A 1,153,433-nucleotide genomic window follows, 5' to 3' on the forward strand; every position below is an offset into this window, starting at 1 on the left:
TCCAGTAGGCCCAGACCTGTAAAGATAGCAGGTCTATAATTTGTTATTTTTGAGGTTTGTGTTTATTTTTGATCTCTGTTGTAGCAGGAATCTTCACAAACACATTGTAGTCAATATCACAATAAAGCCAACAAAGCCCAATACGAAAATCCAAATCATTGCCAAAAAAGGGCTAAGCAAGGAATTGCAGACTGTTATAAAAATGTTGTAGTTCAGAACTTTTTTAACCATCAATATACCATGCAAGAGTAGTGTATTGTAATGCCATGTGACTTCTAAAGACCTGCCCCTATCAACCAGATGTCACATTAAGGAAACAGCTGGCTAAAATGGCGGCATATATAACAAAACAAAATGACACTGTGGTATTTGCAAAACAAGACGTTAAAATAAACTTTTCAAAAACAAAACTATAAAGGAACTATGAAAAAAACGTGAATCAAGGCCAAGAAGAATTTATTAAGCTAGACAGAAATGCTTTAGTGAATCACAATCATTGCAAACAGATGTTTAGAACTGAGCCAATTTTCAGTTATATTGCAGCTCCAATAGTTTCTTTTGCATCATTAATCTATCATGATTGTACGAGCAATAGATCTTTTCATAGGAGAACAAGATAGGTTCTCTGACTTTTTTTAGATTTTTTCCAAGAAAATTTTTTGGTATTTTCTAGTCTTGCTCCACCATTTTGGTGTATGACTATAGCTATTTTTTGATGTATTGCATTTTACAAGTTGATGTCATCATATTCACGTTATAAAACATGGTGGTGCTAGGAAGCACATGTGTGATCTTAGACTGAATCACGTTGATATTTTTGTGAAGACAGTTAGAACATTCAAGACAAAACTATGGAAAAAAGTTTTAGGTTTTATTTTTGAAAGCTTTATTTTGTTTTGCTTTTCTTTCAAAACATATTTAATAAGAGGTTTTGAAACATTCTCTGTCCTTCCTGCCATTTTAGTTTTAGAAAAACATCTTCTACATCATCTTCCTTTAAAATAGTTTTTCCTTCCTTGAGAAATCATCAGGCTGAGGAATGAACACATTCGTAAAAGGGCAATCATCTAACTGACCACTCTTTGTGAAAATCTTTACAGAGTAAAGAGTTCTTTAATATCTTTCAAAACATCTATGTAGGTAATTTGAATCTGAATATTGATTTACATTATCTCTGTTATGAGGTGGTCTTGAGGGCAGTTTAGTTTTTTCATCCTTGTAATATTTAATAATATTAAATTGGTAAATAATAATATTTCTAAGCAACAGGTATGCAAAAGATATTGTATATATAAGTAAGTTGTTTTTGTAAATTGGAGTTCTGGACATAAGAAAAAAAGGTTTAAGGCCTACAAAAACAGCCACAAAGCGAACTAGTCAAGAAGAAATCTGTCCCTAACCGGGTTTGCCTCCAAAATGGGGAAACTGGCTTTAACAGTTAAAAATATCAAGAAAGTCCTAAAATATGTCTTAGAAATGTCTCACAAGTGAAAAAACCAAAAAACCTTGGCTTGCGGAAGCTAGTCAAATAAATAATCTTCATAAATGAAGAGTATTTACCAGAAATGTTGATAGTTAAATTCACAGCGAATATGCTTAGATTTTGTTTGCTGAATATTTTCTAGGAAATCTGTCATGTGGCGATAATTTTTTCCTAGCACCCCATGATACTTTGTAAGGTCAGCATGACATCATAGACCACAGCAGCCTTGTCAGAACCTGTGGCCATTTATTTTATTATGGTTATCATTCTCTCTGAATCTTTTGTTGTTTGATTAGCATTGTTACCTCATAGATCAGGTTACACTTTTGGCCTCAATAATCAGTCCAGCATAGTTGGAAGACACTTATTTAGTTATCTGGGACACTTAAAGCTCATTGCATCATTATTATCCATTCCTAACTAGTGTGACAGATAGGAGGCGCTATCATTCCCTTGAACCCCTGTCCATGACTCCAGACACCAGGTAAAAGTCCAATAATTGACTTTACTCATGCAATAACAATACTTAATCACAAATAAACAATCCTCCAACTCCCAGACGCGTTGCCACCTTTCCACCCAGCTCAGCTCGCCGTCTGGGAGCTCTCATAGTCCTTTTATATATCCTGACCCAGAAGTGTTACAATCCCCAGTCCATGTGACTTTCAATCACTTCCGGGTCAGATAAAAAGTCCTTTTCTTCACCCCGGAAGCACATCGCTCTTCCTCTGACGCACTTCCGGGTTATAGGGCACAAAGAAGTCTTCGGTCCTCCCTGCAGCTCCCTCTTGCAGCCCCTGTGGTATCCAGCAGGGTCTTGTATAAAAACTACATAGCCCATGACTCCCTGTTGGTCTTCGGGGCACCTCCATACTGCAGGGAGGGCTCCGTCTGCCGGCCTGGGGGTATTGGCCGGGATGATAAGCCGGCCAAAGATCACACTAGTTTAGTTCCATTCCAAATAACTTCATTGGGTTTTACTGAGTTTGGCAAAGTTCCTGAGCTTTTCCGTAAATTTGCCAAACTCATTTCAAAGCGAACTCTACTACGTTCACTCATCATTATTTATTAATATGTATTAATAAAATGGAAAACATAACAGGAATATGCTAAAGGGCAAAATGGAGTTACCCCGAGGACATTCCAAGGTAGAAAAGTCCTAATACATTAAACAGAATTCAATAAACAGTAGCTCAAAAATTGAAGAAATCAGAAATTATAGTTATTCTTAACTCCAAGTACAAACACAATGTTCAGCTACTGGGTTCTCTTTCTGGCCAACCTAAAAATCCAGAAGGAGGACTCAGCATCAGTAACATCAGGGTGAACTCATCACTTGGGTTTCCACCCACAAAGTACATGGAATGGCTGCATATTTAGTGTAATAGTACATCAATTATAAATTATTAACCAAAACAGAAATAAAATGAAAATGTGCAAAATAATAGTCCCAAACTAACAAAGACAACCATAAAACAAAAAATAAATACAAGCCAGAGGGAAACTATGGCTGTAACTCAACAGTGTTCTTTTACTCATTTGAAGAAAAAAAAAATCCAGCAGTATTCTATTTCAAGAAAAAAATTTTAAAGCTTGGTTTTCACCAAAAAATGTATCACTTAATTTGTTTAACTTTTTGTACACGTGCAGCTGTCATTTGACGGCAATCCCCTGATGCTGTTTACAGCCCACTAAGATGAAAACATTTTCTGCAGCTTATATTTTCTAGGTGGAACAATTTGTCTCGCTGACAAATCTCTTGACTATTCTAAATTCAAGAAGTCCCCTTAAAGCAGATCATTTTTGTCATGTACTGCCATAGTGTTGTTTCACTCATGAAATTGAAGCTAAGCAGCTGCTAGTGACTACTTGCATTTAAATCTCGTGATTTTCCCAGCATAAATTGTAAATATGCAAAAACACATATACTATTTTGTTTTTTCAGTTTTTATGTATTACATTTACATATTGGTGAGGGAAAATTAAATTTAAAAATGTGTTTTACAGTAGTTTGTTAGTATGGTATACAACTGCAGAATAAAACTGTATATTGACCCATCTACAGAACAGCATGGTAAGTTTTAGTTAAATATAAAGTTTAATGTTTTTATTCACCATGTACTATATAGCCATAAGACAGACTTTGTAAGCTGGACTATCATTTCCCTTGCCTTGCCATTCTGCAAGATTTTGAAAGCTTTCACAACCTTAACATTTAAACAATAGTTATAGAATTAGTACTGTGTTAAATCCTACTGACACTCTAATACTTAACCACACAGGTCTTAAGCCCCTGCCTCCCTGGCATTTGTTTCACCCATTTGTCCCTCTTTCACCCATCCCTTTCTCACTTCAAAGTTTCTTTCTCAGTCACTCTTTTTCTCATGTGCACACTTTGTCTGGCCATAATAGCTTTTGTCTTCAAATCTCAAAGACACTTCGGCTTGAAGAACCATTCCCACGTCAGTGGGGCCTCAAATGTTATTAATGGGACCCCAGGTAAAAACTTCCTGTGGCAGTTCTGGGGACTCAGTTATAAATGGTATGTACACACAAAAATGTTGTGTACGCCCGTTTCCACACTCACAACAATGTATAAAAAATACATTTGGCATAAAGTCGTGCACATTATCACGACAGCACAATCCATTGAGTATGTACATTTTCTGCTTGCTTTTGCAAACTGCCAGCAGAGTCAAAGCAGTGCTACTGTTTCTGTGTGGTTTCCCTTTCTTTTTTAGATTCACATCCCTGACGCAGCTTTATCAAATACACTGAAATTAACTGCATATCAATTATAAATGTAAGGCATCTGATTGTAATCAGCCTGTAACAATATAATGGGTGCAGAATGGCCAAACTATTCCAAATACTATAGCTGCTTTAGAGTTGTTACTCTCAGTGCACCACTCAGAGTATTTCAACCCACTGTATCTGAGTGTGGAATCACAGCTGTACAGCAGCTGATCAGAAAGCTTTTTATTGGATGACTCAAGGTTAAGGTTACCTTTTTAAAGGTAAAGATGGGTGGGCAGAGTTCAATTGGGGTCATTGATGTTCTTCTGGCTTCGATGGCTCCTTATTGTAGAATATGCAGACCCTACTGGTTCTTCCTACAATCCCTTCCTATGTTCCCCTAAATTTAGTCCTAGTAAACCACCCAGCTGAATAGTCACATCCTTAACACCGGATTACTTTGTTGACCATTATGAAAGACATATTTACCTCCTTCTGGTCTCTCTAGGTTAAATTAAAGTCCATACCTCCCTCCCTTCTCTACCTGTCATCAGAATGTGACAGCTAACATTTAAAAAAATAAAAAGAATCAAACTGATACAGTGGTTTCAAGTCTCCAAACAGCATGTCTGTGGCCACAATAGTATTTCTTCAAAAGTTATTTTTAAAATGTAAAATCTTGCTTAGTTCAACTATAAAGAAGATGTTCTGTGGGCTGGCTGTTTTACATTATTAATTATTCAAGCCATGCAGGAAAACTGTTTCAGTAGCATATATAGAAATTGAATATCTGAAACTAGCTGATTACCCAGTGGCTTCGCTCACTGAGTGCAAGGGAAAAACAATGTAGTATAAAAATTATTCAACAGTAAAACGTTAACATGTAAGAAGTAAAGATACATTGAGCAGTACTAGAGTGCTTTCGGGTAACGTACATTTTAAAGGCACTATAACACAACAGGTAAGTATAACTAACAACAGCTTAAATGTATTTGGATCATCTCTCTGTAGCAGATCCCTTATGAAAGGCGCTACACGACCGCTGTGGTATAGAAATTACATTTTCTATGTGATCCTGCAAATTTCTGCCTGACAACCTTGCACTTCGTGCCTGTGACTTCAAAGAAAAATAATTCTGAGAAATGTGGACGCTGCCCTTCCGTACTTAACAGGCAGAAGGTCCAAACAATTCCCAAGTCCAAAACTTAATATGAAGAGGTTGGTACATCTTCTTAAATGTAAACGCTCCATCGTCATAAAAGAATTAATCACAAAAGCAACCTTGAATGTTGTGGGGTTTTAGTGACCTCAACTCACCTTAAGGGACAGTAAGTAGTCATGAAGCGCAGTTTACAAAGAGAGTTTTGCTTCGATGGCGCTGATCACACTCATTCACAATGATTTCCACTCTCCCAGGAGCTGACAGGACAATGCGAGAAGATAGGACGCCGCCCAAAACTGCAAAACTCTCGACCCGGCATCGCAGCCCAACATTCCGCGCGTCCACTTTGTTCTCACAAACCCTCGCCACTGAAGGCAGTGTCGTCTTCACATTGTTTACAGTTCGGCACAGTTAAAAAGTACAAAGACGCAAAGCTATTTTCCTTATCTCTTCTACTATCAAGTACTGCCATTTAAAAAAAAGTTATAATGTGGTGGTTTCCTTGACAGTCACATGGATGAATAAATAAAACTTCTCTGTCAGAACGTGCCTGGCGGCAAACGGCTCAGCATGGGAGTCCAGAGAGGAGGGCTGGGAGAGGGCGACGCGGGGCGCACTTCAATGGGATAGATCGGCGTGTTTGTGTTTACTTCTTTTCAATATCAGTAAAGTAACTCTCACACAAATAATAACAATTCATAAAGACGATATAAAAATGGCATCCACAAACGAAGTGATTAGTTCCCGTATTATAATATGTTCTGTGGTCATACGTAATTTCCGTTTCAAACTCGAAAAGAATTTTATATATATATATAGATAATACTAAGTAAAATGACTTATGTAGTCACTCCCATGGTGATAACAAATATCTCCTCAAGCACTTTAGGTAAATTTTATGTCTGTTTTTTAGACATTTGTTTGGAATAGTACTGATTTCAGAATTAATGAAAACTATCACTATGTTCCATGATGTGCTGACAACATTACTTTGTTTGTACAAAGTCCTACAGAATTAGATAAGTGGACCTTAACTGTTGTTAGGTGGGCATTAAAATTACCTTCAAGAAATCTAAACTTGTGTATAAAAATGTGCAAAGTGTACTGAAATTCTAAATAATTTGGTCAAACTTACAAAAAATAGCAGTTACTAATATATGAACCTAAATTTCATCGCAGGTCCAAAAATCAGTGAGTACTGAGTTAAAAACTAATTTACACAGCTGTGATTATAAGGTTGTGCTTTACTGCAACAAAAAATGCAATTAATTACAGTATAACGTATTAGAGATGAATGTTATGCATTTCTTACAGAAGTAAATTTGCATAAGACTGTAGATTGGAATGGTAAGAATACATCATGTTAGTTAACTTCCAGAAAAGAGCAATAAACTGTAAAGGTACATCACTTGTTATTACAAGTTAAAATAAGGAGAACAGTGCTACAAAAAAATCCCATCCTGAATAGTAGAAAAAATGAGGCATTGTGCAATCTATTAAATAAAAATGAGTATTTTTTACATCTGTAAATTACAGTACAAGAGTCACAAAGTCAGCAGCAGCCAGAATCTGAACCAGTAGCTTTGTTGTTTAAAGTTTGACAATTCAGACCACCATTCTTACCCAGTATTTAAACTTTCTGTTGTGTTTTTAATTTTGCAATTATATTCTGATATTTCTGACTAATTCTATCTATCTAATTCTATTCTATCTATTTATCTTATGCACCCACAGTTATGGGTAAAAAAATAGGAAAAAAACTGTACAATTTTAACTACAATGTAAAATGTTTCTTTCAAACTATTGAATAAAGAGTTTACATTTCAGTCAACATAGCGAGATAAAGAATTATTAAAATAAAATGACATTTTAAATAAAACATGTCCAGATTCTGTACTATATTCCTATTGTGTTTCCCACAGGATTAAAGGAACAATTATTCAGGTTATGATATTTTTTTCATTTGTTTTCACTGTGTAGTTAATGGAGGACTGTTTATGTGTGGAAGAAACTGCCATGTAATTGATGGAACCCAACTAGAATCTCAGAAGTTTTGGAGTCTGCAGAAGATTAACTTTGATGACAGGACTGCATGCAAGATCAGCTGTGGGTCCTGGCATGCCATGGCCCTTACAGTCCCAGAAGGTAATAAGTGCATTGCTGTTATTTCTCCAAATATCGCTAATTTCTGGGCTTTGTCAAGCACAGCAGAGTCTTATATGATTTATCTAAAATTAGCTACTCAGCATGCATCTCAGATAAAATGGGTTTTAATGAATATCCTAAAGTTTAATTGGAAAATGAACCAACTTGACATGCAGTAAAACATAAGAAAAACTGGGCATTGTCTCCTGAGCAGAGCAGAGTTGTGCTATAAAATAATTAGTGCAGAGTAAACTGTTTACAGAATTAATTATTTCAAATATAACAAATTTAGACAAAAAGTCAAATTTAAATAAGGAATATGTACTTTGTAAATGTCATTCTTGAGAGATAATGGGGATTGAATAGTGGTGCAGTGTGTGGCAGTGCTACTTCACAATGCTTGGGTCCCATGTTTGCACGAAGATCATGTGGCATTGTGTAATTATATCCACTCTATTGGATCTCTTTGTATATGTTCAGTGTTAAACTCATCTCTTATGGGATGCACATCCAAACTTGAAGAACTATTTGCAGAAAGTAAAACGAGTGTGCTCATCAAATAACTACATGCAGCAAAAATAAGGCCCTGAGAGCAATTTACACAACATTTTATTGATCAAAACTATACAAACTATATTATGTGGTGACAGTGGAAGTAAAGGTACAGCAATATAATTAGAAAACTAGATTGCTTCTGTCGTACACTAAATTTGACAAGCTTTTTCAAGATGGGGAAAGTGAGAAATTTTATTAGAATGTAAAGCCATCACAAATCTATTAATAGATATCTAGATTATGCGTAAGATATAAATGATGGGAGAATACAATTATTTACATTTGTAGTTTTTACTTTTTTAATATAGCAGCTAGAAATACAGTAAATCCCAGAAAAGTTAAACAACATTGCATTAATTAAGATGTAAAGAGTTTAAAACATGTGGATAAATACATGGTATGTTGTTAAATATGTATTTAGTTAAATGACTTTGAAATTGTCAGTTAACACTGTTTTAATTTGCTACTTTGTATGTTGAGCCTAAGGATGCATTTCCTTTACACATAGCATTGCCAGGTGCCTATTTAGGGTTCCAGTTTTCTCAGTCAAACTACTTATCTCTCTATTATAATAAAAAAAATCTTGGGAGGGAGTCTAGATAGACGAGACATGACCTTCTCAGAAGACAATTTGATGTCCCGCGAGATAGGGCAGTGAGATAACATTTAAAACAAGTTTACAGACATCTAACCTAGCAGTTGTTGGAATGCTTTTGGCAGACACACTTCATGTGCTCCCAGCTCTTAAAACAACGACAAGCAACAAGCAGAACACGCAGCTCACCAGCAGCAGCAAGCCAGCAGATAATGATCCAACCGCTTCTCCTTAGCGTGTGTTCAGCAACCCTTAACCACACCTTTACAACGCGACCGGCAGAGGAGCGAAGTGGCAAAAGGACAGCTCCTGTACAGACTTTTAAATGATCAATGCGCTACGCGAAAAGCAGCGCACGCAGAGCGCCAGCAGCCACAACAAGCCAGCAGATGATCCAAACACTTCTCCGTTCAGCCGCCCTCCTTCTCACAATGCGACCAGCGTTATACATCCTGTGAGAAAGAGATTTAACCATGCCCAGGACTGGAAATAAAGGACAAGTATTGTTTTTACAAAACTTTTAAAGAAAAAGTGAAAATAATGCATATGTAACAATTCACTATGAAAATAACAATCTCTTTAAATTGTATATCTGATAAACCAAACCCGGAGGTGGAGCCTCCTAGTCAATCCAGAAGAAAAACTAGTAAGAAATCAAACTATTATTTTTAACAAGCATTATGTTAATATGGGTAACCTACAATATAAAAAATATTACTCTATGTATGTCTATGTGTGTGTGTGTGTGTTTCCAGTCCCTCCAAGCATTCTGATTGGCCAGTTTGACTTTGGTCTAACAGATGTTGAGTCATACAAGAAGGAGTCAAGGTGCAGGAGGCTCTCACGTAATTAGATTTAGGAGGTGCCAATTACATCTTTGAGACATGGAAACACAATGGACTTCCTACATAAAATATTCATGGATAGCAGCAGAATGTACAACTATATACAGACAGTGTCCAGGTGAAAACCATAGTTTTGAGACTATAATGATTTTAAAGAGAGAAGCTAAGATTGATTGCCAAGGTCAACTATAGTCGTCTTTTCTTTTATATTAGTGTAGGCTTTATTCAATGCGTTTACATGTTTTATTTGTCATGTTTCAGGCTGGGTTACCTCTCCAGCTTTGGTTCAAATGTCTCTTATATGTCTATTTTTTAAGTTAACATTGTTAATTATTTAGTTTCTTTATGTCTATGCATCTTTTCTTATGTATCTTGTGTTTTGCAAATGGTCCCTCAAAAGTCGGGCTCATATGCCCGTTATCTTATAAAGGCTGAGGAAAACCCACAGTTTCTTGCTGTTCATTGAATGGTTTTTTAGTGTTTGGGTTTCTGTAGTTTTTATTCTGTACTCTTGTGATTTTCTGGATTTTTGTGACCTTGTCCTTCATCTTCTGACTATTTTTTGGATATTTTGGATGTTGTTTTTGGGATTGCCTCTTTAGAAGGCATTTCTTTCTGTGCCTTTTGTGTTCTTCATAGCTTCATGTTACAGAGTTGTTTTTTTTTAATACATTTTTTATAATTCTTTTATAAATCTTTTTTATAAAGATTTTTCGTTTTCCTTTTTGTTACTAGATAGGGTTTGACAGTTTTTCTCCCTCTGTGAGCATTTTGAGTATTTTGGGACTTATTGCACTCTGGAATGCTCTAATTCATAACAATATTAAGAGATGAAGAGCTGTTGCAGGAAAAGGGGAGCAGAATATTTTAGACATTAGTAAAGGCTGTGACAAAGTTAATCATTTAAGCAGGTAAAGAAAATCAAATTTGTTCATCAATTTTTTGAACATGTTTTTAAATTACACGTTCATAAAAAGCTGGAGATTAGACAGGAACTATGCAAGTCTGTTACACGGCACACTTGCTACTCATATTCATTTATAGTGGGTTGATTTAGTCTTGGCAACTAACCTAACATGTTTATTTTGGGTATGTGAGAGAATCCCAAGTACCTGTTATTGTGAGATGTGCCATTATGACAATGAACTGGAATTCGACTATAGTTTTCACTGTGAAGCATCTCATTCTTCATAAACTCTTGCCATGGCAATGTATATTAAAATAATTCTTATATTACTTTATATAGTTAATTCTTTCAAATTGTTGCTCTCATTCTTTTTCACTTTTAAATGGCAAAAATACTCAGAACATTTTTTAATCCATGATGAATGTATGTAGTTATTTATGCATTAAACAATGTATATTGTATATATGTATGATTCTGCCTCTTTATCACTTTACTTTTAGAATGTTTTGAGAGAATGCTGATAGAAGTAACATTATTACAAAACTCAATGTTTAAATTACAGTATTTTATTCCTTGTATTCTTTGACTTTTGCATTTTATAGAAACAGTGAAACCTAGTAACTTCTCAACAATTATTTTATTTCAATTCCATATCTAACTTTTTGGCACAGTAAAGCACTTTGGGCTTTTTTAATGGGCTGTAACAGTTAATGCATTTATTTATACAATACAATCCTTGGCATGTTTGTGTTGTGTTATATGAAGATATTTAAACAGGGCAACATTTTTGGGCATGTTATCAAAGTGAATTTATCCCCCAGGCTGAGTAGGCTTAGCCAACAGCAAGTGCACTGGGATTATTAACACTCTCAAAACTCAGCATGTATTGTAGATAGGTGATTATTAGTAAAAACAGATGAATTGCATAACATAATAATCTGGACCTTACATATTTATAAAATAGGTGACATTTGTTATAAAAATTCACTTAGTTATTTTCCACTTTACTACATTGCCATTATAGATGACATTCTTATTAACAACTTTTCAACGTGTTTATCCCCTTGGGTCTTTTAAATTCATTGAATCATCTAAGCAGTGAAACTTCAAACACTACGATATTCTTAACTTCACCTGTCTAATCTCCACATGGAAAAATACTTCTTTTCTAAATTGTAATGAGCCAGAAGTACTTTTTGATCATTAAAACTATGAAACCTTTTTTGAAAATGTATCATTGGATGATTCCATAAGACTAGTTCATATAATATTTGCAAATAACCTAAATTTCTTAAGTATTCGTTGGGGGGGAAAAAAAACAACATTCTGTGCCAACTACATTTCAAAGGCTGATCTTACAGGTTTGCCTCCGAGCAGTGTGCCTTCCTCTCCAGAGCCCTAGGATGTCGTTAAGTGTAGTTGCAAATATGTCATGCAAAGAAGAGAAGTATACAAAACAGTCTGTTTGTAAATCTCTGCTAGTAACAGCAGATTGGATTCTTGATGTCTTACATATTTTTCTCACATCTACACTAATTTATTCCTCATTTAATTTTTCTCCCATTGGTTACTCCATTCAAAGTCTGAATTCTCCCTCACAAAACCAGTCATTTCAAACCTCTTCTTGAAGCTAGTTCAAAGATACATGGATGACTGAATATCATTTTATTAACATACATCTTCAGATATCTATTTTCTGAATCAGCTACTTGTGACGGTTTTGGTTAGCTTCACACTTCCTGTTTGTTACCAGAAGCCTCTTGCATCCACCACCATGGACAGTCATGAATCAAGATGAGCCAGATAAATGACGATTAACAGTTGTGGATTCAAGATGCTCAGGGAGTGTGTAGCCAACCTGAACCATCTCAAATGGTGGCAGCCATAGGATGAGCCTGTGACAGTAAGGAACAAAGAGTAGAAGAAAAAACAAAAAGTGGATTGGTGCTTGATTATTTTAACAAACCCACACACCCAAGCCTCAAGAGGACTTTTTAGAATTTTGAGCTTTTACTGAACTATTTATTACTGATTTTATTGCCTTTTAAATTTCTTATTCTTTTAATGTCCTATTTTAGAAGGGTGGATTTGGATTTGTTTTGTGGAAAGGTTTGTTTTTAGTGCTTTTATTGTTTTAGTGCAGTGTTATGGCCACGCCACAGACCTGGGCCACCAGTTACAAAGAGTTTGACGAAGTGTGGAGCCTTCCTGTGTAAATGGTGGCTTAAGGTGGGAGGTGTGTGATAAGTAGTCCATGGTGAAGTGCTGTTTTAAATCCATAATCAAATCCCAGAGTGTGCAGGTGTGGGTGTGCACATGCTGGTGCTCGCACTGGGGTTGATTGGGGTGCTTGGCTGAGTGGGTCAGTCAGGTGCCTCATTCACACCTTGGAGTAGGCAGAGGACCACATCTGCACTCAATCATGCTTTATATGCTGTTTAATTCTGAATCTGTCATCATAAGGAAGATGATCAAATAGCTTCACCAAAATTGGGTCAACAATACTGTATTAGCTAAGTCGGCCATTATGCACAGCTATCTAGCTGGACAGCTAGTTCCAACTCGTGACCTAGTTTGAAATTAACAAATGAACTTTACTAAACTGAAATAAGGAGCAAATGCAAGTACACTGTATTTAAGTTTGTATTTAAGTAGGATTTGTACAAATAAAAATAGTGGGCTATATTGCTATCAAATAAGAGACTACGAGCAGCAGCTTGTCTTACGACTTCAGTTGCCAAAAATTTGCATGGGACTGAAGTTGAAATGTTCCAGTGCCAAAACACTGTCAATCAGAAAGAGGTCCAGCTACTCTGACAGTTCCAATCATCATGCAATAGCCCAGTGCCCTGGCCAGCCCAATGCCCCATGTACTCCCAGAGACATTGAGCTTCCCTAGAAATGACGTTTTGAAGCATTTGTCCAATAAGTGTTTAGTTTTGCTACACTGAAAACAAAGCATACTCTGAACTGCCTTTGAAGTTCAGTAAAGCTGCACTTTAATTGGTTTTAATGGATCGTGCTGCCACAGGAATATTTGAGAAAAAAAATCACATTAGACAACCTGTAAGAAATTCTGAATGAATTAGAAATGAAGTTGAACACATTCTAGCATGCTCTTTTTAATAGCAATGTAAATACAACAAACAGTATGTATTTGAAGAATTTTTTCATGACATTTTAGAGGAGGCGGAGCTTTCCTTGTAGTCTTATAGCAGCCGCCTCTGATATGGTATGGTATGATATAATACAGCTGGGCAGCACAGTTGTGCAGTGATTAGCACAGCGGCCTTAGTGATCCACTGTTCTTTGTTTGATTCCACTACTGAGTTGTTCTCTATGTGGAATTTGCATATTCTCCATGGACCACAGTCCCAAAGTTGACCAGTTAGTTTAATTGGAATTTCCAGGTCTGTGTTTGAGAGTGCACACCTGGATGAATTGCTAACCTGTCCAGGGCTAATTTGCCCAAGTATTCTGTGTTGCCTGCAGAGGCTCTGATGTCCCAAACCCTGAATTGCAATAAGCTGGTCTGAGAATATTATCCTGTGTTATGTGGTATGGTTCTTCTCAGAATGCTCATAAGAATATGAAAACAGAAGAAAAGTGTACGGTAGGAGGAATCTCTTTACACAATCTTTTAGGTAGTCAGTTATGTACAGTATGTAGGTATATTCTAATTTGTTTGACCTGTCTCAGTTTTGTACAATAAATTAATCTCCTGTGGTCTTACATCTTACCAAGTGTTACACTTTGGAATAAAAAAAACAAACAAGATCTCTCTCTCCTAGCTTGAGAAATGTTTAGGACAATAGTTTTACATCATCAAATAAATCTTTTATACCAGCTTGTACATTTGTAATTGGCATAAGAATTTTGTTCGGTGCCAATTAGGAAATTTAAAGTTGAAATTAAAATATTAAAAGATCCTTCCAGGTAATTGTGTGTTTCCATGGAGATGGGAATTTACTCATATACGTTCTGGGAATGCAGAGACATTTTCCCCTTCTGGCGTTAAGTGGTATGTATTGCGGGTTCCAAAGTAGATGATGCTGTTTCTATTTCTCTAATGGTACTTTTTCTGTCAGATTGATCCCACCTAGACTTATCAAGCCAATCTTCAATAAAAGAGTATTCCTAGCAGGTACAGTGTGTCAGGTTCCATACTAAAAGAAGGACCACAGCTCATTAAAAGTTTCCCACACTAAACCCAATGGCTGATAAAGTTACACACTTGCTCACTGAGCTCTAAATTAATTAATTTATTATTTTATAGTTTGCATTTTTTGTCTTTGGCAGTGTACTTGGTTAATTTATTTTCAGGAATCTTAAAATAAATTTGAGCATCTTTGAAGATTATGATGTTTTTCTTTTCTTTTTGTCTTCTATGTGGATACAGTGTAGGAAAGATAATGTCATTTATTATCAGTTTAGTTGATATTTATCATTAATGTTTTAATGTTGCAGTTGCTTTTCATCAGTTTTTATACGCAATCAGGTCCATAAGTATTTGGACAGTAACACAATTTTAATAATGAACTTGAAACAAAGCAATCAATATTTGTTTGAAGTATAGACTTTCAGCTTTAATTCAAGGAATTGAAAAAACTATATATCATATGAGCTGTTTAGAAAAGGTGTATATTTTTACACATGGCCCCAATATTTTTGACAAACTAACATAAATATAATGTTAATTTTAAACATTTGGTTGAAAATCCTTTACATTCAGTGACTGCCTGAAGTCTGGAACCCATGGATATCTCTAAGTATTTGGTGTTCATCCTAATGATACTTTGCACTTTCTGTCTTGTCTTTCTGTCTTGTCTTCAGCAAGTCAAATGCATCTCCAATTGGGTTGAGGTCATTTGCTTGACATGGCTTAGTGGACATGGCTATTCCACTAATTTTCTTTAAAAAAGAACTTGGTTTGCTTTTGGCTCATCATCCATCTGTACTGGGAAGTGTTGTCCTATTGATATGGCAGATAGTACAGCCCATTGAACTTCATAATTCATCTTACTACTTCTGCCAGCAGTCATATCATCAATAAACACTAGTAACCAACTTCCATTGAGTGTCAGGCATACCCATGTAATAACACTGCTAGATAGATAGATAGATAGATAGATACTTTATTAATCCCAAGGGGAAATTCACATAATCCAGCAGCAGCATACTGATACAATTAAACAATAATAAATTAAAGAGTAATAAAAATACAGGTAAAAGCAGACAATAACTTTGAATAATGTTAGCATTTACTCCCCCTGGTGGAATTGAAGAGTCGCATAGTGTAGGGGAGGAACGATCTCCTCAGCCTGTCAGTGGAGCAAGACAGTGACAAAAGTCTGTCACTGAAGCTACTCCTCTGCCTGGAGATGACACTGTTCAGTGGATGCAGTGAATTCTCCGATGATTGACAGGAGTTTGCTTAGCGCCTGCCGCTCTGCTACAGATGTTGAACTGTCCAGCTTTATTCGTTTAATAGAGCCTGCCTTACTAACAAGTTTGTCCAGGCATGGGACGTTATTCTGCTTTATGCTGCCTCCCCAGCACACCTCCGCGTAGAAGAGGGCACTCGCCACAACCGTCTGGTAGAACATCTGCAGCATCTTATTGCAGATGCTTAAGGACACCAACCTTCTAAGGAAGTATAGTCGGCTCTGACCTTTCTTACACAGAGCATCAGTATTGGCAGTCCAGTCCAATTTATCATCCAGCTGCACTCCCAGGTATTTATAGGTCTGCACCCTCTGCACAGTCTCCTCTGATGATCACGGGGTCTATGAGGGGCCTAGGCCTCCTAAAATCCACCACCAGTTCTTTGGTCTTGCTGGTGTTCAGGTGTAAGTGGTTTGAGTCGCACCATTTAACAAAGTCTTTGATTAGCATCCTATACTCCTCCTCCTGCCCACTCCTAATGCAGCCAACAATAGGTGTCATCAGCGAACTTTTGCACGTGGCAGGACTCTGAGTCGTATTGGGAGTCTGATGTATATAGGCTGAACAGGACCAGAGAAAGTACAGTCCCTTGCGGTGCTCCTGTGTTGCTGACCACAATGTCAGACTTGCAGATCCCGAGGCGCACATACTGAGGTCTGTCTGTAAGATAGTCCACGATCCATGCCACCAGGTGTGAATCTACTCCCATCTCTGTCAGCTTGTCCCTAAGGAGCAGAGTTTCAACTATGTTTCAAAGATGATGCAGTATGTATCAGATCATGAGCCATTTTTTCTTCTTCATACTCTTTTGTCTTTCCATCATTCTGGTACATATTGATCTAGTTTAGTTTCCTTTGTCCAAAGATAATTGTTCCAGAGCTGGACAGACTTTTAAAAAATGTTCCTGGTGAAGTCTAATCTTCCCTAACTATGCTTGAGGCTTACTAGTGTTTTACACTTTGTGGTATACCCTCGATATTTACTTTCATTAAGTTTTCTCTTGATTTTGGTAATGACAGGTCTACCTCCAAGAGAGTATTCTTGGTTTGGCTAATTGTTGTGAATTGATTTTTCTTCACCAAGGACTGAATTCTGCAATCATCCAGCACAGTTGTCTTCTGTGGTTTTTCCAGACCACCAGCATGTTCCTTCATTTTAAGAATGTGCCAAAATGGTTTATTTGACCACTCCTTGTGTTTCTATTATCCCTCTGATGGGTTTTTGTTTTTTCAGCCTATTGATGGCCTGTTTTTACTTGCATGGACAGCTCTTTGGACCTCATATTGAGAGTTCACTGCAACAGCTTCCAAATTCAAATTCCACACTTGGAATCAATTCCAGACCTTTTACTTGCTAAACATTTAATGAAATAATGAGAAAACTGCTCACACTTGGGTATGGAACAGCTTCTCAGTCAACTGTCCATAAACATCTGAGCCCCAGAAAATAGGGGAACTATGCAGTACAATGCCTGTTGTTCTTAAACGGCTAATACAATATTTTTTAAAAAACACTGAATTTTGTCTCTAGGAAGACAAAATGAAAATGGGATTTTAGAAATTTTTGCAAATTTATTAAAAATGAAAAAACTCAAATATGGGAAACTTGCAATTTCTAATTTTAATTTAGAAAATGCATTTTGTTACTGATGTTTAACTAACTTAGAAATGAAATCTGAAACTGAGGAAGCGTGATTCATGACTGACGTGAAGCACTTTAAATTTTTACATTTTAGCTATAGTGCTTTATGCAGGTCTGTAGTCAAAAGATGTTAATTCTTTACAGGTGAGTAGGTGTGCCAACCCCAGTTATATTTTTTAAACTATTATTGTAATGAATCCAAAATGTTCGTGGCACTGAGGAAAGTAAGCTAAACTAACAATTTAATAAAATATTGCATTAAAAAGTCACAGTGTCTTGTTTTTTTTCTTTCTTGTTACGAACATGCATCATTTACAAAAAAAATAAATCCTGATGGTTTAGTAATCATCGTGAGAGAAATGTTAAGATGAAAATAATGATATGAAGTTCTGCCAAGATTCTGTATTAAAAAAAGCATGTTGTAAATCTGAGGTTCGGTGTAAACCTTCTCACTTAATCTGCCTAGCAACAAGATAGCCATCCACACAGTCACGTTTGTAGCAACAGTGGCAAGCTGTGAAAACCTTGGAACTAGCGGTCCACAACTAAATTTTGTATTTGCAGGAAACATTTGCAGATCCTTACTAGTTCTACCTAAGCCACTCCTGTGTTATCTTTGTTCTGTGCTCCTCTTGGAAGGTGAAACCTTCGGTCCAATCTGAGATTTGTAGTTTTCTGGAGTAGGTTTTCATTATGGACATCTCTGTACTTTGCTCTGTTTAGCTTCCCCTTGACCCTGATTAGTCTCCTAGTTCCCAACCCACAGGATGATGCTGCCAGGATGCTACAAATTCAAATGGTGTTGCTTAGACAACGAGCAGTGCCTGGTTTCCTTCAGACATAACACTTTGAATTGAAGCTAAATTATCTATTCTTGGCTTCATCAAACCAGAGAATCTTGCTCCTAACCATCTTATTATCCATTGTCTTTTTGCAAACTCCAAGCAGAATTCAATATGTGTTTACTGTAGTGATGATTATCCTTCTGAAAGCTTGTCTATTCATCACAATGGATCTGTTGAGCTCAGCCAGAGTGACCGTTAGGTTCTTGGTCACCTCTCTTATCAAAGCCCTTCTTCCCTGATTATTCAGTTTTGTGGTGTAGCCAACTCTAGGAAGAGTCATGCTTGTTCTTAGTATTATTGAGGCCAAGTGTACTCTTACAAAACTTCAATTTTGTAAGGTTTTTGTTGCCTTTCCCAGATCTGTGGCTTAACATGACCCTGTCCCTAAACTTTCCCAGCAATTCTTGTGACTTCATGGGTTTGTTATTGATACACATTGTCAGCAATGGGACCTTATGAAGACAGATGTATGCATTTTCATAATCATGTTCAATCAAGTGAATTTTCCACAGGTGGACTCCAAACAAGGTGTAGAAACATCTTGAATGTTCATCAATAGAATGGGATGTATCTGAGCCAGATTTCAAATATCAAAGCAAAAGGTCTAAATACCTGTGTCAATGTGTTTTTTTCAGTTTTTTATTTTTAGTGAATTTGCAAACATTTCTCAAATCCTGTTTTGTCATGTCATGCTGAGGTACTGAATGTCACTTGACAAGGGAAAAAAGAATTTAAATGATCTTAGCATAAGGTTACAACATAACAAAATGTGATAAAAGTGAAGGGGTCTGAATATTTCTTGAATGCTCAGTTTAAACATAATCTTACAACCCTTAATTGAAATATTTGTATTTGAAAATACTACTGTAAATTATAATTTAACATAGTTGATCAATTACAAGATAAAGTGAGCGCCAGGGTTTGTGCATTTAACTTCTGGGTCACCTCTTTCCAGATACTGCCTATAAACCTAGAGTTCATTTCCTTGTCAAATCTAAATTGCCTTAGTATGATTGCATGGAGTGGGCTGGCTTCTGCTTGCATATGATACAGTTGCAACTTGTGTTGAATAAGTGGCTTCAGCATGTCGTCAGATAAACCTTTATTATAAAACAATTATAGGGATTCATTTTGTTTTTCAGCTTGTAAATACAAAGTAAATTACACAGTGATATGTAACTCTATTCCTTAAAACAGGGATATGTGGCAGTCATGTGTCAGGAAGTTATAGCTGAGTTAGTGTTTCATTATCCTTATTCTAAAAACCATTCCTAACTTGCAAAGACACATGACACAATATGTTGTCATGCTGAGAGACTTTTAGACATTCTTATTGTAGTTGGGTATCATATTTCTTGTCAAAAATGAAAAAGTGTTTATACTTTTCAGCCGTCTAACCAGCATGATGTGTTTCTTCTTGTTAGCTAATCCATCACCACATTGCAGGCAGCACACTATGTAGTCCTTGTGTTTAGGTTTGTACAAGTAATCTGTAAAGCTCAAACCTCTTATGATTGTGTGTTCCCTGTCAGATAGTTGAAAAACAGATCAGTGGGATACATTCTTTCCTTTCCCCTTCTCTCTTTGTTTATTACATAACCTAAAACTATTTTTGAGTAAATGAGTTTGAATAATTGTTCTACACTCTTGTCTAAACCTTTTGATTATATAGTATACATCCAATCTCAAAACAATTAAGGACCTTTCTACTATCTGTCATCTTATTCATTTATATACATACACTGTCTAACCTGCTTAATCCAATTAAAGAAATGGGGGTGCTGGAGCTTATCCCAGCAGCACTGACTGCAAGGTGAAAACAATCCTAGACATGGCACCACTCCACTATATAGTACATAACCACACTCACTCACAATGGGGCAATTTTAGAGTCACCAGTTAATCTTGTTTCTACCTCTTTAGGGAAATGGAAGGAAATCGGACTACTTAGAAGATCATCCAATCTGGGACATTACATTTGTGAGTCAGCAGTGCTAAACATCACGCTATTGTGCTGCCCATCACAGTAATTTAGTCATACCAATAAGTTAATTTGGACAATGCAGTTCATTTCAATGGTGTCACTGGCATTGTTTCCAGGATGCTGATAAATAAAATATAGCATTATGAGTACCATTGCAAAATGTTTGTATAATAATAATACCTTAAAAAGCCTAAGATCGGTGAGTGGTAAAAGCTGTACAGAGTTAATGATCTTTTGGATTTGATTTAAAAAAAGAGTTGTAAAGTTTTATGTAAGACTCTTAACCTCTCTAAGGTTATCAGTAAAAACTATTCATAGATCAAGTAAAAACCTAAAAATTGCTTGGCACATAATTCTTGCAGCTGGGGGCAGAAATAAGAAGCATCTCTCCATCTAAGGTATATTAGCATTTACTCAGTTAAATGTATGTGCAGATTTAGTGAACAAATGCAACAAGGGTATAATAAGATTAAAGGGATCATATATGGGAACAGGAGTACAGCATAGGTCTTGCAGGTTAAAAAAATCTTGCGCAATACAAGAAGGGAGGAAGTTCTCGTGGCACCCAAGAAAATACCAAACAGGTAGAAGGTACAAAACAACATTTCTATATACTGTATATAAAATCCGTCTGTCTGTCTCTCTGTATGTCTGTCCGTTTTTCATGGGAGAACTATTTAATGGATTTTTGATTTTGCGACCTCTCTCATCACACTAAATATCACAGTTCGCTTGTGGTACCGATTTATTTGTGCGAATCCGAGAGAGATGCAGCGGACTGAGGAGAGGTGGTGGGCAAGGCCCTCCTCCTCAGGGCGTATCTTACATCTGTTTAACTAGCGAATGAGAGAACTACTTAACAGATTTAGATCAGGTTTTTTTTCTATAATTTACTTGAACATTCCGGTTGATTTTGACACTCCTCTCTTCACACTGAGAATTATAGTTTGCTTGCAGGAGCGATATATTTATGCTAATCCGAGTCAGAGGCTGCAGGCTCAGGGGAGGGGGAAGCATGACATCAGGAGTGGGGAGTCGGTCTACCTCTGTGTGTTGGAGCGTACCTTGCCTCCACTTAGCTAGCAATACTTTTTTGTTTATTGATTTTTAAAGTTTGTCCTGTTTCACTACTACGCGGGCAGAGCCACGGGGAATGGGTGGTGTTTAATAAACAAATAAACAACACAGAATAAAGAAACATGATACACAAAAACAAAGGGAAAAAACAAAACCTTATGCCAGACTGAGCCTGGCTAAACAAGACTTGAATCCCCATCTGTCTGGTGTGGATTGCTCTCTCACTTCCCTACCAAACTACCAATGCACGACACTCCCCTTCCCACCTCCCTTTGCTCCCTTTCTGTCATACTTTAGCCTCAGTCTTTCTGCCATTTCATCGTTCCTCTAACTCTCCTCTTGAGGTTGCACTACGCTGATTTTGAGGACACTTTAAACTACTTCCAGTATTGGTTAGTGATTGGAGGAAAAGTTTAATGACAAATGATTAACGACTGTTATTAACTATCCATATATGTTTCAGTGACAAACTTTTTCCTGTCAGAAATATTTCAGCTCATACACATTTTCAAAATCCTTAGTTTTACCCAAAGCCTATAGACATTATCTCCATACAACAGAAAAAAATATTTTTTTATCATTTTATTAGTTTACATTTTAGTTTCATATTTTACTCTCTGAGTATGGCCAAATATTAAAATTTTAGAGAAAAAAAAGAAATAAAATGCACAGCTGTTCATAATCACAAATTCCTTCCATACTCTGAGACTCTTTATTTTAGTTATTTATTATCATGATTCTTGGTAGACACTGGCAGCAAGCTAGTTTCAAATCTACATTCACAAATTTATTTTCCGCATAACATGTTCCAAGATGTCCAAAATTGTTTGTCAATATTATTAGCCTCATGATGAACAGGTCTAAATCATGTCATGCAGTTAAATATAAGATGTGACATGTAAGTTTTGTATAAAATCTAGAGCCAATCACAAATTGTTTGCGTTCAGCCTGTCTCTCATAAAATGAAGCAAAATTAACCCTTGTTTCTGACCTGCAACAAAAAATCTTACATTTAATTCATAGCAAACTGAGATTTCTAGATCAACTGTAGTATTTATAGCATTATTCATTATTTCTAAGTCTAAAAATGTGATTATTTTTCACAGCTGCAGTAGGAAAATATATGGGTGAAGTAACTGTAAAAAAGAAAATCCAGTTATGTTAATAACATTCAAAGTTTATAGAGAAGTTCACACAAGTCTTCGATGATATCACTGATAGCAACTGTTTAACAAGAGATGGTATCAACAAAAATAGTATTAACAAATGCTGCACAATTAAAAAGAAAACAGAGTATCTTCATATAAATAACTAAAATTAAACAAGCAGAGTTATGGGAATGAGGCATGGCAGGTGCTAGGATTGAACCCTTTTTTCATAATCAAAAATGTTTTGCTGAAGGGTAATCTACTACAAAAGGTTATACAGTGGAACCTCGGTTCACGACCATAATTTGTTCCAAAACTCTGGTCGTGAACCGAAGTAATTTCCCCCATAGGATTGTATGTAAATACAATTAATCCATTTCAGACTTTACGAACTGTATGTAAATATCTTTTTTTAAAGATTTTTAAGCACAAATATAGTTAATTATACCATAAAATGCACAATGTAATAGTAAACTAAATGTAAAAACATTGAATAACACTGAGAAAACCTTGAACAACAGAGAAAACTAACACTGCAAGAGTTTGCAGCCTACCATCAGACTAGATTAATCAGTAAGTTTAAGGATCACTCATTCCATGTAGGAAAAAAATAGACAACTCAAATTATTTTAATTCTCACATGTGAAGAAATAATCCCCCCTTTCCCCCTCAGGAAGCAACTTTTCTTCTTCACCTAACCTGCTCCTGAAACTTATGAATACACAAACCAACATAAGTAGATTATGCCATCTGACCAGAGGTAATTTTGTTTAAAACTGTAATCAGTGCTTAAAAAAGTTTAGTCACAATTGTAATCAGAGAGAATATTAACACCAATTTAAAGCTAAGAAATAAGATGGAAAACAATAACCTCATAACTGCAGAAACATCCAAAAGATCTAATTTGATGAAGGAATGTGAATTTGACACCTATTAACTCTTCAGTGAAAAAATATTTTATAGTTTAGAGCATTAAAGAGAGTGTAGCCCAGCATTATTTTTGCAATTTGTTTATGGTAAGTGGCACAGGGGCATGCACTGCCTCAAAAGGTCCAAGACTCAGTTTTTATAGTTTAGGTTCTGGTGTATTTTGTTTCTTTTGGTTCTGTCCTTTTGGACTTTATATATTATTCATTCTATTTATTCTGTTCTTCATTATTAATTGTTTACTTCAGTAATCACTTTATTTCTTGTTTCATTATTTATTATCTGTGTTATTATTATTATTATTGTTTTTACACATTTTGTCAAGGTATATTTCCCTTTAATTAATTTAATTATTTATTTTATTATTTACAGTGGGCAGCACGGTGGCGCAGTGGTAGCGCTGCTGCCTCGCAGTTAGGAGACTCGGGTTCGCTTGTTCGCATGTTCTCCCCGTGTCTGCGTGGGTTTCCGCTGGGAGCTCCGGTTTCCTCCCACAGTCCAAAGACATGCAGGTTAGGTGGATTGGCGATTCTAAATTGGCCCTAGTGTGTGCTTGGGGTGTGTGTGTGTGTTTGTGTGTGTCCTGCGGTGGGTTAGCACCCTGCCCAGTATTGGTTCCTGCCTTGTGCCCTGTGTTGGCTTGGATTGGCTCCAGCAGACCCCCGTGACCCTGTGTTCGGATTCAGCGGGTTGGAAAATGGATGGATGGATTATTCACAGTTGTTTGCTTCTGGTGCAGAAATTCTGAATTGGCAGTCTAAATGGTGCGATTATCCTTGAGAGGCAGATCCTATCAAATATATCTGTTCTTTCCCTCCTTGACTATGAAATTGGATTTTGTTTATTCAGCTAGTAGAAGGATAGAAAAATGTTTACAAACCAACTGCTAACTAACTTATAACATCCTACATAGACCTGTTGTGAACTATGACAACACAAAACAGGACCATTGAATGGGAGGAAGGATAACAATTTTGTATTGTCCAAGAATTGTCCTGCCAAGCTAAAAAAAAAATCAAATCCTTCAAAACTATACATAATTTTGAAATAAAACAAAATGTCATAGCAATCAACTTTATCATAATTATTAATACAAGAAATTCTGTATCCATCAGGCAGTAATCAAGAATTAGACAACAGATCTTGGCATGCTAATTTAACAGTTTGTGAGCATGTCAACTTTTCAGCTTCTGCAGAAAATCAAGAAGTCTTTATCTGCACTCTTCAGAGTCCCATAGCAAATAAACAAAGATAAATCAGATTTATAGACAGGCCTTACTTTCCTACAATGGACCTTTAGCAGTTTACAAGCCACCAACACGGCTATCCTTAGAGCATTATATACATTATCGGTTTTAGCTGGTATGTTATTCAGTTTTACAGCTTATCTAGAACCAGTGTTTCCATAAATGTTCAGTCACTGTAGAAGGTCATCAACTCAGCACATTTAACACATTCAATTAATTTAGGATGGAATTAAATACTCACACTCATTTTATGGATGTTCAAAAACAAACATACTTTGACTGCAAAGAACTTAACACTGAAATGCAGGAACGATGGAGTACTACTAATAATAATAATAATTCTTTACATTTATACAGCGCTTTCTCAATACTCAAAATGCTCTCAGGAACAGTAAGGTAAACGTTCACTCCTATTGATGCTATAATGGAAGTTCTGAAGGAATTTGTTGTGGATGATGCACCATCCACAGTTGATGCACTGTCATTTGCTTAACAAATTCAAACAGAAAAAGTTTGTTTTTGTTTTGTTTTGTTTGATTTTGGTGAACTGTTTGAATCTGCAACCAAGGGTTTGCTATTGAGTGTATGTATAGGGTGGTCCCGATCTAATTATGCAATTTTCATTACGCTATCACTTATTAAGTTTATTACATAGAAAATCACCCAAAAAATCCCGGACCATCGAGAAGTGTGCGAACTGACGACATGAAGAATTGTCTTTGCTCCAAACTGGAATCGTCCCTGCATAAATCAAAGTCACCCAGACGATCTGAATCTGCATAATTAGATCTGGAACACCCTGTATTGATTTAACTGAAGTCTAGTGAAATTTACTTTGCCTAAGCTGTAAGGTTTCAAAGCTTTTATTCAGTTGCTATGTTGAAAAAAAAATCAGTTACCAGAAATTAAAATTGAAAATGGGAAGGATTTTGTTTATCAGAAAAGAAAAATGTCTAGTTGTTACTACCTTGTACAGGAAGCCAACCACAGTATGATTTGATAATCACCTGAGTAGATTATGCTATCAGATTCCTGACTTCCAGCAGAAGAGACTTAAATGCAGGGTCCAAGAAGATCATTATGACTTCTTGACAAGACAGTATTTTGATTTGTCAAAATCAATCACTGCTAACCATCTTTATGCTGGTTGCAAGTTGGATGGAAGTAGTGATTTCAGCATTTTCCAACAAATACAGCTCCAGTGAAGCAAGGGAGAAATATGTCATACACTGGTTGAAATGTGGGGGTGCAGCAGCAATTAAACTTTTCTAGTCATTGACTCAATTTAGAATTTTGCTCATGTTGCCTATGATGATCTGGTCTGACAAGACTTTCTTCTAGAGTCAATGATTTTAGACACTGCTGCAAGAACCTTTGTGCTTACCTTCTCTCTGAATTTACTGTGCCTATTGTTGCTTAAAAACATTTTACTAACACATGTGACCACGAGGGTGTGCCACTGAGCCTCAAACCTCAGACACAATAGTTCCCAACACAGTCCTGGGTTCAAATAAAGTATTTTATTACAAATAAATGACCAAATGTGCAGAAAAAACCAACCACAATTACAATCAAAGTGTCTCTCTCCTTCCACCTTTTCTTGTTGAGTGTCACACGTTGCCTCCAGACTCTGATTCCCCCATTTGAGGCGGCAAGCCCCTTTTAAGCTGGACCCAGGAATGCTTCTGGTGCCACAGTGTGCCATCTTGGAAGCACTTCCACATCATATGAAACCAGGTAGCAACAGTGCCTTCTAATGGCACCCAGGGACGCCCACTGGGCTGCACTTCTGGACTCCAATTCTCATGTACCTCTATGGGTGTCTAAAGTGGGATGCCTCAAGAGGACCACTGCCACCTATCATGGGGGAATGAAACTGCTGTTGTCCTCTGGCTTCTGCCAGTCCATCCTTTATATACCTTGGACTGGGCAAGAAGCTGTTCCCTCTTCCAGCTGGCGTGCCCATCTGTTATCCATGATATTTACACATGCTAGAACACAATTAAAAAAATAAGCATTTACTAAAGGAATGTCTGGAAGCTGGTTCAGTGAGACAATAATTCCTCACTGTTTACTTTTGTACAAAGTTTATATTACTGATTGGCTAATAAAATGTCTCAAATCTGATATTTTTAATCAGATTGTTAATTTCATAATATCCTTTCTGCAAAAACTTGAAAAGACAAGTAAACACAAGAAAGACATTTCCATAAAAAGGCAAAGCTATAGGACCTGCGAAATTATATATACCTAATGTGCTAATAAGAAAATACTTTTTACAAGCTATAAAGTACAAATAAAAGCAAGAAAGGCTTCTTCCAGCATTGACACTGAATAGAAATGGCAGTAAATAACCTTCTAAGCAATAAGAGCATGTTCTATAAGGTATAGGGCACCATTGTAGCTGCAGGTTTTCGTTCCATTTTCGTTAGTCAATGAGCCAATCTCACTTTCAAACTGATCTAATCATTTAATTTGCCTGATTTTTTATCCTGTCTCATTTGACATTCAAAAAAAGGCTACTTTTTTATTTACATGTAATAGATATTTAGAATTCAGATTTTTTTACCATAGATTTAAATGCTTCAATTGATTTTAACAATTTTCTTTTAAAATCACCTTTTTCATGAAGTTTGCTACCTTTAATTTAATTTAAACCTTACAATTAGTAATGAGAAGTGTAGACACAGGTACAAATGACACTGAATACTAAAATGGTGCAACTTCTTCACATTCACTTGTATGCTAATTAGTAAGAACAATCCTAAATTACCTAAGCTTTAAAAAAAGAACAAAATCTTAAAAAGCAAGAAGGAGAAAAATATTTCACTCAACAACAACAGTTTATTTGTTGTATAACCCAAACTCACACAAGAAATGCCTCAATGGGCTTTAAAAAGCCCCGTTTTTAGTAGACTCCCGCCCCAGCCTTGATTCCCAAAGAAGACAAACCACCCAACGCCCCTTCAAAAAAAAAAAAAAAACTTGTCAGGAAGAAATCTTGGGAACGGCAATTCAAGGTTAGATCCCCTTCCAGGTAGGTTGGGTGTGCAGTGAGTGTTAAAAATGGGGCAAATGCCATCCATTCCACTATATCCTAACTACAGGGTCACGGGGGTCTGCTGGAGCCAATCCCAGCCAACACAGGAAACAAACCCTGGGCAGGGCACCAGTCCACCGCAGGGCAAACACACACACACACAAAGCACAATTTAGGACCGCCAATGCACCTAACCTGCATGTCTTTGGACTGTGGGAGGAAACCCACGCAGACATGGGGAGAACATGCAAACTCCACACAGGGAGGACCCGGGAAGCAAACCCGGGTCTCCTAACTGCAAGGCAGCAGCGCTACCAATGAGCCACCATGCCTCCCGGGGTAAATACAATACACAAAACAGAACACACAACACTTCACAGAGCTAGATGGCCAAACTATCACTGACACCTACATAATACAATACAACAGTACAAACTACTGTTATTGCTCAGCTCTCCTTACCAAATGCAGGGTACAGAGCACCACGACAACTCTCATAGCAAAATTTAAGAATAGATCACACTACTCACTTCATGTAGAACTATCAAATATGAGGTTTCAGATTTGTTCAAATACATCAAAAAACAAAGTAGAAACTATTTAACATAAAAGAAAAAAACAACATCTATCCATCAGTTAATTGTATTACTGCTATAAAATATTGTAGAAAAGGAGTCAGACAAGCCAGATGCAGTCAGAGTCCTGGAGACCTCGGCAACAAGCCGCCGTTCCCCTATTGGTCATTCCACAGCTGAGTTAGTGCTGGGCCAACCAATCTGATCAAAGTATAATACACATAAGTGCTTGCTACTGTAGATCCTAAAAAAATAGCAAACTCATTTTGTAATTTCTGGATTCACATAAAAATGGCAGAAAACTGAGAGATAACAGCTTGCTTACGTAAGGCAGGAGTCAGATTAAAAACAGAAGGTAAATTATAGGAATACCTGCAGTTTTAGGGATTCAAGGATTGAAATCTTTTCTAAGTAGTGTTCTTCCACAATGTAAAATGTGAAGCGAGTTATGAATAAATAAGTGTGAGATTAAAACCATGAAGACTATAATTTGGGAAACCAAATATTGAAACATCAAGCAAAGACAAAATTGAAGTTAAGATGCAAAAACCGAGAAAACAATCAGTGAAATACAGCTACTAAGTTTTAAAGGAATCTAACAAACTAGGATATCATCTGTAATTACATCTCGGCTGTTATATTGTCACACGTTTGTTATGACCTCAAGACATGCCCTTAATAACCCACAGTGATGATGGTACCCCAACATGGTGGTTCACATGCCAAAAGAAGATAAAACATAAATAAATTTGAAGTATATTAAATATTCACCAGGGCCAAATTTAATTCAAGAGAAATACATTTTTAAAGTGAGGTGAATCATAGCAACTAATTAGTACTCAAATGACACTGAAGTAAGTGCTCACCTTTAACATTTAATGTCATTTGCACCTATGTCTGCACTGCTTGTCAGTATTTGGGTACAATTAAGGAAGCAAATCCCATTGATCAAGATTAATTCAAATGAAAATTATAAAAGAAAGTGAAACATTTGAAGCTATGGGGAAGAAATGCAAATGACTTCTAATAAAAATATCATATAAACACACTTTTCTAAATTTGAAATAAGACAAGAAAAAAGGTCAACTGATGAAACAATTAGACAAACCACTGACCCATTGATTTTTTGAAACTGGTTGGAATAAAAGCCTGCAGTCACGGCAGTGGCCCAGGACTGAACTTGAAAACCACTGGTATACAGTAAGTAGCTTAACTAGCTATTCTGGATCACATGACATCAGGAGGCCTGACACCAACTGCATTATCTAAGGAACACAAATAAAATCAAAGTTCAGCATCAATTATTAAATTCAACACCTTGGAGCAAAACACTAAAAACAATGAATATTTCTTACATACTGCCACTAATACTGTTGTATAAACTGTAAGATAAAATTCCAGGGCAATGGCTCTGTCAGGCCATTACTTACTCAAATATTCTAAAATAACAAATGTTAAGAAATAAAAGGTGAGTAACGTGAGTGTTAAAATCACACCCTTTCAGATTTCTTTTTAAAAGGACTAGTAAACAAACATCCATAGTCTGGTAATTTCCTTGGAGAAAGTAGGTGAATAGGATTGTATGATGAGTTAAATTACATATTTGCAATAATACATAACTGTAAATCGGGGCATTCTCTGATCGTGGCAAATGAGTTCTGTTCATACAGGACCATGGTGGATGTTTTCATTATAGCTAAATACTTAGACTTAAGAAGTGCTTCTTACTGAATTCCAGTTTCTCATTTAAAACTAGATTGGGGTTTAGGTACACTGGTTAACATTGCTGCCACACAGCTTTCACTAACAGAGTTGTGATTCTTTTCCCATTCACTGGTAGTGCAGAATTTCCACATGCTCCATTAATTTTTTTCACCAGGTACTTTGGGTTGGCTCCAACACATGAAAGGCATGCATGTAACGTTAATTATGAATTATAAACTAGCCTAAAGTGGATCAGTCAACCTGTTCTCCATTCATTTCTTATTGCCTCATGCTTGTAACTATCATGGTAGGATGCAAGCTGCAACCTAAAATTGGATTAAGCTGGACCTAAAAGTTGAAAGATTGATGAAGTTTAGACCAAGGATTGTGAATGGGATTACATTACACTGCAAATTTCCTGTGACTGTTATACAGCCAGATTTCTATTCAGGAATTGCTGGCCTAGATTGTATTCTCCCTCTTTAATGTAACTGTAATATGAGTGTTCAACTATGAAAATTGCATGGCATTATGAAAAACCCCTCCTGAAGAGCTACTCATTATTGTCATTCATGCCTGAGTTTGAGTGTTAGAATTTGTAGCATAAGATGCAAAGTTATGTTGCTAAAACATCTGCCATTGCTTTGTGGATTTTTAGAAAGCATTTGATTTGGTTTGGCATGAACAGTTGTGGGCAGTGCTGGAAAGCATGGCAGTACCATCCAAGCTGGCTGGAACATTGAAAGGATTAAGTGTCTGCTATAGAGTGGATAGAGCTGAGTAACTGGGTAAAGACAACATGAGAACCAGACAAGGAAACACATTGTCTCCTCTGTTGTTGGTAGGATTATTAGAAAGAATAATGAAAAAGATGGAGGAAAATTTAAGAGGGAGAATCACCAGTGGAAAGTAAATAGTCAAATATCTTAGATTTGCAGATGATATTGACAAACTAACAATAAATGAACTACTGTAGATCTTCAAGAGCAACTAAATGTGTTTGAGGAAAGTGAAGTTTATTCATAAACCAAGATAAGACACAAGTAATGGTGATGGGAAAACAATAAGGCAGACATAAATTTGGATGGAGAGTAACTAGAATTTGATGATCACTTTGCTTACTCTGGCAGCCTGATAACAAGAGACAATGATTGCTCAAAGTAGTCAATAGAAGGATGGTTTACACAGAGTTCTTTTGCAACACTGAATGAAATCTTGAAAAGTGTCCATTTCTCAGTGAAAGTCAAAATAAAGATACCGGTGACATGTGTGCTCTCTAACATTTCTTTATACCTGTTAGACATAGATATTTAGAAAGAAACAAATTTCAAAACTGATGCATTTGGAATAAGAAGATGCTGAAAACTGGATGGTGACAAAAGGTGACAAATGAAAGAATCTGAAAACTTATTTGAGAAGTTTTTAAGCAATGAAATTTAGCTTTCTTTTGGTAAATATGCAGGATGGGAGAGGAAAGGATTTAGCAGAATGATGATAGAGAGAAAATTAAATTGCAAATAATGAGTGGGAAGACCAGCAAGGAGTTGGACTGATTATATCAAAGAATGGTTAGCAGTAGGAGAATGAACAGCAATGAAGATGGCTAAGGAAAGAAAAGGATTCTGGAAACAAATTAGAAAAGAATGAAAGGCATCCACTGTCCCTAGATGGACTACAGAGGATTTCTGGATCTGGATGCTGGAGTCTGTTCTAGGCAAACTGCCTGTAGATTAGAAAAACAATAACAGGCCTCTATAAATCAATATAAGTGACAACTCAAGCAGACAGTGTGGTGTCTAATAAGCATTGGACTGTCCATCTCAAGATTCCCCATTCAGAGTTCTATTTCACACTTATTGGCCCACCCTGAACATGTCAATTGATTCACCCATTCTTCGATTGTTAAATATGAATTTAAACAATTTTAACTTAACCTAATCTTGTAAATCTAATTGAATAAGTGCAAGATCTGGCTAAAAATTAAATAAACTAAGTTTTTAATACAAATGTTTGTTAACTGTTGTATCTCTGCCTAATTCTTAATTTACAGAATAAATGCAGAAATAAAGATAAAAATATCAGACAATCAATGTTGTCCAGTTGAAGGCAAAACATAACCACAATTTAGGAGACATTTTTTAGAATTACATCCTGCAACTGTAAGCAAACAAATAAAGATTAGTTAAATCAATAAACAATGTATAGAATGAAGAGAAGTTTAAAATTGCCCTCTTTGTAAAAAGCAAGTGTTTTAATTGAGAGTTAATTAATAAAATATATAATGCATGTGAAGCATTAGCTTGGACATTTAATTTTGTACTTAGGCATTTTTATTTTTGCACACACATGTCTATTTCTGTGTGAATTAAATTGAGAATTGGTAAGCTCTCCCTCAGTCCTTTATTGCCTGTGCTGTGATTAAATCCTTTCAGCTACGGCTACTAATTCTGAAAGGGAGACACATTTAACTCGGCTGCCAACCTTTCAACAAGCCGAATGTCTGGGCTTTAGAGGAAACACTCCCAGCCACACATCACCGGACTGGCCAGGCTTCTTTCACACAAGAAGCATGCATTTGCAAATAAGAATGGATAGAAAATCGAATGCCAAGCTTCTCTGTTTATCAAACAGTAGCTCCTTTACTCAGCCGGGAAACATGCTACAAATTGGTGACAACTGGGAGCCTTGTGTCTTCCGTGAGCAATGAGAGTCACAGTTCATTTTTATTATCTGTGTCAGAGAGAGTCTGCTGCTTAATGTTGTGCTCTCTACTTTCTTTACCTAATGGAAAGCACTCATGTAAGTGACACTGGCTACAAAGGCTCAAGTATGATTTCAAAATACCATGCACTAAAGCTTTATGTACAAATCTAGTCTACTGAGAACTTCCCAAGTGTCATTCAGCAGCAATAGGATTAAATTTATTGACTGGCAGGCAAGGGAAAGCACAGCATTTTTAACATTTGCTTGAAAAGTACAGATTTTTTTTATGTATGTACATAATCACGTAAGTAGCTGCTTCATTGCTGTGCATTGTATCCAAAAATCTGACCCCCTCTGAAACGAAATAAAGTGTGAAGAGAGCTGAAAAACATACTAGTATTGACCAACGTCTCCAAATATTACATTTATACCTTTTAATGTTTAGAATCTCTAAAACCTAGATGGTGCTATTTCCAACCATAGTTTAATGTAATGAGGATTTTCTGTTCTAAGCAAATTTTTATTTTGATAATAACTTTTAGAGGAAAAATAAAAAAACAGCAGCAAGAGAACTGAAGAAACGTATTTCCATAGTAAAGATGACACCAAGACAGTTTAGATGGATTGTTCGTGAAGGCTGATGACAGCTTTTATCAGTAAGAACAGCCAGGAGCCTAATTAAAAGCCAGAATATTTTAAACACTTACCTGACGAATACTGTAGATTGAGTCACCAAGGAAATGTTCTTAATATGCAAATGTTTCCTTCAAATTTGTTCAGATCACTAAAGGTGCTATACTGTACATCAAGCAGTTGCTCTCCGGCAGTCTTTAGTGAGAACTGGATATGGATCCTTTCCACTAAGTTACAAAACTTTTTAAGAGGAAATCTTCCTGTTTTGGGCAGAAAAGGCATGCTAAGCAAAACAGGTTATGTGTATCAAGTGTTCTTACACGTGAATATTGCAGTTAAAAAAAAAAAGTCAAAGGAAACTGGCCTGGGCAATTAAAGTAATGTCCCATCAGGGGTTGGCAATTTGTAGCTTGTCAGTTTTTGCCTGACTAACAGGGCAATCATCCAGCAAACAGGGAATTTATATCTTCAGTACAGGCCTCTTGTGGTTCTTTGAATTCCTTTAGTGTTATTTCTGAGACCCACAAGCAGCTGCTTCTGTTGCAATTTCATTGAGTTATTATTTACTGTATGTGCACGTATTGCTTCTTTGGATTTAGCCTTCTTACTCAAGTAAGGCTCATTCAGAAGTTCTCATTACATAAGACCCTCCAAAAATGAATTGCTTTGATGTGAATGATGCTCAGTAGTGCAGTGGTTTGGATTCCAGACTGGTCACTGACTGTGTAAAGGGTGTATGTTCCAAGGATGTTTGTGTGGGTTTTTTTGTTTGGATTGTTATGTTTTTCTCTCACATTCTAAAAACAGACATACTCTATTAGTTGGCGACTGTAAATTAGTTGATTCTATTGACTCATTTTAATTCTAATTCTAATTAACTAATTCTATTCTGTTGTCTCTAAGTTAGTTTATTGGTGACTCTAAATTGACCCTGTATGTGTGACTGTGTGCTGCACTATGTTACTAGAAAAAGCCTTAAATAAAGGGTATTTTTCAATTTCGATTTCCTCCATTTTTTAAGGCCACAGTTAATATTTTATTAATCAACAAATGTGTTGCACAGCGATGCAGTGATAGCACTGATACCTCGTATTAAGAGGTCCAGGGATTGTGTTCCAGGTGCCCACTGCCAGGAGCTTGCATGTGAGTCCATGTGGGTTTGCTCTGGTTTCTACCCCAAAGCTGCATTAAGATCTCTAAAGGACCCTGGGTCACTTAGCTCCTTAACAGAGAGTTGATCATACTTTTAACACGGCAGTGTCCAGACACTAGATCATTTAGTGTAGCGCACTATTTCTCACTTTTCGGTGTGAGACTTGGTTGCCCTTGGCTATTAGACTCAAAGATACTCAATCATTTCATTGAGTGGGTGGGGGAGGTATCCTACTTGATCATTTTGACTCAGTTGATACTTGATCGCTTTATTGAGCGTGGGACAGGGCCTCCTTGATCATTTCGGTATTTGATGGTGAAAAGGCCTCTTGCTATCACAAGCCCTGATTGTAGATCTGCCCTTGTTCCTCCCACAGTTCAATTCCTCTCATCCTCTCATGATAAATTGGCCCGTGTGTGTGTTCATCCTGCGATGGGCTGGTGCCTTGTCGAGGGATTGTTCCTGCCTGCACCCATTGCTTGCTGGGATAGACTCCAACTGACCCCTGCCCTGGAAAATTGAGTGTACAGGTTGGATGAATCAACAAATACTGTAATCCAAAGCAATTCTCACTTGTATGTCCCCAGTTCTTAAAACAGAATTATTCTGCACAATTTAAATTACAGTTTAGTTTACTGTTTTAGTTCAACTTATAGAGTTTGTCTACAGGTTTGATAGCCATTCTGCTCAGCAAAGGACAGATTGTCATTACAAACTTTCAAAATAGTAGTTCATGCTTGCCAGGTTCTTATGCCTGCCTCAAACAGCAGCGTGGGGGCCTGAATAAGTCTCTGTCACGCTCACCCCTGCTACAAAATACTTAAATAATGAAATTATCCAACTTTCAAATCTGTTAACTAACTCCCCAAACTCACCTGAATGTTATGCTATGCATATATTTTCCAACTTTTTACAAATAAAATGTGCATATTTTGCTACAATTACAATACGCAGATAAAGAAACCTCAAATGGCAATGTTTTCTTTCATTTAAATATCAGTATTTGTGTATATTTTCATAATCTGAAAGTTTTAGATGTGTTAAGTGAGATTTACTTGATATTGTAAATTTGTATTATGTATAATTTATCATATTTCACATGCGATGTGATGCAGATATGTTGCAGTGCAGTTGAATGTCCTGGCTTGATAATTTTTTTAGACAAACTGGGAGATGCATGCAAAAGTAAAAGTAAAACAAATAAAATATAAATGAAGGGACTGGAACCCAGACAAAAGTCAAATATCAGGTACGAAGTTAAGACCAAGCAAAACATGAAGAGAAGATCAATAGGAAAGAGAATGATTTTTGTTTTTTAAAGGATTCACCTGCAGATCAGATAAAGCTTGGTGTAAACGCTGACCTTTTACCCCGTCATGCCGATGAAATTGTGGCCACGTCTCCAGAGACCACTCCCCTAGAAACATGGGACATAACCCTAAATACAGTTATGCAAAATGGAGTCTAATACAGAAAAAGCAATAGGACCCAAAAATTCAGCCATGATCATGACACTGGGGCTATAAAATAGAAATTATTTTTTATGGTTCATCTGGCTCCCCCAGCCTAAATGCCAAACTCTGGGAAAGGTTCAAGGTTGATTCCTGCTTTGCTCTCAATGTTGCTGGAATGGGCTACACACTCCCATCACCCTAATAGTTAAATAAAGACGATTCAGTAAATTAATAGATGAACAGAAACTGATGTAAATAAGAAAAAGTTAAATTGTTGAGTTGAGCACTCATTTTTGAGATATAATACTTTTATAACTAAAAATATGCGTAATAAAATACAGATTAGCTTTACATTGTGTAGTCAATACAGCATTCCATCTTTTGTTTAGTAATTGTTACACTGTAATAATACTTTGTCTCATGGTTTAATCTTTCTTGATTTGCCAGTTTTAGTGTGAAACATATTTTTTGTCATAGCCCAAAGTATCAAGACTGTTGTAGAACTTTTTTAAAGTGTGTCACACACTGTTACATTGTTTACCTTTTTTTAAATGAATTAAAATCTATATTTCTCAATGTAGGTAAAATCTGTTACTCATTATTTTGTAAAATTGGCATAAACACATTTTATTTATGGTGGCAACAAAAAAAATCCTTTATATTCCTGTTTAAGTATTTGTTTTGGCACACTGTGCCTCCAAAAGGTTACTGACTCAGTGTGAGAAAGCGGAAGGTCTTGGAAAGGCAGCCTTTCTACAAAGACATATAAAGTAAAAGTTAAGCAGTAACCATTTAAGAACCAAATAAACTGAGTTTTTGTTTAATCTGTAGTTAACAATGGAAGGAAAATTGGCATTGTTAAAGGTCAGACTGTCTTTGGTGACACAAACACTGCCACTTGTATCAAGAATCACAAGAGTGTTTGTTAAGACTCTGGCAAAACCTATTCTAAACGTGTCTATTCAGTAGAAAAACTCTGCTTAAAGATTTAGGCATATTTCATCTGAAATGAATGTGGCTGCATGTTCCAGAAGTCAGTGAGATTTCCTGTACACTACATGCCAAGTAATTCTGCAATTTCTAGAGTTACTGTTGCTTCTCTACTTGGCAAAAAGCATGGAAAGTGTGCTCTGTTTATAACTGGCTTCCAGTATCATGTACCGTGCAGATGCTTCCTGCACATCTGCATGTCTGTTTCTTAACCCGAATAGTTACATTTTGGCATCCATACTCATGATGATGTGTTGCATGTTGGATAGACATGCAATTAAGTATTTTTGCCCTATTTTATACACTTGACAAAAATTTTAAACATGAATTTGAACGTATGTTTTATCTGTGGAAAAATAGCTAATCTGACTAGGATGTGGTTTAATTTATTGTCATACATTTAATTTTTTAATTCAAGCACTCAGCAAAAGCTTTTCATTTTTAGAGCCAGATAAAATGCAGTCTCTGTGAATGGATAGCATGCAGCATCCAGTGTATAGTATGTCATTTACTTTGCTCATCCCTTCTTGATGTCTGCAGTTGTTTAGGTTATGGCTCTCAGATTCAGAACTGGCCCATAGGGAAGGATGCTAATATATCCACACCCATTTGGATAATGAATAGTTACCTACAGAGCCTAAAGAAGGAGGTGATCACATGTACAAAAGAAAACAGGAATAAATAAATAAATAAATACTGTCGGGCAAGTGCTGATGGACCACTTGCATAAGCCAGGTCCTTTGCTCAGAGTGATTTTTTTTGTAATAGGCTTTGGTTATGTAGAAACTGAATTTCAAGTGTGACATGAAGCAGATCAAGATAACCTCACTACAAAACCGGAATCATGACCAAACCAGGCAAACTGTATCTATTATATTGTTTTAAAATCAGCCAATTTTTGAAAAGCTTAGACAAGCAGGACAAGACATCAAAATACACTAGAAAACAAGCAGAAATCAAAGGAGAAGCAAAATTTCAAAAATTCTAAGAATATTAAATAACAGGGGAAAGATTAATTAAAAATTAGTAAAATTTGACAGAAACAAAAAGTCCATTGCTAGGGCACTGCTTAAATTCACTTTGTCTTCTTTACAATCTTATTTAGCCTTTCACCCAATATACTGAAGTACCCAATAAAAAATAATGACTTAGCATTTTCTTTGCTCTCTTTAACCATTGCAGTTGGCCAGCTGGTTGTTGTATCTTTTTCTTCCATGTGGTGATATCTGCTTTACCATCTCGCATAGCTATTGGTCAACCTGTAGCCTTCCTGCTTAGTTTTTAAAAATAACTTTTTTGTTAGCTGTGAATTACAAGCTGAAGTCAGGTAACAAACAGAGACATAGCATTCTCATCATCTGACATGACATTTTTCATCATTTATCAATGTACAGATGCAATTTCAAAGGCAATACAAATGTTAGGTTAGATAATAAAAATGATTGAATATAAATTGAGGGATGTTATTTTCAGGCTATATAATGCACTAGTAAAGATTGCATCTGGAGTATTCTGTGCAGTTCTGGTCACCACTCTACATAAAATATGTAGAAGCGCTTAAAGCTGTGCAGAAGAGAGCAACCAAGTGCTTATCTGGATTTAAGGACATGTACTCTCACAGGCTCAGAAAATTAAATCTGTTTCGACATGAGTAGAGGAGACTGTGTGGGGACCTAATCCTGGTCTTCAAAATTCTTAAAGGCATCGATAAAGTAGATCCAGCTGAATTATTTCATGTAAATGGTGAATTATGTACTCAGTGATACCAGTAGAAACCTGCAGGAAGCACATTAAAGAACACAGAAGATCTGACAAATGAGGGGAGCCTATTTTGTACATCAAGTTTGTTTATATAGCTAAGAGATAAACTGTCCCAATATCTCATTCAGATACCTCTTAAAGGGTGACATGGTGTCTGTATCAACTACATGTGTTGGTAATTTGTTTAAGACTGAAGCCAAGAAGCACTTCTTTGCTGAAAGAGTTGTAAGAATCTGTAAGGAAATACCAAGTGATGTACAGTAGTTGATGCAGAAACCTTGACAACCTTTAGGAAGTCTCTGGATGACAAACTGGTATATCTTAGCTATTAGCTAAACAAACGAGCTTGATTGACTGAATGGTGTCCTCTTGTTTGTCAGATTTCCTGTGCATTCTATGTACAGGTATATATAAATGACAATAACAAGGTATGAACTGCTGTATTAAGTTGTTACAGGATGTACATTCATAGACATTCTTCCATCGATTTTTGAGTGCAACCACTGCAGATCAGAATCTCGGGGGACCTGGAGCCTTTCTTGGTAGCACTGAGTGCAAGGCAGGAGCAACTCTGGACTGGGTGCCACCTTATAAACTCATGCACTCTTCCACTAGGGACGATTTAGAGTCACAGATTAAATTGATTTCCTCATCATTAAAATGTGGGTGGAAAATCATAATCTGAAGAGAATCCCACACTGCCATGGAGAGAACAAACAGACATCGGCAATTTACACCCAGTTACTTCTTACTATATATCTGTGTGTTTTACTGTGAAGTAGCAGTGCTTGCTACTAAACCACTTTATTTGCTGTGGTTTTAAATGAGCACTAAATGAGACTTTGGGAATTGCCATCATGTCAAGTAAAAGCATATTTGGTGATTTCAAATAAAAAACTCAAAGAAAAACCAAAAGTGCATAATCGCTGATAGAGACCTAGAGTGACACAATGCTTCCACACAGGAGTAGATATCATAGGGATAACTGGGGTGGATTTTTGGTTGAAACAGCCATTGAAATATATTTTATGGCAGTTCCAAATGGCAAATTGTAGATGGAAATATGACTAATCTACATTTTATACCCCCCTGAAATTTATTCCTCGCTACACCCCGGTAGATATACATTCACCTCCCCAGTGGATGACATAAGAGCTATAGAATGCCACATCATGTTACATCATTGTATTTCTGTAAATTCAGGTTATAGTGCGGGTTGAACTTTAAAGTGATGTCTGCTGTTTCTGTCTATAATTTTGTCTATCCATAAAGTGTATTTCTTTTAATATTTCAAGAAACAAGACTTTCATATTGTAAATACATTCAGATGTTCTCTTCATGTTGCAATAAAATGAATTCAACCAGAGTGATTTTGTGGCAGGAGCTGCAGGGTTACTATTGAGTAGAATTCTTCAGAACACAGCTTGAGTAGCACGGGCCTTTTTTATTAATTACTAGTCGTCCCCTGCAGCTCCACCCATGTAGTAGTGAAACAGGACAGTGAGGAGGGCCTTGCCCAGCTCCCCACTCCTGATGTCATGCTTCCCCCTCCCCTCAGCCCGCAACCTCTGTCTCGGATTAGCACAAATATATCTCTTCTGCAAGTGAACTATGATTCTTAGTGCGATGAGAGAAGTCGCAAAATCAACCAGATTGTTCAAGAAAATTATAGAAAAACAAAACAGATCTAAATCCATTAAGTAGTTCTCTCGTTCACTAGCTAAGCGGAGGTAAGGAATGCCCCGAGGCTGGCACGTGAGTAAGGAAGGCTCTGCTCCTCTCCCCTCAGCCCACTGTGTGTCTCTCAAATTCGCACAAATAAATCAGTACCACAAGCGAGCTATGATACATACCACAATGAGAGAAGTCGCAAAATCAACCGGAATGTTCAAGCAAATGATAGAAAAAAACCTGATCTAAATTCATTAAGTAGTTCTCTTGTGAAAAGGGGACAGACGTACAGGCAGATGAACAGACGTTGGATTTTATATATCCTGTAGAGAGATGAACTCAAGCAGGTACTATGGGATTTAAATTTTAGCAGAACTTACAATTTCTGTCAGCACATACTGTATGTAAAATAGAGTAAACCTAATTAATCTGTTGCAAAGAAAATGAAATTAACCAATATTATATTTGTACTTTAAAAAGACTTGCATTGCAGTTACTGTGAATTGTGAATCCTGATGGTGTTTTAATGTAGATTGAGATTGCTATTAATGGGTTCCTAAAGGTACAAATATTTTTCTATGTACCAGCTTCGTTTAACATGAACACTTGAGCAAAAACTTTTTAAGTATATCTTTTTGCTTGGTTATGCATGCAAAATTTCTTTAGAGTAAAACATAATGTGCTAACGGGTTAAACAAATGACTCCCCTCAAACCATTACTATATCTACCCATATACTGTACAATTAATTCCACCAAACCATTGCTGTATTTACCCATATGCTATACAATTAATTTTTATGTTTCACCTAACAACATACCATCATATTTCTAAACACTTCAAAGGGAATTGTTCCAAGCTGACTATAAAATATTGTACTGAGTGCTTGAGGTGAACTGGGCATGTCCACATGCTGGCAGACATAGTCTGGCATTCTCAAGCTGACAGTTCACTGTGGAGGATGTTAAAGAAGAAGCTGGGACTAATGAAGATGAATGATGGCGAAGAAGAAAGAGAAATAATTCAAATTTCCAGACTTGGCATGACTCGGATGAATATATTCCAAAAAAAGCTGGATAAGACATCCTTGTAGAGCTGGCACAGCAGGTTGTGTGTTTCTCATGACATGACATTCTGTAACACAAAGGTGAATTGACAGAAAATGATGCAAAGCAATGGTAACTAATAAAAACTACAATTGGTTACTGCCTTCCTTGTGTATAGTTAGTGTGGTACATGGAACAGTTAAATTCTTTTAAGTCAATTTTTTTTTTCAAGCTGTTTCTCACTAATTGTGGTCTGTAGTGGTAATGCAGTATTCCACTCTTGTCTGAGTATCAAATAAGAGTATATTATAAAATATTTCTTTACATTTAAACTTTATTACTTTCTCATATATTGTGAAAAAATTAAACCTTGAGATTTTGATGAATCTTGACATTTTCGACGTTCCTGAGTCTAAAAGTACCATTTTTGAAATTATGTCTGTCTGTGCGTAAACACAATAACTTGAAAACGCTTTGACTAAGTCAATGAGATTTTGTACACCTACATTATATTAAAAATAAGGAATCCTCTCAACTTTTGGGCCACTTCCAACAACCGGAAGTGGTACTTTAACTGAAGTAAACTATGGTTATAATTACATATAGATGATTCAAATTTCGTATACTCATTTATAATGATAAAAAGTAAACAGATATAAAATTTGAGAAAAATTACTCAACCAGAAGTAGTGTTTTATTTAAACAACCATTTGAATTTTTGGTATCACGGAAATATAAATATGTATACAATATTAAAAACTGTATTCAATACAATGCATATTCTTTCAATAGCTATAATTAATTTTATTTTAATTTATACATCATCAGTTTAAGAGTAACGTGTAAACATTGAGCATACATTGTAAATATCAAGATGTAATGGGAACAATAAGCTACTATGTCCCTGTCCTGTTCCTTGTAATACATTTAATTTTATGATTATTTTTTATTTCTCCCATCATTATCATAATTAAGTGTAGCTAAATGCAGTGTTACCTATAACAATTTATTGCAACAAATATTATATAATACTAACACTTTTCTATGTTTTTAGGTGACTATAACTCTTTTTACTTTGCACGTCATCTTGTTAAAGCATACGTAACCATGAAAAAATTCCACCACAGTTTTCAACCTCCCAAAGTGCGAAAATATAATTTTCATATAAAGTTTGATTATAAATAGAGATAAATGATTGTGTTTCGATCTTATCAATTAGTTATGATGAGAAGCAAAGACATATGTTATTTGAGGAATGTTGTGCAACTGGAAGTGGTTCTGATGACTTTTTCCTCTATCTCAGTATGCAAGAAAGTTGAGGGGAGCACACTCCCAATTTTTTAATATAATGATTCTGATGTTCAATTATAAGAATGATTTTCAGACTTTTTCACAAGATAATTGAAAGAATCCCGTTTTCTATTTTCTCTTATATGCATACTCTGTGTATGTACATTTTCTGAAAGCAAATGTATAGGTATGCAGATATATAAAAGAATGAATATTTCCATTATCATTCTATCAGAAAAGGAAAGGGAAATGTGTGCTTTGCAACACTGGGAGCCATCTGTCCTTTAGTAATGTGTTTCAATGGATGAAAGCAAACAATGTCTAGTGTGAGATATGGACATTTACTTGGAGGTGGTAACCCTGTTACTTGAAGCTGGAGTTTCAGAAGAAGCCTGAAGTTTGAGACCCTCTATTACTTATTCCTTAGAAAAAGTCACTTATACAGGTGCGATTTTTGGAGTTTGACAGAGTTTGCTGGCTCCTGAACCTTTCCAGTTTCAGGCATTCACCTTCTCCCCCAAGAATCTGAAAAGGTGTTACAGAAAGAGACAGTACTGGAATCTAGATGGACCTTTGGTATAGCTGCAAGACTAGAAATGTTCCTAAAGTTAGGACCTTTAAATGTGAAATGAGGTGGTGGCTGGGGTCACCTAAATTATCTTTGTGGCCACTTTTTGATTCTTTCAACATATGTAAACAGACTACTTCTACTTTGACATTTGAATAAGGATGCAACAACACCTTGGTGGGACTGCCAGTGGGGTAAGGAGAAAGGAAAAAAAACAATAAGGTGAGGAGGAGGAAGATGCAAAATTGTGGTAGCTTTGATTAAGCAAAGAAATACAGATACAGAATTATCTAGAAGGGCTAAATAATATAGAGGTTTTATATTTTATAGCGTCAACCATTATTGGTATTGAGCACAATTTGGTTTGAACCTGTTTATGTTTTTTGTTCTTATAGTTGTCTTTATCTTTTCCAAGGTAGCAATCCATAGATATTAATTCATTTCAATTAATTTTTAACTAGTGACCACCTTTTTTACTTACAAACAAATAAAACAAGTTTTGACATAGATGAATACAGTACATAGCAGGTATTACTACTGCTCAAACATAATACAGAACAGTAGCCATTTAGCCACCATCTTCAATCAATTTATTCTCTCTATCGTCATGTGTTTCACAATTGTCAGGATTGGATTTTCGAGCAACAGGTATGTGTTTTGTGATTTAAAGTATAGTAATATTGCTTCCCTGCAGGGTTAGCCCCAGAACAAATTTAGCTGGTGGGAATTAGGTTATCATGGGTTTATTAACACGAAACTCACAGCATTTTAGATTTACAACAGATAGGCCTGATGATGCAGCTTAGAGCGAAACTCGAGTTGATATAATTTAGGAGAAATTAGGTGATTGGGTTTTACAAGCTTTTGGGGTGAATCACCTGTTCTCGCCTAAATTATTCTAGTGCTGTATTCCTACACAATGCAGTGGCGAAGGTTTACACTGTTACATAATAAGCTTAAAGCCTAGGAAATGATACATCTGTCAAATAGACATAAGGTGACACCCACAAGTGCACAGGCTTATGCATGTAGAAAAATGAATGCATGCAAAGACACTTAAGAATGGCTCTTCAATAGCTTAGTCTATCATTGAGTTTAGCTGGGTTAATGTTTAGGTATCAAAAAACTTTGCTATAGGTAAAGTAAAGCAGCAGGACCGATTCTGCATCACTGCAAAGGCAGATGTTAAACCATTGAAAAGTTGAACTCAATGAGTCTAGGTACTCAGCACTGCACCAACCAGAATCTCCCTACCCCATGGTGGTACTGACCATGCTTTGCTGCCATTTTATTAAAGTTAATGACATTTTTTTCTGTATAATAACTAAAAAACACTGTATATTTTTGCAGATTTCCCAGTAACAGATTTTTTTTAGTGCCAGTTCCAACTTACATGCAAAATCAGGTTACAAAATTCTGCATGAAAAGAAATTGTATGTAACTCTAGATGTCTGGATTTTGTACTCACTTCTTTTCCCCATGCATTGTTTTATTTTCTGAAAATAGTACATCATGCTTACAGGTTTTAACCTGTGTGTCTCTATATATATTGACCATTTCTATTCTGAGTCTATGCCATGTGATTTTGATGACCTCTAGGCTGATTCACAAGACTAAGATGTATCTAAATCTCCCCTAGTCCATCAAAATAGGGAGACGTCACCTGCTTATCCTCTCATTGCTTATATGTCAAAACAGTATGTTGTATGGAGTATCCTTTTTATAGTCGTTGCACACATACCTCTTCATGAACTCTTTAGCTGTTTAAAAAGTCATGCTTGTGTGCTTCCTAGCTTAGATAGTAAATAACATGCTGTGTTATCTTACAAACTCTTACTTTATTTAATTTAGAAATTTGTTCCAGACAAATTCATTTGCATTTTAAATTCTGTTACAAACTCAGCTTCCTCCTAAAATGTATGTTTGCTTGAACTGAGCAAAGACTTAGATGCACTGCTATTTGATCTATTTTCTAATTATTAATAAAGCAAATGAAGTATGTTGAAAAGATTCTCTCTTTCTGTGTGACTTGGCACCAGTGACGGACGAACCTCAAACTGAGCCCTAGACTGAGGGGTAGGGTCCCTGTTGGGGCCTGTAGCATGCAACCAGTGCTATGAGATCCCATAGCACTTCTGTGTTTGAAGTGCACAGTCACGTTACCCAAACAATGCCCCTTGGCCGCCTTTGTCGCCTAATGCTTTGACTGGCTCTGCTTAGCACTGTACTACCGTGTAGCCATGTCTAACCTTCATACCCCTTTTAATTTGTTTTATATTTTCTTAAAGCTTGCTTTCAATACGAGGTCCAAGGATGTGCAGTAATCCAGCAGTGAAATAGGGAAAGCCAAGAAGTCACTGCTGGAGATAAGAGAATTCTGCACCTTTTGTTCCATTTCTTCCCACTTCGGTATAAAATGGTGCTTCTTCACCAATATAGTTCCCCCTCACAGATTTTTTTGTAACTTTAAAATGTCTTGCATTATTTTGAATGTGTTTTCCAATAACTGTGCTCTCATTAATTGTATTGTTGTCATGTGCAAAGAAATAATCAAAATGGCTCAAGGCAAGGGAAAACTAAATGGAGACTATAAAGATAGAGGAGAATAGCCTTACACCACCAACTGAAGCAGCAGACAGAGAAAAGAGACTACTTGGGTAGAAGCATTTCTACCCAGAAAATGGAAAGACAGCTGGCGCCTCCCAGCAGCCGTGAGTCGAGGTAATTCTTGGTAGCGAGAACCAATCGGATCGCTCTCCGCTACCAAGATTCTACCAAGAATTGAAAGCACGGGCCAATCGCGGCCCGTATCGGCTACCAAGAATTGCCTATATATATACATATACATACCTGTAAAAACAAAAGATTGGTATGCTTTTTTTTTAATACTTACACTAAATTATTCTTATAAAGCAGACCTACACCTTTAATACTCAGATGATTCTACTCATGCTGTAGAATTGCATATATATTATAGATATACATGCTGTAAAATAGCATACATATTATAGATATATATAGTTATTTATATATATATATATATATATATATATATATATTATATATATATATATATATATATATATATATATATATATATATACACTCAGCAAAAAAAGAAACGTCCCTTTTCCAGGACTGTGTATTTCAACAATAATGTAAAAATAACTTTACAGATCTTCATTGTAAAGGGTTTAAACAATGTTTTCCATGCATGTTCAATTAACCATAATCAATTAATTAACATGCACCTGTGGAATGGTCGTTAAGACCTTAACAGCTTACAGAAAGTAGGCATTTAAGGTCACAGTTCTAAAACCGCAGGACACTAAAGAGACTTGTCTACCAACTGTGAAAAAAACCAAAGAAAGATGCCCAGGGTCCCTGCTCATCTGCGTGAACGTGCATTAGGCATGCTGCAGGGAGGCATGAGGACTGCTGATGTGGCTAGGGCAATAAATTGCCATGTCCGCACTGTGAGACGCCTAAGACAGCGCTACAGGGAGACAGGAAGGACAGCTGATCATCCTCGCAGTGGAAGAGCCCGGATCTCAATCCCATTGAGCACGTCTGGGACCTGTTGGATCGCAGGGTGAGGGCTAGGGCCATTCCCCCCAGAAATGTCCAGGAACTTGCAGGTGCCTTGGTGGAAGAGTGGGGTAACATCTCACAGCAAGAACTGACAAATCTGGTCCAGTCCATGAGGAGGAGATGCACTGCAGTACTTCAAGCAGCTGGTGGCCACACCACATACTGACTGGTACTTTTGATTTTGAGCCTCCCTTCATTCAGGGACACATTGTGAAACATTTTTAGTTTATGTCTTATGGTGTTGACTCTTTTAGTGTTCATACAAATATTTACACATTAAGTTTACTGAAAGTAAAAACACTTGAAAGTCAGAGGACGTTTCTTTTTTTGCTGAGTGTATATATATATATATATATATATATATATATATATAAATATATATATATATAGTTATATAGTTATATATATATATATAGTTTTATATATATATATATATAGTTATATATCATGCAGTAGAATAGCATATATATTATAGATATATATATATAGTTAATTATGCTTGTTTACTAGAACACATATAGTTATTTTGCAAGTATATAAACATTTCCCTCTGCAATATTGCAATATTTCCAAATATGTATTTTTACCTACTTCAAGAATGTCAGTTTGTGCAGATATAATTACATTTACCTGCACATTTTTTGAATGATTTTTTAAACATTCTTGGTTAAGTTTATTACATTTATTAAATATTTATGCAACAAGTGTAAAGACAGGTATAATAATCTATAAATATAATAAACATTGAATTGTATAATCAGTTCAATTTTACATAGTGAGCTTTAAAAATAATATGAAGTGCTCTATAATTATAAAAATACAAATCATAGAAAGTGAAAAGTTTTTTTTCTTGACTTTATCTTTGCCAATTTAAAACTTTAAACTGAATTGTTTGGGCGAGTTCATTTTTATCTGAAAATGATAAATCAACTATGTGTACATATTTCCTACAAAAGACTCTTGGAAAGTCTTTCTGGTATATAAAGACCAATGAATTACTGCAGTAAAAATTATATATATACTGTGTATATATGTACCTGTAAAAACAAGAGACCGGTATGCTTTTTTTAATACTTAACACTAATTTCACAAATCGTTCATATCAAGGCCAATATAGAATAATAATAATACTCTATATTAACATTGATGTTATAAATTATGCTTATAAAGTAGACCTACACCTTTAATACTCAGACAATGCTATATATATAAGTGGTGTGTATGCTGTTTACTAGAACACATAGTTATTTTGCACTAAGTATATAAACATTTCCCTTTGCAATATTTCCAAATATTTAATTTTACCTACTTCAAATTAATTGTCAGCATCAACTAGAATATATTACTTCCCAAATGTTATAAATATATACAAACACAAAGCTGTGCACTATTATTTATTAAATCTTATTGTGCTTTCATTTTTATTTTATCCTTCTTGATTATCTGTGCAGCCGTCTCAGACGATAGTAAAGGCACTTTATAAGGAAGTGAAATGCATTATTATTTGTTATAATTATGATTCAATAGAATGGGCAGGCAGTTTGTTTAAGTGTGATTTTTAACTTTGCTTGTTGTCTGTGTGTTCCTTGACAAATCATACACTAAACAGTTTTCGTTTAATCAAAAAAGAAAAATAAACAAACTACAACTGCAATGTACGATTCAAAGCACCGTTCGTTGAAGAGAAAGTTTTTTTTTTTCCATTCGGCAATGTGCCTTGAGCGGGATTCGAACTAGCATCCCTGCTGTAATTTCTGGTAGGTCGTCTCTCAAGAATTGCAGCTGTACCTCGACTAATGCGCGATATCCTTGACCCAGAGTTTGGCATGAATGTCTATTATTCTATCCAAAGAAAGAGTGAGGCCATCAGTATAGTGATGTCAGTTCCTTCTGGACAACAAAAGGCAAACTGTTCTAACAGTTCTAATTTTGAATGCATGAGATATCAAACAGAGTAGACTTCCAGTGGAGACCATGTTCTTTTATTGCAGCTTGAGATTACAGGTAGTCCCCAAGTTACGGACATCGACCTACAACATACGAATGGGGCCGCAGCTGCGACGCATGTGCCTCAGTATCTGCCACTCTGTCATCTTTGGCCTTGGGACACTGCAAGTGGAGGCTGGAGGGGGGCAATTTCGCTGCCCGCGCAGTGTAGTGTCGCTCGGGCGGTTTCACTACCCGCCCACCACACACGGCTGCCCTGTTCGTTCTCGGTGGGCTGCTGGTAATGCTGCAAGCAGTGACCCGGTTATGGCTGAACGGAGGCCATTGGGAGTGAACGGGGTAGTGGGGGGTAGAATTGTAGTTTGCATTGGATGGCTGCCTATTGAATGGGGGCGATTCACTACCCGTCTTTGGCCGCACCGTGTTCGTTCTCGGTGGGCGGACACTGCAGGCAGCATACTGTAGTGGAGGTGACTGTGAGGTGGGCTAGTGATAAACCGCCCGTCGATGTCCCCATTCATTCTCTATAGCAAGCCTGCTTATATTGTTATGCACATAGCAGGAAGTTGTCTCTTGTCAGTGCATCAGACATGTTGACGACTGGTGCCTTCCTGCTGTGATAGTGTGTACAGTGCTGTGCAGAAGAGCTCATCTTAATCTTTTGTCTTCACCCTACAACAATGTCTCTGAAACACAAATCTGATGCAAGTGCTGGTGATACAGTAAAGAAGAGAAAAAACATCACTATTGAAAATAAAGTAGAAATAATAAAAAGGTCAGAGAGAGGTGAAACTCCATCATTCATTGGCAGTGCACTTGGTTACAGTTGGTCAACAATAGCATTTATTAAATTTATGTACCTGTTCTGACTTGCATACAAATTCAACTTAAGTACAAACCTACAGTCCCTATCTAGTATGTAACCCAGGGACTGCCTGTAATCTAAAGGTATAACAGAAACCATTTGAGGGACTTATAGCCTTGTGTTCCTAAAAAACAAAAATTAGGGTGCCTCAGCACTGGAAGTGACCCCGAGGAGGGATATAAAGCAGTAGAATTATTGAGTATGGCGTTCAGAAGAAAGACCGGTAATGATTCAGCGGCTAGGAGGAAAACAGAATTTATGGGTAACAAAGATGAAAAAGGAAACATATAAAGTGGAGATTGCTTACTGCTACTTTGGGGCTTTGGGGGGGGTGCAGATTTGGGCCAAATGGACAAGTCACACCTCCTAACTGATGGTATAGGTACATGGAGGGGCTGTAGTGTTATTAATGTGTGTATTAAGCTGTGTATCTTTCATGTTATTCTGGGTGTCAAGGACTCCACAAGGGCCATATAACAGCAATTGCTTGCCTCACTCACCATGTAAGAATGTACACAGGCAGACTCTCTCCCAGTAGAAAAGGTACACAAAACTACACATTCCATATTACTAAAATACAAGCATGTTTTTAGACTGTGTGAGAAAAGTGGAATTCCAAGAGAAAATATTAGGAGAGTCCAAAAATGAACTGGCTGTGTGAATTGGTACCACCATCATACATGTACTGTAAAAATGCCTCAGAGATATAGTAATGTGATGCTTTTGTAAATTTCATTTCTGATGCATAAGTCTGTTTGCTATGTTGAGTATGTGCCAAAAAATGAATATTTCGAAAAAAGTATAAATGTGTTCAGCACTAAAACAATATGCCTTAACAGCAAAATCTCTATTTTGGGTAAATTTTAAAGTTTATTGAGGTTGGTGATGTATGTTTGTGCTGGAATTGCAGAGAGACACCCTGGGAATAAAGAATCTGATTTCACAGAAACTGGAGCTAGCTTCAAAGAAGACTGTGATGATCCCCAGCTGATAGCAAAAGAAAACAGCCTTGAAGTAAGAAAAGCAATCTTGCTCTATGCGCTCTTACCAGAACTTACTCTTTTATAATCTTCCACTGTTGCATATTATGTCTTGAATATTATTATGCTATTCAAAATCAGAAATTTGACTTTATCTAGTCCATTGACTCTCTCAGACAGATGTTCTACACGTGAATATTAAAACTCAACAAATATAAATAACATTTTTTCTTATTATTTTAAGATCCCAAAGTAAATGGTTAAACCCAGAAGAAATTAGAGTGGTCAAAGCATGCCTCTTCCTCAGATATAGGAATGAAATACTGACATCACTAAAGTTCATTAAGCAGTCAGTTTCTAACACACAGGCATACTAAATTATTTACACTGAAAATCCTACTTAATTGGTATGCAATCTTTTAAATGGGGTCAAATGATGTGCTGTGAGATTCCTGTAACTCCTCCGTCATATGAGAATCCTTAATCTTAAACTGATCAATTTAAATGTCCTGAAAAGCAAATTCACATTCGGCACCTCAGCATTCTGCAAAAAGCCAACAGTAATATCCATCTATATGTTCTGGACCGTGATTCAATTGCCAACTGCTCAGCTGATGTTTCATTTAAACTCTTTTTCTCTGAATTAATGAATTAAAAATATAATTGATGCAGTGAGAAGATTAATCTTCATCATAACCCAAAAAATAGTGGATGTCTTTCTGGATGGGTTAGTTGCCCTTATGATCCTCTTCAAATTTGTATCTATAGGTGGACTTTTATAAGAATGGTACTGGGGGAAGTAAAGACCAATTCAAGTGGTAAATCATTAGCAATGCCTTAGTGCTAATGGACAATACCATACTATTCCAGTAATAATAGCTATGTCATGTACAATGGACACCAAACAGTAGACTTTGTCTCATCTCTTGCCTAATACACAAATGTACGTATAGAGAGCACAACATGAAACTTTGGACATTCAACAGAGGTGCACTTGATTGTTTTGGTCAAAGAAAAGAGAAATATTGTAAATGTTCCTTGGATCCCTGACCTTTTATGATAATTTTATAGATAGAGACGCCACATTACTGTAGATGGATTAGGCAGTTGACAGCACTGTATGCTGTCCGCATACGTTTTAATGTGATTGTGATGAATGTCACAATCCAGCTAAAGCAAATAAAAAGTTTAAGGGAATAACACAATCAGTCACAGAGAAAGATACATTTCAAAATCATGAGTATAATGTAAAAATCAAAATGTAAATGAAAGAAAGAGAATCAAGATGAAAATAATCTGAATGGAATTACACAACTGGAACGATCAAAAACCATAATATATTATTTCATAAATAAAATACAGAACATAAGTTCATATTTAAATAACTTATTCAGAGGACAAATGACCACAACAATCTTTTGTACCTAAATTGCAAAATAAATTACATCTGTATCAGCGATTGATTCCTGCCTTGTGTCTGCTGTTGTTGCAATAGACTTTGGCCCCCAGCAATCCTGTTCTTGTGATACGAGTCAATTACCAGTCCATTTAATTTCAAAGCAACCTTTATTAAATCAATCCATATCCAACTTCCCATTTTCATCCCCTAGGCCTTATTTCTTTCTTATCGCGAGAACACACAGCTTTACTACTGTACATCCCTCTCCTTGTTAGACATCCAGTTTTACAGCAACATTAATAAATTCACATTTCAACAGTCTTTAAATATACAATTTCACATTTTAAACAATCTCACACAATTCATGACAAATCCACTTCTAGTAGTTAACTGTTTTCTGTTTTTTCTAACAATGGTGGTTGCTTTGCTGGTTCTGTTTCAATTGGAGTATTTTGTGTTTGCATTGGTATTTCTCCATTTTCAGTTCCAGGAATAACATAGTCAGTTGACAAAGAATCATGTCTTAGAGGCTTAATGTTTCTACTAAGTCGTGACCCTTCATCAATATTTACCAATTCAAAAGAGTTGCTTGATATTTTACTAAGCATGACACATTTGGTGTTTCTAAATGTTGTATTCAACTTTTCTTGCTTCATATTTCCCACTTTGAAAGAATTGTTATTTTGAATTGGTTTCTCTGCATAATCTTTAACTTTTTAAGTATATTTTTGATATTGTCTCCTTAGCAATAGTGCATTTTCTTTCTGCTTTATTTCAGTACTTGGCAGCTAAAGTACTTGTTCTAAAGTCCCTGGAAAACAGGAGGAATGCTGGTGTTTCCCCAGAACTATGATGATGAGTCTAATGATATGCTATCAGTAATTTTGAAAACTCCCCCGTACATACTTCTGCTTCACCTTTGCATGATTTTAATGCTTTTTTAAAAAATCTATGAAATCTCTCTGTTTTCCATTGCTTTTTAGATAATATGGTGATGCATAGATGTGTTTGATACCTCCACTTTTCAGAAAAGCTTCAAAAGATTGGCCAAAAAATTACCTGGCATTGTCTGAAACCGCTTCTAAAGAAAATCCAAAACAAGTTCAAACTTTCATCAGTTCGATTGATACTGTATGTGATAACATGTCTGACAACTGCTTCCAGATAGGAAGTGTACTAGTCAATTATGTAAATATATAATCTCCTTGAATTGGGCCAGCTAGATCAATTTCCAGCTTAGTCCCAGGTCTAGGGATAATTTGAGATGTTGGTAAGAGGCTGGTTCATAACACACACTGTACAATTTCTAATCATTCTATCCAAATTCATATCCATGTGTGGCCAAAACAATTTACCTCTTAGATACAGTTTAGCTCTAAATAACCCTTGGTGTGGTTCATGTGCCTAAATGCTGTTATAACATTTTTCTAACCCTTTCAGTTCAATACAGGTGTAGTATAGCTGGGGAATCTTGCAATAATAAAGAAAAAGATACAGGGAGAAGAAAATGGGAAGTCGGAGATGGAGTGTGTGACGATGCAGATTCGCTCCACACTCCCATCCGTCTTTATGGGAGCCTTTGAACCCTACACTGTCGGTAATGTTACCAATGAGCTAGGCAGTGAGGCACAACATAGCAAGGGGATGGTGCAAAAGTGGAAAGTGCCTTTATTAAAAATCAATAAACAAAACAATGATCAAATAGTTAGTGCAGTGCCTTCAAAGTCATTAAATAAATAATCCATTAAAATAAGTAAAATCATGGAGGTTAAAAAATAATAAATCCTTTCAAACGACAAGGTTAAAACAATGCCATGAAGCAATCTCTTTTAAAATATCCAAAGCACGGTGTCTTCATGCTACCTTTTCTACTTTGCGGCTCCCCTGCTTCTCCCATAGGACTTCGCAACAGGAGAGTCGCCTACCTACAGGAACAGCTGCCTTTCTCTCTGGTCCGGCAGCCCTCCGATCCCTGGCTACATCAAGCTCCAAACCGGACCAAGACTTGGGTTATTTCTCCAGCGGCCAAGGCGTTCACGCTGGGGCTAAACCAGCCCAAAGCCTCCTCGACTCCCGCTATCTTCCACAGCCAGTCGTCATCCTCGCCGGTCACTCCAGCTCCTTGATCGCTCAGCTGGAGCGACCGCTTTCTTCAGTCCCACCAGTCTTCTCTTGGGGTCACTTCCCAGCTGCCTGCTTTCTTTCAATCGAGCCTGCTCTTGCTCGCTCGCTCTCCCGCACCGACTTTCATCTCCTGCTTCCTGCCTTTTCCTGCAACCTCTAATTCTTTCCTGTTGTCTTTCTTTTTTTCCTTTCTTTTTTTCTTTCCCTCTAGCCGACTCGCAATTCTTATTTATGAAGAGGACGTGGTAGTCGTGGCAATCAGCAGCTCCTGGGAACAATTATGGATGTGGACCATTTCTCACCTGTGCACTTGGGTGAGAAACGCCCACATCACGAACTCCCCAGGAAGCGCTTCGGCCACACACACCATGCCCCCTTGCTAAGCTGCGAGTGCGGTGATTATTTATTAAAACTTTTTGACGGGAGCTGTGGACCCGCTATATCACAGAGTGATTCAATAATGTTTGCCTTGAAATGAAATGGACAAGCTTGTAGCTTGTAATACTACAAATACAAGGTACACATATCATAAATAAACTACAAGAGGAGTACAAATGCTTTGTATCATGATTTTTATACTTACAAACATTTAAGGGGGTTTAGGAAAGATTACAGTACCCAATTCTGTGGGTTGTCTTACTCTTCTAAGGACCTTAAAGTCATTTGTCATTTTCAAAATTATTATCACTCATTCAGTTTTCCAGATAATTTTATTCATTCTAGTCACGGTCTGTAAAGTAGTTTGGTATTTCAGCACCAGCTACTATATCCAAATAGATACTGTTGATGTAATTATTTTAATATTTGACTCAGCTTAGTCACTCTTCTCTGGATGTTTTCTAGTGGTTTTATGTCCTTTTTGTAGACTGAAGACCAAAACTGCACACAGTACTCCAGATAGTTCTAAACAATGTGTTATAAAGTTTGAACAAAACCTCATTTGGACTAGTACTCTACAGTACATATTGTGCTGTATAACCTAACATTCCGTTAGCCTGCTTAATGGCTTCTGAACACTGTCTGGCAGTTAATAGTGTCGAGTCCACTATGTAAGGTGTACTTTTGAGAAGGATTCAGTTACTGAACTCATCATCTTAGCATGTTAAATTACACAAATAGAAATCACAGAAGATCACAAATAAGATGATTCTGTGACAACTTTCCAATGCAGTTTCAAATTCCCAATATGCTGACAGTGACAATGCTGTACAAATGCTTTCCAGTTCAACCACCATCTCTGCCTTGTTTTCTCTTTTTCATTCTGTTGTAGTACATAAACACGACACAACACACAGATGAGCCTCTCTGCTGTTTGTGAAATCTAAAACACCTCTCTTCCTTATTTCTCTTAGCTGCATTATATACATTGTACTTTTGGGTCATCACTCATTAGTTGTTAGCTCTCAAATTCACATGAACCTTTCACTACAACCTAAGACAAAATCAGATCTTGTTGGGACAAGTCACAGACTGGTTGTATCGAGTCACTGGGGATGTCTGCTCCAGACTCTCTAAGATTGTGTAAAGGAACACTGTGACTGAAAATGAGATTCATAACTTTCACCCTTATACAAGACAGAAGTCGTCTCTGTCAAAATTACAGCATAAACCAGGCATTTCCAGTATATACCTTTCCAAAGAAAATAGGCATAGCAGAACAAACAATTGCCATCTCCAGCTACTAATGTGGCATTATCTTTCATTAAATTATTGGCTTATAAATATTACTCCAATGCTTCTTCACATAGTTCTTTGTTATGCTCAAGAAGTGGGCTATAGCTCTAAAGGATCCTAGATAGAGGTATGTTTGTTCAACTAAAAAGGCAGAACCATTAAATAAGAAGGTGTAACTAAATTCTACTGATTTTTTCCTGACTGGAGGTAATGCTCCTGTAGAATGAAGTGACTATTCAGAATTGTACTCTGTTATTTTAATGTCTTTGCCTTATTGACTATGAAAGTCATTCTTGAACTTTTTATAACTGACATACACACAACAACTAAATATCGTTCACACTTTTAGCACCCAAGAGGCCACTTCACTCACTTGTCTCCTTGGGTTATTATTCCACAATGAAAGTGGATCTCAAGTTAGTACACCAGTTTTTCCCTTTTCCTACTCCTATTTAATGTCCCCAGTAAGCATTTTGCCTGATATAAAATTTTCGCTGACCTAATGCATCCAGAAGGAATATTCAGGTTATTCCATATGCTGTATATGATACATATGCTATAATGCTTTTCATTTCAGCTACACTATAAATGGAGGCAGGGACCAATTTATTTGAAATTTCCATGGGAAAACAATGACTCTGGCTTGAACAACAACAATATTTATTTATATAGCACATTTTCCTACAAATGATGTAGCTCAAAGTGCTTTACAGGATGAAGAAAGAGAAAAAATACAATATATAAAAATAAAATTAGACAATACTAATTAACATAGAATAAAAGTAAGGTCCGATGGCCTGGGAGGACAAAAAAAAACAAAATCTGCAGGGGTTCCAGGCCACGAGACCACCCAGCCCCACTAGGCATTCTACCTAACATAAACAGTCTCATTCAGTCCTCATGGTTTTCAGGCTTCACATGGAAGAACCTGACGATGATGGTCATGATGGTCATGTGGACCTTTAGCCTTCAATCCATAAGCTTGAAAGGAAACTTCACCCTCCTGCTATATACCAGTGGTTTCCAAGTTCTGTTGTGAGGTTTGCCTGTTGATGCAGATATTTGCTCCAAACAAATGCCCAATCAGTAGATTGTTCTTACTTAATTATTCTTCATTATTTTGGAATCAATCCTGTGTTATTCTTTATTAACAGCTAGTTTGGAATTTGAACAATGTATTTTTTGAAAAGACCACAACAAAGAAAATTTCATTTTTGAATATGTTGGCCATCATTTAGCGATTATAAAAATCCCTACCCTTATTTACAGCCATTTATATGCTAAACAGAAGCAGGCACTTGGCCAACCCAAATATCATTGAACACAGTTTTTAATCCACACATTCTTTTCTTTTTTAAAATGAAGTCTACTTCTTCTAGTTAACAGAGTGAGGTGGGGTCATCTTTCATGCCTAAAAGACATATCAAAACAATGTTCATCCCCAGCTACCTGTGTTGGCATTATCTTTCATGAAATAAATGGCCTTGAGAACCCCTAGGGCAAAGTTGTATCACATTCGCTGACCATGGACAAACCACCTTTCCAATTCTCATATCTGCTTTTATATTCTCTTGAACCCATGTGACTGTAAAGGACAGTCCTGTCTCTCATGGTTTTACCTATAGTACATTTAATCCAAGCATAAGCATTTGCACTGAAATAAAAACATAGTACATCATCTACAGGCAGTTCAGCGTGGCATTAATAATAGAGTATCTCAAGTCTTTGTTATTTTATGTCAGATTACTAACTCATAATCATAATAACCATGCAAAGTTTAATGAATATACAGCTAGTCCAGTTGTGGGTAGCTGTAAATAGTCTGTAGTGTTTGAACAAGCATATCCTGCTTAATAATTTTCTTTATCACTTAAATAAGATTTTTAATTACCAATAAGACTTGTGTATATTAATATAGTTGTGATATGAGCCTATTATAAATTATGACTATTTGAACTCAAATTAATTTATTAAAATATAAGATTACAGCAATTTGTTGGTAAAAAAAAACACTTTTTGCCATTTAACAAGAACAATTTACTGCTTTATTATACACCTACTTTCACATCTAATATCAACAAAGCAAAATGCTGGGGTTATCTTTAGCTATAACTTGTTTTTCTCTTTCTTATGGAGCTGAATCAGACCTTAGTTAAACAGGTAATAATCCCCTCATGGTGTGTGCATGTGTGTAAATGACCTCTGCAGTACAATGGACACTTGACCTGTCAGGGGTTGGTTTCCTGCCTTGTGTCTCTTCCTGTTAGGATGGCATTTGTCTCCAGAGTATCCAGAGTCCTGTACTGGAAAAAAAAACACTTTAAAAATGGATTAATGGATTACTAGTCTTCAAATTATTTTTAAAACTGCAGTATACTATTGGAGAAATATGTTTGTCTGAAGAACTGCACAAATACATATTGTTCAATAGTCACATTTTTTTAACAAAGCTGAGATAAACATTACATTATACAGGAGCACAGTCCCTCACTTTGCATTAAATTGTAAAAAATACATATGATATGGAGGATACAGTATGTGCAAAGATACTTTCATGGTGAACAGAGTGGATGCTGCTGGAAGGGCTATCCAGATGTTTTCAGTGAAATGTTTGCTACGTAATGCACAAACATAAAATGGACATCATTAAAAAGCAAAGAAGGAAGATGAAAGTAAATATTTATTTTGCAAGGTATTTGAAACAGAACCTGCTCTTTACACATTCAGAATTATTTCTTTTCATGAACACCAACACTACGTTTTACTGCTTCTCTCATAATGTTACCCTACACCATGTTTTGTGGAAGTCAAAACTAAATGTTCAAGTCACTGTTTGCATAGGTACAGAAAGAACAAATACTGTACATACAGGCCATGAGTTGGATTAAGTGAGTACAAATGATGGATGGAAGGATTAATGATTCACCTGAGTGGGATTTATTGAATGCTCTCTTCACTACACGTTGTGATGTATTTTTTCATTAGCATGTTGGCAAAATCCATACAACATATGAATTTTACAAATGTTGAAATATGTCATTGTGTGGTATGGACAAAGATTTTCTTAAAGGCATGTAGAAATTTCTGACTATGCAGAACCTAAACATTGTGTCTGTATAGTGTTTGTCACTGTTTTACTGTACTGTCCAAGATAATTCACATGTCTGAAACTCACCTGTGTTTGCACATTAGTTCTGAAGAAAACCATTGCCATGGGAATAAGCTTAAGTGTGGTTAGTTCTAAAATGCAGGCGACATGATTATACTAGCAGAAACATCTCAAGACAGTGAATTTAGCAGTTGACCCATAAAGTTCAAAATTTTAATAAGCATATGCATAAATCTCATATTTCTCCCTTTTTCTTTATAGAAAGATATTGTGTCTTTCACGATATACTGTAATTGGCAGAACAATGTTCTTTAAAATAATCTTTAATTATCTAAGTAAGAGGTCTTTATTTTTCATGTTATAGAGTCACAAAGTATTCCTACATGTATTGTTTCCAAAGTACTGATTGTGGTTTGAACCCCTCAAAGTATGAAGTGCCTTCTGACTTCTGGCCACATAGTTCACTGAGCACTGACACTTGCTCTACTTCCTGCGTAGGCTGAGAAAAGCCCATCTTCCACCAGCTATTCTAACAACATTCTACCGAGGAACCATAGCGAGCATCCTGAGCAACTACATCACTGTCTGGCTTGGAAATTGCATGGTCAGGGATCGTAAAGCCTTACAACAGATAGTGAAGACAGCTGAGAAGATCATCATTGTCTCTCTTCCTTCCATCATGGACATTTACACCACACGCTGCATCGACAAAGCCACCAGCATTGTGAATGACCTAGCACACCCTTCACACACACTGTTTACACTTCTGCCATTGGGAAAAAAGATACCGAAGCATTCGGGCCCTTACCACCAGAATGTGTAACAGTTTTTTCCCCCAAGCAGTCAGATTCCTGAACACTCATGGACCGATCTGATATCTGATATATGTGTTCTGCTCTGCAAATGTTGCACATGGTTGCACATGTTTGCACATTTGACTGACATGCACCTTGTTATATATGCACCTTGTTATATATTATGTGTCTTTATGGTATGTGTCATGGATTCTTCGTTGCCCTGTGTTCTATGTAGCACCATGGTCCTGGAGGAACGTTGTTTCGTTTCACTGTATGCTGTACTACTGTATATGGATGAAATGACAATAAATACTCTTGAATATCTTGAATCTTGGAAAGCAGTCTAGAAATGGCTGAGAATGGTGCCATGACCTGGGGCTGTTTGAATGCTTTTAGTTTCGTTCCATTTGTCTTGTATGTTTTACTTTTTCAGTTTTTACCTGTGTTGCTAATGCTGTGGTGGTCACAGCATTGTGCATTGCTGATGTCACCAGTTATGGTAAAAAAATCTGTTGGTACTATTGTGAATAAACTCATGTAAAGCTGTATGAGGTAGTCAGTATTTACCTATTAGATATTTGTAAAAGCATGTTTAATCTGCTGCTTTTTGGAAATAAAGGAAAAGATACAACTCTACTAATCAAAAGGCAAAACAAATGTGTCTGTGTCACACATAGATTTTAAAAATAGTGAAAGAGTGATTGTAATGACAGGGCTAAAACCAAACAAGGCTGACTACCTTTAAAAGAAATATATAGTAATTAAACATATTTATTTTTCCTATAATCCTTTCATCCCATTTTGAATCTTCATGAAGTCAGAGACTAATCACACACCATTGAAAAGAATCATTTTAAAATGGCAGCCATTCTAAACAGAGCACACATACTGTAAATATAAATTCCAAAACACATTTCAATAAGACAGTTAACCTTTGCCAAGTAAACACAATATCACTTCAGTTTGGATTTAAACTTGACTTCCTACAACTGTGATGCTAAAACAAAAGCAATTTGGTATGCAACTTTACAATATGATGCAACCATTTCATAGAAGGAAAAAACTTTCCTTGCATTTTGTAAAAGCTAATTCAACAATTATAGTTAAAACATGCAGATATTCATAATATCAATACTCTTGTAAGAAATCAACGAACCTTGCTCTGTTTAATTGTTATTGTTTCTTACGGGCAATACTTTGGGTGAAAGATGCCTCCTTTTAAATGTTTCAAATTAAAATAAAAACTAGAAACTGCCTCGGTCTGTCTGTTCATTCATTTCCAGACTCAGTTTACACATTTCTGGGTTGTGTGGGCCAGAGCAGGAAACAATGTTGAACTGGGTGACATTCCATTCTAACTCATATTCACGCTAGCACCCTCACACACTTGTGTGGGCTCCATTTAGTGTTGCGAATTACCCTCAACACCTAACACTTTTTTGGAATGTGTTAGAAAAACTAAAGGAAAAATCAACAGTGGCACAGGGGATAATAAAAGTTTACACAATAAAGTAACTGGAGCTATGATGCCATAACACTAACCAATGCACCACAGAGTAAACGTACTGAAAATGTCAGATGAAAGCAAATTAATATAGTCATATTGTCAAAATATTTTAGTGTAATGTAGTACATCTTTCTAATTATAATGAATAACTGTAGACACATACATTGCATTACTTTATGTAAAATTCGAAACTCTTTAAATACAATTAAACATATTACAGCTAACCACAAGCTATCAATGTTTTAGCTGCCCCCTGGAGGCCACTCCAATTTTTGTTGAAGGGTATTATTATTCAAATATTGACTCAGTTATGCAAACACGTCTACGAGTATGTAAAGCTTTCACCAATTTTGGATGGTAAAGGGCCAAAACCTGACAGTCTCCATGAGTTATAAAGCATAGGATCTATAAATTATAAAAAATACGTTAATTTTGACAAAAGTAGTGAAAAATAAAAGGTATATTTACAACAATGAAAGCATTTAATAACGGTGACTATTGGCATATTTATGTAGTCTGTGTTAAAGACCAATTAGATTCTCATACATTGAGCAGATAATTATTAAAAGAATTACCCCACTGTTCACCCTTTAGCCACTTTGTTCTGAAGATGGTCATGGTGGCAACACACTAGATCTTAACACTTCTGTTTCTGCACCAAGACATTGGTTAATCCCATTATCACCACTACTCCATCTGTGAAAAAGACTCCAAAGTAATTTGAACTCTTTTTACCAGGGCAGATACACACAGACACATAACTTGTGGGCAGCAAGACAAACATATTCAGTGTGTGTGCCAAAAATCACAGTCTGTTTAATCCACAATAAAATGGTCAGTGTTAACTCTTATCATGTTAAAACAACCTGTTTTTTCATATATGAATGTTAAGTGCTAATTTGGATAACAAAGGTAAACAGCATATTTAGAATGTGGATGTCAGCAATATTAAAACATACAATCAACTCCTCACAGCTTCTCTACCTCATGTTTATAAATAGATGTGGGTGACCAGACAATTTTAGCATGTAGGCAGGAGAGGGGCAAAATGTTTAGTGTGCAGGCATGTAAGGCAGACTACAGATGGTTTTGTGCTGGAGTGGAAGAGAGCAGGATACAATATTTATAAAATAGGTTGGTATTGTATTGAAACTACGTATATCTCTTACATCCCTCTTAAGTGTCCTATACCAATGAATATGAAGTCTGCAAATGTTCTCTCAAGGCAATCTTCCTAACATCCATAAAGCATTGAACAGGCATAATTAAAAGAAAAGTGTTAACCACGATGCTCAAATAATATCAAACTCTTTAGCATTTTCATATGAATTTCATTCATCCTATGGGCTTTTAAAGTACTCGGTGACCTCAGGCTCCAAAATGGACCCAATCCCAACCAATTCTTCTGACACTGCCTTCTCCAAAGAGAGCATCTGCACTAAATTTAGGAGTTCTTCAAACAGTTTCTTCCACCTTTACATAAAATTTTCAGGCAAGGACAATGTCATTTTCCCTTTACTGGAGAAGAGATTGGAATACTCCTGTCTTCCTTTCCTTATTCATTCAGTAGTTCTTTGGCATTTTTGAAGCCATTCAAAAATAATTTTTCATGGTTTCATGATTCCTACTACTTATGAGCATTCAATCTGGCCACTGCCATGACTAACACTTTTTGCTTTTCTTGCACTTTTCAAGGCAAGGAACTCTCTTGCTAACAACTTGTTATTAATTTATGGGTAGCTGCATGGAAGGCCTCTTTCTTCAGTTTGACAGCTACCCTTAAAGTAATAATCACTAGGATTATTGCCAAAATAGAGAAGCATGACCATCTTTTGGTCACAGACCCCTACATCTCTCTCCATTACTGACATCGTAAATAAAAAGATTCAGATTCCTCATCCAACTTGTGAGATGCAGGAGAAGCCCTTCAAAGACAAGAGCTGAACTCATTCTAAATGTCACCTACTAACCATTCTCAGCACAGTATCATTACCCATTTTGCTCTTCTAAGTCTGTTCAATAGCCACTTTTTCCATCTGAGCCACTTCACCACCAAATGCCTTTCTATTTACATTAGTGTCTAGAATATGAATCTATAGACCAGATGATACAACTGAAAAAAATGGATCTTTGAGAACCTTGTAGTGAAACATTGTGTTTGTTATGATAATCCCATTTTACACATATTTAATTACTCAGATACTTAGATGATCTGTTATTTAGTCACGGGTTGCTAATCCAAAAATGATCGTGGTCTTTAGTGGAGGTCAGCCAATTTGTATAATCCAATGTGTTGCTTCCAGAAGTAGTTTGAGGCCTCCTTCTTAATGTTGTAGGGAAGCCAATCCACAGCTGTCCATCTGTTGTCAGTGTGGCACATGTTATGGCCAGTCCATCAGTGCTTGGAATTATTTGTATAGACACCGTGGTTAGTCAGTAGAGACGTCTTACTGAAGTCTTCACTGCTGAGGCCTTCTGCTTGGTGTAACCTAGAAGACAGCATTCCAGTGCACAGTGGAGGGTGCAGTGCCTCTCGTACTGTGTCTTGGTTTCTACCCAGGTCTCTCTCATGTGGCAGAGTATGGGGAATATGGCGGTGTTGAATGTGCTCATCCATAGTTTAGGGTTCTTTATTTTCTTTAAGATGTTGTGGCATTTGTGAAAGATACTCAAGCAGGTCTGGGACCTTATGTATAAACGGTGCGTACGCACAGAAAAGTTGCGTAAGAACGTTTCCACGTTCAAATCGTGATGTATAAAACCTACACTTGGCATAAAGCCATGCACTTTTCCACGGTACCTCATACCCTGTCGTACACAAGTTCTCCGCTCAGTTTTGCAGACTGGCAGCACCCAGCGTCAAAGCAGCGCTACTGTTCCTGTGTGGTTAACCTATAGATCCATATCCACGACGGCGGCTTTATCAAATACACTGAAATTAACCACATATCGTTCATAAATTTAAGGGATCTGATTGTAATCAACCTGTAACAATATAATGGTGCACAGAATGGCCAAACTATTCCACTGGCATTGCTGCTTTAGCGTTGCTAGAGAACCTCGCAAATAGAAGGATTAGAAGAGAACACGTATTCCAAGATCATACTGATTTCTTGGCACATAATGATGACTGGCTTCTAAGTCGGTTTAGATTTCCAAGAGCGATCCCCTTGGAGCTGTGTGCTGAACTGGCGCCGGCTTTACAAAGGCAGACTTTGAGGAATTGTGCTCTACCTGCTCCTTTGCAAGTTTTATCCACTCTCGGGTTTTTAGCCACAGGAGCTTTTCAGTGTGAACTGGCTGACCGATCTGGTATTTCTCAGTCATCACTGAGTCGTGCCATGACAACTGTATGGGATGGTATTATCCACTTGTCAAGCAGATATATAAAATTTCCGTACACTACAGTTGAACAGGCAAACATCAAAATGCGATTTGCAGCAATGTCTGGTTTTCCTAATGTAATCGGAGCGGTCGACTGCACACACATTGCTATAAAGGCACCTTCACAGAATGAATTTGTTTTTGTAAATAGAAAGCATTTTCACACTATTAATGTACAAATCATCAGTTCTACACACAACACCCCATAATGACAATGTGAAAAAAGTTTACTTGAGGTGTTTGCAAATTTACTAGAAATAAAAAAATTGAGAAATCACATGTACATAAGTATTCACAGCCTTTGCCATGAAGCTCAAAATTGAGCTCAGGTGCATCCTGTTTCCCTGATCATCATTGAGATGTTTCTGCAGCTTAATTGGAGTCCACCTGTGGTAAATTCAGTTGATTGGACATGATTTGGAAAGGCACACACCTGTCTATATAAGGTCCCACAGTTGACAGTTCATGTCAGAGCACAAACCAAGCATGAAGTCAAGGGAATTGTTTGTAGACCTCTGAGACAGGATTCTCTGGAGGCACAAATCTGGGAAAGGTTACAGAAAAATTTCTGCTGCTTTGAAGGTCCCAATGAGCACAGTGGCCTCCATCATCCGTAAGTGGAAGAAGTTTGAAACCACTAGGACTTTTCCTAGAGCTGGCCATCTAAACTGAGCGATCAGGGGAGAAGGACCTTAGTAAGGGCTAGGTGACCAAGAACCTGATGTTCACTCTGTCAGAGCTCCAGAGGTCCTCTGTGGAGAGAGTAGAACCTTCCAGAAGGACAACCATCTCTGCAGCAGTCCACCAATCAGGCCTGTATGGTAGAGTGGCCAGACGGAAGCCACTCCTTAGTAAAAGGCACATGGCAGCCCGCCTGGAGTTTGCCAAAAGGCACCTGAAGGACTCTCAGACCATGAGAAACAAAATTCTCTGGTCTGATGAGACAAAGATTGAACTCTTTGGTGTGAATGCTAGGCATCACGTTTGGAGGAAACCAGGCACCGCTCATCACCAGGCCAATACCATCCCTACAGTGAAGCATGGTGGTGGCAGCATCATGCTGTGGGGATGTTTTTCAGCGGCAGGAACTGGGAGACTAGTCAGGATAAAGTGAAAGATGACTGCAGCAATGTACCGAGACATCCTGGATGAAAACCTGCTCCAGAGGGCTCTTGACCTCAGACTGGGGCGACGGTTCATCTTTCAGAAGGACAACGACCCTAAGCACACAGCCAAGATATCAAAGGAGTGGCTTCAGGACAACTCTGTGAATGTCCTTGAGTGGCCCAGCCAGAGCCCAGACTTGAATTCGATTTAACATCTCTGGAGAGATCTTAAAATGGCTGTGCACTGATGCTTCTCATCCAACCTGATGGAGCTTGAGAGGTGCTGCAAAGAGGAATGGGCGAAACTGGCCAAGGATAGGTATGCCAAGCTTGTGGCATCATATTCAAAAAGGCTTGAGGCTGTAATTGCCGCCAAAGGTGCATTGGCAAAGTATTGAGCAAAGGCTGTGAATACTTATGTGCATGTGCTTTCTCAGTTTTTTTATTTTTAATAAATTTGTAAAAACCTCAAGTAAACTTTTTTCACGTTGTCATTATGGGGTGTTGTGTGTACAATTCTGAGGAAAAAATTTAATTTAATCCATTTTGGAATAAGGCTGTAATATAACAAAATGTGGAAAAAGTGATGTGCTGTGAATACTTTCCGGATGCACTGTATGTGATAATTCACAGGGTGTTTTCTTTGTGCATTTTCTTTGCTGGCATTTAATAGTGAGGATTATTCTATTTAATCATCTAATTTACGAACCTGCTCACATTTAAAATAATTCAATGAATTAAAACTCTTTTAAAAACTAATGAAATGAGAATAATATGATTGATTTTCCATTTATTTCTTAGTAGTATTTTGTAAAGGAGCTTTTGAAATATCTTTATACCAGAGCTTTAAAGGTCACAAAAACTCAAAACAGTACTAAATTAATTAAGATAGGTAAAACAAAATCTCATCTAAAACAACCTTTGAAGTTTAATGATTCATTAAGTTATGATTTATAAAGATGGAATGTCATATTATTTAATAGTATAAATGCACATACACCTACAGATGCTGTACTAGACAAATAGAAAAAATGTGCAGTTCAGTGCAAATACTCTATGTGTATATAAGTGGACTTTGCCTTTGGAGGCTAACTAATATCGTCCTCTTGGCCTGATTGATTATATATTTAATTCTTTGAAAAAAAAAACACCTAATATTTCTCATGTACATGAACTTTTGAAATTGTAATATGTCTATTGCCTTGACATTTTAGTCTGTGATCAGGATTATGCTGAAAACAACATATGACATTTCAAAAGGCTTGCAAGAGAAATAAATAAATATTTCACAACTATCATTTGGTTCTGTGGGAGAAAAATACAAAACCCGAGAATGTGTTTAATCACAAGTATGTTCTAGTTATCATACTGACTTTTTTTGTTTCATTTATCTTTAAAATGAAAAGAAATCTTGGTCCTTATTATTATTATGTGCAGGTAAAACACTTGATAGTTTAATCTCATGGTGAATATATTTCATTTTTTGGTTATTCTTTTTCAAAATGTGAATAACTCCATTTCTAGACGTGAACTATTATTAGACTCCATAGCACAGTTTTAATATTTTTTTGTTTATTTCTTATATTGTGGTTAATTCAATTCTGTTTGAGTTACACCATTTAAACCTGCTGTGGCGAGACTCATGATTTGGAGAAGCGTTCTGTCTTTTGCAGGCATCTTATTTTGACACTTCAGTCTGCTGTATTACATCCATCTAAGTGTATTTTTTCTGATTCTACCATATGTCTAAAGCTATGCTGCTGTAGCCTGTGAGATATTTTATGCCTCATGTGCTATGTAAATCTAGTAATTCTATAAAATCATACATTTGTTGCCAGCTGAGGTCATGCAATGCCTTCTTTTAGCCATATGTGAGTAGGAGGTATTGCATCTCATAAAATCTTACATTGTTCAGAAAAATTAATTTGCTAGACAGGTCAAATGTCTATCTGACATTAACTTTGAATGATTCCATCAAAACTTTCCAATTCTTGTAAAATATGGCTTTCTCCCACCATTTCAGTGAACCATCATGGAAACGTAACTCTGTTTCTTGTAGCTTCTTTTCCACAGTTTCATCTCAGCATAAGAAAATTCAAATAAAAAAATCATCGGCTGCTTGAAAGTAAATATTCGCTTCCTCTTACAATACTGCCATTGAACACAGGTCGTTAGTCAGAGCCATTTACAGCATTGAGCATTTCTGTGGTATATAAGCAATTTAATTGTTACTCGCCGGGTGGAATGCCAGCATCTGTTTTAGTAGTACATGAGCTAGACGGGGCTGCTCTGCTCCCCTTCATTACTCATCTTCACTAAGCTGTATAAGTCTCCTAATCGCTTCTGGTATACATGATGGGCGTTACAGTCTGAAACATTCAAAAAATAAATAATCTTTTAAGGAAATAAAAAAAGCATATCTATATCTGAAGCTGTAATTACAAAGTACAATATTTGTTCTGTTCATACTTGATATTAAAATGTTAAAGCTATGAATGATGACTTAAGATTTTTATGGGAAAACAAATGTTCACAAAGATTGAAAAGTAGGACTACAGCAGTGTTATTTGCATTCATGAAAATACACTGTGTATGCACACATTCAAATGAATTTTGGTTTGATGTTTATTTATTTGCTTATTTGTTATCCTATTTATACTCCTGGTTTTCTTTTATTTTCACAGCAGCTTTTGTTTTTATCTATAAACATCTCTTTCTCCTATATAATACAGCACCCCTTACACCCAGCTATGCATGGTCGCCATTTTTATTTAATATAACACTTTTTCTGTTTATCTGTTTAAATATTTGAAATTCAGCTTAATTGCAGGTTTCATATATGCCTATCTGCATTCCTGCCCTTTCTGTTTCCAGCTTTACTTAACACTAGAATTACCAGAGCCTACGAAAAAACTCGTAAATCCGTCCCACCTTAAATCGCTTCCTAAATCATGAAATCATTCAACATGAAATGCGTGTGTTCCAAATAACGATTTATTATTTCCACTGTAAAACTTCACTTCACTCCCAGATCATCAAGGCATGAGCTGAGAGAAGTTCGTGCACGTTCTAAATTGGTGGGGGGATGGAATAGCCGGCTGCTTCTACCTTCTCTTTATCAGCACATTTAGAGGACAAAGGACGCTGGCGGAGAGGTGTGAAGGGATTTAAGAAGCGATTTAAGGTGGGATGGATTTACGAGTTTTTTCGTAGGCTCTGGTAATTCTAGTGTTAAAAAGACATGCAGTGCCACAATATGTGCTATGTACTACAAAAATCAGCAAAAAAAGTAAAACCAAGAAGACTTATAGACTTATATAAGATTAATATTTGAAAGGTGTTTTACCAAAGATGTCATTCTTATGAATGTTAATGTTCTAGACCTGACACATTTTAGGTACTAGTGCATTCTTTTTGAAGTCTATACCAGAAGCACTGGATGCATGTCGCTCACAAAAAGGCCATGTCATATTAGATGACTTTTCCAGTGATTTTTAGTCATAGCCTTCATTTACATAATCTTAGCCAGTTAGAGGCAGTCAGCAGCATGCTCCCCTCAGGCCCGCCGCCAGGGGGGTACAAACGGGACTCTGGTCCGGAGCCCTAACGGAAAGGGGCCCTTTCACACTTGATTTTTGTTATGCTGATGTTGTACACGTAGATATATATTCGGACAATTATTCAAGTTACATTTAATAGAATAGTTAAATCATTTAGCTTACAACAATACAAGTGAGTGTTTTAATAGCCGCATACTTCATGCAAGTAGATATCGTGCTCGTGTCATGCAAAGCACGCTTGTCAAAGGGAGCCGGCAGTGGCACACTTCTCAAAAACAAAAGGAGAGCCGACGCTGACGTCCTTGACCTTGACGTTGAGTAGTATGTTTGTTGTACAGGGTACGTGGATAATGGATTGACTTTGCCGCTGTAATTGAATACTTCCATTTCACACACACAGGCGCTGTTCTCTCTCAGACAACAGCGATACTGTTGTGCACTATCGTGGATGTTGACCTGTATGGTGTAGCAGAAGTCCGTCTCCGCAGTTTGATAATTCATTCGCTTGGGTGTTTATTGCTGCTTTTAAAGCAGTGACGAGTGTGCGTTGGTTTTGTATGTATCACTAAAGATTCTGGATCACCCGGATTTTTTGAAAACCTTGAAGTTCCATACAGCAAGTTACCATACTGATTGTACACCATGTAGATAACCCTAACCGTTAGTATATATTAAAATGTTCAGATGTTACTCCTATCCATTGCATTGGTATAATTCACATTAGGTAGTACATTGGCCTATTTTATTAATGTATTGTTTCAATTCCACTACAAGCTTCCATTAGCACTGGCTTTCCTTCTCGCAGTCAAACTTTGATGTGTGAGAAGGCTTAACTCATCAAGTATGGTATTCATAAATGCAGCATTGTCACCTTCAGATAAACTATATTTCGATCATTTTGTATACGTATTTGAAGGTTTTGGCATGTGAGGACCCGGGGGAAGGCAGAGGGGCCCACACGTACCCAGTTGTCTGGGGCCAAAATATTTCTGGCGGCGGGCCTGCTCCTCTGACGTCAGGTGCATAATGTGACATGCTCAACAACTCATTCAGTTAGTCCACGACTCACTCCAACAAATAGGTTTGATTTTGTCTTTAGTCTCAGAGGCAAGATCTGTATGCAAGAGTACTGACAATCATCCATCCATCCATCCATTTTCCAACCCGCTGAATCCGAACACAGGGTCACGGGGGCCTGCTGGAGCCAATCCCAGCCAACACAGGACACAAGGCAGGAACCAATCCCGGGCAGGGTGCCAACCCACTGCAGTGCTGACGATCATTGAATGCTATTCCAGAAGAACAATTCATATAGTACAAGAATGAGGAATAAAGAACATGGGGGTTTTGGAAATAACAGAAGAGAAGCTCAACTGTTTGAAGTCTCATGTTTTATGTACCATGACAGAATGGAAAAAGAGCAGAGATTGATAAAAGACTGTAAGGTAAAAACATACTGGGACAATCCTCGTAACAATAAGGTAGTTTTTTTCATATGCACCTCATTTAAATTAATGGAAGAAATTCTTAAAGCAAGAATCAAGCTGCACAAATCAAGTACAGATAAAGCATAATAATAAAAACAAAAAGGGCAGAGATTACAGCTGAACTTATCATACTTGTCAACCCTTCATACAAAGTTAGCTCCATCAGGCGGCATATTATTAGCTTTCACATAAAGAGGCAAGCACAACTCTGCTGGAAAGTTGGTAGTCAGTTAATGAATGTGACATGCCAAGCAATTTTCAACTGAGATGGTCTGACAACAAGATCAGTAACTGTAGCCTGCAAATCTGACACACCGTATGACTAGAAATGGGATGTCAGTCAACTGCAAGAAACACTGAGGCACATCAACATTGAGCCAATCTAGAGATGCTAATTAACCTAACATACACATCTTTGGGATATGGGTTGAAACTAGAGTGTGTAAAGAAAAATTTGAGCAGATGTAGAGGGGACGGTACATGGCTTAGTTCATATGTCATATAAGTTGATTTTGACAGGAGAGGAAGGAGCTCAAGAAACATCTTTTTGATCTGGATGGTGATTAATATGGCAAAGAAGAGAGTATGGGATGCTAGGAGTAATCTAATAAACATAAATGTGACCAGAGAGAGTAAGTGGGTCCAAACATGTTTGGAATGGAGATGGAAGGGAAAGTTAAAGAGAGATATGGAGAAGTGGGATTTGCAACCATTAAGGAAAGCTGGAAGGACTTGTAGGTATTCTACAATAGGAAAAAGGGTGTTTCCTTGAAATTGTCTCTTAAATAAGAATGGAAGTATTTAAAAAATGGCTTTAGTTTAATGCTTGGGAACAATATATGGATTTGAAAAGAGAATATGGTATTACTGCAGATATGATTTGAGAATGAAAATGTTTCATTGTAGCGAATACTGGAATAGATTCTAATATTATATACAATTTATTTTGCTTTGATTTTGATGATGGGAATAACGAAGCCATGAAAATGTGAAACTTATTTGTATTTTATACTGTATAATAAAAATTGCATGCCAAAAAATAACACAGATAGCAATCAAGCTGGAATTTGCACCTAGGATCCTAAACCTGTGAAGCATAAGTATACTTTAATGACTGCACCAACATTCTGCCCACTGACAAAATTATATTTATATGGTATAATTTTAATACTATTAAAATCCTGGCTGCACTGGGCACAAGGGAGGTAGCCTGGGACTTTATTATACTAATATTATCTATGACTTCTCAGCCAAATGGCTGCAGGTCAAAGCTGCATTGTCATTGTTTTATTCGCATTATAATTCTACTTACTATAGTGAATAGCACAGACGTGTATCAAATAAAATGACTGTACTTTTCAAAAACGTTCCAAACATGTCTTCATTTCGTAACATAGAACCCTCCTTTTAACATTTGAAATATTACATCAAAGTTTTGTATCTGTTTTTCTTTTACATGTATCCTTTTCAAAAGCAAGCACATATAGATTCAAAAGTAATGGCACATGAAATAGCAAAAGCCTTTGGCAGAATATAGAACCTCTGAGGATAAGGGTCAGTCTGATTGATCTCTGACTGACCTAGCAGGAAGTCTGTCTGGTAGAATTTGTTCATGTATGACAAAGTAGAATTTTCTGTAGACAGTCTTCCTCCCCTTTAGCATGAGTGCCAGTTTCTTTCTTTTTTAGTACTTTAACTGGTCATTCTTAAAAATACAGTATACAAAATTTTATTGAGGAGTCAGTCTTAAACAAAGCAATAACATAAAGACTGACACAAGAATACACACTCATACAAAAACACACACGCACGCACGCACACACACACACTCACACATATATATATGGGAAAACGTGAAAAACAGACAACAGATTTTATTCACCCCAGAATTTCTTGCAGGTGGCAAATGTTAACAGCCTTCAGTGTAAAAGCACACAGATATTTAAACCCAGTCAATCTGAATTGAATTTGGCTGGGGACTGAGAGAGACAAATACAGAGAAACCAATGTTAATGCTTGTAGCATTCACTTATCTACCCAATTCTTCTTTTTCAGATGCGCAGTGTTGAATTCCAGGAGCTTTCAAATCACACAGATGTTTTGATGAATTCTCAGCTTCCTCAACCTTGTAGTCAGCCTAGGATTTTTCCATTTGATGGCATGGATAAAACAGACCTTAGCAGAGAAAATCACTCAGACTGTACAACAGTTCAAGATGCAAGTTCTCTGTCTACAGAGGCAAAACAAGGAAATGGCTTCTCATCAATCAAGCTACAAGAGGGAAATGCCAGAGTCATTATTCCGAGGGGAAAAGAGCTCAGAAAGCAGCAAGCCTTCAGCTGTCTGCACCCCACTTTGATTCTAGACTGCTCACCCTGTTTGTGCAATGGAGATACAAATCTTCCATATACATTGCCTGAATTAACACGGGTCCCCAAGACAAAGGAGAGACCCCAGACAACTGCTGGACAGGTGAGTGTTTTTCACTCTGTCTAAACAAAGCACTCAACAGGTACTCATGTAGATTTTTTTTTTATTTCAAACAAGGGAAAGCTTACTTTTTTCCTTTTTTGATGAGCAATTTCCTTCTGTTTTACAACTTACAGATCACAATGAGAAATTTACTATGACTAAAAGACTTAACATTTCTTGTGATATACTGTTATTTAAATTGATTGAAGAATTTATTTATATTATGTTTTGTGTTTTTGATACACATTTTGTTTTCATAACTGTAAATATATCTTAATTAGTTCCTCAATTAAATAATCATTATTTTTTGGTAAATATAGATAGTCTGTTGGTGCTGAGGTCACCAGTGTCAAAGTGTACAATCCTTAAGCTTTGAAATCAGGCACAATGTCCACAGTGTAAATTTTCTAAGATAAAAATGTGGATTTTCTCCCACTGCACAGTCATTCTGTACTGTATGGTTAATATTTATTTCCACAGCAACCAGATGACCATAAATGAGATGAGCAGTTTGGAAAATTAGCGCTATAGAAGAAATATGATCTGCTAGACTCATTCCAGGAATGATTATTTAGGAGTCTCGGGAGAACTGGATCATTTAATTTTGAAAAAACAAAGATGAAGACACTTCACAGCCTTTTGAAAATAATTAATGCTTGGTTTTCTTAGAATAGTTCATAGCTCTGAAATCACACATCATTGAAAACCATTGTACTTGATAAATGAAATTTAACTTAAACCACAGATCTCTTACAATAGTAGTAAAACTCCCATGAAAAACATTCACACAGTTAAAACATATCTCTGTTCTGCCTGAAGGCAGCTTCAAGGCATCAACTTTTTTTTTAGTTTTGCCTGTCCAAGGCTCTTATTTGATGTTCACATATCACAACAATGTTATTCTCGGTTGCATCTCTGGACCCATCCATTGTAATTTACCCTTGAGTACTTCTCTCACAAGACTCAGTCAGATTAAAATCTGGCTTTTTTGTGTATGCTTTACATTGGTGCTCACATGCTTTATTACTTTTTATAAAATATCTGCAAAATTAATTAGATCATCTGATGGTCCTGCCAGTTTATTCACTATACCAATGATCATGCAGACTTAGTGTGCCCACAACCTTGGTCGGGTCTGACTGTCTTTTATATGCTCTTTAATCCAAATGACTGGATAGAGTGTGTGACGATGGTATGGCTCCAAGCAACCGGTTCCTCCCACCACCACTAATAACGTTACTGAGATGAGCCAGGAGGCATACACATACAGTATCAAAGGATAGGTGCATAAAGTGCTAAGCTACTTTTATTAAACAAAACAGTGTCCAAATAAATAGTGCAGTGCTCCAAGCTCAATAAATAAATAATTCAATCAAGTAGAGGTTAAAACAAATCCAATAAATATATTCCTCTCATCTCCATTCTGGTACCCTTTGGTAAGTTTACTACCTACCTGTTCATCTTCCTTAGCTAGATATGTCTCAGGTTGTACATTTCCTGTCTCCTCTTAAAAAGAGAACAGGACAAATACTGACCCTTCCTAAGTTCTTAATCTCCTTCTCAGTGCTTTGCATTGAGTTAGCATTATGCTTTATATAAAGAGGCAGAGGACAGTTCATCTTTCTAATTTGGCCTTTACACATTCTTAGATTCAGGGCTGACACATTAAATAATACTGCCTGAGGCACGGCACAATTCTGCCAATTATATACAGGTATATACTGTATCTTTACTGGGCTTGAGTTGTTACATTTACTCTGCATACACTACAAGTTGTGACACAGGCTTTATAATGCAATAGTCTCATGAGGCAGCACATCCTCGAAGAAATGGGAAATAAATTAATAATTGTTGGAAAAATTGTTCAAAAAATGATCACTAAAAATCATTAAAAAAATCATTAAAACAATATAAATGTGTACATTTTTCACTGATTTTGTTTTACCCAAGTATACTGCATATTTTTATTGTGTTTTGTGATCGCACAAAATGAAACACACCTGTTTTACTCATCCTGCATGTTTTTTTTAAATACCCTAGCAGTTTAAAAACTCTATCTTGAAAGCTAAAAAGCGCAACCCTTTTTAACAAAATACACATGGTGCAAACTTTAGACACATTTACAGTAACAGACCTTGTACCTGTGATTGACACCTTAATTTCAGAAATTAACAATTTAAAAATACTGACAAAATACAGCATGTGAAAAATCAGGAAAATGAATGCCAATACCAGTTATTGTCAGTACTTAATTTGTAAATCATGAAGTGCTGGGGTTCATAGTGACTGCCAGGGGATGGAATGTAAGTATGCCGGCAACTGCAATTTGAACATTATAGCATAGTGCTGTTAATGTTGAATTACATCACCGCCCTAATAAAATACATTAAATCAGTACTGCTTACATGTATTCTCACACACGTAAATTAGTATTTCACATGAATATCTTGCAATTTTAAATTGTTCCACTGTCCTCACTCTGGGTTGCACACTCAGATTGGAGTTTTCACTACCCTCAAGATCATCTGATGTGCCTTAGTTTTCAATTGCCGCTCTCCTCTTTCCTTTTATCTCCCAATCTACATGCCAGAATTTGCACATGCTGTGCTAGAACCAGCATTTTTAACAACACTGTGCTAACAATTTTATTGTGTGCCTTCCAGTGTTTTAGGTGCACTTTTTTCTTTTTCACATTGACCAATCAAAAAAACAATAGGTGTAATGTTAACTGGGATACTTTTATAAAGTTAAGGCTGTGCAATAAACTGTTTATTTAAACATTCTAAAAAATTAAAAACAAGTATTTTATGTTGATTGTGGTGCCTTGGAGAACATTTTGAGGTTAAGGACCATGGAGGGCTCAAAATGAGAGATACTGAAGCTTAGCACCAACCAGCTCTGCCACAAATGAAGCTCTGTCTAGCGTAATGTAGATTTGAAATGTGCACGTGCCATTTTGATGCTTGGAAAGTTGCAATGGAACAAAGTGGTGAGATATCTAAAACTTTCAAAATTAAAATATTTCTTACAGTTTTTAAAGGTAATATTTACATTAGGCACTTGGTATGTATCTAATTAATAAGGTTCATACTTAACTCTCATTTGTGTATTGTTATGTTAAAAATATATTCTTTTATAAGTGTGCTGCCCTGACTAAAGTGCTACCTGAGGCAATCACCTTGCCATCTCACCCCATCTCAATCATATATCCTGAATCTAAGATTTCTTTAACTAGTGAAAGCCTGCCTTTTAAGCACTACATTTGACACAAGTGACTTGAAATTCATAATTTTTTAATCAACATCACATATATCATAAAAAGAACGTTAGGTGAAATGTAGCTACTTGGCCCCATTCAGATTTTTTGCAGCAGTTTTCAGGATGGGTGTACTTCTCAGAGAGTTTTAGAAAGTTGTAATTTCCCATTCTGCTGACTTCAAGATATTACTCCAATGAGTTCCAAAGCTACATCCTGATTCCTTGAAGTACAGTAGATAGCCAAGCACAAGTAAATTTTACATAAAATCATTTTGTGAAGTGCTTTTGGATGTCTTCTTCGTGAAGTAAGTCATTCATCTCTCATGTTTTAACAACAGAATTCATTCTCATTATCACTCTCAAATTTATAGCATATTATATCCAAAATCTGGGCTTCTGCTTGAAGGTTTATTCAATAGTTTTCATAATGCTTGTAATAATTTATTTAACAATTTATCAGTCCATCACAGATAGGCCAACTGTGATCATTAAAAGCCACCACATTATAAATTGGTTGAAGGATTTTGTTTTTGTGAATGAGCAGTAATATTGGCTCATTAATAATCAAAGCTGCCCAAAAAAGTAGAAATCCTTTGGTCTCATTCTTTTTGATGTTGGAACATTCTCTTTACATATTATATATTTGTTACAGGGGTGGCATGGTGGTGCAGTGGTTGCACTGCTACCTCATAGTAAGGAGGTTCACGTTCTGGGAGCTCTAAGCGTGAAGTGTGAATGTTTTCTGTTTGTCTGTGTGCGTTCACTCTAGGGATTCCAGTTTCCTCCCACAGTCTAAAGACATGTAAGGTAGGTGAATTTGGCTGCTAAATTTACTATGGTGTGTGTGTGTTAGCCCTGCAGTTGAATTTGACCCTGATGTGGTCTTGTTCCTGCCTTGTGCCCAATGTTTGCAGAGATAAAGGCTTTTCCACAACCCACCTTAGGATAAGTGATTTTAAAAAAGGATAGAGTTACCCCACAATCCTGCCCTGGATAAGCAGGAGAGGAAGTTAATTGGATATTAACAGCAAATCTGGGAGATGAACCCAATACAAGAATTTTGCAATGATATAACAATTCCACAAGAAAATGAGCAGTCTTGGAGGTGGCCAGGATGCTTCTTTAATGTAGTAGGCTATGTGTTCATTTCTGTGCTCACTGGGCAGGCTAATCAGCTTGAGGATTCACATATTTCATGACTAACATGATAGTCAACTTAAAGAAAATTGTTGTATAATGTGAAATTGTTTCACAAAGGAACACGTATCTCATGATACAAACAATGTGTGAGAAATTGAAGTGTTACAAATGAGAAAAGACCAATTGAATTTGTGAATTTCCCCTTGGGATTAATAAAGTATCTATCTATCTATCTATCTATCTATCTATCTATCTATCTATCTATCTATCTATCTATCTATCTATCTATCTATCTATCTATCTATCAATCATTTAGTTAACACTTAACATTGTGAGAATAACCAATCCACAATTTTAAAAAAAACAACAAAACAATGATGTATGTCCTTCAACTACATGACTCAGTAGTTTGTTACAGAGTCCAGTAACTCTTAGTGTAAAGAACTGCCTCCCAGTTTCCATCTTGAATGTGCTTCCTCTTAAATTTATACCAGTATCTTCTAAAAATATTGTACTTCACTAAAAAAAAGAATTCTGTGGATTAAAATTCTTAAAGCCATAAGCAGCATTGAAAGATCTGCATAAACCATCATCATAAAGCACTTTAGTCCCTTTAGCTGCTCCTTTCAGAAAAGCTTTATTTGCTTTTATTTCCACACAATTTTGTGGTAACTACTATTGTATATTGCTCATAATGTTGTAAGTGAAGTTTCACTACTGCATTATAGGAGCTTGCTGTTGCATTAATATTTCAAATTCATTATAAAAGGACCTCTTTAATTATGAGCAATGTTTGCTTATTTTTTATTTAAGTGCAAACTTTGAGAACAAACTCTAAAAGTTGTTAGGTTACAAAGAACGATCTTCTGTGACAGAGAAGCTTCTTATGTGTTATAGATTCACTCCAACACTCACCTGCACTCGATCATTCTGTGACATTCAACTCAAGTTAAAACCAAAGCATCATTTGATAGGTAGTCTTATTTTCACTATTGTTGTAACGTTAAAATTTTACTTAAGGATCTCTTTTTCCAAAAATCCATGTCGTATTCCTATCTTAATAAACCAATCTCAAGTGTCAGTGCTGTATTGATTATAGCAGCTGCATAACAGATTCAGCATTCTCTGTGTGAACTCTATGTGAGGTTGCTTTCTGCGTGGAATGCATGTTCTTGCTGTGTCTACCCAACTATTTCTCTAAGGGCTCTGTTTTATCTCCTATACCTTAAAGTTGTCCATGTTATATTATCTGCCAATTGTAAATTGACCTTGTGAGTAGAACTCGTAACAAATTGGCCCATGTGTTGTTTCCTGCCTCATGTCCATACTTATCCCACAGCCACGAATTAAATGAATTAGGTTTGAGGATGTTATTTCTAACACATCTCTACAAATATATCTTCAGATAAAACTTTTGGAAAATGATATTTTTATATTTAGGTACCCTATTTTTTGGAGTGCAGAATATTTAGCTCGATTAGATGCAATTCAATAATACATCTTTTTAATCACATTTTCGATATATCATTATGTTCACTGGTGTTTCTAAATTTGACTGGTGTGAGCAAGAGGGTGGCTGTGCGTGTGTTTTTGTTTGTTGTACAGCATCCTGCCTTATCCCTTCGTTTAGTGAGACCTGATTTGATACAACCCTAAAATTTTATTGAATGAATTCCAAAATGGATTCATGAATTATAAATGCTAGAATATTATATCTGATTAAATCATTAGATATTGCAATGCTTTGTAACTTTATATTTTTCTCCAGCAAAAACCCAATTCTATATTTATGTAATACAATCCTTTGCAGAGATATGTTTCTGAAGTGTTTTTTAATTGATAAATGCAATAAACACTTTCAGGTTGAATTTCAACTACAAGCTTTGCTGTAATTTTAAAGTAAATGATATGCTTGCTTGAAACTTTTCAGACAGCATCATTGCTTAACTTCAGACATTTTTGAAAATACACTCAACAATAACAAAAGCTATTAGATTAAAGGTGGTAATTCTGTACACATTTTGCCTAACATTGTTCAGATCGTTCATGGTATTGCAAGGGACACCTTGTCAGTAATAAAGCTGCTTTTCTCTTTCCTTTACAGTAATATGTTATGTCAAAGTTAACTAGAAGAAAATTAAATATTTTGTATGGCTTAAAAAATATTTTATTGCTAGAAGAGGAGAAACTGCTACTGCCTGTGTAAAAGGCTAGAAAGAAGGCAATTTGTTTCAGGTAAATTTAATATTTGAAAAACGCATTTTGAAAGATTTTCAAACAGCTGTTCTCCTGACACAGAGGGGGGAAACACTTCATGACATGGAATCTATAGTTTTATTTTTAGGATTGTAAATTGTCTGGTTTAGATTTCCCTCAGGTAGATGACTAGTTTCTCCAAATGTTTTTCTTTTTTATAATCGTTTGCTTTCACAAAGTTATATGTCCCCCTGTTCCCAGACATATTAACCAACAGAGCAAAATCCAAAATGATTTCTCTTCTGATAGTTCTATCCTATTGTAAAAATATTGACAAAAACATTTTAAAAACCTAATGCTGAGGAATATGTACAGACATAATTCACACTAATCTGTGAACATTTTTTAAAGGCACTGTGTGGCCTTATACCACTAAGCTTGGTCTGTAAATCTTTAATTTTGCTCGTAAATAGAGATTGTTAGGCTTTATATAGGTGGTTATATGCTGTACATTTAAAAGTAACACAACTAAATATAATGATACACGTATTAAAATAGTTTTTACATTTTGATAGATAAATGTGTCTGCATAAATATATTTCACTAAATTAGCAAATTACTTTTACACATTAAGCAAATTTATCTTACATTATATTATCAATTTACAGTGCAATTAAGAATTATTATACGGTCAATTTTTTGCTTTACTACTTTTATATTTTATTTACATTATGTAGCACCCTTTAATTACTTGACTTTATAACAAATATATATTAATAAATATTAACCTCCCTTTTATTTTATTTTACAAAATGACTTCTTTTTGCAAAAACAGATTTATTTAGAAAGTGTACAGCAGTTCCAATGCAAACAAATGCATATAAAAAACTGAAAGAAAAAAACAGACTTGAAATGGGAATTTTTTGCTTTTATTTTATGAAAAAAGAACTATGCCAATGGGATAAGCAAAATTTACCTGACAAGATTTCTTAAAATAGGCTAAATGATTTTAAATAAAACTTTCTTAATGAGTCAATAAATCTTCCAGTAAAGAAATAAAAATTCAATGGCTTGATATAAGCAGTATTTACTTGCTCAGATTTAATTGTTTGGAATGTTAAGTACATATATAAATTGGCTTGCATATTAAAATTTAAGTAACATATTCATCCATTACCTTATTCGCCTACCCCAGTTCAGGATCTTGGACCTTACAGCCTATCTCAGCAGTTTTGATTGCATGGCAGGAATCAATCCAGGATGGAGTGTCAGTCCATTGCAGGGAATAAACTATAAAATTAGAGAATTTGTGTTACTCTGCATTTGTCAGACAGACTTACATAGCCTTTACTGTCTGTACTGTTACTGACCTATTTTTTGCCTGCCTAATGAAATGCAGGTTCATTATACAGTATATTGTAAAATTTAAACCCAAACATTAAAAAATATAGTAAATGCTTTATTGCTGATAAAGAATACTGATCAAATACTCTAATGCAGCATTGGGAGTATTATTATTATTAATATTGCAGACACCATTACAAAGGTGATTTACAAAATTATGTTATTTTACATTTTACAATTGAAGTACAGAACATAGAAAGAAATGAAGACTACATATTAATCTCTCTATTGTTTAGACCTGTGAGCATAAGTGCTTTATTTTGTGTAATTGGGGTATTGGGCTTACATAAGAATCTAAATTATACACTTTTCTGATCATGTCCAATAGAGAGATAGTCAGTCCGTGTCCAACCTGCTATATCCTAACACAGGATCACGGGGGTCTGCTGGAGCCAATCTCAGCCAACACAGGGCGCATGGCAGGAACAAATCCCGGACAGGGCGCCAGCCTGCCACAGGGCACACACACCAAGCACACACTAGGGGCAATTTAGGATTGCCAATGCACCTAACCTGCATGTCTTTGGACTGTGGGAGGAAACCCATGCAGACACAGGGAGAACATGCAAACTCCACACAGGGAGGACCCGGGAAGCGATCCCGGGTCTCCTTACTGCGAGGCAGCAGCGCTAACACTGCACCACCCATAGGGAGATAGTATACACATTTATTCAGATATGCAGATTATTTATTGAAAATGGTTTCTTACATGATATGGGTGATTAGTGTAAATAGCCTAAAATTATAAAAGAGTCTGCTCAAAAATCATATTGGTATTGAAGAGTCACTTGTAATGGACATGTCTGAAACTTGTCCTTCTCTGAATGAGGACATAAACCTACTGTATGTCAGAGAATTCACTAACACTCTGTGCTGTTCCAGTCGCTTCCCTCATTTGTTGTTATTTGAGACTAAAAGCTAACATTATTTTAAAACATATACATAAATATTTAAAAATTCATAATGAAAAAACATGCAAGCCAAGAGATGGGGTTTTTATTTGTAACTGTGGATATCTTGGCAATACTGCAGCAATGCAGACAACATGACGGCACCCTGAATGAAACAAATATGGCATTGCAGAAGACCTTAATTATTTTAATGTTTTTACTTAAATTTTTTATCCAAATTTCAAAATGAATAATGTAATGTCCATGAATTTAAAAAAGAACAAGGAAAGTCCAGAAATAGTGCAGCAAGAAGTGAGCAAACAAAGTCAAAATAAAACAAGTCCCATACTTGCATTGTCTTCATATTTCCACACCCAATTGTCAAAATGTGTGTCTCCTGGTTAAGGTGATATATTCAGACTCACACAGTGAAGCCGGATCTAGGATTCAACTGGCAGCCTGTTTTTTTTAAAAATGCAGTGCCCCAACAACTAATCAACACTTCCGTTTATTTGCTGTTCTTTCTTAAACGAATATAATATGCAATATTATAATAATTTAAAAAAACACAAAAAAGCTCCAGTTTTACACCAAACAAAAATCTGCAGAAAACTATATAAACTACAAGTAAAGTCTATGTTAAAATCTGTTGTACACATTTTTCTAATCCCTCACAGAATTAATGGTTCCATACTGAATTCTAAATATCAGTTTTCCATGACAGGTACAACCCATCCATGCACTAATTTTTATGCATCTTTTAAAGGAAACAAAACTTCACTACTGCATGAACATCACTTGTACACAAACTGAAGAAGCTGATTTCCTTATCCTATTGCAAGAGTAACAGAAATAATATAATTCCTAAAGACAAGAGTTTTTTCCATGATTTGCAATGTCTTTTCTAAATCCAAACATTAGAATAATCTGGATGAGATCGAGCCATTCAGCCCACCAAACCTGCCAGTCATATCTACCTACTGTAATTCTTTCAAAATGACATCAATTCTAGATTTGAAGGTCTCTAAAGTCGTGTTTGTGACGTGTATATAACAATTAGAAACAACTGTAGCGTGCGGCCCCCCAGCCTCGCCCACACTGGGAGGACCGGGGAATCAAGCGTGGCCAGAGCATTACCTCCCCTGGGTTGCAGCGGTACCTCAGACTTCAGCAGGGCTTCATGGGAAATGGAGTTTGGTGCAGCCCTGTTGGGATCCATAGGCGCCGCCATTAGGTGCTGCAGCAAGAGCTGCTGAGACCTTTTGGGCAGTTCTTCTGCCACACCCGGAAGTGCTGCCGGAAATGAATCATCAAGCAGCTGGAGCACTTCTAGGTGCCTTATAAAAGGAGCCAGCAGCAACTACTTAGGAAGGCAGAGTTGGGATGAGGCAGACGAAGTTTGACTGGAGAACTGGAGGAGAAAGCCGAGAAAAACAAGGAAGAGAATTGATTGTGTGCTGTGCTTATGCTAATACTATGTTGTACCCTAACCCTGAGCCCGACACAGACAAGCATGGGACACAAGTTCAAGGCACACACTGATTGTCTGTGTCGGGTTCAGGTGGCGGTGCCAGCCTGGGTGGTCCACACAACACATAAAGTAAACTGGTTTGAGGTTTAAGATAAACTGTACTTCTACTTTATAATCTTTCATTCAGCTTGTCATCTTAACACATGTTAATGGTGTGAACCCGGCCCGGACACAGACAGGCGGACATGTTGTCTATCACCACCACACGTTTATTTTCACAACTATTTACAAAGTTAATTGTCACTCAGATACAGTCCGTGCACAACACAAACCCAAACACACAGTCCTGGCCACACTAAATGCCTTTCTTCAGGCCACCTCCACACTCCTCTCAATCAATCAATCAATCAATCAACATTTATTTATATAGCACATATTCATACAAAAAAATGTAGCTCAAAGTGCTTTACAAAATGAATAGAGAAATAGAAGACACAATAAAAAATAAACATAAGTCAACATTAATTAACATAGAATAAGTAAGGTCCGATGGCCAGGGTGGACAGAAAAAACAAAAAAAAACTCCAAAGGCTGGAGAAAAAAATAAAATCTGTAGGGGTTCCAGACCAAGAGACCGCCCAGTCCCCTCTGGGCAATCTACCTAACATAAGTCAAACAGTCCTCTTTGTATTTAGGGTTTTCATGGAAGGACCTGATGATGATGGTCACGTAGACTTCTGGCTTTCAGTCCATCAATGTTGGTGCATCATGATGCTTTGAGTAGGTGGTGGTGGCGCAGGCCGCCACCACAAAGAAACCGGAAAAAGAAACAGAAGAGAAAGTTGGGGTCAGTATGGATTTTGGAGCCACTGTGAATAGTTATTATGAAGAATTGAACATACAGAGTATCAGGATTAAGTGAAGTTATAAAAAGGCCATGTTAAAGTAATGTGTTTTCAGCAGTGTTTTAAAGTGCTCTACTGTATTTGCCTGGCGAATTCCTATTGGCAGGCTATTCCAGATTCCAGATTCGTGCCTCGTCCTTCTTCCACCCGACTCCAGCCCTGAATAAAGGGAGACGGCCCCTTTTATCCATGTCCCGGATGAGCTCCAGGTGTTCCCGACACTCCCCCGTTGACCATGCCCCAGCGTGGCGGCTGTTCTCCTGGCAGCTCACCAGGTGTCCCTTTTAATATTCCCCCCAGCACTTCCGGGTGTGGCGGAAGTGCTGAGGTAACGGGTCCCCAAGGCATTGGGGCGCTTCCTGGCGGTGACCACGGGCCCCTGCAGGGTGGGGCTTCCATGCCCTCAACCTGTGGCCCCCAAAGCAACCAGGACGGCGGTCCCCACGTGATCCAGGGTGGGCGCAGACCCACATCCGGTCCCTCACGCCGTCCCGGCCGGGTCGTTGCCCCTGGCATCCCTGACAATGGGTTTAAAACTTTACATAGTAGGATTTTTGATTAGGACTGTTAAGGCCTAGACTTTAATGTTCATTTAGTTTCTGTCGTGATGCTAAAACATTTGGGATGGGTGCTGAAAATATGTACCCTAGTACCCTATTAGTGGGTTTGACAGCTTCAAAGTTATTACAGTGATCCCTCGCTATATCGCGCTTTGACTTTTCGCGGCTTCACTCCATCGTGGATTTTAAATGTAAGCATATCTAAATATATATCACAGATTTTTTGCTGGTTCGCGGATTTCTGTGGACAATGGGTCTTTTAATCTATGGTACATGCTCCCTCAGTTTGTTTGCCCAGTTGATTTCATACAAGGGACGCTATTGGCGGATGGCTTAGAAGCTACCCAATCAGAGCACGTATTACGTATTAAATAAAACTCCTCAATGATATAAGATATGCTACCCGCGAAAACCTCAAAGCTCTAACAGCCCGTATTGATTTTTGATTGTTGGCTTTTCTCTGCCTCTCTCACTCTCTCTGACATTCTCTGCTCCTGACGGAGGGGGTGTGAGCTGAGGGGCTGTTTGCACAGAGGCTGTTTGCTTAGAAGACCCGGACCCGCCTGTAAAAAATACTGAAAGACTACCTTCACATTGATCCCTTCATTGCAGCTGCTTTATCGCAGTGCTTCCCATACTTAAAAGCCCAACAGCCCTATTGATTTTTCTCTCTCTCTGACATTCTCTGCTCCTGACTCGCGCACTCCTTTGAAGAGAAGATATGTTTGCATTCTTTTAATTGTGAAAAAGAACTGTCATCTCTGTCTTGTCATGGTGCACAGTTTAAACGTTTGACTAAAGGGTGTTATTTCATGTCTAGAGGCTCTAATAATATTAAAATACATCTTTAGAAGGTTGTAAACAGGTTTTCTATGCTCTAACTGCGAAAATATTAGATTTTTAAATAAAGAATCCTACTTCATGGAAATTCATTTATCTGTCTGGAGCTGATTAACCGCGATAAACGAGGGTTTACTGTATAACTGTGCGGAGAATATTTATAAACAGTGTGGGAGAGTTTCTAAGGGCTTAAAATATATAAAAATAACCATACAAACATATGATTTCTACTTCGTGGATTTTCACCTATCGCGGGGGTTCTGGAACGCAACCCCCGCGATCGAGGAGGGATTACTGTACATTTATAGTATATAGCCAGTAATAGGCGATCCATTGGGATCCTGCATAATCCATTAAATTGTTGAAGGTAGTTATTTAACCATACCATGCATTTCCAAAATGATACTGACACACACACACATGCACAGATCCATATAACAATTGTAAAAAGAACTGTACATTTTACATGGATATCTTAATTCCTGAAAAATATATTTTTAGTTCAGACTATTCTTTGTTATTTCAGAAAAATGTTTCATTTTCTTAGTTTAAAAATAAAGCATATTTTAGACTTTCTGGTTGAAACATTAATGTTTGTTGCTAGCCTACTTCAGGTTGTAAAATGTAATGGTGTAAGAGATTTTGCTTCTTTTTTCTCAAGACAGTTAAAATTATTAACACTGTCAAGTTGACATCCAATTTTCTGCTCCCATGATAATATTTTTTTGTTTATTTGTCCCATATCACACGCTAAATAAATGGATGGGTAGATAGGCCAATATTTATCACAAGGGACAAAGCTTATTTTTCAACTCATGTCTGTCATTAAGTACAAAAGGATTCACTTTTGATCTAGCTTCAAACTGCAAATGCAGCTTGTGGCTGTACACATGAAGCTATCTGACAGTTTGACGTACGTGTGCATGAAACATAAATCCTGGCAGCTTAAAAGGCAGCACATTTATAGCTAGAAAATACCAGTGCAATAAGAATGTATTGTATGGTCACTTGTATAACCTTCTCAAGACTAAATGCCTGTGTGTCACAAATTAATTAAGATATGTTGTTATATTGCAGAGGCTGCGCAGGGAGGCCAAGAATGGTGACAATTCTTCCAGGACAAGCAGCAGTAAACAAGCGTCTCAGATTTGCAGAGTCCTTGGCAGAATGCCAAGCTTCGAGGTTCTGCCTCATGCCAGATCTGAAGGGCAACAGAGCCGGCCCAGAACAAGTCATTCCCTTTCACCTTTGGTTCGTCACTCTTCTGCCTCTTCACTCCTTGTAAACATAAGCCCGTCAGAGATGCTTGTGAGACTGCCTTTTTACAAGCCAGCAATTTACTCTTCTGGAACAGCCTGGAAGGACGTTTCCAGGTCACCTGACCCTGTGTTGTCAAAGAGGCCAGAAACTTCAGACACCATCCCACAGTTAAACCAAAAACTGTGACCTTTCACACAAGCTCATTTAGGATTTGTCACTAAGCATTAAATCTGATGTAAGTGAAACAGCTCTAAACTAAAAGAAGGCAATGCCTGCAGTTTTATTTACAGTTTATATTAACAGCCAATGTTACCGTGCCGGGTAAGTTTAAGCCTTATAAATTTAATACATTCTTTTTCAAAATAATAATAAAAGATAATGTAATTTCCTAATGAAGTTTTCAAAAAATGAAAATGATAAACTATATTTTTATTTGCTCTTAAACAGTGTATATTAAAATTTAAGTTGGAATAATTGGTAACCTTTAGTCATAATCAATGTATTTATTCCTTCATAGATAGATAGATAGATAGTTTTATTGATCCCATTACTAAATTGGAGTGCCACAGCAGCAGACACATGAAAACTACACCAAACGCACTCCAGATTAAACAGTAAGATTAATAAATACTGTATGTCCATACTCTTATTAAAATTCATATATTAAAAGCTTTTTTCTAATATCAAATTGAAGCTAATCAAAGGGGTCAGGTTTTGCTCCCCTACACCCTGGTAAAAGTAGACTTTTACTGATGGTACTCTGCATGTTGACCACAGTGTCACGTAGAGAATGTGAGACACTGTTCATGATAGACTACAGCTTAACTCATATTCCGTTCTAAACAACTGGTAATTGCCCATCCTTCTTGATTGATCATTAAGTCTGTTGGTCTCTCTTGTTCTCATGATACTGCCCTAGCGCAGAACTGAATTAAAGCATAACTTGCAAATACAGTCTAATTGAACAAATAATGTACTGGGTGCACTGCCTGAGTGAGGACCATAGACAGAGAAGATCTGCTCCATCTGAAGTCCACCATCATCTCCATGATTTTGTTGAGGTTGAGCTGCAGATGGCTTATCCTGCACCAATCACAATCTTTCACAAGCGTCAGTTTGACATTACACTATATTTATCTATCCATTATCCTACCCTCTATATCCTGACTACAGGGTCACGGAGGTCTGCTGGAGCCAATCCCAGCCAACACAGGGCACAAGGCAAGAAACATACACCGGGCAGGGCACCAGCCCACCGCAGACACTATATTTATTCAATATTAAAATGAAATTAAAATAGTGAAGCAGTATTAATAACAAAAGTAACATGTGCCATCTAGGTCAAAACTAATGAAGGGCTCAGATGCTTTTTTTTTTCTTCCAGTATCAGATAAAAGCCAGAAATGCACCTTGGATAGGGTACAAGTCATTGCAGGGCACACTTACAAACAAGCACACTCTCTTACTGTATAATGAGACAATTTAGACTTGTAAATTATCCTGACGTACATATCTTTTGAGAAGCAGAGGAGAACTGAAAAACTAGACAGGTAGAAAATGTGCAACATTCACAACTACACCACTATACATGAAAAATAAAAAATAATGGGTATTCTTTCTGCTTCTAATAACTTTCTCCCAACTAAATATGATGCATTATTTATTAATTTGCATGGCCTGACATAGATCTGGAATTTTCTGGAACACCCTTTGAGAGGTCTCCTCCTGATTTTCCCAGCTCTCAATATACCCAGAGTTTTATTGTCTGTGTAACTCTTCCAAAGTTTTGTCACAGTCGGCTCATGCACGTCTCCTGCCCACCCCTACTGTGTTATGGGCTATGTGTCCCTCTCATTGGATTTATAAAGTTCTTTTTAAACTTGTGTGCCTAACTGCAGTTATGTGTAAGTAGCACCTGGTGAAGGAATATACCTGTAAAAAACTATAAATTAAAGCACAGAAGAGAAGAAGAAAACAAGATATTTAAAAATAAAACACAAAGTGTGCTATCAGTTAAAATAAATACTAGAACTGGCCCCTCATACTGTGAATTAATCTTAAAAAAGAAAAACAATATAAGTTGTAAATGGGAAATTTGGTTGCACCATGGCGAGGCTCTCCATGCCTTATACATTTATTACTTGGTGTAGGTATCCTTTTTTATTGTCAATGGGCTGGGCTTTAATCAAGCATGGGTCTATTTTCTTCGCTTGACAGTAAATTGTGTTCACCTCATGAACTAGGGTACTCTGAGTAGGCAGCAAGTCAGATTGTCGCTCTTCACTTCTAGTTAGGATGGTTAAGACAGATGACCTGGCAGGTTTTCAAATCAGTCCAGAAGCTCAAGTAATGAGGGTAGGTTCTTTAGTATGTAAGACTGTGCTGCATGCCAAAGTTCAAGAGCATGACTCCTTAAGTTAATCCAGGAATGGCAGAAAGAATATAAAAGAGCTTTAATAAAGTAGCGGGCGTTCTTTGTGTTTACATACAAGGTATAGCCTACTTTGATTACAAATACCTTTTTTTCAGTATGTGTTTGGGCATATTAACACGATAACTGTAAAGGGTAATAAGGTTTTTGTTAATTTACATTATTATACATTTTTTTAAATTATGTTACACTAGACTAGTCTGTCTGAGATCATATTGCTATAAATATTTTCAGTTCTGCAATAAAGACTTTAAGTATTGTTGAGTTTCATAAGAAATTAAAGTAATTAAAATTATCATTTTTTAATAGATTAGTTCTGAAATCTTTGTTTTGTAAGTTTAACTTTTCGGGTATATGTTGCCTGTTAAAACAACTAAAAGGCTTATCTAATAATAAAGCAATAAGAATATATATATATATATATATTTTTGCTACTGAAATGACAAAGTTTTTATTTCATTTGTGAATATAAATATAGTTATGCAATATGTTAACATACATGTGGTGAGAGCCATGCGTTATTTTGATTTGATTTAACTGGTGCATTTGTTTAGCCTTTTTTTCAATGATTATAAAAGAAACATGTATCTTTCCTCGCAGAGTGCTATATATAATAAGCTCATTTTTATTATATCACTTTTTGAATATTTAAACAATGATAAAGGTAAATCAGTACAACATTAATGTGCTTGCCTGTTTCAAAGTTTTTACATGTACAGTATATTTCATTTATGTAATAAGTGATTTATTGGGATCAACTATAATCTATTACAGTGCCTAATGCATTTATTAAAAATTACTACTGACATTTGTCTATCAGTGTTTGTTTTTGTTTTTTCTAACAAATCCATTAACCACTCTTATCAATTCAGGCCTATTGTAGTTCTTTCCATTGGTAGTGCTGTCAAAAACATTTAATGTCTTTGAATACCATTCAAATAAGATAATATAATTAATCAACAACATTTCAATATTTTCAAAATGTTGCTGAAAAGTTCATCCATCCATCCATCATCCAACCCGCTATATCCTAACTACATGGTCACGGGGGTGTGCTGGAGCCAATCCAAGGCAACACAGGGTGCAAGGCAGGAAATAAACCCAGTGCAGGGCGCCAGCCCACCACAGGGCACACACACACACACACCCCAAGCACACAGTAGGGAATCGCCAATGCACCTAACCTGCATGTCTTTGGACTGTGGGAGGAAACTGTATCACCTGAGGAAACCCACGCAGACATGGGGAGAACATGCAAAGTCCACAGAGGGAGGACCCAGAAAGTGAACCTGGGTCTCCTAACTGCGAGGCAGCAGCGCTATCCACTGCACCACCATGTGAAAAGTTCATCTTTCTCAAAATAGGAAATGATCTGGTTATAAGTGTGTTATCAAAAGTACACTTCAGTGTTCCATTCAGCAACTGCCATAAGGACACCTGCACATTTTGCATTAGTTTCAGAAAATATATTTTAAGTAAAATTTGTCATTTGAGGTAGAGTGCATAAATATCTCATTTTTCTGTGCTGTGTAAGGTAACAAAAACATCTCCCTAACTTAACATACTGTACCTTCCTGTTTTAGTTCAGACCATCCTCAATTAATTTAATATTTTAATACTAAATTTAAAACATACTTAATCTTGACAATACCTTGGTTAAAAACATAATCTGCACTACCAGCCCACGTCAAAGTGTTAAATACAGTGATGTAAAGGTTGTATTTACCACAACCATACCTGTCATATAATGTTCTGCTCTGATAAGCAGCTCAATGAATAGATAAAATAATAAAGAATATATTAATCAAAATAATGAAAAGAACAATATTACACAAAAAAGTGTATGCAAAAGCCTTCTCCAGTTCCCCAACAGCAATAATTATTTATATACACTACACAATAAAAAACTAACATTAACCGCAAAGTCCAAAACAGTCCAGTAGAGCAGGACCAGATAATGTGTGAAATGAAATCTCTGTGAACAGCCCAGTGAAAGAAATATAAAGTTTTGTCCTATCAGGTTGAGTGAGGATTGAAGGTATTTGGGAGTGCTCTCCAGACGAAGACAAAGCCAACCAAGAACAATCCACACCGACAAGAAGGCACAGGACAGACTATACACCCAAATGATACTGTAAATCAAGGTAGTCATAGTTTGTAATCCAATAGCTTGTGTGATGAGTACAAACAAAACTGACAGATGATCGCAATCTCTCTGCATCTTTTTGGTCCCTTTTTAAAGAGCTTGCCTGATTAATCTTCTTCCCAGCAACTCCTAATTCCTCCATATCTTCCCATTAGCATTATAATGCTGGGGCTGCTGGGAAATGTAGGTTGTTTTATAAAGTTTTGACCTCTGTGCCTAATTTATTACTGACATATATGATGTTTATAATGTGTAAGTGTTTAAGAGTGTGCAGTGGGCCTGTCTTCAGTGGAGGTAGGGAGGTGAAGTTGGGGAAGACTTTGAGCTTCAATTTGGGGCCCATGGGAGTCTAAATTTTATGTTACCTAAAGTCTTTGCTATACAAATTTTGGAAATTTTAACTAAACTCACAAAACTGAGAGCACAGTAAGCAGAATAACTTTAAACTGGACTACTCTGGATTGTGCATTTATTGCAAAATCCATAATAATTGTATATTGTCTTTAGTGTTGTTTTTGGTGTATATTTTTGAGTATCAAGTAGCTTGCATCGTGACATGGCCAGGAACAAAATTGTCATAGGCAGGCTAAACGTTGTGGTGCCAGCTGGGTTACCCAGCTTACTTTAACTGAAATACAGCTGTGCAACAGCAAAACAAAACAGACTTTGACTCTGGTTAGCCTCGTTTCCATTCTCATTTGCATGGCTTGAGTTTCGGATGCTCTGTCCTTCTCTTTCACCCGTCCCTGGTTAGCTGGCATTTATAGCTGCAGCACCAAAGTGGCGGAGTCTTCTTGGGGGCACGTGGTGGAGCCATGTATCTTCCTTTAGCAAGCCTTTGATGCTACAGAGAAAAGAGATGATACTGATAACCTCACCAGAGCATTGAAAGTGAATACCAGACATGCATGCCTGACAGTATATTCTTACTACCATTTTTATCCATCTATCCATTATCCAACTCGCTATATCCTAACTACAGGGTCACAGGGGTCTGCTGGTGCCAATCGCAGCCAACACTGGGCGCAAGGCAGGAATCAAACCCTGGGCAGGGCGCCAGCCCAGCTCTGTACCATTTTTATTCTTTGCAGATAAACTCCATTTGGTTTAATGTTTTTTCATCGTGGGCAGACCTGAAACCTAAAATTTCATAATTCTTTCTACAAAATATATAGCATGTTTACTTTAATAAAGCAAAAGGTCTAGTTTATTAAATAGCAAAGACAGAATTGGTATGATTCACCTGAGTGTATTAAAACAACAGCATCATATCAAGAAAATACAATACAAAGAAGAGACGTACAGGTTAAAAAAGCTTCCTGCTTACTTTTATTACCAAGAAACATATAATAAAGTTCAGTGTCCGCCTTTTCTTTTGTCTCTGTGGCTATTCATCAATATACTCAAGAAATTCAAAAATCCAAGTTTGTCTGCGATATGTTGGACTTTGTTAACTGTCACCTTCTCTCTGAATGTCAATAACAGCTTTTGCAAGTGGCCTGTCAAACAGCTGTTTACGGAGAATGAAAGCCCACCAGAAGAAAAGGTAACCTATAGACTCATATTATTTATATAACATACCTTCTGAATCCAGAAGACTTCAAGCTATGAGGTATAACGCTGTTCTCTCACTGATTGTGTTTTTATGCCAAATATTTCAAAGGAAGCCATAAAAGTAGAGAACAGTGAATATGATGGAATAGGTCAATAAAATGTGCTGCAAACAGAGGTAAGACAAACTTAGATAGCAGGGAATGAAGAAGCAGGAAAGTGGAAACAGAAAGAAATATGAGTGCAATGAGTAGAAGCTAAGCTGAAAAGAACAAATAGAAAAAGAACGAAGAGCACAGACCATACGTTCATGTCACTTATACTGACAGCTGCATGAGTATTTCTTGTATATATCATCTGATGTGCTGTATGTATTTGTATTCTTTGTTTTTTGTTGGATTTGTACTTCTGTCAGTAGTCTGTGGGAAACATGCAAGTAAAAATGTTGTTGCACCAAGTTAAAATGATAATGATTTTCACCTGGAACTTGGTCTGGTTCCATGAAAGACTAAACAGTAGTGCTGACTTTTATTAAAATGAGGAATACTTTTGAAATATAAAGTTTTAATGATCATCAACAAGATCCAAATGAACAATGGAGCACACTGGAGTCATGCACTTCACCCAAGAACACACTTCAATGTCATTTAATTGTAAAACAACTTTTTCAAACCCTCATAATCCTACATAGGACAAATGCAATTTAATCTATCAGTCCCCAGAGAAAGACCCATGCATACACAGAGACAACACATAAACCCCTCACAAACAATGACCAGGTGCTGGAGATAAACCCATAAATCTGAATATATGAGATAACATGGTGTAAAGCAGAGGTGTCAACCTCAAGCCCCTTGGCCTGGAACCAGACCTTGGGCAGTTTTAAGACAGCCTGCTTTATCTATATTCAATACATATGATATATGGCTTATAATGACTATTAGTTTTCTTGAAGATCCCCTTAATTATGCATTTCATATATAGATTGTATACATTTATAACTTAGCTGGATTACATTTACAGCTGTATCTTGCTAGTTTTTCTGTGCAGCACAGTACACTACAGCTGCTCACTTGTGGTTAGAATGAAAACTAACCCATGAGTGAGAAATGGGTGACATGGCTCACAGCAATAAAGGACTTTTGGTGTTTTATCACAATGCCAACATTGCAGCTGTATCATGAAGGAGATGGTAGCTCAACTTCACATACACACTTCACTTTTCGAGTCAAGGCTGGCCCCCTTTCCATGGCTTGTCTGGCTGCTTTCACTGTCCCACACGATTCTTTTATCTTTTCCACTGACTTGAATGTTATATGTGGATAGAAAACGCATTTGCATTTCCACTTATTAAAAGTGATTGCTATCTATTTCTGACCAGTTCCAAATTTTATCTGTGTGATTTGTCACCACTTTTATCTACCTGATTTGTCACCAGCACATTTGCATCTATTTTGTTTGTTGATATATTCCAGCCCACGCTGAGTATGTAAATGGTCATTTTTGGCTCACAATAAAACTGACTTTGTCACTGCTGGTATAAGGCATGTATTACATGAAAGTGTTAGTATGGTATTATATAAAATGTATTAATATGCAATGAATATCAGAATGTTGTATTTGTCTGAATCTCTGTTTTTATCATGCATCAGTTAATCCATTTTTAACTTTTTCCCCCATTATAGGGTTGAAGGCACCAACCAGTTGTTAATGAGATGACAATTAATGCATTAATAAATTATATAATTAATCACATTTATATTGCACTTTTCTAACCCATTTAAAGCAATTTACATAGACAGTGGGAAACCACTTCAATCTCCACCAATGTGCAGCATCCACCTAGAGGATGCAACAGCAGCCATTCTTGTGCCAGCACAGTCACCACACATAAGATATTAGTTGGTGACAGGGTAGTTAGTCAATAAGGGACAGAGGATGATTGGGTGACGGAATGACCAGGCCATGGTGAGCAGTGTAGCTAGGACATCAGGGTACATCCTAATCTTGTCCAAAGATGCCCAGAGAGCTTTTATGATCCGTGTGAGTCAGGTCTTTGGTGTTACACCTCATCCAAAGGACGGTGCCAATTTGTACAGCATAGTGTCCCTTTTATTGCACTGGGACATTGTGATCCACACACACAGACCACAAGGTAAGCAACCCAAGATTTTCCTAGATGGTACTGGCAGGGCATAAACCTTCAGGTGGATTGCTTGTTCTGAAGTGCAGGTGGTATGGCTGCTGAAACACTATGATATTCCTTCCCACTCCTCTTACTTCTACCTGCAGCTTACATCATCTTATCCCTTAAAAGCCTCTGGAATCTCTCTCCCTATGCCATTTAACCTTCTCCCACTTTATTATCTAATTCAAAAATTTCCTACACAAAGTAAATTTCTGATTTGTCTGTCCTCATATGTGACATTTCCCATTACACCTCTAAGCAATTTGACAAAATTATTTAATTGTGTTCCCTTCCCTGCAGTGGTCTGATATTTTTCCTTCTAAAAATTAGAATATTCAATTCATTTTTTTATAAACTATATCATACTCTCTGCAAATGATTCATTATGAACCTAAGCCCAGACCCCTTAGGCTGTGTTTATTAGACTGGGGTTGCTGATATCTACATGGGAATGTTTCATTTGGTCAAATATTGGCTTCTTCTTTTCTTTCATCCTTCCATAAAACATCCTACTATCTTCTCATATCTTCCAATTTTTGAACCGCACTTCTTGGTTATTCAACCATGCTCGCCAAAGATTAGAACTTAGGGCAAGACTGATCCAGGTCTGTTGTTAAATCCTTGGACTCCCTTGTTTTCCTTTTTTAACTTAATTTGTTTAGAGGTACAGTATCTGTGCCTAAAATAAATGATACATTAGGATTGAGGCAGTGTTTGAAAGACAGAATCTGAGACTCTATTTATGGTGTTTTCTTCCATGGTGGGATGCCTCTTCATTTCACGTAGGATGTGTTAATGTCTCTCTTTGTTTGGTATAGACTGAGAGAGGGCTGGAGTTGGAGAGTTTGGGGTGAAGTGGAGGGTCACGGGGTGGTTGTTTCCTTTTCTCTTTTATGAATATATGTACTGTTTTATCTTTGGTTTTGAAACTTCCATTGAATATGGGCTAAACAGCTTTCAATAACTCTCTATATATACAGTATATATTCATGAGAGAACTACTTACTGTAACGGATTTAGATTGAGTTTTTTTCTATAATTTGCTTGAATATTCCGGTTGATTTTGCGACTTCTCTCATCATGCTATCATAGTTTGCTTGCAAGAGCGATTTATTCACACTAATTCCAAAATAGAGGCTGCGGGCTGAGGAGAGGAGGAAGCGTGACATCAGGAGTGGGGAGCCGGACAGGGCCCTCCTCACTCACACGACGGTCTCCATTTGAGTCAGTCTACTTCTCACCACGTTTTGAAGCCTACCTTGCATCCACTTAGCTAGCAATACCTGTGTTGTTTGTTAATTTTTAAAGTTTGTCCTGTTTCACTACTACACGGGCAGAGCCGTGGGGAACAGCAGGTATTTTATAAAAAGAAAACAACCCACAAACACTCATTCATATTTCCATGTGAAAGCAATTTATAGATATAGACTAGCCTAACTTTCATTCAAACATCTTTAGGCTGTATGAAGAATGCATATTACATGTAGAATCCTTGTAAAGAAATAAGAAAAATTCAACTGAATGGAGAAAATTTTTAAAAGGTGCCGTATACTTGTGAGAATAATATTTACTGAGCTACAATAATTTAAAAAGCATCTTTATGACATGTCTGTAAAGAATAAAGCATATAGGATTATTTTACAAATGTTAGGTCATATTCTAAAATTCTCAGATGCAATATATTATAAAATATCAATCAAACAGCCTTGTAACTCAGCTTGCTGTCATAAATTGCTTTCAGAGTGAAAAGTCTGCATCTACATGCTTTATTCATTTCACACTTTATTTCCATTCAGTTTTAAATGTGGGCTCAAGGCTGGGATTTCTAATTGTAAAACTGCAGCCACAAACCTTAGATTTGAACTTCTTATTAGCTGCAGCTGTTGCTGTTAAATTAAAAATGTGGTTCTCTCAGGTCAGAAGTTGGAATGTTTATCAAGTGGCACTTATAACTAAATTCTGAATTAGAACTCAAGTTGCTTCATAATTATACCACAAGAAAAACCAAAACCATGTCTGAAATGATTCTTCTTTTTTGACAGCCTTCGAGCATGCGTTGGTTTTAGAAATCAGTAATCCAAAAAAGAAAAATGTTACAGTGAAATGTAATCAAAGATAAAAACTTTATAGACTAACCCAAATCCAACCCTAAATTTAACCACTTTTGGAAAGGCAGTGTAATTAACAGGAACATGCTTGCGGCAAGAAAAGAAAATCTTTTAGATTCATTTGTTTTGTTTTTTATTAAGCATTCATATAAATAGTATTTTTTTCTTCAGACTTGTGTTAAAATGTTGGATTATAATTTCTAAAACAACTGTAGGTCTGGTGGTTGTCTCACCAGGAGGACTGAGTATCTGTTCTCATGCTGCATTGATGCAACAAGGGTGTAATGAAAGTGAAATTATTGATAAAGATGCCCTTGTTGATTACATTGTATATCACAGATTAAAATACTCTGCTAAGAAACTTTACATTCCATCCATCCATTATCCAACCCCATATATCCTAACTACAGGGTCACTGGGGTCTCCTGGAGCCAATCCCAGCCAACACAGGGTGCAAGGCAGGAAACAAACCCCGGGCAGGGCACCAGCCCACCGTAGGGCACACACACAGACACCCAGACACCAAGCACACACTAGGGATAATTTAGGATCACCAATGCACCTAACCTGAATGTCTTTGGACTGCGGTAGCAAACCCCAGTCTCCTAACAGAGAGGCAGCAGCGCTACCCACTGAGCCATCGTGCTAAACTTTACATTCCCACCGCAGTTAATATCACATATATTGAAATATATTGAAGCTAAGCACCACATCCTGTGGACATCTGCATTGAGCTATTTTTTATAGCCATGGTCCACTACATAAAGGTACTTACAGACATTCATTCAGACATTCAGTTTAGTTCAATTTATTTTTGTTTAATGCTCATCCCTGAGTGCAGGCATAAAGTGCTGTGACAGGTGATTTCAGGTGTTTCATTCTCACCCTTTGCTAACAGGTGAATTTAAATCTCAACTCTACTTCAATGTTAAAAGTGGAACTTCATCAGAGCTTTCTCAGCTCACAACCTGCCTTAGTGAAATTAAAACCTGGATGGAGCAGAACTCTTTAAAATTAAATTGCAAACAAACTGAACTCCTGCAAATTGGGACTAAAATGCAACTTATATTCTTTTTCACCATGACTATGCCTCTGTGCGCAAATCCAACTCCATAAAGATGTATTTTGTCAAGTCTGGGAACTTGAGTGGCCTTTGAGAGGAATTGGAACACCAATTGTGAGTCAGGTTTTCTTGTCCAACATCAGTAACTGATTTCACAAATGCTGTTTTGGCGGAATGGGCACAGTTTCCCACAGACACACTGTAAATCCTGTGGAAAGCATTCCCAGAACAGTGGGGATTGTTATCTCTGCCAAAGAGCACCAACTTGTTTCTTATCTCCACCTGTAATCTCAAAAGAACATACTAATCATTGCATCAGAGACCGTTGACATGTTTCATTTTTGTTGAACATGTAAATAAGAATTTGACTGTATTCTGTACACGTGACAATACTATTACTGCTGCTACTACATCTAAAAGATAGACCTCATTGTACCACAACTTAAAGAACCTTAAATACCAGATGACATCTGGGTTTTCAAATGGTGTTATCAAAATGACATAACTACACAAATGCTTTTCCGATCTCTATATGACTTTGCATACGTGTTTCAGGTAAACTCCAGGGGCCTCATGTATAAACGGTGCGTACGCACAGAAACGTTGCATAAGAACTTTTCCACGTTAAAATCGCAATGTATAAAACCTACACTTGGCGTAAAGCCATACACTTTTTCACGGTACCTCATGCCTTGTCGTACGCAAGTTCTCCGCTCGGTTTTGCAGACTGGCGGCACCCAGCGTCAAAGAAATGCTACTGTTCTTGTGTGATTACTCATTATTTTCATGACGCGGCTTTATAAATACACAGAAACTAACCGCATATTGTTTATTAGTGTAATGCATCTGATTGTAATTAACTCGTAACAATATAATGGTCCAGGGAACAGCCATAGTATTCCAAATACCATAACTGCTTTAGCGTTGTTACTCTCACTTCTCCTTCTTCTTCTTCTTCTTTCAGCTCCTCCCGTTAGGAGTTGCCACAGCGGATCATCTTTTTCCATATTACTCTCACTGCACGACTCGGAGTATTTATATCACTGTATCTGAGTGTGAATCACAGCAGCAGCTGATCGGAAAGAGAATTATCGGTATACAGCTTTAAGGACACGCTGTCTCAGCCACTGCAAAACGTTTTAAAGCCTTTCCTGTACAGACCTCGCAGTTCAGAAACAGTTTAATCCCAAGAACTTTAAATGCACTCAATCAATTGCTCCTTGTAGAACGGTTTGTACTTATAAGTACAATCACCCCACTGTAAACTTGCACTACAGTTATAATATCTCACAACCTGGGCCACTTTATAAAGCGCGTATTTACATATGATGACGATATCATTTTAAGGTGAAATGCAGCAAAATATGTTTGTTAAATTATACACATAAAACTTTAACTTCATTTAAATAATCTATATTCTTCACTGGGAGTGTCGTGAAGGATAGAATAATTAAACATGTACTACGAAGATATTTCAATGTTCTTTAAACGTTTTGAAGAATCGGGGCTAAGCTTACAGATGGCTTAACGTCTATTACAGAGCTGATTGTATGGCGATCGGTTACTTGGGGAAAGAAAAGCAAGGACTCTTGGGCTACGCCAATATATATTGAATATAAAACAGAAAGAGAAAACAACACAGCTAAAAACGCAGCGACAAATTTCGACAAAAGATAAATGCTTGTCATGAGCACGAGGCTCATGAAACACATGTTTAATAATGTGCTTTAGCTCCTATCATCATGAAAATGACATCACGTATACATCTCAGTATTTTAGTTATTCAGAGAGCTGTAATATCACAAATGTAATGGACTCTGTGTCCAGTTGGAGGAAGAGAGCCAGTTTAAGAAGCAAGTAGTGATTCACACACATAGAGCACATACGAGTAGAAGATCAAATACAAAACAAAGCATTTAACGTGCTACTTTAATTACGATGTGATTTGAGAAACTGGTTAATTAAACGATTTTAAGATGAAGTTTATAATGTTCTACTAAATGACAAAATAAACTACGTGATTAAAGTGGAAATGTCGAGATTGAAGTTGACATTTCGTGCTTTTTCCCCACCGTGTGCCTTTTTCTCTGTACCCTAATAAACTTTCATATGACACTCAGACAGTGGGCTTACAACTCTTCTTTTCACGGCAACTTTGATATGTGACTTCTTTTTATTTCCGGCACTGTGCGATTTTGTGAATGTGAGCTTTCAAGTTTCTCCAACACGCTATTTCACTCAATCAACTTGCTTTTGTTGATTATACCACGGTTTATTTGAACAAATAGTATGTTTTTCCTTTGCCTCCACTTGGTATTCGCTGAAATTCTTATATTTTCCCCGTGCTTTTCCCATTGTCTTTTCACAGAAGGCTGCACTTAAGGGCGATTTATATTGATTTGCATATTCAAAGAGGCATAATTCTGGGAGGATTTGGGGCGTTACATAAAGCGTGTGCACGAGCGTTAGTTTTCACGCTGATCGGGATTTATGTAACGGAAGAACGTGGAAGTTGGAGTACGCACAGATTCCTGCATCTGGATTTTTCTGTGCGTAAACACATTTCGGCTTTTGTGCTTACGCCATGTTATAGTGCGAGTTCTACGCACGGCGTTATACATGAGGCCCCAGATGACTAATTGGCAACTCAATTGATTTAGTTTATCAGTTTATTCAAACTCCGGTTATCACTCAAGTAAGTTTATTTCTAGTCTAATTCTTTCTTACTATGCCATAGTTGCTGCCATCTCACAGTTCACCATTCAAATTCCACACTGTCCACTTTCTTCATGCACCTATATAGTCTTTTCTCTAGATTCTTTGTTTTTACTCCCACATGTGAAAGGCATGCATTTTACATTAGTTTGTGACTCTGAATTAGCCTGGTGTGGAAGCATGTGGATATGTCCTAGAATGGTTTAATAGCCCAGCCAATCTCGATTCCTGGTATGTGATTAATGATGTCAAAATAGGGTCTTATAATCCTTTAAACTTAAATGAATTGCATTTGGGAAATTCCTAGAGTAATGGATTATTTTGTGGTTCCAATACTATTTACTCTAGTCTTACTCTTTCTGCAATTGTTCTATTGAGTTGAAATTTTAAATTAATAACTGCTTTCAGTTTTATAGAGATGTAATCAAAAACATCTGTTTTAGCACAATTGTTTTAATATATAAAATAGTTACCAAATCATAATATACAGCATCAAATGATGAATCAGTTGATCAGGTTATTCTATTTAGTTTAACTGTTTAGGATAGAGATTTATTGCAGAGTCCAGTTTCTGGAAAGCCATTTTTTCACCCTTTTTTTTTCTAAACATATTTTCTTCATGTTTTTAGATTTTTTGTCTGAATCTTACGGAATAAATCCATTATTTTATGAAGGCAGAGAGCTCTGGAAAGTAGCCAGGATGTTACTCTGATGGGAAGGACCAGAAGCCGTGATCAAATGTATTAAGAAGGATTATGATGAAAAGAAATAAAAGCCATTTCTCACTGTCAGTTCTGTTACTGGCTTCTGAGTGAAAAATATTTCAGGTACTTCTTAGCACTGAATGGTAGGGATTGTAAAGCTTGGTAGCATTTTCAATTTCAGTTGGCAGCCTCTCCATGAACTCATCAAATGCTTTAGACCATATTTTTGCAGGGCCTGGAATTTACCCTTTTCTTCTTTCCCTCCTGTGTCCTCTCAGTGGCTTGCATTCCCAGTAGCCTTGGGGCAAGGATCTAGTCTGCCAGTCATTCTGTTTTGTAAGAGAAAGCTCTATTCACATGTTTTAAGGACACTAAGCACCAATTACTAACATTACGTCTAATTCATTACATCACAGTTTCTTGGCAAGCCACAAAGGTAGACTCTAACTACCAATTAAATTGTTTCTCTCTGTCCGATACCACGGCAGATCTCCCAGCATACAGCTATGAAGCTGCAGTCCTTCACAGTTGTCTTCACTATCTCCGTTTGTAAATGCCATCCTCTCTGGTTTTCTAGGTGACCCATCTCTTTATATTCTGTGCTTTTACAAATTGCCATCAGAAGACAGAGAAGTTGGTGAATAACATTCCCCTTTGTATATTATCCTAATTTATCTCTGTCACATTGAACATCCCTATTTCCTCTCTCTGTCAACCATTTCAAGCCATGCCACTCCCCCACCCCCATAAACACCACAGCAGTGCAATGGCATTAGACCAGTCCAAGTCCAAAATGGTTAACAGTTTCTAGATAAAGTCCTGTTTCTGCTTCCGCTTGACATTTTTTGAATATAAAGGTATTCCCTGCCCATACAGAATGCATAGACCATTTTTGAACATGCTTAATTTTTGACAGATTTATTATAAATGCTGGGTTATTATTAACTCTTCCCACTTTGACATGTGCTTTGATTTAGTACCAATGGGAGAGAGTTATTGCAAATGCAGAGAATCGGCTAGGCTTAGAAAGAGCCGCTTTCATAATTCATTTTAGAGAATGTCTAGTTAGTCAATCACATGATTTGTAATCACAAATGCTGCCAGAAATTAGATGAATGATGAACTATAATAAAACTGGTTACTTTTGCACTTTATCTTTTAACTGTTATTGGCAGAACTACTTCTCCAGGGAGTCCATGTCAGGGAAACAAAATCTCTATAGGAAGAACTCTCATAATATATACATCAAGCAAAAATAGATAGATAGATGGTGATTATTAATATTATTATTGCTCGAGTATTATAATCACTCTTTGCTCTTTTGGGGTTATAAAATATCATTCCAACATTTTTATTTTATTAGAGTGTTTGTGATTAATATAGACCTTAATAAAAGCAAGTGGTTTGCTGAACACTGTATTTAGATTTTCAGGGATGAAACCACAAAGCCATGTGACTAATTAGGCAGCAAATACTTTACAATAATGGCTTGACAGGAGTAAAAGCTGGCAAATTCCTGGTTTTATTTAATCCTGGTATCCTATTTTCCATCTGACTGAAAGCTTCATTTTAAAGGAATTCATGTTTTGATTATTTATGTATTTTTTTATGCTCATTTGCAAGTGATCAGTGCTTCTGCCTCACAGACCCAAAGGTCTGAATTCATCTCTTGGCTTCACCACTCTTAGTTGTGAAGTTTTAATGTTGTCCCAGTACCTATAAGGGGGTTATATGGGGGCTCTGGTTTCTTTTCTTACCACATACATAGAAGTGTGCTTAGTGTCACTAAATTGTCCCAGTGTGAGTGATTGTGGCTGTTATTTAACAGGTAGAAAATTCTTTGTTAGCTGTGGTGATTGTAGTTCAGGGATCTATGATATTGCATATGGCACACCACAAGGATCTATTTGGGGCCGCTGTTAATTTCTTTCTATATGCTCTTATTGAATCAAATTATACTAAGCACAAGGTGAACTAACACAGCTATGCAGACTGATCTGTAGCATGTGATGACACTGATACTCTCAGCTCTCTGATCCAATGTCTTACTTGTATTTCTGAATTGATGAGTGCTAAAATTTACTCAGGCAAAAAACTGAAATCTTAGTTGTTGGTAAAAATGAAAATAATGAGCTTCTTAGAAATAAACCTGATCCCAGAGAATTAGAATCCAAGGCAGAAATAAAGAATTCAGATGTAATCTTGGACTCAAACCTAAACTATAAATGCCACATTAATCAGATTACTAAGACTGCATTTTTCCATTTACGGAACATTGCAAAGGTTAAATCTCTTATATCACTGCAAGATGCTGAGAAATTAATTCATGTGTTTTGTTTTTAGCCAACTAGATTACTGTAATGCACTCCTAACTTGTCTACCTAAGACAAGTTGCTTGCAGTTAGTTCAAAGTGAAGCAGCCAGAAAACCAGAAAAAGAACATTTGAGCACATTTCATCAGTATTAGCATCATTATATTGGTTAAATGAGTCCTTTATAATTGACTTTAAAATACTATTAATGGTATAAAAAGCTTTAAATAATCTTGCTTCTATATAAATTTTGGAGTGCCTGTGCCCTTATATTCCAAGTCATAACCTTAGATCCTCTAACAGAGTTTTGCTTATTACTCCAAGAGCTAAATATAAAAGAAGTGATAAAGGTGTATTTTTGCTGTTATGCACCAAAAATATGGAATACTTTATCAACTTAGTTAAGCCAGCGGTTCTTAGCACTTTTTAAAAAACTCCTAACAATCCATGTTTTTAATTTGGCTTTTTCGTAACTACATTTTAGTTCTACTCCTAATAAACTACAAATGCATGGAATTATCATATTCTTACAAGTATCTGCATTCATTATTAATCTCTACTTGTCTCTATTTTCTTTTGTTTTGAAGATTTTATTTAAAGAAATTAACATTCCATACAATCAAGACTTAGTTTAACGATAAAGAAAGTAACATTACATAGAATCGAGTCAAACTTAACAAACCTGAATTCATCCCTGCCCAATTGTCTCTGCTTTCTTTTTTAGTTGTTCCTGTGGTGGTGTTTTTTGCCCCACCTAATCAAAGTGTGTAGCAGTCTGTAATGTTTGAAAGAAATTGGATACCTCAACATTCCACAAGATACACTGTGTTGAATCCTCAAAGATGAAGCCTAAAAAATATTAAGGAACAACTTAAGTGCAATTATGTTAGGCCTTAGTGGGGGATGAGCGTTTTTTTAGCCATGGAACCCCTGCAGATTTTGTTTTTTCTTCAGCTGAACTAGTTGTTTTTTTTGTTTAAATTCTTTCCTTTCCTGCCATCTGACCTTATCATTGGACTCATCTTTAGAGATATAATAATAAATTCTTTAAATAATGTCTCTACTTTCCTATTGATTATATACCTATGAAATAACATGTTAATTTATTTTTTGTGTGTTATTTATTCACTTTTATTTGTATCCAATTTTTATTTATAATTCTTTTCTGGTAACTATTTCTTTGACATCTTGTAAAATAAATTGGGCGACATCCTATGAAAATGTGCTACAGAAATAAATGTTGTGGCTGTGCTTTAAGAGTAAGCCCACTGATGAACTAGCATCCATTTCAGAGCTGTCTCTCAACGTGGAATCTTGTATTGTATCGAGACAACACCACTAGAAATTATTGTGAGATGTAAGACCAGGAAATGTCACATTATGCAGAGACTAGTAAAGAGTGACAGGCACAGGTCAGAATGAACAGATCATAATAACCAGCAAACAAGGATAAATTGAAAGAGAAGTCAGGAACAGAAGGAAGTCAAAAACCTAGCTCTAGGCTAACTTGATAAATAAACTAACAACTCTAGAAGGTTCTTAGATAGAATTTATCCACCAACAAGTAAAGTTATGTTGTGGAGCTGCTGTATTTATAGCCGAACTTCTGAATACATCATTGAAGTGCCACTCGCAGTCACATGACATGTAAACTGACTGTCACAAAAACAAAAGAGAGTAATGGCTAAATAAAAATTAAACTTTGTCCAAAAATAGAAAAAGTAGCATAAACCCCACAAAATAGATGTTCCTATTAAAAAAACTATAATCCAGCACATAACACAAAAGAAATAATGTTTATTTATGACACTTAGAGTGTTTAGAAAAATGGGAATAGTTCATAGTAATAATAAGTTTGTGTTTTTATTTAGGTTATTGATTCCTTTCGGTTGATTGTTAACTTTAAGTAGTTGCTGTATGTGTGAGAGAGGGTGTGTGTGTGAATATGCCCTCCATTGCACTGCTGATATTTTGTTCCTGCCTTGATCCCAAAGCTGCTTTTATAGGTCCAGCTCCCATAGACCATGAATTAAGTTAGGCTGATTTGAAAATAGTTATATAATGACTGCAATCTAACATACAATTTTGTAAACTGGTAAAACTGTGTATACAAGCAGATTTGATTTGCTAATTACTGAAAGAGGCTGGTCAGTTCTAGATCATGCTTTGTATTTTTTCAGCTTGATCGTAGTACAAAGCATCATAGCACCCAGGATTACATAATAATAAATATTGGTAATATCTGTATATATGCGGAATGTTACATACACACACACACACACACACGCACGTGAATGCTGCATATGGAAAACTATAAGCAAAAATGCTTTCAGAAAAGATTTAGAGTCTCTCATTTGCAGTTTATACTTCCAAGATGTATACTGATTTGGGTATTCAGAATTTCTGGTTTCAAGTGCATCTTTTGCTTCCAGAATATTTGTAAGTCAGCAAGGTGAGAATAATAAGCAGAGGTAAACTGAGACATGGAAATCATGATAGTTTGAGAGACAGTTTCAAAAATCTATAGTGAGTCACTTGAGTAATCTTGATTCCACTGTCACTCTGTCTGTTAGCAATGTCAGAAAAAGTGTTAATCAGTTTTACCAGTGCAATGTAAATAGGTCACCAGGTACCTACTAAGCCTACTAGAAGGTTTAGTACATTTATAATCAGTGATTAAATAAATGATAGCAATGCTCTTGTGGATTAAGAGGACACCGCTGTAATTTTTATTATTGCTCTTAGGCTGGTGATAATCAATCTTTTTTAATGCACATTAGTACAAAACATAAACAGGATTTGACTCCTTTTAGATCAAAATAATCTAAACCTGATGTCTTATTGTTCCCTTACAGTTATAATTTCTCAACCACTAGCACGCATTGAGAAGTAATAGAGAAATTAAGAGGAAAACAGTTTTCTGCAGATATATAAGGATGCGTCAATGGAAATAGAACACAGGATAATATGAGATCCTAAACATAAAATGGAAGTAAAATGAAGTCCCTGAACTAGATAATGTGTTTATGTTGGTTATTCTTCAGTATATAAAATGTTTTGCTACAACCATTGGCTTGGTATTATTTACTTGAATATCAGAAATCCTTCCAGTGAGTGTTTAAAATGGAGGCATTGTCGCCAAGTCCAAAAAGACAATCATTGCCCTCACACTGGCAGGCAAGTTAAAATAGAAACTATACCATGTTCATGGTTTGATAATCTATGAAGCTTAACAGAAATTGGCTTGGTCCGTAATAGAAATAAAATCCTGCAGCACTTCTTTATATTCCTTGCTTTGTACCCCCAGTAAGTACAAGTTATCACCAATATACTAACAACCCAATTGTGCTTCACTCACTTAGAATATGGAACCAATGTAGGAAGTACTTTAAGATAGAAAAGTCTTTATCTGTGCCACTTCTGCACGATAACCACCTTTTTCCACCCTCTCAAACGTTCACAGTTTTTAATGTTTGGAAAACATACGGGATTAAATCACATAGAGCTTTGTACATAAATAACGTCTTTATATCCTACGAGCAATTACACTCAAAATTTTATTTTCCATGAACATAATTCTTCCACTACCTCCAAATTAGAAACTTTGCTCAACAAACTCTACCCAATTTTCCTCCCCTCCCACCTACTTCTATTCTGGAAGAAATATTTATCAGTCTTGAGAACTCAGACTGTATTTCTGTAATATATAAAAACATTCTGAAGTCCCTTCCTTTCAAAGATCCCAGAGTACAATGGGAAAAGGATTTGTTACTCAACACTTCAGAAAAGGAGTGAAAGGCAGCCATACACAGAATTCACATATACCTAAAGCATACAATTATTCAACTTAAAATCTTTTATTGAACACATCTATCTTGTTTAAAATTGTCCAAAATGTTTCTAGGGCAAGATCAAACCTGTGAACTTTGCAGTCGAGCTCCAGCCTCATTGGGCCACATGTTTTGGGTGTGGACCAAATGAACATCATTCTGGACCAAAACGCCTTTCAGACAACCTGGGTGTCACAATCCCTCCTAATCCATTAATAACTGTGTTTGGTGGACTCCCAGATGGGTGTAAAGTGGAGAAGGGCAAACAAATTGTAATTGCCTTTACTACACTATTGGCACGTAGACTTATCTTGCTCAACTGGAAAAATTCTAACCCACCTCTTTTAAGTCGTTGGGCAACTAATGTTATTTACTATTTGAAACTGGAAAAAAAATCAAATTCTCACTTAAGAGGATCTTTTCAAAACTTTTTTAAAACCTTGCAGGATCTATTTAATAATATTTTAGAATAAGCACTTAAACGGGAGAAAAACATTTTTTCCCCTTTTTTTCTACTCTTAAAGTTTTATTCTGGCTGTTGGCCTTGCTCTCTTTCTCATGGATGGGGATTGATTTGAAATTAGTTTTATTAAGTTTGACTGGCTTGTATGGAATGCTAACTTGCTTTTAATAAACTCAATAAAATATTAAAAACGAAAAAAATTATCTTCAAAATTCTGTTTATTTTTCATGATGTTGTACCGAGAAAATCTTAAAAATGTAAGGCATTACTAATATTTAAGAATGGTCTTGTTTGGTGAAGTAGTGATTGTGCATTTATTTATATTTTTTCTAAAAAAAGCACTGTCAATTGGGGAAAATAACAAAAAAGGCCTAAAATCACACTTTGACATACAGTAGTACTTAACTTACTTATCAATATTGTGTAAATATTATTCACGGAAGTTGTGACATGTAAAATGTGTCAATGTTTGCAGATTCTTACTGAACATAAAGTTAAGTCTAATCCAGCTGTGTCCACATTTGCTCTCCAACTAAAACTTAATACTTTCTAAATCTATGTTGCCACATGATTCATCCTTGTCTGTGGACGATATAAGCAGGACTTTTAAATAAGTCAACACGCATAAAGGGCAGATTTTAAAAACTTGTAGCAAGTTATTAGCTGGCATTTTCAATGACATTTGTAATATCTCAATGACAGAATCTGTGTTCCCAACCTGCTTGAAAAAGACAATAATTATCCCAGTGCCAAAGAAAACAAATGCTGATTGTGTCAGTGACTATGCACCAGTGGCACTCACACCATTTATAATGAAAAGCTTTGAGTAACTTGTTCTAGGACACATTAAATGGAATATTCCAGACAGTATCTCCAGTTTACATAGTGTCACAACTAGCCTACATATGAAGGATCCCATATCTCTTGTACTTCATACCACCCCAGAACCTGCTAGGCAAGGATTCTGTTCATAGACTACAGCTGAACACTTTGTTATTGTACCATTACAGCAGATCATCAGGTTCCTGACTTACTTATTGACCGATTCTGCAACAGGACATTGGTTTTCCTAGCTAGCTCACCCAAGCATGTGCAGACTGGCAGCATCATGTCCTCCACACAAATTCTTCAATACAGGTACTCCACAGAGACTTGTGATGAATCATAATCTGTACTCATGGTTTACCGATGACTGTATGGCTAAATGTACATCAGCTTCATCATTAAACTTGCATATGACACCACAATTTTAAGCCTGATTGCCAACAATGATAATTTATAGAAAAGGGTTAGACCTTCTGGCAAAGTGTTACTAGGACAACAATCTCTCCCCTAATATCAGCAAAACCAAGCAGCTGGTCATAGGCTTTAGGAAGAGGGAACAAGACCACATTGTAGAAGATGTTGTAGAGACTGTCAGCATATTTCAGTTTTTTCTGGAGAAAAGCAAAGATAAACTGAGGAAAGCCCAGATGTCTCCATCTATTTTTTAGGAGAATCATGACTACCTGAAAAGAAAATCCACAAAGATAAGGTGAAAACCTCACACACAAAATGACCCGGCTTTCGAATTTAATACCCATATTGCTTGATTCATGAGGCAACAGAGATAACCACTTTGCCACCATGCTGCCCATAAACTCTGCACACTCCCTTCTGCTAGTGTGTAGTGTTCTTCCCCTGCACCACATGTCAGGAGCATTTTGAAATCACAGTGTTAGTTATGTACCTTCAGTTTTAATAGTGTTTCATAGCTTTTCTCTTTTATAATTATTAATCTACTATACATTATTATGGTTGATAAATGTATGTGAGCGGTGTTGGAATTGTCAGAAAAAACTGAATTTATTAAACATTACAAAATGGCAAAAGTATTGCTTCAGTTTGCGGAGTAGGAAGAACAACAGTGAACAATATAAAGCGTGATGCTGGCAAAATTGAAAAATGTGTTGAAAATGGAAACAATTGACAGTAATGTTAATGTATTAATGTTAATGTTCTACTGTATTGTAATTTTCTTTTTAAATGTAGTTATATTATGTTTTGTTAATATATTGTGACGTGCAGGCAGCTTGTGATGTACTAGGAAGTAGAAAGTGTGTAATGAATGCTGTAAGTAATGGAACTGAGTGAAGGACTTCAGTTCTGTAAAGGGCGGACACACCTGTTAGGACATGAGTGAGAGGAGAAGTTATGGGAAAAAAGGAAGATGCGGTGGAAGGATGTTTTGAGTAGAGAGTAAGGAGACAATAAGCAGGAGCGTTTGAGGTAAAGAGAAAAAGAGAATGAAAGTGACAGGAGATAAACTGATTGGCAGGGAATGCTTTCTTTTATTGTTTTGGAAGTGTGCTCCATAACCCAGATAAAGGAGTATGTTGTGCTACCTTATTATATTGGTTGTTACAATATTATATTAATTCATTCATTTAGTTAATACTATGTTATATTTTGTTTTGTAAATAAATATGACTATTTGCTAATCTACAGCATATCATTTTTAAAGTAAAGTCTTTTCTCTTATCTGTCATAGCCTTGGTTCCGAACCTGGACAGATAATCAAGGTTTTAAGTATACATATACAAACTGTGTACATATACATACATACAAGTTCTTTCCTTGAACCTGTTATGAAAATACTAAAGAAAGGACAAACTATTTTTGCTCATGTGAAAGATCAACTGACTGCTGTCATCATAGGCCACTTGAGACAACCATATATTAATGTACTCACCTTCAACTTCGATGTAAATGACATATGAGAAAATATAAGTGTAAAAAATGGAATTTCTATTGGGATTTCCTGTTTATGTAGTTGATGAACTGTGAACTTCAGCTTTAATTCTCAAAGCATACCATAGAAAAATCTCAGTTGGGAATGGTTTTGGGTTTTTCCCAGAATATATATCATAGAAGACCCTAGATTTTACAGAATTATGACAGTTTAGACCATTTTTATTTTAACTTAAATATTTAGAACGTTATACTAGTAAATATGAACTATTTAAATATTTTGTAATAAACAGTATTATTTTTACTTCTGTTCACTCTTCAGTCTACATAGTACCCGATTACTCAAATTGTTCTCTAAATAATCAGCAGTCAATTGATTAGGAAGTCATGTTGACTTAACTACAATATCTATCCATGTTATTAAATCTAACAAGTGAATTTCTTGCTTCTTCTGACAAATCATTTTCAATTCTCAGGACTCAAAATAAAATTTCAATCTTGTCTTTCTTTTGTGAGGGTATAGACTATTTCAGGTAGTACAATAGGTACTACCAATGGTATATTATAATATATTATAAAGGAAACGTATAGCTGATATTATTTAATCATATTACTGTATAAACAAATACTACTATTATATATCCTCTTTCCCCTGTGCTAATACTACTAGTACAGTACATAACATTACAGATTTCATTTATACACTGATCAGCCACAAAATTAAAACCACTGGTAGATGAAGTGAATAACATTGATTATCGTGTTGCAATGGCACCAGTCAAGGGGAGGGATATATTAGGCAGCAAGTGAATCACCAGTTCTTGAAGGTAATGTGTTGGAAGCAGGAAAAATGGCAGTTGTAAGCATGTGAGGGGTTTTGAATAGGACCAAATAGTAATGGCTAGGCAAATGGGCCTGAACATCTCCAAAATGGTAGGTCCTGTGGGGTGTTCCTAGTATGCAATGTTTAGTACCTCCCAAAAGTGGTATAGGTAGGACAACCAGTGAAACAGAGTCATGGACCCCAAGGCTCATCGATGGGCATAGGAACTGAAGGCTAGCCCATGTGGTCCAATCCCACAGAAGAGTTACGGTAGCACAATCTGCTGAAAACTTAATGCTGGCCATGAGAGAAAGGTGTCAGAACACACAGTGCATTGCAGCTTGCTGAGTATGGGGCTGAGTAACTGCAGATTGCTGTCCACTGCTGAGAGTGCCTACAATGGACGTGTGAGTGTCAGAACTGGATCATGGACTAATTAATGAAGGGGGCCTGGTTTGGTGAAACACATGTTGTTTTAAATCATGTCGGGAGCTCGGTACATGTGCATTGTTTACCTGGGGAAGAGATGGCAGCAGAATGCACTATGGGAACAAGGCAAGTTGGCGGAGGCAATGTGATGCCCTGGGCAATTTCCTGCTGGGAAACCTTGGGTCCTGGCATTCATGGTGATGTTATTTTGACATGTATTACCTTCTTGAAGATTGCTGCAGACCATATACTGTACATTCCTTCTTGGCAACAGTATTCCACGTTGACAGTTGCCTCTTTCAGTAAGATAATGTGTCCTGCCACACTGCAAAAATTGTTCAGGAATGGTTTCAGGAACATGACAAAGAGTTCAGGGTGTTGACTTGGCTTCCAAATTCCCCAAATCTCAATCCAATCAAGTATCTGTGTGATGTGCTGGAAAAGAAAGTCCAATCCATGGAGGCCACATGTTGCAACTTACAGGACTTAAAGGGTCTACTGCTAACATCTTGATGCCAGATGCCACAGCACACCTTCAGAGGTCTTGTGAAGTCCATGCCTCGATGGGTCAGAGTCTGTTTTGGCGGCATAAAAAGCACCTACACAATATCAGGCAGGTGGTTTCAATGTTTTGGCTGATCAGAGTAGAGTGTTTTACATCTGGCCAAATATATCTTTTGTTGTGTCTTAAAAGTACTATTGATATTAAGCAAATTATATTTTATTCTCAACATTATAATAGGAAAATAGTAATTACTGCCACCTAGCCATTTGGATCTTAGTGTTATATCTAAAAATCTAAATGTTAATATGTTGAAGTGTTTTCATGTTTTATCATTCTGTCTATACTTGGTTTCATTATTTGTCCGAAAAAGTGAGTTCACTATCACCATTCCAGTAGCTCTTTATTAGTACACTGTTAAAGGGACACATGTCTGTTTCTGGCATCTCTTGCTGTGTATAACATGGCAGTGGACTGGGGCTCTGGCATGTGAATTTTAGCTTCGTTTTGGAAGCATAAGGTGGAGAGCTATTCTCAACTTCTTTCTTTCTAACATACCCAAACTATTTTCAGATATCACTGGTTGCAGGGTTTTTGCATGTGAAAGATTTCAGCAGTTAAATGCAACCAAGTAAAACCAAAAACACAGCTTAAGAGTATGATAAATATCTATCTTACCAAGAAACATGAGGATCAAAAAACAGTCCTTGTCTTTATAAGTTGGAATATTAAACGTCTTAGCCGCGATTTGAAAAGTAAAAAGGTTTTACCATTCCTTAGTTCTACGAAGTTAGACACACCTTTCCTACAGGAGACCCAAATATTAAAGATAAATGTAAGTTAATGAGAGAATAACCTGGAGAGATATTTTTCTGCGATTATGAAAATAAAAACACTAGAGCAGGAATATTGTTTCACAAATCAATTACTTTGGTAGCGTCTGAAATTATTTTCCACTTTAAAGGGCACTATATTAGTAATGGGAAAACTAGACAAAACAAAAGTGACTGTGAATGATAAAGAATTTACAGATAAAGATCATTTTTTCCCCCAATATATGCAGTTACAAATTTATAATGGTGATAGATTTTAACTGGATTATACCCTGCTTTTGAATTTTTCTACTTCAGCCATTATTACCACACTATCCAAAATTTGCCTCAGAAGTTTTACATTTCTTAATGGATGAGAATCTCTTGGGCCCATATAGATTTCTTCAGTCATATTAAAAACAAGATTATTTTTTGCAGTGTATCATAGTTAATCACATATTGATCTCATTTTGCTAACCACATGCTACCATCTGTCGAGTCTCCCATTTTTGTTCACTTTGCTATTTCAGAACTTGCTCGACATAACTTAGACCTTAAACTATTACTACTAGTTTAACGAACAACTGTTTATTTATTCTATTATTATCCATTATTTTATTCCATTATTATATCTGTTATATCAAATATTACTATATCTGTCAAGTCTTTCATTTATGATGAATTTGCTATTTCTCACTATACTTGACATAACTTAGACCTTAAATTATTGCTACTAGTTTAATTAACAACTTTTTGCTTATTCCATTATTATAGAAAATGAAGATCTTATTAAATTTATATCCATAAACAGCCAAAGAGGTTAGGAGCTGTAGGTGAAAGACTAGAACAAAAAAATATCACCTTATCCAAATGACGTTGCTTTATATTACTAACCCATACTCATCATTTCCTGTGTGCTCACTCTGTTGGAGTTCTCAGGTTTTGTGATTAATGTGGAACAATCAAGACCATCCCAACTACTAAACAGGTTAAGATAACATAATTCTCCACATATGCACCCCCTTTTTTGACAGTACAACCTAGTGTACAAGGATATTCATGGAAAGAGAGCAGGGGATGAGGGGTTCAGACAAGACGTTTGTAAGAGTTGGTAAATGTAAAGCTGAACCAAGGTAGGAGATTAAAATGAAGGGGGTGAAGGGAACGAGAAGGGGAGGGATAGATGATAACAAAGTCAGAGTTAATAACACATGTGCTGTCTTTTTACAGGCAGATAACACAACTGGAGAACTGGAGAATATTCTGTCCACAGACAGGCAGAAAGTTGAAGAACCAATCCTCACTGTTTTCACTAGGAATGAGCAAGGACTTGTGCAGATCGTTAGGAACATGATGGATGTGTTCAGTCAGGGAAGAGATGTTGGAGAGGACATCAGGAATGTACAGAAAGCACATCATGGAGGTGACACCTTGGTTCACCAGTAACATGTTCATAGCCATTTTATTCTGTAAGTTGACCTTGCGAATACACAGCAACTCAGTGGACACCTAAGTGTAGCTGTGTGAAGTCTTATTTGCAACAAGTTTTAATGCAAGGCATAGCTCATTCCAAATAGAATTTCTACCATTTTGGGGGAATGCAGTCGGAATGGAGGCTACCGTTTTGCTTCTATAATGGGGAGACAGTGAGGACACCTTGAAGATAGGTAAATAATTATGAACAATCACATGTGATAGCACATATGTAAGGTTACACACCTCACCCCATCCTTTGGGAAACTACAGATATGCTTTCTGTCCACAGAAAAAGAAAGTGTTGTTAGGAGTAACAGGGAAATGCCAAAGTTAGACAGGCCTGGGGTCCACAGGAGCCTTTGTCATTGGAAGTGAGATAGCACATATGCCAGGTTACATACCCCACACCACCCTTTTGGCAGCTACAGATAGGAGCATGTAGAAGGAGAATGTAAAAACTGTAAATGAAAAGAGCTCAAAGTCTTTGTGATAGCGGCAGTGTATATATTCAGTTCCAGACGGGCAAAGTTCATGTGAGAGGACTCTGGTTCTATCATTGGATGTCCCATTTGTATTTCATGGTGAGAGAGACCAGTAGAACAGTTGTGGGTATTCTGTATTGGCATTAAAGCCATTGATAAGGCCTGTGGCAACTGCAAACTGGTACAGGCACATAACCGTTTTGCTTCTTAACTGTTCCGTTAAGGCTTTCCAGTATCTGCAAACCTTTATACATTTAAATAAAGTACTCACTGAATATATCCACCATTACTAATTGTGCAGCAGCTGATTTATTTCGAATATTTGGGAGAGGTTCTGAATCACACCATTGACAGAATGGGACTCTCTGTCTGATGCAATTTGGAGTGGGACTCAAACCATACCAGTTCATTTCATTCCCCTTTTTGCATCACGGAAGACCCCGGGGTCAACAGGATACATTCATCATTTTATTATTTATAATCATATTCAGTTGTAAATCCCCTGGATATTTCACTGTTTTTATCAAATTCCCAACAAAATGTTCCATTTGACTCTGGTTTACATTTCAGCACTCAATAATCTCTTACATTTGAGCCCCTCTTTAAATACCATCATTCGTAATCATTCCCCCTCACTCTTTGTATATTTCTTGTGCAACTCAGAAGTTGGTAGACAGCTTGATCCTCATTTGTGACACTCTTTGTGGTATTGTATATTTCTCTGAAGCTGTTAGCAACAGAACTCATTTTCTTTGTTGATAAAATACCACTGGGCTTGAAATGCATGAACTATTACTAAAGTTAGTGACAAAGTTTGAAATGTAACACTAGATAAACTAAAGAGTTTTGAAAAGTTACAGCAAAAACATAACATAAAAAAGTCCAAATTAGCACAAGTCAACCTAATTTGGGGTGTTTCTAAGAAATGCAATGACTTACTTCATGATGTTTAAAGACTAAATGCTGAAGGCCTGTGCGTTGGAACTGGGGAGTCCTCTACAGTGCATCTTCAACCAGAGCCTGGAACAGGGGAGAGTCCCAAAGCTTTGGAAAACATCTTGTATCACCCCTGTCCCAAAGGTATCACGTCCTTGTGAGCTGAATGACTTCCGGCCTGTTGCTCTGACGTCACATCTGATGAAGACCATGGAGCGGCTGCTGCTTCACCACCTGAGGCCACAGGTCTGTCACGCCCTCGACCCTCTGCAGTTCGCATACCAGGAAAAGGTGGGAGCGGAGGATGCCATCATCTATATGCTACACCGATCCCTCTCCCACCTGGACAGAGGCAGTGGTGCTGTAAGAATTATGTTTTTGGACTTCTCTAGCGCCTTCAACACCATCCAACCTCTGCTCCTTAGAGACAAGCTGACTGAGATGGGAGTAGACTCACACCTGGTGGCATGGATCATGGACTATCTTACAGACAGACCTCAATATGTGCGTCTTGGGAACTGCAGGTCTGACATTGTGTTCAGCAATACAGGGGCGCCACAGGGGACTGTACTTTCTCCTGTCCTTTTCAGCCTATATACATCAGACTTCCAATATGACTCAGAGTCCTGCCACGTGCAAAAGTTCGCTGATGACACTGCTATTGTGGGCTGCATCAGGTGTGGGCAGGAGGAGGAGTACAGAAAGTTAATCAAGGCCTTTGTTAAATGGTGCGACTCAAACCACTTACACCTTAACACCAACAAGACCAAGGAGCTGGTGGTGGATTTTAGGAGGCCTAGGCCCCTCATGGACCCTGTGATCATCAGAGGTGACTGTGTGCAGAGGGTGCAGACCTTTAAATATCTGGGAGTGCAGCTGGATGACAAATTGGACTGGACTGCCAATACTGATGCTCTATGTAAGAAAAGTCAGAGCAGACTATACTTTCTGAGAAGGTTGGCATCCTTCAACATCTGCAGTAAGATGCTGCAGATGTTCTACCAGACGGTTGTGGCGAGTGCCCTCTACTACGCGGTGGTGTGCTGGGGTGGCAGCATAAAGATGAAAGACGCCTCACACCTGGATAAACTTGTTAAGAAGGCAGGCTCCATTGTAGGATTAAAGTTGGACAGTTTAACATCTGTGGCAGAGCGACGGGCACTAAGCAAACTCCTGTCAATCATGAATAATCCACTGCATCCACTTAACAGTGTCATCTCCAGACAGAGGAGTAGCTTCAGTGACAGACTTTTGTCACTGTCCTGCTCCACTGACAGACTAAAGAGATTTTTCCTCCCCCACACTATGCGACTCTTCAATTCCACTCGGGGGAGTAAATGCTATCATTAATTTTATTTTAATTTTTTTAATTTTTTTTCATTTTTATTACTATTTAATTTAATATTGTTTCTTTGTATCAGTATACTGCTGCTGGATTATGTGAATTTCTCCTTGGGATTAATAAAGTATCTATCTATCTATTCTCGATTATAATAGACATTTGTCATTTGTGTCCCTCTGATAGACGTCCATAGAACACTACATCCCTAGTAAACTATCAAAAATCAGAAAAAAAAAACATCTGATTTGTTAACACTGACCTTGAAATCTTTATAAAACAATATCCCACAGGCTTAACCTTCTTGAAGAGGTTCCTAGAAGGCTAGGGACACTAGTAAAGAATGAAATATCACAAATATTACCGTGACCAACAACCTCGAAATAGCATAAAACAACACTTCCCACGTCTATATTACCAATCCTCATTTTTATAGAAGTTTTCTGAAAAGGAGTCACTTTGACACCTCATATACCACTGGAGGATGGACCCCTGAGGTTGGTTAATGAGGCATGCACAACTTCAAGTGAATGTAAAACTGTTAGTATTACAACATACTAAACAAAACTAAAACTTCTTAAACCTTAAACTAAAGCAGGCTGATACATACTTCAATCTCACAGGGGTTAACATAACTTTAATTACCCTTTAGGCCAGGCATGTTAAACACGAGGCCCATGGGCTGCATGCAGCCCATAGCAGAAATCTGTGCAGTCCGCATGACAGATCCTAGTTAGCACTAAACTTGTATAAAACCATTACTATCGTTTGTGATTGAATCATTCTGCGTTCGGCATTAATTATTGACTTTTCTTACTTCTGCCTTCTGACAAAAGCGCGTTTTCCCATGGCATTATGGTACCGGAAACGTCATCTGCTATTATAATTCCAGCTGTGGCATCAGCTCCTTGATACCCTAGGCATGACACTGCCCCTACCAACTAAGGGGGGCCTTGACCAAAGATAATGAGCCGCGACGTCACAACTGAAGTGCTAGGCTGCAGCAGTTTGGCAGGCTACACTACTGGCTGGGCTGCTGAGACTGGCCACTGGGCAGAACTGACCATCACGAGTAGTAATAGCTCGCATATTTTCATGTTTCTTTTCTCTAGTTTTATGTAATTTTTGTGCTAGTACTGTAACGAACAGTTAATGCAGACTACAGCTGAAGATCTGAAGTGGACGCGAGAAGTTGGTGAGTTGTTCATTAACAAATTTTTGTGATTTTTGAGTTTGTAAAATTAGTGTAGGTCAGGGGGCTTTTTGCACATCAGCTTATAGAAATAAGAATCTTGTCCATGTCAAAGTCTTAAGCATTCAATTTAGAGGATTTGTTTTCCAACTTGAATTACTGAGCAATGAATTCAGTGAGCGTTTTCATGATTTCGGTTCACACAAACAGGACTTTGCGCTGTTTAAGTCACTATACTCTTACAACACTGAGAATGCGCCTGAGAATATCCAAATGGAATTGACTGAACTGCAGTCAGAGTCTATTCTGAAGGCAAAATACAACAAAGTGTGTGTGCCAGGCTTGTATGCTTACCTGCCACCCTTGTATGTGCAGATCAGTAAGTTGGCATCGAGAGTACTGTCTATGTTCGGAAGCACTTACCTTTGTGAGCAATTGTTTTCATTAATGAAAGCTACCAAAACCCCACATCGCTCAAGACTTATTGTCGAGCACCTTTCGTCTTTCCTAAAAGTTGCAGCTGCACAAGATTTCAAGCCTGATATTGATGAACTGGCTACTAACAAGAGATGCCAAGCATCAGAACAAAAGAAATAGATCTCAGACTGTAAGACTCCTATATAAGGACCTAGCTAAGAGGCTAAGACTTTAATTGTATGCTATTGTACGGAGATTGTATGGAAATAAATTGCTTTTCTTTAAACTTTAAGCGTTACATTTTTAAAGTTTTCAGTATTGAAAAGAAAGCTACAGTAACTTTGTATAATAGTATTTGTTACAGTGTGGCCCGCTGACACACGTATGGCAGTTGAAGCGGCCCACCAATGATAGTGAGTTTGACATGCCTGCTGTAGGCAATTTACACTATATGCATTTTATCTCTTCTAGATGAAATCCACAAACCAACCCAACATCAGAGAAGTCCTTTGAAAGTCATTTACTTCCGATAACTAATTTGATGATTCCACCATATACTGTAAATACATTTATCACTAAGCAATGAAATTGTAATAAATTTATTGCATAAACACTGATGTGTCACATTAATCTGTTATTTATAGTTCATTTCATTTAAAATCAAAAGGTACACTTTTCCTACAACAAAAACAAAGGATAGAAAAAGAAATCAGTGTAACATAACACAGTGCTTGCATTCAGAAAACTTTACTTTGAACCTCAAAATATTTCAAGACGGTTAGTATTTTATACTAATGCATAGGCAACATACGACTAAGGCCCTGCTTCTTTGTACTACTGAAACACTGACTTAAACAGTACTCTAGATTGCTTATTCATCCACAAATTTTTAGCAGAAAACAGTCCCATTAATACATTCCCATTTATCTATGTTCAGTGTACAAAAATATTTGTACTCATAACTTCCTTTAGGCTAAATTCATGCTCAATGTATTGCAGATATCACGCATAACTTGTGCATCTACTATAGAGTGTTGAGTTTGTGGAAAAAGCACAGTCTAGAGTCCTAATGTTAAACATAATCTCTTTGCACTCCTTTCAATAAACACACTACTTTTGCAGCTTGTCTTCAAAGCAAGTGTACATTTAATGTTACATTAACTCTTTTCTGAAATAATTCAGCTACTAATCCCTAATCTCTGTTTGCTCTTTAAGAAAGAGCTTGTTTATGCTGTGATAAGCACCAGCTGTGTGCTGTTCTGTGACTGGTCAGTGATTTGGACATCCTGCTTACACTTCATTGTTTTACACTTAAACCTACACCTCTGTAAACCTTCCAAAGTGACAGCACACTTGTATTTTTAACATTTCTTTTTCCTTGTAGGTGATACAAAAATGTTAAAACTTTTTATTAAATATATTCAGAAAGGATTACCACAATAAAAGTATACTTGCTTTTTAGCAAATATTTCCCACCTATAGTGCTGTATTGCACAAAAAAGTTTATAATCCTGTCTGCAGAAATTTTTTCCAAACTTTCATATAATTCATTATAGATGTACAGCATCCCCCCAAATTTGGATTTTCCAAAAAATGATTAGATGCCTGACATACACTATTAACAAATCCAAAGAATATCCCCATACACACAACATGTACAGTGTATTTAAACAGAACTTCGTAACCACTGACACTACCTCAAAGTGTCACCACTGGGAAACTGTGAGCAGTACACTGTTAGGGAACAGACAGACAACGATAAAGAGATGGGGCACCATCATTGTGACCCCGTATGACTGGAATACAGAAATACAAAAGAAAGCAGGCAGTTTTGGTGAAAATGTGTTTCCAGACATGCATTCCAAAATAAACTATTTCAAGATGGTGGATCTTCTGGTCTTAAGTCGTTCCGGCAGGCGAATGGACACTAGAATTGTTGTCAGAGATGTAACAGCTGTCAATCATCTAGCTTGTAAAGGGAGGAAGAGAAAAGTCATTAGGACACAGTGACAACCCCTGAAGCAGCAGGGAATTACATGTATTCAGGCGCTTTAGTTGTCTCCTAAACATGCGTGTGTGACAATAAATTTATATATACTGTGTATATATATATATATATATAGACAGTTATCCCTCCTTCATCGCAGGGGTTGCGTTCCAGAACCCCCCGCAAAAGGTGAAAATTCGCAAAGTAAAAACCATATGTTTATATGGTTATTTTTATACTAGACATTAAGCCCGTTACAATAACGGGCACTAGAACAGTATTGCATAAACATTAGTAGGAACAGTCTATATTAAATGGCAAGGGACCTTGACCTCATTGTGTTTGTTGTCTTAATTTTTTTTTGTTAAAAATATTTTTGCAAGAAACCTAAAGTAAAATAATATTAAAAATAAAATAGAAACGTATATGACAATACAGAAAGTATAATTAATATTGCCTTAGTGTAAAACTTTGTAACAATCTGTAATATACAATATCTGAAGAAGATATTTAGGAAAAACATTTTCAATAAAATTTCATTATAGACAACATTTTTTGTAAATACTCTGTCCGAGTTTGGCAACAGTTTGCCTTGTTCAGGACCATCTACAACGTTCTCAACAACATCTGTAAAACTTCTAACTCTTGATAATGCAACATATAACTGACCGTGGCTGAATACTGGTTCTGGCAAGTAAATGCCAACTTTTCTAAGGTTTGCCCTTGAGCTTTATTAATTGTTATGGCAAAGGCTAATGTAACTGGAAATTGTCGCCTTCTTATGGTAAAAGGTAAATTAGTAGGGGATGGAGCCAAATCAATACAGGGAATATTCTGACGCTCATTTTCTTTTTATTCAATCGATCTATTTGCTCGTATTTTTCTTTGTCTTTCAGCCTTTCTTTTGTTGATGTTTACTTGCTGAGCTGACCGTTCTTCCAGGAGATGTTGCTTATATATGATTTGAGTGTCTGTGTCTTTTGTCCTACTTGATGTGTCCTTTTTTTTGAGTGGCATGTTGTTAGTAGATTGTTAGTTAGTAAACATACACGGGGCAGTATGTGTGGCGTCTCCGCAGCAATGGATATGATGTGTGTGGCCGTGACTACCCAATCAGCACTCTCCCCAGCAATGCTGTCCTTTATTTGCTTATCATGCACGGCTGCGGCTATGCCATTCACTGTGTGCCCAGCTTCCAGTGTGTGTACGTTCACGATGCATGCAGATCGCATCGAGCCCCGCGCATGCGCACTTTGCCAGAAGACACACACACACGGACACCTGGACGCACATAGGGGTTTTATTAAAGAGGATATTTCAAGCCCTTATAAACTCTCCCACTCTCTTATAAACATTTCCCACACAATTATACAGCATAAACCCTTTATATTCTCTTAGATATTAGGTAAGATTCGTTGAAATTATGTATGTAAACACACTGTTTATGTACTATGCACAAACGTAGTAAGTATTGTATATCATTGAGGAGTTTTATTTAATATGTAATACAGTTTTAAACACATTGTAATTGATTAGGTAATATAAAAATAATTGAAAAATCTACAACATGTAAATATAAATAAAACCTAAATGTTATTTTAAAGATATCAAGCGTCTCCGATATCACATATGTTACAGCCATTACAATAGACCGGCTATCAGCAATAAATAGGTACAATGCAAGAAAAATTGTATAAAATGTGTGTACAGTTACACTAAACATATGTGCATGTACTAAGTACGTAGAAAATTAGTTATGGGTACTCACCAACAATGACACGACGACTTGTCCGAGAACGATGAGATAAATGTTACTGCACAACAAAGGAGAGCATTACAGCTCTTCTAAAGGAGCCTCTTCAGGCGACTGTGGCGCGTGGCCACAGCCCCAGAAGCAATAGCAGGAGCAGATCGTTTTGGAGACATAACAAAAGGCTTGACTACACACAAAGATAAACACAAAAGTTACAGTAACTCTTTACACAGCGAAACACATTGATTCTGAATGAGCAAGACGAGATGCTGGCTAACGCAAAGCGGAATTGAATGCTGCACCCAGGAACTTAACCACATGCTCTGATTGGGTAGCTTCTCAGCCATCCGCCAATAGCGTCCCTTGTATGAAATCAACTGGGCCAACCAACTGAGGAAGCACGGACCAGAAATAAAAAGACCCATTGTCCGCAGAAATCCGTGAACCAGCGAAAAATGCCCCTACTTGCTTTGCTCACCCACCCCACAACCCCCACCCCCAGGGTCGCACTCAATGCTAGTCACTTCTTATCTCCCCTGCTCACATTGTGAAGGGGGGGTCAATGCACGCTAAGGATGACTAACTGACTCACTGACTCATCACTAATGCTCTATATTCCCATGTAGGTGGAGGCTGAAATTTGGCAGGCTCATTCCTTACAGCTTACTTAAAAGCCTGTACAGCAGGTGTCCTTTGATTCACTTCTACGTAACAGTGGAACTGAAAGTATCTCCAAGAAATTGTTTGTAAGTAGGGATGACATGCAAGAAGTCTCGCTGGACTTCAAAGTGTCTCTCCAAGATGATTACATTTTGACCCAAGATTTTCTTTTATCTATACTAATAAAAGGCAAAGCCCTCACTGACTGACTGACTCACTCATAACTCAGCTATTCGGAAACTCACTGACTCATCACTAATTCTCTATATTCCCATGTAGGTGGAAGGCTGAAATTTGGCAGGCTCATTCCTTACAGCTTACTTACAAAAAGTTAAGCAGGTTTCATTTTGAAATTCTACGCGTAACAGTCATAACTGAAACCTACTTTCCTCCATATACTGTATCACTTGCCATAGCCTGTTCAAAAAGCTACACAATTGAGAAGGCAGGAGTTCCGTCCTGCATCATCACACCTCCCACATAATTGAGTGCCTGCCCATATAAGTTTAAATTAAGTTCATGAAGGACTGTGCTTAGCATATTCATAAGTGCAGCTACTTCGGAAACACGATGAATACGATATTCGCGAGATACAACTTTTAAGTGCCGGGTCTGAGGTAATATTAAATAAAGCCGTGGAAATCGCGAGATCGCACAAGATAGCACAAGCACAGCTGAGAAGCTTCGATGCATGTACTTCGAGCAGCTCACGTGAACTACTGCGGAAACCCTCTGACGCTGAACAAGCCTTTGTACACTTATCAACAGGAAAGCAAGGTGTAAAGCTTAAGTTTAAATTACGTTCATAGACACGCTGCCACTAAATATTCACAGGCAAATCCACAACTTAATACCGGGAATGCCTGTTAAACATCTTAGATTCACGAGTACTGATTTGGGTAGTGATCACTTCGATGAATGAAACCTGTTCAAAAAACACATTACATAACTGAGAAGGCAGCAAAAGAATATGAAGAGAGTGACGCATACAAGCATATTCATGAGTGCAGCTACTTCGGAAAAAAAGCACGGTGTAAACCTAAAGCTTAAATTAAGTTCATAGACAGGCTGCCGCTGGCATTTGTCATGCCCACGACGAATACGATATTCGCGAGATACAAGTTTAATGAGAAGACACAGGGTTAAATGAGACTTTTGATCACTTTGTAACAGAGTTAAAATTGCTGTAATGGAGTTTAAACTGCTGGTATGCCAGGTCTGAGCTAACATTAAATAAAGCTGTGGACATCGCGAGATCACACGAGATAGCACAAGCACAGCTGAGAAGCTTCGACGCATGTACTCCGAGCGGCTCACGTGATCTGATTTTGCAGGACTGGGAAAGGTTAAATTAAGTTCATAGACATGCTACCGCTAAATATTCGCAGGCAAATCCACAACTTAATACCGGGAATGCCTGTTAAACATCTTAGATTCACAAGTAACGATTTGGGTAGTGAACACGTTAAATGAAACCTGTTATCTTTACAACGGTTGACAAACACGAAATATAACTTGAACACAACACATCCTCCGAATACGAACCTGATTGAAAGAAATGATAATCAAATCTTTGATGACAGCAACACTCCGAACAGGGAAAAAACAATTACATTGACAATCATGTTATTTTTAAAATGTTTCCTTTTCTTTTTCATAACTTCTTTAACACACTACTTCTCCGCTGTGAAGCGTGGGTATTTTGCTAGTATATATATATATATATATATATATATATATATATATATATATGTATGTATATAAACACTGCTTTTATGAATCCCATACCAAATGACATCAAACAAAGACATTTGCATTGCCTTTTGCAATGCAAACATAATGCTGAGGTCTGTGGTGATTATTTAGATTTCAACCAATCTTAGACTGGTAGTAGAACTGGTATATTTTTAAATAAATCCAAATATTGTAAACCCAATTATTTTTTTTTCAATAATTAAGAGCTCTTTTAATTTTAGCAGTTTTTTAAGGATAAGAGAAGACAGTAATGTGTCCCAGTGTTAAATTGCAAGAATACTTATCATATTTAGTTATAATGGGAAAGGAGGCAAGACCTTGGTTTATGCTTGCACTTATCACAGAGTGATGGACTGATGACCACTTCTACCTTAACTGCCTTTTTCCTACCTTATTTATACAGCATCTGGCTCTGGCAGAACTGAGGTCAACTTTCTAATTCCTCATTATAAACCAGAGCAGGGGCTGGAAAAATCCTATGTCTCGTTCATTAGTCAACATATACTGTGGCAAAATGGTGACTGAGGTCTGTAATGAGTGGCCACCTTGACTAACATCTGTGATAGCTGACCCTTGATGACCAGGGTTTGCGATGAGTTTAATATAAATTATCAGCTGAATGTGCCTTCATGCAAATGTGTAAACAAGATTATTTGTACTGAGTGCCCTATATACTGAATTGCATAACATCCATCTATGAACTTCTTACCCTCTGATTATTTGCCACAGTTCATTTCAGATAATTCTGGTGACTCTTGAAGAATACTGAATCAGTGAGACTCTAAGTGAATTGCATGTGCATCTACCAGAGGAGCATTACAATAGGCAATTAAAAGACATGACAATTTATTGCTGCACTGGACACTCAGTTTCAACAGTTTTTGTTGTGAAATTATTTGTTTTATCCTACTGTTGTGTATTCAAACGTTTGTGTTTTTGCAACTCCAATAAAAATCTTCTTGCCATAGAGGAACCTAGGCTCACTCAAAAATTGTGTCAGATATCTTCATTTGTGATGAAATGTCATGTAGAATGTACCTGTACCTGTACCTGTGAAATTTAATTAATCTTAACTATGGAAATTTAACAAGGCATAACTTTTTTCTTAAGATGACCCTTGATGCAAGTGACCATAGAAAAATATGTATCCATTTCTCTTTTGGAAAACCCCAACCTTGCAGAAGAGGAGAAAGAATTGTAGACTGCCCACAAACATTGATTGAAATCTAATAGGCATTCTATATAAATCATTATTTGGTGGAGCTGGAAATATTATTAATAGCATACTGATTCTATATGTATTTTGCAAAAAATTATTATGTACAGTGCACGTCGGATCTAAGTGACAGAGCACATGACAGAGCACAGAAATAGACATATTTATCACCTGATCATTGTTCCTTATTTACAACATGCATCCATTCTCACAATCAAAGAAGTTTATGAATTTTCCTTTCTTTTAACAATGATGAAGGCTGAAATTCTGCCCATGCCACATCTCTCTCACATGGTCTCTCAGTCTCTTACAAATTCCTGGCAATACACAGTATTTAATACAAAAGTATTAAAACAAATAACAAAACCTGAGGAATACTGCATTACTTCCAATTTTTAAATGATCAGAGATTAACAGACTGGTCATTTATAACCAAAATGGTATAATCAAAACTATAGATAGATAGATAGATAGATAGATAGATAGATAGATAGATAGATAGATAGATACTTTATTAATCCCCAAGGGGAAATTCACAGCAGCAGCATACTGATAAAAACATTATTAATTAAACAGCAATAAAAGCGCAGTGCAAATTAAAAATGCAAGTTGTATAGTGTTAACGTTTAAGGGTGGAATTGAAGAGTCGCATAGTGTGGGGAGGAATGATCTCCTCAGTCTGTCAGTGGAGCAGGACAGTGACAGCAGTGTGTCGATGAAGCTGCTCCTCTGTCTGGAGATGATACTGTTTAGTGGATGCAGTGGATTCTTCATAATTGATATGAGCCTGCTGAGTGCCCATCGCTCTGCCACGGATGTCAAACAGTCTACAATACACAGTCTACAATAGAGCCTGTCTTCCTCACCAGTTTGTCCAGGTGTGAGGTGTCCCTCTTCTTTATGCTGCCTCCCCAGCACACCACCACGTAGAAGAGGGCGCTCGCCTCAACCGTCTGATAGAACATCTGCAGCATCTTATTCTATTCTAAGGAAGTATAGTCGGCTCTGTCCTTTCTTGCACAAAGCATCAGTATTGGCAGTCCAGTTAAATTTATCATCCAGCTGCACTCCCAGATATTTATAGGTCTGCACCCTCTGCACACAGTCACCTCTGATGATCACGGGGTCCAGGAGGGGCCTGGGCCTCTTAAAATCCACTACCAGTTCCTTGGTTTTGCTGGTGTTCAGGTGTAGGTGGTTTGAGTCGCACCATTTAACAAAGTTCTTGATTAGGTTACTATACTCCTCCTCCTGCCCACTTCTGATGCAGCCCACGATAGCAGTGTCGTCAGCAAACTTTTGCACGTGGCAGGACTCCAAGTTGTATTGGAAGTTTGATGTAGATAGATAGATAGATAGATAGATAGATAGATAGATAGATAGATAGATAGATAGATAGATAGATAGATACTTTATTAATCCCAAGGGGAAATTCACCTAATCCAGCAGCAGTATACTGATACAAAGAAACAATATTAAATTAAAAAGATAAAGTCATATACAGAGCTGCTGGAAAGGCTGCCACTCGTATATAGGCTGAACAGGACCGGAGAAAGCACAATCCCTATATTGAGTTTATATTGAGTTATATTGTGTTTTTCTTTTAATGTCAATTTAGTTTCTTTTACCTGTCCATGCTTCAAACCTTCTTTTCAAGAGCATTTGGAGGATATAATGAAACATAGGTGACAGGTACGATTAACACTAAGGAAGGCTACTATATATATATATATATATATATATTTTTTTTAATAGATTGGCAACACTCGACTCAAAAAAAAAAAGTAAATGTGTGACAAAAATAGATTTCATTTTTAAGTTTATTTTTAATATAATTAGATGGTCAATTTGTAATATTTAAAAAAATAGAAACGATTTCACTCAGAATAGCTGAACTCCCTCTTTTAGACAACTGCTATTATTGAACCAATAAAACTACTTGATGATATACAGTCATCCCAATCACAAGGAAATGTACAGTAAATGTTCATCTAATAACATATTTAGTTTTATTTCCATATTTTAATCAGAACATTGTGGATATGGCACTTTTGACATTCAGTTCATTTATGAATTCTTTGAACTCAGTTACATGATTGTAAGACCCATCCTAGCAATAATGTAGAAGCAAGCAGTAACAAATGCAATATAGGATGGCAGTTGCAAAGTGAATTGACACACACACTCAAGACTAACTTACTGTACATGTATGTTCGCAATTAATGAATGATATTACAACTACATGAAACAGCAAAGGTTTAAGTAAACAATACAAATATTCAGACATTCAAAGAAACACAAACAAATAGTGTAATCTAACTGGAACTGACGATTCATATTTGTTGAAACAAATGTACAGAAATCCAGATGTCACTATAGAAGTGACAACAATATCAGTGTGTAGTCCCTTTTTATTAATTTTCCTGATGCTTACTGGACACCATTCAATTACAACTACAATAAATACAACATTTCCAAAAGGCAACGTTATTTTCTGATGAAGAGAGCTTACATTTAAGTGTTTTTGAAGCAGGGACGTTCACACACAGAGGAATGCAAGCAATAATATTTTGCACATCGTTAGTGCACATCTGTTATCTTGTCCACAATGCTACCAAGACAGACTCATTCTGAAATGAGAATAACAGTACAGCAGCATACTGGGTGGAATACAGAAAAGCATGGCATTAGTACATGCACACATCGAAGAGTGAAATACTCGGTGGCTCTAAATTACGAAGGAATGCTGATGTTTGCAAGGTTCTCAAGGGAAATTGAGATGACAGTTTTAAAAAAGATGTCAGCTTGTTTCAGATGAACTTTTAAAAATACATGTTAATCCCAGTCAATGGTATAACAACTTCATTTTGCATTTGATATTTATTTATACATATTTAAAGTATTCGTGCATACGTTAAAGTATTTTTTTTAATTTTGACGCAGTTGTAACCACATGTATTTGGAATGCAATTCCAGAGTCCGGGGCCTTCATCTGCATGATCTCCCCTACACTTCCGTCTTGATTTAGGGACCACCAGAAGCAACTGGTCAGCAGATATAAGTGACCTTAATGGAATATATAACTGTAAAAGCTCGGAGAGGTAAAAGGGAGTTAGGCAATTTAGTACTTTATAAGCAAACAATAAAATCTTAAAATCAATCCTAAAATGAACGGAGAGCCAGTGCAGGGAGGCCAGCACAGGAAAAATGGGCTCTCGCTTGTGTGTTCCCATTAAAAGCATTATGGACCAACTGTAAACATGAGATAGAAGCCTGGCTGATGCCAACATAAAGTTCATGGGGGTATTTTCCGTACATCACTTAAATCATCCGAGATCAGATGCCTCATCTTGGATGAGTTAATGCCAGTGAAACTCATCCGGGATAAGTCGGTTTTTCAAACGCAGCGGTGTAGTAGATTAGTCTAGCTGGATCGAATCATCCGAGATGATTGCGCGCACCCGTTCTGAGTGAAAAGCCCATATATATTGAGTCTAGAAAACATGATCAGCAAGTCTTTGATAGGCTGCAACAAAATGACAAAAGAACGGCTCATTTTTTCACACAAGCGGAGCTGGACCGTTTACTCGAAGGATATGAAGAATTTTAAGATTTAATATGCACAAGGGGTAACACTGCAAAAGCAGCCCAAACCAGAAAAGACGGCTGTCAAAAAGTGGCCGACAAATTAAATGTGTATAGTGTACATTGTACTTACTGAATGCAGCATTTCATTTCCTATGTGTCAGATTAATTATTATTTAATACGTGATTATTCCAGATTAAGCGTGAGCACAAGGAGAACATGGGAACAGGTAAAAGTGAAGTACAAGAATATACTTAAAACTGGTAAATATTGACATATAACTATTTAAAGAATTGTTAAAATAAAGAATCATATACAATATAAAAAACATTAATTTTAAAGCTAATAAGAAGGCAGACAAGCAAAAAACAGGTGGAGGTCCACCCAGTCCAGACCTAACCTCTGCAGAAGAGTTGGCTCTCCAGAAAAATGCCCATCACCCTGTTTCTGAGGGCATTCCATGGGGAATCTCCTCCTCTGAACCAGTGGCAGGATGCAGTGGTCACTTCATTTCAAGTAAAGGATGGTCATTGCATATATTTGTCCTCAATGTGTGTCATATGTATGTTCCATATAGCCCTCTTTTTTGTTGGGTCAGTTGCACAGAATGTCATATCCCTACAACCTGTGTCTGACCAACGAGATATTGACGAAGGTCAAATATTTGATGAAGACACTGTTTCTGATTATTCATCGCTAGGAAATATAGATTTTCCAAATAATGTTTGATCAAACTCCACTCTGATCAGTCCCATGTGCCCCAATCACATTTGGAAATCCGGGGTAATGAGAATGTTGCTGATTGTGACATTCTTTATGGAACTGTGGGTGTTTTTGCCTGTGTATTACCTACCTGCAATGGCATGAAACGCCTCTTTTATTGTCTGCACTTGCAGGTGTCCAAGAAGCACTATGAAAACACAAAGGAAATATTTCATAGCCAAACAGACTTTACGAATTGCCTGGCAAACTGCACTTTTAGATAGATTTTCCACATCGTCTACAGTAGATATAAAAAAAAGTGCCACTTGCAAAAAACCTCAAAGCAATGCATACTGTCTGTGTGGTTGTGAGAGCCCGACTTCACTGAGTCTGACTTCGAATATAAGGTGCTAATAAATCTTTGAGATACAATATTCCCGCTTGGCTAAAGTGGTATCTTTCGAAAAGAATTTCCTCTGGGAGCAACAAAGGATCTTGCCGATCGTGCAAAACCCTCTCTATATGAAATTCTTTTCTTATAATTTGTGCACCGATATCAATTGATCGCTCATTCATGAACGGCGAAGCCATGATTGAATGAATTCCACGCATGGACTTTGATTAAATGTGTGAGATAATCCTTGTTTACATAGGATTTGGATGTGCTGCTATGACAACACATCCAGCAAGAGTTTTCAAAAACCGGCAGATCCAGGATCATGCCAAATCGTCAACAATTACATCAGGTTAAACGAGTAATCCACGTACGAAAAATACACCCCATTACAGTAGTCAAGTGGGACAAAATAAAAGCACGTATAACCCTTTCCAAATTTTGAGATGATAAGAAGGGCTTAACGTAAGGTAAAAGCCTCAGTTGAAAGAAATTAGCTTTAATTACTAAGTTATCTATTTATCTAATTTAAAATCATTATCGATTATTAATTGTTCTTTACTTGTTGTTCTGCTGGTTATTACTATATGATTGACACTGAAGTGATGTGTAAAGTCATCACATGACATCTGTTCAAGTCAGTAAAAAAGCATTCAGTACATGCTGGCCTTGGGATAAACTTAGAAAAAATGTTGTGTGTACTTGAGTTTTCAGTTAGGGAAATCCCCTTATGATGAATTTGACTCCTGAAAACTCTGCTTGCCCTCTGACTTTGATCCCCTTTTAGTCCTGTTGATTAGTTTGGTTATTTGGTTCGACTTTCTGACTTGTGACCTCAACTCGTTCTGACCAAGACCTGCTTTTTTATTTTAACCCCTTTGTCATTCTCCAGATCCCACATCTTTTAGTGTAGTGTGGACATTAATCAGCCTGCTCCTAACAATCCAATTTCATAGCTCTCTTCATGAGTTAATGATTGTAATAAACTACAATATCAGTCGTTTTTAGTTACGGAGTTTTAATGAAAAGGAAATTAATTGTTTGAGAGGATCAAACAAAACTTGTCATTCAGAGACAGACTGTGGTCAAAATGATCATGTGTCAAATCAAAGGGGCTGAGCAAAGTTATGGTAAAAAGGCCAACAAGCTGGTCAAAAATAGTAGCCAAAGAGTCTCTAATAAGATCATAGAATTTTAAAGATTTTGGTCTGAATTTTCTTAATGATTACGATACAAAGATGCAATCAATGTTTTCTTTATAAGGCATGGAGTGATGACACGATCCCTTGATGCAATGTTAACCACATGGTAACAGCATAGCAACAGCCAACAAGATGGGTGTGCCCACTGAAAACAAACAAAATGGGGGCACAGTAAAAAATAATAACAAATAAATAAATGGGATTGTATTGAAATCCAATTTGAATAAGGTATTTAATAAGGTATTAATTATTGTTTGCCCCACTCTTCCATACCATATTTATTTTTATTTATTACAAAAAAATAAAAATGGAAAAAAAATTCAGATCTTCCTTAACCTTGGTATTATGTGTTGAAAATGATGCTTAAATCAGGGTATGCCATTCTTCGTAATTATCTAACTAAAGGCTGGTGTGTCATCTACCAGTTTAGTAGCATGCTGTACTCGTTTAGTGTCTCTACTGAATACATCATGCAACATGGATCAAATATGCAGGCATTAAGTAGCTAATAATATTTTTACTTTTTTAAGATATTTTTAAGATATGTACTACATATTACTAAAGATGGATAAATACTTCAATTCAAGATTCCTAAACGATTCTTAACAGTTTGCACTAGAAGTAATCCACGTTCCAAATTTTTACAAGTGCTTCTGAAAACTTTTATCACATTCTTCTGATGTGTTCACATCAGTTGCACTCCCAGATGCCTTTTGCTTCTGAAAGTACAAACTGAAGTACATTACAAAAGCAAAAACAGATTGTGTCCCGCGTGACCTGTCCTTGTTGGTTTCTCTTCCACCAGGAGTTGACATTTTTTATCAGTTCTAGATACTGTACTTGCACGTTTGTGTTTAACTTGTCTGTTCTTCAGTTTCCAATGCAGATTATTACTTATGTTCAAAACCATCTTTTGCACAGTGCATAAATAATAAATAATTAAATAAAGGAAATTCAGTACTTAGGATATTTTGTTTATTTAAGTATTTTCTTTTATATAAAAAAGAATGTAGTGAGTGGCATCAAATTGTAATCAATATGACCATTTCCTTTAAGACCTGAAATCTTGATTTGTGAATATTATTGACCTAGGAAATTGGCACGTTTTTCTGGTATATGTAAATAAGTGAATCCTAGTAAATTCCTTAGATGGTTAACCCTTTCCTAAATTTAATGTGGAAAACACTTACAGAACTTCTCATGGGGGTTACAAGGTTAAGGCTTGCAAATTCCTCACTCCTTGTATTATATGGAAAGTCATTTTTGAGTTTAATTCAGAAATATCTAATATAAATCAACTGAAAGGAAAACAAGCAAACTGACAATGAGAAATGTGTAGATGTTCTAGACGGCTCATACTCAAAGTGAATTCTTTTCAAACCTATATTTTTTTTTATATATAAAATCCCATTCTGATACCAATTGAATTGTTTTTATTCACAAAATATAATATTGCTTCATGCAATATACTGTACACACAAACATTACAACAGTAACATATTTATAAAAAACACATTCATTTTGTAAGCTAATGCATTTTATTATATAAGCGTGATACATAGTAAACAGCAAAAACGTGATGAGTAACAACATGAGAAGGAATAAATCAGCTGCCTTAATTTGCCTGTTTTTTCTTAGTCTTGCTCCTGTAATGTTCTGACTGGGTTAAGCCATCTTTTCAAGACACGTTGGTGAAATGTATGTTGCACATGAGGATGTCCACATGGAAACATATATGTTTAAAAAGGTATATGTTGTAAATACAAAGTGTATAAATATGTATGATTACATTATGGTCTACTGTAGACAGGTTTTTCACAAGTAAAAATCAATAATATATAGTTGACATATGCAATCTTTGTAATAGTTTGTTTAATCCTTCAAAAACAAACCCTGTTTGCAGGTATTTATAACACCCATTTGTTCATTTATTTACCAGACTTGTATGAAAATAACAATTTCACTGTAATCTGAACACAGAAGTATTCCACTACTACTACCATCCATCCATCCATTTTCCAACCCGCTGAATCCAAACACAGGGTCACGGGGGTCTGCTGGAGCCAATCCCAGCCAACACAGGGCACAAGGCAGGAACCAATCCTGGGCAGGGTGCCAACCCACCACAGGACACACACAAACACACCCACGCACCAAGCACACACACTAGGGCCAATTTAGAATTGCCAATCCATGTCTTTGGACTGTGGGAGGAAACCCACGCAGACACGGGGAGAACATGCAAACTCCACGCAGGGAGGACCCGGGATACTACTACCACCATTTGCTTATTCACATATTCTGAGCATTACAGCCTGGACTGCTCTGAGAGACTCACACACTCGTTCACATTTTACAATTTAAAGCCATAGCAAAAATGGAGACAAAACCAGAGCACATGGAGGAAACCCCTCACTGGTGTGGAAGTAAATTAGGTGAAGCAGTTCAAGAAAGGCTTACTTGACATTATTTCTACCAAAATGGGTAAGCGTTACTGAAGCAAGTGCATGTTTCTAAAGGATAAAATTGCAATAGTGAAGGTTTTTTATTATTTGAATAATTGTAAACTATAATTGCAGTATTTTGTTTTGTTACATTAAGTCGCTGTAATATATTAAAATTAGTAGTATATATTTTTCAAAGCACCATGTGTAAGTACATTCGAATTAACTCTGTACCTGTAAAATAAAGCAGCGGTACTACTTTTAAAACAAAGAAAATCGTATGTATTCCCATTTTTGTTAATATTGCCTTGTAATTCTGAATGTGAAGTGACGATATTTTCATTAGGTTCAGCAGCAAATTGCAATGTGATAAACTATTAGCTTACCATTTAAATTTTATTGTGTACCATAACACAGTTTATTCAACAATTATTGAGTTCTGAGATACACAAAAGTGATGTTAATATCACATGATGCCATTCTATATTTAGTTTTATATATAGTATGTTGTGTTTAAAGTGCTGAAATGGAAATGCTGTTAAGATATCCTAATAACAAATCAACACAAATGCATTTCTTGAAGTTTATCCCACAGAGATCTGAACAAAATAAAGAAGAGAGCAAGTTAAACACCTTAAAAGACGCTAAGCAACAAATGGCAGCTATGAAAAACACTGGTTAGCTAGTTAGATTGGAAGGGTCAAGCTATGGCCTCCTAATGCAAGAATAACTTTTATAAGTATAAGGAAAAGAATTCCGGATTAATCTTATAGTGATGAATGAGGAAATAGCGACGTTGAGGTTTCAGGTTTAAAGATAAGACATCAGACAGAGATGAAGATGAAGAGACTGCAAGCATTTGACAAACGTATAGGGACTGTCTAATTGAGACAAGTAAGGAAGAGCTAGAGTAGAGAAGAAAGAGGACAGGAGAGAAGAGCGACATTAATTATGTCAAAGTGCAGAAACGGCAAGAATTCCCATGTTTCTGTAGAGTTAATGATCTCTTCCAGTTGTTATCTATTGTGTTGGAGTGGGGAAGATCTGATTTTTTTATGAATTAAGTGGAGGAAATACATTGTTTTGAATAGCTTATAAACAACGTCAACTTAAAATTTAACTTGGACTGTTAATGCCAATATCACTCTGTCAACCTGCTTCAGTTAGGCACATGTTGGTCATACTCTTTTTTTAATATGGATTACCAGTTGTTGTAAACACTAACATTTAATGTCAGAAAAGGTCCAAATTAATGTCAAATTATTATATTATACTGCCATTCGTTTCAACATTTGTGCATCGAAATATTTACAGCAGCCTATATGCTAAGTTGTGCTATGCCCTAAAAGACCCCCAAATATCATTAAAAATTCTTAGAGACACTTTTACCACATATAGTAAAAGTATCCAGTCTTAAGTAGTCTGATGTTGTACCCAATTAATGTATCAGTACATACTGTTATGATTTGAATTTGATTCTAGCTCATTCTTCTTGTAATTGTTTCTAACCTAGTAAAAAATTTAATTCTCAGTCGTTAGTTAAAATAATTCACCAGTCATATTTCTTATTACGCTGCACACAATTTAAATGTATCTCACCAAGCATTCTTTGATGTCCCCTGTCCTATTAGGTAGACTTACAATATCATATCAAATTGGCTACAGTAGTGCATGAATTGAATTTGGGAAAAGTCAGTCAAATTATTCAAATCAGTGGTTTTCTCCTACACGTGATGCCGGAGAACTACTATTTCATTATAGCTGAGAATCTTTCTTTGCAGTCCTGGCTGAATTTAGACTGTTTTAAATATTTGGTATTGCATGGCTTTAATGAGTAGAGAAGAGTTAACAGTAAAGTGAGACGGTTCTTTCACAGTAGAATTCTTGAACATTTTTCAAGCCTCTTCAATGTAAAAAATACATTCTGGTAAGGAGGAGAGAGTGAAAATCTAGAGTGAATAATTAACTGGCCTGATGTGTCATCTTAAATACTAAGGAAAAGGTAAACATTGCAATACCATGCTGCATATGATAGAAACATTGTAAAACAGAATCACATCATTCTACATATGTGATAACAATATGTTCACTTTCCAGGACTAAGTAATGACCACAGATAACCCAGAATTGATAAAGAGCTTCAGTTACATCACATTTGTGAAAGAGTTACTGGAGATGAAGGCATAGTTGGATATAAAACCGAGTCCGAGTGGCCTAGCTGATGCCGTTCACAGCAGCCAAGATGGGGTCGGGTTGGTGAGGAGTTTGACTGCAGGAATCTCTGCTGCCTGATCAAGTAATGGAGGAGCCGGGCAGATAAAGAGGGAGTTGTGCTGGGCTCATCTAAGAGTGGAAGTAACATTGACCCAATGCCTATGATGAGTTTTATTGTCATTTTAAGTCTTGCTTTTAAACTCATGGATTGTCACTGGTTTAATGAATTATTTATATATTGATTGAACTATTGCACTGCACTGCACTGTTTTTGGGCACTTGTTTTGTTTTTTTTTTTGTTTTTTATGATGGATTGCTTTAATAAAGGCACTACTCACTTTTACACCTACCCCTCGCTTTGAGTGAGTGTCCTCATTTGCCAGGCTCATCCCTCAGGTTCATTGTCAGTGGTTGCAGGTTCAATAGGATCCTGGGATGCAACTGGTAATATGGAGGAGACCCACACCGTCATAAGGCCTTTCTTGAACTAGAAAACTCACTATTGATGCTTTACCTTGAGTACTGTGTTTGTTTGGGTATCCATATTACAAAAAAGTCCAGAGCACAGTGATGAGGCTGATTCTGGGAATTAGAGATATAAAGTACGAAGGAGATGAACCAAAGTTATTTAAGCAAACAATGTTAAAGAGGTTACATGTTTGAAGTGTTTAAAATTATTAAGGGAATTAGTATATTGGATCCCCGCTGTTACTTTTAAAAATATTATTCAACCAGAAAATGGGAACAAAACAGGAAAATAATTCAATTTGTGAAGGTTATTGGGTTAAAGTTCTTTAATGTAAGTGTTTGATTCACAGAGGATGATATGAGTGGCTCCTTCCTGATTCCACTCAGCACTCATTTCTGTCCTGCTGTGAATCTGGAGTGTTACAGTTGTATGACACTCTGAAAGCTGAACTCAGAACAGATGTTACTTCTGGAACATGGCGCTTAAACTTAACTTCCTAACACAGAGCAGTGTGCAAACTTAATTGTAACTTACATATATTTACCAATATACCTCTGGGTTATCAGCCATTTCCCAGGTCTACACTATTTAGCCAGCAACCCTGCAAATCTTTTTCCTCCACTTATTGTGGACCGTCAACTTCCTTTTGAGTCCCATTCATTTCATCTCATTTTCAACAGTAAATAAAAACCATAGGAATGGGCTGACTGTTGTCTATCTACCATGCATACTTGTGCACTGCTCATGTTACTAATAAATTAGTGCTACTTCAATTTTCACTTTTTCCTAAATACGTTATTGTACATTTTACTTAAGGAGAATTAGACAGGTAAAATACAGTGTGCTGTGAGAAAGCTAATGCTAACACATTATTTAAATGTTGTTTCAGTTAACCTTTGTATCCTGGGTCCATTTTAACTTCTCCTGCCAGTATGACTCCTTGAAAATCTTTTAGGAGCACTAGTGTACTGTTTCAATCACGTTTTCCAACACTTAGATCTTCCATCAATCTATCGACTTAATGAGCCAATGTGACATAACTTTATGACTGTAGAGAGAGAGACAAACAGCACCCCAAATGCTAAGGTAGAGACAGGATACAAGCCTACCACTGAAACGCATTTTTGAACATTATGTAGAGCGAGTTGTTCGTTGTTGTCTACACGGCACAACTTCAAGGCCAAAGTGTTTGATATCGGACTCTTATGTCAGAACTAGACAGTCCAAAACAAAATTATCACTAGCGCAAAAGAAGATTTTGCACTTTGTAAGGAATTTCACTTAATTTACTTACCCTTTCTTCTCATTAGAAAAACGATCATTTCTATGTTTCTTTTTAAAATAATCTAGTTACTACTACTTATATGAAAATCTTGGCATTTGTAGGAAAATGAAAATAAAATAAGTTTGTTTAAAAAAAAAAAATATTACCTCTGATAAATAGTGGTCTTTCATAGTGTGACAGATAGGGGGCGCTGTCGTCTCCTTGAACTCTCAGACCAGGCACCAGATAAGAGTCCAAATAATGACTTTATTATAATAATAAATGTGCACAAGCACCTCCATCTCCACTATACTATAATAAATCAATAATCAAATACAATTCTCAATAAACACACACCTCTCAGCAGCTCAGTCACACTTCCTCCCAGCTCGGCCCTGCTGGGATCTCCCACGGTCCTTTTATACTTCTTGACCCGGAAGTGTTTCTCTCTCTCTGTCCATATGATTTTGTAGCACTTTGGGGTCGGGTGAAAACTCCTTTTTCTTCAACCCGGAAGTACGTCATTTCTTCTGTCCCCGTGACTGGGACGTACTTCCGGGCTGTATGGAAAATATACGTCTCTGGGCCTCCCTGCAGCATCCACTGGCGGCCCCAACATTATCCAGGTCATCTCTACGTCGCAGGGAGGAATCCATCTGGTGGCTTGGGGGTATTGGCTGGGATAAGTTGCCGGCCATAATCCACAATAGAAAACAAAACAAAAAACACCTTTTCATTTTAAGGGCATTCACAGCATTCAAATATGACAGTTTTATTGATCCGGGTGACTATTGTAATTACATGATAGTAAACTCCTTGTGCTTTTTGTCACATATTGATAAAACCATATTTTATTGCACTGGCTCATAGATTCAGCATGAATGACATTTTCTGAGTCATGTTTGTTGCTGCCAGATACAGCTTTGTGAATCTTCAAATGGGCAAACAAAGGGATGGAGATTACAAAAACGCCTGCTTTAAACAGCCCATATAATTTGAAAATAATCTAAATATAAAACAATAAGGACTATTACATTATCTGTATGATAGGCCAGACAAAGATGCAACAATTATGGCACCCAGTATAACTCAATACAAATACAGAGTCTGTGCCTTCTTGTAATAACTTTCTTAATTTCTTTATAGCAACACTGTTTGTGATAATTATAAATGGCAAATTACGGTTCATTAACAGAGTTGGTTTCTGAACTATGCATTTATGGCGACAAAACCCCTAGCTTGATGGTGTACAATTGTGAAGCTAAAAAGAGTTACACCAGTTGTGTAAAACATGAACTGTTTCATTTAATATAGGAACTTCTGAATAAACAATAATTATTCAGTGCTGGGTCACATAGATGAATAAGTTGGTAAGTGGTGGCACAGCCAACAAATCGAATTTCTCACTTGTATGCCTTTTGGTAAAAAAAGGAAAATACAGAAGACAGACATACACTGAACAGTGCTGTGCAGTACGCTTAATACCCAGTGCTATGGTTCTTGAAGTGTGAGTCAAAGGTGACAGATGTCATATCAAAGCAGAGACTCTGATGTTTGTCAGTTATGTAAAGTGATGAACAGACTCAACCTGAACCTGGCGAAACGCATTGAAATCAATGGGGAAGGAGAAATTAAAACTAGCTTTGGATGGATTATAATAGTGAAATCTTTAATGTGTCCCTAAGGGCTAGGGAAACGTCTGCCAAATACACTGGGCTGAATATGGTGGCCAAATATGTGACCTAAGCTGTGAGACAGCAGTGCTAAAAAATACAGTGCCTCAAACAACAAGATAAAGATGGAAGGAATATCACAAACAAAATATAACAAACTGATAGAGACTAGCAGTAAGTAAATAAAGTACAATTTATTACATTCACAGAGTTCCGCTTTTGGGGCACACAGGGGCCATGGCACGAAGCAGCAGTGTGAACTGTTTTGTTTCTGATTTATCTGTGCAGATATTTTCATCAAGAAGAAAGATGTGCCTTGTAAATAGTTTGCTTTGATTTTTTCATAGCGGGTTCTGTGTTTTCTGAAGGGGTAGTGTTCCTTTAAGGCTTGTTTTGAGATTATGGCTGGGCACATGGCTAATTTGGATGCATAATTAGCCATGCGGTGCCAGCACATAGGGATCAATATTATATATCCGGTGGTAGTACTGATAATAGTCTCATTATGCTCAGCTAATGTAACTCTCAAAAGAAAATGCAGCAAGTTTTTAATTTATTTTTTATGTAGGGGAGTTGAAACAACCCGAGGAAAATATCACACAATACTGTCAAGTACGACAGTCCGCATGCAGCATGGCTACTACAGCTCTGTGATGTCAACTTGGCCTTGCAAAGCACCATGGGAATTTCCAGAAAAATATTCGCCCAATAAGGTAATTGACAAACATAGCATTTTCTTTGCATAAATGCTTTGGCAAATTTCACAGATCAACACTAGTTATGTTTACGATTTAAAATTGGTTATAAACATGTCTGCTGTTTGCTCAGATAAGCCCTTGCTTACTAACATAAAGTCATAGAATCTGCATGTTGAAACTCCTTATTCAATATGTCTTTAAAACGCATTGTAATTTCTCCTAGTTTTACTTCCATGTGTTTTATTCATGAAGGTTGTTAAAATACTAAAAGAAGACCTTAAACTAACACTTTTTTTCTGGCATATTAATTGCTTTATTAAATTAAGGTTGCTTTGCACTCTCAGGAGTCCAGTTTGGATTTTCTTGCTTTTACCTGCACTAAATGACTCTAAGGCCACAAATAAGATCTATCCGTCCATTTTCGTACCTGAATCAGACTGTTTCTTCTACTCCATACCATTCTAATTCAGCTGGAGTGGTTCCATTCACAAAGTCAGTCTGTGTGTTTATGCCAGCACCTTGTCCAGTTCTTACCCTCTCCTACGCAGTCTGTCTGTTTCTCTCCAACCAGACTTTAATACTCAGTCCCATCTATAGCTCTCCCACTCCTGTCATTCCTTTAAATTCTCTGGTGCTGCCCTGATCCAACAACCTCAGTCAAAACATGGGACTCTATTTTAAATTCATGTGAAATTATTCTTAGAAGCCTGTTCATGGTAAAGGCAGGTGAGGCAGTAATGTACACAATTTGATTTGCATTAAGGCTTTCAGTCAGAGTGCAATTAATGTGTCTGAAGGTCCAAGGGGTTATGATGGGTTGGTGGCTGAAATCTGCAACTAAGGTACAAAACCCATATCTAGTAAACCTTTTTTGCATTTTTCACATAAGTACATATCGTAAAATACATGTGACAACCGTAAAGCAAAATTTACATTAAGATGTCACTGCTGACACTGGGTGTCCTGTCAAATCTTTCATTTAGAAAAAGCATTCTCTTCAGTTCAAGATTGATTTGTCTGAGGTGTTAGACAGTAAATCAAACGTTTACTGATTCAGTTTTCATCCTCAAATAGTGAAGGAATGAGCAGAAAATGTACACTCTTTTAAGGGATGAGGCAAACAATAATCTTATAACAGGCAGGGGTCAAAAATCAAAGAAGGAACTCCAAAAAAACTACTACTGTTATCCGAAAATTGTGCGTCACAAATACTCAGTCGCTGGCCTAACTGCAAAAAAATACTTGTGGAGAAAAAGTAATCTTTTCAGTTCAATATGTGGATACTTGAAAGACTGCCACCAGCATTAAATAAGGCAAAAGACAATTGTACGGTGTTGGAACAAAAGACAGATCACATGATCATCAACAACAGCCGCCATCATGCCAAAACACGAAAACAGCAGCACCTGCAAAGAAAAACAAACAGCATGGAGGTGTCATGGTGAAAACAGCATTAGAACAATAAAATATTGAATATTTTTAAGGATAAATAAAATGAACTCAAACACTCATCTCAGCATCATCTCTCAAGTATTGCTTGCTTCTAAGCAAATCACTTGACATTGATTTTCTTCAATTATAAAAAAAAAAATACTGGTATTGTAAGAAAAAATGTCCTTGAAACTGCCTGCCATGTTAAACTAGAATGTCCTGACTTCATTTGTACCAGCTGACCAGCATCCCTCTGAACTGTGGATGGAAAAAGAGAAGGTATGAGAAAGAGCGCTCTCCTCTCCGCTTGAGGTAGATTTGCCTGCCTGTTTGGAACTCTGGAGATGCCCCCCTAATCACATGTTCTTGACAAAGGGGAAACATGAAATGTTGCTAGTAAATTTGGCTTTGCAATTTCCAATGTCCAACAAAGTTTTTACTCAGAACGTAGCTTAACAAGAAATATTTGGGTAATCCCAAAACTAAAAGCCAGCAGTGGCTTCCAGTACCTTCAATGAAGGAAACCTGTGGGGCAGCATGAACAGGGAGGTCCATGTCCCTTAACCTGGGCAATTAGCTATTGCCACTGCAATACATGACTTTAGAACCAGTACTCATTAGGTGTGGTACAGGCTTAACTGGAACGGTATGGTCAGCTTTGATTGATTTATAGCTGCAATCACATCAGACCATATTTCACCTTTAAGAAGATCCTGTAACCAAATGTTTAAGTGAACTGCATGAATTTTAGGAAAAAATAATTAAACATTTCCTTAAATAAGAAAGACGGGAAATTAAATCGCTCCAAGTTTGATGTTTTCTGCAGGAAAGCTGCAGCTAAAGAAAAATTTGTAACCAACAATAATCCAAATTACACAAGCAATTCAGCCAAGGAGTGACCTTAAAAATAAATGAAGACCCCCATCCCGGAATGGAATTGACCGACTCAGGGTCTACATCACTAAAAGTTTTGTACTCCTGATGCAAACAAAGCACTGGAAGTACTGTATGTACAGTATGTTTATTTATGTGTAATAAAAATGATTACTTTTTCTGTTTCTTGAATATTGCTGGCAAAATGATCTTTTAAAGGGGATAAAGGGTCTGACTTTTTTTTGGTTTTGTTACATGAATAAGGGATGAAACTTTCAGAAAGGTGTGTACACTTTTGAAAACTTGTATATAAGTCACAGATTAAACATCAGTTGCAATATTTAAAAGAGAGATCTTTAAAGGAAAAACATTTTCTTTCATTAGGGCTGATTGATTGTCTAAATTTAATTGTTAGCATCCATCATAATCAGCTGTTCCCAGACCTACTCTTGGATTTCTAATGTGGTGTTATTTTGACAGTTTCCTTGAAGAACAGACCAGAAGCAGAATCAGAATGAGTCCCACCAAAGGCGCGTTTGGAAGTCTGGATTAATACACAGTAGTAATATTCCTTGGGAACAGGCAGAGCGGCAAGCCTTTCTGACAATGATTTTTCTCAGTCACTGTAGGGCCTCAGAGGTTCATTTTCTTCTGAATTTCCATGAGCAGTAATTTTTTTTGTCAGTTATTCACATTAATTTTCTCTTTTCTTTGATAGGCTGACTGACGTGTTAAGGTGTGGTCTTCTCTTGCCTTGCTTCTGACTTCCTGTCACCCTAATACTGAGTAAGCAGATTCAGTAAACGGATGGATGAATGGTTGATGGATACTGCATGATGCTTTTGTTTAACTGAAACTGTAGTATATTTTCAACTGTGTGCAAACAGAGGTGTGCTATAAAAAGTTCATTTAACAAAAGTGAATGTTTATAACGATGAAAAATAAAATGATCTCAACATTTTGACATTAGACTGATATTTTATTTCAGGGTGGAGTTGACTTGATAGCGCCTTTTTATTTGTTTTTTAATTTGACAGGCAAACAACAACAACATTTATTTCAATAGCACATTTTCATGAAAACAATGTAGCCCAAAGTGCTTTACATGATTAAGAAACAGAAAAAAAGATAAAATTAGGCAATATTAATTAACATAGAATAAAAGTAAGGTCTGATGGCCAGGGAGGACAGAAAAGACAAAAAAAAATAAAATCTGCAGGGGTTCCAGGCCACAAGACCACCCAGCCCCCTCTAGGCATTCTACCTAACATAAATTACCTCAGTCAGTCCTCATTGTATTCAGGGTTCATCTGGAAGAATTTTATGATGACGTTCATGTGGACTTCTGGCCTTTAATCCATCAATGTAGGGACATCACGGTGCTTTGATTAGGTGGTGGTGGCGCAGGTCGGCACAACAGAAAAACAGAAAAAGAACAGCCGAGAAAGTAGGGGTTAGTATGGATTTTAGAGCCACCGTGAATAATAATGATAATTAATTGAATATGCAGAGCATCAGAATTAAATTAAAATGAGGTTATAAGAAAGCCATGTTAAATTGTTGTGTTTTCAGCAGTGTTTTAATGTGCTCCACTGTATCAGCCTGGCAAATTCCTATTGGCAGGCTATTCCAGATTTTAGGTGCACAACAGCAGAAGGCCGTCTCACCACTTCTTTTAAGTTTAGCTCTTGGAATTCTAAGCAGACACTCATTTGAAGATCTAAGGTTACGATTTGGAGTGTAAGGTGTAAGACATTCCGAAATATAAAATGGAGCAAGATTATTAAAGGCTTTGCAACCCATAAGCAGTTAATTCTAAATGACACAGGTAACCAGTGTAGTGACAGCAAAACTGGAGAGATGTGTTTGGATTTTCTTTTCCTAGTTAGGATTCTAGCAGCTGCATTCTGCACTCGTTACAAACGATTTAAGTCTTTTTTTGGTAGTCCTGAGAGGAGTGCGTTACAGTAATCTAGACGACTGAAAACAAAAACGTTAACTAATTTCTCAGCATCTTGCAATGTTTTAAGAAGTCTAACTTTTGCTATATTTCTTAAGTGAAAAAATGCTGTCCTAGTGATCTGATTAATATGTGATTTAAAATTCAGGTCAGAGTCAATAGTTACCCCTAAATTCTTTACCTCTGTCTTGACTTTTAATCCTAATGCATCAAGTTTATTTCTAATAACCTCATTATATCCATTATTGTCAATCACTAAAGTTTCAGTTTTCTCTCTATTTAGTTTGAGAAAATTACTACTTGTCCATTCAGAAACACAAGTAAGACATTGTGTCAGTGAATCAACAGAGTCGGGGTCATCAGGTGCTATTGATAAATACAGTTGCGTGTCATCAGCATAGCTGTGGTAGCTCATGTTGTGCCCTGAGATAATCTGATATTACGGAAGCATGTAGATCGAAAAGAGCAGCGGACCCAGGATAGAGCCTTGTGGAACACCATATAGAATATCATGTGTCTTTGAAGTATAATTACCACAACTAACAAAGAATTTTCTACTTGCCAGGTAGGATTCATACCAATTTAAAATACCAATTTAAAACAGCTTGGTATTGCTAAAGAAACTCTTATAATACAAAAGCTGATCAGTTACAGATTTTCTTTACAAATAATTAAGAACAAATTTGTGACCTTTGATCAATTGAGCACTTAATTTCGTTATGTTTCTGTCAGACTGCTCTTACATCCTCATCAACTGTATGCTTCAGACTATATTTGCACCACCAGGTCAAGTGACTTGCAGAATTTTTCTGATGATTCTGCACTAATGGGGTGTAATTGACAACTGAAATGAGACAAAGTATAGGTGTCAGTTGGAGAACTTCGTTTTCTTGGTGCAATTGTCTTCCTTAGTTTTGCTGACTTTTAACACTGAGATCCACTATGCCTGGTCACTTTCAGGACATGGATGTAGAGGTGGGTCACTGCTACAAGTACTTGGAGCCCCGCATCAATGACTATTTGAAGTGGTCTAATAACACAGAGGAACTGTTCAAGAAAGTGCAGAATAGACTCTTTATCTTAGGAGACTGCGTTCTTTCAATGTGCACAGTGCCATCCTTTATATGCTCTGTAACTCACTGATAGCCAGTGAACATTTCTGTGCAGCGTTGTTTGGGGCCGGTAATATCACCAAATCAACATATTAATTAGGCTCAGTTATGAGATGCACTCTTTAACAGCTGGAGGTAGTAGAGGACGAGAGGATGAAAACAAAACTGATGGCCATTATCAGCAATGCTGCACATCCTCTCTCCAACACACAATCACTTTTGAACAACAAATCATTTATCAGAAGTGTGTCTGGAAACACTACTAATGCTCTATTAAACATTTGGAAATACCTCACTGTGACTGACAATGCCACATGTGTTCTTTCTTTTTTTAGTAATTTAGATGTATATTTAAGGGGTGTTGTTGTTGTTTGTTATAATATTTATTTATTTATTTATTTAACCTGTGTAAAAAGCTAAATTTCCACCTTGGGGCAAACAAAGCTTTTCTATGGTCAGTTTTTAACTACATCATTTTGTACAATGCTATTAAAAATATGTATTTTACGTGCTCTATTAATACTCTGTTAATACAAGTAATCACTTTTTATCGTCATGGTCATTTTTGGATTTAATTTATTGCTACAGAAATATTTAATAAACCATTGAACTAAATAATCCAAAATCTGAAAATTTTCTGACACATAAAACGGTTAACTAAGTTGCCCGAATGTACCTGAATGTTTTGCCAAGCATTCATTTCCTAACTATAGTACTCAAATTTCCCACAACAGACCCACTCTGAATCTATAAACGAAATGACGGAAACTTCATCCTTCCTTTTCTGAACACACGTTTTCATTATAGATGTACATGGAAGAGAAATCTGCCCTGGCAGCTTCGGGCACAAACTAGAAATTAACCCTGGAGAGGACATTACAAAACTGGGCCAGAAGTTTGGCATGCATTACAGTTGTTTTCCTAGTTGGTGATAAAAGGTTATTCTGTAGTTAAATTGCATCCTGTTTATACAGTGCTGCTCTCGAGTGTGCCATCCAGCCATTCATTTCCCACATCCACAAGTTTGCTGACTGTGTTCTACATCACTGCTCTTACAATTAGCAAGCACCGGAATTTCAAGGGCTTTGAATAAACTATTAAATGAAATGTAGCCAATAAATGATGATGTTGTAATGAATCCTCCAAGTTGGGTTGCTCTGGACACTTTGATCTTCATGTGGAAAAAGAGGATGAAAAGTGAGAGAGACACAATTTATTACTATTTCAGCGCAGGCTAATATCCCCTACTGGTAACAGTTAAATCTGGGCACTCGAGCACGTTTCCCTTAGAGCGTCTTTCAAAAGTATTTCTGAAAACATTTCACCAGACAGGCTATGTAAGGAAAGGAGCGATGCTGGTTGTTTTAATATTTCAAATATACTGTAAAAAAATTTCATCTGTTTTAAATAAGCTTTAAAATTGAGGTGAGCCTGAACTAAAATGATGCATCTTTACATTTTTGCTCACAAGTCTAATTTTTCTATGCATAAGGGCGTAATTAAATTGAGGAGAAAGAGGTAAGTTTTAAACATGCTGTTTTTTAATTATTTTATGAAATCACTTGTAAAAGGTGTCATTATTCAGTAGCTTTTCAAGTCGTTGCATTTCCCCATTATGTTCTTTTTAGAAAGTCTCCTTGGCCAGCAGCAAACCCTTTCAAAATGGTGTCTTTGCCTTTACCTTAAGAAGTATTTTAATTTATTTGAAGACGTAGGCAGTTATTAGTTAAGTGTACTCTATTTTTGGAGTGGGATCATATTTAATCCAAGCTATGTTGAACAGTTTAAGCTAAATGTATCTCTTAAAAATATGCTTTTCTATACAGCTCATTGTGCCTTTTTCGTGCCACCCCAGGTTATCTCATTTCCCCGGTGGCTTTGCTCACATCATCCAGACATTTGCTTTTTATTTCTTTCCATCACTGAAGTATTCTATCCATTATTTTGACACCATTTTTTAGGTTGGTCAGTACTGTAAATGCAGGGCACACCACAAAAAGTTTTAAACTATTCTGAGCCAGACCTTTACATTTTGTGGTTAACAAAAGCTTTCTTTTCCAACCCGCTGAATCCAAACACAGGGTCACGGGGGTCTGCTGGAGCCAAACCCAGCCAACACAGGGCATGAACCAATCCCGGGCAGGGTGCCAACCCACCGCCGGACACACACAAACTAGGGCTAATTTAGAATCGCCAATCCACCTAACCTGCATGTCTTTGGACCGTGGGAGGAAACCGAGCACCAGGAAACCCACGCAGACACGGGAGAACATGCAAACTCCACACAGGGAGGACTCGCAAGTGAACCCGGGTCTCCAAACTGCAAGGCAGCAGCGCTACCATTGCGCCACCGTGTCACCCTGTGGTTAACTAAATCCAACAAAATGCACTTGGAATTAAAAGAAACATTGTATTCATTCAGCTCGTTGTCTATCAGTGGCTTTTGGGATTTTTCTGTAAAACTTCTGCTTAAGTAGAACTGAAGCATTTGACTTTAACATTTTTGTAAACTGTTGCTTGGACTTTCCGCAGTATTCACCAAATAAAGAATCTCGGATCTGCTTGTGTTTTTGTGTTTCCAAACACCGTCACGTTCAGTGAATTCAACACAAACGCCTCCATATCCAGCACAGATTATTCTGACCAGATGGGGGGTAAGACTGCATTTTGAACTGTTGTTAATTTATCATCTGAACTTCACCAGTTGTAGGAAACATGGCTTCAGCTATCAATTAAAAAGAAACTGCTCAGCACTCAAAACATGGCACCACTGTAAACAAAGAATAAGTAATAAATATTTACCACATGTGCTGAATGTTTTGTCAAGCAGAGAGAACCTGAGCTAAAATAACAATAGAATTAGTTAGGTGCCATGTTTGGTTCCGGCAATGCAGCAGTGCAGCGAGGTTGATAAACAAACATTTGCTTTGTTGTGGTTTGCATACCATGTTGGAGAAGCCATTTGATCCTTCCCAAAAAATGTAATGTTTGTGTAGCATGTCAGTCAGCCTTCAGCTGTAAGCCAGTTCACGAGGAAAAAAGTGTTGCCACCCTAACTGCTCAATTCATTGTATCTCTTTTGTTTTTCAGGATCTGTCTAATCACCTCACTATGTCAGCCCAATAGTCTTTCAAATTATTTCAAGGGTCATATTTGATGTTGTATTTTTTTGGACCAGTTTATTTATCATGTGCACACTCAATTCCTACTTAATTCCATGAGTAAATTGTTGCTATTTTTTTTGAAGGCTATATGTTAAAGTTCACCGAACGTGTAGGCCATTTAGTTATTTCTTCTCATATTGGTTGTTTTTACACCTCTTTTTCATATTGAAAATGTCTATTGTTCAGATATTAACAAAGAACATGGGCCCTACAGGCATACATTGAAAAAACTGCTTTGATTAGTTAATGTGACTTTTATATAAATACTGTATATATATACATACTAGCTGTCCCTACACCTTATATTCTAAATCGTAACCTTAGATCCTCAAATGAGTGTCTCCTTATAATTCCAAAAGCTAAACTTAAAAGAAGTGGTGAGGCGGCCTTCTGCTGTTATGCACCCAAAATCTGGAATAGCCTGCCAATAGGAATTCGCCAGGCTAATACAGTAGAGCACTTTAAAACACTGCTGAAAACATATTACTTTAACATGGCCTTTTTATAACTTCACTTTAACTTAATCCTGATACTCTGTATGTTCAATTCTTCATAATAACTATTCATGGTGGCTCTAAAATCCGTACTAACCCCTACTCTCTCTTCTGTTTCTTTTCCCAGTTTTCTGTGGTGGCGGCCTGCGCCATCACCACCTAATCAAAGCACCATGATGTTCCTACATTGATGGATTAAAAGCCAGAAGTCTGTATGACCGTCATCATCAAGTCCTTGCACAAGAACCCTAAATCCAAAGAGGACTGTTTCATTTATGTGAGGTAGAATGCCCAGAGGGGACTGGGTGGTCTCGTGGTCTGGAACCCCTGCAGATTTTATTTTTTCTCTCTAGCCGTCTGGAGTTTTTTTTTGTTTTTTCTGTCCTCCCTGACCATCTGACCTTACTCTTATTCTATGTTAATTAGTGTTGTCTTATTCTAATTCTTACTTTGTCTTTTATTTCTCTTTTGTTCATTATGTAAAGCACTTTGAGCTACATTATTTGTATGAAAATGTGCTATATAAATAAATGTTGTTGTTGTTGTACCCTACGGCTCTGCCCGCATAGTAGTGAAACAGGACAAACTTTAAAAATTAATAAAAACTTTTAAAAAATGTAATAATTTGTATTTAGAGGAATTTATATTGATAGTTTTCATATCCAAGGGCCTCTTAATATAAAATATTTTTGGTTTTGCTATCGGGGCGAGAATGTAGCTGTGATCTCTTTGCAAGAAATATAAAAAGTTGACAAGGTATCTCTGGCCATGCAGAAGGCAGGTACGCTTCAACGTGAAACGTTGCCATTGTATCTGATCGTGTTCAGCTCTGACAGGAGAGCGTCCCCAGCATAAGGTGAAGAGCATGTGGCCGTGATATCTCTGCCATTGAGCAGCTGTCCTATAAAACACACGTAGCTGTGATCTCTCTTTCAAAAACGTCAAACATTACTCTTTAACAATCTCTAGATGATAATGTCTGCTGAACTAACAGGTATTGCTAACTAAGCGGAGGCAATGTACTCCACCACATGGCGAGAGGTAGAGCGACTCAAACGGAGCCTGGTACATGAGTGAGGAGGGCCTCGCCCGTCTCCGTACTCCTGAGGTCCCGTCTCCCCCTCCGCTCAGCCCAATGATTCAATAGTTTGATAGGATACAGTTTTATAGCATGTTATGCGGAGTTCACATTGACTGAGTACACTTGTGGGAGCTCATCTATAAAATTGTGCACACTTTCCATTTGTCTTTTAGAAGAAGAACATAACAAAAAAATACTGAAGATGAAAACGAATAAACTTATTCTAAGACAGGAGTAAGCAAACAATAAGGAAAGACTGAAGGAAATGATGCAACGTAGTGACACGTCAGAGTGGCTTTGAATTTTAAAGTGAAGTTGATGTCCCAGTGGTTTTAAAATGAGTTCCTCGATAGTGATGTTGAAAGAAGAACTTAAGATACTGAACTCGATTTTTTAGAAATATGAGAATAAGATTTGGCAGGCTGTGTTAAGCTCTACTGCACTTATATTTTAAAAGTGAACAAAATTTTCAGGCCCAGTTTTTGTACATTAAAATCTCAAAAAAGTAAGAAACTGCCCTGCTAGCAATGGGCACACGAAACATGTCACCCTAGCATGGATACCATTCAGTTACAGATTGTGAAAAATAACTTTTGCAAAGGTTGTTTTTATAAATTCAACTCAAACAGCTTTAGATAAGAAACATTTTTTTTTCATCTGATCTGCTATGTGAGTGAAAAATGACATATGCTGACGGTCTTCCTTTAAGCCATTAAAAATGGAGGCCTTGTTTGTATTACTATAAAGAATATATGCAGACATTATTTTTGATTTTGTACGACTTAAAAAATATCTATCAAAGTGGGTGTCATTTTTAGCACTGCAAATTCTGCTAAGTGAGCTGAAACACAAAGTTAGTCGACTGTTGAACCTTGGCTTCTCAGGCATTGCTGTGTATACAACAAGAATGCACTAGCTACTAACCTAACAATATCTCTTACACTTGTAACACGGTGATCCGCACTCTGTGACCATTTCAGAACTCAAAAGCTATGAAGCAGATTGGCATGAAATGATTAGATAATTGGTGTGTGCAGTTAATAGTTGAAAAAATCCAACTGCCAGTGAATGGTGCCTTTCAATTTTCAGAAATGGCGACATAGAGAGCATTGACACCAAAGCGTGTTTTATAGGTAACGTAAACTGTAAATATTATAGGTATTTTCACTTAAACTAAAGAGACTTAGATGAGTAAACACATCAGTTATTATCAACCAGTAACGGTGCACTGCACGATAACGTGCAGTGAGTACACTTGACTTGAGCATTCCTAGTTTTCATCCTCTTTCTCTGTATGTTTAGCATTCGTCTGCTCAGAGGTTGATGCGCTTGCTGCTTCCTGAGCAGCTCTTCTTTTCTCCACCCTAGCGGCCCGCTTCTTCTCTTCTTTCGTCGGTGTTAAAACTGATTAAACCAGTGTTTGTGTTGCAATTACTTAGTACTTTTTCCTTAACTTTTCACTTAAGCTGGGACTTAAGTCTTCTATCTGCCTCCAGAATGATTTAAGATATGAAGAGGTAGGGGAAGTAAGTGAAAGCGATGGTGGTAGGGATGAGAACAGCGCCGTGTGGCTATGCGCATGCTGGCCGCTGCCGACAGTTGAATCTACAATAGAATAAAATAAAAAGAGGAATAAACTTGGAGGTCAATCATCACCCCAAAAGCAGATAGCAGACATCACATAGTATATGTGTACCAAATTTCAGGTCATTAGGTCAAACGGTTTGCGAGCTACACGTGATTTAAAATCCTGGAAGAACAAACAAATAGCCACGGCAGTGTATTATATATAAAGATTAATTTTTTCCTTTCTGCTTAAAAAGCATAAGCATCTAATATCACAATACATTGTTTAATTCAAACGCTGGTAACTTTTCAGTGGGTGAGGGCCAGTTTTTCCTCTAACTAGGGAACAGATTTGACACATCATAATATTGACTTTACAACAATCACTGCTTCATACATGTGGAATGCCTGCTTGATCCAGCTCCACTTCTTTATTCCCCGTCCTCTTGTCATAATCCTGGTCTCTCTGGAAGTTCTCGTACATACTGGAACATACAGTAATACACTTATTACCAATTTTTTTTTATTTGCAAGCTTCTGATGCTCAAGGACCTTGGAAAGGAAAAAGAAGTATAGGAGTGTTTCTACACTGTCCTAACTTAAAGGTTTTAAAACACATAGCTGATCACTTTCTAAACAGTCTTTTAAATCAGATACGATAGATAGATAGGTAGATAGATAGATAGATAGATAAATAGATAGATAGATAGATAGATAGATAGATAGATAGATAGATAGATAGATAGATAGATAGGGAAAAGGCAATCTATCTATCTATCTATCTATCTATCTATCTATCTATCTAACAGACAGATAGATAGATATACAGATAGATAGATAATGTAACAACATAAAATTACACATACAATTATACAGATGCAACACATTAATATATAGATTTTTTAATTAAATAGTTTTCAGCACTTATTAGGACAGAAATTAAAAAGTATAACACCATAACTCCTTTACACCTACCTTTGTTGGTCTATTTACAGCACTTTTTTGTCAACATTTAATTACCTATGCATATTTTATTTTTTGTGAACCGCGGGACAGTTTTATCCAAATAGTACAATCAAAAATGCAGAATTCATACACAATAAAGGCATCCCTATGCTTACATATAAAACCTTGAATATTAACTATGAAGATAGAATCCTTTTAACTGTGTCAGAATCATATTCATAAAGTTCTGTTTAATATGGCATGAATATCAATATTAAAACTAAGACCTGGGGGAGTTGAAAAGATTTTTCAATTGTCTGGCATTGTTTTTAAAGTGATATATCACCACTCCAAACAAAGCATAAACTTGGGGTTGGCCCATCTTATGTCAAGTCGTGCTTCACTTTGACCTTTGCATTTGGCATTGGCCATTGAAACAAAGGGCATACATTAACCCGGTTGACCTTGGTCATTCATTTTTAATAAGCACTAAAGGGTTGTGGCACTTTAGCTTTGCATTTATACTGTAAGAGAAAATCCAATCACATTAATTATAGCCACTGTTTTCAAAATAATGAAATTATATAACCCTTGCCCAGACATGGAAGCAAGCATGTTTCTAAACACTGTGTAAGCTTGAATGTTGCCTTTGTTTGAGTGAGACTAAAACTCTACTACTGACCAAAATGAGTTCTTCACTTTTCATTTTTTCACTCTTTATTTTTGACATCCTTAATGCTGTTTTGATATAATTTTAGCAACATTTGTTTTGTGGAAGTGCCATTTAATGGTCAAAAACACATAAATCAGAAGTATAATTTTGGCTTAGAAAAGGTTACATGAATGATGTTTTAGCTGCTTCCCATATAACCCAATAAACCATTCCACTCCCATTACCAACACTTATCCACTTAAGACATAAATTGACTATCTGTCATCTTTTAGACAATTTCTTCATAAACATTGATCCAAAATTTTATTACAAACTCTCATTTACCTGTTACTGAGTTTGAGTCAATGTTCTTGCACCAACACTTTAACTGGATATTCATATCGAGGCTGTCATTCAGATCAGATTTCATCAACCCACAGATACTACAACACACGCCTGAGACTTGTAAAGCATATTTTTATTTGAGATATACTGTCCACTTTTAAAATACAGTTCTAAATGGTAATAAAAATATACTTTTAATAAACAGGTTGCCTAATATTGTCTAAAATGAATAATTTGAGAAAGAAACAAAAGCAATATAATCTATTAATTTTCTGGTCCCTCTGTCTCCATTATTTAGCCAACTTAGATTATTCTAAGAAAACTGATATGGACGTGTACAGTTGGTGAAAACCCCTCCAAGGGAGTGTTTCAGTATGGAATTAAACCGTGTGAGAATTTTAACTAAAGAGAGGAAACCGTTCTGTCTATCCAGCTCATCTGTTTAGCTAACTCCTATGATTCAGTATATCTTTGAAATGTTTTTACAAATGTTGTCCATGTTTCTGCTTCAGCTACATGACTCGTTTTTGTTGTACATTCCTACAACTCTCTGTGTAAAGAAATTCTTCCTGGCTTCAATCTTAAATGCTTTTCTCCTGTGGCCTTGACTATATGATTCACTATTTCATTGAAAGGTTTCTGGTGGATGAGCTTTATCAAAGTCTTTGAGAATTTTAAGGACATGAATGATGTCCATTAGCAGATGTTTCTGTTCAGGACTAGAGCAGTCAAACTCACTTAGCTGAGTAGAGTAGCACATGACTTTTGGTCACCGTCTACACTTGGTTGTTCTTCTCTGTACACGTTCTACTGTTGCAATGTCTGTTTAGGCTACGCGGTGAGCAGAACTGCACACAGTATTCCAGTCTCACTAGAGTATTATACAGTGTGATTGTAAAGTGTCTTAATTTATATTAAACAGTTTTTATAATATAAGTCAACATTTTATTTGTATTTTTAATTGATTCTGCACATTGCAAAAAGCAAAGAGAATTGTGCAATATTGTTGGACCAGTGTAAAAATGTGGACTTAAGTACCAAAACAGTTTGGAAGTAAATAACAAAGCACTCCAAAACACCCCATCTAACTTACTGGTGCGCTGTGCACTTTCTCGTCTTCCTGGTGCACTTCCTTCTTGATAGCCACTAAACCCTGATCTCATCGAAGCAATAATTAGTGGGAGCTCCTTTGAAGTTCCTATTATGCCAAAGTAATGGGTGTGGGGGTGGTCTTCATGAAGTCAAAATTTCATCGAAGCAGTGGGGTTCCCCTGTAAGATCCAGATTGCATTGAAGTAATGTGTTTGGGTGGGTCCCCTGTTAAGTTCTGATGTAGTCAAAGCAAAGGATTGGAGGAAAGTTTGGGGCTGCCCCCCATGAACATTTGCTCACATGAAGGTATGTACTTTTGGTTTGTGCAGTCTATGAAATGGACATTTTTACACAACTGCAACAGTGAGTGTCTAGGAAAGATGGGGCAAGGGATTGAGAGGAAAGCTGATGTTTACTTTCGGTACTGAAAATCCCAAAATGCTGGTATCATACCATGTTTTTCTTTGCTTCTTATATAGAGTACAACACTATAGACCCTGTCACACACGTGTGCATAGGAGGCAGCTGAAGGGCTTAGAGAGGACTGATTATACATCTGCCCGGGGAGGGCGGGGTACCCTGACGCTCTTTCTAAGTTCCTTACAGGTCTTTCCCGGGAAATCCCACCAGAAGCCACCACCTCGAAGCGGGACACATCACTTCCGGTCCCGGCCCCGAGGACGACATCACTTCCGCCCACCGTCCTATAAAGCCTCCTGCCTTTGCTCTGGGAGGCAGTTCTGTTTTGGACTCTGTCGTGTAAACTTGCCTTACATGAATCAATTGCTTTTGCAGCCAGGAAACCGCATTAAACGGGTGGCTGCCCCAAACCTTGCCATGCCTCAAGTCTCTTCTTATTACAACCCGTTAAATCCTTTTAAGAGGTTTCCTCCTGTAGTTTTTATCCATCTTTTATTTATAATTAATGTTTCTGTTGCATAATTTCCATGTCCTCTAAAAATGTTTGCTTATACATGTATTTATTAAAGTGAGATAATGCCTGAAGACACAACTCTTTTACTCTACTTAAATTTGTGTATTGCTGACTTTGTTGTCTCTTAGAGTCTCTCCATTGAAAATGTCGTTCTCCTTATACTTTGCTATTTTGAGTATCATAGTATGCAAGAATCTTTCCTCTGTGCTTTCACTTTGCTGAATTGATGGCATACGTATCATAGATATGCATAAAAGTCTACCTCAATACTATTCATTTATCCTTTGATGTTCCATCAGCACAATATGAATGATAAATATTACACTAGACATTAGACAAGTTCCATGGAAAAGTCAGCATTCTTTTGTACACCTTTTATATGCAACATTATTTCTTGAAAGGAATTTTCAAAGGCATACAGTATGGCATTTATAGCAGACTTGTTTACTTTATTCTGTCTTCCCATATTTCAGTACTTGAGCATTTTTTTTTATAATCAATAAATATTATTTCCTTCTGACAATAGAATTTGATTCACAGCTACACTAAACAAAGTGTTTCCTTGATGCTTGCATGATTTTATTATCTTGTGTAGTGCTGTGCATTTGTTTGAGATCAGCATGATTTAACATCATAGACAATTTGTTTGTATAGACTATTTTTCACAGTGTACCCCCTTTCTAAGATCATAAAATTAACAATAAAATAACTTTTACTTTCATAAAAATGAGTACAGACAGGTGACATGACTTACTTTAGGTAATATCATGAAATGTGCAGCAACACTGGAGCCAGTGGCCCTGCTTTTTCTCATCAGTGACATATCCCTGTTAGTGCCAGCCACGTAAATCCCATTTCTTTTAGCTCCTCTTCAGGGCTAACATTCAAATCAGAGGTCACCAATGTAACTAAAACCTTACTATAATAATTTTCTGTGCCCACTAAATTCTGATTAGGATCATAAGAGGCTGAATGTATCCTCCACAAACTGGCACAAGGAATAACCAAAGGCCTAGTGGCCAGTCACCAATACACATCTGCAAATTTTTACAGTATTATTAGACATGCAGTTGTTTTTCAGTTATTGTGTTAATAGGGACCAGTGATGTTGGGAGGGGGCTGTTCAGACGTTATGTCTGTAATTTATTTTTGTCCATTGTATATATGATCTAACGTGCCTAGACCCTGATCAGTTTTAACCTAGAGTATAAATGTGTGTGACACACCAAAGGGAGGCCAACCCCTTCATTCTTCAATTTTATACAGGTGTAATAGCATGTTTTAAACCCCAAAGGAGAACTTCCTTTCTATTTTATATATGTGTAACAGCACGCGTGAAACCTCAAAGAGGACTCCCGTCTACTCTTCGAATTTATATATGTGTAAGAACGTGCACAAAACACCAATAAAGAGTAAGACCCTGATAACTTGAAACTTGAAATACTGATAGAGACCATTGTGGTAGAAACTGGGCCATCAGGGAGCCCTAAACCCCGAACACGAACACACAAAGGTCCCAGGTTCAAATAATGGAAGGGTTATTATCTAAAATTACATCCAAAAGTAGCTCAAGTACAAATAACAGGTTCTGTCTTCCCACAATACCCTCTCTTTTCTCACCACCTCAATGACCTACTCCGGTCGAGGGTCGCTCCATGTCCTCCCATCTCCGACTCGCCCAGATAAGGGAATGCAGTCTATTTCACTAAGGACGCAGAAGTACTGCCGGTGCCAGGGCCACTGCCCGATGGAAGTACTTCTGGGTCATATGGAAGTCCCATATTTTAGGAGCCGCATCTCCCTGCAGCAACCCATTACAGCACCCACAGACCCCAGCAGGGCTGTGCTGCCGGACTACAACTTCCAGCATTTCCTGCTGGTTCCTGAATTGGCACCGATACAAAGGACTGCTGCCATCTAGCACCTGGGGGAAATAGACATTGCATGTCGGGTCGGGGCGCTTGTCCATTTATTCAGGACTTCCCATCAGGGTAAGGGATCTTCTGGACTCCTGGCCGGGCTGCTTGTCCATCTTGTGTGCCTCCTACACCATATATGCACAGTGTTGAACACTGGCTTTTTGTTTGTTTTTGGTTTTTTTGTCATATTATAGTGCAGTTTTCTATTTTCCTACCTGTTAAATCCAGTTTTATTTTTTAGGCTTATTCCAACAAAGATTGGCCACATTGGAGGAATGACAGGAACCTGCGCTAGACATTTTGTCAGTCCAGCACAGGATACACTCACATTCAGTCATACCAGTCTGGAGTCACAAATTAAACTAAAATGCACATCTTTGGAATTTGGAAATAAACTAAAGCAACTGGATGAAACACATTCAGAAACAAGAAAAAGAATTCATTGCCACATAGGCTTTGACCAAGCTGGGATTTGAACCCAGGACTTGGTTTCACTTTTTTATTTATGAAGCAATGCTCAGAAAATGGGAATATGAGTATAAATAAAAACAAATGTAGCCATATCAATGGAACCACGTGCACTTTTAGAATGTTTGCAACTGTGGTTCAAACTTAAATATAATAAACAAGTAACACAAAAAGGACGCCACAATTGACTATTCATTCTAGCATTTAGTAAAGTGATAGATCAGAGCTCCAGGAAGTGCATATTTTGTAATGAATCTATTTATCTACTTTTGTAATTTGCTTGTTGTGGCCTAGCAACATACGGTAGTATCTTCTTGGATGACACGTTAGGACATTTTACTTTAGGCTTTCATATCCCTTCCCTGTAATGAAGACTCCTTTTTTTTACCTATTCACCCATCCATCAATTTTCCATGCCTCCCTTAAACCACAAAGCATTGTGGGCGATCTGAAACCTGTCAGCAAATGTCAACAAAGGAAATTACTATGGATGTTGCACCAGCAGAAGCACTTTTTATTAAAATATTTCTTGTCCCCAAAAATTATTGAGTTGAATACCAAATGTAAAAATAAAAAGCTGATGCATCCAGTATACAAGTTTCACTACTGATTAACCCTAAAAATACTGACCCTGTGACAATACTTTCCATACATATTTATTTACAACTCATTTACTTATCTTCATTGCAATAAATATACTGGACTGATTTTGCTGAAAATGAATAGAATTCTAGTATTTTATAATTTTTTAGTTTATACCTTTACCAAGAATCACTGAGTGATCCATTTCTGTATCCATTTAGCCACATCCTGATACACAAGCACCCGCATATGGATAGACATCACCCTAAAAATGCTCAGATTTTGTTAAGGGATGCTTGAAAGCCATAAATCTGTTGAAAGCTCAAAGGCAAATTTTGATCCCATCACAACACATTCCTCAAATATGCATACTGTAAGGAAATAAAAGTTAGCTCTGGAGAAATGACTGTAAATATAAGAAAACAGATTGGTGTTCATATAGTCTCAGCGCTGCATCACACGGTATCAGTCCAGCTGTTTTCAGAAAGTGAATCCAAATAGCAAAAATGACATTTTGTAGATATTTAATAGTGCAGTCATTAAATGGCTACAACTACACTGATCCTAGGGTACACTAAACCTGCAGGAGCCATACATTAGCTTCTGATAGGATTCCGTAATAAACAAGTAATATTCTTGTTAAATTTCTTCAAGGAAACCTATGCAGAAAGGAGCACATGAACATAGATGTGTCAAATTAATTAAACAATTAATACAGACTAAATCACCAAATGACATTTCTCCAGACAAAGTGGGCTTTACAGTCATTAAAGATGTCATTACATAAATACATACATTCCATCCACTTTGTGCTACAACTTTCGTATCAAGCACTTAGTATTTTTGTCCTTACCTTCTAGAGCATTGCCCGCTGGATTATTTATGCATATTTTAGCAGACAATAAAAATGTATTCTGATCCCTCTCATTTTCATTCTTGTTTATTAAAAATGAGATTATGGCACAGTGAGTACTGCTGCCATGTTGCACTGATTGTACATCAGTTTTGGTCCAAATGCCCTCTACATGTGGAGTTTGTTTAGGAGAATTTCCTCTCACAATCCAAAGAATTAGCAATGTCGCATTCAATGCAAGCTTAAGGAATGCCAAATTAAATTGTTGCTTGCCTGATTGTAATTTTAAAAATATTTATAATAACAATAATTATCATTTTAAAAAGTCAGACTAATATACAAAAATCCATCCATTTTCCAACCCACTGAATCTGAACACAGGGTCACGGGGTTCTGCTAGAGCCAATCCCAGCCAACACAGGGCACAAGGCAGGAACCAATCCTGGGCAGGGTGCCAACCCACCGCAGGACACACACAAAAGTGGCCTGCCAAAGGATGTGGGCATAAATCGGCCCTGCAATAAACTGTTACCTCGTCAAAGGTTGGTTCATCCTAGTGCTGTTTCTGTCATCCATTTCAGCATCCATTGTACATGTTTCTTTATATTGTTACATCACAGTATACAACATATAATTCTAGAATTGCATAAGTGGGAGGCCACAGATGACATGGTTGAAGTTGTTGGTAGATGGTATGAAAAGATTGAATCTCACCTCAAGGATATTTAGGGCTGTGGAGAATGGATGAAGAAAGATCTTGGGGCTTTAACATGGCCTTTTTATAACTTCACTTTAACTTAATACTGATACTCTGTATGTTCAATTCATCACAATAACTATTCACAGTGGCTCTAAAATCCATACTGACCCCTACTCTCTCTTCTGTTTCTTTTTCCGGTTTCTTTGTGGTGGCGGCCTGCCACCACCACCTACTCAAAGCATCATGATGCACCAACATTGATGGACTGAAAGCCAGAAGTCTACGTGACCATCATCATCAGGTCCTTCGATGAAAACGCTAAATACAAAGAGGACTGTTTCATTTATGTTAGGTAGATTGCCCAGAGGGGACTGGGCGGTCTCTTGGTCTGGAACCCCTACAGATTTTATTTTTTTCTCCAGCCTTTGGAGTTTTTTTGTTTTTCTGTCCACCCTGGCCATCGGACCTTACTCTTATTCTATGTTAATTAATGTTGACTTATGTTTATCTTTTATTGTGTCTTCTATTTCTCTATTCATTTTGTAAAGCACTTTGAGCTACATTTTTTTGTATGAATATGTGCTATATAAATAAATGTTGATTGATTGATTGATTTTCAATCAGCTATGCTGGATAAACCCAGAAATTGTCAGTTAAATGTTTGATGATAATTGTAATACAGCATCTTACAGTATAGTCTATTAATATCAAAAAGTGTTTGTGTCTCAGCATAACCATATACAGTGGAACCTTGGTTTGCGAGCATAATTTGTTCCGGAAACGAGCTCGCAGTCCAAAGCACTCGTATATCAAAATGAATTTCCCCATAAGAAATAATGGAAACTTAGATGATTCGTTCCACAGCCCAAAACTATTCATATAAAAATGATTAATACAAAATATACAGTAAAAATACATAAAACAAATTAACTTGCACTTTACCTTTAAAAAGAATCATGACTGGTGTGAGTGAGTTTCTAAACTCATGTGGGAATCCACCCAACGGGACGACACGCGGAAGAGTGTCCCAAAGCAATCGCAGTCTCCCAGCGCTGTAGCAGTTCGCCTTATAAGCGCATCCAAAAAGGTCGCAGACATGCTATAAGCGCCTGCCGTCGATGGGTGATACAAGGAAACATTATAAAGATCCCGCTACAATAAATAACAGCGCTGTTGCTGTTTCAAGCTGAATAAAGCTGGTGTTGTTAAAGTACTGAGACTCAGCTTTGTGTTTTGGGGAGCAAGATGGGGACTCGCACTTCACAGCACACATGTGCGCACGCACACACACAGTCACAATGCTGTAGTAAACAGTATATGCTCGTACGGATGTTGACTAATGAGTGAGGCACACAGACTCAGACGGAGAATAGGAGACGATTGCCCTCAAGAGAAGAGAAGAGAGAGACACACGCGCGAGTGAGATAAGGAGAGAGAGAGATGCGCTCGAGAGAGAGAAGAACCATCAGCTCAGTTGTGATCACATGACGCTCAGCAGACAAAGGGTATCCATACTACTCGTATTGCAAGACATCGCTCGTTTATCAAGTCAAAATTTATTAAAAAATGTAGCTCGTCTTGCAAAACATTCGTAAACCGAGGTTCCACTGTACTGTAGTTATCTCAGAAGCAATGTTATTGTGTGCTGTGCTTAAATTTCAGTTTAAAGTGCATGAAATGAGGCGTAGTGTATAGATAGCACTCTAAGAGTTATTTTAGTAGTATGAACTCTGGTTTCCTGCGACCCTAAAATGTTTGAGCCAAGTCATGTTTTGTTAGACAGGTTTATCTGCCCACATCCTTTGCATATTTAAAGTGAAAAAATAAATACATTATGAGGTACTTGTCAAATTATGGATAATCTCAATCTTACAAAATACGCTTAGCAGCTAATATGTTTAAGAAAGCAAACCAGAAACAAAACTTTTTGTATGTGAGGAATAACTCTGAAGGTCTTTACTGCATGTGCTTCCTCTATAGTATCCAGTAGCTATTCTACCTGAACCATTTGTGCATGTACTGCATATTTCTTTGATGAGAAGACCTCATTTGTTATCTAAATGATATTCTAACCACTGAGCATTTAGCAAGCTTCAAGGCTGTCTTCACCAACTGAGAAAAGATAAAACAGATTTAAAGCAAACTGTGACAGGCACTCAATTTGCCATCATAGCATAACTTATGGGGGACTTCTAAAATAAATAAATAAAATAAAGTGTATACATGCTAGAAAAGGGGGAGATCAGAAGGATGTAAATACCTTTCTCCCTGCCAAGCTGCAAGATAAGGAAATGTTAACTTTGGTCATCAGTAAATTCATTTTTGTCCTTACATTACTGATCTTAATGAAAACCACTGGATCAATCATTGCCAAATAATAGTAAGATTCTTAAAGAAAACAATGAAATGAAATTCATTCATAAAAATTCCCAATTTTATTTTTTTGATCGTGTGCCAGCTAAGCTAATCAATTATTGTCATATATTTTATGAGCTGCTTCCTCTCATGCAAGCTCTTTGGAAAATGGCTTTATTTCCATAGTTAACTGACCTGCTGGTGTATCTTTTACTATTTGCATTGCAATGTCTCAGTTCTGATGCTTTCTACTGCTGCTCAGAATCACGATTAAACATAATTTTTACATTCTTTCCTGACAGTGACTCACTCTCCTCAATCTTGCTTTTCTGTTTTACTCTGTATAGACTGATTATACTATGGCCTGCTCTCTTCTTCAAGGTTATGTTTGACAAGAACTCATGCTGATGACTGAAGATTCCATCTTAAAGACATTATGGGTGAAAGGCTTTCCCAAGAAGTATTAGATTTGTTTATATAACAGTAGTAGCTGAAGAAAATATCATATACTGATATGTAGGTGTTTACCAGTGTTCCCCTAATTTATTTGATACCAAACTGAAATCTGAGATATGGTAGAACAACTCTTAGGTGACAGGTGCTTTAAGAATTTTGAAAGATGTTGCTTGACCCCATTCATTCATTCACATTGTCTGTCCCTACTAAAACAAATTTTGGGTGAAAACTGGTCTGAGGGCTTCCTGGCAGGTGTGAATTGAAAAAAGAGGTAAGAAGAAGTTTTATTACTGTATGCTTAATATGTGCTATTCCTCCTGGTAGAAAGAGACATAAATTTGTAAAAGAATGGCCAGGTGGGATAGAAGCATTTATTTTCATTTTGTTTACTTCTTAATTTACATCACTGCCTTGTTTATTATAGATATCATCATTTTTGATTTCAGCTATTAATTACTATATGTGGATTGGACCATAATGTAAGGCATAGTTTGACACAACATAGTTATTCTCTGATATACAGTAGATCTAAATATACAGTATATGTGAAGAAGTACTTATTTTGTATTATTGCATAAGTTTCACAGTTAACTTCTCTTCTCATCTCTTTGTGGGTTGCATTAATATATAGGGAAGGAAAAAAATACAGCTAAATGTGTACCTGTAGTTCTTTGTTTATTACACAAGGTAATGAAACATGGAATTTTCAAAGCCTAAATCAGGCTAACACTGGCCATTACCATAAGAGTGAAGATGTCAGAACACAAGTTCTAGCGGAAAATCATGCCACAGTTAAAGTACACTCATGAAAACGTCTGCACAAAAAGTTGATGTTTGTCAATCTAGATATTGTTAATAAAGTCCCGGTCTGGGATAGATGTTCATTTTCCCAGAAGTGTCTGCTGTTTTGTTAAACTGTGCAGGAGCAAAGCATGTTACTTCACATGAAATCACGAAGAAAAATATATGTGATCTTCTGGTCTTTTTTGCATTGATAAAGGTCTGAGTTAATGATTCTACTGTACCATCAGAATGACACAGATCTATTACACATAGTAAGGAGGAAACTACTGCTTATGTACAACAGAATTAGTGCATCCTTCATGTTTGCCAATATTCACATTGATCATCCTCAACATTTCAGGACATTCAATTCACAGATGAGTGAAAACTGAAATTTTTTGGAAGTCTGCGGAAAAATAACACTATATAAGATAGTTGGGACCTAAAACCAAGAGTCAAGGCATGTTGTGTTAGTGTCATGGTTTCAGCATGCTTGACTGCATCAGAATGTAGATGCCTTGACATCATTAGGAACCAGGAGTTCTGATCTGAATCCAACGATTCTTCAGGACAATGTCATTCATCCATCTATCCTAAAAACTCAAGTTCTACAACTGTAATCCAAAACAGACTACTTCAGAATGGATGGAGAAAAAAAAGATTTGTTCATTTAACTGGTCACAATCTAAACAAACAACACTACATTTCAAATAGGCCAAATTCATCCAGTATTGCAGCAGACTGACCAGTAACTAGAAGATATAGGTCAGGGGGGATTATTGCTGCCAAAAGTGGTACAACAAACTCTAAAGTCCTCAAGGAAAATTACTTTCTCATATTGGCACTCGGTACAGACAGTGGCATCTCTGCAATAAGGGCAAGTGGGGTGCTGCCACCTAATCTCCCAGCAGATGGCGCTGTTGTGCAGCTATGTGGTCACATTTAGATAGTTTCAGTTTTCCATGATATGCTCAATGCAATGTCTTATAAAGAAAAAGATTTCTTTTTTGGAGTTTCTAGCACAGTTAGCCTGTTTTTGAATTACCTTGGAGGCCATTTGACTCTTCAGTTTTCTAGGCGTCCCGTTCCTCATGTGTGCATGTGCAGAATGAACTATTCAGTTCTGCCTTGGAGCTTGAAGGGTACAGCCCTGTTGAATGACCCATTGGTTGACTTTTTGTGATGCGATTTGAAAGGCGTAAACTTGCACATTTCACTATGTTGTAGTAGTGGTTGATTTCTTATCTACAAAACAATTGAGCACTTTACCCATTAAAGAAAAATGTATGAAAATGAATTTGCATTTTAGCTTTCATATTTGATGTTGATGATACTTTTTAATACTTTCCTTTGGTGACTGTATTGTATTTTTAAATAATATATTGATAGGTCATCATTTTCCCATGTTTACAGCACAGTATCCCCATCACTGCACTGGGGCATTGGAATCCACACACAGAACACAGGGTAAACGTCCCTGATACCCTCACCATTTTGTGTGATTTATTTATTAAATTATTCGGCTGGATTTTTTCACCACTGCTGCTGATAGCCTAATTCATTGTTAAATAAAGGCAGTGCCTCTCTCTTGCAAGGTTTACTGGAAATGGTCACCTTTCTTGCCCAGATCCAGTGATCTTTATCATCCATGCGCCAGTACTCTGCCAGCACATTCATGACTCCTGCTGTGCCTCATGCCTCTCACTTATCATCAACTGTCCACACTTTCCCCAACTCCAGGAGCCAATCCACACCAGGATCACTGGCAGTCACCTACCCAGATCAATGCATTCGAGTAGAGGAGCTGATCTCATACGTTCTGCTTTTCGTGTGTTTGATCTTCAGACACGTTCATACAAACACAAACACACACCCTTTGCACTCTGAGTGACCTCTCAGGATGGCTTTGACAATTCTGTCAGCTTTTCTGTAAGAAAAGATCTGCAAGATTTGACTAGAATTTGTATGCCAAACATGACACTGGATGCAGTATTATTTATTTTTTAATAAATTCATATAAAAACTTGCGATTTTTACTTTTACCTAAGCTTTGATATTACATGTCTGGCTGCCTTCGGAAATTATTTTGAAAATCAGGCAGGGGTATTACTTTTACACAGTTTTCAAAGAATGAACCCAAAGTAATTTTCAGCAGTCACTTGAAGAAAACCTTTAGGGCGAGACTTAGAAGTGATTTATGATATGAAGTATCCTGTAGTAGTGCTTCACTGAGAACACCCCAATAATGATGAGAGATATTAGAAATGTATAGGTTTTCCTTGTTGTGTTAAACAGCATTGGTAATCCATAGTCCATTTCTTATATTTATTTACTACATGTTAAAGACAGGTATCTAAGAATCTTTGAGCAGTAGTTAAAAGAGTTTGATTGTTTTAGGTAAATTAAGTAAATTAGAACTAAAAAGACTAGAAACTCATCCTTAGCAAAATATAAAAAATGATGCAATTACTAAGTTAACACACAAGAGGGAGGACCCAAAAATACAATATTAAATTGAACAGAAACAACATTTTGTTGCTACTCTGGGCTTGCCTACACATTTTGAACCCCCATCTACGATATAAGTAGACACAGGGGGAACTGCTTCAAGCAAAACTAATGGTAAGAGCCACCTGGATGATGCAACAGCGGCCATTCTTGCACAAGTATACTCAGGATTGAGAGAAATAGTTAGCCAATAAGGGACAGGGGATGATTAGGTGTCCAGAATGACCAGGCCATGGAGGGCAATTTAGTAAGGACATTGGGAAACATCCTACTTTTTTCAAAAGATCTTTTTTGAACACAGGGAGTTAGGATCTCAGTTTTACATCTCATCCAAAAGACGGTGCCATGTTTACAGCACGGTATTCCCATCATTGCGCTGGGGCATTGGGTTCCACACAGAGAACACAGGATAAATGCCCCTGATACCCTCACCAGTACCGCTTCCAACAGCATCCCAAAATGTTCCTTAAAGAGGTCTCCCATCCAAGTACTGGCCAGGCCCAAACATCAGGTAGATAGGAAGGAGGACAAGAAGGTTGGATGGCTTGCTCATTTTTTCACCTTGCACAACCTTGGCCTCTTCTTCTTGTCAGTAGCTTCTGGGGACTTAATCCACTCATGGGATCATATCTGGCATAGCCTTCACCTGAGTGCAGGTGGGCAGCCCTAATTTGGACACAACTCACTTTACTGGCTAAAGATGTTCCTACATCTATTAGCCTTCAGTAACTCCATATCTTAAAGGCAGCTTGTGAACTGTCTGTTGTCTAAAGAAGAAGAATATCATCTCTCCCTTTAAGCTTTCTGCCAATTAGGTGGGAGAGCGTTTAAGCCTTTCCCGGCCATATTCTTACATGGAGAGCCTGACCCCAGCTTTCCCAGGTAGTAAATGACAGCCTCTGTCTAGAAAAGGAGTCAGGCATTCTTTTAGGACATTACAAGTGTCACCATTGGCTAGGACTCCCTCTGCCTCCTCTCTTTCTGTGCTCATGCCTTTCTAAAGCATCCAGTACTCATACAGGTCCTCCTACATTTTAGCAATCCCGGGGTCCTTTTCTATGGCCATTGTAGTTCTTTCTCTACTCTCTAATATGAGGGTCTCATGCAACATTTTTCTTGTTGTTTCTTGCCCATTTGGTGAATGAGTTCTTCTGGCAAGTTGTTAACATTTGTACTGTGTTTTAATACTTATGAAAAAAATTAGTTATCATTAATCTACAGAAAGTTACTTCACAAAATAATGTCTGTTGTTTTTAATAGCTCTAAGTAAAATTATACATTTCTGTTTTACTTAAGTCAGCATGACTGCAACATTCTTAACTAGGCATATTTTTTTATATTTATCAATTTGCTACAGCAACATAAACCTAATTACTTATTCAGATTTCTTCAATTTAGACACTCTTACCTTTGAGATTCCATTTAAAGTGATGTCTTAATCACTGAATAAAACTTAAACAATGTAAGTAAAATTCATGATGAAATGATATTATTGCATTGATTCCTAAAGTTTTTTTCCTTAATATTTTTAATCAGTCCTCATATGATAATACGTGCAACTTGTGTTGTCCTCCAAAAAACTGTTCACCTTATATTAGATACTCAGCTGTAAGATTTTTGAAATTATCTTCTCTTCACTCTGTCATTTGGTCAAGTTCTTCGAAACCATACTCACTATTTCATCTTCAATAACAATTGAATCATTTTATAATGATATTGAAAAAGCTGTGCAGATCAAAGCAATGAAGAAGATAGAAGCATTAGGAGTTTAAGAATGGGATTAATTTATTTAAAAAGAAACAATAAAATGCAGATTAAAAAGAGAACACTTAAAAAAATGGAGGAAACAAACTGGTTTATGAAAAGAAAACTAAAAATAACACCTACCTTAAATGTACAAAAAACTCCTGTCTTCCTAAAACAGTCAACAGCTCAAGTGGCTCCAAAGACTTGCCCTACCTACCATGCCAGCAAAGAATTATTTTCTGTACATCCCAATGGAAATTTTTAAACTACAAAATAGTCACTTCTGTGATAAAGACTAATATCATAACTAGTGCCACCTTCCAGGGAAGAGTTGCTCTCAATTCTCCAACTGAAAATGGATTGGCATGCCAATTTTATCTAGCTAGGCATATGCGCATAGCGAGGAAATACCAGTAAGTCCACGGGCACAATACAGAACCCATCTACCCAAATTGACCAGCCTGCTAAAGTGACTTGATTTGCTCCTTCATTAAGTGGCAAACATGACAACTATTGGTTTAAAAGCCCGGGGCTACACCAGGCTAACAATTGTTACTGGCATGGGGTTGTATTTAATGATCAAAGGAAGAAATTGTTATATATTGACTAGCTGTATAGTTAGATTAAGATGGCAACAGAGACTGAGTTATCAGAAAAAATATTGAGAAATGCTTTATAGAGTTATCATCTTACCATTGCAGAGTTGGTTGAAGAATAAATAATTAAACAGTAACCATTTCTAAAAATTATTTTATGAACACATTTTTATGCTAGAGAAAACATTTCTCCCTGTTTGTCCACTACAGGGTAAAAGAAGCTAAATCCCTTCTCAGGAAAAATTTGTCGAGTGTAGGAAAAAATGTGACACACTGGACAAACTACTAATAATAGTGGTAGCAGTCACCACCTGAGGCCACAGGTCCGCCATGCTCTTGACCCTCTGCAGTTCGCATACCAGGAGAAGGTGGGAGCAGAGGATGCCATCATCTATATGCTAAACCGATCTCTCTCCCACTTGGACAGAGGCAGTGGTACAGTAAGAATTATGTTTTTGGACTTCTCTAGCGCCTTCAACACCATCCAACCTCTGCACCTTAGGGACAAGCTGACTGAGATGGGAGTAGATTCACACCTGGTGGAATAGATCGTGGACTATCTTACAGACAGACCTCCGTATGTGCATCTTGGGAACTGCAGGTCTGACATTGTGGTCAGTAACACAGGAGCACCGCAGGGGACTGTACTTTCTCCAGTCCTGTTCAGCCTATATACATCAGACTCCCAATACGACTCAGAGTCCTGCCACATGCAAAAGTTCGCTGATGACTCTGCTATTGTGGGCTGCATCAGGAGTGGGCAGGAGGAGGAGTAAAGGAAGCTAATCAAAGACTTTATTAAATGCATTCAAACCACTTACACCTTAACACCAGCAAGACCAAGGAGCTGGTGGTGGATTTTAGGAGGCCCAGGCCCCTCATGGACTCTGTGATCATCAGAGGAGACTGTGTGCAGAGGGTACAGACCTATAAATACTTGGGAGTGCAGCTGGATGATAAATTGAACTGGACTGCCAATACTGATGCTCTGTGTAAGAAAGGTCAGAGCCGACTATACTTCCTTAGAAGGGTGGCGTCTTTCAACATCTGCAATAAGATGCTGCAGATGTTCTACCAGACGGTTGTAGCGAGTGCCCTCTTCTACGCTGTGGTGTGCTGGGGAGGCAGCATAAAGATGAAAGACGTCTCACGCCTGGACAAACTTGTTAAGAAGGCAGGCTCTATTGTAGAAGTAAAGTTGGACAATTTAACATCTGTGGCAGAGCGACGGGCATTAAGCAAACTCCTGTCAATCATGGAGAATCCACTGCATCCACTGAACAGTGTCATCTCCAGGCAAAGGAGTAGTTTCAGTGTCAGACTGAGGAGATCGTTCCTCCCCCACACTATGCGACTCTTCAATTCCACCCAGGGTAGTAAATGCTAACATTACTCAAAGTTTTTGTCTGCTTTTACATGCATTTTTTATTACTATTTAATTTAATATTGTTTTTGTATCAGTATACTGCTGCTGGATTACGTGAATTTCCCCTTGGGATTAATAAAGTATCTATCTATCTATCTATCTATCTATCTATCTATCTATCTATCTATCTATCTATCTAATACACTTATTCAAGTTCTGTTAATTTAGATTTAACAATTAATCTACATGCATGTATCTGAGAAGGAAACTCACACATAGAGCGTGAAGATATGTTTACCAAATGTTACTCTGCAGTGTTTGGACCTTGAAACAAACATAAGTCCTTGGGGCACTAAAGTGGCAGAGTAAGCACCACACCATCATCCTGTCCAATAAAAACAAGTAACAATAGATAGATACAATAGACAGATTAGACAGGATGTTTCTACTGTCTGCTAATCTGTACAGCACTATAGCAAATATAGTCTTTAAACTCCATGTGCTTTTTTATTTATCCACTGCCTTTTGTGAATCTCCACAGCTTTGCCAATCAACTTCCTACTCTTGTCAATAACCAGAAATGAAAAGGCATTGCTGTGGCCATAACGGAAAGGTTTAGTTAACTTCTGGAAGCGAGAATTTGTAATTAATGGTTACATATGGCAATAAAACAAAACTAAATACTTACTTGGAAGCACTCCCTCTCATTTCCGTCTTTTCTCTCCAGCTGTGCAACTTATCCTGCTACACTATACTTAATGAAATATTATATGTTTTACTGTAGTGGCCTTTTATAATTCATAAGGTATGAACATCTGGAGCAAGCACCTGTCATATACTGTATAGTTATAACAAGTAATTGTTACTAACTAAGAATGGTATGTTTTTGTGGTGTTTTACTTATTAACATCTTTCAGTGGAAAATATCTGTAATGCAAAAACTTTTATATTGTGTTTTACTATATTTATTTTACAGCTCTGACTTGCATACTTACCTCTTCTCATTTATTTTGACCTGGTCTTCTTTTGTTTCTTAACAGCATTTCAGAGATAAAGTTTTGTTTTCGGAATATGCCAATGCTATGTCCTGTAATATTATTTATTCATTGTACCTAGTTTTGTTTTTTTTATAACTGAGCTGCATATTTGTATTATTCCTGCTTTATTTTGACCCCACTTCACAGTAGTTAATACTTGTTATTTAATTATTTATATTGATTCATTTAAAACCAAATTAACTTTATTAATCCCAGTTTCAAACATTATGCACAAAGATCCCTCCATTTAAACTGTGGCCCTCTTCCCACCATTGTAAGATTGTTAAGTAAACAAAACAAATGCCTAATGACTTGATGGGAGGCCAAATCATGGAGGGATTCCTTCAACACCTTTGTGACTGTCTGTGGCAGAAGGATGGGCAATACCAGTAAGAAACAATCATGGGGCTTACATCTTCTGTCCTCTTGCATTTATTCAAGTGCTGTTAATTGTCTTCCAGTAGCCGAAACTCATTTTTGTGCCAGCATTTCAGCTATTCATTGGTCTCCTGTTTCATTCTAGAACAAGCTCCATTCTCTGAATATGGATTGCCTGAAAACAAATAAAATATCAGATTTATTACAAAGAATGCCTTCTTATGGTACTCAGAGTGAAAGGTGGTGTAAAAGACCGACTGATTACAACACTTAAATATCACAAATTAAAGCAGAAAGTGAGTAACATCTAAAAAGTAGTCACATTTAGTCACACTGATGGTTTACATAATGATGATATTCCCCACTTTATCAATTTCATAAAGATGAATGAAATACTGATTTTGAGCCTTAGAATAAAAAAAATCATTAAGGTTATATTACAGTAACATCCTTATCATTGATTAGTCTGAGCAAAATAAAGCCTATATTTAATTAAGACTGCCTTTAAAACAAATCGGTATTAAAAACAAAAAAATATATTTTTTATTATTTCTTGTCTATTACATCTGTACTGTGAAATACACAGTATATACATGCAGAAATGTATACGTACACAGCACAAAAAACTGTGCAAAGGATTAGATATGCTGATAAAATATAATATAATGAAACTGTAACTTCAGAAATGTATTGAATGTCAAACAAACGATAACATAACATGATCAAACCTGCTTAATCTAAGTCACAGTTGATGTGGTCCATAACGTATCCCACTGGTAAGATACAGTATACTGTATAAAGTTTAAATTCATGCCTGGCAAACAAAAATTGAAACACATTATATGATAACATGTTCTCTTAAAAAATGCTATACAATATGGGTAATATGACACATACTGAAATTGTTAGATTATATTCAAAGGTGCTGTACATGTACTTTAAAAATACTTACAGTGTAAAAACAGTATGTATGCATAATATATTCAAATCATAAGATGTATACAATGGTGTAATTACATACAAAAACATGAACATTGAAAACTGAAATGTATGATCCTCAACATAAAGCATATGTTCCGAACAACAGCAAAATGTATATTTTTTAGCAAAAATCTTTCAGATTTCTAAACAAATCTGAGACTTTAATAGAAAGATGAGTAAATTACACTGCAATCTTCAGGAAATGTATTTTTAAGTATATATCATTAACAACATTTGAACTAGTAAAATGAAGGATACAAATGGATTAGGAATGGATAGATAAATGTATATGACATCTTCAAAATTCACAGAGTTCACTCTGCAACAGTGTGTGTGCTTTAGTGTGCAGCGTTCTGCCTCTCCTCAGTCAGAGTTTGAGGATTGAACACTCGAGTTAGCAGGTATTCACCAAAAGGATGCTCACTGTCTCCCGGTAACCAGCCACTAGCAAAAGGACAGCCCCTTGCTATCTGACACACTCTACTGTAGAGCTGGACCAGAGTTAAGCATCACTTGTACTCTCAAGCTGCTTGGCCACAATGTCTATAAAAAGTCCGTGATTGCCAGTTGCGTATCACCTGGACCTGGACAGTAGTTCAGAGAACCTTTTTCGATAGGTATGGGTGGGGTTCAAGATGCCTGGAGTATGAATAGGGATGAGAGTTTCTTCCACCTCATCTACAATGTCAGGTATGCTAGAAAATGCATGAAAACTCATTTTAGTGTCAAGGAAGATATTGTATTACCATTATTATTTACTTATTGGACTGACTAACATTTGACATACAATTGGTTGCATTTGTTTTGTTTTTCCAATTGCAGCACATATGGGAGAAATGACTTGCTCCTGGTCTCACAGTGTCAGTAGCAGGATTTGAACCCACAACCACAGGATTTATGACATGTATATATGGTGCAAGAATAATCCGGTTACTACATACACAGATTTGGATGCAGCAGCCTTGCGAAGGCCATGTGCATCACTTACGGTTTGCAGGAATCCACTAATGGTGTAGTAATGGAGAGCTGTCAGCAGCTACAGGGAGGAACTGAGGGCAAAATTTTGGTGTATTCCTCTTTCCAATTCACCCTGCTTCAGAATGAAGATGGTCATTATTTCACCCCATGACAGCCTGTATTTCCCTATTAGTTGCTGATTACTGAGCTGATCCACAGGGGTTCATGCTCACCAGATTTAGATCTGTGACTCAGCTTCCTACAGGGCACTGTCCCAAATGGCTTCTCTGGTTGAGTTGTACAGCTCTCCGGACAGCTGCCATGGTCATTGCTGGTACTAAATGATAATTCATCTTCTGACTTTTAAAAGTTGTAACGGATTACATAGTGTGTTTGATCATTTAACTCCTGAACTCAAATTGCCTACAGGTAGTAAAACAACAAAGACCCCGTTTTATGCTACTCTATAGTCTACATTCTAATTTAATATTTATATTGTAACATTGACCTATTATTATTATTACTGTTGTTGTTACTGTTATTACATTGTTTAAATAAGAGCACCAGTTTGTTTCTTTTAATCTACTTAAAGCAACCTCTGTTTCTCTGTGACAGCAACACAGGCAAAAGTCCAAATAAAGAATAATGTTAAAAACAACGAGCCGGTTCACTCGTCAATTTACTAATAAAATTATGTACTACTTTAGTTACGATGGGTTTTGGGAAACACCCACTAATTAACGAAAGATCTTAAGTACAAGATAATAAAGTATTTAGCATTACAAAGCTTTTGGGAAACACACCCCCAGATAGGAATACAAATGGCAAGCTGGTTAAGTTTCCAGAAGTGAAATGGCAGATAATCAAGAATTAGCCAAGTCATTACACCTTATGAGAAGAACCCAGCAGCTGTAGTGGACTCGCCACTGTCTGCATGAAGGGAGTGTATGCAAGTCATTAAGAAGGCTAATATGATGTTAGGTTATATATCACTAAGTGCAGAATACAAATCAAAGAAGCTAAAAATGCACTAGGGAGACCTTAATTGGAGTAGCACATGAAGGTTTGGTCTCCAGGCTACAAAACAGACATGGCAGCACTAGAACAAATTCAACGAAGAGTGGCTAGGATGATTCCAAAGCTGGTTAAAGAAAGAGGAACAAATATTGAAAATTAAAGGACCTTTTCATATTAAGCAAGCTGGGACTAAGAGGTGACATGAAGTTTAAAATTCTGAAAGGAATTAGTACAGTGGATCCCGGGTGTTAGTGAATCAACAAGAACACAGAGACACAGTTGGAAACTTTTTAACAGTAAATTTCATACAAACAGTAGAAAGTATTTTTTCACCCAGAGAACCACAGACACATGAAACAAACTACTGACTTGTATGGTAAGGAATAGGACTTTGAAGACTTTCAAAACTTGACTTGATGTTTTTTTGGAGAAATTTGATAGATAAGATTGGCAAGTTTTGTTGTGCTGAATAGTCTGTTCTTGTCAAAATTGTTCTACTATTAAGAAAATGTACAAGATCTGTTAGACTCAGAATGGCAGCTTATTGTTTTCATCTGTCTATTTTATATTTTGAATTCCTCCTGTGAATACTCCTCTAAAATGTTATTATTTTATTAATAAAATATCCTTTTTGTCTTCTTTTGCCTGTGGGAATACAGTATATGTTTACTGGAAAAAAGATTACTTGAGCAGGACAACATGCAATGGCTAAGGGGTGTTTGAAAATAGGTGAAATATATACAGTAAATTGTTATTATTTTTATTTATTGCTATTTTTATAGTTATTTTTTTATGACATATACACTGCACATGTAAAATGACTCAAATAAAAAGGAACTGACTGATGCAACGGACGCACATGAACATGTTGTAATAAGAAGAGACACGAGGCATGGCAAGGTTTGGGGCAGCCACCCGTTTAATGCGGTTTCCTGGCTGCAAAAGCAAATGATTCATAATAGTCAAGTTTACACAACAGAGTCCAAAACAGAACTGCCTCCCAGAGAAAAGGCGGGAGGCTTTATAGGACGTTGGGGGAAGTGACGTCGTCCTCGGGGCCGGGACCGGAAGTGATGTGTCCCGATTCGAGGTGGTGGCTCCTGGTGGGATTTCCCAGGAAAGACCTGCAGGGAACTTAGAAAGAGCGTCAGCGTAAAGGCAGATGTATTATAAGTCCTCTCTAAGCCCTTCAGCTGCCTCCTATGCACACGTGTGTAAGAAAGTAATTAAGTATACTCTTGAAAGAGTAAATTTCAGCATTTAAATTGAGAAATACAACTGAAATCCATAACCTGCAAACTCAACTTAACCAAAGCTTATTAATTGTTCTTTGTAGCACTGGAGTCTACTGTGGGTGGGTAGAAGTGATTAAAATGACTACGTGTTTTCAAATTCTGTTTGAAGCTTACTATTTGTCCGAGGAGAGAGTTGCAGACACATTTCAGTTTACATCTGTGGGATATATGGAATTTTGCAGATTAAATACATTAAAAATCATACAGTAAGATCAATCTTTTATCATGCTGAGAAAATAATGCTGAAAAATGATGTCATATATAAAAAGCACAAATGTCTTGGTTTAGAAATTACTTTTCTATATATTAAAGGAGCATCTGGTTAAAAAAAGTAGTACATGGCAGCTTTGGGTAGAAGTAAACTCTTCCTAAAATGGCAGTATTGACAAAAATGAACAGCATTTAAAAAAAAATGGCTTGTCTGTATAATACTTGCCACTTTGGTGACTATACTTTGAATATTTTTGGATTCAGAAGATCTTTTGAAGAGTTAATGGGGGATATTTATTTACTGTACTGAAAAAAATGTTGTTTTGGACCCATTGCATCTGCATGGATTAAATTACTCTTGACATTAGTATGGCATTTGTTTGCAGAATTTCTAAGATCTCCAAATTTTAAATTAATGTTATAAACAAATTGCTTTTCCCAGCGAATTCTCTTGCAAGCCAGGCCAAGCTAGATCACATTTTGCAGGTTGTATCAGAACAGTTTAAATGTCTAGTAATTATAAGAAATTTATTATAAGAAATCATAAATAATAATACTATGATAATACAGTATTATGGAAGGCATCAAATAAGATGTTAATAAATTGTCCTCTGTCTTAGTTTAGCTAGAAGAATAACTTTTGCCAAAACTTAATACCCTCCCAAAGATCCTGTATCTTTTGCAGCGCATCCCTCTACAATATATTGTATATATCAACAGATCTTTAAAAACTAGACTCAATTGTAACATTATTTAAGCGAAATTAAAAAGATAGATAGATAGATAGATAGATAGATAGATAGATAGATAGATAGATAGATAGATACTTTATTAATCCCAAGGGGAAATTCACAAAACAACAATCACGTGTCCAAACTCTCTGGGCAAGTAATAGGGACGCAGACTTACGGTCAACAGTTCGATGTCCCTGCAGCAATTGGAGATTTTAACGTTTACATGTCCTGAGTTGCACCATCTTGTATTGACATAGAAAGCGAGTCCCCTTCCTTTCATCTTTCCGCAGGTACTTGCGTCTCTGTCCGCTCTAACTGTGCTAGACCCGGGTTGCTCCACGTTAGCATCTGGGATGGGAGTCGTTAGCCACGTTTCACTAAAATACAGCAAGCTGCATTCTCTGTAGGTTCTGACATTTTTCACCAGCACAGCAAGTTCGTCCATCTTATTTGGTAGTGAGTTCACATTCTCAGGATCACAGAAGGCACCGACGGTTTATAACGCCATTTTCTCTCAAATTGCCTAGCTTTTATCTTATTTTTTATCTTTTGCGCCGGCTCGGCTGCCCCGATATCGTCTTCTTACCTCGTCAGGTAAATAAGGAACCACACCGGCATGAGCATTTCTTCTCAGTGCTTTAAGTTTACTACTTGAATAGGCGAGTCTCGGAGTGTAAAAATCCATGTCAGGTAGTAAAAATAGTAAAAAGTGTCCAGGGAGCGATTCCACATAAAAGAAAGTGGTAGAAGTGATCAGTGAATTGAGAAAAAAAAAATAGAAAAAAAGGTAAAAAGATAAAAAGATAAAGTCATACACGGAGCTGCTGGAAAGGCTGCCACTGGGATGCGGCGCCGGAAATGACCAACAGTCCAGTGGTACACCATTTATTAAAGACTATCTGTCCCCTGCGGCTCTGCCCACATAGTAGTGAAACAGGAAAAACTTTAAAAATCAATACAAATTTTTTAAAAATGTAATTTTGGCCAAGCAGAAGGTACGTACACTCCAATGTCAAATGTTGGCACTGTATCTGATCATGTTCAGCTCTGATGGGAGAGTGTACCCTGCGTCGGAAGAAAAGTACATGGTATGTGGCCATGATATCTCTGGCAATCAGCAGCTCCCCTCTAAAATACATGTATCTCTGATCTCTCTCTCAAAAATGTCAAACGTTACTCCTTGACAATTCGTAGATGATAATGTCTGTTGAACAAACAGGTATCACTAGCTAAGTGGAGGCAAGGTACGCTTCAACACATGGTGAGAAGTAGACCGACTCGAACAGAGGCGGGCGCGTGAGTGAGGAGGGCCCCAAATCCCTTCCCTTGGCCTGTAGCCGTCCTCTTGGATTTGCACAAATAAATCGATACCACAACCAAACTATGATACTTAGCACGATGAGAGAAGTTGCAAAATCAACTGGAATGTTCAAGCAAATTATAGAAAAAAAACAATCTAAGTAGTTATCTCGTGAAAAGCGGACAGACATGTATACAGACAGACAGACGTTGGATTTTGTATATATATAGATACTGAACCAATGTAGGACACATTTTTATTTATAAAAATATATTGAAAAAAATATTGGTTACCTTTATACATAACAATCAATGCAAGGCGTCCAGTAAAATTAAAAAATGCAAGAATCACATAAGTAGTGTGCTCCAATGGCAAATACTTAAAACCACATGTTTTTATAACTTGGAAGTACAGGTCACAGACACCGGTTGCCGAAATTCCTAACTCATTCACGTATCAATATAACACCATTGTGTTTGTTACCTTCCAAAGGAACAGGCGGCTAGTTTTAATCACCTTTTCTTTGACATTTGGTAAAAGCTGACACTTGTTGACAATTAGTGGGACATCTGTGACTAACAGTCAATTGTGGCCAATGGATCCAAATCCACAGGATGGATCATTGGCAAGTGATAAGGCTTCGATATCCACTCTCAGTTCTAGAAGGAAAAGCGGACTGATAGCTGAAAATGACCACAGAATATGCAAGCTGTTGTCGAGGTTCCAAATAGCTGAAGAGAGAGGTACTTGTACAGAATATGCGTGTGAATCAGTTTTATTGTCTAAGTTTATATTATGACTTTGACTTTTTAGTAAATATATTGGCAACTACGGACAATCACATATACATTATACACAAAGACAAGAATGGTGATCATCAAAATTAAATTATAAAAAAGTATAGTTTTGTTTAGTTGCATTTTTAAAAATGATTATTTTTTTGTTTGATGGCATGTTTAGCTTAAATTTTAGTTAATGAGAACAGTGATGACAGTCACCTTTTAGCATTCTTTAGCCTATGCAGTATTCAATCTATGAAAGTCATTGGGAATTATGACATTTAGAGATCTTTATATTAATAATGCATTCTTACATCAAAATACTTTTCTTCTACATGCAAATTAGAAACTTTTTTAAAACTGTCCCCTATATATTTTCCTAAGATAATACTGGGTAGTTTGGAAGATCAGACATCCTCTCCAGGGTATATCTATACAATTTATAGGAACTTACATCTTAATGATGTTAGGGAATGATGAGAAAGCAATTGTTTAGATAAATTCAACAAAAAATTGTTTATAGTTCACTTACTGTAGATCTTGTATGTAATTGTTAGGAAGCACCTTCATTATTAGGTCACATGTTTTATGAATGTACTGGACGTAAACCAATTTAGGCAAAAATGTTTGCAATTCTGTTAGATAGTCTTGGGCTAAAAATTACTATTAATGGCTTAACTGCAAATATAGTGCAATACAAGGTGGGATAAAAGCATGTGAGACCCTACCACACTACTTTTTATATGGATATCATGAATATGATCAGAATTTTTTGAAGAACTCATTAATGTAATTCAAAATAAACATGCTGAACCTGTGGTGAATCATTTTATTTTATTTATTTTATAATATTTAAAAAACATTTAAATTGGGCTCTCCTGCTGTATAGCTCTCTCAGTCAGGTTGGGATAGAATGCTGAGGTTCATGGGTGGCCTTCACAGCATGCAATTGTATTTTTTATATTTTATTACATAGGTTGTTATTTTTTATTATGCTGTTTCTTAAAAAAAGACCATTGGTTATTGTGTAAATAGAAAAGTAGTACTGTATAAACAAAAGGGAAAACAATGAAAATAAATTACTGCAAAAAACGTTACAGGAAAAATGAGATACTTTAGATGGTGTACTGGCATCTTTTGTGGAAAAAAAAACAACTTTTCTCCATCTTCAAAGAAGGAATTTACAGTCTAGATGAGAATGCAGAAGATTTCTTTATTTGCACAGAATTGTGCACACATGTCTCAGTCTATAGAGGGAGCAATCAATTAAACAATTTCCTTTTATACTTTTTTCCAATTACATTACCTTATCTAATATATTGCTTCACCTGAATCTTAATATACAGAACTTTATCATCTCCTCCAATCAACTAAAGCCACTAGTAATTTCTGATTCATGTCAATTCTCCCATTATTTTGAACACTGCTTCGTTAAGAGAAGTGTTTAGCGGATTATCCTATTGATCTTAGTTTCCCTTCTTTGGAGGGGTGTATGGGCTTTCTCATCAGTTTATCCCTGTTTTCTGTAGGGGGGTTTGTTACTCATTTACCTCATTCTAAACCCTGAAAAATTATGATGGTAGCTTCTCTACAACAAGGCAGAGACCTTAAGTATTAAGTTAACCTTCAATTAACCTTTTCATATATTTTGCCTCTTTTTTGACCTGACTGTGTTTGTGAATAAATCCCCTCCATGTAAGAGGTAAACATATAATAAATATTGATTTAAATTTTTTTAGTATGTATCTTTTTCTTCTTGGCATTTTCAAATGGACAAAAGTATATTTCTTTAATGGTAGCATCAGTAATGCCTCTCAATTCATATTTCTTAACCTTGCACCCTCCTGTTAGATTTTTGTAGGACATCTTGTACTTGCACTGACTGTGTTTAACCAGTAGAAACTTGTCATTGTAGTGTTTTCCATCCCCGGTCCAAGTAAACCTTGTGGGTATTTGAATTCTGTATCAAATTAACTTACAATGTATTACCCATTCATTGATTTTTGACTTTAAAGATTGATATTTTTCCCTTTGTGACAGAATTAACATTACGTGGCCACTGTCAATGTGTAACGTTTGTCAGAACATTGAATGAAAGTTTTCATTTTGCAAGAGATGCAAAAAGCATGAGAGGGACAGAGACAAAATGAACATGCACACTTGGGAAAATAATATTAAAAGTAGAGAAGGGAAGGAAGAAAATCAAATAGAGGAGCAGCCAAGAATAATGAACAGAGTTTGGTCATTTTGAGCAAAGTGATAGCATAATCTCAAAAGTTCTAAGAAATTAGAACACTCTCTATAAAGGAAAACAGAACATAGCATATTGAGTTCGAGTTGGGGACGTGGTGGAGGAAGAAACACAGAGAACACTCCACACAGGCCTACTGACATATTATGGAAGTTCCATATATGTACAGTATGTTTAAAGTCAATTACAGTTTAAGTTTAGTGAATGGAGAAGATTTTGCAATACCAGGTTGTCAAAACTGGTGAAAAAGTCTAAAAGGTGAAGAATCTTAAATAATAAGTCAGTATGTGTGGCAGGTAATTTATTAGGTACTTACATTTTGGTTATTTGGGCACCTGCTCTAAGCATTAACTCAGACTAGCTACAAGAATTCATTAAGTATTTAAATAATATTGGTCCATATCAGTGTTCCCTCTAAGGAGTAGCATATAGTGAGCAAAAAACATTGTTTGTGAGCGACATTTTGTTTAAGCCAAAAATTTATGAGTACCAATTTTCGCGATAAGTACAAGCGATGCCGTCGGAATTAGAGATTGTGCGGGAAGTATGAGCGACGCTCTGAATTCGTGTGAGTGATCGTTCACGCGCTCAGCTTAGAGGGAAAATTGGTCCATATACTGGGGGACTAAGATTTTTGCTGTATAAACATTTCAAAGTCAAATATGTGAATTATTTTTATAAAGATTAGTTGGGTATGTCAGAAGTATAATGTTAGTGGGCAAGGGTCAAAGTATACACTTTTGAAATATAACTGTCATCAAAATCAGAAAGCCTGGGGAGACCAGACAGTGTGGGCACCAATAAATGATCTACGTCATGGATTGTTGCAGATTAGTTTGCTTTTCAATCACATGCTTAAGTAACGGCAGGGCCTAAAATGTGCTGTCTGGGCTTCTTCTTAGGAATGCTTGACAACAAATTAAAGTTGGCAGACACCAAAGGACTAGATTCTGCATCCAAACTAATATAAAATAGAAGCAGTAACCTGCTTAGAATTCTTAAGGCAGTTTTTCTTTTGAGAAAAGAGTAGGAAGTCAGAAATAGTTTTAAAACTAAAGATTTAGAGAACTGGGTCATCTAAAGCATACTCTGACTTGGTGGCACTGAAACTAAAAAGAAGAATATCCAACCCCAAAAGAAATCGTTGCATGGGTTCAAAAAGCCATCTTCTGGAATGGCTCTTTGAACTTACAATGCGATGTAGAAACAAAGGTTTTCTGGTAAGAAGACATCAAAAAGCCAACCTGAAGAAAGGTGGTAAGAGGGAAATTATATGAATAAGGAGTGGTGAAGTAACCCTGGACAGACAGAAATTAATCCCATCACTTAAGCAGGTAGACTATGAAAGCACTTATGTTTTTCTTGATTTTATCCCTTATGGTTAAGCCCGTGTTGTGCTTACATAACAAAAAAGCCTTTATTATCAGTTGTCCACTTTCTGCTGCCACTACAGAATTTTATTTATTTTCTCCTGCATGAATTATCCCAAATTCTCCATGAGTCAAACCTTATTTTGCTGCATGAATGAAAAACGTGCCATTTTTTTTGCAAGCCACAATCAGAGTAACTCATCACTTATCATCAAAGGTACAGTAATTAAAATCACTTTAAAAGTGTGAGTTGGACAAGTATAATGTTTAATTGAAAAACTTTGGTTCCTGGACACTTGTAAACTTACATACTGTAAGACTTGTTACTTATTTACAACATCTTCCCCCATTAAACCTTATGGTGTTGGGTCAAAAGACTTGTATAAGGTATTATTAACATTTGTTACTAATCTTTAAAAAGCAAAGGAAACACTTAATTAAAAAATCTATTCTCTTAAAGTATATACTACATTCATAGAGTAAAGACAGAAAAACTTTAACATAAAAAAACATTAAATAAAAGAAAGTCGCCTCCAATTTAGAAACCTGTATACCAGAAAAGTGGCAGCCATGGCAATTCCCTCTGGATTTTGTCTGACAGTCTCACGCATATATTTAGCACAGGTTCAATTTGTCTATAAAAAAATGTGGACGTATTCCAGATTTGTAATTACGGTCCAAGGTCAAGGCCAGAACTAAAGAAGTAATCCTTAAACCCAAAACATTACGTAAGTCTTGAATTTTATGTATTGCTTATGGTAAAACCCTACATTAATTGTAGTGAAATAAATGACCGAGAATTAAAAACATGAGTTAAGATAATGGATAAATGAAAGAAATAAATGAGTAAATCTTGATAAACATACATAAAGAAATAAATAAAAAATAAGATGATGTATTATTGCACCATTAGCTATTTATACATTGTAGTTATTCATGAGGACACCAGTAACTGTGTCTTTTTAAAATGTTAAAAATATCTATCTATCTACAGTGGTGTGAAAAACTATTTGCCCCCTTCCTGATTTCTTATTCTTTTGCATGTTTGTCACACAAAATGTTTCTGATCATCAAACACATTTAACCATTAGTCAAATATAACACAAGTAAACACAAAATGCAGTTTTTAAATGATGGTTTTATTATTTAGGGAGAAAAAATCCAAACCTACATGGCCCTGTGTGAAAAGTAATTGCCCCTGAACCTAATAACTGGTTGGGCCACCCTTAGCAGCAATAACTGCAATCAAGCGTTTGCGATAACTTGCAATGAGTCTTTTACAGCTCTGGAGGAATTTGGCCCACTCATCTTTGCAGAATTGTTGTAATTCAGCTTTATTTGAGGGTTTTCTAGCATGAACCGCCTTTTTAAGGTCATGCCATAACATCTCAATTGGATTCAGGTCAGGACTTTGACTAGGCCACTCCAAAGTCTTCATTTTGTTTTTCTTCAGCCATTCAGAGGTGGATTTGCTGGTGTGTTTTGGGTCATTGTCCTGTTGCAGCACCCAAGATCGCTTCAGCTTGAGTTGATGAACAGATGGCCGGACATTCTCCTTCAGGATTTTTGGTAGACAGTAGAATTCATGGTTCCATCTATCGCAGCAAGCCTTCCAGGTCCTGAAGCAGCAAAACAACCCCAGACCATCAAACTACCACCACCATATTTTACTGTTGGTATGATGTTCTTTTCTGAAATGCTGTGTTCCTTTTACGCCAGATGTAACGGGACATTTGCCTTCCAAAAGTTCAACTTTTGTCTCATCAGTCCACAAGGTATTTTCCCAAAAGTCTTGGCAATCATTGAGATGTTTCTTAGCAAAATTGAGCGAGCCCTAATGTTCTTTTGCTTAACAGTGGTTTCGTCTTGGAAATCTGCCATGCAGGCCGTTTTTGCCCAGTCTCTTTCTTATGGTGGAGTCGTGAACACTGACCTTAATTGAGGCAAGTGAGGCCTGCAGTTCTTTAGACGTTGTCCTGGGGTCTTTTGTGACCTCTTGGATGAGTCGTCTCTGCGCTCTTGGGGTAATTTTGGTTGGCGGCCACTCCTGGGAAGGTTCACCACTGTTCCATGTTTTTGCCATTTGTGGATAATGGCTCTCACTGTGGTTCACTGGAGTCCCAAAGCTTTAGAAATGGCTTTATAACCTTTACCAGACTGATAGATCTCAATTACTTCTGTTCTCATTTGTTCCTGAATTTCTTTGGATCTTGGCATGATGTCTAGCTTTTGAGGTGCTTTTGGTCTACTTCTCTGTGTCAGGCAGCTCCTATTTAAGTGATTTCTTGATTGAAACAAGTGTGGCAGTAATCAGGCCTGGGGGTGGCTACGGAAATTGAACTCAGGTGTGATACACACAGTTAGGTTATTTTTTTAACAAGGGGGCAATTACTTTTTCACACAGGGCCATGTAGGTTTGGATTTTTTTTCTCCCTAAATAATAAAAACCATCATTTAAAAACTGCATTTTGTGTTTACTTGTGTTATATTTGACTAATGGTTAAATGTGTTTGATGATCAGAAACATTTTGTGTGACAAACATGCAAAAGAATAAGAAATCAGGAAGGGGGCAAATAGTTTTTCACACCACTGTATCTATCTATCTATCTATCTATCTATCTATCTATCTATCTATGTGTTTAATAATATAGTTTTATGTTTATAAAATCTTTGTTGTTTATTATTTACTTATTTAATTATTTATCTTTACATGTATTTCTATGTAATTTAAAACAAATGTTCTTTAAGCAGGTTGTTTAAAAAATTCTAAACTGGACAGCTGAAGTTCTTGTCACTATACTAAGTAATTAATGACTGGCTGTAACTGCTGAAGCAAAGGTTTCTTTTGGAAAAGGTATCAGACATGCTTTAGAGTTTGTTTGTTTTTTACTGTAAATAGAACTTGTTGTTTAATTAGAAAAATTGCGTCTTCAGAATGACATTTCGTCCTGAGTAAAAACGGTGTTAATTCTGCCACTGCACCATGCAATGGGCCACACTAAAACGGAGCTGCCCTCCCCCACGCTTGACTGGGGCTTCAAGTTAACATGTCTGGAACTCATTCCCAGTGTTGCTCCATACCCATATGTGTCATCCAGATGGAAATCGTTAAAAGCAAGATTCATCCGTGAATTTTGCAGTTCTCCACTAGGCAGACTGCTTTGAAATCATTTTCTCGCCCTTCTTTTTTTCTGCACTCGCTGTTAATTCTGGACAGCAATGAATTTCTCTCCTGGCCACCTTTACGTTTGAACCAAGCTAAATGAGTACACTCATTTCAGAATTTTGTGTAGTAATGTAATAAACATATTATACATAACATAAATTGTGTATTGCATATACATTTTGCAGTTGATGCCCTTTACCGTGTGTGTGTGTGGGGGGGGTTATCACATTTGTCTTTATAATGGTTAAATGTGTCTCTGGCACATGATTACTCATGCATTCTTCTTATGGAGTGGTAATATTAAAAAGAAATTAAAAAACACCTTGGTAAAACTTTCTTGGATTGCTCTACATTTGTACATTTTGTAATTATTAGTATCAGTTGTTAAAAGAGCACTTTTTTAAAACTGGGAAACTGTATATAATGTTACATATAATATGACAGACTTCCATAAACTTTAGTTTTCATTAACAAAAATCTGCTTGTGACCTGCACAACTAGTAACATGACCTGGTATACACATATTCTAGAATATATGGGCTTTTTACACAGTATGTATGGTGATGCAGTGGTTAGCTCTATTTACATGTCAAACAATGTAATTCTGTCTGAATTTGTACATTTGCTCATGTTCGTTTTTAAGGGCATTCTGCTTTCTTGCCATATCCCACATGCTTGTTATGCTAGTGTGTGCTCTGTGAGGCAAGCGCATCTCACTCCGGGCTCATTCCTGCCCTGCGTCCAGTATTTCCAGCACAGTCTTCAGATCTGTGCTACCATGTACTTTATAAATTTGATATATAGATGGTTACACAGACGGCTACATTTTGTGGTTAAGGTGCCTCAAGAGCTTGTACTTATACCAGATAATTATTGGCCCCCCATTGGCTTTTTGTATTCTGCATGAAATGTGTCCCCCAACTGTTTTCAAGTACAAGTATTGTAGGCAAGTAGTTAAGGTAATGGCACTGTTAACCTCACCTCTCTTACCGTGTGAGTTCTACTGGTTTAGAAAAATATGTAAATTATTGTAATATTGTAAGTTGCTTTGGTTCAAAGGTTCAGCTAAATTGATGCATGGAAATTAACATATTTCTCCCATACTGCTTATTGTGAGTATGCTGTTTTGTTTTGTAATGGCCTCCTTTCCTGGGATACTCTTGAACCCTAAATCTTATACGGTCCAAGTAACCGAAGAACTGAAGTTGGCACTTGCTAAAAAATGTAAAAAATGAAGCGTCATTGTATGTAGTTCCTCTCAGCTACTATCACTGTTGAGTTAAGCCACAATTACTTATTAGTAATTTAAGTCAATAATGACGGTGGCCATTTTTCTAAAAGAAAATAGAACTGAATGCTGTTAAGCATTAACTCATAATCTTGAAGTCTACACAATTTTTGTATATCAACTCTATTATTGTTTATGGCAGTGATGCTTTTTTTGAAAGTACGGTTGGAGCCGAGTAAGGAGTGAATAATTGCAGAAGATTCTGAAAAACAGATTCTCCATACATTGCCTCAGAGCTGCTGTGTTATTCTTTTCAATCTGTGATTTATTCAGTTATTTTAAAATAACTTAACTGTAATCTGAAAGGCTGTGTTCTGAAGGGCTGTATTCACGCACAGCAGGAAAGTCATCCCAAGTCTGAATGTGATTTGCTTGCATTGTGATTGCAACTAACCTGGCACCTAATTACTGTCTGGATGTCATTAAGTTTGGAATGACGTTTATGACATTGCAGTTAAAGGGCAGATGGCTACAGTACCAGATGTTGGACTGTAACAAATATAAAAAGTACACTTAGTTTGTGCTAACTTCAGATTACCTCCTGTCACCACTCCACTCTCTGCCTACACTATAGTTTCAGAAGAGTGTGTAAGCACAGCATTTCAGCGTGAAAGCATATACGTCTCTTTGTGAATTTGTGTATGTGAGAGGCATGTAGCTCTGTAGAATACTTCTTTTGGAGACATGTTTTAAATGTGGATTTCGGTCTCCATGGGGTATCTTTCAACTTGGAGAGGATAGGATTTTCTAGTACGTTCCAAAAACTGTGATATTTATGGAATATTATTCAAAAATAAATACTGCCATGCATATAGAGTTCTCAAGTAAAGCAGGATATAACTAAACATTTCAAGTGTTTCCAAGTACTTCCTGTGCCAGGGTTACGCTGTGGATATATTATCATGTTTTGGTCTAGGGCTACATTTTATTTATTAATGCTGTCGTGGCTGTGGGAACAATAGAAGCATCTATGAGTGTTCATGAGAGCAAGGGTTATTTGGTGCTATTTTTACAAGAACGGGCTGATTTGTCTTAGGCTATTACCGTCTATTACTAGTGAAAGTCTCCTGCAAAGGTGGGAAGCAGCGAATGCTGGCATTCTGCCTAAAGAGAAATCAATGAAACAAATTAATCCTTCGCAGGCTGCAATGACACAGTAATCCATCATTCAGAGCTGCTTTTATACACCAAATCATGGAGCAGGCAGAGAGAAAAAGCCCTAGGGGACAGAACAGACAACAACTTACACCAACACTGGGAAAATACTGAGGAATCAGTTGATGCGAGAAGGATATATTACAGCTGATTTTTCTTAAAAAAATTAAATAGACAAACACTTCAAACACATTCACCTTCACCATATCTCATGTACTAATTGATGCCTAATCCTTTCTTTCTGAATAATCCCAACAATAAACACATACAGAAACACAAACATACATATAATTGTACATATAGATGTGTGTATGTATATTTAAGGGACATTGAAAAGAAATAAATTGAGAGAAAAAAATGAAAGCAGCACAGATAATGAAAAAAGTGAATTACTAAGTAAGTGGATGGACATTTCAGATATTTACACTACTGAATTTAGTTTTTAGTATTAATATACTATATTGATTACTATAGTTGTTCTAATTATATTGACAAGCACATGGGCTAATGTATAAATAAGGCTAATCTACATTTTTACATATGTGCTACTAATCTGTCCACTTTTTAAGTATGCTTAGTCAAATTTTCATTTTCACTATGCCCTCCTAATTGCTCTCACTTTTTGTAAGTAAGGCACAATGGATGTTGTAGAAGTGAATAATGCAGGTTTGCTTTCTCCATAAATAGTTAATTTATTTTAAAAAATCAAATATTTATAAGCATAGTATACAGTAATGGCACAAATTCTTATAATATTGTTTAAAACCTATGAAATAGTCAAACAAATTAGTTACAGATTTTTTGTAGCATAATTTAAATTAAAAAAAAAAAACCCATATGACTTACATTTTAAAATTTTTAAGTAATATTTGTTACTATCATTTTATATTCTTTTATTATATTTGGTCAATAAAACACATTTTGCAGTAAGAGATCGTCTACTGCGCTGGGCTGGCGCCCTGTCCGGGGTTTGTTTCCTGCCTTGTGCCCTGTGTTGGCTGGGACTGGCTCCAGCAGACCCCGTGACCCTGTAGTTAGGATATAGCGTGTTGGATAATGGATGGATGGATGCATGGAGATCATCTATCCATTTTCTGTACCCACTTTATGTAATTCAGGGTTGTGGGGGCCAAAGACTAACTGAAGAACATGTGGTGCAAGACAGGAAGCCACCTTGGACACAAGTACATCATAGAGCACACACACACATAACCACACTTGTTCAAACTGACTCAATTTAGAGATGACAGTTAATGTAAGGTACAAATCTTTAGGATGACAGAGGATAACCCAGAGTACCTGTAGCCCCACTGATATGACGAGAATGTGCAAACTCCATACCGACCATGTTCAGCCTGAGATTCAAACCCGATCCCCTGGAATGGTGAAGAAGCAACACTTGAAACTGCTCCCAGAAATCACGTGCATAGGAAATTTTATGAATAGAATAATTTATGAAATACAGTAAGACTTATTTTCCTTTACCATTTTAAAGAATTTGTAAAGAATAATATACTATATATTAGTCTACTTTATACTTTAAACATATAAATGTGAAAGTAATCCTGAGAGGTTCTGTAAAAGTAGATGCTTACTATACAGGATAAACAATGTAACAAAGCAAGAAATAGGCAATGAAGCTGAAAACAACAATAAATTATGTAAATTGTGACATATTATCAAACATATTTAAAAAAATATACAGCAGGTCTTGAGGTAAATGTGTATTTTTGAGTTGTCCTGTCCTCTCCTTCAGTATATCAGAGAGATGCAAAGTGCTGCTTATTATCCATTTGTTTCACTAGTACAAGACAAGCAGTGCTGTATGTATGATAGGACAGTTGCTTTTTAATGTGGCTGAACAGTTATATCAGTCTTTTTTATTAAACTTGATTTGACATAAATAATTATTTCATTTAATTGCAATACAGTTTGGAATAACTTATTTCAGTGTTAGTTGTATTTTTACGTCATAATCCTGACAATAAAACTATATGATGGATACAATTATATTTGGTTTTCTGTGTATATAAAGCAACATATAAAGATTCTAGAAAATTATTCCATACATTGTTCATAATAATGATAATGACAGAAAACTATTCCACTGAAGTTCAAACAAGCATACATGAACAATAAAAATCAAACATGAAACACACTCCCTCAGCTCTGAAGACTTCTTCCACATAGTGCGTAAAAAATTGCAGTACAATTAATTCCAAATTAAATCTGCAAAGTTACAAGTCTCTTCCAATTATACATTAAAAATGTACTGTATGTATATTATAATATAGAGAAAGTTAAATACTAGAAAAACAGGAATAAATGTGTTTTACATAGGAGATTTCATACTGACCACACAAGGTTTTACAGAGTCGCTAATAGTACAATTTTAAAACTGTAAAAAAAACTGTACAAGAATGATTCAGAAATGAGAAGTAAAATTAGCAATCAAACCTTCATATTGAAATAATTATCATATATTAAATGTATAGCTGTTTATCTGAAAGTGATATATAATTGAAAAAATAAGCAATTAAGTAAACTGTGAAAAGTATAGAACAAATATGTGAGCTCTCAAATAATAAATAATCACTTCATTGAAGGAGGCAATGAAAAAAACATGTTAATTGCATTGACTGCCATTTGTAATATAAAGAGTAAATACATTTCGGTGTTTTGTTTCTTTTTCATGCCATTTTACTATTTACTATTAGTCTCTTACATTGAAGATGGATGATCACAACTTGTCAAACAATCTAATGGTACATTTTTCTTATTCAGTTAACATTAATGGGTAATTCTACAAAACTGCTGATCCATGGAAGAACAGGTTTCATGCCATCGGTCTGCCTTTGCTTCCAGTAAAGGTCAATGTGTTGTGGCACTTAAAGTAGAGATGTGCATGCCGGCCAAAATAAAAAGAAAAGGAAAACAAGTATGGCATAGTCTCTATTCTCTAAGTATATACAGACATTAATCTCTGTTAATGGAGTGTAGTATTTATACACATCTGATCAAAAACCCTTAATTGTATTATTATTTTTTTATTTCATGGAACAATGCAGGATCAATTTTATTTGTACAATGCAAAACAATTTTAAAAAATAAAAGTAGTGTATACCTTTCAATGCATAGCAAAACAAAGTGATATTCTGCACTGTTTGATACGGGATGGAAACATGCACAAAAACATTCACTATCACTATTAATAACATTTTCTAATTGAATGCTTCAATGTGACTATCACCGAAGTTTATACTCTTGCCATTCCTTACATTGTTATTATCACAATTAGTATATTATTCCCAATATCATATTTTTATATTTATCAATATCCTGCTGGGATAACATGTTTAAAATTATTGCATACTTGTAATGATTTGTTTTGAAGTATGAATAAAGTAAAACAACCTATAAATTATCTGACAAAGTATTTTATATTTTTACGTAATGTCCATCCAGGTACCGTGGACCATTACTTTCTGGCAGCACTCATGATACGTCTAAAAATCATGTGTCCTATAATATTTTAATATCAATTATTAGTGTTAAAAAAATCATACTCATTTTCTTAGATTTGGAATTTTCCAGACACACATTGAGGATATCTGCATTTATGTTGCTGGTTAATCTGCTTTCGTGATAGTGTAGTATTATATTATGTTTAAAGTGATTGATGTGATTTTATTCAGAAGTGACTAAAATTGTCATGCATTTAATTGAAATTGAGGTTAGCAGTAAAGATTTCAAACATGCTTTGAGTGTCATGGAGGTAAAAAGAGGAAACAAGAACATGTTCTTAATGCAAAGTCAATGTCATATAAGAATGTCAAGCAACAGATGGCCTAAATGCTACCGACATCATAAATAAGCCTAATTTTCTTTTCTTAGTATAATATATGGGGCGGATGGAAGGAGGGATCTACTAGCAAAGTTGCAGAGCAGAAACACAGGTTTTGTAGCAGTAGCAGCGTATTAACAGTAGCATTACCAGTATTAATCTTAAGAAAGAATTTAAGTCAGAATGTGGCTTTACAGATGAAGAAAACTTAAAAGAATATTTGGCTGTTTGTCTGGTTCATTTAAAGTGGCAATAATTAACTAGGTGGAGAGAGTTTATGGCTCCACCATTAAATGAAGTATGTAGTCACTGTGCCTACAGTGTAAAGAAGAGGACTGGAGTAAATATGTGAAGGGAGCATGCAGATCTGTATCTCATCATATTGTTTTATCCTAAAAGAAGAAGAAGAGCAGGACTGGCATAACAAACACATAGCTAGTAATATTAACTAAGCAAAATATATATGGTTTGATGGGGAGGCTTCATATGAATGCAAAAGCAAGTCCAACAGAAAAAAAAAGTCATAATATAAAACTACGTCTGTTATTAGTGTTTAGATTCCTCCATCCATCCATCCATCCTAGCTTGCTTATACAGTGAAGGGTCGCGGTGAGGCTGGAGTCTATCTCAGCAATCAATTAAGCTTAAATTATTCTTAAATAGTATTTTTCAATGAATGCTAGTTTAGAGCACTGAATAGATTTATGTTTGTTCCTTTTTGTTCAACAAATCATGACAAAGTAAAATATATTAGGTGTTATTTGTCACCTGAGGTCAGATTAATCTAATTTTAGTACTTCGTGAAGACTAGATGATTGTTAGTTAACGCAAGATTAATAAAGTCTTTGAATTAAAAAAAAAAAAAGTAATGGCTCTTTGGATATGTTTCCATTAAACATCTAACTTTAATTGATGTTACTCATAATTAATATGTTTTAAGCCTTATGCCTCCTTTAATAGACCTAACGTTAATTTGGTGTCACATTAACAAGTATAATTTATGCTGAAATAATGTAAATTGAATCCTCACACTCAACAGGTTTTAATTCTTTAAAATATGGGGAAATATTGACAGAATATATCTATGTTAAGTTGATTCAACTCAATATGGAAATATCTGTGCTGTAGGCTTAATTTATCCATCTCTAATACAATTGACATAATTTTGTTAGATGTCATATTAGCTTTCTTTATGTTTAAACAAGGGCGCAGTGGTAGCGCTGCTGCCTCGCCGTTAGGAGACCCGGGTTCGCTTCCCGGGTCCTCCCTGCGTGGAGTTTGCATGTTCTCCCGTGTCTGCGTGGGTTTCCTCCAGGCGCTCCGGTTTCCTCCCACAATCCAAAGACATGCTGGTTAGGTGGATTGGCGATTCTAAATTGGCCCTAGTGTGTGCTTGGTGTGTGGGTGTGTGTGTGTGTCCTGCGGTGGGTTGGCACCCTGCCCAGGATTGGTTCCTGCCTTGTGCCCTGTGTTGGCTGGGATTGGCTCCAGCAGACCCCCGTGACCCTGTGTTCGGATTCAGCGGGTTAGAAAATGGATGGATGGATGTTTAAACAAAGCAAATAAATTTCATTTGCATTAGACTACCAACAACACTTATATAAATCAGCACGTCAAACATCAGTGCATATTGCCGTGCATATTGTCATTTGATTTAAGCTTTTTATTAATACTAGAAAGAGAGTACTGGACAGCAAAGTATTGTTGGGATACATTTCACTAATTTCCAATAAGAGAACACCCTCATAGTCAAATATTGGGGATGCACACCCATTTATAGAGGGCCAGGGAAAGACATACATAATATTATTTTTCTAAACCCTAAAAATGTGCACTTTTCCAAAAAAAAAAAGTGACTGGGATATGAAATTTAAATATGCCTACAGTTATATTATCTAGTGTAATTAGTTACACGGTAGTATTTTTATATGGGACATAATATGGGATATTTATGTAATATTTATGTAATATAGGATGTTTATTAAAAGCAGTTGATTTTCCAACTTCATTAATACACAATAACAAAACTTCTTAAAATGTTAGTTTATGGTTTGAGTAACTGAACGTAATTGAGAAATTTTCACATAATGGGAAAATTGTGTAATGGATGCATTTTAATTGTGTTCAGTTAACATGCTGTTTGTTTCATGATTAATTGATTAAAATAAATCTGAGTAACACAAATGATTTCTGAGTTAGATCAAAAAGGCAAAATACAATAGGTCTGACATGATTATATACTATCTAGGTGGATCAAATTGATCCTCTTAGGTTTTTGAACTCATACATGTTTAGTATTTACAGAAATAATTAAAGTTGTTAAAAAGTTCTCCATTAATGTGTAATCACTTGAATTAAGCCCACCCAAAGAATTCTTTTTCTAGGGTAGCTGTGCTTCTTCACATTATTTTATCTGTTATAAAAACAATAAAAGAGATAGAAATACAAATGAAAATTCAGATAATCAATCTAACAAAATGAGAATTAAAAGAAGGGAATCATAAATTCAAGTTAACAACATCCTGTGAGAAAATAAACCTGTGGGAGTTCCATAGTGTTTATAACATCCAAAGTCAAAGGCCGACTGACATTGAACTGGACCTCCTTCCCCAACACTTTTTCAAAATTAAATATTTTATAAATATTATTTACTGGCCAAAAATCATTGATATATACGGAGACAAAAAAGCAATACCATTTCCACAAACAAAGAACTGAGTCAATCAACTTTTGCAATGCTTTTGTAATGACGACAACGCATTTTAGAAACCTTACAAATGCCTAAAAAAATTATGTCAGTCATTGGCTAATTCACAAAGTCCAAAACTGATAGATCAATATAATAAATTTAGGAATGTACACTGTATACTGTCCTCTGTAATGTAAAGGCATTCATTTGTGGTGACTGTGGTGATGATGAGCTTCAAAAAGATGGGGTAGTGAAAACTTTAATATGTAACCTGCTAATCCAATGACTACTTGACATGAATACTTGATATTTAGCTGCCAATAACATGGGATGTTTTAAGTAGCTTCCATTCTTTATTTTCTACATAAGTTTTCACTGCCTTTGATGAGAGACTGTACTACAGACTTAGCTCAAGTATCACTGACTGTATTATGTGGGCATATGGAGGCCTATACAGCCTAATATCCACCATTCAAATTCCTGGTTGAGATGTCTTTAGAATTCAGTTGTCTATGAGGGCCTCAGCCTCTGTAATTTTTATAAAACTCTAAGCCCTCATTTCCTTCAGTGAGACCCATAAATTGGAAACCCACTCAGTCTGAATGAGACCAGAAAAAAATGAAACCTTAAGGCTCTAACGTTGTCAAATATTAATCTTATTTGTTAAATTACAGAATCTATCAAAACATTTGGTATATATTATCAAATAAAGCAAACTAAAATGCCTGTTATTTATTTACTGTATTGGCAGTAAAAACTGAACTGAATAATTAAATAATCAGGTATGTATAGAACAATTAAAGCAATAACCTCTGTAAGCTTCGAAGAGTAAAATAGCTCTTGCATGCTCAGATGTCATCTGGAACTAACTAGTTGCATTCTTCAGTGTCAAGAAGATGCAAACCTACCAATCTGTCTTCCTGTTGCGTATATATAGTTTTAAAAAGCAATTCCTCTTGCAGTTCTACAGCCCCGTGTAGTTTCATTTTAGAACTTTGTGCAATATTTACTCAGCTGTCTATGATTTCTGTTTACAAATGCATATATTTAGTATTAGTACATAAAATGCTATCTTAAATCTTCTTTTGATTTTTCTCTATTTGATGATTCAGGTGCTCTACTTATAAAATTATATCCTGTCTTAGTTATTCTTCATATAAATCTTTAGTCCCTTTTACTTTTCAGGAATTTCTTTCAGAGAACCAAAGCCTACCTGCTGTCTAAAGTAGGTACTCTTTCAGACATGGTCTCCAAGTGACAGGAAGGATTTAGATCTCTTGACAATATAACCAAATTTACAGGTTTTTAAAGAAATTTTAAATCGGATCCCAAGTGGTTTTTAAGGAAATGTTCTTATTATTGTGTCTGTCTTCATAAGAATGATTCCATATGCAATCAGATAAAAAAAAAAAAAAAAATTTAAATAAAGTAAGAAAACACTTAGCTTTGGGTTCAGCTTCATCAGGGCTGGCTAAACTTTATTCCTGCTTAATATATGCCTCAAACTTCACCTATACCCGTAAAAGGAAAAAAAGGTAAACAGATGTTGGCATTCAAAAGAAAAGAACTGGCTAGTCAGATCTTTAACTCCAGGAGTGGCTCTGAGGTGCTCCGATTGCAGCATGATTGAAGACAGGTCTAAAAAAAAGCACAACTGGCTAAATGTTCTCTCACTCTGAAGAAGGGGTGCCCGTGGTCATACTTTGATGAATCTGAATATGAACTGGGCCTTTTCAGTGAAGTGCCCCAGCTGGAATTAAACTGATCTAGCGCTATGATCTTATTGAGATAAAAGATGTATGTTTGTAATGTAATGTCCTCACTGCTGATGGGCCCAGCATCAGATGATACTCTGTTATAGTCATGTACAATATATCACACCCCTGTATATTGTAAAATGATCACTGAAGGGTTGGACTGCCTATCACTCTAAATCATCCTTTTAAACTGGACTTTTGTTTACTTCTACTTTACCACCAGTTGACCTTAACAAAGTTTACCTTATCATACTGTCACTTACATTATGTTACCTTTTTAGAACACTAATGAATAAATGAGTACTGTGTTTCTGTCAAGATAATAAATAATGTACTGTATGTGAATTTTTGTTTTGCAGGATGCATTGTGTTTTTTATGTATGTTTCAAGCCAGAAATATGGATAGTTCATCTGCATAGTGTAGCGTGTTATGTTACCGTTTCCAGATTTTAGTAGTAAAGATATATCATTAAGGATCTCTGTCTTCTATGCTGTAGCAGCATGGTTAATTTCTACATGAAAACGATATTCCCTGACATTTTTGTATTCAGAGGTTGTATCCAGTCATCTGTAGTTGTAAGCCATGATATGAAAGTAAACTTTTCAGCAGGATGTATTATGTTGTGAAGTACTCAATATTCAACATTATAATATGTCATCACTTGAAAACAAGATAATCAAGTAATAATCAAAAGTGCTCAGATCCAAGCTCCAGTGCCGAACATATCGCAAAAATGAGGTGCAGACATAGCTGCCTAAAACAAACCACTGTCTACAATGTAATGTTAAGTGAAAACTATCAACTAAGAAAAAAGTAACCCTAGTGAATACTTTGTGACCACTATTGAAATTCTGCAGTGACCAGTGACTAATAAGTGAAGGGTATGTGTTGCCTTATTTGTCCTTAAACAAATATAGCCTACAATCAAAATTGCACTGTAGTATTCTCACCTTGAAAAATGACAATAGGTGAGTGAAGAATGCAATTTTAGTCAATTTAAACAATGTTTTATTATTATAGAGACATGTATACTGCTTGGGTCAATACCATCCGATGGTCCATAAAATAATACAGCGAATAGAACTCTCTGCCTTATAAGGCCCTGTCATACCAAGTCTTCTAGCAACTTTATGCAAAACTGTGTATGCATTAAGCAGGTAACATACACATAGTTTTATTACCCTTAGGCAACTGGTTCAATTATGAATGTTTCAGGTACCTGACTATTAATCTGTAAAATGTCCATCAAACGACCGTGGGTGTGGATTCAAGTGTTCCATGAATTGACTGCAAACAATAACATACGTAAACCAGACAGCATCTACGGTAGTAGAGCATTACAGTTTGTTAAACAGAATCATTTATTTCAGCCATGATTTACTGAAGAGTATTTGTCTGTCATGTGCAGAGAACTAAAACGGGTCTAATTCCATGTATATTTCCTTGAAAGAGTCATATATCGCTAACATTTACACCCAAATTGCCCTGCCACTGTGATTAAGGTTTTTAAGACTGACAAAGGAAGTTAAACAAAGTCTTCCTAAAATGTACTTTTGAGTTAAAGATATAGGCATATGCAGTTAGAGGAAGAGTATTTTTTTTTTCTTTAAAATTAGCAATGTAGTTTTACCTGAAAGAAATGTAATGCGCAGTAGACAAAATATTGTTTATCATCCCTCAAAATTATGAGACAAAATCTTTGTAGGGAAACAAAATGACGGTAATGCCCACTGCCGCAGAAATTAAGAAAAGGAAAGATAATGTTTAAGTGTAGTAATCAACAATTATTTGATATGGTTAATTTTATAGTGCACACCTAATGAGAGTTTAGTTCTTCCGTTAATCATACTAACTTATACGTAGTAAGGTTTTAATTACTTTGTCTCGATTGCCAAATTACAAACACAATGGCATTGTTAATGATGTCTTAAAATATAACAGGTCATATGAACTTCTAAGGCTGACTGAAGAATTTTAATTTTACAACACTATTGACAATGACTTCTGGTTGTGGTAAAAGATTTATTGAAACATAATATTGGAATTTAGATGTGACTGTTTTAGAAATTTACTCCTGATGTAAACTAGTCGAAATATCCCCTTTTTGAAAATTGGTATCAGTTCTTAAGATTTATCAAAACCAACAGAAGTCAAAAAATTAAGACCGATTTATACGTTCTGGACAAATTGTGTGAACTTCTCCCACAGCAAAATGTTATTCTGTTCACAGAAGTAAACTCACAAGCGAATCATTCTACTGTACAGTACTACGTTCTAGGCCTGCTTAATCCTGAGCAGGGTCATGGGGGACTTGGACATTAACCCAGCAAGCACAGGGCACAGGGCAGGAACAGTCCATCGTATGGCGAGCACGCACACACACACCACGGCCAATTCAGCATCGCCAATCCACCTAACCTGCATGTCTATTTGTTTCATATTGTGACCTTCATCACTGCATAGTGCTCTAGACAGAAAACAAAAGTATAAATCAAAGCAATAAAAGATGATACACGATCACATGATGAATTCCACAGGAACAAACCTTGAAGAGTCTAATGGAGCAGACGTAAACTGAAAGTATACTGGAACAGACAGACAGCAGTCTTTACAGCAGATCCAAATTTGACAATACAGTTAACAGATTTAGCAAATTAAAAATGCCAGACTGGAAAGGGACATTTCAAGGAAGCTTAAAATATGACTGCTGATGAAACTTCATAGGCAAATGTAGAAAGATCATTGTAGACAGCGGTAGCCTACAAGCAAAGTAAATGTTTGCTGAGAGCGATGAACAACTTTTTAAAACAGTGTAAAGCCTAGTGTCTGCGGATCTCAGGAGTCTGGCTGGTTGAGAGCAGGAAAGCAGTGAAGAAGGTCTTCAAATAAAAATCTTTCAATACACTTAAACGTATGAAAGTATTGTACAGGAAGAAAGAGTGATTGAGCCAGCTAAGGGGTGACATATTATGAAGCTCAGGCCATCTCAAAACCCAGACACTAGCTTATTGAATGTTTTGTAATATACAATTGAAATATATTTGCCTATTATTAATGCATTATCCTATTCAACACTGTGTGGATGCACATTGTAATCTGACCTGATTTTGTGTGGAAATGCCACCTTCAGTATGCTTTTTAATTCAAGTGTAGCTTTCCTTTCTATTTGTCTCAGCATTCAAACGCACTGGCCTTTTAGGTGGCTCACTTTTGTTTTCCTTATGATTCCCATCGTTTTATTGTCTGACTGCTATTAAGGTATTCTGACATTTATCTTTTTCACTGTAATATTTATTATTCTCAGCTAGTTTTAAATATTACGTTACTGTATAACTTCGTGCACTAGCTCAAACATCCACCCATTTTCCTTGACAAGGTTACAAATATTGAGCCACTTTTTTGTCAGTACCAAGAAATGCAAGATTGTATCCTCAGCACATTGATGCATACACCCATGCTTACGTCTACTGTGCTTGATATGGATGGATACTAGAGCACTCCACCACCACCATCACCACCATCACCACCCAGTGAGATACGTGGATTGGACCAGCCACTCCACCAGTCGTCTGGCCTCTGGTTTAAGCACTTGTGTTCAGTTTGAGAGGAATTAAAGCTAACTGTCTCAAACATGTTTCTTCATTTAATTACCGTCCCCATTATTAGTTTTTATTATTATTACATTTCTATATCTATTACTTCTATTTTTATATGACTTGCTTGTTTCTGTCAAAACTGAAACTAGAAGAACTTGACGGAAACTAGAGATGAATTCAGATCACATTCCGTGTGACTGAGTGCCCTGCGCAGTGTCTGATTAGATCAAAGGGATAATAAGGAGATTGAATAATTGCTTTGTAATTATGATGCACCCATTGCAACATTTTTTTTCAGAATATCCCTGACTATATCACTTCTGAAAAGATTTTTGCTACGTAAAATTATTTTGCTCAACTCCTGAAGCTTTATTGAAATACACAGTGCCCCAATTTAGCAGAGGTTACTCAAACCCAAAATAAAATATAGAACATAAAACACCACACTGGATGTAAGACTGCACATACTGCTAAGCAGTCTTTAGAAAAGCGCAAACATTTTTAATGTATACAATCTCAGTTTATTCTCAGTTAAAAAATAGTGTTTACTTTATTTCCTACTTAGTTTTAAAATGATGGCATGCTATTGCCAAGTAGCTGATTCAGATATCTTGGCGCTTCTAATGACATTCATGTTGTCTTCAGTTCCCAATGACAACAGCACTCTTCCAGTCCATGGATACAGTCACATGTAAATCTCTACCAATTAAAAAGGGCAGCCTTTAATATTAATTTTTAGGAGCATTTCCCAATAATTATGTAATCATTTAAATATTTTGCAGGAAAGAAGGCAGAGACTAGCATATAAAAATGGATACAACCTGAAATTGCAAATCACTTGTCATAAACTATAAACCAGCAAAAGAAGAAGGTGGCAAGAAGAAAAAGAGGAAAGACTAAAATGATAATCTTGATTTATGTCAAGAAACAGAAATCAAAATCATAAATTAATTCCTAATTTCTCAGAATAATATGATACTGCACACAATTAAGTACTGGCACAATTAATCACTTGTATTTTGTAGAAGTTTATCTGACAAAGCAAGTGCTCCTGGTCTAAGGGTCCTGATGCTGCCCCAGATGTAATAAAAATTATACATTTTACATTGACTTTAAACTTAATGCAATGAGTCCATATTTCACAAGACTAACTTACTGATTTCTGCCCTTTATCTGGCTTTTCTGGAGAAGTTATACAAACAGAAAAATGGCTGTTATAAAGAGCTCTCCCCACATTCTCCAAGTGTTTTCCAGCACTGCACTAGAAGAACTTATTTTTTCACTTTGAACTGTACAATGCTTTATAGATCAGGAAAACTGCATGACATATAATTTTTGCTTTAGATAATATATAACCAGGATTTTTCAAAAGTCCTTCGTAAAACTTTGCATGACCCAAGGTATTGTTTCATCATATGAAAAATGCATAATTTGTATGGAAGGTTGTTTTAATGCTTGCAGCATCATTAACATTTTCCAGATCTCATATTACAAAGGAATTCTGTGTTTTTAAAATATAGAGGCTGGTTAACAAAGTGTTTAAAAAAATAAAGTGTTTAAAAATGTTCAAATATTTCTCTTGAAAAATTTCTATCACCATGATGACTATTTTTCAGTTGCCTTTTCGGTTAATTTAACCCAGCAGGACCCATGCAGTAAAACATCAAGAGAGGTAAACGTAGCCTTAGTTTTTATGGAACCGTTTAAAAAAAAGGAGCTCATTACATCCGTCATTAATAACATCAGATAAGATTACATTAAAAACAAACAACACTGCACCAAACCAACAAAAAGAATGAGACTAAACTTGTGCTTGATCGAGAAAGGCTTTAATAATTAAATATTTACTAAAAAAAAAAAGTGTGTATTCAATTAGAAAAAAGGTGTATTTTAAAAAAGTCAACAATTGTATTATTTGTACGATTTACAGAATATTGAAATAAAATAACTGACTGACACATCGCTGATGAGAACAATTTTCTAACCTGCAACTTTCTCAGTCATTCCAAATAATAAAAAGAATAAAATGACAGAAAAAAGATAACTAACCATTTACTCTCTTTAAAATCTCCGAGATATTTGTGGGAATTAAGTAGAAATCTAATCGTTTTTAAAAGTATGAGTAGAAATATTTTGTTGCTTATTAAAATTGATCAACGGCACTGTTATATGTAACAATTAATAAAAATTCAAATAAACCTGCGCATAAACTGAGTTGTTTGAAGTGCTGTAGTACAACGAATTAGTTATATTGTTATGTTTCAAGAGTGCGTAGATCTGCAAATGTTTGATTTACAAAAAGTGGCAAGAGTGTTTAAATTATACGGTTAAATGAAACTTTGTAAAGAATATCGGAAAACTTAAGAGTAACAAAAAAGAAAGCTACATAAGAGTGAATGTTTGTACGATTAATGACTAATCCTCTTAATATACACAAAGTTTAGAAACGTAGCAAAACCTTTAAAAAGAGTATTTAAATAATCACTGTCGACGCCCACCATGATGCACTGCCACCGCCTTTATCTGTGCTCTGTCTTACAATCGAGACGTAGCCATCTCAGTACAACAACATTCGATTGATGGGTACTGCATTAGTATTTGTTTTTTGGATTTTTTATTTTTCCTAACGCAGAGCATGTACAGTAAACACAGAATTGCGATGGCCCCGTAATGTGTTTGAGCGGAACGCATACACTTCTTCTCAGTATGATTTCTCATTTATGGTCCTAAGACCCAATGACCCACGAAAGGTTAGAAAACGTATTTTAATTACTCTGCCGTTAATTATGCCGACAAAATCGAGCTCCAATTCATGGACATTGAGCTATTCAAATATATATATATATATATATATATATATATATATATATATATATATATATATATATATATATATATATAAATTATTTACTCCACGCTGTCTAGAAAGGATAGACAACTGGTTATTAGCACTGAACTCGGAGAGTGCATTATTTTCTATATACATTTCAGCTCTTAGCGGTTAGGCTTAATATTCATTTGTGGAAGTTTTCTTACTTGTCATCGCCGTTTATTGTTGATCCCCTCTTCGCTCGCTGAACTAGTCACACTTCACTCGAATCATCTTCACACACTCACCGGAACACCTAGGCGAAAGAAATTGGGTTTCAGTCTCTTCCGTTGGTGAGCTGGTACCGTGGACAGTAACTTAAAACAAAGTTCAAGACTACACTGCATTTATAGCTGCCTGTGGAGCCAAAACTGAGTGGATTTAAGTTTTAGACAAGCTAAAAGATAAGTAAAGAATTGTTGCCATATAGTGAAGCAAGAGTATGAATAAGGTGCGCGCAGTAAAGACTTCATGCTTATGTGCACCATCAACACTTCATGATTCTACTGACGTATGAAAGCAATTCCTTAAAATCATATATAAGTGTTTATTGGCTGAAACTTCTAATAAATGCTGCGCAAGGTAAACAATCCACGTATGAATTGAGTACATAGCTTGAATATTATGAATTTTAAGGTAAGGAACATAAAAATACGGACAAAATCTTTTTAAGGTGAAAAAGCTGTATATATACAGAAACCCGCTATCATACTGAAATTTTGTTAAAACGCTCAATCGCATTAATGCAATACTGAATTCTTTTATTTCCAGTTATTTGAGAATAAGGTTTGTTATTTCTAAAATTGACATAGATAGATAGATAGATAGATAGATAGATAGATAGATAGATAGATAGATAGATAGATAGAGATTGATTGATTGATTGATTGATTGATCTGTGTTAGTTATTTAATAAACATGGATCACTTAAGAATCACTTGATTAGAAACATTTGTTATTTCAGGAATATGTTTTTTTTTTATTTTCATGTAAAGGTATAACCGGATAATATCAGTTTATGATTCCTGTTTCATATCATGCCTGCATCAGTTATGTGTTTTTAAGTATCTTGACTTTTCTGCGATGGCTTATTTCTATGGGTTTATTTCCTTGACACATAGACAACATGAGCATGGGCAACATATGAATGTGTACTATTGTCATCTAATATGCTCTTCTCGAGTGGAGTTTATTCTTTTTTTAACTTTATTAGTTTATAACAATATAAGGAGGAAGATACCATAACCTGTTGATAGTGATTTTGTTTACCATTTTCCGATGGTTACGTTCGTTTTATTATAATTTCTTTATAAAACGACAAGCATTTCGGGAAAGAAAGAAAGAAAGAAAGAAAGAAATGTCAATTAGATTAATAATCAGCCCCTGCGCCTTTATTATTCAAAAGTTCTTAAAGGATCAACCTTTCCAAGTTTTATTAAACCTGGCATACTTGAGTCTCTTTTCTGTGCACTTCACACAGTACACATCACTCTGCTTTTAATTATATAATGAAGTAAACTGGATACTCTCTTCAACATGAAGCAGATTTCTTTAGAATGCTAATTTCTTTAAATTTATATAAAAAAGATGAACAAATCTGCTTTTTACCACAAAAAACGCGAAGTGCATATCCATGGTTTATTTGTGTTTACATTAAAGAACAATGGATGTTCGTTTAAAGAATAAAATGTGCAAATTTATTTATTAGCGATCTCAAATGAAAACGTATTTTATTTAATGAGACTTTGTAAAATTCTACATGATTTTCCTTTACTTTGTGAGTTATTATTATGGTATTCGTTGCTATTATTTTTGCTCTGTACTACTATTTCTCAGCCTAACAATATTTTTTCTCCCCCCACCCCCCAAGAAGAAAATAAACATCATTTGATGAAGTTTTTTGTTCAACGTTTTCATTTTTAAAGTGGTTTCACAATAGTCGCTATCTTAAACAATAAACAACTTTTGAATTAAATGGGTGTATCAAAGGTTAGACGGTACTATTCGAGCCGGGGCTGCTCTAAACAGTCCCTTTTTAAACGTGTGCTTGTGTGTATGTGTGTGTGTGAGTGTGTGTGTGAGTGTGTGAGTGAGTGAGTGAGTTAGGAAGAGAGTGAGTGTGTGAGTGAGTGAGTGAGTTCTGGAGTGGGTATTGCGCTGGACTGGCTCTCCATCCAGGCGTGGTACAAACCTTATGTCAGATGCTAGAGATGACTCCCCTTGACCTGAATTGGATTACGTTGTTTCATAAAATGGACGGATGAACAGATAATTTTCAAATTAAGATATTTCTTGGATTTTTTTTTGTGAGACTATACTGTAACTGAGACACAACTTGAGGAATCTTATTAACATTTTGCAAAGTATTCTCCTTCAATCGATGAAAGCGATTAAAAATGTTTTCCGTTCACATAAACAAGCAAATAACCTGTGTTTTAATTCCAGTGGTGTCTGTATTTCAACTGACAGTATTTAACGTTTACGAAAATGCTGCCTTGTTTTAATTAAACTACTAATTGTGTCGAAACCTCGAATTTGCAATTATTTCATAATAATATTAAGTATAATTAAGAAATGAACTGCAAATGAGCGGTATATTATATTTCATTAAGAAGTTAGTGATTAAGCTATAGTGGTACCATGCACAAACTATAGCACTGACACTAAACGATCCATCTCGTGAGTCACATTTAGTTAAACATTTAAAACGCCATGTTTTTACATTTTTCTAGTTATATATATATATAGTTATATATATATATATATATATATATATATATATATATATATATATATATATATATATATATATATAGTTATATATATATATATATATACACACACACCTTCCATGACAATACATTTTAACAACTAACCACCTTACTGTTGTGCATTTGTCAATCGTTTCTAAAAGCGGGTCTATTTCATACACAGTACGCAACAGATCTGCGCACGATACCACCATACACTCTTAAGTGCTAATAGATTTATGGTCTCTGTTTTGAGGCCCATCCACAGTAATTAGCACCCACGTTCTAAACAGATGATGGTTTTGTGAGCAATAAAGCAATTACCCATTCCTAAAGCTGACAGTCCTTCTAACTAAACTCAAACCACAGGATAATTGGAAAAGTCATTTCATCGTCATTGTGTGCAATTAGTCCTGCCAGGCTACACTAACTCGAAAGTTGCCTACTCAGTGACTGTTGGTCACTTTGCATCCAAATTACGTAAAGTTTGGTGGGCAATCGTATATTGACTAGACACGTGATTACTAATTTAAAGCTATTTTTAAACCCACCTCCCAAGCATTGACAAATTGAAATCTTACACAAACACTCAAAGCTTAATTCCTATTATCATCTGCATAAATAACATTTATCTGCTTCACTTCCAGAATATACATTATTTTGTATTTTTGACTGCTGCAAATTAATGTATACTGTATATGCACTTCAAACTATCTATCTATCTATCTATCTATCTATCTATCTATCTATGTGTCTTCTTAGTCTGTTTTCTATGAAGATGAGTTTTCTACGTACAGGTAATGTTTTATCTGATAACTTATAATTATACTGATGGGTAATATGTTTATGAAAAGCAAGTCTTGACATGTGTCTTACTAGATTTTTAATTATCTTTAAGTAAAATTATTTAACATCAAAGTAGAAAACATCCATATTATCCGGTTAAAAAAAACCTCCGTTCAATGTGTTAACTTTGAGCAAACACCCTGAGCTCGCTAAATTCTTGCTGACCCAGTCTAATTATGCAATTATGACTATTTGCATACAGACTATATATTTTATAAAGTTTGATGTGTCACGTCCGTATAACGACCTAAGGCAACACTTAAGCTATCCGTAAAGGACTTAAATTCCAGCAGTAAAAAAAAGAAAAAAAAACTTATCAGTTCCACTATAAATTCAGTAAGTGCTGATGTATATAAATTTTGTAGGATAGATAAATGCTCCCTTAAAACGGTTTTCCAGTTTCTCGTGGAGATCTTTTCCATTAACAGCGATTAGATTATGTCTATTGAGAGTTGCTGATCCAAAGAGAAAATGGCAGCAGATAAAAGGCGATTTCAAGTGACCTTCTCGTCCCTTTCACACCGACCTGAGCTCCAAAATAGCCAGGGATCAAGTCGGACAAAAGCCCCCTCTTCTTCCCATTCAAGTTCTAGAGACTCAAAGCAAAGTGGTTAGCAACAAAACCGCTAACTCACTCTCACATAGAGAGAGAAGGGGGAGAAGGAGAGGGTGAAAGAGGGAGGGAGGAGGTTTGTTTTTAACAAGATAATGCTACACAATACTTATTCCTGTATAATGAATACTTCTGAGATTAATAATTAAATAATCCCTAATAATGACATACATATTACGAGGACAAATAATTTGACGCAAAATAGTAAGCATTATGTCTTAATGTATTTAAACTCAGTTATTAAATTTTGCTGAGGGTAAATAAATATTTTAAAATTGACATGAAATTAATGGATATAATATATATCTGCTTGGCCCTTAATTGGCTCAATCAGAAATCATTAAAGAGTTAAAAAAAAAACTTGGATTACCCATATGTATACTTTTTAACAGCACACTTAAATAAGCGTAAGCATATGTGTAAAGTATTGATAAATGAGAAGTTTAGTCTTTTGTAAAAGTGTGCTTCAAATGGCTGTGTGTTTAAATCATAAGCCCTTGTTGCCCAGAACAAGAAGCGTATGACATTGAAAATTATTTAGTATTAAGAAAGACAAAAAGGTGAAATTGTTTCATCGAAAATATTCTACAAATACTAGATAGATAGATAGATAGATAGATCTCCTTTAAAAGTGCACGTATCTCGGCCCTTTTGGGATTCTTCTATAATAGGTCACTTTTCTCAATGTTCGCAGCCTTTAAAGATGCTGACCATTTCAAATGCAGATGTGTACACAAATAAATTCCTCTCGGCAATTTGTAACTGATGGCTGGGTAACATAAAACCTGTTTTTACAGGTGGCTTCTAAACAGTGACCTTTAAACATCATGTAGACAGTTAAAATCCTGCCTTAATTTTACATTAAATGGTTTGGATGTTATAGATGCAATTTTGCTTAATTTATGACGAAGATAGCGACAAAGAAGATGGAAAAACGGAGGGCAAGATTTGAACACGCAGCGCATTTATTACCATCTTCTCAAGGCAGTAAAACAATAAGCAGGCTGTGTGTGTGTGTGTGTGCGTGTGTGTGTGTGTTTTCCCCTGTTTTTACACTCATGTGTAAATAATGAACATCTATCTATCTATCTATCTATCTATCTATCTATCTATCTATCTATCTATCTATCTATCTATCTATCTATACTTAATGGCAATGTTATCAGTTTACTTGAATTAATCCTAAAGTGCTTTTGTTTTGTTGTAAATTGACTTAAATAGCATACGGTATAAACGTCAGAGAATGTTTTAGAGACATACAGCGTGTGACTTTTACTGATTTTATTTTCTTAGTTTATAACCTGCAACTACAGAACACGTAGTTCGGGTGTCATCGTTTTTGTGAGTTTATGAGTTGCTGTGGCCGTGTTTGGATTCAGTATCATTTAGATTCAGAAAAGTTCGACCGCATGATTTTAACAGTCTACATTTAAATTATGAAGCTGTAATTTAACTAAATTTAAAGACGAATTTCAAATTCGACAGACATTCTATGAGATAGAACAAACACTTAAAATGTTTTTAACATGACAAAATGGAATTATTAGGCCTAATATTACCCAGCTCGTGTATGTAAACAGTCTATGGGATGTCAATATAAGTACGAAACAGACTGAAATGAAAAACAATGGTGTCCATAAATATTTAAATACTATTCCAGCTTTACTGGAAAAACAAACTACAGAATTGCCAAAAGTTTAAGAATTTAAAAATATATATTTAAATGTAAAATATATATTAAACTCAAACAAATGTCCAACACCTCCTTTTTCCCGTCAACACATGTGAGTGAGTCTATCTGCGTGATTGTGTGTAAACCTCCGTTTTGGTTTGTGGTTATCTAAAATGTGTCTCTTGGTTGGTGATTAAATGAAACTGCACATTTAATACTTTAACCATATCAAATAAAAATATGCAAAAGTAGATCTGTTGACAGTTTTAGGTGGACCACTTCATATATTTGTCATTTTAGTATTTTCTGTTTCAAGTTTATACTGAACCGGAAACAATGAGTGCATTGCGGGTATGTGTGTACGCATGTTTACTTGGCATCCTGGATGAAATGAAATTAATAGAAGGCATTGAAGTATATAGCAATGCCAATGACTAAATATTCTCTTTCGTATAATTCCAGCAAAAATAAAACTTAGCAAATTGTTTAAAATTATCTAGAAATGTCTGTTTTCTTTGCATTGTAATATGAATTTAATATTCAAAGATGACCTAATTGACGACACATCCAACAATAAAGACTAGCTCATCAAAGTACAAGGACAAAAGTTCGTCCAACTTCGCAAATGCCCACCTCCACAAATACGAAAATTTTACATAGGTTTTGCATTTGCGGCCTTTATATACGTGCTTGACTTTTCCACCAGTCCTACATTACTTATTATTCGCGCTATCTGAGACCTTAAATAGTTCTTAGCTTTGAATAAGAAAAAGAATGAGATAGGAAAGGGCTAAAATGCGGAAACGTGCTAGCTTATTGATGCCGTAGTTTTTATTCGGTGCGTGCGTGTATGTCTGCGAGTTCCCTGAGCGAGTCGATCTTTTTTCCTGTTCCTTTAATCTGTTGACACTATCGCTTGGACAAACAGCATGTATCGATCTTCTCATTATGTGATCAAACACCAAACAGTGCAGGTGAGAAGCCCTCCGCTGGAGACTTTCCCTTGATGCACTCATTGCGACACTCACGCAATTGAGCGTATTCTATTACACATACAATAACATCCACGAAAAATTAAATATTTCATTTTGGCTCCGTTTTAAAGCACTTTTTCCACCAAGTGGCTAAAACATATACTATTTACAATCGGGACGTTTCTTTTAGTTTGAATGTGCTGTAATTGTATAATGGTGTTTTACATCATATTTTAAAAAGTTACCTCGATACTACACCGAGACCAAAAAATACAAAGAAAATGCACTTGCCTTTCAAAAATGCGTTTCCTGTACTTGCGAATCGGTGTTACTGGAGCTTCAATTATCATCCACACTTAAAGAAGGCTGAGAAGCTTTTTGATTTCTGTGTTACTGGGTCCACTTTCTGTCTTTAGCCTCGCTGTTTTCAAGCCATCGCTCTCTCTCTCTCTCTCCTTTCTTCACTCTTTACAATCTCTCGCCACTCTCCATTACTCTGTATTACTTCTCTCTCTCTCTCTCTCTCTCTCTCTCTCTCTCTCTCTCTCTCTCTCTCTCTCTCTCTCCTGCACATTTTATAGAGTAAAATCTTGATGATACACTAACAGAGGTTTCGCTTTGTCTGGTTTAATCTTGTTCGTTTCACCCTTTTGCTAAAGAAGACGAGGTGCACTGGATTGCGTCCAAGTGGCGACGAAGGCAGATTGACTCTTTTTTAATCAATTATACTGAATTCTACCACTTTATTAAACAGTCCTATGATACAATACTTCGGAATTAAATTTAAATGTTATCTTAGGCATTAAAACAACTAATAATCATCATGTTTGCTAAAAACGAGTCTCCACAATAATTAAAGTTAGGATGTAAATTACGTATTCAACATGAAATGTAGAAAACATTAATTATTCAGAATCTAAGTTATTTTTCAATCTATGCATATGTGTCGAACACATGTTGATTATTTTTGCAAATGGAGATGCTTTCGTGCCCTGCATTCGCCCTTTAAACCGTCAGTATTGATACAAACAATTGCTACGCGTCGTGGGGTTTATTTTCTTTTTAAATATTAATAATCAATACCCCACTCCACTTCTGTTTCCAAATTATTTTTATCTGTATTATCTCTAGGCTGTAGCCGTATACACCAATGCCCACAGGTTTTTCGTGTATGAAGATAAAGAATTAAGCAAAAGTGTCTGTAACATATGAACACTTATGATGGGCACAAAATAGTGATAGCAGAATCCAGTAATATTTAAATAAGGGTTGAACTTAAAAAAAGGGGGAAAAAGAGTTAATAATAATAAATTAGAAGTGTATCTTGTGATAATTTACTGTACGCTAGATGGCAGCCCGATCCAGTGATTTCTAGTGTTAAGAACTCAATTCAGTGAATGTGTAAGATAGCTTAAGGTTAATTTCCCCTTTCAATTTACTGGTAAACTTCCTATCAATTCAGAATGAGTTCTGGTTGTAAAATATACCTGCACTAATTACGTTCAGCGTTAATTGGTTTATTTCCTTATGAATACGGCGACCACTTTTCACTATATCTGGTCATAAAACTTTTTCTATCTATCTATCTATCTGTCTATCTATCTATCTATTAAAATAAGTTGACATAATTTGTAAATACGTATTGTATTTGTAGTAAAATTTTGTATTTCATAATAATTCACATTAATGATATCTTTACTATTTCGAAACAATAGTATCACTGATATATGTATATATACAATTATATATTGTGTTCACGATACTGTTATTTCCTGTCTTTTTATTTTTCTGTGCGTTAACAGGATATTTTAAAGATGTCAATGCCATTAGGTATCTATCTATCTATCTATCTATCTATCTATCTATCTATCTATCTATCTATCTATCTATCTATCTATCTATCTATCTATAGTTTCCAAATAAATACCGTTTTAAAGTAAATATTGCTACCTTTCTAATGATCCCAAAGCATGAAAGTGCTTTCTTTCAAGTTTGTCATTAACGTACAGAAAGGAACTCAAAGGAAAAAGACTCAAAGTACATGTTTGCGTCGGTTTATTACTTGACGTTTTTTTGTAAAATCTTTGTTAATAGCAATAATACAACAAGGCTTCTCTCACTTTCTCTCTCTCCTCGTCTCTCTTCCTTGCTCTCGCTCTCTCGCTTTATGTCTCTCTCCTCTCTCTCTCTCTCCCCTTGTCTACGTATATATAGACAGAGGGGGAGAAGATGGGGGGAGAGAGAAACGGAGAGAGAGAGAGAGAGAGAGAGAGAGAGATTTTCCCTCATTTCTACTATTCGGTCCAGGGCTTCTTCCTCTTTTTTGTGACAATAGACGACCCATACTAATCAGGTCTCAAAGTAAATAGCTGCGCAGGGCGAGCTCAATGTAAATTGTGCTTGTCAGAGCCCCCAGTCGTAGGTAGCAAGGAATCGGGACTCCAACCAATGAAGTGAAAGAGGCTTGGCTAACCTTAGCCTCCCATTTTTTCTCCCCCCAATGCAGGGCTCTGACCAGTCAGTCGCCTTTGATTATCAGTTGCCAGCAGTCCCTCTCTTGGCTCCTTGACATGAGCACCATATAAGGCGCAGCGATCTCCATAGAAACGTGTCAGTTTCAATAGTAGTGTCAAAGTTCACTATATACAGACATTCGCGCAGATCCCCGTTTCGGAAACATTGCTCTGCTGGTCTTCCCGTTTAAACGCATTCATTTTTGGGTCTCTCTTCCTTGCATATTCTATTAGTTGTTGGGTTTTTCTTTTTTTTTTTGTCTTCTTCTTTCTCTTTCGCTCCATTGCTGCGGAGAGGTGAATCTACAGGGGCACTTTGGCGGCGCATTTTTGTATGATCGAAATGAGTTTTATTTAATATATACATGTAATTCCGATCATTTCTTCTCTTCCACCACTGAAGATAGGAGTAAAACGGAGCAAAAAGGAAAAAAGAAGAGGATTTATTTGTCGCCATACTTTGGATCGCGTGTTCTTCTTCCATGTATGTTTTTGTGTGCATTGCTTATCCGTGATTTCGACCTCTCTACTGTTATTTAGAGCAAACTCTGTAATCTGTAACCCCTCGCTCCCTGTTTTCCAAGATTGGTTTCCTGAATGGCTGACAGCATTTTACCCTGGAACTGGCCTCCCGACACTTGCATATCCTGATCGGGTGCCTTGTTATAACCAGTTGTGTTTTTAATGCACTAATCTTCTTCTTTTGTACTTTAATTGTGCATGTGATCGCCTGCTCAGATTTGACTTTTTACACGCCCGGACGCTTGAAATCGCCTTTCTTTTTTCCACTTTCCAAAATTCCTGCGATCAGCTCGCTTAGCAGCACTTTTTGGGCCCGAGATATGGCAATGGTAGTTAGCAGCTGGCGAGATCCGCAGGAAGACGTGGCCGGAGGAACTCCGAGCGGCCCCAACACAACAACCCAGCCGGGAAGAGAACAGCAGCAGTCGGCGTCAGCGGCACCTCACACACCGCAGACACCGAGCCAGACAGGACCCCCATCAACGCCGGGAACCGCCGGCGACAAGGGGCAAAGTCAACAGAATTCTGGGCAAACGCAGCAGCATATAGAGTGTGTGGTTTGCGGGGATAAATCCAGCGGCAAGCACTACGGTCAGTTCACCTGCGAAGGTTGCAAAAGTTTTTTCAAGAGAAGTGTCCGGAGGAACTTAACGTACACATGTCGTGCCAACAGGAACTGTCCCATCGACCAGCACCACCGCAACCAGTGCCAGTACTGTCGCTTAAAGAAGTGCCTCAAAGTGGGGATGAGGCGGGAAGGTGAATATTATTTTTATTGTAACATCCTAATTTACATCTTTTAAAAACTGGCCTATTTACAATGTGAGTAAGCCTGAAGACGGTAACATAAACGCGGGATGATTCCGTTGAAAATAATAGTAATTTTTTTTTTTATTAATTATTGTTGTATTGTTTACAGTGGTGATCTAGTTCTTTTGGAATCTAACACCATTTAACAAAGGAGCTCGGGATTAATTGTTTCTTTTTATAATACACTGCATACAGCATTCATGTAACCTTGATAATTGGCGCTTTCTGATGAGAAAAAGTTGTATTTAATGCACAGTGTGTTGACCTAAATATGAAAAGTAAATTACCACATCATGCAATTCAAACCGCCTATTGTACGTAGAATGTTCTATTTAATATCATATACTGAGGCATTTACACTCGATTATCTTTTTTTGTTTTATTTAAAATTTAGAGCGATGTGTTTTTTTCCTCAGATTTCTGAGGGATGTGCAGTACAGAAGTTGATAATGTGCTTTAAGTGTACATTTACATTGCATTCCAACATTAGTACAGAAATTACTATGACGTCCATATATAAATACAATGAATGAAAAATTATACAGTGTCGCTGACTGTATCTCGTTAAGAGTGGAAAACAAGAATACCTTGTAATTTCATTTGTTTTGTTGAAAACTGAAAAAACACTTTTTGTACATTGCGAATAATAATGATAATATTATCCATTTAAAAACCCAAAGCACTGTTAAAATTGTTATTACAATTTTTTTTTAATTATGACAAAATCGTAGTGCATTTCACGTTATGTGTTTAATCCAGGCTATAAAGTGCAAATTATTGTCGTGCTTCAGCATGCGTAAAAATAACAACGCACGTTGTCAGAGTGATTGCTTTTGGCTGTAAATAGCATTGTAAAACTTTAATCCTGCACTCTCCTAGTTCGTTGAAATAAGATATATCAGTAGCAGCGCTATAAGCGGGAGAGAGGGGGAAGGCAAAAAAAAAAAACTTTAGTCACCTTTAGCCACTGCAAGCATGGTTGCGTTTTGCATTCAGATGGTTAATGAATCCTTCTGTTTAGCAGCCACAAGCTGCTGTATTCACTGTGTATAGCTGTCTGAATGATTTCGCACTTGCTGCCTTCGACAGATCTTACACCCTAACTTCTTGATCATGTTTTCTTATTGTAAGTGGTAGCATTTACGATTATTTCTATTATTTATTTCAGTATTAGATAGCTTTGTTTTGAATTGGAACAGCTGACTTTTGCAAAGAGACCTGATTGAAATCTTTTGTTTGTTTATTATGAAACAGACAGACAGACATGCAGACAGACAGACAGACAGACAGACAGACAGACAGACAGACAGATAGATAGATAGATAGATAGATAGATAGATAGATAGATAGATAGATAGATAGATAGATAATTTATAAATGCGCCAGTAACTTTTATTAAAGGGGTCTTCCTCTGTATCAATGCACATTTATAGAAGGAAAAGCTATGAAGAAGGCAATACATTGTAAACATTCATGACACGCTAAGGTAAAAAAAAAGAACTGTTCATACAATTGTTTGCAATGGATCTGTGTTTATGAGCCCTGGATGCACATTTCCTCTCGTTTTTCTTTCTTTTTGTCAGCGGTTCAGCGAGGAAGAATGCCTCCTACCCAGCCGAACCCAGGCCAGTACGCTCTGACGAACGGAGACCCTTTGAACGGCCATTGCTATCTCTCCGGATACATCTCTTTGCTGCTGCGGGCTGAACCATACCCAACCTCCCGCTACGGCAGCCAGTGCATGCAACCGAACAATATCATGGGTATCGAGAACATCTGTGAGCTGGCTGCCCGTTTACTGTTTAGTGCTGTGGAGTGGGCCAGGAACATCCCTTTCTTCCCCGATCTACAGATCACAGACCAAGTGTCCCTGCTCAGGCTAACTTGGAGCGAGTTGTTTGTGCTGAACGCGGCCCAGTGTTCCATGCCCCTCCATGTGGCCCCTCTGCTTGCGGCGGCGGGCCTGCACGCCTCACCCATGTCAGCGGACCGGGTAGTGGCTTTCATGGATCACATCCGCATCTTCCAAGAGCAGGTGGAGAAACTCAAGGCCCTTCACGTAGACTCGGCGGAGTACAGCTGCATCAAAGCCATCGTACTCTTCACCTCAGGTGAGTGAAAGAGGACCAAGGACAGGATGACAGGATCACCACTAGATTTTTTAAATTCAGCGCAATATATATAAGGCAGCCTGAAGTCGTATCCGCCTGCAAGTTCATGAAAGTAACGAGAATACACACAGACACAATTTTGCGTATACAGTTTATACGCTTGGCATTCCATTCAAAATCTAACGGTTAATAAATGATGCTAAAACAGCCAGAAATGCGATTTCCTACTGGAATTAACAGAGTGGCCAGACTAAATTTGTATTTTAAAAGTCCCCACAACAACAGAAATTCATGGAGCTCAAATCTCACCGCATGCCGTGCTTCATTGATACAGGGAAAGATATAGTCGTCTCCGTGGTAGATTGGTTTTATTTCCATTTTTTCCGTCGACAGTAGAAAAAAGAGAGCAATGCAGCTGACATCATGACCAGACTGCTATTTAAAAATTATATGCCGAAATGAGTGAAGAAAGACAGTTACAACACTGTTCTTTCAAAACCTTAATTATACGCTATGTTCGACGATAATGCTATTTAGTTTGCTTCATTTTATATAATAAAATATGCCATGATATAAATAATAACTACTAGGTATAATCGTTGTGGTAAACTGCACTAAATAAATTCGCAACCAGAAGCTACAGAGAAAAGCAGAGTATCTTTTTTGATTTTAAAATAATTTTTAATGTAAAATAGTAATATTCATATCGTACTATTAATAAAACTAAAAGTGTTGCTTCATTAGCGGTTGCAAAATTCTTTAGTATTAAATAGAAGTTATTTCAGTTAGCTGCGTTTGAATTGTCGACAGTAACACTAGCAGAGTAGTTTGAGATGATCCTGGAATGGGCCTAGGCAAGCCTCAGAAACCTAGCACCTCACAGGAGGTTATTCTTCATACAGGCAGAAAGATTACGAATAAGCACTATTTATTTATTTATTTATTTATTTTACAATTGAAACATACATGTCGTTGCTATCTGGTTTAAATATTGTAAATTGAATGTGGTAAATTAGTTTTGGATCATATCATGTTCTTTGACTGCCCCCTTTTACTCTGTTTGCAAATGCAGGATTTTAAGCTAACAGCTAAACTGAAACTTGTAAAATCTACAATTCAATTACACTGCAGTGAAAACCACGACATTTTTCCATTCTGAGTATATTTAGAGCAATCTAAAGTTTCCTGTCATATCAAAACATTTCCGTTTATGCAAGTGTGCATATGTGTAGGTCTGTATGAATGCATTAATGTATTTTTTAAAAGTGAAAGGATTAATCCAGCCTATTTATTTTCAAAAAGAAAAAATGCAAATCTGCATTCATATACCATTTGCAAACCTGTGCCTAATTCTAATTTGAAATTACCTACTTATTTTTGAATATTGTCTAGTTTTAATTCTAAATGTATCCATGTTTAGTAAAATTGTACTTTCACTAGGATTTCCCTAAACTAATAATATTGTTTTCTTTATATGTAGTAGGTATATTTGTTTGATTATTATTTACGAGAAGAAACTAATTTAGAAAGTTTAAGAGAACCAAAGCAACACACAGTGACGTATAAATACAAATATAAAGTATTGCTAAATCCTGGTATAAAAAATTGATTTACTTGTCAAAACGTCCTTCTTATTTCTGAGCTCAAAGCGCGTCTTTACGTTGGTACCTCACTATTATTTTAAAAAAGGAAATACATTATGATTAATTATTAATTTGAAATCAATTACATCGTTTTATATGGAACATCATTTTAAACGTTTTAGGACACTGGTCACGTTGTAATTCATATCTATCTATCTATCTATCTATCTATCTATCTATCTATCTATCTATGTCAATTTTAGAAATAGCAAACCTTCTTATTCGCAAATAACTGGGAATAAAAGAGTTCAATATTGCATTGATTCAATATTGCATCTATCTATCGTTTTTTATGATGTTTTATTTCACATTCCCTAACCCAATGACATGATATTTTACAATATTGTCTAATACGTTTTTGTTTTTATTGTTGGATAGCTATTATAATATTTTACTTTAATTGTACTCTGTTAATTATACTGCAGTTTATTTAGATATAGAATTTGTAAGCTGACTGTCCAAATTAATGTGAAATGCAGAATTACCACACATTTTTCCCGTTACTCATTTTAAACCAAATTAGAGATACAGAACTTTTATTTGTAACATATTTAATATTTATAAGTATGCGGATTATTTTGAAGTTTTAGATATTTTTATATATTATTATTTATTTTGTTTTTGTCAAAAGTCCACCGAAACAAAATTGTTTCCCATGGTCATAAAAGTATCTTACGCTGCGAGGGGTACCTAAAATCGCCCATTTGAATGTTACAGCAAAGTAGTTATTATCATATTCTCTTAATATAAAGTGTGGTAGTGTTTCTTTGTCAAAATCCTGAAGTCTGAAAGTTTAACGCGGTTGCTCAGCCAAATAATTTGTTAATCATTTGTTGTAATGGCTGACCAATAAACTCGAAGCTTTTAACTACGTCAGGGGGCAAAACTGGAATATCACAGTTCATGTAAGAAAGCGGGCTGATTGTACTAGTGCATCTTGGCATCGCTTTTACTTTTTATGTTTTAGTGGGGTATTTCTTAGAGTATAGTAATCTTTGAACTCTTCCGCAACACCTCGATACTAATATTTGAGGGCGGTAATGGACACTTTGTTTTGCATAGTGTCTGCTCAGTTGTACCTTCGTGTAAATCAAACTGAAGGTTGTAACTTGGCACCATCGAAGTTCACAAGTTCATAAGGGTATTGTGTCTGACCACAATGAATTATTACCCAAACAAGCGGAGGACGTCGACTTTGTAAGGATAGCCTTGTTTATTAATATATCCAATTGATTTGAAAGAAAGAAAGAAAGAAAGAATGAAAGAAAGAATGTAAAGTCTTTCTTTCTTTCTTTCTTTCTTTCTTTGTGACTAAGTAGATTTGTGTTAGTACACTTTCTTTTAATTACTTTTTTGACCTTATTTATTTAAACTGTTTTTAAAAAGATGATAATCTCGTGACCTTGAATTGGATTAAGCGGTTTTCTAAATGTACCTATGTAAATAATATATGACTAGGTATGAAATTGTTTCTTCGACAAAAAAAGAGAAGATAGTTTGAAATGTGATTCAATGTTAGAATAAATGAACACACCACTGAAACAGAAAGACACTTTGTCTAAGAACAGAACACATTTCAGTTATTGTTCATGAAAAGTGTCAGTGTTTTTAATCGTAGTGCATCATTGTACAGGGCGGGCTGATCTGATCAGAGAGTCATAGCTTATTTTCTGTTAAGCTGGGAATTCTGAGCTGTACTGTGCTTGACGAGTGTTTAATTAAGACCAGGGAAGCAAAGCGTGTTCCAGGATTTTTTTTTTCATTGACCAGCTAGTGCAAACATGTAAATTACACATTAAACCCTCCTCTAAGGGAAACTTTCCATTAGAAACTTTTGCTTTTTTAATTTAATTTGTGGATTTTTGCGTTGAGATCCGACTTTCCCCTATTCATTACCTTGGCCTTTTTTTACTTGCACGAAGCTGACACTGAAAAATATTGATACGCCAATTTAATGAATAAAAGATGTGCAATAGAGCGCATGTGCACAGGCTGAATGACAAGTCAACTAAAATGTGAATTTACACATAGAATAACTAACTCCAAAGTATATTTATTGACTTTTGGTTTATTCTCTTGTACTTGCGTAAATAAGCATATACACGAATTCCGCATCTCAGTGGTGTGTGCGTCTGTGCCTGGATGTATACATTTTAGGACAAACAGCAGACCTGCAGATTATTATTATTATCATTATTATTAATAGTAGTAGCAGTAGTAATAGTAGTATTAGTATTATGGATACCACTACTAATAATAATTGTAATAAATGCAAGAATCACTTCTAATATAAAATGAAATACACCAGCCACTGATGTTATTTGCGAATTAACTTGAAGACAGCTGCAGAGGTAAACTTCAAATTAATTAAATATTTCAAGTTACTGATACAAACTGAATACAACGTTACACAAATGGGAATGTATGTACGTTTATATCATTGTGCTGTTTTAATAAAAATGAATTCCTAAAACACTTATTTCTAGTACAGTGTTATCAGCAGTATTTTGATTTTTTTTTCACGATATAGTCGGCCGGATTCAGTCGTACTTGTTTTACAATTAACACATTGGTTTTATTGTGTCTGTAAACATATTACAAAAATGTTTGGAATTGGATGATTATCCGTGCAAAGATGTTATTTTACATGTTTAAAGTACAAATGCAGTTCTTTTTAAAGCAGTATTTTTTCGTACATTGAAAATATATTTATAATGCACATATTTGCAAACACGTTGATCTTTTTGTATGCATTGATATAAGGAAGTCATCTGTCTGTCTGTCTGTCCGTCCGTCCCTCAGTCTGTGTTTAAATTCAGACGCTAGAGTGTCATGTCTATGTGGAATTTTCATTACACTATTTGCAAGAATTGTGATTGTTTTCAGACCATATAATGGTTTACTGGAATAACGGTAACATTACAAGCTATTCCTCAGATAGTTGTTTCTGCAGCGCTTCAGTTACTAGGCTGCATGCTAAGTGCTGGCTGCTGAATGCTAACGGTGTGTTTTGTATCCCATGCAGACGCTTGTGGCCTATCGGACGCTGCTCACATCGAAAGCCTACAGGAGAAGTCGCAATGTGCCCTGGAGGAGTACGTTAGAAGCCAGTATCCAAATCAGCCCAGCCGCTTCGGGAAGCTATTACTGCGGCTGCCTTCACTTCGCACTGTCTCTTCCTCGGTTATTGAGCAACTATTCTTCGTTCGTTTGGTAGGTAAAACTCCAATTGAAACCCTCATCAGGGATATGTTGTTGTCTGGGAGCAGCTTTAACTGGCCTTATATGTCAATTCAATGATCTGAAAAAGGAACAGTAAAAACAATGCAACGAAAAAGTGACCGAGAGGACCAAAACAAAACTTGATACCCATCAACAGGAACCCGAAACCCACAACAACAGCAACGTCATTTAATGAAATCACGGACTCAATAGGATAAATAAATAAATATATATATAAATATAATTATAAATAAATATATAAGAACAATAAAAGGCCTCGTTGTTATATGTGATCTTTTTTAACGAAGAAAAGAACCCTCAAGACTTTTTGTGGACCGAAAAGGATATATCCTGTACAGAAAAAAGGAGGAGAACGAGGAACTGGACAGACTCCTGTGTAGATTCAACGCAATTTGATTTTCATTTTGTAAAATATTAGTCTTTATTTTCATTTTTTGTAAAAATGACAAAAAAAAAAAAAAAAAAAAAAAAAACGTATGCAGAAAGAATCCAGACTTAGCGGAAAAAATAACAATTCCAAATAATTATAAAATGTCCTGTGTCTATGTATCTATATCTGTTTTGTATTTTTTTCTGGTTCCAAACCAGTTTCCTGTGATTCTATACTAATAATTTTGATATAACCTTTTGCTTCTTATAATGAGTGCGATATATGTTGTCGAAGCTATGTTCTCCAAGAATTAAAATTCAAGTGAGGATTTAAAAAATAAAGAAATTTAGAAAATAAATCGATTCGAGCATTTCATCTGTGATATTCTAGGACTTTTGAATTCATCTTGAAGACTGTCATGTTATTAAGGCACTTCACACTTGGACACTATTTAGCTGCGGACTTAAACAAAACTTGGCCCTGTTGGTTAATATATATATATATATATATATATATATATATATATATATATATATATATATATATATATATATATATATATATACCACAAAGAGAAAAAAAGAAAGGGGGGCGGCGGAGAAAAAACTTCATGCACTTCTAAAATATTGTTTCAGATTTGGATTTAAAGTCTCATTGTTTCCTTAACTTTACTGTTTACTTTTTAGCTTACCATTTGGAAAGCATTAAATTAAAAAGCTTAACAGTAGTTAATGTGTTATGGACTTTGCAAATTAAAGAAACGGCTATATCACCCTCTGAAAGTGCTTTATACTGTATACATCATTTGCTGTATTTCAAACTGTGACAATTTCAAGTCAGAAATAGGATGAGATTAAGGATGATGATGGTGATGATTAAGATTTTTAGTTTACCCTTTTCTTTCAACGTTTCTAAAAGTCATCACAATGCTGCCTTAATTTCACTGAAATATAAAGTATTTATTTTTCTGATTTCATTTATGATATGCATTAAAACAGCAGAGGTTGCGAAGAAAGGATCACAATTTTTATTATCTTAATGTAAAGCTTTACTGTATTTGTGAGGACTAGAAGGGAAACTGAGTGAAGCTGCTTTCATAACTTGAATGTTTTTGTAGAAATGAAGAAGAAAACCTACAGTACTGCCAACGGAGCTTTAACATGTAACGCTGGGTCTTTAAGTGTATCACCCATCACCGTTTCCGTAAAAGTGGTTAAAGAAATGTTTCTTTCTAATGGTATCGTGTGTCTTCGTTTGCACCTCACTCCTTATTTGTGCGTACTTTCAGACTGTTTCCCAATCTGCATTTAAAGGATGCGTTCACGCGTCTGGCTTACGTTTTTAGTATTCTACCCTCACATCCAGGATCATTTCAAAGACTGGTTTAAAATTTACGTATGGATTAGGGGTCAGTTTTAAATTTCAGTAAAGATGTTTACTTGGCGCATTGAATCCACTTGTGCAGTTTGACGAAGAGTGAAGTTTCAGATCAATAGAAAGTGAGCGCTTCAGAATTTAAATCACAGGTTTCTTGAAAATAAATAAATAAATAACCAAATCAGTAACTTAACAAGAAGGCAACATATTATACATGTTCTCATCAAAAACATCCTAATGCACTTCAGGTACGTCTCAGAATACGAATTTTGAACATCTTGCTGAACCTTTGGTGATTAACCAATCTTTGAAGCCCCAGCGTACTTAAATGTTTATTGTTTAATAAAACATTTGATTTGGTCGCAGTTTAAGTATAGGAATTTATTGTTGAAAGTGACATTTTATTTGATTCTCCTTATAAAACATAATATATTTTGGTATGTATGGATGGCTATTTTGAAAATGCTCCCCTAAGTAGTTTAAATGAATTGTTAAAGATTACATGTATATACACATATTTTAAATGACCGTTGTGTTGCTTATTTTAATACTACTCGTGAAAGGAAGTAAAAAGCAATCAGGGAGTACATTTAAAGCTTTTCGTCAAACTTTAATGCCCGTAAATTGTATGATTTTGTCAAACTATTTATTTCTGGGTGAGCAAATGCATGTAGAGTTTATTACCTGACTCTCTTTTCATTTTTAAAGGAAAAAAAAAGTTAATGGATTTTTATTTAAAGAAAACAAGTTGATGGATTGTTTTAGCAAACGATAATGGAGGAGTACAGAAACGTTTTTAAATGGGTCATCTACCTCTTTCTGCCAGTTTGTTAATGTTGACTTTACCTGCGAACTAGCGAATCATCTTGCTTAAACAGGCCTGTACATAAAGCCGCTCAGATCAGAGAGGGGGAAAAGTGGGACCACCTGTTATTAGAGCTCATCCAGGCACATTTACAACCGTGCGAACTCTTGAACGGATACCACTTTATCATACAGAAGATATAAAAAATTGTTGCAGTAACTAACTTTCTTTCAACATTTGTTTTTTTGCGACAAAATAAGACTAACTAAAGTATCCAGGTTATTTGTATAAAAACAACAATAACTACAAAAATAATAATTAGTTGTGCTGCACTGTAATCTAAAACTTATGATCTAAGACAAGTGACATTACATTTTCAGTACGTACAAAGGTAATATCTGCGTTGATCGAAGTTTTTGTGATTTTTACTTTTACTCTTTAAATTCTGCTTTGCAATAACTGCCCGAGTACACGTTTCCTTATCATCCTCTGTTTGACTTTTTATGAAGTATGCATTAAAGGTACTAATTTATTGAAGAAACCTTAAATACAACAAGGCGTAATGGAAACCTGCTATTTAAGAAAGGCTTTGGCAAGGTGCTAAATCCTCTGGCGTCACATGACACGCGTTTTCCTGGTCGGGTACTAAAATGAGTTTCACTCCAAACAAACTGCTGGATTTTTTTTTCTTTTTAATGCTTTGCATGCATATGTTGCCTTAACTTATATTTACCATGTTCTGTAATGTTCTTACTTTGGTACATCTTTAGACAAAACAATCTTGGCAAAATCCACATTTCACAGATGCACGGTCAGCATCTTTTTCTAAAAATATGGATATTCGTAGAGTTAAGCAAAACTACACGTGCATTATTTCAAACTTGTAATTTTTGATATTTGTGTATAGCTATCCTTCAGCTACTTTCGTCGGAATTTAATAGGAACTGTAACTTTCCTTTACATTGTGTGGTTAATCGGTGTAGAATGTAGGGTTTAACATAATAATTATCATCATCATCATCATCATTATTATTATTATTATTATTATTATTATTATTATTATTATTATTATTATTATTATTATAAAAGCGCATCTACTGACGTATCCAGTCTTAGGTGTAGCTCCTTTCACTCAGAGTACCAAAGACTCTTTGACTTTTGTTTTTTTTTTCTTCTTAAATGAGTTAAAGATCCATTTACCTCTGTCGTGTTCTATGCATCAATCTACAAGCAGAGAGTTCTTTACATGAAACTATTTGTTTGCTTACTCAGCCAGCTGGGTGCAATTTCACGTCTGAGATACCTATCTGAAAGCCCATATCATTTATTATCCCTACTTGTCAGGGGATTTTTTTTAAGTGTTTACACTAAAAACTCTCAAAAGTACAAAAAGAGAGAGAGAAGGTGGTGATGACTGTCAATTTGAGCAGCATGTCAATACTAACAAACACGCGTGCAAGGGGACCAAAACACGCAGAACTGGGACTAAGGAAAGTAACCAAAAGTGCTAATAAAATATTGCTATGCTGGAACTTATCATACAGATTCCATAGTACTAAGGCTTATGTGGTTTTCCCTTTTCAGTAGCGATCTTGCATTTTGTCTTTTTAGTACTTGGATACGACGTTCTTCAATACATTTACAATATTTTTTGAAGTAAGTATAATTTAAAACATTTAACATGCAGTTCTTTTGAGAAAGTACTCTGTGGTGGCCACTCTCAGTATTATGCACAAACAAATCTTGATTTAGATCATTTTCAAAAGAAAAATCTCCCAGAAATGTGCTTGTGCTTGTATAGTATAGATTGTGAATCATTCATTTAGGGTACCAGGTTTACAAGCGAAAACTGAACCACACAAAGCGATTGAGGGGGGCAAGCAGTCGAGGAAAAAGAAAGCAGAATTACTGTAAGCAGGCTCAGTGATAGCGCTACAATTGTGTTTCTGCCTTCCTGCTTGTACATCAAGCCTACAGCTATGGATCAAACACAGCACTACGTTACATAAATATTCTTGTGATGGGATGGTTGTTTTAAAATGAAACGTTGAAGAGAAAAAAGTGTGTGTTTGTGCGTGTGTGTATAAGACAGGGAGAGAGAGAGAGAGAGAGAGAGAGAGAGAGAGAGAGAAAGAAAGAGAGAGAGAGAGAGGCGAGACAGAGACGGAGAGCGGAACAGGCCGGTCGCTGTGTAAGCGATCCCTTTGTGTTGATTTAGGAAGACGTTTGTGGTATATAACGTTCAAGGCTGATAATATCATTGCTCGGCCAGATAAATAAAGCATTGGCCAAACCAACGGGTCAGCTATCGATCCTTTCGGCTCGCAGAGGGAAAGAGGGAGGGAGAGAGAGAGAGAGAGAGGGGGGTCGAGCGAGCGAGTCTGTAGTCTTCCTGCGCTCTGCTCCTTCTCATTAGCATTCCTTGCCCATGGACATACACTGACAACTAACAGAGATATCCAGCTCACCGCCGTGCTCTCTCTTCTTTTGTCTTCGTATCGTTCACCGCAGTGCATTCGCAGTATTTGCAATACGGAAAAGTTAACTTTATTGGAAGATTTTTAAAAGTACTGTTTACAGGGATATATTGCACTGCCATACAGCACAGTGGCAAATATGCAATAGATGCAAAAGAAATTTTGATAATTACGAAAAATTAATACAATATTAACACGCCAAACTTAATTTATTTAAATTACACTTATATTTGGAAAAAGTAAAAGATTATTTTATTCGCCCAACTTTTATTTCTACATAAGTAAAACAAAATGAGACTGTTACTGATTTTAAGCAAGATGGAGGCAAAATAATTTTCACAAGTCTAGAAAAGATAGCCATTTGAGTTTGAGCTTTAAAATCATTACACTTCAGTTCATGATTATATTAAATTAGCCTTATAAGTTTTTAATGGCTGTTTCCTTCTTTTTTCCTTTCCCAGGAGCACACGAGAGTGTTGTGAAGTTTACAAACAGGGTGGCAGTGAATGTTATTCCAAAACGTGTTTAACTATAAATGTGTAACTTGTTCAGCGCTGACAGCTTTTTGTCATTTCAGTAACTTATTTCCAAGTTTTTTTTTCTTTCTTTCTTTCTTTCTTTCTTTCTTTCTTTCTTTCTTTCTTTTATTCCAAGCACTGCTTCTGTCTTGCTTTGTTGTTTTAAAATATGCATGTCTTTCAGGAATGCCAGTCACGAGTCCAAACTTGGTGTCCAACCTCCCACATGAAATGATCCCTTTATAGGGAACCCGATATGTCTCAATCTGCACTGCACTCATAGACCTGTGTATGGGGCACTAGTTTAAAATACATAATGCATTAATAAAATCGAAAGTATTTGTGCTGTTTTGGACTGCAGCAGTCTCTGAGTACAGTTTCGGCAATATTACACCAATGTTAAGAATTCAACAAATACTAAGTGAAGGCAACGCCCAGAGTGGAGATCACAAAAAGTAAGATAATTATGCTTTTTGATTGCCTTTTCTCTTTCCTCCCCTTCTGTATGAGAGACAGAGAAAGAGAGAGAGAGAGAGATGGAGTGAGAGGAAGAGGGAGAGAGGGAGAGAGACAGCGAGAGAGAGAGAGAGAGATAGAGTGAGACGGAGAGAGAGAGAGAGAGAGCGCGCGCGCGCGCAACAGAGCTTAATGCATAGTGGTTTCATTCTCAATGTGCGTGAGTGTGTGCGTATAATTGGAGTTGAGCTGTCATTAACTACAAATTAATCAACATGTGGCATGTAACGTTGTGAACGATATATGTACAGTATGCCTTATACTGTGGTACAAAGTAAACTAATAAAACGAAAGGTTAACGTCTCGGAACAAAAGGTATACAGCAAGGGATTGAAAGTTTATGAAAATTATAAACAAACTAAGACACCGGTTCATATTTAATAAACGATAAGTATAAAGCTCATGGATCTATCTAGACTTAAATGTGTGAAGTAAGTAGGAAGTCTATCGTCCTTGCTCTAATTGAATTTAATCTTAAATAAAGATGAACTTGAAAATATGTCTTTCAGTAATTTGAATTACGACAGGTTACATACGAATTTAAGAATCAAACTTCCGGCAAACGGTTTAATATAGCTGCAATATAGTGTAAATTTCCTTTGCGAGACCTCATTGAGAGTTCCAACTTTTCCTTTTTGCAAACTACTTTTCTTTTGAGTATGGACTGCATAAGTCATTACAAGTGTCTGGTGTGAAATTCGACTTAAGGAAACTTTGCAACTAACATATTTACATATCCTAACATATGGAGAGCTTGCTCACCAATAGGGATATAGAAGCAGGTAATATATTGGCTTTCGGCAATATTTACAACTTCACTTTTCATACACTCCAGATGGTTTGCGGCTGTGACACCACTGTCAGCGAGCATCGCGATTTTACGCAGCAGTATTTTGTAGCAATTAAACTTCATGCTGTGACCCGACTAATTGGTGACCCGTTTTCTCTTTTTTATACCTATATCTTTCCTGCGTTTTACGTGTATACATTATAATTCATACTTTGGTTAGGTATCCTTTCTCCGCTTAATGTTCTAAGAAAGTTATACATCACACCTGTTTAACTCAGTCAAACAGTCAAACGCGAACTGCGGCACTTCAAACGGCACACATACTCCCAAATTATTAGAACTACACATGGCTGTCGCATTCTTAATCTCTGTTTTTCACTCTTTTTATTTACATGTACATTTCATGAATTGTACTATTTCGTTAACACACAAATTAGAAAGATATACATATGTATGTAGGCTTAGTTACTGTATAAAATCCGTATAACACTGACCTAGAACTTATGAGGTACCGTTTTTTTAATAATATGTGAAACGTCCAAAACCTTTTCTTAAATTACCTAATAACAGATACATTTGATACGGGGGAAATGCTTATTTGGCCTTTATTGTAACGCTTTCACGAGCTTCCCTACGGTAAAATCACAGATGTTTTTTTATTGATATAATTTATGCCATGGTTATGCTGAGATTAATATGTCTCAACTAACAGCCATTTAGCAAATAATAGAGGCGTTCTGGAGTCTTTCCAATGTTACGCATGTACTCGGCCATAAAATGATACGTGAAAAAATTAACATCTGCTTTCCTGAAATTAAGTGTGCCAAGTAAATCTTTTATAAGCTCAGAGTCCTCTTTCGAAGAAAAGTACTGCAGCAGTTGAATTTACTTTGAAATATATATATATATATATATATATATATATATATATATATATATATATATATATATATATATATATATATATATATATGAATGACAGTTTGAATTGTAAGTCTTAAGACGATCTTTTTTCATAAAACGTAAAAGGTAGGTATAAAATGATATTATTGGTTGATAAATTGGCTACAAATAGAATACACATCAAGCTCGACAAGCGTGCAAGCGAAGTGAATAATGTTGTGGTTAATATTACTCTAATTTAGTTTTTATTTACCTAATTTCTCAGCGTGGCTTCTATTTTTCTTGATAATGGATGACTGCAATGTTTTGTTAAGGGAGATTTTTCATCCTTTACTTACAGGGAACGTAGATGGGGGAGGTGTGTGTGAGAGTGTGAGGGAGCATGATGCTGGTGGCCGTGCGGGGACGGGCTGGGGGCGAAAAGTTCTGTACATGACTGTATGTATATATGTAGTTAACTGTGTATGTGTGTGTGTGTGTGTGTGTGTATATATATATATATATATTTGTATAACTGTTAAGAGACAGGCCTTACATTTTAATTCCCATGTGTTAAAAAAGAATACATTTTAATGGAAAATTAACTTTGTAACCAATTCAGAAGTCAAGTCAAATTCACAGAGTGAAAAAATCATAATAATGGAAAATCGTGCTACAGACATCTGTCGTCTGAATATTGCATTAACAAAATGAGTTGGTCCCATCATCACTTGTAAACGAAATACCAGAAGACAGAGGCGCTAACAGAAGGGAAATGGTGATGCTCTAACGCACAGAGCTCTTGGTGAACATTGGTCAGCCATATTCAGTGTTAATTCACAGAAGCTGCGTGTGTTATATTGCAACTCAAGGAAAGAATTCCCACCACTCGGAAGAAGATGCCGCTAAGGGGAGGACAGTGATATCTGCCTGCCTTCAGTTTGTGACCAACATGCTGCTGCTCTGATTATAGAAGTGTTTCTTTGTGCTCTTTTTTATTGTTATAGGAGCCAGATCTCTAATCTTTACTGCATGTCTCCTTAAAGCCAGCTTGGATCGCAATGTGTGTGTGTATCAGAGAGAGGGAGGGAGAGGGAGAGAGAGAACGTAAGAGGCGGGAGGACGGGGGTGGGGGTGCTGGGGAGGGGTGGGGGGCTTGTGGGGGCTGTGTTCTGAGTGTATGTGTAGGGGTTAAAGGAATGGCCTTTTCTCTCTGAGTGACATGACCTCTTTCCTTCAAAGGCCAAGCAGAAATAAACGCTCTTAATCTGAATGGGCGAATTTTCCAGGTTTTCAGATCTCTTCTCTTTCTGAAATCGGGAAGTATTCGGAGGCAATTAAGAATACTGTGTTATCCATCCTATAATTTAAGGACCTTCAAATATACCATTTTGCAATAATATATATTCACTTAGTATGACTCTTTTCCTTAAATTCATATAAAAATATTTACATTTTTTATCGTTATCAGCAATACGACTTTCATTATTTTAGGTGGTGCTTTTGGGCATGGGGGCTGGCGAGGCAGGGGGTGGGGGTGGGGGGGTGTGCTTCGACTTTAAGGGTCTCAGCATGGTCCAGCCGGACAGCAATTGGACAGGGCCAGAAAGGGCAGTCACTGTTTCTCCATTCTTACTTGAGAGCATTATTTTCACTTGATTCTTTTATGGATGAAAAAGAAACGAATAATGCCTCGCAACACTTCAGCTAAACTCATGAAAACAAATCATGTTACGTCTTTACTTGTCTTAACTGGAAAAAGTTGGTGTCTTCGTATGAGCCACCGATTATCAGATAAGGTTCTAAAATCTTAAATTTAGTGGGAGAAGAAGTCAGCTGAATAAAAGGAAGGTGCGAAGATCCAAGAGAAATACCAACTTTTGCAGAGAGCCTCTCAAATATATCGATTATAGAAAAAGCTAAAAGTAAATGAACAAAGGATGTCTGGAGAAGAAGAGGGGGCAACTTTTATATCAGTTTTGCTATTTTAATTTTAAAAGCGTTCAGGAAATATTCATCCACTTTGGATCACAAACCACATTTCAGATACGCATAAAAGGAATCGTAAGTTATGCTTATACACACAATAATAAAAACATAAATATTAAAACGGATAGTAATAATATGCGAAACACGAAAGGAGGTTAATTTTATTTTAGTTTAGTCCATTATTAGTTGTAAAGTGATAGTATGTGCCGCTTTCCTTTCTGTTTCAGGAGTTAAGGATGAGCAAATATATTTAATTACTTTCAATTCAAATAAAGCCCCACAAGGTGTGAACATGTATGAAATAAAACAATTAAAATGATTACCTTCGAAGCAAGGTTTACTGTACTTTAACAATCGCGATGACAGTTTTCAATCATTGGAAAGGTAAGTAGTTCTTGTTGGGCATAAAAAATCAGCAAATACCAAACAACAGAAAATTAAAACAAACAAACAAAAAAAGATATCAGAAGGAAAGAATTATTTAGGCTTACTATATGAACAATACTTCTTAGACATGTTGCTGTGTTTAAATAAATGCTATATACTGGGCTTTGAGCTACTATGTTTCATTTTTACATTTAATGGCAATATAAACTTATACAGCTGGGTTAAATTAATACAGCAGAGGTGCTTTTCGATGCCATATTTTAGAAGAATAAGACAAAGTAACGCTACAATCCGATTTCATTACAGACTTATATTACTTTCTAATAAACAAGAAACATACATTTCAATTACTGCGTTTGTGCACACTTTAGTAAATAAATAAATTATTAACTTCAAAATTTGATGTTAAATATCAAGTTTTTAATTGATTTACCTACCTTTATAGTTTTTAACAGGCTAAAATTAATTAATTCTAAAAATAATCAACTGTATATGTCGAATTCAATGGAAAATTCATTGTGTTGTCTATCTTTTGATCTTTAAATCTTAAGTAAGAATATATATTTTATCTTCCATTATAAACATTTAAAATCCACGTGCTACTATAGTACTAGAGTGTACCACAATGTTATTTTCCACAAGGAGGTAATGACTCCGTCAGTGGCATTCGTGTCGGATTTTTAACATTAAAAAATCCCAAAACTGTCGGCACGCACATTTAGTATATGTACTTAAATACACTATGAAGATCTTTTAAAGACATGTTAATGTTAACATTTTCCGTATTTAGCGATCATGATTTTTATTTTAGTTTTAGTTTAAGAACGAAAAATAACAAATGCAAAAATAAAGCGAATAAATGAACCGGAAAAGCACGGCAAAACGTAAATTTTCATTTTCGAAGCAATGCCCCGAACGCCTGTAAAATATGTAAGTTGATATTCCGGTTTACAGGACTTCGTGTTGTGGGGAAGTCTCATATCTCGCGTCAAAAATGGCTACAAATAAACGGAGTGGGAACAAACAACAAAAAATCTTCGTACATTTCAAGTGCCTTTGCATGTCTCCTTCTTGACTGAAGCGTGCATTGAATTGTGTGTCGCATCCCGTCAAACAGAAAACCGTCTTTAAGGAACTGGAAATGTGTGAAGCTGTCAGTGTCTTGTTCACTCGCTGCTCAGAGGGGCAACCCTGTCATTTTCGTCGCAGCCCTTCAAGTCGATGTGCGCTCGCATGTTTATTTCAAATTTTGTTTGCTAGATGGCGCTCTGTGTACTGGGACCTTCGGAACACGGAATAAACAGCCGTCTTGTGTTCTCGGTACTTTCAATGGCTTTTCATTTTAGTTAGGAAACAGCGTCAGTCAGGAGGGAACTAATAAATGACACAGACGAATATGAAGAGTTTATCTTTCTAACTCCAATAAAAAAGACCTTCATTGCATGTCGCTTAGTGATAAGTAACATAAAAAAGACATTTTGCTGTACTCGACTGCCTCGTCTGGAATGTATTCTCTATTAATATCCTTTACTTTCAAAACAATGAAAATAACGTTTAAAGAATAAAATACCGGTACGATTTGTATTTCTTAATGTACAGATTAAAAGGTTAATAAAATAGTTGCTGGGATATGAAAAGAGAATTTCATATATTGTATAATTTAAAAATAAAACATGTAAACTTCAAGGAAAAATACTTAAATCATCATTATTGTAATTATTTGAGAGTAACATTTCGCAAATCGTCTTTAGAATAGAAAATCGCTGTAGACCTTATTTCACCTTGCCTCTCATAATAATATTCACCTTATCTATGTCTTTAATTTTTTGCATTTCTTTATTAAATATTGTGAGATAAAATGTTATTTAATCAGACAATGGAAATGGTTACAAAAATGAGGCACTTTTTATTTTTCTAATTTTGTTGATTCACATACTAGTGCTGCAAACTATTTTTTTACTCCTAATATCCATGTATCATTCCAATCTTTGACAATCATTTGAGCATTATGATCCTTCATATATGTATATATTCTTTATAATGATTAAATCCAGCTTGTAAAATTTCCATGTAAGTTCCAAACCTTGCGTAAAAATAAATAACGTCGATTTAAAAATAGGCAGCCTATAAATTACTGATATTAAGGAATATTTTAAAATACGAGATAATTTTAAAATGAAGAATATGTGATTAGGTAATGAATTAAACAAATATCTTTATTTTCGCACATCAATTACATGTTTTCAGTGAAGAAATGTGGGTCGAATATATCATGCACTACAAGTTAGAATAATATGTATTGTCATTTTTCAAATAACGTATATAATCTTCATAAACCTATAACTTTTTGAACTGAATATTAAATCCAAATAATACAATGGCATTTTTACTTTATTAGATCTCTGAAACATTCTTAAATGGTATAATTCTTTTTCATTGAATTTGTAAAAAATATGTTTTTTTCTTTTTTTTTTTTGTAGTAATCAACTTTTTTTAAAAAAACGTTTGCAAAAGAAAAATATATTCTTACACTATACATCCTATCCCGGTTTCTATAAGTAACTTTGGCGGCTCTCAAGTTCCAAAACCTACAAGACGCAGGTTTCAAATGAAGTTGACAAATGACGAGACAAGGAGAAGTGTTGTTTTATGGTGAATTTGATGGCATGGTGAAGTGACGGTAACTGTAGGTACTGAAGAGTTCGATGTATTTAATGCTGCGTCGACACAATATTTAACGTAGAGCTCATATGAATTACAAAGAGAAACTTGTATTTATGAATCATTTGGTTTCATACAAGATACACATATCAACAAAACAAATTTACACTTGCGAACTTATTTTTCAATTTAGTAAAGGTGTCCCTAGTTGTCTAATACATGATTACTGAACTGATGAGCTGTGTGGTAAAATCAAGTCCGTAAAGTATTTATCACTTTAGTTCAATTATTAAAGTAAAGATACGCGCGCACACACACGCATAGAAAATATTGATACATTTCTGATTATATAATGGACTACATGAACTGAGTTTATTTTAAGTACTCAGGCACCCAAAACACAGCTAATAGCACCTGTAACAACACAGACATGAAAGATGTTGTGCCATTTTTTTGTTAGAAGACTAACTTTTTTTTTTACTCATTTGAGAACATTTTCGAGTTTTGACTTCGTTTTATCGCTGTCTTCGGACAGACAACACAGATAGATAGATAGATAGATAGATAGATAGATAGATAGATAGATAGATAGATAGATAGATAGATAACAATCAACAAATCGCACTGTACATATAAACAAATTATAATGAACTCTTTTTAAATGTAAAATAATACTTGAAAAGAACAGGAAAGGAATGTTTAAAGTTCATCTAATTGCCTCATATGCAATGCACATTTAAAATTTCAATATAATCCAATCTATGAATTTTTATTTAGTCACTGCATACCTTTTTCAAACATGCTATTTTATGTTGAAATGGTCATTGACTTTTTCAGCGGTTGTACAGAAAGTAAAACATCGATTGATAATTTGGATGACAGATTAACACACAGTCTGAATGTTATTGTACTTTAATGTTTAGTGGTAAAATATCCATGGTTAAAAATGCCTTAAGGAGAAAGCAACATACGTTCATTTTTAAGGGAAATAATGACGTACTAGGTTAACCTAAATAAATCACTGAAAGACGTCTTGTAAACACACAAACAACTAAGTCACATATAAAAATATTGTGTTCTTAGGCGGTCCAATTTCTGTTTGCTCGCTTTGCTTGTAATTCAACAGAGATTCCCTTATCTCTTGTCCATGGAATATTCTTGCCATCCAAAAGCACATAGATGTTTAATGATGGTGGAATAATGCATAGAGGGCACCGGGAGTAATAACAATTTTGTGGGATACTGATTTGAAATTATATACCTGTGGTGTAGATTGCTGACAACCGACTTTGATCTATCTATCTATCTATCTATCTATCTATCTATCTATCTATCTATCTATCTATCACAAAAATCCAAGTTTGATACATTACCTTTAAGAAATGAAAGCTATCAGTTTATGATTTAAGTTAGATGCATCTCTAAACCCACAGAATGACTTCATACTCAAGGACATATTAAAATAATGGGAACATTTCCTCGACCATCAAGACAAACTTGATTAATCATTAATAATAGCTAATTTTTGACTATAAAAGACAGAGCTGTATTACATTGAAATGTAAAATTATAGTACAAGGATTTAAATAATCCTTGTATTTTTTTATAAAACAGGATACAAAGAATGGAATAGAACATACTTCAGGACCCCAAGAAGCTGAACAAAATACTCATTTGCATTTGAAACTGTTTAATTATTGAAATTAAAACAGAGACATAGATAGATAGATAGATAGATAGATAGATAGATAGATAGATAGATAGATAGATAGATAGATAGATAGATAGATCTGTGAACTAAAGAAAAATGCCGTTTTTATGCTCCTTTTTCAGTTTAACACTTCTGTCCATTATTACAGACTCTTGGAATACAAGGCTAATGACACCCCCGAGAAAGTGTGGCACTTGGTGTCCATCACACGTTTAATGGGTTACGCATACTTTACTCCCAAGTTGTCCACTGGAGTAAACAGCGGATGGGACGCACGCGCCTGCTTGTTAAGCGCACGGCTGTCTGTCACAGTGGTTAGCAACATTCTAATATGGACGGTGGCTTCAGAGGCTCATCTCCAGGGGCTTTAATTAACAAGCTGTCGGGAATTTGCAGAGCTCCATCAAACAGCTTCTCCCCACCAGCAACTACTTTTCCTACCACAACAAAGGCAATCCATTCGTAAAGTTTATCTGGGATGTACATTCTTTGACACATTATTTATTCACTGATCATAATTCAGAGAAACGACAATAGGGTATTGGTGGTGATGGTAAGTGGTGTTAGCAATTACAGAAAGAGAAAGACTAACTGTATTATTGGGTATACATTTCTCTGATTCAGTTCCATTTTGTTATGAAGCAAATGCTTTTAAGTAAGCCCTGCAACAGTACACGGCTATTTTAAACTGGAGACAATAATAAACATTATTTTAGAGTAATTTGTCAAAAATTTCAAAGACATTTAAGGTGCACAGTTCGCATTACCTTGAGACAATATTGATCTTATCAACCATATAATTAAGACGCTGAGTTTAAGAAAAGCTTCAAATGACGGTTGAAACAGAAACTTATATGTTATCCAAAGAAAGCTAAACAAGGGACGCGACTTACAAAGAAATAAAAATGTGATATTATATGTATCTTATAGCTTAACGGCGCGAATTAAGGCAAATATAAAAAGTTACACTTTCAATGAATTCAAGGCTGTGCAGATTTTCGTGCGTTTCTTTAGCACATAAAGTTCAAGGTCACTTAACTGCGCTGTCCATGGTGCTTACTTTAGGTGTGCTCGTTCCACAGGATAGAAGAGCTTACTTACATCAGAAATAGTCAAGAAATTTCAAAAGCTACAATTTTCCATAATACATCAGGAAAAAAAAATTTTTTTTGATTTAAAAATGCTAGGCAAAGGTCTCGTTTAGAGATACTAGTTTGAAATTAAGGTGTAGAAAACGTTTTTTTTTTCCTTGCGAGTTTGGAATAACAAGATATAAAGAAGTAGGAACAATGAACAATTTACACCAAAAGCTCAAAAATCTAAAATATTATTTTTTTAAGCTGAAAAGAAAATAACATTGGATGGGATACCAGGCCTTTTTAAAAAATTTCTGTATGTCTGTTATGTTTCAGAAGAATATTTAAATACAAAAATAATATTTTTACATATTTGAGAGTTAATTCGCAAACTTCTTTATTGCTGGATATATGAAAATGATGTTGATAGAATATTTGAAGAATGAGCTGTTTGATTTGAGAATACGAAGGTTTTAAAACGTCAACTAAAATAAATTGGAATGGAAAATAGAAATCGTATGTGTATGTCTAGAAATCAACACATATTTTAATATTAGAAACTGATTGCATTTGCAAATTTATATTACACATAGTTTGCCGTCCTAGCGAAATACCTCAATATTCTATGTGCTTATCCAAAGCCAATTTCAACCACCTAAATTGCAGACAAATATGAGTTTTGTATTACTTTTAAAAAATATGTTCAATTGCATTTTTTAAAAAATGCATCTTAAATAAAAGACGTTCATTCGCTTTGCAGTAACTTCAGCTTTTCATTTTTGTTCTTGGTGAAAAGCACAATAAAGCTTAAGAATAAGTGTCTAGGGAGTGTCTTTATTTATCTGAGTAAGAAAATAATAAATTGTGTCTTTTGTTATTCTATTATTTTTTCCTCTATCAAAACTTGATTTGGAAAAAAAAAATAGAAAAAATAAATAAAATACCTAACCTCTAACCTAATGGCCTCATCTAGGTTGTAAGGAAATGTGAATGGAAAATAGTTTATCTTTTAACTTCATAAAAACATAAAAAGGCAAACTTATACTTTAAAATAAATTAAAACAGCTTAAGTAAATAATAATCGGGAATAAATATAGGAAGATATGAAAGATCAATTTAAAATAGTTTAGGAACATATACTGCATCATTAAAGGAGGCAGGAAAGAATAATACAGTATTGGACATAATACGTGTAAGACAAACACAATAAATAAATAAATTAATAAATAAATAAATAAGCCTCTTAAGTCAGAACGTTTGTTTAACCCCTTGTCTGAATCGGTGGAAGGAATCATCCATCTTTGAATGTAGCATAAAAATATCCGCTTTGAAAAGTTGTTACCATAATTAACATTGGTTAAGAGAACAGATAGATAGATAGATAGGTAGATAGATAGATAGATATTTTTCATTTGTTAGCAATATTACATCATTAATATTATTGGTGATCACTGCTGTATTTTTTAAACATATTTTGTGTTTTTGATGTCTTTTGCTATTACGTGATAATCCTCTTCTAAGAATGAAAGGTAAAACTCAATATAAATGCCTCCTATCGTGTTCTTAAAAACTATCATAAAAATTACTACAATGCAAGGGAAACACTTGGGAGGAAAAGCTTTTTTATTTAATAAGACAGTTTTATTTTAAGTACAGTAATCTCTTCAGAGAAAATATATGCGCACAGATCTATTCTGTGAAATATTATAAAGAGTAAATAATTATCTTCCTTACTGAAATAAAAGTTACCTGAAAAGTAGCACACATTTCTCTCTTCATTTTTTGGTAACAGGTGAAGGTGAATTGATGTGTTCATTTTATATTGATAGCTTACTGAAAGATCATCGTTGTGGTTACAATGGTATTTTTCTAAGTGATGTTTCCACATTTGAAATGTAATTTCATTCCTGTCTGAAATATCCTTTTTCCTACAATAATCTATCTATCTATCTATCTATCTATCTATCTATCTATCTATCTATCTATCTATCTATCTATCTATCTATCTATCTGAGAATGGAAAGCATATGTGTAAATACAAGCTAAGAAACAAAACAAAATTACCTATTTTCAAATGAATATAACATCTTTTTATTGATTTTTTTGTTATGATTTATGTCCAAAATAAATCTAGTTGGGTAAAAGCAAAACAACCACAAAAAAGGACAATTTAAACGTTAACAGAATATAAGCCGTGCTTTTGCATTTAGTTAATTTTCAAAAAGGTGACTAAAACTTTTGTTTTTGTGCAGTGCTGGCTTAACACAAGCTTGTCTGTACAACTCAAAGAGACTCAATATGTGTCCATTTGCAATGTAGCTTACTGTCGTACACATTTATATTTGGCTTATTAGACTAATAAATCTTAAAATTATTGAGCGCTTTACACTTCAGATAAAGTTTATAAGGCGCATCTTGTATTCCGGAGTGGACTTGCTATTTTTTCAAGCAATTAAAACAAAATAATTATAAAATTATATAAAATGCAAGAATACGGGGAGTAAAAGTATTCTTCCTGAGATTATTAAAACACAAAATTGATTGGAAATCAGGTCAGAATTAATCCGCATTTTCCCTCGACAGATTAATCATGTATCTTGAAATCTTATGAACGGATTTTGAACCAAAATCCTGAAAAATCCTATACTCGGCTCAAAGTACTTCTGCCTTTTAGAAACATACGAAATATGATAGCATTTACCGGGGCAGTAAAGGTTAATAATAGTGGTTGAAGTTTGTTTCTGTTATGTTTCATTTCGATATTTGTAATCGGCTATTTGAACTCCCATTTTGTTGCGTTTGTAGTAAAGGAACGTGGAGGCATCCCGTTGAAGGCATAAAGGCAGCAGGGGTTCGACGAGCAATGCTCTGATTTCGGCTCCTCTGACCATTTTTGACACACACAAGTAACAGGTATATCGAAAAACTTCCAGGGTACAACAATGTTTTAATTTCAGAACCTCTGTAAATTCGTTTGTGAACTGATATTATTCATGTTATAATTCAAACAATGTTTGACCGCTACATTTGCAGATTAAGGTTAAAGTGCTTCGCAAACATTAAAATGTACCCGCGGTGGTAAAATGCACACAAGGTGTTAAATGATGGGATGCAAATCATTAAACCGAAACTCTTCATTTTCCATCTCTTTTAATTGTCTCGTTCTTTCTTATTAAGCCTGTTAAATCATATGCATAGATTTTGTTTCCTTACTGAAAAAAGAGCAAATATACTGTGCAGGTGGTAATGAACAAAATGCAAAATTAATGCTAAGTGTGTGGCAACTAATCCAAAATAAAAATACTAGTAATTTAGAAATACCTTGAATACAAAACTAAAAAAATCTATTGCGTCATTCTGTTATTTTGTGACAAAATGTTTTAAGCAGGTAAAACTTCTAAAAAGCTGTGTCTGCTCGGGTTTCGTGTAATAAAATCGAATTAGTACAGGAGACACCAGGCTTATCGTTCAAAAAAAGAGGACCCGTTCAAACATGAGGCGCACCTCGTTGTCAGTCTCACGATGTCTTCCATCTTTCTTTGATTTCTTTTAAAGAAGCGCGGAGCGTCAATAAGACGCTGATGCTTCCCGAGATAACGAGCCGTCTGCCTTGTGCTTCGGACACTCCGCCTTTGTAAAGTGCGTTAGGTAAAAGTGAGTTGCGCGCTGCGCACACCTGCTTGCACTCCGCGACTTCTCTATCTATGTCTATCTATCTATCTATCTATCTATTATATAATGCCTTTCATATCTATCTATCTATCTATTATATAATGCCTTTCATATCTATCTATCTATCTATCTATCTATCTATCTATCTATCTATCTATCTATCTATCTATCTATCTATCTATCACGCATGTAAACTTGCGTCTCACTGTCGGCAGTCTTTCAGGGTGATTGGTGCTCATTCCACCACACCCCAAAAATAAAACTGAATTCTCTTTAAATTCAAATCCTTTGATGAATGAACGTCTTTAATTCCTCGCGAGCGAGAACTCATCTAAGACACTACATATAGTTTGGTAGGTTTTGCTTAGCATACGTAATAAAACATTGATTGTTGCAGCTTAGTGACCCATAAAATTTAGAGGTTAGTTTTCTCCTCAAAGTAGAGCATATGATTATGCAAATAGAGAGCTGTCACTGAACTATTGAAACTCTCCCAAATAGCATAGGCAAGGAAAAGTCACATTTTAACTCGAGCGATTATCTACTTTTCGGCAAAAAAGTTAATGTGTACGCTTATGGAAGGAGGAGGACATTCACCTGCGAATATGCATGCAACTGAGGAATAACTGAAATATTATGTTATGATTGCTTGACAGCGTGTAGAAGATAGACCGCGATGTTTCTCCGTTAAATTGAGCTGTAAAGGGAGCCCAGATCTCAATTGGGAAAACGTCACGCGGGGTGTGTGCGCGGGCGGCCAGAAAAGGCGTTTTGGGCAACATCACCTCAGCAGCAATTTAGCATAAACGCCCCGTCACTCTCCAAAGTTCAACGATAACTTTGAATTTTTTTTTTCTTTGTAAGAATAATACAGATATGTGTCTGCTTCGGTCCTCTGAGTCTTTGATTAGCAAACTCCGAGAAATGTGAAAAGCAAGGAGACAAACACGTGCGACACAACTGTAAGAAGTTTATTCTGGCAGGGAGAGAACCTTGTCTAGTATTTTAATTTATGGCTTTAGTGGGTAGTTTTAGTGTAAGACAAGTAAACATCTGCTTGGTTAAAAGCGTCTAAACCAAATACCGCATATCCATTCATTATTTCAAGTGTAAACTATTTTCAAAGAGAGGACGTGCCTGCGCTATAACTACTTCAAGTTACCGCCCGCTCAATTACTGTAGGTCAGCCACTCCGGCCGACCCAGCTGAGAAGCGGAGCTCACAGTCCACAAAGTGTAACCTTTTTCCTCTTTTTAGCAGAAACGTTTCCTAGAACTTGCAGAAAGTTTGAGAATAAGGCAGTTTAGAGCATTTCCTCGCTTCAAACTCTCTTAAAAAAAGACTTTCTCAATGGTATTTTGCTGGGCTGTGTGGTTCCTCGTAGAACCATTGCAGGATAGATAAACATTTCTATTTATTTATTTATTTGCATCTGGAATTGGTCCTTTGGGCTTTAAATGGTTAGTAAACTTAGCAGGATTCTAACAGGTCAAGAAAACCTGAACACAGCCTGTGTTACTGAATGCAGGAAGAATGATTTTAAAATCAGCAATCTACTGACACTTCACAAATACTGTACGTTATCATTATGTTACCTGTTATGGATCTAAATAATTAAAGGTTCTTTCTAGAACCTTCACCTGGTTCATTCTCTTGGGAACCAGAAATTGTCCCCCTGTGACCTGACTCTGACGACCCACTTTGGCACCTTTATTTTAAAGAGAGTATATGCGCGACGTTTGCATGTAAAGGTCGATTCCCTTCTTCCAGGACTGTCCCTACGTGGCCTTCTCGAGCCCCGAAGGAAGCTCAGGATTTGTTTACACGCAATTCAGTGATTTTTGTTTGACTATATATTATATCAAGTGAAAAATGAAAGGAATGACCCCATGTGGCAGCGCACGAACCCGTCAATAAGGCTCAGTGCAGCAGACTTACAGAAATATTCTTTTGTCTCAAGTGTTCAAGAAAAGTAACCTGAATTTAATAAAAATGCAGAAGAACATTTTGAGAGACACATTGGGACGAGTTTCCACTACTGGCGTGAAAAGTTTTCAATGCACATTCATTAAAAATGATTAACTGTTAAAACCTCTTGCAATTACCTTATTATGTCGTCATCCAGAAAAAAAAAGTGGATTGCGACTTTCTCATTTCTTGATAAACAGATTTTCAAATGTGTGACTTTTAATGCTAACATGTTATAGCGTACGTGCAAGGCGCTATATAAACTCACAGCAGCTGCTACAGTAAAACTGAGACTGACATTTAGAGGAGACCACTGACGACAGCACTAGACTTCAGGAATTGAAACACAAACCGGTTCTTCGTCAGCTTTTTTGCCAGTTCGTCGTGTCTTGCTGTGGGTGTCCGTTTGAGTTCTTTAAAACTGACGGTTCGCGTTCTGCAAGTTCGTTACTTTTAAACATGAATTCGCGGTCAGCGTGGCGGCCCCGCAGATAAGTGCGCGAGCGCGTCCCCTGCCGTGACCCGGCCAGGTTTGGTTCCCGCCTAATGTTCACCCGTACGCGCATGCGCGTGAGCGCTCATTCCTGAAAACCGGACACAATGACACCTTTTTACACCAGAAATCAGAAACACCGCAAAAGCCAAAAAAGCTTTTAAGCTTTAACCATATTAAAAACAAAGTCAAGACACTGGGTGTAAAAGAGCTTCTCCTACTGATATAATCTATCTGCAGATACGTGGCCCCGGCTGGGGCATCGAGTTTCATGGTGGATCACTTTTCCTGCAGATCCCAGTGCTGACCGGGTGGACTTGTATAGCTGAGACAAGTGAGAGTGTCTGCAGTTTTCCTACTTCTTTACTCTGTCACCCATGATCGTATTTCTTAATACTTCCTTCCATTTTTATGGTCACTGATTTCGAGGTCAGTATAGCGGACTTTTATTGCCTTTCACACAGGTCAGTGTATTTTATGGCACAGGTTTTCCGCCGAGTTAATGTGACTTGCTGAAAGGAGAGAGGGATCAAAACTTCATTCATTCTTTTAATCCTCCATTTTACCTGCCCAGGTCTGATCGGAGGTCCCGTGCCTGTCCAAGTGAACGATGTGAACTGGCCGAGCTTCCTGGGGCCGCCGCTTCTGCTCATTTGCCCCTCCAGTGTGATGTGCTGAAGACTTGCATTTGGCAACACATTCCCCTCATTTGACTGCCATACTTCATTTTTATGTTTCACTTCTCATTCAAGTTCTTTTCTTTCACAAAAAAATACACAACTTTAAAATGTAATAAAACACACTTTTTTTTTATTATATATTTGAAAACAGGATTTGAGGGACAGAATTGAAGTGAAGAACCAGTACAGGTTGACAGCAGCAAAAAAAAGCAAATAAAACATGAAAACACCTTGGAAAAAAAAGAAAAGATATACAATAAAACTTTAAAGGAGGTATTTATTAATAATTAAAAAAAACTAAAGAAAGTAAGCATTTCTAAAACAAGAATATTTTGTAAATTTCAAAACATTTCTTTAAAATTCTCTGGGTTATTTTAGAATACATTGTAATTTTAACAGTATATAAGAATTAGCAAGTTTTTAAAATTTGAGTAGTATAAAAGCAGAAAGCAATTTGACAGAGCAGATTATTGGTGCAGCAAAATTAGGTTTAATAACAATTACATATGTAAATATTAAATGCTGGGTATAAGGTGGGCTTTGTAACACAGTGTTTTCTTGTATATGTTTTAAGATGTACCCAGCTGTTGTTGTGTGAGTTTATCAAAACCATTCATTTAAAACTTACTCCAATTTTGCAATTTAGAAGAGAAAAAACAAATAATTTAAAAGGTAGAAACAATAAATCCCCAAACATCAAATTTAGAAATAGACTTGAAATTGAGAAAACGTATCCTTAGCGTCTTCAACTTTAAACTATTGTTTACCATAGGTTTGTAAAGAGAAGCCAACTTGAATGAAATGAATTGCACCCCAAAGTACCTTCCAGTGCTGCCAAAAAGAATTTGACCTGACGTAAAAGGAGCAGACTGGGTTTGGGATGATGCCTTCTAACCAACGTTACAGAAAGTTGTGCAGTTTGAAAAACTCTATGTTGAAAGCTCCATGAATGTGTTTTCTATATGCTGAATGGTGTAATTCAAATCTCATCAGAGAAATGCAAGCCATGCTTCCAATGACATGATTTTAAGTGGCAAGAAAATCACTAATAGCAGAACACCAATTCATAATCTTGCTATTATTAGCAGTGCTTGAAGACCTTCTGGAATAATTGCACTAATGAAGACGACATTTTACAGCTAGCATGGGAAGAAAAACACACATGCACACAGGAAAACACTTTGTGTACAAGTCAAATCCTAACGTGACTTTTAGACCGATGGCATTTTAATGGGCACAGGAGCACCATTTTAAGTGGCTGATCAGGTACATCCTCAGTGACACATCTTTAGCATTACAAATGTGTCAGTCTTTAAGAGTTGTTTAAAAAAAAAGTCTGCAGCATTACTGATAAAGATAACTTTTTTTCTTGAAGTGAATGAATAAAAAAAAATAAAAAATTGAACCACCCCAAGATACCTAATAACAGTAAGTCTGAAATACCTTGCTCCCCCATCTTTAAAATGCTCTCATAATGCCCACTAACACAGACTGAACTCATCTGTTACTTTCTGCAGCCAACGTTTCAGGTTGGGTAAACAAGCTGAAGCATTTGTGACTTCACTGAAGCTCATCAGAGAAAAACACAAATGCTTGGATTTCACTGAAGAACCTGCTACAGACACAGTTTTATCCAAGGTCACGCATAAGTTGAGTGAGCAATTAGAAAGTTGACGCAGTAAGAAAATATCAAAAATGGAAGCTCAAGAATTAAAACACCATTTATCATAGTTCAAGATTCTGTAATAGGGGCCCACTTAATTACAGTAACTGGCTATTAATTTTAAGGAACTTAAAAATGGTAGACAGATAAAACATAATTAGCTGAGGTGTCTCATGTGGCCAGCAGAAGTCCATCTAAATGTACTTCATTAACACTCAAGAAGAAGCTCAGCCTGCACTCACAGACCACGTGGCACCTAACAGATCAGGATGCCTGTATGATCACACCTATACTGGACGTGCACTACAAGCAGATGGATCAGCATGTCACTGAACATCTGTTATCACCGCATATTTGTTGCTGTTAGGCCAAAATGGTCACATAACACTATCAGGTGGCAATTAACTGGATTTACTCCTTAATGGTCATCTCAATGAAAGTTTTAGTCTATGCAGCATTTTAGGTACTGGGAAGATGACCTTTATTTGTAAGAGGAAAATACAGATTACTCACAGCAATAAACCATTGAAAAATATTTTATCGTCAATATAGGAACGGGTATGAATGTTAAGGCTTCCACTTTTGAGTAGGATCTTACAGCGCGCTATTATAGGAAAAGCTGTCAAAGCCTCGATCCCTACATGTGAATCATGTGTATGGTTTTATGCCTCTTATTAGTGATAGGTGGCATTTCATGTTCAAAAATGAAGAGAGACATTGTGGATCCTCAAAAGAAAAGATAGATTAAGTGTGAGCCATCAACAGCCATGGGCATAAACAGATTTACAATCCGGCATGGAAATGTGACAACATGGAATATCACAGTCCGTTCTCAATGACTGTCACTAGGAGGCAACTTGTGCTGTTTTCACACGGACTGCGTACTGTTTATGAACACTAACTTTTTTGGTTTCTGACTATCAATTTTGTTTATAACATCAAATATGATTGAAAAACAAAAACTCATTTTGGCACCTGAAAAAATATAACTCTTTATAAATGTCACTCTATACATCATGATTTTAAAACTAGTCTCATCTGTTATTAAACCCTGTAAATGTGGAAACTTCATCTTTGTATTTAAAAAAAGAACCACTGTAAGCAGCAACCCAGTTACTGCAAACACAGGTTAACAACAAACATCCTTTTGTAAAAGGAATAAAATATCAACTGAAAAGACTCGATAAGATTAAAACAACAGCAAAATGTGATCAATTCCAGTTATCGAAAATGGACTTGTAACTGGCTGAGTCATTAAAAATCTCAAAAGATCAATCATAAAACAGGTACAAGTAATACATGGGAAGGCTAGAGAAGACATGGCAGTGGCTCAGTGCAGGGTTGTGTCAGGGCAATTAGATCTCTGCCATGCCGTATAGTGCTGCACTGCTGTCGGCCTTAATCTGTGCACTGATGGGCGCCACAAAATCCAAGCAACAGCCCACAGGAAGCACAACCAGTGAACCTATATTGCTTTGACAGTAGCATTCATCTAGAAATAATGCAAAACGCTATTTAGAAGTATACACCATGACCCTGTGCTCTAAAAAGAAAACAATCTAATGAGAGCCTTGAGAATGCACAGAGAAAAATACAAGCGGCTAAAAGAGGGTGATTTCTTCCACTTTTAGAAGTCTTCATGTTTTATTCTGTTGGAGCTCCTTGTCGCGACTGCAGCTGGCTGCTTGGCTTCACTGTTCTGTGTTTCTAATGCTTCTGAGAAAAACTTGAAAATGGAGTGGAAGCTTCTCCATGAAGTTAACTCATGTCGCTCTGTACCTGAAGCAAAAACCAGGAGAAAAAGAAACAATAGAATTAGAGCTGATTATATTTTGCATTTTTAGTATAAACAAATAATCTTCCACAAATGGTCTCATTGTATATTAGGCTGTTTGGGCATTTTTAATAAACAATAATGTCATTTTCTTCATTAATTAATTCAACAAAATCAATGAAAAACAAATAAAAAAAGAAATACACAAATGAATGCAACTTCACTTCAACCTGGCATGAGTGACCTCCAGTTTAGAGGCTGCCGTACTGTAATCCTTCAAGGCCTAACCTGTCAACGTGTTCGTTCTTCTTTTCATTTGAGCAGTTTGTAACGTCCATTTCGAACCTGCTTCTTTACATCATCACAGACTTGAGCTATTTCAGGTTGCTAGTCACCGTGGCCTCACATTCCAACCTATTCCATCTCTCAGTTATGTGGGCCCTCCATTTGTTTGCACTTATAGTAAATGCTGTTAAGGAGCAATTTAACTTCAAACAATTTTGACACATTCTGTTTCTCTTCACAAGAACATATCAACATTGAAGTCATAACCTTAACAAATACTTAGATCTTTAGAAATACAAAAGTGCAGACTCAAATGTCGACAAACTGTATAAGGCGCATAGGGACGCGACAGTGCATAGGCACATCAGGCTGGCAAGCAGACTGCAGCACTCTATCCAGTAAATCAAGACTCTGAACTTTGGTTAATCCCTCCTAGTGGACAGTTAGCTTTATCCCATTGGGAGCACAGCCCATCATTGCTTAACATATTAAAAGACAAAGATTTACTATGGTTATCAATAAGCTGAGTTTACCTGACCTTTTATGTCGTCATTCTTGAGATCCCTGAAGAATTCGTATTCGTGAAAGAAAAATATTCCATTGCATATGCCTAATGGATTTACTTTGCTTCCAGCTTTTCCCCCTTATATTTTGTTCTTGCTTTTCAAAAGCATTTTTCTCTCCTGTACAAGTCATGTCCATAGCTTAAACTCAGAAGTAGCGGTATTACAGCATATGGCAAAATTTCAAGGTTTTTTTTTATTGCAGTCCTTATCACAGTGTAATACTAGGTCATTGCTATAGTTACTTACAGTGATTCAACACTTAATTTCACCGGATAATAGCTCTCTCTCTCTGTAACCATATTTGCTGCCTAGCAACAGATGTGTGCCAATCCTATAACACTTCATAGTTTTCTTTTTCTTTTGCCCTTTTTTTTATAGGTTGGAAATCCAACAAATCGGTTAGGGATCTATTAGTGTCCACGTACCCTAGTTATCAATTGGACATAAGAGGAACATTTGTGAGTGGAACACACTGGAAAAAAAATCCACTACATTTTCCAATTTTATATTACCTTCAAGGACGATAATAGTTGGAATCTTTTACTGCTCTAATAAAATGTGACAGTTCTGTTTTCAGGGCTTAACAGGTAAACATACAGACTTGGAGACAAAGAATGTGCTTCACAAAAATGACTCTCAATGGATTGTACAGATACATCACATTCACTACTTTTTTCTGTAAAGAATTAGGATTGCAACAATGCTCAACCCTGAGGGATACAATTAAAAATACCTTTATGGCTTCACCAATGAGTGTACAGTGATGGTGCAAGTATTGACCTTGTGTTTATTAGATTGACCCCTTGCTGGTCTATATTAATGAACACTGTTGAAGAAAAAGCTTGGTGAATCAGGCCAATTGTTTAGGATTTTATGGACAGAAGTGATCAGTGCCTTGGGTCAAGTTTACCAATCCTGCAATCATCAAGTTAATAACCCTCATACTAACATCCTTTACCTGTGTAATTCTCTAAAGAATGCTCGTTTCGTAGCTTATAGCCTTTAGAGTAGTTATTTATAATTTATATCCAATTTGAAAAGAGAGCTTTTTTCTTTTCTTTCTGCAGGGCAAAACAATCAATGGCAGCTTGTGATTTTTCTCCCAACCCACAGTGAACTGTAACACAATCCATCCACCAGTCTGACTCATGCCAAAAGGTCATGGACTGTGCGAAACAGCTGAAAAGCCAAAAGGATGAGCTTACTCAAGTGATTTACATTTTATAAGCCTGTGATGTACAGTAAAATCATCTGCACTGGCATCATCAGGCTTAATGATTTATTCAGGAGGTGCAGTATGTGCCAAGACTGTCCCCTTTTAGTCACTTAAGATGCCTAAGAACCAAGCTCAACAAATTAATAAAGGCAAAAGTAATGAACAAACAAAATATACAATAAACAAACTTCTCTACATGCTGTAAACTCGGAATTCTGGGTTATATTATAAATTCAATGTTACATACAAAAATCTGCTTTTTCATAGTGAGTCATTTCTTCTACTGAATTTACATTCGTATGAACTAATCTGTTTACAAGTGCAACTCAACATGCATTTAGAGGTGGCACTTACATCTGTCTGCCTCAGACTCCATGTCTGCAGGTCTAATAAAAGCTGTATGACATATTATGATTTTGATTTTTAAATCATCATTGGTTAATTCCTTAGTAATGTGGTGTAGTCTAGGTATACTTTTCTCTGCCCTTTTTTAATACTCTTTATCTTTATGAACATCCTGCAAATTGTCTTAAACAGCTGCTGCTGCACAAATACAAGTGGTAAAAGTTTTATTTCTTCCTTATTTGAGATACAGTATGTTGGTTTGGTGAGATAGAATCCCACTGGAAATGCAATGAAATAAGCAATTTTGGAAATGTATTCATTGTTTTGAACTTTCAAGGGGGAAGAGCACAGTGTATGTGTGGGTTACTGACTGGAATTATTCCATGATAGCTTATTATGTAACTCTAAAGGTGATAATATAATATGAATACAAACACTGTTCACTAAATTTAAGACATGGGCGGTGATGGGTAGAGTTGGAAGGTGTGCGATGTGGACAGAGAGTCAGAAACTGCACAGAAAAGATGATTGTGTCAACTAAGACTTCAGAAGGCAGCCTGTGTTTAGAGCTGCCTATAGTGTACACCTTGTACGTAACATCTTTGTGTGTGTGTGAAGCACACAGACTTTCAAAGAAAACAAATCGAAAACGTGTACACCTAGCCATTCCAATCTCTTTCACCTCAGATACAATCTTAGCCTCTTGCACTTTGTAATCATATTTAATATATACTTACAGTATATAAGGTAAACATTACTACTTAAAGAAGAATACAGTTAGATTCTCTCAGTGTTTGGAGTGGAAGGGAATGCCATTCTGCAACTTCTACATTGTTATTGTAAGTAATCCATCACTTCCCATGCCACCTGTTTACTTCCTAACCTCTGATGGTATGCCAAGTGCTGAACATGCATGTTGTAGCTTTAAGATTAAGGAGGATACACAAGGACAAAAAAAAAACAGTCTTTAGGTATCACACAGCTGTACAGATTGTTAGATTTTGATACTGTGAAAGTCAAAGGAGCGCAGATTTAAGATATGAGAAGTGTTCACGTCATTGTTCACTGTATAGAACCGTACAGTATGTCTGCAAGTGTACTGGGAGCTTCTGCATATGGAAAGAAGATTTTATGGCTGAAAAAAATAAAAGAGGTGGAAGAAACAGAGTCAAGCTGCAATACTACATCAAACCTCTTATGACAACCTCTCTCTGTTCTTCATGGTATGGATGCATAAAAGTCACAACAAAGATGACACTGTCTGAGTAAGGCAGTCACCCTTCTTTAAAAAAACAGTTAAATTGGCTAGTACTTCATAATGATAAATTGGTATGCTTTGAATTTGCTTGGGTCATCTACGGTCCAAGAAATTAGCACTGTCAAATTAGTGGAGTGAGTGTGTGGTCTCTCCTGTAGGCAGCAAACCTCTCTAAGAAAGAAATTATTCAAAAAGAATCAAAAGTGTACAAAAAAGCCTTTAACAGTTCTCCATGAAACGAAACAAGAAAAATGCATTTTACATGAACATGATTATGTTTTGTATGCTTTTTGTGTTCTTTTGACATAACCTCCACAATTGGTTCAGGTTATGTGTAGCAGTTACAGTTTCATTGACTTCTTTTTCTTTTATTTCAAACACTGGTTTATCTACAACAGAAATGGTCAAATTAAGTGACAATACTATGAATCACTTTTTAACATTGAGGTATGTTAATGAAAAATTTGTTTAGAAACATCTTCCTATTCAAGGCTTGTTCCTGCTTTATGTATGGTGCTGCCTGGACTAACTTTAGTTCCATGCAAATCTGAGCTGAAATAAGTGTGGTCACAAACTGTATAGATTTTAACAATCTGTTCAAATATTGAGAATCAGCAGATTTCTTATTATTATCATAAAATGGTTCTGTTGTTTAACAAAACAAAATAAAAAAGTATGAGGTTCCAGTATAAAAACCTGACCTTTGCTATAAGACGAGGTCATTATTTCAAACAAAACCAACATAGCCAATGTGAAATTTGTATGCCAGATCATAGTGTTTTGTTAGTGCCGCCACTAAAATTAAATAGTTGCATGTCTTACCTAAAGTATTAAAACAAACACCAGAGCAATAGTGTTTTCAGAGCAATTACTTGGAAGGTTTTCATGTTTATGAAGAAAAAGAAAGCACTGAATCATTCTTAATTATCAAATAAGGTTTCGTACATAATGTCAGTATGAACTATTAAAAATATTCACATATCTATTTTTTTTTTTTTGCAGATTTGTGAGAAAACATAATACACACACATATATTTATATACATACTTGCACAAATACACATTCATGAGCTATGCTGAGAACATTAATGGATTAGGGATGTGTGGGGACGGGGTGGAAGGCCAAAGAAGATGTAAAGGGAGAAATCAAAATATTAATTGCACATTCAGTGCTATGAGGATATGATAATTAAATTTAAAAATGCCGTTTTTCGTTGAAAGGAGTCTTTGAGTCCTTATATTGCTGAGCTGAGCATGAGGTCTTGAACATTTTCACTTTCTATTCGAAAGCCTAATTAATTCAGCTTGGATTACTTGTGGTTAAGGTGCAATAAAAAGTGAATAATGTCACAGTGAAAAAAGAATTCTTCAGAGTCTTCTGAATTAAACACAACAAGCCATAAGTTTTTCAGCCTCTCACTGTGCTACAACTTCACCTGTTGTAGAGTAACCAGCTGTGTTTAGAAATTGCTTAGAATGAAGTCATCTGTACAATGAATGAAAGTACGACACTGGACTAATACCGCTCTTATAAATATTACACTATGAAGTCAAAAGTAAAACCTAGAACAAGGTAATTTAAAAATCACCAACTATGGAATGGGTATTTAGAGGATTTCTGAGATTCTGATAGTCACACAAAGCATGTGATTACTAAGCATGCAAACACTATAATAAAGAAACAGAAAAAAAGCACGGCATAACTGTGAATTCCGGGTAGAATAAAGTGTCACCCAAAACTATAATGGGAATTAGATGCACTAGATAGAGTGCCCACAAAATGTTCTTTGTTCTCTCTTCATGGGTTATGACATCTTAATACTGACAAATAATGCCTGACTTTGAAGAATTTAAGATTCAATTAATAAGAGTCTGTAATACAACAGCAATAAAACTGTAAAATGAAAGTGCAATTTTGCAAACAAAAAAACATTGTTTTTCTAACAAAGCAACCTTTTGAGCACAATGTACATTATCCAATTACACAGTAAATGAGAACTAATGGCACCGTACTCTACTCCATCAAAAAATTAGTTGTTGTAGCTAGGATTGTGCCACTGATCTTGCTTAACTCAACAAATTAAGAAGTCAATGTTACTTGCATTTATATGACCTTTATAATACTTGACATGGATTTGTGCAGAGTCACACCTCACACCTGAATAGAACCTAAGACCTGTTGTGGTAGGCCTAGCCAGAGAGCAAAAATAACCTGGCAAGGTAATGGAAGATTCCTGTATCTTAAGGAGCCACAGTCACACTTCCTTAATACAACACCAATTTAACAGGTTCATTCCTTAAAATTGATACAATACTACAGTTGTATTATTTATGACTATTTATGATTATTAATGAAGAACACAAAGTATAAAACAACAAAAGCTAGGTTAGTTGTAAATATTACAATTACCAAAAAAAGGTAAAGAAGAAACTCTAAACCATACAGAGGACAGATAAAACAGCATTAATAGTCGCAGCGACCACAAAATGGGACCAAAAAGACCTTTAGCATGTGTTTTATTTCTTATAAGTTTACTTAAACATTTGAATTTAATAAGACTTTTTTTTTGGTATTACATGCCTTATCTTAATGTGGACCCTCACTCACATTAACAAGCTTAATTAAATGGTGCGGATTAATGGAGCTGCGCGTTCAGTGAAGCTTTAGAAATGAAAGTACACACTTGCTGTATGTAGCCCAGTGTCCCCTATGAACTACAGTGTTTTACCAGCTCATTTTTATCCACAATTGATGTGGTTCATAGTAATGGTCCCGGCACACATCCAGGTTTTCCGTTAAGCCTTGGCCAAGTTGTAGTGTGTGGCCAGCCCTGCTTTACAAACCCCATCTTTGGAGCCAACCCTTAATCAGAAATTAGAGATCTGAGTTTCCTTAATTACACTCTTCTGTTAAGCCAGATGTTGAAGACCTGCTGAAGATGTGGGTAAAACAGGCCGGCATAAACAGTAGCCAATTAACCTAACATGTAATGTTATTAACAATAACAACATGGAAAAATATTTAAAGGCACAATCTATGATACATCTGCATTAAGCCACCCATGTTTTAACAGGTCACATAATAAAGTTCCCCTAATGTTGATAATTCCTTATTTTGCCTCGGGAATAATATTACAATATTTTTCATCCTTATTTACAACCACCACGGGATTTCTATAAATGTGGTGCAGTATAATGGTTTATGGTTTGGGAGAATCTATGCATCCTATATTAACTCTCATTACTCTATCCAGTGAACAGAATTAATATTTTCATTCCACTGTAGAACAGGAAAACTTCATGAAAAATGACAGTCAAATGAAACTGCACCATGATGTGCATGACTTTCACTACTTTGTTCACTGAGTTTGGTATCATTTTCAAGTAAAATTAAGGAAATTATATAACATAACACATAACATAAAATTGACTTAATACAGTTCGGGGTATGGGGGCTGCACAGCCTACCCTCATGGCACTGGACACAAGACATTTGGTTCTTGAAGAATGTAAAAGGAATTTTAATGGGAAAATTCTGCGATGATCACTATTGCATTGACCTGGGTTAGCAACTCTGGCCTAGTCGTGTTGGGGCTTTGGTTTCTCAACGTGTGCATTGATTTTTTTGTTATTTTCACTAATCCATTGCCCATCACACAAAGTTATCAGTCATTACCATTATAGCTATAAAACTTATTCACACGGCCCAAGCAGTTGCAGGAAAAGTGCTGCCATGCTGCTATTGCCAACAATAAAAACAGACAAGGCAGATAAGGCGAATTTTCTCATTTTTAGATCTTTATTTGGTATTTTTATAATCACTTTAGATTTTTTTTATCCTTCTTCTACATTGTTGCCTTTTTTAAAAGTTTTTCTTCCTAACACCAGCAGCTGGACAGATACATAGGTATACACATGGTGGATAAGCTGATTGCTGGCCATCAGGCAGTTATTCGCTGTTGGACACATTCAATGTTAATATCTGTAGAACACCATCTATTGGAATGTACTTTGTAATGCATGTATAGTAGTATTAAAATGCACTGCATTTTAAATTCCAACAGATGACACACCACAAACATTAGTACTATTTTTACAAATCCCATACCAAATGGTATATTAAAGACACATAGCAACACTACAGACACAGACACATAAACATTTTATTAAGGCACATTTTAGTTTTTAACAAAGCCCAGACTGGTTAAATTACAATACCCAAACATTGTGGTTAGGTACTATAAGGTTTAGATTGTTTTCCTCCTTACTGTAATAAACACTATATTATCAAATTTTTGTGAACACATGACCATCACACCTACTGTATATTACAAGCTTATTGGACATCACACATCAGCACCCCTTTGAGGCTATAACAGTGTCAACTGTTCTGGGAAGGCTTTCCAAAAGGTTTTGGTGAGTGTCTGTGGGAATTTATTCCCATTCAGATAAAACAGCATTTATGAGGTCAGGTACTAATGTTGGATTTGCAATCGGCATTCCACTTCTTCCCAAAGTTGTTTAATGGGGTTTAGATCAGGGCTCTGCACAGAACGCTCCATGTCTTTAAAGATCTAGCTTTTTGCATAGGGGCACAATCACACGAGGAAAGTGAAGGGCCTTCCCTAAATTATTTCCACAAAGTTGGAAGCATAATTTCACCTAATGACTGGTGGAAAAGTTGGCATCCTCTGACAGTGCCACATTTAACATCAATGAGCTATTCATCATTACCCACTCTATGGACAATGTTTGTCAATGAAGATACTGTAACACCTCAATAAAGTAATTTGTCCACTTATTTTTCACCACACAGTATAATTATGCAAAACCTGAAAAGTCATATGTTTACATGTATATACAATGGTTAATGGAATAAGTCATGAGAGAAAGATCTGCTTCAACCATATCAATGACATTGTGTTCCCTTATAAGCACTTCACACCTCCAAACTCTTGAATCCTGTCTAAAACTAAACATCAAAAGGTATTTTTTCCTGCAATGCCAATTCTTCCTCCTCAGACATGCTGTGTTGTTAAAATGAGTTGAACCACACTATAACAAAGTCATTCCCATTCAGGACTATCTGGTCCTACCAACGGTAAAGGACTTAACACTTCATTGGAATTTTACCCAGGTTTGTTATTACCAGTGCCTTCTTACGCTACTAACTTGTCTGGGGTTATTAAATTTGAAGGCAAACAATGCTTTTTCCCTGAATCTTACAATGTGCTAGATGAATCATCATGTAACTAAGAAGTCTTTTTAATGGTTGTATAGAAGTAGAAAAGTGGTGTCATTTTATGGAAAGGGTTGAAAGTTATACCCACTGACATATTCTAAATTGTGTATTTCAGTGCCGTAACAGAAGTATAATTCCACCTGACCAAGGAGATATTGAATCTTCATCAGTTTTTGTTCAAAGTGCTCTACCAGAAGAGCTGTGGCAATGTAGTCTTGGATGTACCATCACAGCTCCTGGAGGCAACAGCAGCATTCTATGTGACTCCAGTTCACACACTACATTTTAACTTCAGGACGTAATCAGTGGCAGACTTTGCACCTTGACCTACCAGTTCACTAGTTTGATATTTTAGGGGCTAAGAGACACTTCTAGTGAATGAAAATGTCACAAACATTACAAGGAATTATAGGACATGTTGCATCTTTGCATTTCATCTAAGTTAAAGTACAAAGACTAGTGAGCCATGAAACCACATTTCCTGAACCAAAATCACTCTGAAAGTGTGTTGTATTGTGTTCAGGGAAAGTTTTACTCAATCACTGTACTTTTTCTATATACCTACAATACAAGTAGGAAGCAAATACAAATATAAACTATAACTATTATTATATACCAAGGAAAGTAGAAAAAAATAAGTAGGATGAATTTACTCACTGGGTTTTCCGATTAACAGATTAACATATTTAGCAATTATTAACTACAGTAAAATAAAAAAAGAAAATAGTAAACTGCAATATATTGCAAACTGATATTACAATATCTAATATGTTTCAAAAAATATAAAAAATCATAATATTATGGCATCATATATTAAGTATGGTGGTGTCACTAGTGAATTCCCATCCTATACCGAGCTTTGCAGAAGAATTTAGACATCATCCCCATTTCCCCACAGCCAACATGTTTGATGCAATAGGGAAATTCTATTTGTGCATCTCAAATGGAATAAAGTTAATACTCAAGGACATCTGTCCTCCTCATTTTAAGACACTGCTGGGTTGCTCTAGTAATGTGACTCTTTCCCAGGTTTGGTTTTCTGGCACTGTGGTGCAGGTAATTATCTAGAGAAGGCTGCTAGTCCAAACTGCTGAAAAAAATCTCCATAATGGGATGTTATGATGATGGTGTAACCTGGCCGATGAATAATCTTAAAAATGTGTCACATATACTTTTTAGAATGCAGGCCAAAATTTCCACTTTAGTCTTATCAAACCAAAAGACTTTCTTCTTTATACAAGCAATATCCTGTAGAATAATTTTTGACACTCTCATACAGAGGGTCCTGATTGTGAAAAGTACTTTAAAATTGATCAACAATGAGCATCAATTGCAGCAACTGGTTTTCTCTAAAAAGTAATCTACTGGAAACATTACTACTGGAAGAGGTTTTGTATATTTCCCAGGCAATACAATGGACTGCACTTTAACACAAATGAAATGGATGTCTCTTTCTCAGACTTGCATCTTTATATAATCAGATATCTGACTTGCTCTGAATTATCACTGTCTTTAATTTGCGGTCTTCACTTAAAAATCTTTACCATGCTGTGAAACTATATAGATAGAGAAACTAGACTTGGCTTATATGCTGTCTGTTGACCAAATAGCTACACAATAAACTTCGTAATATCTAAGAATAGCCAAAGAATATATGAAACATTTCTGCAGCATCTTAATTAATATATCTAAAATATGTCATCTTTTAATGCAAAACTGTTGATATCAGGCAATATCAGCATTTAAAAATTTGAAAGCCAGAATTCTTAATTGTAGGCACAATGTTAAGATACGGTTCAGCAAACTTCAAATTGCTCTCACCTTGAAAGTTGTACTTCATCAGTTATGATCACAAGAGAAACACAACTTAAGAATATTCATATTTGAAGAGATGGTGTGTATCCAAGGGGCGACCTGCCATTTCTATGACTTGTGGTGGTCATTCTGGTAAAAGCATGCTCTATCTATAATGGCACATGGCCATCAGGTTAAAAAAACTTAAGATCATGAGTTTCAGTAAGGTCTTTTATAAAATTACATTTGTAGAAAATTTTATGTGACGTAACATATAAATTGTTTTACACATATTAATAATAATAAATTGCACCTAATATGGAAGCATTTACAGTGCATTGTACTTATCATCAAATAGTTTGTCAATTTTCTTCTAAGCCATACAGATCCCACATGCCATTTTTATTTTTAGCTGAGATGTAACTGAGTATAATAAAAACACAGTTAAGGGGTGGTCATAGTTGTAAAAGACAGACTACCTTTTAAGAAAAAAATGATAAACCTGCCTAAGCTAGAATTTTTAAAAGATTTTCTACTCGTGCTGGTACCAAAGAAAATCTATAGCAATCACAGACTGAAAATGTATGGTTTGTTGCTGGTTTTTAGGCCTTGAAAGTGCTTTTACACCAATAACTTGAAAGAGATGGGGAATAAGAATTGTCAGTACCACAGTACAAAGTCAGAAACAGGTTTGCATAATATTGTGCTGTGAGTTATTGACTCAGGAACTTAAAATCTCTTCTCTCTTCTCAGCTCCTTCTATAGAGATCCTTGACAGCAGCAGATGGTAGAGAGCTGCACACATCATGCAATCTTTGTATATGCATTAAATATAGTTAATACACTAGATTCAAGAATAATTGGTATCCTTCATTAAAAAATCTAGAATACATTAAAAATATAAGCTATATTTAAGGCTCTTAAATTTGGGAGATCGTTTTTTTTTTAAATATAAAAGTTATATTATTAAAAGTAAGCATTTCAATTATCTTTGTTTAGGATGTGGTACAAGCTCCTCTGATAGGAGAAACTACACAAAGCCTTTCTGTGTAATTTGTAACAATACTGTTGGATAACATAGTGGGACTTGAATCGTTTCTCTATGTAGACTTTTTCCAAATTCTTGAAATCCTCAGGATTTTGCTCAAGCACATCCCTGTTCAGTTAGTGCCAAATGTTATCAATCTGAGAAGTGCACTGTAAGACCTTACACTAGTTTCCAGTCAACTATCTGTTGTTAATTTTGTTGTGCATTTTGGGTGTTTTTAACAAAGCCCCCAGAAAAAGTAAAACAATCCTACAATGTCAATGATCCACCAGTATTTTTTTATACATGAAAATAATGGACCTGGTGTGCAAGGCCAAACAGTGTGATTTGGGCCTCATCTGAAAATTTCTCTCCTGGGTTCCAGCCAAAGTACCAATGGTGCCTGGCATAAATAAGTCACTTCAAATAGCAAATGTAACCTTTACATATACATGAACTGATTTGTGGTGACCAAATTTGTCAGATTTTTATGGTATAACACAAGTTTTTCAAGTGCTTTATTGCTTTTTAAACGTTAATGAAAAAGGAAGCCCAAAAATATTACTTGTGCTTAATTTTGTCTAGACAATTAATATTTTATTGAAGAATTCACTTACTTTATTTACTTAAAATGAATCAATAAAGATATTTTTTTGTTTTTATAAAAATAGTATTATTCATTTGAAAACAACTACTGTAAAAATAGCTTTTGAATAAAAGCCTGTAGTGTTTCCAAATATGTCAGCCTATTCAGGGTATAATTACTCTGTAGCGTGAATTCGACCAATATGTGTATCATTGTTTTGCATTTTGGCATACAAAAGAAAATTCACTGTGAGACCTTAATGGTTAATTTTGACCTATTACAATGATTTCTTTTTAACATAAGCATCTTAATAAAAAGCACTTCATTTAAGTAAGCACCTGAGTGAGTCTGACAATTAAAGAACTGCACCTCTTTAGTACAAGTTGTACTTTGTATGCACCTTTTGTTTGACAGAATTCATTTTTTTAAATAAAAACTTTATAATCGAGACAAAAAGGGCACTTAGCATTTAGTGTTTGTGACACTGTGAGTTAAATACCTTTAATTCAAAAAAGAAAAATACATAATACAATACCTTTTAAAGCTACAAAAAACTAGCAAATGAAAAGTTTAAATTAGGACTAAAGGGCAGGAACCAGCTTATTACTAAACTGTTTTCTGTGCAATCTTATAAGCCTTGTGGCTCTCTAGCATCTAAATTGAGGAATCCAGACATAAATAATAATACAAATAATTATTAAAAAAAGTCTCAGTTATTGTTTATATTAAAACCAGACACTCCAGAGACTGCTCTAAAAAAGCACAGGAAAATACCTTAGGTGTAATTAAGCATTACAAACTTTGTACATTTCCTAAAAAGATTATATTGTTTTATTAGGCACAAATTTGAACATGGCAGAAGGTTGAAATGGTAATGCAAAAATGGTCTTTAATGGAATGGGTTCCTGGCACATGAATACCAATATAAAGTGTTGTAATGCTGAATGTCATCACTATATGACTGTGCCAGTGCAGAAACACAAACTAATTATAAATTAAAAGTTACATATATTTCCTTCCAGGTCACTATGAAAGGACTTTAATCACAAGATATGAAGAAGAGAAGAAAGACGTATCCATGTCAGAGGTCTCATTTTATGTTTATTTCATTCTGTATAATTAAATTTTGACTTGAGTCAAACAGCTATCATATGGGTGTCCACATAATGCAATCAAATAATGAAAGGAGACTCAGTTCATGATTTGGTGCATGCTACCATGTAAATAGTCAGAATAAGAAATAAGTTGTTTTGACAACTTAAGTGTATAGTGCAACTATGTTTAATGTCTATCTATAAATACAGAAAATATCACAATTTCAAGTACTCCTACAGCTGCAATTAATAAAATAATAACATAAAATCAAAGTGCCAGGAAAAAACACCCTTTTCTGTTAAATTTCAGTGTTTGCAATACTATAAAAGCAAAAATAATTTACTATATATCTCCACCTCTTTCAACTGAGTATTTGCCACGAAACCTAAATGATGCTTTTTCACCATCGTTGCATGCTTTCATGCTGTGAACATCATCTGGCCAATATGATGCCAAAATGAAAAATAATCTAAAATTCTATAGATATAATTAAACAAATACAGTATAATTTTGTAATTAGGAAGTACTATTACAAGTACAATTCAACACAGCCCATATAAAACCCATAGACTAAACATTATAAATTATGACCAAAATATGTTTTTCTAACTTGAATATGTTTTTAGTGCCTTGGGTCAGAAATAATGCTTATTTCAATATTTTTCAAATTAATAATTGATAAAGAAACTGTATAGCCTGATGATCATCTTTGTTTCAGGTTATAAAATCTAAAATAGTATTCATTTTAGGCAAAAAGTTGACATTAGTGACTAAGATTAGTGCAGGTTTGCAGCTCTCAGTTTTCCACTCTAAAACAACCTAGTACAAAATGACATACAATACAGGAACCAAAAACTCTGCAATCAATAAGCTAAATCTGCTGTCATTTTTACCAGACCAAAAGACTTTTTTAGTATGTAATATTTTTTTAAGCAGATCAGGAGATGAGACAAGGTCAAAACAAAGCAAAATTCAAAACTGGAAGATTGAAAAACCTGACAACAAAGACAAAAAGAAAATCAAAAATCTTACTAAAAATGACAAGTAATTATCAGAGGCAAAAAAATGCTTGAACACTAATGTAACTTAAGGTTGGTGTAAAGCCACAAACTTGAATGAGAAAGTACAAAAAAGGTGATCTTTTAATCCATCATGCAGTTAGCAACATTTGGAAACTCCACCCCTAGTAAACATGGTTGTGTCTTAACATCTGGTAAACAAAACAGAGACAATCGTAACATAACCAAAATTGTTTCACGAAATAGCTCAAATAAAATTTATAAAGCCAAAACTACAGGTTGTAGCAAAGAATAAATCTAAAAATACTGATTCTTTGGCTCAAAAAAAAAAAAAAGTTTCAATTTAGCCAAATACATAACAGGAAATGAGAAAAAGATACTAATTAGTCCTATGATAACATTAGGGTTTTGAGAATTATTATTGTAGCAACCATAATGGGCGTCTTAACATTATATAAAAAGTTAATTGCTGAAAGTGTGAATGTTTTGACATCAGAATGCCAAACTGATTTAAAAAATTAGGAGCCAAGGTGACAATATGAAGCCATTAATATTATGTTAAGAAAGAAAAGAAGATGAATGTGTGCATTCTCTACATAAAAGTGTCTCAAGTATTCATTCCTCAATGCTTCTAATTTTTCTTTTTGAGTTATCTCATTTTTCATAAATAGCAAAAACATCTATTTACGCTCTGACATGTTCTGGTATGACCAGCTAACCTTTTATCTGATTGACCATCAATCTATAAGAAACAGACGGTCTGTTAAAGTCCACTTTTGTAGGGTCAGATGTAAGTGCTGACCACTCCTGCCATGTATGAGCTGGAGTATTTGATTAAGCAAAGATCAGAAAAGTGGTGCTTCATGATCTGAACATGGATTTTCCTCCTGGATCTTGTCTACTTCTAATTATCTGCTGGTTCCCAGATAGTTACATACCAAACATCAATAGCCAAATTGGATAGCTGATTTCAACTGCCAAGTATCTTGCCACAGTAAGTATTAACAGCAGTTCTTTAGTTTCTTTACATGAACATGACTTCAACTGAAACCAAATGAATGCTCAATCCAAGAAATCCTAACTTTGCCTTATATAGTAGCTGCAGTACCTTTTTTAGAGAGATTCCATATTCACCAATTGTTTGCATATATTTCTTGTGATAACCAAATTAAATGATCTTAAGTGAAACAGAAAGTATAAATACACATAATGTGGGTGTATGTCACTGTATCATGGTTTCTGTCGAATGTTGGTTACCATCTTGCTCTCCTGTTTGCTGCAAAAGGCTTGACCTGAACATCCTTGTATCACATAAAACTGATTCATAGATAAAATGGATGGTGAATAATCACACAGAAATTTGGTCCTTCTAAAATTTCTCTTCATCTGTCAAAATAAGTTCTTAACTGAACAAGCTAAACTCTTCCAAAAGACACTAAAGTTACATTATATGCTGTAGTCTTTATGGCTGATCTATATATATATATATATATATATATATATATATATATATATATATATATATATATATATTTGGAGTTAAAAAGGTAAAACAAAAATACATATATTACCTCAAAATAGCTTATCCATAATATTTGAAAGATTAACTATCTGAAATATTCTGGAAAACTGTGGTGTGGATTTGATACCCCCTCTAAGGATGGCCCTATGGAATGATTATACTAATATAAGTTCCTTCTTCTACTAAGTCTTGGAACATTAGATAGTAATATAGTATGAAGATGGACCAGAACATTTTTAGACATGACGCATGGACATTAGCTCAAATTTCAATGCTACCAATGCTGTCCTTGCCAGGAGAAAATATTGTTTTAAATGGTTGGCTTTGGCAAGATGGATACAAATACAAAATGATGCAATACAGTCAGGCAAGTTCCTTAAAATAAAATGGAATATAGTAGGCATGTAAATTATATTGTAATAGTCAGCAACTACAGAAAAATAAACATTAAGGACAATTTTTATATGTTATTAGTCTCACTATTACTCAACGACTTAGGAAACAAATAATAACAACAAAAAACATAATGTATGTGGTGGTTACTCTAATTCATTTCAGAATTGGTCATTCAAGAAGCTTTTAGCCTACACAAAATCTTAAATTACCACGATACTCAGTCATTGGAGATTTAGTCACAAAAATACAAAAACATTCTATGAGAAAATATTGAAATCTGAAATTTTCTGTCTATCTCTAATTTACTGGTGCATAGAAAGTTCCAAACAAAGCATAAGTAGTTTGGATATTGCCAGCTTGATTTACAACAAAAACAAAAGTTTATTTTAGATATGCTAAAAAATAATTAAGACAGTATTAAAAAATCACCCTAATAAAAATACAAATACTAATATATCCACTTACTTCACCTAGTTCACAGTAATTACTAGTTCATTTTTTTACTGCTTTTACTATTTCAAACTGAATTGTCCATTGTTTTTGAAGTGCAGTATAATATCAAGCCTAATTTTGAAGGTCCCTAAAGTCCTACTACCTACCTCGCTACTTGGTAATATATTCCACATTTTTATAGTTCTCCATGTGAGGAAAAACTTCAACTACTTAATGTTTTCACCGAACCTACCTGTAACAAGTTTCCAACCACTGTCCCAATGTTCTTGATGAATTCATATTTAATGAACAGCCTTGATCGACTATACCAATTAGTTTTATAATATTAAACACTTCAATTATGTCAACTATTTATTTCCTTTTACTTAAACTGAAAATATTCAACACATTTAATCTTTCCTCATAACTCATCATCTGCAGTCCTGGAATCAGCTAGTTGCTTTTTGGACTTTTTGAGCGGTGCTATGTCTTTTATTCTAACCCGGAGACCACAATTGCACATGTTTCAGAAGTAAATAGGGCAATTTTCTCCCAGAGCATAAATACATTACATACTGGTTGTTTTTGAATACAAAATGTAGGGAATCAGGCATTAATGTAAATAAAGCAAGCGTTGGAAGAGTGTGGATACTGTTTGGAAGGTACAGCTCATTCACGAAATAGAATTAGTGAGCATAAACTTTAAAAGGCAAAATCCAACACAAGCAAGTTGGGGACTTATCTTAAGTCAATTTATTTTCATTATTTCTTTCCGCGCTGGACAAGACTACTGTAGTAGGACACTCTATCTATTCTGTGTGGTGGTTACTGTCAAGGGATGAATACCGATACAACATTCCCGTTGCATAATCACACCAATTTGACTGATATCTGGATGCAGACCTTTCACAGGCTTATCAAGTACATATTGACAGATCTAAATTAACCTGGACCAAGATGTGTAGTAACCATTGAAAAGATTGTCCTTTTATAAATAGTTTGCTGACCACAGATATTACAAGCCACTGCAATATTGTATGGATCAAGAACATTGTATATTTAACCAAACATTACTACTTCTGGCAGCCATTCAAAAAACTCCTTAATTGCTAATATGTAATGGGTCACTCTAGTTATTTTTTTATTGACTTTCCTCTGGGCATGCTGACCCAAAGGTGCAGACAGTCATTGCCTCCCTTTGCATTAAGGGGTAGACTTTCTGCTTTGTTCACTGGATGGCATGTGTTCATGAGGAGTACTACTGGGTGGCTGCTATTGATTGTTCAGGTCTAGTTTTTTTTTTAAAAAGATTAAAAAAAGATATAGTATAGATTTGTCTGAAGATTCTGATGTTTGGTAGTATAGCACTTGCTAGTGCATGGTAACAACAAGTTGTAGCACGGCTTTCTGTGACCATGATGGCTAGTGATTAATATAATCACTAATATTTAAGTAAATCTAAAATGTGATTCATCACAAAGTCTTTATCTCTGTTTATGCCCCTCATTCTTGGTGTTCTTTATAGTCGTTTGCTTCTTGTATATCAGCCTTACTGGTCTATACTGTCTATAATGTTGATAACATTATGTCTAAACTCAAGCAATTATTACCATGAAAATCCAGTCTGTTTAGCCAAAATTCTGTTTTGAATTAACCATTGTACTAGATCAAAAAATTGACAGTACATGAGAGATAAATAATCAGACACTTAATAAATATACAGAAAGATATAAATGTAGTCATGCAGTATATGCAAAACCAAATGTATGGTATATTATTTATGTATAAGATTTGATGTTTTCTAAAGCTGATACCAAAAGATACAACATTTATTATGTTGCTACGCTATAAGTTAAGTTTTCAAATATTTACAGGGAAAAACTGATTGCTACATCAAGGATGTGTAAAACTAAGCTTGTAAATTCAATGTGAATACATTTTATGCAGAAACATGGGTAAGATATATATACATGCACACTACACATTTGGCATGTTTCCACTTTGAGTGCAATAAGAACATATGATAGAGGCACCAAAACACAGAGACATAAACATCATTCTCATAATTGTTATGGCCTTATTGATTAACTAAATATTGGAAAAAGCCAAACATTTCCTGAATAACTGTCGTAGACATATTTTGAAATGAAGGCATCATCTGCTCCATGAGTCTGGAGGAATTAAATACATATTATGAAACTAGTCCAAACTCCAACAATAAACATTGGATGTGATATGTTGGCTGGAATATTTTCTCTCAAATCAAGGCAAAAAAAAAGTTTTTATTTTTTTCTGAAGGAGATTCTATGTATTTTGGTCATCCCTGTCAGAAAGATGGATGGATGGACAGACATAAGGACAAACAGACAGAGAGATAGGTAGATAGATATTTTTGCTCAAAAGTCTACAAGAAAGCAAATCATTTTGAATCTTTCAACTTTGATAATCTTTCACAACACTGTCACTGTGGTCGCTAGAGTAACACACACATAAGAAGCTTTGACCCCTTGGAGCCTTTTATCTACATTTGTACTCTCCACAGGCTGAGCAAATAAAGGGCAATTTACACATGAATCAACGTTCTCCACAGAACAGGCACCAGAGACATTTCCTTTCTCTGAAACCCACAGAAATGGCAGTCAGGCCACAAGCTTGTCTCACAAGAAATCATACAAGTGAAAAAGTGATATGCTTGGAAAATGGCAGTTCAGCGAAAAGGGAAAGGTGCTCAATAAAAATGATGAAGAAAGAAAAATGCTTTAGACAAAGACTTTTCAATTCAGGCTGTATAAAAACAATGGAGTGCAAACAACAAGCTTTTATTCAAGGGAATCCGTAAGTCTGAAACAGTTATACACTTCTGATAACTGATTACATAAGATACTTCATGGCCATCTTAAAGGAATTAAAACCTTCCTTTAATGAAGTGTGAGTAAAAAGCCTCTTTATTACTTGCTCCTTTTCTGTTGCATCCAGCTGTGTTATGTTGCTTACATCAAAGCACAAGTAAAGACCACCTTGGTTGCTGAACTGCAGAGGGCTAAAAACACTGACATCATACAAAGGCTTGACAGAGAGATTTTTTTAAAGGCAGTCCCGCTGAGTCTGCCAATAAAGGTGTAAACAGAGAACGCCTACTTCAAGAAAATGAAACACAACTTTAACAGCATTAAATCACAACACGCCTGAATGAACTACAATTACAAGGAAGGTAAAAGGAGGCTGCTCCTTTGTAAATAAGCAGAAATATATTATTAGAAATATAGTTTAATATTATAAAAATAAAAAAGATAAAATATTTGTCATTTTATATTTAAAGAAATATAATCTTTGTTCTGTTTTCTAACCAAGGAACAGTTTAAATAATGTGATTTATGAATTACATTATACGGTACAATTGATATCTTTTACAAATGGACATACGTTTTGTACTCAACTACAAAAAACATTAACTCTCCATAAAAAGACTTTTAATTAACCTTTCATTTAGTTAGTAATCACCTGCTTTTTAATTTGAGGTAGCACTCAGTAACACGTTTGTTGCTGATACAAAACAAAAGTGAGGATATAGATAAGTAGCAAAATACAATTCACTTCTGATAAAATCTGTAAAAATTACTAATTTTAAAGTGAATGCAGCATACTACTCTAATACTAGATTAGCTGCATTAAACTTTATGACCCACCATAGCACTTCAAGTAAGATGCCAAAAGTAATCTTTACTTACACAGCTAATGCTATATCAAAAATATTTATTAAAATATTACAAAGTCATTTAAATACTATTATTATCTTAATGTTTTATTTCACTATGATTAGTAAGATATGAAAATGTATTTAAAGTACAATTCCTTCAACTTAAAATATTTACTGTGTTCATTGATTTTCAATGAACTTCAATATAAATCCAAGTTATATTAAAATAATAAAGCAGCAATTTTCTTAATATCTCGTCAAATACAGCAAGACAATAATATTGCAATGTTACTGCTAAACAAAGCAAACTGAAATGTTCACAAATGAAAATCATTTCATGCAATCTCCAGATGCAAAATTGGCCATCTACAAATTGCACTCTAAATACAAACAGCTGGCTAGTCACACAATTACTGTAAAGTTTACATTATTAAGTTAGGCCATCAGTGTTTCTATAATCTAAACAACTGCATGCTGTGATGAGAAACAAACAATAATAAAGCTGAAGCAGAGTAAAAGAATTTAAATGAAGAATATGCAACAATTAATTATTTTAAACAAAACAGCATAAGCAATAAAAAACGTAAATCTACTGCTTTGGAATAAAAGTTTCACTAAGCTTTGGCACAGCCAAATCTCAGCACTTGCAGTCTAGTTATTTTTGGAGTTACATGCATCTCTCCGTGTATATATGGGTTATGTCCCCGTCAAAACATTTTCTTAATTTATCTAGCATCTCTACATTAAACCTTTGAGTGTGTGTGTGTGTGTGTGTATGGAAGTATGTGTGCCTATGTCCTATGATGGGTTGGTAACAACAGACTAGAAAATCGATGGATGGCTGGATGCAAGCGTGCATTACAATATGTAAAAAATATATGTTGTTTTCTTATAAATTAGTTAACTTTAAAAATATATGAACATGCAAAATTTTCTTTAACATAATTTAACTAAAATGTTTCAAAGAAAAATTAATAAACAAAATAATGTCATAACAAAATGCCCACCTGAACTCCCTGAACCAATTTACTTATTTTAACTCTATTACAAAGTAAATGAGATTTTTCAGAAACATAATTTCTCTCTATTGTAAAAGCAGTCAAGATTCCTAAAATAAATTTGGTAAATTAAAAAAAAAATGACTACTATTCAAAGGCATGTATTTTTTTCCAAACAAACTGAATTTGATATTTAAGGTCAGTAAACCAGCAGGGGTAAATTTAGGCAAAGGAAAACATGCATCTCTTTTGCCTGTTACATATTTCTTGCTGAATGCCACATTTCCAAAACGTTTTACTTCCAATTTAGTTCCTATATTAGACACAGTATGGATGGAGTTTTTATTTTCTTCCTGAGTTTAGAGGTTGATTACTTCCAGGAACCCTGTGCATTGTGTAGGCCTTTTGAGAAACGTAGACTTTTTAAAGGCTACACAGGACTGAGAGACACCTGAATCTACATGGAGATTTAAATCTGGTGTCCCAGTAGCCAAAGCAGGCTGTTGCTGACCCAGAGACTGTTTCAGGCCAGGGCTAGAGAAGAAGAGATGAATCCAGGGCTTGAGGTAGGCCAGTTTGTACCAGCAGAGAGTACTGGCACTTTTTCATTTTTCACTGTAGCACACTAGTAGTAAAAAGTACACAGTGGCAGTAAATGGTTGCGCATTGATAATTTGACCATGTCCAACCCCCACCACCCCACTCTCTGATCAAATGTTCAAATCTACAAATAGAATTGCTCTTGAAGCTAAGAGGGGGAACCCACAAACCCCTGCATAGCTATAGGCATCAAGTTAAACTGAGAGGAGAACAAAGAATCTGATAAAAACAAAGAGTACTGGAAATTATTTGCTTCCACTTCAGACACTGGTTGTATCAATGGCCCAATGGTAGAAGGCATGTCAGGGTTAAGAGAAAGAGCAAAGCAGAGTACCTCAGAATGGCTTAGAAGGCAGGCAAGTGGGCATACAGACCAAGGGCAAACATCTGTAAATGTAAGTCCTGAGGGAGAGGTAGGGTTTATATTTTTCTTTTCCTTTGTCACTCTAAGCTCTCCTTTTTTTGTTCTCTTTTGAGTGTTTTATCAATGGAAAAATAAACACGCCTTTTTGATACATCTACTGTCCTTGATATTATTTTGTCAGTGGAGAAAAACCAGAAGGGTACTTTCTTTCACAACATTCACAGTGACAGTGCATACAAACACTAAGTACTGAAAATATAGTTTAAAATATTAAAGAATTTCAGTTGTGCAATAGTTTGTGAAGCATATGAATTAGTAACATACAAAGAAAATAAACTAGAAACTTTAAAAACACTAAATGCTTAACAAGATTCAAAGGTATGTCTTTTTAAAGAAATAAATCAATTGTAAAAAAATGGCATTTCAAAACACAAAAAACAGGCTGAAATATGATAATTTGAAAGTACAAATAGTATTATTTATTATTACAGGGTCATTATAGTTTCAACAGAATTTCACTAATTAGAACTAAAATGTCTAAGCTATAGACAAAATTCACCAATTTATCAGTAATATACAGTAGCCACTGACCTTCCCAACGCCATCTTGACACAAAAAGTACAGTTTTGCACACAGTGCTTTGCTATTTCCTTTACAAAACTAATTATTGTCATGCTAAAAAACATTTTCTAAATTTGAGAAATTTTTAAATATTCTTTTTTCTTTAAGGGATTATACTTTGAATCCCTATCTATTAGTGAACTGACTGCAGTGAAGTATAAACTGCTATGTTAAATTTCAACCTTTAGGTGAATTAATAGTACATCTGCTTATAGTGGTATGACTATGTACCTTAGAAGTTCTGGGTACTGTCAGCTAATGTATAACACGACATGGGATGTTCCCGGAATTTTCAACATTCAACATTGTCAAAGCCCTGAGAAGATTAATGTCAGGACCTATACCATAACTGAGGTTATTTTAAACTGAATTTTAAACTAAAATCATTATTATACTTCTATAGCTTTCAGAATATTCAGAACCAGACCAAAGAGCAGTGGACTAGTAAGTTAATTAATATAAATTATTAGTATGATCAAAAGATTGCTAGAACTCGAACTGTCCAGTTCTTAACAGATAACACTATACAATTAACGGTTGAAGTCTTAGTGAAATAAGTAAAAGTCAAATCATTATTTAAATTATAATGCACTTAAAATATTGTGCACAAAAAGACAACATCTTGGTGTGTAGCATGATATACCCTTGTCATTAATAAAAAAAAAGAACTAATACTGGTTTATACGTGAAGGGATTTAAAAAGGCACACATGACATAAAAATATGAACACTCAGGATCATCTTATTGAATACAAAATGAATGTCAATCCAGTTCAAATAACACATTTAACTAATGTCTTCTTCCTTCATTTCTTTTATAATAAATTTGTTTAAATTTTTCTCAATGATAAAGGCACATTGTTGTACATTTGAATAAGCTTTGACATTTTTACCTTCATTATATTAATCTTTTTATAAGTTTCTAAACCCATGGAGACCTTCCCCTAGCAGTAAGGCAGGATCCAACCCAAAAAGGTAAACTTGTTCACCACAGAAACACTCAAACCCATTCCCTCATATGAGAAAAATGAACAGCTGCAAATAAATATGTCTAGGACACAAACAAGCAGTGTTAGGGTGAAACCCCACAACCAAGTGCAGACAGCATGACACCTTCACAAGGGAAAGTTAAAAAGACAATAACTGGACTGAGACTTAAAATAAGATTTCTAAAAGCTGTGAGGCAGTAACGCATTAGGTTACCCTGCCATTCTTTAATTGCCTCAGTGAAAACAAGTGACAAGTCAAAACAAAACGATAGTAAGAAAAAAATTAAAAGAATAAGATAGTTTTAAAATTCCTGAAATAGCTATAAAAATACAAAGCATGTGTACGATGCACTATATACAGCATAATGTTGATATTTTAGCAGTAAAATGTTATCAGACTGATGTGCATAAAAATGTAAACTTTTTATCTCTGTTATCCAAAATTCACTACAGCAATTTTTAATTTAGGTCCTTGTACATTCATCATTCTGAAAGGGGTCATTTATTCATCATGAATACCAAAAATGCGCAAATGCATTGAAAACAAATTCCATCACAGTACTTTTCCTATACATCTGCTTACAGTAATCCTAAAATGTATCATGTCAACTTTAACCAATTTGTAATTATTTAAAATGTACAAAATCAGAAAAGAATGTTAACACAAAATGTGTTTTTTCTTTGACTTCAACAAATAATTTGTAAAAAATGCTCCCCTATTTTTAAAGTCTCTTTTAGATTAACAATATAGAAAGCTAGGATAGCATTGAAAATGTATGTAATACAGTCTCCTTTCTGCAAAACACAAAAAAATAAAAGTAGAAAAAGCAAATATGATTGACTGCTTTTTTTGGGTCTCATCACAGCATTTTTGGCACGTTTCCATCTTATTTGCACTAGCTTATTTTATCAGACATTCATAAATGTATATATATATATATATATATATATTTATAAAAATCATAGGACCAGTAAGTGCCATTGCTAGCCATTGTTACTGTTGTCTTAGGTGTCTCCTGCAGATAGCATCAGTCACAGCCCTGATTGAAAAACACCATCTGTACATAAGGAAAAATGCATCATCTTACTACATTAAAAGTTTGTTATAATGATATCTTTGATCCAGTTGCTTGTTTTTGAACATCACGGGGAGAACATTTAATTTATTTTTTATGTTAATTATTTTGTAAAGCAACAAAAACAAATTATTTTTATATTTCATTGTTTATTTTATTACATGGCCCAAAGCACCAAATTAATGTGGTAATATTTGCTATGATTTTTGCGACATTAATTATATATACTGTAAAAGTGAGATTTTCTTCCCCATGATCCTGACCTGGGTAGGTGGGTTATGAAACTGGTTGTGAGAATAAAATAATTTTGGTATTATTGTATTAATAATAAAATTCTCCTGTTAAAATATAACTAATTTGTTTTTTATTGTTAATTCCTTACCTCCCTACCTATTGCAATGACTAGAACACTACCACAGAAACAAAGATATTTATTAGATTCTCAAAGTAGGTTGGTCACATTTTTTTTAAAGAGCATATAAATATGGTAGACAGAAGTGTGATGAAATTTTTATACTGGCAGCTGCCTCTTTTTTTAGTTCAGATAACTTGTAATTTTGTTTGAGCTCTGCAAAGATGTCTAAAGTTTTCACATGTTTTTCCACAATCCGGAATTGGATAACTAGAAGAGCATTACAGGAAATGCATTGATAGATGCAAAACGACTCGAGTACACAATAAATGATCTGTAAAATGTTTAATACAATTATTAGAAACCAGCAGTGTTCCCATTTAAATATACAGGCTGCATAAATCAAGGTACGGTACTTCTACACATTCCTATGACACCAGGAGTTTAACAGATCTATGTAGAGTCACACAAAAAGTTGTTGGTAATGGGTAGTGAACCAGAAATACTGACGTTTACTGCTCATTGCCTTAGGTTGCAAGTTTGAGTCCTTATAAACAAATCAGCAATGTAACTAAAGTACCTTCTATTTTCACTACCAAATTATTCCTGTTTAGGACAAAGAACTTTACATAATATATTGATTTTTTAATTATTCCCATGTCTAAAACCAAGCCTTGGAACTGCACTGGAGACGAAGTCATATAAGCCAAAACAAAAAGTAAATAGAACTTGAAATAAACTGCAAAAAGTATATAGTATATAATATATATATATATATATATATATATATATATATATATATACACACACGAGGTACGTCTATTAAATAATGAGACTGATTAAATAACTTACCTTTATTTACATGTATTACAAATTTAATGCTTGTCCCCTTAAATATACTCCCCATTTGCACTAATACATTGCTGCAGTCTTGTTTTCCACTGGCTGAAGGCATGGAGCAAATCAATTTCTGTCAGCTGTTTTAACACATCCGCCGTTTTCTTCTTTACAGCATCAACTGACTCAAAACGTGTTCCTTTAAGCACTGATTTAACTTTTGGGAAAAGATAAAAGTCACACGGTGATAAATCGGGTGAATACGGCGGATGTTCAAGTGCAGTAATGTGCTTGTTGGTCAAAAACTGCTTTACAGAAAGTGCTATGTGAGCAAGTACATTGTCCTGGTGAAGAATGAAACCATTTTCCCACAGTTACCGCCAATTTTTTCTGACTTTTTCTCTCAGCTTTATCAAAACTTCCTTATAATAATGCTGATTAACTGTTGTGCCTTCCGGAACCTATTCTTCCAACAGTACACCTTTGATATCAAAACATTCTGTTGGTGTTTTGTGCAATTTTACAAAAAATTTGAAATTGACTTGTTGTTCAACTTATAAACATAGCATTTTTTTCGGCACACTACAGAAAACACAATCAAACTAAATGCCGACTCACAATCAACTGAACATCATAAAGTGTTGCTGCTTGTCATGCAGGTTCAGGCATGTTCAATGTCACCAGGCATGCAGTTATAACCGGTTCTGACTGCTTTGTTTACTAGGTGAAATCACAGTCTCGGTATTTAATAGACATACCTCATGTATATATATACAGTAATCCCTCGCTATATCGCGCTTCGACTTTCGCGGTTTCACTCTATCGCGGATTTTAAATGTAAGCACATCTAAATATATATCACAGATTTTTCGCTGGTTCGCGGATTTCTGCAGACAGTGGGTCTTTTAATGTATGCTACACGCTTTCTCAGTTTGCTTGCCTAGTTGATTTCATACAAGAGACGCTATTGGTGTATGGCTTAGAAGCTACCCAATCAGAGCATGTATTACATATTAACTAAAACTCCTCAATGCTATAAGATATGCATCCCGCGCGCAGCTTGATTGTTTGCTTGTCTCTGCCTCTCTCTCACCCTCTCTGACATTCTCTGCGCCTGACGGAGGGGCTGTTTGCACAGAGTCTGTTTGCTTCAAAGATACTGACGCTCCTCTAAAAAAATGCCGCTTTATTGCGGTTCTTGGCATATTTAAAAGCACAAAAGCACACATATTGATTTTTTGATTGTTGCTCTCTGACGTTCTCTGCACCTGACGGAGGAGATGTGAGCAGTGGGGCAGTTTGCACAGAGGCTGTTTGCTTAGAAGATACTGACGCTCCTCTAAAAAATGCCGCGGCAAACTTAAAAGCACAAGTATTGATTGTTTGCTTTTCTTTGCGAGCGCTCTCTCCCTCTCCCTCTGAAATTCTCTGCTCCTGAAGAGAAGAAGATCTATTTGCATTCTTTTAATTGTGAGAAAGAACTGTCATCTCTGTCTTGTCATGGAGGACAGTTTAACTTTTGACTAAAGGGTGTTATTTCATGTCTAGAGGGCTCTAATAATGTTAACAGTGTGGGAGAGTTTATAAGGGCTTAAAATATATAAAAATAACTACTCAAACATATGGTTTCTACTTCGCAGATTTTCGTCTATCGCGGGGGGTTCTGGAAGCAACCCCGATCGAGGAGGATTATATATATATATATATATATATATATATATATATATATATATTGAGGCAGGTGTCTAGCGTCTATGCCCAGCCGGGATGCCCCTGCACACTATATTCAGGAGGAGCAGCCCTGGACACTGCAATATATCCCTCTGGACACTAGATGGCTGCCCCCCTGGGGCGGAGCAGTGCCTCGGTTTCCCACAGGGCTCCCTGGGAATTGGAGTTGGGCGCAGCCCTGTTGGGTCCTGCAGGCACCACCAGGGGGTGCTGTGTTTGGGACCCCTGAGCCCAGGTGTGCAGCTTATACATCACACCCGGAAGTGTAGCCAGAACTCGGTGATCAAACACCTGGAGCACTTCTGGGTGAACTATAAACACAGCCAGCAACCACCACTCAGGTGACAGAGTCGGGTAAGGAGGAGGAGGAGGACAAGATTGCCTGGGAGGATCGGTGGTGCCAGAAAGAGAAGAAGAGTGCTGTGCTTAAGTGCTTGGGACTGTGTTGTGTCTGTGGGTACGGGGAAGGCGTAGAAAAATAAAAGTTTGTTTATTTTACACGTGCCTCCCGTGTCGGGTGCTATACAGCGTCCATTCTTACTACATATATATATATATATATATATATATATATATATATATATATATATATATATATATATATATATATAACACATATACAGACATCTTTTACATCACTGCAACATGATTTCCATCCCCAAACAATCTGGAGAATTGTGAAACAGGATAACCCAATATGAAGTGGGCCCTTACAAATACTGAGGCCTCAAAAAGACTGACAGAGGATCAGCAATCCAGTATGCTAACATAAGTAAATCATTCATAAATTCTTGAAAATTCTATAAAAGCTTTACACAAATACACATATGGAAATAGTTTTTATACCTTTAACTAGGTCCTCCTTTTTCCACTTGTGTTACAGTGGATAGACTTGGATTCATTCAAATTGAAAAAATTTGGACAATGACCAAGACATGCAGTATAAGATATCACAAAAGATTTTTCATTATTCAATATCATGTCATGAGGTAGTAAACCAGGTACTGCTTTAAGACTCTTAAAAGTTAGTGAGTTTCCAACACTCTATGACAGGTAAGCTAAGAATGTTTCCCAGAGTATGGCACAATCCCAAAATATATGACTGTGCAAGGCAGATACCTGATGATATTGCTGTCAATTAGGGTTTTGATCTGGTTACACTTTAGATAACTTAAGCTAAGATAAATTACATAGTGTACAATTTATAATTGATTAACACAATGCTTTGCACAAACTGATGAGGAGAGTATCTTTTATCCAAAATTTTTAATGAAATATCCTGAAGGTGATCGTTTTTGAAAAACATTGATATCGTTTAAAAATATAGCCTATTAATTCTTTAATTGCAAAATTGTCCAATATCTACAGTAGAATATACTATACTATACTAAGATTAGGAAAATTGGGCAAGAGTTAAAAATTCTAACTTGCATAAAATCAGAAAAAGGTAGTTAAAGTTGAGCTGAAAATATTTGAAGGATACAAACATATTGCCGATATTAAAATTTCTTAAGTACCCAATGAAAACGTCCATCCAAGTTTTAAAATATAATTATACAATTACAGATATTAGACAGTCAATAGATAACAATGTAAATTATAATTAAGAGAAGCGCAGAATGTTTTTTTTCTTTGGGGAGGCACAACAGTTAGAAACGCTAAATCTTCAATTTTTTCACTTAATAAAAAACACTATTACACAATTAAACAATTTTTCATTAAAGGCAGTTAGACCTATTTTATTATATATTTTCACTTGAGTGCTCTTCATGAAAAATCACATTCTCTTTTTAACATGAAACACATTTGGATGGATGGGTGGATGTTTATCTATACTAATAAAAGGTAAAGCCCTCACTGACTCACTCACTCACTCATCACTAATTCTCCAACTTCCCGTGTAGGTGGAAGGCTGAACTTTGGCAGGCTCATTCCTTACAGCTTAAAGTTGGGCAGGTTTCATTTCGAAATTCTATGCGTAATGGTCATAACTGGAACCTATTTTTCTCCATATACTGTAATGGAGTTGAGTTTGATGGCCGTGTGGGGCTGAGTTTCGTGTGACATCATCACGTCTCCCACGTAATCACGTGAACTGATTGTCAACGCAGTACATAGAAAACAAGGAACAGCTCCAAAAAGCGGTGAAGAAAACATGCATTATACAATTGAGAAGGCAGCAAAACAATAAGAAGCAAGCGAGTGACACATACAAGCATATTCATGACTGCAGCTACTTTGGAAACAAAGCACGGTATAACCTAAAGTTTAAATTAAGTTCATAGACAGGCTGCCGTTGGCGTTTGTCATGCCCACGGCTAATGCGGGATAGAAGAGGACGCAGGATATAAATGACAGTTTTGATCACTTTGTAAATAAGTTAAAATTGCTGGTGAAGGGCTGTGCTTATGCAAATTCCGAGAGACTGTGTTTGTGGGGGATTGACAGTTAAGGCGGGTGGGGGAGTCACGTCATCATCTCCCCTCCCATTCACCTCATTTCGCTCTGAGCTGAGCTCCGTAGCTAACGCAGTCTTGCGGAAGCAACTTTGCGACGCTGCCACCAAATACTCACAGAAAAATCCACAGGTTAATACACACGCTGTCTCTAGAGTTTCTCTACACTCTGAATCCTCCAAGCACTACTTACAAAAGGTTACATTGACAATCGTGTTACGTTATTTTTAAAATGTTTCCTTTTCTTAGCACAAGCACAGCTGAGAAGCTCCGATGCATGTGCTCCATAACGCGTTAAAAAATAACGCATTTAATCACACTTTGCATTCCAAGCAAAGGGGAACTTCTGTCAATGCATGATTTCCTGGTACACTGATTACATTGATGCACACATCAGAGCTACAAAAATGTAAGAGTCGGAAGAAAGCGTGTTGCTAGGACTGATTTGAGGAAAATTTCATTTCAAAAGACTACCCTACGGAAGCCTTGATAAAAGCGTGGTTTTATGCAAACTGTGCAAAAAGGAGTTTGCATACCACCCAAGCACTTCAACCTTACGGTACCATCTAAATGCAAGACATGTTACAGCGAACACAGAAACTGTGTATGCTGTTAGCACTAGCAGTACGAGTTTGAGTACCAACAAAAGGTGTCGGCAGCCCAAAACTGATGAAATGACTGGCTTCAGGACCAAAATTAGTAAGTCAACATCGGTCAAACACATACAAGCATATTCATGAGTGCAGCTACTTCGAAAACAAAGCACGGTTTAAACCTAAAGTTTAAATTAAATTCATAGACAGGCTGCTGCTGCCGTTTGTCATGCCCAAGGCTAATGCGGGATACAAGTTTAATGAGAGGACGCAGGGTATAAATGAGAGTTTTGATCACTTTGTAACTAAGTTAAAATTACCGCGATGCTCATATCGTCAGCGAAGACCTCTCTCTACACTATATTAAAGAAAATGGCAAGTTTCCTTTCTTTACACCTTTTTTCCTTTTATCCCCAACCAAACCCTTTCTCTCTTAACACTGCAGAGGACACAAAAATGATTTTCTTTTCAACTACCAAGAGATGATCCATATACATTTTAGCTGCTGTTAGTACTACTTACCTTTTATGTTATACCGGCTTTAAAATGTAGTTTACCCGAAACCACTCCACTGGTGCTCAGTGTATCTTTACTTCTTAAAACATTAATGTTTTACTGTTTAATAGCTTATAGACTACATTTTATTTTTTTCCCTTGCACTCAGTGAGCGAGGCCAATATATATATATATATAGGAATGACCTCCAAGCGCGGAGACTTTTGATCACGTGAACGTGTCTGCAAAAAGTGGCGTCTCCTGCCCAGCAAAACTTGAGCAGCCGGCACACGTGCATAGCTGTGCCGGCCTTTGAGACGCTGACTGTGCTTCTGCCTTAAGTCAAAGTGAGCAGTTTTAATTTTTTTCCTCCTCCCCCTGAGCTATAGCCCAGACAAGTGCAAACACGGGATCCCTTTTCTACACCGCGGCAAACTAATATTAAGGCGCTTCGCACTTTCTTTTGCACGTATACGATTATGAGATCGTCAGCTCGGATTATGAAGACACGCACAGGAGTGGAGGACCAACAGTGCCATCACAGCCGATTAATGGCAGGGATGTCTCACCAGTCTACATAAGACCCACCGCGACGGTCCCCAAAAGGCGCTCATATTGTCAGCAAAGACATCTCTCTACATTATATAAAAGAAAAAGGCAACTTTCCTTTCTTTACACCTTTTTTCCTTTTATCCCAAACCAAAGCCTTTCTCTCTTAACACTGCAGAGGGCACAAAACTAATTTTCTTTAATTGCTGGTAATGCTGGTAAGGCACATTACACGTTCACATAGAAAATGTAATTTCTATACCACAGCCGTCGTGTAGCGCCTTACAAAACGGATCTACTACCGAGAGATCATCCATATACATTTTAGCTGCTGTTAGAATTAGAATTAATTAGAATTAGAACAATCTAAACGAGAACAGGCCATTCAGCCCAACAAAGCTCGCCAGTCCTATCCACTTGTTTCCTCCAAGAAAACATCAAGTCGAGTTTTGAAAGTCCATAACGTCTTACTGTCTACCACACTACTTGGTAGCTTATTCCAAGTGTCTATCGTTCTTTGTGTAAAGAAAAACTTCCTAATGTTTGTGCGAAATTTACCCTTAACAAGTTTCCAAACTGTGTCCCCTTAGTACTACTTACCTGTTGTGTTACACCGTCTTTAAAATGCAGTTTACCCGAAACCACTCCAGTAATGCTCAATGTAGCTTTACTTCTTAAAACATTAATGTTTTACTGTTTAATAACTTATAGACTACATTTTATTATTTTTCCCTTGCACTCAGTGACCAAAGCTATACACACACATACATATACCTGTGTGTATGTATGTATGTAGGTATGTATGTGTGTATATATATATATATACATATACACACCTATCTAAATTATATATACACACACATACATATATACACACACATATATATAATTTGTGTGTGTATATATGATGTAGATAGGTATGTATATATGAAGATATGTATATGAAGATATGTATATATATATATATATATATATATATATATATATATATATATATATATATATATATATATATGTATGTATGTAGACTCAAACCGATTATAACAGCAGCAATCCAAGCTGTGAGAAAACACTAAAAAGGAGGCGTGTCAGACGTCGTGGTACATTTTCTGATGCAGCTACGAAAACAACTTCGTGACGCTGCCGCCAAATACACAAAACAATTACTTTGACCATCATGTTACGTTATTTTCAAAATGTTTCCTTTTCTTTTTCTTTACTTCTTTAACACACTATTTCTCTGCTGCGAAGCGCGGGTATTTTGCTAGTAATACAATAACATTGATTTGCAAGTTTTCCTTAAATGTATATGAAACACTTTAAAAAAGTTGTTTCAGACTAGAAAGATAAGGCCTTTGACTTCATACTGTTTTAAGTGGTCACACTTATTTATTTGAATAAAAAGGTTTTTTTTATTGTTTTCAAAAAAAAATGCTACAGTGTCAGAAGGTTTAAAATTTTCTGAATGAGGCATTGCTTTAGCTGAAAATTCCTTGAAGAATAAGGCTTACATTATCACCTAACAAGATATCAATAAGCACAAAGTGGAAACCACCCATAGAGCATTGGCAGTACATTACTGGGATTGCTCGCGCACATGCATCCACACTCAAATGATGCCAATTTAAAGTCAGGAATTACCCTTACATGCACATCTTTGGAATGTGAGGTGAAATGGAGTACTCTGCCTAAAGTTTATGAAGATGGAGAACACGTACAATTGTCACACTGAGGTCGGATTTACTCCAAAGCCGTTGGAAGTATGAGACAACCAGTACTGACACCAACCAGTGCCTCATCTAGCAGCCTAAATATGTTTCTTTAAATAGTTAGAATAACCATTAAATGTTGGAAAACATAATAAAGACCCTACAAGAAAAAAAAACCTTTGATAACAGACAAAAGAATTGCATTCTCTTATTTATATGTTTGATGTAACAGGTTTAAATTAATACTACCAGGTAGATAGTGGGGAAGTAGGATCATTTTCCCATCATACAGTATATTAGATTCAAGTAATACAAATCTGAAAAGATTCCCTATTGTTTCATCAAAAAACTAATAATTATATATTACCGATTATTTATTTTCATAGGAATTAATACATAAAAAGTTTAGAAAAATCTGTTTCTAGACTGGCTTTTCTTTTCCTACTATTCCCTTTGCACTTTGTAGACTTTGCTTTTCTTGTTAATGCATTGTACTTTGTAAGATATTTTAAATATGCCTGAAGGGACACTACAACAGAAAAATATTCATATCCAGACACACAGAGAGTCAGTTTCTCATTTTTCATTAGCTTTACAAAGTGCTAAATGTGATACTAAGAAGCAAACAAAATACATTTATATATATATGTGTGTGTGTGTGTGATGGAATATTAACGTAGATGAAATAATTACAGTTCTGTACTTACATTAAGCACCATAGCTATTCCCTCTATTAATGGAATAAACATTTCAGCTCAAGAAAATTACATTTTTCCACCTCCCACACATTGAAAGAATTCACATTCATTAAATTCACAATAACAGATTTTCTATATACAACAATATATTACTGCCTTTGGCCACACAGAATTGTCTTTCAACAGGAAAAATTGCCAGTGTGTAAAAATACAAAACAAATCATATGACAATCATAAAAAGGCAAACTTACAATTATGGTGAACTACAACTAGTATGTTTAAAGTGTATTTATAGGTGGAAAATACCTGACAAACGAAGGTATTTAGCAATGATTTGATTGAGCTTAATAATTCATTCAACTAACAAAAATGTAAACAATTTTACTAATGGTATTTCTCTATCTAATAATGACTTAGTAAATTTAAACAAGCTACATTTTAATAATTTTTTTTATTACTATCTGGAATGCAATAAATGTATTTTTAGTAAAATCAAATGTTTAATGTGCTCATTCATAGCAGATTGAAGGCTGAATTTGCATATTATAAACTAACTAATTACATAGTCATACTTTAAGAAATTTGGGGTGTAAATGATGTTTTAGCTTATGTTATACAGTGGTGTCTTTCACTACAACTATATTTAAACGAAACCAAAAAAATACTTTTTCATAAATAATACTGTAAGTAAATTTAATGTAACAGTCATATGGTATCAATCAGTATAAAGGCATGCAGATGAAGTGCAATGTCTTCCTCCAACCTTTTCACATTTGAACTTTGGCTAGAGGGGATGTCATGGTTGGTGAAGGTGATGCTGCATTGCAATAGCTCACATAAGGGGAGCGGAGTGTAATTAATGAGAAAGACACGATAAGAGGGGCCCAGCACTATCTGGGAATGTGCTAATGGGGTCAGGCATTCACACACAAAGTAACGGATAACCTGTTGGCAGCTAAAAGGGTAAACTTGTAAGTGAGTGGGTGAGGATGACACAAAGCGTTACCCTAAGGTAAAAATATCATACGGCTTGTTAGTTTCCATATGAGTACATTATGGTAAAAAATAAATACTTGCTTAAGTGTGTAGCTGAATTAATTGCAATTAGAAATAAGACCAAACCAAAGCACTGTTCATTTTAAGAAGAAGAAAAAAAAAACTATACGAGAGTGTAAGGTTATTTCTGCTATGTAAAACATTTGTACAATGGAAAATAAAAATGTTTCCACTACTTTGTGCAAACTTTGTACACAACAGATTTGTAAACTTTTTTTTCTCAAAGGAGCAAAAAAAAAGCTATTTTACAGTACCCCAGGAAGTCACAAATAACTTTTAGTCAATCAATCTACATATTTAAGGCAGTGGTGTTCATTTTCTCCTTCAGCCAAAAGTCTCTACTGGAATATGGTTACGTGTTCCTTCAAAACATCAGATTTCAGGAAGATTCAAAGATACCTCAAGGTAAATCTTATCTGTGTCAAAGAGACATGTTGCAAAATTCAGTGAGCTCACTGGAAGAATATGAAGTTCTATATTGCAGTTCTGCCATAAATTATAAATGTCTGAAACTGCTTCTACCAAAAGTATGGATATAGATATGAAATATAAAAATAATATCAAAATAACCATATCAGAGTATTGTATTCAGTTTAAAACCTCTGGAAAAAAAATCTGTAAAATTTATAGATGTGTTATGTGTTTTGTACTTGTATTACTATTTTTATATAAGTAATTTAATAGCAATTAATCTTAAACCTTCCAAAAGTAAAGAAAGGATACATCAAAAACTATATGCATGTTAATCTGAAACAAGTTATACTAAAGCAAATAATTTCAATATTTTCCATTAGATAACTGATTATGTATTGTATTTCAGAGTGCCCTGACATATAGGCATCATCACAGACATGCGTTTTCTGAATAGATAGTTCATGGAATTTGTTTTATCCAGTTTTCGCCTTACTTTTTACTTGACGACTACAAATACTGTATGTACCTCAAATATGGTTTTCCATGGTCTCATTCTTGACCTCCTTTGTTCTAACCTTCCTCCAAGTACTTTCCTCACTAACAATTTTACTCTTGGAATGCATCCAACAGCCTTAGAAATTGTTAGTTCTTTAAGACTAGAATGGTTATTGAAATTCTCTGTTTCCAGATCATTTACACAAAATAATTTGTCATACAAGCCTGCCTCTTGGCTTAATATGATTAGACAAGTTTTCCTTCACTTGAACAATGAGCAAATTCCAATTCCGAAGAAAAGGTAAATGCTAACCTCTGCTAAATTGCAGTAAGTAATCAACTTTGTATTTATTACATTATTTCAGGACCACAGACCATGAGAAGTCCCTGATTAGTCCATAATACCAGTGACGTGCACAGACCTTGGGTTGGGCAGTGGCTCACTAGGAACACTTCATGTGAGTTCTACGGCTGAATGGCACCTTTTAAAGAAATAATCACTAGACTCACGTCTTCAGCTGATGACCTGGCTAGAGTGGTTCCGTGTGCGATGTGGGAGAGGATGGCCCTGCACTTAGTGCACATGTGCAAGATCACCCATGACCATAATTGGTGCCAGAAGCTGCTGATTGCTGCAGCTGTGCCACATCCTCACTATAAAAGTGTGAATGCAGGAAACTGCCACTACCAAAATTATGGATATAGATATGAAATATAAAAATAATATCAAAATAACCATATCAGAGTAATTTTAAGGACAGTTTTATCCTCATTTTAATAGATTATTTTTGTGATGGATTTTTAACCTCCACATCCCAGCTGTTTTTATAGTATTATTAATTTATTGCATTTTTGAGCACTGCATTTTTGGACATTTGTTTTGATTTGTTTTAATAAAAGCACCCTAACACTTTTCATCATCCCCTTCCTTGGTGTGTTTACCTAAATCTGCTAAGCTCATTCTGGTCATGACTATCAACTGTGTCAGGTTCAAGTGGATCCCAAAATGGAAGAAGGGAGCATGGAGCTGACCCGCACCATCACACTCCTTTCCTGTGGTGTTTGTGGGTAGATTCACTGGTGCCAGAAGCCAGTTTCTGAGAGGAGTATTTATGATCACATCAAAGAAAGATAATACAAATTACTGCTTGATAAAATGAAAGAATCATGAGTTGAGCCAGGTCACCTTGCGATAGCATCATGTAGGTGCATTTGAGCATCACATATTAGATGGAGATTAATAGAATGAAAGAGCTTACATTAAAAAAAAAACTCAGCAACTGATGCAAAATGCCTTATGACCCTGGCTTACCCCCCCGACTATAAGGAAATTGGATGTATCTGGATAGAATCTCAATTATATCGTTCCATAAAAATGGCACGATGTGGTTCAGTGATGACTGTGAGACACCTGACACTCCAATGATTCCTAGGATAAACTAAACAACTGTAGAGTCTTCAGCTGCAGAACCCAAAATTTGGGTTTTAATAATAATTAGTATCTGTCTTTCTATTTTAATTGTGGCGATTATCATGACCAGTTTTACAATACCTTTCGCATTCTCTATCTCTCTTCTCTTTTTCTTGTGGTGTTTACTGTCATTGTTATGTCAACCACATAACTCCTCTTGGAATTGGAATGGGACTCATATTTCATAGAAGCAATGGTTCACTAAGGACAGCAAAATGCTGAGTGTTTACACAATAATCAAAACCAAAGACTGGTGCTGTAGTATGACTCTCGAGGGATCTGACAGCATGTTGAACTAGGTCAGTCAGCCTTATTAGACTGTTGCTACTCCTTAGTACTAATAGCCAAAACAGGCTTATTTTATTGAGAAGCTGGATAAACTAGAGCTTTGTTTCCCTATGTTAATCAATTTCACAAGAATGAACAATATACACTGCAACACTGGTATAGATAGTGTTTCATTAATACCATAAAATTTTACAAGAAACTAACAAAAGCATTTCATTATATTCATGTATGCGATAAAGGTATCTTGACTTGCAAACAGCTTTTGATAAGGTACCTGATGAAAGGCTGGTAATTATACAACAAAAAGTGGAAATGGAAGGGTGTATATTGGTGGAAAATTGGCATAAGCCCTAAACAGGTTATTATGCATATAGCTTTTTTCAAATGATATTAAACATATGCTAGTAATTGCTTAAAATTATATAAATGATTTAGTGAAAATGTAACTTTCAAGCTGGTTAAATATGGTAAGTACAGTAAACTAGGAAGAGTAGCAGAGAGCCTAGAGTTAACCAAAATCATTAAAGATGGACTTGAACAGTGTTAAGAGTTGGATAGGTATGTGACGGATCTCTCTATAGTAATAAAAAAATCTTGGGAAAAGACGTCACTTTTTGAAGAGACTTTTTGGAAGGAAGTCCCGCAAGATGGGAGACTTTTACCATGAGATTCTTTCAAGTCACACCATACTTACAATCTTTGGAAGCAAGTTACGCGAGACGGAGACTTTTGCCATAAGATTCTTTCAAGTCATGACCTACTTACAACTATTTTTAAACAAGACCACAGTCACCAGGTGCATTCTGGCACTTAACATGAACAGAGACAGCAATCCATCCATACACACACACACACACTTATGAAGATCTAGTTTAGAATCACCCATTCATCTAAATGTGGCAACGAGAAATGATGAAGTAGAACGAGTTAACGATCAATGAAAACTGTCGATTGGTTACACAGCAAATTGATTAAATCTATATCAATAGACTATGCTAAAGCAGTTGGTGGTGATTGTGCGGAAGATGAAAACATCAATTTACAATATCCCATAGAATATCTACAAGCGTTCACACCATCTGGTCTTCCACCAGCCGAATTACTGTTGAAAGAAAGATGTATCATAATGTTATTGTGTAATTTATGTACGAGTGATGGACTATGCAATGGAACAAGATTAGTTGTATTCAAAATTGGTAGAACAATTGTAACATTAAAAATTTTAACAGGTGACAAGAAAGGTAATGTAATAAATATTCCGTAAATAATATTAGACACAAAAGGAGATCTTGATATGATATTTGTATTAAAACATTTACAGTTTCCCATTAGAATAGCTTTTGCTATGACAATTAACAAATCACAGGGACAAAATTTTGAAAAAGTCGGTTTATTTATTAGAGAGAAAGAAATGAAATTCACTCAAGGGCAGTTATATGTTGCATTATTACAATATAAATCCAAACATGGAATCAAAATTCAATGCAATTTTGAAGAAAACTTAATTTCAAATGTTGTTATAACTGAAGTTTTAAAGTAAAAGTGAAAATAATGCACATGTAACAATTCCCATGAAAATAACAATCTCTTTAAATTGTATATCCGGTTAACCAAACCCGGAGGTTGGAGAGCCCCCTAGTTATAGTTAAATAAAAAATACAAAATTACGTTTTTGCATATAGGAAGTAAAAATATTACATACTATTAGAGAATGGGAAAGCATGAAACTCAAAAGTATATATACTGTACAAAGAAGGAACTGAGAGTTACCAAGTATTGTCACTGCTCACAGTAATACAGTGGACTGATGTGATTCAGAATGCTAAAAGAATGACATTCTGGAAAAGGTCCAAGTAAAGAAAAGACGTTCTAAGACTATATAATATATATATATAGCTTGTTTACTTCAAAAATTACATAATAATAAAGATAGAGGAAAAAATATACCGAACCACTAAAAACATCACAGGACTTTGGGGAACAAACTAAGAACTATTAACTAACTGATGTGTTTCACTTTATTAAAACACACTTTAAGAGGTGATGTGAAAAATGCATATAATATTATGAAGGGTTTTGTATAGCTGAAACTTCTAAATGAATTATTTGACATAGTTATTTGATTCAACTTGTGTTCAAGTATGCCTTATATGTATGTACAGGTTTATTTTGGAGCTATGTGAAGTCGCTGTCAGCACCATAGAGCAAGCCTCAAGTATTTAAATGGATGGTGTGTTGCTTCCAGAGATCAGAGTAAGGTGGTTTATATAATTAACACTTTTTTGTGTTCCTCTATTCTGTATAGTTAACTCACTTCTCAGACTTCTGTCTAAACAGTGCATGTGCTAGGGGAAGAGTGTAGCTGCTCACTCACAAAATCGGCATCTTTCTCCAAATTCAACATAAATTCGAGAAAAGTACTTAGATAAACAATAATTACACTAAAATGCTTATTCAAAAGATATTAGTGCATTTTTATTTTATTAATCTGTATAATTATGCACAAGTCCATAATGCCTAACAACATGGATTTAAAAGATCTGTGTGGAGATTTCAGTATTCTAATTACTGAGCTGCTTAACTGGGACATGTAAGTTCTATTATAACTGGTTTAGCATTAGCCCATGAAACAGAGCTAAATAATCCAACTTGAATTTAATACTGTAAGCACAGTACTCTGGTTTCTTAAGGGAAAAAAAAAGTTGTTTTTTTTTTGGAAGAACTGTTGCTTTAAGAAGCTGGAAATATACAGTATAAAACCTACTCTAAGTTTCAAAACTTTTTCATGAAAAACGTGATTATATGAATAAAGTGATTTATTATAACAAAATCAATCACTAGTTTATCTTACAATGGTACACCGAAATATTGAGCTACATTTAAGATCTAGGATTAAAGTTTATGTTTGAGTGAACCTGATGTTATTGCCAGAGTTTAAAAGAAATGTTCTTGTATAAACATAAAACACAGAGCATATTTCAGGATCAATCATGGAAAACAGAAAAAAAAAGCAAATTCCCTTCAGGCACCATATAAATCGAACAAGATTCAAGGTGCCTATTAATATTGTAGCACGCATTTGAGCCATGTTTCTACCAAGCTCTTTTTATTCAGCCTCTGTTAAAATCATTGAGCAGTGGTTGAAATGTTAAATTTAGCAACTGAATTTGTTTTAGTAATATGCATAGACCCTCTAGCTTAACATTATACTGTATAGGCATATTACATTTGTCTTTCAGCCTCAACAAATGGAAGTGGTTGAATTTTTAATGATATACACATCCTTTTTCCATTAAACGAGAAAGCCTCCTATAGTGTTGCTAAAAATATGTCACTATTCACATTTATTTTATTTTAAAAAAAGTAAATCATAATTTTTAGTACACTCAAAGTACCTAAATGGCAAATTTATACAGATAAATTATAGTTCTTGCAGATACAGAGAATTTCACTTGATGGCATCAAAAAAAAAAAAGTTACTTATGGCAAATCAGATTTACAAACAAAAATACAGGTTTAGTGACTGTGAAATTCTGTGTTAACAGCACAAGTTAAAACACACTAATAAATAATCCCTGGAACAGCAAGAAGTATCATGTTCCATTAGTTATCCCAAGCACATCATTATCAGATGCTTACTTCAGATATCCTTTGAATAGTTTCTCGGCCCCTCCTTTCCTTCCCCTGCTTGGACAAGCAGATGTTCCTACTTCCAACCATCATTTTGTACAGAATTTGTTTTCTTTCCTGAAGACCTATTAATCATATGGAGCTACTTTATTTAATGTGGCTTAAAGTTTATCAGAATGTCCTCCTATGACTTCTGTCCAACAATCTGTATTTACCTGTTCAGGAAGCATTTTCATTAAACGGTGCACTTTTACATATTTTGGGAAAAAACCCAACAACATATAGCGACTCCACTCTATTAATTAAAATGATATAATCCACAGAAATATAAAAAATAATTTAATACTCTTGTCTCTGTGTAAATAAACATGTTGGAAGTATTAACCATTAAGAAATCAGCTCTGACATACAGCTGAATGCTTTTTTTTTTTTATATAAAATGGTTGTCAGGAAGAGAATACTTTAAGTCCTGAACTGAGATGTTATTATCCTTATGAACAACACAGAAGCTAACAGTTTAATGTCTTAAAATAAAAAGCGTCACTAATTCACACAAGTGCCAGCCCATATGGCAAGGTCAGCACTTTCACTAAACAAACAGCACGGTCACCTCTAGAGGAGCTGTTATCTTTTTTAACAAGACGGGACATTTGGCACAGCCGTAAGCTGGGGCATGAACCTTGGCTAAGCTTAAAACATTTATCTGACAGTATCAGCTGACACTCCACAAACACATTTGCTCATGGTGACCCTGAAGCATTTTGTGATTAATCAAAAATGTATCTTGATTCTAAAGCATAAGGTACAAGAAGTGCAACAAAAAGAAAAATTGAAGGGGAAAAAATTAAAAGCCAAAAAAAGATATACCCATGATCTGTCTTTATTGACTGAAGAGGCATATACTAAAGTTCAGAATGAGAAACAGAATAAAATGATCAATATGTTCCCACTTGTTATACAGGGGTTTTGAAAAAAAAGGAAACTATTTGCCTGCGGCAGCAAACATTGATTATTTAATGTTTTAATGTTAGACTCAAAAGTATCTGTATGTTTATTGCACATTTAAAATGTAGGTCTAGGATATGGGAACGTGTGGATGAATGAAATGGAAAACTTGCAATCAAATAAATAATCACCCAACCTAGCTGTAGCATAACAAGAACTAGTGCTCTTGCTATGTAAAGTCTGAAGAATGGAGCAGCATATACAATTCAGAACAAATCTTCCATTACCACCTAGTACAAAGCTGCTGTGTCAAATAAACTTAATAAGACATTATCAAAAGGGTATTTAAAAGTTTTACCAGGGCACATAACATGCTGCACCATTAAAAAAAGAAAAAGACCCTATCATAATTTAATTGAGTGCTTGGTTATAGCATATCTCACAGCACACTGTTTACAATATATAATTTATGTCTCCCACTTCAAACATCTCTCTATGCACTTGGCTGCTAAGTGATATTATTATACTTTACAGCATGCAAGCCTTAGTTTTCTCCAGGACTGCCTATCAGTATCACTCACTCAGGCTTCTGAAATGACTTTAGACCAACATGTTTGTAGACCAGACAAGACCATTTATCAACTACACATAATTATATACGAGGGTTATAGTAAAGAATTACAACTATTAAAATATTAATGACAGAGAAGCCACTGATGCTTTCACTTATAAGCCATTTCTTTGTGGACTGCCTCCCTTTAAAAGGGCATTTACAAAAATTTGAGAGTATGGCACCCTAAAAACACATTTACAATTAATAGTTGCTGTGAGACCGAAAAGGAGGTGCATTTACACCAAGTGGAATCACTGAGCTCAGCCTTGAACCATTGGTCTTCTGCAATGTTTACATGTTCATCGACTGTTTTAAACAATGATACTATCAATAAAGGTTATCACACTCTTAACATTTTTTTTATCCTTGCAGGTTTATAGGGTCATTATTGTCTTGTTAACAGAGAACAGCAAATTTCTTACATGCTAACCAGCAAGCAACACATCGCCAGTCCCCAGTGATGGGATTAGTGAATGTAACTCACTTCACTTTCCTTATCTCAATAAACTCAGAATGAATTAACAGATAATATGCAGCATGACTACAATATATAACTGAGACTGTAGTCAACAATTATGATCACACCATTAGTTCATTTTGAGTCTACACTCAAGGGGCACTTTATTAGGTACACCTTGCTAGTACTGGGCTGCCTTCAGAACTGCACTTTTCTTTGTGGCATACATTCAACAAGGTGCAGGAAACATTCCTAAGGGATTTTGGTCCATATTGACATGATAGCATCATGCAGTTGCGGCAGATTTGTCAGCTGCACATCCATGATGCGAATCTCACGTTCCACCACATTTCAAAGGCACTCTATTGGTTTTAGATCTGGTGACTGTGCAATTTGAGTACAGTGAACTCATTGTTATGTTCAAGAAACCAGCTGAAGATGATCTGAGCTTTGTGACATGGCACATTATCCTGCTGGAAGTAGCCATTACAAAATGGGCACACTGCAGTCATAAACAGATGGTCATGATCAGCAACAATACTCAGGTAGGCTGTGGCATTTACTGTAAACAATGCTCAATTGGTACTAAGGAGCCCAAAGTGTGCCAAGAAAATATCTCCCACACCATTACCAGCCTGAACTGCTGATACATGGCAGGAAGGATCCATGCTTTCATGTTGTTGATGCCAAAATTCTGACCCTACTCTCTGAATGTTGCAGCAGAAATCAAGACTCATCAGACCAGGCAATGTTTTTCTAGTCTTCTATTGTCACATTTTGGTGAGCCTGTACGAACCTTAGCTTCCTGTTCTTAGCTGGCAGAAGTGGCACCTGGTGTAGATTCCTGCTGCTGTAGACCATCTGCTTCAAGGTCAGACGTGTTGGGCTTTCACAGATACTCTTCAGCTTACCTCAGATATAACAACCAGTTATTTGAGTTAAAGTCACCCTTCTATCAGCTTGAACCACTCTGGCCATTTTCGCAAAGAGAATTGCCAATCACTGGATATTTTCTCTTTTTTGGACCATTCTCAGTAAACCCTAATAATGGTTGTGTGTGAAATCGCAGTAGATAAGCAGTTCTGAAATATTCACATCAGCCCGTCTAGCACCAACAAACACGCCACATTCTGATATTCAGTTTGAACTTCGGCAGGTCGTCTTGACAAGTCTACAGGCCTAAATGCACTGAGTTGCTGCCATGAGATTGGCTGATTAGATATTACTGTTAACAAGCACTTAAACAGGTATACCTAATAAAGTGGTCAGTGTGTATGTATGTATATATAAGATTGAACATAAAACAAAGTCTGACAAGTTCAGCAAAAGACAAAGTAACTGGTTGCAACAAATATCACATTAATGTGAAGACTGCTTACTAATTATAAACTTGTTTTATTGGACATAAAGTACATCTGTCTTTAAGAACAGAAGGTTTGATGGAAATTGTAAGTCAAATTATTTGTTTAATAAGAATTTATTTTTGAACATCATCTCAGCTATTCATTCAATTTCCAATAAACATTTCCTTAATAGTTACTTATTCATTTAGCTGTCTGAGGACACCAACAGTGATATCTTTATCCACTGACACACATGCTGAACTTAAATAAGTCACAAAATGCAACAAGCGATTAGAGGTAATCTTGAACAGTGCATTCTGTTACTGTTTTATATAATCGTTCATATTCTATTGTCATTTGCGTAACTGTATTGAATAGAATGCTCAGCGTGATTACAATTACAACATACGATGTTTTAAAAAAAACAGTTGATATTTCTATCCAACAAACATAAAACAAGCTTTTACTTCACTCACTGATGACACTATTATCCTCTTTAATAAAAGCCCTGTGTGCGTCCAAGTGTCTGTGTGTGTGTGTCTTCTGGTGAAGTGCGCATGCACGGGGCCGCAACGCACATTGCACCGTGCCCTGCCCATGAGCACAGCACTTTGGACGCACACACACTCGAAGCTGGGCACACAGTGAATGGCCTTGCCGCGGCACCGCATGATAAGCAAATAAAAGACATCATTGCTGGGGAGAGTTCTGATTAGGTAGTCGCGGCCGCGCACATAAAATCCATTGCTGGGGAGACGTCACACATAAAATAATCAGTTACACGCCTGCACAGATTAAAATACTTGCTGGGGTACTGCACAGTACTTGCTGGGAAAACGACACAGTCACGATTATCAACTGCACGCCACGCATTACATCAGTTGCTGGGGACACTCTGCTGATTGCCCACTGTTGTGACAGAAAATTAAAGTCATAGGCCTATTACGGATATCAAAGCCAGTATTACTGTCAGAGAAAATTAGAGGCATTTTATGGAAATACAAACCAGTATTACTGCGAGAGAAATTTAAAGGCACACAATACACTGACGCATATTACAGCCACATACAAGCCAGTATTACTGTAAGAGAAAATATTACGGACATATCTACTAGCAACATCTTCTTCAGATATTGTGTATTACAGATTAATACAAAGTTTTACACTAAGGCAATATTAATTATACTTACTGTATTGTCATATACGTTTCTATTTTATTTTTAATATTATTTTACTTTAGGCTTCTTGCAAAAATATTTTTGACAAAAAAAATTAAGACAAGAAACAGAATGAGGTCAAGGTCCCTTGCCATTTAATATAGACTGCTCCTACTAATGTTTATGCACTACTGTTCTAGCGCCCGTTACTGTAACGGGCTTAATGTCTAGTCATAATATAATTGAATTAATAAATTGCAGATTGGGGCTGAGTAACTAGAAGATTCAGACAGGAAAATTCAAAACTGTGGTTTAAATGTTAAAATGTAAGTCACACCAAGTTGAAGCACTGCAATTCTCATAGCAAATGTAATCCACAGTGAGGTAAGCCAAGCTTCACATTATTTTGGAATGAGAAAAGAGGAACAAAAAGTGTAACTATTGTAAAGAAAACTGATGTAATGTGTATTTGTACAAATGGGCCAAAACTGAAGCCCATTATCTCTAATAAAGCATTCTAAAAGATATTCTGGTGATGATACTCATAGCGCTTTTTAAATAAATGTAATTATATTCTTGAAGACGCTGGTGAGTTCAATTTTCTTTTCATCTATTACTTTCATAATTGGCTCAACCCACAATTTACAAACATGAAATTTAATGTAAGTAAATATAATGGGAGGTCCGAGTCTTCGAGGTACCCCTTATGAGAAGGACATAGGAGTCATAGTGGACTTGTCACTGTCTTAATCTACATAAAACACAAAAGCTATGTGTAGAGTAGCAGTAAAATGAGATTAGGCTTAAGGTATATGACACACTATTGAGGCTTCACCTGGAGTATTTTATGTAGTATTGGTCTCTAGTCTTTAAAAAAGAATGTAGATGTAGCAGTGATAGAAACAGTCCAGACTAGAGGAACTAGGCTGATTCCACAACTATAAGATTTCAGTGATGAAAACAGATTAGAGAAATAAAGCCTTTACTGCTTAAGCACATGGAGTTGAAAAGGTGACATGATTAAAGTGTTTAAAAGTATGAAACAAATTAGTAAAGTGAATAAAGGCTTTTACTTTAAAATGTGTTCTTCAACAAAAACATAGGGACAGGATGGAAAATTGTTAAGGGTAAATGCTGCACAAATGTTTGAAATCAGTTTTTCTTTATTCAGAGAACTATAGACACATGAAATAAACTGCCAAGCAGTGTGGTAGAGAGTAGTACTTTAAAGTTTTTTTACACTAGATTTGATGTTATTTTGGAAGAAATTAAGTAAGTAGGACTGCTGATCTTTGTTGAGCAAACTGGCCTGTCCTTGTCAAAACTTTAAGGTTCTAATCTTCTGATATCCTTTTCTGTTACTCTTCTATAAATATTAAACTGCATCGTTCTTTTAACTGTTACACTGTACATTGCTTTGTTTTTTATAGCTCCTTTTGATGCATGTTTGGAAAGTGATGGGTATAATTCCTAATGTCTACTGATATTGGTCAGTGCTGGATTTTTTCTATTTGGTATGGTTTTTATTTTAGAGCTCAGCTTGTATATTTGGTACTGTATCTCTGCCTGCTTTGATGGTGACTGAGGGTCATTACAAAAAATTGCTATATTCATATGCATTTATTTGGTTATTCCTATAGCCATACTGGATGATGTCTTTGTTAACATTATACTGTATTGGAATTTTACTCTGTTTGTAAGTAAGTGCAACCTTCTTGGCTTGTAATTAGAAATGTGCTATATAAAAACACATATTATTGACATTAATAAAAAAAAAACTAGATATATACTGTACATGCTTGGTGTCACCTTTGAATTTTTGGAAGGAAAATGTATATAGCTTCATGCTTATAGGGCATGTTTTTAGTTTATTTAATCAAATTTATACCAAGAAAAGAGAATGATTACTTTCAAATGTTTTACAGGAATGGAACATATACTGCCCATTTGTTCTTAATCTGTGAAAATGACATGTTCTGAAGACATGGGAACTGAACAGATAAAGCCACCACCAATGCTATGTCACAACAAAATGGAGCTTACCTCACTGTTACCACTGGGTCTGTAAGTTTTAAGGAGGCATTCTTTAACAGCAGTGAATGATTTTCCTATGAGAATAACTCCTGATGTTTTGCATTTTACATTTCCTTAATGTGTATATTTAATTGGTGTTCAGTGTAATTATCTGCCAAGAGATTCAATTTCAGGTTAATATGTAAGCATTTTAAGTTAAGTTCACAGAGTTGGGTCCTTTTAAACATACATTGTAATCCATCACCAGTCTCAATTCTCTTGTCATAAATTATATTTTTTGTTCTACACAAAATTCATGTTTAAAATCAGGTAGCACATATGTAGCTATATAATCACTTGATAAGAAGAAGAAGTCTGTTGTGAACAGACAGAAGAAGTTAAGTATTTGGCTTGTTGGGGTTCTATTTGACAATTCTTTGGCATCAGGTCAGTTTGACTTACTTGAACTCACATAAAATATATACAGTGAGTCTTTTTTAAAGTGTCAAATGGTTACAGTATATCATATTTGAACATCTAATGAGAAACAAAGAAATGAACCTATTATTATGATAACATTTTAAATTTTTTGTAACCTATTCTGTCTAGGAAACTATAACATGTTCAGAATTATAATATTGAGCTTCTCTCTTTTTTAATACCATAAGCAAATCTTATATATAAACGTCTACACGTGGAAGTGTGTGTGTCTGTCTGAGACTACAGCATGAAACTCAAAGAGCCGGGAGCGGCTCCAAGTTAACAAAATGGAGACAAACTTGCTTAGCTGCTAATACACAAGCGAGACAAGCACATCGGCAAAATGAAACCTCCAAGGAGAGTGAAACTCGCTTACCCGCTGATAGACAAGGGGGGCGAGCACGTGCGCAAAACAAAACCAGCAACTCTGAATTTCAATTTCTTTTCTGACGCTTTCAATAGTTTCTAGGAGCCCGGCTTTTTACAGCACAGGCTTACACAGCTAGTAAACTAATAAAAATGAAAAACCTGATTCTCTTTTCTCCTTTTTTTCTTTTCTAACACAAGAATACTCTATTTTCCATTGCTTGATTAGTTCTCAGGCACTTGTCTCCTTTACAAAAGTACCTCAGTCTCATTTTCTCTTTCATATTTACTATTATTATGTAAAACGTAACCCATACAGTATTCCTGACATCATACTCAAACAACCTCTATGTATACAGTTTTAATGTTCTGATGTTTTCATATGCAGTATTGTAGTTTTTATCATCTACTATAAACAGTGCAAATTTTACATTTGAGGTAAAAACGTTATGTTTTCTTCTAAAGGCATATGTTTATATCAAAGTTTGTCTTAAAGTTACACATAACTTTTTTTAATTAAGACAATAGCTGGACTGAACATACAAAATGAAACTATAAATAAATCTGACACGTCTTATTGCTCAGCAGCTGATTTATGCCTTAACTCCTTCCTTCCTTCACGAAATCTATACTAATAAAAGGCAAAGCCCTCACTGACTCACTCACTCACTCACTGACTCATCACTAATTCTCCAACTTCCTGTGTAGGTAGAAGGCTGAAAATTGGCAGGCTCATTACTTACAGCTTACTTACAAAAGTTGGGCAGGTTTCATTTCGAAATTCTACACGTAATGGTCATAACTGGAACCTATTTTTTCGTCCATATACTATAATAGACTTCTGCTCGATGCCCGTGGGAGGCGGAGTTACGCCTCCCACGTAATTTAGTGCCTGCCCATATAAGGCCGTCCGTCAGCGGCAATCCAATAGAAACACTGCTGCTAAATATTCACGGGTGAAGGACTGTGCTTATGCAGAGGAAGATGAGATGGTCAGGGTGGTGTTTGGCACAAACTCGGCGAAACTGCGAGAGAAACTATTAAGTGCCGGGTCTTAGCTAACACTAAATACAGCCGTGGACATCGCACGAGATGGCACCAGCACAGCTGGAAACCTTCGATGCATGTACACCGAGCGGCTCACGTGAAATGACGCAGTGCACAGACAAAAAGCAACGGTTTCAAAGAGTGCTGAACAAAAACCGAATTACACAATTGTGTGATACATACAAGCATATTCATAAGTGCAACTACTGCGGAAACAAAGCACACGGTGGAAAAAGTCAATGTCCCACTAAAGGAACACAGTGTAAAAAAAAAAAAACCCGTGCATGCAGTGTGTCATGTCTCAGATAAAGAGGAAGACGAGCTGTTTATTGATGCAGTAAGAAACGAATCGCTGAATGAAACCTGTTATCTTTACAACGATTGACAAACACGGAATGTAACTTGAACACATTGAAAGAAATAATGATAATCAAATCCTTGATGACAGCAACACTCCTAACACTCACAAAATAATTACTGTATATTGATACTCATGTTACGTTATTTTTAAAATGTTCCCTTTTCTTTTTCATAACTTTTTAACACACTACTTCTCGCTGAAGCACGGGTATATATATATATATATATATATATATATATATATATATATATATATATATATATCCTGATCTACATACGCTCAAATAGAAAAACCACACGCTGTGGCGCAATGGTAGAACCTTCGCCTCTAGCGCCCGGCGACGAGGTTCGATTCCGAGAGGGTGCACTGAGTTGTATGCGCGCTTCCGATTCATTTTACCTTCGCATCCCCTTGGTTTGAGACGTATGAAAAATATGCGGTTAACAGAAAGACAGATCACCAATTGAAGCTTTATAAATAATGGATACTTTATTCGCCATCAATGATTGTTTTGGTAAAGCCATACTCAGTGTATTCATTAGATGAATGGTAAATAAGTAAGAGCGAGGGGAAGGTGACTTATTGAGGCATGCAGGCAAAACCACAATAGCATGCGGGCTCGATGTACTGTACTGTAGTGCGCGTCAACTCGATCTGAATTGCGCGATTACATTCAAAAAAATATATCTTTTCAAGTTCTATTTAGTCCATATGTGTCAAACTCAAGGCCCGCGGGCCACATCCGGCCCGGTGTGTAATTATATCCGGCCCACGAGATCATTTTATATACTGTATTATTGTTATTAATGGCCCGGGGATATGAAGCGCTGGTAACACAATAAACTACAGATCCCATAATGCAGCGCTTCAGCTGCCTTGCAACACTTACGCGTTAATCAAGTCTAGCTTATGATGCTGCAAGTTATTGCGAAGCTAGCCCACATGATGCCGAAGAGAAAAGTTGATTCTGAAAATAGAGCCATTAAAAACCGATGTGAGGCTGAGTATATGTTTACTGACATTGCCGGTAAACCCGTGTGTCTCATTTGTGGAGCTAATGTGGCTGTAATTACAGAATTTAATCTAAGACGGCACTATGAGACAAAACATCAGGATAACCTGAAAGACCTGAATGCAATGCACAAGATACAGAAAGCAGAAGAGTTAAAGAAGAATCTGACACTTCAGCAGACGTTTTTACCCGTGTGATTTCAAGTGAAGCTGCTTTTATGGGAGACACAAATGCACAAGTGCAACCATTGCCCCATTTTCCCTGTTGAAAAGTAATGTTGAACCAACTCGGCACAACGGTGTACGCACTTTGCTGATAAACTGAGTGCACTGCACACTGAGTTCGTACGGCGCTTTGGTGACTTTGAAGAACAAAAAAAGAATTTTGAGTTGTTTCGCAACCCATTTGCCGTCGATGTGGAAACTGCACCTGTGCAGATTCAGATGGAGGTGATTGAGCTGCAGTGTAATGGCACACTGAAGGCAAAGTACGATACTGCACGGCCCGCACAGTTTATTCACTCCATTCCCGCAGAAATGCTCCAGCTCCGTCTACATGCGGCTCAAACCTTGTGCATGTTTGGTACCATATATCTGTGTGAGAAGCTTTTCTCAGTGATGAAGACTAAGAAAACAGCACACAGGAGTCACCTCACTGATGAGCACCTGCAGTCCATCCTGAGAATCTCCACAACACAGAACCTCACACCAAACATGAACTTGTTGCCAAAAAAAGACGCCAGGCATCCAGCTCTCATAAAATGACATAAGAGCAAAGACAACTGAATGATTTGATTTGTTATTGCTGAAAAGAACAAATTTTATTTATATTTCCAGGTTTTGTTATGCAGCATGTTCATATTTGAATTTGTATAATTTTGACAGGATATATTTTTATGGAGAGAAAAATCTTTTGGGATATTTAAAATTTAAGTTTATTTTTTTATATACATAAGAGTAAAGAAATTTGAATGTTTGTTCTTTTAACGTTTACTTTATTTCTAACTTGTATAATTTAGACAGGATATATTTTTATGGAGAGCAAAATATTATAAGTTATTTAAGGTTTGAGTTGATTTATTCTGGAATAATATTCCTGTCTGTTTTTATTCATATTTATGTTCAAAAAAGTTAAGTTTTAAAAGTTTTAAAGTTTTAAAAGTTTAGTTTTAGTGTGTTCAATAAATGTTTATCCTGTTCGGCCCGCGACATAAAGTGTGTTTTGGATTTTGGCCCCTTGTGAAATTGAGTTTGACATCCCTGATTTAGTCGACACAAATATCTTTGGTTGGAATGTAAGGCGAATTTACTCTTTACATTTGTATGGTGAAGAAAAATTTATGCAATGATGCCTACATTTAACTTCCATTCCTACCAAAGATATTTCTGTCGACTAAATAAAAATTCCTTCTATTTAAAATTTAAATAGAACTTGAACAGATACGATAGTTCATAATATCCACGCAGACTTGCACGTAAGAGCGGAGTCATACGTTTTAACAAACAGCGTATTGCACTGATACAAAATAGCCTGCCCATTTAATTATTTAGGAATGGATAAATAAATTAAGATTTTGTACAAATAATGTTTTTCATTTTTCTTCCTTGATGGATTCTGCCACCCCCAGCAACAGTTATTCACACCCCAAAGAGTGTATGTATATATATATATATATATATATATATATATATATATATATTTTACTGCTCACAAAAATTAAAGGAACACTTTTTTTATTTTGCCTGGCATGAAATCAATTAAACCTGTCTGATAATTTTCTGGTTGGTTAAGCAGCTGAGGTCATTGTTAATCACTTTCAGCTGTATTGGTGTTCATGGACTTAACGACAGGTGCACTAAAGTGGCAACAATTAGAAAACCCTCAAAACAGGACTGGTTTTACATGTGGAGGTCATTTCAAGTTTCTCCCTCTTGATCTTTTTTGGCTGGTTTTCCACTTGTGCTAGTTTTGGCTTGAGTAATCATCTCTACTGGCAGTATGAGGCGATTCCTTAAACCTACAGAATTTGCACAGGTTGTCCAACTTCTCCAGGATGGCACATCCACACGTGCAGCAGCAAGAAGGTTTAATGTGTCTCCCAGCACAATCTCCAGAACATGGAGGAGATTTCAGGAGACTGGCTGTTATTCTCAGAGAGCTGGACAGGGCCGTAGAAGGTCCTCAACCCATCAGCAGGACCGATACCTGCTCCTTTGTGCAAGGCGGAACAGGCTGAGCACTGCTCGTGCCCTACAGAATGACCTCCAGAGGGCCACTGGTGTGAATGTCTCTACCCAAACAATCAGGAACAGACTTCATGAAGATGGCTTGAGGGTCCGACGTCCTGTAGTGGGCCCTGTGCTCACTGCCCAGCACCGTGGAGCTCGACTGGCATTTGCTCAGGAACACCAGTATTGGCAAGTCCGCCACTGGGGCCCTGTACTTTTTACAGACGAGAGCAGGTTCACCCTGAGCAGCTGTGATAGGCGTGAAAGAGTCTGGAGAAGACAAGGAGAACGATATGCTGCCTGCAACGTCGTTCAACATGACAGGTTTGGTGGTGGGTCAGTGATGGTCTGGGGAGGCATATCCATGGAGGGACGCACAGACATCTACTGCGTAGGAAATGGTGTTCTGACTGCCATAAGGTATCGAGATGAAATCCTTGAACCCATTGTCAGACCCTACGCTGGTGCAGTAGGTCCTGGTTTCCTCCTAATGCACGACAATGCCCGGCCTCATGTGGCAAGAGTATGCAGGCAGTACCTGGAGGATAAAGGAATTGAAACAATTGAATGGCCTTTACGATCCCCTGACTTAAACCCAATAGAACATCTGTGGGACATTATGTTTCGGTCCATTAGGCGCCAGGTTGCTCCTCAGACTGTACAACAGCTCAGGGATGCCCTCATACAGATCTGGGAGGAAATGCCACAAGACACCATCCGTCGTCTCATTAGGAGCATGCCCGACGTTGTCAAGCATGCATACAAGCTCGTGGGGGCCACACAAGATGCTGAAAAGCATTTTGAGTAGCAGAAATTAAGTTTTTGAAAAATGGACTAGCCTGCCACATCTTCATTTCACTCTGATTTTAGGGTGTCTACACAATTGAGCCCTCTGTAGGCAGAAAACTTTTATTTCCATTAAAAGACTTGGCATCCTTTTGTTCCTAAGACATTGCCCTGTCGTTATTTGTATAGATATCCAACTTCATATTGAGATCTGATGTATCTAATGTGTTTCTTTAAAGTGTTCCTTTAATTTTTGTGAGCAGTATATATATATGTGTGTGTGTTTGTGTATATGTAAATATGTAGATATGTATGTATATGTATATATATGTTTATATATGTGTGTGTATGTATATATATGTGGATATATATATATATATATATATATATATATGTATATATATATATGTATATATATGTGTGTGTGTATATATGTGTATATGTCTATATGTATATATGTATGGATATGTATATATATATGTTTATATGTGTGTGTGTGTGTGTATATATATATATATATATATATGCCAGCAACACTCATGACAATGACAAAACAATTACATTGACAATCATGTTACGTTATTTTCAAAATGTTTCCTTTTCTTTTTCATTACTTCTTTAACACACTACTTCTCCGCTGCGAAGCGCGGATATTTTGCTAGTATTAAATAAACCAAATACTGAATTATTTGTGCTTAAGTGCTTTAAATGTTAAGGCAAAATAAAAAGTCAACTGAGGAATAAAATTTATTTAGGGTTATAAATAACTGCACTATGATCATAAGTTTTTGACATTTCACATTTTCAAACAATGCTACTAAATTTTGCTTAACATTTTATATTGTCAAAGATGGTGAAACATTTAGCAGCACACAAGGTTTACTACAGCTGAAAAAAAACTGTCGATCATAATTAAGGTAATTATATAAAAATATACAAAAATAAAGAAACATTTGTAAATACTGGCATTTACTACAACGATGTATACATTTATAGATTCCAAATGCTTTCTGATCTGTAATACTGTATATCTCATGCTTTACATGCATTAATATGTTATCTCTGGAATTGCAGGTAAAACAAATAATTTACAAAAACTGCAAATCTAAGCCGTTTCTGGAAGTACCTAGATATTTTTCTGTATGAGTAAATATCCAAGAGGACATTTGACAAGAGTTACTTCAAATTTAAAACATGTGCCCAGTTACCAAAAAACCATTATATGTAATCAGTACAGTATAAACAGTATGTTATTTGTAAAAAAGGTACTTTATTAGTTATTGACATTCTCTTTATAAAACACTGCGTATTCAATGTTGCTATAGGGAAATAAAGCATGCATTATTAAGTATGATTCTTTTAAAATCAGTACAAAGTTATTCAGAACAGTATTCAGCGGAACTTAATTCCAGTAATTGCTAGTTATGTGAACCCAACTTAGTCTTATTCATACTAAATGTCACTTTACATTTCACTCTATCAGCTATAATGTTAGACATTTTGAAAAATATATTTTTTTCCTAAAATGTTCCTAGTAAAGTATAAATGCTACTACAAACAATTTCATTTAAACTTCAGTGCTTTTTCACATGACTGTACAAGACTCAAGAGGAAGGACATTTTTCCAACTTTTGATTTTTAATGAATTGACTTAACTTTTATTAAGAACAAGGTTCACATCTCAGGTGCTCTCTGCATGAAGTTTTCATGTACTCTCCATGTCTGTCTGCATGTTAGACTTGCATGTTAGGTGGACTGGCCCTAGTGTGAGTTTGTTTGTGATTGTGTTCACACTGCAATGGACTGGCACTACATCTAGGAATTGTACCTGCCCCATGCACAATGTTTGCTGGGACATGCTCCAGATTCCCCAAGACTCTGCTCTGGATAAATGGGTCCACAGGATGGATGGATTTATAGAGGGATGAAAATTGCTACATACAGTAAAGAGTAAATAAAATAAGACTAACAAGATCAAATTGTTTTAATTTTGTCACTTAAAACTGCTTTATGTTTATAATGAATGTATACCCTAAATGTTTTTTAACCATTTGCTATTTTTATTCTGAATTACTGTCTCAAATTACAATAAGCTTCAAAGATCGTAAGTTTTATGCTCAAAACCTGTGTAATTGTATAGTGTACCTCTGTTACAAAAAATAGGCTGTTCAAATATATATTTAAGCTACAGGACTGTAAGTTGTTTTGACTAAGATAATAAATAAAGTATGACATCTGATTAGTTCCAGAAAAATTATATGAAGTCAATAGTTTTTTGTTAAGCAAACAATTTGTTAAATTATTGAAATTATCACAAGAATGAATGCACATTGCTTTCTCACTCAAACAGTTAACAATTATATTCCCAGTTAATTATTAAATAATATATCCTAACACAAATGCTTACTTTTCATATTTTCATATGATTTAGGTGTTTTTGGCTTCAAACCCCTTATATTTGTAATTTTCCAATTGATGTGTAGGCCATTCAGGGAGGACAGAGTGTCATCTTTAAATATTAAGACACTAACAACAGGGCAGATATTATTACCATATTTTTTAAACATTGATATAAATATCTTCAGTATTAAAGATGAATATCTACGCCAGAATAATATGAAATGTCACACTATTCAATATGTTCCAATTATTATTTAAACAAATCTGAATTGTGAATTCACTAAAATAAAAAAAAATATGGTTAGAAAGAATTTGTTAAAATCAATCAATTAATCAATCCATCCATCCACCTACTATGGGATTAAAGTGGGTTCTCCAAAAAGAGAGTCTCCTGAGATATCAGATTTAGTGTGAGTCCACGGAGAACTGGTAGAAATCCATTTGGACTTCCATAGTCTGACAATTGAAAGTAAACTATAAAGGAGGTGGACCAACTGCCAAAAACAGAGGTCAGGTTATCCCAAATTACTTATGAACTCATGTTTCTTTATGCATTCCTTTTTATGCCAAACGTACGCCTTTTTGTGGGATGCCAGTTGGGCAAGTTACCCAAGTGACTGTGGTAAGAGCAGAGATGGTAGTAGAAAATGAGAGGTGTGTTGAAGAATGAAAATTGGGGTTATGGATGAGGTCAGTGACCATGGCTAGTATCTGTGTTTAGCTTGGTCCAGTGAAGCTGCAAGTTTCAGCTTTCTTTCTGTTTCTGTGATCAATCATCACTCTTTTGTTTAATTATAAACATTCAATATAAAACCAATGTAAAAAGCGTCTGAAAAATGAAACCTAGAAATATAATTAGCTTTATAGACTGAAATCTTCAAAATGCTATGTTATTGTCACATTTAAGTGGAAAATACAAAGAAAAAAAACCCTGAACAACTGAATATTTTGTAACTGCAGTTTTTTTGCAGAGACAAAAGTTTGCTGGAGGGCACTGTATGAAAATTCTATAGACAAGGCCAGACGATTCCCAGACGGTGAAGTACTTCTGTGATTACAAACAAGGCGAAGCCACGAGAAAGAGTGTGTTTTACATTTATTAGTTTAACATGAGTTGATGGAATACCACTCACAAATTACCCAATAGTACACAGCTGGGAGGCCACCCCATATCTTCAAAAACTATTTTCTTGTTTTCATTATATATGCAGTCAAAATTGAGCAAGTTCTTCCCTAGCTCTTAAAAAATGCTCTTAGGCACCTGTATCACCCAAGTAATGAGCACAGTATCTATTAACTTTAACATTGAAAGCACACCGATTACATTAAGTAAACAAGGGTCTGGCTCTAATGTGCTTTTACACTAAACTTCAAATGCACAATTAGCAATGAAACACGTGTATGCCATGTTCTGCTGGTGATATATTTCACATATTCAAGGACAGTTAGTGTAAGTAAGCATTATATAAAATCAAGTATTACATACAAAAAAGTTTATTATAAGGACCTGCCACTATCTTACAGCATCCATTTAAAAAGAAACCTTAGTCCTTTCACTCTATTATTAAACAGGGGTAGAATTTAATCTTCTTCATCTGGATACAAACCTGTAACACCATAAGGCTTTTTAAGTTAGTAAGTTTTCAAGTACGTAAAGTCCTACAAAGTTTGCCAGGAAATCGATTACAAAAATTAACATTAAAGGTCATTTAGCAATGTGAGACACAAGCAGAGCATTTCACGTAACAGATTAGTGAAAGTGATAGCAAGTCAGAAATAAACATTTATTACTGTCCTTTCAAAACTTTAATTAAAAACACCACACTGCATTTCAAAATGGTACTAAAATTAATATTAGTGGTGTGATACTGAATTATTAAGTGGAAAACCAAGATTTAACTGTGTCCATAGATAACTATTATAGAGCTTTAAGGCTGAAAGCCGGAATATACTGTACTAAACAGGAAGCAAAAAGAGTAAGAAGAATGCATGAAATTTTGAAAAGGAGCCATGCAAGTGGGCAAAGATTAATAAATCCCCCCAAGCACAATTAAAAAAGATATATTACCATATTATTCTTTTTATTGATTTTATTTAAAGAAAAAAAACATTCCATACAATAAAATCAAACTTAACAAACCCAAATTTAACCCCCACTTAAGAGAAAAACAGAGGCAACAGGATGAACAAATCTTTAAATCTTGTATTCTAAGATTTGATTAATTAGATCTTGGCATATCCTCCAAGTAAGAATTATTTTTTTTTCCAATTTCAAATAGAGCATCAGTTACCCATTGACTTTTTACAGGTTCGCTGAGATTCTTCCAGTTGAGCAGGATAAGTCTATGTGCTAGAAGTGTGGAAAGGGAAATTACAATAAATTTGTCCTTCTCCACTTTAAGCCCATGTGGGAGTACATCGAACGCAGCTGTTAATGGGTTATGAGTGATTGTGACACCAAGGCTGTTTGATATGCAACTCAAACATTTTTATCCAGAATGATGTTAATTTGATGCATGCCCAAAACTTGTGGGGTTGGAGGTAGTTTGCAACATTCATATTTAGAATCTTGTCCTGTGTATAATTTGGACAATTTTAAATGAGATAAATGTGCTCAATAAAAGATTTTATGTTGAGGGACTGAATACGCTGTGCATTTGGAGCTGGAGTATATTCTATTCATGGCTTCCTTTCACTCCTTTTCAGAAATGTTAAGTGAAAAATCCTTTCCCCATTCTACCCTGGGATCTTTGAAAAGAAAAGAATTTAAAATGTTTTTATATATTATTGAGATGCTGTCTGAGTCTTCAAGACTGACCGGTATTTCCCCTGGAATAGAAATGGGTGGGAGGTGAAGAAAATCGGGCAGGTTCCTATAAGCACTATTTCTGATTTGAAAGTAGTAGAAAAATTGTGTTAATGGGAAGTCAAATTTGAAGCGTAGTTGCTCATAACATGCAAAGACATTATCTATATAAAGATCTCCAAGAGTTCAGATCCTGGACATTTTCCAAACATTGAATACTATGTAGGTTTCAAAGGGTAGAAAAATTTGCATATTTTTCAAAGTTCATTTCTCAATAGATATTGTTTAATACAAATCATCCCTTACTTTTACTAGGGTTTTCATTAATTCCTGACATTAATTTTATTTTTCAATTTTGTTTGTGATTTTCAGCCTGTAGAATTCTCTTACAATCATGCAAATTATTGTAATTAGTCTTAAATGAAACCCCTGCAGTTACTGGTATTTTTCATTTAGGTCCTCTAAAACCTAGGTCTTTTAATTTTAAATATTTGATCTTATTTCAGCATTCATACCAAAATTAAACAGCACAAGGCATCTCCATGTGTTTTTGAAGCAACCTTTCTGAACTGGTGTGAAGATGATTTTGACTGGATGGGTGGGATGTTCAGTCTGTACTGCTGCCAGTTTTTGTTCATGAAGAAGTAAGAACAAGCAATAATGGCTTCATCAATTACAAAAATGTATTCATATGAAACAAGTAATTCATAAACATTTACTACATTTGCTGGTTTATGTGGGCAGACAGAGCTAAAAAATCATCTGTATATGGCTGTGATTATGTTGATTAGAACAAGACTGATAAACGTTACCATGCATGTATGGATTGGGTTTTACTCCTTTGGCAAGTCAAGGATACAAGTATACAGCGAATTCCCATTATCTTTGTTTTCATTTCCAATCGCCTGCCCTGAAATAGCATAATAGCATAGTAGTTAGTGCTTCCGCTTGATGAGTCCAATATCCTGGGTCAAAATTCCTGAGTGCAGATTGAATGTTCTCCTTGTGTCTATGTTGGTTTTTCAGCAGTTCCTTTGGTTTTTATTCCATATTTCTAAAGATGTGCATGTTCAGTTCAGCATTCACTTGAAACTGGCTTCCAATTGAGTGTGGTTTTTTTTACCCTTACTCTTTTTGCCATATCTTATTTCTCAAATTTTCACTCAAATTTGCCTTTCCAAATCAGTCTTGCTCTCCGAAACAAGTATAAGATTTCTGAGATGGGCTGCCATCTTGCTGTATCCACTCAAAGTTTGGTTTCTGTACTGTAAAAGTCACATGCATTAAGTCATATTCAGACAACAACCTGCTTGAAGCAAACATTTAGTTAGTGCATGCCTCGTGATGCAAGAATTGCCAGTCAGAGACATTCTTTTCATAACTCTTTCATTTTAAAATTCTTACACCAATTTAGAAAGGGTATCATGTTACCTGGCTAAATTGCTCCAAGTCAAGTCAAGTTGGAGAGCATGCACTGGTACAATGCATTGCTGCACCCACTACACAACGAAACAGATGCACGGTCCAGTCCCACTCTCAGGAAATGACCCTCTATCTGCCACAGCCAGGTGTTACGTGGGCGACCCCTTGGCCTGGTCCAGCCACTCGGGTCCCCAACAATGAGGATATTACAAGCTGGATCACCCCCAGGGAAACACGCCATATGGCTGTAGTGCCATAACTGACGCTCCCTCACAATGCAGGTAATGTGCCTCATTCAGGACTCCATGAGCAACCGCTCATTTGACATGAAGTTAAACCAACGGTAACCAAGGATTTTCCTAAGAGACACAGTACCAAAGGAATCCAGTCTTCGTCTCAGGTCACTGGAGAGCGTCCATGTGTTGCAACCATATAGCAAGACAGGAAGCACCAGGACTCTAAAGACTTGGACCTTCTTCCTTTTGCATAGATATCGGGAGCGCCACACACCCCTTTCCAGTGACCTCATGACCCCCCATGCTCTCCCAATCTGTCTACTGACTTCATAGGAAGAGTCACCAGAGACATGAATGTCACTGCCAAGGTAAGTAAACCTCTCAACAAGGTCAACACTCTCTCTCCGCAAACAGACACACTGCTGATGGTTATGCCAAAGAGGTAATTAAAGGCCTGAATCTTGGTTTTTATCCAGGACACTCGCAAGCCCAGACACTCAAGACTCCTCACACAGTCTCTTGAGCGCCACGATCGGAGCCTCCATTGACTCCATGAAGATCACAGCATCTTCAGCAAATTCAAGATCTGTGAATCTTTCTTCACCAACAGATGTCCCACAGCCACTGGACCCCATGACCTTGCCCAACACCCAGTCCATACAAGCATTGAACAGAGTAGGAGCAAGAACACACTCCTGACGAACCCCAGAATCAACTGGGAAGAACGCAGAGGTCCTGCCTCCACTCCGCACAGCACTCACAGTACCAGTGTACAGGCCTGCCATGATATCCAGCAACCTCGAGGGGATCCCACGAACCCTCAGAATGTCCCACAGGGCAACATGATTAACTGAGTTGAACGCTTTGCGAAAATCGACAAAGGCTGCAAAGAAACTCTGCCGATGTTCACATTTGCACTACATTAGAACCCTCAGTGCCAGGATATGGTCGATGGTAGACTTCTTAGGCGTAAAACTAGACTATTCCGGTCGCTGGTAAGAGGACGACCCTAGCAAGGACCTTACCCGGCACCGAGAGCAGTGTTATTCCCCTGTAGTTGCTGCAATCCAGGCGATCACACTTCCCTTTCCAGATAGGGACGACAAGTCCTGTTTTCCAGTCAGTTGGGATGATGCCAGTCTCCCAAATGGAAGCAAAGATTGCTTGCAATTGCCAGGAGGACAGCCTTAACACCAGCCTGGAGAAGTTCACCCCGGATACCACAGATCCCTGCAGCCTTTCTGCCTCTCAGCTGGTTCACCACCTGTGCAATCTCAGTGAGACTGGATGGTTCACAGCTAATCAGAGGATCAGATTCGGATGTGCGTAATGCTTCGATTCCTCTGTAAGCAGGAAGTGGTTCGCTAGACCACAGATGGTGTGTCACTTGATTGCAGATTCCTCTAACAACTACCTCTTTATCTGCCCTCAGAGCACTCGCAGCCGTCCTTCTCAGTTCCCGGTACAGACCAGAGTTGCAATTCAGCCGTGTGCTGCAACTCCTCTCGATGATATCCAGAGTGCCCTGCTAGATGAAAAACCTCCCACTGGGAACACCGGTAAAACAAACAAAAGCCTCAGCAACCTTCAGGGTCTTGTCACAGAAGGTCTCCCTCATCACATTAGGATCGGCAGTCGTATCCAAATCTGAAAGTTCCTCACACAAACTGTGTGCAAATTCATTAGAAACAGCCTGGTCTTGGAGTCTGGCCAAGTCTAAGCTCATTTTCCTATTAGGTGGTAACCTACTGGACTTAAGCTGGATCCTAAGAGTAGCAACAACAAGTCTGTAGTCAGAATTCACAAACTGAGCACTTCTGTAGACCCTGCAGTTTTGCAAGAGCCTCCAGCGTCTGCCCATGAGGATGTGATCGATCTCCTTCGGCGCACCACCAGTTTTGGAGTACCAGTCCAATGATGTGGTTCAGGGTGCTGGAACCAGGATCCAGCGATTCGCAGCCCCTGACCTTTTGCAAAGTCAAGGAACATGAAGCCACTTTCACCATGGTCAACAGACCCATGGAGACCAAGACAATCCCATTGCCAGCCCTGTCAGTGCCAATGGTTGCACTGAAGTCACCCATGACCAGAGGAGTGTCACTTTGTGGGCACCCATCAACCACCGAGCGAAACTGCGAATAAAATGTCTCCCTTGACGAGACATCACTGACTGCGGTCGGAGCATACACTGAGACAATAGACAAGGCACCCAGGGAGTGCCGTAATCTGAGTCCCATAATACGCTCGTTGAAAGGAGTGACATCGGACATCATCGGAAGAAGCCAATCCACTACAGCAACCACTACTCCCTGAGTATATCAGCCATCAGACCGACCAGGCCAATAAAAGGTGTATCCACCTACAGAGATCTGGCCAGTCCCCGTTTACGCACCTCAGAGAGTGCCGCCACCGAAATGCAGAGTTTACGCAGCTCCTCCGACAGCAGAGGAAGAGGATCATCTTGCCGGAGAGACAAGACGTTCCATGCGCCCACCCGTATGGGCCACCTCAGCACCACACCAGTTCCGATCCCCAACAGACCCAACACTATTGGCTCTGCAACGGTTTTGACTCTTCTGGGGATGGGTTCCTGAGGGCTTTCCCCATCCCCTTCATGATGCAAGCAGCCGTTCAAACAGCAGAGCTACTCCCGCAGACAGCAAAAAGGAGTCCTTTCAGCAGTCTCGGAGCTTTGTGAAGTTTTTATTACGGTGGCTGGAGTGCCAATCCTGCCACCAACCCCCATGATTTCCCTGCAAGTTGGAGGACCGCTTGCAGAGCTGGATGCAGTTTAACATCATACCCAGGACAATTGCTCCGGAGAAACATAACTTAGATGCCAGCTATGCCATATGGTCAATAGGAATTATTCATACATCAGACCAGAATCTATTACAAGCAAATAAAGAACAATGTTTAAGTTTAAAAGAAACAATGAGACACACATCTAAGTTTTTAACCAATAAACAAATTGTGGAATGAAATAAGGATACAAAACAAACGTCAGAGCATTTCTAGTGCAAACTTATCTTAAAAATATATTAGTAGGAAAAGTACAGTATTGCATTTGATTTCATATTACAGCACGTCTGCGTGCTACAGTGTATCTGGAAAGTATTCACACTTTTTCCACATTTTGTTATGTTACAGCCTTATTCCAAAATTAATTAAATTCATTTTTTACACAGAATTCTACACACAACACCCCATAATGACAATGTGAAAAAAGTTTACTTGAGGTTTTTGCAAATTTATTAAAAATTAAAAAACTGAGAAATCACATGTACATAAGTATTCACAGCCTTTGCTCAATACTTTGCCGATGCACCTTTGGCAGCAATTACAGCCTCAAGTCTTTTTGAATATGATGCCACAAGCTTGGCACACCTATCCTTGGCCAGTTTCGCCCATTCTTCTTTGCAGCACCTCTCAAGCTCCATCAGGTTGGATGGGAAGTGTTGGTGCACAGCCATTTTAAGATCTCACCAGAGATGTTCAATCGGATTAAAGTCTGGGCTCTGGCTGGGCCACTCAAGGACATTCACAGAGTTGTCCTGAAGCCACTCCTTTGATATCATGACTGTGTGCTTAGGGTCATTGTCCTGCTGAAAGATGAACCGCCGCCCCAATCTGAGGTCAAGAGCGCTCTGGAGGAGGTTTTCATCCAGGATGTCTCTGTACATTGCTGCAGTCATCTTTCCCTTTATCCTGATTAGTCTCCCAATTCCTGCCGCTGAAAAACATCCCCACAGCATGGTGCTGCCACCACCATGCTTCACTGTAGGGATGGTATTGGCCTGGTGATGAGCGGTGCCTGGTTTCCTCCAAACGTGACGCCTGGCATTCACATCAAAGAGTTCAATCTTTGTCTCATCAGACCAGAGCATTTTGTTTCTCATGGTCGGAGAGTCCTTCAGGTGCCTTTTGGCAAACTCCAGATGGGCTATCATGTGCCGTTCACTAAGGAGTGGCTTCTGTCTGGCCACTCTACCATACAGGCCTGATTAGTGGATTGCTGCAGAGACGGTTGTTCTTCTGGAAGGTTCTCCTCTCTCCACAGAGGACCACTGGAGCTCTTGGTTCTTGGTCACATCCCTGACTAAGGCTCTTCTCCCCCGATCGCTCAGTTTAGATGGCCAGCCAGCTCTAGGAAGAGACCTGGTGGTTTCAAACTTCTTCCACTTATCGATGGAGGCCACTGTGCTCATTGGGACCTTCAAAGCAGCAGAAATTTTTCTGTAACCTTCCCCAGATTTGTGCCTCCAGAGAATCCTGTCTCAGAGGTCTACAGACAATTCCTTTGACTTCATGCTTGGTTTGTGCTCTGACATCAACTGTCAACTGTGGGACCTTATATAGACAGGTTTGTGCCTTTCCAAATCATGTCCAATCAACTGAATTTACCACAGGTGGACTCCAATTAAGCTGCAGAAACATCTCAAGGATGATCAGGGGAAACAGGATGCACCTGAGCTCAATTTTGAGCTTCATGGCAAAGGCTGTGAATATTTATGTACATGTGCTTTCTCATTTTTTTATTTTTAATACATTTGAAAAAATCTCAAGTAAACTTTACTTTTTTCACGTTGTCATTATGGGGTGTTGTGTGTAGAATTCTGAGGAAAAAATTGGAATAAGGCTGTAACATAAAATGTGGAAAAAGTGATACGCTGTGAATACTTTCCGGATGCACTGTATAATACTAGGAGCAGTTATTTTGATGCTTTCAGCAGGACTAATGACTAATATAAATATCAGCCTCAAAATTCTTATAATGCAAATATTAAGCTAATTATTTGTTATTCAGAATATTGCAAAATAAGTTTGAAGTCAACAGGCACTCACTCTCATTGTGGTTATATGCTTTGAAAGAGTAGTACACTAGAGAGTTTGGACCACCTCCAGTTTGCTTATCACCTGTGGCGTACAGCCAGGACACTTGCCCGGCCGGGACATCTCCACGCCGGAAGGCCTCAGACTCACGCAGGGCTCCATGGGAGCTGGAGTTTGAAGCAGCCCTGTTGGGTTCTTTGGACGCCTGCAGGGGGTGCTGCAGCTACGGCTGAACCCTGGAGTGCAGCTCTTCCGCCACACCCGGAAGTGCTGCTGGAAATATGTCAACGGGTATCTGGAACACTTCTGGGTGCCTTGTAAAAGGAGCCAGCAGGCACTACTCAGGGAGCCTGAGTCAGGAAGAGGTGGACAAAGCTTGCCCGGAGGAGTGGAGGGAAGAAAAGAGAGAGAGGAAGAAGACAATATTGTGTTGTGCTGTGGATGTGAACTGTGCTGTGCTTGTGGGAAATGGGGGAAGGTGTTTCCCACGAGGGAAAAAGAAAAAAAAAGAAAAATGTGTGCTTATACATGTGCCTTTGTGTGTGTCTGTGTCGGGTTTGGGTGGTGGTGTGCCTGCCTGGTGGTCCACACACCACAGCCAGTCCACAGATGATACAATAAGATGCATAATAAAAACGTCTATGCCAGAGTATAATTTATAGACTGTCAAGACTAATTAACAAACACCTATACTTGGGACTTAATGCAAATGAATTTAGAATTTCTTAACTAGACTACCTCTGCATATGTGGATTGCTAAAATCACTTCCTTTTTACTGACCTTTAATTTTGGCTTCTCACACTCCACAAACTAGTGTGCTGAGCCCCCTTCTGTACTCCATGTTCATCTGTGACTGTGTGGCCTGGCACAACTGAGCTCTCAGAATATAATTCATTTTCCTGATGAAACTGTTACCATAAATGTAATCTAACAGTAAAGAAACAACTCATACAAAAGAGTCTTGTCTTTTGACACAGTGATATCAGGAGAAGCGTATGTCAATTAATATCAACAAGATCAATCAGCTAGTGACAGACTTCAGGAAGCAGAGCACACTGTCAGTAATATTCCATTAGGAATAGCACCGTTTGGAAGGTACTACATAAATGTAGGATTCACTACAAATCACTCTCATACTATGCTTCTTCCTGTAAGACAATATTCTTTCTTCCAGTGTAATCTGGAACATCATATGAAGCAGCAATTCACAATTTACAGAATTCTTGCTTAACAATTTCTTAAATCTATAGTAAGATTTTTTTGCTAAAGTTTTCCACAAATTCATAATGCCAGATTGAGAATAGCCTTTGCTGCAGGCTAATAAAGAATACTATAATGAATTTAAAAGTTACAGAATTTGGTTGGCTATTTTAAGACACAGGCAACATACATAATGTGAAGTAAAAACCCTGGGAAAGAGTTAGTCACAGCATTTATAGCCAGCAGACAAAATTACTTTTAACATTGTATAACTCAGATTCAGTACTCAATAAAAAAAAGCATTTCACTGGTCAACATTCAAAAATATAATAATAATAATTTAGTTTATTTATGATAATACTATGATCCTAATTTCCATTATCTAATACCACACCTCCGTCTTTCAAAGAAGAAAAAAAGTGTACATACTACTGAAAAAACAAATAAATTTTAATTTGAACACTAATATTTGGATAAAGTAAGGAATAAAGAAGGTACAAATAACCAAAAAAGATAAATATATTTTTTTTAAACCTAAGAATGTGTTTTCTTGGCATTTGGTTTAAAGGAAAGGCAATCAAAGAAACCACAACATCTGTAAAAGCTGCAAGGCCATCTAAAAAGAGCCCATTGATTGGGATGGGGAAATAAGTCCTTTATATTTATATTAATCAGGAAAAGTCCTACTGTTAAATTTTATGGCTCCTCCTTCTTTCTTTTATCTTACTGTAATACTTCCTTTTACCATTCCTCATAGCTATTAGATAACATTCACACTTTCACAATATCTATTTACTTCAGCAGTCAACATTGAGGTATCATCCTATATTATCCATCAATCCATCTTGTAAACCCACTTTTCCAGAGAAGGATGGCGAGGAAGCTGGAGCCTATCCAGTGATATTTCAGTTTTGGTATTAACTGTAGTTTTAGTTTTTATTTTATTTTATAAAATTAATTTTTATTTTTAGTTCATTCTAGTTTTCAGTGGAGTCAACAATTTTTATTTTTATTTAGGTCTGTGTTTAAAATTTTAGTTTTTATTTTATTTATTTCTGGCTTTTTTACATAATACTAATGCAATTTTACTTTTTTTTATTTTTGTTGCAAGACCCCAAATGCTGGCTGTCATATATTTCAATGCAAGTTATGTTTCGGGCAACAAAATACACTTGCAGTTCATAATGCCGTTAAACACAGCTTGCTATCAATGATGAAACAGATTAAGTGGCCTAATGAGTGTCGTCAGCAATGTTTCAACCAAAGAAACCAGTCTGTGCAATCCCGTTGCTTTAAATGCTTTAAACAAGTACGCATTTTGAGAGTTTTTTTCATGTTGCAACAACATCCACTGCGCAGATAGCCACACAGTGAAAATATTTGCTGGACGAGTGCCTGTAATGCAGGTGCACAGATGAGGTCCTAGGCCACTGGTGCCAGCAGACTGTATGTTGATGATTTCTGCTGCCAGTACTGAAGCAGTGATGAGCGGTGAGTTTCATAGCTGCTGAGGCACTGGCTCCTTCAGAGACAGAATTTCAAATATATGAACCCCAAAGAGTAGCTTATTCACTATTCATTTGGCAGCATGCACATTGACTGCTGGTTATGTTTCATATCTCATCATCATTCTTTACACACACATATGTAAGGTACATATTTGGCTAAGAAAGAACGTTACATTTATAGAAACAAGGGAGAGCAGAGAGAGCACATTTGCTCCTCACCCTCCATGTGTACTAAATTTGCCATTACAATTTCACAATTCAAACTCATTCAATTCAAATGAAAGTACACAGTGGTGTACAAAAAAACGGATTTCAATTTTGGCCTTAATTGAAATATTTAGTTGTTTTTAAAAGCTTTTAATCCTGATGATTTAATCAATTTTAATAGACTGTTCAACAAAAGGATAACAAGGAAAACAAAATAATATTTTATTTAAAGTTAAAATTTACTTTTTAAATATTTTTTTTTTCTTAGCCTGATCCCATTTTTTATAAAACTGAAAACCAGTTATGGTCTTACCTTTATTTGTAAATGAAGTCCACGCGCCTATCCTTCTCCATGAAAATCTCCGTCATTTTCTTGTGAAAGTCCTCATTTTCCATTAGTTTTAAAATCTTAATCTTCCATTTTGGCAGTCGGTCGAAATAACAAATAAAAATAAACAGATCGCTGCAGTGCACTTGACTTTCTGATATCGCTAACTTATTGGCACCAAGAGCCTCTGCATAGAACAGCAGAAACAAGCACATGTTGGGCTTCACTGCAGCTTGGTACTGCCTGCCTCAACTCGTGACTTTTCACTGCGGATTTATGTCCAATCAGTAAGACTAAATATGTCACACACATTCATTAAAAATATTAGCCAGACTGTGGAAAGTCAGGTTGTATAATAAACGCGCGTGCAAACATAATTAAATTGGCCAAATACAGAGAGACAGCAACAGACACACAACAATTGCATGCATCATCCCAGTGTGTGAGGGATAGCACTGTCCGAGATGAGGCTCGTCTTGTCTAGTTGCTGCCGTACCTTGCGTTTCTCCCCTATATTTGATCAGGAAATGCATAAATTCAGTGATTTTGACAATAAAAATTATCAAAATTATTACGATCATACAGAAAACAAATTTATTGCACAGACCACCGGACAAATGTATTTTATGTTATTATTAATTTTTTTACTTTTCATAAAGACAGATGAGACTGCATGTTACTGTATGAAGTGCAGTCATGGTGCCAGAGAAGTGCTAGACTTCCACTAAGAACAGATCCATCTGGCCCTGGAATGAAACTCCGAGACTCTTGTTCTTCTTGCATGCTACATTTGCTTTTAATGTCATCTGTAATTAAAGTATTTCCAAACGTTACTTCCTCGCTTTCTATCCGCAAACATCTATGCAAAAGTCGCCATCATCAACCATACTTGCTTACTGCTTCAACACACCGAGCCAAATGTGTGCAACATACAAACAATGGTCCTTTATGGAAGTTGTGCCACGTGACTATAGTAAGCCCAAGTTATGAGATCAGAGCATAGTGAACAATATAATAGCAATACCGCAATGTAACTTAACGCTCATGGCGACCTATAAACAACCACTTTGCACAACTGAACCAGACTGAACGAAAATGCTATTGCTGTTTTTTCCGTTTATACTCACTTTTCGTTCTCATTTTAGTTTGTTCATATATCACTAATTTTCGTTTTTATTTAGTTTTAGTTTCTCTGTTCGCCTTAATTTCAGTTCTCGTTCTTGTAAAACAAAAAACAATATTTTTAGTTCTAGGTCTCATTTTCATTATGAAAATATCACTGATACCAGCAAGCATCGGGCACAAGATAGAACAATCCCTGGACAGGGTTCCAGTCCATTACAGGATGAACACATACACCCATACAAACACACACTACACTGATAAATAACACCTCTTGTGCCATTGTTATACAACAATAGTTACTTATGCTGTGTTTTTGCTTTTACAAGAAAATGGAAACCTATTTATGCAAATACATTTTGTGTTTCAGCAACGTAAAGGCTTGGATAAGAAATGCCTTATACAAATCTGACAAAATAAAACATGAAAATTATGAGAAATGTTAAAAAGAATTTCAAAAACTGAAAGATGTAAACAGCAAAGCAATAGAAGCATTGATTTAAGTATATACTGTATATGCTGACTTGAGCAAGAGCAAAATCAAATTGCATTTTCCTGCAAATTTTAAAACAGAGCTTGACATTCAACACAACTTTCATTTAAGTGAGTCTAAGCATTTCAAAGAAAATTTGAGAAAATGTTCACAAAATGACCAAAAAGTTTGAAAATATTATTGTAGCCTCCTCAGTTTTATGTTTATCCTGGAAAAATGAGCCAATAAAACTGATTTTCTTTTTTAACAAGAACTGTTATAATGTGTAACAGACACATGTAAACACTAAAATGTCGGTATTGTACTGATGCAGTTTTAGCACATGTCCTTTGTATGATATGTTTTCAGACAAGTCACAAACGCACATTTTAGACAGACAGATAGAAGATAGATAGATAGATAGATAGATAGATAGATAGATAGATAGATACGTTATTAATCCCCAAAGGGAAATTCACATTTTTTTTTTTTTTAAGATAATGATTTAGATTTTTTTAGATTTTGAAACTGCAACTGGGACAGTAAAAGCATTGTTTCTTTGGGCATTTTTCTTATAATATTTATTCTGTTGCTTGTGCATTCCTGGATACAATGTCACTATCTGATCTGCAAGAGTGACAGACCTCTTGTGTTATTGTAGGGTACCACTGCACAATGCTTAGAGGCTTCCACGTTTCCACTGACACTAACATTGACAGTTGCTGCATTATGAACAGTGCTTAGGGGGCTAACGCTGATATTGTCCTTCAACTTGATCACAATCATTTTTTTCTTTTGTGCCACAAAGCCACTTGCATCATGGTGAAAGTTCACAGGACTACATTCACAAGGCATATCATAACAGTTCAATTATATAGTGCTGTATACATCAGTTTTATTATATGTGTCCACATCTGTTGACAAATTCAATCATTACTATTCTCTGATTACAGTAATGGTTCAGTTTCAGCTTGTTCTAAAACTGGATTTACAGCTTTTCATTTACATGCCATTGTGTTTTGATTGAAGGCTCCACCCCACCCATTGATATTTATGAGTTACCATGGAGTGACAGAATGAATGAAACAATTCATGATTCTTTTTTTTAAAGCATTATGACACTTCATGTACAAGATGGCAGCAGAACACTGCCCAGAACGTAATTTGGGCTTAATGCTCCATATGTCATTAAAACTGTTAACATATAAACTTCTTATGACAGTGACAAAGCCAACATATCAGAACTGGATATCCACCTGTACGTCCATAGATGATACACACAATTGACTAAAACTAGAAACAATAATTTTAACAATTAATTATAAACAATAAAAAACTACAGAAAATAATGAAGGAATAAAGAACAAAATTATATTCTTATCCAAATGTAACACACATAGTGCAAATAAATGACACAGATTAAAGGATGATAGCTTCAGATTTAAGTTACGAAGAGACTGATCTTTAAATGGGACTTCATTGTTGAATGTTTGGAATATAACTTGACAGACAAGTTCTTTGTTTTTTTTAATAGTTTCACACCCTTCTGAACTCTTATTGACCACGTCATGTCTAAAGTTATGATTGAAAAATGTATTCATTTGCAGCTCTCTGTTCATTGTCAAAACATTTTTCTGTGTATACTTGTATCTCTGAGGCCTTTTATGCTGTTGCTTCTTCAGATGAAGTACTCCTGGAAGAATGTTTTACTCATTGTCTTACCTTCTACTGCAATTTTTTAAAAAGTATTTTCTCTTACCTTTAAAAATATATGTTTGATCCTTACTTACAGTGTCTGCTATTTTCTCTTAGTTGTTTTTTTCATACTTTCTTCATTTTTTAACATTGACCATTTTTTTTACTTCACTTTCACTCAACCTGCTTTGGAATTAAGAATACGATTTCTTGTTTATCCTATTTTTATCTTCTGTTTGTTTCTTCATTCCTGTCTAATATGCTTTTCACAAATTACTTGCTTATTCATTGGTATTTATTTGTGTATTTCAAAGGCAATTTTAGGTTATATCATAATGAGATCATTTTAGCGTGTCTACTGTTAAAATAACTCTTCCCTAGCACTGGTCTTACTATGGAATCCCATTTATTGAAGAGATTCAACATATAGAAGCCTTTTACAATTTTAATAAAGTCAGGCAACATTTTTGTATGTTATCTAATGTGAAACACTTTATGCTGAGCAACACTTAGTATGTCTTACTCTTGTAAAATATGCCAAGGCCACTGAACAAGCATAAATCTATTGGACAAAATATTTTCAATACAAGTTACTGAGCTTTCCAAACATCACTAGCATTCTTTCTGCTATGAACTTTATTGGAATGCTAGATATTAATTAGTTTATAACAGAGATATGACAACATACAACAGGAAAGGAGGACATTCTGGTACTTGGGAATGAAATGTCAAGTTAAAAAGTTACAATTGTTATTTTTACAAAGTTATTCTAATAAAGTAGTTAGACATTCAGGAATACGTGACCTTGATGATTTAACCAAGCTTTAAGGGATGAAAACTGCAAATTGCATTGTTTAAAAACCACATTTGATAATGTGTGATAATGGCTGGAAGGCAAGAAAGGATTGTTGAGATGCAAAGAGTTAAGTACACCACTTCAGCAAAAATCATGCCAGGTCATGGTTGGCTTCAGTCAAAAAAGGCAGATCAAAACAAAAAAGGAGAAAGAGAAAGATTATCACAGTATGTGCATTCAGATTCTGCAAATGTCAAAATATTAGGGATATAAAACAATAAGACAATGTAAAGTCATGCATTATGTTTACATTAAAACTCAGGCAATTAGCAAGCCTAAGATATGACCAAGAGTGTTAGTGAACATGAAACACTAACATAAGAATGGAAAATACATTCATGAATGTAAGAATTGTGCTGTTCCAGGCTATTTATCATCTGTCCTTTTTCTGTATTGGTTTTCACCATAACACTGCATGAGTGTAAATAAGTGGCTATCGCAGCAAAACTGGACACAGTATATGATCCAGTGTCGGGGAGGAGCATGTCAGTCCATTATAAGATACACTTGTATGCATACACACAGAGCCAATTTACAGTGATCACATAGTTACAGCATATACAGTTGACTTTTAATTGAGCAAGAAATCATACATCATCACCAACAAAAATTAAAACGAGCCTAGTAATTATTTTGAACAAGGAATGCCCAAGTGTTAAACATCAACTGAAATGTCTCAGCTAGTAGATTTCAAATGATGCCTTTAATAGTTGCTTCAAATGAACACACAGCTAACATGGGTCAAAATGGCTATTATATAGCTGTGAGTTTGATGTTTTCAATGATATATAACAAACCCATGTTTGAAAAAAGCATACTGCAAAGAAAAGAGAAATAAATTAAAATGTGACTTTTTTGGGGGGTGTTTGTACATATACGATAAATATATCTGTGTGTGTATATATGGGAGCAGTTATATTTTATGTAAATATTCTATATTATTTAATATAAATTTTATACTACTTATATTTTGGATATTCCTGTTGGGAAAGGAGATGGGATGGGTGGCCGTGGTGCCAAATGCTGCAACTATCTATTTCTTTGTGTTATCACCATGAAACTTTTCACAGGAACAGTTGCCATGTCTGGGAACAACTCAGAAGTAAAAAACTGACCTGGCATTGCTTAAACTTGAAATATATATTTTATAACAAATATTTTGAAAATTCACAATATACAGTGGTGTGAAAAACTATTTGCCCCCTTCCTGATTTCTTATTCTTTTGCATGTTTGTCACACAAAATGTTTCTGATCATCAAACACATTTAACCATTAGTCAAATATAGCACAAGTAAACACAAAATGCAGTTTTGAAATGATGGTTTTTATTATTTAGGGAGAAAAAAAAATCCAAACCTACATGGCCCTGTGTGAAAAAGTAATTGCCCCTGAACCTAATAACTGGTTGGGCCACCCTTAGCAGCAATAACTGCAATCAAGCATTTGCGATAACTTGCAATGAGTCTTTTACAGCTCTGGAGGAATTTTGGCCCACTCATCTTTGCAGAATTGTTGTAATTCAGCTTTATTTGAGGGTTTTCTAGCATGAACCGCCTTTTTAAGGTCATGCCATAGCATCTCAATTGGATTCAGGTCAGGACTTTGACTAGGCCACTCCAAAGTCTTCATTTTGTTTTCTTCAGCCATTCAGAGGTGGATTTGCTGGCGTGTTTTGGGTCATTGTCCTGTTGCAGCACCCAAGATTGCTTCAGCTTGAGTTGACGAACAGATGGCCGGACATTCTCCTTCAGGATTTTTTGGTAGACAGTAGAATTCATGGTTCCATCTATCACAGCAAGCCTTCCAGGTCCTGAAGCAGCAAAACAACCCCAGACCATCACACTACCACCACCATATTTTACTGTTGGTATGATGTTCTTTTTCTGAAATGCTGTGTTCCTTTTACGCCAGATGTAACGGGACATTTGCCTTCCAAAAGTTCAACTTTTGTCTCATCAGTCCACAAGGTATTTTCCCAAAAGTCTTGGCAATCATTGAGATGTTTCTTAGCAAAATTGAGACGAGCCCTAATGTTCTTTTTGCTTAACAGTGGTTTGCGTCTTGGAAATCTGCCATGCAGGCCGTTTTTGCCCAGTCTCTTTCTTATAGTGGAGTCGTGAACACTGACCTTAATTGAGACCAGTGAGGCCTGCAGTTCTTTAGACGTTGTTCTGGGGTCTTTTGTGACCTCTCGGATGAGTCATCTCTGCGCTCTTGGGGTAATTTTGGTCTGCCGGCCACTCCTGGGAAGGTTCACCACTGTTCCATGTTTTTGCCATTTGTGGATAATGGCTCTCACTGTGGTTCGCTGGAGTCCCAAAGCTTTAGAAATGGCTTTATAACCTTTACCAGACTGATAGATCTCAATTACTTCTGTTCTCATTTGTTCCTGAATTTCTTTGGATCTTGGCATGATGTCTAGCTTTTGAGGTGCTTTTGGTCTACTTCTGTGTGTCAGGCAGCTCCTATTTAAGTGATTTCTTGATTGAAACAGGTGTGGCAGTAATCAGGCCTGGGGTGGCTACGAAATTGAACTCAGGTGTGATACACCACAGTTAGGTTATTTTTTAACAAGGGGCAATTACTTTTTCACACAGGGCCATGTTGGTTTGGATTTTTTTTCTCCCTAAATAATAAAAACCATCATTTAAAAACTGCATTTTGTGTTTACTTGTGTTATATTTGACTAATGGTTAAATGTGTTTGATGATCAGAAACATTTTGTGTGACAAACATGCAAAAGAATAAGAAATCAGGAAGGGGCAAATAGTTTTTCACACCACTGTATATAAGTTTTTCTTCTATTTTCATCAGTTTTTGAGTAAAGAAATGCTTAAATTTGACACAAACACAACTTATATCACATTTATATGTCAAATTTTTGTGAAAAAATAACTGTCTTTCCCTTATTTATTGCATAATAAGGCTTTATTATGGTGTTCTCTGCTCAGGTGGAAATTGCTAAAAACAAAATGCCCTCAGGGTGTAAGAAGTGGATACATGGAAACACGGATACAGACCTGTTATTGTGCTATGTTTATTATCCCATTTTGATGGATATTTTCTGAAATGGAGGGGTAAAAACTGCAGCAACCAAAATACTGAAAGTTTAACAGGTAGCTCAATGTCAAGAAAATGTACTTACGCCATACTTTTTGTATACATGGTATTCCTACCTGCTAAATGTGTTTTGGAGTTAGGCAAAAATATGGAATATTCTGCAACATCAAGTATGCAATGAGCAATTTCTCTGGAGAGCATTCAGTATTTGCTGCTAAATCAGAAATTGTTAAAACATTGTTTAGAAATGACAACAGAAGTATTACACTCAACTATAAACTACTGCAAGTAGCACAAGTAAAAATGTAAACATTTTAGCACGATTTTCCTCTTGGTTAATAGTGTTGCCATAAGAGCTGATATCATAGAATGTTCAGATAAAATACTTTGAAGGCAGAAGAATTTCTTTCGCTTACAATGTTTATACAACTTCACTGATTACAGCCCTTTGTTGATGCCAGTCTCAGTAACACACGGATTTCGAACGCCAGGCCTGGAGGGCTGCAGGTTTTCATTCTAACCATATTCCTAATCAGTGACCAGGTTTCAATGCTAATTAACTCCTTTTCCCTTCAGTTAACAACCCTGTTTTTTTCAGGATTCGGTTCTCTGAACTGATTCTTTTCACCATTAAATGGTAGCGAAACAGAAATTAGACATGAAATGAACTAACAAATGACCAGCTAAATTGGGGCTTCAAACTTCAACCAGTTTCACTCCAACCTGTTTCTTAATGAGAAGCCAATTCTTGCTGTTAATTGACCTTGTTATTGAATTCCACAGCTTGTTGCTGCTATCATTCTGCCACAGCAGACATTTCCAAATCTGCTGATTTCCTGTTTTTTCTAAAAACATCGGCAAAATGTTTTGGTGACCTCAGAGATCAACCTTACTGAGACAATCACCCTTCTTTATTTCAACATATTGTGTGATGGGCACAGGTTAGCTGGTCATGTGGCAGTTCGTTTTGTGTCTCATTATTGTCTGGCTGCTAATTATGGAAATAGAAACAACTAAGGGTCCTGAGTCAAGTTAATTAAAACTAAGGCAAAAGAAGTTAATTAGCAGCTAAAACTGGTCACTAATTAAGATGATGGTTAGAATGAAAACCTGCAGCCACTGCGGCCCTCCAGGACCATAGTTCGACACTTCTGCAGTAAGAGATTTGTTATTTTTTTTCATAGGAACAGAAGTATTGTGATATAATTACTTGATACAAGACAGATTTTTATGGGCCACAAAAACTAATAAAAGGAAATAAACCGAGAACAAAGTAGACTATAACAGATCCCATACCTTATCAAGTGAAACTGACATAATTAGATATGTGACAGACTTGCAGAAAAATCTCCCAGGCTTTTTTGCTGTTGTCCAAGTCTCAGGTGTTGATTACTTTTAATGCTATGTGAATTACGTCTTTTGATAAAGATAGTGTCTCATTTAAAAACTTACAGTAGTTTTGCTTTCAAATAACAATGAAATGGACTGATTGAAGCATACCTTCAGACTTGATCATGGTGTTAAAGCCCTTGCAATTCTATCTAGAAAGCCTAGAAAAAAATGCATATAGCTTTGTCTGACAGCAGACAAAAGACAACATTGTTTTGGCATATATTTTTCTGTCAACAGCCTTTATTAAATACTCTTTACTCATTCATATTGGCAGTCCTTCAAATACAAAAGGCTCCCTGACATTCCTTTAGAATGTTCCATTTTTTGACAAATGTACTTATAGCATTAATAGCAACAAATGTACTTATAGCATTAATAGCAACAAGAGAAGAATGAATTTTCAACTGGTTTTAGTATATGGCATGCACCTATTATGTCAACAGAAACGTGCCAAACTCAACATAAAAAGCTGCAAAGCAGGAAAGCAGCATTTCATAAATGAGGTAGACACAAAACTGCCTGTTTCAGAAATATTCATTTTTTTTAAACTTAAACTGAAAAGATAAATTCCATAAATGGATCTAAAGTTCCTGAGGTTCTAACATGTGTCCAGTATATTTTCCTTTTCTGTTCTTTGTCAAATTAATGGAAACACATAAACCCAGATATTCTGAAAGCCATTTTCTGTGCTTCTCAGAATTACAGGTTTTGCCTCTGTTATTAAATGAACACTTCACAGTCAATGTCACATCAATGTTTACTTTATTGTGCTCAATAAATAATGATACTTGCTTTGATCTGGTAGTTCTAAACTTGTATGCATGCAATCCACATTGAACAGATGAGACTCCATTTTGGAGAGTATGTCATTCAAATGGAATGCAAGCAGAGTGTAATTAAAATTAAACAAACATGTTTTAAAGGGGCTGAATTAATCAGTTTTAAAAATGTAATTACCTATAAAAAACAATAAAATAATTATATTTGTTAAAGGAATCCATCTGTAAAATAATGAGGATAAAACGTCTTGGGTATTACGTACAACATCACAACAAACAACACAATGGCAAGAGAAATTCTCTTGTGCATGCCTATACTGGGCTCCGAAATAAGCTAACAGGACAATAAACAAAAATTCAGAATCTCCATTAATTTTTCAGCTATTACTTAATTGTTAAAGTCTGGAAAATTAAGTAAATTTATATACATCTCAAGTCTGTTACACTGAAGTCAATAAATGCTCACTATTAAAAGTATTTGTACATAATGTAAATTTCAGTACATACTTTCATACATTATGTAAATTACATAATTACATAATGACTCCTGTCAATCATGAATAATCCACTGCATCCACTTAACAGTGTCATCTCCAGGCAGAGGAGTAGCTTCAGTAGCTTCAGTGACAGACTTTTGTCACTGTCCTGCTCCACTGACAGACTGAGGAGATCGTTCCTCCCCCACACTATGCGACTCTTCAATTCCACCCGGGGGAGTAAATGCGAACATTAATTTTATTTTAATTTTTTTCATTTTATTACTATTTAATTTAATATTGTTTCTTTGTATCAGTATACTGCTGCTGGATTATGTGAATTTCCCCTTGGGATTAATAAAGTATCTATCTATCTATCTATCTATCTATCTACATACATTCAGTACATACTTTGGTTCACTACTGAGTGTATACAGTTTCAGTATATTGCTTATGAGGGAAAATTTCAGCATATAATGTATGTACTGCAAAGAATGAAGTCCTAAATGGCCCCATAAAACATGTTCATGTATACGTAACAGTGTTTTTTTGGGACCAGACTGTCTTGCTATTCACATGAGCACAGTCACTACACTTTATTCACAATTATGAATGGCAGAAAAGCTTCTTGTTCAGAACACTTTATTATAAACATTTAACTGTGACCGTGTCTGTTACTAACACTACTAATACTACAATGTCCATGTAAATTAAATGTTTCAGGATGTGAGCTGTTTCACTGCTACATAAAAGCTAAGACATCCTATTGCAATTTCTAGTCAGGTCAATGCTGAGCATCTGGTTGTACTTCTAATTTCAGTTATAGTTTTAAACCTGCTTTAAGATTTTTCTAAAGAATATTACCCAAAACTGAGCAGCTAGGCTGGAGGATAAACATACCATAGTGTGATCTACAATGACTGTTTCTTCATTGCTTCCTCTAATAAAGTTTTCTGATTTTACACTAGCTGTACTTCCAGTGAATTTTTACTTCAGGTTGTTCTTTCATCTTTTTCCAGCTACAGAGACTGAGCCAACGGGAACTGCTAGGAGCACTAGTGGAAGACTTGGGAGTAGCAAATGTATTATCCCTCAAGGTATACTGCATGAAAAATGAAGAAGAAATAAACAAACAGGAAAAATAAACCACCCTAAAGCCTACTATAAACAGAAAAAGGGTTTGTTCACTAGGGAAGACACAGACACACATTTTCAGTACCGCTTACAAGCCTTGTTGAATACTGCTGCATCAGAAAAGACAATCAGATAAATATACATATCTGGTCAAATTCATGTAAATGGGACAAAAGTACACAAGAAATGACCTTCCTAGGTAATGCAGAACTAAGATATTTAAAAAACATAAAAAGTATTAACAAAGTATATTAATTTCCTTTCAACTTGAGGTAAAGTATAAATAGTTCTTTCTTAACCAAATAAATTCAATACAGAACTTAATTATTCTCTCATACAAGAGATACAAGTTAAGGTCTCTTTATATTCCTGTACTCAGTCTTGCCTAGATAGGGCCCAGCCACATTATCCAACCCCAAATCGGATAAGCAAATTTGAGGCTGTTAGTGTACTTAGTAAATAATTTTTACATGTTCCACTTACATACCACTTTTTATGACTACAAAAAAAATCAAAAATGTGACATAAGGTTTCTGAATTCAGCACAAGCAGGGATGGGCAATTCACAAGAATGTGCACTACTAAGATCACTAGCCCATCAAAAGAACATACAATCTCTGCCACAGATTCTGATGGAAAATGAATCATTACGGTATCATGTCAATCTTTGTTCACACCTAAACATGAGGCTCAAGTGCTTTGAGACGACAAAGTGCTGCAAAAATAAAAAACAAAAAAAAAGAAGAAATCAATTGTAATTTTTAATAACCTCTGGCATTTTCATAAGGCTTGAAGTTAAAAGTAATTAAAGTGGTATCACATGAGATTTTAAAATTGTCTTTTGTATCCACATTATGGGTTCTGTTTCACTGATACAGTTTATTATTTTCCACTCTGACTACTGACCCTACATTACTTGTCTCCATATGCACTACAAAGATTCCTTATTCTCATTTCTTACTGACATGTTTTGAATTGAACTTCCTCTGTGATCAATGTATTCTGAAGACCAACATTGCCCACAACTCCTTTGGACTACTTAAGCAACTTGCTTTTTAACCCAATCTTGTCTTCTTTCAATTTACTTTGGTCTTGTTAATTTGATAAAATAGGTAAAGACAATTTCCTCATTGTCAAAATAAAATGAACCATACAAACAAAACACTTTGGCTGTTGAACCTTCCCCCAATATTTGCAGTAACTGTAGTACTATATTTTTCACAATCTAGTATTTTGCCCATTCATACATCCAATTTCAAACCTTGGTAGTTAGAGGGTCATGAAGGACTATAGCTTAACCCTGCAACACTGGGTATAAGGTAGGAAGCAACTTTATTACAGGGTAGGATTCATTCAGACACACACACCCTGTATCGTATCATGCCAGTTTATCAGAGTTTACTTAACCTAACAATCATGTTATGATCAGAGAAAAGAAGCACCACAGAAAATTCAATGCAGGGAGCTTGTGTCATGGGTTTGAATCCCGAGCCTAATTGTTGACCATGTTTTCTGATATATGTGTGGTTTTTCACTAGGGACTCCGTGGACAGCAGAGAGATTCTCAATATAAAGCCAGTGATGTGCATCATGGTTCCCCTGGGCTATACAAACACTAAAAAAGTGGTACTCTACATTCAAATGTTGCCTTGGTAGCCCAGTCTTCTTTAAAATGGATTTGTAAAGTTTATTCTTCTTTATTGCTATGGCATCAAACTATAAATGCAAGTTGCATTTTCATTGTATTCTATATACTGTATGTGACAAAACTGACACTATTTCTACTACTACATCTCTAAAGAGGTGCATGTTAGGTTAACCAGTTTTTTCCAGATTTGTCCTGTATGTAGTATGTAGTTTGAGTGTGTGCGTGAGTGGGTCCTGTGATGGACTGGTGCCCTATCTAAGGATGTTTACTGTGTGGCTATGTGCTGTCGGGATTGACACCAGCCCCCTACCTTTATTAACAAATAATAGCAATAATAGTAACAATGATAAAAAATAACAATAACACTGGTAATTGATGACAAGTACAGTAGTGTTGATTGGAAATTTTCTGTGTGCCTGGCTTAGTCAAACTTTTGAATTGAAACTTTTGATTGAATACTTTTGCACACTATTATATAATGTTGGTCCTTGTGAATACTTTTAAACACAAAATTTGCACATATATGGAAACTAGAAATGTGTTGGTGTATTTGGATTTTAAAGACAAAAGTCGTTTTGTATGGATTTGAATGTGACCTGTGTATAATAAATACATAGCCTGCCCTTTTTATAGTATTGTCCAGAGTGATATACAGTTGAAGCAAACAGGAAGGAGTGAAGAATCCATATGCTTTTTATAGCACCGATTTGTTAGCAGTGGTAGTGAATAAGCAAAAGCGTCAGGGAAAGAAAAAAAAAAACAGTAGTTTTCGGTTTGACAGAAGTGAGTGCCTGCTATCGAGTCTGTGAGGTGTAACCATTAGTGAATTTATACATTCTGTCTGCCAGAAATATTATTGGTTTGATATTTAATTCTATTAATTTCATCTCAGAGAGACACTGAGGCACAGTGGTTAACACTGTTACCTCTCAAGCCAGGTCACATCTTTTGCCACAATAATTGGTCCAGCACAGTTTTGCAGACATTTCAGAAGCAGTCAGGGACAAGTAAAAGACCACTGCACCAATATAATCCATTCAAAATTACTTTACATTCTCCTTTTTTCATTGACATCAATGCATTCTGCTGAGTTCAGCAAAGTTCTCAGACATTTCCACAATTTTTCTAAACTTGAGGCCAAGCTATGCAGCAGAGCTCGCTCATCACTAGTGACAAGGACAAATTCTTTAGACACAAGCCTGACAAAAATTTGGTAAGGTAAGTACTTTCCAAATTGGTTGCAATGATTGCTTCCAAAAATGTGCCTTTTAATAAAATTTGCAGACAAAGGTAAAAAATCTCCATATCTACAGTGCATCCAGAAAGTATTCACAGGGCATCACTTTTTCCACATTTTGTTATGTTACAGCCTTATTCCAAAATGGATTAAATTCATTTTTTCGTCAGAATTCTACACACAACACCCCATAATGACAACGTGAAAAAAGTTTACTTGAGATTTTCGCAAATTTATTAAAAATAAAAAAATTGAGAAAGCACATGTACATAAGTATTCACAGTCTTTGCCATGAAGCCCCTGATAATCCTTGAGATGTTTCGTAGTTTAATTGGAGTCCACCTGTGGTAAATTCAGTTAATTGGACATGATTTGGAAAGGCACACACCTGTCTGTATAAGGTTCCACAGTTGACAGTTCATGTCAGAGCAAAAACCAAACATGAAGTCAAAGGAACTATCTGTAGACCTCTGAGACAGGATTCCACCAATCAGGCCTGTATGGCAGAGTGGCCAGACAAAAGCCCTCCTTAGTAAAAGGCACATGGCAGCCCGCCTGGAGTTTGCCAAAAGGCACCTGAAAGACTCTCAGACCATGAGAAACAAAATTCTCTGGTCTGATGAGACAAAGATTGAACTCTTTGGTGTGAATGCCAGGCGTCACGTTTGGAGTAAACCAGGCACCGCTCATCACCAGGCCAATACCATCCCTACAATGAAGCATGGTGGTGGCAGCATCATGCTGTGGGGATGTTTTTCAGCGGCAGGAACTGGGAGACTAGTCAGGATAAAGGGAAAGATGACTGCAGCAATGTACCGAGACATTCTGGATGAAAACCTCCTCCAGAGCGCTCTTGACCTCAGACTAGGGTGACGGTTCATCTTTCAGCAGGACAACGACCCTAAGCACACAGCCAAGATATCAAAGGAGTGGCTTCAGGACAACTCTGTGAATGTCCTTGAGTGGCCCAGCCAGAGCCCAGACTTTAATCCGATTGAACATCTCTGGAGAGATCTTAAAATGGCTGTGCACCAACGCTTCCCATCCAACCTGATGGAGCTTGAGAGGTGCTGCAAAGAGGAATGGGCAAAACTGGCCAAGGATAGGTGTGCCAAGCTTGTGGCATCATATTCAAAAAGTCTTGAGGCTGTAATTGCTGCCAAAGGTGCATCAACAAAGTATTGAGCAAAGGCTGTGAATACTTATGTACATGTGATTTCTCAGTTTTTTTATTTTTAATAAATTTGCAAAAATCTCAAGTACATTTTTTTAAAATGTCATTATAGGGTGTTGTGTGTAGAATTCTGAGGGAAAAAATGAATTCAATCCATTTTGGATTAAGGCTGTAACATAAAAAAATGTGGAAAAAGTGATGCGCTTTCTGGATGCACTGTATAAACGTGATGAATCAATTGATTGCATACTTAAAAAGCACCATGTCCCCATGCACTCCGAAGCCAAGTCATAGGGTATAACCCACAATTGAAGAAAAAAAATAAAACGATATTTAAATATTCAAGCTAAACAATTAAATGTGACACTGTTTCCAGGTAAAAGAGAAACAAAATATTTTTCTTCTTTTACTATCCTACACATTCTTAAACATGATATGATTATGGAACGGGGGTCAAGAAGATTACAAAAATGCACATAGTATTCAGAAAGAGTATTTATTCAGGAATAGTCATTTACAGTGAAGCACAGCCCATAATCTTACTAGAACCAAAATAATAGACCATTTAATTCAGCAAGTGATTGGGTTAAGAATGCTAATGAGTGCTGCGGTGGGCTGGTGCCCTGCCCGGGGTTTGTTTCCTGCCTTGTGCCCTGTGTTGGCTGGGTTTGGCTCCAGCAGATCCCCGTGACCCTGTAGTTAGGATGTTGTGGGTTGGGTAATGGGTGGGTGGATGGATGCTAATGAGTAGCAGCACTTTTATGAGCATCTTCTGTGCCTAAAATTGGTAAAAAAAACATATTGGTTTATTAAAAAAAGGCCTCAACCTGTGCATCTGTATGTGACCCTTCTTGTATATGTGTATACTTGTATACATGTATAGAGATGCAGTATATAAAAGCAAAGCTCAAGACATGTAAATCATGAATACATTTGTTATTATTTCCTTTCTAGTTCTTATATGAAATGTGGAAATGAATTACAATATTAAAGCTGTTATGTAGTCTTCATCTCTTTTATACTGTTTAAGATATGATTACAATACATGGTATATTCAGTTTTGCTTTAGTGAAAAAATAGTGATATGCTTAAATGACAAATCTGTGACATTTATTCTGTTAAGATTTCTGACAGTTGGCAGGGATAAATGGAAGCAAAAGTGGCAGCATTCTGTAACTCATTTTTTCTCTAAAGCCAATATTAAATTAGAATGACATCACTCAAACACTAAGGAATTAGGTTGAGATAATGAGCATTTTCTAAAAGCACTCAACAAAAATTCTTGCTTTAATTCAGTACTTTTAATATATAATTAATATTAATATATAAAAACTGTACATTAATATTTTATACCTAAATTAAATATATTACATATTTCCATAAACACACAAACACATAAGAATGAACTGCTGTTGTTCCAGGTAAAAAAAGGGCAAAACATTATTCTCTTAATTAGAGAAAGTATCTTGTCTTATTTAGATCAATGAACAAGGCAAACCTTATCGTGTTGTTGTGGGTGATGGGGACAACAACCCTTCATATTACATGCTTATCTGAAAAATCTTGATACATTAATTTTGATAAAATACATTCTAAAGGGAAGTACTTCTGAATCAGGGTCTTTTTAATTAAATAAAATTAGTATCATATATAGATGCAATGGTGTTCACAGGTGTGAAAGAATTGCTCATTCATGCCTTGGCTTGTGCCAGATGATGTTTTTATCTTACAGGCTTGTTGTGTTAGATGAAATTTTCAAGCTTAACTTTATTGCCATATGTCACAATTTTACTGGAAATCTTGTATTCAACAAAATGAGGATGATAATTATCAAAAATCAGGACGTGCCAGAAGGGCAGAAATATCCATTCAAATCTAAATTCTCATCATTTGGATTAGGGTATTTTGCAGTGGTAATCAAATGTTAAGAGGAATGAAACAGTCACTGATTTAGCAAATGAACATTACATATATATCAGCAACTAATATATTAATTACAAATACACACAAAATTTAAGAAAGGTAAAGATGGCAAAGAGTAGAAAGAGGGACTCACCAAGTGCCATTTGGTCATTCTATTTTTAGACAAACAGTTAAAAATGAGAAAGAACTATTTTTCATCATATTTAAAAGAAAACATATAATTAGTTGACACCCTTCTACTGCTACTGTTTTAACTACAATAACTATTCTTAGAGATCCAGCTTTCTAACTTAGTGTTGAAAGTTGTAATTGCTCTGTATGGCACTAGGTCTGTTTTGACAACCATGGTGAAAATAAGCAGAAAATCTAACTGTTCCATATCAAGGAGTATTTTTACTACTGCTAATGTGACTTAAATACCTTGTTCTACACATGAGTAGCCTGGCACCTGCTGCATGAGAACTAGCCAATTACTGTTCAGTGTCTCTAATTTTCTGATTCAATTAGCATGCTTCAGAGCTTTCCAGTTTAATTGCAAACTACTTCACAGTTAGCTCTCTGATTAATCATTGCCCATCTGCAAGCTATCGGAAAACTTGGTGGAACAAATTTGTGTATTTTAGAATGCTGGGAGCTTAGCAAATCAAACCTGTTTTGCAATATAAAGCCTTAATTCTGTTTGCCCTTTTCAGCTGCACTTCTAAAAAGCCCAGTGTTGATTAAAAAGGAAGTCTAACAATAATATACTACATTATGCATATAATCAGGGCAACTATGGTTGAAACCGGGAAAGATGAAAATTCATTTTAACTGCTGTTTGTTTGTTTATTTGTTTTTTAGGGGGTGTGCCCAAGTTAATACATGTGGAATTAATTAAGTTAAACTGGAGTGGTACAACACAAATTGTTAAAGTAATCATTTCATATGACATCATACCAGCTGTATGGCTGTTACAGACGTTTTAAATCTAGTCAGGAGTTTAATGAGATGCAGAAGCTAATTTAATGATTATGAGATTAATATGAACAGATGATAAGAATAATGTTTAATCATTAATTTTTCTAGCAAGTGCAGGGAAATGAAAAAACTGAAGGCCAGGTGGTTACAAGTTTGAAATGTATTTAAGTACCACTTTCACGGTAAAAGTGAAATTAGTGTTAATGTACTAGAGTAATAGAAGTAAAATTCACAAAACCAAACATAACACTTGGGATAACACTGGAGAACAGATGACCTATATGAAACTAGAGTATAATCACTTGCAGAGATTTGGTTTAATTCCTTATGCTCACTCTAGATAAATCAATGCCTATTAGCAATCTTACTTAAATCATGTTTTTGTGTCTTATGGAAAGGCAGGAGTATAAAAGGAATAAAAAGACATGCTTAGGATACAAGAATGAGTATAAACTGATATGGTATATGCCTCAAGCAAAAAATTTAATAAACTTGATTGTAGCTTTCAGCATAATTTTATTAAACACTGTATAATAACTTTAAAATGCTCTTCAATGAAAAAACACTGTCAAGGTGCACTTTGTAATGCTCTAAAGACTAGTGGAAGTCAAGCATCAATGAGTAAGAGTTTTCTGATAGAATATATTCTTATTGCTATAGCTGTTTTTTGTGTTACCTAAAGATAAAACAATGCACAGTCAACACTGTTTACATTATAAAAAAAATAAAAAGGTTTATGTAGCAGGCAAGTCCTGTGGACTTTGAAAGGACTTAGTTGAAGATCTCCATTCATGAATGTCCAAGCTTGCTCACTGGAATGGTCACTCCAGTGCCACTAAAAGTACAGCGAATATAGTATGTGAGACAGCAGAATTCAGTAAATAGCCCACAGTGAATGAAGACATAGGTGCTATAAATTGTTTCCAATTTTGTGAATTTTAAAACAAGCAGACTGTATAACCTACATACATCAGGGAAAGATCAACAAAACAAAAAACATTCTTTCATCTTAAGTTTAGTAAATTGGAATGTCACAGCCTTTCATTCTGACATTTTGTATGATCTTCATCTGGTTAGGAACACTAGGAAGAATGTTATTTCAACCTCAAACTAAAAAGGTTGAACACTCAACACTGTTACTTCAGAGTAATAGAACTAATAATAGTAGTATTGTCATATTAGTTCAACTAATGGCTCTGAACACATTCACTCACTATTCCTTTAAGCTTTTTTTTGGTGCCAATCATTGCAAAACTGAACTCCTCTGCAGAGCTTAAGAGCAATGATTTAAAAATATGAATTCCTATTTTACAACCACATTTTCCTTTATCAAATAAAACCATAAGGTGTCTTTAATGCACCTAAGGTGTCATCACTGACACCAGCTTGAATATTTCTGAATGTTGCATTTGCCACCTGCAACTACCACTGTTCAAACTCTAATCTGATCCCTCTCTCACCATTAGCAAGTTGCATTTATAGCCTAGGCTAGTCCATCAATTCAGGCATAATGGCTGCAACTTGAATACACACTAAGAATAAAGCATTCCCTGACTTGTACAAAAACATGCAAACGTGTAAAGCAAGCCTTTAATGTCTGTCATTCAGGCAATACTGAAGAGAGACTGGATTATTATCACAATGCATTCTGCTGAACCAGAGCCTGTAATTGAGACCAATTGACTATATGTACAGTCTCTTCCTAATTCCATGTAAGCCTGCTACCTCACCTCTGGCAATGATATCAAAACAGACTAGATATGGCGTTTTTCACCTGATTACTTCAAGACGTACGCAGACCTATGGTAAACCGCATAAATCCCATTATTCAAGTATTATAATAATACATTGTGACAGATAGAGGGCGCTATTGTCCTCTTGAACCCCCAGACTTTAAGCCAGACACCAGGTAAAAGTCCAAATATCATTTATTTTTGAACTACACAGTGCACAAAGCACCCTCCTCTCCACAATACTCCTAAATACAATACTCAATAATCACAATAACCAATCCTCCACTCCCAGACACGTTGCCACCCTTCCACCCAGCCCAGCTCAGCCCTGGGATCTCCCACAGTCCTTTAAATAGTCCTTGACCCAGAAGTGCTTCTGACCCCTCAGTCCATGTGACTATCCAGCACTTCTGGGTCAGGTGAAAACTCCTTTTCTTCATCAGCCCGTAAGCACTTTATTTCTTCCAACCAGGTGACTGGGATGTACTTCCGGGCTGTGTGGAAAATAAACGTCTCTGAGCCTCCCTACAGCGTCCCCAGGCAGCCCCGACGTTATCCAGCAGGGCCGTGTATTAAAACTCCAAAGTCCATGATGCCCTGCTGGAATTCGGGGCATCTCCACGTTGCAGGGAGGGCTCCATCTGGTGGCTTGGGGGTCTTGGCCAGTTGTCCACAACATTTATTTATATATTGCCTTTCCCATGGTCAAGGCACTTACACAGTTTAAGAAAAAACGGCGGGGTATACAGTATATAGCATTGCACAAACCAAATAAATAAGATTAAGACAATAAATTCAGAAAAAAAACCTAACAAACAACATAATTGATGGTCTAGCACACACAGGTTACATAAGCATCTTGACATAGAGGTAAACTGAAAGAAGGGTAAAAAAGTCAGGTAGAGCTAAAATCCTTCCTGAACAGATGAGTTTTGAGCTGCTTTTTAAAAGAATTCATGGAGTCAGCTGATCTGATTAATTTCTGTAGGTCATTCCAGAATCTGGGTGATATACAGCTGAAGGCCCTGCCACCCATGGAGTGTAGATTAGTGTGGGCACAACAAGATTGCCAAATTAAGAGGACCTTAGTGGTCAGACAGGCACATAGTGATAGAGAAGGTCACTGAAGTAGTTTGGTGCAAGGTCGTTTAAGGCTTTGTAGCTTATTAGTAGGATTTTATATTTGACTAGCCAACCCGCATAATCAGGCCGGTTTTTAAATAATTTTTAAGCACAGGGAGAAAACTTAAAATTTGCAAAATGGGTAGTGTAATAAATCAGCAAGAAAAGCAACATTGTAACAATGCACGGAACGAACCAACACACAATCGTCCGTGCGGCGTAGCGAGGTGGGAGGGGGGTGTGTACAAAGTGCAGGAGCATCTAAGAAGACGCATGTTTGTCGCGGATGCGAATTGCTGTATGTAGCGTGTACAACACTTTGCTACGCTGCACGCGATCGTGCGTCATAACCGAAAACTCGTTTTTTAAAGACTGCTCACTTCATTGTGTTTTAACCTCAGTTGTAAAGGAATGTTTTAATGATCCCATGGGATACCCCTCGCAAACAGTTTTACACGCTGCATATGGCGATTCACCTCCGAGAAACATGCCTCTATTAACAGTCAACGTGTGGGAGGGGGGTGTGTACAAAGGGTAGGGACAAAAACAGTGGGAGCGTATGAGTCACACTTAGTGGCAATTCCACAGTTTGCAGCCCGAATGGGGTTCAACGGCTTACCCACGCCCAGACACACGATCAATCTCATGCATAATTATTTATTGAATGCTAAACACTTGTGGAAAGACAGGGTTCTCTAAAACAGGTTAGTGTGAGAATACAACAGTAAGTGAATGAAAAGATGGAACTCTGGAGAGAGCAAAATACAACACAATAGTAAACCCGCGGCATAACAAATGTCGCATAATTATTTAGTGATGGTTGAACACTTCTGGAAAGACACAGGGGCACCCCTCGCAAACTGTTCTACATGCCGCATACAGCGGTTCACATCTGCGACAAACAAACTGTTTTACACACTGCATACAGTGAATCACATCCGTGACATGATTTTTCCTAGATGGTCCTGTCGCGTCCACCCTCGCACTCAAAGCATACACACTGCCTGCTCATGTGCCCGGTCGCAAGCCGCGTCCAGCCTCGTTCTCGAAGCATACACACCGCCTGGTCATGTGTCCGCTCGCAAGAGAAACTCACGGAGAGCCGCCCACCAGCTGCCTGTGTGTGTGCCTCTGTCTGTCTCTGGCGGCTTTCTCTTGCGCTGCCTCTGTGTGAACCGGTCAGGCACAGAGAAGGTCAGCTGCTGACAGAGCGTCTCGACTGTTGCAGGGCCTGCATTGGTGAAGCAGGTGAGACGGTAATGAAACAGAAGCACAGGGCTTATTGGTTTTTAAAGACTGATCACTTCATTGTGCTTTAACCTCAGTTTTAAAGGATTGTTTTAAGGATCCCATGGGATACCCCTCGCAAACCGTTTCACACGCTGCATATGGCGATTCACCTCCGAGAAACATGCCTCTATGAACAGTCAACGTAGCTCGGAGGTACATGACATTAACCTGACCTGCACTGCATGTGGCCTCTACGACAGGCGAACATAAATGACACCATTTTTTCTGTGTTGTCGCGTCCGAGTTGGTGGGCGTGGCCCTGCGAGTTGTCGTCGTATCCAATGGTCTTGGAGTTGGTGGGCGTGGCTCTTTCCTGTGTGCGCCATAGGTGTCTCACTTGTCGGCGGCTTAGTGAATCCACGCCCCTTCCGGCGTGCTTTTCATGGTTGTCTTGCCTTAGTGAATTATATATATATAGATTCTGTAAGACACAGGGAGCCAGTGAAGGCGAAGCAGGATGGGTGTGATGTGCTCACTGTTGCTGGTTCAAGTAAGGACTCTTGCAGCTGAGTTTTGAATAAGCTGGACCTATGATATAAGATTAGAAGGGGCGCCTGCCAGTAGGGAATTACAATAATCAATGCGGGATGTGATAAATGCATGGACGAGCTTCTCAGCATTAGAAAAGGAGAGAAATGAGCAAACACAGGATATGTTACAGAGGTGAAAGTAAGAAAGTTTATGTGATTTATGTGGACGGAATAAGAAAGGGAGGAATCAAAAATGACACCAAGATTCTTTGCAGTAGAGGCAGGTCTGATGAGATCACCGCCAAGATGGACTGGGAAGGAGCTCATTTTATTAGGTTGTACTTTAGACCCAATTTTAAAGAGGCAGGTAGTGAGCTGAGAATGCTCTGATGAAGTTCCACTTTTAACATTGAAGTAGAGAGGAGTATCATCTACATAAAAATGTTAACCCAGTCCATAGCTACGACTAATATGGCTATGGGGAGCATACGAATACAGAAGAGAAGAGGGCCGAGGACAGAGCCCTGAGGAACTCCTTGTTTTACTGGTGCTGACCTGGATCTGCTGTTGCCAAGACTAACAAACTCTTACCTATCAGTCAGATAGGACTTGAACCACTGGAGGGCAGTGCCAGAGATACCCAGCATGTTCTCCATTCTGGACAGTAGAATGTCATGTCCGGCAGTGTCAAATGCTGCACTGAGGTCTAATAGAATTAATATCATGGCCACTTTCTATTATTCTGCCATAATGGGTGTTCTTGGCAGCAGTTAGTGCTTCTCTGTAAGCTCTTTGGTGGTCAGAGAAAGCCTGGATGTGTACGGTGAGGCCAGTCTTACGTGACATTCTCTCAAAGCATCGGCCAGCTGCTTTCATAGATCGCAATTCTGAATTATTTATACCAAGGAGCTGAATGCTTAAAGGAAACCTCCTTATGTTTTAAAGGAGCTGTTTTATTTAATGCTGAATGAAGGGCTGAGTAATAGTGGTCAACAAGACTATCTAGTGTTGATGGAATAGGTGCAGACAGTAAAAGATCAGAAATGGATCCAGAAAGGATAGAGGGACAGATATTTTTACGGTTTCTGTAAGAAATTTGTCGTTTACAGGTAAGAGGAGGGAGAGGCAATGAGACAGTGAAAAGTACTGTTTTATGGTCAGAGAGTCCCAAATCAGTGCTGTAAATTTTGGCAACAGATAGTCCAGAAGTACAGATCAGATCCAATACAGTGCATCTGGAAAGTATTCACAGCACATCACTTTCTCCACATTTTGATATGTTACAGCCTTATTCCAAAATGGACTAAATTCATTTTTTTCCTCAGAATTCTACAAACAACACCCCATAATGACAATGTGAAAAAAGTTTACTTGAAGCTTTTGCAAATTTATTAAAAATCAAAAAATTGAGACAGCACATGTACATAAGTATTCACAGCCTTTGCCATGAAGCTCAAAATCGAGCTCAGGTGCATCCTGTTTCCTCTGATCATCCTTGAGATGTTTCTGCAGCTTAATTGGAGTCCACCTGTGGTAAATTCAGTTGATTGGACATAATTTGGAAAGGCACACACCTGTCTATATAAGGTCCCATAGTTGACAGTTCATGTCAGGGCACAAACCAAGCATGAAGTCAAAAGAATTGTCTGTAGACCTCCAAGACAGGATTGTCTCGAGGCACAAATCTGGGGAAGGTTAAAGAAAAATTTCTGCTGCTTTGAAGGTCCCAATGAGCACAGTGGCCTCCATCATCTGCAAGTGGAAGAAGTTCAAAACCACCAGGACTCTTCCTAGAGCTGGCCGGCCATCTAAACTGAGCGATCGGGGGAGAAGGGCCTTAGTCAGGGAGGTGACCAAGAACCCAATGGTCACTCTGTCAGAGCTCCAGAGGTCCTCCATCTCTGCAGCAATCCACCAATCAGGCCTGTATGGTAGAGTGGCCAGACGGAAGCCACTCCCTTAATAAAAGGCACATGGCAGCCCGTCTGGAGTTTGCCAAAAGCCACCTGAAGGACTCTAAGACCATGAGAAACTAAATTCTCTGGTCTGATGAGACAAAGATTGAACTCTGACAATTACAACAAGTCCACAGCCTTGTCTTGAGCTGTGAGGTTCTGTGTGGAAAGTGAATCCAGGTGGTGCTGCCTCCGCGAGAGTGTTAATTTCGTTCGATTTTTGCCAAGTCTCCGTTAAACACAGTATATCGAGTTTGGCATCAGTGATGAATTCTGACAGCACCAATGCTTTGCCATTAAGAGATCTCAAATTAAACAATGCAATATTAGTTGATGAGACTTCTTTTTGCACAGACCCGGGACCGGAGTTTATTTTCACATACTGTAAATATGGCACACTGACACTTTTGAGACAATGCCGCCGGTGGTCTTTTCATTCGCAGCCCGGCGGTGGCGGCAACCTGACTCGCGATGTACATATTTCGGGCGCCGTAAAATCAGGGCGTCTTTTAGGATGTTCCAGGCAGACCATTTGCTCTGGACAAACTGTTTAATAAGAAGGAGTTTGCCATGAGAGTATTTTAGCATGATACTGAGCAATACATCTGATAGCAGTGGAGAAGCAGCACAGCACAGAAGAGCCGGTAGGACAGGCGGATGTTGTAGCGTAGATGAGCGGCGATAGCAAAGAAGCAGAAAGCATAGCAGGAGGAGTTAGAAGGATTTGAAGGTTCCAACATACAGCCATAAACAGTAACGCTGGGTATTTACAGGCGTGATCACCCCGGAGCCACCAACCAGATTGGTATGAACATCAGATCAGTTCTTAGTCGTACAGTACTGTAAAATGAATCAGGTGCAGACCAGGATAGCAAATATAATCAAGGAGATTATCCTGAGGTCCTAGATCGCATGGTATAAAAAAATGTTCGTAGGTCTTGTCCCGTGATCCACAGATACAGTTGTTCCAAGTCAAAGTAGAGTCCATAAAATCTGTAAATATTAAACCAATCCATACAATTCTAGTCAGTTGCATCCACGAACTATACGTACAATAAAGGAAATAAAACAAGCATAAGAAAGTGTAGAATTAAGGCGAATTTTGTGAAAAGTGTTGTTAACAGGGAGGAGCAGCAACAGCATGCGTGCACCAGCGTCCCCTCCCTGATAGTTACCTGTCAGGAGCTAAAAAGGAGAAGGGCTTCAAATTATATGTTTCAATCTACATCCTCAAAAAATGTGTGTCAATCCAAGTTACAATTTTCCTAACAGCTTTGTCAAATTCAGTTTAAACAAGGAATCAGAGAATGGAGAGCTTACCATTAGGGCTCAGTGCTACAGATTAATGAGGAAAAGCTAAAAGCCTCATAGTTTGTGTGTAAATTATCCTGCATGTTCAATGTAGGCTCATTTATGAGACAGGTTCCTTTACGTCAAATCAAGTTTCTGAAAATCACATGATCTAATGGCCTGCACTAGGCTTATATATATTTCGTATGATATCCCTTAAATCACATTGAGTAAAAATATGTGAAGCTAATGGGATTCACAGAAACTAGATTGAGTTCTGACACTTTATTTTCACACATTTTTTGATCCTTGATGTATTAAGGACACTTGGACACCACTTGGACAAAGGCAGTGGTGCTGTAAGAATTATGTTTTTGGACTTCTCTAGAGCCTTCACAACCATCCAACCTCTGCTCCTTAGGGACAAGCTGACAGAGATGGGAGTAGATTCACACCTGGTGGCATGGTTCGTGGACTATCTTACAGACAGACCTCAGTATTTGCGCCTCGGGAACTGCAAGTCTGACATTGTGGTCAGCAACACAGGAGCACTGCAAGGGACTGTACTTTCTCTGGTCCTGTTCAGCCTGTATACATCAGACTCCCAATACGACTCAGAGTCCTGCCACGTGCAAAAGTTCGCTGATGACACAGCTATTGTTGGCTGCATTAGGAGTGGGCAGGAGGAGGAGTATAGGAAGCTAATCAAAGACTTTGTTAAATTGTGTGACTCAAACCACTTACACCTAAACACCAGCAAGACCAAGGAACTGGTAGTGGATTTTAGGAGGCCCAGGTCCCTCATGGACCCCATGATCATCAGAAGAGACTGTGTGCAGAGGGTGCAAACCTATAAATATTTGGGAGTGCAGCTGGATGATAAATTGGACTGGACTGCCAATACTGATGCTCTGTGTGAGAAAGGTCAGAGCCGACTATACTTCCTTAGAAGGTTGCAGTTCTTCAACATCTGCAATAAGATGCTGCTGATGTTCTACCAGACGGTTGTGGTGAGTGCCCTCTGCTACGTGGTGGTACGTGAAGGACACCTCACACCTGGACAAACTTGTTAGGAAGGCTGGCTCTATTGTAGGAATGAAGCTGAACAGTTTAACATCTGTGGCAGAGCGACAGGCGATAAGCAAGCTCCTGTCAATCATGGACAATCCACTGAACAGTGTCATCTCTAGGCAGAGGAGCAGCTTCAGTGACAGACTGCTGTCACTGTCCTGCTCCACTGACAGACTAAGGAGATCGTTCCTCCCCCACACTATGCGACTCTTCAGTTCCACCCGGGGGGAAAACGTTAACATTATTCAAAGTTATTGCCTGTTTTTACATGCATTTTTATTACTCTTTAATTTAATATTGTTTTTTAGTATAAGTATACTGCTGCTGGATTATGTGCATTTCCCCTTGGGATTAATAAAGTATGTATGTATGTATGTATCTATATATCTATCTATTAAATAAGTAAAGTGAGATTAATGATGTTTTGATACAATTTTGGTGTTTAATCATTAAATTTTATTCAAGGACATGTGTATGTATATAAGCTTAATATGTAATAACATGAGTCTGCTGGACATCTTACCTTGTAAAAAAGTGAATGTCTCTGCTTGAGCCAGCAAAACGGTGAATGCAAACCACTATTTCATTGTCAGAGTCACAATTTGTTTTTCGTCAGCTGGAAGATCTCCTCTCTGAGACACATGTTTTCATCAAGCACTAGGTTGGCATACAGAGCCGAAGCATAGGTGTGGTCCTAGAGGATTTTATTATACTCCTCGTCCAGTGTGTCATCCTCTGTCAGTTTCTTCCTCCTCTCCCAAATACCCAGCCTTAAAAGTGGAACACAGAGGTTGTTCGACTCAAACAATGCAGGAACCACTCCCTTTTTCAACAGTCGCTGTCCTGTCTTGGATCGTGGCAAGCAAAAATCCTCTTTTTAAAATGCCATCTACAAACACGGGTATGATGACCAACTGTAAAGGTCTCTCTCTGTATAGTAATGATCCATTTAGATTGGGTTTCTGCATCGAAAGGAAATGGATGAAAACTAAGTACTTTGTTGTACTTGCTGGAAGTTGAACATAAAGATACACAACAATGTTAGGCTGTAGAGCTCTCTGAACGCTGAAATTTCAATTTCTTTTTCGCTGACATTCTTGCCACTGAGCAAAAATCACAACTGCAGTTTGGAGAAAGGAAGTAACTGAGCGTGCTGAGATTTAACCAAAGTATGTCAGCACTACCCTGTGCATTTAGCCCATTGGACAGGTACAAGAAAGTATTTTCAGAAAACACAAGCAGAATACTCAGGAGAGCTTGTAGCAATGATGAAAGCACTGTCACTGTACCAACAGAATATGGAAATGTTCACTGAATGTACAATGGAATAAAAATGGAATTATCAAAAATATGCTTTTAGTGTACATAACTGCAGATCTAATCAGCCAACCTATTATGGAAGGACATGACAAACAACCTACTGCAAATCTTTCAATTCCTTTGCTAGCGCTCTAGAAAATAAATGTCACTACATCTGAAATCAACATTGGTGGCAAGTAGGGAAAATGACAAAAGATATGGATGGCACCAACAAAGTCACACTTTATAAGGTCACTAACATCAGAACAAGCCTTTGTAAATTTCTCTAGAGGAAAGGATGTCTCGAAAGACTTCAGGAAGATTATGTTCTTCCATAAAGAAATTCATAATATCTAATAAGGGTTAATATCTGAACCCTTTCTAGTCAACAGATGAGTAAAACAGAGTTATGAACTTGTCCCAATGCTTTTTCCCATTTTCCATCTCTTTATATCTTCACACTAGAGGTAAAGGAAAGAAGTTTAAGTTTGCACAGCTAAGACCCAAGATCAAGGGAGATCCATTTGCATATCAGGTTGTTCTGGCCATCCATCCTGAGAAGGCCCTTAGTGAATCATGGACCACTTCGCTTGCACATATACTGTACAATTAGCTTGGTGTTACAGTTTAAGGTAGACAAATATTATGAACCATTATGTCACCCTCTATTTTAGTTAACATATCCATTCGCTATACCCTCTCCTGCATCTTGTCCAATAATTATGAACTAAAGAAAAACATCAGAATGGCAGCAACAATTACAAGTGCAGAGGAGTCTCAGAGAACTCCATGCTCTCTATCAACATTAGGATGAAGGGAGTATAAGGCCTGTGCATGTAGCACAATCCTGCAAGGCAGCAGGTGATATAAACTGCACACCCAAGAAGAGTGTTTCCTCAAACCTTTCCACCTCCACTGAACTCTAAAGGAACAAATGGTGGGACTCTATACTAAATGATGATATCCTCATAAAAATGAAGCATTTCACATGTGTTTGAACTTTTATCTCATTAATGTGTGCTTTAGTTTGTTCATTTCAGCAGAAAGAAATAAGTAGGAAACCACTAAAGATGTAGTGTGCAGGGAGGACAGGCCAAGAAGCCTGCTAAATAGCCTACCCTGTGCTAAAAATATGACTGCAAACATGACAGGAATTCTTGAAACCTTAACTTAGAAGCCATATCAGCAGTCAAAATGAACATTGGTAGGCAAAGAAGAAGACTTCAGAAGTGCAAGCAGAAGAGGTACAAAACATGGGAGTAATAAAGAAAGACGGTAAACGTTAGGAAATGTCAACACCTTACAACACCACCTTTACTTATAACAACTGAACAAAACATGTTGTACAAGAATTGAACTGTTAATCACATTAGGAGCTACAGAGTCACAATAGACTGATACAGATGGAGATCTTCATTGTCTCTCAAGACAGATGAATGTTAAGGATAGGAATATAAAAATGCAATTTTTTAGACTGGATACATCCTGAATTAAAAACATTTGAATTATATGTACAATATAGGAAAATAGTCCGAATGTTTTACTGTTAGGTGCTAAACACACAAAAAGAAAACCAGGTCTGAGTCTAGGCTAAGGTGCCTTAGTGTTCCTCCTCTGTTCTGTTCTCATCTCTCACATAGTCCAAAGACATGCCACTTTTCACATCACAGAGTAATTTCATAGCCTCCTGGTTCAAATTACAATATGGCATGTTTTATGTGTGCTCACTGAAGGACAGCTAGCTAACTATACTTTCACATTTACTATATGGTATGATAAAATTTTCTAAAAAATAAAGGATGATTGGTAAGGGAATAATTTGATGGACAGATATGTTTTATTTCCAACTTGATGACTGTAAACAGTACATTCAAAGGTTGCATTATTAGTCAAAAACATCTATGGAAACAAATAAGTATAAAACCAGGGTTATGTCAGAATGATTATAGTGTAAAATGTTGAGCATTATTCATTATACACAGCAGATTGTCTTCCTAAGGAAAGTATGTAAAAACAGAACTACTTTAAAATTATTATACTACTTATCATCAAAATGATTGTAATATTATTATTATTACTACCACCACCACCCTGGCCACTTTCTTCTTTCTGACCTCAGAATAATTAGTTCTCAGCAAAATTACTTTCCCAAAGGGAATAATTTATCTTTTGACCTTTGCAAAACAGGGCCTGAGTAAATTAAACATTAAAGAAAAAATGTAAACTGCAATAAATAATATAAAAATAAATATATTGCTATTTGTTGGTGAAAAAAGCAATGTTAACCATAAAAAGACTAAAGCATTAATAAATGCAACTATTGCCGAGTTCTGTTCATTGTCCTGAAATTAAGAATAACACATTTTTGCACTTGATGTTTTAACAAAAATAATCCAAATGAATTTTAATAAAAAATGAAGTTATTAGATATTTCCTTAAAAGTCAAAAATTAATATTCAAAGTTCTCTTCAACAATAATAGGAGTTTAAAATTCCAATTGTCTTAGTCCATCCATCTGTCCTTTAACTCTTTCAGGGCTAGTGTCGACTTCTGTCAAAAGGGGGAGTTGAAGAACTATAAACGGTGACAAAACCAACCGTTATCTTTTAGTTGGACTCTTGTTGCTAGAAGGAAAGTTAGCTTCATTGGTTTGACCGAGATTTCCTGCATTCGCATGAGTAGCACGGCGCAAACAACGGCAAAAATGGGACTGACATCTAGCGAGAGATCAAAGTGAATGCGTAAAGCAAAATACTCTGTGGTTTTGCCTATTATCTCTGAACTGGACTATGACTTGCCGGACTCCGATTTTGATACAAGGAATCGAAAATGAATGTGAGGTTCCAGCTTCAGCTGACTGGTCCCCAGCTATTCGTGGTGCTGAACAGGTTCAAGTAGCTGACACGCGTCAACGGCACTTGTTCGCCAGGTGGACTGCCACTTAATAATGATAAGAAGTAGAAACCAGATTGCAATGCACTGCGACCATGACTCCTGCTCCTGCTGCCCCAGCCTGGCAGCAAGACTGCCACGCATTCTTGGCAAACTGGCAGCCGCAGCATGCATCAACAGATGTTTTATGTTGCTTTCTGTTTGAAACCATTGCTTTTCAGAAAACTATGTTTTTTGGAAATAATATTCAGCCCTCAAAGAGTTAACCTGCTAATCCATTTCATGGTCAGGTTGCTATCTTCTGCAACACTGACAAAAAATGGCAGAACATTTTTCTAAATGTAACTAAACAAAATGTAAAATAAAGGCAAAGAAAAAATATTTAAAAACACTGCACTCAGTAAAATGAAACCAAATTAAGGTCACTGTGCAGTAAAATGTGACTAAAGGACACTAATGTTCTCTTGCCTTACAAATTTCTGCTCCAAAACCACTATGATGATTTGCAAAGTTGAGAATTACAATACATGGGCAGGGCACAGACTACAGTTCCCCATCGGTGCCCCCAACTGCCAATGTCAAAAAGAATGTTGGGAGACCTGGCTAAACTACTGGAGTAAGAGTATGAAGGAGAGAGTATAAGGACCAACTGGAAGCAAGAAGGCAAAATCATGTGACATGAATAAGGCACCGACTAGAAGGAAAATAATTTTTGGTACATACGACAGAAATGATGGAAATGTAAAGATGTATGAAAGTTTATTGGAAAGCTTAACGAGAATAAGCATATGAGAAAGTTTTTTTCTGGCAAAAGAGCAGTGAAGAAAAGGCTGGATTTAATGTACTTGTGTCAGGAAACACAGGCAGATAAAATGGTGGACGTGAAGAGAGTGAATTATAATTAAGATGACTGCTTGTAAACAATGGATAAATACAGTCTAGCAGTATATGCCCCAGAAGATGGCATAAGCAATGAAGAGAGGGATGACTTTGGGTGAGATTCAGCTATGTGTCTCAGTGGAAGTGAACTATAATGGGAGGTGTACTGAGTGGGTATGCTAGAGCCACTTATGGTTATGAAGGAGCCCATGTGGGTTTTAGTATCAGTACCAGGAATGTTGAGTGTGAGAGGATTTTAGGGACTGATGTTGAAATAGAAATGGTTGTGTGCATCACCAAGTTTAAGGAGGAGGAAAACAAGTTTGTGACATTAATCTGGTGTTGTAAAGATCATGATAGACTATTTATGGTTAGGAAAGTTGACTGACATCAGTATTATGACTAGAATATTATTCAGGAATAGGCATTTGGATATGAAGAAGTTGAAGGAGGAGAGTGTGAGAAGTAAATCTGCTGAAATGCTCATACGAACAAATGAGGTTTCAGGACACGTCACGTCAGGTCAGGTTGGGAAGGATGCTTCGTCGGCAAAGTCAAGATGAGTGAATCTTTCGTCGCCAACAGATACCCCACATGTTATTCGCAACTATGCTCTGTACCGATGGGTGCCCACAAGTTGACACTCCTCTGGTCATGGGGGACTTCAATGCAGCCACTGGCACAGACAGGGCTGACTATGAGCATTGTCTTGGTCTCCATGGGTATGTTGACGATGGTAAAGGTGGCTCCATGTTCCTTGACATTGCAAAAAATCAGGGGCTGTGAATCGCTGGATCCTGGTTACAGTGCCCTGAGCCACATCAATGGACTTGGTACTCCAATAGTGATGGTGCGGTGAAGGAGGTCAATCACACCCTTGTGGGCAGACGATGGAGACTCTTACAAAACTATAGGGTCTACAGAAGTGCCCAGTTTGTGAATTTTGACCACAGACTTGTTGTTGCTACTCTGAAGATCCAGCTTAGGTCCAGTAGGTTACCACCTACTAGGAAAATGAGGCTGGACCTGGCCAGACTTCAAGATCAAGCTGTTTCTGATGAGTCCGTATGCAGTTTGTGTGAGGAACTTACAGATTTGGATGCGACTGCCGATCCTAATGTAATCTGGGAGACCTTCCGTGACAAGACCCTGAAGGTTGCTGAGGGTTGTGTTGGTGTTATCAGTGTTCCCAGAAGGAGGTGTTTCACTTCACAGGGCACTCTGGATATAATCGAGTGGAGTCGCAGCACACAGCTTGATAGCAACTCCGGTCTGTATCGGGAACTGAGAAGGATGGCTGCAAGGGCTCTGAGGGCAGATAAGGATTTGTTTGTTAGAAGAATTTGTGAGGAAGTTACACACCATCTATTGTCTAGTGACCCATGTCCTGCTTACAGAGGAACCAAAGCATTACGCGCATCCGAATCTGTTCCTCATTGAGTTGCAGTCAGGGCAGCTGATGGAATGGTCCTTATGGATGACACTGCAGTTGTGATCCACTGGCCTGGCTACATTGAGCAGCTGTTAAAAAGCTGATCCTCTGGCTAGGAATATCTCTGGGTCCACGGTTCTTGAGGCTGATCCTCCAATTAGCTGTGAACCCCCCAATCTCACAGAGATTGCAGAGGTAGTGAACTAGCTGATGGTAGGGAAGGCTATGGGAATCTGTGTTATCCAGGGTGAATTTCTCCAGGTTGGTGGTAAGGCTGCCCTCTTGGCATTGCAAGCAATCTTCGCTTTTATTTGGGAGACTGGTATCATCCCAACTGACTGGAAAATGGGACTTGCCGTCCCTATCTGGAAAGGGAAGTATTCTTACACCCTGTCTAGCAAAGTATTCTACAACAACAGCCATGAGAGTTTAATCTCACATAATTGGGTTTATATTGTTTTTAGAATGTCATCAGAGTTGTTCCCAGGCAGTCATTCACCTTCAACCAATGAGGTGTGAACTCAGCCTCTGCCATTATGATGTATTATGCTTGAAGTCATGTGCTTCACAATTCCAAGCAAACAAACTTAAAAAAATGAACAAAAAAAGATATCTTAGAAATATAAATTCTAAAAAAATGTATATGCACGTGTCTGAGAACAAAACTGTATTTTGTCTTAAGTCAAAGAAGATTTTGCATGGTGTTTGGTGCTTATGAAGTTTTGGGATCAGAGGTTGAGTATAAAGCGGATTGGTTGAAGTGGAATGTCAATCCTGATGATGTTACAGGAACAGTAGAAACTTGAAGGTATCAGATCATCTGTTACAAGAAAGCATAATATTAATCATAATGACCTAAGATACAACACCACAAGCAAAACATGCAAATAAAGTGAATGAGACTGAGTGCCAGTGCAGCTCCTGGGGTAAGTATGTTATGACATTAGAGCTGTTTTTTAATCTAGTTTACTCTACTCTCCAGAAATATACTAATTGCTACATTCTGCTGTTTTTTTCTAATGAATCTGGTCTAACTGCCCCAAATGAACACATAATATAGTTAATTTCAAATATGTCAACAGATAATTTCTACTTTAACGAAAACAAAATAACAAAAACAAAAAAACTGCCATAATAGGCAGGCTTGTCAGTGAAGTACTAAGTACACCGCACAAAACCTTTATTGGCTACAAAAGAGAAGAATGTCTTCACACACAACTGCAATACAAGTTAGTTATTTTTTCTTGTTTAATTCTAATAGGTAGCCCATTATGCTTCTCAATGTTAAAACAATTTGGATTTGGCAGGGAACATTAAACACAGCTCACATAAATCTAAAATCAGTAAAAACCTTCATTAAATGACTGCCTTGCCCATTTTTTTTACTGTGCTACTCTGGCCCATTCTAATTGTATATTTACCTGCTCCAATTTCTGAATATGCTTTGAATAGCTGCTGCTTTGAAATGACTTTATAAAACTGAGGCATTTCAGCTAGATTTATAATATGTAATTCAGAGAGATTTTTTGCAACATAATGGTTATTATTCATATTCAAAGCAATAATATTTTGTATTAGAGTTTTATTGAATATTATTGCTAACTTATCATCCTGCACTGCTTAATGATGGCTCCCAAGTACTTCCCACATGACAGTAGAAAGGTCCTGTACACACAACCTTTACATTAAATCTCATTGGATCCCAGTGTGTGTGTATGTATATATATATATATATATATATATATATATATATATATATATATATATATATATATATATATATATATATATATATATATATATATATATATATAAAAACACACACACATATAAGATGCAAAAGTTGACAGAGTCACTCATTCACTCATCAAAAAAAAAACACAAAACACTATTTTCCATTTAGGCTAAAAAGCAGAAACTGGCAGGATATTATATCTCATGGCAATATGTATCCACTAAGAAAGGACAACTTTTTTTTCAAAATTCAGAGCCAAAAAACACAATAGAAAATAAATACTACAAACTGGTGACTTTGTAGAAAATTAGCAGATAAGTGTTTTTTTTAATCTTGATATTTCTTGGTAATACTCTAGTGATTGGGAGATAATCAAATGTACTGAATCCCCCATTTCGACACAGCACTGATAGCAATCGCACAGAGAAACGGGATGCGTTGGTTTGTTAATGAAGGCCATCTGCAGAAGTGAAGTGAAAGGAATGAAGTTTGGTGAAGCAGCATTTATCATAGTGCAGTGTTTCTCATTTAGGAGTTAAGCCATGATTCCACAGAATGAAATGTCTCTTTTTTCTGTAGCTGATGGAGATGCTTTTTTCAGAATGTGATAAAAAGAGAACAGGACATTGCTTATCAATGAGTGAAAGTAATCAGTAACTTGACATTTTTTTTGTTGATAGCCATTTATTCAAAAACACTGTATAGTGGGGCAATACTAATTTTAGATTTTGATTCTAACAAAGATGAAGGATCAAGATTTTTAGCAGCTTATAGCTTTGAATGAATCAACTATAATCACCTTTGTAACTCTACTAAATACTGCTACTGGTGATGTGCTTTAATACAGACACTACTAAGGACTGTATGTATAATGACAACAGTAAGCAGCTCAATTGAACTAATATGATTAGCATCAATAAAAAAAGTAATATTGCATACAGAAAAGTACTTGTTAATAACATTATACTTTTGATACAGCAGATTAACCCATGGCAGCATAATTGTTGCCCACTGATTTCCCGAATGATGCTGGGCAACAAAGCTATTATCTTTCTATTATAAAAGCAACCATTTTCAACCATGCCCAAGATCCTCTCACCTCTCATTTGTGTGAATGCTTTTGTCAGGCACAGTTCCTGCACTTTCAGCCCTTATAAATTTTTACGTTTTCCTCACTTTAAGTTCTCAATAAAAGAAGACTTATCATGTTCAAATCTTATTGAAGAATTTAATCCCGAAGGGTTATCAACAGAAGAAATGAATACACGGGCAATCCTAGCACCGAGAAACGATGAAGTCAAATGAATTAATGCAAAAACTGTTGCTCGGTTACACGATGTGAACCTGGCCCGGACACAGACAGGCGGACATGTTGTTCTTCAACCACCACATGTTTATTTACACTATATACAATATAAATTATGGTCACAAAGACCCCAGTTCATTGGTCACACAGACCCAGTCACGTGCACAAACCCCAATTCACAGTCCTGGCCTCACAATGCCTTGTCTTCGGGCCGCCTCCACTTGCCTCGTCCTCCTTCCACCCGATTCTAGCCTCGAATGAATGGAGACGGCCCCTTTTATATGGTACCCGGATGAGCACCAGGTGTTCCCTCCCGGCTGCTCTCCGGCTGCTCTCCGGGCGCTGTCATAAATCTTCCCCCCAGCACTTCCTGGTGTGGCGGAAGTGCTGGGGTAACAGGTCCCCAAGGCATTGGGGCGACTCCTGGCAGTGACCACGGGCCCCTACAGGGTAGGGCTTCCATGCCCTGTACCCGTGGCCCCCAAAGCAACCCGGAAGGCAACCCCCACGTGATCCAGGGTGGGTGCAGACCCACATCCAGTCCTTCCTGTCGTCCCGGTCGGGTCATGGCCCCTGGCATCCCTGACAATGGCAAATCGGTTAAATGCGTATCAATAGATTATGTTAAAACAGTGGGTGATGATGGTGCGGAAGATGAAAACATCAACTTACAACCTACAACCGTTAACACCATCTGGTCTTCCACTGGCCAAACTACTGTTAAAAGAACGATGTATCGTAATGTTATTGCGTAATTTATGTCTATATTCAAAACTGGTCAAACAACTCTGATATGTACAATTTTAACAGGTGAGAAGAAAGGTAATGTAGTACATTTTCCATGGATAATATTAGACACCAAAGGAGATCTTGATATGCCATTTGTATTAAAACGTTTACAGTTTTCTGTTAGAATAGCTTTTGCTATGACAATTAACAAATCACAGTGACAAACATTCGAAAAAGTTGGTTTATTTATTAGAGAGAAAGAAACAATATTCACTCATGGGCAGTTATACGTTGCTTTGTCACAATGTAAGTCCAAACACGGAATCAAAATTCAATGCGATATTGACTGCAAATTTTCAGTAAAAGTGTAAGTTTAAAAAGTATTTGCGTGTTAATTTCAAAGCCAAACAGAACAAAAATGTATAACACAACAAATATCTCTAACGCAAAATGAAGCAAAATTTTCTTTCAATTTATTACGTTTTACAATTTTTTACTATGGTTAATTACTTGCTGTAATGTAAAATAGTTCTATTATGCATATGTAAGAATACCCATGAAAATAACAATCTGTTTAAATTGTATATCCGCTTCCCCATACGCGAGTGGCAGATCTGCAAGGTGGCTAGCGCGTAGCAGGGAGCAGAACCCCTTAGTATTAATAATTACCAAAATCACTAAAGAGTACTTAATACTAATGTCTTCTATAAAAGATAAAATTAAAAACGTAGCATTAAAGTCACACTTTCTAATCTTCCAAGAGTTGCTAAGTTTTTACAAGTACTCTATATCTGCATATTGATAGTGCCAGAAGTCATCACTCCTTTAATAACTACTAAAAAAAAAAATAAAACTCAGTGCAAAGTAAAATTCTCAAATAACATACATATTTTGTGCTCAAAAATGTGTGAATCACCACTACTCTATGGATCATTCCATTCAGTTTCAACTAAGTGTGCTGTACAATTTGTAAATAATCTGAAACTTTCTCATTTATTTATATTGTTGATTGACAGACAAAAACAATTTTTTACATTTTTTCCCCTACCCTGCTCCCCACTAACCCCTTTCAAAGACGGCGGCTAACACCAGTTTTAGCATTCGTAAGCCTTTGCATAAATGTCAAATATCTCCTGAACCAATAAAGATATATAAATAATTCAAAAAAGGTTTTTAGCAGCATAAACTGAAGATTTTTTGCACTAACCATATGCTCTGAAATCAGTCATATTCTTTTCTTTATGGCCCATTAAAAATTGATGACCAAATATTGATTTTCACTATCTTTGTGATTTTTTTTTCTAAGCAGCACAGAAAAGGTACACAAACTTGTTATTCATCCTGTAGAGACCTTGTTACTTGAAAACCATAAAAGGATTTTGTTTTCTGCTGGGACAGTAATAATGCAGTGTTTCTCACCTATTCCTGTCAACTGTCCTGAAGTTATCATAAGGTTTATCAAGAGTTTTCTCCAAGGCAAGGCCTCACAACCCTCAACAAAGCTGAAATATTTCCAGAGTAATACTCATAAACAGTGTGAACTGTAAGAATGATGAAAGAACTAATTTTTTGCAGCAACGTTTACCGTAGGAGGCATTTAATAGTACTACCTATTCCATCACATGATCTCTTGCAGTGGCAAAGAAATGCAATTCTGCCTCAAGTCCATACTCTGCATTGTACTAGAAAAGACTGCAGGCGTTTCAATCACTTTATACACAGGCTGCACCATCAGAAAAATGATACACTTTGTTAACGTGAAAGCTAATGAGCTCTTTTACTTGTGGCAGCAGCTTCTTCTGGAAAGTGAGCACAGTGATTTTGTTGAGAGATAAATGGACAATTTGGGCAGTATACAAAATAGAAGTAAATTCTAATAAGTTTTGACTTCTCTTCGCTCAGCAGTCCAAGCACTTAGACTTTTAATTGATGAATGACATTGTGGGCTACCGGGGTATGTACAGCCACCCTATCCCAGACACAGACAGGCAGGACACGAGTTCCAGTCCAACACACATGTTTATTTACAGCTGGGGAACACTTTTCTCTACTCCCCACAGCACAGTACATAAAGCACAGATCTCTTCTTTTTCGTCCTTATTTTGTGCTTCTCTCCACTTTTCCCACACAAGCTTTGTCCATCTCCTCCCGACCCAGGTTCTCTAAATGTAGTGAGGTGGCACCTTCTATTCAGCTCCTGGGAGTGCTCCAGGTGGCTCATCAGCATTACCTGGAATCACTCCCAGGTGTGGTGGAAGTCCACTATAGGGCTCTGCAGCTCCAACTGGTGGCCCCCACTGAAACCAAAAGGGCTGTACCAAACTCCAAGTCCCAGCAAGCCTTGAGGGAATCCGTGGTGCCACAGGGACCCAAAAAAAGCTGCCTCCTAGCATCCCATGGGAGGTAGTGTCTCACAGATGCTCTCTCTCTCTGTCCTTCCATCAGCTGGCATCCCGGCCGGGTAATAGCCGAGGCCGCCCGCAACAACATGTAAAAAGAGTATAATTGTATTTTTTAAACCAAGATTGGTCATTTTTTAACTTGTGATAAATATAATGAAAATCTAACTTATTATTACCATTTAAAAGAGTGTAATGTATATACCAATATTTTCTCCAACATATGAGGCCCGATATCTCAAAAATTAGGCTGAACACAATAATCATATTTGGCTAATGCATTACTACCACAAAGATGATGCTGCACAAAATAAAAAAAAAAAAATCTGCTTTTTGCATCTTGCCCCATCAGTGATACAATATAAAACATTTAACTTTTTTTCAACTTTGAAGGGGTAACCATTTTTAGTTTTTACATTTTTACATTATTTTTTCAGGTAAATATTTCTCTACAGTATGGATAAAAACTGTAGCTTTTATAAAACTGTACCTTTTATGTGTTTTTATTTTTACAGGGCTACAAAGAAAAGAATATGACTTATTTCATGGCATATGGTAAATGAAAAAGAATCCTCCAATCATGCCTAGAAAAAACATTTTTGAATTATTTACATATCTTTATTGGTTCAGGAGATATTTGACATCTTGCGAAGGCTTCCAAATGCTAAAAATGATTGTGTATGCCATCTTTGAAGGGGGATAGCATGAAGCAGGATAGGGAGGAAAAAAATATTTTTGTCCTTAAACAACCACATGGATAAAAGGGCAAAGTTTCACGTTTTTTGAAAACTATGCAGCAACAACTTTTTTTCAAATTTGTGTGAATCTTGATGGAATCGCTCTTATGCCATGCACCTTAAAATAGTATTAATCTTTAATATACAGTGATTATGTTTGCTTTTCACTATTTTGAGAACAAATACCAAGTTCCTTCTATATTTAAGGCTTTTAGCTTTTGGTAGCTTTGTCATGTTTTGATAAATTCCATATTTGCATAAATTCTGCCTAATACTACATTTTGGAACATGAACACAAAACATTTTAACTGAATAAATTCTCTACATACAGTATGTGTTTCAAACATCCAAATTAATTACATTTAGTTTTTTTAACAGTTTGACTGTAGATGAGAATCAACTGATAAAATACACATAATATTTACAATAATACCAATAATGATGTACTGCCTAAGGTTGGGAAAAATAATTCCAATATGTCAAAACCTTGATTTGGCCACAATTTACATTGCTATAATAGGATATTGACTTGTCTAAGGGTTCAGGATGGCCATGGCACATGCCTGCAATGAATGCCTGGTACAAGTTTATTGTGAGTGCCCAAGGTTCACTAACCCCTAGGAATTTCATCAATAACCAATCTTTACAGTTATATCTTCTTTGAAATTCTAAACCAACAATATTTTACTTTAATTATTTCAGTATCATAAAAACATTTCCCATGGAAATCAATAATGGTGCTAACCATTAGCCAAAAATCTGCAGCTCTGCAACACAAATATATTAAAAATATTGATTCACTAAGCTACTGAAGTTTTGATTGACTTTAATGTAAGTAAGCTGGAAAACAGAATTCTAATGACTAAAACAAACTTTTAATTAAATTTATGGATTTACAGAAAAAAAATCCTATTTTCTGATTACTCAAAATGCTCACTGCTGTTAAAGATGATGAAATAACACAAAAACAAGAGAATGTGTTCATAAACTTGACTAATAGAGGGATTAATTAACATCCTCTTACATAAAGTACATTTAATACACAATGGTTAAGAGTGCCGCTAATAATCTTTCTAATTAGAAGGTACTAAGATGTGTTAAAAACATGATATGCTAAAATTCTACAGCAAATTTAAACGTCATGAAAGTATTCCAATGTTAGGAAATTATTAGATAGATAGAAAATGACTAACAAATTACCTATACACATATGATAAATGTCCAAGTAGGTCTCACTCATTCAATTGTGTTCTCTTCTACTTTTAGGACAAGTGTGCAAATGTGACAATGTTCTAGGTCTCATTTATGAAGGAATATATACTGTACCGTCTTATGATCCTCATAAAATGGGATGCAAGTTACGTTTTTAAAAAATTCAAAGAAAATTACAAACCTGCTATGGACTGGCAACCTGTGCAGGGTTTGTTCCTGCCTTGCGCCCTTTGCTAGCTGGTATAGGCTCCAGCCTGCCTCCACCCCCCCAATACCCCCACCAGCCAATCCTAGTTAACCTCGTCTGGATTAAGCAGGTTAGAAAATGACATGACATTTACAAAGCAAAGCCATCAGCACTCTTCTAGGAAAATAATGACACACAATTATACCGTAAAGCAAAGTAACAATTTATTAAGAAATAACCAAGTGAAGAAAAAAATGAGAATACACAGTATGTAACTTTATTAGTTCCAAGCCATAAGTGTAATTTTAAATGCCTAAAACAATACCACATCCTTAATACACATCTAACCATTAAATAATATACATAACTATTTTTGACCTTATAAACAATGAAGAGGAAAAAAACAAAACTGTTGTGGCATATTTGGTTAAAATTGTGCTACAATTAAAATTTGCAAATGCTTTGACAATAATATATGAAGAAGAACATGATTAAAACTCTCAGGAAATCCTTTCATAGTTATAAGGAACTGAATACCCAGTGTTGTTAGGGGTATAATACAGGATGATCTTGGCATGTCAAATAATAGGTACTGTGAATGATTTGTTCTTAACATTATTTGGGGGGAAATCAAATTGGTGGCGGTGGGGGTCAGTTATGTACGTCACTCTCCACATTTAATGCCAATATTGTTAAAGTGAAAAATTGCTGAAAGTTTTAACAGACTATGATGTACCACCTAGTAAGCAAATTGGTGTTTTCTGTTTAATGAATACCACTCTGTATTTTACTACATTTTTGTTTATCACAGAGTCTAAACAGTAGTGACCTGTCACATATGGGTCAGACATGAAATTAAGAATGTTGTTGTATACCATACATGTGACGTTACTATCACTACTACTATACCAGGACAATTCAAATGTAAATAATTATAGAACATGTTTTTACTTATACAATTCTGTCTAGATCTTAATATGGCAAACATGGCAGAAACATATAGTAATTTACTTCATGGGTATGCTAGAAGAGGCCTTACATTATTAATGTAAAATAAACCACGTAATTGTATTTCTATGCTGCATATGGTTTCATTTTATTTGCAAACAGCATATCTTGTCTGACATGAAAGTCAAAAAATAAACATTCTTTTTAAATTTATGTGAAATGCAGCTGTAGTGCAAGTGGTATGACCCTTACAAAAAAAAAAAAAAAACACACATAATCTTGTTATCTTTATTCAGTACATTTACTGCTTTACCTTTGCCCTCTACTTAACTTTAAAGAGTAATACAATTAGCCAGTTGTAGGCAGTGTTATTTTTAGTTCTCAAAACATTAAGGAACAGATTATGGCTAAATTTAGTTTTGCTTCAGGCTCTGGAAATTCAGCATAATCATATTAGTAGGTTAGAATTTACTTTAAACCACACCATAAATAACAGGTGTGCACTGTACCTGTTACCAAAGCATGTACAGTATTAACTATAAGAGTATGCTTAGATGCTCAGGTGCAAGAAACAGTATATACAATATACAAAGAAAAATACATACTGTATATCATGGGATATGTAATGTGATTAGGCTTCAGAGTTGGTGAGGTTCTGCTTTACATGATACAACCAGTGTCATTGTATGTTTACAACTGTAAATACAATAACAAAACCACATAATTTGGCTTTTACCATTTTATCATTATTCATCCTTCTTAGCTAATATAACGTGACACTATCAAACCCTGGGACAATGGAGGCTGGAAACTTTATTGGTAGCACTGAGGACAAGGCAGGAGGCAACCCTGGACAAGGTGCCAGTATATCACAGGGCACATTCATGCACACGCCAACCTGAGGACAACTTGGAATGACCAATGCGCCCAGCATGCAAGTATTAAGAACGTGGACAGAAAAGTATAGTATCAGGAAGGAAAACACATAGTGAACGACACTAAAAAACTCAGAATACCGGATCTGTGCAGCAGTGGGCCTCATTACTGTATCACTGTTTCTGTTTATGTCAGCAACCATGATCAAATAAAGGTCATAAACAATTAAACAACATTAAAACAATGTATATATTATTGGGAATGAAATACCAGTGTTTTAGGAAAATCTCATAAATTTCATGTCAGTGCTACTAGGATCTCATGCAGAAAGTAATGCTGGACTCTATTGTGTAACAGTAGAACTTAGTGAGAACAGACAAAAATATCTGAGCTTTCCCTAGATGTATGAGGAAGTACAAGCATTGAAAAACATTCTTGACAAGAGGTGAAATGATCTGTGTCCATTTCAATTTATCATAGACTAGCACAATACCCGCGCTTCGCAGCAGAGAAGTAGTGTGTTAAAGAAGTTATGAAAAAGAAAAGGAAACATTTTAAAAATAACGTAACATTATTGTCAATGTAATTGTTTTGTGACTGTTATGAGTGTTGCTGTCATCAAGGATTTGATTATTATTATTTGTTTCAATCAGGTTCATATTTGGAGGATGTGTTGTGTTCAAGTTACATTCCGTGTTTGTCTAGTCTATATCCCTGACCATCTTATCTTCGTTGTCAACCGTTATAAAGATAACAGGTTTCATTCATCGAAGTGATCACTACCCAAATTGGTACTCGTGAATCTAAGATGTTTAACAGGCATTCCCGGTATTAAGTTGTGGATTTGCCTGCGAATATTTAGAGGCAACGTGTCTATGAACGTAATTAAAACTTAAGCTTTACACCTTGCTTTCCTATTGATATGTCTACAAAGGCTTGTTCAGCTTCAGAGGGTTGCTCCTTTCTTACTGCATCAATAAACAGCTCGTATTCCTCTTTATCTGAGACATCACACACTGCGCGCATGGGTTTACCTTTCCCAGTCCTGCAAACTTTAAGAAAATGGTGCAATTTACTACATTTTTTACACTGTCTTCCTTTAGCTGGACACTGACTTTTTCCAACATGTGTTTTGTTTCCGCAGTAGCTGCACTTATGAATATGCTTGTATGCGTCACTCGCTTCATATTCTTTTGCTGCCTTCTCAATTGTGTAATGCATTTTTGTTCAGCGCTCTTTGGAGCTCTTGCTTGTTCGCTGCATACTGCGTTCACAGTCAGTTCACTTGAGCCACTCAGACTACATGCATTGAAGGTTCTCAGCTGTGCTTGTGCTATCTCGTGCGATCTTGTGATGTCCACGGCTTTATTTAATGTTAGCTAAGACCCGGCACATAAAAGTTTCTCTCGCACTTTCGCTGAGTTTGTGCCAAACACTAGTCTATCCCTGACCATCTCATCTTCATTTGCATAAGCACAGTCCTTCACCCGTGAATATTTAGTGTCAGCGTGTCTATTGGATTGCTGCTGACGGATGGCCTTATATGGGCAATCCCTCAATTACGTGGGAGGCGTGATGATGGAGGACACAACTCCGCCTCACAAGGCGACCAAGCTGCAGGCTATGGCCGTATATATGTACATAAGTTATGCCCATTATGCGTAGAATTTTGAAATGGAACCTGCTTAACTTTTGTAAGTAAGCTGTAAGGAATGAGCCTGCCAAATTTCAGCCTTCTACCTACACGGGAAGTTGGAGAATTAGTGATGAGTGAGTGAGTGAGTCAGTCAGTCGGTGAGAGCTTTGCCTTTTATTAGTATAGATGATGACTCCAAGAAATTTGAAGCTGCTCAACCTCTCAACAGCAGCCCCACTGATATAGATGGAAACATAGTCTGCTTTCTGAAGTCTATAAAAAATTTCTTTGGTTCCCTGTTATTAAGGGTGAGATTTTTGTCCCAGAACCACTTTGTCAACAGGTAGGCCTATTCTCTGTAAGCTGTCTCATCATTGTTGGTGATCAGGCCTATGATGCTGGTGTTATCAGCAAATTTTATTGTGGAGTTGGAGCTTTGCCTGGATGTACAACTGTAGGTAAACAAGTAAACCAGGAGATGGCTTAGCCCAGTTTTAAACAATTGGTGAATGTTTTCTGGTTGGCAAAGGATGATAATTTAATGGACATTCCTGCTGAAGCTCAGCAACATTATATTAGCTGTATAAACAATAACATAAATATGCATTTTATTTCTCAACCTAACATAATGCACCACAAACATAAGTGATGCCAATTTAAAAAGAAAACACACTCTTAAAGCTTATTAGTGATTCAGAACAGGACTTCTAAGAAACAAATGAATCACAATTGCATAAAAACAACATGCCAATGCACTATTCTCATATAGGGCAGATGCTTATGTGGCAACAATGGCAACGAACAGCAGACTTCATTATTATGTCCAATTTTATTGTATATCCAAAGAATCATAGAATAATTTCTGTAAGTTTATGTGAGGATGCTATGTAGACTTAGAATGAATACTAACTACTGCAAGCCACATTTAGACCATTTGGGAAATGTACAGTTGTCCACCTTGAATAATCCAGCTATGGCTAAATGTTACAAACATCTAAACATGTATGTCCTAAGACTTTGCACTTAAGTATAATTTCTTCTACAAGAAACCTAAATGCTAAGCTTAGGAATGACAGGAAGAAATAAAGCTGAAATTGCTGACAATAGAGACAGGGAGACACTAAATATCTTTACCCAAAATCCTGGAATGAACAGACTTAAACTCATTTGCAAATGATCTTCCAGTAAAACAGTCTGTTGCACTATGCATCTTTAAAGCACCTATGTGTTTTTTTTTTGTACTTTGTTAAGCCCATGTAGAAGGAAAGGTACTTTATGGATAGGAGAGTGCTATTTTACATATAACCGAAATTACATTTACAGGGACAATCAAAAATCTAATCAGTTCTTGTGCTGCTGGCAAGTTCCTAATTAGTTTAAAAATGAAAAATAAAGTCTAAATTGGCTACTGGAAGATCGCTTCTGGACACCCTTCAGCAATGTCCAAGCTTGCTGCCTGCCTCAATGAAAATGATATAAAATTGTAATGAAAAAGGGATCCATTCAACAATTCAGCTTAACACCTTGAATTGAGAATGTACCGTGTAGAGTGCACTGAATTACACTGCCAAATTAAGGATCGCCTTTGAAAAAATAACTGCAAGTAATTTCTAGATTTGAACAAAAAATTCATTTTAATCATCAATAACATTACACATTCAAATTTACTTTATATCAAAAATAGTATCTGTTTACTGTTACTTTCTGAATCAGTTGAAAAAAACTTCTCCATAATATGTAAGAAAATTTTCATATGTGATGACTCCACTATTTTATCCTTAAACAATCCTTAAAACATTTACTAACTAAAATATTGAAAGGTGGGTTTCACTTAGAAATGTGATTTATTTGGAGTAGGTGAGGTGAACTGTGGTTTATTATCATCTCCTATCATTTTTTTTATATTTCTTTACTTTTTTATTAAAAAAGCTAATGATTGTGTACTGTACTGAAAAGAAAAAGCAGAAGGCCTTCTATCTGTACTAATATTTTGTGCAGTACAAATGAATGACAGCAGTGGACTGGCACACTCACTGTTCAGTGATGGTTCCTTCCTTGGGTCCTACACCTACTGGTGTAAACAAGTTTAGAAATGTTACATTATGGCATAAATGAATGAGTGAAAAAAGAACAACCAAAAATTGTATAAAAACATAGTTCCATAGATGTTTTACTCCTTCATATACTAACTATTGCTTCTTTATACCGGATGCTAGAATAAATTATCAGTAATTGAGAAGGTTTTCAGGTCAGTGGCATGTAAATTTAAAATAAGGATAAGACAGACAACTTCTAGATGTAAGTTTAAAATCAAAGTTTTCAATGTTCTGGTTTTCTTTGTTGCCATAATAATCAGAAACATATTTAAAGCTGAGTGAAAATAAGTTTATTTAGAAAACAAAGTAACTATTTGAGCCCACTCACTGCACGTTAAATAACACCTCCATACTGTATCTATACTAATAAAAGGCAAAGCCCTCACTGACTCACTCACTCATCACTAATTCTCCAACTTCCCGTGTAGGTAGAAGGCTGAAATTTGGCAGGCTCATTCCTTACAGCTTACTTACAAAAGTTGGGCAGGTTTCATTTCGAAATTCTACACATAATGGTCATAACTGGAACGTATTTTTGTCCATATACTGTAATAGAATGCAGCTCGATAGCCGTGGGAGGCAGAGTTTCGTATTAAAATATTTAACCAATAACATTTCAGCCGTCATTTGTGTCCAGGCAGAGAGAATAGACTGCAGCTCGATAGCTGTGGGAGGCGGAGTTTTGTATTAAAGCATTTAACCAATCACATTTCAGCCATCATTTGTTGCCAGGCAGAGAGGCTTTCACAATCTGTTGTGGAGGCACTCTAACACAGAATAAATATCGATTAACCTGTTGCTTCAACCAATCAGATTTTGAGTTGGTGTCTGTAGAGCCCTCTAGCAGGCGTATGGCAACGTCACCATATTCAGACCCATTGATTGGATAGAAGCCGATATGAGGAACTCTCCGAGGCCACTGAACACACCGCAAACGCTTCGAGCGAAAGACCGTCGCGTGCACTAAGGCCAACTCCATGGCAGAATTCTGGACAATATTATTTGCCAGACACAAACCAGATTTCAAGACCATGAATACCTGATGTTTGTCATGCTCCTCGATCCCCAGAAGTTTCGGGAATACAAGAAAAATTTCACTCATGCAGCCTTCTCCACTTTAACACAAGAGCCACGGAGCGCTTTTTGATCTGTCTCGGCTAAAAACAGAACTGACTGTAATGTATGCCATGGCTGATTTTGCAGGAAAATCTCCCACTGATCTCCTTGACTTCATTCATCAGAAAAATCTGAATGAGAACATGGGGCAGCTGTTCACATTGGTATATTTGGCAGTGAGCATCCTTGTGTACACTGCTTCTGTAGAGCGGACATTTTCAGCCCTAAAGCAAATTGAAACTTATGTCAGAAATACCATAGGGTGGGTTTGCCTTTCACCATTAGCTTTGATGGTGATAGAAAATGAGGTTTTGATGGAACTGAAGCGCACGGATAATCCGTACAACAGAGTAATTGAACTGTTTTTGAGGAAAGAGAGGACGATGGATTTTATTTACAAATAATCCGAATTTATGGTGAGTAAAATGTTGCGATTTTCCTAAATAATATTGCAACTTTATGAGTTATTATTGATGGTTTTTATGTGTATCGTGACTGTGGCTGCAGTAGAAAGGAACTTGTTCATCCCTGGTTTGTCTATATATATACCATATATATATATATATATATATTAGTCGAGGATTCCAGGGGCCACAACCCGGCCGGAACGCCTTGAAGGACCGGAAGTGGGCGTGTGCCCATCTGGGATCACGTGGGGGCCGCCATCCTGGTTGCTTTGGGGGCCACGGGTTCAGGGCATGGAAGTCCCACCCTGTAGGGGCCCATGGTCACCGCCAGGAGGCGCCCCAATGGCTTGGGGACTTGTGACCTCAGCACTTCCGCCATACCAGGAAATGCTGAGGGGAAGAATTAGACGGACACCCGGAGAGCTGCCGGGAGAACAGCCGGCACTTCCGCCACGCTGGGGCGTGGCCAAGACGGGAATTCCGGGAACCACCTGGAGCTCGTCCGGGAGTGTATAAAAGGGGCCGCCTCCCTTCATTCAAGGCTGGAGTCGGGTGGAAGAAGGACAAGGCACGTGAGGAGAGAGGAGGCGGCCCGAAGAGAGGCAATTTGTGGCCAGGGCTGTGTGTTTGGGGTTTGTGCACTAATTGAACTGGGTCTGAGTGACCAATTATTGTATATATTGTATATAATAAATACGTGTTGTGGTGAAGAACAACATGTCCGCCTGTCTGTGTCCGGGTCGGCTCCACAATATATATATTCTCATTTGTTCTCATTTGTTCCTGAATTTCTTTGGATCTTGGCATGATGTCTAGCTTTTGAGGTGCTTTTGGTCTACTTCTCTGTCAGGCAGCTCCTATATAAGTGATTTCTTGATTGAAACAGGTGTGGCAGTAATCAGGCCTGGGGGTGGCTATGGAAATTGAACTCGGGTGTGATACACCACAGTCAGGTTATTTTTTAACAAGGGGGCAATTACTTTTTCACACAGGGCCATGTAGGTTTGGATTTTTTTCTCCCTAAATAATAAAACCATCATTTAAAAACTGCATTTTGTGTTTACTTGTGTTATATTTGACTAATGGTTAAATGTGTTTGATGATCAGAAACATTTTGTGTGACAAACATGCAAAAGAATAAGAAATCAGGAAGGGGGCAAATAGTTTTTCACACCACTGTATATATCAGCGCTTCCCGATTCATTTTACCCTTGCACCCCCTTGGTTTGAGAAGAAGTATGAAAAAATATGAAGTTAACGCAGAAAAACAGATCACCAATTGAAGCTTTATGAATAATGGATACTTTATTCGCCATCAATAATTGTTTTGGTAAAGCCATACTCAGTGTAATCCTCCTTCCATTTTATAATTTTTCCGTGACTAGCCATGATTAAATGAACGGTAAAAAAGTAAGAGCGAAGCAAGGGTGACTTATTCAGGCAGACATGCGACAGCTCAATAGCTTGAATTTGGATATAAGTAGGTTCTATTTAGTCGCGAGAAATATCTTTGGTAGGAATGGAAGTTGAATTTAGTCTTTAAATTTCTATGGTGAAGAAAAATTTATGCAATGATGACTAAATTTAACTTACATTCCTACTAAACATATTTCTGTCGACTAAATAAAAATTACTGATATTTAAAATTTAAATAGAACTTGAACAGATATGATAGTTCATAATACCCATGCAGCACTAAGTGCATGTAAGAGCAGGAGTCATCCGTTTTAACAAGCAGCGTATTGCACTGATACGAAATAGCCTGCCCATTTAATTATTTAGGAATGGATAGATAAATTAAGATTTTGTACAAATAATGTTTTTAATTTTTCTTCCTCATTGGATTCTGGCACCCTCAGCAACAGCTGCTCGCACCCCAAAGGAGATATACATACATATATATATATATATATATATATATATATATATATATATATATGTGTAGATAGATAGATAGATATAGATATATAGATTATATGGATGGATAGATAGAGATAGAGATATATATATATGTGTGTGTGTATATATGTAGATATGTATGTATATATGTATGTATGTGTGTGTGTATATATATATATGTATATATGTATACAGTATATATATATATAGAGAGAGAGAGAGAGAGAGAGATGTGTGTGTGTGTGTATATATATATACAATGTATATATATATATATATACACACTGTGTGCACAATTATTAGGCAAGTGAGTATTTTGACCATATCATCATTTTTATGCGTATATTCCAACTCCAAGCTGTATTAACTTGAATGCTTATTGGATTTAAGCACGCCAGGTGATGTGTATTTGTGTAATGAGGGAGGGTGTGGCCTAAGGAGATCAACACCCTATATCAAGGTGTGCAGAATTATTAGGCAGCTAGTTTTCCTCGGGCAAAACGGGCCAAAAAAGAGATTTAACTGACTCTGAAAAGTCAAAAATTGTAAAAAGTCTTTCAGAGGGATGCAGCACTTTGGAATTGCTAAGATATTGGTGTGTGATCACAGAACCATCAAACATTTTGTTGCAAATAGTCAACAGGGTCGCAAGAAACGTGTTGAGAACAAAAGATGCAAATTAGCTGCCAAAGATTTGAGAAGAATCAAACGTGAAGCTACCAGGAACCCATTATCCTCCAGTACTTTCATATTCCAGAGCTGCAACCTACCTGGAGTGCCCAGAAGTACAAGGTGTTCAGTGCTCAAAGACATGGCCAAGGTAAGGAGGCTGAAACCCAACCACCACTGAACAAGAAACATAAGTTGAAACGTCAAAACTGGGCCAAGAAATATCTGAAGACAGATTTTTTTTCAAAGGTTTTATGGACCGATGAGATGAGAGTGACTCTTGATGGACCAGATGGATGGACCTGTGGATCAGTAATGGCACAGAGCTCCACTCCAACGTGGAGGTGGGGTACTGGTATGAGCTGGTATTTTTAAAGATGAGCTAGTTGGACCTTTTGCATTGAAGATGAACTCAAAATCAACTCCCAAACCTACTGCCAGTTTTTCAAGACACTTTCTTCAAACAGTGATACAGGAAAAAGACCATGATTTTTATGCAGGCCAATGCTCCATCACTTGCATCGAAGTTCTCCACTGCGTGGCCAGCCAGTAAAGGCCTTAAAGATGAAGGAATAATGACATGGCCCCCCTTCCTCATCTGACCTAAACCCTATCGAGAACTTGTGGGCACTTCTTAAACGCTAGATTTACGGGGGAGAAAAACAATACACCTCTCTGAAGAGTGTCTGGGAGGCTGTAGTCACTGCTCCACAAAAAGCTGATCGTCAACAGATCAAGAAACTGACAGACTACATGAATGGAAAGGCTTATGACTGTTATTGGAAAGAAGGGTGGCTATATTGGTCATTGATTGATTGATTTATTTTTTTTGAAATGTCAGAGATGTTTATTTGTAAATTTTGAGGTGTTTGTTTATTATTCTCACTATAACAGATGAAAATAAACAAGTGAGATGGGAAAATTTTCATTTTTCCTTTAGTTGCATAATAAATCTGCACACTAATAGTTGCCTAATAATTGTGCGCACATATGTATTCCCCTGATGATGTTCACACTCACATTTCCGTTGTGAAACATTCAGGTTTCAGGTTTATTAACATTTTGGATTGACTGATAGCACTGTGTTTGTTCCATATTAAAATTAATCCTCAAAAATACAACTTGCCTAATAATTGTGCACACAGTGTATACTGTATATGACAGCAACACTCATAACAGTGACAAAGCAATTACATTGATTACATTGTCAATCATGTTACGTTATTATTAAAATGTTTCCTTTTCTTTTTCATTACTTCTTTAACACACTACTTCTCCGCTGCAAAGCGCAGGTATTTTGCTATATATGTATATGTGTAAATGTATATAAACTGCTCAAAAAAATTAAAGGAACACTTTGAAAACACATCAGATCTCAATGGGAAAAAGAAATCCTCCTGGATATCTATACTGATATAGACTGGGTAATGTGTTAGGAACGAAAGGATGCCACATCGTTTGATGGAAATGAAAATGATCAACCTACAGAGCCCTGAATTCAAAGACGCCCCAAAAATCAAAGTGAAAAAATTATGTGGCAGGCTAGTCCATTTTGCCAAAATTTAATTGCAGCAACTCAAAATTGTACGCAGCACTTTGTATGGCCCCTGTGTTCTTGTATACATGCCTGACAACATCGGTGCATGCTTCTAATGAGATGACAGATGGTGTTGTGGGAGATCTCCTCCCAGATCTGGACCAGGGCATCACTGAGCTCCTGGACAGTCTGAGGTGCAACCTGGTGGCATTGGATGGACCAAAACATAATGTCCCAAAGGTGTTCTATTGGATTTAGGTCAGGAAAGTGTGGAGGCCAGTCAATGGTATCAATTCCTTCATCCTCCAGGAACTGCCTGCATACTCTCACCACATGAGGCCAGGAATTGTCGTGCACCAGGAGCCACTGCACCAGCATAGGGTCTGACAATGGGTCCAAGGATTTCATCCTGATACCTAATGGCAGCCAAGGTGCCTTTGTCAAGCCTGTAGCGGTCTGTGTGACCCTCCATGGATATGCCTCCTCAGACAATCATTAACCCACCACCAAAGTGCTCATGCTGAATGATGTTACAGGCAGCATAATGTTCTCCATGGCTTCTCCAGACCCTTTCACTTCTGTCACGTGCTCAGGGTGAACCTTCTCTCATCTGTAAAAAGCACAGGGCACCAGTGGTGCATCTGCCAATTCTGGTATTCTATGGCGAATGCCAATCGAGCTGCATGATGCTGGGCAGTGAGCTCAGGGCCCATTAGAGGACATGGGGCCCTTGGGTCACCCTCATGAAGTCTTTCTGGTTGTTTGGTCAGAGACATTCACACCAGTGGCCTGTTGGAGGTCATTTTGTAGGGCTCTGGCAGTGCTCATCCTGTTCCTCCTTGCCCAAAGGAGCAGATACTGGTCCTGCTAATGGGTTAAGAACCTTCTATGGCCCTGTCTAGCTCTTCTACAGTAACTGCTTGTCTCCTGGAATCTCCTCCATGCCCTTGAGACTGTCCAGAGACACAGCAAACCTTCTGGCAATGGTACATATTGATGTGCCATTCTGGAGAAGTTGGACTACCTGTGCAACCTCTGTAGGGTCCAGGTATCACCTCATGGTACCAGTAGTGACACTGACTGTAGCCAAATGCAAAACTAGTGAAGAAACAGTCAGAAAAGATGAGGAGGGAAAAATGTCAGTGGCCTCCACCTGTTAAACCATTCCTGTTTTGGGGGTCATCTCATTGTTGCCCCTCTACTGCATCTGTTGTTAATTTCATTAACACCAAAGCAGCTGAAACTGATTAACAACCTCCTCTGCTACTTAACTGACCAGATCAGTATCCCAGAAATTTAATTGACTTGATGCTCTACTCTCATTAAAAAGTGTTCCTTTAATTTTTTTGAGCAGTATATATATATATTGTGGACTGTGCCGGGTAGTTTATCCCGGCCAAGTCCCCCAAGCCGCCAGATGGAGCCCTCCCTGCAGTATTGAGGTGCCCCTAAGACCAGCAGGGAGTCATGGACTATGTAGTTTTTATTCTCAGCCCTGCTGGATACCACAGGGGCCGCAAGAGGGAGCTGCAGGGAGGACCAAAGACTTATTTGTACACTATGACCCGGAAGTTCGTCATAGGAAGAGCGACGGACTTCCGGGATGAAGAAAAGTACTTTTACCTGACCGGAAGTGATACAAGATCACATGGACTGGGGACTGGGAACACTTCCGGTCAGGGAATATAAAAGGACTGAGGGAACTCCCAGACGGCGAGCTGAGCTGGGTGGTAGGAGGGCAACGCGTCTGGGAGTGGAGGATTGTGATTATTATTGATTTATTATTGTTATTGTGGTTTATGAATAGTGTGGAGTGGACGGTGCTTAGTGCACATTATTATAATAAATATAACCTTTGTGGCAATTTTACCAGGTGTTTGGCGTGGTACCTGAGGGTTCAAGGGAGCACTACTGCCCCCTACTGCGACAATATACATACATATATATGTGTGTGTGTATGTATATATATATATATATATTATATATATATATATATATATTATATATATATATATGCTAGCAACACTCATGACAATGACAAAACAATTACATTTTCAATCATGTTACATTATTATTAAAATGTTTTCTTTTCTTTTTCATTACTTCTTTAACACACTACTTCTCCGCTGCGAAGCGCGGGTATTTTGCTAGTGTATAATAAAAGTGAGCACCCTTTGTCTGGTTTGAAAAGGGTTATAGCACAGCCTTCAACACTGATTCTAATTCTCCAAAAACCTAAGACATAGTTTAGTTACAGAGATATAAAACTCAGAAAAAAAATAGACTTCAACTTGAGGCTAAACAAATATAAATGCTTTAATATATTCAATATACTGTGATTTGCTTAAGGAGAAGACCTATTGGTTCCTTATAGCAATTACCAGAGCTATACTAATAACCTAAATTATTGTAAATATTTCTTTTTTTCTTTAATTTTATTGCCAAAACCGGAAAATTACAATAGCATTGAACAGATCAAACATATTAAAATAACATACCAGACACAGCTATTAACTTCAAACTGATTACAATGAAAGCATAGGACAAATAAAAATAAAAAATAAAAACCAAAAGATGACAGAAAGACAAAAAATAACCAACTTCCACCCATAAGAAAGAGAAAAAGAGGAGAAACTTGCCATAATTTAAAAAAAGCTGTGGACATATTCTCTAAGAGTAGTTTGATTTTTTTCTAATGTGAGATAATCTAGAACATTGCTTGCCCACTGAGTTATAGATAGTAGGATTCTTACAGCTAAGCAAGATAAGTCTGTGTGCTAATAATGTGGTGTTGACTATTACAAACAATTTATCTCTATACATTTTAATGCCATCAGGTAGTACATCAAATATTGATGCTAATGGTTTTGGAGTGATTGTAACATCAAGGCTCTTTGAGAAGTATGCAAAGAATTTGGTTAAAAATTATGTTAATTTAGTGCATTCTCAAAACATCTGGTCTACTGATGCTGGACCTAGATGGTAGTGCTTGCAGGTTAGATTTTGCCCTGGGTGAATTTGGATATATGGAGATAAATGGGATCGATGAACAATCTTTAGTTGAGTTATGGAATGCTTGGCTTTTATGTATGGTTGAGTTCCACTCCTTTCCTCAGATCTCCCACCTTTTCCCTAGGATCTTTGAAAGGACGATTCTTTACATTTTTTTCATATATTATTGTGATACTGTCTGAGTCTTCAAAAAGACTGTTCAAAATAGTATCTGGGATTGATATAGATGTGAGCTGTGGAAATTTGCGAAGGTTTCTTTTAACACAATTTCTGATTTGCAAATACTGTATATACTCACATATAAGTCAGGTCTTGAAACCCAAAAAATTGATCATAACAACAGACCCTGACTTGTATACCTGTTCAAAAATGCGACACTTAATTTTTTTTTTAACATCTTTTTGCCTCCTCCAATATTGCATCAGTTTCTCAAACGCATCAAATTTTGTTGCAGTAGCACAGTTATCAATTTCTTTCACCACTTCAATGACGCTTAATTTAAAACCAACTCATATTTTCTTCTGATCGAACTCTCCATTGTAGATAAGAGAAGCTCTTACGATAAAGGTGTATGAGGGTGTGAGATATAAAAAAAAAAACACACAAAACAGTGCAAACGTCACTTCGGAATAGTTTGGGTATTACTGTGTGATGACACAGGCACAATAAAGAGAGAGAGGTTAGGAGCATGTGCTGATAAAGCGCATTTCTGCACCCACATAGAAAAAAAGGGCAATGTGCTCTGTGGTTACTATAAAATACCAGAAATTAAACAATGAAATCAAGTCCCAACTTATCTGCGAGCAAACTTATCCGTGAGTATATACAGTGGTACAAAAAATGTGTAGAAGGGAGGCAGACTTTGGAGCATAAATGTTCATAAAATGCAAATATGTTGTCTATATAAAGATCTCTAAGTGTCTTAATCCATAATGGTTTTCATTTGTTAAATACTGAGTACATCTGAGAAGTATAATCCAAATTATTTATACATTTGCTCTCCATATATTGACTTTTATTTCAAGAAAAGCGCTTTTTGGATTCCACCTTGGATGTTGAAGTAATACAGTTGTTAATCTCTGCTATATATGATTCAGCACACAAAACAATTATTTTGATTTTACTGTGTTAACAGGTTGTTGGGTTCATATGTTGAATTGAATTAACTTGCTGTCATTATAATGTGTAACTCTTAAAATCCATGGACTAAACATACTCCATTATATTTATTTAGATTTCAGTCATGATCATTCAAAAATGTATTAATGCATAAAGCTAATATGGAAAGGAAATAATCTGATATTAATATCATTATTGGAATCAATAAAAATATTTGGTTGGTTTATCAGAAATCATTTTCATTTTGTGCTATAAATAATATACAATTTAAAATTTGTCTTTTGGTAACAAAGTGACTTTCACAAATAACAATCGTCTACGACAAAATAAACAACATTTTGCCCGCAACAATATGTGAGAAGCCCAGTAGGTTCATACAGTGTGATTGATTGTGCTCTTAGCAAGTTTATTTTAGTGTATGGTCTACTGGATAAACTGAGACATGTTTTACCATTCTGATCAGGAGGTGACTTTGTGTTAATGTGTCTCACTTCGTGACATTTTCTCCAAAAACAAGTAGAGAAATAAATAACACATGTCCTCAAACCTCTTTTTAAATGAACTGTTTAAAAGAGAACCTTCATATGATAATTCAAGGTGGAATGAATGATGTCTCGTTTACTGGATGAAATGCACCCTGCATTTGCAATTTTCCTATGTTCCACTTCTACTCTTCTTCCATTAAGTGGACACTTCTAAATGTTTATTACTAAGTTACTCAATGTACAGACAGTAAGCAAGAGTGTTGTTTAAAATGTGGCCACAGTTAATTTCTGGTATTTACAAGATAAAGTCTCTACAACATGAAGTTCCTTTAAATTGAATCAGTTGACAGACTGTATTTTTTAATTTATACCTTCTATGCATTCACAAATAAAATTTAATAATCAAGTGCTTTGCATTTTTAAAGTTTCTGGTCTTGAGCTGCTGGCATGTTTCATCAATACATTTGCACAATCACATTTTTAGTATTTCTATTGCACAAAGAATTAGTAATTAGCCTGTTTCAGCCAATGTACATAAAATCTTCACTGGGGCCTGGTGAAGTATCCAGGGTGGATGCAAACTCTGTGTCCATTTCTGTCTATGATGTTATACTAAAAAAGGTGGGTTAGGAAAATTAATCAATAGATTGTATGCAAATATTGATTTGCAAATTAATCTTTATTGAAACATTCAGGAAAACATGTAAATGATACAAATAGTTATTTAGTGAAACATATCCAAATAGGGATGCCTGGACAAACTGATGAGGAAGGCAGGCACTATTGTAGGCACGGCACTGGACAGTTTGACTTCTGTGGTGTGACGGGTGCTGAGCAGGCTCCTGTCAATCATGGAGAATCCACTGCATCCACTGAACAGTATCATCTCCAGACAGAGGAGCAACTTCAGCGACACACTGCTGTCACTGTCCTGTTCCACTGACAGACTGAGGAGATCTATCCTCCCCCACACTATGCAACTCTTCAATTCTACCAGAGGGGGTAAATGTTAACACTATACAATGTTATTGACTGTTATACCTGCCTTGCACTCTCCACTTTGCATTTTTTTTAACTTGCACTGCATTTTTATCACTCTTTAATTAATATTGTTTTTATCAGTATGCTGCTGCTGGAGTATGTTAATTAACCCTTGGGGATTAATAAAGTATCTATCTATCTATCTATCTATCTATCTATCTATCTATCTATCTATCTATCTATCTATCTATCTATCTATCTATCTATCTATCTATCTATCTATCTATCTATCTATCTATCTATCTATCTATCTATCTATCTATCTATCTATCTATCTATCTATCAAATGTTACAATGTATACACAGTATTTATTTAAAAGCTTAAGCTTTAAGTCCCTGATATACAGTGCATATGTCTTACTGTATGACATAATCTTCTTGGGCTCTCTTAATCCAGTTTAAGGCTGAATTGGGCGGTATTCTGGGTACAGACTATTCAGAGAGCAACAAGCACAAGGCAGGAGACAACCTACTGTTGATTGCAGGAGCCATTCACACACAATTTAGAGCTTTTAATCACCCTAACATGCATCTCTTTGATACAAAAGGAAAATCAGAATACTTATGGAAAAACTTACACAGTTATAAAAAAGACAGGTAACATGTATCTACTCTAAAATAAAAATCTGCTCTGATAGTAATATAAGATTTGAAAGAATGAGGGAAGTTTTATAGCCATATTATACAATAGACACTTCATTTACCAGTTCAAGTGCTTATTGCCAATAATATGAACTCATAACGTTTTTTATTTTCTGAGAGGCTTTTTATAATATGAAGTTAATTTATTCTTAGTTTTCTGTATTTAATTTTAGCATAAATTCTCTTTAAATCACAAATGAAACATATGAATCAGTTATATAAAACTCCTTCTTTTTGAATTGTTCAAAATTTTATTTTTCTTTCTTTCAAAAAATACAAACTTGGTATTATTTAGTGCTATGCAATAATGAAAATATTAGTATTTCAAGGTATGTTTTTGTGTAGAATCATAATGCAACTATTTGCATGTATTTACTTACAACTTTCACAGTTCAATTACAGAAAAGTTAAGTAAGTTGATCAAGGTCACACGCTGTCTTGAAGGGAAAGGCCTGAACCTTGTGGTTTACAAAGGAATAGCTTAGCCACTGTGATACTATGCTTACTTAAGAGATTTCTTATATATATAACAATATAAAATGTAAAACATGACACATGGATAGTAAAAAACACTAGTATACTTCAAAAAAACATGCATAACAGATTACCATAAGAAAAAGAAATAAGCTATCTATCTGCTGAATAAATATTTGGCATAACTGTATTAATTTTGTCTCACAAATCTACCATCCTGGGTTTGAGTTGTGTCTGTTGCTGTCTCTGTGGAGTTTTAATGTTCTCCTCACCACATTTACCACTTAACACATAACAGGGTCTAACTGAAGACAATTAGAGTACATCAGTCAAAGTAACTGGCATATTTTAATGCAACTTTGTTACAGTAATAATTACTTAATGCTAATTTTGTTTCTTTTTTTCACCACCCTTTCTAATAGACAATTACCAGCTCCCATTTTTAAGTTTCAAATAATAGTAGAATAATTAAAGTGTTCAGATTCCATAATAGATTGGATAAACTGCATACTTCACAGCTTAGGACAGCTTTCCATTGGAAGGCTTACTTCTTAATTACAAAATATTTCTATTTTATATTCTATGTGAATGATAAATATAGACTAAGATTACTATAATTGGAATGACATTTTTATCAAGCATGACACTTATTATTCTTTGCGTTGTGCTTTAAGAGAGCAATGTAGTTCTGCAGAGATACAGTTGTAAAGTACAAGAAAGGATGGTACTTTTGCAAAAAAGTAAAGAAATAAAAATTAAAACAAATTAATTTAGAGAAAAGGTAACTAAGGTTATGACTATGTACAAATCTTTCCTCTTTCATATTACAGTTTTTCCAAAGATGCCTCAGAATGAAAGTCATTACTAAATGCATTGCTTTTCGGCAGCACATAGTTGATAAATATATGTACATGTTTCTTTTCCTTCCATGTAATATATAAAAAAGTGCATATGCATCACAGAAACAGACACATTGCAAGAAAAAATGACACGTTGAAGCATGAAATTCTCTCTTTAGATTTTTTTTCCATAGGGGAAGCTCTACAATGGGCACAGGTTAAAGAGATCAGTGCCAATTTAATAGAATATTGTGAGGGGTCTAATTGCAAATGAGATAGAAAACCATTGCCTTAGAGCATTAACATTTACTTTAATTGGGACAGAAAACATCAGTGCTTTCAAAAATCCTTTCAAGTGAGTCTTACTGTTTTTTAATTTCCCTGTGAAAACAGTTATGGCAATGAAGAAACGTGATATTTATAATATGTTTAAAAGTTGTTGCTGCCTATACCACAATCGGTTTCTTTAACAAAATCCAACATTCTTGATACACAAAACAAGCCTGTCAAAACTTTAATACAGTTCAAGAAAACATTGTCATATTTTCAAAGAGATGTTAAATTTGTAATAATTTCGGCTATCAGAAAAATGATTATCTGTACACACATGTACATTAACTCCCTGCCAAAGCTGACACTCACAATGCCCGGCACACATCTAAGACAAGCAGTAATAATGAACCTGGCATGTGACCAGGAGCAACACCTCAGGGACAAAGGTCGTTAAAGATTTCAGCAAATCTCTCTAGACAAGGCATTAGATTAAGGAAGAAGAGAGATTGCCCTCCAACCCTAACCTGATAAGACCCTTGAAGTCTTTTGTTGACCTAGACTTGACTCTTTCATCTGAGATGTTAGCTATCCTAATTACTAGCTGGTAGTGGTCTGGTGCCAGACAGCATTCATTTAGGTATTCCATGGAACAGGCTAAGCAGCTGGTGCCAATCTTATTTAGGACATACAGTGCATATGAAACTATTACCAGTTTCATTAACAAGTCTTTTTTCAATAACATAAAAAATAAAATACATACTTTCTAATTATATAATGAGGAAAATTAAATTAATTTTGTTTTAATTATTGCACTATGCACTAGTATTTACATATAAAACTTCAGTAAGGATTTTTCAAGAATACATTTTATTTTTTTCCTAATACTTTGTATTTCTAGAATTGATCAAAGAGATAAACAATATTTTTAGTGGACTTAACAAGTCTTTTTTTCAATAACATAAAAAATAAAATACATACTTTCTAATTATATAATGAGGAAAATTAAATTAATTTTGTTTTAATTATTGCACTATGCACTAGTATTTACCCTATCTGAATTTGTACATATAAAACTTCAGTAAGGATTTTTCAAGAATACATTTTATTTTTTTCCTAATACTTTGTATTTCTAGAATTGATCAAAAAGATAAACATATATTTTTGGTGGACTTATACTGTCTATTTATATTCATCAAAAAATATTTTAAATAAATTAATGATCATATATGTATTTGGATTTTAATGTCCATGGATTTTTAATGTGCATGTGCCTGGCACTGCTGTATTGCAGATCCATGGCTTAGAAAGAATGGCTATTTAAATAAATAATCAACTGGCTGGCTTATTCTCCGTGGCCACACTCACACAGCTGTGGGGAGATGGTGGGGCGAGACACACCTGCATGTGAAAGTGTGGTCTTTCTCAATTGCTTCATTGTCTTCCTGCAGTGCGTGATTGAGATACTGTACCCACAGAGCCTTGGAAGAACAAGCTGGCATGAGAGAAAGAAGGAAAAACTAATAAAAGAAAAGGAAGAGGGCACGGAGGTTAACGAATGGAAGAAGAGAGGCAGAAGCATAAACGAGTGTGAGCGGGTGTAATGAGAGGAAGAAGGAGGACAGGTGTGGAGCTCCAGGAATGAGTGTGTGACCGGCACAAAAGGAGTCGCTCCTGTTAAACATCCTAGTAGTATGGGGCCTATGACAATGCGGGTCAGCTCCATGCTCTCTCTTCATTTTGGGAGCTTCTTGAACCCTACACCAATAGTCATGACTGGGATGAGCTGAGTAGATGAGGTCAAACACAACAAACAAGGGGATGGTGAAAAGTGCAAATGCTTTTATATATTTATATATATATATATAAATTCACAAAACAAGGTGCCCCAAACTGTCAATAAATAAATAATACATAAAGTGCATGTTGGAGGTTAAAATATTCCAATAAGTAAATATAGGAAAATGATGAGGTTAAAAGCCAGAGACAGACTATAAAAACAGTGAGCTCCAATGCCTCCCTTTAAAAATTGGCATAGTATAAGGAGATGCCGGCCCTTCCTTCGGTTTCTGCAGTGCAATCCGATGAGCCCCACATGTCTCTCCCGTTGCTCACCTCTGGCCCTTGCAGGAAGACACCATCAGTCAGGCCGCTCCTACTCCTAAGAAAATGTTCAGTAGGAACACCCCTATCACAGCCTCCGGTTCCCATGGCCCTGAGGCTCACTCTCAACCACCTGCCTCACTCCATAAGCTTGGGCGCTTTCTCTCTTCATCTTTGCCACCCTGTCTTCCATTTCCCTTTCAATCTTCTTCTCTGGGTCACTGGCCAGTCTATTTTTCTCTGATCTGCCCTTTTTCATTCCTTTCGCACTTCAACTTTTAAAGCAGGGATGTCTGCTCTCACATTGCGCACGGGAACTGGTGTTACCCAGAAACGTGGGTGTAGCGATTAAGTATTTAAAAGATGTCAATCGGCCATGGACCTCACTTTAACACAGAGTCTTTGTCGTATATGTGAAATTTAACTTTTATAACTGCATCTAGAAACTAGGAAGGGTTATATAAATGCAAAAAGAAACACAATGTATAAGACAATAACACTTTAAGAACTAAATTAATATCTATTGCATTTGAGAAACTCAGTCATTTTACAGTCAATCTGGTCAATATGGCATGGAACTGCCTAGCTTCATTGTTTTAAGTTGTGGCTCCAGGAGTAGCCAGAATGTCTTTTTTATTTTCTATGTATCTTTGTAAATGCTTTGCACTTTTTTCTTCCAAGGTCGCGATAAACATTAATTACAATAAACACTTCGTCAAACTCAAAATTAGCATTCTGCACATTAAGTCCAACACACTGAAATGTAGCAAGTTACATTCAGTTTTAAAAGACATATACTTGGCGGCATCAAAAACAGGAAAACAAAACTCCAGTATTACAGAATTTAAGAAGAAAAGAAATCTTTACAGACAAAGCTCAATTAACATAAAACGTGTTATCATATCTTAGTGATCTAGAATGTCTATAGACAAGTTATCAGTTTACTCAGAAAATCTCCTGGTAGCGTTCAAGAATGCAATATTGGCATACATATCACAAGGAGTCTTTGCAGTCATGTAAATAACAATTTTTGAAAACTTAAAAAGTAAGTGACCCACGGACCATAAGAAAAGCTGTTATATTTACGATTTGAGTGAAATTTAATTTCTGAAATGTGTTGCCTTTTGTATTAGAAAACCATTACTTGCTTGATTTGTGTGGCTATCAGCTTTATTTATAGCAATCTAGAGTAAAAAGTAGATCTTTGTTGCTTTGAACATAGAATTGCATTCTCCTCAACTGAAATTTTATAAAATGAATTAGATTAAACTCTTGTAATTTCAAATCTAGGCATTTTTTTTACTACTATGTATTGTTATTACTATTTTATAATCAATACAGAATTGAAATCTACAATATAACATATCTGTAGTTGAAAATGTAATTGGCAGTTTCACACCACTCAAATGGGATTTCATTTAAGACAATTACAATTCTAAAAAAATGAATACATAAATAAGAAGAAAATCTATTTTTTAGCAAAGGAGGACCTTTTTGATAGCTAGCCAAATTAATTGCATGTTTTCTTCCATTATTAACATTATACATAACATGATTAGTAGAAATATGACTTCCCATAAAGTAAAAGCGTCACTGTTTTTGCCATTCTTCTCTTTGTTAACTTTTTGTTCTATCGAAGTGCTCCAACCTGATTAATTTGTGTGAACTGCCGAAGAACCATGTGCAGTAGCAGGCATTTTGCAGATATCCGGCACCGCCGAGAGTGGCAGCCATTCCAGCAGCTCCGTGTATGACTTTATCTTTTTACCTTTTTTCTCTATTTCACTGATCACTTCTACCACTTTCTTTAAATATTGTTTTTTTGTATCAGTTGCTGCTGGATTATGTGAATTTCCCCTTGGGATTAATAAAGTATCTATCTATCTATCTATCTATCTATCTATCTATCTATCTATCTATCTATCTATCTATCTATCTATCTATCTATCTATCTATCTATCTATCTATCTATCTATCTATCTATCTATCTATCTATCTATCTATCTATCTATCATCTGTAGCAAAACAACACACAACACAGCAAAACTGAAAGCCACTTATGGTCTGGGTATGGACTCATTGCTTTGGTGTTACACTGGAGTAATGTTACTTTTTTTTCCATTCTTTCATGGTTTCTCTTCTGCAAGGTCTAAAACACCAAGTTCCTTATTCCCCATTATGCATTATATGAATTGTACTACCAGATGAGCATTCATTAGTTGTCCAGTCTCCTGCACACAAAGCCCATCCATATGAAAGCATGCAAACTCCAGGCAGGGAACACCAGGGATGTGACTCTCTGCATGGCAGTAGCGCTACCGCTCTACCACCACACTGCCCCCACATGTGTAATTATTAACAGTATTAATTATTTAAATTAAATTACCGATTTATCTGTAAAATGTCACATACATGCTTTTTAACACATTTTATCATGAAAGTGACAAAGTAAAAATCTAAGGATTCTAAATGTGCAGAGCTAGAATATCATATATTTAATGTGTTCTGTGTGGCAATCAATGCCTGGTGCTGCTGTCAGTACAAGAAGACGCCAATGAAGCATGTAGCAATTAACAGCTGGGTCAGATTTAAAATGGTGTTTATGACGTTCTGCTTTAATGACAAAATAAACTACGAAATTAAAGTCGAAATTTCCATTTTAATATGAAATAAACCCTTTTTTCTTCACTGTGCCCCTATTTTTTTTTCTTTTTATTGAGGGACAGAAGATGGTATGTGAGACCTTTAAAATGTATCATGTCATTACTATGGGGAATATGTAATGCATGTATTGCCTGTGCGAGAAATAGATGAAAGAAAGCACCACAAATACATCTGTATGTCAGCATTTAAGTCTGAACATTTGCTTCACCACATCAAATCATTCATCAAACATTGAAGCACACACATGGATTCTGTAGGATCTGCAAATGGCTTGCTGTCTCATGTTGATAGTAAACAAACACTCTAATGTCATGTTCCAACTTGGAACACACTGCACCCCCCAATTTTTTGCTGGTACTGCAACTCACACACACGTTGCCTTAATTTCTCAGGCTGTGTTCAAAGGATGTGCAAATGAACGCTGGGAACGTGTGGCAACCATGATGTGAGTATACACCGGCCCTTACAGTGAGTCACTGGCGATGTCACATTATGCGAGTGGCACCATCAACTGGTTCTAGCTTGCTAACATTATATAAATGAGGGTACAACTGAAAATCACTGGAAAAGCTATGTAATGTAACGTGGCAAACTGATATCACTTTATCAGTGCATTTACCATAATTTTTTTTTTTTTTTGCATTTGTTATATGCCTACAATATTTATGTGGAAATTTGTATCTGTTTAATAAAAGCAACATACAGTAAATTCTCAAAAAGTACATGTCTGGGTGAATTTAATTGTGCAACTGCCTTTTGGGGTAACACAAAAAATATTATGGTTAAATTTGCCAACCTTAGGACCATTATTTCATTCTTACAATGTTGCCACTTAAGGAAATACTAAACACATAGCTAAAAATTTAAGTTTAACAGAACTCTGTTAAAACTGTGGAAAAGTTTGATTTTATTCAGTTTTAAATATTACCATTGGTTATACAATAGAATTTCTCTTCAAGTGCGACTAACAGGAGAAAATGGCAATTCATAGCTGCAATTATTTTGCATATACTGTGCAACCTTCAGTTTGATATTCTGAAATCAATGCCATGCTTTAAATCAAACATACAGTATGTCTCTTTTCTGATTTAATGGGGTGCTGGTTCATATAAAGTCGTAATTACAGTATATCTTACTGTAAGTCTTTCATATTTCAACAACTTACTTATCTATACTGTAAATATTTATAGTAAATTACTAAAATCTTCCTTGACAACAGTGACACAGAAATTAAGATAATCCATAGTAGTATTCATTTCATAAAAATATCATGAGGTGCTTGGAAAAAAATGTTTTCCCAAGCTGGCAGCAAGGCAAATTTCCAGAAGAATGTCCAGCGAATAAGATTACTGGGAAACACATATTTACTGCAAAAAAATGCAGATTAACACTGGAATTCAATAAGTACATACAATTAAAATTCCCTAAAAATAATCCCAAATGAATCATTTAAAATTTAATAAATTGTTAAGATAGATTTATGTATAAATAATCTGGAACCCAACATCTGAAAAGTTATTATTATATAAACAGCGAGACACTTCATTCAATGAAAAAAAAATATGTTAAGATGCTGGGAAAAAAACTTCTAAGAGCACAAAAAGCACCAGTACCACTGACAAAAAAAACCAGAAAAATAACCACAAAAACAGTACAGTTATGCTTAGGTTATAAAAATATTATTCACCTAGAGTGTGGATGTCAAAACCAACAGTCAGGTGTAAGTATAATAAATCCATAATTAAATTATACACGTATCCAAAAACTGTTCTTACTATGAAGTACAACTGGCATAATAATTATAACCCATTTTAAAAATCCTTTACTTCTTTATGCTGATGAACTAATAAGAAATTATTCTCATATTATCCAGTTTATCTTAAGGAAATATTTAACTTGCCAGCTTAATTGTTAAACGCAAGTTTTTTTAATTACATTCAAATATAAAACTATTTTAATAATTGTGAATACTATAACAACTCTGCTGTTCACTAGTGTTAACTCAAGATTAATTACATTTGTTGTTCTGCAAATATATACTGACCAGCATCTGCGTACTGCACAATAACTTGACTTGAGCATTCCTAGTTTTCATCCTCTTTCTCTTTACTTTTAGCATTCGTTTGCTCTGAGGTTGATGCGCTTGCTGCTTCCTAAGCAGCTCTTCTTTTCTCCACCCTAACGGCCCGCTGCTTCTCTTCTCTTCTTTTGTTGGCATCTTTTCGCGTTAAAACTGATTAAGTTAGTGTTTGTGTTGCAATTACTTTGTACGTTCTTCTTAAATTTTCACTTAGGCTGGTACATAAGTCTTCAATCTGCCTCAAGAATGATTAAAGATATGAAGAGGTAGGGGAAGTGACCGCAAAGGTGATAGGGAATGAGAACGATGCACGTATGCATGCGCCGCATGGCCTCCCTGTTGCGCACTGCCAAGAGTTGATTCTACAATAAAATAAAATAAAAATAAAAAGAGTAATAAAAATCATCACCCCGAAAGTGGATAGTAGACGTCACATTGTACATGTGTACCAAATATCATGTCAACAGGTGAGCTACAGGTGATTTAAAATCCAATACAGACAAACGAACAGCCATGGTAGTGTATTATATTAGAAGATTGTAAGTACGGAATAAAAAACTTGGTTTCTCATTTGGCTCCCTATTATAACTGGAGAATTCTTTAATCATCCATGAAATGTGTATTCTGTACATCCCTATTATGTATACTGCCATTACTGTGCCTGTAAATTTCTTAACATTTTACTGAATGGAAAATTCAACTATTAAAAAAATCTTTAAATAAATTAATTATGAAATATGAAAAATCCAAGGCATAAATCATCTTGTCCAAACATCCATAATGTAGTCTCATGAAATTAAGTGCCAACAAAACAATAATATCCTACATAATTAACTGTGTTAAAATAAGTTTATTTTCATACACTCTGCCAGCATCTTACTATATTTTTGTTTCTAACATTTGAGATGCCTGAACATTTTCTTTGTTTCAATAATGGATTGGGTCTGGAATAAACTTATATCGTCAAAGACTCGAACAATAAAATATTTATAACCATTTTCCTAATCGTGTTCATAATTTATTTAAAAATTAATTTTATTTTTAAGCAGTAATTTTTTGTTTAAAAATTCAATTTTTTTGCATGATGTATTCCACATTGTTCATAAAATTCTCAATACATTTTTATTATTACAATATAAATAACGGAAACAACTTTGCTCCAAATTTGAATGGCCCTCTCTAATTGGATATGACTGTCTGACTAAAACCATCTAATTACCCACAACCCCCTAAAAAAAGGACATGATAGATGTACAAACCTTATTAAAAAATGCAAAGTGCAGGAGAATCTTACCCATTTATATAAGAATGAAACTGGACTCATTTTTAAAACACAGAAAAAATGAACTGTATTAATTTCATCACATAACCTGAGGGAAAGTTCTCCAATCTGTGGCTCCTTTATTAGCCGACTTCTTCTGCATCTAATTGATACTTTTTTTTTCCTAATTAGGGAAACTATTAACAACTAGAATATAGCAGTTTGAATTCATACCTTTTAGCTAGTATCACACAAATCACTTATAATTTGTTTGGTGCAATGAAAGCTGTGAACAACCTGTTCCCTTGTCTTAACCACAAAATAAATGTTTGATGAAGGTATAAATAAGTAAAGGCAGGCACTAGAGGTCTGCTGGTCTATTGGCTAAGGAGTGTGAATTGAAATGATAATGTTGTTTGGCCTAATTCCATTTTCTTCTTGTTGTTTACCATGTCAGTAAACCAGCTTTAGTTCAGATTATACAAATATGCATCTGAATATAAACATTATTTGACATAAATCTAAAGAGTTTGCATAGAGTCCAACAATTGCAGATTATACAATTACAAAAATGGTATAATGATGCACTGCTGAAAAGTTAAGCACATACTGAAGCATGTTAATTTTATAAATAACTAGCAAAATACCCGCGTTTCACAGTGGCGAAGTACTGCCTTAAAATTTTTATTAAGAAGAAAATTAAACCTTTTTAAACTGAGGGAAAATATACTAATAATTATTTGTTAAGGATCTCTTTGTATACCACATTGTGAGTTTGGCCCTCCGGTTGTAATATGACCAAGCTGTGCGCTGAGTTTACTCTTGAGCATGCAACATACAGTTGGCAATGTGAAAAGTAATCTTGTTTCAAATCTCACAGCTTGGATTGCTGCTGTCATAATCGGTTTGAGTTTCATGGTTTGTTTCAAATACGACAGTATTTGCAGGACTTGTGTTGAAGTGACATTCGGCATCTGTTAAGCGTTGTAAGCATACAACTGGTTTCATCGATAACTTCACATCCAGCTTTTGAGAGTTTAAACATTCATAAACATCAAAGTGTCCACTACTGAAATCGTCACCTGTGAATCTAAAATGTTTAAGAGGCATTGGCGGTTGTCCAAAGGTGTAAAATATTTGGCTATTTCGGTACACTTGAAAGCGACAACCGAACAATTCAGCGGCAGCCATCAACTCACATGCAGAACCATAGGTGAAGGGCTTAAGCATTTCACTCTTATAGTGCTCCTGTGTGGTATAATTATCTCCTGTACCGTCATCAGTCCAAACCTTGAACCTGTCCCAGTCATTCAATACATAAGACACAATGTTCCTCCGGATATCAAGAGTGAGCCTGATATGGCCGAGTAATATGTAACAAAGAGAATGGAAAAGGGAGGTGCCATCTCCGGGCATGGAAACCACTCGGTAAGTGACAGTTCTTTGATCGATGGTGATCACCTCGACAGACATGTTAATAGGGGTACGGTTGGAACGATAAAGGAAATGGGTACCTGAACAGTGTAAAGTAAGTCTAAAATACCTGCACAATAACTATAATTGTAATAAATGAACAATAAAACAGCGGAGAAGCTGTGGATTAAATAAAAAGGCTTTAGTTATCAGCAGGGAGACGTGAATCCCGTGGCGAAGCAAGGAAGGGAAAGTAGAGACCGGAGTGACGGATGGCCTTATATAGGCAGGCAGCCAATAACGTGGGAGGCGTGGGGATGGGGGACCCAACGCCGCCTCACACGGTGACCGAGCTGCAGGCTATGGACGTATATATGTACATAAGTAGGATTCAATTAGCGTTGGGAACCCGCGTACCAAATTTCTTGAAGATGGGCCCATAAGTACAAAGACCGTTGGAAAGTTCAATATGGCGGCCGACAGTGGCGTCATACTACTGAAATAAGTACGTACATTGGTTTTGGTTAGCACAGGGAAGCCGCCTACCAAAATTTGTGAAGATGGGGCTATAAATAAGAAAGTTCAACATGGCGGACGTTGTCGACCGTTATGGTCGTTAGGCGCAGAATTTCGAAATGAAACCTGCTCAACTTTTGTAAGTAAGCTGTAAGGAATAAGCCTGCCAAATTTCAGCCTTCTACATACACCGAACGTTGGAGAATTAGTGACTTTGGAAAGTTCAATATGGGGGCTGACAGTGGCGTCATACCACCGAAATAAGTACGTACATCGGTTTCGGTTAGTGCAGGGAAGCCTTCTACCAAATTTCGTGAAGATAGGCCAAAAATAAAAAGGTTCAAAATGGCGGACGTTGTCAACCGTTATGACCGTTACGCGTAGAATTTCGAAATGAAGCCTAACTTTTGTAAGTAAGCTGTAAGGAATGGGCCTGCCAAATTTCAGCCTTCTACCTACACGGGAAGTTGGAGAATTAGTGATGAGTGAGTCAGTGAATGAGTTAGTGAGTGAGTGAGTCAGTGAGGGCTTTGGCTTTTATTAGTTTAGATAATAAATTCTGAAAATGGATAATAATCGATTATAAATGATGGACTGGTTAGTGATCAACATGAACAAATTACATAGAGACATCTTGTTAAAGCCTTTCATAAGTGGTATTAGTTGTGAATAGTTCAGACACAGAAATCAATTGATTTTTTGTTTAATAATAGTACAGTAAATGTAATAATAAAATCGGTAAAACAGCTGATGTAATTCAGTTCAGACAATTGATACACATGATTAATGAGTCACCTATCATACTGGAATTCCACAACCTTCTATGCAAATACACCCAAAGAGGGCAATGCTGAGGGAAATTAAATATAAAATATAATTAAATATTGATAAGTGCGCCCCAGTAAATACAAATTATTGTCAATATACTAATAATCCAATTGTCCATTAATCACTCAAAATATGGAAGCAATGCAGGAAGCACTAAGACTGAGAAGCTTTTATCTGTTGCACTTCTACATGATAATCACATTTTTCTGCCCTCTCAAACCTACACAGTATTTAATGCTTGAAAAATGTCTGGGATTGAAACACTAAAAATTTATATAGATCATGTCCTCACATCTTATAAACAGTTAAACTTCAAATTTAACTTTCCGATCAGCACAATTTTTCCACTACTTTCGAATAAGATACTTTGGTACAAGAGGCCTGCCCAATTTTCATCACCTTCCTCCCATTTCTATTCCAGGAGCAATAATCATAATCAGCCTTGAAGGCTCAGATGGCATCTCAATAATATATAAAACATTTTAAAGTCTCTTCCTTTCAAAGATCCCACGGTATAACAGAGAATGGATCTTTCACTTAACATTTTATGAAAGCTGTAGAAGGTAGCCATGCATAGACAACACTTCAGCTCCATTTGAAAAAAGCTCTCGATCACTTAATTTAAAATCTTTTATCAAGCACATCTATCTCATATAAAATTGTCCAAAACGTATCCAGGGTAAGACTTAACCTGTGAACACTGCAGTCTAGTTACAGCCTCACTGGGTGACATGTTTTGGGTGTGCACCAAATTAATATCATTCTGGACAAATATTTTTGAATGCCAATCAGACAGCCTTGCTGTCACAATCACTCCTAACCCATTAACAGCTACGTCTGGTATACTCCCGGATGGGCTTAAGGTGGAGAAGGACAAATTGACTGTAACTGCCTTTACCTCACTACTAGTACATAGACTTATCCTGCTCAACAGGAAGAATCCCATCCCACCTGTAGTACGTCAGTGGAAAACTGATGTTCTTATACAATTTGAAGCAGGAACAAATTAAATTCTCACTTAGAAGATCTGTTCAAAACGTCTTTTAAAATATGCCAAGATCTAATGAAATTTTAGAATTAAGAATTTATTTTGGAAGAAAAGGTAATTCTCCTTTCTTTTTAAAGAATTGCTGCTGCTGTTGGCTCTCCTGTCTTACTCTCTGGCGGGAGCAGAATTTTGGGTTGTTAAGTATGACTTGATTATATGGAATGTAATTTTTTTCTTCAAATAAAAAATCAATAAAATAAAAATAAAAAAAATAAAAAGTACATATAGCATTTCAGGCACAAATTCACTACATTTAATAAAATATCAGTTTATTTTACAACATGCACAGGTGCACAATAAAAAAATTCCTTTTCTCTTTTAATGTATTTGTAATTGCTTCTTGTAGTAAAACCATTGTGGTGAAGTTTGATTTCAGCTACAGCTTAGAGAATACTCAGTATTATGGGACACATGTCTGTTCAAGTACTATAAGCAGATTCAAGTGTGGAGTCCACAAAATACACCAAAACTTTGACTTTAACAATGTGTTTGTGTTACACTGAAGAACTGAAGGATGCCATTCTGAAATTCACCTAATCATAATTAAAAAAAATTACATACTGCAGCTGCTTTACCAGTGTGCATAAAGAGTGAACATATATACATAATGTTTAGTTTCAACAAAAGTAAACTTCATTCAGTATTCAGTAGTTACTGCGTTTCAACTTCCAAATAAAAAATACATCAAGTATTGCACAACAACATTCAAAGCTCATTTAAATTATTCAGTGAATAGAGCATGATTGCATATGATAAATGAATCAACTGAACTAACAATTATAATTAAACTAGTTACTAATCTTCCAATGAATATATTTTTATACATTTTAATGAAAATAAAAGAGAAATGCAGTACAGTATTAAAGAAACAAACAAATTAAAAACAACAGATGTCATCTGTTAATTTCCATTGGATTAAAATAAAGCCATTCAACTTTTTACATCTTTCTTATAGCTGTCTATTGCATTTTGATGCAGAATAAATGCCTTGATTATTATGATTATTGCACTTCCAGGTTTTATAGTAGGCAGGTGTAAGACTAACAAGGCTAAACAGCCACCTCTCCTGTTCTTGTTATTTTTCAGTATATATATATATATATATATATATATATATATATATATATATATATTTATTTATTAGTAATCAAGCATAGTGAATCAAAGACCACTGAACATACTTTAGTTTATTTATCAAATGGACACATTTTGAAATTTGCAAATAATTAAGGACCGAAGGAGCAGTGAAGTAGCAAGCTAACTAAAGTGTCATCGTGCCATCTTGCCAAGGTAACTTGTTCCATGTATATGTTCATTTGGCTGTGTGAACATCCACATCTAATTGTGTTATCTCTTTGCAATATGGAGAGTAAAATTGCATGTGGCCTTATATGAGAAACTAGCAGAATATCCGCGCTTCGCAGCGGAGAAGTAGTGTGTTAAAGAAGGTATGAAAAGAAAAGGAAAAATTTAAAAATAACGTAACATGATTGTTAATGTAATTGTTTTGTCATTGATATGAGTGTTGTTCTCATATCTATATATATATATATATATATATATATATGTATATATAGCAAAATACCCGCACTTGGCAGCGGAGAAGTAGTGTGTTAAAGAAGAAAAGAGAAACAAAAGGAAACATTTTGAAAATAACGTAACATGATTGTCAATGTAATTGTTTTGTCACTGTTATGAGTGTCACTGTGATATATATATATAGCAAAATACCCGCGCTTCGCAGCGATGTCGTGTGTTAAAGAAGTTATGAAAAAGAAAAGGAAACATTTTAAAAATAATGTAACATGATTGTCAAAGTAATTGTTTTGTATATTTGGCGGCAGCGTCACAAAGTTATTTTCGTCTAGCTGCATCAGAAAATGTAGCACGATGTCTAACACGTCTCCTTTTCACTGTTTTCTCACAGCTTGGATTGCTGCTTTCATAATGGGTTTGAGTCTATATATATATATTTATATACATATAAATATATATATATATATACTGTATATATATACTGTACACACACATACATATATATACATACATATCTATATACATATCTACATATAGACATATATATATATATACTGTACATACCTATCTACATCATACACTCATCATACATCATACATATACACACACATACATACACACACACACAAATTATATATATATGTGTGTGTGTGTGTATATATATATATATATATATATATATATATATATATATATATATATATATATATACACATACATACAAACATACACACAGGTATATATATGTGTATATATACAGTGGTGTGAAAAACTATTTGCCCCCTTCCTGATTTCTTATTCTTTTGCATGTTTGTCACACAAAATGTTTCTGATCATCAAACACATTTAACCATTAGTCAAATATAACACAAGTAAACACAAAATGCAGTTTTAAATGATGGTTTTATTATTTAGGGAGAAAAAAATCCAAACCTACATGGCCCTGTGTGAAAAAGTAATTGCCCCCTTGTTAAAAAATAACCTAACTGTGGTGTATCACACACAAGTTCAATTTCTGTAGCCACCCCCAGGCCTGATTACTGCCACACCTGTTTCAATCAAGAAATCACTTAAATAGGAGCTGCCTGACACTGAGAAGTAGACCAAAAGCACCTCAAAAGCTAGACATCATGCCAAGATCCAAAGAAATTCAGGAACAAATGAGAACAGAAGTAATTGAGATCTATCAGTCTGGTAAAGGTTATAAAGCCATTTCTAAAGTTTTGGGACTCCAGCGAACCACAGTAAGAGCCATTATCCACAAATGGCAAAAACATGGAACAGTGGCGAACCTTCCCAGGAGTGGCCGGCCGACCAAAATTACCCAAAGAGCGCAGAGACGACTCATCCGAGAGGTCACAAAAGACCCCAGGACAACGTCTAAAGAACTGCAGGCCTCACTTGCCTCAATTAAGGTCAGTGTTCACGACTCCACCATAAGAAAGAGACTGGGCAAAAACGGCCTGCTTCCAAGATGCAAACCACTGTTAAGCAAAAAGAACATTAGGGCTTGTCTCAATTTTGCTAAGAAACCTCTCAATGATTGCCAAGACTTTTGGGAAAATACCTTGTGGACTGATGAGACAAAAGTTGAACTTTTTGGAAGACAAATGTCCCATTATATCTGGCGTAAAAGGAACACAGCATTTTAGAAAAAGAACACCATACCAACAGTAAAATATGGTGGTGGTAGTGTGATGGTCTGGGGTTGTTTTGCTGCTTCAGGACCTGGAAGGCTTGCTGTGATAGATGGAACCATGAATTCTACTGTCTACCAAAAAATCCTGAAGGAGAATGTCCGGCCATCTCTTCGTCAACTCAAGCTGAAGCGATCTTGGGTGTTGCAACAGGACAATGACCCAAAACACACCAGCAAAAACACCTCTGAATGGCTGAAGAAAAACAAAATGAAGACTTTGGAGTGGCCTAGTCAAAGTCCTGACCTGAATCCAATTGAGATGCTATGGCATGACCTTAAAAAGGCGGTTCATGCTAGTAAACCCTCAAATAAAGCTGAATTACAACAATTCTGCAAAGATGAGTGGGCCAAAATTCCTCCAGAGCGCTGTTAAAGACTCATTGCAAGTTATCGCAAACGCTTGATTGCAGTTATTGCTGCTAAGGGTGGCCCAACCAGTTATTAGGTTCAGGGGGCAGTTACTTTTTCACACAGGGCCATGTAGGTTTGGATTTTTTTTTTCTCCCTAAATAATAAAAACCATCATTTAAAAACTGCATTTTGTGTTTACTTGTGTTATATTTGACTAATGGTTAAATGTGTTTGATGATCAGAAACATTTTGTGTGACAAACATGCAAAAGAATAAGAAATCAGGAAGGGGGCAAATAGTTTTTCACACCACTGTATGTATGTGTCTATATGTGTGTGTATAGCTTTGGTCACTGAGTGCAAGGGAAAAATAATAAAATATAGTCTATAAGTTATTAAACAGTAAAACATTAACGTTTTAAGAAGAACAGGTACATTGAGCACTACTGGAGTGGTTGCGGGTAAACTACATTTTAAAGACTGTGTAACACAACAGGTAAGTAGTACTAACAGCAGCTAAAATGTATATGGATCATCTCGGTAGTAGATCCCTTTTGAAAGGCGCTACACGACGGCTGTGGTATAGAAATTACATTTTCTATGTGAACGTTCAAATTTCTGTCTCTGGTAATGTGCCTTACCGGCATTACCAGCAATTAAAGAAAATTAGTTCTGTGTCCTCTGCAGTGTTAAGAGAGAAAGGCTTTGGTTTGGGATAAAAGGTGTAAAGAAAGGAAAGTTGCCTTTTTCTTTTATATAGTACTAGCAGAATACCCGCGCTTCGCAGCGGAGAAGTAGTGTGTTAAAGAAGTTATGAAAAAGAAAAGCAAACATTTTAAAAATAACGTAAGATGATTGTTAATGTAATTGTTTTGTCATTGATATGAGTGTTGTTGTCATATCTATCTATTTATATATATCTGTATATATATATATATATATATATATATATATATATATATATATATATATATATATATATATATCTGTATATATATATATATAGCAAAATACCTGCGATTGGCAGTGGAGAAGTAAAAAGAAAGGAAACATTTTAATAATAACGTAACATGATTGACAATGTAATTGTTTTGTCATTGTCATGAGTGTTGCTGGTATATATATATATATATATATATATATATATATATACACAGTTATATATATATATACATATACACACATACATATATATATACATATACATATATATACACATACTGTATATATACACACACACACACATATATACATACTGTATATCAAGGTTATTATAGTTTTGCCTTTTTATATTAGTTTTTATTTCTATATTTTTTCTGACCTTACTTGGAAATTCAGTTTAGTTTTAGTTTTCCTTCATCATGTATTTTTAGTTTTAGTTTAGTTTTTATTTCACAAAGACATTTCTATTTTATATTTATATATATTAGTTTCAGTTTTAGTTTTAGTAATTAACATGGAGCACCTACAAAGTTAGCTTTGTGTCACAATCAGACAGAACTATACACTTAACAGATTTGGATATGAGTTTAATGTTAGTGGAAGCTTAGTACACTGCCTGATTTACTATCTGGTTTTGGTTTTCTCTGATAAAAACAAGCATAATTAAAACTAGATACTGAATATGAACAATTTCACACAATTTTATAATTTTAAAAAAATTTCTCATGAAAATCACAGGGGCTTAGGAAGAACAGGGCTCTTAGACTTGAATCAGTGTGCAGACCCCACCTAGCTGTATTGAGGGAAACAAAGAACAACAAGCATGTAGTGTCAAGGTTAGGGGCAGTGAGACTTGAATAGCCCACCATAAGAACAGGAAACCCATAATGAGCAGGGCAAGAGCAGGTAATAAGAGTATGGACATGCATAAAACAACAGAGACAGCATCTGAGATTAAGAACAAAATATACATTATCTAAACCTGTTTATCCAGAGTAGGTTTGCAGAAAACCTGGAGCCTACCGCAGCAGGTTTGGATGTAAGGCAGGAAAAATACCTGGTATGCAATATATGTGATAAGGCTGATGTTAAGAACAAAAAGAATATGATATTTCAACTATATTTTGAGAGAGAGAGAAAAACATTGAAAAAAGGGAGACAAATATTTTAAAATATAATTCTGCTAATGGATTACTTTCACAATATCAGGTATTTTGAGTTGTGAATATGAACTAAAAAAGATAAATTAATAAATATGGAATAAATACAAAAACCCATTAGTATGTTTAGTTTTTTATCACTTGGCAGACTCTCTACCTTTGTTTGTATCGCTTCGTTGTTAAAAGATGTTTTTAAAGAAAAAGTGATTGGTCAGCAACAATATGCTGATCTTATATGATTACCTAGTCAGTCTCTCGATCAGTGCTGTTTTATTTTCTAAAACTGGGAGTGGTCTCCCCTCGACTTTTTTGTATACTCAGATATGGGGATGGATATTTAAAGGAGTAAACCGCAAGACAATGATTATATTTTTATATTATGTACATTAAGGAACCATCAACAACAAATCAAATTAATAATATATTGAACAATTATTATAAAAGTAAAGTTGAATAAATCGGACTCTGCAGCTGCATAAAAAAAAAAAAATCGAGTATGTGTTTAGGTAAAGTACCACTTCCAGGTGATGAATTTGGCCCAAAAGTTAATACAGAACTACAATTGTGGTGTAAAAACCACATGTCAAAATCCATCCATCTATCTAGTTGTATCATGTTTATACACACACACGCACGCGCACACACAAAATTCCAAAAAACAGTATTGTTGGACTCTGGGAGGTCTATAACGTCAAGATTCATCAAAATATCAAGGTCGAATTTTTTCATGATTACTATACTTTCTCTATACTTCGTATACGATTTCTTCTGTGCGAAGTGGCAGGTGAATTGCTATCAACAAAAAGCAAACACCTAAGAAATAAACTGAAACGTTACTCATTCGTGATTTTTCTGTTGACCAGCACATTCTGATTTCAGCCATTTAAATTACATCTTGATATACAACAAGCACGCAAATCACTTTCTATTTCTCACGCTTTACGCACCCGCACTCAGTTTGCTCTGTCACTGCAAATGCTGTGTGAACAGCCACCCTCCGTCACAAGCCGCTGTTCACTGGATAAATATGTGCGGATGGCTCATGGTAGATGACTTTCGGTTTTAAAAACGTACAAGGGTTAAAGACTAACGGCAAGAATATTCATTCAAAAACGAAAACTAAAAATATTTTAGTAAATTATTATTTTATTTCAGTTAGTCTTTCCAGCTACTTTAATAGTTTCGTTTAGTTTTAGTTTTTCATTTCGGTTTTGTTAATTATTTTATTTCAGTTTACGAAAATGTTTTTTTAATAATAGTTTTAGTTTTGATTTTAGTTTTCGTTAACTATAATAACCTTGCTGTATATACACATATACATATCTACATATATACTGTATATACACATATATATATACAAATCTACATATATATATCTACATATATATATATTAGGGGTGGGACTCGATTAAAAAAATTAATCCAATTAATTAGAGGCTGTGTAAGAATTAATCTTGATTAATCGTATGTAATCGTACACGTAAATTTGCCCCAAATCGCAAATGTTTTTTTTTTTTTAATTTAAAAGGGTTTTAGTGGGCGACAGAATCAAATAATAGACATGGACATGAATATTGTAAACTGAAGCTGTTTTAATTTCTGAAAAAAGCTTTAAACTGCATTTGAATTCAAAACAGAAACAAAAATATCATCCCTGGTTAAAATTGGGCAGACTTAAAAATAAAGTGGTAGTTTAAGTACTTTAAGTACATTTTCAGAATAGTATTGTCTTTAAATAATAATAACCAAAATTTCAACATAAAGTGCAGTTTTTCTTCTTAAAAAAATAAGTCAGAAACATAAAAGGTAATTTGACCAGCTTACTCTTTAAACTCTGAGTAACATTAGCCAAAATTATTTTGTACATTAGGCTAAAACAGTGTGATCATTGAACATTTTGTAATTAGATGTAATTAGAATTACTAACGGTCACGGAAGTCCAATGATCCCCAGTAAGAGCCACAAAGTCCGCTTTCTGTAATGCATCTAATTTTGCTTGCTTTTCAGTGTGCACAAAACCATGCTTTTATCAAGGCTTCGCTCGGGTAGTCGAAATGATCAGTCGTAGGAACGCGCTTTATTCCGACTCTAACATTTTTGTAGCTGTGATGTGTGCATCAGTGTAATGGATGTACCAGGAAATCATGCATTGACAAAAGTTCCCGCTTTGCTTGGAATTGAAAGTGTGATTAAATCGTTATTTTTAGCGCGTTATGGAGTACATGCATCGAAGCTTCTCAGCTGTGCTTGTGCTAAGAAAGGGAAAATTTTAAAAATAGCGTAACATGATTCTGCGTTAACCTAATATTTTTCATACGTCCCAAACCAAGGAGATGTGAAGGTAAAATGAATCGGTAGCGCGTACATACTCAGTACATCCTCTCGAATCGAACCTCAATGTCGGCGTTAGAGGCGAAGACTCTACAATTAGCCACAGCGTGTGGCTTGTCTATGAGTATGTATTGTAGATCGGGTATATATATACATTTATATATATACCCGTATCGCAGTGGAGAAGTAGAAGTTATGAAAAGAAAAGGGAACATTTTAAAAATAACGCAACATGATTGTCAATATACAGTAATTGTTTTGTGAGTGTTATTGAATGTTGCTGTCATCAAGGATTTGATTATCATTATTTCTTTCAATCAGGCTCGTATTTGTAGGATGTGATGTGTTCAAGTTACATTCCGTGTTTGTCAATCGTTGTAAAGATAAGAGGTTTCATTCATCGATTAGTTTCTTACTGCATCAATAAACAGCTCGTCTTCCTCTTTATCTGAGATGTGACAAACTGCATGCACGGGTTTTTTTACACTGTCTTCCTTTAGCAGGACATTCACTTTTTCCACCGTGTGCTTTGTTTCCGCAGTAGCTGCACTTATGAATATGATTGTATGTATCAGACGCTTCATATTTTTTGCTGCCTTCTCAATTGTGTAATTGGTTTTGTTCAGCACTCTTTGGAACTGTTGCTTTTGTCTGTGCACTGCGTCAGTTCCGTGAGCCGCTTGGTGTTCTTGCATCGAAGGTTCCCAGCTGTGCTGGTGCCATCTCGTGTAATGTCAGCTAAGACCCGGCACTTAAAAGTTTCTCTCGCAGTTTCAATGAGTTTGTGCCAAACACCACCCTGACCATCTCATCTTCCTCTGCATAAGCACAGTCCTTCACCCGTGAATATTAACGGGCAGTGTTTGTATTGGATTGCCGCTGATGGACGGCCTTATATGGGCAGGCACTAAATTACAAACGCTAGTGGCAGCCTGTCTATGAACTTAATTTAATATAAACTTACGGTTCACGCCGTGCTTTGTTTCCGCAGTAGCTGTACTTATGAATATGCTTGTATGCATCATTTGCTTCATAATGTTTTTCTGCCTTCTCAATTGTGAAATGGCGCTTTGTGCTCATCGCTGTTTGGAGTTCTTCCTTGTTCTCTACGCATACTTACGTAGGAGGTGATGATGTCACACGAAACTCCCCCCACGCCATCTCCAACTCAACTCCATTACATTATATGGAAAAATAGCTTCCAGTTATGACCCTTACGCGTAGAATTTCGAAATGAAACCTGCCCAACTTTTGTAAGTAAGCTGTAAGGAATAAGCCTGCCAAATTTCAGCCTTCTACCTACACGGGAAGTTGGAGAATTAGTGATGAGTCAGTGAGTGAGTGAGTGAGTGAGTGAGTGAGGGCTTTGCCTTTTATTAGTATAGATAGAGAGATGTGTTCGTTGACGTTATGATCGCCTTTTGGGGACAGTCGCGGTGGGTCTTGTGTAGACTGGTGAGGCGTCCCTGCCATTAATCGGCTGTGATGGCACTGTCAGTCCTCTACTCATGTGCGTGTCTTCAAAATCCAAGCTGACGACCTCATAATCATATACATTGAAAAGAAAGTGCGAATCGCCTTAATATTAGTTTGCAGCGGTGTAGAAAAGGGGTCCCGTGTTTGCACTTGTCTGGGCTATAGCTCAGGGGGAGGGTGAAAAAAATTAAAAGTGCTCACTTTGACTTAAGGCAGAAGCGCAGTCAGCATCTCAAAGGCCGGCACAGATAAGCGCGTGCGCCGGCTGCTCAACTTTCGCTGGGCAGGAGACCCCAGTTTTTGCAGACACGTTCACGATATCAAAAGTCTCAGCGGTCTTTGGAGGTCGCTCATATATATATATATATATATATATATATAGAAAAATACCCGCGCCTCGCAGCGGAGAAGTAGTGTGTTAAAGAAGTAATGAAACAGAAAAGGAAACATTTTAATAATAACGTAACATGATTGACATTGTCATGAGTGTTGCTGTCATATATATGCCTGCCTAAATAAGTCACCCTCTCGCTCTTACTTTTTACCGTTCATTTAATCATGGCTAGTGGCGGAAAAATTATAAAATGGAAGGAGGATTACACTGAGTATGGCTTTACCAAAACAATTATTGATGGCGAATCGATTATTCATAAAGCTTGAATTGGTGATCTGTTTTTCTGTGTTAACCTTATATTTTTTCATACTTCTTCTCAAACCAAGGTGGTGCGAGGGTAAAATGAATAGGGATGCGCTGATCAAAGTAAATCATGCATTGACAAAAGTTCCCTTTTGCTTGTAATGCAAAGTGTGATTAAATGCATTATTTTTTAACGCGTTATGGAGCACATGCATCGAAGCTTCTCAGCTGTGCTTGTGCTAAGAAAAGGAAAGATTTTAAAAATAACGTAACACGATTGGCAATGTAACCTTTTGTAAGTAGTGCCTGGAGGATTCAGTGTGGAGAAACTCTAGAGACAGCGTGTGTATTAACTGTGAGTATTTTTTCTGTGAGTATTTGGTGGCAATGTGACGAAGTTGCTTCGAAAGACGGCGTTAGCAGCGGAGCTCAGCTCAGAGCGAAATTAGGTAAATGGGAGGGGAGATGATGACGTGACTCTCCCACCCGCCTTAACTGTCAATCCCCCACAAACACAGTCTCTCGGAATTTGCATAAGCACACCCCTTCACCTGCAATTTTAACTTAGTTACAAAGTGATCAAAACTCTCGTTTATATCCTGCGTCCTCTCATTAAACTTGTATCCCGCATTACCCGTGGGCATGAGAAACGCCAGCGGCAGCCTGTCTATGAATTTAATTTAAAGTTTAGGTTTACACCTTGCTTTCTTTCCGAAGTAGCAGCACTCATGAATATGGTAGTATATGTCACTCGCTCGCTTCTTATTGTTTCGCTGCCTTCTCAATTATATAATGCATGTTTTCTTTAGTGCTTTTTGGAGGTCTTCCTGGTTTTCTACGCAATGCTTTGACAGTCAGTTTCGTCTGATTACGTGGGAGGCATGATGATGTCACACGAAACTCCGCCCCCCACGGCTTTCGAGCTCAACTCCATTACAGTAAATGGAGAAAAATACCTTCCAGTTATGACCATTACACATAGAATTTCGAAATGAAACCTGCCCAACTTTTGTAAGTAAGCTGTAAGGAATGAGCCTGCCAAATTTCAGCCTTCTACCCACACGGGAACTTGGAGAATTAGTGATGAGTCAGTGAGTCAGTCAGTGAGTCAGTCAGTCAGTGAGGGCTTTGCCTTTTATTAGTATAGATACATAGATAAGTCTATCTAGATATACAGTAAACACTTGTTTATCACGGTTAATCCATTCCAGACTGTACAGCGATAAATTAATTTCCGAGAAGTAGGATTCTTTATTTATAAATCTAATATTTTTGCAGTTAGAGCATAGAAAACCTGTTTACGACCTTCTAACTATATTTTTTTAACATTATTAGAGCCCTCTAGACATGAAATAACACCCTTTAGTCAAAAGTTTAAACTGTGCTCCATGACAAGACAGAGATGGCAGTTCTTTCTCACAATTAAAAGAATGCAAACATATCTTCCTCTTCAAAGAAGTGTGCGTCAGGAGCAGAGAATGTCTGAGAGAGAGAGAAAAGTAAACAATCAAAAATCAATAGGGCTGTTAGTCTTTTAGGTGGAAGCACCATGATAATGTGGCTGCAAGAAAGAAATCAATGTGAAGGTAGCCTTTCAGCATTTTTTAGAGGAGTGTCCATATCTTCTAAGCAAACAGCCTCTGTGCAAACAGCCCCTCTGCTCACACCCCCTTCGTCAGGAGCAGAGAATGTCAGAGAGAGTGAGAGAGGCAGAGAAAAGCAAACAATCAAAAATCAATACGTGCTGTTAGAGCTTTTAAGTGTGATGAAGCACCGCAAGTGAAGCATATCGTATATCATTGAGGAGTTTTATTTAATACATACTCTGATTGGGTAGCTTCTCAGCCATCCGCCAATAGCATCCCTTGTATGAAATCAACTGGGCAAACAAACTGAGGAAGCATGTACCATAAATTAAAAGACCCATTGTCCACAGAAATCCGTGAATCAGCGAAAAATTGATGATATATATTTAGATATGCTTACATTTAAAATCCGCGATGGAGTGAAACCGCGAAAGTCGAAGCACGATATAGCGAGGGATCATTGTATACTGCACACAGTGCAATATATAACCAATATTAGACTGCTTAAATTTGGAATATGTGATCCGTAAGATGTTTTGAACAAAAAGAGGGTTAGTACATTAACAATGTTAATATAATCAGCTGTTATCTCAAACATAGCAAAATGAGTGTGAGGCCTTGAAAATGCAGACACAAAGCAGGTTAGAAAGTGCTCAGGCCAGCCCAAAATAGGCTTACTCAGCCCTGCTTACTCAGAACAACTACTTGCTGATTTCCAGGCTAGCAGGTCTCAAATATGGGGAACTTGCAAAATAATAAAAAATGTCTCAAAATATCTGCCTCAGATAAAGTTAAATTCATAATCTTTTCTTGGTAAATAAAATGAGCAGCACTTGAAGAAAAGAACACCTTGCCAACTGTTAATTATGGAAGTGAATCCATTACACTTTGGGGTGATGTGGCAGCTTTGGATACTAGAAATATTACTTGACTACATGGAAGAACTGATTCCATCCATCCATCGTCCAACCCGTTGAATCCGAATACAGGGTCACGGGGGTCTGCTGGAGCCAACCCCAGCCAACACAGGGCGCAAGGCAGGAACCATTCCCGGGCAAGGCGCCAACCTACCACAGAGAACCGATTCCAATAAATAAAATAAAATTAAAAATATAAAAATAAATAAATCCTCAAGGAGATTGTCAAACAGTCTGTCTAGAAACTGAAGCTGAAAAAAGGATGGCTTTTATAACGACAGTTCAAAACACAACTTGAAATTTACTATGAAATACCTAAAGAAACCTAGGTGAAGGTTTTGAAATGGTCCCCAGACTTGAAAATCATTGAAAATCTGTGGGCAAATCTTAAATGTGCTGTGAAGGCACGACAGCCCAAGAATATCTCATAGCTGGAAGCAATCTGCAGGGAGTATTATGGAAAAATACGAGAATTGAGAGACTTGTAGCTGGTTATATAAAATATGTGCAAGCTGTGATTTTTGCCAAAGGGATTGTTACTAAGTACTGACTTAGTAGGTGCTCAAACTTTTCTAAATGGAACATTTACTCTTTTATTTATTTTACATTTTTTAGTTTATCAAATAGATTGTAACTTTAAATTCACATTTGTTATAAAAATGCCATTGCTGAAGTTGTATTTACTATTGTTTATTTCAAGTGTCAAAAAAAAACAAAAAACAGGCAACTTGGCCAGGGGTGTGCAAATATTTTCATGTAGCTATACATTCTCATCAGGTAGTCATCTGTGGATAACTGAAAAAAGGAAGATCAGGAGACAGGCAGTCTACATTATAACTGAGAACATTCTAAAAATCAATAGAGCAGTCAAAGGCAAAGGACTGTTACTTGTAATAAAATATACAGATTTAGCATTATCTTTAAGTAAAATAGATCTTGTAATGATTTACAGGCTCACCTATCAGGAAAAATGAGCATTTTCTAGAAGTTAATCTGACAGACACTACAACAGGCATTCATAAGGCAGACTTTGTTAAATCTAAAACCAGTTCAATTAAGTTTTTATAGTAATAAGAAAATAAAATAACTAATCTAAAACATAAAAACCTAAAATTTCAGATGGGACTGGCTGGTATATATTCCAAGGTTGTATGGTAACTGCAAGTTAAAATCTTTTAAAACAGAATTTACAGAACTAAACTTTGCTTTTTCTACAAGTTTTTAACTTCCTGTATTCTCAAATAGTTAAAATATGTACATAATAACAGCAAGTGATATAGTGACTCAAAGTCACAAAACTCATGTATTGTACACTTGCTGGAGTAAACCATACATCATTTTTGAACATATTAGCCCTGCCTCAATAACTTAACAGCACTGTAAACACAGAAAAAATAAAACTTTATGTAATACACTTACGTGAAACTGCAGACATAGTTACTATTTAGTAGGTACAACTGGATTCAGTGTAAAACTACACTGTGATTAAGGCAAGATTTCACAGCATACTTCTTATACAGTACTTAAAACAACAGTGCAAATAGTAAATGAAGATAATTAGTGTCTGCTGTGTTATGATTTAAATGCAGATCTTTGCAATGTAAGTTGCATGGGAAAGACACTACTGTTATGTTGAGAAGTCAGGCTGAAGATAGATCTGAGCCATCTATCTCAGTGAAGGCATTCAAACAGGGCACATGTAGGGTCCTAGACAATGCTGTCAGCTGGACTGAGAAGCTATCTGCAGTGACATGTAGCCTTATTATTCCTTAAACTTTTACATAAAAATACATTTTGGGAATTGCAACATTAAGACTGAAATTAACCTTATAATCTACTTTGTGGGATTCATGTTGAAATTAAGGTAAGGCATCTAGAAACACAAAAATCACCTCAATGTGCTGGGCATATATCACCAATTTTTCCTGCTGTATCAGGAGAACCTAATATTTACTGGGTATCCAGTCCTACTGCAAGCAGGTGCTACCAGTCCTGTGTGGCTGACATTATCTCTATCAATTTCAATGTACAACTGACTAGAAAAGCAGGTTGTCACACAAGGCAAATACAGCAGAAGTGGATAGGGGATGCACTACAAAAACTTCCTCATGACCATAATCGCATGTAATAAGACCATTGCGTTCCTATTAGTTAACTTTAATCCAGAACTATACTAAGCCTCAACTAATAACACCTTTAAAAGTAACACAATTTTCATTAACCATGATTATTAAGAAATAATCACATTCAAAAAGTTGATGTCAAAAACTGTTGGCCCCGAAAGATGTCTCTGTACATATGGCAACATTTATGCAGAATTCTCAACATACATCTCTCTATTATAATAAAAAAAATCCTGGGACGAGACGAGACGAGACTTTTTAGCGTGGGACGAGATGTGACTTTTTCAGAGACATACTTTCACATCCCGCGAAACAAGACTTTGTGCCAAGAGATTTAACTATGCCTCAGGTCGGAAATAAAAGACAAAGAGTAGATGACAAAGTAGAACGTCGTAAAGAATTCAAAAACATTGGCATGATACACATGCAGAGCAGGTTAGAGATAATGAATGTAATAAAATACGAAGGTCTCAAAAAATGATCATAATAATAATACATTTTATTTATATAGCGCCTTTCCCATGCTCAAAGCGTTTCAGAGTGTCTTAGAAAGAAAAAAAAAAGCAGGGTTTATGTAACATTGGATACAAATGCTTTCCTGAATAGAACAATGAAACAGATAACAAAGCATTAAATAGAATAAAGGACAATAAACCAGAGTAAAATACTAAATTCAATACTAAAAGAAAAACCTAACAAATAACCTAATTTGTGATATAACAGACACACAAATTATCCTGAGCATCTGGACAGAGAGGTAAACTGAAAGAAAGGGCAGAATGTTAAATTAAAAGCCTTCCTAAATAGATGAGTTTTAAGTTGTTTTTTAAAAGAATGGAGTCAGCTGATCTAATTAATTTCGGGACGTCATTCCAAAGTCTGGGTGCTATGGAGCTGAAGGCCCTGTCACCCATAAAGTACAGGTTAGTGTGAGGCACAACAAGATTACCAGAATCAGAGAACCTTAGTAGGCAAACAGGAGCATAATGATTTATAAAGTCACTGATGTAGTCCGGTGAAAGACCATTTAAAGCTTTGTGGGCTCTTAATAGAATTTTAAATTCAATCCTGTAAGACACAGGGAGCCAGTGAAGGCAAAGCAGAATGGGTGTGATCTGCTCATTGTTGCTGGTTCAAGTAAGGATTCTTGCAGCAGAGTTTTGAATCAACTGAAGCTGTGAAATAAGATTAGAAGGGGCACCTGCCAGCAGCAAGTTACAATAATCAATGCGGGATATGATAAAAGCATGGACGTTTCTCAGCATTAGAAAAAGAGAGGAATGAGCGAACATGGGATATATTATGGAGGTGAAAGTAAGAAAGTTTCTTAATGTGGTTTATGTCGGGGGAATAAGAAAGGGAGGAATCAAAAATGACACCAAGATCCCTTGCATCAGAAGAAGGTCTGATAAGATCACTGTCAAGAGTGACTAAACAGGAGACAATTTTCTTAAGTAGTGCTTTAGTGCCAATTTGAAGGAGTTCAGTTTTGTTGCAATTTAATTTTAAGGAGTTCTGCTACATTTAGGTTTTAATTTCACTGAGGCAAGTTGTGAGCCAAGAAAACTCTGAGGAAGTTGAACTTTTGACATTGAAATAGAGTTGAGTGTCATCTGCATAAAAATGATAACCCAGTCCATAGCTACGAATAATATGGCCAAGGGGAAGCATATAAATACAGAAGAGAAGAGGGCCAAGGACAGAGCCCTGAGGAACTCCTTGTGTGACTGGTGCTGAGCTGGATTTGCTGTTGCCAAGACTAACAAACTCTTGCCTATCAGTTAAATAGGACTTGAACCACTGGAGGGCAGTCACAGAGATACCCAGTATGTTCTCCATTCTGGACAGCAGAATATCATGTCTGACAGTGTCAAATGTTGCACTGAGGTCTAACAGATAATTAATATGCTGGTTTGTCCAGAGTCTGCTGCCAAAAGCAAATCATTGGTTACCCAAAGAAGAGCAGTTTCACAGCTGTGCTGCGACCTGAAACAAGACTGAAAGGGTTCCATCAAATTATTAGAGGTTAAGTAATTGGTGAGCTGGGAGGCTACAACATGCTCAAGAACTTTTGACAGAAAAGGTAAGTGGGAAATAGGCCGAAAATTGTTAAGATCATCACCATCAAGACCAGACGTTTTGAACATGGGGGTTACAGAAGCAATTTTAAAAGTGGCTGGCACAAATCCAGTGTCGAAGGATACATTGATTATTGTCGTAACAGTCGTGATTATGGAATGAAGGCAGGATTTAAGAATTGTGGTGGGGATGGGGTCCATTACACAAGTAGCTGGCCTCATCTTACAAAGCAGGTCATTAACAAATACTGATGTGATTGGTGAAAATTTAGAAAAAGAGCTGGATGGAGTGGGAAGACAGGGAAGGATATAAGTGAATGATGGATGTATGTAATTTTTCACAGACTTCAGTAGAGGAGGTAATTGGGCCAGATGCAGGTTGGAGTAATTTATTAACTACAGAAAATACAACCCTTGGGTTATCATGGCCACTTTTTATTATTCTGCCATAATGTGTGTTCTTGGCTGCAGTTGGTGCATCTCTATAAGCTCTTTGATGGTCAAAGAAAGCCTGGATGTGAACAGTGAGGCAAGTCTTATGTGACATTCTCTCAAGACGTCGGCCAGTTGCTTTCATAGATGGTAGCTCTTAATTATACCATGCAGCTGATTGCTTAAAGGAAACTTCCTAATGTTTTAGAGGAGCTGTTTTATCAAGTGCTGTATGAAGGGCTGAGTTATAGTGGTCAACAAGACTATCTAGTATTGATGGAATAGGTGAAGACAGAAAAAGATCAGAAATGGATACAGCAAGAACAGAGGGACAGATATTTTTAACGTTTCGGAAAGAAATTTGACGTTTACAGGTAAGAGGAGGGAGAGATAATGAGACAGTGAAAAGCACTGCTTTATTGTGAGAGAGTCCCAAATCACTGCTACAAGTGTTGCCAACAGATAAGCCAGATGTGCAGATCAAGTCCAGTATATGACCACCAGAGTGGGTTGGAAAATCAACATGCTGCACCAAGTCAAAACAGTCCAGTAAGGACAGGAATTCATTTCTCAGTTTAAATGTAGTAATGTCAATATGGATGTTGAAATCGCCAAGAAGAATGACTCTCTGGGAAAGTGAACTTAAGTGGGTTATTAATTCAGTCAGATTAGATAAAAAAAGACTCATTGTATTTCGGGGGACGATAGACAACAATAAGTGAGACAGGACTAGATTTTGTTATTAGCTTAAGAGCCAGAAACTCTAAAGACAATGGATCATAAATGGGGATTCTGTTGATGTTTAACTTTGATCTAGCAATTACTGCTACTCCTCCACCTTGTCTTGAGCTGTAAGGATCCGTGAAGTGAATGAATCTGGACGGGGTCACCTTCGTAACAGATGTAAAAGCATTTGGTTTTTGCAAAGTTTCTGTTAAGCATAACAAGTCAAGGTTTGAATCTGTAATGAATTCTGATAGCACCAGCACTTTGCCATTAAGAGATCTTGAGTTAAACAGTGCAATATTAGCCGATGTGGGTTCGTTGTGCGCAGATCCATGACTATGAGTTTATTTTAACATATTGCAGATTTGGCACACTGACACTCCAGTTTCCAAAGCCATGAGTAGGACGGCATATTCCTGAGCAAATGCTCCTGGTGAACTTTTAATTCGCAGCTCGGCTGTGGCGGCTACCTAACCCGCGATATAAAAAGTAAAGATCGCATTAGCCCCAGCAAATGTAAATTATTATTCGGTGAAACAACGGAACAGCGAAAAGAGATTGAATATATTGTTAAGATTTAAACTTTAAGTTGAAGACTTGTAGATCGTCTAATTCATGTTGCTATCTGGGAAAAGTAGTGTTTCTTCCCAATGAAGAGGCATATCAGTGACAATTAAAAGATTTGTTCTTTGGTGAAATTGAATTTGAAATCCACATACACAAACAGCAGACACACGAAGCGGCTGGCATGTGGGGGGGTGGGGGGGGTTTGGCGAGCGAAGGCCCCTAGTTTTGCATAAAAATGTGAATGATTTTAATAACACTTCTTCAAATGTCTACTTTCCTTTTACATTTTAAATATGAATTTAACATATTAACAACTGACGACCTTTATTACGGCACAGAGACAATAAGACCACTTTATTTATGGTAATGATTTACATAATACACGGCAGACTATGGTATTGTACATGGTTTGTTTTTGCATGGTAAGTCAAGGTAGATCAAAGGTTAACATTTATATAAAATATAAAATAATAATTTATTATTAAATCTTAGAGTTTACACAATCCTTCAGCAAAAATATTTCACTTACCTGCAGAGACACGTGGACAGTCTGGCAACATAGTCTCAATTGGTGTATCTAATGCCTCAGTACTTGATACCCAGTTGCAGCAATGCTGAAAAACAGATTTAAGATCTTAAGGAACTACATATTATTACATTTTACAATTAAAAAGTAAAACTCTAACCTAGAGAGTGCAATTAGGCCATCAAATATGTTTTAAGACTTTAAAATAGCAAGAACTTATTCTTAACATGAATGAAGTATAATTTAACTTTTAGGTCCTTTAAGATTAAACACATTTTAAAACTAGACAGTTGGGGAACATGCATCATTGGAAAACAAATAATTTACTCTATTAATTAAAACAGCTCAAAGAGTGACAAGGTTTTCAATTAAGAAGAAAAAAGTTAAGCAAGAAATCATCATTCAATACTTAAAAAATTATTCTGACATGGAAGTACGTTATAAAATGTCCTATTTTGCTGTAAAAATATAATCTCATTATGGAAGCACTTCCATTCTGTTGTCCCTCTAAATGGTTTTCTGAAGTATTTAGTAATAAAAGAATAAGTGTAAAAGAAACTGTTCAAAATTTAAAAGCGCAGATTGAAGGTATACTGAATTTTCATTTTTTGTAAGAACAGCAGCACTGAAAATCTCTACAAAATAATTTGAAATAATGTTTGATTTATTGATTCAGCACATGTTGGGAGAGAGTTCACAAAGTTCATAAATTCAAATTCATTTATAAAAACTATCATTTAAGTCAGTCCTGTATATGTATTTAGGCATCCATGCTCTGCAAGTGTGTTCATATATAATTGTGGAATTGATGCTTAATGTTATTTGATTATAGAAAAGTCTCAGATTTGTTGCTGAATTAATGCATATATGACTCACAATAGACAGTGAAAAGAAAAATGAAAATGACCATGTAAGTCAAAAGTCAAAGAACAGATCAAAATTCAAAACTGGGAGACAAGTAGATGTTTCTCGTCAAAGCCAAAACTCCATCAACAATTCAGAGTCAAAAAACAACAGAAGAAATAAAAAAAAAAACAAAAAAAAACAAAGTAATAAATAATGATCTTTTTTTGATGGAACAAAACAAAATTTATCCACCATGCTAAGACACTGCAGAAACGCCTGGAGTGCTTTATATTGTTGTTAAAATGATGTCACAAATAAGCATAAAACTGGGCATTCTGTGAAAGATCTCCATAAAAATGACAGAAACAATTACCTAAAATGGAGTCACCTAAATGTTAAATTTCATTAAATACTGAACTTTTTTAAAACAGATTCTAGAGAAGATTAAACCCCAAAATTGGATTCCTTAAGTCACAAAACCTTATAATCAATATATTGATTGTTAGGATCTGCACAGGAATTTTTACAATTTATAAGAGTAGGAGATCATAACACATACAGTGCTATGATGCTGTCAATTTACATACAGTGCTATGATGCTGTCAATTTAACAAAGTAATTTTTTAGCACACCATTGCTGGAGAGTGGACATTACCTCGGAGAAGTCAATCATAACTTTTGTCTTACTTTTTAAGTCAAGGTGCTCATTGTCATCGTGATTACTAGGAAATAGACCCTTGCCATTAACACTATTTTTGTGAATGAATTATTGCCAAAGTAGCTGTGCAACCCAAGTCATTATCCTAACTACAGGGTCACAGGGGTCTGCTGGAGCCGATCCCAGCCAACACAGGGCACAAGGCAGGAAACAAACCCCGGGCAGGGCGCCAGCGCACCGGAAGGCGTGCACACACACACAGCCACACACCAAGCACACACTAGGGACAATTTAGAATCGCCAATGCACCTAACCTGCATGTCTTTGGACTGTGGGAGGAAACTGGCTACCACTGCACCACCGTGTGGCCCCAACCCAAATTATATGAGTTAAAAATCTAAATAATAAACACAGAGCTCAGCATTAACATTTGCAGTGCACCATCTAAAGGAATGCATTTTGTAACGCATGTAGTAGTACAATGAATTGCATTTGTCATTCCCACATTTTATAAAATGCATTACTTCAAATGTTTGTAATGTGCCATCTGTTTGAATGACAAATGAAATGCATATGCCTCAGTTATTTGCCATTTAGTATAGGATTTAAAAAAAAATAAATTAAAAAACGAATGTTTACAAAAGGATGATGGGTCAATATAGAAGTGAAAAAAAGGCATAACTCAATGAAAAGTTTATGAATGGGTAGAAAGCAGGAAGTATAAAGCGGCAAGAACAAGTAACCACTTAAACTCAATCTGGTCAGCCATCAACATCGTACACACAATCCTACATAAACATGGTAAATGCCTTCATCAGAGAAGATTGACAGATTATATTGGCTGCTGTTGCTGCACATTTGGATATCTATGGATGTACACATGCCACAGTACATGATGACTTGGGGTACTGTAAAGTGCACAGGATGGATACACAAATAGTTTTCTGATGTACACAAGCAAACATCCTTTGGTGAATTTCAGTAGGTTTTAGTCCCTCCACCCAAAGAACTCTCACTACAGCACATTGTTCAACAAAGGTGCAATCCTGCAGTGGAGTGTCCACATTAATTTCACCTTGTCCTGAACTAGACTAACAACATATCTCGTACTCCCTTGTAACTTTGAGTGCCATGATAAAATAACATTAGATTGAAGAATATTTAAGAGGGGAAACTTCAGGCACCTCAATATAATAAAATTTGAGTGAAGATCTTTTCCTAGTAAATCATCAGCTGCTACGAGTATAGTGTACCAGTCCTCATCAATACACTAAGAACAGGTGCTGGTACTCTACCTCAAAATTGAAAGAAGTGCTTACCACAGAGTAATAGCCCACTTCGAGCACTTATTTTATACTTAATTTAAAAAGTAATACTTGAGCAAAGTAAGCAGCTTTTGGTGTTAACAAAAATATCTGCAGCACCAAATTCTGTTCTTTGATAATTACTGGTAATTTTTTATCCCTAAAAATGCATACTTATTTTTATGTTATGGGTAAGAAACTCAGGCATTAGAAAAACCAATTTATTTAATGAAAAACATAAGATATTTTAGAGATGGCCTATTAGTTTTGCATGCTTAAAAACACAGGTAGTGCAAGTGCACCAAACTTGCTTTTGTTATTAAACAGTGGCAAAACAGAGGTTCTCCTCATTGGCTCAAAATCATCATTATCCAAAGCCGATAATCTTTCTCTTGTTATTGATAACTCCATTGTTTCCCCATCACCTCAGGTCAAGAGTCTGGGTGTCATCCTCGACAGTGCTCTATCTTTCCAATCTCACATTAATAACATCACTCGGTATGCTTACTTCCAAGTCTTACTATCAAATCATTTTCAACCTTCAAATATACAGTAATCCCTCCTTGATCGCGGGGGTTGCGTTCCAGAACCGCCCGCGATAGGTGAAAATCCACGAAGTAGAAACCATATGTTTGTATGGTTATTTTTATATATTTTAAGCCCTTAGAAACTCTCCCCCACTGTTTATAAATATTCTCCGCACAGTTATACAGTAAACCCTCGTTTATCAAGGTTAATCCGCTCCAGACAGATAAATGAATTATCATGAAGTAGGATTCTCTATTTATAAATCTAATATTTTCGCAGTTTTAGCACTGAAAACCTGTTTACGACCTTCTAAATATGTTTTTTAACATTATTAGAGCCCTCTAGACATGAAATAACACCCTTTAGTCAAAAGTTTAAACTGTGCTCCATGACAAGAAAGATGACAGTTCTTTCTCACAATTAAAAGAATGCAAACATATCTTACTCTTCAAAGGAGTGCGCGTAGCAGAGAATGTCAAAGAGAGAGAGAAAAGTAAACAATCAAAAATCAATAGGGCTGTTGCGCTTTTAAGTATGCAAGCACCGCAATAAAGCGGCTGCAATGAAGAGATCAATGTGAAGGTAGTATTAGTCTTTCAGCATTTTTTACAGGAGCGTCCATATCTTCTAAGCAAACAGCAACTGTGCAAACAGCCCCTCTGCTCACGCTCCCTCCGTCAGGAGCAGAGAATGCCAGAGAGGGTGAGAAAGGCAGAGAAAAGCAAACAATCAAAAATCAATACGGGCTGTTAGAGCTTTGAAGTGTGCGAAGCACCACGCGGGAAGCATATCGTATATCATTGAGGAGTTTTATTTAATACGTAATATGTGCTCTGATTGGTAGCTTCTCAGCAATCTGCCAATAGCGTCCCTTGTATGAAATCAACTAGGCAAACAAACTGAGGAAGCATGTACCATAAATTAAAAGACACATTGTCTGCAGAAATCCGCGAACCAGCGAAAAATCCGTGATATATATTTAGATATGCTTACATTTAAAATCCGCGATGGAGCGAACCCGCAAAAGTCGAAGCGCGATATAGCGAGGGATCACTGTAAACCTAAAATGCATCTGTTTAAAATGGCTTTTTCCTTATGATTACAGTGGCTTTGTTTGGTTTTAATTTTTATATCTTCTGTATTTTCTAATGTTTTAAGTTGTTTATAATGTGTTTTTATTTATTTATTCTTTGTTCGGTGTCCCTGAGTTCTCAGAAACGCGCCTTGTATAAATAAAATGTATTATTATTATTAATATTACTGTAAATGTAGGTTCAAAAACTAACATCTTTGTGTACACCAAAGCAGAAGTGCAAAAAGGGAAATGTTATATCCTGTTCTCATATTCTCGTGGAACACCAAGGGAACTTAAAGCAATAGCAGTTGAGAACCACTTCTCTATAGCTACAATTTCAAAATGTTTAATGTTTCAGTGATAACTGCTTAGTTGCCATAGTTAAATATACCATATTTGAATTTAACTGAATTTAACTGGTGTCTCAGTTACCCACATGGGAAAAATTAAAGTAGTTTTAATGTTTTTTTTAAAAAGCATGTTATAGTGACCCCTGAATTTCACCATGCAATAATTTGATTAAATATTTTATTGTTACACACACTGTAATAGCACAGTGAAATTTGTGTGCCACAGTTGTTTTGGGATATTGAGGGATGCAGGGAAGTGCATACAGTCAATAAGACAATAAGAATATATATAAAAAAAAATAAGCACAGAAAATAGGAGTAGCGGAAGAATGGCATAATGCACAACATAAAATTCAAACAGAACTGTACAGAAATATTAATTGCAAATTTTGAAGTAGAAGAAAAAGGCAGATGGCAGTACACATGTAACATACAGCACAATTACATACTATATAATCCAGCAGGAGAGTACACTACAAGGAATGTAAGATCAGGTTACTGAGAGTTCAGTGTTTTTATGGCCTGGGCTAAGAAGCTGGCAACAGTGAAAACTGGGGATGAGCTGGACAGATGGCTGGCATCAGAGATGATGAATTAGGCCCTACCCTACTCAGATATTGAGTGGAGAAGATGGTATGAAAATGTGAAAGGTCAGCCCAGTGAAGTACTATGGACAGTATTTTAGAGGAGCTTATGATCCTGGCAAACCAGGTGTTCAAACCACACCATAATGCTTCTGGTCAGGATACTTTCAATAGCAAAGCAGGAGAAGCTCAACAGGATTTTGGTTCCCAAACAAAAGCTTTTTAGGAAAAAGTCTTTGCTGAGCCTTTTTCAGGATGTAGATAGTATTGACAGACCAAGAAAGGCACTCCGTGGTGTGGAAACCCAGGACCTTGAAGTTGCTAACTGTCTAGATGGGGCAGCTGTTTATGTGGAGTGGAGTGTGACTGTCTTTGTTCCTTCTGAAGTGAATAATAACCTCCATACTTTTGTTGAAACTTAGACAAAGGTTGTTGTCACAGTACCATACAGTTAGGTCTCTTTCCTCTCTCTTGTAGGCGGCCTCATCATCATCGCTGATGAGGCCAATCATGGTGGTGTTGTCTGCAAACTTGATGATGCTGTTGCCCTCATACATTTGTAAAAATCATACTTTAAAATTATTATTATTATTATATTATTATATAGCAGTGGGTTGAACCAGCAGCTTTGAAGAACACTGATATTGGTGAATAGTGTGGAGGAGGTCTTGTTGCCAGTTCTGACTGACTAGGGCCTATTTGTCAGGAAGTCACTAGTCAGATGGAACTGCTGAAACCTAGTCCCTGTGCTTCTCAATGGTATTAAAGTCAAAGCTATAGTTGGTGAATAGTAAAATGACATACACTTTGATAATGACATGCTTATAACAGATTACCACATAACAGATGATTCACATTCATTTAATAACTTTTGAATGTTACCTGCTTGTTTTAATGTATGATTTAGCACCATACTAGATTGAAAGGAACCTCTTAAAAGTTTGCTCCAAATCTCAATTTATTTAAGACTGCATCAGGGCAGAATTGTAATTCAGTGTCCATCTAGTCATTTATAGATCAATTTATTTCAAAGTAAAAGCTCTGGGGCCTACGCACAAAAATGTTGCATAAGGGCATTTCCAGGTTCAAATCGTGATGTATAAACCCTAAACTTGGCGTAAAGCTATGCACATTTTCCACAGTAGCTCATACCCTGTCGTACACAAGTTCTGCGTTCAGTTTTGCAGACTGTGGCACCCAGCGTCAAAGCAATGCTAATGTTCCTGCGTGGTACCCTTTCTTTTTTAGATCCACATCCCTGACACGGCTTTATAAATACACTGTAATTAACCGCATATTGTTTATTACTTTAATGCATCTGATTATAATTAACTTGTAACAATATAATGGTCCACAGAATGGTCAAACTATTCCAAATACCATAACTGCTTTAGCTTTGTTACTCTCACTTACCTTCTTCTTTTTTCAGCTGCTCCCATTAGGGGTTGCCACATCGGATCATCTTTTTCCATATTACTCTCACTGCACCACTTGGAGTATTTATATCACTGTATCTGAGTGTGAATCACAGCTGTACAGCAGCTGACTGGAAAGAGAATTATCGGTATACAGCACCAAGCACATGCTGCCTCAGCCATGCTGTCTACTGAACTACTCTCATATGGCAAAAGCTTCAGAACCTTTCCTCGCGGTTTAGAAACAGTTTCATCCCAAGAACTCTAAACGCACTCAATCAGTCCATCAAGTGCTCCTTGTAGAACAGTTTGTACTTATAAGTACAATTACCTCACTGTAAACATGCGATACAGTTATAATATTGCACAACCTGAGCCACTTTACAAAGCATGTATTTACATGTGATGGCAATATCATTTTTAAGATGAAATGCAGCAAAATATGTTTATTATATTATACAGATAAAACTTTAACTTCATTTAACACTAGAATTACCAGAGCCTACAAAAAAACTCGTAGATCCGGCCCACCTTAAATCCGTTCGCACCTCTCCATCAGCGTCTTTTGTCCTTTAAATGTGCCGATGAAGACAAGCAGCCTACTATTCCATCCCCCCACAGCTACAGAACGTGCACAATGTTCTCCCAGCTCATGCCTTGATTAATTATCTGGGAGTGAAGTGCTGGAGTTTTAGAGTGGAAATAATAGATTGTTACATTGGAACACTTGCATTTCATGTGTGTTCCGCTTCTACAATAATCTATTTAAGCACAATGTTAAAACAGAAACGTTTTTCATATTTTAGTAGTAAATGACAAAATACTGGCTTAAACTATATAATGTGTGAAGCCAGACATCCAAAGATCAAATAAACACTTTCACAAAAGGTTAAAGGATAAGACAACAGCTTCCGTGGCGTAGTGGTAAGATTTGCTGACTTGTAATCAAGAGTCACTGTTTCGGTCCCGACTACCTCCTATATTTGCCATTTTCAGTAGTGAGCCGCTCTTATCTATACTGATAAAAGGCAAAGCCCTCACTGACTTACTGACTGACCCACTCATCACTAATTCTCCAACTTCCTGTGTAGGTAGAAGGCTCATACCTTACATCTTACTTACAAAAATCGGGCAGGTTTAATTTTGAAATTCTGCGCGTAATGGTCATAACTGTAACCTATTTTCGTCCATATATTGTAACAGACTGCAGCTCGATGGCCGTGGGAAGTGGAGTTGAGTCTCGCATCATCACGCCTCCCACGTAATCACGTGAACTGACTGTGAACGCAGTACATAGAGAACAAGGAAGTGCTCCAAAGAGCGCTGAAGAAAAAACGCATTACACAATTGAGAAGGCAGCAAAAGAATATCAAGCGAGTGGCGCATTCAAGCATATTATTAAGTGCAGCTACTGCAGTAACAAAGCACGGTGTAAACCGTAAGTTTAACACTAGAATTACCAGAGTCTACGAAAAAAATCGTAGATCCGTCCCACCTTAAATTGCTTCTTAAAACTGTTCTCACCTCTCCGCCAGCCTCCTTTGTCCTGTAAATGTGCCGATAAAAACAAACTGCAAGCAGTCGGCTATTCCATCCCCCGACCGACTTAGAACGTGCACGAACTTCTCCCAGCTCATGCCTCGATTATCTGGGAGTGAAGTGGAGTTTTAGAGTGGAAATAATAGATTGTTATTTGGAACACATGCATTTCATGTGTGTTCCGTTTCTACAGTAATCTGTGTAAACACATTGTTAAAACAGAAACTTTTTCATATTTTAGTAATAAATGTTACAAAATGTAGACATAAACTATAAAATGTGTGAAGCCTGACAGCCAATGATCAAATAAACACTTTTATAAAAGGTTCAAGAGTTTTACAACAGCTTCCGTGGCATACTGGTAAGATTTCGTCATTTAGAGCGATGCAGACTTGCTGTACCTCAAGAGATCCGAGTTCGATTCTCCACTGGGGAGAAAATTTATTTATTTTTAACCTTCGCCGTTCTGCCTGCCTGAACTCCCTGTCTATCTATATAGTAATAACAGTAACATTATTATTATATAGTTTCCCTGTCTATCTATCATATAGTGCCTTTCCTTCCTACCTATCTATATATCCATCCCCTTAGCTGTTTTAATATATCTATTATACAGTGCCTTCCCTGTTTATTTATATATCTAGTGCCTTCTCTGCCTGTCTGTCTGTCTGATTGCATATAGCGCTGAACTTAGTGCTCTGTACTATTCTGTCCTCTGCATGTCCTGGAGTACAAAAGAAACACCACCATACAACAACATGTGCGAACTGGCAAGATCGGGAAAAAAAACATGCGGTCACTGATTACAAACTGCAAGATGAATGAAAGAGACAATATATGTAAAAACATCATCGCACTAATGCAATATTATTTGAAAACGAACAGCGTCAGATCGGGTTTGAATATGCGCACGATCTGATGCTGTTCGTTTTCAAATAATATTGCATGTACTGTGCGTTGAAACTGCTGCACTGAATAAGCTGACGCTTTCTGTAACAGCGTCAGCGTTCAAACCTGATCTGACGTTCGTTTTCAAATAATATTGCATGTAATGTACTATTTTAGAATAAAAACATACATTTGATTTCAGTTAGTCTGTAAGAGCCAGTGTAAATGCATGATAATTGTAAAGGATAGCTTTTTTTTTTTAATTCAGTTCCATTCTCTCAGTCGCGTTCACGATCCCCCCCTCCCCATCTGACACTGCTGTTTTCACATAAATTCACGCTATAGCTTAAATGTGATTTATTTGGAGACGCGCTAGAGCTTGAATGTTATTTATTTGGAGACGCGCTATAGCTCGAATGTTATTTATTTGGAGACGCGCTATAGCTCGAATGTTATTTATATAGGGAAGAAAGTACGGTGTCAGGTGCTCATTCAGTGTAATAGGAACCATAGCACAGAGAGATGTGCACACTGCAACAAGTACACATGTCGTAAATGTAGGAAGGGTGTGTGGGAATTGTTAATATTTGAATGTGATGATTTTATATAGCACAGATCGGAAATCAGCAGTTCTTAGCATTGCACCATGCAAGCTGTCGTATCAACCGCCTACTGTAACTTGCTTTATTTGTTATTCACTTATAGTCTAGAATAAAAGTGCACTTGTTTTGTTATACTTGGACACAAACACATGTTCCTGTGTTTGAGCGACCTGGGCATGCTCAAAAAATAGACGTTCAATGCCACGAAAAGTGCACGCAGGCACTGCTGTTTGCAAGCATTGGTACGAGAATGCAGTCACAAGTATGCTGCAGAGCTACAGCGCATCTTTATGTGAAAACAGCAGTGTCAGATTTTTGTGGGGAGGTAGGGAAGGATCTTGAACACAACAGAGAGAATGAAAAGTGAATAAAAAAAAAAAAACTAACCTTTACAAGCATCATAAATTACACTGGCTGTTACACACTGAAATCAAATGTATGCTTTTATTTTAAAATAGAAAGAATAAGAGCAGTTTACTTCTCAAAACTGAATCGTCCGGGATCGAACTCATGACCTTTTGATTACTAGTCAGTAACTGATACCATTACGCTACCATGGCAGTTGTAATAAGTATGTATTAATGTGGCATGCTAAGGCGGCTTTTTTTCTGCAGTTATATTTTTGAATAAAAGCATATATGTTCTGTTATATTTGTACCTTTTGTGAAAGTGTTTCTTTGATATTTGGACTTCAGTCTTCATACATTATATAGTTTATGCCTACATTTTGTCATTTACTACTACAATATGAAAAAGTTTCTGTTTTAAAAATGTGTTTACACGGATTACTGTAGAAACGGAACACACGTGAAATGTGTGTATTCCAAATAATTATCTATTATTTCCACTCTAAAACTCCACTTCACTCCCAGATAATCAATCAAGGCATGAGCTGGGAGAAGTTTGTGCACGTTCTAAGTTGGTGGGGGATGGAATAGCCGGCTACTTGCAAGTTTTCTTTATCAGTACATTTAGATTAACAAAAGACGCTGATGGAGAGGTGAGAACGGTATTAAGAAGCGATTTAAGGTGGGACGGATCTACGAGTTTTTTCGTAGGCTCTGGTAATTCTAGTGTTAAATTAAGTTTATAGACATGCTCCCGCTGCCGTTTGTCATGCCTAAGACGAATACGATATTCGCGAGATACAAGTTTAATGAGAAGACACGAGGTATAAAACGAGACTTTGGATCACATTGTAATGGACTTAAAATTGCTGTAGCGAGAAACTTTTAAGTGCCGGGTCTTAGCTAACATTAAATAAAGCAGTGGACATCACAAGATCACACAAGAGAGCGGCTCACGTAAACTGACTGTGAACACAGTACGAGTGATCACTTCAATGAATCAAACCTGTTCAAAAAACGCATTACACAATTGAGAAAATAGCAAAAGAATATGAAGCGACTGGCGCATACAAGCATATTCATGAGTGCAGCTACTTCGGAAACAAAGCACGGTGTAATCCTAAAGTTTAAATTAAGTTTATAGACAGGCTGCCGCTGGCGTTTGTTATACCCACGACAAATGCGATATTCACGGGATACAAGTTTAATGAGAGGATGCAGGGTATAAACGAGAGTTTTGATCACTTTGTAACTAAGTTAAAATTGGTAGTGAAGGACTGTGCTTATGCAAATTCTGAGAGACTGTGTTTGTGGGGGGATTGACAGTTAATGCGGGTGGGGGAGTCACGTCATCATCTCCCCTCCCACTCACCTCGTTTCATTCACTTCATTTCTCTCCGAGCTGAGCTCCGCACCAGACGCAGTCTTACCATTCTTTTTCCTTAGTGTTTAGTCCTCTCTCCTTTACTCATTTATATAAAGGAGAGTTGAGATCGTCAGGGATAGAATAGTGTTAGGCACAAACTCAGCAAAAGTGCGAGAAGAAACTTTTAAGTGCCCGGTCTGAGCTAACATTAAATAAAGCCGTGGACATCACAATCTGAGAGACTGTGTTTGTGGAGGGATTGACAGTTAAGGTGGGTGGGGGAGTCACGTCATCATCTCCCCTCCCATTCACCTCATTTCATTCACTTCATTTCGCTCCGAGCTGAGCTCCGCACCTCACACGGTCTTGTCATTCTTTTTCCTTAGTGTTTAGTCCTCTCTCCTTTACTGATTTATATAAAGGAGAGTTGAGATTCGAGAGACTGTGCTTGTGGAGAGATTGACAGTTAAGGCGGGTGGGGGAGTCACGTCATCATCTCCCCTCACATTTTCATTCACTTCATTTCGCTCCGAGCTGAGCTTCCATATAGATATATGAATGACCTCCAAAGAGCGCAAAGACTTTTGATCACGTGAACGTGTCTGCAAAAAGTGGCGTCTTCTGCCCTTCAAAAATACTATAAAAGTTGAGCAGCCGGCGCGCACGCATAGCTGTGCCGGTCTTTGAGACTCTGACTGTGCTTCTGCTTTAAGTCAAAGTGAGCACTTTTAATTTTTTTCCTCCTTCCCCTGAGATATAGCCCAGACAACTGCAAACACGGGATCCCTTTTCTAGACCGCAGCAAACTAATATTAAGGTGTTTTGCACTTTCTTTTGCACGTATATCATTATGAGGTCGCGGAAGACACGCACAGGAGTGGAGGACCAACAGTGCCATCCCGGCCGGTTAATGGCAGGGACGTCTCACCAGTCTACACAAAACCCACTGCGATGGTCCCCAAAAGGCGTTCATATCGTCAGCGAAGACGTCTCTCTACACTATATAAAACAAAAAAGGCAAGTTTCCTTTCTTTACACCTTTTTTTCTTTCATTCCAAACAAAAGCCTTTCTCTCTTAACACTGCAGAGGACACAAAACTTATTTTCTTTAATTGCTGGTAATGCCGGTAAGGCACATTACCACAGGCAGAAATTTGGACGTTCACATAGAAAATGCAATTTCTATACCACAGCCGTCATGTAGCGCCTTTCAAAAGGGATCAACTACCAAGAGATGGTCTATATACATTTTAGCTGCTGTTAGTACTACTTACCTGTTGTGTTATACCGTCTTTAAAATGTAGTTTACCCGAAACCACTCCAGTAGTGCTCAATGTATCTTTACTTCTTAAAACGTTAATGTTTTACTGTTTAATAACTTATAGACTACATTTTATTTTTTTCCCTTGCACTCAGTGAGCAAAGCCAATAGGTAATCGGCTATATATATATATATATATATATATATATATATATATATATATATATATATATATATATATATATATATATATATATACACATACACACACACACACATATTTATATATATATATATATTTGTGTGTTTATGTATTTATGTGTGTGTATATATAATGTAGATATATATATAATATAGATAGGTGTGTATATATATGTATGTGTATATATGTGTGTATATATATATATATATGTATATATGTATATATTTATATGTATATATGTATGTAGATATATGTGTAGACTCAAACCGATTATGACAGCAGCAATCCAAGCTGTGAGAAAACACTAAAAAGGAGGCGTGTCAGACGTCATGGTACATTTTCTGATGCAGCTAGACGAAAACAACTTTGTGACACTGCCACTAAATACTCTCTGAAAAATCCACAAGTTAATAGACACACTGTCGCTAAATACTTGCAGGCAAATTCACAACTTAATAGAGACGTTGCCGCTAAATACTCGCATTAGCGATTTTAAAATGTTTCCTTTTCTTTTTCGTAACGTCTTTAACACACGACTTCTCCAGCTGTGAAGCGCAAGTATTTTGCTAGTTGTTAATATTATACAGTATGCCCATACATTTGGTTTGTGTCTGTAACAGATGGTGCACATTTATAGTACTTGTGAAAGTTACCGTTTGATTTTCACTTTTATTCTCTCAGTCACGATCACAATGCATACTACCGCACCCCAGCCCAACTAGGGATCTGACGCTGTTACGTTTTATTTGAAACTGGGAGTAACTGTAGATGTGAGTGGTGTTTTGAGGCAATGGAACTGGACATACAGTAAACCCTCGTTTATCGCGGTTAATCCGTTCCAGACTCTACAGCGATAAATGAATTTCCACGAAGTAGGATTATTTATTTAGAAATCTAATATTTTTGCAGTTAGAGCATAGAAAACCTGTTTAAGACCTTCTAAATACATTTATTTTTTTTAACATTATTACAGCCCTCTAGACATGAAATAACACCCTTTAGTCAAAAGTTTAAACTGTGCTCCATGACAAGACAGAGATGACAGTTCTTTCTCACAATTAAAAGAATGCAAACATATCTTCCTCTTCAAAGGAGTGCGCGTCAGGAGCAGAGAATGTCAGAGAGAGAGAGAGACAGAGAGAGAGAAAAGCAAAGAATCAAAAATCAATACATGCTATTGGGCTTTTAAGTATGTGAAGCACTGCGATAAAGCGGCCACAAGGAAGGGAGCAATGTGAAGGTAGTCTTTCAGCATTTTTTTAGAGGATCGTCCGTATCCTCTAGGCAAACAGCCTCTGTGCAAACAGCCCCTCTGCTCACACCCCCTCCGTCAGGAGCAGAGAATGTTAGAGAGAGTGAGAGAGACAGAAAAAAACAATCAAAAATCAATAGGTTAGAGCTTTTAAGTATGTGAAGCACCGCGAGGGAAGCATATCATATATCATCGAGGAGTTTTATTTAATACGTAATACGTGCTCTGATTGGGTAGCTTCTCAGCCATCCGTCTATAGCGTTCCTTGTATGAAATCAACTGGGCAAACCAACTAAGGAAGAATGTACCATAAATTAAAAGACCCATTGTCCGCAGAAATCCGCGAGCCAGCGAAAAATCCGTGATAAATTATTTAGATATGCTTACATTTAAAATACACGATGTAGTGAAGCCACGAAAGTCTAAGCGCGATATAGCGAGGGATCACTGTACTCTGATCTGGAGGAATAAAAGCTGTCACACAAATAGTGGTGAATCTGCCTACTTTGTATCTCCCCGTCATTTGATTTTTTTTTATTCAGTTTTATTGAGTGTTCCTGCTCACACTGAATTAGTATGCACCTTATGGTCTATGATGTCAAAGACGCACTGACAAAAAAAAAACAACAGAGACATAGTTATATATGGTATTTGGAATTATTCATTTTATGACCTGTATAGTACATTTTGGAAAACATTATGGCACAGATGCAACATTATTCATATTATTCATATTCATTCGCTAAACATATTGCGCTTCTAATCATTGACCGTGTTTTTTTTTTTTCCCCAAGCTTGCCAGTGTTCACTTTTGGGTACACAGTGCTGTTTCTTTTGTACTCCAGGACATGCAGAGGAAAGAACAGTACAGAGAGTTAATTTCAGCGCAATATGCAATCAACAAATTCAAATGTTAACAGTTCACACATACGCAAGGACCGTCCTAACTACATTTACGACATGTGTACCTGTTGCAACGCGCACACTTCTCTCTATCATGAAAATGATATCACGTATACATCTCAGTATTTTAATTATTCAGAGAGCTGTAATATCATGAATGTAAATGGATTATGTGACCCGTCGGAAGAAGAGAAAGCCCGGAAGCACGTAGTGATTCACACACCTAGAGCACATAGAAGATCAAATACAAAACAAAGCATTTAATGTGCTACTTTAGTTACGATGGGATTTGAGAAACTAATAAATTAAACAATTTTAAGATGAAGTTTATGACGTTCTACTTTAATGACAAAATAAAGTGGAAATTTTGAGATTAAAGTTGACATTTCGTGTTTTTTCCCCCACTATGTATCTTTTTTTTTCTCTGTGCCCTAATAAGCTTTCATATGGCACTCAGATGGTGGGCTGCAACTCGCCTTTTCACGGCGACTTTGATATGTGACAACTTCTTTTATATTTCGGAAACTGTGGGACTTTGTGAACTTGAGCTTTTGTGTTTCTCCGACACGCTATGTCACTCAATCAACTTCCTTTTGTTGTTTATATCACTATTATTAAATCAACAAATAGTACGTTTTTCCTTGCCTCCACTTGGTATTCGCTGAAATTTTATTTTCCCTCGTGCTTTTGCCATTGGCTTTTCACAGAACACTGAGCTTAAGGGCTATTTATATTGATTTGCATATTCAAAGAGGCGTAATTCTGGGAGGAGTTTGGGTGGGGCAGCAAGCGTGTGCACGTGCGTTAATTTTCACGCTGACTGGGATTTATGTAGCGGAAGAATGTGGAAGCTGGTGTTCACACAGATTTATGCATCTGGATCTTTTTGTGCGTAAGCACATTTCCGCTTTTGTGCTTACGTCATGTTATAGTGAGAATTCTATGCACGGTGTTATGCATGAGGCCCCTAGTGAGCAGCAATCTATCCTAACATAACTGACTGCAAAACAGGAAGTACTCTGGATTTAGGCTTCATTACATTGCAGAGAATACAACACTGTACATGCAACACTGTGTTTATGAGAAGTGAAGATGGAATATCACACACAAAAAGGTAGACCTCTTTCAGTCTACAGATCCAAGATGAATGACAGAATAATATATAGCCTAGGAACAGTTAAATTTGAGAAGAATTATAATTTCACATGCTATACCCATGATGGGAAAGACACACCACTAAACGAAATGCATGCTCATTTTTTTATTTTTATTTTTAATCCTTTTCTTTTTTTTTAGATATTTATTGATTACAGACTGGATGACCTTGGATGACTCTTCTTTGTCAAGTGGTTTTAAGGTTAGTATGTTCAAGACTTTACATGTTAATATATTGTTAAAGAACCTTAAATAGTAACTTCTTTTATATTAAAATTAATATATAAAATCTTCTTCCAGAAAATACTGCACTTGAAATTGTTGTTTGCTAAACATTCATTTCTTTGGAAATAAAGCCAGTTTAGTTAAAGACATTACAATAATGAAAATTAAAACCTGGACTTATTGAGGCTTAACTTCCAAACAGTTTTACCTTTCTCTAGAAATTAAAAAATATCTTGCAACAATAATCTATAATGAGTCATATAATGATTCTTGAAACTTATGATTTTACATTTTTTGAAATGCATGTTTAAGTACATAAAAACCAACTCTAGCATAACTGTAGGATTAATTTAAACACCACAAGGATGGGCAACCTCATTATTAAAGATTGAATTTAGCAACCTTTAATCTGACCTACCAATAAATTACGATAAAGCAGTATTGATGGATTACTTTAATATGTTCAGCATATAAATAAAGAAACACATTACCAAAATTGTTGTACATTAACTACTGTACTCACTAGAGTTTTAACTAATTGAAATCCTCTGACACATTTATGATAATAAAAATTTCATGGCAACCTGACAGGATATATTGCCAGGCATTACCATGAAAATCTTGCATTGTACCTTTGCATCTTTCTTGATGCCATTAATCTATCTTGTCAGTGTCCCTCATTGTCTTTACCTTTGATGTTTTCTAGCATCACAATCTTCCCAATTGACCCTTCCTTTGTCATGATGAAATACTGTAGCCTCATCTAAAATATACAGTATGTCTAAAATGACTGATCATTCTGTCTTGAAGTTCATGATATAAGTGGTAATTGACTCAAATGCTGCTCTTAAAAAGTATTGATTTTCATTCACTCAGTTTTATTGATGGTAGAGTTTAAGTAAAATGACTTCATGTAATATTAACTAATTACAAAATAATGTGATAATTTATAATCATGAAATGAGGCTAAGGGCCTTGCTCAAGGGCCCAACGGAGTAGAATTCCTTCTGTCACTGGTAGGATTCGAACCAACAATCTTCAAGTTACTACTCCAGATCCTTAAGCCAGATTGTATGCTAAACATTTGAATAAATTAACATAACTGAAGGAAATTGTAGTGTAATAAAAATAAATTGCAATCAGAAATCAACACATATTTGCTATCGTTAAGATCTTAAATAAATTCATAAACGTGGATATCAGAAAAAGCAGAAAAGCTGACAGCATGAAGAAAGAAGGTTGATGAGGAGATATTTCATGATACAATTCTACAGATATTAAATTTGTGCTCAGCCTTCTATTCATTTTCCAAATGCTGACTTTTATTCTTTAAAATTGAGTTAAAGTATTCCTGATATTGAGATGTGAAATACTCACATATTGTTGAGAATTTGTATATAAGCCACATATTGAAAGATGACATTTGTTTAGCTTTCAAACCCAGGAGAAAGAAACCTCAAGTGTTGTTTATTAGTTGGAGACAGTGAAGTAAGTTCAGGACCCCTATTGCTTTAATACGACTTCTAACTCTTGTAAAAGTTCACTCACCCTGCTGTGTAATCATACCTGACAAAGCCATCTCATTACATCCACTGATGAAAACAATGAGTTTTACTGAGTTTTCTTCAGTAGGAGGTAGTGCAAATTTTCCTTTCCCTAGTATGTAATAAAAGGATGGAGAGACATGAGCACAAAGGCTTTTAAATGATCCATAATAAACATTCATACATTCATTTACTGAAACCACTTTATTTTTTCAAATATATGATCACTGGTAACTTATGCTTATGCTTACAGCAATGCATGTAAACTGGGAGCCTTAGTGAACATTCCAGCGAGTAAATGAAACTATGTAAGAGTACAATATATTATTTTATAAAATGTAGAAAATGTATACATATTTAAGCTTTTTCTTAGTTGTGTTCAGGACAAGGCAAAACTTTGTATTCTGCTGGAAACCAGGCACTTCCAGGCAGGTGGCGCAAGTGCATTGAGAAGGGTGGAGACTACATCGAGAAATAACATTATCATTTTGGTTAAGGTTAGTTTCATTTTCTAACTTTAGCTTCACTCCCCCTCATACTTAATAAGTCATTAAGACACCACAACCTACCTGAACTTCTTTTTCACACCTTAGCATAGAATCAGCAAGTATCTGAAATTGCAATGAAGAGATTAAACTCTTATTCCGTCAGAAATTATACCATCTGAGTTTAGATAATGGAGGTTGACACTGATGACTTGTGGGCTGTGCCACAATTTGGTTTGAAGAGCAGGGTTTGTTGAGTATAGGCTGAGTTCTGTAACAAGCTTACAGCTATAATACAAATTACATGACATAATAAAAAAATATATTAGAATATGGTTAATGCTGGTCAAAACTTCCCACAATCTCCCACAAATTCCTAACTAGGTTGTGATCTGGTGGCTAGGACAGCAAAGGCATGTTTTTATACAGTTGCCTTGCTCTTCAATCAATTGATTAAGGTAACAATAAATGTATGGACGTGCTTTCTTTTTCTATATGTGAAATTTGCATTTATATCTATTTAAATTATGTGGAATGATGTTTATTATATCACTTTTATCTATAGATACCATTTAAATGAAGATAAATCTTGATATGTCCACATTTTTTAAAAATAAAAACATTTCATGGGGTGTACTTACTTTTTAAGAACTTTATATATTAGTGAGGTTTTGGAGTACAACTCATTTATTACTCTTACAACTATACTTTACATATTTTAACTGTTTTAATATAACTTCCAGCAAATAATGAAGAATCGTAAGAGTTCATCCAGTGGTGAAGCATTTCTATCCTAAGTGAGGTGGATTTTCGTTTGATTACAGAGCTACAATTCTCAGGGCTCAAGTGGTTAAACACCTAAAAGACCAGCTACAAATGATCAGAACCCAGAACCGTAGGCTGTGTGCAAGTAGATCAAGGCATACTTATCAATCAGTATTTATAGAACTATAAGTCTCATATACTACAACATCACTCAAAGACTTTCTCAAGAAATTCTAGATCTCTATGTTCATTTGTGTTCTATCTATCGCAAACCCTCACACAGCAGACTACCACTTCTCTATAGTGGAGTCAGTTAACCCATTGATCTGCACCATAGAAATGTCAAGCAAAATCTAGATTAATTAAATAGGTATTCTTGAAATTACAGGAGACAGAAGCAGGGGATTTTCAGCATGAGTTCAACACTGATTTAGCAACTGTCATGCCAGAGTTTTGCCTCTATTGCATAAAAGTAATAGAAAAAGCAGACGGGTCCAGGAGAAGGAATACATGAGGCTCAATAGGAACAATAATATTGCAGATTTAATGAAACATGGAAAGACAGAAGAATGGAAGAAATAGGCTGGGGTTTAAAAGGGACAGAGATGAAGGTTGTGATGAGCAGCCAGTTTACAAAATGTTTGGTACAGTTAGCTCATCAATTTAAAATAAAAATGCTGAATGTTTAGAGTATGAACAGATGTTACTTAAGATGTCTTTCCAAGATATAGAGAAGAAGGGAGGTAACAAGGGTAAACTTAAAGTGTCTGCATAAGAACCTAGATGTCTTTGTAGGAGCTGTATACAAGGCCACCCTCGGTTTTAAAATTAGAGACAACAAGCACAAACAACTAAAAAGAATGACAGCACTCACTTTAAATACTGATGCTAGCACATCAAACGTCTGTCTGCAGACCTCTTATTCACCCACTCACTAACTTGCTCTAGCCCTTTCCCTTGCTTCTCGGGACATCTGATGCATTGTGGAATGTACAGATAAGTGTGGCCTTTTTCCTGCTATGACATGAGGTATGAATTAAGGCCTATTAAAAGATGACCTGAAAGGGATTGTTCCAAAGGACTCGGTTACGTAGTGCATCTTATGAGCTGTAATGTGCTTGGTAAGTTGCAATGCTTCACTACTCAAACTGTCTTGCTGATCAGAGGGTCTAAAACAAATTGACAACTTTTTGTTAGGAGTACTAGAACTAGAACTATAATTCAATAATTCCAGAACATGTTTGACTTCTTTTGTCATGAGCATATTTGTATAAATACTGTATATATAAATACATACATATTGAAAAATGACCTTGAGATTAGTAATTAATTTTAAGAGACAGGTAGAGGCAGAACTTTACTTCATAAACTTTCATTCTTGTGTGTGAGGTTATATATAACTTTATAACCATATATATATAATATATATGTATATTAATTATACATACATACATACCTATATTTAATCTCCAAATATTCATTTAAATGTATAATTGTTTGATTTTAGTGTTTTGAGTGTGAGCAGAAATCAATTAATAATATTTATTTGCTTGTTTTTAAATTCTGTCAATTGAGCTAGCAGAAATCGTTGACTGCTATTTCAAGTAAACAAGCAAGTATTGTGCATGTTAAGATTCTTGCAGCCCTGGTTGTGCACCATGGAATCCGTCATCACTATGGAAAGATCCTTGACTGGTAGATCAAGTGTCTTATTGTGCCTCCTTAATTCATTCTGTCTGGAAGAAGATGTCAGCTGTGATGCAGTGAGAAGAATTGTTTCAAAGGCTCCAGTCCCCACCAATGAAGGCCGGGAATGGCTTTTGAATAGATTTGTCAAGGCTACCCTACTGTTCGGGGACTAGGGAGAGCAGGAATAACATAAAGGCAGGGTTGCTGTATGGGATTAGAAAGTGAAGTTCACAAAGAATGGCAGATTTTTGTAAGAAACTGTAGATCAATGAAACCACTGAACTGTGTGAAATAACATGAAAACAAACAGGCTGCCCTGTAGTGTTTCTAATGCTAGTTTAGTTTAATTTGAGGGGAAAAAAAGACTGAAAAGAAAAAGAGGACTAACTGGCAAAGATTTGATCAACATTATTTTACATATTTAAGCATCTCTATTTAATTTAGGGTCTCTAAAAATTGTCAATAAAAAGATTATTTGCAGAAGATAGTTAAAATAGAGTTTGCTATAATTATTATGACATTAATTTGAAATGATGCACAAATAAGTTTTCAATGTGACTGAAGACTTTGGGAGTCATGAGGATGCTACAATAGATCAAACTACTGTTTAACCGATAGTTTTATCAAACATAGTTTGAAGTAATATAAATATTTTATATGTAATATACCTCAGCTTTAGATTTATTCCAAAAAAAATTGTGCACTGTTCATTTAAATGCCACTCTAATTGTGTAAAATGAGCTACATTTTTATGTATTTATTCCTACAGTAAATATGGTACACTGATCAAATTTATTGTTTTCCCCAAACTGCAACAGTATAATATCAACTGGCAAGAAATAAAATATAAAAAATTGAAAATGTTCTAAAGCTAAGCCACTGCCTATTATTTTAAATGCAACCAAGTTTATTTAAAGATTTCTGTTTTTCTAATCAGATTCAGTTTTTATTTTCAGGACCAGAAAGATCCACCAGAAGGCAGTATTTTGTAAATCTCTCCACTTTTTGCGTTTATGTAAAAGAACTCTACCTACCTTAATTATCAGTTGTACTCTGGATAGTATATTACTTGAGCAGCAGGTGGGTGAAAGCTGTGTAAAACCTCAACACACACAGACTGAGCTACTTGCTGTCATTAATTTTTTATAGTATGAAATAAATAATAATGTAAATAAGTGTGTACAAATGAAGTATGCAACATGGAAGACTCGTATACTTTATAGCCATGATTAACACGCCAGCATAGTGGGAGGAACGAAGAATATTTCAAAGGCATTGACAAGCCCCTAAAGCAAAGTAAATGTTATTAGAAATCCATTATAATCCATCTGAGATTCTAGAAAGATTGGGGTCTAATCTGGTACCATTAGATGATAGGCAATATAGGCACAAGTCCATCTCCGGGCTCCCAAACACACAAAAAAGGCCACATTTAAATAATTATTTAACATTACGTAGCTTCTAAGTGTGAGGTATATCAGACTTGACAACTGCAACTACTGATCTTTTTGCCAGACCATGTCGAGTTACATGGCTAAAAATCAATGGGAATGTCACATTTAATGAATGTATACCAGAGTTCCAGCAATGTTTAGCTTGTCCCTTTTCATGACAGTCAATAAAATCCGGACTAATGGAGTCAGTGCTGTATGAGGGGTTACAGGTATAGTGAACTCAGCTGCAATCTCTTGCCTTATTTTCTTTTTCCCATTCTGTCATGATATGTAAAACACAAGAAATATAAGACAGATGAGCTTCTTCCCTGTTTGTGAGGCCCAAAACAAATGAATTACTTGTTTCTTTTCACTGCATTATATAAACTGTACTTATGGATGAGAGCTGACATTCACTGGCTGTCACTTTTCATGGATACAAGCCTGCCACTATGACCAAATACCAAATGTTTGATTTTGTGAAGTGAGTCATGGACAAGTTGGAGTGAGTTGCTGGGTATGTCACATCTCCTGACTATCTAAATGAAGGCTACAACACAACAAAAGAGAAATGAAAATGTGGACCATGAAAGGGTTTTTTTTTTGCCCCATTAGTTGATTACATTGACATTTTATTGGTATTACAGAAGTGAATTGTGCTCAGTAAGTTTTCCTTCAGTATATAGTATAGTTTAATAATTTATTGTGAAAACAGCAGAATTATGATCTACATATATAAAATGGTAACAAAATTGTTTACACTTTAGCATGTAATGGCTAATATTCCAAAAGTGAAGTATTTTCTAGGAGTATATACAGTAATAAGGTACAACTGCAATTCTCATAGTGATGAAGCTTCTTTATAAAACAAGTCAGTATTACAATAATATAAAAATGCCTTGGTCAAACACACCTGCTTATGATTCAGAAATAACATGAAGCACTGAATGTGTTAATTGCTAATTTGTCAAAGTAATATATATATATACTAGCCATGTGCGCCCAACTAAGTTGCGCGTGTTAAAGTTGTCTGTGAAGGGCTCCCTGTTTAAACGCAGCTGCCAGTAGTGAACTGGGTCCTTCATCACACAGCATTATGAAAGGGAAACAAAATTACAAAAGAAAACCCTTGGATATTGATTCGATAGGAACGGCCTACTCGGAATAACTGTCCGAATCGTAATTATGTGGTGGTGTAGGAGCATTTCTGCTTTTGTCCGTTCACAGTCCGTCTCATTTTCACGACGCTGTCATTTCCTCTCATGATCTCTTCTCAATCTTTCTCCAATCTTGCAGGTTGCTTTGTGGCAATACAAAGAGTAAGGCAGTATACACGGAGCAATGGTTATAAAAGGGGGACACATAGGTATCCAGGCTCTTTAAAGAATAAATAGGGATTACTTCACTGACATGTGAGAAAAGCTACGGTACAACTGTGAGACGCGCAGCACTCGCCGGCTACAACGTAACAATAATAATTTCCGGAACATGCTGTTATGTTGTCATTCATTTTACCCACTGTCTTTCATTCATTCATATGTTACGTAGGCACGTACCTTTTATCTTCGGCAATCTCATTCTCTAACCAGGCCTCAGGAGCTAACCAGCGTAACACTGTCCACCACCCCTTTCGTTATTCTGGCACATTGTTGACATCCGTGAGTAACAACAACATACTAAACTGTAAGGTGGTCCATGCATGTGCGGAATTTGCGGACAAACAAAGATCAAGATCTAAATGAAGATCTCTTTAGTTAATTTAAAGCACAACAATTTGTTTAGTTTGAATGTCTGTATTTTGAGGTGTGACTGGCGTACTACAGTCTTCAGTAGTATAAGCCTGGAGGAGATTCTTAATGCAATGCCTATGTTTTAGCTGTCTCTCTGCCATCTAGTGCTTCTTCTTCTAACTCATTTGCGGACAAACAAAGATCAAGATCAAAATGAAGATTTTATATATATATATATATATATATATATATATATATATATAATATATAGTAGAGTCTCGCTTATCCGACATAAACGGGCAGGCAGAACGTCGGATAAGAGAAAATGTCGGATAATGGGAGGTGTTAAGAAAAAGCCTATTAAACGTCAAACTATGTTATAATTGTACACATTACGAACCTAATACAGTGAAACCTCCATTCACGAGCGTCTCTGGGCACGTACAAATTGGGTTATGACAAAAAGTTCGCCAAACTTTTGCATCTGTTCACGACCATACACTAGGTATACGAACGAGCTAGTTTCCCTTTTGGTTTGTGCGCGCCGATGATTTCCGCACGTGTTCAGTCTCTCTCGGTGCATTCCCTGTGCAGCAAGAGAGAGAGAGAGCGCGAGAGAGAGACACAGACAGACACACGCACGCGCGAGAAAGACACACACACGCACACACACACATGCGCGAGAGAGACACGCACACACACCAGAGAGAGCTGTCCACATAATCCACTGTAATCATGTATTACAACAAAACAACAGAAAAATTTAACTGAAAAAATTAACTTAGCAACTAAAAATAGACTACGCTCAAGCTCGCAACTTGCAGTTCTTGTTGCCGATTGATGCGTTTTTTTTTTGGGTTTTTTTTGCGGTGGGACGTGGGATAATACAGAATGTTGGATAAGCGAGACTCTACTGTATACATATTTTTTTTAAATGTACAAAGGGTTAAAACTGGTCACTGTTGCTGCTGTTCTGTGTTATGTTAAATACTGGACAGATCTGACAAGAATGTCTGCATATTTCACTGTATGGTTCTGTTTTAATTTTCAAACCTAAGTTTAATGTGTACAGTACTGTATGTTTGAAAACAACTGCAGGATTTCTATTAACAATAAGCCATATGCAGCTTTGAAGATATTTTGGCTCTGAAAGTACAGTGTAATGCAGATGCTGAGTGTACTTTGTTTCACACATGAACAAGACAGATTGCAACACTATCACACATATTGTTTTCACAACTTAAATTCCATGGCAGCCTCACATGTATTTGAAAGAGTCACTCAAACCCACTGAAGCGCAATGAAAATACATACTACTCAAACACAATGTTTTTGAAATTGGACACACTTTTATCACACTATAAGACAGTGCTTTGGAAGTAGCAATGCAGATCACCAATTCTGCCCTTCAATAAGTCAGTACTAGTGGAGTGAAACGTCATGATACAACTATCACTTTAAAAATCTGCCCCCTGTGCATGTATGGATATCCTAGCAGATTTGATAGTATGACTTTTTTATCATCATACAATTTATGATACTGAGGAATAACAAATCAGTTTTTTTATAAATATACTGTACTTCACAGTCACATAGATATTTTACAAATGTTATGACAGATTAACCAGATATGTTTAATGCCTTTCAAATGTCAAATATGGTGAAGTAATCTTATTTAGCTAAAAGCAAAACAAAGACAGCAAAAAGCTTTTGCAAAGGAAAAACAGAAACATCTGTTAAGAAAAAAGAATTACCATCTACTTACAGTAAGACCACTGTTAGTTTATAGCAATGACAGCTGATAGTTTAATAACAATGATACTCTTCCTAACTGATACTGTAATTCAGATTGTGTCTGAGTTTACTCAAAATTCAATAACCTAAACATTAAAGAACAATTATTTTACAATGATAAACATGTTTAGAAATAAAAGAAGACTTGAGATATAGGTTCAGTTTTAATGCTTGATAACCATTAAGTGATTACAAAAAAGTATTACCAATGTATAAAAGAAAAAAAAAATAAGACTGGAGTTTATTTCCAATCATTTTCAATAACCAGATTGTTTTATTTGGTAACTAGGGGGCTCTGCCCCCTGCTCGCTTCGCGCGCCAACCCCGGGTTGGTCCTGTGGAAATACAATTTAAAGTGCTTTATTCATGGGAATTGTTACATATGCATTATGTTCACTGTAATTGTTGTGAGAATACAGATTTTCATAGCACTTGGTCCATTATTGTGTAAACCAACGTTTTGTACAATGAATGATGCTAACACGAAAAGACTATTGTAGACGCGTATATTTTGCCTTTAGTGCTTGTGGATTTCACTTTCACCAAACAACACATTTTTGAATTCTTGCAGAAACGCCTCTTCATTGAGAAGCAGCAGTACCTTTCCCTGATGGCAACACGAATTAGACGAACTACAAGTCTCCTACTTAAACTTTAAAGCCTTACAATATCTACATACTTCAGAAAAAATCACCTATGTCCATATATTCAATCTCTTTTTGCTGTTGGGTTATTTCACCTAGCAATAATTTCAATTTGTTTGCGTGAATGCAATCTGTACTCTCTTTTTTTTACACTTTCAAATTTTAGTACTGTCATATTTTTGAACTTGTTCTGCATGTGTATTGCGCCGTTTTTTTTTTTTATCCTTTCAAATTCCACTGCTTTCATAATCTGTAACCTGCTCTGCATGTGTATGGTGCCAACGTTTTTGAATGTCTTTATGAAGTTGTACTGTGTCCTTTACTCTATGTCTTTTTCTTCTGACCGTGTTTCCGGGTTGATTATTACTTTCCTTGCCTAGGTCACCATCTTATAGGAACATGCTTCTAAAGGATGCCAATATGATGTGACTTGACCATGTCGGTGCAGCATTGGCGAGCTCTGTAAGCCATGCTGTTTCTTTGAAGGACAGGTGATTGACAGCATGACGCCAGACTTCGTCCTGTAGTCAAACGGAGCCATCTTTTGCCTTTACGCCTGGTGCAGCTGTGTTGTTCTAATATGTGAGTGGATGATTCTTGCGGGGAGGGCTTCTGTTCTATTTCTCCGATCTGAGTCCACCTCTGTTATGGCGCGTCTTTATTTAAAAACAGCCGTGTCAGATCAGGGCGAGCGTGAACACGACTGAGAGAATAAAACTGAATAAAAAAAAATGATAACCTTTACAAGTACCATACATGCAAACCGTCTGTTACACACTCAAATCAAATGTATGTTTTTATTGTATAACAGTAACAATAAGAACAGCTCACTACTCAAAAAGTTTATTTTGGGAGACTTTAAGACTAGAACCCAGAACCTACTGAATTGGAGTCAGCAGCTCTAACCACTATACTACCTGAAAAGTCAGGACACCAAGCAACACTAACCTGATTTCTTTATAGTCTTGGGAAAAAAGCGCATTTGTTCAGTTAAACTTATATCTTTTGTGAAAGTGTTTATTTGATATTTGGACTTCAGTCTTCACATAATATACACCTTATGTCTACAATTTGGCATTAGTACTAAAACATGGAAAAAGTTTGTCCTTTAGGTGTGTGGAAAAATACAAAACAGCTTGATCAATCTGGTGTACGTGACAAGAGCCATGCAGACCCTTCTTGCCCATGGTGTACGTGACAAGGGTCATGAAGACCCTGCGTGCCCAAAGTATGCGTGCTAAGTGCTACTTCTTGTTTTAAGGTTACTACACAAAAAACCACAAGTGTGGACTCATCGAGCCCCAAACTAAGGAAACTAACAGATGTATTCCATCTGTAGATTTCTGTTAGTGCTGATTCAGGCTAATATTTTGAAATACTTGTGTAACTAAAGTCATAAGACAAAAGCCCGATAAAAATTTGGGACACCATCCCCTCGGGGCAGACGAAGGGCAGGAGTCCTAGGACTGTGCTTCTCTGTCATTTTACCTTTGCCTGGTGTGTATCAATTAAAGATTTTTACTAACTTTAATTATATCTCTCTGTCTTCAGTCACAAGAAACGACACTATAGAAAAAGTGTCCACAGTTTTCTGGCGCCCGGACGTGGGGCAAGAGATGGCGGCTGACTCCTCGGCGGGACCACCTCAGTGATCCATCTTTTAAGCGGACTGCCGTCACGGGCCCGGCAGCAGTGCAAGCAGCTCCGGCAAAAGTTAGGACTGCCCTGTCCTGAGGCGGCTCCTGCGTGAGGAGCCCCCGGTCTCCTCTTCGGCTGATCCACGGTGACTGAAAGGATTTCCAGACAGAGCTCAAATACTCCCAGGCTGGGGTAAGTACTGGGAAATCCCCGTTTTTGTACACCGGCATTGGCTTGCTGTTAGGAAACATAGGAAATTTTTATTTACATACTGGAATATACATACTTTGCTTTTGCTGTGCACTGTGACAGTCGATGTAAGAAAACAGTTCGGTACGCTTCCTCTGGGAATATTAAGGGGAACATTGGGGGCGGGTGAGTGGCACATTCAGCACTCCAATAGTTCATTGGACAGGAGAAGGAATAGGATAAGTATTTAAAGGAAAATCTGAAACAGGGCTCGGGGAAAGGCAAGGGGACATAATGGGAACATATAACAGCAAGCCAGCAAGCCTGCGAACCGGCGCTCCGGGGGTTCGAAGTCTTTTATGCTGGAAGGATTATTTTCGGAGGATCAACAGACGCCACGTAAACATGGGTCACCCAGGAAGTTAATAGAGAAAAGGACAGGGTTGGATTTCAAAAAGGCATGTAAAAAGTGGAATAAGCAGAGCGGTGGGCGTTGGCTGCTTGACGGGACAGGTGATGCAAGTGAGATACAGGAAATTAGAAAAAAATTATGTAGAAATGTGCGAGGATGTTGTAACAAAGGTCCGTGTTATGTATGACAGATGGGAATTGGTTATTAAAGATCGGAATTTGGAAGCGGTACAGAAGCAGAATGAATTGTTGAAAGCAAATGAAGGAAAGGCTAGAAAAGAAAAGGAAGAGCTGTTGATTGCGTTGCAAAAAGTTCAGACAAATCCGGGACCACAGATAGTTAAAAGTAAGAAAAAGAATAACAATAGCAAAGATCCCCTGTACCCTGTTATTTGCCCTACCCCACCTTACCAGCCACCACCTGACCCTCCACTTCCACCTCCCAATGCACCAACAGCACCCCAAGTAACAGATGAACCAGGTTTCTTTGATGAGCAATATCGATAACTAAAAGATGTGGTTTCTGAGCTGCCCGATCCTAAGGGCGTATGGGGACTGAAGTTTGTTGAACAGCTTGAGCAATTGGACAGTATGTATAAGCCTAATGCTGCAGAGTGTACGCAAGTATTAAAGGAAACTTCGGCACCACCTGGGCGACTGTGAGTCGGGGACATAGAAACGGTGTGCTTTGGGTGTGGAATCAAAGCTTTCATCGAGGAGAGGGTGCCGCTTGGAGAGGCTGAGTTTGAGTTACAAGGGAATCATTGAGACAAAATATTGCAGAAAAATATAAGAAAGGCAGAGACTGGTCTCTTATCTCAGCCGCTAAACAAAAGAAAGACGAGACAGTTGATGAGTGGGCACATAGAATTCAAGACCTTATGGCTAATCACTCAGGTTTGGAGAATGCAGATGATCGAATTCGTGCTGCAGTTTCTCCTTTTGTCTCGGGACTAAGATCTGACATACAGACCAAAGTGTGCATTTCCTGTATTGGATGGGAGAGAGCGCTACATTTGAGGAAGTTAAGCAACACGTGGAACATGCTGAAAAACAAAGCAAGCAAAAAGAGTCTGACACTCAGACTAAGCTAATAGCCGCCCAGATGAACTATTACACAGGAGGGTCTTTAGCAAGAGGACGAGGAGCTGGTTTTCGGGATCGAGGAAGAGGGCGAGGCCGAGGTTTTGGAGCCCCGTCTGTTGAACAATCAAGAAACCCCTTTACACCTTCCTCCTTTAATCCCAATATGACTCCGTATTCCTGTTATAATTGCGGCGAACCTGGACATTTCTGTCGGGAATGTCCTCAGAAACAGCAACACTCCCCGGCACACCCTCCCCCGCCTGTTTTTCCTGACACACCAGATCAACAGCATTGGGCATAGGAACACGCAGGGACCCCCAGCCACTCGCTTCAGTTGCCACTGCTCACTCAAAACTCAGAGACTGATCCTTTATTGACATTGCTTGTTAATGGCACTGAGACTGTTTTTCTTGTCGACACTGGGGCCATTCGGTCCACCCTCTCGCTGGCTAAGGTCCCTGCCTCGGACGAAACTGTAACCGTGCTTACTGCATCTGGACAACCACATGTTTTATTGGTCTCAAAACCCCTTCAAGTTCAGCTGCTTTCTGGTGGTTCCACTTTAACACACCGATTTCTTTTAAATCAGCTCTGCCCTGTTAATCTTCTAGGAAGGGATCTCATGACGAAGTTTTCTCTATTTCTATGACAGACCAAGGATTTTCCTGCTCATCCCCCCAGTTACTGTGCCAAATCGCCCCTCACCCCAAACCCTCTTTTGCAGCATGGACTCTAAATATTTCCCCACACACCATCCTCCTTAAAGCCCTACACTCTTTTCCCACCTGTCTTTTTCCCCACTTACAGGTCCCTGACACTTTACACTGTATTGCTCAGTATTTCCCTGTAGAAGTAGACACCCTTTGGCTAGAATCGTTTCTTTCTTCAAGAACTTGCCCCGAAACCCTTCACATCCCCTGTATCTTCATTTCATCCACAAGAGCTGCTGCGTCCGCCCATCTTACGTGTTCACAAAGTATTTTCTATCTTGGAGGTGCAGTACCCCATGTTACTTTAGCGAAATCAAGTATTGTCCATTGGGTGGAAATCGGACCATGGGTAGAACAATGTCTTAATAGAACAGACTGGTTACAAGTTGCCCCAGGTATTTTTGATACCTCAGACCATTTAATAACTAAAGTTGTGCATCAAACTGATTTTTAGTACATCGTGCTTTGTGCCGTCCTTCCCTTTCTGTTTTTTTAAATGCAAACCACTTCCCCTTCTTGGCTTTCTATGCTCCCTGATTCACTGTGGTCCCAGGGAAAGAATGATTATGGAAGGATAGCCCATTGTGAGCCTCTGGTGATCTACCCAAAATCTTACTTCCGCCCGCACCGTGCCCAGTATCCTCTGTCTCCCGAAGCAGAGGCTGGACTTGGACTGTCATGCCTCAGGGATATACTGAAGCCCCTTATGTATATGGACAAGCGCTTGCTCAAAATTTAGAAGAGTTCTGGCCAGATCGAGGTAGTATATTAATACAGTATGTAGATGACATTATGTTATGTAGTGCTACGGAAGAAGATTGTGCACATGATACTCAGAAACTATTGTTGTTTCTGGGGGACAATAGCCATAAAGTCTCAAAGGCTAAACTGCAGTTAATTCAAACAACAGTAAAATATCTAGGTCATGACATCACTTGTGGAACAAGAGCTCTCTCTAGCGATCGCATTAACACCATTCAAAATCTTCCCAGACCTGTCACAAAACAACAGGTTATGTCTGTATTGAGCATTCTAGGTTAGTGCCGGCAATAGATTCTAAATTTTACTGAAAGAGCACAGCCGTTGCAACAATTAGCTAATACTCCTGGCATTCACCTCTCTGACCAGGTGCAATGGAATGAATAGGCTGAGAAGGCTCTCTGTGACTTAAAAAGTGCCCTTATCTCTGCGCCTGCGATTGGCCTTCCAGATCACACTCGTCCAGTCACTCTGTTTGTGGACGACAAGGGGGGATATATGAATGCTGTCCTAACACAAATATATGGGGACAAACAAAGGCCAATAGCTTATTTTTCGAAAAAATTTGATCCTGTGGCTGCAGCACTTCCGCCTTGCCTTAGGGCTGTGGCTGCCACAACAGAAGCTGTGCTAGCCAGTACAGATATAGTGCTCATGAGCCCCCTAACAGTAAAAGTGCCTCACGCTGTACATTCCATTTTAGTACAGGCTAAGACCTCACATCTCACTACTGCTAGGGCAATACACTATCAGAATGTACTCTGTACTTTGTCAAACGTCACAATTGAAAGATGCTCCACTTTAAATCCAGCCACTCTCCTCCCAACTTACAACGAAGGTGAACCGCATAATTGCTATGATGAAACAGCAAAGGTTGTAAAGCCTAGAGCAGATTTACAGGAAACACCTTTAGAAAATGGAGAAATGGTTTTTGTGGACGGATGTTCCTTGCGAATGGAAAACGGAGAACCCTCAACCAGTTACGCAGTGGTCCAAGTTTAAGTGCACAAACAGCTGAATTAATAGCGCTTACTCGAGCATGCCAGTTGTCCGAAGGAAAAATTATAACTATCTATACAGATTCCAGATATGCCTTTGGAGTCTGCCATGATCATGGAGCATTATGGAAATTGAGGGGATTTAAGACCAGTACTGGCAAGCCCATCCAACATCAAAAGCTAATCGAATCCCTTTTAGAAGCCATAACTAAACCATCAAAGCTAGTGATCGTTAAATGTCAAGCTCACACAGGAAAACAGGATCCTGTCAGCAAAGGAAATGAATTAGCTGATTACTTTGCTAAAGGCTGCATATAGTAACACACCAATCTCTTTATTCCAACAGAGAAATGACCAGGACCCTGATAATTAAATTATTTCTTTACAGAATGCAGCCATGGACATCAAAAAGAAAAAATGGTCCAAAGAAGGGTCCCTCTCTTATGGAGTCTGGACTCATAAGCAAACTAACAAACCTTTCCTCCCAAAGGCTTCCTTTCCAGGTATGGCAAAAATCGCCCATGGCCTCGACCATGCTGGAAGAGACGCCATGTTTCGAGATGTTGAAAAACATTGGGAAGCTGTAGGCTTCTCTACATATGCAGAGCAGTTCTGTAGACGCTGTGCATCATGTCAAAAGTTTAATGTAGGTAAAGGCACCCAGGTAAGACCCGCCGTTACTCCTAATCCAAAGGGTCCGTTTGAACACCTCCAAATGGATAAGGTTACCGTTATTGTCTAGCAATTGTTGATGTGTTCTCTCGATGGGTAGAAGCTTTCCCTTCTAAACACAATGATGCTAAAACTGTAGCCAAAGCTTTAATCAAAGAAATCATTCCTAGGTGGGGCATACCCTAGAAATTGCAAACAGATAATGGCACTCACTTTGTGAATTCCATTATAAATGAATTAACTACCTGGCTTCAAATCAATGTACATCATTATTGGAAATACCATCCTCAGAGTGGAGGCATTATGGAACGGTGCAATGGCACCCTAAAAACTAAATTAGCAAAAATCTGTGAACAGACAAATTTGCCCTGGCCGGACGTTTTTCCTCTGGCCCTAATGGGATTAAGGGGAAGAACACACCGGCAATTAGGACTGTCGCCGTTTGAAATACTGACTGGACGTCCCATGCCCGTTGGCATGGTTGTAGGTAATGTGAATTTGCACACTGTGGACAATGATCTTCTCTCCAGTCTTGCAGGTCTCCGAGCTTCATTGAATGACATCCACCAGCAGGTTAATCAGGCCTGGAGGACCAGCCCACCTACTAAGGATTCATCAATTGCCTTGGGTACTTGGATCCTGGTTCAGGACACTAGGAGGAAACATTGGCATCAGCCTAGGTGGAGAGGACCTTTCCAAGTTTTTCTGTCCACACCACACGCAGTGAAAGTTGAAAGATTGCCCGCCTGGATTCACGCTTCACACTGCAAAAGATGGCACCCTTAATATACATACTCATATTGATTACAATCTCATTGTTTTTTCCTTCCATTATCCATTTCACAAGTGACATTGACTTTCCAGGTGGAGGAGACTGCCTCATTCCAGGTTGACTTTTGTGCAATTGCCCCCTGTACTGGCAGACAGGAACAATGGGAATGGCCTGAACGTATACTTCAAATTGCTTCTTCAGTTTCCTCTTCCCCTTCCTCCTCTCCTCCTCCTTCCCCACTTCTTACCTCCACCGTCTAACTTTCCCTTATCTCTTGTCACGCCCAGATTGTTCAAAAGGGGGGAATGTGGAAAAATACAAAACAGCTTGATCAATCTGGTGTACGTGACAAGGGCCATGCAGACCCTGCTTGCCCATGGTGTACGTGACAAGGGTCATGAAGACCCTGCGTGCCCAAAGTATGCGTGCTAAGTGCTACTTCTTGTTTTAAGGTTACTACACAAAAAACCACAAGTGTGGACTCATCGAGCCCCAAACTAAGGAAACTAACAGATGTATTCCACCTGTAGATTTCTGTTAGTGCTGATTCAGGCTAATATTTTGAAATACTTGTGTAACTAAAGTAATAAGACAAAAGCCCTATAAAAATTTGGGACACCATCCCCTCGGGGCAGACGAAGGGCAGGAGTCCTAGGACTGTGCTTCTCTGTCATTTTACCTTTGCCTGGTGTGTATCAATTAAAGATTTTTACTAACTTTAATTATATCTCTCTGTCTTCAGTCACAATAAACGACACTATAGAAAAAGTGTCCACCGGTGTGTGTTCAACATTTCTGTCATCCAACACTTACACAGATCTTTATGGACATGAAACACACGTGAAATGCATGTGTTCCGAATAACAATATATTTTTTCTGCCTGACTCACTGATGAACAAGGCTTCTTTTGGGAGAGGTTTTTGTAGTTTCTCCGGTGCTGGGGGGGGTGCGGGGCGTGTGGACGGCTGGGGGGGTTGGTGGTGGTGGAGAATGGTATAGCAGGCTGCTTGGGATTATCGACACATTTACAAGACAAAAGACACTGAATGGTGACATGCGAGTGGATTTAAGGTGGGCTGGATTTACGAGTTTTCTCGTAAGCTTTGGTAATTGTAGTGTTAAGTGGTTGTGTCATTCAAGTAAGAACATTTATTCAGGTGTTGCTGTTAATGACGAGACAATCACCTGAGGTGTACTATAACATTAAGTTAATGTTTCTTTATTTGGTCATTTTTGGGATTTTTTACTAATTTATAATTATTTGGTAATTTTTTCTCATAAATTGTAAATAAATCTCATATGTTCTTTATCGATAAATGTGTATAATTAAAAAAAATGATAACGCTCTTAGGACAAACTGGGATGGATTGTGGTGTGACCCTTATTTTATAATTTGTGTTGCTTAATATAGGCTTTGTTTTACACATGATGAAATGTTTGTAACCAGAAATAGAAAATTAAAAAATAAAACATTGCACAACAACACTGGAATACTTATATTGGATGCTACAGAGCTGAATGGGCCAAAGTTTATGTTGGCATTCTGGATGACATCACATGTCATGTATTTCCAGATCATTCCAGGAAAGATCTCTGTGGCAGCAGTCTACATGATCGTTAAAAAATGGAGATGCCCTACACAGAAAGGAGCCCAAAATGGAGCAATTGCAAGTGGAGTGTCTTGCTCAAAGGCCCAATAAAGTGAATCACTTCTGGCATTTACAGGATTTGAGCTGGCAACCTTCTAATTATTGGTGTAGATCCCTAGCCTCAGAGCCACCACTTCTAATTGTGTTCTGTTTATAATTTCAAGAACCAAGCTTAAAAGAAAGGTGAGGCAGCCTTTTGCTGTTATGCACCAAACATCTGGACTATTTTACCAATACAGAAACACCAGGGTAATACTGAGGAATGTCTTAAAAAACTACTATATACCTATTTTTTTTAATTTGGCTTTCTCGTAGCTATATTTTATTTGTGCTCTTAATAGACTATACAGGCACAGAACTATCATATTTTTCAAGAATTTGTAGTTTTTACTCATCTCTCCTTTCTTCTCCTGTTGGCATTTTGCTCCACCGCTACCTGATGGAGGCACTGTGTAGCCACCTGTGATTCTGGAATGAAGGCAGGTGCTCAAGCTGTCCATGAGACTGACTGTATTGAATCCACTCAGATGAAGCCTGGAAACAATGAGGAGTGATTTAAACACATTTATGTTAGGGAGACTGTCCTGTGGAGCCTAGGCAGTCTTTTAGCATCAGAACCCCTGCAGAATGTGTTTTTTCTCCAAATTAACTAGTTTATTTTTGTTTTGTTTTTTTCTGTCCTCCCGTCCATCTGATCTTACCATTGGACTCATCTTTACAGAAAGTTTAGAGAAGGTTTGATATGATTTGTTTTGATTTTATTTTTACCTCATTATCAAATTTAGACTTTTGACATTCACAGTAATAGCTGTTATAACTCACTCAGTATGAGCTCAGCTGAGCTATAAAGTGGTCTAAGAACTTTGGATACCTCAGAACTGTATCTGTAATGTATCAAAACATGAAAGGTCCATAAGGAAAATTTGAAAACCACCCCCTTCAGTCATGTTCCTCTTCAAAAGTAAGAAGGGCAAACTCCTATCTCCAGAATTAATTCTGAAATTCTTTACCATGCACCTCAGAGAGAACAGTATTAATCCAGATGAACAGATAATATACAGTAAAAGTATTTGCAAGATCTGTTTGGTGTTCAAAATAAACAAACCAAAGATGCCTGGTTTAAAAACGTTGAGTCTTGTCTCATACTGTATTGATCGCTCTCTACCAGTCACAATGCTTGACAAAAACATAACTTTTTTTTTTTTTTAAATTAACAACTCAGTAAATAAAGTGTTCCCAAAATTCTGTAGACTGGTTAGAAAGCGCAGCTGTAGCGCAATTTTTATTTTAATACTGAAGCTGCTTTTCAGTATTGCTTCCATTTCAAACTATGGAAATACTTTGGGAACAATGTTACCGAACTGCAAATACACATTGAAAATATATTTTGTTTCTTTTTCATGGAATGCATTATATATACTGATTGTTATAAAAACTGTTTAGTTATTCCATATTGCCATTCTTTCAGTGATAAGAAGCATTTCTCTTTTGAGGCCAATTAATGCAGATATGCATATGACAAATGCTTAAAGAATGTGATGACTTTAACAAGCACTGCTAATGAAAAGGAAGCGGTTGTATTGCAAATGTGTAGTAATTATAGCAGAATTTGTGACACTCTGACACCTACAACATAGTTATGTAGAATATGTGTAGTTTAATTGGACCAATAGCTCTCAGTTACAAATTTCTCCTTTGGCCACAGCAGTTTTAGATGCGGATACAGCTCATTGTAATCCAGAAATAGCTATAATCTGAAGGAGATTGGGTTCTGGAACTGACAAATAAGCTGTACAGAATTGAAAATTATTTTTTGAAACTGCCGAAAATCTATTTTATTTTTTTTCAAGATGGGGAGTATGTGAAACAGCTCTGCTATCTGTAAACAAAACTTAACTAGAATAACCATGATTATAAACCAAAATGTTATGGTATTTAAAAGTGAAAACCATTAAAGAAAAACCCTTCTGACACAAAAATGCATGCTGTTAGGAGCTAAAAAAACATACATTTTAAGTGAAGAGATAAGATAAAGATATGTAAGCAAAACATTCAGCCATTTTTAAATATGCAGCAGCTATAAAAAGTCACCATTTCCCTTGTGTTTTATCACATTTTATTGTCTTAATATATGTATCTTTAAAGGTTAAACTGGAATGTTATGTAATCAAAAACACCAAAAACTTGCACTTGTGATTGACATTCTTTTTGCTACTAAATGTTCTATTATATGTAAAAATTTGCAGAGGGGTTTTCTGTTTGTGTCTAAGCTAATGCATCTGTTTATTTTATAGTTTGTTTCATTGAGTAGTATGCTATTGTCATGATCTGCTTTTTGAAAATAAAATAAAAATCAAAGAAATCTAAAACTCTAAGAGTGTAAAAATGAAAGCAGATGATTCTAAAATAAATACTGATAAAATTGAATGATTGATTTCATGTTTATGTTAAGTATTTTCTACGACAAATACAGGGTGGGGCATAAAAATCTCCCACATTTCAAGACAGAACCGTGCAGGCAGTAGTGGGGGTACAGAGGTGGGGTAGGTCTCATTCTGTAGGTTAGCCTCTACCGTTTTCAGTACCCAACATGAATTGGACCGGTGAACATTGGGGCTTTGTTGTTCAAGTGTATTATGAGCACAACCGTTCTGTGATAGTGATGCAGAAAGCATTCTGTACATGCTTCGCCCTCATTCTAAACGCATCTCTACGAGATTGGAAAACGATTTTGCTATGGATTTCTAACCTTTGGGCCCCTGGCAGACCTAGGACAAAATATGTGCAGTTTCAAAAGGACGGGGACACAGCTCACACAGCACGATATTCGCTCGGAGTGTTGAGGGAAATGTTCCCTGAGCATTTGATCTCTTTAAGGGGAGACGTGGGGTGTCCGGCACGATCATCAGATTTAAGCCCATGTGACTTTTTCCTTTGGGGATACCTAAAGGAAAAGGTTTTCAAACATCTTCCTCAATCTCTTGAAGATTTGAAGGAAAGGATCAGAAAAGAAATCAACGCCATTCTGCCTGAGATGACCCGGAGAATGATGGAGAACTTTTGGGAACGTCTTCAGCAATGTATTGCTAACGATGGCCACCATTTGCCTGATATGATTTTTAAAACCCAATAAAACAAAACTGTTTTTTTGTACTTTTTCAGAAATATATACTGTACCTTTTTTTTAGATAGCTTAGTTCATTTTTTATATCCCTTCAAAATGTGGGAGATCTTTATGCCCCACCCTGTATAAACAGTTTCAAATGCAACCAACTTTTAGAAAGTCTAAGAGGGTCACTCTTTTAACACTAGGATCCCTGAAGCCTACTAAGCCTGCTTATATTCCTTCAGTGATATCTTTTACAAATAGCACAACTTTACACTGGCTGTTACAGACTCAAATCAAATATATGTTTTTATTATGTAATAGTAATAATAACAGCAGCTCACTACTCAAAACAATAAATGCGGGGAGGACCCAGGATCGAACCCACAACCTTTTGATTTAGAAGCAGCCGTTCTTGCCTTTAAACCAGCCATGCAATTGGTATTTGGACTTTGATTTGTACATATTGATAACAACATTTAAATTGAATCTTTTTCTTTGTTTATATTTTTGAATAAAACCTCACTTGTTTCTTTATACCTTTTGTGAAAGTGTTTATTTGATATTTTGACTTCAGCCTTCACACATTATACAATTCACATCAGCATTTTTTCAATTTTTACTATAACATGAAAAAAGTTTCTGTTTTAGTTATGTGCTCCAAGTTCTTGCTTCGCATTTTCTGTCATCCTACATTTACCCAGATCATTGTAGACACGGAATGTACATGAAATGTATGTATTCCCAAAAACATTATATTATTTACCCAATACAATTCCAGGCACTTCACACCCAGATAAACACACTTGTGCTCTGAGAATTTAGTGTCTCACTCAAGCTGTGTCAGTGGGGGATGAGATAGTTGGCTGCCTGTACTGATTGACATATTTGCAAAACAAAGATGCTGATGAAGAGGTGCAAAGGAATTTAAGGTGACCCAGCACTACAAGTTTTTTCATAGGCTTCAGGAATTCTAGTGATAACACTATTCAATATTGATGGAATGAAGAAAAGGGATTCTAATAAGTTATTCATAGTGATCAGTAAGAGAATGGCATTAGAAAGGCACACAGATTTTAGATGACTGGGAACAGTTACAACCAAGGAGAAGTAGATTAATTTTTATGAAATATTTGTCTAGATATGTTCTATGAAGTAAAGTGAAAGATTACCAATACATTTTTGATCAGCTGGAAAGCAAGTTATAGACACTGAAATAGCTTTATAGAGGCACAGAAATTAAAACTGGTTAATCAATAATGATAAATTTTCAAATCATAATCAAAAATTAATGTTTCAGCTAGCTTTCTACAAAAATATTTCCCGAGATGCTGCTGGCAATTAGTAGACAGCAGCAGACGGCAGTCCCAGTTCTAGTAATCAAAGTTGAGTGTACTAATTCCCACTCTCAGTTGTTAAGGGATCACCTTTAACTGTACTTTCAAATGTAACTTGTAAAACTTAACTTTTAGTATACTGTTAAACTCAAAAGAAAAATACAAAGTGGCCTCCTAATTTACAATTATGATATCATATATAGTGTCTCTTTGTGTCATATATAGTTATTAAATGCATATTTAGAGGAGCTTAGACAACCAGCAAAGATAATTTTGTATGTGTAATACATCCAAACAATTTAAAAAAAAATCTGTTTACAGTTAACCTCCTAGCACCATCTGAATAGGATCTTCATAATTATACTAAGTTTTTATGAGAGCCAATATGAGACTGGAGTGAAAGAGGTGTAAGAAACCATTCTGAACAATCTTAGAGGGTAGACAAAGTCTCAGGAGTGGCTGTGTATGGAATTTGTAAGTGGAATGAGTTACGCATATATGAACCCCTTGGAAAGAAAGGAATGTTCAGTGTAATGTCTTTTTTATTCAAATACACTCTTTTGCGGGTGTGTTGTCCAAACCCACTTATAATATCCTTTGCGATTTTGTGTGTGCATGTATGAGAAAGAGAGGGCAGGAGAAACAGCAACAAGCTGAAATAAAATTAAATTATTTACATAAGAATCTTTTTGATTGTTTTATAATGCCCAGTATGATGGCTGATGAAAAGTACTTTTTCACATAGCATTCCTAAGATCTAGCACCACTTAAAAATTTTAAATGGTCAACATACAACAGAAGATTGTTAATCTGAATTATTTTACCATTCATAAAGAACAGAGTGGCATTTGCAAAATTGAATCCGTTTCTGAGATTTTTCTTAGACTGACTTTGATATTTGGACTTCAATCTTCAAACATTATACACTTCATGTACAAATTGCACCATGAACAATTACCAGGCATCAAAATGAAATAATGGGTAGTAGGTGTCGAGTAATGATGCCATCTAATTGCTCACTTTGTGTGTAGCAGCAGGAAGTGGATTTGAAGACAACCACATAAGCTCATTCACTAGCGGTAAGCGAGTGTACTGTACCGATATCAGGTGATGGAAAACAATGAGAATAAATAAATAACATCAGTTGTTTGTTGTTACAATACACTAGAAATCTAAAACAAAAATGCAAATATTAAAGCATTTTCTTGTGTACTATACAGTACAAATATGTTTTCGATAGGAGTTGAGGAGAGGTAGGTTAAGTCTGCATACGTTGGCTACCCAATAGCATAAACAGCTAATGGCAAACAATGGGGAGAAAAAAAAAAAACTTAATCTTGTTTATTGTTAAAACCCACAAGAAAGCTGTAACATAATACAAATATAAAGTTTTAAAATCATTTTCTTATGTACAAATAGCTGCACATGTACATTTTCTGTAGAGGTTGAGTGTTGGAGGTGGCATTGAGTCTGTTGGATTCCTAGGCTAATTTTTGCAGGACATAAGAACAAATTGGACATGCGAACGCACTCTTGGAACAAAACTTGTTTGTATGTAGGGAACTTACTGTACAGCTAATGTGGAAGGGGAGGGTAGGAGGATGTGGTGGGGGGATGTATTAGTAAGAGGATTCATAGGGTGCTGGTCTTAAAGTCTTTTTTATTATTTGGATGTTATTTTTAAGCCTGCATATACTGGGTTAATGTACAAGTGTCTGTTTTTATTTGAAAGCTACAATTCAGACAGCTCTCTGGACCCTTAGTATTAGTCTTGAATCTTATGTGTCCGGTTGAATTGGTATATGCACATATCAGAGACCGTGGGTCCTTCCTTCTGACAGCATTACAATGTTTTTATACACAGTGCATCCGGAAAGCATTCACAGCGCATCACTTTTTGCACATTTTGTTATGTTACAGTCTTATTCCAAAATGGATTAAATTAAATTTTTCCCTTAGAATTCTACATACAAAACCCCATAATGACAACGTGAAAAAAGTTTACTTGAGGTTTTTGCAAATTTATTAAAAAAAAAAAAGAGAAATCACATGTACATAAGTATTCACAGCCTTTGCCATGAAGCTCAAAATTGAGCTCAGGTGCATCCTGTTTCCCCTGATCATCCTTGAGATGTTTCGGCAGCTTAACTGGAGTCTACCTGTGGTAAATTCAGTTGACTGGAAATGATTTGGAAAGGCACACACCTGTCTATATAAGGACCCACAGTTGATAGTTCATGTCAGAGCACAAACCAAGCATGAAGTCAAAAGAATTGTCTGTAGACCTCTGAGACAGGATTGTCTTGAGGCACAAATCTGGGGAAGGTTACAGAAAAATTTCTGCTGCTTTGAAGGTCCCAATGAGAACAATGGCCTCCATCATCCGTAAGTGGAAGAAGTTCAAAACCACCAGGACTCTTCCTAGAGCTGGCTGGCCATCTAAACTGAGCGATCGGGGGAGAAGGGCCTTAGTCAGGGAGGTGACCAAGAACCCGATAGATACTCTGTCAGAGCTCCAGAGGTCCTCTGTGGAGAGAGGAGAACCTTCCTGAAGAACAACCATCTCTGCAGCAATCCACCAATCAGGACAGTATGGTATAGTGGCCAGACAGAAGCCACTCCTTAGTAAAAGGCACTTGGTAGCCTGCCTGCAGTTTGCCAAAAGGCACCTGAAGGACTCTCAGACCATGAGAAACAAAATTCTCTGGTCTGATGAGACAAAGATTGAACTCTTTGGTGTGAATGCCAGGTGTCACATTTGGAGGAAACCAGGCACCGCTCATCACCAGGCCAATACCATCCCTACAGTGAAGCGTGGTGGTGGCAACATCATGCTGTGGGGATGTTTTTCAGCGGCAGGAACTGGGAGACTAGTCAGGATAAAGGGAAAGATGACTGCACCAATGTACAGAGACAACCTGAATGAAAACCTGCTCCAGAGTGCTCTTGACCTCAGACTGGGGCGACGGTTCATCTTTCAGCAGGACAATGACCCTAAGCACACAGTCAAGATATCAAAGGAGTGGCTTCAGGACAACTCTGTGAATGTCCTTGAGTGGTCCAGCCAGACCCCAGACTTGAATCTGATTGAACATCTCTGGAGAGATCTTAAAATGGTTGTGCACCGACGCTTCCCATACAACCTGATGGAGCTTGAGAGGTGCTCCAAAGAGGAATGGGCAAAACTGGCCAAGGATAGGTGTGCCTAGCTTGTGGCATCATATTCAAAAAGACTTGAGGCTGTAATTGCTGCCAAAGGTGCATCGACAAAGTATTGAGCAAAGGCTGTGAATACTTATGTACATGTGATTTCTCAGTTTATTATTTTTAATAAATTTGCAAAAACCTCAAGTAAACTTTTTCATGTTGTCATTATGGGGTGTTGTGTGTAGAATTCTGAGGAAAAAAAAAATAATTTAATCAATTTTGGAATAAGGACTGTAACATTATAAAATGTGGAAAAAGTGATGCGCTGTGAATACTTTCTGGATGCACTGTACATGTTGCGAGTGTTTTAGATGTTTGTCCCATGTATACAACTGGGCACGAACTCCATGGTATACTCTATACTGCATTTGGTGTCTGTGCTGCAGATTTCTTGCTTTTGGCATTAAAAAAGCCTGTCCATAGAGTTTTTCCCAGTTTATGTGCTACTCTAATGCCTGATCTGGAAAGGATGTGCACTGTGTTTCAGATAAGCCATTGTGATAACGAAGACTGTACCAGGTAAAATGGGAGATCGGGTTGGTGGCAATTGTTTGCTGAGATCTAGGGTGTTTCCTATGTAAACATTGCTTGATAAAAGTCTTAGTGTAACTGTTGATGTAAAAAGACGAAACAGATAACGTCTTTCATTCGGCTGCAATGCCATTTCGGTGTTATTAACTGAATAAGACTATTTTAAGATATGTGATTAATATCCTCCTTTTGTGGACTTCTTGCTATAAATCTGCAAACTGCATCACAGACCTTCACTTCTTTTCATATGACCTTGTTCAAGGAGCCCTTCAATGCACTAGATGATGGGAATCTTCAGGTATCCGAGAAACCTTAAATCCATACAAAGAAGGTGAAAGCAAATCAGAAACTGTTTAGTGAAAAAAGGAAAAATAAATATACAAAAACCTGATTGCATTAGTGTGCACACCCTTTAATAATCGGGGATGTGGCTGCGTTCAGAATCAATTAATTGCAAGAAGTCTCATCTCAAAAAGTAGTTAGCATACACCTGACATCAATTAAAGTTTGGCCGTTCCTATGGGATTATTCTGATGTCCCCTTGGTTACAAAATAATCCAAAAGCCATGGTCCACAAAGAGCTTTTAAAACATGAATAGGATCTCATCATTGAAAGGTGTCATTCAAGGATGGGGTAGAAAAAAGTATCCAAAGAATTAAACATTCATTGGAGCATGGTGAAGGTAGTCATCATTTCATATGGCTCAGCAGTGACTCTACCAAGATCAGAATGACCCAACAAAATTGATGAGAAGACAAGGAGAAAACTGGTCAGGGAGGTCACCAAAAAGCTTACAGCCACATTAAAGGAGCTGCAGAATTTCCTGACAAGTACTGATTGTTCCCTACATGTGACAACAAACAGTTATATTCTTCATATGTCTGGTGTGAGCTGGATTGCTGATCGCACCCCAAATAGAGACAGACGCCCCTGGGAAAACCACAAACCCTGAAACACTGACTACACATTGCTCCTTATCCTTGCACTATAACGCGTAATACAAGCCTCGCGCAGTACTCCGCCGACTTATAAGCCTTGCGCAGCGCCTGTCAGTTTGGGAATTGATTGTTTGCTTTTATCTCTCTCTGCTCCTAGCGGAACTGTTATATCTGACTTGTCATGGAGCACGTTTAAGCTCATGTGTTTGCGGTGTCTGAATAAAAATCCTTCTTTTTCTACGACCTTCTGTGTCTCTGTGCAAATCTGTGACCCAAGCGTGACAAGTGGTACCAGAAGTGGTTGCACAGATGGATGCCGCCGAAGACTTATTTCAGAAGTCTAAAACATTTGCACTTAAAGACTGGAAACTAAACATGGATGACCCAATCCGTGCGCAAATTCAAGATTTGATACATAAAGTGCACTGTTGGTTTGAAGGAGACGTAATGGAAACAGTTGTCATGAATATATTACTGGCCGGCATACCTGAAGTTCTTCGAGATGAATTTCTACGCCATGATATTAAATCATTAACGATTATGTCCAGACGATTAGAGGGTTCACAGTCCACTTGGAGAAAGAGCGGTGGATTTGTGCTGCTTCGCAACCTGTGAGCGAGCGTCCAGGACATTCTCGCCGCTCGATCGACAAGCTGCAGGACCTGAAAATCTAATGGGGTCAGGTAGGACCCCGGGAAATCCAGTCGTAGATGGGGCGCCTGTTTCTGGGGAGACAGCGGCAACAGCGGGTCGACAAGACCGTGGAGGCTACAGAGCACGTCGGCGTGGGCGTCAGAGGATATTTCGAAACGGAGCCGACCGTAGATGTTTCCGATGTGATCAGCTCGGCCATTTGGCAAGAGATTGTCGCTTGTCTCCAGCTCATTCAATGGGATTGGACTGGCGAGATTTGTTGCTCAACTATTACATATCCGGATGGAAAAGATGGCTTGTTGATCCCGGTGAAATTGGGACACAAAGAAATCTCAGCATTGTTAGATTCGGAAGTGACCTTTGTATTGTGAGACGAGACTGTCTTAATGAACAATGCCTTAGAGACTGTGAGACTGTAAAAATACGCTGTGTACATGGTGATGTTAAAGATTATCAGACTTTACTTCTTCCTTTAACTTATAGGGGCCACTTTAAGGTTTGGTCTGCCGTTTGGACTCGTGCCCTTGGCCATTACTCATAGGACGGAGAAATGCCCTTTTTCGAAACTGATTAATAAATGTAAGGGACCAGTAGTCCAGTCCACTAATGAACTTGGTGGGGGAGAAGAAGAAGAAATCCAAGACGAAGAACTGGTAGCGGCGGGAAAATCTAGAGCCCAACTTAGATATTGAACCCGATCTCTCCAGCGACGGAGGAGGTCACCCCGACAATCTTCCAGAATGGGCTGCTCCTTCTACATCTTCCCAGATTGCAAACGCCTCGAACACAAACCGAGTGTTAACGAACAATCAGATTTTGTGCGTTTGCAGCATACTGATAGCTCATTAGAATATGCATTTAAACAGGCTCGCCCTGCTAATGACTCTTATTAACCAAGAGCGTAATTCGGGGTGTGAAAACCCCACACTTTATAGAAAAGGACGGTTGCCTTTTCAGAGTGATCTCAGATCATTTGGAGGGAATTTATTGAACAACTGGTGGTACCTGAAGCACATAGGGAAACTGTTTTGCATCTGGCACATTCACACATCTTGGGGGCACCTCGGTGCCGACAAAACTAGAGACCGGTTATCAAAGCGATTTTATTGGCTTAATATGGGAAAAGATGTTGAACGATTTTGTACTTCATGTCCAGACTGCCAGATCGTCTCTGCTTATAAGCCTCCTCGGGCTCCCCTTTGTCCTATGCCCATATTGGAAGTTCCCTTTCAGCGTGTGGGATTAGATATTGTGGGACCATTACCTAAGACTAAGGATGGGTACCAATATTTGCTGGTGTTGGTTGATTATGCGACACGATATCCAGAAATGATCGCTGAAAAGGGCCAACTCTTCGGCTGTAGCCAAAGCACTATGTGAAACGTTTACTCGTATTGGTATCCCTAGAGAAATCTTAACTGATCAGGGCACACCTTTCACTTCTCGTGATGAAACAATTGTGTGACAGCTTTGCTATTAAGAAATTGAGTACTACTGTTTACCATCCTCAAGCGAATGGTTTAACCGGCGATTTAACAAAACATTGAAACAGATGATCAGGCGAGTTGCTCATAATGATCCCACAACATGGAACACTGTCCTACCGTTTGTTTTGTATGCGTGCGAGAATCACCACAGGCGTCCACTGGCTTGAGTCCCTTCGAGTTGTTATTGGCAGGCGGCGCGAGGCATCCTGGATGTGGTGCGTGAGGAATGGATAGGAAGCGAGAGAGCAGCTAAGGGTCCAAGCTTTGCAGATCGACTAATTTCGTTGCAAGACAGAATTTCTATGCTTTCCTCTATTGCTGTGGAACACCAACAACGAGAACAGGAAACTCAGAAGCGTCTTTCGATAGGCAGCAAGCTCCGTGAGTTCAAACCTGGCGATCGTGTTTTGGTACTGGTTCCCTCGGATCCACACAAATTCTTAGCTAAATGGCAGGGCCCGCCATTATTGAGGAGCGTATGAGTCCAGTAAATTACAAGGTTAGAATACCGGCGGCGCAAACCATTCCAGATTTTACACATTAACCTCTTGAAGGAATGGCACGACCGACAAGAGGTTAACACTTCCTTGGCTGCTGTTTCTCAGTCCGATGTTACCATTGGTAACGATCTTACTGACACGCAAAAGACAGAACTGTTATCTTTGATAGAACGGAACACTGATGTCTTTTCAGATTTACCAGGCAAGACTAACATTACAAAACATAAAATTACCACTGCACCTGATGTTCGCGTACAGATGCGGCCGTTCCGGATACCGAAGCGTGAAATATTGTCTTGAAGAGGTAAAAAGATGCTGACACTGGGTGTAATTCGTGAAAGTAAAAGTGACTGGTGCAGCCCAGTCGTATTAGTCCCAAAGCAAGACGGTTCGGTTCGGTTCTGTATCGATTTCAGGCGCTTGAATAAGGTCTCTAAATTGATGCTTATCCCATGCCCGTGTCGATGAACTGTTGGAAAAACTGGGTCAGGCGAGCTATATCTCCACGCTAGATCTCACGAAGGCTATTGGCAGGTGCCTTTAGAGGCTAGCAGTTGTGAGAAAACGGCATTTGCGACTCCTGACGGACTCTATGAATTTACAAGACTCCGTTTGGTCTTCACGGGCACCTCTAACTTTTCAGCGTATGATGGATCAGATCCTACGTCCTCACTCTGAATATGCTGGGGCATACCTTGACGATGTCGTGATTTTTAGCAATGATTGGAAAACACACTTAGAGCGGCTTCAAGCCGTTCTTGAAAGCTTGAGACAGGCTGGCCTTACTGCTAACCCTAAGAAATGTAAACTAGGCATGTCCGAGACTCATTACTTAGGCTATTCTATGGGCAAGGGTTTACTTAGGCCACAATTAAGGAAAATAGAAGAAATGCTTGTTTACCGAGACCTGAGACACAGAAACAAGTGCGCGCTTTCTGGGACTCGCTGGTTACTACAGAAAATTCATTCCAAATTTTGCACATAGAGCTGCTCCTCTTACAGAACTTACTAGAGGCAGAAAAACCGACCTGTCCTGTGGACAGAAAATTGCGAACGTTCTTTCAACGATTTAAAAAAAGCATTGTCTTCTTACCCGGTTCTAAGGAACCCGGATTTCACAAAAGATTTTATCTTGCAAACAGACGCAAGTGCATTTGGTGTGGCAGTCCTGTCACAAATTTTTGATGGAGAAGAACATCCAATCACATATTTGAGTAGGAAATTACTTCCTAGGGAACGCAATTATTCTACAATTGAGAAAGAATGCTTGGCAATTAAGTGGGCTGTGGAAGCGCTTCGCTATTACTTGTGGGGACGAAACTTCACTTTGGTAACTGATCATGCTCCACTCCAGTGGTTGTACCGACAGAAAGATACAAACTCTCGTCTAATGAGATGGTTTCTGGGTTTACAACCTTACAGTTTCACAGTAAAGCACCGACCAGGTTCTGAACACGCCAACGCAGATGTATTATCACCACTAAATGAACCTAGTACAGAGAGTCGCTTGATTCACAGGAATGTGAATAAAGCTGAGGGGGAGGGTGTGAGTTGGATTGCTGATCGCACCCCAAATAGAGACAGACGCCCCTGGGAAAACCACAAACCCTGAAACACTGACTACACATTGCTCCTTATCCTTGCACTATAACGCGTAATACAAGCCTCGCGCGGTACTCCGCCGACTTATAAGCCTTGCGCAGTGCCTGTCAGTTTGGGAATTGATTGTTTGCTTTTATCTCTCTCTGCTCCTAGCGGAACTGTTATATCTGACTTGTCATGGAGCACGTTTAAGCTCATGTGTTTGCGGTGTCTGAATAAAAATCCTTCTTTTTTTTCTACGACCTTCTGTGTCTCTGTGCAAATCTGTGACCCAAACGTGACACTGGGTTGTGGGGTAGGGTAGACGAAATGAATGGCTCCAAGTCTATTTTGGCACAAAACCTTCAAGCATCTGCTAGGAAGCTAAAGATGAAGAAGAAGTTCACCTTTCAACATGACCACAACCTAAACCAAGTATCAAAATCATCATAGCAATGGATTCATTAAAAGAGGATCAATATTTTGGAATGGCCCAGCCAGAGCTCAGGCCTTAATCCAATTACAATTATTTGGGTGACCTGAAGAGAGCTGTGCACATTAGATGCCCTCGTAATTTGACAGTGCTGGAATTTTTTTGTAAGAAGTAGTGGGCAAAAATTGCCAAGTCCAGATGTGCCAAACTGATAGACGCTTACCCAAAGAGACTGAAAGCTATAATAAAATGAAAAGGTTTTTCAATTAAGCGTTAGTTTAGGGAGTGTGCACACTAATGTAACCAGGTTTTTGTATGATTTTTCCCCTTTTTTTCACTGAACAGCTTCTGATTTGTTTTCAACTTCTTTGTATAGATTGCAATTCTGCAATAGAGGTGGAATAAGTTCTGACAGGATTTATCTTGGTTTCATTTTTTATTACACAAAACCAGTGACATTGTCAGGGGTGTGTAGACATGTATATCCACTGTAGTTAGAAATATAGCTTTGTGCAGAAGCTTAATAAATAAATATTATTTTATTATTAAAAACAACAACCCTGCCCTCTGAAATGCATACTAAAATGACTAAAAGTAAAGAAAATAAAAAAAAGAAAAGCATATAACTTGGCAAAAAATAGTAAGAGCAGTCACAGTCAAGAGTGAGGTACTATAAAGGCATATTACTGTTGGTATAAAGGAGCCCCAGCTGTGTTTCTTGACACACTTCAGTTGAATAAATCATTGGCTGGAAGTACGTGTGTCAGACAGAGGATCAATACAAAAACAAATAGTAAATATATTTAAAAAAGCAAACTTTTCTGTCACAGAATATGCTTGATCAAAATTACCAAGTATATATTATGGAATTGCTCTATCAATATAAATGGTTATGTGAAATATTTATCTTGACATTTTTTATTAAAATTGTTCAGTTTTAAAAGGTACACTGTATCACAACTACCATTTAAATTAGACAATGTCTGAATTAATTTTCAGTAAGAAATAATACAATACCAATAATGATTGACATTTGCGATTTTGTAAGCCTATAATGGCAAAATAAAGAAAAAATGTTTAGTGCAATCCAAAGATAAAGATTAACAAAATAAAGGAAATGTAACTAATTTAACTACTACACATACAAATATCAACTGTCCCCAGGCTAGTATTTTAATAAATGACAGACTCGCTACTGCAACTGAAATAGCAAATAAGTTGAGTAGAATAATGCAAATTGCTTTCGTTATTTATTAACTATAAACACATTTTTTTCAATTGGAGCCCTTTCCTCAGCAAAGGTAAATAGTGTTTTGCTGCTTCAAGCTTGGTACCTGCCATTACAGACAATATCTGCTTTTCATAGTAGCATGTTTTGTATATTGGTCACATGTATGCTATTGTAATATTACAGCATTAAAATAAAGAGGGCAAGGAGAATGTGGATTTCTACTAACTCAACTATTGGGGTGAGAACCTACATCAATGCAATGCAACAAATTAATAGAAGAACAAATACACAGATCACAAGAGAAAATGAGTAGAGGGATGTAACTTCATACAGGTTAATGAAGAGTCAGAGAGCCCTAATATCATGAAATACATCAAACAACTAAGCTAATGAGACTAAGGGTTTGAGACCCATATTATTATCCAATAGCCATAGGAACGTATATGGATGTACTGCAAAGAGGTAAACAATTTTTAAATAAATTATGATGTTGTAAAATTGTTTAATAAATATGTGGTTTACTCCATAAAATTTTTACATTATTTACTTTCATTTTCTACTTTTGTTACCACACTATTTGATGTTGCAGGTGTTTCTCTTTTGTTTAATATAAAGAGACAGACCTCCACCCTATTAGCAAGCAAGTCAGTTGTCTGCAGAATTTAGGTACATTGAATGGACATTACTTTTCAGCAAATAGGGGTGTAACAAGTAACAAAAACATAACCTGCACATATCAGAAAAAAACTTAAGATGAGATTTATACATTATGCTGATAAGAATTTCAATTGATTTGAAGGTAGCACATGGATATTACAATTCATTCACTCTGGCCTTATAGATGATAAGCATTAAACCAAGCAATAAGCACCAAACATTCTATTTGTGAAACCTACAAATACTTACAATGTAACATGTGGTGAAGAATAACAATAAGTGGTTGTGATCAAAAAAAAGCAGCCAGCTGACACATTAAGCCAGCAAATGACTTTAAAGGTGAAGGCATGAAATACCCAGGACACGATGATCACTTTCTGTATTCACTGAAGGTGAAAAGAATAACTCACTATGAGGTAATGCTTTGGTGTCTCCTTTGACTGAATATTTTTTAAACACAAGCCAGCATTAAAACAACAAGTTTAACTGCAACTTTCAAAGCTTTATGGTGGATGGAAAAAAAATAATTTAAGCATGAAATGATTATTGAAAAGTATATGGCCTAGTTTATGTGAATGAGACATTGGCATGGACAATACATGTTCAAACCTTTGGCAACACACAGAGTAGTATAACTGAAGGCTTCTTAAACAATGCCTTTAGTGGGTCACCTTCCAATTTTGTTTTGACAACCAGCAATGTCAGTCCTCTGTGTCTCTTCTATGGTGAGTTTGTATAGGCCCCATGCATGCAAAAGTTCAACCTAGCCTACTCTACATACCAAGTGTACCAATGTTCACTTTTGTTTTCATGATATTATATAATATACACACAGCTGCACTGTATTATAATGCCAGGAATAAACTGTTTAATTTTTACAAATCATGGTCAAGCAACAACTCACACTGCATGGCAGAATCACCAGCTGTATGTGCGCTCAAACTGTACAAGCACGTCTGGCCTGATTTACATGCTGCAATACGGATGCTCAGACTATGCATGTACATGACCCCAACAGACAATTTTACCCATCCAAAAAACATTATGGCCACAGGCTTCTTGAAATGTCAACAAAGAAAAGAGTTGTGTTCCTGACACTTGCCATACTGTGCTCTGAAAGTACACAGAAAAGAAATACACATAACTGAACAGGCAAATGGTTGAGACACAGACAACAGGGTCAGTCTATTTTAAATAGAGTATTAGAAGTATGCGGTTTATGTAATTTACTACTGTGTTTATTTTGTGTTCTTCCAGTAAAGGCTTCCTAAGATGCTACATGATATTTACATTTTTTAAATCAAAAATGTGAAAATGAGCATGACACAGGAAATGAAACTGCTTATAATATAAGAGAACTGAATAAACTTTCTGATATGGTAGAATTTCTTTCAATTTTATGAGAACCCAATCATAAGATGCAATCGGGCATCACAACCACTCTCTTCCTGCATGTGAAACAACACCCAATGAACCTAAAATTAGGACCAACTCCGAAAACTCATGCCAAAATCGCACAGTGTTGGCCCAGTATTACTCACCCATAACTGTATATGGGTCATTATAAAAGAAAAAGCATTTCAATTGATACTATAATGCCTTTTCATTAAAATCTGATGAGTTACATTGGTCATGCTATTGTGACTGTCCAACTCTGCTCCTCACTCCCTTGTTGCTTCCTGGGTCTTCCTGAAACCAAAACCATCGATTGACATAAACCGTGATGGGCAGTTAGCAAGAGGTTGGTACAAAATGTTTAGTATTTATATTAAAAACCAGAAAGTTTTCAAAAAGCAGTGCATCAAAATTAGTCCATAAATGAATAAGTCTGTAAAATGATGTGGAAGATGAAGGGTAAAATCAATGAATATCCCAATAAAACGAGGTTAAAATCAAGGGCAAACATCTTGTTTTAAAAACTACAAGCCTCGGTACATCTCTCTAAAATCCGACATGTCCTCAGTTTACTCTCAATCCAGCTCAGGTTGCTGTTGCTAGTCAGCTGGCTTTCACCTGGCACTGTACTGAACTTTGTTCCTTGCTCCCTCCATGCTGCAGTCTTGTCAGGCTTCTGTGGAGCCGCCCAGAGAGTGCTGAGCAGGAGCAGACTCTTTTCCCCCATGGAGTGTCTGGCCACACTTTCTGCTCATGGGGCTCACTTTCCTTGTCTGCCTGCTTCCTCTATCATTTTGTACCAGCTCCATTCTGTTTCTGCCATTTTCTCCTTTCCTTTTCTTTAACCTCCACATTTTACTTTTTTATTGTCCACCTCTCTGTCGTAAAGGCACCCTATATAGGCATGATTAGGCGTAGGTGCTAGGTCAAGGTCAATAAAATTTGTTGTTCACTTCAGAGGCAATGCGCTTGAAATTTGAAGTAAACTTTTTCCTATTTTAGTCATTATTTCCTTTGTCTGTACTATTTTTATCAGCTTTTCTGCTCTGGAATTTACCTTTTGTATATCATTTTTCAATACCGTTTACCTGCCTTATGTTTTTTTGATTCCCTTCTAATTTGTTGATTACCATTTTGGAATTTTAACTGACCACTACTAAAGATATGGCCAATTGGTTTGCATCTGAAAATCTCCATTATTCACACCAAACCTTCATTCTACTGATTTGTATATTTTGTCTTAAATGTTTGCATGGTGAATGAAAGATCCTGTAAGAAAAATGCATAAGTGGACATTTAACATTTCCAATAATTTATGTAGGTTTGCAATGGGTACTCCAGCTCCCTAAAGATGTGCAAACAAGATTTACTACATATTTAAATCTGCAAATGCATGAGTGATTGTGAGTAAGTGTGTGACTCCCCAGTGATGGACTGGTAACTCATGCAGGGTAGGCTTCTATTTGTGCCCACTGCTGCTGAGACAACTTTGACCAGGAGAATGAAGTCAGGAAAATGAGTCTTTCATATTTGGCAGCATATGGTGAATATCTTTTGTTGCCCCATGTAATTTTAGAGTAGACAATTAGCAAATCAATTGCTTTCCATACATAACATTTTTCTTCATACTTTTTATTAATAATTTCAATGTTTAATTGTTCGCATGATGACTCTAGTACATGACTCGTCAGTGCTAAATGGTAGCTAATAGTTGTTAAAGTTTTTCATGATAACTAATTAGTTTATTCTTATATTAAGGAAATTACAGATTGTAATAAACACACTATAAATTAATGATAAGCAATAAAAGGATGTGCATTTCCATATGTTCACAGGCATGAAAAAAGAGGTCTCTGGAACCTTGACTGATGTTTTTCTGAGCAATGCCAAGTATTCAATAAAAACTATAAAAACTTCAAGTAGCAGATTGTCACCAGATATATTTACATAATGCATTACACTACTGTCCTCCAAAACACAAAAGGATCTTAGAACTAGTTAACTGGAAAAAAGCATACAATTACTGTTGTTCTGTTAAGGTTAAACAAAGTAACAGGCAAGTCCAAATAAAGGACTAAAAAAAAACCAAGAAAGTCGCCTGAGCACTAAAATGATTAATGAATGCCACCAAATACAAACAATTTTCCTAAAAGAAAAGCTCAGATTACATCAGTGGACCCAAGCTGATGCATGTGACTTTGAATAAGAATATATTACAAACTTCTGGCCATGCACTGAGCTGTTGCCAAGCAATAAAACCAAAAGAAAAGTCAGAGCATGACACTGACACTGAACTAACACAAAGTCACTTTAAAATAAATTTGAACTTAACATATCAAATTGTCTTACATACCTCCTGCATCCACTCTAAAATGGGTTTTCCAGCTTCTTGATGCCACACACTATGAACAGAATCAGTCAAGGCCACAGCACAAATTCTGTTCTTAACTTCGGCTTCTCGCTGAATCATCTAAAAGTTACAAAAAGTCATACTTTAAAAAAAATAACTGACATTTGGTATGCTTATTAAAAGTGGGCAATATCTAGTTTTTCAAAGAATAAACTGGGACAACTGCACAGTGCAGTTACAAAAGTAATGTCTAACATTAATAGTAATACTGCAGAACATTGATATTTAAAAGTAACTTGAATTTTTATCATTGATGAATTTTACAGAAAAAAAATAAAATAAACAACAAAGGTTGGAAAAGTTAAATATTTCAAGTTGGCAATTTAGTTTTAAAAATATGTAATAAACATTTAGAAATATAAAAATGTAATTCATTAATTATAGGTTTTACTATTAATGCTAATGAAGAGAATTAAAGAAGTGGGAAAAAAAATCATTTTTTGTTACAAAATACCTCTACCTTTGCAAGTACAGATGTTTTTATAGTTTTAGGGGTAATTTTTGTTTTGATTCAGATGAACTAGTGTGGACCATGGGACAAAGCGTGCTGCTGACAGGTAGAGACATACTATAGGAAAAGTGTCCCAGGGATCCGAAACAAAAAACATAAATCAACATTCACCAATTGTAACTTAAAGAGTATATGGCATAGCGAAAACTACAGGAAGAGAAAATGTCTCATGACTTACAGATTGATCTGAGCTTAGGAACGTTGTTGTCTTTGTAAGCCAGTATCAGAGCTTTTAAGGTAATGCAATATTAAAAAAGAAACCAGAGTAGATAATCCACCTAAGTGATAATGTTTTCATTGCTTCTATTGAAAAATAATAATAATACAAACAAATACACAGGACGCCTCTTATTCTTTGTGAATCATATCTTGTTTAATTCATTAGCTGGCTACATATGGAATACTGTTCAGCTTCAAAAGAACAAAATACTTGTCAAGCATGAATTGTAGGTGATACTGTTGAAGGTTATAAATTCTATAATAAAAAATGGAAGTAAATGACTATTGTACAAAGTTGCTTCTTCCAGTAAAATAGCCATATGGGGCCCAATGTTAATCCTAGCATGCAAATGGGAACTCCAGAAAAAGGCATTAGGTCACATTTACCCACTCAACTCACTCAGACAGGGTCAGTATTCTGTTATCAACCTAAGATGGTAAATCTTTGGGGTGTTAGAGAAAACGGCAGCCTGAATGAGGACATGCACAGTCCAATCCACACAAATACTGTCCAGGTCAGGATTTGATCACAGGGCTATGGTTGTGCAGGAGCAGTGTAATTAGAATAAATTGTTTATTTTTAAAGAAAAACACTACAGTCTGTTGAGCTACCAGCAGCCCACCAATGAGTGGAGTCAGAGCTAAAGTGGATAATAAGGGAAGAGCCTGAACAAAATGTATCTCCTTATGTTGATGATGGGAAACACTCTGTCTTGGATCCATACTGACTGATGCCATTCATAATAAGTCTACAGTGGGAATTTCTTAAGTTCTCTGGGTTCAAAATGAATCTGAACAAGAGTGGGTTTTTTTCCAGTGAATTCTCTTGTTTATTTGGCTAAACTAAACACTTAAAATACAAAGTAGTTACAAGAAAAATTAAAATGCCTTCCAAATTTAGGATGTATTTACCAATCAGCTCCATGTTTTTTTGAAATTTTTTTTATCGGCTGATCATTTACTATACTTCATTTAAATGTGTTCCTATTCAAACATTCATCCATCAACCCATTTTATTAACTTACTTATTCCAAATATTGAGCCACAGAGGGCAAGAACCTACCCTGACAACGCATGAAACAATCCTGGATGAGGCACCCTTTCTTTTTATTATTTAGGGCTTTCCCAAAGGAGTTATTACCTTTAAACAAATTTGAAGTTTCAGTATAATGCACTGTTATACATCAGTAAGAAAACAAACCATTGCTATATTTAAAAGACTACATTTAACAGCTCTGCTGAGAGACCTCTTCTGGGGACTGGAGTAATGTTAACAGTAATTGGGGACTGGAGTAATGTTAACAGTAATCTCTTGAAATACAGTGGTGTGAAAAACTATTTGCCCCCTTCCTGATTTCTTATTCTTTTGCATGTTTGTCACACAAAATGTTTCTGATCATCAAACACATTTAACCATTAGTCAATTATATAGCACAAGTAAACACAAAATGCAGTTTTTAAATTATGGTTTTTATTATTTAGGGAGAAAAAAAAATCCAAACCTACATGGCCCTGTGTGAAAAAGTAATTGCCCCCTGAAACGAATAACTGGTTGGGCTACCCTTAGCAGCAATAACTGCAATCAAGCATTTGCGATAACTTGCAATGAGTCTTTTACAGCGCTCTGGAGGAATTTTGGCCCACTCATCTTTGCAGAATTGTTGTAATTCAGCTTTATTTGAGGGTTTTCTAGCATGAACCGCCTTTTTAAGGTCATGCCATAGCATCTCAATTGGATTCAGGTCAGGACTTTGACTAGGCCACTCCAAAGTCTTCATTTTGTTTTTCTTCAGCCATTCAGAGGTGGATTTGCTGGTGTGTTTTGGGTCATTGTCCTGTTGCAGCACCCAAGATCGCTTCAGCTTGAGTTGACGAACAGATGGCCGGACATTCTCCTTCAGGATTTTTGGTAGACAGTAGAATTCATGGTTCCATCTATCACAGCAAGCCTTCCAGGTCCTGAAGCAGCAAAACAACCCCAGACCATCACACTACCACCACCATATTTTACTGTTGGTATGATGTTCCTTTTCTGAAATGCTGTGTTCCTTTTACGCCAGATATAATGGGACATTTGTCTTCCAAAAAGTTCAACTTTTGTCTCATCAGTCCACAAGGTATTTTCCCAAAACTCTTGGCAATCATTGAGATGTTTCTTAGCAAAATTGAGACGAGCCCTAATGTTCTTTTTGCTTAACAGTGGTTTGCGTCTTGGAAATCTGCCATGCAGGCCGTTTTGCCCAGTCTCTTTCTTATGGTGGAGTCGTGAACACTGACCTTAATTGAGGCAAGTGAGGCCTGCAGTTCTTTAGACGTTGTCCTGGGGTCTTTTGTGACCTCTCGGATGAGTCGTCTCTGCGCTCTTGGGGTAATTTTGGTCGGCCGGCCACTCCTGGGAAGGTTCACCACTGTTCCATGTTTTTGCCATTTGTGGATAATGGCTCTCACTGTGGTTCGCTGGAGTCCCAAAGCTTTAGAAATGGCTTTATAACCTTTACCAGACTGATAGATCTCAATTACTTCTGTTCTCATTTGTTCCTGGATTTCTTTGGATCTTGGCATGATGTCTAGCTTTTGAGGTGCTTTTGGTCTACTTCTCTGTGTCAGGCAGCTCCTATTTAAGTGATTTCTTGATTGAAACAGGTGTGGCAGTAATCAGGCCTGGGGGTGGCTAAGGAAATTGAACTCAGGTGTGATACACCACAGTTAGGTTATTTTTTAACAAGGGGGCAATTACTTTTTCACACAGGGCCATGTAGGTTTGGATTTGTTTCTCCCCAAATAATAAAAACCATCATTTAAAAACTGCATTTTGTGTTTACCTGTGTTATATTTGACTAATGGTTAAATGTGTTTGATGATCAGAAACATTTTGTGTGACAGACATGCAAAAGAATAAGAAATCAGGAAGGGGGCAAATAGTTTTTCACATCACTGTATACTAACATTGATGGACTTCAGAAAAGAAGAGAAAGAAGAGTAATGACACCCATTGAGCATGAGGGAAATTGCAGAAGCCAATTATCTAATAGGAGAAAGAAAAATGAAAGTTCTGGCATCCGCTAATTGTTAAGCACACATGGAGAAGCAACATGCTGTAATCATGACCTACTGGGACTGGAACCTTGATCTTCTGAGGTCAATCTGTTTCTAGTATGAATAACTGTGAGGAATTAAAAGAGGAGAAGTAACATTGTCATTTAAGTGTTGAAAGAGAAATCACTATGGCCCTGACAATTAATTAAGTAAAATTGTTGAGGCAGTTTTACATAGCACAACTGCAGGTAAAGATGTATGATCTAAAGCAAGATTCAGTATACAGTCAAAGAAAGAAAATTCCTTTCTGAATCAATTGTCTAGTTCAGAGAATACAAACCATCGGCTGTTACCTCCAATACATATGGAATCCACTCCCTGAAACAAAGGACTATTGGGCTAACTAATATGGTAATAAGCTGCACACAAAAGTGTGTCATGCCTATTAATTTTATATTTTGATTTGCTAACTTCATGTACTACAGTGGATTTCTCAATCTTATTAAACACGAAGAATTAATGCTTAGCTGGTGCTATTCAAAAAATTATTTATAACCTTTTAGTATAACTGTAAAACTACAACTGCAAAACTACATTATTACAAAAATATCATCCATGACATAAAAACATTTATTTATTTTGACCAAAAATATTTAAAATATGTTCCTGTGGTGAATATACAGCAGACTGCACAATCAAAAAATTACTTTTTGATATGCAGCATTTTGAGCATTATGGGGAGTATTTGTTTAGCCAAGCTTGATATATTGCAAACAGGTTACTGCTGCTACAGCCATTAATAAAATGGAGCAAAAATTATTTTGGAGGCCTCCAAATCCAAAGATATATGATCACCTCATGTGAGCAAAATTCGTATAATAGAAACTTTGCACTTTTAAGTAAATTAGGGGAAGAAATTGAGACTGGAAAAGATACAATTGAAATGTTATGCTACAAGCGATTTTTATACTTGATTTAAGTACACGCAGCTATTCACAAGCAATTACTAAAAACCTAACACACATGGCACACAAACCAGCTATCATTTTCCAAAATGAGCACTGTGCAACCCAGCAAACTCAATCTTAGTTCTTTTAGTTTGGATAACAAAATAGTTTTAAGTACAATTAGGTTTTATTTTACTTAATCGTGATGAATACAAAAGGCCCATGCACTGCACACTTCATGAATCAAGTAATGGTGAGTCAGGCACTGAATACATAGATGGAAACTTTATAGAAAAATTTTTATTCCATTAAAAAGAAGTCTGTGCTTATATAGGTATACTAGTAGACTATATTCACTCTATCACAGCTTTCAAGAAGCATGTCATGGTTAATAATGACTAGCAAAATACCTACACTTCGCAGCCGCGAAGTACTGACTTAAAATTTTTATTTAGAAGAAAATTAAACCTTTTTAAACTGAGGGAAAATATACTAATAATTATTTGTTAAGGATCTCTTTGTATACCACATTTTGAGTTCGGCCCCCCGGTCCTCCGGTTGTAATATGACCAAGCTGTGCACTGAGCTTACTCTTGAGCATGCAATGTACAGTTGGCCATGTGAACAGTAATCTTGTTTCAGATCTCACAGCTTGGATTGCTGCTGTCATAATCGGTTTGAGTTTCATGGTTTGTTTCAATGACGACATTATTTGCAGGACTTGTGTTGAAGTGATATTCGGCATCTGTCAAGCGTTGTAAGTATACCACCTGTTTCATCGATAACTTCACATCCAGCTTTTGAGAGTTTAAACATTCATAAAAATCAAAGTGTCCACTACTGAAATCGTCACCTGTGAGTCTAAGATGTTTAAGAGGCACTGGCAGTTGTCGAAAGGTGTAAAATATTTGGCCATTTTGGTACACATGAAAGCGACAACCGAACAATTCAGCGGCAGCCATCAACTCACATGCAAATCCATAGGTGAAGGGCTTAAGCATTTCACTCTTCTAGTGCTAATGTGTAGTATAAGTATCTCCTGTACCGTCATCAGTCCACACCTTGAACCTGTTCCAGTCATTCAATACATAAGACACAATGTTCCTCCAGATATCAAGAGTAAGCCTGATATGGCCGTGCAATATGTAACACAGAGAATGGAAAAGGCAGGTGCCATCTCCGGGCATGGAAACCACTCGGTAAGTGACAGTTCTTTGATCAATGGTGATCACCTCGATAGACATGTTAATGGGGGTACGGTTGGAATGATAAAGGAAATGGGTACCTGAACAATGTAAAGTAAGTCTAAAATACCTAAACAATAACTATAATCGTAATAAACAAACAATAAATCAGCGGAGAAGCCGTGGATTAAATAAAAAGGCTGTAGTTATCAGCAGGGAGACGTGAATCCTGTGGCGAAGCAAGGAAGGGAATGTAGAGACCGGAGCGACAGACGGCCTTATATAGGCAGGCAGCCAACAACGTGGGAGGCGTTGGGATGGGGGCCCCAATGCCGCCTCACATGGTGACCGAGCTGCAGGCTATGGACGTATATATGTACGTAAGTAGGATTCAGTTAGCGTTGGGAACCCGCGTACCAAATTTCTTGAAGATGAGCCCATAAGTAATAAAGTCCGTTGAAAAGTTCAATATGGAGGCCGACAGTGGCATCATACCACCAAAATAAGTACGTACATTGGTTTCGGTTAGCGCAGGGAAGCAGCCTACCAAATTTCGTGAAGATGGGGCCATAAATAAGAAAGTTCAACATGGCGGACGTTGTCGACCGTTATCGACTGTTATGACGTGTAGAATTTTGAAATGAAACCTGCTTAACTTTTGTAAGTAAGCTGTAAGGAATGAGCCTGCAAAATTTCAGCCTTCTACCTACACGGGAAGTTGGAGAATTAGTGACGTTGGAAAGTTCAATTTGGCGGCCAACAATGGCGTCATACCATCGAAATAAGTATGTACATCGGTTTCGGTTAGCGGAGGGAAGCCGCCTACCAAATTTCGTAAAGATGGGGCCGTAAATAAGAAAGTTCAACATGGCGGAGCCTGCCAAATTTCAGCCTTCTACCTACACGGGAAGTTGGAGAATTAGTGATGAGTCAGTGAGTGAGTCAGTGAGTGCTTTGCCTTTTATTAGTATAGATTATTTTAATCTTAAAGAATATTACCAATGGATAGGTTCATGTCAAAGCAACCCTGCCTTTTGTGTTTTTCTTACTTTAGGCTCAAGGTTGCCTTTTTGAGTTTTAGGCAGAAGAATTTCAGTGTGCAATTACAGAAATCATACTTGTTTTTGCCACTTTCACCCCATTATGGAATTAGCTCACAAAGAGATTTTTGCATGTATGAGAGTGAAATAACTACTGATCAGATGAGGTGTAATCGTTTAACTTGCATTATCACCCATTCGTAAGAGGAGGAGAAAACATACCAAGATAGATTGCTTTTTAATACATTGTTCTACAGTACATCTTTTTCTTCTTTCAGCTGCTCCGGTTAGGGGTTGCCAGAGTGGATCATCTTATTCCATATCTTCTTGCTCTGTTACATCCATCACTTGCATGTCCTATCTCACTACATCCATAAACCTTCTCTTAGACCTTCCTCTTGCCTGGGAGACTCTATCTTTAGCATCCTTTTCCCAACATACCCAGCATCTCTCCTCTGCACATGTCCTAACCAACGCAATCTCGCCTCTGTGACTTTGTCTCCAAATTGTCCAATCTGAGTCGATATAACCCCAATAAATGAATGGAGGCTTTGCATTCCTTCTCTGATTGTAATGAACACTTCTACAGATGTAAATCAGTCTAAGCAAACATCTATTTACTAACTGGGGGCTATAGTTTTTGTTCGTATGGATGGGAGGGCATCACACGCATCCTTAATTATGCATAAAGAAGTGTACAATGTGGGAGGTACTAGCAGCACTAACAACAGTTGTAGCAAAAAAATATTGAGGCAAGAATCAAAGGAAATGGTTATTTGGCTGCTCTATACCGGTGATGACATGAGCTGTTTCATTTGTTAATACAGAAGGAAAATTTATTTGGTGTTTCAGTGCTTCGAAGGACAAGGCACATCTAATGTACCTATTAATACAACATGTAATATGTTAACAGAAAAGCATAATTGCCAAAACAGAGCACGACAAGCAAAACAGTATACAGTAATCCCTCGCTATATCGCTTCGACTTTCGCGGCTTCACTCTATCGCGGATTTTATATGTAAGCATATCTAAATATATAACGCAGATTTTTCGCTGCTTTGCGGCTTCTGCGGACAATGGGTCTTTTTACTTCCGGTATTTGCTTCCTCAGTTGGTTTGCCCAGTTGATTTCATATAAGGGACGCTATTGGAGGATGGCTGAGAAGCTAACCAATCAGAGCACGCAGTTAAGTTCCTCTGTGCTGATTGGCTCAGCGACAGAGCACCGAATTCGATTCCGCGGCGTTAACCAGGAAGTCTCGTCTCGCTCATTCAGCATCAACGTGTTTTACTACTACGTAAAGAGTTAACTTTTCTGCTCTTTTGTGTTTATCTTTGTGCGTAGTGAAGCCCTTCATTATGACTCCAAAACGATCTGCTCCTGCTACTGCTTCGGGGCTGTTCCCAAGCGCCAACGGAAGATGCTAACGACTGCCGAAAAGGTAAAACTTTAGGATATGTTGAAGGAAGGGAAAAGCTACGCTGCTGTAGAACACCATTACGGCATCAATGAGTCCACGATTCTTTTTATTTAAAAAGGAGGAAAAGAATATAAGATCTATGGCCACAGTGTCCTTTTAACCATGGCGCAAAATGAGTTGTAAGTGGATGTAATAAGGCAGTAGTCCGGATGGAATCTGCTTTAGGGATTTGGATTGAAGACTGCCGGAAGAAGAACAACGGCAGTGCTACACAATCGCCTGAAAAGGCTCCTTTAGAAGGGCTGTAACACTCTCCTTTGTTGTGTAGCAAAATTAAACTCATTGTTATCGGGCAAGTCGTCGTGTCATTGTTGGTGAGTAACCATAATTAATTTTCTACTTACAGTACTTAGTACATGTACTGTACGTCCGTTAGTGTCACTGTACACACATTTACTGTATACAATTTGTCTTGCATTGTACGTATTTATTGCTGGTGGCCTGTCTATAGTAATGTCTGTAACATATGTGATATCGGAGACGCTCGATATCTTTAAATTAATATTTAGGTTTTACTGTATATAAACAGTTTGTTTACATACATAATTTCAATCAATCTTACCTAATATCTAAGAGAATACAAAAGGTTTATGCTGTATAACTGTGCGGGGAATATTTATAAACAGTGTGGGAGAGTTTACAAGGGCTTAAAATATATAAAAATAACCATACAAACATATGGTTTCTACTTTGCGGATTTTCACCTATCGTGGGGGTTCTGGAACGCAACCCCTGCGATTGAGGAGGGATTACTGTACTACATTGCTAAATATGAATCTGCAAAAACTGAATTTGTGTCATTCATTTAGTTTTTGAAGGCAAATTAATGTTTATTAGCATAATGTATAAGTAAAAGCACAAGATATATTTGAATGGTACGATGAAGGTAATGATGTCTTACAGTTAGAAATTTTGTGAGTACAAGTAACGGCAGCCTAAGTAATTATCTAATTCTGGATTTGTACTAAGACATAAGCAATAACAAGTCTGATCACTCACATAGGTAACCTTGAAAACAGTAAAACAACAGCTGTTCAACTGAACAGAAGTCAGAGAATAAATTTAAATGAGCAAAAGCTAAAATACATCATGTAGTTTAAAAAAAAACTTTTAAAAAACAATGCTGAAACTGTAACACCACAATTTGCTGTTGCACTTGGCGTAATCCCCATCTCTGCCACACATTAAAATTAAATCCCTGTACTGTATTTTAATATTTATGAATGCCAATACTAGTTCACATGAAAAACAGTTGGGTAAGTACTTAATGGATGTACAGTAACAGTATTTGAAAGCTGCTGTTTCTGTTAGTATTTATATTTTTTCTTTTCTATTAAAGTATAAGGCATAATATTGTTCACTTAAATAATGTAGGTACTTTAAGAAAAAGCCATTTAATGGTATTTCTGTTTCTGCCATAGTATTGAAAGGTATTGAGTACTGTACAATTTCAGTGGAACCAGAAACAATTCTGCTATCATGACATCCCTAACAGGTAGTACTTCATTCTCTCTTTGAGGCCTTCGTTTGGCCCTCTCTCTGTCACATGCTACCATATCATACCTGGCAACCCTTTGTAAAGCAGTAAAACTGTTACACCATCTTTACACATCTTTCAGTTTCAGTATACCATTATTTTCTTCTCACACTACCTGGGTACTTGATTTAAAAACAGGTAATTCTGTGCATCGTTCTCTCAAAGTGTAAAGATCAACCTTTGTCCAAATGCAAAGGTTTAATATTCCAGGTCATGAAACCACTACAAAAGTAACATACAACATATTTTGATTATATACACAAATGGACAAGTCACATTTTAAAAGTTTTTTCTAAGTTCAAAAAACACATCCGGAAAGAATCAGTTCACAGGAATAAAGAGTTGCTCAAATGTTGCATGATCAGGACGGAATTCATATTGGTCTTCCTAGATCTTCCATTCTAGTAATGTAGCACAATATATCTTGGTAGGCTAAGAAGTGTAATCCACCCATAACAGAAACACAAACTCTTATCACATTTTTCCCACTGTACATTTTTATGGTCCTGCTACTATGGGCGTTTCTAATTACTGTGGCAATTTCAGCTTCAAAGATGGATCCAACCCTAACAAAGGTTTGTGCTATTGCTTCTAGCAAAGTGGAAGCATCCATTGGGTTTATGATTCTTTAAAGTGCTCCTTTTATTATTCAACAAAATTCATATCTGAAAACAGCATTTTCTAACTTTTGCTGAGAACAAACTGAGTGATGTCATGCCTAACCTTCCCGAGATTTCAAATCATTTGCCTGAAACTCTTCGAGGCTGTCCGAAAGCCATTGTTCATGGCTGCAGCCAAACTGCACTCACATACATGCATTCTCTTTGCTCAGTGCTGTAGCTGTTGCTTTTTCAACCTAGCAGAATACCTCTCTGCAAAATTTCAAGACTCTCCTATAAAGAAAGAGGAAGGCCTTTTTTTTTAACTTGACGGCTTCCATTATCATTGCTATCCACCAGCAAATCTTAATTTGCTAGAATGGCAGGCACCATCAAACTTTAGCAAGAGCCATTTGAAGCTGCCTCCACTACTAAAATCAGACGACATGGCTACAGTGTTGATTCTTGACCTTTGGCCCAGAGTGTTCTTTACCCAGGCACAAATATGAACATCCTTATTTTGGAATATGATTTTTGAGAAACTACTGCTAGCACTCACTGTAATTTCAGCAATGTTTCTTCACCTGCATTCAGATCAGGTAGTCTGTTCCTGTATTGTAGTTATTGCCCTTGTGAGTGCTGAAGTCTTGCAGCAGAACTACCAAGTCAATAGATGGCACTTTTGATCATCAAATACAATGTCTCTAATAGTCAGAGTATTCTGATTATTTGCTTGGTGCACTTGTTAACAATTGCATGGCACGAATGTGTATGTGCTTCATTGATTCTTAGAGCTATATTGTCTGGATAAGTGTGTTCTTCACAATACTACCCATGGCAAACTAGTCTAAGGGGTGGGGCCAGAGAAAGATCAACCCATAAATAATAGTTATGAAGGTTGCAGTTACAGCAAATTTAAGGGAATATCACTCAGGACAGCATTAACTGAACACACTGCCGGAGCTAGGCCTGAAATTAGTGTTTGTTAGTGAGCGCCTCTTGGTTCAGTGCCCCACATAACAGTTATGGCTGGGCCAAACACAAAAAATAAAAACAGGACTGAGAGTAGCAATTAAAAATAAGTTAAAGATTAAAGCGAATTTTATTACAGGAGGACAGAGAGATAAAAATGACAAAGACAAAAACTGTTCAAGCAAACTCATTGTTGAAAAGGACATGCAAGAAAATTGAAACCAGAAAATCAGTATACAGTAGCACAACACATTGAAACCGTTGTTTTTTTTAATTCAAACATAGATAAAATGTATATGCATGGCACTGGTATATAATGTCCCAGGATAATGTGTTAACATGTTGTGTTGTGCAAAAATTTTCACCCAGCAAACAGGACCAGTGCCTACAACCATTTACAATAATGCACTCCAGAGAGAAAGTAAAATAGCATTGCGATAAAGAATGTACATAACAGATAATAAATCTTTTCTTAAAAATAGAAAATAATAACAGAACTCAAACCCTAACATACTTCATAAGAGAAAAATGCCATTTCCAAAAGAAAAAAATATGAATAGGACTCTGGGAAGTCCAAAACATAATTTTAATAATACTGACATTGACAACAATAACCAAGTCAATGAAGAGAGGGTTGGGTTCAATACCAGTTATTTAACAGTCTTGAGTGGGGTGGATCCCAACCATACTAGACACCCGACAATGGAAACTGGGTTTTAGGAGACAGAGTTTAACTTCTCTGGATGGGAAGAAACCAGAACGTTTGTGGGAGGCTGACACAATAATGGCTAGATTTAATCAGACTTACTTCTACACACAGCATTCATTTTGGAATCAATCAAGGGTTGCCTCTCTCCCCTACTCAGAAATTGACCCATTGGACTGATGACCCATGGGAGGTGACATTGGTGGATGTGGGAATGCTCATAAAGTGTTTATCTTCTGACCACTGCATCACCATGTTTCCTTTATATATAACAGTTCATATTAAACATATATAGTTTTTGTTCCATCACTTCATTTTTCATATTGTTTTTGCATTACAGAATATTCTACAAGAATGGCACTGTATCAAAACAAATACAAAAGCACTTCAAGTGGTGTTCAAGATTTAGAAACTAAAAGAAGCACTGAAAACCTTTGCTTACAGGTGGTTATAGTTACTGTTTTAGGCTTATCAAACGTTTACTATGTAACCAACGGCCTATAACACACTCTGGACCACATATTTCCAAAGATGAATCTGGAATGTAAATTGAAAAATACAACAGCCATGCAAACTAGGTCTCAGCTGCAGAAGCTGTGTTTGTCAAAATTATCTGAACAGAATGTAAATGAGATGAAAGAAAAACTACAGTGGATGTGATGGGATTAGCTTTATTACTGAAAAGACAACGGATATAGATGATAGGTGCAATCATCAACAAATGAACAATTTCTATTGAGCCAGGCATATGAATAGGTTTTTAAATTAAATAAGCAACAGAATGATTGTTTTGATCCTGGATGGCATCTGGAAGATTGTTTGCCATGTGGGAAACAGCAGATAAGCACCATGATAACTTGAAATCAATGCAATTTCACAAAATTCAAAGAGCCTAACAAAAACTACTAAGAATTAAGACTGGAAACAATAAACATATATCAATGGATCACAGTAGACAACAGATTGTTCTTAACGATTTCAACAAAATAAAATCATAACCATGTGCATCAGTAGTGTTACAAAATGTTCACAATTTTAACCATAGATGGAAAACTCCAGCAAAGTATGCAGTTTAATTCTACTCTTTATGTCAGCCCACAATCATAAAATAAAGATTTATTATCTATCTCAGCTGTAAAGTTTATAATATAATACGTAAACCTTATACCAACAGCAATGCACCTACATAATGCCTCACTTTTTTCTTTTTAATTTTCTTGCTTTATAGTCATTGTGTTGTGTGTTCAGAGTAAAGTGTGTGTCTATATTTATTTATTTACTTGTTTATCTACCACCTATTTATGTATGTATTTATTTAAAGAGCTTCTATAAAAAGCCAAATTTCTTCTAGGAATAAAATAAAGCTCTATCATATCATTATATCAAAGATGCCTGGAAAGGCTTAGGCACTCTCACATGTGTCAAGGGCTGCTTATAATCACTTTATCTTTCTGATGTCCTGATCTTGGTCACACTACATTTACATAGAGTTTGGGGATACTGCTTCTCACATTGTGTATTACAGTAGCATAAGGGTAAGTAAAACATTAAATTAAAAAAAGAAAAAAAAAAAGTTTTTGTTTTTTCAGAATTCCATTGATTCCAGACATGAATTGGATTAATATGCTTTGAAAATTATGATAATGCTAGCTTAAGACAAGTAACTGTGGTGGGCAAAAGTAGGTTTACAGTTGTGGGTACGCAAGGCTGGCAATTTGAGCACTTGCGCAATTGTAACTAAGTACACTGTGCCATTGTGACATTCTTTTATGTTAATAAAGTTATTGTAATTATAATAACCTATGTGTCTTTTTCCATACAAACAACTGTAAACCTACTTTTGCCCACCACCGTATATTAAAATGTGTTTTGGTTATTTCATGTGATTCTTTATGTATTTTTGAGTGCTGAATTCAAAAATGAAAATCATTTTACTCTATCATGTAACATTTTTTTCACAAAACACATTTATAACTGCTTATTTTTAATTACTTTCACACAAAATGAAAAATTAATATATGTTAATGTTAATTTGTTTGAATTTAATATTCTCTAATATTAAAATCTATGTTTAATGTAAAACATTTTTTAACAGTTATTAAATACATTGAGCACTATTGGTTCATATGAGGGGACATGAAGGTCCTGTGTATCTTACTTGGTCAGCAGTCAGGGAATATAAAATTCCCAGGTTTTCTCCGTGAGTGGGACAGCATACATAAGAATTTCCAAATGGTTCAGAAGAAATAATCAGGTAAGAAAAAAGCTACAGTTTGGTGCCAAAAATATCACCACACCTAGCTTGAAATATCCAGGTAAAGTGTTTCTTACCACCGCTTCATATTAAGCTTGGTTTGATGAACAGTTTGTCAAAGCGCTATCAAAAGATGGAACCTATTTAATGTATTTGTGCTGAAAGTTACTGGATTTGTCTGACGCTAAATGGTAAGAGGGCATTTTTGCTGAACCTGATATTAGAAAATTGATACAGAATGTAATGTTGTGATGAACAACCTGCAATGAGATGTTTGGGTATCATTCAAAAAAGTAATTTTAAGTTTTAGGTAACAATAAGCATCCAAATTATAAAGAAATTGTTAAAAATGTATTAGTTACATTTAAGGATTTGGGTTGTATTTGCATAAGTCGAATATGGTGTTCCACAGGGCTCAGTACAGAAAACTTTACTGTTTTCACTTTACATGGTTCTACTGGGAACTATCATTAAGAAACATTAACATTAATTTTGACTCATATGCACATTATACCCAGTTATACCTTTCTATTAGACTATATGATGTTTCTCTGATGCTGTTCTTAATTGTTTCAGTGAGTTAAAGGAGTGGATAGGTGAGAATTACTTGTCTCTGAATACAAAAAAAACCCCAGAAATTTTAGTAATTGGAGGGAATAATGCTGAACAAAACAAAATTCTGTCACTTTTTAATTCAGCAGGAATCACCATCTATCATATCTTTGGCACAGTTATGGCTTTTAAAATACACATTGCAAAATTATCCAAAACATATTTTTTCCATCTTAAAAATGCTGTAACATTATGACATTTTATAAATACACAGAATACTGAGAAATTAACTAATGCATTTATTTCTAGTAGAGCTGACTACTGCAATGCTTTATTCACTGACTGTTCTAAATTATTCTTTATGTCACGTTCTGTTAATTCAAAATGCTGCAGCAAGAATTATTACATGAACCAGAAAATACAAACACCTAACTCCAGTTCTCAAGTCCTTACACTGGCTCCCAGTTAAGTTTACTCATTTTAATATATAAATCCTCAAACGGCCTAGACTCTGCTTACTTATGTGAGCTTTCCATTGCATACAAACCGAAGCACACAATTAGATCTCAAGAGGCTGCCCTACTTAAGATTCCAAACATTAATATAATAACAGTGGGAAGTTCAGCTTTTAGTTACAGGACCCTAAAGCTGTTAGATGATCTGCCTGCTAGTATAATAGATTCTTAGCTTTTACATCAAAGGCTGAAGACTCAGTATGACTAGTGCTGCTGATTAGCTGTGCATAATGCATTTCTGTTTGTTAGTCATTTGTACAGTAATATTCATTACTGTATTTATAAACCATTACTAGCCCTTCTCTATTTGGTTTCTCCTCTAGGTATCTGGATGTGGCACTTGGTGCCAATGCTCTACTTCCAGGCTGCTATCTTAAATATGGAAATGTCATCTCGGATAAGGGAGCATTGAAATCATTGGATGGAAAGATTCTCTCAACTGATTGGATAGCCAGCTCAAACTCCACTATAGAAAACCCAGGAGGGTGTAGACAACTTTCTCTTTTAAAATAAGAATCTGCTCCATTGTCAACTGGCCTCAGTTCATTAATTAATTAATGGGCAAATAGTTAGTTTCCATTTATGTTTAATCAGTTTCTAACTTGTTTTCTGTAATTTTTAACAAATCTGCATTTTTATGTGTAGTAGTTCTGTATTTAGCAATTAGTACAATCTAAATCTGTATATTAACTGAAAACTGTTTACAGTGCTCTGTGCCTGTACTCAGTAAAGAACACTATACAAAAATGAGTTTTAATTGTTGTAATTCAGCAAGCGAAGAGCAGGGTGACAGATTCCGTCTTGATAACAAGGACATGGAAAGAAGGTACCAGGGATGTTAAGGAATGTCAGTATGATGGCAGACTAATGCTGGATGGTTCATAAGGATGCACCAGAAAAAGTGCACAAACAAAAGGCCACCACATGTAAGTTTTGGATTAAAAAAACTAAGAAAAGACAAAGTCTCAAGAAGTTATATTTAAATCAAAGCTTATGCAATGTATGTCTTTTTTCTTGACATATAAGTTTAAAAAAGTAGACTGAAAAATATTTGCATGCCTAATTGATTTTGAGCAATACTGTATATATGAATAAATTGTGCAATTTGTTGAATTTTAATTACATTTCTTATTAATTTTGTACTTAAATGTAACATGATGGAAATAATTATATTTTTTACATGAATGCAAATAAAAATAACTCTTTACAATTAAAAACAATTTTTATTAAATTAATTACACTAAAAATGTTAATTTTGTTCAAAACAACCTGATCTATGCTTTGCAGTCCAGGAAAATCTAGGAAAATTTGAAAAGTTTTGGCATGATAGGTATTCAGAGTGTTAAAAAAGCTTTGCTCAGTGGCTGTTTCAACTAAAACAGTTGCTTCAATAATAAAATCATTAAAAAAAACAAGCTTTCAATTCCTGAGAAAGAGGTGCTGCATTTTATATTTTAAACATATGATCCAATAACCTCCAACCAGCTAAAACATTCTGCAAAATACTGAACAGTTTTAATCATCTATCATGGTTTCAAAAAATTGAGATATTCTAAAATGTAAGAACTTCTGTTTAATCGGTTTAGATTACTATCTTTCCTCAATAATTCAGCTCCTCTTAATATAGGATAAGGCCATCAAAATGCAAATGTCAACAATAATAGAGACAGATTTAATTAAAAAAACTTTATTGTGTTCATTATCTGTTTACCCTGAATTTTAAGCAGTCACTTGATGAATGACTTGACTCCAGGTTGGATGACAGGGTTGTAAGATATTAATGTATTGGGTGTAAACACCTTTGGGAAACAGGGAGTGTACAGCTAATTTGCAATAATTTTCAGATTCTTCAATATCTTGTCATCTTGTGAGATATAGATGATTTTTAAGGATTAGTTTTCTTAAGCAATTTGTTTTTCTTTTTTAATACTGTTTACATGTTTGTGTTCTTTCTGGGTTGTAGGTTGCATTTTTTTAAATAAATAATAGGCCAATTTTGAAGAAAATAATATTTAACCTAGTTGGAAATCATTTTCTTTGTGAACAGTTTTCTTTTAATTTGATCCTAGAAGTGCTTAAGTTGTAAAAAAACTTTTATAAGTTTAAACAAATTAGCACTTGCATCTGTGTATTCATAAATACCTTGAGATGAAATGATAATACAATGAGGACAAGAACTCATCATACACATTCTATGGATGTAAGGTTTATATTTTTTCTCTTGTACAATTTATTTCTTAAGAGCTACAATTACCTTAATGATTAATGGCAGTACATCAGTCATTATAAATTACTTCAGAATGAGTCAGGAATGTGGGTTTGGAGCACATGAGTTGCACCATCTGTACTACAGTTAAGTTTCTAAACTGTAGATTATAAAATGCCTTTATTTACATTTTCTACCACCTGGCTTGAGGTCAACTGTCTGCACTTTAATATGTTTTCACTTTATGTACTAACTAATATGCAGTGCAACTCAAGTACTGTATTTATCACTTCTTTGGATACCAACCTAAGAGTAATATTGCATGGACATTCTATAAAGGCAATATGCCTGAAAGCAGTGGAATAGAATGTAGAATTCTGAATACCATGACTGAGTTCCCTTACTTTTGTTACCCTTTGTATACAACTGATATGCGGGGAGCTATAGCTACTTGCAAATGTATACAACTTTCTTTTTTACTGGGAGCAACAGAGCTCTAAAAATATAATGATGTTTAAAGTGCAAAACAGGAATTATCAGATGTCTACAAATTTTACTCTATGACATGTTTTATATAGAAGCATTGGATTGTTTGTGGAATAACAGATACCAAAGAAATTCGGTACATTGAGTACATATAAATTTTCTAGGGTCTTTAGTCTCTCTGTAAGATTTGATTAAATGCCTTTTGTTCTAAGAGAAATTTAAAACTAGTTTAAGAAGATGAAATTAGTGAATCTTATTACTTGCCATTTTTGATTCATATGTTCTTCATTAATTTTTTTTGGGGAAAAAAATCAATATTCACAGCAAATGCACTAATAAATATGTATATCATGGTATGCAGAATTATCCCTTACAAAATATTTTCATCTGAATGTGAGATAATAAAAAAATTAAAATAACAAATAAAAAAGCAATTGAAGTTTAGTAATTGGGTCAAAAACACTTAATTGAGTTAAGTTCAGATTCTAATTCTATGATGTTCAAAATTATGGGAAAAGCTGATTTAACCTGATGCTTTTGGAAACTTATGTACTACAATAACATTCAAAAAACTGACCTATCTTTTTCAGATCATGTTTTTCATGTTCCAGGCTCCAGGGCTATTGTTTTGGTCCAGTATTTAACTCCATATCCTACAAAAATGGTTTGACCAACTGTAAGTCAGATGATAACTGCCATAGAAAATGTCTGATCTAACTGGGATTTCTGCAGTCTGCTCCATTTAGTCACAGGAACAAGCCTAATGATATAACATTTTTTTGCACAAATAGCTTTTGATATACTGTACATAACTTATTTAAATATATTAGTTTACACGCACAGAGGCTCACACACTCAAAAAATGTATAAACAAAGATAGCTGGCAGATTGCTTAATCTATCAGAGTACACACTGGGGTGGAAGAGAAAGAAATGAACACACACAAACACACATTGACTTACAATGTTCTGCACTGTTACCACACCATAATACCCTGAAAGACTCATCCATTCACTTTCTATCCTGCTTAGCCATCTCAGGATGACCTAAGCGAGAACAGTTACAAAAACAATCACCACTAAATGCTCTATCACTACAACTACTATTAAAAAACATCCTGTTTGGCTACAGTGAAAAAGAATTTAAGCGCAATAAAACTAAATTACTACTGACCTGTAGCCTTAACATCTCATATCAATATTCTAGAAAGCCTTGTACTGAACCATCTTAGACTCCAGGTGAAAACAGCCCTGCATAGGTGAGAATCACGTTTATGAATGTCTCCAAGCCATTTAGTACCACACAAATCTTACTTTTGCAACACAAACTAAGGCAAATGCAGATAGATGACCCCTTAGTGTCTTGGAGTACTAAAAGTATTTAAAGTAGAGAATATATTTAGTTTGTAATTCACAAAATGCTGTTCTAGTTTTTCTTGCACTTTATGAATCTAAAATAATTTACTTTAGTAACAGAAATAAGAGCTGGCCTTGCTAATTGTTATAAGCACTATAATATGCCTTTTGAGTTGGAAAAATGGAAGAAATGTAAATACTTAGAATTATAATATGTTTACTTTAAAATCCTTAGAAAAACAAACCCACTCACAAAAATTGCCAATCCTACCTGCCCAGAAGGATGCTAGGACTCAGCAAAAATAAAGATCTGCTCCACGGCTTCCATCTTGGTGCATGTCTTTACTCAACCATCCTCTGTGTTTTGCTCCACATACCTACAACACAGCCTAGCTTTTAAAGAATGTTTCTTTTTAGTTTCACATGTTGCTCGCAATTTTTTTTTTCTTTTTTTAACTGATTATACCTTGAAAATATTAGTGTTAGATAAGGAGCAGACTTATAGCTTAATAATTTCCAGCAGTAAAACCAAAGATGAAGCCTGAAAATTAAATTCTGTGATATGTTAAAGCTTTGTGAGAATTAACTGTACACTGTGCATAATAATAGAGGTAGATCCTAAAGTTACGGTTTCTGTAAATTTAATGTGAATTTTTGTAGTTATAGGTTAAGTACCCTTTTTTGAATTGTGATTTCTAGTCTGTATTGTGCAATTGAAACAAAATCAGAAACCATTATAGACAAGTTTCTTATTTTATATTAAGTATTTTTAAACATCACCTTTATGTCTAAAGTTTTACTAATAAAGACTCTTTACATATGTACCTTTACAATAAACATAATATTTCCCAAAGCTGCCCTTAATTTGTCATCTGTAATCTCTGTAACAGCCTGTCAATTTAATTCTCAATTTCTCTATATGCATGATGGTTTTGGAGGTATGACGCTTCTAATCCAAATCAAAGTTTAAACAAATCTCATTAAAATACATTCTAATTATTAATAACAAATTTCAATGTTTTTGTACCATGTGATCCTCAGCAAATTCTATCGTCGCTCATTAATCTGGTCAACTATTTCTTGAACTATGTGTCATGGACATGTTTGTGATAGGTAACCTCATGACTGTGCAGTAAAATTAGCCTAGTTTTTCCAAGTGGAAATTCTGTGGTGAGTATTATACCACCAGCTATTTAGCATACTATTTATTGTGGTACTATCTGATCTGAAATGTATTATAGCAGCAGATATGTTCACATATCACACATATATGGTAGAAAAATATAATAAATATTCCCCATGACCCATCACTCAACCTGTAAAACAATCAAACTGAGAGGACTGATAATGAAAGGCATATATAAGAAAGGGGAAGAAAGACCATCTTCTGAGGTGAAGGAACCACTGCAAAAGTTTAAAATGTTGAAATAAGTATAAGGGGTGAGGATGTAATGATTTTTGAGGTTTTGTTGGGGATGAGTCAATAGGGTGAGAGTATACATAGAGTGTGGCAGTGCTGTATGCTAAATTCAATTTCAGTGACCATGGACAACTTGCTGTTATGAACAAAGACATGCGAGTATGAGGAGATCCATAATAATCAGTTTTGCATTTGTGCTAAATCATAAAGGACACTCAATGCCACAAGGCACAAAAATCTCTTCATAACACCTGTTCACATTAACTCTAAATCTTTAACAGATGTGCAAAGAAGATTTTGGTTTATGTTTAACATGCCTCAGTGATGAAATTCTCCTTCTCATAACAGTATTAAAAATGTTTGATAAATTCCAATCTATTAGTAGCATGATGGATGCATTTGTTGCACCACTGAGATCTGTAAGAACATTGGAAAATATCAATAAAGGAAGACTGGCTTTAGATTAGAGCCTTCAGCATTATGTGTCGGATTAAAACATTTAAACTGAACTGTTCCCCAAATTTTTCATTAAGATTTATCCTATCATTTGTATAAAATAAAAATAAAGCGTACATTTTAGGACTAATTTAGCTATGCAAGTCAACTTGTTTTCTTGGTTTACTGAACTGTTAAATGAAAATCAGGGCATGTTTAACAATTTTGTGTATTGACACCTGTTTTCTTTTTAGATATATTTTAATTTTTAATTCATGCTTGACAATTCTGTAGAAACACGTATTAGCAATAGGAAATAATTAATCTGTTTCTCAAATACTGATATGGAATTTTGCATCAGATAAAATATAATTTGTTTTTGACTTTTAATATATACCATAAACTACTTATTAAGCAAAATGCTACTAAAAAGTCATAAAAATGCACATGAAATAACAATTGTGACAATTGTTTATAAAATTTGCTTTTCTATTTATTTCCAATTTTTGGCATTTAAAATTTAGAACCTACACTGCAATATTATGTAACATAGGTCATATTTATATACTTCCCAGAACCATTTTAAAAATTTTGCAGCCAGCAGCATATTCTTAAAGCATCTAACAGACTTTTCAATATAGCTGTAAAAACTGATAATTTTCTGAAAATGAACCATCGTCCGCCTAGTAATTTTCATTAATAGTAATTGAAGAGCATATCATGTTCTGAGAAAGTTCAAAGAGCATACTATTACAGGTAAAATATTTTAAGAATTACTGTGCTTGATTAAGGGTTTTCTACCTAAAAAAGAGTTTCACATAGAAACAGAAATCCATTTAAAATGGAAATTAGAAAACCAAGAATAGGATTTGTTAAAAAAAAATGGTGAAAACCAGACAGCCTCAGATCATGATGACTTTGGGACACCTGTAATGCTGTTATACTAGCCCAAGAGTGCATTAATGAAACTTGTGTAGAACACTGGGATGGATTTGGGAATGCTCATAATGATGACATCTTTGAACCGAACCTTGAACAACATGTTCAATTTAAATTCCATTTGAAAATTAATGTCATCATTTGGGACACTGTTACATAACAACCGGTCACCTAGGTTGCTTGTTAAGAGCAGTTTGACTACATAACATGACGCTGATAAAATCTGTTATTATTTATATACATTTTCATAACCAACATGCATGATCACTTTTTCGGACAAGGTAATACCCATCCACACCGTACAACTGCCAATCCTTAGAAATACTTGTGTAAGCACTGAAGTCATGCCTGCCATGTCAAAATTTCATCAAATGTTGTGTAACCAAAGCATAACGGTGTACCACTGTGGCTGCTGACAAGAGATAATTATGGCACAACTTCTGATTTTATTTAGATTTCTTGTTAACCTAAACATTCTGATTTTTTTTTCTATATTTACTGCTTATGCTCTTTCAGAATTTGTTATTTGTTTTGTAAAAAATTAACATAAAATGATTAATTTGTACTGCTAACATTTTGCTCTGTTTTTTCTGTCCCAATGTTTGTTGCTAAAACTGCAACTTGCTGCTAGGCATAATGATATAAAAAAAACCTAAATTGCAGATTCTCAGCACTAACATATTTTCATGTGCGCTGCAAAATTTTGCATGTTGTCATTTTAAAAATGAAGAGAACAACCTGTAACAAGAAAACCCATTAATCTAAAAGTCTATTCTACAGTATATTGAATCACCAATTATTCTATCCTAGGAGCCTAAGGCTAACCTGGAACTTACAATCCATAACCCTAAGTCAATATTTAATACTCAGAGGAGAAGTTTTTGGTAGAAAACCTAGCTCCAAGAAAATAACCTAGCAATTCAAAATAGCCAGGAGATCCATACACTAGACCTGATTTAAGTTAGTAGAGTCTGAGCACCCTCTCCCCATGGGTCTTGGGGGAGAGGCCTTCAGAAAGCACTTTAAAAAGTTAAAGATAGTCCAGTCTGAGTACCCCTTGTTAAAGTCTTTAAGGGACAGGCCATCAACTAGCATTCTATGACGCTGAACAACCCATAAGGATGAATAACTTGAAAAATAGCCTCAGCCTAAGGGAAATTAAAGCCACATACAGGACTTATCCAAATGTGACTGAAATGTTGTCCGGAAGGGGCCATCAGCCATCACAGAGCTGCAAGAGGCAGTCCATGCAGGTAACTGATCCAATCGGGGGTGGTATTTTACACAACAATAAGGGACTCTAGGTAAAAACTGAGTTGGTCTTGTCTGCCCAGGGAGATGGACATCTGAGTTTGTACTCTGTTAGCAGCTGTGTCATTTTTTGCAATTATTTTTTTATTATTCCGAGGTATCCTGTATTTACTCAACCCAGGGGGTTCCATTACAGCTTATACAACCATATATAAGCACGAGTGGCAGAAAAAAGACTGCAAAAGAAAAGGAAAAGTTTAAGCTCAAGGTACAGCCTGTCAGAGACTGACCTGGAACAGATAGGCAGTAACAGATTTCCGAGGAATTGTTGACGTTGCTGCATCATCCCTAGCCGAGAGCGAAAATAGGAGAAAATGTGCAAATGATTCCAGCCGGGATAATTCACTGATTCCAGAAGGCTCAGTGAAACTGAATATGGCCTTACATTGTCATCTACCCCTCGCAAGCCAATAACATCAGCTGCAAATGGGCATGCTACTTCACCTGTGGAGTTTGGGGAAGACCGAAACGATCTGTCGAAGCTGAAGGCAACGATTTCTGCAACTGTCACCGCTCAAGACATAAAGGAGCATAAGGATAATGTAAATAAGGACATCAATGATATGATGAAAGAAATAAAGGACATACATAAGACAAACAAGAAGTTGTTACAAGATATTAAAGACCAGGAAACCCGTTTAAGTAATCGCTTTCAGGCAGCCTTTAAAGGTATGCTAGGAAAGATTGGAGGAAAAAATACAGGAAAACGTGTCTAAATTTGAGAATAAGCATAGAGCACTTGGTGCTCAGTTTAAAGATGTTAAGCAAATATTTACGAGTCATATTGAAATAGTGGAGCAACCGGCATCTACCACTGACGAAAAAGCAATGGCTGCAAATTCCGAATGCAAAGTGCTTGGAGACAGACCAGCTGCACTGGAAGATGGATGCAGAAGGAATAATAACAGAATGGAAGGTCTCCCTGAAAATCGTGAAAGTCTAAATCCAGTGAAATTCATAACTGAACATATTCTTTAAAATAATTCAAGAGGATTTCAAATCAGACACAGAGATAGCAGCAGCTTACCTCATACTGTACGTAGATCAAATACCTCAAAGCCTAGGAACTTTGAAAAACTACAGTTTAAACTATAGTAAACCGTCGTTTATCACGGATAATCCATTAGAGACTCTACCACGATAAATGAATTTCCGCGAAGAAGGATTCTTTATTTATAAATCTAATATTTTGGCAATTAGATCATAGAAAACCTGTTTACGACCTTCTAAATACATTTTTAACATTATTAGAGCACTCTAGACATGAAATAACACCCTTTAATCAAAAGTTTAAACTGTGCTCCATGACAAGATAGAGATGATAGTTCATTCTCACAATTAAAAGAGTGCAAACATATCTTGCTCTTCAAAGGAGTGCGCGTCAGGAGCAGAGAATGTCAGAGAGATAGAGAGAGAGAGAAAGACAGAGAGAGATAAAAGCAAACAATCAAAAATCAATACGTGCTGTTGGGCATTTAAGTATGCGAAGCACCATGATAAAGTGGCCACAAGGAAGGGAGCAATGTGAAGGTAGTCTTTCAACATTTTTTAGAGAAGTGTCCGTATCTTCCAGGCAAACAGCCTCTGTTCAAACAGCCCCTCTGCTCACACCCCCTCCGTCAGGAGCAGAGAATGTCAGAGAGAGTGAGAGAGACAGAGAAAACTAACAATCAAAACTCAATAGGTGCTGTTAGAGCTTTTAAGTATGCAAAGCACCGCATGAGAAGCATATCGTATATCATTGAGGAGTTTTATTTAATACGTAATACATGCTCTGATTGGGTAGCTTCTCAGCCATCCGCCAATAGCGTCCCTTGTATGAAATCAACTGGGCAAACCAACTGAGGAAGCATGTACCATAAAATAAAAGACCCATTGTCCGCAGAAATCTGCGAATCAGTGAAAAAATCTGTGACATATATTTAGATATGCTTACATTTAAAATCCGCGATGGAGTGAAGCCGTGAAAGTCGAAGAGCGATATACACATCACTGTACATACAATGTTCTTCTCAGACAGAAACAAAAGATTATATTTGAAAATAACCACATTTGTATCTGTCCTGATTTCTTACCATCAACAGCTGCTAAATGTGCCGCATTTTACAGCACTTACAGAAAGCCAAGATCAGAAACAGCCTCTTGTATCGTGTCAAACTGAAAGTTGACATTCAAAACATGTTCTACATTTTTACCTCAACAGAGGAAGCAGAAAAAGAGTTAAGGGGCACTACGGGGGAAAGAAAGAGAGCATGCTATTTCTTATCTATCCTATTAATTCTTATAATTGTAAGAGCCAACGTAACAATAGACTTCATGGTAATAACTCCTGGAAAAATGTGAAATTAAGGTCAAAGCTGTCTTATGTAACAATGCAGACTACAGAATGTCAAGAAAAGATCACCAAACAGTTAACTGTTGTGAGATGGAATGTTAAAGGTCTCGATCATGAATTAATGGGGAAAAAAGTATTCTCCCACCTAACAGGTCTAAATGCTAAAATAGTTTTATTTTTAACAGGAGACCCATTTAGTAAGCAAGGATCAGGTCCAGCTACACAGAGACTGGACTGGCCAAATATTCCATTCCAGCCTTATAAAGAAAACTAGAGGTGTGGGAATTCTTATACACAGAACAATCTCATTTGTAGTATCAGATGTAGAATCTGATCCTGAAAGGCGATATCTGATCGTCATGGGTAATTTATTTAACTGTAAAGTAATTTTGATAAATACTACGCACCCAATGTGGATGAAAGGGACTTCGTCCAAAATGTATTTGCATCCATTCCCAATTGAACGCTCAAAAAATTATAATGGCTGGTGACTTTAATTTTGTTTTAAATCCAGCCCTTGATAGGTCTCCTGCCACAGGGGTGATGACATCTAACACTGCAAAAATAATCACACAGTTTGTAACTGATCATAACTTATCAGACCCCTGGAGATTCCTAAACCCAAATTCAAGAGCATATTCCTTCTACTCACCTGTGTATCACTGTTACTCAAGAATTGAATTAATATATAATTGATCATAGATATTAATTTCTTGCCCACAATTAAATCTTGTAAGTATGACGCTATTGTTATCTCTGACCACGCCCCTTTGATCATGGAGCTTAAATCACTTTGCCCCATATATTCATCTCACAGATGGCACCTTAACCTACCATTATTAGCAGATGAGAACTGTAAGATGAGAACAAATACATCCTCAAAGACTTCTGCAAGAATCATCTGGGAAACTCCAATGGCTTTCTTAAGAGGACAGATTATTCTTATCTGTCCCACAAAAATAAATCAGAAACCAAGAAGGTATCAGAGCTAATCAATGAAATTACCAGAATATATCAAGAACATTTGTAAATCATCATTACTATGAACAAGGAGAAAAAGCTAACAAGATCTTAGCTTAACAATTCCACAAGCAGGAAGTTTGCAATGCAATCCCAGCAATTACCAACACAGATGGAGACAAAATCATTGACCATAAAAATATAATGCACACATATAAACACTGCTATAAGGCCTTATATTCTACTCAGACTAAAGAAGACAACAGACAACCCAACGTGTTTCTGGATGCATTACAGATACCATAACTAGATATTCTCAGTGCAGAAGAATTGGACAAACCTCTGGCACTATCAGAATTACTAGATGCTATGAACTCACTTAAGAGCGGGAAAGCAGCAGGCCCTGATGGTTATCCTGACGATTTTTATAAATAAATTCTCAATTAAATTAGCTCCCCTTTTATGAGAAACATTTAAAAAAGCTAGCAACAATAAAATTCTACCTTATACTTTTTCGCAAAGCATTAATTACAGTGTTTCCTAAGCAAAACATGGACATTGTGAATATTACAACGTGCATCATACAGACCAATCTCACTTCTGAATAAAGATGTTAAGGTACTCTCCAAAGTCCTTGTCAGTAGGATTGAGAAAGTTCTTCCTTCCATAATATTACAAGACCAAACTGGACTTATTAATGGCAGACACTTAGCTTCCAATCTTCAGCACCTATTTAATGTAATATATTGACCCACAAAGTCTAACACCCAAGATATATTATTATTGTTGGATGAAGAAAAAGCATTTGATACAGTTGAATGGATATTACTACAGACTACTTCAAGCTACAACGTGGTACTAGACAAGGATGCCCCTTGTCACCACTGCTTTTTGCAACTGCCATAGAGGCACTGGCAGTTCGCTGTTGAAATGCTTATGAGATAAAGGGGATTATGAGAGAAGGGCTTGAACAGAAAATTTCACTATATGCAGATGATATGGTACTACATATATCAGATCCACAAAATACTGTGCTTACAGTTCTAACAGCATTTCAGAATTTCAAAAGATTTCCTGTCTCAGAATTAATTTGAATAAAAGTGTGCTCTTTCCAGTGAATTCTTCAGCACACACTATTAGATTGGACTACCCTTTTATCATCGCAGATCAGTTTAAATATCTAGGAGTAAACATCACAAGTAAACAATAAAGCTCTTTATCAACAAAATTTTGATGTCTGCTTGGAAAAACTTAAGCAAGACTTGCATAGATGGTCCACTTTTCATTTCACCCTAGCTGGAAGAATTAACATTGTCAAGATGAATATCTGTCACAAGCTTCTTTTTCTATTTCAAAGCATTCCAATATTGATCAACAAATCATTTTCTAAAAGTTAGATTCAATCATAACCTCATTTATTTGGAATTCAAAACATCCATGCATCCAAAGTGTGACCATGCAAAGACCTAAAGCAGAAGGTGGCATGGCTCTACCTAACTTTTAGTTTTATTACTGGGCGGAAAATATACAAGCTATAAAAACCTGGACATTGACACAAATGGATGAACATACACAGGCCTAGTCTGTAATAGAAATAAAATCCTGCAGTATTTCTTTATATCTTTGCTTTGTACTCCAGTAAAAACAAGTTATCCCAATATACTAACCCAATAACCCAATTGTGCTTCATTCACTCAGAATATGTAACCAATACAGGAAATACTTTAACATAGAGAAGCTTTCATCTGTGGCACCTTTGCACGATAATCACCTTTTCCTCCCTCTCAAATGTACGCAGCTTTTAATGTCTGGAAAACATTCAGGATTAAATCACTTAGAGATCTGTACATAGACAACGTCTTTGCATCCTATGAACAATTACACTCCAAATTTAACCTTCCAGCAACACATTTCTTTCATTGCCTCCAAATTAGAAACTTTGTTAAACAAAATCTGCCAGACTTTTCTACTTCTACTCCGGAAAAAATATTGATCAGTCTTGAGGACTCAGACAGCATTTCTCTAACATATAAAACATTTTAAAGTTACTCCTTTCAAAGATCCTAGAGTACATTGGGAAAATGATCTCTCACTCAACATTTCGGAAAAGAAATGGAAGACAGCAATGCACAGAATTCACTCTAGCTCCATATGTGCAAAGCATACAATTATTCAACTTAAAATCACTTATTGAACACATCTGTCTCGTGTTTCCAGGGTAAGATCCAACCTACGAACGTTGCAATCAAGTTCCAGCCTCATTGGGTCATATGTTTTGGACGTGCACCAAGTTAACATCATTTTGGACCAAAATCTTTAAATGCCTTTCAGACAGCCTGGGTGTCACAATCTATCCTAATCCACTAACAACTGTGTTTGGTGTACCTCCAGAAGGACAAATAAACTGTAATCACCTTTACTTTACTATTGGCACGTATACTTATCAACTGGAAAAATCCTAACTCACTTCTTTTCACCAATTGAGTAACTTATGTTATACAGTGATCCCTCGCTATATCGTGCTTCGACTTTTGCGGCTTCACTTCATCGCGGATTTTAAATGTAAGCATATCTAAATATATATCACAGATTTTTCGCTGGTTCGCGGATTTCTGCAGACAATGGGTCTTTTAATTTAAAGTACATGCTTCCTCAGTTTGTTTGCCCAGTTGATTTCATACAAGGGACGCTATTGGCGGATGGCTTAGAAGCTACCCAATCAGAGCATGTAATACATATTAACTAAAACTCCTCAATGATATACGATGTGCTTCCCGAGCGGATTGTTTGCTTTTTTCTGTCTTTCTCTGAAATTCTCTGCGCCTGACGGAGGGGGTGTGAGCAAAGGGGCTGTTTGCACAGAGACTGTTTGCCTAGAGGATATGGACGCTCCTCTAAGAAATGCCGCTTTATCGCGGTGGCCCAAAAGCACGTATTGATTTTTTGATTGTTTGCTTTAATCTCGTGGGCTCTCTCTCTCTGACGTTCTCTGCTCCTGATGGAGGGGGTGTGAGCACAGAGGCTGTTTGTTTAGAAGATACGGAGGCTACTCTAAAAAATGCTGAAAGACTACCTTCACATTGCTCCCTTCTTTGCGGCTGCTTTATCGCGTGCTCATACTTAAAAGCCCAACAGCACGTATTGATTTTTTGATTGTTTGTTTTTCTGTCACGCTCTCTCTATCTCTCTGACATTCTCTGCTCCTGACGTCGCTCGTTTGAAGAGAAGATATGTTTGCATTCTTTTAATTGTGAGAAAGAACTGTCACCTCTGTCTTGTCATGGAGCACAGTTTAAACTTTTGACTAAAGGGTGTTATTTCATGTCTAGAGGGCTCTAATAATGTTAACAATGTGGGAGAGTTTATAAGGGCTTAAAATATATAAAAATAACCATACATATAGTTTCTACTTCACGGATTTTCACCTATCGCAGGGGGTTCTGGAACGCAACCCCCGCGATCGAGGAGGGATTACTGTATATTACTTGAAATTTGAAAATAATAAATACTCATTTTAGAGGATCTGTGCAAATTTTTTTTTAAAACCAATTAATATTTTAGAATAAGCATTTTATTTGAGGAAGTAGCTTCTCTTCCCCTTTTTATTCTATTTATTTACTTATTTAACTTTTCTACTATTAAAGTTTCACTATGTTGGCCTAGCTCTCCTTCTCAAGGATGGGGGTTGACTTGATTTGAACCTAGTTTTGTAAAGTGTGACTTGCATATATAGAATGTTGTTTGATTTTAATAAATTCAATAAAATGATAAAAATAAAAATAGGCCCAATCCATCAAGCAAAAGAAAACATTCAAGGGGCATCCCTATGTGGTATAGGATGGATATTAGACCAAATAACTAAGAGAAGCCTTAAATTAAAACTAGAATCAACCAGAAATTCTCACCATAGAGAAGGAAAAAGATGGTAGGGCTGATGTCAAATGGACTGCCCCTTGCAGCTATCCATTTGTCCTCCTTGATATTCTGGAGAACCTTTGACAATCTGGTCAATCTCCAATAATGTAACCTGCACTTCTTTAGGTGTACAAGAGGAAAAGGTGCAAACTAAATACAGTGACCAGGGATTCTAAGACATCACCCTGGATCTGTAAGGCATCATTGCTAAATATTGTTTCATCTTGTCATCCATTCAAGTTATTTAACTATAAGACATCAGTAAATTACTCCAAGCACAATACTAATGATAGCATGAAAGCAACAGGACCTTCTTGCACCACGTCTGCTCAAACACTACCATCTGTACTTTACTTCAACATTGCAACAGGATAAGACAACATTAACTTTTCCCGTCCTTTGATGCAACAGCCTTATTTCTTATCTAGCAACCTTTGTCTGACTTTAGGAAGGAAAAGCTTATCCAGCAATGGGCCATTGGGAGCCAGTGTGTGCAAGCTGAAACTGTTAAGGTCACATGCATTTATGAAGATAATTCTCTTGGTCTTCACTTTGCAGAGAAGCAAGTTATGATTTATTATTGCAGGCATACAGGAGAGTGCAGCAATAACTTCCTTTTCCTTTCCTGCTTTAAAGTGGACTGCCACGTGCACGAGACAGGACAGAGGAAAAAACTTTAGTTCCCTACTCACTTAGTGATTGACAAGCCGGAAATCAGGAAAGGAGGGTAATGTTCTACAATAACGTCAGCTAGGCCACTAGGAAAAGGAAGTTTAATAAACATTTACTGACACTGCAAAAAAATGGTTGACACCTAATTGAAACAAAAGCTGAGGATAAGGAGCGGCATGCTTAGCAAACAGAATGCCAGGAAACTTCACATGATGTTCCTTTTGTTTTAAAAAAAAAAAAAAAAAAAGCTGGTAAGAATTCATGTGCAATTCATTTATGCAAATATAAGTGGCAATTCCTGACCTCATTCAGTTTATCCCTAATAATTTGTAAGTTACTGTTTATAGATAATGATTGAAATACAAACCTATGGGAAACTTTGTAGAAATGTTTGGAAAATTAAAAAATACATGTACCTTAAACTTCTTTACATACTGGAAGGGTAACAAAGACTTTTTATAAACTATCCTGAAATTCAGACTATGCATACAACCAAAGAATATACTTAACTTATATACATTTACAGGTGTTTCACATGCACTTAAATGGGCCACAACTAGTTCATAGCCACTTAACTGTACAGTTGTGGCCAAAAGTTTTGAGAATGACACAAGTATTGGTTTTCACAAAGTTTTCACAATCTAAAACTGTAGACTTCAAAATGAACAATATGTAGACCCTGGATTGCACTGCTTCTGGAACTCACAAGGGGCATAGACAGATTACTGCTATTCAGTGGTCTAGATCAGGGGTCGGCAACCTATGGCACGCGTGCCACACTTGGCACGCCAAGCAATTTCAAATGGCACGCAGACTCTTCACGTTTCCTGTATCAAGTTGATTATAAATTGATTAGCGGGGTTTCCTCGCTCATTTCGGCACTTGGGCGTAGCAGGGTACCAGCCACAGACTTGTTGTAACAGCAGTCTAAGTAGGTCAGGGGAACAGTCTATATGAGAAATCTCAGAAACTAACGACAGTAACGTCCACTAGCGAGATCAAAATTCTATTACATAAAAAATTGTGGCGCATTTGCTTTAAAACCTGTTGTGTGTATATCTGGATTTCGTTGTATACAAGCATATATATAATTTTTCAGGTGATATTTTAACGATACCCACTATAGAACAACATTGGTTTTTGCATTTTATAAATGTTTTCTAATATGAACATTGGTTACGACTTTCCGGTCATGTGCTGCAAATATGCAGATCTACAGTAGATCTACAAAGGCCGGATGCCGATAGTTGAATAATATATATGGTTCATAATTGATTAATCTAAATATATCCATTGTATAAAAAAACTGAGATGGTCATATTTTTATTAGTTCCTAGATCTACTTAGAAAAAACGTCAATATAATTAAGGCCCACGCTTCTAAACAAGCTGTGTACAGCGATCGGCATTGTAGTGTCATTATGACTAGTTATAGCTGACAGTTTACTGACAGTTTTCCTCTCATATTGCACGTATGTAGATCTGTTGGACAAAAGAATATGGATTTGTTGGACAAAAAGATCGTGCTGTGTGTACTTTCTGTTGTGAAAGCGTTGCGTGTCGCACATCTAGTGTACAAAGACACTTTCAAACAAAACACCAGTCTAAGTTTAAAACCTCAGAAGAGAAAAGTGGAGCTATCAAAAAAGCTATTTCTGGTTTGAAAAACAAACTAGTATTTTGAGCAAAGCAGTTGGAATGAAGATTAAAGCTACTGAATGTAGTTATAAAATAGCTGAATGTTTTGCTTTGAAAGGGAAACCGTTTACAGACGGAGAATACATCAAAGAAACTTTTTTAAGCAGTGCTGAAATTTTATTCGTGATTTACCAAATAAGGAGATTATATTTACTCGTATTAGAGAAATACCAATTTCTGCAAGATCAGTTGAGAGGCATAACTGATTTAGCTGAAAATGTAACAACTAAACAAATATCTGGATTAAAACAATCTCAAGTATTTAGTGTTGTGCTTGACGAAAGCACTGATTTAAACGATTTGTCTCGCTTAGCCTTGGTTGCAAGATATCTTGAAAATAATCACATTTATGAAGAGTTGTGTTGCTTATTGCCACATCATGACACAACCAAAGCAGAAGACATTTTGACTGCATTTATTAGTTATTTTGCTAAACATGACATAGACTTAAACAAGTTATTCTGTGTGACAACCGATGGTGCTGCTGCAATGGTTGGCAAGAAGAAAGGATTTGTAAAACTTCTTGAAAATCATGTTGGCCCAAACTTTTGAATTTTCATTGTATTATACACCAGGAGAGCCTATGTGCAAAGACCTCATCTCTGAATTTGGTCTCTGTGATGACAACTGTTGTTGAAATAGTCAACTTTATAATTTCTCATTCTTCACTGGTTCACAGGCAGTTCAAGTTTCTTTTACAAGAAATTGAGTGTGAATATGGAGATCTTCTGCTACACAGCAATGTTCGCTGGCTTAGTCGAGGCAAAGTTTTAAATAGATTTGTCAGTTGTCTTGGAGCTATTAAGGTGTTTCTTAATGAAAAAAAGAAACATTTACCTGAACTGAATGATGAAAACTGGGTGTTAAAGTTGATGTTTCTGACTGACATAAGCACACATTTAAATTAACTTAATCTGAAATTACAAGGACAGGGACAAACAGTACTTGATCTTTTCAGCTATTGGAAAGCATTTACAATGAAACTAGACATTTTTACCTGTGATATCAATATCAAAGCATTCAGGTACTTCCGAATGTGAAGAATCTCTCAAATCAATTTGAAGTAAATGTAGATGAGCTTCAAGAGTACATTGAAGTACTCAAAGCAGAATTTGATAAACGAAGTAAAGACTTCCACATTCATGGATCCTTATTTTCGTATCTCATTAAGCCTGATATAATTGATTTGGAAACTACCCAGTTGGAACTATTTAGTTGGATGGATATTAATGACTTTGAAATGCAACAGATTGACTTCAGATCTTCAGAATTATGGACATCAAAATTTGTTGAACTACGGAAGTCTCTGGAAAATGAAAATCTAGAAAAGTCTGCAGCTATTCTCAGCTGTTGGAGATCCCTTCAATTATTACATCTGTTTGAAGAAAATTGCTTTTGCTCTTCTTTCAGCTTTTGGATCAACCTATTCCTGTGAACAAATTTTCTCTCACATGAAAGCAGTGCTAAATCCACAGCGTAGTCGCCTAACGCCTGAACATTCAGAAAATTGTGTCAAACTCAAAGTGAGAAAGTATGTTGTCGATATTGAGCAACTGGCCAAGACCATGCAAGGGCAAGGCTCCCATTAATAATAAAAAAGTTTTTTTAAAAATCTTTCAAGAAACTCTATTTCTTTTAATGTTGTTTACAACTTTACATATTATTGAATATCACTATATACTAATTAATTAAAATATAAAAATAAAATATATGGTAAAATAAGAATATTGACCTCGACTTGTATAAAATGATATGTGATGTTGGCACTCTGAATAATTTGAAACCTTAAGTTGGCACACAGTTAGCAAAAGGTTGCCGACCCCTGGTCTAGATGGTCTTGATTATGCCGTATAAGCAAAAAGCTGCAGGTACACAGTGTAATGTTTCTTGTATCTCAGAAGATGTAATAGTTCTTATATCTCAGACTATCACTTCATTGCAGATTATAAAAGTAGCAACAATAAGAGGCATCAAAGGTGCTAAAGAATAAACAACTCTGCTCAAGATTAAGCAGGTTTAGAAAATTATATGGTATGGTATGCTACGGTATAACATATTATAAAGTTTTCTACATTTTTACTTACTTCACATAAGTATTCAACTTAAACAGCCGCAGCAATTAAAAAGTGCTACTTGAGCCCTCTAGAAATCTCTCTGTACTATTTTCATTCAATAGCTGTGAAGGAAAACACTTGACATGTTCCTCTGTGCATGTCCACCCATGACAAGAGGCATATAGCAGTAAGAAATAAGTTGTTTACAGTTTTGTTTATTACTGCAGTAATTTGTTTCAAAACATACTATGTTTACTGAACACATTGACCTAATGCTTATTTTACTGTAAAATGCATGCAAACACCAAACATAACCAGCATTTTTAAAAAACAATTAGAGCCAGATGTTCCAATCAGTGAGAGGCCTCTTCTCACTGTACACACTCACTCACTCAATCTTCCTTATTATTTTTATACATGCATACACAGCTGAAAGTGTTATATATAAATGCATAGAGTTTTAAAATACCCAATTGTGTCCGGCTTTTATTGAAATGTAAGCAGTTCGACTCTAGTGGATAACCTGAAATGACACAAATTTCACAGGTAAACTGCCAAATTTAAAAAAAAAAATCTAGGTTACCAAAATGTAAAAAAAAAATCATTTTCATAGTGATACAAACATGAAAATATCAGGGAAATAGCAAAGGGTTAACAACTAATTGCTTTTCTGAGGTATGAGGTGTTCCGCTTCTTAACATTTCTGTGTCTGTCGGCAAACATAAGCATTGTTGCGATTCTGATATGGTTGACATGTGCAATCGCCAATAGTGGCATCTTGCTTGGGGCAGCATGGGGTACTTACTTCACAAAATGTGAAATGGTAATTATAGCCAGAGCTGGTCGACCTATTAGAGTCAACGTTTACAGTATGTAAGCTTACAGGAGCATGCTTTTTAAAGTCTGCAGTATGTACACAGAGGAGTGCTGTTTATGTAACTGAAGGGAAATTCTCTGAACACCCAAGGGAATCCAGTTCCTAAGGTCTAATAATACTGAATACCTGCTGTGGGCTTCGACCAGCACTGAGCATATCAAGTCAATGTGGAGTGATAAACCAAATTGGTCAAAGGTATGTTTTAGGTCCAATTGAAAACATTACACTTAAGTTGTCTAAAGTTGTTTACTTTTTATTATGTTAAATTAAGTAGTGCAGGTAAATTTTAAAGGTAAAGGTTCTTTGTGGTTTTAACTCAATATTGAATACTAGCCAACCCGCGGCGTACCATATGCCGCATAATCAGGCCGGTTTTCTAATGATTTTTAAGCACAGGGAGAAAATCAACATTTGAAAAATCGGTAATATAATAAATCAGCAAGAAAAGCAACATTGTAACAATGCACGGAACGAACCAACACACAATCGTCCGTACGGCGCTCAGGCGCGGAGGGTGGAACGGGAGGAGAGGAGAAGGACATCCACTCCGCTCCCTCCGTCATGCTAGTCTACTGATTTCTCGTCCAGTATGCACTGCCTGCTCATGTGCCCACCTCCAACTCGTCACTCAAGTCGTTGTCTTGTTTGCACAGTTCAGATGTACCTGTGACTCACGTAGACTTTTCATTGCTCTGTGCAGTTTTTGCTGCCTTTCTATATATAATCAACCAAGACACCCGACCACGGTAGTAGCGAGGTGGGACGTGTGTGTGTACAAAGTGCAGGAGCATCTAAGAAGACGCATGTTTGTCACGGATGCGAATTGCTGTATGTAGCGTGTGAAACAGTTTGCTATGGTGCACGCGGTCGTGCGTCGTAACCGAAAACTCGATTTTTAAAGACTGCTTACTTCATTGTGTATACGACTGTAAGTGAATGAAAAGATGTAACTCTGGAGAGGGCAACATACAATACAGCGTTTTACATTCGCGACAAATTGTTTTACACACTGCATACAGCGATTCACATCCGCGACAAATATGAATCTTCTTAAATGGTGCTATCGCATCCACCCACGCTCTCGAAGCACACACACTGCCTGGTCATGTGACTGCTCACAAGAGCAACTAACAGAGACCCACCCACCAACTGTAAGACCATGGGATACCCCTCGCAAACTGCTCTACACGCTGCATACAGCAATTTACATCTGCGACAAACAAACTGTTTTACACACTGCATACAGTGATTCACATCCATGACATGATTTTTCTTAGATGGTCCTGTCGCGTCCACCCTCGCACTCGCAGCATACACACTGCCTGGTCAAGTGCCCGGTCACAAGAGCAACTGACAGAGACTCGGCCACCAAGTCTAAGACCATGGGAAACCCCTTGGAAACTGTTTTACACGCTGCATACAATGATTCACATCCGCGACAAACTGTTTTACATGCCGCATACAGCGATTTACATCTGTGACAAACATGCCTCTTCTTAGATAGTCCTGCCGCGTTGTGTGGTGCCTCTGTGTGAACCGGTCAGGCACAGCGAAGGTCAGCTGCTGAGAGAGCGTCTCGACTGTTGCAGGGCCTGCATTGGTGAAGCAGGTGAGACGGTAATAAAACAGAGGCACAGGGCTTATTGGTTTTTAAAGACTGCTTCCTTCATTGTGTTTTAAACTCAGTTTTAAAGGATTGTTTTAAGGATCCCATGGGATACCCCTCGCAAACTGTTTTACAAGCTGCATATAGTGATTCACTTCCGCAAGAAACATGCCTCTATGAACAGTCAACGTGGCTCAGAGCTGCATGTGGACTCTACGACAGATGAACATAAAAGACGCCGTTTTTCCTGTGCCGTTGTGTCCGAGTTGGTGGGCGTGGTTCTACGAGTTGTCATCATAGCCAATGGTCTTAGAGTTGGTGGGCGTGGCTCATTCCTGCATGCACCATGGCCGTCTTACTTGTCGGCGGCTTAGTGAATCCACGCCCCTTCTGGCGTGCTTTCCATGGGTGTCTTGCCTTAGTGAATTATATATATATACTGCTCAAAAGAATTAAAGGAACACTTTTTAATCAGAGTATAGCATAAAGTCAATGAAACTTCTGGGATATTAATCTGGTCAGTTAAGTAGCAGAGGGGGTTGTTAATCAGTTTCAGCTGCTGTGGTGTTAATGAAATTAACAACAGATGCACTAGAGGGGCAACAATGAGATGACCCCAAAACAGGAATGGTTTAACAGGTGGAGGCCACTGACATTTTTCCCTCCTCATCTTTTCTGACTGTTTCTTCACTAGTTTTGCATTTGGCTACAGTCAGTGTCACTACTGGTAGCATGAGGCAATACCTGGACCCTACAGAGGTTGCACAGGTAGTCCAACTTCTCCAGGATGGCACATCAATACGTGTCATTGCCAGAAGGTTTGCTGTGTCTCCCTGCACAGTCTCAAGGGCATGGAGGAGATTCTAGGAGACAAGCAGTTACTCTAGGAGAGCTGGAGAGGGCCATAGAAGGTCCATAACCCATCAGCAGGACCAGTATCTGCTCCTTTGGGCAAGGAGGAACAGGATGAGCACTGCCAGAGCCCTACAAAATGACCTCCAGCAGGCCACTGGTGTGAATGTCTCTGACCAAACAATCAGAAACAGACTTCATGAGGGTTGCCTGAGGGCCCAAATGTCTACTGCACCCTGTGCTCACTGCACAGCACCGGGGAGCTCAATTGGCATTTGCCATAGAATACCAGAATTGGCAGGTCCACCACTGGCGTCCTGTGCTTTTCACAGATGAGAGCAGGTTCACCCTGAGTATATGTGAAAGACATGAAAGGGTCAGGAGAAGCCGTGGAGAATATTATGCTGCCTGTAACATCGTTTAGCATGACTGGTTTGGTGGTGGGTCAGTGATGATCTTGGAGGCATATCCATGGAGCGACTCACAGACCTCTACAGGCTAGACAACGGCATCTTGACTGCCATTAGGTATCAGGATGAAATCCTTGGACCCATTGTCAGACCCTACGCTGGTGCAGTAGGTCCTGGTTTCCTCCTAATGCACGACAATGCCCGGCCTCATGTGGCAAGAGTATGCAGGCAGTACCTGGAGGATGAAGGAATTGAAACAATTGAATGGCCTTCACGATCCCCTGACTTAAACCCAATAGAACATCTGTGGGACATTATGTTTCAGTCCATTAGGCGCCGCCAGGTTGCTCCTCAGACTGTACAACAGCTCAGGGATGCCCTCATACAGATCTGGGAGGAAATGCCACAAGACACCATCCGTCGTCTCATTAGGAGCATGCCCCGACGTTGTCAAGCATGCATACAAGCTCGTGGGGGCCACACAAGATACTGAAAAGCATTTTGAGTAGCAGAAATTAAGTTTTTGAAAAAATGGACTAGCCTGCCACATCTTCATTTCACTCTGATTTTAGGGTGTCTACACAATTGAGCCCTCTGTAGGCAGAAAACTTTTATTTCCATTAAAAGACTTGGCATCCTTTTGTTCCTAAGACATTGCCCTGTCGTTATTTGTATAGATATCCAACTTCATATTGAGATCTGATGTATCTAATGTGTTTCTTTAAAGTGTTCCTTTAATTTTTGTGAGCAGTGTATATAGATAGTGAAACATTTCTTTGTGCCGCCAACCTTGGTTTCTTCACAGCCAAACAAAAGTTTATGCATATAAATACTCACTTTTTCCAGGTCTGTCTTCAGCAGTTTGCACAAGTAATGAAACCTTTCTTAACCCTTTAACAAAAACCTCTGACTAGAAGTGTTTTAACACTAGAATTACCAGAGCCTACAAAAAAACTCGTAGATCCGTCCCACCTTAAATCGCTTCACAGCTCTCCATCAGCATCTTTTGTCCTGTAAATGTGTTGATAAGCAGCAAGCAGCCTGCTATCATATCCTCCACCGGCACACAGTCTTCTCAGCTCCAGCCTGTTTACCTGTGTGTCAGTTGCTTGGAGTTGTATAGAGTGAGAAGTCAAGCAAAATCACACCTTTTATAAACACTACATCGTTATTTGGAACACATGCATTTCATGTGTGTTCAGTGTCTACAACAATCTATGTACAGTAAACACATCGTTAAAACTTTAACTTTTTCAAGTTTTAGTAATAATTGACAAAATGTAGACATAAAGTGTATAATGTGTTAAGCCTGATTTCCAAATCTATACTAATAAAAGGCAAAGCCCTCACTCACTCAATCACTGACTGACTCATCACTAATTCTCCAACTTCCCGTGTAGGTAGAAGGCTGAAATTTGGCAGGCTTATTCCTTACAGCTTACTTACAAAAGTTAAGCAGGTTTCATTTCGAAATTCTACACGTAACGGTCATAGCGATTCGATGCGATTGACAACATCCGCCATGTTGAACTTTCTTATTAATGGCCCCATCTTCACGAAATTTGGTAGGTGGCTTCCCTGCGCTAACCAATACCGATGTACGTACTTATTTCAGTGGTATGATGCCACTGTCGGCCGCCATATTGAACTTTCCAACGTCATTAATTCTCCAACTTCCCGTGTAGGTAGAAGGCTAAAATTTGGCAGGCTCATTCCTTACAGCTTATTTACAAAAGTTAAGCAGGTTTCATTTCGAAATTCTACGTGTAACGGTCATAACGGTCAACAACGTCCGCCATGTTGAACTTTTTTATTCATAGCCCCATCTTCACGAAATTTGGTAGGCGGCTTCCCTGTGCTAACCGAAACCAATGTACGTACTTATTTTGGTGGTATGACGCCACTGTCGGCCGCCATATTGAACTTTCCAACGGTCTTTGTTACTTATGGGCCCATCTTCAAGAAATTTGGTACGTGGGTTCCCAACGCTAACTGAATCCTACTTATGTACATATATACGTCCATAGCCTGCAGTTCGGTCACTGTGTGAGACGGCGTTGGGTCCGCCATCCCAACGCCTCCCACGTTGTTGGCTGCCTGCCTATATAAGGCCATCCGTCGCTCCAGTCTCTACATTCCCTTCCTTGCTTCACCACGGGATTCACGTTCCCCTGCTGATAACTACAGCCTTTTTATTTAATCCACGGCTTCTCCGCTGTTTTATTGTTCGTTTATTATGATTATAGTTATTGTGTAGGTATTTTAGACTTACTTTACATTGTTCAGGTACCCATTTCCTTTATCATTCCAACCGTACCCCCATTAACATGTCTATTGAGATGATCACCATCGATCAAAGAACTATCACTTACCGAGTGGTTTCCATGCCCGGAGATGGCATCTACCTTTTCCATTCTCTTTGTTACATATTGTACAGCCATATCAGGCTCACTCTTGAGGAACATTGTGTCTTATGTATTGAATGACTGGGACAGGTTCAAGGTGTGGATTGATGACGGTACAGGAGATAATTATTCTACACAGGAGCACTAGAAGAGTGAAATGCTTAAGCCCTTCACCTATGCATCTGCATGTGAGTTGATGGCTGCCGGACAATTGTTCGGTTGTCGCTTTCAAGTGTAACGAAATGGCCAAATATTTTACACCTTTTGACAACCGCCAATGCCTCTTAAACATCTTAGATTGACAGGTGACGATTTCAGTAGTGGGCACTTTGATGTTTAGGAACGTTTAAACTCTCAAAAGCTGGATGTAAAGTTATCGATGAAACAGGTTGTATACTTACAACGCTTGACAGATGCCAAATGTCTTTACAACACAAGTCCTACAAATACTGTCATAATTGAAAGAAACCATGAAACTCAAACCGATTATGACAGCAGATTTGAGATTTGAAACAAGATTACTGTTCACATGGCCAACTGTACGTTGCATGCTCAAGAGTAAGCTCAGCGCACAGCTTGGTCATATTTCAACTGGAGGGCCGAACTCACAATGCAGTATACAAAGAGATCCTTAAAAAATAATTATTGGTATATTTTCCCTCAGTTTAAAAAGGTTTAATTTTCTTCTTAATAAAAATTTTAAGGCAGTACTTCGCCAATGCGAAGCGCGGGTATTTTGCTAGTATCAAATAAACACTTTCACAAAAGGTACAAATATGACAGAACAAGTGTGCTTCTATTCAAGAATATAACTGCAGAAAAAGAACCCGCGTTAGGGTGCGACACTGACACGCATTTACCGCGCAACGGTATCAACTGTTCACTGGTAATCAAAACTTCATGGGTTCCCGGACGAGTCCATTTTGAGAAGTGAGCAGTTGTTATTCTTACTATTTTAGAATAAAAACATACATTTGGTTTCAGTCTGTAACAGCTGGTGTAAATGTATGATACTCGTAAAGGTTAGCTTTACTAAACTAACTAAAAAGATTACAATATGCAAGCTTTCAAGGCAACTCAGGCCCCTTCTTCAGGCAAGATGTAAGTAACATATAAATGTTAATGTTTTGAGCACATGCACTGTCTGGATCTAAACACTAGAATGGAGAGTCTATAGCTGAAGGTGGAAGCTGCCATTGCTGTACTTTGTATATAAGAGCCAGATCGAATGTTATTTACTTATTTACCTTTATTCATTTACTTACTTCCTACAGCATAAAGTCAAAAGTAGACTGCAGAGCTTCCCATGTACATATACAAAGTACAGTGATGGCAAAAGTGCAAGAATGCAGTTAAACTTTTTTTGGGGCACATACACTTTCCAGATCTAAATACTAGCGTGGAGAGTTGCTTGTGTACTGAAGAGTCTATAGCTGCAGGTGGAAGCTGCCGTCGCTGTACTTTATATATAAGAGCCAAATCGAATGTTATTTACTTACTTCCTACAGTGTTAAGTCAGAAGTAGACTGCAGAGCTATAGCATGTCTTTATGTGAAAACAGCAGTGTCATACTGGGTGGGAGGGTAGGATCGTAAACTTGACTGAGAGAATAAAACTGAATAAAAAAAAAAAAAAAGCTAACCTTTACATGTATCATACATTTACACCAGCTGCTACATGTTATATTATTTGATATTTGGAAATCAGGCTTAACACATTATACACTTCATGTCTACATTTTGTCAATTATTACTAAAACATGAAAAACTTTTCTGTTTAAACGATGTGTTTACTGTACATAGATTGTTGTAGACACAGAACACACATGAAATGCATGTGTTCCAAATAACGACATAGTATTTATAAAAGGTGTGATTTGCTTGACTTCTCACTCTATACAATTCCAATCAACTTACATGCATGTAAATAGATTTGAGCTGAGAAAACTGTGTGCCGGTGGGGGATCTGATAGCAGGCTGCTTGCTGCTTATCAACTCATTTACAGGACAAAAGACGCTGATGGAGAACTGCGAAGCTATTTAAGGTGGGACAGATCTACGAGTTTTTTTGTAGGTTCTGGTAATTCCAGTGGTAAGAGGTACAGAGGCTCAAATAAACTGTACCCCAACATCTAGTTACTTAACTTTTCTTTTCCAAGACAGCAAATATTTTAATCTAGATTTTTATGATACTTTTTATGTACTTAAGCATAGGTGGCAATAGTTTTTGACCAGTTGGGAAGCCTTGCCTAAATACAGCAGTAGGAACAGGATCAAACCTGAGACCTCTTGATTACAATTCAGCAGTTCTTGCTGCTGTACCCAAGCAGCCATGTGAGTGTCGTACCCTAATCCAATTTTTTTTCTTCGATTATATTTTTGAATAAAAGTGCACTCGTTTTGTTTTATGTGTACCTTTTGTGAAAGTGTTTATTTGATATTTGGACTTCAGTTTTCACACATTATACATTTCATGTCAAAATTTTGTTGTTACAACTAAAACATAAAAAAAGTTTGTGTTTAAGGTATGTGTTCAACATTTCTCGCATTTCCTGTCATCCTACACTTAGAACATTGTAGACACTGAACACACAAATGAATGTGTTCCAAATAACGATATGTTATTTACCCAGTAAAACTCCAGGCACCTCACAACAAGACTTGAGCTGGGAGAACTTTTTGACCGAGTTGAACTCCGTCGGTAGGTGGGATAGGACATCAGGCTGCTTGTGCTGATCGACACATTGGCAAAACAAAAGACACTGATGGAGAGGTGCAAAGCAGTTTAAGTTGGCCCGGGATTACAAGTTTTTTTGTAAGCTTCAGAGATTCTAGTGTTAAAGTTGATTTCTGCAAAAATCAGAAATTGTAATTCACTTTACTGTCATTAAAATGTATACTACAAAGAAATGGAGAAAATTTAATACTATGACTATTTTTCCTTTGGTTGTAAAACAAATCATAGTTCAACAAAGTTGTAGGACTTTTACAAAAATTCCAGAGAAAATATTTTAGAAGGGACACTTTGTATTTGATTATGCCACAGTCCAGGAGTTTAAAAGTGGAAATATATTGAAAAAGACTTGACATATAATGAATGATCCAGCCATCCATTATCCAACCCGTTATAACAAAGAAAAAGCAACTGCTCTTAAAAAAGCACATGCGTGTCACAAATTACAGAAGAAATGATGACAGAGAGGATTAAAGTTGAATATGTGAGGATAAACTAAAAACGCTAAGTTTGTTGAAAATTAAACTACACTCCAAACGGTACTCAAATCAATTTTGAAGCATTGTGGTAAAAGGCTAATAATAGTCTTGTAATAAATATGATAATAAAAACTGTAACTATAAATTCTACAGGATAACCTAAGGCTTAACCTAAAGATAGCTGTGCATGCTGACAATGATTCTAGTAACAGAATGGTTAAAGAAAATCCAGTTGTTTTGATCTTTCAGTAAATGTGTTGTCCATCCATCCATTAACCAACCCGCTATATCCTAACTACAGGGTTACAGGGATCTGCTGGAGCCAATCCCAGCCAACACAGGGTGCAAGGCAGGAAACAAACCCCGGGCAGGGCGCCAGACCACTGCAGTAAATGTGGTGTCCTTAACCAAAATGTCTGCAGGGCCCCATGGCCAGAAAGCCAAATTCTTTTTTATCATATTATTTTTTTCTTTTTTCAGTACTGCTCTCTTTGCATTAATAGATTTGGACTGAAATTACCGTAGCAAAACATTACTTATATGACTTATACTGCATTTATTAACTTTGACTTTGTATTGCAGGCTTTTATTACTTAACTGTAAACCAATCCTTTCCTTTTCATAATCACTAATGTCCATCTGAAGACTTTTCTTATATAGGCATTCAAAGTTCACTATTCACATCGAAACCCCCATTCTAAATCTGCTTCCAAAAAAATCCAAAAAAAATCCCGTCCAGAAAAGATGTAGTGTGTCTCAGTGCAACATTTGCAGCTCTTGTTGTACATGTTTTCTGTTTTTTCAATTGCAAACCGGATTCCAAAAAAGATGGGACACTATACAAATCGTTAATAAAAACTGAATGCAATGATGTGGAGGTGCCAACTTCTAATATTTTATTCAGAATAGAACATAAATCACGGAACAAAAGTTTAAACTGAGAAAATGTATCATTTTAAGGGAAAAATATGTTGATTCAGAATTTCATGGTGTCAACAAATCCCAAAAAAGTTGGGACAAGGCCATTTTCACCACTGTGTGGCATCTCCCCTTCTTCTTACAACACTCAACAGACGTCTGGGGACCGAGGAGACCAGTTTCTCAAGTTTAGAAATAGGAATGCTCTCCCATTCTTGTCTAATACAGGCCTCTAACTGTTCAATCGTCTTGGGCCTTCTTTGTCGCACCTTCCTCTTTATGATGCGCCAAATGTTCTATGTTGTTCTAGAACCTGAATATATTTTTCTGCATTGATGGTGCCTTTCCAGACATGCAAGCTGCCCATACCACACGCACTCATGCAACCCCATACCATCAGAGATGCAGGCTTCTGAACTGAGCGTTGATAACAACTTGGGTTGTCCTTGTCCTCTTTGGTCCGGATGACATAGCGTCCCAGATTTCCAAAAAGAACTTCGAATCGTGACTCGTTTGACCACAGAACAGTCTTCCATTTTGCCACACTCCATTTTAAATGATCCCTGGCCCAGTGACAACGCCTGAGCTTGTGGATCTTGCTTAGAAATGGCTTCTTCTTTGCACTGTAGAGTTTCAGCTGGCAACAGCGGATGGCACGGTGGATTGTGTTCACTGACAATGGTTTCTGGAAGTATTCCTGAGCCCATTCTGTGATTTCATTTACAGTAGCATTCCTGTTTGTGGTGCAGTGTCGTTTAAGGGCCCGGAGATCACGGGCATCCAGTATGGTTTTACGGCCTTGACCCTTACGCACAGAGATTGTGATGATGTTATGCACAGTTGATGATGATAGATGCAAAGTCTTTGCAATTTTTTGCTGGGTAACACCTTTCTGATATTGATCCACTATCTTTCTGCGCAACATTGTGGGAATTGGTGATCCTCTACCCATCTTGGCTTCTGAGAGACACTGCCACTCTGAGAAGCTCTTTTTATACCCAATCATGTTGCCAATTGACCTAATTAGTGTTAATTGGTCTTCCAGCTCTTCATTATGCTCAAATTTACTTTTTCCAGCCTCTTATTGCTACTTGTCCCAACTTTTTTGGGATTTGTTGACACTGTGAAATTTTGAATCAACATATTTTTCCTTTAAAATGAAACATTTACTCGGATTAAAAGTTTGATCTGTCATCTACGTTCTATTACAAATAAAATATTGACATTTGCCATCTCCACATCATTGCATTCAGTTTTTATTCACAATTTGTTTAGTGTCCCAACTTTTTTGGAATCCGGTTTGTATATTTTTCCAATTATTAAATGAAACATTTTTACAAAGAAAGTGGACAAAAAGGAGTAACTATTCTTTTAAAATGTTATTATACTGAGCATTATATCCATTCATTGTATGTTTAAAAAGTTTATTTATATCACAGCACTAGCCCATTTCAGTGTAGAAGGAAACATAACTGGTTTGCAAATGTGAATAAAATCGTCGCATTTACTTTTGTTAAACAAGTAAGTTGTTAGTGTGAGAGAATAATTTGAAGGTGGATTGTATTTTGGTGTGTCAACTTGTCTTAGTAGAGGATACGCTCCTTTCTTTAATTAATATGTTTGATTTCTACCACATTAGTGATTTAGATGCTTTATGTTATACAGTGGTCCTTGGTGGACTTTAATACAGTTGTTTCTGTATGTGTGGATATTTTATTAACCTGATCAATAGCTCGCTTCCAAAGGCACTGAGCTTTCTCGAAGTTAATATAAGAAAAATCAAAGCATGGACATTCCCTTGGCCTGGTCCAGCCACTCGGGTCCTCAACAATGAGGATCCTGTGAGCCAGATCACCCTCGAGGAATCACACCGCATGACCGTAGTGTCATAACTGGTGCTCCCTCACAATACAAGTAATGTGCCTCTTTTGGGACTCCATGAGCAACCGCTCATTTGACACAAAGTCAAACCAGCGGTACCCAAGGATTCTCCAAAGAGAGTATCGAAGGAGCCCAATCTTCCATCTCAGGTCACTGGGTAACATCCATGTCTCTCAACCATATAGCAAAATAGGAAGCACCGGGACTCTAAAGACTTGGAACTTCGTCCTATGGCAAAGATATCAAGAGTGCCACATACCCCTTTCCAGCGACCTCATGACCCCGCCATGCTCTCCCAATCCGTCTACTGACTTCATAGGAAGAGTCACCAGAGGCATGAATGTTGCTGCTGAGGTAAGCAAACCTCTTGAAAAGGTTGACACTTTCTCCGCAGACAGACACACTGCTAATGGCTGTGCCCAAGTGGTCCCCACTACCCTGTCCAACACCCAGTCCATGCAAGCAATGAACAGAGTAGGAACAAGAATAAACCTCTGATGAACCCCACAATGAACTGTGAAAAACACATAGTTTATGCCTCCTCTCTGCACAGCACTCACAGAACCAGTGTACAGGACAGCCATGATATCCAGCAACTTTGAGGGGATCCTGCAAAGTCAGGATGTCCCACAGGACAGCTCGATCAATTGAGCCGAATGCTTTACAAAAATCAACAAAGGCTGCAAAGAAACACTGCCAATATTCATGTTTGTGCTCCATGAGAATCCTCAGTGCCAGGATGTGGTCAATGGTAGACTTTTTAAGTGTAAAACCAAACTGCTCAGGACGCTGGTAGGTGAGCAAGTGATAACAGATCCTACTGAAGATGACCCTAGCAAGGACCTTACCCAGCACCAAGGGCAGTGTTATTCCCCTGTAATTGCCAAACTCCAGACAATCACCCTTCCCTTTACAGACAGGTTCAAGAAGTCCCTTTTTCCAGTCAGTTGGGATGATGGCCATTTCCTAAATAGAAGCAAAAATTGCTTGCAATGCAAAGAGAACAGCCTTACCACCAGTGTGGAGAAGTTCACCCCGGATAACAGAGATCCCTGCAGCCCCCCGTACCCTCAGGTGGTTCACCACCTGTGCAATCTCAGTGGGATTGGGTGGTTCACAGCTAATTGGAGGATTAGCCTCAAGAACCGTGGACCCAGAGATATCCAAAGTCCTAGCCGGAGTATCAGTTTTAAACAGCTGCTCAAAACAGCCAGCTTAGAAGGTCACAACTGTAGTGTCATCTGTAAGGACTGTTCCACTGGCCGCCCTGACTGTGATTCTTCAAGAAACAGATTCAGATGCGTGTAATGCTTTGATTCCTAAGTAAGCAGGAGGTGGGTCACTTACTCACAGATTCCTCTAACAAATGCCTCATTATCTGCCATCAGAGCCCTTGCAGCCATCCTTCTCAGTTCCCAGTACAGACCGGAGTTGCCATCAAGCTGTGCCCTGCGACTCCTCTTGATGATATCCAGGGGGCCCTGTGAGTTGAAACACCTCCTTCTGGGAACACTGGTAATACCAATACAATCCTCAGCAACCTTCAGGGTCTTGTCACAGAAAGTCTCTCACATCAAATTAGGATCATCAGTCACATCCAAGTATGTAAGTTCTTCACAAAAACAATATGCAAATTAATTAGAAACAGCCTGATCTGGGAGTCTGGCCAGGTCCAGCCTCATTTTCCTAGTAAGGTGGTAGCCTACTGGACTTCAGCTGGATCTTCGGAGCAGCAACAAGAATTCACAAACTGGGCATTCTGTAGACCCTGCAGTTTTTTAAGAGTCTCCAGTGTCTGCACCAACTATAAATTCTAATTTTTAATATACATTCAACATCCAAGACAATAAATATTGGACTGGTGAGCACATGAACAACTACATTGTTTTGAGTTTTATTTGTCTGACCAATTTTTAAAATCTAATTCAATTCATCTATTACTTTTATGACCGTATAATATTTTGGGTCACTACATAATATCAATGACACATTCCTTGTCAAGATCCTAGTCAGTCTGGTATGCTGCATTAATCCCCAAGGGGAAAATTGCCTTTCGTGTGACCTTTGGGGTTCAGAGTGCAGGGTCAGCCATTAAACAATGGCCCTGGAGAGATGTTTAGTTTAAGAACCTTGCTCATGCGCCCAACAGAGTAGGATCCCTTCTGGCTGTAAAGGGATTTGAACCAGCAGCATTCCAGATACCAGCAAAGATCCTTAGCCTCAGAGCCAAGTAACAGTTTAACAGTGTCCAAACATTTGTAAGAAAGCTAAAGAGTGGTGAGAGTGGCTGATTTGGAACAATACATAGAAGAGATGCTTTTTTTCTTTATATTATACAGAATATTTTCTATTGTTAACACAATTCAATATTTATGATTCCACATGTCTACCATAGCTTTGTCTAAGGCACTACTATATGTTATGATTACTGAAGAAATTCCTCACATGCTTTTTTGTGACAGGAGATACTATAGTTAAATTCATCAGAAATACTAACTCAAAATGAAATAATGCAGTTAGTGATAAAACGGTGTACTTTAACTTCATGTCAGCTAAAACAATTTGACCTCTTTAATTTTACTACATTTTATGCAATGTAATTTGTTTTAGTTAATACAATGTAAAAGTAATTAACAAAAGACAACACTGCTTCATTTCCTTTGTAAAATATATGGTGTTCATTTTAAGAAAGTTTTCTTTTAGCAGAGATTGTGTGCTGCTTGTTGAATACGGATAAACATTTTCAAAAGTTAGCATAAGTTGGACATTCAGCCCTGCAATAAACTCCCTAAATATTGATTTCCATGGACAGATATCAGCTGAAGAAAATTGGTTTAAAGAAAAAGTACTTTGATGAATGTCAAGACATTACTTGAGACATTCAAGAAAACTGTACAATATGACAGAATGCTATGAAGTAAAACTAATATTATAAATGTTGCCAACCTCTTTAGTATTTATTTAGTATTTAACAGTTAACTTTAGGTAAGCTCTACCCACCTGGATATAGCCAGACTTGGTCTAACACCTCTTGTTACCACCGTAAAGTCCTAGAATGGATGACAGTTAAAGTTCAGCACTTCTTAAAAATGTAATGTATTAGCTTCTAAGACAAAATGCAGCTTAAATAGTAAGTCTACTCAGTAACAAAAGATACTATATTGGTGAAATGGCAATAGATTATATAGAATTTATATACAGTATATAATTACAAGTGGCACATTGGTTAATACTGTAGTCTCAAAGATGCAGGGTTAGAGGTTCAATCCCACACGCAGTCATTGTTGTGGTCCCCGGCCGGGGCTGGAGCCCGGCCAGGACGCCCAGGAGGATGTGAGGAGGGCTTGTGCCTCCTCCTCCAGACCGTGAGGGGGTGTCCGTCCTGGTTCTGTTGGGGGCCGCGGGTAGAGGGCTTGGAAGCCCAGCCCTGTAGGAACCCGTGGCCACCACCTGGCGGCGCCCCAATGCCGGTTTATCCCGTGTGGTCGCCGGCCGGGGCTGGAGCCCGGCAGGGACGCCTTGGAGGACCAGAGGAGGGCTTGTGCCTCTTCCTCCAGACCGCGAGGGGGCGTCTGTCCTGGTTCTGTTGGGGGCCGCGGGTAGAGGGCTTGGAAGCCCAGCCCTGTAGGGACCCGTGGCCACCGCCAGGAGGCACCCCGATGCCGGTTTATCCCGTGTGGTCGCCGGGTGCACAGCCGGCACTTCTGCCACACAGGGGTGTGGCTAGTGCTAATTGCCGGGGAGCAGCTGGAGCCCATCCGTGTTCCCATAAAAGGGGCCGCCTCCCTCCAGTCATTGGTGGAAGTTGGGAGGCAGTATTGACGGAGCTGGAGAGAGGACAGGAGGCGTCAGGAACAAAGGCACAGTGACTGTGAGCCCTGGACTTTTGGGGAATCGGTGCAAGAGGCACTGGGGTGTGAGTGCACGATAACTTGGTGTAAATATTGTAAATAAAAGTGTGTTGGGTGAACTTACGATGTCCGTCTGTCTGTGTCCGGGGCCAAGTTCACATTGTCTATTGTCTATTTGGAGCTTGCACATTCTCCTTGTGTCTGTGTGACGTTTCCCCTAGGTACTCTGATATCCACCAATATCCACTTTCTAAATTCTCAGATGTCTCAAATGTGAGTATAGCTATGTGTATAAGACAGTGTAATGGACTACAGCCCTATCCATAGCTGTTTCTGGTCTTGCTCTGGTGTCCCGACACCCTTAATTTGGATAAATCTGGTTTGGGAATGTCATGTTACAGTATATAACAAAATGGTATCATCTTTCAATAATAGTATTAAATTCAATTTGTAGTATTGGGTGTTAAATATTATGGATACTTAAAAAAAACATACAGGTTAGACAGACTATGTTGAAAACACAGATGACATGATATAAACTCAATGCAACAAAAGTGAGTACATCTGTGATTTCCAAATAAGGCTAATTGCATTAAAAAGGTTCTAAAACAATCTGTGAACACCCCAACTTTCTCAGTTCTGGCCAGGGTTGTCTCTAATGAAATATGGCTCTACATGGTAAAGAATTTCTTGAACAATTAAGAAACCAGATTGTGAGACTTCATCAACATGGAAGCAGGTACAAAAGCAACAGCAGGCTACAGAGCATCAGCTGAAACACATTTGCAACAGTGGTTAGGAGCCGTCCTCAAAAAAAGCTATGTAAAATTTGCTATTTATGCAACATTGCATTGAAAAAGAGGCATGCATAGTGTTTCTGGTTTAGTGCAAGTAATATCTGTGGAAAGTGGACACTGCGTGAAGGACAATAAATGAAGCGAACCTCTATGGACAGCATGCAAGGAAAAAAAAAACATTGCTCACAAAACTAAAAGATTATTATACTTTGCCAAAGAATACATAAGAAAGACTAATAATTACTAGCAACATATTTTTGGATCAGATTAAATCAAAATGCATATTTTGGATCAAATATGGTGCAGCGTGACTGCCACGATGGCTAAATAGTGCAAACAATGAAACACTGAGGTGGGATTATGCTGATATGGGACTGCATGAATGCATAAGGTACATTGGAGGTGACAATTATAGATGGCACCATGAGTGCAAGTTTGCATACCTAAATAATGAATGAACAGATGACTTCCAGTCTCAAGAAGCTTCGCAGGACAGGAATTTTTCAACATAACACTGACCCCAAACAGAGTAAAGTGAAAACTATGACCTGGCCATTTATAGTTCCTCATTTGAATTTAACATATCATCTTTGGGGTATTTTAAAGTAGGAGGAAGGGCAACAAAATAAATAGCAGCCAAAAATGAAACATCTCTTCAAGGTGTTGTTTTAGACTGGTATCATGCATGCTCAGGAGGATGTCATCAAAAATAAAGGTAGACATACAAAATACTAAAAGAATCGAATAACTGAATCTCACTAATGAAGGGTATATTGAATTTTGTTGTAGTTGGTTCTTAAATATGAATCTCTCATTACTGTCAAACATTTTTGGTTTGTATGTTACAAATTAATTGGCTTCTTTCTTCTTAGGCTTTGGCTACAAACACAAATGCATTAAATGGAGAGGATTTATAATTACTTAATATTTTAGTGCTATTGACCAGGGGTGTACTAATTATTGTAATACAGGTATACTATACTTTTCTTTTAATGAGGAGGAGATTGGGAGCATGCACTGATACAGCCACGTTGCCACACCCACCATACAATGAACCACCTCAGGATCCCAAATTAGGACCAAAGCACAGCCATGCAATGGGTGACACCTCAGCACCACACTAGTTCAAACAGAGTGGACATTTTTATAACGCCAACCCCTGAGTTTTCCCTGCAAGTTGGAGGACCTGCTTGCAGGTCTAGATGCAGGTTAACGTCATACCCAGGGCAGAGCAATTGCAGGCTAAGGGCTTTGCTCAAGGGCCCAACAGATTGGGCATCATAAAATACTCTTTCTATAGCGCTAAAGGTTGTGCTGTTTAAGAAAAAAATTCTTCAAACTGACTAAATTGCCTTGTACTCAGCCCAATGCTGAAATCTTGACTTGTTGCACTTCTTTTAATCTGAATCTTCATGATTCCGAAATGGAAGAACATGTATCAAATTATGTGGGTGGATGTGTTGAGGACATAAAGAAACAACTGGCTGCTATCGGCCAAGCGATGAGAACAGTAGGACTGGAAAATGAATGGCTTTTTGGTAATGACTATGTGGGTCATAGTCATATTTTATAAGTGTTGTGCTGCTCACAATTGGCATTGTTTTTTCCAATATAGCTGTAACACTATTTAGCCAAATGCAAAATGGACTGACTACCTTGATCCACATTATCTATGTAAATCTAAAAAAATGTAGATTTAGACTGGATTCTGTGCGCTCAACTTCCCTGATGTGATTATTTAGAAACCTATTGGTAAATGCTGTAAAGAAGGCAATGATCAATAAGACTGGCAATGGTGAAAAGTGCACTATTTATTTTCTGATTATAAAGTTTAAAAAGCAGTACTAAATAGTAACCAGAAAGACAAAGTGTCCCAAATTCTGATACATAAAAGTGAAGTACACAAATAAGATAACATCTGTTGTAGAATGCTAATCCTCATGACAAAAACTTAACTAAAATGAAATCTTGCAAGTGAACAGTCTCATTATCAAAAATGAAATTGTCAGTTTCCAACTGTGACATACCTTGGCCAATTAACAGACACAAAGCAAAGCTGCTATGACAATAAAGGCAATGTGGGAAACATACAGCACTCCTTCAAAATTAAGACACTGATTTTAAAGTTAATTTTAACTTTTAATGCAATGTGTGTCATTCTATAATAATATTATGGGATTCATTTATTAATTAATAATAATGCAAATTAAGAAATTACAATTTCCCACTTATCAAAAATGAAAAAGAAAATATGTTTGAGAAATTATTAAGCACAAAGTAAATGTGCTAATAATATACAGTTCTAATTAGATACTTATTTCATAAGAAAGTGAAATTATAGCATCACTGCTAATTAAGCAATTGTGTTAATTAGAAAATACTCTGCTTAATAAAAGAGATACAAGGTGCAATGATAACATCTTTATCAGTTTCAAATTGGCTGCTATGTTTTAAGCTACAGGTTTAAAAATTGAATTAAGAAGACATTAAAAAATTAAGAACACTGACTACTTCTTTCAATACATAACCTATGGGCTGCACTATAAAAAGAATCTAAAAGAATGTTAAGAGTGTAATTTTATTGTCTGAGTATTATTTTACACATTTTACATTTAACATTTTAGAATGATCAGATATGGAAATAGTGTCATCAGTATATTCCAGCAGGTAAAATGGACATCCTCAAAGCACACACATGGGGGCAACAGAGATATGGATCACTGACTTTCAGCTAGAACAGCAATGAAGTGGTTTCATGAGTCAGTATGTGTTTCTCTATTGCAGCTTCAGAACCATGCCAAAGTACTCAAAGTAAAACTGTTGTTTGAAAATAATCTGAGGAAAATAAAGAACAGGATACTGCAATTGGAATTGCAAGTGCAAACTGAAAAATGGATAAATAACTTTATTTGCTTAGCTTTAACAAGTTCCAAACAAAGATAAAAAATTAAGATATTTTTCTTTAGAGAAAAAAGAATGAAAAACAAACACAGAATTTAACTATTAAAGAAACACCACTTACATATAAAACATTGATCTTCACATTAGATTCAATTGAGGAGCTTGAAAATGAACAGCTTATCAGTACCAAATTTGTTAGTCATACATACTAGGAATGTATCCAGCTGTAACAGGTAGAATACAAACAATGTAAAAAAAAACTACAGCAAATACAAATATTTGAGTGTGTAGGCTGTATCGCTAATGAAAGCACTATAAGCAGTTAACTTGAACTTGGCTTTCATGTTGCCAGTTAACATAGATTTGCTGCCCATGCATGCTGTACCTAACTTTTAATATTGCTTAGAAAGTTAATACAAAGAAAGTATCAAATTAAATAATGTTGATGACATATGGATATATGGCAAAAGGTTACATACTCGTATATAACCTGACTTGATTTTATTTAAGAGAAATTAGGCAAAAAGAATTGGCATATTTGTTGGGCTAAATGACCTAATCTCATCAAAGTTGCCTAATACTATGATCTGAAGACATATTAAATTATTAAATGTACTTTTTGTATAAAGTAATATAGATAATAATGAAGTAAATCTTGCATTCAAATGGGACAAATGTCAAAATGTGGAACTGTAACAAACAATAATGATGTTCAATTGTGTTTTAACAAATGTTAATTCTAACCTTTCCTTACATTTCAAGACAAACAGTTATACATTACAAATACTTGGGTATCTGCATTAGGATTGCTCCTCACTGAGCATAATTGAAAAATCACTTATTGAAGCAGAAAGCAAAAAGAGTTAAATTTTGTTCTGTGCTACAATGCTGCAAATGTCTCTCAAATTATAAATAAATAAAAAAAGAAACACTGAATTAACTTGCTATAGCCAAGAGCAGCATTCAACCAGGTGGAGAAAGAAAATCCATTACAAGCATCCAAGCATCAGATTGCTGGAAGACAGCCTTCTCCACAACACAAAAATTTCAAATTATTATATGCTAAATATACCATATTCAGCTACTGCTTTATTGATTATTATAGCATTTTCACACAATTTATTGAGAAATTATACGCTGTGTAACTAAACCTAAGTGCAGATTTATAAGTAGGATACTAATAAACTGCAAAACATTCAATAATGCCAAGATACATTGTACCTATATAATATATACAGTAAATAATTTACATACATATATATCTTACCTAATATATAGTGTATATTTGTGTGTGCGTGTGTATACACTCAAAGAGACATATATACTTTCTGTCATTATTTATTACTTTGCACAATTTAAAAAGATGGATAAACAACAGAAACAGATTCATATTACTGACAGTAGAAACTATACATAAACTGTATTGTATAAATAATAATAGAAATAACAGTAATAATAACAGCATAATACAACATTTCTTTCTTTAAACAAAAAATACAAGAATGCTCTAAATATAGAACAATAATAATAATACTTTATTTATATAGCGCCTTTCTCATGCTCAAGGCACTATTGTATACACACACATATAAACATTACTTAATATGGAGTTAAATATAATTGATGAATAATTTTATATTAATTTAATTAATTTTTTTTTCATTTTGTACTGTGTGTCCTGTGTGCATGTTTGATTTTATTTTCCTGTTCCAAAATGTGGCACATGTATATATTTCCTTTTAACTTGCAATGTATCACAGATGCAGGTTTAGATAACATATATAGAAATACTGAACACACTAAAGATACACAAAAAAGATGTGTTCTGATGTACATTATATGAAAAAAATACTAAATATCAACTATTAAAATAATAAAGTGTAATAAAGCAGTCAAGACAAAGAGGTATTTACAAGACATGTAAAAAATGTAATGCATATATTAATGATAATTTAGGAAATAATATTTAACTACATTACAGGGCATCAGATTTAAAAAAAGACTACAGCACTTAGATTTAAAATTGCATGCTGGGAAGAGTGACTAAATCAAACATTGTAAAAAGTATTAAAAAAAGAAAAAAAAAAAACACAACTGTTTTTACTAATATAAACTTTATATTAATTTGAATCAGATCATTGTATCATTGCAATGCTGGCAACAGGATGGTCTTCGTAGAACTATAATTCTAACCATGCTGATAACTTAATATGCCATGACCACTGTTCTTGCTTTCCTGCAGGGAATCCACCACTCCATGGGCAGACAGCATGCAATGCCAACAGGATGACCTATTATCTCAGAGAAAATACATAAAACATTCATTTTTGAATGTTGGGGGGTGGGGGGGGACTGTCAGAAGTTATTTTTATCTAATGGGTGTATAGCAATTATGGTCTAAAAAAGAGGGCATCTAAAAGAAAATATTTTATTTATTAGTTTATAATCATAAAAGACATTTATGTAATTTAAAGGTAAGATGAATGCAGACATTATCTTGTCATATTTCTTTTTTCAAAAACATTTTTTGTACCATCACAACTGGTACAGCAGAATGTTTCAAATGATGAGCATTTAGGCCGTTTCTTTGTTACTTGGCATGTTTGACACTTCCAAATAATGTAATAAATGCAGTTCATTTAAAATCATGCTTAGACATGGTAATTTAACATATCAAAAATGTCAAGGAAAAATAAATTATAATTATAATGAGGAATCAATAATTCCCAACCCTGTCAAGATTTTCAACATATCTATTTAATTTTGCTGATATTGGTCAAGAAAAATGAGGAGGATTAGAATGCTAACAATTGTGTCTTTAATTAATAAAATAAATCATTTCACTTATAAAACATGTGAAATGCATGAAACAACATTGAACAAAATAAAGTAGCAAGTAATTTATAACTGAGGAAGGAAACTTACACTGTAATTTACTTGCATTTCTATATTGTTGTAATCATTTTAAAGCAATGATATTAAGTTTAAAATAGTAACAGCTTTTTAGCACCAATTTTAATATATGGCTGGTGTTAAGTATATTGTAAATGTTAATAGTATAACTAAACATATAAAATCATTGTCAAAATAAATTTTCAAATTAAGCTCTTTACCTAAATACCAAAGTGAAGAGTCTGTGTTATTCTGGACTGTATTTTACCACATTATCTGAACTTAGATGATTCCAAGCAAACTATTTGTTTCTATTAAACAAACACCAAACACTTACTCTGCACCAGAAAGAAAGCAGTATGCGGCACAGAATGAGTCGGGAGTGTCTTAAAAAGAATTTTACAATTAATGAATGCTGATTTACAGTAATCAAATTGGTGTTCTTTCCTTTTCCCACTTCAGCAAAGCCACCTAGAAAGGATGAGCAGTGCCCCCTAGTGTCCTTATCTTTAGATATAAAATAAAAAATGGGAGTTAGAGAAAAAGAAGAGGTTTATGTCACCAGGGATCGTCTACCAGGGAGACCGGGCAAGGATGAAGAATAAGAAAAAAGCATTAAAAAAATCTGACATGGCCAAGATGTTTTTAATGTTCCAGGCAGTTCAGAAAAAAAGAAAAAAAAAATCTGCTCTGAATAACAGGCCATGCATGAAAGCGGATGTCAGAGAGTCCAGAAGAATCAGTCACTGTGAAGACGTCTAATAGGAACTGCTGAATACATAACACAGGAAGCATGGACTGAATGGCTAAACTGTAGTGGCTAGAGTGCAGCATGGCGGCTCTGATTCAATCACAGTCTATAATTAATAACTGCAACAGCTCAGTTTCCAAAATGATACATTCTCTCATATACACTATACAAGTTTACAGCATCAGGTGGATTAAATTAGGCTGGTTTAATTTTCACCTTAGCTCTTTGCTAGGCCATTTTTAAAATTTAAGTCACCCCTCTGATCAAATATACAGTAGGAATAAAAATTATGGAATAACACTTTACACACCTACTATATATACTGTACTCTAAATATCTGGTCATCCATCTGTATTTTTGGTTTTGTAGACTTTTGAACCAGAAGAGGTGCAGTGGCACTGTGGTTATCACTGCTGCTTTTCAGCCTGATAGTTCAGGACCCGAAATCCCAAATACAGTAGGTCACTGTTTGTGTGAAGCCTGGATTTTTTGTTTGGATATCTTCATATAAAACAAATAGCTTTATAAAATAGCACTCTAATCTAAAAACTATTTTAATAAAAAGGCAAAAATTAAGCAAAAAAAAAGAAAAGGAGACTATTGTGAAAAATATATGTTAAAATTCTTTTATCACTCATATCTAAATTACTGTAACTGAAAGTAATGTCAGAGTTTAATTAGCTTGTCTATACGCCACAATGTGCTGTTTCCCTTCCATTCCAAGCTCCCCTTGAATCTGCCCTTTGGAAGCCTCTGGAAGTATAAAGGTTTATTTATTTTAACTGGACTTCAACAATTCTACAATACAGAAAAAAGTGGATTCAGACAAAAGGTATAACTGTCATTTATACGTATTGATCCTCTGTGCAATGAAGATTTTGAGTAAAACAAGTGAATCACCCATTTTGCAAGCCAGATTTAAACTAAGACAAAAATAAAAGTATATATTATTTTCTTAATTCACTTTTTGGGGTCATTTATACTTCACACTCAGAACACGTACGCACAGGCATCATGGCCACCACGCGTTCCTGGCATTCATTTGACACGTCCTCTGAGCATGTCCTCAGAAATTAATGCGACGTGTGCGCGAATTTCAGCATCAGCAAAAAGTCGTGGGGTGCAGTGTGATAAAAGTCAGAATGTGACATCAGTGTCTCTGTTTACTATTTACATGTGACAGAAAGCCGCTCTGAGGATCTTCCGGGATCGATGTGTGTCCTTCGATGTTTGATGAATGGTTCAATGTGGTGAAGCAAAATGCCGACATACAAATACATTCATGGTGCTTTTATATTCAAGCGTCGCATATTCCCCATCGTAATCACACAATCACACAATACATTTTAAATGTCTCACATACCATTTTCTGTCCCATCTTTTTTTTACAGAATGTACACCAGCGTATTTGAGCCAGAGAAAAAAAAATTAAGGACATGATGAAAAGGTGTATTTTGTAATTAAAGTGGACATTTCAGCTTTAATCTTGAAATGTCCACTTTAACCTAGTAGTTAGACCGTCATAAACGTCATCTCAAAACCGACTAAATTGTTAATCGCTACGTGGTTTTGTGGCTTCCTCCTGAACTGACAGCAGCAATCGACAAACAGAACACATTACATTTATGATATTCCAGCTCTCTGCACATTTAGAATCCTTAGATTTATACTTGATATTACTTTCATGATGAAATGCATTAAACTATGTATATTACAGTTCACAGATAAATCGTTAACTTTATTTAAATAATGAATACTGATAATAGTTAAACATTATGGAGGCATGATCTGCCTCTTATGGAGTAACATCCCTTGTGTTCCCTGCCTGGAGATTGCATGTTTTCCTGGTTGGTTTCAACAGTGTGCTCCAGTGTCTTTCCAAGGACATGAAGGTTTGGGGGTGGCAAAATGGGCGCAGCTTGTGAGGTCTGCGTGTCCCGTTCAAGCGAATTTGTCAAGTTATATTCTCCAGTTATATTTTGATAAAATCCACGTGTTATTTTGCAAAAATTTAGCTTACTACTGTAATGAGAAATTCTGGTGTATGTTAACTATTTTTATTAAATTTGTGCGCCAAGTTTACACAGTCCCCACATACCAGTAACAGCATTTGACATAACCGGCCTCGCATAGGGTTAGTCAGCCCTAGGCCCACCTCTGGTTTGGGGATTTTGTGACACTAAAATGACACTAGTGTAGTATGTGAGCGCTTGTGTTCACCTTGTGATGAGCTGATACCCTATCCAAGGATTGTTTCTGTCTCGCGCCTGATGCTTGCTGTAATGGGTGCATCCCTGGATTGATGGATTTAGTCATTAAGCATCCTTTTCAGAGATATTGTGGCAAGGTGTCCTTGGAATTTAATGGGTGTTTCAGGCAATTCACAACACAGCAAAGCCGAATGTTTTCTCACCGTGATATCTCGCACTGCCACCTAGTTGAATCTTCCAGATTTACAAAAAGTACATGCACAAGTATGAACAGTACAAGGCTTGTGTAGCAGTAGCATCCACTGGAGCATGCATCATGTTGTGTGAAGTATAAACCTGGCCTTACACCACCTAGTGAACAATTCATTCTAGGTATTTACATCTCCTTAATATACTTGTTTTACCATAGGCTTAATAAACGCTTTCCTTCCTTGCAACTGTCTGTGCAGAAAACAAAAGCATATCAAGTAAATTATATCTTTTTGTTATTTTGGAGTAAAAGACAATCCTATTATCTAGTATGTATTTGTAGGTTGAAATTTTTACTGTCAAAGTTATTTTTATTGCCATACTAAAAATGTAAATTTATATTTTAATGCAATTTTTAGTCTAATATCCTCTCATTCTTTCCCTTAAGACACATCCTCATTTTCATACTTAACATAGGAAAATTATAACTGTAAGTGTCTATTGCATGTTAGCACTGGGGTCCATCTACTTGACAGCATGAAGTTAGCTTGGTTCAATCTACAATGGCAAATGTGCCATTTTCATCCATCAATCTACACTCAAAAACCCAAAAGGACAAAGTGAAAACATTTTTCATAATGTTTTGCAATTTTATTAAAAATAAAAATCTATCATTTATATAAATGTTCAGAATCTTAGGTATGGGAAACCATATTGTGGTCAGGTATATCCTACATGCTTTAATCATTCTTAAGATGCCTCTAAAATTAGACTGAAGTCAACCTGTGGCAAACTGTATTGACTTTGCAAATCACACTGCATTTTAGGACAAAAACCTAGCCAAAAAATGCAATGAACTCTTTGATAAAACTGTAGAAAGGCATAGGTCAGCTCAAGAGTATAAACCCATTTCTAAAAATTTGCATGCTCCTAGGAGAACAGTGGCTTAAACAATTGTAAAATTAAAAACATTTCAAACCACCACAACTCTTCCTAGAGTTGCCAATCTGGCCAAACTGACCAACCAGGCAAGAAGGGCATTGGTCAAAGATATGACCAAGAATAACGGTCACTCTAAAATGGCTTTAGAACTCTTTGAGCAGAACTCCAAACACTATGTCTGGTGTAGACCAAGCACTGCTCACCAGTTGCCCAATACCATACCTATGGTGAAGCATAGTAATGGCAGAATCATGCTTTGTGGGGTGCTTTTCAGGAACAGGGACAGGGAGACTGGTAAGAACTGAGGGGAAAATGAATGAAACCAAATATAGGAATGTCCTTACAGAAAATCTCTATGTGACTTCAGACTTTAGGTGACAGCAACTGCTAAGCACAACAATGACCTGATGCATACTTCCAAGGCAACACTGGGGTGGCTTTCAGGACAAGTCTCTGACTGTCCTTGAATGGCCCAGCCAAAGCCCAGATGTAAAACTCATAGAAATGTATGAAGAGACCTGCTTTCCAATCAGTCTACCAGAGATTGACAGGATCTGCCAGGAGGAAGAATGGAAGAAACTGCCAAAACCCAGGAGTGCAGAGCTTTAGAGACTAACCCTAGACCAAAGGTGCATCAACAAAAGTATTGAACTAAGGATATGCACACTTACATTAAATAAAATTAAATAAATACATTAATTAATTTACAAACCTTTCTGGGAACATGTATTTACTTTGTCATTATGGGTGACTGGGTGTAGACTGATAGGTTAAAATGGCAAATTAAATGGCACAATAAATTGTGCAAACTCTTGTGTAAACACTGAAGATGCTGTTTGTGCAGTAACAAAATGACTATTTCAGAATTTGAAATCAGAATTAGAATCAAAATCACTTTTATTTGCCAGACAATAATGAACAAAAATTTAAAGTGGTAGCTTTGGAGCTGCTTAGAATTCAACACAACATTACATACAAATAACATAAACAACATAACTTAAACAGCATACAGTGGTGTGAAAAACTATTTGCCCCCTTCCTGATTTCTTATTCTTTCGCATGTTTGTCACACAAAATGTTTCTGATCATCAAACACATTTAACCATTAGTCAAATATAACACAAGTAAACACAAAATGCAGTTTTTCAATGATGGTTTTTATTATTTAGGGAGAAAAAAAAATCCAAACCTACATTGTCCTGTGTGAAAAAGTAATTTCCCCCTGAACCTAATAACTGGTTGGGCCACCCTTAGCAGCAATAACTGCAATCAAACGTTTGCGATAACTTGCAATGAGTCTTTTACAGCGCTCTGGAGGAATTTTGGCCCACTCATCTTTGCAGAATTGTTGTAATTCAGCTTTATTTGAGGGTTTTCTTGCATGAACCGCCTAAAAAGGTCATGCCATAGCATCTCAATTGGATTCAGGTCAGGACTTTGACTAGGCCACTCCAAAGTCTTCATTTTGTTTTTCTTCAGCCATTCAGAGGTGGATTTGCTGGTGTGTTTTGGGTCATTGTCCTGTTGCAGCACCCAAGATCGCTTCAGCTTGAGTTGACGAACAGATGGCCGGACATTCTCCTTCAGGATTTTTTGGTAGACAGTAGAATTCATGGTTCCATCTATCACAGCAAGCCTTCCAGGTCCTGAAGCAGCAAAACAACCCCAGACCATCACACTACCACCACCATATTTACGCCAGATTTAACGGGACATTTGCCTTCCAAAAAGTTCAACTTTTGTCTCATCAGTCCACAAGGTATTTTCCCAAAAGTTTTGGCAATCATTGAGATGTTTCTTAGCAAAATTGAGACGAGCCCTAATGTTCTTTTTGCTTAACAGTGGTTTGCGTCTTGGAAATCTGCCATGCAGGCCGTTTTTGCCCAGTCTCTTTCTTATGGTGGAGTCGTGAACACTGACCTTAATTGAGGCAAGTGAGGCCTGCAGTTCTTTAGACGTTGTCCTGGGATCTTTTGTGACCTCTCGGATGAGTCGTCTCTGCGCTCTTGGGGTAATTTTGGTCGGCCGGCAACTCCTGGGAAGGTTCACCACTGTTCCATGTTTTTGCGATTTGCGGATAATGGCTCTCACTGTGGTTTTCTGGAGTCCCAAAGCTTTAGAAATGGCTTTATAACCTTTACCAGACTGATAGATCTCAATTACTTCTGTTCTCATTTGTTCCTGAATTTCTTTGGATCTTGGCATGATGTCTAGCTTTTGAGGTGCTTTTGGTCTACTTCTCTGTGTCAAGCAGCTCCTATTTAAGTGATTTCTTGATTGAAACAGGTGTGGCAGTAATCAGGCCTGGGGGTGGCTAAGGAAATTGAACTCAGGTGTGTTATAACACCACAGTTAGGTTATTTTTTAACAAGGGGGCAATTACTTTTTCACACAGGGCCATGTAGGTTTGGATTTTTTCTCCCTAAATAATAAAAACCATCATTTAAAAACTGCATTTTGTGTTTACCTGTGTTATATTTGACTGATGGTTAAATGTGTTTGATGATCAGAAACATTGTGTGTGACAAACATGCAAAAGAATAAGAAATCAGGAAGGGGGCAAATAGTTTTTCACACCACTGTATATAAAAACAGGTGCTGAATAGTGCCATTATAAAGAACATGTGCAAATGATGTGCAGGTGAAAGTATGTGTATAAAGTGTGAATGCACTCACTCACACATTCTCATATACAATATATGAGAAAACACATTGAAAGTGAGGAAGACAGGCTCAATTATTGATTTACAAGGACTACTGCTATAGGAAAGAAACAATTCAGATGTCTCTTAATTTTAGCTTTAATTGACCTAAAGCATTAATGAGAAGGGAGTTTTTGGAATAAATAATGACCTGGGTGAGGTAAGTCAATAGTGATCCTTATGACACAATAGGTCTGCAAAAGATGGGAGCATAGCAAATAATTTTCTTGGCAGATCTCACAACATAATTTATTTTTTGGAGTAGACTGTTGCCGAACCAAACCAGACAACAATGGAGAATGTGATCACACCTTCAGTTAAGGCTTTGTAAAATTGTACTAGGATGGGTTTGGAAATATTTAATTTATTTAGTTGATACAAAAAACTAAAAGACTGATCTGCCTTCATGGTGATAGATGTTGTGCTAAAGTCCAAGCTAAGAGTGTTTGTGATAGTTGTGCTTAAACACTTGACTGATTCCATCTTCACGGAGGACAAAGCAAGCACTGATGTCTGCATACAGCTTCTATTTATTATCTATGAAAACTTATGCTCTCTTTATCTAATCCTTCCGAGGATTGTCAAATGCTGTTCTGCTCTTCCCTGCTGTTTGGGCTACTGCCACTTAAGCATGTACAGTAGTCCTGCCCAATATGTGAGGGCCTCTAAGAACATTGCCATTCTGTCCTGGCTTGGCTCCAATGCTCCCCCAAACATTATGATGAACCATCCCCACCAATTTACGTGTTGGATTTTATTGCACCACACCCCCTCTTGCATTAAACACATCCAAATCTGTTCCTTGGAGAATTGCAGTCTGGGCGGGTGATGGAATGGTCTTACGGATAACACTGCAGTTGTGACCCACTGGGCAGGCTACTTTGAGCAGTTGTTTAACACTAGAATACTAGGGAATAAAAATCCGAACACATTTCTCCAGTTTTGATGTCACTACACTGGTTACGTGTGTCTTTCAGAATTGACTTTAAAATTCTGCCTTAAATAATCTCGCTCCATCTTATATATCGGAATGTCTGACACCCTATATCCCAAATCGTAACTTTAGATCCTCAAATGAGTGTCTCCTTACAATTCCAAAAGCTAAACTTAAAAGAAGTGGTGAGACGGCCTTCTGCTGTTATGCACCTAAAATCTGGAATAGCCTGCCAATACGAATTCGCCAGGCCTATACAGTAGAGCACTTTAAAACACTGCTGAAAACACATTACTTTAACATGGCCTTCTCATAACTTCACTTTAACTTAATCCGGATACTCTGCATGTTCAAATCATCATAATAACTATTCATAGTGGCTCTAAAATCCATACTAACCCCTACTCTGTTTTCTGTTTCTTTTTCCGGTTTCTTTGTGGTGGTGGCCTGCGCCACCACCACCTACTCAAAGCATCATGATGCTCCAACATTGATGGACTGAAAGCCAGACGTCTACGTGACCATCATCATCAAATTCTTCCGTGAGAACCCTAACTACAAACAGGACTGTTTTATTTATGTCAGGTAGATTGCCCAGACAGGACTGGGCGGTCTCATGGTCTGGAATACCTGCAGATTTTATTTTTTTTCTCCAGCCGTCTGGATTTTTTTTTTGTTTTTTCTGTCCACCCTGGCCATCGGACCTTACTTATTCTATGTTAATTAATGTTGACTTATTTTATTTTCTTATTGTGTGTTTTATTTTTCTATTCTTCATTTTGTAAAGCACTTTTTTTGTATGAAAATGTGCTATATAAACAAATGTTGCTGTTGTTGTACTTGAAGCTTATGATTTTTTTTGTTGACCCTGACCTCCTTAAATTTTCCTGACATACGGCAAGAAATGTGTAGCTCTGTATCACTGCAATGATAGCCCAATTTTCTTTTTTTTGGTTATTTTATTGGATAAAAACTCACTTGTTTAGTTATACCTTTTGTGAAAGTGTTTATTTGATATTTGAACTACACTCTTCACACATTATACACTTCACGTCAACATTTTGTCAATTATTACTATAACATGAAAAAAGGTTCTGTTTTAGTTATGTGTTCAACATTTCTTGCCTCACATTTCCTGTCATCCTAAATTTACACAGATCGTTGTAGACACGGAACACACACGAAATGTATTATGACAGATAGAGGGCGCTATCGTCCTCTTGAACCCTCAGACAATACGTCAGACACCAGGTAAAAGTCCAATAATAAGACTTTTTCATTAATAACAGTGCACAAAGCACCCTCCTCTCCACAATAGTCATTAACCAATACAAATCTATACTAATAAAAGGCAAAGCCCTCACTGACTGACTCACTCACTGACTCATCACTAATTCTCCAACTTCCCTTGTGGGTGGAAGGCTGAAATTTGGCAGGCTCATTCCTTACAGCTTCCTTACAAAATTGGGCAGGTTTCATTTCGAAATTCTACGCGTAATGGTCATAACTGGAACCTATTTTTCTCCATTTACTGTAATAAACTTTAACTCAATGGCCGTGGGGGGCGGAGCTGCATATCACATTATCACGCCTCCCATGTAATCACGTGAACTAACTGTGAAGTAATACATAGAAAAGAAGGAAGAGCTCCCAAAGAGCGCTGAAGAAAAAGGCATACAAACTTATTCATAAGTGCAGCTACTGCGGAAACAAAACACGGTGTAAACCGTAAGTTTAAATTAAGTTTATGGACACACTCCCGCTGGCGTTTGTCATGTCTTCTTCAAATACTTTATTTGCGAGATACAAGTTTAATGAGAACACACGAGGTATAAACGAGACTTTGAATCACTTTGTAATGGAGTTAAAATTGCTGTAGCGAGAAACTTTTAAGTGCCGGGTCTTAGCTAACATTAAATAAAGACGTGAACATCGCAACATCACACAAGAGAGCAGCTCACGTTAACTAGCTGAACGCAGTACGAGTGATCACTTCCATGCATCAAACCTGTTCAAAAAACGCATTATACAATTGACAAGGTAGGAAAAGAATATGCTCCAAGCTGAGCTCCACAGCTAACGTGGTCTTGCGGAAGCAACCTCGTCACGCTGCCACCAAATACTCACAGAAAAATCCACAAGTTAATACATACAATGTCACTAGAGTTTCTCCACATCAATGTATTCCTCGCATTCCCCGTTATACCCTCTGATCTCCCATTTCAATTCAGATGCCTCCAATTTTCAGTAAGGCTCTGCTTCACGATGACAAGTAATAAGTCTCAATGACAGACCCTAAAAAAGGTTGCCATTGATTTCAGGCAAGATTGCTTTTCTCCTGGACAACTATACGTTGCATTCTCAAGAGTGAGCTCGCGCAGCTTCGTCATATTACAACCAGAGTGCTGAACTGACAACGTGCTATACAAAGAGAACTATAACAATCGTAATAAACGAACAATAAAACAGCGGAGAACCCGTGGATTAAATAAAAAGGCAGCTTCCTTGGCAAAGCAAGGAAAAAGGATGGCCTTATATGTCGTTCGTTTATAAAACAGCGGAGAAACTGTGTAAAGGCTGCTTCACAAAAAACCAACGGAGCGCCTTATATGAGCAGGCAGTCAGCTAAAGAAGGGAATCAATAAATATCTATAATCGTAATAAACGAACAAATAATAGCGTACAAGCCTCGGATTAAATAAAGGAAATGGGTACCTGAACAGTAAAGTAAGTCTCGAATAGCTACACAATAACTATAACAATTGTAATAAACGAACAATAAAACGGTACAGAACCGCGAAGCAAGGAGAAACGACGGCCTTATTTGGCGTTCGTTTATAAAATAGCGGAGAAGCTGTGTGAAGGCAGCTACACAAAAAAACAGCAGAGCGCCACACTCTGAATGTATTCCTCGCATCACCTTTATACCCTCTGATCTCCCATTTCAATTCAAATGCCTCAAATTTCCAGTAAGGCTCTTCTTCGCGATGACAATTAATAAGTCTCAGGGACAGACCCTACAAAAGGTTGCCATTGATTTGAGGCAACATTGCTTTTCTCCTGGACAACTATACGTTGCATATTCAAAAGTAATCTCAGTGCACAGCTTGGTCATATTACAACCGGAGTGCTAAACTGACAACGTGGTATACAAAGAGATCCTTAACAGATAGTTATTGGTATATTTTCCCTCAGTTTAAAAAGGTTTTCTTTTCTTCTTAATAAAAATTTAAAACCAGTTCTTCGTCATAAGCTTGGGATTTTGCTATATACAGTACATATATATGTAGATATATATATATGTATGTATGTATGTATGTATGTGTGTGTATATATATATATATATATATATATATGTATGTAGATATGTATATATATGTGTGTATATATGCAGATATGTATATATATGTAGATCTGTATATATATATATGTATATATATATATGTGTCTGTGCATGTATGTATGTATATGTATGCGTAGAAATATGTTGATATGTGTATATATGTATATATATATATATGAAGATCTGTATATGTATATATATATATATATATATATATAGATATATAGATATAGATATGTGTATGTGTAGATATGTATATATGTTTATATGTGTGTGTGTCTGTGTGTATATATATATATGATAGCAACACTAACAGTGACAAAACAATTACATTGACAATCATGTTACGTTATTTTTAAAATGTTTCCTTTTCTTTTTCATGACTTCTTTAACACACTACTTCTCCGCTGCGAAGCGTGGGTATTTTGCTAGTAAACAATAAACAATAATCCTCCTCTCCCAGACGCGTTGCCACCCTTCCACCCAGCTCAGCTCCTCATCTGGTATCTTTCCCAGTCTTTTATAGTCCCTGACCCGGAAGTGTTTCCAATCCTTCCGTCCACGTGACTTATTATCATTTCCGGGTCAGATCAAAAGTCCCTTCTTCATCCCGGAAGTACGTCATTTCCTCTGTCACGTTGACTAAGACATACTTCCGGGTTATAGGTGAAACCAAAGTCTCTGTGTCTTCCTGCAGCGTCCCCTGGAGGTCCCCATGGTATCCAGCAAGGCTTTGATGAAAAACTCCATTATCCATGATGTCCTGCTGGAACTCGGGGCACCTCTATGTAGCATGCAGGGCTCCACCTGGTGGCCTGGGGTATTGGCCGAGATGAATGGCCGGCCATATCCCACAGTATGTATTCCAACTAACAACAACAACATCATTTATTTATATAGCATATTTTCATACAAGTAATGCAGCTCAAAGTGCGTTACAAGACAAAGAAAGAGAAAAAAGGCAAAATAAATAAGAATTCAAATAAGGGAACACTAATTAACATAACTTAACATAATTTAACAATAAAAATAAGGTCCAATGGCCAGGGAGGATAGAAAAAACAAAACAAAAAAAAAACTCTAGACAGCTGGATTAAAAAATAAAATCTGTAGGGGAGCCAGGCCCCTCCAAGCATTCTACCTAACAAAATAATACAGGTAGTCCCCAGGTTACTGACATCCGACCTACGACTTACGAATGGGACTGCATCTGCGACGCGTGCGCCTCAGTAACTGCTGCTCCGTCATCTTTGGCCTGGGGATGCTACAAGTGGTGGTGGGACATGGGGGGATTTCGCTGCTTGTGCAGTGTAGTGTCCCTCGGGCGGCTCCCAGCGGTGACCCGTGGTCAATAGTCACCGGGGCCACAGTTATTGCTCGTGTGCAGGACGGAGGCTTGATGGGACGGTTTGCTGCCCGTCCACTATGCCGCCGCAGCTACTGCTCCCAACTAGATGCAGGCTGGATGAAGCGGAGGGGGGCGTTTCACTGCCCGCCCACACACACAGACCTATTCATTCTCAGTGGGCGACTGCTAAAGCTGCAAACGGTGACCCGGTCGTGGCTGAACAAAGGCCATTGAGGGTGAACAAGGCAGCGGGGCCATAGCATTGTAGGGTGGCTGCCTGTTGAGTGGGGGCGGTGGTGGGCAATTCACTACCTGCCTTTGTTTGTTCTCGGTAGGCGGACGCTGCAGGCAGCATACTGTAGTGGAGGTCACTATGTGGTGGGTGGGTGGTAAGTGAACCGCCCCTTGCCACCCACATTCATTTTCACTAGCAAGCCTGTTCTACTGTTACGCACATAGCAGGAAGTTGTCTCTTGTCAATACATCAGACGTGTTAACAATGGATGCCTTCCTGCTGTGACAGCGTGTACAGTGCTGTGCAGAAGAGCTCATCTTAACCTTTTGTCTTCACCCTTCAAGAATGTCTCTGAAACAAAAATCTGATGCAAGTGCTGGTGATACAGTAAAGAAGAGAAAAACCATCACCATTGAAAATAAAGTAGAAATAACAAAAAGGTCAGAGAGAGGTGAAACTCCATCATTCATTGGCAGAGCACTTGGTTACAGTCTGTCAACAATAGCATTTATTAAGATAATGTACCTCTTTCGACTTACATACAAATTCAACTTAAGTACAAACCTACAGTCCATATCTTGTACGTAACCCGGGGACTATCTGTATAATATTTCCCTATATAATTCCAGACACCTCACTCCCAGATAAAGTGACTTTAGCGCTAAGTATTTTGCATCTGATTTCAGCTGCCTTGGTGGGGGAAGGGATAGCAGGCTGCCTGCTCCCAGTGCTGACTGACATATCTGCAAAACAAAGACGCTGATGAGGAGGTGCAAGAGAATTTAAGGTGGCCAGGTATTATGAATATTTTTCGTAGCCTTCAGGGATTCTAGTGTCAAAGCTGATCCTCCAGCTAAGATGCTGGACATCTCTGTTTCCATAGTTATTGATGCTGATCCTCCAATTAGCTGTGAGCCACCCAGTTTCACTGAGATTGCAAAGGTAGTAAATCAGCTGAGGGTAAGGAAGGCTGCAGGGATCTGTGGTATCCATTGTGAACTTCTCCTGGCAGGTGGTAAGGCTGTCCTTGCTAGAGTCATCCGTAATAGGATCCGTGATTATTTGCTTGCCTACCAGCGACCAGTGCAGTCTGGTTTTAAGACTAAGAAGTCTACCATTGACTGCATCCTGGCACTGTGGGTTCACATCAAAAGCAAACTACTGGCACAGTTTCTTTACAGTCTTTATTGATTTTTCATAAAGCATTGAACTCAGTTGATCAAGCTGCCTTGTGGGACATCCTGAGACTTTGCGGGATCCCTCTGAGTTGATGGATGTCATGACCTCTTGGGCACAGCCATCAACAGTGTGTCTGTTTGCAGGGTTGAGAGGTTTACTTATCTTTCATGTGTCTGGTGATTCTTCCTATGAAGTCAGTAGATGGATTGGGCAAGCATTGGGGGTCATAAGGTCCAAGTCTTAGTGTTCTGGTGCTTCCTGTTTTGCTATATATTTGCAAGATACTAAATCTATCCTGTGACCTAAGACAAAGAATGGACTACTTCAGTACTATGTCTATTCAGGGAATCCTTGGGTACCATCTACTTTGCTCCTTATACATAGTCATCAGTTACTTAGTATAAACTTTAAAATCACAAGTTGGAATAGGCACTATAGTTAACAAATATTTTTCTGACTTGGAGAGGTAAAACCTACCAGATGTGTGTCATATCAAATTAAAGTCTAGAAAACAGAATTTTAGAAGTAAAAAGCTTTAGTTCAAAGTTAATATTCACAGAAGCCCCAAAGAGAGCATTATGACCTATATATTGGAATTTGTACCTATATTTGGAATTAATAGGAAACTAAGAAAAACTCCACGATGGATTAATAAAGATTTAAAAAAGAAGTTGCAAAGGAAAAAACTACTGTATAAGGCATATAAGACTAATGACTGCAAAGTGAATCATAGCGTATGAGAACATGAGGGCAACCATTAAGAAGGATATCAGAGAGGCTAAAAGACAGTTGGAGAGGAATATAGCAGATAAGGCGAAAGAAGACCCCAAGAGATTCTTTCAGTATTTTAGTAGTAAAAGAACAGTTAAGGAGGAGGTCAAGTTCATCAGGAATAGTAAAGGGGAATTAAAAGATACAGACAATGAAATAGCAGAACATTTTTCTGAGGTGTTTACAAGTGAGCAAGTGGAAAACCTCCCAGAGGTAAATGCAACTACTAAGGAGGTACTGAGGGATTTGGAAATTGTAGAGGGAGAAGTGCTGCTCAGATTAAATAAGATGAAATCAAACAAATCACCAGGCCCAGATAATATTTATCCTTGTGTTCTTAAGGAGGCTAGTGAGTACATATATAAACCCTTGACACATATTTTTAGGAAGTCACTGAGCACTGGAGAGATTCCAAAGGACTGGAAAATGGCAAATATCATCCCATTATATAAAAAGGGTGACAGGGCAGATCCAAGCAACTATAGGCCAGTAAGCTTAACATGCATCACAGGAAAATTAATGGAAGGAATTATTAAGGATAAGATTGAGCAACACATGGCAAGGACAGGAGTTATTCTGAACAGTCAGCATGGGTTCAGAAGAGGGAGGTCGTGTTTTACTAACATGTTGGAATTCTATGAGGTTGCAACAAAAGGATACGATCAAAGTGGAGCTTATGATATTATTTATCTGGACTTTCAGAAAGCATTTGATAAGGTGCCACATGAGAGGTTGGGCATCAAGTTAAAAGAAGTGGGAGTTCAGGGTGATGTTTTTAGATGGGTGCAGAATTGGCTCAGACACAGGAAGCAGAGGGTGATGGTGCGAGGAACCTCATCAGAACTGGCCGATGTTAAGAGTGGTGTTCCACAGGGTCAGTGCTAGGGCGCTGCTATTTTAATATATATAAATGATTTAGATAGGAATATAAGTAACAAGCTGGTTAAGTTTGCAGATGATACCAAGATAGGTGGATTAGCAGATAATTTGGAAACCGTTATATCATTACAGAAGGACTTGGATAGCATACAGGCTTGGGCAGATTTGTGGCAGATGAAATTTAATGTCAGTAAATGTAAAGTATTACACATAGGAAGTAAAAATATTAGGTTTGAATACATAATGGGCAGTCAGAAAATCAAGAGTACATCTTATGAGAAGGATTTAGGAGTCATAGTGGACTCTAAGCTATCAACTTCCCAACAGTGTTCAGAAGCCATTAAGAAGGCTAACAGAATGTTAGGTTATATAGCACGATCTGTGGAGTACAAGTCCAAGGAGGTTATGCTCAACCTTTATAATGCACTGGTGAGGCCTCATCTTGAGTACTGTGTGCAGTTTTGGTCTCCAGGCTACAAAAAGGACATAGCAGCACTAGAAAAGGTCCAGAGAAGAGCAACTAGGCTGATTCCAGGACTACAGGGGTTGAATTATGAGGAAAGATTAAAAGAGCTGAGCCTTTACAGTTTAAGCAAAAGAAGATTAAGAGGTGACATGATTGAAGTGTTTAAAATTATGAAGGGAATTAATACAGTGGATCGAGACTTGTATTTTAACATGAGTTCATCAAGAACACGGGGACACAGTTGGAAACTTTTTAAGGGTAAATTTCGCACAAACATTAGGAAGTTTTTCTTTACACAAAGAACGATAGACACTTGGAATAAGCTACCAAGTAGTGTGGTAGACAGTAAGACGTTAGTGACTTTCAAAACTTGATTTGATGTTTTCTTGCAGAAAACAAGTGGATAGGACTGGCGAGCTTTGTTGGGCTGAATGGCCTGTTCTCATCTAGAGTATTCTAATGTTCTATTAAAATAGAATGAACTAAATTGCTTCCAAAACCTTATAAATCAGAATCAAGCTCATCAACTCCTCACACACACGTGTCTATATATACTGTATATTGCAAACAACAAACACGATGTAAACACAACTCAGATTTAGTGAATTCATATCTGAAGTACAGATGTTAGAATCTTTGAACAATGTGAATGCTTACAGGTTAAATGACATGTTATGAGTTACACAAGAGGTCACCTTTAGGACCAGAGTGTGCAACCCTAAGAACAACAATACACTCCTGTTACCACATGCAAAAAGATCAACATAATGTACTGATCTTATTTGAACCACAATATATCAGCGTTTTGTGAAGTCATACTTCACAATTCAGCACAAGAACAAATGACACAGTAAACAAGTCCATGATGACCATGTTCTATTTAGAGAATAAGCTGACACCCATGTCCTCTCTTTGTTGCTCTAATCCTCCTTAAAAATTAGCTAGAGTTAAGCTTGTTGTGATAGAAGGAGTTGAATTCAGAATGAAGATTCAATATCAAGTAATCATCTCTATGCCAAGAAGCTCTATACATGAAAGGGCTACTACAGCTGTGAGGCAAAAAGTGTTAAACAGAAAGAGAGGAAAAAGAAAAAAAAACCTTTCTATATTTTGTCTAAGTTTTATTTATACCGTGAAGGGAATAACTTCGATTTTAGCTGGAAGCCAGATAATTCTCCAAGACTTGGGTATCATGAGATCAGATAGTGAGAAAGCATCTGTGTTCTGCTACTTGCCTCTGCACTGAGGTCTCAGGGATATACAGCACTGCAGTGAAGCATAAGACTGTGCTGGCTATATAACACACTAGTCTATGCTCATGTCAGGAACCTAAACATTATTAAGATATCTGTGGTAAAGTTTTCACTTCCCCTGAAATGTTTGAGATGAACTCTGTGTAGCACTGTCTTCGGGAAAAACAAAGTGATCAATGCGAGAACACATCAGCCTCCCTTGGACAGACCAATCAATGCTAGAAAGAACCTTGCCCAGGGCCTTATGCAAATAGAAGCACGTCCTGTAACCTAGGGAGTGAACATGCGCAATAGATCAATGGGATCTGATAAAACCTTACAGCTATATCAGCCACAGCCAGTAAATATGTAATGATGAATCCCCTAAGATTCAAGTGAACTCTTAAACTAGGTTAGTTTCAACAGCAAGCAGCAAAAAAGGCCTTTTTTTGAATCCAAACACAACAGAGGTAAAGAAGGAAGAAACAAAAAGGGGAGAAGCACAAAAGGTGGAAAATTATGAACAGTCATTTTCAACAATACTTGTTTAAGACATAATGATTTTCAATTACATTACCATGGCAACATTAGTGTTCACAAAACTGCTGCTATGCTCTAAACATCTTGTCCAAGTATATTTTCACTATTGGAAAAATGGATTACACATGCAATTAATGTACCTTGTAAGAAAATTAAAACAAAAACAGTAATAGCAATAAAATGTTACTTTTGATCATTACTGATGATGGCACTGTATAAAAATATCAGCTTGGTACTGACATTTAGAACATGTAATAATCATACTAAGTTTTGCTGACTTAGATACTTTGATATTGAACCTTAAAAGAAATAAAATAGCGCACTTAAATTTTACACTTTCTACCTATCTGTCTACCTATGACTTTTATGTATGAACCATAAACACAGAAATTCAAGGTTTCTCATGAACCTTTTCATAAGTGTTTTTCTGCTTCTTATTGTTTTAGAAGATGAGATTGAATAGTAACTACACACTCTCTATATAAAATACAAATTTAAAAAACAGCCAAACCCAGCTCAATCATTCCAAGGCATAACAGCAAGGCTATATAGAGTGTAAGAGAAATCCATCTCCAGGAAGCCATTTTGGAACTTTTGTAGGGAGAAATAAGCATTCTCATGAACTAAAACCCAGTAATATCAAAAACATAGAGAATATACTTAATCTAATTGTATGCTGACAGGATAAAAAATAATTAAATCAGAAAAATAAATAAAGTTGACATTTCTTCTCAACACGCACTCCTGCTGCTAAGGAGCAGATGTCAACTTTCAAGACAACAAATGGAATCTGTGTGGGAAAATAGAGGAGCTTAAAAAAGTTTAGCAGAGAACTATGAAGGAATTATTATGAATCTGTAGAAACAAAAACAAAAATTCTTGCTGCTTTACCTTATAGCACAGGTATTTACATGATTTTATTTATTACAGGGAGAATAACATCAGATGCTTTAAAATATATATCTTTAATTAACATCTAAAGAGGTATTACTATTCCAAATGCTCTATTACTCTTTAAGCAAGCAAACATTAAAATGCCGCCATTAGAATCAGAATCTAATAAACGCATAACTAAATTGGGTGATATTTGTTCCCAGAAAAGCATTAAATGCTCTGAGACACTAAGACAACCTGGTAAACAGAAGGCAGGCATTAACCGTAAACTTTAACAAACAGAAATGCACAAGGCACAAAATAATTATCATCCATTAACAGCTGTCAAATAATATAGACAAATACAGCATAGGCAAATACAGCACATAATAAATAATAAACAGAGGTGATCCCTGGCTAAAGGCAAAGAAGGGCTATAAAAGTAACAACTGGGATCCACTATTTTAATTGTCTTCAAAATTTTGAACACTTTAATTATTTAATCTCTTAATCTCTGTTTGCTTATATGGAGAAGGCTCAGGTCCTTCAATCTTTCCTCAAAGTCAATACATCGCAGGCCTGGCAATAGTCTAGTCACTCTTTTCAGGACTTTCTCTAGCACAATATATTTTTTGCAATGTGGAGACTAGAATTGCACACAGTATTCAAAAAGAGGCATTATAAGTTTCTTATGGACTTAAGTATAACCTCTGTTGACTTGTAATCTACTCACTTTGCTAAGGAACTTGTAATGAGTTTTCTTTAACACTTCTGTACATTATCTGGATGTGGATAGCAATATGTCCATCACAACTACCAAGTTCTTCTAATATGGTCTACTGTCAAGTTGTAGATCTCCAACTGCAGTTCTACCTGGTTTAGTGTCACTTGTAAAGTTAACTAGCTTAATATTTATACTTTAATCAAGATAATTTTTATAGATATAAAAGAGCAGCAGGCGCAGGACTGATTTTTCAGAAATGCTACTTTTAAATTTAGTTCTTATATGCAAACTCTTTGCTTTCAGTGTTTAAGCCAATTTTTATATCAGTCTACTTTCAAAAACTCTTTCGGAACACATCTTTTTTTCTTCATCATAGAGTTCTAGGATATCAGGGAAATGTGATTTTCCTGTCTAAACTTTGTCGACTATTTACTAATATGCCTTTGGTTTAAATGGGCAGTTTGATCTTTTCCAAAATAATTGTTTTCATTAATTTACCCACAATATGAATTAGGCTGTTTATATAATGGGACATTATCTTCTAGCTTGAAATCTTTAGGAATCTCCCTATTTTGCAATTAAATTGTGAAGAATCGGGTTTAAATATGTATTCATTAAATTCGTTTAGTACTTCAGAATACACATTATCTGGTTATGGTGATTTATTTCATTTTCACCTCATTATTATAATCAGCCCTTTTCTCAGTACAATTTCTAAATCAAAGAGTACCTCCTTAACACTAGAATCCCTGAAGCCACGAAAAAAGTCGTAATCCCGGGCCACCTTAAATTCCTTCTCACCACTCCATCGGTGTCTTTGTTTAGTAAACATGTCGATAAGAACAAGCAGCAATTTCATGTATGTTCCGTGTCTACAATAATCTGGGTAAATGTAGGCTGACATGAAATGAGTGGCAAGAAATGCTGAACGCATACCTAAAACAGAAACATTTTGCATGTTTTAGTGATAATTATGTGAAGTGTATAATGTGTGAAGACTTTAGTCCAAATAAATTAAAATAAAAAATTTGAGTCTGTAACATCAAGTGTAAATTTTTGCTACATGTGCACATGATTAAGGTTCCTTAAATCCATTTGTCTTCTTCCATTTGACCCATCCATAATACTTTGGAAAAAAGCCAATAAAGTCTTTAAAAAACGCAAGAAAAAATATTTTTTGAGAAGCAGAAGAAATCCTACACAATCCATTTTGTACATGTTTCTCAAAACAATTTAATAATTTTAATACTGTACATAAAATGATTTCTTCAAAATGTCAGATATATTGTCTCTTTCTTTCAGGTGTGTACATTGCAACAGGTACACATGTCAAAAATGTAGGAAGGACGGTCCTTGAGTGTGTGCGAACTGTTAACATTTGAATTTGATGATCAATTCCATCAAATGAATAATTCCAAATATCATATATACCTGTGTCTTTGTTTTTGTGACATCATAGACCATAAGGTGCATACTAATTCAGCGTAAACAGGAACACTCAATAAAACTCAATTAAAAAAAATCAAGTGACGGTGAGATACGAAGACGGCAGATTCACTAGCGTTTGTGTGTCAGCTTTTATCTCTCCAGATCAGAGAACGTCCAGTTCCATTGCCTCAAAATACCACTCACATCTACAGTTATTCCCATTTTCCAATAAAAACTAACAGCGTCAGATCCCTATTGTAGAAACAGAACACACATAAAATGCATGTGTTCCAAATAACGATCTATTATTTCCACTCTAAAACTCCAGGACTTCACTCCCAGATAATCAAGGAATGAGCTGGGAGAACTTTGTGAACGTTCTGCGGCGGTGGCGGGATGGAATAACAGGCTGCTTGCTGCTTGTCTTTATTGGCACATTTACAGGACAAAAGATGCTGACGGAGAGGTGTAATGGGATTTAAGGTGGGCCGGATCTACAAGTTTTTTCGTTGACTCTGGTAAGTCTAGTGTTAAAAGAGAGTCAAATATTACAATTAGCAAAAGAGAACAAATTCTCTTTAAAAGATTCCTTGCAAAAGGTCAGGAAAAAATCTGCTTGAAAAGCTATTCATCCCAATTAATTTAAAAATGTACACAAATTTCAGTTAAAAAAGAGGGACTTACTTCACACTGTCCAAGTGGCATAAACATACTCCGATTATTGAGGTGAGAGTTTGTATTCAATGTACTCATCCCGTGTTGTTCCAGATCATGTCTGGAGGTCAATGGGATGACTGTGTATTTTTCCTGGAATAAGATCTAGAGTTTTATATGGGTGTAGTCACAGGGTACGACCTATTAGTATATTCTGGGTTCAAGTGAGCATATTGGTTTAAAAAAATACGCACAACACATGGACTGTATCAGATTTGAAAAAAAATAGTAAAGGGGTTATGCAGGCTTGGAAATTAAGTATGCTTTTTACCACATAACTGTCAAGTCGGGGAGCATGCACTGGTACAGTGCTTCGCCGTACCCACTACATGACGAAACAAGTCGGGATCCCGGTTTGCAACCCCTCAGGCAGAAGCACGGTCCAGTCTGACCCTCTGGAAATAAACCTCTAAATGCCGCAGCCAGGTGTTACGTGGGCGACCCCTTGGCCTGGTCCAGCCACTCGGGTTCCCAACAATGAGGATCTTACGAGCCGGATCACCCTCGGGGAAATGCACCACATGGCCACAGTGCCGTAACTGACGCTCCCTCAAACTGCAGGTAATGTGCCTCATTCGGGACTCCATGAGCAGCCGCTCATTCAACACAAGTCAAACCAACGGTACCCAAGGATTTTCCGGAGAGACACAGTACCAAAGGAGACCAGTCTTCGTCTCAGGTCACTGGATAGCGTCCATGTCTCGCAACCATATAGCAAGACAGGAAGCACCAGGGCTCTAAAGACTTGGACCATCGTCCTTTTGCATAGATATCAGGAGCGCCATACACCCCTTTCCAGTGACCTCATGAGCCCCCATGCTCTCCTAATCCGTCTACTGACTTCATAGGAAGAGTCACATGATTGGCAGCAGTAAATATTAAGGAAACACATTTTGAATAACTTATAACAGGATATAAAAAACAGGCAAAAACACTTTGTCCTTCTGCAGGATGTTAATCTTAAAAATGGAGAGAGAACTGAGAATTCTAGGGGCAAGGAAGCTGTTCTCTAGTTTAAAAGTGCAGGAAACAGAGAGATAAAATTCTTTGTCCCAATGAAAGCATTCAGGCAATCGTACAAAACCAACAGCAAAATTGACTTATTTTACATATGAATTAAATACTATTTATTTACTGGTAACTCAGTATATTGTGCAAAATAGCTGAGGGGTACAGTATGATTCAACAGGTGTATATTTTACATCAAATCAGGCCATCTCCCTGATGGACAGAACAAAGAAGAGGGAAGAGAACCCAGATTTGTGGAAGCAAGATCTTATATGGCAACTTTTGCCACAATAGCACAATAAGTCTATTGCATGTGCCACTCTTATACACAACTATATTCTAAAAAAACAACAGAAACAAAAACTTACTGAGAATACTAATACTTAATACTAATATATACGGCATACTGTGTGTGTGTATATATATATTTATGGGTCTTAAGGAAAAATATTTCAAAAGTGTTACATATGGAATACTTTTAATGTATACAAGCACATACATCTCACTTAGCTGGGAAATGGGAAAATACTTTACGAGTTACATACATTTACAGAACACCTTTAGGTATCATTTGGGGGGAAATCTAGTAATGTCTGAAACACTATTATGAGATTAAAAAAATTAATTTTGTTAAGTTTATAATGTAATGCTATTTTAAAATGGAAACAGTAAGACGCTACAAATGGCTCTGTGCTCTAGTATGGGTTTTTCTTGGCACCAGATAAACTCCATTTGGCTTGCTTGTCAGATGTCTCAAAGCCAACTTATCCTTCATCTAGAAAACCCAATCTGGCACACTTGGCTCTGGATGGTTTCTATCAGATTGAAGATTAATTTTTCTACAAATTTTTTGACAACACTTTTAAGCTAGTCATGTCAATATATTAATGAAAATGTAAAGAAACTACATTCTTAGAACTGTTAATTATGCAGCAAATTACCTTTTTATATTGCCTTTCATGCAGAATACTTGAGCCAACAAACAATTCTCTTAAATTATAATACACTTTTTCAAAATGAGTTAAACCTTTTATTTTTGGGTTATGGGATCAGCTGCAGAGCCATGAACCCTTGTTTACTTTCCAGGCCAAGAAGTCTTTATGTGGTTCCTTGAGCAGTAGACTTCAGCTTTTTTCAAAGTCCAATGTATTCTAATAGATTAGCAGGCACCTCAGATATTTTCAAATTTGTAGCTATCCAATGATACAATGGTTTACTAAATTTACTGCCTGATAGGTTGTTTACTCTGCTACTCAAACACTATTTTTTTGCAGATGCATCTTTTTAATTTTCATAGTTAGAATATTGAATTAAATTATACCTTCAGTATTATGGGGTAGCATGAGGCACAATGGTAAGTGCTACTTGATCTCAACTCCAAAGACAAAACACTAAATTCTAACCTGACTTTAGTTTGGTGACACTTTAAACTCATAAATTGGCTTTGTTAGAGTACTAAAATGTTTTCCATGGGTTAGATTTTGTTACATACTGTAACTCTAAATTGGCTAGCACGATGAATGTTTACATGTGCTCTACAACTGGCTCCTATCCCATCTACAACTCATCTCTGACTTATGCCTAGTAATGCCCAGTACCATAAATAAGAAAGAGCAAGTTTAACTTGAACTTGACAGAAAAAACTGATAACTTGATGTTATGATTAGTATTGTTTTCGCATAGCTTTAGCCTGGGCCCTTTTTGTGAACTTTCCCAATTCTTAGTGTGTTTTTGTGGATTTCTTTTACAAATGCCAGTTCCCTTCAACATACAAAAGATATTGCGATAACAGAAGACAACCATTAATTTGGCCCAGTATGAGTGAGTATGAATATGAGATTGTTCCTTCACAGATTAGTATTTTCACCATGGTGGGTTCTTAATTTAGGCTCAAAATTTCAAAATAGCCTCTAGCTTGTCATGACCTGAAATCAGGTGAAACAGGTACAGATGACTGCTCTAATGTTCAACAAAAATAAATTAATGGGTAGGTAGGAAGATGGGTATCTGGGAAAACCAAAACATTTATTGGATTAATTCTTCTAATTAATACTTAAATAAGATGAAAAAGAGAGCAGCCATTCCACTCATTTGCTCACTGGCTGTGTTAGTTTTCTCTGTTGTTCAAGGTTTTCTCAGTGTTATTCAGTGTTTTTACATTTAGTTTACTATTACACTGTGCATTCTATAGTATAATTAACTATATGTGTGCTTAAAAATCATTAAAAAATATATTTACATACAGTTCATATGGTCTGGAATGGATTAATTGTATTTACATACAATCCTATGGGGGAAATTACTTCGGTTCACGACCAAATCGGTTTACGACCAGAGTTTTGGAACAAATTATGGTCGTGAACCGAGGTTCCACTGTATTTATTCACTGTAAAGAGTTATGGCATAACAAAAAGAAATCTAGAAACAAAAAGCAATGAAAATGTATAGGTTTCTGTTAATGGGCTGGATGCAGTACACTCTTTTCTAATTGGTTATATGTTGGTGTCCTGCAAATGATTAGTTTATTGTCCACTGAAATTGCTTCTTCCTTATACTCAGTGCTGCAGTAATCACTGGCTCTCTGTTAACCTAAACCACATGGATTAAATTTACCCCTCGGAACATGTAATACTAAAAGCATACATATAACTTGTTCAGTTCTTTTCACTTGACCACACGCATTTGCTTAACCTTTTCTTTACTAGATGTCACCACATAGCAGGAACATAACACATGTACATGTTACCGAACCCCAAGCAGAGAATGTCTTTGTGAAAAAACCAAACACTTTTGCAAAATAATGCAATAATATATTTTTTTAAATTGCAGAAATAAGCTTCTGTAGTAAAGCAGTAAAGTAGTTTATTTAAGCAATGCAGTTATTTTTAAATCAATAAAATGTATTCCATTAAGTTATTCATTAATTTAAAAAGTAACCTGACTACATAACAAATGTTACTTTTAGTGTGTCACCCCCAACACTGCTTAGCAGTCCTCCCCAAGTGTAAGTCAATTGATCTGCAAGCTGATAGCCATCAGATGGCTTTTAATTTGTTCAAATATACTTGTTCATTATATACCTAATAAAACACTTATTGCATTTGTTACCGAGACAATCCCCACCTCTGGTGACTGTGGTGAAAGTGGCTTCATGTTCCTTGACTTTGCAAAAGGTCAGGGGCTGTGAATCGCTGGATCTTGGTTGCAGCACCCAAAACCGCGTCGTTGGACTTGGTACTCCAATACTGGTGGCGTGGTGAAAGAGATCGATCAAATCCTCGTGGGCAGACGCTGGAGGCTCTTGGAAAACTGCAGGGTTTACAGAAGTGCCCAGTTTGTGAATTCTGACCACAGACTTGTTGTTGCTACTCTTAGGATCCAGCTTAGGTCCAGTAGGTTACCAACTACTGGGAAAATGAGCCTGGATTTGGCCAGACTCCAAGACCAGGCTGTTTCTAATGATACTGCATGCAGTTTGTGTGAGGAACTTACAGATTTGGGTGCGACTGCCAATCCTAATGTAATGTGGGAGACCGTCCGTGACAAGACCCTGATGGTTGCTGAGGGATTTGTTGTTGTTACGGGTGTTCCCAGAAGGAGGTGTTTCATCTCGCAGGGCACCCTGGATATCATCGAGACGAGTCGCAGAGCATGGCTCAATGGCAACTCTGCTCTGTACCAGGAACTAAGAAGGATGGCTGCGAGAGGCGTTTGTTAGAGGAATCTGTGAGCAAGTGACATACCATCTGTGGTCTAGTAACCCACGTCCTGCTTACAGAGGAAACAAAGCATTACGCACATCCGAATATGTTCCGTGGATAGTCGCACTCAGGGCGGCTGATGGAACGGTCCTTATGGATGACACTGCAGTTGTGACTCACTGGGCTGGCTACTTTGAGCATTTGTTCAAAGCTGATCCTCCGGCTAGGACATTGGATATCTCTGGGTCCACGGTTCTTGAAGCTGATCCTCCAATTAGCTGTGAACCACCCAATCTCACTGAGACTGCACAGGTGGTGAACCAGCTGAGGGGAGGAAAGGGTGCAGGGATCTGTGATGTACAGGGTAAACTTATCCAGGCTGGTGGCAAGGCTGTCCTCCTGGCATTGCAAGCAATCTATGCTTCCATTTGGGAGACTGACATCATCCCAACTGACTGGAAAACGGGACTTGTTGTCCCTATCTGAAAAAGGAAGGGTGATTGCTTGAATTGCAGCAACTACAGGGGGATAACACTTCTCTGTGCTGGGTAGGGTCCTTGCTAGGGTCGTCCTCAATAGGATCCGTGATCACTTGCTCACCTACCAGCAACCGGAACAGTCTGGTTTTACGCCTATGAAGTCTTCCATTGACCGCATCCTGACATTGAGTGCAAATGCGAATATTGGCACAATTTCTTTGCAGCCTTTGTCAATTTTCGTAAATTGTTCGACTCAGTTGATCGAGCTGCCCTGTGGGACATCCTGAGGGTTTGCATGATCCTCTTGAGGTTGCTGGGTATCATGGCTGGCCTACACACTGGTGCGCTGTGAGTGCTGTGCAGAGTGGAGGCAAAACTGTGTTTCTCCCAGTTGATGCTGGGGTTTGTCAGCGGTGTGTTTTTGCTCCTACTCTGTTCAATGCTTGTATGGACTGGGTGTTGGGCAAGGTTGTGGGGTTCAGTGGCTGTGGGGCATCTGTTGGTGAAGAAAGATTCACGGATCTTGACTTTGCTGATGATGCTGTGATCTTCGCTGAGTCAATGGAGGCTCTGATCGGGGCGCTCGAGAGACTGAGTGAGGAGTCTGAGTGTCTGGGCTTGTGAATGTCCTGGATAAAACCCAAGATCCAAGCCTCTAATGACCTCTTGGGAACAACCATCAGCATTGTGTCTGCCCGGAATATGGAACTTTGGAATGTAAATCCAGCAACGTTATACTGGATTGACAACCTAGTCTACACATCTTTTGGAACTGGTTAACTCTACTGCCTCATTCATTCCAAGATCCCTGGATTTTAAACTACAGTCAGATAGCCACTCTAAGTGTACAAATTGCACGTTCTTTCAGTAGGCTTTCTTCAATTTCTTTTCCCTTTCAAAAGATTCCATTAAACCTGATTGGCAACTTTAAACTGATACCTTATGAATGTGTGCACGTGACAAGCAAACAGCTTGCTTCCCATTCAGGGATGACTTGTGAAGCTGTCTCCTACATTGAATTTTATTTTGCGGGTTAATAAATGTGTCAAGACTACAAAGGACAAAGTCATTTTGTATCAAGTGTGTAAAACCTCTGAACTGGTATACACCTGATCACTTTCCCTATCTGACGATGAAATGAAGCACTCTAACCTTTGCAAAGTCACACGTATGACATAAAAACCTATCCTGAATTACATTTTGGGCATTTTTATTTACAACTTTATCTAGTACATACAATATAAAAATTCATATGTACAAGGTAATATCTTATATGAATGACACAATAAATCATATTTATATGAAACTACGTCAAAGGTAGAAATTTTTATGTTGTACATACAAAATACTATTTTGCATGTGCGAAACAGTTTCATGTACGTATGAGATAATGTTGTATGTATAATATAGGAACCCCGAATATTTTTTACTTTGCAGTTCAGGGCATCTGTATGATTTAATGTGGCCTGACTGTGAAAATATTTCTATCCTCCAATTTTTCTTAACCTGCCTCTAATTTTGTAACCTTTTCATTTTAACGTTGCTTGCAAACACAATGCAGTTTTAAAAATGTCAAACATTTAATATTGTATTGAAAAACAAGACGGCTAATTTAACATCTTATAAATAAACAATAAACCTGCATTAATTTTTAGCCATAATTAACCACAATTAAATCTTAATATGTAACAAATGGTTAACATCCATTAAATTCTCGGAATCTCACTACCAACACCCACTAAAAATTAAGGAATAAAAACCAACTGCAAGGACTTAAAATACTACAGAGTGACACTACTCTTATTTTATATGTAATTTCTGAAAACTATTACAAACACTGCAATCTGCAGCAATACACACTAGCTGTTTTCTTTTTCTATGAGAAGAAAAAATAATGAGTTTATTTGTTTAAATTATTAATTAAAAACAGAATATTTCTATTTTGACTGTTTATGATAACCAATAAAAACATTTAAAGAGTTGTGAACACTCCATTTAAAATAGATGTCATTTCTTCACATTGGAGAATTTGCTGTCATAAAACAAATCTGTGAATAAACAGACTAGAAAATAACATTCTGTTTCACATATTAGATTGCACAAACAGTTTTAGGCAGTAGTGGAAGAAGCCATACTAAAAGTATCTAAGATGAAAAAAATAATAACAATAATGTCCTAAAGGATAGTACAGAAGCACAGGCTGCAGATTTTTTAATTAACTGAGAAATGATCCATCAGTTTGCTATTAGGATAACAGTAGCTGTCAGTGGTATCAACAGTAGAAGTAAAGGATTTTCAGTAAAAACATGTATTATTCATTGATGCATAACTGGGAAGTTTTCTCTGTAACAGCAACTTTTACAAGGTTTCCTAAATTAATATTGATTTATAAGAATTTGCCAATTATGAAGGGAGATAAAGGTGTTTCACATATAAAGCATGCTGGAACATTTCAATGTTTATTTTTAAAAGACAATTTAAGAAATCTTAAATACACAAAACATTTTAAAGAGAACAATGCAAAAGAAATGAACAAGCACACAATTTCCTTTACATTTCAGAGAGCAAAAAATATATATTTCAATGTTAACTGTGCTTAGGACATACAATTTTTGTATTAAATGAATCAAACAGTGAACGGAAGAAGCACCTTTGTGGTTTAAATATGAATGATTCAGCCATTATGTTAAAATCAGCAATACAACAATATAAAGTAGCTGTAAAAGTGTGTTATGCAAATAATACTGTAATTTGCATCTTGATAAAGATTATTTTTGCAAATGTGTTATTTGGCTTTTTAACTGTATTGGCAGTGGCCATCATTTTCCAACATCTGTTATCACAGCAAGTATTCCAAAAGTGCCAAAAATAAAAACAAAAAAAAAACACAAGGCTCTCTATTATATTAACGCTGGCCATCAGAGGTTTCCCTCTCAAATTACCAAGGAACTATCACAGAAATTAGGCATGAATCGTTTTAGTAGTGTCAACATCTAACATAACAAATACAGTATTTCCTTTCTTGTACATTTAAACTTTTTTTTTGTAGAAAAGAATACATTTTGCTTTAAAATCAGTTTGCATTAATAACTGTGGTTTAGCTGTTGTTACAGGAACAAAACCTAAAATGGGGACTCAGGAAAAACAGTAAACTTAAAAATGTGATCTTAGTTCACTGGTTCCTTTTTGAAAAAAGATATCACTAAAGTAAAAAACAAACAAGAAAATAATAAAATTAACCTTTTAAATATTAAAAAAACAGCACTGCAAGCACATATTTCAAAAGCTTATATTTGATTGGCTATCTCCTACAGAAAACTATAAAAGTATTTTTGGACTGATGTAGAAACAATCAAGACATTTAGGTTTTACAATTGCTTACAAAGCATTCATCGTACAATTATAAAGTATATCCATTAAATATTAGTTAAGATAAGGTAGGACATAATGCTCACCTGCGTACCAAAGATTTCAATGAATATATTTTCTACTTTTGTTCATTCATTTACTATGTTAAAATTTTGTTTCTATAGTCTTAAATGATAAGATTGGTATTTTTAAAGTTAAAGTTATTTCTTCATGATCATGGTATATATTAATTTGCTACATATGATCGTGTTCTAAACTGAAACATTTCTTATAAATTTTTAAAAATACCTGGCCTGTTCTGAGTTTTATAGAGGTGAAGGGGCCTTGTAACTGCAGATCAGATCTGCACATCGTGTAGGGGGGAATTTGAGTCCATTATTCCCTGCAGAACTGCCTTAAATTTTCCATATTCTTTGGTTGTCTTCCGTGTATGGCCCGAGCAAGAATGCTTCAGCAGGATGTGCCGATATAAGCGTGCATTTAATTATAATTGAAGATGTTATTCGTCTGTTGAAGCACTTAAAAGTATGCTTAGCAAGTGTGACAAGACAGATTTTGGAATACAGACGGCGAAAATCACACTTTTGGGGAGTGTCACAAAATGCTTCAGTGGTGCATTCGCCAAGCCACTATACTATACCACTATACTACGTGGTACCAGACAAGGATGCACCTTGTCACCACTGCTATTTGCAATAGCCATTGAACCACTGGCGGTTCACTGTCAAAATGTTGATCAGGTAAAGGGAATTATCAGAGAGGGACTGGAACAGAAAATTTCTCTATATGCAGATGATACGGTACTGTATATATCAGACGCACAAAATTCTGTGCCTGCAGTCTTAACAGCACTCACAGAATTTCAAAAGATCTATGGTCTCAGAATTAATTTGAATAAAAGTGTACTCTTTCCAGTGAATTCTCAAGCATATAATATTAGATTGAACACCCTACCTTTTATCATTGCAGATCAGTTTAAATACCTAGGGGTTAACATTACAAGTAAACACAAAGCTCTTTATCAACAAAATTTTGCCATCTGTATGGAAAAAATTAAGGAAGACTTACATAGTTGGTCAACCCTTCATCTCACACTAGCTGGAAGAATTAACGTTGTTAATATGAGTATTCTTCCTAAGCTTTTTTTTTTATTTCAAAACATTCCAGTATACATTAATAAATAATTTTTTAAGCAATTAGATTCAACAATAACCTCATTTTTTTGGAACTCAAAACATCCACGTATCCAAAGAGCGACCCTACAAAGACCTAAGGCAGAAGGTGGCATGGCTCTACCTAACTTTCAGTTTTATTACTGGGCAGCAAACATACAAGCTATTAAAACCTGGACATAAATAGATGAACATACACAGGCTTGGTCCGCAATAAAAGTAAAATCCTGCAGTAGTTCTTCCTGCACTTTGCCTCAACAAATGTAAGTTGTCGCCAATATACTAATAATCCAATTGTGCTTCACTCACTCAGAATATGGAACCAATGTAGAAAGCATTTTAGGATGGAGAATCTTTTATCTGTGGCACCTCTGCAAGAGAAGCACCTCTTTCAACCCTCGCAAACATATGCAGTTTTTAATATCTGGAAAAGATTTGGGATTAAATTGCTTAGAGATCTTTACATAGACAACATCTTTGCATCCTATGAACAATTACAATACAAATTAAACTTTCCAGCTACACATTTCTTTCACTATCTTCAAATTAGGAACTTTGTTTAGCAGAACCTGTCTGGTTTTTCTCATCTTATAGCCTCCTTCATGCTGGAAAAAATATAGCTCAATTTCGAGGACTTAGACACCATCTCTGCAAAATATAAAACTAGTAAAATACCGGCGCTTCAAAGCAGTTGAAGTAGTGTGTTAAAGAAGTAATGAAAAAGAAAAGGAAACATTGTGAAAATAACGCAACATGATTGTCAATGTAATTGTTTTGTCATTGTTATGAGTGTTGCTGTATATATATATATATATATATATATATATATATATATATATATATATATATACACATACACATAAACATATATATATACATATACACATACATACATAACTACATATATACATATACAAATATTCAGGTGCCAGTCATAAAATTCGAATATCATGACAAAGCTCTGATAGTGGCCTTCAGCTCTTCTGAATTGTTGGGTTTGGCGTATTGCATCTTCCTCTTCACAATACCCCATAGATTTTCTATGGGGTTAAGGTCAGGCGAGTTTGCTGGCCAATCAAGAACAGGGATACCATGGTCCTTAAACCAGGTACTGGTAGTTTTGGCACTTTGTGCAAGTGCCAGGTCCTGTTGGAAAATGAAATCTGCATCTCCATAAAGTTCATCAGCAGCAGGAAGCATAAAGTGCTCTAAAACTTCCTGGTAGACGGCTGCGTTGACATTGGACCTCGGAAAACACAATGGACCAACACCAGCAGATAACATGACACTACAAACCATTACTGACTGTGGAAACATTACACTAGACATCAAGCAATGTGGATTCTGTGCCTCTCCTCTCTTCCTCCAGACTCTGGGACCTTGATTTTCAAAGGAAATGCAAAATTTACTTTCATCAGAGAACATAACGTTGGACAACTCAGCAGCAGTTTTGTCTTTAGTCCTGGCGAGATGCTTCTGACGCTGTCTCTTGTTCAAGAGTGGCTTGACACAAGGAATGCCACAGCTGAAACCCATGTCTTGCATACGTCTATGCGTGGTGGTTCTTGAAGCACTGACTCCAGCTGCAGTCCACTCTTTGTGAATCTCCCCCACAGTTTTGAATGGGTTTTATTTCACAATACTCTCCAGGGTGCAGTTATCCCTATTGCTTGTACACTTTTTTCTACCACATCTTGTCCTTCCCTTCGCCTCTCTATTAATGTGCTTGGACACAGAGCTCTGTGAACAGCCAGCCTCGTTAGCAATGACCTTTTGTGTCTTGCCCTCTTTGTGCAAAGTGTAAATGGTTGTCTTTTGGACAACTGTCAAGTCAGCAGTCTTCTACATGATTGTGTAGCCTACAGAACTAGACTGAGAGACCATTTAAAGGCTTTTGCAGGTGTTTTGAGTTAATTAGCTGATTAGAGTGTGGCACCAGGTGTCTTCAATATTGAACATTTTCACAATATTCTAATTTTCCGAGATACTGAATTTGGGACTTTCATTAGTTGTCAGTTATAATCAAAATTAAAAAAAAATAAACATTTGGAATAAATCAGTCTGTGTGTAATGAATGAAACTAATATACAAGTTTCACTTTTTGAATGGAATTACTGAAATAAATCAACTTTGTCATTATATTCTATTTTAATGACCGGCACCTGTATACTGTATATATGCACATACATATATACATATCTACATATATTCATTCACACATACATATATACATACACACACACACACACACACACACACACACACATATATATATATATATATATATATATATATATATATATATATATATATATATATATATACACACACACACGCACACACACACACACACACACCCTTTGGGGTGCGAGCAGCTGTTGCTGGGCGTGCCAGAATCCATCGAGGAAGTAAACAGAAAAACATTATTTCTACAAATTCTTAATTTATCTATCCATTCCTAAATAATTAAATGGCCAGGCTATTTCATATCAGTGCAATACGCTATTTGTTAAAACGGATGACTTCCGCTCTTACGTGCACGTAGTGCTACATGGGAATTATGAACTATCGTATCTGTTCAAGTTCTATTTAAATATTAAATATAAGTAATTTTTACTTAGTCGACAGAAATATCTTTGGTAGGAATGTAAGTTAAATTTAGTCATCATTGCATAAATTTTTCTTCACCGTAGAAATGTAGAGACTAAATTCAACTGACATTTCTACCAAAGATATTTCTGTCGACTAAACAGAACCAAATATATTATATCCAAATAGAACTTGGAAAGATATATTTATTCGAATCTGAGCGCGCATTTTAGATCGACTTAACGAGCACTACATCGAGCCCCGTTCTATTGTGCTCTGGCCTGCCTGCCTCAATAAGTCACTGTCACTTCACTCTTACATTTTTACCGTTCATGTAATCATGGGCCTCTCTACAGTTTTCTTTATTTTCGGGTTATGTTCATTAAATTTACGTATGATCTGGTCCATTGGCGGACCATGCCTCTCACACCTAGGCCTTCAGTACTGCTCTGTCTGAAACAACCCGCCCCTCAAAAACTAATTTATGGTTATAAAAACCATCTTAATATGCAGAAATACAGTATAAAGAGCCTCTGCATCGCAGATAGATAACTCCTGTAGCCACAATAAATGCCTTTATTGAATAGACAAAACAGGGGTGAACACGTTCCTTTCTACTGCAGCCACAGCCGTGACACACATAAAAAAACATCAATAATAACTCATAAACTTGCAATATTATTTAAGAAAATCGGAACATTTTACTCATCAAAAATTCGGATTATTTGTAAACAAAATCCATCCTCCTCTCTTTTCTCAAAAACAGTTCAATAACTCTGTCGTACGGATTATCCGTGCGCCTCAGTTCCATCAAAAAGTCCCTTTCTATCGCCATCGAAGCGAATGCTGAAAATCGAACCTGCGGCTTCTATCCAATCAATGGGTCTGAATACGGTGACATCGCCGTACACCTGCTAGAGGGCCGTACTGACACCAATTCAAAATCTGATTGGTTAAAGCAACAGGTTAATCGACATTTATTCTGTGTTAGAGTACCTGCACAACGGATTGTAAAGTCCTCTCTGCCTGGCCACAAATGATGGCTGAAATGTGATTGGTTAAAAGATTTAATACGAAAATACATGCCTGGAAACAGCACAACCATCGGAAAAGCTTTGAAAGGAAGCGGACAGACTATTTGGTATTATTTAATAAGTATTCATGGACAAAATATAATTAACATCAGTTTGTAATTCAGATATTTTTACTTATGAATATGCTAAGCACAGTCCTTCACCCGCGAATATTAACCTTAAATGGGCAGGCACTCAATTACGTGGGAGGCGTGATGACGCAAGATACAACTCTGCCTCCTACGGCCATCGAGCTGCAGTCTATTACAGTATATGGACGAAAAAATAGGTTTCAATTATGACCATTACGCGTAGAATTTCTAAATGAAACCTGCCCAACTTTTGTAAGTAGGCTGTAAGGAATGAGCCTGCCAAATTTCGGCCTTCTACCTACACGGGAAGTTGAAGAATTAGTGATAAGTGAGTCAGTGAGTGAGTTAGGCCTTGTTCACACGGGCGTTAAAATCGAGCGTTTTTTTTGCGTTCGTAGCGTCAGGTGAGCGTGGATCAAGCGCCGAGTGTTTTCTACACGTAGGAGTCAATGAGAGTGTTCACACGGGCTTTGGTGACGTGCGTTTGTCCGGCAGCGCGTTTATCTGCATCAAAAACTTTGCATGCAGCTTTTTCTTGGCGTTCAAAACCCAACGAACGCAAGGAAACCGCTTCTAGTTCGTTTTCTGCGCGTTTATTTTACACTTCGGAGGACCGGATATATATAAGTTTACATGTTGTATATGAAAAAATATTAATATTTTTATGTTTTCATATACAACATATATATTTTCATATTGCTTATTTTATTTTATTGTCTCATGTAATTTGTAAACCATGAACCTATTAATTTATGTTCTAATATAATATTTGATAACGATTATGTAGGGGGGGCAATCCAGGGGGGCATATCAGTGCATAACACCGGTGTAAGCGCATGCTCGACTACTGTTTCCTTACCTCAAAGTTACAAGTAGTCTCTCTTCGGGGCTAACACCAAGTCGCATATTGGTTGATCGGCGTGCAATGTGGCATTGCACCAGCTGCAGCAGACAATCAAAAGTGGAAACCGACATCCGACAGTAATTAAAAAACTTGCGCGAAATTTTCGCATTTCTTCATAAAGCACAAAAAAACTTCCTTTAACCCAGTGTTTCTCAAATAGTGGGCGCCCGTGGCTCCGTCAAGGGGGTCGCGTTTGACCTCGGGGAACATGCTTTTTTATTTTTCTTTTACATTTTTTTTGAATTTAGAATGCACTTTAAATCTTTTCTGTTACATTTAATAAAGCTATTCTTTGTTGTAAATTGGTCCATATTTCTTTCTTTTTTTATTCTCTTATACGTTAATAAGGATACAAAGTTATGCAGAGGTGTACTTATAACAATTTTATAGACAAATTATACTATTTATAGTCGCGGGGGGCGAGATGTTTTCTTCTTCCTAGGGGGGGCATGACAGAAAATAATTGAGAAGCACTGCTTTAACCCGACGTTGTGCAGTCAGAGGATGAACCCAGTAGCGGCGGCGATTTTTTCTCTCCCTACGTCGCCGTATTACGAGTGATTTAAAACAAGAAGATTAATATCTAACATAGCAAAATGGTCCATATTGAAAGGAGGCACCTCAAATAAAACGACAAGGGCTTTCATATCCAGTTCCCGACACTGCCTCCACAGGTTAACACACAAACTACAATTTGGGCTGCAGGCTGGCGTTAGACAGAGACAAAGCGACGCCGGTGTAGAAGTCAATCGATCGCCACCACAAAATGCAACATAAACGTCTAGGACGTTCAGAGCAAGTTCGTTTATCCAAAAACTTAACGCCCGTGTGAACAAGGCCTTAGTGAGTGAGTGAGTTAGTCAGTCAGTCAGTCATTGAGGGCTTTGCCTTTTATTAGTATAGATTATTTTACAGTCCCTCCCTTTCAAAGATCCAAGAGGACAATTGGAAAAAGATCTTTTAATCAGTATATCAGAAAAGGAGTGGAAGGTAGCAATGCAGAGAACTCACTCGAGCTCCATATGCGCAAAGCATAAAATTATTCAACTCAAAATTATATATCAAGCACATCTGTCTCGCTTAAAACTGTCCAAAATGTCCAGGTCAAGATCTAACCTGCGAACGCTGCAATCAAGTCCTAGTTTCACTGGGTCACATATTTTGGGCCTGCATCAAATTAACATCATTTTGGACCAAAATGTTTAATTGCCTTTCAGACAGCCTTGGTCTGAAATCCCTCCTAACCCATTAACAACAGTGTTTGGTGTTCCTCCAGATGGGCTTAATGTGGAGAAGGACAAACAAACTGTGATTGCATTCACTACACTATTGGCACACAGACTTATTTTGCTAAATTAGAAGAATTCTAACTCTCCTCTTTTAAGTCAGTGGGAAACCGATGTTTTATACTATTTGAAATTGGAAAAAATCTAATTCTCCGTTAGAGGATCGGTACAGATCTAATCAATAATATTTTAGAAAAGCTCCTAAAGCACCGAGGAAGCAATTCTTTTTCGCATTTCTTTTTCTTCTCATTCATCTCTATTGCCTTTTTCAACTAATCAATTTAGGTATGTTTACAAGCTCTATTTCTTAGGGGTGGGGGTTATGTTGTTTTCATCCTTTTTTTTGTAAAAATTATTTCTATGGAAAAACTATTTGTATGGAATGATTACAATCTATACTAATAAAATGTTGTTTACAATACATGTTAGTTCCGTTTCTGTACTATGACCAGCACAGAAGCCACACTGGAATCTATACTAATAAAAGGCAAAGCCCTCACTGACTCACTAACTCATCACTATATCTCCAACTTCCCGTGTAGGTGGAAGGTTGAAATTTGGCAGGTTCATTCCTTACAGCTTACTTACAAAAGTTGGGCAGGTTTCATTTCGAAATTCTACACGTAATGGTCATAACTGGAACCTATTTTTCTCCATATACTGTATCGGGGTTCAGCTAGATGACCATGGGGGGAGGAGTTTCGTGTGACATCATCACGCCTCCCACATAATCACGTGAACTGACTGTGAGCGCAGTACGTAGAAAACAAGCTCCAAAAAGCGCTGAAGAAAACATGCATTATACAATTGAGAAGGCAGCGAAACAATAAGAAACGAGCAAGTGACACATACAAGCATATTCATAAGTGCAGCTACTGGGGAAACAAAGCACGGTGTAAACCGTAAGTTTAAATTAAGATTATAGACACGCTCCCACTGGCATTTGTCATACACAGTGACGCATACAAGCATATTCATGACTGCAGCTACTTCGGAAACAAAGCACGGTGTAAACCTAAAGTTTAAATTAAGTTCATAGACAGGCTGCCGCTGGCGTTTGTCATGCCCCGACTAATCACGGGATACAAGTTTAATGAGAGGACGCGGGATATAAGCGAGTTTTGACCACTTTGTAACTAAGTTAAAATTGCTGGTGAAGGGCTGTGCTTATGCAAATTCTGAGAGACTGTGTTTGTGGGGGGATTGACAGTTGAGGCGGGTGGGGGAGTGACGTCATCCTCTCCCCTCCCATTCACCTCATTTCGCTCTGAGCTCCGCAGCTAGTGGAAGCAACTTTGTCACGCTGCAACCAAATACTTACAGAAAAATCCACAAGTTAATGCACACGCTATCTCTAGAGTTTCTCCACACTCAATGTATTCCTTGCATCCCCGTTACACCATCTGATCTCCCATTTCAATTCAGATGCCTCCAATTTCCAGTAAAGCTCTGCTTCGCGATGAGAAGTAAGAAGTCTTAGGGACAGACCCAACAAAAGGTTGCCATTCATTTCAGGCAAGATTGCTTTCTCCTGGACAACTATACGTTGAGTTCTCAAGAGTGATCTTGCGCAGCTTCGTCATATTACAACCAGAGTGCTGAACTGACAACGTGATATATAAAGAGAACTATAATACTCGTAATGAACGAACAAAAAAACAGCAGAGAACCTGTGGATTAAATAAAAAGGCAGCTTTCTTGGCAAAGCAAGGAAAGAGGATGGCTTTATATGTCGTTCGTTTATAAAACAGCGGAGAAGCTGTGTAAAGGCTGCTTCACAAAAGCCAGCCGCCTTATATATGAGCAGGCAGTCAGCTAAAGAAGGGAATCAATAAATATCTCTAATCGTGATAAACAAACAAAAAATAGCGTACAAGCCGCGGATTAAATAAAGGAAATGGGTACCTGAACAGTACAGTAAGTCCCCAATAGCTACACAATAGCTATAAGAATCGTAATAAACGAACAATAAAACAGTACAAAACCGCGAAGCAAGGAGAAACGACAGCCTTATATGGCATTTGTTTATAAAGCAGCGGGGAAGCTGTGTGAAGGCAGCTACACAAAATAACAGCAGAGCGCCACACGCTGAATGTATTCCTCGCATCACCGTTGTACCCTCTGGTCTCACATTTCAATTCAAATGCCTCAAATTTACAGTAAGGCTCTGCTTCGCGATGACAATTAATAAGTCTCAGGGACACACCCCACAAAAGGTTGCCATTGATTTGAGGCAACATTGCTTTCCTCCTGGACAAAACTAGACATTGCATTCTCAAAAGTAATCTCAGTGCACAGCTTGGTCATATTACCACCGGACTGCTGAACTGACAACGTGGTATAAGCGGGGATTTTGCTATATACAGTAAATATATATATGTAGATATATAAGTATGTATGTTTATATATATATATATATATATATATATATATATATATATATATATTTACTAACAAAATACCAGCTTAGCGGAGAAGTAGTGTGTTAAAGAAGTAATGAAAAGAAAAGGAAACATTTTAATAATAACGTAACATGATTGACAATGTAATTGTTTTGTCATTGTCATGAGTGTTGCTGGCATATATATATATATATATATATATATATATATATATATATATATATATATATATATATATATATATATATATATATATATATATAGCAAAATACCCGCGCTTTGCAGCTAAGAAGTAGTGTGTTAAAGAAGTAATGAAACAGAAAAGGAAACATTTTGAAAATAACGTAACATGATTGTCAATGTAATTGTTTTGTGAGTGATGAGTGTTGCTGTCATATATATATATATATATATACATATATATATATATATAAATATATATATACACACAGAATATATACACACACACACACATATAAATATATATATATATACATATCCATACATATTTACACATATATATATACACACACATATATATAACTACATACATATATATATATATACTAGCAGAATACCAGCACATGAGAATAGATATCTACATATACACACACACACACACATATATATATATATATATATATATATATATAAATATACATATATATATATATATATACATACCTATCTACATCATATATACACACACACACATACATACACACACACAAATTATATACAGTATATGTATGTATATATATAATGTAGATAGGGGTGTGTGTATATATATATATATATATATATATATATATATATATATACACATACATACATATATATATATACACATATATATACTTGTGTGTATGTTTGTATGTGTCTATATGTGTGTGTATAGCTTTGGTCACTGAGTGCAAGGGAAAAATAGTAAAATATAGTCTAGAAGTTATTAAACAGTAAAACATTAATGTTTTAAGAAGTACAGGTACATTGAGCACTACTGGAGTGGTTGCGGGTAAACTACAAAGACTGTGTAACACAACAGGTAAGTAGAACTAACAGCAGCTAAAATGTATATGGATCATCTCTCGGTAGTAGATCCCTTTTGAAAGGCGCTACACGACGGCTGTGGTACAGAAATTACATTTTCTATGTGAACGTTCAAATTTGTGCCTCTGGTAATGTGCCTTACCGGCAATTAAAGAAAATTATTTTGTGTCCTCTGCAGTATTAAGAGCGAAAGGCTTTGGTTTGGGATAAAAGGAAAAAGGTGTAAAGAAAGGAAAGTTGCCTTTTCTTTTATATAGTATAGAGAGATGTGTTCACTGACGTTATGATCGCCTTTTGGGGACAGTCGTGGTGGGTCTTGTGTAGACTGGTGAGACGTCCCGCCATTAATCGGCTGTGATGGCACTGTCAGTCCTCCACTTGTGTGCGTGTCTTCATAATCCGAGCTGAGGACCTCATAATCGTATACGTGCAAAAGAAAGTGTGAATCGCTTTAATATTATTTTGCCGTGGTGTAGAAAAGGGGTCCCGTGTTTGCACATGTCTGGGCTATAGCGCAGGGGGAGGATGAAAAAAATTAAAAGTGCTCACTTTGACTTAAGGCAGAAGCACAGTCAGCGTCTCAAAGGTCGGCACAGCTATGCATGCGCGCTGGCTGCTCGACTTTTGCTGGGCAGGAGACCCCAGTTTTTGCAGACACGTTCATGATATCAAAAGTCTCAGTGCTCTTTGGAGGTCATTCATATATTATATATATAGCAAAATACCCGCTACCGCAGCGGAGAAGTAGTGTGTTAAAGAAGTAATGAAAAAGAAAAGGAAACATTTTAATAATAACGTAACATGATTGACATTGTCATGAGTGTTGCTGTCATATGCCTGCCTAAATAAGTCACCCTTGCTTTGCTCTTACTTTTTTACCGTTCATTTAATCATGGCTAGTGGCGGAAAAATTATAAAATGGAAGGAGGATTACACTGAGTATGGCTTTACCAAAACAATTATTGATGGCGAATCGATTATTCATAAAGCTTGAATTGGTGATCTGTTTTTCTGTGTTAACCTCATATTTTTTCATACTTCTTCTCAAACTAAGGTGGTGCGAGGGTAAAATGAATCGGGATGCGCTGATCAATGTAATCGGTGTACCAGGAAATTATGCATTGACAAAAGCTCCCCTTTGCTTGTAATGCAAAGTGTGATTAAATGCATTATTTTTTAACGTGTTATGGAGCACATGCATCGAAGCTTCTCCGCTGTGCTTGTGCTAAGAAAAGGAAAGATTTTAAAAATAACGATTGTCAATGTAACCTTTTGTAAGTAGTACCTGGAGGATTCAGTGTGGAGAAACTCTAGAGACAGCGTGTGTATTAACTTGTGGATTTTTCTGTGAGTATTTGGTGGCAGTGTGACGAAGTTGCTTCGGAAGACGGCGTTAGCCGCGGAGCTCAGCTCAGAGCGAAATGAGGTAAATGGGAGGGGAGATGATGACGTGACTCCCCCACCCGCCTTAACTGTCAATCCCCCACAAACACAGTCTCGAAATTTGCATAAGCACACCCCTTCACCTACAATTTTAACTTAGTTACAAAGTGATCAAAACTCTCGTTTATATCCTGCGTCCTCTCATTAAACTTGTATCCCGCATTACCTGCTGGCATGTGAAATGCCACCGGTAGCCTGTCTATGAACTTAATTTAAAGTTTAGGTTTACACCTTGCTTTCTTTCCGAGGTAGCAGCACTCATGAATATGGTAGTATATGTCACTCGCTTCCGCTTCTCAATTATATAATGCATGTTTTCTTAAGCGCTTTTTGGAGGTCTTCCTGGTTTTCTACGCACTGCGTTGACAGTCAGTTCACGTGATTACGTGGGAGGCGTGATGATGTCACACGAAACCCCGCCCCAAGTCTTTCCAGCTCAACTCTATTACAGTTAATGGAGAAAAATACCTTCCAGTTATAACCATTAGGCGTAGAATTTCAAAATGAAAAGTGCCCAACTTTTGTAAGTAAGCTGTAAGGAACGAGCCTGCCAAATTTCAGCCTTCTACCTACACGGGAAGTTGGAGAATTAGTGATGAGTCAGTCCGTGAGTGAGTGAGTGAGTGAGTGAGTGAGTGAGGGCTTTGCCTTTTATTAGTATAGATATATATACATATATACACATATATCCACATATATATACATATATATATATATATACACATATCTACATATACACACATACATATACACACACACATATATACACACAACTACATATATATATATATACACACACACACACATATAAACATATATACATACATATCTACATATACACACACACACATATATATATATATATATATATTGTGAGCTGGAGGGCTGATCGCACCCCAAATAGAGACAGACGCCCCTGGGAAAACCACAAACCCTGAAACACTGACTACACATTGCTCCTTATCCTTGCACTATAACGCGTAATACAAGCCTCGCGCAGTACTCCGCCGACTTATAAGCCTTGCCAGCGCCTGTCAGTTTGGGAATTGATTGTTTGCTTTTATCTCTCTCTGCTCCTAGCGGAACTGTTATATCTGACTTGTCATGGAGCACGTTTAAGCTCATGTGTTTGCGGTGTCTGAATAAAAATCCTTCTTTTTTCTACGACCTTCTGTGTCTCTGTGCAAATCTGTGACCCAAGCGTGACAAGTGGTACCAGAAGTGGTGGACACAGATGGATGCCGCCGAAGACTTATTTCAGAAGTCTAAAACATTTGCACTTAAAGACTGGAAACTAAACATGGATGACCCAATCCGTGCGCAAATTCAAGATTTGATACATAAAGTGCACTGTTGGTTTGAAGGAGACGTGATGGAAACAGTTGTCGTGAATATATTACTGGCGGCATACCTGAAGTTCTTGAGATGAATTTCTACGCCATGATATTAAATCATTACGATTATGTCCAGGCGATTAGAGGGTTCACAGTCCACTTGGAGAAAGAGCGGTGGATTTCGTGCTGCCGCAACCTGTGAGCGAGCGTCCAGGACATTCTCGCGCTCGATCGACAAGCTGCAGGACCTGAAAATCTAATGGGGTCAGGTAGGACCCGGAAATCCAGTCGTAGATGGGGCGCCTGTTTCTGGGGAGACAGCGGCAACAGCGGTCGACAAGACCGTGGAGGCTACAGAGCACGTCGGCGTGGGCGTCGCAGAGGATATTTCGAAGCGGAGCCGACTCATAGATGTTTCCGATGTGACCAGCTCGGCCATTTGGCAAGAAATTGTCGCTTGTCTCCAGCTCATTCAATGGGATTGGACTGGCGAGATTTGTTGCTCAACTATTACATATCCGGATGGAAAAGATGGCTTGTTGATCCGGTGAAATTGGGACAGAGAAATCTCAGCATTGTTAGATTCGGAAGTGACCTTTGTATTGTGAGACGAGACTGTCTTAATGAACAATGCCTTAGAGACTGTGAGACTGTAAAAATACGCTGTGTACATGGTGATGTTAAAGATTATCAGACTTTACTTCTTCCTTTAACTTATAGGGGCCACTTTAAGGTTTGGTCTGCCGTTTGGACTCGTGCCCTTGGCCATTACTCATAGGACGGAGAAATGCCCTTTTTCGAAACTGATTAATAAATGTAAGGGACCAGTAGTCCAGTCCACTAATGAACTTGGTGGGGGAGAAGAAGAAGAAATCCAAGACGAAGAACTGGTAGCGGCGGGGAAAATCTAGAGCCCAACTTAGATATTGAACCCGATCTCTCCAGCGAGACGGAGGAGGTCACCCCGACAATCTTCCAGAATGGGCTGCTCCTTCTACATCTTCCCAGATTGCAAACGCCTCGAACACAAACCGAGTGTTAACGAACAATCAGATTTTGTGCGTTTGCAGCATACTGATAGCTCATTAGAATATGCATTTAAACAGGCTCGCCCTGCTAATGACTCTTATTACCAACAGCGTAATTCGGGGTGTGAAAACCCCACACTTTATAGAAAAGGGCGGTTGCCTTTTCAGAGTGATCTCAGATCATTTGGAGGGGGAATTTAATGAACAACTGGTGGTACCTGAAGCACATAGGGAAACTGTTTTGCATCTGGCACATTCACACATCTTGGGGGGGCACCTCGGTGCCGACAAAACTAGAGACCGGTTATCAAAGCGATTTTATTGGCTTAATATGGGAAAAGATGTTGAGCGATTTTGTACTTCATGTCCAGACTGCCAGATCGTCTCTGCTTATAAGCCTCCTCGGGCTCCCCTTTGTCCTATGCCCATATTGGAAGTTCCCTTTCAGCGTGTGGGATTAGATATTGTGGGACCATTACCTAAGACTAAGGATGGGTACCAATATTTGCTGGTGTTGGTTGATTATGCGACACGATATCCAGAAATGATCGCTGAAAAGGCCAACTCTTGGCTGTAGCCAAAGCACTATGTGAAACTTTTACTCGTATTGGTATCCCTAGATCTTAACTGATCAGGGCACACCTTTCACTTCTCGCGTGATGAAACAATTGTGTGACAGCTTTGCTATTAAGAAACTGAGTACTACTGTTTACCATCCTCAAGCGAATGGTTTAACCGGCGATTTAACAAAACATTGAAACAGATGATCAGGCGAGTTGCTCATAATGATCCCACAACATGGAACACTGTCCTACCGTTTGTTTTGTGCGCGTGCGAGAATCACCACAGGCGTCCACTGGCTTGAGTCCCTTGAGTTGTTATTCGGCGGCGGCGAGGCATCCTGGATGTGATGCGTGAGGAATGGATAGGAAGCGAGAGAGCAGCTAAGGGTCCAAGCTTTGCAGATCGACTAATTTCGTTGCAAGACAGAATTTCTATGCTTTCCTCTATTGCTGTGGAACACCAACAACGAGAACAGGAAACTCAGAAGCGTCTTTACGATAGCGCAGCAAGCTCCGTGAGTTCAAACCTGGCGATCGTGTTTTGGTACTGGTTCCCTCGGATCCACACAAATTCTTAGCTAAATGGCAGGGCCCGCCATTATTGAGGAGCGTATGAGTCCGTAAATTACAAGGTTAGAATACCGGCGGCGCAAACCATTCCAGATTTTACACATTAACCTCTTGAAGGAATGGCACGACCGACAAGAGGTTAACACTTCCTTGGCTGCTGTTTCTCAGTCCGATGTTACCATTGGTAACGATCTTACTGACACGCAAAAGACAGAACTGTTATCTTTGATAGAACGGAACACTGATGTCTTTTCAGATTTACCAGGCAAGACTAACATTACAAAACATAAAATTACCACTGCACCTGATGTTCGCGTACAGATGCGGCCGTTCGGATACGAAGCGCGAAATATTGTCTTGAAGAGGTAAAAAGATGCTGACACTGGGTGTAATTCGTGAAAGTAAAAGTGACTGGTGCAGCCCAGTCGTATTAGTCCCAAAGCAAGGCGGTTCGGTTCGGTTCTGTATCGATTTCAGGCGCTTGAATAAGGTCTCTAAATTGATGCTTATCCCATGCCCGTGTCGATGAACTGTTGGAAAAACTGGGTCAGGCGAGCTATATCTCCACGCTAGATCTCACGAAGGCTATTGGCAGGTGCCTTTAGAGGCTAGCAGTTGTGAGAAAACGGCATTTGCGACTCCTGACGGACTCTATGAATTTACAAGACTCCGTTTGGTCTTCACGGGCACCTCTAACTTTTCAGCGTATGATGGATCAGATCCTACGTCCTCACTCTGAATATGCTGGGGCATACCTTGGCGATGTCGTGATTTTTAGCAATGATTGGAAAACACACTTAGAGCGGCTTCAAGCCGTTCTTGAAAGCTTGAGACAGGCTGGCCTTACTGCTAACCCTAAGAAATGTAAACTAGGCATGTCCGAGACTCATTACTTAGGCTATTCTATGGGCAAGGGTTTACTTAGGCCACAATTAAGGAAAATAGAAGAAATGCTTGTTTACCCGAGACCTGAGACACAGAAACAAGTACGCCTTTCTGGGACTCGCTGGTTACTACAGAAAATTCATTCCAAATTTTGCACATAGAGCTGCTCCTCTTACAGAACTTACTAGAGGCAGAAAAAACCGACCTGTCCTGTGGACAGAAAATTGCGAACGTTCTTTCAACGATTTAAAAAAAGCATTGTCTTCTTACCCGGTTCTAAGGAACCCGGATTTCACAAAAGATTTTATCTTGCAAACAGACGCAAGTGCATTTGGTGTGGGCAGTCCTGTCACAAATTTTTGATGGAGAAGAACATCCAATCACATATTTGAGTAGGAAATTACTTCCTAGGGGCGCAATTATTCTACAATTGAGAAAGAATGCTTGGCAATTAAGTGGGCTGTGGGCGCTTCGCTATTACTTGTGGGGACGAAACTTCACTTTGGTAACTGATCATGCTCCACTCCAGTGGTTGTACCGACAGAAAGATACAAACTCTCGTCTAATGAGATGGTTTCTGGGTTTACAACCTTACAGTTTCACAGTAAAGCACCGACCAGGTTCTGAACACGTCAACGCAGATGTATTATCACGACTAAATGAACCTAGTACAGAGAGTCGCTTGATTCACAGGAATGTGAATAAAGCTGAGGGGGAGGGTGTGAGCTGGAGGGCTGATCGCACCCCAAATAGAGACAGACGCCCTGGGAAAACCACAAACCCTGAAACACTGACTACACATTGCTCCTTATCCTTGCACTATACGCGTAATACAAGCCTCGCGGTACTCCGCCGACTTATAAGCCTTGCAGCGCCTGTCAGTTTGGGAATTGATTGTTTGCTTTTATCTCTCTCTGCTCCTAGCGGAACTGTTATATCTGACTTGTCATGGAGCACGTTTAAGCTCATGTGTTTGCGGTGTCTGAATAAAAATCCTTCTTTTTCTACGACCTTCTGTGTCTCTGTGCAAATCTGTGACCCAAGCGTGACATATATATATATATATATATATATATATATATATATATATATATATATATATATATATATATATATACACACACACACATATATACAGTCTTTGGGGTGCTAGCAACTGTTGCTGGGGGTGCCAGAATCCATGAAGGAAGAAAAATGAAAAACATTATTTGTACCAAATCTTAATTTATTTATCCTTTCCTAAATAATTAAATGGGCAGGGTATTTCGTATCAGTGCAATACGCTGTTTGTTAAAACGGATGACTCCCACTCTTAAGTGCCAGTCTGCATGGATATTATGAACTATCGTTTCTGTTCAAGTTCTATTTAAATTTTAAATTTTCATTTAGTCGACAGAATACTATTCCGGAAAAAATCAACTCAAACCTTAAATAACTTATAATATTTTGCTCTCCATAAAAATATATCCTGTCTAAATTATACAAGTTAGAAATAAAGTAAACGTTAAAAGAACAAACATTCAAATTTCTTTACTCTTATCTAATTTTATATAAAAAATAAACTTAAATTTTAAATATCCCAAAAGATTTTGCTATCCATAAAAATATATCCTGTCAAAATTATACAAATTCAAATATGAACATGGTGCATAACAAAACCTGGAAATATAAATAAAATTTGTTCTTTTCAGCAATAACAAATCAAATCATTCAGCTCTCTATCGCTTACCAAACTGATGAAGGACCATCTCATACCATGAATTGAAAACGACAACACAATGAAGAGTACAGCTCGGCAGCCATATTGAGACAGGCATGCGGCCTGTTCTGAAGAAAGCTGACCACAAAATGATGCCTTAACTAGAGACATTTTAAGTAACTAACAAGTCTGTGCCGGCTGAAACTACACATCATCATTTATCAGGTTGTATGGTTGCCAATATTCAAATGTACTTTGCATATTGTTATTATTTATGAATATTATCAATAATTACATTATTTAAATTGCAACTTAACTCCTGCTTGTCTTTTACTATACCTTATTGCCAGAGGTTATACATGTAGAAGGGAAGATGGGGAGAAGTTATATGGTGCAATAACTTATAAACTGTGGTAAGTTTGTGAGATTTGAGGCACTCTGACAAAGGCTACATAATAATAATACAAAAGGGGAAAGTACAGAAATATATTACTCTACCAAGACAAAACACATGCATTCCTCAAATCACATTTTTTATATGCAATGCTGGCACACATAATGAAAGACACACAGACATAGCGGTTATCAACAGATGCAAACTTATATTATGATTTTTTTTTTTCTCTAAACAGTTCCTATTTTTTATACTTTATGGCTGAATGATTAATTGATTTCAAATTGAAATCACAATATGCAACAATGTGATTGTCAAATCACAAAGGCTATGATTTAGGATATACGTTATGCAGAGTGTATATCCATTAGGGCTGTCAGATTGAATATTGCTATTCAAATGTAATTACAAATTATTTTAAAAAATGTCTTATTCAAAGGAAAACGCTGATATTACGGCTGTTTATTTTACTCTCATTAATAGAGTCACTGAGTTATGCTATGCAAAGCTACAGTATTTTGCAGATCTGTTTTTGCACTTCACTTCCACGATTTGCCTATTTGTAATTTTGAATGGTTAGTCTGTTGTTTTCATTAGTACAATTTACCGGTAGACCTCTTCTAAAGGTTTATTTTTTTTCCTGCCCCACTACTTTGCTCTTTGATCCACAAATCAGACCTGTTCCTGTCTCAGGGGGGTCATGCTAGGGAAATCCATTATTTTAATGAGGAAAAAAAATTATTTCAAATAAAATGTACATGCTGAACATATAAACCGGATTCCAAAAAAGTTGGGACACTATACAAATTGTGAATAAAAACTGAATGCAATGATGTGGAGGTGCCAACTTCTAATATTTTATTCAGAATAGAACATAAATCACGGAACAAAAGTTTAAACTGAGAAAATGTATCATTTTAAGGGAAAAATATGTTGATTCAGAATTTCAGACTGGCCATTTCAGTACCCGGATCCTTCTCCTACGCAGCCATGATGTTGTGATTGATGCAGAATGTGGTCTGGCATTATCCTGTTGAAAAATGCAGGGTCTTCCCTGAAAGAGATGACGTCTGGATGGGAGCATATGTTGTTCTAGAACCTGAATATATTTTTCTGCATTGATGGCGCCTTTCCAGACATGCAAGCTGCCCATGTCACACGCACTCATGCAACCCCATACCATCAGAGATCAATCAATCAATCAACATTTATTTATATAGCACATATTCATACAAAAAATGTAGCTCAAAGTGCTTTACAAAATGAATAGAAAAATAGAAGACACAATAAAAAATAAACATAAGTCAACATTAATTAACATAGAATAAGAGTAAGGTCCGATGGCCAGGGTGGACAGAAAAACAAAAAAACTCCAAAGGCTGGAGAAAAAATAAAATCTGTAGGGGTTCCAGACCAAGAGACCGCCCAGTCCCCTCTGGGCAATCTACCTAACATAAGTCAAACAGTCCTCTTTGTATTTAGGGTTTTCATGGAAGGACCTGATGATGATGGTCACGTAGACTTCTGGCTTTCAGTCCATCAATGTTGGTGCATCATGATGCTTTGAGTAGGTGGTGGTGGCGCAGGCCGCCACCACAAAGAAATCTATAGAGAACATTTGGCGCATCATAAAGAGGAAGAGATGCAGGCTTCTGAACTGTGCGTTGATAAAAACTTGGGTTGTCCTTGTCCTCTTTGGTCCGGATGACATGGCGTCCCAGATTTCCAAAAAGAACTTCGAATCGTGACTCGTCTGACCACAGAACAGTCTTCCATTTTGCCACACTCCATTTTAAATGATCCCTGGCTCAGTGACATCGCCTGAGCTTGTGGATCTTGCTTAGAAATGGCTTCTTCTTTGCACTGTAGAGTTTCAGCTGGCAACAGCGGATGGCACGGTGGATTGTGTTCACTGACAATGGTTTCTGGAAGTATTCCTAAGCCCATTCTGCGATTTCCTTTACAGTAGCATTCCTGTTTGTGGTGCAGTGTCGTTTAAGGGCCCGAAGATCACGGGCATCCAGTATGGTTTTACGGCCTTGACCCTTACGCACAGAAATTGTTCCAGATTCTCTGAATCTTCGGATGATGTTATGCACAGTTGATGATGATCGATGCAAAGTCTTTGCAATTTTTCGCTGGGTAACACCTTTCTGATATTGCTCCACTATCTTACTGAGCAACATTGTGGGAATTGGTGATCCTCTACCCATCTTGGCTTCTGAGAGACACTGCCACTCTGAGAAGCTCTTTTTATACCCAATCATGTTGCCAATTGACCTAATTAGTGTTTATTGGTCTTCCAGCTCTTCGTTATGCTCAAATTTACTTTTCCAGCCTCTTATTGCTACTTGTCCCAACTTTTTTGGGATTTGTTGACACAGTGAAATTTTGAATCAACATATTTTTCCTTTAAAATGATACATTTACTCGGATTAAACATTTGATCTGTCATCTACGTTCTATTACAAATAAAATATTGAAATTTGCCATCTCCACATAATTGCATTCAGTTTTTATTCACAATTTGTTTAGTGTCCCAACTTTTTTGGAATCCGGTTTGTACTTTTAGATTCAAAAGTAATCAAATTAGTGATTTTTGATTGATACTTGTCCTTCTAGCAAGTATGATCACATATCATACCAAAACAGTAACTCAACATTCTCTCGGCAGGAGGTTTCAAGAACATCCAAAATCATCAGTGTGAATCGTTTGTAATTGCAAAGTATAGCTAATAAATTTTAAGCAATTATATTATAAATACTGCAAAATGCTGGAGATTTTCATCGCTCCGTAATTACATAACTATCTTACTGTACATGATATTGCACTGGAAGATCCTCGTGTTGAATTAATAACATATCCCAAGTTCAACCACTGTAGATGACCTAGGTATGGACAATCCTAAACAAGATGTACTTATAGAGCTCCATACAGGTAAAGTTTTTACTTTGATCTCTTTCTGTGCTTAGCTGCGTGTGAGCACTTACCGCACAACCACAGTGTTGTCTCTTTTACTTTATACACTGCTCAAAAAATTAAAGGAACACTTTTTAATCAGAGTATAGCATCAAGTCAATGAAAATTCTGGGATTTTTATTTAGTCAGTTAAGTAGCAGAGGGGGTTGTTAATCAGTTTCAGCTGCTTTGGTGTTAATGAAATTAACAACAGGTGTACTAGAGGGGCAACAATGAGACAATCCCCAAAACAGGAATGGTTTAACAGGTGGAGGCCACTGACATTTTTCCCACTAGTTTTGCATTGGTCTATGGTCAATATTACTACAGGTAGAATGAGGCGATACCTGGACCCTACAGAGGTTGCACAGGTAGTACAATCTCTCCAGTATGGCACATCAATGCGTGGCATTGCCAGAAGGTTTGCAGTGTCTCAAGGGCATGGAGGAGATTCCAGGAAACAGGCAGTTACTCTAGGAGAGCTGGACAGGGCTATAGAAGGTTCTTTGCCCATCAGCAGGACTGGTATCTTCTCATTTTGGAGCAAAGTGGAATAGGAAGAGCACTGCCAGAGCCCTACAAAATGACCTCCAGCAAGCCACTGGTGTGACTGTCCCTGACCAAACAATCAGAATCAGACTTCAGGAGGTTGGCCTGAGGTCTCGTCCTCTAGTAGGTCCTGTGCTCAACGCCGTGGAGCTTGATTGGCATTTTGCCATAGAATACCAGAATTGGCAGGTCCACCATTGGCGCCCTGTGCTTTTCACAGATGACAGCAGGTTCACCCTGAGCACATGTGAAGGACATAAAAGGGTCTGGAGAATACATGGAGAATGTTATACTGCCTGTAACATTGCTAAGCGTGACCGGTTTAGTAGTGGGTCAGTGATGGTCAGGAGATGCATATCCATGGAGGGTGTGGTGTTGAGTGCACATAGAATAATAAATATAGAGAATATAAAAAAGGCGGATTATGCAATAAATCCAAACCAAAATTAAACATATTGAAGCACCACAAACCAATTATGAAATTTTTATATCGCAGGCTGAGTCATTCTTGCTGAAGATATGATAATAAAAGAACTAAGGACAACATTTTTTGAGAGAATAAGTGTAACAGGCTCTACTCTTTCATCGTGATAAACATTTGCTAAAGCCCAAAATATGATGAAGTAGTTCTGAGCTGTGATTCATAGCAATTTTAAATTATTTTCATCACACATTGTGTCAGACTGTGAATGACCGTTAAGTGTGACATTTCTCAGTGACTATTGTCTAGTTGTCTACAAACTTTGAGATTGCAGTTTTTTTTCCTGCTGTTTATATGTTGTTTTTCTATATGCTTGCAATCTCAAGATGTAGATCAACATTCAGTAACACTTTTGGCTTTTAGAAAGTATTATTTTGGTAAAATTTAATTCCTTTGTTTAATGTTTACCACCTGGTCCCATCACCTCCATATTAAACACAAGAACAGGCTTGGTGTTTTTAAAATTTATTAAAAAAAAAAGATTCACTTTAGAACACAATTTCACACACATATATATATATATATATATATATATATATATATATATATATATATATATATATATATATTGACTGTACAGAAATTATTTCAACCTGTAAAACACCTAATACTGATTACAAAACTCATAATTAACACCAGCAACCCTGCAACACAAAAAAAAGAGTGTTCCTTCTTTTTTTTTTCTGGTGCTCAGATAATTATAAACTGGTTAAAAATATATTGTCACTTCACCTGGAGAAAAACATTTAGCTTATATAAATCTAGTGTGAAGCATAACAAAAATAACAAAAAACTTTTTCAGAACAATTAAAAATGGAGACTGCTTGATTTGTTTACATCATTCAGAAATTTGTGATTCAAATTTATGCTCTCCAGACATACTGGTAATAACTGAGTGGGCAAAATGAGTAGTAGTACCAATTTGTAAATGAAAGACCAAATGTTGGCATCTAGACTCCTAGATCACAAATATGAATCCAAAACTAGTGTTAAGCACTTCAGGAAATATTTTTTGATGCTGATTATCATGTGTACATATTTGACAATATCATAGCTGGAAATGTAAGAAATATAGCTATGCAAAATTTCTGAGACATCAAAGAGGATCAGAGATATTAAAGAGCAACTTCACTTTAATGTGCATACAAATTAACGTCAGATGTTTATGGTGTTTGGACTCTTAACAAGACAATACTGTACAGAGAAGATTATACTATGGTACACTACATTCTTTTGATTGTTGGTTAAACCAGTACCTAAACTGACTCTAAAAGACTATCTGAGACTATCTGACTAACTGAGACAGTATAGGAAACAGCTTAAATATTTTATGATGGTCTGTCTCTTTGAATAGGAGGAAACTTTAATTTTACCCCAAAGTATAGAAATAAAAAGTTAATAAATAAAGTTAATATGACCACTATTCAGGTTAAAGATCAGTAATCAAACACTGTATATTGTATATAATCCAATGTGCTTTGCTGTGTTAGAATACCTCAATAATACTTTTTGCTAAAACCTCAAAATTAGTGACAAACACTAACAGTCACCAATAAATACATAACAAAACCGGGCCCTGAATTAACATCAGATCTTCAACTGGGCCTGTTTAAATAACTTATTACCTGCTAAAATGTTAAGACACAAACCTGAATCCTATATAACAAAGCATTATAACATGCAAATCTACTCATTAAAGCCATTCTATTTCATATAAAATGTTTTGCTTATTTCATTTAACAATTAAATCAATTTTTTGTACAAATAACATATTAAAAGTCAACAAAGATGCCTGAGACTAATTTAAATGATAGATTTTGAATGACACAAAGTCTAACTGATATTACTATTTTGAGGTCTAGATTGTAGAAATTAAAACCGCAGTACAACATCACTATTAATTTACACAAATTATGGCTTGTCAAGTTTTGAAACCTTTAACCTAAACTAGCAATCAAGTGTAATAAAATAATCCTGTTGGATGTCTTTCATATTCACAATGATGTGGAAGAACTCTCCTTTTAATAAAAATGCAATCTACTCACATGCTTGTTTCTGCATTTTCATTTTACAACCAGAACTCAACAGTTAAACTCAAAAAATAAGACATTACAGAGAACATAAATAAAAAATAACAAAACTGCACAGACTTAAAGTATGAAACAGTGTAAGAAAGCTCTCCTAAAAGACCCCTTAGTTACAATTCAAATTAACAGATGAATATATTAACAACCTTTAAAGTGCAATTAAAAAAATGTGAACTATATCACAAAAAGCCTCCTCATGTTATAAAAAAATTACCTCATGAATGTCTTATAAAATATGTTATTTAATATAATATTGCAATTTCAGCTGTCAGCTGCATGGTCTAGTAGGACTGAATTTTGGTATATCATCCCCTGAGGTTAGCACCTTAGGAAATTTAAATGAAATTAAGCCTAACAGAAAATATTTAGGTTTGATCCAATTCTAACAAACTTAATAAATGGCCTGTACTGGTTAAAGCTATAAGAATCTGTAAAAAGAAAACCTCAGAGAACACAAAAACTTAATGAAATAGAGATTTTATTAACAGCATTTACAGTCAAATAGAAAATAATGAAGTAGCCCGATTGTAGTACCATGCTGTATACATACTTAACAATGGAGAATAAGCTGTTGTTTCAAATCAAAGTAAAAGTGATGTATAGGCAAATATTTTATCTATTGAACTTTAAAGGTGAAAGGTACATGCATGCCACAATGTCACACATGCATAAACAATACCACATGAATATCTGTTGTTTTTATTTTTTTATGTCACAACTATTTATTTAACAGTAAGATAAGGTCAAATTAACTCAAACAGCAAATGTGTTTATCATTTTATCTTCTATTGGGAGAAAATGGTTTCTTTTATTGAGATTTATATATGCATAGTAGTAACTTGCGCTTGTTTGTCTGTTTAGGTCACAGAGTTCTTACTTCATACTTTTCTATAAAGGCATTTGCTTTCAAATCATGTCCTTGGCTTTGAATCATGCACTAAAGGCAACTGTAATATTTTATTAGTGGTTCCATTATAATGATTAAAATATTGAAAAATGAGTGAGATATCTGTACCCTACTTCATTTTCTAAGAAAAAATATTTTGTGTCATGTAATTCTCTCCATTTACCCACAAATAATAAAGGTAAGTTGATTTCACCTTTAATGTGCAGCAGATTTCAATCAGTGGTTCAGTGTATACTGAATGGTTGAATTTAACAAGAATACATTACTAAGGAGCCCTGCAGAACAGGGGTTGCAAGCTTCAAACGGTTTACATCAGAGTCAAGCAAAGACAGCCTTTGAAGGCTGAAATGACAGTTTTTCAGTGCAACTAATCTATTGGCTTCAGGCTAATCATTTCTTTTTGTCCAAAAAGTAACAAAAGAAAGCTGTCATTTTCTAATGAGTGACTGGAGGTGAAGCTACAGAATCAGAATTCACTGTGCAAAACCTGTTACGTTCCATCAACAAAACATTTATGAAGACAGAAATTTTGTTGTTAAAAATTGCATGAAAATGCAAACATCAAAGAGAAAGCTGAAGGCTTGATTGTATTTAAAATAAAACTAAACAATTAAATATTTCTGCCGCAGAAGGCTACTAAGTTAACTAAGCTTATTAGGTTATCTAACAACTACAGTAATTTAACCAATAACTCCTTTACCCACTTTTTAAAAGTCTAAGCTTCTGCTTCAACTGCATGATACAGCAGTTTATTCCAGATTCCCAAAACATTTTACTTGCACTTCTCTTACCTGAGCATGTGATTCTCTATTTTCCTATTCTGTAACAGATATTTAATGATGACTAAAGAAAAATTTTGTGTAAAACTACAAAAACAAAAAATATGTCCTCCCCATAAAAAATTTGCATTTGACTGTTAATTTTGTGACAAATGGTGCAAATAAGTGAAGTACTAGGTAATTAACAACCACATCAATAATAGTTCCTGAGAGAAAGTTGTCAAAATTTACAAAATCAATCAAGAACAGCAGAATTTTATTCTGTAAATTTAAAACCTGTGAAATGTTCATTTTATATTTCACCATGATGGGTGCCTTTATTTTCAAAATGTGAAAGATTCACTGAGATCTGTACAACATAACTGCGGCCATATAAAATTCTAGGTAGAGTTCAGAATGTGGTATGCAATGTCAAACCTGAAAAGGCTGACAGATATTGTATATAAGGTGACTGCCTGATCAATTTGTAAATGTGTGTGTCATCTACGAGCTTTTTTTTTTCTTTCACATGAGATTCACTTAAGCTTTTCAGGTAGATAAAGAATGTGCTTCATTTGGAGTAGGAGCATAAGCTAATTTCAGGGCAAACAATGCTGTAATGGGAAATGTGTGATTTATAAAATAATTGACAACTTTTCCAATATATATTGCATGTAGCATTTTCAGTTCCACTTTAGATGTTGTCAGTACACTAAAATGAAAAAAAAAAGTTATGTTTAAAATAGTATATTTTTGTTTTTTTCTTTTTTTTTTATGAAAAAAAAAACCCTGCAAGTCCTTAAAAGATAGTGGAATATAAATTAAGACATTTAAAATGATCAAATTGTTTGATTATAAAAATGAATGAAGACCCATTTTATATGAAGGTACAGTGGAACCTCGGTTCACGACCATAATTCGTTCCAGAACTTTGGTCGTAAACCGAGTTGGCCGTGAACCGAAGCAGTTTCCCCCATAGGATTGTATGTAAATACAATTAATCCGTTCCAGACCGTACAAACTGTATGTAAATATGTAAAAATATGTACAGGTTAAGCACAAATATAGTTAATTACACCATAGAATCCACAGTGTAATAGTAAACTAATGTAAAAACATTGAATAACACTGACACAAAACACCCAGGCTCCCTGATCAGCTACAGGAGCTGGCTCGCTCACGCGCTCTCTCTCTGTGTAGCGCGAGCGCACAAACACACACACACCTATCCGTCCCCCCAATCCCTTCCCTGTCAGCTGCCTGGCTCTCTAATCTCTCTGTAGCACGTGCTCGCGCAGCATTTTTTTTAAAATGACTTTTAAGCACAGCAGAAAAAAAATTCCAAAGCGCTTGCAAAAGCCAACTCACAAGCAAACAAAAAAGTGAGATTGCAGGAGATCACGCTATTAAACCTAAAGCCTGATCGCTGTAAACAATGTTTTTAAAATGAGTTTTAAGCACAGCAGAAAAAAACATCGCACAAATCCGAACTTCATTTAAAAACCAACTCGCAAGCAACCAAAAAAGTAACATTGCAACAAATCACACGATGAAGTCCTCCATGTAAACAATTTTAATGAGTTTTAAGCACAAGGAAAAAAGCGAACATTTGAAAAGAGAAATGTAACATCGCACCTAATCGCTATGAAAAACTCCATCTGTAAACCTTTCATGAGTTTTAAGCACAAGGAAAAAGCGAACATTTGAAAAAGAGAAAAATAACATTGCAACAAATCGCATTATGAACTAAAAATTACTTTTGAAAAATCCGTAATACAAAAACCACCAAGAAAACTAACCTTGCATGAAACGAGTTCTGGCATGAAGTGTTTTCCTCCAGGTGTTTTCTCTCTTGTGATTTCTTGGGTTTCTGGTGCTTTTAGCGGTTTAGCTGGTGGGAGTGAAAGCCTCGTGCAGCCATTCCAAAAAGAACGTTCTTGTGACCCTCCACATTACTGGCAGTCTGGCTTTGTTTACATTATGCTGCTTGAAAGCACGAGGGTTCTCCGATTGGTAAATGAGTAAACTGGTAAACATTTTTTCCACCTTTTGTAATTTCTTTCTTTACTTCGATTTCAATTTTCTTCAAAACTTTCTTCTGACAACTCTCCACTTGCTTAGAAGCCATAGTTAACTGCAAAAGCACACGAAATACTGTAGAGCACAAAGAGAGTGCACGTCTTATTGAAAACAATGAACAAGGAGCGGCTTTGCTTAAATGAAAAAGCATGGCAGCTCTCTTTCTCTCTCAGGCTGCCTGTGGGGGGAGGGGGATGTTTTCGCTTGCACTACAGCCTACAGATAGGCAGGCAAACACGTGCAGCAATCTCCTCCTTCCCCTTCCCAGCAGGCACGTGCTCGCTCGCCCTTTCTCTCTCTCTCTTTCAGCTCAGCTTGCAGGCAGGCAAGGGAACCTGGCTTGTTCGTATACCGAGTGTGTGGTTGTGAACCGAGGCAAAAGTTTGGCGATCTTTTCGGTCGTGAACCGAGTTGTACGTGAACCGAGGTTCCACTGTATATGTCTAGTTTCAATTATTTCCCTAACCGAATCTGCTTATTTGAAAAACAGTATCTCCTTAGATAGATTGGCATTTGAGCTGATAGATAGGCATTTAAATATGCACAATTCTCACACACACACACACACACAAGATGCAAGTCTATTGTAGCACAGCAGAAAATACTGCTAACCTTGAACATGAAAACATAAATCAATATAGATGCAAAGGGTGGAAAAAAGATCACAACACTCCAACTAGTAATCACATTGTGCACATGCCATTCATGCTGCAATGCATATGCATTACAATGTCCATAATGATTCATTAGAAATCACATGACATCCACACAAGATATATTTTCTTCTTTTCTGACTGTATGTTACTGTAGCACATTAATGATTAATTGCCTGTTCACTACTATTGAAATTTAGTTCTGCACTGCAAAGAATTTAGTTGTGTCCCCTGGGAATGCAGACCTCTACTTCAAGCCCTGAGGTTGTGGGTTAAAATCCTGGGACTAACACTGTGTGACATGTGAAATTCACTTCACCTGCCTATACTCCAACTGAAAAAACAAAATAAACTTAACCAATCATATCTCATGTCAGTTGAATAATATATTTAATAGGTCACTGGAGCTTTTCAATATGCTATACACAACTGTCAATGAGTAAAACAATCCTATGTTAAGTCAACTTCTGCTTTTCCTAGTGACCTGGCTTTTTTGATGGTCATTGAAAAACACATTTTACAGGAAATTGTATTATTATGAATTGTATATGACCACGATAATTATTTGTCGATATTGTTCACTCAAGTATTTGTTTTTGTCAGTTGTATGTGGACAACCTTTAAAGACTTAAAATACCAATGTTTAAGTAAAGAACTCTTGACAGCACGGGAGTAGGACATATAAGGAGACACACAAGTAAATGTAAACGATTTACGAGTGCAGGATTTGGATCTGCCTTTCAAAGTCCGAAGATGCAATGGAGCAACTTGTGGGAGACCTGCTAAGTTTAAACTGGCACCATTCTCATCCAGACTTGTCTTGGACTGGAGGACACCACTCCTGCTTCAACATCTCTCCCCCAACCCCCTGAGCTTTATGCTTCTAACGACACAATACCTGCACTCATAGCCACGCCAAACTTCATCAAGTCTTTTTTTTTTTTCTATACAAGACATTGCTCCTTCTTCAAACATTCGTATTATTTAGTGTTGGTATTTGTGTGGTCTACCAATCGCTTTACTTCCTTCCTTCATTTACATAATACCCATGAATAAAAAACAAAGGTCAAGTAATTATCTTTTATCTATAACATCACCAAATTTCGATCAAATCAGTGAAATCATTCTTGAGATTTTGGGAAATTTAGTTTTCTAAGTGTTCTTTCCTAGTGGATACCTACTTACTTAAATGTACAATCCTGCCATTTTCCAGCTTTTTAATCTAATGAGAAATACTTTTTATTTTTTTAATGTGTGAGTCATCTTTGCATTTGCAAATATATAATATACATAATGGTGCAAAAGAAAATGAAGGAGAAGATTAAAAGTTTAGTTAAACTCACAGTGCTGCAGAAAAACATAAAACATATTCTGCTCACTTAACTATTAATGGTAACAGACATTTTAAGTAAGGGTGTCCAAACTTTTTCATGCTACTGTATATACTTTTTGTGGAAAGAGTCCTGTAGAAGGTTCAGTCAGAAAACAAAGAAATATGTTATAGGCTATAGAATACGATGACAAGAAAGGTGATGTCTTTTGGAAGATAAAGCAATCTAGGTAATGAAATATAAAGCTGTCCAATAACATCAACAAGTTGTGCTATTAGGTTTTGAAGGAAAGCTTAGATAATAGTGATGAGACTGTTACAAATGCATAAACAATGGGACATCAAGAGCTGCCTGGTTTGGGGATTTGGGATGAAAGCATAACTGGAATATCTATCCATCTCATCAGTAATCTCTGATCTTTCCCAGAAAAACCCATGTGATTTCCTTTTAAAATTCTCTCTTCAAGACAACAGAACAGCAAAAGACAGTGCCAATACAGAAGTACAATTTTATATATTTATTAAGATTGAATGAAATAATACTCACAAATTCATGTTTGCTGACAAACTGGAAAAAATATTTACACAAATGTCTGCACACAATGTCTGTAAATATTTTATCACTTTAATTTGTTCCTTTGTATGGCTAGAAACCACAAATGCACTGAAGCATAATAATACCTCCATAGTGAAAAGGTAGATCAGGTTCACTTACACCAAGTAAATAGGTTTGACGCTTCTGAAGATGGATGTTCAGCCCTGCCAGACAAAAAAGTTGAACACTAGTATGTGTGGCTGCTTGTCAATTAGTACGATTCAGTGGAAAATAGTACGATGCTCCTTTGCTGCTGGCAAGGGAGGTCATACAGACACGTTGCTGTGATTCCGTGAAAGACAAAAAAATTGTGTAATATTGATTTTCTTTTCTCAATAGTGTGTGTGAGCATGGGTAGTTACCAATATACTGCATATCAGCAGCCACAATGTTATCTTTGATATGAAAATGGATTTTGCTAAACAAATGAAAGATGAAGCTTGTGATCACAAATGCATGTTCTCTTACAGTTATTTAATAAGTTTTCAACTGCATTTCTGAAATGAATAGAAGGAAAACAAGCTGCCAAAAATGTCAAAAAATAAGCTATTGATGTCTATCAACCTGAAAAAGGTCGCCAAGATATTTTTATGGCAATTTGACTCCATCAAAATACAAGGAGAGCAACACATACCAAATGGAAAACACTTGGATAGGTACTGATATTCCTAGGAAGGGTCAGGTCATGTCAGGGAACATGCACTGGTACAGAGTGTTGCTGCACCCACAGCAACCACCCCAGGCAGACACGCGGTCCAGACCCACCCTCGGTAAATGACCACCAATCTGCCACAGCCAGGTGTTACATGGGCATCCCCTAGGCCTAGTCCAGCCGCTCAGGCCCTCAACAATAAGGATCCTACGAGCCGGATCACCCTTGGGGAATAGCACCACATGACTGTAGTGCCGTAACTGATGCTCCCTCACAATGTAGGTAATGAGTCTCATTCAGGACTCCATGAGCAACTGCTCATTCGACATAAAGTTAACCAAGCGGTACCCAAAGTTTTTTTGAAGAGACACAGTACCGAAGGAGTCCAGGCTCTGTCTCAGGTCACTGGATAGACCATATAGCAAAACAGGAAGCACCAGGACTCTAAAAACTTGGACCTTCATCCTTTTGCAGAGATATTGGGAGCGCCACACACCCCTTTCCAGCGACCTCAAAACCCCCCACGGTCTCATTCTCTCCACTGACAGATACAACTGACAGACAGATACGACTCTTCAATTCCACCCGGGGGAGTAAATGCGAACATTAATTTTATTTTAATTCTTTTCATTTTTATTACTATTTAATTTAATATTGTTTCTTTGTATCAGTATACTGCTGCTGGATTATGTGAATTTCCCCTTGGGATTAATAAAGTATCTATCTATCTATCTATCTACACTGCTGATGGCTATGTCCAAGAAGTTGTTAAAGGCCTGGATCTTAGTTTTTTATCCAGGACACTCGCAAGCCCAGACACTCGGACTCTGCGCTCAGTCTCTCGAGAGTCCTGATCAGGGCCTCCAGCAAAGTCAACATTAGTGAATCTTTCTTCACCAACAGATGCCCCACAGCCACTGGACCCCATGACCTTAACCAACACCCACTCCATGCAAGCAGTGAAAAGGGTAAGAGCAAGAATACAACCCCTGACGAACCCCAGAATCAACTGGGAAAAACTCAGAGGTTTTGCCTGCACTCTGCACAGCACTCACAGTACCAGTGTCCAGGCCCACCATGATATCCAATTGTTTAGGGAACCTAATCTCTCTCTCTCTCAGGCCCTACCTCTTCTGAGCAGCAGCGAGCAGAAGCACAGAAGAGTGGCGTCTACCACACACAGCTCTTCTAAAACACCACAGTAAGTTTCCCTGGAGTAAAGATAATGTCAGACAAGGTGAAGTAACTGGCACTGAGAAGTTGAAGTCAATCGGCCAGTGGGTGGTGGAAACTTAAAGTCAATCTTAGTGATTCAGCAGAATGGAGAAAGTACCAAAGAGAAACAGAGAAGATGAACTCAGCTCTAAACGTAAGTTCCATCTGTTCTCTGTCCATCTGGGGCACATTTATATGTTGTGTGTCCTGCAGCACGTACAATACAGGTTTTTCCTTCAGACAATGTAGACAGCTTCACCTGCCAAAAATGTTTAGTTAATTTAGAGCTGGCCAAGAAAATATGCCAACTGGAGGACCATGTTAGGAACCTGATAGCAATTAGGCAAACCGAAAATTGGATTAACTCCGTTTGTTTAGACAATTTGGCATTTTCTGATTTTACTTCAGTCTCTGCAGGTCCCACTATAGTTAGTGTGTAGCCGAAATCAGCAGCACCAATTCAGCCACAGGGCGAGTGGGTAATAGTAAGACTTTGGTTAAAAGTAAGGGGTCTAAGAAGCTAAAAATTAGTCCATTGGCACCCAGGTCACCAATTCGGGCCCAAAACAGATTCTCAGCACTCTGCAGTGTGCCTGTGGATCCTGAGAACAACAAAGTGCTCATAATTGGCGATTCCATAGTGTGGAATTTTAGAATTCCTAAGTATGTTAAACCTGCAATTAATGTTAAATAGCCCCCAGGGGCAAAGATTTCTGACATAGAGGCCAAATTGGATCGTATTGCCGATGATCAAGTATCTACCTTATTGCTGCATGTCAGCAATAACAACATTAATTTACAGTAAATCTGAGGTATTAAAGGGGAACTTCATCTCTCTATACACCAAAGCTAAAAGAAAGTGTCAGAATTTAATTTTATCTAGCCCCTTACCAAGATTATATAGAGGGGATGTGATTTATAGCAGATTGCATTCCCTTCACTCCTGGCTAGAAACCTGGTGTGCAAATAAAAGCACAGCCTTTGTTAACAATTAGGATGATTTTGGGAAAGGCCTAGATTTTCAAGAGTGATGGTCTTCATTCTAATTAGAGGGGATCTTTTGTATTATCCCAAAATATGACAGCAAAACTACCTGGCTGATTGTTTAGAACACCATCCGGGCCACAGTCGTATGATCTTAAATCACAGGCTGTTGTTTACCTCTCCTGTTACTATCCTGAAACTGTTACCCATAATACCTATTGTGGGGCATCCAATAAATTTAGTCATGATGCAGACCTTAAATTACTTGATAACCAAAACATAAGGTGTATAATTAGACCAAGAGATAAAACCAGTCCCATCCACCAGGGGCACCTGTCTTTCTATTATAAAAAAAATCTTGGAAGGGAGACTAGGGAGACGAGACATGATCTTCTCAGAAGACAATTTGTTGTCCCGCGAGGGACACTTTAATGTCATGCAAGACAAGGCAGTGAGACAACACTTAAAACAAGTTCACGGACATCTAACCTAGCAGTTGTTGGAATGCTTTTGGCAGACACGCTTCATGTGCTCCCAGCTCTTAAAACCACGACAAGCAGAACATGCAGCTTGTCAGCAGAAGATCCGACCGCTTCTCATTAGTATGTGTCCAGGGAATGTAGAGAAAGGAGCGACGGACGGCCTTATATAGGCAGGAAGCCAACAACGTGGGAGGCATTGGGATGGGGGACCCAACACCGCCTCACACGGTGACCGAGCTGCAGGCTATGGACGTATATATGTACGTAAGTAAGATTCAGTTCAGTTCAAATTTCTTGAAGATGGGCCCATAAGTAACAAAGACTGTTGAAAAGTTCAATATGGTGGCCGACAGTGGCATCATACCACCGAAATAAGTACGTACATCGGTTTCAGTTAGCGCAGGGAAGCCACCTACCAAATTTCGTGAAGATGGGGCCATAAATAAGAAAGTTCAGCAATGCAGACGTTGTTGACCGTTATGACCGTTACACGTAGAATTTCGAAATTAAACCGGCTTAACTTTGTAAGTAAGCTGTAAGGAATAAGCCTGCTAAATTTCAGCATTCTACCTACACGGGAAGTTGGAGAATTAGTGATGAGTGAGTGAGTGAGTCAGTGAGGGCTTTGCCTTTTATTAGTATAGATTCCAGTGTGGCTTCTGTACTGGTCATAGTACAGAAACGGCACTAACACGTATTGTAAACAACATTCTGATATCCTCAAGTTCAATATGGCGGCCGACAATGGCGTCATACCAACGAAATAAGTACGTACATCGATTTCCGTTAGTGCAGGGAAGCCGCCTACCAAATTTCGTGAAGATGGGGACAGCCTTCTACCTACATGGGAAGTTGGAGAATTAGTGACGTTGGAAAGTTCAATATGGCGGGCGACAATGGTGTCATACCATCGAAATAAGTATGTACATCGGTTTTGGTTAGCGCAGGGAAGCCACCTACCAAATTTCATGAAGATGGGGCCATAAATAAGAAAGTTCAACATGGCGGACGTTGTTGACCGTTATCGACCGTTACGTGTAGAATTTCGAAATGAAACCTGCTTAACATTTGCAAGTAAGCTGTAAGGAATAAGCCTGCCAAATTCCAGCCTTCTACCTACACGGGAAGTTGGAGAATTAGTGATGAGTGAGTGAGTGAGTCAGTGAGGGCTTTGCCTTTTATTAGTATAGATTCCAGTGTGGCTTCTGTACTGGTCATAGTACAGAAACGGCACTAACACGTATTGTAAACAACATTCTGATATCCTCTGATTAAGGAAACTCCAATGTAATTATGTTGTTAGACTTAAGCGCAGTGTTTAACACCACTGACCAATCCATTTTACCACAGAGACTGGAAAATGATTTTGGTCTTACAGGCACTTTCTGTGCCAAGTTTAGTTCTTATTTATCAAATCAATTCCAGTGCGTACAGAAATATGCTGACAGTGCTCCATCATTATACACAGAAGTGAGATATGGTGTCCCATGAGGCTCAGTACTGGGACCTTTACCGTTTTCACTTTACATGCTTCCAATGGGATCTATCATTAGTTAATTTTCACTCCTAAAAAGATTGTCTAGTTATACCTTTCTTTAAGAACAAATGAAGTTTCTCCGATGTTGTCTTTAATTAGTTGTGTTAGTGAATTAAAGGAGTGGATGGATGAGAACTACTTGTCTTTAAACACAGATAAAACAGAGATGTTAATTATTGGGGGGAATGATGCTGATCGCAATAATATTTTTTCATCATTTAACTTAGTTGGAATCACCATTAATTTAACTGAATCAGCTCACAATCTAAGAGTTATCTTTGACTCTAGCATGTCATTTAAAGCGCACATTACAAAACTGTCCATATCATGTTTCTTCCATATTAAAAATGTTGGGAAATTAAGGTGTTTTCTAAATAAGCGGGATACTGAAAAATTAGTTCATGCATTTATGTCTAGTAGGATTGACTACTGCAATGCAGTGTTCACTGAATGTTCAAATTGTTCTTTATACAGATTCCAGTTAATTCAATGATGCTACAAGAATAATTACAAGAGCAAGAAAATATGAACACATAACTACAGTTCTTAAATCCTTACAATGGCTGCCGATTAATTTTAGGGCAGATTTCAAAATCCTACTTTTAACATATAAAGCCTTAAATGGCTTAGGTCTGGCTTACTTATCTGAACTAATCATAATTTACAAACCAGAACGGACATGATCTCAAGATGCCAGTCTGCTTATGATTCCAAGGATTCAAAAAATAACAGTGGGAGGTTATGCTTTCAGTTACAGGGCTCCTAAACTGTGGAATGGTCTGCCTGCTTCTATAAGAGATGCCCCTTCCGTCTCAGCTTTCAACTCCTGGCTGAAGACTCACTACTTCAATTTAGCATATCCTGACTAAAGCTGCTGATTAACTCTACATTGTATCCAGTCACTTTGAGGAGATCCCGCAAACCCTCAGGATGTCCCAGAAGGCACCTCGATTAACTGAGTGGAATGCTTTATGAAAATCGACAAAGGCTGCAAAGAAACTCTGCCGATATTTGCATTTGCACTCCGTGAGAACCATAAGTGCCAGGATGTGATGAATGGTAGACTTATTAAGCATAAAACCAGACTGCTCCAGTCGCTGGTAGTTGAGTAAGTGATCACGGATTCTACTGAGGATGACCCTAGCAAGGACCTTACCCAGCACTGAGAGCAGTTTTATCCCCCTGTAATTGCCTCAATCTAGGTGATCACCCTACCCTTTCCAGTCAGGGACGACAAGACCCATTTCCCAGTCAGATGGGATGATTCACAGCTACATGGAGGATCAGCCTCAAGAACCATGGACCCAGAGATATCCAACGTCCTAGCCGGAGGATCAGCTTTAAACAGCTGCTCAAAGTAGCCAGCCCAGCGGGTCACAACTGCAGTGTCTTCTGTATGGTCGTTCCATCAGCAGCCCTGACCACGACTGTCCAAGGAACAGATCTGGATGTGCGTAATGCTTCGATTCCTCTGTAAGTGGGACATGGGTCACTAGACCATAGATGGTGTGTCACTTGCTCAGAGATTCCTATAACAAACGCCTCCTTATCTGATCTCAAATCCCTCATAGCCATCCTCCTCAGTTCCCAGTACAGACTAGAGTTATCATCAAGCAGTGTCCTAGCGTCTCCTCTTGATGATTTCCAGAGAGTCTTGCGAAATGAAACACCTCCTTCTGGGAACACTCGTAACACCAACATACATAAGTACAACCGGCCTGCCAAAATTATTCTGAGGCAATAGAATAAAATCACTTAGAAAGTCACAAAGGAGCCTAAAAACTGCAAAGAACTGCATGTTTCTCTTCCCTTAGCAGAGTTAAGTGTTTAAGATTCCATAATGGGAAAAAAGGGGATAAAAAGGAGCCAGGCAGAAACCACTGCCAACCTAGAAGAACATAAATTCTTGTCTCTCATTGGACAGAAAGCAATTAAATAACACTTGAGCCTTTTGGGAGAAGGTTCTATGGACAGATGAGACAAAGGCTGAACTTTTTAGATGGCATTGGAACTATTTTCAGTATTGCACAGTAAGAACAGCATACTAACAGTCAAACATGGTTGTGGTAGTGTGATGGTGTGCAGAAGTTTTGCTGCCTCAGGACCTGGATGACATGCCATAATTCAAGGAACCATAAATTCTAATATGTATTAGAAAATTGTTAGGTGCAAATCTGGTCATTCTTCTGAGCTAAAGTAAAGTTATGTCATGTAGAAAGACAATGACTCAAAACACAAAAGCAATCATCATCACAATGTTTGAAAAGAAGAAAAGTTTTTGAAGAGCCGAGCCACAGAAAATACATAAACCAAGCACAGACGATGAGACTTGAAACAAATAGTTAATGCTCAAAAAAAATTTTTCTTAAATTATTTCTGTAAAGAATCTATACTAATAAAAGGCAAAGTCCTCACTGACTGACTCACTCACTGACTCATCACTAATTCTCCAACTTCCCGTGTAGGTGGAAGGCTGAAATTTGGCAGGCTCATTCCTTACAGCTTCCTTACAAAAGTTGGGCAGGTTTCATTTCGAAATTCTACACGTAATGGTCATAACTGGAAGCTATTTTTCTCCATTTACTGTAATGGAGTTGAGCTCGAAAGCTGAGGGGGGCGGAGTTTTGTGTGACATAATCACGCCTCCCAAGTAATCACGTGAACTGACTGTCAACGCAGTACGTAGAAAACCAGGAAGAGCTCCAAAAAGCGCTGAAGAAAACATGCATTATATAATTGAGAAGGCAGCGAAACAATAAGAAGCGAGCGAGTGACATATACAACCATATTCATGAGTGCTGCTACTTCGGAAACAAAGCACGGTGTAAACCTAAAAGTTTAAATTAAGTTCATAGACAGGCTACCGCTGGCGTTTGTCATGCCCACGGGTAATGCGGGATACAAGTTTAATGAGAGGACGCAGGATATAAACGAGAGTTTTAATCACTTTGTAACTAAGTTAAAATTGCAGGTGAAGGGCTGTGCTTATGCAAATTCCGAGAGACTGTGTTTGTGGGGGATTGACAGGTGAGGCAGGTGGGGGAGTCACGTCTTCATCTCCCCTCCCATTCACCTCATTTCGCTCTGAGCTGTGCTCCGCAGCTAACGCAGTCTTATGGAAGCGAGTTTGTGACGCTGCCACCAAATACTCACAGAAAAATCCACAAGTTAATACACACTGTCTCTACAGTTTCTTCACACTGAATCTTCCAGGCACTACTTACAAAAGGTTACATTTACAATCGTGTTACGTTATTTTTAAAATGTTTCCTTTTCTTAGCACAAGCACAGCTGAGAAGCTTCGATGCATGTGCTCCATAACACGTTAAAAAATCATGCATTTAATCACACTCTGCATTCCAAACAAAGGGGAACTTCTGTCAATGCATGATTTCCTGGTACACCGAATTACATTGATCAGCGCTTCCCGATTCATTTTACCCTCGCACCCCCTTGGTTTGAGAAGAACTATGAAAAATTATGAGGTTAACACAGAAAAACAGATCACCAATTGAAGCTTTATGAATAATTGATTCGCCATCAATAATTGTTTTGGTAAAGCCATACTCCGTGTAATCCTCCTTCCATTTTATAATTTTTCCGCCACTAGCCATGATTAAATGAACGGTAAAAAGTAAGAGCGGCGAGGTGACTTATTCAGGCAGGCAGGCGACAGCTCAAAAGCTCGAATTTGGATATAAGTAGGTTCTATTTAGTCGCCAGAAATATCTTTGTTAGGAATTGAAGTTGAATTTAGTCTTTAAATTCTTTGGTAAAGAAAAAGTTATGCAATGATGACTAAATTTAACTATATAAAGTCAAAACTTGTATATATAAAGTCATTCCCGAATATATAAAGTCAAAACTTGATTATATAAAGTCAACGCTGGAATATATAAAGTCAAAACTTGAATATATAAAGTCATTCCCAAATATATAAAGTCAAAACCTGAGTATATAAAGACGGCGTTGGAATATTTCGGAATATATAAAATAAGCGCTGGAATATATAAAGTCAAAACTTAAATATATAAAGTCAGCGTCGGAATATACAAAGTCAGCGCTGGAATATCCATCCATTTCCCAACCCGTTGAATCCGACCGCAGGGTCACGGGGGTCTGCTGGAGCCAATCCCAACCAACACTGGGCCCAAGGCAGGAACCAATCCTGGGCAGGGCACATGCATCATTTTCAAAACAGTAACCGAACAGTGTTTTTTTAATTTATTTTTCTGAATACGTTTTTGTTAACTTAGTTCAGTTCAGAGTCGTTTCAATCAATAGATTTTGACTTTCACTTTATATATTCAGGAGTGAGTTGATATACTTCGATGTTGACTTTATATAATCAGGAATGACTTTATAAATTCCGACGCTGACTTTATATATTCAGGTTATGACTTTATATATTCCAGCACTGACTTTATATATTTAACTTTTGACTTTATATATTCCGACAGTGACTTTATATATTCAAGTTTTGACTTTATATATTCAAATTTTGACTTTATATATTCTGACGCCGACTTTATATATTCACAAAATAAATGTATTTGCCTGTTTGGCACCCCATAGTATATTTGTGTGTGTATATATGTACACATGTATTATATATTATATATATATATGCCAGTGACAAAACAATTACATTGTCAATCATATTACGTTATTATTAAAATGTTTCCTTTTCTTTTTACTTCTCCGCTGCCAAGTGGTATTTTGATATATATATATATATATATATATATATATATATATATATATATATATATATATATATATATATATATATATATATATATATATATATATACACACAGTATATATATATATATACACTCACCTAAAGGATTATTAGGAACACCCCCTTTCGCCTTCAGAACTGCCTTAATTCTACGTGGCATTGATTCAACAAGGTGCTGAAAGCATTCTTTAGAAATGTTGGCTCATATTGATAGGATAGCATCTTGCAGTTGATGGAGATTTGTGGGACGCACATCCAGGGCACGAAGCCCCCATTCCACCACATCCCAAAGATGCTCTATTGGGCTGAGATCTGGTGACTGTGGGGGCCATTTTAGTACAGTGAACTCATTGTCATGTTCAAGAAACCAATTTGAAATGATTCGAGCTTTGTGACATGGTGCATTATCCTGCTGGAAGTAGCCATCAGAGGATGGGTACATGGTGGTCATGAAGGGATGGACATGGTCAGAAACAATGCTCAGGCAGCCTGTGGCATTTAAACGATGCCCAATTGGCACTAAGGGGCCTAAAGTGTGCCAAGAAAACATCCCCCACACCATTACACCACCACCACCAGCCTGCACAGTGGTAACAAGGCATGATGGATCCATGTTCTCATTCTGTTTATGCCAAATTCTGACTCTACCATTTGAATGTCTCAACAGAAATCGAGACTCATCAGACCAGGCAACATTTTTCCAGTCTTCAACTGTCTAATTTTGGTGAGCTTGTGCAAATTGTAGCCTCTTTTTCCTATTTGTAGTGGAGATGAGTGGTACCCGGTGGGGTCTACTGCTGTTGTAGCCCATCCACCTCAAGGTTGTGCATGTTGTGGCTTCACAAATGCTTTGCTGCATACCTCGGTTGTAATGAGTGGTTATTTCAGTCAAAGTTGTCTTCTATCAGCTTGAATAAGTCGGCCCATTCTCCTCTGACCTCTAGCATCAACAAGGCATTTTCGCCCACAGGACTGCCGCATACTGGATGTTTTTCCCTTTTCACACCATTCTTTGTAAACCCTAGAAATGGTTGTGCGTGAAAATCCCAGTAACTGAGCAGATTGTGAAATACTCAGACCGCCCGTCTGGCACCAACAACCATGCCACTCTCAAAATTGCTTAAATCACCTTTCTTTCCCATTCTGACATTCAGTTTGGAGTTCAGGAGATTGTCTTGACCAGGACCACACCCCTAAATGCATTGAAGCAACTGCCATGTGATTGGTTGATTAGATAATTGCATTAATGAGAAATTGAACAGGTGTTCCTAATAATCCTTTAGGTGAGTGTATATATATATAGATATAGATATATATATAGATATAGATATAGATATATATATATATATATATATATATATATATATATATGACAACAACACTTATATCAATGACAAAACATTTACATTAACAATCATGTTACGTTATTTTTAAAATTTTTCCTTTTTGTTTTCATAACTTCTTTAACACACTACTTCTCCACTGCGAAGCGCGGGTATTCTGCTAGTATTAGACTAAAATTCATCTACAGTAATGTCATATACTGATAATGAATTATAAGAGGTTGGCTGCAGTCATTGCAGCAAAAGGAGCTGCTACCAGTTATTAAATGTAATGGGACAATTACTTTTTCACACAGTTGATGTTGGATAACTTTGTTTATTATTAAATAAAGGGCACAATAAAAACAAGGAATAGAAAAAGGAGTTATTTGATAAAATGCACTTTATTTATGTTTGATTTTAGTTGAAGACACCTTTGATAACAGGTGCAATTACTTCTTCAAAGCATTGTGACTTTTATTTCTTGCATTAGAACCCTGTGTTTTTTAAAACATGGACATTATAGTGTATACAGTGCATCCGGAATGTATTCACAGCGCATCACTTTTCCACATTTTGTTATGTTACAGCCTTATTCCAAAATGGATTAAATTCATTTTTCTCCTCAGAATTCTACACACAACACCTCATAATGACAAAGTGAAAAAAGTTTTTGCAGATTTATTAAAAATAAAAAAAACTGAGAAATCACATGTACATAAGTATTAACAGCCTTTGCTCAATACTTTGTTGATGCACCTTTGACAGCAATTACAGCATCAAGTCTTTTTGAATATGATGCCACAAGCTTGGCACACCTATCCTTGGCCAGTTTCGCCCATTCCTCTTTGCAGCACCTCTCAAGCTCCATCAGGTTGGATGGGAAGCGTCGGTGCACAGTCATTTTAAGATCTCTCCAGAGATGTTTAATCGGATTCAAGTCTTGGGTCTGGCTGGGCCACTCAAGGACATTCACAGAGTTGTCCTGAAGCCACTCCTTTGATATCTTGGCTATGTGCTCAGGGTCATTGTCCTGCTGAAAGATGAACTGTCGCCCCAGTCTGAGGTCAAGAGCGCTCTGGAGCAGGTTTTCATCCAGGATGTCTCCGTACATTGCTGCAGTCATCTTTCCCTTTATTCTGATTAGTCTCCCAATTCCTGCCACTGAAAAACATCCCCACAGCATGATGCTGCCACCAACATGCTTCATTGTAGGGATGGTATTGGCCTGGTGATGAGCGGTGCCTGGTTTACTCCAAACATGCCGCCTGGCATTCACACCAAAGAGTTCAATCTTTGTCTCATCAGACCAGAGTATTTTGTTTCTCATGGTCTGAGAGTCCTTCAGGTGCCTTTTGGCAAACTCCAGGCGGGCTGCCATGTGCCTTTTACTAAGGAGTGGTTTCCGTCTGGCCACTCTACCATACAGGCCTGATTGATGGATTGCTGCAGAGACGGTTGTCCTTCTGGAAGGTTCTCCTCTCTCCACAGAGGACCTCTGGAGCTCTGACATAGTGACCATCAGGTTCTTGGTCACCTCACTGACTAAGGCCCTTCTCCCCCGATCGCTCAGTTTAGATGGCCGGCCAGCTCTAGGAAGAGTCCTGGTGGTTTCAAACATCTTCCACTTACGGATGATGGAGGCCACTGTGCTCATTGGGACCTTCAAAGGCAGCAGAAATATTTCTGTAACCTTCCCCAGATTTGTGCCTCGAGACAACCCTGTCTTGGAGGTCTACAGACAATTCCTTTGACTTCATGCTTGGTTTGTGCTCTGACATGAACTGTCAACTGTGGGACCTTATATAGACAGGTGTGTGCCTTTCCAAATCATGTCCAATCAACTGAATTTACCACAGGTGGACTCCAATTAAGCCACAGAAACATCTCAAGGATGATCAGGGGAAACAATTTTGAGCTTCATGGCAAAGGCTGCAAATACTTTTGTACATGTGCTTTCTCAATTTTTTTATTTTTAATACATTTGCAAAAATATCAAGTAAACTTTTTTCACATTGTCATTATGGGGTGTTGTGTATAGAATTCTGACGAAAAAAAATAATTTAATCCATTTTGGAATAAGGCTGTAACATAACAAAATGTGGAGAAAGTGGTGCGCTATGAATACTTTCCGGATGCACTATATGTTGGCTTCTTTACCACAAAGTAAGAAAGCACACATATGGCTGTTTTAGTGGCTTTTTTAAATTAAGCCAGGTGCAGTGGCTCTTCTATTATTGTACTGCTGAGTGAAGAACTAAAGGTACTCCAAATGCCATATTCTAATCACTAAAAGGTCTTTTGGTGAAGTATTTCAGGCAGAAAATTATTTTTTTAACTGTGCCAAGCTCTTACAGAGGAAATAGTTCTAGATGTTTCACAGCTCACCAGTGGCTTGCACTGTCTAGCCATGACTGTCAAAAGTGCCTAGAAAAAAAACGGTGACACCCTTTACCCTGCAGAGAATAAGGATGATAGATTTCTAACAATATCATGGTTATCATTATCAAGTAATTCTCTACTTTTATAAGAAAAGAGAAATGGCGCAGATAACCTCCTCTTGGTAATAATCATTAGGGTACTGTGTGAGAGGTAGATAGTCAGCTGCATTGAAGAACTGTTTAGCAATTTATGCAATATAAAGGTTATTTTGTCAGGCCACCACTACAACTCTTTTGTGTGCCAGCATGATGACAATATCTTCTCTCTGGCTGAGTGGCTAGAGTGCTTGGAGTGTGCCTATAATAAGATTGGACCTGTGTTTACTCAGGAACAAAATGTTACTGGGAATTTGATTAGTACATTGGCTGATAAAAAAAACTGAAGGATGGAAAATGACCAGCTTGTGAAGTATAGAAATGCAGCCTCAGAATAATTGTATTGATTGTATCAATGACAGGGTCACACTCTCACACAGTATTGCTCTAGCTGAGAAATGTGCTATAAGGCACATATTTTGTGAGACAGCTAAAAAGTTGAGTCCTGTGGGCTGGATTGATCATCCTGTAAAAGTGGAAGTCTAGTGGAGGTAGTTACTATTTCTTTTTTTTTATTATTCTACTTGACTGCTCTTTTTGTTATTGTAACATTTTTTCTGCCTGTGTAAAAAGTCAAAGACATCTTTCTAAAGCAGGTGTCACATTACATGACACTTATAATCAGAAAGGATGGCAAACTTAACAACTTGTTGGGGATGTCAAATTATGTGACTGTCTGATAACCTTCCAGCACAGTTTTACATTTCCAAAAAAATTCAAGATTGCCTTTTTTTCTGACAGCCAATAACATATGAAGAGTTTACAGGTATGGCAAGTTCAGCCTTAATCTCTGCCCTTTTTTTCAAATTTGAACATGGTATGTACAAGAAAAGACATCAGACACCCAAGTCTCCCTTCTATTTGCAAGATTCAAAATACATGCATTACTTATTCTTTATTGTCACATTGTATGTATTGTACCGCCAGATGAGCACTCATTGGTTTTCAGCTCTAGAGGACACAGAACCAACACCTACAACTTAAGAAAAAAATCAAACCTGTTTGATTTTGCTGGGGCAATTTGCAGACTGTTCAGACCGACTCAAGGGATATGTGACACTACACAATGGATGGTTATTTTTATTTGGAAAATAGAAACAAATAAAATTACAATGCATTCTTTGACTTGAGAAAATACAGCTTCATGTTATAACTAAGCAGGATTTAATAATATTATTGTATAATGCTACAACAGTCTATAATGTAACTGCCAATATAAGAAGAATATTTAAAAAGCAGCATTTATTTTAACATGTAAACACAATGATACCAAATTATACATTATTCTCCCATTTTACATTTTCTTACTATACAAAAAATGCAAAAGAAGAATCAGTGATGCATTGTTCTTATGATTATGACGTTAATCAACATAGCATATTATTTAAGATGAAAACCTGCAGTGTTTAGTTTTGCAGTCAGTTAAAGAAGGCTTCTAAAGTCCAAAAATAAAGTATTTTAAACTGTTTTACCTACCCAGTCAGAATAATGAGAAACCAAGAACTGCAGACAGTGCAAAATACAACAGTACCATCCTAACTATAATTTTGTAATACAAATAAAAGACCAGAATTCAATAAACTGAATGTCATTCTCCGTTCAGCAAATCTCTCTTATTCAAAGACATTTAGCATGTCTTGGATGCAATTATAATTAATCTATAAAGTCTATGAGGTTTTTCTCCAAAACAAAGGAATACAAAAGAAGAACAAAAATAATCATAATGCTTTCAAAGTTTTTGATCCGAAAAGAAAATTTGATTGAGGAAAAAATAAAGATTAATCTATACTTAAAAATATTTTTCATTAATTCTAACTTTATAGAAGCTGTGCATGTTTAAAATAAATCTTCATAAGCATTAGCAACCAAATAATTCTGAGATTAAGTAAACATTAAAGAAGCACATGTCAAAATTAATAATTATATATGATGGCGTGTGAACAGCAAATATGAGTGTGTCAGTGGGATAATTATTCTCATGTCAATTAACACAAGTATTCAAATGGTGTACAATTTATCTCTTTTTCTAGTGAAACCATGAGAAGTCAAGCAAAATTACACTTTTTATTGGCTAACTAAACAGATTACAATATGCAAGCATTAGAGGCAGCTCATGCCACTTCTTTATGCAAATCACTGACTTCCAGTTGCTGCTTCCATCAAAGTATGCCCTAGCACCTGAAGTACTTCTGAGTCCAAGATAAAAGAAACCACTCAACCTTATCCAGGCAAGATGGAGTTGGGTGGAATATGACAAAGCTAGCCTGGGAGGAGTCGAAGTGAAGAAAGAGAGAGAAAGAAAAAGAATTCTGGTTTTCCACAGTTACAAAGAATCATTTTCTAAGATATTTTGTATAATAAAATGTGTATTTGAACCAGGCACTTGTGTCTATGGTTTGAGGTGCTCCAATGTCCCCTTGTGGTCACTGGGTATATATAATTTCTTTATATGGTTATGCATTCTCAAGAAAGTGAAGTTTTTAAAATACTTTTATTCCTAACAGTACTGATTTCTAATACATTAAAACATTAGAACACTCTAGATGAGAACAGGCCATTCAGCCCAATGATGCTCACCAGTCCTATTCACTTATTTCTTCCAAAAAAACATCAAATCGAGTTTTGAAAGTCCCTAAAGTCTTACTGTCTACCACACTACTTGGTAGCTTATTCCAAGTGTCTATCGTTCTTTGTGTAAAGAAAAACTTCATAATGTTTGTGCGAAATTTACTCTTAACAAATTTCCAACTGTGTCCACGTTTCCTTGATTAACTCATTTTAAAATAACAGATCCACTGGACTAATTCCCTTCATAATTTTAAACACTTCAATCATGTCACATCTTAATCTTCTTTTGCTTAAACTGTATAGGCTCAGCTCTTTTAATCTTTCCTCATAATTCAACCCCTGTAGCCCTGGAATCAGCCTATTCTCTCTTCTCTGGACCTTTTGTAGTGCTGCTATGTCCTTAATGTAAGCTGGAGACCAAAACTGCACACAGTACTCCAGATGAGGCCTCATTAGTACATTATAGATGTTGAGCAGAACCTCCTTGGACTTGTACTCCACAGATCATGCTATATAACCTAACATTCTGTTTACCTTCTTAATGGCTTCTGAACACTGTTGGGAAGTCGACAGCTTAAGAGTCCACTATGACTCCTAAATCCTTCTCCTAAGGTGTACTCTCAATTTTCCGACCGCCGATTGTGTATTCAAACCTAACATTTTTACTTCCTATGTGTAATACTTTACATTTACCGACATTAAATTTCATCTGCCACAAATCTGCCCAATCCTGTATGCTATCCAAGTCCTTCTGTAATGATATAACGGATTCCAAATTATCTGCTAATCCACCTATCTTGGTATCATCTGCAAACTTAACCAGCCTGATACTTATATTCCTATCTAAATCATTTATATATATTAAAAATAGCAGCAGCGCTAGCACTGACTCCTGTGGAATGCCACTCTTAACATCGTCCAATTCTGATTAGGTTCCTCATACCATCACCCTCTGCTTCCTGTGCCAATTCTGCACCCATCTAAAAACATCACCCTGAACTCCCAATTCTTTTAGTTTGATGCCCAACCTCTCATAGGACACCTTATCAAATGCTTTCAGAAAGTCCAGATAAATAATATCATATGCTTCACTTTGACTGTATCCTTTTGTTGCAACCTCATAGAATTCCAACATATTAGTAAAACATGACCTCCAACTTCTAAACACATGCTGACTGTTCAGAATAACTCTTGTCCTTGCCAGGTGTTGCTCAATCTTATCCTTAATAATTTCTTCTATTAATTTTCCTGTGATGCATGTTAAGCTTACTGGTCTAGTTGCTTTGATCTGCCCTCTCACGCTTTTTATATAATGGGATGATATTTGTCATTTTCCAGTCCTTCATAATCTCTCCAGGGCATAGTGACTTCCTAAAAATATATGTCAAGGGTTTATATATGTACTCACTAGCCTCCTTTAAAACTCAAGGATAAATAGTATCTGGTACTGGTGATTTGTTTGATTTCACTCTCCCTCTACAATTTCCAAATCCCTCAGTACCTCCTTAGTAGTTGCATTTACCTCTGGGAGGTTATCCATGTGCTCACTTGTGAACACCTCAGAAAAATGTAAGTTTAGGGCAACCACTATTTCATCGTCTGTATCTTTTCATTCGCCTTTACTATTTCTGATGCAATTGACCTCCTCCTTGACTGTTCTTTAACTACTAAAATACTGAAAGAATCTCTTAAGGTTTTCTTTTGCCTTATTTGGCATATTCCTCTCCAGCTGTCTTTTAGCCTCCCTGATATCCTTCTTAATGGTTGCTCTCATGTCCTCATATGTTCTATGATTAACTTTGTAGTCAATGGTCTTATATGCATTATAAAGCAGTTTTTACCTTTGCAACTTCTTTTTTAAATACAGTTAAGAAACTGATATATAGTAGGTTGCCTATATAAAACTCTCCGATAGCTTGAATTGAAAGAATTGCTGTTGTGAAGGTTTCTCCTTAGACTGAAGATTTTCAAAAAATGTAAACAAATTATCAAAAAAACAGATCATGTAACCATTTACCACATATTCAACACTCGTATTTTTGAGAGGAAGGAAATGTATGCTTCCTTTACAATGATATGATAAACCATAACAATTCAGTGAACAGAAATCACCAGCTCTGGTATCAAATTCTGAACGACCTAATTTGTGCTGTGTTTATTGCAAATAGTGGAAATGGACATATACAGCAGAAAATATAAAGGGGAAGGTGCTGGATTTCCAAGCTAGTATGAGTTCAAAGCTATAAACTGTATCCTAAACTGTCAATGTGTGAGTGTCAGTATGTAGTTATAAACCATAAAATTTAGGTAAAGAGAGAAACTCTTCTGCCGTAGGGTATCTAACAAATAAATTTGACAGTTGGAGGTCACTTTCTATGGCATATAATAATTTTACTGCTGTTTAAACATGAATTTATTTATATAAGCATGGATACATGGAAAATGGCATAAAAATATACATTTTAACTATATTGGTTCTTTGGAGTAATAATAGATGAATTCTGGATCAGCTACTGCATACAAGTATCATGAGCTTATCAGGCAATGCACTGTATGGTTTTTAACTTCATTTTAATTCAGAATGTGTTATATAATCCATGATTACTGGCAAACAATCAACAACTGATATTGTACTTGATAAGTTTACTCTCTAATATCCACCTTATAAAACAGATTATGAAGGGTTTTAACATTTAGGTTATTAGTAATGTTTTTTCAGACCAGTTAGTAACAAAGTCTCCACATAAACATAGCAATTGTCTAAACACTAGTGCTGGGCGGTATGACCAAAATTCTATATCACGGCGTTTTTGAAAATTATACTGGTTTCACAGTATTCTATGATATTTTTTTCTCATGTATGAGTGGATGTTAACCACATTTTCCACTGCAATTACTGCAGTACACTGGCTAAGAATAACCTATTCCACTGTCATGAGAACTGTACAAAAAATTTTTTAATGTGCACACAAGTATTCATAGAGGTTTGCATGGCCCCATAAAGTGATAGTTTTCAAGGGGGTGGCACTAATGAAGAGAAGGAATCACACTGCGTAAGAGTTGCAGTCAAAATATAGAACCCTTTAATTGAACAAATTTTGGAAACAACTTAAAACTATAATTTTGACAACATATTTTCAACTATCCAAAAAGGCATTTAGACTTAGTAAAATATCCAGAGGTGCTTGACAAAAGTTGTATTGCACTGAAAATGTCTTAGAAAAGGAATAAATAGTAAATATTTTTTGTAAACCAACTACACTTTCTGTTAATGTTAGCAATCTCTGTCCACTGACATGTTAACTATATGGATTATAATGGCGTTGGTTATCTTGATCCACCACTTGCTTTTTTTGTCATAGGCAGTACCTCTAGCAAACGTGTCTACAAGTGACGTCTGACTCGAGTGTCCTCTAGCTTTTTCAGCTTTACCTGAGGACGTGGAGGGTGCCAACCTTAGTTTCATACATTCATGGTACTCCAAAGTGTGTTTGCGGCTAAGGTGGTGCAGCAAATTACTCGTGTTGCCGCCTCTGGTGACAACTTTAGCTCAACAGCATTTGCAGTAAATAATTGTTTGGTCCACATCCAACCTTTTAAAACCGCTTCAGTTTCGGAATGTTCTCTGTCTATTTTCACTGCTCAATGCCTCCACTAACGCATGTACTCCATTGCATGTGTGTTTAGTGGTGTAGCAGTGAAAAAGCTCCCCCCTTAAACAGTTTCCCGCTGTGCCACATTCCGAAAGTTGTTCAGGCTATTTAAACCGGTGTTGCGGTATAAGAAAAATCCATATCATAACAAAAATAAAAAATGATTTTCAGTATGAACCGGTATACCTCCCAGCACTACTAAACACCCAAAGGAGTAGCATATTGTAGTTTTTAAACACCTGGATACACCATGTAGTATACATTACACACAACAGCTGTTGATTGATATTGTTTAATAATATAGTGAGGAGGAATAAGGAATGCAGGTGTCTTGAACTTCACAAACAGAATAGAAGATTCTTTGTTTTATGTCTCATGTTTTATGTACCGCAACAGAATGGAAAAATGAAAAATGGGCCAAGATTGCGGCTGAACTCCGTGTATCTGTTAAACATTTATATAGCAATAAGCTCTGTCAAGCTACATGTTATTGGTTGTCACAAAAAAAAAAAAAACAAGCACAAATGCACTGCAAAGTCATCGCTCATCCTGTAAAATAGACATGTCCAACGATTTTCCTTTGCTTAAACTGACATCGTCCAGCAAGGAGATCAACAACTGCAGTTGACAAGTATGACACACCTTAAGACTTGAAATCACATAATGAGACACTGACTTTAGTCGTAATCTGTTATTTAAATGCAATTGGTTACTCACAAAACTAGTTTGTTATATGCTTTGGAATATATGACAGGTACACGTATGCCATTCTATACAACGTGTATTTTTCCTATTTTTTGATTTTAGTATTTACCATTATTTGCTTTGTGCATTACTCTTCATAATATATCATTTAACAGTATTCTAACCGAAAGTATTGTATATATCCATCTAGTGTACTGGTAAATAGAAAACCATTAACCCAAAGAAGTTACATTTATTTCACACAGAATATCACTTAGTGAATGCAACATTTCTTCTTTCACACTATTGCAAATACACTGTTTTCCAGGTAAACAAATCTTAGCAAATACAACATTCCAAATTAATAAATATAGCAGACTTTCTTTTTAAGATTATTTTGAATTTTAGTCCTATCTTTAACTAAACTTTTACTTACCAGCTCCACAAATGACACACCTCCGTAACTATGGGCAACGAAAAAGATGTTCTTTGCAGAAGATTTGGCAATAAAGTTGTCCCACACATATATGACATGTTCTTCGGGGGAGCTATTATCCTGTAATGCAATGAAAAGATGTTTATTATTAATTGAGCTCAACATTTAAATATACATTAAATTACTACTTCTATTCGATTCACAATTTTTGTTATTGTCATTAAGATTTAGATTTTTATCTGATTTTTAGATATAACATTCACTGGTTTTCATTAAATTCCTTTATATAAAAAGTGGCAAACTCCTGCAAGGTCAAAGGACCAAATGGCATTTCTACAGGGTCCTGAAAACATACACTGCATAGCTGTTAGGTATTTATATTGGCATCTCTAACATCTCTCTTGCGCAGAAACTCATTCCACACTCTTTCAGATGTTCCAATATCATCTCAATTCACAAAAAACAGTAACGTCTTAAAAAATATTGTTCGATCACACTCACAGCAGTTACAAGGAAGTGCCAGAAGATTCCCTCAACCATTTGCAGATCACCTATCACCCAAATTGATCTATGGACAATGTAGGGACAAATGGAGTACATATGAATGACTGTAACGGTTATCATTAATTTAACCCCCAGCACAGCTGCTTCTCAAGACTGCTGCCCAAGTCTCAAACTGCTCTCATTACACACAAATATCTATTTATATCCAACGTCCACAACTTGATTTTTAAATTTGCAGATGACATCACTACACTTGGCCTGATTTACAATAATTATTAATCCTCACAGTGGCAGCTGGTCACTAACTTGATATTATAAGGTGGAGAGTGTGGATTCCTAAATCTTCCAGGGGTTACATATAATACTTCAAACCACTTCAAGTGGTCAACAAACACAAGAGCCACCATCTGACAAGCACAACAGTATGTATATTTCTTATGACATCTAGGAAAGACTAGCCTGAGGAGTTAGCCCCAATTCAGTTCTAACATAGACTAACCAGAAGCCTCTCCATATGATTTGGAAACTTCACCAAGAAAGCAAAATGTTCTACATATTACCATAAAAATCATCAGAATGGATTTAAGCACAGGGTCTCCTATTAAGAAAAAAGCATAATCCATTAGCAGAGATCCACACTGTTTTAGATAATGCCTCTTTACCTGGTGTAAAGGCACCTATATCATCTCTATTGTCACAGATCTTGTAAGCCTTATAGACCACCGGAGCAGATTCATAAACAGCTTCCTTCCCTCACAATAGGCATGGTTTTAGAGACATGCAGCATGAGTAACATATGTCAAGACCATAATGCACTCGGCCATATAACTGCACAGTAATCTCAAGTACTTCTAATGACTTACTTTTTATGCCAAAAGCAATACATCTGCATAATGCCACTTTTGAATTTTCTTGCTTTATAGTAATTCCAGTGTGTGTATATTTAATTACTTATTTGTCTACCTTTTTATGTATGTATTTATTTAAAGAGCTTAATTTAAAAAGCCACTGGGTGCAAATAAAGTCCCATCTATTGTGAAGACTAGAGGGCACCACTGAGCTCCAAACCCCAAAACACAAAACCATCCCTGGCTCAAATAAAAATCCTTTGTATAAACAATTCACAGGTTGTCTGTCTGACTCTTTGATGTAAGCCAGCAGGCTACCTTTTAAGTCATGTCTCTCTGGAAGCACTTTAAGGTCGTAGAAAAAACAGGGAGTCTCTCCCCTGATATCGCTCTCCATTGCCACCTAGGGACCCAGACGGGGCTGCAATTCTGGAATCCAAGTCCCAAGTATCCCTGGAGGTGTCCCGATTGGGCTGCCACACAAGGACCAATGTGACCTGCTATATGGGGAATGGAACTGTTCTGGCTTTCGCTGCCGCATCCAATATTTTATACAAGCTGTGCACAAAGTTAACTTTTTGTCCAATCCATCCGTTATTCCTCTCAGGCCTCCTGTCTAGGAAATAAATCTATCACCTTCCTGGCTCGGATGCCCATTCTCCTCTTACATTATCTATCTACTAGCCAACCCGCGGCGTACCATACGCCGCATAATCAGGCCGGTTTTTAATGATTTTTAAGCAGAGGGAGAAAAGTAACATTTGAAAAATCGGTAATGTAATAAATCAACAAGAAAAGCAACATTGTAACAATGCACGGAACGAACCAACACATAATCGTCTGAAGTGACTGAAAACTGGCGCATCGTCCTCGCGGCTTCTCCTGCCAGACTGAGGGATGGGGGTGCACGGCGCGGAGTGTGGAACGGGAGGAAAGGAGAATGACGTCGATTCAGCTCCGTCCGTCATGCTAGTCTACTGATTTCTCGTTCAGTATGCATTGCCCGCTCATGTGTCCATCTCCAACTCGTCACTTGAGTCGCCGTCTTTACACAGTACAGATGAACCTGTGACTGACGTAGAGTTTTCATTGCTCTGTGCAGTTTTGGCTGCTATTCTATATATATTCCACTAAGACACCCGACCATGGTAGTAGCGAGGTGGGAGGGCGGTGTGTACAAATGGTTGGGATGCAACAGTGGGAGCGTATGAGTCGCACTTAGTGGGACTTGGTTTGCAGCCCGAATGGGGTTCATCGGCTTACCCACGCCGGGTAGACACACGGTCTACCCATGCACAAGGTTCGAGCTGCATGTAGACGGAGCTGGAGCATTTCCGCGGGAATGGAGTGAATAAACTGTGCGGGCCCTGCAGTATCGTACTTTGCCTTCAGTGTGCTATTACACTGCAGCTCAATCACCTCCATCTGAATCTGCACAGGTGCAGTTTCTACATCGACGGTAAATTGGTTGCGAAACAACTCAAAATTCTTTTTTTGTTCTTCAAAGTCACCAAAGCGCAGTGCGCAGTGCGCTCGGTTTATCAGCAAAGTGCGTATTTGGGAACACCGTTGTGCTGACTTGGTTCAACATTACTTGGCAACAGGGAAAGTGGGGAAAGTTGCACTTGTGCATTTGTGTCTCCCATAAAAGTAGCTTCACTTGAAATCACTTTGTGATTTTGCACGGGTAAAAAATGTCTGCTGAGGTGTCAGATTCTTCTTTAACTCTTCTGTTTTGCATTCAGGTCTTTCAGGTTATCCTGATTTGTCTCATAGATTAAATTCTGTAATTACAGCCATATTAGCTCCACAAATGAGACACACGGGTTTACCGGCAATGTCAGTAAACATATACAGTACTCAGCCTCCCATCGGTTTTTAAAGGCTCTATTTTCAGAATCAACTTTTCTCTTCGACATCGTGAAGGCTAGCTTCGCAATAACTTGCAGCATCATAAGCTAGACTTGATTAAAACGTAGGGTTACCACTTTTAATACAAAAAAATAAGGGACGCACACTTTGCAGACTCTACTTAAAAGACCCGCCCTCCTCACTGGACAGTTAAAAAGACCAATGAAACTAACGATAACATCAAGAATTATCCAATCAAAAGTAGGAAAGGAGGCATAAAATGCGTGCGGGATGATTTGCATGAGACACTGCTATAAAAAAAAAATTGATTCAAAACGGGACGCGCAATTTCATTCTCAAATACGGGACTATTCCGTATTTTAAAGGACGGGTAGCAACCCTATTAAAACGGTAAGTGTTCAAAAAGGCATCTGAAGCGCTGCATGATTGGATCTGTAGTTTATTGTGTTACCAGCGCTTCATATCGCCGGGCCATTAATAACAATAATATATAAAATGATCTTGCGGGCCGGATATAATTACAGACGCATGTTTGTCGCTGAAGCGAATTGCTGTATGTAGCGGTTTGCTATGGTGCACGCAGGCGTGGCGTCATAACCGAAAACTTTTTTTTAAAGACTGCCTACTTCATTGTGTTTTAACCTCAGTTGTAAAGGAATGTTTTAAGGACCAAATGGGATATCCCTCGGTTTTGGCTGCTTTTCTATATATAATCCACCTAGATACCCGACCACGGTAGGAGGGGGGTGTGCACAAAGTGTAGGGACGTAATGAGTGGGAGCGTATGAGTCACATTTAGTGGGAATTCCATAGCTTGCAGCCCGAATGGGGTTCAACGGCTTACCCATGCCTCTCTGCGCTGAATAGACACACGGTTAATGTCATGCATACTTATTTATTGAATGCTAAACACTTCTGGAAAGACAGGTATGTCTAAAACGGGTTGGTGTGAGAATACAACAGTAAGTGAATGAAAAGATGGAACTCTGGAGAGAGCAAAATAGAACACAATAGTGAACCCGCGGCATAACAAACGGCGCGTGGCTGTGACGTGCATGCGGACTCTTACCACAGATGAAAGAGACTAACTGGGTGGTCGGTGAGTCTTTGCGTCCGGGCAAATGGGCAGGCAGTGTGAATGCCTAGAGAGCGAGGGTAGACGCCGTCTGGTGAAAAAGGAGCATTGGTGGGCAGGAAAACGTCTTCCGTGTTCTTGTAGGAGCATCTAAGAAGACACATGTTTGTCGTGGAAGCGAATAGCTGTATTTATCGTGTAAAACAGTTTGCTATGCTGCACGCGGTCGTGATTCGTAACCGAAAAGTTGTTTTTTTAAAGACTGCTTACTTCATTGTGCTTCAACCTCAGTTTTAAGGATCCCATGGGAAACCCCTCGCAAACCGTTTCACACGCTGCATATGGCGATTCACCTCCGCTAGAAACATGCCTCTATGAATAGTCAACATAGCTCGGAGGTGCATGACATTAACCTGACCTGCACTGCATGTGGCCTCTACGACAGACAAATATAAATGACGCCATTTTTTCTTTGTCGTCGCGTCCGAGTTAGTGGGCGTGGCCATGTGAGTTGTCATCGTATCCAATGGTCTTGGAGTTGGTGGGCGTGGCTCTTTCCTGCGTGCGCCATAGGTCGGCAGCATAGTGAATCCACGCCTCTTCCGGCGTGCTTTCCATGGTCGTCTTGCCTTAGTGAATTATATATATAGATGACTGTAAATATGCTTCCTATGCCTGACCATATAACACATTTTAGTGCAATTTTCTTTTTTACTTTTGAAAAGTATTCTCTACATATATGTATATGTTTTGTGCATGCATATAGTATGTTTCCATTGTATATATGTAAGAGTATTGCACATACACACGCAATATATATGTGTTCTTTGTCTATGCTGTCCATATTTGTGTCATGTGTTTTGTACGTAATGAACCAACTGAGTTTTCCAATAGGAAATTTCAATGTACAAGAACTTTTAAAGCTGCACAAGTAGCATAAATAGATTAGAATTTTATCTTATCATACATAAATCTTCACAAAAACACAAAATTGTAGGTGCTGAAAAATTACATGATAGGCAAAATCTTACTATAATAATGGATTTGCTTAAATGCTCAGTATAATAGCTACTACTGTAGACACTCATCGTAATCCAAATAATCCATCAAAGACCAAAAAACCCTGCCCTAACTATGCAGAATGCTATTCATGTCTGCAGCTAGGCATAGGGATGATCTGGCTTTTAAGCTCACTGACCAAAAATAAGCTGTCCTGAGTTGAATATAAAACCATCTTTTCTTGAGGACGAATCCTGCACTAAAGCAAAGGGTGGTTTTTTAAGGTATTATCATTGTATGAGTTATTTTTAGGTACAGATGTTTTCAAATAACTTGGACTCTGTAATGTCCCTTGTGAAACCGCCTAACTGTATTAAGGTGATATTTATTTTACCAATTATGCCTATGTACCAAAAAAATAAATAAAAACGGTTAACAAAGTCTGTAAAAGCAAATAACATTTTAATATGACTTTGAGTGTTAGAAGCTGCACTGACACAAAAGCAAAACTTTAGAAAAATACTAATTGGATGTAATATTTAAAAAAAAAACTACTAAATCATTAAATCATTTCTGAATGCATTATCAAACCAAAGTATACATGCCTACAGTAATTATTACCTCTATATATACAGTACCTCACAAAAGTGAGTACACCCCTCACATTTTTGTAAATATTTTATTATATATTTTCATGGGACCCTTCCCCCCACCCGAAGGCGGAGGGAAGCCACCCTCTCGTCCACCGGGGTAAACCCCAACGCACAGGCTCCAAGTCGGGGGGCAATAAGTATGCCCACACCTGCTCGGCGCCTCTCACCGGGGGCAACTCCAGAGTGGTAGAGAGTCCAGCCCATCTCAAGGAGATTGGTTCCAGAGTCCAAGCTGTGCGTCGAGGTGAGTCTGACTATATCTAACCGGAACCTCTCAACCTCGCGCACTAGCTCAGGCTCCTTCCCCTTCAGAGAGGTGACATTCCACATCCCAAGAGCCAGTTTCTGTAGCCGAGGATCAGACCGCCAAGGTCCCCGCCTTCGGCCACCACCCAACTCACACTGCACCCGACCTCCTTGGCCCCTCCCATAGGTGGTGAGCCCATGGGAAGGAGGACCCACGTTACCTCTTCGGGCTGTGCCCGGCTGAGCCCCATGGGTGCAGGCCCGGCCACCAGGCGCTCGCCATCGAGCCCCACCCCAGGCCTGGCTCCAGAGGGGGCCCCGGTGACCCACGTCCGGGCCAGGGAAAACGTCGTCCACAGTTTTTATTCTTCATTGGAGGTTTGGAACCGTTCTTTGTCTCATCCCTCACCTAGGACCAGTTTGCCTTGGGTGGTTCTACCAGGGCATAAAGCCCCGGACAACATAGCTCCTAGGATCATTGGGACACGCAAACCTCTCCACCACGATAAGGTGACGGGTTGTCAGCCTGTCAGTGCTCAGATTGGTCTGCAAGGCTGTCGTCCCAGAAGGAAGCCTCTTCTAGATGATGCACAAGAAAGCTCGCAGACAGTTTGCTGAAGACAAGCAGACTAAGGACATGGATTACTGGAACCATATCCTGTGGTCTGATGAGACGAAGGTAAACTTTTTTTGGTTCAGATGGTGTCAAGTGTGATTGGCGGCAACCAGGTGAGAACAAAGACAAGTGCATCTTGCCTACAATCAAGCATGGTGGTGGGAGTGTCATGTTTGGGGCTGCATAAGTGCTGCCGGCACTGGGGAGCTACAGTTCATTGAGGGACCCATGAATGCCAACATGTACTGTGTCATACTGAAGCAGAGCACGATCCCCTTCCTTCGGAAACTGGGCCGCAGGGCAATATTTCAACATGATAACGACCCCAAACACACCTCCAAGACGACCACTGCCTTGCTAAAGAAGCTGAGGGTAAAGGTGCTGGACTGGCCAAGGATGTCTCCAGACCTAAACCCTATTGAGCACCTGTGGGGCTCCCTCAAACAGAAGGTGGAGGAGCGCAAAGTCTCTAACATCCACCAGATCTGGAGGAGAGGAAGAGGATTCCAGTGGCAACCTGTGAAGCTCTAGTGAGCTCCATGCCCAAGAGAGTTAGGGCAGTGCTGGAAAATAATGGTGGCCACACAAAATATTGACACTTTGGACACAATTTGGACATTTTTCACTTATGGGTGTACTCACTTTTGTTGCCAGCGGTTTAGACATTAATGGCTGTGTGTTGAATTATTTTGAGGGGACGGCAAATTTACACTGTTATACAAGCTGTACACTGACTACTTTACTTTGTATCAAAGTGCCATATCTTCAGTGTTGTCCCATGAAAATATCCAAAATTTACAGTAAAAACTGTGCGACTTGAGGAACAGTCAAGTGTTTCTGAATAGAAAGCATGACAAGATACATAAAACTATGTATTTGATGAAATTTAGAAGGTGTCTTATTGAAAAATGTTTTAGTAAGGTAATAATTTGTGTGTAACACAACAGTCCTAGAAGAAGAAAGCCAGGTACAATTCTTATCAACTAAGCACAGAACTGAACACCTGGGCTTTCCAGAGCTCTAGTATATGATTGACTACTTGAGCCAATAACACATGGAATTATCTAAACAATATTTGCATATTTGTGTAATTATTTCCTTGGGTTAATTAGCCCCTGCAAAGCAGTTCACCCTTTGAGACTGCTTACAGTGACAGGTTCGCATATTTTCTGTATGGATGCCAACATTGACAGACTCCCTGCTGCTAACCTGTTGCCAGTATCTTAAGAATTAACTGTCTTGCTCTACTGCAAAAAACAGTAATAAAAGCCAAATCCTTTAAATGTATGGATCTGTAAGATAAAAAATTGAAGGCCCTTTGTACAAATACATATTTTGTGTAAATCAAGAAGCAGGCAAGAACATGTCATACATAAATATGTTCACAAATGGAACTGTTTAAATCACATTTTCCACCAGTCAAAAAAAAATGTAAAAACATTTGTTGCACATGTGTTTTCAAAAACATAGTTAAAGAGACTTGAATAGTCTGCATTGCTCAGGTATTTATTTCAACAATGTAGTGCAAGATACTGACTTCAAAAACTTCTATAAAGATATCAGCAATTTAGTACTTCAAAAAAATGCATTCAGAGCAGTTATTTACTTCAACAAACAGTGGCACCAGAAGGAATCCCCTTGTTTGGTGCCACTTTAAACAGTGGACTCCCTGTAAGGCAGGAACCCATCCTGGAATGAAATGGCAGTCCATCACAAAACACAAACATGTAATTATATTAGTGACTGCAAAAATGGGGACAACTGTCAAAAACTAACCTAGCAAAAACATTCTATATATACAAGCTCTTATTATGCACTGTCAACAGTTCAATACTTGTATTTTTATTAACTTTGTATATATCGCTGGCCTGCTTTAATGGCAAGTACAAAGAAAATAATTAGTATAATAAGAAAACAAGAGAAAACAAAAATAAATTAAATCAGAAAAAAAAACCAAAAGAAATAAATATTTTCTTGTTACGGAAGATCTAAAGGTGTGCAAAGCAGTGAATGAAGAAATTTAACATAAACAAAATGCAATATCAGAATAAGAATCAGAAAAACTTTACTAATCCCAAAGGAAATTACTTATGTTACAACTTAATGACAGATAAGGGACATGTTATACTAAGAGCAAGTATAAAGTAATCAAGTAAATATAAATAAGGTATAATAAATGTAAGTATCAAACTAAAGTACAGAACGTTGCATCTTAAGTTAATATTGCACATTTTGAGAACAAATAAGGTTATTCTCATGTGAAGAGCAGACAATTTATTGCACAAGAATAGATAGTATGTTGCACATTTCAAGTACTGAAAAAAATGTACCTGGATATCCAAAGGGCAATAACTTAAAGTGTGGGTGAGTGACCGGAAAAGGAGTTATAGAGTCTGATGGCTGTGGGGAGGAAGGATTTCCTGTGACGTTCAGTGGAGCACTTGATGCTAGTCAGTCTACTGCTCCAAACGCTCCTCTGTCCAACCACAACACTATGAAGTGGGTAATTAGCATTTTCAATAATAGACCAAAGCCTAGACAACATTGTCTGATCTGCAACAGTTTCCAATATACAATGGATTCAGAAAGTATTCAGACCCCTTCACTACCCGCACACTTTATTATGTTGTAGACTTAATTTTCAATAATTAAATTTGCTATTTTTGCCCATCAATTAATGCTCAATAATAAAAAAAAATAAAGGGAAAACATGTATTCAGAAAGGCTTGCAAATGAATTAAAAAAAAAAAACTCTCTCATATATATAAGTATTCAGACCCTTTGCTGTAATAGTCTAAATTGTGGTCAGCTGTGTGCTGTTTTCTTTATTATCTATATATATACATAATTCACTAAGAGCACGCAAGACAGAGAGCCATGCCCACCAACTCACAGAACCCTGTCCACCAACTCTAAGACCATGGGATACGCACGACAGAGCCCCGCCCGCCAACTCTAACCCTCCTCCCGCGTCATGAGATACGCACGACAGAGCCCCGCCCGCCAACTCAAACTCTCCTGTTGCGTCCAGCAATAATTAGCAAACAAACAAAGATAACTGGCAGCAACAGTGCAAAATTCACAATTGATATGCTAGTTTGAAAAGATAAGTTTTGAGGGTAGTTTTAAAATGTGTTATTAAATCGAGCTGATGTATATGAGAGAGAAGAGAATTCCCGCGTTGAGGAGCACTATGAGAGATGCTCGAGCTACCATAGCACAGAGTTTGATGTGTGGTACAGAAAGTACAGCTGCAGATGAGAATCTGAGTGAGCGAGAGGAGTGTCAGTCTGTATGAGATCAGTGAGGTTGTGGAGAGCTTTAAATGTTAAGAGCGGTATTTAGTATTGTATTCAGTAGTTGACAGGGAGCCAGTGAAGTTGAGAGAGAATAGGTGTAGCATGTTCTGTGGATTTAGAACAGCAGGTTATTATCCTAGCAGCAGAATTTTGAATAAATTGTAAGCGATGGATACGTTTTTGTGGGATGACAGATAGATAGCATTACAGTAATCTATACGTGAGGTGACTCGCGCATTAACCAATACTTTAGTATTGTGTTGCGTAAGAACAGGACGAAGTCTAGAAATGTTTCGGAGATGGAAGAAAGCAGTCCGAGAAATGTTACTTATACAGAAGGAATTATTTAATAATAATAATAACTATTATTATTTAATAATTGCCATTATTAGTGTATAAATGGGTATAAATAATTGCATGTAAACGATTCGCCAAAATCTGTTGTATGTAAACGATACTGTTTAACACTCGCAATAGGACGGACGCGCTGACTTATCGTGTCGACTGGGCAACACAGTGAATGTGGCGTCTATCTATATATGTCTATGTTTTCCGTAGCCTGCTACAGGAAGGTACTCTATCGACCATTGGCATTGGTTTCGCTCCTTGCTATTTTCGTTATACTGCAACGGTGGTTTCCTAAGCCTGTTATACTGAATTCCTTTCTCATTGTTTTCCGTTCTTATTCTTACACCGCCTTATGCTACGGCAGGCTTCAGCTAGTTCTTGATATTTATCTAGAACTTAAATGGGGTCCCTTTCTGTCAAATTGGACTCATTGGACATTTTTACAAAGGTAAACACCTCTGTATATACGTCCTACAATTCACAATGCATGTCAAGATAAAATTCAATCCATGAAGTTCAAGGCATTCTCTGTAGAATTTGGAAGTTAAATTAAGGGGAGGCATAGACTAGAGCAAGACTATACAACCATTTCTAAGGGTTTAAGTATTAAAAAGAGCAAAGCATCCCAAGTAATTATGAAACAGAAGAGGTTTGGAACCATCTGCACTCTTCCTTGAGTTGTCTATCTGGTCAAACTGAGTAAAAAGGAAAGAAGAGCTTTGGTCAGGGGAGGTGTCCAAGAAAGCAATGGTCACTCCATCAGAGCTTTAGAAATCCCATGCAGAGATGGGAAATCTTGGTGGAAAGAGAAATAATAGCACTGAGTGGCTAGGCATAAGCTACTATAGAGTTAAAGGAATATAATGGCACATAAAGGACTATGAGACCATGAGGAAAAATATTCTCTGGTCTGACATGGCAAAAATGGACTTCTTCGGCACAACTCTGAGCATCATTCAAAGTGAAGGCTCATCACCTGCCTAATACCATTCCTATGGTGAATAATGGTGGTGGTAGCATCATACTATGGGGGTGTTTTAAAGAAGCAGCAACAGGGAAACTGGTCTGAATTGAGAGATGAATGCATTCAAATACAGAGGAGTCTTTGAAGAAAACATGCTCCAGTTGGCATACACCTAACCTCAGACTGGAACAATGGTTCAAACTTCAGTGAGACAATGACCCAAACAATACAGCCCAAGACAACACCCACAACACCCACACTTGCATCCCTGATTCACAGTAACCAATCATGTAATAATTACTGCAATGTACATGTACTGATGTACTGATTGATCTGCTTAAGATATAGGTGAATACTGGGGGCATTCAGTCACAAGCAGGGGGAACTTTTAAAACTATTACAAACATTAAGTAAGGCAGAATTTAAATCCTAGCCACTGTAGCTGCGAGACAACATTGACAATCACTATAACACCACAACACTCACAAGAATTAAGTAAATTAAATGCTATTAGATTTTTTTTATTTTATCCCTAAATCTCTGAATTACTTGAGCATGCAAGAAAATGGATAGGTTTTCATGTTACATGTATATTTTTAATGAAAGTTAACTTTTTTATATTGTCGTGCTTAGTGTTAAGTTGAAATTGCTCTGTTTTACTGAATGTTTAACATAGATTGAGTGTTCAACTTATTGCTGGAGTTTTACTGTTATTGTATTACAGCGATAATACAGCAGGTGCTCTAATACAAACATGAACTCAATTGTATTAATCAAAATTAATGTTATTAATATAAATTTTGAAATGTAAGGGTTAAAGTACAGATCATTTAAGGATTCTAATGATGACTGTAACTTATCTGCTGCACATATTATCTGTACTCTTTGTCTTAACCCTATTAACCAACATGAAATCAAGTTTTGTAAGCTATCTCTGACAACAAAGACTTCCAGCTTCAAAACTAACAGTGTGCTACTTTATTAAAAGACCTCTGAAAGTCTAAGTAAGGTATATAATAGTCTCTGCTTTTATCTTCTGTTGTAGTGGCCTTTCTAGAAGATTAGTTTGAGAGGATCATCCTCTCACAAACCCATTCCAACATCTTGTCAAGTTTATTGTACTATGTACATAGCACAATGGTTAGTTATTTGCATGTACTGAGAACAGTAAATAATAATAAGTACAAGTAAATGATACAAACAAAAAAATTACAAAACTTACAGTTTTAACATATAAGAACAACACTGCCTATCTGAAACTTGTTGAAGACCACATGGACAAATCTAAAGTGTTCTGGGAGTCAGGTCTCTAGTCAGAAGAGTCCAAAATTGATTTACTGTATCTTTTCAAAACAAGAGGCCAGATATTGGCAGAGAGTCAATGCATCCTACAAGCAAAATCTTATTCCTACTGCTAAGCACTGTGGTGGAAGTGTCCTTGTATGGGCTGTTTTCTTACTCTGCTCGTGGGCAATCTGACATGACTAAGGGAATTCTATGAAATAAAAAAGCTCAAAAACTCAAGGTGAGTACAAAGTAAGATGTTTCAATAAAAAAATGTTCAAGCAGGCACCCTAAACATACTTTCTCATACATGTTTTTCATGTGCTTCATATCCTGATAGAATCTTTCACCCTGTTCTTCACACACTTCTCCAAAATTGTCAGGGAAAAATTCCAAATGTAAAACCCAAAAACTGAATTTTGAGATTCATTTAGCAACTCAGTTCTTTAAACTTAACTAATAAATGTTTCCTAATTTCTTTACAATATGAAACTTTTTTTATTTCCTAAAAATAAATTTTTTTATTTCCTAAAAACTTAAATTGCTTAACTGAATAATGTCAAAGCCTTCTTCCAAGACGCTCATTGCACAATCAAGTTCTACATTAGAAATCAGTTTTCGAATAATTTGACAGAGCTTCGACTAACTGCTTTATTAAACTAAGCTAATATGAAACAGTTGTAGCAGATCTTTACCTAGATTCACCAAGCTTGGTTTGATGGTGTTTTGGCCACCAAGTTGTAGCATTTTTTTAGCTGGATATTCCTTCTGAGCACACTGTAAATCTCTGACTCTTCTGTCCCACTTATAGAGAAAGAATATGAATTCTGTATGCTATGACTGCTGACCCAGTAAGATACACAGAATTTTCAGGTCCCCAAGTAAGAGACAACGTGGCTCATCATACTTAATTTTCAAAAAGATTTTCTAAGTTGTTGTAGGTTTCATCGAGATGCACAGAATGAACAAACTGATGCATATTTATTACCATTATGAAGAAGTACTCCATTTAGGCTTCTTTTAGATGAGTGTATAATTAGTCTCAATTCTTCTGCATTGTAATCTTCGCCAAGTTTTAGCATTAGGCCACATACATCAGTGCATTAAACCAAGGATCCATCTTACTTAAGATATGCTACAAAACAATTCTTCTCCATTTTGGTACCAGGAGAACGTTTTTACCTTTTAATCATGATCCCACGAGCTCTTCAGCATCTTTGGGAAGGCTTACTTCTCTTATTAAATTATTATGTTCATCCTGATTGAATGGCTGTGGCTCATTGCTTGAACATGTTGGGATAAATTCTTCATCGTCAGCTAAAGTACATTCTCAATCTAAGTGAGTTTATACAGAATCAAGACTGTCAGGTGAAGTAGGGATTGGTATATCAGGTCCAGGTATTATAGGTGTTACTTCTGATGGAAGATTAGAATAAATAATTTCTTTCAGTTTCTTTTTATTATATCTTTGAATTTTGCAGGAACATAAATAATAATCGGCAATATGATAAGCTCCCTAAATATCATCAGAATAACAAAAGCAATCACTTTCTTCTTACCTTTTTTATATTCTCTTAGTTCCTCAACCCAAATAGAGCAGATACTGTCAAGGGACCTGTTTGTCCTGGTCACCAAATTTTATTTCAAAGTAGGCATAATAAGACTTTTTCACAAAATCTGTCTATTTTTTACTACATAACGTTCCACAAACATAAAAAAAATATCAAGACTATTCACAGAGCCTCTAAAAGCCATAATACAAACTACAAAAATTAAAAAACAAGAAATGTTCCACTGATCATTCACAAATGTACTGATCAACTGACTGAGTCTCACTAAAGTATGTTTACTGCACCCCTGTGAAGTGCATAGTGGGTGGGAGATGGATGGATTAAGACATGCTTCTACCTGCTGTTAAAAGCATTCTCTGCCAATCCACTTTGTCACTGATGCATTTTGAAAGTATACAGCCAATGGTTCAATGGTGATTGCAAAGAGCAGAGATGATAAAAAGCATCCTTGCCGAGTATGAGGTGATAAAAAGCCGAGTACCATGTTCTAGTTTGAAGTTCTCTAAAATAATGTTGTTAATACAAACTGAGGCTTCTGGACTAGTATAGAGTAGCTTTATCCATGCATATATATGTTTGGATCAAACCCAAAATTGTGTAATGTGGTGAAATAGGTAGAACCACTCAACCATGTGAAATGCTTTTTCTGCATCTACAGATAATATCATCTCTGGGGTGTTAAACATAATGAGTGAATATATTATATTAAACATATGTTGAGGGTTAGAAGTTAAGTGTCTGCCTTTAATAAATCCAGTTGCTAATAATACTGGAGCTAACTTATTTGAATTATTTTTATATAAAATTCCACTGGGTAGTCATCAGGGCTGGATGCTTTTCCACTTTGAAGTGAGTTTAAAGCATCTAGTAATTCTGAAAATGTCAGAGGTTTATTCAATTCCGCAGAACTAAGAGTATCTTACTATGGTATTTGTAATGAATTAATGAACTCATTAAATTGTGTCATATTTTTTAAACTGAGTAAAATATAATAATTTATAGTAATTTCTAAATGTAAAAGTTATATTTTTATGATCAATAACCTTGTCTCTGTTTTTAATTGCAGTAATTTTTATAGACTTCCTGCTTGTAGATTTGTTGGGTGGAGATATTATTGGCCTTCTCTCCCTATTCATAATAATGATGTCACAATCTAAAGATAAACTGTTCTGTTTTTTTAGTAGTCAAGAGGTAAAATTGAGATTGCAAAACCTGTCTTTTCCTATAAATTGCCTCATTTGGAGAGCTGGTGTATTCTTGATCTATTCTGGTAATTTCATAGTAAGCAGATGTATCAGCTTTGCTCCCTAAACCAATTTCTTTTTCTTCCGTTATATTCTTTAATGAAAGTGAACTTGCTTTGTTATACTTGTACCTTTTATGAAAGTGTTTATTTGATATTTGGACTTCAGTCTTCAAACACTTTACACTTCATGTCAACATTTGCCATTAATACTATAGCATGCAAAAACATGTTTTAGTTATGTTTTCAACATTTCTTGCCTCCCATTTCACATCATCCAAAATTTACCTAGATCGCTGTAGACACGGAACACACATGAAATGCACATATTCCAAATAATGATATATTATTTACTCTATACAACTCCAGGCACCTCACACCCAGATAAAGAGCCTTTAGCTAGGAGTACTTCAGTGGCGTTGGTGGGAGATGGGATAGCAGGCTGCTTGCTACCAGTACTGATGTACACATTTGCAAAACAAAAGACACTGATGAGGAGGTGCTAAGAAATTTAAGGTGGCCTGGGATTTTAGGGATTCTAGTGCTAAATATAGCCTCCTTAGCATTATGTTTTATCCTTAGAAAAATGGGCCAAAAGCATTGAATTTTTTTCAACAGTAAAAAATTGTTACTATGTGTAACAGAAACAAACATAAAAACATGAACATAATCAAAGTGGTGTCCACTGTTGTACTGATGCAGATTTAGTATAAGTTGTGTGATATATTTTTAAACAGTCACCAATGCACATAAGCACTGTTCAAACAATATTTTTGTAATAGTTCATATGGACCAAGAGCTTGTTTCACACAACATGCAGAACGTGATACAGAATCATTCCTGTTTGGGAATGTAATGTACGGTACCCACCACATCCTTCCCTTGTAACCCATATGACTTTTGACAATACTTATGTCACAATTGGGAACATAACACATTCTGCTTATTTCTGATGATTGCTTGACACGCATTCCACAGTTTTTACAGATTTGATGCTACTTTGGTAGGCTTCATCATAGTCATTGTTATTAGTTAAATGCGGATATTTCATAATGACTGATAAATTACTGTAACTTATAACTTTGCTGAAAATGGGTGCCTGCAACAACCAGTTTGTGGACTAGTACCATCTCTAGACTGGTTTATTCACTATGACTTGCAGTATTAGTAGACTGAAAAACAACCACATGTCATCTGCAGTAACAGACTACCAGCGAATACAACAAACAAATCATCTACTGTGACATTTCAGAGACTGCTCAGGACAGTAGTTTGTTTTAACAACTCTTTTCTCCATCAGGCTATCATCGACAAATCATCAATGGTCCAGATATTCATGATCAACGACAAACCATGGATACCTGTAAACAGGCAACAAGGAAGTGCAGGTTTGTCCGCAATAGTATGAAGCTGACACCAAACACAAAAATCACTGAAAGCTGGCAGGTTGGAATCTAAAGAACATGTGTCAGTTTCACTGTCCGTGTCAATGTCTGATGACTAATTTACATCATCATCACTACAATGGCTCAGTTTCAGTTTGCTCTAAAACTGGCTTTACAGGTTTTTGTTTATCATTGTGTTTTGGTTGAAGGCTCCATCGCATGAATATTAATGAGTTAACATAAACAATGTTGGGTGAAAAAAGCAAACAGTGAGGTGACACGAGACAAGACAACGCTCCCATGCACAATGCTTTTCTTGTAAAGCAGGTTTTGATTGATAAAAACATTCCTGTCCCCGATCATCCTCCCTATTCACCGATTTAACTACCTGTGATTTTTACTTGTTCACAAAAATCTAAAGTGACCTGAAGTGAACACATTTTTCTTCAATGAATAAAGTGAAGACAGAAACGGCAAGCCTGTTGAGGAGCCTCAAGTAAGAAAAAGTCCAGCACTGTTTCAATCAATGGAAGATGCATATGAAGCGATGTAGAGATTGGGAGGGGGAGTACCACATATACTCCCGTATAAGTCGGGTCTTAAAACCTGAAAAATCGATCATAAAATCAGACCCCGACTTATACACCTGTTCAAAAATACGACACTTCATTTTTTTTTTCCATCTTCCTGCTTCCTCCAATCTCACACTAGTTTCTCAGACAAATCAAAATTTGCTGCAGCAGCGCAGTTACCAATTTCTTTCACCACTTTAATTACTTTTAATGTAAAACCAGCTTCATATTTTCTTCTGATTGAATGCTCCCTCGTAGATAAGGGATGCTCTTAAGATAAAGATGTATGAGGGTGTGAGACACAAAAAACACAAAACAGTGCAAAAGTCACTTTGGAATACTTCGGGTATTACCATGTGGTCACGTAGGTACGATACATAGAAATAAAGGCAGTGTGCTCCATGATTACTCTCTCAGGCGGGCATTAGCATATCGTAATCTCTTGGAGCAATAACGTGAGTTTTCCATATTCGACTTATATGACCAATATTATAAAATACCGGAAATTATATGGTAAGATCAAGCCCCAACTTATCCACGGAAGAACTTAAACATATAAATATATAGTGAGCAGTGTCCCCACCATTTCATTGCACTTGACGGCGACAATTATCGGTCAAAGGCGGCTCAGCAGCTCTGTTTTAAACCTATGACTAAGAAACACAGCTTACCCTTTGAAAACCCCCAATTAAACAGTATTTCAATGGGAAAAAACACACTCTTGTCTGCCCTTGTGCAGGATCAGCTGTAAGTTTGCAGGCATACTGCATAAAGTACTTCTCGTACGATATTTAGATCATTTAAAAGACAGAGCCTTGACCAGCTTAATTGCTCACTTTTCTGTCCGTTTTCCTCCAGACTGCATCTGCCCCAGCCGCTGTTACCAAGTTGCTGCACCTGCCTGATGAAGAAGACTTTGTGTTCTTTTAATCGGAAGAGGAGCTAGAGTGGGACATTTGTCAGTTGCCACCTGTGTGCTGAAGATAAACCCCTTTAGAATAAAATCTTGTGTCTGTTCCTGCCTGTTCAGCAATAAAGACATTGTTCTTCCTGTCTCCTGTGCAAATTTGCGACCCAAGTTTGACAATATATATGGAAACACAAAACATGAAATTCCATTGTGCTGCTAAGAATTTCACTGTCACACTTAAACCAGCACAGAAAACATTTAAGTTTTATTAATCTTTGTGTTGTGATCTGTAAGCATCTATACCCTCTGCCACATATTATGTACATCACAGGACTTACAATATGGAGTTTCTAGCTTATGCCATGGGGATACTGGTAACAATTAAAAAAAAGCACTTGAGCATTCTCTCTCTAAAATTAAACAGGCAGAACCTGATTATTAACCATTTTAGCTTTACATTTTTTCTCAAAAAAAACTGAACTGATGGCTGTTGTGTTTTCATACCTGGATTACCTCCCTATCAGCCCTGTTTATTAACTTTCTTTATTCTGTTAACTCCCATTTGAATTATGCTTCTTGTGGAGAAAGTAGATAACTGATGACAGCAGCTTCAGACAGAACAGGCTAGAAAAGTTAGATCCTCGTTACTCTGTTGTTTAAAAGAGGCTGATGTTCACAAGTAATAACAATAAAATAAGACTTCCAAAAGAGTGACAAAAAGAGGATTATTTAAAGAAGAAATATCTGACAAGAATTACCATTTTTTGATGTTATGATAAGGAAATACGTAAAAAAAATATTGAATCCACTTAATTAATTTAAGAACTGTAGAAGGTGAAGCTTTTCCTAGCAGCACTGGGCATAAGAATGAACCAATCATTAACCAGGTACCAATCCATATCAATGCTCGCCCAAACTACTCCCCCATATGATGCCAATTAACCTTATCACATCTTTCAGATATGGGGAAGGAAATGTATGCTCTTACATACTTTTTGTTTAAATTTGGAAAAAGGTAAAGATTATTGTTATGTTGAAAAATGGAAAAGCAGGTTTTAAGCATTTATCTGGTGTGTGCCAAAAAGCTAGAATACTATTCAGATGGAAAAAGGAGGAACAAAGCTGAAATAGATGAAAGCATGGAAGAAAAAGAGAAGATATAGTTTGAGATTTATAGATTAGTCAGTCACTCACTGCTGGATAGATATGTGACCTGAGCCAGAGAGTGAGATTAGCTTCTTTTGTTGTCCTCTGAAAGGTGTCTTTGAACCCCAGTGAAAATATACACGTTGAAGTGTGGCTATGACCAAGAGGTACAAAGTGTTCCAGAATGGACTCACTGATGACTTTTATCTTGACAGTTTAAATATGATTTCTGAAATGATGTGTCAGCTGTATCCATATTAAATTTTATACACGTCCAGATACACTGTAAAAGAAAATCAGTAAAATAAAACTTGTAAATGAGCCCAGAAAAACCAAGAGGTAGATTCATATTAATAGGAGAAATCTGAAATATAGTCAGGATCCAAGACAGAGTTCAAATAATCAAACAATAACACTCATGTATCAAAGCACTAAACTTTAGAGTGTAATCAAAAAACAATAGCAAAGAACCTAATACTAATATCTTTAAGCAAGTGACTTTTAGCTTCCATGAAAACTAAAGAAAAGAGATTTGAGATTTTAAGTACACATCCAAAACTGTGACACATGCGACTGGGTACTACGATCTTATAAAAACAAAACATGATGATGTTGCACACACACACACACACACATATATATATATATATATATATATATATATATATATATATATATATATATATATATATATATATATATATACACACACAAAAATAAGTGTATAAAAATGTTTAAAATGGTGCCTGTTCACAACAATAATACTTTGGGAAAGGTAAAATATTAAATGTTCCAGTGAAACAGACATTAGAGTATTATTATTACTGGTAATTTTAGTGACTACAGACCAGTGTTACTTATATTTCACATCGTGAGGACCTTTGAGATGCTGGTACTGCACTTAATAATAATAATAAAATGAGTCCACTTGTGACAGACCATCTGGACCCACGTCAGTTTGACTATCGGGCAGAGGATACAATTATCTATCTGCTCCACAAGGCATATCTCACTTGGACAAATTTGGCAGCACCGTGAAGATTATGTTTTTTGATTTTTCCAGTTCCTTCAATACCATCCAACCATCCCTGTTAAACTCAGAGATATGCAGGTGGATGAGCCTATGGTGGCCTGGATAATGGCCAATCTGTCGGGCAGACCACAATTTGTGAGACTGAAGGACTGTATCTCTGATGTGGATGTGAGCAACACTGGAGCACCGCAAGGAGCAACTCAGTCTCCTTTTCTCTTCACTCTGCACACCTCAGACTACAATTATAACACCAGGTCATGCCATTTGCAAACATTCTCAGATATTTCTGCACTTATGGGACGTAGTGATAAGAGGGATAAGACAGGGAATAGGAGTCAGAGAAGGAGAACGTTTATTCTTGGTAGAAAAAATAATTGTCTAAACATTAACATCAGCAAACCAAGTAACTGTCATTGATTTTCGCTGCAACACAGTCACTACTCAGGAAGGGTGATGTAGAGATGGTGCATTACTACTTGTACTTTGCGGTCAACATCAATGAGAGGCTGGACTGGTCTTATAACAGAGAGGCACTATATATGAGGAGTAGAGCAATCTCTTTTTTCTTAGGAGGCTGTGTTCCTTTAATGTGGGTAGTGACATCCCTCACATATTATACAAGTAAATGATGACTTCTAACATCACTTCAAAGCAGGCCCACCAAATCAACAAGCTAATCAAAAAGGCAAGCTCAGTTACAGAATTCACTCTAGACATCCTGGAGGTAAGTAGCAAAGTAGAAAGTTAAAGCAAAACTGAGTGCCATTATGAACAATGCTGCACATACTCTCTTTGGCACATTAACACTGAGTACTTTCAGTCAAAAAAATATTCAGCAGGAGTCTCAGTGTGTCAAGAAACACTACTGGGGATCCTTTGCACCAACAGCAGTATGTCGGCATAATGCCTCAATGTGACTGTGACAGGCATGTCATAGGATTTCTTTATTTTTAATTTTCCTGTTTGTTCACACCAAGGAGTATGTGTATATTTTTATATATTTACTTATCCATCTATTTAAACGTTCATTTATTTAAAAGCTTTTGTAAAATGCCAAATTTCCCCTTGGGGTCAAATAAAGTTTTATCTATTGACCCTACACACAGTGAGGAGGATGGCTTGAGCGGTCAAAAGAATCTTAAAGGATCATAGCAGATGAATTGTACATATTAGTTGAGTCTTGGAGTCAAAAAGTCACCAAACCTATGATCAGAGGTTGCCTACAGAACCATAAGCTGGGAGGGGTTCAGAAAAAAAACCTCTGCTATCTCCAAACAAAAAACAAATGACACTAGAACTTTAATGGGACTGAATTCTATGGTAAGATGAGACAAAAATAGAGCTTTTAGCAACAAACATCATATGTGGATTGGGTACAGAGGGTATAATAGGCATATAAGAAAGTACTTTATTCCCACAATCTTTGATGTTGTGAAGTATCAAAAGATTTTGTATCAACACCTAACTGACCCTACAAGGATGCTTAAATGGGGTGATAACTGGATGTTTCAGCAGGTCAACAATGTAAAGCCCAACTTAAAATCAACATGAAAATGGTTCAGCAATCATAAAATCAAGACTTTTGTCATTTCCAACTCAAACACCTGACCTAAACCCCTTTGAAAACCTGTGGGATGAGCTGAAACAGATACTCCATAAGTATGGACCTTGAAATCTAAATGATCTTGAGAGATTCTGTATTTCTCCAAACCTTGTTAAACCTGGGTGGAATCTACACAAAATATTAAATGGAGTGCCGGTAACTGTAGTATACAAATATTTAAAAAAAATAATTATTTCAATTATTTTACTTAAATGAAAGGTTAGATGTTTGTTAATATTTTGATTAAAAGATCAAGAACAGAAACAATAGATATTTTTAAAGCCCCTTTTGAATTTATTTATCAAGGGTACAAATATTAGTGCAGAGCACTGCTACTAAAGAAAAGGTAACTATATGACTCAAAGTCTTTGACATAATGTATTAAATAAAAGCTAACTATTGCTTGTGAAATAGATAATACTCAATGAACATTTTCTTCTTCACTTCAAAAGTTATTTCTTCACAAACATGGTATATATGCAATTGCCACAGAACATTGTATTGTAAAGTTCAGTGTTTTCCATACTTTTTAAAAAAATATATAGTCAATCCTGGTGTTTTACAATGCACTCTATGGGGCACAGAGCTTCAACAGAAAATAAAAGCATACAATGTAAACAAATACAGTGGAACCTCGGTTCACGAACGTCTACGTTCATGTACAACTCAGTTCACGACCAAAAAGTTCTCCAAACTTTTGCCTCGGTTCACGACCACACACTCGGTATACGAACAAAGCCAGTTTCCCTTTCGGTTTGTGTGCGCCTATTATTTCCGCACGTGTTGCATTATTCTCAGTCAGACGTGCCTGCCTGCTGATAAAAGAGAGAAACAGAGAGAGAGAGAGAGAAATAGAGCTAGCCATGTGCCTGCCTGCCTGCTACTGACAGGGGGGAGGGGAGGTTTGCGTGCACGTAAGTGCCTGCCTGCTACTGACGGGGGGAGGGGGGTACAGCAGAGAGAGAGGAGCCACATGCCTGCCTGCCTGGCTGGTTTATTGTTCTCAGTCAGACGTGCGTGCTTTACTTGAGCTCTCTTTGTGCTCTACAGTATTTTGTGTGCTTTTGCAGTTAACACTAGAATTACCAGAGCTTACGAAAAAACTCGTAATTCTGTCCCACCTTAAATCGCTTCTTAAAATCGTTCACAGCTCTCCACCAGCGTCTTTTGTCATCTAAATGTGCTGATAAAAATCAGGCTGCAAGCAGCCGGCTATTCCATCCCCCCACCGACTTAGAACGTGCACAAACTTCTCCCAGCTCATGCCTTGATTGATTATCTGGGAGTGAAGTGGAGTTTTAGAGTGGAAATAATAGATCACTATTTGGAACACACGCATTTCACGTGTGTTCCGTTTCTACAGTAATCCGTGTACAATATGATAGGCAGACAGGGAAGCTCCTATATAATAATAAAATTACTGTTATTACTATGTAGATAGACAGGGAGTTCAGCATCGCAGCGTCTATTCAAACCCGATCTGACGCTGTTCGTTTTCAAATAATATTGCATGTACTTAACTATTTTAGAATAAAAACATACATTTGATTTCAGTCTTTTTTTTTATTCAGTTCCATTCTCTCAGTCGCGTTCACGATTCCCCCCCCTCAATCTGAAAATGCTGTTTTCGCATAAAGATGCGCTATAACTCAAATGTGATTTATTTGGAGACGCGCTATACTCGAATGTTATTTATATAGGGAAGAATGTACAATGTCAGGTGCTCATTCAGTGTAATAGGAACCATAGCACAGAGAGATGTGTACACTGCAACAAGTACACATGTCGTGAATGTAGGAAGGGTGTGTGGAAATTGTTAATATTTGAATGTGATGATTTTATATAGCACGGATCGAAATCAGCAGTTCTTAGCATTGCACCACGCAAGCTGTCGATCAACCGCCTACTGTAACTTGCTTTATTTTTTCTTCACTTATAGTCTAGAATAAAAGTGCACTGGTTTTTTATTCTTGTACACCAACATATGTTCCTGTTTGTGCGACACGGGGATGCTCAAAAAAATAGACGTGTAATGCCACGAAAAGTGCACGAAGGCACTTCAGTTCGCAAGCATTGGTACGAGAATGCAGTCACAAGTACGCTGCAGAGCTACAGCGCATCTTTATGTGAAAACAGCATTCTCAGATGGGGGGTAGGGAAGGATCCTTAACACGACTGAGACTGAGAATGAAAAGTGAATAAAAAAAAAAAAACTAACCTTACAAGTATCATAAATTACTGGCTGTTACACACTGAAATCAAATGCGTGTTTTTATTCTAAAATAGTAAGAATAAGAGCAGTTTACTTCTCAAAAATGAACCATGTGGGATCGAACTCATGACCTTTTGGATACTAGTCAGCGGCCGATACCATTATGCTACCGTGGTAGCTGTAGTAAGTGTGTGTCAATATGGCATACTAAGGTGGCTTTTTTCTGCAGTTATATTTTTGAATAAAAGCATACTTGTTCTATTATATTTGTACCTTTTGTGGAAGTGTTTGATATTTGGACTTCAGTCTTCATACATTATATAGTTTATGCTTACATTTTGTCATTTACTACTACAATATGAAAAACGTTTCTGTTTTAAAAATGTGTTTACACGGATTACTGTAGAAACGGAACACACGTGAAATGCGTGTGTTCCAAATAATGATCTATTATTTCCACTCTAAAACTCCACTTCACTCCCAGATAATCAATCAAGGCATGAGCTGGGAGAAGTTTGTGCACGCTCTAAGTCGGTGGGGATGGAATAGCCGGCTGCTTGCAGCCTGATTTTTATCAGCACATTTAGATGACAAAAGACGCTGGTGGAGAGCTGTGAACGATTTTAAGAAGCGATTTAAGGTGGGATGGAATTACGAGTTTTTCGTAGGCTCTGGTAATTCTAGTGTTAACTATGGCTTCTAAGCAAGTGAAGAGTGGTGAGAAGAAAGTTTTGAAGAAAATTGAAATAGAAGTAAAGAAAGAAATTATTGAAAAGTTTGAGCGTGGCGTTCGTGTTACTGATATTGCCGCAGAGTACAAGAAGTCAAAATCTACGATTTCGACTATTCTAAAGCAGAAAGAATCTATTAAAGCAGGTGATATTGCAAAAGGAGCTACAGCGTTAACCAGGGAGAGGCCTCAAGTGCTGGAAGAGGTGGAAAAACTGTTAACCATTTTACTCATTTACCAATTTGAGAACCCTCGTGCTTTCAAGCAGCACAATGTAAACAAAGCCAGTAAATGTGGAGGGCAAACACGAAGGGTTGGGTCACAAGAACTTTCTTTTTGGTATGGCTGCATGAGGCTTTCGCTCCCACCAGGTAAACAGCTAAAAACACCAGAAACCCAAGAAATCACAAGAGAGAAAACCCCTGAAGGAAAACACTTCATGCCAGAACTCGACTCATGCAAGGTTAGTTTTCATGGTGGTTTTTGTATTACGGATTTTTTAAAAGTTAATTTTTCAGTTCGTAGCGTGAATTGTTGCAATGTTATTTTTCCCTTTTTTTTAAATGTTCCTTTTTTCCGCTGTGCTTAAAACTCATTTTAAAAAAAAGTGTTTACAGCGATCGGGCTGTAAGGCTAAAATAGCGTGATCTTGTTACTTTTTTGGTTGCTTGTGGTTGCTTTTTAAATACACTTCGGATTTGTTCTAATGTTCCTTTTTTTTTCCACTGTGCTTAAAACTCATTTTAAAAAAAGTGTTTACAGCGATCGGGCTTTAAGGTTAATAGCGTGATCTCCCGCAATCTTACTTTTTTGGTTGCTTGTGGTTGGTTTTTAAATACTGTACACTTCGGATTTGTTCTAATGTTCCTTTTTTTCCACTATGCTTAAAACTCATTTCAAAAAAAGTGCTCCACGTGCTGCTGACAGAGGGGAGGGGAGGGGGTGGGTGGTGTGTGTGTGTGTGCGACAGAGAGAGAGAGAGCGCGAGCGAGCCTGCTCGTGTAGCTGAGCAGGGAGCCTGGGTGTTTTGTGTCAGTGTTATTCAATGTTTTTACATTAGTTTACTATTACACTGCGCATTCTATGGTGTAATTAACTATATTTGTGCTTAATCTTTGCCTATATTTACATATTTACATATAGTTCATACGGTCTGGAATGGATTAATTGTATTTACATACAATCCTATGGGGGAAACTGCTTCAGTAGGAACGAATTAGGGTTGTGAACCGAGGTTCCACTGTACATAATTTTTGAATTTCAATAAAAAAAAAAAAAACATGCCTTCTGTTTTTCTGGCAACAAAAGGGATCTGGAAATAATAATTTCATTGCATATTCTTGGCACTATTTTTCTTGAGGTAATGATATGTTGTGTAGGTTCTCAAATAAATATGGAAGTATATCAAAACAAAACCTACCACATGGTAGGAACAGTTGATTGTGACTTTCTCTCTCTATCATAAAAAAGAATCCTGGGAGCATGGACTAGGGAGATGAGACGTGATCTTCTCGGAAGACAATTTGACGTACCGTGAGAGACACTTTAACGTTACGTGAGACAAGGCAGTGACACAACATTTAAAACAAGTTCACGAACATCTAACCAAGCAGTTGTTGGAATGCTTTTGGCAGACAGACATCATGTACTCCCAGCTCTTAAAACGATAAGCAGCATTGTACATCCTGAGAGAAAGATTTAACCACGCCCAGGGCCAGAAATAAAGGACAAGTATTGTTTTTACAAAAGTTTTAAAGTAAAAGTGAAAATAATGCATATGTAACAATTCCCATGAAAATAACAATCTCTTTAAATTGTATATCCGGTAAACCAAACCTGGGGTGGGCGAGCAAAGCCCCCTAGTCTTTCAAGAGAAAATCCTGACTCTGGGAGGTAAAAGGTTACTGCGGAAAGAAGACCATCTCTGAGGTAGCATGCAGAGTTGGTCTTTTTTTAAAATGGTTGAATCTCATAATATTGGTGTTTTTTGTTTGAAAATGACCTGTATAAGCTATTTTATAATGTATGTGTAATCTCCCGACACAGATCAATATTCAACGGCTATCTTGGCTTCAAAAATGAATGTACAGTATTTGGTAAGTTTTTAAGATTTTACTTTCCATTGGAGGCCCGTGCCCATTACAGTTCATTGTAAAATGTCGGGAGAGGCAATGTTTTTTTTTTTAATTTATAGAAAATGCTTAAATTTACAACACAATTTTGTGTGGCAAATGTATATATACCATTTCTTTACTTGACAAATACCAAACTTATCCTTTAACTCACTTTTTAAGATTCTCATCCCTTAATTGCTTCTTTTTGAGCTGAATTCTCATTTTTTTGTTTAATGTTTTCTTAATTATCTGCCAATAAACAATGAAAGACAAATGACAAAATAATCAGCAGAAATTCATCTAAGTTGGTTAATTTCAGACCTATTTGTTCATCATGAAATATCTGTTTCAATTAAATATTTGTAAAGACATGGAAGAGGAAAAGTGAAGGATGGAGATTACTAATCTGCTGTGAGACACAAATAATTTGGATGATATCATTGGAAAGGGAAAATCTACAATATAAGAAGCAACTGACATGTGAGAATGAAAACATTAATACACTATAAAATTAGATAAGTTCAACTATGTAGAAGAATTAACTTCTAATTAAACTATTGGGCTAGAACAGGGGTAGGGAATGTCGGTCCTGGAGAGCCACAGTGGCTACAGGTTTTCATTCCAAACCCTCTGCTTAATTAGTAACCAATCATTGGCAATCTTGGACCTTATTTAATTCTATGGCTTGTTAGTCAGCAATGTAAGGTTTTTATATTGTACATTTTTTCCTTACCAAGGATATCATCCAAACGATTTGAAGCCTAAAATGGATCACTTTAAATTTTAATTAAATCAAACTGTGCATGATGAGCACTCATAGATGTAAATAGAAACAAGCTAAATGGAGAACTGCTGGCTGCTTTGTCATTTATATCTTTTTGCTAATAAGGAGCCATTAAAACATTGAATGCAGTTTTTTAAGATTGAAATAAGCAATTTAGGGTGGGGAACCTTAACAAGCAAGACTACTAAAATGAAGCATTAAAATGTCACTTAAGCAATAAGTGCTTCATCAGCAATAATCAACTTCTCATTATGAAACTGGGTTGGAACAAGACCTGCAGATACTGCGGCTTTCCAGGACTGACACTGCCCACCCCTGGGCTAAAACAAAAACCTCCAGCCACCATGGCCCCCTGTCATTTGAAGTTAATTCAGTGTTTTACGTTGAAAAATGTATTGTAAATGATGAGAAGAATGGTAATTAGAGGTTAAAGAATTTCTGGAGCACGAAGCAGCACTATTACAGTTTTTGATAAGAACATAACGGGTGGAGCATGAAAAAGTAGCCTGGTCCTGGTGCCATCATCCTTAACAGTTGTTTGGTTATTTCATTATTATTAGTGAATATTACTGAAGAGTGTCGATGACCATTTTAAACACTCTGCTAAAAATGGTCTCCTCTAGCAGTGATGGAAATTTCTCATTGCCACTTATAAAGTGGAATTTCAACATGACTAAGCAATCATTAATCTCCTGCTTCTTATGCCTTTGCCTTGTTTCAGTGACTGACTTATAAAAAAGATAATTTCAGACCATGTAATAAACAAAATGAACAACATGTTAGTTTCAATAATTAGCAGTTATGAATTTTAAATGTAATCATTCAATACTTTACATAGACACATATACAGTATATAGATAACTTATTTAATAATTAATTCACATTTTTAAGTTGCCAAATTTTAATTCCTGATACAGGGCATTTTAACTTAGTGATAAAGACTAATACCATTTACAGCGGCTTGTAAAGTTTTTTACTTGTTTATTCTTTTCATAATTTTACACTTTTGAGAAAATTTCTGAAATAAAACAAATGTAAACTAAGAAAGCATAAAAAAAATTACCAACCTAAAAATTAATATAAGTGGAATGGGCAATGGGCGGCACGGTGGCGCAGTGGTAGCGCTGCTGCCTCGCAGTTAGGAGACCCGGGTTCACTTCCCGGGTCCTCCCTGCTTGGAGTTTGCATGTTCTCCCCGTGTCAGCGTGGGTTTCCTCCGGGTACTCCATTTTCCTCCCATTTTCCAAAGACATGCAGGTTAGGTGATTGCCGATTTTAAAATTGTCCCTAGTGTGTGTTTGGTGTGTGGGTGTGTGTGTCCTGAGGTGGGTTGGCGCCTTGCCCGGGATTGGTTCCTGCCTTGCGCCCTGTGTTGGCTGGGATTGGCTCCAACAGACTACTGTGACCCTGTGTTCGGATTCAACGGGTTGGAAAATGCATGGATTGGGAAATAGAAAGAAATATAAACAGGTTTAGCTTTAGCCTCTAATAGATGGGCAACTGCATTAGCAAAGGCAAATAAAAATATAGTGTGAATATCTGTAACTGAACAACGTAAACCAAAACTGCAACATAAAAACCTGAAAACTGCATTCTGCCATTGCTATTACTGATATTGAAGAGACATCAAACAAGAACTACAAGACTATTCCAATAGTCTGAATGCATTTGTGGTTTAATGGTAAGCAGAGAAAACATTTGTAAAAGTTTTGAAAGTCTTTTAAGATTTTCTTAAATATTGTGGAGAAATATGAATGTGATGTTGATACAGACAAGTTTCAAACAGAATAAACAAAGCAAATTATCAGTATGACAAAGAGCGTACAAGCAAAAGCAGTCAAGTGTATATGATTTAATACACACAGACATTTATAAAAATTTACATCCTGAAATTGAATCAATAATTGTGGATTTTTTTCCTTGCTCTCAAGTATTTTGTATCCTTTATCCTAAACAAGGGGAAATGACTTCTGGTTACAGTAATGGCATTTGTAAAGTGAATCAGCAAAAAAAGAATTTACATGGAGCAAGAAGGCTTATTTTCCCTTGAACACTTCTTACGATATTTTTTTATCTTTCAGATACTGACATAGTAGGCTTTAGACAAAAGCTAACATTTTTAACCAAAGCCTTGTAGCGGTGCTACACACTAATGGACTCCATTTCACAGCTGCCCCAAGGGTACTGTCCTGATTGGATGTCTGCTATGGGCACAGGTGCTGCTAGGGACAAGAAGGGCAGGCGGGAACTTTAAAAGGTAGCCAGCTAAGCTGCAAAGCCCTTCTGTCTGTGTTTGTGTTCAACTGTTTGTCTCATTTGCCATAACCCCTATGGAATATCATTTATTCCCTGTACCATGCCTGCCTGTTGTGTGAGTAGTGTTAGATTTTTCATCATGCTTCATCAGAGGGAGCACTCCCCAAATAAGACATCAGAAGGTTAAAATGAGTTAAATGCACCTAAATAAGATGACTTATTTTTAGGGAATGCCAATGTCTGTTCAACATACCATACACAAAAGAGGGTTTTCTAGATGCAGCAATCAGTAACATTTGTATTAAAATATCTTCAAAAATAGAATTATGATCAAATACTCAATGACAAGCATATATATTGTCTGAGGCATGGTATATTTTCTATCTAATGTCTATTTTGGTTCATGATGATTAGCACCATTAAATCCCTTCCGATTTTTCCAATAGACTCTAGCTGGAGACTTCCAGAGCTCTACTCTAGTGAGGAGGTCTTCACTTGTGATAACACCAGGTTACAACTAAGGTTAAGATTAGGGTTGGGGAAGGGTTATCTGAGTCAAGTCAAGTAAACCAAGTGAAACCAACTGGCTGTCCTGTGGAGCTACTGAATCTCAGAGCTGAGGAGGTCTGCAGCTGAACCCATCTCTTTTTTTCAGCCACACATTAATGCTGTGACCATCTGATTCTACTTTATACTTTTGATTTAGATCTGGGAACTAAGCAAGCCACTTAAGTAAAATGAAATCATTGTTATGTGCGTACAACCAGCTTAAGGTGATTCACATTTTATGACATGGCACATGCTTCTGCTACCATTTCGATAGTTTTCATTGAGTACTAAGAATCTGTTTTACTGTCAGGAGACTGGCTACACCAAAGATGTAACAAAGAAAATACTATTTACAAAATATACAACTTCAAATAACCTCACTCATGCTAAATTTAAGACAGTAAAATAATTCGCAATTAGAAAAAACTCAGAGAAAAGAATGTTTCTCTGTTTCAGACTTGCCATCCACAACAACTCTAAAGGCAGGCATTTGCACTTGTGAATATGAATTTCCCCTATAAAACTGAATACATTTCTAATTAAGTAGAATAATTAAGTTTTGGTTAGGAGAACTTTTTAATAAAGCATTGGTGTCAAAAGTAATTAAACAAACGGTACTGACATTGACATTGTAATTAATTAATCACTAAATTGAAGGCATGGGTACGTAACAAGATGTCAGTGCCACTATGGGTAGACATGCTCTAGCATACGATCTAACATCAACTGAATAGATATTTTCATTCAGAATTCACAAACCTAAAAGCAGCACAAACAATACAACCAGATAATAAAAACATAAACCTTTGGAACATCACTGCAGATTCTGTAGACACTGTATAAAAATATATTAAACAAATGCCATATTCTATACTAAATATGCACTCAACACCATAATAGAGCACCATCAAAATTGACAGTACAAGTACAAAAATCACAGTAGGTGCATGATCCACACAGACGCAGCAAAGCAGGGAGAGAAAGAGATAAAATGTAACTGTTACAATGCTGACTTTCTTAAAAACGTATTACATCTTTAATATATCTTTTCTGAGATCTCCTTATTCATTTTGGGGGATTTTGAGTGTTGAAGAACAATGTTTTCAACATCAAGTACTTAGAATTAATTATATTTGATTGTTTTTTTTATTTGAGTTTATTGCAACGCCATGGTCTATTTTTTCAGATATTGCCATTTTGAGGGTCCCATTGTCATAACACAACTTCTGGTGGCAAGAAAAAACTTTATAAGCTGATGCAACTGATCTACCTTCATTAAAGACTCTGAGTGTCAAAGTGAGTTTTCTGCAATTATATTACTGTGTTTCTGACTTTGAAAAATGTAATGATTCCCTTTTAGTCCACAAATATTTTGAGCAATTTGTATTTGGCAACAGATTATTTATATTTCTGGTTAAAATGTTTTATATTTTGAGTAATGCTTTATCTCCTGGTCGTTCCATGTTCTCTGCTACTCAGTTTGCTGTGGCAGTTCAATAACTCACTATGTGGGAAACTCCCTCAGTAGGTGATCAGTATAACTTGTTTATAATTGTCTGTGGACATGCCATCTATCGTGAGCAAACGTGCCACTTGTAATTTAGTCTGACTCTGCTTGGTGCCTCCTTTGAGGTTAATAGTAGCTGAAGCCCTGTTCCTAACACTTGCTAACTGCATTTTGTCTCTATTCACCATCTGTGTGAAGGTCTTCTATTATAACAGATGTAATAAAAACTATGGAAGAGATATTATCATGCATGTTTTTGAAAAATTAATCTCTCTGTTGTGTATTATGTAATTATCAATGATCTACCTAAATGGGCATACATGCACAAGCTCCAGCCTAACATTAACACTAAATTACTGCCAGTGCTGAATAACCAGTCTGGGCAAGAAATTAAAGAATGGTTGATAGAAAGACACCCTTAAAAAATGCCAATTTAAATTATCTGTGAATTCACAAGCATAATATATATATACTGTATATATATTATGGCTTTGCCTGTGTCCAAATCCAGAATTAGAAAATTAACTGGACTAATGTTATTTGAAGTCAATTAATTGTATCTGAAAAACTGCATTACATTCGCCACCATACCATTCATATATATGATATACTGTATGCTCTTTCACGAAGTTTCTTACAAGTCAGGTGTTAAACTCATGAACACTATTAGAATTACATCAAAAACATATGACTGATACAAATTTAGCATTTCAATGTAATGCATTTCTATTAATGAAGTGTATGCCATATTACAAGAGAGAGAAAAGCTGCTTTGTTTAAAACTTGCCACAATTTTCACTTGCTACAACTGTTACCACTGCAGTTTATTCCCACATCACATAGTCCAACATGCAAGAGCCTAATGCTGCTTAGAAAATGGAATGATGCTGAGACGGATATCTGTAGATGAAGAATCAAAGAAAGAATAAAGGGGTAGTTTAGGAAATGTCATTAAAAAGTGATTAATCTTGCCGTGTACAAGTTTGAAAAAATTATCAATGATGTTGTGCTCTCTTAAAGTAAGCAAAAGTCTATTTCTCCGGTAACTCATGGGTGTTTTTTTTTTTCATTTCCAGATACGATAACTGCTTTTTTTTTAGGATGTGTTACTGTAGTGCTAATGCCTTCTAATGTAATATGTCTACCTGCAGTCATAGTTGAGTGTTGCCAACTTTCTCCTTGATACCAATACTGTAAAAAAGCTAGTATTATTACATTTTCACTATTTTGGTGTTGACATGGTACCAAAGCACTGGTACTTCTGACATAACTATTCAGCACTGCATCAGCATTTCATAGATATTGCAGGCTGGCTACTATAGTAAACTAGCAGAATACCCACGCTTCGCAGCGGAGAAGTAGTGTTTTAAAGAAGGTACGAAAAAGAAAAGGAAAAATTTTAAAAATAACGTAACATGATTGTTAATGTAATTGTTTTGTCATTGATATGTGTTGTTCTCATATCTATCTATCTATCTATCTATCTATGTTGTTCTCATATCTATCTATATCTATATATATATCTCTATCTATCTATATATATATATATCTATCTATCTATCTATCTATATATATATCTCTATCTATCTATCTATCTATATATATATATATATATATATATATATATATATATATATATAAATATATAGCAAAATGGCAGCTTGGCAGCGGAGAAGTAGTGTGTTAAAGAAGGAAAGAGAAAGAAAAGGAAACATTTTGAAAATAACGTAACATGATTGTCAATGTAATTGTTTTGTCACTGTTATGAGTGTCGCTGTGATATATATATATATAGCAAAATACCAGCAGCGATGTCATGTGTTAAAGAAGTTATGAAAAGAAAAGGAAACATTTTAAAAATAATGTAACATGATTGTCAAAGTAATTGTTTTGTGTATTTGGTGGCAGCGTCACAAAGTTGTTTTCGTAGCTGCATCAGAAAATGTACCACGACGTCTGACACGCCTCCTTTTACTGTTTTCTCACAGCTTGGATTGCTGCTGTCATATATATACACACACACACACACACACATACATATATATATATATATACATATATATATACACATACATATCTTCATATCTACATATCTATATACATATCTACACACACAAATTATATGTATGTATGTATGTATGTATGTATGTGTGTGTGTGTGTGTGTGTATATATATATATATAATCTAGATAGGGGTGTGTGTGTGTATATATATATATACATACATACATATATATACACATACATATACTTGTGTGTATGTTTGTATGTGTCTATATGTGTGTGTATAGCTTTGGTCACTGAGTGCAAGGGAAAAATAATGAAATATAGTCTATAAGTTATTAAACAGTAAAACATTAACGTTTTAAGAAGTACAGGTACATTGAGCACTACTGGAGTGGTTGGGTAAACTACATTTTAAAGACTGTGTAACAAAACAGGTAAGTAACTAACAGCAGCTAAAATGTATATGGATCATCTCTCGGTAGTAGATCCCTTTTGAAAGGCGCTACACGACGGCTGTGGTATAGAAATTACATTTTCTATGTGAACGTTCAAATTTGTGCCTCTGGTAATGTGCCTTACCGGCAATTAAAGAAAATTATTTTGTGTCCTCTGCGTGTTAAGAGAGAAAGGCTTTGGTTTGGGATAAAAGGAAAAAGGTGTAAAGAAAGGAAAGTTGCCTTTTCTTTTATATAGTATAGAGAGATGTGTTCGCTGGCGTTATGATCGCCTTTTGGCGACAGTCGCGTGGGTCTTGTGTAGACTGGTGAGACGTCCCGCCATTAATCGGCTGTGATGGCACTGTGAGTCCTCCACTCGTATGCGTGTGTTCATAATCCGAGCTGAGGACCTGATAATCGTATCGTGCAAAAGAAAGTGTGAATCGCCTTAATATTATTTTGCCGTGGTGTAGAAAAGGGGTCCCGTGTTTGCACTTGTCTGGGCTATAGCTCAGGGGGCGGATGAAAAAAATTAAAAGTGCTCACTTTGACTTAAGGCAGAAGCGCAGTCAGCGTCTCAAAGGCCGGCACAGCTATGCACGCGCTGGCTGCTCGACTTTTGCTGGGCAGGAGACCCCTTTTGTACACACGTTCATGATATCAAAAGTCTCAGCGCTCTTTGGAGGTAATTCATATATTATATATATAGCAAAATACCCGCCGCAGCGGAGAAGTAGTGTGTTAAAGAAGTAATGAAAAAGAAAAGGAAACATTTTAATAATAACGTAACATGATTGACATTGTCATGAGTGTTGCTATCATATATATTCCTGCCTAAATAAGTCACCCCTCGCTCTTACTTTTTACCGTTCATTTAATCATGGCTAGTGGCGGAAAAATTATAAAATGGAAGGAGGATGGCTTTACCAAAACAATTATTGATGGCGAATCGATTATTCATAAAGCTTGAATTGGTGATCTGTTTTTCTGTGTTAACCTCATATTTTTCATACTTCTTCTCAAACTAAGGTGGTGCGAGGGTAAAATGAATCGGGATCGCTGATCAATGTAATCGGTGTACCAGGAAATCATGCATTGACAAAAGCTCCCCTTTGCTTGTAATGCAAAGTGTGATTAAATGCATTATTTTTCAGCGTTATGGAGCACATGCATCGAAGCTTCTCAGCTGTGCTTGTGCTAAGAAAAGGAAAGATTTTAAAAATAGCGTAACACGCTTGTCAATGTGACCTTTTGTAAGTAGTGCCTGGAGGATTCAGTGTGTTGAAACTCTAGAGACAGCGTGTGTATTAACTTGAGGTAAATGGGAGGGAGATGATGACGTGACTCCCCACCCTTAACTGTCAATCCCCACAAACACAGTCTCGAATTTGCATAAGCACACCCCTTCACCTACAATTTTAACTTAGTTACAAAGTGATCAAAACTCTCGTTTATATCCTGCGTCCTCTCATTAAACTTGTATCCCGCATTACCTGTGGGCATGTGAAACGCCAGCGGTAGCCTGTCTATGAACTTAATTTAAAGTTTAGGTTTACACCTTGCTTTCTTTCCGAGGTAGCAGCACTCATGAATATGGTAGTATATGCCACTCGCTCGCTTCTTATTGTTTCGCTGCCTTCTCAATTATATAATGCATGTTTTCTTAAGCGCTTTTTGTAGGTCTTCCTGGTTTTCTACATACTGCGTTGACAGTCAGTTCACGTGATTACGTAGGAGGCGTGATGATGTCACACGAAACTCCGCCCCCTACGTCTTTGCAGCTCTACTCCATTACAGTTAATGGAGAAAAATACCTTCCAGTTATGACCATTAGGCGTAGAATTTCGAAATGAAACCTGTCCAACTTTTGTAAGTAAGCTGTAAGGAATGAGCCTGCCAAATTTCAGCCTTCTACCTACACGGGAAGTTGGAGAATTAGTGAGTGAGTGAGTGAGTGAGTGAGTGAGTGAGTGAATGAGTAAGTGAGTGAGTGAGTGAGGGCTTTGCCTTTTATTAGTATAGATAGACTAATTTTATTGTGCTTTCTCACCTTTTCAATCCTGAAATTATTTTTGCCTAAAAACAATAGAACACTTTTATCTGTGGTTTCTGAATGCTCTCTGCATACAGGACAATACATTTTCTAACTTGATCATGACACATCTCCTGCCTACAGTCATCACTACTTTATGGAATATCCTCCATACTTAACACTCTAAAAATTGTTCTTCCAGTTGTCACACAAGTGCGCATGGGAGGCAGCTAAAGGGCTCAAATGAAGGTAATTCCATGCCAGACCAGGGGATGGCAGAGTGCACTGATCCGTTCACTTTTTCATCGGCAGACTGATCATGGGAAATTTCGTTTGGATCCGATGATGTCACTTCTGGTGCCGGGGCCTGATGACATCACTTCCAGTTCCGACCAACCCACCCCGAATACATCACTTCCCCTGCCTTACTTTAAACCCGACATGTTTGCCTGTCTGTTTGTTCTTGTTTTTGACTGAAGTCTGCACAATACTGAACCCCAACTTTCATTTATAGCAGCCTATTTACAAATATATGGGTGGCTGACCCCAAACGTTTTTCTGTGTCCTTTTGAGTTCTTTCACACATCATTTAAAAAATATTTTCTATTTATTTTTGTCATAATACTGCTTCGAATTAGATATCCTTTACTTGTAAGTTGTACTGAAGTAGAAGTAAAACAGTTCACCTTGTCTTCTCCTTTTTTTTTTTTGACTTCATAACAAAGCATGTTATGATGTTACTTATATTTTGGTAAAAGACAAGAGGATACAATTAACTTTTGCCATTCTTGCCTTTACTGCCAGAGTTGTTTTACAGTTAATGGTACTGTTTCACATGCTTGTTTTTGCACAAATTCTCTATATTTCTCACTAGTGTGTACGCATGTGCAGAGCCATTAACTAAAGGCAGTAAAGGGAGGGTAGGTATAATATTCTCATGACTGAGAGATGTACATGATAATGTGATACACTTCAAATATTTTTACATGTCTTCCTTGCACTTTAATGACCTGTTGTGTCATATTCAGCTTGTTGTTTATCATTCTGGCACCCATCAGCATCTTCTTAAAATTCACCATTTAGGGTACACAGCACCATTTCCACACAGGCACACATTTAGAAAAACCCATGGCAAAAACCCAGCACATGCGAGATGCATGGTGTTATGTCTGATGTTCTTTTTGCCATGCTGCCAAAATGGCAAGCGCGAACACCTCAAGTATAAACAAAGCTGATTATTGTGGCAATCTGGTGTGCAATAAGCAGCTGTCTTTAAAACTTGCACTTAATTTACGATCATACATGACGACTTGGGTCTTTTGTTTTAATCAAATTATTTTTGATTAGGGATCTGAAACATCTGGTAGTCTGCTGAGCTTTAACACTAGAATCCCTGAAGCCTACAAAAAAACTCATATTCCTGGGCCACCTTAAATTCCTTCGCACCTCTCCTCATCAGCGTCTTTTGTTTTGCAAATGTGTCAATCAGCACAAGCAGTCTGTTATCCCATCCCCCCCACCGATGGAACTGAGTTTGTTACAAAATTCTCAGAGCTCAAGTGTGTTTATCGTGGTGTGATGTGCCTGGCATTGTATAGGGTAAATAATATATTGTTATTTGGAATACATATATTTCATGTGTGTTCCATGTCTACAACGATCTGTGTAAATGTAGGATGACAAGAAATGTGAGAAATACAAGAATTGCTGAACACATACCTGAAACAGAAACTTTTTCCATGTTATACTAATAATGACATGAAGTGTATAATGTATGAAGACTTTAGTCCAAATATCAAACAAACACGTGCACTTTTATTCAAGAATATAACCAAATAAAAAAAAAAATCATTCAATTTACATGTTGTTGTCAATGAGTTGAAAGCCCAAGCTCAAATGTCAATCGACAGAAAGTTGATATGTATTCCTGGATGGTGCAGAGGTAAGAGCTGCTGCATTATAACCAAAAGGTTGTAGGTTCGAGACTGGGGGCTCAACGTTTAGAGTAATGAGCTGCTATTATTGTTATTATAATAATATTATTATTACTATAATAATTTTATTCTGTCAGTGACGTTCAATTGGGGTACAATTAAGCTGCCTCACCCTCTTTGAGCTGATGGCATTTATCTCCATTCAAGTTTCAATTTTATCTCAATTCAAGCTTTGGAAATGACCTAAACGATTTTGGGCATACATTTTTGTGTTTCTCTAAGATGGCCTTGGATTCAGAGTCACTTTTAACTTAAAAGCAATAGTTGGAGTAGTACCAAATGTGTTAAAAGGCTGCTATGAAAAATTAATTGTAATATCCTATAGTAGACTATTTGCACAAAGGCTTAATTTGCTCAACTAGAAGAATCCTAATCCAAGTTCTAAACCTCAGCAGGGAAGCAAGGTCTATATTATCCCTATTTGAAAAAATCAATTTCTCTTTACAAAGACCTATTCAAAACTTTTTAGAACTTGGCAAGATCTGATTAATTCAAAAATAAACAGTAAACAAGCAGGGCTTCTGCTAAATATTTTTACTCTACTGGCTGTTTCATCCTATACAAACAGCTGCACTAGATTGGACTCTTTATTTACATTGTTCTCTTTGTTATTTGGGGACTTAACAATGAGTGGGTTGTTTAAGAACATTTTAAAGTCAGTTGTCCAAATGAGTTGTGTTCTGCTATAATGATTTTTGACCAAACAAATAAAACATAAATAGTAAAGAAGCTGGGTTCAGGTTGTTCATTTAAGAGTGACATCAAGGATTACTGTCAGAATTGAAAAAAGAGAAACTGAAGATCTCAATTGGAGACCTGGTGATGTAGCCTAAGATGAAATGGGGAAGTCAAATACCAGCAAATGACTAGTTTTCTATAGCAAACAAATGAAGAAAGAGTCTGATGCCAGCCTGTTGCCTTACAAATACCAAAAACAAAAGCTCTAAATAAGAAGAAAAATCATTGACCACTTCTGGGAGGAAGAAGTTGATCGTGAGAGAGTTGGGAAGTGAGAAAGGAGTACTTGGTTCTGGTACTTATAAGGTAGGTGGGCTACCACTTTGAGAGAAGCCAACCTCTCAAATAAAAATGCCCCAAGACAGTTTGTATTTTTTCTTTAGCTCTTTTTTATTTAACATTGTGTTTTAAAATAAACTAGCCAACCCGCGGCGTACCATACGCCGCATAATCAGGCCGGTTTTTTATTGAATTTTAAGCACAGGGAGAAAATTAACATTTGAAACACCGGTAATGTAATAAATCAGCAAGAAAAGCAACATTGTAACAATGCACGGAACGAACCAACACACAATCGTCCGTGACTGAAAACCGGCGGATCGTCCTCGCGCCTTCTGCTGCCAGACAGAGGGATGGGGGTTCACGGCACGGAGAGTGGAACGGGAGGAGAGAAGGACGTCCATTCAGCTCCGTCCGTCATGCTAGTCTGCTGATTTCTCGTTCAGTATGTACTGCCCGGTCACGTGCCCACCTCCAACTTGTCACTTGTGTCGTCGTCTTTACACAGTCCAGATGCACATGTGACTGACGTGGACTTTTCATTGCTCTGTGCGGTTTTGGCCGCTTTTCTATATATAATCCACCAAGACACCTGACCACGGTAGTAGCGAGGTGGGAGGGGGGTGCGTAGAAAGTGCAGGAGCATCTAAGAAGACGCACGTTTGTCGCGACGCAACCAGTGGGAGCATCAGGACCGATCCGGGGTAGACGGCCGCCTTTGTGCGAATGTGGTTTCGCCGCCCTACGTACCTATTTTCTATTATGATATGATGGATATTACTATTACATGTACTACTTCAAACAGGATTATGACGGTGTTAGGGTTAGAGTCGGGATGTATAAATAAAATTTAATTTCAAACGATTAATTTCAAATCAAACCAGCCTAGATTAGAAAGCCGGTTTATTTAATCGTTCTAAGCGACAGGCAACTCTGCAAACAGTGACAGTCAATTCAGAGATCGCCGCAGCTCTGCTGTCTTTTGCCGCTTCTCTTGACTCGCAATCCCGTTGAGGAACGTACGCGTCTCACATGAAATCTATCGCCGCGACGCAACTATGAAATATGCAAGTTGAGCGTTGACTAAGGGACTACACACATTTAGAGAGCGCGTGCGTAAACACATGGTAAGCAATGGAACCGTTCAGACAGAGCGTGCGATGAGCGGCGACCATCAAAGGCTTTGCGCCGCTCGCGAGCAAATCGCTATGTATGTGGAGTCCCTAATAGGCATCAACGCATCGACTACAATACACGCCACTTTGTCAAACTTTGCTCACTGCAAACGCCGCCGCTGCTATAGTCGTCGCCGCGCTCAGACTTTAAAATTCAAAGGCAGACAGCCGCCGGTCGCAGCGACGCCGGCTGCTGCACGTCTCCTCAACGGCCGCCTTTGAGTTTGGCGCCGCGTGCGGGCACGCGTTTTGCCCGTCGCCAGGATCGGCCCTGGGGAGCGTATGAGTTGCACTTAGTGGGAATTCCACGGTTTGCAGCCCGAATGGGGCTCAACGGCTTACCCACGCCGGGTAGACACACGGTCAATGTCATGCATAATTATTTATTGAATGCTAAACACTTCTGGAAAGACACCGTTGTCTAAAAAGGGAGGGTTTGAGGATACAACAAAAGTGAATGAAAAGATGGAACTCTAGACTTTTCATTGCTCTGTGCGGTTTCAGCTGGCTTTCTATATATAATCCACCAAGACACCTGACCACGGTAGTAGCGAGGTGGGAGGGGTGTGAACAAAGTGCAGGAGCATCTAAGAAGACGCATGTTTGTCGCGGATGCGAATTGCTGTATGTAGCGTGTAAAACAGTTTGCCATGGAGCACGTGGTGGAGCGTCGTAACGAAAACTCAGTTTTAAGGACTGCTCACTTCATTGTGTTTTAACCTCAGTTGTAAAGGATTGTTTTAAGGATCCCATGGGATACCCTCGAAACCGTTTGACACGCTGCACCATAGAGTCCGGACGTATTCATGTAATCAGCGTATTGTTGAGCAGACTGTATAATAATGCCTCTGTGACTAAGAACAACGGACACCACGTCACCGGTTATCCCAATGTTGGCAAACAAAGCTAAGAGCCATGTCACGAAGTTTGAGAGCAACAGTTTCGTCAATGACATTTCTTCAAAAAAAACCCGACTGACAGAAACAAACAATTACCTGAAGCAGGAATTTCCATAACATTGAAAGAATTGTTGTTTCCATGAAATACATTTGAAGCGGCAGCCATGGAGGGCAAAAGAATAGTCAACGTGGCTCACAGCTGAGTTTGGACCGCAGCACAGACCAAAGCGAGTGAGTATGTGTTTGATGAGCTGTTTGATTTGGCGGGCAGTGGTCTGAGGTGCGTTCCTGAGCACGTGGGAGGAGGGGCAGAGTTTCTGGGCGGGCTTCGTTGTTCCTTTCGCATGGTTTTCATGGTGTCGAAACCAAAAAGAATAATGAAAAGTCAACGTGGCTTAGACGTGCATGTGGACTCCTAGCAAAGACGAAAGAGGCTAACTGGGTGGTCGGTGAGTTTTTGCGTCCGGGCACATGGGCAGGCAGTGTGAATGCCTAGAGAGCGAGGGGACGCGGGCCGGTGAAAAGGAGTGTTGGTGGGTAGGAAAAGCGTCTTCCGTGTTCCTGCAGGAGCATCTAAGAAGACGCATGTTTGTCGCGGATGCGAATCTGTATGTAGTGTGTAAAACAGTTTGCTATGGTGCAAGCGGTCATGCGTTGTAACCGAAAAATCGGTTTTTAAAGACTGCTTACTTCATTGTGTTTTAACCTCAGTTGTAAAGGATTGTTTTAAAGATCCCATGAGATACCCCTCACCTGCTGCATATGGCGATTCACCTCCGCGAGAAACTCGCCTCTATGAACAGTCAACGTAGCTCGGAGGTGCATGACATTAACCTGCCCTGCACCGCATGTGGCCTCCTCGACAGACGAATATAAATGACGCCACTTTTTCTGTGTCCTCGCGTCCGACTTGGTGGGCGTGGCCCTGCGAGTTGTCGCCGTATCCAATGGAGTTGGTGGGCGTGGCTCCTTCCTTCGCGCGCCATAGGTGTCTCACTTGTCGGCGGCTTAGTGAATCCACGCCCCTTCCGGCGTGCTTTTCATGGTTGTCTTGCCTTAGTGAATTATATATATAGATACATTAACACATCACACCAGCCATTGTGGTACATACACACGTGGACAAAATTGTTGGTACCCTTCAGTCAATGAAAGAAAAACTCACAATGGTCACAGAAATAACTTTAATCTGACAAAAGTAATAATAAATAAAAATTCTATGAAATTTAACCAATGAAAGTCAGACATTGATTTTCAACCATGCTTCAACAGAATTATTTAAAAAAATAAACTCATGAAACAGGCCTGGACAAAAATGATGGTACCCCTAACTTAATATTTTGTTGCACGACCTTTTGAGGCAATCACTGCAATCAAACGATTCCTGTAACTGTCAATGAGACATCTGCACTTCTCAGCAGGTATTATGGCCCACTCCTCATGAGCAAACTGCTCCAGTTGTCTCAGGTTTGAAGGGTGCCTTTTCCAGACAGCATGTTTCAGCTCTTTCCAAAGATGCTCAATAGGATTGAGGTCAGGGCTCATAGAAGGCCACTTTAGAATAGTCCAATGTTTTCCTCTTAGCCATTCTTGGGTGTTTTTAGCTGTGTGTTTTGGGTCATTGTCCTGTTGCAAGACCCATGACCTGCGACTGAGACCAAGCTTTCTGACACTGGCCAGCACATTTCTCTCTAGAATCCCTTGATTGTCTTGAGATTTCATTGTACCCTGCATAGATTCAAGACACCCTGTGCCAGATGCAGCAAAGCAGCCCCAGAACATAACAGAGCCTCCTCCATGTTTCACAGAAGGGACAGTGTTCTTTTCTTGATATGCTTCATTTTTCCGTCTGTGAACATAGAGCTGATGTGCCTTGGCAAAAAGTTCAATTTTTGTCTCATCTGTCCATAGGACATTCTCCCAGAATCTTTGTGGCTTGTCCACATGTAGTTTGGCAAATTCCAGTCTGGCTTTTTTATGATTTGTTTTCAACAATGGTGTCCTCCTTGGTCGTCTCCCATGAAGTCCACTTTGGCTCAAACAACAACGGATGGTGCGATCTGACACTGATGTTCCTTGAGCTTGAAGTTCACCTTGGATCTCTTTAGAAGTTTTTCTGGGCTCTTTTGTTACCATTCATATTATCCGTCTCTTTGATTTGTCATCAATTTTCCTCCTGCGCCACGTCCAGGGAGGTTGGCTACAGTCCCATGGATCTTAAATTTCTGAATAATATGTGCAACTGTAGTCACAGGAACATCAAGCTGCTTCGAGATGGTCTTATAGCCTTTACCTTTGACATGCTTGTCTATAATTTTCTTTCTAATCTCCTGAGACAACTCTTTCCTTCGCTTCCTCTGGTCCATGTTGAGTGTGGTACACACCATGTCACCAAACAACACAGTGACTACCTGGAGCCCTATATATAGGTCCACTGACTGATTACAAGATTGTAGACACCTGTGATGCTAATTAGTGGACACACCTTGGATTAACATGTCCCTTTGGTCACATTATTTTCAGTCTTTTCTAGGGGTACCATCATTTTTGTCCAGGCCTGTTTCATGAGTTTTTTAATTAATTCTGTTGAAGCATGGTTGAAAAGCAATGTCTGACTTTTATTAGTTAAATTTCATAGAATTTTTATTTATTATTACTTTTGTCAGATTAAAGTTATTTCTGTGACCATTGTGAGTTTTTCTTTCATTGACTGAAGGGTACCAACAATTTTGTCCACGTGTGTATATGATGGTTACAGTTCCCTGCAAATTATCATAACCAACGTCATCTAATTCATGTTACATTGGCATAAACCAATGAAAATCCCTAGACACAAAATAAAAAAAGCTAATTCTTTAGAACGAAATTTCAAAAAATGTTTTGTTCTTGATACTGCACTTAAAAAAAATTACTATTAAAAACGTTGTCCAAAAAACTGCTGGCTAGACGTTTAAACTTTCTTCTTAATACCAGCAGTTAAGAAAGTAGACCAGAAAGCAGAAGCAAATACGTTATCTTGAGTAATTAGCCGATTTATAAAGAAAAGAAAAAAAAAAAAAAAGTTTCAGGGAAGTCAGCTTAGCAACAAAGCCAGGAAGTCTTGCTGGGCTGACTGGATAACAGAACAAAGATATTTCAGAAGGCAGAGGAAAAAGAAAACCTCTAATATACTATAAAGATTATCAAGACTAGACTATATAACACTACGACCTTGCTGGCGTCAAGCTAATCTAACAATATTTGGTAGTACATTGTTTCAAATCAATAAGTAATTAGTGAGGTACAAAGGAAGTTGGTCTCTTTTCTGAGATTCCTTGTCAAAAATGGCTTTTGGCTGCATACGGGCAGAAAGGTCATCTTTGTGACATCTCCACAAGCCTTTCAACATCCTGCCAATGTCAGATTAAATTACTTTTAGCAATTAATTGACATAAGTTAAAACAGAGGCACATTTGTTACAGCAGGTTGTCATAATGACATGGTGTGCAGTTGTTTTGATATGAATTTCTACCTCTGAACCTCTGTCATATCTTTAATTTTTTTGGTTGACCTGACTGGAAGATTGGGAGCAACCTTCTAACTTGAACTACTAAGGCCTCACCTTGGAGTGTTTCCAAGGATTAGATATTGAACAGCTTTTCAAAAGAATCCCAGTAATACCAAGACACAGTTTTCTGGAAAGTATTTACTCTTTAACATGCAAGACAGGACTGCTGAAACTTTGCCTTTTAGAAAGGCAAAAAACAGCAGGCTCACAAATCAACAACTGCTATATACTTAGAATGAATACAATATAAAATTTACCATGCATCAAAGTAGCAGAAGTATATTTCTGTCTTTGTGAAGCTAATGTCATTAATCCATTTGAAAAACATTGAAGTACATGCATTTAAACATAGTTCAATTGTGAGAATAAAAGACACTGAACAAAATTAGACTGAAATTCATGTTATAGCTTCAGTTATTTTAGTTTACAAATATTATACCAAGAAATATTAGCTTGTAAAGAAACCTCTAAAATGGTAGTCATTACCTGCACACATATTCAGTTACTGCCATGAACCTGAAAATACCCTCAACATTGAAATTTACTTCTGTTTCCTTAGGAGGCATTAGCTCTCCGGAAATGTGTTCTTTTGAAATTGCGGCATGTTAAGTAACTGAAAAATACAGAAACATGACAGAAAAGGCGATATCCCTCCCATCGTGATTACGGCGGTGCAAAAAATCACATGAGAAAAATATACTTTAGCTTACTTTACTGACGGTTTTTACACGGTTACAGACAGAAAGCTTATGACAGACTTTATCAAGGTGGGAGTCTTGATCTACGCAGTCTGCCATCTTTCGTCACCACGCTGAAAGTGTTTTCCGGATGGATGACATAATCTTCCACCCGACAGCTTCAAAGGGTTTGACTGCTTGTTCCATGTATTTATACTGTCTTCTCCACGTGCAGAGCCCTCTCTAGTCTCCAAACAAGGAAAGTAAGGATTCAGTTTCATTTCAAGAATAGTACAATGCCCCTCTCTTGTCTCCAAACAACGACAGTAAACATAAACCCCACCATCTACAAGAACAGCACAATGCTCACACTGCAGTTTGTCCCATTCTCCAAACTGCTAGGCTGATGGCTTCTAAACGCAGCCTAGTCCCTGTGTACCATACTTGGTCCGCCTGCCTGAATGACTCCAATAGTGTGCAGAGACAGTGAAAATAAACTGAATATTATAACAAACTGAGTATAACATCTTCTCATTTAAAATTATGTTACAAACCTTTAAACACACATTTAAAAGTTTTCACTGACACATTGAGTTGCCATCTACGTACCTGGCTCACATTTTAGAAGCATTATATGTAAAATTTGAATGAGTTAATTATTTTTTATAATAAAGTGCTATTAACTATTTATCTACTATAAAGATTTTTAAAAACACAATCAAAACAGTTACATGTTGGAATCATTAGCTGTCTATAACATTCATTAAAAGATTTTATTTAAAAGATTTTATTTTCTTTATATATATATATATATATATATATATATATATATATATATAAGGCCTGGGAAAGCTAATGAGTTAAATTTTGCGATTAATGTGGCCCTTTTAACACATTAAGAAATATTGTTGAGTGCAAGGTGCAATGCTAGAAGAAAGTTATGAAGGTAAAAACTATGCTTTTTTTCATTTCATATTTCTGTAAGAAGTCTGAATCAAAGTCATATCACATAAGTTACCTTTGAGGGGCACTGAAAACAAAATAAGTCTCTAGTACCTCTGTATTTAATTTGCTAGTCTACCAGGCAGCTTACTGTGATGACTGCCCAAATATAATGACAATGACAAAATTCTACAAAACAGAAGTGTAATTATTATCCCTACCCATGTTCAAGTTTGTAATATCTTTGCAAATTTATGCAAAGAACACAATATAACCATCCACGTAATGCACAGCATCAGTTTTTAAATGAGATAGCAGCTAGGAAGATCTTTTTTTTACCCTGCCGGAAGAAAAGGTGTAGGTATAGCAGTTTTTTCCAACTGTTTTTATGTTGTGGCACACATTTTGTAACTCACAAAAACCCCACGGCATACCACAAATCTATCAACCACAAAATCTTTAAATCTTCTAGATGTGCTAAACTGTCTGAAGCAGCTGGGGGGCTTTGGGGTGGCAAAAAAGGAAGCTTGGAAGTTGATGTTTGCAAACACAGCACATAGTTAGCATGTGTGATTATTTTTTTTCCAGCTGCTTTAATCCTTTACCCACTCATACAGGCAGTCCTCTCTCCACCTCACTCCAGGGACCCAAGGTCAGGGGCATTCCCAATAAGCCTTCTGGCTGCTAAAGTGCTCCCGTAAGTGTTGTGTCTGCGAAACAGCAATCACAGAGCTGCTTTTATGTTGGCTTTTCCACGTAGTCCTATCCTTCTCAACCATCAGAGGAGCATGTCTCTAACAGGACAGGACCCACTGGCTCTACACTGTTCTTTCCACGGTGCACCAGTTGAAAAACACGTGTGCAGAGTAAAATTATCAAGTCATTAATGGTGATGAACAACTAAGGATACTATTTGTGGGGTTTTAGCAGAAGTTTTAATGTATGCCCATTTAAGAGATAATTATTCTTTCAATTAAATCAGCCTTTAGCAGTGTATTCAAAGTCAATAGTCGTTTAAGTCGATAATTTTTACTTTGACACATCAGTGCCTCATATACTATGCCAATTTGAGATACATTGGCATTGTTTTCTTATTGCCATCTTGCCTTTTAGAAAGACATTCAAATTCAGGTTGTACTTGCTCAGGTAGTATTTTGAATAAAGTTCAGGTTTAAGGCTGTTGTTTAGGTTTAAACTATGCAGTTAATTTTTTTTTTTAATTCCTTTGTGTTTATTCTACATTAAATGTGTTATTCAGTGTGTATTTACTTCATCATTTATATATTAATTTTACAAGTATGTGTTTTAATGTTAGATGTGATTAATTAGATGCATTTTAGGGATTAACTATTTTTTTATCAATATTATATAATAATTATATATAATCCTCTATTTAGCTATGAACCACCCAGTCTCACTGATATTGCAAAGGTGGTGAACCAGCTGAGGGGCAGAAAGGCTGCAGGGATCTGTTGTATCTGGGGTGAACTTCTCCAGGCTGGTGGTAACGCTGTCCTCCTGGCACTCCAAGCAATCTTTGCTTCAATTTGGGAAACTGGCATCATCCCAACTGACTGGAAAACGGGACTTGTTGTCACTATCTGGAAAGGAAAGGGTGATCGCCTGGATTGCAGCAGCTACAGGGAGATAACACTACTCTCGGTGCCAGGTAAGGTCCTTGATAGGGTCATCCTCAATAGGATCCGTGATCACTTGCTCACCTACCTGCGACCGGAACAGTCCAGTTTTTACCCATAAGAAGTCTACCATCGACTGCATCCTGGCACTGAGGGTTCTCATGGAGTGTAAACGCAAATATTGGCTGCCCTGTGGGACATCCTGAGGGTTCGCGGGATCCCCTTGAGGTTGCTTGATATCATGGCTGGCCTGTACACTGGTACTGTGAGTGCTGTGCAGAGTGGAGGCAGGACCTCTGCGTTTTTCCCAGTTGATTCTGGGGTTCATCAGGGGTGTGTTCTTTCTCCTACTCTGTTCAATGCTTGTATGGACTGGGTGTTGGGCAAGGTCGTGGGTCCAGTGGCTGTGGGGCATCTGTTGGTGAAGAAAGATTCACGGAGTCAATGGAGGCTCTGATCGGGGCGCACGAGAGACTGAGTGAGGAGTCTAAGTGTCTGGGCTTGTGAGTGTCCTGGATAAAAGCCAAAATCCAGGCCTTTAATGACCTCTTTGGCACAGCCATCAGCAGTGTGTCTGTTTGCGGAGAGAGTGTTGACCTTGTTGAGAGGTTTACTTACCTTGGCAGTGACATTCATGTCTCTGGTGACTCTTCCTATGAAGTCAGTAGACAGACTGGGAGAGCAATAGGGGTCATGAGGTCGCTGGAAAGGGGTGTGTGGCGCTCCCGATATCTATGCAAAAGGACGAAGGTCCAGGTCGTTAGAGTCCTGGTGCTTCCTGTCTTGCTATATGGTTGCGATACATGGACACTATCCACTGACCTGAGATGAAAATCCTTGGGTACCATTGCTTTGACTTTTTGTTGAATGAGCGGTTGCTCATGGAGTCCCGAATGAGGCACATTAACTGCATTGTGAGGGAGAGTCAGTTAGAGCACTATGGCCGTGTGGCGCGTTTTCCTGAGGTGATCTGGCTCGTAAGATCCTCATTGTTGGGGACCCGAGTGGCTGGACCAGGCCAAGGGGTCGCCGACGTAACACCTGGCTGCAGCAGATAGAGGGTCATTTCCGGAGGGTGGGACTGGACCACGTGTCTGCCTGGGGGGTTGCAAACTGGGATCTCAAGTTATTTATCTGTGTGGTGAACAACAAAGTGAAAACAATGAGGACGACTACAGGTGAGGTTGACCTCTACTCCAAAGTACAGGATATACTTCTATATAACTTTATTCTCCATGTAAGTCTTAAATTGAACTAAAAAATTCTATTAATAAGAAATTAGTAAAAATACCTCATGATTTATTAATTACTTTATAAGCATTTAAAACTTATTAATGAAAGGACAGAGAAGCAATACATAGCCTGGCTTGTTATTATGGCTTCAATGTATGTTCTGATATTCTAATCCTATTTGCTTTCTCTTTGTATTTATATTTGATATTTTATGTTATTCCACTGTTTTGTGCTTCATCTCCAAGTGCCATTTTAAAGCAGTATCCTTCTCATCCTCAAATCCACCTCCTCTTATAAACAACTGCCATCATTTTCCTATGACACTGTACAATATTACTGTGTTTTAAATTACAATGTACTAACTTTTTAACTCTATTGCAGAAACCTTAAAGCCTACGAGAAAAGTGGTAATCAGGGGCCACCTTAAATTCCTTTGCACCTCTCCATCAGCATCTTTGTTTTGCAAATGTCAATCAGCACAAGCAACCTGTTATCCCATCCACAGTCCAACCCCACTCCCCCCCCAACTAACACAGCTGAAGTTCTCCAAACTCAAGTCTCTTTTTCTGGGTGTGAGGTGCCTTGAATTGTATAGGGGTAAAAATATCTTGTTATTTGCAATACATACATTTCATGTGTGTTCTGTGCCTACAACGATCTGGGTAAATGAAGGATGAGAGGAAATGCAAGGAAAGAAATGTTGAGTACATAAATAAAACAATTTTTTTTTGATATAGTAAAAAGTAATGTGTGAAGACTGAAGCCCAAATATCAAATAAAAATTTTCACAAAAGGTATAACAAAACAAATGTGCCTTTTTTCAAGAACATAACCAAAGAAAAAAGAAATTATTCAGTTTACATGTTGCTGTACCGAAGACCATTTATCAATTGCATGGGTGGGTTAGAGGTGTTCGATCCCAGATCTTCCCCGCATTTTTCATTTTGAGTAGTGAGCTGCTATTATTATTACTACTATTATATAATAAAAACATATATTTGATTTGAGTTTGTGACACCCGGTGTAAATTTTCGTTACTTGTAAAAGTCAGTATTTTTTTTATTCAGTTGTATTCTCTCAGTCACTTTCACATGGTACAATGAACTTGCCTCTCCCTCTCTGAGTTAATGGTGTTTATCTCCATTCTTTTCACCAATAAGTTTTGCTACTTGTAAAATATATCGCTGAAGGGATATAAGCAGACACACAAAAGCTGGTGAATCATGTCTTCTTGGTATCTTGTTATTTGAATTTTTATAAGTTCAGTTTTATTCTTGAATAAAAGCACACTTGTTTCGCTGTACCTTTGCAAAAGTGTTTATTTTATATTCCAGTAACCACTTGCATGATATCAAATCTGTGTCTGCCTCTCTCATGCACGCGCACACACATCCATACATGAAAATGCAATTATTTGAAAACGATATGTCATTTGAACATTGGACAAGATCGGAAAAAAAAAAAACAATCTCTGCATTATGGTGCATGGTACTGGGAATGCAGACAGACTTCTTCTTGGGCATATACACCATCAGCATGGCACTGCCAGATCTAAATAGCAGTGTACTGAAAAGTTCCCATCCCACTTTATGGTGCCAGGTGGAGTTGTGTTGCAGTGTAGTAGTCTATTAGCCAGCAAAAGAGACGTGAAGAAGTTGTCAGTTGTTACCACAGTCTCAAAAAGTCCTTCTCCCATAGGACGACTGGAATCTTTTCCTAAATAAGGAGTAGCACTGTAAATGCACATGCAAATCTGTCATTTTTCACACATTCTGCACAGGTGTCTTTGTTTTAAAAGTGCAAATGTCACATAACAGTCTGGTAGCGGTCACAGGACATCGTATCTTTGATTGCCGATACAACAAATAGTTATGAGCAGATATATGAGCAAGTAGAGCACCAACTGTGGTCATTGCTGCTCTTGTGAAAAGAATGGGGATAAACACAATCAACTCAGAGAGGGAGTGGCAAGTTCATTTTACCATGTGACTGAGAGAATACAACTGAATAAAAAAACACTAACTTCCATTCTTTGGTTATATCTATACTAATAAAAGGCAAAGCCCTCACTGACTGACAGACTGACTGACTGACTGACTGACTCATTCATCACTAATTCTCCAACTTCCCGTGTAGGTAAAAGGCTGAAATTTGGCAGGCTCATTCCTTACAGCTTACTTACAAAAGTTAGGCAGGTTTCATTTTGAAATTGTACGTGTAACGGTCATAACTGGAACCTACTTATGTACATATATAAAGGCCATAGCCTGCAGCTCGGTCGTCGTGTGAGGTGGAGTTGCGTCCCTCATCGTCACGCCTCCCACGTAATTGAGTGCCTGCCCATATAAGGCCGTCTATCAGCGGCAATCCAATAGAAACACTCTGCCGCGAAATATTCGAAGGTGAGGGACTGTGCTTATGCAAACGAAGATGAGGCTGCCGCTAAATATTCGCAAGCAAATCCATTCATAAGTGCAGCTACTGTGGAAACAAAGCACGGTGTAAACCTTAAGTTTAAATTACGTTCATAGACTGGTTGCCACTGGCGTTTGTCATGCCTAAGACGAATATGATATTCGCGAGATATAAGTTTAATTACAGGACGCAGGGTATAAATGAGACTTTTCATCACATTGTAAGAGAGTTAAAATTGCTGGTGAAGGACTGTGCTTATGCAAAGTAAGATGAGATGGTCAGGGATAGAATAGTGTTTGGCACAAACTCAGCAAAAGTGCAACAGAAACTTTTAAGTGGCAGGTCTGAGCTAACATTAAATAAAGCCGTGGACATCGCAAGATCGCACGAGATAGCACAAGCACAGCTGAGAAGCTTCGATGCATGTACTCCGAGCGGCTCACGTGAACTGACTTTGCAGGACTGGGAAAGGTAAATCCCGTGCATGCAGTGTGTGATGTCTCAGACACACTACCGCTGGTATTTTGCTAGCTCTTAAATATAGTCAACTTGTTTTTTTATACCTTTTGTGAAAGTGTTCTTTTGATATTTGGACTTCAGTCTCAAACATTAATTTTTACTATAACATGAAAAAAATTCTGTTTTGGTTATGTGTTCAACATTTCTTGACTCACACTTCCTGTCATCCTACATTTGCCCAGATCGTTGTAGACACAGAACACACATGAAATGTATGTATTCCAAATAACCAGATATTAATTACCCTATACAAATCAAGGCACCTCATACCAAGAAAAAGAGACTTTAGCCGGGAAAACTTCTGCTGTGTCAGCGGGTGATGGGATAGAAGGATGCCTGCTGCTTGTGCTGACTGACACATTTGCAAAACAAAGACGATGATGGAGAGGTGCGAAGGAATTTAAGGTGGCCCGGGATTACAACTTTTTTTGTTTTCTTCAGGGATTCTCGTGTTAAACTATGGGTTTGAAACTTGTGTATATATACTCAAGTCAAGCCAATTTAAAGTTACATTTATGTGTACATATATTGTTTGCATGTCTCCAAAAATACATTACAAAAAAAATATGTCGGCCTTATTCTTAAACATCTTACATACACTTTTCATAATGATACAATGCTTAATTGAGTTGGACAAGAAATAAAAATAGCATAAAAATTCACTAACTGATGATCGTGAGACATTTGCTGTCTCTGCTGTAAAATCGTTCAAAGTGTCACTTCCACCTTACAGCTGCTATACTCCCAGAGATGGCAAGGCTAGTATGTGTAATTAGGACACTGGGAATTACAGGCAGCAGATTCTGCCTCTCAACTAAACTGCCATCTTCTAATCTAGCTGCTAGCCTGTGACAGAACTTACTTTGCAGCTGAACATACAACTGGTTATATTCATTGAGACGTGCGAACAAAAGCACAAAATGATTAAAAATGGTGAAAAAGTGAATACTGTACAGTTCTACAGTATACCTCAGTATTATTGATATTTTATAGGTATATATCTCTGTAAAAACTAATTTGCTTCATTTATATGTAAAAACTGGACGTCACTCATTTCAAATGTACTGAAATTCAATTCAAAATAAAAATATTTTTTGTTTTTACATGCCAATTCATATATTTGGAATTGCCGTAAGCTGACACTAGCACAACCTAGGACTCATTTCTAATCATTTGGTCAAAATTCATTGCTAAATTGACTGTTATTTTTTTGTGCTTTTTTTTTTTTGCTTTACTGAGATGTGGCTGACTCTTCATGCACCTATGTCACCTTGGCTTAATTAGTACAGCATAAAGTGAAGGTTTTTGTTATCTGAAAAATAAGATGTTGTGTTCAAATTTTAAAACTACAACAGACTTTTCTTTTCCTGACTTGGAATACTTAAACATAAAATATTGTCCATTTACTTAGTAAGACATTTTTGTCAGCTACAATTAGTGTACATTATGTTCCACCTCAAACGGACACCAAGATAGTAACAATAAAATAAAAAATAAAAGAAAACGTCTTTATCTAAAGATTTCACAGTGCTTCTAATAAGCAACCAAAACTCATATGAGAAATGTACATGTTAAAACTCAGGGAAAAAAAAGATCAATTACTAAATAAATTTGGTAGCACTTTACATTAAGTGTCCATAATTACACAGTATCTACTATATAATTACCTGTATAAGTACAGTGTAATTATGAGTTATTACTCCATACTTACTGTGTAATACAAAGTAACGCTATAGTTAATTACTCAGTTGTCATTGTTATTTCACAGTACAATGTAATAATTTATCACTGATCCAAAAACAAGTGCAGTTAACTTACTTTACTCATTAAGATACATGTTGTTACTTGCTGTTCTATCATAATGTTTTAAAGTTTAATTCTTATATTTATTTGTTTTCAATCAGATCTTTTAATGATATTGAACTGCTCCTGTTCATTTTCAATGCTACATGCACATGTAGAGGAAGTACAGAATGTTTAATAAGAATAAACTCATTGATTTTAATCAAATACGTAATATATGGGAAGACTTTTAGAAACTGTACAACTACGTCAGATAAAGGCTGTTCACAAGCCATCTATATTGGTTATAGGCAACTTCATTAAATAGTGCTTACTGGTCTTTATTTCTGATAGCTCAGCTTTGGTGTTAATTCTTCCTCCAGCACAAAACTATTATTTTGAAACCTCTAATGTGTAATTTTATGGATTTATTATATCCTCTATATTAAAATAACTCACAAAATAACTAACAAACTGGGTGTGATTATTAACTTAATTTAGTCACATTTTTTCAAATATGACTTCAGTGTACATAATCTGAGTAGACCATTATACTTAATATAGTATGAGAAACTGTTACTATTGTTTTAATTGATGAAACCTGTACAGTGGACTGTGCTTGAGCCAGTCAGTAAGTTACGATTCCAAGGCAAAATGCAAGTCAATTCCCATTCTCCTTTCATGCATGCAGTCATTGTACAATAAACCAACAGTTTCCAAAAAATGCACAGTTGTATCAGCATGTACCTTTGACAACCTATATTTGTTGTATGTATTAAAAGAGCTCACTATCATACCACTTCTGCCTCCACTATAATTACATAATGTTTCTCCCACCAATAGAACATAAAAAAATTGCCAATCTCATTCTCATAACTGAATCTCAAAATTTCCACTAGCAAAATCTCAAGGAATCCTCTCAGTGGGTCTAGTCACACAATACTTCAATTGCCTTGTCTTGCGTTTTACTCCCTAGCAAGACAATAATATAAAGCAAAAAACAGGTGCCATGTATTTGTTGTTAAGAGACTGAAATACCCAAAGCAATGTACATAGGAAAAAAATGAGTCAGGGAAGAATCTAAGCAAGAAAATAAAAGGCTACTACAGTGTGGAACTGACAGATATAACATAACAATATTGTGGAAAATGCAACATCCACTACACAAAGACAGAAAATCCTCATCCAATTATAACTCTGTGAGTTAAACATACTGTATCTATATTTTCACTACAATACATAATTCCAAACACTCTGCAATAACAGCCCTGTGATGCTCCAGGAATATTTTACATTATATTAATGCTTAACTCCTCAGAGCAACTTCCAAAGTCTCATACTACCTAATTAGCAACCAGTTGTAAAACAAAAAACTCATACTTTCACTTGAAAGCTTTGTTAGCTTTAAAACATTATCCTCATTTCATTCTTGTGCTTTCTGGGTCCATCAGCTCTGAAAACATAAGGATGTTCCAGGAGGTGCCATAAGTCTATTTACTGTTGTCACAGGTGGCTGGGTGCAGTCGGCAATCAGCCGCCTATTTAAGGAGCTGCCGCCCTGCAATCAAGACTGGAGTCGGGTGAGGAGGAAGACGAGGTCGTGGCAGAGGAGGCAAGGAGAGGCCCGAGTGATTTGCATGTGAAGACAGTGGTTATTGACTTTGGGGAACTGGGGGTTTGGTGGCGGTACACTTGACTTTTGAATATACTGTCCATAAACGTGGGGTGATGATTGAAACGGTGTCCGCCTGTGTGTGTCCGGGCTGTCATATCTCACAGTGGCGTAGCCGGCAGAATGCTCCACTTGGGTCGAGGTGGGGACCTGTAGACCTGAAAATGTCTGTGAAAGGCCCGGCACAACAGGGGAACCCACCCATGTGCCGCAGGGGCGACGTGCACCCAACCCCGCAGCAACGAAGTGTTGCATGGCCCAATGGAGGTCCATTGATGGACTTTGTGGTTCAGGGGCAGCTCACCGACGCAGAGCCCAGGAAGGTGGCTGCCGAGAAGGAGAGGCTGTGGCTGTGGAAGCCACAGCAGCAGCAGAACTGCTCAGAGAGACGTTCTCCAGTGAGAGAGGAGAGCGAGAAGGCCGACCAGAAGTTCCTCCTCGTTATAGGCACGGGATTGGACTGTGTGTCCTGTTCTCTCGCCGGAAGTTGGTCGAATGTGAGAGCAGGGAATGTCCGTCCCGTGTACCCAGGAAACCCGAGTGGGCCACAGGGTACGGCCCATAGAGAGCAGTCGGTAGGTGGAACCACTCACAAGGTAAGCCCACTGCCGGCTGCTTCTCTCTCCTTGGCGGCGATTTTACAGGAGCTGCAAGAAGAACTGCAACTTGTGCTGTTGCCGCCGGCCGAGCGATGTGCCCTCCGGGCGGAGACGCTGGAGTCAGGAGGGACGGCAATGGTGTAGGAGCGAGAGCCGCAGGCAAGAAAGGATCGGTGCACTGCGGGAGCTCCTGGGCGGAGAGGCACAGCGGGAAAGGTAAGTGAGACCGACCCCGTGAAGCTCTGGACGCCAACAGGGCTGGGTCTGCCCTCTTACAATGGGCAGATCCAAACCGCCGCGACGTCCCACATTAAGCGGAGGAAACGGCTTGGGGAAGCCAGTTCCTCCGACATGGGAGGACGTGCCGCTGGTTGCATACGTCCCGCCAAGGGCCGTCCTCTGCGGAGGCAGACGAAAACCCCGCAATGTGGGAGGTGGACATGACGCCTGAGTCCACTAGTGGTCTAGGGGACTGCGGACTTGCCGTATGGAGAAGCCGAAGGAGGGAGCATCAGGGGGCCGATCGGAGAACGTTGGCCCAGCTGAGAAGACGAGCCGAGGGGCTGCATCAGGGCGACGTCCCCACCCCTTGTTTTTCTGTTTTATTTACAGGGTCGGGCCCTAGGCTGCAATGTGTCGGCTTGACGCCGAGGCGTTTTTGTCCTCGCGGAATGGTCCGCTGGTCCCGGGAGGTCCCAGCTAGCGGGGGAGTACTGTCACAGGTGGCTGGGGGCGGTCGGCAATCAGCCGCCTATTTAAGGAGCCGCCGCCCTGCAATCAAGGCTGGAGTCAGGTGAGGAGGAAGACAAGGTCGTGGCAGAGGAGGCGAGGAGAGGCCCGAGTGATCTGCGTGTGAAGATAGTGGTTATTGACTTTGGGGAACTGGGGGTTTGGTGACGGTGCACTTGACTTTTGTGATATACTGGAAATAAACGTGGGGTGATGATTGAAACGGTGTCCGCCTGTGTGTGTCCTGGCAGTCATATTTCACAGTGGATCAATTCATTAACACCGCTAGCAACTAATCTTAAAAGTAAGATAAAATTTGCTTCTGTTCTTTCACACAGTAATTGCATATGTGATTATTTTGTAAAAATTTGTAAATGATGCATTAATCCTGTTTAATCAAGCCTTCCTTCTGAAGCATTCTTCTGTTTTCAGTTAGCTGTAGTTTTATGTCAAGTTAAACAGAATAAGCCACCAGTAAATAAACAAAAAATGTGTTCCATTCAGACAGCCTCCAGATATTTTAAAAAAGGCATCTAATAAATTATAAATGAAAAAAAAAAATAATTAAAAAAAGTTTTGTAACATTGACCAGTGTAAAAGAAGCCAGTTACATTTCAAATAGAGCAGTTTAATAACAGAATATAAAACAACCAGTAGGTCAGTTAATACAATGAAATATGTAATTTGCTTCTTTAACTTACTAGTTAAAACAGCCACAACAGACAGGCAGGCAGACAGACAGACAGACAGAAACTCCTACCTAATTTACCAAGTTTTGCAAAACTGAAGAATGTACAGACAATAAAACAATGAGAAAACTATTTAAAATGTGACAATCAACATTTGTTTCTGTGTCTCTTTTTAGTCTGGCTGTTGGCCTTCCTCTTTATATCTTGGGTTGGGGTTGAATTTAATTTAATTTTGTTAAGTTTGACTTGATTGCACAAAATGTTACTTGCTTTTAAGTAAATAATAAATTAAAATAAATTAATAAATTAAAAAAAACATTTCTTTCTATGTTATGTATTATTTTTTTGTGTCCAGCTAAGTGAAATGTGTTCTTTTGTTTCCACCAATAAATACTGAAGCAGTTTTCTGGCCCACAGCTCTGCAACCTTGGATTTTTTATTTTGGTTTAAAAACATATGCTAAACATTTTAAGTGAAAATATATCAAGAATACAAGCAGTTTACCAAGTAATATTTTTTTTTAATTCACTCAAGCTGTATTAGGCTGTCTGTGGCTTTTATGGGTAGGACAGTATGGATGTGTTATCAGGATGCTGAGCTGATGAGCCATTAGTTACAAAAATGGAAGTTTTAGTACTGAAAAAAGCAGGAGGCAGTTCTAGTGTTAAAAAGCACAAAATAAAAATTAGTACTCACATACTCTGACATTGCAATTGCTACTTCTAAAGGTGCTAAGGAGCTTGATTTACGTTTTATAACATGATGCATAATCCAGGGAGAAGTAACGATTTGAAAAAGTAGATTATTTGTGATCATAAAGTAGCAAATAAATGTATAGTCTTAGTTTTTAGATGCAGTGTCTCCTTCAGGCACTAGGCTCACTCCAAAAACATTTTGGTACCTGGAACAGTTGTGAACTCCAATAAAAGGCTAAAAAAGAAAAAGCCAGAGACTTCTGAAGACTTCTATGAGAAAATAATTAAAATAGTTTAAGCAAAGCCCTGCAGCAGAGAAAAGTGTAACAGAATGTGACTTGAATAAGAAAGTAAAATATTAATTAAAAAAAATGAAAGGTTAGTAGGTTACAGAACTGTCATTAAATTCACCTGGCCTAAAAAATGTCAAACATGTAACATTTTACAGTAGCTCTAGAGCAAGACTGAAGACCATATTGGGCAAAGAATGTTTTCTAAGTTGTTATACTTTAGCAAAGGAAAATAATGTTAATTCTAAAAATTCTTGCTATTAAGAAACACTGAATTGATCACGTAAGGTTGCAGGTTCTAAACTCTGAAGCTTGAGCAGACAACATGACCAAAGCAGGTTTAAAGTAAGGGTTGAGGGAATTTGACGCACAATACAGCAGGGAGATAGACAGTGTTGAGAAAAATGAAGAGGCAGAAAGTAAGGCAGATGGTAACATGGAATAAGAGAAATTGGATGGGGAAACCCAGTGCTGAAAAACTGCTATGTGACATATCCTCACAGAGAAACTAATTAACTAGTTCACTGCTGACTAAGCAAAGATGAACTAAGGAAACCTGTGTACAGTAAACTGTATAATCAAACATAAAAAAGAAAAATTTAAAGGAGGCAGCAGTTACCCATGCTACTTCGTATCTGTATAATCCTGTGTTTAAAACCACATCTATGAACTGCCTGTCTGGAATTTGCACAAGGTCCTCATATCCATGTGTATTTTCACTGAGTACACTGGTTTCTTTCCATTAACCAAAACTGTGTAGGATAGATTAAATGGTAACATTAAACTATTCCTGTGAGACTGAATTTGGGTGTAATTTGCTGAATTTGGACATATTAATTTGCTCTGAGATGGACTAGTGATTTGTCAATAGTTTGTTTTATGCGTGCTGCCAGCCCCTCATAACTCTGTACTGGAATAAGCAGGTAAGAAAAAATAAACTAATGAATCCATAATTTAAATGGACAATTGCAAAATAAGTGAAAATCAAAGCAAGAAACACCATACCAGAAATAAAACAGGTCAGCTTTGAAGAAAGAATGCATAAAAAACAGGACTTATGTTAGCATTTTCACTATAAACTTAGGAAAGGTGGCAAATAAAATACTAAATAAATAAATAAAGAGTAAACTGTCCAGGAATCTTTTTCTATGCATATATGATAGTCATATGATTTATGCATAAATCTAAAATACAAACATATTAGAAAAATTAGTGTTATTAGTGCAAGTATGAACTTTCGTTTTTGTCTTTTCTTAAATAGCAGATTTCTAATCCTTCTCAGTCAGACTCAAGTGAAACCTTTAGAAGCTTCTTAAGCCATGAATGTCGTTTTTGTTCATGGTTTTCCCTCGCTTGGCTGACAGAAAATAGGTAACTGGATTAGTACTAAAATTCAGAGTAAAGTGAGCTCCCAAACTTCTTTATAGCAGCTCCTAAGAAACTTATCATCGCTAAATTTAAACCAATGGACTGTGATCTTAGTAAGACTACAGATTAGGTAAGGTTGGAAGGTTAGATACTATGAGAAATGAGCTAAAAAGAAAGACTGGGATAATCATTTAAGGACCTTAAATTAGGGTGTGTAAGAAACTGTATTAATCAACTTGCTCAGAGAAAGAACACTGAAAATACAGGTACTCTATCTCTTTTTTAATACATGTATTTTAAGTGTCATACTAAATTATTGATAAGAAATAATGTTGGGACATTTTATCAAATTTTGATTTTAAATGATTAATTTAAAAAAATAATTGAATTACTAAAGTAAACAATTAATTCTTATTTATTTTAAGACAACATAATTAAAATAATAAATAGCATGCCTAAAATGTGCAAGTCTTTTTGCGGTGTCTCTAAGAGTAAAAAAATAATAGTATTTAACCATTAAAAGTTTTAAATTAAAGACATAAAACACACAATCAAATAATCAAAACCTAGCGAATATGTCATGTAAATCAAAAGTCATCAGATGTTACAGTTGCTCTTCATTTTTTCAGGACATGATGTACTATAAACCCATGTACAAATTAAACATGCATCATCAACATGATAAGTATGCAAACAAACAGGAATTTGCTCGAAAACAGTAAGGCTCACAGGTGGGAAATGCTCATTTCCAGCTGAATACTGACTATGCATACACATAAACAACTCGGCTAACATTTTTTTTGTAATTTTATGTACACTTTGAGTATAAGATTGTTATGGTGGATTTATTCTGGTCTGCCTTGTCACTGAAAGAGAAACTAAATTTGTACGTTTATTACTAATCTGTTGACATTTGCTGTCTTCACTCTCAAATTCATTTTGGCAGATGTTTTCAAAAACAAGAATTCTGTCTTATTACAAAACATATTAAACAGCCTTCCCTGGCAGGCTTGTCTGACATCATGTTTATTGCCCAGACTAAATCACTGCTCTGCTAAGCTATAATGTATGCCAGCTACTACATTATTCCCCAGTTATGGAAAATAACAGTACAAACCAATAAAGAAAACACTTTGAGATCAGCTTGTATAAACTGAGCCTGTGGCCAATGATAAACAATTCCATTCTTTCCTAAAAAATGTAAAGATGCAGAACTGGATAATCAGAATTCATATTCTAAAATGTATAAAAATAAATCTACACTTTATGTATTAGAAATTAATATTTTCACATTTGTCAAATGTAAGAAATATAAATTATATATTATGTATAAATCACAAGTAACTACAATTCATTTTGACGAAATTTCACATTGATGGAAATACAACAAAATAATCAGACTGAATACTGTCACAGTATCCTATTCCTCAAAAGCTCCAAAATTAAAGTGACCTATGAGTAACAACCCTTTGGGTTTGGGTCAAAAGCCTTCTTAAATCTGTTTTGGACTTATCTTAACCCACTCCTTACCATTCCTAAAATATTCCTAGTTACTTACCAACTTAAAAGAACCATTTTTCAGGTAGCAATGTGCTTATAATATAGTTACCACTGACTTGTCTGACCTATATACTCTTCACTCAAATGAATAAAATCCATCAGTAGTATTGTATTTTGCTTATTTTAAAACACATACTGTAAAGTTAATCATCTCTAGTCCTACTTACTTGTATCTGCCTACCATGTATAATGCATAGAATGGAAAGCAAGCAGACGCTTATGTCAAAGTGTGAATAATATTGTATGCCCCCTGCAGAATTAGAAAACCTTGGATAGCGCTGTATAACGATCTCATGCTGCTAGCATTACAAAGTGCAAGAGGTTCACTGAGAAAGAGAGAAAAGGAAGACAGAGAGGCTCGGTTTCCTCATTATATTACTCTCGAGCTATTCTATCTTAAATATTTATTAAGATATTAATATCTTCTTTTCACCATATTTTAGATAATGCAGCACAATTGCCTAACTGAAGCTACAAAATCAGAGATTAGGACAGTGGACACTGCAAACTGCAATAAGTTGAAAAAAAACTTATATTTCCTTGCATATTCATTCTTATCCGATTTTTTTGTAAAATTCATAAATAAAATAAAGTTAGGAAGAGATTCATGGTTTGACAAGCTTGTGTCATGATAAAACAACATGCAAATGTATGTCAAGCTGCAATGTGGCACAGTTAACAAGTGTCACATTGTCTCTGCTTTTACTCTGTAGGGGTTTTACTCTTCCATCTAGTTGTGAAAACTTTTCAGGTGTTTTGCCTTGGAGCAATCTATGACACAGTAGCTAGGCAACCTCAGCTTCAAGACAGCTGCTGAAACTTTAATTTTAAAAAAGCAGATGCCATTATTAGCTTTCAGTGGTTTCAGTACAGGGAACATAATTTAACTGTGTGACTTGGGCTTATGGAAGTCTGTCAGATTGAAAATAGTAAGCAGTGCATTATCTTAAGCAGAGAATGATATGGGTAAAGCAGAGTGACAATCAAGAAATCACTGTATAAATTGTTGAAAACCTAATTGATAAAGAGTCTCAAATATGGAAGACACAAGTTTCAGTATAGCTGTGTGCTGTTCATTTCTATTTTTTAATAAACAGTTCTTCACATTTTCTATTCACACCAGATCTGATATTCATCTTAATAAAATTTGAATTTCTAAGAAATCATTCCAGTTCTCATTTATAATATCTTCCCAAACAGTACACACTTGTATAAAGAATAATTCACTATACACCGCATTATATTTCATTTTATTTATGTTAGAAACAGCTCCATTTCCATATGTAAAATATCTGGATAGAACTGTTCTTGTTTCTAATCTAAAAGAATAAGATATTAAAATAAATGGAGAAAACAAAATAACTAAATCCTTCTAAAAGGATATATGATATTAATTAGTTGAGTTGTTTTAAATGAGTTTTATAACTTAATTCATAAAGTATTATTTCTACTTTTATTAAAAGTGCTACTATAACTTACACATACTATTATATAAGTAGTATCAGTGTTCTTATAAACAAAACTGTTAATATAATGCAAAAGATCCACAAATTAAGCAATTAATTTAATTAAGCACACTACCATGTATAGGTTTGGTTTGTTTAGAAGTTTCAAAGCTTAACTTTATTCTGTGCTTATATTAAGATGTTAGTCAGCACACAAAGTCATTGTTATTCATATATGAAGTACAATCTACCAACAATGATTGCCCCAAAAATGAGTGGTAACTTAAAATACTGGGCTTACCCTAATAGAAATTTGTTCAGTTTCTTTTTCCTTCTGTGGATTTCTGTATTTTTCATAGAAATCCCTACGCTTTTTTGGCTCCTTCTCGTCTTTTCTTTCCCTCTTTTCTGCTGGTTCATCCAAACTGTCTGAAGTGAGTTGTACTGGTTTCTTTTCCTTCTCAACTTCAATGTAATTCTCATTTGGATTCAACACAATTACTCCATATCCCTCCTTCATAAGAAAACAAGAATAAATAATGAAATAAGTACTTAAATTCCAGTTTTTGGTGAGCAGACAGACAGAGCAAGTGTATGATGGCCAGTCATAAAGGTCAACATACATGCAGTACAACTCATGTGCTTGATATCATAAAGTAAAAATATTTAATGAATATTGTAAGTCCTTTAGCAATACATGTTTGCCAAAAACGTCACTGTCAGGGATTTTAGCATGCACGTTCTGTTTTCTTTGAACTATAAGAGAACAGGATTAGCAAACAGTGACAAGCATCTGATTCAGTGAATTAGAGTTTCTGTTTGCAAAAGGGCAGGTGTCAGGTGCTATCAAACATAATCGATTCCAACATCAATCAGCTTAGAAATACAGCAACATGTAAGCAGGATGATGCTTTGTCAATAAAGACAAATAATGAGAAAACTGATTTCTTGCAGTTCACAATGAAATGAAGGAAATGCAAATATTAAAAACTTCGTAATCAAATTTTTCTCTCCCTAGAATGTTACCAAAAATTACATAAATTACATGGAATTTATGAAATCATTAAATAACATTTTCAGTACTGTAGGCAAAAACTTAAGAAACTATATAGGTTCTTTCATTTTTCATGATCATTCATTTTGTTTAAGACTATTAACAAGAGAAAATGTGCTTTATATAATTCTAACCACAGGATATTATGCCTAAATGAAAAGGTAAGAAGGCAATAACATTGAGAAAACAGAGTAAGCCTGAAATTCTAATATATCAGCTAATACTATATAAATAAAATCGTTGATACCAAAACTGTGGGCAATTCAAATAATAAAAAGATTAATGTAATAAATATATAGCAATTCAAAAATAATGTCTATGTTAATACTAAATTTAAGCACTGTCATTTTTAACAACTGATGTTTGTCAATGTTTCACAATAAAGAATGTAAAAACATAAAAATATTTTTAAGAAATTAACATAAAAAAGGTATTTAAAAAGTTACCCTTCTTATTCATAAACTCATAAAAATGCATTTCATGTAGCACATTTTAATAAAATGTTTAAAAGTATCAAATTTAAGAAGGTGTAATAAAGTGATTCCCTTATTCCATTTAACAAAGGCATATTTTCACAAGGCAGACTATGTTTTACATATATTTTTTCAGGAGTGATAAAATCTGGTCGTCATGATATGGCATTAGCACTGAACTTGCGTTGACAACAGAAAAATCACACATTCACAGCTTTAGTGATTATAAAAATTATGGTTTTCTCACCCTCTTCTGCAAATGTGATAGCAAATTTTCTCCTTATCTTTAATTTAATAAAATAAACCTAGAAATGTACCACATCAATTCAAATTAACATGAAATGCAAGCTTTGGGAGAAAAAAAAATCCATCCTTCTCAGTTTTCATTTGTAATGTACAACATATTTTAAGAGCTGTAGTTTTTTATTAAAAGAGACTACTGTTCTGAGGGGCAAGTTTATTTTTATCATGCATTTTTCATATACAGTACATAAAGAAGAGTAATAGAGTGGGTAGCATTTCTGAATGTTGTCTGTGTGGAGTTTACACATTTTTTCCACATCTACATAGATTTTTCTCTGGACATTCTGGTATTCTTCTCATACAACTAAAGACATGCAGTTAGATTTAACTGGCAATTTCAAACCAGCCCCTGTGCAAGTGTGAGGGTGTGCATGAGTAGATTCTGTCATGGGTTTACGGTCTGTCCAGGTCTGGCTTTGCACCCAGTGCTGCAATGTAGACTCTATTTTCCCATGGCCCTGAACTGGATTAAACAGTTATTTTAATTAATATAATAACAATGTGGAGGTCTCATTACTTGAAACTATACTTGCAGATTATATTAAACAAACAAAAAAACAAAAATGGCATAGGGTTGGGGGTATCCTAAGGCAGCATCATGTATAATGGCTATCAGTGTGGTACATTAGAAACATCCTCCAGTTTTCAGTAATAAAGCAAAGGCATAAGCACAAAAAAAAAAATAAATAAATAAAAATGCATATTACAATGAATAAAATTAGCAATGATTTTAAAAATACACAGTATACAGTACTAGGTATAGTTTATTTATTCAATGTTCTACTTATTTTAAATGTGCAAATTATAAGTATTGTGTAGTTTGGGTAAAAAAAATACATATAACAACAAGTTTGCTAACTAAAGCATTAACTAACAGGAAAATATGTTATTGTATGATAAATATATGTATATTATTATATACACACATTTGTATGCAACACAAAGAAAAAAATTCAATATATAACTTTGTAAAATATTTACTTACATTAGACACATTATTCATTGCACTGTTCACATTAAGTTTTGATTTGAAGTTTCTTCAATAAAAAACAGTAAATGCACAAGTTTTTAATATTCATTTAAATAACTACACATAATCATCGAAGTACTATTACAATTAAACAATGCATTTCTCCCATACTTATTACGAGAAGACTGATCAGCAAAAACAACATAATAAAGTTGCCTTGGGGTAGTTTAATTTATTTACCAAACACTATTGCTTGCATTTTACTTTAAAAGCTCTCTTCAACAACATATTCATTTAGTTAAAAAAATACGTATATTTTTAATTTGCAGAATAATTTAGTATTTTCAGATAAACAACAAAGTAAAATATGGTTGTTTTCCTTTCTAGGACAACCATATAAAATGAGGATTAGAGTATGCTAACCTTCTTTCTCAGGGGTTAAACTCAAAAATGCAATTACTCATGATAATAAATGATCTATTGCAGCACAGCAGACTTGATGTGTTTTCTTCTTTGTGGTAATCACAATGCATGTATATTAAAAGAGTATTAAAAAACTCTGAAGCAGACCTTTAATTCATGTTTCAGTCTCTGCTAGGTATTTTTTCAGCATTTGAACAAGCCGGGGATCTTTTGTTATCAAATTCAGTGGAAATCTTGGACCAAGGCTTTCACATCCTAGCTTTGTACCACTGCCCACTGGTGGCAAATGAAATAAATGTCTGGCAGTAGCCATAATAATTCATCAATTCCATGTTTCTAAAGGAAAAGATTTCCTATAGAAGACCAATTCAAGGCTATTGCTTCCCAACAGTGTCAAAACTTTATTCAAGTAACTCTTATCATGCTCCTTCAATCTGAAGCACTACTGCATTCCACAAGGTATTGTACCTACTGTAACTGCATTAGCAAGTTACAGATAACTATACTTAATATATCATACATTGCCCTTAACAAAAGAAAGTTAACATTTTTGTGCTTCTTTTACTAAAAGAGAAAAAGTTTAAAAAGCAGCACTAGTAAAACAATGCTAAAACTCACAAATATCTTCTTGATTTGAGGGCATATATATTATGAGGCGTTCAAAACAGAAATTGTAGATGTTTATCTTAAATACATATAATTTGCACTACTTTAATGTGTGATTTAAGACATGGCTATAATCTGATAAATAAATAAGTTATGAAAAGTTGCCAGCTATATAAAGCCACACAAAACTGCGGGTTACACTACTGATAGTTAAGTGAAAATGACAAATCACTAAGTAGTTAAAATGGATGTGAGTGGATTAGTATATGTATTTAAAAAAAAGTCTTCCTTTTTTCACTTACAGAAGTAAATGTATTTAACAATAAGGATGCAGATAACTTTCTGATGTCTGGCATTCTAGGACACAAAACTGCAATTCACCCCTGCAAAGATGTTTCAAATACTTTTTATCTTAAAATTATATATCTAATAGGTTTAAATGTAACCTGAACTTTGACATCAGAAATGCATAAAAGATATCCAAATTATGTGAGCTGTGTTCATTTTCTAATAACACTTAAAAAAGCTTCTTAAACATGCTATTTTGGAAAATGCATCTGGCATATGATTCTGATTAAGAAAATTTAAAGATAATCTATGTAAAGTGGTACTTGGATAGTTTGACTTAATAGATCTGCAGAAAAAGAAATGGTAACATGGCGTGTTCATAGGCTTTGAAAAAAAAATCATCTAAGAATATGTTTTGAATTTTTGAAATTCTTCTATTTCTTTGTTCACAGTTCCCTTATACTGCACACATAAAGCTGTGTATATTAAATAAACATTTTAAATTATTTAAAGCAGGGGATCCAGACTCCAGGTTTTTGTTCAAAGCATCTCTACATTAACTGAGCAAGTAGTTGCTTCCTTTTTCTTTAATTCTTTAAATTGTTTTACATCACTATATAAGAATTTTGAGGAAGCATTTGTGTATTTTATTCAGAGGTTTTCTTAAACTTCCTTGTTAAGGTATTGCCTTTCTGTTTATTTCAAAATGTAAGAAATAGCAGTACAAGAGGTGCACACAAGGAAGAGTGTAACTGAACGGACCACTTTTGTCTAGAGATGCACTGATTTTAAATTCACATTAAACATTTTAAATGCAGTTAATACAACATACTGTTGAAGTAATTTTATGCCAACATTGTTGTAATTCTTAATTCAATTTAGGGTTTTTGGGGGCACATACCTCCAAGCACCCAAACTTCACCAATCATCAATTAACTAAACATCCACATCTTTGGAGTATAAGAGAAATATATTATTGGTAGACAACTGATAAAGACAAGGCAAAAATGTGCAAACTCAATTCAGACAGTAGTCAAGAGCCAGATTTTAATCTAAGACTCTGAATCCAAAGTCTTAAGTACTAACAACTGAACTACCAGTCTTCTCTAACAAAAATGCTGCATTAAGACAATCAGATGAAAATGAATAAAGAGTATAATTATATATATATATATATATATATATATATATATATATATATACATATATATCTTCTTATATAATACGTTACCGTGGCTGTTCGTTTGTCTGTCCAGTATTTTAAATCACCTGTAGCTCGCAAACCGTTTCACCTATTGACTTGAAATTTGGTACACATATACTACATGACGTCTACTATCCGCTTTTGAGGTGATGATTTTTTATTTTTATTTTATTTTATTGTAGAATCAACTGTCGGCAAAAAAAAGATGCAGACGAAAGAAGAGAAGCAGCGGGCCGCTAGTGTGGAGAAAAGAAGAGCTGCACAGGAAGCAGCAAGTGCATCAACCTCTTAGCAAACAAATGATAAACAGAGACAGAGAAAGAGTATGAAAACTAGGAATGCTCAAGTCAAGTGTATTCACTGCATGTTATCGTGCAGTACGCCGTTACTTGTATATATATATTGTGGAATATGACCCGGAAACAGACAGGCAGACACGTTGTAATCACCCCACACACGTTTATTGAGGTTCTCCATATTTACAAAAGTCAGCTCAACAGACTCCAATACCCCACAGTCCAGGCCACCACAACAATGCCTTCTCTCTGTCTTCAGATCGCCTCCTTCTCTCCTCCAGAGACCTCGTCTGTCTTTCACCCGAATCAAGTCATCCTCTGATGGGAGGCGGTCCCATTAAATAAGCACCCGGGTGTGCTCCAGGTGTGTTACCGGCAATCTCCCACCACCACGCCCCAGTGTGGCGGAAGTGCCAGCTGTATCTCCGGAAGCACTCCAGGTGTCCCTGCTTCTCTTCCCCCCAACACTTCCGGGTGTAGTGGAAATGCTGAGGTCCAGGGTCCTCGAGGTATTGGGGTGCCCCCTGGCGGTAACCACAGGCCCCTACAGGGTCGAGCTTCTCAGCTCTGTACCAGTGGCCCACAGGGTGGCCGCCCCCTTGAGGTTTGGAGGAGGCACAAGCCTTCCTCCATTCGTCTTGGGTGTCCCGGCTGGGTACCACCCCCATCTGGGTACCACAATATATACTGTATATATATATATATATATATATATATATATATATATATATATATATATATATATATATATATATATAAAATACCGCCGCGCAGCGGTGAAGTACTGCATTCAAATTATATTAAGAAGAAAGTTAAACTTTTTTAAACTGTGGGACAATATGCCAATAATTATTTGTTAAGGATCTCTTTGTATACCATGTTGTCAGTTCGGCCCTCCGGTTGTAACATGATCAAGCTGTGCGCTGAGCTTACTCTTGAGCATGTAACTTACAGTTGGCCATGTGAACAGTAATCTTGTCTCAAATCTCACAGCTTGGATTGCTGCTGTCATAATCGGTTTGAGTTTCATGGTTTGTTTCAATTACGACAGTATTTGCAGGATTTGTTGTGTTGAAGTGACATTTGGCATCTGTCAAGCGTTGTAAGCACACAACCAGTTTCATCGATAAAATCACATCCAGCTTTTGAGAGTTTAAACATTCATAAACATCAAAGTGTCCACTACTGAAATCGTCACCTGTGAATCTAAGATGTTTAAGAGGCATTGGCGGTTGTCGAAAGGTGTAAAATATTTGGCCATTTCGGTACACTTGAAAGCGACAACCGAACAATTTAGCGGCAGCCATCAACTCACATGCAGAACCATAGGTGAAGAGCTTAAGCATTTCACTCTTCTAGTGCTCCTGTGTAGTATAATTATCTCCTGTACCGTCATCAGTCCACACCTTGAACCTGTCCCAGTCATTCAATACATAAGACAGAATGTTCCTCCGGATATCAAGAGTGAGCCTGATATGGCCGTGCAATATGTAACAAAGAGAATGGAAAAGGTAGGTAGTATCTCCAGGCATGGAAACCACTCGGTAAGTGACAGTTCTTTGATCGATAGAATTTCTTGAAGATGGGCCCATAAGTAACAAAGACTGTTGAAAAGTTCAATATGGAGGCCGACAGTGGCATCATACTACCGAAATAAGTACGCACATTGGTTTCAGTTAGTGGAGGGAAGCCGCCTACCAAATTTCAAGAAGATGGGGCCATAAATAAGAAAGTTCAACATGGCGGACGTTGTTGACCGTTATGACCATTACGCGTAGAATTTCGAAATGAAACCTGCTTAACTTTTGTAAGTAAGCTGTAAGGAATGAGCCATGCAAATTTCAGCCTTCTACCTATACGGGAAGTTGGAGAATTAGTGATGTTGGAAAATTCAATATGGCGGCTGACAGTGGCGTCATACCACCAAAATAAGTACGTACATTGGTTTCGATTAGCTAAGGGAAGCCACCTACCAAGTTTCGTGAAGATGGGGCCGTAAATAAGAAAGTTCAACATGGCGGACGTTGTTGACCGTTACGCGTAGAATTTCGAAATGAAACCTGCTTAACTTTTGTAAGTAAGCTGTAAGGAATGGGCTTGCCAAATTTGAGCCTTCTACCTACACGGGGAGCTGGAGAATTAGTGACGTGTGGAAATATCAATATGGCGGCCGACAATTCATACCACGAAATAAGTACATACATCGGTTTTGGCGGGAAGCCACCTACCAAATTTCGTGAAGATGGGGTCAGCCTTCTACCTACACGGGAAGTTTGAAAATTGGTGACGTTGGAAAATTCAATATGGCGGCCGACAATGGCGTCATACCACCAAAATAAGTACGTACATCGGTTTTGGTTAGTGCAGGGAAGCCGCCTACCAAATTTCGTGAAGATGGGGCCATAAATAAGAAAGTTCAACATGGCGGACGTTGTCGACCGTTATGACCGTTGCGTGTAGAATTTCGAAATGAAACCTGCTTAAGTTTTGTAAGAAAGCTGTAAGGAATGAGCCTGCCAAATTTCAGCCTTCTACCTACACGGGAAGTTGGAGAATTAATGATGAGTCAGTCAGTCAGTCAGTCAGTCAGTGAGTGAGTGAGGGCTTTGCCTTTTATTAGTATAGATATATATATATATATATAAATAAAACAATATATATATTGATCCATCAATTTAAGAAACCTATCCTTGTTAAGACAGTGGCACAACAGTATTTAGATCACTTCAATTTCTTACAAAGTCCAAAATTAGGTCTAAATCTAAACTCTATAGAACAGAAGAAAAAAAAATTAGAAATTTAATATAAGACAGGCCTTAGAAAAAGAAACTTATCTTTAAAGAATAAAATGTTCAAATAAAAACTAGTACCGCAGTGGTTGTCAAGACCATGCGCAGAAAACCTTATTCTCAAACATGGTTTTAGTTATTTCTGCAACAGCACAGTACTGTATGTCTAGTGTGAACTAAACGTCAATGCTTTATCTACATAAAAAAAGGCCACTAATGCATATTTGCACTGAAGGACTTTTTTTTTTTCATCAGTTTATATAGGCTAGAAGTTGTCACTTCTCAATAAACTGTGACTCAGCCAAGCTTCACTCCATCATGCCCGCTGTGGTGGAAGCCATTAACTGACAGATGAGGCACTACATTCAGTTTTAATAAGGTGTGGAAGTACATACATAAAACAATAACATGGTTTTGCCAACATAAAAAGGAAATTTGCAGCAGTGTCCAGTTTTCCTAAAGCAATTTACTGAAATCATATTTATATAAGGGCACCTAGAAAAAATGCTGTTGCTTTTGTTAACTGTAAGCAGTGACAATCCATTAACACTTAGAAGAGGTGTTAGGTACTTCATGGGACACACACCAAACAATCATCCTTGGTAGTGGATTGACAGATTCTGTCTCATGGCACTTACTGCTTTGCAAGGGACCCCCACCCAAGACACTGATTGCGAGACCTAGCTTTGTAGCACTACATGGAGGGCGCCCAGGCTTCCCAGCTAAGAATGAATAAATCTGTTTCGAATCAGCACATATGTAGTTCACATCCACTCAGGAGAGAGAACATTGGTGACATCATGTTGGCAATCAAAAAGTTTCAGATTTTGGAGCATTACAGATTTTAGAATTCTGGATTAGGGATACTCAACCTGTATTTCCTATTCTGGAATCTAATTACAATCAACTATTTCTAGAGTCGAATGACTAAAAAACTTTATACAGTGGAACCTTGGGTCACGATCGTCTCGGACCACATACAAATCGGGTTACGACCAAAACGTTTGCCAAACTTTTGCATCTGTTCACGACCACACACTCGGGTGACGAACAAGCCAGTTTCCCTTCCAGTTAATACGTGCCGATGATTTCCGCACGTGTTCAGTCTCTCCCTATGCAGCGAGCGAGAGACAGAGAGCGTGAGAGAGCAAGCGAGAGAGAGAAAGAGAGAGAGACCACAAGAAGGCAGTTAAAAGAATGCACTGGGCTTGTTTTTAAAGTGACTGCTTCGAGCATTGTTTTAATCTTGTATTTAATGAAGACTGTTTTCTATTGGATTTTAACCTCCACTTCACTTCTGTTTTTATGGGATTATTTCTTTATTGAAGGATTCTGAAAGCACTGCACTTTAATTTGGACTTTGTTTTTGATTGTTGTTTTTTTGATTTTAATAAAAACACTTGGCACTCTTTGCACCATTCGATTGCTCCATTGTAGTGCCTCACTGTCATGCTCATCGGTAACATTACCGACGGTGACGGGTTTAAGGGCTCCCGGAAGCAAGATGGGAGCATGCAGCGAACTCGCATCTTCACAGACTTTACCTCAAAACTGTAATCTCCTCTCCACCCAGTTCCTCCTCACTTCCTTCATGCCAGAACTCGACTCATGTAAGGTTAGTTTTCTTGGTTGTTTATGGTTAGTTTTTGTATAAATTACGGATTTTTCAAATGTTAATTTTTTTCCCTGTGCTTAAAACTCATTAAAAAAGGTGTTTACAGAGAGCAGTTCGTAAGGCTATAGCGTGAACTCTTGCAATGTTAGTTTTCTCTATTCCCTACAGATTTTATTTTTTCTCCAGCCATCTGGAATTTTTTGTTTTTTCTGTCCCCCCTGGCCATTGAACCTTACTCTTATTCGATGTTAATTAATGTTGATTTATTTTGTTTTCTTATTGTGTCTTTTATTTTTCTATTCTTTATTATGTAAAGCACTTTGAGCTACTGTTTGTATGAAAATGTGCTATATAAATAAATGTTGTTGTTGTTGTTCAAGGTTTTCTCAGTGTTATTCAATGTTTTTACATTTAGTTTACTATTACACTGTGCATTCTATGGTGTACTTAACTATTTTTGTGCTTAAAAAATCTTTAAAAAAATATATTTACATATAGCTAGTACGGTCCGGAACGGATTAATTGCATTTACATACAATCCTATGGGGGAAATTACTTCGGATTTCACTGTACTTTATTTTCAAATTCTCTCCGAGCAAAGTTACTCTAAATTTTTGTGAGCTACAATTCACTCCCGGAAACATTCCAAACTATATCACACTGCACATCTCACATTATAAAACTCATTTTGGTGTACAAAAAAGGAAATACAGCCAAACTGAGGCCATTCGTACTTAGGGCAGAGGGCCACACCAAAAAAATAGGGTAGTATTGTTCTAGGAACTGGCTGTATGCTTTTTGTTGCTCTCATAGTTGTAGCCACACTGCCAACAATGTGCCCTCTAATTTTTGTTTTTCAATTAATCAAGTCAAGTCAAGTTGGGGAGCATGCACTTGCATGATCCCGGTTTACAACCCCTAAGGTCGACACACGGTTCAGTCCCAGCCTCCGAAAATGACCCTCTATCTGCCGCAGCCAGGTGTTACGTGGGCGACCCCTTGGCCTGGTCCAGCCACTTGGGTTACCAGCAATGAGGATCTTGCAAGTCGTATCACATTTGGGGAAACGCGCCACATGGCGTTACTGCTATAACTAACGCTTCCTCACAATTCAGGTAATGTGCTTCACTCGGGACTCCATGAGCAACAGCTCATTCGACACAAAGTCAAATCAACGCTACCCAAGGATTTTCCAGAGAGACACAGTACCAAAGGACTCCAGTCTTCACCTGGTCACTGGATAGCGACCATGTCTCGCAACCATATAGCATACAACTTTTTAATTAATGAGCAAAAGTAAATAACAGATGAACTGCTGCTTTCAGTATACAACTAACTAACTTCAGTCCTGCTTATAATTACAGGCAGCACTAAACAACACCTCACAAGCCTTTATTGGGGGTGGGGGAGGTGGTTCTTGGTGGTTATATTCCATGTGAATAATCGTTTGATCGCTGAGAAGCACAAACAAATGAACAATGGGCTATGGGATTGAAGTTGGGCTCCAGTGATATAATAATTCTGAAGCAACCCCAAATGAACAGCAAATTGAGACAGAGGGTTACAATTTTGGAAGCGCAGCTGCATGGCACTTCCAAACTGCTATGCCGGAGGGAAAGTGAGGGGCACCCTAAATAATGGTGTGCAGCCAAGCAGCCACACAGCTTTCAGGGAAAATAAAAGCAATTAGAAAAGACGTGGTGGAGATGAAGATCCAGTACTGATACTGCAACCAATAAGTGACCAACAATAAGTTTGCCTCTGTGTGTGTGTGTGTGTATACAGTGGGTACGGAAAATATTCAGACCCCCTTCAATTTTTCACTCTTTGTTATATTGCAGCCATTTGCTAAAGTCATTTAAATTAATTTTTTTCCTCATTAATGTACACACAGCACCCCATATTGACAGACAAAAAAAATAATTTTTGAAATTGTTGCAGCCATTTTTAGGTCTCTCCAGAGATGCTCAATTGGGTTTAAGTCAGGGCTCTGGCCATTCAAGAACAGTCATAGAGTTGTTGTGAAGCCACTCCTTCGTTATTTTAGCTGTGTGGTTAGGGTCATTGTCTCCACACACTGAGGAGAGGCAAGACACATCACAGCCCACATGGAGTTTGCTAAACGACACCTGAAGGACTCTGAGATGGTGAGAAATAAGATTCTCTGGTCTGATGAGACCAAGATAGAACTTTTTGGCCTTAATTCTAAGCGGTATGTGTGGAGACAACCAGGCACTGCTCATCACTTGTCCAATACAGTCCCCACAGTGAAGCATGGCGGTGGCAGCATCGTGCTGTGGGGGTATTTTTCAGCTGCAGGGACAGGACGACTGGTTGCAATCGAAGGAAAGATGAATGAGGCCAAGTACAGGGATATCCTGGACAAAAACCTTCTCCAGAGTGCTAAGGACCTCAGACTGGGCCGAAAGGTTTACCTTCCAACAAGACAATGACCCTAAGCACACAGCTAAAATAACGAAGGAGTGGCTTCACAACAACTCTGTGACTGTTCTTGAATGGACCAGCCAGAGCCGTGACTTAAACCTGGCTCTGGAGAGACCGAAAATTGGCTGTCCACCAAAGTTTACCATCCAACCTGACAGAACTGGAGAGGATCTGCAAGGAGGAATGGCAGAGGATCCCCAAATCCAGGTGTGAAAAACTTGTTGCATCTTTCCCAAGAAGACTCATGGCTGTATTAGCTCAAAAGGGTGCTTCTACTAAATACTGAGCAAAGGGTCTGAATACTCAGGACCATGTGATATTTCAGTTTTTCTTTTTTAATAACTCTGCAACAATTTCAAAAAGTCTTTTTTTGTCTCTCAATATGGGGTGCTGTGTGTATATTAATGAGGAAAAAAATTAATTTAAATGATTTTAGCAAATGGCTGCAAATATAACAAAGAGTGAAAAATTGAAGGGGTCCTGGATACTTTCCGTACCCACTGTGTGTGTATATATATATATATATATATATATATATATATATATATATATATATATATATATATATATATATATATATATATATATATATACTCAAAAAAGAAACACGTTCCTTTTTCCAGGACTGTGTATTTCAACAATAATGTTTTAAAAATCCAAATAACTTTACAGATCTTCATTGTAAAGGGTTTAAACAATGTTTTCCATGCATGTTCAATTAACCATAATCAATTAATTAACATGCACCTGTGGAATGGTCGTTAAGACCTTAACAGCTTACAGAAAGTAGGCATTTAAGGTCACAGTTCTAAAACGCAGGACACTAAAGAGACTTGTCTACCGACTGTGAAAAACACCCAAAGAAAGATGCCCAGGGTCCCTGCTCATCTGCGTGAACGTGCATTAGCCATGCTGCAGGGAGGCATGAGGACTGCTGATGTGGCTAGGGCAATAAATTGCCATTTCCACACTGTGAGACGCCTAAGACAGCGCTACAGGGAGACAGGAAGGACAGCTGATCATCCTCGCAGTGGAAGAGCCCGGATCTCAATCCCATTGAGCACGTCAGGGACCTGTTGGATTGCAGGGTGAGGGGTAGGGCCATTCCCCCCAGAAATGTCCAGGAACTTGCAGGTGCCTTGGTGGAAGAGTGGGGTAACATCTCACAGCAAGAACTGACAAATCTGGTCCAGTCCATGAGGAGGAGATGCACTGCAGTACTTCAAGCAGCTGGTGGCCACACCAGATACTGACTGGTACTTTTGAATTTGAGCCTCCCTTCATTCAGGGACACATTGTGAAACATTTTTAGTTTATTTCTTATGGTGTTGACTCTTTTAGTGTTCACACAAATATTTACACATTAAGTTTACTGAAAGTAAAACAGTTGAAAGTCAGAGGACGCTTTTTTGCTGAGTATCTATATATATATATATATATATATATATATATATATATATATATATATATATATATATAAAACTTACTCACTATTTATAAAAAGTCTTAGGGTACTGTTCACTACAGAAAACGTTATATAAAATGAAGCCTGTCTATCAATCTTTAACATTATTTGGCCACAGGTTAGTGTACTGGCTAGCAATCTGACCTCTCAGCTCCAGAAAGCAAAGGTTGAAATCCCAGGCAAAGGCATTATCTGACTGTACTTTTCTCATTCTCCCAGTGTCTGGATGGCTTTTTTTTTTCCCAAATAACAAAATGGCATGCTTGGTTCATGTACAACTTTAAATCAGACAGAAGTGTGGGTGTGGACATACTGTAAATATGTATATGGATTGGAGCTCTCTTCTTAACTTACACTCAATATTTCTGGTGCTGGTATCTGGCACAGTCCTAAACTGGATTAAGAAGGTTAGAAAATGGATAGAAGTATGCATACTTCTTATTTTTTTAATTTTTAAAACTTTATTACATTAAATACCATATCAATCCATTTATTTTCTAAACCCCAGGGCAGGGTAACAGAGCAGCTGGAGCCTCTACAAGCAATCACTGGCTGCAAAGCAGAAACAACACTTGGACAGGGTGCCAGTCTATCTCAGAGCAAACACACAAACACACAGAGCAAACTATGTGAGGAGAACATGCAAACTCCACAAACTGCTCCACCTCCTAGCCCTCAATACAATATAACTGATATTTTAAATTTATGTAATACACTAAGCCTTTCCTGAGTATGGAAGTGAAGAAGAATAAAAAGACAATAATCAGAAATTCAATTATTTAAAATAAATATCACCATGTCTTTAAAAAATTACATTCTGATGCAGGAAACCTTTTAAAATAAAATCATAAGACAAACAACTTTCAAGCTACCATAAGCCTTACTGTAATGATTCTAATCAGATCTTATGTAGAGCTACATCTTCTTAGTGGCACTGTCAGAAGCATGCTTTAGCATAGGCAGATGATGAAGTGGCAGGAGTGTTAAAGGTACTTGTGGCACACTATTTGCATGGATGAAAAATATTTTTCAAACTGAATAAAACACAACAATAGCATTGTAATCATAATTTAAACTTCAAATTGACAGTACCAGAGCACATGGCTGATTAAGCTCACCTGTCATTTTGACTTATAGCAGTATATACATTGCAACAAAGGATGACATTTAAATTCAAACAGACTAAAAATGTGACTTTTGAATCAATTGAGCACAACTGCCTATATGTTAAATATTGCTCCTTATCATCATGGTTGGATGTAGCAAACAATGGAAGTTTTCCTAATTTCATGAACTGGCTAAAGCAGCAATCCTTTAGTTTAATTTTTAAACTGATGTTTTGTATCACAGATTTGAAAGAAAACAGGAGCTTTTACTAATTTGTCAGCAGGGACCAGCAACAGATGGAATGTCACTCAGTCACTGGGCAAATTCTTCCACTTGAGTCTTCAGTTAACACAACATGCATTACTGTAGTTTGCATAGAAAAAACAAAGATTCATTGGGAAAACCATTGGACTGGAATTGAACTTGAATCCCTAAAGCTATGAGGTAGCATCAACAGCATTTGTGCTATTGGCAATCCTTCTAATGCTATAAGTTTCAGCACTTCTCACCTACTTTCTCTTAATTTTTTAACTTTATTCAAGATAATTAACACAAGAATGGACATAACACAAGAATGAACATATCAAATAAGAAAATAAAAGTATATTTTAACATTTACAGTTTAATATAATGATGCTTTTTAATTATTGAAAAAAATACATAGTTGAGATATCACATATTCACAAATGAATATTCTCACTAAAATGCACACTGGCACCCATGAAAATTACAGTATTATATGGTCACAAGTCTAGTATGTATTTATCTATAAGACATAACATAATGAATTTTGGGATTTCACAACATAAATTACAGTGATTGTATAACATATTAGAGTTTATTACACTTTATGACACCCCTAAAACCTATAGTGATATTAAATAAATATTTCAATGTATATCATAAAACATACACAAACCTATTAGAACTCTTAACACTAGTTTCTTAGAGACTGCCTTCTACTTTAGCATATTCCGATACTAAGAAAAAATCAAAAGGTAATATGTAGTACTGTAACTGATAGAAATGAGTATAGAAGAAAAAAATTAAATGGGAAAAACAGCCCAATCTAAGTGACATGAAGTCAACCAGGTACAAGAAACAACAAAGCACAGTTTGAATACTCACTGTAAATTTGGATTATTCATATTTGCTTTGTTATGCCAAGCTAAATACCTCTTCCATTTTAACTCAGCCTATCTCTTCGTGTTTTCTCACTTACTACTCACCATTAAGGCAACTATGTAGCTCACATATTTGTGAACATAAATATGATGGCATAATTATTATTCGTTGGTGTGCAGAAAACCATTTTATAATTTTTTATTTATTTATTTTAATTACTGGTCTTATCAGAAGTACAAAACTAAAATATGTGAACTCAAGACTGCAACTGGTAAAGATTAGGTCAGTTTTAAGAAACACTCTCACAGTACGGTAAGTATACTCATAATCCTATATATTATAATTTTATGGTTATTTTATGATTAAATATATTTTCATAAATGTAATTCCTGCATAACTTTGGGACAGCCTCTATGTAAAATACAGGATTTGGATATTGCAAGCAGAAAACATACTCACAAATATATAAAACAAATGCATTTAAAAAAGTAACTTTTATGTACTTTGCATTTTTGATTAGTGACATGTTTTATGATTGTGGATTCATTATTTTGACAATTACCAGATATTTCTAGGTTAGGTACACTTTATTATGGCAATTATTATTGAACATTTTCTTCCAGCAGGAATGTACCAACATAAAACATTGTTCCACATGTACAAGAATAAAGCCAAGAGACAAGAAAAGATATACTTTTTTTTAACCAATCAAAATACGCACGCCTAGGATTCTTACATTTAGAATATTCATTTATGAAAGTACACTGTAAAACCTGAAGAGTTCCTCAGAGCCCCTCTAGGCACTAGCATTGAAAATACCAATTGCATCAGTAAAAATGAGTTCTTAAAACTAATGTTTTTGAGTCATGGGGATCTAAGATTGCAACTTAATGGTAACAATTAAAACTTTGGAAACAAAGGATGGCTGCTGTCTGACAGGATCCAAACCTGCTTGTGGTACAGCTCCATAAGAAGGGACTGCTGCAGTAAAATAATACTAATAATTTCAAATTGTTGTTGAGAAAATGTTTCTTCTTAATATAATATGATTTCTCAAGCCAATATATAAAAGCACACAGATTGAATAAAATATTTTAAGAATGTCATTATCATTTTATCAACAAATACTTTGCATATGTGACAATACTAGTACTATGTCTTTAAAATAAATTACATTCCTAAAAAAGATTTTTAGTCATCCATCCATCCATTTTCCAACCCGCTGAATCCAAACACAGGGTCACGGGGGTCTGCTGGAGCCAATCCAAGCCAACACAGGGCACAAGGCAGGAACCAATCCTGGGCAGGGTGCTAACCCACCGCAGGACACACACAAACACACCCACACACCAAGCACACACTAGGGCCAATTTAGAATCGCCAATCCACCTAACCTGCATGTCTTTGGACTGTGGGAGGAAACCGGAGCGCCCGGAGGAAACCCACGCAGACACGGGGAGAACATGCAAACTCCACACAATGAGGACCCGGGGAGCGAACCCGGGTCTCCTAACTGCGAGGCAGCAGCCCTACCACTGCGCCACCGTGCCGCCCTGATTTTTAGTCATGTGTTGCTAATTTGTCTACATTAATGCAGGTCAGTCCACTGGGCCAAAATTGGAAATTAATCTAACACTTACATTTTTTGAATGTGAGAAGATACTGAAGTAAATGGGAGTAAACTCATGCAGGTAGGATACAGCATGTACAGTAAACTCCTCAAGGACAGTACCTTGCTTTGCAATTGAATGCAGGATGCTTAGGATGCAAGGCAGAAACACTGGACATTGCACCATGATGACATCCTAAAAAGAAGTTAATATACAACATGTATTCAGCGGTACTATCATCAGGAAACATATCTGGCACTAATCTATTGATTTTGTGGTGCACTTCAAGTAAGCTGAGAAAATTGGAGCAACCTCTACCCAAGCTATCTTAAGACTTTTACTCCATTCTCAACAAGTGTAAGCAAAATGCCAAAGAGGTCTTATATTTGGCAAAAATCTTCAGGAAATGCTTGTTTGTTAATTAAAGCAGATATATAAAATGTTCTTTTAACAAATTGTCCGGCAGAATAAGTAAATCTATATAGTGTTCAATATTCTTTACAGAATACACCTTTTACATTTGCTTTTAACAAATATAACTTATGAGGTATATAAAAATAAAAACTGGAACAATATACATCTGAAACTTGTAGAGAACGTAACTGTACAAAGATTCCCTATTTTTCCTCTTCTTTATTTATTTTAGCATACTGTAGATGTTAGATACTTCTGGTAAATGTTAAAAGATCTTTTCAAATGATAACACCCTAAAAATAAATTATATTTATCAGCTAACTGTATATAGACATTGATGGTGTTTAAGGGGTTGCTGTTGGAGAAGTTAACTGTTTGTTGATTAGGTAATCAAGGAATGTCTGAGGTGCAGATATAGTCTGAGCCAACGTACAATAGATTTGAAGAGCACAAATGTAAATTGTGATAACAAATGAAAAATTATAGATTTGATTACATAAGTAATGCTTACTTTAAAAAAACTATTTGAATGGTTATATTTTAAACAATACAATAACACACAAATATATCCTGAACAATTAAAATGCATGTATATAAACTATCATCCATAAAAGTCTTTTGATAACAATTAATTTGGCTTTGTGCTAAATATGCTGTTTATACACATGACAAAATGAAATAAACCCTTTATCAAAATATCACCATTCAATATCTAAAATCTGCCCCTCTTGGTTGTGGACATGTTGGCAAAGAGCATGTTAACAAAATAGCAATAGGATACCAAAACCATATTAATAGATATTTATATTAATAGATATTTAGTTTAATGTAGTAAAAGATGTGTTCAGTCAACACTGACCAATATGTTTACTAAGTTACCAAGGAAAGCACAATTCTACTTAGTCCAGTTTGTTATAATTGTAGTTCTGAAGGCCCTTAAGTTTATAAAATTTGCATAACTTATGACTACTACAATAACAGTTGTGTTAAATTAGTAGCAATGATCAAAATACTCATCAAAGATCTGAAAGTGCCTGGAAAATCATTACAGAAAATGCATGGTATGATCAGACTGCATTTTATAATACTGTATTTAAAAATAATTTTAATTTTCATAACAAAATACAAAATATATGCTGATTTCTAAGGCTGAAAATAAATGGAAAGTACACAAAATGAAATATGAACAAAAGAAGAAAAAGATTTGGAAACTCACAACTATAAATTTTGCAAATGTATCAGCTTTATTCATGAAAGTATATGGTTTCTTGGCAATACAAATATAAGACAGGGTACTGTAACTATTTAGTTTCCTTTACACTGGATATTACTAGCTAGTTTAAGACAGAACATTCAAATCAGAATTCTGCCCAACATCAATTTTACCTAGCACTTATATTTCTCTCCAGGACATACCATAATGGTAATCCTTATCTCAAAAGATATTACAATATTCCAATACATATTAATACTCCTTATTTTTGAAGAAGTTAAACTAAGCTGTTTTTCTTTGTGTTTTTCTTAAAAATCAAACATTAACTTAGCTCTTAAATAAAGAAAATGTGAAAAATTACTCTAGAATATATGAAAGAGAATTCTAAGTCAGATGACATTTCAGATACAGAAAGTAATTGAACATAACTGAAGATCTACAAGCCATAAATTTTATACAACAGATATAATATTTTTGTTTTAATTTCACATAAACATGTTTACCTTACACATATCTTATGTTTTATTGCCATTACATCTTTTCCTGCATACATACATATATTATAAAGTATAAAATATATTTTGTATTTGAATTGCAGTTGTGATTTATGTTGTAATTATGCAATATATAGAGTAAAATGTACACATATACATGTTAAAAGTATTGCATTTTTTTGTTCAAGTATTTATTATGAAGTTGCATATGTTACAGAAACATGACCCTTAATCTATTCTCCATACACCACACAGAACACAAGCTAACATAAATCATCAAAGAAGTGAAATTTGTCAAAGGTATCGATTGTGTAAGTAAATATTACAAAAACCATTTGTCAGTTTCTATAGGAGGACAACATGTCAATTGCATCAACACTATCTATTAAATCCAAAGGGAGGAAAATGCTTACATTTGAGAGAAATAATATATGAAAACTTTCTGCATCCATAAAGTAATTATGTGAAAGTAATTTCCTTACCTGTACTATTCATGACAGAGTTATTAAAAAAAAAAGCAAAAAACAATGAAATGTTGAATATTAGACTTGATTCTGTTTAAAAAGCAAAAATGATGTTTCGGTATCATAAAGAGATTATTGGACATGGTAAAAAGTTACTAATTCTTTTACAGAAAAACAAAAACTAAAAGGAAATGTAGCATAGCTACATAGATGGCTATCTAGTGAATAAATACCACTTATAAATGGAATAAACCAGTGAAGTACAAAGGCAAAAGCATTTTCAGTACTGTATGTTTGTTGTACTTTATTTCATCATTCATTGTGGAAATGGCATCAACAATTATTTAAGTGTGACAAATATACGTAAGATGAACTGTGGTGTGGAACGATAGCAAGAAGTACTATGCATTACTGAAACAGCACAGTTTCTTTAAATGTATATTGTTATACCTGTTAGCTTAAACATTATGTAAATATTATTAACAGTGTAGGTCCGAAGGAACAACAATAAAAACAAATACAAAGAAATGTGTGCATCTACAGATGTTAAAATCATTTAATATCTTTGCAATTGACGGCTTTCTTCAACAACATTGCTTTATTTTGCTACTTATAATCTTTTTCATTAATGTATCTCAAAAAATAACAATGTTTTAATTTTCTGCTATTTAACAATAACAGATAACTTACTCATTATGTTGCTTGCCTTAGAACTAAGTGAAAAATGTCAGGTCCAAGGAAAACAATAAATGTTAACAGAAAAAAAAGAAGTTGGAAGTCATCAACTAAAATCCCGCTATTGTTAGGCATTAAGCATTTTCATTTGCATGATTGTAATATTTATCTGAACACACATGCACATGTTTAATGAAGTAAAGAGAAGATACAAAACACAGAAAATTTTCTATTATACCTGCGCAACTGTTTTGGTATTACTATTTTCAAATTCTGAATAAAAGACTGAAGATATCATACTAATGAGAGGCACTAAGCAAATAAACTTCCAAAAAACAGAGGAAATTTTGCATATGCACTGGATATGTGTTAATTTTACTTATATAACAGTACCACACGTTACCTGTTACATATGTAACTTTATAACAAAAACTGATAGCCACTATGTGTTAACAAACAATAGTAAAATGACACAACGTGTGAAAGTATCAAATAAGTACTTCTACTTAACATATAAACTGTAGTCAATATACTGTACAAATTCTCAAAATTAAAGCTACCTTTTTATCTGCATAAAAAGATTACAAACATGTGCCGCAATTTATATAGCATTCATCTACAAGCACCTATATGACAGCAAGAAATTCCTAAAGATGAATGACAAGTTCCAAAATGTTAGTAAGTTAACATTATTAAAGTGGATGATATTGTGCTTTCAATCTAAAGGAAGTAAACACCTAAGAATTTTAAAAGGAAAACACTGAATTTCAACTTTATATTTATGTTTGCTCAATGTAGAGTACTACTTTGTTATTGTGAACATTAAACAAAGGGTAATTGATTAATTTAAAAACAAATGTGAATAGTACATGTCATATGATAATATAGTGTCAGGCTTACCCACTTTCATGATGATGGTTCTTAAATCATGTACCAAAAAATAAGGTACAAGAAAACATTAAAAACTTTTATGGTCTATCTTTTGTACATGTGCAAATACAGTCAGAATAATTTTTCAGATAAAATTTTAAATAGTTTATATATAATACAAGCACAGATGAAGTTAACAAGAGCTAAATGGATGATGACATATGGTGCTTTGTTGCAGTGTTAGTGTATGTGTGTATATATATATATATATATAAAACAGAGAGAGAGAGAGAAGCGCAGGAGTAATGTAGCAAATGTAAAACATAAAGTATCTACCCGGTAAATGTAAGGTTGACACTATTCTAAACCTTTGGGAGAATTTTAATCTCTCAAGTTCTGGTAAATGCTCAATGACCAACAGCAAATCTCTGGTATTAATCATAGTATTCGTTAAACCTCACATGACTGCCAAAATCAGGGGCTAAAATGGAATCACTTGACCTATATCAACTTTTTATGTCAAGCATTGAATTACAATCTGAATGTATGCTGCAATCTCAAAGATTCCTGAATAATGATGTCAGGGAAAAAAAAGACACACCTGTCTTTCCAAACTGAAAACCTTGCTATCTTGTGACAATGATCCTACCTGCTGTCAGGAACACCTTTAATGTAAATGGTCATTAACACCTAAAGTTGCAGTTACCAAGATGTTAGTGCAAGAGTTAGGAGAGGTCAAAGCAACTAATCACAACCCACAACTGAAATATTAAACTTAGCATACTTTCTGAAGATGCAGCTTAGCTCAGAAAGTGTCATCTACATTATCTGAGCATAATACATCAAGATGTAAGCTGATACTGAAGGGTTATAAAATATCCAATACATACATACATCCACCACTAACTCTACTATCCACCTTTCTTCTTAAAAAATTTATTGTTCTAAGATATGCTTTGAATTCAGTGCCATGCTTTCAATCTGCTCCAATTACTGTCAAAGTAAAATAAAAAAATAATAATAATAAAAATTAAAGGCATGGCTGTTTTGTATCTGTTCTTGCATAACAAAATGTCAAAATGTAAAGCAAAAAGGAATGAGAAACTTGAATCATCTCTTTAACACTGGAAAAGAAAAAAAATACCACCAAAATGTTTCAAAAGACCACCTGTTGTCTATTATTTTTACATACCGCTTACTCATAAATCATAACACAGGGTAATTAATCAAGCTGTCAGAAAAAGGGTCAAAGGCTACATGGTAGGGTCATGTGGTCAGACTTGGGCTGATAGAGGTCAGGGTCACACTGCATTCCTCATTATCAAGTTGGGATGAGAGAAGGCCCAAGCAAACAAAAGCGAAAGCAGATGGAGAGAACAGCTAAAGAAAATTTGACAAACAAAGGAAAGTGAAAGAAACTGTCAGCTGCGTGCAAATGAAGACAAGGATCAAGGTACAAAACAAGAAAAGGAGAAAAAAGAGAACAGAAAACATAATACACATGAACTAACCATCTAAGTCTGAGTGACTGGGATATTTGACAAAAGAGGGATTTAAAAATTCTACAAATATTAACACATAAAATATGTTCTATTTTTAAATTATTCAATTTCAACATTATTTTCATCTGCTCATTAAAATATATCCACAAATGAACAAATCAGTGAGAAAATAGCCAACATTCCCAGGCGTGTGGGGAGAGAAAAATCTAACTTAACTATAAGAGTCTGAGTTGTTGCATTAATTCATTTATAGATAATAAAATTGGTACTAAAATGTGTTAATACTTCAATAGCAAAGGGTGACATATTGTTAAAGTTTATTTAAATTGCTTCTTTTTCTGCAGCAGTACTGCTCATTTTGGTATGGCATAGACTTTTCAAAATACTGTAAGATTTATAAAATATTCTATTTTAATACTATTCTGAATTAGATGCAGAAAACTGTGCAAAATTAGCTGTCACACTTTCCTCAAAATCTTTGTTAATCTCATTTCCAGGGTTTGCAGATTTATCAACACATGCATCAATGTCAGCTCCTTGGTTACCGAACCGAAGCACTTGGAAGAAGATATAATTAAAATCTTTTGGCAATGAAAAGGTGAAATTTTGTCTTCTTTTTTCCCCCAAAAGTTTCTCTATAACATACACTACATAATAATAAAACAGTTTTAAAGAAAATGATAGTCAAGGTTTCCTTCTAAATATATGTAAACAGATATGTAGTCATATTTAAAGTACAGATTTAAACCAAATATGTATATAAATCCAAAATACCAACAAAAAAACTCACACTGTTTCAGTGTATAAAAATAAAACCCTAAACAAGGTTAATTAATACTGCTGACTCCGCATGTAAAGAAAAAAAAAGAAAGAATAAAGAAGTAGATCATTCTAAAATTAAGTAAACACTCACAAATCATCTATCTGTATAATAACAGAAATTCTCATTTTTAATTTTGGGGGATATTTACAATTTATATTTTCACCTGGATTGCAGCAACTACAGGGGGATAACACTGCTCTCGGTGCCGGGTAAGGTCCTTGCTAGGGTCGTCCTGAATAGGATCGGTGATCACTTACTCACCTACCAGCGACCGGAACAGTCTGGTTTTACACCTAAGAAGTCTACCATCGACCGCATCCTGGCACTGAGGGTTCTCATGGAGTGCAAACGCGAATATCGGGTATGTACACTGGTACTGTGAGTGCTATGCAGAGTGGAGGCAGGACCTCTGCGTTTTTCCCAGTTGATTCTGGGGTTCGTCATGGGTGTGTTCTTGCTCCTACTCTGTTCAGTGCTTGTATGGACTTGGTGTTGGGCAAGGTTGTGGGGTCCAGCGGCTGTGGGGCATCTGTTGGTGAAGAAAGATTCACGGATCTTGACTTTGCTGATGATGCTGTGATCTTCACGGAGTCAATGGAGGCTCTGATCGGGGCGCTTGAGAGACTGAACGAGGAGTCTGAGTGTCTAGGCTTGCGAGTGTCCTGGATAAAAACCAAGATCCAGGCCTTTAATGACCTCTTGGGCACAGCCATCAGCAGTGTGTCTGTTTGCGGAGTGTTGACATTGTCAACAAGTTTACTTACCTTGGTAGTGACAGTCATGTCTCTGGTGACTCTTCCTATAAAGTCAGTAGACGGACTGGGAGAGCATGGGGGGGTCAGAAGGTTGCTGGAAAGGGGTGTGTGGCACTCCCGATATTTATGCAAAAGTCTTTAGAGTCCTGGTGCTTCCTGTCTTGCAATATGGTTGCGAGACATGGACATTATCCAGTTACCTGAGATGGAGACTGAATTCCTTTGGTACTGTATCTCTCCTGAAAAACCTTGGGTACCATTGGTTTGACTTTGTGTCGAATGAGCGGTTGATCATGGAATCCCGAATGAGGCACATTACCTGCATTGTGAGGGAGCGTCAGTTACGGAACTACAGCCATGTGGCTGAGGGTTTCCCTGAGGGTGATCCGGCTTGTAAGATCCTTACTGTTGGGGACCATAGTGGCTGACCAGGCCAAGGGGTCATCCACGTAACATCTGGCTGCGGCAGATAGAAGGTCATTTTCGGAAGGTGGGACTGGACTGCATGTCTGCCTAGGGGATTGCAAACCGGGATCCCGAGTTGTTTCGTTGTGTAGTGGGTGCGGCAACACACTGTACCAGTGCATGCTCCCCAACTTGACTTGACTTGATATTTACAAAAACTACTATAATTCTAAATTGTGGTACCACAGTACTAGGTATGTTCAACTCATGAGATAATAAAGAATATAAAAGGACAAAATAGTTGTTTCATTATGGAACTGGCGGTTTTAATACAGTATCTATTTTACCATGCAGGTATATGGATTAGTGGGCAGAATTATTACTTCTTCATAATGCACAAATTAATGAACAGCCACAGTAGTATGCCCAAATATCAATCTCTTCTGGCAAAACCAAGCAGCTGGTTGTAGTATTTGGGAGGCAGGTGGCAGACCATACTTTCATCTGCACTGACAAAGTGGAGAGGATAAGCAACTTTCAATTTCTTAAGTTTTCATGACTGATGGGCCTAAAACATTGCAGCTACCATCAAAAATGCTCCCAGACTGCTTTACTTCCTCAGATGTTTAACAAACGTTTGGAGGTCTCTATTATATTTCCTAACTGTTCCAGGTGCATTGTGGAGTCAATCCTCATTGGCTGCGCAACATGTTAGTATGGCACCTGCTCAGTTCAGAACCATAAGGCACTGCAAAGGGTGGTGAAACAGTCTCAGAATTTGGGCATATCTTATTAAAGGCATATACGTTAAAGGTTGCATGAGAAAGGCAAGGAATATTAATAAAGACCTCAGGTATGCTACACAGTCACTTTTCTCCCATTCCAGAAAATGATACAGGATTTTAGTTCTTACACTAGATTCAGGGACAGTCTTTACCCTTATGTCATCAAACTATTCGAGCTAGTTATACTGGCAACTTTATGATCATACCTAATGTTTGTTTATTAGATATATTACTGTGGCTATACTACCTGCACTTCAGAACAGGTATTGTAATCCACCTGAAGCTAAGCATTTTTAAACATGGGCAGTACTTGGATAGGAGGACAACTAGGAAAACTTGGGTTGCTGCTGGAAGAGGTGTTGGTGAGGCCAGCATGGGGACAATACTCTATGTTCTGTGTGTGGATTATAATGCACCAGTGCAGTGACGGGGGCATTGTGCAGGACAAAAATGGTGCCATCTCTTGGATGAGATATAAAATCAATATCCTGACTCTCTGTGGTCAAATAACATTTTTGAAAAAAATATGGTGTACCCACATTTCCTGGCGAAATTGCCAACTATAGGAGCCTCTAGTTCCCTAATCATCTGTGTCCTTTATTGGTCAACTATCTCTCTCACTAATTAATAACTAATGTGTGGCAAGTATACTGGTGCAACATGACTGCTGTCACATCATTCAGGTGAATGCTACACACTTTAAGGTGATTTGAATAGTCAGAATAGTGCTACATAAATTTAATTAATTATTTTTTATTATTATTATTACAAATATTATTGTATGGTATTGTAGTTATTTCTTTGTTTTGGTATTATACTACTCTCACTAGCAAATATTCCACAGACTAGTAAGTATCTTATTATAAAAAGTATAAATTAAAATGACAGACCAAAACAGAAAAAACAAACAAAAATCTGAACATTAATTGCTGATGAAAGTATACATGGTATAATTGTATCATAGATTAAAATGGTAAAATCACAGCCTTTCATTCTAATAAAAGTGCAATATGATTTTAAAATATTTTAATGAGTGATACTTTTTGCTTCTCAAACACATTAAAAAAAAAACTTATTAGTCACCTTGGTTTAGTACTTTCTGCATCTTGTAATCAATAACAATAAAACTTTTTCAGTTATGTTTGAGAAGAATGCAAAGATTAATGAGAGGGCTCTTGAAGGATTCCATGTTCACTATGCCATAATCTTTGTGAAAATGCAGTGCATACACAGTATCATTTAATGTATACTTATGAGTGCCCTCTTAAAATCAAACGACTGCTTTTCAATTACTTTAAAGTCCTGGTTCTGAAGTGACCACTGCAAAGTTTTGATCTTCTCATCAGCCAACCACTTCTTTGTCCATTTTAGGTGTGTTTTGAGTTACTCTTATATAAGAATGTCCACCAAAGTACGAGGGTTATTCAAAAAAGTTTACACACTTTTATATTTTCATTGGAAAAAGAGAAGGCAGGAGTAGTAGTGTCGTGTCTGAGAATGTCATGTGGCTAGTTCTGACTAGTTCTGTCTAGTACGCCAGCTTCCCTTGCAGTTTAGTTGTCACCCTGTGGTGTAGATGGCTGTGAAACTTATAAATAGCACCAAACAGAAACAGTGTCATACGCTTTTTGTGGGCAGAAGGTGTGTCAGGAGCAAAAATTCATCTCTGCATGTGTGCTCAGTATGGAGATAAAGTTCTCTCTGGTAGAGTCGTCTATGAGTGGATTAAAATGTTCGAAAATGGCTGTACTAGTGTAATAGATGTAGACCGCTCCAGACGTCCAGCTACAGCCACAAGGGATGAAAAACCCTGATGTAAAAGAAGCGGTGCATTAGTGGCTACGCACTTAACCAAAAACATTTTTATGCTGATAGTATTAAAAAGTTGGTACGACACCAGAAAAACTGCATCGCAAAAGAATTTGTTTTTGAAATTCTTAATGAACACAGTTATAAAAAAGTGCAGAAACTTTTTGAACGTCCCTTGCATATCAAATCAAAAATCAAAGACGATGCTGCAGCTCCTGTAAGAGGCAACCAAGTGAAATAGTAATCAACAATAAGGGATCAGGATTAATCATGGGCATTCATTCATGCTTCTCCTAACAAGTGATGAAAGCAGCTAACACTTTAATGTTGGCCTTTTAGTGATCATGTCCAATTTCATTTAAATTGTATCTGTTCAAACTAATTCAGTGTGGACTTTCCAAACAGACTATTCAAATTAATAGATGGCTGAAATGTTGATTAAGATACAGAAATATTTTACAGAAATTATTATATAAGTGGGGTCATCCACACTGAATCATGTGTATATAAACAGGCAATTGGCTACCAGTTTACAGTGTTACATTTCACACAGAATTGAAAGATGGATATTTCAAGAACACGTGCATCTCCAATACAATACACAAATTAAAAAAAATTGGAATCTTTTGTGCAGTATAAGACTTATACCTGTATTTACTGGCTACACATTTTAGTTGCATCACAAAGTGAAGTTTTAAATCTTTACACATGTAAAATAGTTCCCAGTTCCTGGTATTTTTTGTAAGCAAAGCATTCCACGCAGGTCATAAACTTAAAATAAATAAACATGGTGCTTTACTTGGAGCAACTCCGCATGGCTGTGCTTTGTTTATGTTATAGATGTCGTGGTGTTTCCCAGAATTACATGCTGTGCTAGTGCTAAGTTTATGTTGAAGGTGACTAAATGGTTTTGATCAGTAGTGTTCTGGTTTTCATTTTCTGTTCTATTTATTTATTTTTGAAAAATTCAATTATTTGGTTGTTTTTTTGTCTCGCACCTGAAACCACTGAAATGAGCTTTAGTACCAGAGCCAAAACATTGATTAAACAGGTTCAATAATGAATGAATGTGTGGATAATATCATTTATATTAAAGATTAATAAAATAAAATAATCTGAAATGTGTTTCTAGCCAGGTGCCATTTTTGCAGGTGCAGTATGTGATGATGCAGTTTTAATGTTACTCTTGAATGCAAAAATAGAGTCATAACTGGCTGTTGCTCAGACACAATGGATACAATACATTGTTTCAACAAATTTAAATACATTATTTTCCACCTCTCACCCCATAGTTTTAACCTATACCTTAAAAGCACGTGCCGGCCTCCGTTTGGGTCGTTCTACCCCTCGTCACATGTTGGAGTGTACCTTGCATCCGTTTAGCTAGCGATGCTTGTTTGTTCAACAGACATTATCATTTATAAAGATTGTTAAAGAGTATTGCTTGATGTTTTTGAGAGAGATCACAGCTACATGTGTTTTAAAGGGTACCTGCTCATTGGCAGAGATATCACGGGCATGTGCTCTTCTCCCAACGCAGGGAACACTCTCCCATCTGACCTGAACACGATCAGACACAGTGGCAACGTTTGACGTTGAAGCATACCTGTCTTCCACTTGGTCAGAGACACCTTGCTAACTTGTTATATTTTTGGCAAAGAGATCACAGCTACATTCTCGCCCTTGATAGCAAAACCAAAAATATTGTATATCAAGAGGCCCTCAGATACGAAAGCTAAAATATAAAGTCTCCTCAATAAAAATTATTACTTTTTTTTTTTTTATTGATTTTTAAAGTTTGTCCTGTTTCACTACTATGCGGACGGAAGCGTGGGGGGCAGCTAGTATTTAATAATTGTAACAAGTTTGCTCTTCTGAAATTGAAATAATACTCATTCAAAAACTTCATTTGTAAAACTAATGTATTAGGAAAACCATTGGAAATATTTTACATTTTCAATATAAAACAAACTGCATTATTGGGCTATTTTATTTCACTGACCTCTTCTTGTTTAAAACAATTTTCTTTGGATTTATTACATATACTAGTTCACTTTTAACGACATCAGTTTTACAGATGGCAGTCTACTGTGGAATTGAGGCACGGCCCTTAAGACAGTGTCAAATTACATAACTTCTCATTTTAGGGGATGTCAAACTTGACGACTAAGTTTCTGATCTCGTTGTCTGATGACTACTGATTTCACATCTAGAATTCACAGGGAATGACAAACTGGATGACTCTGTGATGAGTTTTCCAAAAATATTTTTCCCTTTTTTTTTTTGCAATCCAATAATGTGCTGCCTGACTGAGATGGTCCTGTACAGATAGTTTAAAGATACACTGAACCTCTGTCCTTCTTTTTGAAAGTACTTTTGTTTAATTCCCCTTGTGCTTGTGTGCACTGTACTTCCTTGTGAGCATTCATTGGCTGTCTGCTCCAGCATACACATGACTTTAGACAAAATAAACCCTGTTTGAAGTGCAGACTAGTCTGATTTAGTTGCTCAGGATGTCAGGCTACAAAACTGAGGGTCACAGGAGAATGCAGTGACTAAAACCAATAATCTACTGCAAAATAACTAAAGCAATAAAAACAACATTTTTTAATTCTACCAGCCAATACTTCTTGGACTCTCTAATATATACAGCATATTGTGCATACAAAAATCATAACAATTAAAATCATATGCAGTATGTTATAGGCAATTACACATACTATTGAGTTCAAGATTATACAAACAACATATCCAAAAAGGACACAATATATTGTAATAAAGAAACTAAACCTGCTTGTCTTATTGCAAGAAGTACTAAAAATAAACCAAATTAATTTAAGTTACATATAGTAACACATAAATTGATATGATACCAGCAGAAGATCTGGCTGAAACATACTGTAACAGATGAAAATGATGTAAAATGTAACATACTATTTAAAAAAACACAAACATGATCAAAAAAGTGGAGGGGAGACCAAGAGTCTGGTTCAGTTTGGAGATAAATCGTATATATTAATTACAATACTTGAGTTCAAATAAAAAGCTGTAAGAATATGACAATGGAGGAGTGATAGTGATATTACATTACACACACACAAAAAAACTCTCCCCAAAATAAATAAATAATGCCACTGTATCTTTATAACTATATCAAAAAAGCATGGTTACAGGGTAATGATTAAAAAAAAAAAAAAAATTATTGAAATTTAACTACCTGGATACTATTTAAATAGAGAAAACCCATCAAACAGAAGAGCACAGGAAAATGAGTTTGCAGATGTAAACACAGATTATAAAGATTGGTATTTAAAACTATTTATTATAAACAAAATTGAGAGGAATATATTTTAAGACACTCTAATAATAAAAAGAAAATAAAAGGGTTATTTGAATCATAAGGACCAGTTGAAAGCTAAAAAGTCAATTCTAAAATGTGTAAGCAAGTAAAAATAAAACTACCAAAAATACATTCTTCATAATGTGTAAATATCAAATTACTTGCCAAATGCTAGCAACAGTAGATATAATAATGAAAACTGCCAAAAGACCAGTAAAAGTCACTTCTATTTCAGTATTTCACTAAGACAACAGTTGAATAGGAAGTGAAGTGTATTAAGAATTAAAGGGGTAAATAAAATGTACAGAAAATGTAATAACAAATATACTCAAACCATAACTACAGTGAATATCAATGAAGCTTTAAATGATTTTGAGATTACAGAGAACAAAGTACTACTACAATTAAGACAGACTGCAATCAAATAAACTGTAGGGACCAGGTTACATTAACTCAAGAGTGCTCAAGGAAGCTTGTGATTATACATATTAATTCTCAAGTCAGAATTTTTTTTTTTTTACAAACCACAACATTTAAAAATGTAAATGTTACCTTGTAACTTTAAGCCAGTTAGCTTATATTAAATGGATAAAGATCAGTCAGAGATGCAATTTTAAAATGACTAGAATAAAGAATCATCACATGTAGTTAGGATCAATGTATAAAGAAACAACTAGTCAAAACACTCATGCCAAAACCTTATTCCAAAATTTGAAACAAGACCAAAACAAACATTTAAAGCATAACTATTTTTTCTCAAATGACTTGTTTTTTAATTTATTCTACAGTATGCTTTCCATATAGTTTTAAAGGTTGGATGTTGTTCAATGTAAGCAGAAGCCCCAGCACTGATTACTTTTTTTTATGTTTCTGATTTAATTAAAATGTAACTAACAACTTGATTACCTTTGAAAATGGTCCTAAACTAATACACCTTATGGATAGCCTAGAAATGTCAAATAAGCAGAAGATATGTGCAATACAAGGGTTAACATACAAACAGTATATCTTCTGAAAAGGACTTCACAGTCATAGTTGGTCTAGTAGTACCAAAGAGATCACTGCCCACAAGCATTACATGAAATATATAGCACACTGTGTTGAGCACATGCCAACAAAGGCTATAATTAATTACTACACACATGTGAAGCCCTAACCATAATACTACATATGTTTTTGTTTCCATGTCAGCACAAAAGCACCCCAAGACACGGGACTGTGAGGTATTCACTAAGACAAAAGATTGGAAGTACTATTTTTAGTTTAAGCAATCAAAGATTAAGATGAATATAAAGTGTTTAATTTTACAAACTGAATAAATGTTTGGATGCTAGGCCATTACAAAACATGGAACACTTTACAAGTAATGCGCTATAAAGTATTATTTTTGGGTGCTTCAAATCTCGACAATTATTTTTTGAGTAAGGGTTAAATAGCCTGTTCTCATCAAAAGTTTTTTATATTCTTATAGTACCTAAACAAAAATAATAATAAAAGCTTTAATATACAATATTCTATAGAATCCCAGATCTCTCCATTAAATTGAGACACTGCAATTCCAGTGGGAGTCTCCAGGGGGAATAAGTGGTCTTAACAAACAAAACAAAAAAAAAATCTCAGAATGACATCAAAAAGTACTAAAAAAATGTCATTGCTTCGGCAATGTATTATTTAACTGCTAATACTTTTACTCTGATCCAAAATGGCTAGTGGTTACATTTGTGTTTACATTTCATGTGTTCTTTCCTCAGACAATAATTTACTTAAGGCACTATCTTAAGAAAACATATTAAGAAATAAAATTATAAAACATATAATAGTATAAAGCCTGTTCTGTTAACTACTTGTTAAGTATTACATTTTTAATACAATTTATTTTTCACTCCTTATTATTGAGAATATTGCTACCTAAAAGTCAGTTTTAATTAAAAATTCTATAATACAGACTGAATTAAAGAAATGTGTACGGTGAATTAGTGATTTTTTTTTTAAATTGTCCTGTAATTTATGGACCATTCATTGGCTTAGATGATAAGGTGGTAAACTGTTCACCACAATGCTAATGCTCTAATCCTCACCAATCATTTACAATGATATCTTTGGTAACTCACATATAGAATGCCATATAACTAGAAGCATACAAATAAGTCCTGGGCATCTGTGCTCCAACTGTTGGACTGCAAAATGATTTTGATTTATAAACGCCAGTAACTTTCTTTGTCAACTCAAAGGGCAGACCAAGAGATAGCTCCACTTCATCCTGCTTATAGAATAATACTGAATGGCCTTTCACTCATGGTTGCCTCCTTTAATGTATAAATGTTATACTGGTGCATTTAATATTACTTAAAAATGTTCAATGTTAAGGTCAATATAAAAAAAAGTTTCAAAAAGCACCCCTTCTTTTCTGAATAAATGTATGCTTTGTCTTAGCGTCTTTGCCATTCGTGTAAAGTGCAGCTCCTCATTCATTATTATTCTCTTCCTCCTTTTCCTGGTAAAACACAGAGAACAGGGATAACCATGCCTCACTATCATCAGAAACCTCCCCTAAAACCTACTTGCAAATATCCACACAATTCAAGTTCAAAAGAGACATATAATTCCTCCTGCATGTCCACCATAGCTTAAAGAGAAAGAACTGAGAAACAGTATTTACTTTAAGCTCGTCTTGAAAATGGAAGAACAGTTGATAGGCTGGCTGAAGATGAATGAAGACTTCATGGAGGAACATATGGAAAAATCAATTACATGTTTCGAACTGCAGCCAAGCAGTTAGAGGAAGCCTGTGGACAGAATCAGTCCTGAAGGGACTACGTATACCAGCAGCATTCTGGATGTGTTTATTATTCTTATTAATATTTTTAATTTTAACATGTAAACTTTTAAAATAATTTAAAAAAATGCAAACTTAATGCTCTTGCAATTCTTTCTAATTTTCTGTGAGCTCAGCTTTTCTTCACACACCTTAGCTCACTTTATTTCCTCACTGTAAAATCTGGCTGGCAGCATCCCTAGTTTCTACAAGTTACCTCTGTGAATACACATGCTTGGGTTAATTAAACACATACGTATTTAAGCAAGTCTCTCATTGTCTTAATCAACTCATTCTTTGACTTTTTGCTCAAGTCTCTCATACTGTTGTGTCCAATTTCTCCTTGTGTATGACATTTGACTTTTGTCTCTAGTTGCCATACTTCCTTTACCTAATGTTCATGATTTTTCAGTAGTGTACTGATATTTACTTTGTTCAACCACGTCTTTATTGACCATATTGTTATCTTCACTCTGCACATTTTCTTTAAAAATTAATCTACCAGTTTATATTGACCCTCTTTGCCTAGTTAAAGTCCATATGCCTGCAGAGTAATTGGAAACCTGAAGGAGTCTGAAATATGAAGGTTAATGGTGAAGATCTCCAAAAATCAACGCAGTGCAGTCTTAATTTCACAGCAGTCTAAAACCAAGTCTTCCACATGGTTTTAAAAAGTCTTCAACTGTATTCTGTGACACCACCTCCTATTTGATATAAAGAAAAAATACAGCATTTTTATAATTTTCATAACCATAGGTTAACTTTTGGAGTGATGGCTCTGAGGCTAAGGATCTATGCTGGTATCCCGAAGGTTGCCGGTTTGAATCCCCGTCACTGCCAAAAGAGATCCTACTCTGCTGGGCCCTTGAGCAAGACCCTTAACCTGTAATTGCTCTACGGGCGCTGTACAATGGCTGACCCTGCGCTCTGACCCCAAGGGGTATGCAAAAACTAACAAATTCCTAATACAAGTAATTGTATAAGGCAAAATAAAAGAACAGAACTTCCAACATTAAGAAAGAAAATAAAATAAAGACAACACTATAACTTCTAAATAAATATAGTGTGCCTTGCCTGAGAAGTATAAAAATGCATCTTAAATGAATTAGACAACAATATGTTAATACTACTACAAAAGGAGATAAAATCAATAACTTGAACTCCAGCCACATTATAAGTCTCCTTCCAAAGCGTAAGCTACCCAGCCTTAACTAAAAATGTCAAGAATGTGAAGCCAAAAGGACACAAATTTAAGAGTGTAATGCCAGTTTACACAGGATCATTTATTCCCTCTTGATTAGTGAGAAAATGGACTCTCATAAATGCTTGTTAAAATCTCTACCTACACTCTTGCAGTTAATGTGAGTGATCCATTTGTGTCCATTTCTCCCTGACAACACTTACTAGAAGATTAATTGTGTAATGTCAAACTATAGCAACCCTTGCACCTTTCTCATTTCCTCCTTCTTTTTTCTCTCTACAGTGAAAAGTGGGTCTTCTCTTTTGTTGAAACATTGTCTTTAAAAAGGGAAATATAGAAAAAGAACTAATTTATTTATTTATTGTCTTTCTCTCTGTAAGTAAAATGCTCTTATTTTCCTTAAATTTATTTTTTTATACTGGTGCATAAATACATATATAGTATGTTTGTTCCCATCTCTGCTTCACGTTTCCAGAACAACATAAGCCAGGCACCTTTTGGGCTAGACATTAGCTGCAGAAACCAGAGTGATTAATTAATCATTAAGTTCACAACAGTTATAATATATGAAAAGCTTATTAGTATTTCTTATTTTACTCCATTTGCACATAACAAAGATTCTGAGGCAAAGCCGAGAGACAAAAAAAATTGGTGAATTTATAGTTAATAATCTTACCTAAAAATGATTGTATGTGATACAAAAACACACTATTTATAACTTACTTCAAAAGTATCCACTTATAATCAGTATTTATTAGAAAACCATAACACTGTAAATATATAAGAAAAATACAAATAAGATCCAGCTCAGTTTATTTGAGGTACTTCCAAATAACTGAGTTTATTGAAGAGAATCACAATGTCTTCCTTTTGAAAAAGTACAGTATTGCCTACCACCTTGTAGAGCTGAACCCCCTTTTTTTAATTACAAGAATATTAAGAATATCTACATGAACCGAATGCCACCTTACCAAAAAAATGCACTGAAAGAAAACCTTATTGTGAGTAGCTGGCAGTATTTCATTAAATCATTCAATTGTCTGATTGTCTTCACTGGACCTCCAAGAGACTTGTATATTATACTCATTGCAATTAACTAAACAAAAGAATTTAACCGCCGGAGCATTCTGGAAATGTTCAGCCAGGGCTAAAGAAGTGAAATTATATTCCAGGATTGGCCAGATGTCACAAGGGGTGATATGCATGTGCTCATTTCATCTGCTGCTTTATACTGGACCTGTCTATTTACAGCACTACAGCTAAGCACTCTGAAGGCCTATTCACTCATGAATCCTTTCAGAAAGTCCTGAAGCACCCCTTAAGCCCACTTAACTACCGTTTTCACACACTCTCCCAGCTCTCCTTTTTGTCCTTGCTTCCATTACATCAAACACAGGAACAAAGCAAGAGAACAGAAACTCTGAAGCGCAGAATAGACCCATCACAAATATTAATTTGAAAAGGTGTTGAAGTGCAGGATCTGCTTTTATGAACAAGGACAACTTGCAGTTTTTGTGCGAGATTCTCTTAGCTGCAATAAGCTTGGTTTTCAGGCAAAAAGCGAAGCAAAGACTCAGAGTGCAATTATACACAAGGAACTGCTTCAAATTACTTTAGCTCTATAGTGTTAAAGACTGCAAGGCTATTAAATGGATTCTATATATGATTCAGCATTCACTCTAAAGATGCATTAGAAACATGAACCCAAAAAGGAGGTAAAAAAAAATACTTAAAGACAAGCTCCATACATTCCCATATAAATCAACACATAAGAAAATGAATCTGAATTCTTCTCTTACTAATTCTAGATAAGTAAAACATTATGAAATAATATTCTTAATACACATACACAAACACACATAATAGTTATGTTTGCAATGACAGAATGTAGTAAAGTTTGGAAAAAGTTAAAAACAAAAACAAAAAAAAAACCTTCAAAGAATAGATATTTTGTCATCCTGTATGTTTAAATTTACATCACCCATTAATAATCATTTGAAACTTGGGTTAATGATAAATCAATGCCAGTTCTTCCTTCCACTTTATTATTTGAGTACTGTAACAAAGAAGGGTGCAGAATGAGGAAAAAATAGTTTACACTGCAGATGTTTATTCAAGTTACAGTATTATCTTCCATCCGTTCATCCACCAATACACTTTGGAACCGTCTTTTACTATTATAACAGCAAAAGTATACCTGCCAGCAACAACCAATTGATTCTGAAGCTGTATAAATTTAAACATCTAAACTTCAAACAAAAGTAAGAGAAATAACATCAGTAAGAAGAGTTAAAATTTAGTGATTAGGAATGTCTTTAGATACCTAGACATGGAAACTTAAATTATTATCTTTACAGACACAGTGTACCATGTCTTTAAAATATTATTAGCAGGCACAAAACACAAGTTAATTCCTACTGTAATGTCACTTATTAAAATAAAATATTTGTAGTCTATATTACATTAAATATTCAATCTTCCTGTCGCCTGATGTAAAAAACCCAAATTCTAAGGGTTAATTTGTTTCCCCAAGACTAAGGCTTTGACTGATTAAAAAGTGCAGTACAACCTAATTTTCATCTAAATCCAAGCTGATTTGCAGGTGTTCCTGGGGGGTTACAAATTTATCAGGAACATAACTGCCACTGCCGAGATCAAAACACCTCACAGCATGCAAGCAACTTCATGGGCCATGGCCACTCAATGGGTAGCAGTCTTGTCTTAGGCTTTATAAGAAAATACAAAACAGCCAGCAGGATTCTATATCGTATTCAGACCTGATGAAAATGTTGCCCCCTCCCCTCCCCCATAATGCATACACACATACAATTACTGATAATCTGCTTACACAGCCAGACTGCGGTGGGTTTGCTAACATTAACTGCAAACAGTCTTTTGACAGAAAATGCGACCAGTCACCAGGTGTCCAGTAACAGTTAAATGAAAGCTGTATTATTTTGTCTGCCACACATATACAGCATAAATATTTCACACACTATATTTGTAAAAGAAAAAATATTGAATGGATTGGAAAATAACGGCTGTATCAATTGAAATTAAAAAGAAACTTGTGCTCATCCAAGTGACATATTGTGCAAACCTGCCAGATTTGATTTTGATGTAACTATACAGACAGAAAGAAATATATGTAGGCATTCTGAAGGCTATTTACTAAAATAAGCCACACCAAAAAGCAATGTGGAATTATCTATCTGTATATTTTACTGCATAAGCCAAGAACAGTCTCTAATTATGTTATTCTGCATGTTAAACAATTGTGCCTATATAACTTTATTCTTTATGCAAACAACTATTAACCTTGTTTGACTATCATTAAGCTAGCTTAATAGCTCCTATAATATACTGACATACCACTTTAATAATATTTCTAATTGGGACAGACTTCCTCACACAGAAATGTTTACTTTTATTAATGCAAACACAGAAGGCTAATAAAGTAACAGTGCAAACAAATTCTACCTCCTAATTCGCCGTCTAATTTTACTTAACAGAAAATCTTAACAATTTCACTTAAATTACTGCTAGTCAGTTTAGCTTAGGGAGAGAGAAAAAAATCACTGAAATTTGTCTCGGCTCCTCAGATAGTCAACTGCTTACAAAATGCAAAGTAAGCCTGGGTGAATTTCTACAGGGCGCGCGTGCCTGATCCCTCAAAACCTTCAAAATCTTGCCTTGATCTTGTCAAACATAGCAGAGCACAAGTTATTTATGCATTCATTTATCTTTTCATCAAGGGTGGCTTATGTGGTCTTTACTATCTTTGCTTTCTCATCATCTTTACAGAGAAGCATTTGCATTGTATGCACTTGTAGCGGCTATAATGGATCTCTCTTATAATACCTACAAACCTGAATTTAAAAAAAAAAAACAAAAAAAAAAAACATAAGGAGCTGAAAAATGGGTGGGGGCAGTCTATAAATGCACCCAGGTCTAGCCCATGTCCTGATGAATAAAAATGAACATCTTGTCAAGTGATGAAGTGACAGGTTAATTTGCAGCCTAGTGATTGTGTGAACATGTAAAATGGGCTCCTCATCTGTTTCGATCTGCAAGAAGGGTGCCACCTATCTGTGCAATTTCATATAACTATATGTTTTGCCTAATTCAAGATAAATACACATGAACTAGCTTCAGTTTCACAAAGAAAAAAAATCAGAGGAATGGAATTGATGATAAAAGCACATGGGAGATTAGACACAGACAGTTGCTTTCGAACCAAAAAACATGATTTTCAACAAAGGGCTGCTGTATCAAACAGTGATGCAAAGCCTGGAGCAGTTGTCTGCTCTCTTGCCAGGTTTCTCTGCTTTAATTCTGATGCTCTGTGGTTCTTAGCTCTGACATTAAGATCTGCACGGCCACCAGAGATAATTATTCCAACCTTCAGGCCATCAGCCGCTCATTTTTGATCATGGATATATAAAAGCTGTTTTCTTCACCCCCCTTCACTTCGACTTCCCAAGGCTGCCAAGTCGATATCAGCGTGAGGGCAAAATAAGCAACACTTGCAAATGCTGAAGAAAAACTATACCCTCATGCACAGTAAACTTTGAGATTTTAGAATGTTTCTCACAGTAATTAAAGGAGTTTATGAAGACCCAAATCGGATGCACATTAAAATAAAAGGAATTAACTCATAAGGCACAATTATTGAAATGAAAATATGAACATTGATAGAGAAACTTAAAAGATAAGAAATAACCTAAAGTGGTGGCAAATTATTAAAAAATAAGTGAAAAAATGAGAAAAATAGACTTTATGCAGATAATAAAAATTTACAAAATTACAGAGTGCTTTATAATTACAAAGAGTTGATAAAAAATGCTTTCTTCCAAGTACTATTCAAACTGCATAGCAACACAAGTTATCTGTTTTAATACAACACACTTATCAAAATGGCAAAGTATATATTTTTAATCATGATGTTTTGTTAGGAAAAAAATCAAGATTTCTTTAAAGGTATTTTTTATACAAAAGTCAAATAGTGCAAGGATAGTGCTGAGTTACTCAGCAGTTACTCTTCATTACGAATTACAATGCTAAACATTCATTATCTTAGAATAAGTACACCATGACTCCAAAAAATGCATTAGAATAATAAACACTATTTAAATATATGAAATGTCATATTATGATACACTTTCATTTAATAAAAAAACTTGAATATAATGTGTGAAGAATTTAATCAAAAAAAATAATGAAACTTTTTACAAGATAAAAGAAGGTAAAAAATCTTTCTCCTGAAGTATTTCACACAAATTATCTTTTTATTATACGTATTTTTCTTTTGGCATAAGTGTTAATACCCTGGCTTCTCAAGTTACGTCTATTTTATATCTTTTGCATCTCAGTTCTTTATCATTTATATCTTACTTTCCTAAAATATAATTATTTATTGTATTTGTACATAAAGGTTTCATTCAGATAATAAGGTTAGTTGTTAAGTTACATCAGGTAGTCTTATTGACTAACTCTGGTTAAAGATAATTGGTGGCCTAAGGTAACTGGGACAAAAAAGGCTCAAATAACATTTTTTATTGTGTGAAAAGCAAAAATAATTAAAGCAAGCAAACAAACAAAAACAAAACAAAAGGAAAATCTTTCCATTGTTATTTTGTTACAATATTCTTGTGAAGTTAACTTTTTGTTTAGGAAATTAGTAAGTTTTATATTTAAAAAAATCCATACACCTTCTAAGGCCATTTAGCGAAGTCAAGGTTGTGAAAAGTCAGAATCTATACAGAAAAAAATGATTGTTTAATTTTTACGTTACAACTGTTGTTACAAATTAGCTAACGCCTTCACCCAAGGTGACTCGTAATTTAAACAGTCCTACTCACCATGACAAATTACTTGCCATACTAACAACAAACTTTACTTCACACAACACCATAATAAACTGAACACCATCCTAAATTATTTTAAAATTACACTGTTACAGTTTGGTTGTTTCAATGTTTTTTACATAGTGAAACAATGGTAGGGTTTGAACCGGCACCTTGGTGATTTACAGCTTATAATCTGCTTAATAATGTAATTCATCACTTTATTTATTATTTACAATGACCTATGATTTATCTTAAAAATGTCTCAAGAACACGTCTCCGCTATAACTTTGTTTCTAAACTTGGAAGTAACACAAGTGATTTTATGTAATTAAATGCTTATCAATCTAGTTACTTACTAAAACTGAATTTCTATAACTTTATTTTTGTAACTATCCACTGTTAAATGCATTATTTAAAAATTGTTTAAATTCTGAAGCATTCCATGAAAACTCTGTTAATGCTAAGCATTGCAAATATGATTGTTTATTTTTTTTTATTAATGGCTCATAAAATCACTATTTTGGCAAGAAATTTAATTTTGAGGAAAATTAAGAAAACACAGGTACAAACCTAGTAAATACTACCTTTTATAAAGTAAAATTCGTAAGATAAGCATTATATTTAAAGTGGATAAAAGGTTTCAATCTATTTTTAACAGTTCTTGAAAAATGCAGGTTGAATGATGGATGGATAGTTCTTGAAAAATATTCAAAACTACAGTGAACTTTTCTCTAGAAGATTAATACAAAATCCCAAATAACAGTGTAAGAAAAAATACATGGTTTTGCCCTCTTAGTCATACTCCACTAGTCTGCGTTTTAATGTACAAGCATTTGAAGATTTTTTTCTTAATTATCGAATATTACTCTTTTCAGTCTTTGATCTTTCTCTGCGCTGAGCTCTATGCTTACTATTCTGGGTGGTCTCCCATCAGGATTCGGTGATCACAGCCTCTCTCTATTGGTTGCCTTCCAGGGATTCACATCAGTTGTGTTCTTACATGCATCTGACAACTTTATTAGCTCACTCAGGCTGCGCTTCAGAGCATCTCCACAGTGCATACATACTCTACTCAAACAACTAATTTTTTTCCTTCTCCAGTTGGCTTAGAACAAATAATTATATAAACACTTCAGCTGTTATACTCAATAATAAGGCACCAAATGAAGAGAAATTTCACATTACATGTAAGGCAGGGATCAGTTTTTATGTACAGGCTCAGAAAATCAATTCAAGATTGATTTTTGTGTATATATCTTTATTGTCAGAGGATTAATTGATGAATTTTTCATTTGATGAGTCAGGTGGAAAGGGCTTGGAGACGGACAGTGAGTGGAATTCTAATCTCCTCTATAACTTGCCACAATGCGGTAATCTTATTCAACACCAGAAAATCACAATTTCTTTTTTAAAGCAATAAAGGAATACACTACACTATAGTTCTCTGACCAAAAGCAAGGTTACAGAAACTTACATTTTCCCATGCACAAACACTATAACACTGCTAAACTTATCATACATAAAAAACACACCAGTAGTCAAATTAAACATTCATAAGGCTGGACAAGTTAATGATCAGTGTTAAGCTAAAAGGCAATTATTACTATATATTAAATATTAAAAAAAGTTTCACTAACAAGTCTTTGAGTATCATTTCTAGGAATTTTTATGGAAAACTAAGTAAACATAGACTTGTCTTAAGTAAAAACGAGATCTTTTCCATATTAAGCACAAAATCAACACAGCATTTCACACCAATGGAAGAAAAATGTTAGCTGGTATTAGAGGCCTAACTAAAAGAAATTTCATATTGTATTGCATTTGAAGTTCCAAATGCTCTCAGGTTCTCTCTGTTAAGGGAGTGTTAAATAATGTCTTACCAATAACAAAAAAGGGATGTAGTATATACCACAATGTTAATAATCTTGTAACACAAATATATTCCAGAGGATAGAAAAGCTAAATTTTAATAGACAAAGATCCACAGAATATGTTTTGATTGTTAACCTAACATAATGTCTTCAGAATGTTGGAAATAAACCTGACTATCACACGTGAAAATGTACAAAGGTGATAAAGTGACCAGGATATTTTTTCTGAAGTTCTCAGATAGCAGTGTTGACAATTGTGTTTCCATGCTGCTAACACATCTGCATGTTATTAAAACTGAGTGCTTAGTTATTCCACACTTACTGTATTTATAATATAAGCTGGTCAAAAAATAAAAGGAAGACTTTGAAAACACATCAGATTTCAATGAGGGAAAAAAAATCACGTTGGATATCTATACTGATATAGACTGGGTAATATGTTAAGAACAAAAGGATGCCACATCATGTAATGGAAATAAAAATCATCATCCTACAGGGGGGTGAATTCAAAGACATAACGAAAATCAAAGTGAATAAATGATGCGGCAGGCTAGTTCGTTTAGCTGAAATTTCATTGCAGCAACTCAAAATCGTACTCAGTAGTTTGCAAGACCTCCACGTGCTTGTATATGCATGCCTGACAACGTCGGGGGTGTCCTGGGGGATCTCCTCCCAGATCTGGACCAGGGCATCACTGATCTCCTGGACAGTATGAGGTGCAATCTGGCTGCATCGGATGGACCAAAACATAATGTCCCAGAGGTGTTCTATTGGATTTACGTTAGGTGAGCATGGAGTCCAGTCAATGGTATCAATTCCTTCATCCTTCAGGAACTGCCTGCATACTCTTGCCACATGAGGCTGGGCATTGTCTTGCACCAGGAGGAATCCAGGACCCACTGGCACCAGCATAGGGTCTGACAAAGGGTCCAAGTATTTCATCCCGATACCTAATGGCAGTCAAAGTGCTGTTGTCTAGCCTGTAGAGGTCTGTGCGCCGCTCCATGGCTATGCCTCCCCAGACCATCACTGACCCACAACCAAACCGGTCATGCTGAATGATGTTATTGGCAGCATAACATACTCCACGGCTTTTCCAGACCCTTTTACATCTGTCACATGTGCTCAGGGTGAACTTACTTTCATCTGTGAAAAGTACAGGGCGCCAGTGGTGGACCTGCCAATTCCGGTATTCTATGGCAAATGCCACTCGAGCTCCATGGTGTTGGGCCCTCAGGCCACCCTCATAAAGTTTGTTTCTGATTGTTTGGTCAGAGACATTCACACCAGTGGCCTGCTGAAAAAATTCTGGTGCTGTCCAAGAAATAGAGGTTTCAGAATAATTGGAAACCTTGGGAGTCAATGGTTACTGTCACAATACTACCTAATTTAATTTTCTATAGTAATCTCCAAGACTGCAAAATTCTCAAAGGTGGTCTTGTCATAATGACTACACCTCTAATTCCTATACACAGACACACAGACTGAGTTACTACACTCTATGAAGTACTAATAGTATGATAATCGTATGACAATGGAAATTAAGTAATGATATAGGGTATTATTACCCTTAGGTAGGCCTTTCATTTAACGAAAAAGCAAAAAAAAAAAAAAAATTTTGAAGTGTTAGCGAGTATAGTGTCCTACACAACCCAAAGACTACTGTAAACTAGATGAATCTCTGATAGAAAAAGGTCCGGACGACCCAAAGTCACAACCCAATCTGAAGACAAGTTTCAGAGGGTCACCAGCTTGTCTGATAAGCACCTCACTGCAAAACAGTTTCAAGCACAGCTTAACAGTAGTTGAAAAAAATAAGTCACAGTTCCTACTGCGAAGAGGTCACTTTGTGATGTAGGTTTGAAAGGTCAAGTGGCAGTAACATGCACACTAACATAGCCCTGACTATTATAGGACTGAGTTAAGGTTTAGAACCAGCCTTTTCAAAATTGTGTCCCGAAAGAAACCTCCAAGTGGCCCAGACCCTGGACCCACCAGAAATGCGGAGAAAACCACATTTTGTGAACCTTTAGAAATTCCTACAGTACTACAGTCTATGAATGCAAAATTCTGCATAACCTAACAACATTCAGTCCACAATGCAGCACATTGGGGTGAAAGGGGTCCTTTCATCGGAGCAACGTTTCAGCCGTGGCATGGCCAAATGGGGAGGCAGCTAGATGGATGAGGTCTCCAGGACTCTAAAAATATCCAAAACTAATTATGTCATATCATCTACTGTAAAACCGTACTTCTAAAATTTGTATTATTATGCTGTATTAAGGAATTGTTCTGTTCTGTGTATTGTATTGCATTGACCCCCTACTTTTGACACCCACTGCACGCCCAACCGACCTGGAAAGGGGTCTCTCTTTGAACTGCCTTTCCCGAGGTTTCTTCCATTTTCCCTAAAAGGTTTTTTTTGGGAGTTTTTCCTTGTCTTCTCAGAGAGTCAAGGCTGGGGGGCTGTCAAAAGGCAGGGCCTGTTAAAGCCCATTGCGGCACTTCCTGTGTGATTTTGGGCTATACAAAAATGAACTGTATTGTATTGTATTGTATTGTATTGTATTGTTGTGTGTCTACAATACTGTGACAACAGTACTGCTTCTCTGGGGGAATATGTTCCTGCTTTTTTACCATTCACTCCCTTCTCACCCTGATCCTGTCACTCAACTCTCTCTAAGTGCTTTCACCCCAAGACTCAAAATAGCCCATGCAATAGCGAAACATGTCACAATCACAACACACATGTGTTTACCTCAGACATTGTATTCATGTGTATTAGTTAGTGTTATCACTTGTTATGGGTTTGTGCACTGACAGCTTTGATACTGCTGATAGTTCGTTTTTATTTATTCTGTTAGATGCACTCTGTGATGTACTTGGGTCATATCGCTGCTGCCTCACAATAAAAAGATCATGGGTTTGCATCCCACTTTGGGTGCAAAGTGTTTTAAGCTGTAAGAAAACCTCCATGTAAATATAAAGAGTAATTATTAAAGTATGACCAAAATATTTATTTCAAAAGGAAAACAAATGTTATTGTTAGTATTGTGCACTTTACGATGTGCCTGGGTCAGATGTGAACAACATTTTTATTTTATTTCAAAAGGGAAACAAATGTTATTGCAAATACTGTGCACTATTTTGTTTTTATGCACTTTGAGATATGCCTAGGTAAGTTATGAGGAAAATGTTTATTATGTCAAAATTGGGGGAAAAAAAACCCTCCTTGAACCGTCACCTTATCATGGTGGAGGAGTTTGCGTGTCCCAATGATCCTAGGAGCTATGTTGTCCGGGGGTTTATGCCCCTGGTAGGGCCACCCAAGGCAAACTGGTCCTAGGTGAGGGATGAGACAAAGACCGGTTCAACAAACCTCCAATGACGAAAGAAAACTTTGGATAATGTTTTCCCTTGCCCAGACGCGGGTCACCGGGGCCCCCCTCTGGAGCCAGGCCTGCACCCATGGGGCTCGGCCGGGCACAGCTCAAAGAGGTAACGTGGGTCCTCTTCCCCATGGGCTCACCACCTATGGGAGGGGCCAAGGAGGTTGGGTGCAGTATGAATTGGGTGGTGGCTGAAGGCGGGGACCTTGGCGGTTTGATCCTCAGCTCCAGAAACTGGCTCTTGGGACGTGGAATGTCACCTCTCTAGAGGGGAAGGAGCCTGAGCTAGTGTGCGAGGTTGAGAGGTTCGGCTAGATATAGTCGGACTCACCACGACGCACAGCTTGGACTCTGGAACCAATCTCCTTGAGAGGGGCTGGACTCTCTACCACTCTGGAGTTGCCCCCGGTGAGAGGCGCCGAGCAGGTGTGGGCATACTTATTGCCCCCCGACTTGGAGCCTGTGTGTTGGGGTTTACCCCGGTGGACGAGAGGGTGGCCTCCCTCCGCCTTCGGGTGGGGGAAGGGTCCTGACTGTTGTTTGTACATATGCGCCAAACAGCAGTTTGGAGTATCCACCCTTTTGGAGTCCCTGGAGGGGGTGCTAGAGGGTGTACCTTCTGGGGACTCCCTCGTTCTGCTTGGAGACTTCAATGCTCACGTGGACAATGACAGTGAGTCCTGGAAGGGCGTGATTGGGAGGAACGGCCCCCCCGATCTGAACCCGAGCAGTGTTTTGTTATTGGACTTCTGTGCTTGTCACAGATTGTCCATAACGAACACCATGTTCAAGCATAAGGGTGTTCATATGTGCACTTGGCACCAGGACACCCTAGGCCTCAGTTCGATGATCGACTTTGTGGTCGTGTCATCAGACTTGAGGCCACATGTCTTGGACACTCGGGTGAAGAGAGGGGCGGAGCTGTCAACTGATCACCACCTGATAGTGAGTTGGCTTCAATGGTGGGGAAGATGCCGGTCAGACCTGGTAGGCCCAAAGCGTGTTGTGAGGGTCTGCTGGGATCGGCTGGCAGAGTCCCCTGTCAGAAGTAGCTTCAACTACCACCCTCGCAGAACTTCGATCACATCCTGAGGGACGTGGGGGACATTGAGTCCAAATGGGCCATGTTCCGTGCCTCTATCGTTGAGGCGGTTGACCAGAGCTGTGGCCGCAAGGTGGTCGGTGCCTGTCGTGGCGGCAATCCCCGAACCCGTTGGTGGACACCGGCGGTGAAGGGGTCCTTTAGGACCTTTTTGTCCTGTAGGTCTCTGGAGGCAGCTGATAGGTACCGGCAGGCCAAGTGGAATGCGGCCGGTGGTTGCTGAGGCAAAACTTCGGGCATGGGAGGAGTTTGGGAGGCCATGGAGAGCGACTTTGGACGGCTTCGAGGAGATTCTGGTCCACCGTCCGGCATCTCAGGAGGGGGAAACAGTGCAGTGTCAACACCGTATATGGTGGGGATGGTGCGCTGCTGACTTCGACTCGGGACTTGTAGGTCGGTGGGGGGAGTACTTCGAAGACCTCCTCAATCCCACTAACATGCCTTCCAATGAGGAAGCAGAGCCTGGGGACTCTGAGGTGGGCTCTCCCATCTCTGGGACTGAAGTCACCGAGGTGGTCAAAAAACTCCTTGGTGGCAGGGCCCGGGGTGGATGAGATCGCCGGAGTTCCTCAAGGCTCTGGATGTTGTAGGACTGTCTTGGTTGACACGTCTCTGCAACATCGCATGGACATCAGGGACAGTGCCTCTGGATTGGCAGACCGGGGTGGTGGTCCCCTCTTTAAAAGGGGGACCGGAGGGTGTGTTCCAACTATAGAGGGATCACACTCCTCAGCCTCCTGGAAAAGTCTATTCAGGGGTTCTGGAGAGGAGGGTCCGTCGGATAGTGAACCTCGGATTCAGGAGGAACAGTGTGGTTTTGTCCTGGTCGCGGAACAGTGGACCAGCTCTACACCCTTAGCAGAATCCTAGAGGGTGCATGGGAGTTTGCCCAACCAGTCTACATGTGACTTGGAAAAGGCATTCGACCGTGCCCCTCGGGGAACCCTGTGGGGGGTGCTCCAGGAGTATGGGGTACCGGACCCCCTGATAAGAGCTGTTCGGTCCCTGTACAAACGGTGTCAGGGCTTGGTCTGCATTGCCGGCAGTAAGTCGAGCCCGTTTCCAGTGAGAGTTGGACTCCGCCAGGGCTGCCCTTTGTCACCGATTCTGTTCATAACTTTTATGGACAGAATTTCTAGGCGCAGCCAGGGTGTTGAAGGGGTCCGGTTTGGTGGACTCAGGATTGGGTCACTGCTTTTGCAGATGATGTTGTCCTGCTTGCTACATCAGGCCTTGATCTTCAGCTCTCTCTGGATCGGTTCGCAGCTGAGTGTGAAGCGGCTGGGATGAGAATCAGCACCTCCAAATCTGAGACCATGGTCCTTAGCCAAAAAAGAGTGGAGTGCCCTCTCAGGGTTGGGGGAGAGATCCTGCCCCAAGTGGAGGAGTCCAAGTATCTCGGGGTCTTGTTCACGAGTGAGGGAAGAATGGAGCGTGAGATCGACAGGCGGATGCCTCCTGGACGCCTCCCTGGTGAGGTGTTCCGGGCACGTCCAACCGGGAGGAGGCCCCAGGGAAGACCCAGGACACACTGGAGGGACTATGTCTCCTGGCTGGCCTGGGAACTCCTTGGGATTCTCCCGGAAGAGCTGGAAGAAGTGGCCGGGAAGAGGGAAGTCTGGGCTTCTCTGCTTAAGCTGCTGCCCCCGCGACCCGGCCCTGGATAAGCAGAAGAAGATGGATGGATGGATGGAAATTGGAAAAAAAGTGTTACTACTACCTCAGATTCTGTTCAGTTGTAGCTTTCGTATTGTTTTTTTGTGCACTTTTTGACATGCCTTTGTCAGATGTGACCAAATTAAAAAGGGGAGCAATGAATAAACATTACTTGTTTTTCCATACATTCATTTGTGTATTTGTTCATTTTTAAATTTTTTCATTACTTGCTGCTTACTGACCACTAAAAATGTCTGGCCAAGCTAAATTTCTTGGTTTGAAAACCTGGCCCAAATGAATTTGTAATTAAATAGCCCTGGTGTAGTATATCGATTCTAAGCTTAAGAGATTGCAACAGTAACCATAGTAAATTTTTTTCCATGTGTAGTTTTTAGATTTTGGAAAATGCAAAACTTATGACCCAAATCCAGCTTTATGATTTATTTGCATTATGATACTGCAAAAACAATACATTCTGAGACATGGTTATTAATAAGTGGTCTCTAAAATGACCAGCATTAGTATAAAATCAGTAACACAAATCCCACATGGACTTAACGTGAGACTTGCTCAGATTTTCAACAGATTTCTAGAAACACCGCCAAAAAAAGGCAGTGGCAACAAAGTTTGTTAAGAAATACTTCAAGCAGCATGCTATTTATAACAGACTTAATTTTGAAATATACCTTGAGACTATGCAAGACTTTATCCTTTTTATTTTTATAGTAATAGTGCATTCAAATCTAGCATTATTTATTCTGTTATACTACAAAAGAATGTAAAAGAACCAATACCTATTGTGCCTTGAGTTAACAAGATTGCACTGATTTTTTTAACCTAAAAAAAGGTTGAAAAAGTTGTTACTAGAAATGAAACAGAATTTATACTTGTATTTTAATTTATTCCTTTGGAAAGTCTTTGTAACATTTTAAGTTTCTAAATAGGTCCAATTTCAGTCTTGGGGCTCTACCAAGTCCTGTGAGTGGCCCACAGGTTAAATAATTTAAATTGAAAATAAAAAGGGATTTGAAAAAAAATTTAATTCTGTGCTTTTCATCATCTACAAATACCAGACTAAACTTTCTTTTAGGGCATGAGTGCCAATTAATGAATAGGTATTAATTATTTAAGACTAAAAAGTCAGTATACTGTGTCTGAAATCTCAACATGAAAAATCATTTTTAAATTTAAAAATGTGCTATGCTTCCCCTGCAGAACAACATATACTGTACCATAAATATCATAATGAAAGTTTTACAGCTCAAGCATAACAAATTCTCAATGTATTCAAAATATTATATAATGTTAGTTTAGAACATCACTGAATATTCAATACTAGGCTATGGGAAGTAATATAAAATAATATATACATTAAAAATACCAAAATATTAAACATACTTAATCCAATTTGTAATCAGAGCAACACTGGGCAAAAGGTAGCAGCAATCTCTGAACAGGGTACTAGTTTATCATTAGAGGATATACTCAAAAATACACATATGCTTATTTTAATTGGGCTAATTCAGAGCTTCTAATTAACTTAACATACATATACTGTATTTGGGAAGTGTGCAAAGACAAACTCATACCAACACAGGAAGTATTTACAAACATCACACACATAGTACCTAAACTAAAGTAAAGCTTTAATTTGTCATTTTTTTAATTAAAAATTTTAACCATCATTTTAAATATTAACAGATATATTTATTGGCTTTTACTACAAGAATCTTATATATATTTGTTAATATACTAACAGTTCTCAGCAGTCCCATGGTATAAGATTCCATTTAAAGTGTATGCATAAACAAAGCATTTTAAAAATTTGCTTGTAAATAAATTATCATTTAATTTATAATTTGTATTTGGTATGCAAGGTAATCAAACATGCTAGGGTATAATAAATAAAATCAAATATTTTTTCAACAAATATAAGCAGAGGTAAGTGAACCTGGTGAATTTATGAAAAAATAAGCAAAAAATAACTTTACATAAGAAATTCAATGTTAAAAGAATCAATAGCAATGCATTGTATTACATTAATTTTAAAAACATATAAAAACATCTTCAGGCACCTGCCCTCATGCACCTAAAACACAGATGCAAAATTACTTACCAAAAAATTCAATAGTGTACAGTAGGAAGATAAAATCTTATCTTGCCAAACTATTATGAGGCATTACTCTGAACCTGAACTATAACTATCTCACTGAAACATTTTGGAGGTGTGAAAAACTTTCTTAAACTCGATGACTAAAGAACAGCATGCCACTCAATTCATAAAAGAAACAAAATAAGTTTGTTTTTTATTTTTTTGCTATTATATGTTTTGCAGTAAAGCAAAGAAAAAAATAACTGGCAGATAATGTCTTGAAAACAATTAAGATATACTTTCTTGTCTTAATGATGTCTTCAGGAATGGACGTTCTGTTTTTACACATCATGATTTTCACTTTTTCCCACAGTTTGGTACTGACAGCATGTTATACATGACAGATACTTTCATATAAACGTTATGTTTTGGAAATGGCTCTTAGGAACATTATCTGCGTTAGAATTCTGAACTTTCGATCCAGGATATCTATCTCAATGCTGTGGGGACCAAAAGTGATTTAAGGTACGCTAGATGTAAATATATGAATGAGAAACCTATGTAAGATTATCTACAGTTATCCTCCTTCATTTATTTAAAAACAACAGCTTATTGTTAGCAAATACCTGACAATTCTGGAATAATGTTCAAAGTAAAAGCATGTAAAAAAGACTGATTTCTCAGCTGCATCTAATTCCAATATTTCTGTTTTTTTCCTAAATAAAATGCAATTATTTTGCAAATGAATGAAACATGACATAATCTGAATTTCATTAAAAATACTCAGCGACAGAGCACCAAGTTCGATTCTGCTGCGTTAACCAGGAAGTCTTGTCTCACTCATTCAGCATCAACGTGTTTCGCTGTGTAAAGAGTTAATTTTTCTGCTCTTTTGTGTTTATCTTTGTGCATAGTCAAGCCCTTCGTTATGGCTCCGAAACGATCTGCTCCTGCTACTGCTTCTGCTTCAGGGGCTGTGCCCTAGCGCCAATGGAAGATGCTAACGACTGCCGAAAAGGTAAAAGTTTTGGATATGTTAAAGGAAGGGAACAGCTATAGCGCTGCAGGATGCCATTACGGCATCAATGAGTCCATGATTCTTTTTATTTAAAAAAGAGGAAAAGAATATAAGATCTACGGCCGCAGTGTCCTTTAACCAGAGCGCAAAAAGAGTCGAAAGTGGATGTAATAAGGCGTTAGTCCGGATGAAATCTGGTTTGGATTGAAGACTGCCGGAAGAAGAACAACGGCGGTGCTACACAATCGCCTGGAGGCTCATTTAGAAGAGCTGTAACGCTCTCCTTTGTTGTGCAGTAAAATTAAACTCATCGTTATTGGACGTCATGTCATTGTTGGTTAGTAACCATAATTAATTTTCTACGTACAGTACTTAGTACATGTACATATGTTTAGTGTCACTGCACACACATTTTACAATATACAATTTTTCTTGCATTGTACATATTTATTGCTGGTGGCCTGTCTGTCGTAATGGCTGTAACATATGTGATATCGGAGATGCTCGATATCTTTAAAATAATATTTAGGTTTTACTGTATATAAACAGTGTGTTTACATACATAATTTCAACAAATCTACCTAATATCTAAGAGAATACAAAGGGTTTATGCTGTATAACTGTGCGGTAAATGTTTATAATAGTGAGGTAGAGTTTATAAGGGTTTAAAATATATAAAAAATAACCATATAAACATATAGTTTTTACTTTGTGGATTTTCACCTTTCGTGGGGGGTTCTGGAACGCAACCCCCGCGATCGAAGAGGGATTATTGTATTCTAATGTGTAAAACTTGTTATTGTACAAATTTTTTCCATTGGTAGTTACTAGATTTTTACTATAATAGTCATTCGAGGATACATGTTGCAGACAATTGAATCAGTATAATTTCAAATGTTTTAATTGTCGTAACTTTATTATTTTTAACTGTTTACATTACTGTACATTAAACGGCGTGACGTTACGGGGATTTACGCACTTCTTCCATTTCCGACAACATATCTTTGCGAAACATGGTTTTCCAGCTTCTTGGTCATCAAATCTAAATACAGAAGTAGACTTGTTGCAGAAGATGATCTTCTTTGTGCTCTTGCAAAGACTGCCCCGAGAATTTCTGATCTGGTGAGAAAGAAGCAGCCTCAACCTTTGCACTGACGTTGGCTTTTAACGCGTACTGTCACAACAATTTTGTAGCAATGTAGTTTACTGTTGTGATATTAAGACTGTTACCCATGCTACGCCATGCTTTTCACATTTTCACATAAGTATAAAACATGAATACAGTGAATACAGTTTATTACACAATGAAGAAAAACAAATAAACCTAAATCATAAAGACAAAATTTCATTTAATTGTACCGTAATTAGAAATAAATATTTCACAATATATAATTACATATTGTTTTTGTTATTAATTGCTATGCTTTAATTATGTTCAATTTGTAACAATGAAAATACATCCTGCATATCAGATATTTACATTACGATTCATAACAGTAGCAAAATTACAGCTATGAAGTACCAACGAAAATAATTTTACGGTTGGGGACGCCACTGGATGGGAAATTGTATTAAAGGGTCGCGGCACTAGAAAGGTTTTAGAACCGCTGATCTAGACTAATGGAAGAGCACTGCATTGTGCGAGTTCGAACTACCCATAAGACATCACAAATGTGTTTTACTGTGTTAGCTTCTATCCGTTGCAGTTACTATGTAATTTTCAAATTGCCTTTACTTTTGGATTTACCCTCGGAGGGATGGACAGACAGACAGACAGATTTAATTTGTTCTCTATCAACTGCAACAGCCTTGTGTCAGCAAGAAACAATATCATGTATCCACTTTGTGCCAGTCACAATCTCACATTCACAGTCACTTCTTCACTTCTTAAAAATCCTTATTATTGGTCTAAATCACCTATTCTTGTCTACCTGTGAATGTTTATTATTGATTTATTCACCAGAAAATATATAATAAATATTTAATATTTATTAAATTAGTTTTCCACTATTTCTCTGTAGGTGGGCACAGAGACAGACTAAAAACTAACAACATCATAGTATATAAAAGGTGTTCCTTGTCATGAAATGTCCGATTTTTTTAAATGAATATGCAAAAATAATTCAAATGCTATACTGAAATCTGATTTTTGAACACATTCAAATGTATATTAAATTCGGAATATCTGAAATTAAAAATAAAAGTTTCAAACCTGTCTACTTAAGTATGGGAATTTACAATTTCTTTCGGCTCACCACCTAATCTGAATATTTTCTCACTTAACTTTGAGGAAGAGTGTATTCCTATTTTTGTTTGGATAGCTTCTACTGGTCTGGATACAAACCAGAAGTGTTTACAATGTACACTCTGGTGGATGATGCATAAGAAACCTCCAGTTCTACTGCAACATCTCACACATTGCAGAAAACAGCATTACTTAGCAACTAATCACAAATCATTACATTACAATGATTTATTGTATTCCATTGCAACATTTGTTAAACACAGAAAAACACATCAGGGCCTCAGTTTTAAAAAAGTGTTCTAGAAAGTCTACAGAGGCTGGAAGCCTTAGAAAAGGCTACACCTTTAATAACAACTTTTAACTTTCATTCTATTATGCAGATATTTCAGACTAATTTTAATAAATGGATGATACATAATCAATATACATTTTAAAACTTTTGCATTCACCATGCAAAATTGTATTCTATAGTAAAGCGTGTTCTATATATTTAAAAAAAATATCTTTCCTACACTAGCAATTTACCATGTAGGTTATAGAAAATTAAAGAAAAGCTTAAAACATTACCAAATATGATGATTTTTTAAGCCAAGAGAGTTGTCAAAGACTGATTTGCGCCTTGTGATTACTTGTACATTGTAAAATTGTTTATACGTATAATTTTTATCAAAAAACAATAATATTATGAGATGCTGTCATTTTACAAGATGACCAGCTGTGGGTGATAGCTCAACAGTTAGTCTTCCTGCGCAACAACCTTTCATCCCACCATGTGGAGTGCCACATGCTTGTTTTTGTTTTAATTTACTTCTGTATTTGTGTGAGAATATACACAAGGAAATAGAAATCATATTCTCACCATGAAAAAAACAGTACTATGAATTTGCGATAAAATTATTATTTCCAGATTACTTTTGTTGCCAAAAACGTGTCAGAAATACAGAAAGCATGTTTTCTTAAAACCTTTTTAAGGCTTTTATTTTACAGTTGTTCCCCGTGCCCGATTGCCACCACTGTAAAGCCTCAATGTGGGCAAGATATATATTTTTTTAATTTAGAGAAAACTCTTAACTTTAGAGCACAATTTTACATGGCAAATGCATTTATATCATGTGTGTGAAGGAATTACGTTGACTTGAAAAATATCAAACTTATCCTTTAAGTTAGTAAGTGAGATGTTTTGTTTGATTTCCAAATTCTTAGATTTATAAAGATGACGTTATGTCTCAGTAAAAGCTGTTTACATGTCAAACAAAAGAAATGGATTTCTGAAAATATGCTTAGCTAAGTGAGTGTATTACAAATTGAGAGTGAGGGCGAGTGCTGATTAAAGCAACAGAAAAGGCAAGGTCATTAGTGTGACTGGTGTAGTATTTAGCAGTTCATGCACTAGGCAAAAGAAATTAAAAAAGGACCAATTTAAAGATCCAATGATATATTTACACAATACATTTATGCTAAAACATGCAATACAGATTAGCTATAATCAGTTACAGTTGTAAATAAAGTATAAGTTAGTCCAGTGCTTCTCAAACACTTGGTCATGACCCTCCGCCACCGGTAGGCCACAAGTTCCTTTTCTTTATTACGATAGTGAGTCATGGTGGGTCACATCGAGTTGCTTAAGCAGTTGACGCACAATATATTTCCACTATCAGCTCAGACGCACTCACTTCACCAATGGGGAAGCCACTGACCCAACCGGTCATTTGTGATAAAGGTCAAAACCTTTTTTTGTTCTAGTAAATATGCTAAATATTTGAAAAAGTTTACATTGTTTTTAATTTGATTTAACCTCAAACTAATCTTTATGTGATCTAAATTTGTAATCTTTTACTTGTGTCACACAGTAGGCCAAATACTTCACATCCCTAAGCTGGTTTTGCACCTACTGTACATGCAAACTGTTTCAATGCATATTATTTGTCTAGAAAGTCACCATATAAAATTTTTATCACCAGTAACGTACATAGAGAACTGAAACTTTAAAACACAATGACAATGGAATTATGAAACCCTAATACTTTGTTTCTATATGCCTTTTAAAAAGTTCTTAGTTCAGTATGAAAAAATATACATTAGGAAAGATTTTTGTTTATTGAAATGTGAGTTTCTTTTCACCAGAAACACTGGAGGAAATTAAATCTATATTTTTTATATAGAACCATTTGAAGTAAAAGCCTAAAAGGTGGTTTATTAGTTTTATTAAATGCATTAAACAGTATTTTTTTATTCCAAAATAAACTATCACATGGGTTCTTGTACCTCTGCGTATAACAATTCTTAGGCATTGCTAGCACGTGTTCCATGCAACCTTAGCAAAATAGCTGGCAATTCAATTACAAAAAATATGTCAAACCATTATTTTTTAGGTTTTATACATTTTAAAAGACCAAAAAAGCAAAGGTTATTCCCATACTGGGAAAAAAAATAAATGGTAAAAGAGGCACAAGATTTATTTCTGTATCTTTCGTCAGATTTTAAAGCAGCCAGAAAAAAGACCAACATATTTTGTGAGCCAGTATTATAGCAGTAACATTTATGTATTTGTCAGCTTCTTGATAATGACTCTTAATTGAAGTCAGAGGTTCAAAGATTTGCATAAGAAATTAATGTTTAAACTTCAGATCTAAAACAATAGTTTTCACAGAGAAAGAGAGAAGAAACTCTAGCTTAAAAAAATCAGTTTATTTGACAACATTATTTTGTTACAATGTTTTTTTTTTTTTTTACTTAATACATCATGGCAACAATGATATGAAAGGACATCATCAAAACTTTAAAAAATAAGTGAAGATTCAAAAAAAAAAGATTTTAAGTGACACTATTTTATTCAAAAACGTACTAAAATGTAAAAATACATTTTTTCTTGTACTAAGATTTTGTTAATAATATGTGACTAAAAATAAACTCATGGGGCACCCATAATACAATTAATTCAGTTAAAACACATAGACTCATTAAAGTGAAATTTCTAACCGGCTTAACTATGGAAAGAAAATGACACATAATGGATTTTATTATAGTCAAATATCACCAATAAAATTTTAGCACAAGAAAATAATGTATTTTTTTACTTTTTTTGTACATTTTTGAATAAATTTGTGTCACTTAAAATCTTTATATATATATATATATATATATATATATATATATATATATATATATATATATATATATATATATATATATATATATATAATTAGCCACCCTAATGCCACACAGTCTTCTGCATGTTACATGAACCTTGACTTGGGTGGAAAGTTGATTAGACAGAATCGAACCTTCAATCTTTCTTAGAAAATCTCAACACTTTATCCACTAAGCCAATATTGCTAAATCACTGAAAAGAGTATTTTGGCAAATTTGTATTTGTAGATGATGAAAATAAATTTGTTTGTGTACATTGGTCTTGAACCATTAAACAAGTGATCAAAAGTTCGACACACTAACCACTTGACCAACACCGCTAATTCATATACGTGTGTGTTGGCTAAAAGCACTATGTATGTGTATTCACTAAAAGTATAATATAAGCAAATGAGAAATTTAAATTTGACATAATTAATGTACAGATCCTGGGTCAAAAGTCATGCAATACTGCATTGTCACCGAAGATCAGCATGCATTCAAACTTTGAAAGAAATCAGTTGAGTAAAAGTGGGTAAAAAAATTGATGGTAAAATTTGACCCAGAAAAACTGAGAAGGCAAGTTTCATTAAATCATGTAATAATAATAAAAATGAAATTAAAAAAGAAATCACTTGTGAAAAATAAAACTTTTTATGGCTTATATCATTGTGGTCTTAATGGTGTTAAACCTAGGTAACAGCAAAGAACAACAAAGTACACAAGCAAGAGAGACAGTATGTAAAACAACGCAATCCTCTAACTATATGAAAGATCTGACTGATTCTTTGAAGACGTATTTATGATAGCAGCACATGATCACTATGTGAAACCTCAAACACTATAACTGCAGCACAACCAGACCTAAACACAGAAAGCTTCTGGACAAAGAAATCAAAAGCATTCTCATCATCCTTCAATGTGAGCCTGGGAAAAAAATATTGATGCCTTGTTTTTGTTTTAATAATCAGCAGAATTATATCCATATGAACAATTTTGATGTTAATCTCTCTTTTGTCCATACCTTCAGTTTTGCTTTTTCAAGCTTCAGGAATTCCCATTATTTGTGTATTTAATGCATTTATCCTCTTTTACTCCAAAACCTGAAGCTACTGCACCAAATGTACAAAACTTGATTCCAAATGGTCTTAAAAAACATAGGTTATTTTATACCAATCTATACTAATAAAAGGCAAAGCCCTCACTCACTCACTCATCACTAATTCTCCAACTTCCCGTGTGGGTGGAAGGCTGAAATTTGGCAGGTTCATTCCTTACAGCTTCCTTACAAAAGTTGGGCAGGTTTTATATCGAAATTCTACGCGTAATGGTCATAACTGGAAGCTGTTTTCTCCATTTACTGTAATGGAGATGAGCTTGAACGCCGTGGGGGCGGAGTTTCGTGTGACATCATCACGCCTCCCACGTAATCACGCAGTACATAGAAAACCAGGAAGACCTCCAAAAAGCGCTGAAGAAAACATGCATTATATAATTGACAAGGCAGCGAAACAATAAGAAGCGGCGAAAGTGACATATACAACCATATTCATGAGTTCTGCTACTTCGGAAACAAAGCACGATGTAAACCTACACTTTAAATTAAGTTCATAGACAGGCTGCCGCTGGCGTTTGTAATTTAGTGCCTGCCCATATAAGGCCGTCCGTCAGCGGCAATCCAATAGCAAACTCCACTAAATATTCACGGGTGAAGGACTGTGCTTATGCAGAGGAAGATGAGATGGTCAGGGTGGTGTTTGGCACAAACTCAGCGAAACTGCGAGAGAAAGTTTTAAGTGCCAGGACTAAGGTAACATTAAATACAGCCATGGACATAGCACGAGATGGCACCAGCACAGCTGGGAACCTTCGATGCATGTACACCGAGCGGCTCACGTGAACTGACGCAGTGCACAGATAAAAGCAACAGTTCCAAAAGCTGAACAAAACCGAATTACACAATTGAAAAGGCAGCAAAAATATGAAGCGTCTGATACATACAAGCATATTCATAAATCCAGCTACTGCGGAAACAAAGCACACGTGGAAAAAGTCAATGTCCGCTAAAGGAAGACAGTGTAAAAAACCGTGCATGCAGTGTGTCAGGTCTCAGATAAAGAAGAAGGCGAGCTGTTTATTGATGCAGTAAGAAACGAATCGATGAATGAAACCTGTCATCTTTACAGCGATTGACAAACACGGAATGTAACTTGAACACAACACATCCTACAAATACGAACCTGATTGAAAGAAATAATGATAATCAAATCCTTGATGACAGCAACACTCAGTAACACTCACAAAACAAATACTGTATATTGACAGTCATGTTACGTTATTTTTAAAATGTTCCCTTTTCTTTTCTAGCTTTTTAACACACTACTTCTCGCTGATACGCGGGTATATATATATGTATATATATATCCCGATCTACATACTCGAATAATGGATACTTTATTAGCCATCAATGATTGTTTTGGTAAAGCCATACTCAGTGTATTCATTAGATGAGCGGTAAAAAGTAAGAGCAGGGAGGATGACTTATTGAGGCATGCAGGCTGTAGGCGTCAACTCTATCTGAATTGCGCGATCACATTTGAAAAAATATATCTTTTCAAGTTCTATTTAGTCCATATGTGTCAAACTCAAGGGGCGGGCCACATCCGCCCGGCGTAATTATATCCGCCGCGAGATCATTTTATATACTGTATTATTGTTATTAATGGCCGGGTATATGAAGCGCTGGTAACACAATAAACTACAGATCCCATAATGCAGCGCTTCAGCTGCCTTGCGAACACTTACGCGTTAATCAAGTCTAGCTTATGATGCTGCAAGTTATTGCGAAGCTAGCTCACACGATGCTGAAGAGAAAAGTTGATTCTGAAAATAGAGCCTTTAAAACCGATGGGAGGCTGAGTATATGTTTACTGAACCCGTGTGTCTCATTTGTGGAGCTAATGTGGCTGTAATTACAGAATTTAATCTAAGACGGCACTATGAGACAAAACATCAGGGCAACCTGAAGACCTGAATGCAATGCAGAAGATACAGAAAGCAGAAGAATTAAATAAGAATCTGACACTTCAGCGGACGTTTTACCGTGCACAATCACAAAGTGATTTCAAGTGAAGCTGCTTTTATGGGAGACACAAATGCACCAGTGCATTGCCCCACTTTCCCTGTTGCCAAGTAATGTTAAACCAAGTCGTCACTACGGTGTTCCCAAATACACACTTTGCTGATAAACTGGCGCACTGAGTTTGCACGGCGCTTTGGTGACTTTGAAGAACAAAAAGTCCGTCTACATGCGGCTCGAACCTTGTGCATGTTTGGTAGCACATATCTGTGTGAGAAGCTCTTCTCAGTGATAAAGACTAACAAAACAGCACACAGGAGTCGCCTCACTGATGAGCACCTGCAATCCATCCTGAGAATCTCCACAACACAGAACCTCACACCAAACAGAAACGAACTTGTGCCAAAAAGATGCCAGGCGTCCAGCTCTAAAATGACATATGAGCAAAGACAACTGAATGATTTGATTTGTTATTGCTGAAAGGAACACATTTTATTTATATTTCCAGGTTTTGTTATGCAGCATGTTCATATTTGAATTTGTATAATTTTGACAGGATATATTTTTATGGAGAGCAAAATCTTTTGGGATATTTAAAATCTAAGTTTATTTTTATATAAAATTACATAAGAGTAAAGAAATTTGAATGTTTGTTCTTTTAACGTTTACTTTATTTCTAACTTGTATAATTTAGACAGGATATATTTTTATGGAGAGCAAAATATTATAAGTTGTTTAAGGTTTGAGTTGATTTATTCAATAATATTCCTGTCTGTTTTTACCATTCCTACCAAAGATATTTCTGTCGACTAAATAAAAATTCCTTCTATTTAAAATTTAAATAGAACTTGAACAAATCGATAGTTCATAATATCCACGCAGACTTGCACGTAAGAGCGGAGTTATCCGTTTTAACAAGCAGCGTATTGCACTGATACTGAAATAGCTGTGTGTGTATATATGTAGATATGTATGTATATGTATATATATGTTTATATATGTGTGTGTGTATGTATATATATATATATGTATTTGTATGTATATATATGTGTGTATGTATGTATGTGTGTATGTATATGTATGTGTATATATGTAGATATATATATATGTATGTATATATATATATATATATATATATGACAGCAACACTCATCACTCACAACAGTGACAAAACAATTACATTGACAATCATGTTACGTTATTTTCAAAATGTTTCCTTTTCTTTTTCATTGCTTCTTTAACACACTACTTCTCCGCTGCGAAGCGCAGGTATTTTGCTAGTTATCCTATAAGAAGAAGCCTACTACATAAATTGCTGAAACCACTAGCAAGTGCTAGGTATTCATTCATTCATAGTTTTTTTTACATAGCTGCAGTGGCATTTTTAAGATGATTTGGATATCAGTGTATAAGATGTGCACATGTTCTGTTTAATTATTATCTAGAAACAACTACAGACCATGCAGATCAGTAACTATGATCACCATGTCATTTGAAGTGCATAAATGTTGTGCAAGTACTCAGGTTGATTCAATATTATTCAGTATTTATATGTTTTTTATTAATCAGTTATCCAAACCAACTAAGTTCAGTTTATTGCCATGGTAGGCTGAACTCTACATAGACAGCTTTGGACACAAGGCTGGAACAAATCTGAATGAGATGAAAATCTATTACACAGTGCATTTGTGTACTCATTCTAAGCCAATTAAGAAAATATCCGGAGTGTAAACAGGCTTTCTTGTCTTGGTTATTTAAATCCTCCAATGGGCTGTTACAATTTAAATCCTCCATATTAGGTATTACAAAATTTGGTCATTTTGTGTGTCTTGTATAACTTTTAGAGCTTTTAAATAAATGATACCAGACCTGAAAGTAAATCACTTCACCTTTTTAATATAAATTCTTATTTCCCCACATCATCTGTAATTCAAAAGCCCAAATATGGCCCATAATATACAATTAATGGCACACCTGTGACTTTGATCTGTTGTGTTTCTAATTGTTTGCAGGCGTTATATTACATCTGAAGGAGTACGGCAGAATAGTGTTTAATGCTGATGCCTTGCACCTACAGAAGATAAACGTGAAAATGAATTTTTCTGAATTACATTTTGGTGACATAGTAACTGTGACTTTACAGCTTCTGAATCCTTGATTCAAATCCCAAGCTAGCCCATTTGTCAGTATAGCATACACTTTTTCCATGTCAGTCCTCTCTGAGTGTCACTGTTTTATCCTAAATTCTGAAACTGTACATATGATGTGGATCACTGTATGTGTCCTTAGTGTGAGAAGCCTGGTGAGAATGTAAATCACAAATATATCCAATTCAGCTAATTCTGTGCCTCCCTTAACCTAGAAATGGATTAAGCATGTTAAGAAAACAGACTGATCAATATATTGTTTTCTTATAGAATCTACATGCATAACAATTGTATACTTTTCATTAAAATGGCACATAAAATGTTATCCTGTAAGGGAAGAGCATAACATTAATGGTGTAATTTTTTCATTATATCAAAAAATAATCTTGCTTTATGAAAAATCTTTACACTTTTATTTATACAAAAAATATCAGCCTTATTTTGGTGTCTTTGTATACTTTTCCCTCAGTTTAGCTTCAGTGTCCCAAAGACATCCATGCTAAGTTCAAAATAGTGTTCCCTGTGATGGATTCAAATGGTGCTCATGCCTTGCATTCAATAATGCAAGAGTAGGTTCCGTCCGCAAGAAACACTGTAACTGGATTAATCAGGTTTTGAAAACTGAGAACTGGATACTTTTCTTAAATGAATGTTTCTATTAGTCCATGTTACTGATGAGCTAAAATGTTTTCTTAGTAATACTAAAAAAAATGTTGACTATTATTTTCTTAAAACATTTCTGTTTTTGACTTTTGTCCTAGCAGAAACGGTTTTCTGAATCTAATAAGTCACCAGGAGAAAGCACTATATAGCAATTTAATATTCTTTCAAGTACTCACTGATGCAAAAGACATGCTGTATATATAAGTGATCATATGACACCAACAGCAGAGTAAAAGAGGTCATCAATGAGTCTGAAGTCAGGAGCTGAGATGTAAAAAGACACAGAATAAAGGCAACACATTCAGGCATATCTGAGGCACAGTGAAATCCCTTAGGAATCATTCAGTACTTGATTACTTGATAATTACCTATATGATAATTATCTATATGAGTTGAGCTTACAAATAGGTGTGCCACCATACTCATCCATCCATTTTCTGAGAATGTTTTCTCCATTATAGTGCTCATTGTTGAATATTTCTAACCCTTCAATCTCTACAAAGATCTCACACTTTCTCTCCCAAAACAAACATATAAGCATTTTTTCTAAGGGGAACACATAGTAAATTGCACTGCATTGGTGATAAAAAAGCAATAGAATTTATTAATCTTGTATAAGTTGTCTAAAGCCTGTGAGACTGAATGAACAAGCCTGAATTCACCATATACTGCTACAGGCAGAATGAGAGAGAAACTAAACAAGCACATCCCAAAGGGAAAGAAATTGCCTGAAGCAGTGAATGACCTACTACACACCTCACTAGCTAGTTTTTGATGATATAATTTGTTAATTTCTGAAAATTCAATTATCAGCACTTTAGCTTTGCTATTAAATGCATAGTTCTTAACAATAACTCATATTTTTACATGAAAAGTGGCTTTTTAAAAATACAGTATTTTAAATAAGACAGAGGAAATACAGAACACAGAGCATCAAAGATCTAAAAAAAAACCTAGAATACACACAAACATATGTGATGTTCTGCCTTTGAAAATGCGTTGATTTTAAGTGCAGGAAATATTAAAACTTCTACACTGATAACAGCGCCCACAGCATACTTAAAATCAGGAACTCGTTGACAAGTAAACTCAAAACAAGATAATTCCAAGGGTATTTAAAAATCTAAATACTGTATATAAAAAATAAGCTGTTTCATCAATAATGTGATTGTAATACAATAAAGAAGAAATACAACACACAGTTAAATTCTTAACAAATGAAAAGTTACACAATGACACAACACTTTTTAGGTATACTAAGAAAACTCAGTTATGAACAAAAAAGAAAACATGACAAATTAAACAAGATTCCAATGCTTGACATCAATACATTCCTGCTCTACTTAACCCTTGATTGAAATTCTGGTCATACAAAACTCATGGCTTTTGAGAAGCTTTATAATCTCCACACCATCTCTTTTCAAAAGTAAATCTCTCAGGTAACTAGTTAACATGTAATAGAAGCTAAAGTCCAAAATACTATATATAAATTTACTCCTAAGATTTTTATTCCCAAGAAATTTTATATCCTATCTTTAAAAATATGTTTTAAATATTTTGATCAGTTTTTTTTTTACCTAGGAGAGCAATAATGCTTTGATGCAATGTACAATTCCTGTGTGTTGGTTTAATTTATTTGATTGAAGAGGATAGGGGTGTGAGTATGAAAAAAAAACAAAAAACAAAACCAGTAACTGTGGACTTTCTGTATGTTTATTGCCATTGTCAAGTGTTCGTTTCCACTCATGTTTCTTTAAAACCATCGGGAAAATTATATCCCAAAACTCTGTTTCAGAATACTCATCCTTTCTACTCACATACAAGCAAGAAGCTCTGGTATATTTTGGCTGGGTCAGTGTCAAAGTAACATCAAGCTAAAATAAGACGATTTGAGCAAGTAGTAAGTTTGACCACAAAATAAATAAAAAAAAAAAAAAGGAACTGGGAAGAGACATTTAGTGTAATTAATTAATTGCTGGATTTCTCTGCTTTAATTGTACAGCATGCAGAAAATGTTAAAGTCCAATAGCATGCATTCATTACAAGCAGGTCTATAAACTGAAACAATGGCTAAAATTTTAGAAAGTAATTGCAATCCAGAGGTGCAAGCTGATCTTTTTTTTTCCTCATGATTTCTCCTGCCTTTATTTATTTATTTAAACTCAGACCTGACAGGGCCAGAAGGTAATGATACAGCTGCCATGATGCAACAAGCAGACCTGTCTTCTGTCAAGAACTGAAATCATAAAGGAATAAGCTGTCATTAACAACCTCCCTCCAAACACTGGAGCTGTCATTTTATTGTTTCCCTTGGCTGGCACTGGGGATGGTGTGGGCTCCTCTCTGCTGTCAGTTCAGGAAGTCTCTGGGATTTAAACACTTCTTGATTTTTCTACTGTAAGATAGGATGGAGACACCTAAATAACTGTTTGCAAAAATATGTATTAAATTTAATAAAATAGCATTCATGTTATTGCTTGCACTCGTTTCTGTCTTACTTGAAATTGTTATTTTAAGAAGACATACAACACTTGGAGAGTATTACATGGGCTATATCACTTATTTTCACTCTATTGTGTTGCTGTGTGCCAACTAAAGTACATCATTAAAAATAAAAAAGTGGGGAAAATACTTGCTTCAGATCAAAATGCTGTATGCACATTTAGGTCATAACTAGGTGGAGCTGCTGCAATATGGCACAATTACACAAAAATGCATTCAAATAAAGTAAAGTTGGACACATTAGGGTAACATTATGTGGAAAACTTTTTACATTAATACTATTCTAAAATATAATATTGGTCTCTAAAATACTCCAAGCATGCCAAGTATTAAAAAAGTATGCATATATTGAGCTTTTTGATAAAACTGGTTGATTTTTGCTTAATAATACATATTAAATTTAAAATATATGGGCAAGCCATATTCAAGCCTTACTATTTACATTAAATTTATTTTAGATAGTGCACATAAAATCATAAGGTCAGAGAAATACAGTCATATGAAAAAGTTTGGGAATCCCTCTTAATTCTTTGGATTTTTGTTTATCATTGGCTGAGCTTTCAAAGTAGCAACTTCCTTTTAATATATGACATGCCTTATGGAAACAGTAGTATTTCTGCCATGACATTAAGTTTATTGGATTAACAGAAAATATGCAATATGCATCATAACAAAATTAGACAGGTGCATAAATTTGGGAACCCCTACACAGATATTAAATCAATACTTAGTTGAGCCTCCTTTTTCAAATATAACAGCCTCTAGACACCTCCTATAGCCTTTGATGAGTGTCTGGATTCTGGATGGAGGTATTTTTGACCATTCTTCTATATAAAATCTCTCCAGTTCAGTTAAATTTGACGGCTGCCGAGCATGGACAGCCTGCTTCAAGTCAGGGGACTGTGATGACTATTCCAGAACATTGTACTTCTCCATCTGCATGAATGCCTTTGTAGATTTCGAACTGTGTTTTCGGTCATTGTCTTGTTGGAATATCCAACCCCTGCATAACTTCAAATTTGTGACTGGTGCTTGAACATTATCCTGAAGAATTTGTTGATATTGGGTTGAATTCATCCGACCCTTGACTTTAATAAGGGCCCCAAGTCCCTGAACTAGCCACACAGCATGATGGAACCATGATGGAAATTTGACAGTAGGTAGCAGGTTTTTTTCTTGGAATACGGTGTTCTTCTTTCACCATGCAAAGCGCTTTTTGTTATGACCAAATAACTCAATTTTTGTCTCATCAGTCCAAAGCACTTTGTTCCAGAATTAATCTGGCTTGTCTAAATGAGCATTTGCAGACAACAAGTGACTCTGTTTGTGGCGTGAGTACAGAAAGGGCTTCTTTCTCATCACCCTGCCATATAGATGTTCTTTGTGCAAATTGCGAAGAAATGTAGAACGATGTACAGATACACCATCTGCCACAAGAAGTTCTTGCAGGTCTTTGGAGGTGATCTGTGGGTTGTCTATAGCCATTCTCACAATCATGTGCATATGCCACTCCTGTATTTTTCTTGGCCTGCCAGACCTGGTTTTAACAGCAGCTGTGCCTGTGGCCTTCCATTTCCTGATTGCATTCCTTACAGTGGGAACTGACAGTTTAAACCTCTGAGATAGCTTTTTGTAGCCTTTCCCTAAACAATGATACTGAACGATCTTTGTTTTTTTAGATCTTTTGAGAGTTGCTTTGAGGATCCCATGCTGTCACTCTTCAGAGGAGAGTCAAAGGGAAGCACAACTTGCAATTGACCACCTTAAATATCTTTTCTCATGATTGGACACACCTGTCTATGAAGTTGAAGGCTTAACAAGCTAATCCAACCAATTTGGTGTTGCAAGTAATCAGTATTGAGCAGTTACATGCATTCAAATCAGCAAAATTGCAAGGGTACCCAAATTGTTGCACAGCAAGTTTTTCACATTTGATTTAATTTCATACAACTAAATACTTCTTCACTAAAAATCTTTGTTCGGAAAACACCCCAGTAATCAGAATGTTCTAGGAAATGAAAGACATACCACTGTTATCTTTTTTGTTGAAAATACAGTAAATTATTATGCAGGATGACAGGGGTTCCCAAATTTTTTCATATGACTGTATATGTCTGAAATATGCAATGTGATAGATTAGTCATTCAGAAATAGAGGAAAATTATTTAAATGTCTGTTGCAGATATATAAGAGTAACATTAAAGATGCACTTAAACGAACAAAGACATCTCTAGTTCAATTTAGTAATATCACTAACAATTAAACACATTCTTTTGGCATGCCAAAATGTTCAATTTTCAACTCAGTATTTCTCACACATGCTGTTCAATTTATATTAAAGATTGTACTAGCAAGTAAGTTACAAGTCAATCAAATACAAAACACTACATAAAAGTGATTCAGCATTCCTAAACAGGAGAGCATTAACAAATTCCCAATTATGTTAAGGTCAAGTGAGTTAGGATTCTTCCAGACAAGTATGATAAAGTGACATGCTACCAGGTTTAGTAGTGTAAATTATCACAATAAATTGTTAATTAGGCAATAATGTTTAATTAAGTATTATGATATACAGTGCTGTTGTGCTGATTGGAATTATTGTGAAATTTAAAAAGCCTGACAAATAACCAAAGGTTTTATTCTAATAAGATCTGAGCTCAGGCCATATTCAAGACATGTAACCCAGGGGGACATGTGTGTATTTTGACACTGCTAAGATTTTGACCTGGGTACATTTTATATAGACTAAGTGGTGACAGATTTGTGAAATGGATTAGATCATGTTTTGAGTGTCCCATTGCCTTTGCCATCTCAAATTATCTAGAAATGCAAACTTTTCAAAACATTGGTGATAACATGGATGTACTTCCTCCAGGTGCACTCTTCTGGCAGCACTTCCTGGTGTGCTGCCATCCAGGGCTCCGGGATCGCCCAGGCACCCCCTGGCTGTGGCCATGGATCCCAACAGGGTTGAGCTTCCAAGGTCCCTGGTCATCTGCCATAATGTGAAATATTTGATAGTAACTATCTGCATTTATTAAATTCAGCTTCATCTTGAAAAATAGTAACACAGTCATTATTCTTTTTGTGAGAACTACAACACTGGTGCTTAACAGAAAACTGGACTATAAGACATTCATTCTAAGATACTTTGTTTTCCGGGTGATCTCAGCTCTGAAACCAGGAAAAAAGCTTATCCAACATCCTTCAAAAAAAACATTTCTTTCCTCCTGGTGTTGCAAAGCACATTTTCATTAACCTGGCATTTTAGGATTTTAGCAATGAAGAGTCCAAAACAGTATTTACTTGGTATACAGTATGTGGAGTATGTGTGTGGTCATTTAATATCTACCCAGAGTGGTGGCTCTGAGGCTAAGGATCTATGGTGGTATTTGGAAGATTGCTGGGTCAAATCCTGTTACTGCCAGAAGGGATCCTACTTGAGCCAGGCCCTTAACCTAAAAATTGCTTCAGTGGAGCTGTACAATGGCTGACCCTGCACCCTCATCTCCAAAGGTCATGCAAATAGACAATTTCCCCACAGGGGTTAATAAAGTATATCAAAATCAAAATAAAAAATAGGGCACTGCCAGTTTGTGGATGTGGATGTGGAGTGCAGCCAAGGAACCTGACATGTGAGTTGTGTGAAACTGGCCCAACTACGCTATAAATAATGAAGGCTTGTCCAGTAATCTAATCTAATTTAATCTAATCTAAGGGGAAGCTCTCCATGAGAGACTTACTGCTTGAGCAGCAAAATAAAAGGGAAAGAATTCCTAGCTTCGAATAGTATTTTGTTTTTTTGACTAAGAGCTTCATTTTGCCAATGTAATGTCTTGATATAGGATGATTTCATCACAAAGACACTCCTAAATGACACTGATGATTCCCTTATTGTCTCCTAAAACAAAGACATCTGAAATCTCTGTGTCCTGTTAAAATCTTTGGTCAGTAGGATTGTTCAACTGTGTATGGTACACACAGGTATGTTTCTAAAACAGTGGCTGCTTATTTTAGCTGTTATATGCTCCACTTCTTATGTATGCAATGTTAACATCTTTTCCACTTGGATATTAATTACCTTCATTTCACTTCTGTTCAAAGTATCATGATCAGGGTTTTGTTTTAGATTTTTTATCAACTGTTATTGACCTAAAAAAAATTTTTGACCTTGTTTTAGGAATTTAGGGGTCAATTAATCCTGTGGTCCCATCTATTTTTGTGCTGGATACATTTTTTAACAATATTAAAAATTACTAATGATCTCGCAAATAACCATTTTCTTTTTCGTATGGGTGCTGCCATTTAGAGGAGTTTTCATTGATGGTTGATATATTGTTGTTAGATAAAGTCAACCAGAAGTGTGCTGTGTGTAACATATCTAGGTAAAGGGTATAAAGGTTGCATAGTGCACTTCTTAGTTATTTTGAAAAAGAAATTTGGTTAATTAATTCCAGTTTTTGTTATAAGCATTCAGCCTTAGTTGTTTGTTTTTTGTCTTTCTGGTTATGGCTTTATGCTAGTTACTTTGGCTATGATTCACCTCCAGATTCTTTATCCAACTAAATTCTACTGCTGCCCCATGCTGTCACTATACTAAACTCTATAAGATATGTGTGATTTCTTGGGCTATTAGTCTAAATACTCAGTTTCATAAGCAAGTTTTTTGTTTCTACATCATATTCTGTATTACCTTTTACATTATGTTCTTGTGACATCTTTTATCCATTCAGAGGTGACGGTGACAGTTAAATTCTAGTACTGTTAATCATAGTAATAATCAGTGACAATTTACAAGGCTAGCATCTTGGGCAAAACCAAGTACAGCACATAACGGTTATGTTGTACCAGTTATGTGAATGCAAAACAGCCTGAAAGATCTGTAGCTTGGATGCCCACAGCTAATTCTTTTTGCCCAAACCATCCTCCCCACTTGGACTATTAGCACTGTGTGTTAGAGAGTATCAGTTTTTGTAAACTAGAGCATTAACAATAATTATTGTTGGGAAAGAATTAAATGGAGTCGTTAACCAAATCTCTATTAAATATCTAGACCCAAAACACTAAGAAGAAAGCCAAATTGACAAACAAGTACAACAGTCAAAACCTGAATTCCAAAAATAAGACTTTATAATAGCACTTGTTCATCGATTGAATCTATATCTCAGACAAAGGAGTTGGTACTGCTGTAGTGTAATTCAATTGCTAATGTCAGTTGGGCAGTCCTTAGCAGCCAGACAAGATCCCTAAGCAACCTATTGCTTGTCAGGAGTCATTTTCAAAGTGGTGATGTGATGCAGTTAAAATTTAAATAGAAAAAACATTAAAAACTTTCCCAAATGAGGAAATAAAATTCAAACTCACAAATTAAAGCAAAACAATTTTCTAAGCAGTAAAAAATGGGTCCTCCAATTCTCAATAGTTTTGAGTCTCTTCTGTTACTGTAGCATTTTACTCATGATGGTCTGGTTCTTCAGGTTAATTGCACAGACTGATACTTATTTATGAGCACTGTAAGGGAAGAAGTCTAATCCAGATCTATTAAAATGTAGGAGGGTGTGGAAGATACGAGATAAAAGTAATGTTGGGGAAGACATGGCTTCAAGCATCCATAGCTAAATTCTAGTTAACCAGTACTCCTGTAAGTATCAAATGTATTTTCACTACAATGCATTATTTAATAGATGTGAACTGCAAAGTTCATTTTATTATTTATTGTAATTCTATTATTATTGTTTTCCTCTTCTAAGCTGTTAATTGACTATAGAGCAACAATTATTTAAGAGACAGATATTGTTGGTTTCCACATATATTAATCAGTTTCAACTTTGATTTCTGTGTGTTTTAGCAAATCTGTGTCTTTATATATACTAATAATATACTAATATAAAATTTATACCTGCATTTTATCTGAGAACTTGTCACAGCACTCTGCTTCTGCCACTCAGTGAAGAGCACCATACAAAAATAAACTAAACTGAATTTATTAGTTTACAACTTAATCAATGAACAGGCAAGAAGTGTCATTGCTACAGGATCGAACTGTGTAATGGTATTATATACCTTAATATTTAGATCCTTGAAATGTGTGAGTGATATCTAGCAACTATCACTACCAACACTGTTCAATGGTTAAATATGCATGGGCAAAATGTGCCAGCCTCAGGAAGACAAACAAGTCAGCACCACTCAAAACCCTAATTTTTTCTTTTAAAGTCAATTTAACTGCCCCAAGGTCATCAGAATTTAATCTTGTACAATTATTACATTTTCCGTGAACACAATGTTCAGCTCTTTGGATGCAGTAGTGACTATAATTTGACATGCAAACCTAAACCCAACCATACCTGGTCATGCTCTACTGATACTAGCTAATAACTATTGTCTAATATAATATTTGTTCAAGTCTTTATAGTTCTTTTCTTCTAGATAAAAAACGGCCGATTTTGGTGTCTGAATGGGCAACAGATAATTGGTTTCACTGTACGCAGTTTCTTAATTTGTGTTTGGTTTTAACCAAATCAGGAAGCAAAGTAAGAAATGATACAAGTTTAAAAACACAGTGAGGCAGTTCAGCAAAAGCTAGGCAAAAATATACAAAAGGTTAACAGTTAAGCAGAGTGCAAAATAAGAAGAGAAAATTGATAATCAAACAATTCCTGATTTTTGAGATTTTTGGAGAGTTATTCTCGTGGGACCAGTATATACTGCACGTCTGGCTCAGCAGGACTATAGGCGAAGCTAAAGGCATAATGCTAAACCACAGCTCTAAAACGTTCTTTCTTCCTTTCAAAACTCTCTGATCACATGACTAACACATAGTTAAAGTTAAGTAATGCAACTTAATAGGCAAGCAACATATAAAGAGAAAGGTAGGGTGAAGAGCAAGCTCTTACCTGACAACTAGACATAGAGAACGAGAGAACAAAACAAAACTTGAAACAGTTAACAACCCTGAACAACTGGTATTTTATATACAGGGAAAAGGATTCTTATGTTTTGTTCTCCCACTTTATTACTACCTTAACAAAATATAAATTTTTATTAACAATGTAAAACTATTATATATAATTAAACCATTTGCTTTCTTCTATTACATTTCAAAAGTGGTTCACTATTTCTTTATATAAAATGGTTATTTTATACACAGTTTCTATGTTAGTTATAACTAGGGACGTAAATTTTGATCACAAAAATGAATAACAATTAATAAATGGGAACACCAGATTAATAACACAGAAAGCAATGGAAGGATACATTTCTCAGAAACCGCTTTATCTATTCATTATGTATGTAAACATTTTCTTAACAATAAGTGAAGGCATGTCACATACTACATCTTTCCATTACTGAAAAGCATTTTATGTATTGTCAGACACGTACGCATGGGAGACAGTTTACAAGCTCAAATATAGGTTTTTCTCAGCCTGGACGGGAATTGGTGTTGTCCTCTGTTACTTTCTCCTTTTTTCTCTATGCAGACCATCAGAAAAGTCCGCCTCCTAATGACATCACTTCAAGCTCTCAAGATCGTGACTTCTAACAACTTCACTTTTCACTTCTAGCCCCACAAGATCCCTCCTCTTCCTATTTTACTAGTATCAATCTGCCATCTTATCTCTGTTTGACAATTCTGTTTTGAACTGCAGTCTGTAAAGATGTTATCACTTTTTGCTTTATTTTCATGTATATGGGGTAGAATTTCCCCAAACTGTTATGTGCTCTCCCAACTATTATTATAGTGACATAATAAGCAGGTTTCTCTGCTCGAAATGTCGGAGGAACAGGACTTCAACACAGATCTCACTAAAACTGCCACAGAACTAAAAGAGACACAAGTGTTCAATGTACCCTTTCTCACAAGCAAAAATATGTATGCTTTAATTGAAACTTTGAAGTGACACATAGCTGCCACTCAGTCTGAGTGTGCAGAAAGATCTGCTCACCAAATCTGGACAAGATGTGTCGCCCACTATGAGTCCGCTCACTGTGACACGGAGACCACAGAGTGACCCAAGGAGAAGTACACTGTTTCAAGTGCGGGGAAGTCAGGCATACCATCCCCAACTGCCCTCAACTCATTGAGCTGATGGACTGTTGCTAACACCTTGTAGCTGTCTAAAACCCAGCCTGATGACATTGATTTATTAATTTTTTTGTTGGGAATCCCAGGAACACACCCAGCCTTGGCCAGACTTACACCCACTCCCTAACAGAAAAAAAGCAAACAGCAATAAAATATAAATTGAAGAATATATTAAACAATAATAAAGGAAATCTAACCACACAAACCAAAACAATCCCACTACATTTCCCTTTCCAGCGATATACAATAAACACAAATTAAGCAACACCAAACAGCAAACAAAAAACACTCACGATAAAGTCCATAATAAAGTCCTTAGGAAACATCAACCAATGCAGTAAAATCATGAAGTTTGAATAATCCAGAGATCAGCTCGCTGTTAGTATATTTAAAGAACAGTCCTACTAGTAAATCCGGATGATGAAGAGTGGTGGGATCGGGAGCACTCCTTCTCCGAATGTCGACAAACAAACCAATTCAGTCCTCATGTAGCAGGCGGATATGAGATAGTTCATACACATGAACAGGAGATAATCCAGGACAAGAACAATAATTCACTGGCAAAGAATGGCAAGACAAAACAGACAGGTGACTCCAGACACAACACAACTTAGCTTCTTTTATAACTGCTAGCGACTGTTGGGAGATTAAGTCTTATTGCCCGGTACACTGCTACAGCCTTGTCTTTCCCTTGTACAGGAGTGGTGTTAGTTAACACTAGAATTACCAGAGGCTACGAAAAAACTCGTAATTCTGTCCCACCTTAAATCGCTTCTTAAATCCCTTCACACCTCTCCGCCAGCGCCCTTAGTCTTCTAAATGTGCTGATAAAGAGAAGCTTGGAGCAGCCGGCTATTCCATCCCCCCACCAATTTAGAACGTGCACGAACTTCTCTCAGCTCATGCCTTGATGGAGTATCTGGGAGTGAAGTGGAGTTTTAGAGTGGAAATAATAGGTTGTTATTTGGAACACACGCATTTCATGTCTGTTCCGTTTCTACAGTAATCTGTGTCAACACATTGTTAAAACAGAAACGTTTTTTTATATTCTACTAGTAGATGAAAAAATGTAGGCATAAACTATATAATGTATGAAGCCTGAAGTCCAAATAGCAAAGAAACATTTTCACAAGAATAACACAATTGCGCTTATATTCAAAAATATAACTGCAGAAACAAAAAGCCGCCTGAACATGCGACATTGACACCACTTTATTGTAACTGACTCTGTGGTTTAATAGACTCAGCCCCCGCTTGGGAATCAAGAGGTCACGAGTTCGATTCTGCGCCCCTCCGTTTTGAGAAGTAAACTGCTCTTAGTCTTACTGTTTTAGAATAAAAGCATTCATTTGATTTCAGTCTGTAACTGTGCTGGTGCAATTTATGATCCTTGTAAAGGTTAGCTTTTTTTTTTTAATTCACTTTTCATTCTCTCAGTCGCGTTCAGAATCAATCCATACAACCCCATCTGACACAGCTGTTTTCACTAAAGACGCGTTATAGCTCTGCAGTGTACCACGATGCATACTAACGCCAAACACATCCCCCACCCCCCGGGTTCTGACACACAAACGCTGGCGAAGCTGCCTTCTTCGAATCTCACCGTCACTTGCTTTTCTTTTTTTTCAGTTTTATTGTGTGTTCCTGCCAGTCCCGCATGTTGCTGTATGCTGTTTCTTTTGTACTCCAGGACATGCAGAGGAAAGAATGGTAAAGACCAGTAACTTCGGCGCTATATGCAATCATCAGACACTCCCCATCTGCCCGTGTCGTTCAAACACAGGAACATATATTGGTGTAAAAGTATAACAAAAGTGCACTTTTATTCAAGTGCACTTTTTCCATCGCCTTTTCCTGTAAGAAGCAATGTACACACTTCTCTCTATGCTGTGGTTTCTATTACACACCTGAAAGAAAGAGACAATACATGTGAAAATATAATCGCACTAATGCAATATTATTTGAAAACGAACAGTGTCAGATCGGGTGTGAATTTATGCAGGAACTGGAAATTCTCTGATGCGGGACCTTCCCCAGGGAAGAAAGTACAGTGTCAGGTGCTCATTCAGTGTAATAGAAACCATAGCACAGAGAGGTGTGTACACGGCAACAAGTACACGTGTCGTAAATATAGGAAGGACGGTCCTTGGGTGTGTGGGAACTGTTAATATTTGAATGTGATGATTTTATATAGCACGGAATGAAAATCTGCACTTCTTAGCATTGCACCATGCAAGCTGTCGTATCAATCGCCTACTGTAACTTGCTTTCTTTTTCTTGGTTATACAGGTAGTTTTGAATAAAAGTGCACTTGTTTTGTTTTCGAAATGAAGTGTCTGCGTGCACTTTTCGTGGCATTACACGTGTATTTTTTGAGCATGCCCGTTTGAGCAGTATAAAAGTATTGAAAAGTATAACAAAACAACGGGCAGATGGGGAGTGTCTGATGATTGCATATATCGCGCGAAACTTACTGCTCTTTACTATTCTCTCCTCTGCATGCCCTGGAGTACAAAAGAAACAGAATACAGCGCGCTATAGCTCTGCGTTGTACCACGATGCATACTAACACCCCCACCCGGTTCTGACACACAGACGCTGGTGAAGCTGCCTTCTTCGTATCTCACCGTCACTTGATTTTCTTTTTATTCAGTTTTATTGAGTGTTCCTGCCAGTCCCGCATGTTGCTGTATGCTGGATATTTTCACATGTATTGTCTCTTTCTTTCAGGTGTGTAATAGAAACCACAGCATAGAGAGACATTGCTTCTTACAGGAAAAGGCGATGGAAAAAGTGCACTTGAATAAAAGTGCACTTTTGTTATACTTTTACACCAATATATGTTCCTGTGTTTGAACGACACGGGCAGATGGGGAGTGTCTGATGATTGCATATAGCGCCGAAGTTACTGGTCTTTACCATTCTTTCCTCTGCATGTCCTGGAGTACAAAAGAAACAGCATACAGCAACATGCGGGACTGGCAGGAACACTCAATAAAACTGAATAAAAAGAAAAGCAAGTGACGGTGAGATACGAAGAAGGCAGCTTCGCCAGCGTTTGTGTGTCAGAACCCGGTTGGTGGGTGGGGGTTTTGGTGTTAGTATGCATCGTGGTACACTGCAGAGCTATATCGCGTCTTTAGTGAAAACAGCCGTGTCAGATGGGGTTGTATGGATTGATTCTGAACGCGACTGAGAGACTGAAAAGTGAATAAAAAAAAAAAGCTAACCTTTACAAGGATCATAAATTGCACCGGCTGTTACAGACTGAAATCAAATGTATGCTTTTATTCTAAAACAGTAAGACTAAGAGCAATTTACTTCTCAAAACGGAGGGGCGCAGGATCGAACTCGCGACCTGTTGATTCCCAAGCGGGGGCTGAGTCTATTGAACCACAGCTGCAGTTATAATAAAGTGGTGTCAATGTCGCATGTTAAGGCGGCTTTTTGTTTCTGCAGTTATATTTTTGAATATAAGCGCAATTGTGTTATTCTTGTGAAAATGTTTCTTTGCTATTTGGACTTCAGGCTTCATACATTATATAGTTTATGCCTACATTTTGTCATCTACTACTAGAATATAAAAAACGTTTGTTTTAACAATGTGTTGACACAGATTACTGTAGAAACGGAACAGACATGAAATGCGTGTGTTCCAAATAACGATCTATTATTTCCACTCTAAAACTCCACTTCACTCCCAGATACTCAATCAAGGCATGAGCTGGGAGAAGTTTGGCACGTTCTAAATTGGTGGGGGGATGGAATAGCCGGCTGTTCCAAGCTTCTCTTTATCAGCACATTTAGAAGATAAAGGACGCTGGCGGAGAGGTGTGAAGGGATTTAAGAAGCAGTTTAAGGTGGGACGGAATTACGAGTTTTTTCGTAGGCTCTGGTAATTCTAGTGTTAATGGGCACAAAGTTACCACACTTACAGATAAGGGAAACACTTCTATTATTACTCATTGTTATGAGTTATCGCAACAATGTCTTAATGGAAAGACCAGTCTATTCATAGAGTAATCCAGTGGTAATGGTCCACCACTTGCATCATCAATTACGATGGTACCTTAAGGGCACTGCAGGTGGCAGTACTCTGAAGTCCACCGGATCCAGTAATACAAGAGCAAGACTGGCTGGAAAGTAAAAGAGAGTTAACACAACTCTTTGGGCTTTGTTATGGACAGAGATATTACGCATAAAACTGTCTCCATGCTGTGCACATATTTGGCAACGAGAAATCACGTGCCACCCAGTGTGACGTGGTGGAGATCGCACAGTCGCAGCCAGAACCAACACAAATTGTTGTTGCGTGGTCATAGTCAAAAACCCCACTATTTGAGGTCAGTCACAATCCTCTCACTAATTTATACGTTCAATTTAGGCAAACTCCAGCCTTCTTTAAAAGGGAACGATGGAATGACAACTTCCTTAAGTTTGCCAAAAATGCAGTAGTACAAGTAAATAGCCAATGCACCCAATCCCCATGCCATCAGGGCCCCACTTTGTTATAAATAATCATTTATTATATAGGGTAGCTGAACATGAGGGGGAGGTGAGGTCATGGATGTTAGTAGTGCAGACTTACCTGCAGTAGATCTGTGAGTTAGCACACACACATCTGCGTCAATCTGGGAGCCAACAAAACGCTACAGTGTATAAGGAACCACTTTTAATACCCAGTGTGATAATAGAGGTCCACATTTGTCGGTGTTTTAAAATAAATAAATAAATAATGGATGTGCTCATGCTGAGGATTGGAGCAGATGCAGGCTACTGTATTTGCAAAGAAAATAGCTAGTCTCTGCATTGATGCGAGGCAGTTAGCCAGCTGTGAGTTTCCTATATGGAGTTTCCAGTGTATAAATGGGGAGCACTGGAGCAGAGAAGTGGAAGACCGAGAAAAGACGAGAGAGAAAAAAAGAGACGGAAAGAATAACGGAGATTAAAATAAAGGAATGGGGAAAGAAAGTAAAGATGGGCAGAGAGTGAGAGAGGTAGTGTATGGAGAGAAGCATGCGGAGGGGTTTGAAAAGGGTAGTCAGGTAAAAACTCTTGTCAGGTGGAGCCAGAATTCGGCAATAGTAGTAGCAGAGGAAGGTTCAGAGTGGGCGCTTCATGGCTGCAGTGAGGATCCATGTCAGGAAGCGGTCGAGGATATCTCAGTTTCAGGAAGGAATGACAGAGGCAGAAGCAAGACTCTGGAAGGGAGCCTCATGGGGTTAGATAAAGGTAGTTCACACTTGTTGGTGTTAATGCCTCTTTTCGCTGCAAGACTCTATTAGCGTAAGCCAAGGACACGTTTCTTTTTAAAGGGACACCGTGACTCCGAGGTTTTTAAAAGAATGCCTGCATCAGTTTTTAAGCTTATTTGTAGAGAATTGCTTGATGAATTATTTATTGGATTATTCTAATCTCTACAATAGACACTTTCATTTTAAGTATTATTTATTTAGTGAAGACAATGTCTATGCCTTGCACTTTGTTTGAACATTTTCTTTGGTTAGAATTTTTAATAAAAGCACTTGGCACCTTTACACCTACCCCTTGCAATGTGCGTCGTCATTTGCCCAGCTTGTCCTGGTTACGTTGCTGGCAGTTGCGAGATCAGAGACTGTGGGAGTGTGGAGCTGACCCGCACCATCATATTTGGTGGCAGTAGCGGGATGAGCTGACGTCGGATGGAATAAAAACCCAATGGCTGTAATTAATTTTATTCTCATTTTAAGTACTGCTTTTAAACGCATGGATGTTCACTGTTTTTAATATCTGTTTTACTTGTCCTGGTTTTACGAGGGTGGGGCAACTTTTTTTATTTTTTTACAAATGGATTTGCTTTAGTGCTTTTATTGGTTTTATTGCAGTGCAGGGCCTTGCCACGGACATTGACCAGCAGTCGCTCTGGCCTGGGAGGACGTTGGAGCCTTCCCATGAAACTGGGGTCTTGTGGAGAGGGGTGTGTTAAGAGTGGTCCAAGGTGACAAGCTGATTTTAAATAAGCACGCACCGCAAAGTGCAGGCTCTAATTGGGCATGGTGAGTGCGCGAAATGCGCTTTGCTCCAGGAACTAATGGGGGGGCGCCTGCTGAATTCAGAAGACATGTGCAAGTGCGTGCGTCAGGCAGGTGCTTCATTAGCTCTTTGGAGGGAGCATCGCATGCACACCTGCGCCCCATTGGGAGTGTCAATATAAATTGAGTTGGCACAGTAGAGAGGAGACGAAGAAAAAAATGAGGAGAGATAGAGCGAGAGAACACAGAAACAGGGTGGGGAATGAGCAGCAGCAGGTGGACAGAGAGAGATGCGATCATGGGCTCAACGAAGGAGCAATGGAGTAGAATTCCAGGGGCTGGTTCGCCCCACTGATTGTTTTGTAGAGTGGGTGCAAGCATGGTGGAGTCCTCCCCAGCGATCTGAGGTACAACCGTGGGAGTGTGAAGGATGACGGGAGGATGACCGACCCCGGGCAGTCTGGCCAGAGCCATGCGAGAAAGCCAAGACGGGGGTCGAAGATGGAGTTGTACTGGGCTTAAGTACCTAAAGGTTTTGATTTTTCATTTCTCATTTTATGTATGGATTTATCTCATGGAATTCACTTTTTTAATATCTTTATTTCTTGAACTCATGACAACTGCACCTATGGACACTGTGGTCTTTTTGGTTTTTTATTTTTCTTAATAATAAAAGCACTATGGCACTTTTATACCTACTCATTGCTATGTACATCCTCATTTGCCTGGCTCGTCCTGGTTACATTACTGATGGTTGCAGGATCATAGAATTAGTACTGTGGAACCGACTCACACCGTCACAGCCAGGAATCAATTAGGAGGTCTATCACTTCTGTACTTCCTGTCTGGAATGTCAGTTGAGGCAGATTCCTAGGAAGGACCTCTGATTCCTATTTCCTTGGTTGACATTTCCTTCGAGCACATATACACAGGGTGGAATTCCCCAAACCTTTATGCTCTCTCCTGAGTATTGTTTCAATATGTTTGAGATTCAGTCACATGCACAGACTGCAAACTGTCAGACCAGGAGGCAAAAAAAGTCACTTTGACAGCACACAAGTCTTCAGAATATGTTCAAGTAGTTTCTTGCCATAAGGTACAGTATATGTTAAATCTGTCACTGATTGCGAGATATTGATATTGAGGCCAAATTTGAGGTGTGGGACTAGCATGGTAAATTAGCTAAAAGAATGTTTTGTGTGTTATCATGAACATATGTAACTACTTGGTCTATGAATCTCAATGTCCAGTTAGCTGAATGGCAATTCTGGCACCAGTTCATGTGCCAGGAAAATTTGAAGTTTGCAGCAAAACCAATTTCTAATGACAACCTTATTCTACTGTATGCGCCAGTATGTTATTGTGATGTAACTCTCTGTTATTAATGCACTGCAAGTGTCAATTTTAGTGCAAACTTATTGACTGGATATTCAGCTCTTGTGCTTGCTGGGTAACATTTGTTAAATACTGTATATAGCTGTTGACAATACTTACAAATGTAATGTAATAATCTAGCTAAAGTTAACTGATTAGCTATTGAAAGCCTTAGCTGTCAACCATGTTGATTGATAACATGTTTTGTTATATTGTTGTACACAATTTTTTCTTTAGATGTATGATCAATTTGTATGTAATGTATTGCTAAAATGGGATCTGAATTTCTACATTATTACCATCTTGCTCACAGTGCTCTAAAATTGAGCTATATTCATTTTGCTTAATTTTCAATGAACCCATCTATTCTACTTCAGGATGTAGAATGATGCAAAATATAGCTTTAATATTTCTCTTGTCGCTGTTTTAAAAGACAACACATCAAAGCAAGTCTATCACAGAAATTGTGACACAAGGTACAGCAACTGGAGTTCCCAAAACAAATTTAAATTAATCTTGTAATCAATAAGATTGCTGAAAGTTTACAACAAATGATATTCAATGATTACTTGTTAACATCACCACATTAACCTGTTGATTCTACACGTATTTACTACAAGTCCATAACATTTAATAGCATATATTTTTATCTTTATTTTACTCCTCTAGTGCTACCTTTTTAGCAACATTTCATATCCAAATGATGTGAATATTAAATTGGTGAAGTTAAATTAGGCTAATTAAGATGCAACTGTAAATTGGCCCAATATGAGTAAATGCTCCCTGTGAGGGACTGATGCTGTACCTAGTGATGGTTCTTACCTTTGCATCCAGACGGATCTTCAATTCAAATGCTTCATCCCATGAAAACATGCTTCCTGTGCATGCACACCTGATTTTCTGGAAGTATTTAGTTAACAATACTTCAGCAAAAATATATATGCTTTGAATGTTGTGAGAGTATGACTGGATAACTTGAAAAGCTGCCTCACAGCAAGGGGGTCCCGGGTGTTCCCTGCCTTAAATTTGCATGTTTTTCTGGTGGGTTTACTCTGCATGCTTCAGTTTCCTTTCAAAGTCATGTAGGATGTGGGGGTTTGTTATACTATATTGACCCTAGTGCATGTATTACTCATATTAACCCTGTGATGTGCTGGCACCCCGTTCAGGATCTGTTCCTGCCTCAGACACAATGCTTGCTGGGATGGGCACAACCCCTGAACGGATGGCATAATTAAACATGTATAATGAAGATTTTTTTAAAGTTCTGAACACTCCGTGGTCTAAGTTTATAACTAGTTTTAATTTCACAAAGACGTTTATCGTGTGGTAATTGGTTATGTGGAGAAAGAAAAAGGAAGGATAGGCATTGGGGGGTTTGGTACGTCAAACAGCATGCATGCAATAAAGAAAGCCCGCTCAGAAGAACATCCATCGAATTATGTGTTCGTGTCTCTGACCACCAGATCACAAACTCAACATTTACACAATATTTAAGTTAAACCTGTGCGATACCCATTCATACATCGAGTTTTTTGGTGTCTCGTCACATCAACCATAAAGTTCTCTACACTGAACATACACCTGGGGACCCCTTACTGCGAGGGAGCAGCACTACTGCCACACTTCCGTGCATGTTTAATACATGCTTTAAAGCATTTCATCATGAAAATAATATCAAGTATTTATCTTAGCATTCTAAATTTTCAGAGAGGAGGAATATCATGAAGTTAATGTATTCTTTGCGGCAATCGATGCCTGGGCCTCCTCTTAGTGCAGAGGAAGTCAGTTTAAGAAGTGCGTAGTGATTAACAACTAGGTCGGGGAACACTTAACACAAAGTATTTAATGTGCTACATTAACTTATGACAGGTTTAGAGAAAATCTAGTAAATTAAACATTGATTTTAGGATGAAGTTTAGTTTACGACATTCTACTTTAGTGGCAAAATAAGTACGAGAATAAAGTGGAAACATTGACTTTAATCTCGACATAAACAGCGAGAATAAAGTGGAAATGTCGAGAATAAAGTCAACATGTCGACTTTATTCTCGACATATAGTTTTTTTTCTGCACTGTGTTCGGATTATTTTTTGTTCACTGTGGCCCTAATACACTTTCGTAGGGCCATACCACAAATAGCATTATAAATGCAAGTTGCAGTTTTATTATTTACTAGCAAAATACCCGCGCTTCGCAGCAGAGAAGTAGTGTGTTAAAGAAGTTATGAAAAAGAAAAGGAAACATTTTAAAAATAACGTAACATGATTGTCAATGTAATTGTTTTGTCACTGTTATGAGTGTTGCTGTCATATATATATATATATATATACAGTATACACACACATAAAGATATACTGTATATACATACAGTACACAGCATAAATGAGTACACCCCCTTTAAAAAGTATGAATTTAATCAGTAGCTCAATGAACAAAAGAACAATTTCCAAAATTTTCACAAGGCTGAGTTTAACTGAACACTTGTTTTAACACCATAACATGAAATTAAGGTTAATAATATAACTTTGATCACAAATTCTTCAGTTATACTCAAATTGGTTGAAGCAAAAAAAGAAATAAACCCCACAACAAAAAATACTACATCTAGTATTTTGTATAACCACCGTGATTTGTAAGGACAGCACCAAGTCTTCTAGGCATGGAATGAACAAGTTGGCGACATATTGCAAAATCTATCTTTTTCCATTCTTCAAGAATAACCTCTTTTAGAGCCTGGATGCTGGATGGAGAGTAATGCTCAACTTGTGGCTTCAGAATTCCCCACAGGTGTTCGATTTGGTTCAGATAAGGAGACGTACTTGGCCATTCAATCACCTTCACCTTGTTCTTCTTCAGAAATGCAACGGTAGCTTTAGATGTGTGTTTTGGATCATTGTCGTGTTGGAAAAATGCACGACGACCAAGTGAACGGAGTGATGGCAGCATCTTCTCCTTCAGTATAGAGCAGTACATTGTTGAGTTCATGATACCATCAATGAAATGCAGCTCCCCAACACCAGCAGCACTCATGAAGCCCCACATAAGGGCACTGCCACCACCATGTTTCACTATAGGCACCATGCATTTTTCTTTGAAATCCTCATCTTTACGACGCCATACAGTTTTGAAACCATTAGTTCCAAAAACAGAGATCTTTGTCTCATCACTCCAGAGTATAGAGTCCCAGTAGTCTTCATCTTTTTCAGCATGGGCCCTAGCAAATTCTAGGCATGCTTTTTTGTGCATGGGCTTTAGGAGCGGCTTCCTTCGTGGACGATACCCATGCATGCCATTCCTCTGCAGTGTGTGCCGTATGGTGTCACGGGAAACAGTTACTCCAGTTTGGCTTTCTACTGCTTTAGCTAACTGCAGTGAACTTGCACGGCGATTTTCTTCAACCCTTCTCATCAGAAGACGCTCCTGTCGAGATGTTAACTTCCGTGGACGACCTGGATGTCTCTGTAAGATGGTTGCACTTCCATTTTTCTTACATTTTTGGATCACTTTTGCTACAGTATTTTGACTGATATGTAAAGCTTTACTGATCTTCTTGTAGCCCTCACCTTTTTTGTGTAAAGTAATGATTTCCTTTCTCAGATTTTTTTACATTTCTCTTCCATGTGGAGCCATTGTTGACAGCATGAAATGGGAAGGGCTTTTCTTTATTAAGTAATGCCCTTTTATAGTCACCTGTCTGCTGGACACCTTTTAAATGAATCATTAGACTCACCTGTGGTTGAATGCCTGTTAATTAGAATTTTCTAGTCTTAAGTGTGGCTTTTCTCCTAAGACTATAATTGGGGTGTACTCATTGTTGCAACATGGGCTTGAATGAATTTGTTAGGAAAATCACTTTTTTTGTGTGTGCAAATTAACAAATCTTGTTTGCAATCAATGGCCCACATTTGTGGGAGTATTTTGTAGTACAGTATCTCATAGAAAATGTTGATACTAAAAGGAAACTAAAGGTTTTCTGACAAATGCAGTGGGGTGTACTCATTTATGCTGAACACTCTATATACATATATATATATACATATCTACATATATATATATACATATACACATCCACATATATACATATATATATATATATATATATAAATACACATATCAACATATATATACACATATATATACATATCTGTCCGTCTTGAGAGACGCTGTTATTTCTCCAAGATTATAAATAACAATGCTAGTAATCCCAGAGTCTTATTTTCTACAATCGATCGCCTACTAAACCCAGGTAACTCAAAGGAATGCCTCCTAAGTACTTCCAGTAAAACCTGTGAGGCTATCGCTGTATTTTTTAATCAAAAAATGAATGATATTAGAAATAACATAATATATCCCTCCAACACTAAGGATCCTCCTAAACCCCAGCATTCTGTTATAAACAAATTAAACTCTTTCACTAGGATAGATTTACAAAAAATAATATCTCAATTAAAATCCTCCACCTGCATCCTTGATCCAATTCCAACAATGTTTTTCAAAGAAGTATCGGGTGCTAATTGACAATATTCTTGACATAGTAAATTCGTCATTAGATACGGGGGCTTTCCAGAATGTCTTAAGACTGCTGTAGTTAAACCCCTTCTTAAGAAACATAATCTTGACCCCTCGGCTCTTGAAAATTTTAGACCCATCTCTAACCTGCCTCTCTTAAGTAAAGTTCTAGAGAAGGCAGGCATTATGCAGTTAAATGACCACCTCAATAAACATGCTATTCTTGATAAATTTCAGTCGGGTTTTAGAACAAACCACAGCACAGAAACTGCACTCGTTAAAGTAGTAAATGACTTGTGAGTGAATGCAGACAGAGGCCATTTATCTGTTCTCCTCTTAGATCTGAGTGCTGCATTTGACACCATTGATCACAACATTCTTAGAAATCGCCTTAAGTCAATGGGTGGGCCTCTCTGGCACAGTCTTAAATTGGTTTGAATCCTACCTGACAGGGAGAAAATTTTTGTTAGTTGTGGTAATTACAACTCGAAGACACATGATATCCAATATGGTGTTCCACAAGGCTCTATCCTGGGTCCGCTGTTATTCTCAATCTACATGCTTCCGTTAGGTCAGATTATCTCAGAGCACAATGTGAGCTACCACAGCTATGCTGATGACACACAGCTGTATCTATCAATAGCACCTGATGACCCCGATTCTATTGATTCACTAACACAATGTCTGACTTGTATCTCAGAATGGATGAATAGTAACTTTCTTAAGTTAAATAAAGAGAAAACTAAAATCTTAGTGATTAGCAATAATGGATACAATGAGGCTATTAGAAATAAACTGGATACATTAGGATTAAAAGTCAAGACGGAGGTAAAAAGCTTAGGGTAATTGTTGACTGTAATCTGAATTTTAAATCGCATATTAATCAGATCACTAGGACAGCATTTTTCACTTAAGAAACATAAGTAAAGTTAGACCTTTTATATCACTGAAAGATGCTGAGAAATTAGTTCACGCGTTTGTTTTCAGTCGACTAGATTACTGTAACGCACTCCTCTCAGGACTACCCAAAAAAGACATAGTTTGCAACTAGTGCAGAATGCAGCTGCTAGAATCCTAACTAGGAAAAGAAAATCTGAACACATTACTCCAGTTTTGATGTCACTACACTGGTTACCTGTGTCATTCAGGATTGACTTTAAAATTCTGCTTATGGTTTATAAAGCCTTAAATAATCTCGCCCCATCTTATATATCAGAATGTCTGACACCTTATATTCCAAATCGTAACCTCAGATCCTCAAATGAAGGTCTCCTTAGAATTCCAAGAACAAAGCTTAAAAGAAGTGGTGAGGCGGCCTTCTGCTGCTATGCACCTAAAATCTGGAATAGCCTGCCAATAGGAATTCGCCAGGCAAATACAGTAGAGCAGTTTAAAACACTGCTGAAAACATATTACTTTAACATGGACTTTCTATAACTTCAATTTAATTTAATTTAACTTAATCCTGATACTCTGTATGTTCAATTTCCTTATAATAACTACTCATGGTGGCTCTAAAATCCGTACTGACCCCTACTCTCTTTTCTGTTTCTTTTTCCGGTTTCTTTGTGGTGGTGGCCTGCGCCACCTCCACCTACTCAAAGCTTCATGATGCTCCAACAACGATGGATGGATTTAAAGGCAGAAGTCTACGTGACCATCATCATCATCAAGCTCTTCCGTGAGAACCCTAAATCCAAAGAGGACTGTTTCATTTATGTTAGGTAGAATGCCCAGAGGGGACTGGGCGGTCTAATGGTCTGGAATCCCTACAGATTTTTTTTTTCTCCAGCCGTCTGGAGTTTTTGTTTTTCTGTCCCCTGGCCATTGAACCTTACTCTTATTCGATGTTAATTAATGTTGATTTATTTTGTTTTCTTATTGTGTCTTTTATTTTTCTATTCTTTATTATGTAAAGCACTTTGAGCTACTGTTTGTATGAAAATGTGCTATATAAATAAATGTTGTTGTTGTTGTCTACATATAGTGTATATACATATACAGTGGTGTGAAAAACTATTTGCCCCCTTCCTGATTTCTTATTCTTTTGCATGTTTGTCACACAAAATGTTTCTGATCATCAGACACATTTAACCATTAGTCAAATATAACACAAGTAAACACAAAATGCAGTTTTTAAATGATGGTTTTTATTATTTAGGAAAAAAAATCCAAACCTACATGGCCCTGTGTGAAAAAGTAATTGCCCCCTTGTTAAAAAATAACCTAACTGTGGTGCATCACACCTGAGTTCAATTTCCGTAGCCACCTCCAGGCCTGATTACTGCCACACCTGTTTCAATCAAGAAATCACTTAAATAGGAGCTGCCTGACACAGAGAAGTAGACCAAAAGTACCTCAAAAGCTAGACATCATGCCAAGATCCAAAGAAATTCAGGAACAAATGAGAACAGAAGTAATTGAGATCAATCAGTCTGGTAAAGGTTATAAAGCCATTTCTAAAACTTTGGGACTCCAGCGAACCACAGTGAGAGCCATTATCCACAAATGGCAAAAACATAGAACAGTGGTGAACCTTCCCAGGAGTGGCCGGCCGACCAAAATTACCCCAAGAGCGCAGAGACGACTCATCCGAGAGGTCACTGAAGACCCCAGGACAACGTCAAAAGAACTGCAGGCCTCACTTGCCTCAATTAAGGTCAGTGTTCACGACTCCACCATAAGAAAGAGACTGGGCAAAAACGGCCTGCATGGCAGATTTCCAAGACGCAAACCACTGTTAAGCAAAAAGAACATTAGGGCTCGTCTCAATTTTGCTAAGAAACATCTCAATGATTGCCAAGATTTTTGGGAAAATACCTTGTGGACTGATGAGACAAAAGTTGAACTTTTTGGAAGGCAAATGTCCCGTTATATCTGGCGTAAAAGGAACACAGCATTTCAGAAAAAGAACATCAAATCAACAGTAAAATATGGTGGTGGTAGTGTGATGGTCTGAGGTTGTTTTGCTGCTTCAAGACTTGGAAGGCTTGCTGTGATAGATGGAACCATGAATTCTACTGTCTACCAAAAAATCCCGAAGGAGAATGTCCGGCCATCTGTTCGTCAACTCAAGCTGAAGCGATCTTGGGTGCTGCAACAGGACAATGGCCCAAAACACACCAGCAAATCCACCTCTGAATGGCTGAAGAAAAACAAAATGAAGACTTTGGAGTGGCCTAGTCAAAGTCCTGACCTGAATCCAATTTAGATGCTATGGCATGACCTTAAAAAGGCGGTTCATGCTAGAAAACCCTCAAATAAAGCTGAATTACAACAATTCTGCAAAGATGAGTGGGCCAAAATTCCTCCAGAGCGCTGTAAAAGACTCAATGCAAGTTATTGCAAACGTTTGATTGCAGTTATTGCTGCTAAGAGTGGCCCAACCAGTTATTAGGTTCGGGGGCAATTACTTTTTCACACAGGGCCATGTAGGTTTGGATTTTTTTCTCCTAAATAATAAAACCATCATTTAAAAACTGCATTTTGTGTTTAATTGTGTTATATTTGACTAATGGTTAAATGTGTTTGATGATCAGAAACATTTTGTGTGACAAACATGCAAAAGAATAAGAAATCAGGAAGGGGGCAAATAGTTTATCACACCACTGTATACTGTATATACATATCTACATATATATATACACATACATACATACGTATATATATATATATATATATATATCAATCATATCATATCAATCAATCAATCAATCAACATTTATTTACACTGTATATAGCAAAATCCCCACGCTTTGCAGCGACGAAGTACAGCTTTTAAATTTTTATTAAGAAGAAAAGAAAACCTTTTTCAACTGAGGGAAAATATACCAATAACTATTTGTTAAGGATCTCTTTGTATACCACATTGTCAGTTCAGCACTCTGGTTCTAATATGACGAAGCTGTGTGAGCTTACTCTTGAGAATGCAACATATAGTTGTCCAAGAGAAAAGCAATCTTGCCTCAAATCAATGGCAACCTTTTGTAGGGTCTGTCCCTGAGACTTACTAATTGTCATCGCGAAGCAGTGCCTTACTGGAAATTGGAGGCATTTGAATTGAAATAAGAGATCAGAGGGTGTAATGGTGATGCGAGGAATACATTCAGAGTGTGGCGCTGAGCTGTTTTTTTGTGAAGCTACCTCTACACAGCTTCTCCGCTGTTTTATAAATGAACGCCATATAAGGCCGTCCTTTCTCCTTGCTTCGTGGTTCTGTACTGTTTTATTGATCGTTTATTATGATTGTTATAGTTATTGTGTAGCTATTTGAGACTTACTTTACTGTTCAGGGGCGGCACGGGGGCGCAGTGGTAGCGCTGCTGCCTCGCAGTTAGGAGACCCGGGTTCGCTTCCTGGGTCCTCCCTGCGTGGAGTTTGCATGTTCTCCCCGTGTCTGCGTGGGTTTCCTCCGGGCGCTCCGGTTTCCTCCCACAGTCCAAAGACATGCAGGTTAGGTGGATTGGTGATTCTAAATTGGCCCTAGTGTGTGCTTGGTGTGTGGATGTGTTTGTGTGTGTCCTGCGGTGGGTTGGCACCCTGCCCAGGATTGTTTCCTGCCTTGTGCCCTGTGTTGGCTGGGATTGGCTCCAGCAGACCCCCGTGACCCTGTGTTCGGATTCAGCGGGTTGGAAAATGGTTGGTTGGTTGGTTTACTGTTCAGGTACCAATTTCCTTTATTCAATCCGAGGCTTCTCCACTATTTTTTGTTCGTTAATTACAATTATAGTTATTTATTGATTCCCCTCTTTAGCTGACTGCCTGCTCATATAAGGCGCTCCGCTGTTTTTTTTGTGAAGCAGCCTTTACACGGCTTCTCTGCTGTTTTATAAAGAATGACATATAAGGCCATCCTTTTACCTTGCTTTGCCAAGGAAGCAGCCTTTTTATTTAATCCACCCGTTCTCCGCTGTTTTATTGTTCGTTTACTACAATTGTTATAGTTCTCTTTGTATAGCACGTTGTCAGATCAGCACTCCGGTTGTAATATGACCAAGCAGTGCAAGCTTACTTTTGAGAATGCAACGTATAGTTGTCCAGGAGAAAAGCAATCTTGTCTCAAATCAATGGCAGCCTTTTTTAGGGTCTGTTCCTGAGACTTATCACTTGTCATCGCGAAGCAGAGCCTTAATGGAAAATGTAGGCATTTGAATTGAAATGGAAAATCAGAGGGTATAACGGGGATGCGAGGAATAAATTCAGAGTGTGGAGAAACTCTAGAGACAGCGTGTGTATTAACTTGTGGATTTTTCTGCGAGTATTTAGTGGCAGCGTGACAAAGTTGCTTCCACAAGACCGTGTAAGCTTTGGAGCTCAGCTCGGAGCATATTCTTTTCCTACCTTGTCAATTGTGTAATGCGTTTTTTGAACAGGTTTGATGCATGGAAGTGATCACTCGTACTGCGTTCAGTCAGTTCACGTGAGCTGCTCTCTTGTGTGATGTTGCGATGTCCACGGCTTTATTTAATGTTAGCTAAGACCCGGCACTTAAAAGTTTCTCGCTACAGCAATTTTATCTCAGTTCGTCAGTATGCATGACAAAGCGGCAGTGGGAGCGTGGCTATAAACTTAATTTAAACTAACGGTTTGCACCGTGCTTTGTTTCCGCAGTAGCTGCACTTATGAATATGCTTGTATGCGTTTTTTCTTCAGCGATCTTTGGAGCTCTTCCTTGTTTTCTACGTACTGCGTTCATAGTCAGTTCACGTGATTACGTGGGAGGCGTGATGATGCGACATGCAACTCTGTCTCCCATGGCCATCGAGATACAGTTTATTACAGTATATGGATAAAAATAAGTTCCAGTTATGACTATTAGGCGTAGAATTTAAAAATGAAACCTGCCCAACTTTTGTAAGTAAGCTGTAAGGAATGAGCCTGCCAAATTTCAGCCGTCAACCTACATGGGAAGTTGGAGAATTAGTGATGAGTGAGTGAGTGAGTCAGTGAGGGCTTTGCCTTTTATTAGTATAGATGTATATAGCTTAACGTGAAGCAAGGTCCATATTAATGCAATTTGCCTTAATGATGGTTCAGTTGGTAAAGATGCCATCACCAAGTTGCACTTGTTTTATTTTACTTTTATTTGGTGAATACTGCATATAATGCACCTGGGCTTGAAGTAATAGTATTATTACTGGAAGTTGCACTTTTATTTATTTTATTGTTATTATTTACTAGTTTAAATATTATGCAGTTTAATGATGGTAAAGTTGTTTAAAAAGTCACTTTAACGTGTCAATGGACGGAGATTGTTAACATTAACAGAAAGTGTAGTTAGTTTACAAAAAATATTTACTATTTATTCCTTTTCTAAGACATGTTCAATGCAATACAACTTTTGACAAGCACCTCTGGATATTTTACTAAGTCTAAATTCCTCTTTGGATGGTTGAAAATATGTTGTCAAAATTTTAGTTTAAGTTGTTTGCATAATTTGTTCAATAAAAAGGTTCTATATTTTGACTGCAACTGTCGTGCAATGTGATTCATTCTCTTCATTTGTACCACCATCTTAAAAAATTTCAATTTATGGGGCCAAGCAAACCTGTATTAATATTGGTGTGCACATTAAAACTTTTTTTTGTATAATTCTCTTGACAGTGGAATAGGTTATTCTTAACCAGTCTACTGCAGTAATTGTAGTGGAAAATGTGGTTAACATCCACTCATGCATGGGGAAAAAAATACAGTTGAATACTGTGAAACTGGTATAATTTAGAAAAATACTGTGATATAGAATTTTGGTCATACCACCCAGCACTACTTGCACCCAAATTCACCAAAACAAATTTGTACTACTGCATCAATTAATTACTGAGTTTTCTACCTCACTCATGAACAACACCCTGAGATACTTGAACTTCTTCATCAGAAGCAGTTACCTCTCCCTTACCTGCAATGAAGAGATCTACTCTTTTGTAAGAGAAGGCTATGACCTCAGATCTAAAGGCATTAAGTCTCAAGCAGACCACATATTACATATCTACTGCAGGGTGCAGTGGAGAAAATCATCTGATAAAACCACAAAATGGCAGAGATTCAACCTTTAGGTTAACTATTCAGATAAATCTCTAAACTTTAGCTATGCTTTAATATCTTATCTAGACACATTTACAAACTTGAGACAGGAAAAGAAATAATCTTGAATGAGTCTCAACATTAAAGAGATCTGATTTGACATTAAGTGTACAAACACAACTATTGTTATACAGTATAAACAGAAGGTCTATTAAACAGCATTAAATAGCATAGATCAGCAGCTCTAGAATCACACAATCGTTTTGCACTTTCACAAGAAACACAGGACTGCAGTAGTGATATCAAAGCAGTATCTAACAAGTAGAGGGGACAACAGAAATTTTGTCACCAGAAACAAACAATATATATATTAAATAGCTTTCATATGTAACACTTATCAATTTTAGAAAACCTTGTGGGATAGCCAGTGATTTAAACATAGTTAAAGAATACTTCCTTTGCAACTGCCTCTGTGCTTGTACCAGGGAATGTCCACTGAGAAAAACACAAAAGGCAAAATAACGGCACAAAGTGATTATATAACTTCTAGCCTATAACAACAATTTGATGGCCACTAAGAGCTGAAAATTGTAGAATAGGGAAGGGAAGTCTGATCTGTTCTACTCAGCTTTGCAAACAAACTGCTGTGAAAATTACCATATGGATGTTGCCATTCTATAAATATCTTGACATACTGTATAAATTACCACTGATATGATTTTGGATGATGATGTCCCTGAAAATTGTAGTACATAGAAATATAAAAGTAATATATGCTATATCGATAGGACTAATAGTTTTTCATCTTGTTTATTTAGTAAACACGTTTAATGATTGCTTGGTTTATTTAGCAAACACTTTTAATGATTGCTTGGTAATGCAAGAATCAGTGCAAGTACAATGCAGCACGGCTATTATACTTTTGCCTTTTTATATTAGTTTATATCCAATGACCTTACTTGGAAATTCAGTTTAATTTTAGTTTTCCTTCATTGTGTATTTTTTATTTCACAAAAACATTTCTATTATATTTTTATTTATATTAGTTTCAGTTTTAGTAATTATGGTATGGTTAAAGAGGCTATGGAGTTTAGCTTTATGTCACAATCAGATAGAAATGTACACTTAATGGGTTTGAATATGATATGAGTTTAATATTAGTGGAAGAAACTACGCTACATGGTTTAACTATCTGGTTTTGTTTTTCTCTGATAAAAACAAGCATAATCAAAGCCAGACACTGAATATGAACAATTTTATACACTTTTATCATTTTTAAAACATTTTCTCTGTCATTTGTGCTGAACAAATGTGAGATGACTGTTGGAACTTTTCATCTTTTCCTTAAATTTATATCAATTTATAATGAAATTTAGGTGAATTTGAGAAGGCTTGAGGGTTTTTTTTTTATCTAAACATCTACATCACACAAAATATCCTGCTCCAAGACAATGGGCTTATGATAAATGCATTCAATATTGCATTCAAAAATCTCTCATACCGTGCTTTGTTATTTTCTACCAACCATATTGATTTCTGATTCCATCTCTGACACTTAAATTTCTAGACAGAATTTTGCTACCTGCAGGCCTGAAAATGTATCAAAAATCAGAAAATAGATTCTATTGTGTTCTGACAGGTGTGATCATGAAAATCAAAAACAGAGCTCTTAGGCTTCACCCAGTATCTAGTACCCACCTAGCTCTACTGAGGGAAACAAAAAAAACAAGCATATAATGTCAAGGTTAGGGGTGGTGAGACTTGAATAGCCCATGCATAAAAAACAGAAAACCCTTAATAAGCAGAGTAAGGATGAATGGACGACCTCAAAATGACAGAGACGGCATTTGAGATTAGGAACAATATATACACTTTCTAAACACACTTATCTAGAGCAGGATCACAGAAAACCTGGAGCCTACCCCTGCAGGTTTAGATGCAAGGTAGGAAAAATCCCTGGTAGGCAATATGTATGATATGGCTGATGTTATGAACAAAAAGAATATGATATTTCAACTATCTATTTTGAGAAAGAGAGAAAAATTGAAAAAAGGGAAACAAATATTTTAAAACATAATTCTGCTACTGGATTATATTCACAATATCAGGTATTCTGAGTTGTGTATGTAAATTTAAAAACGATAAATTAATAAATATAGAATAAACACATTAGCATGTTTAGATTTCACCAGTTTGGCAGACTCTTTTCACCTACCTACCTGTAGCTCAGTAGAGATATTGACAATGTTTGTATTGCTTTGTTGTTAAACATCTTTTTTAAAGCAAAAGTGATTGGTCAGTAACAATATGCTGATCTTGTATATTGACCTTGTCAATCTCTCGATTAGTGTTTTATTTTCAAAAAGGATTTCTCCTGTGTCAAGTGGCAGGTGAATTATTGTCAATAAAATGGAGACACCCGAGAAATAAACTGAAACGTTAGTCGATCATGATTTTTCTGTCCATGCAGTAAAGGTTTTGTTTACTAGCACATTCCAACTTTGAATTGCATCTTGATATACAACAAGCGCAAAGAAAGGAGGCAACTTATTATAAAGGATGTCAGACTCATAAATAGCCTGGAATTAGCCTAGAATTGCTGCTGCTTAATAGTTGTTGTGTGCATACCGCATCTTGGCCTTAGTCAGAATTATAGCTAACATGCAGTCATTTATGAACAGACTAAAATTCTGTAAAGGATTATCTTTATCTAATACTTTTTTCTTGAGCCCCGGAGATCCAGTGAACAGCAGCTTTGAAAGCTACTGGGCACATTCAAAGCAAAATCATCTCCTTGGCATGCTTCACTAACACCTGAACCAGAATCAATCATGCTGTCACTATCAGCTCCTGAAGAACTGTCACTGTTATAACATAGTAAATCGCTTCCTATTTCACACACTTTACACACCCGTATTCATCTTACTCTGTCACTGCAAATGTGTGAATACCTGCCCTCCGTTGCCAGCCGCCGATCAATGGATGAATATATGCAGGCAGCTCATGGTGGATTATTTTCTGTTTTAGAGTTAAAGTTACAAACGTCAAAGACTAACGCCAACATTATTTATTAAAAAATGAAAACTAAAAATATTTTTAGTAAATTATTTTATTCCAGTTAAGTCTTTCCAGCTACTTTACTAGTTTCCTTTAGTTTTAGTTTTTCATTATTACTTTAATGCAGTTAAAAAATTGTTTCAGTTTTGATTTTAGTTTTCGTTAACTACAATAACCTTGCATTGCAGAAATCTTTTTTGAGAAACAATAAGCAAGTACTGTATATCTTAGTACTGCTTAAATTAGTAGTTAAATGAGTATCAAATGGACCAAAATAAAGACTATAAGCATCTATTCAAATTCAATTTTAACAGAATTCTGCAATCTATTAAAATGATCCTGAAGACTGGTTTGACATCCACCTCAAAATAGTTGGAAGTAACTTAACATCCCAACTAAACTTGTATATTTGTTCTTGTTTAGAATATAAGTACATTCTTATTTATAACACTGGATGCAATGCACTTGCTAGGGCTCTGGACTCATAGTGTGAGCAAGTCACTTAACCACCCTGTGCTTCAGCTATAAAAACTATCTGTAAATAGTTGTAATCTATTCTGATCTTGTAAGTAGTCAAAAGTGTTAGCCAAATAATAATGATGATAATACTACTACAACTACTACTATAAATAATAATAATAATAATGTTTATTTGAAAAAAGGCCATAGCTAAATAAACTGTCTTATCAAAGATTTAAAGGAAACAGCGATCTAATTTTACTGACATTCAATTTTCCTGCAAGCAGCTATCATCCTTATTTTGAAACTGTGGAAATATATCAAACAGAGCCTACACTTGCTTACCAGCTATTGACAGAGGACCCTAATTTTTTTTTCCTTATTTACATAGCAAGCTAAAGCCCACAAAATGCTGCTAGAAAAAAATCAACAAATATTGTGGAACAGACTCTGGTGGAAGGTGAGGAAATTTAAGGTGTTATTTTTCACAACTTATATATACAGTAGAAAAAATAATATGTTGTTGGGATATTATATTTAAGAGATAGCAGTTCAAAAGAAGCATTGGCATTTTCTATATAAAATCCTAAAGGGCTGGATACATAGTGACATCTATACACTTAACAAGTTAATGAATGTTGTAATAAATAGTTACAACATATGGGTGAAGCGGTAAAAGCACCCTTGCCTTAAAATATTTTCTACAGTAGTACCAAATATTAAGTGGTTGACAGACCTCAGGTTTGCTGGCAGATTGACAGGAATTAGAATTACTTGGTGCATGTTGAAAGGCATACTGAGAGGATTTTCAGCATGATTTAATTTCCATGGCTAGCCAAGTAGGCGTAGTTTCACTTATTTCTTACCCCTTCCAATGTCTCAGTGTACATATTTTTGAAGTGCAACAACAGAAAAGAAATCTAGGTAGTGCCATGCCACTCACTTCTCTAAGTATCTATAAAGTAGTGCTTCACTGTGTTGACATTTTGAATTACTAATTACATTTACCCTACAAAAAAAAATAATAGATAATATATATAAGGCTGATGCGTAAAATATATAGGAACATTCAAGGAATATTCACTTTATTAATACAGACTAGAGCCCTTTCTGTATTTCTTTAGCCTAACGTCGTTATTCAGAAGACTGGTATAAAGGGCGCACACTCACACAGGTCTTTATTTTTCTTTGGAAAGATGATGATTGACACCTGACGCTTTGTTTTTGGCAGAATGTTATATTTCCTAACTTCCACATATATTGTTAGCATTCACAGTTCTAATTTAATGAAAAACATTTTAGAATCATCTAGAATCTAGACACCAGTCTGGGTCTGTGTTTTTTCCACTGCTGTTAGTTAATGACATTTTGAAGTTCTGACAGCATTAAGGGTTTGTTCATCTTTTCTGTGCAGGCTGTTTCCAAGTATGGCATGTATTTTGCTCAAAAAATCATTAGAGGTTTGCCTTCTTTACACTAAAATATATACAGATGTAGAGCTCTTTAAAGACATTAGCTATTTATTCAACTTTCATGATTTTTAATCTATATTTATGTTATGATTTTCCTGTTTATAATTTTGTTATCCAAAAACCATATTGGCCTTATTTTCATGTTCACAGTATTTATGGTGTGACTTGAAAAAGGATTTGCTCTGTTTCTCTAGCAGTAATGAAGGAAAAATCTGTTTTTATTAACTTTTTTGCAAAGTGAACCACTCACCTTCCATATTCTTTATCCAACAAAGATCTCAAATGTCAATTATAATAAACTTCTAGTCTGTCATTGAATTTAATGTGAAGCTTTTAGAATGATTCGTACCCATAAAAACACCTTGAATGTTTCCCTAAGTGTTCCCACAGTTATCTCTAGAGACTTATTTGTGTGTATGAACATATTAATTTGTGAGAAGACGAATTTTATGAATTCCTCATCCACAAGCAATGACGGGTCACGTTTCTGCAAACAATTTAATTTTAGAATAATTAAAACATATTTAAAAATTTCAAGCATAGGTAGTAAGCAATTATCATTAAAAAGTAGTCAGTTGGCAAAATAGTACTTTTATCTCACAGATACAGTACCACAGTTGCAGTTGATAATCTAGACCAGGATTATACCTAGACCAGGGTTCATCACACAGTTGAAGTCTCAAACTATTATGTGCTTAAACAGAGAACTCATATTTGGGATTCATGCACAAGCCTCTGCTCTGACTTCTTTATTATTGGTATGTGCGGTACAATCCATTAACCAGAGACAGTGTTGATTTTACGTTCCACACTAATATATGCCTTTCAGAGTCCAATACTGTAACTGTCACCACAAATAGAATTGCTTTATGAATTAACATTCCCACTCCTATGGTCTTCCTACAATATCTGGAATAAAATATTTGAGCAATCCAGTCTTTCTTTTAAGACTGATCTTCACAGTTTTAGTGTGTCTCCAATAAAAATACTATACTTGCTTTAGGTAAGCAAATGTCTGAAGGCACTTTCTTCCTTTCATGAATGAACACCATTATGTTTCATTTAACAAAATTCATTAAACAATCCACATTCATCTCTTTTTGTATTTTAGGAGCAACTAAGAGGCATGTAGCCACTTTGGGTTTCTGCCACTAGCGTTGTGAAGAAGGGAGCTAAACGGATGCTAAGGAGATGTGGTCGGATCAGCTGCCTGCTAGCTACTGCTGCTGCTGCCTTGCAGCAAGAACTGCATGTCATGCAGCGCTTCGAACATTTAAAAGCCCGTACAGCAGCTGTCCTTTTGTCTGACTGCCTTGTCTCGAGGGACGTTAAAGTGTCTCAGAGAAAATCATATCTTGTCTGCTTCCAAGCCTTCCAAGAATATTTTTTTATAATTGAGAGATTTTCCCAGTTAATACAGGAAGATGGAATCCTATTAATTTGTTCTGCTACAGACAAAAGATCCAATAACAACTCAGAAAAACAAAGAGTGGGCATAGACTGAGGCAAAAAAAATCAAGTAACTTGACTATCTCCATTTCCACCAAAGATCTAACCCATGGGCTCATTGGGCAATATGTTCAAAATATAGCGTCTCACAACTCACCTCTCTTTTCTTCCCTTATTACCAACTACAAAGACTTCATTAAATAGTACTAACACTGAAGAAAACAACTGTACCACTTAAAAAAAATACAAAACGTTACATTTTTGCAACTCTCGATTGCAGCAAAAAGAAAAAAGACATTGCCAGTGAATTCGGAATTTCGCCATCGACACTGTCAACTTTCTTGATTAAACCGAGCAAAAAAAGAAAACAATCTTGGGTTGCAAATGTATGCGAACTGTTGCATTTGAAGATGTCGAAAAAGCCATTTTTATGTGGTTCAGTGATGCTTGTTCAAGAAACATTCATATTAATGTGGCACTAATTCAAGAAAATTTGAGGTTTCTAAATGCTTTTGGGACCTCCTCCAACTGAACAACACACCTAAGAGCATCCTGAAGTGTGATCACTGCGTCTGTGGAAGACTGTTTATCTATTGCCGGAGCAACAGCAGGCTCACAGTGCTGGGGCAGCTCTTCATCAAAGCAAACAGATGGGTGATGCAGGGAACAGTATTACTTGGCCACTAACCTGGCCACAACTCTGCCTTACTGCTGTTTCTGAGTATAGGAGAGTGGTAGATCCTGCTACAATAAATAACCATGTTGTTTCTGTTTCAAGCTGAATAAAGCTGGTTTTGCTAAAGTACTGAGACTAAGCCTCGTTTTTGGGGTGCAAGACAGGGACTTATAGCGCGCCCATGATCTTTCAAGATTCGCTTCTGTGGCGCCTCACTGCAGCGTTGTGAGCCTGCAGTTGCCCTGCCCCTGCAACAGACAAACAATCTTCCACAAATGCAGCAATCGTGGTTCGGGATGTACTTCAGCGTGAAGAAAAAGAAAAGGATGATTCGGCTTATTATTGATAACTGTACTGCCCACAACATGCTTCCGCATTTAGATAATGTTCAGGTTGAATTCCTCCCACCCAATTGCAAAGCAGTGCTTCACACATTGGGTTTGGGCATCATTCGCACCCTGAAAGTGTATTATTGCAAGGAAATGCTGGGAAAAATTCTCGTCAGCATAACCTATAGACAGGAAAAGATTAAAATTAATGTGAAAGAAGCTATTGAAATGATTGCAAAAGCCTGGACACAAGTTGAAGAAAGCACTTTAGCAACAAATACAGAATCTCATTACAACGAAATTTTCATTGCAACGAAATATTTTTTTAGGTTCCGGCAGTTCGTTGTAACGGAATTTTACCTGTACTCAGAAAAATCTTATCTTAATCCTGGGTCATTAATGTATCAAATTCAACAGGGGAGGCAAAGCAGTATTTTTGATTCACAATATTTCTGCCGAGAATACAGACTAGAGCAAAAAGAACTTCAAATGATCAAAGACAAACAACCAATGTATATAAAGGATACCACTTCCCGAAGGTAGAAAGGATAATAAGGCAAAAAGCACATCAAGACTTTTTTTGAAATGGCAGACTCTTAACAAAACTGTTTTTCTTTCTAATATGACATTATACAATTTTACAATATGTATGCAGTCTCAAAATATGGATCAATATTCATTAACAGTCTAGACTTGAAAATTCAGTTAAGTTTTAGGTATTGTGTTTTCAAATATGCATCTGAGCCCCAAAGACTCCTTTTTAATCTGCAACCACAGAAACTATAGTCTTTAAAATTAAATTAAAAAAAAAAAAAGCTTCCCACTGCAAAATCATGTATACCATGATTGGGGAAAAATAACTTTAATTTGAAAAATGCCTTATATGTCTCTGCCCAGGTAGGTGAAAATAAAAGTATAATCATCTTGAGTTGCTTATGTTATGTATCACACATCTTGAAAATATGATCCTAACATAATGTTTCAAAGAGGTTTTCTTGAGCAATTCCTTTCTTCTTGAGTCAAAAATACACAGACCAGATGTATGACAAGCTAGTCTTATAACTGTAAATTTGTACAATACACTACACCTAATTTCTCCCAAAATTCTTTAGTTGTCAAATTTATCAATATTCTTTTAGTAGTCTTTCTAAACAATCGTGTCCTTGTTTAGAGGAAAGCGATGAAGTGAATGGATGACATCTTTTCACAATTCCATTTAGCACCAGCGAGAGTCAATTCAAGTAGAGGAGCTGAGTTCTACAGTATATGCATGCATGGAAATGAGAAAATGAGGACTTTTTGCCATGACATGATGAAGTAAGCAAGATGAGACTTACTATTGTGGAACTGGACCCGGACACAGACATGCGGACAACAGTTTATCACCCAACACACCCAATTATTATTTACAATTATATTTACAAGTTAGTGCACAACCCAGTGCCTCCAGCACCGATCCCCCAAAGTCCAGGGCTCACAGTCCTTCGTGCCTTCCTTCTGGCCGCCTCCACTCCTCTCCTCGAGCTCCGTCCTCTTCCACCCGACTCTTGCGAAAGAACGGAGGGAGGCGGCCCCTTTAACCCCGGATGGGCTTCAGCTGCTTCCCTGCAATCCCCCGTGGACACACCCCCGTGTGGCGGAAGTGCCGGCTGTGCACCCGGAAGCTCCCCGGGTGTCCCCAGTCTTCTTCCTCCCAGCACTACATGGTTGGGCTTCCATGCCTTCTACCCATGGCCCCCAACACAACCAGGGCGGTCGCCCCCTCGTGGTCTGGAGGAGGCACAAGCCCTCCTCCAGTCCTCCTGGTTGTCCCGGCTGGGCTCCACCTCCAGCCGCATGCCACACTATCAAAAATTCCTTTTAGGATTAGGTGTGCTGGGTGTGTTGACTCATCTTTTGCAGACTTTCAATCTTTTTATTATTTTCTGTATTTTCTTTGGTATTGTGTTTTGGTATTCAAATCATTGTAATTATCTTGGGACTGCTTTGTCATGCTACAGCAAGGATAGTTAAACATAAACAGCCATGATGTTTTTTTTTATTGACAACTGTGATCTGTTCTCAGGTACTGACCTTTGAAGTTTCTCTGATACTCTCCATTTGTCACTGTACAGTAGCAGTTTACATTGCTAGCTCTCAAACCAACAGAATAAGCTAAGCTTTATTTGTAACTGTAGACCTTTGCTCAATTCTTTATTGCAACTCCCAAGCAACTGGTGGCTGTCCATTTCTGTTTATCTGTTAAGTGGGTCAACTTACCATTCACCAGTTGCCTTTTGACATTAATCAGGAACTGTACTGTACTGATGACAAACCAGGCAGTGTTTTATGATGGTCAGGTTTTGTGGTGACCTCTCCTAAAACATAAAATTCCTTAAATTATAAGCCATATTGTCACGCTCTGTGCTATATTCCATAGCCTGCAGCCACAACTCACTTGCACCTAGGACCAAAGTCTGACTTCACTCAGCATTCACTGCTACTATGACTCTTTCTTCTCCAAGAGGCATGCTCTTTTCTTCTCCAAACTGAAAAGCAGATTTCCATGCTTTATTTTTTCATTATAATTGTCAAATAGGGATTAAATTAGTATCAGTTCCAGACTGGTTAGTACCAAAATATTAATAACCTCCAGGAAAAATGGTGCCGCTATCAGTGTTTTTGTAATGTTAATTCATTCGTAAATTCCTAACTCCCTGTAATGATGACAAAACTGAAGATGTTCAGACATCATCAGTCAAGCAGCAGCCACAGCTTCATCAGTGGATACCAGCATTCAGACACAGAGGTTCACCCAGTTTTCCTTCGCTCAATGAGGAAAAATAACAAAGAAAAAAACAGCAGAATGTCACAGGGCAAGGCTTATTGTGAAAGATTTACAGCCCTTCACCACAGTGGAGTTGAGTTGGTTTAGGTATGCATATCATAAGTTTGAGCTGAGCTATCCTGACAACCAGGTATAAGTTAATTTATAACCATAACAAATGCAGCCCTTGAAAACTTGAGTCGCAAAATGGTAATACAATGTTCATGTTATAATTAAAATTAGACTAAAACAGTTTATTTTATTATGTAGGCTGTTAAATTGTTATGTAATTATATTTATAATGTTTAAAACTTTTTATGTTAACTTATTTTATTGGTTTGGATGGAAGCCATTGACGGTGCAGGTCACAAGGGAAGAGAAAAAATGAAAGCGGGGAGTAATGATGTACGTAAAAGTATAAAGTTGTCAACAAGGTTATTGGTTATTTCAATGGTAAACTTCAACTAGAAGTTAATAAAGAGCTGATTCCAGTATGGAGTTAGCTGTCGGGAGGGAGTATGTGGATGAGTTAGTGGTTGGACGAATTGTGTCAAGAACATCAAACTGAACAGTTGTGGGGCACCATCTGCGAAAGGCTAAACAAATTAGACATTGGCAGGCACTGGAGTTTTGTTGTTGCTGTCTGATGTTGCAGTGACAAACTATTGCAGCTGACTTGGCACTTTCCATGACGGACACAATTTTAAACTTGCTTCTGCTGGGAATGAATAATTTTTGTATGCTCTATTAGAGCAAAATTGTTTTTCTGGGCTTAATGCTACTGAATAGGTGATTTTGTATGGGATGTGGGATGAATATATGCAAATGATGCTTCATACAGTTAAACTAAACGATTGACTTGTTGTATGTTTTTGATAATAACTGGCTTATCCATAAAGGGTAAAAGAGGACAGCAATCTATCATGTGGCTATAAGTAAACCACATTTAATAAAACAAACGAAGGGTGCAATTCATGGCAAAATTATGTATATTGAGTTCATTAGTTCATTAACACAGGTTTGTTAATTAAAAGATAGTGCTGACAACAATACTATATCAAGAAGGTTATATTTAGATTTAGTATTGGAAAAAAAAAACTGAACTGAGGTTAGCTCCCTCTGTAATAGCTGATAGGGCTACATCAACAATGTGAAAATGAATAAAATCAGTTATTTCAGCTGCAGAATAGTTTTCATTTTTTTCAATTGTACGTAGATGACAACAGCCCTTAACTGCACTGAGCCCTCACCCCCCTTCAGGAAACAAATTATCTCTCCACATTACGGAGAGTACTACTGATAAGAGTGTTAATGAGTATCAGTATAAATAAGCAGTATAGGTTTCAAAATTCAATAAAATCCTAATGATACCCATTCCTATTGTCAATATGGCTTAATATGCTAAAAGGGGAGAAAAACAAAGCACTGTGACAATCACACCATACAACCTGGATATTTAACAGCTGACACAGATAGTTCTTACAGAATCACCGTTTTTGAGGTAGTTATAATTGTTGCAGTTGCACCACTGTAACTCATATATCTCACATCTATGCATGAAAATGACCAGGTGTCTTCTTCAAGATGCTGCTGCTGCTACCGTATACGTCTGCTGATGTCGCCTCATTGTCTCACCATAATAAAGCTGGTTTAAATTGTTTTCGGTCCTAAAACAATGCAGCTTTAATTTTCTATGGAATTATTGCCTACTATCCACATCCAACATATGCTTCAGGTGATTAAATGTCATCATTTGATTGGCGTATTTTGTTTATTTTGCTCAACAAGGCATGCATGCATGCTAAACATCACATGCTATGCAATCAGTTTTTGCTTATTTAGACAGTTCAAAGAAGTTCTTAGCCTTTAATAAAGTCAAATCAAATATACAACAACCTTACAAGTCTAAAAATAGTTTTGTAGGTGGGAAAGCTTATATCTGCAAGACCTACTTATATACACTCACCTAAAGGATTATTAGGAACACCTGTTCAATTTCTCATTAATGCAATTATCTAATCAACCAATCACATGGCAGTTGCTTCAATGCATTTAGGGGTGTGGTCCTGGTCAAGACAATCTCCTGAACTCCAAACTGAATGTCAGAATGGGAAAGAAAGATGATTTAAGCAATTCTGAGCGTGGCATGGTTGTTTGTGCCAGACGGGCCGGTCTGAGTATTTCACAATCTGCTCAGTTACTGGGATTTTCACGCACAACCATTTCTAGGGTTTACAAAGAATGGTGTGAAAAGGGAAAAACATCCAGTATGCGGCAGTCCTGTGGGCGAAAATGCCTTGTTGATGCTAGAGGTCAGAGGAGAATGGGCCGACTGATTCAAGCTGATAGAAGAGCAACTTTGACTGAAATAACCACTCGTTACAACCGAGGTATGCAGCAAAGCATTTGTGAAGCCACAACATACACAACCTTGAGGTGGATGGGCTACAACACCAGAAGACCCCACCGGGTACCACTCATCTCCACTACAAATAGGAAAAAGAGGCTACAATTTGCACAAGCTCACCAAAATTAGACAGTTGAAGACTGGAAAAATGTTGCCTGGTCTGATGAGTCTCGATTTCTATTGAGACAATCAAATGGTAGAGTCAGAATTTGGCGTAAACAGAATGAGAACATGGATCCATCATGCCTTGTTACTACTGCGCAGGCTGGTGGTGGTGGTGTAATGATGTGGGGGATGTTTTCTTGGCACACTTTAGGCCCCTTAGTGCCAATTGGGCATCGTTTAAATGCCACGGGCTACCTGAGCATTGTTTCTGACCATGTCCATCCCTTCATGACCACCATGTACCCATCCTCTGATGGCTACTTCCAGCAGGATAATGCACCATGTCACAAAGCTCGAATCATTTCAAACTGGTTTCTTGAAAATGACAATGAGTTCACTGTACTAAAATGGCCCCCACAGTCACCAGATCTCAACCCAATAGAGCATCTTTGGGATGTGGTGGAACGGGAGCTTCGTGCACTGGATGTGCATCCCACAAATCTCCATCAACTGCAAGATGCTATCCTATCAATATGGGCCAACATTTCTAAAGAATGCTTTCAGCACCTTGTTGAATCAATGCCACGCATACAATTAAGACAGTTCTGAAGGCGAAAGGGGGTCAAACACCGTATTAGTTTGGTGTTCCTAATAATCCTTTAGGTGAGTGTACATTGTCTTATATCATTCAGAATTATTATCTTTAAACACTTTTAACATTTTAAAGCTAAAAAAAGATAACAAAAATTACATTCTACAAAATGATGCTAAAATAATGAATGAATCTATACTAATAAAAGGCAAAGCCCTCACTCACTCACTCACTCACTCACTCACTCACTGACTCATCACTAATTCTCCAACTTCTCGTGTGGGTGGAAGGCTGAAATTTGGCAGGTTCATTCCTTACAGCTTCCTTACAAAAGTTGGGCAGGTTTTATATCGAAATTCTACGCGTAATGGTCATAACTGGAAGCAGTTTTTCTCCATTTACTGTAATGGAGATGAGCTTCAACGCCGTGGGGGCGGAGTTTCGTATGACATCATCACGCCTCCCACGTAATCACGCAGTACATAGAAAACCAGGAAGACCTCAAAAAAGAGCTCAAGAAAACATGCATTATATAATTGAGAAGGCAGCGAAACAATAAGAAGCGAGCGAGTGACATATACAATCATATTCATGAGTTCTGCTACTTCGGAAACAAAGCACGATGTAAACCTACACTTTAAAATAAGTTCATAGACAGGCTGCCGCTGGCGTTTGTAATTTAGTGCCTGCCCATATAAGGCCGTCCGTCAGCGGCAATCCAATAGCAAACTGCCAAGGGTAAATATTCACGGGTGAAGGACTGTGCTTATGGAGAGGAAGATGAGATGGTCAGGGTGGTGTTTGACACAAACTTAGCGAAACTGCGACAGAAAGTTTTAAGTGCCAGGACTAAGGTAACATTAAATAAAGCTATGGACATAGCACGAGATGGCACCAGCACAGCTAGGAATCTTCGATGCAAGTACACCGAGTGGCTCACGTGAACTGACGCAGTGCACAGATAAAAAGCAACAGTTCCAAAGAGCGCTGAACAAAAATCGAATTACACAATTGAAAAGGCAGCAAAAAATATGAAGCGTCTGATAAGCATATTCATAAATGCAGCTACTGTGGAAACAAAGCACACGGTGGAAAAAGTCAATGTCCCGCTAAAGGAAGACAGTGTAAAAAAAACCCGTGCATGCAGTGTGTCAGGTCTCAGATAAAGAAGAAGACGAGCTGTTTATTGATGCAGTAAGAAACGAATCGATGAATGAAACCTGTCATCTTTACAACGATTGACAAACACGGAATGTAACTTGAACACAACACATCCTACAAATATGAACCTGATTGAAAGAAATAATGATAATCAAATCCTTGATGACAGCAACACTCAGTAACACTCACAAAACAAATACTGTATATTGACAGTCATGTTACGTTATTTTTAAAATGTTCCCTTTTCTTTTTCTACCTTTTTTAACACACTACTTCTCCGCTGCGATACATGGGTATATATATATGTATATATATATACCGATCTACATACTCGAATAATGGATACTTTATTCGCCATCAATGATTGTTTTGGTAAAGCCATACTCAGTGTATTCATTAGATGAACGGTAAAAAGTAAGAGCGAGGGAGGATGACTCATTGAGGCATGCAGGCTGTAGTGCTTGGCGTCAACAATATCTGAATTGCGCGATCACATTTGAAAAAATATATCTTTTCAAGTTCTATTCAGTCCATATGTGTCAAACTCAAGGGCGCGGGCCACATCCGCCCGTGTAATTATATCCGCCCGAGATCATTTTATATACTGTATTATTGTTATTAAAGCCCAGGTATATGAAGCGCTGGTAACACAATAAACTACAGATCCCATAATGTAGCGCTTCAGCTGCCTTGCCGAACACTTACCGCTTACTAGAGTTATTGCACTGAGTTTGCACGGCGCTTTGGTGACTTTGAAGAACAAAAAAAGTCCGTCTACATGCGGCTCGAACCTTGTGCATGTTTGGTAGCACATATCTGTGTGAGAAGCTCTTCTCAGTGATAAAGACTAACAAAACAGCACACAGGAGTCGCCTCACTGATAAGCACCTGCAATCCATCCTGAGAATCTCCACAACACAGAACCTCACAGTAAACAGAAACGAACTTGTGGCCAAAAAAAGATGCCAGGCGTCCAGCTCTAAAATGACATATGAGCAAAGACAACTGAATGATTTGATTTGTTATTGCACGTAAGAGCGGGAGTCAACCGTTTTAACAAACAGCGTGCACTGATACGAAATAGCTGTGAGTGTATATATGTAGATATGTATGTATATGTATATATATGTTTATATATGTGTGTGTGTATGTATGTATGTATATATATATATGTATTTGTGTGTATATATGTGTGTATGTATGTATATGTGTGTATATATGTAGATATATATGTATGTATATATGTGTATATGTATAGATATGTATATATATATATGTTTATATGTGTGTGTGTAAATATATATATATATATATGACAACAACACTCATCACTCACAACAGTGACAAAACAATTACATTGACAATCAGGTTACGTTATTTTCAAAATGTTTCCTTTTCTTTTCATTGCTTCTTTAACACACTACTTCTCCGCTGCGAAGCGCGGGTATTTTGCTAGTAATATATAATTATAATCTATACTAATAAAAGGCAAAGCACGCACGCACGCACGCACGCACTCACTCACTAACTCACTCACTCACTCATCACTACTTCTCCAACTTCCCGTGTAGGTAGAAGGCTGAAATTTGGCAGGCTCATTCCTTACAGCTTACTTACAAAAGTTGGGCAGGTTTCATTTCGAAATTCTACGCCTAATGGTCATAACTGGAAGGTATTTTTCTCCATTAACTGTAATGGAGTTGAGCTGGAATGACGTGGGGGGGCGGAGTTTCATGTGACATCATCACGCCTCCCACGTAATCACGTGAACTGACTGTCAACGCAGTGCGTAGAAAACCAGGAAGACCTCCAAAAAGCGCTTAACAAAACATGCATTATATAATTGAGAAGGCAGCGAAACAATAAGAAGCGAGCGAGTGACATATACTACCATATTCATGAGTGCTGCTACCTCGGAAAGAAAACAAGGTGTAAACCTAAACTTTAAATTAAGTTCATAGACAGGCTACCGCTGGCATTTCACATGCCCACAGTTAATGCGGGATACAAGTTTAATGAGAGGACGCAGGATATAAACGAGAGTTTTGATCACTTTGTAACTAAGTTAAAATTGTAGGTGAAGGGGTGTGCTTATGCAAATTCCGAAAGACTGTGTTTGTGGGGGATTGACAGTTAAGGCGGGTGGGGAAGTCACGTCATCATCTCCCCTCCCATTCATCTCATTTCGCTATGAGCTGAGCGCCGCGGCTAACGCCATCTTCCGAAGCAACTTCGTCAGACTGCTACCAAATACTCATAGAAAAATCCACAAGTTAATACACACGCGGTCTCTAGAGTTTCTCCACACTAAATCCTCCAGGCACTACTTACAATAGGTCACATTGACAATCGTGTTACGTTATTTTTAAAATCTTTCCTTTTCTTAGCACAAGCACAGCTGAGAAGCTTCGATGCATGTGCTCCAAAGCGTTAAAAATAATGCATTTAATCACACTTTGCATTACAAGCAAAGGGGAGCTTTTGTCAATGCATGATTTCCTGGTACACCGATTACATTGATCAGCTCATACCGATTCATTTTACCCTCGCACCACCTTAGTTTGAGAAGAAGTATGAAAAAATATGAAGTTAACACAGAAAAACAGATTCAAGCTTTATGAATAATAGATTCGCCATCAATAATTGTTTTGGTAAAGCCATCCTCCTTCCATTTTATAATTTTTCCGCCATTATCAATAATTAAATTAACGGTAAATAAAGTAAGAGCAAAGCGAGGGTGACTTATTTAGGCAGGCATATATATGACAGCAACACTCATGACAATGTCAATCATGTTACGTTATTATTAAAATGTTTCCTTTTCTTTTTCATTACTTCTTTAACACACTACTTCTCCGCTGCGAGACGCGGGTATTTTGCTATATATATATATACTAGCAGAATACCCGCGCTTCGCAGGGGAGAAGAAAGGTGTTAAAGAAGGTACGAAAAAGAAAAGGAAAAATTTTAAAAATAACGTACCATGGTTGTTAATGTAATTGTTTTGTCATTGATATATATGTTGTTCTCATATCTATCTATATATATATATCTCTATCTATCTATATATATATATATATATATATATATATATATACCCGCGCTTGGCAGCGGAGAAGTAGTATGTTAAAGAAGGAAAGAAAAGGAAACATTTTGAAAATAACGTAACATGATTGTCAATGTAATTGTTTTGTCACTGTTATGAGTGTCGCTGTGATATATATATATATATAGCAAAATACCAGGCCAGCGATGTCATGTGTTAGAGAAGTTATGAAAAGAAAAGGAAACATTTTGAAAAAATGTAACATGATTGTCAAAGTAATTGTTTTGTGTATTTGGCGGCAGCGTCACAAAGTTGTTTTCGGTAGCTGCATCAGAAAATGTACCACGACGTCTGACACGCCTTCTTTTTACTGTTTTCTCACAGCTTGGATTGCTGCTGTCATATATATATACACACACACACACACATACATACATACATACATATATATATATATATATATATATATATATATATATCTATATATATCTATATATATATATATATATATAGCAAAATACCCTTCGCATGGAGAAGTAGTGTGTTAAAGAAGCAATGAAAAAGAAAAGGAAACATTTTGAAAATAACGTAACATGATTGTCAATGTAATTGTTTTGTCACTGTTGTGAGTGATGAGTGTTGCTGTCATATATATATTTACACACACACACATACACATATATATATACATATCTATACATATACACATACACATATATACTGTACATACATATATATATCTACATATATACACATACATATGCATAAACACATACATACATACACACACATATATACACACAAATACATATATATATATATATATACATACACACACACATATATAAACATATATATACATATACATACATATCTACATATATACACACACAGCTATTTCAGATCAGTGCAATACGCTGCTTGTTAAAACGGATGACTCCGCTCTTATGTGCAAGTCTGCGTGGATATTATGAACTATCAGTATTTGTTCAAGTTCTATTTAAATTTTAAATAGAAGGAATTTTTATTTAGTCGACAGAAATATCTTTGGTAGGAATGGTAAAAACAGACAGGAATATTATTCGTGAATAAATCAACTCAAACCTTAAACAACTTATAATATTTTGCTCTCCATAAAAATATATCCTGTCTAAATTATACAAGTTAGAAATAAACGTTAAAAGAACAAACATTCAAATTTCTTTACTCTTATGTAATTTTATATAAAAAATAAACTTAGATTTTAAATATCCCAAAAGATTTTGCTCTCCATAAAAATATATCCTGTCAAAATTATACAAATTCAAATATGAACATGCTGCATAACAAAACCTGGAAATATAAATAAAATGTGTTCCTTTCAGCAATAACAAATCAAATCATTCAGTTGTCTTTGCTCATATGTCATTTTAGAGCTGGACGCCTGGCATCTTTTTTTGGCAACAGGTTCGTTTATGTTTGGTGTGAGGTTCTGTGTTGTGGAGATTCTCAGGATGGATTGCAGGTGCTCATCAGTGAGGCGACTCCTGTGTGCTGTTTTGTTAGTCTTTATCACTGAGAAGAGCTTCTCACACAGATATGTGCTACCAAACATGCACAAGGTTCGAGCCGCATGTAGACGGACTTTTTTTGTTCTTCAAAGTCACCAAAGCGCCGTGCAAACTCAGTGCGCTCAGTTTATCAGCAAAGTGCGATTTGGGAACACCGTAGTGACGACTTGGTTTAACATTACTTGGCAACAGGGAAAGTGGGGCAAATGCACTGGTGCATTTGTGTCTCCCATAAAAGCAGCTTCACTTGAAATCACTTTGTGATTGTGCACGGTAAAACGTCCGCTGAAGTGTCAGATTCTTATTTAATTCTTCTGCTTTCTGTATCTTCTGCATTGCATTCAGGTTACCCTGATGTTTTGTCTCATAGTGCCGTCTTAGATTAAATTCTGTAATTACAGCCACATTAGCTCCACAAATGAGACACACGGGTTCAGTAAACATATACTCAGCCTCCCATCGGTTTTTAAAGGCTCTATTTTCAGAATCAACTTTTCTCTTCAGCATCGTGTGAGCTAGCTTTGCAATAACTTGCAGCATCATAAGCTAGACTTGATTAACGCGGTAAGTGTTCGGCAAGGCAGCTGAAGCGCTGCATTATGGGATCTGTAGTTTATTGTGTTACCAGCGCTTCATATACCCTGGCCATTAATAACAATAATACAGTATATAAAATGATCTCGCGGGCGGATATAATTACACGCCGGGCGGATGTGGCCCGCGCCCTTGAGTTTGACACATATGGACTAAATAGAACTTGAAAAGATATATTTTTTAAATGTGATCGCAATTCAGATAGAGTTGACGCAAGACTACAGCCTGCATGCCTCAATAAGTCATCCTCCCTCGCTCTTACTTTTTTACCGTTCATCTAATGAATACACTGAGTATGGCTTTACCAAAACAATCATTGATGGCGAATAAAGTATCCATTATTCGAGTATGTAGATCGGGATATATATATATATATACATATATATATACCCGCGTATCGTAGCGGAGAAGTAGTGTGTTAAAAAACTAGAAAAGAAAAGGGAACATTTTAAAAATAACGTAACATGACTGTCAATATACAGTATTTGTTTTGTGAGTGTTACTGAGTGTTGCTGTCATCAAGGATTTGATTATCATTATTTCTTTCAATCAGGTTCGTATTTGTAGGATGTGTTGTGTTCAAGTTACATTCCGTGTTTGTCAATCGTTGTAAAGATGACAGGTTTCATTCATCGATTCGTTTCTTACTGCATCAATAAACAGCTCGTCTTCTTCTTTATCTGAGACCTGACACACAGCATGCACGGTTTTTTACACTGTCTTCCTTTAGCGGGACATTGACTTTTCCACCGTGTGCTTTGTTTCCGCAGTAGCTGGATTTATGAATATGCTTATCAGGCGCTTCATATTTTTGCTGCCTTTTCAATTGTGTAATTCGGTTTTGTTCAGCTCTTTGGAACTGTTGCTTTTATCTGTGCACGCGTCAGTTCCGTGAGCCGCTCGGTGTACATGCATCGAAGGTTCCCAGCTGTGCTGGTGCCATCTCGTGCTATGTCCATGGCTGTATTTAATGTTACCTTAGTCCTGGCACTTAAAACTTTCTCTCGCAGTTTAAGCTGAGTTTGTGTCAAACACCACCCTGACCATCGTATCTTCCTCTGCATAAGCACAGTCCTTAACCCGTGAATATTGGATTGCCGCTGACGGACGGCCTTATATGGGCAGGCACTAAATTACAAACGCCAGCGGCAGCCTGTCTATGAACTTAATTTAAAGTGTAGGTTTACATCGTGTTTTGTTTCCGAAATAGCAGAACTCATGAATATGGTTGTATATGTCACTCACTCGCTTCTTATTGTTTCGCTGCCTTCTCAATTAAATAATGCATGTTTTCTTCAGTGCTTTTGAGGTCTTCCTGGTTTTCTATGTACTGCGTGATTACGTGGGAGGCGTGATGATGTCACACGAAACTCCGCCCCACGGCGTTCAAGCTCATCTCCATTACAGTAAATGGAGAAAACAGCTTCCAGTTATGACCATTACGTAGAATTTCGAATAAAACCTGCCCAACTTTTGTAAGGAAGCTGTAAGGAATGAACCTGCCAAATTTCAGCCTTCCACCCACACGGGAAGTTGGAGAATTAGTGATGAGTCAGTGAGTGAGTGAGTGAGTGAGTGAGTAAGTGAGTGAGTGAGTGAGTGAGTGAGGGCTTTGCCTTTTATTAGTATAGATATATATATATATATATATATATATATATATACATATATACACATATATATATACATATATATATATACACATATATATATATACATACATACCTATCTACATCATATATACACACACATACATACACACACACAAATTATATATATGTGTGTATGTATGTATGTATGTGTGTGTGTGTGTGTGTATATATATATATATACACATACATATACTTGTGTGTATGTTTATATGTGTCTATATCTGTGTGTATAGGTTTGGTCACTGAGTGCAAGGGAAAAATAATAAATTATAGTCTATAAGTTATTAAACAGTAAAACATTAATGTTTTAAGAAGTACAGGTACATTGAAATTACATTTTTTATGTGAACGTTCAAATTTGTGCCTCTGGTAATGTGCCTTACCGGCATTTAAAGAAAATTAGTTTTGTGTCCTCTGCAGTGTTAAGAGAGAAAGGCTTTGGTTTGGAATAAAAGGAAAAAAGGTGTAAAGAAAGGAAAGTTGCCTTTTTCTTTTATATAGTATAGAGGGATGTGTTCGCTGACGTTATGATCGCCTTTTGGGGACAGTCGCGGTGGGTCTTGTGTAGACTGATGAGACGTCCCCGCCATTAATCGGCTGTGATGGCACTGTCAGTCCTCCACTCCTCTGCGTGTCTTTATAATCCGAGCTGACGTCCTCATAATCGTATACGTGCAAAAGAAAGTGTGAATCGCCTTGATATTAGTTTGCCGCGGTGTAGAAAAGGGGTCCCGTGTTTGCACTTGTCTGGGCTATAGCGCAGGGGGAGGATGAAAAAAATTAAAAGTGCTCACTTTGACTTAAGGCAGAAGCGCAGTCAGCATCTCAAAGGCCGGCACAGCTATGCACGCGCGCTGGCTGCTCGACTTTTGCAGGGCAGGAGACCCATGTTTTTGCAGACACGCTCATGATATCAAAAGTCTCAGCGCTCCTTGGAGGTCATTCATATATATATATAGCAAAATACCCGCCGCAGAGCGGAGAAGTAGTGTGTTAAAGAAGTAATGAAAAGAAAAGGAAACATTTTAATAATAACGTAACATGATTGACATTGTCATGAGTGTTGCTGTCATATATATGCCTGCCTAAATAAGTCACCCTCGCTTTGCTCTTACTTTTTTACCGTTCATTTAATCATGGCTAGTGGCGGAAAAATTATAAAATGGAAGGAGGATTACACTGAGGATGGCTTTACCAAAACAATTATTGATGGCGAATCGATTATTCATAAAACTTGAATTGGTGATCTGTTTTTCTGTGTTAACCTCATATTTTTTCATACTTCTTCTCAAACCAAGGTGGTGCGAGGGTAAAATGAATCGGGATGCTTGATCAATGTAATCGGTGTACCAGGAAATCATGCATTGACAAAAGCTCCCTTTGCTTGTAATGCAAAGTGTGATTAAATGCATTATTTTTTAACGCGTTATGGACCACATGCATCGAAGCTTCTCAGCTGTGCTTGTGCTAAGAAAAGGAAAGATAAAAATAACGTAACACTATTGTCAATGTGACCTTTTGTAAGTAGTGCCTGGAGGATTCAGTGTGGAGAAACTCTAGAAACAGCGTGTGTATTAACTTGTGGATTTTTCTGTGAGTATTTGGTGGCAGTCTGACGAAGTTGCTTTGGAAGACGGCGTTAGCCGCGGAGCTCAGTTCAGAGAGAAATGAGATGAATGGGTGGGGAGTTGATGACGTGACACCCCCACCCGCCTTAACTGTCAATCCCCCACAAACACAGTCTCGAATTTGCATAAGCACACCCTTCACCTACAATTTTAACTTAGTTACAAAGTGATCAAAACTCTCGCTTATATCCTCGCCCTCTCATTAAACTTGTATCCCGATTACCTGTGGGCATGTGAAACGCCAGCGTAGCCTGTCTATGAACTTAATTTAAAGTTTAGGTTTACACCTTGCTTCTTTCCGAGGTAGCAGCACTCATGAATATGGTAGTATATGTCACTCGCTCGCTACTTATTGTTTCGCTGCCTTCTCAATTATGTAATGCATGTTTTCTTAAGCGCTTTTGGAGGTCTTCCTGGTTTTCTACGCACTGCGCTGACAGTCAGTTCACGGATTACGGGAGGCCTGATGATGTCACACGAAACTCCGCCCCCACATCTTTCCAGCTCAACTCTATTACAGCTAATGGAGAAAAATACCTTCCAGTTATGACCATTAGGCGTAGAATTTCGAAATGAAACCTGCCCAACTTTTGTAAGTAAGGTGTAAGGAATGAGCCTGCCAAATTCAGCCTTCTACCTACACGGGAAGTTGGAGAATTAGTGATGAGTGAGTGAGTGAGTGAGTGAGTGAGTGAGGGCTTTGTCTTTTATTAGTATAGATGAATGACCTCCAAAGAGCGCTGAGACTTTTGATATCATGAACGTGTCTGCAAAAACTGTGGTCTCCTGCCCTGCAAAAGTCGAGCAGCCAGCGCGCGTGCATAGCTGTGCCGGCCTTTGAGATGCTGACTGCATATACACACACACACCCCTATCTACATTATATATATATATATATATATATATATATATATATATACACACACACACACACACATACATACATACATACATACATACACACATATATATAATTTGTGTTTGTGTATGTATGTGTGTGTGTATATATGATGTAGATAGGTATGTGTATATATATATATATATATATATGTGTATATGTAGATATGTATATAGATATGTAGATATGAAGATATGTATGTTTATATATATATATATATATATATATATATATATATATATATATATATATATATGTGTAACAGCCACCCTTGTTTCCAGCCGGCAGCTACACCTCCAAGACCTGTGGACTGGATAATTTACTGAGAAACCTTTCCTGTCAAGCCATCTCTACACAGATAAACTTTCCCCACAATCGACGGTTTGAAATGCAAAGACACAGTAGGCAGAATGTAAAATTAAACAGGAATAAATGTATTAGATGAGACAAGACACGCCACAAGACAAATGCACACCCAAATATTCCTCCACCCCAACAATCCCAAAGCAAAACTGAAAATATATATACAAATCCCCTCCCTTGTCCACGTAACATATAACACACACCACACAAAAAGACAAATGACTAGCAAACAGAATGATCGTGAACTTGAGTCCGAACGTGAATAAATGTCCTGAATACGGATACTGATTAGCGGCAATTGTAGTGTTTGTATTTCCCGGCGTTTGGAACAACCTCACCGTGATTCCTCGGCGTGTGGCGAATGATGATTTGACCCCGGGTCTTCAGCGGCAAGCAGGTTGAAAGGCAGTCCGATGAATGAAAACAAACTGGATCAAAGCGCAATGAAAATGATTCAGCAGGCAGGTTGTATTCGTGAATGCGGTATTGGTTCTCCTCTTTCTCTCTCTCTCGTGCTAGTTTTTCTTTCGTCTCCTTCTTTTCTCCTTAAATAGTGACGGCAGTAATTGATTAATTGATACACAGGTGCTTTCCAGATTAGTGGTTGTGAACTCCTCCCATCATCCGCCCCTCCTTTACGGGACAACATTAACTGATACACATACACGCAGTCAATGGGACAATGAAACGAGACACACACAGAACTGACATTTAAACACTAACTATGTGGCACCGCTACATTTGTATGTATGTATGTGTGTGTGTGTGTGTGTGTGTGTGTGTGTGTGTATATATGACAGCAGCAATCCAAGCTGTAAGAAAACAGTAAAAAGGAGGCGTGTCAGACGTCGTGGTACATTTTCTGATGAAACTACCGAAAACAACTTCGTGACGCTGCCGCCAAATACACAAAACAATTACTTTGACAATCATGTTACATTATTTTTAAAATGTTTCCTTTTCTTTTTCATAACTTCTTTAACACATGACATCGCTGCGAAGCGCGAGTATTTTGCTATATATATATATCACAGCGACACTCATAACAGTGACAAAACAATTACATTGACGTTATTTTCAAAATGTTTCCTTTTCTTTCTCTTTCCTTCTTTAACACACTACTTCTCCGCTGCCAAGCGCGGGTGTATATATGTATATATATATATATATATATATATATATATATATATATATACACATAGATAGAGATATATATACATAGATATATATGAGAACAATATATATATATATATATATATATATATAGATAGATAGATAGATAGATAGATAGATAGATAGATAGATAGATATGAGAACAACACTCATATCAATGACAAAACAATTACATTAACAATCATGTTACGTTATTTTACGTATTGTACCTTCTTTAACACACTACTTCTCCGCTGCGAAGCGCGGGTATTCTGCTAGTATATCTATACTAATAAAAGGCAAAGCACTCACTGACTGACTGACTGACTGACTCACTCACTCACTCATCACTAATTCTCCAACTTCCCATGTAGGTAGAAAGCTGAAATTTGGCAGGCTCATTTCTTACAGCTTACTTACAAAAGTTTAGCAGGTTTCATTTCGAAATTCTACGCGTAACAGTCATAACGGTCAACAACGTCTGCCATGTTGAACTTTCGTATTTACGGCCCCATCTTCACAAAATTTGGTAGGTGGCTTCCCTGAGCTAACCGAAACCAATGTACGTACTTATTTCGGTGGTATGACGCCACTGCCAGCCGCCATATTGAACTTTCCAACGTCACTAATTCTCCAACTTCCCGTGTAGGTAGAAGGCTGAAATTTGGCAGGCTCATTCCTTACAGCTTACTTACAAAGGTTAAGCAGGTTTCATTTTGAAATTCTATGCATATTGGTCATAACGGTCAACAACGTCCGCCATGTTGAACTTTCTTATTTATGGCCCCATCTTCTCGAAATTTGGTAGGCGGCTTCCCTGCACTAACCGAAACCAATGTACGTACTTATTTCGGTGGTATGATGCCACTGTCGGCCGCCATATTGAACTTTTCAACAGTCTTTGTTACTTATGGGCCCATCTTCAAGAAATTTGGTACACGGGTTCCCAACACTAACTGAATCCTACTTACATACATATATCGCCCATAGCCTGCAGCTCGCCACGTGTAAGGTGGCGTTGGGTCCCCCATCCCAACGCCTCCCACGTTGTTGGCTGCCTGCCTATATAAGGCCGTCCGTCGCTCCAGTCTCTACATTCCCTTCCTTGCTTCGCCACGGGATTCACGTCTCCCTACTGATAACTACAGCCTTTTTTTTTAATCCATGGCTTCTCTGCTGTTTTATTGTTTGTTTATTACAATTATAGTTATTGTATAGGTATTTTAGACTTACTTTACATTTCTCAGGTACCCATTTCCTTTATCATTCCAACCCCCATTACCATGTCTATCAAGGTGATCACTATCGATCAAAGAACTGTCACTTATCGAGTGGTTTCCATGCCCGGAGATGGCACCTACCTTTTCCATTCTCTTTGTTACATATTGCACGGCCATATCAGGCTCACTCTTCATATCTGGAGGAACATTGTGTCTTATGTATTGAATGACTGGGACAGGTTCAAGGTGTGGACTGATGACGGTACAGGAGATAATTATACTATACAGGAGCACTAGAAGAGTGAAATGCTTAAGCGCCCTTCACCTATGGTTCTGCATGTGAGTTGATGGCTGCCGCTGAATTGTTCGGTTGTCGCTTTCAAGTGTACCGAAATGACCAAATATTTTACACCTTTCGACAACCGCAAATGCCTCTTAAACATCTTAGATTCACAGGTGACGATTTCAGTAGTGGACACTTTGATGTTTATGAATGTTTAAACTCTCAAAAGCTGGATGTGATTTTATCGATGAAACCGTTTGTGTGCTTACAACGCTTGACAGATGCCGAATGTCACTTCAATACAACAAATCCTGCAAATACTGCCGTAATTGAAACAAACCATGAAACTGAAACCGATTAAAGAGTAAGCTCAGCGCACAGCTTGGTCATGTTACAACCGGAGGGCCAAACTGACAACATAGTATACAAAGAGATCCTTAACAAATAATTATTGGCATATTTTCCCTCAGTTTAAAAATGTTTAATTTTCTTCCTAATAAAAATTTTAATGCAGTACTTCACCGCTGCGAAGATTGGGTATTTTGCTAGTATAATATATATTAATAAACAAAATGGCAGCGGAAATGTATACTAAAACAAAACTAAGCAAACAAGCAAAAAACCAAAGTAACCAGCAGACCCTTTGGAGCAGCAAGATGCCAAATATATATGAAAATCAAACTAATCAAATTCCACTAGAATTCCATAATAAATTAATAAATACCAAGAATATTAACACTATCTCTATGTCAATCATTTTCTGAATTCTATATTTTAATTTTAACAGGATTAAAAACACTACGAAAAACAGGCTTGAGTCTGGAAACCTGAAAGGTCAGGTAAATTTTAAAAAACAGGTTAGAAGGGCCAGTTTATGAAAGACTGGAGCTATGTTTTCCAAAATAGTTTGAGGACCAATGTAATATGGACCCAACTCATAGTACTAAATCTTAAGTAGGCTGTCCCTTGGAGAGTACCTAAACTTCTGCCTGTGACTGGTAAGAATTTTTTTTTCAGAGGTTCGAACTATCAGGCAGTTCTCCCATGCCAGTGCCCTCTTGCTAATTTCTTAAAATAATCTGACAGAGAAGGAGCAGCCAAAGAGAATTCGAACATAAGGACATTTGGGCTGTTTAGAAAACTGACGGGTTGAGGTTGGATTTGAAATTTTTGATTGGAGAATAAGGCCCAATACTTTGATATTAAAACAGGTGGTTGAATCAGTGGAAAGCTGAAGTTAACATCAACTTAACCAAGAAACGGGAAATTTTCACAAAAAAGAAATTTTACTTCACACATAAAAAACATGCATACTCCAGGTTCAGTAGTGGTTGATGTTTGGCAAGAACACAGCTTGTGTCTATTTTTTATCTAATTGTTACACAATTTCTGAAAATATTATTTCCAGATATATTAAGGTGCATAATTTGTTTGTAAACGGTACTGTATATTTTAAAGATTTTTTTTGTTTTGTACTTTATACACAAACACTCAAACCAGCATACGATACCATGTATTTAAGAAGTAAATGGGGCTCAGCACAAAAGCAGTATTTGTGCAGTAGTTATTGGAAGTATTTAATTTCCGCATTACAGGTTTTGCAGTGAGCTTGCAGTAAGGAGAATGCTTTTTGTGTGTTCTACCAGTTAATACCTTACATTATGTTAATTTAATTTTGTAAGTGTATACATGCAAATTACTCTAGTATAGAAATGTCAGAGGTTTGGTTTTGTAGTTAACTGTCAGTTATTAGAACTTCTTTTGTTCTCTGACAGAATAAACTTGTGTTCTGCCATCTGCATACAGTACAAGGTTTGCAGACCTTATCAGCCTTTTTAAAGGTGGTTACACAAGCAATTGTTATACAGACAAGCATTTCAAGAGTATATTCTTTTTGCAACTAAGTGCTTTTAAAATGCTTAGTTTTGGTCACACGCTTAGGTCTAGCAACTATTTAATTACTTCAAAGTCATTTTCAATTTTACAAACAGTATATTTAAATAATTACATGTAAATATGTTTCTGACACTTCTATTATTCCAATGATAATCTGAACTATTTCATTATGCTATTTTTAAATGGTGCAGTAAGTGCGGAGTGGTAGCTCTGAAGCTAGAGATCTGTGCCGGCAATCGGAAGATTGTCAGTTCAAATCCCATAAAAACAAGAAGTTGACTCTAGTTCATTGGGCCGTTGAGCAAGGCCCTTAACCTGCAATGATTCATTTTGGGTATGATGTTAACCTGCAATTGATTCATTCTTGGTATGATGTTAACCTGCATCGAACCCTGCAGGCAGGTCCTCCAAATTGCAGGGAAAACTTGGAGGTTGGCAGCAGGATTGGCACTCCAGCTAATGACACTTATGTCCCAGTCCGGGTGGTTCATCATGTGATGGGTGCAGCAACGAGCTGTAATCAACCCATGCTCCCAACCGCCTCCTCCTTTTTAAATGGTGCAGTGAATAACAAGTCAAACTATGTATACTAATAATTTCTTAAATATAATGAAAACAGCTTAACAAAGATATAAAAATAATTGCACAATTCAAACAACATTTAAAAATCGAAGCAGCTCAATATCCATGTTTCAATTATATAAATAAGATACTTTAAATATAAATTAACATATAAAAGAGTTTGAAAATGACTAAATTGTTAAACAATTATTCAGTTCTAACCTCAGTAGCCCTTTTAATAAAGGGGATTTGTGTTCCACTCTCAAGATCCTCATTGATGATAAGCCTTCGAGCCCACTGTCCAGCTCTAACAACTCCACTTCCATGAATCAGAACAAGCAACTTATCTGGATTGCTCAAGGCATCTTCACTCAGAAAAATAAAGCTGTTTGGTTCATTCTCTGCAGCATCCACCTGGAAACAAATCAGAGTAAAAATTATTTTTTTGTCACACTGTTACATGCACCATTAAGTATACAACAGGAGTTCCGATTACTGCTTCAAGTAAAACACATTTTATGGAAGTTAGGCAGGTCATATATACACAGTACAGTCCAAAAGTTTGGACACACCTCCTCATTCAATGTGTTTTCTTTGTTTTCATGACCATTTACAGCACTCCATCACTGTCCTTCTTGGTCAAATAGCCCTTACACAGCCTGGAGGTGTGTTTGGGGTCATTGTCCTGTTGAAAAATAGATGATCGTCCAACTAACCTGACTGCTGGTCCCAACCCCATTGATAAAGCAAGAAATTCCACTAAATAACCCTGATAAGGCACACCTGTGAAGTGAAAACCATTTCAGGTGACTATCTGTTGAAGCTCATCAAGAGAATGCCAAGAGTGCGCAAAGCAGTAATCAGAGCAAAGGGTGACTATTTTGAAGAAACTAGAATATAAAACACTAGACCAACCCGCGGCATACCATATGCCGCATAATCAGGCCGGATTTTTAATGATTTTTAAGCACAGGGAGAAAATTAACATTTGAAAAATCGGTAATGTAATAAATCAGCAAGAAAAGCAACATTGTAACAATGCACGGAACGAACCAACACACAATCGTCTGAAGTGACTGAAAACTGGCGACCGTCCCGCGCCTTCTCCTGCCAGACGGAGGGATGGGGGTGCACGCGGAGTGTGGAACGGAGGAAAGGAGAATGACGTCCATTCAGCTCCGTCCGTCATGCTAGTCTGCTGATTTCTCGTTCAGTATGCACTGCCCGCACATGTGCCCACCTCCAACTCGTCAAGTGGCCGTCTTTACATAATCCAGATGTACCTGTGAGTGACGTAGACTTTTCACTGCTCTGTGCGGATCTGGCTGCTTTTCTATATATAATCCACCAAGACACCCAACCACGGTATTAGCAAGGTGGGAGGAGGGTGTGTACAAAAGGCTGGGACGCAACCAGTAGGAGCGTAGGAGTCGCACTTAGTGGGACTTAGTTTGCAGCCCGAATGGGGTTCAATGGCTTACCCACGCCAGGTCGACACACGCTCAATGTCATGCATAACTATTTATTGAATGCTGAACACTTCTGGAAAGACACGGTTGTCTAAAACGGGTTGGTGTGAGAATACAACAGTAAGCGAATGAAAAGATGAAACTCTGGAGAGAGCAAAATACAACACAATAGTGAACCCGCGGCATAACAAACACCGCATAACTATTTAATGATGGTTGAACACTTCTGGAAAGATAAAGTTGTCTAAAAAGGGAGGATTTGAGGATACAACAGAATGAGAATGAAAAGATAGAACTTTTCATTGCTCTGTGTGGTTTTGGCTGCCTTTCTATATATAATCCACCAAGACACCAGATCACGGTAGTAGCGAGGTGGGAGGGGGGGGTGTACAAAGTGCAGGAGCATCTATGAAGACGCATGTTTGTCGCTGAAGCGAATTGCTGCATGTAGCGTGTAAAACAGTTTGCTATGGTGCACGCAGGCGCAAGGCCAGAATCAAACCTCTTTTTGAAGACTGCCTACTTCATTGTGTTTTAACCTCAGTTGTAAAGGAATGTTTTAAGGACCCCATGGGATACCCCTCGGTTTTGGCTGCTTTTCTATATATAATCCACCAAGATACCCGACCACGGTAGGAGGGGGGTGTGCACAAAGGGTAGGGATGTAATGAATGGGAGCGTATGAGTCACATTTAGTGGGAATTCCACGGCTTGCAGCCCGAATGGGGTTCAACGGCTTACTCATGCCTGCCTGCGCTGGGTAGACACACGGTCAATGTCATGCATAATTATTTATTGAATGCTAAACACTTCTGGAAAGACACGGATGTCTAAAACGGGTTGGTGTGAGAATACAACAGTAAGTGAATGAAAAGATGGAACTCTGGAGAGAGCAAAATACAACACAATAGTGAACCCGTGGCATAACAAACGCCGCGTGGCTCAGACGTGCATGTGGACTCTTACCGCAGACAAAAAGGACTAACTGGGTGGTTGGTGAGTTTTTGCGTCCGGGCAAATGGGCAGGCAGTGTGAATGCCTAGAGAGCGAGGGTAGACGCCGGCCGGTGAAAAAGGAGCATTGGTGGGCAGGAAAACGTCTTCCGTGTTCCTGCAGGAGCATCTAAGAAGACGCATGTTTTTCGCGGAAGCGAATAGCTGTATGCAGCATGTAAAACAGTTTGCTATGGTGCACGCAGTCATGCATCATAACCGAAAAGTTGGTTTTTAAAGACTGCTTACTTCATTGTGCTTCAACCTCAGTTGTAAAGGATTGTTTTAAGGATCCCATTAGATACCGCTCGCAAACCGTTTCACACGCTGCATATGGCGATTCACCTCCGCGAGAAACATGCCCCTATGAACAGTCAATGCACATGACATTAACCTGACCTGCACTACATGTGGCCTCTACGACAGACGAATATAAATGACGCCATTTTTTCTGTGTCGTGGCGTCCGAGTTGGTGGGCGTGGCCCTGCGAGTTGTCGTCATATCCAATGGTCTTGGAGTAGGTGGGCGGCTCTCTTCTGCGGCGCCATAGGTGTCTCACTTGTCGGCAGCTTAGTGAATCCACGCCTCTTCCGGCGTGCTTTTCATGGTTGTCTTGCCTTAGTAAATTATATATATAGATGTTTTCAGTTATTTCACCTTTTTTTTTTTTAAATACATAACTCCACGTGTTCATTCATAGTTTTGATGCCTTCAGTGAGAATCTACCAATGTAAATGGTCATGAAAATAAAGAAAACACATTGAATGAGGAGGTGTGTCCAAAATTTTGGCCTGTACTGTATATATATATACTAGCAGAATACCCGCGCTTCGCAGCGGAGAAGTAGTGTGTTAAAGAAGTTATGAAAAAGAAAAGCAAACATTTTAAAAATAACGTAAGATGATTGTTAATGTAATTGTTTTGTCATTGATATGAGTGTTGTTGTCATATCTATCTATTTATATATATATATATATATATATATATATATATATATATATATAGCAAAATACCTGCGATTGGCAGCGAGAAGTAAAAAGAAAAGGAAACATTTTAATAATAACGTAACATGATTGACAATGTAATTGTTTTGTAATTGTCATGAGTGTTGCTATATATATATATATATATATATATATATATATATATATATATATATATATATATATATATATATATATACACACACACAGACACATATATAAACATATATATACATATAAATTAATATATATATATATACACACATCTATACACATCTATATATACAGTATATATATATATATATATATATATATATATATATATATACACTAGTAAAATACCAAGGCCAGAGCGGTGAAATACTGTCTGAATATTTTTATTAATAAAAAGTAAACATTTTTAGACTGAACTAAAATGTCAAAAATTAATTGTTAAGGATCTCTGTATACCACGTTGTCAGTTCGCCCTCTGGTTGTAATATGACTAAGCTGTGTGCTTTGCTCACTCTTGAGCATGCAACATACAGTTGGCCATGTGAAAAGCAATCCCGCCTCAAATAAATGCCAACCTTTTGTAGTGTTTGTCCCTGAGACTTATTAATTGTCATTGGGCAGAGCCTTACTGGAAATTGAACGCTTTGAATTAAAATGGGAGATTAGATGGTATAACGGGATGCGAGAAATAAAACTGTGTCACTGAGGCACTGCCAGTAAATATAGTTGCTTCAATTAGGTTGTTTTATAGAGATGTGACCTGAAGTCTTGTGCCGCTACAAAGTTTCGTGGTTGTAAGTTTCTGCTTCCTTGGCTTAAGGTCAGAACGAAAGAAGACACCGCAGTGACACACAGAAGAGAACCCGTGGATTAAATAAAACCTACACAATAACTGTAACAATCGTAACAAATGAACAATAAAATAGAAGAGAACCCGTGAATTAAATAAAAAGGTTGCTTGGTGAAGCAAGGAAAAAGCACTTTCTTATATGTCGCTCGCTTTTATAACAGTGCAGAAGCTATGAGAAAGCTGCTTCCTTGGCAAGCTCTCGAAACGAAAGAAGACACGCAGTGAACACAGAAGAGAACCCGTGGATTAAATAAAACCTACACAATAACTATAAAAATCGTAATAAATGAACAATGAAACAGCGGAGAACCCGTGGATTAGAAAAAAGGCTGCTTGGCGAAGCAAGGAAAAAGGACTTTCTTATATATCGCTCGCTTATAAAACAGTGCAGAAGCTATGAGAAAGCTGCTTCCTTCGCAAAGTAAGTAAACGACTGAAGAGACGGCAAGGCAGCTGAAGCGCTGCATTATGGGATCTGTAGTTTATTGTGTTACCAGTGCTTCATATCCCCGGCCATTAATAACAATAATACAGTATATAAAATGATCTCGCGGGCTGGATATAATTACACGCCGGGCCGGATGTGGCCTGCGGGCCTTGACTTTGACACATATGGAGTAAATAGAACTTGAAAAGATATATTTTTTCAAATGTGATCGCAATTCAGATAGAGTTGACGCAGCACTACAGCCTGCATGCCTCAATTAGTCATCCTCCTCGCTCTTACTTTTTACCGCTCATCTAATGAATACACTGAGTATGGCTTTACCAAAACAATCATTGATGGCGAATAAAGTATCCATTATTGGAGTATGTAGATCGGAATATATATATACATATATATATACCCGCGTATCGGGAAGAAGTAGTGTGTTTAAAAAGCTAGAAAAAGAAAAGGGAACATTTTAAAAATAACGTAACATGACTGTCAATATACAGTATTTGTTTGTGAGTGTTACTGAGTGTTGCTGTCATCAAGGATTTGATTATCATTATTTCTTTCAATCAGGTTCGTATTTGTAGGATGTGTTGTGTTCAAGTTACATTCCGTGTTTGTCAATCATTGTAAAGATGACAGGTTTCTTTCATCAATTCGCTTCTTACTGCATCAATAAACAGCTCGCCTTCTTCTTTATCTGAGACCTGACACACTGCATGCACGGGTTTTTGTTTTTTTTTTAACACTGTCTTCCTTTAGTGGGACATTGACTTTTTCCACCGTGTGCTTTGTTTCCGCAGTAGCTGGATTTATGAATATGCTTATCAGACGCTTCATATTTTTGATGCCTTTTCAATTGTGTAATTCGGTTTTGTTCAGCTCTTTGGAACTGTTGCTTTTATCTGTGCACTGCGCCAGTTCACGTGAGCCACTCGGTGTACATGCATCGAAGGTTCCCAGCTGTGCTGGTGCCATCTCGTGCTATGTCCATGGCTGTATTTAATGTTACCTTAGTCCTGGCACTTAAAACTTTCTCTCACAGTTTCGCTGAGTTTGTGTCAAACACCACCCTGACCATCTCATCTTCCTCTCCATAAGCACAGTCCTTCACCCGTGAATATTTACCCGTGGCAGTTTGCTATTGGATTGCCGCTGACGGACGCCCTTATATGGGCAGGCACTAAATTACAAACGCCAGCGGCAGCCTGTCTATGAACTTAATTTAAAGTGTAGGTTTACATCGTGCTTTGTTTCAGTAGCAGAACTCATGAATATGGTTGTATATGTCACTCGCTCGCTTCTTATTGTTTCGCTGCCTTCTCAATTATATAATGCATGTTTTCTAAAGCGCTTTTTTGAGGTCTTCCTGGTTTTCTATGTACTGCGCGGATTACGTGGGAGGCGTGATGATGTCACACGAAACTCCGCCCCATGGCGTTCAAGCTCATCTCCATTACAGTAAATGGAGAAAACAGCTTCCAGTTATGACCATTACGTAGAATTTCGATATAAAACCTGCCCAACTTTTGTAAGGAAGCTGTAAGGAATGAACCTGCCAAATTTCAGCCTTCCACCCACACGGGAAGTTGGAGAATTAGTGATGAGTCAGTGAGTGAGTGAGTGAGTGAGTGAGTGAGTGAGTGAGTGAGTGAGTGAGTGAGTGAGTGCTTTGCCTTTTATTAGTATAGATATACACACATACATATATATACATATACATATATACACATACTGTATATATACACACACACATATATACATACTGTATATACAACATATACATATCTACATATATACTGTATATACACATATATATACAAATCTACATATATATATCTACATATATATATTAGGTGGGACTCGATTAAAAATTAATCCAATTAATTAGAGGCTGTGTAAGAATTAATCTTGATTAATCGTATGTAATCGACACGTAAATTTGCCCCAAATCGCAAATGTTTTTTTTTATTTAAAACGGTTTTAGTGGGCTTACAGAATCAAATAATAGACATGGACATGAATATTGTAAACTGAAGCTGTTTTAATTTCTGAAAAAAAAGCTTTTAAACTGCATTTGAATTCAAAACAGAAACAAAAATATCATCCCTGGTTAAAATTGGGCAGACTTAAAAATAAAGTGGTAGTTTAAGTACTTTAAGTACATTTTCAGAATAGTATTGTCTTTAAATAATAATAACCAAAATTTCACCATAAAGTGCAGTTTTTCTTCTTAAAAAATAAGTCAGAAACATAAAAGGTAATTTGACCAGCTTACTCTTTAAACTCTAACATTAGCCAAAATTATTTTGTACATTAGGCTAAAACAGTGTGATCATTGAACATTTTGTAATTAGATGTATTTAGAATTACTAACGGTCACGGAAGTCCAATGATCCCCAGTAAGAGCCACAAAGTCCGCTTTCTGTAATGCATCTAATTTTGCTTGCTTTTCAGTGTGCACAAAACCATGCTTTTATCAAGGCTTCGCTGGTAGTCGAAATGATCAGTCGTAGGAACGCGCTTTATTCCGACTCTAACATTTTTGTAGCTGTGATGTGTGCATCAGTGTAATGGATGTACCAGGAAATCATGCATTGACAAAAGTTCCCGCTTGCTTGGAATTGAAAGTGTGATTAAATGCGCTATTTTTAACGCGCTATGGAGTACATGCATCGAAGCTTCTCAGCTGTGCTTGTGCTAAGAAAGGGAAAATTTTAAAAATAACGTAACATGATTCTGCTAACCTAATATTTTTCATACGCCCCAAACCAAGGAGATGCTAAGGTAAAATGAATCGGTAGCGCATACATAGTCAGTACATCCCTCTCGAATCGAACCTCAATGTCGGCGTTAGAGGCTTAAGACTCTACAATTAGCCACAGTGTGGCTTGTCTATGCTAAAGTATGTATTGTAGATCGGGTATATATATACATTTATATATATACCCGTATCGCAGTGGAGAAGTAGAAGTTATGAAAAGAAAAGGGAACATTTTAAAAATAACGTAACATGATTGTCAATATACAGTAATTGTTTTGTGAGTGTTATTGAATGTTGCTGTCATCAAGGATTTGATTATCATTATTTCTTTCAATCAGGCTTGTATTTGTAGGATGTGTTCAAGTTACATTCCGTGTTTGTCAATCGCTGTAAAGATAAGAGGTTTCATTCATCGATTAGTTCCTTACTGCATCAATAAACAGCTCGCCTTCCTTTTATCTGTGATGTGACAAACTGCATGCACGGGTTTTTTTTACACTGTCTTCTTTTAGCAGGACATTCACTTTTCCACCGTGTGCTTTGTTTCCGCAGTAGCTGCACTTATGAATATGATTGTATGTATAAGACGCCATATTTTTTGCTGCCTTCTCAATTGTGTAATTCGGTTTTGTTCAGCACTCTTTGGAACTGTTGCTTTTGTCTGTGCACTGCGCCAGTTCACGGAGCCGCTTGGTGTTCTTGCATCGAAGGTTCCCAGCTGTACTGGTGCCATCTCGTAATGTCAGCTAAGACCCGCACTTAAAAGTTTCTCTCGCAGTTTCAATGAGTTTGTGCCAAACACCACCCTGACCATCTCATCTTCCTCTGCATAAGCACAGTCCTTCACACGTGAATATTTACCGGCAGTGTTTGTATTGGATTGCCGCTGATGGACGGCCTTATATGGGCAGGCACTAAATTACAAACGCTAGTGGCAGCCTGTCTATGAACTTAATTTAATATAAACTTACGGTTCACGCTGCTTTGTTTCCGCAGTAGCTGTACTTATGAATATGCTTGTATGCATCATTTGCTTCATAATGTTTTTCTGCCTTCTCAATTGTGAAATGACGTTTTGTGCTCATCGCTGGAGTTCTTCCTTGTTCTCTACGTACTTACGTAGGAGGCGTGATGATGTCACAAGAAACTCCGCCCCCGCGGCCATCTCCAACTCAAGACTCCATTACATTATATGGGGAAAAATAGCTTCCAGTTATGACCCTTATGCGTAGAATTTCGAAATGAAACCTGCCCAACTTTTGTAAGTAAGCTGTAAGGAATAAGCCTGCCAAATTTCAGCCTTCTACCTACACGGAAGTTGGAGAATTAGTGATGAGTCAGTGAGTGAGTGAGTGAGTGAGGGCTTTGCCTTTTATTAGTATAGATAGATATATAGATAGATATATATATATATATATATACACACAGTTAGGTCCATAAATATTTGGACAGAGACAACTTTTTTCTAATTTTGGTTCTGTACATTACCACAATGAATTTTAAATGAAACAACTCAGATGCATTTGAAGTGCAGACTTTTCAGCTTTAATTCAGTGGGTTGAACAAAAAGATTGCATAAAAATGTGAGGCAACTAATGCATTTTTTACCACAATTCCTTTATTTCAGGGGCTCAAAAGGAATTGGACAATTGACTCAAAGGCTATTTCATGGGCAGGTGTGGGCAAGTCTGTCGTTATGTCATTATCAATTAAGCAGATAAAAGGCCTGGAGTTGATTTGAAGTGTGGTGCTTGCATGTTATTTGCTTTTCTCTCTCTGTCTCTCTCTATTTCTCTCTGACATTCTCTGCTTCTGACACGCACTCCTTTGAAGAGAAAAATATATTTGCATTCTTTTAATTGTGAGACAGAACAGTCATCTCTGTCTTGTCATGAAGCACAGTTTAAACTTTTGAAAAAGAGACAAATGTTTGTTTGCAGTGTTTTAAAGTCCCTATCTCTACAACCTCCTGTGTTTCTGTGCAAATCTGTGAACCAAGCGTGACAATATAAAAATAACAATATAAAAGTATGGTTTTTACTTCACGGATTTTCACCTTTCGCGGGGGGTTGTGGAACGCAACCAGCGCGATCAAGGAGGGATCACTGTAGTGAGAAAAACAGAAAGCTGCCAATAACAAATGATCCTGTGGATAAAAATAACTTGTGGATCAGAGATTCAAACAGAATGGTGATAATTGTGTAACCAAGTAGACAGGTCACCAGGCAAATCACAACCACATACAATACTGGTGTGCAGAATGTTATCTCAAAACACACCATTTACAAGACTTAATTGGCTACAACAACAAGACCTTGTCAGATTCTGTTGTTATTTCCACAAAACAAAAAAGAATTTCTTCAATGAGAAGCTGCTGACCAACGAAATGTACGGTGAGATCTTTACTGTCATATGCATTACCAACCTACTCAAAGCACCATGATACCCCAGCATTGATGGACTAAAAGCCAGAAGTCCACGTGATCATCATCATCATCATCATCATCAAATCCTTCCGCGAAAACCATAAATACAAAGAGGACTGTTTCATTTATGTTAGGTAGATTGCCCAGAGGGGACTGGGCAGTCTCATGGCCTGGAATCCCTGCAGATTTTATTTTTTTTCTCCAGCCGTCTGGAGTTTTTTTTTCTGTCCCCTGGCCATTGGACCTTACTCTTATTCTGTGTTAATTAATGTTGACTTATTTTATTTTCTTACTATGTCTCTTATTTTTCTACTCTTCATTATGTAAAGCACTTTGAGCTACATTTTTTTAAAATGTATGAAAATGTGCTATATAAATAAATGTTGTTGTTGTTCTTCTTCTTCTTCTTTTTTTTAATTAGTAAAAATGATTACTTCTTAATGCTCTTAAAACTGGCTTGACTGAAATTTTACAAACGCTCTGCAAATAATGCAAAATGCAGCATCATGACAGTTGGGAAAGTCAAAAAGAACACCTATCACTCTTCTTTATAACAATATACTTTGGATTCTTATGAACTTTTGTAAATAATTTCAAGGTTCTTTTTATTAGTTCACTACTGAAACATCTGGACCTCTGGCCACATGCATTTTTCCATCTTTATTATTCTAGCATTCAGTATTCCGCACTTGATGGTCGACAAATTGCACTGTTTTTCTTCTTATTACTACTACTATGGTGTTCTTCATCATGTCATAGGCCTCTGCATTTTGCTTACCACTCAGCAGATGTCGTGGGCTTTCCTGTTCTTTATTTCCACAAGAAACCCATGAGCACAAATCAGTTTTGTAAAGCTAATGCTACCTCAAATTTTTTGAATTAGCCTAACGCATCCAGTGACATTTTGGATCAAGACCAATACCAAGGTAGCCCCAGTAGTTTGTAAGTAACCATGTGACAGACTGACTTTATACAGTGGTGTAAAAAACTATTTGCCCCCTTCCTGATTTCTTATTCTTTTGCATGTTTGTCACACAAAATGTTTCTGATCATCAAACACATTTAACCACCCGAGTTCAATTTCCGTAGCCACCCCCAGGCCTGATTACTGCCACAACTGTTTCAATCAAGAAATCACTTAAATAGGAGCTGCCTGACACAGAGAAGTAGACCAAAAGTACCTCAAAAGCTAGACATCATGCCAAGATCCGAAGAAATTCAGGAACAAATGAGAACAGAAGTAATTGAGATCTATCAGTCTGGTAAAGGTTATAAAGCCATTTCTAAAGCTTTGGGACTCCAGCGAACCACAGTGAGAGCCATTATCCACAAATGGCAAAAACATGGAACAGTGGTGAACCTTCCCAGGAGTGGCCGGGCAACCAAAATTACCCCAAGAGCGCAGAAACGACTCATCCGAGAGGTCACAAAAGACCCCAGGACAACGTCTAAAGAACTGCAGGCCTCACTTGCCTCAATTAAGGTCAGTTTTCATGACTCCACCATAAGAAAGAGACTGGGCAAAAATGGCCTGCATGGCAGATTTCCAAGACGCAAACCACTGTTAAGCAAAATAGAACATTAGGCCTCGTCTCAATTTTGCTAAGAAACATCTCAATGAAATAGTACACCACTGAAATTCACCGGAGTTACATTCCTAGAGCACCCGCGAATTGTGAAAAAACTCAAATTATGGATGTGGTAAACCCATATACTTTACAGTACTGTACTGATATGTCACTCGTAGTGCTAGAATGTAAAATACCAATGTTACCGTTATATGTACTGTAATTCATGCAAGCAAATTTTCATTGCCAGGTGCAGGGAGGCATCTTGGGTCTTTAACCCTTAAACTGCCACATACCTGGATGTCAAATACTTTTTTGCTGCACTTTTTAAGTAAATATCACAATTCATAAAGAAAAAGTGAAATTTTAATGGAACACATTTTTTTCATGCAAAGAGCATCACAATTACTGCAACATTGATCATTTTACACACAGCCAATGAACTGTAAAAACCAAGGTGCAACTGACGTCACTGATGAAATTCAGTAAATCACCGAGCCAACTGCGTTTGAAGTGGCAGCACACAAGCACACAGAGGTAAATGCTGATGATTGCAGGATAGTCTAGTGCAGCGGCTCAATCCCAGAGACAGTGAGGATGCAGTGCTGCTGGGGCCGGCAGCGGTCATGAGCTGGCTACTCAATGAATGTACGGCACTGACTGATCAGCTGCGGCGTGCTAGTAAATTGCATTGGGAACCGACTATAGCCGTTTGCAGTGTTCAATGAATGCACATCGCCGAATATACTCGGCTCCTACGTGCTGGCAAATGGCACTGAGAAACGACTTTGGCCGGTTGTGGTGGTTTAAGGGTTAAGAAGAACAAAATGGAAAACACAAGAGCACTCAGCTGGAGATGTGTCACAGAGCAGCAGTCAATCAGCAGCAAGGAGAAATGAATAAGCTCTAGTGTTCCGGTGCTGCTAAGATTCACACCGTCGAGAAGACAATGATTTATTTATTTTTATGGTGGAGATTCCAGGGATGCACCCAGCCTTGTCCCGACCCGCACACACTCACAAACAGAGACAAAAACAAAGCAAACTAATAACCAAACAACAAATAAAGAATGTAATGAAAACAAATGAAGACAACGATACCACCCCTGTTCCCCTTATGCCGATTATACATTAAATACATCAAAGCACACACAGTAAAGTCCATGAAAAATGGCAACGTATGAAATGTAATGATCAAAATAGATAGTCCAGAGATCCGCACATTGAATGGGAATGTAAAGATAGTCCTACTTGGTACTTCCTGAAATGAGCAAGACGGGTGGAAGGGTTCAGGAGCACTCCTTTCTTCGCAGGATGGCAATTAATCCACTTACAGTCCTCACATACACAGGCAGACAATCCAGACCCCAAACACGAAACGATCCAGGACAAAACAAATAAATACAGGTAACCCAACAGGCAGAGAGACAGGAACTTGAAACGCAAATTACAAAAACTTTTTTTTTCTTTTGGTCACCGGCCCCCTTTTTAAAAGCCACACTGACATCCTTTGAACCCAACAGCCCCTGCACCCCCAGCAGAAGACCAATCAGAGCCACTGCAGGGGCTGCTGGGAGTTGCAGTTTCAAATTCTATTAGAGTACAATGCTTTCGGATTGACTACTTTCACCATTCCAAGTCGCGTTTTCCTCTACGGTTGCTTCCTGTTGTCTTTACAGTGCAGTAATACCACGAAAAAAGCCATAAAAAATTGTGGAGGATATTTGCGGTTTCCACTAACAATTATTAGTTAGGTTCTAAAGAAAAATCCGCGAATAACTGAGGCTGTGAACCCTGAACCGCGTCTTTGTGGGGGTCTACTGTAATTTACATATGCAGTTGGGTTTCAAATACTTCTATAACCTCCTTAGCATTAGACCCAAGAGCTACTCGGGATACAAAAACAGTACTAAAAACGTTAGTCCAGAATGTCACTCAGGCAACTGTACAGATGGGTCTTGCATAAGCATTAGAACCAAGAATCACACAGGGTTGTAAAAGTGCTGTATGTGCTGCCATTCCTTGGAGAAATGATGTCTGAGTGCAGGTTTTCAAAACAATGAAGACTTTTATGAGAATACCCATCCAGCATCCAAACTGAGGAAAATAAGGGAGATACACCAGGCCACTGCAGCAAACATTCTATAGTGTTTACATTTCGGACCGTGATGTCAGCATAGATGAAAGTCAAGATTTGGCATAAAGTTTTACAAGCTTTGTGAATCCAAAACGGGATACATTTGGAATTTGGTTATGTACACAGGGAAATGGATCTGAAATACGATCAGTATGGCACTGCTATGTCATCGTGCTGACTCTGATAGATGCTCTGGTAGATCAAGGTTACTGTGTAACCATAGACAATTTTTATGCTTCGCCAGAGCTATTTAACATCTTGCTGCAAAGAAAGACTGATGCATATGGAACAGTGTGTACCAACAGTCATGGAATGCCTCAAGACTTCACTTTCTATCCCATTATGCAGAGGCAACAAACAAAATACTACAAAAAGGTATTTCATCATCTGGTGGAACAGTGCATTTGGAATGTATTCATCTTATACAAACAAAAAGCTGGTGAAACTGTATCTCACACAAACTTTACATGCCAGTTTGTAGAAGAAATCATTGCTGAAAATCCATCATCCACACTACTGCTAAAGAGCCGTGGTTGACCCAGAATACCACGGACCAATCCAGAGTGTATTATTGGTAGGCATTTATTGATTATATACCTGCAACAGAAAAAAAAAACAGAAACTCATACCTGTGCTGTTCAAAAACTGCTAAATCTGAAAAACGTTGGATTGTGTCTTTCACCATACTTTAAGATTTATACACAAAGGATTCATTTTGAGATTATATACTATTTTGGCATCATTATAAGTATTATTACTGTTATTATTTTTTTTATTATTGTTCAATTCATATTATTACTTTTATTCATCATTACTATTATTATTTGTATCATTATTATACTTTTGAGATTTACAAACCGGATTCCAAAAAAGTTGGGACACTAAACAAATTGTGAATAAAAACTGAATGCAATGATGTGGAGATGGCAAATGTCAATATTTTATTTGTAATAGAACGTAGATGACAGATCAAACGGTTAATCCGAGTAAATGTATCATTTTAAAGGAAAAATATGTTGATTCAAAATTTCACGGTGTCAACAAATCCCAAAAAAGTTGGGACAAGTAGCAATAAGAGGCTGGAAAAAGTAAATTTGAGCATAATGAAGAGCTGGAAGACCAATTAACACTAATTAGGTCAATTGGCAACATGATTGGGTATAAAAAGAGCTTCTCAGAGTGGCAGTGTCTCTCAGAAGCCAAGATGGGTAGAGAATCACCAATTCCCACAATGTTGCGCAGAAAGATAGTGGAGCAATATCAGAAAGGTGTTACCCGGCAAAAAATTGCAAAGACTTTGCATCTATCATCATCAACTGTGCATAACATCATCCAAAGATTCAGAGAATCTGGAACAATCTCTGTGCGTAAGGGTCAAGGCCGTAAAACCATACTGGATGCCCGTGATCTCCGGGCCCTTAAACGACACTGCACCACAAACAGGAATGCTACTGTAAAGGAAATCACAGAATGGGCTCAGGAATACTTCCAGAAACCATTGTCAGTGAACACAATCCACCGTGCCATCCGCTGTTGCCAGCTGAAACTCTACAGTGCAAAGAAGAAGCCATTTCTAAGCAAGATCCACAAGCTCAGGCATTGTCACTGGGCCAGGAATCATTTAAAATGGAGTGTGGCAAAATGGAAGACTGTTCTGTGGTCAGACGAGTCACGATTCAAAGTTCTTTTTGGAAATCTGGGACACCATGTCATCCGGACCAAAGAGGACAAGGACAATCTAAGTTGTTATCAACGTTCAGTTCAGAAGCCTGCATCTCTGATGGTATGGGGTTGCATAAGTGCGTGTGGCATGGGCAGCTTGCATGTCTGGAAAGGCACCATCAATGCAGAAAAATATATTCAGGTTCTAGAACAACATATGCTCCCATCCAGACGTCATCTCTTTCAGAGAAGACCCTGCATTTTTCAACAGGATAATGCCAGACCACATTCTGCATCAATCACAACATCATGGCTGCATAGGAGAAGGATCCGGGTACTGAAATGGCCAGTCTGCAGTCCAGATCTTTCACCTATAGAGAACATTTGGCGATCATAAAGAGGAAGGTGCGACAAAGAAGGCCCAAGACGATCGAACAGTTAGAGGCCTGTATTAGACAAGAATGGGAGAGCATTCCTATTTCTAAACTTGAGAAACTGCTTGGAATGCAAAGTGTGATTAAATGCGTTATTTTTTAACACGTTATGGAGCACATGCATCGAAGCTTCTCAGCTGTGCTTGTGCTAAGAAAAGGAAACATTTTAAAAATAACGTAACACGATTGTCAATGTAACCTTTTGTAAGTAGTGTCTAGAGGATTCAGAGTGTGGAGAAACTCTAGAGACAGCGTGTGTATTAACTTGTGGATTTTTCTGTGAGTATTTGGTGGCAGCGTCACAAAGTTGCTTCCGCAAGACTGCGTTACCATCAATGTGAACTTAGTTACAAAGTGATCAAAACTCTCGTTTATGAACTGCGTCCTCTCATTAAACTTGTATCCCGCATTAGCCGTGGGCATGACAAACACCAGCGGCAGCCTGTCCATGAACTTAATTTAAATTTGAGGTTTACACCGTGCTTTGCTTCCGAAGTAGCTGCACTCATGAATATGGTTGTATATGTCACTTCTTATTGTTTCGCTGCCTTCTCAACTATATAATGCATGTTTTCTTCAGCGCTTTTTGAAGCTCTTCCTTGTTTTATACGTACTGCGTTGACAGTCAGTTCACGTGATTACGTGGGAGGCGTGATGATGTCACACGAAACTCCGCCCCCCCACGGCCATCAAGGTCAATTCCATTACAGTATATGGAGAAAAATAGCTTCCAGTTATAACCATTATGCGTAGAATTTCAAAATGAAACCTGCCCAACTTTTGTAAGGAAGCTGTAAGGAATGAGCCTGCCAAATTTCAGCCTTCCACCCATACGGGAAGTTGGAGAATTAGTGATGAGTCAGTGAGGGCTTTGACTTTTATTAGTACAGATATATATATATATTTATATATATATACATACATACATATATATATATATATATATATATATATATATATATATTAAATAACCAATATACAGTATATATACAGTATTATGTAAACCAACATATTTTCTTAAATCTTTCTGAAAATATCTTGTGAAAATATTTGTTTATTGTATATTCTGAAAATGAATCAGATTAATTGAATTAAATTGGGTGTAAGTAATACTCAAATAGATGACTGCATCAATACAGTTAAAAATTTAGAAGACAACATTCATTTTGGACGTCTGTATATTCTGTGCAATCTTAACATTAGTAATTATGAAAAGAAAAAATGTGTTTATGATGTATGATGGGCAACAAATTTGTCACAAATTTGCTTCTATTAAATGTGTCAGAAATCAGCTCCCACAACCACACAAAACCCACAGTGTACGTTAAAATGAATTTCCTAAACGTCTTGAACTTTCTTACCATCTGCACAAAGGTGTGAAGATTCTTGAACCACATGGCAAAAAAGGGGCAAATCTTTATCCAAATAGAAGATAGTCACATACATAGAACTTTATTTTAAGTTAAATTAATTGAATTCAGTTGTGTATATTCAAAAAGGGTATATCATGTTTTGAGCATTTAAAAAGTGTACATTTTGAGTAAGACCATCTTAAGATTGATGAGTAAAGACAACAATCCCTGAGGCCGATTGCACTTCTGTTAAAAGAAAATAATTTAATGGCTTTGTTCCAACCTTATAAAATTTTGTTAATGTGACATCTAAGAAAATGTCAATGTAACTAAAAAAAACATGTAAAATCAGCAAATATGATTATTTTAAGTTATACTAGCAAAATTAGATAAAAAAAGTGAACAATCCCATTTGTTCATTTTGGAGTGTGGCCATCAGTCAAATAACCTACCCATTATATTTTATTTATATATGTATTTACACATTTTGGAAATAAAGCACTCTCAGTTGCTAAAATGTATAAGTCAAATGTATATTTATAACCTAATATCTGTAGAAAACTGCCAGTTTTCTTTGGTATCATTTATTAAAAATTGGGAGAAGGGATGGAATGGGGTGGAGCATTTACAGCTTCACCTATGGTAGCACAAGTGTTGTGCTGGTCACGGAGCTGGCCTCTTTTTTTTTCCATTTAATGTTGATTTCAGTTCTATGACTGCTAGCATCTTTCCTAAGTCGCTGCAATGTCCAAGCAAAGAAAAGCTGATAAATTTCGACTGTGATGAGAAGTACCTGTGTATCTTGATTTTTAAAGAAAATGTGGTATTGATCCACTCTGGCTCAAGTCATGTATATAAAGTGCTATTTTTGGCCTTCAACAAAATTCTATTGATGACCCTGATTTATAGCATCTTGAATTAGAGACAGAGGTAGGACTGATCCTAAAATAGTTTGGGGCCTGAAGCAACTCGACCACTATACAGAATATATATTACATAAGGGAAACAACGTTATTAGTGCTGGTATGCTATCAGTACCGTATGATTTAATAAAATATTGGTGTCATTGATGCAAAATATAAGGTTATGTGGAAGAATCACAGAAGATTACTTCAAAATGTATTATATTTCTAACCATCACTTTGTTCAAAAGTATATATAATTGTTTTATTAAAATGAAAAAGATCAATCAAAATAATTATTTTTAAAAGAGTACTTACAGGCAAGAATTCTTTTTTCAAGTTGCATTCATTTTCAAGAAGCTCATAGATGTGCTTTGTAATAATCTAAGAAGAAAAAAACATGCCATAAGTAACTGATCATGTACATCTCATTAAAAATTGTAACATATTTTACATTACTTAAAAATATATTTTATGTCTTAGTTACCTTAGTTGTCTGCATTCATGTATTTGATTACATGAGCAGAGAAAATAGTGGAGAAATAGAAGTCTAATTTAATCAACTCTTAAAAAACCTATCTAGTACATATTTGACATGCTTGCTGAAACAGAAGTATCAACAAAAATCACTTTCAAGATAATATATAATAAATAAATAATATATATAAATAATGTATGTAGAGTAAGTATATACTATTTAATTTCTCAAATCATTAAGTTCAAGGACTTTAAATTCTAATTTTGCCAAAAAGACTAAACAGATAGTGAAAATTGTTGAAAATTAAAAAAAAGGCTTATATACATAAAAGGGTTTGGTGACAATTTCAGTAAACATGACAAATATACACTGTACAACATGCGCAATTATTTTTTATATATATTTTATTGATTTTACTTAAAAACAGAAAACATTCAAGACAAAATTAACAAATCAAAGCAAAATTCGACCCCCACCAAAGAGGAAGAGACAGAGAAGCCAGCAACCGAAGCTACTCTATAAAAGGAGCAAGAAAAGAAGGGCATCCTTTTCCCCAAAATGGAAGCTTATTCTAAAATATCATTAATTAGATCCTGCCATATGTGAAAACGTTTTGAACAGATCCTCTAAGTGAGAATTTGATTTTTTCCAATTTCAAATAGTATAAAACATCATTTACCAGCTGACTTAAGAGTGGTGGGGTGGGATTCTCTGAGTTGAGCAATATAAGTCTGTGTGCTATTAATGTAGTAAAGGAAATTACACTTGGTTTGTCCTTGTCCACTTTAAGGCCATCTGGGAGTATACCAAACACAACTTTTAATGGGTTAGGAGTGATCGTGACACCAGGGGCACAAAGCAAGGAATATAAAGAAGTACTACAATATTTTATTGCAGATGAGGGTTGTGGATATTCATCAATTTGTGTCAATGTCCAGAACTTTACAGCTTGTATATTTTCTGCCCCCTTCTGTTTCAGATCATTGTAGAGTTACCCTTTTGATGCATGGATATTTTGAATCTATACTAATAAAAGGCAAAGCCCTCACTGACTCATCACTAATTCTCCAACTTCCTGTGTAGGTAGAGGGCTGAAATTTGGCAAGCTTATTCCTTAAAGGTAAGCAGGTTTCATTTCGAAATTCTACACATAAAACGGTCATAACGGTCGAACACATCCGCCATGTTGAACTTTCTTATTTACGGCCCCATCTTCACGAAATTTGGTAGACGGCTTCCCTGCGCCAACCGAAACCGATGTACATACTTTTTTTGGTGGTATGACGCCACTGTCAGCCGCCATATTGAACTTTCCAATGTCACTAATTCTCCAACTTCCCGTGTAGGTAGAAGGCTGAAATTTGGCATGCTCATTCCTTACAGCTTACTTACAAAAGTTAAGCAGGTTTCATTTCGAAATTCTACGCGTAACGGTCATAACAGTCAACAATGTCCGCCATGTTGAACTTTCTTATTTACGGCCCCATCTTCACGAAATTTGGTAGACGGCTTCCCTGCGCCAACCGAAACCGATGTACATACTTATTTCGGTGGTATGACGCCACTGTCAGCCGCCATATTGAACTTTCCAATGTCACTAATTCTCCAACTTCCCGTGTAGGTAGAAGGCTGAAATTTGGCATGCTCATTCCTTACAGCTTACTTACAAAAGTTAAGCAGGTTTCATTTCGAAATTCTACGCGTAATGGTCATAACGGTCAACAATGTCCGCCATGTTGAACATTCTTATTTATGGCCCCATCTTCACGAAATCTGGTAGGCGGCTTCCCTGCACTAACCGAAACCAATGTACGTACTTATTTTGGTGGTATGATGCCACTGTCGGCCGCCATATTGAACTTTCCAACGGTCTTTGTTATTTATGGGCCCGTCTTCAAGAAATTTGGTACGCGGGTTCCCAACGCTAAATGAATCCTACTTACGTACATATATACGTCCATAGCCTGCAGCTAGGTCACCATGTGAGTCGGTGTTGGGTCCCCCATCCCAACGCCTCCCACGTTATTGGCTGCCTGCCTATATAAGGCCGTCCGTCGCTCCGGTCTCTACATTCCCTCCCTTGCTTCGCCACATGATTCACGTCTCCCTGCTGATAACTACAGCCTTTTTATTTAATCCACGGCTTCTCCGCTGTTTTATTGTTCGTTTATTGTGATTATAGTTATTGTGTAGGTATTTTAGACTTACTTTACATTGTTCAGGTACCCATTTTCTTTATCGTTCCAACCGTCATCCCCCATTAACATGTCTATCGAGGTGATCACCATCGATCAAAGAACTGTCACTTACCGAGTGGTCTCCATGCCCGGAGATGGCACCTACCTTTTCTATTCTCTGTGTTACATATTGCACAGCCATATCAGGCTCACTCTTGATATCTGGAGGAACATTGTGTATTACCGACTGATGACGGTACAGGAGATAATTACTGTACACAGGAGCAATAGAAGAGTGAAATGCTTAAGCCCTTCACCTATGGTTCTGTATGTGAGTTGATGGCTGCCGCTGAATTTTTCGGTTGTCGCTTTCAAGTGTACCAAAATGACCAAATATTTTACACCTTTCGACAACCGCCAATGCCTCTTAAACATCTTAGATTCACAGGTGACGATTTCAGTAGTGGACACTTTGATGTTTATGAATGTTTAAACTCTCAAAAGCTGGATGTGAAGTTATCGATGAAAACGGTTGTATGCTTACAACACTTGACAGACGCTGAATGTCTCTTCAACACAAGTCCTACAAATACTGTTGTAATTGAAACAAACCATGAAACTCAAACCGATAATGACAGCAGCAATCCAAGCTGTGAGATTTGAAACAAGATTACTGTTCACATGTCCAACTGTACGTTGCATGCTCAAGAGTAAGCTCAGCCCACAGCTTGGTCATATTACAACCGGAGGGCCGAACTCACAATGTGGTATACAAAGAGATCCTTAACAAATAATTATTGGTATATTTTCCCTCAGTTTAAAAAGGTTTAATTTTCTTCTTAATAAAAATTTTAAGGCAGTACTTAGCCGCTGCGAAGCGCTGGGTATTTTGCTAGTTCCAAATAAATGAAGTTATGGTGATGGACAGGTTGACAGACGAGATTAGACAGGAGTCCCCGTGGACTATGATGTTTGCTGATGACATTGTGATCTGTAGCGATAATAGGGAGTAGTGCTGGGCGGTATACCGGTTCATCCCAAAAACCGTTTTTTATTTTTGCTATGATATGGATTTTTCTTATACCGCAACACCGGTTTAAATTGCCTAAATGACGTTCGGAACGTGGCACAGCAGGAAAATGTTCAAGGGGGACCTTTTTCACTGCTACACCACTAAACAGGCATGCAACGGAGTACACGCGGTAGTATATGTATTGCGGGATTAACATGGACACAGAACATTCCGAAACCGAAGCTGTAGCTGATAATAAGGTTGAACATGATGACACAGAAGAACTTTTGCCGAAAAAAAAGATTCATGTCTGTTGCCTGGAGATACTTTGGTTTTAAAAGGTTGGATGTGGAACATTTTGTTCAAATATGTGAATACTGTTTCTATTCTACTGGATATTACTGAAAGCCAAGTTGTAATTGTTTTATTTTTTTCAATACAGTGTAATGTACCTGGGCACTGTGTAATAGTGTGATGACATGTTGACTTTATTCTTGCCGTTTATGTCAAGATTAAAGTCGAACATCGTAAACTAAACTTCATTGTAAAATGAATAATTTACTAGATTTTCTCAAACCCCGTCATAAGTTATATAGCACATTAAGCGCTTTGTGTTAACTGTTCCCCGAGCCATGTTAAATCGGTACATGCTTCTTAAACTGACTTCCTCTTGTACCGAGGAGACCCCGGCAGCGATCGCCACACAGAATACATTCACTTCATGATATTCCTGCTCCCTGAACATTCAGAATGCTAAGATAAATACTTGATATAATTTTCATGATGAAATGCATTAAAGCATGCGTTTAAACATGTATTTAAACATGTATTTAAACAGTACAGAGTAATGGGGATTGTGGAAGAGAGGTGAAAAACAGAGTGCAGGCAGGGTGGAATGGGTGGAGAAAAGTATCAGGAGTGATTTGTGACAGACGGATATCAGCAAGAGTGAAAGGGAAGGTCTACAGGACGGTAGTGAGACCAGCTATGTTATATGGGTTGGGGAAGGTGGCACTGAACAGAAAGCAGGAGACAGAGCTGGAGATAGCAGAGTTAAAGATGCTAAGATTTGCAATGCGTGTGACGAGGATGGATAGGATTAGAAATGAGTACATTAGAGGGTCGGCTCAAGTTGGATGGCTGGGAGACAAAGTTAGAGAGGCGAGATTGCATTGGTTTGGACATGTGCAGAGGAGAGATGCTGAGTATACTGGGACAAGGGTGTTAAGGATAGAGCTGCCAGAGAAGAGAAAAAGAGGAAAGCCTAAGAGAAGGTTTATAGATGTGGTGAGAGAGGACATGCAGGTGATGGGTGTAACAGATGCAGAGGACAGAAATATATGGAAGAAGATGATCCACTGTGGCGACCCCTAACGAGAGCAGCCAAAAGAAGAAGATCACTGAGTTTAATTAAAAAAAAAAAGATTTATAATGTAAATGGGGATGCATTGAAACTGGAAGAGCAGCTTGGGAAGGATGACCATCTTAACAATGTTGTTTCTCCCTAATAAAGTAAGGAGGAGGGTAGACTAACTAATAACTTGTTTAATTTTTCCAATGCGGATTGCAACATTTTTTTGAAAAAGAGCTTTATATTTACTTGGAATATTCACTGCTAGATATTTAAACTGATCTGCTAAGATAAATGGGAAGGTGTCCAGTCCGTTATTATGTGCTAGAGAATTCGATGGAAAGAGCACACTTTTATTCAAATTGATTACAAGTCCAGATATCTTTTGAAAATCTGCTAATGCTTTTAGAGATTGCTGGCACAGAATTCTGTGGGTCCGATATATACAGTACCATATCATCTGCATATAGTGATATTTTCTGTTCAAGTCCTTTTTATCTCTGATCTTTTTCAAAGTATACATCCAATGGTTCAATAGTGATTGCAAAGAGCAAAGGTGATAAGGGACATTTTTGTCAAGTACCACATTAAAGTCTGAAGGTATCTGAAACAATTTTGTTAATACTAACTGAGGCTTCTGGACTAGTTTAAAGTAGTTTGATCCATGCACATATACAGGTATCTGGGCCAAACCCAAGGTTGTGCAATGTGGTGAAAAGATAGCCCCATTCAAACATATCAAATGCTTTTTCTGCATCTAAAGATAATAAGATCTCCTGGGTGTTAGATATAATGGGCAAATATAATACAGTATTTTTTGGACCATAAGGCGCACTTAAAATCCTTTATTTTTATCAAAAATCGACAGCTCGTCTTATAATCCGGTGTGCCTTATGTATTAATTCCGGTTGTGCTTACTGACCTCGAACTGATTTTATGTGGTACACGGTGCTCAATAATCTGTCGAAATGTTTTAGTCAGGGGTCTCGCGGAGTAATACGTACTGTACTTCAACATAAAATTACGGTGTGTTTATCAGGACCCCAAAATGGCACCTGTTAAGAGACATGCCTACAAAGCGGATTTCAAACTCAAGGCTATCAGGCACGCAGTAGAACATGGGAATAGAGCAGCTGCGAGAGAATTCAACATTAATGAATTAATGGTGCGGAAGTGGAGGAAGCAAGAAGATGTCCTGCGCCAAGTAAAGAAGACCAAACAGAGTTTCCGAGGGAAAAAGCGAGATGGCCACAGTTAGAGGACAAACTTGAACAGTGGGTTATTGAACAGAGAACAGCAGGTAGAAGCGTCTCTACAGTCTCTATTCGACTCAAGGCAACAGCGGTAGCACGTTACATGAAGATCACTGACTTTCGAGGAGGTCCTTCTTGGTGCTTCCGTTTTATGAAAAGACGTAATCTCTCCATCCGCACAAGAACTACCATCTCGCAGCAACTGCCAAAGGATTATGAAGAAAAGCTGGCCATTTTCCACACTTACTGCAAGAACAAGATCACTGAAAAGAAGATCCGGCCAGAACACATTACCAACATGGACTAGTTCCCTTTCACCTTTGACATCCCCATGAAACGTACTGTTGAGAAAACAGGAACCAGTACGGTATCTATATGCACCACAGGGAACGAGAAGTCATCCTTCACTGTAGTTTTCGGTTGCCAGACTAATGGCCAGAAACTCCGGCCGGCGTCATCATCAAAGATAACCCAAAGGGCTGGATGGACGAGGAGAAGATGAGCGAGTGGCTGAGAGGAGTTTACGTCAGGAGACCGGTTGGCTTTTTTCACAGATCTCCATCTCTATTGATCTGCGACTCCATGCGTGCCCATCTCACCGATACTGTCAAAATCCAAGTGAAGCAAACTAATTCAGAGCTTGCCATCATTCCGGGTGGATTAACCAAAGAACTCCAACCGTTAGATATCAGTGTCAACAGGTCGTTCGAAGTTAAATTGCGAGCTGCGTGGAAGCATTGGATGACGGAAGGCGAACACACATTCACCAAGACAGGAAGGCAACGCCAGGCGAGTTACACCACTATCTGCCAATGGATCGTGAATGCCTGGGCTAAGGTATCAGTCTCAAGTATCGTCGGAGCTTTCACAAAGGGCGGAATCATCACTAAACAGCTAAGTAACAGCAATGAGACTGACTCGGATAGTGACGAGAGAGATCTGGGCATGCTTGATGCTGAAATCGTCCAACTTATTACCTCAGACACTGAGGATGAAGAATTTGATGGATTTGTGGAAGAGGAATGAACTGAAAAAGAGAGTGTATTGTTTTGTATTTTATGTTAGAAATGAATTATGTTGAGAGTTATTGTGAATGAGTTGAATAAAGTTTGACTTATCTGACTGTTTTGTTTCACTGAATGCGCTTTACAATCCGATGCACCTTATGTGTGAAAGTAGACCCATTCATTGATATTGCGCTTTTTAATCCAGTGCGCCTTATGGTCCGAAAAATACTGTATATCAAACAAATGTTGAATGTTAGAAGTTAAGTGTCTGCCTTTAATAAATTCTGTTTGGTCATGTGATATTACAGAAGGAAGCACTTTCTCAAAACTTCTGGCTAGAACTTTGGAAAGAATCTTAACATTGTTATTCAGAAGAGAGACTGGTGTGTATGATGCACATTGTAGTAGATACTTTTCTTCTTAGGAAAGATGGTAATTAATACTTGGCGAAATATTTGATGTAGAATTTTTTGTCTTTAGCAACTTTAAACATTGCTAATAATAGTGGAGCTAACACTTGAGAATTTTTTATACAATTCCACTGGGTAGCGATCAGGGCCAGCTACTTTCCCACTTCGAAGTGAGTTTATAGCACCTAGTTATTCTGAAAGTGTCAGAGGTTTATCCATTTACACAGTACTAAGAGTATCTAGCTGTGGTATCTCTAATGAATCAAGAAACTTATTAGATGGTGTCTTATCTTAAGGACTTATAGTTCTCTCAAAATCTGTCTTTGCCTCATTTGCAGACTTAGCATATTCTGGACCAAATATGGTAATTTTGCTGATTAACTCAGACGCCTTCTTGGTTCCCAGTTTATTTTTGTGAGAAAGACATGAAATAATCTTTCCTCTTAAAAATGCCTTCAACGTTTCCCAGAATATACCTGCTGAGACCTCTGAAGATGTATTTGTCTCAAGAAAACAATCCATTTGCTTGGATATGAATTCTGTACAGTTCTCATCAGCCAATAATACGGGGTTAAGATGCCAGCTACGAGATGAGTGTGTAGGATGCAGTAATTTAAGCTCCATGATCAAAGGGGCATGGTCAGAGATAATGATAGTGTTGCACTTACAAGATCTGATAGTGGGCAAAAAAATATTGTTATGAGGAAACATAACATTGTCTTGAGTAACAATGATGTATGGGTGAGAAGAAGGAGCATGTTCTTAGGTTAGGATTTAAGAACCTCCATGGGTCAGATTATGATCCATTACACAACACACGCAATTCTTAGCTTCTTATTTTACTCATTTTAATGTCAGTATACATGGGTTGAGAGTGAAAAACAGACTAAGCACTCATAATTGACATAGTAGATTTAAAAATATAACATACAATAAATACACTTTTGAGCTCACCTGGGTATAGAAAATGACCTCAGAACAATATTCTTTGCACAGAAGAGTAAACAGTGGAATTAACTGGTGTGTTCTCATTTTTGTCAGTTTACCCATGCACTTTAAAACTGATTCTGGCAAGTAATACTTTTAGATCACTTACTGTCAAATTCGGTTTCATAGACACTTTTTTTTTTAGCTTTATCTTTCAGTCATAATGCAAGCCAAATAAATATGCTGGGGTTGTCTGTTGTTGACAAACTGGCAGTGATGTTAAGTATTTCCATCTGCCTATCAGGAACCTGCATTAATTCATTTGTTGTGACTAAAAACCCCATTACGACAAACTATGTACAATTTGCCTTATGAAATGGGCAGAAAAACTCACAAAGGGAATAAAAGAATGACTAAAAACCCCATTACGGCAAACTACGTAGTATTTGTCTTATGAATTGGGCAGAAAAACTCACAAAGGGAACTAAAGAAACCTCAGAAGAAAACAGAGCACTGAAATGTCTGGAATTTACTGGGGAGAGGGGGCTTGTTGTAGCACTCAAAGATCCCACTGCTCAATCTCCACTCTTCAAGTGAACATACCAGACTTAAACACAGAGTATCAGCACTTATCTATATCCATTTCAGGCAATGGGTACTGTGGTCTGTTTTCATTACTCACAGGTGCACTACGACAGAAAATGTTTGAGAACTACTATCCTATTACATTTTTCTAAGTAAAAATCACTTTATAATGATTATCAAAGGAAGAATGCCCAATGAAGAATCTGAAGAACAGTCTGATGTACAACAAAATGATTCTAGATCCATTATAGACAGCTCAATGAAAACCTAAGATCAAATTCATCAAGGGTTTAGTTTAGAAAAGTTGTCAGTTTTAAATGCTGATGTGTTTGGTGTTAATTCAGAACTGGCCTAATAAGACAGAGATGATGCGTGGCTTAAATATAGGTAATAAGATGTAACTAATGGGAAAAGTAAGAATGACATTGTATTCCTGCGGATATTCTAAAATAGACACAACTTTAACAAAACACCAAAAGTGAGAATAAAAACTGCATATTCCTAAGTGACTTCACAAGTGACCCACATCCCAGTTACCAAGTATATGAAAATAGATTCTAGTGTAGTCCCTTGTGCAACTTGACATTTGTGGTCTTCCCATTCAAAGAATCACATCAGCAATGAACTCTCTGATACTGATCAGTCATAAAACTTATTACCCATGGAATCAGACCTGGTCTCAGATGGCACTGTAAAACTATTGTAAGATCCACAGTTTCAAATATCTTGCCAAAGTCAACTAGCAAACACATATGAATAACAAACAAGAGTGCCACAAGAATGAAGAAAATAAGTGTAACACAGATTGTTGACAGGTTGAGAATTTCAAATAAAAAAATTAAATGAATGGCAAAATAGAGTAATATTTATGCAGTTAAACAAGTGAAGTCCACAGCATATTATTTCCTCATTTCTTTTACAATTATTATAAAAAAAAAAATCCTGCACTTGGTCTCTACAGTGAATCTTGAACTTATATGCCTGTCCTCTGACAGATTCGTACACAGTCAAACTGCAGCAGATATATTGTGGCAACATGCATTTCATAATGTGGCAGTATGTATTTTTTGGGGCATACACATTCCGGGATAGATGCAGCGGCAGCTGTGAGTTACAGTGGTGGCCACTCCTGAAAATCGGATCATACTCACAACACACTTAGCATGACTGACAGAAAGCAGGTTTCTGATGATTGGTTAATAGACATCTCTGCTCTTATGCCACTGGTAATTGCAAGAGCACTAAAACCAGATTGATTAAAATTTTTAAAAATTGCAATGATGTTGTTTTTTACTTGTCTGTTGTGCTTTAATAAAACAGTATTTAGGGGTGACCAAATGAAACATATGCCAGAAATCTAACCTGTGTAGAAAACTTTAAGGTGTGTATTATTCACTATAAAAATCAAAAACAGATGTAAAGCATTATTTTCTTTTTTTTAGTAAAACAGGTTGTTTCAACTTGCTATTTACAGTAGAACTATTTCAAATTGTGTTATTTTTAATCAGATGAACATTTTGATTCATGCTATCATTTATACTGAAAATGTCTAAGATGTAAGACTTTTAGATTTAGCTTGCATTTGATAAATACAAGGATCTACAAAATAAAAAGTTATATACTGTTAGGTCCATAGGTATTTGGAGAGTGACACTATTTTCATGTGCTTGATCAACTACTATATTGATCAACTACCATAACACGTAGTGTAAAGGAGCACCACAACTAAATTACCATAAAGCTTAGAAACGTAGATGCTGAAAAAATCATTTGGACAATTTACCAATCACTGATCGAGTCCATCAACCAGTTAGTCACTAGTGTAACTCTAATATTTTTACATATTTAAAAATACCAACTTTCACCAGATCATGTAACACAAACATCTAGTTGTCGGAGAGCCATGATGACTTAAGATTGTTTAAAAAATATAGTTACCTCTCATTACTACAATAAACACGTGAAAGTATCATGTTATTAATCAGAAGTTATATTGTGCAGCCATATTCAAACATTCATTAGATTTGTAAATGATTACAGGAATTTTACTCAAAAGTTTTAACAAATTGGTTTCACCAATCACATCTTAAAGAAAACTAATCTATTTTTATTTAGTGAGTTGATGGAAAACAAGAAGCACAACATAAACATTGTTTTCACATCTGCCTCAGTTTTGCAGTGGTGGAGTATTGGCTCTGAGATGGCAATCAGAGGGTTACCGGTTCATATCCCATATATGCCAGATGTTATTCCACACCATTGGGCCCATAAGTCCTTAACCTGCAATTGCTCCATCCTGTGTATGATGTTAACTAGCATCCATCCCCACAAGCAAGTCCTCCAACCTGCAGGTAAAACTCTGGGGTTGGAGGCAGGATTGGTACTCCAAGCACTGTAAAAAAAGAAAAAAAATCTCACACTGTTCCATTCCATTCGAACTAGTATGGTGCTAAGATATCACCCATGGGCACGGCTCAACTCAGGTCCTAACTTGGGTTTCTGAGGTGGTTATTTATATACTGCGTACAGCAAAGCACTCTCAGTGCATGCTCCTAACCTCTCACTTTCTCTCTGTTTTGCAACATCTTGAGATTTCTTTGCAGTTTGAAACTGATGCATACTCACCAATTATTACAATGGGGGCTTTAACCTCTTATGGTTTTCTTAATTCAGGAAAAGTACATCCCTGTGCTTTTTAATCAGACATTGAGAATTATTAGGACTCAAATTAGTATTAAAAGGGAGGCAATACTTGCAACAGCATGCACTAGTACCATTCATTATAAACTCTTTACAAAGAAACAGTGGAACCTCGGTTCACAAAAGTCCCGGTTGACGTACAACTCGGTTCACGACCAAAAAGTTCGGCAAACTTTTGCCTCGGTTCACAACCACACACTCGGTATACGAACAAGCAAGTTTCCCTTGCCTTCTGAGCTGAGAGAGAGAGAGCAACAGCGAACACATGCCTGCTGGGGAGGGGGAGGAGGAGGAGATTGCTGTACGTGTTTGCTGAACAAGCCAGTTTCCCTTGCCTCCTGAGCTGAGAAAGAGAGAGCGAACCATCCCTCCCACCACAGGCAGCCTGAGAGAGAAAGAGAGCTGCCATGCTTTTTCATTTAAGCAAAGCTGCTCCTTGTTCATTGTTTTCAATAAGACGTGCACTCTCTTTGTGCTCTACAGTATTTCGTGTGCTTTTGCAGTTAACTATGACTTCTAAGCAAGTGAAGAGTGGTCAGGAGAAAGTTTTGAAGAAAATTGAAATCGAAGTAAAGAAAGAAATTACAAGAGGTGGAAAAACTGTTTACCAGTTTACTCATTTACCAATCTGAGAACCCTCGTGCTTTCAAGCAGCATAATGTAAACAAAGCCAGACTGCCAGTAATGTGGAGGGTCACAAGAACTTTCTTTTTGGAATGGCTACATGAGGCTTTCACTCCCACCAGCTAAACCGCTAAAAGCACCAGAAACCCAAGAAATCACCTGAAGGAAAACACTTCATGCCAGAACTCATCTCATGCAAGGTTAGTTTTCTTGGTGGTTTTTGTATTACGGATTTTTCAAAAGTTAAATTTTTTAGTTCATAATGCGATTTGTTGCAATGTCATTTTTCTCTTTTTTCAAATGTTCGCTTTTTTCCTTATGCTTAAAACTCATGAAAGTGTTTACAGATGGAGTTTTTCATAGCACGATTAGGTGCGATGTTACATTACTCTTTTTTCAAATGTTCGCTTTTTTCCTTGTGCTTAAAACTCATTAAAAAAATTGTTTACATGGAGGACTTCATCGTGTGATTTGTTGCAATGTTACTTTTTTGGTTACTTGTAAGTTGGTTTTTAAATGCAGTTCGGATTTGTGCGATGTTTTCTGCTGTGCTTAAAACTCATTTTAAAAACATTGTTTACAGTGATCAGGCTTTAAGTTTAATAGCGTGATCTCCTGCAGTGTTACTTTTTTGGTTGCTTGTGAGTTGGATTTTAAATGCAGTTAGGATTTGTGCGATGTTGTTTTCTGCTGTGCTTAAAACTCATTTTAAAAACATTGTTTACAGCGATCAGGCTTTAAGTTTAATACAGTAGTGTGATCTCCTGCAATGTTACTTTTTTGGTTGCTTGTGAGTTGGTTTTTAAATGCAGTTCGGATTTGTGCAATGTTTTTTTGGGGGATAGGGGTGGGTGGTGTGTGTGCGTGCGTGCGTGCGCGCTACAGAGAGAGAGAGAGCGCGCGTGAGCCAGGCTGCTCCTGTAGCTGAGGTAGGGAGGGAGGGGCTTTGGTGGTGTGTATGCTACAGAGAGAGAAAGAGAGAGCGAGCGAGCCAGCTCGTGTAGCTGATCAGGGAGCCTGGGTGTTTTGTGTCAGTGTTATTCAATGTTTTTACATTAGTTTACAATTACACTGTGCATTCTATGGTGTAATTAACTATATTTGTGCTTAATCTTTACATATTTTTACATATTTACATACAGTTTGTACGGTCTGGAACGGATTAATTGTATTTACATACAATCCTATGGGGGAAACTGCTTCGGTTCACGACCAACTCGGTTTACGACCAAAGTTCTGGAACGAATTATGGTCATGAACCGAGGTTCCACTTAATTATTATATAAGAAAAAAGAGAGAGGTTGGGAGCACGTGCTGATAGTGTGTTGCCACACTGACCACATGACAAACTACCTGGATTGGGACCCGAGTGCAGCAGGTGACACCTCATAAGAAAAGCCTGGACATGAATTGACAACAGGCAAGATTGGCTTTATTCTGTCACTAATTTAATTTTGTAATTTCTGTTCACTCCAGGGATTAAAAACATGGACTGGAATGTTTTTTTTTCTAAACACGGAATTAGAAAGTGAACTTATCAGCTAAAAAATGTCTTTGTATTTTGGAGGTGGACCTAGAAATGTATTTCAAAGAAACTGGACAAATACTTCTCACAAAATCTGGATCAAGATTGATATTCTTTGTAAGAGATAAATTAGAATCATACATGATTTTGAAAGTGATTGCATGAAAATAGCAGGCAACTCTAGAACTCAAAGATCATGAGAATGAATCATACTGTATTGCTGGAGGTAACACTTTGATAAAGATCGAAGAGTATGTAAATGCCAGTGCAAAATGTAATAACTGTTGCATAGGTTCTCTTTTATATTCTGTGCCTAACCATGAGAAACAAAAGGAATCATCTTTCATTTTTAAAATGAATCTGCCTCCATCTAAGGGTTTTACCTTTATTTTAGTGGTGGCTAACTTCATACATTTAAAATTCCTATTCCTTCCACATCTCCTGGTATTTTGATCTCTACAATATCTACATCGGTTCCATTGTCTGCTATTGCCCTAAATTTGCTCCTTTATATGCACTAAAGTAAATATTGCATCAGAATGTCTTCTTGGGTCTAATGAGCAAACTGACAGAGTCAATTAGGACTTAGAAATGCATTTATGTTGTAATATCAAAAATGGTCTATGAATGAGGGTACTACATAAAGTGGATATAAAAAGTCTGCACACTCAAGGCAAAATTGCAGATTCTGTGTAATAAAAAAATGAAACCAACGTAAATCCTTTTAGAAATTATTCCACCTTTATTGCAAAAACTGCAATGTATACAAAGAAGGGGAAATCAAATCAGAAACTGATTAGAAAAAAAGAAAATAAAATCTCATAAAAGCCTGGTTGCTCTAGAATGCACACCCTTCAATAATCAAGGATTTAGGCATGTTCAGAATTAACCAATCACAATGTCTCATCTCAAACAGTTAGTAGTTAGTATACACCTGACATCAAATGAAGTGGCTCTGATTGAGCTCAGATAAAGTCTGGCTGTTCCTGTAGGATTATTCTGATCCTTTTGGTTTCAACATACCATGCAGCAAGCGATGGTCCACAAAGAGGTTTTACAACATGAATGGAATCTCGTCATTGAAAAGTATCAATCAGGACAGGGATAAAAAAAGTATCCAATGCATTAAACATCCCATGAAGCACTGTGAAAACAGTCATCAAGTTCTTCCAAGATTAATTGAAAGACAAAGAGAAAACTGGTCAGGGAGGCTACCAAAAGGCCTACATCAACATTAAAAGAGTGGCAGGGTTTCCTGGTAAGTACTGGTTGTTCCCTACATATGAAGACAATTAGTCGTATTCTTCATATATTTGGGTTGTGGGGTAAAGTAGAGAGATAAAATCCTTTTCTCACAAAGAAAAACATCCAGGCCTGACAAAACCTTTGCAAAAAGGTATGCCCAGTCTCAAACAACCATGTGGAAAAATGTATTATGATCTGATGAGACTATTTGGCCATATATCCAAAACATATGTTTGGCTCAAAAATAACACAGCTTTAAAGGAACACCACACTTACAGTGAAGCATGGCGGAAGCAGAATCATGTTTTAGGGCTGCTTCTCTTCAGCTGGGACAGGGGCTTTAGTCAAGATGGATGGAATTATGAATAGCTCCAAGTATCAGTCTATTTTGTCAGAAAACCTTCAAGAACCTGCTAGGAAGCTAAAGATGAAGAGGAACTTCATCTTTTAGCATGACAACTACCCAAAGCATACATTAAAATCAGTAATGCAATGGCTTCATCAAAGGAGGATCAATGTTCTGGAATGGCCTAGCCAGAGAATGAAGAGAGCTGTGGACAGGAAATGCCCACATAATTTGGCAGATATAGAAATATTTTGCAAGAAAGGGAATGTAAGCAAAAAGCTTCAACTCCAGATGTTCCAAAATGATAGACTCACAAAGACTGAGTGCTGTAATAAAATCAAAAGGTGCATCAGTTAAGCATTAGCTTAGTGATGTGCACAATAATGCAACCACAATTTTATGTGCTTTTCCCTTTTCACTAAACAGTTTCTGATTTGTTTTCAACTTCTCTGTATAGATTGCAATTTTGCAATAAAGGTGGAATAAATTCTCACAGGAGTTCTGTTGGTTTAATTTTTTTATCACACAAAACCTGCTATTTTGGCAAGGGGTGTAGACTTTTTATATCCACTGTAACTATGTAGTAAATCAGTTTGCAGAATGCTTTAAATTATTGGTGTCTTCCTTTATTTCCTTGAGGCCAAAGAAAAAGTTCAGTTCAACCTATAATATATATCCACTACTGTACCAACATTAGCAGAACCTCCACTGATACTTAACTTATTATTTTACAGTTGAAACTCTTTAAAGCAAGGCTGTTTATAGAAAAATTTCCTAAGACAGACTGCTACTGAAATCCCACTCCTCATGACTGATGTGCAAAATGGTCCCATTGATTTTTAAATGACAGTGCACAGTGATAGTACAGCAAATGTCTCTCTATTATAAAAAAAAAAAAATCTTAGAAGGTTGGAAGGAGACGAGACGTGATTTTCTCAGAAAGACACTGAACGTTCTGCGAGACGAGTTTTTGGGCCAAGAGAGTTAACCTTGCCCGGGGCTAGAAATAAAACAGAAAGTATAGATGACAAAGTAGAACATCGTAAAGAATTCAAAAACGTTGGCGCGGTACACATGCAGAGCAAATGAGAGATAATGGTAATACGAAATTTCGAAAGTCTAAAAAAAAGGATAGCATTAGCGCAAACAAACTGAAATTTTTACTTCATGAAATAATGGAACAGCAAAAAGAGGTTGAATATATTGTTCGGATTTAAACTTTAAGTCGGAGACTTGTAGATCGTATAATTTGTGTTTCCATCAGAGAAAAAAAAAAGTAGTTTCTTCCCGATGAAGAGGCGTATCCGCGAGAATGTAAAGATTTGCTCTTTGGTGAAAGTTAAATCCTGCGAGAGAAAACATTTCTCATTTGAGTGAATGCTATTGTCAGACATATTTCTTGTAGAGAGAAAGAAACTATACTCACTCACGGGCAGTTATACAGTATGTTGCATTGTCACAAAGTAATTCCAAATACAGAATCAAAATTCAATGCGATATTGATGAAAAGATAAAAGCAAAAAGAGATTGAGTATATGGACATAGATGATATGACAGAAGTGCGCTGTGCGAGATGCAGATCACGAGGCACAGCAGCAAGCCAGCAGCTGATCGAGGAAAGAGGAGGTTAAAAAAAAACAAAACTATTTGTTTCCCATTGTATCACTGTTTAAGAGGGGGTGTCAGAGGAGTGGCCGCGTCTCTTTGGGGTGCATTCAGCCTCCCTGTTCACAACGTGAGTGGTAGAGACACGAAGTGGCTGGCTCTTAGCAGAGGGGCAAAGCCCCCTAGTTTTAAAAAAGTCATAATTTAAGTCTTATCAATAAAAAGGCATGTCAATGTAACACACCAGAACTAAATATTGATTTATGCATTAAAAAAATACTTATTTATTTATTTATTTTAAGAGCCTTTGTTATGTGAATGGGTATTTGCTACTATCCTTACGGCTGAAGATCTTTAGGATGTGTTTGGAAGGATTACACAAATATTCCTAGTAGATATTTGCTGGCCAGCACCAGTGAAAGTATACATTGTTTATGAAAGTAAGAGTGTCCATTAAAGGTATATAAGGAAGTGATTAAATTTCATAGCTATGTTACAGCTTGATTACATGTTCAGTGGTACTGAAAGAGTATTTCCAGCATGCAGATTTAGGTCCAAGAGCATGCTTGTAAAGTGCAATAAAAGTGCCTAACGGTATTTTATTTCTGTATAACAAGGGGGGATTTCTGATCATTTTAAGCCTAGAAAGCGCTGTGAAATTAGAAACAAATCTCGCACTATTCAGGCACTACACACCCTATAGGTTTGAAGCTAACAGGTAGAGGGAGTTATAGTGTATTTCAGAACATTTGTAATACAAAAAAAAGTTACCTTATTTAACACTACATTTCTTAAAGAACAATGTGAAACCTGCCCAACCACCACTGAACTAAAACTTAAGCATTTTTGCTTAATGTAGTGGAAGAGATGACCTTTAGCTTTAAAAAATAAAAACTGACTTTGCTGTGTTGTTGGTTTGGGCATCTTTCATAAGAAACCATGAGTTAGTTAATCTTTTAAGGTACATTGGTGAATGCAATGCAGTTAACTAACACAGTCTACCAGTTACACTGCAAGCAATGTCAGTACAGTTAATATTCTAATTCTGGGATACTACATAAGCCAATCAATAACAAAAACCTATCAGTTACAAAAGATACTTTGAAAACGGAACAGAAAATACTTTTACAAGAGTTCTGAAACAGTGAATTAAGGTAAGACATTCTGAATTCACACAAAAAACCTTAAAAGTTTGAACTAATAAAAAAAAAGGTTTGGCAGAAAATTAAATCACCTGGATTTGATTTTGTGACATTTAAAAACTGAATCAATTTGACTAATCTGCTAAATATTACTCTTGAGTAAGTTTTTTTAATGATGCAAATCTAAACCTCACATAGCACAAGTTATATACCTAACAGAGTTGATCTCTGACAAACCAGATTCTAAAAGTATGTTCCTACAAAAACAGCTTTAAAGAGGTTCCTTAAATTAAAATATCTTGAATTATCTTTAAATATACTTATTCAAAAGTACAAATATAATAATGTTTTGTTTTTAGTACTGTATTGGTATTAAGCAGTATTTTTCAGTTACTGCAGAGAAAATAGAGAATAAATTTGGAATATGCATATGATATTAAATCAGGCATTCATGATCATATTATTCTTTATAAAACATATATTAAAATCTCCCAAAAAATATAAAATTCATCCCATTTTTTTTAATTTTACACTGGGGGAATTCTCGTGTCCATCACATTAAAATTCAAGCCCTGCATTGTATTTTGATATTCATGAACACCAATAATAGTTTACTTAAATGATAGTTGGGCAACTACTTGATGGATATGCCACTATTACTATTATTAGTTAAAAATGTTATATTCTATTACAAAATAGGCAGAGTACTGTTCAATTGCATAATGGAGGTACTTTTAGTAAAAAGCAATTTCATGGGATTTCTGTTTTGCCATGGTGTTGAATAGGTATTGAGTGTCATGAAATTTCACTTGTAAAATAATTCTGGTATCATGACATCTCTATGGCCTTGTATCATATATGGTTTGACATTACCAAACTTCAAAATGGCCAGCATGGTCACCACCCATCTTGAAAAGTTTCCCCCCTCACATATACTAATGTGCCACAAACAGGAAGTTAATATCACCAACCATTCCCATTTTATTAAGGTGTATCCATATAAATGGCCCACCCTGTAGATTACAGCAAATAGGAATAATAAAGCAGTGTATCTTGATTGCTCTCAACAGCAGTCCTGTAGCATAGTGGAGAGAGAAGGGTCCATGTACTTCTTGGTATTTTAAATTTAGTTTCATAAAATATCAATTAAAAAATAAAAAGAGACACTTATTTGATTTTCAACTGAAAAAGGGGAAATTAAAAACACAAGATTACTTTTTTCCTTTTGTTCTTTCGTACATCAGAAAATAAAATGCAAGAAACAAGAAAACGCCCTTTATTTATTTTCTCTGAACCAGAAGTTTTTGTAGGTCAACAACCTGGTCAGGTAATGCGCCACTTGCAGCAAACACTGGTCAGTGGTGTGTAGACTGGACCATCATCATGACATTGGAAAAGTACTCAGACGTGATTTTAGAGATGGCAAAACAAAGCCTGTCATCAAAAATTATATCTGAGCGCCTGTCATATGAACACAGAGAAGCGAGAGGGTTTTCTGCGAGAAATGTTAGAAAGTTTTCTGCTGAGCAAATCTCTGGCTGTCAACTCTCTGACACACATTTGGAGATGTAGGTGACAAAATTCAAGGCCATTGATCGATGTGTTGTGAGGAGGACTGTTCGTACGTGTCGTCAAAAATCGCACAAAACAAGAAGTGTTTCTAATTTCAGACAACAAAAATGCACGTTTTCTTGTTTTTGAGTTATAACACTTTCATTATTTGAATCACAATTAAATTCAGGAAAGTATGTGTAATTTTAAATTTATGACTGCCATTTGTTACCACAGAATTAAAACTATTTATTTTCTCTCATTTAATTCTCTAATCAAAATCTGAAAATTCCTTTCATTTTTGCTTCTAAAATGAAATTTCAAATACCAAAAAGTACATGGACTGAAAGGGTAGCCAAATTCCCAATGATTAATTTTCTGGTGAAAAACCATATGTCTACATGTTGTTTCCAGTGAGTGAACCTACTTATATCCAAATTCGAGCTATTGAGCTGTCGCCTGCCTGCCTGAATAAGTCACCCTCGCTTCGCTCTTACTTTTTACCGTTCATTTAATCATGGCTAGTGGCGGAAAAATTATAAAATGGAAGGAGGATTACACTGAGTATGGCTTTACCAAAACAATTATCGATGGCGAATCGATTATTCATAAAGCTTCAATTAGTGATCTGTTTTTCTGTGTTAACCTCATATTTTTTCATACTACTTCTCAAACCAAGGGGGTGCGAGGGTAAAATGAATCGGGAAGCGCTGATCAATATAATCGGTGTACCAGGAAATCATGCATTGACAGTAGTTCCCCTTTGTTTGGAATGCAAAGTGTGATTAAATGCATTATTTTTTAACGCGTTATGGAGCACATGCATCAAAGCTTCTCAGCTGTGCTTGTGCTAAGAAAAGGAAACATTTTAAAAATAACGTAACACGATTGTCAATGTAACCTTTTGTAAGTAGTGCCTGGAGGATTCAGTGTGGAGAAACTCTAGAGACAGCGTGTGTATTAACTTGTGGATTTTTCTGTAAGTATTTGGTGGCAGCGTCACAAAGTTGGTTCCTCAAGACGGTGTTAGCTGCAGAGCTCAGCTCACAGCGAAATGAGGTGAATGGGAGCAGAGATGATGACGTGACTCCCCCACCCTCCTTAACTGTCAATCCCCCACAAACACAGTCTCTCAGAATTTGCATAAGCACAGCCCTTCACCTACAATTTTAACTTAGTTACAAAGTGATCAAAACTATCGTTTATATCCTGCGTCCTCTCATTAAACTTGTATCCTGCATTACCCGTGGGCATGACAAACACCAGCGGCAGCCTGTCTATGAACTTAATTTAACCTTTAGGTTTACACCGTGCTTTGTTTCCGAAGTAGCAGCACTCATGAATATGGTTGTATATGTCACTCGCACGCTTCTTATTGTTTCGCTGCCTTCTCAATTATATAATGCATGTTTTCTTCAGCACTTTTTGGAGCTCTTCCTGGTTTTCTACATACTGCGTTAATAGTCAGTTCATGTGATTACGTGGGAGGCGTGATGATGTCACACGAAACTACGCCCCCCATGGCTTTCGAGCTCAACTCCATTACAGTATATGGAGAAAAATAGCTTCCAGTTATGACCATTATGCGTAGAATTTCGAAATGAAACCTGACCAACTTTTGTAAAGAAGCTGTAAGGAATGAGCCTGCCAAATTTCAGCCTTCTACCTACACGGGAAGTTGGAGAATTAGTGATGAGTCAGTGAGTGAGTCAGTCAGTCAGTCAGTGAGTGAGTGAGTCACTGAAGGCTTTGCCTTTTATTAGTATAGATTATAGTTTTATGGGGTCATTATTGCCAAACACACAGTAAAAAGAGAATTTTTTAATTGCATGTGCTAATCAACATGTATTATGTTTCTATAGTGTAAATATTTTTGTTCTTATTGTATTAGTCAGCTAATTACTTCAAAGGTTTGTGAGGCTGGATACATGATTGACAACAACCTGTTAGACAAGCACACTGAGCTCTGCATTACATAAACCTCAGGATTATTTGAGATATACAGTACCTTAAAAGTCCAGGGATGCTCAAGAATGCAGACAGAGACCATAGACACATAGGATAAATAGAAGTCCTTGCAAAAGATAAGTGTCCCTCAGTAAATTGCAGAGAACAGTGTGCAGTGGAAGATGACTGGAGAAGAGGAACAAATAATGCGACAGAGGAAACAGTGCAAGAATAGACATGGCTAGTTGCCAGCTTGTGTGTGCTATTTAATGAGGCATGTCTTGTGATCATAACAATGTGGAGGTGCTTTCATTGTTAAGTAAAGGCACCTGTTTCTGTGCTTCTTCTTCTATCTCTGTTAAATCATGAAGCCAAAATCATAATATGTTTTGTAATGTAGGATAAGCGCATAATCTCATGTCTACCGTGAACCAATCTGATATAGTTCCAGTTAGTTAGGTGCATAAAATGCAGAAGTATGTCATTTTGTTTATTGAACAATAATAAACAACAACACTGCAATCTAGGAGACTAATTAAACTGATCTCTTCACTTTTCTGATGCTATGAGCCATGGAAAATCTTTCCCAAACAACAAATGTAAACTAAGAACAAGACACAGTTGGCCTCACATCGTTTTCCTTCAGTGTGAAAACTTCCAGGATCACCTGAATCAACAATCACTTTCTGCTATCTTTCATATCACTGAGACCATGACATGTACTAATGCCTGATTGGAGCTGCTTGTTCCCTATTACAAAATGTGCCTTCTTTCTTAAATTCATCTAAGGCTGCCTATTTAAGAGCTGCCTTCCCATCTGGTCAGTGAAGAGATGTCTGCCAGCTACTACAAATACCTTCTCACAAAACCAGTAATAGGCACGGACTGATTTATATAAACATTGCAGGCATGCACAATTTACTTTCAGAAATCCACCACAACATTGATGTTCAGACTTTCAAACTCTAGCCCCACAACTCAGGATCCAATGTATTTCACACCTTACATAGTGTGAATTAATTTTAAAATATACCATATAAAATGTAGGACTATTATAGAAAGCAAATTAAACAATGAAATCAATTGAGTAAAAAAAACTGGGTTTAAAAAGAGGGGAATGATAAACTTTTGTCAAGCTGCAAAGCCAACAATGAAACTTAAAAATTCTTAGTTGTGCTCTAGTTCTTTGAGAGGATATGCTTCACATAGACAATTTCATTAAGAAGTTCCATTTTAAAACTACAGGAAAGTGCTATCTTTTGCATGTGAAGTGCACAGATGACTGGCTCAAAGAGCTTCCAGATACTCTGTCTAATCTTTCCCAACTAATGTCACAAAGTTTGAATTCTGTCATCCTTCACAGATAAGAAGATCATGCACAAATAATAGGATGACTTAAGCCTTGACCTTAACATAGCTCACCTAAAAAGAGATAATAAATTAAAGTCAGTCTTATCTGCCAAATAGCCAAGGGATCAATAATGCCAGAATTGACTTTGTTACTTGCTAGCCAGAAATTGCCACCAGAGTGTCTTGAGAACGTCCAATTCTTTTGTTTTAGGAATAAGACAGAAACAGATAAAACATTGCAGCAATTACAGTGGTGTGAAAAACTATTTGCCCCCTTCCTGATTTCTTATTCTTTTGCATGTTTGTCACACAAAATGTTTCTGATCATCAAACACATTTAACCATTAGTCAAATATAACACAAGTAAACACAAAATGCAGTTTACAAATGATGGTTTTTATTATTTAGGGAGGAAAAAAAAATCCAAACCTACATGGCCCTGTGTGAAAAAGTAATTGCCCCCTGAACCTAATAACTGGTTGGGCCACCCTTAGCAGCAATAACTGCAATCAAGCGTTTGCGATAACTTGAAATGAGTCTTTTACAGCGCTCTGGAGGAATTTTGCCCACTCATCTTTGCAGAATTGTTGTAATTCAGCTTTATTTGAGGGTTTTCTAGCATGAACCGCCTTTTTAAGGTCATGCCATAGCATCTCAATTGGATTCAGGTCAGGACTTTGACTAGGCCACTCCAAAGTCTTCATTTTGTTTTTCTTCAGCCATTCAGAGGTGGATTTGCTGGTGTGTTTTGGGTCATTGTCCTGTTGCAGCACCCAAGATCGCTTCAGCTTGAGTTGACGAACAGATGGCCGGACATTCTCCTTCAGGATTTTTTGGTAGACAGTAGAATTCATAGTTCCATCTATCACAGCAAGCCTTCCAGGTCTTGAAGCAGCAAAACAACCCCAGACCATCACACTACCACCACCATATTTTACTGTTGGTATGATGTTCTTTTCCTGAAATGCAGTGTTCCTTTTACGCCAGATGTAACGGGACATTTGCCTTCCAAAAATTTCAACTTTTGTATCATCAGTCCACAAGGTATTTTCCCAAAAGTCTTGGCAATCATTGACATGTTTCTTAGCAAAATTGAGACGAGACCTAATGTTCTTTTTGCTTAACAGTGGTTTGCGTCTTGGAAATCTGCCATGCAGGCCGTTTTTGCCCAGTCTCTTTCTTATGGTGGAGTCGTGAACGCTGACCTTAATTGAGGCAAGTGAGGCCTGCAGTTCTTCAGACGTTGTCCTGGGGTCTTTTGTGACCTCTCGGATGAGTCATCTCTGCGCTCTTGGGGTAATTTTGGTCGGCCGGCCACTCCTGGGAAGGTTCACCACTGTTCCATGTTTTTGCCATTTGTGGATAATGGCTCTCACTGTGGTTCGCTGGAGTCCCAAAGCTTTAGAAATGGCTTTATAACCTTTACCAGACTGATAGATCTCAATTACTTCTGTTCTCATTTGTTCCTGAATTTCTTTGGATCTTGGCATGATGTCTAGCTTTTGAGGTACTTTTGGTCTACTTCTCTGTGTCAGGCAGCTCCTATTTAAATGATTTCTTGATTGAAACAGGTGTGGCAGTAATCAGGCCTGGGGGTGGCTACGGAAATTGAACTCAGGTGTGATACACCACAGTTAGGTTATTTTTTAACAACGGAGCAATTACGTTTTCACACAGGGCCATGTAGGTTTTGATTTTTTTTCTCCCTAAATAATAAAAACCATCATTTAAAAACTGCATTTTGTGTTTACTTGTGTTATATTTGACTAATGGTTAAATGTGTTTGATGATCAGAAACATTTTGTGTGACAAACATGCAAAAGAATAAGAAATCAGGAAGGGGGCAAATAGTTTTTCACACCACTGTATACATATACAGTAGGAAATCTTGCATTACTAAACTCTGTAGTTTTATTAAATGAAAATTCTTTCTAAATACCACAGTCGTCCTTCTATGAAGGGGAACTTAAAAAAAATGGAAAAACAAAAAGTCAAGCATGACAAAACATACGATTAATTGTGTACATCTGTTGTTTCAGCATACTATATACAAAAATTAAATATGTGACCAGTCTTGTAGGATCTGTAACATAAAATGAATAACACCCAGTCTAATACATGGTTAAGAAACTATGGTATCTGCCCACCACATGGATATGGCTGTGAAGAAATGCTAGTCTCTGCTGATAATATTCACAACTTTGCCAGGCCAAGATAGTGAAATGGACAGTGAAACTCTGCTGCTCTTACGTTATACTTAAGTAATATATAAAAAATATTAATCAAGGTGTAAAGCCAAGCAAAATTACACCTTTTATTGGCTAACTAAAAAGATATGCAATATTCAAGCTTTCAAAGTAACTCAGGCAAGATGTAATCAATTACATCACCCCCAAGCCACTAGATGGAGTTCTCCCTGCAGCATGGAGGTGCCCCAGACTCCCACAAGGCATAGTGGGAAATGGAGTTCTACTTCAAAGCCCTGCTGGGTGCCATTGGGTGACGCTGCAGGGAGGCACAGGGATTTTTATTTTCCGTATAGCCCGGAAGTACTTAGTTCTTCCTTAGTTTAAAGGAAAAGAAAAAAGGCCGCGGCTGACTTCAAAACAGTAAAAAATGGAAGCTCAGTATTGCGCACGTAAGCGGCCTTCATTAAGATGCCGATCAGGCACAAGGTGCAGTAGGAGCAAATAAGGTAGTAAAGTTTTATTTATTTGTTTAGTTTAGATTAAACAGTCCTTAGCGGTCCAGAGGCAGAACAGTTAAGTGGGCGACAGCGTATTGGTTCATTAATACGGGGGAATACAAACAGTGCGAGTGAAGAGCTTATAAGTAAAGTTAGGAGAAGAGACAGAGAAAAGTAAAGTTAACCTCATAGAAAGGCAAACAGCAGGCAGCTGAGAGGGAGAACAGTACAGAGGCTTAAGGGGAAAAGGTGTAAAATATCTGTAGCAGATCTTAGTGTTACCATTTAAGTTAAGGAGCAGCTGAAAGAAGAAGAAATTTAATTTTAAGAAAAAAAAAATATATAGTTAAGGCAGCTTAGTAATCCCAAATCAAATTTTAATAATGAGGCCAGTGCAATGCAAGTCCTGTTGGATGTTGGACTTTTAGATGATGGTTTGGAAGAGCCAGTTGTCTATGAGGGCTACATCTGCAAGAGATGCCAGCTGATCCAGCACCTCGAGCTCAGGGTCGCTGAACTGGAGGAGGAGTTGGCTGACCTGCGTTGTAATAGAGAATTGGCGGACTTGGCTCAGGTGTCCTATAGAGATAGTGTGCACCCCTAAGGTGGCGGGAGGAGATTCCAGACCAGACAGGTAGGAATAGGTGGGTCACGGTCACAAGGTGTAAGGTAAAGGGTGCACACTGTCCGGGGGCATCAACCCCAGAATTAGAAGTGTCTAACCGTTATCATGTCCTGGCGGAGCTGGACGGTGACTCTGATAATTCTGAGGTGGTAGGCAGGGTTGAGGAGCCCCAACGGGCCACCTCAAAACCAGTTCCCAAAAAGAGAGAGGTAGTGATAGTTGGGGACTCAATCATTAGGGGGATTGAAGCGCAGGTGTGCTCCAGAGAGAGAGAGTCTCGCACGGTGTGTTGCCTTCCGGGAGCACAGGTGGGAGACCTCCTGGAAGGGTGGATAGGCTCTTGGCCAGAGCGGGGTGGATCCAGTTGTCATTGTCCACGTTGGAACAAATGACATACATAAGGGTAGTCTGTCAGTTCTGCGATCCAAATTCAAAGAGTTAGGTACCAAGCTGAGGAGCAGAACTGACAAGGTAGTCTTCTCCGAAGTTCTGCCTGTGCCACGCCAGTCCAGGTAAGATTGAGGAGATTAGAAGGCTTAACGCTGGCTCAAATCTTGGTGCAGGGTAGAAGGGTATAGGTTTATGGGGCATTGGGACTCCTTTTGGAACAGATGGGACCTGTTCGCCGTGACGGGTTACATCTGAACCGGAGGGGCACCAATGTATTGGGGAGGCGTATGTGTAGGCTAGTCGAGGATTGTTTAAACTAGGGAATGGGGGCAGGGAGTTTAGGACAGGCCAGATTTAGATCTATACATGGAAGAACAAACAATGGTGTAGAAATAAAAATGCATAGTAATGTAAATTTTAAGCAAACACGTAAAGATAGAAGGATTAACACATTAAAAATAGCTTGCCTTAATGCTAGAAGTATCAAAAATAAGGTAAGTGAGTTGGAGTTGTATGTAGCAGAGCATAATTATGATATTATAGCAATAACGGAAACCTGGCTAAATAACAAAGATGGGGATGAGTGTAACATAGAGGGATACACATTTTTAGGAAGGATAGACAGAACAGAAAAGGAGGTGGGGTTGCTGTTTATGCCAAACAGGAATTAAATGTAAGTCATCTTCAGTTGGATGATGAGCCCCATCTTAGTGAGGACATGTGGCTTCGCCTGGAAAATATTAGGGAAAAGGTCTCATTTTAGGAGTGTGTTATAGACCACCCAATTCAGACAGTAATTTCAACACACATCTTTTAGTAATATCAAAAGGCAAGTTTACAGGGGATATTATAGTCATGGGGACTTTAATTATCCAAATATTAACTGGGATAACCTTACAGATGGAGGAGCACAAGAGCAGGAGTTTTAGAAGTAATCAGCGACTGTTTTTAACACAGCATGTTAAAGCACCAACAAGGGGTGAAGCCTGTCTGGATTTAGTATTCTGTAATAATCAGGATAGAATTGAGGGTGTAGAGGTGATTGAACCACTAGGGTCAAGTGACCATAATGTAATACAATTCTCAGTATTTTGTAAGAGTACAGATGCAAAGACTAAAATTGTTAAGTTGAACTTTAGTAGGGCTAATTTTGAGCAGATGCGACAAAGTCTAAGTAGGATAGACTGGGATAAGCTTTTAAATGTGGAGACAGTCGAGGAGCAGTGGAACAGGTTTAAAATGTTTTACATGTAATGCAGGACAGATACATACCTAAATTTGGAAGTAATAGGAAACTAAAAAACTCCACGATGGATTAATAAAGATTTAAAAAAGAAGTTGCAAAGGAAAAAACTGCTGTATAAGGCATATAAGACTAATGACTGCAAAGAGAACGAGCGTATGAGAACATGAGGGCAACCATTAAGAAGGATATCAGAGAGGCTAAAAGACAGTTGGAGAGGAATATAGCAGATAAGGCGAAAGAAGACCCCAAGAGATTCTTTCAGTATTTTAGTAGTAAAAGAACAGTTAAGGAGGAGGTCAAGTTCATCAGGAATAGTAAAGGGAATTAAAAGATACAGACAATGAAATAGCAGATGCCCTAAACTTACATTTTTCTGAGGTGTTTACAAGTGAGCAAGTGGATAACCTGCCAGAGGTAAACAACTACTAAGGAGGTACTGAGGGATTTGGAAATTGTAGAGGGAGAAGTGCTGCTCAGATTAAATAAGATGAAATCAAACAAATCACCAGGCCCAGATAATATTTATCCTCGTGTTCTTAAGGAGGCTAGTGAGTACATATATAAACCCTTGACACATATTTTTAGGAAGTGCACTGGAGAGATTCCAAAGGACTGGAAAATGGCAAATATCATCCCATTATATAAAAAGGGTGACAGGGCAGATCCAAGCAACTATAGGCCAGTAAGCTTAACAAGCATCACAGGAAAATTAATGGAAGGAATTATTAAGGATAAGATTGAGCAACACATGACAAGGACAGGAGTTATTCTGAACAGTCAGCATGGGTTCAGAAGGGGGAGGTCGTGTTTTACTAACATGTTGGAATTCTATGAGGAGGCAACAAAAGGATACGATCAAAGTGGAGCTTATGATATTATTTATCTGGACTTTCAGAAAGCATTTGATAAGGTGCCACATGAGAGGTTGGGCATCAAGTTAAAAGAAGTGGGAATTCAGGGTGATGTTTTTAGATGGGTGCAGAATTGGCTCAGACACAGGAAGCAGAGGGTGATGGTGCGAGGAACCTCATCAGAACTGGCGATGTTAAGAGTGGTGTTCCACAGGGGTCAGTGCTAGGGCCGCTGCTATTTTTAATATATATAAATGATTTAGATAGGAATATAAGTAACAAGCTGGTTAAGTTTGCAGATGATACCAAGATAGGTGGATTAGCAGATAATTTGGAATCCGTTATATCATTACAGAAGGACTTGGATAGCATACAGGCTTGGGCAGATTTGTGGCAGATGAAATTTAATGTCAGTAAATGTAAAGTATTACACATAGGAAGTAAAAATATTAGGTTTGAATACACAATAGGCGGTCAGAAAATCAAGAGTACACCTTATGAGAAGGATTTAGGAGTCATAGTGGACTCAAGCTATCAACTTCCAAACAGTGTTCAGAAGCCATTAAGAAGGCTAACAGAATGTTAGGTTATATAGCACGATCTGTGGAGTACAAGTCCAAGGAGGTTATGCTCAACCTTTATAATGCACTGGTGAGGCCTCATCTTGAGTACTGTGTGCAGTTTTGGTCTCCAGGCTACAAAAAGGACATAGCAGCACTAGAAAAGGTCCAGAGAAGAGCGACTAGGCTGATTCCAGGTCTACAGGGGTTGAATTATGAGGAAAGATTAAAAGAGCTGAGCCTTTACAGTTTAAGCAAAAGAAGATTAAGAGGTGACATGATTGAAGTGTTTAAATTTATGAAGGGAATTAGTACAGCGGATCGAGACTTGTATTTTAAAATGAGTTCATCAAGAACACGAGGACACAGTTGGAAACTTGTTAAGGGTAAATTTCGCACAAACATTAGGAAGTTTTTCTTTACACAAAGAACGATAGACACTTGGAATAAGCTACCAAGTAGTGTGGTAGACAGTAAGACGTTAGGGACTTTCAAAACTCGACTTGATGTTTTCTTGGAGGAAACAAGTGGATAGGACTGGCAAGCTTTGTTGGGCTGAATGGCCTGTTCTCGTCTAAAGTGTTCTAATATTCTAATGTTCCAGGCTGAAGAAAAAGAAGAGTTTTCATCTGACCTGGAAGTGCTATAGAATCACATTGATCCGGGTCAAGGACTATTTAAAGGACTGTGGGAAACCCAGCTGACTGAGCCGAAGGTGGGAGGGAGTGTGACAGAGCTGCTAGGTGGAGAGGAGGATTATTGTATTGATTAATTGTTGTTATTGAGTATTACTGAGTATTGTGGAGGTGCTTTGTGCACAGTATTGCAGAAATTAAAATCATTTCTAATACTTTTACCTGGTGTCTGGATGTGTTGTCTGCGGGTCTGGAGGCGCGACAGCGACCCCTACTGTCCCAAAATATACATATATATATATATATATATATATATATACAGGTGTCGATCATAAAAATAGAATATCATGACAAAGTTGATTTATTTCAGTAATTCCATTCAAAAAGTGAAACTTGTATATTAGATTCATTCATTACACACAGACTGATGTATTTCAAATGTTTATTTTTTTTAATTTTGATGATTATAACTGACAACTAATGAAAGTCCCAACTTCAGTATCTCGGAAAATTAGAATATCAATTAAGACCAATGCAAAAAAAGGATTTTTAAAAATGTTAGCCAACTGAAAGGTATGAACATGAAAAGTATGAGCATGTACAGCACTCAATATTTAGTTGGGGCTCCTTTGGCCTGGATTATTGCAGCAATGTGGCGTGGCATGGAGTCGATCAGTCTGTGGCACTGCTCAGGTGTTATGAGAGCCCATGTTGCTCTGATAGTGGCCTTCAGCTCTTCTGAATTGTTGGGTCTGGCGTATTGCATCTTCCTCTTCACAATACCCCATAGATTTTCTATGGGGTTAAGTTCAGGCGAGTTTGCTGGCCAATCAAGAAAAGGGATACCATGGTCCTTAAACCAGGTACTGGTAGCTTTGGCACTGTGTGCAGGTGCCAGGTCCTGTTGGAAAATGAAATCTGCATCTCTATAAAGTTCGTCAGCAGCAGGAAGCATGAACTGCTCTAAAACGTCCTGGTAGACGGCTGCGTTGACCTTGGACCTCAGAAAACACAATGGACCAACACCAGCAGATGACATAGCACCCCAAACCATCACTGACTGTGGAAACTTTACACTGGACCTTAAGCAATGTGGATTCTGTGCCTCTCCTCTCTTCCTCCAGACTAAGGGTCCTTGATTTCCAAAGGAAATGCAAAATTTACTTACATCAGAGAACATAACTTTGGATCACTCAGCAGCAGTTTTGTCTTTAGCCCAGGCGAGACGCTTCTGACGCTGTCTCTTGTTCAAGAGTGGCTTGACACAAGGAATGCGACAGCTGAAACCCATGTCTTGCATACGTCTGTGCGTGGTGGTTCTTGAAGCGCTGACTCCAGCTGCAGTCCACTCTTTGTGAATCTCCCCCACAGTTTTGAATGGGTTTCACAATCCTCTCCAGGGTGCGGTTATCCCTATTGCTTGTACACTGTTTTCTACCAAATCTTGTCCTTCCTTCGCCTCTCTATTCATGTGCTTGGACACAGTGCTCTGTGAATAGCCAGCATCTTTAGCAATGACCTTTTGTGTCTTGCCCTCCTTGTGCAAGGTGTCAATGGTCGTCTTTTAGACAACTGTCAAGTCAGCAGTCTTCCCCATGATTGTGCAGCCTACAGAACTAGACTGAGAGACCATTTAAAGGCTTTTGCATGTGTTTTGAGTTAATTAGCTGATTAGAGGGTGGCACCAGGTGTCTTCAATATTGAAACTTTTCACAATATTCTAATTTTCCGAGATACTGAATTTGGGACTTTCATTAGTTGTCATGTTGTTATAATCATCAAAATTAAAAGAAATAAACATTTGAAATACATCAGTCTGTGTGTAATGAATGAATCTAATATACAAGTTTAACTTTTTGAATGGAATTACTGAAATAAATCAACTTTGTCATGATATTCTAATTTTATGACCGGCACCTGTATATATGTGTGTGTGTGTATATATATATATATATATATATATATATATATATATATATATATATATATATATATACACACTCACCTAAAGGATTATTAGGAACACCTGTTCAATTTCTCATTAATGCAATTATCTAATCAACCAATCACATGGCAGTTGCTTCAATGCATTTAGGGGTGTGGTCCTGGTCAAGACAATCTCCTGAACTCCAAACTGAATGTCAGAATGGGAAAGAAAGGTGATTTAAGCCATTTTGAGCGTGGCATGGTTGTTGGTGCCAGACGGGCCGGTCTGAGTATTTCACAATCTGCTCAGTTACTGGGATTTTCACGCACAACCATTTCTAAGGTTTACAAATAATGGCGTGAAAAGGGAAAAACATCCAGTATGGGCAGTCCTGTGGGCTGAAAATGCCTTGTTGATGCTAGAGGTCAGAGGAGAATGGGCCGACTGATTCAAGCTGATAGAAGAGCAACTTTGATGGAAATAACCACTCGTTACAACCGAGGTATACAGCAAAGCATTTGTGAAGCCACAACACGCACAACCTTGAGGCGGATGGGATACAACAGCATAAGACCCCACCGGGTACCACTCATCTCCAATACAAATAGGAAAAAGGGGCTACAATTTTCATGAGATCACCAAAATTGGACAGTTGAAGACTGGAAAAATGTTGCCTGGTCTGATGAGTCTCGATTTCTGTTGAGACATTCAAATGGTAGAGTCAGAATTTGGCGTAAACAGAATGAGAACATGGATCCATCATGCCTTGTTACCACTGTGCAGGCTGGTGGTGGTGGTGTAATGGTGTGGGGGATGTTTTCTTGGCACACTTTAGGCCCCTTAGTGCCAATTGGGCATCGTTTGAATGCCACGGGCTACATGAGCATTGTTTCTGACCATGTCCATCATAACCACCATCCTCTGATGGCTACTTCCAGCAGGATAATGCACCATGTCACAAAGCTCGAATCATTTCAAATTGGTTTCTTGAACATGGCAATGAGTTCACTGTACTAAAATGGCCCCCACAGTCACCAGATCTCAACCCAATAGAGCATCTTTGGGATGTGGTGGAACGGGAGCTTCATGCCCTGGATGTGCGTCCCACAAATCTCCATCAACTGCAAGATGCTATCCTATCAATATGGGCCAACATTTCTAAAGAAGGCTTTCAGCACCTTGTTGAATCAATGCCACGTAGAATTAAGGCAGCTCTGAAGGCGAAAGGGGGTCAAACACCATATTAGTATGGTGTTCCTAATAATCCTTTAGGTGAGTGTGTATATATATATATATATATATATATATATATATATATATATATATATATATATATATATATATATATATATAGTGAAGGACAGCCGGGTCCCATGCCTGGCAGGGATGCCCCTGCTGCTTATGCTCCGGGGGAGCCGCCATGGACAGTTCAATACCTCCCCCGGGACACTTGGTGGCAGCCTCCCTGGCCGACAGTGATTCCCCAACCACCTGCAGGGCTCCATGGGAGATGGAGTCCTCTACAGCTTGGTTGGGGCCCGGGGTGGTCTGCTTCCCACAGCCCAGCTGGACGAGTCTTCAGCCCCACCCGGAAGTGCAATTAGGACCAGGTGGTTAATCACCTAGAACGCTTCCGGATGGGCTATAAAAGGGCCCAGCCACCACCACTGAAGGAGCCAGGGTCGGGAGGAGGAGGACTAAGCTTGAGAAGGAGTGGTGGAAGAGAAGAAGGATTGTTGGTTGTGTTTATTGTGCACTGGGACTGTGTTTGGGCTGTGTGGCACGGGGAAGACGTGTCCCACAGCTGAAGAAACAATGAAAGTCTTTGTGTTTTTATACATGCCTCCTTGTCTATCTGTATCGGGTCAGACGCCTATATAGCGCCTTTGTTACTATATATATATATATATATATATATATATATATATATATATATATATATATATAAAACACATGTAATATCACTCCTCTTCCAGCTTCACAGAGCTATCTGCACACATATGTGAAACTTGTTTCTTTTCTTGAAGATGTAATTATTGTGCATCTCTTGTTACTAGAAGCACAGTTCTTATAATGTTTTCCAAAATAAGCCACAACAAATTGGACTAGATCAGTAACACTTTCTAGTTAATGTAACAAATATGACATAATCTGAATTGTGTTGAACTACAGATTTGCAAGTTATCACATGATGAGACAGTTGGCAAAACTGAAATAACTGTCACTAGTCCTCTCATCAAAGGGTGTGCAGTTGATGAGGCCATTTACTGCTATGAACCTTTGGCAAGAATGCCTTATCTGCACTCTTGCCATGAAGACTAAGCACTAAACACAATGGTTACTGAGACTCCTCTGCACTTGCATCACTATTCTTGTCCATGCCAATGTTAAGACCTTGCTGAGCTCAAAACAGGTTTTACCTGTCCCAATGAATAGGAATACAGTGTTAATACCATTTGTGTGTATGTGGTAGAGGGTAAAACACAATGTGCACAGGTCTCTTTTTTAATCAGTATCTTGTTGGAGATGTGTTTCTAAAAAGAATTTTTTTACTTGTGTCTGTGATGGTGCAGGTTGGCTCTAGCTCCCACTTCCATTCTGGGAGCCTCTTGAACACGAAACTGGATGAGCCAGGAGATGAGGACAGTCAGACAAAGCAAGAGGATGGTGAAAAAGTGCAAAAGTGCTTTTATTAAAAACCAAATCCAAAACAAAGAATGTCAATAATGCAGTGTGTAATCCAAAATAAACAATCCAATAAAATGAAGGTGCTAGTGAAGAATAAAAAGTTGTAATAAATAAACCCATTAAAAGCAGAGGTTAAAGCACACAGTCATTGTGACCATAGTCAGGTAAGTCCTGCACAACTCCACCTTTGTTTGTCCAGCTCACTCATTGCTTGCTCAGTCGGGGAAAAAGTTAACAGCCTTGAACATCATCTGACCTCCATCTTAGCGACCCACGCAGCTCTAGCCAGTCTGTCCAAGGTTGGTCCTCCTCCAGTCACCCTTCTTGCACCCGCAGTCGTGCCTTGGATTGCTGGGGAGGACCCCACCATAATCACACCCACTCCACAAAGTTATTCAGTGGTGTGAATCAGCCCCTGAAACTCCACTCAATCTTCCCCTCGCGAGGCCCAAGATCGCGCTGCATTTTCGCTCTAGTTTGCCAGCTTGCCCTGAACGAGACTGCTCTCACAGATCTTCACCTTCCTCGATTCTCCCTTTAACCTCCAATGCTGTTTTTCTTCTGACATGTTCCTTCTTCTCTTCTCCCCCTCTGACCTATGCAGGCTCTTTTTAAATCTGTTAACTAATTGGGTGCAAGTGCAAGGAGCTGCTCCCTCCTTGGCAGTATGCGTCTCTGTACATGAATGCAGCACAGCCAGCCCGTGCCTCCGCTAACCATGGAGCAAAACACACTTACGCACCGTTGCTCCAACTTGGAAGCCTGCACCTACACAGGGTGTGATTTTTTATTTTAAATTAGCACAGTGCCACAGACCACACATCACAGTGTCCTTTTGACTTATCTTGACAGACTGTAGCTTATGGAGTTTGTGTGCATGCATACATGCATGTTGGTCATTGACACACACTGGCTACTGTGAAATGATAGTTTGGAGGTTATAATCTAACTAAAAACAGAAATGTTGCATTATAGGATTAAGTTTGGTATTTTTAAGTTGACCTTATTTCTTCACAATCATAGTATACATTCTTTGGCCACATGAAACTGTGTTCTAAAGTCAACCATATTTTATAAATTTTAAAAAATAAATAGCCCACTCTTACATTTTATAATGAACTCACATTTTCCATGGCAACAATGTCATCATGCATCGATCCATATCTCGAGTTTGTACACATATAGCATAACAGCATATCAATGTCATTTTAAGAAGAAAAAAAGCAAAAATACAATTATTGCTGTGAGATTAAGCTATTTTAAAAGGAGACTAGCTGTGTAGTTCACTTCATCACTCTACTTCCTCCAGGGCACCCTTCAGGTGGAATCACCTCAGAAAATCATCACGTATCTATCTATCTATCTATCTATCTATCTATCTATCTATCTATCTATCTATCTATCTATCTATCTATCTATCTATCTATCTATCTATCTATCTATCTATCTATCTATCTATCTATCTATCTATCTATCTATCTATCTATCTATCTATCTATCTATCTATCTAAGCACTGTTACTAACATTGACTGTTGATACCCAGATGTGAATTTCTGTCTCTGTTCTGTAGATAACTAGGCAGTAATAACTGAAAAAATGACAATGCTCACTTATATTCTTTCACTATACAGAAGCTTATTTCAGAAAGAGTTTGCCTCCTGCTTCTGGATTAATGATGCATGGATGTGCTTTAGTGAGACAGAAGATTTGAGCACATACATAGCATGCAATCAAGTGTCAGGAACTAAACAGACTTTACACACACCCATCTATCTTCTGGAAACACTAATTTTCCTAAGTTCAATCAAGTTGAAGTTAAATAAGTTTAGTGAAGATGCTTTAGAACAGGCAGAGTGGTAGCACAGAGCTGTAATTTCTGCCTCACATCACCAGCGTCTACATGGAATGTACATGTTATCCGCATGAATTTACAGACTGATTGGTATAAATGAGTTTCAGTGAGTTTAATGACTTAAAAAAGTTTTCCTCGGTTCTTTTATTGCCATGTCATCAGCAAGATATTGCCATGTCATCAGCAAGATTGCCTCATCATGCATTAAAAAATACAATAACTGCTTTGTAGTGTTTAAATCTTTGCTATAACATACCCTCTTTAAAAAGGGGGACCGGAGGGTGTGTTCCAACTATAGAGGGATCACACTCCTCAGCCTCCCTGGAAAAGTCTATTCTGGGGTTCTGGAGAGGAGGGTCTGTCGGATAGTCGAACCTCGGATTCAGGAGGAACAGTGTGGTTTTCGGCCCTGGTCGCGAACAGTGGACCAGCTCTTCACCCTTAGCAGAGTCCTGGAGGGTGCATGGGAGTTTGCCCGACCAGTCTACATGTGTTTTGTGGACTTGGAAAAGGCATTCGACCGTGTCCCTCGGGGAATCCTGTGGGGGGTGCTCGGGAGTATGGGGTACCGGACCCCCTGATAAGAGCTGTTCGGTCTCTATACAACCGGTGTCAGAGCTTGGTCCGCATTGCCGGCAGTAAGTCGAGCCCGTTTCCAGTGAGAGTTGGACTCCGCCAGGGCTGCCCTTTGTCACCGATTCTGTTCATAACTTTTATGGACAGAATTTCTAGGCGCAGCCAGGGTGTTGAAGGGGTCCGGTTTGGTGGACTCAGGATGGGTCACTGCTTTTGCAGATGATGTTGTCCTGTTTGCTTCATCAGGCCGTGATCTTCAGCTCTCTGGATCGGTTCGCAGCTGAGTGTGAAGCGGCTGGGATGAGAATCAGCACCTCCAAATCCAAGAGCATGGTCCTCAGCCGGAAAAGGGTGGAGTGCCCTCTCAGGGTTGGGGAAGAGATCCTGCCCCAAGTGGAGGAGTTCAAGTATCTCGGGATCTTGTTCACGAGTGAGGGAAGAATGGAGCGTGAGATCGACAGGCGGATCGGTGCGGCATCCACAGTGATGCGGGCTCTGCATCGGTCTGTCGTGGTGAAAAAGGAGCTGAGCCGTAAGGCAAAGCTCTCAATTTACCAGTCGATCTACACTCCTACCCTCACCTATGGTCATGAGCTATGGGTAGTGACCGAAAGAACGAGATCGCGAATACAAGCTGCTGAAATGAGTTTCCTCCGCAGGGTGTCTGGGCTTTCCCTTAAAGATTGGGTGAGAAGCTCAGTCATCCGGGAGGGGCTCAGAGTACAGCCGCTGCTGAGTCAGATGAGGTGACTCGGTCATCTGATCAGGATGCCTCCTGGACGCCTCCCTGGTGAGGTGTTCCGGGCACGTCCAACCGGGAGGAGGCCCCGGGGAAGACCCAGGATATGCTGGAGGGACTATGTCTCCCGGCTGGCCTGGGAACGCCTTTGGGATTCTCCCGGAAGAGCTGGAAGAAGTGGCGGGGAGAGGGAAGTCTGGGCCTCTCTGCTTAAGCTGCTGCCCCCGCGACCCGACCTCGGATAAGAGGAAGAGGATGGATGGATGGATGGATGGATATAACATACTGCCATTTTCATTTTCTATGTATTTTTTTTTATTGAGCACTCTCTGCAGAAAGTGCAACATGAAGGTGGTTTCTTGGTTCTTTCAAAAATCCAAGGCTTTTATAAAAAATACAATTCTGTATAATTAGTTCTATTGAGATGTATTGTTATTTATACAAAGTTATAATGAAACTAATGTGTGCTCTTTTCACTATGCTGCCACTCAGTGTGAATCTCAGCCCATAGGCTATGTAAAATAACAACACAGAATGTAACAGGCTGCAAGTAGACAAATAAGTGCCATTTAGGAAAAAATAATCATCTGAGTGACCATTTGTCTGTCATCTCAAGATATGGCAGAAAATAACCGTTGATGAAACAGAATCCCAGAAGCAAAAAGTAGGATAATAAGCAGAATACAGCTTGGTGAAAGAGAGTCTGTCATAACTACACTCATGATGCCCTTCTGTGACCAAAGAAGAGAGCCAGGAATTCATCCTTACCTTAAGAGAAAAGTACCAAGACCCTGTGATAAAAATCATTATTTCCAGGTTGCTTTTGTTGTCCCAAGCACATCTCAGAAATGGAGGAGGCACATTTTTTTCTAAATCAAATCCTAATAATTCAAAGCAGGCATCTTTGGTTAATTTTAAGACTTTTTTTTGGTCCATTATAAAACTCAAGAATAGGTTAGTTATTTTTTTTTTAATTTATAAAGGATGCTTCACTTTACAATGCAATTTCATGTGACAAAGTAATATATCTTACTACTGTAAAGAAATTAGTTTGACTTGAAAAAATACCGAATTTATACTGATATCTGTAAGAATTAAAGCAATTATGCTGGACATTCTTGGTTCTTTTTACAGGTATGTTTCCAATTGTTTTTTCAGCTTATCATGGTAAATGATATCTTGTTACGATTACAATGCACTGACTGAGATGTCAAAGCAGTCCATTGTTTACAAGTGTACAGCATGTGAAGTCGCATCCAAACTATGGGTAAATAAAGGAATTTCCTCTAAAGAGAATTTATTATTGAGCAATCCAGACAAAGAAAGGAACAAAGAAAAAAGTAATTTAGGCCTCAATAAATGCTATTTGTATACTATTGTCTTTTCTTTTGCCCTTTAATTCATTTTTCCAGTCTCTCACTATGAAATAAACCTGTGCACCTCTAACCACTCTCTATCGTAGGGGTGGGCGGTATGACCAAAATTCTATATCACGGTATTTTTCTAAATTATCCCGGTTTCACAGTATTCGACGGTATTTTTTCCCCATGCATGAGTGGATCTTAACCACATTTTCCACTGCAATTACTGGCTAAGAATAACCTATTCCACTGTCAAGAGTATTGTACATTATACCAAAAAAAAAAAATTTAATGTGCACGCAAGTATTAATACAGTTTTGCATTGCCCCATAAAGTGATAGTTTTCAAGGGGGTGGCACTAATGGGGAAGATATCACATTGCATTACAGATGCAGTCAAAATATAGAACCTTTTTATTGAACAAATTTTACAAAAACAAACTATAATTTTGACAACATATTTTCAACCATACAAAGAGGCATTTAGACTTAGTAAAATATCCAGAAGGGCTTGTCAAAAATTGTATTGCACCGAATATGTCTTAGAAAAGGAATAAATAGTGAATATTTTTTGTAAACCAACTACACTTTCTGTTAATGTTAACAATCTCTGTCCACTGACACGTTAAAGTGACTTTTTAAACAACTTTATCATCATTAAACTGCATAATATTTAAACTAATAAATAATAACAATAAAATAACAGTATTATTACTGATAGTTGCACTATTACTTCAAGACTTCAAGCCCAGGTGCATTACACAGTATTCACCAAATTAAAATAAAACAAGTGCAACTTGGTGATGACATCTTTACCAACTGAACCATCATTTAGGCAAACTGCATTAATATGGACCTTGCTTCAAGCTAAGCTATACTGGGAAGAAAAAAACAAACTATATGTCGAGATTAAAGTCGACATTTCCACTTTATTCTCATAGTTTACTTCATAATTAAAGTAGAATGTCGTAAACTAAACTTCTTCCTAAAATCAATGTTTAATCAATTGCTTAATTTACCCCATCATAAATTAATGCAGCACATTAAATGCTTTGTGTTACGTTCCCCGACCCAGTGGTTAATCACTACGCTTCTTAAACTGATTTCCTCCGCACTAAGAGAAGACAGCAATCACCATACAGAATCCATTTCCATACAGAATCCATTCACTTCATGATATCCCTGATAAGTTCCAAAAAACTGGATGTATGAATAGCTATCGCACAGGTTTAACTTAAATATTGTGCAAATGTTGGGTTTCTGATCTGCAGGTCGGAGACCAAACACAGAATTCAATGCATGTTCTTCTGAGTGGGCTATCTATATTGCATGCATGCTGTCTCTTATCTGACGTACCAAAGCCCCAGTTCTTTTTTCCTTCCTTCCTTCCTTTTTCTTTCACCACATAACCAATCACCCCACGATAAACGTCTTTGTGAAATTAAAACTAGTTATAAACTTAGCCCACGGAGTGTTCAGAACTTTAAAAATATCTTCGTTATACATGTTTAATTATGCCATCCATTCAGAGTTGCGCCCATCTCTGAACGAGTCGCCAGCACATCGCAGGATGAATACAAGCAAAACATACACTAGCAGGGTCAATACAGCAAAACAAAACCCCACATCCTGCATGACTCTGAAAGGAAACTGAAGCACACCGAGTAAATCCACCAGAAAAACATGCAAATGCAAGGCAGGCACGCCGCCGTGCCCCCATATGATTAATGCATGCTTTAATGCATTTCACCATGAAAATTATATTAAGTATTTATCTTAGCATTCTAAATGTTCAGAGAGCAGGAAGATCATGAAGTGAATGTATTCTGTGCGGCGATCGCTGCCGGCACCTCCTCTAAGTGCAAGAAGAAGTCAGTTTAAGAATCACTTAACACAAAGCATTTAATGTGCTATATAACTTATGAAGGGGTTTGAGAAAATCTAGTAAATTAAATATTCATTTAACAATGAAGTTTAGTTTACGATGGTCTACTTTAATGACAAATTACGAGAATAAAGTCAACATGTCGTCACACTATTACACAGTACCCAGGTACATTACACTGTATTGAAAACAAATAAAACAAGTATAACTTGGCTTGTAGTATAGAAACAGTATTTACACATCTGACCTTTTAAAACTAAAGTTATCTCCTGGCAACGGACGTGACTCCTTTTTTTCGGCAAAAGTTCTTTTGTTCATCATGTTCAACTTTACTTTTAGTTCAGTTTCGGAATGCTCTCTGTCCATTTTCACCGCTGCCGGCATACATAAGCTACCGCCCACTATTTGGTGGTGTAGCAGTGAAAAAGAGCCTTAGTGCAACAAATCTGTGTTTAGCAGTGTAGCAGAGAAAAAGGTCCCCACTTGAACAGTTTCCCGCTGCGCCACTTTCTGAACGTCGTTTAGGAAATTTAAACTGGTGTTGCGGTATAAGAAAAATCCATATCATAAAAAAAATAAAAAATGGTTTTCGGTATGAACCGGTATACCGCCCAGCACTACTCTATCGTGCCATTAAAAAGTAATCTCTGCCAAAAAACATTTAAAACATAATTCTTAGATTAAACTGGACTTAACAATATCAACTGATATAGCTGTCTGATTGTGCTGTCATGAGTAAATGTATTTAATTTAATCTGGGAAACAAATATCATGAGAGGACTTTTTGTTTCCTTTTTTGTGATCAAATTGTCATTAGAAAGATAAATATTAAAATATTTACATTTACATTATGCAAGTAATCAGTGTGGCTTGGTTGGACTACAGCATAGACCAGATCCACCTGTTATTTTAGCTCCAGCTGTTAAAAACTGCCAAAATTCATTAATCAAAGGACAAGATGTCACCAGCACCAAGATACTAAAACTGTAAACCGAGCCAAGAAGTGAAATGCTATGCTTTGTTAACCAGATAGCCTTAAACACTACAAACAGAACAGAGATTGTTTGAGGTTTAAACCGATAATCTGACTTTGTACTGAACACTGAATAGTGTTATAAAGCACAACATACAGCCACTTGGATGGCAGCTCTTAGCAACTGCACCACATGTCCTAGCAACTCAGTATCAGGATTCTGAAACTACAAAATAGCAACATGGCACTCTTAAAATTAAATGGCAAAAATATTTATTTCTAAACACAAACACAAACATTCCCTGGGGTTAAGACACTGAAATGATCTACAGTATTAACAGGGAACAGGCTTGAAGATAACAGCAGAAAGAAAAAAAAACACCCTGCCCATCCTCATCCCATATCCTATGAGAGCAGCAAGACTGCAATATAAATGATGTTTAAGGGACATTCACTACCTTATATTTGACAGAGAAGAGGATCAGTTCTTAAAATTTGTTTTTGAAGATTCATTGATTCTCACAGTGGATAGTTCAAGATGCAAGAGTTTAGAAAAACAGGAATAAAAAGGATTTGTGAATAGAGAATTAGCTTCTCTCCAGTGGAAAGCAGGGTCTAATTTGGCAGCTTAAGTGCAAAAAGAAAATATCTTCTGAAAAAAAGTCAGAGGGAGAGAAGCATGAGACCAGTATTAAGTAATGGAGAAACATATCCTGAACATGTGGAGACAAAGGTGATTCAAAGGAAGAATGGAAGATTTTGACTAATTTATTTTATAGCCAGAAATAGCCTTGAGGTACGTAAACTAGTCAACAATTTGAGGAAGTTCTAAAATACCATTTCCGAGGAAAAGCAAGAATCGTCAACACATAATGAAACTATTTGAGGAGCACCATGTAATGAGAGTGCAGATATTAAAGTAAACTTGTGGAGATATACAAGTATGGCTAAAGGATCAAGTGAGAATATATAGAAGATGGGACAACAGGCAGCCTTGACTGGCACCACAGCGTAATTTACAGGGGAGGCAGAGAGTTGCAATGGACATTTTCCAGTGGAGAAATGGTCACTGCATTATTGTGGTAGACTATAACTCGAGGTATATTGAGATTGCAAATCTACAAATGCTCCCACTACAATGGAGGTACTAATGTCAGTTTTTGTCAGTTATGGTGTCCAAAAACATTTGTTCCCAATAACTGTCCACAGTTTGGTTCATCGGAGTATGCTGTTTTAATCAACATTAGCCACAGATACACTCAGAGCAATGCAGAGGTTGAGAGAGCAGTATGTAAGGTAAAGCTAATATTGGACAAAAACAAAGACCCCCAGAAAACTCTTTTGCCCTACAGGCCAACTACTTGGCTCATGGTATATCGCCAGCAGAACTCCTAATGGAGAGAAGAATAAGATCAGTCATTCTTGTTTGTACTTCAACACTTAGGCCAGGATAGTTAGATCTTAAGCCATTTAAAAGAAAAGTCATGAGGTTAAAAGGAACAACAACAGACCAAAATTTGAAAAAAAGACACCATGTGAAAGAAGTACCCATTCTGGAACTGGGACAGGATGTCTGGATGAGAACAGCAGAAAAGACAGGAACTGTCGAACAAACAACAACATTATCCAGATCATACATTGTGGATACTGAACAGGGAAGGTTAAGAAGAGATACAGCTCATCTTACTGTTCCTTCCAGAACCAGACCAGACAGAATAGTATGTGCTTGTGATCAGATCAAGGAAGATGTCTCACCGTCCTCAAAGACTGGACGGCTTAAGTCATAAATGGAATGACCTGCTGTCAAGAAAAAGGGAGGATAAACCCCTTGAGGAGAGTCAGAAGGTACAGGTAGACTACTCTGACTTTCAGCTAACAGGCACTGAATGTTTTTGTAAAAAAAAATCCTCAATTTGTTGTGGATAAAAAGTATGTCTATATAGTCAGAAGTCTATTTTGATTGTAAGTTACTGGTGATGTATAATGACGGGGCAAGATCCTTTTACAAAAACAAATAAACATCTTTAGTTTTGAGTATAGAAGGCCATGAATAAACTTAATTCAGGTCTTCAAATTTCTCAAAGCACTGATTAACTTTATCCAGCACAACTGTTACAATTAAACAGTGAACCACATACATTAATACACTGGGAAGTACAGTGAAGAAATTAAACAGTTCTTTATATTAAAGGTTGTGTAAGTCTGGAACAAAATACTTAGGTAGTAGAAACTGAGATCTTAACATTTTTGAAAAGAATCTACATGAGATATTTGGTCAGCTTAGCTTAGTTTTTCACAAATTTTAAAGTCCCAGTTAGATTGTGATTTGAGTTGCGTTTACTGTTTCTACATGGCATCAAGCTACGTGGATAATTTCAGCAATACACAGTTGCATTCTAGGTCCTATTTTAATAAGACATTTTATAGCAATCACTAATGCAGAGATTTGCGTTCAGTCATTTGGCTTATCTTGTGACTACAGTTTCACTCCAACCAAATATCACAATCAGCTACATATTTTTAACCTTTAATTACTCTAACTGTTTAAATTACATGCTCTTCTTGTCCTACTCTTACCATGTATCAAGAAAAGTGCAGTAGCGCGAGGCTTATATTTATATAAAAACTAGCAGAATACCCGCGCTTCGCAGCGGAGAAGTAGTGTGTTAAAGAAGGTACGAAAAAGAAAAGGAAAAGTTTTAAAAATAACGTAACATGATTGTTAATGTAATTGTTTTGTCATTGATATAAGTGTTGTTCTCATATCTCTCTATCTATCTATCTATATATATATATATATATATATAGTTCTCATATCTATCTATATATATATATATCTCTATCTATCTATATATATATAAATATATACCCGCTGGCAGCGTGAGAAGTAGTGTGTTAAAGAAGTTATGAAAAAGAAAAGGAAACATTTTAAAAATAACGTAACATGATTGTTAATGTAATTGTTTTGTGTATTTGGCGGCAGCGTCACAAAGTTTTTTTCGTCTAGCTGCATCAGAAAATGTACCACGACGTCTGACATGCCTCCTGTTTAGTGTTTTCTCACAGCTTGGATTGCTGCTGTCATATATATATACACACATACATACATACATATATATATATATACACATATATTTACACATACATATCTTCATATCTACATATCTATATACATATCTACATATACACACACATATATATATATATACATACCTATCTACATCATATATATACACATACATACATACATACACACACAAATTATATATATGTGTGTATGTATGTATGTACGTACGTACGTACGTATGTATGTATGTGTGTGTGTGTGTGTGTATATATACATACTGTATATGTATATACACATACATACATATATATACACATACATATACTTGTGTGTATAGCTTTTATATATGTGTGTATATAGCTTTGGTCACTGAGTGCAAGGGAGAAATAATAAAATATAGTCTATAAGTTATTAAACAGTAAAACATTAACGTTTTAAGAAGTACAGGTACATTGAGCACTACTGAGTGGTTTGGGTAAACTACATTTTAAAGACTGTGTAACACAACAGGTAAGTAACTAACAGCAGCTAAAATATATATGGATCATCTCTCGGTAGTAGATCCCTTTTGAAAGGCGCTACACGACGGCTGTGGTATAGAAATTACATTTTCTATGTGAACGTTCAAATTTGTGCCTCTGGTAATGTGCCTTACCGGCATTTAAAGAAAATTAGTTTTGTGTCCTCTGCAGTGTTGTTTAGAAAGGCTTTGGTTTGGGATAAAAGGAAAAAGGTGTAAAGAAAGGAAAGTTGCCTTTTTCTTTATATAGTATAGAGAGATGTGTTCGCTGGCGTTATGATCGCTTTTGGGACAGTCGCGGTGGGTCTTGTGTAGACTGGTGAGACGCCCTCGCCATTAATCAGCTGTGATGGCACTGTCAGTCCTGCACTCGTGTGCGTGTCTTCATAATCCGGGGTGAGAACCTCATAATCGTATACGTGCTAAAGAAAATGTGAATCGCCTTAATATTATTTTGCCGTGGTGTAGAAAAGGGGTCCCATGTTTGCACTTGTCTGGGCTATAGCGCAAGGGGGGGATGAAAAAAATTAAAAGTGCTCACTTTGACTTAAGGCAGAAGCGCAGTCAGCGCCTCAAAGGCCGCACAGCTAGCAGCACGCTGGCTGCTCGACTTTTGCAGGGCAGGAGACCACAGTTTTTGCAGACACGTTCATGATATCAAAAGTCTCAGCACTCTTTGGAGGTCATTCATATATTATATGATATATATATATCTATACTAATAAAAGGCAAAGCCCTCCCTCCCTCCCTCCCTCCCTCACTCACTCACTCACTCACTCACTCACTCACTCACTCACTCACGCTGGCGTTTGTAATTTAGTGCCTGCCCATATAAGGCCATCTGTCAGCGGCAATCCAATAGCAAACTGCCATGGGTAAATATTCACGGGTGAAGGACTGTGCTTATGGAGAGGAAGATAAGATGGTCAGGGTGGTGTTTGACACAAACTCAGCTGAAACTGCCAGAGAAAGTTTTAAGTGCCAGGACTAAGGTAACATTAAATAAAGCTATGGACATAGCACGAGATGGCACCAGCACAGCTGGGAACCTTCGATGCAAGTACACCGAATGGCTCACGTGAACTGATGCAGTGCACAGATAAAAAGCAACAGTTCCAAAGAGCACTGAACAAAAACCGAATTACACAATTGAAAAGGCAGCAAAAAATATGAAGCGTCTGATAAGCATATTCATAAATGCAGCTACTGTGGAAACAAAGCACACGGTGGAAAAAGTCAATGTCCCGCTAAAGGAAGACAGCGTAAAAAACCCGTGCATGCAGTTTGTCACATCACAGATAAAAAGGAAGACGAGCTGTTTATTGATGCAGTAAGGAACTAATCGATGAATGAAACCTCTTATCTTTACAACGATTGACAAACACGGAATGTAACTTGAACACATCGTACAAATACGAGCCTGATTGAAAGAAATAATGATAATCAAATCCTTGATGACAGCAACATTCAATAACACTCACAAAACAATTACTGTATATTGACAATCATGTTACGTTATTTTTAAAATGTTCCCTTTTCTTTTCATAACTTCTACTTCTCCACTGCGATACACGGGTATATATATATAAATGTATATCTATAGCCCGATCTACAATACATACTTTAGCATAGACAAGCGGTGGGCAATTGTAGAGTCTTCTCTAACGCCGACATTCGAGGTTCGATTCCCGAGAGGGATGTACTGACTATGTACGCACCTACCGATTCATTTTACCTTCCCATCTCCTTGGTTTGGGACGTATGAAAAAATATTAGGTTAACGAGAATCATGTTACGTTATTTTAAAATTTTCCCTTTCTTAGCACAAGCACAGTTGAGAAGCTTCGATGCATGTACTCCATAACGTTAAAAATAACGCATTTAATCACACTTTCAATTCCAAGCAAACGGAACTTTTGTCAATGCATGATTTCCTGGTACATCCATTACACTGATGCACACATCACAGCTACAAAAATGTTAGAGTCGGAATAAAGCGCTCCTCGACTGATCATTTCGACTACCCGAGTAAGCCTTGATAAAAGCATGGTTTTGTGCACACTGAAAAGCAAGCAAAATTAGATGCATTACAGAAAGCGGACTTTGTGGCTCTTACTGGGGATCATTGGACTCCGTGACCGTTAGTAATTCTAAATACATCTAATTACAAAATGTTCAATGATCACACTGTTTTAGCCTAATGTACAAAATAATTTTGGCTAATGTTACTCAGAGTTTAAAGAGTAAGCTGGTCAAATTACCTTTTATGTTTCTGACTTATTTTTTAAGAAGAAAAACTGCACTTTATGGTGAAATTTTGGTTATTATTATTTAAAGACAATACTATTCTGAAAATGTACTTAAAGTACTTAAACTACCACTTTATTTTTAAGTCTGCCCAATTTTAACCAGGGATGATATTTTTGTTTCTGTTTTGAATTCAAATGCAGTTTAAAAGCTTTTTTTCAGAAATTAAAACAGCTTCAGTTTACAATATTCATGTCCATGTCTATTATTTGATTCTGTCGCCCACTAAAACCGTTTTAAAAAAAAAAAAAACATTTGCGATTTGGGGCAAATTTACGTGTCGATTACATACGATTAATCAAGATTAATTCTTATACAGCCTCTAATTAATTGGATTAATTTTTTTAATCGAGTCCCACCCCTAATATATATATGTAGATATATATATGTAGATTTGTATATATATGTGTATATACAGTATATATGTAGATGTTGTATATACAGTATGTATATATGTGTGTGTGTATATCTATATATATATAACTGTATATATATATGTGTATAGATGTGTATATATATATATATATATATATATATATGCCAGCAACACTCATGACAATTACAAAACAATTACATTGTCAATCATGTTACGTTATTATTAAAATGTTTCCTTTTCTTTTTACTTCTCGCTGCCAATCGCAGCTATTTTGCTATATATATATATATATATATAAATAGATAGATATGACAACAACACTCATATCAATGACAAAACAATTACATTAACAATCATCTTACGTTTATTTTTAAAATGTTTGCTTTTCTTTTCATAACTTCTTTAACACACTACTTCTCGCGAAGCCGGTATTCTGCTAGTATATATATATATCTCAAAATACCGCCTGCAGCGGAGAAGTAGTGTGTTAAAGAAGTAATGAAAAAGAAAAGAAAACATTTTAATAACAACGTACATATGATTGACATTGTCATGAGTGTTGCTGTCATATATATGCCTACCTAAATAAGTCACCCTCGCTTTGCTCTTACTTTATTTACCGTTCATTTAATCATGTCTAGTGGCGGAAAAATTATAAAATGGAAGGAGGATAGCTTTACCAAAACAATTATTGATGGCGAATCGATTATTCATAAAGCTTGAATTGGTGATCTGTTTTTCTGTGTTAACCTCATATTTTTCATACTTCTTCTCAAACTAAGGTGGTGCGAGGGTAAAATGAATCGGGATGCGCTGATCAAAGTAATCGGTGTACCAGGAAATCATGCATTGACAAAAGCTCCCCTTTGCTTGTAATGCAAAGTGTGATTAAATGCATTATTTTTTAACGCGTTATGGAGCACATGCATCAAAGCTTCTCAGCTGTGCTTGTGCTAAGAAAAGGAAAGATTTTAAAAATAACGTAACACGATTGTCAATGTAACCTTTTGTAAGTAGTGCCTGGAGGATTCAGTGTGGAGAAACTCTATAGAGACAGCGTGTGTATTAACTTGTGGATTTTTCTGTGAGTATTTGGTGGCAGTCTGACGAAGTTGCTTCGGAAGACGGCGTTAGCTGCGGAGCTCAGCTCAGAGCCAAATGAGATGAATGGGAGTGGGAGAGGAGATGATGACGTGACTCCCCCACCCGCCTTAACTGTCAATCCCCACAAACACAGTCTCGAATTTGCATAAGCACACCCCTTCACCTACAATTTTAACTTAGTTATAAAGTGATCAAAACTCTCGTTTATATCCTGCGTCCTCTCATTAAACTTGTATCCCGCATTACCTGTGGGCATGTGAAACGCCAGCGGTAGCCTGTCTATGAACTTAATTTAAAGTTTAGGTTTACACCTTGCTTTCTTTCCGAGGTAGCAGCAGTCATGAATATGGTGGTATATGTCACTCGCTCGCTTCTTATTGTTTCGCTGCCTTCTCAATTATATAATGCATGTTTTCTTAAGCACTTTTTGGAGGTCTTCCTGGTTTTCTACACACTGCGTTGACAGTCAGTTCACGTGATTACGTGGGAGGCGTGATGATGTCACACGAAACTACGCCCCCCCACGTCATTCCAGCTCAACTCCATTACAGTTAATGGAGAAAAATACCTTCCAGTTATGACCATTAGGCATAGAATTTCGAAATGAAACCTGCCCAACTTTTGTAAGTAAGCTGTAGGGAATGAGCCTGCCAAATTTCAGCCTTCTACCTACACGGGAAGTTGAGAGAGAGAGAGAGAGAGAGAGAGAGAGAGAGAGAGTGAGAGTGAGAGTGAGTGAGTGAGTGAGTGAGTGAGGGCTTTGCCTTTTATTAGTATAGATAATGAACATTTTTCCATAGCTTTAAATACTAACTCCTTTTGACATTTTGTTTTTTAGTTGCTTTTTCATTTGGTTTGTTTGATTAATTCACAGGTTCTTCGAATGACCTGTTGGCACAGTAAAAAAGCTGTCATGAGTCAGGGAGAGAAAATGTGACAGATATAAGAAACTGAAGAATCAGATGTTGAAATGTCTTCATTTTGCAATGGTCAGTGCCACTGAACTGTAATAATTTAGATAGAAAATATATTGAGTGAAAACTTCTACAAATACAGGTTCTAACTAAACGGTATAATGTCTTAGTGTGGAGGGAGAATTGTTGTCTGGACCAGGAGGCCTTATGATATTTCAGTCTCTGGAAGAGTAAACTGACTTTATCCTCAGAAATGCACAGAGAGGAGGTGCATTTAAAATGGCCTTTGCTAAACGAGCTCAGCGAGCTGTGGACCCGCTATACCACATGGCCTCTAGCTGAAGATGATTATCCCTCTGGCTTCATGAATGTATCACCTTAGGCACTATTTCCAGTGAAACAGAAATATCAATGAACATTCTTGAATCTGAGCTGAAGTATCCCGTAACAATGCTTACTTCTCTTACTGCTTCATATTTAAGTATGCGCCTGTGGTCAATGCAGTTGACAGAGTCAAGCAAGTATGACTGCCTTCAGCCATTTCAAATCCAGTACTGATCTTCCACAGTAACTTCTATATTCTAAAAGTTGGTTCAACAAGCTAAGTTATTTATCATTACCATGGTAATGAACTAAAATTAAAATATGTACAATTTGTTTATTAATTCATTTTGTGTACTTTTTTTAATTACAGGCAGGATAAATAATACTCTGTAATAGCATTTTCAGCATAGTAAATGCAGTCTTTCTAAATAAACATTAATCGTCCTTTAGTAGTACTACTTTAAAAATCATTTGTTTCAAGAAATATGCACAGTGCTTGTTTGATTTTTATAGAGTTATTATTCTTTGAAAAGAAAAGAGAAAAGAAAGAAATGCATCTGGATTAGTACTCTGATCTGGTCAAACTGATGTATAGAAAGGTTCATACAGATCTGAGTGATTGGCAATTTCATATTCTAAGTGTGAAATATGGAAACCTTTACAATAACAAAGAGCAAGAAGAAGCCCAATATTAAAATATATACCAATGAAAGTAATGATTGTTTGATTTTTTGTTATGAACAGTATAATTTTACTAATATGATTTACTGGAAGAGTGACCCTTGTTAGAATGTATTTGCACTCTCATTTCTTACCAAAACAGACATGATCATAATCTCCCACAAGCAGAACCAGAGAGAATTAAGCTATTTGAAAGAAACAGGGATTACAGTAAACACTATACACAATAAACAAAAGAGTCTTTCTTTTCTACCTATCACAAACTTCTGGTACTTCACCTAAAAGCATTATATTTAACTATACAAAAAACATGAATGAAATGTCTTCTGCTTTAATTAGGCTATTTTATTTCTCCATAAAGGGGTTGGCTGTATGGCAAAAAAATTTATCACAATGCCATTACAAATAATCATGATTATAATATATCATGGTATAATGTGGAAATTATTGCACGCAACAATAAATCACATTACAAATTTACTTTCTGTTGGCAACACAGAATAACTGTCATTGGTTTTGTAGTACTTTATTTCCTAATGTTTCACATTTCTGCATTATTTTTAGCTTCTTAAAGGACTACCGTACTTATTATCTCTTTAAGAAAGGACCCTGACCAACTCCACCGTTAGGCTCATAAGCATGCTGCTCTTCGTCTTTAATGGGAATTTTGTCCTCACAAATATTTCACATTCCAAATCAAGAATTATATCGTTTGCCAAGTCTAAGTTAAACAGTTCGACCGGCTACAATTTTCACTGCACCTCCTTTTAAGCTCATTCTACATACACGACATTGGCCTCCCTCCTGCAGGGACCCGTGCCCTTTCTCTCACAGGTTGAGTTGCTGCAATAACAATATAAAATACAAATTTTAACAAAAGTAGCCAGAGATTTACTACCATCTGATTCAACTGTCCACAATTATTATTATAGCATGCATTCTTTGCAATACACACATGTTTATATAAATTCAATGAAACAAACACACTATCGGTTTTAGGACATGTCAGCTCTATGTTACTTAACTGCATGTGAACACTCACATTTAGCTGTAGTAAACAGAATCCCATGTGGACTCTCATTTCAACAGTTACACAGGCATATGATGCACTGTGTTAGAAAGATACAGTATGCAAGTTTTTCGTTTTTGTTTTTTTTTTTCCCTCAGAGCAAATATGTGCACAACTTTTGCATGAGCTTGTGATTGTTTAAATGTTCAAACACTACTCCAAATCTTTAAAAGCAAACAAACCAGCAAGTTAGAATTTTGATATGACCAAGAAACAAGCATGGTTTCTCCACTTCTCTACACACTCTATTTTCTAATTTCTCTTTACTTTATAAGCATCTTACAAACCTTTGCCCTTGATTTGTCTTTGGTCCAATGACCTTCCTCTCTTATGAGACAATATATTCTCTAGAGTAAGGCAGAGGATGAAACAGTACTAAAAACGCTACTCAAGTAAAAGTATTGTTACTTGGACAAAAATGTACTTAAGTAATAGTAAAAGTAACTGACACGGAAAATACTAAAGTAAAAGTAAATAAAAGTATGATCTGACAAAAATTATTCAAGTACAATTTAGTTACTTCAGGGAGAAAAACAAAACCTAAACTAGTAAATAACCTCAACCATACATGTTGTGAAAGTATAACAATATAGAGAGCAATATAATAAATTACATTTATCTAAAGTCAAATACAAGAAACATATACTGTACAACAGCAATAAAATCAATATATGGCATTTATATAAAGCAATTACATTTCAAACTCCAATTATTATGTACTACAAAGGTGTAGTAAGCAACTAATCAGAATTATTATTCTGTTGGTGGTGAGTTGCTCTTTTTGTTCTTTTTTTTTTCTTTTTGTGTTTCTGTTATTATCTCACATGGAGTGTTGCAGGTGGGGGGATGTTTGTTTTTGTTTTTACACAGCCCAAAAATGTGTTATTATTGTTAGTTTCCATTTTCTGTACTTCTTTATCGTGTAATCAATAAAAATATGACTTACAAAAAATTATCCTTAATATACAGTAAGATAACAACATAGTCCACCATTTTCAAATACAAACCATCATTTGAGACAGCAGAGACGTCAATGGAAACAAAAGCTTACAGTTTTACAAATAAAGTTTCACACTACAAAACAAAATAAATTAAAGCGGTATTTACTGTACATCTAAAAAGCAAAAGGCTTTTTAATCCCATTGACATTAGGCAAGCAGAATCATGTCTACCAGTCCTGTATATTTTGTTATTACTTGAAATTTGTGTAGATAAATATAACACTGTGTGTTGGCTGCTGTTTATGAGTATTGTCAAAATAGTCACTTTTAAGAAAACAAAGATATTGTATTTGCTAAGTGCACCTCACTTACGCATTATGAACTGAAGTGGAACAGATCTTGTTGAGGGCCTAGGGTTTGTTATGGGGGCCTAGACGCAGAAATTGTTGAGCCCTTTTCTTTTACCAAAAAATATAATAATTTAGCAGTTGAATTGCTAGTAGCTAAGCAGCCAATCATTAAACCAGTTTAAATCAGTAAAACTAATGTAGTAAACAATTAAAATTCTATCATCATAAGTGTTACATTAAATTATTTCAATTTGAGACTAGTGTATTTGCTTTGGAAAATTTAACTACAATAAACAATTTATATATTTTTTTTTTTTATTTACAGACCCATTTGTCAAAATATTGAAGAGTGTTTAGTGGTAGAGTGCATTTTTAATATCATTTAAGAAAAATAACATGAGGTTGATCAGAAATGTCACAGAAATAAGGGTACTGTGATATTTTAATATTACAGACAATATTTTTATAAACATTCAGTACAGAATTGTCGTGAGTCTATGGCAATACAAAAATTATTCGTACAGTATTTTTGCACTTTGAAGAAATTAATGAATACAGGCAGTTAAAACCCTGATTAAAATGTACATTTATATGCATTTATTTAAAATATATATATATTTTTAATTGTGCAACTGTTTAAAGTGTTAACAAATAATTTATTTATTTGTGCATTTTAAGGGAGGTTTTACATACAATGTGTACTAACTAGTTACTCCTAAAAACTTAGATGTAATTAAAAAAAGAACTAAAAATATCAATTGGTAGTGCTAGTTTTTTAAACTCTATCATATATATAGTACAGTAAATACTCCTTATATATAGACTGTCGACCATTTTGTCAACAGTTTTTTTTTTTTTTTTTTTTTCTAATGCACAGTACTTTATAGCTAAAAGCCCTGGACTTGGTAAATGTAGAGGTTGGTGACTTACACAGGAACCTAAGTAGTTTTTGACCGTTTCACTGTAAGTGCACTGAACCTCCCCTTTTTAATAACGGCAGTGGTCTGCCTCATCTTTTTATATTATCATTGCTACTAGAACTAACTGATACACCTTTTGCTTCTTTATATATAAATCTGCCTCTGCTTGGCTATTAAAATATATATAAAACTAGCAAAATACCCGCGCTTCGCAGCGGAGAAGTAGTGTGTTAAAGAAGCAATGAAAAAGAAAAGGAAACATTTTGAAAATAACGTTAAATGATTGTCAATGTTATTGTTTTGTCACTGTTGTGAGTGATGAGTGTTGTTGTCATATATATATATATATATATAAATATAAATATAATATATATATATATATTTACACACACACAAACATATATATATATATACATATCTATACATATACACATACATATACATACACACATACATACACACACATATATACACACATATATATATATATATATATATACACACATACATACATACACACACATATATACACACAAATACATATATATATATATATATATATACATACACACACACATATATAAACATATATATACATATACATACATATCTACATATATACACACACAGCTATTTCAGATCAGTGCAATACGCTGTTTGTTAAAACGGATGACACCCGCCTTACGTGCAAGTCTGCGTGGATATTATGAACTATCAGATTTGTTCAAGTTCTATTTAAATTTTAAATAGAAGGAATTTTTATTTAGTCGACAGAAATATCTTTGGTAGGAATGGTAAAACAGACAGGAATATTATTCCTGAATAAATCAACTCAAACCTTAAACAACTTATAATATTTTGCTCTCCATAAAAATATATCCTGTCTAAATTATACAAGTTAGAAATAAAGTAAACATTAAAAGAACAAACATTCAAATTTCTTTACTCTTATGTAATTTTATATATAAAAATAAACTTAGATTTTAAATATCCCAAAAGATTTTGCTCTCCATAAAAATATATCCTGTCAAAATTATACAAATTCAAATATGAACATGCTGCATAACAAAACCTGGAAATATAAATAAAATGTGTTCCTTTCAGCAATAACAAATCAAATCATTCAGTTGTCTTTGCTCATATGTCATTTTAGAGCTGGACGCCTGGCATCTTTTTTGGCAACAGGTTCGTTTCTGTTTGGTGTGAGGTTCTGTGTTGTGGAGATTCTCAGGATGGATTGCAGGTGCTCATCAGTGAGGCGACTCCTGTGTGCTGTTTTGTTAGTCTTTATCACTGAGAAGAGCTTCTCACACAGATATGTGCTACCAAACATGCACAAGGTTCGAGCCGCATGTAGACGGACTTTTTTTGTTCTTCAAAGTCACCAAAGCGCCGCAAACTCAGTGCGCCAGTTTATCAGCAAAGTGCGATTTGGGAACACCGTAGTGACGACTTGGTTTAACATTACTTGGTAACAGGGAAAGTGGGGCAAGTGGTTGTGTCTCCCATAAAAGCAGCCTCAATTGAAATCACTTTGTGATTGTGCACGGGTAAAAACGTCCGCTGAAGTGTCAGATTCTTATTTAATTCTTCTGCTTTCTGTATCTTCTGCATTGCATTCAGGTCTTTCAGGTTACCCTGATGTTTTGTTTTATAGTGCCGCCTTAGATTAAATTCTGTAATTACAGCCACATTAGCTCCACAAATGAGACACACGGGTTCAGTAAACATATACTCAGCCTCCCATCGGTTTTAAAGGCTCTATTTTCAGAATCAACTTTTCTCTTCAGCATCGTGGTGAGCTAGCTTCGCAATAACTTGCAGCATCATAAGGTAGACTTGATTAACGCGTAACTGTTCGGCAAGGCAGCTGAAGCGCTGCATTATGGGATCTGTAGTTTATTGTGTTACCAGCGCTTCATATACCCGGCTTTAATAACAATAATACAGTATATAAAATGATCTCGGGCCGGATATAATTACACCGGCCGGATGTGGCCCGCGGCCCTTGAGTTTGACACATATGGACTAAATAGAACTTGAAAAGATATATTTTTTCAAATGTGATCGCAATTCAGATAGAGTTGACGCAAGACTACAGCCTGCATGCCTCAATAAGTCATCCTCCCTCGCCTTACTTTTTACCGCTCATCTAATGAATACACTGAGTATGGCTTTACCAAAACAATCATTGATGGCTAATAAAGTATCCATTATTCGAGTATGTAGATCGGGTATATATATATATATATATATATATATATACCCGTATCGCAGCGGAGAAGTAGTGTGTTAAAAAGCTAGAAAAGAAAAGGGAACATTTTAAAATAACGAACATGACTGTCAATATACAGTATTTGTTTTGTGAGTGTTACTGAGTGTTGCTGTCATCAAGGATTTGATTATCATTATTTCTTTCAATCAGGTTCGTATTTGTAGGATGTGTTGTGTTCAAGTTACATTCCGTGTTTGTCAATCGCTGTAAAGATGACAGGTTTCATTCATCGATTCGCTTCTTACTGCATCAATAAACAGCTCGCCTTCTTCTTTATCTGAGACCTGACACACTGCATGCACGGGTTTTTTACACTGTCTTCCTTTAGCGGACATTGACTTTTTCCAACGGTGCTTTGTTTCCGCAGTAGTTGGATTTATGAATATGCTTGTATGTATGAGACGCCATATTTTTGCTGCCTTTTCAATTGTGTAATTCGGTTTTGTTCAGCCTTTGGAACTGTTGCTTTTATCTGTGCACTGCGCCAGTTCACGGAGCCACTCGTGTACATGCATCGAAGGTTCCCAGCTGTGCTGGTGCCATCTCGCTATGTCCATGGCTGTATTTAATGTTACCTTAGTCCTGGCACTTAAAACTTTCTCTCGCAGTTTCGCTGAGTTTGTGTCAAACACCACCCTGACCATCTCATCTTCCTCCATAAGCACAGTCCTTCACCCGTGAATATTTACCCGTGGCAGTTTGCTATTGATTGCCGCTGACGGACGGCCTTATATGGGCAGGCACTAAATTACAAACGCCAGCGCAGCCTGTCTATGAACTTAATTTAAAGTGTAGGTTTACATCGTGCTTTGTTTCCAAGTAGCAGAACTCATGAATATGGTTGTATATGTCACCGCCGCTTCTTATTGTTTCGCTGCCTTCTCAATTATATAATGCATGTTTTCTTCAGCGCTTTTGAGGTCTTCCTGGTTTTCTATGTACGCGTGATTACGTGGGAGGCGTGATGATGTCACACTAAACTCCGCCCCACGGCGTTGAAGCTCATCTCCATTACAGTAAATGGAGAAAACTGCTTCCAGTTATGACCATTACGCGTAGAATTTCGATATAAAACCTGCCCAACTTTTGTAAGGAAGCTGTAAGGAATGAACCTGCCAAATTTCAGCCTTCCACCCACACGGGAAGTTGGAGAATTAGTGATGAGTCAGTGAGTGAGTGAGTGAGTGAGTGAGGGCTTTGCCTTTTATTAGTATAGATATATGTCAAACCAGTGGTACCCAATGATTCTCCGAAGAGACACAGTACCAAAGGAATCCAGTCTTTGTTTCAGGTCACTGGATAACGTCCATGTCCTTGAATGACTGACATTTCAAATTATTCATGTTGTTTATGTGAATTTGGGAAATTCACAGTTGATATTAGTATGAAGTGAAGTAAAACGGCACTGGAAGTTTAAAGCCTTAAAATGTGATAATAAAATCCATCAATCTATCCATAATATATTTATCCATCCATTTTCAAATCCCAGTAATGAAAGTTACAAACATGCTAACAAAACAAAGACAATATGATGTTAAACAAAGAGCTGCACATATAAAGGCAAAGAGCCGCATGTGGCTCGCGAGCCTCCGGTTTGCCATTTATGCCCTAAACGTTCAAATAATCTACTCACCTTTTAGCTTGTTTGTTATTTAAGAGGAAAAAGCCTTATTGAAAACTTCTGCTTTTTTGCAATGATATACTTGTTGTATTACTGAAGTGCCTGTCCCAAGAAGGGATGGGATGTTGTATAAATTTGTATCTAATATTTGGTCTTGATCCTCTACTGCTTTTAACATTTGTAACATTAAAAAACATTATTTTCTCTTTAGTCTTTGTTCATATATGTAAAACAATGGCTGGGTTTCATAAAACAACAAACAAAACAATTATGTGCATTGTTTTAAACTTCAAAACAATAAAAATGTTATGTCTCAGCATTTAAATTTTGCATTGAACTGTTTCCTCTGTGCAAAATTTCTTCTGGGATCCCTAATTTCTGTCAAACACTACCTTGTTAGTTAACTATATTTGTATAAATTAGTGAGTACCATCAAAATCCACAGTCCCTGGTTATGACAGATAACTGCAAATAACATCTGTTTCTATCATAACCAAAAAAAGTCTATAAAATGGATGAATGCAAATACTGTATATGTGGTAGGAACTAATCTAAACTAAGGACATTAGGATAATAATGAAGCAAAAACAGATTATTACAATTATTAAATGAAATACTCTGTAAAACATCTATTTTGCCTGTTTCATAAAATGCTCTTCAGTTAAACTACACAGATCTAAGGATATTATGAATAATTTTGAGATTGTACTGTACTTGTTAAAAAATGCACTTGTTAATACTGTGGGGTGCAGCTGAGACACCCAGGAGGACTGGAGGAGGGCTTACGCCTTCCCCAGACCATGTGGGGGCGACCGCCCTGGTACCTTTGGGGGCCACAGCTACAGAGCTTTGAAGCTCAACCCTGTAGGGACCCATGGTCACCGCCAGGGGGTGCCCCTATGCCTTTGGAGCCCTGGACCTCAGCACTTCTGCCACACTCGGAAGTGCTGGGGGGAAGAGGATCGGGGACACCCGGAGTGCTTCCGCCACACAGGGGCGTATTGGCAGAAGAGTACTGGAGGACACCTGCAGCACATCCGGGTGGATATAGAAGGGCCCACCTCCCTTCATATGAGGGCTGGAGTCGGGAGTGCAGAGGACAAGGTCTCTGGAGGAGGCAAGGAGGCGGCCTGGAGAGTGAAGGCATTGTGTTTTGTGGCCAGGACTTTGGGGACTGGGGGACTGTTGAACACTATTGTAAATATGCACTTTGTAAATAAACGTGTGTGGGGTGATTTGAACGTGTCTGCCTGTCTGTGTCCGGGTCATGTTCCACAATATACATTGTAAGCTTTTGAAAACTGTGCCATTATATATATATTGTGATAGATGGCTGCACAGTCGGGATGCCTGGGATGTGGAAGGATGGAGAGAGTGCCAATACCTCCCCCAGGATGTTAGAGTGCTGCTGCCCTGGGGTGCAGGGGAGCCACAAGATCAGAGCTGGGATGCTCCATCCTGTTAGGACACATGGCCTCCGCCAGGGGGCCCCTGAAGGTTCCAGGATACATGGACTGCAGCACTTTAGCCACAACAAGAAAGAAAGAAAGAAAGAAAGAAAAAAAGAAAGAAAGAAAGAAAGAAATATTTGTCTCTCTCAAAAATAACTAAAGTATCCACTGAAAAAAACAGTTTCAATGTTTGGAAATGGGTAGATGGCATAGTCAGCATCAGAGAATATCAACAATAAATATAAAAGAAAATATGTGTATGGTGATCTTACTGCATGAAAAGGAATTCAACAAATAAAATGAGTGTTTTTAAATTAAAAAATACTGCTTGAACTTATTGCAAGGTTAAAGTAACGTGATATTTAACTGTTACTTTTTTATTATACTGGAAGCTTTGAACTGTAACATTACCATGGGATTTATTAAGTTAACAAGTATAGAACATTAATAATATGCAATTTGACAAATACAGACAAAACTTTGCTTTTAAACATTTTTGTTGAGTAAAACAGGGCAAAAGTTAAAAGTTAGTAGTTAAAAAACTAAAACTAAATAAATACTAGAAAATGGAATGAAAAAACTGAATAAAAACTAAAACTAAAAAATATCTTAAAAGTAGAAAAATACTGCTCCTACCTGATAATCCCCCATCTCTCAACAGTCCCATACTGATCAGCAAGCAATACCACACATAAATCAAATTTTTCTTTAGTAAACAATGAGCATTGACATAAAGTTTACATTATTATAATATAGTTTATTGAAGCAATATAGAATATTAAAGAAACTAATAACTAGTAAGTACGGTGGGTTACTTGCAGACCCTTGGGTTCTGAAGTGCTAAGGCAGGATCACTAGCCAAGTACATTATTCTGTATTTTCAAAAGTTTAAAAATGCTATTGTAAAATTACCTCTCCAAGTGCTTCATAGCGTTTTTGGTTCCATCTGTGTAAATCTTCTCGATAATTGAAAACAAATGGCTCTCCAGTTTTAGTATGCCTTAATTGTCCCTCTGTATATATAAAATAAAAAAAAATGTGTACTTAAAAATGTGACACAGTGAACAATAATAATAATAAGGGAAATCCACCTATAAGCAGTGAATATGCTATTTAATTTGGTTGTTTCCTTTATTTTAATGAAAAGAAATGTAAAGGTTAAAAAAGAAGCACTGGTCTCTCAGTATTTTTGAAAATAATAACTTAATAGAAAACAATTCCTTAGAAATTCACTCAATAATATACTATCCCCAAAATTTACTAGTAACATTTCAGAAGATTTTCCAAGTTACCTTAAAATATTTACTGCAAAGAAATGGAAAAAAAAATGGTTAGAGAAAAACAGAGTGACACCAAGAAATTATTGACATTATTATGCAATCCAGCAAGCTTAGATATAAGACAAGAAGAATAATATTTCACACGATTTCAATTAAGTTGTCAGGCTAAAAATCTCTGTGAAAAAATTCTTTGTATGTGATTTAATACAAATCAGAGGTTCTTAAACTTTTAAAACTGAGGACCCTAATAAAACAACCAATACCATAATGGGACTAATGTTGAGGTGATATAAACAATGTAACTTTGATACCAATACAAATTTTTGCACTTCAGTAATGGTACCAAACTGAAATTAAACCAAATTACAGGTAATTGTGTTGACTCCACCATCCAGTTTCCAGATGATCCATCCCCCTGGCACACACACACACCTTTCCACTCTGAGAATCTCCCTACTGTGTCACACTCTGCATATTTTATTAAAAACAACTGCTGTGAACAGCACTTGGAGAAATCCCCTTGGAGTTTTGAGCACAATGATATACATATATTATTATATAAAAGAAGATAGGTCCCCTTTGGGGTTCTTACTACACTTCTATATAACAGAGTTCAATGTGCCGGTAACACAACCATTTACTTCTGGTACTGAAACTGGCATAATGCTGGTATAGTACCATATTATAAATTGGGATTTTCAGTACTGTTATACAACACAAAACAAATGGAACCCAAGAAGAGGTTTATCACCATAATGACAGCTGAGCCACACATAGACAAATACAAATAGTCACATAATAAAAATAGTACAGGTTTTTGTTTCCATTCAAGTATATTTCTCACATAAATTTTATTATAGCAGAAAAGTGGGAAGCAAACATTTTGTTAATAAAACAATAATTATCATTCAAAACACAAGATAGATTTCTGAAGTATATCATCACCAGTGCTACTGCTTAATGTAAAGTTTAGTAACCCAAATAAATAATTATTTTTATAAGGTGTCCAGTGCGACAATGTGATGATTTTTAAAAGGTTATTACTATTGGCCTCTTAACTTAAGTCACTTACCTTGTCTTAAATAACATTATTTTTGTTTTTTAAACAAAGTTTTTCAAGTGAACTCATCATTAACAATAATTTAAACCATTAACAACACATTTCTATGAATGAATTCAGGTACTGTTAAATGTATCCCTATTTTCATTCTACAATTTAACAAAATCAGTACAAAATTTTGAGTCATATAGCTAAATTATTCCTAAAAATGTAAGCACTATTTGTATTTAAATCTTGATTAAGAATTCCACCAACAGTCCAATCTTAAGTGTTTAATGCTACTGACAGGTGCAGTCTTGAATGCCAAAGTCCGCTTTTCAACCTGTTTTGATATTTTCTAGTTTTCTTACAGCTTTCAATGGTCCAACAAACATGTTCTTCACACTATTTCACACAAGATTCAAAGTTATCAATCCACTTTTAAATAGTGTTAAGAGAAGGGATTTGTCCTCAATGAGGCACATTAAACTTAAAATCTTCTTGGCATGTCTGTTATAGATTTGGATTTGATTTATGCCATAACCGCGTGATTAGCAACCGACCAGTTGTGCATTAAAACTGACACTGCATTTAGCATAAACCACTGCTACAGTTTTATATACAGCATATGCCCAACATACTGACTCACCCCCCAGAACCCAAAAATCATCACATCATTGTACTTGACCAGCTCTTTTAGTTTCAACATTTGGAACTAGCATTATTGTCACTTCACAAGTTTGTCTTTTATTTCCTCCTCTCCCCCCGCTTTCTAATACATGTCTTTGCTTATCATCACTCATCTCACTTTAACCATTTCACAGGTTGGTATAATGGTGAATATTAACTGCTGTATATTTATGTACTATAGAAACAAAAGCTCTCTCAGACTACATGCTACCACAAAAAAAGTAAAACAGAGGGCAGTATATCACTTGCCATAGAATTCACACATTGACCAACTTGGCTTATTTTACTACACAATCATCTGTTGGCTCATCATAAACATGTTCACGACTCAATTTTTCTCACAAAGCATTGATTAAGAAACTGATACAAATAATCAATATGTGAGCAAACCAGAGGCAGGCATACAAGATCTCTGCAATATTGCAGCAAAACCAACTACAGTTACGTGTTTCCCACTGATCTGTTGTCGAAAATATATTTTAAGAATAGACTTTTAACTAAAGGATGTCCTCAAGACCAACCCCAAAATCAATTGGTAACCTAAGCAAATCTGAGAACATTGATTCAAAACACGTAACAACCAACAAACATAAAGAATATAACTGTAAAAATCAGTGAAATTATTGTATTAGGAAAATTAAACCAAATTCTGCCATAAACAGAATTAGACAACAACAACCAAATACAGCAAGGCCACAGAAACACAAGTTTAATACAGATATACCCCAAATAAATATTGCAATCATGTATACAAGTCCAGTGTCTAGTCCCAAACCCCTATAAATGTAAAGAAATTATATCCAAATATAGCCCTAAGGATCCACTTCCCAAAATCAGTATAATATTTCAGTTTCTAAACCAAAGGCAATACAGTGCACATTCAGTTCAGAATTAGCCAATTGATTTCAGAAATGTATTTCTGCTAGTTTCCAGAGTTATACATTTTTACAAATGATCTAAGTACTGGATGAATCCAACCTTGAGCTATAGACTGGCAATCCTTTCTGACTGGTAGATTTGTTTCGTCTGGCTATCACTTCATTCTCTCATTTTTTTCTTAACTCTTCTTTTGCAGTTCATCTTTAAAAGAAAGGCATTTATGTGAAAACTCCAGGTTTAAGAGCAACACATATGTCGATGACACTCTAAGACAAGAACAGTTGTTCATTACTCCTCAGCAGTGTGGAAAGGGTGGTATCTGGCTGGCTCAGCTTTAAGTGAGTATCAGTGACTTAAATTTTAAGTAATTAAAATCACAGCCATTGCAAATTGTTTACTGTTTCTTGTAATAACAACAACTTCTTCCAAACGTATAATGCATCCTGTTTAAATTAACCACTTTGGGGGTGATGATGATGTTTCTGTTGGTATCCATTATAGAAAGTAAAAATTGTACCCCATACTGATTTACATAAAAAACTTTAGTTGGGTTATTTATACTGACAAGCAATGTTTCATCTAAGAAAACTTCAGAAGGCTCAGATATGGCATGTTCCATAATGTAGAAATCTCTATCCCAAATGTATCTGCAAAAAGAGCATTAAAAAGCTTTCTTTTGAAGGTGGAAGCAGTGCCAGGACTAGCTTGTGAATACTTAATTTTTAAGCATACTTGGACAGATAGACAGACACATGTGCGTAAAATTAAAACAACACAAACAAGACTAAAAGCTAAAACTTGGCATGACAACTTTTTCTTAGCATCAGTCCAATGTATAATGTAAATAACTGCGCTCCCTGATGTCTTCGCATATGATCTGGGCCAGAGATCTTCAACTCATTCTCCAGTGCAATGATATAATACACATAAGCCAAGTTATTACACATAAGAACTCCTGTTGTGATTGTCAACAAAGAAAAATGGTAGAATTTGTCTTTGCATGGACTATTCATTCACTGTAATCTAAATTCCAACAATTGCAAGACCCTAATTTTTGACTTGTGTAGACTTTGAAAATGAAATTGCAAAAGACAGATTGCATTTTCATTTTATAATTTTCATTTTCGCAGAAAATACCTCTCATTGTTACAGTATTGCATCACACACATGTACAGTACACCCCAAAATTCGTGGGGGTTACGTTCCTAGAGCACCCGCGAATTGTGAAAAGCCATGAATTATGGATGTGGTTAAAAAAAATGCCTATTTTTATAGTTTAAACCCTAAATATGCCCCAAAACACTAATTTCACTTCAACCTCAGCTTAATACATTATCTAAAAAATGAATGTAAAATTAAACCCGTTTACTGTATAGTACAGTACTGATATGTCACCCACAGTGCTAGAATGTAAAATACCAATGTTACCGCTATATGTACTGTAATTCATGCAAACGCATTTTCATTGCCAGAAGCCTTAGATTGAAGGTGCAGGGCGTTTCGGCAGGATCTTGGGACTTTAACCCTTAAACTTCCACATCCTTGGGGGTTAATGCATCGCTGGACGCCAAATACTTTTTTACTGCATTTTTTAAGTAATCGTCACAATTCATAAAGAAAAAGGAAAATTTTCATGGAAAACATTTTTTTTTTCATGCAAAGAGCATCACAATTACTGCAACACTGATCACTGCCAATGAACTGTAAAAACTATTTAAAAAACTACTGGAAAAAATATGTACAAGGTTCAACTGAAGCCATTGATGAAATTCAGTAAATCACTGAGCCAACTGCGCTTGAACTGGCTGGACGCAAGCACACAGAGGTAAGCACTGATGCTTGCAGGTTAGTCTAGTTCAGCGGCTCAATCCCATAGAAGTGAGGCTGCAGTGCTGCAAGGGCCGGCACTGGTCGTGAGCTGGCTGCTCAACGAATGTACGACACTGACTGAACAGCTCCATCGTGCTGGTAAATTGCACTGGGAACCAACAATAGCCAGTTGTGGCGTTCAATGAATGTACATCACCAAATATACTGGGCTCTTACGTGCTGGCAAATGGCACTGGAAAACGACTATAGCTGGTTGCAGTGGTTTAAGGATTAAGAAGAATAAAACGGAAAACACAAGAACACTCAGCTGGAGATGCGACACAGGGCAGCTGTCAATCAGCAGCATAGAGAAATGAATAAGCTGTTGTGATCCGGTGCCGCTAAGATTAACACCGTCGAGAAGATGCTGATTTATTAATTTTTATGGTGGAGATTCCAGGGACGCACCCAGCCTTGACCCGACCCGCACACACTCACAAACAAAGACAAAAACAAAGCAAACCAGTAATCAAACAGCAAATAAAGAATGTCATGAAAACAACAATAACACCCCTGTTCCCCTAACGCCGATTATACATTAAATACAACAAAGCACAAACAAAACACAAACAGTAAAGTCCATGAAAAACGGCAACGGATGAAATGTAATGATAAAAATAGATAGTCCAGAGATTCGCACGTTGAATGGAAATGTAAAGATAGTCCTACTGGGAGTTCCTGAAATGATGAAGATGGGTGGACGGGATCAGGAGCACTCCTTTCTTTGCAGGACGGCCAAGAATCCACTTACAGTCCTCATGTACACAGGCAGACGGCAGACAATCTAGACCCCAAACACGAAACGATCCAGGACAAAACGAATAAGTACAGGTAACCCAACAGAAGACAGGCAGACAGGAACTTGAAACACAAATTACAGAAACGTATTTTTTTGGTCACCGGTCGCCTTTTTAAAAGCCGCACTGACATCCTTTGACCCCAAACAGCCCCTGCACCCTCAGCAGAAGACCAATCACAGCCACAGCAGGGACTGCTGGGAGTTGCAGGTTCAAATTCTAGCAGAGTACAATGCTCTCTGATTGGCTACTTTCACCATCCCAAGCCGCGATTTCCTCTACGGTTGCTTCCTGTTCTCTCTACAGTGCAGTATTGCCACGATAAAAGCCATAAAAAATTGTGGAGGATATTTGCGGTTTCTGCTAACAATTATTTGTTAGGTTCTAAGGAAAAATCCACAAACGACTCTAAGGCCGTGAACACTGAACCATGTCTTCTCTTTGGTCTACTGTATAACGTTAGCGTGTGGGTGATCAAAACATGGATGCAAAGAAACGTACCTCCCTGCCCGAGCAGAATTTTTTTTTTTCCCCAGCCTCATGTGCAAAGAAATCGAAAACTCCTGTACTATACAGACAGAAAAAAGCAGCGAGAACTGCGGTGAGTCCTGCAACACATCAGCCCTGACTGAAAGGCATATTGCTCATTCTGAGTCAAAAGGTAGGAGGGGGTGGTAAAGATGTTTATGACTAGTTGGCTAGCGGGCTACAACTTCACTTTTCTACAATCTACAGGAAGACGTGATGATGTATAAGTACTGCTGTGGCAAGTCTGGTTTGGCCCCTAAAACAGATTTTGTGGCAGGATCACACCATTTCAAAGCCTAAAACCTTATAGCACACTTCCAAAAACAAATGACTTGGAGCATGCCACTGCAAACAAACAATGCCAAAGAATCAGTGGTGGCAAAAGTTACCCAGACACAAAAACAACTTTCAATTGAAATTAACTCCACATATTACACAGCAAAGGAAGAACCAAGCTTCACACAAAGAAAATCACTTTTTTGGCTGTAAAAGAAAAATAATCTGGACATTTCCCGAATATATTACAATGATGTTTGTTGTGCTGAACTAATTTGATTCAAACGAAAAAAAAAAGAAACTAATGAAGTCATGAAAATGCAAAACACTCGTCTGTGGTGGAAAATTGTGATGGTCAGATATTTTGATGCTTTGCTGTAAACTGTCACTTTTACAGAAAATAAAACAAAACTTATAACTTACATGTTTCATTTTGAAGTGTTGATTTAATGCAATTATAAATGCATAAGCTGCTTTGCCAGTTTAATTTATCAAAACCTTTTCTGTTTTTAAGGAAATTGTGTGTCTGTATTCATTGTACAGCCAGAACAAAAAGTGCTACAAAGTTTTTTATTTGTTTATTACTATTATTTTTAATGTATTATATGAATGTTCTATAAATGCTAACATTTTGTTTAAAATATCTACAAGTACTTCATTTTTTAAAAAATACTTTTCTGAAAATTTTATACACACCTGTTTTTTGGTGAAAAGTCCCATTTCATGCACTTTAAGTGTTAAAATTCAAATGAAAATAATAAATCCTGAATTTTTTTATAGCCAACTAATTAATTAATTATCAAAATAATCAACAGATTAATTGATTATCAAAATAATTGTTAGTTGGCGCCCTAATTGAGATTGCGAGTACATACCACCTGTCACGCTTGTGTTGCTCCTAATAATTGGTCATATGGTAGGTGAAGTTATACTGACAACACACCTATCCAGCAATCACATAGTGGTGAAATCATATAAAGACATATTCCAAGCAATAAATAACATCTGACAAAATATATATCTATACTAATAAAAGGCAAAGCCCTCACTGACTCACTCACTGACTCATCACTAATACTCCAACTTCCCGTGTAGGTGGAAGGCTGAAATTTGGCAGGCTCATTCCTTACAGCTTACTTACAAAAGTTAGACAGGTTTCATTTCGAAATTCTACGCGTAATGGTAAACTGGAACCTACTTTCGTCCGTATATACGGCCATAGCCTGCAGCTCGGTCGCCGTGTGAGGCGGAGTTGCGTCCCGCATCATCACGCCTCCCACGTAATTGAGTGCCTGCCCATATAAGGTAAATATTGGTGAAGGACTGTCCTTAGCATATTCATAAGTGCAGCTACTGCAGAAACCCTCCGACGCTGAAAACAAGCCTTTGTACACATATCAATAGGAAAGCAAGGTGTAAATTAGGTTCATAGACACGCTGCCGCTAAATATTCGCAGGCAAATCCACAACTTAATACCGGGAATGCCTATTAAGCATCTTAGATTCAAGAGTACCGATTTGGGTAGTGATCACTTCGATGAATGAAACCTGTTCAAAAAACGCATTACACATTCGAGAAGGCAGAAAAAGAATATGAAGCGAGTGACACATACAAGCATATCCATAAGTGCAGCTACTGCGGAAACAAAGCACCGTGTAAACCATAAGTTTAAATTAAGTTCACAGACACGCTGCCGCTGCCGTTTGTCATTCCTATGACGAATACGATATTCGCGAGATACAAGTTTACTGAGAAGACGCAGGGTGTAAACAAGACTTTTGATCACTTTGTAAGGGACTTAAAATTGCTGTAATGGAGTTAAAATTGCTGGTGAAGGACTGTGCTTATGCAAACGAATAGGAAAGCAAGGTGTAAAGCTTAAGTTTAAATTAAGTTCATAGACACGCTGTTGCTGGCATTTGTCATGCCTAAGACGAATACGATATTCGCAAGATACAAGTTTACTGAGTGGACGCAGGGTATAAACGAGACTTCAAATCACTTTCTAATGCAGTTAAAATTGCTGGTGAAGGGCTGTGCTTATGCAAACGAAGATGAGATGGTCAGGGATAGAATAGTGTTTGGCACAAACTCAGCGAAAGTGCGAGAGAAACTTTTAAGTGCCGGGTCTGAGCTAAAATTAAATAAAGCCGTGGACATCGCAAGATCGCACAACATATTCGAGAGATACAAGTTTAATACGAAATAGGGTATAAAGCATTGATGCTAAAGACCTGGCGAAGTCATGGAGAACATGGAAGGATGAGTTCAGATTATACACAGAACTTGCAATGCCGGAGGCAGAGGAAAACACTAAGGTCAGATTATTCCGTTATCTTATTGGAGAGAGCGGCAGAGAATTGTGTCAGGCGCTGACCGGTGATGTAAGACCTGATGAGTTAACCATGAGCTTGATGATACGTAAATTCGATGAACATTACAACCCGAAAATAAACGAAACTGCAGAGAGGTTCAGATTTTTTTCAAGAAATCAGGCAAGGGGAGAAAATATAGACAACTACGTCACAGATCTGAGAGTGTTAGCAGGCACATGCAATTTCGGGGAGATTAAAAATTCCCTTATACGTGACCGAACTGTGTGCGAAACCAGTGATGCAAGTTTGCAACAAAGGTTACTGAGAGAAGACAAACTGACTTTAGAGAGGTGCATACAAATATGCAGAGCCACAGAACTGTCGAAGGAGTACAGCAGAACAGTCATACGGGCTTCCCTATTCTATACTTCTCCCAATGCATCTCTCTAAACCCTCAGTGCGGGAACATTATCATGTAGCGGGGCCACATAGTTAGTGTTTAAATGTCAGTTCTGAGTGCGTCTCGTTTCATTGTCCCGTTTGCTGTTTGTATATGTATCAGTTAATGCCGTCCCCGTAAAGGAGGACGGATGATGGAAGGAGACCACAGCCGCAAACCTGGAAAACACCTGTTCTTAATTAATCAATCACAGCCGTCACAGACTATTTAAAGGAGGAAAAAGAAGGAGGAGAAGGAAAAAAAAAGACCGTTTTGTTTCAATCACTTCAACTTGCTTGCTGTTTCTTCACATCGCGTCTTTCACCAGTTTGCTTTTCATTTTCCGGACTGTCTTTCAACCTGCATCTGCTGAGACCCCGGGGTCGATTCACCATCCACCATACGCCGAGGAATCACGGTGAGGTTGCTCCAATCGCCTGGAAAATCAAACACCACAATTGCCGCTAGTTCAGTCATCCGTATTCAGGACATTTTTTATATTCGGACTCAAGTTCACAATCATTCTGTTTATCAGTCATTTTGTTGTTCGTGTTGTGTGTTATATGTTACAGGGACAAGGGAGGGTTTTTGTATTTATATTTGGTGCTGTCTTGTTGTTGCTGGGGTGGAGGGATATTTATATTTATATCTGTTTTGTGGCATGTCTTGTTTCATTTAATACATTTAATCCGTTTAATTTTACATCCTGCTTTTGTGTACTTGCATTTATACCGTCGATCGTGGGGAAAAGTTTAATTGTGTAGAAGTACGGCTTGATAGTTAGATTTCTCAATAAATTATCCAGGCCACAGGTCTTGGAGGTGTAGCTGCCGGCTGGGTAAAGGGGTCGGCCGTTACATAAGTGGTGCCCTCTCTGAGGAATCTTAACTAATATGATCGCTGTCTGCCTTTAAACGTTCCCCAAATTAACATGTCTTTAGGGCGTGCCGAGCAGGACGACACCATTACTTCGCCACGGTGTGATGATGGAGTAGCCGGGGCGCGGCACGTCACGGTCAGAGCGTGTTCAGCGGTGCGGGAGGTGGTGGATTCATTGCAGTCGCTATACCTCGAAGATCACCATGGACCTGAGGAGGAATTCCTGGAGGATGTCTCGCCTCCGTGGGAAGATCTGGCGCAACAACTGACCCGGCTGGATGAGAAAGTCCGAGGTTGCTGAAAGTGCGCCGCGCGCAAGATGCCTGCGGGCTCAGATCAGCAGCTCCCAGGAGGAGATAAAAGAATACCTCAATGAGCAAGTTCAACTCCTGGGGCGGGAAATCGTGTTGTGCCTCCAGAGGCGGGATCAACGCTGGCAAGAAACTCTTCAGGGGGAGGTCCGAAAGAGTCTCCAGAAGTTACGTCCGTCACCCTGTCATTCAACGCCGTACGGGTCTCGTGGGGGGAGTGAATACATCAATCGGCCCTCTGTTCCTGGGGTGCGCCTTTCCTTTCCCAAGTTGGGGGCTCCATATAACATCGATGATGTCCTAAACTTTGTGGAGGACGGGGAGGCGTACCTGGCTGTTAACCCTTTAACCCCAGAAGAGCTGATGGGGGTGATAGGGACATCCCTCTCGGGGCCGGTGTGGAGCTGGTGGCTGACGGCCAAGAAGAACATTGTAGACTGGGGATCCTTTCGTCGATCTCGCGGCTTTTCTTCCGGATGACTATGAATCTGAACTGGAGGACAAGCTGCGATCCATGGTGCAACTGCCTTCGCAATCCATCCGGGACTTCGCCTATGAATATCGGGCTTTGTGTTTGAAGTGGCGGCCAGCTATGTCTGAAGAAGAGGTGGTCCGACACATCCTTAATGCCTGTAACCCGCGGTTAGCTGGGGGTCTCAGGGGGGTTGTGGGGTCGGTGGAAGACCTGGTGAAGGTGGGCTCGCAAGTGGAACGGGACTGGGGAAACTCAAAAACGTACTGGCACAAGGTACAAGCCAGTATACGAGAAACCCAGCCCCTAAAACCCCAGCGAGCCACACCTTGCCGGTCGGAAGCCGATCTCGCCATCATGCAAGCGAGTACGTCCCTCCTGATCGTCCCAGTGAAGCTGCGGGGGTGGCAGATGGATGCGGTGGTGGATACAGGGAGCCATCACACCTTAATCCGCTCAAGCATGTGGAAGAAGATTAGCCGACCGACCGACAACTTTATATCTGCCCCGTCTGTCCGATTTGTATTGGCAGATGGGAGTGAACACAGGGCCCTGGGCAAAGTCCCCTTGAGGTACAGTGTACTCTCCACCACCTGGGAAATGGATACATATGTCCTAGAGGACCAGCACCTGTCAGTCCCGTTACTCCTTGGGCTGGATTCTTAAACCACCATGAGGATGACCATCCATCTCAGTCCCAGGGGGTACACGGTGCCGGGGGAAGGGGTATGCGAATTCATTCATAAATCCAAAGAAGATCTGGGCTCAGAATTCATTGGCTTCTACGCGGCAGTGAGGAGTGACGCAAGCACCTCGGCGGCAGCCCCTGTGGAGGAACAGCCGAAGAGGTGAGGCCGGTGCTGAAGAAGTGGGCCGAGGTGTGGACTGAGAAATTAGGAGTCGCCCGTGGAGTTACCCACGTGGTCCACACCTTGGACGAAGTTCCAATAAGGCACCGAGCCTACCGTGTTTCTCCACTAAAGAAGGGCATAATTAAAGAACATCTTGATCGAATGCTCGCCGAGGGAATAATCGAACCATCTTCCTCCTCCTGGCGCCCCTGTGGTCCTCGTGAAGAAGTCGGATGACACCTATCGTTTCTGCGTGGACTACAGGGGGGTTAACGGGAAGACGAGCCTGGACGCATATCCCATGCCCCTGGTTCATGAGATTCTGGAGTCACTGCATGGAGCTGCAGTTTTTAGCACACTAGACCTCCGCAGTGGCTATTGGCAGGTGCCGATGGATGAGGGGAGTAAGAGGAAGACGGCAGTCATCACCCCTGAAGGCTTGTTCCAGTTCAACGTCATGCCTTTTGGGCTTAAAATGCTGGGGCCACCTTCCAGCGCTCATGGAACAAGTCCTGAGGGGGGTGATAGGCAAGATCTGCTTTGTTTACATCGACGACGCCATTGTTTACTTCCCTTCTATTAAACAACATCTCCAGGACTTGGACACCATCTTCCAACGATTACATCAAGCGCACCTTACGCTGAACACGAAGAAATGTACCTTCATTCAACCCCACATACGCTTCCTGGGCACATTCTTTCATCTGAGGGGTCGCTGTAGACCCCGAGAAGACCTTAGCCATCCGAGAGTACCCCACGCCCACGGATTTGAAGTCTTTACAACGTTTCCTTGGGTTAGTGGGGTGGTATCATAAGTTCATTCCCAGGATGGATGATATAGCGGCTCCCTTGAACAACCTAAGAAAAAAAGATGTCCCGTGGGAGTGGACAACAGAGTGCCAGGACGCGGTCGAGCGACTAAAGAGCCACCTTCAAGAGCCGCCCGTTCAGGCCCAGCCAGATCCGCAGCTCACCTTCCAGGTACAAACAGATGCCAGCAACCTGGGGCTTGGCGCCGTGCTCACTCAGAGAATCCACCAGGCTGAACATGTCATCGCCACGCTCTCGAGCCTTGCACGCTGAGCTGAATTATTCGACAGCTGAAAAGAGTGTTTGGCTGTCGTGTGGGCTGTGGAAAAATGGAGACACTATCTGGAGGGGGTTGAATTTGAAGTGTACACCGACCATCACGCTCTGACCTGGGTATTTAATCACCCGAAGACCTCCTCCCGCCTAACCAGGTGGGTACTCCACCTCCAGAACTTTACTTTCAAGGTGACCTATCGGAAGGGCTGTGGCAATATCGCGTGCGGATGCTCTATCCAGGAGTCGGAGCCACCGGGGATGGTGTGTTTGGCAGAGGCAAAGAAGATGATCCTCCCTCTGCCAAGAAGCCTTGAAGACCTGGCTCAAACACAAGCCACCAGTCCATTCTGCCAGAGCATCAGGGAGAGACTGGAGCAACAGCGTACTGACCGGGTACACTTCGTGGACCTCCAGGGGGTTTTGTACAGGACCACTTCATCCTCCCTTGGGGGTCTGCAACACCAACTAGTGGTCCCGGAAGAGCTCATCCCGACTTTCTAAACCACTATCATGACAGTCCTTTAGGTGGTCACCTTGGAAGAACAAAAACTTTATTAAAGATCCTGGGGTTGCGTGGTGGCCGCCTGTCCGAAAGACGCTTGCCACCACGTGAAGAAGTGTGTAACTTGCCAGCAGCTCAAAAACCCACCTGGTAAACCGGCAGGATTTTTACAATCGACAATCACGGATGGACCGGGGGAGACTTTGGGAGTCGACCTGATGGGGCCATTTCCTGTCACCAGCTCGAGGAAGACCGTCCTGATGGTGGTAATTCATTATTTTTCAAAGTGGGTGGAGCTGTTTGCATTGACGGATGCGAAAACTAACAAGATATGCTCCACCCTGAAGAACGAAATCTTCACCCGCTGGGGGGTGCCGAAGAACATCATCTCAGACCGGGGTCCGCAGTTCACGAGCTCTGTATTAGATGAACTTTATGCAGCCTGGGGAGTGAAGAAAAACCTGACAACCGCTTACCATCCGCAGGCCAACATGACGGAGCGAGTGAACCGGACCCTGAAGAACATGATCGCCTCCTATGTGGGTGAACGCCATCAGGATTGGGATAAATGGCTCCCCGAGCTCCGGTTTGCCCTGAACACCGCTGTGCATGAAGCCACAGGTGAGATGCCTGCTTTGGTTGCGCTGGGCAGACAGTTAAAGGGCCCGCTTGACCGACTCCTTCCCAGAGCCCCTAGTCCAGAAACCACCAGCTACAATAATTTATTTAAAATGGAGGAATTACGGCGGAGAATCCAACAGAGGTTGGTGAGTTCGACATCCAGACATGCCAAGTTATATAATGCCCGGCGTAAGGAAGCGCATTTTCAGCCGGGTGATTTGGTCCGGATTAGAGCTCACCATCTCTCAGATGCCAGCAAAAGTTTCTCCGCCAAGCTAGCGCCTAAATGGTTAGGTCTAGCCAAGATCATTTCACAAACAGGTCCTGTTAATTTCCAGTTTCAAAGGGGTATCGGCAATGAATCCAAGCAAGACACAATCCATGTGGCCAATCTCAAGCCGTACTTCGGCCATCCCTTGTCCAAGGTTGGGCGGGGGGGGGAATGTAGCGGGGCCACATAGTTAGTGTTTAAATGTCAGTTCTGAGTGCGTCTCGTTTCATTGTCCCGTTTGCTGTTTGTATATGTATCAGTTGATGACGGAAGGAGACCACAGCCGTAAACCTGGAAAACACCTGTTCTTAATTAATCAATCACAGCCGTCACAGACTATTTAAAGGAGGAAAAAGAAGGAGGAGAAGGAAAAAAAAGACCGTTTTGTTTCAACCACTTCAACTTGCTTGCTGTTTCTTCACATCGCGTCTTTCACCAGTTTGCTTTTCATTTTCCGGACTGTCTTTCAACCTGCATCTGCTGAGACCCCGGGGTCGATTCACCATCCACCATACGCCGAGGAATCACGGTGAGGTTGCTCCAATCGCCTGGAAAATCAAACACCACAATTGCCGCTAGTTCAGTCATCCGTATTCAGGACATTTTTTATATTCGGACTCAAGTTCACAATCATTCTGTTTATCAGTCATTTTGTTGTTCGTGTTGTGTGTTATATGTTACAGGGACAAGGGAGGGTTTTTGTATTTATATTTGGTGCTGTCTTGTTGTTGCTGGGGTGGAGGGATATTTATATTTATATCTGTTTTGTGGCATGTCTTGTTTCATTTAATACATTTAATCCGTTTAATTTTACATCCTGCTTTTGTGTACTTGCATTTGTACCGTTGATCGTGGGGAAAAGTTTAATTGTGTAGAAGTACGGCTTAATAGTTAGATTTCTCAGTAAATTATCCAGGCCACAGGTCTTGGAGGTGTAGCTGCCGGCTGGGTAAAGGGGTCGGCCGTTACAATCATAAGGCTTAACATTCTTATTGTTACACCTTCTATGTGCACCCAATCATCCTTATTATGGAGTCTTCCTTGCTTCACCGCTGGCTGCTTAACAACTCTACAGCTCTGATCAGTGGCAAAGTTGTTTGAAAAAGTAGCTGCAAATATGCACCTGACTTTATACTCGTAAAACAAGGGTCAAATACCATTCCATGTCAAAGTACCTAAATTAATACAGCCGTTGCATCTTACCGTATATCAAACTGGTTCATTCACGTTGTGATCATCTTCTCCGATATACCATATACAGTGGTGTGAAAAACTATTTGCCCCCTTCCTGATTTGTCACACAAAATGTTTCTGATCATCAAACACATTTAACCATTAGTCAAATATAACACAAGTAAACACAAAATGCAGTTTTTAAATGGTTTTTATTATTTAGGGAGAAAAAATCCAAACCTACATGGCCCTGTGTGAAAAAGTAATTGCCCCCCGAACCTAATAACTGGTTGGGCCACCCTTAGCAGCAATAACTGCAATCAAGCATTTGCGATAACTTGCAATGAGTCTTTTACAGCGCTCTGGAGGAATTTTGGCCCACTCATCTTTGCAGAATTGTTGTAATTCAGCTTTATTTGAGGGTTTTCTAGCATGAACCGCCTTTTTAAGGTCATGCCATAGCATCTCAATTGGATTCAGGTCAGGACTTTGACTAGGCCACTCCAAAGTCTTCATTTTGTTTTTCTTCAGCCATTCAGAGGTGGATTTGCTGGTGTGTTTTGGGTCATTGTCCTGTTGCAGCACCCAAGTTCGCTTCAGCTTGAGTTGACGAACAGATGGCCGGACATTCTCCTTCAGGATTTTTTGGTAGACAGTAGAATTTATGGTTCCATCTATCACAGCAAGCCTTCCAGGTCCTGAAGCAGCAAAACAACCCCAGACCATCACACTACCACCACCATATTTTACTGTTGGTATGATGTTCTTTTTCTGAAATGCCAGACTGATAGATCTCAATTACTTCTGTTCTCATTTGTTCCTGAATTTCTTTGGATCTTGGCATGATGTCTAGCTTTTGAGGTGCTTTTGGTCTACTTCTCTGTGTCAGGCAGCTCCTATTTAAGTGATTTCTTGATTGAAACAGGTGTGGCAGTAATCAGGCCTAGGGGTGGCTATGGAAATTGAACTCAGGTGTGATGCACCACAGTTAGGTTATTTTTTAACAAGGGGGCAATTACTTTTTCACACAGGGCCATGTAGGTTTGGATTTTTTTCTCCCTAAATAATAAAACCATCATTTAAAACTGCATTTTGTGTTTACTTGTGTTATATTTGACTAATGGTTAAATGTGTTTGATGATCAGAAACATTTTGTGTGACAAACATGCAAAAGAATAAGAAATCAGGAAGGGGGCAAATAGTTTTTCACACCACTGTAGATCTGCAATCTGTTGTACTTTTAAACCGCATAACAGAAGGTGTTCTATTGACTCAGCGGGAATGTCAAAGGATGGACGTCCAGAGCAGGGAACTGTGTCACCTGAACTGGAGTGTAGTAGAGTCCGTTCCACCAGTTCTTCGATAATTTCAAAAATAGTTTCATCTATATCGGAGTCTAAAAGGGCCGCCAACATTGTAATTTCTTCCAATAAATCTTCAATTCTCTCTATGAAATATGTAATATCTTCGGCAGAATCCATTTCATCGGCAGTAGTAAGCATTTTTCTAATTAATTCTTGTGCTATCGATTCACCAATCAGTAACTAGAGGGCGTGTTAGAGCCCACCCTCTCAACTTTGACGAGTGAAAGTGACAGTTTTATTTCAAGTCGCATTTCATGACGGTTTGCAGGAATGTTACGGACAAAATTAAATAAACAAATTTATTTATTTATGCTCTCATTTCATGACATATTTATTTATGCTCTCATTTCATGACACATTTATTTATTTATGTTCACATTTCACAGTACTTTTATTTATTTGCGCATTTATTTATTTATTAATTTTTGTCCGAAATATTCCTCCATAGTGCTGAGCATGGATATTTAAAGATATTTACTAATTTCAGTTATTTTTTTTTCTAAAATAACTAAACTGTACTTTTACTACAGCAATTTTTTCGGAGCCTGGTTATTTTACGTTTTTTCAAGTAGTCTCTGCATCATGTACTTTTCACTTGAGTAATTTTTTATGTAATTAATGGTATTTCTTTGTGAATAAAATGTTATCACTTTTACATATGAACATATTAGCAGTTAGTATGCTGTTTGGGGTGTAGCTATGAACTGGGCACATTAACATTTTCTTAAAACGGCAAAAGCGATTCATGTATTGCCTTCATTTAAGGAGTAGGAAGAACAATAGTGAACGATGTAAAGCGTGATGCTGACAAAATTGAAAAATGTGTCAAAAATAGAAACCACTGATGGTAATGTTATACTGTATTAATATTAATGTTCTTCTGAATTGTCATTTTGTTTTTAAATTCTGTTATATTATTTTTTGTTAATATGCTGTGACGTGCAGGCAGCTTATGATGCGTTCTGTGGGAGCATAAAAACAGAACGCTGTGTAAGTGATAGAACTAGGTGAAGGGTTTCTGTTCTGTGAGGGGTGGACACACCTCTTAGGAGAAATTAGAAGAAAAGGGAAGGTGGGGCAGAACGAAGTTTTGAGTAGGGAGTTAGGAAATAATAAACAGGATTGCTTGCGGCATAGAAAAAGACAGAATGTGAGTGGCAGGAGCTAATTATCGTTAGGGAAAGCTTTTTTAATTGTTTTGGAGATGTGCTCTATAACCCAGATAATGGAGTATAAGACGGCACCATTTGTTGCGGAACAAAGACTCCAAGTAAAATGTAGAAAACTCCAGTACCTCTGAGTTGTAGTTGACTGGTCATTACAATATTATATAACTTAATTAACTTTGTTAACACTATATTAAATTATTCGCTAAACTAATCTACTGTGTATTATTTATAAAGTAGCTGTTCTGCTATTTGTCATTTCTCTTATCTATCATAGCCTTACCCCCGACGGATAATCAAGATTTTACTGTATTTTAATTTTGTTACCTGTTACTTCGCACAGTAGAAAAAAATACCTTTTGAAAATAAATACATTATTTGAAGCACAGATATAGAGTTTCACTTAAGTCTACATAACTGATCAAAAAGTTCTCAAATCATTTATGGTTTGAAAAGGTCATTTTGGCAATGACACAATGCAAACATCATGTAATTGCTGAGTTGGCACTACGTCCACTCTGCTGAACAACATTTCAATTTTTATTGGAGAGGTAACAAAATATTCTGCAAACTGGCAAAATACTAAGCCTGCTGTTTTTTTATGTTTAATTTATTTAATTTTTTACATTTTTTAATTAAATGGTGGCTGTTGCTGCAGCAGGACTAAACATGGAAACTCATTTCTCATGTATGTACTGTATGTAGGTTATTTAGACTTATGTGGATCATGAATGCACGAATACTATATAGTCTTTGTTGTCTTCAGCACCCCTTTCCAAAAAATTATCCTCATAACCCTGTTCAAGAATAACTTTCAATAAAATGGGCAGTAGGTATACCCATGGCTAAGGAAGCCACCTATCTCTGAAAAGACGGGCAATTCAGTAAAAATGAAGGACCTTTTAGGACTGCTTTCCTATGATAACACAGCAGTTCACAGTAACCTCAAAGCAAATGTGTTAAGTTCACTGGCAAACTAATAATTGTCCTTGTCACCTTCAAACCCACTACTCCAATTCAGGGAAGCAGGGAGCAACAGCCTGTCCTGGCAGGACTGGGCATAATGCAGGAAATGGGTATGGACACAGTAAAAGTTTATCGTAGTGTCCACTCATGCACATACTCAAACATGCACTGGGACCATTTAACCAAACCTGCAAGGTTTTGATAATGTAGAAGGGTAACTGGAACACCCAGAAGAAAAGCACAGAGACGCAACAAGAACAGTGCTAAACAATGTGCACTACGGTGAAACCTAAGCTACAAATATGTCAACTAAACATCAACTAAATATCTTAAATTTCTCAAATTAACTACACTCACACTAACTGCCTTATGACTGCTCAACTGTTTTAAAGTTATAGAAAATTACACTCTGATATGAAAAAAATTTAAAAAGATACTTTTTCTTAGCATATTTTTTATTTTAGATTCTCTAGATTGTTTTGTTTTACTTTACTGATGCCATTTTTCCATGGCCAGTCTTGGTTTTTGGCGGTAAATATTAGTGATAATCTCCACATATAGAATGGAACAATAATTTATTCAAATTTAAAATAGCAGAAATAATTTTTTTATAGACTGGATGATAACTATCTACTTTTATAAACCTATATACTGTATAATTAAGGCTTACTTTTTGAAAGCCAATTAGCTTTTCCAATAGAAAGAATATTTCAAGTTAAAGTTTATTGTTACATACATAATACAATGAATTACTTACACTGTGTGCACAATTATTAGGCAAGTGAGTATTTTGACCATATCATCATTTTTATGCGTATATTCCAACTCCAAGCTGTATTAACTTGAATGCTTATTGGATTTAAGCACGTCAGGTGATGTGTATTTGTGTAATGAGGGAGGGTGTGGCCTAAGGAGATCAACACCCTATATCAAGGAGTGCAGAATTATTAGGCAGCTAGTTTTCCTCGGACAAAATGGGCCAAAAAAGAGATTTAACTGACTCTGAAAAGTCAAAAATTGTAAAAAGTCTTTCAGAGGGATGCAACACTTTTGGAATTGCTAAGATATTAGTGTGTGATCACAGAACCATCAAACATTTTGTTGCAAATAGTCAACAGGGTCGCAAGAAACGTGTTGAGAACAAAAGACGCAAATTAGCTGCCAAAGATTTGAGAAGAATCAAATGTGAAGCTACCAGGAACGCATTATCCTCCAGTACTTTCATATTCCAGAGCTGCAACCTACCTGGAGTGCCCAGAAGTACAAGGTGTTCAGTGCTCAAAGACATGGCCAAGGTAAGGAGGGCTGAAACCCAACCACCACTGAACAAGAAACATAAGTTGAAACATCAAAACTGGGCCAAGAAATATCTGAAGACAGATTTTTTTCAAAGGTTTTATGGACCGATGAGATGAGAGTGACTCTTGATGGACCAGATGGATGGACCTGTGGATCAGTAATGGGCACAGAGCTCCACTCCAACGTGGAGGTGGGGTACTGGTATGAGCTGGTATTTTTAAAGATGAGCTAGTTGGACCTTTTTGCATTGAAGATGAACTCAAAATCAACTCCCAAACCTACTGCCAGTTTTTCGAAGACACTTTCTTCAAACAGTGATACAGGAAGAAGACCAAGATTTTTATGCAGGCCAATGCTCCATCACTTGCATCGAAGTTCTCCACTGTGTGGCCAGCCAGTAAAGGCCTTAAAGATGAAGGAATAATGACATGGCCCCCCTTCCTCATCTGACCTAAACCCTATCGAGAACTTGTGGGCACTTCTTAAACGCTAGATTTACGGGGGAGAAAAACAATACACCTCTCTGAAGAGTGTCTCAGAGGCTGTAGTCACTGCTCCACAAAAAGCCGATCGTCAACAGATCAAGAAACTGACAGACTCCATGAATGGAAAGGCTTATGACTGTTATTGGAAAGAAGGGTGGCTATATTGGTCATTGATTGATTTATTTTTTTTGAAATGTCAGAGATGTTTATTTGTAAATTTTGAGGTGTTTGTTTATTATTCTCACTATAACAGATGAAAATAAACAAGTGAGATGGGAAAATTTTCATTTTTCCTTTAGTTGCATAATAAATCTGCACACTAATAGTTGCCTAATAATTGTGCACACATATGTATTCCCCTGATGATGTTCACACTCACATTTCCGTTGTGAAACATTCAGGTTTCAGGTTTATTAACATTTTGGATTGACTGATAGCACTGTGTTTGTTCCATATTAAAATTAATCCTCAAAAATACAACTTGCCTAATAATTGTGCACACAGTGTACTTGTGTGTCTCCTCAGAACAGCAACAATAATACAGCACTAACATAAGACTAACACACAATAGAGGAGTGCAATAAATAGCATGTCAAGTGCCACTAGTGACAATGTTAGGATTTAAGTGGGTTGGGAAAAGGGGGTGGGGTACAAATTATTTTGCAACTGATTTGTTTTCTTCGATTTTCATTCTAAATGTTGAGGGCTTTTTTTCTGTTTTCCCTTGAGCCTTATCTCACACTTGAGATTCCAACTGCGTGGTTTTTGATGCACCAGCAGCAATTTCTTTAATTTCTTTATATCTTATAAACTATAGTGAAATGTGGACTCATTCATACTCTATCTACTGTCCACAGATGTAAACTAATGTCCTGCTTTAATGACATAAACAATACATACTTTCTTTTGGAAATTCATCGCCTTACAATTGAATTTTTGTGGAATCACACCATTAACACTGTAACCGCATTTCCATTAACATTCTTAATGTGCATGTTGAAATTGCGAAGTAAAAATTCAGTAATGGAAACATGAATTTTAAAAAAACTAATAATTTGCAAAAATACAATGGAAACACTTAATTCTCATTCTCTGACATAAATTTTCAAATACCTGGGTAAATGTGATGTGGCGAATACAGCAGTATCATGAGCTCTACCAGGTGACCCATGACCCAGCACAATTTTCCCTGATCATTAATCTGTCGTCAACAACCGACTGAAGAGCAATAGATGTCCAGCCTTTCCTGTTAACATAATCCCAATACCCATCAATTGGTGTATAAATAGGGATATATGAGCCGTTGATTGCAGCGTACATCTGAGATATTGTATGTGCCTCCTAATTGTGCTGCGGAAAATGCCATGCCTCTTCCACATCAGGTAAAGTGATGCATTGCCTCCATAGCTTTCAGCATATGGCCTGACACAACCAATATACACACCTGTGAATGGTGGTTTTGCTCACACCAAAAGTCTCTGCAACAACACTGTACTCCGCACAGGTAGCCAGTTTATGCAGTGCGATAATTGTGCACTTCTCAGTCGGGACTGGTTCCCTCATGTATGCTACAGCAGGAGACGCAAGAGGACCTACTGAGCTGCATAATTCCATGAATGTTGAGCTGTTCATCCTAAAATTCTGTACCCACAGCACCTCAGTAAAATCACTGCAGATGCTTTCAAAGAAATCCCTAAGATGTGGCATCTGCCAAGTACAGGGAGTTTGCCTTCCCTTTATAATGTAGTTCTCACTCACTCTCATCCCCTCCGATTAAAAAGGAGCACAGCAATTGTAGATGCAATTGAAATAACAGAACCAACAACCATACTATCAGTCGTCATTTTTAATTTCAGGTGATAAAACAAACTTTATTTGTATAAAATCACTCAATGGAAACACAGACCATTCAAATTTGTGTTTAGTCAACTATTCAGAATTATCACTTCTATTTTGCACATAACTGCTATGGAAACGCAGCTTGTTAGTGGTGTGTTTCTAGTGAAGTCTGCCAATCTCTCTCTGTGTCAGCACCCACCTCTTTCTGAGCAGCATAGCCACTACACTGGTCTTTTTAGCTGTAGGCTTACTTGCACACGAACAGGGTACACATTTAAGCTTAAACTATTTACAACTTAAAATGCAGATCTCCTCCAAATGCAAGAATGCACACACACAGAGTGTGAATACGATTCTGAAAATAATGGGAATAAAGCATGGATCAAGGAAACAGTTGCTTACTTTAAACCTATTGTGCTCTGAGCTGTTAAATTTTACATAACCTTTGGAAGAAAATTCATGCTGCCTGAGAGTAGAAGTGTGTTATTCGAGCATGCCAATAAGAATTTTGTTATGCTCTGTACACATGACAATAAATCTGATCAAAATTGATTATATTACATTTGTTTTCTTTTTGTCATATTACCCTTTCTTTTTCAAAAAGCCAACCAACACTACTGACCATCTGTATGTGGTTTCTAAAGTAAACTCACAATACCAAACAATACTCAGAATCAAGAGAAACTTGTGGAAACTAAGAAAAGTACTAAGGAAATGATGGCTATTTATGACTGTTACATGTGACAGAAAGATAGCTATTTATGAATGTTACATGTGAAACATCATATCAACACAATTTTATCTGATTTTTTAAAATTTACTTTTTTGTGATGTTGGATTTTTCCATGAATACATTCGTTGTAAAATATTTTCCTTTGATGGTCTAGAAGTAGCCAAAAATTCTTTTCGATCAATGGAGAAACACAGAAACTTACAAAATTCCAATGACATACTTATGAACTGAAGTGATGATTTTAAACCTCCAGCTTAATAAAAGAGCATAGGAAAGTCAGACATGCAAACAAAAAAAACACAGGACTGATAAATTCAGTGGCAAGCAAAAAAAAAAGAGCGAAAAGGTATCTGCTTACAGTATTTCACACGCTATCTACCGTGTTACAAGATTGGTCAACAAAAATTACCAAACGGTGGCAATTACACAAAATTGTTTGTGATAAATTGCTTAGTTTAATCTCACACACTACGTGTTTAAATCAATTTAATCGGAAATATTACAGTTAATATTGTCATGAACTTGACCCTCCATAAATGCAAAAAAGAGGGAGGCCCCCAAGAGGCTTCACTGGTCAGGACAGGCCTAGGGCTGAGTGACTGGGGTAAAGATCTAATTGAAATTTTTCTGAAAGATATTGCAATTGTCAAGCTTCAGTTCAGTATTTACTATGCAACAGATTTAAATCAAGATGAAGCATTACCACATGAGATACCATCAAAATATTACCTGCTTTATATTCTAATGCAATGATGATGTATTTATTATATTTTTAATTGGCATAGAACAATCAAACAAAGAACAGTTATAACAGAAGCTGTGACTTGTGGCTCAGGAGCAAATTCTAAATATTGCATATTCTGTAGTAATAGATCATTACTTACTGATATCCAGCATTTAGTTTAGAAATTGAAAAACCACCGAATAATTATCAAAAAAGTGATCACTAAATAAAATTAAAATAAATTCTAAAAAATATTTGAATATTAAATACTCAAAAAACATATAAACTTTTTTTTTTAACTGCTGCCACTATAGAACATAGAACAGAGCAACTAAAATCTTAAAATTACTTCAAGCTACAGACACCTAACATAATACTATAGTTGTCTACCTGATATCGCTATTAAGTTTCGTCACTCATTGTGGTCTTTGCAAATTTTTTGTCAAGAACATCAGCATTTCAATCTTTGATGGTTTTAGGCATGAATGCTGACACAAGACAGGCTACACTGCTCCAGTACTAAACAGTCTGTCTGATGGGAAACTCGTGGCTGGTATGCATAGGAATTTGCAGGCCAATTTGCTCAGCACTAGAAAGTGAACATTGTGTAATAGGGCTGATAGATAAGAAAAATAAGTAAATATCTGAATATATTCAAACTTATATTAACAATGCTGGGAGTACCATGTGCATTTGTAGTTTTTATTTTTATGCTTTATTATTATGGTAATGGTCGCAGTGGCAGTTAGAGCAAGAACAAACACCAACTTCAAAAAAAATCCTAGCAGTACAAGGGGCAAATGTTTAAAAATAAGAGCCATCAAAATCCCAAGCACCTGCACTCACTTCAGTCGCTCAGTTATTCCTACAGACATGTCCAGTACCCTCACAAAAAGTGCTTTCACCTACTTCTCATTCCTCACAGCTGTCCATGCAGCAGCAAGATACAGTGCATCCGGAAGGTATTCACAGCGCATCACTTTTTCTACATTTTGTTATGTTACAGTCTTATTCCAAAATGGATTAAATTCATTTTTTTCCCTCAGAATTCTACACACAACACCCCATAAAGACAACGTGAAAAAAGTTTACTTGAGATTTTTGCAAATTTATTAAAAATTAAAAAACTGAGAAATCCAATGTACATACGTATTCACAGCCTTTGTCATGAAGCTCAAAATTGTAAATTCAGTTGATTGGACATGATTTGGAAAGGCACACGCCTGTCTGTATAAGGTCCCACAGTCGACAGTTCATGTCAGAGCACAAACCAAGCATGAAGTCAAAGGAATTGTCTGTAGACCTCCGAGACAGGATTGTCTCGAGGCACATATTGGGGAAGGTTACAGAAAAATTTCTGCTGCTTTGAAGGTCCCAATGAGCACAGTGGCCTCCATCATCCGTAAGTGGAAGAAGTTCGAAACCACCAGGATTTTTCCTAGAGCTGGCTGGCCATCTAAACTGAGTGATCGGGGGAGAAGGGCCTTAGTCAGGGATGTGACCAAGAACCCAATGGTGACTCTGCCAGAGCTCCAGAGGTCCTCTGTGGAGAGAGGAGAACCTTACAGAAGGACAACAATCTCTGCAGCAATCCACCAATCAGGCATGTATGGTAGAGTGGCCAGACAGAAGCCACTCCTTAGTAAAAGGCACATGGCAGCCCGCCTGGAGTTTGCCAAAAGGCACCTGAAGGACTCTTAAGACCATGAGAAACAAAATTCTCTGGTCTGATGAGACAAAGATTGAACTCTTTGGTGTGAATGGTGTCACGTTTGGAGGAAACCAGGCACTGCTCATCACCAGGCCAATACCATTCCTACTGTGGCAGCATCATACAGTGGGGATGTTTTTCAGCGGCAGGAACTGGGAGACTAGTCAGGATAAAAGGAAAGATGACTGCAGCAATGTACAGAGACATTCTGGATGAAAACCTGCTCCAGAGCGCTCTTGACCTCAGAATGGGGTGACTGTTCATCTTTTAAAAGGACAACGACCCTAAGCACACAGCCAAGATATCAAAGGAGTGGCTTCAGGACAACTCTGTGAATGTCCTTGAGTGGCCCAGCCAGAGCCCAGACTTGAATCTGATTGAACATCTCTGGAGAGATCTTAAAATGGCTGTGCACCGACGCTTCCCATCCAACCTGATGGAGCTTGAGAGGTGCTGCAAAGAGGAATGGGCGAAACTGGCCAAGCATAGGTGTGCCAAGCTTGTAGCATCATATTCAAAAAGACTTGAGGCTGTAATTGCTGCCAAAGGTGCATCGACAAAGTATTGAGCAAAGGCTGTGAATACTTATGTACATGTGATTTCTCAGTTTTTTTATTTTTAATAAATTTGCAAAAACCCTCAAGTAAACTTAGTAAACTTTTTTCACGTTGTCAAAAATGAATTTAATCCATTTTGGAATAATGCTGTAACATAACAAAATGTGGAAAAAGTGATGCACTGTGAATACTTTCTGGATTCACTGTATGTCACAATACATTTATAGCGCGGGACACTAGGCAACTTACCCTAGTTATGACGTTAAAACGCATTTGGCCCTGCAAGCGCAATCGGTGCTCCAACTTGCAGTGAACTCATGGGGGTTTGTGACAGGATTGGCACTCCAGCCACTGTAAAAAAAAGCTTCACACAGTTCTGAAACGATGGACATGGAAGTAGCTCTGCTACAGGCTGCTCGCATTATGAAGGCCAGTTAGGGATCAGAACCAATGTGGTACTGAGGCGTCACCCACCCATGGCAGCACTCGGCTACCAACTCTCCGGCATGATAATCATCTTCCTCTGCTGTCGAAGGAGATTTGTAAACTCCACATTTCAATGGCAGCGCTCTCTGAGGTACACAGACCTGGGACTGGCCACATCTCTGTGGGTGGGTACACCTTTTAATGCTATGGTTGCTCTGATGGCTATCATACTCAGGGAGTAGCTGTTGCTGTGGCAGATCAGCTCCTTCCGATGGTGTCCGAAGTCACTCCTTCAACGAGTGTCTGTTGTCTCAGTGTATGCTCCAACCGCGGTGAGTGACGTCTCGGTAAGGGAGACATTTCATTCACAACTTCGCTCAGTGGTTGATGGGTGCCCACGAGGTGACACTTTCCTGGTCATGGGTGACTTCAACATAACCACTGGAATTGACAGAGCTGATTATGAAGACTGTGTTAGTCCCCATGGGTCTGGTGACAGTGGTGAAAGTGGCTCCATGTTCCTTGACTTTGCAAAAGGTCAGGGGTTATAAATCACTGGATCCTGGTTCTAGCACCCTCAGCCACATCGCTGGACTTGATACTCTAATACTGGTAGTGCAGTGAAGGAGATCAATCACATCCTAATTGGCAGACACTGAAGGCTCTTACAAAACTGCAGGGTCTACAGAAGTGCCCAGTTTGTGAATTCTGATCACAGACGTGTTGTTGCTACTCTGAAGATCCAGCTTAGGTCCAGTAGGTTAGCACCCACTAGGAAAATGAGGCTGGACCTGGCAAGACTCCAGGATCAGGCTGTTTCTGACAAGCTTGCACACAATTTGTGTGAGGAACTTACAGACTTGAGTGCAACTGCCGATCCTAATGTGATGTGAGGGACCTTCAGTGACAAGACCCTGAAGGTTGTAGAGGGTCGTGTTACCAGTGTTTCCAGAAGGAGGTGTTTCATCCCGCAGGGCAGCCTGGATATCATCAGGAGGAGTTGCAGCACACGGCTTGATGGAAACTCCAGTCTATACCGAAAACTGAGAAGGATAGCTGCAGGGCTCTGATGGCAGTTAAGGAAGTATTTAAGCTAGTGACACACCATCAATAGCCCTGTGACCCACGTCCCACTTACAGAGGAAAAAAGAAGCATTATGCATATCCAAATATGATCCTCAGAGAGTCACAGTCAGGGCGGCTGATGGAACGGTTCTTACAGATGACAATGCAGTTGTGACCTGTTGGGCTGGCTACTTTGAGCAGCTGTTTAAAGGTGATCCTCCGGGTAAGATGTTGGATATCTCTGGGTCTATGGTTCTTCAGGAAGATCCTCCAATTCACTGTGAACCACCAAATCTCACTGAGTCTGGTTTTACACCTAAGAAGTCTACTATCGACCATATCCTGGCATTAAGGGTCCTCATGAATCGCAAATGCGAATATTAGCAATTTCTTTGCAGCCTTTTCTTCCGTAAAGCATTCAAATCAATTGCTCGAGCTGCCCTATGGGACATCCTGAGACTTTGCGGGATCCCCTCAAGTTTGCTGGATATCATGGCCGGTCTGAACACTGGTACAGTACTGTGAGTATTGTGTAGAGTGGACGCAGAACCTCTGCATTTTTCCCAGTTGATTCTGTGGTTCGTCAGGGGTTCCTACTCTGTTCAATGCTTGCATGGACTGGGTGTTGGGCAAGGTCATGTGGTCTGTAACACAGTCTGTTAATCAAAATCTTTAAAACAAGACCAATAATTATTGAAAATAACAGGAAACCCAGTACCAAACAATAATATATACAACTGCAACTCACAATCACAAATGAATCCCACTGAACTTCCTATTTCCACAGCCTTTATAGAGCTGGGGTCAGATCTTAGAAAGAGATGAACAAGTGGCCCACCTATTGGGGTTCCACTCACAAAGAACATGAAACATACTCACATTTAAAGAGACAGTACACCAATACCTAATCACATATGAAACCAATAAAAAAATAACATAAAAACAATAACTCAAAATAAAAAACACTGATAAAATCTATACTAATAAAAGGCAAAGCCCTCACTGACTGACTGACTGACTCACTGACTCATCACTAATTCTCCAACTTCCCGTGTAGGTAGAAGGCTGAAATTTGGCAGGCTCATTCCTTACAGCTTCCTTACAAAAGTTGGGCAGGTTTCATTTCGAAATTCTACGCATGATGGTCATAACTAGAAGCTATTTTTCTCCATTTACTGTAATGGAGTTGAGCTCGAAAGCCGTGGGAGGAGGAGTTTCGTGTGACATCATCACGCCTCTCATGTAATCACGTATTACGTAGAAAACCAGGAAGAGCTACAAAAAGCGCTGAAGAAAACATGCATTATATAATTAAGAAGGCAGCGAAACAATTAGAAGCGAGCGAGTGACATATTAAACCATATTCAGTGGCTCATGTGAACTGACGCAGTGCACAGACAAAAAGCAACAGTTTCAAAGAATGCTGAACAAAAACCGAATTACACTGCTACGCTCAAATAGATAAACCGCACGCCGTGGCGCAACAGTAGAGACTTCGCCTCTAGTGCTGACTTCTGAGGTTCAATTCCCGAGAGGGGATGCTCTAAGTATGTACGCGCGCTTCTCGATTCATTTTAGCCTCGCATCTCCTTGGTTTGAGACGATGAAAACATATGCGGTTAACGCAGAAAGACAGATCACCAATTGAAGCTTTATGAATAATGGATACTTTTTTCGCGATCAATGATTGTTTTGGTGTAATTATATCTAGCCCGCGAGATCATTTTATATACTGTATTATTGTTATTAATGGCCCGGGGATATGAAGCACTGGTAACACGATAAACTACAGATCCCATAATGCAGCACTTCAGCTGCCTTGCCGAACACTTACCGCGTTTATCAAATCTAGCTTATGATGCTGCAAGTTATTGCGAAGTAGCCCACACGATGCCGAAGAGAAAAGGTGATTCTGAACATAGAGCCTTTAAAAACCGATGGGAGGCTGAGTATATGTTTACTGACATTGCCGGTTAACCCGTGTGTCTCATTTGTGGAGCTAATGTGGCTGTAATTACAGAATTTAATCTAAGACGGCACTATGAGACAAAACATCAAGATAACCTGAAAGACCTGAATGCAATGCACAAGATACAGAAAGCAGAAGAGTTAAAGAAGAATCTGACACTTCAGCAGACGTTTTTACCCGTGCAAAATCACAAAGTGATTTCAAGTGAAGCTACTTTTATGGGAGACACAAATGCACCAGTGCAACTTGCCCCACTTTCCCTTTTGCCAAGTAATCTTGAACCAAATCGGCAACGGTGTTCCCAAATACGCACTTTGCTGATAAACTCACTGAGTTCGCACGGCGCTTTGGTGACTTTGAAGAACAAAAAAAGAATTTTGAGTTGTTATGTGTGTGTGTATATATATATATATATGTGTATATGTATATATGTATGGATATGTGTATATATATATACTGTATATATGTTTATATTTGTGTGTGTGTGTGTATATATATATATATATATATATATATATATGACAGCAACACTCATCACTCACAACAGTGACAAGAAAATTACATTGACAATCATGTTACGTTATTTTCAAAATGTTTCCTTTTCTTTTTCGTTACTTCTTTAACAAACTACTTCTCCGCTGCGAAGCGCGGGTATTTTGCTAGTATAAAATATACATAACTTTATCTTGATACAGGACAACTACTGTAAGTCTCTTGAGCTCAATAGAAAATATAACATGCAACTGGCAATCTAAAGAAATGAATATCTATAATGACTGAATGATGCTCTGTTTCACTTCAAAACTTGGATGTTTTTTGTTCAAATTATGTTATCTGCACATAACCTACCAATCAATCACTAGTCACATGCCTAGTGTACTTTAGGTATCTGCTTCTGCCACTTAAGCAAATGAAGCAAAATGTAAAGTGCTACGTCCTTAAACCTATTCAAAGGTGTAGTGCTAGCGAGCCTGCAGGTAAAAAGAGAAAAGACATTTTATAGATATGACACAAGCAGGACACTCCTTTGTGTCTGTGGGCCATAAATATGGCATAAACAAATACATGGTGTGCCAAGTTAAAAAAGAATAAAATGCTGGTCCTGATTTTATGGAGTGACTATGTGTACAAGTAATGCAGGGAGGGGTTTGCAGTCAGATATTCATGAATTTAACTTGTTTGAGTAAGGGATGATTGTACTGTTTTACTGTGTGAAAAATAATTGTTTTTCTTACATTTGTAGATTTTCTTATTAATAGTGAAGTAATTAACAAACACGTAAACTGTACTGAAAGTGCAAAGTAGAAAAACCATTTCATTTTTTTTGGTTAAGAACAGCTTCCTGAAGTCAATTTAAATAGATAAGTCTTATTTATGCATGTTTAATTTCCTTTGCTGGTGCACACTAGTACATAAAATTGATTGCGGAATGGAACCATATTTAGCAAATGTTAATAAATCGAAAAAAGCATCTCCAGCAACTTTCTGCAAGGTTTTCAAACGAATAGTCCTGCATTTTAAAGTTCAGCTATTAAATAAGGAGTGCTCAAAGCTGTCAATTTGTGCCTCAGGAACTCTAGAACCTGAATTATACTTTCCCAGTCCTCATTGGTTACCTATTAACAGACACTGCAACACAAGGAAAGAGCACACAGGAAACTGACAATCAGAGTAAGACCAGCCAGTTTTCATTTAAAACAAATCAGCAATCAGAACAGGCCAGAAGAAACACAATGTTCGCAACACTATGATCTTAATAATACTGTATACATGTTTACACAGTTGCTACTAAAAGCATTACTATAATCTAATTTTTCTACAAAAACCACAATGAATTTGACTTGTTCATTTGGTACTTTTCAATGAGAGGAAAACTGCTACACCAGATGAACAGCATACTGGCTTATGAAATATTTCTCTTAACATGAACATACTTTTTAAAACAAAATAGTAAAATATATTTTTTAAAAATAAAATGGAGTATAATATATGAGCACTATGCTATTAGAATGTAATTATTAGTAACAACTAATAACTTCTAACTGATGGCATTTTTAAATTCTTTTTGAACATGTAATTTGCTGGTGTTTTCAAAACCCTTGCTCCATTATTAAAACATATTTTTCAAAGCAGCTCTCTAAATTTCACTTTCATGGGCTCCATCTTGTCAAACATTGATGGGAATAGTGAGACTGAAATTAATTGACTAAAATTTAAACAATAATCCAACTATAATATTTAGAATCTGTAAATATAGTTGTATTCCAATCAACACTTTAGAATTTGGATTGAGTGCTAAAGGCAGACTTAAGTATAAGCAGCTCTAAAATAATCAATGAATGGGGTAGTGGCTGAGCTTCAATTCAAAGGCACAGTATTGTGGGAATGACATCTTTCTTGTTGATCTTCAGCACAGAGTTTTCCAGAAGTAATATTTTGCACATTTTGACCACACAAATGGAGTTTTTTTCTATTTTCTATGGATGTTTCTCCCATCTTTGCCTATGCAGAGAACTGGACGCTGCAGGGTTCTGCTGAGTTTGAATCTTCAATATGTAATTTCTCCATGAAAACATGACATTAAAATTTCTTCTCAGCCACCACTACAAATTACATGGAGTAGGTAACAAATTAAAAAAATATCACTTTTGGGTGGAGTATTCCTTTAACTATGTTAGTCATGTATCTAACAGCTTGTTAGCATTTCTGCTGTTCATTTATGTTGAAATTAGTATTTTGTTTAAAAGGTGCAAAAGTATTCACTTTATTTTTGAAAATTAGAAATTCATATTGACTAGTACCCGCTTACAGAAAGGCTTGCCAGTATGATGGGTCTGCTACAATTTCATTTAGGACTGTGGCTTGTAATTAAGACATGAATGTATTTTATTTTTCCTTTAAGGCATGTGTATGATGGGTAAATATTTTTGTACATGTTTTATTAGTTTAATAAAGTATGCTTTAAGGGGATTTACCGTATTTTTCGGACCATAAGACACACTTTTTTTTCCTCAAAAGTGGGGGGAAAATGAGGGTGCATCTTATGGTCCGAATGCTGTCTAGCAAGGCTGTTGTAAAAGGATATTTGTTTGCCGTGGTGTCCCATGCGCTGTCGCCTGCTGCTGCGTTCACTTACTGTCGCTTACAATTTACAGTTCAGGTGCTGGAGGTGATGTGAGCCCTCCCCACCCCTCATAGCCACAGCCACTCAATCAGCAACGCCATACACACGTGCGCCGAGGGAACACTCACCCACCACTCTTGGACACACCAAACCAATCAGGTGCTGGAGGTGATGTCAGACGTCCCCGCCCCTCATAGCCAGAGTCGCTCAATCAGCGATGCCGTACGGACAGGCGCCGAGGCAATGCCCGCCCAACACTCTCAGACACGCCACACACCCTGCGTCAAATGACACAAAAGGAGGCGGAATAGCGTTCGCCAACAGTAGGGGTCAGATGACCTCAATGGCGATGATGGCGCGAAGAAGGGAGGGAGAAGGACTTAATGTACCGGTATCTGGGAAAATAAAAGATTATTAAAACCATGACAGCCTGTGACAGTCGTCTCCCTTTCTCCCTCCACCCGCTTCTTACTGTGCTGGTACTAATGTGCTGCTCCATGTCCAGCTTGTTGTAGCTGTGCTCATGAAATCACAGCAAGTCCTGCCTCCTGGAGTCTCAATGGTCAGTCAGTGATTCAGTTCACACGATCAGCACAGCTCACGCCTCCCCTGTGTGTGTGTGTGTGTGTGTGTGTGATACTGATTGACTGACTGACACGATCAGATCATCAAGGACAGGTCCAGACAGGAGGATTCAATTTCATCACCAGAAGTGCTCTAGGTACCGTATTTCTACAACAAAATGTGTTTAAACAAAAAACAAATGTACAGTGGTATATTAAAAAAAATAAAAATAAAAAAAGCCCTGCCTAGGTGCTTTTTTAAAGGGCACTAACCAGCAGCAATTACAAAACAAATTACAGTGGAACCTCAGTTTGCGAGCATAATTCTTTCCGGAAACGTCCTCACAGTTCAAAGCATTCGTATATTAAAGTGAATTTTCCCATAAGAAATACTGGTAATGTAAACTCAGACGATTCGTTCCACAACCCAAAACTATTCATATAAAAATGATTAATACAAAATATAAAGTAAAAATACATAAACAAATTAACCTGCACTTTACCTTTGAAAAGAATCATGGCTGGTGTGAGTGAGTTTCTAAACTCTTGTGGGATTCTACCCAACGTGACGACACGCAGAAGAGTGTCCCAAAGCAATCGCAGTCTCCCAGTGCTGTAGCAGTTCGCCGTAAACGCGAATCCGAAAAGATCGCAGACATGCTATAAGTGCCTGCCGTTGATGGGTGATACAAGGAACATTATAAATGCGCAGGGCACAGTATTACTTGGCCACTGACTGCTGTGTATGTATATACGAGAGTGGCAGATCCCATAAATAACCGCGCTGTTGCTTTTTCAAGCTGAATAAAGCTGGTGCTGCTAAAGTACCGTACTGAGACTCAGCTTCGTGTTTTGGGGTGCAAGACGGGACTCGCACGTCACAGCATACGCACGCGCGCGTGCACACACACACACACACACACACACACACACACACACACACACACACACACACACACACACACACACACACACACACATAAATACGTACAAAATGCTGTAGTAAACAGTATATGCGCGTACGGATGTTGACTTATGAGTGAGGCACACCGACTCAGATGGAGAATAGGAGACGATTGCCCACAATCCCGCAGTGAGAGAGAGAGAGTGAAGAACCATCAGCTCAGTTGTGCACTGCATAGATACTGATCATGCTACTCACCCATCCGTGGAGCCGCTGTCCACCTTGTCACTTGCTCCATTTGGCGGAGCACGGATTTGTCCAGTCGGCCTCTTGATTGGCCGGCCGGGACTATGTGATGCCACACAGTGCCCTGACAGGCAGGCAAGGAGCCCGTCATGGCAGGAGAGAGATACATAGCCTGTCAGACTGGTTGGTGCCCTTTAATTTTAATACCGCTTGGCGATGCATGGATTAAGACGTACGGAGACTCATGTGCATCGCCAAGCGGTATGAGTCAAATTACTGATGTGTACGGTAATATGTCTCTCATAACATCTGACAGTTCTTTCATTACTGGTATTTTCCTCAGAAAAACACCAATTCTCTAACGGTACAAAATGTTAAAGACGAAAAGATTAGCATATAAAATTCCGTTTAAACTGGAGGTAATAAAATATGCAAAAGAACATGGAGACAGAACAGCGGAGAGACATTTTGGGCCACCTCCAACTGTCCTGCTGACAGCAACAAATTGCCACAGATGCTAATTTTCAAAAGGAAAACCTTTCCAAAAGATGTTATTCCACAAGAAGTTGTTGTACATGTTCATGAAAAAGGATGGATGGACGAAAATGGAATGAAAGTATGGATTGAAAAAGTGTAGTCCAAACGTCCTGGAGGGCTTCTGAAAAAATCTGCTATATTAGTGCTTGACCAGTTCAGAGGACATACAGTATTAGCAAAACAACAAAAAACAGATTTAAAGAGGTGAAGACTCATCTAGCTGTAATTCCTGGGGGTCTTACCAGCCAGTTGCAACCACTCGACGTTTCAATCAACAAACCATTTAAAGTCTTTATGAGAGAAGAGTGGAACAAATGGATGGCTGCTGTGAATCATGATCTGACTCCTACTGGACGAATGAAGAGGCCCACTATCACTCAAGTTTGTGAATGGATTAATACATCATGGCAGTCAGTGAAGGAGGAAATCGTTGCACGATCATTCAAAAAATTTGGCATTAGCAATGTCTTAGATGGAACTGAAGATAATATAATATATGAAGATAGCGAAGAAAGTGATATAAGTGATTGTGAGCAACTGAGCTTCATAAATTCTGATACTAGCGATGATGACTTTTTAGGGTTTGCAGAAAACTAGAAAAGTGCTTGAGCCTCTAAGTCTTTCCTCATTTGTTAATGGAAGTGATGATGGTTCTTAACACCACTGTTGAGTTTACGCTGTTAAATTTTACCGTATTTTGCTATATTTTAATAAATATTTTAGTATACTGGCACTATTTGGTTCAGAATATTTTTTTCTTGTTTTCCTGCTCTAAAAACTGTGTGTGTCTTATGGTCAAGTGCGTCTTATGGTCCGAAAAATATGGTAATTTATTTACTACTTTTATTGTGATTGAACAATAAGTCTACAACATTTCACTTTGTTATTAAAAAATGAACAGGTTAAAACTGTGCTCTGTAGTTTAATTATAAAAATACCACTAAGATAGAGGACATAAAGCTTTTGCATTGCTGTTTAAGCAGGAGTTTAGAGAAAAAAATGGAAAAGATAAAGAAAACAAATTCTTAAATCCTAAAGGAACTTTTAATTTTTTTCTTTGGTACTATAGGTTTAATATTTTTTCCTCTTCTTCTTTTCTTGTGGGTATTTTTTAAATTGTAATAGTTGTAACTACATTTCCGGGCCAGTGCAGACTGAAGCTTGACATTTCAGTAGGGCTTAAGCTGACTGAGGGTAAGGCAAATCCAGGTTTGTACTGTAGTAAATTTTAAGTTCAATAAAATTAAAGAAACATTGGAATTGATATATTGCATATTTGCAACTCTATAATTAAGAGAAGTGCCCAACTGATATGAATTTGTTTTAGATCAGCGCTTCCCAATTGGGGGTGCTCGCACCCTTGCCAGAATCCATCGAGGAAGAAAAATGAAAAACATTATTTGTACAAAATCTTCATTTATCTATCCATTCCTAAATAAATAAATGGGCAGGCTATTTCGTACCAGTGCAATGCGCTGCTTGTTAAAACAGATGACTTCTGCTCTTATGCACAATTAGTGCTGCATGGGTATTATGAACTATCGTATCTGTATCGTATCTATTTAAATTTTAAATATAAGTAAGTTTTATTTATTCGACAGAAATATCTTTGGTAGGAATGTAAGTTTAATTTAGTCATCATTGCATACATTTTTCTTCACCATAGAAACTTAAAGACTAAATTCAAGTTACATTCCTACCAAAGATATTTCTGTCGACTAAATAGAACCTACTTATATCCAAATAGAACTTGAAAAGATATATTTTTTTGAACCTGACCGCACATTTTAGATCAACTTAATGCGCACTACATTTAGCCCGCGTGCTATTGTGCTCTCGCCTGCCTGCCTCAATAAGTCACTGTTGCTTCACCCTTACTTTTTTACCATTCATTTAATCATGGCTAGTCGCGAAAAAATTAGAAAATGGAAGGAGGATTACACTGAGTATGGCTTTACCAAAACAATTATTGATGGAGAATAAACTATCCATTTTTCATAAAGCTTCAATTGGTGATCTGTTTTTCTGTGTTAACCTCATATTTTTTCATACTTCTTCTCAAACCAAAGGGATGCGAAATCGGCCTCATCCATCAGAGGAGGTGCGAGGGTAAAATGAATCGGGAAGCGCTGTTTTAGATGATATTGATATATGGGCAACAAAGATTACGGATTACTAATATTGCTGATGTGTTTTAAGTATTATGTTTCCCTAAAACATACCTGAATAAAAAGAAAAAGATTAAGCATATTGTCTTTTCACAATATCATGTTATATTATTAATATTTAAAAAAGTTAAATGACATTGTGTTTATTTTTTGTTTTTTGGTTGTTAATGCATAGACACATCTGATATTTGTTTCTCCTTCTTAAGTATACATTGGAGGTAATGTAAGCACAACATGTACAAAATTGATAAACTGAAGTTTATAAATAAACCACTCAAAAAAATTAAAGGAACACTTTGAAAACACATCAGTTTTCAATGTTGGAAAAAAAATCATGCTGGACATCTATACTAATATGGACTGGGTAATGTGTTAGGAATGAAAGGATGCCACATCGTTGGATGGAAAGGAAAATTATCAACCTACAGAGGGCTGAATTCAAAGACACCCAAAAAAGTAATGTGAAAAAATAATGCGGCAGGCTAGTCCATTTTGCCAAATTTTCATTGCAGCAACTCAAAATTGTACTCAGTAGTTTGTATGACCCCCACGTGCTTGTATGCATGCCTGACAACGTCAGGGCATACTCCTAATGAAATGACAGATGGTGTCCTGGGGCATCTCCTCCCACATCTGGACCAGGGCATCACTCCTGCACAGTCTGAGTTGCAACCTGGCAGCATTGGATGGACCGAAACATAATGTCCGAGAGGTGTTCTATTGGATTTAGGTCAGGGTCTAACAATGGGGCCAAGGATTTCATTCCGATACCTAATGGCAGTCAAGGTGCAGTTGTCTACCTTTCAAAGGTCTGTGCATCCCTCTATGGATATGCCACCCCAGACCATCACTGACCCACCACCAAACCGGTCATGCTGAACAGTGTTACAGACAGCATAACATTCTCCATGGCTTCTCCAGACCATTTCAGGTCTGTCAAAAAAACACTGGGTGCCAGTGGTGCACCTGCCAATTCTGGGATTCTATGGCAAATGCCAATCAAGCTTCACAGTGCCGGGCAGTGAGCACATGGCCCACTAGTGGACATCGGGCCCTCAGGCCACCCTCAAGAGCTCTGTTTCTGATTGTTTGGTCAGAGACATTCACACCAGTGGCCTGCTCGAGGTCATTTTGTAGGGCTCTGGAAGTGCTCATCCTGTTCCTCCTTGCCCAAAGGAGCAGATACCGGTCCTGCTGATGGGTTAAGGACCTTGTACCTTCCTGTCATGCTCTCCCAGAGTAACTGCCTGTCTCCTGGAATCTCCTCCATGCCCTTGAGAGTTTGCTGGGAGAAACAGCAAACCTTCTCAGAACGTATTGATGTGTCATCCTGGAGAAGTTGTATTATCTGTGCAACCTCTGTAGCGTCCGGGTATCGCCTCATACTACCAGTAGTGACACTGATCATATTCAAATGCAAAATTAGTGAAAAAACAGTCAGAAATGATGACGAGGGAAAAATGTCAGTAGCCTCCACCTGTTAAACCATTCCTGTTTTGGGGGTTGTCTCACTGTTGCCCCTGTAGTGCACCTGTTGTTAATTTCATTAACGCCAAAGCAGCTGAAACTGATTAACAACCCCCTCTGCTACTTAACTGACCAGATCAATATCTCAGAAGTTTCATTGACTTGATGCTATACTCTGATTAAAAAGTGTGCCTTTAATTTTTGAGCTGTATATAATAATATAGTCCATGTTGAGTTAAATATAAAAAAAAAAAAACTTTACTGACAACACAATTGTTATGGTACACTCATCTGAGAATTATATAATACAAGACATTTTTAGGGGATAATTAACGTATAAATAATTACTGTATATATCCTTAGATATGTGTGCACTAATAAAATATTGAAATATATTTATGATCATTGTTAGTGCTATACAACCAGGAGTTTGTTTGTTATAAGATTATTCATAGGCCTTTTTATTATTCTGTCGTTACTATTTTTTTAGTTTAGCAAAAACAATAACTGTATGTTAACATTTTTATAAAAATACCACCGGTTTAAAGTACTATTTTTCACTTCAAATGTCAACAAAATATATAATCTGCTCATGAATGTCCAAATGTATGCACAGAACTGTACATGATTCTTAAAAATGGGTGGATTTTTAAGACAGATGTTTTCCAAAAGTAGAGCCATAGTCCACAGATTTATTTAGAAACAAACAAATCAATCATGAATTTAAAAAAATATACTTTAATAAGTGTATTTTGATCTGTAATACTTAGACAAAATTGGTTTTAAAGAACTAACTAAAAGTAACAATGACAACAAAAATGCAGGAAAATTAAATAATATCACCTAGGAATCATAGAATATTTACACTTTACAATATACTTCATAAGTAATTGCTCTGAAATTATACAAGCTTATGTTTAGGTGAATGCAACCACTACCAAATAATTAACAAATAAAATTACAATTAACTACTTGAGTTTAATTAGTTCAAAAAATCTGAAATATTTTAAAATAAACTGGAGAATATTAAACTTTGCTCAAAAGGCTGTCAGTATAACTTAAAGAAATGCTAATTGTTCACAAAAACATTTAAACAGCTACATCTTTGAAAAAGTACTGCATGTATACTTTATGCTTTAGAAAGCAGAATGCAAGTTACAAAAGAAGAAAACCCATGAAAATTTTACTTGCTTTACCAATGTTGATTTACTTATGTAAACCATAAAACTGACTCATTTTTGTAATAATATGCCAAGTTATTAGGTTTCGAGTCTCAGCTACTGGATGGTTTTAGGCAGTGAATCAATTGTACAACAGTAGCCTGTTGTATTTCTAAGCACTAAAATACATCTTCCACAAGGAAACAATAACCATTTGCAATGTTTGTTTTTTCAGTAAACAATTTAAAAATCTCTTACTTTCATTAAACGCATACTCAAATTCTTCTAATGTCTTCGGAAAATTTAGTGGTGGTTCATCTTTCTTCATTAATTCATCAAGATCAATCCTTGACAATAAATCTAAAAAGAAGAATAAGAAGTTAAGGTATTCAGAACACCATACTCATAACATTACTAACTGTAACATATTTTAACATAAAATTACACTATTTAAAAGGTAGCAGCAGTTTAATTTGTTATTAGAGAGTAGACTGTTAGTAATGCTTTTAATGTTGAGTTACGGTTGGTGCTCTAGGGAACTTCTATCTGACCATACCATGTCAAATCAACCAATGGGTTATGCATTTCAGACTCAAAGAATTCTGGAAAAATTACCAGGTGTACCCATGTTAATCAAGAGACACCGTATAATTTTTTTTTTGATGTAAGATCAATATTTTCCAAGATACAGCCAGTATACCAAGGGGAGGGGGTAAGGGTCGTGTCAATTTAATCTGGCCTCATTTTTTCATCAAATTTCACAAGACCATAGCTCAAGGACTAAACCACCAAGCAAGTTCAGACTTTGCATGCTGGTACATTGATTGGTATAGTATGTGTCAAAATTAAAACATTTGGTCTAGATGACCCTGCATGGTCAAAGAAGCCTCTTGAATTGGATGAAAATATAATTTGAGTTTTTGGCTGGGCTATGTTTAGGCCTTAGAAACACATATTTGGAACCAACACAGACTTTTGATTGTTTTTCCTTATTCAAATAACTATATAGGCTTTCTGAAAAAGCAAAAAACAGAAATGTAACTATATCAGGGTTTGAACAGCAGATCTCTCAAATCCAAAAAATCTTTTTGGATTTCATTTCCACAGCACCCTAAAGGCATATGGAAATGTGTCATTTATTCTATCTACATTGTCCATTCTTTCTCAAAACACAAACCTTACTTTTCTTAAGCAAATCTAACATGTTTATTTTCCATCCTAAACATAGGGTGAATGCAGTATGTGTCAATAATGGTAATCATTGACTTTTCAATTGGTAAGTTATCAAAAATGTCCAACTTTTTTTTCATATCAAATGACGATGTCCTATCTCATGTTGCTGAACAGAGAATGTGATTCTACATGGCCAAAACAGTACCTGGTACTTGAGAATACCACTCAGAAGATGGCAAACTCAGAGTGTTTGGTAAGACAGTCAACCGACTATCTGAATATTCACCACTGAACCAGCAGCTGAGATCCTGCATTCTCACAATCATAGGACCAATGGATCAGATGCATCTCTCACCTCAGACCAGTGTCCTACTGGAAGGCTACGTTCGGTGCATGTATGATGAAAAATGTTGGATTGGTGTGATTCATGACAAGAGTGCAGCAGAATAAGACATCCTGATATGTTTCATATATCCAAACTACCCTGCACAGTCTTTCCATTGGCCACCTAGAGATGATATTTATCATGTACCATTACAGTGCACCTACAATGGTCATTGGGAGGAAGTATCATGTTGCTCTCAAAGACAAAGATGCCCTACACTCTGTACTTCATTTGAAACAGAAATGAAATGGGTCACATTCGTGCTACTGCAATACCAATAGGTTAATATTTCATTATAACAAATGTTATATGTTTAATGATAAATCAAGCAGATGTTGTTCTTCTGTTGTGCTTAATGTGCCTTTTTCGATTCATTTTTTTCCATTAATCCTATAACCAAGTTTGTGATGAAGAACTTGATGATTATCATTACTGACAAATGTTGAATTGAACCCATTCATATAACGGAAAACAAAAATGAAAGATTTGCATAAGAAAAGTAAGACTTGTTTTTAGAGAAAGAAGAGACAATGTAGGATACAGGAAAAATAATTTTAAAAACTCTCTGGACATTCCCACAGTACATTACACTGGTCTGAAAACTAAATACAAAATATTTTTTTCACATTTGCAAGATATGCTGGTCAAACTCTGAAGCAGTTTCTTGTTTGTTTATAACTTTTTGAAAAGCCTTGAGTAGCTATCTAAACATGGAAAAAATGTCAGCAGGCTGTATCATATAGAACAGGCATGTCAAACTCACTAGCACTGGTGGACCAATTCGACTGCCATATGTGCATCAGCAGGCCGCACTATAGCAAATACTATTATAATAAGTTACTTTTGCTTTCATTCCAATACTGAAGACTTTAAAAATGTAACACTTAAAGTTTAAAGAAAAGCAATTTATTTCCATACACTCTCCGTACAACAGTGTACAATTAGAGTCTTAGCCTCTTAGCTCCTTATATTATTATACAAGCAAAATACCCGCGCTTCGTAGCGGCGAAGTACTGCCTTAAAATTTTTATTAAGAAGAAAAGTAAACCTTTTTAAACTGAGGGAAAATATACCAATGATTATTTGTTAAGGATCACTTTGTATACCACTTTGTCAGTTCGGCCCTACGGTTGTAATATGACCAAGCTGTGCGCTGAGATTACTCTTGAGCACGCAATATACATTTAGTTGGCCATGTGAAAAGCAATCTTGCCTCAAATCTCACAGCTTGCATTACTGCTGTCATAATCGGTTTGAGTTTCATGGTTTGTTTCAATTACGACAGTATTTGAAGGACATGTTATGTTAAAGTGACATTCGGCATCTGTCAAGCATTGTAAGCATACAACCGGTTTCATCAATAACTTTGTATCCAGCTCTTAAAGAGTTTAAACATTCATAAACATCAAAGTGTCCACTACTGAAATCATCACCTGTGAATCTCAGATGTTTAAGAGGCATTGGCGGTTGTCCAAAGGAGTAAAATATTTGGCCATTTCAGTACACTTGAAAGCGACAACCGAACAATTAGCGGCAGCCATCAACTCACATGCAGAACCATAGGTGAAGGGCTTAAGCATTTCACCCTCATAGTGCCCCTGTGTAGTATAATTATCTCCTGTACCATCATCAATCCACACCTTTAACCTGTCCCAATCATTCAATACATAAGACACAATGTTCCTCCTCAAAAGTGAGCCTGATATGGGCATGCAATATGTAACACAGAGAATGGAAAAGGCAGGTGCCATCTCCGAGCATGGAAACCACTCGGTAAGTGACAGTTCTTTAATTGATGGTGATCACCTCGATAGATATGTTAATGGGGGTACGTCTGGAACGATAAAGGAAATGGGTACCTGAACAATGTAAAGTAAGTCTAAAATACCTACACAATAACTATAATCGTAATAAACGAACAATAAAACAACAGAGAAGCCATGGATTAAATAAAAAGGCTGCAGTTATCAGCAGGGAGACGTGAATCCCGTGGCGAAGCAAGGAAGGGAATGAAGAGACCGGAGAGACGGACGACCTTATATCGGCAGGCAGCCAACAACATGGGAGGCGTTGGAGACCCAACGCCACCTCACAAAGCGACCGAGCTGCAGGCTATGGACGTATATATGTACGTAAGCAGGCTTCAGTTAACGTTGGGAACCCATGTACCAACTTTCTTGAAGATAGGCCCATAAGTAACAAAGACCATTGGAAATTTCAATATGGCGACTGACAGTGGTATCATACCACCGAAGTAAGTAGGTAGATCAGTTTCGGTTAGCGCAGGGAAGCAACCTACCATATTTCGTGAAGATGGGGCCATGAATAAGAAAGTTCAACATGGCGGACGTTGTTGACTGTTATGACCGTTACGCGTAGAATTTCGAAATTGTAAGTAAGCTGTAAGGAATGAGCCTGCCAAATTTCAGCCTTCTACCTACACGGGAAGTTGGAGAATTAGTGACGTTTGGAAAATTCAATATGGCAGCCGACAGTGGCGTCATACCACCGAAATAAGTACGTACATCGGTTTTGGTTAGCGCAAGGAAGCCACCTACCAAATTTTGTGAAGATGGGGTCACCCTTCTACCTACACGAGGAAGTTGGAAAATTAGTGACGTTGGAAAGTTCAATATGGCGGCCGACAGTGGCGTCATACCATTGAAATAAGTATGTACATTGGTTTCAGTTAGCAGGGAAGCCGCCTACCAAATTTCGTGAAGATGGGGCCATAAATAAGAAAGTTCAACATGGCGGACGTTGTCGACTGTTATCAACCGTTATGACCGTTACGTGTAGAATATCGAAATGAAACCTGCTTAACTTTTGTAAGTAAGCTGTAAGGAATAAGCCTGCCAAATTTCAGCCTTCTACCTACACAGGAAGCTGGAGAATTAGTGATGAGTCAGTGAGGGCTTTGCCTTTTATTAGTATAGATATATACATATATATATATACACACACACAAACATATATATACATATACACACATATATACTATATATATATATATATCCACATATATATATATATATACATATATATGCATACATATGTATATATATGTGTATATGTGTGTATATATATATATATACATATATATACACACACACACACAAACATATATATAAATATATACACATATATATACTGTATATATACATATACATCCACATATATATACAAATATATGCATACATATGTATATATGTGTGTGTGTGTATCTATACTAATAAAAGGCAAAGCCCTCACTGACTGACTCACTCACTCACTGACTCACTTATCACTAATTCTCCAACTTCCCGTGTAGGTAGAAGGCTGAAATTTGGCAGGCTCATTCCATCCAGCTTAAAGTTGGGCAGATTTCATTTCGAAATTCTACGCGTAATGGTCATAACTGGAAGCTACTTTTCTGCATACGCTGTAATGGAGTTCAGCTGGAAAGCCGTGGGGGGCGGAGTTTCTTCTGACATCATCACGCCACCCACGTAATCACGGGAACTGACTGTCAACGCACTACGAGAAAACCAGGAAGAGCTCCAAAACGCGCTGAAGAAAACATGCAGTATATAATTGAGAAGGCAGCGAAACAATAAGAAGCGAGCGAGTGACATATACACTGAATCCTCCAGGCACTACTTACAAAAGGTTACATTGACAATCGCACAGATGAGAAGCTTCGATGCATGTGCTCCATAACGCATTAAAAAAAGGTTACATTGGGGAACTTGTGTCAATGCATGATTTCCTGGTACACCGATTACATTGATCAGCGCTTCTCAAAACCTGACAGTCATTACTAGAACCTTCTTTCCTATACAGTACTGTATACGGCCATAGCGGGCAGCTCGCCGTGGGAGGTGTGGCGGCTGAAGGAATGTGCTTAGCATATTCATAAGTAAGGTTGCTGCAACTCGCACGCCTCGACAATCGCACAGATGAGAAGCTTCGATGTGCTCCATAACGCATTAAAAAAATAATGCATTTAATCACAGTTTCAAATCCAAGCAAAGGGGATCTTGTGTCAATGCATGATTTCCTGGTACACCGATTACATTGATCAGCGCTTCCCAAAACCTGAGTATATAAAGACGGTGTTGGAATATTTCGGATTATATAATATAAGCGCTGGATAGTCAAATCTTAAATATATAAAGTCAGCGTCGGAATATATTGTCACGCTTGGGTCACAGATTTGCACAGAGACACAGGAGATCGTAGAAACAAGAAGGATTTTTATTCACAGACTGCAAACACATCAGCTTAAACGTGCTCCATGACAAGTCAGAGATGACAGTTCCGCTAGGAGCACAGAGAGACAGATAAAAGCAAGCAAACCATCAATTTTCAACTGACAGGCGCTGCACAAGGCTTTTAAGTTAGCGGAGTATCGCGCGAGGTTTGCATTACGCGTTATAGCGCAAGTGAGAAAGTAAGGAACAAGCGCTGGAACAATGCATAAAAACAATGCACTTATATAGGAGACAAGGATTAAATATTAAATATAATTTATTTAATGCCTAAAAATGCGTATGCGATGCGTGGTTGTCATCACGTGACAGCGTGGAGGAGAAAGAGAGAGGTGGGGAAAGATGGCGAGTCGCGCACCAAGTGACCTGGTCTCGAAAAAGAACACAACTTCTGCAGTTTGGCAGTATTTCGGTTTCGCCGAACGAGAAGGAGAGGCGGTAAATACGGACGAGGCAATTTGCAAATTGTGCAACAAAAAGGTGACCGCGAGAGATGGAAATACATCGAACCTAAGGTCGCATATACGAAACCACCATCCACTCACTGCTGCGAGGATGGACCCGAGTTCACTCAGTGCAACAGTTTCAACGCCTCCCGATGCAGGACCAACAACATTTAGGTCCACCGCCAGTACGCAGCCGGCGATAATGGGGCCTTCGGAAAGCAACAAAGTACAAAGGGACAGTGTCCGTTGGAAAACCTGTACTGATGCAGTGACAAAATACTTGGCAAAGGAAATGGTCTCTTTCCACACAGTGGAAAAAAAGTCCTTACGGACATGGTAAAGGTCCTAGATGCCCAGTACGAGCTGCCTGGACGGAAATATTTCTCACAAACAGCCGTCCCACATTTATATAGTAAAGTTAGAGACAATGTTCAAGTGCTGCTGTCAGCATCACACAGTTATTCCTTAACAACTGACATGTGGTCGTCAGTTAACATGACTCCATATATGTCTCTGACTGTCCATACTATTACACCTGACTGGAAACTTGAATCCAAATGCCTCCAAACTACGTATTTTCCTGAGAGTCATACAGCAGACAATCTTGCTACTGCGCTCAGAGCTGCACTTCAGGAATGGCAACTTGACGAGAAAAAACTTTCAGCCATAACCACTGACAACGCTGCCAACATTCATGCCGCAATCAGGTCCCTGCATTGGCCGTGGCTATGCTGCTTCGGTCACAATCTAAACTTGGCTGTCACAAATGGATTGCATGACCAGAGGCAAAAAACCGAGCGCCCTCGGACTATGACGTAATATTGTCGGGCCTTTTCACACAGCTGGCAACGTAAGCATGAACTCCACAAGAAGCAAGTGGACTTGGGACTCCCAAAACATAGTCTCATAACGGTAAGCATAAAACGTGCAGAGAGTTCCTCAGGGCAGGGGCTCAAATATAAAAAGGGATATATATATATATATATATATATATATATATATATATATATATACAGTATATATATATATATATATATATGCTTTGCATCACATAAATTATATTGAAAAGTAGGCTATATTAAAATAGAAAACCATTTTTAAATTGTAATTTTTTCCTGTATTTTTTATCAAGTAAATGCAGGCTTGATGTATAAGGGACTTATTTAGCCTGAAATAAATGTGCATGCAAATTTCACCAAGTGGAATAATATACGTTAATGGACTTATTTATTTATGCATTCATTTGTTTATTTAGGCCTATTTATTCATTCATTCGTTTATTAACGAATGAATTGGCCTAAATAAAACAATTCGCTTATTTATGCCTATTTATTCATTCGCTTAGTTTATTTATGCCTATTTATTCATTCATTTGTTTATGCCTATTTATTCATTCATTTGTTTATTTAGGCCTATTCATTTAGATAGATAGATAGATAGAATAGATAGATAGATAGATAGATAGATAGATAGATAGATAGATAGATAGATAGATAGATAGATAGATAGATAGATAGATAGATAGATAGATAGATAGATAGATAGATAGATAGATAGATAGATAGATAGATAGATAGATAGATAGATAGATACTTTATTTAATCATTTATTCATCATTCATTAATTAATTCATCCATCCATCCGTCGGCAGGACTGCGCAACTCGCTGGGGCTCCAAACTGGCAATGGTGGAGCGAATCCTCGAGCAGGCCCAAGCGATCAGACACGTCCTGGACACATGGACGTCTTGAAAGCTGTTCACGAAGCACTGAAACCAGTCGGTGACTTCACTGATATTTTGTCAGCAGAAAATTATGTGACCAGTTCCTGTATCCTCCCCATACTACAGCTCTGCAGGGACAATGTGTTGGCTGCGTCAGAAAATGACCCCCAGCTAACAAAGTCAATCAAAACTGGAATTCTAACAAAGCTGGAGGCCAAGTATGAATCCAATTCAGTGCGCAAAATATTGCGAAAATGCACTTTCCTTGACCCTCGTTACCGTGGAGGATATGAGACGGATGACAACGCATTGGCTGAGACCAAGGCTGAATTACAGGCTGAGATCGTGAGCTTAGAGGCAGCAGGTCCAGTGGCCATCAGAGTGGAAGAGGGAGAGGAGCAACCTGCACCCTCACGAAAAAAGATGACTTTGGGGAGTATGCTGCAAAAAATCTGATGCAATGGCAGGTCCGTCGGCACCGTAGAGGACCGAGTCGGAGCTGAAATAACAGCCTACTGTTTGGAGCCAGTTACTCAAGGAGACGAGGACCCACTTCTCTGGTGGAAAAATGCTGCCGGGCGTTTTCCCCAGATGTCGCGAGTGGCACGAAAGTACCTGTGCGCCTGTGCCACAAGCACACCATCGAGCTGGTTTTCAGCACCGCAGGTAAAGTTGTCGGTCCACAACGCGCCCTGTTAAAGCCGGACAAAGTAAACATGCTGGTTTTTCTAGCGAGAAATCTTGAATAGATTGATGCCACTTGCCATTCGTTCCTTTTCGCACTGTGTTTATTTTATTTAATTGATTCAGGCATTTTTATTTGGTTTACGCTAAAACGATATTGGAAAGAAGACGCTTTTGTTTAGGACTATTGCTTGGCAATACTTTTATAATATGGATGATGTTTATGTTAATTCAACTCTGGTTGACTGTTGTGGGTCTAGTTGCACTTTTTTATAAGCTGCTCATATTTGTTATTAAAAGTTGTTCAGGCGGTGTGATTTAATTTAATTGATTTGTGTATGCGCTCTCCTGGAAAACTGTTCTGGATGTTTATGTTAATTTAATTCTGTTTGACTGTTGTATTTGCACTTTTTTATAAACTGCTATTTGTTGCTAATAAAAGTTGTTAATATTGTTCTGCATGTTATTTTGTTATTGTTTCAGTATTAGTGTTTGATATTCAGTTTCTGAACGGTTTAGGCACAAGCCAACAGTTTGGTGATGCTGTCTGAGCCTTACGTCACAATTTTTTTTATTATTCACGGTAATACCGTATACCGAGGTAAAATAGGGAGGAGGTTTGACGGTATCAAAATTTGGATACCGCCCATCCCTAATCAGCGCTTCCCAAAACCTGAGTACTGTATATAAAGGGTCTTGGAATATTTCGGAATATATAATGTAAGCGCTGGATAGTCAAGACTTTATGCAAAGATGCCTACATTTAACTTACATTCCTACCAAAGACATTTCTATCGACTAAATAAAAATTACTTCTATTTAAAATTTAAATAGAACTTGGAACAGATGTTCATAATATCCACGCAGACTTGCACGTGAGAGCGGGAGTCATCCGTTTTAAATAAATTAAGATTTTGTACAAATAATGTTTTTCATTTTTCTTCCGTGTTGGATTCTGACACACCCAGCAACAGTTGCTCATATAGCAAAGTGTAAAATGTTATCTATAATTTTATTTTTTTTTTGTTATGGACTTCCCCAAAACTGTTGATCCCTGTAAATAGTTTATAGTATAACAACACTATAATCTGTTGTAGCACGAAGCGTAATTAGCGCCACACCTCACAACCTGCGTGTACCACGTTTTTGGCTCTAACGCTAGAAGCGCGGTGGATGCTGTGGGGGTAAGTTCTGGTTTCTGTTTCTTTCCCTATATTTTTTTTTCATTTACTTTGTGTTAATAATTTATAATCGATTTAATTTATTACTTAATAGTCAGAGGAAAGAAGACGTGTATGTGACGCTCTATTTCTTTCTTTTTGTTTTGCAAAGATATGCTATATAAATATATATATATTTTTTCTTTTCATTTGTTAAGAATAAATATGACAACAACACTCATATCAATGACAAAACAATTACATTAACAATCATGTTATGTTTTTTTTTTTTAATTTTTCCTTTTCTTTTTCATAACTTCTTTTAACACTACTTCTCCGCTGCGAAGCGCGGGTATTCTGCTAGTAATATATATACACATACATACACACACACATATATATATATATATATATATATATACATATATATGCATATACATATGTACATAAATACACATATATAAATATACACAAATATATATATATATATATATATATATATATATATATATATATATATATACAGTAATCCTCCTCATTTATGGGGTTATGCTCCAGAACCCCCGCGATAGGTGAAAATCCGCGAAGTAGAAACCATATGTTTGTAATGTTATTTTTATTTATTTTAAGCTCTTATAAACTCTCTCACACTGTTAACATTATTAGAGCCCTCTAGACATGAAATAACACCCTTTAGTCAAAAGTTTAAACTGTGATCCATGACAAGACAGAGGTGACAGTTCTTTCTCACAATTAAAAGAATGCAAACATATCTTCTCTTCAAAGGAGTGCCGTCAGGAGCAGAGAATGTCAGAGAGAGCGAGAGCGTGTGACAGAAAAGCAAACAATCAAAAAATCAATACGTGCTGTTGGGATTTTAAGTATGCGTACCGAGATAAAGCAGCCGCAAAGAAGGGAGCAATGTCAAGGTGGTCTTTCAGCATTTTTAGAGTCTGTATCTTCTAGGCAAACAGCCTCTGTGCAAACAGCCCCTCTGCTCACACCCCCTCCGTAAGGAGCAGAGAACGTCAGATAGAGTGAGAGAAAAGCAAACAATCAAGCACCGCTCGGGAAGCACATCGCATATCATTGAGGAGTTTTATTCAATACCTAATACATGCTCTGATTGGGTAGCTTCTAAGCCATCCGCCAATAGCGTCCCTTGTATGAAATCAACTGGGCAAACAAACTGAGGAAGCATGTACTTTACATTAAAAGACCCATTGTCCACAGAAATCCGCGAACCAGCAAAAAATCTGTGATATATATTTAGATATGCTTACATTTAAAATCCACGATGGAGTGAAAATGCAAAAGTCGAAGCGCAACATAGCTAGGGATCACTGTATATATATTAGGGGTGGGACTCGATTAAAAAAATTAATCTAATTAATTAGAGGCTTTGTAATTAATTAATCTTTATTCACCGTATGTAATCGCACACGTAAATTTGCCCCAAAGCGCAACGGTTTTTTAATTTAAAAGGGTTTTAGTGGGCGACAGAATCAAATAATAGACATGGACATGAATATTGTAAACTCAAGCTCTATTAATTTCTTAAAAAAAAATGCATTTAAACTACATTTCAATTCAAATCAGAATCATCATCCGTGGTTAAAATTGGGCAGACTTAAAAATAAAGTGGTATTCTAAGTACTTTAAGTACATGTTCAGAATGGTATTGTCTTTAAATAATAATAAGAAAAATTTCAACATAAAGTGCAGTGTTTCATCTTAAAAAAATAAGGCATAAACATAAAAGTTAATTTGACCAGCTTCAACTTTGTGTTATGCAAACTCCTTTTTGCACAGTTTGCACAAAACCATGCTTTTATCAAGGCTTCCGTCGGGTAGTCTTTGGAAATAAAATTTTCCTCCCATCAGTCCTATAAACGCGGTTTCTTCCAACTCTTACATTTTTGTAGCTCTGATGTGTGCATCAATGTAATCGGTGTACCAGGAAATCATGCATTGAGAGAAGTTCCCCTTTGCTTGGAATGCAAAGTGTGATTAAATGCGTTATTTTTTAACGCGTTATGGAGAACATGCATCAAAGCTTCTCAGCTGTGCTTGTGCTAAGAAAAGGAAACATTTTAAAAATAACGTAACATGATTGTCAATGTAACCTTTTGTAAGTAGTGCCTGGAGGATTCAGAGTGTGAAGAAACTCTAGAGACAGCGTGTGTATTAACTTGTGGATTTGTCTGTGAGTATTTGGTGGCAGCGTCACAAAGCTCCTATCGTAAGACCGCGTTAGCTGCAGAGCTCAGCTCAGAGCGAAATGAGGTGCCTGGGAGGGGAGATGATGACGTCACTCCCCCACCCGCCTCAACTGTCAATCCCCCCATAAACACAGTCTCTCGGAATTTGCATAAGCACAGCCTTTCACCGGCAATTTTAACTTAGTTACAAAGTGATCAAAACTCTTGTTTATATCCTGCATCCTCTCATTAAACTTGTATCCTGCATTAGTCATGGGCATGACAAACGGCAGCGGCAGCCTGTCTATGAACTTAATTTAAACTTTAGGTTTACACCGTGCTTTGTTTCTGAAGTAGCTGCAGTCATGAATATGCTTGTATGCGTCACTCGCTCGCTTCTTATTGTTTCGCTGCCTTCTCAATTGCATAATGCTTGTTTTCTTCAGCGCTTATTGGAGCTCTTCCTTGTTTTCTACGTATTGCACTCACAGTCAGTTCACGTGATTACGTGGGAGGCGTGATGATGTCACACGAAATTCTGCCCCCCATGGCCATCGAGCTGAACTCCATTACAGTATATGGAGGAAAATAGGTTCCAGTTATGACCATTACACATAGAATTTCGAAATAAACCTGCCCAACTTTTGTAAGTAAGCTGTGAGGAATGAGCCTGCCAAATTTCAGCCTTCCACCTACACGGGAAGTTGGAGAATTAGTGAGTGAGTGAGTGAGTGAGTGAGTCAGGTCAGTCAGTCAGTCAGTCAGTCAGTCAGTCAGTCAGTCAGGGCTTTGCCTTTTATTAGTATAGATTATATTTATTATATTATATTCATTGCATATATAGGAATCTTACAATGTGAGATCTATTTATTTTGTCCCAACACTTGGCGTCACTTGTTAGTAACCAGTTCGTCAATATCAGGCTTGAAATCTTGTGCAGCTGCAACTTTATGAGGGATGAAAGGTGCTTGACAGTAAGTCTTGAGCGATGTGGGGTTTTGGTAGCTTTCATTAACGAAAACAATTGCTGACAAAGGTAAGTGCTTCCAAACATAGACAGTACTCTAGATGCCAACTTACGGATCTGCACATACGAGGATGGCAGGTAAGCATACAAGCCTGGCACACCAACTTTGCATTTTGCCTTCAGAATAGAATCTTACTACAGTTCAATCAATTCCATTTGGATATTCTCAGCCGCATTCTCAACGTTGTAAGAAAACAGTGCAAAGTCCTGTTTGTGTGAACTGAAATCACTAAAACGCTCACTGAATTCATTGCTCAGTAATTCAAGATGGAAAACAAATTCTCCAAAAATCTAATTTTACTTTACTAAGTTTACTTCAAAGTTTATATTGTAAAATAAGCCTACATGCAAAAAGCCACCTGACCTACTCCAATTTTACAAACTCAAAATCACAAAAATATGTTAATAAACAACTCACCAACTTCTCGCATCCACTTCAGATCTTCAGCTATAGTCTGCACTAACTGTTCGTTACAATACTAGCACAAAATTACATAAAACTAGAGCAAAAAAACATGAAAATATGCGGGCTATTACTACTCGTGATGGTCAGTTCTGCCCAGTGGCCAGTCTCAGCAGCCTAGCCAGTAGTGTAGCCTAGCAGGTGCGGCTCTAGGCTCGTGGCGGCCCTGGGCAGAGAAAGAATCGGTGGCCCCTTCGCCCGCCAATGTCAATATGGTATCTTATGCACGGTGGATGGCCACATCCGTTGCGGACACTGCATCGCCACCACGAGCCCATGACACACTTCTATATGCGCGTGTCTGTAAATTGAAAACCAAGTGGCGGCCCATGATATTCTCATTACAGTAGAACGTTATAATACTACACTAACAAAATACCCTCGCTTCGCAGCGGCGAAATACTGCCTTAAAATTTTTATTAAGAAGAAAATTAAACCATTTTAAACTGAGGGAAAATATACCAATAATTATTTGTTAAGGATCTCTTTGTATACCACATTGTGAGTTCGGCCCTCTAGTTGTAATATGACCAAGCTGTGTGCTGAGCTTACTCTTGAGCATGCAACGTACAGTTGGCCATGTGAACAGTAATCTTGTTTCAAATCTCACAGCTTGGATTGCTGCTGTCATAATCGGTTTGAGTTTCATGGTTTGTTTCAATTACGACAGTATTTGTAGGACTTGTGTTGAAGAGAGATTCGGCTTCTGTCAAGCATTGTAAGTATACAACCAGTTTCATCGATAACTTCGCATCCAGCTTTTGAGAGTTTAAACATTCATAAACATCAAAGTGTTCACTACTGAAATCGTCACCTGTCAATCTAAGATGTTTAAGAGGCATTGGCGGTTGTCGAAAGGTGTAAAATATTTGGCCATTTCGGTACACTTGAAAGCGACAACCAATTAATTCAGCTGCAGCCATCAACTCACATGCAGATGCATAGATAAAGGGCTTAAGCATTTCACTCTTATAGTGCTCCTGTGTAGTATAATTATCTCCTTTACCGTCATCAGTCCACACCTTGAACCTGTCCCAGTCATTCAATACATAAGGCACAATGTTCCTCCGGATATCAAGAGTGAGCCTGATATGGCCGTGCAATATGTAACAAAGAGAATGGAAAAGGCAGGTGCCATCTCTGGGCATGAAAACCACTCGGTAAGTGACAGTTCTTTGATCGATGGTGATCACCTCGATAGATATGTTAATGGGGGTACGGTTGGAATGATAAAGGAAATGGGTACCTGAACAATGTAAAGAAAGTCTAAAATACCTAAACAATAACTATAATCGTAATAAATGAACAATAAAACAGCGGAGAAGCCGTGGATTAAATAAAAAGGCTGTAATTATCAGCAGGGAGACGTGAATCCCGTGGCGAAACAAGGAAGGGAATGTAGAGACTGGAGCGACAGACGGCCTTATATAGGCAGGCAACCAACAACGTGGGAGGCGTTGGGATGGGGGACCCAACGCCGCCACACGGTGACCGAGCTGCAAGCTATGGACGTATATATGTACGTAAGTAGGATTCAGTTAGCGATGGGAACCCGCGTACCAAATTTCTTGAAGATGGGCCCATAAGTAACAAAGACCGTTGAAAAGTTCAATATGGCGGCCGACAGTGGCATCATACCACCAAAATAAGTACCAAATTTCAGCCTTCTACCTACACGGGAAGTTGAAGAATTAGTGACATTGGAAAGTTCAATATGGCGGCTGACAGTGACGTCATACCACCAAATAAGTACGTACATTGGTTTCGGTTGGCGGAAGCCGCCTACCAAATTTCGTGAAGATGGGGCCATGAATAAGAAAGTTCAACATGGCGGACATTGTTGACCGTTATGACCGTTACGCATAGAATTTCGAAATGAAACCTGCTTAACTTTTGTAAGTAAGCTGTAAGGAATGAGCCTGCCAAATTTCAGCCTTCTACCTACACGGGAAGTTGGAGAATTAGTGACATTGGAAACTTCAATATGGCGGCCGACAGTGGCATCATACCACGAAATAAGTATGTACATCGGTTTTGGTTAGCGCAGGGAAGCCACCTACCAAATTTCGTGAAGATGGGGCCATAAATAAAAAATTTCAACATGGCGAACGTTGTCAACCGTTATGACCGTTACACGTAGAATTTCGAAATGAAACCTGCTTAACTTTTGTAAGTAAGCTGTAAGGAATGAGCATGCCAAATTTCAGCCTTCTACCTACACGGGAAGTTGGAGAATTAGTGACGTTGGAAAGTTCAATATGGCAGCCGACAGTGGTGTCATACCACCGAAATAAGTACATACAATGGTTTTGGTTAGCGCAGGGAAGCCACCTACCAAATTTCGTGAAGATGGGGTCAGCCTTCTACCTACACGAGAAGTTGGAAAATTAGTGAAATTGGAAAGTTCAATATGGTGGCCGTTACGTGTAGAATTTCGAAATGAAACGTGCTTAACTTTTGTAAGTAAGCTTTAAGGAATAAGCCTGCCAAATTTCAGCCTTCTACCTACACGGGAAGTTGGAGAATTAGTGATGAGTGAGTGAGTGAGTGAGTCAGTGAGTGAGTGAGTCAGTGAGGGCTTTGCCTTTTATTAGTATAGATGTAGCTTACTGCTGCGACTCTAGAAATATTAGTAAATACAGCGTAGTAATTAACAAGAAATACACTTTTTTTTGGCCACATTGCCTTCAGCTGTGTCGTTATTTTCTTTTTCTGTTTTATATTCAATATATATTGGCGTGGCGGCCCCTGGGATTTGGCGGCCTTGTTCAGGTGCACAGTTTGCACATGCCTAAGGCCGACCCTGCTGCAGCCTAGCACTTCAGTTGTGACGTTGCGGCTCATTAACTTTAGTCAAGGCTCGTGGCTAGCAGTTTCCGGTACTGTAATGCCATGGGAAAACACGCTTTTGTCAGAAGGCAGAAGTAAGAAAAGTCAGTAAGTAACGCCGAAGATGCAGAATGATTCAATCACAAAAGATAGTAATCATTTTGTACAAGTTCAGTGCTAACTAGGATATGTCATGCAGTCCGCAAAGATTTTTGTTGCGGGCCGCATGGGGGCCATGTGTTTGACAATCCTGCTTTAGAAGTGTGCTTTCTGAAAGCCTAAACATGGCCATGTCAAAGATGCAAAATATTTTTTTCAATTTTTGAAGGTCTGCTCTTACGAAGTGGTGTCATCTGGGCCACACATTTTGATTTCCTTACATACTACACCTGTAAAGGTATTAGTATGCAAAATTTGAGCGTGCTAGGTGGTTTATTTCTTGAGATATGGTCTTGTGAAATTGATCAAAAAATAAAGCTGTGTCGAATTTGACAACCCTCTCCCCACACAAAATTAGCTATAATTTGGAAGTATTTCTCTTACACCAAAATAATTTTACAGGGTGTCTCCTGGATCACCTTGTATTTTTTGAAACCAAAGTGCATGGGATTTCTGGAAAATCGGTTAATTTGACATGGAAAGACCCTTAAACCATTACTGGGTGTTAATAAAAGTTGCCTAGAATGCATTGTTCAACCTTATCCTCTAGATGGCAAAAAGAAAAACACAGGATGAACACAATGTCTTATATTGTAAGGTTTCTTTTTCCTTACAACATGGCATCAAATACTGGCAGTTGCTATCTAAAGAAATACTTTGCAATAGAACTTTTGTTGATGACTCAGATTGTGGAATGTCACATAATGAATTTGAGCTGTCAGAAGAAAGCACTGAAAATGCTACTAGACAATCCCATATACTGAGTGAAAGCAGGATAACCATTACTTTGATGCATTTCTTTTTCGGGTGCCCCCACATCACATTTCTGCTCCTGTACGGATTGAGCACATTTTTACAGACCTTGCAAGAGATGGATTTCTTTCCAGATCAAAATTCTGAAATTGCTCCACATTTCAAAATTCTTTGGCCTTTGACACATCATGTATCCTCTGTCTCCACTAAAATGTGATTAACATTACTCTTGGTCAATAAAATGACATGCACAATACTTAATAAAGCAACTAACTGATAACAAAATTGTTGGAAATTTATTTCATCATCAATTACTACTAAGGACAATTAGTTTTTGCAGCCCTAGCTATGTTCTCTAAAACATTGCTTTTTGCAAAAACATGAGTACTTGGACAGGTTGTTGGCTTCTAAACCTCAAAAATTATAAGCTATAATACGTTTAGCATTCTGACATGATTCTTTTGGCAGCATTGGTGTATTCACCTATTACACTGTGTGCACAATTATTAGGCAAGTTGTATTTTTGAGGATTAATTTTAATATGGAACAAACACAGTGCTATCAGTCAATCCAAAATGTTAATAAACCTGAAACCTGAATGTTTCACAACGGAAATGTGAGTGTGAACATCATCAGGGGAATACATATGTGCGCACAATTATTAGGCAACTATTAGTGTGCAGATTTATTATGCAACTAAAGGAAAAATGAAAATATTCCCATCTCACTTGTTTATTTTCATCTGTTATAGTGAGAATAATAAACAAACACCTCAAAATTTACAAATAAACATCTCTGACATTTCAAAAAAAAATCAATCAATCAATCAATGACCAATATAGCCACCCTTCTTTCCAATAACAGTCATAAGCCTTTCCATTCATGGAGTCTGTCAGTTTCTTGATCTGTTGACGATCAGCTTTTTGTGGAGCAGTGACTACAGCCTCCCAGACACTCTTCAGAGAGGTGTATTGTTTTTCTCCCCCGTAAATCTAGCGTTTAAGAAGTGCCCACAAGTTCTCGATAGGGTTTAGGTCAGATGAGGAAGGGGGGCCATGTCATTATTCCTTCATCTTTAAGGCCTTTACTGGCTGGCCACGCAGTGGAGAACTTCGATGCAAGTGATGGAGCATTGGCCTGCATAAAAATCATGGTCTTCTTCCTGTATCACTGTTTGAAGAAAGTGTCTTCAAAAACTGGCAGTAGGTTTGGGAGTTGATTTTGAGTTCATCTTCAATGCAAAAGGTCCAACTAGCTCATCTTTAAAAATACCAGCTCATACCAGTACCCCACCTCCACGTTGGAGTGGAGCTCTGTGCCCATTACTGATCCACAGGTCCATCCATCTGGTCCATCAAGAGTCACTCTCATCTCATCGGTCCATAAAACCTTTGAAAAAAATCTGTCTTCAGATATTTCTTGGCCCAGTTTTGACGTTTCAACTTATGTTTCTTGTTCAGTGGTGGTTGGGTTTCAGCCCTCCTTACCTTGGCCATGTCTTTGAGCACTGAACACCTTGTACTTCTGGGCACTCCAGGTAGGTTGCAGCTCTGGAATATGAAAGTACTGGAGGATAATGGGTTCCTGGTAGCTTCACGTTTGATTCTTCTCAAATCTTTAGCAGCTAATTTGCGTCTTTTGTTCTCAACACGTTTCTTGCGACCCTGTTGACTATTTGCAACAAAATGTTTGATGGTTCTGTGATCACACACCAATATCTTAGCAATTCCAAAAGTGCTGCATCCCTCTGAAAGACTTTTTACAATTTTTGACTTTTCAGAGTCAGTCAAATCTCTTTTTTGGCCCATTTTGCCTGAGGAAAACTAGCTGCCTAATAATTCTGCACACCTTGATATAGGGTGTTGATCTCCTTAGGCCACACCCTCCCTCATTACACAAATACACATCACCTGACGTGCTTAAATCCAATAAGCATTCAAGTTAATACAGCTTGGAGTTGGAATATACGCATTAAAAATGATGATATGGTCAAAATACTCACTTGCCTAATAATTGTGCACACAGTGTAAATAACTCATTTTAGCCTATCCTGTTACTGTGCAAAAATTGTGCCAACCTCTGCTGGTCCTCCTCTTCAATGGTCTGTTTCTTAACATAGGTCCCACTGTTTGATTTTTATATTTTAGATAATGGCCAATTCTTAATACACCTGTGACACCGAAATGTATAAAAACCAGAGCATGTTTTCCCTGATATTTTAAAGCCAATGTGTTTGCTTTAAGGACAATGCTACTTTACTCTTATTCGTTCTCCCTGAAAACTGTATTCACATAGTAATATATGAGTAGTCCATTAAATTAAAAGATGCATATAAATAAGTGGCTGATTATTGTATAATGCTTAGTTTAGTAAATACTAAATCACTTCAGTAACATTTCCTCATTTCAGCCAATTGTGATTGTGCTCTGCTGCTACCACTTCAAAAAATACAGTGGGAGAAGATGTTTTTATAAACATTAAAGTCGCAGAGTGTGATTATCATGCAAGAGATTAGCAAATTAGAAAAATATCTATGGTAAGACATCAGCTAATAAAACATGTAAACTAAAATGGAAAATGTATCCTAGATGCATTCATGGCTAGTTGAAGAAAATACTACCCAGTAAAGGAACAGCAGTAGAAATGTTACATATGAATCTATTTAAGAAGTTAAATTAAAATAGACTATTAAAAACATCTCAACTAGAAGAAACTCTAGTACAAACTTATGTTAACATTAGATCAATTTATTCAAAGAACAAAATTCAAACTTAATTAAAACTAATCAAGTAAAATTGGAGAATCTTTTCAGCCTCCAAGCAAAATATCTTTAACAGAATATAAAGTAATCACTGAGCCTGAAATAAGAATGAAGATATGTCCAGTAACAAATTGCTAACCGATAAAGGCAGTGGTGCCAAGAATGAAGGAGAACAATGGCCACATGACTGACAGGACACAAACCTAATTAAACTCAAAACTACAAAAGTCTCAGTATGGATGAACAGTTGAAAGATCATAGTATTCCTTGTAGACACATTAAATGTGCTGAAAGTGTAGTGGGCATTGAAGCCAGAACAAACAACAGAGAGCTGAAACCATGTTCCAGGTATTGCCCCAGAAGTACCCACAGAGTAACACATAAACTCAAATGGCCACAGACCAATTGGTCTTAAAGTTACAAGATAGCTTGAGGAACCAGAGTCAACATGTCAATGATATAATGTAGAACAAAGATAGAAAGACAACCTTGGGGAGGGTTGCCACATGAAGTTCTAAATGCATCGAAGTAAATGTACCCTGTGAAGTCTCGATCACGTCAAAGCAAATTGGTCTCCCATAAGGTCATTGAAGCATGTACTTTAATTTTCTCAAGTCTACAAAACAGATGTTGGTCCACAACTGCAAACTAAAATATCAAAATACCAAAATGCTGCTACCGAACCATTTTAAATTGTAGGGTTTTCTTTATTTTTTCCAGTACCAATATACTGTGCAGCCCTTATTTGCTGTGAAGTAAATTATAATCATTCCTTTTTTTACATCCCTGACCTATGCCCCCAAAGATTTACGGTGTAAACACAAGCTTCTCAGTCACCCAATCATACTGTTTCAACATACCTTCAGCAAACAGCTGAATGAAAACTAAACTAACATTTTATTACTGGACTGCATGTAGCACACTCTTTTCTGATTAGCTGTGTGACTGAGCCCTACAAAAGAGCAGCGTACCAGTACATTTGCTTCTTGCCTTAAACTCTGCTCTGCTGCTGGGATAATAAGGCAGGTATTTACCCTTTAAAAAAATAAATACTACATTGGTTGTTACTTCAAACAGTAATTGGACTACATAACACATTACTTTTGTGTTACCATCAAAACTGCTCCGAAGATTGTACTAAGCTTAGCACTGTATGTTCAGCTCTTCAACACAAATTTAGCAATTCCTGAAATATTTAAAAAGAGGAATAATGTGAATGTCTGAGCACCTGCCAAAGGAAATATATCTTTCTGTACACTTTCACTATTTTCTACCAGAGGCTGCAGGAAGCATGTTCGAAGCTAACATATGCACAAGCTAACAGAGTTCAACAGACATCTACAGACTATGAAATCATTAATTGTAACATAGTTAAGGGTTTACATGGCCACATAACTCAAAGAGAAACCTATGTGTGTTAACCTGTTTTTGTGGAGACCAATAGCCCAGTTTCACTGACCAGAACAAGGGTTAACACTGCATTTTAGAAACCAGATTTCTGTGAATAACCAGTTTATTACACCACATTTAAACACATTCATAGTCTTTCCAGTTGGTAATGCGTATGTGCAACCACTTTCTCCAACTATCCCAGCTGCAGAGCATGTGATAGGGTGGGCACAGATGTCCATCTCTTGCCATATGAGAAAGGTGTGGCATTAAATGTGTATGTTCTCCGCACTTATTCCCTATTCGCTAATAATGATAGTGTTTACTTATTCATTTTGCTAGTAATGATAATGGTAAATTATTCATCACCATATAATGTAAACACATATTGCCTACTGTACTAGAATCCAGGGTACAGGCCTCGTTATATGTTGACTCCAACATCTACCTTCGCCTCATTATGTGTCCCAAGTCCATCAACAATACCTTTGTGATCTATACTAATAAAAGGCAAAGCCCTCAATGACTAACTGACTGACTGATTGATTCACTCACTCACTCACTGACTCATCACTAATTCTCCAACTTTCCGTGTAGGTAGAAGGCTGAAATTTAGCAGGCTCATTCCTTACAGCTTACTTACAAAAGTTAGGCAGGTTTCATTTCAAAATTCTACGCATAACGGTCATAACTGGAACCTACTTATGTATATATATACCGGCCATAGCCTACAGCTCGGTCACCGTGTGAGGCGGAGTTCCGTCCCTCATCGTCACGCCTCCCACGTAATTGAGTGCCTGCCCGATGACAGTGACTAAAAGGGAACTGCTGTAAGTTGCATAATAAAGTTTTTTTTTAAACAGTTCCAAGAATTTTTGGGTCCCCCATCGAACTTAGGTGTTATAGTCTGCTGTGTTATCTCATGAGGAGAAGACAGTCTTACATGGGAGTGGGAATACATATTCAGTAGTGGGAACGCCTTTTCAATTTTGTGCATTGAATGTGCAAGTGTATAACATGTTAATTTCATTTTTTCTTTTTCTTTGTTATTAGCTGAAGAGACGCATTGTATATTGATTATTTTTACCAACATAAAAAACATTTTTATTCTCATGTGATACTGAATATATTGTGCTGTATCAAAAAATCTAACTCCTTTTCAGTACCAATGGACACATTATAGCCTCTGAACATTTCATCGCCTGCCATACCATAGAAATAATGAACATTGAAGGATATTTCCAAACTAACAAGTGAACGAGTTAAGGGATTTAATATTAACAGCAAATTAAAACAGACAATTAACCTTGAGTTGTTTACTTCTAATCATACAATCCAATCAACGTAAGTACACTTAAACTTAAAAGTACTGTACTTTTTTACTTTCACTGACAAAAATTAACATTACACTATCTTTTTTAATTGGATTGTTTTATTACTTGACAGACTGGATTGTTTTTTGGACAGTTGGACAGTTTTTTTCATTCATACAATATAACTTGAGAATCTCCAATTCACAGTGCTTGTAATGTTTTCCTTGAGACTGCAGGGCCCTTTCTCCTTTGGGAAAAATCAAATTTATGAATGCGGTCCATATCCACAACTAGTAAGTTTCTAAAGACAGAAATTTGCGAGGCTGTCTGGGATTTTCGTGTACAAACAAAACCAAGCATTAAACTTGGCTTGCTGGTTCTATTTTCCTATCTCTGAAGGCCAAACAATAAAGTCACTGAAAAACAATGAGAATACATTGTGAATTTATTCAGTTTTGTTTTCCCCCCAAAGTATCTATTTTAGGTACAGAAGAAAACGCACATAACATAATGTAACTTGCGAATTTATTCACGGCCTTGGCATTTTTTATGAACATATCTAATTCTTTTTTTTTAATAATAAATCTTGTATACAAGGAGAAAGTCTGCAGGACAGCTGAAAGGAAATGGAGGAAGTCAAAGGCACAGGCAAACTGGCTAAGTATCAATACCTTGTTGCATCCTTCTGCTACCATCAACGCTAAGGTAGGGTTCTATCAAACTATAGCAAAACTGACACTTGCTCTCTGTCCTCTGCTTTTACTTCCTTCCTTAGCCCTCCTCTGTCTTCTCACCCAACCTCTTCTAGTCTGCTGACGACTTTGCCACCTTTTTTTCAGGATAGGGTAGATGCTATCAGCAGATAGTTCTCAACCGTCACTGCCAACCACTATGCCTTCTTCCAAGCATCACCCAACATTCTCTACATTCTCTCCACTCTCTGCCACTGATGTTTCCGACCTCCTCTCCAATCACCCAACTACCTGTCCACTTAACCCTATCCCCTCATATCTCCTTCAGGCCATCTTCCCCTCACTCATTCCTGCAATTACACACATCATTAACACCTCATTCAACTAAGAAATATTTCTTGCCATTGTCAAACACACTCAGATAACCCCACTTCTCATAGAACCAATAATCTATCCATCACAAGATAACAATTACAAGCCTGTATATCTCCTTTCCTTTCTTTCCAAAACACTTGTACATGCTGTTTCTAACCAGGTCTCTTCATTCCCTGTACAGAAAGGATTGCTCAATACTAACCAGTCCGGCTTCAAGAGAAAGTATTTGACTGCAAAAGCTGTACTGATGATGGTCGACCAGCTATGACTTGCTAGAGCTATTCACGTCATCAGTCCGGATCCTGCTAGACCTCTCCTCTGTCTTTGACACAGTCAACAAATGACATACTTCTTGTCACCCTCTCTGACCTTAACATCACTGGGAATGCTCTCAGATGGTTTGAGTCCTACATCTCAGGCAGATCCCATAGTGTGTCCTGGCAAGAAGTGTTGTCAAAGACACACTAGACATGCACAGGTATGCCCCAAGGATTAGTGCGGGGCACTCTTCTTTTCTTTCTGTACACCACCTCTCTGGGTTCCATCATCCAATCCCTTGGTTTCTCTTGTCACTGCTATGTGGATAATACACAGTTGTACCTGTTGTTCCCTCCGGAGGACAATATGGTATCAGCTAGAGTCTCTGCATGTCTTACTGCTATCTCAATCTGAATGAAGGACCACCATCCTGGCAAAAAGCGAGCTTCTTGTGATACTGGCCAATCAATCTGTTCAACTCCCCATCTCTGTATAGTTTGGCTCACTGTCGCTAACACCTGCCAAGTCAGTACGCAAACTTGAGGTGTTTGATTGATAAGCAGCTATCTTTTTATAACCACATCTGTACTGTTTCTCATTCATGTAGGTTTATACTATACAACATCCACAAGATCAGACCTTACCTGACAGAGTATGCAGCACAACTTCTGGTCCAGGCTTTGGTCTTGTCACGTCAGGAGTACTGTAACTCGCATGTGCTATCAAGCCGCTGCAAATGGTTCAAAATGCAGTGGCCCATCTTGTATTTATCAAGACGGACACATGCCACTCCACTCTTCAGGTCGCAACATTGGGTCCCTGTAGAAGCATCCATTAAGTTCAAATCCCTGATGCTTTCCAACAGAGTAGTCAATGGGTCAGCACCCAAGTTAATTTCAGACACTAGTGAAGTCCTGTACTCCTTCTTGCCAAATCAGGTCTGCCAGGGAACATAGTCTGGTGATGCTGCTTTTGCAAGGTATCAAGTCTCAATCCAAACTCCTTCACTGTTTAGTTCCTAGTTAGTGGAACAAGCTACCCACTTCTATCCGTACTTGGCTTCCAGCCAAGTGCGAAAGTTCAAGTGAGTTGGGCCAGGAAAATTTGTTGATTCCAGAAGGTTCATTGAAACTAGAAATAGCTTTACTATCTGCGCTGTAAACTACCCTGCACGAGCCAGCAACACCGACTCCAACTGGGATTGCTACTCCACCCATGAAACCATGGAGTAGTCCAAAATGAACAGTCCAAGCTGACGGTAACAATCACATAAAAGAGTTAAAGAATAATATAAAGAAGGTTACAAATGATACAAATTATATGATATAAGGAAAGATATAAAGGACATAAACAAAACAAACGAGAAGCTGCTTCAAGATATTAAATACCAGGAGAAACATTTGAGTAAACACTTTGAGGCAACCATTAAAAGTATGCCAGAAAACACTGAGGAAAAAATACAGGAAAATGCAATTAAGTTTGAGAATAAATTTAGAGCACTTGGTGCTCAGTTTGAAGACGTTAAGCAAACGTTCATGACTCGTATTGAAATAGTTGAACAACTGGCACCTATTGCTCATAGAAAAGCAACAGCTGCAATTTATGAATGCAAAGGGCTTGGAGACTAGCTGCACAGGAAGATGGATAAAGAAGGAATAACATCAGAATTGAAGGTCTCCCTAAAAACCATGAAAGTCCAAACCCAGTGAAATTCATAGCTGAACTATTCTCTAAAATAACTGGAGAGGACTTCAAATCAAACACCAAGATATCAAGCAGCTTACTGCCTAAATTGATCAAATGCCTCAAACCCTAGACTCACTTGTAGAAAGCCAAAATCAGATACAGCCTCTTGTATCCTGCTAAATTAAAAATGGACATTCAAGATAAGTTCTGCATTTTTGGTTATCCAGAAGAAGCAGGAAAACAGTTAAGAAAATTGATCCCAACACTTTTTTAAATGCAATCGTGAGTTATATTGTGCCTTGGCAAGGCAAAGAAGATCTTACCTGCTTTTGAGTCCATTCATAATGACACTTTTGCTGTAATTATACATTCTATTTCCTTCTCGGGTATTTTTATGTTTTAATTACAATTAATTTTTTTCTGCCCAAAGGGCATGGTTTAATATCATACCCTTGGTTTACTGTAGGGCTTATACTATAACACGTTATCTGCTTATCCACAGCTACTGTTTAACCTCATTCTCTGGGTTTACTCTTTCAGGATTGTTTAAGATTCTATTTTACGTTCATACTATTTGGGCTGTATTGTCAATAGATATCTCTTCTTTAATCCTTCTACACCACTGCTGGGGGGCTTGTTTTGTTTTGGAAACACTCCGTATGTCAGAGGACTGGGACTTCATGAAGGGAAGTCTAGACTCACACTGGGAGGCAAAATGGTGGGTAGGGGTGAGAGTGTAAGAGAGGAAGCCATTTCTAATCAATCCTTTTAACCCTTGCAATAGTAAGTGCCAACATACCAATACACTTCATAGCAATAACTCTGGCAAAAATTGGAAATTAAGGTCAAAACTATCTTATGTAATAATATACTACCTTAATATAAGACTACAAAATGTCAAAAAAAGTTCAGAAGCAATGTCTCTATGACCAAACAGTGAACACTGTGAGCTGGAATGTCAAAGGCCTCAATCACAAATTAAAGAAAAAGTATTCTCTCATCTAACAGGTCTAAACACCAAGACAGTATTTTTACAGGAGACCCACTTACTAAGCAAGGATCAGTTTCAGTTGCAAAGAAATAGGACTGGCCAAAAATTCCACTCCAGCTATACAAAGAAAATTAGAGTTGTAGGAATTCTTATACAGAGAACAACTTCATTTGTAGTACCAGACTTTAACTGTGTTTTAAATCCAGACCTGGATTGGTCTTTTGCCACAGGGGCAACAACATTTAACATTGCAAAAACAATTACACAGTTTGTAATTAATCACAACTTATCAGTTCCCTGGAGATTTCTAAATCCAAACTCAAGAGCATATTCCTTCTTCTCACCAGTACAACACTGTTACTAAAGAATTGATTATTTCTTTATACATAACAATTTTTTGCACACGATCAAATCTTGCAAATACGACGCTATTATCTCCGATCACACCGCTTTGATCATGGAGCTTAAATCATTATGCCCCACATTCTCACCTCGCAGATAAAGTCTTAACCCACTTTTAATAGCTGACAAGAACTGTTTATATCCAAGCAAACTGATTTATTTTTTAAAGATAAATACATCCTCAGAAGTCTCTGCAGGAACACTCTGGGAAACTCTGAAGGCATTTTGAAGAGAATAGATTATTTCATATCTCTCCCACAAAAATAAATTAGAAACAAAGAATGTATCAGAGTTAATCAGTGAAATTACCAGAATAGATCAATTTCAAAAATAAGGCAACTTTATAGGAAAAGAAAGGCTTTGCATTCAAAACAACTCATTTTTAAATTGTGACATCATTACTATGAACATGGAGAGAAGGCTAATATGATTTAGCTCAACAAATTCACAAGCAGTAAGTTCACAATGCAATACCAGCAATTACCAACACAGATGGAGACAACATCATTGACCATAAAAATATAATGCACACATTTAGAGACTACTGTAAATCCTTATATTCTACTCAGTTTAAAGAAGACATAATCTAATGTGTTTTTCGATGCATTACGGATACCACAGCTAGATACTCTCAGTGCAGTGGAATTGGATCAGGGGTGTCAAACTCATTTTGGTTCAGGGGCCACATATAGCCTAATTAGATGTCAAGTGGGCCGGAGCAGTACAATCATAACATAATTACCTATAAATAATAAGTCCATGTTTTTCTCCCTTTGTTTTCATGCAAAGAAGTACAGTACATTAGAAAATCTTCACATTTAATGAAATATCCTTTTACAAAATATATCAACATATCAAAACATATGAACAACTTCAGATTTCTTAAGACGAGTGTTTGCACAAATACAAACAAAACTTTAAGTCAAAGGTATTTGGAACTGAAAATATAGCATTACACTTTAAAATTTATGGTACCGCATGAACAATAGGATTCCACTAAACCAAACTCTTTTGTAGTGAAGCTGTTGACTTACATTAAATTAAACATTTTTTAAATATTTCTACAGCAAGAATTTATTTTCACAGAACTGTATTCTTTAAGTGCAATCGGTGTCTGAAGCAAAATTTTAAAGGAATTAGTCACGTCTAGACTACTTTATTATTGCTCCTGAAACCTGCCATCTTTTGGTCTGCACAACTGCATCAATATCAGGTGTCATGTCGTGACTAGCAGCCAATCTCAGAATGTCACCTAAGTGCTTGAGTGTGAGCCTTGAGCGCAATTTTGCTTTATTGATGTTCATTACTGAGAAAACTTGTTCACAAAGGTAGGTTGTCCCAAACATGCACAAAATTTTTGCAGCCAGGGCTGTTAATTTGGGGTACCCTGGCAAGAGATATTAATAAAATGCGTCCAAGCCCACTGAGGCAAACTTGTTCTTCAAATCTGCATAACATTGCAAATGAATTATCTCTAGTTGGATGTCGACAGGCACATCAGAAGCTTTGACTGTGAAGGGTGAGCGAAAAACTGCAAATTCTGTCTCGAGTTCATCATGTTTGCCTTGCAACATTTTGTTCAGAATATTCAAGTGCTCTGTAATATCCACCAGAAATGCAAGGTCCCGAAGCCATTCCTGACATTGTAATTCCATCACTGGAATTCCTTTTTTCTCCATGAATTGTCCGATTTCCTCGCATAGATCAAAGAAACGCCTCAGCACAGCACCTCTACTTAACTATCTTACTTCAGTGTGGTATGGCACTGTATTAGTAACATGATTGTCACTGAGAAGGCAGTCAAATTGACGATGATTCAGGCCTCTGGCTTGGATGAAATTAACAGTTCGGACAACCACTTCCATGACGTGATCCATTTTTAATGACTTGCAACATAATGCCTCCTGGTGCAAAATACAGTGAAATGTCCAGAAACCATCTCCTCCATTAGCACCTTGTACTTTCTCTCTGAATTTTGTCACAACACCTGCTTTTCTTGTATAACGTGTGAAGACTGATGTCCAAATATGAAATAAACACTTTCACAAAAGGTACAACAAAACAATTGCGCTTTTATTCAAGAATATAACCATTTATTTTTTATTCTGTTATAATTAAGACGACATGTACATCCTCGTGTCACACTACACACAAAGAAATTACCCCAATTGGTTTCACAAAGCAAATAATGCAGATTTTAAATTGAAGGTGATATATGAATTTGTGTTTCAAGTTCCTGTCTGTCTGCCTTCTGTTGGGTTACCTGTACTTATTCATTTTGTCCTGGATCGTTTCGTGCATCTGGATTGCCTGCCATCTGCCTGTGTACATGAGGACTGTAACTGGATTCATGGCCATCCAGCAAAGAAAGGAGCGCTCCTGAACCTGTCCACGCGTCTTCACCATTTCAGGAACTACCGGTAGGACTATCTTTACATTCCCATTCAACGTGCAGATCTCTGGACTATCTACTTTCATCATTATATTTCATCCGTTGCCATTTTTCATGAACATTTCATGATTTACTGTATGTGTTTTGTTTGTGCTTTGTTGTATTTAATGTGTAATCGCCGTAAGGGGAACAGGGATGGTATTGTTGTTTTCTTATTTCATTTGTTTTCATTACATTCTTTATTTGCTGTTTGATTACTGGTTTGCTTTGTTTTTGTATGTTTGTGAGTGTGCGCGGGTCGGGTCAAGGCTGGGTGCGTCCCTGGAATCTCCACCATAAAAATAAATAAATGACCGTCTTCTCAATGGTGTGAATTTTAGCAGCACCAGACCGCTACAGTGTTATTCATTTCTCCTTGCTGCTGACTGACTGTGCTGCATCTCCAGCTGAGTGTTCTTGTGTTTTCCGTTTTGTTCCTCTTAACCCTTAAACTGCCACAACTGGCTATACAGTAGTCATTTCCCAATGCAATTTGCAAGCATGCAAGAATTGATCAGTCAGTACTGTACATTCGCTGAGCAGCCAGCTCATAACCACTGCCAGACCCTTGTGAGCAGGGGGGCTGAACGCACCCCTAGAAGACATAAACGCTCCTCAAAAACCCCTTCTTAACACTAGAATTACCAGAGCCTACGAAAAAACTCGTAATTCCGTCCCACCTTAAATTGCTTCTTAAATTCCTTCACACCTCTCCGCCAGCACCCTTTGTCTTCTAAATGTGCTGATAAAGAGAAGCTAGGAGCAGCCGCTATTCCATCACCCCACCAATTTAGAACGTGTACGAACTTCTCCCAGCTCATGCCTTGATTGAGTATCTGGGAGTGAAGTGGAGTTTTAGAGTGGAAATAATAGATCGTTATTTGGAACACACGCATTTCATGTCTGTTCCGTTTCTACAGTAATCTGTGTCAACACATTGTTAAAATAGAAACGTTTTTTATATTCTAGTAGTAGATGACAAAATGTAGGCATAAACTATATAATGTATGAAGCCTGAAGTCCAAATAGCAAAGAAACATTTTCATAAAAGGTTCAAATATAACACAACAATTGCGCTTTTATTCAAAAATAACTGCAGAAACAAAAAGCCGCTTTAACATGCGACATTGACAGCAGTTTATTATAACTGCCTCCGTGGTGCAATGGGATCAGTTTTCGCCTTGGAATCAAAATGTCATGAGTTCGATCCTGCACCACTCCGGTTTGAGAAGTAAACTGCTCTTAGTCTTACTATTTTAGAATAAAAGTATACATTTGATTTCAGTCTGTAACAGCCGGTGCAATTTATGATCCTTGTAAAGGTTAGCTTTTTTTTTTTAACTCACTTTTCATTCACTCAGTTGCGTTCAGAATCAATCCATACAACCCCATCTGACACGGCTGTTTTCACTAAAGACGCGCTATAGCTCTGCAGTGTACCACGATGCATAGTGACGCCCCGTGTATTCAAGTGCACTTTTCCCATCGCCTTTTCCTGTAAGAAGCAATGTACACACTTCTCTCTATGCTGTGGTTTCTATTACACAAGTGAAAGAAAGAGAAAATACAGGTGAAAATATCATCGCACTAATGCAATATTATTTGAAAACGAACAGCGTCAGATCGGGTGTGAATTTATGCAGGAACTGGAAATTCTCTGATGTGGGACCTTCCCCCAGGGAAGAAAGTACAGTGTCAGGTGCTCATTCAGTGTAATAGGAACCATAGCACAGAGAATTGTGTGCACTGCAACAGGTACACGTGTTGTAAATGTAGGAAGGACGGTCCTTGGGTGTGTGGGAACTGTTAATATTTGAATGTCATGCTTTTATATAGCACGGAATGAAAATCGACACTTAGCATTGCACCATGCAAGCTGTCGTATCAATCGCCTGCTGTAACTTGCTTTCTTTTTTCTTCGGTTATACAGGTAGTCTTGAATAAAAGTGCATTTGTTTTGTTTGCGAAATGAAGTGTCTGCGTGCACTTTTCGTGGCATTATACGTGTATTTTTTGAGCATGCCCGTTTGAGCATGCTCAAACACAGGAACATATGTTGATGTAAAAGTATAACAAAACAACGGGCAGATAGAGAGTGTCTGATGATTGCATATAGCGCCAAAGTTACTGCTGTTTACCATTCTCTCCTCTGCATGCCCTGGAGTACAAAAGAAACAGCATACAGCAACATGCGGGGACTGGCAGGAACACTCAATAAAACTGAATAAAAAGTAAATCAAGTGATGGTGAGATACGAAGAAGGCAGCTTCGCCAGTGTTTATGTGTCAGAACCCTTTTTTGCGTTAGTATGCATCGTGGTACACTGCAGAGCTATAGCGCGTCTTTAGTGAAAACAGCAATGTCATATGGGGCTGTATGGATTGATTCTGAACGCAACTGAGAGAATGAAAAGTGAATTAAAAAAAAAAAGCTAACCTTTACAAGGATCATAAATTGCACCGGCTGTTACAGACTGAAATCAAATGTATACTTTTATTCCAAAATAGTAAGACTAAGAGCAGTTTACTTCTCAAAACGGAGTAGTGCAGGATCGAACTTGTGACCTTTTGATTCCAAGGCGAAAACTGATCCCATTGATCCGGAGGCATATAATAAACTGCTGTCAATGTCGCATGTTAAAGCGGCTTTTTGTTTCTGCAGTTATTTTTGAATAAAAGTGCAATTGTTGTGTTATATTTGAACCTTTAATGAAAATGTTTCTTTGCTATTTGGACTTCAGGCTTCATACATTATATAGTTTATGCCTACATTTTGTCATCTACTACTAGAATATAAAAAACGTTTCTGTTTTAACAATGTGTTGACACAGATTACTTATTTCCACTCTAAAACTCCACTTCACACCCAGATACTCAATCAAGGCATGAGCTGAGAGAAGTTCGTGCACGTTCTAAATTGGTGGGGGCTGGAATAGCCGGCTGCTCCTAGCTTCTCTTCATCAGCACATTTAGAAAGACAAAGGGCGCTGGCGGAGAGGTGTGAAGGGATTTAAGAAGCGATTTAGGGTGGGACGGAATTACGAGTTTTTTCGTAGGCTCTGGTAATTCTAGTGTTAAAAAATGCTGATAGATTACCTTTACATTGCTCCCTTACTTGCTGGGCTTACTTGCGGCTGCTCTGACGCTAAGCTTACTTGAAAGCCTAAACAGCACCTGTCCTTTTTGGCTGATTGCTGTGTTTCTCTCCCCCTAGAGACCAGACATTTTCTGCTTCTGTTGGGGGTTGTGCTCCCCTATGATGTTTGTCTATTCTTTAATCGATAACTAACTGCATAATGATCTCTTTTTACTTCTGAAAGAAACATGTTTGTTTGAAGTGTTTGAATAAAGTTCCTGTCTCTACAATCTCATGTGTTTCTGTGCAATTCTGTTACCCAATCATGACACCCTGCAGTACTGCAGCCTCATTGTCCCTGGGATTGAGCCGCTGCACTAGACTAGCCTGAAAGCATCAGCGCTTAACTCTGTGTGCTTGCGTGCAGCCAGTTCAAGTGCAGTTGGCTCAGTGATTTACTGAGTTTCATCCATGGCGTCAGTTGAACTTTGTACATATTGTTCCAGTAGTTTTTTAAATAGTTTTTAGAGTTCATTAGCAGTGTGTAAAATTATCAGTGTTGCAGTAATTGTGATGCTCTTTGCATGAAAAAAAAATGTGTTCCATTAAAATTTCACTTTTTCTTTGTTAATTGTGACATTTACTTAAAGTGTAGCAAAAAAGTATTTGGCGTCCAGGGATGCATTAACCCCCAAGTATGTGGTAGTTTAAGGGTTAAAGCCCCAAGATGCCGCCAAAACGAGCTGCACCATCTAAGGCTTCTGGCAATGAAAACGCACTTGCATGAATTACAGTACATATAGCGGTAACATCAGTAATTTACATTCTAGCACTGCAGGAGACATAGCAGTACAGTATACAGGTTTACCTTCACATTCTTTACTTTTAGGTAATGTATTAAGCTGAGTTTGAAATTAAAGTGTTTTGGGGGCATATTTAGGGTTTAAACTATGAAAATAGGCATTTTTTTAACATCCAAAATTCGCTATTATTCACAATTCATGGGTGCTCTAGGAATGTAACCCCTGCGAATTTTGGGGGTGTACTGTATATAAATGTTTAGGAGTAACCCCCCTGCTTATAATAGATAAATACCCTAAAATCTCAAAAACACTCTAAAAAAAATCAACCAACCCATTTTTTTGTCAGTGAATATTTTTCTATTTTTTTATTTGTCAATATTTACTAATAGTACTAGCCATGGTACCTATCAAAGACAGGTAATAGAATAATTTAAAAATATTTGCTATCTCTTGCCCTACATGTACTTTCAGCACCTTTCCTCTCTATTCGCATATGTCTGAATCTCTCTTTACCAGCACTCTCTTTCCTGAGCGTGGTCGCATAAAGCCTTCTTCTCAGACTCTGCGATTATTTTCGAGGTGCCTTTCTAATTTTCTTTCTGGTTTTATTCCTTCCATCTTTGAAGGTGACTCTCTCTCAGCATGCACCTTTAATACACCTCATGCGTCTCACAATTGCACCTACTTTTTCTTTGTATCACCGAAACTGACAAATCACACCAAAGCCAAACTGACAAATCAGATTACTCTGAAGAACTAAACATAGACCTTAGTGTTTTACCACATTGTAGATGCTAATGTGCATGCTCTGCTCAGAGAGCATGATTTTAACAAAAGAAGGACAGAACAGATGCGACTGATGGCCAAACAGCTCCACTAACCAATAAGGTGGAATAATGTCTGATGAGGGAGCGGTGTCCTGGTCAGCAAAAAAGACATGATCACATTCACTGTGTACAGTCAGGTAAGAAATGGAAGGGGAAAGTTTAGCAAAGCTCAAGGAAGTCACAAACCTCAATGGTTAGCAAGCACACCATAAACCTTGAGTGCCAGGTACTGTGGCTATTAGCGTAGGTGTTGCTATGTCAAAAGCAAAAACTGAGGGAGATAGAAGTAGAGGTGAAAGTGGTGTCATCTAGTCCAAACCAAATCTGGACTGACACATTAGCATTTTTGGGCTTCAAAGGATTATGCCCTAATCTATTGTGCCCAGCTCCTGATATTTTTGTAAGGTATATACAGTACAGGCTCAATAGCAGCAAGCCCCAATTTTTTTTGTACATCATATACAACACAGTGCCCGGACAATATTACATTATATAAATGTACACAAAAGCCTCAAAACTCAATGATTCACATACATGTAAGGTCGCCAGCAACAATCACAGATGAGGCTAAGACCCTGATACCCACAAATCCTAAAAACATCCTTAGACTGGTGGCATCAGTGTAAACTTAATGGGTCCCTTACAGGCTATACTACTGTAATATACAACTGCATTTACAGACTTTGAAACTGAACCCCCAACCCTGACCTCCAAAATCATTTACATTTACATGTACATCTCCTTACTCTGAATAGAGATACCCCATACCCTACAAAACTTATGTATACATTTCTGTCTGCGTACTTTAAATGAAGACCACTTTCAACTAACTAAAACACAAAAAAAAAACACTTAAGTAAACAATATAAACAAATACAAATTGCAAACATCTAATGAAAACAACATATACTCAAATTTCATATTATTCCTACTGATTTCCCATTTCAAATAAAAAAATACACTTTTCTGAAAAATTGTGTTTTGCAGTGCCCATCAACAAAAGCCAAATCAATAGGAACAGCAGGAATTGATCTAATGCAGGGATGTTTTACTCAGGGGAAGTTGTGTATTACATGTTTCAGAGTAAACAGCTCCACCGACCTAATATTATTATTGCTTACTATTTGATGTCCAAGCTGGCTTACAACATTTGAGATGAGGGATGCGTTAGACCAAGTAAAACTACCATTACCGATACCATTGTAGTGAGACTGAAGATGGGGAGATATAATTTGTTTATTATAATGTCCATCTACTCAACTTCACTGTTAACATCAAATATAAGACTCTTAACTTAGAATAAAATAATTCAAAATTGAACAAATAACTCAAAGTAGGGTAAATTCCAAAGAATAGATTACAACACCATTTGTACAATGGCTCAACAATCACAGAAAAAAGTCAAAACTTACATACACGGTTGACTTCCGGGATGTGGTCTACTGAGTAGACATCTATTTGGCTCGCTCTGCTACACTGTATTATATTTATCTTACAAACCTCACACTTTTTGTTCTGAAACCCAGATTTAGGAACTTTTACGTGTATTACTTTTAATCCAGCTGTAGAATGCCTAAATCGAAGGATAAATCCAAACGAGACCGAGAAAACTCACCGCCGTCGGCACCTGCAACTATGGCGCAGATTAGCCTTTTGCTAGAAGATCACAGAGCTGCGCTGTCTGCGGACTTTAAGCCTTCTTTTGAGAACCTATCGTCTAAGCTGGACAGTGTTCAATCTGCCTACAGCATAACAGTCCCATCTGCCATGTCAAAGTCATTTTCAGACTTTATGACTCAAAATTGATAAATTGATCCATGGAGATTTCATAATCCACAAGCCAGAGAATATTCTTTTTTTTCTCATGTTCAACACACATATTCTCGTATAGACTATTTTTTTATTAATGACACTTTAATTTCAAAAATCCATAATTCTGAGTATCTCCCAAATGTTATTTCAGATCATGCGCCTTTGGCTATAGACGTCACTTTGTCCACCTACCATACAGCTCGACCCACATGGAGGCTCAATTCCTTGCTTCTCTCAGACCCGGACTTTTGTGAATATATTTCTGTTTCCATTGATGACTTTTTAATTACGAATAAGTCGGATACCATCTCAAATTCCTTATTATGGGAGGCTTACCTAAGAGGCCAGATTATCTCATACGCGTCTCATCTGTCCAGATCTAAGAAATCCAGACCTAAAAGACCTATCTACAGAAATTCTTAAACTTGATCACTAGTATGCCCTGAAGCCTTCTCCAGAAGTATATAAGCAGCGTCTTAACTTGCAACTGGAGTTTGACTTGATGTCAACGAGTGAAGCGGAGCAGCTGTTATTACAGTCTTGTGGTAACTATTATGAATACGGGGAGAAAGCTTCTCGTTTGTTAGCTCATCAACTAAGGCATCATAATGCCGCCCATCACATTATGCAAATAAAAAATACATCAGGTACTTTGACGTCTGACCCAATTGAAATTAACTCTGTCTTGAAGGCATTTTATACCAGTCTTTACACCTCAGAGTTTCCTCCCAACTCAGGAAATATGCAGCAGTTTCTTGACAGTTTAGTTATCCCCACAGTTGAGGCATTTTTCAAGTCTTTCAACACGGGATGCATTAGTACAACACACTGTCTACAGGAATTTGACTTAACATAACAAGAAAAATTATCGTACAGATATCCCATTTTTTGAGATAGCTAGCAAGGTGGCATAATGGCATATATGTCAAAAGTCATTGAGAGGCATCTGCCACTGAACAGGTCTAGGATTCATTTGGGAAGGTAAGTGGCATTCTTTTTGATGGACAGAATCACCTCTATGTGTTCAACTGTAAGCTTGTTTCTGGTTTCCTTAACAATATGTGATAGTGCAGTAAATAATCTTTTACTTTCTACACTACTGCATGGGGATAAAAGGTATTTCCTTGACATTTCAGACATGGCACGGTGGCTCAGTGGTAGCACCAAAGAGACCCAAGTTCGCTTCCCACGTCCTCCCTGCGTGGAGTTTGCATGTTCTCCCCGTGTCTGCGTGGGTTTCCTCCGGGCGCTCCAGTTTCCTCCCACAGTCCAAAGACATGCAGGTTAGGTGGACTGGTGATTCTAAATTGGCCCTAGTATGTGCTTGGTGTGTGTGTGTGTGTGTGTGTGTGTGTGTCCTGTGGTGGGTTGGCACTCTGCCTGGGATTGGTTCCTGCCTTGTGCCCTGTGTTGGCTGGGATTGGCTCCAGCAGACCCCCGTGACCCAGTGTTTGGATTCAGCGGGTTGGAAAATGGATGGATGGATGGATTTTAGACAAACTGCAGAAATGACCAGTACTTAAGTGGTTTGTCTGAACAAGAAACTTTGGTCTCACCCGGGGATGTTTCCAGCTATATGGCAACAGCTATTGGAACACTGCTCACTGATCCTGCTGCATGAGCATCAGCAATATCATTAAACATACACTCCAAACTACTATTCATCTCTTCCTCCCAGGGACTTTTGGTAGACAGTTTTACATAATTTTGTCCAGCTGTCTCTAAGCCACACAATTCCTGCCGCTCCAGCAACATCATCTCTTTGGCTTCCTTGGCTATACTTATGTTTGAAAAGGACCGATCCTTAGTAGGAAACTTTTTTCCTGATGATATGCATGACAATTGTATGTCCATTCAACAAAAAAACTTTCATACTCACAGATAGGTCATGTAAGTAATTGAAGATATTTTTCCAAAATACTACATATTCATTTTAAGAAATTTTGTCAATTAAGGATTTTCCTTATAATTAGCCACCATGGAGAATTAAATCATAAATTCTTCAAATTTGTTTACTTATAGTCATGGCTAAGGAATCTACTGCCAACAAATGCAGTATTAAAAGGAATATATATATTGTATATGTAAAGGTGAAAATGACATAAATTCCATTTAATAAATATTTAACAGTACATAGGGCGGCACATGGCGCAGTGGTAGCACTGCTGCCTCGCAATACAGAGACCTGAGTTCGCTTCCTGGGTCCACCCTGCATGGAGTTTGCATGTTCTCCCCGTGTCTGCGTGGGTTTCTTCTGGGTGTGCTGGTTTCCTCCCCGAGTCCAAAGACATGCAGGTTAGGTGCATCGGCGATCCTAAATTGTCCTTGGGGTGTGTGTGTGTGTGTGTGTGTGTGTGTGTGCGCCAACAGGCAAGTTTTATGTTTAGTGTTTGTTAGAGTTAAACAGCAAAACCCTACACCAATAATGTTTCAAATAATGAAACTATAACAAAGTACATTAAGAATTCTATTCTGTCACGTTCTATCAGAAAACAGTTATATTGGATACCGTGTTTTGAAAAGAAACATACTTGTCATGTCTATAAAAAACACATTTACTTCTAATGTGATCAGCCAAAATTAATAAGTACTGTATATTAAGTGATCCTTGAGTGTTTCACTTCATTGATTAAAGCACAAGTGACAATCGGGGGTTTATCATGTCTGAAATAAACTCTTCAGTTCCAAAAAACTCAGAAGGTAATGAAACGTTTCCAAATTAATGAAATCTAAACTTGGAATAATGATAGCTGACAGAATGGAGCACAAAAGAAAATTGATTCTAGAGTTGCGCATCATAAAATGTCTTTGTTATGTACTGTAAAATCCAGTTTTATAGAGAGAAATTCCTAAAATGCTTATTTTCTGTGTTTTACTTAGTTAATATTGGTGTGAAATAAATGATTTTACTCATATAAACAACTTTTTTTTTAAATTTGGAGTTTTAAGCTTACTACTGTTCGGCCATTTTGAGGCCCTTTACATACTTAAACAGAATAAAATCTTCATTACTGGGTATGTAACTTAGTCACAATAATGCCAAAAACTCCTTAGGAAAATTGTGATGAGTGAGTGAGTCAGTTAGTTAACTATGCATTAAATACATATAGATGTACTTATTTTTAATTTGCATATACTTCCAGAAAATCAAAGTAGTGTGCTCAAAAGAAACGTGTTTTCATTTGATCAAACATTTGAATTGAACACCCACTTCCATTCTTTATTAGTCAAGAGTCCTGTACAGTATTCATACTTTACTTATAGGGACAGCCTGTGTATACTGGGGAACTCTCCATTGTTATTATCAATGAAGCAAATACCTATCAGTCCAATATGAAACAGGAATTTTTTTCCTTCTCAAATGTAGGCTACTGTGTGGAGCTCTGATTCTTCTTGGTTTCACTCTTCCATTCTGTCAAGTGTCACTGTTAACTGAGCACAATTGATTCTAGTTCTCCGTTGTTTTCCTTCTCATTTTTCTGTATTTAAATTTTCTGTTGGCTAGCTGTTGATGTTACATTGCACCAGAGATCCAAAATGGCTTCTCTGTAACAATGTCATGGTAGCACGGCCTCCATGAGTTGCAGTTATAAATCCCCTTTTCTGCCCATTATAAAAGTATATGTGCAAATCATTTGCTATGCTCATCTTTTTAGCAAGTCATATTTTTCTTTAATGCCAAGGTTTCACTACTTCATGGTTTTTATTTTTCTTGCTGGTGCTTCTGACAATTGTTGCATTTTGTTCACACATACATTTTATGCCATAACTTCATGCTTATTTTGTTTTCAGTGTAGTAGTGATTTATACTCATTAGGAGTTGTTAAAGTAGGCTTGTGCACACACACTAAATTTATTGTTTTTTACAGGCATCCTTTTGAACCTGACATTGGGCCTCCCTAATTAGCTTCCTTTTACAAGCTGACGGTTGTGATTGTGAGATCTCTTAAATACCACATGCTGTTTTCCATAAATTTTGGCTGGCTCAGAGGCATACATTTGCATTCATATTTTTATTTTTACACATCTGCCATTCCTATCAGATGGAAAAGGCAACTGATACAAGGCACCCTAATCTCTAAACTGCAGGGTAGTTTGGATGGTGTCACAAAAAGTAGACTTATACATGAATCAGAGAAGCTTCAGTGTAATCCAAAGGAAACTAGTGGAGTGCTACGGGTCTTGCTTTACCTGTTGTGTTACATGTAGTAAAACAAGCAACATTGCTTGTGATTGGTGAATCATTTTACTGTGATAACCAGTTTTTTATGCTGCATTATTTATCTAGGTCATACCTGAGAGTGGAACTCAATAACACTGCTAATTTCTCTCTTCCATCTATGAACCTTGTGTATTATACAATGATTGCAAAATATACAACTTTAAAACATAAACAAAGAAGGATTATGCAAAACATGCAAAAAAAAAGTTTAAAAAAAATATTTACAAGATGGTTTTTAAAGTCTGGATTGTATATGTCCTTAGTCGGCCATGTTTTAAAATTAGTCACTCTGCACGCAATATCAACAGTTTCAGTTAATCACAAAAACAGAAAATGGGACAGTATATAAAATGCAAATAAAAATAGAACGTAGTGAGTTATAGATGCTCATTTACCTATACTTTACAGAAAATAGTACAAAGACAAGATGTCTAAAGTTTCACCTCATAAATCTATATATATATAAAATTCTTTTCACGTTTGAAACAGAAATTACGTTGACCACGCAAAATGGAAATTACGTATGACCAGAGAACATATTATAATACAAGAACTAATCACTTTGATTTTGGACGACATTTTTATATCGTCTTTATGAATTGCTATTATTTGCGTGAGAGTTACTTTACTGATTTTGAAAAGAAGTACATACAAACACATCGATATATCCCATAGAATTCTGCTTCACGTCACCCTCTCCCAGCCCTCTTCTCTGGACTCCAGCACTGAGCCGTTCACCGCCAGGTGTGTTCTGAGAGAGAAGTTTTATTTACTCGTCCATGTGACTGTCGCGGAAACTGCCACATTGCAGCATCCTCTCTTCTCGCACTGTTTATGACACTCCAAGTGCCCCGTCGGCTCCTGGAGACTGGAAATCATTGCGAATGAGTGTGATCGGCGCTATCAAAGCAAAACTCTTTGTAAATTGCGCTTCACAACTACTTACTGCCCCTTAAGGTGAGTTCAGGTCACTAAAACCCCGCAACATTCAAGGTTGCTTTTGTGATAAATTGTTTTAAGAAGATGGAGGGTTTACATCTAAGAAGATGTACTGACCTCTTCATGTTAAGTTTTGGACTTGGGAATTGTTTGGACCTTCTGCCCATTAAGCACGGAAGGACAGCATCCACATTTCTAAGAATAATTTTTCTCTTAAATCACAGGAATGTAGTGCAAGGTTGTCAAGCAGAACTTTGCAGGATCGCATAGAAAATGTAATTTCTATACCACAGTGGTCGTGTAGCACCTTTCACAAGGGATCTGCTACCGAGAGATGATCCATTTAAGATCCTGTTAGTGCTACTTACCTGTTGTGTTATACCGCCTTTAAAATGTACTTTACCCGAAAGCACTCCAGTACTGCTCAATGTATCTTTACTGTTATATATTCATTATATTCTATAATGTTTTACTGTTTAATCATTTTTATACCGTATTTACTCGTGTACCACGCGCCGTCGTGTAAGACACGCACCCTAATTTTTACAAAGTAAATCACGAAAATCGTTTTTCCCCCGTGTACGACGCGCATTGTGATTGTATGGGAAGCGTTTAGGGAGAGAAAGAGCGCGAGCAAGCAAGAGAGAGAGAGCGCGAGTGCACAAGTAAGCGAGAGAGAGAGAGAGAGCGCGAGCAAGCGAAAGAGAGAGAGCGCAAGTGTGCGAGCAAGCGAGCAAGAGGGAGAGAGAGAGCGCAAGTGTGAGAGCAAGCGAGCAAGAGAGATAGAGAGCGTGAGTGTGCGAGCAAGAGAGAGCGTGAGTGCGTAAACAAGCAAGTGAGAGAGACAGAGAGCACGAGTGTGCGAGTGAGACAGCGACCCCAAGCAGAAAAAGTAAACATTACAGAATTACATTTCCTCGTGTATGACGTGCACCTGATTTTCTAATGCTAATTTTCGGGAAAAAATGTGCGTGTGGTACACGCGTAGAATATGGTATTACATTTTATTTTTTTTCTCTTGCACTCAGTGAGCGAAACCACTGGGTAATCATCTAGTAAAAAATAAAACTGAACATAATAACTAGTTCCAATTTTGATGATTGCAATACTTTCCACAAAAGTTGGGACAGGTATTTACCTGTGCAATCTGTCAAAAAATATATAAAAAAAACACCTCTTTAGAACTGTCAACAAGGAAACAGATGATTAGGTGACATATGACGCTATTATGATTGAGTATAAAAACAGGATCCACAAAAGGCTCTGTTGTTTACAAGCAAAGACGGTTTGAGGTCTGCCACATTGCGCAAATAGTTGAACAAGGGTTTTTTGCAATCTACTATCCTTTAAATTATTAAAAGATTCGGAGAATCTGGGGAAATCCATGTACGTAAAGGGCAAGGCTGCAAACCAATTTTGAATTCACATGATCTTCAAGCTCTCAGACAGCAATGTGTAAAAAACAAATCTCTTCTATAATGGATGTTAGACACATGGGCTCAGGAGTATTTCGGAAGGCTGATGTTAGTAAACACAGCTCATTACAGCATCTTCAAATGCATACAAATGCAACCTAAAACTACAGCATAGGTTGCATTGACAAGCACATCAGCAACATTCAGAAACATCGGTAACTTCTTTGGGCTAAAGCTCATCTGAGATAGACTGAGACAAGTTGGAAATGTGTACTGTGGTCTGACAAGTCCACATTTCAAGTTGTTTTTAAGGAAAACAGACATTGTGTTCTCCATGGCAAAAAGAAAGAGGTTAATCCTGGTTGTTAACAACATCAAGGTCGAAAGCTTGCTTCTGTCATTATACGGGTTGTGTTGGTGCCCATGATATAGTTAACATGGACACTGTGACAGCACCATTAACACAGAAGAAAACAAACTTTTTAGAGCAAAATATGCTGCCGTCTACTCTATTTTTCGGAGATGTCCTTGCTTATTTTAACAAAACTATATCAAACCACATTCAGCACATTCTATAACAGTGTGGCTCTGGAGTCAGAATATATTCTAACTTACATGTATGTTTGTACGTGCTTTTTTATACTTTATTATTATGGGAACAATCACATTAGCGGCCACAGAAACAAGCCAAAACAAGCCATTAAAATCCTGAGCAACTGTACTGCTGTCTTTTTTTCAGTCTAGTCTTGACAGCTGGGTGTAAAAGTCCTTCACAGGATAGCAAAGCATTAAAAACCACAAAAATAGTGGTGAAATTCATACGAGCCACACATGTTGGTGCCATGCTTCACTACATTATTATTAAACTATTTTACTTTTATAGGGTACAATACTCATGTATCTGTAAATCATGAATCACCTTATGACACTATTGCCTGTGGAGCAAAAATATCATCACGTGCCTTACTGTCAACAGGCACAGACAGAGCAGTTTAAAATCAAAAGGAATACCAGTTATTTAGTGAGAGAGCGACAGAGTAAGAACAGAACGCAAAGTAAAAATGCAGGCAAGAGGCTTGCAGGATGAAGGAAGGCTTGTTTTATTATTTTGGAAGTGTCCAACAGGAAGTGACAGGGTAAGTTAATATTACGATATTCAGAATAAAAGGACAGTCGGCACCTTTGTGCTCACCCAGAAAAACAGGATCATCCTTTACAGATGAAGCATTTTTTTTTAATAAAAGTGGCCTTAATATTTTTTAAATATACCTTGTTGCTTCAGTCATTGTGTTGAACCAGCAGCCACATAATACAGAGACTAATTGTGGGACAAGGCATAGTAGGTGATGATGCTCTTTAAACTTGGGATTTTAAGAAAATCTAAATTATTACAGTTATTTTCCATTTGCTTTAATGAAGATGTCTTAACTTTAAACAACAGGTTTAAGAGTGAATGGGAAACAATCGGATGCAAAATTAGACCTTCTGTGAGATTAGAAAAACTGTTTGGAGTTCAGTTGTATGGTAGATTAAAGTGCAAAGCAGTGGGACAGGGAAAAAATATTTTGCAAAGATGTCTGGCTGAAAGTTTTACTAATGAAGAAAACAAGCTAACCATTCAAAATTATGAAAAGACTTATCATGAGAGTGAAGCACATGGAGTAACAGGACTCCAAAATTAGTGCTGGTAAAACAACTGTTCTTTGACAATCAAATATCAGCTTTTCCTTCAAAAAAAGGTCTTTTTTAAATTAATCTGAGTCATGTTCGAATAGCAAAAATTGGTCTGACAGCCCTACTACAACCAATGTCTTCAGCTACCAAACAATTATTGAGTTTTATTAAAAGCAAAGGTGATGTAACACACGAGTAATCATACTCCTGTGCCAACGTTTTTGGAATGTATCACATTATGATTATGGTAACATAACATTATGGAAACATTATGGTATCACATTTAAAATGAGTGCATATTTAACAAAGTAAACTAAGGTGAGGTAAGTTTAAATTTTATATGACAGTAGTATGACAAGAAGTTCTTACTGGTATTCAAAGTTTCAGAAGCAGAGGACCATAGTTGTGCTTTTATTTAAATGAAACATTAAAAACTTCAATGTACTTGAGAAGCCTGATATTCAATGCAAAATGGGCCAGAGGTTTTCAACATTGTTGAAAGGTACTGTAGGCTGGATGGCAGAATTACTATCTGGGCACAGAAAACAGTAATCATTGTTCAGTGTTTACAGATGATTTATATATTTATTAGACCTTATTTTGTGATTATATTGGGCTAGTCTGTTTATTTCAGGGATTAATTTAAACATATATGTTTATGGGGCTTCTTTAGTGACATTATGAGTTTGCTGTTACGATCCTAATTAATCTATCCTTTAGACATGACTGGTCAAGTACAGATCTGCCTTTATAATTAGCCTATAGCAAGATATAGACCCAAATGCATCTGGCATGTATTTTAACTCAGTTTTACTACAATGACTTTTCTCCAGCTTTGGTCCAAAATTGGGTGAGCAATTAACTGTAACTACACTTTGTTTTCCCTTAACTAGAATGTTATGAGAAGTTTTGTATTTTGAAAAGCCTCCAAACACTAATGTACTTAAGACTTTGGTGAAAGACATTTGCACTAAGCACAAGTCTTCCCAATTTTTATCAGCTCTTTTCAGAAATGTTACATTACCACCACGGGCTGGATGTTTTCTTGGTTTTAACCACTATACACATTACACTGCTGCGCATTAAGCAGCAAGTTTTTCTGGGCTTGATATTCCCAGGTTGGTGCAGTGGACATTCACTGCCATGCCACGTTAGACTTAACTGTTTAGTCTTGCCAATTTCAATATTAACAAAGATTCTGTCATATTACTTTACACTGTACTATTTGAACATATGATGTTGTCAAAATATGGGAAGGGCAGGTGTTCCCATATGACAGAGTCTATAGAAATCTCGTTACTACAAAATACATTCAGCAGATATTTTTATTACAAACAAGTGCTCAAAAGACCTTGAAATGCCTGAATGAATCATCCACAGAGCAGTTAGTTCTGTGGTCGCAGCTCAGTTGTGCACAATGCTCCCTAAACAGAAACACTAGATTCTTTCTTTCCTTAAACTTTCCTCGTACTGCTTTTTGCTGTTTGTTTTCTGTGATAACTTTTGCTTATTGTTCGTCAAAATTTGAAAACATCCACTGGAATTAAAGTCATGGTCACCCTTCTATAGAAATGGCAGATACGAAAAAACAACAACTGTTCAAATTTACGAAAAAAAATGTGAAATCTTGGTGGCTCTCCATTTCAGAAAAAAAAAAAGACATTGCCAGTGAATTCGGAATTTCGCAATCAACACTATCAACTTTCTTGAAAGACTGAGCAAAAAAAAAGAAAAATCTCGGGATGAGACATTGAGATTCAGCAATAATGTACAGTATGTAAACTGCTGCATTTGAAGACGTCTAAAAAGCAGTTTTTATGTGGTTCAATGATGCTCGTTCAAGAAACATTTCTATTAGTGCGCCACTCATTCAAGAAAACACAAAGTCACTGTTGTGAGGTTTCAATTTTGAATTATTTCATTCCAAACTACAAACCGGATTCCAAAAAAGTTGGGACACTATACAAATCGTGAATAAAAACTGAATGCAATGATGTGGAGGTGCCAACTTCTAATATTTTATTCAGAATAGAACATAAATCACGGAACAAAAGTTTAAACTGAGAAAATGTATCATTTTAAGGGAAAAATATGCTGATTCAGAATTTCATGGTGTCAACAAATCCCAAAAAAGTTGGGACAAGGCCATTTTCACCACTGTGTGGCATCTCCCCTTCTTCTTACAACACTCAACAGACGTCTGGGGACCGAGGAGACCAGTTTCTCAAGTTTAGAAATAGGAATGCTCTCCCATTCTTGTCTAATACAGGCCTCTAACTGTTCAATCGTCTTGGGCCTTCTTTGTCGCACCTTCCTCTTTATGATGCGCCAAATGTTCTCTATAGGTGAAAGATCTGGACTGCAGACTGGCCATTTCAGTACCCGGATGCTTCTCCTACGTAGCCATGATGTTGTGAATGATGCAGAATGTGGTCTGGCATTATCTTGTTGAAAAATGCAGGGTCTTCCCTGAAAGAGATGACGTCTGGATGGGAGCATATGTTGTTCTAGAACCTGAATATATTTTTCTGCATTGATGGTGCCTTTCCAGACATGCAAGCTGCCCATGCCACATGCACTCATGCAACCCCATACCATCAGAGATGCAGGCTTCTGAACTGAGCGTTGATAACAACTTGGGTTGTCCTTGTCCTCTTTGGTCCGGATGACATGTCGTCCCAGATTTCCAAAAAGAACTTCGAATCGTGACTCGTCTGACCACAGAACAGTCTTCCATTTTGCCACACTCCATTTTAAATGATCCCTGGCCCAGTGACAACGCCTGAGCTTGTGGATCTTGCTTAGAAATGGCTTCTTCTTTGCACTGTAGAGATTAAGCTGGCAACGGAGGATGGCACGGTGGATTGTGTTCACTGACAATGGTTTCTGGAAGTATTCCTGAGCCCATTCTGTGATTTCCTTTACAGCAGCATTCCTGTTTGTGGTGCAGTGTCGTTTAAGGGCCCGGAGATCACGGGCATCCAGTATGGTTTTACGGGTAAAGTACATTTTAAAGGCACTATAACACAACAGGTAAGTAGCACTAATAGCAGCTTAAATGTATTTGGATCATCTCTCGGTAGCAGATCCCTTGTGAAAGGTGCTATACGACCGCTGTGGTATAGAAATTACATTTTCTATGTGATCCTGCAAATTTCTGCCTGACAACCTTGCACTACATGCCTGAGATTTAAGAGAAAATTTTTTTCTGAGAAAGGTTAACACTGCCCTTCGGTGCTTAACAGACAGAAGGTCCAAACAATTCCTGTCCAAAACTTAACATGAAGAGGTCGGTACATCTTCTTAGATGTAAACCTGTGGTGTAGCAGGTCCACAGCACACGACAAAAGGTCCATTTTTAAATTAATAATCACCGCGCTCGTGGCTTAGCGAGGGGATGTGGTAGTGTGGCTGAAGCAGTTCTCGGAGCAATTCGCAATGTGGGTGTTTCTCAACTAAATGCACAGGTGAGAAACTGTCCACATCCGTGATTGTTCCTGGGGCCGCTGATTTGGCACAGCTGCCATGCCCTCTTGATAAACAGAAGTGCGAGTTGGATATAGGCGAAGGAAAAGAAAGGAAAGAAAGAAAGAACGAACGAGAGGTTGCAGGAGGAAAAAGCAGGAAGCAGTGGGGAGAGAGAGAAAGCCAGTGCGGGTGAGCGAGCGAAGGCTCGCATGCAGCTGTGCAGGCAGACTGGGTGTTTGACCGACACCCGGGATGTAGTAGTTGTGGTCGCTCCTGCAGAGTTCGTTTTTATGAAGGATGGGAGTGACCGAAAGTCGGATGACTCTCCGCATAAGGCTGCGGAAGGCAACGGGAGTCGGGACTTGGGACATGGTGTCCGCAGCGTGAGAGCCTTAGTTGTTGGGGAATCCCAAGTCACTGTTCGTAGAGCCTACTGGAGCCAGGGATCAGTAAGGCGACCAACCAGCAGGAAAGTGGACAGAGGGCAAGCAGCAGGTAGGGCAACTGCCCTATTGAGAAGCCCAGATGGGAGGAGTAGGGGACTTGCCGCAGGAAAGAAGACACTGGGCTTTGTTGTTTTAAAGGATTGCTTCCTGCATTATTTTAACCTCGTTGTTTTTAGATTAGTTCTATTTAATTTTAACCTCCACAATAACACTTGTTTTAATGGATTATTTATTTAATGACTTTTGAATGCACTGCACTTATTTTGAACACCTTGTTTTTGTTTTTAAATAAAAGCACTTGACACTTTTTCACCATCCCCTTACTTTGTTGTGCCTCACTGCTAAGCTCATCGGTAACATTACCGACGGTGTACGGTTCAAAGGCTCCCATGAAGACGGTTGGGAGCATGGAACGAACCCGCATAGTCACAAAACTCTAAATCTTCTTAAAAGAATTAATCACAAAAGCAACCTTGAATGTTGCAGGGTTTTAGTGACCTGAACTCACCTTAAGGGCAGTAAGTAGTCGTGCAGCGCAATTTACAAAGAGAGTCTTGCTTCGATGGTGCCGATTACACTCGTTTGCAAAAATTTCCACTCTCCCAGGAGCCAACGGGGCACTCTAAGTGTCACAAACAGTGCGAGAAGAGAGGACGATTCCCGAAACTGCAAAGCTCTCAACCCGGCAGAGCAGCCCGACATTCTGCACCTCTGAACGTCCACTTTGTTCTCATGACCCCTCGCTGCTAAAGGCGGTGTCGTCTTCACATTCTTTACAGCTCGGCGCAGTTAAAAAGTAGAAAGACGCAAAGCTGTTTTCCTCATCTCTTCTACTATCAAGTACTACCAATTAAAACAAACTTATAATGTGGCACTTTCCGCGACAGTCACATGGACGAATAACTTCCCTGTCAGAATGTGCCTGGCGGTGGACGGCTCAGCACTGGAGTCCAGAGAGGAGGCCTGGGAGATGGCAATGTGGGGCGGACTTCTATGGGATAGATCGGCATGTTTGTGTTTACTTCTTTTCAATTTCAGTAAAATAACTCACACAAATAATAACAATTCGTAAAGACGATATAAAAATGTCATCCACAAACGAAGTGATTAGTTACTGTACTATAATATATTCTCTGGTCATATGAAATTTCCATTTTGCGTGGTCATACGTAATTTCCGTTTCAAACGCAAAAAGAATTTTATATATATAGATAATGAGTCTTATACTCATACTTATATATGTACGGTTTTCAGCATTCACTATGGTAGACATAGAGTTTCGCATTGCAGTACCCAGATAATTTCTTACAAGTCCCGTTACTGGCTGAAAGAGGAGACTCAACCAATCAGAGCGGGATTTTCATTCTCTTGGGCTGTGATTGGCTGCTGCTAACGCGGTTTAATCTCGCAAGAACATCGAGCGTGGGTCCCCGACGCATCTCAGTTTTCTGCGTATCGCGTACCTTGCTTGTAGTCTGATTGTTGTGAGCAAACTTTTTGTGAAATTTTCATTTTGTTTTAAGCACTACGATGGCTCCCAAGCATCCTGCATCTTCTAATAAGGGAAAGGAAGCGTTTACCATTACGGTTTGAATGAATCAACGGTACGCTACATTATTATTATATTACTCATATCCTTAGCCCAACATCCACATATCATATGTGTTTACAAAGCGTGTTTTAATAAGTTTACATGTGTTTAAAGCGTGTGGGAGGGGTATTTTAAGGCTTAAACTATAAAAAAAATGTTTATTTATATGGTCTTTCTATATCCAGATTTTCACCTATCGCTGATGGGTCTGGAACGTAACTTCAACGATAGGCAGGGGATCACTGTACTTATAATTCATGCCTAGAATTAGATGTTGATATAGTGGTTTTAGCTGCTGCCTAAAACCTCCAGAAAACTGGGTTGAAATTCTACCCTGATCATTATCTGTAAAGGCTTTGCAAATTCTCTCACTATTTAAATGACTCATCTTCTCAAACCGGGCGGCAGTGGTGGCGCAGTGGTAGCGCTGCTGCCTCGCAGTTAGGAGACCCGGGTTGCATGTTCTCCCCATGTCTGCGTGGGTTTCCTCCGGGCGCTCCGGTTTCCTCCCACAATCCAAAGACATGCAGGTTAGGTGGATTGGTGATTCTAAATTGGCCCTAGTGTGTGCTTGGTGTGTGGGTGAGTTTGTGTGTGTCCTGCGGTGGGTTGGCACCCTGCCCAGGATTGGTTCCTGCCTTGTGCCCTGTGTTGGCTGGGATTGGCTCCAGCAGACCCCCGTGACCCTATTCGGATTCAGCGGGTTCGACGATGGATGGATGGATGGATCTTCTCAAACCAAGATTTATTAGACACTCCAAATAGTCTGAATGTGTGTGTGTGTGTATGTATACATGAATACCCCCTAAAATAAAATTGCACCTATTCCAGGTTTGGATCTAACTTTGCACACAATGCTACTGGATTGTCTCCCGCACACCTATAATGTAATAATGTGGCTTTGAAAATGGATTGAGAGCCAAAAATGAATGTTCTTCACATCATTACAAAGCTGTGTTTTGACAATCAAGAAAAAAATCTAACACTTCAAAGGCAAATAAAGAAACAACAAATATGAATGAATCATTTTTTCTCTAATAAACATTTATAACTAATGTTCTAATGCCCCAAAGATGAAGAGATATTGAGGAGACGGATCTGTTGGTTAGGATGCAACCTGTGGAATGGACCAAATAACACATATATGGATAGTGGCATCAACCACACTAACAGGATTTGGGTGGAGACTGTTGGTAATGGCAGCACAGAACAGACATCAAAGGAGAACTATCAATAGACAATACTCCAAAAAGTAGTGCTAGGATTAAATAAATAACAATCAAAAAAATAAATTATTTTTTCCCTGCTTTAGACCTAAAGGTAATGATGACTGGTGACTGATTTGATCTTACCTTTAAGGGCTGTTGTTTTCTCTTTTTCTTCCTGTCCTCCCAACTGTGCCATAGTAATCCACAAAGTGAGTAAAATATAAGGATGATGGTTATAAAGCATTGATCTTCTTCACAAATTACTTATCACAAGCTGTCCTGTATTACACACATACAAACAGGATAAAATGTGTTACTAAAGCTATGAAAAAGTCATGAAAATTTATGGAAGTTCCAGCAGTCACACATGGAAATATCAAATATATTCCTTCACGGGCAACTAAATGACACAGTTGACTGTTTAAAGAAAAATTACAAGCTAATAATATGTTGCTTTGTTCAAAACAGCATAATTACTTAATACAGTTTATAGTAAAATCGTGTTCAAAAATAAGGGTGCACTTATACTCTATGTAATGGAAATGTGAGGTATGCATTAATTGCACTGTTTGAAAATCCACTCGTTAACTACTTTTGAAGCAATCTTCGCTATTTAAAGAAAAAATAGGTCTAAATTATGCCGCTTTATTGAAAACTGCACAATTAGTTAACGCAATTTAAAATAAACCCTTATTTAAATGTAGCTGCAACTAAGCCCTACGCAATATAAATGTGACCTATATATTTGACTGTTTGAAAATCTTCCAGTTAGCTGGCCGTAATGCAGCCTTTATTATTATTAGCATTCCCTTGATGCATTTTTGACAAAGCGATTTTACTTAAATATTACGCATATTAAAAGTGTTTTTTTTTCTCGGAATACACAATACGCGCTTAAAAACAGTTAAGCCCTGCATTCACAATTCTTTAAACATTGGTTATTTAGCAATTAACGGTATTTTCTGTTCGCGTGTATAATTGTTAAATAACACAGTATAATTATCGTTATTTTTCCTCCACAGCGCATACCTTCATTATTCGTATTAAAACACTCATGACAGCAGTAGCTCTAGACGTCTGCACGGTGCCAAGTTAGGCTTTTTGAGTTTATGTTTAAATTCGTGTATGAAGAAACGGGGACAGGGTGTTTAAAAAGACTAGCAGCGCAATAAGGGCGAAATACTCGATGTTTGTAAAGTAGTGTGCAACTGAAAAACTGCACGGTATCAATCTTTTTATCGTGTATGCACAAGTTTAATCTCTTGCACATACTACCCCTCCACATTTAAAGGTTGCTACTAGCACCGTCTCCACTGAAATTCAGTGTTGTAATTGTAATTCTTTAAAAATTAAACCGCTCATTCTGGTGTATTTGACCCTGTGCATTTGAAAACTCTGGCTGTGTCTCTCTTAACTACAGTGTCCGATCGAGGCCTGAGTTTCACTTTGTATTATACTTCATTTTACTTTAAAATGTGTTGTATATTAAACAAAAATAAGTATGTCTTTTACTGCATGCTGTTCGCATAACTCACATACCATGATAACTATCGAGTGACACAAAAAATACATCCTGCATCCACAGCTTGCTCAACAATATAAATAAATAAGTGAACACATAAAGCAGGAAGCGATTTAGGACGGAAGCGGAAACGCTTGACACCATGGTAACTGCTTCCTAACAGGACTTTTTAAATAAAGTTTTCTTCATATGTTCGGTTCATTGGATGTGGTATTGTGCGAGATGGATTTATCTTTACATGATTTTTAAAAGCAAATGTGTCTGAATTCTATCAGTACGTCATTTGGATGTAAATTATTGTGCTTGATTTTGTACAAAACTAAAACTTTTCAAGTAACAGTGTTAATTGCTGAATTTTAATGTGGTTTATTGCGTCTTACGCGTTTCCAGTTAACGAGAAATCGTTTGTTCTTGTGAAGGAATTTCTTTAATTGCTGCTTTTAACGGCGCGAAACGTAAGCTCTACACGATATACTATCGCCATTCACACGTGTATGCCTTCTGGCGCAAACTCGTGAAGATAAAAGAGACCTAACGTGATTTAAGTTTCTACAATGGTATAGTTCGCCCAGAGCTTTATTTCATTTTCAGGTCCGTTGTAATGTGTGCATTGTATTTTTTTATTTGCCAGCTCAAAAAGTATGCTTAGCATGCAACGTGAATATTTATTTATTATTATGATTAACCGTTATTGAATCTATTGGTAAGAGTACTAATTATTGATCTTGCACCATTTACAAGAAAGTAGAATTGAGAGAAGCGAAGGTACGGGATGCTTTTCTAAGCCAGCGAGTGTTATACATGACCTTAACGGATGGCAGCTGGATGTCTGAAATATTACTGGGACCCAATGCAGTTTGAATGTATCGCGTCAGTTGAATCCCTTCCGGTGCTCAGCAGATTTGAGAGCGTGTCACGCTTAAGAGTGAACTTGGGTTGTCTACCTGCTTTTGGTTTGAACAGAATTCACATGTAATCAAATGCAGATTCATTTTTGAACAAATTTAAGTTAATTGGCACAAATCACTGCATATTTTTAAATACATTAAACTTCTCTGTTAAGATTACTTTGTCAATAAGTAACTGGCAGCGAGCGAATAAGCACTCATTGCAAGAACTAAAGGTGCGATTTTTATCCTTTTGTATTGATAAGCTGTAGTGTTTTATAGTAACAGTAGGGTTAGTTAGCATTTTTGCATCATTTGGTTTGTTCAGAACCTTTCTTCTCAGATTACATCCTAATTACTCAGGCTTTTTGAAGCTGGTCCCTTCATTTTTAAGGTCCAGGGCTGCTTTTACTGCAGTTGAGCTCTCACTACTTTACATGTTGCATTTTTGTTTGACATGTCAGAATACGTGATAATGCTAGCGCTACTATTATTCAGTTAGCTTAGTGAAAGAGCCTTTTGGATTTTTTTTATTTTTATCCTGCCTTATTTCTTTATATCTTATTTTGTAATTTTATGTATGTGTACTGGATCCTCATATGTCCCTATACTACTTTGTCAACATTTCTATGAAGAAGTAGTAGTAGCTTAATAGAGTACCTTTCATAGCTAGCTCTGCATTATATAGTTATCTGTTTGTTACCTATTGTTCCTAAATAACAAATTTCCTTTCTATTATAAGGTACCTTTCTAATCCATCTACCTATTATATAGTGCCATTCATAACTGTATCTGTTGTAAAAGTAGGTAGACATTTTATTATTCCCGAGGTAAAATTGTAAAACATAAGGCACAGTTACACAGATACCAGAAAATAGGCCAAGAGACAACAACTGAAAATTATCAAAATTACACAGACTTAAAATTAGTACAAAGAAGAATAATTACCTTTAACAGTATATAAAGTAATAATTCAACAGCATCCCTACAAGTAAAAATTTTAAATACTTACAGCTCTAAGAATAAAAGAGTTTTTTTAATCTGTTGCTGTTTGCCCTTTGGAGCTTAAATTTGCAGCCTGTAATTTTGGAAAAGTAACGTTGGCTAACATCTGACAAAATTTAGTTAGCCTTCTCTCTGACCTGTTTGCAATATCGCTCAGTGACAGACTGCTGCTGCAAACCAATAATTTTACTGCTAATTGTTGCAATGTTAAGATAGCTGATATTCTAAAGGCTAAGGTTGCCAAACCAACATATAAAACCAGATAATAAAAAGCAAAAAAATTGTTTTGGTTTTGTCCACTTTAAAATAATTGAGCTTCCTACGAAAGGATATCTGTGTCTGCCCATTGTTGTTGTACCTAGAAATTTGCAGTGATACATGATGTACAGTATATCACAGGGTGCTGCTTGTCAGCAGGATTGTCTTGATTGACTTCAGTTCTGCTCTCAATACCATCATCCCTCTGGAGTTCATAGAAAAGTTCCAATACTTCCCTGTGCAACTGGATTCTGGTCTTCCTGACAGAGAGATCCCAGACAGTTAGCATTGGAAACCATCTCTAGTACCATCAAACTGTGTGCTGGTGCATTCCAGGGGTATATTATCTTATAGAACAGGGATACAACGACTAGCAGACTGGTGCTACAAAGTGCAACAATCTGTTCTTCAATGTGGACAAGATGAAGAACACAAGCCTACCTCCCTCCATTAGCACTACATGCTACACGGTACCATCAGGAGTGTTCTGGCCAGCATCACTGACTGGTTTAGAAGTTGTAATGTCTCTGTCTGTAAGATCCTACAACAGACAGTGCACACTGCAAAAAATATCATTGAGACCTCTCTGCCCTCTATTAAATACTGTATATCTTTATAAAGTGTTGCATCTGGAAAGCTTATAGTACTGTGAAGGACTGCTCCTCATATGCTACAAGGGCTTTGTACTATCCCGGAGTTGTGCTGGGCAACTGAGCAGGTGGACATCTAAGCAGTCATCCAGAAGCTGGTCTGGACTACTACCTGTATTGGAGACCATGCATCCAGCTGGGAGCTGGAGGATGTCCTGTCCCAGGCAGTGTACTAAAGGTGTCTGGAGAAGAAAAATAGGCCAGTCCTTAGACGTCCAGGCCACTTGGGAGAACCAGGGGCCTTCAGTTATGTTCCAACCAGATGAATGGATGCTTGTCCCTTTAAGTTGGTGACTGCATTCTTCCCAAGTTGTTAGATATGACCCAAAGCCACTGCCCGGTAATTTGGTCATTACCTCAGAAGTGGTCTTGCGCTACCTTTTAAAAATTACCTCTTGTCCTCAGCCAGGTGAGTTTGGAGCTGGAAATGGAACACTGACAAGGACTTACCTACAGCAAGGGAATATTCAAGAGTCAAGGTGGGATTAAAAATAGCTTCATATAAGGCAGGTATAATCTGATTGAGGCTAATTTTGTTACGTATTGTGCTTCCCCATTTCTATTTCTTCATTGGTTTCTATACTGCCCAACCTCAATATATCTGCTTCATGTTTGGACTTTGTTGGTGTCCATGTTTTCTTTTGGGTTTTGGACCCATTCAGGAATGCTCCTTGCAGTTCACACCCTATAAACCTTCGAAGTAGTATGTACCTTGTTTTACAATTTTTATTCCTCAATCTTGTAATTTAATAGTTCCTCTTGACACTTTATGTGTATATTTTGTTTTGTGTACTTCCAAGATCCTAATGTTGTTTAGTGTGTATTTCTTATTTCAATGTTAAGCAATTAATCAACTGTAACCAATTTTATATAGTGTGTATTATTGTTAGTGTCATTTTGAATGTAGCCATGAGGTTCTGTGTTAAATAAGAGGAAGAATATGTATTATGGTGCATTATGAATCACCAAGTTCGTCATGGATTGTCCTACTCTCACACACCTTAAATTTAACACACTTAAAACAACATCCTCATATGTACTGATTATAAGTGATGACTGCACAGCCAATCACTCCACATAGGGAGTCATTAGTTTTGGCCTGAGTGATCCACATGTGAGTGTCAGGATATGCCATAGATGTGAAAAAAACACTGACACACCTTGGTCCTTGAACATAAACTAGACATTGGAGGTGGACATACTTTATTTAACATCACTTACTTAAACAATGTGAAACTCATTTCAATGGTGCACACTATAGGAGACCTCAGCAGCTAAATGTGTGGGGAGTAAAAGTGTCTAATTCCCCCACCAAGTGCCATGTATGTTGTTTATTAATTCAATAATTCAAAATGTTCAGAAAATAAATATTTAAAGAAATAAAATATTTATTAAAATAGGATAATAGCAGTAAAAAGCAATAACAGCAGTAAATCATATAAATGATCCTTTATGCCAAATGGCCTATGTGGGGTTCCATACCCTGTGATGTTACACACAGACAACTAGTTAACTACTCTGGTGATGGACAGCCTGTCCCAAAAGTTTTAATCATAAGCATCTTATCTTGTCAAGAATGTTTATTCATACAATATCCAGTTTCCTTGGGGAAATGCATACTCCGATCTGGTGTTATAGACTAAGCAGTTATTGTAACCTAAAATTATATTATGAATTATACACTAAGATAAAATAAGAGAACATTTCTGTACTCTTAAGGAGTATCAAAGCATTGAAATGATGTCTCATGCTGTTACTCACAGGGTCTCACAAAACTACTCTTTGAGTAAAGTTCCAGAGTTTAAATACAGTACATCATAGTTTGTACATAGCTTACAATAAAACCCAATCAGCTGTGGCATTCCAAGCAAATGCTACTCCAAAACTAAGCTAAATTTTATGGTACCGCCTCCAGAACACCTTCACAGAAAAACTGAACACTAACATTTGGAAATGCAAATATTTCATATCCTGCAGTGGTCTGGCACCCTGCCTGGGGTTTGTCTCCTGCCATGCACCCTGTGTTGGCTGGGATTGGCTCCAGCAGACCCCCGTGACCCTGTAGTTAGGATATAGCGGGTTGGATAATGGATGGATGGAAATATTTCATATAATCTATAATAAATTCATAGTAGTTAACAAATTATATTACATTATGTTTAAAGTTTAGATGTGTATTTTTTTCTGCTCATGTCACACTGTAAATTTATCATCATTCAAGTCTAATGAGTCCTTCAACTTGGAAGCATAGAGTAGGAAAACAAGCATTTACAAAAGCTATCAATAAACACCTATTCCTTCCCCAACATGATGCAATAAATCCTAGCAGCATCCAACATCATAGCATCATACACTGCTAATTGTTAATTTGGTTTTGAGCAGGCACAAAAATTAGAAAAATGTTTTACATTATTATTTAAATGAAAGAAAAACTGCTACACTTTTTATATATATAATCTTTTTAACATTTGTCAAACTCTAAACAATAATGTTTACTAGGCAATTGCATTATATATACTGAAGAACAGTTATCTCTTAAATGTATGTTAATTAAAAGTAATCATATTCGCTGTATAAATGCTTTGGGTGGGTGAGAGTAAAATAAATAAAACTGACTTGTACCTTGTCACTAAGTAGGATGCAGTAAGCTGAATATTCTCAGACTTGATTCAAGGTGGCAAAGCATGGAGACTTTCTTGGCATCATTTAATACATGGGCAGGAAGAAACCCTTGATAGTGTACCAGTCCATCACAGAGTCCACTCATGGGCATACATCTGTATTTAAATGGGGCCAATTTCAAATCAGCAGTCAAGCTACCATACATGTCATTGGGGATGCTATAGGAAACATACCTGTGTGATGTGAAAAATTTTGAATAAAATAGATCTTCTGTATTATTATACTTATTCTATTCCAATTTTACTCTAGTTTTTTTGTGAGCTGGAAAATAATTTAGCATCATAAAATATGTTTTATAAAATATAAATTTAACTATGTATTTTGAGGAATCACATTTAAAAGCAACATACTGTTTGTTTGTTTCAAAACTGCTGTCTTTCTTTTACATGACACCTTTACTGCTAATGTCTAGCTTATGCCTCATTAATGAGGATTTCAGGTTCATGCTCAGTGGGGTTTCTTTTTTTACAATATTTTCTTTTCCACTTAATCGTCATTCATGTTGAACCTTTTATCATAGCAGTTTGAAGGACAGTCACTAAAATATATGGTGACGACATTGTGCAGTTTTATGTAGATTTCATAAAAATATGTGAAACCCTGCTGAGTTTCAGTTCAGCAAGACTACATAGAAATGTTTATGTGACCTACAATTAGTATTATTTGTTAATAGCCAGCCATATGGTCAAAGTCAATATAGTATGCTTCATTTCACTTCATTCTCCATCTACTTGACCTGGAGAGGGTCATTGTGGCAACAAGGCAATCAAAACAGAGCAAGAGACCCTATCCCTATCAATAGTCTATATGTGCTTCTAAAATAATACCATTCATTATCAGGCCAGCAAGGAGATATGATTTCTTTTTCATGTCTTGGGTCTGTCCTTACGTCTTCTGCCAATGGGCGTTGAAGAACTCAGTGGCACTATATTCCCATTTCAATTGATTGTAATTCAATATAATTTCACTATTCTTATACAGTCATGTGCTGTTTTTACAGCCAATTAAGTTTAGGCCATTCATACTTATGTCACAGGAAAACAATAGGGTAATAATGTTCGGCAAATTGCCAAAACTAAACTCTATAGGCCACAACAGCCTTATGTCTTTTATTTTTCACATACTTGTAGCAGTATTGCTAGCTACATAATGATGCACTCTGCACAGAAGCAGTGAGAGAAGTGGTGGTGGAGCTGCAGAGGTAGCAGTCATCTGGCTGACTTCTTTCCTCTACTAATGCTGTAACCAATAAATGACCATGAGCTAGTAATAGGTAAAAACAAATATCATTGCACTTATTGAGTTCTACACTTTGGAACACTGATTGGACATGCCACACAGCATTTTTTTGAAGTTGTACTTTACATACAGTAGCTGGCACATCTTTTTTGTTTCCGATCTGTGCAGATAGGTTCACATTTTTTTTTCCAACAAGAAGATAGAAATGGCTTGTAAATTGTAATAACTCTTTTGTTATTATTATTACTATTATTATTAATTTCACAGAGTATCATATGTTTTCTGACACTTGAAGGGTTTGTTCTGATCAGTGCTGCTCCACATTGCTAATTCTTATGAATTCGGTCTACTCCACTTTCCTTTACATGGACCTGGCATGTGCTACTCCTTACCTTTGACACACACGAGACCCACAGAGCCTTAGTTGCAATGACCTGTACTCTTTATGATTGACAAGCATCCAATCTGACTTACAGCCAAATGGTTAGTTCCAAATGACTATATATACAGTAGAGTCACATTATATATATAGTGTAATGAAAAGTGTTTAGTGACAGTCCTATTGGTGCAGGATCATAAAACCATGAAATGAAGCAACAATACAGTACATAGTAGATATTGTAAAATAACACAGCAGACACTAATTGCTCCACATTGTAATGGCAGTAAACATTGAGATTATAAATAAAGTCATAATCCCTTCTGACTATCTTTTGTGTTTTTCATCTGCTTTATTTGCACATTAAGGACCTTATTTCAACCCAGGGATCACATTACACATTATATCTGTTTATTTGTCTGTTTGATCGTATGTCAATCATACAAAAATTACTAAATCAGTTTTCAAAAAATTTGCCTGTGGTTTGCTACTTGTGAGGCTTAAAATATAGGCTTTATGATGTTTCAAACATAATATGCAAAACTGTACATTATTCCAAAATGGCTGAGTTGGTATTAAGGAAATTCTGCATCTTTAATAAAGCTGAGCCAATTTAAAATACAAATTACATCGTGCTTCAAAAATCTAATCAGGAAGCATGATTGTTTGTAATGGGAAGAGGACGGAGTAAAAATGTATTACTCCAAATTGGCTGTTGATACAACTTAAAATGTAGAATTTAAAGCATTTCAAAAGTTCCATCGAATAACTGATATGTAAGAGTGGGATGTAAGACCAAAACCGTGTTTCCCCTAAAACAGTTTTACTGATGGTAATGAATTTTGCATGTTGGTTTGGTTTGACACTACTTATATTAAAGGCTACATTTCACTTCAATTATTTAACGGAAATGACAGCACTGGTGGACGAGGCTATGGTGTTTTGGGGAACCAACACAATAAATGTTTATTGCTTAAAAGCAGCTATTATAACAGCAATTATTTAACAAGCCATATAATTTATTAATGTGGGATTAAAGTGTATTTGTGAAATCAAAGTAAATCATGACATACATGGAAATAGTGTTTATGGTTCCAACTCGGCAAGTCTAATCAAACACCAAAAAGAAAAAATTCTTAACTCATAATATCAGAGAAACTGATAATTATCAGAGAGGTAATATAGAGACAGCCAGTAATAACTAAAGGGTCAACATTTTTAAAAAGTGCATATATGTATGTGTATGTTTATATACTGCTCAAACAAATTAAAGGAACACTTTTTAATCAGAGTATAGCATCAAGTCAATGAAATTTCTGGGATATTGATTTGATCAGTTAAGTATCAGAGGTGGGTGTTAATCAGTTTCAACTGCTTTGGTGTTAATGAAATTAACAGCAGGTGCACTAAAGGGGCAATAATAAGACAACCCACAAAACAAAACTGGTTTAACAGGTGGAGGCCAGTGACTTTTTTCCCTCCTCATCTTTTTTGACTGTTTTTTCACTAGTTTTGCGTTTGGTTATGGTAAGTGTCACTACTGGTAGTATGAGGCGATACCTGGACCCAACAGAGGTTGCACAGGTAGTCCAACTTCTCCAGGATGGCACATTAATATGTGCCATTGCCAGAAGGTTTGCTGTGTCTCCCAGCACAGCCTCAAGGGCATGGATGAGATTTCAGAAGACAGGCAGTTATTCTAAGAGAGCTGGACAGGGTGGTAGAAGGTCCTTAACTCATCAGCAGTACCAGTATCTGCTCCTTTGGGCAAGAAGGAACAGGATGAGAACTGCCAGAGCCCTACAAAATTACCTCCAGCAGGCCACTGGTGTGAATGTGTCTGACCAAACAATCAGAAACAGAATTCATGAGGGTGGCCTGAGGGCCCAACGTCCACTAGTGGGCCCTGTGCTCACTGCCCTGTACTGTGGAGCTCAATTGCCATTTACCATAGAATCCCAGAATTGGCAGGTTCACCACTGGCACCCTGTGCTTTTCACAGATGAGAGCAGGTTCACCTTGAGCACATGTGACAGACGTGAAAGATTCTGGAGAAGCAGTGGAGGATGTTATGCTGCCTATAACATCATTCAGCATGACCAGTTTGGTGGTAGGTCAGTGATGGTCTGGGGAGGAATATCCATGGAGAAACGTATTGACCTCTACAGGCTAGAAAACGGCACCTTGACTGCCATTAGGTTTTGGGATGAAATCCTTGGACCCATTGCAAAAAGTCTAAAGTAGGTCGTAACAATATATATATATATATATATATATATATATATATATATATATATATAAGTGCCAAAGGTTTGGGGAATCCCCATTATACTGTCACACAGGAAAAAAAAGGAAATGACGTCTTTACAGATAGAGTTCAAAAATGGAACTCACATAAAACAAAAGGAAGGTAGTATATATAGGTGGGTCTGCAGGAAGTGAGGTTATGAAGAGGTGTGATCTTGAGGCTTGAAACTGGAAGTGATGTGTAGGAAGATGCGTGTCCTTGAGGGTTGTAACTGGAAGTGATGTTATTGGGTGGTTTCTTCAGTTCCTCCAGGAGAGAGGAGAGAAGAGTTAGAGGGCATCGCTAACCCCCGGTTAGATTTAATCGACAGATTAATCAGTATTGCACATACTTACATAATAGACTCCTAGTCACTGGTCAAGCAGATCACCGTGTATTGCATGTGAGCTACCAGCTGGTGCAGGAGTAGAAAATTGTGCCAGTCTATTGGTGTGGCATTGAATTCTACAGAGATTGTAGAGGGGCAAACATTTTCCTACTGAATTGTACAAAGTGTCAGATGCTGGAAAGTGCTTTGTTTAGGCTTTTCTGTAAGAAGTGTTGCTTATGGCTAGGCATTGCCCCACTGGTAAATAAGAGCCGATTTAACCATCCAGTCTATGATCTGTGATTTACAACAGCGTAATTGTCATATACTAGACCAAGATGCACCTAGTACGTATACTCTCCACTGTGTATCTGTAGAAGTTAATAAAGATCTAGATTGGCATATTCAGTTTATTAAACCTTCTTAACAAATGCTATTGACCCTTCTTTACAAGGTAGGTGGTGTTGAGAGACGATAAAAATTAAAGGTTCTCAAGCTCTCCATTCAGCCCCATTAATCAGAATAGATGTATGACTTCCTACAAGCCCACATACAGCTATTATAATTAGTTTTACTGTCATTGAGAGACAAGTTGTTATTCTTGTACCCATCAGTGAGAGGCTTAACTGCTTCCCCATAGATTTTCACAACATTGTTAGTAATCAGATTCATTTTGTCAACTCATGACTAATGTCAGAGTTTTTGGTATGTTTGGTAGCACAGTCATGTGTAAACAGAAAGAAAAGTTCCTAGGTGAAATTCTCAAATATATGCTGCATTTTCCCAGGGGAATGGTAATATCTATACTTTTTCCAAAGGAAAGCAATGAGCTGATGAGAAAGGTTTTTGGGTGAAGTTCTCAAATAAGTTTTGGCTATGTCATGGGAACTATCAGTATCTGTTAAATTTTCAGGTATTAGCCAAGGCTACTAGTAGTTATAGCTCAAACATAAAACTATTTCTTAACACAGTACACTTTCCCAAAGCAGTCACATTTTACTTTTTTGTGTTTTATTGCTTTTAAATCAGTCATAACAGATTTTCAGTAACCATGTATTGAAAATATGTCTTGTTGTAAACCATAGATAAGGCAGGTGAAATTTGTCTTCTTTTCTTTTCTCTTTAACCAAACCTGAAAGCATTAATTCCACATGTTTGAATATTCACCATGTCTTGGGCAGGTTGGTAGTATTTCAGTCCATCAGCTAAGCATGGATTATGGTCATATCCAGCTTGTTTCCTAAAAAAATTATTTTTAGTGATGTTATGTCACCTTGCTTTGTAATTATTTTCAGTCTACCAAAGATTCCTTCTTTCTTCTAAATTTGCATACCTAAAATGATTGAAGAGTACAGTACATACATAGTAGAAATAGAACTATTTATAGAACATACTATGTCTATATATAAGATATTGCTGTTCATGCTACCTGCTTATTGGTATTGAAGGGACAATGATATAATAGAAGATTATAAATAATTGAGCTATGGTGTCACTGTATAATGTATTGCATCATTTGCCACATAAATGTGTCCTCCATGTTTGTGCCTTAACAGTTACTTATGCACCCCTACTCATCACTTTTACAAAGTAAGAGCACCTGATTTCTTTATGGTAGATATTAACATGTATTGTGTAACTTTTGTTGTTTGTTTTAAGTTAATTAAAAGCATTAGATATTATATAGTTTTCAAATATTGTGTATTAATGCCTTTTAATATAGTTGCAAGATAAGAAATGAAAATATAGTGCACAGAATTAGCTTAAAGACACCGTAACTTTAATACTGTAATATCAATTCAATTAGCACTTATGTCAAATATAAAGAACAAAAATTCCAAGGACGTATTGTTAAAATGTCAAATTAGTAATAATTGTTTCATGGAGATGTTGGCTAATGCAGGAAGCATGGGAAATGTTTAAAGAAAAATGCAAAAGCATTCTAGGAACATAACCAGCATCGGAATGAACATAATGTATAGGAAGATAGGAAAAAGAATATAAGGAGCAGAAAAACACAATTGTGAACTTCAAATAAATTACTTTAATATATAAAATGTATATGTATGAAAAGAAATTTAAAGGGTGTAGAAAGGAAATTTTGGATTATAAGATTTCTGTCTTCCTTACCTGAAATTCTCATAATACAATTTACAATACTATCCAGCATTAGGAATTTAACATTTCATTCAAATGCTGATGACACTAAACTGTATTTATATGAAAGTACTTTACAATAAACAATAAATACAGCTATGAAAGGCACAATATCATAGATAGGAAAGGTGACATTTAGAAAATATAGGTAATGAAAGACAAGATATAATGCAGAGAAAGATTGAAATGGAAGATGTTATGATACAACATAGCAATGGTGACAAAGTAGTATGAGTAGAGATTTAATAAAGAAACATGAAAAATCAAAAGATTAACAGCAATTAAATCATATTCTTTTGTGTACAGCAAATATTATTATGGACAGAAGTTAAAAAAAAGAAAAACACACTGAGCATCCAAAGACAAAGAAAGAAGGTATATGTAAGTGCAGTACAGCCATGAAATGGAATTTATTAAATATGAGTAGTGAACACAGACTTCAAACTGTAATACATAATGAATAATACAACCTTGTGCTCTGGTCATGGAAAAATTAAAAGACTCCATAACAAGTTGGATATTTATGTCACTTTTAAAGAAAAGTAAAAATACATGATTTTAGACTGAATGATAAAATGCTATGTTTGAAGTGTACAGTAGGACTTTAGACAAAGAAAATAAAAAAAGCATAATATTTGTCCAAGCAAGCAGAACTTAAAACATTTACACACCTGTGACACAACAAATATGTCTTCTCTATAGTTTCTGAAAATTGAATTCCCTAAATAATGGATATTCTTTTAAGACAGCCTTTTACATAGTATTTATTCTTGCATCTCCAAAAGAAGTGATTATGCTGAGCAAATTCCTCAGTCTAATATTGTTATGCTAAAGCCACTGTTAAAAGTTGTTTTTTTGGTTTACTTAACCCTGCTGAAGTTGTTTCAAAAACCTCATAATTGTTTCTGTTAACATACCTATACATACATATGGCAATATCTGAAACAGCACTGATATACTATATTGGAAATAAGTGGTAATGAAATTTGAGTTTTCCCTACCATTCATCATGCCATGTATAGCTATGTGGTGAAACTGCATCATGAAGTTGTATTAGTCACACAAATGAAATTTAATCTCAGGTAGATATTATTGCCTATAGTGTATTGTTGCTGTGAATCCTTGCAAATATATTACACTGCATCAACCATCTGGATTACTCTTGCTAATCTATTTTATTTAGTTCAATATAGAAGTTGTAATTGCTCTCAGTATTATCCTGCATTAACCATTTACTTTAAATAGTTTTTCTTTGTTTAGCTTATACACACAGAAATAAAATAATTTACCTTTTAGATAACATTTAAACCGATGAAATATAGGCTTTTGGGTCAGGTATTTTGTTGCAGACTTTTCCTTTGATAAGCAAATGTGGAAACTATGAAAACTGATAACTAAACTGTAGAAATATTTTAGTATATTCTGAACGCACAGCTTTAGAAGTAGCCCTATTAATTGTGAAACTGAATAAAATATTGCTATACAATAAAAGTATGGTTAAAGTAACATTTTTATCATGCTTCCATTTTATAGAATGCTTTCCTTTTGAAAACTCATCTCATTTACATAGTCATTCATTTGTGTTATAGAGTTTACATTATACAGGTGACATTTTCAGAGTAATAGAAAATTTTATTTCCTATTGAGCTCTTGATTGTATTTTGTACAACAATGTTTAGATTGGAAAATATATAAAAACAAGGTCTACATAGGAGAATTTAATTTTCAACCTTACTCCTTCATGTAAGGCTTAGTACTGTCATAATTGTCTGACATTGACATCAGGACCTTGGACAAGTACAGATTACCCAGAAGAAATTCTCTTAGTCATGTGATTTCTTAACAAGAGACACCATTAGTATTCAGATGATATATGTGACTAGAACACACCTGCAGCCTGTTGCTGCCTGAGATACTAATCGAAGTGACCGAACACTACTTGAAGCCATAGTTTCACATCTTCCATCTTCTCTAGTGCTTCTCATGCCCCCTTTCTTGATCCTTGTATTTGTTTCTCACTGATCACTTTCCTTAGTTCTCTGAAATTTAGGTTTGTTTAAATTATTAAATTTTAACTGTTAAGACTCCTCCTCTTATCTTGTGTCCAGTTTCAGATCCAGTCTTGTTGTTTATACAGCTAATAATGTTAAAATGCCCGCAAAGTATCCAATGATAAACAGACAGTCTCTCTAGGGTAATGCAGATTAATTTATGTCTTGGCATTGCTATTCATTTGCCAATAATTTATAAGGAAATTTCAAAAGATTACACATATTCCATGAGAATGTTTACTTAGTTAACCTTAGCATGTATAATTTGTAAAAAAAAGTAATGGGAACAACCTCTAAATGCATTACACAAAGTGGTGGGGGTCTGTCAATATTCAATTTTGGTTTAAGTGGTAGGGTTACCTTTGGAGATTCCATATCCAAAACAAGGAGGGTAATTGAGTGAAGATGCAATACAGCAGTTTTTACTTCTGAATACCAGCTTCATTTTTATTAACTGTGTGGAGAATAGGGCAATATTTCTACAAAGCTACAAGTAAAGGCTGGTGTGCTGCTTTCACCAGGCTTCAAGTCTGTGTTTTAATTGTTAACTCAAAATCAGATAATAATAGATAAGAACCTTTTAGCCTGTAAATTATTATTTACATTTTACATAGTAGGTCCATCCATCCATCCTCTTCCGCTTATCCTGGATAAGCCTTTTAGCCTGTACATAGTAGGTTTGTTTGCTTATTTTTTTATAAAATAGACTGATTGGTTTCCTAGAACAGACTGGTGTTCCATCCAGGGTGACTTCTAACCATTTGGTCGATGTTCTATCTCTCCAATAAACCTGAACTGGATAAGCAAAATACCTTTGCAGCTAATTCATGCTGTTCAGTTAGTAAAGATCTGATTGTGATCTGATCTGAGAGGCAGCTTCTCATGTTCATCGTTTCACATTCTTTTTTCCTATACTTTGCTATGTGCTCCTGTATGGAGTATGGGTGTGAGTAAGAGTTTACTTGTTGACTGTTTTAGTCTGTTTCTGTTTAGTTAGCCATCTCAGGTGGGGTTGCCTGGGTGGACCAGTGAAGGAAGGGGTGTTTTTGTTTTAGTTCTTACTTAGCTCAAAACATCAATTGTTCTTGGTTTCCATTTACTGTACTCCTTTTTTATTTTAATGAAAAAATGTTTACGGGAGGCATGGCGTCGCAGTGGGTAGTGTTGCTGCCTCGCAGTTAGGAGACCCAGGATCACTTCCCGGGTCCTCCCTGCGTGGAGTGTGCATGTTCTCCCTGTGTCTGCGTGTGTTTCCTCCAGGTGCTCTGGTTTCCTCCCACAGCCCAAAGACATGCAGGTTAGGTGCATTGGTGATAGTGTGTGCTTGGTGTGTGTGTGTGTGCGCCCTGCGGTGGGCTGGCACCCTGCCCGGGGTTTGTTTCTTGCCTTACGCCCTGTGTTGGCTGGGATTGGCTCCAGCAGACACCCATGACTCTGTAGTTAGGATATAGTGGGTTGGATAATGGATGGATGGATGGAAAAATGATTACAAAGAACAGTCTGAATTAGCATAAGCCACCCCCATGGTGTTCATAAGAAATATAATAAATTACTTCATGAGGTAGAAATACATAATAAACAAGATTCGTTGCATCAGATATTTGAAATATTAAAATGTGTGATTCAGTTTAAATTTTAAAGTCTAAATATTCTAAATTGTAACAGAAATTTGTAATTTTTCAACCTCTGATAAAAGTCAATAGAGGAGTAGTTCCCTAGTAAAGGATCAAAAATCAAAAATAATATATTCATAATTACTAAGTGAAAAACTATGGGGGAAAGGGCTTTGTCAGCTTCTGCATCTCATCTGTGGAATTCTTTACATAATTACATTAAGGAGTCACCTTCAATTGAACTGTTTAAAACTTGATTGAAGAGGCATTTCTGTTCTCTAGCTTTATGTGACCTTCAGTGATACTGATGTTTCCCTCCAATTGGTCATTTGTGTCTTTCAATTTACTACTGGCTATATTGTGTTTTATTGTATTTTATTCTATTTGTTAATTATGTTTATTGTATGTTGTAATGTTAAGCACTTTTGCTACAGCATTACTGATGTTTTAAATGAGCTCTATAAATAAATTGACATTGACACTGACCTTGAAATAGTCTAAAACGATACCCCACATGATTATGTTTGAGGTTTGTCATTTTTAATCTTGTGGGAGTGACTTTTAGAGGGCTATGACCACAGGTAAAGAATCAAATATTAAAAATTATTTGTGATCATCACACCACACGTTATAGATCCATATTTGTTTAAGTTTTATTGAACAGAAGTAACTTTAATCCCTCATATCCCAATAGGGAGTGAACCCCCAGAGTTGGTTGATGAAATATGCAGTACTTCAAGTCTCTCTCTTTTTTTTTTTTTTACTGAAAACAACTATTGCTTTACTCTTTGTCATAAGGGAGTAATTTCCTGCACAAAATATAGTTAAAAAATGTCCTAAAATTAGAGCTTTTTAATCCTAGAAGGCTAAACGTAGGGGGGAAATCAAAAAAGCTGAACGTCTTGCATAACTAGACGTGAAGATGAGTCGAGCGGTGTATCATATGTATGAGTTTTCTCATACCAGTAAGACAGATGCCGCAGGACAAAAAAAAAAAACAACAAAATTATTTAAAAGTGTTCCTAAGTACCTGTAATTTAAATGGGCACAAAAACAGAGCTTTACAAGAATAAGTATTTTAGGCAGTTTCAGTATTAAAAGTGTTTTAAGCTTCTCCATCACAGTTTATTAATGCAACAATATCTGTTAAGGACAGGATGTAGGTAGATAGAATGGTGTATACCATTTTTAGAAGAATTGGTTTCCACCTGCCTATTGTGAACTAGCTCTACTCTTCCAGATTGAAACATAAAGCCATTAAGGTATTCTATGACCCTTGACACCTTACCCACCCTATGTTCTTTTTCTGTTTGCCAGGTAAACAGGGTAGCTGAATCAATGCCAGGACTATCAGATTTTATTAAATTACCTATCCAGCAGCTGTGAGATGCATGAACTTAATATATTGATGTTAAGACTCTTTTATTATAATTTAATGAGTATTTTTAAAGTGTGATTTTGTTAAATTAATTGTTTGGCAGCTATTTGGTAATGTTGGTTACTGTTGTCTGTATGTTTTATGTCTCTATTTTTTATTTTTATTAACTTTAGCAACCCAGAATGCACATAGCGGACATTGCCTTGGCAATAAGATAAAGAAAATATTTAATCTTATTTTCTACAGCTATTTTTTCTGATGCAGGTCACAATGCAGACTTTCATGATAAATAGAAGTAAATGCCATTGTAGTAATTTGTAGAATGTATAAAACATCATTATTTGGGAGATTTCTTAATTTATTATTTGTTAAACTCACCTAATCCAATCAAGGATCACAAGGAGCATCATTAGGCACAAGAACGGAAACTAATCTGGACAAGATGCTAGTCCATTATAGGGAATACTCATGTTATTCCTACAAATAATTAATTTAAAGTTGGCAATTAATTGAAGATGCACATTTTGTAAGGTGAGATGAAAACCAGGGCTTTGGGAGAAAACTTATACAGACATGGGGGAAATGTGCAAACTCTACACAGATAGTGCCCAAGCAGCTATTCAAACCTAGAACTCTGCAGTTTTTGTTCAGCAGCAGTAACTACAAGAGAATAGTAACTCATAAGATTCACATTTTGATTAAAGTGTTTTAAAATGTCTGTATTTTTTGTAATATTTTTTCATTTTTTCTAAAATATTTACAGTATCTAAATATGAAAAGATTTTTTAATTAAAACATGAAGCACACAATAAACAAGAATGTTTAATGTGAAAAGTAAGTAATTTTCAGAATTTACTCTACACTCAATTCAGACAGAAGAGGAAGTGAGTGAATAAGTGACAACCTTTATTGTTACATGGTGGCTTTGTATACTGAGTACAATTCTATTACCCATTATTAAAATAGAGATTTTGTAAGATTGCTTATTATATTTTGACCAATTTTGCCACACTAGAGCAGAATGCTTAACCTGCACCTTTGTGTTTTAAATGTTAGTGCTTTAAGCACCCATCTTCATTGCTGGACAAATGCAGACCTACAGTAAGGTCCATAAATATTTGGACAGAGACAGAGGCTTTTTTCTAATTTTGGTTCTGTACATTACCACAATGAATTTTAAATGAAACAACTCAGATGCAGTTGAAGTGCAGACTTTCAGCTTTAATTCAGTGGGTTGAACAAAAAGATTGTATAAAAATGTAAGGCAACTAAAGCATTTTCTAACACAATCCCTTTATTTCAGGGGATCAAAAGTAATTGGACAAATTAAATAACTGGAAATAAAATGTTCATTTCTAATACTTGGTTGAAACCCCTTTGCTGGCAATGACAGCCTGAAGTCTTGAACTCATGGATATCACCAGATGCTGGGTTTCCTCCTTTTTCCTCCTTTTTAATGCTCTGCCAGTCCTTTACATGCAGCGGCTTTCAGTTGCTGTTTGTTTGTGAGCCTTTCTGTCCGAAGTTTAGTCTTTAACAAGTGAAATGCGTGCTCAATTGGGTTAAGATCACGTGACTGACTTGGCCATTCAAGAATTTTCCACTTCTTTGTTTAAATAAACTCCTGGGTTGCTTTGGCTGTATGTTTTGAGTCATTGTCCATCTGTATCATGAAACGCCGCCCAATCAATTTGACTGCATTTAGCTGGATTTGAGCAGACAGTATGTCTCTGAACACCTCAGAATTCATTCGGCTGCTTCTGTTCTGTATCACATTATCAATAAACACTAGTATCCCAGTGCCAATGGCAGCCATGCACACCCAAGCCATCACACTGCCTCCACCATGTTTTACAGATGATGTGGTATACTTTGGATAATGAGCTGTTCCACGCCTTCTCCATACTTTTTTCTTGCCATCATTCTGGTAGAGGTTGATCTTGGTTTCATCTGTCCAGAGAATGTTTTTCCAGAACTGTGCTGGCTTTTTTAGATGTTCTTTAGCAAAGTCCAATCTAGCCTTTCTATTCTTGAGGCTTATGAGTGGCTTGCACCTTGCAGTGCACCCTCTGTGTTTACTTTCATGCAGTCTTCTCTTTATGGTAGACTTGGATATCGATACACCTAACCTCTGGAGAGTGTTGTTCACTTGGTTGGCTGTTGTGAAGGGGTTTCTCTTCACCATGGAAATGATTCTGCGATCATCCACCACTGTTGTCTTCCGTGGATGTCCAGGTCTTTTTGCGTTGCTGAGTTCACCAGTGCTTGCTTTCTTTCTCAGGATGTACCAAACTGTAGATTTTACCACTCGTAATATTGTAGCAATTTCTTGGATGGGTTTTTTCTGTTTTCGCAGCTTAAGGATGGCTTCTTTCACCTGCATGGAGAGCTCCTTTGACCGCATGTTGTCTGTTCACAGCAAAATCTTCCACATGCAAGCACCACACCTCAAATCAACTCCAGGCCTTTTATCTGCTTAATTGATAATGACATAACGATGGACTTGCCCTCAACTGCCCATGAAATAGCCTTTGAGTCAACTGTCCAATTACTTTTGAGCCCCTGAAATGAAGGGATTGTGTTAAAAAAATGCTTTAGTTGCCTCACATTTTTATGCAATCGTTTTGTTCACCCCACTGAATTAAAGATGAAAGTCTGCACTTCAACTGCATCTGAGTTGTTTCATTTAAAATTCATTTTGGTAATGTACGGAACAAAAATTAGAATAAAGTTGTCTCTGTCCAAATATTTATGGACCTAACTGTATGTTCAGTGAGAAAAATTATATTGTACCAGTGCAACTGGACATGTAAACGTCAAAATCTCCACTTGCTGCAGGGACATCGAACTGTTGGCCGTAAGTCTGCATCCCTATTACTTGTCCAGAGAGTTTGCACACGTCATTGTTGCTATTGTTTACATCCCTCCTCGGGCGGATGTGGAGATAGTGGGTGATATCATCCATTCCGCTGTTGCTAAACTACAAACGCAGCACCCTGAGGCGCTTGTGCTAATCGCTGGAGACTTTAACCAAGTGACGCTGGACAAAACATTACCTGCCTTCTCCCAGTATGTGGATTGTAACACCTGGGGAAATAGGACTATTGACCTACTGTATGCAAATGTTAAAGATGCATACAGCGCCACCCCTCTGCCTGCACTTGGGAAAGAAGATCATAACCTGGTTCTGCTTCAGCCTCACTACAAACCAAGAGTGAGGACGCTACCTACAACCACATGCTCATTCAGGAAGTGGTCCCCTGAGGCAGAGCAGGCTCTGAGAGACTGCTTTGGAACTATGGACTGGGATATACTGCAGGGATCATATAGTGAGAACATTGAGGAGGTTGTTGACTGCACTACTGACTACATCAGCTTCTGCATGGACATTGTAGTTCCAGTAAGAACAGTACACTGCTATGCTAACAACAAGCCATGGATTACAAGTGACATCAAGGGCCTTTTGAACCAGAAGAAAAGGGCTTTTAAAGGCGGTGATCAGCATGAGCTCAAGTGCGTGCAGAAGGAATTCCGAATTCAGCTCAGGGTAGCGAAGGAGCAGTACAGGAGAAAGCTGGAGCAGAAGTTGCAGAATAACAGCATGAAGGAAGTGTGGGATGGGATAAAGATCATCACTGTCTGCAGCTCGAAAGCAGGGTGCCACCATCAAAAGAGACATGGAGAGAGCAAACCAGATGAACAACTTCTTTAACAGGTTTGATCACCCTAACCCACTCTCACCTCGGAGTACTGCATCCTCCACCCATCCTTCTGCTGATACCAGCATAGGAGAGAGTTTCCACCCACCCACAATTACAGCAGCCCAGGTAAGCAGAGAGCTGAGGAGACTTTGTGCCAGCAAAGCAGTGGGTCCAGATGGAGTATCGCCACGACTGCTGAAGGCCTGTGCGTTTGAACTGGGGAGTCCTCTACAACATATCTTCAACCTGAGCCAGAAACAAGGGAGAGTCCCGAGGCATGGGAAAACATCTTGCATCACCCCGATCCCAAAAGTATCATGTCCTAGTGAGCTGAATGACTTCTGGCCTGTTGCTCTGACGTCAAATGTGATGAAGACCATGGAGCGGCTGCTGCTTCACCACCTGAGGCCACAGGTCTGCCACGCCTTCGACCCTCTGCAGTTCGCATACCAGGAGAAGGTCGGAAGCGGAGGATGCCATCATCTATATGCTACACCAATCCCTCTCCCACTTGGACAGAGGCAGTGGTACTGTAAGAATTATGTTTCTGGACTTCTCTAGTGCCTTCAACACCATCCAACCTCTGCTCCTTAGGGAAAAGCTGACAGAGATGGGAGTAGATTCATACCTGGTGGCATGGATCGTAGACTATCTTACAGACAGACCTCAGTATGTGTGTCTTGGGAACTGCAGGTCTGACATTGTGGTTAGCAACACAGGAGCGCCACAGGGGACTTTACTTTCTCCGGTCCTGTTCAGCCTATATACATCGGACTTCCAATACAACTCGGAGTCCTGCCACTTGCAAAAGTTTGCTGACGACACTGCCATCGTGGGCTGCATCAGGAGTGGGCAGGAGGATGAGTATAGGAACCTAATCAATGACTTTGTTAAATGGTGCGACCTCAAACCACCTACAACTGAACACCAGCAAAACAATGGAGCTGGTGGTGGATTTTAGGAGGCCCAGGCCCCTCATGGACCCTGTGATCATCAGAGGTGACTGTGTGCAGAGGATGCAGACCTATAAATACCTGGGAGTGCAGCAGAATGATAAATTGGACTGGAATGCCAATACTGATGCTCTGTGCAAGAGAGGACATAGCCAGCTATACTACCTTAGAAGGCTGGCGTCTTTAAACATCTGCAATAAGATTCTGCAGATATTCTACCAGACGGTTGTGGTGAGTGCCCTCTTCTACGTGGTGGTGTGCTGGGGAGGCAGCATAAAGAAGAGGGACACCTCACGCCTGGACAAACTGGTGAGGAAGGCAGGCTCTATTGTAGGCGCGGAGCTGGACAGTTTCACATCCATGGCAGAGTGACGGGTGCTGAGCAGGCTCATGTCAATCATGGAGAATCCCCTGCATTCACTGAACAGTATCACCACCAGACAGAGAAGCAGCTTCAGTGACAGACTGCTGTCACCTTCCTGCTCCACTGACAGACTGAGGAGATCGTTCCTCCCCCACACTATGCGACTCTTCAGTTCCACCTGGGGGAGGGGGGGTATAAACGTTAACATTATACAAAGTTATTGTCTGTTATACCTGCATTTTTATCACTCTTTAACATTGTTTTTATCAGTATGCCGCTGTTGGAGTATGTGAATTTCCCCTTGGGATTAATAAAGTATCTATCTATCTATCTATCTATCTATCTATCTATCTATCTATCTATCTATCTATCTATCTATCTATCTATCTATCTATCTATTACATTGAAAGTGGAATCTAAAGTAGTAAAACAGAAGAGAAAAGAGCATGTATGGTTAAACAGCAATTGCTCTTAGCATGTACTAGGATGTTAAAGAATTAAGAACATTTACCCTTTGCCAAACTGGCCAAAAAACAAATATTGCATGTTATAGCTCAAAGTCTAGAAGTGCACTACCTCCATTTTTCCATGCCCTAATTAAAATATAGCACATTTTCACAGCAAATGTGTAGCTCAAAGTATGTTACTAGTAGTTAAAGAAAACACTGCAATTACAAATGGAAACTTACTGTATTTAAGACAGTTTCCACTTGCAGATTAATAAAGTACACCAAATACCAAAATATAAATAAATACATTTACAAAAGTAGTAAATAAAAATAATTGAATGTTACAGCACATAAGCCTGAATGGTCATAACTGTTAAGTCTGAAGCTTTAGTGAGATGCCTAGGGAGGAGAGGAAAATAAAAACTCCATCCAGTTAAATTTCTAGGGATCCAAAGCATAAGAGAAAGTGATTGAATGAATTTCTTATGACAATGCTCAATTACTGTAGGCACATTTAGTGTCAGCTATTGGTAGTTTCTTTAGGAAGTGTTTAAAAATGAAATGTATAAAGACTTATTGACAAATGAACCTTCACAGTTTTGTTGCATTACTTAAAGCATAGATGATTTTATGCATAGAAAGTTGGGTCTCCGTGAATCAATAAGCAGGTCTGTCTACAGCAGATATGTACATTTATTTGTTTGGCTTAGGCCTTTATCCAAGGCAACTTACAACTTTTATGATGCAATTGCTTACATTTCTTTTTTTTCCAATTGGAACACAGGCAGGTCAAGTGACTTGTTCAAGATCACACAGCTTCAGTAGCCTGATTTGAACTGAAAACCTCATGGTTGGAGGTCCAAAATCTTAACCACTGCCCCACACAGCCTGCTAAGTAAGTAAGGTGCAGCTTCACATATGGGCTGGGAATTCCATTTGTGGTGTCCTTGTTCAAGGAATGAAAATGAAAAAAAACCTATGACCAGACACTAGAGCATCGATCAGGAAATACAGTTTCACAGTCAGAACACTGAGCCTCATTGTAGCACCACCGTACTTATGGTAGCATGATCCTTTGCTTTCTTCATCCTGGTTATAAATATCATAAAAATAGTTTATTCCCAAAATCAGAAAAGAAATATATAATATATAACAAATTATATACATTACATGTTTATATAATATCCATTTGAAATATTAACATTTTTTCTTTAAATGTCTAAATATGAATATGCTTGGCATCAACAGTACAGAGTAACAGGGAGTGTGGAAGAGAGATGAAAAAGAGAGTGCAGGCAGAGTAGAGTGGGTGTATAATATTGTAATTATTAATTTGTCACAAATGAGAACCAGCAAGAGTGAATGTGTGCAAGATGGTAGTGAGACCAACTATGTTACATGGGCTGGAGATGGTGGCACTAACCCAAAAACAGGAGACAGAGCTGGAGGTGGCAGATTTAAAGATGCTAAGATTTGCATTGGGTGTGACGAGGATGCATAGGATTAGAAATGAGTACATTAGAGGGTCAGCTCAGGTTGGATAGTTGGGGATCAAAGGATTGAACTGCAATGCATGAGTAAAAGAAGAAGGCCTAAGAGACGGTTTATGGATGTAGTGAGAGAGGACATGAAGGTAGTGTGTGTAATGAAGCAAGATGTAGAGGACAGGAAGGTATGGAAAAAGATGATCCACTTTGGTGACCCGTAACAGGAGCAGCCGAAAGAAGAAGAAGAAGAAGAAGAAGAAGAAGAAGGTTACAATTCTAATCATTTTGCATCTGAGAAATTTAACACATAGCCATGATTTATACTGTACTAAGATCTTTGTTTTAAATGATTTATCATTGAAATATTGAAACAAACAAAACATACTTAGATCATGTAACATATGTCGTGTTTCAGTTAATGCATGTTAAGGCAGTTCTTCCTGGCAAACATATTGTTTTATTCTAGTGACACAGATAGACGCGCTCCTGAGTGACCACATTAAAGCTGTCTGTTAGAGAAAGAGCTAAATTGTGTTTCACCTGCCTAAATGTACAGTATGTAATTTATAAAATTTCACTAACCTCAGATAACAGGGTACAATGTGCCTGCTCTGCTTTCCAACGTCTTAAAGTAATAAAAAATGTAAAAAATATACTGGCTAATGGTGTGATGGAATGGAAGAACCATGTGGTTGAAATCCTTTGCTCTTATGTTTTACTAATTTCTGACTTTATTTTGCCTTCAAATGACAACTGACACCAAACAATGAACAAAGAACATGTGGTCACCCCAATCCGGTGATACTATAACAATTTATGAGTACAAAGTATAAAATGTGGGTATAGTACTAGTTTAGTGTGATTCTTGACTGTAAATCTTGGGAACTTTCAATAGAAAATGGCAGGGAAATACGGGATGATAATGTGACGGTCCCAGGAGGTTCACAGAAGGACTTAGAGGGTTGGAGTCAAAAATGCATGCAAACACACATTCACACTTCACCCACCTCTACAGATTCATGTGCCAGAACAATCGATGCTGTTTCAGTAAAGTCTTGGAGAGTATATGTCTCAAGTTATTATCTCACTAACCCTGTGAAGAACCCTCCATATCCTCCCAAAGCATGCTCACACAATTTAAACAAACAAGAGCTTTTAGAAACCTACATTCATTCTGTCGTTGCTGATGAGCATGACAGCTAGAAGTTAACATGGAAACTGGGCTAAATTAAATTTACCAGTGTTTGCATTCGCATATCTCATTTCTTTTTGTGCTTTGACTTGTGTAAAACATTTTAAACTACTTGTGTGTATGCAGCAAGCAGTAACACATTCAATGTCCTTAGCCATTTACATACATGTATACCAACTGTGGCATTATTGTTTGACATTGCTCTTATAAAGTATCATTGGAAAAATAATAATGTTTACAAAAATGGAGCAGAAAACAAACAAAATTATTATGATGGGATAGTATAAATCATTTGTAATTAATTTGTGCGATGACATGCTAGAATATAATCTCATATAATTTCATTTTTTGGCTGTTTCCATTTGTCTTTATGACACAATTTTGTAATCATCACCATTTTGTGATGGATTTTCCATGTTGGCATGTATGGCAACATATCCCGCCTGTATAAAAGGATAGCATGCAATTCCGTCCATCCCAGCTCTTATATTCACAAACTATGATTAGAGTTAGTTAGGGCTCAATAAAAAAACAAGGTTGTGTGAGAATTTTTGCTTCTTTATTATGATTTCATTTTTTGGTTTTGGTGTTTCTGACCGGGCGGCACGGTGGCGCAGTGGTAGCGCTGCTGCCTCGCACTTAGGAGACCCGGGTTCATTTCCCGGGTCCTCCCTGCATGGAGTTTGCAAGGTCTGCGTGGGTTTCCTCTGGGCGCTCCAGTTGCCTCCCACAGTCCAAAGACATGCAGGTTAGGTGGATTGGCAATTCTAAATTGGCCTTTGTGTGTGTCCTGTGGTTGGTTGGCACCCTGCCCAGGATTGGTTCCTGTCTTGTGCCCTGTGTTGGCTGGTATTGGCTCCAGCAGACCCCCGTGACCCTGTGTTTGGATTCAGCGGGTTGTAAAATGGATGGATGGATGTTTCTGACCATATGACATATAGTTATCTTTGCGTTCTTATACCTTTCTGCTTAATGAGTCAGATTTTCCCTTTTTCTATTTACTTCTCCTGGTCATTTTCCTCTTGCCAATTCCTTTAGGATACCATTTCTCTCAAGTTATTCATAACATCACCAAGTAGACTGAACTTATCCAGTGAAGGACTGACATCCCATTAAGGGCTGGATCCTTCCTTGAACTTGATCTTTCTTGGATGATCTTTTTCCCACAATCAAACCCTTCATCCCATGACTCTGATCTTGATTACTTGGGCTTCATATTAGAAATGATGGTTATATATATTTAACGTTTTTTGCCTGTTACAGCTGTTACAGTTTGCATTTGAATTCCATTGGCAAACCTTTCAATGCTTTTAAGCATGCTTGTAAATAAGTTACAGTTTTAGTGAATTGTTTTATTTTAGTTAAATAGAAAAGTTAATCACAGCAATTGGCATAGTAATCAGTCTTCTGAGTGCCCAATTTTTTACATTTCTTTTACACATAAAATTCTGTAATTTTTGTAAAACAATTTGTCTTCAAGTTTCAGCAATACATCTGAATTTACTTTTCCAAAAATTTGCTTATTATCTCATGAAGATGTTTAAATATCGACATACTATAATGTAGCATCATACCCTTAACAGGCTCAGATAAAAGACACTACAGGACTAAGAAATAATTGCAAGAACAGTTTACTCTTACATTTCCAACTCCTCTGTTCAGGGAACCACCCTTTTACTTCCTTCTAATGTCAATGATTTCCCTGAGGGCACTCCTCCATGCCATTCTCCACCTTCCCAGTTAGTCTCAACAATGCCTCAGCCACCAGGCTTCACCACAGCTGGGATGCTACAATATTTTAAATAAATATAATGAAGTGCTTCATCTTTTAGACATACATAGGAACCTGCAATTACATTTTTTTGTTTGCATTTTGGAGAACTGGTGGTTAAGAAGTCAGTATTGCTAGGTTCAAATCTAGCCCATTTAACTGTACTTGTGTAGTATGACCATTTTACCAATGAGGCTAGGCTAATTGGTGACTCTGTGTTGCCCCTGATTGAGTGTGCCATATTATGAATGTTGGTCTTATCCAGATTTAATTCCTGCCTTATACGTAAAGAAAAGTAAATTTTATTTTTACCAATGCAACTAAAATTGCGTCATTAAATAGCAGAGGTGATATATCCAGTATGGATTAACTAGAGGAATATGAAAATTCCATACAGATGGTGTTAAAACACAGGATCCCAGAGCTAGTGGAAGTTGCATCAGTTAAACCTTGGTTGAAGGTCACTCATTTTCTAATTCTGATTATCAGTACTTTTGATACTGACATTTCTTTCTTTTTGCTCTGAAGAGTGAAGTCAATCTTTGAAGTCTCAAAAGCTTTCACCTATTGGCCCAAAAATGTTGCAACAGGTGTGAAGACTAAAACTAGCCTAACTTACAGAGTTCTGTTTCTCTTGCAAAAAAAAAAAATCAATAGAGATGATCAGAAAATAAATGATTTATTAAGATTTCAAAGGCACTAACACAGGAATACAAGTGTGGAATGAGGAGTAAAGAATGTTCTTAAGATGGAATAGAGAAGAAATAAGATTCAGTCAATCATTTATGAAACCTCAACTCCAAGAGACTGCCTAAATATCCAAAGTTACAGATTTAACTGAAAGAGGAAGTCTCATAATCTAAAGTGCAACTGAAAGACAATTGGCCTTATTCATTTATCTGTCCATCAAATGTCTGATCACCTTTACAAAAACTATAAGGTATCAGGTGCAGGGCAGGAACTAGCCATGGAGAAGTTACAAATCTATTACAGGGCAGTTTTTTTTTTGTTTGTTTTTTTTTTGTGAGTGAACTGCATTATTGGAAAAAAAATCCATTCTTTATCTATCTTACCTGTCCAGGGAGTGTGAGAATTGCAAAGCCACAGGGAATGTCACTTCAACATGGTATAAAAGGCTGCATTAAAAAGCTACAACACATCTTAACATAAAGGGTTTCAGCACAGTATAGTAGGCTTCAACTTGGCAGCAAACATAACATATGTCAATGTTTGGAACTTTGCTTTTAAATATACCCGCCTTTCAAAAAAGTACATTGATGTTCTCATTGAGGTCAGGATGGTCTGCACAAGTCGGTTCATAAAAGTGCAGTTTGCACCACTTTGGACAGACTATCCAAACATGAATTGAATTGATGAGACCATCCATACTTAAACAGAATGTTGGCCAAGGACTGAGAATTACTCATCCAGTTTTAGACTGCAAATTATTTGGATGATATCCTTAGAAAGGAAAAAAACTAGAATATGAGAATGACCTGACATGGCAAAGTTAAAGCACTAATAAGCCATGAAATTAAATTATTGGCAACAATTGTTTTCTAATTAAGCAATTGGTTTGGAGCAAAAACCTGCAGCCACTGCTCCACTGTTCATCCTGTTATGTTGTGCATCTTCCCTAGTGTTATGCTATATGGCTTTCAATCCTGGCTCAGTTGTCTTTTTGTATATAGTTTTTATTGCCTTCTCAATATCATTTTGTAAATTTTGTGTTTAGCATGTGATTTTATTTATCTTTTATTACAGTATAATGTAATTATGTACTAATTACTTCTTTGGTTTCAAATTTGATTTTGTGGGTGTTTAAGACACACAATTTTGAATTTTTAAATGTCACTGTTTAGTGGCTGCAAATGATGTGTTATGTCAACATGTCCCACCTGTATAAGAATGTAGTATGCTATACTCTATGTCTCAGCTTTTAGATTCACAGGCTATGGTTAGAGTTAGATAGGGGTCAATAAAAAGTTTGTGCAAGAACTTATACAGTACTTCATTTTTATGATTATCATGTTTGAATCTTTGCTTTCAAATTTATCCCTCCTTCATAAAAGTGCATTGGTATTCCCTTATGTACTTTATTCTGTTTATGACGCTGCAACTACGGGACCACCCCCCAGGAGTTATATAATAACCAGTTTGTTTTTAGTTTTCTGTCTATGCTTCTTTTGTATGTCTTTTCTGTTTGATTTAAATTATCTGTCTTATGTTTATTATATATATTTATTAGATTTATGTGTGTTTTGTGTCTAATACAATATGATTTCCCTTTGTTGTGGTGAAGGTCTAATCTGTGATAGGATCATGAAAGCAGAGGAAATGCCAGATCTAGATTAGGCTCTGTGGGTACCGGTGACCCTGACAGTCGAGGATTAGAGGAGCAATAGAATAGAATATGAAAAGGGGGTTTTACAAAAGGCATAGGTGAATGGGGGGGAAGTTGTTTCTGTTGATGAGTGAGTGAGTAGATCAGTCACTGAGTTAGTTAACTTTGCATTATGTATTTATAGATTCATTTCTCTGGATTTCTAACTTCTGATCTGTTGATCTGTTCTTGACCACTCTCTTTTCATTCTGTATTGGGACTTTGCTTTGCTTTTTGGATTTCTCTTTAGGCATATCCTTTATACCTTTTGAGTTTTTGTAAGAATTTTGGAATTACAGAGGTTTGTGAAAATAAATCTCTTATTTTTATAAAGATTCCTCATCTGCCTGAGGTTTTCAGTGACCCATTTCTTCTAAGGGCATTTGCTATTGTATTTTGGGACTTACAGTTTTATGCCCAGTTTCCCATTTAGAGAGCCTGTTCCACATACAGCCAGCAGGTCTCCCCTGGGAACTGACTATGTGAAGGGAGCCTCTGCTGGGTGCATCAGTTAGGATTCTGGATTGCTCACCAGCCAATGTAGAGGTCTCTGTGAAGAATGTAGAGGAGTACTTCCCGCATCATAGCACCAGGCCTATATAAGCCTGAAGAAGCCCCGGGTAAGTGCTAAGAAATTACTGTTCCATTTAGGTGAGTCCACTAGCTGACTGGCGAGGTGCTACATTCACTATTTGTACAGAGTAGTGTATATATAAAAACATATCCTGTTTTTGCTAAGATAAAAAAAAATTGCCAACATAAAAAGGCAATTTGCAGCAGTGTTCTGTTTTCCTAACATAACTGGAGACATTTACTGAACTCATACTGCAATAATGTTACATAGCAAGAATGAAGCTGCTATCTGTAAGAAGTAACATTCCATTAACATAAAAGTCATCTTGTATGTTGAGAAGAGACTGGCAAATGTGGCTGTGTGGCCTGGGCCAACCCATGATTTATTACTTTGAAGAAAAGTAGCTTTGGCAGATGTGATGATACTGTACATGGTGGTGGCCTGTTGGTAAGGTAACTAGCCGAAGTCTTAGTTTTTCATATGACCCTGGCTGTTAATTTTCACAGCAATCATATCATTACATGTTTCAGGTGATAGTGGCTAACCATTCAGACACTGGCACCTTATGCCTTTTCCCCAACACCCAGAATGCAGAGGACAAGCACTACAAACTATGCTCCCTCTGAAAGGCACAGCTTCATGCCTGCATAGCAATTTTAATGATCCCTTGCAGTACTTTTGAACTGCTGAGCAGGTGATATCATCTCACTTCACGTGGGACAAAGCTTGTAGACTTTTTCATTGCTTAGAGATATTCAGTGTTTCACAGGGTATCCATTGATTATAGATTGTGTGTCATTTCCTTTTTCCTGTCAATGCTTAGTCCTCCTTCCCTCCCCTACCCTTATCACTGAATCATCAATTGTATGTTGTTGCTTGGCATCACTCTAAACTTTATTGGGCACTGCCCAGACTCTGTAAGAATAATTCCATTTTGAATCTGCACATGATTTTTGCATCAAATTTTGTGTCTACATATTTTCAAGCTTAAATCCAAGCAAAATTTTATAAAAGAGACACCCTGGTATGGCGTTTTCCTCAAAAGGTCTTGGATGTTGGAATTTCAGATTAGGGATACCCAAGCTATATTAGCGTATCTGACCATTTCTGCTTTTAATTTGATGTAGAAAATCTAGTAACTAGAACTAAAGAGAAGCATATTATTGAAAAACGTTATTTTGATGCATCTGCAGCATTTAAGTTTGCTAATATTCTAAATAATCATTCCAAATATAGTGCTTTTCCTAATATAGCATGTATTGTAACCAGTAAGGTAGAAAATTTAAAAGCTAAGGTAAGAGTTGCAACTGACACTGTGGTCCCTAAAAAAAATTAAGAAGTCCTCCGGCGCTAAAATACCATTGAAGACTGAAGGAGCATCGGAACTTAAGAAAAACTGCCGCAGAGCTGAGCAGAGTGTAAATGTAGGAAAACTAAATTAACAGTCCAGTTTGAAATATTAATGGCACATATAACTGAATATAACAAAGCAGTAGGCCTTTTTCTCTAAAATTATAAATAACAATGCTAGGAATCCAAGAGTTTTATTTACAGCTATTGTCTTCTAAATGCAGCTCATTCAACAGAATGGCTGCTGAACACTTTTAGAAAAACCTGTGGGGCTTCAAAAGTATTTTTAAACACAATAAAATTATGATAGATGTAATATAATGTATCCCTCCAAAATTAATCTTGTTGAACCTCAACATTCTCTTTTTCGGCATAAAAAATTCCTTCAATCAAATACTTTTACCTGAACTTCTTAGAATAAATTCTCAACTAAAACCCTTCCAACAGGGTTTTACAAAGAAGTCTCAGATATATTTGGCATACTTAACTTATTGTTTGATATGGGCGTCTTCCCAAATTGCCAAAATACTGTAGTTGGTAAACCTATGCTCAAGAAAAATAATCTTGACTCTCTGTCTTTAACAACTTACTTCTAGCCTACAATTTTAAGTAAAAGTCTAGAAAAAGAAGCTTTTCAGCAGAAATGGCTACTTGGAAAAAAAAAATCTATTTTTGATAAATTTCAATCAGGTTTTAGAACAAATCATAATACAGAAACTGCACTGGTTAAGAACATAAGAAATTTGACAAACAAGAGGTTACCATTCAGAGCACCAAGCCAGTTTGTTTAGCTAATAGCTAAGATGTCATAATATCTTATCTAGATTCTTCTTAAAGGTTGTAAAGGTACATGTCTCGGTAGTTTATTCCAGAGTTTCACAACTCTTTGCATAAAGAAATGCTTCCTAGCTTCACTGTTAAATGCACTTCCCCTTAATTTCCACTGATGTCCCTGAGTACATGATTGATCCTTTAGCTGAAATAATGTTGCTGGATCTACTTTACCAGTGCTTTTGAAGATTTTACATACCTGGTTTAGGTCCCTACGCAGTTGCCTCTGCTTGAGATTAAAGAGACTTAATTCTCTGAAACTGTCGGAACAGGACATGTTTTTAAGTCCTGGGGTGCACTTGCTTGCTCTCCTCTGCACAGCTTCAGGTGCTGCTGTGTCTTTCTTGGTTACCAGAACTTCACACAATACTCCAGATGTGGTCTTACTGGTGCATTACATAGTTTGAGCATAACATCCCTTGGCTTAAATTCAGCAGTTTTTATGATTAAACATTTTATTTACCTTTTAATTGCCGTTGTACATTGCTTAGTGATGAAAATGTTGTGTCAACATATACCCCTAAATCCTTTTCAGAGGTTGCTTACTCTATGACAGTGTCTCCCATCTTATATGTATAATTGATATTCCTTTTACCCAAATGTAGCACTTTACACTTTTCTACATTAAATTGCATTTTCCAGATACTCGTCCAGTTCTGAAGATTGTCCAGCTCTTTCTGAGTTATTTTTGCTGCCTACTCTGTGTTTGCAATCCCTCCAATTTTCATCTGCAAATTTCACAAGTTTACTAACTTTACCAGAATCGATGTCATTAATATAATGTAAATTAATATAAATCAGAAAAAGTAATGGTCAAATGGTCCTCTGAGGGACTCCAGTGATGATCTTGCTCCATGAAGAGCAATCTCCTCTCATCTGTACTTTTTCTTCCTGCCAGTATCCAACCAGAGATCCAGTTTTTTAGATTACCTCTGATGCCTACAGCTTCTGGCTAATATAGCAAATTACAGGATAATTGCAGGGTAATGTGGACACAACCAACATATCTCTTCTCATTGTCTTAGGCCTGAGCACAGCATTTGACTCCATAGACCAAAATAATCTTATAAATTGCCTTAGACAATGGGTAGGTCTCTCTGAGAGTGTCTTAAACTGGTTTCAGTTTTATTTAACAGGTGGAAAATTCTTTGTTAACTGTGGTGAGTGTACTTCATAGGTCCATGATATTGTGTATGGTGTACCACAATGATCTATTCTAGGTCCTTTGCTTTTTTCACTCTACATGCTATAATTAATTCAGATTATCTCAAAGCACAATGTGATCTACCACAGCTATGCAGATGACAAACGACTTAACTTATATATAGCACCTGATGACCCTGTTGCTCTGGGCTGTCTGGTCCAATGTCTTACTGGTATTTTTGAATGGATGATTAGTAATTTGCCTTGCACCCTGTGTTGGCAGGGATTGGCTCCAGCAGACCCCCGTGACCCTGTGTTAGGATATAGCGGGTTGGATAATGGATGTATGGATGATTAGTAATTTTCTCATGCTAAATAAGAAAAAAAAAACAGCAATCTTAGAGGTTGGCAAAAATAAAAATATTGAAAGTCTTAGAAATAAACTTGATCCCTTAGCATTAAAAGTCCTGGCAGAGGTGGAGAACTTAGATGTAGTAATAGAGTCTGACCTAAATTTAAACTGCACATTAGTCAGATTACTTGGGCTGCATTTTTCCATTTACAGAACATTGCAAAAGTTAGACCTCTCATAAGACTGCAAGAAGCTAAGAAATTAATTCACTATTTTGTTTTTAGTAGACTAGATTACTGTAATCTACACCTAACTGCAATACCTAAGAAAGACACTGATTTGTTGTTTTTTCCAGTGTTTTTTTTTCTGTACTTCCAGCTATCTGCCTTTGTCATTGGATTCATTTTTAGAGACTTATAATATAATACCAAATATAACAGTTCTGTTTTCCTACTAGTTATACAGTATATCTATATTATGTAAGCCCATGCTTGTTTATTTTTTGTTACTTATTAATTCTTTTATTTCTTATTAATTTATTTTTCTTTTCATGTAACTATTTTGTTTGACCTTTTGTAAAACACTTTCAGCAGCATGCTGTGTATGAAACTGTGTTATTTAAATAAATGTTGTTGTACCTGTAGATAAGGCAACTTTTGTATAAAACACCAAGAGTTTAACAGATTTGTCTAGTTGCACAAGAGCCAAGAAGGTACCAAACCCTCATCAAGATGACAGAGAAATAGCTTACTTAGTTCTTGTTTATCAATTTTATTATTCCAGCAAAACAAAATCCCATTTACAGCATATCACTTCATACACACACTAATGCTTTCAGTAAGAAAATCTGTATTTCACCTCTAGGTATATGTTTTTCTCCAAGAGCACTCTAAAGATGAATCCAGTTGTTTCACAAGCACATTATGGATGGCTACCAGAAATTAACATATGGTGAATAGTGAAACAGAATATGCAGGTTGGTTTATTTAAAATTGATTGGTACTCATGTACAAACAGGAACTGGTTAGCAATATGGCTAATTAAGGCTAATTAATAAGGCTAAGTGTTAAAAAGGTGAAAATTACAGCAACCACAAAAACATAAACACAAAACATATAAGATATAAAGACTAGAATATCAATGTGTTGGAAAAGCTTAATTATGTAGGATCCTAGAAAGAAATGGAACTGAAGAACACTGCCAAACATCTAAGTAAGCCACATGCAGAAACTAGTAATAATAGCTAAGAATACTACACCCATGTTCTAGTTCTGAAACAAATCCCTGGTGAGACATTAGAATACAAGTCACAAACATTGAACATATCTCTATGAAAAGAACGATCCTCAAGAAAACAGTGGCATAAATGGAAATATTACAATGAACAGCAGCCATACCACATACTACATGCACTTCAGAATAGGTCATCCACCTGAAGCTAAGCATGTTCGTGCCCAGCCAGTACTTGAATGAGAGACCATCTAGGAATAGCTTGGGTTGATTCTGGAAGAGGTATTGGTGAGGCCAGCAGGGGGTGTTTACCCTGTGATCTGAATGTGGATCTTAATGCCCCAATTCAGTGATGGGATCACTGAGCTGTAAACATGGCAATTATCCTTCAGATGAGATGTAAAATTGAGGTCCTGACTCTCTGTAATCATAAAAGATCCCTAAGCGTTGTTCATAAAGAGTAGGGTGTATCACAGTGTTCAGGCTAAATTGCCCTACATGGCCTAGTCATTCTGCCCCCCTTAATTATCTCCTGTCTCAAAATGGCTAGCTATCTCTGTCATCACTTCACTACCTAAAGCTAATATGTGGTGAGCATACTAGTTTAAAAATGGCTGCCGTCATTCTGATGGAATCTACTGTATACATTAGTGGGGGTTGAAGTGGCTCTCATCTCACTAAAGTGCTTTGAGTAGTGAGAAACGTGCTATACTGTATACTGTAAATGTAAAGAATTATTATTATTATTCAGGTTGGTCTAATGTGAATATGGCCAGTGGTGAAATGGCTTCCCGTCCATTATTGGCTATTGCTTTGTGTCTGTTGCTGCTGGGATATCTGCTCCCTTCAGCCCTGAACTTGATGAAGCAGGGTTAGTAAATGAAAGAATAAAGCATGTATTGCTAACAACACAAGGCTTTCTGCCTTTCCAACTTGTACCTGTCATGAGAAATAGATTGTGACTTTTAGTTTCAATGAGTGTGAAGACATCACTTGCTAAGCAGCACATTTCAGATGTGAGGAAGAAGAAGACTTAATTCCAATCAGAATTATCACGTTAAGAACAGAGAGGTAATTTTCCACTGTTTTAGACACTGACAGTCATCTTTTCAAAGACTTTCTTAGTTAAAAAGAATACAAGGTCAGTATAAGGTCACTTCGGCAGAAGTGAAGTGTGGAAAAACAGTGTACATAATTAGCTATCTTGGAAGCGGATGTGAGAATCCAGAAAAGAGAGAGCGAGGGAGCCTATTGCCCTGAAAGTGACAGTTATGTCAGAAGCTACAAGGTCATCACGATGACGGCTACAGAAATGAGATTACTGACGGCTGGACAGCTAATTTTCCATTTAGATGCCACATGTGTCTGACCTTAAAGAGACAGGAAGACCATTCAAAAAGCTGTACGGTTCAGAAGCTGTTCAGTGTGGAACATACATACTAAGTAATTGTACTATGTTTTACACATTGCAACATTTTACAGTATATAAAAAAAATTCAAAGATTATGTTCAATAATATATTTGTAATATTTTTACTGAATTCCAAAATGCAATATATTTATGCATAATAAGAGAAGACTGCTTCCATGCTGCCCTCTGCCTTTTATGACCCAGCTTTTACAAAAAATATTTTATTTTGTATGTTTGGCATACAGCTAAACATTGGTAGCCCATTCCAGTACAAAATAAGTACAACCGTAGATATTTTATTCATTGTTGCAGATCTATTTTTCTGGGTCATTTTAATATCATCAGCAAAAACAAAGTACAAAGTAAAATACAGTCCTGGACAGAGCATTAAAAAGCACACACACAAAGAAATACACACGGTAGACCAGTAAGACTAACAGAATATTTTTCTCTGTAATTGAAACTCCAATACAATCTGCCAAGTATACTTACCTACACAAAAGGACTGAATATGCCTTTCTAACTGTGATGTTATAAGCGCAACATCACTCTCAACACATATTTAAAAAAGAGCATCATCAAATTGATCGTATTATTATTATTTAAGCAATTACTGACAGCAGTAAATCCATAAGCAGGCCAAGATTACTCATCTAAAATAATACAAGTTTTGACTCGGATACTTTTTCTGTCCTCGTTCTCTGCATTTTTCTTGTTTAATTAATATTTGTCCTCAGTCTTTTACATTTAAATATGAGTTAGCAGTACAAATATACAATACATTTGCTGCTTTTTTTTTGCATTTTTAATGCATAGCATTATAGAATGGATTAATACCCAATTTTTCAGCCAATAATAAAAACATTGCCATGAAGATATATAATCTACCAGCTCCAATTTCACCTTTAATATAATAGGTTTGTTCTTCATTTACTTTCTCATCATCACCTTGACACACAAACAATATTTATATTTATTGTGTATGATGGTGACTATCAGCTATCAGTGCCCATGACTGTTCCCTCATTCAGTTTACTATCTGAGTTTCCTGACTATTTTGATATAAATGTATGAGAGTGTGTATTTACTGTGACCAATAAAGGTCATATGGAAAATTTAAATACAGTAAAATATAAACCACACATTCTCCCACCCATGCTAGGTCTTTTTACTAAATGAAAATACGTATTTATTTGGGCACATTGATAACAAAAAGTTTGTGTGTTCTGTGATTTGTTAGTTATTCCCGAAATATCCAGGCTTTCCTTTATATAAAGATTTGCCTAGACTAAATCTTATTCATGAACTTTTGTTCCTTCTTGGAACAAGACTATTATAAGTCTTGTTTCTCACTATTTCTGTCAACCTTCTTTTGTTTTTCTGGATTAAAGCTGACCTAGCTGGTAGCCTTGGGAAGAAGTTTGAAAACTCTTTGAATGAACTAAAAATCTTTCATGTGTCCCACTACAGTGTTCTTTATGCTTTAGGTGCTATAAAAGAATTGATAATAGAAAATAAATGGCAAAGTATGGCACTTCTGTGTACTGGTGTGGCGGAAGTGCTGCCCTTGCACCCGGAAGCACTCCGGGTGTCGCTGGAAGGATCTTCCTCCACCTTCCCAGGTGTGGCAGAAGTGTTGATCTCCCAGGCTCCACAACACTCGGGGCGCCCCTTGGCGGTTGCCATGGACTCTATTGGGCTTGCACCTCCTTGCTCCTTCCCTGTGGCCCCCTCAACATCCAGGGCGGTTGCCCCGTCGTGGCCCGGGGGACGTATAGACCACCTCCCGGTCCTTCCAGGCGTCCCAGCTGGGTCTGACCCCCAGCCTCCTGTGACACAATCTATCTATCTATCTATCTATCTATCTATCTATCTATCTATCTATCTATCTATCTATCTATCTATCTATCTATCTATCTATCTATCTATCTATCGTGCCTTTCACATTTTTTTATTATATTGTACCTTTCATATCTATCTATCTATCTATCTTTCTGGTCATTTTACATGTGCTTGTTGTCCTCATCATAGTGCCAGTGCACATCTTGGCTTGTCCAGTACCAGACCCATAGGACAAATCCAGGCTAAAATTTATAATACCCTTTCCATGATGCTGGACAATCTGATGCCATCTTTCCAGTTTCTACCATGCTCTAAAACTTCAGTCCATGATTTCCATCCTTATCCTTCCCACAACCTTTCCTACAGATGTGGAAAGGAACAGGTGCACCTGCCAAACAAATTTTATACTACACTTGTCGCTAAATTGCCATATCCTCTGCCATCTTGCCCAGTTCCCCATTCTGACAATTCCCACAACATAATGTCTGCACCACCACCTCCGTAATCTTCCAGTAACGTGACTTCTGTTTGTCCTAGAACACATCAATAACATAAGTCCCATCCAAATCTTATTCTGCCTCTGCTAATAGAGTGCCCAGTCCTTTGCCATTTCCACTGTATTCTATAAATTCACATCAGCCCACTAAATTTTCTCATGTCTTGCATTCCAGTGTATCATTTACATTTACCCCACCCACAGAGCCATTCCCACTCTAATTTTATTCTACACTGGCTGCCAGTCTGCCCAGTCCTATGTAGGTTTGCCAGGCTTTCCTTATCTGGGCACATATTCACATCATAAGATCCACAGACTCCCACATGTTAAAACATAAAATGCTCCCCAAACCTGTCTTGTACTATAATTTAATTCTTATTCTACCCTTGCGATCAGGATACCTATATTTCCTTGAACATAAATTTTGCCCTCCTTTCCTTCAGGCCTGAAATTTTTCAGTTACGTTCTGTTTAAATTAAGTAATTTCATCAAGTCTACCAAACAATTAGCTGCATACTATTGTCTAAAGCAGTGTTTACCAACATTTTTTTCTGTCTGTGATGTACTTAACTGGCGAATGGAAGTGGTGGTTGACCATGCAACCAATATGCTGCTGCAGGTGCTGTAGGTTTTCAGATGTTGCTCAAGAGGCCTTTCCATGCTTTACAGTCCATGGCAACTGTCCTTGCTTAATTGAGGTCAAGGCATTCTCTTCAAATTTTGCAGTACATGTATGATCTAAGTTTTCTTGGGTGCAGTTTGTTGTATTTTGGGAGCAGTTCATTGTATTTTGGGTGCACTTTGTTCATACAACAAACTTTTTTCTGTGGCTGTACTTTTTGTAACCAAAATCATCCCATGACACACCACCACAAACACATATATATCTCATCTATTATTCTAGACAGGATGTGTCAGTTTATGGTCACCTATTCATTGTGTCTTCTATTGCTAATCCTGTACCCTTCAAATAGCTGTTCAGCAACACTAAGTCTGACAAAAATATTTAGCCTCTACTTTCATGCCGTTTGAATTTATCAGAAAGATGTTTTAGATCTTGTACCCCTGTCATTGTCCACAATGCTTTGGTTATGACACTTTGAAACAGCAAACGAAAGCAAAAAAGGCATTACTTACACCACGTCCAGTTAGACAACTCCGCTTGTCATAACAAGAGCTTGAAAAAATCAGTATGTAAGCTCATCCTCGAATTTTAATTTCTGAAGTTCCGTATGAAGTTGCCATCAAAGTTGTGCTCGCTCATGTATAGTTACATAATGTGAAAGGTGGGTGTGAACTGTGAACCATTGATATCAACATGATATAGTGGATTGATGATTGTCCAATCACATTAGATTAAAAAATCTAAAACAATACTAATTAACTGCCAATAGAGAGCTGCGTCCCAGAAAAACCTGAAAGCAACAGATTTTAAATGCAGAGCCAGCTTATCTCCTTGCAAAAAGATAACTTACTTACATAGACTCCCTTTTGGCCAGTGTCCTTCATTCCAGAAATATAGGTATCCACACAGCATTTTTTTTATTCATACAGAAATTAAACAAATACAAGTCAGAGCCACTGAATGTTATGGATGTTGACATGTGCTGACACCAGGCTTGTTGTGCAAATAAGCAAATTTATTTCATGATTCTTCAATATTACCTAATTAATCTGAGTTTTTAAAATACTGTACTGTATTTGGGTGGCAGTGCCCCAGCACCCAGCATAACAAACTACCACTAAACAGGGAAGTGAATGATGCATGTGATATAATTAGATATCCACTGTCACTGAGTATTAACACCTTAGTTTTTTTTTTTTTTTTATTTTCTTCATTGCATTATGTGTTGAGGATGTGTCAAGAGGTTTCCAGGTTTTCAGCACTACTACTGAAAACATCTTGAAGACAGAGAAAAATAGATCACAGTAGCAAACTGCAGTCCCACAGTTAGTAATAAGGTTTGGGATGATGAGTTTAAGGACAACTTTTTTTGGTTTGCCTTCATTGACACCACTGGAGCCCCCTTCAAGTGACTGGACTCATTACTTTTTGAGCTAATAACAGTATTTATTACAACCTAGAAATATCTGTTTAAATACTGTTTTGAAGATAGTTTATTTTTATCATTTATCTAAATCTAAAATGGTAATACTTTTTTTATCAATTTTTGATTAAGTAAATATGCAAACACAAGTTACAGCAAATTAAACATAACCGTAAAAACATTAATACATAAAACCCTCCCCATGATGACATCAAAAGGATGAAACTGTAGGACATTCCTAGTACATTTGTAAAAAAAAAAGTATGTGGAGGTTTAGTGCAGCAGACAAGACAAAGCGGATCATTAGAAAGAACAATAACAAAACATTTATGGGGAGTGAAATAAAGGCAGTACACTAATTTGAATTATGCATTCTGATAACTGGGGTTTCTAGAAGCAACAGTTATATTCTTAAAATCAGTTTCTCAAAGAAGAGGAGCAGACAGTGATGGATCACATTCCCAATCTGGCAAAATGGACAAGAACTTGGAGGCAGCCTTGTGTTAAAAATAGGAAGTAGAAAAGTCTAGATATCATTTTAGTAGATAGAAAATGAGAACAAGAGGGTGAAAGAAGACTGCAGAAAAAAGACAGAAAATACCACGAGACCTGATAACAGACTGGAATTAGAGATCAAAGACAAAAGAGGAGGATCTGGAATAGAAAACAATGGCCTTAGTCATTGAAACATTACCAAACAATCTGTAAACTGAAGAAGTAATAGATGCATAGTACATTGTAAAACAAGATGTGAAAGGGAGACTGTGAAGAGCTGGAGTTCATCCATACACTCCGTTTGATCAGAACAAAACTCAAATGAAAATAAGTAAAAGCAAAGTCCAATGGAAAATATTGGGTAACTATCACTCATTTACACCCTAGGCTCTTTGTAAGTCTGTTTTCCTTAGTTAGGTTTTTCTTCTTCTAGATATTTACCTTTCTCTGATGCAGGTTGAGAAGTTAAGCAAAATGACACCTTTTATTGGCTAACTAAAAAGATTACAATATGCAAGCATTCGAGGCAACTCAGGCCCCTTCTTCGGGCAAGATGTAATGTTTCAAAAAGATGTTTTAGATCTTGTACCCCCGTCGTACACAATGCTTTGGTACAAACACTTTGAAACAGCAAACAAGGAAAGCAAAAAAGGCATTACTTACACTACATCCAGTTAGACAACTATGCGTGTCATTGCCTGAAGAAGGGACTTGAGTTGCCTTGAAAGCTTGCATATTGTAATCTTTTAAGTTAGCCAATAAAAGGCATCATTTTGCATGAATTCTCACTACATTTATAATGGCTAACACAGTACAACACCCTAGTACTTCTGATGCAGGTTTAAAGGTAAACACCAATGTCCAACATCATCATTCTTTAAACAGATCCTGGAAAGCAAGAGGTGGGACCTCTGGATGAAAACCAGAAGTGACATCATATTTCACCTTGAGACTCATCCTTCGGTCTGTGAAAAAAAAATGAAAGAATCATTAGTGGCTTCAACCTCTAAGGTGCTTGGGGTGGAGGTGTCACTTATTTCAGCCTTGTAGTTGCTCCTTTTGCACATGCATGTGACAGAATATATAGTAGATGTTTATAGAGAGAGTGTATAAAGATGTTTAAATATTCAGAAATATGCAGAGGTAACACAGTGGTGTATCTCCAGGAAACTGTGCTTAATTCCCATCAAATATCCTGTTCTGAATGGTGTCAGCACATTCTCCCTGTGTTACCAGGTATTCTTTTGAAGTTACTCTTATTTTTTCAAACATCCCAAACATGTGTAGGCTGATCTTGGCTCCAGATTTTGGACACTCAGACCTAGTTAAGCAGCATACAGAAAGAATCAATGTATGAGTAATTATGGGTATGTGACTGTGCCCTATCCAGGAATTGTTCCTCCCAGGATAGTTTCCACCTCCCCATCACTGTGTGTTGTTTTCATCAGGTTAGTTAGATAGATAGATAGATAGATAGATAGATAGATAGATAGATAGATAGATAGATAGTGTTGTGATGTAAGATTTTGCATATAACTTGATGTTTTGTATGTCTTTAATATATAATTTAGGCAAAGCAATGTAAGTTAGTGTTACTTTGGTGAGAGGCATTCGTGACCCCTCCCCCCCTTTACAACTAAGTCTCTTTGAATTTTATGACAGAGTTGGGGGAGGATGAGTATTTCTCTGCTAAAGTCTTTCAACCCCCGCAAGGAAGCCAGGATGTTTAACATATGGTTTGGGGGCAAGTGTTAAGATGTTCTATTTCCCCCATTGGTCTGAGATATGGCTGTTTGGAATTGGCTTGTCTCAGCCTTTAAGTACCATGATATCCTATTGGCTGTAGGGGTTAGACAGAAAACCCATAAATTTGCTTGCTTTATCTCACTCTCTCTCTCTTACTAACATCTGAAAGAAGCATCTCTCTTGCTAACAACTGATGAAGACCATCACACCATGAACTGACAAGAACAGAACAATGAAAAGCACAGCTCAGCAGACATATTGAACAGACATGTGGCTGAAAGCTGAGCACAAATGATGCCTTAACTAGAGACATTTTAAGTAACAAACAAGTCTGTGTGCCGCCTGAACTACATATCACCATTTAATCAGGTTGTATGGTTGCCAATATTCAAATGTACTTTGCATTTTGTTATTATTTATGAATATTATCAGTAATACATTATTTTATGTGTAACTTAAATCCTGCTTGTCTTTTTACTACATCTAATTGCCTGAGGTTATAGATATAGAAGGGAAGGTGAGGATAAGTTATATAGAATAATACCTTATAAACAGTGGTAAGTCTGTGAGATTAGGCATTCTAAGGCTACATATTAATAATACAATAGGGGAAAGTAGAGCAATATATTACTCTACCAAGATAAAATAGATAGATATATAGACGCAATGTGGTCTGAACACATTAGAATTAATAAAATGAAAGAAAAGCATTAGTTGACACAATTTTGCTGAATATTTTGTTGGGTGTAATAATACAGTGTTAATGTGTCAGGGAAAGGATGTGCAGCTTTGTTTATAATGGTACTCAGTTTTATTTTAATTATATCCTTTGCTAATACCTTCAGGGGGTCCATAGTGTATTAATTAAGAGCCTGGATGGGTGCAAGACATATGCAATATAAGGCTTCCATCCATCCTTTAACTGGTACTGCTTAAACCAAATTTAGCAACAAGGCAACAAGAGGCACAAGGCAGAAAGCAGTCCTAGTCTGTTACAGGAAAAGTATATTGTAGGAATTAAACAGTTAAAAACTTACTGCCTGATATCACAGTATACTGTTGAATCGTATATTTCTTCAAAGACCTGGAGAGGCTCTTTTTGTTGGGAAGAACAATTAACTAAAGCATAAATTAAGCTGAACTATTTGCTATTTGCTCATATTTTAGCATTACACATTGAAGGTGGGAAACATGCAAACTTGTTAACAGTATTATTTTTAAATCTATTTTGGCCAATGAGAGCTGTTTACTTATAAAATTAGTGTGTGTTTTCACTTCACTGCTTTCTGCTGGATTCAGTTACTGTTAGTTTATAATACATTAACTTGACTGCAGAATTGTGTTTACAGACAATTGATTATGTGTAGGCTGTGTGGTGTCTGTATACCTTAACTTTGGGCCAAGTAAAAAAAAAATCAGTATTGGCAATACTTGTGGTAAACACAATGAGCTCCCACTGTTTATTATGTTCCTTTGCAAATAATAAGCAACCTCTGTTACTATTTTTTTCCTTTATAAGCTAAAGCAATATTATAAGCATAGCTAATTTTGATATTTTGAATATAAAGCCTAAACACAAGTTTAGAAATGCTAAGAGCTGCATTTCTTTTTAAGTTTAATTTTAATACCAACCCTACATTTAGTAATTTATTCTGATGAATATCATTCCTTTGACTATACTAATCCAAAATAATGAAATTACAGACCATTGTCTTTCCTCTCCTTTCTGGTCAAAAGACTGGAACACGCTGTCTCTAATCAAGTCTTTTCCTTTCTTCTACAGTGCAGACTGCTTGATCCTAATCATTCAGGATTCAAGAAGGGTCACTCCACTGAAACAGCTCTACTCACCGTTGTTGACATGTTACGGCAGGCCAGAGCTATGAACATGTAATTTGTGATCTGTCCCGTACCTTTGACGTGATCAACCTCAGATCCTTCTTACTACCCTCTCTGATTGTGACATCACTTGGACTGCCCAAAGATGATTTGAGCCCTATCTCTTGGACAGATACTACTGTGTGGCATGACATGGAGAAATGTCAATAGTGAACCAGGCAAGCATTGTGGTGCCCCAAGGATCAGTGCTGGTCCCTCTCCTATTTTCTGTTTTTACCTCTTTACTAGGCTCTATCATCCAGTCCCATGGTTTTTTTCTATCAGTGTTATGCCGATGATACACAGCTTTACCTCTCATTCCCTTCAGAGGACCACATGGTACCAGCTAGAATCACTGCATGTCTCACTGATATTGTGACCTGGATGAAGTAACACCATCTCCAGCTGAAACTGGCATAGAGAGACCTTCTAGTTATCCCAGTTTGTCTGTTTATTCAGCACCCCACTATCACTATCGCAAGTCAGAACTGAACCTTGAGGTGGTGATTGGTGACCAATTGTCCTTCAAGGACCATGATGCTACTGTCCCTTGGTCTTGCAGATTTACTCTGTACAATATCCACAAGGTCTGACACAATATGCAAAACAACACGTATTCCAGTTTTTGGTCTTGTCATATCTGGGATTCTACAACTCTTTGCTTTCAGGAGTACTGGCATGTGTCTCCAGGCTGCTGCAGGTGATTCAAAAAGCAGTGGCACATCTGGTGTTCAACCAGCCAAGGGGAGCACATGCCACTCCTCTCTTCAGGTTACTGCACTTGCTTCCTGTAATGACACATACTAAGTTCAAATTTTTAATGCTTGCCTACAGTATTGTTAGTATATCTGTATATGCTGAGACACTTCTGAGGTCCTATCCTTCTTCTCGACCACTCTGGTCTGCTGCTGAATGGCATCTGGTGATGCCACCTCTGCATGGTATCTCCTAGCTGGTGGAATGAGCTGCCTACCTCAATTTAAAATTTTGACTCTCTTAATATGTTTAAGAAGTCTTTGAAGATTCTTGTTTGATTAAATTCTTTCCAGTTTATAATAGCTGTTATGTTTTGTAATCTGTGAATTGTAACTTGCTTGTATTTTGTTCAGAGCTCTTCAATTGTGATGATCAATTTCGTACCCTTGTCCTATAATACTTGCTTTTCAAACAGTCCTCCAGACTGATGTTTTGCCTGATTATGTTGACCTCTTTTGTATGTTGCTAAGCAAATAAATGTAAATGCAAAGAAAAATAAATAAATACATTATTAAAGAGACAGCATTTTCTAACCTGATAAGACCTGAACAGGGTCACGGTGGGGTGGTGGAGCCTATCCCAGCTAGCATAGGGCACAAGAAAGGGAAAACCCCTGAATAGGGTGCCAGTCCATCACAGGGCAAACAAACACACACACACCCCAATGGCTAATTTATTATTGCTGATCCAGCACGTCTTTGGACTGTAGGAAGAAACCAGAGCACCTGGAGGAAACCCACCCAGACCACTGCACCACAGTGCCACCCATAAAAGAGGCAAATTCAGTCAAATATAACATCACCTGGCAAGATTAGTGCTGTACAGGTTTTCTTTCATTAATAGCTTCGTTAATACAGTTATTTTTAGCACTAAATTAATAGTACAGTATAATGTCAACATGGCAGGGTAATGAGAGGAGGTACAGGTGAGCCAAGTTATAACTTACAATAACTATTTTACATGTATTTTAGCCTGTTTCATTTCAGAGCCTTTAAATAATTTTCCTTGCCTTTCCTTGTAAGAAATTTTTGATTCTTTCACATTTTGTATCATTCATGTACTTACCATGTGACTGGGAATTAAGAAAATTACTAGGCCACGGAATTAAAAGACTTAAAAGACTGCAGTACAAGGCCTCAGCATATCTTAACATAAAATGCCAGCTGGCCATCCAAGCTAGTTATTAAAGTAAATTGTGACCACATTAGATAAGATAGTTGTCCAATTAGATAAGATGATTATCCAAAATCAAATGAGGGTCAGTGTCTCCTTTAACATGGTAGTATATTTTGATTTGAACTTACTGCTTAGAAAATTGACTAGGTGATCTTTTCCACTATAGGCATTCTGTAGGTATGTAATATCACAAGACCAAACTGGATTTATTAAAGGCAGACACTTAACTTTTAACCTTCAACATTTGTTTAATATAATATATTCACCCTTTAAATCTAACACTCCAGAGATCTTATCTATAAATGCAGATAAAGCATTTGATATGGTTGAGTGGTTCTACCTATTCACCACATTACACAAATTTGGGTTCGGTCCAAACATATGTGCATGGATCAAACAACTTTATACTAGTCCAGAAGCCTCAGTTTGTATTAACAACATTATTTCAGACAACTTCAAACTCGAACTTAGTACTCAATAAGGATTCCCTTATGTCACCTTTGCACTTTACAATTGCCATTAAACCATTGCCTGTATACTTCTGAAATGTATCAGAAATAAAGGGGATTTTCAGAGAAGAATCTGAAAAGAAAATATCACTATATGCAAATGTTATGGTATGATATAGATCTGACCCGCAAAATTCTGTGCCAGCAGTCTTAAAAGCATTAACAGATTTTCAAAAGATATATGGACTCAAAATCAATTTGAATAAAAGTGCTTTTTCCAGTGAATTCTTTAGCACACAATATCGGGCTGGATACTTTCCCATTTATCTTAGCATATCAGTTTAATTATCTATGGATAAATTTCACAAGTAAGTCTAAAGCCCTTTTTCAACAAAATTGTGTTGTCTGCATTGAAAAAATGAAACAAGATGTGAATGGATTGTCTACCCTCCATCTTATATTAGCAGGGAGAATCAACATTGTTAAGATGGCCATCCTTCCCAATCTTCTCTTCCTATTTCAAAGCATCCCCAGACACATTAACAAATATTTTTTTAAGAAATTATATTCAATCATAACCTCATTTATTTGGAATTCGAAATATCCACACATCCAAAGAGTGAAAATACAATGACCTAAAGGAGAACTTTTAATACCTAACTTTCAACTTAATTACTGTGTGTCAAATATACAAGCTATAAAGACCTGAATATTGTGGATGCCGAGAGGCAGGAATGACAGGAGATCTGTAGATTGAGAGAAGCTTTTTATTCTTGGTGAGTAGTATGCTGCATACAGCTGGTGCAATCAGCCTCACATTATAGGGAGTTTCTGTCTTTTATACAAGATGTTTACATGTTTAAAGCAGAACTTATCATAGCAAGCTTTAGTGATCAATACCTTATTGTGCTTAGGTATGCAATGTCTTTGTACAACAGCTGGGAAGAATTAGCTACACACCCAAATCTTTAGCAATATGCTCAAAATAGTTTAAGCAAGAGTTCAGAAACCCGTCACAGCTGATTTCGCAATATCACAGGGTGTTCTGTTATTATCAAGAGGTCAGCAGTTTCTTATAAAAGCATGCAAGTTAGTTCCTTAATTCTGTGTACGAGCTTAATTCTTTTTATGCATAAATGAGGAACAAATCATATAGAAGTAATAAATCATATAGCTCTTTGCAGAATGATTAATACAAAATACAGTCATTGGTATTGTGAGTTAAATACTTATAATCATTACAGTTAATAATGTTTCTTTCTCAATATCAACACAAATCGATGAATATATATAAGCCTGGTATGCAATAGAAATAAAATCTTGAAGTACTTCTTTATATTCCTTGCTTTGTGCCCGTGTAGACACAAGTTATCATCAATATACTAACAACCCAATTGTCCTTCATTCACTCAGAATATGGAACAAATGTAGGAAGCACTTCAAGATAGAGAAGCTTTAATCTGTGGCACCTGTACACCACCTACCATCACCTTTTTTCACCCTCTCAAACTTACACAGTTTTTAATGTTTGGAAAACATACAGGATTAAATCATTTAGAGATCTGTACATATATAATATCTTTGCATCCTAAGAACAGTAACACTTCAAATTTAGCTTCCCATCAACACAATTTTTCCACAATTTATAAATTAGAAGCTTTGCTAAACAACATCTGCCCAATGTTCCTCACCTATAATCTATTTCAAGTATTGATCAGTCTTGAGGACTCAAGCAGCATTTCTATAATATATAAAAACATTTTAAAGTCTCTTCCTTTCAAAGACGCCAGAGTACAGTGGGAAAATGATCTCTTACTCAAATTTTCAGAAAAGGAGTGGAAGGCAGCCATGCAGAGAATTCACTCCAACTTGATATGCACACAGCATACTTAAATTTTTTTCCAAGCATATCCTGTTTAAAATTATTCAAAATGTTTCCAGGGCAAGATCCAACTTGCAACATTGCAATTGAGCTCCAGCCTCACTGGGCCACATGTTTTCAGCGTGTGCGAAATTAACATCATTCTGGAACAAAATCTTTAAATGCCTATCAGACAGCCTTGGTGTCACAATCCTTCCTAACCCATTAACAGCTGTGTTAGGTGGATTCCCAGATGGGCTTAAAATGGAGAAGGACAAACAAAACTGTAACCGCCTTTACTACACTATTGGCACAGACACTTATCTTGCTTAACTGGAAGAAGTCTAACTCACCTCTTTTAAGACAGTGGGCAACTGATGTTATATACTATTTGAAATTGGAAAAAATCAAATTCTCACTTAGATGATCTGTGCAAAAACTTTTTAAAGCCTGGCAGGATCTAATAAATAACAGTTTAGAATAAGGTTTTATATTGGGGAAAATTATTCTCTCCCCCTCTTTTCTACTCTTAAAGTTTTACTCTGGCTTTTGGCCTTCATCTCTTTCTCTTGGTTGGGGGTTCAATTTAATTTAGTTTTGTTAAGTTTGACTTGTTTGTATGGAATGTTACTTGCTTTTAATAAATTCAATTAAAAAAATTGCTTAGCTTTGTTAAATTTGACTTGATTGTTATCTGCTTTTAATTAAAATCAATAAAAAAATAAAAATAAAAATAAACAAATAAAATGACCTCTAATATAATTGCACATCAATATCACACTGTGTCACTAACACAAACCTTGCTTAATCCCAGGGACTGGGAAGAGTGTACTATAAATCAATACAAGATATTTAGGACTAACATTCTAGATGGATGGGTTGCCAATAACTGTAGTCAAAGGCTGCTTAAGATAAGAAATAAGACCCCACCTTAATCAGGATATCAAGGTTTGTACAGAAAATTGTAGTACATAGGCATAACACTAGGAGAATCATGTAGATCCCCACAGCAGATTTGTAAAGTCAAATACTGAGTGGTACTGAGTGAATAGAGAGTACTAGCACTGGAAATAATAGATATATCCACTTATATTCTTTACAACACTGCACACCAAATTACAAATAAGAGGGGTTCTCATTTTAATAATTTCTAATTAGATTGAATTCTTATTGCTAAAGTTTTAGCAGCACAGTGCAGAAAAAAACCTGAACGTGGCACTAGTCCATCGCAGAGCCAGTCATACACACATATACAACATGGGACCAATTTCAATTCAACAATGTCTAGCAGGCTTCTAAAATTAATCTCCAAAGGCGTACTTTCTAAGACCTTTCATTATAATAAAATGTTAATAATGATAGACACATATAATAGGTGCTTTCAGTATGTGAGCTATAATAGATCAATCAAAAAGAAAAGTAGTTGTGTTTAAATATCAAAAGAGAAATTAAAGATGTTGGAAAAGAAATAACGAATACTTAAATATTTTACTGCTGTTTTCATCTTTGAAAAAGTCAATAACAAGTCAAAAGCCTTGGACAACATTTAAGGAATATCAAATTATTTACTGTGTGTTTAGTGTATACAGACTGAAATGCTAAAATGAAATAGGCTAAAAATAAATGTATTATCTCAGCCAAACAATATCTACCTACTTGTAGAAAGGCTAAAAGAAGCTAGTGATTATGTACAATATAAACTCTTAATGTGTATTTTTGGGAATTTACTGCAGACTGGCAAAATTTCTAAAGACTAGAAAGTAGCAAATGTCCCATTATATCAAAGTGATGAGGCTGACCATGGTGACTAAAGGTCGGTTAGTTTAATGTGCATCACTGGCAGATTAATGGAAGTAATTATAAAAGACAAACAGAAATCCCTCTATCTAACATAAGTGTGTTAGAATACCATCAGCTTGGATTTAGATAGGACAGATCATGTGTCACCAGTACACTGGAGTGTGATGAAAAAATAACAAAAGCATTTGATTATAGTAGAGGAAATGATATTATTTACCTTAATATACAAGCTTTGACAAGGCACTACCATCAAAGGCTATTCATCATACTGCAAGAGGCAGGGGGTAAAGCACAGTGTACAGATGGGTGTAGAATGAAGTGGGACAAACCTCTAGACTCTCATGTAAGTATTTTGAATTGATTATGGTGAAACATTCGGCAAGCACTTGAGACATCCATCCATCCATTTTCCAACCCGCTGAATCCGAACACAGGGTCACGGTGGTCTGCTGGAACCAATCCCAGCCAACACAGGGCACAAGGCAGGAACCAATCCTGGGCAGGGTGCCAACCCACAGCAGGCACTTGAGACAATACTCTCTTTATTTAAAGCATATACATAAAAATATAAACAATAAGTTGATAAAATTGCTAATAAATTAGGTAAATCAGTAGATACCCAGTGTCAGAAAAGGAAAGATAATGTAACATATATAGGAGGGGAAGGAACAAAGCCTGGGTATATGAAAGGAGAAAAGGTGAGAGTAGGTGTGAATAAGTTACAATTAGAGAAGATGAAGGGCATCATTAAAAGGGCAGACAGTTATTAACACCTGGAGAAATTTGTGATCCCAGGCTGAGGATGAACTTAACTTTTTCTACAAGAAAAGTATTTTCGAAGCCCTGTGAAGGAACACAAACAGAGGGATCGGTGTGGCTATGATCCAGGGGTGTGAAGTATTCTACAATAGACAAATGATGTACTGCTGAAACAGTTTGGTTGATTTCTCCCTGCTTCACCTATGTAGATGTCTGGATCCTTTCAACAAGAAATGCAGCACTTAAGATTTTTAGTCTGACAAGAGGCCTTTTGTTTAATATTGAATTTACCAGAGGGACCAGAAATAAAGGTATTGTTAGTGACATATTTGCAAGTGACAAAGCGGCTTCTGTTACAGGTTAAAGTGCCTGGTGACTAATGTGGCTCGTGAAGTGAACTGCAGATGAGACGTTTCTGTAGGTTAGGTGGTCGTGGGAAGGAGAACAAGGGAGGGTTAGTGAAAAAAGGCTTCTATGGAAGGATCAGTCTGAAAAATTGTGAAATTGTGTTTGATGAGCTGTTGGAGAGATAGAGTGTTAGGGTGAAATTGGAGGACAAGCAGGATGCAGATTTCATTGTTGGGGTTCCTCTTAGAGAGAATGTTACATGGCAAACTTATTTTAGGGCCCCGTCCATAATATGAGTAGTATACTCTCTATCAATGAAGAAACTCCTTATTCTGAGTGCTTTGTTGCAGACTTCTACCTAGTCACTGCAGTCTAAAGAACTTTGAAAGAGGTACAGGGTTTTTGGTATGCCAGCGATGCAAATAACTGTAACTTTTTACTGCAATTTGCTCTAAAACTTTCCTGTTGTGAGAACTAGCTCGAACACCATCAGATAAACACCAACAGTGCTATAAAACACATGCTGTTTATTTCCAAACTACACCAGTACAGTCCCCAATACAACACACAGTGCTCCAGTTGCTCCCCGAATCTAGGAAGGCGGCCCCTTTTATAGTCACCCGGACATGCTCCAGGTGATTTCTTCCGGCAGCACTTCCTGGTGTGGCGGAAGTGCTGCATGAGCACCCAGAAGGACTCCGGGCGTCGCTGGAAGGTCCTTCCTCCACCTTCCCAGGTTTAGTGGAAGTGCAGATCTCCTGGGCTTTATGAGCCTTGGGGTGCCCCCTGGCAATAGCCATGGGCCGCAACGGGTTTGAGCCTCCCTGCTTCTTCCCATGGTCCCCTCACTATCCAGAGGAGTTGCCCCCTCATGGGGATGTATAGATTGCTTTTTGGTCCTTCCAGGCGTCCCGGCTGGGTCTGGCCCCCAGCCTCCTGCCACACTGTCCAACCATCTACTTTTCTATACAGGTGCTACAAGCATAGGTTTTACTCAACGGATTATGCCTAAAATTCAATCTAGAGTCCATTGGGTCTGCCACATTCCAAAACAATATGAAGAGTCTCCTTCTCCAATTTTTCCACAAAGTCTGCTGTCTGGAATTCTAGAACAACCCTTTCAATACTGGTGAGAACTTCTTGAGTAAGTATTAATGGAAGCTTTATTTTAGTCAAATGTTAGAGATAATTCTTATGAAATGAGTAGAAAAACAGAGCATCTTTTATGTTTCTGTTTTCTTTCCTTTCTTAACATACTTTTTTACTTTCCCTTTTTTATTTATTTTCTTTGCTAAATAATTTTTTCTGGAGGTTTTCTTATTTTCTTTGGTGATTCATAAACATGAAGAATGTACTTTCTCTTTCATTTTTTGCTGGGGTGTGGTCATTCTGCGTGATGTAAAAAATTTTGTAAACAGGAGTCTCAGGTAAATTGTCATCCAAGATTGTGGATATTCTTAAGATCTTTCTCTCAAGTTCATAATTTGATTTCCTTGCCTCAAATTTAGATATTGTTTTTTGACTTTTGTTTCAGGTATTGCCTTTGATGATGCGTCAACTTGATTTTTTTGGTTTTGAAATTGTGCTAATTTAGTGGTTTTGTCTTCTGATCCTTCATACTCGTCAGCAGTTTGCCTGGAAACGTCTATCTAAGGTAGTAAATACATAGTTAAGTTTAAGGAATAGCACAAAATAAAAATATTTAAATCAAGAAGAGTACCATTAAACAAAGTATTTTCATAAAAAATGCTTTGCTTTGCTGTTAAGTTCAGATGCTGTTTAGTGTGCATGATCACCTTTTGTAAAATGGGCTCCATAACAGGTGAGTTTGCATGTATACTATGTGACTAACAACCGTTTAGGATCATAACGAACCAACAGTGTAAAGTGATAGTGACAAATCTAATATTGTCAGGTTTCTGTTGTTCCAGGAACAATATCTAAATGTTTCAGGAAAATCACTCACCCTCAACCAATCAGCATTAAGCTGACATCATATAACCAGGATATGTAAAATCCACTATAAATATGAAAGTATTGTGCAAAGTATTAAAAATGAGACCAAACATTTAAACAGTAGTAGGCATGGTTTTTAGACCGGATTATCTTTTCCATGTAATTTGTTGTGTTTTTCTAAAATTTTATCAGAGGCTATTGCTGCCCAAGTACTCCATTTCAATTAATTATTTTAACTCTGGGTTTCATCTATCTTGTAACTGGGAACACCAAATAAAAGAAATGGTGTATAGATGTAAGAAAAAGAATCAATTGATTGATGTTCATCAATTAGTTAATTCATTTTGTGGCTCCCTCTTTATTTTCCCTACCTTTCTCTGTAGGAAGGTCTATGGCTGCTATACTTATATCAAAGTATCTGAAGCAAATTTAAGAAACAGAAAATCACAATTTATTGTTAAAAACTAGGATTATAGAAAAATTATAACTACATATTGTCACATGCGTGTGCATAGGGGACATAGGGCTCTAGTGACTGTAATTCTACTGCCACTCCAGGGGTTGGTGCTGTGTCCTTTTTCTCTTTCTTCCTCTGCAGACTGGATGATTGTCAACTATAACACCACTGACGTCACTGTTCTGAACTCTCGTCTGCAAAGGCTTCTCCACAATAATTGCATGTACTTTGTTCACTTTTTGCAAACCACTTATATGGGGTGACAAGGCTGGTACCAAAACTCTTTATTGTTGTCATCTGTTTCTCTTGCAGTATTGACATAGAAGACAGGACACAAGACAGATGAGACAGATAAACATATAACACAGAACAGGCTGGCTGTTTACTGGCTATTTAGAGTTGTAATCTGTCAATATAGATAAACAAGACTTCAAGGGTCTGATGCTGAGTGAAGTTGAATGTTGTTGCTCAAGAAGAGAAGACTTGCATTGGAGTGCACTCTTTGTCTTTGGAATGTGGTCCTTTGTCTATGGTTTGATGTGATGCTGCTTCTCAGTCTTCTCAAAAAGGGCTCAGTCACTGGCACAGAGCTTGGCCTGGCTTAGCAGGGTGGATACTAGAGTGTCATGACTCTATGGGGAGTAGCTTCCAGGTCAAAGACAGTTTATGAGCTCTTTGCTCTGCAGACAGTGAGTGGCTTCCCACCTCCACAGAGGATGGCTCATCAACTTCCAGGTCCCTAAACAGAACTGATTGTCTGAGTTTAGCTACTCTCAAAGAGAGAAGAGATCAATAAAGCTAGTGGTGAAGGTGTAATCTCTGGTTATTGGATCAAGGTTACTTCTAGTTATAGAACAAGTTCCTGCTTAGAGGCTCATCATTTTGTTTGTTACGTTCACAAACAGTACAGTTTTCAGACATAAGCCTAAAATGAAAGTCTTTCTGGGTGCCTTTTTTTCTGAAGGAGCCTCTGCCAAGGTGTCAGCTCAACTCTAATTTACACCTTTATTATCAGATGAAATAGAGTTGACTAAAGTGTTGACATGAACTACAGTTTAGCCATTCACACAGGAATGCAGGTGAAGGGACTGTCTGCGTCCCTGTAAAACCTGCTCTCTTAACAGGCATCATGTGCCACTAAAAGCCTAGCAAAATGAGCAATACCCACTTTTTCCTAGACCATCAACAGCCCCAGGCCTTAAGTAGTTATGAAAATTAGTTTAACCCAGAATTATCCAATAGTATGGACTGGCTTCCATTAATCAATAAATCAATATCTGCATTTAAGATGATTGAATAGGTTAAAGACAAAAATAAAAAAAAACGCTCAGGTCCAAGCAGAATAAGTGGCTGACTGCTTCACTACTGTGCAGAAGAGATCTCTCTGATATTCCTCTCCATATTTGAAATGCCCTTAGATTTACAGCAAGTGTCCAACTTATGGAAACATGCAACTATTATTCCATTGGTAAAAACTGCACATTCCAACACATTAAGTGACTTTAGACCAGTTGCATTATCTTCTTATTATCATGGAATCCTTTGAGAAGTTAATCAAGACACAACTACTTAACAAAACTGAGGCTCTTCTGGACCCTTACCAATTTGCATAGAGAGCAAAGAGGGGTGCAACACTTCTGAATTTATTGTATTAGCACTTAGAAGTAACAAAAAACATGCAAGATTGCTGTTTATAGATGTTTTGTCAGCTTTTAATGACAATCTAGCCCCACATTTTAGTTGAGAAACTGATTGATCAATTATGTTTGGACTCTAATTCTGGACTTTTTAACAAACAGAACACAAAGAGTGAGTGTTAATGGCTGTTTCTCTGATAGCCTAAGTACATCTTTCCACAAGGGTGCTGAATATCTCCTCTTTTGTTTAACTTGTAAACCAATGAATGCAGGAGTTTACACAAGGATAGACACATCCTGAAATTTGCAGATGACTCTGTTTTTGTAAGTCTTTTAAAAGATGAAGACGACAGCCATGTACCTATTGTCAATGAATTTGTACAATGATGTGATCGCTCCTCTAATTTACGACTTAATAATTCCAAGACAAAAGATATGGTTGTAGATTTCAGGTGCTCTCCACCATCCACTGTGTTAAGTTTAATTAAAGGGAAGACATTGGAGATGGTAGAGCAATACAAATATCAGGGAGCAATCGTTGATAACAAACTAAACTCATCTTAACACAGCACAAATCTGTAAGAAAGGGCAATCACAACTTTTCTTCCTTAGGAAATTCAACTTGTTTAAAGTGGAAAAAACCGTAATGACACTTTTTTTTTTATAAGTGCTTTATTGAATCCATTGTCACATTTGCTTTTATCTGTTGGTTTGGCAACCTCAGCAACAAGAATATAAATCATCTTAATAACTTAATAAAAAATTGCACTAAAATTATTGAAATGTATTGCAAACAGGCTAGAAAGAAAGCCAACTCAATTCTGTCAGACAGATGCCATCTCCTTTTCTCTAAATTCCAACTTTTGCTATCAGGCTGCAGATTTAGGTTTCCAAAGGTAAAGAGCAACAGATTTAAGAAGTCCTTTATTCCTAGAGCTATAAGCATTTTAAATTCTAATACTTGTAAGAATGATTCTAAATGTTAAATTCTGCCTTATTATTTTGTATACTTTTGAAAGTAATTATTCTTTGCATTGATCTTGAGTGTGTGTTTATGCAATATCATTGGTTGTCAAATGTTGTCTTTGTTGTATCTGTTGGATCTCTGCATAACAGTGTCTTCTTTTTTTGTACTTTATTGCTGCAAACAAATTTCCCTCTGGGAAAATAAAGACTACCTAAACCTAAATCTTCTTAAACTTCCCAAATCAGTGAAACAAATCTTGATGTACCCCTCATATGCTTCATAATCTGCTTTTTCACTTTGCATTGCCTGTCAATTGCAGCTGTAGTGCCACTTGATGTGTTTTCTTCAGCAACGCAAGTGTACTGTTTAAGACAGTAGGATAAGATTGCAAAGAAAGACTAGAAGGCAGCAAACCCAACTGAATGTTTCGGACAGCCAGAGTCTATGCATGGTACAATGGGTGGAATCCTGTATTAGACACAAGTCAATTGCAGAACACTTACATCCACACCCACAGCAGTCTGGTTTAGAGGTGACATTTAACCAAACACATACATCTTTGGGATGTTGGAGAAAAACTGAAATACCCAGAAGAAAACCCACACAAACATGACATGAAAGTGTAACCTACACACAGAATATTATCAGGCCAGTTTTCAAATATAGAACCCTGGAACTGTGAAGCAGCAGTGCTAACAACTGTACTACCCTATCTTGGTAGCTTCTATTATTGCTCAAAACTCTTCTATTTAAATCTAGATTGTAAAAAATGTACTTTGAATTTCATGGATGTGTATTTCATTGTTCAAATACAATGAAAGTACAAAGTATTCACTTTTGGTGAAAAATTCTGGTGTGTTTTTGTATCAAAGATAGGCTATGGAAATACAGCTACTGCTCATCAAAATTACTTTATATATTTATTATACAGCTTGTCTCCTTTACTTTGCTGGGCCATTCATTCTTCTATCCATTACAATATGAGAATTGCACAGCTGTAAATTGCACCAGCCTAAGACTGCAAAATTCAATAATATGTTCATAAAATAAATCTTCTCAAAAAACAGTGTAATAAAAAATATTATTGTCTCTTCAAAAAATACAGGTTTGTTCTAATATAGATTGTAAAATTAAGGTGTTTTTAGGCGTTACTTAAAATCAGAGAATAAAAACAATTGTTTGAATAACATAAACCTAGAGTTTGTTATGAATCACAATCCTCAAATTATGAAGGGCAGAAGTGGACCCTTTCACTTACATTTTCCTGTTCATCCTTTCAAAACCTGTTTCTTCGTTTTGAAATAGCCTACTTTTTTAGATTCACTCTGAAATGTCTTTATTTGGAGATTGCCATACTTTAAATGAACAGATACTTTTTGACCCAGATAAATGTTAATAAAATGAAATATTGGGCAGTTGGTGTGTGGTAAAGTAGTACCGTTAGGCTTTGTGGACTGTATGGGACAACATCAAGCCAAATCCAAAAACACAAAAAACAAACAAGTAGGTAAATAGTATCAAAATAAGAGCAATGTTAAAAGTTAGAGAAAGATTAAACACATACGGGCGTAACGCAAAGTTCAACAAAAAGGTTCAAATTATAAGCAGCCTATGCTCCATGGGACTAACATAAAATATACAATTTATACAAGCCTATTTATTACATGAAGTGTGTCGTCCAGTTACCCATAGTATCTAACAAGTATTTCAATGTCTCACCTTCTGCTACACTTTTCTCTAAATTCTCACCTCTTACTTCCTCCAAATAGCAGAGCGCTTCAAAGATTCAACAAAGAGAGTGAAAATCATCATGCCTCAGCCAGGAGACAGGCAGAAAAAAACAGTGTGGCAGTGGTAACACTGGGATCCTGGCAGGGTTGGACAGAGGTGCAATTTCCACCTGGGAGTCCAGTGGGATGGAAGGACAGGGGAAGACAGCCTGGCAGAGCTACATGCTCCCCCAACATGATAAGTAGCAGTCTCCTTGGGTGATGCTTTCTGTGAGTACACCTACAAGACATGCTGGGAACTATAGTCTTGTAGGGCAGCCTTGTCGGTTTCCGTGGGTACCACCAGGAGGTCCTGCAGGGATCCATCATCCCAACTTTGTGGGACTCCCGTCTCACCCTGAAGTGCTTCTATGAGCTAGCACCGGAAGTACTCCTGGGTCCAAGATAAAAGCTCACCTGGAGTAGTGGAAGGAGAAAGAAGAATAGAAGAATTGTGTTATATTTGTGATTTTTCAAAGACTTTTGTAAGGTATTTGTGTAATAAATCTTTTTATTGTACCAGGACTTGTGTTGTGGTGGTTGTGTCTTGGGGTTGGTGTGCTACAACTCCTCCTAATGGCCACAATGCTCACTTCTCAACCTCAATCTCAAATCTACACTGGCTAGATGGGACGTCTAAGCCCAAGCCATGGACCATTTTCAGGTAACCAAAGAGAATCATTTCCAGGGTGTAGAATACTATATAAAAGGTTTGTGGTTGTATTCTGAAAATTCCTTCCACCCATCCAGGTGCTCCAGCATTTCCATTCAAACTATAGGGCTAGAAAGTTTAAAAAGGTTGTTTTGCCCAAATTATGTTGGGAGTGCAAATATATACTATTTCTTTGGGATTCGTGCTACCTCCTAGAATCTTGAGGAACTCCTAAAACTTTAAACAGACTTTAAAATTCTGCTTATGGTTTATAAAGCCTTAAATAATCTCGCCCCATCTTATATATCGGAATGTCTGATCCCTTATATTCCAAATCGTAACCTTAGATTCCCAAATGAGTGTCTCCTTAGAATTCCAAGAACAAAGCTTAAAAGCAGTGGTGAGGCGGCCTTCTGCTGCTATGCACCTAAAATCTGGAATAGCCTGCCAATAGAAATTCACCAGGTTAGTACAGTAGAGCACTTTAAAACACTGCTGAAACATATTACTTTAACATAGCCTTTTTATAACTTCAATTTAACTTAATCCTGATACTCTGTATGTTCAATTCATCATAATAACTATTCATGGTGGCACTAAAATCCGTACTAACCCCTACTCTCTCTTCTGTTTCTTTTTCCAGTTTCTTTGTGGTGGCGGCCTGCGCCACCTCCACCTACTCAAAGCTTCATGATGCTCCAACAATGATGGATGGATTAAAAGCCAGAAGTCTACGTGACCATCATTTTCAAGTCCTTCCGTGAGAACCCTAAATCCAAAGAGGACTGCTTCATTTATGTTAGGTAGAATGCCCAAAGAGGACTGGGAAGTCTAATGGTCTGGAATACCTACAGATTTTATTTTTTTCTCCAGCCGTCTGGAGCTTTTTTGTTTTTTCTGTCCACCCTGGCCATTGGACCTTACTCTTATTCTATGTTAATTAATGTTGACTTATTTTATTTTCTTATTGTGTCTTTTATTTTTCTATTCTTTATTATGTAAAACACTTTGAGCTACTGTTTGTATGAAAATGTGCTATATAAATAAATGTTGTTGTTGTTGTTGTTGTTGCTAAAATAATAAGAACTTCTCTCTGCCTAGTTAAATTCAAAACAGCTCCAAACACCTTATTTTGATTCCTAGCCCAGTCACTGTGTTTTTTTTGGTCATCCTGTTTCCTTTCCTATTCCAAGATGTGAATGTCATAGTAGGCAAAATTGTAAAACAACATTTTTCCAATATATGTTAATGTACACCACAATGTATGCCCAGTGCCCAATCCATCCATAGTTTCTGAGCTGCACCTTGTGCTTCCATAACATTGCAATAGCAAATGAAGGTTTAGAAATTTTGAAACAATAGATGAAAGCAAAATACTCCTACATGGATGACTCCAAAAATGTGACTTTATTCTGATGCATATTCACTAAGAAAATTATTAGTAACACTTCTTGTTAGTTATCCAAACAATTATTTAATAAGCCAATTATATATGGCAGCAGCACAATGTATAAAATCATGCAAATACAGGTCAGGAGCTTCAATTAATGCACACAATAAATTCTAGAATGACAAAAAAATCTGATCTCATTGATTTCGTCTGTGGCATGAATGTTGATGCCAGGTGGGTTGTTACGAGTATTTCTGTAACTACTGACCTCCTGAGATTTTTATGTGCAGCAGTCCCTTGAGTTTACTCAGAATGGTGCAAAAAAACAAAAAAAATATCCAGTGAGTGGCTCTCCTGTGGATGGAAATACCTTTTTGATGAAACGTAAGATGAGAATGGCCAGACTGATTTGAGTTTCCAGAAAGGTTACAGTAACTTAGAGAACCACTCTTTACAAATGTTGTGAGCACAAGAGCTTCAAAGAATTCACATGTCATACTTTGAGGTGGATGGGCTACAACAGTCGAAGACCACGTCAGGTTCCACTCCTATCTGCCAAAAATAAAAACCTGAGGCTACAGTGGGCACAGGCTCACCAAAACTAGACAGTTGAAGACTGGAAAAAGCCATCTGATCTCATAAATCTCAATTTCTACTGAACTACACAGATGGTCAAAGTTTGGTGCCAAAAGCATGAATCAATGCACTCAAACTGTCTTGTGTCAACTGTGCAGGCTGGTTGTATGAGGAATGATTTCTTGGCATGCTTTGGTCCTGTTAATACCAATCAATCATTGTTTGAATGACACAGCATATTTTAGTATGGCTACTGACTATGTTCATCCCTTTATGCCCATAATTTACCCATTTTCTAATGGCTATTTATAACATGATAATGTACCATGTCACACAGCAAAATTAATCTCAACCTGGTTTTGTGAACATGACAATGAGTGCAGTGGTCTTCCCAGTCAGTGGATCGGTGATAGAACAAGAGATTCACAGAAGGAATGTGCAGCAAACAAATCTACAGAAATTGCGAGATACAACATTGACCACAATCTCAAAGGAATGTTTCCAACATATTATGGAGTCCATCCCAAGAAGAAATGAGACTGTTCTGATAGTAAAAGGAAGCCCTACCCAGTAAATGTAGCTAATAATTTTCTCAGGGAGTGTATATTCTAACAAAAATATTTTGAAGTTAACGTTAACAATATATAAGTACAATATGTAAGTCTAACTAGTTTGCTAATGAAAAACTTCCATTCAGTAATTGCACAATCAATATTAGACATAATAAATTACTATTAAAATAACATTGACCATAATTCTGAACTAATAAGCAATTTATTTTTTCTTCCTAAGTTTTAGAGAAAATGTAACCATTTTAACTCACGTTGTAAATGACATTCTGAGGACACTCACCAGAATTTAAAATTTAAGTTAAATAACAGTTACATCATTAAATTATCTGTTTTACTGATGTGAATCAGTGGATGAAAAACACATATAAGGCCTTAATAGTGGCTAATTCTGTGAATAATAATCAAAAATAGCTTTATCTCAGAAAACTTTAATTTTAATTTAGCTGAATATGTTTAAAATGCAGATGTTATTTTTGAGAAGAATGTAAACTTCACTCAGTAGTTTTTAGAAAGAGTAAAAATATATTTCCAGATTATAAATACTGTATTTAAAAATTAAAGTGGTTTCTTAAGCTGCAGTACCTTGTTAATTCATTGCTTTCAATTGGAATTGACTTGTGTATTACTTAATGTTCAGGCAGTTTAAATTGTTCAAGTAATACATTACAGTTAAACCAAAACTAGGATCATTACTAAAACTAAGAAGTATGACAGACAACACCACATAATTTCAATTCTTAAATCATCTCACTGGCTTCCAATTACGTTTAGAGCTGTTTTTAAAATAACCCTTCTCATATATAAAGTTGCCAATGGTTTAGCTCCCTGCCACCTTGGTACCTGTACTCAAGGGCGATCAACTTCAAAGTGCAGATCTTCATAATATACTGAGAATAAATAAACTACAGTATGAGTCAGAGTCATTAAGTTTAGGACACCCATACTCTAGAACAATCTGTCTAGCAATATTAAAGAAGCCCCATAGGTCTCAAGGCTAAGACTAAATGTTATCTCATTGATTTTAACATCTAACTCTATGTACAATCTCTTCTGGACACTTACTTTTCCTTTCCTTGCATTGAAGAGTTAAAAAATATGTTGTGATGGACGGCCGGATGCTCAACCCGGCCAAAACCCACAGGACGCTAGATGGCAACTTCCCTTCAGCTTAGTGGTGCCCCAGATTCTCGCAGGGCACTGTGGGAGATGGAGTTCAGCTTCACAGCCCTGCTGGGTACCGTTGGTGCCACCAGTGGACACTCCAGGGAAACACAGGTACTTCTGTTTCCCATATAGCCTGGAAGTATTCCCAAGTCATGGGGATGGAAGGACAGAATTACTTCCAGGCTGAAGAAAATACTAGTCTCCATCTGACCCGGAAGTGCTGAGGAATCACACGGACAGAAGGACAGAAGCACTTCTGGGTGAAGGATTATATAAAGGACTAATGGAAACCCAGCAAGGGAGCCGGAGTTAGGAGGGAGTGTGACAGAGCTGCTAGGAAGAGAGAATTGTTATAGTTATTGTATTGTTATTATAGTTGTTGCCTGTTTGTTGTGGTGGAGGAGCTTTGGGGCACTATAGAAAAGAAAGTAAAAAAATATTCTTAGTACTTTCAACCTGTATCCAGAGTGGTTGTCTGTTGGGGAAAAGGTGAGCAATAGTGCCACCTAGCGTTCATGATTACAATGTTAAATAAAGTTGTGCCAGTTTTGTGTGTGCTATTTGTTTAATTAGACTGTCTTTAAGTATTTATATCTTCTTCTTAACTCCATCAACAATTGGGTTACCATCAATCAACAACGGATGAGACTTTATTTTCGATAGGATCTTGGGGAATTCTAAAGCATACAGCACTGCAGTACTCACAAAGTTGTCAGCTGCTCTGAAATAAATTAATGATGCTACTTCATGTTCATTAATAATCACCAGGGGCCTCATGCATAACGCCGTGCATGGAATTCGCACTATAACATGATGTAAGCACAAAAGCCGAAATGTGCTTATGCACAGAAAAATCCAGATGCAGGAATCTGTGCGTACTCCAACTTCCGCGTTCTTCCGCTCCATAAATCCCGTTCAGTGTGAAAAGTAATGCTCGTGCATGCACGTGCTGTCCCGCCCAAACTCCTCCCAGAATTCCGCCTCTTTGAATATACAAATCAATATAAATAGCTTAAGCTCAGCATTCTGTGAAGACAATGGGAAAAGCACGGGGGGAAATATAAGAATTTCAGTGAATACCAAGTGGAGGCAAAGGAAAAAACATACTATTTGTTGATTTAAACAGTGGAATAAGCAACAAAAGGAAGTTGATCGAATGACAAAGCGTGTCGGAGAAACTCGAAAGCTCAAGTTCACAAAGTCACACAGTGCCAAAATAAAAAAGAAGTCACATATCAAAGTCGCCATGAAAAGGCGAGTTGTAGCCTCCCGTCTGAGCTTATTATGGTACAGACAAAAAAAAATAGGCACACAGTGGGAAAAAAAACTTTAATTTAGAAATTTCCATTTTAATCACGTTGTTTATTTTGTCATTAAAGTAGAACATCATAAACTTCATCTTAAATTCATTTAATTTACTAGTTTCTCAAATTCCATCGTAACTAAAGTAGCACGTTAAATGCTTTGTTTTGTATTTGATCTTCAATGTGCTCTATGTGTGTGAAACACTATGTGCTTCTGGGCTTTCTCTTTCTCCGACAGGACACAGAATCCATTACATTTGTGATATTACAGCTCACTGAATAATTAAAATACTGAGATGTATACGTGATATCATTTTCATAATGATTGGAATGAAAACATATTATTAAACATGGAAACATGATGGTGCAGTGATTGTTCATGTCTCACACAAGATGCTGCTACGCCATGTGCGACCTTCGATGAAATAATTTATTGTAGCAGTACTGTCTCTTTCAAACGTACTAACCTCCAATTCCTGTCGTTACTTTTCTTTCCCCAAATACCCAATCACCACACAGTCAGCTCTGTATTAGACGTTAAGCCATCTGTAAGCTTACAACGACGATTCTTCAAAACTTTTAAGGAACATTGAAATATCTTCATAGTACGTGATTAAGTATTCTATCCATCTGTCCTTCCATTGTTGTGCCAGCCTCAGCAAATATACAGCGTGCAAGGCAGAAACAATATGTCAACTTGCTAGCGCTGCGGCACCGTGTCCTCAGATGTTTAATTATTAACCATACAGATTATTTAAATGAAGTTAAAGTTTTATCTGTATAATATGATCAACATATTTTGCTGCATTTCATCTTAAAAATGATATCGGCATCATATGTAAATACGCGCTTTATAAAGTGGCGCAGGGTGCGTAATATTATAACTGTAGTGCAAGTTTACAGTGGGGTAGTTGTACTTATAAGTACAAGAAGTTCTACAAGGAGCAATTGATTGAGTGGGCTTATAGTTCTTGGGATGAAACTGTTTCTGAACCGCGAGGTCCGTACAGGAAAGGCTTTGAAATGTTTTGCCGTGGCTTTGGCAGCATGTGCTTGATGCTGTACACCGATAATTCTCTTTCCGATCAGCTGCTGCTGTGATTCCCCACTCAGATACAGTGATATAAATACTCCGAGTGGTGCAGTGAGAGTAATATGGAAAAAGATGATCCGCTGTGGCAACCCTTAAAGGGAGCCGCTGAAAGAATAAAAACAAGAAGAAGAAGATGGTGCAGTGAGAGTAACAACGCTAAAGTAGTTATGGTATTTGGAATACTATGGCTATTCCCTGGGAAATTATATTGTTACAGGTAATCTACAATAAGATGCATTACATTAATAAACAATATGCGGGTAGTTGCAGTGTAGTTATAAAGCCGCGTCAGAAATGTGGTTCTAAGAAATAAAGGGTAACCACACAGGAACAGTAGCACTGCTTTGATGCTGGGTGCCTCCAGTCTACAAAACCGAGCAGAGAACTACGTATGACAGAGTATGAGGTACCGTGGAAAAGTGTGTGGCTTTACGCCAAGTGTAGGTTTTATACATTGCGATTTGAACGTGGAAACGTTCTTACACAACATTTCTGTGCATATGCACTGTTTATGCATGAGGCCCCCGAACTGTCACTAAAAAATTTGGAGACAGCCTGTACATTGAACCCCACATTTTCCAAAGTCAAGTAATCTGACTGATATATATCAGGTTTGCCCGATATAAATCCCTTTGTGACTGACCACCAAAATATTCTCTCATTATAGTACTTTTTATTGTTACACCTATGCTCATCCTTAAATTCTCAAATGCTTGTTGTTAATTCTGGAATTTGAACAAACACTGAGTCATAAAAATCCAAAATCAAACTAGAAACCTGTTTGACAAACTTTTATTTTTCTTTTACTGTTTTTATCTTGTGGTAAACCCCCTTCCATCTCAGGATTGGAAATATAATAAGTGTAAATTTTTTAACTTAATGCACTAGGTGACACTGTAAAAAATGAAAAACAAAAGCCAGATCACGACAGTATTGTGTCATTTAAGTAGGTGTCTTTCAATTAATCAATTGCTTTAGATTAGCTTGTTTGCAATCAATGGTATTTCCTATATTTGTTCTGTACTGTGGTTTGAAAATCAATATATGGCCTTTTTATTTTATTTTATTTACTAGCTGTGTTACCCAGCTTCGCCTGGGAGTTTTTCATAAGTCAATGGGCCTCAGTTATGGTGCCATCAGTTAATTTGATGTATCAGTACTATAAACCTAAGTACATTTCTATGTACAATATTTGTAGGGTCTTTGCCAAAGGCCACTATTACTGGGAGGCAGTGTTGTGTACTGGTTAAAGCTTTAGACCTAGAACTTTAAAATCCTGCTACTGACACTGTGATCTGTGCTCCCACTGAAAAAAACAAATGAAATGTAACCATTTATATCTCTCAAATGTTGTAAGTTCCTTGGGTTTAAGGCATCAGTCAAATAACAAGTAATAATAATATTAAGTCTCCACAGCTGCTTACTCTTGAACATGTTATACACAATTGCACATGAGTAAAACATTCCTGTGTTAGATCAATTTCTGCTTTTCCTAGTGACTTGGCTTTTGTTAATGGTCATTGCAAAACACAATTTTACAGAAAAGTGTGTTCTTTTGAATTGAAGCAGGTAATCAGTAATAATGTGAAATTTGAGTACATATTGCTTTCATTTTGAAGATTTTTACTTGTTTGTATCATTCACTCAAGTATTTTTTGGCGTTTTACTAAATAATTTAACACTTAAGACTAGGGGTTCCATTCCTTTGAGCAATCTGATTGGTCAGCATGGCTTTGGTGTAATTGGTACGTTTGGCTTTGGTTACACAATGAAAGAGGAAGTGTGCATGTCAGACACACAAGGAGTAACACCTTTGGAGGCTTGCAGAGAGTCTCCTTCAAAGAGGGCAAATATAAAATCGGACAGGATACAGGAAAGCTGTCTCGAAAATAATGACAGAGTCTGTGAAGCAGGCTTTATAGAAATGCGCTCAAGAGAGGGAATATATTTCTGTTGAAGAAATATTCACATACACATAAATACTGAGGAAAGCAAATGAAAGTACAAATATGACAAGAGATAGCAAATATTCTTAAATTAGTTCATTATCTTTCTTTGACAGGTAGCATGGCTAATAAATATGTAGATTTTATTTTTTGCAAATCATAATAATACTTGAGCAACAGCATGGCAGAACTAAAAAATGTGAAAGTATAATTTATAGTTGTCACTGGCACCAGAAAATGAGCAGCAGGGGTAAATAACTTTCTTTAAACTGGTTTAATCTACATTCTTATAAAAAAGTTAGAACATGTTTCCACCTAAAACTTGCAAATAACGTATAATTAAAATATCACCATTGTTTAACATTTAGATTCAGGTATGCACACATCCTGAAGGAATATATCATTGACAGTTGAAACCAAGGATGCAGACCCTGAAGAGGAAGTATAAGTTGTAAAAGTGAGTGGTGAAAAGTGAAATGAGGTGACTTGACCAGATGTTGTTTAAGGTGAGATTTAGTCAACTCTAGTATGGTGAGGTAGCGGCAGGAGTGGACATGAGTGCTGGTCAAGTGGTGTTCAGTGTCAAGAAGCATTAGCTCCAGGGTAAGTGATGTTCAGCCCCTCAGGGTATTTTGTAGAGAAAGAAAAGTACTGAGGCAAGATTCAGAAGCTGCAGCAGTTTGTCTGGAAAACTGTACAAGAAAGAGGTAAGTTATCATAACAGTAACCATAAATCATTTTTACTTCTAATTGCTGTACATACACTTACATTTTTTTACATGTTGTTGCCTCCTCCAATCTTGCATCAGTTTCTCAGACACATCGAATTTTGTTGCAGCAGCGCATTTACCAATTTCTTTCACCACTTCAATGACTTTTAATTTAAAACCAGCTTCATATTTTCTTCTTTTCAACACTCCATTGTAGATAAGGGATACTCTTAGAATAATGGTGTATGAGGTTGTGAGATACAAAAAACAAAAAACAGTGCAAACGTTGCTTCGGAATAGTTTGGGTATTACTGTGTGGTCACATAGGCACAATACATAGAAAAAAAGAAAGTGTGCTCTGTGGTTACTCTCTCAGGTGGGCGTTAGCATATCATAATCCCTTGTATCAATAGCGTGAGTTTTCTGCATTTGACTTATATGACCGACATGATAAAATACCAGAAATTATACAGTAAAATCAAGCCCAAATTATCCAAAGGAGAACTCTCCCCCGAGTAAATATGGTAACTTAAAACTTAAAAAAAAACCAGAGCTACATTGGTACTGATGGCAAATTGTTTCTTCATGTCTAGATTGGAAACATTTAGAAACATTAAAAATAGAAAAAAAATTTGAAGACATTTTAATTTTCTGTATTTGTACATATATTAATTTGCTCAAAAAGATAACTTTTAGAGTCACTTAAAAAAACATTTAATTAAAATGCTTTTTCAGTCAAAAATGCATCACGTGTTAAAATGCCTCTATATTTCATGTTCTTCATTTTTAGCTATGTCATCTTTTTCCCGGAAATATAAAGCTATATAACTTGTAGCTGGATGTCTCACCCTTATGTTAGAAGAGATCAGTCCCTGGACACGGCTACTAATCAATGGACTGTGACCAATATGATTCTGGTCCTTCATTGTTCCATACTATAACAAATCTTTCATTCCATAACTGAATCTAAGAAACCCCAAGACTGAACAGCTATGATATGAAAATTATCAGAAGCTAATGCATGACATGAAATTAAGTGAAATTACAGAACTAAAGATTAAGGTTTTATGAGCTTAAAATGAAAATGGAAAATTGTTGGTTGCAAGGTTCAAATGATAATGAAATGAAAAATGCATAAGAAGAATGTTGTGGATGAGTATACATTGTATCACAAAAAGGAAACAAATTTAAAACAAGCAATTAAAGACTACAAGTGAGATATTGCAATGGTTTGTAAAGAAACATCTCAGATTATAGAGAGGCCAGGAACAGTAACAGTGGTCTCCCAGACAATTTACTTCAAAGACAGTTAATGTGTGGATTCCTGCTGAGATTATTGAATGATGGGGCCAGAAGGAGTGAGTAACATTGCTGATGGACTGCTCCTAGATCACTGTGGGCTATGGTGTTTTCTGTGTGACATTTGTAGTATGTTATTGCTACATTCACATGAGTTTCTTCCAGTGACTCCAGTTACCTTACACAATCAAACATCCTATTATAAGGCATTAGTGTTTCCCATGGCAGGAGAATATATGACTCTTTCTAACCCTAAAGTGGATAAGCAATCAGTGAAAAGGATAGCTGAGTGGGTTGAAGCTCAAGATCATTGAGCAGGTGTCTACTGATTCCTTTGAGCCTGTCCTTATCATGACAATAAATCTAAAACTGTGCCCTAAAGACTGCAATGCTAATGGATGTTTAAAGTCTTGAATGCTATGGTATAGTAACTGATGCTGCTCAAGTATAAAAAGCAACAAGATGGAAGAGCGCAATATTAATATAGGAGCAAAATGGAAGTAATTATCCTGATATTTCATAAGTATGAAAAATGAAATTCTAATAACTACTTTATAAAATAATATCCTAAATGAACTGCTCATCCACAGGGGCATATTAAAGTGAAAATGGGTATTAAAGTATGTAAGAAAGTGCTGAATGGTATTGGCTAGTTAGTGCTTTCATGGTATGTACCCACATACATACATTTAAGTAAGAGTGCTATGTCATATAACATATTAAGATGTTTAAGACATGCAAAAGATTGCATAAAAAGCATTACTACTAGGCTTCCTCTCTATTCTGATTACCTCTTATAAACCTATGGTAAACATGAGATCCTCTGGAGTAAACCTTATTTACTTTAAAAGGATTCCTTGCATTGTATGTAATCAGTTTGGGCATGACTTGCTACTGAAACTTATTTTCAGTTTAACTATTTGAGGATCCACATTTTTCCTTTTCTTTAGAGAAAGTTATTTTCAGGTCAGTATTTCATACTGCTTTATTAGCTGTTTAATTTTCCATGTTTACTTTGTCTGGACATAGGCAGTCCAATTCAGGGCATCAGGAAGCCAGAGCCTGCCCTCGAAGCAACAGACACAAGCCAAGAATCAGCTTTGACAACAGAATTCAGGAGCACCGGAAGAAAAAAAATATTCATACATGTTTGTAAACTGTTTGTTGTACCAAGTTCAAAGTTATTGACCTAAATTATTAGTACCAAGACATATTTGAATACTTATGAAATCAGTTATATTCTGTTTTTTATTTTATCAATCAATCAATCAATCAACATTTATTTATATAGCACATATTCATACAAAAAAATGTAGCTCAAAGTGCTTTACAAATTTTAATTTAATAGTGTCAACTATTTTTTTTCACTTTCATAAACAGTTGTAGGCACTGATTAATTATGAGATTTCTAATTATAAGTACAATAAAGAATAAAAAAAAAGGTTGGATTTGTTTTAAAACACCTATCTGTTAATATGGGATGGCTGGTAGTCACATGATAGCATACCAAAACAAGATCAGACTCCTTATGGCATTTTCAGGTGCAATGCGGTTAAAGCTACAAGCAACTACCATGAGGAATGAGGAGGCAAAAAAAACGAGTACTAATGAGTAAAGAAAACACAGAATTGAATCAATCTGGCCAATCACAAACAGATCAAAGGAAACTCAGAACGACAAGCAAGAAAGGAGTCAATGACACTGGACAACAAATATTTTCATTCCTGAACACTTTTGGGTATATCTTAAGGATTCTGTCTTGCTGATCAAAAAATGTAACAAATTTTTCCTTTCATGCAGCATGTTATTGCAATTGCCATTTTAAGAGATTTCTCTCTCATATTTTTAGTCTGCTAATATGTTACCTACTAAGTAAGCTGATTTGCGTAGTTTAGGCATGTCTGGGTTTGCCCTCAGTACAGGTTGCACAACATTAATTTCTCTGCTAATTCTTTTGATTTCTTGGGCATTTTTTTGTCAGGATGGATGCTGGCAGGACAGGCTGTAAAAGCAGTTCACATACACAGATCCTTTAGGTTAGTTTCATACCAGTTTGTATATATGCATATGCACATGGTCTAAAAACATGGCATAGTGTGCAGACTTAGAATTCATTGTCTAGAGTACAATTTGTTACAAAAGAAATGTCTCACCAATGTCGCAACAGCTGCTATATTCTGTTACATTTGTGGCAAAGCTGAAGCTTTAAAGACGCAGTATGACGGCACTTGTTAAAAAAGCATATGATATACTTTCTGTTGTAAAACTTGTGATCAGAACAAACACTGTGCTCATGACATTTGTTATGCAACATGTGCTTTTGATCTAAGAGCCTGGCTCAGAGGCACTCAGAAGGCAATGCCATTTGCAGTTCTCATGATCTGGCCAGAGCTGAAGGATCATTTGATGGATTGTTATTTCTGTCTGATCAATGTCTTTGGCTTCTCTACTAAAAATTCAAAATCTATTGAATATACCAGTTTACATTCAGCCACAAGATCAGGAATGCATGAAAACAGTTTGCCAGTATCAATGCTACCAGAGACATGGAGCCTAGATGAGGGGCAGATAAAGATATCACAACAGTTGTGAAAAAAGACTGTGGTCCACCTTTTGAAACATTTCTGTCTGATGATCCTCATCTGATAACAAAGTCAAAATTAAATGAACTGGAGCCTCATGTATAAACGGTGTGTATGCACAAAAATTTTGCATACTCCCATTTCCACACTCAAATCACAATGTATATAACCTAAACTTGGCGTAAAGCCACACACATTTTCACGGTAGCTCAAACCCTGGTGTACGCAAGTTCTCTGCTCAGTTTTGCAAACTGCCGTCACCCAGCGTCAAAGCAGTGCTTTTGTTTTAGTGATGTTTGCCTTTCTTTTTTAGATTCACATCCCTGAAGCGGCTTTATCATATACACTGAAATTATCCACTGTGATGAATGTCCGGCAAGACTTTCCAGCCCTCATCCCCTGGCCGCCAGGAGGAGCTCTCCCGTCAGCATGGACATGCCCCGAGTTCCAGCAGGGCCTCATGGACATTGTAAATTTTATACACAGCCCTGCTGCGCACCTTGGGAACCACAGGGAGTCACTATAGGGGGGCTCGTGAACTCTTATGTGCCCTATAACCTGGTCACGTGAACAGGAGATGACGTACTGCCAGGTTGAAGAGAGTGACTTTTACCCTGACCAGGAAATGATAAGGACTTGTGGACTGTGGGGAAGGACCACCGGGGGTATAAAAGAACGCTGGGAAAGCCCAGACACTGAACTGAGCTGGGAGGAAGGGTGGCTGGGAGCGGAGGAATTGTGATTGGGGTAGTGTTTATTAATTATATGAGTAGTGTGGAGTAGAGGGTTCTTAGTACACATATTTATAATAAAAAGAATAATAGTTGTACTTTTACCTGGTGTTTGGCGTGGTACCTGAGGGTGAAAGAGGTGGATCAGAACCTCTACTGCTACACTGCATATTGTTTATTAGTTTGAGGCATCTGATTGTAATTAACTTGTAATAATATAATGGTCCACGGAATGGCCAAACTATTCCAAATACCATAGCTGCTTTAGCTTTGTTACTCTCACTGCACCTTCTTCTTCTTCTTTCAGCTACTCCTGTTAGGGGTTGCCACAGTGGATCATCTTTATCCATATTACTCTCACTGCACCACTCAGAGTATTTACACTCACCTAAAGGATTATTAGGAACACCAAACTAATACGGTGTTTGACCCCCTTTCGCCTTCAGAACTGCCTTAATTCTACGTGGCATTGATTCAACAAGGTGCTGAAAGCATTCTTTAGAAATGTTGGCCCATATTGATAGGATAGCATCTTGCAGTTGATGGAGATTTGTGGGACGCACATCCAGGGCACGAAGCTCCCGTTCCACCACATCCCAAAGATGCTCTATTGGGTTGAGATCTGGTGACAGTGGGGGCCATTTTAGTACAGTGAACTCATTGTCATGTTCAAGAAACCAATTTGAAATGATTCGAGCTTTGTGACTTGGTGCATTATCCTGCTGGAAGTAGCCATCAGAGGATGGGTACATGGTGGTCATGAAGGGGTGGACATGGTCAGAAACAATGCTCAGGTAGCCCGTGGCGTTTAAACGATGCCCAATTGGCACTAAGGGGCCTAAAGTGTGCCAAGAAAACATCCCCCACACCATTACACCACCACCACCAGCCTGCACAGTGGTAACAAGGCATGATGGATCCATGTTTTCATTCTGTTTACGCCAAATTCTGACTCTACCATTTGAATGTCTCAACAGAAATCGAGACTCATCAGACCAGGCAACATTTTTCCAGTCTTCAACTGTCCAATTGTGGTGAGCTCGTGCAAATTGTAGCCTCTTTTTCCTTTTTGTAGTGGAGATGAGTGGTACCTGGTGGGGTCTTTTGCTGTTGTAGCCCATCCGCCTCAAGGTTGTGCGTGTTGTGGCTTCACAAATGCTTTGCTGCATACCTCAGTTGTAACGAGTGGTTATTTCAGTCAAAGTTACTCTTCTATCGGCTTAAATAAGTTGGCCCATTCTCCTCTGACCTCTAGCATCAACAAGGCATTTTCGCCCACAGGAATGCCGCATACTGGATTTTTTTCCCTTTTCACACCATTCTTTGTAAACCCTAGAAATGGTTGTGCGTGAAAATCCCAGTAACTGAGCAGATTGTGAAATACTCAGACCGGCCCGTCTGGCACCAACAACCATGCCATGCTCAAAATTGCTTAAATCACCTTTCTTTCCCATTCTGACACTCAGTTTGGAGTTCAGGAGATTGTCTTGACCAGGACCACACCCCTAAATGCATTGAAGCAACTGCCATGTGATTGGTTGATTAGATAATTGCATTAATGAGAAATTGAACAGGTGTTCCCAATAATCCTAGGTGAGTGTATATCACAGTATCTGAGTGTGGAATCACAGCCCTACACCAGCTGATTGGAATGAGAATTATCGGTATACAGCATCTAGCACACGCTGCCTCAGCAATGCTGCCTATTTGAACTGCTCTCATGCGACAGACACTTCAGAGCCTCTCTTGTACTGACCTCGCGGTTCAGAAACAGTTTCATCCCAAGAACTCTAAATGCACTCAATCAGTCCATCAAGTGCTCCTTGTAGAACTGTTTGTACTTATAAGTACAATCACATCACTGTAAACTTGCAATATAGTTATAATATTGCACAACCTGAGCCACTTTATGAAGTGCATATTTACATATGATGATGATATCATTTTAAAGAAGAAATGCAACAAAATATGTTTTTTATATTATACAGATAAAACTTGAACTTCATTTAAATAATCTATATTGTTAATAATTAAACATGTGAGGACGGATTGTTCTGCCACGCGCTGTATACTTGCTGGGGCTGGCACGACACTGGAAGGATAGATAGATAGAATAATTAAACATGTACTACAAAGATATTTCAATGTTCCTTAAAGTTTTGAAGAATCTTCATTCTCGGCTTACAGATGGCTTAACGTCTATTACAGAGCTGATTGTGTGGCTATTGGGTATTTGGAGAAAGAAAAGGAAGGACATGAATTGGGGGTTAGTATGTTTGAAAGAGACAGTACTGCTGCAATAAATTATTTCATCGAAGGTCGCACACGGCACAGCAAGCATCTTGTGTGAGGCATGAACAATCACTGTGCCACCATGTTCCCATTAATACATGCTTTAATTCCCATCATCATGAAAATGATATCAAGTATACATCTCAGTATTTAAATTATTCAGAGAGCTGTAATATCATGAATGTAATGGATTCTGTGTCCTGTCAGCGTAAGAGAAAGCCCGTTTAAGAAGCTCGTAGTGATTCACACGCTTAGAGCACATGCAAAGCACAAAACACATACAAAACAAAGCATTTAACGTGCTACTTTAGTTACGATGGGATTTGAGAAACTAGTAAAATAAACGATTTTAAGATGAAGTTTATGATGTTCTACTTTAATGACAAAATAAACTACGTGATTAAAGTGAAAAGTTTGAGCTTAAAGTTGACATTCCAAGCTTTTTTCCCACTGTGTCTCTATTTTTTTTTTCTTTTCTCTGTACCCTAATAAGTTTCATATGAAACTCAGACAGTGGGCTACGACTCGCCTTTTCACGGCAACTTTGATATCTGACAACTTCTTTTTTATTTCAGGCACTGTGTGACTTTGTGAACTTGAGCTTTTGAGTTTCTCCAACACTCTATGTCACTCGATCAACTTCCTTTTGTTGTTTATACCGCTGTTTAAACCAATAAATAGTTTGTTTTTCCTTGCCTCCACTTGGTATTCGCTGAACATCTTCTATTTCCTCCTGTGCTTATGCTATTGCTAGTTCACAGAATGCTGAGCTTAAGGGTTATTTATATTAATTTGCATATTCAAAGACATGTAACTCTGGGAGGAGTTAGGGAGTGTGTTACTTTTCACGCTGACCGGGATTTATGGAGAGGAAGAATGTGGAAATTGGCGAACGCACAGATTTATGCAACTGGATTTTTTTGTGCATACAAACATTTCCGCTTTTGTCCGTACGCCATGTTTTAGTGTGAATTCTACGCATGTGGTATGCATGAAGCGCCTGGTCAGAAATTTATTTTTGTCAAAAGCAAAAGTAGAACTACTTGGTTCAAGAATGCAAGGATGGGTTTTGTTGCTGCCAAGTATAAAAAGCTCTTTCTTCCACAGCCGCCAAGAACATTTGCCAACCTCTGTTTCTGACATTGACATTGATGGGCTGTTGACTGCTTTGATTTGTGAGCACGTCCCACAGCAATGGTGTTTATTTTATTGATTTGTCATTGTTAAGCCTGAAAGCTGTATTGCTACACAATGGCAATGTCCACCTTTCAATACCCATTGGCTGTAGAGTAGACATGCAAGAAACCTATGAAAACCTAGAACTGTTGTTGAGACACACAGTCTAACGAGTATAACTGGAACAGCTGTGGGAATTTAAAAGCAGTGGCATTGCTACTAGGAATGCAGCTCAGATATACCAAGTGCTGTTGTTTAATTTACTAATGTACCAACCGTGCTAAAGAGTCCGATTGCATTAAAAAGAACTGGCCTTGTGTAAGCATTTAGTTTCAGGGCAGAAAAGTTTGTCACATCAACCATTTGCCAGCACTTCAAAAATGTTTTTAACTCTTCTTCATGTAAAATGTGGACTGCTGAACAATTTTGTGAAAGAGGTAAGCAAGGAAGATGAAAGGTTTTAATATATGAGATTGATATTTCTATGAATAACTGACACCATGGTTAAGGACAGGATTTTTTGCTCTACAAACCAGTCACACCATCAATGACAAGCAATTCAAAGATCTGCTAGTGGGGCTTGGATAGACGGCATTTAAGGATGTTATTGAGAATTTTCTTGACAACCACAAAACACCAAACTATGTTCAGCTGGTTGATAACATTTAAGAATACAAAATTCTAAGTGCAATATGTCAGTAAAAATTTATTTTCTTCTTTGACACTTGAACTTCTCCCCTGCTAGACTTGGTGCAGTTAGTGATGATGAACACGGTGCAAGCTTTCACAGGGACAGTGCAATGATGGACAAGTGGCATCAGGGTAAGCAGAATCCACCAATGCTGGTTGATTATTATTGAACACTGAAACTAGAAGCATTAGATGTTGATTGTAAACAAAAAAAGCAGGAAAATGTGTTTGGCTCAATTGAACTTAAGCAATGTATCAGCATCATGAAGTGATTAAATATGCTAAATGCACATGCTTGATGCTGTCTATCACAATCACCAAAAAATTCTTAGGAAGAAAAACTTCAGAAAACACTGAAGTAAATACATTGCTTGCGATACAAATGAGAATACAACTGAAACCTTTGCCAAGTCAACATCTGAGGAGTCACTTTTAAAACATGATTATGTTATGCAACAGCTAAGCTTGACTGTTTACAAAAAGTATAACAATTAACATGTTTTTTTTTTCTTCCATATTTATGAAGTTGCATCCGGGCACCTAAACCCTTCTCCTCTTCCAAGTAGAGTAACTTATGCAGAAAGAGATGTTTTTTCTATGATTGCTTAGGTGCTCAATACGTGGGAAGGGGAGGTCCTAGTTCAACTACTGAGTACTTCTATTGATTAAAAACCAGGTTCTGGATGACTAATTGTTTTTCTTTCATGACACTGCAGGAAGATGGCCAGCAGCTCAATTTAGTCCTTAATCAAGATTTTCTTCCAGCAAGACCAGCCCAGGATTACTAAGAAACTTACTTTCAGAAGTATGATTACTTGCTGCGTTGGATTATCTGGCTGATTGAAAGACAAGTTCCACTATTCTGCTTGGAAAACAGCAGCAGTGCAAGTACTTGATCTTTCCGTGTTCAAACTTGACACATTAGCTCAAAAAAATTAATTGAAGTTAGAGCCCAAGAGCAAGGCAGGAGGACATACAGCAAGGACAGGACTTTGAAAGTGATCGAGTGACATCCTCCCCATTTCTGTGGGAAATACGCTGATCCAATATCACACAATTATACAACTGTATAATTCCATCAATATTTTTGGCTTGTTATATCTTTATTTAGACCAACTGAAGTATTTATGTATTTGTGGGGTTTTTATTTTGTAATAATATATTTATATAATATATAGGGAGTGTGTATTTAAATTGTTATTTGGGGTTGATGGGGTGTGTTGACCTTGTTGTATTTAACATATGGAGTGGTGCCTCTTCACTAAAGTTCATTGTTCCCCAACTTATTTTCAGCATAACTTTATGAGTTAATGTGATATGTGTTTGTATCTGGAATTAATTTATAATATACTAGCAAAATACCCACGCTTCACAGCGGCGAAGTACTGCATTAAAATTTTTATTAAGAACAAAATTAAACCTTTTTAAACTGAGGGAAAATATAGCAATAATTATTTGTTAAGGATCTCTTTGTATACCACATTGTGAGTTTGGCCCTCCGGTTTTAATATGACCAAGCTGTGCACTGAGCTTACTCTTGAGCATGCAACGTACAGTTGGCCATGTGAACAGTAATCTTGTCTCAAATCTCACAGCTTGGATTGATGCTGTCATAATCGGTTTGAGTTTCATGGTTTGTTTCAATTACGACAGCATTTGTAGGACTTGTGTTGAAGAGACATTCGGCATCTGTCAAGCGTTGTAAGTATACAACCGGTTTCATCGATAACTTCACATCCAGCTTTTGAGAGTTTAAACATTCATAAACATCAAAGTGTTCACTACTGAAATCGTCACCTGTCAATCTAAGATGTTTAAGAGGCATTGGCGGTTGTCCAAAAGTGTAAAATATTTCGCCATTTCGGTACACTTGAAAGCGACAACCGAACAATTAGCGGCAGCCATCAACTCACATGCAGAACCATAGGTGAAGGGCTTAAGCATTTCATTCTTCTAGTGCTCCTGTGTAGTATAATTATCTCCTGTACCATCATCAGTCCACACCTTGAACCTGTCCCAGTCATTCAATACATAAGGCACAATGTTCCTCCGGATATCAAGAGTGAGCCTGATATGTCCGTGCAATATGTAACAAAGACAATGGAAAAGGTAGTTGCCATCTCCGGGAATGGAAACCACTTGGTAAGTGACAGTTCTTTGATTGATGGTGATCACCTCGATAGACGTGTTAATGGGGGTACGGTTGGAATGATGAAGGAAATGTGTACCTGAACAATGTAAAGTAAGTCTAAAATACCTACACAATAACTATAATCGTAATAAATGAACAATAAAACAGCGGAGAAGCCGTGGATTAAATAAAAAGGCTGTAGTTATCAGCAGGGAGACGTGAATCCCGTGGTGAAGCAAGGAAGGGAATGTAGAGACTGGAGCGATGGACGGCCTTATATAGGCAGGCAGCCAACAATGTGGGAGGCGTTGGTATGGGGGACCCAACGCCACCTCACACAGTGACCGAGCTGCAGGCTATGGACGTATATATATATGCAAGTAGGATTCAGTTAGCGTTGGGAACTGCGTACCAAATTTCTTGAAGATAGGCCCATAAATAACAAAGACTGTTGAAAAGTTCAATATGGCGGCCGACAGTGGCATCATACCACCGAAATAAGTACGTACATTGGTTTCGGTTAGCGCAGGGAAGCCGCCTACCAAATTTCGTGAAGATGGGGCCATAAATAAGAAAGTTCATCATGGTGAACGTTGTCGACCGTTATCGACCGTTATGACAGTTATGTGTAGAATTTCGAAATGAAACCTGCTTAACTTTTGTAAGTAAGCTGTAAGGAATAAACCTGCCAAATTTCAGCCTTCTATCTACATGGGAAGTTGGAGAATTAGTGATGAGTCAGTCAGTGAGTCAGTGAGTCAGTCAGTCAGTGAGGGCTTTGCCTTTTATTAGTATAGACTAGCAAAATACCCGCGCTTTGCAGCGGTGAAGTACTGCATTCAAATTTTTATTAAGAAGAAAATTAAACCTTTTTAAACTGAGGGAAAATATGCCAATAATTATTTGTTAAGGATCTCTTTGTATACCATGTTGTCAGTTCGGCCCTCCGGTTGTAACATGACCAAGCTGTGCGCTGAGCTTACTCTTGAGCATGCAACTTACAGTTGGCCATGTGAACAGTAATCTTGTCTCAAATCTCACAGCTTGGATTGCTGCTGTCATAATCGGTTTGAGTTTCATGGTTTGTTTCAATTATGACAGTATTTGCAGGATTTGTTGTATTGAAGTGACATTCGGCATCTGTCAAGCATTGTAAGCACAGAACCGATTTCAGCGATAAAATCACATCCAGCTTTTGAGAGTTTAAACATTCATAAACATCAAAGTGTCCACTACTGAAAGCGTCACCTGTGAATCTAAGATGTTCAAGAGGCATTGGCGGTTGTCGAAAGGTGTAAAATATTTGGCCATTTTGGTACACTTGAAAGCGACAACCGAACAATTCAGCGGCAGCCATCAACTCACATGCAGAACCATAGGTGAAGGGCTTAAGCATTTCACTCTTATAGTGCTCCTGTGTAGTATAATTATCTTCTGTACCGTCATCAGTCCACACCTTGAACCTGTCCGAGTCATTCAATACATAAGACACAATGTTTCTCCGGATATCAAGAGTGAGCCTGATATGGCCGTGCAATATGTAACAAAGAGAATGGAAAAGGTAGGTGGTATCTCTGGGCATGGAAACCACTCAGTAAGTGATAGTTCTTTGATCGATAGTGATCATCTCGATAGATATGGTAATGGGGGTTGAAATGATAAAGGAAATGGGTACCTGAACAATGTAAAGTAAGTGTAAAATACCTATACAATAACTATAATTGTAATAAACAAACAATAAAACAGCAGAGAAGCCGTGGATTAAACAAAAAGGCTGTAGTTATCAGTAGGGAGACGTGAATCCCGTGGCGAAGCAAGGAAGGGAATGTAGAGACTGGAACGACGGATGGCCTTATATAGGCAGGCAGGCAACAACGTGGGAGGATGGGGGACCCAACGCCGCCTCACACGGTGACCAAGCTGCAGGCTATGGACGTATATATGTACGTAAGTAGGATTCAGTTAACGTTGGGAACCCGTGTACCAAATTTCTTGAAGATGGGCCCATAAGTAACAAAGACTGTTGAAAAGTTCAATGTGGCGGCCGACAGTGGTGTCATATCACCGAAATAAGTAAGTACATTGGTTTTGGTTAGTGCAGGGAAGCCGACTACCAAATTTCGAGAAGATAGGGCCATAAATTAGAAAGTTCAACATGGCGGACGTTGTTGACCGTTATGACCATTACGCGTAGAATTTCGAAATGAAACCTGCTTAACTTTTGTAAGTAAGCTATAAGGAATGAGCCTGCCAAATTTCAGCCTTCTACCTATACGGGAAGTTGGAGAATTAGTGATGTTGGAAAATTCAATATGGCGGCCGACAGTGGCGTCATACCACCGAAATAAGTACGTACATTGGTTTTGGTTAGCGCAGGGAAGCCACCTACCAAATTTCGTGAAGATGGGGCCATAAATAAGAAAGTTCAACATGGCGGAGTGTTTTGCCTTTTATTATTATAGATTACTACTTACACTTGTTGGTTTATTTATTTTGTTAAAATATGTGGAAGTGTAAAAAAAATGGATCAGCTTAGGGCTACTGAGGAGCTATAGCATAATTTATAAAATTACACCGGACTTAAAAGACTTAAAAGGAGTTATGTGCATTTGCATTGCCACTTTGAAAGACGATGTGTGCTTCAAGTGTTAGTTTTTACTATATGCTGTGGATTTCAGGGGGTGCTTGAGAGTTGACCCAAAACCCAACCCAAACACAGGTGAACTAAGTAATAAGAGGGGTTTATTAACAAAATGAGCTTTATTACAGTAATGGAAACACTTTGATAAACATAAGAGGGAAAACAACAAAATATAAGACTTTGGGAGTTCCTAAAATTCTGGGTTCCTAACTTTCCAATTGGGTGGCTAGTTAACTTGCCCATCGCTGTCTATAATAAGTTGCTTACCTTCTCACACAAGCCACTTTCCACATCTATGAACATCCTTAATCCCACCACCTGAGAAAATATATTAACATCCTTCTAGCTCCAAGCTGGCTGTACAGGTCTTTTAAGCCTAGCTTTCAGCTATCCTTCCATCAAACTATCACAAGTACTTCTTGGTAACCCAGTCGCCACCTACAGCCCTGGTACAGTTTGTGCAGGGGTCCCCCTAATAGCACCAAGGGTTCCTGCCTGTTCTCTTCACCACAGAGTTACTGTATTATGGGGAGTACCAGACTAGTTGTCCTACTTGGTACCCTTACAAGGCTAAACCATACTGCCTTTTGGTGGTTTGGGGGTCAACACAACTAGTAAAAAAAATGACTAGTCATTTGTCAAGTTGTTGGACTTTAGTGATTTGAGTTTTCACTTGTAGTCTCCGTCTAGATAAAAAGGCTGTTTCTACTTTTCAGTCAGTCAGTCAGTCATTATCCAACCTGCTATATCCTAATGTAATTAATTGTCAAATGACTTAATTTGAACTAATCTTTTTCTGTCATTTTCATGGTCATTTTCTTAGATGACCCTGCTTGGCCAGTTGCCCCTATCAAAGAATACTGGAGCTGAATTTTTTACAGCCAGATCACTTCTTGACACCTTTCTCTTTTAGGAGCTTTTTATGACAGGCAAAAGAGACGAAGACCTTATTCTAACTCCAGGTCACAGATGTACTTAATTTAAAGTAATATCTGGGAAACCTTCATTACTCCCCAGATAACCATAACTGATTATTTTTTATATTAAGATGGAATTAAAAAAATGTACTATATTAAGCCTTTCCAAGGCATTCCTTATGCTGGCAGTTGATACATCACAAAAATCTCCAGAGTGTAACATACTGTAATTTGCGTTCATCTTCTTTTTTCACACATGCTTTTTCCAAAGAGATACATAAGTGTTAATTGAGAAGGAGCACTTGTCAAACTTGAGGTTATGCCATGGTGTTCAGTTACAGTAGAAATGGAACTATCATGTATTGAAAGTGTTACTTACTTCGCATAAGAGTGTGATTTTTTTTAGATAATTTATAATACATCTAAATGAAAAAAATGAACAAATGAAATACTAAAATTGCTTAAACACAGAGAAATAATTCTGGTATAGGACAGATATTTTACAGGGCAAGAAAACCTTCCTTAACTTTACAAAGGATTTTATTTTTATAGAAGCAACAACAATTTTATAGTTGCAGATTTTGTTCCTTTTCTGGTTGTAATATAATAAGCAACTCAAAACAAAGCATGAAAATACTAACGGCTGACTGGTCCTCTATACTTATTTTATTTTTTGCTCTCATATGAAACTGGACACTTATTTTATTTTTCGTCGTTGGTGCAGATGTCCACAGTGAACAGACCTATGAAAAAATGCAGCTCTAATGGAAGACTGGGCATGGCAGTGTGGGTGGAAAAGAATTGCATATAGCATTCATACGATTATACACTTTGAGCACAATTCAAGCTGAGAAATGTTTTGAGGGATTCTGCTACCCAAGTTCAGATGTCAAAAAGTAGTACTGCCATTTTTATCGCACTTTGGCATTTTAGTTTTTCTGTCTTTTGAGTTAGCATTTTTTTGTTACTGGCTGCAATGCTGCGAAATGGCAAGTTTGACATATGATTCCAATTAAATGAGGTATCACTACCCTTCTCAGTGTGCTTTGTTTTATCGTATAGTTGATATATGTTACTTGTGCTTATGCCAATATGAGAAATGGCTCAGGAATTGTTATAAAACAGCGCAGGTCTTACTTCTAACTCTTATTAATTAAAATAGCCTTCCTTAACCTTTGATCCTCTGATTCATGAGTGGTCTCTGAAGGTTATTTAAGGAAGTACCAATAGCTGGAAAACTGCAATATTTACATCAGCAGAAGTTATAAAGTTAACCCAAAGTTAGGCTGGTAGGCATTAATTGATGGCAGAAATTGGCCAAGTAGGAGAAAAAGTGTAAGCATGAACATAATTGTTCCCTATAATGGACTGTTTTCCCACACAATGTTTGTTACTACTTTTTAATTGCTGTCGGAATTGGGATCAGAAGTGAAAACCCTGTGCTGGGAAAAAAAAGGATAAAACATGGATGAATGAAATGACGGACAGTAAGAAAATCTCATCAAGTACTAGAATTATTTTTTTCTTTTTTCACTATATTAATATTTATATAAAGTGTGCCTTTAAATGACTTAAAATCTAACAGAAAATATATTGATACTTTATTTGAACATCACAATGTCTTGGGTCCTTCAGTGCAAATGCCTTAAATGCTTAGGAAATTAAACAAAATGTACAATAGAAAATAAAGGGAACAGAGCATTTTGTTATAAATACATAGAGACATCAGATAAGACAATTACCTTGTTTACATATACTTCAATAACTCAGTTTTTCACAGAAACCTGATTTCTAAAATCCTTATTCCGATTAGAGAAATTGAGATATTGGCCTCCGAGAAACCTGATTAACAAAGGGAGATTTCCCCAAGAATAACCCAATTATTTGGCCATGTAAGCCCATAACTGAGATACTGTTAGGGATTTTGTAGTCCTCACATGACCGTTTTACTCTGTCAGCAAGCACATTTATTTGATTTCAGCATCCATGGGTGGAAGCATCCACAAAATAAATTTCCACATTCAGATATTCAGACAGTTACATTATTCCTTCCCATCGATGAACTAATAAGTGTCAGTATTTAAGAAATCATTACATTTGTATTGATGAGCTGAACATACAGCGTTAAGCTCTGGAGCACAATCTCGAGAGCTGTTAAAGGTGTGTTAAGTAGTCTGATGACTTTTTAAAGTAACGAGTAACCTAACGGAAGCTTATCTTATTGAAGTAAAAACATCTGTGTTGTTATTATTTCAGCAGTACTGAGTGTAATACCAGAAGCACATGTTGTGGATCCTTTGCAAGGCTTAATCGCACAGCCAATGAGAAAAGAATGTGCTAAGTGCAATCCTGTAACAGAAACATACACATAAAGCATCACTAAACATACTTATTAAGCACAATCAAATTATCACAAGCATCATTCTTAGTTTCAAATTCATAGTGGCTGATGATGACGTTTAACTCTTTCGTTGTGCAATTTAATAATGTTGAAGTGTTTCGTAAATGGTGGTCTGCAGAAGATTACTTGCCCATCTAAATTATTAAGAAGCCTGGTTTCTGCCTTGTGATATTCATCTCAACCCGATTATAAGTGTGCACATCAACACACTGACTATTTTTGTAAGTAGCAGTTATTTTCACTGAACCCCTATGGGTATTATTCAACATAAAGAGGTTTTAGTTATTTTGTGGAGTGGCTTTCATGTTTTCCCACCAGTAGTTCAATGTTTTGTATACTTAAAATTCATCTCTGTGTGTCTGTCTGTCTGTCCATTCCGGAAGAGAGAGGTAAAATCGGGCTAAGGGCTCCATCTCCAAGGAAACAAACTCACTTAGCCACTAATACAGAAGTGAGGCGAGCATGCCAGCAAAACAAATCCTCCTAGAAGAGATATAAATAGATAGATAGATAGATAGATAGATAGATAGATAGATAGATAGATAGATAGATAGATAGATAGATAGATAGATAGATACTTTATTAAACCCCAAGGGTATATTAACATACTCCAGCAGTAGCATACTGATAAAAACAATATTAATTAAAGAGCAATAAAAGCGCAGTGCAAGTTCTACCAGGTAGAACTGAAGAGTCGCATAGTGTGGGGAAGAACAATCTCCTCAGTCTGTCAGTGGAGCAGGACAGTGACAGCAGTCTGTTGATGAAGCTGCTCCTCCATCTGGAGATGATCCTGTTCAGTGGATGCAGTAGATTCTCCATGATTGACAGGAGCCTGCTCCATGCCCGTTGCTCCACCACAGATGTCAAACTGCATTAGCCACCAGCATTAGTTTCCTATACTCCTTCTCCTGCCCACTCCTGATGCAGCCCACGATAGCAGTGTCGTCAGCGAACTTTTGCATATGGCAGGACTCCGAGTTGTATTGGAAGTCCAATGTATATAGGCTGAACAGGACCGGAGAAAGCGAAGTCCCCTGTGCCGCTCCTGTGCTGCTGACCACAATGTCAGACCTGCAGTTCCAGGATGCATATGACCAAAGTAGTACCTTTCAATTTCAATTTTCTTTCTGACCATTTCAATAGTTTCTAGGACCCTGTGATTTTTACAGCATGGGCTTACACAGCTAGTAAGAAATAAATATTTATAGCTGTTTTTTTATATTAATCAAATAGTTATTTAGAAAAGCACTTATCTTTGGGCTAAGGCGGAAGTGCAAGGACAAGGGGCTTGGGTAAGGAGCAGCTTCACTGTTGCATATGCCCAGCTAATGTGTCTTGGGCAATGAGAAAAAACGTGCCTGTGTCTTTTAAATGCTGCGGGGGAAAAGAACCTGAAGAGTTGGGTGCTGGAGAAAGTGGTCTCAGGAGAAAATGTTTGTTAATTACTCCTTGAGTTCTTACTGGAGAGAGAAAGAGAAAGAGAGAGAGACAAGACTCACCTATCTGCAGTCAGGTTCACGTATGACTGAGAGGACTAAATTCAAAGTCTGTGTAAAGGAGTGTGGCATGTGACCAGTGTCACAATGAGGCAGTCTTGTGGCCATATAAGACTAGGATGTCGAAAGCTAATGGTGGTCTTTCTGTTGTTTTCAACAAGTCTGTGTGTATCTACCTGGAGGAGCAACAGTGGGGAATAAGCCCTAGAATGTAAAGACAGAGTTTTATTGGTTGACCAATGTGCTAATTATCTCCTTGTACATACTATTGGAAAATTATTCTTCTTTATCTCAAACATATTAAGAAGACATAAAGAAGACAGTTTTTATGTAAATATTTGTTTTGCTTTATTTCTGTTTTGCTGTTTGCTTCTCGGTGTCATCAGAACAACTACGAGAGTATTTCTCATTCTCTCAGCTACTGACCAGGCTGCCTTTTGTTGTGACCTATACTAGCCATGCTAATCTGGTGTGAGTTATGGGTCTTTTAGAGGTCTCACATCATTTTTCTATTTTGTGCGCTCCTCCGTCATAACACCTATGATGTCATTGCAATTCTTTATTCAATTACACAAGACCGTGGACAGCCACTAATAGTTTGACATATATGGAAAATCACATACAAATGCTAGAAAATCTAGTCACATTGAAAATAAATAAAATAAATAGATCTTTCTTGTTCTCAGCTCCAAACAAGTGACCATGCTCCATCAGCACGAGGCACATCACTCTCAGTACCATTTTCTCAAGCTTATTATCATTTCGATGGAGGATGAATTTTGGAGTATCAACTACTAATCTTTACTTCTTGAGGAGACTCCGCAAAGTAAATATGAATAATCGCATGTTCCATGAAAACACTATTAAACCATTTCTGAAATACCAGTATATGTAAAATTCTTCACTTTCAGCATTAGAAATAGATTATTTTAGCTAATGATTTATTGTACAATTTTTACCTATTTTCATTTCATGTATGTTTATCTGACGGAGTACTACAGTAATAACAGGCTGACCTGGAATAACTAGATATCCAGATCTTTGTGATGTAGGGCTGGCTGAGAAGCATATGCAAAGCATTGTGGTCTGGGTCTGTTGTGACCCCTGCTACTATAATTTAAATTAATAAAGGAAAGCTTTAATATTTATCTTGCATAATATTTTTTCACTTTTCATCTCAGTTTTGCTTAAGATAAATAAAGTTCAATGAGGTGCAATGTGTTATTGACTTCATATCTTCAAATATTTTCAGTGGTAATAAATATTGGGCTTTAGCTGTGTCACACACAAACATTCACATTCTTGTTTCAAAGTGTATTTCTGGCAGCTGTTGGAAATTAATCTTTATTCATAGTCAGATTTTACAAAGTGTAGCAAATTTATCAGAAGGTATTTTTCTGTATCTATATAAATTTATTGTGTATTCTCTTCTATAAATACCATATTTCCAAAGCTTAAAAGGAATGCTTCTAGCATGATGCAGACATCAACATGCTTAATAGTAAGGGTGACGCTTAAGTAAATGGTAAGTTTTTCGCCGATGATAGCTGTTTGGATTGACACCATTTAGTCTTTAGATGGAAAAGAGTTTTTCCAAAGACATTGTTCAACATTGTAAGTTGCTGCAAATTATGAGTTTGCTATAACAGAACACTCTTAAAAGTTGTGACAGTCAAACCTCTTTGTGAGGTCGATAGAGGTGGAAATAATGTATATTGCTAAGCATATCTGGCAAATATTGATGTCAGCCAGAGAATAAAGTTTCAAAGTGCCAACAAAACTGATGTGGTGACAAAGCACCATAAAACTCAAAAACAGGCTTTATGTCCAAAACTAGGCCCCAAGGATCCAATTGGCCCAGAAACTAAACTTTGCAGCCTGCATAGACCAAAATGAGCTAAAGTTTAAATTACTCTAAAGGGAGAAGAGAACCACAAAGCCCTAGTTCAAAATTTCAAAAACAATGTTTCTATACTAAAACCAACAAAGTTTATTAAACAAAAATATTAAAATAGAAATAAAAAGGGTAATAGATAGGTAGACAAAAAGAGGGTAGCCTAAATATAGCAACACATTGTCAAGGACTTAAAAATAAAACAAATAAAAAAAAATTTATGAAATAGGAATCCAGCAAAAAGAAACCAAGTACTGAGGCCTCTCAGCTGATTATTGCTTTGTCACCAATGGTGGTAAGTAAAGAGGCAGGAAGAGGGACCAGGAATTAAGTACAAATCCATTAACAGACAAGGGTCAAGAACAGAAAAAACACAAAAGTCTATACTGAAAACAGTGCTATAAACTGAAAGGGAGCTGTTGAAAAAATCTAGAATCCATCCATCCATCCATTTTCTAACCCGCTGAATCCGAACACAGGGTCACGGGGGTCTGCTGGAGCCAATCCCAGCCAACATAGGGCACAAGGCAGGAACCAATCCAGGGCAGGGTGCCAACCCACCGCGGGACACACACAAACACACCCACCACACACTAGGGCCAATTTAGAATCGCCAATCCACCTAACCTGCAAGTCTTTGGATTGTGGGAGGAAACCGGAGTTCCCGGAGGAAACCCACGCAGACACGGGGAGAACATGCAAACTCCACGCAGGGAGGACCCGGGAAGCGAACCCGGGTCCCCTAACTGCAAGGCAGCAGTGCTACCACTGCGCCACCGTACCGCCCAAAATCTAGAATCGAAACTGTGTAATAAATTGAAGGCCAAATGTTAGTAACATCTTGATTTAAAACTGTACTATAACTTGAATGAAGGATGTCAACAAAATCCAGAATTAAACCATGCAATGACCAGAAGATGTGTTTTAAGCAATTTCTAGACATAAAACTGTTACAGAAGCTGAAACAAGATCTGCTGTGAATCAAAAATCAAAAGGCATTGTTTATGTGTTGGAAACCGGAATCTCTGACACTGCAATATATGCTCTGTGATATTATAAAATTCCATCATCCATGAAATGGTGCAAAGTAACTTCTCAGAGGCAGCCCCTAGCAACAGTGCAGTATATTCTAGGAACACAGTCGCAAAATGCTTAGACTATAAAGGGGGTGAGGGTCTGGCTATTTGAGCCTGACAAATCTTCCATAGCTCTAATTTTTAAACTCGTTAGCTGTACCTTCACAAGTAACATGTGACACATTTTAAGCACTTTTTGCTAAAAGTTTGGTGAAGGCTGCCTGCCGCTTGCAGACAACATGACATCTGTTACTAAGTATTAGTTAGGGTCAATGAATTCCACAAAAGAAGTCTGTGACAAGTGATGAGCTTTTGGATTTTTCATGTTATTTTCATGGAAGGAAAACTGACTGGTGGCTGAAATGACCAATAAAATTCAGACATTCTGACATAAGCAGAGAAGAGTTCTTGCACATCTGCAAGATTCAATGCCCTTCTCTAAACTAATGTTATGACCGCATGGTATAAATATTATGGCAACTACACACTTGTGTGTATATTATGCACAAAGACTAGTGAGGTGATAATCAAAATTAACATTACAAAAACTAGTTTCTCATTTTCAGTATTAGTTTCTTGTTCTTGTTTAGTTCTAGTTTTCAGATATTTTTTATGTTTATTTTACTTTTAGTTAATAAAGAATGTTATTTTTTTGTTCTAGTTTTTGTTAGTGTAACACTGCCGGACACATACACTCACGAGGTCTGAGCTATGCTGTTTTATTAGCAACACTTGCATTTGCTCCGATCCTCCATGAACCCCAGACATGCTCCACAACATATGGGCACACACTGCACTTTTGAGGAGGAGGCAATGTGCTGAGTATCCTGTTTTCCGTCTGAGGTATAATTCTGCTGGGTCTCTGGGACATGTGCTTTCACTTCTTGGACACGTCCTCACCCACACATTTTCCCTCCAAAAGAGAAGTAGAACAGAAGTTGAGGTATCCAAGTTCTCAACTGCCTTCTTTGCAGGTTCTCTTGTGCTTCTCCAGAAGCTTTTGGCTTAAGGAAATACTTGATAAAAGCAATACATTTTACTACAGCTACTCTCATTCACAGATTTTACATAACACATATTAATTATACTGATAACTCTAAAGACTTTATTTTTATTTGCTTGGAAAAATAATTTGAAAAAGTTTTATATTGTAGTTGTATATCAGTAATGCTGGTGATTAAAGTTGACGATTGAAATGGACTTTAATTAAATCAGACATGTTAGAATGTGATCATAAATCTCTCAACAGCATGGTCAAAACACAGCCATTATAGAGTGTTGTGTAAATAATCAAACACCAAAAATAGAAAAGTATAAGCTAATGCCAAAAATATATATCTGTGCTTGATTTACTACATAGTTTAGTGCTTGATTATTAATTTTACAAAAATATCCCTTGATTCTGATACTCATTGTGGTGCCTTTGACAAAACATATCTAAAGCAATAAATAAATAAATAAATGCACTCAATCCCTTCAGAACACAAGCCTGTGGCCTGAAGCTAAACAATATTTTACCTACAGCATACTGTAATTCATATATTCTGAAAACCTTTGAGGTATTGCCTCCTTTTCCAGGAGGCTCATATGAAAAGCAAAGCTTAATTCATATTTAATTATATTTATACTCCAGAGCCTAAAGTGTAATATAATGATGTAATATACCATATACTCATTTTCCGTCACTATTTTAATCTAAATATTTATCTATCCGCACATGCTAGGAGAGTAATGATTGCATCTTGCTTCAGAATGCTGCAGTCAAAGCAAGGCATACTGTTTTGCATTGTGACAGTTAAACGGTGAAAATGATAACTTATATATTTTACACATGTAAACGGATATACTGTATTGTGACATTATTGTTTGAGTAGAAAAGCTCAGATTTGCAGTGGGTAGCAGCTGGGAGCCAAGGAAGCCGCCAGCTGCTGTTACAGGCTGGTACATCTCTAAAAGGAGATACTAGGGACTTTATAATCTTTAAGTAAGCACTGGTAAGCCGTGCACAGATGATAGGCAATCGCCTGTTGGCAGAGTGTGTGCTATCAGAGAGAAGACGGCATCTTTGCCTTCAGGAGGACAGGAAAAACGAACGGACAGCAGGCTTACTGGAGTATCATAAAGTGATAGTAAACAGCCCCTTATAAATCAGAGTAAAGAGGACTGATGGGAAAGAAAGAAAGAAAGAAAATCATCTCTTGCAAAACAGTGGCTGTAGTGTGCAGTAATTATAAGTAATTTATATGACACAGTGATTTATGCTTTAATTAGTTATGCATATATATCAGCCTTTTACACCTAGAACTATCAGGTATTTACACACACACATAAAGGCATTTACTGTAACTTTTCTGTCAATATAAAACATTATACAAGCCACAGAACTGGGTCTTCTAAAAACATAAACACCCATGTAATCATAAAAGAATTACAGTTGCATACTTAGAAACTGCCAGAATATTATAAGAGAGGATAAAGGGGTATACATGAAGTTGTACCATGTTGTGAATAATATTTAAAAAATATAATAAAAGGGAACAGTTACAATACTCTGTGGCTACTGTCTGTTGTGACTCCTAAGTAACTGCTGTGCTGTTTTCTTAGGAGCTCATCAAGCCCTCCAGATTTTAGATAGAGATTTTAGACCTTTTTCCAAATCAAGTCATCGTGTGAATTGGTGATGCTAGTGTGTTTCTGGTGGGTGGGTGTGTGTGTGCACCCTGTCTAATGTTTATTACTATCTGTTACCCCATGCAAGCTGGGATAGGCTCTTTGACCCTCTAAAATTCTGGTTTGGATTACGCAGATTGGAAAATGGAAATGTCAAGTCACCTGGCCAAAACATGAACCCACAAACGAGAAATTGGCACATGTTTGCACTCTGACTGAAACTCTTGTTCTGATGATGATGATAATGATTTTCTTTCCTTGTGCATACAGCTGCTTGTGTGTTCAATCAAAGTTATTTTTAGGTATGTTCACATAAAATATACAAAGCACCTACCGCAATAACCATGTCTGTCTGCTACACGATACAACTGGACCCCTGGTTGACCAATTCTGATGATATTTGGCACACTTGTTCTTCAACAAAATTTGTTTAGATGGTTCTTGTTTCATTGAGAAATCTCAAAAATAGAGCACTGCATATATTTTGAAAAACACTGATGACTCTGCAAACTCGTGTTCCTTAAAACAGAGAAACATTCTGTGCAAACCTCAACTCAAACTAATTAGTTTATTGCTTCAAATTTCCCTTGAGAGTGGTTATATCAACTTGTATATTTTGTACGAGGATGACATTGTTAAGTGAGTAAATGTAATTTGTCGTTTTTTATGATTCTTGGCAGAGATTTCTTTGAAGTCCACAATATGATGAGGTAGCTCTGATTTTAGGCTTTAATGCCAATACGATATTGTGATTCATAATAATTTTAAATCAAATATGATTGGTTTTTGATCATTTTTAGAGCATTAGCAAATCCTGCTACTAGTGCTATGTCTTTTACACATCTAACTGCTGCTTGGATTCTCAGTAAAAGTTTGTCTAAACTAAGTTGTACTAATCTCTCCCCTGCTGTTTTGTCTTTCTTGTAGCGTGGAGGTGAGAACTTCACACAGTACTCCAGATGTGCTCTCACTAGTACATTACAGAGTCTAAGTGTAACATCTGATATATAGTCAACAGTTTTACAATATAAAATAACATTTTATTTGCCTTTTTACTACGTTCTGCACATTGTTTAAATTATTGTGTCTATATAAACCCCTAAATCCTCTGCAAAGGTGTCTTCCTTTAGAATTGTGTTGCCCAACTCCTTTTGTCCACATGTAGCACTTTGCACTTTTTAATTTTAACAGTTTCCCACCTCTTGTTCAAGTTTACTTGAATTGTTTTCCTGCCTTCTCAGTGTCTGCCATTCCTCCAGCTTTAGTGTCATACATTTCTTAAAGCAGAATTACATTTTGTAAAGTCACTTAATAACTTAAAATTTTCACAGGCAGGCTTTGATTAGCATCTTTATATCTTATTTACCTGTATCAAGAATCAGTCCTTGTCCAAAGATATTTTTGTAAATATCATCATTTTAATGCGGCATAATTGTGCACTGGTTGCACAGTGAGAGAGGCTAGACTGAGATGGTTCGGGCACATGCAGAGAAGAGATGAGGGGTACATCGGGAAAAGAATGTTGACTTTGGAACCACCAGGCAAGAAGAAAGGAGTATGGCCAAAGAGGAGGTTTATGGATGCGGTGAGGGAAGACATGACGGCAATCAGTGTTGCAGAAAATGAAATAAAAGACAGGAATAGATGAAGACTGATAATCTGCTAGGGCGTCCCCTAAATGCGGGCGGCTGAAAGAAAAAGAAGATGAGAAAAGGCCATTCAGCCCATCAAAGCCTTCAAGTCCCATCCACTTAATTCTTCCAAAATAACGCCAAGTCCAGTTTTGAAAGTTTCTAAAGTCTTACTGACTACCACATTACTTGGTAGCTTGTTCCAAGTGTCTATGGTTCTCTGTGTAGGGAAAAACTTCCTAATGTTTGTGCAAAATTTACCCTTAATAAGTTTGCAACTGTATCCCTGTGTTCTGCCTGAATTAATTTTACAATAAGAGTCTTGACGCACTGTACTAATTCCCTTCATAGTTTTAAAAACTTTAATCATATCTCCTCTTAATCTTTTTTGCTTATATTAAAGAAAAGCTCTGCTCTTTTAATCTTTTCACATTATTTACACCCTGTTGCTCTAGAATTAGCCTAGTCCCGCTTCTCCAGAGTTTTTCTAGTGCTGCTATGTCCTTTTTGTAGCATGGAGACCAAAACTGCACACAGTACTACAGATGAGGCCTCACCAGTGCATTATAAAGTTTGAACTTAACCTCCATGGACTTGCACTGTACACTTCAGGGTGCAATATAACCTAACATTCTGTTAGCCTTCTTAATGGTTTCTGAACACTGTCTGGCAGTTGATAGTGTTGAGTCCACTACGACTCCTAAGTCCTTCTCATAAGGTGTACCCTCCCATTGTGTATTCAGACCTACCATAAGAGAAATGCAACACTGCTTGGGGCTCATCTCATGTATAAAGAAATGATAGAACTTTGAGATGAGAAGCCTGTCCCTGACAGTCATATGCCTTTTTATATATCATACTGTTGCGTAAACTTTCTTAAAATGTATTATTATTTTTTCCAGTTAAACTAAAAATGCTTTTTCTGACACAGAGTTACACTCTCACTCCGGCCATGTCACACTTGATTTCCTTGACTTTAACACAGTTGAATATTACATGTTTATACCCCAGAGCTGCTGCAATGATTGATATTAATATGGGCTGAAGGTTGCATGCCGTATTCACCTCACTGGTCACAAGCACATATACTTCAGCTTTTGTGTTTTTTCCCACATTTCCAAAATACACACAAGTATGTCTTTCCTGTGTTGCATCTGCATTTAGAATTTGAAATTCTGCAGACGGAACATTCAATTGTTCACAGTTTTGCAAGTGTTACGCTTTTTATGACATGCACAGAGTAGTTTTGAAAGGCTGCATTTAGTTAAATCTATTTGGATGGTGTGGTAAATGGTACTTTAAAATTGGCACATCCTCTTGTTAATAATATTATAGACAGATGATGGCTAATGCATTATTCTCCTGTCATTTAACTGCATCTAGATGAGTTTTAAATACATACTGTATGAGAGTGATGTGTATCACAATTACTGTTAAGAATACATTTTGCCATTCTATTGTAAGGAACCATTCATTTACATTTGATTGAAGCATTTCAGCAAATGATATCTTCTTAACCAATAATGGGTAGTGAACAGGTGTTAATAATTTTGAGGCAATCTTAATAACATAATGGCCATGTCTCCTCTGATGTGCCTATTCCTAAGCCTTTTTAAAAGTGTCAGCCTTACTGAGTTTACAAGAAAGTGGAACTCCCTATTTTATCTTTTAAAATGTCTTTCAGACATAAAGACTGCTAGCCACAGAATGGTATGGAAAAGCAGCACTATTGTTAAAAAGGCTAGATTTAAAAAGTCATTTCAGCATGAGCTGAATAATACAATATAACTTGACTATTAAGTTAAAAGAGCAGTTATTATTATGGAAAAGTATCTGTAATTAACATTTACTACCACAGTATTATAAATTTATTGACCTGCTAGAAGATTTTTGTAGCTATGGAGAACAGCATAAATTTGTAGACCTTAATAAAATTATAAGAAAGCTTTGCAGCATCCTGCCAAAGCAATACATAATTTACTGCATGTTTTTTGTTTCCACTGAAGTAGGAAAAAAAGCCTAACAATTAATTTTTTTGTGATTTTGTCTTCAGATATACTCTGAAGTTAGTTTTTTTTTTCTTTAGTAATGGTTGCTTCATGATATGAAAAAATGGTAAAAAATGTTATGTCAGATATACTGTCATGGCACAGGGGAGTGACTCTGCACTGTTGCTCAGACGTGTTACTGTACACGTGTCTCAATGATGATTGACTACTGATATCGCTCCTGTTCTTGAAATACATCAACATTTAAAACCGATAGGCCAAAGAGAGCGTGGTGTTGAAATACAGCTTTGTGATGTTTGAGCTTTCATTCAAGAAGCAATATTTTACATTTTGAGCCATCTACAGTAAAAGTCAACTTACTTTCATCAAGATTATAGCTGTTTCCCAGTATGGTCTCAATTGCCAATGGAAAGCCACACAAAGCGAAAGGAATATTCTGAGTGTTGCTGTTTTTGTCTTGTTTCTTTTGTTTCCACAGAATTTTCTTTTCATCTAAACAATTTTTCTTGGTCACTTCTGATATTTCTTATGGCATAAAATCAGTTTCCGCACAGTAACCCCCATTTATAACGTTGTACCTGTGAGAAATGAGGGCTTGACTTGCAATGGCTCTTTTTCTGACTGTTGCCCAGAAAGCAATTAGGTCATAAGAGCAGGGGTCACCTGTACTGGACAAGTATGTGCCTCCTGGGTGATCTTTGTGAGGCCACATATACAGTAACAGGAATTACTAGCTACCATTGCAATAAAAGCTTCACAGATATGCCTAGAACCGTAATTTGGAAAAACAAAACACATTTATTGGAGTTTAATAGCAAAAACACAACATTCTTTGTTTTAACAAGTAATTCTTTAAAGATAAAGCCGTTATGTGGACACTGGTTCCAATTCTTCTACATTTACTTATAAATCACCAAATAAATTAATTTCTTCTCAAAGCAACATTATACATATAAAAACGAAAGACCTGTGTGTGTGTGTATGTGTGTGTGTGTGTGTGTGTGTGGAGCAGTCCATGCGCACGCTCAACCACAGCCACTAGATGGCACATGTATGCATCTCACATCTCACTACGAAAGACCTTTGTGCAGCAAATGCAGTCACGCAACAATGACGTCATGCTAGTGACACAGATGAAGGGACACAACGTCGAAATGCAGCAGTTCAACAATATGTAAGTGAAACACCACAGCAACGGAGAGCAAGGCTTGAAAGTTTCACTAAAACATTATCTATTTATAGGTATTTTAAAAGATTAAAAAGACTCATATGACAGCGATACCACTAAAATATGGTATTACTAGTGTCTTCTTATGAAAGTCATTGGGGCAGCAAGCACAGATTGGTCCACATCCCCTGCCCTGGGTAATTCTTAAGAGTCAGTCAATGCCTCTCCAAGTTCACAAATATGGTAAAACTGCTAGGGCAGGGGTGCCCAATACGTCGATCGGGATCGACCGGTAGATTGGAAAGATAGTTCAGGTAGATCGAGTTGCATTCAAAAAAAAAAAATTTTAAATGTTATCTAGATATCCTCCCTATGGCATTTGCCACTTGATTGACATACAGGGCAGCCAGTCTGAGAACTCTTTTCTTCTAACACACTGGTCATCCCACACGCATGATCAAACGAGTGAGCTACTCCATCTGGGATCTAAAATCGCAGTTAATTGGACAGCCATCATTTTTCACTTGGCTGAATTCAAAAGCAAAGGCAGACACACCGAAGCATCGTTCAGGGTGAGTCACTCGATCATTAAGCTTAAGAAGTCCTTCCAAGATGGAGAGATGATAAAAGATGCCTTCGTTGAGGCAGATGGCTAGGGAGAAATTCCTGCTGAGATTTCAAGACCCCTGACCGGAGAAAAAGGAGTTTCTCCTTGTCATTAAACATGCAGAATACAAGAAACTTAATAACGATCAATGGCCGCTAGACTTGCCATTTTTTTTCTGATCTGATCAACATGTTGAATGAGCTTAATTTACAGCTGTAAGGAAAACAGAACTCCGTGGTCAATATGATTAGCTCAATTACTGCTCTCAAATGAAAAATGCAACATCTGTCCTCAAAGCTGCAGTGCTTTGATTTGGGGAACATCCAAAACCTCACGTCAGAGCCGGAGACGCAATGGAAGGCGTGTGTGCAACCTGACAGCATACGTCACACAGAGCAGATTGAAAATTGCCTGTCAGACTTTTACAGACGGTTTCAAGACTCAGCTTTACTTGAGCCAATCGCTGCATTTAAGTGCTATTCATTTACGAAAGATTTTGAGAGTGATTCACCCACATCAAAAATTGCAACACTGTTTTACCTAAAACTCCTCTACAGTGGAGGATGAGAGTTTGACACTACAGGATGACATTCAGCTGAAGTCTGGGGCTTTTGGACAGTTTTGAAATTTACTCACAGAGGAAAAGTACCCAAATATTATAAAGGGAAGAGGGAGGATTCGAATCCCTGTGAAGGGCCATCCACTGGAGGGCGGCATGGTCCATCACCAGGGTGAACTCCCGGCCCAGCAGGTAGTACCGCAGGTGAGTTACAGCCCACTTGATCGCCAGGGCTTTCCGTTCCACCGCCGCATACATTGTCTCCCGGTCCAACAGTTTCTGGCTCAGGTAAATCACGAGGTGTTTGACACTCTTGATACTTTGGCTCAACACGGCACCGAGGCCAGTGTCTGAAGCATCGGTCTGGAGGAGAAAAGGAAGTGAAAAGTTAGGTGTTCTCAAAATAGGTGCGGATGTGAGGGCCATTTTTAAGTCACTGAATGCTCGTTTCGTTACCTCATTCCACACCACATGCAAAGGGGCCTTCTTCTTTGTCATGTCTATCAAGGGTGCTGCCCTCTCCGAGAAACGACGTACAAACCGGCGGTAGTAACTCGTTTACCCCAAGAAAGCTTGCACCTGTTTCTTGAGTATCGGACGGGGCCATTCCAGGATTTCCTTTATTTTTGAGCACTGCAGTTTCACCATCCCCCCTCCTACCAGGTAGCCCAAATATTTGGCTTCGTTCAACCCAAAGAAGCACTTCTGGGGATTGATACGCAGGCTGGCTTTTGCTAGTGTCAGGAGGACAGCGTAAACCTGCAACACATGTTCCTCCCAGGTGCCAGAAAAGATGACAACGTCATCGAGGTAGGCGGCACAATAGGACTGGTGTGGCTGTAGCACTCTCTCTACCAGACGCTGGAAAGTCGCTGGTGCCCCATGTAGCCCAGATGGGAGGACCTTGTATTGCCAGTGTCCACTAGGGGTAGTGAAGGCAGTTTTTTCTTTAGCGGATGCCATTAAGGGAACTTGCCAGTACCCTTTAGTCATGTCAAGAGTAGTCAAATACCGGGCCGTTCCCAACCTCTTGAGGAGCTCATCGATGGGATAAGCATCAAACTTGGAGACCTGATTAAGACATCGGAAGTCGTTGCAAAATCTCCACAAGCCATCCGGCTTGGACACGAGAACAATGGGACTGGACCATGGGCTGTGGCTTTCCTCGATAATGCCCATGTCCAACATCCGCTGGACCTTCAACTCCACCTCAGCCCGTTTTGGCTCCGGGAGGTGATAGGATCATTCCCTGACAACCACACCCGGGTCTGTCACAATGTCGTGCTGAATCAGTGAGTTCCGGCCTGGTGCTTCACTGACCACCTCCAGGACAGACAGGATTGCTCTTTTGAGCTCCCGTTGTTGTTGGAACGTCAAATTGTGTCTTAGGTTAAGCGTGAGTTTTTCGGAGAAAAGGGAAAGGGTGGACCAGGAAAGAGGTTGTTCCTCCCTGGCCTTCCACGGCTTTAGTAAGTTCACATGATACACCCTCTCACTCGGTTGACAGTTTGGCTGGTTTACCAAATAGTCGACGAGCCCCTTTCTTTCTTTAACCTCGTATGGGCCCTGCCAATGGGCTAGCAGTTTCGAGTGGGAGGTGGGCATGAGCACCAGTACACGATCTGAAATTCGTGCAGGGAGGAGTTCTGGTTATAGTTCCGGGCCTGCGCTGCTTGAGCCCGAGACATGTGATCTTTTAGTATAGGCTGGATTTTGTCTATTCGATCATGTAATTGCGCGATACAGTCCAACTGGTTTGTGGAGGGAAGTGCCCCCCCTTCCCAGCCTTCCTTTAGTAAGTCCAAAATACCCCAGGGCTGGCGCCCATAGAGAAGTTCAAACAGGGAAAACCCCGAGGAGGCTTGTGGCACCTCCAAGTAAGCAAAAAGGACTAAAGGCAGCAGCTGGTCCCAGTTCCTCCCATCTGCGCTGACTACCTTGCAGAGTATCTGCTTAAGGGTCTGGTTAAACCTTTCGACCAGCCTATCCATATATGGGTGATAAACGGAGCTGTATGACCTGGTCTCTCCATGTATGCATGTTACGTTCGTCCGCTTTGCTAGCCATTGTCATGGTAAAACATAACGGTGAGCAACAAAGTCAGAACCGAATGCCCATTCACCAACACCACTCCTGTATTAGTGACTGCCAGAGCGTTCGACAGCGCACAGTACCTCTCTCCTCTCACGTAGCTGCAGTCCATAGGCTCTGCGTTGAGGGGACAGGTGGGAAGGATGTGTCCCACCTCGCCACACTTGAAACTGTGTGGTCAGGTCTTGTGACTTCGTTGGTGGCTCCATAGCGACAACATGACTGGGGGCTCCTGTCGGGCTCCACGAGCAGGCTTTTCAGACCCCCTGATTTGGTTCACCAGTTGTCACTCTACGACCTCCAGGAACCCGTTCATATTCCAGAAGGGGTGTCTCCGTACCTGCTGGGTGAGGTAGTCCGGTATAGCGTAAACTAACGCCTCACAGGCTACCTGCTCGACCACCTGGCTCGACCACCTGGCGGGCTTGATTGACATCTGGCCGAAGCCAATGCCCGAGTTTGCCCCAGAACTCAAACGCCTGGGCCCTAGGTGGGAGCTCCGTGTTGAACCTCCAGTGCCACCATACCCTCGCCTGCTGGCCGGAGGTGATGCCGTAGCGCTTATATAATTCGGCTCTCAGGAGGTCATATTGGACGGCTTCCTCCTCAGGGAGGTCGTGATAGGCCTGCTGCGCTGGGCCCTTCAGGTAGGGAGCCAAGATGGACGCCCATTCCGACCGTGGCCACTGATTCCTCGTCGCTGTCCTCTCGAAGACGGTCTCTGTAAGGGGGACGATCGGGGGTGGTGGAGGCCGTGTGTGTTCTGGTCTCGCTGCTTCTGCGGTCGCCACTGTCTCCTTGTCTGTGCGAGCTCTGCCTTGGTGGCGGCCTGGTCCACCTTGACCACCTGGAGCTCATTCGCCAGAGTGTTCAACACAGCATTCAAGTCCTGCCCTTCAGACATCTTCGGGCTCTATCCTGCCAACTATGCCAATCTGTGAAGAAACAACACAACACAGTATAAAGGTTTGGGGTTTTAGCCCCACATACTGCAACAAAAAAAGAGTAACATCTCCACGTATTTTGTTATAAGGTCAACATAAGACATATTATGAAGGGAAGAGGGACAATTTATACAGGGGGACCAGAAATGAAAAGGTGGAATGTTGGGAAAATCATGATGCAGGCTGGGTTGATTGACGTCATCATAGCGGGACTGGAGGGTAGAAGGGAACTCGGTAGTATGGTGACTTTTTGGCTTGTCCAGGCGTTGTTATGGTGGCGATTCATCATTTTGGCTGAAAAACCAAGAAAAGAAAGCTTAGTGCGCAAGTGTGTATATATATTGTGGTCCCCGGCTGGGCTCGCCCAGGAGGACCAGAGGAGGGCTTGTGCCTCCTCCAGACCGAGAGGGGGCGTCCGTCCTGTTTATACTGGAGGCCTCGGGTAGAGGGCTTGGAAGCCCAGCCCTGTAGGGACCCGTGGCTACCGTCAAGCGGCGCCCCAGTGCCAGATTATCCCAGGAGCCCGGCACTTCCGCCACACCAGGAAGTGCTGGGGAAGACGACAGGGACACCGGATGGCTTCGGGTGCGCAGCGGCACTTCTACACGGGGTGTGTCCGTGGGAGATTGCCGGAAGCAGCTGGAGCCCATCCGGTTCCTATAGGCGCCTCCCTCCAGTCATTGACAAGAGTCGGGTGGAAGAGTGGCAACGTCTGGAGGAGGATGGAGGCGGTCAGAAGAGATAGAAAAGAAAGAGAGAGAAAAGAAGAAGAGAAAGAAGAAAGAGAAGGCATTGGAGTGGCCTGGACTGAGGGGTATTGTGGAGTAGTGTGTAGCTTTGTAATAATGAAGAATAAACCTGTGTTTGTGGGTGACATTAACGTGTCTGCCTCTCTGTGTCCGGGGCGAGGTTCACAATATATATATATATATATATATATATATATATATATATATATATATATATATATATATATATATATATATATATGTAGATATGGCGGCCATGTACCCCGCCAATACTCCCAAGCCGCCAGGTGGAGCCCTCCTTGCAGCATGGAGGTCCCCAGAAGACCAGCAGGGCATTATGGACCATGTAGTTTTTATGCACCGCCCTGCTGGATGCCATGGGGCCACGAGAGGGAGCTGCAGGGAGGACCAAGAGTTCTTCATGCCCTATGACCCGGAAGTTCGTCATAGGAAGAGCGACGGGCTTCCGGGTGAGAAAAACATCATTTACCCTGACCCGAAGGAATAAGGACTTGTGGACTGTTGGGAAGGAACACCTCCGGGTCAGGGAATATAAAAGGACTATGGGAGCTCCCAGACGATGAGCTGAGTTGGGAGGCAGGGTGGCTAAGCGTCTGGGAGTGGAGGATTTGTTATTGATTATTGTCTATTGGAGTATTTGGGAGTAGAGGGTGCTTTGTGCACTTTATTATAAAATAAATATAAGTATTGGACTTTTACCTAGTGTCTGACGTGGTGTCTGAGGGTGCAAGGGTGCGAGCAAGCATCTTATTCTGTTACAATTGGCGTAGCCGGCAGGATTCTCTGGCCGTCAGTTTGGCAGAGGACCTGTATTTAAAAAATTTATTGTGGACAGAATACCCGGGAAGACATCGTCGACACACACAGGAAAAAACACCACTATCCCTGTTTTCAAGTCCGTAATGGGGAAGAAGACAAAGCAGCGCCAGTCACAGCGGAGGTCTAAAGCTCGGCATTGCCTACGCCAAGACGAGCCATGGAGCAGCTACGAGTTTCGGGAGAGATTTCGAGGAAGACGCCTCCGACGAGGTATGTGCTGGGAATGTACTTTACAATCTTTTTAATTTAACACATGATGTCCCATGTACATACCTCCCAGATGTCCATCCGAAGGCTCTGCGGGAGGCAGAAGACAAACCCGAAAGCGATGGCGCGCTCTCTTTCAGGCAAACGAGCAACCCGAAGGACTTCCGCATTACGGGTGCCGGCAAGGGACACGTGACCTACCACGAAGGATTCCAGGAAGGTGACGCTCCACGTTCAGCTGTTTGTGGCTTCACCCAAGAAAAGACGGACTTGGGTTTTCCGAAGGGAAAAGGGAGATGAGCGAAGCACCGCTCTCCCTACAAAAAAGTAAGGAGGTCCGGGAAATGACTGATCGGTCTGTCGACAAATTGATGCAGACTGATCGCAGTCAGCCAAAAGCGCACCGCGTCCTCCAAAAGAACTCCAAATCCCAGGCTCCCTTGCGGGACCTGTCGGCACGTGCCAGGAGCGGCCGTGTTTATTGGCTCCCAGCCGGAGGGTAAGGCTAATGATGGCTTGAGCGTGCCTCCGGTTGCATTGAATAAATTTTTGGACGTGCACGAGCTGGAGAAGTTGCTTCAGCCCGTGCACAGTTTTTTACAGGTGGTGCAAACAATCCAGACGATCGTTGCAGACTTGAGAGGAGCGGCTGAAAAGCCTATGAACAAATTAAATGAGTACCTGCGGCGATTGTCTCGGAGCCACCTGTCTTAATTGATTTAGCGGTACAGGTAGGTAAAGCCGGTACCGTATATAATGAAATAGGGACGAGAGTGACATGGGCCCGCTTAATCCATAGCGGGTGCCAAGTGGATGCGTGCCCTACAAGAGAGGCCGGTACAATAACCGAGTGGCCAGCGGAAGGGCTAATCGATCCGGGCAGCTACACAGTGCTGACTCCGAGCGAGACAGCCCTAAAGATGCCGCCACCGGTAATTTATAAAGTAAAAGGGGTGCAGACAGTAAAGGGTCTCTCTTCATCTAGTAGAGAGACTCAGACTGTGGACAAGCCCCAGATCAAGCAGGAGATCCCAAAATAAAACGGGGGTCTCCTGACAAAGAAAGAGAGAAAGCACCATTAGAGGCGGCAGGGGGTTTCACTCCCAGCAAAACAAGGGGCGGACCTAACATTTCCTAATTGTTTTCAGTCCCGCAGGGGAGAATACCAGGAGGACGGAGGCAGTGCTACGGGTGCCGAAGGTTGGGCCACATTTGGCGATACTGTCCTTGGAGAGAGGGGGACAAGATATCAAACTGGAATAATATTCCCCCTAGGTTCTCCAGGGACCAAGATATTCAGATTAATCAAGGCTCAACCGGAATGTCCTCTTGGAGGAAGACTTCCCTCGGGGCAGGCCGCCCAATCTTTATAATTCGTCGCTGGGGGGGGAATACTGTAAGATATGGCCGGCCATGTACCCCGGCCAATACTCCCAAGCCGCCAGGTGGAGCCCTCCTTGCAGCATGGAGGTCCCCAGAAGACCAGCAGGGCATTATGGACCATGTAGTTTTTATGCACCGCCCTGCTGGATGCCATGGGGGCCACGAGAGGGAGCTGCAGGGAGGACCGAAGAGTTCTTCATGCCCTATGACCCGGAAGTTCGTCATAGGAAGAGCGACGGGCTTCCGGGGTGAGAAAAAACATCATTTACCCTGACCCGGAAGGAATAAGGACTTGTGGACTGTTGGGAAGGAACACCTCCGGGTCAGGGAATATAAAAGGACTATGGGAGCTCCCAGACGATGAGCTGAGTTGGGAGGCAGGGTGGCTAAGCGTCTGGGAGTGGAGGATTTGTTATTGATTATTGTCTATTGGAGTATTTGGGAGTAGAGGGTGCTTTGTGCACTTTATTATAAAATAAATATAAGTATTGGACTTTTACCTAGTGTCTGACGTGGTGTCTGAGGGTGCAAGGGTGCGAGCAAGCATCTTATTCTGTTACAATATATATATATATACTGCTCAAAAGAATTAAAGGAAAACATTTTAATCAGAGTATAGCATAAAGTCAATGAAGCTTATGGGATATTAATCTGGTCAGTTAAGTAGCAGAGGGGGTTGTTAATCAGTTTCAGCTGCTGTGGTGCTAATGAAATTAACAACAGATGCACTAGAGAGGCAACAATGAGATGACCCCCAAAACAGGAATGGTTTAACAGGTGGAGGCCACTGACATTTTTCCCTCCTCATCTTTTCTGACTGTTTCTTCACTAGTTTTGCATTTGGCTACAGTCAGTGTCACTACTGGTAGCATGAGGCGATACCTGGACCCTACAGTGGTTGCACAGGTAGTCCAACTTCTCCAGGATGGCACATCAATACATGTCATTGCCAGAAGGTTTGCTGTGTCTCCCTGCACAGTCTCAAGGGCATGGAGGAGATTCTAGGAGACAAGCAGTTACTCTAGGAGAGCTGGAGAGGGCCATAGAAGGTCCATAACCCATCAGCAGGACCAGTATCTGCTCCTTTGGGCAAGAAGGAACAGGATGAGCACTGCCAGAGCCCTACAAAATGACCTCCAGCAGGCCACTGCTGTGAATGTCTCTGACCAAACAACCAGAAAGACTTCATGAGGGTGACCCAAGGGCCCCATGTCCTCTAATGGGCCCTGAGCTCACTGCCCAGCAGCATGCAGCTCGATTGGCATTCGCCATAGAATACCAGAATTGGCAGATGCACCACTGGTGCCCTGTGGTTTTTACAGACAAGAGCAGGTTCACCCTGAGCACGTGACAGAAGTGAAAGGGTCTGGAGAAGCCATGGAGAACATTATGCTGCCTGTAACATCATTCAGCATGAGCAGTTTGGTGGTGGGTTAATGATTGTCTGGGGAGGCATATCCATAGAGGGTCACACAGACCGCTACAGGCTTGACAAAGGCACCTTGGCTGCTATTAGGTATCAGGATGAAATACTTGGACCCATTGTCAGACCCTATGCTGGTACAGTGGCTCCTGGTGCACGACAATTCCTGGCCTCATGTGGTGAGAGTATGCAGGCAGTTCCTGGAGGATGAAGGAATTGATACCATTGACTGGCCACCACACTTTCCTGACCTAAATCCAATAGAACACCTCTAGGACATTATGTTTGGTCCATCCAATGCCACCAGGTTGCACCTCAGACTGTCCAGGAGCTCAGTGATGCCCTGGTCCAGATCTGGGAGGAGATCCCCCACAACACCATCTGTCATCTCATTAGAAGCATGCACCGATGTTGTCAGGCATGTATACAAGAACACGGGGGCCATACAAAGTGCTGTGTACAATTTTGAGTTGCTGCAATTAAATTTTGGCAAAATGGACTAGCCTGCCACATAATTTTTTCACTCTGATTTTTGGAGCGTCTTTGAATTCAGGGCTCTGTAGGTTGATCATTTTCATTTCCATCAAACGATGTGGCATCCTTTCGTTCCTAACACATTACCCAGTCTATATCAGTATAGATATCCAGGAGGATTTCTTTTTCCCATTGAGATCTGATGTGTTTTCAAAGTGTTCCTTTAATTTTTGAGCAGTTTATGTATATATATATATATATATATATATATATATATAGTGGTAGCCGACCTGGACACAGACAGGCGGACACGTTCATGTCACACACAACACATTTATTCTTCATTCCTAATATTTACAAAAGTGCAAAAGTCCCCAAAGTCCAGACCAACAACACACTATTTTTCTGCCACCTCTGAACTTTCAGCTCATATTTACTGTACAGTTTAAAGTCACTGAAATATGTGAAACATGTAATCTGACAATGAGAGGAGACCATTTAGTTCATCAAGTCTGGTTGTTTAGCTGATAGCTAAGCTCTCCCAATATGTCACCCAGATTCTTCGTAAAGATTGTCAAGGTTTCTGTTTCAACTACATGTCTTGGTAGTTGGTTCCAGAGTCCCATAACATTTTGTGCAAAGAAGAGCTTCCTGGTTTTTAGTCTTAAATGCACTAGAGGTACCCTCACTGAGCCAGACATAAAATATATATGTCTGGAGACTACCATGAGTGAATTTTGCTTAAAACTGAGTGGGAACAATTAGAAGGCTCACTGAATGTCAAATTTCTAAACCAACCTAACGCCTCATGAAGGTGGTGGTTTGGAGCTGCAGTTTGAAATGGTACTCTTGCTAACCTGGTCCAATTGAAAGTAAGCTTCTGGTTACTAAAAACTATCTACAATTGAAATACCTCCTAAAACACACCTATTAAATATATAAATGTGTGCTCTGAGAGCATAGAGCATATTGAAAATGTTAAAAATTAACATATCATAAAAACCTTTCTATAATATCAGTTATACATTGCTATTCAAAGACATCAATGGACTAGTGGAAAAAGTGCTGCATGTGGACTCTGTTATTTAGTTATGATGCTAGCGTAGGAGTCAATGAAAGGCTGAAAGAATTGGTAGCTACTATATGTTCATGAAAATATGAATTGCAAAATATGCATTTGAAGTAAATGATGATTCATATCCCGTGAAAAGGACTGCTGTAATGAGATTTGATAATGATGAGCCATGCAAAATGCAGATTTCAGTAATCAAAATACCCAAATCTGTAAATCTACTTAACAATGCCAGTTGAAGCACAACAAGGTTGCACAGCATCCACCTTCTGACTACACATCTAAATGAATAACTAAAATAAGTTAGCATTACTGTCTAAACATAGCATGGCAGAATGGAGCATTTTAAAATGTATTTGCAGTGTTTTAACACTAGCATATCCATAGCCCACAATAGTTATCTAAACTCGTATTTGCTGTTGTTATGCCATATATTAATGTAATGACAAAAATGACAGAAACATATCATAGCAGACAAAAGCTCTTCTCAGATGAGTAGAGTAAGTAGCTGCTGTGGTCTACTTGTGTGTCTGTCTGTCTCTTCTGTTGCTGCACTCTTTACACATTAATCATTAAGCTTCTGTTACCTTGAGCTACTGTGATCCTGAATGAATAACAACAATCTTATCTTAAAGTGCACAGATTGAAGGAATTGGGGATGGGTATTTTAGGAACAAACCACGGGGGTTTAGTCTTTGCAGCATGTATTTGTCCCTAGATGTGTATTCATGTTTGAGAAACACATCTGGCCCCACAAGACTAGGATACAGGTGACCTCTAGCTGCTCTTAGTGCCATTGTATCACCTACTGTAGATTTGTACAGGCCTTAAAAGTCCTGGAGCTGTCAGGCAGTCCTTGCTCTGTCTGCCTTAAAAGGGAACAATTTCTAACAACCTGAATGACAAGCATGGATCTCCAAACAATTCTACCCATGCTCTTTTTTTAAAAGCATTCTTGGGAGAATCTTTTGGGGTTTTTTTTCCAGCAAACCGCTCACTCTTTTGCTTCAATACTTCCAGAGGTTTCATTCCAGTACAGCAATCCTAAAGCCACTGCCTTCCTGCAGCCCTTGTCTACCTGTGTTGATCTGCAGAGATGCTGTCTTACGCTGTAACTAGTATGCTACTATCTCTCTTTCTCATTACATTACTATATAACTCTCCTATATACACTTTCAGACTTGACTATACCTTTAGAGATATCTAAATAAAATAATACTCTCTAAATACAAAAAGGACTCCAGTTATACATATTTAACTGTTGTATTTCCAACTACAGATTGATTCTTTTTTTCAGTTCTATTTTATCTTTAATTAAACTAGGGGGCTCCACCCCCTGCTCACTACGCTTGCCAACCCCTGTGTTTGTTTTTATGGAAATGCAACTTAAAGACATTTTTTCTCCATGGGAATTGTTACATATGCATTATGTTCACTTTTACTTTAAAACTTTAGAAAAAACAATATTTGGAATTAACTTGTCTGATATATTTTTTATGGTCTTCCACTGTAAAATTTTCATCTGCTGTTATCACTTTCTTTACCTCTGATTTGTTCATTTCTTGTGGAAGTCCAAATTGCTGCATCGTTAAATCTTCTGCTTCTAACATTTCTTTGATGATCGAAAGAGCCACTTGTTCATTCGATTTTTCTGATAATGGTCCTTTGAACGCTTCCCATAATTGTAAAGCATCAACTTCATCCGTCATAACTAAGTACATGAAGAAGTGTCTTAATTTGTCAGGCATCATTACAGAAGCGGCATCAGACATCATTCTGAACATATAGTCGTCCGATTTACATAATGCAGCTGCTCGTGCTGCTTCTTGAAAAGTACTGTGCATAGTTCGATCTATAGTTAGAACATCTTTATATGAAGTTGCTCCTTTCAATTCATGTAATCATGTAATAAAAATGTTAAATGAAACCATTCTATATCTTTTGGTGATACAATATTTAATTGAGCAACACTTTTGCAATTCCTTTTTCTTGGATGCCACACTTTTTTGTTTCTGCCATGTGTAATGTTGAGCAATTTCCACATACGTATTGTAGCAACCCGGCAGTCCGCACTGGCGGAGTGACGCCTTGTGGGTAAATTATGTAAAATAGTTGTGGGGAATTCATGGGAAATTTATGTGAAAGTTATTGTGTGTAAAGATTAACTAAGTTCGTAATTGTCTTTCCTGTTGTAAATGTTATATGTGTTTGTGCGCAGCCCGGTGGGGTGGGTTGGGATATCGCCGTCCAGGGTTGTAAAATGTAAATAGATACCGCTAAGAAATGTCGCTTTGTTGTTGACCTTGACAGTGGTTAAGCGGATGAATTTGAGCTTTGCTTTCTGGCTATCTGTGAATAAAGAGATACAACAGGACAGAGCTGTTATTCATTGCTAAGATTTCATCTGAGCAATTAATGCCGAGACACTCGGAGTCGTGCGGTGTATGGGACACGAGTGCTCGCTACTTAAGAAGCTGGGTACAGCTGCGCTGCCGAGACGCCGTAGTCGCGGTGTATGGGACACGAGCGCGACTTAAAGAGCTGGGTACAGCTGCGTGCCTAATGCTGGCAATCTGCTAGCCGACAGCTTGAAAGAGGTGCACGGCGAAATCGGCTTGAAAATCTTCAAGACTCGACCACGGGTCGCTACATTGGTGTCAGAAGTGGGATACCAGGCTGTTTAGAAGACGCTGTCATGGAACAGAGTCTTGAAGAAGTAGAGCGTGCCATCTTAGAGAACAGCGTTACGTTAAACGCCTGATCAGCGGAGCTGTGCGGAGAAAAGAGGCAGACCGACCTGATGGTGCCAGTGTTCCCCGGACAGTGTTGCGATCGTCCAAGCACGGCCAGAGTGGGTCGCCGGCAGCCACCGCGATACCCCAGGTTACCAGTCGGCCGGTCCTCTCTCGGTCACCTGCTAAGCTGCCGCGATACAACGGATTGACGTCCTTAGAACCCTACCTTGCACAAGTGGACCTGGCCACGATACACAATGAGTGGAACCGCCAAGAAGCTGCACACACTTGGCCCTTGCCTTGGAGGGTCCCGCACTACAGGTACTCATTGATCTGACATCAGAAGAGTGTCGTGATCTTCAGGCTCTCACAGCTGCTCTCACCAGTCGCTTTGGACAAAGAACTTCAGCAGAATGCAACAGAGACAAGCTGATTAGCCGACGTCGGCATGAGGGTGAGAGTATAGGAGCCTTTGCCGCTGACGCCAGGGTATTGACACGAAAAGGTTATCCTACCTTCTCGACAACAGTGAGGGAAGAACTCGACTTCATGCTTTCGCGGGCCTCACACCAGAACGTCTTCGCCAGCATGTCTGTCTATCATCACCCCGAGATTTGAGCGAGGCAATGAGAGAGGCTGAGCGGGTCGAAGACATACTACAGGCGGAGTCACCGGAAACGAACACCACGACCGAAGTCGATTAACCAGAGCCGCTGAACGAAGGGTGGAAGGGGACCTGTCTGAGGTAGTGGAGGTCAGCCGCGCCCAATCAACATCCACCCCCCGACAGAGACAACGAGTGGACTGTTGTTTTCGATGTGGAGAGCCAGGACACTTTGCCAGGGATTGCCCCGCCCCAAGTCCGCTACCTCGCACAGCATCACCGCAGGGAAACGACATCGGGGTGAGGCCGTGAGGGGGCCCTCGCTCCGTTTTTCAGCACCCCTCAACAAAGACTGCTTCAAAGTTGGGCGCTGTGGATTTTCCACTGACTATACCTGGACTGCACTATTGATGGATGGCCATGTAGTGCCTTAGTGGACACGGGGTCCACTATTTGTTTGCTGAGAAAAGGAGTGTTGCCGAAACAGCTAGTCTTCTTCCCGAGGGCTGGACCCCACACATAGCTTAACTACACGGTTACGGGTGAACGGACAGTAATGCCCGGAAAGAAACTGTTATCTGTGATGGTAGGGACGAGCCAGACCAACCACGAATTCTGGCTTGCAGATATAAAAGATCCGTGCATTATCGGGTTGGACTTGTTGGCCCGCTGGGGAGCATGTGTTGATGTCTCTAGGGCCGTCCTTTGCTTAAGTAATGAGACTGTGCCGCTCCAAACGGGCCGGAACCGCCCTGGAAGGGCTGCTGGCTTGGATTTGCCTGAATCCGCGGCTCACCGCTCCCGATCGCTGCTCAGGAGATGCAGAGGCTCAAGGGGATCCTCAGGAGAATGTTGCAGCTCAGACCAGTGCTTCCCAACGGTCTTCCTCACGCACCACCCATCAGCTGAGACCGCCGCTGTAGAGGAATTGGGCCGTCGAAGTGGGGAACATCTGAACGCGACACAGCAGGGCAACTTCAACAACTTTTGAGAGACTATGTGGACGTTTTTGCGGCTCGAGAGGAGGACTGTACTAGAACGAATTTAGTGAAACATCACATAGACACTGGCCATGCCGCCCCATTCGCTTCGCCCCACCGATTGCCTCTTGCGGCCAAGCTGCCGAGGAAATGATTTGTGAGATGGCAGCCAACGACGCCATTGAGCCTTCGGACAGCCCCTGGGCTGCACCAATGGTCATGGTACGGAAGAAAACGGGGGGTGGCGCCCCTGTGTGGACTTTCGAAGGTTAAACGAAGTCACTCAAAGACTCGTACCCACTGCCACGCATCGATGATGCACTGGATTATGTGACTGGATCCTGCTGGTTCAGCACCTTGGACTTGCGCAGTGGGTATTGGCAAGTGGAACTAGCACCAGAGGACCGACACAAAACCGCATTCACCATAGGGCAAGGGTTGTGGCAATTCAAAGTGATGCCGTTTGGGCTGTGTAACGACCGCCACTTTTGAAAGACTGATGGAGAGGGTGCTGAAAGACATTCCCGAACCCGTGTGTGGTCTATCTGGACGATTTGTTAATCCATGCCAGAGACTTTGATCAGGCTATCCACAACTTACGGAAGTCTTGACGGCCATTCAGTAGCGCGGGTTGCGGTTGAACCCCGCAAAATGTAACCTCCTCTCCCAACAGACTCAGTTTCTGGGACATGTGGTTAGCGAGAGTGGAGTGGCTACCGACCCAACAAAGGTGACTGCCGTGAGCAACTGGCCCCCACCAGCCAACGCCACCGAAGCTGCGGAGCTTTCTGGGCTTAGCCTCATACTACCAAGATTCGTGAAAAACTTTGCAACTATTGCTAACCCCTTGCACCAGCTAACAGTAAGGGCCAACAGTTCGAGTGGACGGAGGACTGCGCCGATGCCTTCCAACAACTCAAAGCTGCTCTTACCAGTGCACCTGTCCTGGCATACCCTGACCCCAACCAACCCTTTATTTTGGACACGGACACCAGTAATGTGGGGGTTGGCGCAGTACTCTCCCAAAAGGGGGAGACCGGAGAAAGAGTGGTGGCCTACTATAGTTGCAGCCTCAGTCGGCCGGAGAAAAACTACTGTGTTACCCGGCGGGAACTATTGGCAGTGATCTTGGCAGTGCGACACTTCAAACCTTACCCTTGGGCACTAAGTTCACGATTCGAACTGACCATGCTAGCCTTACATGGCTGTTAAACTTCCGCAACCTGAGGGCCAGGTGGCAAGGTGGATAGAAATACTTCAGGAGTATGATTTCGAGGTGCAACATCGACCAGGACGGCAGCATGCAAATGCTGATGCCCTCTCCAGGCGGCCATGCGCCCTCGATGACTGCCGATATTGCAGCCGGCAAGAAGAAAGGGGTATGGGACCTCGTCAGCAGCAGCCGGGCTAGAGGACACTGATGGGGCAGAGGAACCATTCACCATCGACCAGTTAAGGCAACTACAAGCAGACGACCAAGTGCTGAAGGAGGTAAGGGGCTGGCTGGAGACCCAGGAATGCCCCGATTGGCAAACCGTATCTTCCCAAGGGCCGGAACTCAAGTTGTTACATTCGCAGTGGGGCAGCCTGGAGTTGCACGATGGTGTGATCTACGAAGATGGCAGGCACCAAGAGGGGGTACTGACCATTTGCAACTTCTGGTTCCCATGGCTTTACGCACAACGGTCCTCCGTTGGGTTCATGGAGCAGCTGGATCTGGGCACTTTGGAAATGCAAAGACAGTGCGCGGCTGCGGCAGCGATTCTATTGGCCCGGATGTCGACAAGATGCGGAGATGCACGCCCACTGCTGTGACGCTTGCACGGCGCAGAAAGGACCTGGTCAACGCTCTCACGCGCCACTACAACAGTATCTCGTCGGGCTCCCATGGAGAGGATTGGGGTAGATGTGCTGGGTCCTTTCCCTACCACAGAGGCCGGAAATCGTTTTGTTTTAGTGGCGATGGACTATTTTACCAAATGGCCGGAGGCATACGCCATTCCAGATCAAAGTGCCTCCACAGCCGCTCAAAAACTGCTGGACGAAATGTTCACTCGATTCGGGGTGCCGAATGAACTGCACAGCGACCAGGGGCGGAACTTTGAGAGCCGGTTGTTTAAAGAGGTGTGTCAGCGGATGGGGGTGAAGAAGACCCGACCACCCCTTCACCCCAAAGCGATGGACTGGTAGAACGGTTTAACCGCACCTTGGCGCCAACTTGCGATCCTCACTAGTCAACACCAGAGAGACTGGGATCAACATTTGCCTCTGGTCTTGTGGGCGATAGGACGGCTGTTCAGGAATCGAGTCAGTGCACACCGGCGGGCTGATGTTCGAAGGGAGATGCACGCCGGTGGACTTGGTGTTTGGCTCACCCCCTGAGCCTGAGCTTGCTGGCGGTCACGAAACGGACTATCTCCGACGATTGAAAGAGCGACTGGACACTGTACACCAACTGGCCAGAGAGGCCCTAGAGGGAGCTGGAGCCCGCCAGAAGCGGGCATATGACACTCGGGCGCATGGTCCAACCCTGAAGCAAGGGGACAAAGTGTGGGTGTTTTGCCCCCAGAGGAAACGGGGGTTGTCCCCAAAACTGACGCACCATTGGCAGGGACCTGGAGAAATTTTGGATGCAATTTCGACGTGGTTTTCCGAGTCCAATGCCTGGACGGGCAGACGGGTGGTGCTGCATAAAGACCGTTTGGCACCATACCACCCATTGGCCCCAGCACCAGAAAGACTTGAGAACCAAAGCAACTCTCCAACATCCACCCTCGGTGCCGAGACAGAACTTGACAGTCTCAGGACTGAGCCTGGCACGGGTGATGAAGAGTCAGGCAGGCCCAAACGTGTCCCGCCGGCCAGGACATTTATCAGACTTTGTTTGTGAAAATTAGGGTTGTGGGGACACTAACCCTCTTGGGGGGGGGCTGTGTAGCAACCCGGCAGTCCGCGCTGGCGGAGGGACGCCTTGTGGGTAAATTATGTAAAATAGCTGTGGGGAATTCATGGGAAATTTATGTGAAAGTTATTGTGTGTAAAGATTAACTAAGTTCGTAATTGTCTTTACTGTTGTAAATGTTATATGTGTTTGTGCGAGTCCGTGGGGTGGGTTGGGATATCGCCGTCCGGGGTTGTAAAAATGTGAATAGATACCGCCGTTAAGAAATGTCGTTTTGTTGTTGACCTTGACAGTGGTTAAGCGGATGAATTTGAGCTTTGCTTTCTGGCTATCTGTGAATAAAGAGATACAACAGGACAGAGCTGTTATTCATTGCTAAGATTTCATCTGAGCAATTAATGCCGAGACACTGAGTCGCGGTGTATGGGACACGAGTGCTCGTTACTTAAGAAGCTGGGTACAGCTGCGTGCTGCCGAGACGCCGTAGTCGTGCGGTGTATGGGACACGAGCGCTCGTACTTAAAGAGCTGGGTACAGCTGCATGCCTAATGCTGGCAATCCGCTAGCCGACAGCTTGGAAGAGGTGCACGGCGAAATCGGCTTGAAAATCTTCAAGACTCGACTACGGGTCGCTACAGTATATTCTTTTGCATTTACAGTACGTCTGTTTTATTAAGTTCAAAATAAGCAGGTAATTTTGTATTTCTATTTTTTGCTACCTCTAAAGTTTCTGCTTCTTCACCTTCTTTAAACTGAATCATATTCTGACCTGGTAATAACTCAACAGAATGACTTCGACCGTGCATTGGCAATTCCATTAAATGCCACCTGCTTTCCATTGCACTGACTACCGAGTATCTAAATATGCTTGAACTTCGTCCTTAGCATCAGCAGCTAATAATTGATTTTGCAAAGTAACCAATACTGCGGTGGGTTGGCACCCTGCCCAGGACTGGTTCCTACCTTGTGCCCTGTGTTGGCTGGGATTGGCTCCAGCAGACCCCCGTGACCCTGTGTTCGGATTCAGCGGGTTGGAAAATGGATGGATGAAGTAACCAATAAATGCATGTGAGGCAAACCCCGTTTTTGAAATTTGATCATGATTTGACCGAACACCATTTCAAGTTCATTCAATAAAAATAAGGCTTTCTGATAAAAAATCTACTTATGAAAGTGAGAATATCCAGATCTGATGTAGCCGGTGGCACTTTTCTCAAAAATCTGCGGATTTCTGGCCATTGTGGATGACTGATAGTTTGGGATATTGCCATTGCATCATGGTATTACTGTTGCAATGATCTTGGACTACCTTGATATCCATCCATCCATTTTCCAACCCGTTGAATCTAACACAGGGTCACGGGGGTCTGCTGGAGCCAATCCCAGCCAACACAGGGCACAAGGCAGAAACCAATCCCGGGCAGGTGCCAACCCACCGCAGGACACACACAAACACAACATGCACACACTAGGACCAATTTAGAATCACAATCCACCTAACCTGCATGTCTTTGGACTGTGAGAGGAAACCCACGCAGACACGGGGAGAACATGCAACTCCACGCAGGGAGGACCTAGGAAGTGAACCCAGGTCTCCTAACTGCGAGGCAGCAGCGCTACCACTGCACCACCGTGCCGCCCACCTTGATATGATGATGGTAATATTACTGCTTTACCTATTTTGAATTTGCCTGAACTAGTGATATTTGAATTTTGAACGTGATCAATGAGACCTTGCATATGTTCCATTCTAGGTTTTGCTTGATTTGATTTAATAAAGAAGAGACGATTACCTTCAACTTTTAGATACGCAATAATAATGTAATTTTGCGATAGAACCTGCAGATCTTTCGCCTTCTCTTAGTCGTTGCTTACTTTCCTTATTAGCAGAATTTGCATATAGATTATTATTGTCCTTTTTTGCATTTTATTGGTCATTCTTTTCTCTCCAATGCTTTTGGGCCTCTTTTCGACATGCTTCTCTTTCTTCTTCACTTAGTTGTGGACGTGTCATCTTTAACTTATACATTTTTTTACAGCTGCTATTTCTTCTTTGCTTAGTTGTTTTTGAAGTTCTATCAAACAGCTGAGAGGTTAGATGACTGTGTTCTTGTTTGAAAATGTTTGTACTTGACTTGCCAAGGTCACTGTCTCACGGGACTTGCTTCCAAAGGATGTCAGTATGACGTGACTTGACCGTGTTGCGGGACTTGAAGTGTCTCTCTGAAGAGTCTCTCTGTCTGTCTCCAAAAGATCACGTTTTTTTTATAATAGAGAGATTGGCCCTTGTTCAATGATTATTCTGTCCTATATATAAGAATTTCTGACTGCTCTGTTATGTAATGTTTTATGCCTTTATGAATCTTGTCAGTAATTGTCTCAGACTTTGCCCCGGACACATGCAATACAGAATAGCTGAAACCAGGAACATGGACTAGGACAATATCCAACATAGTGTTTAAAAAATTACTAGGAGTTGGTTAATGAATTTGCTAAACACCATGAGACAAAGGCAAATGTTCTAACTAAAATCTGAGTCAGAAAATACTAGTAAATGGAAGAAAGTGCTTAGAAGCATACTGAATTGCTAGCAATGGAAACACCAGAAACAGCTACCATACCAATGACCAGATTCAGAATATAAGAAGCAAAGTAAAAATAAAATGCATAAACATCTGTTTGTTGTGAAATGGAGTCATAGACATGGAGAAATGGTTGTGAGGCCTCCTAAATGTATTCATGAAAGTAGTAGGACATGTACTCCCCAGTGTGCCTAAGAAGACTCACCCCAAATTCAACTACTACTCACTACTAACTGCTGACTTCTAGCCTAGCATGCCTCAAACAAGAAGAGCTGTTAAAATAACTATAAAAGTCAAAAAATAAAATAAAAAGCCCCATACGGTGGAGGATGACCATAAATCCCTGGCATGTAAACAAAAGGACAAACAAGTAAACCTTACAAATAAAGGATTCATTCACAAAAATAGAAAAATACAGGTAAAAGTTAAAATGCAATCCAAATTCAAGTACCGTAAATACTTGCGTATTAGTCGATCTTGCAGATAAGACGAGTGTATTTTTAAGCTGAAAATTACGAAATTTGTTATGACCCGTGTATAAGTCGAGGATAAAAGGGTTCGAGGGTTTTTTCATGGCCCGTTGTCTTAATAAGTACGGTCTTCTCACCAATACCTGTTACAGTTCGATTCCCCGGCATATCAAATGTCATTGGCGTTTCATCTATGTTACCAATGTTACTGAGATCGAAGTCATGCCTTTGTCTTTGCTTGATAATAAATTTATGAAAAGAACTGACCTTTTCTTCTAGATCTTTCGGCAGCTTCTGCGCGATTTTTGTTTGCTGACGAAGGCACAGCCCATATCTGTTCATAAACCGCGTACACCTGCCAGCCGATGCTTAAAATTTCAACAAAGGCTTATGTGGTGTTATGGGTCCACAGCTCTCTTAGCAAAGGCCGTTTTAGTTTTTAAATAAATAATCACCACGCTCGCGACTTAGCGAGCCGCAGGGTGATCTGCGGTGTGGGTGTTTCTCACCTAGTGCACAGGTGAGGGACTGCCCACATCCGTGATTGTTCCTGTGGCTAATGTGCTGCAGCTGCTATGTCCTCTCTGCATATAAAAAGAAGCGCAAGTCAGTTAGAGAGGAAGGAAAAACGGAGTAAAAAAAAAACAAACAAAACAAGGAAGAGAAAGAAAGACGGAGGGGGCTGGAGAAAGCAGGAGAGAGAGGTGGTGCGAGTGGGCGAGAGAGTGAACGAGTGCTCGCAGGCAGCTGTGTGGAAGCCTGGGTGTTAGGTCGGGTTTTTAAAGGATTGTTTTTCTATTTTATTGATTTTTAAACCTCCACGTTTGCTTTATGGATTATTTATTTAATGAAGAGTTCTTTCTAATCACTGCACTGTTTACTTTGAACACTGATTTTGATTGACTGTTTTAAATAAAAGCACTGTGCACTGTGCCATTAGATAATTCTATGGAAAATTGTGTTGCCCCACGGATAAGTCGACCCTGTTTTTTTGAATGAATTTTGAGGCATACATTTTTCAACTTATACACGAGTATCTACGGTAAGTCCAAATTCACAAGCCATAAGCAAAGTTCAAGGGCCAAATCAAAATTAGTCTAAAAAACCAGAAAAACCAACAACAAACAACACTATTAAATCTGGGGTGGGGTGAGGCGGGGTGTTTTAATTGTACATTTTTTATTGATTTGAACTCAACCTGTTTTGGTTGCAAGGTTAGTACAAGTAAAGGTATTGTTTTTTTGTTTTTGATTTGTTGGAAGAGCAATTGCTTGTCGGAGAGTGAAGGGAAAGAAGAAAAGGCAGAATTAGCTATTGCTGACTGTCGTAAAAAGAGTAGGGTAGAAGGCTGTGAGATTCTGTGTATTAATTATGCTCTTATCTGCTGAGCAGTAGTGGGAAAGAGGAAGGAGAGCCACCAGTGTGAGTTGGAGGAAGAAAATATCCAGTTGGGATGTCACCCTTAGAGCTGTGGCGATCTTGGTAGGGCAGCTCAGATCCATGTAGGGGATTAGGGATGTGCAGGCTGCATCTGCAAAGAAGCCAGATGCAGTGGCATCCAAAGATGAGCAAGGCACTTTGGGAACTGCAGGAACCTGATTTTAAAGTATCACTTATCTACCTCACTTGCCATGGTTCACCCCAGTCATGGCTAATTAATGTCCCAAGTTCAAGGTGATGCTAGCTGCAAGCACCTGGACATCACACACAATGCTCTCCTAGTCTTGAGCCTTCTCTATACACTTACTCAAAGTGCTAGAGGGAGGACTCAGACGTGGTGTTGGTAAAGTGGCCCTGCCTCCTGAGGCTCCATCCACACAAAATAAGGAATGTCAGAACATCTAAAGAGACAATGCATAACTACAAATAACAGAAATTACACAAAAAAATTAAAATAATAATTTAAAAATAACAATAAAACATAAAATTCAATTGATACATAACACTGTCACTAACTAGGCTTAATTTTCATGTAATTAGTTGTGCAAAATTAGTTTTCAAAGAGAATCCAATCCTCAGATAACCCAGTGTTGCGTGCCACAATTTAAAATAGGAGAAGCATGATACCAAGTCACATGTAGGTAACAGACAAAACAACTATAAATAACAACACAAAATGGCATTGCCCAAGTTACTATTAAATCAGCAATCAAGAAGAAATAAAAATGCTAAAAAAATACATTAAACAATTTGACAGAATTTTCAAAATCACAGATTTGTCACAAATAAAGCATTAGTTGTTATTTACTGACATCATCTGACCCTTAAACTCAATTACTCGAAATTGCAAGTTTATTAGGAACACTTCACAGCTTCACACAAATCTACAAGTTCATTTGAGCACTGGAATGAGTAAAATAAGTGAACTTGTTGACACTGAACATGGCATAACAGTTATCATTAGACGTATTAGTTCTAGAATCTGCCAGACAGCTGTTGCCATGAGCTTTTCATGCACAGCCATTTTAAGGGTCTACTGAGAATGGTGCAAAAAAAAATAAACTACCAACCAGAGATAAGTGAACCTATGGAAGAACACATCTCATGGATCAGAGGGTCAAAGGAGAATGCAGAACACAACCAGACAAATCACATCCAAATGCAATACCGGTGTGTGAAATGTCATCACAGAATTAAATACTTACTGGACTTTGTCTTGACTAAGCTACAATAGATGAAAACCACATTAGGCGCAGTGCTGTAGGTAATAAACAAATGGTGATTCCTGTGGGCAATAAAGCATCACTGACCACTGAGAGGAGAAGCATGGTTGGATGAAGTCATGTGCCCTTAGCAAAATGCTCAAGGAAGATCACAATTTGGCTCAAGCAACATACATTTCTGAAACCATCCTGTCTGGTGTCAACAGTGCAGGTCTATGGTGGCAGTGTGACGGTCAATGATGGGGAATAATGTGAAGTGGTTTCCTGGCACACATTAGGTCCTATAATATGTTTTGGAGATCATCTTAGTAGCAAAGTAAATATGGACATCATTGTTGACCAAGTTCATCCCTTTACTGCTACAGTCTATCCACACTCAGGTGGACATATTCAGCCTGATAATTTACCATGTCACAAGGTATGAATCCTCACTGGGAAAATAAAAGCAATTTTTCTTTGCTACAGTGGCCTGCACAATTCTTAGAATTTCAACTTTATCTAGTAACTTTAATGGGAGGTGGATGCTCATAGCAAGACTGAGCAGCCTTCTAATTTGCAGAAATCATGCAATGTAGTAGTACAGCATTCCTGAGCACTGTAATCAGTGTCTTACAGAATCCATGCCTTGATGAATTCATGCTGTTCTTACGGCCCAAGGAGGTGCAGTGCACTACTAGCCAGGTGTACATAATAAACTGGTGGCTATCTACATATCTGAATCTTATCTAGTTAGACTGTCATGATTTCACATGTCGTTTGGCAATCATATGTAAGTAGTGTGCTATTCTGACGAGATGGCACTTCTCTTTTTGTAAACTTTAAGTCAATTTAAATCTGAATTTTCATAATCAAAGCACTTTCTAAATATAGATAATTTGATCAAGCTACACTTATTATAAATTAAGGAGAAATAAAGAGAACCACAAAAGAACATTACAGTATGAAAATAAAAAGGCTGACTTATTTCAGAACTAGAAACATACTATATTTTACAAGCAGAATTAAAATTTAAACAGCACAGGTTCATTGTTCATACATTACATACTGATTTTAGCTTGTTACAGTTAGGAATGCACTTTGAGGGGCAAAAAATGTTCAAGATAAAAGAGATATATATGATTTACCAGCAGTGAGCAAACTTATTAAAACTTGAAGGGTATCAGTAGCTGAATGAAACTTTCAAAGACTGCCAACTCAGTAGAAAACATTGAATATTTAATCAGTTTAAATGATAACAGTGAATAATAGTTTGTATTAATTGTTCAATCAAAGATTAGATAAATGAATGGCTTCCATGTGGCTAAAAGTGAGAGTGACACATAAAACGCTGTTTTATGTTCTCACCATAGATGTTTTAAGAAGCAGAAGAAACAGAGTATTAAACCCAGAGGAGTGCATTAAAATCACACCTAGAAAGCAATCCATTGCCTACTGAAAAAGAGGATTTATTATTGCATAAATTCATAAAAATTGCTCTACAACAAAATTAATAATGTAGAACTATTCAATAATACCTCAACCATCCATTATGTACTCTGCTTGTTCTGTTATGGTTTGAGACAGGCAGAAATTAGATTAGACAAGCAGATTAAATTAGGTTTTCTTAAAAGATTTTTATTATCACATACACTGTGAGAGCATAGTGAAATTTTGTGCCACAGTTGTGATGATGCATAAATTAATACAGTAAATAAATAAGAGTAGCAGAAGATAAATCCATGGTTAAATAAATAGACCACATAAATTAAACATAAATACAATAAATAAGATAAGAGTTTAAGAAAGTTACATACAGTACAATTGCACAGAAATCAGCCAGTGAGTACAGTACACAGTTCAGGTAAGATCTGGTTACTGTTAGTTCAGTGAATTCATGGTTTGAGAAAAGAAGCTGTCCCTGAAGTGGGTGGAGTAGTTTGTGAGGCTTTCCAGAAGGCAGAAGTGAAAACAGGAGATGATATGGATGACTCTAATTAGAGATGATGGCTTCAGCTCTCCTCAAACATTAGGTTGAATAGATGGTATAAAGCTGTGGAAGGTCACCCTTAATGATATTAGAAGCTGTGAAAACAGTCCTTTGGAGGAGTTTACGATCCTAGCAAGTCAGGTTCCCAAACCACACTGTGATGCATCTGGTCAGGATATTTTCAATAGTGCAATGGTAAAAGCTCATTAATATTTTGGTTCCCAGACCAAATTTCTTTAGCCTTCTTAGGAAAGAGATCCTTTGCTGAGCCCTTTGGATGATACAAGTGGTTTCAACTTACCAAGAAAAGCAGTCAGTGATCTGGACACCCAGGAACATGAAGCTGGTATCTGTCCAGACAGTGGAACTGATGATGAAGTGTAGACTGACTGCCTACTCTCTTTCCAAAGTCAACAATTATCTTCTTTTCTTTGTCAACATTTAAGGAGAGGTTGTTGTTAAGGCACCATACACTCAGATCTTCTACCCTCCTCCTGTAAGCAGTTTCATCATTGTCACCGATGAGGCCAATCAGAGTGGTGTCGTTGGACTGATACAAACTTGATGATGCTGTTGCCCTCATGCTTTCCTACACAGTCATAGATGAATGCACTGTATGGCAGGGCCGCAGCCTTCTGAAATGCACATGTTGCTGAAAAGTGTGGAGACTTTATTTTTGCCAGTCCTCACTAACTGGAGTCTATTTGTAAGGAAGTCAAACATCTAGCCTCTGATGGAGCTGCTCAGACAAAGGTCTCTGCACTTTAGCACCAGACAGGAGGCCACAGTGGTATTAAACGCGGAACTATAGTCAATGAACATCATCGTGATGTAGTTGTTTTTCCTTTCCAGATGCCCCAGAGCAGTGTGTAGGGTGAGGGAGATAGCATCATCCACAGATCTGTTATGCTGATATACAAACAGTAGCAATCCAGGGTAGCAGGGATGTTGTGGTTAATGTGGATCATGAAACATATCATGGAGTTTAACAAGTTGAACGGATAGTCATTCAGACAGGAAACAGCAGATTTCTTTGGCACAAGCACAGTTGTGGTTTTATACATCTGCTGTTTATAGGCTGAAGGTGTAACAGGGACCGATATCCTTGTTGTTTCATCATAATCATTGTACAAACTTGCTTGAGTAGCCAAGCCATCAGCACTGGATAGGAATAGGCATCCCGCTCCTTCATGCTTAGCACTTGTTCAACCATTTCTGAACTTCTCATCCATTCATAAACACTCTGCATGGTAAACCACTGTCTCCATATTGCATAGAAAGACTTCTCTGGATTTCAGCCTTTGGTACACCTTCAGTTAATGAAAAGTGAATCGCTTCTCTTTCTTGGTGTTTACTCCTAGAAAACAGCAAGATGAACTGACATACCAATGTTTACCAACTTTACTACTGTGACAACGGACTAATTATATTCCCACATGTACACAGTGAAAGCTGTACAGTCAACCCAAACAAAATTATCATAAAAGTGCAGTTAAAAAAGTCTTAATTTACTAGGACTCCTCATAGGTTAGGTTGCCCAGCCAAACTGAATAACCAGGCAAGAAGGGCCTTGGCCAGGGAGTTGACTAAGAATCTAACGGTCGCTCTTACAAAGCTTCAGAAATCCTGGGCTGAGATAGGAGAACCTGTCAAAGGTATGTTCATCAGGAGCACACCATCAATCAAGTGTTTATGGTAGAGTGGCTAACTCCCACTTAGAGTTTGTCAGATGGCATTTAAAGGACTCTGATAGTATGAGGGAAAAGATTTTCCAGTCTAATGAAACAAAAATTGGACTCTTTAGGCAGAACTCCAAGCACTATGTCTGGCACTGCTCATCACCTGCTTACAATGAACCATAGCATACAGCTAAGATAATACTAGAGTGGCTTTGTGTCATGTCTCTGACTATCCTTGAGTTGCCCAGCCAAAGCCAAGACCTTAAACCCCCCACCAGAACATGTATGGAGACACCTGAAGATGGCAGTTTATCAACACTTCCCATTGAATCTAACTGAGCTTGAGATGACTGGACAGGAAGAATGGAATACACTGTCCAAACCCCGGTTTTCAAAGCTTGGTGACCCTTAACCCAGAAAGCAGAAATTGCTGCTAAATGAACTTCTACAAAGTACTAAATTGCAGGTTCTTAACACTTAATTGAATGAAAGACTTTATATTTGGGTTTTAAAAAATATGCAAACATTCCTAAAAAGGAATTCATTTTGTTATTATGTGTTATTGAGTATAGCAGCGTTTCTCAAAGTATTTGCGACCCGAGTTTTCATAGCAGTTTTAATTGCACCCCCCTAAAGGTTTCTTGAAAGGAGCCCACTAATACCAATTTATTCTTATTTAATTAATGATATATCATAGATGCATATTTTATTATACCTACTTAACTTTTATCAACATGTATCTAACTCTATATTTATTTTTCTAGTATCAGAATGTAATTTAAGTTAATTTGTTTTGGTTTCAATAGATATATTTTTCATATTTTTGATTCTTGTTTTCTTTTTTTCACATCTTCACACCCCGCTTTTTGTTACTTCGTGCCCCTCTAAGGGGGCCCGTCCCACAGTTTGAGAACCACTGGAGTATAGATTGATGGGCAAAAATTGAAAATGTATCCATTTAAAATTATATCTACAACACAACAAAGTGTATAGAATGTGAAGGGGTCTGAATACTTTCTGAATTCACTGTAGTAAAGTGGAGGTTCAGCTGTGAGACAGGAGCCACAAAGCGGAACTAGCATTAACTAAGAATTGAACAGATGATGCACTTATTCGGCCTATAGAGCTGCCGGAGCTAACCTCAAGAAGGGCATCAAGTCTGCTAAACTAATGTACAAACAACGGATTGAGGAGGACTTTGACAGTAACTCAGACTCACAGTGGCAAGGCATCTGATTAATCACGGATTACAAAAAGAAAAATGATGTACAATACACATTGGCCAATAACAATGCCAACCTAGTAGAGGAACTTAACAGATTCTTTGCACGGTTAGAGAAGGACAATATCCAGCCTCCACACACAGACTCACAGCCTTTGGTCGTACACATACATGATGTGCAGCGGGCACTCGAAAACATCAATACAAGGAAGGCAGCAGGTCCTGATAATGTGCAAGGACTTATGCTCGAAAACATCAATACAAGGAAGGCAGCAGGTCCTGATAATGTGCAAGGACGTATGCTGACCAATTAGAGGAGGTATTTACACACATATTCAACCTCTCTCTCCCCTCAGGTGTAGTCCCCTTGTGCCTGAAATCCACAACTATTGTACCTGTTCCCAAAAAACCGAGGATAACCTGTCTTAATGACTATTGACTAGTCGCTCTCACTCCTGTCATTGCAAAGTGCTTTGAACGACTGGAAATCACCCACATCAAAGGCTCCATCCCAGCTGATCTAGACCAACACCAATTTGCCTATCGGTCAAACAGACCAACTGAGGACGCCATCTGTGTGGCTCTACATGCTGCCCTCTCGCACCTGGAAAAGACCAACACCTATGTTAGGATGCTCTTCATTGACTACAGCTCTGCATTTAATACCATCATACCTAACCAGCTGATCCAAAAACTCTTTGCACTAGGACTTGCTCCGTCTATATGCAACTGGTTACTAGATTTTCTCACTAATCGCCCCCAGTCTGTCAGGTTGGGCAAACACGCATCCTCCACCCTTACCCTGAGCACTGGTGTGCCGCAAGGATGTATACTAAGTCCCCTTCTCTATGCACTCTTCACCCATGACTGCCAAACCATCCACCAATAAAACATTATTGTTAAATTTGTGGATGATACGACTGTCATTGGGATTGTAACAGACAACAATGAAGCTTCATATAGGGAAGAGGTTCAGAATCTGACAGCATGGTGCAACACCAACAACCTGGTCTTAAATACCGAAGAAGTTATTCTGGACTTTAGGACCACTAAAAAGACCAATCACAGTCTGATAACAATCAATGCAGATGCTGTGGAGAGAGTTTCCAGCTTTAAGTTTCTAGGAGTCACCATCTCAGAGGACCTGTCCTGGGCTGACAACAACTTGGATATAATAGGCAAAGCACAACAATGCCTCTATTTTCTCAGGAAGCTAAGGAGAGCTGGCCTCCCCCAGAAGTTGCTGGTTAATTTCTATAGATGCACTATAGAGACCATCTTAACTAACTGCATGATGGCCTGGTATAACAGCTGCACCAAGGCTGCTAAAAAGGCCATGCAGTGGGTCATAAAAACAGCAGAGGCCATTATTGGGACTGAACTTCCATCATTCGAACTCTTGCATAAGACTCGCTGTGTGAGAAGGTCAAAAACATTCTCAAGGACAAAACTCATCCTGGAAATTCTTTGTTTGAGCTCCTACTTTCAGGAAGATGTTTTAGGTCAATCCGTGTTCGCACAAACAGACTAAAAAATAGCTTTTTCCCATCTGCCATAAACATTCAGAACTCTGAATCTTCTCAGTCTGAGATCATTTTTAATTGAACATGTGCAATAAGCTATATTGGTAATGTGCAATATACTAATATATTACAATAAATAATATTTAATGTATTATTCATTAACAGGTGCGATAACAATTTATGCTACTGTATTGTGAGCAATAATAATTTGCTCTGGTTACTTGATCACTTAACACTGTATACGACATATTTCGAATTATCTGACTTTTCTTTAAATGCAGCTTGTGTCTGTCACAAAAAGTAATTTTGTTGTGTTACACAATGACAATAAAGCGCTTGAATTGAATTTAATTGAATTGAATCATCCCAAAGACACTAATGACAACAGTTGTCCACCAAATGGTATTTCTGAGAAACAAGAAAACATTTTGTGCTGTCCAGAAGCATTAATGGAAAAATGCCTTTACACAGAATTGTGCCATGATTTCTTGACATCACAAATGCTAATCTATACTAATAAAAGGCAAAGCCCTCACTCACTCACTCACTCACTCACTCACTCACTCATCACTAATTCTCCAACTTCCCGTGTGGGTGGAAGGCTGAAATTTGGCAGGTTCATTCCTTACAGCTTCCTTACAAAAGTTGGGCAGGTTTCATTTCGAAATTCTACGCGTAATGGTCATAACTGGAAGCTGTTTTCTCCATTTACTGTAAAGGAGATGAGCTTGAACACCGTGGGGGCGGAGTTTCGTGTGACATCATCACACCTCCCACGTAAACACGCAGTACATAGAAAACCAGGAAGATCTCCAAAAAGCGCTGAAGAAAACATGCATTATATAATTGAGAAGGCAGCGAAACAATAAGAAGCGAGCGAGTGACATATACAACCATATTCATGAGTTCTGCTACTCGAAACAAAGCACGATGTAAACCTACACTTTAAATTAAGTTCATAGACAGGCCTGCCGCTGGCGCTTGTAATTTAGTGCCTGCCCATATAAGGCCGTCCGTCAGCGGCAATCCAATAGCAAACTGCCACTAAATATTCACGGGTGAAGGACTGTGCTTATGCAGAGGAAGATGAGATGGTCAGGGTGGTGTTTGACACAAACTCAGCGAAACTGCGAGAGAAAGTTTTAAGTGCCAGGACTAAGGTAACATTAAATACAGCCATGGACATAGCACGAGATGGCACCAGCACAGCTGGGAAACTTCGATGCATGTACACCGAGTGGCTCACGTGAACTGACGCAGTGCACAGATAAAAAGCAACAGTTCCAAAGAGCTGAACAAAACCGAATTACACAATTGAAAAGGCAGCAAAAATATGAAGCGCCTGATACATACAAGCATATTCATAAATCCAGCTACTGGAAACAAAGCACACGTGGAAAAAGTCAATGTCCCCTAAAGGAAGACAGTGTAAAAAACCCGTGCATGCAGTGTGTCAGGTCTCAGATAAAGAAGAAGACGAGCTGTTTATTGATGCAGTAAGAAACGAATCGATGAATGAAACCTGTCATCTTTACAACGATTGACAAACACGGAATGTAACTTGAACACAACACATCCTACAAATACGAACCTGATTGAAAGAAATAATGATAATCAAATCCTTGATGACAGCAACACTCAGTAACACTCACAAAACAAATACTGTATATTGACAGTCATGTTACGTTATTTTTAAAATGTTCCCTTTTCTTTTCTAGCTTTTTTAACACACTACTTCTTCGCTGCGATACGCGGGTATATATATATATATGTATATATATATCCCGATCTACATACTCGAATAATGGATACTTTATTCGCCATCAATGATTGTTTTGGTAAAGCCATACTCAGTGTATTCATTAGATGAACGGTAAAAAGTAAGAGCAGGGAGGATGACTTATTGAGGCATGCAGGCTGTAGTCTTGGCGTCAACTCTATCTGAATTGCGCGATCACATTTGAAAAAATATATCTTTTCAAGTTCTATTTAATCCATATGTGTCAAACTCAAGGGCGCGGGCCACATCCGCCCGTGTAATTATATCCGCCCGTGAGATCATTTTATATACTGTATTATTGTTATTAATGGCCCGGTATATGAAGCGCTGGTAACACAATAAACTACAGATCCCATAATGCAGCGCTTCAGCTGCCTTGCGAACACTTACGCGTTAATCAAGTCTAGCTTATGATGCTGCAAGTTATTGCGAAGCTAGCTCACACGATGCTGAAGAGAAAAGTTGATTCTGAAAATAGAGCCTTTAAAAACCGATGGGAGGCTGAGTATATGTTTACTGAACCCGTGTGTCTCATTTGTGGAGCTAATGTGGCTGTAATTACAGAATTTAATCTAAGACGGCACTATGAGACAAAACATCAGGGTAACCTGAAAGACCTGAATGCAATGCAGAAGATACAGAAAGCAGAAGAATTAAATAAGAATCTGACACTTCAGCGGACGTTTTTACCCGTGCACAATCACAAAGTGATTTCAAGTGAAGCTGCTTTTATGGGAGACACAAATGCACCAGTGCAATTTGCCCCACTTTCCCTGTTGCCAAGTAATGTTAAACCAAGTCGTCACTACGGTGTTCCCAAACGCACTTTGCTGATAAACTGAGCGCACTGAGTTTGCACGGCGCTTTGGTGACTTTGAAGAACAAAAAAAGTCCGTCTACATGCGGCTCGAACCTTGTGCATGTTTGGTAGCACATATCTGTGTGAGAAGCTCTTCTCAGTGATAAAGACTAACAAAACAGCACACAGGAGTCGCCTCACTGATGAGCACCTGCAATCCATCCTGAGAATCTCCACAACACAGAACCTCACACCAAACAGAAACGAACCTGTTGCCAAAAAGATGCCAGGCGTCCAGCTCTAAAATGACATACGAGCAAAGACAACTGAATGATTTGATTTGTTATTGCTGAAAGGAACACATTTTATTTATATTTCCAGGTTTTGTTATGCAGCATGTTCATATTTGAATTTGTATAATTTTGACAGGATATATTTTTATGGAGAGCAAAATCTTTTGGGATATTTAAAATCTAAGTTTATTTTTATATAAAATTACATAAGAGTAAAGAAATTTGAATGTTTGTTCTTTTAACGTTTACTTTATTTCTAACTTGTATAATTTAGACAGGATATATTTTTATGGAGAGCAAAATATTATAAGTTGTTTAAGGTTTGAGTTGATTTATTCAGAATAATATTCCTGTCTGTTTTACCATTCCTACCAAAGATATTTCTGTCGACTAAATAAAAATTCCTTCTATTTAAAATTTAAATAGAACTTGAACAAATACGATAGTTCATAATATCCACGCAGACTTGCACGTAAGAGCGGAGTCATCCGTTTTAACAAGCAGCGTATTGCACTGATCTGAAATAGCTGTGTGTGTATATATGTAGATATGTATGTATATGTATATATATGTTTATATATGTGTGTGTGTATGTATGTATATATATATATGTATTTGTGTGTATATATGTGTGTGTATGTATGTATGTGTGTATGATATGTATGTGTATATATGTAGATATATATGTATGTATATATGTGTATATATATGTGTATATGTATAGATATGTATATATATATGTTTATGTGTGTGTGTGTAAATATATATATATATATATATATATATATATATATATGACAACAACACTCATCACTCACAACAGTGACAAAACAATTACATTGACAATCATGTTACGTTATTTTCAAAATGTTTCCTTTTCTTTTCATTGCTTCTTTAACACACTACTTCTCCAAGCTGGTATTTTGCTATATATATATATATATATGTATGTATGTATGTATGCATGTATGTATGTGTGTGTGTTTGTGTGTGTATATATATGACAGCAGCAATCCAAGCTGTGAGAAAACAGTAAAAAGGAGGCGTGTCAGACATCGTGGTACATTTTCTGATGCAGCTAGACGAAAACAACTTAGCTGCCGCCGCCAAATACACAAAACAATTACTTTGACAATCATGTTACATTATTTTTAAAATGTTTCCTTTTCTTTTTCATAACTTCTTTAACACACTACTTATCCTGCTAAGCTGGTATATATATATATATATATATATATATATATATATATATATATATATATATATATATATATATATATATATATATATATATATATATATATATATATAGATAGATAGATAGATAGAGATATATATATATATAGATAGATAGATATATATATATAGATATATATGAGAACAACACTCATATCAATGACAAAACAATTACATTAACAATAATGTTACGTTATTTTTAAAATTTTTCCTTTTCTTTTTCGTACCTTCTTTAACACACTACTTCTCTAACACACTACTTCTCCGCTGCGAAGCGCGGGTATTCTGCTAGTCCAATAATAATTCTTCAAATTCACTGCACATTCCTGTGCAGCACAGTTAATCCAAAGTCAAACATTCAGTGCAGGTGTACAGCAGTCAAAGTGTTTACTTTACAAGAGTTCTAGCAGCAAGAAGTGCCAGATGTAGAAGTAGTAGTAGCAGCATCTTTGTTCACAATGTTCGAGGCCTTCCATACAAAATGTTTTTGTTAAATGTCTTGGAGTAAAGGAGAAGACACCCCCATTTTTTTCTCCTTGTGACCTCACTAAACACTGCAGCGTTTTGCAATCTGAAGGCACTGCAGTTCCCATACCAGGCAGTGATGCAGCTACTGAGCTACAGGGGCTCGCTATAGAGAGTGTGTAGAAGATGGCCGGGGGGAGGTTTGCTCTTTTTAGTCATGGCAGAAAGTGAAGACAAGATGTTACCTTTTTGCTACGCTGGCAGAGTTGAGGGCCCTGGTATGGTCTGCCGTGGTGCACACTCTCAAAAGTGCACTCTTCTTCACAACCTCAACAGAGAAAGTGTTTATGTGGGTAGATAGCTTGGATTTTTCTGAAGTGTACAATTATCTCTTTTGTGTGAGTAGTAATGATTTTTCCTAAATGGTGTCATAATCTTCTTAGGAAACTTGTTAATTCTGTGTATGTGTTTTTATGCATATTCGCCATTTTGTCAGGATTATTTGACTTTTTGTTTGCTTTATTTTATGTTTTTTCTTTGTTTTGTTATTACCTGTTTATTTCTGTTTGCATTTGAGTTTTTTGCAACTTGTGTATTTAATGGTTCATCTATTTAATTACTTTCTATTTGTCATTCTTCTGTATTTTAATAAGTTAATTCTGCCTAATTGTTTTTAACCCGTGTTTCTTTATGGAGATCCCAGGTAGGTGGGGCCACCTAATTATACAGGAGTGCATTATATCTTATAGCTGGGACACTGAGTTCTGCTTGTTTTCATGGCTTCCTTTCTTCGTTTAAGATGGTCAGGCAGTTGGTTGGTCGTCGGATTAGTTGGTCATTGGCTATCTTACAAATCTTTCCTACATACAAAATCTCAAATTACAAACAAAGTTTGATTTGATTTATTCTTGGCTAATTACAAAAATACTATACACAGCCCATATAAATAAGCAGTTTCAGTTTTCCCTCTGAATGCAATTAATCTACAGTGGTTGCAAAATAAATGCAAGCGTTAAACTATGGCTATTCTTGCGTAGCTAGTTTACAAAGGTGACTAGATGAGACACACTGCCATGCTCATATTCCACAATAACATTTTTTAATTGATGTTCCAAACCTTTCAAATACTCATATAGCTTAGACACTCCCATAGCTCAGATAATGATGCACAAGGCATACTTTCCCAATGATGCCATACAGTATATGGAAATTTATATGTTGTGGTTGTGTAAGGTATGACACAGGATCCTGAAAGATGTTGGGGCACTAACTGGGTCACCCCGTTTAATTAGCAAAAAAGCTTTTAACTAAAACAGAGCACAATGGTGTATATAAACCAAAATAAATAGCTGCTGTCGTTATGATCATGTCGTTCAGAGCTTCGGAGCTCCATCTCTGTTGGACGTCAGTACAGAATGAGATGCCACCTTTTGTGAGTGCCCTAAATATGTAATCCACCGACAGGAATGGGGTGGAGTCAGTTGTCCTCATTGGCCTGCTTCTCAATACTGAGAGAACAGAAACAGATGATACCTTTAGCAACAGCACCCTCTCTTGCCCTGGGGTGGAATTGCTTACCAAGGATGAGCCAGGAGGGTGACAGAGTAAGATGTATTAGTAGGACTTCTGAAGATGAATTAGCTTTCATTAAATTTATGGTACTCATGGTTTTGAAGACAATGGAGTGGATATCATGATTGAGGAAGTTTTGATTTTGAATTACTTTATTAGTACTGTATAGCCTTTGAAATTTTTACATGTCAAATTTTGCATTGGCATAGATACTTACTCTTTTCCTTTTTTTCTCACATTTGTGTTTGTATTTTCCCTTATTTTGCCTTCCTTTCTGAGCCACCTTTATATTAATTAGTATATTTATTATTACATTATTTTCTTTTTTCCCTGATATTTAGTTTCTTTATTTCTATAATTCCTTTAATTGATTATATTGGTTGCTTTGAATTTTGATATATATTTTTTTAATCCTGACTGCAATGTTTAAGTACTTAATTTAAATAGTGAGTATGGAAATGTATTTCCTTTCTTTATGGTTTTAGCCAATCATTCTGATATAACTGATAATGATAATGAATGTACAAATGAAAATATAAATATAAACAGCAAAAATCACAGACCTGACAAAATGATTTGTATTTTAAATGGAGCTGAAATGTCAGCTTTAAGATCAGGTCAGGTCAGGATGGGGAGCATGCACTGGTACAACGCATTTCCGCACCCACCATACAACGAAAGGGTGCAGGATCCTGGTTGACAACCTCCCAGGCAGACACACGGTCCAGTCCCACTTTCCGGAAATGATCATCTATCTGCCACAGCCAGGTGTTACATGGGTGTCCCCTTAGCCTGGTCCAGCCAAACCCTTGGCCTGGTCTCAGCAATGAGGACCCTGTGAGCCAGATCACCCTCAGGGAATCACGCCACATGACCATAGTGCCGTAACTGACACTAACCTCACAATAGAGGCAATGTGTCTCATTTGGGGGACTCCATGAGCAAACGTTTGTTCGACACAAAGTGAAACCAGCGGCATCCAGCAACTTGACTCTCCAGCATGATGAGCTTTAAAGTATTGTTGTAAATGAAAATACCTTTGATAATCACACTGCTTACTGGCTAATATAGCATTTACATTATGTCATTTGGATTTTAATATTAAGTAATTAAGTAATTTTTATTTTTCAATTACTAAAATATAATGTGAAATAATATACATGCACATCCATCCATCCATCCATTATCCAACCCGCTATGTCCTAACTACAGGGTCACGGGGGTCTGCTGGAGCCAATCCCAGCCAACACGGCGCAAGGCAGGAAACAAACCTCGGGCAGGGTGCCAGCCCACCGCAGTATACAGGTGCTGGTCATAAAATTAGAATATCATGAGAAAGTTGCTTTATTTTAGTAATTCCATTCAATAAGTTAAACTTGTATATTAGATTCATTCATTACACACAGACTGATGTATTTCAAATGTTTATTTCTTTTAATTTTGATGATTATAACTGACAACTAATGAAAGTCCAAAATTCAGTATCTCGGAAAATTAGAATATCAATTAAGACCAATGCAAAAAAAGGATTTCTAGAAATGTTGGCCAACTGAAAGGTATTACCATGAAACGTATGAGCATGTACAGCACTCAATATTTAGTTGGGGCTCCTTTGGCCTGGATTACTGCAGCAATGCGGCATGGCATGAAGTCGATCAGTCTGTGGCACTGCTTAGGTGTTATGAGAGCCCATGTTGCTCTGATAGTGGCCTTCAGCTCGTCTGAATTGTTGGGTCTGGCATATTGCATCTTCCTCTTCACAATATCCCATAGATTTTCTATGGGGTTAAAGTCAGGCGAGTTTGCTGGCCAATCAAGAACAGGAATACCATGGTCCTTAAACCAGGTACTGGTAGCTTTGGCACTGTGTGCAGGTGCCAGGTCCTGTTGGAAAATTAAATCTGCATCTCCATAAAGTTCGTCAGCAGCAGGAAGCATGAAGTGCTCTAAAACTTCCTGGTAGACGGCTGCGTTGACCTTGGACCTCAGAAAACACAATGTACCAACACCAGCAGATGACATGACACTACAAACCATCACTGATTGTGGAAACTTTACACTGGACCTTAAGCAACATGGATTCTGTGCCTCTCCTCTCTTCCTCCAGACTCTGGGACCTTGATTTCCAAAGGAAATGCAAAATTTACTTTCATCAGAGAACATAACTTTGGACCACTCAGCAGCAGTTTTGTCTTTAGCACAGGCGAGACGCTTCTGACGCTGTCTCTTGTTCAAGAGTGGCTTGACACAAGGAATGCGACAGCTGAAACCCATGTCTTGCATACGTCTGTGCGTGGTGGTTCTTGAAGCACTGACTCCAGCTGCAGTCCACTCTGTGAATCTCCCCCACAGTTTTGAATGGGTTTTGTTTCACAATCCTCTCCAGGGTGCGGTTATCCCTATTGCTTGTACACTTTTTTCTACCACATCTTGTCCTTCCCTTCACCTCTCTATTAATGTGCTTGGACACAGAGCTCTGTGAACAGCCAGCCTTTTTTAGCAATGACCTTTTGTGTCTTGCCCTCTTTGTGCAAAGTGTAAATGGTCGTCTTTTGGACAACTGTCAAGTCAGCAGTCTTCCCCATGATTGTGAAGCCTACAGAACTAGACTGAGAGACCATTCAAAGGCTTTTGCAGGTGTTTTGAATTAATTAGCTGATTAGAGTGTGGCACCAGGTGTCTTCAATACTGAACCTTTTCACAATATTCTAATTTTCTGAGATATTGAATTTGGGACTTTCATTAGTTGTCAGTTATAATCATCAAAATTAAAAGAAATAAACATTTGAAACCCATCAGTCTGTGTGTAATGAATGAATCTAATATACAAGTATCACTTTTTGAATGGAATTACTGAAATAAATCAACTTTGTCATGATATTCTAATTTTATGACCAGCACCTGTACATGCACATGATAAAATAAATTTATATTCTAATACTCATCATATATCATTTGTTTTTTTTTTAATCTATGTTTAAATTTCCCCTTAGTGGTGAACTGTATATGAAAAAGGAAACAGTAACAACTCACATTCAGGTTGAAAGACTTCATCCATTTTTGCCCATCTTCCATCTGCCCAACCATTTATTCCACATCCATTTATTTTCACTCTAATTTAGTCAACTTTAAATTCAGAGAAGGTCAGGGACTATCTCACCAGTATTAAGTGCAAGGCAGGAGGCAACCTCGCTGCTTTGATTATACTGTGTAAGTCAACCCCGTACTCAGAATAGACAACAGTTCAGACTAGACAAAGTTTTGGAATTTTGTTTTTATTTTATTTACATTTTGTTGCCATTTCTGCCACATGAAGGCGCACTTTGACTAAAAAGTGGCAGGTCTCCATCCTATCTGTCTATCACCGGTACAATCTAAAAAATTGTACAGAACCTAGGTACGCAAGTCAAAATGTAAAACTGGTCACATAAATTAATAAAATGTACTTTCTGTCACATTCAATAAAATGACATGTTTCAGTAAAATCAAGGAGTTTACCTTTTCTTCAAGAAGAACAAGACATCTTCCAATAGCTGCATTCTCCTACAAGCCTACCTCAAAGCAATGGTTTCCCTGGTAGGCAAATGCAAAAATCTACTTGTTGTGGTATAAATCTAAATGACTTCTCAGCTGAAGAGACTTCCTCAATAATCTTTCTTCCTTGTTGCACTCAAACCAAGCAGCATTGTTCCAAATCCTGATCATCTACTCTCTTCTTTGTCTAGCAAAGTTTCTTCCATCAGACTCTGGTTCTTCCCAGTCAGCAAATTGCAGGCATGGCGATGGACCTGCCAATCTACTCTTCCTCAGACTCCTTCCTGACAAGCACTTTTTGACTTGAAAAAACGATGACCTCAGCCATCTTCCCTGATCTTCTTGAAAATGCAGAGAAAATATCTTTTTTACACGCTATTGGTGAGCACATAAGAACTGAATTGTGTAAATAAAACCTACTGTGCATTTGAGAGGAAGAAGTACAGTTTTTTATGTAAAGTTAATTCACCTCATTTATCAAATGTTTGTAGAAATATGCAAATTTCTACTTCTAAAGCACCTGCTACAACTAATTCCCTTTACATTCACATAAGCTGTGTATGAATGAACTTTGATTGTACCCATGTGCGGATGTTAATGAATCTGAAATGTTAGTAGAACAGATGTTTGTGCATGTGCATCATAATTAGCATAAGCCACACCCCCTTCATGCAATGTGAGGACAGGGTTCTGCTGCCTTGACCTGCTGCAAAAAAAATGACGTCTTACCTTTCCAAACTGGAATGGATGAGTCCACAAGAATGGAAAATATAAGATGTAAAAATTTGACCTTTGCAAAATATGTGTTATTGAAGTTTATCAGACTTTGTGCTTTTTATCCTCACTTTGAAAACAGAATTAAATGCCTTTTTCTCACATTATTATTATTTATGAATCTGATTGTTCACTACAGGGTTAGTCAGGGCCTATAATTATTACTGGCAGAGCAAGACAAAATGATCACCAGCAGATTACTATGCCAAGTGACTTCCAGCAGGCCAGTTTAGAGCTGCCCTGTAGCTCTTACTGCATTACTTTTGAGTGGAAGCGGAATGCAGAGCCTCTGGAGGAAAGTCCTTTTCAATTCTGTCATTCCTAAAGATGAAATAGAAATATATGTCTTTATCAAGAACATCTCACTCTCTGGTATTTTTCCAGACTGAACAGGTGTTTAACTTATTTAAAGAGTATTGCAGACTATCCTTATTTTTTAAAAATATATTTCTCCAAGAAAACACACAGCCACTTATTTATTTAAATGAACTTGAATTGTTAATTTTGTATTTGTTAGGTATGTATTGTATGTATACTGATTTTTAAGGAGACTAGGTAATTAATATATCCTGCTTCATTATGAATACGTTCTTTAATGTGAATACACATTAAGTATGTTTGGACCCACAACAGAGTACTACCAGGAACATGTGGTACAGGAGAAGAAAACAAAAAAAGTCTGCTAAAAGGTTGATCAATGCAGCCATGGTTGTCCTGTGAGTTGAATCAAATTTGTTTTGCATTGGGATGGCACTATTTAGATATCCTAATCTGTTCTTTTGTGGAGTATATTTCAGCAGTGACAATTAGAACAAAGCATTTGACAGGACCTGATCAGTCTTAATATAACTTTACAGGAGTGTTGGCACTCATGGAATCTTTAGTGTATTGTGTTACACTATATGTTGTTTTTCTGCACTTAGTTTTTTTGATAGCAAAACATTTTTTGCTTATTTAACTGTGTCTACTCAAATGGTGTATACTTGGATTAGAAGGGAAGGGGCTGAAGACCAGAAGAGTTTTGATGTTGGCTAATCTTTCCAAACATGATCCTCTTTCCTAATGGGTGGTATAGTGTGAGCATTGTGTTAACCCAAGACAGATTGTTATAACTTTGCTGGCACACAAAAGAAGACTTTTGGAGGTACATAAAATGAATAGTACTAACACTTCTGGAAAGTTACTATGATGGAGATTTTCCAAAACAGCATGTGATACAGAGCCCAGATTGTGATGCACAGCGGCAACCAAAAAAAATGAAGGAAGAGACTTTCATTGGGACTTACTATAAGCTATTTTTAACAAGCATTAGAAAACTTTGACCTCCACTGAACAGTGGAAGAAGAACTTTGAAGTACCACTAAACTCTTGTGGATGTGTCCTCCTTTAAGGGATGTGGTGCCAAAAACATTGGATCCATCTCTGTGTTTTTTGTTGCTGCAGTGATTAAAGATGCAGTGACCTCTAATCAGAAATGCCTCTTCAATGCTGTGGGAAAGATGGGTTAGTGCCTTTGGTCTGGTAGACTAGGGGGGTGTCTTTATTTTTTTAAAAGGGGTTGGGGGACAAGAGGGATAAACTCCTCTTACTGAATTGAAAACTTCATCCAAGAGTTGAAGCCCATAGAACAGTGAATAAACTCTTTACTCTTGCATGGATATTTAAGCATTCATGGCAAAATGCCAGTTTTCTGCATGTTATTTATGGATTTGAGGAAAGCTTATGACTATATACCCTACACTATTTTTTAGAAAGCATTTGTAAGAGATGAGGTTCCGGGCCCACTATTGCTTGCCATTTATTCCCTGTATCTGCAAAGTAAGAGTTACCTTCTCATATTTTGCATTAAGTTTGTAGCGCACCCTGTGACTTCTAGCAAGTGCAGAGGTTACTTAGCAAATTTACTTTAGCAAAGCAGCCGCTACGTTTTTTTAAATTAGAATCAAGCCAAACTAAGCCCTACCATATTTTCACCCTGCCGCCAGAATATTAACAACACCCCAGGAAAATGCCCATACAGAGTAAACACATTTAACAGACAAATATATAAATATTCCTTATTTACTAGAATAACTACTTACAAACACGGTAAAGCAAAATAATTACAAAAGTACTAAATAAACACCATGAACCAACCCCCACACAACAATATTTATAGTCCTGGAAAAGATCCTTATTGTAGGTGATGGAAGTGGTTTTGGAAACGTAAACTATGATTAAAGGATGGAAAGAAGTGAGGAGCACTCCATTTTAATAAACTGCTTCCCAGCACTTGAATAGTAAAATACGGACCTACCACCGGAGTCCAGAAGAAGAATGTTTGGAGGCACACCTCTTCTCAAAGAGCATTGGTGGACTGGATTGGGAGGAAAAAGAACCCACTGGCAAACTTAAATCTGGTGGCTGAGCACTATCCTTCTCCGCTACGAATGTTAATGAAATGTTTAGGAGCTGCTGCTGATGAAGTCACTTGAAAAAAGGCACAATCAGAAAGTCCCGCCACATTCTTCTCTTCCAGTTATATCAGTACAGTGTATACCAGCCACAAGCACTTCCACATCAGTGCAAACCTATTTAAAGGCACCGACCCCAATTTATAAACAGGAATTGGCGCAACCAGTGTTGTTATTCATATTTAACAATCACTCAACAGGACATACTTACACACAAATAAAACCCCCTACGTGGCCCGCTACAAGTTGAGACGATGATGGGTGCTGGATTTCTCCAAGGACGAGCCTTGTCTCCTTTCCAATTCATGACTTTCATGAGCAAAGTATCAAAATGCAGCTGAGGGGCAACCCAGGGGTTGCAAATAATGCAATTTCTGAAACTGCAATTTGCAAATAATGCAATTTCTGAAACTGCAATTTCTTTATCACAAACAGTTTCTGTGAGATAAAGGATTTGGAAATAACACCATTTTGAAAAAAAAGGTAGATTTATTTGTCTCATACAATTGCAGAATAAAAATACCCAAAATTGTAATTATATAACACATATACGCATTAGAAGAATAATAATTGTTAAGTAATTTTAAGGAGTGCCTGGCAAGATGACCATTTATTTTTTTTATCATCGCCTTTCTCAGTCTTTCTGTTTTTGATTTGAAGTGATGCAGGAATCTGCCAAATTTTCGCCATTTAAACTATTTGTACAAAGGGGGAGAGGAGTCCTTCATGATCCTGGCGGAGTGAGTCTATGTTAGCAGCCGACCATTACACTGATGACTGTCATAAGAAAGAAAAATCAACCTAAGTAACTACTTTTTGTAAATACTAATAATATTAAAAACAATTCTAGGTTTAATTCATAATTTTTTTTCCAAGTCTAAATAATTTTTAAAAATGTATTACATTTTTTTCACTAATATAATGGGTGTGATAGAGAAATTCTGTTGGCAGATTTAGATTCAAATTTATAAAAATCACCAAAAATGTTTGACGGTAGCTAATAAAAAAAAAACTGCACACCAGTGGTTTTGCTCAAACCAATGTTATGACAAATATCATTAGATTTTATGTGTGAAATCAAACATATATCTAAGGTATGTACCCGAAGATATCTAAGCCAGTTATTTACTTACCGTCTGCACAATGACAAAAAGCATTGCTCCTCATAACTAACATTTAACCATACGGCTTTACATTCCAATTTTACTGACCATTTATAGCCTTATGATTATACTGTAAGTAAAAATTGTGTTATTGCAAAATAAAGATGTATTACAATGTGCATCATACAGACCAATTTCACTTCTGAATAACGATGTTAAGATATTCTCCAAAGTCCTAGCTAGAAGAATGTAGAAAGTGCTGCCTTCAATAATATCACAAGATCAAACAGGATTTATTAAAGGCCGACATTTCGCATCCAATCTTTGACGCCTGTTTAATGTAATATACTCACCTGCAAAGTCAAACACCCCAGAGATATTATTGTTGTTGGATGTAGAAAAAGCATTTGATATGATTGAATGGAACTACCTTTTCACCACATTGGAGAAATTTAGATTTGGTTCGAACATTTGTGCATGGATCAAACTACTGTATACCAATCCAGAAGCTTCAGTTTGTATTAACAACATTAATTCAGACTACTTTAAACTAGAACGTGGTACCAGAAAAGCATGCCCCTTGTCACCACTACTTTTTGCAATCGCCATTGAGCCTCTGGCAGTTCACTGTCGAAATGCTTATAAGACAAAGAGAAGGTCTTGAACAGAATATTTCTCTATATGCAGATGATATGGTATTGTATATGTCAGACCCACAAAATACTGTGCCTGCTGTCCTAACAGCACTTACAGAATTTCAAAAGATTTCTGGTCTCAGAATTAATTTGACTAAAAGTGTGCTCTTTCCAGTAAATTCTCAAGCACACAATATTAGATTGGACACCTTCCCTTTTATCATCGCAGATTAGTTTAAATATCTAGAGGTAAATATCACAAGTAAAGATAAAGCTCTTTATCAACAAAATTTTGCTGTCTGTATGGAAAAATAAGCAACACTTACATAGATAGTCAACCCTTCATCTCCCTTTAGCTGGAAGAATTAACATTGTTAAGATGAATATCCTCCCTAAGCTTCTCTTTTTATTTCAAAATATTCCAATATACATCAATAAATCATTCTTTAAGAAATTAGATTCAACCATAACCACATTTATTTGGAATTCAAATCATCCACGTATCCAAAGAGCGACCCTACAAAGGCCAACGGCAGAAGGTAGCATGGCTCGACCTAACTTTCAATTTTACTACTGGGCAGCAAACATACAAGCTATAAAAACCTGGACATTGACATAAATGGATAAGCATACACAGGCTTGGTCCACAATAGAAATAAAATCCAGCAGTTCCTCTTTATATTCCTTGATTTGCGCCCCAATAAATGTAAATTATCGCCAATATACTAATAACCTAATAGTGCTTCACTCACTCAGAATATGGAACCAATGTAAGAAGCATAGAGTGACACCTCTGCACGAGAACCACCTTTTTCAACCCTCGCAAACATATGCAGTTTTTAATGTCTGGAAAACATTTGGGATTAAATCACTTAGAGATCTGTACATAGACAACATCTTTGCAACCTACGAACAATTACATTCTAAACTTAACTTTCCAGCAACACATTTCTTTCACTTTCTTCAAATTAGAAACTTTGTTAAACAGAACCTGCCTAATTTTCCTCACCACCCACCTCCCTCTATGCTGGAAAAAATATTGATCAGTTTCAAGGATTTAGACAGCATCTCTGCAATATAGATGACAATGGGAAAAGGATCTCTCCCTCAACATCTCAGAAAAGGAGTGGAAGGTAGCAATGCAGTGAATTCACTCAAGCTCCATATGTGCAAAGCATACAATTATTTAACTTAAAATTATATATCAAGCTCATCTATCTCGCTTAAAATTGTCCAAAATGTTTCCAGGGCAAGATCCAACCTGCGAGTGCTGCAATTAAGTTTCACCCTCACTGAGTCATATGTTTTGGGCCTGCACCAAATTGACTAATCATTCTGGACCAAAATCTTTAAACGCCTTTCAGACAGCCTTGGTGTCTCAATCCCTCCTAACCATTAACTGCTGTGTTTGGTGCTCTTCCAGATGGACTTAAAGTTGAGAAGGACAAACAACCTGTGATTGCCTTTACTACACTATTGGCACGTAGACTTATCTTGCTCAACTGGAAGAATCCTAACTCTCCTCTTTTAAGTCAGTGGGTAACTGATGTTTTATACTATTTGAAATGGGAAAAAATCTAATTCTCACTTGGAAGATCTGTGTAGAACTTTTTTAAAACCTGGCAGGATCTAATCAATAATATTTTAGAATAAGCTTTTAAAGCACAGAGGAAATAGATTTTCTCCCTATTCCTTTATTTGTCTTCTCCATTCATCTATATTCACTTATTAATTTATCTATTTACTTATTTCTACTAGGTTTAAGTTTTATTCTGCTGCCCATGCTCTCTTTCTCAGGGGTGGGGATTGATTTGTTTTCAATCCTATTCTTGTAAAATTGATCTATTTGTATGAAATGTTGTGTGATTTCGATAAAATCAATAAAACAAAAAAAGTGTGTTATTGTAATTGAGTTTTCTAAACTAAAAAGTGGATTTTATATCCAAGCTTTTTCTCTTGTTTATGTTACTACCGTGTCTTTATTTGCTATGGAGTCTTAAAACAGTAAAGGACTGCTTCATTAGTTGAATCATATTCATTATCTTTGCAGACTCAAATGTGCTACAGGTAAGACTGCAGGAATAAATCCCATTTGTAACTCAATTTTGTATGCAAAATACAACTTGCACTGAAAAATGTCAGTTAATGGAAAATCAGCAAAAAATGCATAATGCTTTATTACTTTTTTACAGAAAATAATTAAAATCTTATTACTAAAACAACATGAAAACAATATTACTGTTGTTAAACCAAAGGAGTTTGATCCACAGGTATGTACAGTATTTCAGTCTTATGTGTAAAGTGTTTTTTAAAATAGAGAACCTCATGGAGTTGGAAAAGGCATAATGAAGGCACAACAAAGCACCATTAACTTATGATTGTGAGACGTGTCTTAGCTGAGGAATCTCTCAGGGTGGCACCTCCCCTCCCAGCAGTTGTATTCCCTGAAACTGCATGGCTGGAACACATAATTAGGATGCTGGGAATTACAAGTGGTGGGTTCAACAACTCACAGTAAGTAAACAGCCAACTGTCAACTGAGATGATATCTTGTAACGGAGCTGTGCGTGCTGCTTGTTACATTCAGTGACACGTGTAAATGAAAGTGCAAAATAATTGAAAATGGTGTCAAAGTACAGGGTGAGGCAGAAAGGATGGACGTCTTTGAAATGGCTAGAACTCACCACTAGGTGGAGTGACAGATGTGCGGTAGGTGGCGTTAGGTTTGCGAAGTCTTAGCATTTTTTTATTTTCTTTTTAGTTGAAGCCATGGAGCTTCATAGAACACCGCGTTTTTGCATACGACTGTTTTGTCAAGAACAACCAATCTATTACCGCAGTTCAGCGTGAGTTTCGTTGCCATTTCAATATTCACAGAAATAAAGCTGTTCCCACTCGCTCGTAACACTATCCTACGTTGGGTTAAAGCACTTCGTACACAAGGTACACTAATGAACAAAAGACTGCCGGGGCTACACAAACGGCACGTATCCCTGAAAATGTGGAAAGCGTACGACTAGCCCTGCTGCGCAGTCCAAGTCGATCTGCTCGGAAGCATTCTTCTGAACTTGGCCTCGGTAATCGTTCGGTAAGGCATATTTTGCATTTGGACCTGCATTTCCATCCCTACAAATTGTCAAATGCTATTTCAATATGAACTCAAATCTTTCAATAAATTTCTTTGTAAGGAAAAATGAACAATTTTGTAATTTTGTAAAAAACGTCCATCCTTTCTGCCTCACCCTGTACATAGTGCACTCTGTCTCAGTGTTAGTAACAGCAGCTACATAATAAGAGCAAAACCATTTTGCTTTATCCATAAGTAAAAAAGCAGAAGTTGCTAGTTAAAAATGAAGTGAAATTTTGGATTTATGTGGAACTGCTATAAGTTGGAAATGTTGTATCCTGGGACCCACCTGTAGTCGGTTCATGTTTTTTTGCTTTTCCATGTGTATTGTTTGATTACAAGGTTTGGATTGAGAAGTTTTGATTCTGGGGGAAAAAAGAAAGGGAGAGAAGAGGTAAGAAGAAAGGGACTTTTTTTTGGCTAATATACATCCATGCCTGAAAAGCTTACATCTTTAATCTTCTCCTTTCCTCATTTTACCACCTAAGCAAATGTTTGGTAGTGAAATGAAGAATTTGGGCTGCAAAAAAATATTTTGAATTGGCATCCATTAATTTCATGTTTCATGTAGTACTAGGGTGTTGTACATTATGAATGTAGGGAGAAGTCAAGCAAAATGACTCCTTTTATTGGCTAACTAAAAAGATTACAATATGCAAGCTTTCAAGGCTACTCAGGCCCCTTCTTCAGGCGTGAAATACTGTATGCTAGCATTTTGAGAAACAAGGCAACTTTTAAAACATGACTTTGTTTTAGAAAGATATTTTTCACTTTGCTTTCAGCATTTCCAAAAACAGGAACATCACAGGGATTATTTTGATTCTGTGTTGAACGGATGTGGGCCATAACAAAGAATACAGTGCTGGGGAGATATACAGTCCTATAGATATTAAATTATTTTTCATAATGTATTGCATCCCTGAGAGGCTAAATTAAATAGACTTCAGAGTGTCGCCTCGGTATGAGGTAGCTTGGGTTCATTATACAGCATATGGGACGACAGGTTTTTCCTTTTTCTTATTATTGCACCATATTTTTGACTTTTTTCTTTAATACTGGAAGTATTATGAAGTAAAGATCTTGCTGATGTGGCTCTTTTATATACAGCTTTATTTCTTTAGACAGCATAACCTATTTTTGATTTTACTGCCATTTAAATCAATTTTGCCAGTGATATCCTCCTTCGACCTGAAGTCTAAGCTTGTTTACCTTTTCTCAGGTGAGCGCCATAATGAGATACGTTCCACAATCAGACCCTTCTTTACTATGCATCAGATGTTTATAGTATATTATTTAAGGAAGCCACGGCACTTGGAACACCTCAGAAAAGCGTGAACATTCTTAAACAGATCATAATCATTTATGACACCTTACAGAGCTAAATTGCCAAAATGCTAAATGTTAAATTAAAACGTAAAGTGTACATATGGAATAACTTTCAATATACAGAGTACACATTTAAATGTTACTTCAACAATATACTGTAAATACAAATTTAACACTGATGAGCTTGTTCTGCTATTATAAATCTAGTCGTAGAGACCTAACTATGGAGCCATAAGTGAAAGCCATTTGACACTAGCGACTGTAGTCAGACTGAGGGTGACAGCAATGCCACACACAGAAGTGACAATGGGGCCAGTGCGTAGGATAACCACTGCTAGCCACGTCTGGGCCTCAGATCTCTTTTTAAGCGCTCTCTAATTATACCTGTAAATATATCACAGTGGAAATTTATAGCTAATACAGTCATTAATATTATATGATGTGCTTTAAAAATATAGATTTTCTACAGTACAGGCTCACCAGTTTCTTTGCAATCTGGATTGTAATTATTGTCTTGTTACTGTATAAGGTTAGAATAAATGGAATGATGCAGACTCGTAGATGAAAATGGCAGATACACATAAGAAGGAAAGCAAGTTCACAGATTATTTGCACTTCAGATAAGGGGACCAATAAATAGATGATGCCTTGCTTATGGTGTGAAGAAATGAACTGCACTGCACGCCACATTACAGGGATTGGTATCTGAATGTCCTTAGATGTGCTTCATAAAGAATAGTACATCTGAAAGTTTCAGCTTTGTTCTAAATATGAAATCTATCCTAGAGATCTGATTAAAGTGGTTTAAATTGAGGCATGCTAATAAATTTATAATGCACTGCCACTCTGCACAACATCGTTGCCTCCCATGTTCCCTGGGGCGCAGTCGGCCTGTGTTTCTGCTGTGTCTGGTTTTGCACACTACACACTCAAATATTAATAAGCTCAACAATGAAACTTTAAAATCAGATTTTTATTTTCACCCACACCAGCACAAAGTAACAGACAAATAATGAGGAGCACTGGGAAAAAAATATGAGTGTACAAGTCATAACTTAAACACTTAATATAAGCCTGGTAGAATACTAAAAATGGGAGCAGCCAATCAGAGCAAAGCAGCTGAGAACTAGATTGGTGAAAATGAATCAAGAGGCACATGCTAGCAAACAAACAAGCTAACAAACAGAAAAATCTCATTAGTGTGTTGTAGAAGTAATAGCAATCCAGCATAATTTATCAACTCAAGAGGCAGTTTGAAAACCAAATACTTAGCTTCTAATTGGACAGATTGTATACTGGTTAAATAAAAATAGATATGATTAAGGTTTAAATGTTTCTAACAAAGGACGTAAGAGCTCATTATTTGGGAGAATCATCATATCAACTTTATTACCACTGTCACAGTCCATCCTTTTACTTTACTTCTGCACTGATCTTGGCATGTGATCCATAGCACTGCTGTGAAGGATATAATTATTAGACCATTTAAGTCTTGAAGTGTAAGCTGACTAAGGCAGTATAAAAAAGTACACCGTCGTCAAGTAAGGCAGTGCAGTCTGTTCTTGTGCCGTTCTCTTCATTGTGTATAGTCTTTGCGCATTACGTATATTTACAGATATAGTAGAGTGACAATAACGTCCATTAACACACAGTAATCTACTTTATACGGAGACTATGTTTTAGAAAAGGAAACAATGCCTGCCAAAGTACATACTTCCTTGACCAATTCCCAAGGCTTAGTGAACAATAAATGCACTGAAAACTCAAAATTATTATTTTTTTAATGTAACATTAGAAGTAAAGAGTTTGCATATTTTTTAGAACTGTGTTGCCGAACCACTAAATTTGCATAGGTGAAAAACATAAGAACACAAAAAGTTTGGCAAACCGGAATACTTTTCTATGCACCATATATATATAGTGTCTATCAAAAGTATAAGCCTCCTTGGTAGTTTTTACATTTTATTGCTGAATCACAACTGATTTAATATGGCATTTTTGACGCCAATCAGCAGAAAATGAGTCTTTGATGTCAAAGTGAAAGCAGATCACTGCATGTTAGTCTAAATGAATTACAAAAACACAAAATAATTGACTCCCTTCACCCCCCAGTGTGTCATTATTTAGTAGACGCACCTTTGTCAGCCATGACAGCCTTGAGTTTGTGTGTATATAGTAGGTCTCTATCAGCTTTGCACGTCTGGACACTGCGCTGTTTCCCCATTCCTTGCTGTAAATCTGCTCAAGCTCTGTCACATTGCATTGGGATTGTGAGTGTACAGACTTTTTCAAGTCCAGCCACAAACTCATAGTTGGATTGAGATCTGGACTCTGGCTTGGCTGCTCCAGGATAATAATAATAATGTTTTTAAGCCAGTCATTGACTAGAAAACAAATTTCCTCTTAAGGTGCAGTCATCAGACTGCATCAGGTTTTCCTATCCTCCCTAAGAAGCTTTCCAGGGCTTGCTACAGAGAAGCATCTCCACAGCATGATGCTGCCACCACCATGCTTTACAGTTGTGATGGCTTCATTTTTTATCATGTGCACTGTTTAGCTTGTGCCGTACATGGCGTTTGGTCTGTTGGCCAAAAAGATCAATTTTGGTCACATCACACCAATGAACCTTCTTCCAGCTGACTTCAGAGTTTCTAATATTCCTTTTGACAAACTCTAGCTGTGATGTCATGTGAGTTTTTTAAAATGGCTTTTCTTTGCTAATCTCCCATAATTCTGCAACTGATGAAGCACCCAGTCAATGGTTATTATATGCACTGTCTTTCCAACGTCAGCCACTGCAGCTTGCAGTTCCGTCAGAGTTATGAGAGGTCTTTGGGTGGTCTCCCTCATTCATCTTCTTCCTGCATGATCATTCTGTTTTGTTGGACAGTCCTTCCCAGGCTAATTTACAGCTGTGCCATAGTCTTTGCATTTCCTAATGACTGATTTAAATGGACTCCAAGTGATAGTTAGTGACTTGGATATTTTCTTGTTTCCATCCCCTGTCTTGTGCTATTCAATCCCTTTTTCACAGAGTTGCTTAGAGTGTTCTTTTGTGTTCATTGTGTAGGTCAGAACACAAAGCTAACTCACCTCCTTTCCAAATAAGGTGCATTTATACAACAATCAACTGAAGCTCCAGAGAGGTGATCTCCATTTAACAACTCATTGGACTTCTTAAACTAATTGGCAGCACCAATGAGGATTCAGGTATGTCATATTAAAAGAGGTGAATGTATGTAATCACTTATGTTGTGCTTTATATTTGTCTTTAAGTTAGACTACTTTGTGGAGGTTTGTTTCCACTCTGGCATTAAAAAGTCTTTTTCTGTTGATCAATGCCAAATCAGCCAAATCTCCTGTGATTCAATGTTGTATAACACTAAAATGTGAAAACGTCCAAGGAGGTGAATACATTTTTATGGGCCCTGTGTTTTATAAAACAAAATGTCTTATTTACATTAATTTTGCCAGTAAACACATCAATGGTAGCTGAGTGGTTAGCATTGCCACTTCACTGTTCCAGGCTCCTGGGTTTGATTCCCAGCCTGGCTAGCACCTGACATCTTTCTGCTTTTGTCAATGAATATTTCCTTTTGCATTCCAGGCCTGGCTTCACCCAATTGCAAACCTCACCACCTACGTCCCAAGCCAATGGGCCGATCGTAGAATTTCTCTGATGTTTGCAGGAGGATCACTCTAATCTACTACATTACACTGAAATATTTTTCTTATTTTGTCTTTTCTTTTTTTTTTTTAAGTAAGATCATTTAACTATCATTTCATCATTCGTTCCCACAAACACACACACACACACACATTTTATAGACTAAACTGCATTGCTGCAATTAGGCTTTTTAGCCAAATTATATAATTACTACATTTTTGTTCAGATTATTTTAGATGGTCATCTATTTCCTATAGTCATTCTAGTTTTATTAAATCTTTCAGTCTTCATAAAGTTCCATTCAGTGAATTATTTGTTCAGGTATACACTACCGAGGTGTTTGCGTCCCATCAAATTTTACTTTCACTTTGGCAGAGTAAAGTTCTCGTTTGTGTTTGATAAGTCAAGTCATCTATAAATTTGATAAAACAACGAAACTTACTCAGGTTTATTAGATTTTATTAAGCAATTACTCTAGTAATGTTAATAGACATAATAAAAACCAAAGGCATTTATAGGTTTTTTATTCTAAAAAAACAGGCATTGCAGCTAGTGGCCCTGTCCACTGTATAGGGTGGTCCAGACCTAATTATGCAATTTTCATTACATTATAACTTATTAAGTTTATTACATAGAAAATCACCCGAAAAATCCCAGACCATTGAGAAGTGTGCAAACTGATGACATGAAGAATCGTCTTTGCGCCGAACTGGAATTGTCCCCGCATAAATCAAAGTCATCCAGACGATCTGGATCTGCATAATTAGATCTTGACCACCCTGTAGATAATGGCAGGGAGAGTGAAGAAAAAAGAGCAAGGGAGAGTATGGCATCTGATCTGTAGTTCATGAGAGTTTTTTCCATAAGTGACTTATTTAGCAAAAGTTTACTAATAATACATGTGCTTATGATGCATACAACTGGATTATTTTGTAACAGCCGTCTGGAATATGTGTGTGTGTCACTGTGAGTTTGCACCTTTCCCCATTCCTATTATTGGTGGAATGGCTTAATCTGTAAGGCCGGACAATGGTACATGGGGAGGGGAGCACCTGACTTGGCAGGCCCAATTGGCTGAATGGGGAGGAGCCAACAGTATGTAAATAGGGGCGGGAAAAAGGAGAGAAGAAGCGCAGAGCCAAGAGAGAAGCAGACGGCATAAAAGGAAACGGCAAGAGGTTCGCTGACAAAAGCGCGATAGACATATGCGCCCAACAAAACCGCGACGGATAAATGAGCGCCGACAAACCCGCTAACTGGTTTTTGACAAATGTGCGCCGACAAAATCGCGAGAGAGGCCAAGAGAGTGGAACGCGTACGTGTGCATTATGTACACAATATGTGCTAGGTTATAACTGTTATAACTGCTGATGGCATGCCGTGAACAAATAACTCAGTCGAGGGTTGGCATAACGCGTAGTATACAAAGCGGAATTACCAGCAGTCATGCAGGGTGTGATCTTAAGGACTATCTGTGTGCCGTGCTAATGGCATGCCGCGTCTCATAATATTGACTTCTAAAATAAACATTATTATATATGCTTTAAACTAGCAATTCATACTTAATGAAACTTTCGTGATTTTGTCGGGACGATTTTAACACCGCGTTTTAATCGGCGCTATTTTGTCGCCGCTCATATATCTATCGTGCAAATGTCAGGTCACAAGAGATTGACACCGCATGGAAAACGTCAGGTAAACCCGGGTTAATTTCAGGATAAGCTATTTTTCCTTTCTGGTGAAGGTATTCGGGAGCGGACCTGACAGGCCAGCACAAGGAACTGTTGATCTTTTCCCGGAACAGGAGGTATGGTTTGGCGCATCATTCCCCACCGTAGACTGAGATAGTCATCCCTTACAGAGAATATTTAAAGGACTACAAATACATTATTCTTTTCTTTTTCTCAAATTTATGTATTAGTGGCATATGTGATTAAATGTTTTGTGCTGTGATTTGTATTCAGTGGGAAGCACTGCAGCGCGATAATATGTATATACAGTATATGCATGTATATAGGGGCTTTTATTGCAGTAAGTGTGTGTAATCTCTTCTAGTAATCATTTTAACTTAATTCTGCATTCACTGCATTCTGTGTTTCTGTACTTGGGGTGGTGTAGTAGGAAAGTAGTGTTGGTTGCTCGTGCCCCGGATTACTTACTTATTTTATTTTTTTGCTGCAGCTCTAGGATGGCAGCGCATATTATAATCGTGCTGGCTTGAGGAGCGGTACATCTTTACATGTAGATTATGCTACACAAGTAATGTGAGATTTCTTTTTATGTACATTTTGAAAATGTTTCCTGTTGCCCAACATTGGCCATCATTGACTAATTTTGTATCAAAAACTTTTTTTATATCCGTTCAGCATGAAAACATTTTATGGACTCACTCTCTGTATATCTCAATAACCATGGGAGTGTATGGCAAGTCCCTTAGGATAAGAAAATCTGGTATGGCCCACTCAAACTACTGCCACAGGCTGGAAAGTGTGTGTGTGAGTGGATTATCAGCTAGTGAATCAGCTATTCAATATTTACATTAAAGCACCTTAAAAGGTAGATATCATTAGTATCACTGTGGATAGAACTGCTGTATCATAGTCCCAGCAACTTCATACTCTTCCTGTGGGTTTTCTCTAGTTGTTCTGTTTACCATACACATCCCAAAGATGTACATATTAAGTTAATTGGACAGTTAAGTGAGTGCTTTACTATGCACTATGGTAGATGGATGTCCTGATGAGGGAATACTTCCTACCTGGCATTTAATCTCCCATAAAAGTTTATAAATCCCAATGAAAATGTAATGGAAAGACTGGGTTCAGAAAACAGAAATGGGCTAAGCCAGTGGTTCTCAACCAGTGGGGTGGGCCCCCCTAGGGGGGCGTGAAGTAACAAAAAGGGGGGTGCAAAGATGTGAAAAAACGAAAACAAGAATCAAAAATATGAAAAAAACATCTGTTGAAACCAAAACAAATTAACTTAAACTACATTCTGATACTAGAACAATAAATATAGAGTTAGATAAATGTCGATAAAAGTTAAGTAGGTAAAATAAAATATGCATCTACATTTCAAAAAAATGTTATGAAAACTCGGGTCGCAAATACTTAAAGGTTGAGAAACGCTGGAGTAAGCATTACAAAACCCAGTAATAAATAGCACCTATAGAAGAACTAAACACAGACACAGTGACCACTGAGACATACACTATCCCTTATTCAAGATCATTTGGGAAGAGCAAAAGATGCCATCAGGCTTCCAGGAACATTACTTTGTCAAGATTCCTAAGATAGGCAACCTCAACAACTGTGTGAATTATAAAGGGAGTACACATCTGTCCATCCCTGGGAAAGTTTTCAATGACTAATCTTGAACAGAATTCAGAAAAAGGCAGACTTTCAGCTTCGCAGTGAGCAAATAAGCTTCTGCAGTAACAGATCATGCACAGACTAAATTGCCACTCTAGTCAATGGAATGGAATTCCCCACTCTACTGTATGTAAACGTTGTTGACTATGAAAAGGCACACGACAGTGTCAGCCATGTTAAAACTCTTTGGAAGCTTCTCCTGCATTACGCTTTCCCCACAAAGCTTTGTCAATATCATCAGGAAATCATATGAGGGACTGTCCTGTAGGGTTGTCCACAAGGAATGGCTCTCTGAATCATTTGAAGTAAAAACTTTTCAGATCCGTCACTACTAACTACATGGAGGTAAGTAACATATGAAATAAAACCCATAATTTTTGCGTGGAATATTTCTTAAGCTCCTTGACACCATGTCTTTGGGTTACGTTAACACCCCCAGCACCAATCCCAGCTCTACCAAAGACTCCTGTGGCCCACCCCATGTCATAGATTTGGAGTTGGGCCTGCATCATTCTAAAGATGTTCAAATTAGGTCAATTTTCAATCTGGACTGTGTGTTTCTGACTAACACCCAATAATTCTGGGATAGACTCCAACACTAAGACGTTGTAATAGACAAAGTGCACTCAGAAAGTTGATGGATGGGTGATCACACCAATCTAAATGGCCCCATGACAACAAGGCTGTGATCATTTCTTAGATTGTTAAAATCATAATGAAAGCTTTTTCCTGCACTTCTCTCCAGACATTTGGGCTCTTTTTTACTTCGATATTGCATATTTACTGTAAATTGATCTTAAATTAAAAATTGTTGTGCTCATAAAATGATTTCTTTTCCCAAATGATGTACAAAACTTTCAAACCTAACAAATACCTAAAACATAAGTGGTCATGTTTAATAAAGCTGGCTATTATTTTAATATTATTCCATCTCCAGTGCCTTGCAGCTAGTGTCTTGAAATCTAATTTATATATAATTACTTCTTTTTATATAATTAACACCATTTTTAATGTAAATCTTCCAAGCTAGTTGAAACTGATTGTGCTATTCTGTGCATTTTTCACCTTTATCTTAAATCTAATCATTTCTATGTACAAAAGTAAAATAATCTCAATTGTTTTACTTGTCTTCCAAAAGATTCCAACAAAATAAGCAATAAAATAAATACGAACAAATGCTTTCAAAAAGAACCAACACTGGGAATAATAGTACAGAATTATAAGTTAAACTTGACCAGACAATCTTGCCTCTTGATTTTTTTTATTGTCATAAAGAATCTTTTGGATCATATTTCACTGAGATGCTGCCATTTTCCTGTACCGGCTGTCGCTCCACATTTCTTTATATTTCTGTGCTTCACAGGTACATTAGTGGCTGCCTTATATGACAAAAAGAGACTCAAAAACCTTGATGGAAAATGTGCTGAATTTTAGTAAACACATAATCAATGCCTTTCATAATGTTTGGGGCAAACACACATTTTTCCTCGATTTTGCCAATGCTCCATGGCTTTAAATTACAAATCACACGATTCAGACGTGATTAAAGTGCACATGGAAGACTTTCATTTAAAACTATTCTGCATACACTTAAGTCACACCATGTAAAGATGACAATACTTTTTATGGACAGTCACCCCATTTCACGGCACCTTAATGTTTGGGACATAACAATGGAAGGTACAGGGTGTCCCAAAAGTTACTATACACTTCCTTTTTTCTATTACGACCTCCCTTACAGAGGAGAATTACCTGGAGATGCTGCAGGAGTTTGCTGTGCCACAACTTCAGGCGAGGAGTGACCCTGCTAATGTCTTTTTTCAACAAGACGGAGCCCCTTCCCACTTTGCCAGGTTATTCAGAGATTTCCTGAACATCAAGTTTCCTGACCGATGGATCAGTTGAAGGGGTCCCCTCGAATGGGCTCCACACTCCCCTGACCTTACACCTCGTGACTTTTTTTGTGGGGCTATATCAAAAGCAAGGTGTATGCCACTAAGCTCCATGATCTGTCACAGCTTGAGGAAAGAATCCACATGGGTTGCGTCGAGGTCGGGGAAGAGATGCTGCAAAACGTCAGAGAGGCTTGCATCTGAAGGTGGCTGAAAGTTGTCTAAAATGGAGGCACTCATGTGGAGTTATACAACTAGTCTTGATGGCAAGCCTAGCAAGTAAAACTGCAACAACTCCTTTGTTGGTGCTAGAAGTGCTGTGTAATTTTTAGGAATTTATTAAAAGTGTATAGTGACTTTTGGGACAGCCTGTACATTAATGCAGTCATATTTAGTACTTTGTTGCATATCCCTTGCATGCCATGACTGCTTGAAGTCTGCGATTCATAGACATCACCAGGTGCCAAGCCTCTAAAGCGGCCATCTTCAGCTTCTGCTTCTTTTGGGGGATTGTCTCATTAAGTTTTCTGTTCAGCATACGGAAGGCATGCTAAGTTGGATTTCAATCAGATGACCAGCTTGGCTCTTCAAGAATTTTCTTTATTATTGAGTTCTGAAAAACTCCATAGCAGTATATCTGAGATCATTATCTTGTTGTAGGATGAGGCACTGTGCAATGAGTTTGGAGGCATTTACTGGAACTTCAGCAGATACAATGGTTCTATACGCCTCAGAATTCATTTCATTTTTATTTTAATGAAGACAAATATGCCAGTACCTGTGACAGCCATACATACCCAAGCCATAGCATCTCCATCACTGTTTTAAACAGATGAGGTGGTATGCCTTGGATCTTGGGCAGTTCCTTTCTGTCTTCACACTTTGCTCTTGCTATCACTCTGATACAGGTTAATCTTTGTCTAATCGGTCCACCAGACCTTTTTCCAAAACTCTGCAGTCTCTTTTAAGTACTTTTTAACAAATTGTCATCTGGCCATCCTGTTTTCTCAGCTAACTAGTGGTTTGCATCCTGCAGTTTGGCCTCTGTATTTCTGTTCATGAAGTCTTCTGTGGATAGTCATCTCTGACACGTCCACATCTGCCTCCTGAAGACTGTTTGTCATCCATTGGACAGATGTTTGGGTCTTTTTTATTACCATAGTGAACTTTCTTCTGTCATCACTAGTAGAAGTCTTCTTTGTCCTAGCAGGCCATTTGCAATTTCTAACTTCATCAGTGTGTTTTCTTCTTAATGATATTTCAGACAGCTAATTTAGGTAACCCTAACATTTTATGTCTTTTAATGGTTTAATTCTTGTTTTTCTGCCTTATTAAGGCCGTTTTTGACTTATTAGCACAGCGCTTGCCCCCATGTTAAACGATGGCAACTACAGACTCCAAAGGGTAGAAGCAAGCCAAGGTATCTCACGCCTGCACGAATGCAACAATAAAACCCACCTGAGTAATCACAAACACCAATGAAGCCAATTGTCCCAAACATTACGGTGCCCTGAAATGGGGGCATGAAAAAAAAGTGTGATTTCTACATGGTGTGGTCTAAATGGTGGCAAACCTCTTTAGATTAAAGTCTGTAATGTACTCGTTAATGATATCCATACATCCATTATGCAACCTGCTATATCCTAACTACAGGGTCACGGGGGTCTGCTGGAGCCAAACCCTGACAACACAGGGCGTAAGGCAGGAAACAAACCCCGGGCAGGGCGCCAGTCCACCTGCAGGGCACACACCCACACACCAAGCACACACCAAGCACACACTAGGGACAATTTAGGATCGCCAATGCAACTAACCTGCATGTCTCTGGACTGTGGGAGGAAACCCACGCAGACACAGGGAGAACATGCCAACTCCACGCAGGGAGGACCCAGGAAGAGAACTCAGGTCTCCTAACTGCGAGGCAGCAGTGCTACCCACTGCACCACCGTGCCGCCCTTTAATAATATCTGAATTGGTTAATTTGTAATTTTAAACTGTGCAGCAGAGGAGTAAATCGGCATTTAAACCACAACATGGGTGGAGCTTTTATCACCTGTGATGGACTGTGTGACCTACCTGTGCTCCAGATAAAGAAAATGTGGATAAAAAAACTGTGCAGATCATAAGGCATCACCCAAACATATAATAACAATAATAACAACATCCAAATAAAGTTGATTTGGGAATCTAGTTGCCAGGTTTAGCAGTTTAGCCAAACTCCTCAGCGAAATGTAACAAATTTCCATCCAACACGCCGTGTTTGCCGATTTCATTGTTTGTTGAATGTTCTTCTGGAAATTTGTAGTGCGGCAGGCTTAGGCAAACAATTTTTTTTCCAAGGCCAAAGGATGATTTGCCAGGCCAGAGTTATATCACAGAGCTGTAGCAGTCAATGTTGGATAGTACAGCCCCCCTAAGTATATACAGTGGTGTGAAAAATTATTTGCCCCCTTCCTGATTTCTTATTCTTTTGCATGTTTGTCACACAAAATGTTTCTGATCATCAAACACATTTAACCATTAGTCAAATATAACACAAGTAAACACAAAATGCAGTTTTTAAATGATGGTTTTTATTATTTAGGGAGAAAAAAAATCCAATCCTGCATGGCCCTGTGTGAAAAAGTAATTGCCCCCTTGTTAAAAAATAACCTAACTGTGGTGTTATAACACACCTGAGTTCAATTTCCTTAGCCACCCCCAGGCCTGATTACTGCCACACCTGTTTCACTCAAGAAATCACTTAAATAGGAGCTGCCTGACACTGAGAAGTAGACCAAAAGCACCTCAAAAGCTAGACATCATGCCAAGATCCGAAGAAATTCAGGAACAAATGAGAACAGAAGTAATTGAGATCTATCAGTCTGGTAACGGTTATAAAGCCATTTCTAAAGCTTTGGGACTCCAACGAACCACAGTGAGAGCCATTATCCACAAATGGCAAAAACATGGAACAGTGGTGAACCTTCCCAGGAGTGGCCGGCCGACCAAAATTACCCCAAGAGCGCAGAAACGATTCATCCGAGAGGTCACAAAAGACCCCAGGACAACGTCTAAAGAACTGCAGGCCTCACTTGCCTCAATTAAGGTCAGTGTTCACGACTCCACCATAAGAAAGAGAATGGGCAAAAACGGCCTGCATGGCAGATTTCCAAGACGCAAACCACTGTTAAGCAAATAGAACATTAGGGCTCATCTCAATTTTGCTAAGAAACATCTCAATGATTGCCAAGATTTTTGGGAAAATACCTTGTGGACTGATGAGACAAAAGTTGAACTTTTTGGAAGGCAAATGTCCCGTTACATCTGGCGTAAAAGGAACACAGCATTTCAGAAAAAGAACATCATACCAAGAGTAAAATATGGTGGTGGTAGTGTGATGGTCTGGGGTTGTTTTGCAGCTTCAGGACCTGGAAGGCTTGCTGTGATAGATGGAACCATGAATTCTACTGTCTACCAAAAAATCCTGAAGGAGAATGTCAGGCCATCTGTTCGTCAACTCAAGCTGAAGCGATCTTGGGTGCTGCAACAGGACAATGACCCAAAACACACCAGCAAATCCACCTCTGAATGGCTGAAGAAAAACAAAATGAAGACTTTGGAGTGGCCTAGTCAAAGTCCTGACCTGAATCCAATTGAGATGCTATGGCATGACCTTAAAAAGGCGGTTCATGCTAGAAAACCCTCAAATAAAGCTGAATTACAACAATTCTGCAAAGATGAGTGGGCTAAAATTCCTCCAGAGCGCTGTAAAAGACTCATTGCAAGTTATCGCAAACGCTTGATTGCTGTTATTGCTGCTAAGGGTGGCCCAACCAGTTATTAGGTTCAGGGGGCAATTACTTTTTCACACAGGGCCATGTAGGTTTGGATTTTTTCTCCCTAAATAATAAAAACCATCATTTAAAAACTGCATTTTGTGTTTACTTGTGTTATATTTGCCTAATGGTTAAATGTGTTTGATGATCAGAAACATTTTGTGTGACAAACATGCAAAAGAATAAGAAATCAGGAAGGGGGCAAATAGTTTTTCACACCACTGTAACACTGATTGTATTAGTAGGCTAAAAATGGGCCAAACACCTGAGAATACATTTAAACACACAAGCAGAAGAAAACTGGAAATGTGTTGGTTTATTTGTATCTTAAAGGTAATGACTTATTGTATGGAGTCGTATGTGACCTGCGTGTAACACGTGAGCCTACTCGTTTATTCAGATTACCCAGAGTGCTCTGCAATAAATGCAAACAAGAGTGTGTGAAAAATCTACATGCATGTTGTGCATTTGGAAGCAGCAGCAGTGAATGAACACAAGCGTCAGAGGAAGAAAAAGCAAGCTTTAGTTTCTGAGTCGATTGTCTTGAGTACCTGCTGTCGAATCTGTGAGGGGTAAGCCTGAGTGAATTCCACTCTCTGCAAGATATTTTACTGTTCTGATATTGAATTCTATTTACTGAATGTAGGAAGGCACATTGGTGCAGTGGTTAGTCTGCTGCCTGACAGCTCAGGTCATTTTTATAGCCATGATATTTGGGCCAGTATAGCTGGCAGACATTGCTCTTGTTACCAGGGACACTTAAAAGACCATTACACTTTTATAATCCTTTCAGAACTGGTGCGGTTTCTCCTTCCCTGCTGAATTCAATGCATTTTACTAAGTTTGGCAAACATTTGTGCAATTTTTACCAAACTTGAGAGGATGCAAATTGAGGATAAATTCTGCACCTATCATCTTACATTCCATATACCTGACAAGAAATCAACGATGACTGTAAGCTCCAATTAAATACATTTTGTTTATTAAAAATAATCCAGAATTTACCTGAACAAACTGTTTCTAGTGGTTATTTCTATTTTTTCCTAGACGTACAGGTTTACTATCTAACATAAACAAAATGAAGGTAAGAGCAGAAGAAACAGCTTTTGATGTCAGGTGTAACTCTTGCACAGCCAAAAACAGAGCAAAATGTAGCTAAACATCTCATACTTCTTCAATAAAAGTATTCAACAAGCTGTAACAAAGGCGCTACATAGGCACCTGATCCGGCACAGTCTCACACTGGAGGCACATATAAAAATAAATAAACTTTTATTTTTCTTCAACTGTGGGGCATGTCTTCCCCGTGACCCCCACAGGCACAACACAGTCCCAAGTACACCAACCCAAAACCAAAGAAATATCCTCCACTCCTCCCAGGGAGCTGCAGCTTCTTCTTCTTCTTCTTTGTCGTCGTCGTTGTTGTTGTCATCATTATCGTTGTCGTTGTCGTTGTTGTTGTCGTTGTTGTTGTCATCATTATTATCGTTGTTGTTGTTGTTGTTGTTGTCGTTGTTGTTGTTGTTGTTGTTGTTGTCCTCCTCCCGACTCTGGCGCCTTGATTAGAGGCTGCAGGCTTCTTTTATACCCACCCAGAAGCACTCCAGGTGGTAATTGGCCTAATTAGGCTGCACTTCTGGCTGTGGCTGCTTTCCACCCACACGGGCTTGTTAAGCCATGCAGCTCCCCCTGGCGGTGGCCATGGAGCCCAACAGGGATGAGCTCCAGTGTAACATAATTGTGGCCTTGATGCAACCTGGGGGGTTGCCACCAAGTGTTCTGGGAGACGTAATGTGCATCCCATGGCTGCTCCCCCAGATCCAGTGCCAAAGAGGTGTCCTGGCCGGGCATTGGTCCTGGCCGTCCGCCACAAAGCAAACCTGCAAGTGTCCTTGTCTCATTTTAGGCACAGCTGACCCCTTTCCACCAAATACTACCTAACTCGTGAGCATAAATAAGTCTTTACGAAGTTGTTGTTTGACAATTAGCCCCTCAATCACCCAATTTAAAAGAAAACATGTTTTACTCTGCTGTTTCAAAATGGGAAGTTAGTAAGTTACCTGCATGTGATATGCAATTTAAAAAAAGAGAAAGAGAAACTGAGCCATTGGTCAGTCGGAAGGGTCTCTCTGTCAACCACAAAGTGTTCATTTGCCTCAGATAATTAATAGAATTACATGGAGCCTTATAAGTTGTTACTTTAGCATTACTTTAAAAGTTGGAGTGGTGTTAGTAAGGTACAGTGTTCAGATTACTTTAGGAAAATAATGTAATAATTATTGCAAAATAAAGCAAATGTTATTGTGAAGTAACACAGTACTTTTGCAAAATAACATTTTCTTTTATGTACGGTGGGAATAAACTTCCATATAAAAGTACTGTTCCAGTTCTGGTAGAAAAATACGGTGTGTATGAAGGTGTGTGTTCTTTGTTGGATATGACTGATTTTTTTTCATCATGAATAAGACAATAAAGAATTTCTCTTTACAAAATTTGCCAGCCATTCTTATTTATGTGAATCAGTGACTGCTGCCAGACTTTTGGTTGAGATCAATTATCTACCAGAAATCTTTGCAAATTTTATCTGCAATGGAAACCTCTAGACTGAGAACTCCTATAATAATAAAATGGGCAAATTATTGAATTATCTTCTTCTTTCGGCTGCTCTTGTTAGGAGTTGCCACAGCCGATCATTTTCTTCCATACCTTTCTGTCCCCTGAATCTTGTTCTGTTACACCCATCACCTGCATGTTCTCTCTCACCACATCCATAAACCTTCTCTTAGGCCTTCCTCTTTTCCTCTTCCCTGGCAGCTCTATCTTTAACATCCTTTTCCCAAGTTACCCAACATCTCTCCTCTGCACATTTCCAAACCAACGCAATCTCACCTCAATGGCTTTGTCTCCCAACCTCCCAACCTGAGCTGACCCTCTAATGTATTAATTTCTAATCCTATCCATCCTCGTGGTATTACCCTCAATTTTCTCAAGTTCTTTACCATGTTAGTCAACTCTCACACCTTAAGATTAACACACACATACATAAATATACACAAACACACAGACCATAACCACTTAAATGCTGTATGAATGACACATGCACACCCCATCACTCCCTAACCCTTTAACAGACTTACTTATCTTTGGCATAAACAACTCAATAACTCAGACCTAAATATTACCTGGTTTCCAAGAATATATTTAAACATCAGAGGCTCAACATTCTTGCTCATAGCCATTTATCAATCAATGATGTCTTACTTTACTGCACTATTCCTTCTTGGATGGAGCTCCCCTCCTCAGCCTGATAAACCCCACAGTTAGAAGCGTATGGCAAACTTCCAACTGCTCTGGGTGCTCTTGATATTTACTTTATTATTTCAGTCACTCTAGATATAAAGACAATGTACAGAAGTTTAAAAGCAAAATGGTATTTAATAAAGATAATAACAGCAGTAGAAAAATTATAAAGGAAGATATAGATATCAAAGTCTGGATATATATTTATATATATATATATATATATATATATATATATATATATATATATATATATATATATATATATATATATATACTGTATATATATATAGTCCTTAAAAGTTTACTGAAAGAACTGAGATGTCAAAGATTAACATTCTAGGCAGCTTCATGATTTAGCAATAGGTTGTATCAGATGAAACAGTTTTATATTTCTTGGTCTCTTTTTCTGATTCCTCCTTTTTGTCATTGCATTTTTTTCTTCTCTTCTCTCTTTTCTTCTCCCTTCCTTTTTCTTTGGTCCCTCAGAAAAGCCATATTTATATTAAAATATTGCTTCTTTTTGACATGTGATTTGGGGCCTCTTCATGACATGGGCTTTGTGATATGGCGTCATGATTTGAGATATTACATATCTTTGACTGGCTGGCTGTTAAAGTTCTTTTTCCAGATGATAAGATAATCAACACAACCTGAGACAAACCATCGAAACAGATGTTTTAAAGTGATTACTGAACTGTCAATTAAGTTCATCTTGCTTTTCTGAGCAAAATATACGGAAAATATAGTCATCTGTTATTTCAAAAATTGCAGATCGGACACACCATGATACAGGGTTCGCAGCCATTTGTTTATGGGTTTCCCTGTTAATGACCCAGGGGCGTACAGCTGGTAATATCATCAAAGTGACGGGATAAAAGTTAATCTTTTAGGTCACATCTCTATCCAAGATTTTTGCCATGTATTTTGGTAAGTTTTCTTTGACCTTTAAAAACTACATTTTGGCTCTTCCTTTTGACTTACTCATCTCAAGGTTTTGGTTCTCATATTTCACAGTTATGATCTGCTGCCACCAGGTCCGGTTCTGCCAGTCGTGCAGTGGGCGCAGGGCTCGTCTTTTCCCGTCGAATGTCTGTAACTTGCTTGAAAGAAAAATGGGCAAGTCACAACACGTAAATTGTGGTAGCTCACGTACGCAGCACATCAATCAAAAGTTTTTGTAGTGTTAATAGGAATTTTACTGATGAATTAATTAAACTTGTCACTGATTTGTTAAAGTTTTCTTCTACCTATGATGACATTTTCATTAATTTTTTTTTTGACATTAAGGAAATTGCGAAAATTTTTAATTTTAAATCCACTGGAAAACGAGTGAAGGTATTATAGGATGAGGGGGCGCCTGAAATTAAATGGCACGATGGCGGCTCTGCCACTAGAACCGGGCCTGGCTGCCACCCAACCTTGTCTACTCTCCTGATCCTTTTGCTTTTCTCATGCTAATTTTCTTCCATCTTAGCACAACATTCAGCTCTTTGATAATGCCTCATCTACCTTTTCTTTGTTTTTGTTCTTTTGCTTCCCTTTATTCATACATTTTAAAAGATTGTATCTTTTGTGTTATGTGTTGGTTGGATTCGTTTCCTTATTTATTTAATAGTTTTGTTTTTGGGCAAGAAAAAAAGGAGAGAAACTCAACTTCTTGGCTGTTAGATTGTTGTTTTGAATGCTGTTTTTTTTGTCACTTAAAATTGCACTCCTGATGACACCATCACTATGTGATGCCATGAGTTCCTTAACATAAGCAGGGAAAAAGAAAATATCAAATAGTTTAAACAAAATGCCTAGAAAAAGTCCAAAATAAGAAACAAATACATTAGAGTGTTTCTAAATTCTTACCAAATACGTTACATTTTTCATGCCAAGAGAAATGCATATATACAATTTGTGAAGAAATAACTTTAACTTGAAAAATGCAGAACTTGTCCTTTAAATACTAACTATTTTTGCAAATACATTGAAATATAAACTAATGTTAAACTTTTAATAGAGTTCACAACATTTTGAAAAAAATGGATCAACCTTTTTCTTTTTTTGTATTTTGGTTGGAGAGATCTAGATTCAAAGATCATACAATATTAAAATTCTATCTCAAGTTAAAGAAACTTTAAGAACGTTTTTAAGATTACATACCTGTACATATAACAGTAATATTTCTTATTTGCACTGTGATAATTTATAGGGGGAGAAATCTGAAGTTAACAAAGTTTTTCTGAGTCGTGTTCAATTTTGTAATACTCTTTTGAAAAGGTTCCCGGAGGTCACTGCATGCAGCACTAAAGAAAGACTGTTGTGGTTTAACTTTTAAATGTCAGATCCTGATGATTTCTGGACGTTTTTATTAAATCCTCATGGATCTGCCAGCTTCACAGCAGCTTGAGCCATGAACTTGATCTTTTTGTAGCACAGATTTTCCTTACATAACAAGCAAACACATTCCCAAATCTGGTGGTTCGCAATCAAAAATACCTGAAAAATGAAACAAGTTTAAATACAAAATGATACTTCTGTTGGTATTTCAAATGTACTATAAGCTCCGTCACAGTTTGCATCATTTTCTTTTAAGTCCCAGCTGGGAGCACAAGGAAGACCCCAAGTGAGAAAGTTCATATACCTCAAGACATGTCCTTCTCTTTCCACAGAAGTCAGACTGGGATGGAAACACCTACTGAGATCACTAGAAATTCACGGTGGAAAGAAATGCCCAGTGAGGCCAAGAAAAGCTACAAAACCTGACCGTTTTAGTCACTTGAACCCAAAATAAAAGATAAAGAATAGGTCACCTCTGTACACTCTCTGCAATGCTAAGAGAAAGAACTCCACCTACATCTAAGAATTACTAAGAAAGCGGCCCTAACCATGCAATTAAGTGCATGATCTATGAACTATAATTATGGTGAATCCATGTTTTTGAATTCTTCATGTATTTTATTATTTTTTTTTAGAATTATTGCATGCGTATTTTTTGTTTATTTTTTTGTTATAATAGGGACATCACCACAGAATATTTATGACAATTCTTCTCTGCAGTTGCTTACAGCTGCAGTGTTTAGTGATCATCACAGCCATGTTATTTGTAGCAATTACATTTATTGCCAGCCAAATTAAAGATAAAACAAACAAATGTCAATTATTAGGGTAAGTTAGGAGCAAATATCCAAGTCAGAGTTAAATCTTTGCTACACGTCTTCAGACAGCAGCTTTGGTTTTGTGTTTTAATGATTGGTTTGGACTGTTCTTTTGATTTTTTGACATTGGCTAGTGCACTTGACCACAATTGTGATTAACCTTGTAATCTTTTTTCCATTTTCTTGTCAATGTTTCCAGCACTCTATCATTTGTACCTATCATCAGAAAAGTAATTCTGTTTGGTCCGAGGGAGACCCTCTGAAGAACTTATAGAAGCTCACTCTATTGATCTATACCAGGATACTTTACCCTTAGTACACCTTGAGCTTGAAAACTGTCTTCATTGAACCCTTTCAAAACACCATAGAACCACGAAACTCCACCAAGAATGGAAATTTCACAGTTTTGTTTGGAGTGGGTGTAACAGGTGTATAAAATAAAAAAGTTTAGTTGTTTGGAGCTTCCCCAAATCCTGAAAACATTCATTGTGTTGTATGTTTTCCTGTTGTGGCCATGTTATATTTCCCTACTCTGTTTGTTGTGTTATGTTACGTCATCAGTGTAAGCCTCTCCCAGGATTCATTGTGGCACTCTGTTATTCTCTGTATGGTAAAATTAATTAAATTAATATAAATTGTTTGATTTAATTTTTTTTTGTATATGAAAGTAATTGTAATATGATTTTTGTTGTATACAGTTGTTGTTTTGAAATGTTTTGAATGCTTTTCTATTAATATCGGTTATGTGTTAATGTGAGTGTTCAACAGCCTTTCCACATGGTTTTCTTTTGTTAATGGGAGAAATCACAGAGCTTGAATTGTCACTTTTTATGCTCTCTGTTTAATATTTCAGGTATGTTGTTTTTTTAAATTTGTATATTGAGCTATGCATGGTTATGTATGTCATTGCAAATTTAGATTTTGCCAGTACTCGTTGTGTTACTGTGGGAGGAGTAGGAATCACAGAGTTTGAATTGTCACTTTTTATGTTCTCTGTTTAATATTTCAGACCATTAATAAAAAAAAAAAAGAAAACATCAAGAACTAAAGGGTGTTTGCATTATTCTTTCGTAGCTGTTGGTGTGGCACGTTGCATATATATTATAACACAGAAGCTTTGAGGGTTAACCGAATCCAAAGGCCAGGACACAACAGAATGGCGTGTACGGTGGAGACAGGTTACATGGGTACTCCAAATAAACAACAGGGAAGGCAAACATTTTCCATTATATTTTTAGAATCCTAATTGAGGTGATTTAAAAAAAAGTTAGTTATCAAGACAGTTATATTCGTTCAGATTGCCACACTATGCTTTAAGTTTTTCAGCCTCTATAATGCACCAGTGAGGCCTCATCTGTAGTACTGTGTGCAGTTTTGGTCTCCAGGCTACAAAAGGAGTCCAGTGAAGAGCGACTAGGCTGATTCCAGGGCTAAAGGGGTTGAATTACGAGGAAAGATTAAAAGAGCTGAGCCTTTACAGTTTAAGCAAAAAGAAGATTAAGAGGTGACATGATTGAAGTGTTTAAAATTATGATGGGAATCAGTACAGTGGATCGAGACTGTTATTTTAAAAGGAGTTCATCAAGAACATGTGGACACAGTAGGAAACTTGATAAGGGTAAATTTCGCACAAACATTAGGAAGTTTTTCTTTACACAGAGAACCATAGACACTTACAATAAGCTACCAAGTAGTGTGGTAGACAGTAAGACGTTAGGGATTTTCAAAACTTGACTTGATGTTTTTTTAGAATAATTAAGTGGATACGACTGGCGAACTTTGCTGGGCTGAATGGCCTGTTCTCGTCTGGATTGTTCTAATGTTCTACTACTATGCACTTATATTAATGAACTAATCTCTCATTTTTGAGCCAAGTTAATACAGTTCAAGATCGTTGGGTAAGTCATGCTGAAACATCATTCCCACATCACTTTTACATAAACACAAAGATACTAAATCATGGAAAGAGATGTGAAAATGTGTATCCTTTAAACTCTATCCTGATATAACCTTCTTCTGAAACATTGCTTCTACAACATAAACATTTGAAAGTCTGTTAAAAGGAATGTGGAAAGCTTTATTAACACTTCTTCACAATCTGCTGTAGAAGTTACACTTTCAAGTTAAACAGGTAAAATATACAAGTAGATAGATAGATAGATAGATAGATAGATAGATAGATAGATAGATAGATAGATAGATAGATAGATAGATAGATACTTTATTAATCCCAAGGGTAGTTAGCTCTTCCAGTCTCGTTATTATACCAGTATTTTCAAAACAGCCTTTTGCGTAGGTCCTTACTGCTAAACCCAGAACTGAATATTTCATACAGTTTCACTTGACTTAGTCTATTCAAAATGGATATTAAGTCTAAACATGAATTATCACTGATATTGTGAGGCATTTATGTTAATGTCAATGTCAATGTACAGTATATATAGAGCACATTTAAAACAACATCAGTAATGATGTAGCCAAAGCTTTTACATTAAAATATACAATGAACATAATAGAAGTAAATAGAGTTAAAGTACAATAAAATTAAATATAGCAAGTAGTGAGTTAAACAAAAGAGAAGATGACTAAGAGTAGAGCAACCATCAGTATCATTGAAGGTCACTGAAAGCTAGAGAACAGAAATGCGTCTTCAGTCTAGTTTTAAACAGTTCAATTGAAGGTGACTCCTTAATGTGATGAGGTAAAGAATTCCACAGACGAGGTGCAGCAGCTGCAAAAGCCCTGTCCCCCTTAGTTTTACGCTTAGTGCGAGGGACCATAAAAGACAACTGACTGGTAGATCTAAGCTCTCTGGATGGCTGGTGTATAACACACAATTCAGATAAATAGACAGGAACACACTCGTGTAATGATTTAAAAACTAACAACAAAATTTTAAAGTCAATAGTTACCTCACTTTTCATATGTTTATGGAGCATCCCTTACCTGGACATTAATGGAACATACTCACTGATTACTTACGATTTCACAACAATCCCTGATTCTCTAACAGCTCTGCTTGGAGTAACACATAATGGTATATTGCTGAACAATCTAGAATATCATTTTAACATGGTATCTTATCTTGCTCAATTAGGCAAATTCTAACACACCTACCCCAACATAATGGAAAAAGGGTTATAGTGTACCTAAAATTAGAAAACAAAATAGATTTTTTCTTACAAGGAACAGTTAATTTTTTTTGTAATGTTGCAGAAATTAATAAATCGTGTCTTCAGCTAATTAAATGTGCTTCCTCATTTTTTTTTATCTTTGGAACATCACCTTATTTCTAAGTTAATTTGTATTACACTTTTTTAGTTTTCCTCTTTTTTCTTTTTCTTTTTTGTTACTTTTCTTCTTTTCACTTTTTTATTAAGCCTTATTTTTCAAAAATGAAAGTATTACAATGGTATGCTACTCAGTCAAACAAGTAACAATAACTTAACAAGTGCAGCCATTTACTTTGAGATGAATACAAAGTAGAAAAAAGAAAAGCAAAGCTGAATTGAACCTGCACCCAAGAGAGTGAGAAAAAGAAAAGAGACAAGAGCCAAAAAAGTAAAAAAAAATCAAACTTTTTATTTTTAAATTTGATAAAATGATTAATGACACAAGGCAGTATTGTACTCATTGTAATGCAATCTTAAAGTCAATAAATTAATTTTAAAAGCTGTTCAATGCCATTCTCATTTTCAAAAAATAATGTTTTAATATTAATTTAAAGTTAGCTTTAACTTTCATTTGTACTATTTCTGTGCTTATTAAAACTTAGTTTTCTTCCTCCTAGAAATATTGCAAAATTTAGAGGGCCAAAATTGACCCATTTTTGTGTTTGACAAAATACCCGAAATTTAACCTGTTCAGGATGAAACCTTGTGACTTTTCCAACATGTCCCCAAATTAGTGAAAAGTAAAAAAAAAAAAAAAGCATCTCATAATTTATACAGTTTATAAAAAAATGTTTATCTTGTCAGTTTTGTCCCACCTTTGACTTTAATGGATTGTCAGTTACATTCAGGGAGGTTTGGTTGTTTTCCAGCAAATTTATCTTTTGAGTTCAGAAATGTAAAGGCTTTTAGTAGCAAAGCAGTTTGCACAAAAGTTTCCAAATGTCCACATTTTGAAGGTTGCCATGCCCTTTGGGTTACTTTTCACTTACCATGGACTTCTATGGATTTTCATTAGAACTTCAGAACAATCTAATTAAGAACAGGCCAGCAAAGCTCACCAGTCCTATCCACTTAATACATCCAGAATAACATCTTCTCGACTTTTGAAAGTCCTTCACATCCTACTATCTACCGCACTACTTAGTAACTTAATCCATGTGTCTGTTGTTCTCTGTGTAGGGAAAATCTTCCTCACACCTGCTCAGATCACTCCGTTCTGCAGTCACCTGGAGCATTGGAGGAAATGTGGAGGACTTGGAAATCTTTATTGGTAACTGGATCAACTGTGCCCAGTGGAGGGTGGGTGACCAGCTGGCCTAGGTCTTTCTGACTTTCATGACGTAGAAAATGATTACCATCAGACCTGCTATTTGATTTGCTCGTTTCTGTTTTCTGACCGTGGCCCTCCGAAGGTTTATTTTTCTCCTATGGCCATTATAGGAGTTTTTGTTTTCTTCTCCTTCGTGTCAGGTGGTCAAACATTCATATTCAGGAATCAAAAACGTTATATCCTAAATCAACTGAAATTGCTATGGACTGTTTTCTTTGCTTTTGAATCTTTTCATTAACTTTCATAATATCAAACTGTTTCTACTAAATGAGTCTAGGTAAAATGTAGAGACATACTATATACTGTACGCGTATAGTTATTTTTATATACTGTATGTTAATTACATCTTGTTGTTCAATTGTGAACCTTGATTTGTAGATGTATAAATATTTTAATTATAAAACATTTTTCTGATAAGAGTGAAGGTTTGTTTTGCACTTTAGTGGTTAAATTGTGCTTAACAGTACCTGGTTGATTTTGTATTTAGTATGCTTACATTTATTAGAAACTAGCCATCTCCCATGGCTACACCCGTGTAGTAGTGAAAAAGGACAAATTTTAAAAATCAATTAAATATCAGGTATCACTAGCTAAGCAGAGGCAAGTTACACTCCAAAACGTGGTGACAGGTAGAGCGATTTGAACAGAGGCTGGAGTGTGAGTGAGGAGGGCCCTTCCCAGCTCCCTACTCCTGACGTCAAGTTTCCCCGTCCCCTCGGCTCACAGCCGCTCTCTCAGATTAGCGTGAATGTATCGCTCCTGCAAACAAACTATGATACATACTGTAGCACGATAACATAAGTCGCAAAATCAACCAGGAATATTCAAGAAAATTACAAAAAAAACAGATTTAAATCCGTCAAGTAGTTCTCTCGTGAAAAGCAGGAAGACAGACAGACGTTGGATTTTATATATATATATATATAAAGATTATCGTAGTATTCATTAATGATAATAATCCAAGGAAATGTGGTGTATCTTTGTTTTTGTTGTTTAATCTGTGGAAGGCACCTTGAGTTACATGTAAATGTATGATAAGATGCCATATAAATTATATATAAATTATTATGATTATATTTGTGTGAAATTTACCCTTAACAAGTTTACAATTTTACAGCTGTGTTTACCGTAGTTTGCCACTCATATAAACATCCTAAATGTCATGTGTTCTTAAACTTAGTATTATTGGTACTACAGGTTAAGATGGTCAATCAATATAAAATTTGGGTTTGAGATATGAAAGTTGATGTCCAGCACACCTAAATGGGGGTGTCAGAATTGGGTCAAAAAAGACACGGAAGGCACAGGATTGAGTCAGCACTCAGCGCAATCAAGGGGTTAAGATTCAGGATCTTGAAAAACGAGTTAATTCATTTCAAGCAGAATTGAATAATGTAATGCTATATGGCTAGGCCAAATGTATTGTGGACCACAGTCACATTTAAAACATAGCAAGAATCATAGCTCATATTGGTTTGCAGCGTCATTTTTGTCACATGAACAGAGTACAGTGAAACTCTTACATGCATGTCCTAATCAACATTAAACAGGTCAGAACTCTCTGGCACTTTGATTTGTGACTTTGATTACATTACGTTGAAACTTCTGCCTTCTTTACCTTAAATAACTACCTTACCGTAAAGCCTCTCCAAATATGAATGTCGTAGCTACAATACAATATTCTGATACCTACTTCAGCTACTGTAAGGGAAAACGTACTTGAAACACATCTTGACATCATTTGTATCAGCACATTCAATTAGAGATGAGATCATATAACATTTTAACTTTATATTTTTGTTTCTGATAATTTAAATAAAAGAAGTCATATTTCTATTAACCAAATATTTACCCAAAATTTTTAAAATGATTACCTATTTTGGGACCTTTAGATGGTACCTAATAGCATGAGAATGTTTCCCTTATCTCTGTGCTGATTGGCACAATTGAAATGCTTCTAAGCTTATTATACGTACAGTAAATGAACCTAACATACAGTACTCAGCTAAATGAGTACACCCTCTTTGAAAATTAAAATTTTTATTAATTTCTTAGGGAGCACCAGAACATTTAGCAGACTTTTGACAAAACTGAGTTTTATTATACATTTATTTTATTTACAATACAAAAGCTTGGTCACCAACATCATTAGGATAAGAAAATAATGTTTTTTTTAAAATGAGGAGATGCAAAAATGAATACACCCTACAGCAAATTTCACTAAATCTAACAATTTGTTTGGCCTCCATGATTTTTAAGAACAGAAGCAACTCTTCTAGACATGGGATGAATAAGTTGGCGGCATACTGTCATGTCTCTCTTGTTTCCATTCTTGGAGAATGAGCTCTTTCAGATCCTGGATGCCAGATGGAGAATGATACTTGACTTGTCTTTTCAGAGCTCCCCACAGGGGTTCTGCTGCATTTAGGCCAGAAGAGATGCTTGGCTACACAATCCTTTTCACCCGGCTCTTCCTCAGAAACGCAGCAGAGGCCTTGGATGTATGATTTGGGTCATTAATGTGTTGAAAGACTGCCCAGCAACCTAGGGCATGGAGAAGGTCTAGCATCTTCTCCCTGCAGTATTTTGCATCTGTGAATTCTTGATGCCATCAATGAAGTGCAATTCCCTGACACATGTAACCCTCATAAAACCCTACAGAAGAACACTGCAATCACCATGCTTTATTGTGGGTACCATGCAGTTTTCATTGTATTCCTCACCCTTGCAATGCCATACAGTTTGGACGCCATCAGTTTCGTAAAAATGTACCTTTGTAGCATCACTAAAAAGTATAGAGCTACAATAGTCTTCAGCTTTGTCAACATGGGCTCTGGCAAATGCTATTTTTTGCATGAGCGTTAGCATTGGCATTGGCTTGCATCGTGAATGACACCCTTGCATGCCACTCCTCTGCAGGGTATGTCGTATTGTGCTACGGGAAACAGTCACCCCAGTTTGGCTTTCTATTGCTTTAGCTAACTGTGACGAACTTGCTTGGTGATTTCTCTCAACACACTCATGTCGAGTTGTTAGTTTCCATGGACGGCCTGAACGTCACAGAGAGCTTGCCACAAACCCATCCTTGTTGAATTTCTGAATCACTTTTGGTACTGTATTCCAACTGATTAGCAATGCTTTACTAATCTTGTAGTCTTGACCCTTTTGTGTAATGGGAGCTAGTCTGTTAGGTTAGCCTTGCCATGAAGAACTCAGGTGCTCACATGATGAAGCTCCACCACTTGGTGTAAATAAAAGACATCCATTTTTAGAAATATTTATAACAATAACTCAAGACTACTGTTTATTTATTTAAAATTCTCCCTGACAGTTAGTTAATTACAAAGCTTACAATATTTCATAACTAATGCTACTTGTTGAAAAAATACTTGACTGTTTGGATTTAATTAATGCTTATGCCACTTTTAGCAGCACTAAAGACCAACACTTCATCTGTTTGTTGATTGTTCTATCATAGGAGGGAGCTTTGGCCCTCTTGTACCTGTAGAACTGCTTAAAGTCTGTGACAGTTTGAGTTTTTGAACATGAACTTATTATTTCTGGTGGTGCCACAGCATCTCAATGGACTTTAGCTCACAACTTTGATTAGGCCAAATGTTTTTCCCTTGAGGATTTCTAATGTTTGTTAAAGATGGCTCCAGCATGACTGTCTTTTTGTAACAAGATTAGCTTGGCGGCTTGGCAGCAGTTAACAGGTGACTTTGAAGTTAAATACAAATTAACAGCGTTCTTAAGATGAGAGCCGACCAATAGAGCAAGTAAAGGTGAGAAAATCAGACTGGGTCAAATGGTGTCTCCGTCTCCACGTTGGGGTCTGATCAAACAGTTCCACCCTTTCGTTTATTTAGTTTTTCACATCTATCAGAGTGTAGAACACAATCTGTAATGTCTGTTAATGTCTACTTATTACCTTCTGTGTGCAATTCAGAGCGGTACTTATTCCAATTTACTTTAAAAATAATAGTCAAGTATTCAGTGAATTAAGAGGCACTTTAATCCAATAACCATATTGCTGGGTAGAGCTACAATGAGAGTAGACAGAGGAAAAGAAATAATGATTATGGATTTTATTACAGCAAACAGTATTTTTGAAAGACTCAATAAAGTGAAAATGACAAAAAAACAGCTGAAAATAATTCTGTGTCACATGACAATATCTGAAATGCCTGTCATATGCAATTGTATAGTGTCTATTAACCAATTTCCTGCTACTAATGGAATGGCTATAATTATTATTAATTTTTTTAAACTGTGTGCTTTTAAATGAAAAACAGAAAGATTACTGTAATTAACCGAAGACCACATTTTGCACAATGACATGACAAAAGGGGCATTCAAAAAGAATTCCTTACAATAGAAATCGAGCTGTAAATACTTAGCGGTAAAACAAGGGATTTTCAATCCACTGCATGAAATGTAATGCACTTTGTATTTGAAAAGGCATGGAGACTCAAAATGCGTATTTAATTGATCAAAAAAAGCTGTTGTTCTTTTTTGAATATAAGACGGCTTTTATGTAATTGAAGGCCAGTTTGGCTGATGGAAGCTGGCTTTGTTTCCTCTATAGATCCAATAGTTTGGGTGGCGAAGTTTAGTGCAGTACGGGGAATTCAAAATATAGGAGTTTTGCACTTTATTTGAATGAGCAAATGAATGCATGAAAGTCTAAAATAAAAGAGGGAATTTCATGCTTCATAAAAATACTAAAAATTGTAAGTATGAAATGAAACATCTTATTAGATATGGTACTATAATGTACGAGATACCAAAAGAAATTTTCACCAAATCCTTTGATTTTCATCAAGTTGTTTTACCCTTTCTAAAGTTATAACTGCAGCTTCTCCTGGTCACATCAAACAATAAGCACAAGCCCACCCTAAGTAGGATGCCAGCACAGGGTGTACTGCTACCCACAACCATACACACTCATGCAAGGCAGATTAGGGAGGCCACTAAACTGTCAGCTCAAGCCCCAGTCCACCCTTCTTCCTATTTTCCAATCGCATGCCCTCATTTAAAGGATCCTGGAGTACTGAAGCTTATCTTTGCAGTTTGGATGCAAGGTGGGAACCCACCCTCTGTAGCACACCACTGTGTTACACGGCATACTGACACACACACACACTTTGGAGGACCAGGTGACTACTGATGAAGCAACGGTGGTCTGGTCTCTTCAGTTCAGTGTGTTGGCTCCTAAGATTTTTTTTTTTCATTATTAAAGAGACAAAAGGAAAAGCGTACTGATTTATCAGCCTTGTGCTCACAGCGTTCCTTCTCTGCCTCTCTTCGGTATCCTCTAGTGTCTCGGCTTGCCTTGCCCAACACTTTCTTTGCTTATTTCTTTCACACAAAGCCCATTTGTGCAATTCTGTCATTTCGCAGCACCTTGCTGGCCTCCTGTCCACTTTTTGGCTACTGAAGGTTGATGTTCCCCCATTACCTGCTGCGAAAACAGCAGGCACATTTACGCAAATATCTTTTGTCTTTGAATATGACTCAAGTTGCGCACCAATAGTATTTAGGGATGTAATGATGTTGGTCGTTGAAATTCTCCATGGAGTTATCACATTGTGGATTTAAAATTTGTGTCTCAAGACTATCCTGTCTTCACTTCTGCCACTGAGGAACTAAAGCCAAACTGACTGATTAGACGAGAACCAAAGCAAAAGTGAAGAATCAGACCAAAGCTGAACTGACCAATTGGATTGCTCATAGGGACAGGACACACAGATCTTAGCGTTTTATTATACAGTACTTTACATAGCATGTGCAGCATAATAAATCACTTTCATGCAGCTTTGTAGATTATCTCTCTATTACTAGAGAAAAAAAATTCTGATTTTCTTTTCCTCTAAAACAGAAACCAGGTGGCTATAATTCAGTATATTAAAATATATTTAGAACTGAGAGCATGAGGTTAAGTTCAATCAATTCATTTAATTGAGTAGTAATGATGGCAGACGGCTGAAGCAAAAAAAATCCTTTTTCCATTTTTTTCCCCAATTCAGGGATCGCAGGCACCCAAAGCCTGTCCTTGTTACTCCGGGTGTACGGTGGGCTTCCTTCCTATACAAATACTTTGTAACTAATAGATTGTATAGAGTATGTGCAGAGTTATATACAACTCTGAGACCTCCCAAAAATATTTGTAATGCAAGTTATCTGACTAACTAGTTTTTATTTGCTCAAAAACACACTTTATCTCTCTATTATTAAAAAAAAAAACTTGGAATGAGACTGCGACGATCTTTCAGAGACAGAGAGACTCTTTCACTTTCCGCGAGACAGGTAAGTCACATCGTACTTACAACCTTTGGAAGTAAGTTCCATGATACACATGCAGAGCAGGTTAGAGATAATGGGAGTAGGAAAATTCAAAAGTCTCAAGAAAATGACAGTAAAGCTCACATTAGTGCAAACAAATGGAAAATATTACTTGGAGAAATAACGGAAAAGTGAAAAGAGATTAAATACGATGTCTGGGGGAGAAGAGAGACATGGCAGTTACTATAAAACGTTTAAAGTGCCGCATGAAATGCAGATAATGCAGTACGGGAGCAGCAGTTAGTCAGCAGTTGATCGAGCAAAGAGGAGGTAAAAAAAAAACAACTGTTATTTGCTTCCCGTTGTATCACCATTTAAGAGGGGGTTTTGGAGGAGTCAACGCATCTCCTTGCACCCCTCTTCACAACGGCGCATAGCGCTTTGGGGGGTTTTGTTGGCGAGCAAAGCCCCCTAGTCTTTGTAAAAAAATTTTAAATCCTGTTTTTGCTTTGTTATTCTGGAGTATTGAGAGGTGCTTGATGAAGGAAAAAATTAATTTAAATGATTTTAGCACAAGGCTACATTATAACAAAAATGATAAAAGTGAAGAGATCTGAACACTTTCTAAAGGCACTGTAATAATGTTAGATTAAATACAAATAAACATATTACAATTAAAAAAGAGAATGCAACTCAGTATCGTTACAGTCTTTGCTTTGATCGTATACTTTGAGTAGTTTCATGGTAAATAATTATGTGTTTCTTGTATGACTCGTCTGTGCTACATGTATTTTCATGCATTCTTACGTGTGACTCTTTTAATGACACGTTTTACCTTTTCGTTTGCAAGTTTGGCATGTAATGTGTTTTCACCAAAAAAGTGTCTTTTTGAATTATTTTACTTCTTAATTAGGTACCTATTGGAATCATAGATATTTTGAATTAACAAACAAATAACAGTAGTAAGGGGATCTTGTTTTGCTTTCGTTGACCCCAAAATTTTTTTATTGAAACTATCGACCCTTAGAAAGTTCAAATCGACCACTTTGGGAACTCTTGGCTTAGAGTTTCAGAATTTATCCAAATTACAGTTAGTGATGTCAGACGTTGTGACCAGCAGAACCAAGAGACACATCTCTGCAATGCAAAGCAGCCGTAAACAAAACAGAAATTGTATTGTGGGACATTAATAATATACAATTAAAAAAGTAATCTTTGCCCTTGAGGAAGAAAAAATTAATAATACCACAAAGAATTTTCAAAATGAAAGTAAATGAATACTTCCATTTATTGCACAGACTACAGAAAGGTTATTAATTCAAGTTGGCCCATTCACAGCAAATATAAAGAATTTTTCCTGCAAGGGCTACTTTGAGCTTGTAATTGGGAAGAAAGCAACACATCACTGGGGTGCGGGTTGGAGGCCAGAAAAATAGAGAAAGCGACAGAGAAAAAGAGGGTGATGAGAGGGAGAAAGAGGGAATGTGGAAGTCAGGAGCTAACCCCGCTGTTCAGATAGGCATTACCTGGGGTAATGAAACCACAAAGACATCATAAAGAGCTGGGACCCCGACTAGTTACAAAAAACGACAAATAGTTCTTTTGAGAAAGTCAGTTTATCGTCTTTTCAGACACAACTGATTCAAGACAGCGGTGCCCGTGGTTTCTGTATGATACCTGTCCAGGAAGGTGGACAACAGAAGTGATGTTAGCGGTGAAATGGCCATCAGTCTTCCATTGTGTGGAGGGAGGAATGGAGAAAACTTTAGACAACAACAGCAACTCCTGGTTACTGGCAAGCACTGACCTCCAGCAGAGCCCTTAAGCTGTCTCCCATGCGCATGCGTGTGACACTGAACGTACAGTTTTTTCAGTGATTGCACACTTCCCTGTGAGCATACTTTCTGTTCAACTTGGATCTAAGTAAATTACTTAAAAAAAGAAAACTTGTGAACTCTCTTGCACTTTTTAACTGAGCTTGGAATTCTGCCCATGAGGTACACTGTTACTTTGTGTCTACATTATTAATAAAGCAGTGCATCCGCTTCATCACAGACAGCTTGTCAGTTTATGTTTTTAAACAAAAAAATATGAAAATATAAAAGGCTTCTCCATGTTAATAATTTAAATAATGTAGCAAAGAATTGTGTGGCATACAATATCTACAAACAGCATTCTCTTTTAAAATGATAACAAATTTATCCTCAGTTCTTCCATTCTTTATAAGGTTATTACATAAAATGGCATTTATAGAACTCTTGTGGTGCGCCCAGTGCTGTGTGATCACTGAGCTGCTGTTACAAAAGCTAAACTCTAGTGAAAACAGAAACAGTTCTGACAACAGAGATGGGTCCCAATCAGGGAAGAAGGAGAGAAAGACTCCATAAAGCAGAGCAAAATTAACAGCAACAGAGAGGGAAAAGACTCTACTCAGCAAGAGGACTGTGAGTAGAATCAAAAAACCAGACCACCCTGGCCACTAGTGGTCTAAAATCCAAAATGTGCCAGAAATAAACTGGAGAGACTGTGAAAATGTGTCGGTTAGTTTGAAAAAGCTGAAAACTGAGCAACGAGCTGCACGCGAGGGCTATTATGTCAGATAAAACTCCTATCTTGGGATGTGCTACACAAGGAACTGACCTTTTGAATAGTCATTTTCTTATTTTTAATTCTCTGCCAAATACTGCACAGGAATCTGATCTTTTGAGTTGTTACATTTTGAAATGTCTGACTGAATATCTACTCATAATAATGTGTCTGAATAATATTAAGTAATAAGTATATTACTTCTGCAAAGAAAAGTATATTTTTATGTGCTATGGAAATGAAAAGAAACTGTTCATTTCAAAAGAAGTAGAAGGGAAAGTCCGGGGTGGGACCCAAGTTAATTAGGACGTATTAAGATCTGAAGACAGGTGTGCATTTATTACATTTACTTATTTATTTGGCTGACTCCTTTATCCAAGGAGGCTTAAAACATTTATGATACAACTGGCTACATTTCTACTGGTTTTCCAATCGAAGCACAGGCAGGTCAAGTGACTTGATCAGGGTCACACAGTCTCAGTAGTGAGATTTGAACCCATAACCTCAGGGTTGTGAGACATGCCCGGACATCACCAGACTGAGATCTCATCTTTATCCAAAAGCACATGTTTATTTCTAACAAATAACACAGTCCCGCACAGCACACTGTGCTCCCAGCACCAATCCCCCCTACTCCGGGATTCTCTCTCAAATGTCCTTGGGCCACGGGAGCTCCCCGATTGTAGGGAGGCGGCCCCTTTTATTTCCACCCGGACGTGCTCCAGGTGCTCCACCTGATGACATTTCCTGGTGTGGCGGAAGTGTCAGGAGAGCACCTGGAAGTACTCCAAGCGTCCCTGGAAGGATCATCCTCCATCTTCCCGGGTGTGGCAGAAGTACATGTTTCCCAGGCTTTCTGAGGCTCGGGGCGCCCCATGGTGGTGGCCACAGGCCCCATGGGGTTTCAGCCTCCTTGCTCCTCTCCCGTGGTCCTCTCCAGATCCAGAGCAGTTGCCCCCTCGTGGCCCGGAGGACATACACGCCACCTCCCGGTCGGTCCCCCAGCCTTCTGTGACGGGGTTTAAGGTCCAAAGCCTTAACCATTATGCCACACAAGCAGAATTAGATTTGTAAAATAAGGATCAAGAGGAAGGTCGAAATCTGTGTCATCATTGCCAAACTTGTAAGAATATTAGTTTTTATTATTACTTATATTTTGCATTTAACATTTTATCTTTAAAAAGCTAAACTCTTTAAATAATAATTGTGTCTACATTCTGAAGAATTGTTCTGGTCTCAGAGGTTCAGGTGTTGGGGAGGGGGGGTATCACCTTAGGGTTTCATTGAAGGGCTGAGCAGGGTTAGGGATGTTAAGCACAGGTCTGTGAAGTAATGGCCTGCATCAGGTAACCAAACCAAAGTCTCAACACCAGGTGCTAAGACCAGAGGTCTGGTACTGCCAGGTAATCCTTAAGTGCTCTGAGGTCACCACTGTCTCCATATCTATCACCCCCTAGGCCTAGAAAAGAGAGAGACAGATAACCAGGGTGTCTCTGCAGGCCTAGATCAAGTCAGTAGCCACCCACAAAGTGTCTGCTGGAAGTTTAAGCCAGATCCGTCTTAACAGCATTATAGCAAAGCAGAGCACTGGGGCTCCTACCTACACAACCACTCAGCAAGTCACAACATACATAGATTAGCATGGAGCCCCTATGCTTGTGGGGCCCCCGGGCAACTGCCCAGCATGTCCTTGCGTTAAGACGACCCTGGCTCAAGCACACATTTAACTGACTCTGAGGAGTCAGGGTGGCTTATGGCTCTTATTTATATGTTTATATTACAGATTTCTTTCAGGCCATATTAACAAAATGTTGGAAATGTGAAAACCTGACTACTTTTATGCTGAATGAACTTTTCACCTTTGCATCTGAAGTGCTTCACAGCAAGGTGTGTTGAAGATTATTTAAACTTCAAAGCTTCCTAGCCACCATTATTCCACGTCTGCTATCAAGTGCCTTGCTGATTAAACCTCACATATCTTAAAAGCCTTTCTCAACCAACCACATCATATGTGTGTAAAAATTTTAAAAACATAGGTGTAAAAATGTAGAAAAATATGAATTCCTTCACAAAGAACTTTTTAGGTTCTCCTGTCGAAATACACAGCACCGTTGTCCATTCACACAGGCAGGAAAGCCAAGCAGGAACAACGCATTGTCATCTTTGGCAGCCATTCAGTGCCACAGGCAGATGCGTCACTGAAAAAGCAGGTCCAGAGAGGTTATTAAACGGCAGACCCGTAGTCTAGGCAGTATAGAATTTATTGAATTATGAGATTAAGAGAACACAGAAGGTTGCTGAGAGTAAAACAAATAAGAATTCGCAGAATTAATTGGCGTGGAGTGGATTGCCATTAGGTTGCCTTGTTGGTGACTTTATTGCAGGAGGTGATTGTAGTACTTGGGCATTAACCTTTGCTCCGCCATCTGTGCTTGGCTTGAATCTTGAAAAATTCTCATTGTTTATACATAAAGCAGTTAAAATTGTATCAAGCTAGCCTCATAATCGCTGTTTGTAATAGGTATTAGATATTGAATTCTAGGTAGAATTTTATTACTTATTTAATTACAGCAAAAAATGATAGCAAAGGATTTATCAGATTTGAAGCTATTATTCTGAGATAACCACTGCCAAAATAATAAAAAATATTTCAAATGATACAAGGAAACTGTTTTTATAGTTGTCAGTAAAGTAATGCTGAGTGGCTAACATCTGTCATGTAGTGCCCGCTGTGTGGCATCCCCAACTGGGATGAGAGCCAAACTTGCCTGGGATGGCAATCTATAAGGTACACACTAAGACGCCAAGCTACTAGGTATTATGTGAGCTTGTTACACAGACTGTAATTAGAAAATAGCATTTAACAGAAAGGATTAACTAAACTAATTAGAATATTTGCTCTTCAACAAATTATTTCTCATTCTGCCATTTCTCATCTTTGAGCACCAGCCTCTTTCCCTACTGATGTTAAGACCAAACTTAGCCTATATCATAATCGCTCATGTGCATCTGTTCATCATCCTGTTTCACTGTTGGTTTAACTCATTTAAAGCTACAGAAGGAGCAAAAGCTGCACCCCGAACATCAGTGCTAAACTCTGCTCTGCCTTAAAAGTCTAAGACCTTTAAGTTCTTTTCATTATCCTGCCTTTTTAAAAGCAAAGTGATACAGTATTCAGCATCTCTACCTCAAAGGTTTAGAGTCCGGGGTTCAAATCCCTGCACATTTGTCTTATACCCATGTTTCCTCTCTTCATATTAACCTGATTGGCACTGGGTCTGGTGGGAGAGAGTGTGTGGTAGGTGTCTCCTATGACGGGCTGGAATGTTCTAGATTCACATGTCCAAAGCAGTGGTTGAATCAGTGGTGTGGCATCGTCCTGGGGGTACAGACATTCAGGTAATGTATACCAAAAAAAAAAACCTTCAATTAAATATTCAATTAAAAGTAATGGTTAACTTAATGGAAAACTCAGTTTACAATTTTATGATTAACTAGTCACGGTACTTGACGAAGACAGATAATAGACTCATTTTAAAAATATTTACTTTCGCTTGCCCTACATGCACTTTCAATGCTTTTCCTTTGTATTTATATGTGTCTGAATGGCCCTTCTCTCTCGACTGCATTCACGTAAAGCCTCTGTCATTATTTTCGAAGTATCTTTCTTGTCTCCTGTCCGGTTTTATACTTGACATCTTTGAAGCCAACACTCATCAAGACCTAAGTAACACTTTATTTTAAATATCAAACAAAATTGAATTCAATTGTTGTCTCGTTCGCTAGCTAAGCGGAGTTAAGGAACACGCCCAAAGCTGGCGAGTGAGTGAGGAAGGCTTCTCCCCTCGGTCTGCTGCGTGTTTCTCGGATTTTGCGCATATAAATCGGTACCGCAAGCGAACTATGGTACATAGTGAAATGAAGGAAGTCGCAAAACCAACTGGAATGTTCAAGGAGGTTATAGAAAAAGACCCGATCTAAATCCGTTAAGTAGTTCTCTCGTGAAAAGCAGACAGACATTGGATTTTATGTATTATATATTAGTAAATCTTTAAAATAATGTACAGTTAAAGTCTCACTCAGCATTTCTGGAGCTTAGTAGATCCAGATAAGTTATAAGAATCTTCACCAAGCAGCTCTGAAAATGTCTGCTTTGTTTGGGTCTCCATACCTCTGTGAGTCTGACATGAATGTCATGAAATCAAAGTTCAGAACAAGACTGACATTTAAATGACTGCATAAGAGTGACCCTAAGTGGCTACACTCCACCAGACACCTCCGTGCCAGTCATCTGACTAACTAAAAACACATCACACGTGCAACTGAACATGTGAATACTCTTGTGAAGTGAAACAGTGACATGACATAGGTGGAGTGGTGGCTCTGAGGCTAGGGATCTGCACTGGCAGTCGGAAGGTTGCCGGTTTGAATCCCGTAAACGCCAAAGGGGACTCTGCTCTGATGGGCCCTTGAGCAAGGCCCTTAACCTGCAATTGCTGAGCGCTTTGAGTAGTGAGAAAAGCGCTATACAAATGCAAAGAATTATTATTATGTAACAAAATGACAAATGAATAAGTAATATCTCTGTATTTGTAATTGCATTGTTTTGTATTTACAGCATTCATGTTTTAATTCAATAGTGTGTGATACACTAGAAAATGCATACAGACAGACAAAATGTACTTGCAGGTGAACTAAATATTTTTGGTGATGTTTTAATGCAAAATGTGAGTTGTGGACACCAACATTTTGTAAATGTTCAGGCAAAACAAGCTTATTCAGTTTACTTGGGTTCAAATAAGCTATGAGAATAAATGTTAGAAAACATGAATAGCACTTGGCCATTTTCATTTTGTAAAAGTAGCTCTCGGGGGGAAAAAATGTTGGAGACCCCTGATGTAAACAACAACAACAACATTTATTTATATAGCACATTTTCATACAAACAGTAGCTCAAAGTGCTTTACATAATAAAGAATAGAAAAACAAAAGACACAATAAGAAAAGAAAATAAGACGAATAAAACGATTTGACATACATTCAAATATTCATTATGGCATACAGTCAAAAAGCCATATGTCTCTAGACCTTTCCATTTGCAAACAAGCAAACTCATCTTTCTATCTGTTAAGTCCGAGTGGCAGGAATATTCCATTAATATGTAATCTTATTGGGGATAAACAGAACCATCCATTATCTATAGAGCTATTGTCAGACCCTCATTGTTGGGGACCTGAGTGGCTGGACCAGGCCAAGGGGTCACCCATGTAACACCAGGCTGCAGTCGATAGAGGGTCATTTCCGGAGGGTAGGACTGGACTGCGTGTCTACCTGGGGGGTTGCCATCCGGGATCCCGAGTTGTTTTGTCGTGTAGTGGGTGCAGCAACACACGGTACCAGTGCATGCTCCCTAAATTGACTTGAATTGACTTGTTCAACACATTTGGCTCCATCAGGCAAACTGCTAAACATTGACCAATTATGATCACATAAAACTGAATGTATGATCAAATTACCACAGATTGTTCTATGGATTATTTTGCACATGAAACTGACAGTGTGATCTATTAACAGCTCTTTGCATGTGTAATTTTGAAGAAGAAGCTGGGCGTTTGTATGTCAGTCATTCGGATGTTTGAGTGTGTGCCCTGAATCTTTTCATTCATCCAATGTGTCACTTAAGTCTGTATCGGTCTTGACATTTCAGATCAAGTTTGAAATGTTTTACCTCCTTAACTTATAAAGCGTGGAGATATTTTCCACCTTCCCTGTCATCAAGTTGTAGTTCAGAAATAATGTAATTATTGTGCCTTTTGTAGTAACTACCTTTTGATGCTGAATAAATTGCTCCCAGAGAACAAGCCATACAATGATGTTAAAGGATCTGTTCAACCTGCTGCAAATTCTCCAAAGTAAGTTTTCATCTTCCAAATTCCATTTTATAACAATAACACCCGAGTGGAACAACAATTATGGAGGAATATTTCGGACAAAATGAAATAAATAAATAAATGCGTAAATAAATAAAAGTACTGTGAAATGTGAGCATAAATAAATAAATGTGTCATGAAATGAGAGCCTTAATAAATAAATGTGTCATGAAATGAGAGCATAAATAAATAAATGTGTCACGAAATATGTTTTTCGTTGCTTATTTATTTATTTCATTTTGTCCGTAACATTCCTGCAAACCGTCATGAAATACGGCTTGAAATAAAACTGTCACTTTCACTCGTCAAAGTTGAGAGGGTGGGCTCTAACACGCCCTCTAGTTACTGATTGGTGAATCGATAGCACAAGAATTAATTAGAAAAATGCTTACTACTGCCGATGAAATGGATTCTGCCGAAGATATTACGTATTTCAGAGAGAGAATTGAAGATTTATCGGAAGAAATTACAATGTTGGCGGGCCTTTTAGACTCCGATATAGATGAAACTGTTTTTGAAATTATCGAAGAACAGGTGGAACGGACTCTACTACACTCCAGTTCAGGTGACAAAGTTCCCTGCTCTGGACGTCCAATCTTTGACATTCCAGCTGAGTCAATAGAACACCTTCTGTTATGCGGTTTAAAAGTACAACAGATTGCAGATCTGTATGATGTATCAGAGAAGACGATCACAAGGCGAATGAGCCAGTTTGATATACGGTAAGCTGCAACGGCTGTATTAGTTTAGGTACTTTAACATGGAACGCCCAAAGCAGCTCCAACTAATATTTTGAACTGAACAACTTTACCACTGATCAGAGCTGTACAGTTGTTTGAAAAAGTAGCTGCGAATATGCAACTGACTTTATACTCGTAAAACAAGGGTCAAATACTCAGTTCTAAAAGGGCCGCCAACATTGTAATTTCTTCCGATAAATCTTCAATTCTCTCTCTGAAATACATAATATCTTCGGGAGAATCCATTTCATCGGCAGTAGTAAGCATTTTTCTAATTAATTCTTGTGCTATCGATTCACCAATCAGTAACTAGAGGGCGTGTTAGAGCCCACCCTCTCAACTTTGACGAGTGAAAGTGGCAGTTTTATTTCAAGCCGTATTTCATGACGGTTTGCAGGAATGTTACGGACAAAATGAAATAAATAAATAAGCAACGAAAAACATATTTCGTGACACATTTATTTATTTATGCTCTCATTTCATGACATATTTATTTATTAAGGCTCTCATTTCATGACACATTTATTTATTTATGCTCACATTTCACAGTACTTTTATTTATTTACGCATTTATTTATTTATTTCATTTTGTCCGAAATATTCCTCCATAAACAATACACCTCTGTTCGACTAACAAAGCCTTCAAGTTGTTTGCTATGATTAAAGCAGTAGGAACTGAATTATCTGCAACAGGGATGTGCAGAGTCAGTCCTGGAGGGCTGTAGTGGCTGCAGGTTTTTGTTACAATCCAATTGCTTAAGTAGCAAGCAGTCCTTGCCAACAGCAGCTCTTGCTTAATTTTATGGCTGGTTAGTGTCTTTATTCTGCCATGTCAGCTTATTCTTATATTATAAGAATGATTTTTGTCCAGATGATTTGCAGCCTGAAGCTGATTAGAAATTCGCAGTCCTTCACTTATATTTCTCTTCTGTTTCCTTATTTAATTAAGTCAAACAGGTCACAATGAACACACACAGGTGGATATGGAAACAAGTTAGATGGAGATATGCTGGTTCCTTTCGTCATTTGCCTCTTGTGGCTAATAAGGCGCCATTAAAAATAACTAAGGGTGAGTAATCATAACAAGCAATACAACCAAAATAAAGCAGAAACATTTTGCTTGAGGAATAAGGTTGTCAACAGTGATAATGAACTTCTCATTAAGAAAACCTGCAGCCACTCCAGCCCTCCAGGACGGACTTTGCAGGCCCCTGATCTACAACATCTGGAGTGCTAGAACTCCTTTCTCATGTCTGTTTTGGTCATGTCTTCAATTTCTGACTCTATTTAGATTACCTGAAGGCTTGGGAGTCTTCTAACAGATTGTCTTTTAACTTCAGTTTTATTGGCTTTCTGAAATTATACAAAAGACCATCTGTTTGTGCAATGAGTTCCAAGTATCATTACTGAACAGGTTTTTGGTTAGGATGAATAACATAAACAAGATCATGACAACAAAGACAATCATTTCTCTAGCAAAATATATCCAAGTCCAAACTAAAAAATGTTGCCAATTCAACTGAAAGATAAGCATTTTGGGACCGACAGTCCTGGCACAAGTCCTGTTAGCTCTAAAGGCAACTTGGAGTGGGACTTTGATTTTGCGGAGAAAAGGGACACTCTGTGCGGTTAGTTAAGCACTAAGTTTGATGGATGCTGTTACGTTTTAGAACAAGAGTTCCCAAAGTTGTCGATATCGACCCCCTGGGGTCGATTTGAACTTTCTAGGGGTCGATAGTTTCAATAAAAAAATCTGGGGGTCGATGACAGCAAAAATAGACCCCCCTACTACTGTTATTTGTTTGTTACTTCAAAATATCTATGATTCCAATAGGTACCTAAGTAAGAAGTAAAATAATTAAAAAAAACACTTTTTTAATAAAAACACATTACATACCAAACTTGAGAACGAAAAGGTAAAATGTGTCATTAAAAGAGTCACATGTAAGAATGCATGACAATACATGTAGCACAAACATGTCTGTGCATTGTCTTATGGAACGTATCAAAGCAAGCGCGGGCATGAAAAACTGTTGCATGTCTGCACTTGCTCGCAGTGGGACGAGACGACGGATATTCGATATTAGCAGAATCTATCAGTCTTGTATGGTCATACTTTAATAAAACACTAGAAATTGGTTTGTTTGATGTGACATGTATTTATTTGTGATTTGAACTTTGAATATAATTATTTATTGAGGAGCAGTACTACGAAAAAGAAAATTAGAAGACAGTTTATTTAATCGAGTTTGAACAAAAATCTTCTGTTTCAAGTAAGTACATACTTTATTGTTTTTTTTATCACAGGAGCTGTCGAAATTGTTTTTTAATAAAAGTTTTTATTTCTTCAGATAATAATTTGTCTGAACCAAAAAAGAAATGCAGACAGTACAGCTTGGACTATTTGTACTTATTTTGAAATTACTTATTTATTTCATAAATGTCAAAAATGTAAAAACACTCTGCTCGTATTGTTTTGCTTTAAGTTTTGTTAGTGCAGGTTTCGATATTAAATGTTGCACAAGATAATGCCATATTCCGTAGTCCTTTTATCTTTTTCAATCATTAATTACAAGTGATTAAAATGAAAAGTTTAATATCTAGTGAAATATTTAATATCGAGTACTGTACATATGTATTAATTTGAGTAAGTAAAGTAAATGACTAGGGGGTCGACGGTTTTAAAAATTTCTGGTAAAGGGGTCTGCGGCCAAAAAAAGACTAGCAGTACAGTCTAAGCAATGTAGGTGTACAAGATAAAGAAGCAGAAAGTGACAGCAAACTATCTCTGTGCTCCAAGAAGGATGTCATTGTGTTGCTCGATACGGAAAAAAATGACGTTTTTAATTGGGTTTTGGCAAAAAGTGAATGGGGAGTAGGGGACGTGTTTAATGTGTATTGGATTGCCCATTGACTCATCATTAAGGCATTTGTGATTTACTACACCAAAACATCTCTTTTTACAATTCTTTCCCTCTGCTATCTTAAGACCATTGTACGGCTAACTCAGTTGTCATCTTGTGGAGTGGTGCCTTGACCTTCTGCAGTATCACACATACTAGGCACCCTTATACAACAGACACAGCTCAAAGAGCAGGAGTACAGATTAGAAGATAGCAACACAAACTCATGTGGCAGATAGAAATAGAAAATGAAAATGTTGGATGTACAGGAATTTTGCATACACTTAGGGAGCATAAAATTTGTGCTTACTTCTCTTTAAACGAACACATTTTTATTTACATCGACACACCTTTTAAACTCAAAGTCTTATGAAAAAAGGCTAAGAAGGTGGTTACATTTGGTAACTAGCTTTGCAGGCAGGTAATCCACATTTAAAAACCATTTGATAATGTTTTGAGGATTATGCATCCTCAAAACTTTCAATACTTCTACATCTTCATGTTATAATCTGTCTAGCCAATTTAATTTTCCAATTGTAGATTTTCTATGTGTTTATCTCAAAATCCTTAATGCATTTTTTACCAACATCACTCCACATTCCAATGCAATATCTAGTCTAAAAAAGTAATACTTTTAGTTTAATTTTTCCCTCACCCAGCTTCTGGCTTCTGGAATCAAGGTTCTCCATCACTGTCCTATCAAACAATTTTGTGAGCACTTCATTCATAATTTACAGGAACCTGTTTAATTTAGTGCTGGATCTGAAATTGAATTCATTCAGTCTGGAAGGAAACCAAGAAATCTACTAGGATTCTCATCAATGTCTTCACCAAACTAAAGAATTTCCCTGACCTCCATAAATGAAATGTCTTAAGTTCAAGATGAAAACTGAAATTGCTGAAGTGGGAGTGGAACTTAATAATCTGCTTTTCATACAGGCCCGCATGCACTGCATTGGAGCCAAATATTATCAGCAGAGTTCAACCCTAATCAAATATGGACCCAGTAGCACAGAAAAGGCTCATTTTTCTTCTGTGTCTCAACTATTAACTTCAATGATGTCACACTTTGGACCATAAAAATCTATTCAAAGTTTTGTAAATGTTTTAATAGTCTACTTTGTAAGGGGTCCTAGCTGTTTTTATTTAATTGTGCAGTAATACATTGGTTAGCACTTGGGATATGTTCCTATAGGGTCAATGGAGACTAGATTTGATGTTTTCAAAGAGACACTTTCATGTCCCGTGAGATGAGTCTTTGTGCCACAAGATTTAACTACGCCCAGGGCCAGAAATAAAACAAAGAGTCGATGACAAAGTAGAACATCGTAAAGAATTCAAGAACATTGGTGTGGTACAAATGCAGAGCAGGTTAGAGATAATGGAAGTATGAAAATTCGAAAGTCTCAAAAAAAGGATAGTAAAGATCACATTAGCATATCACACAAACGGAAATTATTACTCAGTGAAATAACAGAACAGTGAAAAGAGTTTGAATATATTGTTGGGATTTAAACTTTAAGTCACAGACTTGTAGATTGTCTAACTCGTGTTGCCATCAGGGAGAAAAAAAAATGTAGTGTTTCTTCCAAATGAAAAAGGCATATCCACAAGAATTAAAAGATTTGTTGTTTGGTGAAAGTGAAATCCTGCTAAAGAAATCATTTCTCATTTGTTTGAATGCGATTGTCAGACACATTTCTTGTAGAGAGAAAGAAACGATATTCACTCACGGGCAGTTATATGTTGCGTTGGCACAATGTAATTCCAAACACGGAATCAAAATTCAATGCGATATTGATGGAAAAGTAAAAGTGAAAAGAGATCGAATATATGGTGTGATGGACGGCCAGCATTTCAGTCCGGTTGGGACGTCCCTCAAATGAAGACAGCAGCCTTTTCAGGACAATACATCCCCTGGGACACTAGATGGCAGCTCCACTGGATGGAAATAGTTCCCTGGACTCCCGAATGGCAGAATGGGACTTGGAGTCTGGTTCTTAAAGCCCTGTTGGGTGCCGTGGGTGCCGCCAGGGGCAACTCACCAAGAACCAGGGGGATATTAACCCCGAAGTACTTAGGAGTCAGGAGGACGGAAACCCGCAGTACTTCCGGGAAAACTGAAGAAGACGTTTGACCCGGAGATGGAATACTTCCGGGTCAGATACTTTAAAAAGACTGTGGGAAACCCCAGCAGAGCGAGCCGGAGTTGGGTGGTAGAGGACGGAGCTGCTGGGAGTGGAGGATTGTGTTTATTGATTATTGATTGGAGAATTGTTAATTGTGGAGTGTGTGGTGCTTTGGGCACTATTATTGAAGACAATAATAAAAGAATCTTCTTTGTGCTTTTACAAGTGTGTCTGGGACGTCAGTCTGGTGGGTTCAATAGGGCAACAGCGACCCCTAGCATTCACAATGGACATAGGTGATATGACAGAAGTGCACGCAGATCACGCAGCACAGCAAGCCAGCAGCTGATAGAGCAAAGAGGAGGTAAAAAAAAAATATATATATATATATATATATATATATATATATATATATATATATGTATATACAGTGGTGTGAAAAACTATTTGCCCCTTCCTGATTTCTTATTCTTTTGCATGTTTGTCACACAAAATGTTTCTGATCATCAAACACATTTAACCATTAGTCAAATATAACACAAGTAAACACAAAATGCAGTTTTTAAATGATGGTTTTATTATTTAGGGAGAAAAAAATCCAAACCTACATGGCCCTGTGTGAAAAGTAATTGCCCCTGAACCTAATAACTGGTTGGGCCACCCTTAGCAGCAATAACAGCAATCAAGCGCTTGCGATAACTTGCAATGAGTCTTTTACAGCTCTGGAGGAATTTTAGCCCACTCATCTTTGCAGAATTGTTGTAATTCAGCTTTATTTGAGGGTTTTCTAGCATGAACCGCCTTTTTAAGGTCATGCCATAGCATCTCAATTGGATTCAGGTCAGGACTTTGACTAGGCCACTCCAAAGTCTTCATTTTGTTTTTCTTCAGCCATTCAGAGGTGGATTTGCTGGTGTGTTTTGGGTCATTGTCCTGTTGCAGCACCCAAGATCGCTTCAGCTTGAGTTGACGAACAGATGGCGGACATTCTCCTTCAGGATTTTTGGTAGACAGTAGAATTCATGGTTCCATCTATCACAGCAAGCCTTCCAGGTCCTGAAGCAGCAAAACAACCCCAGACCATCACACTACCATCACCATATTTTACTGTTGGTATGATGTTCTTTTTCTGAAATGCTGTGTTCCTTTTACGCCAGATGTAACGGGACATTTGCCTTCCAAAAGTTCAACTTTTGTCTCATCAGTCCACAAGGTATTTTCCCAAAATCTTGGCAATCATTGAGATGTTTCTTAGCAAAATTGAGATGAGCCCTAATGTTCTTTTGCTTAACAGTGGTTTGCGTCTTGAAATCTGCCATGCAGGCCGTTTTGCCAGTCTCTTTCTTATGGTGGAGTCGTGAACACTGACCTTAATTGAGGCAAGTGAGGCCTGCAGTTCTTTAGACGTTGTCCTGGGGTCTTTGTGACCTCTCGGATGAGTCGCCTCTGCGCTCTTGGGGTAATTTTGGTCGGCCGCCACTCCTGGGAAGGTTCACCACTGTTCCATGTTTTTGCCATTTGTGGATAATGGCTCTCACTGTGGTTCGCTGGAGTCCCAAAGCTTTAGAAATGGCTTTATAACCTTTACCAGACTGATAGATCTCAATTACTTCTGTTCTCATTTGTTCCTGAATTTCTTTGGATCTTGGCATGATGTCTAGCTTTTGAGGTGCTTTTGGTCTACTTCTCTGTGTCAGGCAGCTCCTATTTAAGTGATTTCTTGATTGAAACAGGTGTGGCAGTAATCAGGCCTGGGGTGGCTACGGAAATTGAACTCAGGTGTGATACACCACAGTTAGGTTATTTTTAACAAGGGGCAATTACTTTTTCACACAGGGCCATGTAGGTTTGGATTTTTTCTCCCTAAATAATAAAACCATCATTTAAAAACTGCATTTTGTGTTTACTTGTGTTATATTTGACTAATGGTTAAATGTGTTTGATGATCAGAAACATTTTGTGTGACAAACATGCAAAAGAATAAGAAATCAGGAAGGGGCAAATAATTTTTCACACCACTGTATATATAAACACACA

General features: G+C 37.4%; 2 protein-coding genes and 2 long non-coding RNA genes across 9 annotated transcripts; 2 read left to right on the top strand and 2 right to left on the bottom strand.

The window, feature by feature from the left end:
• Positions 1 to 173,120: 173,120 nt before the first annotated feature.
• Positions 173,121 to 208,776, bottom strand: LOC120532881. The gene is made up of 3 exons (XR_005634399.1): positions 208,700 to 208,776; positions 204,745 to 204,833; positions 173,121 to 173,492 (listed from the first exon to the last, which is right to left on the bottom strand). It is a non-coding gene; the product is annotated as an uncharacterized LOC120532881 (long non-coding RNA).
• A 4,922-nt stretch (positions 208,777 to 213,698) lies between these two features.
• nr2f1a (nuclear receptor subfamily 2, group F, member 1a) lies at positions 213,699 to 223,002 on the top strand. 5 transcript variants are annotated; one of them, XM_039759346.1, is made up of 3 exons: positions 213,699 to 215,226; positions 216,864 to 217,388; positions 222,057 to 223,002. In XM_039759346.1, exons 1-3 carry the CDS (start codon positions 214,788 to 214,790, stop codon positions 222,329 to 222,331), a joined length of 1,239 nt encoding a protein of 412 aa, XP_039615280.1. In that variant the 5' UTR covers positions 213,699 to 214,787; the 3' UTR covers positions 222,332 to 223,002. The 5 variants fall into 5 exon arrangements, with proteins under 5 accessions (XP_039615280.1, XP_039615279.1, XP_039615281.1 ...); XM_039759345.1 differs by having other exon boundaries at positions 213,702 to 215,226; positions 216,861 to 217,388; XM_039759347.1 differs by lacking the exon at positions 213,699 to 215,226 and adding an exon at positions 216,240 to 216,403 and having other exon boundaries at positions 216,861 to 217,388.
• Positions 223,003 to 228,042: 5,040 nt separating this feature from the next.
• LOC120532884 lies at positions 228,043 to 331,734 on the top strand. Of its 2 annotated transcripts, XR_005634401.1 has the most exons (4): positions 228,043 to 228,276; positions 261,424 to 261,488; positions 296,424 to 296,562; positions 328,605 to 331,734. It is a non-coding gene; the product is annotated as an uncharacterized LOC120532884 (long non-coding RNA). The 2 variants fall into 2 exon arrangements; XR_005634400.1 differs by lacking the exon at positions 261,424 to 261,488 and having other exon boundaries at positions 228,045 to 228,276.
• On the bottom strand, positions 244,748 to 961,706 carry fam172a (family with sequence similarity 172 member A). Its single transcript, XM_039759350.1, has 11 exons — positions 961,614 to 961,706; positions 960,219 to 960,353; positions 909,303 to 909,404; positions 869,205 to 869,305; positions 808,462 to 808,527; positions 790,397 to 790,588; positions 668,037 to 668,249; positions 604,053 to 604,172; positions 464,342 to 464,458; positions 409,465 to 409,549; positions 244,748 to 248,088 (listed from the first exon to the last, which is right to left on the bottom strand). The coding sequence occupies exons 2-11, from the start codon at positions 960,316 to 960,318 to the stop codon at positions 247,937 to 247,939; spliced, it is 1,248 nt and encodes a 415-aa protein (XP_039615284.1). The 5' UTR covers positions 960,319 to 960,353; positions 961,614 to 961,706; the 3' UTR covers positions 244,748 to 247,936.
• Between the last annotated feature and the right edge of the window lie 191,727 nt (positions 961,707 to 1,153,433).

The sequence above is a fragment of the Polypterus senegalus genome, chromosome 7 (assembly GCF_016835505.1).
Source record: "Polypterus senegalus isolate Bchr_013 chromosome 7, ASM1683550v1, whole genome shotgun sequence".
In the NCBI taxonomy this organism is placed as follows: Eukaryota; Metazoa; Chordata; class Cladistia; order Polypteriformes; family Polypteridae; genus Polypterus; species Polypterus senegalus.

Bases quoted from the DNA above. Each gene is read 5' to 3' on its own strand.
- fam172a (XM_039759350.1), bottom strand. From the start codon at position 960,318: ATGCTTTATAACCATCATCCTTATATTTTACTCACTTTGTGGATTACT. The intron at 668,250-790,396 runs GTTAGAACTGAA...TTTCTTATGAAG, and splicing joins TTATTAAAAGGGCTACTGAG to GAGGGATATGGAGTAATTGT. The intron at 464,459-604,052 runs GTAAGTAAAAGT...TGTAACTTTTAG, and splicing joins GTGTGTCATTTGTGGAGCTG to ATGATTCAGCGAGAAGCCGA.
- nr2f1a (XM_039759345.1), top strand. From the start codon at position 214,788: ATGGCAATGGTAGTTAGCAGCTGGCGAGATCCGCAGGAAGACGTGGCC. The intron at 215,227-216,860 runs GTGAATATTATT...TCTTTTTGTCAG, and splicing joins AGTGGGGATGAGGCGGGAAG to CGGTTCAGCGAGGAAGAATG. The intron at 217,389-222,056 runs GTGAGTGAAAGA...TATCCCATGCAG, and splicing joins CATCGTACTCTTCACCTCAG to ACGCTTGTGGCCTATCGGAC.